The following is a 1,120,957-nucleotide window of genomic DNA, read 5'->3' on the forward strand; positions in this document are numbered from 1 at the left end:
TTATGTTGTTGTAAAAGTTTAAATAATTACTTGTAAAGTTTGGTTAGAATCTTATATTATTTAGTGTTCATAAATTACAAACAGCTTTTGATTCAATCCTCCAAAATCTCAATTGAATTTCAAGTTTTTCAATTCTTTCGTATAAGTGGGGCTAATTCTAACTACTTAACTCTTATATTATAAATAAATTTATTTTTTTCTGCTCTTTTATAAAAAAAAATTATTTAAATTATAATATCGAATCAAATTTAAGTTTGACAAATCATATCTAATTTACGTTCAAGTTCAACTCTATTAACAAACTTAGTTCATGTTACAGAAGATCATACGTATGAGTGTTTATCAATCTTTGAAAATATTTAGGTTGTCAGATGTATAAATATGCATAACTTTATACACAATCATATATGATGTAATTTTCATAAAATTATAGACGTTTCACAACCGTTCGTATAATTGGAAAGGTTGTGCATGGATGTTTGTAATCTTATATTCAAGGTATTTTTATTAGTATATTCCTACTATCTTAAATATACCATATATAACATATTAGTAACATGTACGTGTCTAATATAATTAGAGTAATGTTATATGTATAAATAATATATATAATTTTATACACAATTAATAATATGTCATCATGTGATTGGATAATTTAAAATTAGAGATAAAAAATTATATAATTACATGATAACTTGTCATTGATTGTGCATATAATTTTATTGATCCAACTATTGCATCAGCTTCCTTTAAACTGCACAAATTCATCCATACAACATACCCCAGCGCATATGGCTCAGCGACAACATAATTCTAAGTTTATCTAATTATGTCTCATTCAGATCAGGTTTCATGCTTAAAAACAGACGTCAAGATATCCGTGAAATCATATTCAGTCCTCCTATATTCCGTCTATCACGTTTATGTATGTATAATCCTTCAACGTTTCATATAATAAACCCGTATCAACGCTATAGCATTACAGGTTACTTACTTGGTCGTCGTCTACTTGGACGCATTCAGAGCCGCTTTCTTCTCTTGAATCATCGTCGAAAACCTCCTCTAATCGTCGTTGGTGTCTCTCTGTGAATAGAGTTCTCTCGCAGATAACAACAAGGACAAGAACGTATTGAGAAGATAATGGGATGTAATCCCATTATTCGCAATTACGTGCCTTATTTATAGATTCTATCAAAAATGCACTTCGAAAGCTTAAAAACAGCCTAGGTACATATCCATAAGCCTGCAAGATTCAACAAGTAAATAAGTGAATAGCTGTATTCAAAACGAAAAGAGAGGTTCTAACAAATGTATCTCAATTTCGCTTTCCATTTTCATGAATTTTAAAGGAAAAATCAATAAATTATAATGCCAAGCAATTGAATGAAAAATAAGTTACAGAAGTAATTGATTAGCTTATCCGATTTGTTAGTATGATGAAAGGCTCTTACCCAATTATCTTTATTCATAAGCATATTAACTATTTGTAGTAACAAAGATGTTTTATAAGGGTTAACACTCTACCATCGACATTGAATGTGCTCTCAGAGATCATAGTTAAAACGAGACAGGATACTGTGTATTTATATTAATTGTTCATCCACCATATAAGTGCATTGAAATCTCTTAAGTCAAAGCCTTCAGCTTCTCAACGCAAGCTTCTTCAATATAGATTTCCAACTTAATGTTGGTTTTGAATGTGTTCCCCTTGTGGTCCTGTAAATGCTGCCAACTTTCATGCCCAAATGGTTTACCTTGAGAAAATTTGGCACGACTTGCTTTTTATGTATCAAATCGATGTAGGCCATACCAAAATCCTTGGGTCATACACCGACCCAATCCATATCACATCTTTCTCTTTTCATATATAAATATATAGTAATATGATTAAAATAATACATAAATATATATAGAAATTATAGTAGATTAGGTTATGGTAATACATACATAGTACATATAACAGCTTTCTCTCTCTATATATAATTATATAGTAATATGATTAAAATAATATATAAATATGTATAGAAATTATAGTGGATTTGGTTATAGTAATATATACATAGTACATATGGATATAATCAAAGTAAAATATAAGGAAATCCAATCATATGATTAAAATGTGTGTGTATATATAAATTAAATGTTATCCACTGTGATGAATTCCATATATATTATCCTTATCATGCCTCTATATATATGTGTGCACGTCTGGGCAGTAGTTTCACCCATAAGAAGTTCAAATTTTCCTTTTGAAAAAAAATAATAATATAATGGCTCTTTCAAAATATTTTCTTTCTCTCATGTTGTTCTTCTTTTTATTCTCGTGTGGTAAAGTACTCTTTGAAATACTATATAAACATTCAATTTTTTTTTTTTTGTTTATTGATATTCTATTCGATGATATTATTTACGAAGATTTTAAGATGATATCTAGAAAAAAGTCGTAAAAATTACATCATTTCAATTTTGTACTTCAATTCTTATAGTATTTTACGTAATCCTATCAATTTATTCAATTAATAAATTTAGCATATAAAATGTAAAATGTAAATATTAAAATTTAGAGGCTAGGGAGATTGATTGAAATGCTTTGTATTGTTTTATTTTTTTATTTAAACATAGATATTTATATTTCATTTTTTGAAATGACAGCTACATTATACGTGGAGGCACAAGCTTGTCCTAGGATTCTTACCGTTGATAATTGCACTGGTGTCGCATGCACCTTTTCATGCGCTGCAACATTTGGCGCAAGCTCAACCGGTTTATGTCTAGACAATATCCAATGTTGTTGTTCAGATTTTTAAATTTTATAGTCATTATTTATTTGATGTAATTCTTGTTGACCAATAACATTCTTGGTTGATAATATTATTCAAATTGATTAATAAAATAAAGTTTTAATAATAACTATATATATATATATATATATGCATTGATTATCTTTTACCTTTCATTATTATTATTATTTTTAAAGAAATCTTGATAAACTTAAAAAAATTAAAATTAAGTTATATTTTGCTTAGAATGTATAATGCTAAATTTTCTTCTATTAATTTTTCAGAAATTAAATATCTCACCTAGTATTAATAACATAAGAAATTTCAAAAAGTAAAATTGAGAGGACAAAAAGAAAGAAAAAGAAATAAGAGAAGCTGAGTGTTAATATATTTCTTTCACGTAATGAAATCTTGCCACACAGCTAAATATTATATTATTTTGGCCAAAAGACTAATTCGTAATTCTCATTAGTTAAGTGTTAAAAATTCAAACATTCACCTGTCATGTATTAGTGTAAACGAAATATGTTAGTATTAAAGGTATAAAAAAACAAAAATAGGACAAACAAAAAAACATCGATAAAAAATAAAGATTTGAAGACAAAAAACCCTAAGATTGGAAAATGGAACAAAAAAAAATGTGGCTCCTCGTTGATTCATCCAAGATTTTCTGAAGAGGAGCAAATAACAAAGAGGAGCGGACAAAGAAGGGCGACTTTTCATCTCTCCCATCTTTGGATCTTCGATGTTTTCCTTTATTGGATTGTCTTCTTCCGTCAACATTTTTCATCTATCCCATCTTTGTCTTCGTACACTGTTGATTCGACTTTGGAGTTTGGTAGTCAAAGATTGAAGAGAAAAGAATGAAACCTTATAGGGGGAAAGATAAGTTTCAAAACTTAACATAGGAAAAATTGTTAATTTTTAAAACTAAAGTGAGGAAATAAGATATATTTTTTTAATATTATTAATTAAATGACAATTATACCCTTAATACTAATAAATTTTGTTAACTTTAATAGTTAATAGATAAGTATAAATTATTCTTATAAAATATAAAAATAATTTATATAAAATAATTTTCTATACATATTTTATTTTTTATAATAAAATATTATTTAAATTAAATATATTTTTAAAGTTATATATAAAATATAAACAGGTTTTGTGTCAAATCAAACTAAATTTGAATTTAAGGTAACTCGTAAAATCAAGCTTTTTTATTGGTAACAGAATTCTTACCGTCATTTTAACTTCAAACTCCATGCAAACAGAATTTTAACAGCAAGTAACATCCATCAAAGTTTGAAAAGTCGATTTCTGGGTAATTAGATTACATGTAATTTTTTTATAAGGATAATTAAATTGATGATTAAATCTCTCCTTTAAACAAAATTTTTGATATTTTAGAAATTAAAATTAGTTTGGATTGGAATAACCCTAAAATAGAATATTATAATAAACCTTTTTATATTTTTATGTTAAAAAATGAGGAAAAGCAAGGATAAAAGGGGAGCGGTCCATCTCAGACGCGGTTAATCTTAAGATGTTGATATTTAGAAGGGTCGCCCACAAGTTGACCCACAAGCCACGTGAATTTGACGAGCCCCACCGTCCGATCCGCTCTATGCGCTTTGCTTTGGTTTTCTTTCTTCATTCTGTAAACTATTATCCCCACCCCTTGGATTATGCTCATCCTCACCGTCCGTCTCCCTCCCTTTCCTTCTTCGTTCTTTGATTTGAAAATGTACCCGTCATCAATCCCTATTCTATTCTTTTAGTTTTTCTTTCTTTCTTTTTTAACCAACTCTCCCTCTCTCTTACCTTCTCTATTATGTCTGAGTTGGTCGCCCGTACCGGTCGCCATCAGCAACGTTACGACCAGGGCTTTCGTCTTGTTGCCGGGTACGTCTTTGTAATCTGTGTTTGCAATGTGGCAATTTAATGTGAATGGAAATTCTTAATTTTGCTTTGGTTATTTGAATGTTGAGGTGATTTTAGCGAATGGTAATTTGTGTTTGCAGTGTGGCAATTTAATATGAATAGATTTATGTGTAATTTTGATTTTTTTCTCGTTGAAATGGTGACGCAAATTTGATTTATGCCATTCTTCCTAGAATGGTTTTAGCTCGTTGGTGACATTCTGTGATCATTTATGCTCTTGCATGTGTGTTTGAAGTGGGTTAGATAATGGAGTACGTTTATGTTATGGATGAAAGTTGATGAATTCTTATGTTTTGTTTTTGTAAATGCAACTTGGCAATGTAATATGAATGGAATTTCGTAATTTCTGTTGATTATTTCAATGTCGAGGTCATTTTAGCAAATGAATTTTTTTGTTTTTGTGGATAGATTTGTGTTAATTTATTTTGCTTGAAATGGTACTGCAAATATGATTTTAGCGGATTGTTATGTTCTGTTTTGTTGATATATTTATATGTGATTTTCTGATTTTGGTTAAAATGTTATTTTGGGTCCCATCAGAATTTTATTTTAAGTTTTTCTGTGGTGTTTCGTGATCATTTTTGCCGTTACATGTGTATTGGAAGTTGATAAAATGGAGTCTTCTGGGAATTTGGGATGGATATTGGTATTGGTAACAATTGGGAGGGGTCTTGGGGAGAAGTATAGTTATAGAAGATGAGTTTTGGGATGATGATGATGCAGTGTCGCGACATTGTAATATTTTTAAATGGTTAAATGACATAGTAGGCTATTCTTGGAGGATGACCTAAGGGAAGCCTGCACCTTTGTTACAGCTGTTGATGATTTTTTGAGGTGTTTATCACTCAACAGATTTCCAGATGCTAATTTTTCTGAATTCTTTATCAGGTGTATCCCATTTAGATATAGAAATGCTGAGCGTGGCAATGATGATTCCGAGAAGATTGTTGAGGTGCTTATGATTAGCTCCGCCAGTGGACCCGGTCTCTTGTTTCCAAAGGTATAATTGTATTTTCTTTCCTTTTGTAACATTTTTTGCGTTAATTTGATGAAATTTTCTTGTTATTGTGTTTCACTATTAAATTTAGAGTGCAATTAGTTGTTTTATATATATTTATATTGATGGGATGATTTATCAATTTTGTAGCAAAAAAACTTTATTTGATCTAATTTTTTTTCTGGGGATAGTCCACAAGGCTGACATCTTGCTTAAAGTGATTCTTAATTTGGGAGCATGCTTGTCTCTGATTTCTTTACAGTTTTTTTTTTTTTTTTATAGTTTTATACTTTTCTTTGCCTTCACCAACATAATCAATATAGTTTCATGATTGACTCTTCATCTCTAAACCACAAATCACAAAATAACATTATGCCTCATTAAGAAAACAATGAGAAGTAGGATAATAAGACAACTGATGTTCTGAACTGGACTTATTGATACTGTTACAAGATGATGCCAAATGAATTTATTGGTGAAAAAGTTTTCTTGAAATTTCAAACAGTGGAATTAAAAGTAAAAGTTTTTTGTGATATTCCCTGTGAGGACAGTTGAATCAAGTCAAGGTTGCTTGTGATGTTCCCTGTAAGGTTTTTCTATGTTAAACTATTTCGCTAAATGTAAAATGGAAGGTTTAATTGTTTTATTTTTCACTATTTAGGAATAAGAGAAAATAATAACCCAGAAATTTCTATAAAAAACTCTATATACAGGGAGGCTGGGAGAATGATGAAACGGTTCAGCAGGCTGCAGAGAGGGAAGCTGTTGAAGAAGCTGGAGTTCGAGGGCAACTAATGGTGAAATCTTACTTCCCATACATGCATTCTTATGTGTGTTGAGATAGATAGACTGTTATCTGTTGTATTTGTATTTATAAGCTCTATGTGATTCCTTGCATGTTACTTGTCAATTTTAATGCTTCCACAGTTGTATTTACTTGTCAATTTTAGAGTTTATTTGTATTTAAAAAAAAAATGAAAAAAGGGGCGGGGATGCATTACTTGCATGCTCCAGAGTCAGATTTGTATTGATGACCTTCATTGCTTAACATTGTGACTATAAGTAGCAAAACGATATGATATTGTCTTTAACGCAGCCTGGTTGTATATATTTGTTTTGTGTTTTGTGCATCATTATAAATGCATTTTCTTTAGTTTCTTATTCAAAGGAAAAAATAATATGGACTTCTATATTTGGAAGAAATGAAGAAAAGAGTCACTTCTTTAAACTTTGAGGACTGTGGAAGGTACAATTTAATTGTCTTGTATGATAGATTTCTTTCCTGATTCTATCTGTGAAGAATATTCGATATCTCTCTATTAGGGTACAAAAATAACTATTATGGTTGTCTTTCAACCATAACAAAGTATCTAGATTAGGGTAAGCATAATTGAAATTCTACAGCCAAAAATAATTGAAAAAATTATATAAAGCAATGAGCAGTACAATAAAATATAATCAATGCTCTTACCCTCCCTCTTGTAGATAGATTGGGGTCTTTCTTTGAATGGTGTCATCAGTATTGTCCTTGTGCAGTTTTCGTAGACAAAAGTTCACCCTACAAGAAAATGTAGGCTTGTATGTCATCTTTAATGTATCAAGTGAAGAGATGTTGTAGTCATAAATCAATTAATAGAAAAAGACTTAGCTGATAAACTTCCTAATCTCTGAAGGAACCTCTGTCTTTTGTTGTCTACTGTGTTGAGCAAGATTCCTTCTATGAACTAAGGAAGTAAAAAGCTTCTCTAGCTTATGCACCATTAACATTCCTACGGAATTTAAGATGCCAATAGAAAGGTCTGCTAGTTGACAACCCATGAAGGTGCCTCCCTTATCCATTTCTCTTCCCAAAATACATTGGATTCCCTTTGCCAATAACTAGTATTACGTAAGACAACAAATAGAAAGCTCCGCTTGGTGTCTCCCTTATCCATTTGTCTTCCCAAGATACAATGGATTCCCTTTGCCAATAACTAGTATTACATGAGACAACAGAAAGCCGTAGCCTTGACAAGGAAAGTTCGAGGGTATGAATCCAAGCACTTGACATGACTTTTGGTGTTGCAAAACATTCTTATGAGAGGTGTTCTCCGAAGGAACCTCCATGCTTATAGCAATGTCTTGTCTCCAAGAACTAAATTATCCACTCTCAAGCCCTTTTATGAACACCTTGAGTAACCAATTTTTCTATTTCTTTTCCCTATTCCTTGCATGCAAGGTCTTTTATGAGGTTTTAACCTCTTTACCCGTTGATGGGAATACATTTTAAGGAGAGAAATTAAGGGGAAAGACAAGAAGACACGTGCTATCAAAATTGTTTATATCTTTTCTGTGCACAACACCGTGCTTTTTCTGACACGTAGTAAAGAGTTGTGAGCAGGCTCATGGGTGAGCATTGAAATTTATGAAAGTGTTTCTATAACAAATTTGACAATAATAGCAAATGTTTTCTCTACTTTTGTACTATTAATTATTTCTTTAGTTACTTGTTGAAAAGGAAAAAGAAAAAGAAACTTTCTTTTCTTTCCCCTTTTGGTGTTAATAGTCTCTGGTCAAATTCCCTTCTTATTATGATGATGTTTAGTGTTGTACTGCAGCTCATAGTAAGAGGGTTTGTTGGTTTCCTTTGTAATGAAAATTTTACCTCTACTAGTTCAATTTGCATGTCTGTGATAGTGGATGGAGTCAAATTCTTGGCATTCATACCTATGGATGATAACATAATGTCTGTAATACCAACACCTGTCTGCATCAGGTTTTGCTTCACGATGTGACATCTTAAACATAATACATGTGCTCTAACTAGAGTATTGTTGCAAAATCTGATTTTGATATTTGTAATGTAAAATCATTTTCACATGACATTTCTTTGACATGCGACTAGCATTTTGCTAATTTTTCTCATCATTGATGTGATATCTCACTATTGCCCTTTTGCCCCAAACTTTGTGTACTTGTTTCAGGACTTACTTGGGGATTATCACTTTCGGAGTAAAACACACCAAGATGAATATAGCCCAGAAGGTTTATGTAAAGCTGCAATGTTTGCTTTGCTTGTGACAGAGGAGCTCAAGTCGTGGCCTGAGCAAAGCACTCGGATGAGAAGTTGGCTTTCTATTCCTGTAGCGGTTGAGAGCTGCCGGCATCCATGGATGAGAGAAGCCCTTGAGGATGGGTTCTGCAAGTGGCATGCAGATAAGATGAAGAATGTGAAAGGATGACTGTGATAAGATATCAAGTAAAAATGGATATCATCATGATAAGAATTAATTTGCAAGTGTGCATAGTAGGTGCATTATGACTAGCATTTGTCTAAACCTTTAGGCAGTTTTCTTTAATTGATTGGTCATCAGTAACAAAAGAGTTGCAATGGCATTGTTGTTGAGGATGGTACAGTTTGTGTTTTTTGATTTTTTTCTCATGTTTCTGGGTTATCCTCCGGTTGAGGAAGTAACTTACAGGGCTATTATTCAATATTTATCATATTTGTTTCTAGCATTGTAAGTGCTCAGTGATGCATCATTCTTTGAAAAGAAGTTTGGCCCGTATATGATTTATGTGCCTCTTTGAAGAAATGGAAAAGGCCAAAAAGGAAATTTGATATATCAAATCGGGTCTGATCTTTACTTTACATGAATTTGTTGGTACTGTTTGCTAATATTCAGTCTATGCACTGACTTTACATTTAGAACTCTTAAATTTTAAGAAAGAATTCTCTTTACACTTGGTGCTTGAAAACCAAATTATATGGTATCAGTTCTCTCCTCTCGCAAGGATTGCAGAAAGATCTTTAAGAGCAAAATTAGATGCTACAATCTAGTTCTTGAGGAAAAATTTTGCAAATATCCGGACAGCAATTACCATATGCTCATTATAAAAAATAAAATAAAATAAGTTTTATTTTTCCGCTGAAGAGAGTATCCCTTTCTCAAGTTGTTTTCATGAGAATATATTTTGTTTTTGCGAAGAGTATGTGGTTCCTGTCACCAAGTTGGATTTTGAAGATGGAAAGAGAGAATGAAAATTACAAGTAAAAAATTGAGACGGGTGATTTATACTTTTTGTAAATCAACGAATAAGACAAATTCTATCCATCCATATGACAATTGTTATTTGTTGATACCTTAGAGGAACCGATAAAGCAATTTCCCCTTGCCTCCATCAGGCCAAGCATGAATCATCTACGTATTAAACCCAATCAACCTAAACATTAACATAAATTAATAGGCATTCGATCTTTTCAAAATAAATTATCTACATATATGAAAATGGCTATATCACACGCTCTCAAAGTGCCTTAGTTCAAGAAATTCCAATCGATCCATTGGGGCTAAACTTCTGCTCAGAGCCATTTGCATTTGGGGTTGTGGACACCCCATGACTACTGTATTGGCAACTCAGAAATAGGGCCAAACCTTTTTCAGGAAACATCAGAAACTACTGCAGAGAATACATGACCCATGTGAATGGAGGGTTACAAAACCTAATGCTGATAACTCACAATATTATAATGTTCAATTTGCACAAAATACATATAAACGACCACATATATACCTCGCAGGCTCAGCAAGATACAATGGCCTACCGCTATCTTTTAACCTTGCTGCTCTTGTATTTCCTATAAATTAATGGTAAGGCGAGCCAATTTCTCCACACCTGCTCTGTATCCATCTCATCTATCGGTAGTTTTGTACTTTAGATTTTTATTGACAAAATAAATTCCCTTGTGGCCGCCTCACTGCAGGTAGTTTTCAGCAAAATCTGATCGTGCAATGCAGTGGACTTGCTCCACCCACTTCTTGAGCTGGAAGACTGGTTCTCATAGCTTTAATGGCAAAGTGCAAGAAACGTTGAAAGCACTCACGAAGCACCTCTCCCATCTGATGAGCTTTCATCAAGTGCAATATCAGCTGGATCACCAATCCATGGTCTCCCTTCCCTCCACAGAAATTTAATCCTCAACTTCCCATTTGCATCTACCCCAACCACCTGCCCCCTGCTTGCATGAGTCTCCATTCCCCAACCCCACCGTGGAGTTACTAACCCTTCTCTTATCTGCACTTTGTCCCCCACTTTGAATGGCCGAACCCTTTCCATTTCCCATGCTTTGCAGAGCCAGAGTCTCTCCATAAAGCAGAATGCCACCCATAGTTCCCCATTTTCCATTCGATGCACCACTCCAAGGCTCATATGACTTACCTCTCCCCATTGGTAAGTTGGAGTTGTAACAGATGCTTTCACTCTAACCCAATCTCCAATTTGGATTTTCTCTTCCTCTACCACCTCTACCTCCGCTGGATCAAGCATCCAAGTTTTGGAGCCAGCTGGGGTATATATTCTCAGCTTGCCATCAGCATCAATTGCAGATATTGTGCCAATGCTAGCATGGCTATGGCCTGACCATCCAAATTTTGGGTGCTTCACATTGGGTTTAACCCTTACCCTTTGCCCAATCATTAGCCTCTGCACCTGTTCAAGATAGGCTGTAGGCCCCACCCACCTTTCTTGCTCTCCACAAAATCCAACAAAAGTGCTTCCATCCGAATCATCTTCTTGATACCCCATTCCTTGTACAATACCAATACTACCTGGCCCAATAGATTTCCAGGTATTGGCAGTTTCTCTCACCCTCACCCATTCTCCAACTTCAAATATCTGTTCTATCTCAAGATCAACAGGATCTCCTCTCCACAACCCTGGTAAACCAAAGAATGCTACTCTGACTTCTCCATCAGCATGAACACTGGTAATAATTCCTCGTGAATCTGGTTGAGCCCCTCTCCAACCCCACCTTGGCTCACCCAATCCAGCTCGAAAATGGACATGCTGCCCAACCTTAAAGGAAGGAACCTTCTCAACATCTGTGTAATGCGTAATCCACTTCCCTTTACGGAAACAGCAAGCCAATTCTAGATAACCGGTCTCTTGTACGCTATGCACGACGGCTATGCTTTCCTTCCCTATAGTGTTCCAATCATAACTTGGTCTAGCACCTAGGCTTGGTTTTGAACGCACCCAATCACCAACTTCAAATCCTGAAAGCCGCTCAGCATCTCCAGGAGAAACTCTCCACAAGCTATGCCTGCCAGTAACTCTTACCTACAAAGAGACAATCAAAATGTTACCGATCTAACATAGATAGGTTTCATAAAATTTACAGAGTATTTACACACACATTGTAGACCTGTGTTGGCAAGTTTCCAATTTTATAGCACCTATTTAATGAAATTGTTAGAGCTTAGTATGGCAATGAATTCATTCACCGTTTGTTTCAGCATGAATTGTTGACTAGCTAGTGCAATAATTTGCATGGAGAAAATGAATCAGGAACTAACACCCTAAGAGCTTGTTAACATGCACAAGGTCAAAGATAAGCATGCTTACATTTAAGGCTCCATCCATGTCAATCCTCTCAATTTTTCCAACAGTTGCAGGAGTTTCATTTGACCATCCAAGCCGGGGCTGAGTAACGGATGGCATAACATGAATCTCTTGTCCAACTTCAAAAGGAGGTACTTTCTCCACATCCGTTACAGAGCAACTAAAAGGCTTGCTCCTGAAGCAGAAAGCAACACCGATATCACCATCATCCTCCAAGCTATGAATTATTCCGATGCTGTTACGCGTTATGTCCTCCCACCCATATTTGGGAGAAGATACAGATGCTTTTACTCTTACCCAATCCCCAACCTATTATGAATGAGCAGACGGATTTACAAAGAAGTCGAATAATTAAAACACACCTCAAAGATTCCAAATCTGACATACAAGAAAGAAGGAATTGTCATATTTTACCTTGAAGTCCTCAACCTTCTCCATGTCAGAAGGATCAGCCTGCCACGGTATTGGTCGATTTGGAATTTCAATTATTAGCAGACCATCATTCTCTATCTCACTGATCTTTCCAACACTATGATGGGTCTCACCACCCCAGGCATATCTAGGCTCCGCAACAGATCGCCTCACACACACTCTGTCACCAATCTGTAAAAACAAACAGCTGATTAAACTTTCTTTCAACCAACAAAAATCAATAATTGGGCAATTTATGATTTAACAGTATCCATAGAAGAAAAGAGGAAAATTCTCCCATACCCTAAAAGGGGCAACTGGCTCCACCTCTTCTGGTTCACAATGCCACGGATTTGGAAGATAGCTCAGTTCTAACAACAGACTACTATCTGGTCTGACACAGTACACTATACCAATGCTCCCTGGTGTTACAGATCCTAGTCCATGCTTTGCAGTAGTGAGCGTAGGGCGAATACGAACCCAATCTCCAACCTTGAACTCTTCAACTCTTTCCATCTCTGCAGGGTCAGCTTTCCATCCTCTTGATGCTCCAGGAAAGCCAACACGGAGGATCCCATCATCATCAACACACAACACAGTTCCGATACTGTCACGAGATTGACCACGCCAACCAAACCTGAAAATACAACAGGATCACCCATCAATTAAGAATTGAACAAATTTTATTTAATACAGGGGAATACAGACTCGGACAAGGCATACTACCCAAAACTTACATTAGATATGCCTTCAAATCATGTATACAGAGAGCTAAAATAATGCAGCAACTATATAATTAACATAAGCCTGTTTCAGGATCATCATATAATGTATCTATATGTTAAATCCCATGTTTTGAGTGGGATGTTGCAAACATGAGCAACAATATATAGATATATAAATAATTTTTCCAAAATAAGACTCCATCAAGAACCAGATGAATGTTAGAAAGGTGTAACAAAATGGTGTTCAAAGGAAAATTTTGAAGATACAAATGGGTTAACGTTAAGGCAAGGTGAACCTCATTAACATTTTTCTTGTACCAAGGTTTTAGGTGTTTCAATCCATGTGATACTAAGCCCCTAAAGTCTAAGCTAGCTTGGAAGAGGTGGGTTCGCCATTTCTACAATTTGTTGATCACAATCTATTAATTTTGGCTTGATACCAGGATTCAGGTTGACGTGTCCAAAAGTATTATTATATGAATTAATACATAGAAAAATGAATCTCATGCCAGCTGGATTTAGCACATGTGACTAACCTCGATCTTTGAATTTTTCCAACATCTTGTTAACAAGGAAAGGAAAAAGACTTCAAGAGTGCAAGAAAGCTTGTATCTTGTTAAGGGGAGCTTATTCTAATCCAATCAGTCTAATCTGGTTTGGCAACTTTCCAACCCATTCTATATAGCTTCCATGCAGCAAGTAGAAATTGGGGGAAAATACAAAAGTTCATAAAATAGAATAAGATTATAATCACCTAGAATAACAGAGTCCTCAAAAAAGAATAAAACCACAAGAAATTTAAAACCATTCCAGCTCAAATATGTAGCTAAGGTGAAGTTACTTGCAATCTCCAAATATTTTGTTTGGCTTTCACAAAAGTAGGATCGACAAAGGAGCCATAATTTCAAGAGACCCATTTCAACTGTGATTGTCTAAACTGAATGTTGTGTGAGAGAATTCTTAAACATGTGTATCACTTGTTCCTGCAGAGAAGCACTAATTTAAGTATGTTCATGCTTTTGGTAAAGGAGACAAGGCCAACGATTTGTAAAATTAAACAGTACAGGCTACTTATGTTGCATTGGCAAGAAAGAAAATAAAGAAGCTTTGAAGGAGTTTTAAGTAGATATTAATCTTTTGTCTGAAAGATGTTAGTTCAATTTAGAGCTTCCATCTTTATGGTTTTCAGGATGTATCTTTGTCTCTACCCACTTAAATTGGAGAAGACCAGAAGAGTTTTGGCCTAACTTTGTGTATTTGTTATTAAATTTCAACCTAATTGAGAAGCTACAATTTTTTTCTTTATAGTTTTGACAGATGTTCTGCATACTTACATGCTGTTAGGTTCTCCCTAGTTTTTTTGTAAACAATCAATTCACCTTTTTTGCAAATGGCATTTTATTAGTACAAGTCTTCTTTGTTCTTATCCATTTATTTAAAAAGAAAGAGTAAAAGGACAGTATTGACAACAAGAAGTCTGTTTAGATATTAATGAGACATGAAGCATGCATAAAATCCAAAGAAGATTATTTATATTAGGTACCATATAAACATTGCATAAGTTTAAAGCATGATGTTGCATACAAGTACAACAGGAAAAGGAAGATAATAAAAAATGAGATTATCAGCCTAGAAACTTCAGCAAAACAGAACTAGGATAGCACAAGTATATTATCTAAAATACAAACAGATACTCCTAAAGGCCACATTCAATCTGTGAAGCATACTTTAAATCCCAAGTCTACTGCTGTTAGCAGGAAACAAAGCTAATTTCAAAATTGTGTAATCACATAGAACCTCTGTTGCTCTAAAAGGTGTCAGTACATGCTGGTTATGAAATTTTAATTGATCAGATTAAATTAGTCAATGTTTGGGAAACACCAATACATAAGGGGTTAGTCAGACAGTTAGGCCTATGTTTTGCTCCCTCAAGATCTGGGATTAGAATGTCCTCATGGGCAACCCACATGCCAAAAGGCCACCATTTCCTGCTTCTCAAAGATGGTATGGTTCAGTCGGGGCTTCAATTGTGAACTTAGGTTTGTAAAACCAGTTTAGGGGATTTCAGAATTATCAGGAAAAAAAAAAAAAAGGAAACCCGGGAACCACCAGCCAGTGCTGAGCATGTGGAAAATGTTTTACACACTAATCAAGGACGACAAAGAATAATTAAAACACAACACCAGTAACAGTTACTTTTGACAATCAACTCAGTCCCTACTGAACATTGATATACTTCTGAAAGTACTTGAAGTCCCTTAAGGACAAGACTTACAAGGTTTTTTCTTTTTAATTGCACCCTAAGAACAGAAAAAATTGCACTAAAAGACAGAAGTCTAAGAGAGAATTAGGGGTCCAAAGGAACATCAAAACAGCCACTAAGAGGAAAAGTACTATATACCTCATATCAGAAAAGGGTCTAACTGCAGATAGTTACAGTTAGCAATAACTGAAAATACAAAAGGTAAAATGAAAGTTTCCAAAATCAGTGGAGATCCATATATAGTTTTGTTAATTTCACACACTGCCTTCAGCTAATCGTCCACAGCAATTTTTAATCGTCTGTTACTTATTAAGAGAGATTGTACAATAATATATGTAGACACTTTAAGTTAATTAAAGGCTACAGCACCAATAATTTTTCCTTCAAACTTAAAATGCTAAGACAAAATGATCTGACAAACAAGACAAATAAAGAGTACCCATAAGAAAAACTAATTTGAATAATTTCATTTGAGAAATTTTGATTGTTTAGCATTATTACAAGCCACATATACTACATAAATGTTACAGCTAGAAAAGCAGTTGAAACTGATTCCAAACAAGATGAATAGTGAACGAATTTACTGTGCAAAATTATTTTGTTACGAAAAACAACAGAAAATCATGCCATAACATGGTTGGTAACCTTAAAACTATTATTTTTTTATATCCCAGTAACAGTCCCCATGGATTGATCATTTCCATGGATCAATTTAAGAAACATTAACTTATTAACACGTAATTTGCCTTTTCTTTGAAAAGCTATAATAGTTGTGTCATTATGTAATTGAGTGTTTCTTTATCCTTACTTTAAAATCACCTAATCTAATGATGACACATCATCAATGTATCCATTTTGTGTATTTAAAGTATGTATATATAGTTTTATAGAAATGAATACCTTGGCTCTTTGACATCTGGTATTAGTTGGACATGTTGTCCCCTGTCCAGTGGAATTAACTTTATAACTTCATTTGCCAAAACATGAGCCTCTCCAGAACAAAATGACACAATAAGATTGTCTTTGTCGATGACGCTTTGCACAAAGCCAACACTTCTAGGCTTTGCACCTTGCCACCCATGGGTAGGAGTTGCAACACTCCTTTTAAACTTAATCCAATCCCCCACTTCAAATCTGAACAAAATTGAGAATTCAAGCGTCATGTTTAGGAAACTAAAAAAATTTATCAAAAAGAAAACATCAAAATATAATCCATCCTCACATTGTAGGAGAAAGATGAACTCTCCTAATAATTAGTGCCTCCATTAGATCTTCAGAAATCCATTCCCGGGGAAGGGCCTCCAAAAAGTCACGTAATGTTTTACCACTGTCAACAATACATGCATTACAAGTCAACTGGAAAGTATAGCTAAATATTGCATCTTGGAGCAAAGTAGGATATTTTAATCAATGTCTAAACAAGTAAACCACAGTGGATGAAATGACAATAAAAATGCATCAGACTTTGTAAACTCTAAATCTAAAATGGGCCAGAGTAGCCAACTTTGTCCAAAAAGGCATTTTTATATGACTGGACATGGTGCATACCATATTTATTTATTTTTAAAAACTTAAAAGAAAAACAAAGCATGGCCCTCCATGCTTCAGGTTATGAAAAATGGTGGGGGTTCGACAGTATTTGTCATAAAGCAGCACATAAACATATCCCTTTAGGCTTCAAAAAAAAGAGATTTGGAAAACGTCAAAGAGGAAGATGATGATGATTCATCGTGGGACTAAAAACAGTTTCTAAGCATCTATTTGGGCTTCCATTTTTCTGAATTTAGGTACATCTTATTCCTCTATTTTCCAAAACTAGGATAAAGAAATTGTTTAGCAGCAGAATATTTCAGAATACCACTTGTTGCTATGATTTTTGAATGATAAAATCTTGTACACACTTTGTGGATTTGGAGTTTGCCTTTTTTGAGGATAAATTATTCATCCTCTTGTAAATCTCTTTACATGGGAGGTGAAGAATTGCATGCTATATGCTAGCATATTGAACTCTGGGTCCCTGTTCATACTGATGACCATTTCACAAACATTAACCAAAAATTCTCACTACTGGATCTCTAGTCAAAGGAAAATTTAACCAGCTACATCTCATCAAAATCCAGACTCATTGTGTTTATGTTCTTACAGTTCAAATGATTAAAAACATCCCAGAATATCAAATTTTCAGAATAATACAGTGTATGCATATATCATTATCTAGATAATCATGACTGAAATTAAGTTTCTATAAAAAACAAATAATAAACATACACTTTGGTGACATTTAAATTCGATCACATGAAGAATAGATCAGTTTAGATACAATTAAATGTTAAGATTTTCTGCCTTTTTATTGGAGCACATTTGGAAGACAGAAGGTAAACTCAATTTATTTTTCAAAAGACAATGGAAGAGTGCTGCTAATTTTAAATTTTTATTGTGAAATTTGATATCATTGGAGATTATCTCTAGAATCTCCACAGAGTAAACAAGACACATGAAGAAGTTTAACAGAACTACTTGCCTGTGGTTCCTAACTTCAACAGCAGCATCTGGATTTCTAAGCATAACAATAAGCCATTCAAGGTTTTCACGTATCATTTTTGCAGCATCCGCGGCTATATGGAAAGCATTATCACCTTCATCATCCTGAAATGATGAGTGAAGACAGTGTAAGACGAATGCAAAAAGTATCACAAAGTTGTCAGGAGAAGCAAGAGATTAGCACATGAAGTATACACATTATAGCAAACTAATCAATATTGTAAACTGATGTTATTTTACTCTAATTGTCTTGATGTTGGAGTTGACCACAAGATGACTTCAGAGAAAAAAAATTTTGAATCATAAATGATAAACAATAAAGATTCAAGACTAAATAGGGGATGTTGACGAAGACAGTATCTATTTTCCTTGACTGTTTAATCAACTAAGGATATACCAATTTTGAAGATGAAAGATCATGCATCCAATAACTAAATTATCAAAGAAGAATCAATACCATTTTATTTTTTATACCAGAAATATAACTTTGGAAACCTAAATTCCTCCAAAAAACCAATCTTCTGAATGGAGGCTTTGGCCTAAGGGGAAAAGAAATTAAAAAAAAAAAAATCATCTATTCGAAATCATTTATACATGCACATGTAACAAAAACATTTTAGTCTTTAGAGTTTAATCACATTCCAAAAAATTTAGTCTATTTTGCCAAATAGACAATGTATAAGATGAGAAACCAACAACCATTTTTCTAAAAGACTTCTTTCCCAAATTTGAGTGCAAATATTTAGCAGGTGGAATTTGCCCACACAAAGCTTTTCCAGAAGTAGCTCATTGAATCAGATTAGAAAATTTTTACCTAGCATTATTAAAAAGAGGATAAATTTTTCCATTCTGAGGAACTATAAAACAAATATCAGACCTAGCATATAAAGAAGGGTTCCAAGCAAGAGTAAGTTGCTTTAGGTGTATATTAAAAACCAATTTCATTTAACACTCTGTAACAACAGTTTTGAATAAAAAGGGGGAAAATGGAACCTGCAAATTACAGTCGGCCCCAGAAGATAAGAGCAGCCCAACACAGGACTTAGCGCCTCTAGCCAATGCTACATGAAGGGGTATTGCATTATGAACATTTCGAATGTTCACATCCACTCCAGCATCAAGAATAATCTATTTAACATTTGTAAAATATAAAATTATCATGCAGAAACCAGAACAAAACAGAAAAATTCCAAGAGTTCACATCTGCTTCAGATGCTCATGGGCATCAGTTACAATAAAAGTACTATGTACATAATTGTAGGAATGTCTTCAACTTACTTTGACCAACTCAACATCATCAGCCATAGCAGCAATATGCAATGCAGTCCGATTCTGGGCATCTTGGGCAGTTGGGTCTGCTCCAGCAGCAAGCAATATTCTCACCAACTCTCTCCCCTCTGGAAGTATGTAAAAAAATAAGTTATATATAAAATCATGAAATTAAAGTGAAGGATAAAGAGAATTAAAACAATGCTGAAACAATGCAGTGCAACAAATAGAATCAGAAGTGAAAACTTAAAACACAATACAAACTGAAAACAACAATTTACGGCAGGTTTCTGTCAAAATGTGAGCATCTCCAAAGGCAGCAACAGGAAAGGGGACAAAATTGGCCATAAATTATCATTTAAAAATGCTTATTTTTTCATCTTCCACAATATAGTATCATCGATGCTCTTCATCCAGAGACCTATAAATTAATGAAGTAGAAGTTGTTCACAAAAACATGTCTGGAACAGGACTACTCAAGTCCGATAGTGATCATTATAATTAACTAGTGAACACTGAAAGAAATCACACTCAATCTTGTTTCCTAGGATGGCAAATGTCAGATTAACTTAGTAATTTTTTTCTCAACCTTCAACACCACAGTTATTAATCTATTAATAATTCAATTTAAAAGTTTGAATTCCCTGGGACTTTATTTTTTATTTTAAATATAAATAAACCAAGTGCTTCTGATATTTACTGCTCCCTAGAAAGGTAAGTAATAATTATAAATATAATCGTCTGTATACTTCAGTTACACCCACATCATGAAGTTGATGGGTTGTTAGGTTGTATATATGTGGTTGGGCACCCTCCTCATTTAAGTTAGCTCTTGGGAGTGAGTTTTACCCAAGCCCATCTATGCATATGAGAAAATTAGTTTAACTCCATTTATTTTGACCAACAAAAAATAATCTAGCAAGTAATCAACGAAGTAGGACTAAAACAATATAAAGTCTGAAGAGCTCAGGAAACAACTTTTAACCAACACAGCAAGTCCACAACACTCAAGAATTTTAAAGAAGGCGATAAAAAAGCTAACATGTTATAAGGCATTTCTTTCAAATGCTTGAATATTTGAAGCTGATGGCCTATACAAGTCATAAATTAATAATTCGAGAACAGGATAGAAGCTCTATTGAGTTGCTTTTAGCAAGGACTTTATAGCCTGCATCTGTATTGGAGCAATGTAAAGTCACATTTTATTTTGGTGATCATGTATACAAGATTTTTGAGGTTCCTTTTTTTTTTTTTTTTGGGTAGAGGTCTAACTCTCTTACAGTGGATACCTGGTCCACCTTGGCGTTTTTTTTATACTTCAGTATACTAGTATTTTCTCTACAAATATAATATCACATAATTCTATCTATTGTTAAGTTACCACTTGAACGAAAATTCAGTTGAAGAAATGGGTCTAACAATAGTAACATGTCCCTAACATGCAATAGAATGCCAACCAAAAATATCAATAACCAAAAACCACAAAAACAACCATAATCACAAGCATAAATTAAAATAATTTAATATAGTAAGGGATTTATAAAGCAAGATCACTTCGTCAACTTGAGTCTAATATCATGTCAAGTTACCACTTGACCAAATGCTTAAATATAAATGTTATAAACCTCAACAATTAGTTATATGCTTGAGCCACTCTAAAATTTAGAACATTACCAACTTCATGATCTTTCTTCAGTGCAGCTGCCATACACAATGCTGTGCCAACTGGGCTGGGAATGTCAATGGCCTCAGCAACTTCTTCTGGAGATGCAACATCAACCCACCTTTTAACAACCATTACATTCCATGTTGCTACACACAAATGCAGTGGTCTGAAACATAAAAATTAGATGAGCAGCATTAATGATAGCAAAGTAAAAAAATATAACATACATAACTTTGACTAGCAACATCCAAGGAAGTGAATGTTTTAGAATGAATTGCAACAAATATTGGCTCAATTTTTCAATACCTATAAAAAATCTTAGAGCCACAGAATTATTCCACCCTAACCACACCTTTCTACCATTTAAAAAAGGAAAGAGATGATAATGAATGGAAGTGAAAGAAAAGAAGGAAAAGACTGAACATCATGTTTCTAATATCAATATCAACTTGTGAGAAAGGAGAGCAAAAGTATCTGCTCACGTCAAATCTTTTGAGTTTAGAACAGCCATTGATCTACAACCACCATTTTCCAATATAACAAGAGCACAATCTGTATATTTCTTCCCGACAGCTCTGTGGAGTACAGATTCACCCTCATCATCTACCGCATTGGGATCAGCTCCAGCCAATAGCAACTCCTGAAGATTAGTAGTTTATCAACTATAGAACCTTGAAAAAATAGAGAACCCAAATGATTTTTAAAAAATCAGCTATATTAGGATGAACTGTAGACCTACCCGCATGCAATCAGGTTGGCCATGGTATGCACAAACATGAGCAACAGATGGACCAAAGCCTTCCCGCAATCTAGATCTAACATTAGCACCTCTTTTGATAAGAGCACAAACACATTCTGGGGATCCAGCTGCTAAAGCAAAAACAAGCGGAGGATCACCATCTTTGTCCAATACATCCACATTTGCCTCTGAATACTCCAGTATAGCCTCAACCAACTCAGCGCTACCACGTCTACAAGCCAAATGAAGGGCAGTTTGGCCATCAGCATTTTGTGCTTCCAAAAGTGAATAAATAGAGCTGCCAGAATTTCCTGATGCATTCTTTGCAAGCAGATCTCTGCATGAACAAAGAAAAGGGAATGAAGAAGTTAGAAAGTTAAGATTTACTAAAATAACAGTCAGTACAGACTGATCTGCACCAAAGCACACTAACCTGACACCACTGACATCCCCTTCAGAGACAAGTCGATGTAGATGGGTGGGATTGTCTTGAAAAATATCCAAGTCACAAGGAGGAGATGGCTCCATCACATTTGATCCAGAACGTTTGGTAAAGCCTCTGTACCAGACAAATTAAAAAGAAAATATCTACAATCAAGTCAAGCAAACTAAACAGGTTGATTCTTCTTTCTCTTCGCACACACAGAAAGTAGAAGATATATGCATTATGTGAAAGAAATTAATGACAAATGATCTCAGCAAGATTCCAATCAAGATTCCAATCAGACTAAGAACTTAGCATCTAAACGACCAGAAAGCAAAAGATTTTAAGTAATCGCAGCGAAAGATCACATTCATTAATTGCAAGTTCTTACATATCAGGACTTGCAGGAGGACTTCGTGGAAGCTCTTGCAAATGGCGGAGAAATATTGCTAACATTGCATTAAAAGTTGGTCTTTTTGATGCCTTGAACTGCAGGCAGTCACCAATCATCTTCCACAATTCCCTAGGTATTCCAACACCTACTATACTTGCATATTGTGGCGGTAATTTTCGTGTTTTTACAACAGCCCGATAAATTTCCTCAGCACTTAAGCCAGCCCACCTGCACAAATAATGTCAACTGGTCTCACAATGAAATCATACCACAAATAAGAAAAATCAACAAGGAAGAAATTAAGAAAAACATTAAGTTTCTTCACATACGGGATGGAACCTGTGCACATCTCCACCAATGTACAACCAAAACTCCAAGCATCCGATTCTGGTGATATACCTATTGCATCATCCCAAAACAAATTTAAAGACTTCTTTACTGGCTCCCATGCCTCTGGAGCTGTATAGTGTGGACTGAGCATTGTGCACTCCATGCATGAATGGATCCTAGAGGAATCACACTCTGGCCGAGCTTTCCGACAAGCAGGTTTCTTCAGAATTGCAGCAAGTCCATAGTCAGAAACCACAGCTCGACCATTTACATCTAAGAGAAGATTGGATGGTTCCAGATTCATACAAACAACACCTGATGCATGAAGTTCAGCCACACCTCGTGCAATATCTGCCCCGTATCTACAATTGGGGGAAAAAAACCATGTTACCACAAAAGCCACAGCCAGCGAATATTTACCAATTATACGATAGTAGAAGCTTAGAACAAATGAAATGTTTATGGTAAAGAAACTAAACCCTACATCATCTTTCTTCAAAAAAGAAAGATGCATGAGCCAGCCACTTAGAGAACAAAACTTTTGCATGCTCTAATCCTGAAACTTACAAACTTCCATGTGAAAAGACCAACTTATCACATATTAAAAATTTATCCCACTTTGCCTTTGCCTTCCACTCGACATTAAAAAACTGATAATTTATGGTAATCCATTCATCATGAGGAGGATATAGGTATTTGAAATTAGTCAATTAACAAACACTTTCAACTAAACACAACTCTAATAAAGGCAGAAGACAAGAGCTATAGCCAAAGAGAGCAACAGTGTGGCCACACCAAGCTTGAGATCCAAGGGATTTGGTGAGAATGCAGAGCTTGAGCAGATCTTTAGTGCCTCAACTTAATGATTTCAAAGCCACTTTAGTAAAAAAAATAAGCCAGTGAAAAAGAAAGTGATATCCCGGATCATTTCCCTCATTTATCCTATCATTGATACAACAGAGATTCCAATAATTGCATTCCAATGAAGTAATAAAAGTTCACAGTCATAAAGTTCCCACCACCATATTACTCCTTGAACAGAGAATCTTACTGGCCTCATGAATGCATCAGTATTCTTAAAGTTGTTTTTCCACATTCTAGTCTCAAACAATTATACATGACATTGTGAGATGTGAAGGTACTCGAAATATATATAATTTTCAAGGAGGGAACAAGACAAGTTCTCTAATCCACATTCCAATCCCATTTGTATGGTATAACATTCTGAATTAGTCAGAAGTGATTTCTGCCAAACCCCACTCAACACAAAAGACATATAAATTTTGGGCAGTGCATACATTATGCAGCTTGAAGGAAACAATCACCATACATATTTTTTACTACAACATCAAGTAGACCCCTCAACCTCCCTTACTCCCTGCTAAAATATGAATAGGTCACGATGGATACTCTAAATCTATCAAAAGCTCGACTCAAATTCCTAAAATTTGCTGGAAATGGACAATGGAATTCATATGAAATCTCACTTTAAACAGGTTTCTGACAAATTACTTAATTGGAAGATCAGAGAAATTTGGCCTTAAAAAGGTTCTTTTCCCCACAACTATCCTTACTTTTTTCATTGACTGGTAGAAGAAAGAAAAACATTATAAATCTTAGATATCAAAAAGTCATAAGCACAAAACCATTCGCACTGATCCCCCACCTAATATGAATCAGAAGTGAAGTGACATTATCAATCCTCAAAGTTCTACACCATAACAAGGTTTACATATCTCTCTGAAGCACTATGAACATACTGTACATCCAGTGGCAGCACCGTTATCCTTTGAAACCAAATATCAAAACTGAACCCCAAATGTCCAGACCAAACCATAACATAACCAATCAATATAAAACCGCAAAGAAACCATCACCGTAAGACTACAGACAATTACTCACCACACAATGCAAGGTCAAATAACTCCTGAATAAAGAATTAACTTAAAAAACCCTAAAAGACTAATAAATTTGTCGGGTGCCCTTCTGCAGTATACTTTCTCTACTCTAGTATGAGGCAATGCCTTGATCTGTGCGTGCAACAACTTCTCCCAACCCACTTAACAAAAAACCCACAGATAATCAATCACTTCATTCCAAGCGATCAATTAAAACAGCATGAAAAACGTATCACAAACACCCAATATAAAACCTCAATGAAACCACTGCTTAACTCACCATTTCCGCCAAGTAATCAATTTAAACTAAATATAGAAACTTAACAAACTCTGGAACAAAGAATTAAATTAAAAGACCACTAAAAAAGACCCCTTGATTTTGTTAAATGCACTACCAACTTGATAAAAGAATCAACATATAGATGCTCAGACATACAAAAGAAGCATTAAAAGCATAGACATTGCACACGAAATTAAGCTTTAAAAAAAATAATAAAGCAAAAACCTTAAAATTTGCTCCAAAGTAAGCCTTCCTTCACTCCCCTGCATCGCAGAGTGAACAGACCCACTACACTTATCCATCACAAGGCCCAAACACCCTTCCATCCTCAAAACCCCATGAAAAGTGCACACATTTCTACACCACATGGACGCTCTCCTCAGATTCTCCAGCTGCCCAATCACCCAATCCACCTCCATTTCTTCTCCCACCACCACTTTCTTCACTGCCACCTTGTGCCTACACCTCCCATGGGCCCCACCGATCCACCCGACCCACATCTCCACCCCCGCCCTCCTTCCTTCACCTAATTTGCTCACCAATTTCACCTCCTGATGCAGCCCGATCTTGATCACTGGACCGCACGCCCCCGAACTCGACGCGTGGGACCCTCTCACGCTCCGCCCCAAAATCACATCACCGTCTTCATAGTTCCCATCATTATGATTATCGTTACTACCATGATGATTATCTCCGTCACCACCACCGTCGTCATCGCGTTCATCCTCTTCATCATCTGAGGTGACATCGCTGTCGAAATTGGGGTGTGTGTTATGGTGGTTGTGGTTAGCGTGGGCGGCAGCGGAAAGGATGAGAGCGAGGACAGCGAAGTTCTTCCGCAGCGCGTTGACGGAGTTACCGACGACGGAGACGTGGCGGCAACGGGGGCAGGAGAGGGTAGTGTCGGTGGAAGCAGCAAACATTCTGGAAAGACACTCCTTGCAGAAGCCATGGCCGCATTGAAGAAGGAGTGGGACCCGCTCTTTGTCGTTGTAGCGCGTTTGGCAGACGGAACAAGAGGGAACTTTCATTTTGATTTTAGACAGAAATTAAATTGGACTTGGAATTGAACCGAAACAACGGCGGATTAGAAGATCCGGAGAGCGAAAGGCGGTAGATCCATACCATAAGAGAAAGAATTAAGGGTTTTAAAGTAAGAGCAGTGAGTTGAGTTGAGTTGAGTCGAGTCGTGTTTGGATGGTGAAGTAAAAAAACGAAAAGTGCTTTTGGGTTAGCTTTTGCTTACACCTGGAGTTTGTTTGTCTGTTTGTTTGTTTGATTGAAATTGTAGTTGGGCAGATTTGGCAAGTGCCTGGTGTGAAAGACGAAAAAGCTTACATTTATATCTGTTCACTTATGGGAAAAGGGGGAAGGCTTTTTCAATCTTAGCCGTCCAACGTTGAATATTTATATTTCAAGTCATTGATGGGGCTTTTTTTTTTTTTTTAATTTAATCCGAAAGAGGAGCAAAACATCTTTGGTGAAATATACTAATATTTTTCACTGCTAAAGTCGGAGATTCGATCTAATCATTTTCCAACTCTTTACTATATTTCTGGGTTAAATTCATAGTTGTCATCAACGAGAGATCATTATATGATCTTTGGTAAAATGACCTGAATTATTGATATATAATTGGGGAGATTCCATCTGATTGAGTGAATTATACTTCTCCTACTCAGCTAATTTCTTCCCTGTTTATGGGAACTCCTTTGCAATAGCCATATTCCATGCTTTAATTTGGGGAAATCTCAAAGTGACACTGGGAGATTATATTTCATCAATATCCTAATTCAATGCTTTTAATATTCCTTTTACTATCATTAATATAATAAATCAATTTTATAATTTTTAATAATTAGAATCTAAAAATTAGAAAAAATAGTAGAGTTACAAGACTCGTTTAGAGAAGACTTGAGTTTGAATTGCATACACCCCATGATTGAATTTTGTCTAGTGTTGTATCTGGGTTATTTTGTTCGACTAAAGGTAAGTTTTATGGTAAATTTTCAACTTTTTGTATTAGTCTTTTGTATACCCTCCTACATGGCCAAGATACCAATTTGGATGTGTTATTTTATTTATTTATTCGAGTTTTATTATCTATCTGTTATTAAATTTATAAACTCTAAAGAGAAAATTGTAGTTTATAACCCCCTATGAAATGTATTAAAAATTATTCTGATTAATATATTATTTATTTATTAATTATTATTTTATCAACCAATTTATTATAATAGCACATGACAACTAATTTTTTATTTAAAAATATTTAATCAATATAAATTTCTATACTATTGGATCATACAATTTTACCCATCTATTAATTGAGTTAATTTACATAAATTTTTTGAAGAAATTTTATTTTCTTAGCATTCATTTTCGCTTTTAGATTGTTATAAAAGTGAAAGAGGAAAGAAAGAAAAAACAAATGAAAACAATTCATTTCATTTTATTGGAAGCTTTTACTATCTTGGGTTTGAAATTAGGGTTTTGTGTTACGCAATTCAATGAATCCAAATTTATTCTGACAGATTTTAGTCAGTGTTACGTAATACATCGAATGATTTGGTCAAGCTTAATACATGTACATGTTAAGTAAAAATATTTTTTTATATTATAAATGTTTTCTCAAATGGCACAAATATTTAATTTAGAAATGGAATTTTACATGCCTGTTTTACACTATTTGGTTTTGAAATCTCTGACGAGAGAGGTCACGAAGTTCTTCGATTTCCGACGCTGATCGAAAATGGGAGGAATTCGCCGGAAGGAGAGGCTGCTTCGAAGAGGCTGTCGACAATGGAGCCGGAACGGTAGATTTCAAAACCAAACCCTAAGGTGAAATTGCCATTTTCTTAAGCTGAAAATTTTAGTTTTTAAAGTCAAAATTAAATTCTATTTTAGATTTTTAATATTATAGCAAAAATGACGATTTTCCACCACCATTAAGGTTTGGTTAAATCTAACCGACCATGGGTCGGTGTTTAATGTTTCCATAGTTTTTGAGAAAACATCAAACCTTGGGTGGGAAATAGTCGTTTGGCCTTTTTTATATTATAAAGAAATGGCTCAAAATTAATTTAGAGATGGAATACATGTGACATATGAAATGACGAGAAGCACCTTGATGCTGATAAATTATTAATCGCCGCTTGAATCTTCTAAAATAATTTCATTGACTTGTTTTCGGATCTGACATCAATGACAAAAATCTTTTCCAAGAGTTGTTTCTTTAATAATTTTTGGCCAAAACATTTAATATCATGGAGATTTAGTCTATTGTCAAATCTTTATTTATAATTTTTTAAAAACATAAACACTTATTTATTAATTATTAAAGTTAATAAAATTTATTAAATATAAAAATATAATTATTATTTAAGTAATAATATTAAAAAATAATATTAAAAAATAAAATTATATTTTTTCCCTTAATTTTTAAAACTCACAATTTTTTTCAATTTATATTTTGAAGAATTACATTTTCCTTTTCAGAGTTTCAATTTTTTCTTTTTTTCTCTAACAACCGGACTTTTGCCAACAACCTATCTTCTTCGTCAACGCTCTCACTCTGAATCCAATCAAATTGTGAGTTGAAAGAGAAGACAAATTGACTCTCCTTCATCTCACAATTCAACCATGATTCATTTTCTCATTACGTTTCCATCTCTAAATCTAACTGAATCGTGAGATGAAGGAGAGTCAATTCGTCCTCTCTTTCATCTCATGATTCAACTGAATTTAAAGAGAAAAAATGTCGAGTTCGTGGTTAGAGAGACAGAACACCGATGGAGAGAGAGAGTGTTAATAGAGAAGATGGGTTGTCGACCAAAGTTCAGTTGTTGGAGAAAAAAAAAAAAGATTAAAACCCTAAGAAGAAAAAATATAACTTTTTAAAACTTTAATTAAGAAAAATTGTGAGATACAATTTTATTTTTTTAATATTACTGATTAAATAACAATTATACCCTTAAATTTAATAGATTTTATTAACTTTAACAGTTAATATATAAGTATTTAGATTTTTAAAATGTTATATATGAACGTTTGATAATATATTAAATCTTAGGTAAGAATAATTCTTTCGGGCATAATATTTTCTTTCAGAGTTTTATATGGCATAATAGAATATTTTAGTGGAATACATTCATTTCATCAATTTTTATTGACCCGTATTTTGCAATGTAGTTGCTAAAAAATATTCTCACATAAAATGATCTTAAAAGTACTTCTAGAAAAGCAATTTCTCATTAAAAATAAAAAATAAAAAAAGGAGCACATGACGTGTGCTTTCGTAATTTAGAACTCTTCAAGCCTTCTCAAAATTTATTGAAGATAACCTAAAAATGCAAAATAGACGCAAAAGCACATGTTCATTAGTAGGTTAATTCACTTTTCCCACACAAGTTTTGGTGCACAAACACTTTTCTACCATTAGTTCATATTAATAACATTTTCCCACCTAAATACTAACTCCTCTAACAGAAACAGTACAAGAAAATATACAAATATTACAATGCCCTTTTGGATTGGTTTTTTATCATTTTATATTTTATTGATATAAAATTACACACCAAAATTATGAAAGTTTTGGCTGGTTTTTATCATTTTATATTTTTATTAATATAAATTCGAGAAAACCTTAAATTCAACTATAGAAAGTTAAAAATCAACACAACAAAAGCAGACCTTATAGTGTAACTCTTTCATCTATAAACAAAATCTACAAAATTATGAAAGTAATTACAAAAATTAAACTTTGAATTGAATGAACCCGATTACCTTATACGTGATTAGATTAAAAAGAATTAACTTTGCCAAAAAATTTACCAAAATCCGAACACCAACAAACAAAATTTACATAAAAAAGTACCTTAATATGAAGAGTTCCACCACCAAACTTAGAGCTAGACTTATTATAAAACTCCATTTAGGCCTTGTTCTCATAAAAACATGCACCCTTCCACTCAACGATGTCGTTTGATGATGAGGTGGAAACCACGAATGCAGGCAACAAGTCCACTGGGCTTTTAAGCGAGTTCAAGATTGGCCACGCGACTTGTCGGGGCAACAAAGAAAGAACATCCCGAGGGTGAAAGCGTAGTTTTATCAAACAGGTGGCGTACGTCAATAGAAGTGACAAGATCATTAAAAACGACAAGCAAAAAGAACAACACGAAGGAGACAACAACATTTTTGGAGTTGAAGGCCCGAGAATTTGTGAAATCAATTTAGGTTTCAAGTGTTCTTCCAACAAAAAGGTTCTTAAGGAAGAGAAAGAGAGACTGAGAGGATATCATCCAGAGAAGAAATATGCTGTCTTGAGCACAATGCTTCTGATTTTTTTATTCAAAACGAAATTACATATCTACCCTTTTATTGTAATTTTTCTGTTAACAGGATTTGGGTGAAAAATGTTATTAATTTAATTACGGGTAGAAAAGTGTTTCTGCAGTAAACCTTCGGTGCGAATATGTCATTTACTCTGAATTAAATCCATGCACAAATTATATAATTAATAATGTAAACTAAGGAACACGATAAAATTACATCAACATAAGATCAAATACGAAGATCTAGAGTTAATGAAAAATTTTATACTGAATAAGGCGAATCACTAAAAACGTTTGAAGTAAACATTCCCAAGAAACTTCCTTTGTGCTGCATAAACACATCATCAATAAATTCCATTTCTAAAGCAGAAACTGTGGGAGAAGAACTTTCTGTTGATGCTCCCAAATGATAATTGACGACCCCATCAACAAGCTTATTAGAACTAGGTGGGTTTTCCGCCAAGCGAGAGGCGGAGGTGTTGGCGTCGGCGTCGGAGTCTTTTCCAGTGAGTTCTTGCACAAGAGCTCTAAAATTTGAGGCACACGTCTTCACCTTCAAGGGGGATGATATGTACACAACTTTGACACCTTTTTTGGATCTTTTGTTTTTGTGGCTCTTGGGTTTGATGATTTGATTATTAACACCGAGAACATCCATGGCTGAATAATGAAGTGGATGTGAGCGATTTTATGGAGTACGGAGATTGGAATTTCTTGGGCGAGGGGGGAGAAAAGTTTAGTTCGATTGTGGAAATGGGAGGTTGCAGGAAAATAAAAAAGGATTAGAAGATTCTGTACAGATGCTTAAATGACCCGTAATCTCAGCAGTGATTTGCAACACAGGGGTTAATTACCTTGAGGTCTCAACAATTTAGGTTAGATATGGTTCTATTGACAATAATTAGCGAGTAACACTTTAGTCCCTGTTCATTCATGCTATATGTGTTAATTCAATTTCTCATAGGAAAATGGACCAAACAACAAAGTAGGGGTCAACAGAATCGATTTGGTTCACTTTTAGACTAAATTGAGTCAAAACCAATTCTAAATTTTTCTCCTCAAGGATCAAATCAAAAATTAACAATGTCCTTTTAAAAGTATCAATAGAATTTAAACTTTCGAAACTTCATTTTTTTAAGCAATCATCGTATGATAGACTCAAGAGAAAGTAAAACAATATGATAAATAATTGTTTTCCATAATTAGGGGTGCACATAAAAAATATTTTGGTTCCTATTTTTATTTAAAATAAACTTATTTCAAATAGATTTTGATTCTATTTTTATAAAATCGATAGATTCTGATTACAATAAACAATCATATATTTGATTGTTATTAACTTTTTTTCTCTCCTTTGATGTCTTTGTTTAAAAAATGACTTCATTAATCTAAAGACTTATGTTAGCATATGTTTTTTTAACAGAATACCTAAACTCACTCAAACAGAAACGGCAGATATTCTATTAGGTCTTATCAAATTTTGTATATACTTTAAGATTAAACTGAGTATTCATTATCAAGAATTAAAGATTTTTTTTTAATTTCAACTGGTTAAATTGGTATTTTCTCTAAACCTCAGGAACCCAAACAAAATTATCCACTTTATGGCACCTAGGTTTGAAAAAGATTTACATTCAATGTAAGTAGGGAAAATGTAAACAGCACGTGCGCAGTCGGCTGTGACTTGAGAACTTTCCACAACATTATTAAGAAATTCAAATTATACGTGGCTCTCTCATAGGCCCTCATTTATTTATTTATGTAATTTAGTCAAACTTGATACATTTGTTGATTATCTTAATAATAAATATCATTTGAATAATGATAGGGTGAGACGGAAATTTAATACCTAAATTATTTTAACTTGACAAATAATTTGACATTAGCAAGTTAAATACTTGATCATTTAAGATAACATTTGGAAATATCTACGTATAAATTGATCAAGTATTATTATATTAAACTATATACAAAACCCACTTTATACTACATTGAATAATGAAATTGAATTGTTCGATTATTCAATCCCTTAACGTTAATAGATATATAAAAGAATAACATATCTTTTTCAAAGTTCTAAAGAATAATAAGTAACTACTATTAAAATATTGTGTTAGGTTTTTCTGTAAGCATGATGTTTAATGAACCTATAGTGATGAATAATGCTAAAAAACCTTTGTTAAGTGATTTAATGGTGGTTGAAGACAATAGCTAGTGGTCGTGGTGGAACATGGCTAGATTGGTGGGTGAGAGAAGGGATTTTAGGGTTTTATTTTGACCTTGAAACAATAATGGTGATAGTAGAAGATAATTAACGATAGTGGTGGAAGAGGAAAATGAATCATTGAAAATTTGTTCTGGAATGAACGCCATGGAAGAAGAAGACAAAAGGTTGCTATGATTTCCATTTGGGAGATAATATTAATTTTATCATAAAATAAAATTTAAAAGAACAAATATTAAGACTAACGTGAAAGCATTGTATCAACTATCACATTAATAAATATAAACTATCGGTATTACTTGTTGATACGTCTAGTATTATTCTTCAAAATATTATACGCTTCTACATAACTTTTTTTATTTTTATATCATCATACGTATATTTTTTCACTTTCAATTTTTATCCAGTGTAATATTTTGATCATTCATTACCCTTTAACTAGTTATTATTCTATATATAAAACTATATAAGTTTAGTGACTTAAGCATTATTTAAATAACACTGCCTTAAAAAGTACTTAAATAACTATATGTTTAATATCAAATGGACATATATGTTAATTTTCAGAAATTTTTTAAGGGCCAAAAAACAAAAATTTAACACTAGTAGTAATCCATCTTTAAAAAGTGAATCATTTTATTGACACTTTATGAAAAGATTTTTACAATAAAAATGAGACATCTTTTTTAAATCAAATAGATTGACCTTAATTAGTTGAGAATGTGAAAATTTCTTATCAATATTTTCCTCTAAATATTTGTGTATTTATTAGTTCCGTACCAAACTTTGAAAATATTCACTTGCGTGACACAAAAGAAGAAGGGTATGTTGGGATTTTCAACGGTGTAATATAATATCACAATAAATTAATTTGAATCGTAAATTCTGGTTTGACTTGAAAATTTAAACCAGGGTAAAATCTGGAAAGTAGAAATGTAGAGTACTGGTAAAAACGAAAAGATCGAAATGTCGCCGCCTGTACTTTCGGCCTTTTTTGAACATGAGAAGCGTGCTGTAAGAATCAAGTACACGTGGCCATATTTTAACTTGTACTGATAATTACCGTAAATGCTTTGACGGCAACGGATTACTGTAAGGTGTCAGTATTTCTGACATATTTAATGCGATGAAATATAAAATAAGAAAAGAAATCTTAAAAAAAACTAATTTTTTTTCAAATTTTAGGTATAGTAAAATTATTCAATTAAAAAATTTTAATTAAAAAACATTTTTATTTTTATTTTTAATAGTAAAATTTAACACAAAAATGAATTTTTGAAAACTAACATAAGAAAGCTATATCTTGAGCGAGAATAAGCCTTTTGGCCGCTCAATTATATTTCAACGCGGTCCATTCTAAATCAAAATAAACCTAAACTATGACTGATATAAATAATTTTGAGTAAATATAGGCGAATTTAGTGATTATCCCACGAAAAATTAAAAAAAAATTCATATCAAAGCAATCAACCCTATATAATAAGGTTTAATAAAAAATGACTAGTCCTTGGAAGGTGGAAGATTTCTACAGAGGAAGCCCTCTGGCGATTAGAATGATCAGTACCTTGGCACGCTCTCTCTAATCAATTTTTACAAAAACAATAAGTAACAAATTTTTCGTAACCACCCTCACCATTAATATTATCATCATCATCATCTTGAGCCAGAAGCAAAATCCCAGGTGGGTTTAGTTCAAACGTGTGCTTTTGCTGTGCCTGTTATACTGAAATATATGCTAAATGATGAAGTGAGTAGCGTTTAGCGTTCAGTTCTAGCTAAAAGCAGTGAATTTGATTATAGCAAGCTTGGTTTTCCTTTTTTTGCGTTTTTTGGGTGATTTTGGTATATGGTTATTGCTTGATTGGCTCTAAAATGTGTTTACAGTACTTTAGTAAAGTGGGTCTATGTCTCTTAGAGATTGGCGTCTGGGTATTGTTGTCTTGGTGTATTTTTGTTCCTTTCTGTTGGTAAATATGGTTTTGTTCTTTGAAAGGTGCTCTGCTTAAGGGTACTTTTTGTTGTTTCAGTTTGATGATGGTTTCTGGATGTTGTACTGTGGCGCAAATTTGTTTGCTACTTGTTATGATTTTAGAGTTTGATAGTTAAGGCTGTAGTATTTATGGTCACAGCAGGAAAATTAGATTCCAGTTTTAAAGCTTGTGAAATTAGTGGTTTTGTGTTATTTGCTTTTGGTTTTTAGTTGGGGTAAAATTTCTACATTTTTATTATAAGTTCCTTTGATGTTTAGAATCTATATTCTAGGTTATATATTGTTTGATCGATATATTGCTGATTATGGCTCCTTATTAGGATTGAATTGTTCTTAAACTTATGCAAAGATTTTAAAGGTTTAGAAGATGTTTTAATTGAGGTTTTTGGCTTCTGGGTTTTGTTGGGTTGGAGTAAATTAATGATGTATGTTGGGATGGATAGGAGTGTTGATGTTTAATAGCTGTTGTAAGAGGTTTATAATATGTTTCATGTTTGATTCTGGCAAATGGGTCTTAAAGGGTTGCTGTTAGATCTGTGCAGGGATTTAAGGAGTGCTGCAAATTTATGCAATGCATGTTTATGGTAGGTGTAGATAGTCAGGTAATCTGTGTTTTATGGTAGTTTTGGCCTCTGGATGCTTTGAGGTTTGTATTAAATAATTCATGCAGTTTTAAGTTTGTTCATCATTTAAGGCTTAAGTTTCTGGGTTTCTGTAGATATTTTGCTTCTGGGTATCAATGAATTGTATAGTAGGTTAAGTAGGCATCTAGAGTAATTGTGACTTTAGGCGTCTATGCAATTCTCGGATTGTTGGATTGTGTAAGTTCTATATAAAGGCTTCTCTAATTGCCTTTCCCTTTTATTTTGTCATTGGTTTTTTCTGGGTTACTTCAGATGTGTGCTACACATCTTAGAAGGGATGACTTTAATCTTGTCAACTTGCCCTACCTAGGGTTCTGATGATTTCAGCTGTAAGCTCTGCTTTCTGGGTCAAATTGAGCTCTATCTTAGAAAGTTCCATACTGTCAATAAGTTCTTTTTTTTTTTAAATTGGGCTTCTGTATAACTGGTAACAATCTGTTTATTACATTTTTCATTATGCAAGTTTAATCCTAAAAAAGCTTCCCCATTGGCATCTATCTGAAAAGTTCCCTGGGTTAAGTTCCATTTTCTTTGTACCGAACATAAATGAACCGTGTTGGTTTCTTAGTCTGTTGCAAACCTCTTTTAGATAATAATAATTATGGGATATCTTTTTTTGAAATTGATCAGAAATCTCCTTTGTAATATCTCAGATTTTTCCTGCAGAAGTGATTTGGATTTCAGCCAGAACATAGTTGAAGTCAATGATATTTTAAAATTGTGACTTTTGAATTTATCATGTACAGAATTAATGCATATCAGGTGATTCTCTTGAAAGATCTGTCATCTTTCTAACTTGGGCTTCTGGGTGCTTTTGATTAGTTGATCTCATCATACAAATAAGTCAAAATCTATTTGACTAAGGATTTTTTTGTATGTCCTGTTTTCCTTGCAAATTTGAGGTGAGGACTTGTTGGCTTGTTGTTGTAATATAGTGATCCATGAACCAATTAGATGTGGAGCCTTGAAACCTCTGTGTTCTTTTAGTTGAAGATATGAATCAAAATAAGGTATTTGATTCTATATGCTTCCACAGTTAGATTTTTATCATTTTTGCTATTCAATTTGTAGTATTTTCTGCAATAGGACAATTTTCTCAGTACTACCTCATTCTGCCTCTGGATGCTGTTTGTTGGTGCTCTGAGACATGTTCTTCTTGTGGATGATGAAGACATATTCTATATGCTTTTGATGGACTGTCATATGGTTTTTGGTTTATGTGATCATGTAAATGGAACCCTTTTTTATTTAAGATTGTTGTTTTAGAGTAGTATTGTTCTTATACATTAGATCGTTGATATTTTCTACTTCTTTCTTTGCTTCTTTTTATTTAAGGAAGTAGAATGAAGGGATTTTCTAAGAATGTGGTATCTTTAGTTTGCATTTTTTTGTTTTCTTAGGGTAAGGGTTGGGAATTCTAATTTGTTTGAGGGACACTAAGCAGGTGATGATGATGATGGTGATGCATGGGGACTAGAACCGTGAGGCTTGAAGATGAAGATGGGAAAGCAGCAGCTAGCAGAATGCCAAGTTTTGATTCTCAGTCGCCCATTTCCAACATACTGTAAAATTTCCTCCTAAGTCTCTGGCCTTTTCAATTTTTTGTGCATATTATGCGTCTCTGTTTGCTTCTTAAAAGTATGTGTATTGTATTGACTTGTGCTTCTGCGAATGTGTTCTTTGTTGCAATATATTATAATGTAGTCTAAAGTATTAATGTCTATGATACAAAACTGAGAATAAGTATATTAATAGAGACAAGGAAAATAGAAAAGAAGAGTAAGATTGTGCAAGGTTTCCGCTAGAGACACAACTTTATCCTCAGGTAGATGTATCTATAACTGTACTGAAACAATCAGAGAGGATCTCTAACTATATTTATTCTAGAAACTAGGAATGACTTGTCTTTGAAATTCTCTGAGATGGAGGCCCCAAAGAGATACAAAAACTTTTTTTTTTCCTCACAAACAGTTAATGTCTTTTCTCTTTGACAATATGGTAATTTATTTCATGCCAAAGCACAAATGAAATATTTGTTGCAATTAATTTGACATACTAGTTTAATACTATGATATGATTATCAGAAATTTTATTTATTTTTAAATATAGAATTATGAACATTTTGTAACGCAACAAAAAGAAAGATGTGAAACTTTTAATCGTGGACATTGCTCTTAATTTGGCCTGGCTGAGAACAGTTTCATATCAAATTTATTTTGATATATACATTCAATATTTTAAGTAAAACCATTGTTTCTGTGGTTTGGCTAGAGTTACAGTTGTTATCTTGCCTAAACTGCAAAGGTCTATCAATTTTAGTGAATACTTTTTGTGATGTTAAATATTCTAGTGCTAGTTTGCATAGTGATGTTAAACATATCTAGTGCTAGTTTGCATTCTCAGTGTTTAGTACCGGACAGGTCACTTATGTTTTTTTTTCTGACAATCTTGGGGGTATCTGGATGCATTTTAGCAATGTAAAATATCAGAAAAATACCTTGAAGCATTTGAATGAAGTCTTCCATCTTCTGTAAACATAAATAGTGACTGCAATTTTTTTTGCACTTTTCTATATTTGATATGCAGTGTGCATTTGTGTTGCAAAACGATACTCATGCAAGTCTAATCTGTGTTGGAAAGTGAATTAGAACTTTCACAAGCCCTAGTGCATTAGATTTCTGTGCCAACACTTTAAGTGTGTAAATATTCAATCAGATTGAATTGATTGTTTACATGTTCAAATTTGTTCTAAAAAATCTGAATAAGTATGCTAAGGTGCTGATATTGGACTTAATTTGTTGCTTCTGGTTACACATTCAATTGTTACATCCACAAAAATCTCATATCAACATACCATGGCTGTGATGTTTTTCTTTTGCAACTTTCTTATTTTGATTATCATGGCTTTTTTTTTTTTCTTTTATAGTTCCTTTGTCAAGTATAAAATTGGTTTAATTTCAAGGCCATATATGCTATAAAAGAGTACATCATACCAAGTAGAAAATTGTTGTTACTGCAATAGCTTAAATTTTTTATGAACTGTGGCTTTCAGTTATACAGAGGGTAGCACAATCCAGACTTATCATGTTTGTGATATTGGGGCATTTGAACACTCTGCCGGATTTTGCTTAGAGGATGCTGTCAACCTAAGTGGAAGTAAGTATTAGTCAAGTTTTAGAGATCAGTTATAGAGCAAACATTTTTACTGATCTTTACTTGTCGGAGACTATAGTATAGGAACTTAGCAAATAAGAAATCAGTTTCTTTTTTAAGACATATTTGTATGATTAAAATAATTTCTTTGTCTCAAATTCTGAGAAAGTTTTATATGATGTGTCATGTGGACACTGTGATTTATTCAACCAAAGCAGGTGACCAAGCAGTTGTTTCTGATCCCCTCCAAATTGACACTTTTAATAAGGTGAATTCCATTTTTCCTTTTTATTAATGGACATTTATGCTTGATGTTCATTTGATCTATGGTCATCTTGCACTAACTGCTTCTATATATCCTTTTTTATCTTTCACAGGCACCGACTTCATTTAACATAAATAACCAAGCAGAGACCCAGAGGCTGCTGTTGGAAAAGGGTCAAAAATTGAATCTGGTTTCTATTTCTAGTGGTAATACAGAGAACTGGGGAGAATCTAATATGGCTGATGCTAGTCCCAGGACTGATATCTCAACTGATGCAGACACAGAAGAAAAAAATCAAAGGGTACTGTGTCTTTTTGCTATCATTGACATTCTATTTCTTAAATCAGTGATTTGTAAGTTTTGCATAACCATGCCATTTATCAAATATCGTTGTGCACTCTAAGTTTATTTGATTTAAGACTCTGTTCCTTTTTGCTTGAACAGGGACATTTTTTTTTTCTAACTCATTAGAAATGTTGATGTTAAATGATATTCCTGTCCATCTGACATATCAGATCATTACTTCTGCAGTTTGATAGAGGTCAATCTGCAGCTCTCGTGGCCTATGATTCTAGTGATAGATCAAAAGACAAAATGGATCAAAAGGTGATATGATTATCTATTCAGATTTAATTATATGTGAGCTTTTTGTGGTTCTGTTTGATCACGGTATTTTGGCTGATTCTTCTAAGCAGATGCTTCGTAGGCTTGCTCAAAATCGCGAGGCTGCAAGAAAAAGCCGATTGAGGAAGAAAGTAAGTGTTGTGCTTTTGTATTATATTTTTTAACTTGAAAATTATCCCTCATATTTCTTAAATATTAAACTTTTCCATAAGGCAGGAAAGCAATATGATCAATAGTTGTCATTTTAGGATCTAACAAGGTGAGGCACAGCTTGTTTTATATATGTAGAATCAGTTTGGTTGGTAAACTTTGTAGGACCCAGTTAATGAGAGTATTAGCCAGGCCCCCATTTAGAGAATAACTTGGTGCTTGTTGTATGGGATTCCTTGGGATGCAGTTATAATCATGGACAAGCAGTTACAAAATTGAATTTGTTATATATATATATCTTGCCTTTAAAGCAGACTTTTTGAAATGAAGTTATCATGATGTAAAAATAACGCCCTTTTTTGGAAGGAAATGACTGGGTCATATCACTCTGGAAGAAAGATGCATGCCTAAAAAGCATTCATTAGTAGGACCTTAGATTGCACAAGAAATTCCTACACTAGTTGGAAGGAGATGTATGGTTCATAGAGAGGTGGCTGCATGGTTCTTTTCTCTGTGGTCCAAGGTCATGGCTTAATGTTTGATATTGCCTATTGAGCTTCTGCTTGGCCTTATTAAGGTCATTCTGAAGCTTACCAAATCTTGTTTTGTGTGTAATTTCTGTTTCTCGGTCAATGATAATTGCCTGATGGCTACTAAAAATAAGGCTTCAATGCAGAAACATTTGATGAGTTCCTTGCTGGCCAATTTTATAATTATTCTGTTATGAGAGGGTTAAAATGAAATTTTTTGGGTCCCATATTTCTTTGCTTCCTTCTAACTGATGTTAATTCTACCTCCTTTTCAAGGTACATTCACATGCATATTCACAAATGAGTCTCTTATTGGCATCCATACATTACTTTTGTACTTTATGCTGCAAATGTTTAGATTCACTTGCTACTTGGCCGTGAAGCTTATCTTTGTGCATAACTGATCATTTATATTCTTGTAATTGAGCTGGTTTGTTTTTCCTGTAGGCATATGTCCAACAGTTGGAAAGTAGCCGTTTGAAGCTGACCCAATTTGAGCAGGAACTTCAACGAGCACGGCAGCAGGTAGGATTTGGTTTTCTTCTTTAGCTTGCTGTTTAGTGCATTTTGTTTTACCATTTAATATATGCTTAGAGCATCGTGTATATGGGTTTCAGGCTACTAACTTTCTTTTTGTGTCTCTTATTTAGGGAATCTTCATATCAAGCTCAGGAGATCAAGCTCATTCAATGAGTGGAAATGGTATACCTTCTTTCTTCTATCTGAAGAAGTGAATGCCTCCTCATAAATAGACTTGACATTTTAAATACAGATAGTACATTTCTCCAGGCAGTGCAGCATGATTCATGATCTACAAGTTCAATATTTGAACTAAAATTGAGTTCTCTTCAAATTATATTGACTATTTTTGCACTCCAATTTACCTTTTATGTGCTCTTGTTCTCTGCATTGGCATGTTTTTGCTGATGGGATCCAGAATATGCATGCTTATGGGGTGGCTCTAAATGATTATATTCTGTTCTGTGTATGCTTGTGCCCAAGAGAAGTTTAGGTGTTTTCTTAATCCAAAAAAGAAAAGAAAGAGTTTTCATTAAGGAAGGAAGAAAATTTGGGGATTTCATTTTTCAATCTGCAGTATTATTTGAATGAATTTCTTCTCATTGACTATCTTGTTCATTGTACCTTTTAGGGGCCATGACATTTGATGTAGAATATGCACGATGGCTTGAAGAGCATAACCGACAAATCAATGAGCTTAGATCAGCAGTTAATTCTCATGCAAGTGACACAGAACTACGAATTATCATTGATGGTGTAATGGCACACTATGATGAAGTTTTCAGGCTGAAGTCCAATGCAGCCAAAGCTGATGTTTTCCATTTGTTATCAGGCATGTGGAAAACACCTGCTGAGAGGTGTTTCTTGTGGCTTGGTGGTTTCCGTTCATCTGAACTTCTCAAGGTGAGGTCATTGTGATCATAAATATTGTCTGTTGACTAGGTTATTCTGAAAAGGGAACAATTGATTTAAAAGGAAGAAATTGCTAATGAATTAAAATTGTAATATCATTGAAACAGGCAATGGTAATTTTTTCTTCCCTTGCATACTTCACTGCAATTTCCACTGATTAACCTGTGAGATGCAGTACCTCGACTTTTTTCAAGTTTATTGTAATATCTAATCAACAAGGGCCTTGTCAGGCTTGGTCATAGAGGTATGTCATCGGCCACATCATGTCCCCATGAATTAGTAAGTTAATTGATTTGGACTATGGAGACAACTCAGTTTCTCAGATGTGAAAGTAATGATGAAATGTAGAATGGGTGTAGAATGGAGTTGGGCACTTTTGCCTTTATGCATGTGAGAGGGAGGGGGAGTTCTAAAGGGCAGTGCCTTATTTATAAGCATGGGAAGGGTCTAGTAAATGATAAAATGTATGTGGACATAGAATCCTCCCTGTTAGATGTTGACAGTGGAATATTTTAGTGAGGATAATATAGTGTAAATCCGCGCTCACCCCACACTTTTCAGTTTAGTGGTGACATAGAATGGAGTTGGGCTCTTGTGCATTTGTATTGTCCAATATACGTAAGTTTATGTTTCATGTAGTTTTGGTGGATTGAGGTATTCTGATTGTATAGTTAGCATTTGGATGTATATATTGTCTTTCGAGCTTTTCCTCCTTACTTCTGGTAAACGTATGTGATGGCAGCTTCTTGCAAATCAATTGGAGCCTTTAACAGAGCAGCAGCTTGTCGGCATTGGCAACTTGCAGCAATCCTCTCAACAGGCAGAGGATGCATTGTCACAAGGGATGGAGGCGTTACAACAGTCCCTTGCTGAGACACTTTCCAGTGGATCTCTTGGCTCCTCAGGTTCATCTGGGAATGTGGCAAACTATATGGGGCAAATGGCTATGGCCATGGGAAAGCTTGGGACTTTGGAGGGGTTCATTCGTCAGGCAATTTTTATTCCTCTCTCTTGCCAATTTATTAAAACTTCGTACCTTTAGACAGATTGCAGGAAAACCATAATTCGTTTAATTAATTTAAAATTAAAGTTCCTAATTCAATTTTGTGATTCATTACACAATGTGAACTCAGGATTTCCTAGCTTTTTGAAACATTAGAAGTGTATTTTGTTATTGATGGTGCTTTTCTTTTGTTTTAATATATTTTGGGTGTTTTTTTTTTTTTCATTTTTTGTTTGTTTTGCTGCTTCTTAGCAAATAAAAGTCTAATACTTTTTGTTGGATTGTAATGCCAGGCTGACAATTTACGGCAGCAAACATTACAACAAATGCATCGAATATTAACAACGCGCCAGTCAGCTCGTGCCCTCCTGGCAATACATGATTATTTCTCTCGACTTCGTGCTCTTAGTTCCCTCTGGCTTGCCCGGCCAAGAGAGTGAAGACCCAATGTAATTTAGATATTCTTGTGTTGTAGATTTGATGTTTAATACGTAATATCAATCGAGTTGAGACTGATGATAGAATTTGTGTGAAGGATGTATTTCTGTTAATTGTTTTTTAATTAAATCAGCACTCTTGTAAGTGTTATTGTTGCTGTAACCAACACTTCTGTAATGAATTTAAACGATTGGAGCCTAATTACTCAGTTTTCTTCTTCACATTTGGTTGTGGTTGTTCTGGATTTTAATTTATTCTGTGTTTTCTCGAGGAAGAAAAGAAACCATGTGTTTTGTTGGCGCACAAGGCTTTGAGGAAAGATCAAAATTAATGATTTTAAATTAAATATAAAATAAAATTTAATCACATTATAGCATATTATTTATATATTTAAATTGTGTATAAAATATATATATAAATATTGTTTGTTTTAAATAATATTATATGTATATATCTATTTTAAATATATAAATAGATATGCATGTGTTATTAAGTGATTATGTATTATTGTATATTTAATTTAAAATTATTTAATCACATAATAACATATAAATATTTATTTATATATTTAAAATAAATTATAAATAATATTATTTATATATTTATATGTGCATATAATTTTATTAAATTTTCTTTGCCAAAGTCTAGAGTAAGGAAAGGACATGACACTTAATATTCATTCCATTATTTATAAATACTACCAAAATTGAATTACGAATGAAGTTAATTACTAATTTTTATCCAAATAATTGAAACAAATTTCAATGACAATAAATGATTAACAGTTTTATAAATTTATAAACAATTTTTTTATCATCACAATATTTTTACAAGCAATCAAACTAGCTTTTTTTATTATCTAATCTTGGTATATAATAATGTCCTCATAAGATTTGGGGATATTAAACAATTTTTGAGGTTTATACAAAATTAACCACACCACACCACACCACATTCGAGTACGAAAAAATTATCCCATAGTAAACTCAATTTTCAGTCATATTAAGGAAGAGAAGCAAGCTCAGTTTAAGAGCTTATCAGAAATTACCCTCATAAGAAAAGAGTGAGACTCTCAGAAAATGACTCCTTGGAAGATGAACAAGCTTCATCTGTAAGAAAATAAAAAAAATCTCTTGACAACCTTATGCTCCATTTGATGTTTTCAACAGCTACTTCTCTCATTGTAGCTCTCTCGACTTCTTCCCATTTGAGTTTGAACACACCTTAAATGGGGTACTGCTAGCCCCACAGAGATGTGTTCAAACTAAAATGGGAAGAAGTAAAGAGACCTGCAATGAGACAATAAGAACCCTTCATTCGGGGCAGAAGATGAGTCTTGAGGTCCCTGTGCCACCCTGATTGCCCTACTTACCGTTTTAACTTACATGGCTGTAAAACCAAACCACCAGGGAAATTTCAAATATACATCCCACCAGAAATAAAATGTTTTCCATGGTCGGCACTTTTTGATCCTGTGAGAGTATCGGAGTGTCTGAGTCTAAAACAAAGGACAAAAACAGCAATGCAACACAATAACAAGAAGAAGAAGCATATCATTCAGCAGCATTAACACTACCTGATTTATGGAAACACTGTGTACTACATTAAAATATAGTCATTTGGTTTCAACACTGTGCTCGAAAAAGGGCAAAGAAATGGAAGAAATTTTATCCAACAGAGAGATACACAAACAATGCTAAGTTTGTTGTCATTTGGGAGGTTTATACCCAAATGCAATCTCCATGTGGATGGATCAACCAATGTTCAAAAGTAATTGCTCTTATAAAAGTTCTTGAGAAAACTGGACATTCCCTCATCCTTAGGATCCCGGTCCTGCACAAGCCCTTCACGACCCACCACATATTGACCAATCATGTGATGCCGCTGCTTAGCATGCTCCAAAATATTGTTCAGCTCTTCTGTTCCCTTGAAAAGAAGCATATCAATCACCTACAGATTTACTAGGATCAGTACAATGGACAAATTATTTTGAAGCCAAATATATTCATACTATTTGAGTAAACTTATCACAGTTATGTACAACCACTATAGTTTATTTTCTTCAAACAATTCTATGCCTTTCAAAAGTTTAAAAGAATAAAATCTAGGATGAGAAAATGGGAAATGTAATTAGCAAGAATATAAAAGAGGCACCGTTTCAAGTGCATTACCAACAAATCTCATTTTTCTTTAGGTACTAATAGAGATTCAGCCATCAAAATTGATAATTACATGATGTGGTCCATCTAAAACCAACAAATTATGTTCCTCTTTCCTTTTCCTTTTCTACATTGTCTTTTCTTTGTGGAAGCTGTTACACATTATTCAGGATATCAGGCCACTATGGCATTGCTAACTGAAAATAGACACAATTTGAAGGTCTAAAAGGAATTGAAATACACATTAGACATTGCCAGATTCAACTTGCAGGCTACATTACAGAGAAGAAAGAAAAACCAGAGAAGTCACAAGAACTAAAGAAAAAGATCTTTCAGCAGCAAAGATATCACCGCATGATCTCAGCAATCTATGCAACTGTGCATGTAAAATTTATTACTCATAGAGGGGATCTTTGTATACCTCACACCAGTCCCCAAAAGGAAAAAAAATTTTCTCCCTCTGTTTAAACCATACACTCAAGTTAAATTCATCCTTTGTCATTATTAATATTATATAAGTACAATCAACTTAGATGCATAAATCCTAGAGCACAACAATTTCATCACATCGGTAATTTTATAAATCAGCTCCATGCATCAATAAAGTTATATAAATTACTGAAATCAAATATTATAAATGGAACACATTACAAGGTAGGCAATGAGTATATATTGAAACTTTCTCCAACGGCCAATACTATGAAGAAGCCACAAGAGGAATTCAACTTTCTTTGTACTACATGAATTAGGAGATGAACAAGGGCAGAAATGTGAGCAGAAAAAGCAAAGAGATCATCAGATGGTATTGTTTACTTACTACTACAAAGCCAATCCTCGAATGATAACCACAAGAAAACTTAAACATTTAACCAATACTCTGAAAAACACTGAACCATACACTACTGTACTGTAGCTACCACAATAAGCAAAATGTTTAACAGGAAAAGATAAGGATTGAAATCAATTTAAGTTTCACCATATCCCTGAGAAGTAACAGAAGCTTTGTCCAAAGCATTCAAAATAAACAGCTGCCCCCACCATAACATGATAAATCAGGACACCAAGAAAGCAAATTAAGGAATTTAATCAGAGATTTGCAATGCTAAGACTAATACTAAAGCTCAAAATCTGATAAAAATCTACTTTAACACCTAAAGTATCTACCTTAAAACCTAAAGTAAACTCTTGAACGAAGAGGTTGAACCAAAGCTTGACAAGCTACAACCCATAGGACTCCCAGAAAATAATGATTGAAAAAAACTATATTGGTAACCTCCCTGCTACTCCGATCAAAATGTAGAATTCTCCATGTTTAAGTGAAAAAGATCAGCCGGCTGAGAATATACACCAGGAAGTTCATGTATTTTCAAAAGTGAAGAAAAGTTTGATTTTGCGTATATAAAACTATAATTTTCTTTAAACAATATCTGAAAATGAAAACACAACTTTGCTATATTTCTAAGATAAAAATGAAACACGGTAATAAAATAAGAATGAAAACACTGAACACATCATTTTCTTTTCGCTATTTGTATATTTTCAATGTTTATTGTTAAATACAACATAATTTTTTCTGTCATAAAACGTGAAGCTGGTAAGTGAACAAGTATTGCACATATAACAGTAAAGAATGGAAATCGAAAACCGAAAAGGGAAACCACAACAAACTCACCCTATTCACACAGGTAAATTCTGAAAGTGTTTGAACCGCGGAAAGACCACCAAAAGAAAATTCTCTTGTTTCTAATAAACTACAAATAGCCTTTACGAGGCCCAAAATTGAGAGCCAACAATTAGAAAACCTCACTTGAGCAAGGTAATACAAGAACCCTTTATTTCCAAATCAATCGATTCAAAATAGAAATAACTTAGTTCCAATTTCACTCAACACAAGCATAAAGTTTTCGGTTTTCTTTTACTTTTCTCTCATTTTTCTATTAATTAAATTAAGCAGAATATCAAAAATATTTAATTACCATAACATTTTAATAAAATAAAGAAAACGAAGAAATGACGTTTCGTATCAATTAGAAATATAGATATCAATTTAATCGAACAAAAATCGAAACCTTAGGGTTTGTGATGTGCGCGTTCTTGCGGATCTCGGAGGCGATAGTGGAGCGGAGCTGAGACTTGGAAACGATGTCGTCGAGGTTGTAGATTTTCATTACAGAAGGTATTGATCTGCACGAAGTCCTAAAGAAGTCGAAAACGCGGCTACGAGCTTCCTCCAGGCTCGCCGAGTTTGGTGGCACCTTCACCGCTCTGGCTGTGAACGCCATTTATAATTCAACTCTACCCAACTCACTGAGTCACTGACTCGCTCGGCCTCCGCTTCTGGATTGACAGTGAGAGAGTTATTATGTTTCGGGTGGCAAAAGTGCAAATGAATAGTTCAAGTGACGTGTGGGGAGCACGAGCGGGACGACGCCGTTTAGAACGCTATGTAGAATGACTCCGATTGGATGCACCCGTATTTCCGTCTGACATTAAAATTTAGTAAAAGATTATTAATAACGAAAATTCAATTTACTCATTAATTCTAATAAAAAAAATACTTCCCATTTATTTATATAATTTTAAAAAATTTAATCTTCAATAATAATAATAATAATAATAATGCTAGTTATTTCAATTAGACAAAATTGAAAATTTGAAGTTACATATTCCTTGTATATTTATCTATCACTTGATTGGTCAACTATAATTAGTTGAGAGAATATTTTTTCCTACTAGACATGAGTAGGGTTGGATTCGAATTGAATCTATTCGAAATCGAACTTAACTCGAACGAGTCCGAAATAAGTCAATCCTATACGAGCTCTGTTGAGTTCGAATTACTCGTCAAATTTTTTAATGAAAAATTTTAATATAAAATGACGTCGTTTTAATCAATATGTATTAGAACGACGTCGTTTTAATAACGAAAAATGAGTTGAACCGAATTCAAACAGAGTTTAAGTTTGACTTTCACGAGCTCGAACTCAGTTATATATAAATCGAATCGAACTCAAACTCGATTCGAATCCAACCCTAGACATGACAAAGGATTAGTCTTCTTAAGTTGATATTTATGTAAAGAATATGGTTTTTAGATTTCGATTATACTTGTCTAGTTTGAATGATTATTTTCCATCCATACTATGATGAATCATGAAACAATAAATTTTTATTTTTTAAATTTAAAAATTTTATTTATTAATTCATTATCCTCTTTCACCAGTGAATTTCATTTGATTTTAATAAAAATTTTTGTCTTTTTTTGTTAATATAATGACAAAAATATTCTAATATATAATATAAATATCAAATATTAATATACCCTTAATTTTATTGAAATTATGAAAATTTTGTATTTTTTCATTTTTTTCTCTCTCACCACCGCTACTTAGACTACTTGATAACACTATAGCCATTAACTTATACTCCTAACAATCAAAATTAAATGTTTACAAAATTCCATTATCGAGAATAAGAAAGGGATAAAGACTTAAGTTATATATAAAATATTATTTGTGCTGATTATCAATTTAACATTGACTAAACTCCTTTTTTTCCCTTGAGAAAAGAAGAGACACTCCTCTATTTGTCATTAGTTCTATCTTGAATAAGCTTTCATCAAAGATTGAAGAGGTAAATCCAACATTCAATAAGGCAACATGAGATTTTGAATATAGCAAAAATGGTCAACCTTCAATAGAACATTATAAAAGGGACAAATTCTATGCTATGCCTAAGTAGTGCTATCATAACATGCACATCAAACAAATTTCTCTCCATGCGTAAAATTTTCTAATGTGTTTTCATAAAATCATGTACACACATTGAATCCCCTTAAACATTATACTTAGGGCTCAAATATCGCTTTCGCCCAGTCAAAAATGCCCTAACTTTTAGATTCACTTTAAACATGTTTTGGTACTACTAGGTACCTCAATATCCCTTACAACTCGAGTGAGAAATAGACAAATAGCCTTTTATCCTACTTACCAAAAAGATTATAATATAATTAAAACAATATTCTAATAAATGACTTTTTTAATACTCTTATTATATGCCCTAATTGCTGAATTTGATAATTCTCCATGAAAGAAAGAATATCTTAAAACTATAATAAATATTGCAAATTCAAAAGTTACATCACTTATAACACATCATTTAAAATAAAACTAATAAAATAATATGTTAAAAAAACAGAAGAAAAAAAAAATTCAAAAATATATCTTCAGAATTCACAACTCCAATATAAGGGGTTAACTATTTTACTCTCGGATAGTTAACCTGAGAATTCGAAATAAGCCATATCCAAGTATATTTCAAAAAGAAAAAAAATTCTATAGGTATCTATGCAATAAAAATATGCATTAGATGTCAAATCCTCAGGCAATTTACAAAGTAAAATTAAACAATAAGACACTTTTTCATAATGCATAAGTTTTTCTGAAATAAAAAAAACTATATATTTTTTTTGTTACAGAATATATATAATTTTTTTTGGTTGAACCTCAGTGGTATTTTCTTCATTTCACCTGTTACATTTCTCCACATTCTGCAATACTGCAAGCCAGTTTTGGCCGGTTGTTGGGTCCAGTAGCCACATTCTCAATCTTCCTGACAACCAAAAGACCGTCTCCAAGCACTCTCTGTAAGCAAGTATCAAAGAGAATGGCAGGTTAAGCAGAAGAGCAGATTCACTAATGGGAACAAAGCTATATATTAGGTTCTTGTTCCTTCAAGGCTAGGCCTGAATAACTCAACAGAGACAAAAATAGGCAACTATTTACACTATTTTTATAAAAAGGTCAATATAACAAAGTATATATATTATCCAAATTTAACTAAAAACAATGATTCAATTTGACACAACACAAGCTGAGTAACACTTTGGTGTTTTGGTTTGAGAAAGTCTTTCCAGGTTTATGTTTTCCACATGAAATTACCCCGTCAATGTGTATCAAGATTGAAATTAAAGACAACTGTGTCTTCTCTGATTTTACTAATCCAGTAGTGAAAATTATATTAGGTGACGGTATTTTAAATCCTGAATTGGGAAGATATACTTTTCCTCCTAGCAAATAGCACTTCTCCACTTTCAACTAATCTTACCGTCAAAATACCCTTGAATCTAATAGCAAAAGCCTTTTTTATCTTCACTGGTCTCCATATTCACTGGATTTGTCGAGTTTTGGTATTTAAAAGTTGTTTGAAATCTACGATTGGCCAAAACTAGTCTTCAACACTTAAAATCCACCTAACCCATTTTATAAGTACAATTTCTAATGATACTTATGTAGATAGGTGTTTAAAATTGGTTGTTTGAATTAACTTTTAGGCGAAGATATTGAAAATTGAAGGATTTTGATGATTTTTACAACATTTAGAACTGCATATTGTTTGAATTTGGCAAGATTCAACAGTTATATCCTAAGTAGGATTTTGATGATTTTTACATATTCCTTTTCAGAAATTTGAAAGATACATCCCAAGTAGATGATCTTAAGAGAATTTGAATCTTCAAGTAAGAATTAAAATATTAAATGCATTATCAACATAAATATGTCGTCAAACTATTGCAGATATAAAATATAAAAGACCATAAGAAAAATATATAGACAAACGTTAGATGGTACATACAATAACATCTAAAACAAAACAAATATGTGTGTACATTGAAAAAGAAAAGATTAGAGAACATACCCCAAATACAACATGCTTATTGTCAAGCCAATCACATTTTGCACAAGTGATAAAGAACTGAAATTAAATAAAGCAATGATTCAGAAGTTAACAAAATTACGAGATGATAGAAATTTGAAGAATCTTTACAACATGTCCTTCCAGTAATAATGTTGAATTCTCAAGTTGTAGAGAAATATTAAAATAAATTCATAAACAAATTTTATGCTCAACACTTTTGGGTAAAGCCTATTCACATGCAGAATAGAAAAAGAAAAATGCATATGACAATGCCAATGAATATGGTACACCATTGCACCTTTGCAAACGTAATCAATGTAACTACATCTGAACGGAGAAGTATATTTTTAAGCAATTCTCGCATGGCCACTACAATATCAGTCAGCCCAGTTACATAGAAATGCAATCTACTAGAAACATGTACCTAACAGTTTAAAATCCAGATACTTGGTAACAAAATTAAAAAATAATTGATTTGAAAAAACTTGTGTGCATGCCTGCAACCCCCACAAGTGCATGTGAGCATGAAAAAGGAAGGGGAAAGTGGGAAGGTTGATAAAGTACCTGACATCCATTGGTATTTACTCCACTATTTGCCTGAAACATGAGCACAGAATACAATTTCAGAGTAGGAAGTAGGATCCCATCATTAAACTCAAAATATTTACAGCAAATTCAGAAGAAAAGACAGGAGGTTCTCCATGCAAATACAGGCATTCAAAGAGGTTGACGACAGATATTTCAACCAAATCTATATGCTGGAAGACACAACTCTAATTTCTTGTTCAGTTCTCACATGTAAACATTAGATGTTATCCTAAGGGAAAAGGGGAATTAAACCTTATATGAGTGAAGAAGGCATTAGAAGATTAAAAATCTTTTTACAGTATAATTCCTTCATAAGAAAATTTTTTTCACTGTGTAATTTGTCATTTTATAGAAGATAAATTTCATTTACTACTCTGAAGATTTGGCCTACTTATAGCCGGATACTCTCACTTAGATAATTGACAGAAACCAGTGAAGTTTCTGATAAATTCAAGAAACATCAAAGTAGACCCTGATGATTTTTAAGGAAGTATAAAATGATTTTCAAAACAGACAAGAGAAGACTTCTCATAAACTATAACAATGAGGGTTTGTTGTGGTTTTAACTGAATCTCAGAAAAGGACAGTACAATTTTCATCTAAATAATTCTTACTAAGAAAAATATTGTAAATTTGTTAGAACTCGTATATACATTTCCCGCAGGAAAAGAGGAAGTAAAAAAGAGAAGACTTTTAGCTCTTGGAAAAGGGACCAGGAGACCATTGCTCTAATGCAAAATCAACCACAGAAAATAGGGAGACGAGGCAAAACAAAGGAAAAAGAAAAAGAAGTAGCTGTGGAAAAAGTTGTAAAAGGGAGTAGGTGCTACAGAAGAGAAAAAGGTGCAACAAATGAAGGAATGTGGGGAGAGAGTGGTTCTCTCTGAAGCTGAGCATGTACAGTGGAGACTCAACTGAGTTTTGTGGATTTCTTTTTGTGATTAATCTGTTACTGGAATTGTAATTTGACTAGCAGTTGTAATCAAACATAGTCATTGAAAATATTCATTGTATTGAAGAATTGATTTTGTAAACTTCACTAAGAAATATTCAATACAATACATATTTTCATCATCTACTTTGATTGTGTTACATTTCTTTTTCTATTACATTGCTTTGCATGCCCTTGCTGCTGTTGTTAATGGTTTGCTGGAGATTGGGGGTAGTGCAGAAGAGGTAGCCCAGGGAAGGTTATGCAGTCAGCTATCGACCCAGGTATCCATCAAAATTCCATTCAATAGTTTAGAGATTTGCTCTAATTACATAAAAGTTTTAGAAATACGAAAGCATCACACCTGATGTTCCAATATGCTTATTGTTTGTGTTCTTTATTTTTCCTAATGATTATTAATGCTAAAGTGTGGGACTTGCAGCTACTAGTAGAACAAAATTTAATTATCTAAGAAGGAAAAATATACCATTGATAATAGACCAGGACCAGTGTGTTTGGCAATAAAATTCTCATCCTCGAATTTATGTCCATAGATAGAAGTACATCCACTGCCATCGCCCTGCAAAACAAAATTCAACTGGTAAGCTTAGCAAAAATATCAATAGCTTACAAGATTCAGGACAACTTATCAGAATAATTATTTGACCTGAGATGGAAGGTTCTAATATCAGTTTAAATAAAGCAGAACAAATGCCTACACTATGGACTTCTAGAAATAAACAATGCACCCTTTCATTATTTACCAATAACCCATCCTCCCCACTTCTATTTAAAAGTCTGCCAAATTGTTTTTCCGACCATAGTCATTCAGGAAGAACAGTGAACAAGCCACAATAAATCGCCCAAGAAAAAATTTTGATACAAAATGTAATAATTAAAAGAAATATCGAGCTCCAAAGTTTTTTTTATAACAAATGCACATGAATGTTGGAGTAGAGTTTGCGAAGGAAAAATAAAGAAAATTTACAAATCAAAAGGTAAGAATATGTGTTCTGAATTAAAGTAAAAGATGAGAATCATGAGACAGCACACTAGAATTGCTTAAGTAACTAGTAAATTTTGTGCATTATATATATTAAAAATATACTGCCCAAAAAAGTTGGTTTGTAAAATTATATGAGAGTTTTAAACTATTAAATGTTATCATTAAGAGATATGCAGTCACAAATTTGCTTCCTTTCTCAAAATGCTATGGCGAACCTTTACTTCACTTCAAATAAAAAGGAAACATAAATATCCTTCCAATCCCCAGGGATATGCATCTTCCAGTATACTCAGGGAAGAAAAAATAGCCAAGACAGTGTCAAAAGTTATTCATGGGTTAACTTCATTCATAGAGTAATTGGAATGATAAAACAAAAAAAAGCTTAAATGCAGGAGTTGACGGAACCAACCTTCACAAAATCACCAGCTTGAATCATAAAATCCTTGATCACTCTATGGAACTGGCACCCCTTGTAACCAACAGGCAATCCAGCTTTTCTGTTATTTCAATCCAACAGATGAGTAGAAGACACGTTAATCAAATAAGTAGTCTTATATGATACCAAATACAATAGCATTCACCAACAGATGAGTAGACAACAAGTATTACTGACTCAAAAAACGCAGTCTGTGCATCGAAATTTACCCCTATTTACGGGCCTTGGTCACCAGCCACAAAAATTTTCAGAATTTATACATAGGCACAATCAAATCCATCTATTAAAATTCATATTCCACTTAGGCCCCTTCATTTAAGAACACTTACAGTTTAGCTCCCAAAGTGAAACAGATAAGTCAACTAGCATATATCACCATAGCAACAAATACGAGGGAAACAACAAGAAATTACTTTAAGGAAAAAAAATTAGTTGACATCAACGATGAACCCATGATCATTAACGGTAAACATTACAGGATATAAGAACTAGTTTTTATGTAACGAGACAACTAGAAAACACAAAAGCCAGATACCTGTACTCACCGGTGCACAATTGCCTGCCAAACAAGAAAAAGCAAGCGAACTTGAAAAGTGTTGTCGGAATAGATATAAGCAGAAGAACAACTAGGACAAGAAAGGAGGAAAGGTGAAATGACCTGAAATTTTCGGCGGTTTTAGGGGCAATGTCGGCGAAGAGTTCCATTTTGATACGACCGGCAGGAATTGTACCGATAGTAATGTCAAAGAAGACGCTTGGATTCTTAGGGTTTGGAGGCCGCACGTGCCACTCCACTCCTCCGCCATTGCCGCCAGACGCCATCGGTAGCTTTCACTTCCGCACCGATTCTCTCTTTCTTTCTGCAAATAGGGTATGGGTTTTACTATTTAGGAAAACACGTGCTTGCCATTGATTGGTTAGATTTAATATTTGGAATTCGCGCCACCTCTGTATTTTTTTGAGTTTGTCAGATACAGACTTTATTTTTAAATAATATTTTTTTATTGTATTACAATTTACAATCCATCTTAATTATTTTATTTAAATATTTTAAAAATAATTATTTAAATAGTTTTTATATTTTTTATTATATTAATTAAAAATAAAATTATTTTTATAAAAAACTAATAAATAAAAATATAATTATTATAAAATTAAAATAATTAAAATAATAAAAAAAAAAATAAAATTCTATTTTATATTATTTATCATACTATTATAAAAAATTACCCATCGTATCACCATTATTAAATAAAATAAAAATTACTATTGTGAACCCAACCACGCATGACATGACCCAAGTTTTCCTGCTACGCTGTTATAGCAGACATCGAATAAGGGAATTAACCAATGCATTCGAACATTCATCGTTAACAAACAGAAGTCAAAACGGAACAAGGTCAAAGTTGTCGGTAGACGTGGAAGAAAAAGACATATAAATATGATTAATTATTAAAAATCTTACAATCTTCACTCTTCAATCTTCATCCACAAATCGAACCTGACAAATAATTTCATAATTTACTTAGCATTGCGAGCTGCAATCGTCAATGGCAGATGGACTGGTATTTGACGCTGCTTGGAAGCTCTTGGAATTGTTGGGATCCCGAGCTTTTCAAGAAGTCGAACTGGCCAGTGGAGTCGGTGACGAGATTAGAAAGCTCAAAGACACTGTCGAAACAATCAAAGCCGTACTTCTTGATGCCGAAGAGCAGCACAACAAAAAGAACCATCAAGTGACGCTTTGGCTTCGGAGGCTGAAGGATGCTTTTTACGATGCCGATGATTTGTTGGACGATTTTGCCGAGGTACTGAAGCAACAAGAGGCGACAAGTGAGGTGCGGATTTTCTTCTCTAAATTTAATCAGATTGCATATAGTCTTAAAATGGCGCACAAAATTAAGACTATTAGGAAGAGATTGGATGATATTGCAAAGGATATGAGCCAATTCCACTTTCTTAAGAATTTTGATGAGAAGCCGATTTTCAACATTGGGAGAGAGCAAACGCACTCTTTTGTTCGAGAAGAAAAGGTGATAGGGAGGGATGATGATAAAATTAGAATAATAGAGCTTTTGTTAGAGTCAAATTATGTTGAGAACGTTTCTGTTATTCCTATTGTTGGAATTGGGGGAATAGGAAAGACCACACTTGCTCAACTTGCCTATAATGATGAGAAGATTATTAATCATTTTGATTTGAGAATGTGGGCGTGCATATCCGATGACTTTGACGTGGGGTTAATTGTAAAGAAGATAATTAAATCTGTGAATCCTAGGGAGGTAGAAAAACTTGATAAACTTGAAATGGATCAACTGCAGAAATGTCTTCGGGAAGAGATTGATGGAAAAAAATACTTGCTAGTTTTGGATGACTTATGGGATGATGAGAATCCCCATAAATGGAGTGAATTGAAAGATTTATTAATGGGTGGTGCACGAGATAGTAAAATACTTGTAACCACTCGTAATGAAAATGTTGCTAGGATTACTAGTAAGTTTCCATCTCAAGGCTTGAGAAGACTTGATGAAGACGAATCTTGGTCTTTATTTATGCAAATAGTGTCTGAGTATGGGATAGATCTAAAATGTTCAGAACTAGTGGCAATTGGAAAGGACATTATAGCAAAGTGTGCTGGAGTTCCCCTTGCCATAAGGACAATAGGACACTTACTCTGCAATCAACAGACCAAAAGTGATTGGTTGCAGTTCAGGGACAGTGAACTATCAAAAATAGCTCCAGAAGGAAGTGGTATTTTACCTGTTCTTAGACTCAGTTATGATCATCTCCCATCATATTTAAAACAATGCTTTGCATATTGGCATTGTTTCCAAAAGACTATGATATCCCAAGGCAGAAACTAATATGCCTTTGGATGGCACAGGGGTTTCTTCATTCACCAAACAAGAATAAATGTCCAGAAGATGTTGGCAACGAGTATTTTATGAACCTACTTTCAAGGTCATTTTTTCAAGATCCAGAATATGATGAATTGGGCAATATAACCACATGCAAGATGCATGATCTCATGCATGATCTTGCACAATCAGTTGCAGGAGGTGAATGCACTATGGCAACTTTGGATGGGGAAAATTTTAATGAAATAGTACATTTTGTTTCATTTAAATATTCTGACATTGATTTGGTGCATCTTGTAAAATTCCATCAATATTATTTAGATCAAACCATATAAGGGCTATTTCTTTCCCATGCAATCTATTTTTATTTGTGGAAGAATTGAATCAGTCCAATTTTAAAAAAATGTTATCAAGGTTCAAGTGCTTGCATAGCTTGAACTTAAGTGGATCAAGGGTTAGAGAGCTACTGAGTTCTATTGGTAAGTTGAAACATCTACGATATCTTGATCTTTCTTATAATGCGGATATTAAGAAGCTTCCTACTTCGCTCACGAGGCTAAGGAATTTGCAAACACTTGATCTCTCTGGTTGTGGGATTAATGAATTGCCTAGAGATATTGAAAAAATGGTGAGTCTTAGGCATCTTATTGATAAATGTGATGATTTGATTATCATGCCATGCAATTTGGGGTTATTGACCAATCTTCAAACTTTACCATTGTTTAAGGTAGGAAGGAGCAATGGATCAACTTTCCAAAAAAATTGTGAGTTAAGTGAATTAAATGGGCTGAATAGTTTGAGAGGAAAGCTAACAATCAAGAATTTGGAACACATGGAAAAAGCCACGACACCAACATTGGCCATCTTAGAAGCGAAGCAGTATCTTCAGTCCCTTAAATTAAAGTGGGAGCCAATTGATGATAATGTTGTTAGTGATGATAGAGGAGAGGTTAGGATTGATGAAATATTGTTAGAAGGCTTGAAACCACACCCAAATCTCAAAAGATTGTCTATATTTTGTTTTGGGGGTGTGAAGCTTTCTAGTTGGCTTTCCTCCATCACAAATCTAACTTCAATTAACTTAGTTGATTGTGAGAGGTGCCAGCATATCCCACCACTGGAACAGTTACCGTATCTTAAAATATTGTCTCTTAGGGGCTTACATGATTTGGAGTATGTTTCAGATCAAGGAATGGATAGTTCTTCTTGCACACCATCAACAACATTCTATCAATCTCTTAAGGAGCTCAAACTCACGGATTGTTCTAAATTACTAGGATGGTGGAGGAGAGATAAAGATAATGATGATGATGGAGAAATGACTTGGTTGATTGAGCTACCTTCTTTTCCCTGTCTTTCCAAATTAACTATCAATGGTTGCCCTAAGCTGACCTCCATGCCTCTATATCCATCTTTGGAAGAATTGTATTTGGAAGATACCAGCTCAAAGCCATTGCAACAAACGATGAAGTTGGTGACTGGTGTAGCAGTAGCTCCATCTACTTCCTCGTGTTTTTTGGTTCCTCTCTCCAGATTAAAGTCTATGTCAATTGAATGTGTTTGGGATTTAGAAGTTTTACCAGAGGAAGGAGTGAAAAAGCTCACTGCTCTCACAGATTTAAAAATTGTATCATGCCCGACACTTTTTCAGCTGTTTCGAGGCATAGGACACCTCATTTCCCTCCAGAATATCATTATTCGAGATTGTCACGACTTTTTTGATGAGGACAATTATGACATGCAATGGCAGGGTCTTAGGAGCCTTTGTTGTTTACGATTGTCTGGGCTTCCAGCAATGGAGTCCCCCCCATTGGGGCTTCTGCAGCATCTCGTGATCTGGGACTGTCATAATTTGCTTGTTCTACCGGAGTGAATGTGCAATTTAACATCCCTTGAATATCTTGAAATTGTGGGTTGCCACAATCTGATATTTCTAGCAGAAGGAATGCAATTACGAAGGTTGTCTATTTTCGAATGTCCCCAATTGTCAAAAAGATATGGAGACCGCAGGGGTGATGGCTGGCTAGAGATTGCTCATATCCCAAATATTATTATTGATTTGAAGTTGATTCAAAAGGAAGGCTGCTATCTATTGAGTGAAGAAGGATGCTCTTCTCCTTAGCTTGGTACTTTTCTTCTTTGCATTATCTTTATTTATAAATTAATAACTTGACCCTTTTTTTAGCTTGTTTTATTTTTTGTGCAACAGACATCAAAACTCGCTGCTGATGTGATTTTTGCAATTGCAAGAAACTAAGAGGTGCATATTTCTCACTCTCACCTGTGTTTTAACATTTTCATGGGTTGTACTAACTTGATTGTCAGCATTTGATTTGCAATATGTTACACATGCTGATTATTTCTCCAACAAAATAATTTAAATGTAGATATCTTTTATCATTGTCTAGGCAACAAGTCTCTAGTTAGTCAAATTTGACTCTTTAACCATACTTAATATCTGCCAATTGTACAAGACTCCAGACAATTCATGTCTTTTCTGTTTTGAATATTACAGAGCTGAATTTGGGATGATTACTTGCTCATCTTTAGGAAGACAGAATTAATGAATTTGTCCTCAGATCTGTGGCTTACCAAATACCAACAATTTGTCTAGGTAATCATCCAAATCTTATTTTTCTTCTTTGTCTAGCTTTGTACAAGATGATTACTTATATATGTCACAAAAGCTATATTCCTTTTTATTTTACTTGTTTTTTGTGCAGTATGCAAATTTAATTAATTTTGATTTTAGACTCATGCATAACATAAAACACTCTCAAGATTATTTTGGTTCTTTGATTTTGCACTCAATTCAGCAAATCAGTTTGTTTGAAGACTTCAACAGCTTCATAATTCTTTTTTAACAATATGAAAATGAATTTCTTTTCTCTACCTTGTCTCACACATTAGCATTGTCTTTGTTGATGGAATTTAACCAGCTTAGTTTTGAACCTCTCTATAAAATCATTCAGAATTAGTATTTCTTTTCTCCTTATTCAGCATGTCACTGACTCAAGGCAAAAACGATGATGGTTTTCATATCTGTATTATCATTTATCTACACTTTGCAGTTATTCTTCACTGTAACAAACACTAAATTGATTTGGTGATGCACAAGATTGCTCTGTGGATTCTTGGGATGCATAGAGTGGAGAAGTAGTAGTTCAGGAGAAAATCATTTCTGACAGCTGCACACCATGAATCTTTAATGTGGATATTATTTTTGCATTTTATTTTATATAAAACCTTCTAATGTTTTTGAACATTAGGTCAATATATTAGTGATATTTTTCTTATAATATCACTTTTTTCTAAAATAATTATAATAATTTACTGGTGTAGTTTAGAAATTTATCCAACTTTATCAAGAAAGTTTCTATTGAGTGAAAGATGCTAACATAGCAGAGTGAGTTGGTCAGGATCACCCACTTCCTAGAGCTTAATTTTTATACATTCCGAATAAAATTTCATAACTCTTTTCTTCATCTTGGTTTTTTGCTCATGAATAGGACATACCATGTTATTCTCTCTGCTCTATGATCCTCCATTTTTCTTTAGGGGGGTTTAAATATACTAGGAACCCAGCCAACTAAGGCACTAACAGAGCAGTAATTTGTAACCACAACTGTTTAACTAGAAATATAAGCCAAACAACACCAGGAAGACTGTAAAAATAATACCAACATATGACTGCTATTTTAGATGTTCTAAGAAGAATTCTAATATTTACGCTACAATTCTCTTAGCAGTAGAAATTGGAAATCTAAGCAATGAATTAAAATTATAAACTAGCAATTCAAGGAGCTGGGACCCCCCTCAGCCAACGGCTACCCAGACCATTTTAATAACCTCCTCTCCTTTTCTCTCTTTCTTTTTCCCTGTTTATTCCACCATCTCTAACTAACTTCCCAAACTTCCACTCTAAGCAATCCTTGTGGCCTTCCCTTATCATTTGAGATCTTCTAAAATCTCCCTTAGTTCCACATTCTTTTCCTGATCAGTTCTCCTAGCAGCAGCTCCCCGTCTCCTACTATACACCTTAAAGGAAGTGGTCTTAACAAAATATTAATCAATTTTTATGTTATACAAAAGTCGAGTAAGACTTGCTAGAATTGATCACAAATTCTCCGGTGCTCTTTTAGCATGGGGGGTAATGCACTAAGGCAAGGGAAACTTTGACTAGTAAATGTCACAAATATACTTTCTCATTCTTTTGGTATTTTCCTATGTATTAAATGCGTGGGAGGAAGATATTCTCCCAGAATTGTTGAGATGAAACTGATTGTTATTCCTTTACTTTTCTTCTGTCCTTTAACAGTACTTAATTCTTTATGCACCTTCTGCAGTTGTAATGATCATTCTGAATGCTGGAGGATTGAATGCATCAGTTGCTGGGTGGTTTAGGATTGGTTCTGGGTTCAGTCATGGCTTTTTGATTTCTGCTGCATGCAAATAACCACAATGCCAAAGGGTTCAAAACTTCATTTCCATTGGCCATCTTTTTTCTACTGAATTTTAAAAGGCAATTCTTCAAAGAAGTCTTTACTTTGTAAGGAGATACGCTCATTGACCTGCAGATGCTTTACAGTTTAAATAATGAACCATGCTGCTGTTCTAGTGGATTCCCAATTTTCTGGTTGCTGGTCACTGGTTCCTTGTGTTGAAGGACTGACTCCTTCAACGTCTGCTAAATTAAATTGGTGAATAGATTTTCTGTATTTAATTTGTTGCAAACTGAACTTTGCTTATGGTTGGCAGCTCCTGAAATCAGGTTTGCAAGTTCTTTTGTGCCTGCCTTTCATTGTTTCTGAACATGAGTACTGAAATCTACACGCAGCCATTTGAAGAATTTTACACGTATTCTATCATTCCAGCTAGAATGCAGACCCATCTGAGGGGTTATTTCTAAGAAAATGGTGAAACATGAAGAAATTAATGTTTATGCAGCTGCTGCAAGTTGTGTCAAAATGGCTACGGAGTACACGGCCTCTTTTCCCCACTTGCTGCGCTTGTGAACATTGTGGACTCTCAGCTGGCCAATTTCCCCCGTCATATGGCGTTCTTTTCTTGCTTTCAATGAGGCCCGTCAATTGGTCGGGCTAGCATTATTTGATCTGAAAAGAAAAAAAGAAACAGTTTCAAACTGAAAAAAAAAAAAAAAAAAAAGCTGCCATCTGTGGCCGTTCCAATTGTTTTTAATAGTATAAAAGAGTAATATTATGTATATATATTTTTTATATATTGATAATGTATTATTATATGATTGTATATTATTTTATCTAAATTTAAAATCATTCAATCATATTATGATTAATCATTTGTATATTCTAATTATGTATAAAAAAATATACACATAATTTTATTGCTTGTGAAATTGTCTTTTAATATTACAGTATTTTGTAATTTCAAATATTTAATATGGATAGTTTTGTTTTTACCATTTTGAAAATCAACCTGAGAAATAATGTAAATTTTAAAAGTTAATTAGGGCACCTTTTTAAAAAAAAAAAAATTTTATAATAATTACATATAATCAGTTTTAAATATAGTTTTACTAACAAAGTGACATTGCATCCAAGAATGGGGATGTGCGGTAAATAAAATTTATAAAAATATAAATAAATAAGTATTGAACTTCCAGTAAATAGCATAGAAGAAAGAAAAAACATTTTCTTTATATTTGACGATATAATTTTTACCTTAATCTCTATCGCAATCGAGTTTATGTAAGCTTACACAATAATAGTTACTTCATTGGAGAAAATGGTCCCCTCAAAGTTCTGATTTAACCAGCACTAATCAAGGGAAACATATGTGCTCATGCTTACGCTTGAAGACCAAAATTTCTAGCATTAATTCTTAAATTGAAAATGGATAAATAATTACTTTCATATTGGATATTCCGTTGATAAAATAAAGCTATATAAAAATACATTTATGTATAAATAATTATATATCACAATAAAATTAAATATTACTTTATCACAACATATTACAATATAATTAAATATTATTTTATCTTTAATTTTTTATTATTCAATCATATAACATTACAAAATTATACACGTAACATTATTCTTCAAAATAATCTAATCATATAATAACACATCATTATTTGTACAATTAATTTTATTATCAAATAATATATTATCATATGATTAAATTTATCTTTAAATAAAAATCACATAATTATATAATAACATATCATATAATTATCCAATTGGACACTCTAATTGAATACACATAATTTTATTGAATTTGAATTATTTCATTTCCTGTTTTGTTTCAATAATTAAACTATTTTTGAAAATTATCTTGATATTTTAATGTCTTACATTAATATAAGAAAGTTCAACAAGAGAAAAATAGAAGGGTTAGCCATTGTTCAAGAAAAGAGTTCACATATAGTCATACTGAGTTGCATACACACCATTGAATAAGCTGGCTGCGTGCTCCCTTCGTTAAGTCATGACGAAACAAAACTGAAAGCTAACCACTTCTTTCCCTCACAAATTCTTAGTTTTCATATCCTTCAAAAGCTACGAAGAATCCTGAATGTGGGTGTATTCCTCCATCAATTTGGTCAGCATTGCACTACATTCATTCTCGATCTCACACTGTTCTTCGTAAAACCTGTGCTTCAACGCTGCCATCTTTTCATCGCGTATTTTGAATACCTCCTCTCTCTTCTTCTCGAACACTTCCATTTCTTTGTCTTGTAGCTTTATGAAATTCGCCATCTTTTCAGTTCTGTGTGAGAAAACCATCAATCATTACCCAAAACAAAACATACCCGGACTCTAAGTTCTTCTATCTCAGTTAATTATTACATATATACCTTTGCCTCGTGTCTTCAATGTTGGATGCATTTTCGATTGATTGCTTCGCTTTCTCCCGCTCATCTTGCTGTAGCCTTTCAAAATCCTCCTCTTTGGCATCTCTTGCTTCCTGGATCATTCTGATTTGCTCTTTGTAAAACTGTTCTTGGAAGTCCATCTTCAGCAGCATAAACCAAGGAGTTAAGGACAAAATAGAGGAAATAAATAAGACATACTTTAACTTCAATTTCGTCATGGAAAATCAGAAAACCCAGAAGCAACGGGATGTAATACCTCTTCCTTGGTCTGTTCATATTGCATCTTTGTTCTTTGCTTGACAATGCGATTCTCCTCCATTGTCTTTCTCAGCCTCTCACTCACAATACCAAAAGATTCTTCCAGAGTTTTCGAATGCCTTGTAGCTTTATCCACTTTGATCTTTAAGTAATTGAGCTGCTGGTTGTCCTCACTCATTTGTCTAATCTGGCGTACAACCATCTCTTGATATGATCTTAACTCATACTTCAGCCTCGATTTTCCTAATGAATTGCAAAGCATGTCACAAACATAGTTAAAGCATTCTTCATGTTTATAAAACTGAAAAAAGATGTGTTTTGATGCTTACGCTTGTCCGTGTATCCGACACACATAAACACAAAAACAAACAGATTGAAAGATATATAGAGAGAACCTTGTGAGTGCTGATTGAAGAAATCGATGTCTTCCTTTACTGCCATAAAACCATATAATTGTCGCTCCCCTCCAGGGTGGAATAATACCTGCCTCCTATTCCAAGATTCTCTATCAGTTCCTTGCTCAGAAAAATGTTTATGCAGACGTTCCGCTTCCAGGTATCCCCCAGCAGAACTTTCAAAAATTAGCACACTCATTCCACGGTGCCCCTGTGGACCATAAGAATGTCGAGCCCTCACAGCAGCATAAGAGCCAAAGTACTCTAAAAGTTCCTGATTCCCCATCCCAATCCACTGAATCCAATAAAATAAAAGGATTAGTTACATCATGATGATCCAGCAAATACATTTATTAAATGATCACACAGGCAAACTGCATTTGTGAGCAAAACAGAACTTTATAAACAAAATGGCTTTCTATTGTAACCTCTATACAGCGACAAGACGATGTAAAAGTAATCGTACCTTCTCACCATCATCTTTCTCCAACCTGGTATTCATTATGATCACCATGGGTGGCCAAACTATCTCATGATCCTTCTCTTCATCTTTCAACCCTTTCCACCTGCCAAATAATTCAGAAGCTGGAAAGACCGACGTTCCCCGCCGGTGCAACTCCTCTTCCAAAAGCTTTGCAAGTTCCCTGTGGAGCTTCACCCTCTTAGCTCCTTTTGTTTTGGCATGGACCATTAGTGGCTGAAGGCCACGGTACCAGTCGATAGAACCTGGACCGCGCTGGCACGCTGGACAGTGCCACTGCCTTTCTGGTTCATTTATCTCTTCAACAGTCAAATTATCCAAGCTTTCAAAGAATTTCCTGAACCATCGACTCTTCTTTCGAGTCTCATGACTCTTTTGACTGGTATCTGAATCAAATTCATCACTGAAGAGTTCATCCTCTGAATCATCCGCAATATCAGAGTTGTCTTCCTTGTCATCATCATAATTTTCATCAGCATTATCCTTGTAATCATCATAGACACTTTTGTCTTTGTCTTTGTGACCATCTTCAGAACCTTTAGATGAAGAAGAACCAGCTCTAGATTGCCAGTTCCAACCCCGCTCCAAAGGAGGAGGAATTACCGGTTGAGGGGCCATATAACTTCTCTCAGGCATTTTCCTGGGCAACTGGGGCTTCGCACTCCCCCAGCTGGGTTGTGTCCTAGATTCTGAAGTATGTGCCCATGTTTTCCCAGAAGCCCTTCCAGCGCCACTAACACCAGGTTTTGGAGCACTGCTATTTGTTTTGTTTTTAGACTTCCTTGAAGCCACCTGCCACTCACCATCATCTTCGGCTGCATTAGCACCAACTGGTTTTTCACCTCCTCTTCTTGAACTCATCTTCGTGCAAAATTTTCAGCTGCATTATTGTGACATATAACAGTGGTTAATCAGGGAAAAAAAAGAGGAAAAAGTAATATCTATCAAAAGAGAATGCAAGACTACCTTGTCAAAAGATCTTAACACCTAAATGACAAAAAAAACTACTATTCCTACCTTTAAGCTAAATAATTTTAAATAACGCTCAAGCTTCTTACACAAATGATTCCACAGAACAAACACTGAAGATTGAAATATTGTCTTCTAATGGTGAATGTGATACACTAGATTTTTCTAAAAAATATACAATAAGTTACACAAAGTGATGTCTTTAGTTCCCCAGCATCAGCTAGGAAAATCTCAATATTTCTTTGTGATTACCCATAACCAAACAGAGGCACAGCGAAATACATTCATTTGATAAAATCAAGAGCAAAATCACTGAATCAAGAAATATTTAAAAAAAACATCAAAACATCAAAACTATATTTTAGAAACAATCAACAGCCAGTCTACATATTTCTTCAAGAGAAAATGCAAGACTACCTCGTCAAAAGATCTTAATATCTAAGTTATAAAAAACATTTGTTACTAACTCATGAGCTAAAGATCGTTAATCACACTCAAGCTTCTACCACAAAAAAATTCTACACACTAACACTGAAGATAACAAATATTGTCTTCTAAAAGTATGTGTGATACACCAGATCGCTTCTACAAAAATTAAGTAACGCAAATTTATGTTTTCCAACGACTAGTAGGAAAATCGCAAAATTTTTGTGATAAGCCGTAGGTTATTTTTCTCAGCAATCAAACAGAGGAACATAAGATTCTTGCCACAAAATCCAGGAAAAAATCACTAAATCAAGAAACATTAAAACAATCAAAACTATTAAACAATTATTATAAAAGAAATTATACCTAAGAATATTTCGCCTTCCTCACGGTAACGTTAACAGAACCGTTATGAACGGAGAAAACCGGAAATTACTCCGTCGAGCAAAATCCGGCAACTCAAACTTTAAGCAGAAAAAAGATTTATTTCAAGTAGAGAGACTGTGGCTCTGTGAGTGAGTTCAAAATGAAAAGAGTAAATGGGGAAGAAAGCGGCAAGTTACCTAGGGCTTCGCTCCCTTCCTTGTTGAAGTTTTAACTTCACAAAAGCTAAGGACGACGTCGTTTAGAACACTTAGATGGTCCTTTCCATTCAATCGTACGATTGGCAAATATTTGTAAGTCCCGCCCGCTTCAGCTAATATCATTTCAATTTTGTCCTTATATACCTCTCTGCGACTTACAGTCAATTAATATTCTGCTCAGAGTTTGCTTTTGACTTTGGAAGGTAACAAACAACTCAGCGCTAGGATAGCTAATTTTCTTTTACGCCGAAGGATTGATTTTCGGATAAATATATATCTGCGTTACTTAAAAAATCTAAACCTATAGCATAAATTAATTTTTGTTAAAATTTTTAATTAAAATAAAATATAAAATTATTATTTTAATAATATTATTAATTTATCAATTTTATTTTTAGATTTTAAAAATGAATAATTTTTATTTATATATAAAGTTTTATAATTTTAAAAAATCGTATTTTTCCCTCAAATATAGAATTTTTATCTTTTTTTCGTTTTAATCACCTTTAAGACTTTTAAAAATTTTAGTTTAATCCTTTCTTCAGTTTTAGATTATTCAAAAATCAGGTTACTTCTCCCTTTATTGATTGAGCCGACGTCAACCATTGCTTCTTTTTTATGATAACATAATACGATTTCTCCTCTGTCACATAATGTCTTGAAAATCTTTTCATCTTGATGAAGAGATTTTTGCCTATTTCCTTTTGTCGTATCTCTTGCGTTGGCCAATTATTTCGACAGTAAAAGATGACTAGCCAAACAAAGAAAAAAGGGAAAGTCATCGAAGATAGGTGGTGGCCTAAGAAGAGAGAAAAAAATTAGTGAGAAGAGAGAAAAAAATTAGTGATAAGAGAGAATAGATACTTTTTTAAACTGAAAATGTTTACGCTGAGATAATATTATTAGTTTCTAAAATCTTAAAAGAGAAATGAGATAAAATAATATATTTTTTAATAATATTATTAAAATAATAATTTTACCTTTTATTGTAATTGAAAATTTTAATAAAAATTAATATATAAGTAAATGTTTAAGTTTTGTAAGCCGCCCCGGATATATACATATCTTTACATTCACACTTGGGTTGATAACAGTCATTTAGCCTTCTTTTTATGTAATTATATTTTTCTACCTTTATTGTACAAAGAGAATATTATTATGATTATGGTTAGATTTTGATAATCTTATCATAAAAAATTTTAAGGTAATTGATTGATAAATTGTCTAGGGCAGTTCTGTCTCTCATGGTGATAAGGTGATCCCCTCACTCAACAAGCATATTTTTCAAAGGTAATAGATTGATCACAAGACTAACGACCCAGAAATATAGATGTGTATTTTAGTCTAGGATTGTAAAAATACATATGTATAGGAGGAATCTTTCTAAAACTTCCATAATTTTTTTTTTTCTTGGGTAACCAACTATATTAAGTAAATCAAAATTTTATAAATATGAGAAAAACTCGAATCTATAGTTTTTTTATTTAAAGTTTTAATGTTTCATCAATTTTGTTAAACTTTAATATCTATAAGTGTTTTCTATTTTAATCTCTCTTTCATGATTAATACTGGAAGTTATCTCTACTTTCTCAATGAGATATTTACGATATTATAATATTTCATTTTAGTTTAATTTTAATAGAAATAGATCCTAACAATCATATTTGAATTAAAATTTTATTGATTGTTGTCACTGTAATTTCTCCTCGTAAACCATATGTTTTATAGTATATTTATGTGAAGAGGAAAGTAAAATTCAGGAAATTTGTCCAAGAAGGATTGAAAGATAAAAAAAATGATGTATAATGCAATTAAGCATAGATATGATCTAAGTCGGTTTCATTTAGTTCGACTCAAATTCATATCAAACTTGAGCCAGAAGATTTGGTTTGTTTTTTAATTTAAGTTGAACTCTAACTAAAGGGTGTTTGATTTGATTCAGTTTGAATTTAACTCAAATTTATAATTTGAATTCATGACTCTAATGATAAATTTTAAATATTATTTGGGTAAAACAACGTTATCTTGTCAATGAACCACAAACTCGAGTCAAACATTTGAACCATCAATTTGAACTGAATCGAGCTACAAATTCAAACTATTGATTCAAGCTACGAAATCGAGACAAACTCAAACAAAGTTGAGCCATTTTTCATCCAAACCAGACTTAATTTTGGTTGGATGAACTTGAGTAAAACCATTTTCTATTAGAGTCAAACTCAACCCAAGGGGTTTTCTGTAACATCCCTCCCTAGAAGTACTACCCACCGAAGGAGAAATGTTACGAATTAATATTCGGAGCGTCTATTTTTTTCTTTTTAAAAATACTTTAAAATAAACGCATCATTAAAAGTGTTTAGGAAGTATTCTAAGAAAGCTGAAAATCTGGAAGTGAACAAAAGATGTATATACTCATATGAAAACTCATATAAAACCATCTGAAAACATGGAGTAATCATATGCAACTGTACCATAATCTTAAAAAGTCAAAAGTCGACAAGAACATGCCACTGTATGCATGTAATATAAACCAGAGATAACCTGCACCAGCCGGATCTACCTACGCTGACATGACCCTGCCTCGCAGCTACCTCGATCACATGTACCTGCAATCAGAAAAGAAAAAGGAGTGAGTGATAAGAACACTCAGTAAGGGGAAAAAATCAAGTAAACTATCTTTTTTTTTCCTGTTCTAACTCACTTTTGAGACTAAACCTCACATCCTAACCTCTATAAGAGATTGAGGGGGTAATTTAGTTCACTCTTTACTATTTGGGTCATACTTTGTCCCATCTGATGTCTATTTGATATTTTCTGAAAGCTAACTATAGTGATTTGACACTTTTCTAAGCTCGAGCTCTCTTTCTTTCTTTCACTACACTATTTTTGAATCTGAATTGAACTCTACTACGAGCATGCTCTACTGCGAGCATGCTCTACTACGAGCGGACCCTACTGGGGGTCTATGTCCTACTACGGACGTGTCCTACTGCGGACGTGTCCTACTGCGAACGTGCCCTACTGCGGGCGGTGTAGTGTAAAGTGCCCCCTCATAGTTTATAGCATGCATGCGAGTCTTATATCTTACTAATTTTGCTTCCATCTAAATTTATTCATAACTCACCAGACATTACTCTTGAGATGACCCTTGAATCTTGAGTCCCAACCTTTTCTTGCTTTTCTTTCTTTTCTTTTTCTCTTTTTTTTTTTTTTCCTTTCCTTTCCTTTCTTTTCCTTTCCTTTCCTTTCTTTTCTTTTCCTTTCCTTTCTTTTCTCTCTTTTCCTTTCCAAACTGTGAAATATTGTTCACAACCCTGTTCATTTGACAGGGCAGCCTTCTTTTTCATACAATTTCACAGTCCAAACGGTTCCTAATTCATACAAGCTATATATCGTTGAAAAGAGGATTCAAAGAGCTTTTTAACAAGCTATAATAGCACTCATAATTCATTCAATCAGGCAGTCAAAACAGCAGATAAATTCAATGGCAAAAACTGCCTCCTCTGTTTATTTGATAAAGCAGTCCTTGTGGTTCATATAATATTTAACAATCCAAATGATCCCCAATTCATACAAGCTATATATCACTGAAAAAATAATTCAAAGAGCTTTCCAACAAGATATAATATCACTCATAAATCCTTATATAAGACAGTCAAAACATGAGATGAAAGCAATGGCAAAACTGTCTCCTCTGTTTATTTGGTAAAGCAGTCATTTTGGTTTATACAATATTTAATAGTCCAAATGATCTCTAATTCATACAAGCTATATATCGTTGGAAAGAGGATTCAAAGCGCTTTCCAACAAGATATAATAGCACTCATAATTCATCAAATAAGGCAGCCAAAACATGGGACGAACTCAGTGGCAAAAATTATAAATATTATGCAACTTTCTGCCATGAACAAAATCACATACATAGACATCCCAAATGGCAAAACAATATTCCTCAACATCAAAATCATCATTTATAACATATATCCAAGGGACCAAAAGCCTAAAACATGTCACATATCAAGGATGATATCCCTTACCTTGTTTCAAGCCAAATCTTTGCAAGTTGGCTTCCTTCTCTTTGTTTTGCTTCCTTTATCACCAAGACCACTTTAAATCAATACCAAAACAAACTAACATATTCACATAACATGCATATAAACATAGATAAAAGGATAAAGAAGGAGATCTTTGGTTACCAAAGCTTCCAAGGTGCTTCTCTTTTTTTTCTTTTTATTTTATCTTCCAATATCTCTTCAATTTTTTCCTTTGGCTTCAAGAAAGCAAAGAAAAGACATGAAGAATGGTGGTTGCTGGAATATAGACAGAAATGATGGAAAAGTCTTCTTTTTCTCTTTATATATAAAGCCTTATCTCTTTCTCTTTTTCTCTGTCTTTTTCCTTTTTTTTTTTTTTTCATTTTCTTTAGGTATATATATATATAAACACACATATACATGTAAAACAAATATATGTACTTAAAATGGGAAATATCTCTAAATAGAGTCAAAAGACATAAATACTCCTGAAACATACCTGAGGGTATTACATTTTCGGGCTTGGCCGAATTCACCCTAAAAGCAGTAGCATAAGTTTACATAAAAAATTTCTTTGGATTATGGCCTATTGGGACTTCACAATAACATGTATGCTGCTTCATCTACAAAGGAAGAAATTACAAGTTTAACTGTAAATGTGAACAGAGAAATTACTTTCAGAGATAAATTGAGAAACTAAAACAGACCAACTTTACCGAACGAGAAAAAAAAAACTCAACTTACTAAACAAAAATACAATCGAGCTGCTTATAGGGTTGGATCTCGGCTCGGTTCATATATGAGCGGCTCGAGTTCGGCTCGAGCTCGACTCGAGCTCAGCTCGGCTCGGCTCATTTCAGGCTCGCGTTCGGCTCGGCTCGTTTTTTCTTATCAAAACGATATCGTTTTTAATATATATTAATCAAAACAACGTCGTTTTGTATAAAAAATTAAAAAAAAAAATCTACCGAGCCAGCTAGAGCTTGGCTCGGCTCGGATCCAACCCTAGCTACTTATATGCTTGAGCTTGAGCCTTTTAGCATTTTACGAGTTTTGCATGGAAAGCAGGAGTGGGCAAAAAAACATTCAAGATATTTAACTTTATTACTACTACTTCTACTCAGAAAGATATTTTTAAATATTTTCACCATGTAATTTCCCGAATAATAAAATTATATATACAATCAATAATATATTATTATATGATTAAATATTATTTTATTTTTTATTTTTAATTATTTATTTATATAAAAACATGCCTTAGTTGTACATATTATTTGTGCACACGATGAGATTACTTTTTCGTCGAAACGAATAAAACATTGAGTATAGAAAACAGTAATAAAAAAGCAATACTTCCACTACTAAGAATATTATAAATCTTATAAAATGCCAAATGCAAAATCCCACTTACCATGCACATTATATGAAATTAAAATTGCCCACATTTAGACTATGATTATTAAAATATTAAGTGCATCTTAGATCTGTCCACTATGTAACTAGAAAAATCATAAGTTGACGTGGAAATAAATTATAAAAAAGCGATGAATAAAATATTCTAAGAGGAAATGAAAGATTAAAAGGATTCATTAATATCTGAAAAATGTGTGGATTTGGAGTGAACTTGCAAATTGTTGTTGCTAAAAGGAGTGCGGCTTTGGTTTTTTGATGGGAAATTGAATTGGGTGTTCTCTATTTTAAACTTGCAAGAGACTTGAATTACTTGACACAAGTAACTTAAGGGAATTATTCTTCAAAACTGGAGCCACATTATTATAATTTTCAGTTGACAAATAGTCACACCCATAAAGGACATGCTCATCTATCTAAGATTCCAACCCCTTGACTACTTAACAAGCTGTGATTTGGAGAAAGTCCAAACAATATTTGACCTTCTCCAATGGTAGTGTATTTGTCAACACATCCGTTGCATTGTTTTATACCATACAACTATTTACTTAGTTCTAACATGAAACATTTGATTATTTGATAAGAGTTATGATATTTTAACTGTCATAATGTGAATTGAGAGCTTGTTAATCAAATCCAACATCGAACATTAACCTTTTCAATCATAATCTTTTTTTTGTTGTTATTTTTATTATTATCATGTATTTAAATCACCCCGTAAGTAGGGAATTTAGTCCTATAACTTAAATTTTAATCCTTATATTTATTTTAAACTTATTTCACTTTACTTTGTTATCAAAAGTATATTTTTGAGACTCCAAACCTTGATAACATGAAATTTATATCACTTAACTCACTTATCTTGAGAACACCTTTAGTCCGTTCAATTATCATCATGGAAAGTATTGTAATTTTATAATTACGATGATTTCATTTTGATTGTTTAATATACACTCAAGATTCCATACATTCATAATTCTCTATATATAATATATGTAAAAACCATGTGATGTGATTATAAATATTAAAAGAGACAAATTAGTATATTATTTCCAACGGTTTTTATTAAATTATTTATTAAATCATGGGTGTACTTATAAAATATTTACGGTAAACAATTGAGATTGCAGGCAAGGCAAGTCTAAGAAAAGAGCACGTGATGAAAATCTGGACTCAGAGAGCAGTAATTTGATGTCGGCCATATTATTATAACCAGAGTCTGCCCTCAATAACGCTTGACTCAGAATAACTTAATAAATCATGGCCAAATTATTATTAAATCATGGGCATCCTCCAATAACGCTTCGGCTGCTTAGAAGTCGTCGTATTTAATAAGGGCGACCCTCTTGATAATGAGATATGTAAAGCAGCATGTCGGCACTACAATTCTCGTTCAATTATATAGAGAATTGAGAAATTATAGACCTTTCAGATTCAGTGCACGCATCATCTTAACAATTAATGTACCACCACAAATTAAAATAAATTCACATTTTTTTATTGTGCACCAACTTACTTTGGGCACTCTAGTCGTAGTAGTATGATGACTGGATTTAAATTGAATTAATTTAAATTGAAAAATTAATTTAATTCAATTTGATTTGATTCAAATCAGAATCAAATTTGATTAAAAAAATTAATTCATTTTAAAATTGATTAAATTCGAGTTAGAAAAAGTTTGACTTAGAGTAACTTATGAGTTAGATATATGGTTCAATTCAATTCAATTCAAATTTGATAAGTAGTCGAATTCGAATTATGTTATGTAATTTTCAAAACAACATCATTTTACTTAGTATTAGATAAAATAATATCGTTTTGTTAATGAGTTAAAAATTCAAACTATAAAATCAAGTTAAATTTGAACTGAATTATTTTAATTCTAATTAAACTTGAATTACCCTTAATTTTAATTTGACTAATTTGAGACATATTTAAATTAAACAAATTTTTATTTAAACCAAACTCAAAGTAAAAGATACTTAAACTCGATTCGATTTATATCTACTCCTATCCTCAAGTGTGTATTTGTCGAAAGGTTAGCAATTGAAAAAATAAAAATGCCGGATTCAATGCAAGAGCTTTGAAGTTGAGCTCTGTAAACCAAAACATAACTACATATGTAAAGCTTTGCCGTTTGATTATGGGTATTAGCACAACACTCTTTACTTTCAAAGCTAAACAAAATAAATAGAGGAAAAAGTAAGTTGACAGACACAAACTCACTGTCATTGATATTAAATTTTGAGTTCATCCAATCCAGTTTTCTATTATTGTATTATTAATATGTAAGTTGTCCCTAAAAAGGCACGTGGATAAATTTGCCCAGTGAAATGGCACTCACTTGTGGCACTCAAGTAGCCAAGTCGGCAAGTAGCCAAATGGTTGGGCTATGGTGTGATAAACATCAGCAAATCAATTTCTTCACGGCGCCGAAATTAAACCTCATTTCATCCTTATATAAACCTCTCAATATCCCCTTCTGTTATCATACATTATTACCAGCCACAGAATGGAGTGTCTTCAGAGTTGGCCTGAGCCTGTTGTTCGAGTCCAATCTTTATCTGAAAGTGGCATAACTTCGATTCCAGAGAGATACATCAAGCCCATCCTTCACAGGCCTTCAGTGAGCACAGAGTTTGATCCCCATGTCAACATTCCTGTAATTGATCTCCAAAACATTTTCAGTAACGACCGAATCCTCCGAGACGACACTCTAAAGAGCATCTCAAGGGCATGTCGTGAGTGGGGTTTCTTTCAAATTGTTAACCATGGAGTTAGCCATCAGCTTATGAGAAACATGCGAGAGGTGTGGCGTGAATTCTTCAAACTGCCGCTGGAGATTAAGCAAGAGTATGCCAACTCGCCTGATACTTATGAAGGCTACGGCAGTCGTTTGGGTGTTGAGAAAGGGGCTAAACTTGATTGGTGTGATTATTTCTTTCTTAATTTTATGCCTCTCTCCCTCAGAAATCCTACCAAATGGCCTGCTCTGCCCACTTCCTGCAGGGAATTGGTAGCTGAATATGGAGAAGAAATGGTGAAATTATGTGGAATCCTAATGAAGGTTCTATCTGTGAATCTTGGACTTGGAGAAGATGAACTTCAAAATGCATTTGGTGGAGAGGAAATCGGTGCATGCTTAAGGGTAAATTTTTACCCAAAATGTCCACAGCCTGACCTTACTCTTGGCCTCTCTCCACACTCAGACCCTGGTGGCATCACCCTTCTCTTGCCTGACGAAAACGTTGCTGGACTTCAGGTACGAAAATACCATAACTGGATCACTGTGAAGCCTGCTCCAAATGCTTTCATTGTCAACATTGGAGATCAAATTCAGGTATAAATAAATAAATTATGTATATCTTTTCAGTATTAGTACTATAAAGTATACTGAAGTAGTGTTGTTAAAATATAAACAGGTACTTAGCAACGCCATTTACAAGAGCGTGGAGCATCGGGTGATAGTGAATTCAGGGAAAGAACGTGTGTCATTGGCTTTCTTCTATAATCCAAAAAGTGATAAATCGATTCAACCAATGAAGAAGCTAGTGACAAAGAATCGACCACCCCTTTATGAAGCCATGACTTTTGATGAATATAGGGTTTACATACGGATGAAAGGTCCAAGTGGTAAGACACAAGTTGATTCCTTAAAATCTAACACATAACGATGATGATGATGATGATGATGATATATCCAATCATATACATCATCAACTCTAATATTTTATATTTGAATAATTAAATGAATTTTATTTGATGTATGATTTATGGAAGCGTACTCTAATTTAGAAAGAACTTAATTTTCACTGAGTCACAATTTGAATTTAGAGTAATCCAAATTTGCCCAAACTCTTGCTCATATGCTTTTTCGAATCATTATTATCATAAATTGTTGAATAAGAATCGTATCCTAACATAAAAATAAAAATTAAACATTAAAGACGAAGAGATTTTAATAATTTTTTATTTATTATCTTATATGTGCTCATAACCAATTCTAAGAACACAATGATATCTATAATGTACCGAACGAAGTTTATTTAAATACGAATTTTTTTTTTAACAGTGCTAAAGACAAACTCAAAAGTTACAATAAATGTTAAAATAACAATAATATATCGAGTAACCTTATGTAACCTAAGATATTTGTACAAATTAAACTAAGGGAGCATATTACTCAATTGGAGCTAGAATCAGACCAACCACAAATTGGTTCCAATCCAATTTTTATGAAATTAAAAAGGTTTCAGCTTTGATTTTGGTTTCACCCTGGATCAAAACCACATTGTTTCTTGGATAAAGACTCAATTTCATTTGTTGCCTTATATTCTTATATCCCCAATGTCATGATATTCAAATTTTATATTGTATCATGTATTAAATAATTAATATTTAATATTTTTGTATTTTATATTATATTATATGGTAAAATATACATTTTGAATAAACTAATAAAAATATGCAAAATTCAAAAAATCAAATTAAAGTATTTTATTATATTTTTCATTTTGTTTTTCTTTCACTTTAGTGTTAACAATGTTTCCAAAACAAAACCCAACTCATAGCAAGGAGTTTGTTATGATAAAATTAACGGTTTGTTTTCGAAAAAAAAGAAAAAGAAAAGAGTAATCAGAATATGACTACAAAAAACATTAGATCATTGATATAAGATCAAAATAATCGAGTGTTTCACTACCAAAAATTAGAAATAATATAAATGATAATCCTAAAATTACCTTATCAAATTTTACTAGCTCAGATAAAAAGCAAAAGATAACAAAATAATCTAAATTTAAACTTCTTCATACAAAATAAACAATATAAAAAAAAATAAAAATGTAAATATGTGACTATACATTAAATGTGTAACTTTATAATAAAAAATTATTTTTGTTTCAATCATTAACATATCTTATATTCTCATACCCATTAATAAAATCAAATCAAAATAATCCAAACATTTCATACTTAATTTTTTTCTACTAAAACAATTAAAGCCCTTACAACTCAAACCACTCTAAGTAAAAATTTAATCATTAACATATTTCCAAAGAGACTTAGGAAAAAGTTTGAAGATCCGCGTTTGAAATAGGCTTAGTAACGCATCTCTACCCACTTAGATATTAAAAGAAATATTAGAAATGAATTTGACTAATAAATTCTTTTGTGGAGAAGAAAAATATCATTAAGAAACATATTATTTTCCTCTTAATCATTCATATCATCTTAAAATTATTGTTAATATCTATATCTCTATCCACTAGTGGTATCACTCATTATCATGTAAAATAGACAACACATTTTCGTTTTCAATTTCCTCATCTACATCTTGCATAATTTCAATTATTTAGTCTCAAATAAAAATCATTATGAGTTGTCATAATGTTTAACCAGTGATGCGATGTATTTATTGAAGTTTACATTTCTTGCACACATGATGATGATGATGATGATGATGTAAAGGAACAAATTAAACCCTAAATTTCTTGCGCACATGAGGGGATCCACCTATTTACATATGAATCAAACTTTAATCTTAATTTTTGTGTGTGTAAGACCAATTCTTTTGGCTAACCCGTTATAAGTCTTTTAGGAAAATTTTCATATACGTATGGTATATAATATTTACATAAATATATATAGTAAATATACTCAAAATTGTAAATTATTATAAATCATGTGTATAGTAATTTGATTAAAGTAATATATATATATATATATATATATATATATATATATATATATATATATATATATATATATATATATATATATATATATATATATATATATATATATATATATAAGTTTAATTTTCATATATTTCGATATAAAAGTTTTTCGCTTAGTTTTTGCGTGTGAGACCAACTCTTTCGGCTAATCCGTTACAAGTTTATAAAGTAAGGATGTTTATAAATCACAAGCAAACTATATATTTAGGTAATGTGAGATTCAAGTCTTTTAGGAAAATTTTCATATATGTTTAGTATATAATAAGGGCATAAATATATATGGTAAATATACTCAAATTATATAATTTGATTAAAGTAATATATATATATATTACTTTAATTTTCCTATATTTCCATATACATATATGTATCTATTTGTGTGTGTTACTTTAATTATATATATATATATATATATATATGTGTGTAAAATAGCTTATACATGAGAAACTCAAAAATTATTTTTAAAAACAAAAATGGTTGTTTCAAAACACTCTGTTTTCCTCCTATTAGTCCTTGTCCTACTAGTCTCATCTGGTAAAACACTCTTTTAAGTCCTGCATTAATATTCAGTTCTTCCTATTTCTTTCTTTCTTTATTTTATGCCTTCGTTTTTCATTTGTTTATTAATGTTAATATTTTTGGTTTTTAATATAAATGTTAATATTTCATATTTTTATGAAACGACAGTTGCATTATCTGTGGAGGCACAAGGATACTGTGATATAGTAGAGCCTTGCACTGTTTCTCGATGCACCCAATTCTGCACTTCAAAGTATCCAGGACAAATCGGTCGTTGCTTTAGCCCAGCCAAGTGTTGTTGTTTAACTTAAAACTTTGCAGTCATGACTCTGTTCAAATCTTATTGACGAATAATATTCATAGTAAATATTATTCGAAACTGATTAATAAAATAAAACTTTCATAATTGTTATATTTGTGCATTGTTTATCTTTTACCTTTCATTATTATTATTATTATTTAAAAAAAATCTCGATAAACTAAAAAAAATTATAGGTATATTTCATTTAAAACCACGTAGAGTTATCCGAAAAACATATGATCAAATAAATTTATTCGAAATAAATTTGACTAATTAGTTCTTTAGTGGAAAAGAAAAATATCAATTAAAAAATATATAATCTTTCTATCAATTATTCATAAGATCAATGTCAATATTTATATTTCTATTAGTGTTATCACTATCACGTAAAATGAGTCATACATATTTCTTTTCAATTTCTCCATCTTCATCATGCATAATTTTAATGATTTAATCTTAAATATAAATTATTATGAGTTGTCATAATATTTAATCGGTAACATGATGTATTGATTGACGCTTACAAAATTTTTGATATTTATTTCACAAAAATTCATACTATAATTAAAAGACTATTCTCACATTGCCTAAATATAAACATCCTTAATTTATGGACTTGTATAGGGTTGTCGAGCCAAAGGGATTGATCTTATGCATACCAAAACTAAGCCAAAAGTTTGATTCATGTGTAAATAAATGTGATCTCATAAATCTTAATTTTAACAAAAATATTTAGTCTCAAATAGATATTATTGTGACTTATCATAATGTTTAATCGGCAACACGATATATTCATTAAAATTTACAAATTTTTTAGTATTTATTTTCCAAAAATAAAATAAAAAATTAAATTAATGATGTATAAAAATAGAGTAGGTTGAATATTTCTCACCCACATGATGGGATCTACCGATTTACACGTGAATCAAACTTTTGGTTAGTTTTGGTATACATAAGACCAATCCGTCTAGCTGGCAATCCTTTATAAGTTTATAAATCAATGATGTTTCTAGATTACATGGAGACTATGTATTTAGGCAAGGTGAGATTAGAGTTTTTTAGGAAAATTTTCATATATGCACAACATATTATTATTATTATACAAATATATATAGTAATAAGATTAAAGTGTGTGTGCACGTGCGCGCGTATGCGTGTGTATATATATATATAAAGTAACATGTATATATATAATTACTATATATACAATTACCATGTATACATATAGTTACTACATGTATAAAAACTAATTACCAAACATACATTATTTTAATTAAATTACTAAACATGTGATTCACCACCATTTTATATATATGTGTGTGTGTGTGTGGGTGTTTAATAGCTTTACACATATAAGACTCAAATTTTATCTCCTAAAGATAAAAAATGGCCTTTTTAAAACACTTTCTTTTCTTCGCATTGTTTTTCTTCGTATTCTCATGTGGTAAACCTTTTTAAGTACATATTAACATTCATTCTTTTTGTTTTTTTCTTTTTTTGATTATTGATATTCTATTCAAAACTATCTACTATAAGTTTAAGATGATATTTATGGATAAGTCTTAAAAGTTGTATCATTTAAATTTTTTACTTCAATATTTGTAGAATTTCATAAAATTCTATCAAATTTTTCGGTTAATAAATTTACCATATGAAAAGTGAAACGTAGGTTCTAAAATTTAGATAACAGGAGAGAGATTGAGATTGATAATGATGCTTTCTATTGCTAAATCGAATAAATTTATTTATTTATTTATTTTTAATGCAAATGTTAATATTTTATTTTATGAAATGACAGTTACATTACCTGTGGAGGCACAAGGATATTGTACAATAATAGAGCCTTGCACTATTCCTCAATGCACCGAATTTTGTGCTTCAAAGCATCCAGGGACGATCAGTAAATGTTTTGGATACGCCAAGTGTTGTTGTTTAGTTTAAAATATACATGGTCATTGTTTTATGTGAATCTTGTTAATGAATAATATTGTTCAAACTGATTAATAAAATAACACATTCAAAATACCATGCATTTTTTCATTGTTATTATTTTTTAAAAAATCTTTATAAACTAAAAATATTAATAATATTATACGTATGTTTTGCCTAGAATGTATAATACGATGTTTGTTTACATTAATTATTCCAATTAACCCTCTTTCGTAATGTTAAAAACATAAAAACTTAACTTGACAAGGTTAAAAAATAAAAACTATAGTTTTTTGCAATAAAAATTCTCTAAACGCCCCTAGACGGGACGTGTCTACCCTTTGTTCTTCTCCTGTTACATTTTTGCGTCATTTTTACCATAAACACATCATAAACATGCATTCGATCTAATCAAATAAATTTTTTTGATTAAATAATTAATATTTTAACTTAAAAAAATAATATTTATCAATAAAATCTTATTTCCCTAACAAAGTTTGTGTACTTGAAATTTTAAGATTTTTAATTGTGTATAGATAAAATTATAGGCATTTGGGTCAATACTTACTTCTATTAAAATAAGTTTTATGTAAGATTTTGACAAAATAATTGATTAATTTGCAGTGAAAAGTTGGTTGAAACTCATGTTTTTAAAGTCGAAGACGAGAGTAAACTTGATATTATATTAGAGTTTATGGTATAATTATATAATTGAAAAATGGTTGAGTAAAATTGTATAGGTGCAGTGAAATGTGTGTGTAAATTTCAATTCCCCTGATTTTAATGTGGTTCGTATAATTAAAAACGTTTTACTTGTTATGCTTTGTGAACTGATGTTTGAATTGCAAGCTGAATCTTTTTGTTTGAATACAGGAACTTATTTTATAGCTTTATGAGTAGAGGGGAGGAGAAGAAACTTGAATGGATTGTAGAAGTTTTTATAAAATAACAAAAAATAATAAAGTTACGTGAATTTATAAAGAGTATTAATTTAAATATTAATAATAATGTATTGTTACATAGTTGAATAGTTTTAAAATAAAAAATAATTTAATATTAAATTATATAATGATATATCATTATTAATATCTAAATAAGAATAAATTTATGTTTTGATAGATATTTTTATTTTTAAAATTAAAATTAAAATTAAATATTAAATAAATAAAATTATTTAAATACTTTTTACAAATAAATCTCACAGAAAAAATTATGAATATTTATTATTTTTTAATTTTAAAGGTAAAAATTTATTGTTTTAAAATAGTTGGGATGTTAAATAACCATCCTCCCTTCTATAATTAAATGAAAGAAAAAAAGAAAAAGTCCCGAGTAAACCGAAAAATTAAAACATTGTTATGATTCAATCCTTATTTTTGGTGCAAAAAACACCCCGATCAAGCCTCAAATACTACCATGAACAATTACTGTAGTCTGAGGTGGTTTCCCAAATTATTTTCTGAACTACGAATTCCAAAATTGCTAATGAATTGACCATTTAAATCGTAAAACATCCGCAATAAATTAAATAAATATACAAAGTTTAGAACTGTAATTATAACCATAACCATAACCATAGCTCAAATTATGGGTAGATTTGAATTAAATTTATTTAAACTTATATTTTTAAGCTAGAGTTACTCAAACTCAAGTTTTAGTATTGTTCAATTTGTCAAACTTATAAGCATAAAAAATTCAATATAAAATAATGTTATTTTGACTAATATACATTAAAACAACACCATTTAATAACGAATCAAGTTCAAAGTTCATAACGAACTCAAACTCGAGTTTAACTTTTTTGAAACGAGTTAAACTGAAACTCTTTTGAAGCAAGTTTAACGAACTCACATTCGGTTCCATGTAAATTAAACCGAGCTCAAATTCAATTTAGATTGAATTTAGCCCTAACTACAATAATCTCGTTGGATCTGAAAGAAAAAGGATGCAAATTTCATAATTCTTTAACAGAGGTGCTTCTCACATATTGTACAAAAGACGAATAAATGGAAAAGAATAAAAGAAATTAATGCAAAAAAGGGGAAAAAAAAATGTATAATCACATTCTCAAAACATTAAAATTATAGTACAAAGCAGGTACTAAAAATGAACGAGCACTGACACTGAATTCTAAAGATTCATGTATGCTTAGGCCAAAGACTTGGGTATCTTGTACTGTTTCTTTAGAAATTGAGAGGCCTCTGAATCACTCCTGTGACATAAAATTCTTATTAAAGTGTCCGTATCGGCCCCTAATCTGCCTCTGGTGCTACCCTGCAAATCTGCACCACTTCCTGCTCTACATTCCTCTATCAGCTCTCGTGTCTGTGAACGATTATCGATTAGTAAACATGACATAAAGAGCTACAAGTAGTTAACAATCGGACCAGGTTGACTTCTGCGATAGTAATAATACTAGCACTAGAAAAGGGTATTATTTCATATACAACTGTAATTAATAGCCTTATTGGAGATGCTAACTAAATTTTCCTAAGTAGAAAGCATCCGTGATTTGGCTCCCTAAGAAACATTTGAACTGCAGCACAATAACTGACCTCATAGCCATGCAGCTTTATCACATTCCGAGCACGTGCGACTTGATTTTCTACCACTCCTCGAGGAAGCCCATCTCCCCCAGAAATAAAGAATTCCTATTGAAAGACACCCAAACTTTGTTAATGGTAAATATCTAGTTTCAACCAAGTTAACATAACAAAATTATCACATAGCATCAAATTAGATTTTCAACATGAGATCGATTAACTTTTATATGCTTTGAAAGCAGCAATATCTAACAGCCCGTCTCTTTTCCCATATAATAAATGCTCCTACTGTCTTCACATTTGATGAGTTATTGGGCAATACCTTTAAAATTTCTAAGTCTTCTTCCAACTGTTTTGCGTCGCCAGGTAAGAAAACTCGTGATGGGCCTCCATTTAGTAGGACACGTAATAGACCATCCTGGAAAGAGAAATATTATTAACAAAAAATATACTTCGAAGGATACTTCGCAATCTGTATACAAACATTGCACATACCAGTGATGCTTGAAGTAGACTAGTTACGATGCGATCCCGAAGCGCCTCCACAATAATATCACATAATTGATTTAGTTCCTGCAGAGAGTCAAACAGCCTCAATCTCAGTATAAATATATATACAAGTTTAAATAAATGACTCTGCTAATTAAATTTCTCAGATAAGTATATGTTTGTTAATTCTAGTCTTAAAACTGACAGGTGACCCAGAGAATTCCTTAGTGGTTACCGCAGATCTGATTTGTTTAAACCTTTTGAGATTATGATGTTTCTTATAGATCTGACCAGGTCATATGTTTAAATTTGGAAATTTTGCAGATGATATGAATACTATTTTTCATCCTTGTCTGTATTTGCGTTTCACAGCTACAACAGATGCTATAGTAAATACGTAAAGAAAAAATGCTTAACAAGGAATATACTCCAACCAAGTTGCTATGGGGTTTAGTATGTATGGATAAAATTCTTGTTACATGACTACACTATTAGTTCAAACCCATACTCAGCTATGGTTCCCCAGGAGACAAATTGCTACGGGGCCTAAAATGTGACATAGCTTACCATATCAAGTGGTTCAATTATTGCTTCCAACCTAGATCTGGAAACACTCGGTTTATACAAGTTGTTAATAAATGGCTCCCTCAAATCCCAAAAAATTATTTTGGTACCTGCAACATGGAAAAGGGGTAATAATTAGCAATTATGTATTTTTCTTCAAAGAAATTAGACTTGGAAACAAAGAAAAAAAATACCAGTAAACTCGCAAATGTGGTCAATAGCGGCATTTATCTCTTTTCTACTCCCTTCAAATGTATCCTTCTGAGTGACTTTGGAATTCTCATCCACTGATTTCCCTACCAATAAAAAGATTAGTGAAACAAGCAATCATTCGTTAACACTCCAGAGGAGACAACAGAAGGATGTGTTTTAAATGATTGTAAACTACAGTAAATTAAAAGGTGGCATCTGAATAGAAGCATGAGGTTACTGGTTAAACAAAAGCATTCCAACTAAAGGTATTAAATTTCAATCAAAATAATGTAAATGAGAAGATTAAAAGCATAATTTTCATGTTTAGATACATACAGACAAATTGTTCACGAGGCTTTTTTCTTGCCCAGCGCTCCAAAATGCTGTCTTCCAACTTATTTAGTTGACTAATTGCATACTGTCAATGGAAAATAATAATAATAAAAATTTGCATCAGCGAATGATTTTTCATATAACTAAATTGAAATTAAGTGTAGCCAGAACACAAAGCCTTTATCACATATTTTACTCTGGACAATGAATTCTATTATCAGAATCTTATGGCAATCAAGAAATCCAAAAGCAAAACATAAGATTTTCAACAGAAACAACATAAGAAGCAATATTAAAAATCGTTAACTACCAAGTGTTAGTAACTAGAGCAAACCCTTGAATGTATAATTCTAAATTCTTCAACTTCTCAACAGCTGATGCCGACATAAACTTTATCAAATTAAACAATTATATGACAAAAAACTACACAACCGTCAGGGCAAAAGACCCAAGTAAATCCATTATCTTCACTAACATCGAGTAGTTAAGGCCAGAACTCACATGTAGAGTATTTAACTGAACACAAAGAGTTGGTGTCGTCAAGACATTAATTTCAGTTGATCTTATTTCATCTGACATCCTAGGGTCAAATAGTTCCTTCTTCACAAAAGCTTTTATTCCAGCTTCCTTCTTGTATCGTGTGAGGACAGGCACAGGTGGAACTAAATCGTCCTTGCTACCTACATGCCAAAATAAAAAATTCAATGCCCATTTGGTAAAATGTTGAAATGTAGGAAACAGATGCTGTAAAAGTGGCAATAGCAAAAGATGATAACAGATTAATTTAATATATAAAAATATTCACTTCCGCACAATGGGTACAAGTTTCTTAGGTTCAGGTGGAGAACCAGAAGTGAAAAATCAATAAAGACAGGATAGAGAGGAAAAAAAAAGTGGAAGAAGTTAAGGGGATAACTTGGTGGGAAAGAAACATTAATGTCTCAACATCATCGGCAATTTGTAACATATCACACACATGTAATGGTTAAACCTAGAAAATCCTAATACTACCAAAAAAGATAATTAAAATAAGTCTTAGCTACAATAGGTAATACCACAAAAGAAGACAGAAATACACATTGCATAGGAAATACAAAGGACAAGCCTTAAATAAAATAGACACTAAACATACTCTCATGTCTAATATGTCCTACATCAGAAACAGAAACCAAAACTCTTCTCGTAACAAGAAACTCAAAATCACTTCCAGTAAGAAACCTAAAATTAGGAATACAAAAATTCCTAAATTATCAGTTAAAATAAGCAACTTTCGAATAAAGACACTGAAAATACTTCAAAACTGGGCAAAAGACTATAATCCATCAAATGAGAATGCAGAACATACCCGACTTGTCAATAACATGATTTGAGTACACTTGAAATGTGTTGTCTATGCCACGAAACAGTGCACTCAATTCTGAAGACCTCATTGGAACTTGAAGGACAAAGAATTGATCAACCGTCTGCAATCAAATGAAAATCATTCATTATGAAAGGAACTGTCTTTCAAACTGTAACATGCTAAACCTCCACAAACAAAGGTCTACAACAGAAATGAAAGTGTCTAATCACACTTGGGTCAAAACAATGATTAGATTACCACTGATTAAATCCCTTCCCATAAAAACCAAATCTCATGCCAAACATTTTAGTACAATGAGCAAATGTGCATATTATTGGTGTTTATCCAATTTTACCCATACCAGATGTACTTTCAAAGTTGTTAGAATCTAATTTGCATTTGAGACATTAGTTATAGAAAATCAATGTTACTAATTGTATAAGTTCATAATATTAAATCTGTCATTTGATCAGTATGGATGAACATCTACATCAATATAACAACAAAAGATATTTTCATGAAGCTTATACACAGGAGAAAAATAAAAGAGTACTTCTAATTCAACTGAAAATACATAATTTTTTATTACAAGACACTGTAAAAATTTGTCAATAATAAAAGCAATACAAAAACAAACAAGTAAACCACTAAAGAAAGGCAAGCTTCAAAAAGCAAGAAAGAGTTGTACTATACATAACATATAGCCAGAAATATTAATTTGAAAATCAACAGAAAAACAAACATAAGCTCCCAATAATCAAAAACTAAACATGGGTCAAAAATACCTCCCAATTTGAAGGGATTAAGAAAGAATTCTCTCAAATTTCTTTTGCTATGCTTATAGGGAAGCTATAAGTCAAACTCTATCGTAAAATGAACGGATATCTTCTTCTTTGTGAACACCAAAAATCTTTCTATTCTTACTAATCTGATCACCCAAAATGTTCAAAACATTAAATTTCCACTTTTTAGGGTTGATTAAAAATATATCACATGGGTAATAATTCTTTTCATCTTCTATGGTTAGCTTGTAAGCACAAGTAGTACATCCCATCTTTTCCTCAGTATCATGCCTTACCACAATAAAACCTTGGCTGCCATGCTATTGTATTAAGGAACATCAGACCAAAAAGATAATGTGTATGAAATATGGGAATCCACCACTTAATTACTTCATAGCAAAATCATATATTAGGGTCCCAAGTGTAAGGTATGAGACTTGAATCCCATATTGGAAAATATGGACAACTAGTGCGAAGTTTATATGATCTTGGGCTCTCCCAACTCAATAGTTAACTTTTGAAGTGTGATTCTCCTAAAATTTATATAATTTGGTATCAGAGTCATCACCATGTGGTTTATGTCTCCTAGTTGCAATTGTGCGGTACGGATGGTGACGTCGGCATTGTAGTGTTTGACCGGTGCTAACAAGGAGTTAGCGCACAGTCAACTTACATGGACACTAGAGCTGCGGAATATGGTGGTTTGTTAGAATTCTAAATAAAAGTATAAGACTTTGATCCCACATTGAAAATATATGAATAACTAATGTGAGGTTTATATGGTCTTGAACTCTTCTATCCCAATAGTTAGTTTTTGAGGTGTGGTTTTTCTAAAGTTTATATCACTATAAAAGAACACAATAGACTTGAAACAGCTACACAAATTCATACCTCCTCAACAATCCTATAAACTTCAACAATTGAACTGCCATGCCGTTGTTGAGGTGAGATTGGGTCCCACCGCTGCAAAAGAATTATCCAAAGATAAGTTCAATTTCTAAAGAAAGAGCTAAGAAAGCAAAAGCAAAAGTCACCAAAAATTATAATTGAAATATATGGAACTACTGTTATAGCATGAATATTGTTGTTACTTATTCACTTTTAGGCTTGATATTTTAGGTTAACAATCGCTTAACAGAGTTAGCGAATGGTTACTAAACTACGTATAAGACTTAGATTAATTAAGCAATCTTATGCTCAAATCCCTCAATCACATACAAGTTGAGATCTTTGTTCATTGTCATGCCCGTGATTGTTACTGTTTAATCTACATACCTATCATATGAGGCAATGAGTTTATCGTTGGTTGCCAGAAAGTGTAGCTTAAGTCAAACTGTAACTTAACGAGAACGTACTCTTAAGTGGAGCTTAAGTCAAACTGCAACTTAACAACTAAAACCTACTCTTAAGGCTAACCAATGAATAACCTTTTTAAAAAACTTCAGTGCAAAGAGTTACAGTTATATATTGTGCATGATGCGGTAGGAAGCAGGTATACTTTTTTCATATTCACTATATTTAGTCTTCTCAATTTAATAATGTTTTAGCAAATACGAGCCAGACGTTAGCAACCAGATGTGAGCATCACAATCCCAATATTACAAAATAATATATTTAATATTCCAATTTGACAATTCACAATCTATCATACCACAATAAAGACCTCAACCTGAAGCATGCATCTAATGTAAACAGAAAACAAAATTAAAAAAAAAAAAAACTAAATATGGTATCTGAACCCCAATAGACCACTTATGAGAAAAGCCTTAATCAAAAGAATACTTGGAGTTTCAAGAAAACGGTGGATTTTTTTCTTGAAAACAGATTGCGTTGAATCATCTGTACTCCTTACATAATATTAGTGTTAAAGTACCTTCCTAACAACCATAGTGTTTGTAGTTACACAATTAATTAATGACCCTTACTATAAGACTACATTTTGAAACAAAGATCACCCTTCTATTTGAGTTTTCAACTCCCAACTCACTCAGTCATCATTTATTAATGACCCTTACCACACCAAGATTACATTTCGGAAACAAAGACAAACCATACACTTTGAGTTTTCCATTCTTAGTTCAACAACAAAATTCTCTCTCATTTATCTTAACGTGACTCTTCTGACTTTTCATTAAAGGAATAATTTGACCATGCAATTTAATGTGTGGTGCTGTTCAGTTTTTTAATAAAATTTTTAATTACTTAATTATTTTTAATTATTTATTATTTTTTAATGGGTTGTCAAGTCGTGCTGGCCGTGCCCCTACAAGCCGTGCCAAAAATGGCGAGGCCCTGGCCCAGCCCCCTACCTGTCTTTAACAATGAATTTCAATGTCTAGTGTTGTTCAGTTAGTGATACATGCTCATATAAACAAAAAAAAAAAAAAGGCATTATAAACCACTTGAAGAGAGAAGCTCAAAAGTAACAAAGAAATAAGAAAATCTTCCATTTCATGTGAATATAGTGGAATTACAAGAATAAACTTTAATTCCATATAAAAAGTTCACATGTTCAGATCAGAAACAACAAACAGTATATGATCCAAAATAAAGTAGGTTTATTATGAGCATAAACGAGAAAAGAAAGAAAAATGTAGGTGATACATTCATATAAATAGAAAAGCTACTGCTAATGAAACATGCATTAGCCAGCAGCATGACCATTTCTAGGTGACAAATAGTGGCTAGACAACAAACAAGTTTTGTGATAAGCAATAAAATAATCTAAGTATTTACCTCTTGTTGAATAGCTCGCTCCACCCAACCTAAAATTCTTCCAAGCTGCGAATTAAGCCACCGCATCACTAATGTCCCAGATATAGACTCAATCTGGTAAAAAAAGATAACAAACAAATTTATGAATATAGACAACCAAATTCTAACTAAGAAAAATTTGAAATTAACTAAAGTATCATTAGACAAAGCAATCAATCTGAGAAAGTAGGTCCAACAAATAATTTAACCATAAATAGCCTAAGGAGGGTCATTGAAACCTATGTTAACAATACAACCATAAATGAGAAGTTTAGACAGCCCAAATAGCCAAATGGTCCTTTATACCATACATCTAGAAGATTTAGACTTCTAACCACTTCTATAAAAGTCTTTGCAAGCCAAAAATGGTTTGGAAGACTGGATTTATGGAATGGTAAAATAGTGGCATAAATACTTCACAAGGGCAAATCAATATATACTATTATCCAGAGAAGAAGATGAAAGGCATGTTTAACTTATTTTTCTTTTCTAATGTAAACAAGAAACTTTGTTTCTAATCAAAAAGAAAAATTACAAAGATTCTTGCCCCCTTAGTTTGCTGATATAAAACAGAATACATGCTCGTTAAATTCTTAACACACTATTCCAGGAGACCTTTCAGCAATCTCAGTATGCATTATTATTTCGTGACTGAAGCTCTTGCCATTTATGCTCCCTCACAACAGATAATAGCCAAAAAGGGAGGAGCATCAGTGGTGGTCGCATATTATAATTTACAGTGTCTAAATGATTCCCTAAAATTGGATATTCCACTGCACTAAGAATGCTACAATATGTGGAAATGTTAAGTCTGGGTATCAGTGCAGAAAGAAAGATTAAAAACAGGTCCATCTTTGACTTTCAATCCGCATGCATGGGTGAGATCCATGCTCCTTAGCCATATTCAGAATATCAACCTGTCCAAGGAGCAAAGTGATCCATTGCAAAGCTGGACACAGAGCATGACATCATATGAAAGAGAGAGAAGCATGCAAATCAAAAATCGAGTATCTTTGTTTGTATGTATACCTAAAATAAAAACAAAGATGCCCAAGAATGATTCCAATTATCACTCAAGATTGAATGAATGAGCTTCAAGGTGTATCGCTGTAACTTTATAAGTGAGCATATTTCTATTAGAGGCTGTTTCACATTAATAAAACAAAATCAAAATTAAACTGAACGATCTCACCTGGTATGGAACTAATTTTCTGTGGTAGACAGCTGCAGTATCTTCCCCACATGCAGATGTGATCAGTGATATTATATACTGCTCAAGGCTATCGGCAGCCGGAAAAACAGATGCGACATCCTCAGTCAAATGTTCAGCACCATTGAGAAAAGGTTTCTAAAGAGGACAATAAGATCTCATAAATCTAAAGTGACAATCCATGCTGTCTGAGGGATCCATACGAGAGTTACAAATCAACTTACCAACTTGTGCCCATAAAGCTTGTGAAGAAGTGAAGCAGAAAAAATAATTGCCTGTGGATGCCTCTTAGAAAGAACTGGCATGAACATAGATGAATCTTTCCTCAGAAGTTTAGTAGTCTCTACAGCAAGCAATGCCAAATGATGTTCATGTCTTGTTTCTGATTTATCAACCGCCTGTAGAACCTGCACAGAAGTGTGAATATTAGAGTACAGAAGGGATATCAAGTCGGCATCAATATTTGAACCTTGAACAGCTCTTTTTGACATTTCATCTGTTACATAGGAAGGTCTGGAAATAAAAGGGTCAAACATTTTTCTTGCATACATTATATAGTGATTGACCAAACAAGAATATTCCAGTATGTCATTGAATTAATGAACTATCAGTACAGTTATGAGAACAACAAGATCCCAGTAGCCAAAACAAAAGTCAGATAAAGAACCTCTTCCAAGTAGGATTATAATGATTTACATGTCAAACATAGTTTACAGCAGTTAAAAAATGTATTAAAGGAGATTGAATGATATAGCACATTACAAAACCCCAAATTTGCAACAATCAGATACAAGACTTACCCTTGCAAATGAATTCTTAATGGATGATGATATATACAATTCTATTTGATCGCAATCTGAGGCAGATATAGATTGCATTGCCTGCAGAAAATATAAACCATGTGACATTTGAAATTATACAGAAAAAATAACATAATGAGTTCAGCTCAAATTAAGCATCAATTCCGGACAGACTGAAAAAAAAGGTCTTTCAGCATATATTTGCTTCTCCAGCAAACAACCCATCAGCTTAAAAGACAGAAATCTGTTTAAAAAAATATATTTTGGACACTATTTATATCAGATAATTTGTGCTGAGAAAAATACTAATTATGGTGGCTATACCGCTTCAGGTTCTTCCAACAAAAGCCTCCGAGAAAGCATTGCAACAGTTACTACATTCTCCATAAGCAGTAGCCCCTACAATTAAATGGAAAAGTTTTATATACTCAGTGGCAAGACTAGGAAACTGACTTGTACCAAGTGTTTTATTTCATGAAAAACTATCGCATGCCCTTTGTTCATACATTAAGACTCAAAAATAGTGCTCAGAAATAGATGTCTACAAGCTGTAATTGGCAATTAATATTACAATTTCATTAAATTAAGACCCTTGTAATCTTTTATCTATGATCAAGTAAAACAAAAAAGTAGCTTCACAGTCTGACCTAAATTGGTCAAATTGCTAGCTTGACCCAAGTAACCAATAAGTTTAAAAACAAAGTTTAAACTCATGTCAAGGTGGCCAGGTTATCAAGCCCAGTCAACCTTAAATGCAAACTTAACCTATAGAGGTCCAAGTTCAAGCTTGATAATGGAACACAAAATTAAGCTCAAACTTAATTGTTTGTTAATTGGTCAAGTTACAATAAAATTTCATCAAGCAGAACTCAGTTAATTAGGTAAAACACTGTTCAGTTGCTTTGCAACTATAAAAGAGAACAATCAACTCACAATTTACAAAGTTGTAGTTCTAACAAAAGTTTAAATTTTATAAAAGACAGAAAAGGAGTTCAAGTACAGCGGAAAAAACATAATTAAATTTAATGGGTTGCATGAGCATTTGAGGGCAAGCAAAATTAATAGCACGTAGATCATCGTCATTTGTGTTTAATGAGAAATTAGATGAACTATAGATGACTAACTATTATTGATCCCATTAAATCTTAAACCTCGAAAGAGATCAATCTTCAACATAGTTAATTTAATGCTTGCAGAAGGGAATCAAACCTCATCAAAGTGAACATGATAGTCTCCTAGCTGTTTATCTGTCCAATTTTTTATAGGCAATAAGAAAGACTGCAAGAAAGGCAAACTCCAAGAGCCCTCTTCACCTTCAACTTTAGAAAGCAAACTTTTCAAGTGTAACCTCTCTTGTGGACCCCGTTGCTCTTTTAGTGGTATCTTCTTCAATTGGTCAATGGAATGTTGTAACATTCTTTGCTCACTTGTGATTGCATACTATAATTACACAACCACATAGTTACAAAATACTATCAGTAATTTTAATGACCACAAGTTAATTTGCCATCAAGAAAAAAGCTCCATGAGTGTAATACCTGTCGAAATAATACCCATGCATAGCATGTAAAATGCATAGTCTCTGTGATCCCTAAAATGCGCCATGTTGACTTTAAGAGCTCAAGAATTTCTTCCACTTCCTGGAAATAAAACAAACTGTAGTTGGTCCAAGAAAATTTCTCACATCTACAATGAATAATCCTCTTATCACTGAAAAAAAGTAGTCACATCTACAATTGATTTTTTCTTGGGGTAATGACCAATATGAATGTTATGTCATATTATCTTAAAAATTTTAAGTTATTGCAATGGATTATTTGCATAATAGAAAGTTTATTACAATAATTTCAGAAAACAGAAAGATATTCAAAATTGTTTAGAAACTCAACTCCTGCTTTGGTTTCATGTTACCCTGATATTATACAAAAATGAGCTTACCTCTGTCAATTTCCCCACATCTAAAATGTCAAAGACGCTGAGAAGGAGTTTCTCATAAATTCTAACATTTAAATGATAACCATCTGCCCAGTGGCATACTTCACCAGTTAAGTCACCCCGAGCTGGCCTCTCAGCAAGTGGAATGGCAATCTCTCTGAGAGATCTCAAGCATTCTGTGCGCTGGAGTTCACCCGTAGAAGATGGCAGAGACTACTAACAAGGAAAAAGATAAAGCACACAAAGATGATAAGAGACGAGTAAAAGACAAAGAAATATTCCACAATAGGCATAAAAGCATTCCAAAATGTAAATTAACATAACTCTGAATGACAGTTAACCGAAGTTACTAAACTGTAAAGAAAACCAATAACATCTCAAAAATCTGGGAGCATCAATTTAGTTCAAAATTAAATTTTGATTAACCATTTTAAGAAAGGTCGCTTTTTACAAAAATTACTGACAAGAAATTGACAAACAATGTAGAGAAGTGATAAAACTGTTACTCATGACCAATGGTTACTAAAAAGTGACTATGCTTAAATTTAAACCAAAATGAAGCACAATAATTGAGATAATATGATAATTGTATGTGATGGCAACGAGCTTATGCTTATAAGAACAAAATTGTTAAGCTTGATGCCATGGATAAGGCACAAAAAAGCGAAAATAGCAAAAGATGCCCTGACAGAAAGACCATCACTATCATTTTATTGCAACACATTTTAGCCAGTACATAATTTTGGACTTGGAATTAAAAGCAAAATATAGAGTTCACAAAGCATAAACATCAACAACAACAACATCAACGTAACAGAAGATTAACCAACATAGATTCAAATAAAAATATGATGAAAAACTTTTATGCTATAACCTATATCTAAATTAAACCTAGTTACTTCTCATCAATAGCAGACGAAAAACCTTGTTTCTTGTTAATAAATAAAAATAATAATGATTGAAAAACATTAACCAGAATGTTAACAAGAAAAGACTCTTTCATCACGTAGGCTTATTGCATCAGTTGGTTAATGTAGGAAACCAGGAATAAATCCCTAAACTTTAGGGGTTCAAATTCAGATTTAGTCACTGAATATTTCTTCTTCCTAGTTTAGATTGATTTAATTCTTTTTCTTAGTCTAGGCTTATTGCTTTCTTAGTTTGTTGTTGTAAATTACGTATAAATTCACCTATTTACTACTGAATAAAATCAAGCAAGAATTCCTCAAATTTTCATTCTTGTTTCATGGAATCAGAGCCCAGGCTCTAAAACTTGTCTTTCCTTTTTTTTTTTTTTTTTCACTCTTAGAAAAAAATGGTGTAATTTTCTGAAATATTGTCAGAACCCTATCGGAATATTGGCAGAAAATTGTTTCATACCTTAGACACCATTGGAGTCATTTTTTTTTCATCACAAAAGCTACTAGAGGCCCACAAACAGTTGCGGAAATTCTAAAATCTCGCCAGAAACAGTCATATATTGTCATTTTTCAGCCAAACGTCGTCAAACATCATCAATTTGCCATTGGGAGTCACCAAACATCGTCGATCTACACATCTCTTTAAGTTACCCTATTGCAAATCTTTGAACATTACTAGAAAATCTCATATTTTGCCAAAATTTTGCTAGATGTTTCTGAAAGTTGTTGATCTAATATCAGGAGTCACTAGACATCATTGATCTACACATTGCCTAAAGTGATCCTACCGAAAATCTTCAAACAATATCAACAAATCTCAAATTTCGCTAGACGTCGTCAACATTCACCAATCTGCCATCAGACTTCTCTCAAAGCTTTTAGCTTGCTAGGAATTTTAGAGGCCAATTGGAACAATTGCCACCTTCACAACAAATTTCAAAAAGGCCCCTCAACAGTGAATTTTAAAAAGCCCTGTGGCAAATATCACAAGGCCCTCTTGTGGCAATTCCCTTCCAGAGGAAACTTCCATGGCCACGGGTCCTTAGGCTTGACAACCTCCTATGTTTTCTTAATTGCTCCTTCTCATACTACTACAACCTCAATTGCTCATAAAGGTACTCCTAAGTCTAATTTTGTGTCTCACATCTTGCCGAATAATGTATGGATTGTTGATATCGGTGCCTCAGATCATATGACTAGTTTTATCTCTATGTTTTCTTTCTTTGCACGTTGTATTGTTGATTTAAACGTGATAGGAGCCTGGTTCCAGAATGATCAACTGGCTGTTGTTCAGTTGCACTAATGGCGATGACTTCTTGGCTTCAGTGATGGAGATGACTGTTTATATTTATGAGATGTATAAAAAAAGTGCAATGTAACATTGTTCAATGTAAACAGTGATTATATCAATGAAATAGTAAAATAATATTATAGTTCACTCAGATATTCCTGGAATCAAATGATAAGCTGAGTACAATTCTCCCTTCACAAAATAACACACAATAAGCAAAACAAGACTCTAGGACCGTTTTCCAGCTTTCGAGAGGTTGGCCCTCACTAATGTTTTTCTTCTTCCTGATCTCTCCCCTCTTTCTCTATTTCATTAATCCTTTTGTAGCCATTTGCCTCTTCCCTGGTTGCCACCTCAACACCTAATATTTCAGTGGTCCTAATTTCTAATAGCATGGGTACTGACTTATTCAGATTGTCTGTTGTTTGTCTCCTAAAGTGCGTGTCTGCTGCCTGCCCCTCCAAGTGCTTTCTGCTCCTAGTCAACTCTTCCACTTGGCCAGTTGTTCTCCCTTGTCCAGTTTCTTTCCTTCCTTTCTTCCTCACATAGACCCTTTCCCTAACATTACCGCCCCTATCAAGAGGCACTTTGTCCTTAAGGTGCATTATTGGGAAGAGTTGGTGGATTTTAGTGTAGAGTTCCCACGAATTTTCACAAGTTGGCAAGCCTTTCCACTTGACTAACACCTCCAATTCTCATTGTGGATTATACCTATGAGCAATTACGTTGTCAGGCTTCACTTCCAACTCACCTTCTTCGTCTAAGCAAGTCGGTAATTGTTGGCAGATAATGTTGGATCCAATTTGCTTCTTGAGTTGGGATACATGGAAGATGGGGTGAATTTGTGCAGATTCAGGGAGTTGTAATTTATATGCGACTTTTCCCACCCTTGCTATAACTTCGTATGGACTGTAGAAACGAGGACTTAACTTTTCGTTCGGGCGTGATGCCAACGAACGAAGGCGGTATGGTTGAAGTTTGAGGAAAACATAATCGCCTACCTGGAATTCGATATCTCGACGGTGCTTATCAACGTTTCTGTTCATTCGTGACTGAGCTTTGCAGAGATTTTCTTTTAGGTGATCCAAGATGCTATTCCGCTCCCTGATTATGCTATTTACTTCCTCAATTTTTGAATCTTCTTCCACCAGTCTGAGGAGGGGTGGTGGCTCCCTCCCATACACGACTTTGAATGGTGTCATCCCTGCTGCACTATGGTAAGCCGTATTGTACCAATACTCAGCCCAAACTAACCATTTCACCCATGTTTTCGGCTGACCCATGCAAAAACAGTGTAGGTAATCTTCAAGGCTTTATTGACGACTTCGGTTTGCTCGTTTGTTTAAGGATGGTACGCCGAACTGAATTTTAAAGAGATCCTTGCAACCTTGAACAGTTCCTGCCAAAAATTACTCATGAATACCCTATCTCGATCAGTTACTATGGTCCTTAGGAAGCCATGAAGTCATACTATTTCTTTAACAAAAATTTCAGCTATGTCTTTGGCAGTGTAGGGGTGTCGGATTGCAATGAAATGGCCATACTTTCTGTGCCTCCTCCGACCACTTGTAGGCATTTTTTTTAGCAGGTTGGTGAGCGGTTCTAATATCTTTCCGTACCCCTGAACGAATCTTCGATAATAACCTATTAAACCCAATAATCCTCTCAGCTCATGTATGTCCTTCGGCATAGGCCAATCTTGCATATCTTCGATCTTCTTGGGTCCACTTCCACCCCTCTCCTTGACACAATATGCCCCAAATATTCAATTCTTTCACTGCCAAAAGAGCATTTTTTTCTGTTAATGACCAAATTATTTTTCTGTAGCAGTTGCAAGACTTCCTTGAGGTGTCACTTGTGCTCCTGCATGCCCCTACTATACACAAGTATATCATCAAAAAAAACCAAAACAAATTTTCGCAAAAATGGTCTGAATATGTCATTTATGATGCTTTGGAACGTTGTTGGAGCATTCGAAAGTCCGAGATTAAGAATTTGAAGAAATAGTTGAAGACAAAATTTGAGGTTAAAAATTTGGGAAACCTCCGATACTTTCTTGGTATGGAAGTAGCATGAAGCAAACAGGGGATTTATATCTCTTAGAAAAAGTATAACCTTGACTTATTGCCAGAGACTTGAAAAAATGGTTGCAAATCAGCAAGTACACTTTTAGAATTGAATTGGGAGTGCAAAAGTACTCAAGAAGATCCTCTCATAGACAACAAAAAATACCAAAGATTAGTGGGTAAACTCATCTATTTATTACTCACTAGACCGAATATAATGTTTGCAGTAAGTGTTACAAGTCAATTTGTGCATGCACTATCATAAAGACACTTTGATGTTGTCAATCATATCCTAAGGTATCTTGAAGGGACTCCAAGGAAAAGGCTATTATTTTGAAAGACTTATCAAAGAAGAATTGAAAGTTATGCAAATGCTGACTAGGTAAGGTTTGTTGAAGATATGAGATCCATTACTAGTTACTACACAAAGGCTTGGGAAAGTTTTGTTACTTAGAGGAGTAAAAAGATGTCGATTGTATCTCCTAGTAGTGTTGAAGTTAAGTTTAGACCCTTAGCACAGGGAGTTTGCTAGCTACTTCAGCTGAAACAACTAATGGTAGACTTGAGGATTTCTTGATCAGAGTTATATGAAACTTTATTGTGACAACAAATGTACAATAAGCATTGCACACAACCTAGTGCACCATGATCGAGCTAAACATTTAGAGATTGATAGACACTTTATTAAGGAGAAGTGAAAGAAAGGGTTGTTAACTTATCATATACCTCAACCAAGTTTCAAGAAGTTGACCTACTTACCAAGACCTTGCCTAAGTCTAGCTTTGAATTCTTTATAAGCAAGTTGAGAATGTGTTAGGTGCCTAAGCAGCTCTATTCTCCAACTTGGGGGTGTGTAGAAAACCAAGAATAAATCTCTAACCTTTAAGGATTAAAATTCTAATTTACTAACTAAATATTTCTTCTTCCTAGTTTAGATTGATTTGATTCTTTTTCCTAGTTTAGGTTGATTGTTTTCCTAGTTTGTTGTTGTAAAATATGCATAAATTAACCAATTCACAATATAATATGTTAGGATTTCAAGTGCAAGGTATGAGACTTGGATCCCACATTGAAAAGTATGAACAACTAGTGTGGGGTTTATATGGTCTTGGGCTCTCCCATCTCAATAGCTAGCTTTTGAGGTGTGACTCTCCTAAGGTTCATATCATTTGGTATCAGAGTCATCACCATGTCTCCCAGTTATAATCGTGCGACGCGGGTGTTGAAGCCGACATTGTAGTGTTCGCCCGGGGCTAGCAGAGAGCTAGCGCACAGCCAGTCCGCGTGGGCGCCGGGGCTGCGGAGCATGGCGTATGCTAGGATCCCAAGTGCAAGGTATGAGACTTGGATCTCATATTAAAAAGTATGAACAACTAGTGTGGGGTTTATATGGCCTTGGGCTCTCCCATCTCAATAGCTAACTTTTGAAGTGTGGTTCTCCTAAGGTTCGTATCAGAATAAAATCAAGCAAGAATTCTTAAGAAAAGGGGGAGAGTTGGGGAGGGGGGCGGGGGTATTAATATCATAGGTAGCTCCCATCAACGGAGGTTTCGTAAGTATTTCGGCCTTTAAATTTGAGTCAACCATGCATGATCTTAAGTCTTCCAAAGCTGAGAAGCCTCTTTGGTATGTTATTTCCCTAGGATATACAGGAAATTTTAGAGCTTTAGCCTTTTGTATTGGTGCTAGCTGCTACACGAAGTCAGCATATTGTGTCCTGGCTGTGCTAGTCTAATTAGCATTTGTTAATTTTTGTTACACACGGAGCTACTATGTTTGGTTTATGCATCTTTGCATGAAATTGCTATTATCATCTCTCTTAGGAGTCAACAAAAAACTGCAGCTAGCAATTCCATTGACTGGGTTCCTTTGGGCAAAAAACAGCATCTGCTGACTTACTAGTAACAATAAGACTGTGGCTAACCAAGAAGAGAAACATATAACTTCTGAGTCCCATTTTCAATGGACAAAAAACAAAGCAGCATATATTACACCAATTGATTGGCAGCATCAGTGTGCATACCTCAGAATCTTCAATCTTTGCCAAAAGATTACGCAACTCGGTCGCTTTGCGCCCTGATTCCCCAAAACCAACTGCAGGGTGATTAACAAGCCCTTCCTCCAACATGTTCAACTACAGTGACACAAATTAACAAATATACTCTTATATAGGAAGTACATATCAATTCTAGAAGCTTACTGAAGATAAAGAAAGGGAACAAAGGAACAGAACATACCTGCCTTTTTTGCCAGCGTATATAGGTTTTTTTGTCAGAAAATTCTGTGCGTGAAATGCAGCATAGCAGTTCTAAAGGAATCAATAACGTATCCATTCTTTTTCCAACTTTTCCAGCAAGAGCATTAAGCAGACCTTGCCTTGTCCTTATGTCCATTGCTTCAGAAATCTGCATCAATAACCGTTTCATGGATAATGAATCACCAAAATACTTGCAAAATCAAAGAAGCATAACATAATGTTAAAATGTAATTATATATCATGAATGCAAGACCAAGAGAATTTATAAGTGCATTCATGGCATCTCTTATTCGGCAACATTCAAAATTAAAAAAAAGGGAAAGAAAAAGGAAACCTCCAAACAAACTTGGGTAAGTACTTTGAGCATAATACTGGAGATGAAGAGAAAAGAAAAAGGTTCACACAAGGACTTTGAAAAAAAAGAGTTGCACCATTAAAGCACCTTTTGACAAGATAGTTATCCATCCAAAGATTAAGAAAAATTAAAACCTCCAAAAGTCCATGAGATTTTATTCCCTACCTTAGTTGGTATGTCTTTAAAATGCATAGCAGGAAAAAAAAAATTCCCATGCTCCACTTGAAAAAGAAAAATAAAAAACTGAATGTTACACAGCGTTATATATCCGCCAATAAGTGACCACCCCCCCCCCCCCCCCCCCCCCCAAAAAAAATTAGAAAACTGATTAATAAAAACTGAAAACTCAGAACCTCCAAGATAGTTATCCATCCAAAGAAACAGAAAACTCATAACCTCCAAAAGTCCATGAGATTTAGTTCCCTACCATAGTTAGTACATCTTTAAAATGCATAGGAGGAAAAAAAAAAATTCCCCATGCCCCACTTGAAATTAAAGAATAAAACCGATTAATACAATGTTAAATATCCTCTAATAAAAACTGATTAATACACAGCATTGCTTTAATATGCTCTCTATCAAGAAAAATTATACTCTGAACAGGATGGATGCTAAGAGATTGTATGCTTTAAACCCAACTCAGCTGGAGAAATGATTCATAGAAAAATCATATTTAAGAGTGATGTTATACTTATCAGGATCAGTTCTATCATTGCCTTGTTTAAATTTAGTTTTCAATCATAGCTAATTCCTCTTCCTTTAAAATGCTTCATACAATCAATCTTCATTTCAATCATACAGAAGATATTTGGACATGCCTTTTGTTCAAAGATGGTATAGGATTTGCAAGATGATTATGGAAAAAAATTCTAATACAATTATTTTATAGTCCATAAAGAAAAGACACATGCAAGGAATAGCACAAAAATTTCATAGGAAAAAATATTTCTCACACAACAATTTACTTCTAAAATAATGAGTATCTAAACCTCCATTTGGACGCGCATGGTTTCCAACAGACCAACCAATCCAGGTGCACGTTGCGATTGATTCACAAAACTTTCATTTTTACTTCGTCCAAGCTTCCTCAACAAGCTAGACTTTTTGTCTTTCCTTTTTTCCTTGGATGGTACAATAAGGCCTCTGCTTTTTGTGAAGGAAGAAAATGCATAAGTGAAAAAGGAGAAGAAAGTGTCAATATATTTACAAAGCAATGGCAAAAAAATGTTACAAAACTTTCTAAGAGAGAGGAAAATTTATAAATTTAAGAGATGAAACAGATCTTTGAGCCAAAGCAAAATATGAAAGCTTACCCTGCAGCACCAGCACATGCCAAAAGGACTTCATATGCAGTTTCACGTAGGTCATCATCAGTAATTCCTGTAAAAAACAATGTCATCATTTTAATTTCCAGTATCACTCAAAGCTTCCTATGAGCTACAAATCCACTCATCAAAGAAACTGAAACAAATATAAACGTGGCATTTGAGCCATGAAATAACCTTCAAATGTGAATGAATCATGACTCAGTACATCTTTGAAACTCCATTCTTACCATCAAAACCAGTATATATAGACAGCAGTAAATTTTAAGCTATTCTGTCAGTGTTAAATTTTTTTACTACAACAACAAAAGGGGCCCTCCAATGGCTTTCAATCCATAGTTTAATTATCATAATATCATCGCTTATAAAATAAAAAAATACATGATGACATGGCATCTCCGAGTGAGATATTCATTACAATATAGCAGGAGAGAGTAATTTAAAAGATGCTCTGTTAATCAACAACAACTGTATTTCTAGACACAAATAAAATTATAAATGCTCAGTCATAGTGGTATAACATTTTTAGTTCTAAGGGAGCAAAAGGAAATATCTGATTGCTTTGATTCCATAGTTAAATTGACAAAACATTTTCCCACTGAACAATTCAATGTACTCCAATGAGCAAGGCATTTAAATGATGTTAAGTATCCATTAAAATGGAATCTAGTGTCACCCATTCTTCAGTTCATTTTTTAGACAGAGTGAGGTTGCAAGAAAAAAACAACAGACACTAATATGATTTTTTTCCACATTAATTCACCCAAAATTTACTTTTTATGATCACAAACAGTGTAGCAGCAAGAAAAAACTAAACATAATTTTACATACCCTGGATTTACTTTTATGATCACAAACAGTGTAGTAGCAAGAAAAAACTAAACATATTTTTACATACCCCGTATTCACCCAACATTTACTTTTGAATCTTAAGTATTGAATGTAAAGAATTTTTATTGACAGAAAATATCAGGATTACAATTTAAAGCATAAAACCTCCAGCTCTCCGTCACGAGACTCTGATGGTGCTCCACCTCCCAGAAAACAATGCTATGTTGAATTTAATTCTCCAAAAAGCTCTCTCAAATCTTCCCAATACCTTACTATTCATATCAATAAAAACCTAACCCTAGGCACTAACTAATTTGAATCTAAATTGGATCCCACATAGTATTCCTAATTCTAATTTAATATTCCTAATGGTATTTAAAACTTTAATAAACCCGTAAACAAATCCTAATATTTCTAAAATACTCAAACTCCTAATTTAATTGCAATATTCCTGAATTCTTGGGGGTCTAACACATTAAACAGATATGTTTTATACAAAATGAGTTTTAAAAAGGTAGCTATCTACAGGAAGGACAAGAAAGAGGAAGGAGAAAGAACCCAAGGCATAACAAGGGAAAGATTAGATGTCATTATAGGAACTTTCAGCAATAATCAGTCAACTATAGAGCTACTACTGACTTTTATTGGAGTATTTTCTCTGAATTTCAATGTAAGTATATAGGGGCTTTCTAAAGTGGAAGTAAAAATAGTTTCAACTTCAAAAACATGTGTGCCTTCTCTTAAACTGAAAATATACATAATCTCTTCCAAGCCAAGACTATCATTATGCAAGTTTTTGGCAATTGTCAGTATATTGAAACATATTCTTACTCTGCATTGAACCCCATATCTACTTGACATTTGACCATGAGATTTTTTTAGATTATAATAACAACAGCATCAGTAAAACACATGATAAAACGTTTTAGTTATGAAATTCAACCCAAAAGTTTTTAGTGTATTTCCAAACTGGAAAAAAGAGAAATATAGCATCACATGAAATACATGATTACTTCAGAATATCCTTCCAAGTTCCAACTGATAAAAATACAGAGTAAAGTATTACTATCTGTGAAAAGCATAAAATTAAAACTCCATAATTAAAATAAGCACCTGCATATTTCCTTCAGCAGTTTGAGCAATAAAGTTGCATTTATTGGCTTAGGAGAATAGCTCATATTAAGTTGAATACTTATGAATGTCAATCTACCACATTTCAAGTTTCTAGTTCTATTTATCCATACTTTTATCAGAGAACTAAGAGAAGGCAATGCAAACAACTTACCACACAACACGCGCAAACAAATTAGGCCTTGAATATCCTTTTCTTAAGATTCCTATGGACCAGAAATAAACAATTTTTACACATCTAGGGCATTGTTTGGTTGAATACCTGTAGCAAAAGAGGGTAGTTTCAACACAAGATCAGCAACATCATTCAGACGACGTCTTGAAAGTCGAACACTATTAACCTCCTCAGTGTTATCATCATCCTCAAAATCTTCAATGTCATCAACAGTTAGCTCTTTCTCTTGAGTGGAGTTAAACGACTCTGACCTTGATACAGCAGACACATCAGGTGATGATGCAAACATAGGAGGTGGAGTTGAGATGGGAATAGTAGGTGGTGTTGAAAAAGGAACAGGAGGTGGTGCCCTTTTCGGAGGTGAACCGGAAGATTCAGGATTTGTAACCAAAAAAAACTCATCAGCAGATCCGCCATTATTCTGAAACAGGCAGAACGACCAAGCTTATAAAGATGATTAATATATATAAAAACACAAATAAAAAGATGAACAATAATCTGTTGAGAATACAGCCTGTACACTAATTTATCATGACGTACTAAGATTACAAGAAGTTAGCCAATAAACTGTTAGGGCAATTCATAGCTTACCATTTGGGGTAAACCGGTGTGGTCATGGAAATCTCTAATAGCCTCAGAGAGTTCAAGCATTCCACCTACATTAACCAAACCAAAGCAATAGAGCAAGAGGTCTCTCAAAAACCAAATCTAGGCATGCATAGATATTACTCAAAAAGGAAATGCAACAAGATCTATAATTATATTACCCTTTTTAGCACAACCAAGAACATAATCAACACTGACTTGATCCAAATCCACATCATCTAGTGTAACTGCTCCAGGAGGCATTATAACTTTCTTAATTAAGCTACCAGAAAGGATAAAATCCAGAAGTATATGCCTGTCACGCCGGAATCTCTGCAGAAGCTCCAGTGCATCTTCCCTAAAAAATCACACACTCTTGTTTAATCTCTTACACTAAATTATGTTTGCTGGGAATCACCTTTTTATGACATTCAAAGTGCTTCCAAACACTTAAAAAACAATTTTGATCAATTTTTGTAGTGTTGTGTTCAAGTGTTTGTAGAGATTGCAAAAGTGATTTATGAGGAAACGCTTAATAAAGATTTAAATTTCAAAATGACTTGAAAGTACTTTTCGAAAAGCAATTTAAGGGTGCCTTCCCATAAAGCAATTTGAAGGACATTTAAAGAAATGATGAAAGACAATTATCGTCAACAGTTGAAATTCTTACATTCTGCATATAATTGTATCTTTATATAGTTGTAATTATTTCGATTATTCTTGACTTTTATTTAAAAATTTATTTTAATTTTTAGTAATGAGAATAAAATTTGGATTTTAAAATTATTGATGTGTCTTAAAAATCTTGGTATAAAATTTTTTAAATCATTTATAAATAAGAAAAAATATTATGTTGGGTGTTTTGTTAATAGTAGGCTGGAGAAATTTAGTGAAGAGATTAAAATGCTAGAAACATTTAGGAAATTGCAAACAATAGATAATTTTGGATCAATTCGAGTGCGTTAGGTCAACTTTAGTATAGTTCAAGTTGAGTTAGATTTGAAAATTTTCGACACGATTCTAATTTAGGTTGTATGGTTGAGGGTTTTTGACCCACAACTCGAACTGACATAACCCGATGACACAAACTATCAAGTCTAATCGCAAATCTAAGAAAAAACATAATTCATGAAATGTTACATACTCTTCCATGGTAACTTAAAAATTGAATCAGAACAAAATTCCTTGGACTCCAAATGCTATCTCCACGACCTGAAAAGGATTGTTGAATCTGATCATTGCCAATTCCAATCTAAAGCAAAAATAACAGATCACATTAAAATGCTACGAGACACAGCAAATATTGATTATCTCATACTCAACTCATCTTCAGTTCAAGTAACTTCATGAAGCAAAGTCATATTTCACTTCCAATTTAGGTTACAGATAAATGTCAATCTAGAAGTCTTAGTCACAGATCACATTATAATGGCACAAGAATCAAGATGCAACAAAAATCAATAACCTAATTATTAATTACTCTTCGGTTCAAGAAACTTTCAAAAGTCACTTCAGATTTTCAATTTCATTTACGTCAAATTTCTCGGGAACAAAAGAGAGAATAAAAGCATAAATTAAAAAATTGAATCAAGTAATTTTTAAAATCAAACTATGAGATCGCATTACAGGATACAATACGCAATTAATAGAAATCATCTAATTTTCAATTACTCTTAACTTTAAAATGTAAGTTCAAAATTTTCAATTTCATCGTCAATTTTCTCTGCAGCCAAACATAAGATAATAGCTTAAAACAAATCGATTTGAATGAATGAAAGAATTAAGTTATGCTTAAAATGGATCAATATATATTTGAATACAATAAGTTAAGAAATAATGGAGAGAAAAATATCGTACTTGAATGAAGTCGGAATTCTGAGAGAAGAGTCAATAAGAAGCTAGAAACAGTCAAAGGTTTAAAATGGAAGTAAGAAGAAGAGTTGATAGTATTTCAAGTTAATGGAAACGGTGCTTTTTGTAGACGGTGGTGTTGGCTCCTCCGAGCGAAAATACCGGTTAAGGAGAAAGAGACTGTAGCCGATCTTAAAGTGAGATTGCAGATTCCAACAGTGGCCTCGGAGTTAATGACATTTTCGCCCCTAAGATTTGATGGAAATTTTTGGTCCAAAAAAAGAATTGTCCCTAGCATAAGTTAGCAAATCACAGATAATAGAGTTAATACTATTATGGACATAATTAATTAAAACTTGAAAATGTAAAAGAAGAAACATGAGAAAAAAAAATTAAAAATGGAACAGGATCCTTATCCATTTGTAAGAATTAAGAAAGGGGAAATGCTAGAATATTAATGAAAAAAACAATAGAGTTCATGAAAAAAAACTATGGGAAATGCTAGAACTGAATGAAAAATTTTATATTTAATACTTGAAAAAAGTATTGTTGACCTTTGACAATTTCTTTGAAATGTTAATCATTAAGAAGCATTTAATGGTTGATTATATGTGTGTGGCTATATATATATATATATATATTCCTTTATTACTAATTCATGGATTAGTAATTTTCATCTCCACCTAGAAACTATGTATTAAACCGCCCTACATTAAAAAAAAAACAATTTTGTTAGAGGAATCTACTCATCTATCATATTTCTTGATCCTGTATAATCACTATTCGTTGAATCTGTGAAGATTATCTTATACCTTTTTTGTTAATTTTTTTGGTGCCACTAGTCTTTTTGCAGCTAAGGTGGGGGCTTCTAGAGTAATTGCAGTTGAAGCTAGTGAGAAGATGGCTGCTCTGGCGACCCAGGTGAAAATGTTATCCATTATATGTTCCTTAAACTTTGTTATTGACTCTAATAGTTTTTCGCCCCCTCTTCATTGTTTGTTAATTGTAGATTGCAAAAGATTACGGCTTTTGGTCGAATATACCTCAAAATGAAGTCAATGGTAGCAGCATGGGGATAATAGAGGTAGTTCAAGGGATGGTTAAAGAGGTTGGTGAACCGATACAAATACAATAAAACTTTATTTTTTTAATAAATAATAATTTCATTTCTAATTTTAACAGAAATTTTTAATAAAAATTAGGTTATAAAAAAGTGTTTAAAATTTTAAAATCATATAAATATGTATTTATTTTTTCATTAAAACTTAAAGAAAAAATAGTCTTTTGGGCTTATAATAATCATATTTTAAGTAAGAATGTCATCAAAATGTTTGGTCAATCAATTCAAAAATAGTAGATACATGCACGCATATTAATTCTCAAATCAAATCCTTTTCAGTCATAATACTAGTGAAAAATGTTAGTGGATGGCTTAGCATCAGCTGAAAAAATATCATTTCACATTCCCTGCCTCTCATTCTGTGAAAGTATAACTGCAGCATGGCAACAAACAATCTGTCTTAAAAGTTTTTTTTTTTTTTTTTATAAATAATAATTTAAAATTTTTATTTTAAAAAATTAATAATCTAAAAATAAAATAATAATTTTATTATATATACATTTTTAAAATATTTTTAAATAACCCTTTTAAATATTGTACCTAAATATTTTTAATATGCGAAATTATCTTTCAAAACTTTTTGAAAATTTATAAATCAATTATTATAATTCTTTCAAAATTCTATCGGTTGGTATTACCCTTTACTATTTTCATAACCTCACCATTGTTGGTTTTAACTAGACTCTTTTTTCTCATGATATGAGTTATTGTCGATGAAAATTTTCACTTGATCGAATTGTCAATAACTTAATCAAGTAAAAGATATTGATGATATTATCTTGAAATGGTTGAACAGAGGAACAAAAGAAGAATTTGAAAAAGGTGAAAGAAAAAAAAAAAACAAAGGAGGAGGTGAAACCTAAAAGAAAAAAATGAATTTTTATATAATTTAGATATTTAAATATTTTTTTAATCTGAGATTATAAATAATTTTAGAAAATGAAATTATAAGAATAAAATAGTAATTCCACTTCGTATAATTATGTCAATATTTGATTTTAAATGAATAAATGTTATTTATATGATCAGGTGTGGAAAAGAGTTAAAAGCCAAATTTTAAGTGGGAAAATGTGATTTATATTTATGCATAAAATAGATGATAGAATATATATATATAATATATAAATGATTAAATATTACTTTATTTTTAAATTAAAATCATCTGATTATATGATATTATATTATTTATGTACTTAATTATATATTAAAAAATATGTGTACATAATTTTATCAATAATATATTAAGTTAATAATAGTATTTTTTTTATTAATAACAATAATATCTATTTTTAAATTGAATAGTATTATATGTATAATTTTATGTATAAATAATGATATGTTAACATGTGATTGACATATGATGATACATGTTATTTGCGTATAAAGTTACACACATAATATTATTGTTTTAAATTATTAAAATAAAATCAATTACATTTCAACGATTTGAAACTTGCCTATGATTCTGCAGAAACTCAACAAATTTGTGTATGTATTGATGGTGGATCTGTTCATTTGCAAATAAAATCCTCAATTCCTTGGCTTTCTCTCTGTAAATTCTTCCTTCTTCTTCAACTATAACCAACTTTAATGCCTCTGACACTGATTGCCTCGTGTACATTCCATCTTCTTCATTTCTGTTTATCTCAATCCCAACCTTCTTCTTTGTAAAAACTCTTGCAATCAACCCTTGGTCAATGGAGAAAGGCAACATAACTAGGGGATGTCCATAATATAATGACTCTATAATTGAGCTAAATCCACAGTGAGTTAAAAATGCTCCCACTGATTCATGAGCTAATATCCTGAGTTGAGGGGCCCAACTCGTCCACACCATTCCTCTACCCTCCACTCTTTTCTCAAACCCATATGGAAGAACTCCTGTGTCATCCTGATTCCTTAGAACCCAAAAGAAAGGTAACCCGGATAATTCCAAACCTAGAGCCAACTCAATCAACTCAGTTTGACTCAAGTTTAACTCGCTTCCAAATGCTACGCAAATCACAGTCTTTGGCTCGTGTTTCCCCAACCAATCGTTAATGGTAAGCCAGGTGTTATTTTCATGGGCGCCTCCGTTGTCGTAAGCCAAAGGCGGCAACAACCCTATAGGTAGGACTGGTTTACCATGAAGCTCTTCGAGGAGATTTATCCATTCCGATTCAATCTCAATGCAGCTTCTTACAGCTATTACATCACAGCCGTCTATCACCAACCCTAGTCGTACCATATCTGTGACTCCCGAATCGTTCATCTCAATATGATCAAAAAATTTCTTTGCTTCATGAAGTCGAAACGCTACGTTGGTTTTGATTGGTACCCATGTTGGAGGAACAGTGAAATCTTCTGGCTTAGTACGATGATCCTCACCATTGATCATAGCCGATGATGATGATCCAAAGAAACAGATTGACAAAGCCTGGGTTATGCTGAAGAAGGCGCTGGAGATGCCAAGCTTGGCTGTTATTGGTGGCAACCAGGAAGCAATAAAGTCGTGAATAATCCAATCTGGCTTGGATTTTTGCAAAAATTCAGCCAGAGAATCTTGGAGTTTATCACAGGCAATTTTAAGATATGGGATTTTGTGAAATGGCAAATCACTGGTGGCCTCAGCGTGTTGTGGAAGATTATCCTGATGGGGTAAAGTAAGGCTCACAAAATTCATCTGGGAAGATAAATTTGGAGGGACTTTAGGAAGGCGTTGGATGTTTCTGGGGGTTGAAATGAATGAGATCTTGTGACCCCTTTGAGCAATCTGTTTAGCTAGTTCAAAGAATGGAATCATATGACCAAAGGCTAGCCATGGAAACATGGCTATGTGAAGCTGTTTAGCATCCGCCATTGCAATCAAATTTCAAGGCGATTTCTGTTCAGTATCTTCAGACTATGCTCCATCTTAAACTCCACTTCTTCTATGCGATTAGCTAATAACTGATTGCGTGTCTCTATGTTATCCACATATGTGCGCAAACTATTGAATACGATTATACGAACAATAATTGACATAATGCGAGTGGGCAAAGAAAATAATTCTTTGTAAAAGGGTTTTTATTCATATTGGAAAAATTTTGGATTGATTAATTTAATATCAAATAGTAAAATTATATAAAATAAAATGTCAATATATTTGATTAATAATTATAAATTTGATTATTATGTATCAAGATTTGTCTATTTGACAAAATTGAACAGATTTCCATTTATTAAAAAAAAAAAAAATTGAGATTTTTGCAATCATCATTATAATGGCGGTTGGGTTTACCCTTTCCCTTTGGATACCAGTAGTTGTGGCAGGCTGTTGTGGTGCATCTTTCATCAGAAGGGAGCTCTGGAGCAATTAAGCAATGGAATCATCTGAAGTGGCAAAGCATTTGGAATTCTCAATTGAAGTCATTATATATATAAAAAAATAAAAATACACATAACAATTCATTTTTTTAATTTCTTATTAAATATAGTTGCAAAAAATATCTATTTTGGTTAGGAAAATGAACTTAGTATACAAATATAATTACATTTTTTTTAAACACCACTTTCATGGTGGAAGGAAATAATACCCTACTAAAATTAATTTTTCAGTTATAAAATAGAGATAAAATTATTTGGTATTTAAATTGTTATTTAGACAACTAAGATTTTAGTGATAAATAAATTTTTTTAGCAACTATAATTTTAATTGTGAAATATGTAACTAAAATTAATATTTTGTAACTATCTTTTTAGTTGCAAGTAATTTTGTTTTGACAATTAAGTATATAGTTGCAAAATAATTCTACCATTTTGGTTGGTGATAACTAAATTATTATTTTAACAACTAAAATTTTGCTTACAAATAAATTTGTTTGACCATTATAACTTTAGTTGCGAAATATGTAACTAAAATTAATTTTTTCAATTAATTTTTTAATTGTAAGTAATTTTATTTTGACAATTAAGTGTTTAATTTGTTTCACAACTATAACTTTAGTTGTGAAATATGTAATTAAAATTAGGCCATAAGACCAATCCACTAAAGGTTTGCAAAGACACAAGTAGAAAGGCAGGCCTTCCAATTTTTACGAGCCGATCTGACTTGTGAGAGCTGCATTATAACGAATCTTGATCAAGTATGGCTTGTAGGCACAATGGATTATGCCGAACCTAGTTCTTTTCAGTATGACCCACTGTCATCTCTCATCGTAATTATATGCAAATTGATTTGAATCCTTATTTTAATTATTGCAATGGTTATCCAATCATTTATTAATTGTATAAATAAATTAATAAAAAAATTTAATTGCTTCTTCATCACTATCATAATTTCACTATTATCAGTCTTAATTATCTTTTTCTTTCATCGTGATATGAGTTATTGTTGATGACAGTTTTCATTTGATCGAGTTGTCAACAACTCAATCAAGCAAAAGATATTAATGATATCATCTTGGAATCTTTGAACAAGGGAACATAAGAAAAACACAAAGAAGGTGAAAAGAAAAGGACCAAGGGAAGAAGGAGAGGAGACTCCAAGTAAAAAGAACAATTAGTGAGTTGTTATGTAATTTAAATTTTTAATTTTTTTAACTTTTTAATTTAAGATTATATAATAATTTTGAAAAACAAAATTGTAAAAATAAAATAATAATTTTATTTTCTATAACCATATTAAACTTTGATTTTAAGTGAAAAATGTTATTTATATGTGTATACATGGAAAAGTATTTAAGCTCAAACCTTACCTGTAGGAAAATATAATTTTGATTTATATATAATTTTCTTGTGTGGAAGATTATCGTGATGGGATAAATTTGGATGGAGGGACTTTAGGAAGGCGTTGGATGTTTCTGGGAGTTGAAATGAAGGAGATCTTGTGACCCCTTTGAGCAGTCCGTTTGGCTAGTTCAAAGTATGGAATCATGTAACCAAAAGCTAGCCATGGAAACATAGCTATGTGAAGTTGTTTAGCATCCGCCATTGCAGTCAAATTTCAAGGCATTTTCTCTTCAGGATCTTCCAACTATGCTCAGTCTCCAGCTCCACTTCCTCCATGTAATCCAGTTCCACTGGCTAATAACTGATTGCGTGTCTCAATGTAATCCACATATCTGCGCATAATAATAATGAATTTCAACAATAATTGAGATTTTTTCAATCAACACTGTAATGAGGGTTGGATTTACCCTTGTACTTTCCGTAGTAATAGCTGTGGCAAAGTTATTGTTGTGAATATAGCTTCTTGAGGGAGCTTTAATGTTTATAAGTAATATTTTATATAAAAATTCGATATATAAATAATATATTATTATATATTTAAATATTATTTTATTTTTAATTTAAAATTATTTAATCATATGATAATATATTATTTATATTTTTTAATTATATTTTAAAAATATATACACATAATTTTATTAAAAAGTAATTACGTTTATTCAATCCTCGCTTTATTGGTGGAAAGAAACAAAATGCTGCTAAAATTAAATTTTTGCAATATTTTGACAACTAAGAATTTGATTATAAAATTGAGATAAACTTATTTAGTAACTAAATTGCTATTAGGACAATTAAAATTTTTGTTGTAAAAAAATTTGTTTGACAACCATAACTTTAGTCACAAAATATAGAACTAAAATTAATATTTTGCCATTATTTTTTTTAGTTGTAAGTCATTTTGTTTTGGTAATTAAGTATTTAGTTGTAAATAAATGTTTTTGGAAAATATAACTTTTGTGGCAAAATATGTAACTTAAATTAATTTTTCACATTTAATTTTTTAATTGTAATTAATTTTGTTTTGACTATTACGTGTTTAATTGCAAAAAAATTTCAATATTTTGGTGGTAACTAAATTATTATTTTGACAACTGAAATTTTAGTTATAAATAAATTTATTTGACAGTTATAACTTTAGTTACGAAATATATAGCCTTAGTTAATTTTTTGTAACTAATTTTTAGGGCTGGATTTGAGTCGAGCCGAGCTCAGCTCGGTTCAAATATAGGCAGCTTGAGTTCGGTTCGAGCTCGGCTAAGGCCAGCTCGTTTTGGGCTTGCGTTTGGCTCGGCTCGACTTAGTTCGTTTTTCATTATCAAAACGACATCATTTTTAATATATATTAATTAAAATGACGTCGTTTTGTATAAATTTTTTTTAAAAAAAAAATCTATCGAGCCAACTCGAGCCAGCTCAAGCTCGGCTCGAGCTCGATCGAGCTGAGCCAAGCCTAGCTCGTTTCAGGCTTGACCGAGCCGAGCTCGAGCTTGAGCTAAGCTTGGCTCGTTTCGAATCCAACCCTACTAATTTTTAGTTGTAAGTAATTTTGTATTGACAACTAAGTGTTTACTTTGTTTGATGATAAAATATCCACTTTTGGTTATTGTGTTTATCTAGGTGACAACTTTTATAACTTTTTTTATTATAAACTCAATAAGTAGTTTGAATGACAAAAGAGGAAACTTAATATATAAGAGGATATGGATTCATATCTCCTTTAATGATATATCAAAATTAAACTTTTAACTTACTTAATTCAGTGGTTATGAAATCAGTTACTAAAGCTGGGATTTATCCTGTTTGATGTGATTAATTCAATCTAAAAAATAATGAACAGACTCGAATGGGATTCCTAGTTGAAAAAAAAAAGTTTGTATCAAGTAGTAAATCTTGAAATCCAAGCGGCCAAAAGACTATTTTCCACCTAAAGTATCCTCTTATCTCAAATTCTCATCCTTTAACTTTAAAGATCTTATTCATCCATTCATGAACTGTTAAAGTTAACGAAACTATAATTCTTTAAAATTTTATTTCTTTTCCCCGCAAACCTTAAATATGAATAATTTTCTCCATAGACCAAATTTTAAAAAATAACATTCCCCCCCCCCCCCCCTAAAGTTTGGTTTTCAAAATCCAATGCCATCTCCAACGACATCTCCTTTCTCTTTCTTCGACAGTCGCTCCCTTACCATCTTCCCCTCTGACCGACGATCTTAAACTCAACAAGAAATGATGATTCATTGAGAAAGATGAAACATTATCTCTCGGACGAAGACAAAATCTCTCATCTTTCTTGACAAAGGCTCTCGTCTTTGTCGGATCTTGTCTGGGTCTTCTCGACGAAGTTAAGTTATTTTTTACATCAATTGATGTCGTCGAAGCGTTCAAACAAGAGAAACTTGATTGCCAAAGCGAGAAGAGGTATCGAGAGATATTCGTCGTTGACAATAATGTTGGATTTGATGTCGGGGATCTGGAAACTAAATCCTAGAGAGAACTGTTATTTTTAAAACTTAGGTTGGAGAAAACTTTTAGTTTTTAAAGTTTAATAAAAGAAAAAAAGATTTAATTTTAGTTTGTTTTTAACATTACAAATAAAATAACTATTTTATTTCTAAAACTATTAATTTTAACCACTCATAAGTAGGTATTTAAGATTTTTAAAGTAAAATTTTAATTTATTTTTAAAGATAGAAATTTGAGATACGAGGATATTTTGGGTGGAAATAAGCGTTTGGTCAATCCAAGCACATGAAAATGATTGAAAGGGTGCAAATCCACAGGCAATATAAGAGAGCAACTATTAAATGTTCACAAAATTTTGCACGTTTAAAATTGGCCAAATGACTATTTCCCACCCCAGGTTTGATGTTTTCTCAAATATCCCCCTTTTAACTATGGAAACACCAAACACCCACCCATGAACAATTAAAATTAACGGTGATAAAGGTAAAATCGTCATTTTCTCTATAATATTAAAAAATAAACTAAAATATAATCTATTTTTTCCCTCCTAAACTTTGAAAACTAAAATTTTCCCCCAGCCTAAGTTTTAAAAAATGACAGTTTCACCTTAGGGTTTCATTTTGAAATCTCCGGCTACATCTCCGGCTCTATTACTGATGGTCTCTCCTTCTCGAAGCATTCTCTCCTTCCGACGATCTCTTTTCTCCCATTTGGAGGTCCGATCGTTTTCCCAGAAGAAGACCTCTGGGAAGACAGTCGTCTTCCCAGACGAAGACGATGACTTCGTCTTCATCTTTCTTGATGAAGTTCTTCGTCTCCCAAGGCGTCTCTGATGCCGATCGGGTCTCCAAATGAGAGGAAAGAGATCACCGAAAAGAGATGATGCTTCGAGAAGGAGAGACCGTCGGTAATGGAGCAGGAGATGTCATCGGAGATTTCAAAATGAAACCTTAGGGTGAAATTGCTATTTTTTAAAACTTAGACTAGGAGAAAATTTTAGTTTTTAAAGTTTAGGAGGGCAAAAAGAGATAAAATTTTTAGGCATTAGGGTTCTGTTAAATTTAACTGGTCATAGGTGGGTATTTGATATTTCTATAGTTAAAAAAGAGATATTTAAGAAAACATCAAACTTGGGTGGAAAATAGTTGTTTGGCCTTTAAAATTTAAAAAGATTGTAAAGGTTATGGGGTCCATCAATGGCATTATTGGATTAAATTTGAAAAAAAAACAAACACACAAACGTGCATGGCCCAATTTTTACCTAACCGAATATGGTTACGTACAGACGGAAAATGAAAGTTGATTGTAAAGCATAATTTCAAAGATCCTGAAAACAAGTAGGGCCCTTGTTATTTGTCACATATTTCCAATGCCCACCCACTATGTATCAAATACTGGTAGACACGAGGCATGATTGAGTTGTTCAAAAAAAAAATTTTATTCGGCAGAAAATTTACTCACCTCTCACAGAGACAATTGAAAAAAATCTCAATTATTGTTCGCACTTCTTATTATGGTGGGCACGCTGCTGGCAAGTGGATTACAGAGGGGCAAAAAGGGGAGCTACAATTAGCCAGTGGATTATATAGAGGAAGTAGAGTTGAAGATTGAGCATAGTTTCAAGATTCTAAATAGAAAGACACCTTGAATTTTGATAGCAATGGCGGATGCTAAACAGCTTCACATAGCTATGTTTCCATGGCTAGCCTTTGGCCACATGATTCCATACTTTGAACTAGCCAAACTGATTGCTCAAAAGGGCCACAAAATCTCATTCATTTCAACTCCCAGAAACATCCAACGCCTTCCTAAAGTCCCTCCAAATTTATCCTCCCAGTGGAATTTTGTGAGCCTCACTTTGCCCCTTCACGATAATCTTCCACATGATGCAGAGGCCACCAATGATTTGCCCCTTCACAAAATCCCACATCTTAAAATTGCTTGTGATAAACTCCAACATTCTCTAGTTGAATTTTTGCAAAAGTCCAATCCAGATTGGATTTTTCACGACTTTATTGCTTCCTGGCTGCCACCAATAACAGCCAAGCTTGGAATCTCCAGCGCCTTCTTCAGCATATTCCAGGCTTCGTCAATCTGTTTCTGTGGATCATCATCATCGGCCATGATCAATGGCGAGGATCCTCGTTCTAAGCCGGAAGATTTCACTGTTCCTCCACCATGGGTACCATTCAAAACCACCGTTGCGTTTCGACTTCATGAAGCAAAAAAATTTTTTGAGCATTATGAGATGAACGATTCGGGAGTTACAGATATGGTTCGTATGGGGTCGGTGCTAGACGGTTGTGATGTGATAGCTATAAGAAGCTGCATGGAGATTGAATCGCAATGGATAAATCTCCTGAGAGAGCTTCATGGTAAACCAGTTCTACCTGTAGGGGTGTTGCCACCTACAACTTACGACAGCAGAGACACCCTTGAAGATAACAACTGGCTTACCATTAACGACTGGTTAGGGAAACACGAGCCAAAGACTGTAATTTATGTAGCATTCGGAAGCGAGTCAAATTTGAGTCAAACTGAGTTGACTGAGTTGGCTCTAGGTTTAGAATTATCCGGGTTACCTTTCTTTTGGGCTTTAAGGAACCGGGATGACACAGTAGTTCTTCCAGATGAGTTTGAGGAAAGAGTGAACGGTAGAGGAGTGGTGTGGACGAGTTGGGCCCCTCAACTCAGGATATTAGCTCATGAATCGGTGGGAGCATTTTTAACTCATTGTGGATCTAGCTCAATTACAGAGTCATTATATCATGGACATCCTTTGGTTATGTTGCCCATCTACGGTGATCAGGGATTGATTGCTAGAGCTTTTACAGAAAAGAAGGTCGGCATAGAGATTCCGAGAAATGAGGAAGATGGAATATACACGAGAAAATCAGTGGCGGAAACATTAAAGTTGATTATAGTTGAAAAAGAAGGGAAAATTTATAGAGAGAAAACCAATGAATTGAAGGTTTTATTTGCAGATAAACAACTCCATGATCAATACATACACAAATTTGTTGAGTTTCTGCAGAATTATAAGCAAGTTTCAAATCATTGAAGTGTAATAGATATAATTTGCAATAAATAAAAATTAGATATTATTGTTATTTATTAAAAAATATTAGTTATTAACTTAATATATAATATATCTTCTCTCACCTCCTTTTTTGCTTGCTTTTTTTTTTTCTTTTCATCTTCTTCATATTCTTATAGTTTATATCTTCATCTGTTCAATGATTTCAAGTTGTCGTCACTAATAACTTTTAATCAAACAAGTTATTAACAACTTTATCAAGTAAAAATTGTTGTTCAAGATAGTTTATATCATGACAAAAAAAAGATAATTAGAGTTGACAATGGTGAAAACATGATAACAATAAATAAACATTATAAATAATTAGGATTTTTAAAAAATAATAAAAATTGATTTATAAATATTTAAATAATTTTAATAGAGAAATTATTATGTTTAAAATATTTAGATTTAATTTTTTCTAAAGTTATTTATTTTTTAAAATTTACTAAATAATAAAATTATTATTTTACTCGTATTGATTTTAATTTTTGCTGAGTTTTATTTTTTTAAATATTATATATAATATTTAGGAACAGAAAAAACCTTTAAAGAAAAATCTCAAGTGAAAAAATGTAATTTATTTGAAAAAAATTTACATAATAATAAGGCCAAAGGACTTATTCCCACCCAAGTTTTGATGCATTCTCAAACTTTCACACTCAACCTTTTAAAAATTCAAACACCCACCATCATTCAACTTCTGATCTGTTTAGCTGTTAATTAGAAGGGCAATAATATCATTTCATTATTAATATTAACAAATATAATGTTAACCCATTTCCTCTTTCAAGTTTGAAAATTGGTAATTTCACCTCAAGTTTAATTTTTTTAGTTTTAAAAAATAACTTTTTTTTTCTATTTTATATTTTTTTCATTCCTCTCTGGTCACCGTCTCTATCTCCAACGATTCTATCATAATTTTTGAACGAAAAATGTGTAAGAGATTTGGATCTCCTACTTGTTTTTGCGGCATTGTCACCCCTCCATCGGTGGTCAACAACGTTGTGTTGAAAGAGGAAGAAGAGGGTCGATTCATTGACCGTCTCCCTTTTCGATTTGTGCATAAGAATGTCGAATCGTTCTTTGGATTGAAAAACAAATGTTAGATTATTGCTTGATTATCACTAGCAATGTCGGCTATGCCTTGGATTTCTTCATTGGTCAGACATGATGGGAGTTACTAGAGATGGAGGGAAAAATTGTGGAAGATAAGGGTGCAATTGTGGTTTTTTAAAGTTTGGGGGTTGAATGAAGATCAAAATTGTAAGTAATAGGAGACTGGATCGGGGGAAAATGTTGTTTTTTTGAATAATGAATCCTTTCTTTAAAATTATGTTTTTCATAAATATGTATAATAAATGTGAATGAAGATAAAATAATAATTTACAATTAAATTAATAAAATCATTTAATTTTATTTATTTATAAATCGGTATTTAAATTTACAAAAAAATTAAAGATAAAAATTTAAAAATAAATCAAAACTTGTGCATCATTGACCTAATAATAATAATAATAATAAGGGTGCAATTGCCCCTTTTACTTTGGATAATCACAAACAATGTTTTATATATATAATTTAAATATATAAATGATATATTATTATATAATTAAATATTATTTTATTTTTAATTTAAAATTATTTAATTAATATAATAATATATCATTTATATATTTAAATTATATATTAAAAAATATATATTTAATTTTATTAAAAAATATATTTACAATGTTTCAAACCTCGCTTTATTAGTAAAAAAATCAAAATGCTACTAAAATTAATTTTTTATAATGAATTTTTTAATTACAATTAATTATGTTTTGACAATTAAGAATTTGGTTATAAAATAGAGGTAAAATCATTTGGTAACTAAATTGCTATTCGGACAATTATAACTTTAATCACAATATATGTAACTAAAATTAATATTTTATGACTAATTTTTTAGTTACAAGTAATTTTGTTTCGGCAACTAATCGTATAGTTGTAAATAAATTTATTTTGAAACTATAACTTTTTTCGTGAAATATATAACCAAAATTAATTTTTGACATCTAATTTTTTAGTTGTAATTAGTTTTATTTTGACAACAAAGTGTTTAGTCGTAAAATGATTCCACCATTTTAGTGGTAACTAAGTTGTTATTTTGATAACTAAAATTTTAATTATAAATAAATCTGTTTGACAATTATAACTTTAATCACAAAATATGTAACTTAATTTTCTCCAACTAATTTTTTAGTTGCAAGATTGTTTGATGATAGAATATCCACCAGCTAATAACTGATTATGTGAGCACAATAATGAATTCGAACAATAATGGAGATTTTTTCAATCATCATTGTAATGACGGTAGGGTTGGGTATGAGTCAGGTTTGTTTGAATTTAAGTTCGAATTAGGTTAGAACAAGTCTGATTAGACTTAAATGAACTCAAATTCGAATTTAAGAGTTTAATATTTTTAAATTCAACTTTGAGTTTTCAAGATCTTTAGTTCATAAAGATCGTAAATCTAAAAAGTTTGATATGAATCGATTAAAATAATATTATCTTGATTAATATACATTAAAATGATATCGTTTTAATAGTAAATTGAACTCAAAGGTCGATTTGAGGGGTGAAATTTTGGTTTATAAAACTAAAGGTGAAAATTTACTTTTTATATTATATTGGGTGCGCTAGTAATCCACCCCCCCAGCGTGAAAGTACTTCAACTAGGTCGGGTTTCGGTTCCTAAAATTTCATGTTCATCAAGTTTTTAGCAGGGTTCTACACATTTTCTCCCTCTCACTTTCTCTTCATTTTTGCCAAGAATTCACTTCACACTCTCAATGGCCAGCTACATCAACTTGGAAACCCTAGGAAAGCAGGAGAGAATCAAAGAAGAAACTCTTTTGTAATTATCCTTTTGTTATAATTATATCTTCTTTATTTCTTATCTAAAGAAAAAAAGAAAAATGTTTCCATTACTAGGTAGATCACATCTACCCAAGGTACCGCTTATGTGCATTGGAAGTTCATGGCTTGGTATTCTTTTATCATCTGTCTTTCTTTTCCTTTTGTTTGCCAGGTGGCAGAAAATAAATGCTGGAGTTGCAAGTTTACTTGTACGTCCAAACAAGATTTGCAGAATCATTTGCACCCTACAATTGACATTAAAACCATTAAACTTCTTTGTGATAATGATAAATATCTGAAACCTTTCATGCAAGATGATAAGCTCTTGTACAGTTTTGGTGATGATGAAGGTAAGATGAGTATGAAACTTCATTTGACAAAGAGGAGCTTTTGAGGATTATGGGGAATTTTGAAGAGATTTGCATTAATGATGAGAATACCCGGGAGCAATTTGCATCAAGTAATTGCTCTATTGATGAAAATGGAAAGAGAGAAGATGCTTCTGCTTCCAGTGTGGCCTCTGCGTGTTGTGGAAGATTATCGTGATGGGGTAAAGTGAGGCTCACAAAATTCATCTGCGAAGATAAATTTGGAGAGACTTTAGGAAGGCGTTGGATGTTTCTGGGAGTTGAAATGAAGGAGATCTTGCTACCCCTTTGAGCAATCCGTTTGGCTAGTTCAAAGTATGGAATCATGCGACCAAAGGCTAGCCATGGAAACATGGCTATGTGAAGCTGTTATGCATCCGCCATTGCAATCAAATTTCAAGGCGTTTTCTGTTCAGGATCTTCAAACTATGCTCAATCTTCATCTCCACTTTCTCTATGTAATCCAGTTCCACTGGCCAGCAACTAATTGCGTGTCTCAGTGTAGTCATCTTATGTGCGCATAATAATGAATTCCAACAATAATTGAGGTTTAGGGCCAAAGGACTATTTCCCAACCAAGTTTAGTTATATTCCTAAAGTCTTGTATACAGGGTTTAAAAAATCCAAAATCTCATCTATGAGTAACTGAAGTTAAAATTTTCTGTTAAAGATAAGGGTAAAATTATTATTTTATTAATAATATTAAAAAAATATAAAATTCATTATATTTTTCCCCTAACTTTTAAAAACTAACATTTCACTTTAATTTAAAATTTTCTAACTTTGAAAAATCATATTTTCTTTTCAAACCTTAAGTGTTTTTTCTTCTCCCCTTCGACCACTATCTTCGACATTGATAACCTCTCTCTCCACCCTAAACCATTGACCGACGCACAGAAAGTAATCTGGAGCAAATTTTTTCATCGATAAAGAGATGAGGAGATGAAAAGATCCGAAAATCTCTTCATCGCCAAATCTCTTTGTCTCTGATGAAGAGATCAACTACAGATTGCTTCCCGTGAGTTGACCAGTGGTTTAGGGTGGAGAGGGGAGGTCATCAGTGCCGGATATGGTGGCTAGAGGGGTGAAGAAAAAATTGTTGGGGGGAGGGGGGAGAATATGATTTTTCAAAGTTAGAAAACTTTAGGTAATAATGAAGTTGTTTGTTTTTGAAATTTTGAGGGAAAAAATGAATTTTAAATTTTTTAATATTTTAGTAAAATGATGATTTTACCCCAACCTTTAATAGAAAATTCTAACGACAATTGGCTTATGAGTGAGATTTTTGGTTTCTTAAACCTTACGGGTGTGACTTTGAAAACGCAACTAAACTTTGGTGAGAAATAGTCCTTTGGCCTTTTTTAAATCATCATTGTAACGAGGGTAGGGTTTACCCTTTTACTTTGCATAGTAGTAGTTGTGACAAGTTATTGTTTTGCATCTAGCATCTTGAGGGAGCTTTAACATATATAAGTAATATTATATATATATACTTTTTATATATAATTTTGATATACAGATAATTTATTATCATATGTTTAAGTGTAATCTTATTTTTAATTTAAAATCATTTAATCACATGATAATATAACATCCGTGTTTTTAAATTATATATTAAAAATATGTATGCACAATTTTATTAAAAAAATAATTACATTTATTCAAATCTCGCTTTCTTGGTGGAAAGAAACAAAATGATACTAAAATTAATTTTTTGCAATGTTTTGACAACTAAGAATTTGATTACAAAATAGAGGTAAACTTATTTGGTAACTAAATTGCTATTTGCACAACCAAAATTTGTTTGACAGCTATAACTTCAGTCACAAAATATATAACTAAAATCAATATTTTGTGACTAATTTTTTAGTTGCAAGTAATTTTGTTTTAACAACTAAATGTTTTGTTGTAAATAAATTTTTTTGGGAACTACAACTTTTGTGGTGAAATATGTAGTTTAAATTAATCTTTCATATTTAATTATTTTATTGTAATTAATTTTGTTTTGAAAATTAGGTGTTTAATTGCAAAATAATTCTACCATTTTGGTGGTAACTAAATTATTATTTGGACATTTAAAATTTTAGTTATAAATAAATTTGTTTGACAATTACTATTTTTGTTGCAAAATATATAACTTAAGTTAATTCTTTATAAAGAATTTTTAGTCATAAGTAATTTTGTTTTGGCAATTAAGTATTTACTTTGTTTGATGATAGAATACCCACTTTTGATTATTATGTTTATCTGGGTGGTAACATTTATAACATTTTGTTTAATTATTAATTTAAAGGATAATTTAAGTGACAAAAGAAGAGACTTCATGTATAAAAGAATATGTATTCAAATTTTTTGTGATGACATATTAAGATTGAACTTTTGATTTATCTGATTTAATAGTTATAGAATCAGTCATTAAATTTGAGATTTATCATTTTTAATGTAGTTAATTTAATTCCAAAAATAATGGTCAGACTAGAATGTGATTTCTTGTTAAAAAACAAAATAATTTGTATTAAGCAGTAAATCTTGAAATCCAAGCACACGGAAACTAATTAAAGGGGTACAAATCCACTGGCAATATAAGAAAATAACAATTTAATGTTCACAAAATTTTACATAAAGTCTAAAATTTAAAAAGATTGTAAAGGTTATGGGGTCCATCAATGGCATTATTGGATTACATTTTCAAAAAACAAACAAACAAACAAACAAACGTCAATAGCCCAATTATTGCCTAACCAAATGTGTTTATGTACAGACACAGAAAATGAAAGTTGATGATAAAGCATAACTTCAAGATCCTGAAAACAAGTAGGGCCTTGTTATTTGTCACATGATGCCTATTTTGGAAATTTGGATACGCCGAAGCACTATTCCCACCCAAGGTTTGGAGAAATGACAAAGTCCCACCCTTTATGATTCAAACATCCAAATTCCCACCTATCAGAAACTTATGTTAAAGACTTCTGTTAAATTGAAGGGTAGAATGGTCACTTGACTGGAAAAATAATACTTGCATTATACTGATTCGAAGCATTTCTTCTGCTTCACACTGAGCGAGCGATGGTTCCCTCAAAACTTTTCACCACCCTTATTTTTTTCAACCTTCTTAAAACTACACTCACATTCTGAAACTCACTTCACTTCATAAGATCTCATTCCATCTCATTTTATCAAATATTGGTGGACACGAGGTCAAGATTGAGTTGTTCAAAGGAATTTTTTATTCGGGAGAAAATTTACACACGTTACAAAGACGATAAAAAAAAAATCTCAATTATCGTTCGTATTTATCATTACCATGGGCACGCAAGTAGATTACAATTTACAAAGAGACAAAAAGGGGGTCCACTATTAGCCAGAGGATTTTATAGAGGAAGTGGAGTTCAAGGTTGAGCATAGTTTCAATTCAAGATTCCAAACAGAAAAACACCTTGAATTTTGATAGCAATGGCGGATGCTAAACAGCTTCACATAGCTATGTTTCCATGGCTAGCCTTTGGCCACATGATTCCATACCTTGAACTAGCCAAACGGATTGCTCAAAGGGGTCACAAGATCTCCTTCATTTCAACTCCCAGAAACATCCAACGCCTTCCTAAAGTCCCTCCAAATTTATCTTCGCAAATGAATTTTGTGAGCCTCACTTTACCCCATCACGATAATCTTCCACAACACGCAGAGGCCACCAATGATTTGCCATTTCACAAAATCCCATATCTTAAAATTGCCTGTGATGAACTCCAAGATTCTTTGGCCGAATTTTTGCAAAAATCCAAGCCAGATTGGATTATTTACGACTTTATTGCTTTCTGGTTGCCACCAATAACAGCCAAGCTTGGAATCTCCAGCGCCTTCTTCAGCATATTCCAGGCTTGGTCAATCTGTTTCGGTGGCTCATCATCATCGGCCATGATCAACGGCAAGGATCCTCGTACTAAGCCAGAAGATTTCACTGTTCCTCCACCATGGGTACCATTCAAAGCCACCGTTGCCTTTCGACTTCATGAAGCAAAAAAAATTTTTGATCATTATGAGATGAACGATTCGGGAGTTACAGATATGGTTCGTGTGGGGTTGGTGATAGACGGTTGTGATGTGATAGCTGTAAGAAGCTGCATGGAGATTGAATCGCAATGGATAAATCTAGTGAGAGAGCTTCATGGTAAACCAATCCTACCTGTAGGGCTGTTGCCGCCTACGACTTATGACAGTAGAGACACCCTTGAAGATAACAACTGGCTTACCATTAAAGACTGGTTAAGAAAACACGAGCCAAAGACTGTGATTTATGTAGCATTTGGAAGCGAGTTAAATTTGAGCCAAATTGAGTTGACTGAGTTGGCTCTAGGTTTGGAATTATCCGGGTTACCTTTCTTTTGGGCTTTAAGGAATCGGGATGACACAGTAGTTCTTCCAGAAGGGTTTGAGGAAAGAGTGAAGGGTAGAGGAGTGGTGTGGACGAGTTGGGCCCCTCAACTCAAAATATTAGCTCATGAATCGGTGGGAGCTTTTTTGACTCACTGTGGATTTAGCTCAATCACAGAGTCATTATATTATGGACATCCCCTGGTTATGTTGCCTTTCTCCATGGACCAGGGATTGATTGCCAGAGTTTTTACAGAGAAGAAAGTTGGCATAGAGATACCGAGAAATGAGGAAGATGGAGTGTACACGAGGATATCAGTGGCGAAGACATTAAAGTTGGTTATAGTTGAAGAAGAAGGAAAAATTTATAGAGAGAAAACCAATGAATTGAGGGTTTTATTTGCAGATGAACAACTCCATGATCAATATATACACAAATTTGTTGAGTTTCTGGAGAATCATAGGCAAGTTTCAGATCATTGAAGTGTAATAGATATAATTTGCAATAAGTCAAAATTAGATATTATTGTTATTGTTTAAAAAAATATTAGTTATTAGTTTTATTGTAATATATAATGTATCTTGTCTAACCTCCATTTTCTCTCTTTTTTTTTTTTTTAATTTCTGTCTTCTTCATATTCCTTATAGTTTATATGTTCATTCAATGATTTTAAGTTGTTAAATTGTCATCAATGGCAACTTTTACTCAATCAAGTCATTAACAATTTGATCAAGTAAAGATTATTATTCAAAACAACTCATATCACAACAAAAGAAAAGATAATTAGAATTGACAACGGTGAAAATATGATAATAATATATAAAAAAATATTAATAATTAGGATTTTTAAAAAATAATAAAAACTGATTTATAAATATTTAAATAATTTTAATAGAGAAATTACTATGTTTAAAATATTTAGATTTGATTTTTAAAAATGTTATTTAAAATTTTTAATTTAATAAATAATAAAATTATTATTTACTTGTATAAATTTTAATTTTTTGTTGAGTTTTATTTTTAAAATATTTTAAATAATTTTAAAAATAATAATTTATAATTAAATTAATAAAATTGATTAATTTTAATCATTAATAATTAAATTTTTAAATTTTTAAAAAATTAAAGATAAAATTTGAAAATACATCAATACGTCATTTGGCTTAATAATAATAAAGGGCGTTTAGTTGGGGTTTTTTAAGATTACCTTGGTAATATATATTTTATCTCCTTGTTTGGTTTGTCAATAATAAAATATTACAGTAATCTTCTATTACCAATACTGACGTGACAGGTTATATAGGTGATAATCCGATTACCATCTTCATCTTAGGTATTTAAAAATTACCAAGATAATCTTGATTTTATTATTATTATATTATTATTTATTAATTTTTTGAAATAAAAATAAATTTATTTTTAATTAATATGACAAATAATTTAAAAAATATTTAAAAATAATTATATTCAAGAGCATTTAAGTAAAATAATTTACTAGTAATATTTTATTACCTTTAACCAAACACAATAATTATCTATACTTACCAAATTTTATCAAACATAGTAATCATTTATACCCAGTAATCTTCTAAATAATCTATTTTTAAGGTAATCTTTCTATTTTGGTAATAAAATATTACTCAAACCAAACGCCCCCTAAGGGGCATTTGATTCAAGTTATTGAAGATTACCTTGGTAATCTATCTTTTATTCATTTGTTTGGTTTGTCAGTAACAAAAAATTACAGTAATCTTCTATTACCAATACTGACGTGACAGGTTATATAGGTGATAATCCGATTACCATCTTCATCTTAGGTATTTAAAAATTATCAAGATAATCTTGATTTTATTATTATTATATTATTATTTATTAATTTTTTGAAATAAAAATAAATTTATTTTTAATTAATATGACAAATAATTTAAAAAATATTTAAAAATAATTATATTCAAGAGCATTTAAGTAAAATAATTTACTAGTAATATTTTATTACCTTTAACCAAATACAATAATTATTTATATCTATCAAATTTTATCAAACATAATAATTATTTATATCTAATACCTTTTAAATAATTTATTTTTAAGATAATTTTTTTATTTTAATAATAAAATATAACCAAACCAAACGTGACTAATAATAATAGTAATAATAAAGTTGGGTGTCCGCAGCTTATTTTGACTCAAAACCATAAGTTCTTAGGTTGTTCTACTTCTTTCTTTCATAAGTGGTTCGGTTATTCTACTTCTTTCAGCTGAAGCTCAGCTCAGCTATAAACAAACATTTTTTTTATTAATTTATTTATACAAAATATGATTGGATGGATTTCTTTCCAAGTCAGAAACAACAGGTTCATCTGAATATCTTGCAAGTGGAGCCACAGGATATTACAAAAAACAGTGGGCAGTAAATGAATTGGCATTTTTATATCCCAACTAACTCTTTACGAATTTACTGTCCTACACATGCACTTTGAGAACAATATATATATATATATATATATATATATATATGAACCGGTTCTTTTAAAAAAAAAAGGGTCAAAAGTTATTTTCCTTTAAAATTCAATGTAAAGATAAATTCATATACATGAAATTTAAAAAATTTAAATATTTATCTATCATAGAATTTTTATTAAAATTTATTAGGCCAAACGACTATTTCCCACCCAAGGTTTAGCGTTTTCTCAAAAGTCCCCCTTTAACTATGGAAACACCAAACACCCACCCATGACCGGTTAGATTTAACCAAACCCTAACGGTGGTAGGGGTAAAATTGTCATTTTAGCTATAATATTAAAAATAAACTAAAATAGAATCTAATTTTGCCCCCCTAAACTTTAAAAACTGAAAATTTTTCCCCGCCTAAGTTTTAAAAAATCACAGTTTCACCCTAGGGTTTGGTTTTGAAATCTCCGGCGACCTCTCCGGCTACGTTGCCGACGGCCGCTCCCTCCTGAAGCAACCTCTCCTTCCGGCGATCTCTTTCCTCCCATTTGGAGGTCCGATCGGCGCCCGGAGACGCCGTGGGAGACGAAGACTTCGTCGGGAAGACAAAGTTCTTCGTCTTCCCAGACGAAGCCGACGCCGTCGTCTTCGTCTGGGAAGACGACGGCGTCGGCTTCGTTTGGGAAGACGAAGAACTTCGTCTTCCCGACGAAGTCTTCGTCTCCCACGGCGTCTCCGGGCGCCGATCGGACCTCCAAATGGGAGGAAAGAGATCGCCGGAAGGAGAGGTTGCTTCAGGAGGGAGCGGCCGTCGGCAACGTAGCCGGAGAGGTCGCCGGAGATTTCAAAACCAAACCCTAGGGTGAAACTGTCATTTTTTAAAACTTAGGCGGGGGAAAATTTTCAGTTTTTAAAGTTTAGGGGGGCAAAAGGAGATAAAATTTTCAGCCGTTAGGGTTTGGTTAAATCTAACCGGCCATGGGTGGGTGTTTGGTATTTCCATAGTTAAAGGGGGGACTTTTGAGAAAACGCTAAACCTTGGGTGGGAAATAGTCGTTTGGCCAATTTATTATTAACTATAAAAATGAAATTATTATTAAATAATAATATTTAAAAAATTAATATTTTATTTTATTTTATTTTTTTAATTAAAAAAACTAATATTTTACTTCTCATTCAAAAATTTAAAAAATTACTTTTTTTACCTTTGACTTTACAATAAAATCTACTTTTAAATTAGTAAAATAAAATCTATCACACTTCACTGGTTTGACACTTGTTTGTGATTTTGTAGAAACTTAGCAAATTTGTGTATGTATTGATTGTGGCTGGAGTTGTTCATTTACGAATGAAACCTTCAATTCCTTGGCTTTGTCTCTGTAAATTCTTCCTTCTTCTTCAACCACGACCAACTTCAATGCCTCCGCCACCGACTTCCTCGTGTACGCTCCATCTTCATCATTTCTCGGTATCTTTATGTCGACCTTCCTTTTTGTTAAAACTCTAGCAATCAGACCCTGGTCAATAGAGAAAGGTAACATAACCAGGGGATGTTTATAATAAAATGACTCTGTAATTGAGGTAAATCCACAGTGAGTTAAAAATGCTTCCACTGATTCATGAGCTAATATCCTGAGTTGAGGTGCCTAACTCGTCCACACCACTCCTCTACTCTTCACTCTTTTCTCAAACCCATCTGGAAGAATTACTTTGTCATCTAGATTCCTTAGAACCCAAAAGAAAGGTAATTTGGATAATTCCAAACCTAGAGCCAATGACAAATCATTGGCGGCCCCTGCGTCATGTGGAAGATTATCGTTATGGGCTAAAGTTATTAAATTCGACTTTGAGTTTTAAGGGTCTTTAATTCATAAAAATCGTAAATCTAAAAAGTTTGATAGAATTAATTATAATAATTTTTATTTTGATTAATATATATCAAAATGATATCATTTTAGTATCAAATTGAATTTAAAACTCGATTTGAGGAGTGAAATTTTAGTTTATAAAACTAAATGGGAAAATTTACTTTATATATTATATCGGGTGCGCTAGTAATCTACCCTCACTACCCCCGAGCGTGAAAGTAATTCAGCTGGGTCGGGTTTCGGTTCCTAAAATTTCATGTTCATCAAGTTTTTAGCAGGGTTCTACACATTTTCTCCCTCTCATTTTCTCTTCATTTTTGCCAAGAATTCACTTTACACTCTCAATGGCCAGCTACAGAAACTTCGAAACCCCAGGAAAGCAGGAGAGAATCGAAGAAGAAACTCTTTTGCAATTATCCTCTTGTTATAATTATATATTCTTTATTTCTTATCTAAAGAAAAAAGGAAAAATGTTTCCATAACTAGGTAGATCACATCAACCCAAGGTACCGCTTATGTGCATTGGAGGTTCATGGCTTGGTATTCTTTTATCATCTGTCTTTTCCTTTTGTTTGCCAGGTGGCAGAAAATAAATGCTGGAGTTGCAAGTTTACTTGTCAGTCCAAACAAGATCCACAGAGTCATTTACCTCGTACAATTGATATTAAAACCATTAAACTTCTTTGTGATGATGATAAATATCAGAAACCTTTCATGCAAGATGACAAGCTCTTGTACAGTTATGATGATGATGAAGGTAAGATGACTATGAAACTTCATTTGACAAAGAGGAGCTTATGAGGGATATGGGGAATTTTGAAGAGATTTGCATTAATGATGAGAATACCCAGGAGCAATTTGCATCAAATAATTGCTCTATCGATGAAAATGGAAAGAGAGAAGATGCTTCTGCTTCCAATGTGCATCTAAACTTGGCAAATTCTTCTGAAAAGGTGGTAGACAATGGCATGGATTTGAAAGCACGTGTTGAGGCATCTTATGGCTAAGAGATAAGGATTCATGACACTTTCTTGTGGATCTTGCTGCACAGGACATAAAGAAAGTTAATGAGAATTATTTTTGTTCTTATAGTTCATTTGGCATTCACAGGGAGATGATAAGTGATCAGGTATTAATTTGATTTTTCTGCTTTTGGTGGAAGTAAATTTTAAAAGTTGTTAGCGATGATGTTAGCGATTTGGTCACACACTATTATAATAAGGCCAAAAGACTTATTCCGACCCAAGGTTAGATATAATCCTAAATTTATATCTGTAAATTTTCACAAACTTAAAATCTCATTTATGGGTCAGATTTTATTAAAATTTTTAATTAAAATTAAAGGTAAAATTGTTATTTAACCAAATAATAAAAAATTAAAATTTTATCAATTTTTTTCTTAGTTTAAAAATATAATAATTTCTCTCCCTTCTCAATCTAAAGTTTAAAAAGTGGTTATTTTCCCTTTTTTTTTTTCTCCGTTCCTATGGCAACTGATTCCTTCCAGGTCATCTCCTAGCCTTCCCTCCTTCTCCCTTGGCTGGTCATCATTTCTTTGTCTTCGTTAGAGACGAAGACCCTCGTCTCCATCTCAGACGAAGATCATTCATCTTCGTCTTCGATGAAAACAAAAGGAGAGCAAGGGAGATAGACCGATTGAGGGAGAAAAAAGAGGGAAGGTTGATCGACGACTGGAAAAGAATGAGTCATTGGAGAGAAGAAAAAAAACTTATGAGAGAAATGATCACTTTTCAAACTTTGGGTAAGAGAAATGTTATATTTTTAAACTGATGAGAGAAAAAGTGATAAAACTCTAGTTTTTATTAAGTTTTTTTATTAAATAACGATTTTACCTTTAACTTTAATTGAGAATTTTAATCAAATTTGGCTCATAAATAAGATTTTAGATTTTAAAAAATTGAGAGATGTGTATTCAAGATTACATCTAACCTTGGATGTGAACAAGTCTTTTCTCCTTATAATAATTATTATTTAAGTAAGAATGTTATCAAAATATTTGGTCAATCAATTCAAAAGTACTAGACACATGCACGCAAATTAATTCTTAAATCAAATCCTTTTCGGTCATAACACTATTAAAATGGATATCCAATCATTATTAAAAATAAAAAAGGGTTACCCAATCATATATTATTTGTATAAATAAAGGCCAAAGGGTTTATTCCTACCCAAGGTTTGATATAAACAGAATTCTCATTCACTAACTTTTAAAAGTTTAAAGTCTCTTTTATGAATAAAATTTTATTAAAACTCTCAATTGCATATAAGAATAAAACTCTCACTAACTTATCTTTAATAATTTGTCTGTAACTGAAGTTACCTTACTGTCCTCCGTAACTAAGGCAATCAACTTGTTGTTCTTTGGTGATCTACTGTTGGTTCCTTTGCCTTTCTTTTTGTAAACCTGTGTGATTGGTGGCTTAATGTAGTTACTGTAATTTTTTAACAGAAAACCATAAAAATAAACGTCTCACTTAACATTAAAATCCTCTATGATCTAAATACGCAAGGCGCCAGTTACTGAAATAACACAAACACCAATTTCGTATTCCTTCAGTATTAACCCCAACAAGAAACCACAAATTTCACGAAAAAAAAAATATTTACCAATATCGCTCATCAAACGCAAGTTCTTGATCTGGCCATGTTCACCTCTTGTCTGAGTCATTACCGTGTAAGAGGTGGACTTGCGTGGGGTGAGAAGAGTGGCTGGAGTGAAATTGCAAAGATTGAAGGCATCCTTCTTCTTGAAAACATAGAGGTTGTAGTCGTGTGTTGCACTGCAGACTGAACAATTCGTAATGGCGGTAGCGGGAAAAAGAAGAATGAAGTTGTGCCTTTGATTGTGCTGTGTTAATTCACGTGAATACGGTGACGCATGGGTTGGTTTTTAATTGTAAATAAAATAGTTGAACGGTGTCGTTTCCTATACTTTAAAAACCCGGAATAATTCAAATGGAACAGTTTTGGCCCAAAACTCGTGACTTCTGTCTTTTGAATTTCTCTGTAACTGTAATTCTTCTCTTCTCTTCTCCTCTAGACTTCTTCAGCCATTCTCCAGTTTAAAAGCTACTCCGTGCATCATTGCGTTTGCAAACTGAGAAAAAAAGGGGAAAGTGGAAGCAAGTTATATAAGTTGGCATCGAAAACAAAGAAAACAAGAATATAAAAAAAGAACTAGTTACTGATGGAGTCTCCTACATGAACAGTAGAATTCTTCCACTCTAAAGCACAATGAACAAGAGTGATTTTGAAATGAGAACGTTGGGAGAAGAGAGAGGAAGAAGATGAGAAGGAAGGATGAGGTCTTCATGAAATGAAGTGAGTTACAGAGTGTGAGTGCAGTTTCAGTGAGGCTCGAAAGCTGAAGAAGGAGAAACGATTTTAGGAAGTCGAGAAATGAAAAAGGTAGAAGAAACGCTTGAAATCATTACAATCCAATTATTTTTACAGTCAAATGACTATTCTACCCTTTAAAAGGCAAATCATTGACTGAAGTTATTAATCAATAGAAATTTAAACTTTTAAATTTTAAAGGATAAGAATATGTGATTTTATCAAATATTGGTGGACACGAGGTCCTGATTGAGCTGTTCAAAAAAAAGTGTTTTTCGGCAGAAAATTTACTCACGTCACAAGGACAACTGAAAAAAATCTCAATTATTGTTCATATTTACTATTATGATGGGCACGCTGCAGGCAAGTGGGTTACAAAGAAACAAAAGGGGATCCAGTATTTGCCAGTGGATTATATAGAGGAAGTAGAGTTGAAGATTGCGCATGGTTTCAAGATTCTAAACAGAAAAACACCTTGAATTTTGATAGCAATGGCGGATGCTAAACAGCTTCACATAGCTATGTTTCCATGGCTAGCTTTTGGGCACATGATTCCATACTTTGAACTAGCCAAACGGATTGCTCAAAGGGGTCACAAGATCTCCTTCATTTCAACTCCCAGAAACATCCAACGCCTTCCTAACGTCCCTCCAAATTTATCTTCGCAAATGAATTTTGTGAGCCTCACTTTACCCCATCACGATAATCTTCCACAACACGCAGAGGCCACCAATGATTTGCCATTTCACAGAATCCCATATCTTAAAATTGCCTGTGATAAACTCCAAGATTCTTTGGCTGAATTTTTGCAAAAATCCAAGCCAGATTGGATTATTTACGACTTTATTGCTTTCTGGTTGCCACCAATAACAGCCAAGCTTGGAATCTCCAGAGCCTTCTTCAGCATATTCCAGGCTTTGTCAATCTGTTTCTGTGGCTCATCATCATCGGCCATTATCAACGGCAAGGATCCTCGTACTAAGCCGGAAGATTTCACTGTTCCTCCACCATGGGTACCATTCAAAACCACCGTTGCATTTCGACTTCACGAAGCAAAAAAATTTTTTGATCATTATGAGATGAACGAGTTACAGATATGGTTCGTGTGGGGTCGGTCATAGACGGCTGTGATGTGATAGCTGTAAGAAGCTCCATGGAGATTGAATCGCAATGGATAAATCTTGTGAGAGAGCTTCATGGTAAACTAGTTCTACCTATAGGGCTGTTGCCGCCTACGGCTTACGACAGTGGAGACACCCTTGAAGATAACAACTGGCTTATCATTAACGACTGGTTGAGAAAACACAAGCCAAAGACTATGATTTTGTAGCATTTGGAAGCGAGTTAAATTTGAGTCAAACTGAGTTGACTGAGTTGGCTCTAGGTTTGGAATTATCCGGGTTACCTTTCTTTTGGGCTTTAAGGAATCAAGATGACACAATAGTTCTTCCAGATGGATTCGAAGACAGAGTGAAGGGTAGAGGAGTGGTGTGGACGAGTTGGGCCCCTCAACTCAGAATATTAGCTCATGAATCGGTGGGAGCTTTTTTGACTCACTGTGGATTTAGCTCAATCATAGAGTCATTATATTATGGACATCCCCTGGTTATGTTGCCTTTCTCCACGGACCAAGGATTGATTGCTAGAGTTTTTACAGAGAAGAAGGTCGGCATAGAGATACCGAGAAATAAGGAAGATGGAGTGTACACAAAGAAATCAGTGGCAGAGACATTAAAGTTGGTTATAGTTGAAGAAGAAGGAAGAATTTATAGAGAGAAAACCAATGAATTGAGGGTTTTATTTGCAGATGAACAACTCCATGATCAATATATACACAAATTTGTTGAGTTTCTGGAAAATCATAAGCAAGTTTCAAATCATTGAAGTGTAATCGATATAATTTACAATAAACCAAAATTAAATATTATCGTTATTGATTAAAAAATATTAGTTATTAACTTAATATACAATATTTCTTGTCTAACCTCTTTTTTCACTTTTTTTTTTTTTTTTAAATCTTATATGTTCATCTATTCAATGATTTCAAGTTGTCAAGTGATCGTCAATGACAACTTTTACTTAATCAAGTTATTAACAACTTGATCAAGCAAAGATTACTGTTCAAGACAGCTCATATCACAACAAAAGAGAAGATAATTAGTGTTGATATGGGTAAAAACATGATTATAATAAATAAAAAATATTAATAATTAGGATTTTTAAAAAATAATAAAAATTGATTTATAAATATTTAAATAATTTTAATAGAGAAATTACTATATTTAAAATATTTAAATTTAATTTTTAAAGATGTTATTTAAATTTTTTTAATTTAATAAATAATAAAATTATTATTAACTGGTATAAATTTTATTTTTATTGAGTTTTATTTTTTAAAATATTATAAATAATTTTTTTAAAAAATAATTTATAATTAAATTAATAAAATTGATTATTCTGCTTCTTTCCACTTGAAAGTGACAGTACAGACACGATGCTTCTTCAACTGAAGCTCAGCTATGAACTAACAATTTTTTCATTAATTTATTTATACAAAATATGATTGGATGGATTTCTTTCCAAGTCAGAAACAAGTGGACCCACAGAATATTACAAAAACACTTGGCGGCAAATGAATTGGCGTTTTGCTATCCCAACAAACTGTTTACAATTCACTGTTGACATGGCAACAGGAAATCCTACACGTGCATTCTGACGACAATATATATATATATATATATATATATATATATATATATATATATATATATATATACACACACACACACGAACCAGCCAACTGGGATTCTTTTTAAAAAAAGTCCGAAAGACTAATTCTCTTTTTTAAGTTTAATGTAAAAATAAATTTATATCTATAAAATTTAAAAAATTTAAAAATTTATTTATCATAAAATTTTTATTAAAATTTGTTATTAATTACAAAAATAAAATTACATTGAATACGAATTTTAAATTTTTCTCAAGAGTTAAATTTGAATCTTTATTTTTATTAGTTCAATAAATTCAAATTAAATTTAAATTATCTCTAAAATCATCTAAATTGAATTTAAGTGGCCTTAAATTCAAACTTGATCCTAGTTGATAGTTCAACATCAGTTGAAATAATATCATCTCGATCTGCCACTTTAATGTTTGATTTGAATAAGTGCATCATTCTCTACCACTTATGGCTTTGGGTGTCTTAATTTTATCCAAATATCTGTGCATGATAATGAATTCTAACAATAATTGAGATTTTTTCAATCAACACTGTAATGAGGGTAGGGTTTACTCATTTACTTTGTATAATAGTAGTTGTGGTAAGTTATTATTCTGCATATAACATCTCGAGGGTGTTTTAATGTTCATAAATAATATTACATATATATATATTTTATATATATAAAATATATTATTATATGTTTAAATATTATTTTATTTTTAATTTAAAATTATTTAATTATATAATAATATATTATTTATATTTTAAAATTATATATTAAAAAATAATCACGTTTATTTAAACCTTGTTTTATTGGTGGAAATAAACAAAATGGTATTAAAAATAATTTGTTGCAATGTTTTGACAATTAAGAATTTGATTACAAAATAGAAGTAAACTTATTTGGTAGCTAAATTGCTATTTGGACAATTAAAATTTTAGTTATAAATAAATTTGATTGACAACTATAATTTTGGTCAAAAAAATATATAACTAAAATTAATATTTTACGACTAATTTTTTATTTGTAATTAATTTTGTTTGGACAATTAAGTGTTTAGTTGTAAATAAATTTTGTTGGAAACCATAACTTTTGTAGCCAAATATGGAACTGAAATTAATATTTTTATTGTAATTAATTTTGTTTTGACAATTATGTGTTTAATTACAAAATAATTCCACCATTTTTGTGATAACTAAATTATTTTTTTGGCAACTAAAATTTTAATTATAAATAAATTTATTTGGCAATTATAACTTTAGTCACGAAATATATAACTTAAGTTAATTTTTTGTTGCAAGTAATTTTGTTTTGGCAACTAAGTGTTTAATTTGTTTGATGATTGAATATTCACTTTTGGTTATTGTGTTTATTTGGGTGGCAACTTCTACAACTTTTTTTATTGCAAACCCAATAGATAGTTTGAGTGATAAAAAAAGAAACTTCATATATAAGAGAATATGTATTCAAATATTCTTTGTTGAAAAATCAAAATCAAAATTTTAACTTGTTTGATTCAGTAATTATGAAATCAATAATTGAAACTAAGATTTATCTTATTTAATATAATTAATTTAATTTTAAAGATAATGATTATACTCTAATGAGAATTCTCGTTTAAAAAAAATTGTAACAAATAGTAAATCTTGAAATCCAAGTACACGGAAACTGATTAAAGGGTACAAATCCACAGGCAATATAAGAAAGGAACTATTAAATGTTCACAAAATTTTCCATAAAAGTTACAAATTTAGAAAGACTGTCAAGGTTAAGGGGTCCATCACTGGCATTATCGGATTATATTTGAACAAACATCCATGGCCCAATTATTACCCAACCAAATATGTAGGGCCCTTGTCGTTTGCCACATGATTCCAATGCCCGCCGCCTATTTTGGAAATTTGGATAGGCCAAAGTACAATTTCCCACCCAATGCTTGGAGAAATGACAATTCCCGCCGTTTATGATTTAAAAATCCAAATTTCCACCTATCGGGAACTTATGTTAATGATTTCTGTTAAATTGAAGGGTAGAATGGTCACTTGGCTGGAAAAATAATACTTGTGGTGTACTGATTCCAAGCATTTCTTCTGCCTCACATTGAGCCATGATTCCCTCCAAACTTTTCACCTCCACCTTTACTTTTTTCAAAACTACACTCACACTCTGAAACTCACTTCACTTCATAAGATCTCATTCCTTCTCATTTTCTTTCTTTCCCCTCTCCCTCTTTTCTTCCAACTTTCTCATTCGTCGGCCATTCTTGTTGAAATTTAAAGGATAAGAGTATGTTATTTTATCAAATATTGGTGGACAAGAGGCCATGATTGACTTGATAAAAAATAATTTTTATTCGGCAGAAAATTTACTCACGTCACTCGGACAATTGAAAACAATCTCAATTATTGTTCGTATTTATCATGATGATGGGCACGCTGCAGGCAAGTGGATTACAAAGAGACAAAAAGGGGATCCACAATTAGCTAGAGTATTATATAGAGGAAGTGGAGTTGAAGATTGAGCATAGTTTCAAGATTCTAAACAGAAAAACACCTTGAATTTTGATGGCAAATGGCGGATGCTGAACAGCTTCACATAGCTATGTTTCCATGGCTAGCTTTTGGGCACATGATTCCATACTTTGAACTAGCCAAACGGATTGCTCAAAGAGGTCACAGGATCTCCTTCATTTCAACTCCCAGAAACATCCAACGCCTTCCTGAAGTCCCTCCAAATTTATCTTCGCAGATGAATTTTGTGAGCCTCACTTTACCCCATCACGATAATCTTCCACATGACGCAGAGGCCACCAATGATTTGCCATTTCACAAAATCCCATATCTTAAAATTGCCTGTGATAAACTCCAAGATTCTTTGGCTGAATTTTTGCAAAAATCCAAGCCAGATTGGATTATTTACGACTTTATCGCTTCCTGGTTGCCACCAATAACAGCCAAGCTTGGAATCTCCAGCGCCTTCTTCAGCATATTCCAGGCTTGGTCAATCTGTTTCTGTGGATCATCATCATTGGCCTTGATTAATGGCGAGGATCCTCGTTCTAAGCCGGAAGATTTCACTGTTCCTCCACCATGGGTACCATTCAAAACCACCGTTGCATTTCGACTTCATGAAGCAAAAAAATTTTTTGATCATTATGAGATGAACGAGTCGGGAGTCACAGATATGGTTCGTGTGGGGTTGGTGATAGACGGTTGTGATGTGATAGCTATAAGAAGCTGCATGGAGATTGAATGGCAATGGATTAATCTCTTGGGAGAGCTTCATGGTAAACCAGTTCTACCTGTAGGGCTGTTGCCGCCTACGGCTTACGATAACAGAGACACCCTTGAAGATAACAACTGGCTTACCATTAATGACTGGTTAGGGAAACACGAGCCAAAGACTGTGATTTATGTAGCATTTGGAAGCGAATTAAATTTGAGTCAAATTGAGTTGACTGAGTTGGCTCTAGGTTTGGAATTATCCGGTTTACCTTTCTTTTGGGCTCTAAGGAATCGGGATGATACAGTAGTTCTTCCAGATGGGTTTGAGGAAAGAGTGAAGGGTAGAGGAGTGGTGTGTACTAGTTGGGCTCCACAACTGAGGATATTAGCTCATGAATCGGTAGGAGCATTTTTGACTCATTGTGGATTTAGCTCAATCACAGAGTCATTATATTATGGACATCCCCTGGTTATGTTACCTTTTTCCAATGAACAGGGGTTGATTGCTAGAGTTTTCACAGAGAAGAAGGTCGGCATAGAAATACCGAGAAATGAGGAAGATGGAGTGTACACAAGGAAATCAGTGGCGGAGACATTGCAGTTGGTTACAGTTGAAGAAGCGGGAAAAATTTACAGAAAGAAATCCAATGAATTGAGGGTTTTATTTACAGATGAACAACTCCATGATCAATACATACACAAATTTGTAGAGTTTATGGAGAATCATAGGCAAGTTTCAGATCATTGAAGTGTAATAGATATAATATGCAACAAATCAAAATTAGATATTATTGTTATTAATTAAAAAATATTAGTTATTAACTTAATGTATAATATATCTTGTCTCACCTCCTTCTTCCCTTTTTTCTTTTCTTTCATCTTCTCCATATTCTTTATAGTTTATATGTTTATCTTTTCAATGATTCCAAGTTGTCGTCAACTATAACTTTTACTCAATCAAGTTTTTAACAATTTGATCAAGCAAAGGCTTTAGTGTTGACAACAGTGAGAATATGACTATAGTAAATAAGTATTGCTAATAGTTAAGATTTATAAGGAATGATAAAAATTGATTTATAAATATTTAAACAATTTTAATAGATAAATTATTGTATTTAAAATATTTAGGCCTATATTTAAAAAAGTTATTTAATTTTTTTTTAATATTATAAATAATACAATTATTATTTACTTTTGATGATTTTATTTTTTGCTGAGTTTTATTTTTTTTAATATTATATATAACATTTAGGAATAGAATAAAGCTCTAGAGAAAAATCTCACATAAAAAAATGTAATTTATTTGAAAACAATTTACATAATAATAATAAGGTCGAAAGGCTTATTCTGATCTAAGATATAGTGAAATCTCAAACTCTTAGATCAACTTTTAAAAACCTAAACATTCATCTATAAGTAAATTTCTGTTAAAAATCTCAATTAGAGTTAATGGTGAAACTATCATTTACTAAAGAAATTTAAAGTTTTATCATATTTTCTCTTTCAAGTTTAAAAAACTTACAATATCCTCCCAACCCAAAGTTTGAAAACTATAAATTCCCCTTAAGATTTGTTCCTCTTCTTTTTTATGTCAATTGACTGTCTTTAGCCGTCCTCCCTCTCATTTTATCTCTCTCTCTAATCACTCTTCTTTAAAATTTTTGTTAAAAATCTCAGTTAGAGTTAAGGGTGAAACTATCATTTACTAAAGAAATTTAAAGTTTTATCATATTTTCCTTTTCAGGTTTAAAAAACTTACAATATCTCCTAACCCAAAGTTTGAAAATTATAAATTCCCCTTAAGATTTGTTCCTTTTCTCTTTGACGCCGATTGACTGTTTTTAATCATCCTCCCTCTCGTTTTATCTCTCTTTCCGGTCACTCTTCCTTCCCTCTTTGATTGTCTTTGATCAAGACGAAGATGAATTCATCTTCGTTTGAGATGAAGACGGTTGGGGGGAGAGAGATAAGACGGGAAGGAGGACGGTTAATGATCAGGGATGATGAACTAGCTTCGGAGAGAAGGGAAACAAACTTTAAAGAGTATTTGCCCGTTTTTTAACTTTGGGTTAAAAAAAAATAATAAGATTTTTAAATAAAAAGAAAAATATGTGATAAAACTTTAATTTTTAAATTTTTTTAATAAATAATAATTTTATCTTTAACTCTAATTAAAATTTTTATCAAAAATTTATTTATAAATAGATATTTAAATTTAAAGAAAAAATAGAGAATGAAAGTTTTAGATTTCACAATGCTTTAGATGAGAATAAGTCTTTTGGCCTAATAACGATATTTTTTCAACTGAAGCTTAGCTATCAACAAACATTTTATTATTAATTTATTTTTACATAATATGATTGGATGGACCTCAAGCCTAACTCAACTCAATTGGTATATAATTATGGCTGACAAGAATTTAACTTAAGAATTAATTTATCTTCTACTTTTGAATTGGTTGACCAAACATTTTGACAACCTTCTTACTTAAAATATTATTATTATAAGGCCAAAAGAATTGTCTTAACCCAAGGTTTGATATAATTTCGTTTATTTTTTAATTTTTAAAAATTTAAATATTTATTTATAAACCAATTTTAATTAAAAATTTTAATTAAATTCAAAAATAAAATTATTATTTAATAAAAAATTTTATCACTTTTTTCCCTATATTTTAAAACTATCATTCTCCCTCTCCTTCCCCCCAAACTATAGTTTTAAAAAAAATATATTTTACCCATAGAGTTTATAGTTTTGTTTTGGTATTGCTCTTTCGATGATTAGAGTTGACCAATCTCCATATTGACACTCTTCCCTCTCTTGAATAATAACGAATAGTTGGATAATGAGAGATAGGTCAATGATTTATTGATGTAAAAATAAAATAGATTTGTGTGTTGCATAGATCTGTTTCTTCTGATAGATTTGTGCGTCTAACGCATAGATTGATCGAAAAAAGACTTTATTTCTTCTTTTGGCTAATCTATACATTGGCTGATACATAGATTGGTTAGAAAAAACAAATCTATACAATGCACAAACCTGTTTCATCTTCTTGTTAATGAATCGTCCGCCCACCTCCTACAGGCCGATGATTTGTCATTGTTCGAGAGAGGAAGAAGTGCCAATATGAAGGTTGGCCGACTTCGATCACTTGAGGAACATTATCAAGGCAAAACCACAAACCCTAAAGAGAAATATTTATTTTTCAAACTTTATAGGGGGGGGGGGGGGGGAGGGAGATGATAGATTTTTAAATTTAAGGGAAAAAATGTGATAAATTTTTTATTAAATAACAATTTTATCTCTAACTCTAACCGATATTTTTAACAGAAATTGAGTAATAAGTGGGTATTTGAGTTTTTTTAAAATTAGAGGGTAGGACTAATATATGAAAAACACCTATGTACAATTTATTATATAATATTTTGAATTGATTTTTTTTATTTACCAATCACTCTGGTTATACATATATAACTGAAAACTTGAGAAAATAATTTAAACAAATTGGTTTCTTCTCTACTGAATTGTTAAAAAATAAGGTAACATATGGTCTCATCTAATTATTTTTTCCTGTTAAATATCAAACAATCAATTAATTAATTAGAAGAATTAGAAATTGCAGTTAGAACTCAATCGACTACAAAACCTGCATCAAGCACAGCTCAGAAAAAGATATAAGACCTTACAAATCCAACAGCCTACGTATTTCAGGTATGAATAATCATACAAAATAAAATCACAGCATCTCATCGGGCTCTCCGGTTCTCAGAAATCTGCCATAGATCATTGTGATATGGTGTTGCTGCTATCACCCCCTTGGAATAATGATTTTGGAATGAACAAGTTAATAAATCTGCGATCACACTAATGAAATATTATACCTCTGCTCTGTTACTTAGTTGAAGAGTCATTTTTATGTTCATAGCAGCGAGCTCGGCAGCCAAGTATCTGAAAACGTAACGCATGGCGACGGTCTCCATTCCTTTGCTTGTCTGGCAAGCATGACAAGTTACTTTCTTGGGAGCTCTTGCAGGGGGTAGCCCACCGATCTCTCGTACTGCCCGCCTCTGTGGCTGAATAAATGAGGTTGTAAGCATACTTCCACAAATAGAGCACACATCAGCAACATGATAATCAGAACAAGTATGAAGCCTATCATGCAACAAATATGCAGCCCCATGTGCAAGCATGGAATCCCGTTCCATTTCTCCAAAACGGATACCTCCACCCCACTTTCTTCCTTTGATTGGCTGCCGGGTGATTTGGTCGATTGTTCCAGTGGAACGAACCTGCACATGTCAACAAGCGAGGGTCAAGACTGTTAACCTCTAGCAACAATAACTTATTAGGCCTTAAAACCACCTGTGGAAGTAGCCCTTGTAAATTTGATATAATCAAAAAAGGGAAAAAAAAAAAAAAAAAACAAAAGGCCTTAAATCATATCGTACACCACAAAAAAATAATAGCAGCAGCCTCAGCTCAAGGAAATCATTTAACATAAAAGAAAAGTTTCCTACCCGAAATTTGTCTGAAACCATGTGTCGGAGCCGCTGATAATAGACAGGTCCAATAAAAATTTCACAAGTCAGTTCGGTTCCATAAACCCCACTGTATAATACCTCCACACCATGATAATTAAAGCCACAAGACTTCAACATTTCACCAAATTCATCAACAAGTGATTTAGATTCTGATCCAGTATCTCCAGAAGTTTTCATGGCTGAATTTGCAAACGGAGTTGCATCCATAAATTTCCCATGTAAGGCTTGATGCGATCGAACATCTCATTCAAACCTTCCTCCACCATGTAATCGAAGGACTCTATGTGGTGCCTCACCAGCTGACGCAGCGGCTCGAAGTCCGCCGCTTGTTTCTTATTCGTCATCTTATGTGGCTTCTTGTTCCTTCTGCAATCCTTCTGGAAGCTCTTCTGTTGTCCTCTCAGAAGGGAGGGTTTAGCAGGGGTTTTTGCAATAGAAGTTAAACAAGTCTTTTTATGTTGCCAGGGGTTTTTGTTGTCTTCAGGGTTGTTGCTTTTATATTCCATGGATTTTTTTTTTCTTGTGCCAATTTAATTATATCAGGATAAATCAGTCATTTAACTTTTGGAGCAGGGGAGCGTCCGGACTGGCTCAGACCAGACATTGCTTTTTGTCAATACCCCACTCCCAAAGTTCTCACTAGAGCAGGGTAACAATCTTCCTCGCTCTCACAATCTCATTTCTCAGATGATTTCGATTAATTTTTTTCAACAAATGTGAAATCGGAAACGACGACGACGATCTATCAATTCCCCCTGTCGATCAATCGGAAAAGTCAAAAAATCAAAGTCTTTGCCGATTTGCTCGTTCCGCGAAAATCTGAAATTTTATCTTCTGGTGGATTGTTTTACGGCGAAATCGATAATGTCAGTTTTTTCCCTTTCCCCGTCTCATTTAATTAAAGGATAGTTGAATTGATTCTGGATTTTAGGGTTTCGAAATCTGTTCGTAATTTAGGGTTTCGAACTCAGCTTTTTTTTTTTTTAATTTTGATTTAATGTTGTTTATGTTTGATTGTGTGGATGAATTGTTGCAATATTCATTCAATTGTTAGGCTGAAATCGATATACTGTTTTTTGTCTCCTGTTTCCTTGTTGTATAATGCTGTTTTGCTGTGATTCTGTGATTTAGGGAAATGTTAAAAGCAGTAGTTGGATTTAGAATGGTGTTTTATTCTTTGTCATTCCTAAGAATGGATGTGAAATCTACTAAAAGCAGTATTGCCATCTCATTTTCATTCATGGTTTCCTGTTTTATCAGTAGATAGGATTATACATTTGTTTGAAATTTTGTATCCACTGAATGAAGCCCTGCAATATGTGTCCCTGTTGTACCTTATGCTAGGTTTCTGAAAATGTTTTAAATGATCAAGATTGCAAATATTGTACATTGAAAATTCAAAGAAAAACTTCAGCATTAGGATGCGAGCTGAAGCGAGTTTGAATTTAGTTCGAGATCGATTGAACTTGAGCCTGATTGGGCTTGTTGCTATAATGACGATCCTACTCGAACCAAACTTGGACTTAATCAAATTCAGCAAGTTCAAACTTGATCTCACAATAATAGCTGCTCATTGAGCTCGAACTCAAGCTCAAGCTTAAGCTTGTTGACTTACAATCGAGCTGAGCAAAGGTCGAGCACGACTCAGCTCGAATCTAGCCTTTCCAATGATGATTCAGCAATTATTTGTGGGTATAAGAGTAATTTATGGATGGCAAGATGAGAATTCACATTTTATGTTATGATTTTCAAGAATTGAGAGGAGTTATGCAGTTTCTTACAATTTTAAGGGAGACCTGGTAACTTGACAATTTGTTTTTTGAATTATATCAAAATTATCCTCTTGAAATACTGAAGCTGTCTTCCTTCAAATATATATTCATTTCTTTTTCACATTTCATCTACTCCCAATCTGATTGATAAGGAAAAAGAGTCTCACAATAGTGAAGGCCTCAGTTTTCACTGAGATCTTAGTTGTATAATTCTTCATTTGTGGATATTTAATTATTATTGCTGTTTTTTAATATAATTTATGCTTATTATTTGGTGTTTCATGCATAAATTAATGTGTATTCATTTTCAATTAGAAATATGATTGTTTGTAATTTTCTAAATCAGTTTTATTTTTTCATTGACATGGAGGAAGAATATTACTTTCACCAAGTAATGATCTACTATTTGTTCTTACCTTTGGTATATTCAATTTGATAAGAAAAGACGACAACGTTTAATTGGAGCAGAGATGGCAGCTAAGCAAATGGAGGAGATTCAGAGGAAATTAGGAATGCTTAATTATCCAAGAGCTAATGCACCGGCTCAGTCTCTTCTCTTCGCTGGCATGGAGCGTTATGCTCTTCTCGAATGGCTCTTCTTCAAGTAATCTTTTATTATTTTGTTCTCGTTTTGTTTATGCAATTTGATAATAAAAAGGGCATCATCTTACACCTTAAATTCAAATGCTAGGTTATTAGGCGATAAATCTCCATTCTCACAACAAAATTTACAAGGAGATGCTATGGATCGTGATGAAGAGACTGGTCGCATTCAATGTATGTTTAATTTCATCATTTTTTTTTTTTTTAGTTTGGTTAAGAAAACTGATTTTGATTATGTGGTTAAGTGACTCCAAGCACTTTTCACACCATTATTTCAAATAAAAGCACAAAGTAGAAAATTACTTCCACTTATTTTAAAATGCTTTTTAGTGTCAAAAGCATTTGGAAATGTGCTGCTATCGCTATGGTCGATGACCTGATTGTTTGCAGATTTAGCCGAGATTGCGAAGTTTTTGGGTATCACAACAACTATAGATGTGGAGGCAATTCAAGTAAGTGACTCAAGTTCCTTGTTCACTATATCACTTGTTTAATTTACATGTTTTCTATATGATCACTATTTTATTGGGTTTCTTTTTTGTTGTAGTTGGAGCTGTAGTACATGTGTTAGATTTTCCTTTTTCCCTCTACTAATAGCTTGTACCATTTGATCTTGAGTCATATATGAAAATCAATGTTCTTGAGTAGGACTGGACTCGAGCCGAGCTAGCTCGAGCTCGAGCCCGAAACGAGCCGGGCTCTGCTCGGCTCGATCGAGCTCGAGCCCGGCTCGAGCTGGCTCGGGTTGGCTAGGTAGATATTTTTTTAAAATTTTTTATACAAAACGACGTCGTTTTAATCAATATATATTAAAAACGATGTCTTTTTGATAATGAAAAACGAGCCGAACCGAACCGAACCGAACCGAGCCGAACTCGAGCCGCCCATATATAAACCGAGCCGAGCCCGAGCTCGGCTCGGCTCAAATCCAGCCCTATGCTCGGCTCGGCTCAAATCCAGCCCTATTCTTGAGATAATCTGGAATGATGCACTCTTTTTGGGGTAGCAGAAAAGCTGAATGGTTTACTAATCCTTGTACATGTTGAAAATTTTAACCACTTTTCTTTCAACCTTCAGTTAAGAATATAAAGGAGATAAAGGGTAATAAAAAACTGATGATTTTTTGGTTTGTTTTTATCTTCTTTCATAGCATAGAGTATTGGAAAATGGAAATGAGTTCATTTTCTCTTTTAAGCTGCCCAGAATTCTCTTGACCTTTCTTGTGTTTATTAAGTTCTAAAATGGAGGCCACTTCTAGACCTTACACATCCAATGACAGTGAGTTTGACAGAACACTTATATGTAAATTGTCCCTTCAGTTACACCATTATATGGTTATGCATTATTTTTTATTTTTAGATATATAAATTCTGTCATGTTATTTGAGTACATATATTGAACATAATTTATTTCCTACCACTCCCTGTTATGCAGTGTGGGAAGTTCAAGGCATGCCAATCATAAGTTTGAATTTTTGCATGTATGATCTGCACTTGACTAATTTTTGAGAGAGCATGTGTGTTTACTAAAAGCTTGATATGTAAATGACATTTGCATTTCAGGGGCGTGGAAGTTATGAAGATCGAACTGAGATGCTTCAACTTATTGTTGATCTTGTGGAGGCGAGCATGTATGCTGATAATCCTAATTGGAGGTTGATATGACTGACTTTAAATTAGTTGAGAATTTATCTATGCTTTCATGGAAGACATGTGTTACTAAAATTATTATTTCAACTTGTGTATTGGATATTCTTGTTATCTTTCTCTTCTTCTTGTTTAACAATGTTCCTGATATTTGTTTTATATACTTTTGCAGCATTGATGAGCAAGTAGCAAAGGACATACAACTAATAGATTCTATTGCAGAAAAACAAGCTCTCATTTTCTCGGAAGAATGCAAGTTGTTCCCTGCAGATGTGCAGATTCAATCAATATATCCATTGTGAGAATTTTGCTTTTATATTCTTACTGTGTTCACATCTCTTACTCTAATTTAATTGTTACAATATGTTCAGGAGTTAAGAATTTCTTTCATTAAATTTGTGAAGCCTATAGTATATTTGATTGCTTGATTTATCATATTTGCATGTCTTTGCTGTTAAAAGTATAAAAGTACAAGCAATATGTCTTTTTGAATGTGTTTGATTTCTTCTTATGTTTGCTGAAGTTATTTGTCATTGCAAAACGCTGGACTAATCTACATCTATTCTTCACTATTACACAACATGCCGACGCCTTGTTATTTGTCTAGTTCAATAGATACTAGAATGCTAAAGAGCCAAACTCTTTTTTACATACAACATAAGTTGAGCAAAATAATACATTTTTGCAATTCCATTCTTTTTTGCTATTTTTTAAAGTTTGGTATAGGTGATGTTTCCCCTATATTCCAGGAGAGTCAAAAATCTTTTCATTATCATGAAATAAGATCTAGAGGATTGGAGAAAAATAAGGTTAATTCTCTTTTCTAATAGGATGATGAAAAGATAGTATTATCTTTGAATATTAGTCGGTGTATAATCTAAACATAATGAGGTACAATGAAAAACTGGCTGTAAAGAGGGTTTTTGGGATATGTAACTCCACACATTTATTTTTTAATTCTTAGAAAAGGAGCATGTTAAGTTTAAGTATTAATAGGCCCAATCTAACAGGAAGTAAGTTTATAATGAGTTTGGTTTTTCATTTTTCAGAATCTGCCAATGTCTCAGGGTGTTTGTCATAATTACCATGTGATTGTGTGGGCTGGTAAAAACATTCTCCTACTTTTAGGCCTCTCCCTTTTTAAGATTTGGACTCAGTCCTTCGCTAACTGTGTGATAAGTTTATGAAAAATGAATGCAATTCTGTTTATGATAACCCCTGTACATTTTGTATTAGTCTCATTATAGTTACTATTTATCACTAGATTCAGTAACATTCTGTTCCATCATTCAAAATTCATTTCTAGACCAGATGTTTCTGAGCTGGAGACAAAGCTTTCAGAACAGTCAAAAATACTTTCAAATCTTCAACAGAAGGTCACAGATTTGGCATCTAAGGTTTATCCCTGTTCCTTAGCTATTTATTGTGTTTGTCTTGTCCATTGTTCACTGTACTACTTCAGACTTATAAGCTTCCCATAGGTTTTCTCTGGCATCAACTTTTCCTATGTATGCTTTGAGACCACAATAAGCATAAATAGTACTTGATTAATACGATGGAAGCTTTAAGTCACCTGATTTACTTGCTTGGATTCAGCAGTGCTGTAAGGTGAAATTTGGTTTAGCTTTTTTCTTCTTTCACTTGTAGGTTGCATATGTCATTAGTTTTGTTGGAGGGGGCTGTTTCTTCTATTTGATGTGATTTTAATCCTGCAAAGTGACATATATGTTGGTCAAGCCCTTTTTAGTACCAAAATCTTGGGATCTATTCAAATCTTACCTGAAGTATGATTAGGCCATGGTAATTGATATTCTAATTATTGCTTCTTATAGATTGACAACATAATGCAGTTATGCAGATTCATTTTAACATTTCACCATTTGATCATGAAATGGTTTATTCTCAATATTTATTTTCTTTTGCCATTTAATATATACCAAAACTTCATTCATCTTGTTTTTTCTTATATATTTTTTTAATTGTTTATGTCATTGTGCTACTTTCTGTCAGCATGCTTACAACCCAGATGAGGATTATGCAGAGGTGGAATCCCAACTTCGGGCAAATCTGGAATCTTTTCTTGAAACTGCAAGATCATTTAATACAATTTACACCAAGGTTTGTTCCTCTCTTGATTTTACTTGATTTGATTTGGGTTACTTTGCTACCACACTATTACACTAGTTATGTTTACTAGAATCTGATGATTCAATTGAAGGAATATTCCATTTGGAACAAAAAGAAGGCATTTGTTGTTATAAAATTGGAATATATTGTGGTATATATAAACCTTTATTGTTGAATTGTTTATTTTCATTCTCTTTTATAAATGGTAAATTCTCCTAACTCATTTCATGCTTTGCAAAAGATAACAAAGTCTATGTTCTTGAATTATGAAAATTCATTATAAATTGAAGAACTGATACATCTAGGTTGCATGCCCTAAATTTCTCTGATGTTTTGACCTACTCTGCAATTTCAATAACATGATTGGAATTGAAATTGATGATCAACCTGGAGTTACTTGTTATACCTGTCAAGAACAACTTTTGAGCTGGACTCTCTCTTTATGTAGTTTCTTGATTAATGATTTCATGTTTTTTTTTGTAGGAAATTCGCCCCTGGACTCACATGATGGAGGTACCACAGCTTCATGGGTTTGGGCCTGCGGCCAATCGCTTGTTAGAGGCATACAAGACGCTTTTAAAGGTACCGATGATTCTCTTGTTTTTTCCTTTAATTGTTTCATGTAGCAGATTTCAGGTGATTCTTCAGTAAAAATAAAGCCATCACTTTTAAAAGGCTAGCTATAGACATGATGACATTGCATTATGCCTCTAATTAGTAGGAAATTATCGTATGTAGTATGAAAGACGGTGTTGTTTCTTTCTTGGCTATCTTCGCAAGATTTGACACTGATAATATACAATAGTTATTTGGAGTTTGATTGACGATGTATGACTTCAATTTTTCTTAATACTGCTAACTTAGTTTTGCATATGCCAGCACTTTTTAGTCCCTTTGATAAATGTTTCAGGAATTTTCGTTGTTATTCTAGTTTTAATCTATGTTATTTTATTGTGGAATTAGCTTGACTATAAATTCATAATGAGAAACCCCTTTTCTCTGCTTTTGTTGCAGTTCTTAGGTAACTTGAGAAATCTTAGGGACTCATATGCAGCTCTTGCTGTTGGATCATCTGAGACAATTGCTGGCGAGCCCTCTTCAGTCACAAGAATCATTTCAGAGTGTGAATCTGCCTTAACTTTCTTAAACCGTGATCTTGGTATTCTCTCTGCTTCAATTGCTCGTGAGCAAGGTGAAAAGGTAACTTCATGAAATGTTAAAAAAAGATAGGAACAGCTCTCGCTTTCGACGTCTTTTTTACTATGTTTTTCCAAAGCCATCTTTGCTCGTGATTTCTGTTAACTGCAGAACTGATTGATAATTGAATTCCAATCTGACAAAATGATCAGGTCTTAGGGGCCTCATTTTACAACAGCTTGTTTGTCTGTAATTACAACGTTCACTTTTTTGGTTTGTGTGTAATTTAATGTCTTATTATTAAATTGTTAAAAGATTTTACGTTAATTATATTTAAAGGGATTATTGTCATAAAGCTAAATAACATCCTACGGCCACGGTTGCGTTGCATCACTCTCAGACCTCACTTGAAACAGAGCCCACAGATTTCTTTAAGTGAAGTAAAAGCAACGGCTGGGAATCCTCCATTTCTGATTCTTTTGGCCCTTTCCGTTGTGTGCACACAATAAAATATCTCGGTGCGCGCCCACAAAGCCACTTCAGTTTTAGAACCGCCGGTCAACATCACAATCACGTGTACCGTTATATTTTATTTTCTTTTACTGCCGTTACTATCAGTTATTACGCAGACCTTAGTTTTTTCTTCTTTTTTTCTTTTTCCTTTTTCAACAATTTCTTGGTTGTGTAATTTACTTTTAGTAATTGCATATCTTATTATTTCCAATTATATTTAGAACATATAAAAAAATATCCATTTTAAACTTAAGATACTCTGATTAATAAAGTTTTTTAATATTTAAAATATTTAAGATTTTAAGCTTTTATCAACGGTGCTAAAAAAAATTAAAAAATTTCAAATTTCTTAATATTATTAGATTAGTAAAGTTGAATAATTTATAAATAATGATAAAGATTAGTAAAAGAATTTAAATCATAATATCTTGACCTCTATTTTAAATAGTATCTCAAATTTTGTATTTAAGATTAATTTTTTTATTATTATATTGAAATAGTTATATAAAATATGTCAGAAATAAAAAAAAAGAAAGAAAAAATTTGGGAATATTTTAAATCAAAGAAATTTTAAGTTATGAAGAATTTTAATTATACAAATGTTAAAATTGTATCTTGAAAATAATAGTGTTAAAATAAAATTTAATGAAAATTAAAAAAAATTAATATATATACGACCTTCCATATTGAAAAAAAGAGTAATTAATTGCATTAGCTATCCCATTATTTATTTTTAGAAATATTCTGCAGATTATGTTGGAATTTTGTAAAGAAAGAGCAACACTTTTAGATATGCTTGCACTAAAAAATTGTAAAAGTAAATCTAAATTAATATTTTATATATAAATTTATAAACAAAATATAAATTTTTTGGTTTTTCTTTTATTTTACCTCAAAAGTGTTTGTATAATTTTAAATGAAAAGTTATTTTTTGGGTTATTTAGATCATTAGAATTTCAAAAAATGTTTCTCTTTAATTTTATAAAAATTTACTTGATTTATTCTTATACATTAAAACATTTTTATAAATTATTGTTTTATATTTTCACAATAAAACATATTTTGAATTTTTCTCACTAATATTTACAAAATAAATATAATTAAATAAAATAAAATAAAAATAATTATTTGACAAGTTTCACGTCAAATTGTATGAATTAAATTGTATAATGTAATTTAATTTAAATAAAAACAATCGTTTTTTGGTAAGTATTAAAAAATAATAATAATATTGTGTAAAGGAAAGGGTTTCCTTCTTTGAAGCGAGTGGCCTGGCCTGGGAGATCTTTCTTGTATTTTAGCAAAAATATAAATAATTATTAAAAATAGTAATAAAAACACTCTCCTTATTTGCGTAGCCTACTCTTCTCTCTGGAAATCATACAAGGTTTCTCTCTCAAAACTCTCTCTAGGTTCTAATTTTCCTTTCTCTGTTTAAAGTACTGAATTATTTGTGTTCTTATTCCTCGCAGGTGGGTTTCAAAGAGGAAGATCTGATGTACCTGCTGGTGGATCTTAATTATGCACAAGATCATGATGGCCCTTGAAAATAAAGGTTTGTTTTTTTTTTTCTAAGTTTTTTATTCTTCTGTGCTTTTGTGATCTCTTGAGGTCTGGTTCAGTTCTATTAAGGGTGATGATTTTCCCCCTTTTTTTTGTGTTTTTTAGTGGGAAGACATAAGGGTTTTCGTTTTCTGTGGAGGTGTGATTGCAATGTTTTATTAGGTATTATTATTTTAGGTTTAATCATGTGTTACTGGAGAAAAAAGGGAACTTTTTATGTGTTTTGTTATTGTTTGTAGTTAATTAGGTTGAAATAGGGGTGAATTGATTAGTTTAAGGTTGGTAGAGTTTTTAACGAGATTCAAATGTGCGCTATATATATATATATATATTGTAGTGGGAGCATAGACTTTTTATAATTTAAGCCCTATAAGAGGCTTATTTTTTTATTATAAATATGTTGGGGAAAACATTTTGAAGTTTTGAAGCTACCTAAAATTTCTTCAGACACATTCAAGAAGTGGACCAAATCCATGAACTTCCTGCAGAAAATAGTTTTAAAAAAAAAAATTGAAGAAGAAGAAACTTAGCTATAATTCTATGAAGAAAATAGGATGTTAGAAACCTTTCGCACTCTGTTCCTTTGTTAACATTTCACTCTCCGTTCCTTTGTTATCTTTCTTCTTTTGAAATGCCATCTAATATGCTAGATGAATGCTTTATTTAAATTTCAATAAAATAGATAGCATGATTTCCTTTAAGTTGAGAGATGTCACATTTCTAAGAGATTTAGAAATAGATACAATACTTATCTGGTCTATTGGAACTTCAAACTTTTGCACAACAATGTCATCGAAGAAGTCAAATGTGCAATAGAATTTTCCACCGTTTTTCAACTCAATTCAAGGTATTTTAATGTTATTGGTATGGAATTTTGAAAGATTCATAATAAGAATTCCCTTATAATCTTTCTTACTTTGTTTTTCATGAATTATTATTGTGGCTTCTCTGGTGTAATTGATAACTTCTTAATAATTTCAAAGTGTGTGGTCAAACATAATTCATGGCATAGTTGTCAAAGGCATGCCTCAAACTTGCTTAAGCGATGCTTTACTCAAGGCGACCATTGGTTCAAAAGCGATAGCTTTTAGCGCTTTTTCGGTGCCTTGGGAGAAGCTTTAGGCATTGAAAAAGCTCGCTTTATTATCACTTAGGTTATCCACAACTAGATTATAGACAGTTTTTGGCAAAGTTTCAGGTTTTTAGGCAGGTTTTGGACAATTTTCAGTCTGATATGAGGGTTATTAACAATTTTTAAAGTCTCCAGTGAGGTTCAGGGTTGTCAAAGAGATCATTAACAAGTTTTAAGGTTGTTGAGAGGTCAACAATGAGTTCTAAAGTTGCCAAGAGGTTGTCGGCGAGTTCTAGAGTTGTTAAAGAGGTTGCGGGAGAGATTTAAGGTCGTCGGATAGATTCATTGATCCTTTATAGATGTTTGTCAGAGAAGTCTAGGTATGATAACTAATTATTGTCAAATCTTAAATTGTTGATGCAATTGTCGGTCAATTTTCTAATAATTTAAATTTAATGAAAATAAAATAAAAATTAATGGAATTTTTTAATCGCCTTTGGTAAAAAAGCGATGACTTCACTTCACCTTTTTCACTTAGGCAATAGAACCTCTCATTGCCTTTTGGCGCTTTTCGCCTTCAATGCCCATGAATTTCATGGGTATTGGCAATAGTTTTATCAGATACAGTTATAACTTGGTTGAACTTATACTAAACTGATAAAACGGATTATTTTCTTTGTAAAAGCTCAACCAAATATTTGTAATATGCATCCCTTCTTTTTTTGGTCTAACCATGTATTCCCAAAAGAATTTTCTATTCTCAACATGCAATGGGTAAGAGTGTCCTTAACTTCATCAAAACAGATTTTTTCCTATAGTTTAGCTAATGAATTTGCGGAATATTGCATCTGCATTAATTTATCTTTTAACCATGGGTTTTGAGTCCTAGCCATTTCCCAAATTGTCGTCAATTTCAATGATAGTGAGTTTTCTTGCTTAATGAAGTATATAATTTGCACCAATCTTAGTTTTTGTAGTTTCAACATGAAACAAGTTCTTCCCATTGATACTCACGTTCACAACAAACTGATGTTGCTTGAAGGAACAGGTTTTTTTTTTATGTCAAGAGTCTGTAAATAGGGTTTGGGATAAAAAGTGAACCAAAGGCAAAGTGAGAGTAGGTAGATGATACCTAAAATAGTGTTTAGAATAGAAAGAGATAGGAACTAAAGAGAGTGAAAGATAGGAAATAGAGAAATTTATAATTTAATTCTGACTAAAAACAAAAATGAATTCCAAACACAATTCATCATCTTTTCTGTAATTAGAGCTTTCTCACAAACTTTAAGTGTACTTCTTTGCTGATTGGAAAATATTTTCCAATATTTTTCAAAACCAAGGATATAATTTAGATGTTTTGAATATAATACAGTTCAAATCTTTTCGAAATCACAAAAACAAGTTTTTATTTTCGTTTTAGATTCACATAGTTCACAGGATACTCTATGCAAATTGTGTACAGGTAGGAATCAAGTAAACTCCAGAATAACCCCAACATTGTAGTGTTAAGGTTCTTACTCTTTGTAGGTGATTGTAGTACCTTTAGGTTCTTGGAAATGCATTAGTATTTATTTTGACTAATTAAACACTGTTTGCCCTTAGTTGGTGGTAGGACTAATATTTAGGTGAAATAAATGGGATTGGGTAGTTATGAAACATCTATGGGCAGTATATATAAATGGGAGCTAGAATTGTAAAACGGGGATGGAAAAAAATTGTTGTGGGTTTTGGGCAGCCTTTGGCTGATTGGGAGGCCTTGACTCCTCGAATTATTGGTTTATCCACATGTAAATCCTCTTTATCAATAAAATAGCTTCTGTTTTTGTCAATTTGATTGTGTTTTTTGTTGTTTGTGCTGATTTTGCTTCATGCCTCATTTTGCATGAACCTTGTTAGACCTAAATGTCAGGTGCAAATTTGAACTTGTGTTGAGTTTGGCCAGCTTTTATTGATTGATCTTGCTTCTGTCAGTAAATATTTCAGATTCATGTATATTTGTGAGATTTATAAATGGGGTACCTATGTAGTGAAAATTACATTGATCTTTTTAAATTTATATGTGAAATCTATGCAGTGAGTTATTTGATTATTTTTATCAGAACTTTATGATAACATTGTAGTTCATTTCAATTGGTAATCATATCAATTTAGCAGTAGTTTGTTTTAACAGTTTTAAGGGGTAAAAAAGATAGGGCTTATATTTATTTATCAATACCTGAAACTTCCTTTTGAACAATTTAGACTGTAAATTTTTCGTTTAGATCTACCTTTGGAAGGGCTTTTAAATGGGATAATTTTGGTCCTTGAAATACATGTTTGGCTGATTAATTATGGCCTTTATATGCCTAGGTTGACTTCTGCCTCAAATTTTTAGACTTAATTCTCACCTTCCACAGTATGCTGTGAAATGAGTGAAGTCCTACTGTGGGGCTATAATGTGTGCTGTGAACTTTTGCTTGTCACTGCCAGCTGCTTGTCTTTGGCTTTTTGATCTTTATTGATCATTTTAGGGCTTTATTAGTTATCTCTTTTTTTAGTTTGCATGAATAGTGGACTCTGGATGCTTATTTCTGCATACGGATACAACATTTTATTGTGCCAGTCAATTAATTTTTAGTTCAATGAAACTGAAGCTGCTGAGATTCCTTGTGCATTTGGTTGCCATTAGTTATTTTCCTTGGAGCATTAGTCCACTGATGCTTGTTTGTCATGAATACCCATTTAGTTTACTAGTTCGTTTTTCTTAAATTGTCAGAATTGATGTGTTATGGAGGTGTTTAACTCAGTTTCTGTTATATCTAAAGTACTTTCTCTTTCATTGAATGGTGGATTAGTTTCTAACTTCATTTTTTCCATCTCCTTCCCTCCCTTTATGCAAGGTCACCCCCAACATTCAGAATGGAATTTTCTTCACTTTGCTTTCACAGTATCAAATTCATGGTGGACAAAACTTCTTTAAATTTAAAAAAAAAATATGAACCCATATTCCAACAATTTAAAATACCTTATAATATTTATCAGCTGTTCTAGAACAAATAAAATTTCAAAGTTTTTGGTAAGTTCTTGAAGACCAAAGAGAGAAAAATGAAACGAAGGGGATGCAGATTGTGTTTACTGTATAATCATACGGATAAATTATTAGTCAAATTTAAGTCTTCATCTGTATTTTCTGTAAAATTATGCTTTGGGCATGTGGCAGTGGGGCAAAGGCCCTTTTGAGTGTCACCAAGTGTTGGCGATAGTTATTATGTTGTTGGTCAGCATTGCATTGCTCTTCCTAAATGCAAATGGAACATGGCATATAGTCACCAGATATACTTCAACATTTTTTTTCCTTTTTCTTGTTTGATAAGGAAAGATGTACATAACTGTGTACTTGCTCAGTTTCAATCATTTCCAAGGTTGTTGGGTTTTTAATGTTTTCTTTTAATTTATTGGAATTCAATGAATATTTTTATTAATAAAAATCCTTTCTTTTTTTGGATTTGTCTTATTGGTCTTTGATTGGTAGCTAGTTTGTACTTTGATTGTGCAAGAAGATTAATGATGGATTCTGATTATCAAAATTTTTAGTTCTATATTGTGATAATGTATTTGTTGCAGAAGCTATGCAAAGGATCGAGGCATCCTTAAAAGGCCTCCAGAGCAAGGGAAATTCTTGCAATCTGCAGTATAATAACGGGAATTCTGTTGAAGGATTCCCCAAGTTTAAAGATGACATCAGTGCTTATCAAGGTGGGGATGTGGGAGAATCTGTTAGCCAATTAAGTACTGAGTTTCTGGAATGTTCTAATGAATTTTATAACAACCCCACCTACCAACATGATTTTTGCTCATGGTCCACCTACTATCCAGACTCTCAAAAGGTGCATCGCTGCCAAATGAATCCTTTTGAGAGCCAATTTTACCCCCTTCCTTTGGAGAATCGATTTCATTATGCACTGCACAATACTTTCACTCCAGCTTACCCCTATGATTTCCGTGTTCAAGATTTTCAGTATTTTGTGGTCATAGACTTTGAGGCTACTTGTGACAAGGAGAAAAATCCCCATCCCCAGGAGATTATTGAGTTTCCGTCTGTCATTGTTAGTAGTGTAACTGGCCAGCTGGAAGCATGTTTCCAAACATATGTGCGACCAACTTGTAATCAGCTCTTGAGTGATTTCTGCAAGGATCTGACTGGTATCCAGCAAATTCAGGTTAGTCCAGATTTCCTCATTATTCTTATCTGCAGTAAGGAAACCTGATATGCTGGTTAGTTTGAGTGGTTATCAATGGGGTGAACTCCTTTTTTCTCTTGAAGAAAATATGCTGGGGTGACATAATTGAATGAAAGGTCTGCATGAAAAAGAATATAATTAGATGAACTGTCCTCTACATTGGTTCAAGCTACTCCTTTTGTTATTAGCTGAATGTGATATTAATGTTGATTGGATTTAAAAAATTAGCAATGTCTTCGGTAACTTTAGTCTTGGTTCCTTCAAAATGAAGAATTTTTTCTTAGGGCATCAATGTCCTTGATATGGATTAATATCAGCTCAATTCATTTCTTCTCAGAAGACACGTCTCAATTCAGAAACTTTAAATTTTGCTATCCTTCCCACCCCCTCCTGTCCTTATATTTGATGTCTTCATTGTGATGTTATTTTTCCTCAAGTATATAGTGGGATTGATTTTTGCCAATTTTTGTACAGTAAATATTAGGTATCTGTGGGAATAAAACTGCTCTTGTTATTTATCAAGGTTACTATGTATATCTTTCTTGTAAATGCCCTTCTAAGTGGATGAATTGATTCAAATATATATACAAATGAACTTTCCTTGATGGTATGAGGGCTAGATGGACGTATGCTTTTAAGATATTGTGAGAGAACCCAAACCCTTATTCCAATAAAAGAAAAAGTTAATCATGTGGGGAATTAAAAGGCTATTAGAAAATGGAAGAACCTGAACTTATTGATAAGCTGATAATGTTGAATGTAACGAAATGTTAAAGGAACTTATTACTATGTTTTATTTGAGGTAATTATGATAAGCACTAGGGTTGAGTCATCAGGTTATAGCAAATTATCAGGGGCATATTAGTTTGTGTTGGTCGGTTAACACAACATAAGAGAGGGTGAGCAAAATCTCAATTGGTTGCTAGTATGAGGCATGGGAAAGAAAATTCTTAGCAAAAGATTTGGCAGTCATAAAAAAGATCTCATCGTTTGCTGCTGTTGGGTTTAAATGCTTGTAGGCCTTCATGGTTTAAAAATTAGTTTTAGATCTCTATTGTTAGGTTAATTTCTTTAACTTCAATTGTATAGGGTTATTATTGTAGTTTTGTACAGGTAACACATATTCATTTATTTTAACAGTCAATCAATTTGTATCTATTTGTATTTTAGGTCCTTAAATCTTTGACTTTGAGCCTATCACTAAACTTATTTTAACAAACCTAACTTTACAACCACCTTGGAGTTTACTGACTCTAGTATCTATTTTACTCACACCTCAGCCTCACTTTTATACTTATGTTCTTCCTCATCTTGATAGAAGAGCATTGTATTGTTCAATGTCTCGGTGATTGTTGTTCTCATTCTTTGCTCGTAGAAGAGAGGGAGAAGAAAACTAAAGACACTAGTAGGATGCATGGGAAAAGGGGTAATATCGTCGAGGTCCCACTAGATGTGCAATGTTGTGACACAGTCAGTTTGGGTTATTAATACAAACAAATCCCAGGATGATTTTTTTTTTATTGATTATGCACAAAACCATTTGTAATCTTCTTTGGGGTTTAGTTTTTTTATACCCCTATAAAATTATTAGCACACTGTTATTGTAAACTATAATATAAGCCCTTGAGATTATAAAAACCTTCCTTCAAAAGTGTCAAAAACCTCCCTGATAGAGTGTACATAATACTTTCTTATCACTGTACGTGTATTTAATATTTAATTGATCTCAAAGGAGGGAAAATAAAACACCCACTTCTTTAAGTAATTGCTTTGTTTGCTCAAGATATCTCTCTCTAGTTGCAGCGGAATTATTATGACAAATAAAGAAATATAAATTTTTCAATTAATGCAAAAATGGAATTGCAATGTTCAGATCTTGGGTAGAGACAAATAGCACATTTTTTTAGGCTAGTTAACTCCTAATAATGCTGAAGGAATCATTCTATGCTCCCTAAAACAGATTATTAGGGTCATATCCTTGGATTGTAGTTGTCAAAATTTTGAGTGAGCAAATTAATAAAGCACACTAACTTAACATATTGTGTAAAGCAAGAAGTGCTAAATGAGCTGCTGTTTGTATGCTTATAATTTCTCTCCATTTGTGCTGCCTGTGGTTTGTCAATTCCTTTTTTTTAAATCATCCATGTATTATTGCTTGTGAATTTAAATGTATTATGTGCTTCCAGGTTGATAGAGGTGTTACTTTAAGTGAGGCTCTGCTTAGGCATGATAAATGGCTTGAAAATAAGGGTATAAAGCACACCAACTTCGCTGTGGTGACATGGTCAAACTGGGATTGCCGTGTAATGTTGGAGTCTGAGTGCCGATTCAAGAAGATCCGAAAGCCTCCTTATTTTAATAGGTAAATGATTTTATATTTACAAAAAACAACTTGCAATTTCTTTTTGATTCTATGAATAGTTTTCCTTTCCAATGATTTAGATAAAAAAATCTTTGATTACTTTTGTTGTGGAATATAATCATAATACAGTTTTGTTGTTTTATCCTTTCTTAGATGGATCAACTTAAAAGTTCCATTTTGTGAGGTTTTTGGTGGTGTGAGATGTAATTTAAAGGAGGCAGTCGAGATGGCGGGCCTGGCATGGCAAGGCCGTGCTCATTGTGGCCTGGACGATGCCAAAAACACTGCTCATTTACTTGCACTCCTCATGCGCAGGGGTTTCAAATTCTCCATCACAAACTCCTTGATGTGGCAGGCAACAGATGTTTCACTGGCATGTAATCAATTCCCAGAACGCATGCCTTTTTCCCCTCACCATCTACACAAACCAAAGGACCCACATGTTCCCCATTTCCAGTATCATCCTTATTGTTTCTGTGGGGTGAAGAGCAGCAAGGGGATTGTTCGGAAGCCTGGACCGAAACAAGGCAGTGTCTTCTTTGGTTGTGGGAACTGGACTGTTACAAGAGGTGCCCGCTGCCATTACTTCGAATGGGCTACCCCATGACTTGAACTACAGAAGGAATCAAGGAGTGAGTTCTCCATCCATCTTCTTGATGACATCTTAAACTTTTATGAGATGCCTTATGTAAAAAAAATTTAAAAAAAAGGAAGTGGTTTGCTGTCTCCTAAATGAAGCATATATTTATATGCCTTAGCCATATAGTGTTGAGGTTTAGGCTTCATAGGAAAAAAAACACATATTAATAGCTGATGAATTGCAGAAGGTGAAGGATTCAGGTAGTTTTCCTAAGGGAGGTTCAACCTGTAAAGCTGACTTCTTGTTGACAAAGGTAACTGAATTGGGAATGTAAGGAATTGGGTAGTTAGGATGATGATACTTTTTACATGCTCAGACATGCTAAATTTATCTTATTAAATAATCATGTGAGTGAAGGGACTTCTGCATTCCTATGCATTTCTAATGGAAATTTAATGGAGTGGCTTGCACATGCACCCAATTTGCTCATTTCTTTTTTTAATTATTTCGTTTATTTAGTTTGGAAAGGTTATTTATCATGCCGAATGCTAGTAATGTTGCACAGCCGTTTCTGTTCTTGGATCTTGTTGAATGCAATGGGTGAAATTGGGGTAATGTTTCTTCTATTTTCACTGTAAGTATGTTGCCCAGTGGTGGGAGTGTTATCCAGCAGGCAGTTTCAGTTGTTGGATCTTGATCAGGAAGAGAGTCAATAGATGAAATTGGGGGTTTAGGGTTTGTTGTGATAATAATAATTAATCTTGTGATTCATTACAGTTTTTTGAAGCATAACCTTTTTTCCGAGAAAAAAAAAAATTGTTACTAATTTTTTTACAATTATTTAACCAGTGAAAAAAACTGAATTTTGAAATATAAATTATATAATGATAAATTTTAATTTGCCTGGTCATGGAGGTCTTACCCATGATTTAGGGGGCTTCTTGTAATGCAAAGTTGTTGGCTGTGTCTAGAAATTTATTTATGCATAAAAATCTCCTATCATGCATGAATATATATAATAGAGTTTAGTGATTCATTTAATTATTGGAGTTTTAAGAAAAATTATATATTTTATGAAGAGAATACTATTTGCATTTACTTATGTATATATTTATGTATGTTATTATATAATTAGATATTATTTTATTTTTAATTTAAAATCAATTAATCATATGATATTTATAAAATATATATTTATTTATGTATTTAAAATAATTTTACATAATTTTATTGATTTTGTGAAATAATTCTCACTTAGTGAGAATTATATGTTAGGAGCTAAGTTAGCATGTTTACAATTTTTATATTCTTGGTATTAATAAAATGCTATTTTTTGCGTAATTAAAAAAAAACAAAAGAGGGAACCTGGCAGATTGTTTCATGCATTTGTGACATTTCGAATTGCCATAGGGTTTCGCTTCCATCAAATATATAAATAATCTTCTCGCACACGCGAGTTATTTCCCTCGAAACTAAAGGCTGAGCTCTCTGCATTTGAAAAATCAAATCAGGCAGCAGCCGCAGCCATGGGAGTCTTCACTTACGTCTTCAGAAATAGCGGCGGCGAGTGGTCCGGGAAGCAGTTTTCCGGCGACCTAGGAGCCTCTGCTGGGTCCACATGAGTTGCAGAGAAAGTTGGTCCAAACTTGTCTCGCTGTCGATTCATCCGGTGGAGTTCAGTCCTCTTTCTCTTTCATCACTCCCACTTCTGCCGTTTTCCAGGTCTTCTAACTTGATGAATGATTGAATAGGACAAAGCAAAGTCTTTATTTTTGTGAATATAACTTATAAATCTGTCTTTATTTATCTTGGGTGCAGGTGATTGTTGGCGCTGTTGGTGGTGGAGCTTTCATTGGAGATGGTGGATCTGCTGGCACAGCCCCTGCAGCCGGTGGTGCTGCTGCTGCTGAGGCTCCTGCGGCTGAGGAGAAGGAAGAGAAGGAGGAGAGCGATGAGGACATGGGATTCTCCCTTTTTTATTGGAATTGTGTGGCTATTTAATCATCTTTTATTTTTTTCTTGATTCACTTGATCATTGTGTTGCTTTGAGTTAGGTAGTTAAATAATCTAGAGATCGCTGTGACGTTTGTGTGGTGGCTATGGTTGAGCATCCATATTATGAATTATCATATGATTAGTTGCTTGTCCTCTTACTCTGTTTAACATCTCATTGTGGGCAAAATAGGGATGATGGCGGCTTTTCTACAATAACTCACCGCTCATGACATCAGACAATCTTTCGAGTATGAATTAACTAGAACGAATCAAGAGACTGGAATATACAAACATGTCATGTCAGTATGTCAACACTAATTCACGAATCAGGGCTGAGGCTGTTAGCCACCATAGAATCGCTAACCAACCCAACATCCTCGTCGAAGTTAAGTGTGCCTCTCATCTTTCGCTTGCTCCTGTGTCCAACAAAGCCATCATTAATGGAGAATGAATGATCGAGATAACACCTATAATTTCAAAACTATATCAAGAAGAAAAGAATTAAATTACCCATTCAAGCGGTTATTGATGTCACTTAAATCTTTTGAAGGGCTCTGGTAAGCACGAGTACTTTCTCCAACACAAGCATAATAGCTTTTCGAGCTATGTGAGATAAGAGCATCCTTCTGTATACATGAAACTCAAACCATTATTACATTTGCCATTAATTGTAAGAAAACAATTGAAATGAACAAAACAAACTACCTTTGATGTTCTTAACGGAGAAACATATACATTGTGTACTGCAGATACTTTCTCAGGCGACATATCAGGAAGGGTTGGAAAAGGAGATATTTTAGGTGATCCAGGGCATGGACCTAATTGGATACGGAAAAAAAAAAAAAAATTCAGATTACAATGCCACAAGGAGAAATAAATTCCTTAAGAACGTAAAATGAGTTCAAAATAATATTATACCGTCATTATTATGGTTCACTTCAGAAGCCTGGTTAGTTCTTGTCTTTGCACCGGCAGGTCCAAGTTCCACCAGCAGAGGCTTTACGGCAGGAACAAATATTTTGTTGTAAAATGTTATAACATCAACATGATCTGGCTCAGTTCTCTGTTTTTAGACCACTCCAAAGGTTAGATTCCTTGTTTTTTTTCAAAAAAATAAAAAACACTACCAGGAGAGAAAAGATTTACTAACACACCCCACTTTGGCGTGCATATGAACAATCAATAAACACACTGCGAAAAACTTGTGGTTTACTTTGTGGTTGTTTCCTATAGTTGTAAATGATTTCCTTGAAGGTCAGGGGCAGTTGAGAAATCTGCACATCAGTGAATGATTAGGATCAAATTAAGTTAAAACAATTTTCAAAATAGAAATTAAAAACATGCCATATAGTTCCATGAATCATTAACCTTAGCAACTCCATAGAAACAGCAGAGGATAATCTGGTCAATATGGCGATTAAAGAAGAGAGATGTCTGTTGATTAAGAATTTGCTGGAAAAGACAGTATATGCTCTCCCTTATCTGAGACAATTGTAGCCTCTCCACCATACCATTGATTCTAACAGCAGCCAGCTTATTAATCTACATAGCACACAAAGTATACAAGATATAAGTGCTGAAAAGAGCTAAGTTGAACAAGGGAGCACATTCTCTCACAGAAACAAAACACATGATTGAATCACAAGTAAATTCCAATGTGCAACCATGCCCCAAACTGTACATTGATTTTTCTAATTACTTCTTAAAGAAGGATTTGAGACTGAACTACCTTATGAACATTAAGCAAAACGTGGGAAAAAAGAAAGTAGTATTTCTTTCGTTTTTCTGCTAATTCAAGCTATGCTGTAAGTTCGACATGATTTTAGCTCACAATATAAAAGGGATGAGATTTGTAGTGCAGGGAAATTATTTTCAACAGGACCCAACATCCTCAATTATTGATGAAACGGCTGGGAGTATCTAGAAATGTCACATGTAAGGAAAATCTATATTAAGACTTAAAATTGTCTCAAAGCCCTTCCAGGGCAACCAATCCCAAGCCTCACCCACCACCACCTATATAAACGGCAGCAAAACAAATCATATAAAAGATGAATAAATGAATTTAGCAAAAAAAATATCTCTGGACAATTCAAACAGACTCCTGAACATACGCTATGAATTGAACATTATACCTTAGTGAAAAAGATATTAATCCCAGTTTCGGCACAAGTTTCTCCTTTACCTCCTGGGTTTGGCCGACTTGGGCTGAATACAAATAACCAAATGCAAACTCCTAATTATAGAAAGAAGCAGTAATATGGAACAAGTAAATAAGATTTGTGACTTCCTAAAGCCTGAAACTACATCAGATATTACCTGGCAAAGGCAGATTGTAAAGGAGGTGGCAGAAACTTAGATTTAAGGTTATTGAGCACCAGCAAGCGATCCTTCACTGGTGATGTAAAGGTATTCCGTTCCACTAACACACTCCGGTAGTCTGTACATGGTCTCTTTGGGGACCTAATATCACCATCTTGACCTAAAAAAAATTAGATGACAAGAATGATATGTTTGTTAGATTGGTACAACAATAACTATAAAATTTATTTATAAAAAAGTACAAGATAGAGGAAATGAAAAGCAGGCATCAAAGAAACTGATCTACAAGTACTAGTCATAAGCTTTTCCACATCTTTTGAGTGATCTGTTGCTTATAATAGCTTATGTAAATCCAAGAAATATTACAAAGTTCAGTTTATGGATAAAACAAATTCGAAAAACAGAAAAAATACCTGGTGACAACTCATGTTTCTGCAAAGAAGGCACAGGAGGCAATCCTCCAGAAGAAAAATTAATGTGCATGGCAATTGCATCTAGAGACGGCATTGGATCTGCCAGCAATCCAAGACGATTTATCTCTGCAGACAGAGCCGGTCTAGCAACCGTCAGAGAATTATACATTGATGAGCCCTTTTCCCAAACCATACTCTCCAAAAGTCGCTCCTCCATGGAATTCAAATGCCGCCTCAATTCTCTCGGGAGAGACTCCTCATGTCTAATAAAACTTTCTATCACCTTGCTAAGGTCAAATGCAGTGATGCCAGTTCTCTCTAGAACTGCAGGAAACAACATTGTGACAGTCTTATGTGTGGCCAGAACCAGTTCAGCAGAACAGGCAAGCATACATCTATGGAACCTCTCATTAGTCAATAGAGAGGTCAAATTTGTGGCATGCAAAACTTGGGCTTCAGCTGTACACAATGCTTCTAAAACCCTATAATATAACTTGAGGGCTTCCAGTCTTCGTTGCTCTGCCCATATATTGTCCATCAATTTTGTACTTTGTAGGTTCCCAGTTCCACAGCGCTCTCCTAAACTACTGCTTGGAAATACAGCTTCCAAAATTATCTGTGCCCTGCGTGTCACATCACTGGTTACATCCTTATCACATGATCTCAAGAATCGCTCCAACTCTGCCGATGGTCTTGATGGAAGTGAACAAATAATAGTTCTAAGCCACTTGGCAGTAGTCATTGCTGTGCTCACAGGTGTGGCTGCCATCTTTGAACCACCAGATATACCATTTGCATGCAATGCTGAAGAGTGATGAGGAGACAGTGGACTTGTAACCGACTTCACTGGAGACGCCATTGAATCAAATTTTCTCTACACGATACAGAATCAAGGACACTACAAGATCAAATACTTCCCACAGAGAACTGTGAACTATAAAGAGTAAAATTAAAATGAAGCTCATAGGTTTAAAAGTCATTCAATTTGAACATACCTTGGTACCAGTTATATTTATGGCACCTCCAGACAAGCTTCCTGAACCAAGTATACTGTCCTCATTAATAAACATTCTCTCATCCAGCTCACCCTTATTACGTGTAGCATCATTATAATCTTGCTCTAAAATTTTCAGACTGGTTGATAGAGATGATTCGTCCATCAGATTCTCAAAATATATCAAACCATCTGCATGAGTTTCAACTTTTCACATCATCAGTATGTGAACACAAATTAGCAGGATCAAAATAGATAGGGAACTTATAAAACCAACCAGGTTCAATATTCTCCAAGTTTTCACTTTTACATTCACATGCCAAATGAGGCTCTTTCTTCAATATATCTGATATTAAACTATTGGTCTTTTCCATTGTTTTTTTCAAATCATCTTCTGAGGTGTCATAAATGTTGCAAAGTGATGCAATCAAGTCAATGCCTTTGTTGCCTTTCTTAACTGTAGCAAATATGAGATAAATTAGAATCAATAACAAAAGCCAAGGCTCTTCTTACCTAGCAATTCTTTTAAAAAAACAAGATGGAGATCAAACACTAAAAAAAACATTTAAATCATGCAACATCTTCCTCCCTGAAGAAAGAAAGAAACTCTCCTAACTGGCGAAACAGCAAGAAATTACCAAAGTGTGAGGAATCATGGATATCAAAATTTCGGAAGCGAACAGGAACATGTAGGATCAAAACAGCCTGTCATAGATTTTATTATATAGTTAGAAGATGTTACATATTAGACTGATAGGCAATCATTTACAAAGACTTGATGGAAAAAATATATAGACTAGAACATGATGAATTTGTTGAATGCACATCATATAATGAAAAATATCTAAAAAGTTTTAGGCTTCTTATATATATATATCATGTGCATTAATTTTAAAAATCTTGCAGTGGACATCTGGTCCACCTTTATATCTTTATTCTCTTTTCTTAATATAGATGTGTTTCATATCAAAAAAAGAAATTTGGTAAAGCAAAATGGAGTGAAAGAGAGTGAAAATGCCATGCTTGGGACTATAATCCTACTATCCTTAGCTAATGAACTTTAGATAGAGGAATGCAACTGACCATTATGGAGATCAATCCATTTGTGCAAGTCACAAGATCTTTGAACCGGCTGAATGCATGTACACGGAGTGCCAGAAACAGTAACCATCCAAAACGATGGTAGTCTGAAACATGGCCACCGGCACTGGCAACAGCTGAAAGCTTATCACCGTTTGCATCACTTGGCAAGAAGAATTCTCTGTATGTACGTTTGTAGTACCTAGTAACATAGAATCAAGATATAATGCCTGAACTTCAAGCAGTACTATATAAGTATTGCTACATTAACAGAAATCATTAAGATATTAAGGAAAGGACACCCACTTGCTTAAAAGACTTAGATGCACAAAATTGGCTTGCAACTCTTTCGTCTGGTAAGAGAAAAATGGACTACAACTATGGGTAAACACTCAAACAAATTATTAAACAACAATTGTGAAACATAAAACCCTTCCAAGGATATACAGTACACGTCAATGTTGGGCCAATACCTCAAGTCTATTCTCCCAGTCTGCCCCATACATATTACTTAACATCGGACCAGCCTTAACAACAAACTGAGGCAACTCTTTAAAAAAATCCACAAAGCTGTCAACCCCCAAAAAGAAAAAAAATTAGAGCAGCAACTTCTACATACAACAGAGAAAAGAACCAAATCAAAACTCATGGATTAAGAGTGACATACTTCAACTTTGCAACTCTCAATATCTGGCATAGATTAAACTCATTTTCATTGAATCCCTGCGGTGGACTGTCTCCATTCTTTTCACTCAACCTTTTAACTGAATATAATACAAAAGCAAACCAAAACCGCTCTGCTTCTTCTGGCTATTATAAGTGAAGCACAATTTGGTTAGGCAATAGGAAAAAAAGAATTTCAATTTTACCTTACTCTTGACATAAGAAAGTACCGTTCCATTGCCAATGCCAGATATGTTTGCTGACAAAAGGTGTCTCGTATCTTTGAATAGCTTCACAGTTTGAATGTAAGTGCTCTCATCCAATGATATAATATTCTGCAGTCATATCCCATTTTTAGGTCAAGGAACCATAGTAGCAAATAAAAAGAAAATTAAATAACATAAAGAAAATCCAAGAACGCAAACAGTAATATGCTATTTAAAGTAAGAGAGGAAAATAAAAACTAAAAAATCATAGAAAAATAATAAATAAAAGACCTTGCATAGATCAATTAATCGAGCTTCTGTGGCATCATAATCCCCTGTATTAGTTTCAGAATTGTTTAATGATGGAGCCGAGGGCTTTTCCTCTTCCATATTCTTTGGAGAAGCTTGACTCATCTAAAGCCCTAACAGATCTGAGTTCAACCTGTTCGTTTCAAACAGAATATAAACATTCATTTCCAAATTAAACACATTTCAAATAAATAGAACCAGCTTTAGAAGCTTCTACACTCTACCAAATTAACAATCTTTAAGCTAAAACTCCATATCACATCGAAAATATTTCAAGATAATTAAACTTGAAGAAAACAATTGTACTGACTTACAAAGACCTAAAACTTTCAAGTTTTCATCTTGAAGATAACAACAATACATTTCAGAGTAAAATGTTAACAATTCATACGGTCACAGCAGAAATTACATTTTAAAAATAAGAAGCCAACCCTTAAATTACAGATCTTGGATATTCTTTCGATCTGGAGTTCAACAAACATAAACCCTAATTGCAATTAAGCAAAAACAGCGGCATTTCGTCGGCTCCGTTGGGGATTCTGTAAACCAACCCTAGTCCCTCTATTTTGTTTTTCTCTCTCAAACTATCAAGTACGGTTCTCTTTTAGTCTTTTTGGGAAATCTTGTCAGTGGGACTAAGCGCGGGAAAAAACATGGCCATGGTACGAAACGATGGTCATACATACATGGCAAGCCAATGGAACTTTGACACGTCATCTGCATAGGTTATTTTACCGCCAAAAAATTCTCCGTTACGAGATTCCCCTGTCGCCGTCACGGCAGGTAATTGGGAGGGTTAACCTCATGTAGACATGGGGCCTACTTTGTTTGTGTCGCTTGTTGATTGACATCTTCCGCTGTTTTTGGCCAAAGGACTATTTCAAGCCTGAGTTTATGTATTATATTAAAATCACACTAATAAAGACTTAAAAACTCAAAATTTCATCTCTTTATTAAAAATTATAGTTATGGTTAGAAGTAAAATAGTTTTTTAATAAAAAATTTTAAAAATTTAAAGTTTTATTATATTTTCCCTCCCCCTCGGCTTGAAAACTCATAATTTAGCTCTCACCTGAAATTTAAAAAATCAAAATTTCTCCTTTAAGGTTTGCAAATCATGGTCGGAGTCACCGAAGATGGTATTCTCCGGTGACGTTGGCTCTCCCTCTTAGCTCAACTCTCCTTGTGGATCACTTCACAATCACCAACGTAGGGTATTTCCTTCGACAAAGATGAAATTGTCTTCGTTAGAGACAAAGACAATTTCGTCTTCATTGGAGGAAATAGCCTATGTCGATGACTGGAAAGTGATCAATAGAAAAAGTTGAGTTGGGAGGGAGAGCCAACGCCACCAGAGACGACCATCGCCACCAGAGACGACCATCTTCGACTACTCCGACCATTATTTGTAAACCTTAAGGGAGAAATTTTGATTTTTCTAACTTCAGGTATGAGAAAATTATAATATTTTCAAGCTAAGGAGGGCCAAAAAATAAAGGCCAATGGACTATTTCATCCCCGAGTTTAAGTGTTATCTCAAAGTTATACCAATAAGGTTTGAAAAACTTAAAATCTCACTCATTCATTAAAAATCACAGTTATAATTAAATGTAAAATAGTTATTGTAATACTCTCAGGTACGGTCTAAAGGCATATATGTCTTTTGACCTTGTTTCAAGATATTTCCAGTTTTAAATATATATATTCACATATACGTGTGTGTTTATATATATATATAATCCATATTATAAGGTATAGATATATATAAAAAGAGAAAAGACAAAAAGAAAACTTCAAGCTTTTTTCCATCATCTTCTCTCATCCATTCCAACAGCTAGCCTTCTTCATGCTATTTTCTTTCGTTTTATGAAGATAAAAGAAGGAATTGAAGGGGTTTTAGAAGACAAAATAAGAAAAGAAAATAAAAAAGCACTTTGGAAGCCTTGATAACCAAAAGATCTCCTTCCTTTCTCTTTACCTATGTTTAGATATATTGGATGCATGTTATATGAATATGTTAGTGTGTTTTGGTGTTGATTTAAGGTGGTTTTGGTGATAAAAGAAGCAAGACAAAAAGGAGGAAGCAAACTTGCAAAGACTGACTTGAAACAAGGTAAGGCTGGACTCGAGTCGAGCTCGGCTTGGCTCGGTTCGAGCCCAAAACGAGCCGAGCTCTACTTGGCTCGATCAAGCTTGAGCCGAGCTCGAGCTGGCTCGGGTTGGCTCGATAGATTTTTTTAAATTTTTTTATACAAAACGACATCATTTTGATCTATATATATATACAAAACGATATCGTTTTGATATGAAAAACGAGTCGAATCGAGCCGTAAACGAGCCGAGCTGAAAAGGAGCCAAACTTGAGCTGAGCCGAGTCTGGCTCGAGTCGAGCTCAAGCCAAACTCGAGCCGGCTATAAATAAATTGAGTCGAGCCCGAGCTGGCTGCGAGCCGAGCTCGGCTCGGCTCGAATCCAGCCCTAAAACAAAGTAAAGGGTATTATCCTTGGTATATTTCATATTTTATGCTTTTGGTTCATTGACTTTATGTTATAAATGATGATTTTGAAGTTGAGAAATGTTGTTTTGTCATTTGGGGTATCTATATGTATTAGTTTGTTTATGGCAAAGAGTTGGATGATATTTATCATTTTACCACTAATTTCGTCCCACTTTTTGACTGTCTTATCTGATGAATCGTGAATGCTATTATAACTTGTTGGAAATCTCTTTGAATCCTCTTTTCAATGATATATAGCTTATATGAATTAGAGACCATTTGGACTGTTAAATTGCATGAACAAAAAGACTACCTTACCAATTAAACAGTGAATATAATTTTTTGCCATTAATTTCATCTCATGTTTTGACTGCTTTATTTAATGAATCATGAGTGCTATTATAGTATGTTAGAAAACTCTTTGAATCCTCTTTTCATTGATATATAGATTGTATGAATTAAAGACCGTTTAGACTGTTAAATTGTATAAACAAAAAAACTGTCTTACTAAATAAATAGTGAATACAGTTTTTTGTCATTGATTTCATCCCACGTTTTGACCATCTTATCTAATGAATCATGAGTGCTATTTAGCTTGTTGAAAATCTCTTTGAATTATCTTTTCATTGATATATAGCTTGTACGAATTAGAGACCGTTTGACTGTTAAATTGTATAAACAAAAAGACTGTCTGTAATATCTCTGGTCCAATAACTCGGCCCACTGTCAAGATATTGTCCACTTTGGACACACAGTCCATCATGGTTTTGCTATTGGGTTTTGCAACCAAAAACGCGTCTTAACAGTTAAAGAGCTCACAGGCTATTTAACCAATCAAATTTTCCCACCACTAACCAATGTGGGATCCATAGACAGACCCAACATCTCTCCCGTGCTTTGTCGATGTGGGATTCGCATAAGGGTATCACACTGTCTTACTAAATAAACAGTGAATATAATTTTTTTCCATTGATTTCATCCTATGTTTTGACTATCTTATCTAATGAATCATGAGTGATATTTAGCTTGTTAGAAAGCTTTTTGAATCCTCTTTTCAATGATATATAGCATGTGTGAATTAGAGACCATTTGGACTGTTAAATTGCATGAACAAAAAAATTGTCTTACCAAATAAATAGTTAATACAGTTTTTTACCATTGATTTCATCTCACATTTTGACTACCTTATATAATGAATCATGAGTGTTATTACAGCTTGTTAGAAAGCTATTTGAATTTTCTTTTCTATGATATATAACTTGTATGAATTAGATACCTTTTGGACTATTAAATTGTATGAACAAAAAGACTGCCCTACTAAATAAATAGTGAATATAATTTTTTGTCATTGATTTTATTCTACGTTTTGACTATCTTATCTGATGAATCATGAGTGTTATTATAGCTTGTTGGAAAGTTTTTTGAATCCTTTTTTAATGGTATATAGTTTGTATGAATTAGAAACTATTTGGACTGTTAGATTGTATGAAGAAAAAGACTACTTTATCAAGTGAACAATTCTATGAATAGTGATTTACAGTTTTAGAAAGAAAGAAAGAAAGAAAAGGAGGAGAAAAAGAAAAAGGGAGAAAAGAGAGAAAGGAAAGAAAAAGAAAAGAAAAAGAAAAGAAAGAAAAAGAATTTGGGGTTCAAGATTCAGGGGTTGTCCTAAGAGTATGATCTGGTGGATTATGGATAGTTTTAGATAAAAACAAGATTAGTAAGATATAACGCATGCATGCATGTTATGAATTATGAGGGGGCACTTTACACTACACCTCTCGTAGTAGGGCACGTTTGCAATAGGACATGTCTGTAGTAGGACATAGACTCACAGTAAGATTCATTCGTAATAGAGCATAATTCAGATTCAGAAATAGTGTAGTGAGAGAAAAAAAGAGATTTTGAGCTTAAAAAGTGTCAAATCTCTGTAGTCAGCTTCCAAAAAGTATCAAATAGACATTATATAGGACAAAGTATGACCCAAATAGTAAAGAATGAACTAGATTATCCTCTCGATTCTTTATGGAGGTTATAATGTGAGATTCAATCTCGAAAGTGAGTTAGAACAGGAAAGGAGATAGTTTGTTTAATTCTTTCCCCTTACTGAATGTTCTTATCTCTCACTTCTTTTTCTTTCGTGATTGCAAGTACAGGTGATTGTAGCAGCTGCGAGACAGGGTTAGGTTAGAGAAGATAGATCTAGCTGGAGCATGTTATCTCTGGTTTATGTTACATGCATACAGTTGCATGTCTTGTTGACTTTTGACCTTTTTGAGATGGTTGTACAATTATATATGATTACTTTATGTTTTCAGATACTTTCAGATGAGTTTTCATATGGGATATATATATCTTTTATTCGCTTCCAAATTTTCAGTTTTCTTAGAATAATTTCTGAACACTTTTAGTAATTAATTTAGTTTAAAGTAGTTTAAAAAAAAATAGGCGCTCTAGATATTAATTCGTAATATTTCTCCTTCAGAGAGTAGTAATTATGGGGAAGGATGTTACAGTTATTTAATAAAAAATTTTAAAAATCTAAAGTTTTGTTACATTCCCCCCCCTCAGCTTGAAAACTCATAATTCAGCTCCTATTTGAAGTTTGAAAAATCAAAATTTCCCCCTTAGGGTTTGTAAACCATGGTCGGAATTGTCGGAGATGGCCGTCTTCGGTGACATTGGCTATCCCTCCCTATTGATCACTTTATAGCCACCGGTGTAGGCTATTTCCTCCGACGAAGACGAAATCATCTTTGTCGGATTGTCTTCATCGGGGACAAAGACAATTTCATCTTCGTCAGAGGAAATACCTACGCTGGTGGCTGGAAAGTGATTGACAGGGAAAGTTGCGCTGGGAGGGAGAGCCAACGCCACTGGAGACGACCATCTCCGGCAACTCCAACCATGGTTTGCAAACCCTAAGGGGAAAATTTTGATTTTTCAAACTTTAGATGGGAGGGAATTGTGAGATTTTAAAGCTGAAGGGGGCCAAATTAATAAAACTTAAGTTTTTTATTAAAAGACGATTTTATCCTTAACCCAAACTGAGATTTTTAACAAATTGGTGAGATTTTAGGTTTTTCAAACCTCATAGGTGTATCTCTACGATAACACTTAAACTTTGGTGGGAAATAGTCATTTGGCCAATAATAAAACTTTAGTTTTTTTTGTTAAAAGACGATTTTATCCTTAATCCTAACTGAGATTTTTAACGAATGGGTGGGATTTTAGGTTTTTCAAACCTCATTGGTGCATTAGGCGATATCACTTAAACTTGGGTGGGAACTAGTTATTTGGCCTTCGTTTTTTCGTGTAAGTTGTTGTGATCGTCTGCGGCCAAGCTTGTTGTAAGATCTGTTTTAATTCCTATTCTCGGTTCGATCCACACTTTATAGTAAAGATGGTTTGATCTGTTCACTTCTTTTACACCAAATACTGATTATTCGTTCTCGAAAAATTTAATTTATATTTACGAAAATGTAATCAATAATTAACTACTATTGTATAAATAGAATTTAAAATTAATTTTTTATTCAAAGCCAGAATAAAAATCAAACGGCGCACCAATGTGGGGAGCAAATTGTAGTTTAAGAGACCTGAGGGGGAAATGCAATTTGGGTTAAAAAGAGAATCCATGGTTTCTTCCCTTTGTTCACAGGAGAGAATGCATGCAAGCAAACTAGACAACAACTAACCGACTAATCTTCATCTCCGTCGTCTGCCATTCTCCGTATCCTGTAGTCTCTGCGTCAACCAAAAACCTTCAGTAAGTTTACCGAAAAACTTCAACTTTGTAAGTTGTCTCCGCTTTTCAGTATAATTGAATTTCTGTCACTAATTGCATAATTTATATATCTTTTGCTTGTGTTTATGTAAGATTACTCATTTCAAAAAATTTTGAATTTTGTGTTCGTGATTTGTGACATTTGTTCCGATTATGTTATCAAATTAATTTTGTTTTGCTTGTGATGTGTGATGAGCACTGAAATTAGATTGTTCGCTTGCTTATTAGTGTGAGATTTATTTTATTCTATATATCTCTAATAATTGCCTGTGCCTTATGAAAGCTGTGGCTCGAGAGGTTTCAATTTCTGATATAAATATGGTGCAGCTGAGAGAGCATGAGTGAAACCTACTTAACTGTCATTGCTCTTTGTTATTATGCGTTTATGGGTTGAATAATTGACTGAATCTAATTGCTTTATAGTGAACGTGCTATATAGTATTTGGATTCTATTTCTCATGTTTTCAAATGCAAAAATAAAGGGAAACTTTTGCTTAGCTAAAACGTTTAGGAAAAAAATATGAAATTAATTTTACCCCAAATTGACAATCAATACTAGATGCAATGCGCGGTAAAGAGTCCAGATTTATCATAGTTTTATATATATATATATATTCTTTGTTAAAAAAGTGAAAAAAAGAAGAAATTTTTTTGTTAGACATCTCTTATTGGTTATTTGATTGCTTCAGTGTTTGTGAAATGACTTGACGATGTGGGAAAAGTTCAAGTCGAATTGTTTAACTCTAATTTATGTTTTGATAATTTGGGATTCCTATTTTATCAAAATTTGCTTTTTTACTTTCTTTTTTGTTTTTTTCATTCTAATTAGAATCTCATTATTTATCTATAAATTGGGTTGTTCATCTCACAAGTTTTCATCGTTGATTAATGAAAATTCAGAAAATTTCTGCAAAAATTGTTTAATCTTGATGATAATATAGTCGATGTAACACATTGAAACTGGAATGGGACTATATTTTATTATATTTTATTTTTTATATTAAGTGAACTATTTTGAAACTAAAGACGTTACATGACTCAAAAGCTTTATCTCTTTGTCTTTCTTCTCTTTCAGCAATGATTGGAACAAATATTTGTTCCTTGCTTGGACTGTCAGCCCTTTTACATGTCATTTTAATTATCTATGGGGAATGGCAAGACTCTCATATGGAGGTCAGATATATGGATGTTGATTAATTTCTTTTTTCTGATGCTGCTTCCTTACTAGCTTCTGGACAGTCGCCATAAAAGAGAACAACATACCAGTATTTTCTTTGCTGGCATATTTGCTCGTGCCAAATTCAATCATTCATCACTCTTGGGGGAATTTTCTATTCTCGGTTTCAGGTGTGGAAAGTTCATTACCTTTGATGTAAAAATTGAATTTCCTAATGTAGTGAAATTATATTTGAAATTGTCTATCCTTGCTGAAAATTTTAATGCATATGAAAATTACTACAATATTCTCTTCGGGATCTTTTCTCTTTTTTTCTTGTTTCTTTTGAGTGCATGCCTATTTGAAAAATGTGCCTAAAGAAAGTTAAATGTGCATTCCATAACAGATTTGCTTGTGGGTTGTTTTATCCATTCTATATTGAAGCTTCAAAAGGTACGTGAGGATATTTGCAAGTATTCTGTAATGGTATGGCTCTTCAATCCATTTACCTTCACCATTGGAACTCATGGGAACTGCAAGCCCATTGTTCATGCTATGATTTTGTGGATCATTATCTGTCTTATTAACGGTATATTTCTACTGCCATATTTTTACTTCCAAAGTAGATAGAGTAGCTATGCTTTTCTGTTTTAATTTTATAAAGTTCTCAGTATGTTGACAAGCATAATGTCCTCATATTGACGTCTCAACCATGGGTTCTTGATGCTTGGAAAATATATTTGCAAGTTTGAGACATCTACATCAGGGGCAAACTCTTTGAAGTGTTGTTTGATAAAAGTAAAAAATATAGGAATGAAAAATATAGGGCTGAATTATTTGTTCTGAAACTGCAATATTGAAATTTTCAAGGAGAAAGCAAACTAGTATTTATTAAGTTATGCACTTATTTGCTCTTAATTATTTGATGAATACACAGATAAAAAGTGCTGTTTGCTCTTAATTGTACTGCACTTTTCTTCTATTTGTATAGATGGGAGTTCTTATGTGAGGCACTACTATACCATCTTACTCGTACTAATCCAAGACACAATTTTGCAATTTATTTTTATCACATATATCTCCAATATGAACGTGAATTCTCAGTGGTGGAAAAGCTCATCTCCTTTCTGCCTCATTGCGTTGTACAGATGGCTCTGATTTTCAGATTTGCTCTGGACCTCCCATTTTGCCTTTTTCTGCAATTTTCAGAGAATAAGGTTTGTTAATAAATAAATGCAATCTTATGAAACCTTAAGATATGCATTTGCCTTGAAGGATTTATGGATATCACTCTGTGGTAAGCCATCCTATCACATACAATCTTTACTTTATGTTGGAATCATATCTTCTTTATATTCACATGCTTATGTTTTGGTAATTTTGACACGCCTGCTGAATTTATTTTCTTTAACAGGTGATAAACGGGACAATACTTTGTTTGGTTCTTTTGCTTGCTGCCTCTGATATTGCCATGGAGCAAAATGAATCTCAAGTGGGAAGGCTGAAATTGCATTCTTGTGTGGACTGGGGGGCTCAAACTCACTGGTTGCTGGGGGGTTATTTGCTCGAATGTCAGGGCAAGACCGTCGTCTTAAATCTCTGGGTTGCAAGCATGGTGTTTCTGGCTGCCAATACATTCATCCTCGTCATGATTATTCGACGGCATAATTACTCTCTGGTATTCGAGCAGCTTGAAGCTCCAACTTGGAAGAATGCAGTGAAACTTAAGTGAGGGAGTGAGTCCTATCATCTTGAACTTTTGGGGCCGAAGTTGAACTAGTTTTTGATGGAAGAAATTATTTAGCATTTCTTGCCTGGGTTTACTTCTTAATGATCTCACAAACCTTAGAATAAGGAATAGTTTTAACAGCAGCATCAATCTAATTCTAAATGGCTTTTCATCAAATAACAGCCAAATTCAACTCAAAAAGTGTTAGATTCATAAGCAGATTTCATAAAATTTGGAAAACTTAAAGTGAAATACCAAAAACTCATAAATAAACTTCAAAATAAACTATTAAATCACTTAATGTTAACCAGCCGAAAGCTGGTTTTTAGTGAAATTTTAAGAATAATTTGAATGAATTTTGATCATTGGTAAGAGAATAGGGTCTTATTAGGCACAATAACCTCTTTTAGATGTATAAATTATATTTTTTTTATTATATCCGTGTTTGTGGGGCTAACTAAATCTTACAGACCTGCAATTTTGGCTAATTTTAAAAACTTTTTTAATTTTATTAGGGTAATGAAAAAACCCTCCAAACTGTGGTAATTAAATCTTTTTTAGGAAATATTTATTAGTTAATTTCAAATGATAATTTGAGTGAAAAAAAAAGATTTTATATATAAAAAATATAAATTAAAATATTTTTTAATGATATATTAAAATCAAATTCTTAATTCATTAAACTTGAGATTTATCCTGTGAAATGAGGATCAAATTAGGGTTAAATTCCCCTTATCCAAAAGGGAAAAAAAAAATCTATTGGTTGATCGGAACGTGACTTGCACGTACAGCATAGGTAACTCGGGCAAAAAACACCTTCACTTTGTTCAGTTTATTTGGCGGTTCTCATTTTTGACTTCGTTTACAATCAAAGAGGAATCCAGAACTCCTAAGTTGCCTTATATTCACGCCACGTGGAAAACAAATTCCCGCCTCTCATGCCACGTATCCATATCATCAAAATCTTCTACCTTTCACAGTCCTCAACGTGTCATCTCACTATTACCAAATTAGACATGTACATTTTAAACGCTCACTAACCTCTTGGTCCTTCAGGTAACATTCAAATACTTTCAAGGTAACACCTTTTTAACTTCTTTTTTTTTTCGCCTGAGAATCTTAGATGCCTCTAATTTTTCCTTATGTAAATAAAATTAAAATCAATAAAAATAAAAAAATGAACAACTTCTAATTGACAATTCTTGTAAAATAAATTAAAGGAAAAATTAAAAAAAAACACCTAACAAGGATTTAAATAATATTTTCACATAATATTAAATCTCATTTTCTTGTAAGGTTAGAAATTTTGATCTTCGTTTTTATGTAAATGAAATTAAATATTAATAAAGTTACAAAAAAATATGACAGACCGCTAACTTCAAAATTCAGTAAAAATTACAAATAATATTTAATTAATAAAGATTAACGGTATTTTAGATATAGAAAATTTTTAGAAAGCTTAAACCTGATAAGGACCTGAATGTTACTTCCAGATTCTACTGGAGCTTATGTTACTTTAGCCTTACCTCAGGGACCCAAAAAACTTGTTCCAAGATAACTACAGGGGTATTATCGGAAAATTATATTCGTGGTCCACCCGAGTTGATCTCCTTACAAGATTTCAAAGTAAGTGGGGCCCTTGAGCCACGTGGAGCCATGAGAGTCCAGTTTTAGATGGAGTAATTTAAACCACTAATTTAGCCATCAATTTTCAGCCACAAATTTTATAGAAAGCAGTTTTCTCTCGATAGACTTTGACTCAATTTCACTTATGAATATTTTAACTAATAATTAAATGTATATGAAGCCTTTTTCAGCTTGAAGATAGACATCAACTTAGTTCAAATCCTGTCTAATTTCTTAAGCTAACAGAAATCCTTCTAAATTGTCAGTTCTTCTCATCTGGGTCTGAGTTATATTTTGTGAATCAGAATCTAGGTCTGCTTCTTTTTCCCTGTTAACTAACCACAAGGTTCCTTTTTTTTTTTTTTCCAAATTGATTTTGTTATTTTTCACTGTTTTATTTCATGTATAATGATAAAACTATTGATTCATGATTTATGATTTGGTGTCTTAGCTAGAACTTTGAATTCTGTGTAATATTTTTTTACTTTTTGAGATGTTTTATATGTTGTTATACGGAAAAAAAAAATCTAACAAAAGGAATTTAACTTGAGTTTATGGAACTGGTTCAGTAATATGATAGATAGTCTGATTGATATGTAAAAGCTATGAGTAAAGGTTTAATAAGATTCTTCCTGCAAATTGATATGAAGTTACTGTTTTGTTAGCATTCTGTTTTTATTTTTTATATTTATAATTTCGTTTGTTTGATTCTTGGAACTTAATCCAGATTTTGTTATTGTAAGTAATATCATATTGGAACTTAATCTTTTCTTGAATTTTGTTTAGCGTGATTTTAAATCTAATTGGAATTTGGCTTTTGAATTGAGGCAATTCCCGATTCAGCAAAAACTGAGAGAAAAAAAAAAAAAAAAAGCAGCAGGAGAAACTTTAGATCTAGGGTCTTCATTTGTATTTTTTTTTTTATACTGTGTGATATGTTGATTGTTTTTGTCCAGATAATCTGATGGAGTGCTATCCCGGAAGTGTTATGGATGATCTTGTTGTTCCCAAGGATCATGATTTGTCTGACAGGCTTCCATCATCTCCAGAAATCTGGTCAAAATGGGGAGCTTATTCCCCTGGAAGTTCATTGTTTCCTAACAAATTCTTTAATACTGATATGGATGTGACTGAGGAAGAGTTCAACTTCAACGGTTTTTGTAACGAAGTTGAGATGGATATTGCAGTCCAAGATAAAGATCATTACAGTGGTTCCAGTGTCTGTGGAGGATCATTAGAGGAGTCTCTGCAAAGGACATCACTGTCATGCAGCCGGACAGATGATGAGCTTGATCCACTTGCGGGGATTGAACAATTGGATGACATATTCTTGTACAGCGTAACTTCTGGGATTAAGATACTTGATTTAACACCTGTAGGAATCATATAGTTTTGCAAATTTTTAGGTTGTACATATAGTACACAGCATGCTGAAACACCCTGTGGAAATTAAATGCTCTAAAATGCTTGTGTGCTCTATTAGAGTGTACACTTCTACTGGGTTCAGGAAAGAAATTTGCAGGCAGCAGGACAATGGTATAGTATTTTGAATCTATTGTCTCCTGCAAGAGTTCTTTTGCCATTAGTTTTGGTTAGGACACTCACTTCCTTTGTTATGACGTCTTCTAGATGGCTATTTTGTTCCTGAAATACTATATAGAACACAATAGAGCCAAATTATCTTCGCGGAGTAATACTGAGCACAGTAGAGCCAATTAATATCCACAAGATGTCTAAGTATACCTGACATTTTAGTGTTTCATTTTATTCAGTTGAACATATATTTCTATTTCTTAGTCTCACTTCTTGTTTTTCCTTTTGGCAGGAGTTCCTTGCTTGCCGATCAGCCCTGGGATGAAGATATCCACAAGTTGTTTGGTGTGTTGCCTGATAATAATCACTTGACTGACATGACTTTAGATTCAAAAAGTGCTTCTAGTGACAAACATAGTATAGGAAGCTCCAAGTATCTACAAACACACGCATTCTCTCCATCCATGGATTGGGAGGAGGAAGAAGTTGATGCGTCTCCATTTATTCCCTGCAACTCCAAGCAGAAACATTTCCGACCGCTGAAGGTGAGCTACCCTTTGTGCTTATTAAATTTGGAAGTGACAACACATTTGGTAGCAGTGGGTTCTTAGGCTGGACCAGAGTTCTAGTTCTCTAGTGGGAATCACAAGGGCTGCAAACAAGTTGATACTTAAAAGTTTTAAATCTTGCACTTATACAACTTAAAATCTTTGGAACTTATCATGGTAATTTTTTGTTAAGGCAACGGCCAAATGCCAAGTGCCTTCAGAGGAGTACGCTGCAAATGGACTTGTTGCAGACAAAACATCACCTGAAGAATCGGTGCTGCAGGAGCTCAGAATGGTGACGGAACAGGTGAAATAACAGGACTCAGAAGGCTGGGAATCACATTGATATAATATTTTATAACATTAAACACTATGTTTGCTAATTTTTCTGCATTTTGATATGTTTAGATGACTGATAAGACACGAATTTGCTTTCGTGATGCCTTGTACCGGCTTGCTGAGAGCACAAAACAACATGTGATAATATTGAGGCAGGGTGGTGACTTCACGGCAGAAACTCCTCCTGGTGCAGCTCGTGATACACATATAAGGTATTATGTGCGCTTATGCTTCTTGTTAAGTTTTGTGGTATTAATCCTTCAACAACTTTTTGTTGAAGTTATTTCAATTCATTCCATTGGAAATATATTCAGTCGAAACTTGAACAGTCTGATCACAACCTCGGTTGTCAGTTCTTGCAGTGTAAACAAGCCAGTCATCTGCAATATAGGACAGGACTCCTGACTGCCCTTAATATTTTTTCATATTTATAGGAGCCCAGAAGATTTGATATTTGTTTCAATTACTTCTAATTGATTCTATGCCAGATTAAAGTATTAAAACTGTTCAATGATCAGGTCTACAGAAAAGCAAGCAATGGAATCAAAAACCAATGTCATTGACAGAACCATTGCAAATCTCATGTTCTGTGAGATGGACTTGAATATACAACGCACTCTTGCTGCAGAAGAAATAAACACAAAGCAAGAAGTAATCAGCATGGCAGGATCACAAAACCACCACTCTAATCAGCCTCACATTCGTCATTTCTGTCAAGCCATGTTGGCCGGTGAAGGCTACGAGGTTGAAGTTCCAACGCTTAGTTAGAAACACCAACAGATTGCGCCAACAAAATTTCTGGATGACTTCTTGAAAACCCCGAGTGAAAGATGCCATTATATTGGAAGAAATAAATACTTAAGTTTATAAAATTCTGAAACTTTGTTCTGTACTATTATTGTACATGCACATATTTTAGGTCTGAGGATTCAAGCTGCATCAGCTCAGCTCAGTTTTGATTTGTGTTTACATAAGTTTGTAAAAAATACATAATATGTGTAATATTATGTTCTGTTTGATTGTAAAGCAGTTTCTTAGGTATGATTCTTTTAGTATTATAATTATTTGAGTTGAATCTCCATAGCCGCTTAGTCTGAAACTTGCCCCTGTTGTGGCAAATAAATATTTAAATAAATTTTTATTCTGAAATTAATATTTATAATATAGAAACATATCACATTGACATTTAGATTTTAGAAATCTAAGAGTTGTTGGTGTCACGTTGAATTGAGATTGAGAAAATTATATTATGAATATCCCATTCAGAAAACTTAAAAAAAAAAAAAAATTTCAATTCCTCGCTCATCTTCTCGAAATTCTTTTAAAAATAATACTAATTGTTCTTTAAAATTAAAAGCCTAGTCACAAGCAATGAGTACAGCAAAAGGGTTCTTTCCTTTATTCTTTTTTTTTTTAATTAAATAAATAATTTAATTGTGGTAGACATTGACTTTATGATTTCCTATAATAACAAGGTGACAAAAGTCACTACATTTCTTTTTGGCCAAAGGACTATTTCCCACCCAAGGTATGCGCATTTCGCAAGTTTCCCCTGTTAACTTTGAAAATCTTATTTATCCACCCGTGTACGGTTAAAACTAATAGTTTCAAAGGTAAAATCATCATATTGTCTGTATTATAAAAAATAAACTTAAATTCGATTTAATTTTTTTCTTCTAAACTCTAAAAACTAACAATTTTTCTCAACCCAAGTTTTAAAAAACAGCATTTTTCCCCTTAGGATTTTCGATTTTTCAACGTCATTTTTTCCTCCCCAGCGTGGTCTCCTTCGGGCGGCTCTCTTGGAAGCGGTCTTCGTCGATGACTGCTCCCAAGAGAGCTATCGAAAGAAGACTATGCCAGAGAGAAAGAGTCGTCGCTTGGAGGTCGTCAGAGAGGAAAAAATGACACCGAAAAATTGAATATAAAAACTGGAAACCCTAGGGGGAAAAATATTATTTTTTAAAACTTGGGTTAGGGTGAAATGATTAATTTTTAAGGTTTAAGGAGGGAAAATAATATAACTAATGAATTCAGTTAATTTTAATAGCTCATAGATAGATAAATGAGATTTTCAAAATTAACAAAAGAAAACTTGAGAAACGCGCATATTTTGGGTGGGAAATAGTCCTTCGGCTTTTCTTTTTTGTTTAAACTATTTCTAATAACATTTTATTTTATTTTATTATACTTGTTAAGGTCAAATCAAATGGAATATATATATATATATATATATATATATATATATATATCTTAGTTTGCTCATAAGAGTAGACTTATTAGAGCGAGAGCATTGAGTGAGAAAAGAGTAATTTTATGTGTATAATTTTTATATATAAGTAACGATATATTATCATATAATTAAATAATTAAAAATTAAAAATAAAATAACATTCAATTACATAGTATTGTTCCATGCAAAAATTTAGTTAGTACACTTTAAATTAAGTCCTCCAAGAAAAAAATTAATAAGTTTTGTTATTATTTGAGGTTCCAAATAGGACTAAATGGATTATTTTGGGCAAAATTAAATTTTATGATTTACAAAAAGAAAAATTGTTGTTTATGATAGATATAAACATATATTGTACATTAGATATATAAAATTAATACTTTGAAAATAAGATAAAATTCTAGCAAAATAATTATATACATATCAAATATAATAATATAAGAAATATATTTAAAAAAATCATTGTAACCATTATTTTTATACATGTTACTTATTTTTATTTTGGTTAGAGAATGCAATAATAAAATTATATATATACTTGTATACATACTTATATTTTATAAGTATATTCCTATTCTACAAATAATATGAAAATATTTCTAGATTTGTTCAAATTGTTTTCTCTTTTAGTAAAAGTATAATCGGTATCTCGACTTGAGATTTTTTTTCTTATGAAATACCAGATAAAAATTATTTAATCACTAATTACTTAATAAGATATCTTAGTTCTACGAGCCTCCTTCGTAAGACTAAAGATGATTGTAAAACATATATTATAAATACTTTGTATACTTTTTTTTTTTTCTCTCACCAAGACTGAGACTAGATCCCTAGTCACAATACAAAAACAAAGCCTTGTATTTTATTTCATTTCAAATTAAAGAGTGTAGACATTTAAAAGAGAGCGACACAAGTCAACAAAACTTTATTTTCCCCTGTTTTCTTTTAAATTCTAATTAGTCAGAAGATTGTATTATATTTGCTTGTTAATGGTCAAATTAAATTTCTATTATCTGACCTTTTCCACCTGTCTTTATTGTATAAGACTTTTGAATTTTGATGGCATCAAAGTTATATTTAAAGTATGAGATGGCAATGAAGCAGGGACAAATCTCAGGAGGTCGCCTCACCCTCTTAAATTAAAAAAAATATGAATTCTCTTTTTTAAATATAAAAAATATATATTTTATATTTAAAAAATTATTATTTTAATAAATTTAAAATACTAAAATAATTCTTAAAATTTTATATTAACTTTTCTTAAATTTCATTAGAAAAAATATTAATTTTAAAGAAAGAAACAATAATGAGGAGATAATATTCAATTGTTATAAGTACCTTTTTTTAAAATAATTTTAACAATAAATTATTTATATTTTTATTAAAATTAAAAAATTTTATAATTTTAACAATAAAAAAATAGTTGTTAAAAATTTATTTTAACAACAAAAAAAATCTCATCGGCATTATTTTCGTCGTTAAAATTATTAACAACGAAAATAAAAGAAAATTTTCCCTCATTAAAACATTTTTTTTTAGTGTTTTACCATTTCTTAATTAACTTCTTATATTTTTACTTTCATCCAATTCTAACCCTTTTATATTACATCTCTTAATCTGCTGATATACCATAATGACAAATTAATTCTTAAAATAAATAATTTTCATCTTCATCGTTCAGCGTTCAGCTCCATGACTTGCCAAGACTACCACATAAAAGGTTCATTGTACTGGATATATGACCTAATTAATTCTTAGATGATGTGTTGAACGTAAACAATTGGATTCTGATTCAACCTTCAAGATTTTCAACCAAATGGGTCTGCTGTTAACTGTGAGCTTCTTCTAGTAATATAACAATTAAACAGCCAAATTATCCTCGGTAAGGTAAAATAATAGTAGAGTTCTGTTATTAATTAGAGATAATTATTTTCCTTTAATTTTTGGCAAGTGGCAACCGGTCACTTCATTAAAGGCGCAAGAAAGAGAGGTAGAGCTAGAGATAGCAAAAGAGTAGAGTTACCCATAAACCATATTTAGTTATATCAACTATCTTTAGTTAGCTTATTAGTTAATTTAGAAACATAATTAACAGTCACATTAACTTAATTAATTAATTTTAATTATAATAATAAAAAGTAATCAACTTCAACGTGCTTGCCACAACTAAATTTCTCCTTCATATGTGTGTGTGTGTGTCTATATATAATTTAACTCACCAATGCTCTCTCTTATTAACGAAAACAGGACATCAACACCGCCACCGCCACCACCAAATTCTCGACAGCCACGGCAGCCGCTCTTCTTGTCTACTACGCTCAACGTGATGGCACAAGCGGCAGCACCAAGCCCTCAATCCCCGAATGTGCCTATATTTTCTCTCCAACCTGCGAAAAAACGAGAGTTATCGACCTCGAAAAAGGTCATGCGACGGTTCCGTTCCGTTTTCCGATCCTTTCCAATCATCGCTCCCGCATGCAAGCTTCCCGTCTCACTCAACAGGACCGGTCTCCACGACAGCCATATCCATGGGACCCGCATAACCGGGACCATCTTTGGCTACCGAAAAGCTAGGGTTAACCTAGTTATTCAAGAAAACCCTACAGTCCTCCCCCTCCTTGTGCTCGAGCTAGCGATTCCGACTGGAAAGCTCTTGCAGGACATGGCATCGGGGATGGTTAGAATCGCCCTGGAAACCGAAAAGAAGCAAAACGACAAGACGAAGATCGTTGATGAACCAATATGGACGATGTATTGCAATGGAAGAAAATCAGGATATGGGGTGAAGCGGGAGCCAACTGAGGAGGATTTAGGGTTCATGCAAATGCTGCATGCGGTGTCGATGGGGGCCGGCGTTTTGCCGACTGACAGAAAGGACCATGCAGATGGGGAATTGTCTTACATGAGAGCACAATTTGAGCGAGTGATTGGGTCGAAAGATTCAGAGACTTACCATATGCAGTGTCCTGATGTTAATATTTCTGGTCCTGAACTAAGCATTTTCTTTGTAAGGATTTGAGGAAGAATTGGGATTTTGTGTGGAGTTATCAAGAGGGAAAGCTAAGAGAAAAATGTAAATAGAATACGAGATACATTGCCATGTACTTTTGTGTCAATCTTTTCATCCCTTTATTTATTTAGATTTTAATTAATTTCTGATCCACAAATTCTGACAGGGAATTTTTTTTGAACTTTCAAAACAAAAAAAAAAATTGACCATAAATTTAAAAACTGGATTTTCTAATTAGAATAAATAGGAAACTTTACCAACTTAGAATAAATAGGAGATAATCTAAATCTCAAAAATTAGGAAATGGAATTAAAAAAAAAAAAAAGACTATTCAAGTGCAAAAGGATAATTTTGGTATTTAGTGGGGTTTTAAAACAGATTATAAAAGATAAATAAGGTATACTTAGAAATAGGGGCTATGATATGATATATTATAAAGGGGCAAGAAAACACTTCACTAATGTGGGTAAGTTTGAAATCCAACCCAACCCAACCCAACCAAAGCAAACCCAAGAAGATCATTTGAGTTAAAGCCCACAAAAAGTTAATCATTTTTAATTGTGCGAATTAATATTGCTATATATTATTATGTGATTAAATTATTTTAAATTAAAAATAAAATAATACGAAATTATTAATTTTTAAATCTAGGGAAGGGAATATGATGAATTTTCAATTTTTAAAAATAATTTAAGCTAAATAATATTTTTATCTTTAATTTTAATAATAAATTTTAATAAAATAATAGATATATAAATTTTCAAAAATTAGTAAATATAAATTTGAGTTTTCACTAAACCTGGGTGGAAATAAGTCTTTTTGGCCTTATTAAATAGATATTCTATAAAGGATCTATAAGAATCATGAAACAGAACAATCTCTATCATATTGATATAGAACCAATTTTCGGTGACCGACCGTTAACGATAGAATAGATGTTAAGTGACCAATAGTCATTTCTATGGCTATCAGTTTGCTAATGGTCACTCTCATGGCCACTGTTTTACTTTGAAATTAAGTAAAGAGTTTTTCGGTTTGAACTTTTTTCTTTTTCTTTTACACAATTATAATTGACTTTCAAGTTTGAAGCCAATCCCATCCCACCTCCAAACGCCCCAGTAAGATTACATAATTTGATTTAAATCATAAAATCAAACTAAATTACTTAAAAAATATTATTTGGTTTGATTTAATTTAAGTTAGAAAATTTTAAATTCTTTTTTTTAGTTTTACTTGTAGTTTAGACAATTTTCACATCAAATTAAATTATAAACCATATTCTTTTAAAAATATATATAATTATATTTGAAAAAAGTTTAATAAATAATTAGAGTATATAATTTTTTATATTTATTTTTTACTTTCTTTATATATATATATATATATATATATATATATATTTATTTATTTTATAGGTTTGTATTATGTCCTAAAAAATTATAATTTTATTAATTTTATTAAATAATATATATTTAGTATATGATTTTAAGAAGTTTAAACTTTAATTCAAACTAAATTAAACCGTATTTTTTAATTTTAGTTTAATTTAAAATATAAAATTATTTAATTTAATTTAAAATTTTTTTAATTTTATTTTTCTTTTACTTCGTGAAAAACTCTCTTACCAAATCATGCGAACTACGTAAAAGAAAATTAAAAAAAAAAAATCTTTGACATAAAACAAACACATCACACTTTCACATAAAATCCTGATAGTACATCATTTGTATTTATTTTATACGAGGATTCTTTATTTGATGATAATACAGATGATGTATTGCCTCTGTTCGTCCTGACTCTTCCTACGATAACAATGGATTTTGCCTTAAACTTCCTAGGGGAAGAGCTTGAATGTGAGACCAGAGCCAGCCAACCTCTCCTCCATGATTTGAGAAAGCTGCTCCACCATTGACGGAGAAAGATAATTCACCCAATCTCCAACTTCACCTTTTCTAAACAAGTACTTATTCTCAAAGTTCTTGATCGATTTCCCCGTTTTATTCGCCTCCAAATTCTTCATTTTATCAAAGCAACACAATTTCGCTATCTCTTTAATCACCCCTTCTTGCTCCTCCTCCACAGAAAAAGGGCACCCCAAAAATTTCGCCAGCTCCTTCAAGTTTGAAACAATGTCTTCTCTCATCGCCTCATACTTCAAGAACAATACTGCCTTCGGATTCTTCAAGCTTTCATTCCAATACCCTAACATATGCTCCCAAAATGGACCAAACCCGATAATTCCATCGCAATACATTTTGAAAGCTTCCTCGATTTGAAATGGGGGGAGGGATTTTGGCCTCAAGTTGTTCACAAAATGCCATGAAGAGACGAAAGTATCAAGAGGGTTTCGGCATAGATAAACGATCTTCGGGCTGGCCTTTTTTATCGAATTTTGTTGCATCAACGAGTTGAATGGTATATGGGTGGCGAAAATTCGAGGGTCGGGGAGCCTTGAGAGGTCGGGGATTTGGTTATCTGAGTAAAGTTTGTACTCAAAGAAAGGCACAAGTTCATGAGGATTTGAGTGGAGTAAAGGGTGATTTTTTAAATTCTTAACGTCGAAATGTTTACGATTCATAATGCTAAAAACTAAACCTTTCAACCAAGTGGTACCTGATTTCGGTATTGTGGCTAAAATAACATCGGATTCTCGAGATATGAAGTGTTTTTGGAAAGAAATAATGGCTTGAATCTCCTTCGGCTGGCACCAAAAGCCTTGAAATTCATAAAGATATGGAGTTCGCCATCCCTTTTGTTTTGGAAGGGAAAGAAGCAAATTCTTACACTCTTGCGTTAAGAATTTCTCTTCTTCATCTTCAAGTTCTTTCGCAGCAACAAATTGGGTTCTTGTGTATACCATTGAAGTAGTAGTGATTGTAGAGCTCGGCATAGTGAATGTGTTTCTCCTGCTTTGTTATAATGTGAAGAAAATGAGAGAAATTGGCATGCAAGCTTAGGAGAAAAGACGCCATTTATATTGAGTTGGATTTTGATTTATTCGATCAGTGGGATAAGTTGGAAGAGTTGTCCCCAGTTTCACGTTTAGCACATGCATGAAAAAGGCAACACCGGGGCATTTTGGCACGTTTATTTTGCCTTTTATAGCTAAACAATCTCTGCCGGTTTCTATTTGGATAATGACTTGACAGTGGTCTGAGTCCGATTATTGATTCTCATAACATGTAGGGAAAATTATGAAATAGCTTTTTTGCAACTTTACAGGTATTTTAGATAAGCCTTATCCAATGGATAAAAAAGTTACTCATCTCAGTTTATGTTAGTTCTTTATTTCATTCATAATAATTAACAGTAGGCAAGCTTTAATTCATAATAAAATAATTACTTTATTTAATATTTATCAAATATAAAATTAAAAAATAGAAAGATTTAAAAAATAGAAAAAAAATTTTGGATTGAAGTATGGCATTCTAGATTTATTTTTAGGGATTATAAGATTTTAAAGTTAGTAGTGCTTTAAGTTAAAATTTATCCATTGGCTCAAATGACTACTTCCCACCTAAGGTATGATGTAAACTCAATTTTTTATTTGTTAATTATTAAAAACTCAAATACTCACCTATCTATTAAATACTATTAAGGATAAAATTATTATTTATTAAAATATTTAAAAAACTAAAAATTTATCACATTTTCTTCTTTAAAGTTTAAAAACTAACAAATTTTCTCTACTCAAAGTTTAAAAAATCAGTATTTTTCTCTAGGATTTTTCCAACTATCATTATCAATGGTCGGAGATGGTGACGGATGTGTTCTCTCTTAGTTGCGTTCCATTTTCATCTATCATCAGTTAAAGAAATCAATTGACAATGACGATGCTCATCATTGTCTAAGAGACAATGATGATGTATCAAAATGGAGATGAAGAACGGTTTTGGTCAACTATTTTTCTCAATCGATGATGATCGAAAATAAAGCAGGATTGAGAGAGAAGCTAGAAAAGAGGGAGAATATTATCGTCTTTGACCACTAACAACGTAATAAAAAAACTTAAAAGAAAAATATAAGTTTTAAAAATTTTGAATGAAAGAATTATTTAATTTTTAAACTTGAGGGTGAAAATGTAATAGAATTTTTAATTTTTAAATATTTTTATTAAATAATAATTTTATTTTTAATAATAATAATAAAATTTAATAGATAATTAAGTATTTAAATTTTCATAATTGAAAAGTGAAGAATTAGGTTTGCATCCTATCCATAGTTGGGACATAGTGATTTGGCCTTACCCATTCATCCATTTTGATGTTAGTGGTCAGGATGAAAAGCTAGAAAGTCATATTTAACGTTGACAGCTCATATTGACAACTCATCTTTTTTATATTGTGAAATTACTATTTCATTTGGTAAAAAAATAATATAATAACATTGGATACCCTTAGGCCGAATGGTTGAAATGTTGTAAGAATTATCTTAATAATTTATTTTTTATTATTTATATTATCTTATTTAATTTATCAATAATAAAAAATTATAATAAATATTGATATGATAGATAATATAAAAAATAATCTAATTATCACATTTATTTTAGATATTAAAAGATTATTAAGATAATCTTGATTTTATTATAATTATATTATTATTTATTAATTTTTTAAAACAAAAATTAATTTATTTTTAATTAATATAATAAATAATATAAAAATATTTAAAAATAATTATATTTAAGGGTATTTAAGTACAATAATTTACTAGTATTTTTTTATTACCGTTAACCAAATACATTAATTATTTATATCATATATTTTTACTAAATTTTATCAAATATAGTAATTATTTATACTCAGTAATTTATTTTCAATATAATCTCCTTATTTTGATAATAAAACATTACCCAAATCAAATATTTTCTTAATATTTTCACAATAGTCATCTCACTCAGTTAACGTGGGTGGTGAAGCGACCAATCATTGACAAAAGTGGAATATATATATATATATATATATATATATATATATATATATATATATATATATAATAATTTTTTCAGTTTGGATTTACTTCACTCTAGAATGAGTTTGAAGTCCTCGTCTTAAACTAAGTTGATTTATCATTTTCATCTTTAATTAAGATGATCAGAGAAAGAAATATTAGAAAGGAGAAAAAGAGAACATGAACAGAGACATCAAAATTTATTGTATCTGATGATAATTTTAAAATTTAAAAGAAAAATTATTATTTTTTAAATTTTAAATAAAAAATAATTATTAATATTTTAAATTAAAAAAATGATAAAATTTTAATGAAATAATATTTTAACATTTTGAAAGGCGTAAGAAAGGACAAAGTGAGAGAATTCGGCAACAATCCATTCATACACAGTGAACAGCAACTTGCATTGATCTTCTGAGAATTGTTCGAATTTGTGTCTTGTCATTGGTTCGTCATTAAAGTAGCTGAGGTGATTGATTTGAGTTTTTGTCGACATTTCTGTCGGCAGAAGACTTCCCATCCCCTGCTATGATGCTCAAAGCCACTTTTATCAAGATGTCCTCTCTGCCGACTTTTATAGCGGCGGCAATTGCACGATAATTTCAAGAGAATGTAGAGACATTTAAAAGTAATTTACGTGATAAAGATTAACATTTTAAACATGCGAATAGGCGATTAAATTTAATCGATAATATTTTAAAACTAAAATTAAAATTTTAATTATAAATCATGGATCGAAAAAGTAAATGGGAAACAATAAAATATACAAATGAGATTTATTTTACTTTCAATATGATTGGAAAACGTAATCCCACTAATTACGTTTAACCATGATAATGATCATAAAATCGAAGATCATAATCTTATAATTTGTTCACTTTCTCTTTATTAGAAATTAAAATTTCACGCCTAATAAATATAATATAAATAAATGATATATAAATATAAAAAATCAAATTTTAATACAAATTAATTAGTTTTATGTAATATAAATTTTAATTTTCACATTTATAAATCTAATATATTTATGACCGCTTATAAGAGTATACAAATAACAATACACATATTTAAAAATAGGCTTAGTGAAATGACAAACCTAATAACTTATGATAATTATATTTGAGAGAAGGAGTTGACAATTAAGATCTCATATCTAATAAATTTAATATAAGTGAGTGATAATATATAAATGTAGGAGATTATATCTTAACACAAATAAATTAATTTTATATAATATAAGTTTTAATCTCTATATTTATAACCCTAATATATTTACAACACTCTTTGTTAATGCATTCGAAATTATTTAACATAATTGAGACACTTTCCCGTAGCATGTATATGGGTTGTTTTAGTTGAAACTGTATGGTATCTAAAATCTTGGTAAAGACCAATGAACAACATCTTAAAAGAATAATGAACTACCGCCGTATCATTCTCATATATCTTGCTGCCACAATTAGCCATCTGATCGCTCTTAGGAACATAGTTTATAAAGCATTCGTAGGTGGGAGTCTTGCTGCGGAGTGGGCAGAGGTAAAAGAGGGCAACTCTCTCAAAACCGTAAGTGGTGTGGTTTTAACTTAATGAAAAACCATTTTACAATTTCTTTCAGAAAAAAAAAATTATAATAAAAATTAAAATTTTAGTATGTAAACACATTGTTATCTTATACGAGGATATAAACATTTATTTTAACGAGAGAAGTGAGAAAATATTCAAACAATATTTAGAAGGCCTAAGATAAATTCTATATATTTTCTTTTAATATGTCTTAAATTTTATGACTAGAGCCCCTAATTATCATCAATTTTCTTCGTTCAACAGATAAATGCAACATCATTTCTATGTTGGTTTTAGCCGATGCCCCTCATAAATGAACCTTATGGAAGCAAAAGTAGTGATATTGACGTACCCTAGCTTCACACGAAGGATTTTTTGCTACCTTTGTGGTTCAAAAGTGGCTGCCGACGGCATTTTAATCAATAAACATCTGTTTTTAATAATGACACATCATTCAACCATATAATAATATATCATCTTTATATTTAAATTATATATTAAAAATATGTATATATAATTTTATTGTATATTAATAAAATTATACATACTCATTTCGAATACATATTTAATATTTTATCGTATGATTGAATAATTTTGAATTAAAAATAAAATAATATTTAATTATATAATGATATATATAAGTATATACATATTTATATTTTTAAAATAGATACACATAATATTATTTATATCTCTATTTTATATTTTAGTGTTTTTGTTCAAAATATTCACTTATCACATAAACCCTAATACTATTTTACGTATCCCTTGATAACTTAGAGTCTATGATAAATCTATAACACCGAAGACAGCATGATGATTAAGTATTATTTTTGAAACCAACCAAACCCTTGGGAAAAAGTATTTATGAATTAGATTTTAAAAAGTATAAACCCAATAGGAAATTGCTTTTAGTAAAACAAAGACGACAAAACCCACCGTGTTACTAACTCGTTAACACTGACAAACACATCTTATCATAAATCAACCCTAACTAATGGGCGACCAAAGAAAAACAAAGGAGTGAAAATCACGTTCTTCAAATGCCCATACTTGTGTTTGAAGTAAAGTGGTGAATAGATAGACAGACAGACATATGTGCGCGCTCCACCATTGCATTACAAGAGTCCAAAATTTCACTAAGTGAAAGATTCGTTTTCAGTCGGCAAAATTCTAACTTGGTAGAAAAAGGAAGCTAAACGGACAAAATGTTTGACCATCAACAGCAACGAATAGTACTAAGCAAACTTACAAAAGAAAAAAACACATAAAAAGTCACAATGCAAGTTGCTAAAAAGCATTTGACAATAACGTTGATATGTAGAAAATGTCTCCCTATCCTCAACGTGCCATGCATGTTGTTTTTTAATTGAATGGAGCAAATAATTTTGCTATACAGTAAAATTACATGTATTTATTTTAATTATATAAATAAATATATAATTGATATATATTATTATGTAATTAGATAATTTTAAATTAATAATAAAATATTATTTAATTGAATAATGATATATATATATGTGTGTATTTATTTATATAGTTAAAATGAATATTCATGTTATTTCTCATAAAAAAGAAGGAACACCTCCAAAATTTAAAATTCAAATGCATTAAAAAATCATAACCCAATATCAATAATTTGTCTTTCTTTCAAGTTTAAAAATTGATAGTAACATAATACCTAACATAATTTAATATAATACTGAAATATAGATGATTATCTACTTTGATTTGATTTGATTTTTTATTAATTTAAATTTGAACTTGATTAAAAAAAAAAATTTACTTGATGGTAAAAAAATATGAAAGATGTGCTTCAAATTAATGCGCGTAGCATTAAACAGAAATTAATACATTGAATAAACACATGTAGGTCCAAGATTAACAAATATTTTGATTGAATAAAGGTCAAAATATTGGACTATGAAAAGCACTCACCAAGTGTCATTGTCAACCTGCTTTAAATGATCGACATAAATATATCGTTATTTAAAAATAATAAAATCAATTAGTATTAGTTCAAGGTTCACGTGCTAACACAAAGAATAATATTATATAGCTAAATGATGATATAATATAATATAATCAGATAATTTTAAATTAATAAAAAAAAAATTATTATTTATATAATAATATATTATTATTTATATATAAAATTATATAAATTATTTATATATATAATTTTATAATAATTAAATATTCACTTATACAGATGGAAATATAATAATCTTAGAATTCTAACAACACACCTCTGGTGAAATGGTGGCCAAGGTTTTGATATATACAACACAAGATTCATGTTTATGATACACACAAGATTCATGTTTATGATACTTATGAGTCCATTATTGTAAATATTTTAAGGGTCAAATTGATTGGTGCTAGATATCACAATAATGTTAAATAATATTTAATAATCAATGAAGTGGCATTATTGTTGGTGGCTTGATTATATCAAGAGTAATACTATGTTTACTTATTTTAGATACATAAATATATACACATTTATACATGTCATCATATGATTAGATATTATTTTATTTTTAATTCAAAATCACTTAATCATGTGATAACACATATAAATATACACATATTTATATAACCAAAATCAATACACAAAATTATCATAAATCCAATTATAAAATGTTTGATTAGAAAGGTTGAACAAAATTAAGTGACATTTTAAAATTTGATGTATATGGTACTCAATTTCAAGTTGAAGCTATAGATTTCTAAGGGCAGACACCTCAATCCAAATACGCATAAATGTTTACCCAGTAATAGGGATCCAAATATCTTTCTCCAGAGGTTTAATTGAGAGATTGAAATTTTCTAATTTCCATGTGGAGAACTCAACTCATATAATCTGGTAAATAAACAATTGGCAAACTGGTCATCCATCAATTATTAATCTTTTAAATGCATGCATTTATAACAATAATTTTCATTTTTAAATTTGAAAACCCTAATCCTTCCAATTTTTTTACCTTAGGCACAAAACTGCCATTGCCATTGCCATATCTCATCTGTACCACAATTGCGATGCAACTAAAATAATCCTTCTTTTGTTCCACAGAATTAAAAATCTATCTAAACTTCACAAATCATATTTAACCCCAACCCAAGAATATACATACTTTTTCAGAGAAATATGATAGCATACTGGGCTGTATAGAAAGAACTCTCTGATGGCAGAGTGGTGGCAATGAAATAAATAGTGGATTCCGATACAATGAAATACAACTCTCCTTGATGTCATCGACACAAAACTGATAAGCATTTTTATCATAAAAATATATAATTACAGTGTAAAATAACATATAAAAAGGGTAATTTTAATCGCCAAAAGAGAAAATATAAATAATTCTTACCCTGTTCATCAACTGTACCTTATTCCATGTCTTGGACCAATGTACAATGTTCCAAGCACAACACATTGCTCCTGCCTCCTGTCCAGCGCTTCTTTTGACAAACAGAATGAGCAACCTAGCTGATGGTGTCAACAACTGGCAATCCTAAAAGTCCATCTAAATTATAAATTTGATGCGAAGAATTGTCAGTCCGGTTGCTTCTTTATAAACCAGAGATTAATCCCGATGCAACTAGGAGACATGTTGCTCATGGAAGCCAACAATTTTAACCAACTTCAGTGCACTTATGGCAACAGTACAGATCATCTCAACCAACAGCCCCTTCATCTAAGCTCAGCAACCCAGAATGGTAGCTCATATTTCTGCAAAATACGTTGAAGATCAGCATTGAGTAATAAGTGGCAACCTCAAATTCAAATCGCTGATTGAATGATATCAAATTGAAGTTTCACTGCACCCTTTGCTTTGCTATTGAATACAACTTTAGTAAATGCGGGCAGGCATGACATTCAATGTAGAATTGCACATTGGGAATCCAATACTAATATGCTGCTAAGAGAAGTTTATTTCAAATCTCTTCACTCCATGCAAGGGATGTTGGAACCTCTGGATCCTTTACAATGGGCAAAGGAGTATTTTTGTTTTGTGTTAAAGGAAGAAGCTTCCCTGAATGTAAGCTCCTTATGATCCAGCTGGATGGCAACATAGGTATATCCCTCTCGAATGCAATTTGCCTCAAATGTCGTGATGCACTTCTTTCATCCTCAGCCACAATTGCTCCCACAAAAATCTTTTTATTGTCAAGACTCTGGACTAACCAGTGAAGAGTTTTAAACACCTGCCCACCTCCATGCTTGAAAATGACTGAATATTTGGTGCAGAAACGTTTCTTCCCATAAAACATGATCCCTACTCTGTCAAAAATTAACTCATAGCTATTGTGAGAAACTACCTTTCCCATTCCAGATATCTCCACATCAGCCTGACCTGAAAGAATCATGTATTTTTCTGGTAGTACAAGTGAGCCAGCTGCAATTGAATCGGTAAGCCACTTATCTCTTAGGATGAAGGCATTCACTGCACATCCATACAAGAACTTCATGGTTTTTAGTTTCTTCTGGCATAAAACTATTGGGTGCTGCTGGAAATTAATATTTGAACTTCTCTTTACCCTTGAATTTGGAGAAGGTATATCCAAGAGAACCACACCCCCGTATTCATGAATTAGTCCTTCTATTTTCTTTTCCTTCCGATTTGGAAGTCCAGTAAGTAGGAATTTCATACCTTGGAATATCAATCTCTTGCCGTCTTTTATGACATTTGCAAACGCTTGTTGGAATTGTGAAGCAACCATTGCATCAGAATACATAGACCTGTTACAAGCTCTAGTATTTGACTTAAAATTGTGTGACGGTAACAGCTTCTGGACATCTTTCATCTGCTGAGGCTCCACTCCAACATCTGAGAAGTGAACTCGCTTCCTTGCTGGACCTTGATTATCAATGGTTTTGCTGAGCTCAGATTGTTCATTTTGAACACCCTTTCTCTTATTAAGCCCGACAGTGGTATCCTGTACTGCAGCCTCTTCAAGGTTTGTATTTTCATTAGAAATGTGAACAGGTTTGGAAGCACCCATGCGACAGCGAGTCCTTCGATTTAAAATAAGTGGTGTACTTTCCTTCAAAGGAAGTAATGGCAAATCAGCCCCGCCTATGAATTCTTTACTGATGACAACAGTATTGTCCATTTCACCATTGTCTCTATCAACAGTACATTTAAACGCAGACTTGAAAGGCAAGTACCTTTCAGAACACTTATTATTTTGATGCCTAATGCCACCCGTACTTGGTTCAAAGGGAAAGATTTCTGCACCACACTCTGGCTGGCACAATCTATCATGGCAAAAACTCCCCTTCTGCAGTTCAGTGTCACCATTGGGTGGGATTGTGCTATAAGTTTTAAGTAAGGTCAACTGCCTTCGAACAGGAGCTTCATGGTCATCATCAGTAACTGTTTGCACATCTTGCCTGTCTCCACTGACTGTATCAACTTTTAGACATGGAGTACTATGCATGGTCTCCACCTCACATTCAGCATTACCATCAATGTCATTTTGACACTCAGTTTGCTGAGAATTGGTATTCACATGAGAAACACTGCAAGGAACAACAGAACAAAGGGGATCGACCAATGATAGAATAGGCGAGCTCAAATCTTGAGAAATAAAAATTTCCTCATCAGTTTTCTTATAAGAACCTTCAAATGGCACACTAGACTGTGAAGCTTTCATGGGACCTATTTCACACTGCTGCACGAAAGAATTTTCGTCTGGGGCAGCATCAGCAGATTCAGATAGAAAGCTAGTCTCATTAACATAAAACTTTAGAATGCTTTTGCCCTTATGCTGCTGCAACTGCACAGGAGTGTCTACTTCCTTCTGTTGGGGAAGAATGAATTAAACAAAAACACCAAGAAAAAAACAACAGTCCAATCAGAGTGAGAGAATAATAGTTTGTACATATATGCTTTTAATGTACCAGAGACATATTTAATGATATTCAAAAAGCTTGAAAAGCAATTTACGATATTCTACCCCAAAATAACGAATAATAAATTAACCTCTTATGAAAAATATAAACTATGAAGCAGGTGGAGCCCAATTAGTGCCACTAGATGCTCAGATCTATATGGAAACTTCTGTTTCTTTTTCTTCTTTTCTATTTTTTTCCACAAACATGATGTGAGAGTTGTTCATAAAAGAGTAGGCCTATGTCTGGGCCAAGGGAATTAGCAAAGTATCAGCAGCAGTTAAACCAACCATCAAATGCATAAACAATATATAATCATTCTAGAATGTACCATTGTTTAGTACCTGCATCCTCCATACAAGCATCTCTATGTTAAAACAAAAATGTACCATTGTTAAAACAAAAGATGAATTATGCTTGTTAAATAAAAATAAGACGTTAGACTCCAAGTTATAGTGAATAAGATATTAGGAATTGATCCTTTATAAACAAGATTTCCTATTTAAACTAGAATTTAGAATAAGTGTTAACCATTAAACTAAGATTTAGGATTGGATAAGGGAAGGAATTTACCTAATTGAACAAGCCATTGTGGGCAAGGGAAAACATGGATTATTTTATTAACATTGTTGACAAAATAGCTCTATTACAGTAGATACCTCCATTCCATTCTAGGCCTAGTGTCTAGGTTGTTTTATTTTGTATTATTTTACCATTTGGTTTTATTTGCTTATCATTCAATAAAACTTCTTTCCATTACTTGCTTATCGCAACTTAGGGTTCTAAAAGAAGAAAACGAATTGAAGAGAGCATGCAAAGACAAAAATTAAGGTAGTCTTAGTGTCAGTGTAAGTTTTATATTGCTTACCCTCCTAACATAAAGCTTTCTGTTATCTGCTAAAGCAAAAGCATTTGCCACCTCAATGGGCATTGAACAGGTGAAAGGGATGACAAACTGAACTGATAAAAATAACAAAGCATAGCCATCTTTGTACATTTAAGCATTTTTGAGAAGTTAATAAAAAGTGAAGGTTGCTTTACCTGTGCTATGCCAAAAACTTGTGAAACTTCCTCAGTTGGTTGACATAACAGGGGATCAACATTGCTCACCAAACGTGAACCATTTAAACCCAAAGCTGGACCAACAGGAAATTTCTTTTGATGAATCAGATCCACAAGTTTAAATCCATTGTCACACCTATGGTGATTTTCAGAAAATGGAGTTTCTTTAACAACAGATGCATCTGAACTACAGACAAGCTTTTCATTAGGACCAACAGAATATAGTCCTACATCTTCATATGCATCAGCCATAGTCAAATCATCTAAGTCAGAAAGCAAATCGGTCTCCTCAATTTCCCTGTCTGGGTAATGAAATCCATCTTCTAAGCCCTTTAAGCGTGCTTGCTTCACTTGAAGAGTAGCTTCAAGTATAGCTGCAGTTGACAAAGCTTCTGAAGCAGACTCACTATTCACTAGTTCATGGATAACCAGGGCTTCGGATGCTGAAATAGAGAGCTCAACTGCATTATGGATATCAGAATATTTATGACATCTGACATTGAGTTTGTCTTTACACTGTCTAGCAGATTGAACACCAAGATTTTCCACAGTTCTTGGGAACGAAGTTTGGGGTGATAAATTTAGGTTAGCATCATCATTGTCCAATTTTAAATGACTGGAGTAATCTCTGGAGCCAGTTGATATTTCTGTTTGTTTCACCGGTAGAACCTTATTACTGTTGGTCCTATTCTCATCAGCAGCTAAAGTTCCATCTTCACTTGTTGACAAAACTTTATTAACATTGGTATTGTGTCCCACACATCGGGAAGTCTCAGCTTGTTGCAATGCCAGAAATTTCATAGAGTCACAATGAGCTTGAGATGCATAGATTTCACTTTGAGTATACTGTGAAGCACCATTTGAAGAAAGATGTAGCCGAAAATGAAAGACCTATTCAGAGGGACATATAAGAGTTGGCCAGTTTCAAACCAAATAATTTCAGCAAGGCAACAAACAATTTGAGAGTTTCATGAAATAAGGTGAAAACATTTTTCTTAGTAGAACATACAGAATAAATATCTACTTTCAAATAATCAAAATTGTACCCCAAGGAATAATTGCAAAAGAAAAAGAGAAGGTGTGAGTCTTCAATTTCCTTTTTCTCTTTTTTTTTTTTTTTTTTCCCTATTGGTATGGGAAAGTAAAAAGGGTTCCATTAAAAGAAATAAACAAAAATGAATCCACAAAAGCATTATGATAAAATGAATAGCAAAGAGGCAGAAACTCAAAATAGAACAAATAATTCAGAACCCCATCCCAACTAATTGAGCAAAGGAAAGTGGTATATTTCAAAATTCACTTCAAACCAAAGACCATAAAGATGGGAAAATATTGCACTTTATCAACAGTAGGTCCACTACCTCCACACAAGAACCCTCAAAGACAATTTGATTCCTCTCGATCCAATTTCTTTAAAGATTGTGCAAAGCCATTATATTAATTGGCAGCTTTGATCCCACTTTCCAAAGCACAATGCTTCTCAAGGAAACAAAATAACCCACTAGTTGAAAAACATACACAAAATTTTGATCAAATTATTTGGAAAGGAAGTAATCTAGGTATCTTCCCTTAATTTCTCAAAGTATACAGAGAAAGAGAAGTACAAAATACTTCATCAGTGGTCTTCTAAAATCTTTTGATGGTGAAAAAAAATCAACAGTTTACACCAGTCAATCACTGAGATGCTACAAGACCAGGAATATTAAGTTAGGTCTTCCAAATAATAAAATGAGATGCCAATCACTATCTTTAGTTTTAGTCAAGCAAACATGCTCTCCAAATTGTATAATTTGGAAATAAATAAGGGGCTTTGACCATATCCAAAAAACATGTATCAAAATTTTAACTTATAGAAAGTACAAGTTTTAGGTGAATAAGCATGATATCATGAAGTATTGCAGGAAAACTAAACAAAGTGTAAACTTCTTTCAAATTCTATTTCTAGGACAGTGATGATTAAACAAGCAACAAATTTACGACAGGTAAGATCAAACTAAAAACTATCTAGACAATGAGCAAAGCTAAAATAAGAACGACTTAAAATAATACTTCTATTCCAGTTGATAAGTAAGCACTCTTTGAAATGCATTTTCCATATTGTAAAATAAAAATAAACAGATTGCATAACTATGAAACTTTAAAAATAACTTACACAGACCATAATTTCATAACTTTACATGGACATAAAGCAATGTTTTGATAGTGTAATGTAAGCTCCTTTACTTATCAAACCAAAACGACAAAAGAATCCCAGACCCATCACAGTACAGCTTGAATTGATTACAAAACCCAATCATAAGAATGCAACTCAGGTATGGACTGCATCAAAAAATTAAATAAAGAAGAAAATTCTTCTGACATATGTATGTTTCAGAATTTACCTTTTCAGAGGATGGGCTAGAACTGGCCAGCAAATTGTCTTCACCAGATAAGAATAGTTTACAACAGTTATATCTCCCTTCTTCACTTGATGGCATATCCACACCTTTTACTTCACATATGTTTCCTTGTAAAGTTTCCAAATTCTATCCGCATAATTATGCACAGCCAGCAGTGAACACTTTAGTAAATAAATTTTTTTTCCAGGACATGTTAGAGGACATCAAATTTCATTCAACATTGGATTGACTGATGATAACGTGAAAAAATTTTCTAATAATAGTATTTTATCCTGATTATATCAGCTTATGGAAAAATAAAAGGCATTGTGACTAAATAATATAAACATATAAACCAATATCTTATTTGGAACCAATAAGAATGTTACAGTCAATGTATAAACTAAAATCAATCAAACAAATTTCCTATTTAAGTTACATGTGACTTGAACCTCTGCTTTATTATCAACATTAGATTTATGAATCATAGGAATGTGATCTGGGGAATCAAATGCTTTTTATAAAAATGCAGCTTCTTTGATCTTAGTTATGTGGCCACAGATCAAGATATATTGATTCAGGTATGTGCTACTGATTGCTAGGCTAATTAAAATCATGGGGGATTTCATATAACACAGATTATAAGAAGCACAAGAACAATCAAAATCAGATAATAACTATTTCAAAAGTGTAGTCCAGAAACACCGGTTAGACAAGCTTATATAAGGTTCAAAATAACATAATGCACAATTATAAGCAAAAGTTGTTACTGTTCTGTTATGAGCAAAATTGCAATTTCGTAAGAAATTGAAAAGCCACATACTTTCCTTCTAGCAATATAATTGTCCTTCAAATAATTGAAAGAATAATTCTATTTACTACTGACATTTTCACGACATATTTCATCAAAAGCTGATTAAGAAAAAAAAAAAAAAAGATCAACATCATTCCATACAAATTTTCATAAATTTGACTCTCAAAAATAAAAATAGGGTCTTTAATGAAGCAAAAGCAGTAAGGAGACCTTCTGAAACGGCACGATGCCAGAATTAGACAGTATTAGTAAACTTTTGCATTGTCAACTACAATCCCATTTCTCTCACAAAAAATTAAAACTAAGAATACTAATAATAATTTTAACAATCGATACTACTCGCTAAAGCTAATTTGTCCCAAATTATTTCATCCACGAACTATTAGTCCACTAAACTAAACAAAAAAACCAGATTTTTCAAGACAAAGGAATGTAAATTTCTCTTGAACGATAAATAAAATGAGCAAAACCTTAAGCGGAGGACTGGTCGTGGTTTGATATTCATTGGATGCTTCAACTTGATGAGGCTGAAGCCAAGCAGGAAGCCAGGCTAATTCCTGTAATTCGTAATAAATATAATTTAATTTATAAAGAAAAATAATTTTTTACTGAACTATTTGTAAAAGAAAAGAGAAGTTACTTCGGAAAATTGAGGTTGACGAAAACCGAAGCCGGCCATAGAACTCTCGACACTGAACTCAAATGTGCCCTAATTAGTCGTAGTGAATTTTCGCGCCAAAAGGAAAGGGAAATAGTAGAATTATTAATTAAAATAACCATAGAAAATGTAATCTTACAATTTTACCCTTGTACATCAGCCCTCTTCTCTCCCATTTACCATAGCAGCACAAAAGTATACAAGTTCCAGTGATGCCACTGCCTTAAGCAACAAAATCGTTGGTCTCCGCCGCACGCCGTACACAAGCCACCACCTAAGCGGACCGTTTATTAGTTTTATGATAATCGAAATTTGATTCATTAAAGGCTCCGCTGTTCAATTCTTCACTTAAACTCAATGAATTCACTAAAGTGGAAGTCAATTGAAGAGCCATCGGCTTCAACACCGCCACACAACCACCAAAGAGAATTCTCAAATGGTACCCTTTTGTCCGACAAAACTGTAACTTGCTTACACGACGTGTCGTATCCGCCAGGTTATGAGTCGCCTCCTACTACACCTGGAGCCTTTCTTGCAACTCTGAGAAAGATAAGTTTTGCTCGTGTTGATTTTAATGAAAAATGATGGGTTAGTATATCTGGTCCTAACAAATTGCTAGTTCGCCACATTGGGACCAGAAATGGAAATGGGAAAAGAGAGGTGAATGTTGGCAAGAAGCTGGAAAATAGCTCCTCAAAGAGGACCTTGATTTCACGACTAATTCAGAATATGGTTAGAATATATTTTCCTATTGTTGATTTTTCCTCTGTATATGATTTTCCAATTGTTGATTTTCGTTTGTATATGATATTATTTCCTTGTATACTCAAAAAACTGATGTTTAAATTCAGGCATCCATCAATATATCATAGAAATAGACAAATTATTTTATACAACGCATTACAGTTTAGATTAAGATTTCAGACCATCTATTGATTCCTATTCAGCAAAAACTTTTGTCGTATAAACTGACTTTAAGAACAACCAACCTTATTTAAGAACATCCCACCAGTTAAACTGTCTGGTTGCAACACCTATCTAACAACCAGTAAAATTATGTCAAAATTAAGAACAACCAACCTTGTTTTAGCATATTTTTTAACAAATATTTCATAAACTTTGATTGGTAGAGAGCCGGAGATTGATGGGAGGGAAGTAAGAGAAACTTATAAATACAGACAGTCTTTTGTGAAATTACATTGAGCATTCAAAGTAAAAGCAACGCCACAGCCCAATGGTCCCAATTCACCAAATCTTATGTTTCCTCACACTTTTGTTCGTATTAGGGCACGCTGATAAACCCTATTCGGACCCTCTTGGATCAACTGATTTTAAGGGAAAATGGGAGTGGATATCAGAAAACTCTGGTGTTTCTGCCATGCATGCGATCTTGCTTCCCAAACTTAACAAGGTTTTGATGTATGATGCTACTGTGTGGAGGATATCAAAGATTCCATTGCCTCCTGAGAAAATGCCTAGCCGTATTGCCAATGAGGAAACCGGTGAATTGGACTGTTGGTGCCATTCTGTCTTATTCGATTATGAAACAGCAAAATTGACAGCACTCAAGGTACTTGAATAATCGTAATTGTTATGCATTTTTTAGTTTATTATTTGGTTGTTAGCAGTATAATGTTTGTATGTGACAGATTGAGCACGACACATGGTGCTCATCAGGAGGCCTTACAGTGGATGGAAACTTGGTTAGCACTGGAGGCAATGGAAAAGGAGCCAACACTGTAAGATATCTCTCCACTTGTGAAAATTGTGATTGGAGAGAGTACCCAGCTTCACTTGCAGATCCCAGATGGTACATGTCTATATATTCTTCGTAATAAATGTTGTTTTTTTAAATCTAATTTGGATATATTTTTCTTCAATCACTGTAGGTACTCAACACAAGTGACCTTACCTGATGGTGGGTTCATGGTGTTTGGGGGGCGTGGTGCCCTTAGCTACGAATACATTCCAATAGAAGGACAGACGAATAAAATGGCCACCTTCCTCCCTTTGCTTCAACAAACTAGTGATAAATTGAATGCTCAAACACAGTTTAACATAGAGAATAATTTATACCCTTTTGTCCACCTCTCCCCTGATGGAAATCTCTTTATTTTCTCCAACAACCGATCAATCTTGCTAAACCCTAAAACTAACCGAGTTGTTCGTGAGTTTCCAGTTCTCCCTGGTGGCTCCCGTAATTACCCTGCATCAGGAATGTCAGTTCTCCTCCCATTAAGACTCAAACTTGGCAAGATGAAGAAGATAAACGCTGAAGTCTTGATTTGTGGCGGTGCACCTTGGGATTCATTTTATTATGCAGAGACTCAAAAGAGATTCTTGCCTGCATTGCAAGATTGCGGAAGAATACAAATCACAAAACCTAATTCAGTTTGGAAGATTGAAAAAATGCCATCACCACGTGTAATGGGCGACATGATGATTCTTCCAAATGGAGATGTGGTCATGGTTAATGGTGCACAAACAGGCACTTCAGCATGGAATGATGCGGAGGGCCCAAATTTAACTCCTGTTTTATACATACCTAAAGGACCAAAGGGCCAAAGGTTTAAGGAGTTAGCTCCCACCACCATTCCAAGAATGTACCATTCATCAGCTGTGATGCTTCCAGACGGCAAAGTTCTTATAGCCGGCAGCAACACTCATGATGGCTACGATTTCAATGCTAAGTACCCCACTGAACTTAGGGTTGAGAAATTTTCCCCGCCATACTTGGATTCATCACTGGCTGGACTAAGGCAACAGATATTGGTTGAGCTCTCAGAAAAGGAGATGAGTTATGGCAAACAGTTCACTGTGAAGGTTACATCAAGCGAGCCCAAACTGAATAAAAATGAAGTAAAAGTTACCATGTATGCACCGGCTTTCGCAACCCATGGCATCTCCATGAATCAAAGGCTTCTCATCTTAGGTTTGGTTGATGTGGTTAGCAAGGTCTCGACACCAGTAGTTCACAGCATTACAGCTAAAGCGCCAAGCTCAGGTGAAGTTGCTCCTCCTGGGTATTATCTTCTTTCTGTCGTTTACAAAAAAGTTCCAAGTGCTGCCATGTGGGTTCAAATCAAGTACATTCTTGCACATGTTATAAGTATATATATTTTTTGTTTATTCTTTTTGCCCACTTTCATTGGGAAGTTGGGAAAAATCGTAGTTTGCCTGTGGCGAAGCTAGAAAGCTGTTGAGATGGGGGCAAAAAAGTAATAATAATATGCTGAAGATGATTCAGTAAAAATGATATATGTGAAAATTTGTAATATGGATATTATTTTTTCGTTATTCACCTTTTATATATAAGTTTGCCTTTATGGAATTATCGTTTGTCGCAATATAATATTTTGCTTTATATATAGATGAAGACCAATGCTATCTGTATCTTTTCTTGGTATATAATTTATATATATAGTGATATATCATAATATAATTAAGTGATTTTAAAATATATATCATTATATAATAAAAATATTTAATCATATGATAATATTTTATCTATGTATATATAAAAATTAAGTATACATAATTTTATTGGTAGATGAATTGCATGGCCTTATCGTTTGCCAAGTGGGACCATTTCTTGTCCACTCCGAAAGTGACGTTACCATTGTTGCTTTTGGAGGGCATTCCTAACGTATGGTTACTATTAATCAGAGTTTCACTTGGCCCGCATTCATGTTAATCAAATTGTGTGACACATGGAAAGTTAAAAATTAAAATTTTTATATTATATATTTAATTTTATAATAAAATACATTTTTTAAAATATAAAAAATAAAATATTTTAATTAATATATATATTAGGGATGATAATTTGGGCTTGACTTTAGAGACTCTGACCCTCCCCGACCTTAATGGGGAGGGGATTCCCTGATAGAAACGGAGATGAAGATAAAAAAAATCTTTACAATTGGAGACGGGCTCGGGATGGGGATACATGTGTCCCCTCTCCACCCCGACCCTTCTCCTCCCCGCCCCTATCCCCGTCCCTTTATATTAATATATTTATTTAAAATACTAATATATTTTTATAGTTTTAAATTATTTATATTTTTCAAATTTATTTAGATTTTTGTTGTGCATATTAAAGGAGTTAATATATTATATTTATGATATTTGAAATAGTAGATTAATTTTAATTTTGCTTAATTTTATTATTTAATATATTTATATTATATTTACAAGGTAAAAAGAATATATTTTTTTTGCAGGTACGGGGAGGGGATTTTTCCCCGCGGGGATGGGAAGGTGATGGGGAGGAGATTTTTTTTTTTTGCGGGGAGGGGACGGGGAATCATTTTCATCCCCGTAGCGGGGACGGGTTGGGGATGGGGATTGATATCCCCTACGGGGACGGGGACGGAGATTGAGATCCCCTCCCCGTTGTCATCCCTAATTTAAAATTTAAAATTTTTCATATATACTCTTATTATATCAGTATTCTATTAAAAAAATTACAACGATGAGTATTAATAATATGTATTTATCGTTGGAAACATATTATATTATACGATATATTTATTATATCATATTACTTTGATATATATTATGATATATATCATTTTTTCTATGTATTATATTATATTATAAAATACATATTATATACCGTAAATTATTAATAACTATGCAATCGCATTTTGAAAATTCTGATTTCTTTTAGTAGATCTATGCCAAGTTCATGAACTGAAAAACGCATTGTTTTCGAAAGCAAGTTACCAAAGTCGTCATGCAATAAACGAAGACAGAGTGAAGGGTTAGGGATTTCTTATGTTTGCCTTCTTCACTAAATTCCTCTCAACTCAAAGACATCAATTCAACCTTGATGAAATGAGCATTTTGAGATTGTGTTGTTAAATTTTCAACAGTGAGTAAGAGTGCCAGCTTGGATTCTATCTTTATTTATACAAAATTGTTTTGGACTATGTAAATATTGAACCAAATAGAAATATCTTCTCCTTATGTTCTTGCACGAATTCTCTCCGTTAGGGTTGCTTTTTAATCTGCAGTATATTTTTGTTGTGACAACATATCAGCATGTCTTAATTTGTAAACTATTGTACCTAATGTTGTTGTAGTTTCTCATTGCAATTTGGACCCTTCTGCAAGATAAATTACGATAGTAATGATTAAAATCTGAAAAAACTCGCATTAACATATTACTATATATAAAAGTGTAAATATAAATAAATAAGATAATAAATGAGATATATAATTTCTAAAATGATTTGGTCGATAATCAAAATATCTATATTTACAATGTTGTTACTAGTCTGAGTGTAATACAAAAATATTACAATGTGGTAAATGCATAGTTGCAACGTCTATTGTTGTTGTTCCCTCTCATTCTCTTAAATATGTTTATGTATAGGATTCTTTGGTGCGAAAAGTACATTTAAACTCTCTTAGATTATAAACTTAATTTGTAATTCGGATTCAATTGGGAGGAAATCATACATATATCAACAACATCAATGGTATTAAACCTTTTTTTTTTTTGTTCCTGTAATTGTCTTAAATCATAAAGCTTTTATGTATAGTTAAAAAAATTTAGCCTTTCAAAAGGAAAAAAAAGGGATTCTGTCCCTCTCAATGAACAACCAAATCTGAATGCTTATATGTTAAGCTTAATTTGTTTTTGAAAGCCTGCAATATGGACAAGAATTATAATTATATTACAAAACATGTAAATTGTTCTTGAAGATTCAAGAAAAATCCAGATTCAGTGCACGCAAAAGATTTGCTTGGCTACAACACAAATTGGATAATTCAGACACCAACTCTTCTAACAAAAGATTACCAGCATGTCTAGATTCATTTCTTTTATATTATGAGATCTAAATAATAACCTAGAAGAGAGAAATCAACGAAAGCTAAGTGTTCAATTCTTTCATAAACATAAACTGTACAAGGCAAATCTCATTTAGTTTAGATTAACTTAAACACGATTCAAACTGTATTTTGTGTCAAAAATCTTAACTATAATCTAGTTTTTTTTATATTATATCTGACTAATAGATTGTACCGAAAATTTTCAAATCCATTATTTAATTTATGGAATGAAAATAATTTTTAAAAAATTAATTAGACTTTAATTTGCGTGTTAGCATTATTAATATCTAAAAATATGTCTCATATAATATTGAAAATTTATTTATAAATTAAAAGCTTTAAAATTAATCTAATTTTACACTAATTTTTTGGGATTCCATCATACCTATATTTGAAAATATTTGAACCCATTTCAATCACATGTACTAACATGAAAACTTTTCAGGCTTGATTTTAGAATAAAACTGTGCCTAAAAAAATTGTACAACTAAAAAAATAGTTTAAGTGGTGTGATTGTTTATTTGTCAATCGTTTCAGATTGTATGAATAAAAACCACACAGATTAAGCACGTTTTTATAAATATTAATATATTAAAATGCGAGATAAGACACTCTTTCTTTGAAATTTTGTCAGTAATCTATTAATGGAATTCCTGGCTAGGGTTTTTGATTAATTTGTGACCTCTCGTACTTTCAAGAGCTTATTAATTGTTACCCTTAACCAAAAGACTGGTGGCACAGATATAAGCACTCATGAGCTCAATTACTTGTTAATGGCGAATTCAGGCAAATCACCTTCAGCATTAGTTCTCCTCAAACATCCATTTGAAACAGAAGTTGAAGAAGATGAACCAGGCCAATCTTCTGCTCAGCATCATATCATCGATATCCACCCTTCAACCACATCTTACGCTTTTGTTCTTTCATTCAACAACTTATCATACGAAATCAAAACTAGTCCTAAATTGGCTCTTCGACTTTGTGGAAAGTTAGGCAAATTTGGTTCACAAGATCAGATTAAAAACAAAATTTTACTGGATGACATATCGGGGGAAGCTCGAGATGGAGAAATTATGGCAATTATTGGAGCCAGTGGAGCCGGGAAATCGACTTTGCTTGACGCTCTTGCAGGCCGCATAGAGAGGGAGAGCCTGAAAGGATCAGTGAGTTTGAATGGCGAATCGCTTCTCAAATCGAAGTTCTTGAAGGTATTATCGGCTTATGTTATGCAAGATGACCTTTTGTTTCCCATGTTAACAGTTGAAGAAACCCTCATGTTCTCGGCGGAGTTTAGGCTTCCACGCTCAGTCACAAAGGCAAAGAAACGCGCCAGAGTTGAAGCTCTAATCGATCAATTAGGCCTTCGAAGTGCGGCGAAAACTATCATTGGCGATGAGCAACATCGAGGCGTATCAGGAGGCGAACGCAGGCGCGTTTCGATTGGTATTGGCATAGTTCATGATCCGATTCTCTTGTTCCTCGATGAACCCACATCGGGACTTGATTCAACTAGCGCCTTTATGGTTGTTCAGGTTTTGCAACGGATTGCAAAGAGTGGAAGCGTTGTGATTATGTCCCTCCATCAACCGAGTTACAGAATTTTGAGCTTATTAGACCAAATTTTCTTTCTATCAAAAGGTCAGATTATGTACAATGGAAAACTAGCTTCTCTTTCACAATTCTTTGCTGAGTTTGGGCGTCCGATTCCTGAGAAAGAAAATCAAACTGAGTTTGCTCTTGATTTGATTCGCGAACTTGAAGCTTCTCCAAGTGGGATCAATGGCTTAGTTGAATTCAATAAGTCATGGCAGGCGAGGAAGATTCGCGATGAAGTCCAGGATCAAGAAAATGTTTCACTTGAAGATGCAATCAAAGGAAGCATTACAAAAGGAAAACTGCTGGTATCAGCTGGCACAAGTAAAGTTCAAACTTTTGCCAATCCATTTTGGATTGAAGTGATTGTTATTGCAAAAAGATTGCTCATAAACTCAAAAAGAATGCCGGAGTTGTTTGCAATAAGATTAGGTACAGTTCTTCTCACAGGACTAATCTTAGCCACCCTTTATTGGCAACTCAAAGATTCTCCAAAGGGCACACGAGGAAGATTAGGGTTCTTCGTTTTTGCGATGAACACGATTTTCTTCATATGTGCACGAGAAATCCCAGCTTTTCTCCATGAACGATTCATCTTCATAAGGGAAATTTCTTATAATACTTATCGCCACTCATCTTATTTACTTGCTCATTCTTTAGTCTCCATTCCTTCTTTAATCATTCTCTCACTTGCCTTATCCCTCACAACTTTCTGGGCTGTTGGCCTTACAGGGGGGTTCTCCGGATTCTCCTTCTTCTTCCTCGTAACTTTTGCTTCATTTTGGACTGCAAGTTCATTCATGGCGTTCATTTCAGGGCTTGTTTCACATGTATTAATAGGATTTACAGTTGCCGTATCTGTTTTAGGTTATTGCCTTCTCTTCAGTGGATTCTACATTTCTAGAGAGCAAATTCCTTCATATTGGATTTGGTTTCATTATCTCTCTCTAGTGAAGTACCCATATCAAGGAGTAATCCAAAATGAATACGGTGGCGAAAGCAAGTGTTTCGTGAGAGGAGTGCAATTCTTTGATTACACCCCATTCATGAAATTCTCTGATCCCGTGAAATTAAAGCTATTAGAAAGCATGAGTGGTGTCATTGGAGCCAATTTAACAAGCTCAACTTGTCTTGCTACTGGTGAGGAAATACTTGAGACACTTGAGGTATCAGATGTGAGCAAATGGAGTTGCGTGTGGATTACTTTAGCTTTTGGGTTACTCTTTAGGGTTTTGTTTTACTTCACTTTGTTGCTCGGGAGCAAGAACAAGAGGAAATGAATACGGAGTGAAACTAGTGGATTTTGTTTCATGAATATCAATGAGTCCATTTATTTTAATTCTTTAATTTACATATTATGCATATTCATTTTGAATACACAAATTAGTATACACTTATATTTATTATCATGTGATTGAGTTTTATTTTATCTTTAATTCAAAATAATTTAATTATATGATAACACGTATAAATATGTACTCATTTGTGTATTTAAAATAGGTGTATATAATTTTATTGTATTTTGATGCATTATGTTTGTATTTAGTATAACATTTTAAGATTAAATTAATCTTGTTATAGTATTATCTATTTTGTTTGCATGATTTATTAAGATTTTTTTAATTTATTATTTTTCTTAATGCATAGACAGAGTAAAATTACAAAAAATAATTTACTTAATATTTGTTTTAAAATATATTGAATAAATGCAGAAACATGACGTAATAGTTTAAATATACATTTTTATTATATTTTGTGGAAAAGTAAAAATTTAAGAATGATTTGTCAAATAATGATGGAGCAAGACTGGGCCTCCAAGCAAGACAACCCAGGTTCAAGCCCGATCTTGTTTCTTCTGTTAATATATACTTAGAATAAGAGTTTCTTTTTTTTTTTTTCAATACCAATTTTATGGCGAAGTACTTTTGGGGAATTGAGGAGACTTAGTGATTGCATGGTATTTGGGAAGTTTCCCATTAAGATTATTAATTTTTCTTGTGTTTTACTTGGAGTTACGCTGAAGTTTCCAGGAAGTTTCATTGCTGTGTTATAGGAAAATGAAGCCATGTGTCTTTAGCGTCACTCCAGCATACAGTTTTACGTGGAAAGTTACTAAAAAATTATACTGTTTTTGTTCAAGAGAGAATCAATGTAGGTAGGAAAGTCACAATCTGAGACGTTTGTCTCAGTTCTGATACCATGTGAAGGATCGAACAATGGCAAAAATTAGAAGAAAAGCCACTGATATTTGTTAGAGCAATTACAGAGAGATTATAGCATTTTTTGATACCCAAACAAATTCAACTGGCTTCCTTTTTCTATTGAAACCATTTAACGATTTATGTTAAGGCTAAATTAACATAACTCTAAAGTCTAAACAGTAAAATTCTTTGAGTTTGACGATTATAATTCAGACCTCTTCATTACGAAGTTCTACAATTCAGACCTTAGCCCAATTTAACTTATTTCTATTAAACCCATTGGATAAGATTTATTACACCCCTTATTTTTAAAAATAAAAAAATATATTTAAAATATTACATCTACTAGGCCCTTAAACATGATTAATTAATTAGTTTATTATGATATATAATATAAGTTACATAATTGAATTTGTTAATGAGCCGTGATCAGGTTCAATAACAATAATTAAGTCATTAGAACTAATTAATGCAATCAATTCTGTAATTTACCTATTTTAAAAGAATAAGAACCCATGTCTTTAGTAATTTATTAGTTTATAAATGTAGAGATTGAAATCTATATTATATAAAATTAATTGACTTGTATTACGATTTAATCTACCACACTTATATTGTTTTTATTTGATGTGAGACTTTTTAATCTCTAACACTTTTCCTTAAATACAACAATTATAAAGTATTAGGTTCATCATTTGGTTGGGTGCGTTGCCACTTAGTATCCATAATCACTTTAACTATTAAACCCATAGTAGACGCATTGCCACTTGGTATCTATAATCATTTTAGGCTCTTAAGTCCACCCATTTGGTTTTGGACTCTAATACTGTATAGAAATATATTAAATTTATAAGTGTAGAGATTGAAACTCATATTACATAAAACTAATTAATTTGTATTAAGATCCAACTTATCAGATTTATATACTACTCATTTATATATATTTTTTATTTAATGTAAAACTCTATACTCTCCAACTATGTCTGAGTTATCAACTTCCATTTCCAAAGGTGTGAATCTTGTGCAAAAGGTGGACGCCATGTTTGGTGACGAAGAAGAAGCCATTAATGGCACGCTTGCTAGTCTTTTCGATAATAAATTAATTATAAGAGAACTTTTTTTCATTGAAATTTTGTCTAGAAGCCCTCTTTGTAATCTCGTTTGATTTTGGATAACCAATGGAGAATTAATCGATTTGTTATTGTGACAAAAATGTTTAGGTCAGTTGCCGCGTATGATAGAGTTAAAAATTAATTAAGCACTTTAATATAAGTAATTTCATTGGTGAAATTCATCTAATGGGGTGAATCATTTATTCCACTACAAGAAAACCCTTGTTTATTTTAAAGATTATTGTTATTTTATTATGAAAAAGAATGTAATTATTGGGAACCCCACGTAGGGTATTGTAACGTAGTTAATATAGACAATTTTACTGAATCTTTTATATACATAATGCGGAAATTATTGCTCAAGTTTTTTATGAGGTTTCCAGACTTTTTTTTCCTGTATTTTAACATGTAAAATTTGATGATTGGCTTATAGCTAGAATGATAGCTTATAGAAATTAACATTGATTGATAAACTACACGCGATAATACTTTTTTCTTATTAGATAATATTATATATATTTATTTTAAATAAAATAATAAATATATATTTATTAATATTATTATATAATTAAATGTAATTTTATTTTTAATTTAAAATTATTTAATTATATGATAATATATACAATTTTAAATATAATTAAAATGGACAAATATAATTTTATTGTACTCTTGTTCAAACTATTTCAAATTGCATTTACCTCTTTGGGCTTGGGCCTAGTAGGGTCCAAGTCTTGCAGTTTTAGGATGTCCACTTCTGATTTTAATAGTTAAGGAGAAATAAGTAGTCTAGAGACAGAATTTGGACTTCTAAAAACGAAGGAAAATCAAAATTGAAGGTATTCTTATTTTCAGGCAGAAAAAATTTCTTAATTAATGGATTATGTAAACATGTTCTAAATTCATTTCCTAATATTTTTAATACACAAAGCCTAAATATAATCTACCAAAACTAAGAGTGGATAAAGTTTTTCTCTCTCCGTTCTCCATTAAGGGTGTGAAGCATATCACTACATTTATTCTAGAGATGGTTGGCCCATGAAATCGAGTCTTTGGCCCACCCTACTCGAACAAAGGGATTCCCTAATAAAAATGAAGATGAAGACATGGATGAGAATGACTAAAATCTTTATAAACAGGAATGGGATAATGACGAAGATAAATATATTCTTGATCTATTCTCTCCTGGACTTTAAATTTTTACATATTAAATTATCTTTAAAAGTTTTGAATGATTACAAATATGCTTTGAATCTTTATAAATATTTTATTCTTTTTCTAATGAGTATGAGGAGAGGGAAGTGTGGGGAATTTTTCCCATAAGGATTGGAAGGGAAAATAGATAGAAATTTACTCACGAAGAAAGGACGATGATTTATATCATCCCCATATTGGGGAAGAGACGAAGACAGAAAAGCATTTTTCTTACAAGTGACAATGATAAAGATTAAAGTATTCAACCCCTCTCCGACCAATATCATCTCTAATTAATTTTGAACCATCTACACTAACTTGTTTAATGAAGCTCAATAAACAATAATCAATAGAGACGTGACTACATCACAAATTATTGAACATTACGTTGTTCTTGACAATTTCTTTTATATTGCTTGGCGTATGTGATTTCTGTAGGATGGCAAGTTGAAGGAGGAACCATGCATGTAAAGCATGTCAATGCTCGCTAGCTGCAACACCGAATTATTAATTTGGTCAAATGATAAAATTCATAAAACCAGATCATTAAAGGCACATAATTTTTTTTTTTACAATAATTAATTGATTTTATAGTAAAGTATCTATCATAATCATGCAATGATCCAAATTAATTAAAGGCTAATGCTTTCATTAGTTTGTTTCCTTTTAATATTTAACCATTTTGGCCTCTAATAATTGGTCCTCTCGCCACCTTTATGACCAATACAGCAACCTCTGCCAACATGAAATTGCTTAGATATTTATAGAGGCAAATAACATTTTCTTTATGAATCATTCGTGCGTTTTCAATTTTAATCACTCGAACTTTCTTGCAAATTATATATGTACCAATATAAGCCAAAAATTTAAAGAGAAAAAGCTGTAAAGCAAAGAACTTTAAGTGTCCTATTGATTCCACGTAACGGGTTGATGAATAATTTTAAGGAGTAGAGAAGTGATTCTTTGACCAAACACTTGAATAATTTTGGTCGAAGACTTTGTGTACATTCAATAATGGAAGGCTTTTTGGTCAAGAAGACATAAAACTTTTAAGTGCACAATGAGATTATTAACATTTGTTTGTGATCCTTCTTTTTTCTTAAATAAAGAGCAATTTGATTAGGTTGGAAAGAAAAGGAAACTTAAAGGAACTTGGCTCTATGGAAGGAAACAAATATATGTAGAGATGGGTAAAATTTTACGAAATTACGGGGCAAAAAACGTTTTGGTTGTACATTATTTAATAAATTATCATTGTTTTAGGAAAGATGAAACGTGAGCCTAATTAATCTTCAATTAATGCAAAATTATTTGAAATTTAAGGGTTTTTCAATGTCGGGGTACTAATGAATTTAAAAAGCTCGTTAAGATCTAATATAGAGATTGTTATGTGATCAAATATTTTTCTCAATCAGACTAACAGATAAATATTTGTGAAAATAATCAATGATTAAATGGAGAAATACTACATTAATCTATAGGTTTAGAAGATCTCATCCTAAATCTATAATTAAAAAACAAGAATTATTATCTGTTACGACTCATGTAATCTTTTCATCATTAAATAATATTTTTCTATTATGTTGAAATCATAATTAATAACTTTAATAATAGTAATCAAATTGTAATCATTATTCTATTATATCAATAATATTGTAACGATGTTCATCAAATCACGTAACTTTACATATCTAAACAGTTGTATATGAAATCTTAACCTCCACTTGTATAAATATTTTTTTTGTGGAAAGACTAAAGGAGAGACTCCACTAGCTTTCATCAGTTGGCAATCCTAGCCCTAGGATTGTATTACAATTTCGTTGTTCATATTACTCCATGAATATCACCACCATATTTGTCGGCTTCTGGTTTTTCCAACAGGAGCACATTAAAAATTGACTGTCTGTCTACGTATTTATCTTTCTGTGTCTCTTTGCATTATTGCATTGAATATGAATCCCACGAAGATTCAATGTATCTCTTAGTGGTACAAATATGGCTCTCTCATATTCCAACAGTAACTGTCGTATTTTAGTCAGTATTATTAAAAAAAAAAACTCCCACTGGTTTCTGCACTGAAATTTGGTCACATAAATTAAATATATCAATCATTTCATATATATTTTTAAAATTATATATGTATTTTTAGTACATAATTTATATACATAAATGATATATTATTAAATAATTAAATAATTTTAAATTAAAGATAAAATAATATCAATTATATAATAATATATCATTTGTATACATAAATTATATATACAAAATAGATATAAATATTATTGCTCATGTATCATTATCATGCAAGCCTATTCATGACCATTCGTCCATCTACCACACACATGTTTCACTATTTTGGTATTACCGTATCTTTCCCATTAACTAAAACACTCCTCTGCCACATATTTTTCTCTACTTCAAATCAAAACAAGCATTCCATATTTGCTTTTTCCATCTCTCTTCTTCCCACTCAACCTCTTTATACGGCGCGTTTAATGCAAAAAAACCACCTGTGGTTAGTGGCTACCTTTCAAACTATAACACTAAACCTAATTATTCATTAATTCATTGATTAATTGTATGAATTATATAAATAATGTAATTAACTTTAATACGTGCCATCTAAACTTCTTATATACATGGTATATCATAATTTTGATAGATGGCTTTTATAAAAAAAAAAAAAAAAAAGAGAATCAAGAACTCAAAAAACCCTTTTAGTTTTTAAGTGCGCACTAGAAGTTAGAATATGTGCTAGCTAAAACGAACATATAAATGAATATAAGGGAAAGAGAATCTCAATCTCTCATTCCTAGCTGTTTGTTTCTGCCAAACTTAATTGGTCACATGTTTATTAAAAACTATATACTAATAGAAAGCTAATTGTTAATTAATAGTGCAATGCATGATTAAGTCATCTTTATTCCTTTTCGTTTTTGTTAGATGGTATGAAAGGAAGCTAGCTAGCTAGGAAGGTGAAAAAAGAATGTCTCTTAATTATAATTAATTAACATTAATTAATTATAATTATGGATAATTACATGAATAGAAATATTGGATATGGATGCACGCACTGGTTAACAGAATTAAGAAGAGAGATTGAGCTCCATTTATTGTGGGATTTGGGTGCCTTTAACTTTGGGGAAGGTGAGGAATGATGTGAGATGATTGGGGGTGAGTAGACCCCCATTTTATTCTTGGTGCTCCACTACTCTTTTTTTTTTTTTTTCTAATGATCTCTTACTTTTTTAACTTCTTTAACTTCTTTCTAACAATACTTCCAATTTCCCATAAATTTCCTTACTTTATTCACCTCAAATAAAGAGACATGATGTTAATTTTCAGCTTATGTTATGTATGCCTTTTAAAAATATTTATTAAGCATCATATATGTGCTTGCTTAACCAGTAGAATTTAACAAAATTTATTTCTTAAACCGAAAATAAACTTTTATATATTTTATATTTTCAGATAGATTAGAAAACAGTTTTAATCTTGTATTTTGAAATAATCAATTAAAAGTAATAAAAAAAAGTTAAATTAATATCTATAAGATTTTGGTAGAGATTATTAATGGATTTATAATATTAGTTTTGATTTATAGTTTTTATAATCTATTCTTAAATTGAATGACTATGTACCACCTAAGGTTTGCTGAATGATATTGCCCACTCTAAAGTTTGAAATTTCATATTTTTCCACCTGTCAATTAACTTTTAATTGTAGTAGAGCATGAAGCCATGAAAGTAATTTATTAGGAACTTTAAAAATTAAACATTTTTGTTGTCATTAGAAAAAAACTATTGGCTTTCTTAGGTAAAAGAAATTGAATTTCACTCTTGTTGAAAATTATCTAAGGATTTGTGACCTCATCCAATTCTATGTACCTAAAAAGACCGTTCGTCTACCTTCATTACGAACCCAACTCCCTTTTCTTTCTTTCTCATTTCGCCACATCAAGCATAGGTCATGGCGAGCTTAGTCGGGTTCTTGATTAGCTTGATTCAAACGGACAATGGCTAGGAAAGATTTGGAGGGGGAACAAGAACAATGAATAGAGAGATGAGAGCAAGAAGCATCGACGACTCGAAAAGGTGAGCTAGGGAAATTAATAGAGTGCTTAGGTATGGCAAGCAAGTGCAAAGAAGGACAAACATTACAAGATTTTTGTGGGTTAAGGGGAGAGAGTGAGGAAGGTGGAGTTGGGTTTGTAATGCAGGAGAGAAAAATTAAGGTTGCTCGAATTTGTTGTTGTCTATGGTGGAGATAGTTCTACCACCTGAATTTGTTGATAAAGTCATGCATGGCGGTGGATTATTCGATAGAGTAGCAATGGACTTGAAAGAAGATGGGGCAGTTTTTACATGTTTTTGGGGCTAATTAGCAAGTTTAGAAGGCGGTGAGAAGAAAGAGGGGGGCTAGTGAAAGTGAGGCAAGTCGTTGGAAAAAAAAGTAAAGGAATTGTTGGTAGCTTATGGGTTATAAAATTTATTAACAAAACATGATGGTAGATTAAAAAAAATTAAAATTTTAAACTTAGAAGATGAAAAAAAATAAATTGTTAACCATGGGTGGGAAATAAATAGTCTGTCTATTCTTAATTACATTAATAAAATAAAAAAATAAATTTAAAAATGATGTAAACCTTCTAATCCTATACTATTATTATTCACTTCACTTCTATTCTTTTTCTTTTTCTTTTTTTTTTTTCTAAATAAATGTATATATAAACTAAAAAACGGAGGGATCTTTGATGAAAGATAGTCTAAATACATCCGATCCATCAGAAAGATAGCAAAAATATTTTAGAACAGAATTGAAAATAAAACAGAAATCATCAACATTTTCTCTTGAAGATCTATCACATTCATCGTAGTTGAAGAAGAAACAAGTCTAACCAAACCAGGAAACAAGCAAGAAAGAAAATCAGGTTTTTGACCAAGTGTGAGCAAGTGTATGTTGTTGAAAGTGCTTACAATAGGCATAAATTGATAACCCAACGGCCTGATACGCCAACTCAAAGTGACCACGTCATGCAAAATTTTACTGAAATGACTCGATCTCCTAATCATCTGACACCCTTCAGTGGGTCTGACTCAGAATGATACCCCACCACTATCTTCCACGTGTCCTCCACATTTTCGATATTAAACTTCCCTCTTAAATTTACCCAAAAATGTCCTCAGCTCAACTAAATTAAAATCTAAAATTAAAACAATCAATTCCATCAATTTATAACCCTTTTTCATTTTTAATAAACAAATTAAAATGACACAATAATTATTTTAATTGAATTTCAAGTTATTTTATTATTATTATTATCAACAAGAACAAGTAAGCTCGGACAGGGCTCTGAAAATTAATATATATAGGCGTCAAGTGCCACCATTTTGATTAGGAAGCAAGCACAGCAATCTTCAGCTGTTTCTTCCTCTTCCTTCCATTTCAATTTCAATTTCAATTTCTTCTCTCTTGGTCACTCCAATTTCTTCTTCACCAAAATGGAGAAGTTAAGATGTTGCAGCAGTTTCCTGGAGAACTCTAAACCTTACTTCGCCATGATCTCTTTGCAGTTCGGATATGCCGGCATGAACATCATCACTAAGGTTTCATTAAACCGCGGCATGTCTCACTACGTTCTTGTGGTCTATCGCCACGCCTTTGCCACAGCAGTCATTGCTCCTTTCGCCATATTTCTCGAGAGGTTCCATCAAAGAACTTTTCCCTTTTTTGTACACTTTTAGTTTTCTCCATGAAATTCTAGCAAAAATCTGAACTATTTCTGATTGTTTTTTCATTCCAGAAAAGCTCAACCAAAGATCACATTTAAAGTCTTCATGCAGATTTTTGCCCTTGCCCTTCTGGGGTACGTTCATATTGCTGAATATAAACTTACACAAAACTATTTTATTTGATATAAATTTGACTCCATTAATTGAATTACAGGCCCGTGATTGACCAAAATTTCTATTACGCCGGTTTGAAATTTACTTCTCCGACTTTTTCATGTGCCATGAGCAACATGCTTCCGGCGATGACGTTTGTTATGGCAGTCATATTCCGGTAAGATTACAAAACGTATATGAAGTTAATCAAAGCAATCTCTATCATATCAATTGGTGTTTCTTATGATGATTGTGTTTTTGAATGAATTTACTGTAGAATGGAGAAGCTGGATTTGAAGAAAATAAGGTGTCAAGCGAAGGTTGTGGGAACTGTAGTGACAGTGGCTGGGGCAATGTTGATGACCTTATACAAGGGACCCATTGTTGAACTCTTTTGGACCAAACATATTCATCCTCATAAATCTTACGCCAACACTTCTTCCTCCACCGGTAGCTCCGACAGAGAATGGTTCATCGGTTCAATTCTTCTCATCATCGCTACCTTCGCCTGGGCGTCTCTCTTCGTTTTACAGGTGAGCTAGTTGTATTCATACTTATAGCTCGAAACAACCCATCAAACCCAGAAGACAAAAATTAACTTTTATGACTGCACAGACGAAAGCATTGGAGACATACAGAAACCATCAGCTGTCGCTCACAACGCTCGTGTGCTTCGTGGGCACTTTACAAGCTATTGCGGTGACATTTGTGATGGAGCACAAGCTCTCAGTGTGGCAGATTGGCTGGGACATGAACCTCCTCGCCGCAGCCTACGCTGTAATTATTCATTCTTTTGCTATCTTGATTATTTCTCATTTTCGAGTCACAAGTTGCTTAATCTCTCTCAATTCTGATGATCAATCGAACAGGGCATTGTGACATCAAGTATTTCGTACTATGTTCAAGGGCTTGTGATAAAGAAAAGAGGCCCTGTTTTTGCCACTGCTTTCAGCCCGTTGATGATGATCATTGTCGCCATTCTGGGCTCGTTCATCCTGGCGGAGAATATTTATCTCGGAGGGTAATTAATTAATAAATTTTTAACCTTTACATACAATTTTCTGGTTCAACCATTAATTATACAATAAAACTTGTGACATTTGATTATACAAATGGATATATATTTAATATGTATATTATCAATTGATTGAGTAGTTTTAAATTAAAAATAAAATTACATCTAATTACGGGATAAATCATGTCAAGTATATAGCAATTTGTTTTTTTTAAAGATACCCATAAAATTGCTCTTAATTTTATGACTCTAAATAAATTACTTTCTCTGGGTGCAGTGCGATCGGCTCATTGCTGATAGTAATAGGCCTCTACTCCGTGCTGTGGGGCAAACACAAAGAAAAGAAAGAAGAATTTCTAGCCGAACAGATTCTGGATCCCGTAAAGGGAGAACAAGTGAATGGGAATGGGCATTCCGCTTCAATGATTGAAGATATTGAAGCAAATCAAGTTGAATTACAAAAGGCAGAAGCTAATAACAACATGAAGCTCGATTCATCAGTTTCTATTTGCATGCCTGCAGCCAAAGTCCACCAAGAGAAATAATTGAACAGTTGAATTAATCACAATGGCAGAGGAGGGCTTTTTTTCTTTGGTTATATTTTCTCAAAGTTTCAGATAGATATTGCCCCGGGTCTTTGTTTTTCTTGTGTTTTTGTTGTGTTAAATTTGTGTTAAATATTTCAGGGACTTTGTTCTGAAAAAAAAAAATTCTATTGGAGATCTAATGAATTCTAAAATCTCTTTTAACTATTATTATATCATCCATCTATCAATAGTAACTTAATGATAATCATATGGATGTCTATTTTATTAATAAAATTATATATACATATTTTGAAATATACAATTAAATATCTAATCACATAATAACACATTTTATTACAGTGAATTGGCCATATCTAGATCACCAGAATAATAACTCTTGGAATGAGAGGTGACGCAGATTCCACTAGGAGTTGGTGATGCTGAGTGGCTGTGATCTTGGAATCCATTTCAATTAGAATCAGATGCTGCATTCAATTGATCTCAATTGAACCATAATTCCTGCCAACTTAATGTGAATTGATAGATGATACCAAAGTGAGATCCAATTGGGACGACACCATTGGAGGATAAAGTTCATTGCCTGCTAGCTTTATCTTTTTAATTTTCTTTCAATTTGTTTGTTTCCAACTCTTTGGGTATATATATTCATATGCGGCTGCTGAATTATGTAAAATCACTATCTCATTATTTCATTAATTATAAATATATTCATGGGGCACAGAGGTATTCTTGATACATACATTTTGATGCTTGTTGCAATTAGCATAGCAAATCACATGGTCCAAAGGCAACAAATTATGCTCGTTAGCTTGTAATGTGGGTAGCTTTGTCAACAACGGACAGTGATCCGTTAGTTTGATTTGTTAAATAGAATCAGAGTCATAATAACTTATATTGTAAAGTATGAAAACTTCTAATTTCTCATTATATACAATATCAAAGAATTTAACTGATTTAATAATCAATTTCAATATATAGTACAATTAAACGTTGTCTTGAGTGTTCTCTTACAATATATAAGTTATTTCTACAAAATTAACTTGTTCAAACTACAAATTCTGAAAATCACAAATACTTTTCATTATTGGAGCTCATGATATAAAAGAAAACTTAGTTGGATTAATTGCATGTGTGGTTCCATTTCTACTAACCTAATATTACCATTATTAAAATGGCTAATCCTGAATTTGTGATGTGGAATAAAATTGACAAGTTATAAATGTTGCTACCATGTTGAAATATGTAAAACTCTAGAAATTGAATTTTTAGTTGCATGAAAGTTACAACTCTTGAGCCCCATCTTTGTAGAATCTTAGATAGGAACACGAGCAATTAAAAGCAGAATTTTTTTGTATTTAGCCAAAGGTATAGCTCTTGTATACTTTTGCTCTTGTAGTTTTTGTTTGTTGTCCCCTTTTTTCTGACGAACCTAGGTTGTTGCTTTTGGGTTCTTTTTGTTTATAAAATTTACTTACCAAAAAAAAAAGTTACAATTATTGCACATAAAGAATTTGCTTCACAATACTACAAAGAATGATCTAAGTATAAGGAGTTACATAAGATGAACGGTTATGTTGAGATGTTGACTGCAGGAGAACAAGTTATTTCTGATGAGAAACTTTTTAATCGTGTATTGGATGGGTTAGATTTGAAGTATGATGCAATGGTATTAAGCTTGCTTTCACATGAAGCTCCAATGGCCATAAACAGTGAGTCTAGGCTATTTAGTTAGAAATTAACGACTAGATTGTATTTTGACAACGGTGAACAATTTATCACTCTGAAATCTTATATAAAAAGAATCTTATAATCCTAATTCTTGTTAATTCAAAATATACTCTTTCACTTTTTGAATATATATGAATTACTATTAAAAGAGTAATTTTCTAATAAATATTAAACTATAATAAAGGTTCCCCTGAACCCTAATGCCCTACAAATTATTTTAATTTTATGTACAAGGATGGATGATTATCAACTTTCCAAGAAGAGCTTTGACATATTAATGAATATTTGAATAATGTTAATTTAGCCCATTATTCCATTGTTAATAATCTTTGAATAATCAGTGATGTAAATTATATTCCTCAGCAATATCTAGATCGAATTAGCAGCCAAAATCTAAATCGAATCAGAAGAGCCATGCATCAGCCTCATAATATTTGAATTTTAGCAATAGTAATGTGTACATATAGTAAAAGGAGCAGTTGTCTTGCCGACCCATATAATACTTTTAATAAAAGTAAATTCATATTCATATTCATATTCCCGTAAGCACAGTACCAAGGTATCTGTATGAACATATACATCATCAAATTAATGGATAATTTTTGTGAAACATGTTGGTGGATCATATTCATGCCCCAATGCAGCATATTTTGAGTGGCCAAGTTGTGCTTTTGTGTTATTGATCGGAAAGAATATCAAAATGAATCTCATTGCCTTTAGCGTTGCTTCATTCCACACGATTATATGTTTGTCAACTTTTTTATTTCAAAAAGTTATATGGGATATCGTAAGAATAGAAACCAATCATGTCTGTATTTGGATTACCTTGCCCAAATTTGCTTTGGGGTTTTTTATTAAAATTTTCTTCTCTCAACATACATTTACTTGGTTAATTAAAAGAACTCAAAACTTATAAACAGTTTTATATTCTTATTTATCAATAATGTGAACATGGCAAGCTTTTCACACTGATTGACGACACTAAGGGTGGATCCAACAACAAAACTTGCATCGGGAGAGATTCCACTAGGTGCGACAATGAACATCATGGATGCAGGATGAATATTTTGAAGATTTTTAATTGCGTCGTATAATATTTATGTTATACGGGAAAACTTCTCTTTATTCAAACTCATAAGAATCAACAGTAAAAAAATAATTGTCTAATGGCAAGTTATAAGGATAATGATCAATAGATCAAATCAATATAAAGATAAAAGTTTTATCACTGTAAGAAGAATTTTATTTAGTATTTGAACTTATCAACATTTATGAGATTATCTTTTTATTCAATCTTATGATTATAGAGGAAAAAATTATATCCTATAAAAACGAGATCTCGCAGTTAATATAATTATTTTATTCTTATACAATATTATCAAATCTTTATCGGAACATTTTTTTAAGAATTATAAATAACATAATAATAGAAATAAGCTTAAACTCTTGCATCTTTATTATTTGCTCACACACTATCTCATACATAACCATTATAACAATTTTAATCCTCGTCATCATACCAATTATCCCATTAAATCAAATACAAATAAAGCTAAATCTAGAAGCATGCACAAAAGACCTTAAATAAATTGTAGGTCTAAACAATATTGTAGAATCACATTCTTCTTGTCGATGGCCCAAAAATATATATAAAAATATTCCTTCCTTTCCTTACATCATTTAATATGTTAGGAAAGACTTCTTGAAAACAGACACAGCTTATTTATCAAGGACAATGCTATAGGAAATTATTTTTACATATATATATATAATTGTATGTTATTTTATTATTAATTTAAAATTATTTAATTACTTAATAATACATATTAATTATATACCCATTTATGTATTTAAAATGGATATACATGGTTTTACTGATTTATCATTCTCTAATATTCTTGAAGCTTTGTAAGTTGTTTAGTTTTTCTTCTGGCTGCTTATTCTCTTAGAAAAATCAATTAAAGAAAGCCAAAGAGGAATTTGTATTGCATAAAATTACCAGCTTTATTGATCTTGATGTCTTAGTTCATTGAACATCCTCTTGATTTTTCTCCTTCTTTGCTTTGCCATTTTTTTAATTTAAAAAAATTATATTAATTAATTAATTAGGGCAAAAATAATAAAATATAAGGGATATATGTACATAACAAAGTGATTTGATCAGACAATATGAGAAATTAATTAATTTAACCTTTTTATAATAATATTATGCCATTTTAATTTTTTTTTTTATGTATTATAATATAACTAATGTTTTAACTTCATACTTGTTTTATCTTCGATACTTTGAAAAAATATAATATCAACCATGCGTCCATGAACCGATGACTTCTACTATAAGATAATAATATAAGGATAGTATAAACCCACTCAAAACAATTAATTAAGATGAACTCGTGAGCACGGTGAGAGTTTGCTTGATTATGGAACAAACGATTCTTCACATATTTAATTAAGGGAAAAGAACTATTTTCCACCCAACTTTTAGGTTATTCTCAAACCTACATTTATGAGAGATGGAAAACTCTTATTTTCACCTATAGATAAACTTCTGTTAATTTTTTCTGTTAAAGAGAGGGATAAAATAGACAATTTATTGTTTATATTAAAAGTTATAAAGTTTATTATTTTTCACCCCCCTTAGTTTTAGAAACCAACATTTCACCTTTACTTAAAGTTTTTAAACTTTGAAAAGTAATATTTTCACCTCCAAACCTAAGGTTTCCATATTTTTCAAAGCGCAACTGCCCCTCATAACTTTCAAAAATAGTAGTTTCACCCCTATTCTTCAACTTCATCTTCCGACGTCGTCTCCAGCCTCCTCCTTCTCCTAGTGCGACGATGATGGTACGATAAAGAGATGTTCATCTTCTCGTCGCACGATGCAACGAAGATCTTTTCGTCGCTCCACCCAGACAACGAAGGACGACGCTTCATCGTCCTTCGTTGCTCGTCACGTTGTCCAAACACGACGACGAAGAATGATGAAACATTGTCCTTCGTCTGTTCTTCCAAATCTCGACAACGCTTCGTCGTCCAGATCTGGGTGACGAAAGATCGTCCTTCGTCAGCCTTTGTAGCTGGAGATGGGAAATCGGTGAAATGCATCGGCCGTCAGTGGTGGCCAGAGAAGGAAGCAAACCTTAGGGGTGAAATCTAAACTTTTCAAACTTTGAGGATGGGTTGAGGTGTTAGTTTTTAAAACTTGGAGGGGGGAAATGATAAAGTTTTAAAGTTTATAAATAAAATGATGATTTTACCCTTGTCCCTAACTGAAAATTTGAATGATAGTTTGGTCATGGGTGGAAGTTTGAGTTTTTCATCTCTCGTGGGTGTGAGTTTGAAATTGGGCTAAAAGTTGGGTGGGAAATAGTCCTTTTCCCTTTAATTAATGATGATTAGCTATTAAATCCAAAGAGTAGGATCCCATTGTTACACTTAATGGGTACAAGACTCTTAAGCGTAACTATCACTTTTAATTTTATTATAATATATAGTTAGATAATGTTTAAGTAATGCTCTAAACTATGCTTTAATTTGTGATATTATTCTATTCAATTCAATTTTCTTCCTGGACGTCTCCAATAAGTAAATGGATGATGATTCTCTGACAGTTATATAAATAAATGTATTAGAAGAAGATAATTAGCCCAAACTATGGTTGAATAATTGATTAATAAAATATTGATGCTGGTGAATGACTCTATTTGCACCTTCGACCTTTAAGTTATCCTTCCACTCCATTATTTTATTGCCGGTTTGTGGATTCTGAATTTGCTTTAAATAAATAATCTGATTTGGAATATGTAGAATCTCTACCACAAATTTTCCCTCTATAAATTTAAATATTCAATTGAAAATTAAACTATTTAATTAATCATTAATAGGCCAATTTTCAACTATTAATATGAAGATATTACACTAGTAGAATTATGATATGATATCGTATTAATAAAATCATAATAAAATTATATATATTTATTTTAAATATATATATATATATATATATATATATATATATGTGTCATCATGTAATTGAATGATTTTAAATTAAGGATAAAAAATATCTAATCATATAATGACACGTATAAATGTGTATACATTTATGTGCCTAAAGTAGATACGTATAACATTACTCATAAAATTATACGTATCCATTTTACATATACATATGGATATATATTTATATGTATTATTATATAATTGAGTGATTTTAAATTAAAAATAAAGTAATACCTAATCATATAATGATACATATAAATATATATTTATTTGTGTATTCAAAATAGATATGTATAATATTATTCGATGTGATATACAACAAGTTCTAGTATCATAGCATATGTCATCAATTGTGCAAAGGACTCCAAAATTAAAAATAAAAAAAATACATTATATTGTGGCAAGTTTTATCTGTACAGGAGCCAAAACATTTCAACTTGTTTGATGGGGAATTCATTTGCCTTTTGTGCTGTTGTTGGATGACCAATAACTTTTTAAACACTAAATAATTTAAAATAAAATATTGAATAAAAAAATAAGTGGAGTCTGACCTAGCCCACTAAGCCAAGCAAATGGGTCTTTGGTGGCAACAATTTTACTGACCTGAAAATGACTTGGTGAGCTCATCGAATTTTAAATGATTAATTTGCATGATTTCCTTTTTTTTTTTAATTGATTTTATGTACATCACAGGGCATTTCGCCACATTTTTTGTTAAAGAAATGGATAAGATGTATGAAAGCATTATTTCTTCATCATTGGAGACACTGATTAAGCCATTTAATTCAAGCATGGCTCAACTTTTGGGAGATTATTTTATAAATTGAAGTTTCTCTGCATTTGGACAATCTTATTATATGATCAATATGTACACACCCATTAATGTAAAAGTAATATTATATACACAATTTTATATATAAATAACGATACATCATCATGTGATTTAGTATTATTTTATTTTTAATTTTTAACTATCTAATTATATGATGATACTTTATTATTTATATATAAAATTATGTATAATAATTGTGTATATGATACTATTCAAAATAAATAGTGTAAAATTCATATTTCAATTGCGCTAAATGAATTGGGTCTAGTTGGATTAAAAAAGAAGACTATTTAGGCAACTAATCTTTCAACAAAGGGGGGCTTTCCTCAAACGTTAACGCTAGTTTTTGCATGAATAATCAAAGTTATATATATTTAATTTTGAGTACTTAATCGTGTACTTAGATGATACATTATCATATTATTAAGTATTATTTTATTATTAATTTAAAATTATCTAATTACAGTATAATATATCATTTGTGTATCTAATTAAATACTTAAGATTGAGTAGATAATTTTATTGTTTTCTTTGTTGTCAAGTTTTATTCATCATATGAAAAACATATCAAAATCAAGGGAGTGGACCGGAAGATTCATCTTCTGTAATTGATTCATGGGCATTACATGTTGATTTTTTTTTGTTCATAATTTTGTTTAATATATCAAAATAAAATTTAAAAAATGTCCTGATTTTGAGAGGATTATAGTACTTGACCAAATTTCAGCCTCGACATCAAGAGTGAATTTGTGTATTCCAATGACATATCAACAAAGTAATGGTGAAACAAAATGAGCACCTACACCAGTCAGCAGTCTAATCGCCCTAAGACTGAATCATCTTCTGCGAGGGCAACATAGTTCAAGGGATTGATTTGTGGCATTGCTGCTCTCTCTAGGATCGTGCCCACCAGAGATTCCATGGTGGCTTCATGGTGGAGTTCCAAGCATGGTGTTAGACTGATCCAAAGACTTTGTTATTGCAGGCTTCGAACCATATATGGCCTTTTGTCCTGCGGCTACTTCTTGCAGCTGTTTCTGTTCCTGAAATGACCAGAGGATAAACATATGATAAACCTTTTAGCCAGGGTCCATGATATGTAATTGAACATTATCTAAAATATGTATATAATCTTATTTGAATTGATACAGATTGGACAACAAGAGAACAGATAGAACGGAATTGTAATTAAGCCGGCTCGGGTTCAAATCCAATTTGTCTAAACAATACTTTTTCATCCAAAATTGAACTTTATTTAAAAAAATAAAACTAATTATATATTGGAGCAGGACGAGGCTATACCCACTCACTAAGAAGAGCATGAAACCTGCTGTTCCATTAGGAGCCAATTACATACCTATTGATATTTCTGTCAGCAATTGTTTAAACACTAACATGTCCGAGATTCCGATATACATCAAAACGATTTATTGATTCTCCATATTAAACTGACTAGTACTAGATAATGTATGATAGATTATGCCGATGCCCAGAGGATTATTGTGAATGAACTACATGTTTATTCATGTTAGTTAGATCAACAGGCTAGGATGTTCTGGAACACTGGTATCAGAGTCTCATAAAAATTAGGTATATTAACATTATTGATCAAACCACAACAGCAAGACTTGGCCTGTGACATGCTGTTAATAAACTTCCAAGAATCGATATGATTGATACATTACAGTTACACAGAGAATTTCACGCCTTCATCGTCCGCTGAAGTGCCCTTGAAGATTGCAAGCTTCCCCTTATGTTCCAGTAGTTTTAGAGCTCGCATCAGTACTGTGCGATCCATCCCATGAAGCTCTGAGGTACACGAAGAGAAGAAGAGAGAGAAATTAACAATTAACAAATATGCAAAGAAATTCCCAGACGCAAAACAAATAAATTCCTGACTTCTGTTAAATTATGATTAGAACTGAATTGAATTTGTAATAGAGAAAGAAAGAGATAGCAATGAAATAGTAAGAGCAGTTAATTAACCTGTCCCTCGAGATTCAATTCCTGTACGTATTTCTTCCAATGTGGTAACAGAATCCTCTAACCCATTGTCTTTTGCCTAGTCAATCATATGTAAGAATATCAGAAATAACTACCAATGATTCTGGTAACAAGGGCAAAAAATTTTATCAAAATCACATATAACTGACAAAGCTTAAGATGATATCAGCCCAATCCTGAATCCGATGCCAGAGGATAAGGCATTTTCTATGTCCTTTATCCAACCATTCTGCTCGTCCTGTTAAAGAGAATGGCAATTAATAAATTATGTGCTGAATGCATAGAAGTTACATGGAGTCTTCACATTGCCTAAAATATTTAGAGGAAAAGAAAAGGTCCAACCAGGAAAGACCAGAACAAACCTTCTGAAACTAAAGCCGACAGAAACACTTCTCTGGCTTCATTACTAAGAGATCCTGCATGATATAATCACATAGTATAATGACATATCAGCAGAGATAAAGCAGAGATGAGAAGAGATGAGAAACATATCAAAGAAAGGAACAAATTGTAAACAATCATATAGCACAAAGATGGTCATGTAGCTAAACTCAAATTGGAAATCCAACTCAGCAACTTGGCTTGTCTGCCCATCCAACGATACTATTCATCTGGCCAACAATCTGTTCACCCCATTTACAACTTTCTGGTGATACTGTACACCAGCTCGAACAAGCTCGAGTTAGGCATCATGGATTCAAGTCAAACTCAAGTTGACCCTTATTCAGACTCGACTTGACTCGAATCCACCCCAATTGTCAATATTCAAATTTACTGTGACTCACTGCTTTTGTAATACAGTTTCTGCTTATTTTCACCAGCTATTAAATATATAATTCAATGCCATTAATAATATGAACCTTCATGGCCTACAAAGGAAGGGCAAACCATTGCTATACAGGCTGAGCCAATAGTGAACAAAGAGGGAAAACTTATAATTGACAAACCCTTGCATTCACAAGATCTACCAGCTATTGAAGAACATGAATTTTTTAACTAAAGATGAATATAATTACAATTACCATCTATTACTTCACTCCTCATTATATTCAAAAGTAATTGAACAACATGTATATTGCAGTAAAAGCTTCACCATCTTACAAATAAGATAAATAGTTAGAATCTCTAATGGATTACTAAAAGATCTGTATGGTCCATATACTGATCAATATATACCATCTTCCAAGTTTAATAGTATTTATATTCTTCCTATTTCCCTTTTATCCCAATCGTGAATTATCAGGAAATTTTCATGCAGTGAAACAAGAAGATAAACAGAGGAAGAGAGAAAATGAGAGAAAAGAGAGAAAGAACGTAATGAATAAGCTGCGAGAAGTTAAGAAAGGGAGCGACACAGGAAATGAGTTAAAAGAACAGATAGGAGGAAGAAATATAAATTAAAAAAATGAGAGAGCACAGAGGCAAAGTTTTGTTGCATATTTTTATATGTTAACAATTTTCACATATATGAAATCATAGCCCTTCAATAGAATTTTACAGAACTTATATGAGAAAGACCTCAAGAACCTATTATCCATAAGAGGAAAGATATCAAAGCCAAGACCTTTAAACAAAACATCAAACTGATACAAAAAAGAAAGATCGCATCAATCTTCATAAGATAACCATAATATTACTAAAGAAATGAAAATAAACTTTAAGGCTTGATCCATTCATGCTAAATCTCTCGTCATATGGTATTCTCAAAATCGTAAATATAACAGGGTTGCCCCATTTTATACAACAAACAACATTGATTCCCTTAATAGAAATTCAAGGTGACAGAAATCTTTAGTGTAGGCCAAAAACCAAAAATCAATCTACTTCCATGCAATTTCATAAAAGATAGCATAAGATAAGTACTTTCCTCCAAGCAATGATAACTTCAACTCAGGAGAGACCCCATCAACACTGGACAATACATTGGAGCAAATAAAGCCCCAGCTCCAGATTTTATATGCAGTATAATTCAGTGTAAGTATACAGTGGTAGCATTATCTTGGGAATTCCAGAGCTTGCCACTTTACAAACTATTCATGAGTTAACCCAATCACTCAGGTCATCCACCAGACATTGCAGTTGACACACAGAAATGGAACATGATAAAAAGCAGATGTGTGACAAGGGATAGCATGTTAGGACCAATGGTAATTGCCTCATCAGCATGCAGAATGATGGGATATTAAAATGACATTCTAGATAAAAGATCACAAAATAATCACCCAGAAATTATTCCACATATGATCAAAGGGGGTTCAAATAAGGACTACAAATAATGTGAAAACAAAGCATTAAACACAACTGCACAGATTAAAATTCAATAAAAGACAGGTTAAGACAAGCTTAAGTCTGTAAGAAAACTGTAATCAAGATAATAGAAGGCACCTTGAAAAGGGCTGAGAAAGCAGCCCACAAAATTTATGATTGGAGAATAAGAGTTTCTCACTCTTATGTTCTATGCAACTTTGCAATTCCAGATGCATGTGTAAGCCATAAATACTCCTTCCAGTGACTTCAAATCTATCCTATACCATTCAAAATCCTTCTCTTCTTGCCCAAAATTTAAAAAAAAAAAAAAAAAAAATTGGAGTCTCGCACACTATGAATCAATAACTGGATCATATACCACCAATTTCTACTTACCATACCAACTCCAAAGCATAAATGACTAGCTAAGAAAAAATTATTCTTATAAAGCTTCATCAGGACTTAAAACAATGCTTTTACAAACTAATAATTGCTACCTCGTAAGCAATCTCCCTCCAAGTCGCAAAGAAGGGAAAATCGAAGAGGGAAGATGCATACAATAGCATTGCATAGCTTATGCATGATGAATGAAGAGATTACTTTAAATTTATTGAATGAACATGAAATATTCTGTTTAAAATGTGTTGGAATCCATAAATAATGCTAAGGAAATTTATATAATAAGCAGCTCCTCTTCTCTCCATACTCAATAGTCCTTTATAACAGCATGCCTGCTGTCAATTAAGGGTACCTTCCAAGTACAGAGTTAAAAATACATGCAAAAATTTTAATCTAATAACTGTTCCTGAAGACTATTAGAATCTTCCATAGGGTATTGAAACAAGTGTAACAAAGAGTTTGAAAGATTATCAATAACTTAATTAAGCCTAGTGAGAAAAGGGGTCATACTTTCAATCACAGGATTCGAGAAGAGTGGAAATTCTTCTTCCAGTCCAATCACAAATATTTTTTGAGTTCTACAGTAATCAAGAATAAGTTCCTTCCAAAGCTGTACCTGCTTCTCTCGAGTGTCTCTAACTGGTTGCAAACTGAAAACAAACAACAGAAACATATGTTAAAATGAACATGGATCATCCGAAGGTGAAATAAGAATCGAGAAGGTAACTTGAACAGGCAAAAAGAACCAGGAAAAACAAAAACAAAAATATTTTAAAAGAAAAATATAAGTTCAGTATTATAATGAAAACTGCTTTTCCTGTGAAATGAAAATTCTAAGTTACTTAGCGCCATTTCTTCATAGATATGTCCAGAGCTTCGGATATATATTGTCCAACAATTTAACCAAATTCTTGTAAAGGGAAGTTTTGAGAAGATTTGATCAAATGTCAAACTCTAAAGCTTGTCTATGACACAACCAATAAGGATATCAATAATGAGAATGAAACTTATTGATAGACAATTAAAATGCCATTATGATATAACTTGCTTCTAAAGGTTAAACTGATTGATCCAAAATGATTTGCCAAATTAATATGGTAGGTATCTTACAAGCTAGTTGCTAAAATCATATCACTCAAAAAAAAGTGATTCTGAATAATGTAATTCACATTAACAAATAATTAAGAGATCAAGATCAGTTAATAATATTATTCTCACATACACTAGAAATTCCTATTTGTATTTACCACTGTCTGAATATCCAGCAACCAAAGAGTAAAATGCTAGTGCTTTAGTGTCATATAAATCAAGCAAGAGCATACGTAAAGTATGGAGGATAATTGAAGAAAGCTGGAAGCTTGAAATCACCCAATTGCTGCATATCTCTGTAACTGCATGCTTGGAACCAACAAAAGTTTTGTTAAAATAAGAAGAAATTGAACCAAAACATTCACTAGAAAAAACCTTAAAATTTAACTAATGACTTTACAAGGAAAATGACTAACTACTGTTATAACATCTCTTGCAGAAAAAATTAAATAAAATTCTAGTCACACAACTTCGCCTTGAACTAAAATTTCCTGAATATTAGAATGCTTCAGTTGAAAGAGGTACAATTCTTAAACCCATATCTAAAATTTCTAGTTTCATTGTAAATTACATCAAACGAATTTTTTTTGTTGCTCAGATTCATAAATTACAATGACAGAATATCAGAAACCAAGGGAAAAAGAAAGCCTTAACATTTGAAAACTTAAATTGAATCAATCAGTGCAGCTGCAAAGATTTTCATCACCGAAACAAAAACCCAATATCAATAATACGAAAAACTCATACACCATTTAAAAACAACTAAAGAAAAGAGGGGAAATAATGAAAGAAGAAAACCCATAATATCTTATATCTACCCGATTAGGTAGGCCCCTTCGCAGTGTGGTATGGTGTTTACGATGCAACAATCCAATCTGTAGGTGTGGGGATGAGATGTCGAGGACAGGATGGGTTCTACGGAGTAAAATCGAGACCGGGAAGGGAAGAAGGACGCGCGTAATTGGTTGCTGATAAATTTTTAAGGGGTTGAGGGTTCTTTGAAGTTCAAATAATTTGAGGGTGTTTGCTAATTTTAAAATTTTTTATATATCCGCTATAGTTTGAAAAATTAAAAAAGAAGCTGATTAAAATGGAACGGAAATGTCTAAACCTCAAAAATAATATAAAGGCCAAAAGACTTATTCTCATAAGAGGTACAGTAAAATCTGGAAGTTTTATCTTTTAATTTTTAAAATCTAAATACTTATTTAAAAATTAATTTTTAGTTAATGTTAAAAATAAAATCATTATTTCACAATAATATTAAAAAAATAAGAATTTATATCATTTTGATTTTACTATTTTAATTTATAAAATTAATAATTTTTTTTAAATTAAGTTTTAAAAAATATATTTTTTTTTACCTAAAGTTTCAAATTTTGTAAGCAATTTTCCAATGAATAACAACTGATCTCTTTCTCTTCTAACAATGTTTTTCTCTCGATGTTTTTTCTCTAATCAATGATATCTAACTTTAATAGAAATCAAATAAAATCAAGATAAAAAGTTTTGAAACTCTTTGTACGTCATCTAGATAAATCAGTTTTGTCTAAATAATGACGATGCTCCAAATGAAAAGGATTGTACTCTCACAATGAAGATATTGTAATTTTATTCGACTAAGTTATAATGCTTTTTCGCATTCTCAATTTAGTAGAGAAAAAAATTATATTGTTGTTGATCTCAAATAACAAAGAAATTCAAAACTTTCAATTTAAAAATTTGTTAATATAAAACTAAAACACCAAATTAATTTTGATTGAAATTTAGTTAATTAGATTAGTTTTTTTTTAAATAAACTTAGAAAAAATATATAGCTTAAGGTGTTGTAAATTACAATGTCTAAGTTAGCTGGTCAAAAAAATGACCACTTTCATATTATTTTTTATTTATAATTATTTATAATTAATAATTTCGGTAATAATTTTTATGGGAAAACAAAGTTAATTTTTCTTTAGATATTTTCACATGGCGTTATCTCTTTTATCATTCCATAACTCTGAGTAGAGAAGTGTCCTCAAAGCGGTTGGCTGACTGGGTTGCGCGCCCACCGCATTGACAGCTTTAATAAATGTGGTAACGTCCGTCCCCATTTATGAGCTTCCCCGTAACATGGGAGACCGGAGACCTTTGTGTAATATAGTTGAAGAGATAAGCCCACCTGACATCTACGTGGCACGCACCTTTCACCATTATTAATTTTCACAACCTTCACGACACAAGCCAAGCCAAGCCAAGCCAGCTATCCCATTACACAACTCATTACCCAAATGAAAGTCTAACACGAAACAACTATGAGTTCTTCGATTTTGTTGAAGGATTATGCTCAGTGGGAACTCAACGCCTTTCTTTGGATATCTCTCATCACAGTCACTTTCCTTTTGTTGAAAAAAGTTATAAAATTGTTCACTCTTTGGTTTCAGGCTAAGTCCATTCCGGGTCCGCCTTGTTCTTCCTTTTATGGCCATTCTGATCTCCATTCTCGTCGGAGTCTCACTGGTGAGTGTGATCTCTGAGTGTGTTTTTGGATGATTATAGGTGTTTTGTGGTTATTATTTTGTTGCAGAGGTTTTGTCAGAATCCCATTCTTGATTTGGGACTGTGTTTAGATTAGATGATATGGGTTTTTTTATTTTTTTAATGAAGAGCCTTATCAATAGCGCTTTTTTTTTTTTTTTTTGGGCAGAGGTTTTGTCACAATCGCATGATAAGTATGGATCGGTTGTCAAGCTTTGGTTGGGTCCAACTAAATTATTGGTGTCTATTAACGAGCCTGTGCTTATCAAAGAGATGCTTTTAAAGGCTAAGGATAAATTGCCTTTGACTGGAAGGGCTTTCAGTTTGGCCTTTGGACAGTCCAGCCTATTCGCTTCCTCTTTTGATAAGGTGGATGATCTATGAATATAAGTGTTTCTTGAGGTAGTTAAGGGGTTGATTTTGTTTGATTGCAGGCTAAGCATTTGATTTAATGAATCAACTTGTTGGAATTATACTTTCTGATTCTGATAATTCAAGGCATGAGTTATCATTAGAATATTTTTCATCAAAACTAATTTCAAGAAAGCTTGTGAAACAGCTCATTTGATCAAAACTAATTCGGCATGTTCGGGATGTTCCAATTTCAAATCTTTAAATTATCAGTTTTTAGATTAATATCATTAATCTAGCATGTAGTGATGGGTACTCAGATTTCTTAACAGGATAACTCTTAAATTCTTAAGTGTTTGTCCATTTTAATATTTGAAGTAGTTTTTTTATCTATGTAGTAATGAGTGATATTTTGTTTGCTTTAACTATTTGTAGGTACAAAAGAGACGAGAATCATTAGCGTTGGAGTTGAATGGAAGGTTGCTTGAGACAGAAAATGTAATTCCTACAAGGGTTGTGGACTCTGTCATGGATAGAATACATGGGATCATGGTCAAAGGAAGTAGTGATTGTGGAGTTATTTCTCAAAAAATGGCTCTTACTATGTTGGGAGCCACAATTTTTGGAGATGCTTTTTTGGCTTGGTCCAAGGCAACTGTATATGAGGAGCTTCTCAAGAAAATTGCTAAGGATACTTGCTTTTGGGCCTCTTATAGTGTTACTCCCTACTGGAAACGTGGATTTTGGAGATACCAGCATATCTGCACAAGATTGAAATGTTTAACTCAAGACATCATTAAGCAATGCCGCAAAAACTGCAAGCTATTTTTCCATTTGGATCAAAGCTCTGATAATGAAACCTCAAAAACTGGAATGGAAACTGCACTAGGTGGACCATCTTGTTCTGATGTTCCTGTACCTGATAACTTATTCTCACAAGGGCTTATTGGGAGACTTAATGTCAGAGAAGAACCATGTGCAAATCTTATGGGTGTGATGTTTCATGGATACTTAACGATGACAGGTTTGATTGCTAATGTCCTGGCAAGGCTTGCTACACATCAGGAGATACAAGATAAGGTAGTCATCAAACTTACCCATTTAAATAGAATGTTGCTTCATATTCATAGTGTCAGAACTAAAAACTAGTCTTATTTAAATTGATAATGGTCTCAATTAAGTGTACCTTCAGGCATATAAATTCTTGAACCTTATATTTTGCGAAACTTGATTTGTTCATTAGAGCCACTGACCATTCCTGTATTTTCTTAGAGTCTAATAACATCCATCTAGATACTGCATTCTTTTCTAATACAGCTTGAACCAGTTTGTTTTTTTATTTACATCTGTTGCGTGGTTCTTGTTGTTTGCCTCTAATTTTCCATATTCAATATCTGGTATGAAGGCGATTGTCCGGTAATATGCATTTAGGTGATCAATAATTAACTGCCTTTCTTTTCCCTTTTATTGTCATTTGAGATTTTATCCCTCTATAAGGTTTCATTTTAGACTCCCTGTGCTTATGTTTTATTATATATTAAAAATTATAAAAATAAGACTGGCTCTTTGCATGCAGTGTATATAAATTTGTAGCTGGTTGTCTCATTCTTGTTTATGTTTGCAGAGGTTTTGGTTACATAACATACTGAATTTCCATGTTGATCTATATCATGATTTGATTGTGATTGCAATGTATAATGTTAATATCAATTACCATTACTTTTTGAAGACATTCCTTTGTATTTGGGCTGTTGGATTGTATTTTATGCTGGTTTAAAATGAAACTTTTGCAGATATATAAGGAGATAATTATGGCACGGAAGGGGTCTGTGAAGCAAGAACAACAAAGTGTTGACAAGATGCTCTTATTATTGGCAACTGTTTATGAATCTTCTCGTCTCCTGCCTGCTGGACCTTTGTTACAGAGATGCTCTCTGAAACATGGTGAGGCATTGCTTACTTGGTCGTTGCTTAATTTGGAACATTTTGCCCAATACCTTTTTCTATTTGGAGTCATTTTCTGCTGTTGGATGCACAGATGTGAATATGGACATTTAATTTGCAAATGATTCTCATCTATTTGTGCCACATGAAACATATGATTTTCAATTTTTTTACCCATAGGATACAAAAATTTGATTCTTATAAAAAAGGCTGCAATTCAGGCTGAAAGTAGATTGACTGGGCTGAAACTCCCTACAGGCTTGTTGATTTTCATCCTTTTTGGCTGGTGAAATATTTGAGTAGAAATCCACATTATTCAATGGGTTTGGTCAAATTTTCTGCACAGTAATTTTCTATTTGTTAACAGCCCTCCCAGTTTTCCAGTATGAAATATAAAGGCATCTGGAATTCTTTTGTTACAGACATCCATAAAGATGCCTACTTAACAACTGTCCCAAGTTACTCCACAATACTTTAGCCCTTTTGTCCCACCAAATGCACACAAAATCTCTAGGAATAGGGAAATATAAAATTCTGTTGCAGTTTGTAATAGCTTGCTGTCTTAAAAAGATGATTTCAAAACTTTGAGGCTCAAGGAAGTGAAGATAAAAATGATTAAATGTTTACTCCACTGTTGCAGATTATCTACCTGATGTTCTGTTAGCTCTTTTTGAAACTGAATTGTAACAAGACCTTTGCTCTTTCCCTTTCTATTCCTTCACTATGTTCAGAAAATTATTTTTGAAAAGTCCTCCAATTTTTGTTTTTGTTCAGTGGTGCGTGCAGTTTTGTGTGTTTTTCAGAGATGCTTTTTAGTAAGGAAGAAAAAGTGTCCATGTTGCAAGGGTGTTTAATGTTGTGTTGGTCAAAATCTCTGGAGGTTGCACGTTTTGAGCATGGGAAAAAGAGGTGACTTCTAGTCTTTAGTTCTAATGTAGGATAGAAACATTAGAAATGTTATTTCACTAACTTATTCTTTTTATTGGAGCCTTTTTGGAGCTGTTTTGCTTCAAGATATCTATTATCATTGTATGATTTGTTTTTTTCTAGTTAGTTTGCTATAAATGGGTTTGTTAGCTCTCATCTTTAGGAATGTGTTTTAAGTTATATTTTCACTTAATTTGTAAACACTATATTCTCGTTGATTCAAGAACTTTTTCTCGTGGATTTACGTTTTTGTCTTGTGGAATTGATTCATCCGCTAGAACTTGGGTCTCCTTATTTTCCAGCATCAAGTGTTAAAAGAGTTTATCTTTCTATCTGATCATGAGTGAACTTTATAGATTAGCTACCTGCCACGTAAACTTAGCATGATATATTTAGATTTTATCTGTTCAGTGGATACCTGGTACAGTTTTAATCAATCTCTGGATTCTTACAGCTAATATCCATTAATATTCTCTTTTTGTCTTTGTTTGCTAAAATCTCTTGGATTTGTCTGAATCACCTGCTTCAAACTTTTGTCTTACTCTACAAATGTGACCATTGCTTTACTTCATCGTTGCTTATGCTAACATCCTAATGACTTTAATTGTGTAACTGACTGTTTCTTCCTCTCCCCCACACCCCCCCTCCCCCTTCTCTTTACTCCAAGATTTGACTCTTAAAAATGGTGTAATCATTCCTGGTGGAGCCGTGCTGGTTGTACCTGTACAGTTGGTACAGACAGACAAGTGTAGTTGGGGAAGTGATTCTGGCCAATTTAATCCATACCTTTTTTGTCAGAGATCAGAAAGCAATCTAATGAAGTGTGCAATAAATCGTTGACAGGTTTTACTCTTTCCCATTTCTAACCTAAAGGTTTCTTTCTACATAATATGTCAATCATGTGGTCTTAACTATGTTAGATGGCTGTAGTTTAGTGCTGGTCAGGGCATACCCTGTTATATGGTAGCGTGATGTAATCACACTTGTATTATGTAAATATGCTTTGTTCTGGAACTGTGAATGTTATATCGTTGTAAGATAGTGTTGTCACATGTACGAACAGCTGTTTCTGCTTGTAGAGATCATTCTAGGTCTGTGTTTCAGTTACTCCTACTGTCCAATCTGTATGATGGTAAGTTGAAGATTTGTCATATTTTATGATTGTTCACAGGTGCCCTAGAGGAGGATGTGGATCCAAGAGACACCTCATTTGTTTTGAAGGATCCAAATGACAATGCAGCATTTCTTCCCTTTGGCTCTGGCAGTCGTGCTTGTGTTGGCCAGAAATTTGTTATTCATGGAGTTGCTACTTTATTTGCATCATTGCTTGAATGCTATGAGGTTTGTGCTAGTATTTTTTTAGTCTTTTGTCACTTATATAAATATTTTGCAACTTTTTCTCCTTCATTAAACTTTGCTCTCAGTGCTTAGCCTTACAGGTTGTCATACAAAAGTTAGGGTTTGATAATATGCTCCTATAATATTTATTGCTTGGCACCTCACTTCTCATAGAAGGGATGAAATTGAGAGAGTTCCTTGTGTTTGTCTTCCTTTTAGGATAATTTTTTTCTTATTAGTTGTTCGGTGAATAGTATTGTGGGTTTTCTTCGGGGGTCAGTTTCTCTTTACTCAGTATTTTTTGGGACACCAATCTTGGTATGGAATGCTGTCATCACTTCCTTTGTAAACCTGTAAAATTAATCGTTCTCAATAGATTTATGCCACTTTGAGGGCACCACTGGTATGGTCTTTTTATCAACTATTAATTCAACTGGCACTGTCTTTATTAGAAAAATTTTGGTGATTTTGTGGCCCAAATATTTAGCCAGTTAAAAAAACATCTAATTAAGTTCCAAACTTCAGATTTAAGTTATGATTTCAGTTTCGAAAATCTTCAATATTATACACTCTTTTTGTTGTAATCTTTTATTTAGAAATCTAACTGTTCTTTGTTTAAATCAATGTGTAACAGATAAGGCTGCAGCCAGGGTCGGAGAATAACCCGAAACCAACATTGAACAATTGTGTCTACCAACTTTTTACCAGTCCAGAGGTACTTTTTGTGCGAAGAAGTACCTAAAACTGACAAAGCACACACGCTTTAGGGTTTGTCACTCTGTCATTATTAAATCATTTGTTAATGAAATCCCAGGTTTTTGATGAAGTCATTTTTCCTGATGGGGAAGGTTTTGTGTTTTAGGTTCATTAGCTGTTATGGGGGGATCATGTTGCATGAGTGCACTTTTGTGACTCATTTTTTCATTCCCTCCCTGCTTTTTAAACTTGTTTTTTAAGCACTTTGAGCCTATTTATATATATATATATATATAGATATGGTTTTCTTTCCCATCTTTGAACGTAAGAAAGACTTTCTTCCAACTTTTTTCTCTCCAGCACTGGAAGTTGGGTCTCATATTGTCACTGAATCATATGTATAACACTACTTGTGCTAGTTGCTTTGTGAAATAAAATTTGCATAAACTTTGGGTAAGGGTTAGTTTGGTATTGCAGTTAATTGTAATGGGAAGTGGAGATTTTAGCAATTTATGTTGTGAAATTGATATAGTTTTGGATTTGGTGGTGATTGTGTGTAAAAACAGATATTATTTTTTGAATTGTGGAAGAAAAAAGATTGATAAGTATTATTGAAGAGAATCTATATATATGTCATTAACAGTAGGAGTTAGTAAAAATAGTAAAACATTAAAATTTAATAAAAAAAGTCTAAGTTTGAACCGTTGTATCTTGATTTACCTGATATAATAATTATGAGTTTAGTTAAAATATATGTAATTTGTCGTTATAGTTATATTTGACTATCGACGTTGAACATGTTTTCGAAGATTTGATTTTAATTAAAAATGGGGAAATTTGAGGTTTCTCCTCCTAAAACAATAATTTTATTTTTTATCCTAAACCGTGTATGCCAAACTTGGAAAATGAGGGTGGAGTGATAGGTAGACGTAGGGAGTAGGTTTTTTTTTTTTATTATTGGTAATTTTTCTTGTGAGCACTATAATGTTTAATTAGGAGGTGTGCAAATTATAAAAGTGGACGAGAGTAAATCATAGTGCTCAAATCATATATTGTATTATGTATTAAAAGTTTAATTTTTTTATTGTGTATTAAGTATCGTATCATATTGTATAATACAATTTTTAAATGAAAATTTAATTGATATATTATTATTTTCAAAAATATTTTAAACATCTTTAAAAATTAAAATTTTTTTATATACATTTTTATTATATTATTATTTCATTTAAAAAGTATATTGATTTGTATTAATAATATATATTGTATTATCAGATGTATATTATATAATATATTTATTGTATTATATTAATTTAATATATCATATAATATATATTATATATTATAAGATATTGATAATTATAAATTAAATATCTAATACGACTATGCAAAATAACAAAAGTAATGTTATGTTATAAATTTTTTTATATATAAAAAATATATTATTATTTATAATTTAAAATTATTTAATTATATTTTCATATATTATTTATATATCTATCTATATGCAAGATTTTCTTGAAATATCGACAAAACCTTGCAATTGAAAAATAATATTAGAATCTTATCCTTTTAAGTCTCTAAATTAAATTAATCCCCCGCATTCCCACTTAGCTTACTCACTAAGCAAACCCGTGACCGTAGATTGCCAAGTACACGAAACGTGTCAAGATCTAAAGATCCGTGTCAAAAAATACAGACCACAACGAAATCTATATAAATTTCCTCAGAACGGCATAAAAGAAGAAAACCAATTTCTTACCCATCCTCTTCATTTTTTCTTCCTTCTAAGAATTTGAATAATGGCCATGCTTGGCGGTCTGCAGGAATCACGTGGCGCCGAGAACAGCGTCGAAATTGACGAACTCGGTCGTTTCGCCGTCCAAGAACACAACAAGAAACAGGTTTCTCGTTTTTTCTTTTCAATTTTTGGTTTACTTATTTTTGCTTTGTATATGGAAAGTAGAAAGAAAAATAAAATCACTGGAAATTGTCACATTGAACTATTGAAGGTTTCGAAATAACCAACTGAAGTTTTGGAAATTTCTCCGCACGGACGGAGTCATAAGATTTGTTCTTGGCCAACATGTAATCTTTGTTGGGCTCCATAACAATCGGCGGTGACATTCATAGGTCCAAAGTGTTGAAGTCCAAAACTTGGGGTGTTTTAAAGGTCAAAAAGTGAATTGATCGGGATAAAAATTTTCCGGGGGGGAACAAAATTTATTCTTTAATCTGTAGAATGGCCACAAACACTGTAGGAAGTTTACATATATTGGGAATTGGGTCCAAAGTGTTAAGTTCAAAACTTGGGGGAAGTGAGAAAAACTGAATTTATAGGGATTTGAGAAAGTTTCTATGTAAAGTTTAGGAAATTTTATGACACCCCAAGGCTCTACGTATCTCGGCCATTGTGACTATGTCAATATTTTCCGCATTAAGTGATTAACTCATAAATTTTGATGCAGTTGCCTAATTGTTGATTGTCAGTGGTGAAAATATGGCTACTATATTTAATTACTGGGCAATGCTTAAAGTTTTGGCTGATTTCGTTTTGATTGTGGATGAAGAATGCGGTGCTTGAGTTCGCGAGAGTGGTGAAGGCGCAAGAGCAGGTGGTGGCTGGTACTTTGCATCATCTTACCATCGAGGCTATTGAAGCAGGGAAGAAGAAACTTTATGAAGCAAAGGTTTGGGTGAAGCCATGGATGAATTTCAAAGATTTACAGGAATTTAAGCACGTTGGCGATTCCCCTCCCGCATTTACCTCTTCTGATCTCGGTTGTAAGAAAGGTGATTCACTTCTACTTCGAATATATGCTGCCATTTTTGTTCGGAAACTTTAGTTCTAATAAACAAAAATTGGAATTTTTTAAAAAGCATTAGCTTTTGTTTGAAGTGAGGCATCATGCATATATCCTCAATGCAGTATTGTGGGTTGAGTTTGTTCAGAGCAAAGAATGAATGCATCTTTTTTAGTTAATTGCTAAAGGTCAAATGCATTTTGCTCTTGCTGATTTGTGCTTTGTAAATTAGATTGCCATGGACCTGGATGGCGAGAAGTACCAGCTCATGATCCTGCTGTTCAGGATGCAGCTAATCATGCTGTTCAATCCATTCAGCAAAGGTCCAATTCCCTCTTCCCCTATGTGCTTCAGGAGATCGTTCATGCAAAAGCTGAGGTAAATACTTCATTCTTTAAGTTTTCTGTTGAATCTTTCTCATATCATCGCTGGATTTTGGAGTTTTAAGAAGCTTACTAGTATTGTTGTTCATATTCTTACACAGGTAATAGAAGATCTTGCTAAGTTTAACATGCTTTTGAAAGTGAAGAGGGGAGACAAGGAGGAGAAGTTCAAGGTGGAGGTACACAAGAAGACTGGGGGAACCTTCCATCTCAATCAGATGGAACAGGATCACTCTTGAAGCTTTGCGTTAGCCGGTACATGACACAACACCGGTTGTCTCGTTTGGGATTTCTGTTTGAGTTGATGTGCAACTTACATAAAATCTGTACTATGTTTCAACTTCAAATTAAATATTTGGCAAAATGGCACAGCTATTGCTAGTCACCTTCAAATTATAGCCTGGTTTGAAAAAAAAAAAAAAATCCATAAAAAATTTGGAACTTGAGCCAACACTCCGGTTCTAGCAATAACCAGCATTTTGTTCTTCCCGTAAAACATTTTTAAGAAGGATAAGACAACACACTCAGAAGAAATTTGAAGGCCCTTTACTGATTATGCCTTCTGCAGCAAAAGCAAATCAAAGGCTACACTACTACACCATATAATAAGTTAAACAAAAAAGTTAAACAAAGCACTAAATGATTTACTAACACTACTACTACTAATACTACTACTATGGCTGCCATATTCTGCCTACATTACAGAGTTGAAATGCACAAAGTAAGCGTGCTCCAATTGTCATGCAAATTTAGTTCCTGTAAAAGAACCAGTTAGGAAAAGATACCGCAGAAAATGCACATCATGGTGAAGAACAGAATAGAAACAAAGAGTATCGCATTCAAGCCCTTCCCAGAGAGAACCCAATTAGCATATTTTCATTCTCCACCAAGTAGGCCATAATTATGCTTGTGTCTATCTTCAGTTTTTCTTGTGTTTGTTCACTGCCCATTAGTCTGATCTTGATGACTATCCTAATCGAGACTCCTCGCTTCATATTTTGTTACCCTTCTTCATCGTAATCTTCATCGTCGTCATCCAACCTTCTGCCAAGGTTTGCTAGCTGAAGAGGGTCAATGGCCATTCTGTCCATCTCTGAGAGAGACCAACCTGGAATATCTTCATGTTTAATCTCCTCAGAAGGGCCTGCTGAGGAGGTATTAGCTAGTGCAAGTGTTGGTGCTGGTGCTGGTGTTGGCATTGGTGCTGGTGCTGGTGCTGGTGCCGGTGCCGGTGCCGGTGCCGAGTCAGATACAGGTACCGGAACTGGGGCTGGGGCTGAAGCAGGAGCTGGGGTAGGAGCTGGAGCTGGTTGTGGTGATACTGCAGCCTTCATGTCCATATTGTCATCTAAGTCAGCATTCAGATCAAAATTTCGAGCAGTTGCATTAGCACCATCATTGCCTATAACATTTTCCTTTGTTGACTCCTTTGATTCAGAAGCAGTATCCACCACCATTCCAGAAACCGAATTATCTTTGATGCCATGATGAACAGCTGTAGAAGGTTCTGAATCCATCTCACGATGAGAGGACTCTCTTTCCAAATGTCGAGCACCTCGTCCACGGCCTCTTCCTCGTCCCCGACCCCTCCCTCTACCACTGCCACTGACATGACCCATCTCATGCTGCATATAGTATAAAGCACCTTAGTCCCATTCCTTAATGCCTAGAGAACCTAAAAACACTGGTAGATCATAATTTTAAAGTTTATCTTTCCTTGATAAAAACACAAGTACATGATACTCTTTCAAGTTTATCTTTACATTCTTGAAATCAGACATCATCACACAAAAGTTCAAGCATTATTTATTTTGTGAATAAAATAAATTTAGGCTATTTTATTCTTAAAAGATGCAACCGAGGAAAAGTTGAACTTCTCTGTTCATTTAATGATGCTACATGATCTAGGGCAAATGGTAAAGAGGTGAAACAAATAAAAGCAGATAATCTAAGTAGATAAATATCCCCGTCTAAATTTGTTCTTGCATGAGTTGAAATGAAGTTACATAAACGTAATAATTTTATTCTAATTGTTTGAGAAAATATTTAATTTATCTCACCATCTTGCTCCTCTTTGACTCTTCGTCACTGTCATTGCATTCATCACCAGCAGCTTTCCTGGAGGAACATATCGATAAGTAATTCTCCAGATATCAACAAAGGGAAAAAGGATTTTTTTTTTTTTTAAAACATGTTCTTCTAACCTTCGCTTAGCAATAGTTCGATCCTCACCAGCGGCTTCAGAATGACCATGACCATAGTCAGGAACTTTACTAACAATATCCCTCAGAAAATCAAACACATTATAGCTCTGTACACAATGTTTTCTGCAAATTAGGACAGTTATGTTAGATCAAATGGCAAGAGAAAACTATCATGAAGACAACGTAGACCCAGACAAACACTCTCGAAGAACAGTATGAAAAGAATCATTCAGAACAATTGCACAATGCTTTGAAATTAAAAGAACAAAACAAGTTTACAATTAGAAATAATGATTTAATTGCTTGTACCAGAACAAACAGAAAACATTGATCAGCTGAATCATTACTAAATTTTATATTACTCCCAAACAGTGAGAAGGTGTGCTTCACTAAGTAACCACCTTAGTTTTTGCTCCCCTCCTTTACAAGGAAAAGGCCCAAATAACCTTTAAGAAAACCCTTGAAAAGGTTATACAGAAATGAAATATTTGTTGTCCTTCTGTCATTACCAGTTCACATCTACAAAGTTACCTCAGCTGCTGTTAACACCAACCCTCAATATGCAAACAGCCTCTAACCCAACTCGTCATAATCACTTTCTTTTTATGTACACACCTTAGCTCCAAAATAATCTTAATATTTTATAAACTTTTAAGCTTCCTGCCTAAAACAATTTCCTCTATTTTCTTTCCCTCTCACATATTCATTGAAACAATCCTTATCCTGAAGAATGAAACGTATTTAACTTTTGAAACCAAAATATCTTCTACAAAAGAAGTGATAAAATGTGTGAATGGAAACCATAGGTGAATTAATTGAGCTTGTTGAAAGGCGGAGGCATGCTATAGGCTATATTGGAGGAGTGGCAGAGAGGGTTCAAGGCTGGTATGCTGATGACTGTAATTCATTTATGGGCTTTGGGTCTTTAATGGTTTTTAGTATGAGATTTAAGAACATGGATTTAACTTCTTCAATAACTCGAATGATTAGAAATTCAGCATTTCTCCACTCTCAATAATTCTATTTAACTACTAGTTACTCCATCTCAATGAAGGATTTATTGAACAATTCAGATTTTAGTTCCTCTTTTGTTGTTTCCCAACAGATAATGCCACCACAAATTGCTCAAGATCAGCATGTCAATTCATGCCTCAGCCAGATGATGCCAAATGTATGTTCTTAACTTTTCAATCACAAAATCTGTTGCTTCGAGTGAGCCTTTCTCCAATAAAGATTAACTAATTAAAATTCTTAAATATCATTACATTTAATTATTGAACTCCAAATATGAAGTTTAAGACAATCACCTAATAATAATATCTAAAGTCTCTTAACAATTCTAAGTTGTTTTAACTGTTGTCATTTACAATCTTCACAAGGACAGAAGTGTTACTAAGACAAATACAATTCAGGTAGAGATAAACTGAAAGCCAACTGCAACTTATCTAACAACTGATCCTAACACAACTCTTAACAGTTACAATTTATGGTAACTGTCATCATCTATGACTTTCAATTTATCTTTACCTGAATTGTATCGATCTTTGTTAGGTGCACAATTTTTAATTTGTAGTATAGGGTTCAATAATAACATGGAAGAATTTCAAAAAGTTAGTTTTCAGTGGAGAGTAGTTATGACAAAGTAACCAACTTCATTCTTAATCCTATAAGAGCTTAATATTTGGTATCAGAACTCTGACACATACCACTGTATTTAACAACTTAAGCCATCCCCTGCACACTATGCTGGACAAAAAATTTTATGAATAAAATGAATTGCTTGCTCAATAAACTCATTGTCAATATTTATTAATTGATAGTTCACTTATCAAAAGAGTAAAAGGACACGGTTGTTCAAATCAATGCAAGTATTGACCATGACATAGTCCTATCCAATCCTGAATTTAAATTTCATGTTTGTCATCACCATCACAAGCCCTAAATGTTGCCAAACCTATATCAAAGCCATCACCTAGCCTACCAAAGCCTTTTGTGATCTCATCGTTTCATCAAGAAACCTGATTTAACCAAATGATATCATTGACAATTCTTGGTTCATCTTTGGGAACAAAGGATTGTTTTAAGGGAAAAGGAACATAACATGCTCAAGAAGATCATTAATGAAGAAAGCTACAATTATGAACTGTTAAAGGTTTGTTAGGAGTTAGAGTCTTGGGGAAGGAATTCTAATTCTATAAGTTAATTTTAATTTTCAATTATGAATTTTAATTCGCTGTTAGGTGATTATCTTGAAACTGTACTTGAGATTTCAGTGATTATATAGAAAATATAGTTTTAGAATTACAAGAGATTAGTTCATAGGAGAAAGGTTTCCCCAAAGCAAGCAACATTGTTCTTAACTTTTTAAGGTATCACTGTCCAAGATCCAGCAGTGGCTCCATTTCTGTTTAGAGAATTCTAGGTAGTGAAATTTTGATCGACCAGATAAATAAATAGCAGAACTATACAGATGCACTCAGTTTTCTAGATAGTCTTGACTTGGCTCATTACTACAGACAGTTTTCCTTTCAACTGAGAACAACACATAATTAAAGAATTAGGCTACCAAGTGTTACTCTAGTTAACTTTTGTGTATATACAAGCTTTAGTATCATAAGCAATCAAAACCCTGAATAATAACAGCTAGCAAGTCAGAAAATATAAGCAAATGAGAAACCGATCCAACTTTATAAATCATTTACATTTTTAGCATGAATAAGAAAACAATTAACCAAAAGAGGGATAATTCTTCACTTACAAATGCAGTGCACTCATTGTCTTTGCCCCTCTTTGTAGTGTTATCTCATAAGTGCGATCACATAGGTCTTGCAAAAATAATTCCAATGCTTTTGCTACAAAATCACCCCAAATGATCATATGCAAAAGAAAACAACATAAAAGATCTATGGAGATAAAATCTGAAATGTTATATGTACTCACAAACTAGCACAGGCACTGCCAATGCTATCTTCCCCACATCTTCATCAGCTTGCATTATCTTTTTAATCCGAGCCTAGAAGAAAAATATGTTTCTTATTAGATAATAACTAACTGTTGAAAAAGTTTTCATTTCAAAAGAATAATATACAAAGGTAAACAAACATTTTCAAATTTTCATATCTATCTATTTAACAATAAAATTAGTGTGATTAAATACTGTTTCTAACCTTTCGGTGCATTACAATGCACATGACCCAACTGTAAGTAAATATCATGCAAATAGATCAATAGCACAACTTGTGGTACTGTCTTACCTAAACAGCACAACCATGAAACATGTTTGGATATTATGCGTCATGCCATTAGTGCAAGAATAATATTCATAGTCATAAGGTCAGCAACAACCGTATGTGTGTGTAATACATGGGTGCATGAACTTATGTGCTTTATGTGCATTTGCACGTGAAAGAGAGGGAGATCGCACCACCCATTTAATGGTACATTTACATAGACACACCCTAAATATGTTTAAAATATTCAATGACAATAAATGACTATAGAATCAATGAACTAAACAATAAAAACTTTAAAGAAAATCTGGCTTTTAACTCATGACAAGGTCCCTAATCTTCTCAAAAGTTCAATCATTCCTTTCCATACAAAGAAAATTAAAATGGCTAAAGAATGATATAGTCAACTAGAGATGGCAAAGACATCCAAGGAACCATATAGTCTCCAGAAAGAAAAATGGCCAACTTTTCTAAGAACAAAACATTCATATGTTTCTCAGTTATGAAATGAAAATAAACCATCCAAAGATATCCCCGAAACTTAAAATAGCCAACCACCAACTAATTCAAGTACTGAATCACTTTACTGAAAGAAACGAACACCAAAAACTTCAAAAAAAGGCATCATTATATATCCCCACACCATTAACCCTCGAAGGATTATTGAGGCAAGCATAACACAGATCATAATTCTCCATAAAAGAAAGCCAATACGTGAAACCATCAACAATTGACTTGCAGTATAAACAACAATTATATCACGCAAACGTCTCAAACAATCAAACAACAGACAACCCACATCATAAATCAACATATATCCCTCAGAAATTAAACACCCATCAACAATCGAAACAAAACAGGCAGTCCCAAAATTAGGTCAAAACATGATTGCAGATCACAAGTCTGAAAATTCAAATCTGAAGCAGTCAAAAGTAATTTAATTTCAAGAGCATAACACGACCCAGTTGATAATATTCACACATATATTCGAGAAATGAAATACCCATCAACTGAATTTCCGTAAAATTCAAGATTCCAGATTATCAAACAATTAACATCAAAATACACTAATTAAAAGGAAATTTTCGAATTAAAGGAAGCGAAAAACAGTAAACTCACAGCTGGGAAACGGGTATCAAGCTTTTTCCTCATAGTGTGTGTTAAATTTGGAACATTAAAAAGTGAAGTTAAAATTAAACAATAAATCAGTGAAAATACAAGAAACAGAATCGATTTTGATCAAAAACAAATATATTTATAAAATAATTATCACAGAAAATCTAGTATACAATCAGATCTGGGGTTTTTTTTTCTTTAATTTTCAGAAAAAAAAAAAAAAACAGTCTTGTTTGAACGGAATATCCGTCCGTACACCTTGACGAACCAAAAAAGAAAGAAAATAAAAATATTAATAATTAAAAGTTTGCACGAGGATAAAGTTACAGGGAAAGTGAGCAAAGATATATTCCTGAATTGACACGTGTGAGAGACCAGGTGTGGTGAATAGCCTTTTTTGTCTTTTTTAAATGAAAAAGCAAATTTGATGCATACAATTAGAAATGCAATGTTATGGTTTGGATTTTTTTTCTTTTTGTTTAAATTATCTACAATTTGATTGGGTTTGTTTATAATTGAAGCACTTTTTAGAGACTTCACTAAATTTGAATAACTCCAACCAAAATGACCAAATTTTTTAATACATAAAGGTAGATGGTATTTGGTTATATATAGTAAAATTTTAGTTTAATAACCTATATTTTATTATTTATATTTTTTATTTAATTTATAAATAATTTTATTATCAATAGTAATGTACAGATAATATTTTAACCTTACATATTAAAATAATACTAATTTAATAATTATAATTATATTTATTAATTTTTTTAAATAAAAATAATCTTATTTTTAATTAATATGATAAGTAACATAAAAAATATAAAAATATTTAAAAAATAATATCTTAACATTTTTTTTATCGAATATGATAATAATTTATACCCACTTGAAACTAATATTTTATTTTATTTTAAATAAAACATAATCAAAACCAAATATACTCGAAAAGGTTTATTGAATAAATAATAAAATTATAAACACATTCATATCCTCTCCTAATCTTCAAACAAATTTATCCTCGTCTTCTAATCCCTTTATGTCATTCTCATTTTCAATGGACCAAGCTTATCATACATTGCCATAAAAAATGAAGAAAGTTTGGATGAGGTGAAATATGGTTGGTGTAAAGTAGCGTTTGTGAAACCACAAGCCGAAGCTTGTCAAATTAAATTATCTTACTAAACTGAACTCTTTGTTTGTGTTTCATAATAATTAATTAAAATAGCCAAAATTTTAACGGGGTATAGTTTGATTTTGAAAGTGCTTTTGTTTATCTATTGTTTTGCATGTGGGTTGATCATTGTCTCTTTATTTCCAACATTTGATACTTTGCTCATGCTGAATTCCAACGGGGTTTCAGTTTCTGTTTCTTTATTGTGTTATGTTAGTCTTCAATTTCTTGTATTACCCAGAAAACATTTCATGGAAAAGATTTCTTGCTTGTAATGTAATGCTAAGAATTGCTCCTTTGAAAATACCAAGTATGAGCTTATTTCACCAAAAATCTTTACATGAACAGAAACCATCACTAAAACAATGAAATCTGTTATTATCTCTAACAATTATACCTCTACCTGTAATCTTTGTAATGAGTTTTATCGCCTCATGGCAATCGCCGCATACTCTAAGGTTTTTTACGATTCGAATCGTGTCATTTGGTGCTGTACTAATGAGACCAAATGCAAGAGCCAGCTTCTCACTATGACATCCCAGGAAATGCTCCTTTTCTTCCTCTTCTATATCAAACAGTACATAATCAGTTGTCGGAACAAAACCAGCTGCTTTCATTTTCTTACCTAACTCATCGAGTTTTGCATATATCTTCTCTGACAAGGGGTGTAGCTTGTCGCCTACTCGGAACTCATGAACAACGCCACCTACTTCAATCCAACTGCAACCTGGAATCTTCTGTATTCCTCTTTTGTTCATATCTGACCGAATTTTTGCTGCATCATCCCACTTGTGATTAGCTGAATATATGTTTGACAAGAGCACATAATTTCCAGAATTCCATGGTTCTAAGGCAATCAACTGCTTTAGTACATGTTCAGCCAAGATGGTACTTTTATGCAACCTGCATCCACCCAGCAAGGCTCCCCAAACAATAACATTAGGCTCCATTGGCATGCTTTTGATCAACTGGTGAGCTTCTTCTAAGAGACCTGATCGACCAAGAAGATCCACCATACATCCATAATGCTCAATTGTAGGAGACACACAATAGACAGTACTCATGCTATTGAATAACTTATGACCCTCATGAACAAGACCGGCATGAGTACATGCACAAAGCAAACCAACAAAAGTATTCTCATCAGGTTGAATCCCACATTTCTCAACTTGGCCAAAGATCCCTAATGCATCTTTTTCATATCCATTCATTGCAAGGCCAGTTATGACAGCATTCCAAACCACTCGATCCTTATCCTTAATCCTCTGAAATACTTCCCATGCTTGAGCCATGCTCCCACATTTTGAGTACATATCGATCAATGCAGTACCAAGGACTGGATTAGAAAGAAACTCATTTTTGTTCATCAAATTGCTAGCCCACTCCCCCAATTCTAGCGCTCCTAATCTTGCACAAGCAGAGAGAACCCCAACCATAACATATCGATCAGGTTCCAAATTTTCTCTCTGCATTTTAAAAAACAGATCTAAGGCTTCTTTTGGCTGCCCATTTGATGCATAACCTTGAATCATGGTAGTCCAAGAAACTATATCCTTCTCAGGCATCCCATCAAAGACACAGCATGCTTTCTCCATGTTCCCACACTTAACATACAAGTCCATCAAAGCAGTAGCTACAAAGACATTCTTTCCCATGCCAGCTTTTTTTATGTATTTATCAATCCAGTCTCCACTATTCAAATCCCCTAATCTACTGCAAGCATTCAAAACTTTGACAAGGCTAAAATCATCGGGTCTCACACCCATCTCCAGCAACCTGCTAAACATGTCGATCGCCTCTCTAAACTTCCCATCACTGATATACCCACTAATAACTGCAGTCCAAGAAACAGTATTCTTCTCCGGAATATCATCAAATACTTTAAGTGCATCTTCCAAATAGCCACATTTGGCATAAAAACTGAGCAAACTGGTTTTAGCGAACACATCATAATCAAGACCAGCTTTTACAATAAGCGTATGAATCTTTACACCTAATTGGAAATCCAGTTGCCTGGCACATGCCTTCAAAACAAAAGGAAACGTGAAGTTATTGGGAAAGAATCCGCCCATGCGCATATAATTGTAAAACTCAATGGCTTGTTGGAAGCATTCCTTAGAAACAAATCCTCGAATCATGGTATTCCATAAAAATATGTTATGTTCTTTGGATTGTTTAAAGATGAGGTAGCTGTAGTCTGTGTCACCAAAATGGAAGCTTGAGCGTAAGATCATGTTGAGCAGATAGTTGTTTTCATTGAGACCAAAGTGAAGAAGGAGCGCATGAGCTTGCTTGAGTTGTTTCAGAGAGTTTACACCTTGAAGGAGACATTTCTTTATCGTCAGAACTGTTGAAAATGAGGGAGATGATGGGGCTTTGAAGCTGTTCATTACCTCTTTCCCATATAAAATTTACTTTCAAAAGATTTTATCAAGTTGAGAAATTTACCATTCTTTCTTTTTTCTTTTTTTCCCTTTTTCAAATCCGGCGGTGGCGAAACAGAGGGACGCAATGAACAGTAGGTGAGTGCGTTTGCTCAACAACGAGGGATGGCGGCTCTGGTTCGGCTGGGGCCGGACGCGTTAAAAGGCTTTGAGTTGAGCGGCAGAATGAGTGTACATTCTGAGTTAGTAGCTTCCAAATTTTCAATTTCCCCTGAGGTTTATTCAAAATAATTTTACCCCAAATTATTCAAAATAACAAATTCCCCTTTAAGTATAAAAATAAGAGAAATTTCCCTGATTGTAGTAACGTTTAAAACAGACCAAGAGTAGCTGCCTGTATTCCCGAAAATGGTTTAAAAAAGAAACATTACGTATTTTTATAACAATAAAACGAAGTTAAAATATAAGCTTGAAGAAAAACCTAAAGTTAAAGAGTAAATAGAAGAAAGTTCAGAAGATTCAGATTTGAGGGGACATATAGAAAAACCAAAATTAGCATGGTTATCCAAATTGACCTGCAAAAACTAAATCAAATTAGGAATATCACAAGTCTCTTCCTCCAAACACAAATCAGCCCTTCATGCTGTCAACATGCTCTCATTCATTCTATCAACATAAACTGATAAGAACACAACCAATAAAAATGTAAAGATCATTAATCCAACAGCTGGGAAGGAAATATTTGCCACTGAATTGTTATGAAAGACAAGAAAACTCGTCATTTTACTTGATTCTCTTGCTGCATTGGAATGTTTCCCTTTAGTGCGTATATTATTCAGTATGCGTTTGAAGCAGTCAGCAGTTGATGAGATGATACGAAATATACAGGCCATACATAAAGCAATTAATCTGGCATGCAACTTCTCTTCCTGCATATCATGAAACAAACAGTGGCGATGATGATATTGTTTCTCATGAAAAAAATAGAAAAGCAATAACTGTAGTGCATTACGTCCTTCATTACAGGTACTATAGCCTATGATAAATGTAACAAGAGTTTGCCGTGTGAGACAAGATATATAAGAACTAACCATTGTACAGCTTCTTTACCCTGCGAAGCTGCAAGGCTGGCAAGTTGATATATTACATCAAAGTTATTTTGAGCCATTGCTTCTTTATTGAAAATGGCATCTGACAACACAACTGCTGTTGCTCCCTGACCAATGAAGTCCCCTATTGAATCTGTATCAAATTCATGGAAGTGGGAGATGATTTTTCAATATAGGTAATGGAATACTCTAAGACTGGAACAGAAATTAAAAATGAAAAGCACACAACTAAAACAAAAGAAAATTTTGACAATGGATTTTCCGTAAAATTTTTCCCGAAGTAAACTTTTCTGAATTTGCTGCAAAGTTTCCAATCTTTTGTAAGGATACCTCATGAACGCCAAAAATGACCAGAAAGAAACTCCAAGATGGTTTTCTTGTATCTCTCATTTTTTTATGTAGTACAATTGGGACTTGCTTTACAAAGAAGAAAAAATGGATGTTTTACCAAACATTCGAAAAATAGATCCTTCATAACTCCATATTCAAAAATTAAAAGTGTGTAAAAATCAGTACAAAGCATATGATCGCAAAATTAAAAGTGTGTGAAAATCAGTACAAAGCATATGATTGCAACAAGAGCTTGGAACAATAGGAAAGTAATGAAATTCTTGTTGGAACAATAGGAAAGTAATGAAATTACCAACCTATTGTTATGCCTTGAGATGCAACTATTGGGATGTGAGGAAAAGGCTTCGTAAGTGCTGATATATAGTGGGTACCACCTAATGCAGAAACAGGATAAACCTATCCCACCAATTGAACGAAAATAAAATCAGAAGGTGTGCCTGGACCTGAATCTTTTTCGAACGGTTGCTTCTTTTTCAACTAACTTTCAGATAAAGTAACAGTTGAGAGTATACAATAACTGCATATAAAATCACAAAACACAAATTCTTTTATAGAGCAACTCATGTATAGCTCTGATGCTAGTAACAAAAATTATGTATGTTGCAGAGAAAATGTATGATCTGAAACTCTGATTTATGTAACAAAGAAAACTAGTCCAATAACTTCACAGTTTTTGTGCTTAGTGGTTCACTCAGAAGCATTGAGGATGAAAATTAGGCTAAAAAAATACTATATAGAAATGGCTCCAAAAACATAAGGTCTATCTATTGTAGATAATAAGAATGTGCCATACAATGGTTCATCTGTGTGTATGTCCCTCAAAGGCTTTTCATGCAATTGGGCCATTTACAAATTGGGTGCCACCTAACTATCACTACAAAATTCTTCAAAATGAATTGGTTTGATACCTCTCTCCAACACCACATTAATACATCACATCTTGATACCTTGGTAAAGATCCCCTATATCAAGTCTAGAGTTACCTTCTCCACTCACATTTTGCATCTCACTTGCATTTTTATGTTTTATATCTTTCAGTCATTGAAGGGTTTTTCCTCTATAAATGAACTGCATCTTAAAAAATGGGATGCAAGCCAGATAGGTAGACCTTTTCCTTGATAAGACCTGTATTTGAATAAATTCCTTTTAAGGCCATAAAAGAAACCAAATACATTTAAGACACTAGCTCCCTCAAGGAAATGTTGAAACAAGATGAAGTTAACAATTATTCCAGAAAAGTTGTTGGCTTATAGAACTATCAAGTGAAACTTTATCACTGCATTCTTAGATCTTAGCTCTTGAGGAAATGAGGAAACAGAATATGTTAGCAATCACTCCAGAAAAAATTATTGCTTTAAAGAACTGTCAAAGTGAAACTTTTACTCTGAGATAAATACACTATCACTACAATTGTGACATGTACATTATATTTAATCATATCCAAGGAACTGCTGCCTAATGCATTTATCAAACATGCAGAAGAATTAATATTTGGGCATAAGCAAAACAATACATCTGGGCCAAGTCATTTGTAAGGTGGGCATGCCATTCCTTACAGTTAGGCATGTTAAAAATTCTTTTTAACAATAAAATCAAGAATCTCTGCAATAACTGATGCACATTGTGTAAAATGGCAGAGACACTCAAGCATCACTAAATTTATAGGTTTTGATTCCAACGTCCAAACCAACAATAAAAATTACGACTTGACAAGACTCACCTTGACAATTTTGGCACCAGCATCATGTGCAGACAATATCTGCAAATTTTGCTATTAAATGTTAAGTGGCTTTGTCTAATATAGAAAAACTGAGAAAATTCTCTAAATCTTAATTGGAATACTGAAAAAAAAAAAAAGGTGCTATGAATATAGCCTTCCAGAGAGAAATCACAAAGACAGGAGTCCAGGCTGGGTAGAGAAGCATCCTTATAAAGCAAAAATAATCAATTAAATACAATAAGCCTAATTAGTCAAAGCTGAAGTGAAAGAACAAGGTTCTTTACCTCTGTTGGGGTCATTACACCAGGTATGTACAGAACTTCATGACCTTGGACATCATCAATAATCCCCTGAACACCAGAAGCACATTTAGTACAAACAGAAGAAGCATTTTCAACATATTATCAGGTAACTATGATTAATTAAATAAGGAAAAAATCAATCAAAGAAAAGGAAGGAAACAAAACAAAATCTTTGATTTAGTATCATTCAGTTTTAATAAACGAAAAATTAAGGGGACTTTTGGTTTGGGTAATGTTTTATTACCAAAATAGAAAGATTACCTTGAAGATAGATTATTTGAAAGATTACTGGGTATAAATGATTACTATGTTTGATAAAATTTGATAGATATAAATTATTACTATGTTTGATAAAATTTGATAGGTATAAATAATTATTGTGTTTGGTTAAAGGTAAGAAAAGATTACTAGTAAATTATTTTATTTAAATGTCTTTGAATATAATTATTTTTAAATATTTTTTTATATTATTTATCATATTAATTAAAAATAAATTTATTTTTATCTTAAAAAATTAATAAATAATAATATAATTATAAAATCAAGATTACCTTGATAATCTTTAAATACCTAAGGTGAAGGTGGTAATCAGATTATCACCTATTTTACCTGTCACGTCAGCATTGGTAATAGAAGATTACTGTAATATTTTATTATTGACAAACCGAACAAAGGAATAAAAGATAGATTACCAAGATAATCTTTAAAAACAACAACCAAACACCCCCTAAGATTTTGAATGAATACCTTAACTGTAGCAGGACTCATGAGAAACTTGGCCCCAGCATTTATTGCAATTTTAGCATCATCAACATTTAAAACAGTCCCAACCTGCAAGTCATGAAGCAATTTAGCAATTTTCTAAAAGAGTAACTTCTACAAGTTAACGTATGTAGAAAAGAGCATATGCATCAAGCTTTCGCACTGTTTCAAAATTAATATATTCTTCACAAATTCAGATGCATTGGCACTCAAGAACAAATAAACAACAATTTGAATCACATATAAAAAACTAGACAGTAGACAAGAGGGTTTTCAAAGTGATGTTCAACTCATGCTAATAATTGCCTGTTTTGAAAACCCTCCAAGTATTCCTTGATGTTACACATACAAGCCCAAAAGCACAATACCCTGCTCTTTGTCAATCATGTGCTGAGCTTTTGTGGTTCATGTCCAGCACAATTTGTATGTGCCCACAGCAAACATAAATGACACATGTAAATCTAAGAGGAACTGGAGATCATTACCCCTAAGGTCATTGTAGGATGGTCCTGCACAAGACATTGCAAAACCTGTGCAGAAGAGAAGAAAGGTTAAAAATTCTAAAGTCAAGTAATAAGAACAGCCAAAAGAAGGAAAGAATGTATATTTATAAACAACCTCAAACACACCTGGGGTAGACATCACAATCTCCATCTACATGTCACAGAAAACAAATAAATTCAGACTTCATCAATAGTCAATATTCAAAAACTTCAACCATGACCGATCAATTATAAAGTTGTACTAAAAGCAAGAACTAACAACAGCAATAGTATACGACATTATCCATTCATGTTTATGCAAAAAATGTTTACTTAAATTGACGATAATACAATAACCTTTTGTGAATATCACAACTTTGTATCTCAAGTGATCTGATGATTGATTTGTTGAAAATATACCAAAGTTGAACTGAGATACTTACTCTGACAGTGTATCATTGCTTTTAAATTAACAAGAAATATTAGCAAAGAAATACCATCACATCAAATGACAATTGTCATACCACTAAAAATAAAAATTAGGATGGCATTATTCTAAATTAGTGGAAGTAGAAGAAAGACTCACAACTGAAATGCCACCACTGATTGCAGCGCGAGCTGCTTTAATTGCCAAATCTTTACTGAAAAACAAAACAAAGAAATTCAAAACTGAGACAAGTGATAACTCTCCAGTGAATAAGACAATTAATGAAGATATAGAAGCAGAAACCTGTTGGCACGAAGGCAAGCGATGACACCAGAATTCTGAATGTGCTTTAAGTGGGGTTGGTTGAGTTGAAGTTGAGAGGAAGAGCAACAAACTTTAAAAGTAGATACTGGGAATGGTGGGAGCGCCATTATCTTCAACATATTTTGGTTTCTCTGAATTTACGCAAAAATGCCCAATTAAGCCAAAAATGCCCTTCCAATGAGAAAAGACCAAACTATCCCTTGAAAGTTGGAAATTTACCCAAATTCACGCAAACCCAGCACCCGTCGACCTGCCAAGGCAATTTTCAAAGGATTTCGCTTGTTTCGGCCATCAAAATAGTTCAAAATGTTAATAAATCAATTCTTATTATATTTTATATATTTTAATGTAAAAATTTAAGTGATTTAATACGGTTTTTGGATGTTTTTGGGTTAAGGTTTTAAATTAAAAAATTTGATAAAATATTTTGATCCATTAGTGTTTTGGATCAATTTTTTAAGGTTTTTTATATTAGAATAAGTGTAGAGTTGATTTATGATAAAATTAGACTTAAAAAATGAAGTTTCGATGGTAAAATCTCACCCTAGGTAATCGACAATGTCACCATACGAAATCACCGTTTACCTTACGAATTCCATTGTGACAAAAGATGGGAAGATGTTTCAAATTTTTCAAAGTTTTTTCACAATGCGAATTCATAAATTGGGGGACAAACTATTGTTTTAAAAATTTCCAATTGCATGTTTTGCATGATGGAGATTGGGAGACAAAGCGATAGTATCTATTTTGCGGTCCTTTTTTTTTCTTTAAAGGTTTTTGGATTTATAAATTTAAAATTTATAATCTATTTTAAGGTTTTTAAACGTATAAATTTTAAATTCGGGATTTATTTTATGAATAATACATTTATTTTAAAAATTAACTTCGTTTTTGTTATAGAATAATATAATTGTAATTTCCATTTCCTCAAAAACTGAGCTTTGAAATATGAATTTTCTAACATCCGAACGAACTTGGTATATCTGGAGCCATTAACAATTTGCTAATTGTTTTGTCCTTAAAAGAATCAATCTAAGTCAGTTTTGTAATTGTTGTATATGGAAGGACAAGTTTGCAATTTATCAAGAGTTTTTGTATATAAACACAAAATGTAGCCGTTTTATCAATTCAAAAAAAATGGCTTTCGTTTCTTTATCTCTTTCGCTCGATAATCTCTCTCCCTCCGTCTCTCATCGTTGGCCTAACGATAAACCTGACCAAACTAAATCACTTTCGCTGCTAATCTTCACTATTTTCTGGCTAATCGAGTGAATTTCACACTATGAAGAGAAGGGCAGAAGACCTAGATTTGATACATGAAGGGCAAATGAATCTCAGCACCATGAAAACAAGGGCAGAAGGCCTTGATTTGATATATAAAGGGCAAATATTGATTGATGAAGGATTTGAACTCCTGAATCGGGCCCAAAGAGCTGAAGAATCAGCATATGAACAACTAAAACTTGTTCAAAATTCTGGCTATACGATTCGAGTAGACCACAAGATAAGCGAGAAGCAGACAGCTTCAACCTCAAAAGAGGAGAAGACTTATCAGAAAACCGGCTCATCTGGGGAAGAGAAGGAAATGAGAGAAAGACGTCTCAGTTTTCAAAAAGAAAAAGAAATTCTTTTAAAACCAAATTATGAAAGGCCTGTTCATAGCATTCTTAAGAGACGATTCTGGAAATAAAAGAAAAAATTGCTACTCCCGAATTCTTTAATGAGCATGAGCAAGTTGTTCATAAGGCTTATGCCAATCGACCAACAGCCGTCGGACTTATTTTTGTTGACCATTCTGGGATTCATCCTAAATTTAAGTGTTTACAGGGATGTGAACCTCAGAGAATCAAGGAGATGTTTGAATATGGTTTCCTAGATACCATATATCAAAGTCCTGAATGTTCAGAGCTTGAGCAGCTCCATGAAGAAACTCTATCGGCAGCAAAAGAATACATAGGAGGCCTTGAAAAAGGAGCGATAGCCCATATGAAGATCCTTTCAGCAAGCCCAGAAGGAGATAATGGACTGATCCAGCCAACCCGTCACATTATTACTCTCAGCAGAAGTAATACGAAGATGGAGGTCAGTCTCAACCAGGAGTGGAAGCCAGCTCCACAAGTCACTAAAGAATGGATGGCACGTCGACGTGCAGTTGGATTTAGCATGCTAAAGAAGTGATGTGATCGAATCATATCTAATAAAAAATATTGGCTTTACAAACAAACAAAAGAATTTGTCATTCTTTTAGATCTGCACGCATAAGCCTTATGAACAACTTGCTCCCAGAATGGTCAATAAATGCTGGAATCTCATATCTTTAAATCCCAGGATAATCAACAAAAATAATTCTCATATCTAAAAAATATAATTATTTATTTTGTATATATTATAAATAAAGATTAAATAAAATAAAAAAATTAATTAAATTTATGTTTTAAATTTTATATTGATGAAAATGATCATAAGAACTTAATTTACTTATTATAAATAAATTTATTTTTTTAATCACAAATTAATTTAAAGAAAATATAATTAAAAATTATTTAATAAAATTTTTTTTTATTAAAATTAATAGGTCAATCCATTGTATATATAATCAAAACTTAAATCTTATAGCTTTTAAAGCTTTTATGGGCCAATCTAATCCAAAGACTTGTTACCATACGAGCCTAAGGTCTGGTTTAGCTCATAGATCCAATGGATTTAACTAGGGGTAGATTCGAAGTGAGTTTGTTCGGATTCGAAACGAGCTTTGCTCGAACGAGCCTGAGCCTGAGCCCGAGCTTGCCTTGAACCAGCCCCAGCCTGAATCCGAACACTGATTAAGCGAGCCACTCACTCAAATAAAAAAAAAATTAACTTAGAACAAACGATACCGTTTGTTTTTTGAAATACGAATCCAAAGCGAACCCGATCCCGAACACATGAACTCGAGCTAAGTGCGAGTCGAATCTGAACACTAAAATTATGAAACGAGCCGAACACGAACATGTGTTTAGCGAGTTCGGTGAGCCCGAGCTTGGGCTCACTCAAAACGAGCCGAAAACGAGTTGAGCCCTATTTAGACTCAGCTCGGCTCGTATCCAGCCCTAGATTTAACCTGAGCTGGCCTCTCCATCCCACTCTTGTAAATAACGTTAAAAACAACAGAGTTATATGGCCGCTGGGCGGTTGCTGATAACTTTGTTAATTAAAAGAAAATAAAATTAACGGTATTTTAACAAAATTCTTCAAATGGCTATGTTCGTTACATTTTTATTCGAATTTGGACCAAGCCTAAAGGATCAAAATGTATTTTAAGGTCTTTGTTTAATAATAATAAATTGTCTGGACGGTTGAGCTTGATTGGGTATTGGGATTATCACACCTAATTGAATTCATATGAAATATTCAATTTAGTTTAATCATTTAAGCTTTATTGTAATTTTTATAGTATAACATGTGCATAAACTGATTCATATTAGTAAAAGTGATAAAAGTTGTACAATTTTTTAAAAAGAGAGTTTGATTTCATCTATATTTATCTCATAATTAGTGAAACCCCCTTCATAAATATGTAAATATATGAATAAGTAATTTTATATGTACCCATATAAAAATAATTATTATAAGGTTCATACCATGCAAGTTTACCAATCAAAACCCTAACAACTTTTTTCTTAACTCAATGTGACATGGATATTAGATGAAACATTATCATTATATGATTTTTATCACTGTTAATTGTTAGCAACATAGTAGTGGCATTAACAATTTGCGAGGTGTAGTGCACATGTAAATATTCTTCTACATCACTTGAATGTTAAACTATTAGGGTGCGTTTGGTTGACGGTTTTTAAGTTTACCTAGGTAATCTATCTTTTATTCTCTTGTTTAGTTTATCAGTAATAAAAGATTACAGTAATCTTTTATTACCAATGCTGACATAGCAGGTAATATAGGTGGTGATCTAATTACTACCTTCACCTTAGGTATTTAAAGATTACTGGGGTAATCTTGAGTTTATTATAGAAAAATTATTATTTATTAATTTTTTGAGATAAAAATAAATTTATTTTTAATTAATATGATAAATAATATAAAAAATATTTAAAAATAATTATATTTAAAGACATTTAAGCAAAATAATTTATTAGTAATCTTTTATTACCTTTAACCAAACACAATAATTATTTATACTTATCAAATTTTATCAAACATAGTAATCATTTATACCCAGTAATCTTCTAAGTAATCTATCTTCAAGGTAATCTTTCTATTTTAGTAATCAAACATTACCCAAACCAAACGCCCCCTTAGTGGAAAGAGAATTGCCTGGTAAGGTGAAATTTGCGAGGTGTAGTGCTTATATTTTGAGCTTTATAAATATTTGATTTTTATTATTAAAATTAAAAAATTATCTCAAATATAAATTATTTAAAAGATTATTACATATAAAAAATTAATATGTATGATAAATTTTGATAGATATAAATAATTATTCTATTTGATTAAAAGTAATAAAAGAATATTACTCAAATAACCTTAGATATAATTATTTTAGAATACTTGTTTATATTAATTGTTATATTAATCGAAAATAAAGTTATTTTTATCCTAAAAATTAATAAAAAAATATAATTATAAAAAAAATATTTTTTTCATTTTTATTTATATTACCTTTCATATTACTATTAATAATAAAATATTATTATAATTTTTTATTATTAATAAATAAAATAAAATAATATAAATAATAAAAAATAAATTATCAAAATAATATTTATCCACTCAAACAAAACCGCCTGACTGTTAGACATGGCTTAAGTAAATTAGATGGTTATATTTTGGGAGCCCGTTCTACGGTAAAATATGTTAGTTTTCCCTTTTTAGGTTTCAAAAATTATAAAAAAAAAGTTTTTTTTAACATGGACACTTCATGATGGTTGAACAAAAGGTAACATTATCTTATTCAAGCTAAAAAACCCACCAGCCCATTGTGAAAGAAGAAGAAGCGGGGCAAAAACCGCGCCAGTAAACAGGGCAAAGTGAGTGAGAAAGAGAAGAGAGCAACTCGCCGAAAATTCTCTTTAACATATGGTTTAAGTATTTACTTTTAGTGGGTTTTTTAAAGTTATTTATTTAATTCTTTTTTCAGCTGTCTTTGATTTGTAGTTATATTGAGGCCAGAGTTTAACTAGTGAATGCCTTAATTGAGGCGAAATAGAAGACATGGCAGATGGGTCATCCTCCTCCGATTCCTTCCATCTACTCAAAGAAGTATTATTTCTTTCTTCCCTTTTAAACTTTCTATTTGTTTGTGTAATTTATATGTAAGGCTTTTTTTTTTTTTGAAAAACATTTCAGGTAAAAAGCCACGAGGTTGCCATTGCTGAGCTTAATTGTCTTCCGTCATCTCGGGTAAGCAGAAGCTCTCAGTTGATTATTGTGATTTATTTTTGGGTAGGGTTCCAAATTACACTTAAATTGAGTATCTGCCTTTTTTATTTTATTTTCAACTGTTGATGAATGGCGTCTCTAACTTTAACCAAGAGACCATTTTTCTTAAATATGTAATGAGGTTTTGAAGTTATACGAGATACAAGTACTTTTTTAAAGAAATCACTACATCTTCCCTCTTCAATGATAACTTCAGTGATAATTAATAGTTTCGTGTACTGTAATGAATTACATTATTCTGTTTTGTTTAACTTCCAGGCCTCTTTCAGGCTGGCTTTCCTTGTGCAAGAGGTTTGTGGGAGAATAAAGATTGCTTGATTTTTCAAAAAAGGAAAATAAATGCTTGATCAATTATGAAAACTTGGTGATGTGGAAGCTATTTGTACTTAGTAGCTAGTATATACCGAGGAGATTGGCAAATGGTGAACATCTTTTGTTTCACTACTGATTAGTTGTGAAAGAAAGTGAGTTATTGTTCTACTGTTGTTATGCTATCCGATGGCGTGTGTTCAGGATGGTAGTAATGTTGGTATAAGTCACCTTGTCGTTTGTAGTTGTTCCTTTATGGGCACGATAAGAAAATTTTAACTTAGATTTTAAAGAAGTGGGTTAGAGTTTCTTTTTACTTTGTAGCTTTACTGGGTTATATATGTTTTGCTTCGGTTCCTTACAATATATACAGAAAAAGGTGGTTTGTATTAGTTATGAATATAAAAAATGATATATGTTAGATGTATTCACAGTCACTCAATAGTCCTTCATGTGTTGCCATTGAAACTAACTATCGGAGGCTTATGTGAACTTAATTAACCAACATTGACGAGCTTATTTCAGATAGAGAGTTTACACTTCCTTCCGTTTTAATCGGTTCATTAGCTGCTCCCTTCTGTTTAAGTACAAGAGGCCTAATAGTTCATAAATAAAAAAACATGAACCTTTTTTCTTCTTGACTACAGACTGTCTATCAGAAGAATGCAAACATATTTTTTCGTACAACTATTCAGAAAGCAACAGCATTGGAGCAGAGTAAGCAATCTTGCCTACCCAGTTCGCTAAAAACTGTTATACGGTATTATTTTCACTTTAATTGTTGAACGTTGTGCAGAACATCTTGAAGCGGCCAAACGTAAGCTAGATTCACTGAATGCTTCTTGATTTCACTTGGCCTATTACAACTTTATGTTGAACCTGCCGGTACGTTTGAGACTAGAACAATTTAGCTCCAACAGCAGATGCTTTGATTCTTCATCACTCTCAGGGAGCATGCTCTAGCCCCATCTAAAACCTGTAATTTCTTAGAATTCCTGGATTCAACCCATGTATGAACTATTTGACACAATTTCTTTGGCTGTGATGATTTGATGTTTTAGAGTTAATTGTTATTGTCCCAAGCAATCTACATTTCGAATTTCCTGCTTGGAAATTCTGGAACAAAGAAGAAAAGGGATTGCATAACTGTGACCAGTTAGCTTTTATTACGGCCAACTGTGGCCAAAATGGTTTGTGATGGATTTCAAATCCTGTGGTTTAATAATTTAGCCAAAACACATAAGCATTCTGATATCCACTCCTCTCTGCTGAAATGTTAAAATTTTGTTTTTAAAAAAGGGCTCTCGTGAGTATGTTCTAACTTGGAACAACCCTGAGCGTTCAAACATGCATTTGCACATTCAAAATATGACGAACTACAATTAATTGAAAAAAAAAAATTATCAAAGAAAGATTGAAATACACATTATAGCTATACAAGTTTTCTTGCCCTCATATTTATGTACAGGATTGCGACTTGCAACACTTTACTCACACCAGTGAATTCAAGTTAACTTTGTATCAATCAGTTATTCTCTGCTACCAAAACTTACTTGCAGGAAATACTGCAGTTCACTCTTCCATTTCTGTTCTGTTGTATGAGCAAAGTGATGCTTCACTGTATCATAAACTCTTTCGTTATTCATGATGATTATATAACTTAATCCCCTGATGCATATCCTCACAGTTCCTCACATGAGGAAGAAGAGAACCAGAATCAACCCTAGTCTTTGCCTTGCAATCATGAACTGGAGGAGAATGGAAACAAGGCTCCATAGACACAACTCGTGAACAAGGAGGATCTGGGGCTTTTCTCTTCTCAATATTGTGCAAAATCCATGGCTTTAAACCTGCTAAGCCCTGAGCAACATACCCAAAAGTTGACCAAGCACTAGTCACCAAAACATCACACATACTGAGCAGATTCATCTCAGCCCATGCCTTCATGTTGTGCAGATTATTCTCAATGTTTTGATGTCCTTCATGGCTTGGCTGATAAACCTCAATCACTTCACCACTCACAGTTGGGTAAATCCAATACATGTTGCTTATATTCTCAAAGTACTCATGATATAAGGATGTTATAACTACAGCTTTTGCTTTGTTCATGTTTTTAGCTGGAGATGTAGATATAGATTTCGAGTAGTCTACTTCCGGGAGAAGTTTCTCCTTCATAGTACAGGCCCAGACTTGATCTAAAACAGCTTGATGTGGAGTTGTTGCAGTTCTGAATACTCTTATTTGGATACCAATTTGCTCTTCAGCCTTGGCCATGTAAGTTTGATAATACCTTGTAATTAATCCCCAAACTTGATTTGAAGGGTGAAAAAGATACCTCCCTAGATGGTGAAAAACTGTTTCTTTATTGAAAAATAACATGTCTAGTCGTTGTTTGAAAGAGGGAATCAAGAATAAAGATGGAACGAAATATCTATCTGATCTAATAAACAACCAAGGGATTTTTTTGAAATTGGTTTGGTGCTCATCACAGAAAAAAAGCTTGTCATGTTTGTCCGAATCATCAGCAAGATGAATATATAGATATGAAGGATTCGATGACAATAACTTGTTTGACAAGGAATCTATCTTCTCATACTTTAACATGTTGCCATAACTCTGAACACAATTTTGATCAAAGTTTTTGAATTCATTCTTGAAGGGAAAATCAACAGGCAGTAACCAGGATGTATCCGGGAAGGGCTCACAGAAGAGATGAGCCATTTCAGGCTGCTGGTCGATAAGTAAAACTCTATTTGTAACAAGTGCATAAAGAAAAGCTGAAGTTATGGTCATTATTCTGTTTCCCAGGCCACTGTAGGCAATCCAAACAACATAGTTACAGCCTGAGGGGATTGAAAAATTTCCTGAAACTAGGTGCTCCAGGGTTTTTTTGTAGGATTCTGTAAGTGGACCGCAGCGCCGGTGAAGATGTTCATAAGCTCTAAGCTTGGAGAGGAGGAAGCTGGAAGGGTTGTGGGGTGAAATTTTTCGGAATAAGAAGGATTTATATCTGCTTAAGCAAGAAGATTCATTGAATCCTGAACTCAGAAGTCCACCAAGAAGCTTTTCCTCTGGCATATTTTTATTGCTTTTAAATTGGAGTACATCGGCTTCTGAATCAGGAAATTGAGTACCTAAATGGGATTATGTGTATTAAAATTCCATAATTTTATTAAAAAAATTAAAAGAAGAAAATAAATAAATAATTATCATAAAAAAGGTAGGATCTTACCAGGACTTGGTACTGTAGCATTTTGTTCAACAAAACCCTCTTCCAATGAGATTCTAGTCTTCAAAACGGGGTCGTTTAGATTCGACAATGGCTCTCTATTAACCATCTTCACCAGGAATACAATAGGCAGAGCTATCAGAAAAGCTGCAAATACTTTTGAGAATTTCCTGAATCTAAATTTTTTCAGAAAAATTTGCTTGAGTCCTTGGTGCGATGGTGATACTCTGAAAGTATTTGGATGCATTGGAAAAGAACTAGATTATCAAATCAAGTAGAATCAGACAATGTCCTCACATCATCATCCTGATGCAGTAAAAAACCCTTCAATTTGTTTTAACAAACAAATACCAGAGATTCAGTCATTTTGACTTGCTAATTTGCTTCCTATATTAATGGGTCAAGAAGACTGCCCCTCCCCAGTTATTTTAATGTATAATATAAAAACCCTCTTATTATAGTCGGATTTGATCTATTTGTTATCATTGATTCAATTTCGAAGGGATGGTCTGAATGGTCTGACTTGATAAAGAACAATTTAAGGGCTCAGGGTATGTAAATAGCAGACAAATTTCATTAAGTTCCTATAACATTAAATAAATTTTTAAAAGAAATAAACTTTAAGTACACCCCTAATTTTAGTACAATAAAAAGGAACCCACCAAGATCTAAAATATTACAAGTACATTCTCCATCTGTTGTGTTTGCTCAATTCAATTTAAACAAAAACAAAGAGGCGACTCGATGCGCGTAAACAGCCATCATCCAAAGCCCTTCTTTCTTTCCTTCTCCATCAAACAATCCTAATTTCAACATTTCGGCAACGGTCATGCCGGCCGGTACACCACCAAACCCTCAACAAGCACAACAATTCCTCTCCTCCGTTCTCTCCCAACGAGGCCCCTCCGCTCTCCCCTACGCCGAAGACACCAAGTGGCTCATCCGCCAACACCTCCTCACTCTAATCTCAACCTACCCGTCTCTCCAACCCAAAACCGCCACCTTTACTCACAACGATGGCCGATCCGTTAATCTTCTCCAAGCCGATGGCACCATCCCAATGAGTTTTCAAGGCGTCACATACAACATTCCCCTCATCATCTGGCTCATGGAGTCTTATCCACGCCACCCGCCCTGCGTTTACGTCAACCCCACGCGCGACATGGTTATCAAACGCCCTCACCCCCATGTTACCCCTTCTGGTCTCGTTTCAGTTCCTTATTTGCAGAATTGGGTTTACCCTAGCTCCAATCTTGTCGATCTCGTACGCGAATTGAGCGCCTACTTCTCACGTGAGCCTCCGCTTTATTCGCAACGTCGGCCGTCGGCTTCAAACCCTAACCCTAATCCGAGTTCTAATTCTAATCCCATTGTGTCGAATTACGGATCGCTGGCTTGTGGGCGCTCTCACCCAGCGTCGGCGACGCCGCGGCCCTATCTGCCGTCGCCGTACGGGAGCTGGATTCAGCATCCTCCCCCACCGCAGTCGGAGGACCCGACGGAGGTTTTTAAACGGGACGCCGTGAACAAGTTAGTGGAGATGGCCCACGGCGATATTGTGGGCATGAGGAAGGCACGTGAGGCGGAGATGGAGGGTTTGTTTAGCACGCAAGCTGTATTGAGACGTAGAGAAGAAGAAATCCATAAGGGATTGAAAGTATTGCAAGACGAAAAAGAAGGATTGGAGCAGCAATTGCAAATGGTGTTGATGAATACAGATATTTTAGAAGCTTGGGTCAGAGAAAATCAAAACAAAACCAAAGATTTTAAGGATATAGATGTAGATAATGCGTTTGAATGCATGGATGTGTTGTCGAAGCAAATGTTGGATTGTACAGCTGCTGATTTGGCTATTGAAGATGTGGTGTATTCGTTAGACAAGACCTTGCAGGAGGGTTCTGTGCCATTTGATATTTACTTGAGGAATGTGAGGTTATTGTCAAGGGAGCAGTTTTTCCATCGCGCCACTGCAGCAAAAGTTCGAGCTGTGCAAATGCAGGCTCAGGTTGCCAGTATGGCTTCTCGGTCTTCACATTATGCTGCATGAAACAAAACTGAATTAGTTTGTAATTATTGGATTGTTTACAGAAATGAAGGTTTAATACAACAATTAGTTTAAGGTTAGCTTCTTGTGAAAAGTTATTCATGTCATTCATCCATAAAAAGTTGATAGTATTATCATTTTTGGTCTTTTATTGTATACATATCTTTTGTTTTGAACTGTGAAATTCAGATTATTCAGTGTTGCATTTGTATTGATGGGAGAAAATAATATGTATATATCTCAAATGATTTGTTAATATTGTTCAATTGATGTTCTGGGATTATATCTTTCTAATGAGCTGGTATGAAACTGAGTTGTTGCACTTATGTTGATTCTGATAACTTTAGCAGAACTGAATTAACTAGTAAGCTTCGAAGGAAGTACTATGACGTCTGATATAGTATTTTTGATGTATTTATACTGCCAGTTATCATGAAGCACTTTTATGAAAGTTCGCACTTGTTATTATAACAATTTCTTATCTTAATTACATATTTTGTGGCAACTTATTGTTTACAACACATTGTGTTTGGTTGTTGTAATGATCATAGGCGATGTTGGCTGTAATCATCTTGCTTCTCATGTTTCGCTGTTGTTGATATTGAAGGCTTATTCATTTTGGCTCAAAGTATTATGGCTTTAAAGTCTTCCTCTTTGTTTAGGTCACTTTTTTTCCTTCTTTCTTTCATTTAATGGAAGAAGTTTGGGTAGAGTTTTGTAATTTTCATGAACTACCATCGTTGCTTTTTACTTCACAGTGTGTACTTTTGTGGCAAATTCAGCTGTTAATTAACTTGAGATTCTCATATTGTGACAATTACAAAGGTTGCTAATGCTTCTAGGGGGCCATGACACTTGTATTTGTTGTAATGATTAAAGGGATATAAAATTTCAGTAAACCTATATGCTTATACATAAGGATTTTAACCCCTATAAAATTTGATGACACTGTAACCTAAGCTCTAATATTGACTATCTAGATTGCCAACCAACTTTAGATTGATAACTAAAATAACGTTTACAATGTTTAGATTAGCTCCATAAATCTTTTCTTGGATAGTATGTTCAACTTTTTCTTACATTCTTCTATTTCCACTCAGGCGGTTTGCAATTTTTTAGGACACTGCTTATCTTATCTTTGTATGGGGATTTTAATAACTGGAGCCAATACTTCTTCACTGTTTAATTATCCACATGGTTAAATATTGCACAAAAGATAGGTCTTAATGTAAGGAAAAGAAAAGTAAATGCTCGGACCAAGGAAGCTCTAAGAATACAGATTTACCTGAGAATTGGATGGCTGGGGGTTAGGGTGGTAAAAGATATGCAAAAGGCTGTTAGAAATTTTGTTTAGGTTGTGTAGTCTTTGAAGAGAAATAAACCTCATTCAACTTAACTTGGAAATTGTTGTTAGATAGTTGATTTCTTAGGGTTGTTTTTGTCATAAGGATTAGGCTCATTTTATAAGGGCTTTGTTAGAACTTATTCACAGATGCATAATTGTTTGGCTTTTTGTCCACTTAAGGGGATTATGTTATTGTTGACGCTCAGTCGACTTTACAGCTAAACTAAGGATCTTTAGATTCAAAGCAATCTGGAGAATTTATATAAAACCACATTCCAGGCACCATTAATTTTAGGTTAGTACACATGGGAGCTGGGGGGGATGGCATGGGCTGTGCATACATATGTGCAGTGCTTGCTTGCCTGCTATATTTCTTTAGATGAATGATGGATACTTGTAACTGTAAAGATACTGTGCTGTGTTGGTTAATGAAATGTTGTTCTTGAACTTTTGTCAGGTTTGTGTCAATGTTAGCATTACTGGTTCACTTCATCTTCGTGGCATTGTATATTTCCAGTTGAATATGTGGAACAGCAATAGAATTGGTATTGGCTTTGTGTTTTTTTATTCATACAGAGCTGAATCCAAGTCATTGTGAAAGTCGTAATGTGTTGGTGGCTCCATCTAGTTAAAATTAATCCTGTCTGGTTTAGGTTTTGATTGAAATGATTTCAATGTAAATTATTTGCTATTCTTGACTATTTTAGAATGTATCAAATAAAAGAGATGTATTGTGATGTCAATTATTGATGGTTAGATATCTTGTAAGTCATGCTTGTGATTTATAGATAAGCAGCTTGTTCTTTGTGTTTATAACACTTGGTAATTTGAAGTTGGAGTTGACACTTGCTAGCTCTCGCTTCTTTCAAGAGTTGACCATTTTGGTCCCAATGGTAGCTGAAGTAGATAAGGTCAAGAATGTCAAATATGAGTATGAGTTCAACTATTTAGTATAATAGTTGTAAGGTGGGTCATTAGATTCTGAGTTTTATCTATTTGATCTGATCGATTAAACTTTGAATGGATAATCTGACTAAAGGTTTTTGCCTATTTTGAACATGTGTTGCGAGGCTTAAAAGTCTTCGAGTGGAATTGCATATGTGTTTAATTACATCCTTATGGATGTGTTGTGAAGTTTTTTTTAAATAACTAGAAGCTTCATTCGTATTTATTGGATAGATAAATTTAAAACACAATGATCAAACCTATAATCATTATACTAGGTAATTCAAAATTTTATTAAAGTTGTTTGAACTCAAATATTATATTTAAAAGTTTTAATACTTTATCAGTTTTGTTATCCTTTAAAGTTAAACATTACATGACGATAATTGAACAAGAAAGTTTAAAATTTTCGTGAAAATGTTATTGCAGTTATATAAATATCATCAACTATTTACTTTACTCCCATTGTTATTCACAATTGATTTTGCTAAATATAAATCATATTCTTTAAATAAATTTCTCTGGTTTTTATTTTGTTTTAGTTCAGTTAATTATTTTATAAAACACACGCACACATATGTATATGACAAATGAAAATTGTAAAATCGTTCCAATTAGCCATTAAGAGTGCCGGGCCGGTACCATAGCTATTTTCTGTCTTGTTCGTTACTCCGTTGCATGTCAGAAACCTTCAAGGAAGAGAGAGATAGCTCTCCACTGCACAGAGATGTTGAGCTCACAGCTCTCAATCTTCTCACCACCACGGCCCACGAACTCACCGCCACCAACTTTCCACACTCTTTCCCAAAGAACCTACATTCCCTCTCACGTCTACACTCACCCGGCCGCTCTCCTCCTCGACCTCTGCACTTCCCCAAAAGAGCTCCGCACAATCCTCCCCCTCATAATAAAAAACGGCCTTTACAATGAGCACTTCTTCCAGACCAAGCTCGTCAGCTTGTTCTGCAACTATAATAGCCTTACCGACGCCGCCCGTGTTTTCGAACCAATTCCGTCTAAATTGGATGCCCTTTATCACACTTTGCTTAAAGGCTATGCGAAGTTTTCTTCTTTGGATGAGGCTGTAGCTTTTTTTGTGAGGATGAGAGAAAATAATGTCGAGCCTGTTGTGTATAATTTTACTTATTTGTTGAAGGTTTGTGGCGATAAGGGGAAGATTCGGAGGGGGAAGGAGATTCATGGGCAGTTGATACTTAATGGGTTTTCGGAGAATTTGTTTGCTATGACTGGGGTTGTCAACATGTATGCAAAATGTGGACAGATTTACGAAGCGTATAAGATGTTTGATAGAATGCCTGATAGAGATTCCGTGTCTTGGAATACCATTATTTCTGGGTATGCGCAAAATGGGTTTGCAGAGAAGGCTTTGGAGTTGGTCTTTCAGATGAATGAGGAAGGTCAAAGAGGTGATTCGGTAACAATTGTGTCAATTTTGCCTGCTGTTGCGAATATGGGGGCTTTGAGAATTGGGAAGGCTATTCATGGGTATGCTGTGAGGGCCGGGTTTGAGTTGCTTGTGAATGTTGCTACTGCTTTGGTTGATATGTATTCAAAATGTGGGTGCCTGGGGACTGCGCGGTTGATTTTTGATGGGATGAAGAGTAGGAATGTTGTATCATGGAATTCAATGATTTCTGGGTATGTAGAAGGTGGAAATGCAGAAGCAGCTATGGCAATCTTTCAGAAGATGTTGGATGAGGCAGTGGAACCAACTAATGTTACTATAATGGAAGCCCTACGTGCTTGTGCTGATTTGGGTGATTTGGAGCGAGGAATGTTTGTTCATAGGTTGTTGGATCAGTTAAAACTTGGAACAGATGTTTCTGTGATGAATTCCTTGATTTCAATGTACTCCAAGTGTAAGAGAGTTGATATAGCTGCTGATATTTTTAGAAAATTGAAGGGTAAAACACTGGTCTCTTGGAATGCTATGATATTAGGTTATGCACAAAATGGTCGCGTAAATGAGGCTTTAAATTATTTCTGTGAGATGCAATCACACAACATAAAACCGGATTCATTTACAATGGTGAGTGTAATCCCAGCTCTGGCAGAGCTTTCAGTTGCACGCCATGCAAAATGGATTCACGGACTTGTTATAAGAAGTTGTTTTGACAAGAACGTTTTTGTGAAAACTGCTCTTGTTGACATGTATGCAAAATGTGGAGCAGTTGGCACTGCAAGAAAGCTTTTTGACATGATGAATCAACGGCAAGTGACGACATGGAATGCCATGATAGATGGATACGGCACTCATGGACTTGGAAAAGAGGCTGTAGAACTGTTCAATGAAATGCGAAAGGATGTCGTCAAGCCTAATGATGTTACATTTCTCTGTGTCATCTCAGCTTGTAGCCACTCTGGTTTGGTTGAAGAGGGACTTAGCTACTTTACCAGCATGAAGGAAGATTATGGCATAGAGCCTGCAATGGATCACTATGGTGCGATGGTTGATCTTCTTGGCCGAGCTGGAAGACTTAATGAGGCTTGGGATTTCATTCAAAAGATGCCATTTGAGCCAGGTATTACTGTGTATGGTGCAATGTTGGGTGCTTGCAAGATTCATAAAAATGTCGAGTTAGGTGAAAAGGCAGCAGAGAGACTGTTTGAATTGAACCCTAACGAAGGTGGGTACCATGTATTGCTGGCTAACATATACGCTGCAGCTTCAATGTGGGACAAAGTAGCTAAAGTGAGAACTGCCATGGAGAAGCAAGGACTTCAGAAAACTCCTGGCTGCAGTTTAGTTGAATTTAGAAATGAGGTTCACACTTTCTATTCTGGAACCACAAATCATCCCGAATCAAAAAGAATATATGCTTTCCTTGAGACACTCCTATATGAAATCAAAGCAGCTGGTTATGTGCCTGATACCAACTCAATCCATGATGTGGAAGATGATGTGCAGGAGCAATTGCTCAGCAGCCACAGTGAGAAGCTGGCTATCGCATTCGGACTTATAAATACCAAACCAGGCTCAACAATACACATTAGGAAGAATTTGCGAGTTTGCGGGGACTGTCATAATGCAACCAAGTACATTTCACTTGTAACTGGACGGGATATCATAGTGCGCGATATGCACCGGTTCCACCATTTTAAGAATGGGATCTGCTCTTGTGGGGATTACTGGTGATTTTGCCCTGACATAACTCTTGATTGTAGGTTTCTCTGTAATGGTTTTGAGTGTTGATGTTCCTGATAAATTTGTTATTACTCCTCGAATGCATAGAATATGTGCATTTTCGGATGTTTTATCCTGACTCTGAAGATAGAGAGGGTTTCAACAACAGAACATACAAAAGATTTGGAAGGCCAGCTGAGAGATGTTTTCCTGAGAAGTAGAATTGAGGTATCTCTAATCTGTTGTATAACTTTGTATATGTCATAAGATTATCACAAATTGCATAGTGCCCTAATATTTTAAAGTTAATACACAAATTGGCTATATATAGTTGATATTACCATTGTTTTTATTGAATTTTTTTTTTTTAGTTTTAACAAATTATTTCTCATACATTTGATAGTTCATACACTACTTAGAAATGTATAATTGAATCTTATATTATTTTATGGTATAGTAGGATATTAGAATCCCGTTTAGATATGGTAATGTCAGAATCATGTGAAAACCAAACAAAAAGAATTCCTATTTAAAAAAAAAAAAAACATTGGAAATCACATTCAATGAATATTTTAAAATTTCCTAGTAAATTAGCTCTTTTTTCTCTTTTTTGTTTTGTTTTGACTTATATAATACATCTTATGTTTCATTCGAAATCTCGATTGATGTGATTTTTTGTCACTAATTGATATATACAGTTTTGAATTCGTGCAAGATAGGTTATAGTAGTAATGATTAGAATTTAAAAAGATTCAAATTAGTTTGCTACTTGTCTTGAAAGATAAATGGAAAGAAGAAGAAAAATGAATAAGACATATGATTTTTAATGTAGTTCGGTTTGATGATCAAAATGCATTAATTCATGATAGTGATATTAATAGTATAACGATAATTCATTGTCTACTGTCACTGTCCGAGCTTCTTCTTTCCTTTCTACTCTTTTTTTTTTTTTTTGGTCACTTTTAACCTTCTGTCTCTCTAGTTGTTTATATAAGTCTTTTTTCAATTAGGAAGGAATCTTGCAACCATTAATAATGCCCTAGTTGGAAAGATTGCTAATATATTCCTGCTGGATTAGAGTTAACGGGGATGTCCTGCCGAAATTTTTGGACTGATTTCTCCTTTGACAAGGGCATGGTTGTTTTGATCTAGAGAATTTTTTCCTTGTGAAATATTACGTAGGAGTTGTTTGTTGCTAGTTATTTGTTGAGACATCTGTAGATCAAACAAGATTTATTTGATCGCAGACTATTGCACAACAATTTTCGTATTAGAAACATGCTTGGAACGACTCGTTTTGAAGGAGAACGATTAAAAGACTTTTGGTATAACGGAAAACATTTTTGTGGAACAATCTCATTTTGATTTTGTACAAGGACTAAAATGTTTGCTTCTAGTTTGAGAGCGTTCTTGTTTTGATTTATAATGTCTCAAATGCCTATTTCTATTTAATAAGATACTCGTTTTTATGTTTTTGTTAAAGTTGAACGCACATTTCTATCTTTATATGCCCGTCCAAATTTTCGACATCAACTTGTTTGTATAAAATCACCACCTGAAAAAGTAATGAAGTCATTCGATCATAATAAATATATAAATTTAGTTTATAAAATACTAAAAATCACTATTTCACCCTCAGGATTATTAACCCACTAGTTTGATTTTTTACGGTCTTTAAATAATTATATTATATAAACACCCATAAATAGTCCCTTTGATCCTAGTTAAATAAAACAAAATTTTGCTTTTGAGAGTAAATAATTCTAACAAACACCTCTTAAATTTTAAAATTAACAAATTATTCTTTGATATTAATATTCATTACAATATCAATATTTAATTTAACAAAAAAATTAAGGTAATTTCAATAATAAAATTTAATAGTATAGCCTATTTTTGTCATAAGAGTTTAATCATAATAAGTTGATTAAAGTGATAATAACATTTAATCTACCATTAATTATATTTTAGTTACAATCAATCAATTTTCGATTGTAATGAACACTTAATGAAAGTATATTTCCACGTCGCAGTTTATGACAGGTCGGTGATCCAACTTTGAGACCGACCTGTTACAACAGAGAGAAATTTTCTCAACGCGCGTTTGGTTTTCGAGAAAGTGTTTTTCTCCGCTGGGAAAACTTTTTAACACCTTATATAAATAATTTTTCTCGAGAAAAAGGAAGAGAAAAGCAAACCCTAATCCCCTTTCTTCTGATTTGAAGAATAACGGCTTCATTCTTCGATCTTTTTTAAAGCCGTCCCCGCCTCCACCTCCGCCTTCGCCTCTTCCCCGGCGATCATATATCGAGCCAATTCATTCACTCAGGTAACTGTTCAACTATCTAAATGTGTTTCTGAGCTCAAATTTCGTTCATTTTTGAGCTAACTGGATATTTGTATAGTGAGAAATTTAATATAAATGGTCAACATTGTTGACCTTTTGCATAGAGCTGTTGTAATTTCTTGCATGTTGTAATTATGACGTGGTATTGTTGCTTCAATAATTCTGTGAATTTTTCTTTTTATGTTAACACGTGATTCATTATTCTTCTTAGCTTTTTCGTTTTCGTTTTTGTTTCTTGAGTTCATGATAGAAGTAATATTAAGCATGCAAAATTTTGAAATTCGCTTGCATCATTAAGAGTCTCTGTTTGGTATCATAGTGTTTGTTTATTGTGCTTTTCGTTAGCTGACTAAATTCCGAAAGCAATTTGATAATAGAATGATTAGAAAAATTGAAAATAAAAAAAGGTCAAATTTTGCTGAACTTTTATTAAAGTTAATGGTCACTTCATTGTAAATTGAGTTTAAGATGTGTTGAATTGGACTTGTCTAACCCGTTATGGCAATGGAAAATATCATCCTATTCAAGAAATGCTTGCTTCACTTGGAAGAAGCTTTGTAGATGAGGAATTGCTTTAGCTTTCAATTAATGCATCTAAGATTGTGAATTGTGAAGCCAGGCTGAAGCACTAATTTCTTCTTGGTGGATAATATTATTTTCTCAGATAAACAAGTGTAAGGTGGGCCTGATAAACCACTTGGCATATTTTGATTTTGGGATGCTATTATGATGAGTAAATGTGTCCATAATCTGTAATTTAGTATATTTTAATTACGAGTGGATTTTAATGGTATGTCCTATCAAGTAAAAGGCATTGTATGAGGTGCTGCATAAAGAATGTCAGCCACTTCTAAGTGGGATATATTATTTCCTAGATAGACTTTGAAACTATTCTATAGCATCATAATTGTTTTCTAGCAACATTTTGTCCCTTGATTCCACGATATTTTATGTACTGATGATTAAAGTAGACCAAAAAATTTTTATTATCATTTTATTGGTTAAACAGTGTGTAACTTTTTGAATATTCTGTATCCTATTATCTCTTTCTTTTGTGTACATAAAGGTGATTTCACTGTGTACTGAAACAGCAATCAGTCATATATGCAATATAATTATCTACATAATGTACTATAAACTGATGTATGTAGTATACTATTTGTTGATGATTTTTTCTAAATCTAAGTGGCAGTGGTAGTGTTAAAGAGTAGAATTTCACAGCCACAACTAGGACCAGGGCGGGACTACATTATAGAGTTGGGGGTGGCCAGCAATACCCTCCCAAAGTTTTGAAAAGAAAAAAAGGCTCATTTTTTATCAGGACATCAGAGCACTATTTACTTCTTGGACCCCTCAAGTGTGACCTCACAAGTTTTTTTTAGCACTCATTGAGCACTTGCATGCAATATTTTGGTTCTACCCCTAACTCTGACCTAAGTATAAAGGTATGGTTGAGAGTTTTGCCAAAATGCAGCATCAGATGCTGTTAATTAGGCATATTATTGGATTCTGCATGTATTATGGATGCATTCCTTAGATACAGGTCATCTTTGGACTTTGGATGTTTTAGAGAGCATGGAAAGGCTAATTCCAGTACCTGAGCCTAGTTTTGGGTTATCACCAATGATGTCGATTTACGTTGAATAAAGCCTTTTCTTCTTTATGTTTTCATTTTCAGAGTTTGTGTTTATTTACTCCTTATATTTATGCTCCCTTATGAAGTCCATTGAGTTTTCTAAGTTTAATAGTTTTTTATGCTGGTTAGATCTGTCATTTGCAGTTCTTATTTAAGTTGAGTTTACTCTTAAGCCTTTTGTAGTTCTACATTATAAAGCTGGGATCAGCAGTGAACTCCCCAGATACAAATTTTAGTGCAAGTTGCTCATTGGCAATGTAGATATTTTCAATTTAATTGGTTTTTAGTACTTCAGGAATATGGAAGGAAGCATATATGTATGAACTTTTACTTTTTAATATAAGATAGTTGAATTGAGAAAATTTGCCAGTAGCCTGATCCCATAGTTTCATGGTAAGCATCAATTCTTCCCCAGTATTAGGCTTGTGTCATCCCTTGCTTTCCTCTGTAAGTATTGTTGCTAAGGTTATCGATTTTCTTTCTTTTCTTTGTTTCCTTAATTGATCTTAGTTCAAATGGGAATTTCTTTCAGCAACAAGATAGGATCAGAGCTACGCTGTTAAAATTATGGAAAAAATAATCATTCATGAAACAAAGGTCTTGCTTCACTGCCGCATAAAGCCATGAGGGGTTTTCTTTGTTTTCCTTATAACATTTTTTTTTTTTCTGATATTGATCTTTCTCACTGTCATATTTTTATGGATAAGGTCTTTTCTTTCATTGCTTTAATCACTAATGTTTAGGACCTATTATCTCCCACTAAATTTTTTTCTTGCCTAAGGATTTACCCTTTTGATGTGATTTTTTCCAATCAATAAAGGAAAAAACATGATCAGTTATGCTTCCCAGGAAAAAGAATTAGGCTTGAAAAAGATGAATCTGATTGCTGCTATGTTGCCTGGATATAATTATGTCACTAGAGTTATTTGGTAGTGGGTGTTTCTAGAATTTGTGCTTTATTAAAAAAAAAGCTCTTATATGTAGTTAACTGTTTTCCCTACTGGTTTAGGAATGGACCAGTATGACTTTCAAGGACAGAGAAAGGAGATGAAGCATAAAGGAAGAAATGTTGTGTGGTCAATAGCAATGGACAAGTGTCTAATTGAAGCTCTTGCAGTTCAGGCTAGAACTGGAAATAAAATTGACAAATGCTTTAATGAGAATGCATACTCTGCTGCCTGTTATGCAGTGAACTCTCGTTTTAATTTGAACTTGAATAATCAAAAAGTTGTTAATCGTCTAAAGACAATTAAAAAAAGATATAAGGTAATGAGGGATTTGCTCAGTCAAGATGGATTTCGCTGGAACCCAAATACGAAGATGATCGAATGTGAAGACGATAATCTATGGAAGCGATACCTTGCGGTAATTTCCCCTATTATTTTAAATTAACCCACTTTGTGTATTTCTTGTCGAATACTCATGAGCTTCAAATCAATGGATTAGGCACACCCTGATGCAAGAGGATTTAGAGGAAAGCAAATTGAGATGTATGATGAGCTAAAAATTGTTTGTGGAAATTATCAAGCACCTAGTCGGTGGGCCAAGACTAAGGATGGGAGCCATCCAACTGAGATTAAGAACTGTGAAGATGATTCTGCATCATTCCTTTCACCAAGTACTGAAGATGTAAGTGATACAGATGGAACAGAATCATATACTGGATCCCCAGAGTATATGCAAGATGGTAGTCAAGATCCTCCTCTTGTACCACCTCTGAGACAACTTCCAAAACGAGCCCGTGGCTCAGAGGCCCTTCAGGATGCCATGTTGGCTGTTGCATCTAGCATGCGACGCTTAGCTGATGCCTTGGAACGTAGTAAAACTGCAATCAATGCCTCAGAACTGTTGGAGGCTGTGATGGATATCGATGGTCTGGAAGAGGCAAAACAGATGTATGCTTTTGAGTATTTGAACGCAGATCCTATTAAAGCCAGAGCCTTCATGACATACAATGCTCGAATGAGAAAGATATATTTATTTCGACAGTTTTGGTGGTGGAAATGACTAGGGTCTTGGGATATCTTGGTAGATAGATTTATAAAATCACTGGAATACTTCATCGGCAAATGTTTACACATTAAACGTATTTATTTGTGATGTTTGTAGGTGAATGTGTAGATATTAGATGTTCTCAAGGTTAGCATTTATGGCTAGAATTCGATGACGCAGAGAAAATGTTTCCAGAAGACATTTCCAGCCTATGTTCCAAAGTGAAGCTAGTTGTAGATGTAAGGTCATCATCTTCATTTCTTAATTTTCTCTATGTTTTCTTGCAACAATGTACTTGTGGACATTCATCTTGTGGCTCCCTAGTATGAAATTGCATGTGCATGGGGCTGCTGCCTACTGTTTTCAGTTAGCTTCTTGTCCAATCCTTCCATTGTTTTCATAATTGAAGCCTTTGTTTATGTTTAGTACAATGACATTATCTGTTTTCTTGCAAGCATCAAGTGAATACAATCCTTCTTTATTCATGGTCAATGCCTTGTTAAATTATTCATTATTATTCCTTGGAATCTTGATTATAATTCCGGGTGGGATTAAGTTTTTCTCTCTGATATATTGCATTGCTTTTACTACTGGAATAGTAGAAAGATGTAAGAGTAACCCAAAGATGGACATTCGCAGAGCTGAAAGCAAGTGATGAGGTGTTTTAAAGGAATAAAAAATTATATGATTATGTATAAACAAACGGATAACTCAGAAGTAGTTGATTGTTTGGATTTGAACCTTTCTAATTTTGTTGATTCACAAAAATCAATCTCTAGATATGTTTTTATGTTTTGATGGAGCTGTATTTTGAGGGAGCTGTATTTCGAGGAAATGTCAAGCAATTATTGACTACTATTTCTACCATAAAAGTCGAATTTGTTTCTTATTTTTGAGACTACCACATATGGTATATGGTTGAAAAGTTCAATGTTTAGGATTAGACTTGTGGTTACTAAGCCATTAAAGATCTATTGTGAAAATTTAATTATTGTTTTTTGTGGTAAATATAACAAAAGTGTTAATCGAAATAAACATATTAACATTAAGTATTTAGCTACAAGGAACATATTAAAAATAACAAAATGGTTATTAAACATGTCAACATTGAATTAATTATTGTTAATTTAAAAAAAAATTCATTAAAGAGTTTTGAGAATTATATAATGTGAATAAGACTTGACTCTATCATGTGATTTTGATATACGAATATTTTTATAAGCCAAAAGACTTATTTCTACCTAAGGTTTAGTGTAAATTCAAACTCAAACTTGTATCCATTAATTTTCAAAAATCTAAATGTTTATTTGTCTATTAAATTTTATTGTTGTTATTGAAGGTAAAATTATCATTTAATAAAACTATTTAAAAAACTATAAACTCATCACATTTATCCCATTTAAGTTTAAAAACTAACAATTTTTCTCCATTTAAAGTTTAAAAAATGACTATTTCCCCCTTAGGGTTTGCATTTTCTCCCTTACCCTTCTTCGACGATCGAAGCTAACCAACTTCCTCCCTCCCATCTTCTGGACAATGACGAATTCTCAACCAATTGGAGGTTGACCGACTATTTGTCAATGCGCATCTATGCTATGCTCGAAGCTAGCCAACCTTCTCCCTCCCATCTCCTAGACGATGACAAATTATCAACCAATTGGAGGTTGGCCGAAGATTCGTGAACGCATTTATGTGCAATACACAAATTTGTTCATTGACTGATGCATAGATTGATCACACGAGGAAATAAAGTCTTCCTTTGATTAACTGACGATTTGTTATCATTTGGGAGAGAGAGAGGCGTTGATAATTGAGGTTGGCCAACTCCGATCATTGAAAGAGCGACAAGGGAGAAAATGCAAACCGTAGAGGGAAAATAGTCATTTTTCAAACTTTGGGTGGAAAAAAATTATTAGTTTTTAAACTTAAGAGGGAAATGTGATAAATTATAGTTTTTTAAATATTTTTGTTAAATAATAATTTTACCTCTGATAATAACAATAAAATTTAACAAATCAATATGTATTTAAATTTTAAAAAATTAAAAGATATAAGTTTAGGATTACACTAAACCTCAAGTGAGAATAAGGTTTTTTGGGCATTTTTACATAATGAAACTTTTGTTCAGTAACTTTGTTTCTCTCATTTTGTGTGCATATTTGTTATTGAGAACAACACTAACTTAAGAGCTGGAATAAACATAAAGTTTATTTATTATAACACTTAATTAAATGCATTTTGTTTCTTTTTCTAGTATACAAATTCATTGATTGCGGAATAAGTGAGAGAGTATTGTTTCTCTTCAATTTGGAACTGCCCATGGACAACTAATTCAGGAATTACAAGTGGTCCTCGACTAGCTTGGTTTTTTTTATGGAGTCATGCAGGTCTAGGTCCCCACTTACACAATTTTGAAATTTCATACACAATTATTGAGAGTTTTAAAACACCGTGTATATATTTTTGAATATATAAATAATGTGACATACTCATATAAAAGCATATTATTTATATATTAAATTATATATTTAAAAGGATATACACATATCATTATTCTAATAAGAGAATTGCATTATCTAGAAGGACCCTTTCATTGAGTGGAATTTAGTATTACTAAACATTTGGATCAACATCACTGGGTTGGTTCTTCTCCTTCACACTTTAATTGAATTTGTTTATGTGCTATTTTAGATTATTCATGCATGGATAAATCATTTAGAATCCTTACTTCTCATTCTCGTCCTTCCAATGAGTAAGTAGTCTCTAAATTTACCAAAAAAAATTGTTACAATAACATATGATTGTTCAAAACATTTAAAAGTTAATAATAAAGTTATACATATATATTTTAAGTATATAAATAAGTGTATATTTTATATAGGTATTAAATAATTTTAAATTAAAAATAAAATAATATTTAATTATATAATAATATATCATATATATATATATATTTATTTATTTATTTATATACTTAAAAATTGGAAAACTTAGCTAAACACAAGAAAACAATTGTCATGCTTAATTAATTAATAAAGTTCACCACAGAAATTACAGAGACCTTTATTATGAGAGCAAGGTTATAAACACCCAATTTTGAACATGCAATTAGATAATTAGAGAATATATTATCATGTGATTAGATGATATTTTATTTTTAATTTAAAATCACATGATTATAATTCATCTAAGTATCCAACTCAAAATTAGATGTATATAATTTTATTGATACTGTGGTTATTAGAATCTGGAAAACTTATTTCAAAAACTCCATGATCCCCACATAATGAGCAAAACACTTGACTTGAAAATCTGAAAATCCTGCAGCTTTTCCCAAGGCCTTGAACTCATTCTCAGTTCTTTGTTTGCCTCCATGCATAATCATAAGAATGTCCATATGTGAAAGGTACTTTGAAGCATTGCTTGAATCTGGATATTCAGGAAGTATCCAACCCATTACTATCAATTTCCCATTTTTTGGCAATGCCTCATTGCAATTTCTCAGTACCTTTAAGCATTGTTCATCATTCCAATTGTGAAGCACATTCTGTTTATATGTGTAAACACATAAACTAATCAATGGAAACAAAAAAAAATAATAAAAAAATTCAGCTTGAGTTGAGAAAAAATAACATACTTTCATCATAAAAGCATCCGCTGTTATTGGAATATTTGAAAACATATCTCCTCCAACATGCGTAATACCTAAAATTACAAACAAATATTATTAATTGATTTTTTTTTTGGTCATTTTAAAATCATTTAATGGGATTTATCGTGTCACATAATATTACACTAATCATTTAGATAATATATATCTACAGTTAGGGTGGTTGTACCTGGGCATGCTGGGGCTTTTTCAACAACATAAGGTGCATCAAAGTTAATGCCCTTAATGGTGGGGTACTTGGAGATGATCATGCTGAGAGTAGCACCGATTCCTCCTCCAACATCAACCAGTGATGCCAAATCCTCAAATCCTTTGTATGTATCAAGTACTTTGCTCGTTGTAATCTTAGACAAGCTTGCCATTGCCTTGTTGAAAGATTCATCATTCCTTGGATTTTTGCTCAGAAACTCATAGATTGGCATTCTATGTACTTTCTCAAACAGATCTCCTCCTTCCATTACTAAATCATTCAACTGCAACCTGCAACCATTCCATATACGTCATTAATTTTTTCACTTTTATAACAAGAAGATGTAATAAAATTATAAGTACTAATTTTAATTATACAAATTAGTTTATATTTGACGGGTATCATTATATGATTGAGTAATTTTAAATTAATGATAAAAAATCTCAATTGTGTAATAATACATATAAATATATACTTATTTAAATATTCAGAGCAGGTATATATAGTATTACTAAAAAAATACAAGGAAATCTGAAGATTAACTAGTATGTATGAGTTTACAGTTGACTCACCAGACCATCTCTATTTCTTTCTGCGGTTTCAGTGCAGCCAGAGATTTTCCATCTTCCCTGCGAGCAAACCATTTGCCAACCGGAGTTAGTCCATAGAGTCTCTCGATGCTCCCATCTTCACGGCGGTGCAGCTCGCAAGTGAGCAGATTATAGCAAGCGAGAAGCCGGAGCATGCGGTCGATATACGATGGAGCATCGGGGTTTTTTGTGAGAAGCTTAGAAGCAACTTCAACAGCAGAGACATGGAGGGAATTTGGACCGGTTGCTTCGTTAACAATGTCAAACAAATTAAGCATAAGCGCTGCGTTCAACACATTGGCGAAGGTGCCAATGCTGCGTAAGTATGTTGCTTGGGCAAACGCTTCATCTTCTTCTTGATGAGTTGTTAAAGAAGAACTCATTGAGTTTGAGTTTTTTTATTTTTCTTTTTGAAATTGGGTTGTCGGCAATGGCGCTGAAACCTGACGGATATATATAGAGTGGATTGCGATGGTTGGCACGTGAGAATTGACATTACCACTCATCAGTCAAACCTGAGATGGTTGGCATGTGAGACTCACCATTCCCACCCATCACTCACTATCTGTATGCCGTTCTGTCCTGCGTGAGAAAGAATCACAGTTGTCCGTATAATTTACGAGCTATTGTTTGGCCCCAATAAGAGTAGGTTGTTTTTCATGATTTCTCTAAAACTTGTACTTTTTAAGAATCCCTGGTAGTCCCTAAGGTTTAGAATAGTTATTTTCTCCACATATTTTCGGAGAACCAGATCTTCATAGATCTTTTTGCCCAAAACTTCGCAGGGAAGCTGAAGACATGGACAGAAGGTATCAGGGTCAACGTCGTTAGAAAATTTCATCTTCATCATTCAATTCCTCAACTGGATTACGCTCAATTGAAACTAGAAGTACCAAGGTTTCCAAAGAACGAAGACAACTCCATTAATGCCCACGGTGGAAGAAACAACCCACAAGAAGATCAAGTACAAGCAGAAGCTGTTGTGGGAACTTGCCCATTTATGTGCCCAGGTTGGTAATACAATTGGACTCCTATTGTATCATTATATTGTTTTTTTTTTTTTTTTGGGAGGGGCAATTGCCATTGATTATTGTGATGCAATCTGTAGAGGATGAAAGGATTCAGCGTCAGCGCCTCAGAGATCTAGCCGTCTTTGAGAGACTTGATGGAGATCCCCGCAAGTCGTCTCCGGCACTGGCTGTCAAAAAAGTATGTAAAGTTTGCTAATTTTTTCTAAATTCATGTGTATTAGTCGCTAAATTAAGAGTAAATTAGGGATGTTTGATCACTGTGTTCAAGATTTCACGTAATTTATTGTTAGCTAACATTGTTTCTTGACATGCTTTTTGTTGTTCAAGGTTGTGTTGTATTTTATCTGTGTTCTTTCTCTTTTTGTTGTTGAACATTCATTTCAATGGGTTATAATTAGGTTTGGATTTTGATGCGTGATGGATAAGGAATTCCAAATTTTGCATGCTTCTCAGTTGTTAAGACTTAAAGTTTAATGCCACAAATGTTTATTTCTGATGCCAAAAACCTTCACTTCTTGTTAGTTTTGCAGGACAATGTCCGCCAAGCAGGGCGAGCATCTGAAGTGCGCCCTCTTCCAGTGCTGGAAGACACTTTGAACTATCTTTTAAACTTTCTGGATTCTAGGGAACATCCTTTTGATGTGATTCATGACTTTGTGTTCGATAGGATATAAGGCAAGATCTTACCATGCATAATATTGTTACTGACAGAGTAGTCTACATGTATGAGAAAATGGTTAGAAACCTTTTAATCTTTACTTTCTATGTTGTCTTGCAAAATTATATTGAGTATATTAGTTGAATCCTGTGATGGAGTTTCAGCTTTTTGCATGATGGGTTGGAGTTGCTTTCCTTGTTATAGAGCTCAGAAATTAGAAACTTTCCCCCACTTTAACGTAGCTGCTTTTCTGAAACAATGGTATTGTGAGTGCTGTCACTTGATAAAGGACGTTACAGACAAACTTTGAATCTATGTCATATGGCAGTACTACAGAGAACATATGCTGCCATCTTTGAGGCATTAATTGTAATAGGCTTATGCTACAAATTTTAGACAGCGCTAAGATGTAAACAAAATCTTTGCTTCATTTCCATGTCATTGGTTGCTACCTACAATTAAATTTGTTACTGCCCATTGAACAAAAGATTGAACATTCAGAATAGAGGACACATTTAAAAGTGAATTATCTTGTGATTTATTTAACAACTGACAGTTAAGTTTAGAATAATCCCAATTGTGCTGAGTTTTATGTATGTTAAAGAATCTGTTTTTTCTTTATGGATTTACAGCTGTGATTCAGACCACATATTTGTTTACGAACTCAAACAAAATTCCCTGTTGAATCCTGTGATGATTTTCATATAAATGTTTCTAGCATGAGTTAACATATTTTCAGTCTAAAAAAATTACCTTCTTGCAAATATGAGAACTCCAGTGAATATTATTCAATTAATTTTGAAACTTCAAATAACCCCATGTGTCTTTTTCAGACAGGATAGCAGAGATGCACTTATGAGCACTGTTTTCTTAATTATTACTTATATCTTTGTATTGGCTTCTATAAGCTTGGAAGCAATTTCTTCAACTAGTATTATGTGCTTATTTTTTAACCCCTACAGGTTAAATTTCATGTAATAGCACATCACAAGCTTCGAAGTAGTTGCATTGGTTCAAGTATTGCTTCAATGCGTTACCTAAACTTGGAGCAGCTTACAAAAGCTCTAACATCTCTATATAATCTGTATGAAGCAAATTGGGGCTCCAATTCCCCATTCAGGAATGAAGCTGAATATTATTCATTTTATGTGCTTCTTCATCTTGATTCTAATGTCCAGGCAACGGTTGGTCTATACTTTATAGGTCTTGATTAATTTTTCATAATATTTTATTGTGAGCCTTATGCTGGACCTTTAATTAATGAAATATAACTTTTTTCTAATCTCTAGGGGGAGTCACTTTCTTTGTGGTTTCGTCATGTTCCATCTCCGATTATCAAGTCGAGAAATGAGTTTTGCTCGCCAGGTTTTACGGTAACAATAAATTTCAACATATCAATGCCTTTGGGGCTTCTGTTTATCTAAAGTTTATAGATGTATATATTTAATATCATATTCAATTTTTAAATTTGTAATAGAAAGGTATTGTGTAAAAAGGTACTTTCGGATGGGCAATTATAAGCGTTTTCTCTGTGCTGTTGCTGAGGCATCATATTTGCAGTACTGCCTTATTGAACCGTATATTGATCAGGTAATATGATTAACATTGTTTCTGAAATTCTAGTTATACGAGCTCTATACAGTTAGAAAAATTTTAATTTAAATTTTCCAGTTGATTATAATTGTTTTTCAATCAGATGTTGATTTTGGATATAATAAGCTGCTTTGATACTCTTTATGTTGCATTTCTCACAGTGCCTTAAAAAGCATACTTTGTTCTTTTGGTTGATCTTGTAGGTTCGAGCACTTGCTCTGTGCTGTATAAATAAATGTGGCTATAAGCTTCATCTGTATCCTTTGATGCACTTATCCGAGCTTCTGATTATGGAGGTATGAGCTGATATCCAATGGATGATGTCACTAATATTGATGAGGTAATACAATTTGAATATTGATAATTGCATGTGGTTGTTTCAGGAGTCAGATGTGGATTTGTTTTGCAATGCTTGTGGTCTTGAGACATGCACAGATGAAGTTGGAAATAAGTTGCTACCCACCAAGCAGACAACTTTTAATTGTCCCCTGGAAGGGTTTCAAAGATACAGCTTTTTGGGATTGCAACAACTTGAGAGGTAAACTTTAACATGCATTTCGGTATTTCTTCTTTTTTAATTAAATTTTTGTTATGATGATTATTGATCTAGTAAAAGACTTAGGAAAAGAGAGATACACAAATCTGTCTGTATTTGTTGCTATGCAGGAACGTCTCAAGTCCTAAATCTAATGTACCACCTGTACCATAGTGTATCCACCTTGTTCTAAAATATCCTTCCAGTGCTCTATAGTCTCTGTGAAAATGAAAATTTTCAGTTAAACAAAGTTTCTAAGTTCCTTAGAAGAAAAGGGGCTGATCTTCAGAACTTCCATATGAATTGTACACAGCTATGGGAATTGCTTTTTCTTTTTGGTTGGCGTTATTTCTAATATCTCTATATTTTTCTTTGTATAGTTTGGTATGCCAGAAGGTAAGTTTTGATTGACTAATGTGCTCCAAATTGGCCTCTGCTTATGCAGCCAATGGGGCACACCTTCTTGGTTGTGGTTATATTTATTTACACCTACAGCTTTACATGACTTTGTTTGAAAGTGCTTTGGTGTTGATTGACACAAATATATGTGCATTGCAGGCAAATCGCAAGTTTCGCCATTTAGAGACAGAATATTGCTTGGAAAGAGTGGTTGATGGCTTAACCTGAATCACTGATGTATCAATCGACAACTAACATGTAACTTCTCTGTATATTTGGATAGACTGTACACTTGTTGTATCATAGATATTATGGTTGATTCAGTTTTATTATGGCTGCAATACATTGATTGTCTCCCTTATAATACAAAAGCTTGAAACCCGATTTCAATTTGTTAGATAGGGAATAGAAGAATAGATGTCAAGTCAGAGTCGTATGGAATGCCATGAAAGTGGAAGTTACTTTTATCAGAACTGCATAATTCATCATATGGAACTTAAAATGGTGTATATTTTAAAGTTGTTCTAATAAGGCGTTGCATTCTGTCTGAAAGTAATGTATTGATGGCATTAGCTGGAACTTGACTGGAAAGAATTGAATTATGGAATTCATCATAATTTTATGAAGGGTAAAAAGTGAATTTACAAAATTTTAAGGTTTAGGATTTAGGGCGAATTTATAACTCTATTGAAAGATACATTGATGTGAGCAAAAGAGGAACTGAGATGAGTCCCAGTTTCAGAAGATGACCATCAAATCAAATTGAATTTTTTACTATGAACACTTCCTTTTTCGAAAATTTGGGATCCATGCCATATTGTAGTATCATTTGCTAGAATTCTATAGGCCAATAAAACGACATGAATGACAAATCTATAACCTATTGAATAACAAAATTAACTTTATTAGACTTTGCATTACAGATGCGCTGTGTTTGCAATATAAAGAGTTACTAATTGGAAGAAACACAAATGTGAAGAAGGCTCTCTCCAACAAAGCAGAGGACAAATTAAGAGAAATAGTAGTCTGCTTCATGCAGAAAACAATGTTATAGCAAAAAATAGAATGAGAGCGAGACCAAAACAAAATCCAACAATCACCATGAAAGCCTGGAGGCAGATGGAAATAAATGAGAAGCTCACAACTGATGAATAAATGATAATCTTGACATTTTAAGAGTCACTTGCCTTTCCCTGAGATTCAAATTTAAATTTGACGGTGAACCAGGACAGTCCTTTGTCTACAAAAGGTGCAAGTGCAAGAGCCCTGCACATACAGTCCTTTAGCATTAAAGATGAATAAAGCATTTTCATGATGGATAAACAACAGAGACAATAAGTAATTTTCACTCAAACAAATAGGAGTCACATGCCATCTAGATGCAAGTATTTACAGTATATTTATTTTTTCTGGAAAAAAGAAGAGAAACATATAACATTGTTCATGATTTGAGAACCATAAGTCTCTCTTGACTGAACAGTCAAAAGTTCTACTTACTTGCAAACAAAAACAGAGCTAACATATATTGCCCAGAGTATAAATTAAAACAACGCTAGTTATTTGATTGTCTCTTAATCAATCAAAAGTTCTACTTACTTGCAAACAAGTATTTACAGTGTATTTCTTGTCTAATACTCATGAGCTTCAAATCAATGGATTAGGCACACCCTGATGCAAGAGGACTTAGAGGAAAGCAAATTGAGATGTATGATGAGCTAAAAATTGTTTGTGGAAATTATCATGCACCTAGTCGGTGGGCCAAGACTAAGGATGGGAGCCATCCAACTGAGATTAAGAACTGTGAAGATGATTCTGCATCATTCCTTTCACCAAGTACTGAAGATGTAAGTGATACAGATGGAACAGAATCATATACTGGATCCCCAGAGTATATGCAAGATGGTAGTCAAGATCCTCCTCTTGTACCACCTCTGAGACAACTTCCGAAACGATCTCGTGGCTCAGAGGCCCTTCAGGATGCCATGTTGGCCGTTGCATCTAGCATGCGACGCTTAGCTGATGTCTTGGAACGTAGAAAAACTGCAATCAATGCCTCAGAACTGTTGGAGGCTGTGATGAAGATCGATGGTCTGGAAGAGGCAAAACAGATGTATGCTTTTGAGTATTTGAACGCAGATCCTATTAAAGCCAGAGCCTTCATGACATACAATGCTCGAATGAGAAAGATATATTTATTTCGACAGTTTTGGTGGTGGAAATGACTAGGGTCTTGGGATATCTTGGTAGATAGATTTATAAAATCACTGGAATACTTCATCGGCAAATGTTTACACATTAAACGTATTTATTTGTGATGTTCGTAGGTGAATGTGTAGATATTAGATGTTCTCAAGGTTAGCATTTATGGCTAGAATTCGATGACGCAGAGAAAATGTTTCCAGAAGACATTTCCAGCATATGTTCCAAAGTGAAGCTAGTTGTAGATGTAAGGTTATCATCTTCATTTCTTAATTTTCTCTATGTTTTCTTGCAACAATGTACTTGTGGACATTCATCTTGTGGCTCCCTAGTATGAAATTGCATGTGCATGGGGCTGCTGCCTACTGTTTTCAGTTAGCTTCTTGTCCAATCCTTCCATTGTTTTCATAATTGAAGCCTTTGTTTATGTTTAGTACAATGACATTATCTGTTTTCTTGCAAGCATAAAGTGAATACAATCCTTCTTTATTCATGGTCAATGCCTTGTTAAATAATTCATTATTATTCCTTGGAATCTTGATTATAATTCAGGGTGGATTAAGTTTTTCTCTCTGATATATTGCATTGCTTTTACTACTGGAATGGTAGAAAGATGTAAGGATGGACATTCGGAGAGCTGAAAGCAAGCGATGAGGTGTTTTAAAGGAGTTAAAAATTATATGATTATGTATAAACGGACTGATAACTCAGAAGTAGTTGATTGCTTGGATTTGAACTTTTCTAATTTTGTTGATTCACAAAAGTCAATCTCTAGATATGTTTTTATGTTTTGATGGAGCTATATTTCGAAGGAATGTCAAGCAGTTATTGACTATTATTTCTACCATAAAGATCAAATTTGTTTCTTATTTTGAGACTACCGCATATGGTGCATGGTTGAAAAGTTCAATGTTTAGGGTTAGAGTTGTGGTTATGAAACCATTAAAGATCTATTGTGAAAATTTAATTATTATTTTATTGGTAAGTATGACAAAAGTGTTACTCGAAATAAACATATTAAGTATTTAGCTACAAGGAACACGTTAAAAAGAACAAAATGGTCATTGAACATGTTAACACTGAATTAATTATTATTGATTTAAAAAAAAAATCACTAAAGAGTTTTAAGAATCATGTTATACGAATGAGACTTGATTCTATCATGTGATTTTGATGTATGAATATTGTTATAGGCTAAAAGACTTATTCTCACCTAAAGTTTAGTGCAAACTCAAATTCAAACTTATATCCGTTAATTTTTGAAAAATTTAAATATTTATTTGTCTATTAAATTTTGTTGTTATTGTTAAGGATAAAATTATCATTTAACAAAACTATTAAAAAAATTATAGACTCATCACATTTCCCCTTTTTTAGTTTAAAAACTAACAATTTTTTTCCACCTAAAGTTTAAAAAATGTCTATTTCCCCCCTAAGGTTTGCATTTTCTCCTTTGCCCCTTCTTCGATGATCGAAGCCAACCAATCTCCTCCTTCCTATCTCTCGGACAATGACGAATTGTCAACCAACTAGAGGTTGACCAACAATTCGTCAATGTGCATCTATGCAATGCTCCAAGCTAGCTAACCTCCTCCCTCCCATCTCCTAGACGACGATAAATCATCAGCCAATTGGAGGTTGGCCAAAGATTCGTCGATGCATTTCTGTGCAATGCACAAATCTATTCGTTGACCAAGACATAGATCGGTCGCACGAAAAAATAAAGTCTTCCTCTGATTGATTGACAATTTGTTATTGTTCGAGAGAGAGAGGGGCACTAACGATTGAGGCTGGCCAACTCCAATTATCGAAAAAGTGATAAGAGAGAAAATGCAAACCCTAAGGGGGAAATAGTCATTTTTTCAAACTTTGGATATGAAAAAATTGTTAGTTTTTACACCTATGGGAGAAATGTGATAAATTATAGTTTTTTAAATATTTTTGTTAAATGACAATTTTACTCCTACAATAGCAACAAAATTTAATAAATAAACATGTATTTAAATTTAAAAAATTAATAGATATAAGTTTAGGTTTATACTAAACGATGAGTGGGAATAAGTCTTTTGGGCATTTTTATATAATGAAACTTTTATTTAATAATTTTGTTTCTCCCATTTTGTGTGCATATATTTATTATAAGCTAGAATAAACATAAAGTTTATTTATTATAACACTTAATTAATGCATTTTGTTTCTTTTTCTAGTATACATATTCATTGATTACGGAATAAGTGAGAGAGTATTGTTTCACTTCAATTTGGAGCTGCCCATGGACAACTATTACTCAAACATTTGGATCAACATTAATGGGTTGGTTCTTCTCCTTTACACTTTAATTGAATTTGTTTATGTGCTATTTAGATTATTCGTGCATAGATAAATCATTTAGAGTTCTTACTTCTCGTTCTCATTCTTCCAATGAGTAAGTAGTCTCTAAATTTACCGTAAAAAATTATTACAATAACATATGATTGTTCAAAACATTTAAAAGTTAACAATAAAGTTTTATATATATATATATATATATATATATATATATATATATATATATATATATATATATATATATTTTAAATTAAAAATAAAATAATATTCAATTATATGATAACATATAATATATATATATTTATTTATATACCTATAAATGGATGAATATAGTATCACTCAAAAGTTAAAAACTTACTGAAATCTTGTAACAGGCCAAATTAAATGTATGGTTTTTACTCTTTTGTAGTCATACTTTATATCCTTGCCATTTATTTGAACAAACTTAGCTAAACACAAGAAAACAAATGTCATGCTTTATTAATTAATAAAGTTCACCCCATAAATTACAGACACCTTTATTTTTAGAACAATATTATAAGTACCTAATTTTGAATATTTAATTAAATAATTAGAGAATATATCATCATATGATTAGATTATATTTTATTCTTAATTTAAAATCACATGATTATAATTCATCTAAGTATCCAATTCAAAATTAGGTGTACATAATTTTATTGATATCATGATTATTAGAATCTGAAAAAACTTATTTCAAGAACTCCATGATCCCCACATAATAAGCAAAACACTTGACTTGAAAATCTGAAAATCCTGCAGCTTTTCCCAAGGCCTTGAACTCGTTCTCAGTTCTTTCTCTTCCCCCATGCATAATCATAATAATGTCCATATGTGAAATGTACTTTGAAGCATTGCTTGAATCTAGATATTCAGGAAGTATGCAATCCATTACTATCAATTTCCCATTTTTTGGCAATGCCTCATAGCAATTTCTCAGCAGCTTTAAGCATTGTTCATCATTCCAATTGTGAAGCACATTCTGTGTATATGTGTAAACATATAAACTAATCAATGGAAACAAAAAAAAAGAAAAATTCAGGTTGAGATGAGAAAAAAATAACATACCTTTATCATAAAAGCATCCGCTGTTACGGGAATATTTGAAAACATATCTCCTCCTAAATGCTTAATACCTAAGATTGTAAACAAATCTTATTAATTTATTTATACAAATTGAAATGACACTATATGAGTGACTAATATGATTATTTATTTTTTTTGTCACTTTAAAATTATTTAATGAGATCTATCGCGTCACATAGTATTATACTAATCATTTAGATAATATATATCTACACTTAGGGTTGTACCTGGGTATGTTGGGGCTTTTTCAACAACATGAGGTGCATCAAAGTTAATGCCCTTAATGGTGGGGTACTTGGAGATGATCATGCTGAGAGTAGCACCAATTCCTCCTCCAACATCAACCAGTGATGCCAAATCCTCAAATCCTTTGTATGTATCAAGCACTTTGCTCATTGTAATCTTAGACAAGCTTGCCATTGCCTTGTTGAAAGATTCATCAATCCTTGGATTTTTGCTCAGAAACTCATAGATTGGCATTCCATGTACTTTCTCAAACAGATATCCTCCTTCCATTACTAAATCATTCAACTGCAACCTGCAACCATTTCATATACACCATTATTTTTTTCACTTTTATAACAAAAAGATGCAATAAAACTATAAGTACTAATTTTGATTACACAAATTAGTTCATATTTGACAGATATCATTATATATTTGGGTAATTTTGAATTAAGAATAAAGTATACTTAATCGTGTAATGACACATATAAATGTATACTCATTTATGTATTCAAAATGATTACCCATAGTATTTAAAAAAAAAAAAAGGAAAATCTGAAGATTAACAAGCATGTATGAGTTTACAGTTCACTCACCAGATCATCTCAAATTCTTTCTCCGGTTTCAGTGCACCTAGAGATTTTCCATCATCCCAGATAGCAAAACATTTGCCGACTGGAGTTAGTCCATAGAGCCTCTCAATGCTTCCATCTTCATGGCGGTGTAGCTCGCAAGTGAGCAGATTATAGCAAGTGAGGAGCCGAAGCATGCGATCGATATACGATGGAGCATCGAGGTTTTTTGTGAGAAGCTTAGAAGCAACTTCAACAGCAGAGACATGGAGGGAATTTGGACCGGTTGCTTCGCCAACAATGTCGAACAAATTAAGCTTAAGCGCCGCGTTCAACACATTGGCAAAGGTGCCAATGCTGCGTAAGTAAGTTGCTTGAGCAATCGCTTCATCTTCTTCTTGATGAGTTGTTAGAGAAGAATTCATTGACTTGAGTTTTTTAATTTTTCTTCTTGAAATTGGGTTGTCGGCAATGACACTGAAACCATAATAGATATATGTAGAGTGGATTGCATTGGTTGGCACGTGGGAATTGACATTACCACCCATCAGTCAAACCTGAGATGGTTGGCATATGAGATTCACTATTCCCACCAATCACTACATTTGTCTGTCGTTCTGCTTTGCGTGAGAATGATTCACAGATATCACATTAATTAAAATAATGGGAAATTGAAATTTTTACCATTTTTTTAACCGTATATACATATATAGCACTCATCTCAAAGCTTAAACAAAAATACCACAATAATATTTTATTTTTCCAAAATGACCCCATTAATGTAACTCCTACATGCAGAAAAAGAGAATCTTTGTTTTCAGTCTTCCAATGAAAAAGGAATCTCTACAGCATTTGAAAAACACTTCTTCAATAGAGAATACATGTGATTGAACAATAAAACCCGTGAAAAAGTCATTATAAATGATTCAAATTGGACACAAGAAAGGAGAGATGAAAATTGATAGATTTATTTAGAGAATTAATATTTGTTGTAAAGATTTCACAGCAAAATCATCCACATATTGTTAGATTATTTAATGTTGTTATTTAATGTTGTTTTCATTGTTTAAAGTTGTTATAATGTTGTTTAATGTTGTATTGATGGTAAAAAAATATAGAAATTATGGTCTGAAAAATTTTCAGACGAAGAACGGGTTGACATCGATAACCTAGGGCTTGGCTTCACTAACACCCGAACTAATATTTTTTGCACTTTCTTTTATTCCACTCAACCAAATAATATTTATTTTAATAAAAAGTACTTTTAATAAAATATATTTATTTATTTAAATAAAATTAAAATAAAAAATAAAGGGGTTCACCAACCCTTTTTAGCCAAAAAGTTGACAACCCCTTAATTTTTTTAAACAAAGGGACCCTTTACATTTAGTAAAGGGGTCGATGGACCCCTTCAATTTACATTAAGAGGTTGGCGTACATTAAGGGGTTGGCACACCAACCCCTTTAAGCAAATTTGAGACAATAATGGGGTTGGCGATGCCAACCTCTAAATTTGTGCTGTCAACCCCTCTTTCAAAATAATTTTTCCTGTCAAAATCAATTTTTTGACTTTTTTTTCATTTTTAAAATTGTAACAATTGACTAATTAACAATACTGTTAAAATTACAATATTTAACAATATTTTAATTTATTTAATTAAATTTTGATAGAATTAAATTGAATTGGGATATATATATTGATGTATTCTTTGCATATTCAACACTAAGTACTTCAATGTATGCTCTTCATGGGTGATTTCTTGGATTATCTTTTCATGTGTTACTTTAATATGAGATTGATGTCAATCAAAATTTCGGTAGATAAAATCAACTAAGTTACAATTTTTGTACATTTAATCTAAAAAATTTAAATTCAATAATTTTAATTCGGCCAAACCACTATTTCCCACCCAAGGTATGCTGTAATGACAAGTTTTCACCCTTTAATTATGGAAACACCAAATATCCACCCATGGCCGGTTAAATTTAACGAAACTCTAACCCCTGAAAATTTAATCTCATTTCCCCCCCTAAAAGTTTAAAAACTAACATTTTTTTCCTAAGCTAAGTTTGAAAAAATCACATTTCCCCCCCTAGGGTTTAGTTTTCAAACCCTTTCACTTTCTCTGGGCCATCGCCAACCGTCTCCCCCTCCCGACGGTTTCTCTTCCACCGACGACCCCCTCAACTCCACCCCAACCCATCCGGCGTAGAGAGACGTCGTCTGGAAAGAGAAATCGTCTTCCTAGACGACAAAGACGAGATCGATCGATCTCGTCTACGTCGTCTGGGAAGACGAAGAACTTCGTCTTCCCCGACGAAGTTCTTCGTCTTCCACGGCTTCTCTGACGTCGATCGGGCGTCCAAATGGGAGGAAAGAGATCGCCGAAAGGAGAGGATGCTTTAGGAGGGAGAGGCCGTCGGCAATGGAGCCGAAGATGTCGTCGGAGATTTCAAAACGAAACCCTAGGGTAAAACTGTAATTTTTTAAAACTTAGGCCGGGGGAAAATTGTAATTTTTAAAGTTTAGGGGGGCAAAAGTAATTATATTTTAGTTTATTTTTAATATTATAGAGAAAATAACGATTTTACCCTTACCACCGTTAGGGTTTTGTTAAATTTAACCAGCCATGGGTGGGTGTTTGATATTTACATAGTTAAAGGGTGGAAACTTGTCATTGCAGCATACCTTGGGTGGAAAATAGTCGTTTGGCCTTTTAATTCACTTAATCTTATATAACACATATATATAAATCTTGTTTCAAATACTGATATTAAATATCTATACATGTTCTCTTTATAATGCATTAAAAACAAGTAATACTGTACAGCATTTGAAAAACCCTTCTTCAACAGAGAACACATGTGATTGAACAATAAAACCCATGAAAAAGCCATTATAAAGGATTCAAATTGGACACAAGAAAGGAGAGATGAGAATTGGTAGATTTATTTAGAAAATTAACATTTGTTACAAAGATTTCACATCAAAATCATCAATATATTGTTAAATTGTTTAATGTTGTTATTTTGTTTAATATTGTTATTTTATGTTGTTTTTATTGTTTAAAGTTATTATAATGTTGTTTAATGTTGTATTGATGGTCAAAAAATATAGAAATTACAGTTTGAAAAATTTTCAAATGGAGAACGGGTTGGCGTCAACAACCTAGGGCTTGGCTTCACTAACACCCGAACTAATATTTTTCGCACTTTCTTTTATTTCACTCAACTAAATAATATTTATTATTTAACAAAATAATATTTATTTTAATAAAAAGTACTTTTAATAAAATATATTTATTTATTTAAATAAAATTAAAATAAAAATTTTATTTAAATAAAAAATAAAGGGGTCCACCAACCCTTTTTAGCCAAAAAACTGACAATCCTTAATTTTTTTATACGAAGGGACCCTTTACATTTAGTAAAGGATCGGTGGACCCCTTCAATTTACATTAAGGGGTTGGTGCACATTAAGGGGTTGGTGCGTCAACCCCTTTAAGCAAATTTGAGACAATAATGGGGTTGGCAATGCCAACCTCTAAATTTGTGCTCTCAACCCCTCTTTCAAAATAATTTTTCCAATCAAAATCAATTTTTTGATTTTTTTTTTCATTTTTAAAATGGTAACAATTGACTAATTAACAATATTGTTAAAATTACAATATTTAATAATATTTTAATTTACTTAATTGAATTTTGATAGAATTAAATTGAATTGGGATACATATATTAATGTATTTTTCGCATATTCAACACTAAATACTTCAACGTATACTCTTCATAGGTGATTTCTTGGATTATCTTTTCATGTGCTACTTTAATATGAGATTGATATCAATCAAAATTTCGGTAGATAAGATCAACTAAATTACAATTTGTATATATTTAATTTAAAAAATTTAAATTCAATAATTTTAAATTCATTTGATCTTATCTAACACATATATATAAATCTTGTTTCAAATATTGATACTAAATATATATACATATTCTCTTTATAATACATTAAAAATAAGTAATAATGTAAACTTTGTTGTTGAAGTAAAACAAGTGTGGAATAAATGTATGCAACGGTCATATAAATGTTACTCAACGTTTGTCCTTCTTCATTTTCTGCTCTTTTCTTTTGAATTGATTTAAGTTTTCCTTCAATATCTGCGTATATTTTTATTGGAAATGCGTTCGTGTTCATTCGCTTTTTTATTCTATTTTTTATATTTATTTCCCCACCTGAGTTTGAATATAAAAATCAAATCTTTTAAATTTTGATGTGACTGTCATTTGAGTTTTAAGTTTTGGTGTGCTCCAGAAAGACCAATAAAAATTATTTATAGTTTAAATAAGTAAAAATCAACTTTTTTTTTGTGTGTTTATGTGTAAGAGAAATTGAACAGTCCTAGTAAAAACTGTAATGGTGCATTGGAGAAGGAGAATATGGTCGTTGGAAAATTAAAGAGGAAGATCATGGTGGTTGAAACAGGGTTAACTTAGGTTGAAGAACGTGTCAACCAGGACAATAAATAATGTCAATTACAAAGCTGGAAACCAGCAAATTAAGGGGCCATGGCTTATAGCCCACCGTTTGTTAAGAGGGCCCCAATTCCTGCATTTCATAAAAAAATATATGATTTTTCTGCTGAGTTTGAATTTAATTGAGGGCCAAAGGACTATTTTCCACGAAGGTATGTCGAAGTGTCAAGTTTTTATCATTTATCTTTGATAATATCAAACACCCATCTATCAGTAGTTAAAATTAACGAAACCCTAACTCCTTAAAATTTTATCTACTTTTACACCCCTAAACTTTAAAAACTAAAAGTTTCTTTTAATCTAAATTTTAAAAAATGGTAGTTTCACCCTAGAGTTTCTTTTTGAAATCTCCAGCGATATCTCCAGCTTCATTGTCAACAGTCTCTCTCTCCTGAAGCAACCTCTCATTTCGATGATCTTTTTCTTCTCATTTAGAGTCCCAATCGACGTCAGAGATATTTTGGAAGATCAAGAACTTCATCAAGGAAGACGAAGACGAAGCTATTGTTTTCGTCTGAAAAGACGATCGTCTTCCTAGAAGAAGACCTCTGAACACTGATCGGGGCTCCAAAAATAGATAATTGATGACAAGGATAATGATGAAAAGTAAATAGATATGATCACGTCTATTGGAATTTTTTTTTTTTTTTTGAAATTGGGTTCTCGACAATGACACTGAAACCATGACAAATATATGTAGAGTGGATTGCGATGGTTGGCTAGTGGGAATTGACATTACCACTCATCAATCAAACCTGAGATGGTTGGTATATGAGATTCACAATTCCCACAAATCACTCACATCTACCTACCATTCTGCTCTGTGTGAGAAAAATTCACAGATATCAAATTGATTAAAACAATTTTATTTTATTAAAATCAAATAATATTAGTAAAAACTCCATGAATTTTTGGATAAATTTATTATTAAAATAAGTTGCAAAATTAGTATTTAGTTATTTATTTAAATTTTTAAAATTTTTATTATTTATAATATTAATATAAATGAGTTTTTTACACACAAAAAATATAATAGCCGAGACGAGTCTAATTACTATTTAACGAGTACTGATTATGGGTGTGACATATATCAATTCAGGCTTTTATAAACATCCCTTTCTATTAGTTATCATTTATTTTCTATAAATACTGATTGATAATTGATGACAAGGATAATGATGAAAAGTAAATAGATATGATATGATATAATCGCGTCTATTGGATTTTTGGTGCCCAACAAACGAAAGCCATCTTATTACTAATTATAATTATTGTTTTACTTAATGAATTAATTAATAAATTAATAAAAAATAATTTTTTATCATTTAACAATTAATTTTTATTAAAAAAATATTATTCAACATACAAATCAAAATTAAAAATTTTTTTACCTTATACCCCGTGCTTCTTATGGAGGAAGAATCTATTATTTTTTGACAAAATAAATAGTTTTAATATATAAATAAATTATAACCTAATATAATTAATAAACAATTTACTTTAACTAGCAATCACCTTTCTTTTTTATTTGGCTATATCCCTATAATTTACGAGCTATTGTTTAGCCTGAATAAGAGTAGGGTGTTTTCGGAGAGTCACATCTTCATAGATGTTCTTGCCCAAAACCACGCAGGGAAGCTGAAGACATGGACAGAAGGTATCAGGGTCAACGTCGTCAGAAAATTTCATCTGCATCTTCATCATTCAATTCCTCAACTGGGTTACGCTCAAATGAAACTAGAAATACCAAAGTTTCCAACTCTTCAAGGAACAACCCAAAGAACGAAGACAACTCCATTAATGCCCACAGTGGAAGAAACTTTCCCCCACTTTAATGTAACTGCTTTTCTCAAACAATGGTATTGTGAGTGCTGTCACTTGATATTACAGACAAGCTTTGAATCTATGTCATATGGTAGTACTACAGAGAACATATGCTGCCATCTTTGAAGCATTGATTGTAATAGGCTTATGCTACAAATTTTGGACAGCACTAAAATGTAAACAAAATCTTTGCTTCATTTCCATGTCATTGGTTGCTACCTACAATTAAATTTGTTACTGCCCATTGAACAAAAGATTGAACATTCAGAATAGAGGACAAATTTAAAAGTGAATTATCTTGTGATTTAGTAAACAACTGACAGTTAAGTTTAAAATAATCCCAATTGTGCTGAGTTTTATGTATGTTAAAGAATCTGTTTTTTCTTTATGGATTTACAGCTGTGATTCAAACCACATATTGGTTTACGAACTCAAACAAAATTCCCTGCTGAATCCTGTGATGATTTTCATATAAAAGTTTCTAGCATGAGTTGAGATATTTTCAGTCTAAAAAAATTTCCTTCTTGCAAATATGAGAACTCCAGTGAATATTATTCAATTAATTTCGAAACTTCAAATAACCCCATGTGTCTTTTTCAGACAGGATAGCAGAGATGCACTTATGAGCACTGTTTTCTTAATTATCACTTATAACTTTGTATTGGCTTCTATAAGCTTGGAAGCAATTTCTTCAACTAGTATAATGTGCTTATATTTTCACCCCTACAGTTTAAATTTTATGTAATAGCACATCACAAGCTTCGAAGTAGTTGCACTGGTTCAAGTATTGCTTCAATGCGTTACCTAAACTTGGAGCAGCTTACAAAAGCTCTGACATCTCTATATAATCTGTATGAAGCAAATTGGGGCTCCAATTCCCCTTTCAGGAATGAAGCTGAGTTTTATTCATTTTACGTGCTTCTTCATCTTGATTCTAATGTCCAAGCAACGGTTGGTCTATACTTTATAGGTCTTGATTCATTTTTCATATTATTTTATTGTGAGCCTCATGGTGGACCTTTAATTAATGAAATATAACTTTTTTCTAATCTCTAGGGGGAGTCACTTTCTTTGTGGTTTCGTCGTGTTCCATCTCCAATTATCAAGTCAGGAGAAATGAGTTTTGCTCCCCAGGTTTTACAGTAACAATAAATTTCGACATATCAATGCCTTTGGGGCTTCTGCTTATCTAAAGTTTATAGATGTATATATTTAATATCATATTCAATTTTTTAAATTTGTAATAGAAAGGTGTTGTGTAAAAAAGGTACTTTCGGATGGGCAATTATAAGCGTTTTCTCTGTGCTGCTGCTGAGGCATCATATTTGCAGTACTGCATTATTGAACCATATATTGATCAGGTAATATGATTAACATTGTTTCCGAAATTCTAGTTATATGAGTTCTACACAGTTAACAAAATTTTAATTTAAATTTTCCAGTTGGTTATAATTGTTTTTCAATCAGATGTTGATTTTGGATATAATAAGCTGCTTTGATACTCTTTATGTTGCACTTCTCACAGTGCCTTAAAAACCATACTTTGTTCTTTTGGTTGACTTTGTAGGTTCGAGCACTTGCTCTGTGCTGTATAAATAAATGTGGCTATAAGCTTCATCCGTATCCTCTGATGCACTTATCCGAGCTTCTGATGATGGAGGTATGAGCTGATATCCGATGGATGATATCACTAATATTGATGAGGTAATACAATTTGAATATTGGTAATTGCATGTGGTTGTTTCAGGAGTCAGATGTGGATTTGTTTTGCAATGCTTGTGGTCTTGAGACACGCACAGATGAAGTTGGAAATAGGTTGCTACCCACCAAGCAGACAACTTTTAATTGTCCCCCGGAAGGTTTTCAAAGATACAGCTTTTTGGGATTGCAACAACTTGAGAGGTAAAATTTAACATGCATTTTGGTATTTCTTCTTTTTTAATTAAATTTTTTGTTATGATGATTATTGATCTAGGAAAAGAGAGATACACAAATCTGTCTGTGTTTCTTGCTACGCAGGAATGTCTTAAGTCCTAAATCTATTGTACCACCTGTGTCATCGTGTATCCACCTTTGTTCTGGAATATCCTTCCAGTGCTCTATAGACTTGTGCTGCAAGTGAAAGTCTTTTTGCCAAGTCTCTGTGAAAATCAAAATTTTCAGTTAAACAAAGTTTCTAAGCTCCTTAGAAGAGATGGGGCTAATCTTCAGAACTTCCATATGAATTGTACACAGCTATGGGATCGCTTTTTCTTTTTGGTTGGCATTATTTCTAGTATTTCTATATTTTTCTTTGTATAGTTTGGTATGCCAGAAGGTAAGTTTTGATTAACTAATGTGCTCCAAATTGGCCCCTGCTTTGCAGCCAATGGGGCACACCTTCTTGGTTGTGGTTATATTTATTTACACCTACAGTTTTACATGACTTTGTTTTGAAAGTGCTTTGGTGTTGATTGACACAAATATATGTGCATTGCAGGCAAATCGCAAGTTTCACCATTTAGAGACAGTATATTGCTTGGAAAGAGTGGTTGATGGCTTAACCTGAATCACTGATGTATCAATCGGCAACTAAAATGTAACTTCTCTGTATATTTGGATGGACTGTACACTTGTTGTATCATAGATATCATGGTTGATTCAGTTTTATTATGGCTGCAATACGTTGATTGTCTCCCTTATAATACAAAAGCTTGATACCCAATTTCAATTTGTTAGATAGGGAATAGAAGAATAGATGTCAAGTCAGAGTCGTATGGAATGCCATGAAAGTGGAAGTTAACTTTTATCAGAACTGCATAATTCATCATATGGAACTTACAATGGTGTATATTTTAAAGTTGCTCTAATAAGGCGTTGCATTCTGTCTGAAAGTAATGTATTGATGGCATTAGCTGGAACTTGACTGGAAAGAATTGAATTATGGAATTCATCATAATTTTATGAAGGGTAAAAAGTAAAATTACAAAATTTTAGGGTTTAGGATTTAGGGTCAATTTATAACTCTATTCAAAGATGCATTGATGTGAGCAAAAGAGGAACTGAGATGAGTCCCAGTCTCAGAAGATGACCATCAAATTGAATTTTTTACTATAAACACTTCCTTTTTCGAAAATTTGGGGTCCATGCCAAATTTTAAGTTATGTATGTATATTTTAAGTATATAAATAAATATATATTATATATATTAAATAATTTTAAATTAAAAATAAAATAATATTTAATTATACAAAAATATAATATATATATATATATATATATATATATATATATATATATATATATATATATATATATATGAACACATTTACGTACCTAAAAATGGAGGAATATAGGGTTACACAAAAGTTAAAAACTTACTGAAATCTTGTAACAGCCGTACCTTTTTAATGGAATAAAAATGTATGTAAATATATATATATATATATATATATATACACGTATAGGGTTAGATTCGAGTCGAGTTGAGTTTGGTTTGCAGCCAGTTCGGGCTCGGCTCGGTCTATTTATGGCTGGTTCGAGTTTGGCTCGAGCCGAACTCGGCTCGGCTCCGGTTTGACTTGTTTTTGGCTCGGCTCGTTTACGGCTCAGCTCGACTCTTTTTTCATATCAAAACGACATTGTTTTGTGTATATATATGGATCAAAACAACGTCGTTTTGTATAAAAAATTTTAAAAAAAATCTATCAAACCAATCCGAGCCAGTTAGATCGAGCCGAATAGAATCCGGTTCGTTTCAGGCTCGAACCGAGCTGAGCCGAGCTCGAGCTCGAGCTGGCTCAGCTCGAATCTAGCCCTATATACGTGCCTGAAAATGGAGGAATACAGTATTACTCAAAAGTTAAAAACTTACTGAAATCTTGTAACAGGCCAAATTAAATGTATGGTTTTTACTGTTTCATAGTCACACTTTATATCCATGCCATTTATTTGAACAAACTTAGCTAAACACAAGAAAACAAATGTCGTGCTTTATTAATTAATAAAGTTCACCCCATAAATTACAGACAACTTTATTTTCATAACAATATTATAAGCACTTAATTTTAAATATTTAATTAGATAATTAAATAATATATTATCATACGATTAGATGATATTTTATTCTTAATTTAAAATCACATAATTATTATTCATCTAAGTGTCTAATTAAAAATTAGATATATATAATTTTATCGATATCATGATTATTAGACTCTGAAAACACTTATTTCAAGAACTCCATGATCCCCACAGAATAAGCAAAACACTCGACTTGAAAATCTGAAAATCCTGCAGCTTTTCCCAAGGCCTTGAACTCGTTCTCAGTTCTTTCTCTTCCTCCATGCATAATCATAATAATGTCCATATGTGAAATGTACTTTGAAGCATTGCTTGAATCTAGATATTCAGGAAGTATGCAATCCATTACTATCAATTTCCCATTTTTTGGCAATGCCTCATTGCAATTTCTCAGCAGCTTTAAGCATTGTTCATCATTCCAATTGTGAAGCACATTCTGTGTATATGTGTAAACACATAAACTAATCAATGGAAACCAAAAAAAAAAGAAAAATTCTGGTTGAGTTGAGAAAAAAATAGCATACCTTTATCATAAAAGCATTCGCTGTTACGGGAATATTTGAAAACATATCTCCTCCAAAATGCTTAATACCTAAGATTGTAAACAAATCTTATTAATTTATTTATACAAACTGAAATAATACTATATGAGTGACTATTATGATTATTTATTTTTTCTGTCACTTTAAAATTATTTAATGAGATTTATCGCGTCACATATTATTACACTAATCATTTAGATAATATATATCTACAGTTAGGGTTGTACTTGGGTATGTTGGGGCTTTTTCAACAACATGAGGTGCATCAAAGTTAATGGCCTTAATGTTGGGGTACTTGGAGATGATCATGCTGAGAGTAGCACCAATTCCTCCTCCAACATCAACCAGTGATGCCAAATCCTCAAATCCTTTGTATGTATCAAGCACTTTGCTCATTGTAATCTTAGACAAGCCTGCCATTGCCTTGTTGAAAGATTCATCATTCCTTGGATTTTTGCTCAGAAACTCATAGATTGGCATTCCATGTACTTTCTCAAACAGATCTCCTCCTTCCATTATTAAATCATTCAACTGCAACCTGCAACCATTTCATATACACCTTTTTTTTTTTCACTTTTATAACAAAAAGATGCAATAAAACTATAAGTACTAATTTTGATTACACAAATTAGTTCATATTTGATAGATATCATTATGTATTTGGGTAATTTTGAATTAAGAATAAAGTATACTTAATCGTGTAACGACATATATAAATGTATACTTATTTATGTATTTAAAGTGAATACCCATAGTATTTAAAAAAAAAAAGGAAAACTTGAAGATTAACAAGCATGTATGAGTTTACAGTTCACTCACCTGATCATCTCAAATTCTTTCTCCGGTTTCAGTGCAGCCAGAGATTTTCCATCTTCCCTGCTAGCAAAACATTTGCCAACCGGAGTTAGTACATAGAGCCTCTCGATGCTTCCATCTTCACGGCGGTGCAGCTCACAAGTGAGCAGATTATAGCAAGCGAGGAGCTGGAGCATGCGGTCGATATACGATGGAGCATCAGGTTTTTTGTGAGAAGCTTAGAAGCAACTTCAACAGCAGAGACATGGAGGGAATTTGGATTGGTTGCTTTGCCAACAATGTCGAACAAATTAAGCATAAGCGCCGCATTCAAGACATTGGCGAAGCTACCAATGCTGCGTAAGTAAGTTGCTTGAGCAATCGCTTCATCTTCTTCTTGATGAGTTGTTAGAGAAGAACTCATTGACTTGAGTTTTTTTTATTTTTCTTCTTGGAATTGGGTTGTCGACAATGGTGCTGAAACCATAACAGATATATGTAGAGTTGATTGCGTTGGTTGGCACGTAGGAATTGACTTTATCACCCATCAATCAAACCTGAGATGGTTGGCATATGAGATTCACCATTCCCACCAATCACTCACATCTGTCTGTCGTTCTGCTCTGCGTGAGAAAGATTCACAGATATCAAATTAATTAAAATAATGGGAAATTGAAATTTTTATCCTTTTTTTAACCGTATATACATATATAGCACTCATCTCAAAGCTTAAACAAAAATACTATAATAATATTTTATTTTCCCAAAATAACCTTATTGATGTAGCTCTTGCATGCAGAAAGAGTGAATCTTTTTCTTTAGCCCTCCAATGAGGAAGGAATCTCAACAACATGAGAAAAACACTTTTTTAACAAAGAACACATGTGATTGAACAATAAAACCCGAAAAAGCTATTATAAATTATTTAAATTGAACACAAGGGAGGAGAGATAAAAATTGGTAGATTTATTTAGAGAATTAACATTTGTTGCAAAGATTTTACAGCAAAATCATCCATATGTTTTTAGATTGTTTAATGTTGTTATTTCATGTTGTTTTCATTGTTTAAAGTTATTATAATGTTGTTTAATGTTGTATTGATGGTTAAAAAATACAGAAATTATAGTCTGAAAAATTTTTAGATGAAGAATTGGTTGGCATCGCCAACCTAGGGCTTGGCTTCACAAACACCCGCACTGATATTTTTTATACTTTTTTCTATTCCACTCAACCAAATAATATTTATTATTTAACAAAAGAATATTTATTTAAATAAAATTAAAATAAAAATTTATTTGAATAAAAAATAAAGGGGCTAGTGACGCCTTTTTTGACCACACCAAAAAGTTGAAATAAAAATATATATATTTTTGGCTAAAAGGCATCACCATCCCCTTTCAGCCAAAAATTTACGACAACCCCCTTAATTTTTTTATACAAAGGGGCTGGCGCCAACCCCATACATTTAGTAAAGGATTGGTGAACCCCTTCAATTTACACCAACCCCTTCAATTTACATTAAGGGGTTGGTGCGCCAACCCCTTTAAGCAAATTTCAGACAATCATGGGGCGATGCCAACCTCCAAATTTGTATTGCCAACCCCTCTTTCGAAATAACCTTTCAAACCAAAATCAGTTTTTTGATTTTTTTTTTTATTTTTAAAATTATAACAATTGACTAATTAACAATATTATTAAAATTACAATATTTTGATTTATTTAATTGAATTTTGATATAATTAAATTGAATTGGAATATATATATTAATGTATTTTTTACATATTCAACATTAAGCACTTCAGTGCATGTTCTTCATGGGTGGTTTCTTAGATTATATTTTCATGTGCTGTTTTAATATGAGATTGACATCAACCAAAATTTTGACAAGATAAGATCAATTGAGTTACAATTTTTATACATTTAATCTAAAAAAATTTAAACTCAATAATTTTAAATTTACTTAATTTTATCTAACATATATATATAAATCTTGTTTCAAATACTGATGCTAAATATTTATACATGTTCTCTCTATAATGTATTAAAAAAATAAATAATATTGTAAATTTTGTTGTTGAAGTGAAACAAGTGTGGAATAAATGTATGCAACGGTCATATAAAGTGAAACAAGCCTGTAACTTTATTGCGCCATTTAATATATGCAACGGTCATATTTTTTCAGCACAACTTTCAAACCATTTCTTCTTCTCCTGTCTCCGCCTCTTTGGTTTTTAGCTGTTGCTTTGTTTTTCCTCCCTTCACCATCCTCCCATAACATTTGCATAAAAAGAGTTAAAAAGAGTTAAAAAGAGATAAATGTTACTCAACGTTTGTCCTTCTTCATTTTCTGCTCTTTTCTTTTGAATTGATTTAAGTTTTCCTTCAATATCTGCGTATATTTTTATTGGAAATGCGTTCGTGTTCATTCGCTTTTTTATTCTATTTTTTATATTTATATCCCCACCTGATTTTGAATATAAAAATCAAATCTTTCAAATTTTGATGTGACTGTCATTTGAGTTTTAAGTTTTGGTGTGCTCCAGAAAGACCAATAAAAATTATTTATAGTTTAAATAAGTAAAAATCAACTTTTTTTTTTTTTGTGTTTATGTGTAAGAGAAATTGAACAGTCCTAGTAAAAACTGTAATGGTGCATTGGAGAAGGAAAATATGGAAGTTGGAAAATTAAAGAGGAAGATCATGGTGGTTGAAACAGAGTTAAGTTAGGTTGAAGGAGGTGTCAACCAGGACAATAAATAATGTCAATTACAAAGCTGGAAACCAGCAAATTAAGGGGCTATGGCTTATAGCTAGAAGTGCCGATGAGCCGGGCTAGCTCAGGCTCGATTCATCAGGTTAATGGGTCAGGCCCAAAGCCCAAATAGTAATAAACTTTCAGTTCTAATAGATCCATTAATATATAAAGACTCAACCTATATAAAATATAGGTCGGGTCGGGCTTTAAATAGGTCGGCCCGATCTATTTAATAATATTTTAAAAAATATTTAAAATTTTTAAACATTATTTTTGAATTATTAAAACCGAAGATAGTACTCAGAATATTTTATTTATAATCTTTCACTTATAATGGAGGAATACTGTAGTTATATAATAAAAAATATTATAAATTGTAACATAATATAAATAAATTAATTTATATACTATATAAATTATAAAATATAAATAAATATATACTATAATAATATTAAAATGGATTAAATTTATTTGATACTTAATCTATTTATAATATTTTGTAATGATAAAATTAAAATAAAAATAAAATTATAAACATAAAGAATTATTATTTATGAATTCAGATATTTTCTAAAAAAAAACTGATGAGAGAAAATAAAATTAAAAATATAATAAAATAATTGAGATTGAGAGATTTATAAATAAAAGTGAAACCGAAGAAAATTTAACAGGTTTATATAAAAAAAATTTAAAAAAAAAATGAAGGCCAAGCCCTCTGCCTTGTAGCAGAGGGAAGCCGGCAGAAGGATACACAAGGCAGATTCTGCCATCAAAAATAAGAAAAAGAAAATATTTAAACAGTATTAAATCAGATCAAGTTAATTTATGGGTTTTATATTAAAGTCTGAAACCCAACTCAATAGGCACATGGGTCTAACCCAGTATATTACAGTATTAAATCAGGTTTTTTCTTGTATTAGGCCTTTATTCGATTTGCCCAATTGACGTGGCTATTTATAGCCTACCGTCGGTTAAGAGGGCCCTAATTCCTGCATTTCAAAAAACATTTATGATTTTTCTGATAAGTTTGAATTTAATTGAGAGGGACAAAAAAGTGCAGTGACAACCTTTTGACTGCAGACAAAACATCCCTTCTGTCTCTCTCTCTCTCTCTCTCTGTTAATTGTTAAATTTTTTATTTTCAATTTTTTCTTGAAACTGCAATAGGGTGGGTAATTTATTCATTTTTTTATGTCACTCTCCAACGTATGTGTTTGCCACAGGCACACGGTTTAGACACTCCTCTCTGTCTCTCTTTCTTCTTCTTTGAGTTCAACTTTTTTGTTAGAAACGTCCTTGTTCTCTTTTGCTCAACTTTTTTAGTTGTTTAAAATACTACCACAGCGCTGTAGCTAAAGAGCCACAACCGTTTTCAGCTGTTGTCGTTGTTGTTATTGTGTTTAAGAGGATGAGTGCATCGAAGTTCATTAAATGTGTTACAGTTGGAGATGGAGCTGTTGGCAAGACCTGTATGCTCATTTGTTACACCAGCAACAAGTTCCCTACTGTAAGTCATTCATGATCCATCTGTCAAAACCCTTTCTTTTTTCATTATTTCATTTATGTAGAGACATTGTAAATGCTCATTATGCTTCTGGTTTTGAGTTGGTGAGCTTCTGTTTTAGCTTTTAATGAGCTTTAACCTGAAGATCTTTCTCTCAGTCTCATGTTTTTTCTCTCAGTCTCACCTTTCTCTCAGCCTTATTTCTCTCTATGGTGCTATATGTTGGTTTCTTAAGGTTAAGGTCAAAGATAAAGATAAGGGCAATTTAGATATCTTATTATATAAAGTGTTAAAAATATTTAAAAATATTTAAGGTATAAAAAGTATAATATAAATGGATATGTAAGTCTAAATAAGGGTAAAATTTTTAATTTTTTTAAAATAATTTTATTTTATTAAAATCAAATAATATTAGTAAAAGCTGCATGAATTTTTTGATAAATTTATTATTAAAATAAGTTGCAGAATTAGTATTTAGTTATTTATTTAAATTTTTAAAATTTTTATTATTTATAATATTAATCTAAATGAGTTATTTACACACAAAAAAAATAATAGCCGAGACCATGCTTACTGAGTCTAATTACTATTTAACGAGTATTGATTATGGGTGTGACATATATCATTTCAGGCTTTTATAAACATCCCTCTCTATTAATTATTATTTATTTTCTATAAATACTGATTGATAATTGATGACAAGAATAATGATGAAAAGTAAATAGATATGATATGATATGATCGCGTCTATTGGATTTTTTGTGCCCAACAAACGAAAACCATCTCATTTCTAATTATAATTATTGTTTTACTTAATGAATTAATTAATAAAAAATAATTTTTTATCATATAACAATTAATTTTTATTAAAAAATATTATTCAACATACAAATCAAAATTAAAATTTTTTTTACCTTATACCCCGTGCTTCTTATGGAGGAAGAATCTATTATTTTTTGACAAAATAAATAGTTTTAATATATAAATAAATTATAACCTAATATAATTAATAAACAATTTACTTTAACTAGCAATCACCTTTCTTTTTTATTTGGCTATATCCCTATAATTTACGAGCTATTGTTTAGCCTGAATAAGAGTAGGGTGTTTTCGGAGAGTCACATCTTCATAGATGTTCTTGCCCAAAACCACGCAGGGAAGCTGAAGACATGGACAGAAGGTATCAGGGTCAACGTCGTCAGAAAATTTCATCTGCATCTTCATCATTCAATTCCTCAACTGGGTTACGCTCAAATGAAACTAGAAATACCAAAGTTTCCAACTCTTCAAGGAACAACCCAAAGAACGAAGACAACTCCATTAATGCCCACAGTGGAAGAAACAAACCACAGGAAGATGAAGTACAAGCAGAAGCTGTTGTGGGAACTTGCCCATTTATGTGCCCAGGTTGGTAATACAATTGGACTCCTATTGTATCATTATATTGTTTTTTTTTTTTTTTGGGCCGGGGGGGGGGGGGGGGGGGGTGTGGGCGCAATTGCCATTGATTCTGTGATGCAATCTGTAGAGGATGAAAGGATTCAGCGTCAGCGCCTCAGAGATCTAGCCGTCTTTGAGAGACTTGAGGGAGATCCTCGCAAGTCGTCTCCGGCACTGGCTGTCAAAAAAGTATGTAAAGTTTGCTATTTTTTTCTAAATTCATGTGTATTAGTCGCTCAATTTAGAGTAAATTAGGGATGTTTGATGACTGTGTTCAAGATTTCACGTAATTTATTGTTAGCTAACATTGTTTCTTGACATGCTTTTTGTTGTTCAAGGTTGTGTTGTATTTTGTCTGTGTTCTTTCTCTTTTTGTTGTTGAACATTCATTTCAATGGGTTATAATTAGGTTTGGATTTTGATGCGTGATGGATAAGGAATTCCAAATTTTGCATGCTTCTCAGTTTTTAAGACTTAAAGTTTAATGCCACAAATGTTTATTTCTGATGCCAAAAACCTTCACTTCTTGTTAGTTTTGCAGGACAATGTCCGCCAAGCAGGTGCGAGCATCTGAAGTGCGCCCTCTTCCAGTGCTGGAAGACACTTTGAACTATCTTTTAAACTTTCTGGATTCTAAGGAACATCCTTTTGATGTGATTCATGACTTTGTGTTCGATAGGACAAGGTCCATAAGGCAAGATCTTACCATGCAGAATATTGTTAATGACAGAGTAGTGTACATGTATGAGAAAATGGTTAGAAACCTTTTAATCTTTACTTTCTACTTTGTCTTGCAAAATTATATTGAGTATATTAGTTGTTATCCTGTGATGGAGTTTAAGCTTTTTGCATGATGGGTTGGAGTCGCTTTTCTTGTTATAGAGCTCAGAACATAGAAATTTTCGCCCACTTTAACGTAACTGCTTTTCTGAAACAATTGTATTGTGAGTGCTGTCACTTGATATTATAGACAAACTTTGAATCTATGTCATATGGTAGTACTACAGAGAACATATCTGCCATCTTTGAAGCATTGATTGTAATAGGCTTATGCTACAAATTTTGGACAGCACTAAAATGTAAACAAAATCTTTGCTTCATTTCCATGTCATTGGTTGCTACCTACAATTAAATTTGTTACTGCCCATTGAACAAAAGATTGAACATTCAGAATAGAGGACAAATTTAAAAGGGAATTATCTTGTGATTTAGTAAACAACTGACAGTTAAGTTTAGAATAATCCCAGTTGTGCTGAGTTTTATGTATGTTAAAGAATCTGTTTTTACTTTATGGATTTACAGCTGTGATTCAGACCACATATTTGTTTACGAACTCAAACGAAATTCCCTGTTGAATCCTGTGATGATTTTCATATAAATGTTTCTAGCATGAGTTGAGATATTTTCAGTCTAAAAGAATTACCTTCTTGCAAATGTGAGAACTCCAGTGAATACTATTCAATTAATTTTGAAACTTCAAATAACCCCATGTGTCTTTTTCAGACAGGATAGCAGAGATGCACTTATGAGCACTGTTTTCTTAATTATCACTTATAACTTTGTATTGGCTTCTATAAGCTTGGAAGCAATTTCTTCAACTAGTATTATGTGCTTATATTTTCACCCCTACAGGTTAAATTTTATGTAATAGCACATCACAAGCTTCGAAGTAGTTGCACTGGTTCAAGTATTGCTTCAATGCGTTACCTAAACTTGGAGCAGCTTACAAAAGCTCTGACATCTCTATATAATCTGTATGAAGCAAATTGGGGCTCCAATTCCCCTTTCAGGAATGAAGCTGAGTTTTATTCATTTTACGTGCTTCTTCATCTTGATTCTAATGTCCAAGCAACGGTTGGTCTATACTTTATAGGTCTTGATTCATTTTTCATATTATTTTATTGTGAGCCTCATGGTGGACCTTTAATTAATGAAATATAACTTTTTTCTAATCACTAGGGGGAGTCACTTTCTTTGTGGTTTCGTCGTGTTCCATCTCCAATTATCAAGTCAAGAGAAATGAGTTTTGCTCGCGAGGTTTTACGGTAACAATAAATTTTGACATATCAATGCCTTTGGGGCTTCTGCTTATCTAAAGTTTATAGATGTATATATTTAACATCATATTCAATTTTTTAAATTTGTAATAGAAAGGTGTTGTGTAAAAAAGGTACTTTCGGATGGGCAATTATAAGCGTTTCCTCTGTGCTGCTGCTGAGGCATCATATTTGCAGTACTGCATTATTGAACCATATATTGATCAGGTAATATGATTAACATTGTTTCCGAAATTCTAGTTATATGAGTTCTATACAGTTAACAAAATTTTAATTTAAATTTTCCAGTTGGTTATAATTGTTTTTCAATCAGATGTTGATTTTGGATATAATAAGCTGCTTTGATACTCTTTATGTTGCACTTCTCACAGTGCCTTAAAAACCATACTTTGTTCTTTTGGTTGACTTTGTAGGTTCGAGCACTTGCTCTGTGCTGTATAAATAAATGTGGCTATAAGCTTCATCCGTATCCTCTGATGCACTTATCTGAGCTTCTGATGATGGAGGTATGAGCTGATATCCGATGGATGATATCACTAATATTGATGAGGTAATACAATTTGAATATTTGTAATTGCATGTGGTTGTTTCAGGAGTCAGATGTGGATTTGTTTTGCAATGCTTGTGGTCTTGAGACATGCACAGATGAAGTTGGAAATAGGTTGCTACCCACCAAGCAGACAACTTTTAATTGTCCCCCGGAAGGGTTTCAAAGATACAGCTTTTTGGGATTGCAACAACTTGAGAGGTAAAATTTAACATGCATTTTGGTATTTCTTCTTTTTTAATTAAATTTTTTGTTATGATGATTATTGATCTAGGAAAAGACTTAGGAAAAGAGAGATACACAAATCTGTCTGTGTTTCTCGCTACACAGGAATGTCTTAAGTCCTAAATCTATTGTACTACCTGTATCATAGTGTATCCACCTTGTTCTGGAATATCCTTCCAGTGCTCTATAGACTTGTGCTGCAAGTGAAAGTCTTTTTGCCAAGTCTCTGTGAAAATCAAAATTTTCAGTTAAACAAAGTTTCTAAGCTCCTTAGAAGAGATGGGGCTAATCTTCAGAACTTCCATATGAATTGTACACAGCTATGGGAATTGCTTTTTCTTTTTGGTTGGCATTATTTCTAGTATTTCTATATTTTTCTTTGTATAGTTTGGTATGCCAGAAGGTAAGTTTTGATTGACTAATGTGCTCCAAATTGGCCCCTGCTTTGCAGCCAATGGGGCACACCTTCTTGGTTGTGGTTATATTTATTTACACCTACAGTTTTACATGACTTTGTTTTGAATGTGCTTTGGTGTTGATTGACACAAATATATGTGCATTGCAGGCAAATCGCAAGTTTCACCATTTAGAGACAGTATATTGCTTGGAAAGAGTGGTTGATGGCTTAACCTGAATCACTGATGTATCAATGGACAACTAACAAGTAACTTCTCTGTATATTTGGATAGACTGTACACTTGTTGTATCATAGATATTATGGTTGATTCAGTTTCATTATGGCTGCAATACGTTGATTGTCTCCCTTATAATACAAAAGCTTGAAACCTGATTTCAATTTGTTAGATAGGGAATAGAAGAATAGATGTCAAGTCACAGTCGGATGGAATGCCATGAAAGTGGAAGTTACTTTTATCAGAACTCCATAACTCATCATATGGAACTTACAATGGTGTATATCGTAAAGTTGTTCTATTAAGGCGTTGCATTCTGTCTGAAAGTAATGTATCGAAGGCATTAGATGGAACTTGACTGGAAAGAATTGAATTATGGATAATTTTATGAGGGTAAAAAGTAAAATTACATAATTTTAGGGTTTAGGATTTAGGGCCAATTTATAACTCTATTGAAAGATGGATCGATGTGAGCAAAAGAGGAACTGAGATGAGTCCCAGTTTCAGAAGATGACCATCAAATTGAATTTTTTACTGTAAACACTTCTTTTTCGAAAATTTGGGATCCATGCCATATTGTAGTATCATTTGCTAGAATTCTATAGGCCAACAAAACGACATGAATGACAAATCTATAACCTATTGAATAACAAAATTAACTTTATTAGACTTGCATTACAGAATCGCTGTGTTTGCAATATAAAGAGTTACTAATTGGAAGAAACACAAATGTGAAGAAGGCTCTCTTCAACAAAGCAAAGGACAAATTAAGAGAAATAGTAGTCTGCTTCATGCAGAAAACAATGTTATAGCAAAAAATAGAATGAGAGCGAGACCAAAACAAAATCCAACAATCGCCATGAAAGCCTGGAGGCAGATGGAAATAAATGAGAAGCTCACAACTGATGAATATATGATAATCTAGATATTTTAAGAGTCACTTGCCTTTCCCTGAGATTCAAATTTAAATTTGACGGTGAACCAGGACAATCCTTTGTCTACAACAGGTGCAAGTGCAAGAGCCCTGCACATATAGTCCTTTAGCATTAAAGATGAATAAAGCATTTTCATGATGGATAAACAACAGAGCCGATAAGAAATTTTCACTCAAACAAATACGAGTCACATGCCATCTAGATGCAAGTATTTACAGTATATTTATTTTTTTTGGAAAAAAGAAGAGAAACATATAACATTGTTCATGATTTGAGAACCATAAGTCTCTCTTGACTGAAAAGTCAAAAGTTCTACTTGCAAACAAAAACAGAGCTAACATATATTGCCCAGAATATAAATTAAAACAACGCTAGTTATTTGATTGTCTCTTAATCTTGAATTTTTGAAAGTCAAGTTCATTCAAAATGTTAAAATGATTGGTTTGCCAGTATCTTCACCAACAATCATCCCACCCTGACCCCTTCTGCTTTCCTGCCTCTATATCTATCTACCAATAAAAAATAACTAGGTGAAAGCTTTTAACTTCAAGAATGACAATGTGTTCCCTCATTCAATCAGGAGAAACATTTAACGCAATCAATTTGCACTCAAGTGTGGAATGATAATAAAATTAATTAATTAGTTCAACTTATCTGGCCTATAGATGGAAAAGTTAGATGTTAAACAAACTGCAATATTACTTCTGAACAGAAGGAAGAGAGTCCGAGTTCTAGTAACTCACCCTCCGGCTCTTAGAAGCTTAGTAACTTGGCTTCCAGCCCACACCATGGCCATTACTTTGAGAAATCTGCAAGGCTCTAAAGTTTTCACATAACATTCATTCTCAGGAAATTAAAAAATACAATATTCTACCTCTCAACAGCTGCAACATAACCTATTCTTCCAGGTGCCGGAGCAACATAAAACCTAGAAAACAAGAGAAGTGGCGCCTAGTTACAGTGACAACATGAATTTTTCAGAGAAGCCATGCAATGTTATGAAGAAGTGGAAAAGTAATTTTGTTTCCAATTCTATATAATTCTAATCTTTAGTGATTATGGGTTTCATTATGTTAGCAGTCCACATATCCAAGATTAGACAATTTCGAATGGTGTAGCTATAATGCCATTTTTCTAGGGTTAAATCAATTCTACCTTGGAGAGACCATTTTCTTCACACACACACACACACACACACAGAGTTCACCTAGAGAAAGAAAGGGCATTGTCAATCACAAAAATTTTAAATTAAGGTTTTTTTATTCCTAAAACTGTCCGGTCCTAACGAATAAATGCATGCATCCTTCAGATGTAAAGTCCCAATGTTCACTGCAATACACAAGAGATCTCAAATATATTGATGAACTATTATTGACATTATTTCACATACCACACAAAGAGAAATGTCATAAGGTAGTAGGCCGTGTTTAGTAGGCCATACGACAATATTCCAGATATTCCATATCTCCTTAATTTCTCCAATACCCTGACAAGTCAAACAAGCAAGACAAAATTGTAAGGACTTATGCTCAGAATAACCATAGAAATTAGATATCCATTGTAGCATCACTCCCCATCCACCTTCACACCCTCTTTTTATTGAACTGTGGGACGAACATGAAACATAAAGATTTCAAATGATTGCTTTAAGTCCCAAAGACATAGCTGAATCTGAAATCTAGTTCTAAAGCCTTTATCTTGATTTCTTTCAGCAACATTCAATAAACAATTTACAAGGTTCTTCTTCTTTGTAGCCAAAACAAACCTCAAACTCCACCTCTTTGGTTGTAATGAATAAAAAAGTTTCAGCCACAAAAATAGCATGTTGAACTTCAAAAGCAATCTAAGCACTGTAAATGGTACAACACAAAGTGTTGTACCTAGGTTCTACCAAGCTGACTCGGAGAAGAAGCTACCTTATAGCTTAGGTACAACACAAAATCACTTTTTTTGGCCGAAACAATATAACATCACGGAGAAAAAAAAGGAGAATCCAAAAAATGATTAACCAGCCACCAGAAACATCTATTAACGCTATCTCACAAAACAAATGTCAAGTTTTGACACATGCAAAGTTCTTCACATTGTCAAAAAAAAAAAATAATAATAATAATAACTCTGGAGATACATTAATTAGCATAATAAATTCCAGACCAAATTATAAATTCACAATAATCATCTCAAAAATAGAAATCAGAAGCCTCTAGTATCAGCCAAAAATATTGTCAGGCAATTAGTAATTACTCATTAGATGAGAATGATTTTGCTTGACTGCTTTCTGTATTTTCTGATGAACCTTCAAAAACATAATCAAGATAAATTAAAAGAAACTGAAATTTGCAGAAGAATATGGCAGTAATATCATCACAAATACACAGATGGGATGTAAAACATACAAGAACCTTGTTCTAGGTATACCTTCATGCTCTGGTGAGCTGTTGTTAGCATCCGATAAACCACTGGCCTAAGCATACACAAGAAAAGAGCAAGATTTAATCAAACTATTTGAATTCCACTTCTTATCATAACAACCATGGATTTCCAATAACTGCTATTAAACTCTGAAATATTCACATCAAGAAATTGTTTAAAGGCCTCCTTTTCTATCTCTCATTATTTGTTTTCTTTTGGTGAGTACTCGTTAATAGCTTAAGCAAGTAAATGCCTTTAAAAATTGCCATGTTTGATCGAATATTCTTTTGGGTAGATCAGCAATAAATCATAATAAAATTACCTCTTGTCTGGGATTGATCACTTTATGCATGACTGATATTAACAAATAGCAAAATTAATCAAAACAAATAAATGATCACGAAACTAAAGTGAGCAAAATCAATAGTCTTAAACTGTATTTCTGCACATTAAACAGTAAAAAAAAAAAAATGTGATACTAACATTGTTATAGGCGTTAATGGAGAAAATGGTTCGAGAATTGTCATGATTTAGAAAACAATTCTTCTTCTTCTTCTTCTTATACTTGAAAGAAACCCTTGAAATGCTGGCATATTGAAATTCACCGAAACCCTTAAATAAAAATAAATAAATCAATCAAAATGTTAAAGAATGAGCGAGAAATAATGGGAATAGAGAGAAGTAAAGGAATAGAGAAATCAAATTACCAAGTGATGAAAATGAAAGAGTGGTGGAGAAGAGTGAGAGCCGATTTTCAGAAAGCGAGACATGAATGCCTAAATAATTAATCAGGAGATTTTTGTGTTACAAATAAATAACTAATATTCACTTAGAAAAATTATGGAAGAATTTTTAAAAAAAAAAAAGAAAAAAAGTTATAGTTCAACTCCAGGTGTTACCAAATTAAAGGGATATATATAGGTTCCAAAACAAACTAAATTAAATTAATTTAATTTAAACTATGATTTAAACCTATATTAAAAATATTTACCTTTAAATATTTTATATTGAATAAATAATAATAATTAAATTTAATTATCTATGATATGAAATACGCATACAAAATGAAAATCTAATAAATATATATACCCTGAGCTGAGCATATAGAGGAAATGATATTTCTCTTGATTTCAATTATGGAGGACAATTGTTTCTTTAACTTGACCTGCCCGAGAATCAAATGTCAAACCTTAAATATTGTTCAAATATTACTTATTTATTTTCATTCAAATTTAATTTAATTTTAGTCTGCGTGCAGTGTCATCAGTAAACTCCAGTATGAAGCCCTTCTGATAAACAAACAAGTAGCCGTTCATTTTTCAAAATCAAGATGCCTTAAAAGGGTGTAGTCTTTTTATGAACCAATATTTTCAAAGTCTTATAAGAGTTTTCGTAATCGTTACTTGTATAAATTGGATCATTTTATCATTATACTTATTTTATTCGTATTCGTTTTACATTAATACTCATTTTAACTTAATTGTAGCATTTCGTTCAGTATTATTGTAATTAGTTCTTCATGCAAATTTTATAAATCATGTACCACACAACATATTAGTTACACATCCATATCATTAACGAATACGTAAAAGACCAAAAGACTTGTTTTTACGTATTTATGAACTAATTTTTATTAAAAATTTGAATTAAAATGATAGATAAAATTGTCATTTATTATTAAAATATTTAAAAAATAAATTTTTTATCACTTTTTTCTCTAAATTTAAAAAAACTCACGATTGTTTCAGATGGGAACAAATCTTTTGGCTGGATGGATACATACATTGATGGTATTTATTTAACTCAATTAATTCTATAAATGGTAAATTAATACAAAATATCAAACAATGTAATGTGATTTGAGCATACAAGTATTCGAGAGAAAGAAGACAAATTAGTGAATCTAAAGAGTTCCAACAAAACTTAGTAAATTACTTGGAGATATCATTTCTTCTTAATGAGTCCCCGTAATTTTATTAAATTATAAAGATTGCCAAAATGTTTGGTAATTTTGGAGCAACAAAATTAAATATGATCTAAAAGTCTAAGTTCTTTTCTTCTTCATATTTTACACTCTTAAACCTGTTTGTTTTTGTATTTAAAAATGATTAACCATATATAAAACAAGATTGTTTTTTCATTACATTTCTCCTCGTCACATAGTTCAAACAAAGTTAATAATTAATTAATATTGATAATAATACATGAGCAAAGAATAATATTATACGTATCTATTTTAAATATATAAATAAATATATATTTATATGTATTATTATATAATTATATATTACTTTATTCTTAATTTAAATTTATCCAATAACATGATACTAAATATCAAATATATACTCATTTGTATATTTACGTGTGTGAGTATATAATTAAATATATAGATTATGTATAAACATGTAATTAGATATATTTTATTATTAATTTAAAATCAATAATATTTATATATTCCATTATTGTATTAAAAAATATTTTATTATTAATTTAAAATCAATAATATTTATCTATATTATTGTATTAAAAAAATATATTTAGAAGATTACACAGATGCGGCTAGACCTGGCCATGGTTCATGAACCACCGGTTTCGGTTCGAAACCACCGGTTCACGGTTCGAAAACATAAGGACCCTGAACCGAAACCGTAACAGGACGGTTCGTCCACGGTTCGGAACCGCCGGTTCTGGTTTATGGCCTCGGTTCGGAACCAACGGTTTCGGTTTGAAACCGATATTGAACAGTCAATTCTAATACATTATCTTGATTTAATTTTTAAATTATTAATTACAATAATTGAAAATTAAAAGAAAGGCTTGGACTTAATTACAATAAATAAAATTAATTATATAAATAAATTATATGATTAATTATAAAAGATAATAAATAAATAATAAATAAAATTAATTATAGAAATAAATTCTATAATTAATTATGAATTGTATAAAAAAAAATTGAAATTGAAATTAATAAAAAATTAAGAAAGAATTTAATTAAATTTAAAAAAATTTGATTGAATTGAAAGATTGAGAGAGTATTAAGAGTTTAAAGAATGAGAATGAGAGTTTGAAGGATTGAGTGAGAGAGTGGAGAGATTGAAATTTGAAAGAATGGAATTTAAAAGGGTATATATAGGAAAAAACTTTAAAAAAATTAAAAATAGGGGGAGGTGAATTGAGATTCAGAGAAATTACAGGGGACCAAAATTGCAGGGGTGGTCCCCTGCAATTTTCCCTTCAAGCCAACGGTTCCCTGAAAAAACTTTAAAAAAATTAAAAATAGGGGGAGGTGAATTGAGATTCAGAGAAATTACAGGGGACCAAAATTGCAGGGGTGGTCCCCTGTAATTTTCCCTTCAAGCCAACGGTTCCCTGCGCAGGGAACCGTTGGCTTTTTTAAAAAAATTCAAAAAAAATCAAAAAAAAATAAAAAAAAATTCAAATTTTTTGCGGTTCAGCATAGTAAACCGCCGGTTCATAAACCGGTGTGAACCGACGGTTTCACGGTTCCAATTTATGTGAACCGGAACCGAACCGTAGAACCACGGTTTCGGTCCCGGTTCATTCCGGTTCCGGGTCTGCCTGTTTCGGTCCGGTTCACGGGCCAAACCGGCCCGTGGCCAGGTCTAGATGCGGCATCCTGTGGCTGTGCACGATAGATTTCATTTTCGGCCCCTTCTCGGATATAAAACACAAGCGAAGGACAAATTCAAGGCTAATTAATATATATTTGCTTATATTTCAGGCAAAATCACCATCTTTATTGACATAAATTCTTCAGAAAACAAATCCAGAAAATATGATACTTAATTACCTGCTAGAAATGGCTTTTTGATCAGTCCAAAACTTTCGATATTATCCCCAAAAGCCTGCTCTGTTGTCCTGTCCTGAGACCTCCAAAAATAAAATCCTAGGAAATATCAACCACACTTGCATAAAATCTTCTTCTTCCTACTTGAAAAATTTGCCAGGTCCATTCCAGGATATCCGAATATGCGCTTGGACTAATTCCAGAGAAAATAATTGCTTTGGCTTCACCACCTCCCTGGTCTCAAGTGTTTGTGTTTCCCCCTACATGTAATTATTTTCTGTTCTTCAAAGGAATCGCCCACAGAATCTGTGTAAGAAGCGGTATATTTGTATATGAAACTATTAATTAGATTGGTATTAAAATTTGATTCTTTAAATTAATATTAATTAAAAAAAAAAAAAGGGACTGCATTGTGATCTTTAATTTGTACATTCTTGTCGTGTATTGAAAAAACTTCGAAGAGATTTATAAATAATGGAAGAGGGAGGTCAAAGAGTGGTGGTGGTGATGGATGCATCAAGGGATGTTAGTCCGAGCACAATCAATGGAATCCTGAAGGGCTTATCTCTTAAACCTGGAGATGCACTTAAATTTCTTGGAGTTCTTCACCAGGTTAATAAGCCTACTACCTTATCTTTCATGGGAGCTGGAAAAATCTGTAAGAATTCATGCTTAATCTCTTGGACTTTGAATTGCATCTTAATTAGTTGTTGAAAATTATTTTTCACATCACAAACCAACTCTCTTCACTTTTTTACCCTCTTTCACCCAACCCAATCTCCGATCTTCCCAGTGGGATACAAGATAAAAGAAGATTCAAGATCAATATTTGCAACGAACCAGAAAATCAGTAAAGAAGAAATTTCCAAGAGGAGGGAAGAGTACTATAACAATGAGGAGATTATGAATATTTCCAGGCAATGCGAAACAGAAAAGGTCAGATAAGACAAACAGTTATATATTTAAATCATCTATATTATTTGTGTATAGGCTGATGTGATAATTTTGTGTGTATGAATTCATCAGGTTGAGTTTCATGTGGAGGTTCCTGCAGGATCTTCTCTGAAGATGATTGCTGTGAAAGCCATAAAAATTTTTAATGCAACATCTGTGATACTTGATAGGTCAGTCCAATTAAATCTCAAATTCGTTGATCTTATTCTTGTTCAAAGAAAATCACGGTAAACTTTTTTTAAATTCAGTTTTTATGTTTGATGAATGCAGGCACATAAAGAAGGACAAAAGATACTTCTTGGAGAAGCTCTCATGCAGAATTTCAAGAGTGAAAAGGGATAACTCTGTGGAAGAGTTAAGAGGAGCCATACCAAAATCTGGAAAAACAGAATCTCAGGATGAAAAAGGCTCTAATGCTCACCTCGTTACATATGATGAAATGATTCCAGAAATGATTTCAGCAACTCCACGCACTGTTTTTCCTCCTAAAAGTAAATTAATTATCTATTTTTTCTTTCATTTCTTCCTTATGAATATCAAATTTATTTACATAATTATTTCTCAGAATCTCAGAATTCTTATAAGACAAATTTAGTTGAAGAACAAGCATATGAAGACTGTGGAGAACCCCCATGGCGAAACAATAGAAAATCTTCATTGACTACAGAATCAAACACTGAAGCTTCAAGACTTTCTGTTTCTGCAATACCTCTTCAAGAGGGAGAAGAATGCCTTATAGGCTTTGCAAAACAAGCAGTTGATGATCAAGAAAATGGTGCTCAAAACAAGAGTCTGGAAGAAATTTATAGCACAAAAACCCCAGATGAAAAAGGAGGTTGGATTATGGGATGGAGTCCAACATATAAAGAATTTCGAAACTCAAGTTGCTCGCTTTGCGATAATACAAGACCGAAAATAAGATCCAGAAGAGACTTCAGATATGCCGAACTCCACAGAGCTACAGATGGATTTTCTTCCGAGAACTATCTATCAGAAGGAGGGTTTGGTTCTGTGTTCGAAGGAGAGATAGATGGGGTGAAGATTGCAGTGAAGCAACACAAACATGCCAGCCTCCAGGGGGAGAAGGAGTTCAAGTCTGAAGTTCAGGTTTTGACCAAAGCCAGACATGAGAATTTGGTGATATTGTTGGGGTCTTGTGCAGAAGGAAATCACAGGCTGCTCGTCTATGAATACGTCTGTAATGGTTCACTAGATCAACATCTATCAAGTAATAAGTTCTCTAATTTATACATTTGAACAATTTAATAAATCATGTTCTTGAAAAAGACTAATTCAAGATGAATAATTTGTGATATATGATACAGGGCACGCCCAAATAATTCTCAGTTGGGAGAACAGGCTGAAAATAGCAGATGGAGCTGCCAAAGGATTACAATATCTCCATGCAAACAACATCATCCACAGAGATATGAGGCCAAACAACATTCTTGTCACCCATGATTATGAACCGCTGGTAACGGTTTAACACTATCTGAAATTCTGGACTTAGCCAAACCAAGGTTAAATCTTTTTATCATTTTTGTGTGTCAGCTGGGAGATTTTGGTCTTGCAAGAACTACTCAATGTGGAGACACTGATAACTCAGACACTGGAGTTGTAGGAACTTTGGGATACTTGGCACCAGAATATGCAGAATGTGGGAGAGTTTCAAAAAAAACAGATGTTTATTCCTTTGGAGTGGTGTTGTTACAGCTAATTACTGGACTCAAGACTACAGATAAAGAGCTTGAAGAGAAAAGTCTTGTGGGGTGGGTAAGATCCTCAAACGCCATAGAATTTGAATCAAACCATCCCATTTTAGTTCTATGTAAAGGGCTCATGAAGTTGTATCAACAATTTTGTCACAGGCAAGGCCACTATTAGAAAAAAAGAACTATCCAAATCTGATTGACCCCAGGATCACAGATTTGCATGATGTTCATCAACTCCTTTGGATGGTTCGACTGGTAGAAAGCTGTCTCAGCAAGGATCCTGAGGAGAGACCACCTATGGATAAGGTAAAGTCTTTCAGTATTAAACATATTCATTAGAATTAGAATCATAAATAAAAGCAAGAATTGTTAAAGGAATTTTAAGTGATATTGCAGGTGGTTGAGGTTTTAAATTTAATAAGAGAAGGCACAGAAGCTTGCAATATAAGCGGGTTCTCTGCAGCGCTATCCGATTCTGGAAGTAGCTTGGCGGTCTCCTCTGAATCGCCATTACAGCCGGAGGATGATGAAAGCTTTAGTGTAGAAAGCACAAAGATCACCAGCGGTAGCAGCTCAAACCAGATGAGCTATATAGCAAAACTACCGCCAAGCCAACAACAAGATTAGGCCACCAAATATTTGACCCTTCTAGCTCCTCCATTGCGATCACCAGCAGTTTCATCAGAAAGATCAACTGAAAATTATCATCACAAGAGAGATAAAAGTAGAGGTGGAGGAGAACCTTTCAATGAGACCATGGATTAGAGGGAGTCGAACAAGCTAATCATAATTATTGTTAGTTAATCAGATAATAGATGAAATAAATGCCATGGTTACTTAATTTTGTAATAAATCATAGTAGTATAAATAAAAATGAATTAATATTTAAAACAAAAATTTTAATATTTCCAAAGATAATTTGAGTGATAAAAAAAACATTTTATACGTAAAAAGAATATGAATTCAAATTTTCTTCGACAATTTAAAATAGAATTTTTACTAAACAAAAGTTTTTTCCTTGTGTAAGACCTCTCTTCATAGAAATACCCTCCAAAGAGAATACTTGTGCTCCTTCCGCAGCTCAGCAAAATCATCTTCTAATTGGAAAACAATTATAAGGAACAAATTAGTACTAAACATTTATTGATTTTAAAAGAACTTTAAATTTTGCATAAAACTTAACTTTCAAATAACTCACCCTTTCTTTTTTATGCTATAACTTGCCTTTTTGTTCCCATTACTAACACCATTTCATCTAGATTATATTTCTCCAGCCTACTTATGATCATAAAAAAAAAAAAAAAAATGCTGAACTGATTAAACCGTAAATTTAAGCTAATTGTGAAAGCATGATATTCTTTTTTTTATCTTAATTAATTCACTTCACTTTACTTTTAAAACCATGACTCTAACTTGGTTCACGCTTAAGTCTTGACTGTTCATTTCAGGTTTGATTGAATTGAGTTAACAATCAAATTTGAAGCAGTTTGATTCGAATCCAACATTAAAAATATGTTAAGATGAAGTGTTGTTTGAGTATTTTCTTTATAATTATCTACATCAAAAGTTTCCAATCAAGGTATCCAAGAATTGTTATACGGTCTATTTTAATAATTTAATCCATGTTTGTTAGATAAGTAAATATTAGACTTATAAATACTACATCAGATAAATTCATTTTAAAAATTCTAATACTCTATTAATTTTATTAACTTTTTAAGTCAATAATTAACTAATATTGTTATACTATTAATATTACTATGATGACATTTTAGACACCATCGCCACGTGGCTTGAAGGCCTCTTACAACCACCATGAAACCACCGATGGCCACTAGATTATTGAAGGTTGCAGGGCCAACGCCAAAAATGACTCTGATTGGAGGGTCATTTGATTAAGAAAAGGGCGAAGATACCGCCCCTGTATCCGACGGATTTTCATTTTGGAAGTGGGCAGGTCCCAGACCAGCAAGCCCTCAGGAACACACAACTTTTCTATAATTAATCCTAATATTAACATTCAATTCCCGCTCAAAAATTTAAGAGGTCTCAACATCATCCAATCATGTATTACTATATCAATTTATAAGTCAGTCAAAAATTGTTTTTATATATAGCTTTATTTAAGGAACATATAGAAAAATTTTACAATGAAATCTACAAAAAAAACATCCACTTTGAAAAGGGAAAGAAAATCAAACAATTGAAGGTCTAATTAATAAGTTTGCCTTCCCATAAAAACTCAAAGCAGTACATCGGGAAAATCAACATCAAACATATTAAATCCATCCCATAATGATGTGCATAATTATTAAAAAACTTTGACAGAAGCCTGAATGCATTTATAGACCTAATCAGTTTCAAATTTAGCATGGGGAATTCACATTGGTTCAGAAAGCAAGAAATTAAAATCCACAAATGACCCTTACAAATATGCCACAAATCTCCCAAATCAAATTTTGCTGTCCACCAGGCACCATTACCTGACTAGCAATGTTCAAACTAATCATCAACATTGATCAACCGACAAAAGTTCAAAACAGTTCATATATTTCTGGAAACACCAAGGACTTCATGGCAGTTCAGACATTTGACACACTGGCGGCATGTTATTCCATGCACAAGAACCGAAACCCCACCCTTGACTCACTGTCGAAGTTCCTGTTGTCATCTGCTTATATTCATTGCCCAAATCATCTCCAAAAAGGGTTGCTATGGCATCATTCATCACAGTTGGGTTCTTAGCATAAGAAGAACCCTGCTCAAGCCAATCTGAACTAAGTAAAGCATCAGACTGAGTAATATCATACAGATCAGTGCTTACTTTTCCTCTATCAGGAGTCCATGTCTGGTCAACTGGTTCTGATTTCACCTTGCACCCTGCAGAACAATCCAAAGTTCAATGAATACTATTGCAGAAACCAGCAGTAGGGGAAATCTATCCAGCTTTCAATCAAACAATTATAGCTGATAGCTGCTAGCAAATACATCAGTCCCACCCCAAGAAAAAATGGAAACAAGATATGCATTTAGAATAGGCAGTTCTTGGCAAAAATAAGTTACTTGGAAAGGTTCAAGAATTTGCAGGTACTGGAAATAACCATAATGTGCATGCTAGAAAAAAATAAATCAAAATATTCAGTTTATAATGGTTCAGAGATTCCCGACAACGTTTCAAACAATCTAAATAAGATGGATTCCATCTATATATCATAATATCAAAAAGTTTAATGCATACCAACATATGGCTCAACAGGAGCCTGTTCATCCAAGGAACTTCCACTGGTACTGAGAGGAGTGCACTCATTGAAGAAAGAGGTTGCAGAATGACCCAGTGGAGAAAGGCGGTCACCATAGTCTTCCCATTCTGTTTCACAAATATTCAAGGTGGAACTATCAGCTATATCAGCAGGAGAAACAGAAGAAGAATTTGAACTCTTGTCAGAGGAATGATTCTTTGCACTGCTCAAAGTTTTTGCCTCATAGAGTAGAGCATCAAGCAGGCCACTGTTGCGTGGTGAAGGGCAATCTGACTCAACAGTTCCAGTTGGTGGAGGAGACTGAATAAAAGAGTCAACTGTCTCAAGTAAAGGTTGCGGGGGAGACGATGCACCCCAGCTGCTTAAATCAGTTTCTGGATATTGGAGTGAAGGGAGCTCCAACTTCACAGCCCCTGAAGTGGGCTTAGAAGCAGAGAAATTGCCATTTGAAAGGGTCTGGCTACCCTGTATTACCCCAAAAGACTCAGGGGCCTTGGTCGTAGGATCTGAATCAAGTGGAAAAGGCAGCCCAAATGTTTGAGCTATCTTATCAGGAGAATCATTCTGGAACTGATCAAATGAGGGGAACTCATTTTTTACTCTTCCACTATAACCAGAGAATAATTCCACTGAATCTCGAAGACGCTTCTGGCGATGAATTGTTGGCGGCATGAAGCTACAGAATGGAGAGCCCAGACCTTTCATTAGCATGTTGCTTCCAGAAATATCAGGAAGTTCAGGGACATAAGGTAAGACACTCTGATTGGCTTTTAAACTGTCAAACACAACATCAGGTATCTCATAACCATTAGCCTGCAAGATATCATGATGGCCTTTATCCCCATTATTGATTCCACCAATGTTTTGGTTTTGACTCTCCTGCAATGCTGGAAAGACACTTCAGGAGGATAAAGAGGTAAACCAGCACGTTGGCGTCGTTTAATTCGGGTATTCCAGTAATTCTTTATCTCATTATCTGTACGACCAGGCAACTGAGAGAAGAGACATTCGTCATTTTAGATAAAGAAAAGACAAATATAATTGAAATTAAAAATAAAAAATAAGGGAACCTAGAATTCAATTTGTAGGACTAGGCAGCAAGATTAATGAACTAGGAAACCAATACAACAATATATATCAGGAGATATGACAAAATATCAATTTATAGCCAAATACGACCCGAAGTAAATTGAATTAATCCCAATTAGCAAGAAAATTTGCTTGCTTCAGTGGATGCAAGACCAACCATAATACTTGATATCTGATGGAGATCAAATTGCACCTGTAAACCCTTTTCAGAGTGCAAATTTGCTTTATTGCAGTAAATGCAAGATCAACATTATAACAGATCATCCCTCAAATACAGCATATGTACTTCAATTTATCTCTCAAAGACACAAAAGGTTTCAACATTTTGAATAACTGGAGTATGAATATTCATGTTTTCTATCTATATAATTACCTTTAATCTTGTGATAATTACAAATCAAAAAATTAAAAAAAAAAAAGCATCTAGGATCAAATACACAGCACAACTTAACAATTACTTAAGTCATGCTAAGTGTTGACAGTTTCCAAAGAGACGCAATGCATTATTTGTGAGCACAGTGCAGATATCAAAAGAAGTTTTCTTTGAAAGTAACTACCAAGTCTTCAAAATTAACAAAAATTTATAACCAAACTATACACCAAAACCATTCCTCTATCATCTTTCATGTATACAAGTTTCAAAATACAGTCTTAAAGTTCTAATACTCCCTACTTGATAATATATTGCAGCTATCTCATTTCATGTTCAGCGGTAAATAGGCGAGTTCAGACAATAAAATAACTATTGTGGTAGAAATATCTCCACACACAACATTGTGGACCAGTACAGCATTACACTGGTAATTTCCTACTACTGAAAGACAGGATAAAACAAGTTTTCACAATTTTAACATATTACAGAAAGAAGTTATATATGACCTTCCCCAAACAATTTCTATGTCTAATTTGTTAATCTTGAATGAATGTGTTGGGGCCGACCGAGAATGCAGTAGCATTTAAGAAATGCAGAACACACAGCTATTAAAAATTTAAATGGGGTAAACATTTTTTATTTTCTAATGCTTAATTGATATATGCAAATATGTGGCTTTCCATAATAGCAAATTAATTTTTTTTTTAAATAAAAGTTCTGATTTTCTGTTATATGCTTCAAGCTAAACAGATGAAAACAACAGAACAGTCAAAGTTTAAGGGCTTAAACAGATATGACTTCACATTATCAAACTAATATACATAATTCAAGCAAACTGAAAAAAAAAAAATCACATTTTTTCAATCGTGTATAAACTGTAATGATGTAATCCAAAAGTAAATTTAAAAATAGCAATTTCAGTTTAGTGTATATATATATATATATATTTCAGAATCTCCAAAACAAATAAATTAAGAGCTTACATGTGCAGCCATGCGTGCCCATTTGTTTCCCATTTTGGCATGGAGCTCAACAATCAGCTGCTCTTCTTCTTGAGTAAATGCCCCCTTCTTCAAGTTTGGCCTCAGGTGATTGGCCCATCTCAGTCGGCAGCTTTTGCCACAACGGAACAGCCCTGAGTTCTTCTGGACAGCATTCCAGTTCCCCTCTCCATGCTTCTTAACATAGTCAATTAAAATTGCATCTTCAGCAGATGTCCACGGTCCTTTTTTTAGTATAACTCCTTGAACGGAATTGCCACCTTCATCCATTAACGGCGAATCAGTCTGGTCCCTGGAGAGCACCCTATCATCACTATCACTTGTTGTTTGACTCATCTCTCCACAATATCACACCAATCTCTACCCAGAGAAAAAACCATTCAAACAGCGGGGTGATATCCTAAAGCATATACAAGAAAAACAAATTTAAAACAAACAACAAAATATAATAATTGTGTAACTTTTTCCTCCACATTTTTCATATCTATGCAGACTCTCAAACAGAGACTTGCTAATTTCCAATCATGTCCTTGTCAAATGATGAAAACTAAAAAGAGCAAAACTAGTACTGCCTAATCCAAACACTGTTCTGACGCTTAAATTTAAAGCCTGAAACAACATCACGTACATTTAAGACAAAAATGGAGACACAACTCACAAAAAACTAGAATAATCATTCGAAAAACAGAACGGAGCACAAATAAAAAATTAGTAGAAATGGCGGGCAGAGAAGTACGGTCAGAAACACAAACAACTTAAACGGAGAGTTGAATCCCGAGATAAAATAAAAGTAACTAACACTCGAAAAGCGTAGATCTCTGGTGACAAAAAATGAACACGCAGTTGATAAAATTTCCATATGGAATTAAATTCTTTTACCCATATATGGAAGCCAATGAACCATCACAAAAGCAGCCAATAGTTAATTTATTTGTGTCTACACCAAAAGCAAAAGCCCCAATTCATTTTATTAAACAAAATTCATCGTCAATTACTAAGCACATAACAAACTCAAGCATTAAGCAACAGTAAACCAAAGGCAACTAATCAACTAAATAACATAAAAAGTATACATAAAATCTCATAAAAATTATCTTAAAAAGGAATCTTTTAGCTCTATCGATTCAAATCGATAAATAAATAAAAGCTAAAGCCATAAACAGGAATATACCTGAATCAGACTGAATAGATTAAAATCCAAAAACAAACAGTCTCTCAACTCAGTTAATAGCGCCTAAATGAGCCAAGAGCCGAAACAAACGTCAAAATGGAGCACCTGAAAACAAACACATTGGGAAATGCGAATCAGTAATTAATTCCGACCAACCAATTGAAATGAAAGAACAAATCTGAGCTTAAATCAGATGAACAAACAACTGAGACAAATTTATATAACAAAAAGACAAACCCTAATTTGAGGCAATTGGAGAGACTTAAAAAAATAATAGATCAAGAAGAATAAAAAACCAAAACCGAGATGGAAGGTACGAGAAAAAAAGGAAAGCTGACCGGAAATTGTGAAAAAGAAGCAAGAGGATCCGAGCATAGAAAGAGTAAAACATTGAGATCTAAAAGAGAGAGAGAGAGAGAAAGAGAGTAGGGTTAAAAAAATGGAAAAAGAAAGATTGAAGAAGAGAGAGAGAGGACATTGAACGAAGAGAGAAATGGCAAAGGAAGAGTGAAAAAAGGAGAGAGAAAGGAGGAGAGAGTACCAAGTTGAAGCTTTTTTCAGCTTTTGAAGAAGAGAATCAAATCCACTTTATTTATTTATTCGATTAATAAATGGACTCACTGACTCACTGAATCAAATCAACCAATTACCAAACTTACATTGTGAATGAAATGACAAAAATACCCGCAGTAGGGGGATTTTGAAAACCTTAAAAGGATTTGTGCAATTAGGGCTGGATTCGAGCCGAGCCGAGCTCGGCTCGCAGCCAGCTCGGGCTCGGCTCGACTTTTTAAGGGCCGGCTCGAGTTCGGCTCAAGCTCGACTCGAGCCGAATTCGGCTCGGCTCGAGTTCGATTCGTCTTCAGCTCGGCTCGGTAACGGCTCGGCTCGGTTCGTTTTTTATATCAAAACGACACCGTTTTGTATATATATATGGATCAAAACGACGTCGTTTTGTATAAAAAAATTTTTAAAAAAATATACCGAGCCAGCTCAGGCTCGGCTCGAGCTCGAACTCGAGCTGGCTCGGCTCGAATCCAGCCCTATGTGCAATTAAACCATACTTGAATGGGGTAAATGTCATTTTCGATTTATTTAAGCCCAGGAAATTTGGCACCAAAATGCATGCCCTAAGTCTTGGAAAATACATGTTGTTACCACCTCTTAAAATTAAATGTAACCGCTTTAAAAAAAAAAAAAAATCGATGAACATTGTTCTTCGATTCATATGGCCAATCCTCAATGGTTAACGAAAAATTTAAATCAAGTACATCCTTTCGATTATATAAACTCATACTAACAATTACATCATTTTTCTCTTATTTTGGCAAGATCCAGCACCACCCCTTTTAAGATTATACTATTAGTGTAACATCTCCTCCAAAAATACTATTTTTTGGAAAGCAACGTCATTACATTTTTATTTATTTAATATGATAATACTTAAAACTTAGAAAAATTTAAAAATCAAATTACAAATTATTAAAATAGCATTTCAGGTAAATTTTAATAAAACTTAAGTTAAAGTTACCATAAAATATGAGTTTAATGGAATTTCCTAAAAGGGATTATCTATAATTATAAAAATTTTGCAACAAATTTTTGTCTTAATATTCATAAATTGTAATTTTATTATAGTCCAATAATCTTATGATAATTAATTAATCTTCATAGCTTTTGGAAAAGGTTTTTACCTTTTTTGGGGCACGAGGAGACTCCCCATATTTGGGAAAATAATTAATAATGTTAATAAAAATTAAATGTCTTTGAAATTATTGAATGATGCATTTAATGTGAACATAAGCATAGAATTATTATTTTATTACTTGTGAGTTGTGAAGATAAGATAAGATTCCTTTGTCCTGATGGATGAAATTACATTTAACCCCTCGCATGTTTATCTCTTTTTACAAATAAAGATATTCACTTTGAAATTTTTTATTTTGTCTTAGTAAGAAATAAAAATCATTCATTTTCATCTAAGATAAAACGATCAAAGAGGAAAAATTGAGTGATAGAGAGGGAAAGAGAATATAATTGGAGACGACAAAGTTCACATGATCGATAACGAAAAACTTTAAAAGAAAATCATTATTTTTAAAATTTTAAGTAAAAAAAATTATTAAAATTTTAAATTAAATAAAGAAATATAATAAAATTTTAATTTTTAGTTAAATAATATTACCTTTAACCCTATTTAAAAATTTTAATAAAAGATTAAGTGTTTAAATTTTTAAAATTTTGTAAATAAAAGTTTGAGATACACTAAACCTTAGGTGGAGATAAACCTCTTGATTTTTTTTTTTTTAACTGAAAAAAAAATTGTGAATTTTTTTAATTTAAAAAATTCGGTGAAATTTTTATAAGTTTTAGGGGTAATATTTATGTTGTAAGAAAATCTGTTTTAAAGGTAACAGATTTTAATATTTTTAGTAATTTTTTTTCTTGTTTAAAAGTAAAACCCATCTGACAAATGGGGATCATTTCCTTTGGGCCTTACTGGGCCTTTGAATCAAAATGGGTTAATTAGACACTAAATCTTTTTTTTTTTTAATTCACATAAATTCCGTTATTGAGAAAAATATTTTGTTCTAATGATGGTTAATTGAAGGAAAATTTATTGTTCCATTCCATATCAATCCTCTGAAAAAAGGAATTAAGATTTTTGTATTTGGTAGATATAAAAAATAATTATTTTTTATGTAATAAAATTATTCAATTTAGAAGTAATTTGTTTTCCATATTCTTATGAACTTTTAGTTACAATTAGCCATGCATAATTAATTTAAAATATAATTTCCACCCTTTCTAATGAATTTAAAAATGTTGCTTATGCTATCTCATCCTCAACACAAATTAAATTTTAAATTCCTAAAAAAATTGCTTACTTTTTCAAAATTTAAGAACAATTGGCTCGATCTAAGATGAAATCCATAAATTGGACTTGTATTTTCTTGTTAAAATGGCATTCCGCCAATGCTAATTGAATCGTGTATTGAAAAATTAATTCTACATATTATATATCGAATATCGTATTGTATAATATAGTTTTTAAAAAATAAAATAATAAAAAATATAATTAGCGTGTTATGATTTTTAAAAATACCATAAACATCTTTAAAAATTTTAAAATTTTTACATATACTCTTACTACATCATCATTTTCTTTAAAAAATATATCAATCTATATCGGTAGCATGTATAATTTTGTATGATATATTCATTGTATCATATTAATTACGATACATCTCAGAATACGTATCTTTTTTTATTTATATCATATCATAATATACATATTATGTATTATAAAATACTGATAATTATAATCGTAGCCAATTCATTAATAAAAGTTAAACTTGAATTTTGAATAATATGTAATAAAGGTTATTAAAGACTGAAATGACTAAAATGTTAACATTTTATAATCAATAAAACTTTGGATACTTATTTTAAGTATACAAATAGTTACTCGTTTAATGTTTATTATTATATGATTAGATAATTTTAAGTTAAAAATAAAATAATATTTTATCATAAGAGGATACTTATAAGTAAGGGATATTAATTAAAATAGGCAAAAACTTTTCCACTTATACATTTTTAGGCAAACACACAGTAGTTTTACTTTTATAAGCAAATTTTTTTATAACTCCAAAAATACCCTCCTAGCCCTGTAGGTATAGGAGCTGGAAGAAATGTGTGGTGTGCGCGGTGCGTGCGGAGTGCGCAGTGCGTACAGAGTGCGCACACCCTCATATAATATAATATATATATATATATATATATATATATATATATATATATATATATATATATATATATATATTATATGAGGGTGTGCGCACTCTGTACGCGACACGCACTCCGCACGTACCGCGTGCGCCACACCTTCTTTCCAGCGCCTACACCTATAGGGTTGGGAGGGTATTTTTGGAATTATAAAAAAAATTTGCTTATAAAAGTAAAACTATTGTGTGTTTGTCTAAAAAGGTATAAGCGAAAATTTTTTTACCTATTTTAATTAATATCCCTATTTATTTATGGTAAATATATAAGTACTTTTTTATAATTATATATAATAAAAGCGTGTTCAAGTGTACATATACAAAGGGAGGATAAGAATGGAGGATTCATTATCCTTATTTAATTCTCACTTACTTTTTGTGTATGAAAACAAGACAAAGAAGTTTTCCAAGACAATAAATCAAGGGGATGGCGTGCATGCATGGATTGTAGTTTTCTAAGACTTGATAATATATTTTTTCTCTTTTCATCTTCAAAGTATGAAGAACAAGTAAATTATGAAGCCTGCATATTCTAAATACAGACACTCGCATTACAATATTACTTAAACCAAACGTATTTTCTGGGTATATAAGATCTTACTTAAGAAGAATATATAAATGAGAGAGAGAGAGAGAGAGAGAGAGAGAGAAAGGGTGATAGATTTGCATTTTGTTTATTAAAAAAAGAGGTGGGCAGACGCAAGCTTCTTGTGAGAAAAAAAAAAAAGCCTATACGTTTCAATTTGGTTTCCCAAATTGCAATTGGTTTGTGTATATAAAATCTAAACCTAATATTTGTAAGCAAGTGATGCAAGCTATCTCCAAACTGCATTCCTATATACCGGCTTTTAAAGGCAATGATTTATTAAAGACAGGCTAAATTAAGGCATGCATTTTATCTTTTCCAAGCAATAGCTTCCCTTTTTCACATGGCCTGGAATTATTCATTCTTCTAATGCTGCATTTGTATTTTTTTTATGTTCTGTCTTCTGACTTCTATAGATAGGAACATAATGTGCGAGGAATTTGGGCTTACTGGATTTAAATTTAAAATCAACGGACTAAAAATGCAATAAGATTATTCTCTGAGTAATATTATATATACATACTTTTTTAATATATAATTAAATATATAGATGATATATTATAATGTGATTGAATACATTGATTGACATACTAATTGATCAAAAAGATTTATACGACACACAGATTTGTTTCGTTTTTGTGTCAACGAATCATTGGCCCACCTCCTATTAACCGATGATTCGTCATCATCCGAGGGAAGGAAGAGTGTTAGTATGAAGGTTGGCCGACTTCAATCACTGGAAGAGCAACAAAAAGGAAAAACTATAAACCCAAAGGGGGAAATATTCATTTTTCATACTTTAGATGGAAAAAATTTGTTAAATTTTAAAATTTAGGAGAAAATATGGTAAAACTTTAATTTTTTAAAATTATTATTAAATACTGGTTTTACCTCTAACCCTAATTAAAAACTTTAACAGAAATTAGTTCATAGATAGATGTTCGAGTTTTTTAAAATTAATGGATGAGACTTCAAAATTACACCAAGCCTCGGGTGGAAACAAGTCTTTGGGCCTCAATACTAAACGTGACAACAATTGGCTTTCTAATAAAATGTAGATAAATGACTTTTTCCATTAATTTTCACATGTGATTTATAATGACATGATCTATTCATAAATTTAAACTCTATTTCTTCAATTAAATCTTAATTGCTTGTATTTTGGACATATTTCATAACTGAGTATTTTATTGCAACTTTCAATGTATTATTTTATCTTTAGCATAGGAGCATTTTGCAATACATCTCCCATTAAAATGCTGAACTGCTACACAGAAAAGTGTAAGAAAGGCAACAAGAACAAGCCCAAGTTCTCTGCAAGTTCATCATCAACTGAAGCATGTTAGTGTAAGCATTCTCATCTGGGCAAAGTATTGAATCCCACCAGAGAATCAAGTTATTTATAGGATGCTTCTGTATCAAATCGATTGCTGGAGAAGTCATTCTTGGTAAGGAACTAGAAAAGGTTTGAATGTCATTAGTACTCCAATTAGCTCCACCACATTCAGAATGAAGAACACCATCTGGTCACCTGCAAAAACCACATTTTATGAAGATGCAATTCTGATTCTGCAAAATGAAAACTGGTGTTTCTTACCTGGGAGGAAGACGGCGTCTTGACGCTTTTGTGCCCAAGAAAATCTGTAAAGTCAATTTTGGAATCAGTATGATGTAAGTTGTACATATAAACAGTAGAAATAAATAAATTCTATGAAATGAGGACACTTACATTGCACCTCCACCAGCTGGACCAGCAGCTTTGAAAAGTGACATTGCAGTCATGGCAATTCCATTAGCAGCTCCTCTTTGATCCTGATCCTGTTGTGCCATTTTGATCGAATCAACTTCACTCATTCTATATAACAACATCAAAATAATGCAAGCTTAGAACAATATAAACCCGGAAAAGAATCTTACCACTGCTCGGTTTTGCAGAAGGAACAATCCTGTAATAATAGACACCTACTCATCGACAAAAAAAAACCATTTATGACAGGTCCAGTTCCAAACATTGTATATCTGATCTGATGAGTTATTTATGCACTTACTGATAAAACATTCTTCATCACAGAAGCACAATTTATCACCAACGTGAGGCTGAATCCTGATAACAATGCTATGTAACTGTAACTTGTTAAGAGAGGTATTGATAAAATCTGCACGCAGGAAATTATGTTACAAATAGAATCACATTTTTAAGTGCAGAAAATAAACAACATGTTCTTGAAAATTTACCCCTCCAATGCGTGTTATCATTACTGGCCCAATCATCCTCTCCACCAATGGGTATAGTGAGAGTTGAAAAACAAGAAGACTGAATCCTGCAAGTTCAATAATTTGGAAATCATGAAGCTATCAGTTGAAAAAATATAAAAGGGGGTTACAGGAATTAATATGAGGCTTAAGTTCATGCCTGAGATTGCAAGAACTACACCAACATCTTTGGTTGAATAACTAAGACCTCCATGGATCCTGGGACTGACTGCCCACAGTGAAAATATCTGCAGAATGAAGAACAATTGCAGCCAATTTGACCATGAATGTAAAAATTAGTGAACAAAAAAGGAGAGTATATCCATACCTCTGTGTAAGCCATGTCATGGAGGGAGAAAACGCAGTAAACTATGATAGAAGACATTAAGGGCCAGTTCTTTAGGAGGCTTTTCTTGGAAGTTTTCTTGTTTCCTTCATTTTTTTTCAAATCTCTATCAGATTCGGGAGATGCAGATTCCAAAGCATGATATGAGACTTCACATGTTTCACTGTCTTCATTGTGCATGTGAAGTGTCTCCTGCAAATATGTGGACCCATCTTAGAACATGACCTTATTCGAATAAAAGAAGTAAGTGAAATACATACCGGAAGCCAGAAAGTAGCAATTGTCACCCCTAAAGCGAAAATTGATATACAGAGGCAGGGCAAGAAGTATGGAAATCTGCATAAATTTCAGTTATCAGAATACCATCATGCTTTAAACAATATCTTACAATCGAAGGCTAGAAATGAAGAGAGATCAATCAGTAACAATTTTCTTACTTTCCAAACACAGAGTCTTTGGAAAATATATATGGGTATTTTTCAGCTGGCTGCAATGCACAGTACTCAGAAACATTAGACAACACTTCACCAACAGGAAACAAAAGGAAAATTGAACCTTTTCTAGGGAAAAGGAAAAACACCTGAGCCAGAAAACCACCAAGAGCTGGGCCAATGATCAATCCAATACCCCAAGCTGTACTCACCTGAAATGCGATTATAGTTTTATTCAGCTTGATGCCTCTGGAAAATTCTATATAAACTCAAAACATTGGTAGAAAATTAGTAGCAATAAGCTCACCGTTGACAGTCCTAAAGCTTGATATTCATCACGAAAAATTTCAGTGGCAAATGCCTTTATTGGTCCAAGCAAACCATTCAAACTTCCAAGAAGAAACCTTGAAGTAATGGCCATCCAAAAATTTACACTAAGTCCAAAGAGTGTGTTAAAAATAACCCTGTTGCAAAATTTCAATCCAAAGATTATGACAAGAAATATTTTGATTATGCATCTGAATATTGTTGATTAAAGTTTGTTACTAACACTGAGATCGTCCCAAATATTATTACAGGTTTTCGGCCATAACGATCAGCTATAATTCCCCAGAAAACAGATGTCAAAGCTCTGCCAAGCATAAATGAAGACCCTTCAAGATTTTAAGAGATTAGTTAAGATAATTTGATGGAAATCAAAAGAGACTAATAAAAAAAGTAATTAATCAGGAAGAAGAGAAAATTAATATGCTCACCCACATAGCCAGCATAGTAGCCAATATCTTCCTCTCTTTTTGCAATGTGAAAATCTCTTATCTGAAATGTTTATACAACAGAGAAAACACAGCTTCTGTAAAATATGTTGATTTTTTCACTTCTCAAAACTCATTTTGAGGTGAAAACATGCACCATGATGAAGGTAAATGCTGTAAAAAACTCACCATGAAGTAGAGGAAGGGAAAGAGAGATGATATTGGCAGTGCTGAAAATTTTTCATACAAGATGAGACCTTAGTATTATTAGGTAAAATACACAAAAAAAAGGAAAGAAAAATGAAGAGATAAATCACATAATTAAGGCCTTCATATGAAGTTCCCTCCGTAAAGGACAAAGGGGTCCTCCATTGAAACATAAACAGAAATGTTTTACAATGTTAAGAGATCATTTAAGGCTAAATTATTTCATTGACTTACAAGTACAAAGCACAACAATCCATATAGAAACGAGTTCTCGAACTGGAAGGCCTCTTTTTGTCTCTTTGAGCTGCTCAACCTTACACCCAGAGCAATTCTCATAGTATTTCTTCTTCAACACCGGCTCTCTGCACTTATCCTCCTCCATAATACTAGGTCAGCCTCAGCTCAAGAAACTGTCTTTCTGCCAGAAAAATAAAATAAAATAAATAGATGAAAATGCTTTTGCAGAAATGGGCTGAGCATTGAAGTTAAGGACTGAAAATTAATCGTAACGTACTCTATACGAATTATTAAACGCTAAGGAAACCAATGATTCATCTTTCTTCACATGTTTTGCATAATAAATAGAGGCCATCTTTTGATAGGGACAAAGGTAATGGAACGGATCAACAAAGGCGTATAGTGACATCAGTGCCAACGAAAGAGAAGTATGTGATCAAATAAATTGGGAATCTTCATTTTAATTCCATTGTATTTTGTCCCTGAAGTCTAACTAGGAATTCTAGGAAGAGAACTACAAAGGAAACTTGTATACTTGGGAAGGATGAGCATTGCCAAAAACTTGTTGAGTGACATGGATGTAAGCCTTCTAAATTTGTAAGGTTATGCATAACATGTATTTATCATTAACATTTTAATATCCATCATGTCTTCGGGCTCAAGTTTCTTTGATCAAAACATTATTCATTTCATCACCACCATCGAAACATTCTTAATCTGGTAGATTTTCCTTTCATTTATTAACCAAATCTTATGGTAGACACATCCACAAGATCTCAATAATCAAAATCTGTATTAGTATTACATTATTCTTGTTTATATTGTCATCTATATTACACTACCAAGATTCAATTTTTATCTCGATCGTTAAGGAATAACAATATTATTCCTTAATTGATCATATAAGTTGACTTATTCTATCGTCACTTCTATATTTAAATGCTCTAAAATCAAAATCTACAAATATTCCTCTTCTATTTAAAGTAATCATAAATTACAAATATATTATTAGAATAGTATTATATACATAATTTTACATATAAATAATAAATAATAATTATATGATTAAATAATTAAAATTTAAAAATATGTAATTATATAATAATTTATGATTATTTATACTCAAGTTATATACCTATAATATTACCCTCTTGTTAATAATTAGGCTGGAACTAAAAGTTAATAAGTCTGTTTTAATTAATAATATAATAAATTGGGAGGAGTTATCGTAATTAATAATATAATAACTCTGTTTTAATTATGAACAAAATGACAAAATCATTGGAAACTTGGACGGTACCATCAGGTTTGATAGTTTGAGAGTCTTTAACTTTCCAAACTTGGGTGGTACGTTGAACTGGGTCGGAAAAAGGCTCTAAAGGAGGAAAATTTGTGGGTTGAAACATCATCACAAAGGGAAGAGTTGACACTGAGGGTGTTGCCTTTGGTTTCCACTGCCACTTGGATTTAGTGTTTGTGGTAGGAGTTGAAAACTTCTTCTTTGCTGAAGGTGTAAAAGGGGGACTACTGGGAGGAGTACGGTCATGATCATTGTCTGAAGAACTACAAGAATCATCCCAACCAGTAGAGGGAACATAGTCTATGGTATCAGCAAAAGGATCTCCACGACCATAATAAACAACATAATCAAATTTGCCAGAGGGTTCGCCAAGAAGATCATAGCCAAGAATACTAGCTTTATAACGTTGCCAAAAGAGACATTGCGTATCAATCTTCTGTGGTGTAGGAGAAGATTGAAAACGGGCAAATCAGCATCGATTAGTAGGAGAGTAGGGGTCTGCATATTCTGTGCATGAAACACATCGACATTGAGAATTGTCTGGATCATGGGGTTGTAGTAAATAAATAGTTTCACCACGAAGGGTAAAACCATAGACTTCATCCTGTGGATCATCAGCAACTCGAGCGCATGAAAATTGCGTAGGACAACAAGTAGGTGGTTTGGCTATTGAGGACGAGCTTTCACAGGATATGGAGAGTCTGCCACTAGAAGATCGAGAAAATTAAGGATCTGCATACTGAATGAGAGGAACCTCAATTGTTTGGATATGTTCATAAGTCGTATATCATTTCTTAGGGATCAATGCTTCTAGTTGTTCTTTGGGCATCTATTTGGGAACAAGAGTGCAATATGGTTTCCGATTCGTATCCACAGTTAAGAAAATATCATCATGGGTATGATCAGGAGTGGTAATATCAAGAGAATGATTCTAGACCCAGTAAGCAATCTGGTAATGAATGGTGGCCATAAATGTTTGGCTTTGTGGAACAGCACCAGTAACCTGAACTTGGAACTTAAGAGCATGACATAATAGGGGATCCTGTAATGACATACAGAAGTTTGAAAAAAGAGTTACCATTACAGTACCAACATTGAGAGTGGTTTGGACAGTTCCCAAATTGGTATGTTCAAAGTTGGGAAATCGAGTGTCCAAAAGGGTAATTCGAGAAGTAGTAGGAAGTCTCTTGCGCCCATGAAATGTGAGGGCAAAACGAATGGCTCCAAAATGAAGGTGGGTGTAGCCTTTCGAAATCCATTCTTGGGTAAAATGGGAGGGATATTCCAGGGTGATGTATTGTTCTACAGTAGAGGCAAAGAGTTGGTAGCTGTTAAAGGAAGTACTTTAGACGTATTCCTTTATTTTGACAACAGAGGGATGAATAAGAGTATTTAGAGTACGATGAAGAGATGTAAGGGGTTTTAAGTAATTATGGTATGGGTTTAGAAAGGTGAGGTTAGTGGTAGACAAACAGAATTCATTGTCAAGGTATTTAATTTCGTATAGACTATTCATCTTATACGAAAAATGTTTAGTTAAAGCAGAAGTGGTGGGGGTTGGAACAACATGGGTTTTACTTTAAGGCGTATGAGTAGTGCAAGACATAAGGAATAAGATAAGTCTGGGCAAAAGTCTTTAATACTCAAAAGAAAAAATCTACAGAGGCATGGCTCTGATACCATGGATAGGGGTGACCCTGGGTTGGTTATAGTAGATCATAAAGCAACCAAGGCTTGTTCGACTGGAACGTTTTAGTAGAAAATTTATTTTATGGAAGAAAGAAAGTTTCATCCCCCTTGGCCACACCTAAAATTTTCTCGAATTTGAATGCTCTATTATTAAAGAATATATATTACATTTTTCCACTCAAATGACAGCTCCACATTTCCTTTTGTTTTTTTTTTTTAAATCTTTGATGAATAACCCTCTCTAGTTTAAAATCAAATTTTTTCGCATAGAATGTTATAAAATTAAATTATAATATTATAAAATTAAATTATATTTTTATCTATGACTATTTTATTTTTTAAATTTATTATATAATTTCAAATCAACAAAAATTAAAATAAAATTCAATAGATGTCAAATTTGTATTAAGATTCTCTATTTCATTTTTTTTTTTTCACCATTATCATTTTTTCTTTGGAGCCAACCAAGCTTTAGGTGATATTCTCAAATTTGATGACTCATATTTGAAACATTAGATTTACATTTCAAAAACTTCATTCTATTTTTTTGGTGACAATTCTTTCTAATATTTTTCTCTGACAACATCTCTTCTTTCTCTAATGGTTTTTCGACCAAAAAATCACCAAAACTCTGAGTAAAATAATCAGATTTAATGTATAGATCTATATAAAAATTGCATAGATTTGTACAATAATTTGTGTGTCGATGATGCATAGATCTATTGGACAGTGTCGCACAATGACTCAATCTAGCTGATCTACATGTCATTGTTGCACAGATCTATGTGATTCTCACACAAATTCGTACGAGAAAATTTGATCATTTTTGTTAGATTTTTCAATGATTTTCACATTGGAAAAATCATCATAGAGAGAGACGAGATGTTGTCGAAAAGGAATGTCAAGAAAGACGGTTATTAGAAAGATGAAATGAAGTTTTTAAATTATAAATGCAATGTTTCAAAATTTGAGTTAAGAGGAAATAATTAGCTTTTAAAATTAAAAGAAAAAATAAGTTTTTTATTTAAATAAAAATCTTTATATAACTATTTTATTTTTTATTGCAACAATTAAAACTAATAAGTAGGTAAATATTTAAGTTTTTAAAAATTAGATAAATAATTTTAAATTAGCCAAAGGACTATTTCCCACCCAAGGTATGTTGTTTTCTCAAGTTTTCTCCCGTTAACTTTGAAAATCTCATTTATCCATCTATAGTCGATTAAAATTAATGGTTTCAAAGGTAAAATTATCATTTTATCTATATTATTAAAAATAAACTTAAATTTGATTTTATTTTCTTCCCTAAAACTTAAAAAACTAACAATTTTTCCAAACCCAAGTTTTAAAAAATAGCATTTTCCACCCTGGGATTTTCAATTTTTCAGAATTAGTTTTTTGGCTTCGTTTTTTCCATTCCGACGACCTCCAGGCAACGCTTCCTTCTCTCCGATGCGACCTTCTTCTGGCAATTGTCCTGGGCACGGTCATCAACTAAAACAAGTCGTCATATATATAAAATTTCCACCCTTTCTAATGAATTTAAAAATGTTGCTTATGCTATCTCATCCTCAACACAAATTAAATTTTAAATTCCTAAAAGAATTGCTGACTTTTTCAAAATTTAAGAACAATTGGCTGGATCTAAGATGATATCCATAAATTGGACTTGTATTTTCTTGTTAAAATGGCATTCTACCAATGGTTATTGAATCGTGTATTGAAAAATTAATTTTATATCTCATATATCGAATATTATATCGTATAATATAGTTTTTAAAAAATAAAATAATAAAAAATATAATTGATGTGTCATTATTTTTAAAAATATTACAAACATTTTTAAAAATTTAAAAATTTTCACATATACTCTTACTATATCATCATTTTCTTTAAAAAGTATATTAATCTGTATCAGTAATATGTATTATTTTTTACGATATATTCATTATATCATATTAATTATGATACATCTCATAATATGTATCTTTTTTTATTTGTGTCATATCATAATATATATATTATATATTATAAGATACTAATAACTATAATCGTAGTCAATTCATTAATAAAAGTTAAACTTGAATTTTGAATAATATGTAATAAAGGTTATTAAAGACCAAAATGGCTAAAATGTTAACATTTTATAATCAATAAAACTTTGGGTATTTATTTTGAGTACACAAATAGTTACTTGTTTGATGTTTATTATTATATGAGTATATAATTTTTAATTAAAAATAAAATAAAACTCAATCATAAGATGATACATATAAATATATATTTATTTATATACTTAAAATAGATAAATATAAAATTACTTTTTTATAATTATAAATAATAAAAGCGTGTTGAAGTGTATAGATAGTGGGCAAAGAAAGGGTGTATAAGAATGGAGGATTCATTATCCTTATTTAATTCTCACTTTTTTTTTGTGTATGAAAACAAGCCAAAGAAGTTTTCCAAGACAATAAATCAAGGGGATGGCGTGCATGGATTGTAGTTTTCTAAGACTTGATAATATATATATATTTTATTTTTCATCTTCAAAGTACGAATAACAAGTAAATCATAAAGCCTACATATTCTATCGGGGAAATTAAAATTTTTACATATATATTTTATTTTTCATCTTCAAAGTACGAATAACAAGTAAATCATAAAGCCTACATATTCTATCGGGGAAATTAAAATTTTTACCCTCATTTGAGTTTACGTATATATTTATCACACTTTTTATATTCTAAACATTTTTATCATTTTATGGGATAGGATACCTAAATTACCCTTATCTTCAATCTTGAGAAACCAAAACTAAGTTTTTAGTATTACTTACTTTTAATGTACTGTAGAGAGAGAAAATATATAAATATTTAGTATCAATATTTGAAACAAAATTTAAATCTATGTGTACTTGGTGTTGAATATGTAAATAATACATCAATATATATACATATGAAGAATCAAAACAAAAATAAATTGTAAAATCTTGTAGAAAAAAATTTACAAAAGTATGAGAGAATAATTTTTATTGCAGAAACATGAGAGAATAATTTTTATTGCAGAAGAATCTTACAGGGAATAAATTCACTTGCAGGGAATTATTGATGTAATAATTTTAAAAATGAAAAAATTATCAGAAAACTGATTTTGACTGAAAAGATTTGGAAATGGGGGTTGGCGTAAAAATAAGGGGTTGGCTTTTAAATTTAAGGGAAAATTAAAAAAGCCAACCCTTCTTTTTATTAATTATATTATATTATATTATATTATATATTATATATATAATTATATTATAATATATTTATATTATATTATATAAATATAATTATATTATATAATATAATATAAATATATTATAATTATATTATATTATAATATAATTATATTTATAATTATAATATAATATAATATAATTAATATGTTATATTATATTATAATTAAAATATAATATAATAAAAATGGTTGGCGTCAACGCCAACCCTTTTTATTCGGCCAATCTTTTTATTTTTTTTTTCAGTTAAGAATTCTTAATATGAAATTTATTTCCTTTTTCAGTTTTTTTTTTCTTCTTTTATTTTTGAAACACTTATTCTATTTTCTATATGAGTTTTTTATCACTTGAAAGATAAGAAAGAAGAGAGAAAAAATTGTAAAAAAAAAGAGAGAATCTCTGTATACAAATAGAATGAGGGGTATTTTAGAAAAATAGATTACTATTATTGTATATTTGTTTAAGTTTTAGAATGAGTGATATTTATATATACACAAATTACAATAAAGGTTAAAATTTCAATTTTCCTATTCTAAATACAGATATTCGCATTACAGTATTACTTAAACCAAGCGTATTTTCTGGGTATATAAAATCTCACTTAAGAAGAATAGATAAATGAAAGAGAGAGAGAGAGAAAGGGTGATAGATTGCATTTTGTTTATTAAAAAAAGAGGTGGGCAGACGCAAGCTTCTTGTGAGAAAAAAAAAAGCCTATACGTTTCAATTTGGTTTCCCAAAATTGCAATTGGCTTGTGTATATAAAAACTAAACCTAATATTTGTAAGCAAGTGATGCAAGCTATCTCCAAACTGCATCCCTATAAACCGGCTTTTAAAGACAATGATTTATAAAAGACAGGCTAAATTAAGGCATGCATTTTATCTTTTCCAAGCAATAGCTTCCCTTTTCACGTGGCCTGGATTTATTCTTCTATTGCTGCATATGTATGTTTTTTATACTCTTTCTTCTGACTTCTATAGATAGTAACATAACGTGCGCGGAATTTGGGCCTAATGGATGTAAATTTAAAATCAACAAACTCAAAAATATGATAAGAGTATTCTCTGAGCAATATTATATATACATATTTTTTTAATATATAATTAGATATATAGATGATATATTATAATATGATTGAATATATTAAATGACGCATTGATTGATCAAAAAGATTTGTATGAGACACAGATCTATTTTGTTTTTGTGTTAATGAATCATTGGCCCACCTCCGATTAACCAATAATTCGTCATCATATGAGAGAGGGAGGAGTGTTAGTATGAAGTTGGCCAACTTCAATAATTAGAAGAGCAACAAAAAGGAAAAAGTACAAACCCGAAGGGGGAAATATTCATTTTTCAAATTTTAAATGAAAAAAAACTTGTTAAATTTTAAAATATAGAAGAAAATATAATAAAACTTTAATTTTTTAAAATTATTATTAAATAACGATTTTACGTTTAATCCCAATTAAAAACTTTAACAGAAATTAGTTCATAAATGAGTGTTTGAGTTTTTTAAAATTAATAGATGCGAAATGAAAATTACAACAGACCTTGGGTGGAAACAAGTCTTTTGGCATCAATACTAAACATTACACCAAGTGGCTTTCTTATAAAATGTAGATAAATGACTTTTTCCATTAATTTTCATATGTGATTTACAATGTCATGATCTATTCATAAATTTAAACTCTATTTCTTCAATTAAATCTTAATTGCTTCTATTTTGGACATATTTCATAAATGATTATTTTATTGCAACTTTCAATGTATTATTTTATCCTTAACATAGGCGCATTTTGCAATACATCTCCCATTAAAATGCTGAACTGCTACACATAAAAGTTTAAGAAAGGCAACAAGAACAAGCCCAAGTTCTCAGCAAGTTCATCATCACCTGAAGCATGTTAGTGTAAGCATTCTCATCTGGGCAAAGTATTGAATCCCACCAAAGAATCAAGTTATTTATAGGATGCTTCTGTATCAAATCGATTGCTGGAGAAGTCATTCTTGGTAAGGAACTAGAAAAGGTTTGAATGTCATTAGTACTCCAATTAGCTCCACCACATTCAGAATGAAGAACACCATTTGGTCACCTGCAAAAGCCACATTTTATGAAGATGCAATTCTGATTCTGCAAAATGAAAACTGGTGTTTCTTACCTGGGAGGAAGACGGCATCTTGACGCTTTTGTGCCCAAGAAAATCTGTAAAGTCAATTTTGGAATCAGTATGATGTAAGTTGTACATATAAACAGTAGAAATAAATAAATTCTATTAAATGAGGACACTTACATTGCACCTCCACCAGCTGGACCAGCAGCTTTGAAAAGTGACATTGCAGTCATGGCAATTCCATTAGCAGCTCCTCTTTGATCCTGATCCTGTTGTGCCATTTTGATCAAATCAACTTCACTCATTCTATATAACAAGATCAAAATAATGCAAGCTTAGAACTATATAAACCTGGAAAAGAATCTTACCACTGCTCGGTTTTGCAGAAGGAACAATCCTGTAATAATAGACACCTACTCATAGAACAAAAAAAAAAACCATTTATGACAGGTCCAGTTCCAAACATTGTATATCTGATCTGATGAGTTATTTATGCACTTACTGATAAAACATTCTTCATCACAGAAGCACAATTTATCACCAACGTGAGGCCGAATCCTGATAACAATGCTATGTAACTGTAACTTGTTAAAAGAGGTATTGATAAAATCTGCACGCAGGAAATTATGTTACAAATAGAATCACATTTTTACGTGCAGAAAATAAACAACATGTTCTTGAAAATTTACCCCTCCAATGCGTGTTATCATTACTGGCCCAATCATCCTCTCCACCAATGGGTATAGTGAGAGTTGAAACACAAGAAGGCTGAATCCTGCAAGTTCAATGATTTGGAAATCATGAAGCTGTCAGTTGAAAAAATATAAAAGGGGGTTACAGGAATTGATATGAGGCTTAAGTTCATGCCTGAGATTGCAAGAACTACACCAACATCTTTGGTTGAATAACTAAGACCTCCATGGATCCTGGGACTGACTGCCCACAGTGAAAATATCTGCAGAATAAAGAACAATTGCAGCCAATTTGACCATGAATGTAAAAATTAATGAACAACAAAGGAGAATATATCCATACCTCTGTGTAAGCCATATCATGGAGGGAGAAAACACAGTAAACTATGATAGAAGACATTAAGGGCCAGTTCTTTAGGAGGCTTTTCTTGGAAGTTTCCTTGTTTCCTTCATTTTTTTTCAAATCTCTATCAGATTCGGGAGATGCAGATTCCAAAGCATGATATGAGAATTCACATGTTTCACTGTCTTCATTGTGCATGTGAAGTGTCTCCTGCAAATATGTGGACCCATCTTAGAACATGACCTTATTCGAATAAAAGAAGTAAGTGAAATACATACCGGGAGCCAGAAAGTAGCAATAGTCACCCCTAAAGCGAAAATTGATATACAAAGGCAGGGCAAGAAGTATGGAAATCTGCATAAATTTCAGTTATCAGAATACCATCATGCTTTAAACAATATCTTACAATCAAAGGCTAGAAGAAATGAAGAGAGATCAATCAGTAAGAGTTTTCTTACTTTCCAAACACAGAGTCTTTGGAAAATATATATGGGTATTTTTCAGCTGGCTGCAATGCAAGTATTCAGAAACATTAGACAACACTTCACCAACAGGAAACAAAATGAAAATTGAACCTTTTTTAGGGGAAAGGAAAAACACCTGAGCCAGAAAACCACCAAGAGCTGGGCCAATGATCAATCCAATACCCCAAGCTGTACTCACCTGAAATGCGATTAAAGTTTTATTCAGCTTGATGCCTCTGGAAAATTCTATATAAACTCAAAACATTGGTAGAAAATAAGTAGCAATAAGCTCACCGTTGACAGTCCTAAAGCTTGATATTCATCACGAAAAATTTCAGTGGCAAATGCCTTTATTGGTCCAAGCAAACCATTCAAACTTCCAAGAAGAAACCTTGAAGTAATGGCCATCCAAAAATTTACACTAAGTCCAAAGAGTGTGTTAAAAATAACCCTGTTGCAAAATTTCAATCCAAAGATTATGACAAGAAATATTTTGATTATGCATCTGAATATTGTTGATTAAAGTCTGTTACTAACACTGAGATCGTCCCAAATATTATTACAGGTTTTCGGCCATAACGATCAGCTATAATTCCCCAGAAAACAGATGTCAAACCTCTGCCAAGCATAAATGAAGACCCTTCAAGATTTTAAGAGATTAGTTAAGATAATTTGATAGAAATCAAAAGAAACTAATAAAAAAAGGAATTAACCTGGAAGAAGAGAAAATTAATATGCTCACCCACATAGCCAGCATAGTAGCCAATATCTTCCTCTCTTTTTGCAATGTGAAAATCTCTTATCTGAAATGTTTATACAACAGAGAAAACACAGCTTCTGTAAAATATGTTAATTTTTTCACTTCTCAAACTCATTTGAGATGAAAACTTATACCAAGATGAAGGTAAATGCTGTAAAAAACTCACCATGAAGTAAAGGAAGGGAAAGAGAGATGATATTGGCAGTGCTGAAAATTTTTCATACAAGATGAGACCTTAGTATTATTAGGTAAAATACACGAAAAAAGGAAAAAAAAATGAATAGATAAATCACATAATTAAGGCCTTCATATGAAGTTCCCTCCGTAAAGGACAAAGGGGTCCTCCATTGAAACATAAACAGAAATTTTTTACAATGTTAAGAGATCATTTAAGGCTAAATTATTTCATTGACTTACTAGTACAAAGCACAACAATCCATATAGAAACGAGTTCTCGAATTGGAAGGCCTCTTTTTGTCTCTTTGAGCTGCTCAACCTTACACCCAGAGCAATTCTCATAGTATTTCTTCTTCAACAACGGCTCTCTGCACTTATCCTCCCCCATAATACTAGGTCAGCTCAGCTCAAGAAACTGTCTTTCTGCGAGAAAAATAAAATAAAATAAAATAAATAGATGAAAATGCTTTCGCAGAAATGGGCTGAGCATTGAAGTTAAGGACTGAAAATTAATCCCAACGTACTCTATACGAATTATTAAACGCTAAGGAAACCAATGATTCAGCTTTCTTCACATGTTTTGCATAATAAATAGAGGCCATCTATTGATGGGGATAAAGGTCATGGAACAGATCAACAAAGGCGTATAGTGACATCAGTGCCGACGAAAGAGAAGAAAGTGATCAAATAAGTTGGTAATCTTCATTTTAATTCCATTGTATTTTGTCCCTGACGTCCAACTAGGGAATCTAGGAAGAGAACTACAAATGAAACTTGTATACTTGGAAAGGATGACCATTGCCAAAAACTTGTTGAGTGACATGGATGTAATGTAAGCCTTCTAACTTTGTAAGGTTATGCATAACATGTATTTATTATTAACATTTTAACATCTATCGTGTCTTCGAGCTCAATTTTCTTTGATCAAAACATTATTCATTTCATCACCACCATCGAAACATTCTAAATCTAGTAGATTTTCCTTTGATCCATTAATCAAATCTTACACATCCACGAGATCTCAATAATCGAAATCTATATTAATATTACATTATTTTTGTTTATATTATCATCTATATTACCTTACCAAGGTTCAATTTCAATCTCGATCGTTAAAAAATAATGATATTATTCCTTAATTGATCATATAAGTTGACTCGTTCTATCATCACTTCTATATTTAAGTGCTCTGAAATTAAAATCTACAAATACTCACTTCTATTTAAATTAATTATAAATTACAAATATATTATTAGAATAATATTATATATATAATTTTACATATAAATAATAGTTTATTATTATATAATTAAAAATTAAAAATATTTAATTATATGATAATTTATACACAAATTATATACTTATAATATTATCTCCTTATTAATAATTAGGTTGGAACTAAAAGTTAATAAGCCTGTTTTAATTAATAATATAATAAATTGGGAGGAGCTATACGTCTTTATGAAAAAAATGACAAAATCATTCGAAATGGACAATGAACGGTAGCTTTCGGTCTGACTGGAATGTTTTAGTAGAAAATTTATTTTATGGAAGAAAGAAGAAAGAAAGTTTCATCCCCCTTGGCCACACCCAAAATTTTATTATTAAAGAATATATTACATTTTTCCACTCAAATGACAGCTCCACATTTTTTTTTTTTTTTTAATCTTTGATGAATAACCCTCTCTAGTTTAAAGTCAAATTTTTCTCACGGAATATTATAAAATTAAATTATATTTTTATCTATAACTATTTTATTTTTTTAATTTATTATATAATTTCAAATCAACAAAAATTAAAATAAAATTCAATAGATATCAAATTTGTATTATAATTCTCTATTTCATACTCTTTTTTTTCACTTTTATCATTTTTTTCTTTGGAGCCAACCAAGCTTTAGGTGGCATTCTCAAATTTGATGACTCATATTTGAAATATTATATTTACATTTCAAAACTTCATTTTATTTTTTTGGTGACAATTTTTTCTAATATTTTTCTCCGACAACACCTCTTTTCTTTCTCTAATGGTTTTTCGACAAAGAAACCACCAAAAATTTGAGTAAAATAATCAAATTTTATGTATAGATCTATATAAAAATTACATAAATTTATATAATATTTTGTGTCAATGTTGCGTAGATTCTTCCTATTTTACTTTTTCTTTATTCTTTCTATCTCCCCATTTTATCTTATTTTTTCTATTTTATCTTCCCCTCCCCCCCCCCCCCCTAAGTTTTTCTATTTGTCTTTTTTACTTTAGTTTTTCTATTTTCTCATCTCTCCACCTTCTTCCTCTTTTTCCTCTCTTCTCGTAATCCGTCATCCCTCTCCATTTCTCTTTTCTCTTTCTTCTTTTATTTAATCAAATCTTATTTTAATTAGTTTTTCAAATATCATATATAACCTCTAGTAACATCAATGTCTTTTTATTGTTATTGATAACACTGTAAGCTTTGTAACACTTTCTCTATTTTACTTTGAATTAAATTTGTCTCTTATTTCAACCCAAAAGTGGTCAGTGAGTGAAAAATTAGAATTTTTTAAACTTAAATACAGCAAATTGATAAGTCATCAAAGTTTGGGTGCGAAAGAGTCACTTAGCCATATAATTATTCACAAGACGACATACTGAGTTAAAGAACCCGCTTTTGATTTGGCTATGTATTTCACTATTAAAATAAGTGATCTTATTTTGACCAACAATAGCAAAGTCAGCTTTGCCGAAAGAAACATAATTGAAGACCATTCTCTCCCTAACTTTTATTCAATTATAAAATACACATTTATAATATTTTAAAGTTTTAAATATTTATTTATAAATTCATTTTTATTAAAAATAATAATTTTATTAATAATATTAAAATATATATAAATTATTATATTTTTCACATAAATTTTAAAAATTATTCACTTCATTTTTGTCTAAATTTTTTAACTTTTAAAAGAAATATTCTCCTTCTTTAAGTTTAGAGTTTATTTTTTTCTCTTTGATTACCAGAAATGACACTTTCAATCCACAAAATGTTGACTATCAATTCTTCGTCTCTCCACCACAAAGAAGAGCCAATAAAGATTTCATTGGTTCAGGTAAATCAATGCATCTTTATCGACTCTTCTTTGCATTAGAAAGATGAAGATCTGATGATTAACATTATGTGGGATGAAAGTATTGCCATCAGTGGTGATCGAAGAGAGGAAGAAAATAAACCATAAATTTGGGAAGAAAAAAATATTATTTTTAAAAATTAAAAAACTTTAAGTAAAAACGAAATTATTAGTTTTCAAAATCTATAAGAAAAATATATTAAAATTTATATTTTTTAATTTTATTTTTTAATTAAAAAATTTAATAAAAATAAACTTATAAATAAGTAATTAGCTTTTTTAAATTATATATATTTAAAATTTGAGTGTAAAACAGTACATTGGCCATAATTAAAGACAATTATTGATGATTGTATTGGCTAAACTCTCAATCAAACGACTTAGAAAAGTTCGTTCTTAAAGTATTTAATATTCCCTCCTATCAATCATGATTAATTGACTGCATCATTCAATAAGGTGAAATAATTTTTCATGCTATTTTTTTTATTATATATAAATTCAAACTTTTACCACAACAGAAGTTAAATTTTACACGAGTGTATTGAAATTTTATAATTTTTTTTTTATGAAAAACCTTATTAAATTTGGTCTCCCTATATGAAATTGAAAACACGTTTTACTCGAATAATCTTAAAATATGTTTGGTTTAAACAAATTTAAATTTAAATTTAAAAATTAAATATTTTTTAACTCAAATTTTAGGAATATTTAATTCATCAAACTCACAAATCTTAAATTTTTTTTTATGAATTGATTAAAATGATATCGTTTTAACTAATACATATAAAAATAATATTATTTTAGTTATTTTTTTCTCAACTACAATATCAAGTCAAGAATTCAAACTTTTTTACTTAAAGATTTTATATTCTTTGTCACTCAAACTACTATTTAGATACAATAAAAAATTCAAATTTTGTATGTTTATAAATTTGTTATATGATAATGAATTTATTTAATATATAAAACACGTTTGTCATCATTGAAAAGAATCAATTGTCTTTTAATAAATAACATTCAATTACATAATAACATATCATTTATATATTTATTTTGTATATTCTATATATATATATATATATATATACACACACACACACACACACACACTCACATAACATTGCAAAAAAATTATAATACTAACAATATGATTTTTAATATAATAACACTGCTGTATACATATATTTTTGATTATGTGTATATAATCATCATTTTCCAACCAAAAAATCATCGTTTATACCTTCAATTTTAACACAAATCAAATCTATAAAGTCTATAATACAAAACCCCTCAAGAAATTCAATGAAAACAACCAAGAATCAAAATATTTTATGCATTGTTCAAAATCAAAATCATAAAGTTTCAAATCTCAAAATCTCAATAATCCTAACAATAAATTAATTCAAACAACAGTAGAAAAGATGTACTAACTTTCTTTATTATTTTTTATCGTCAAAAAAACGAAAATCAATGAAAATCGCTTCGCCCGTGGAATGACCATGGATAATGCGAAAATATTTGAATTTATATAGTGAAACCGTGGGGAAAAAGAAAAGAGAAAATAAGTAAAATCCTTGATTACATATAGGGGCAGTTTGGTCATTTCATAAAAAAGAGGGTATTTTTGTTTAATCTTGATTATTTTGGATAATTTTACTTAAACCCCTTAATTTAAGACATTTAAAAAATTTTCTTTTTTTTAATACATAATTAACTATACAAATAATATATTATTATATTATTAATTTTTTTTATTTTTAACTTATTATTATCTAATCATATAATAATATATAATTTATATATTTAATTATATATTTAAAAATATATATAATTTTATAATTCCTATCATGACCTAATAATCTCTGCATTTTCACGGAAAAATCCATTGTTAAGAAAGCTTTGTCTAGCAAGGCCACCAACAATCGCCATCAATATGATGCAGAGGAGAATAAGACGAGGGGGTTGGCCCTCATAAGCCACCAAAAGCAGGAAAGTGACAGACATAGAGAAGAGAGAGGGGAAGCGATTGGTCAATTTTGATGTCCACAAATTTGACATCGGAAACGACAATAATAGTACAACACCAAAAATGTTGATGATTTTTGCATGTTAATCCAATATTTGATGAATGATTAAGCTGTTATAAACTAAAAAGACTAGAGGCAAATTAATAGTTAATGGATGCATTACCCTTACAAATGAAGAGAGAAGGGGATATTTATACTTAGTTTTGTCGCCTTCAGTCCATGAGATAAAACAATTTTCCAGGACCATTTAATATAGGCCACCCAAAGTCAGTATTGTCTGTCCAAATGGCTTATTTCTTTGCTTGGTGAGAAAATTATATTCATATGTGTGAAGCCACCAAATTTAACACAAGCAACTTTATTGAAGAATAAAGAAGCCTGTCAGGACTTAAAATAGAATATTTATATCAATATGTATTATAGTTTTTGGGTTTTTAAACTTTAAATTGTGACAATACTGGTGTAATGGCATAAAAGGCTTTTTAAGAGATCTTCGTAATGTATTTAATACATATATTTTGGTACGTCATGTTTGCGTGTAAGAAATATTGATTTTATACTTGTCTATTATGTTTGAAATAATTTTCTTCGGTCGATAAATATGATCAACCACAAACATTGATTTAAGTATGTTCTCCAACGACTTTGCACTAACTTGTCTATGGTACGACAATATTTGATCGTGTGGATAAGTGTATGTCTCATCTATACCTCTTAATGCTCAATAGTTTTCATTTTCCTCTCTCGTTGCTTGTGTTTGCTATTTACATTGTAGATATACGTACTTATGCTCATATCATATATTATCTTTTGGTAAATAAGGCGTAAACGATTTTCATTGATTTTCGGTCGATAAATATGAACAGTATCTTTTGGTAAAAAATATAACTCTGAAATAAAAAAATCATAGTTAGTTTACACAAACATCCAATGCTCTGATATCAAATTGATGCATAATACCATGCATGAGCAAGAAATCCAAAAGGGGTGAGCTAGAAAATACTATTCACTCTAAATTGTACTATTTTACAATTTATTCAAATTAGGCTTCAAATGCAGTCAAACTTCATACATATATATTTATAACACATTAAACTATCATATCATCAAGTGATGTATAAATATTGATCAAGACAAAACAATAATAAATGGAAGAAAACGACAGTGACAATTCTATAATTTTTTATGTAATTCTCTGTTATGACAAAGAAAATAATATACACACTAAAATGACATCAAATTGGAACACAAGCATACCTAAGGCATAAAGAATAAATCCACCAACCTTGGAACACCATCACCACTCTCTAAATATAAGATAATAAATAAAAGAATTGAGAGGAATAAAAGTTGTGTTTAAACAGACATAAAAATAAAATTCAAGGGGGTTGATGTTAACACCAACTTGTTCTTCGTTTGATTTTTATCCAAACCTGAATTTTTATATTTTTTTTAACCATCAATACAATATTATAACAACTTTAAACAATAAAATAACATAAAATCATAATATTAAACAATCTAATAATATGAAAATCACAACAAAATTATATTTCATATGAAGTCATAAACATAAATCTATTATATATTATTTGATTTTGAATTGTTCATCAAGAAAATGCATAACACATGAGCTTGAATTAAGACTAACCTGAATGTGGATGATTTTGCTGTGAAATCTTTATAATAAATGTAAATTCTCTAAAGAAATTTGACAATTTTCCTCTCTCTCTCTCTTTTATATCCAAATTGAATAATTTATAATGACTTTCTCATAGGTTTTATTGTTTAACCATTGGTTCTTCTTTATTGAAGAATTTTTTTCATGCTGCAAAAATTATTTATTTTACTTAAAGACTAAAGAAAAAGAGAGAGGTAATTTGAAAAAATATATTATTATTATGATATTTTTATTTAAGTTTTGAAATGAGTGATATACAAATGCGCGTGTGTGTATATATATATATATGACATAGGAACAACAATGATGGTATAGCACTAAAAATGTTGATGATTTTTGCCTGTTAATCCAATATTTGATGAATGATTTAGTAACTTTATTGAAGAATAAAGAAGCTTGTCAGAAGTTAAAATAGAATATTTATATTTTTTAATTGCTTCCATGATACAACACTTCTACTTTACAGCCTGTGAAGATTTTGTGATTAGTTAATTCGGTCACAAAATCTTACCATTATTTTATACTTTCTCCTACGATTTATATATAAAAAAAAGGTAAAGTGTAATGTTGTATATATAATTTTATATTAAAATAATAATATATTATTATATCATTAAATAATAAAAAAATTAAATATAAAATAATATTTAATTATATTATAATATATTATTATTTATATATAAAATTATATACAAAAGTTATATATATAATTTTATTAAAAAACTAATATATGACACTATTGTACAACGTGATAGTTAATCATTTTATTGGTAGAAAATATAAAGTTAACCGCTAATTTCAAATTATATCAAATCAATGCTTTCGAAATTATAACATAATATTATAATTTACTATCAATGCCTTCAAAATTTTTATTAATTAAATAAAATTATATGAATAAATAAATTATACAAATTTATATGTATAAATTAAAGTGATAGTTTACAATTAAGTAATACAATTATTTATTTTTTCTCAGAGCTTAAAATCACCTAATTTGATAATTATACATTGTATGAATAAGTTTATATAATTTAATTATATATATAATATCACTCTTAAACATTTAAAAATAAAAATCTAAAAAGTTCAACTCATTCCCTCCGCATCCCCACTCAACAACCATGGTCAATAGCACTCACCACCATACCTCAATCCACAATCGCTATTTTGTTTTCTCTCTCATTTCGATTTTTTGCTGTTCTGCAACATACACCACTTTTCTTTGTTTTGACTCATTCACTTAACTCATTGACTTGACGAGTTTGCTTATGGTTATCTCCTCAAATTTATCTTTTTGCTTGTTTGATAATCAAGCTCATCGGACTTATGTTCAATTTGATTGAATTGTGTTTAGATGTCGATAATATGTTTATTTACCAATTATTTCTGAATTAATTGACGATTAGATATGGTCATATGGAGCTGCGGATATTATTGCAAGACAATATTTAAAATATAATTTCTATGGTTCAGATGTACCCTCTCAAATAATCTTCTTCAGATAATCGTTGGATTTATTATTATTATTATTGCATTCTCAATTTGGCAAATTAGAGGTTCTTAATCACAATTTTGTTGAACAAAATATTTATCTTGTCAAGTAAAGTATTTTTCACGTTGTTCTTCCTAATGAAGGCCTCATAAGGCCGGCCCATGTATTGAGGGCCAAGTTTTAGGAATTTTATTTAATTGTTTAATAAATTAAAGGTGCCAACCAAGGTCATCGAGACCCATTGTCTACGGTATTATACTAATTTGATATATCTTATAATATATATTATTTTTCTACTATATCGTATCATATCATATGATATATTCGTGTGCCGTAAAATAATGATACTCATGCTTTAGACATTATATAAACCTTAAACTTTTCCAAATGTAGGCTCTATTGAAGAGTTTTAGAGCCCACCCACCCTCAACTTGGGCATCACCCTTTGCAAAGTGTCTTGAACGTTTTAATAAGTTTCATAAGGCCGGCTATTCATCAGAGATGCCCATGTGGAAACAAGTAATCTTGGAAGAGATGGGGAAGGCCTTTTGGGCCTATACATGACCCATTATGGAGAGGCTCACTTGCCCAACAAGAGTTTGTGGGAAGGGAAAAATAATTGAGTAATCACATGGTAGGATTGTTTTGAGGGGGAGGTGGGGGGAAAATACTTTGTAGTTTTTAATGTTTGGCTGGTGAGAAAATCTAGGGAAAAGTTAGATTTTTTTATTCTGAGTCAAATTCACGAAAATAATAACCAAGAGATAACTAGTTATATAAATTACATGCACTGACTAATTATATAAAAATATATATGTATGTTGTAGATTAGTATTTACCCGACGATTTTATAGATTAATATTTTAAGTTGTTTATAATATGCTATATAAATATATAAATTAAAAATATACAAATAAAAATATTTATATAATGACATAGTATAAAAAAATCTAATATGATAATAATATCTAATAAAATTATATATATAAATAATAAATACGAATTTATGTATAAAAATGACATGCACTATATGATTGAACGATTTTAAATAAGAGATAAAATAATATCCAAACATATAATGATATATCATTATTTGTGTATATAATATTAATCAATAATATATTTAACAAAGCTACCAAAAAATAATATATTTAATAAATATAAACAATAAATTATCATTAGAAAAAGGTTGAAAAACTATTTTCCAGCGAAGATTTGTTTAAATGAAAATTTTTTACTATTTAAGTTTCAAAAAGTTAAATTATTATTTACTATTCACTTCTATTAAGTGAAAAGACAGAAATATGATTTTATATAAAATTTTTTATTTTCATTTTGGCTTTTTTTATTTTCTCCATTTTTCCCTTTTTTAATTTTAATTTTCTCTTGTTTTCTATTTTCTCTTTTCAAAATTCTAAAGGATAAACTAAAATTTTTAAAAATATTAAATATGTTAATGAAAAATTTTTAAGGTGTTATAAAAATTTGAAAAAGTTTAAAGTTGTTTTTGAAATTTTGTAAAATTTTAATATATTTTTCTACCTTTTAAAAAATAATAATTACACATAAAAAATTGATCAAAATAAAATATTTTAAATTTTGATATTTTTGAAAATTTAAATAATACATTTTTAAATATATTAGTAATTTGACATTTATATCATATTAATAATAATTTTGTAATTTTATAAAAAGATAAAATAGGTTTTTTCCAAAAAATTTAATACATTGATAAAAACTTTTTAACTTTTTACAACTTAATAGACGAAAATTTATTCATCATTTTAATAAATTTTGGGTGGAAACTAGTCATTTGGACTAAAATATTAGAAAGAGTTAAGCAAAGGATCGAACAAAAGCTGCTAAAATACTGGGGCTTTGAGTTGGGTGATCGAGCATCCGTTATATTCTTAATAAATTTGACTCCCTAAAGTTTTTTTTAATCCTGAGAAAGAAAAAAAAAAAAACCGAATATGTTCGAAACGCAAGAAGAAATAAATGCTTAAAAAGGTTCATCAGACATAGAGCTCAGAACCATCTCCCCTTTTACAGGTATTACAATTTCTCTGCTACTGATTTGTAATTTTTCGGCTTCTGAGCTTAAGATTTTTGGGATCTTTGCATAAAGTTTTGTTGTTGTTGTTTTGAGTTTTAGTTTGTTTGCTCTTGTTGCAGGGAGATGTTAAGTTTTGGCTTGTGTAATGAAATGGGGTTTTGAAATATAAGGTGGGCTTGTTAGAACTTAAAATTTGTGTTTGTGTTGTGTATTTGTCTGGGTTTAAGATGGAAGGGAAAAAATTAATTCAAAATTCAAAACCTTCTTGTGTATAGATATGAATTTTTGAATTATAAAGTGGGTTGGTATTTGTTTTGTGTTATTCTGAGGTTTTGTGATGGAAGGAGGGTCAGATTACAACACAATTCCTCAAGGTCCTATTGATAAAACAAAAGTATTAGATGTAAAACCACTTCGTATGTTGTATCCTATGTTACCTTCAAAGCCTGAAGGACCTGCCTTTGTTTGTGCACCTCCTGATGGGCCTTTTCCAGCTGGATTTTCTCCATTTTACCCGTTTATTGCACCTCAAAATGTGCCTAATGCAAGCCAAAATAACCACTCTAACCAAGCACAGACGCCTGCATCATTTGCGTCTCCCATTAGGTCATTTAGACCACCAGAAATTAATTTTTCTGATGTGTCTAACGGGGATGTGGGGTCTTCTGTTGGGAAAAACAAACATGGCAAGGTTCCTAATTCGGTGGGGTCTGGTGCTGGACAAAAGAAGGCTAGAAGGAGAGGTGTCCGACATTTAGTGGCATCTAGCAGTGAGGATTTTGTCGTTGGACTAAGTTCATATGAGCAAGATGAGGGAAATAGGCAAGTTGTCAATAGTGTGTTGACTAGATTTGATGCACTTAGGAGAAGACTTAGCCAGATTGAGGATGCAAAAGAGTCTCCTACAGGGATTATAAGGCGTGCTGATTTGAAAGCGGGTAATATATTATTGACAAAAGGTGTACGTACTAATACGAGGAAGAGGGTTGGAGCTGTTTCAGGGGTGGAAGTTGGTGATATTTTCTTCTTCCGCATGGAGTTGTGTGTGGTTGGTTTGCATTCTCAGTCCATGGCTGGGATTGATTATATGATCTCGAGGGGTGATTTAGAGGAAGCGCCGGTTGCATTGAGCATTGTATCATCTGGAGGGTATGATGATGATGCTGAGGATAGTGATATTCTGGTATATACTGGGCAAGGTGGAAATGCCAATAAGAAGGATAAGCAATCATCTGATCAGAAGCTTGAAAGGGGTAATCTTGCTTTAGAGAGGAGCTTTCGTCGGGGTAATGAAATAAGAGTTATTCGGGGCATGAAAGATGGTGCTAGTCTCAACACAAAAGTTTATGTATATGATGGACTTTATAGGATTCAAGAATCTTGGATGGAAAAGGGGAAATCAGGTTGCAACATGTTTAAATATAAATTAGTGAGAATGCCTGGGCAGCCTGGTGCGTTTTCTGTTTGGAAATTGATTCAAAAGTGGAAGGACAATTTGTCATCGAGGGTCAGACTTATTATTCCAGATCTTACTTCTGGGGCTGAGAGCATTCCTGTATCACTTGTAAATGATGTTGATGATGAGAAAGGGCCTGCTTATTTCACTTATTTCCCTAGAGTTAAGAATACAAAATCATTTAGATTAACTCAGCCTTCTTTTGGATGCAACTGTCATAGTGCATGCCTGCCAGGCAATCCAAATTGCTCATGCATGCAGAAAAACGGGGGTAATTTGCCATATACTGCAAATGGTGTCCTAGTAAGCCGGAAGCCAATGATATATGAATGCGGTCCCTCCTGTCCATGTACTCCTAATTGCAAAAACAGAGTGTCACAAACTGGTCTTAGGTTTCATTTGGAAGTGTTTAAAACAAAAGATAAGGGCTGGGCTTTGCGTTCATGGGATCCTGTTCGTGCTGGTTCTTTCATTTGTGAATATGCAGGTGAAGTTGTAGACAAAGTTAAGTCAAGACAGGATGGTGAGGAAGTGGAAAATGATGATTATGTTTTTGATACCACTCGCGTTTATGACTCATTCAAGTGGAATTATGAACCTGGTTTAATAGTTGAAGATGATTCTAATCACACTACTGAGGAATACAATATTCCATTTCCCCTAATCATAAGTTCCAAGAATGCTGGAAATGTTGCCCGTTTTATGAATCACAGTTGCTCTCCAAATGTCTTCTGGCAACCAGTTATGTTTGAACAAAACAATGAAACCTTTCTCCATATTGCATTTTTTGCAATGAGGCACATTCCCCCCATGACAGAGTTAACATATGATTATGGGATTGCTTGTTCAGATGAAGGTAATAGTGATACTGACCGGAAAAGGAAATGCTTATGTGGATCACCAAGATGTCGGGGCTATTTTGGTTGATGTTAAATGTTTGTTCATCTGTGGAGAGGAATGGATGGCAACCATGACCTCAACTAAAAGGTTTGCAATCTCACTCATGTTTATTTGTATATGAACTTGTAATGATGATGGATTGGATGATGTTCTTTTGGTGCTTCATCTTTGAAGTTTGTTATCGATGGTTATTCAAACACACAACTAGCCTATCATAGATACAATGAAATTGTGCAAGTAATCTACTTGAAGGCATCTTGTTTTTTTTTTTTTAATTATAACATATTAATGAAGCTTTCTCATTTTACTCTTATAAAAGTGTAATTTAACTGGGGGGAAGTATTATATAGTGTGAGTATGGTTGCCTAATATGTTTATTATTTGATATAGGTTGTCGTAACATAACTTTTTCCTATATAGTCTTGGTGTGACTGGATGCATTGGGTCACAGTCTGCCTCCTTAACCCTGCCAAGTTGAGATCCACACTAGGTGGTCCTGGTAACTTGGTTCCATAACATTTTTTTCATTAGCTTGTTATGTATACAATGGGAAATGGTATGAATTTGGTGCAGAGTTGGGAAACTCAAACTTTCTTATTTTATCTTAAAATGACAAATCCATATTCTTTCATTTGGTACTTTGGATCTCTGATTGTCAGGGCCTTTTATCGAGTTTGCTGATGATAGTAAGGGTGGTTAGCCGTAACTTAAGGGATTTGTTGTGATTGATGTTAGAATGAATTTGCTTTTTAGGATAGGCTTAAGAATTTGATAGGAAACCAATGGCTGGTTGCACTTTGATTTGGCAGATATATAGAAGAACTAAAGATTAAAGAAAAAGAGGAGATAAAATCTAGGACACACTATGAAGGAAGGTGAATATTATGAATGCCTTTGTTGGCAAAACTCAAATTTACTGGATATTTTCAACTATAAAAAATAAAGAGAACTGAAGCAAAACTAACTTAAAGCATTCTATTTTCAAGACAAACAAATTGAAAGCTTAACTTTGTTTATATTAAATCATTCTGGGTCCCATACCAGTCTAGGATTTTGTAGTAATTTGAAATTAAAGCTTGGGCATTTAAACTATCTATTGCTCACTGCTTAAAAACTTTTGTTAGACACTGCAGGCAACATTCACTTTGTTTCTTTCATGTTCCATCTAATGCTTTGTTAAATTTGACTCTGTATGTTGGTTTTGTTTTGTTTTCTGCTTTTGTGAAAATCATTATTACGCCATCGTGTGTCTTTTCATCATTTTGGATGCTTTCATTTATCACATGTGATATATGATCTTATCATTGTTGTTCTCCTTGCATCTCTTGTTGGGAGGTTGGAAGTTGATGGTCTTGCTATCTGAAGGTACATGTTGCTTGGATATGTCATTGGGAACTTACAAAGAACAAAGAAATGTTCTGGAAGTATTTTCAGACCGGTGTGTAGAGGGAATCAAATAGATGGATTCTTTCCCACATTTTATCTCCAAAAATTATCTTTTATCTTTCTTGCTAAATCATTAGAAGAGAGGGGCCAAGACTGCATGCTTACTCCATAGGGTATTGGCTCTGCTTCTATGTATTTATATTTACTTTCTCCCAAAAATAGAGATATTCGTCTTAAAGCTCAAAACAAGAATGTGCTGACCCACAAGATCTTAGTTTACTTGCACAATTGGCCCCATAAGCTTGAAGCAACTGTACTCATATTAACTTTCCTAAAGCCAAATCCCATGCTGAAAATTGAAAATTTGTGGGTGTTGTAGGCTTTTCAATTATCTTGTAAGGGTTCAATTCCTGTACAAAAATTTGGGCTCAAATGTCACTTTTTTAGCTAAATGCATTTGTTTCTTATAATAGTTAAATTTAAAAGGGTAGATAATAGCAGAATATTGCTGTTTGCCTATCCTGGCTTGTTCTCACTTCTTATTGCATCGTTTACTGGCATCATTAGCTATGAAATTAGGCCTTGTTTAGCATGCAGAATTAAGATTTGCAGAGTGGCATTGTGTTTACCAATGTTGCATGTTTGCTTTTCTTATTTTTGTTATGATAATTATTATCTTGTCACAATTTGTTAGCCACGGTTTGTGCCATACATGCATATATTACTTTAAAGAGAACCCTGGAAATATCAATTGCCAGAATTTGTCACTCAGATCACTGCCATTAACAGTAGCATTGTCTTTGTTCAACTATATTGTGCGGCTTTTTGTTTTTCTGGTTTTAATGTTTATCATTGACTAATAAACCTCCTCCATACTGTCTGTAGGATGTAGCTGTGTCCTAAGCAAGGGCTTCCAGAAACTGTGCAAGTTTTCAACTGTGGGTAAACGAGCACACATTTTCTATTGCTGCTAGCTTAGTCAGGTAGTTCGCATTTAGCTGTCAGTAGCTCCTTTTGTTAAATGGATATTGTTAGTGATTCAAACTTCTTAGGTTGCTTAGTAGCTAACTTTTTTATGCCTGTAAGGGTTTTCTGATAGCAGTTCTCATAACTGTGATTTATAATTGTTGAATGTTTATTAATTGTGTAACAGTATCTTCTTGTGAATTGAAATGTTTATTCTGCACTTGTGTATTGAAGTTGTAGCAGCAAGCTTTTGAAAGAATTGTGCAGGAAATGAAAATTTTTATTGACCCAACTTATTAAACACATCTCCAAGAGCCAGCTACCAAAAATTGTTTGTTTGTTTCTGTTCTTAGCCCAGACATAAATAGATCATACTCTTATGATCATCTTGAATCTTTTACGACAATCCATTGATGAAAATTTCAACCTTTATGGTTATATGGATGAATTCCTGTCATACATTTATGCCTATACGAGTCTTTGGTATATCGTATCTTGTTTGGAAATCATCATTATGTATCTTCCACGAACATTTGTTATCGTATTGTTATCCGTTGAGGTCCATTGCCTCTGAACCCAAGACCAAAAATATAACTTTAGGATCTTGCAAGGGCAACAAATTTGTTTATTAAATTTCCAAGCTTCACTAAGGTAGATTTAATGAAAATAGTAAAATATTGTTTAACTTTAATCCAAAGTATCATATAATGCTGTCCGTGAGTTATATAACCAAGCAAAATTGTTATTGGGATGGTTTTTTCGGTAATATCAATTTAACCCCTAAGGATAGCGTTGACTAAAATTGCATACCCAAAAAAATAAAAAGATTAATTTAATTAAATTCCTAAATTCATCTGTGTGTTTTTATTTTTCGTTATTTCAATTTTTAAAGGATGCCACTATAAGGGCTACAAATGAGCTGATAAAAGGGGATTACTACTCGCGGCTTGACTCAATTATTTTGTAGTTGACCTTGAGCACATCGTTGCGTGACGTAGTGAGCTCGCAAACTTGTTAATTATTTATAGTATAATATCAATAAATCATTAAGAGAGTGTTTGATTTGGATAATATTTGATTACTAAAATAGAAAGATTACCTTGAAGATAGATTACTTAAAAGATTATTGGGTATAAATGATTACTATGTTTGATAAAATTTGATATGTATAAATAATTATTGTGTTTGGTTAAAGGTAATAAAAGATTACTAGTAAATTATTTTATTTAAATGCCCTTGAATATAATTATTTTTAAATATTTTTTATATTATTTGTCATATTAATTAAAAATAAATTTATTTTTATCTCAAAAAATTAATAAATAATAATTTTTCTATAATAAACTCAAGATTACCCCAGTAATCTTTAAATACCTAAGGTGAAGGTGGTAATCAGATTACCACCTATATTACTTGTCACGTCAGTATTGGTAATAGAAGATTACTGTAATATTTTATTACTGACAAATCAAACAAGGGAATAAAAGATAGATTACCAAGGTAATCTTAAAAACTTTCAACCAAACGCACTCTAAGAGTATAAAATCTTAACTTACACTCCTAAAATTTTATTCCTTGATTTTGAATAGAATAATTGATAAATATATAAATGATAAAATTTAGGCCAAACGACTATTTCCCACCCAAGGTATGCTGCAATCCTAAGTTTCCACCCTTTAACTATGGAAATACCAAACACCCACCCATGAGCGGTTAAATTTAATGAAACTCTAACCTCTGAAATTTAATCTCATTTTCCCCTCTAAAAGTTTAAAAACTAACATTTTTTACCTAAGCTAAGTTTGAAAAAATTGCATTTACCCCCCTAGGGTTTAGTTTCCAAACCCTTTCACTTTCTCCGACGCCATCGCCGGCCGTATCCCCCTCCCGACGGTTTATCTTCCACCGACGACCCCCTTCAACTCCACCCCAACCCATCCGGTGCAAAGAGACGTCGTCTGGGAAGACGATCGTCTTCCCAGATGAAGACGACTCGTCTTCGTCTTCCACGGCTTCTCCGACGTCGATCGGGTGTCCAAATGGGAGGAAAGAGATCACCGGAAGAAGAGGATGCTTCGAGAGGGAGAGGTCGTTGGCAATGGAGCCGGAGATGTTGTCAGAGATTTCAAAACGAAACCCTATGGTGAAACTGTGATTTTTTAAAACTTAGGCTGGGGGAAAATTTTAGTTTTTAAAGTTTAAGGGGACAAAAGTAGATTCTATTTTAGTTTACTTTTAATATTATAGAGAAAATGACAATTTTACCTTTACCACCGTTAATTTTAACTGCTCATGGGTGGGTGTTTGGTGTTTCTATTAGGGCTGAATTCGAGCCGAGTTGAGCCGAACTCGTAGCCAGCTCGGGCTCGGCTCGGTTCATATATGAGCGGCTCGAGTTCGGCTCGGCTCAGCTCATTTCGGGCTCACGTTCGGCTCGATTCGGCTAGTTTTTTCTCATCAAAATGACGTCATTTTTAATATATATTAATCAAAACGATATCGTTTTGAATAAAAAATTTTTTAAAAAAATATATCGAGCCAATTCGAGCTTGGCTCGGCTCGGATCTAGCCCTAGTTTCCATAGTTAAAGAGTGGAAACTTGATATTGCAGCATACCTTGGGTGGGAAATAGTTGTTTGGCCTAAAATTTAAACAAAACATTTTCAGTCAAATTTGAGTCAATTCTCATCTCAATCTTAGTTGAGCCCCCAACTTTTGAAACCGTTTAGTTTAAATTCAAAATTTATATAAATCTAATTAAATTGAGTTTGAATCAAACAATATGAGCTGACTTTATAGGTGTAACCATAATTGTACATTATACGCATTTTAATGAGTAAATTGTTCTCCAATGTCATTTTTGGTACAGACCAAGTATAAATCAGAATTTTGGAATTTTAAATTTAAAAAAAAAAAAACTGGCACACACAAGAGATTTCCCCCCTTCGGATAATATATCACTTTAAGAATCATAACGGACGAAATGTCAAATTCAAAAAGCTCAGGTACTGGCAGAGAATTTTCCTTGTGCAAGGCGGCAACGCTTGGTTTGGCGCCCCCTTCCACTCCTACTCATTGTTCAACTCATACAATCTGTTGGCAAATTATTTTAAATTGCAATATAAATCGTACAGCAACCTCCAATCCTTGTATTTTTTGTACACAAATTCATCTCCATTGCAAATGGAGATAGAGAGTTTTACCAGAGGAGCCTTAGTGTGGGCAAGAGTGGTGTACCCTCATCAATGGTGGCCAGGTCTCGTTCTCACAACAAACCGTCTTGGCATTTTAGTTTCTTTCTTCGGTTGCCTGAAGTCCCGTTACTTTCTTGAATCAGAAGTCTCTTCTTTTGAGCAAAACTTCACAACCCATATAAAAAATTGTACAAACAAGACCTTAATCGATCTTGTCTTGAAGTTCTTGGGTCAAAAGATTGTACGGAGCTTGACATTGCCTCAGCAGAGGAAAGGTTCAAGTCTCAGTACTTCGTTTCAGCCTAAAAAAATTCTGGGTTTCGTTCGAAGTTTTGCTGTTTGGCCTTGTGTTGAAGATGGGGATTTTGTTTGTGCAGTCAAAGTGTTTGCTCAAACTACTGCTTTTAGACATTATTTGGTGAACTCAAGTATGTGATTTTTGACTTTCATTTATTTATTTATGTTTTCAGTTTTCGTTTATTTTTTGATTTACATGTTGAAAAATATTTAGAATGTAAAGTATAATCTTGTGTATGATGATAATAAATGGTTTAAATGTGTGTTTGTGAGTTGTTGTTGAGCTGTTAGATGCTGAAGATGGAAGTAGGAATTTGATTTTTGAAAGATACGTGCGTGGCAGGATAAGATTTTCATGGTTCATTTTAGAAAAGAAGCTTTGTGCATTTGAAATTTGGAATGTAAAACCTTAAGGTTTGAGTTATATTTAGTGGTATAATTAAGTAAACGAGTGTGATTCATAGGGTATTTGATGAAAAGAATAATATTTTCCTTCTTCTCCAGTGGAACTCTCTGTGGTTAACAATTAACTTACGTCCTTTCTTTTGTCTGGTTCTGTGGTCGTCTCTCACGTAATCTGCATCTCTTGCATTGATTATTTACTTAAGTGAAGTTCTCTCTGCATTGTTTTTTATTCAGATGTTCAGTCTAGAGTGCAACCGTGTCAAGTTTCAGTTGAGAAGACACATTCAGTTGTTCGGGAACTGGATACTTCGAAAACAAGGGACGATTGCCTGGTGCTCTGCAAGCATGTGGAAAAGGATTCGCCAGATTCCTTTATTAATAGAAAGTACATGGATGATGATCATCTTGATATCAGTTCAATGATTGAACATGAACAACAGAAAATTCAATCAGTTCAAGGGATGCTGGCCAAAATGCACATTCTAGCTCTGGATCCATTTTATTTTGATGGGGAATGTCTGAGTAATTTAAAGAGGAGTTTTTGTAGCTTCCGAAATTTATTATTCCAGAATATCTGTAAGTCTGTTTCTCCTCTTGAAAGGGGCGGAGCTCAGTTTTGTAATCCTGGCTATATCACATCTCAGTTGAGTGTCATCTTTTACGAAGAAAATAGCAAAAAGACTGCTCTTCCTGTTATACCTTATGTGGAAAGTTCTGTCAACTGTCTGGGTTTAAAGAGGCAGCTGGATCAATATCCTGTTTATGAACCTCCTTTAAAATTGTGCAAGACATTGTCTTTCTCAATTAATGGAGTTGATGCTAATCTTTGGAGAAGTGGAAAAGAATGTAGTGCTGTTCTTTCTAATATTTTCATTTCAAGGAAAGCTTTTCCTGAGCTGTTAAAAATTTTCAACACTATGCCATTTTCTGCTAATGCGGCTTATGATTATTTTCGAAGAAATATAGCTGGACGTGAGGCACAATTCTTTGATGATTTCTTTTCCGGATCCCAAGTGATGGTAAAAACTCAAAACCTCTCTTCTGCTGCAGCTCAAAGTTTGACATATCTATGCAATGGTAACTTGATGAACTTGATTGAAAATATGCTCAGATTTTCCCTTGTAAAGCACGCATCTCATTGTAGAGACACTGCTCAAATCTGCATGGAGCAGACACTGGATGGAAAATTTAATACCCGAGACAACACTGGAGCCCGTGAATCCTTTGCTGATATACAGCAGAACCAAGAAAGTGAAGTCATTATGAAAAACAATGGCACATGCATATCCTACACTCCTGATGCTACGGAGAACATGCTGGAATTTTCTGCTGCTGAATCAGCCTCTGATTGTGCAATTGGGAATCTTACTGGTAAAGAGGAGGTTGGTGCTGTAACTGCAGGAACCAGAAAATACCTATCGCATCCTCATTTTACTGCTGATGAACTGAAGACGCCGCCTACGGATAGAAAATCTAGTGTTAACGTGACTTTTGGACACAGATATAAGGAGAAGAAGAAACTTGGACACCCAGGCAACTCTGATTTAGCATTGAAGTCAAAAGTGGGAAAGCTCTCAGAGGTACAGAGTGCTATTGTTTTTTCTAAAACTTTGCACATGAAATTCCCGAAGGGTTGTAATCTGCCATCCGAGGAGGAACTGGTAAAAAAGTTTAGTCCATTTGGGAGAATCGACCCTTTGTGTACGAAGGTCTACTCTTATACTGGCTCTGCCCGGGTGGTATTCTTAAGTCAACTTGATGCGGTGGCTGCATACCAATATGCAAAGAGGAAAAAGAACATATTTTCTAAACAAAATGTGAAATTTTGGCTTGACCCTTTTGATGATAAGAGAGGATACAAGAGGCTACTTACCTCTCCAGATTACAACCTAAAATCATGTCTCAAAAAGTCGAAGCAACTTGGGGAAGAGGATAAAAAATCTCCCAGGAAGGTAAGGTTTTTGTTAGAAACATAGATCAGTTGATCAATGCTAAAACCCAATGTATATACATGTCATAGCTGTAGCTGAATCTTCTGAGACTAGACCTCATATCAGCTTATCGTGATGGTGATCAAATACCAATGTGTTTGGTGAAATGCAACCATTTTGTGGATTTTGATGTAAGTTGCTCATTGTAAATGGTCAGATTTAGGATTTGAGTGGCGGATGTTCTTGTGATTTTAAGAAATTGAAGTTATATATATGAGAAGTATTATGTAAATTCAGTTTTAAGTATTTAACTTGATTCATAGATAATGTGTGATGTGATTTAGTGTTATTTTCTCTTTTTATTAAAAAATATTCAATTATATAATGATATATTATGATAAAAATATCAGCATTATATTATTGTCAGATATTTTGTTGTAATAAAATTCTATAATAAAAATTTAAAAAAAATTGCTATTATCTATATTCCAAATAGGCCAAAAAACTTATTCTAACCAAAGGTATAGTGAATTTCCAAACTCTTATCCTTCAATTTTCAAAAACCCAAATACCCACCCATGATTTAGAAAACTAACACTTACCCTCCAAAATTAAGTGAAGGTTAAAGGCTAAATCCTCATTTAATAATAATATTTAATGTTTATATCATTTTACCCCTTTAATTTGAAAAACTAACAATTTTTCCCAAAATTAAGTTTTGAAAAGTGATATTTTCCCCAGACCTAGGTTTCTAATTTTGTCGACGAATTTCCAGCCAACGATGGCCAATCTCTCTCCCTCCCGATGTTGTCTCTCCCTACAATGCTCAATATCGGACAAACGATGTCTGGATTCGATGAAATTCAGACATTCAAACGAAGAGTCGAAACTCTTTTTCTGGAACTTTATCGTCTAGATGAAGTCGACTTTGTTTGAACAACGGCAATAGTCTAGATGAGGAGATCGATCTCTTCTGGATGATGAAGATCCAGACGAAGAGTTGAAACTCTTCGTTTGGATTCCGTTGAATTCAAATATCGTTAGTCTGATATTAAGTACCAGAGGGAGAGATGACATTGGGAGGAAGAGAGATCAACTATCATTAGTCGGAAATTCGCTAACAAAATTGGAAACCCTAGGTAGGGGGAAATATAACTTTTCAAAACTTAATTTTGAGAGAAATTATTAATTTTTCAAATTAAAAGATTAAAATGATATAAATTTTAAATATTATTGTTAAATGATGATTTTACTTTTAACCTTCACTTAATTTTGGAGAGGGTGAGAGTTGGGGCCTTCACTATACCTAGGGTGGGAGAAAGTCTTTTGGCCTTCCAAATACTAGGAAGTGACATTGAGCCGCTTAGAGATGTCGAATTGGCCGGAGCCCAACCCGTCTCGGTTCAACACCAAAAAAGTAGATTGTACCAAGCCCACTAGCTATGTCCTAGCTTATGAACTAAAACCTGTAAGCCTGTTAGATACGACTCGATATTGTTAGGTTAATTTTTAAAAATTTTTTATTGATTTTTTTGGATGAATCAATCCATCCTATAAAAAAATAATTTCACATAATTAAAAAAATAAATTATTTTTTAGATCAACCTACAAAATCCGTTAAAAAAGATCCTAACCGTGTCTAAGTTTTAGGTTTTTGCTGCGCCAACCCAACACAAAAGTCTGTCAAGTGGCAGACCTGGGCATGGCCAACCTCAGTCCCGTGCCACCTCTAGAGCTGCTATAACCCTTTGAAAAATGATATTGACCAGGACGGCCTTTCCTAATCCCATTGGTCTTTTTTTAACCTTACACAAACTTCTCCAGTAAGATGGCGTTTGTTACAATGCAACAATTATTTTGATACTTATCGATCATGGTTAATACAAACAAGTTTGACTCTAAATTTCCCTTTTCTTCTTTCTTTCTATTATCAACAAATACAAAGAATATGCATGTTGAGGTTACTGTACACGCACTCTGAAACATGTAAACCTCATGAATGATTTACTTCTTTGCCATTCCCCCACCACTCAAACCAACCCATCACTACTACTCTGCAAAACCTCAGGAATCTCCGGGATGGCACGCCACCTATGTATTCTACCATTTAATACTTAGCCTCTTCAAGTACAAGAAATCTATACAATAACACCACAAAAATAATTCATACAAGAATTGACCTCCCCACATCACACCTACTGACTCAAGTGCAGCCTGCCCGCTCCGCTTCAAGTCAGACAACAAAACTGACCAAAGGATCCAGGTTTACCAGGAGTACTCAGACATGATGAATCTTGAGATTCAATAGAATGAACTTCATCACATACGATTCACTCCAGAAAAATACCACTAGCTAGTGCGCACACAGGTTTTTTTTTATTTTGCACGAAATTCGTGCCTAAATACGGTCAGATTCTGGGTGAACTTGTCCCTATTCTTTGAATCCAAACTTCGAGTAACATCTGCCATTAGTTTATCAAAACAAACAAAGAGTCTTTGATGTTGATCCACCGGCTGCAAAACATGACGCAAATAAGTCAAATGAAGGATGAAAAAAATTAAAAGATAAAACTTCTAGTTAACTGTGAAAAGTCAATTGATTACAGATTAAAGATAGTTTAACATACCTGTGAAGCCAAAATTTGAGCTTTTAGATCTGAGAATATCTGCAGATGAAATTTAGATTCTCAGTCAAGGATAGAGTACATGAGTAGAGATTGCATCGCCAGTTAAATGCACATTATGATTATGTATAAGGGTCAGAATCTCGTGCCTAAAAAATTCAACTTAGAGAGGGCATTAATTCCAGAAAATGAACAATATCGCATGCTCATTCTGTCACATCCAAGTCGTCATATATTGTATTCCTATACTGGTCTTCCTCTCTTTGAAAAAGCGTAAACCGTAACCAAAATGACTACAGAAAAACTAACAAAGAAAACAATTCTTTATGAAAAACCTAGAATAGATTTTCACAGTAACATTCACCCAAACCACAAACCATTACATCTCTACCCCATATGATAGGAAAACAAGACTTACAACAAAATGTGAAACATAAAGCATTCAGTTATCAGTGACTGATCCAAAAAAATGCAATTAAACAAATAACTTACACTGACTAAAAGTCAATATTTATCATCATTAGTAATACATGGACAAGATTTAAATTTTAGAAAACACATGTTGGGCATACGGGCTAATCAACTTCATAGTAGCAAGAAAATCAGATAAGCAAATAGAAATATAGATTTCTGTGCTAAAGAAATGTGATGAGTCAAATATGCAGTTAGCGGGTGTAAACATCACCTGCTCACTAATAAGAATTAAGCTCAACATAGGTCTGCTAAGACTCCACTGGTTGCCACAATCTTCGAACAAAACAATCTCAAATAAGGTCTTCAATATCTGCAAACATATGAAGGAATTTGCTTACTCAATTATTCTATAGAAAGCAGCAACAGAACACTATAAAATTAAAATGTGGTATTGAAAAAAATATAAAATGCAAAATGGTTCCCTTAAGATGTCCATCCTCATGCCTAGGATGGTTGGGCCATGTTAGCCAGTTGTCCACTCATACATTAGTGTGGATTTGATGAACTGGCTATAGGGAATCATTGGCTATAGTCCTTCAATCAAGTAGCATACCATTAGATAGGAATATAGTTGATCCACATTGATAATCTCACTATCTCATGGAAAAATTAACGAGATATTGAACTATTAGTTCTAACACAGGTCTAGCTATGAGTCAATGGTTCAAAAGGCTTCCTTACAATAGTTTAATCAATGTTTGGAAAGAGTAGGCGGATTAGTTTCAGAAGATACCCTTTGCATGTCTACATCTAAAAAGTTGAAAAAAAGAAATCAAAACTAAACAAATTACATCTACTTTTTTGAAACCAGCCCCAATGGAAAAAAGTCTGATGGCTCAAAAGCTACAGTACCAATGAGATAAAGGGTAAAAGCAACATCATCTCTTGTTTTTGAACACTATGTAGCAGGAACGATTCTAACAGAGATTGAAGATCTATCGACTTGGAAAACTTTTCATCTCTTTTGTAAAAGAGGGCCAAGTGTGTGTGTGAGAGAGAAAATTCTGGGGAAGATCTTGTCCACCAAATGCAACAGAGCATGATCACCAAGCAATTGGTGTTCTGATTCATCGCTTGGGGGTTTATGCCATCCAACACTTTCTTGTTCCCTTAGAATAGGTGAACTTGAATAGGATGACTAACAAACTAATAACAAAATATTAGACAAAGCCATTATCAGAAAATAAGGAAGACATTATAACCACATCAACAACGGAAATCCACACAAATCACATCAACAAAACACAGAACAAACAATATATCTGACACATTCGGAATTGAATGGAAACGGAATTGGAGTACCTTTAATTCAGGTATGTGAGCACATGCAACCAAAAGAACAAAATTGGAGTACCTTTAAAATCACAATCATTTAACCTTAAAAGTAACAAGTGGGAGCGAAATTGGAGTACCTTTAAATCCATAATCATTTAACCTTAAAAGTAACAAGTGGGAGAAAAAAATTATAATGGCTACCACAACTATATGTACCATCAACACTAAAGTTTCATTAAATATAAAGGCCCAGTAGAAAAATATTATTTCACAAGTTCTATAGGATTAAAAAAAATATGATGATTATCATTATATATTGTTAGAAACCAGCTTTACAATGGATGAGAGTATGCTATTCCTTTACACACAAAAAGGTAACAAAAAGAAGAATGAACAATCAACAATTTTCCCTCCCAAGTCTTGCGTTTGAGAGGCCAAAATCTTTCCCTAATTTGTCTAGCATTTGAGAGGCTAGACTCTCTCCACTTCCACTTCCACTTCCACTGGCTTTCAAGAGGTCAGCTCTCTCCCTCAATTAGCTAAAAGTTACTCAAACAAAACCCAATTTTTCATTGCCTCCTTCGTTCCGGAGTCCCTCTCTTATACTTGCCTATAATCGTCTCCATAAACTGCCCTCTTTCCCATTTCATAACTATCTTTCATAACTACCCACTTACCCATTTTGCAACTACCCATTTCCAACCTAAATATGAGTCCTAATATTACCTCTACCTTTGAGAACTATCTTGTCCTCAAAGTGGAAAAATTGGTAAGTCTTCTTTTGTGAATCGTCAGACAAGTATTCACTCTCCAATCTCATCCTTCACTAAATTGATCCTCCCCAACCTCTAAAATCAAAACTACTCTAATATCAATTTGTTAGAAACCAACTTTATAATGGATGAGAGTTTGCTATTCCTTTACACACAAAACAATAACAAAAAGAAGAATGAACAATCAACAATTTCTACTCCTAGGTTTGGCTTTCAAGAGGCCAAAATCTCTCCCTAATTTGTCTAGCATTTGAGAGGCTAGACTCTCCATTTTCATTGGCTTTCGAGAGGCCAACTCTCTCCCTCAATCAACCAAAGACTGTCCAAACAAAACCCAATTTCTCTTTGCCTCCTCCCTTCCTAAATCCTTCTCTTATACTTGCCCATAACTGCCTCCATAAACTGCCTTCATAACTGCCCATTTTTCCCACTCTTATTCTTGCCCATAACTGTTTTCATACTCTGCATTTCATAACTGCACACTTCCCACCGAGATATGAGTACTAACATAAATGAAGGAAAATATAACTTTTTTATTAGGTCCGTTTGAGAATACACCTATAAATAGTCATAAATGTACAATTATTAAGAACCAAATGATGAATTATACATATGTAAGTTCTACTAATTTCTAGGATCAATCACTGCATAGGAAACTAAACATATGACACAATAGCATGATTCCCCAGATGAATTTCTTTCTTCCAGGAAGACCTCGTTAGGCACCATCTTCAACAATCAGAGTGCTAGTCTTGACAAGAACAAAATAACAACACAAAAGTAGAACAAATGTCCTCATTTAAAAACTACAGAGTAAATAATGGTCACAAAATAACAACAACAACTACTACAACAATAATAATAATAATGCAACTACGAACAATTCCTCACCTCCGAAAACAAATTGGGGCACTCTGCAATGTGTCTTGCCAGATTAATTGCAGTAGGTAAAGTGGGAGCCTCCCCCATAGTTATATTGTTGAAATAGAAAGCAGCCAAATTATCAACAGAAGAAGCACACTGGAACAAGTAGTTAATGATAGGTCAATGAATGAAATCAAAAAATAAAATAGCAGATAACGAAATGTTGCACTTAGATGAGAAACAACTGAACTTAAGTCATATAATCATGGAAGTTTAAAACATATGATGATTGCAATATACAGAATAGTTAGCATAATACACACCTGTGAAGAAATATTCGTATCCAGACCTTTGAGGCCAGATTCAAGAGAACCAACTAGGTGCATAAAGGTGTTTGTATCCAAATTCAATATAAAACTGATATGGCTACTGAATAAAACCTCTAAGAATGCAAAGTATGCCCTTGTTAACTGCAAAGTAGTAAATGTGTTAGAATATACTTCATGACCATTGAGACTAGTTAACCAACTACACCATCAAACTGATCCACATAAAATAACAATAGATTTTGGTATCTTTCACGTGAAATGTTTCCAGCATGGTTTAAGAATAATACAGTTACTTTTAACAAGCATGCATATTACATAATGCTTCTCTATATGGCATGAACTGCATTACTCTTGTTATTAACCAAATGCAATCACACCAAAAGTAAACATATAACACTTGCAATGTGTGAGATTTCCAAATAACAAATTTGGGACTTGCTTCTAAAAATCCTTGCCATGTACAATTCAATAGAATCAGCCTATTTAGTAAAATTATAAGCGAGCATCAATATTCCTTTCGTAGGTGTACATATTAGAAAATTTATTTATTCTTGTATATTTTTAATCCCAAGTATGAATTTCGATATTCTTTCTTTTTCTACACTAGGAGTTTGGCTATTTATTCAGCCGTGTATTCTTTCTTCTGTATACAAAAAATATCAAGTAATACAAAAACTTCTCATCTACTAAATTTCTCATGGTATTAGAGCCATCATTTCTTGGGATTTATATCAAAATTTGATTGTTTCTAGAGTGTTTTTTCTTCTAAAAAAATACTCCTTATTTCTCACTTGCTGCTATGGCTACATAAGGAAAATAAATTGTGAAATCTGAAGTAGGAGACACTTCCTCAATTCAGATAACTACCCATAAGTTAAAAGGGCACAATTATCCTAGGTGGGCATGGTTGTTGAAATTCTTCCTTCTTGGAATAGGAAAAAGGGTCTACATAGATGGATCCAAAAAGAAACCCAAAGAAGGTGAACCTAGATATGATCAATGGGTTTTAGAAAATTTCATGGTAACGACTTGGTTAGTCAATTCCATGAAGCACAAATTGAGCCAAAGGAAGCTATTAAGCAGTTGTAGCCGATTTAGAAAATGAAGCTATGTTGTATGATCTAAAGCAATAGGGTTGGAGGAATGAAGCAAGCCAATCATATTCTCATGGATTACTACCATGCACTTGAAATACTATGGCAGGAGATGGATCAATTCTAGCAGTTGGAATGTACAGCATATTATAACAAAGGATTTAGGAGAAAGAAAGGATCTTCAAATTTCTTGGATGATTAAATGAGAGTTCGATCAGGAGAGGTAGGATTCTCAGTGCTAAACCTACTCCCTCTATCATTGAAATATATGCTACATTACATAGGGCAGAAAGTTGTTTGGCTTACATGATGAAAGAGGAAGGGGGGGCCCAAGAAGGAACACCAAAACCAGAAATGACTTACGTTGGGAACCTCAAGAAACGCCTGAATAACAAGGACAAGATATGGTGTGATCATTGTCAAGGATTACGCCACACAACGGAGACTTGCAAGAAGTTGCATGGATAACTAAAATTGGACGATGCACCAATAGGATGTGAAGAATGCATATCTTAACAGTGATCTTGAAAAGGAAGTCTTTAATTAGCCTCCACCTGGTTTTGAGCAAGTTTTTGAAGGAGGGAAAGTATAAAAACTAAAGAAATCCCTATAAAGTCTAAAGTAGACAATGGGAGAGGGCTATTCTAATGCAAACTGGGCCAGTTAATTAGAGCATAGACGTTTGCCCTTAGATCATTGTTGCTAGATCAAGGGCGGCAGCTGAGTCTTCTGCTATGGTGTAAGCATCTATGAGCTACTGTGGTTAAAAAGATTGGTGGAGGAGTTAAGGTGAAACAAACCAGTCCAAGAAGTTTGACCGCAACAATATACCAGCAATAAGCATAACACACAACTTGGTTCAACACAACAAAATGAAACACGTTGAAATAGATCAGCATTTTATAAAGGAAAAGATAGATGATGCTCAAATATGTACTGCTTTAATTAAAACTGGGAAATGGCTAGCTAATGTGTAGACTAAGGTGATTACGAAGGACCAATTTTAAGGATTCCTAGGCAAGCTGGGTATAAAAGACATTTATGTTCCCACTTAGGGAGAAGTTTCAGAATTTTCAAATAATATATTATGTTCAACTCAAAAGAATTTGTTTATTTAGGAAAATTATTAGGGAGCATCAATATTCCTTTCCTAGCTGTATATATTAGGAATTTTATTCATTCATGTATATTCTTAATCCTAGTTATGAATTTCAGAATTCTTTCTTTGGCTATTTATTTAGCCACATATTTCTTACATATCCCAGAATTATCAAGTAATACAGAACCTTTTCATCTCATACATTGCTCACAATGCATTTATTCAGTAAACTTGAATAAAATTTAAAGCTAAAGCCCAAAGTTAAAAACTTGAAATTACATGCAAAGAGAAAAATTTCATTGAGACACCCTTAGTAAGATTGAGATAACTTTCTACAATTATTTAGAGCTTGAAATTTTAAACAAATTCTAAAGATAATCCATGTGGAACGATAAACATGGCTATCCCGATTCGAAACTAAAATTCATTTGTGGTTTTCCTACCTTCCTGAAGGCCAATATATCAGCCAAAGGAATAGAAAGTGCCATTTTAAGAGCAATGTCAAGTGCATCAGAGAGAGCTCTATCACCGTATAGTTCAAACACGCCAAAGTTGACATAGTTTCCTGCAAGAGCTGCAATTTGGTGGGAAAGCACAATAAAATCAGCTCCCAAAGCAGAATTATATAACGAGCTTTCTAGTTTAATGAAACAATGCTAATATAGATATAACACTACCCCTTAGGAGGCGTTTGGTTTCTATTAATCAAAGATTACCTTAGTAATCTATCTTTTATTACTTGCATTATCTTGTTTAGTTTGTCAAGTAATAAAATATTTTAATAATCTTCTATAACCAATAATGATGTGACAGGTAATATAAGAGATAATCTAATTATCATCTTCATTTTAGATATTAAAAGATTATCAAGATAATCTTGATTTTGTTCAATTCTATCTTTATTAATTTTTTAGGACTAAAATACTCTCACTTTCAATTAATATAACCAATAATATGAATAATATTTTATAATAACTATGTCAAAGGACATTTAAGTAAAATAATACTTAATATTTTTTTATTACATCCAATCAAACCTAACAATTATTTATACCTACAAATTTTTATCAAACGTAGTAATAATTTATATTTAGTAATCTCCAAAGTAATATATTTTTATAATAATATTTCATTTTTGAAAATTAAAGATTACTTGAACCAAATGCACCCTTAATATTGAAAAATAAAACCAATAGTGCCATCCCAGATAACATCAAACTAGATATATCATGTCCACCCACACTCTAAATGGAACCATCTTATTTTCTTGTTTTATCATATTTAAATAGCTACAGAATTCACAGCCCTTTCCATATTAAGAGTATAATAATGTAAATGGCATTAGATGAAAGGACAAAATGGCTAGAAAGGGATAAGATCAGTCCTAGATTCATGATCATATGACTTCTACCTATCACAGAAAAACATGGGTAAACCAGAAAAATGGACTAAAAAGTCACTAATATCTCGAAAATTTCATCACAGTGCCCATCTTAGTTTATGCTCTATATAATTCTCTATGCTACCCAATACACCATCTTAACATATGGTTATCACGACTTGCACAATATAGCAATACCGCTCAACTTTCTGTGAAAAGTTGTGAAGGAGACCACAATTCAATCCAAAAGGGTGGTACAGGGTTCTACACAAAATGATCGATAAATATTAGGTTTTCATAGTGCTACCTACATAGCACTGATCGGTGGTGGCAGTTACTCCTTAGACGGTAGCCTGATTTGTTTTAAGGGTATCATAGAGTGATAGATGGCTTTCTTAAGGTAAAAACTCCCAACCCCCTTAAGTTATTAGGGGGAGGCATAATTTTAAGGGTGTTACAAAGCCCTAAACCAAGTAGAACGAAATAAGATACTTGCAAACCAACTTAGATAAACCCTCACTAATATTTCGGTGACATCTTTGAGAAGAAAATGGTGATCCCCATAAGCAAATAGTAAAACAGTACAAGGAGTACTGATGGAAGCGAGATATGAAAACATATATTCCAATATCATTGACAATAAAAAAACAGGTATACAGCAAAACATTATCTCTGATACACAAAAGTTCAAAATTGTTATGTACAAAACTAATGGACACTTGTTATTAAAAATTCAAGTAGGTCTTTCAACAACAAAGGGTGAAATCCACCACATACTTTATACTTTGAAGGAAAAATTGGTTCAGATTCTAACCTCTTGAGAGAATAGTTAAACAAATCCATATGCCCTTGTATTTGAAGGCATATATATCTGCAGCATTTGGTAGAGCTAAAATCCTTGATCCATAAGCTACAATTAGCTTACTAACTTCCCGAAAAAGAAGAATGCCATTAGGAGAAGATGAGTCAAAAGTCAAACGCTGGGCTTTGTTTAACACAAACTCAGCCATAAATTTTAACAAAGGAGTAGTAACCTGCAGTATTAAGTCAAACCATAAAGACTACCTTTTGGCAACAAACAGTTTTTAAGTCACCCAATAGGGCTCTGAAAAGATACCACACAATGTTATTAATAACTAAACAATAAATAATACAACAGGTAACAATTAATAAGAGTAAAAGAAAAAATAAAATACAATTTTCATCTTTTGCTTTTTCCTTTGGAGAATTTTTCTTTAAATAATTTGGAATGGAAAAGCAGCAACAAACAGTTTAAGTAACCCGATAGGGCTCTGAAATGCTACCACACAATGTTATTAATAACTAAACAATTAATAATATAATAGATAACAATTCATAAGATTAAAAGAAAAAATCAAATACAATTTTCATCTTTTACTTTTTCCTCCGAAGAATTTTTCTTTAAATAATTTGGAATTAAAAGCTGCCTATGGTACATTCCTCTAGCGCTAAATGATAATAGCATGTCAGAGATCTCAGATCACAACCTAGCGATATATTAACAGTATTTCCATACCTCTGGAGTATCAGTCCAATGTGAGATGCTTTTCAAGAGAAGTGGCATGTGTGCTGGATATAACCAGTCAAATAATAGCCCATACGTTCTGCGACTGAAAGATATCCAAAAATGAAAACCATTTTACTGAGTTGTCAAATATAAACAAATTCAGAAGTTGTGCGTGCACTAACCTATTTGTGGCCATTGCGATTCCTCGGAGATCCCTCATTAACCCAATCAAAGCATACTTCACCATATCAGTACGAAACATTGAATCCGGAGTTGATTCCAATGTGATAAAAACCTAAAGAACCATAAACAACGCCACAATGTCAACAAGAAAATAGATAGATGAAAGAAAGAAACCATTGATATAACATTACAAGTAAACATGGGCAATGATTATGTACATGTCATCTATATACAAACCAAAAGAGGAAATGGAAGTATCAATAAAACACAAATGGTGGTGACAATAACATGTAAATGCAACAAAAAATTTGGTGTGTACATGAATATAAGCAAATGAACAATCAACTACATTTCTAATCTAATAGCCTTGATCATTAAAAGAATTCATAAAGAATTAAATAAAAACACACTCTCATTAAAGTTCAGTACCCTATAAAATAAGAGCCTAACTATGGAACATTGTCTTTCAGTCATTCCATGACTAATATAGGCAGCAACTTTATAAGCAATAAAAGACTATATACCAAAATCCAGTGATGTAGCACAGAAAGAAGTATGGAGAAAAAGAGAGATATTATACAGAACAAAAAGGAATGGGAGCCCATTAGAGAGAAAGAGGAGAAACATAGAGATTGGCAGAGAAATCTAGAATTTATGATTTCAATAATCCAGAAGTTTTCTCTCAAAAGGCTCCTATTTATAGTAGTGCCAAAAACTAACTACATGAAGCCCTACTCTACTTTTTTATCCCCCTTTTTTAACAATCATGAAACTAATTTTATTAATAAAAAGAATAGATATAGACACAGTGAGAAAACAGTACACAAACAAACAAAGAAATACAGATAAAATATAATTCAAAAAGAAGAGAACACAAATTTAATTCGCAAGAAAATAGCCAAAAATAAACTATAAGGAAAATGGAATCCACCTAAAACAAAAAATTTCCTATCATAACTAAACAGAGTAATCCTCTCTCTCTTTTAGGAAACAAACAATTTAATTAAACAAAAAGGGATGGGTACATCAGAAAACTCAAGGTTAGTCCTTTGACTCCACATTATAAAAAACTCATGAAATTTTTCATATCCATATGCATGAAGATTCTTTTTCCACTTTAAAAATCATCAGATTACCTGGAATCCTGTCAAGAGACATACCATTTAAGATCATATCAAAGTCACCAACAGGATTTGAGCAATATTGTGCCCATGGTGCCTTAATCAACATTTTACATTTCATCAGTATTTGTTTAGAGTATCTTGACCCCCAAAATGGGCACATAAAAAACAAAAACACCAACAATCTCATGGAAGGAACAAGATCCTCTTTCTCAGAAACACTATGAGATTCAGAAAGCACATTAAAAAGGCTGAGAAAGGTGTGAAAGGATATGGAGAAAGACAGTTTACTTGTAAAAGCGGATCCATTGAAGACTTGAATTTCACAGGGCTATCCTCCATGAAAATCAACCAGCCAATAGTGTAATAGAAAGTTGTCCTGCTGCGGGAGCATCTATATTGTTCCAGGAAAGGAAAGTGCTCTCTCTGACAAGAAAAATTGAAACAGGGCCTTTCTATCAAGGACTTATCGGATTTCAAACAGAAAATCAAACTAGCAATAATGGAACAAATGAGATAATTTCAAAAGTGGATTACAGTATGATTTGCTACTATAAACTTGATGGTATCCAACTTCAAAAGAAGCTTGCCGATCATATATCTGTCAAAAGAAATTCAATAATTAAAATTACCTTTTTTCATAGGAAACAAAAAAATTGATTTACTGTAGAAGAAGAAAAAAGAAGTGGACCAGTGGTAGTCAAACAAGAAATTACTACAAAGGGGATTACATGAATTCTTAAAAACAAGAAATGCTAATGGCTTTAACACTCATAGTAATACAATAAGGTGCTACTACTAACCCTGATGCCAGCTCCAAGAACAAACTCAATGTGTGATCAATAACCTCCTCACTCTGAAAATAGGTATGCATGAATTTAGATATAATAAAAGCTTTCAGAACAATATAATTAAATAAAAGAAAAGGCTAGGAAATCACCTCAGCGTAACACTTGAGATTTGTAGCAATCTTCCCAACAATGACATTCAGTAGTAACAAATGATCATGAAGTCCAAGAAGCTCAGACAACCGCGCATATAACTGCTGCAACAGAAGAAAAGAGAGCCTCAAAGGATAAGAGACATGTAGAGATAACAAGTATAAAAAAAAATGTACAGAAAATTACCTTGGAGGAATGCATAGCTTGATCACCTACATAAGACTTTCTGAAATGCTGGAAAAAAGTGAGAATTGCCCGATCAAGTCTCTGCTTACTCAATTCACAATACCTCTGCCAATGTAAAGATAATGGAATGATTATTGCAATACTGACTATGGCCTCAGATTAACCTTGATTTAAATACATGTGATGCTCTGTTAATTTCAGAAGAAATTCAGTATTCTACTGCAGTAAAGGACATATAATTTTTCTAATTCAAAAGAAAAAACCATTGCATGAGGGGAACAAAACTACCAAGAAGAAGATTAGCCAGTCACAAAAAGAAAGATAAAATAATAATCTAATCATAGACATAAAATTCAATACCACTTCAATAGAAATCCAGTTACATAATAAATAGACTCCTTTTGAAGCAAAAGGAAACAATTGTAGAAAACTATCTATAACCAACAATAAAGACTCGTTTCAATTAAGGGAGAATGCCTTTCCCATTGTAACAAAGTTTTAGGAGATATCTTCATCCCTTGCCATAGACTTTAACATATTGACAAATAAATAAAACACCAGATTCGGGCATCAGCAAACAAAACAAGAATGACAGGGCAAGCCCTTTCATAAAAAAGCAAGAAGGTCATTTATGATTTATCATATCTTTTAATTTCTGATTAAAAAGGCAAAAGGAAGGCAATGAGATCTAAATGTCAAGCCTTGAGCCTGAAAGCTTAGTCTGGTAAGATCGTTTTCTAACTTTCCCAACAGCTTCTTCAGAGCTGCCTTTCCTTCAGCTTTTAACAAACACTCTCAGAGGCCTTGATTGTTTACAGCCTGTTTCAGCTTTTTGATGGACGAATGCATGCCCTAAGGAGCCATTTCCACCACCGAATTCCAACCTCCCAGCAACCAATCCTTTCGTGGTAACATGAGAAAGGAACTATTATGATTATTACAGAACCAGCCACAAAAACTCAGTCCTTCAGGTAACAATACTTGAAAATCAGATTTTAAAATCTGCCCATAGATGAAGCAACCCCTTGTACCAATAAGAAGTTGGTCATAAACTGAATGTTGGCCACAACAAGATTCAAGCAAAGCCATATCCAAGAAAAGAATAGAGGCCTAATCATTTTCTGGAAAGAATTTGATATGTAAATCTCAAATGCAAAATAAGAACTTTCTCCTGAATTAAGCAGGTCTTCCCACACAACATCAGCAAAAACCCTAAGATAAACCCCACTGAACAGCCAACAGTTCTAATCCTGCAACTCAAGGAATATCTTCCTTAAAATGCGAAAGACATTTTCCACCACCACTTGCATGCAGTTACAGCACTATAACAGCTCAGTTATGGTTCAAACATGACTACCATGTCAATATCCATTTACTAGGCCTCAAATACCTAAAAGCAGATATTTGTAATATAATTATCCATTGGCACCATAAATTTCAATCTTGGCTGCTGTGCTGACTTGATTAATCAGTTCTCATTTTGGAACTCCAAAATCATTCCCTTCTCAATCTCCATAATGTTTTGTCGTGTTTTTTAACACAGCCTAGAATCTGCGATAAATCAGAATAATGCAAACAGATTGACAACTTGCTAATCTGTTCAACTTCTGAAACTACGATCATTCAACCATGATCATTGTTTTTTTCTTCTTCTTGCTACTTTCATTTTTCTTTCTTTTTCCTTGGAAACAAAGATTCTACACTGATGCCCTACATGGCTAAGAGACACACCAATGAACTACAGACACAGAAATTATAGAAGTTCTCAATTTTTCCCTATGCATGAGTTCCGAAAGTCAAAGCACACAGAGTTCTAAAGTGAATAATGGAAGTTAAAGTTTAATTTTAATTCAAAAGTGCCTATACATGTGAGCAGTGCTTCCTGCTAATCTACCTGGGTGTGCAGCCCACTGTCAGTGACATTTATTACTTGCAAAACACGAGCTGAAAGTTCTGCATCAAGCACTTCTTGTGATTCCATGCTGCACAGAAGAAGGTAATTAGAGGATTAAGCAATAACGTCCCTTGAAAAATGTTCAAAAGATAAATAAATAAATAAAAAGAGGAAAAGGTCTTTACCTACAACCAGTGCATTGTTTTATTTTCAGAATAGCAGCAATAATATGAACAATCCAAGCAAGTTTTGCTTCAATGACGGAGAGTTCATTGTTATTACCGGTCTGTACACGTGCTCTTTCCTGTGTGTGTCAATTGAAGAGAATACTGAGACTCCATTATTGACTAAAGACGTCAATGGATATTCTAGATTAGGAAAAAGAGGCTTTCTGATAAATGATCATACCGTATATGACTGAAGAACAGGCTCCATTAAATTTATTATATACAAGCCACTGGTTTCATACTGCAACTCAGGAGAATAGAGATGTCATAAACATCATTAACATTAAACACAATGTAAATCATACTGAACACATGAGCTAAAGAGTTCGATAAACAAAAGCAAAAAATGGAAGTTGCATTGACCATCTTTTGGCTGGAAAAGCCGAAAGAAGAAAAAATGTATATATATATATTGATTTCAAACCTGGAATCTGCAAAGGTAAGGAAAGCAATCTAGCTGATCCTGAAGGAGTTCAACATTGTCAAGTGGATTCTCTGAAAGATCATCTGGGAATCCAGCCTACAGGATACATTGAAAAGGAAACATAAAGATAGAATCTTGTTACTAACTTTTTTAGGAAAAAAACCATTTCAGTTACCTGTACCGAGTTAAACCTAGATGTGATAAATTCCTCAGTAATTTTGGGCACAAATTCATCAAGCAGACTTGGTGCATCACCTTTTAAATAAGGTACAGATGTCACCAGTCTAGACCAAAGCCCCAAGAGGTAGTATACACTGCTGCTGGCCCACTAGTAGAAGACATAAATATGATTAGCTTTCAAGTTGAAGGGGGTAATTAATCTGGGTCCCATAAATTTTCCGTTCAGGAACATAGAAAAATTAACCCAAATAACAGATAAATGTACAAGGCACTATTTCTGTAAGATAGAAGCAGGAAACAGATTTTATTAATGAGAAAAGAGAAAAATACAAAGAAAGTGAACCAGCCACTTATAAAACCAATAGCTATACAAAGTTCAAGATTCTAAAAGTATCTAGTTATCAGATTAAAGCTTAATACAGTTAGACATCAAATCTTTTGGAATTCTTTAAAAGTTATGAACACCAGTCAACCTGCCAAGACTGCAAGGACTTCAGAGTAAACTCTGCTACTAACTGTATCCAATCGCTATAGCCTTCCACATTCACAAGCTCTGACAGCTGCAACACAATTTCAAATTCAACAAACTTTAATAAGTTCTACTGAGTGAGGCAGAGAAAAAAATTAATTAACATTATCGTCTCCCGGTTGATATACTATCTCAATTATACATTTTAATATATTATTAAATAAAAATTAACATAATAATGCTATGATGTATGATAATATGTACTTCGAAAAAAATATATCACAAGCATGGAAAACTAGCATGATGCAAACTTGTTGCTAATTGACGGGTAATGTATCGTTCTAGGGGAATTGTGTAGGACCTCTTTTACTAATCCCTTATAGGTCCGAAACTCGGATGTTAGGTCTCGTTTTTGGACTTGGTTCTTCTTTTTACCTATCTTGTGGTTAGTGGGAACCACACTTACTCACATAGGACAAAGAAAGAGAGGAAAATCTAATTTTATTGAATTAAATCAGTAATACAGGAGAATTCATTGATGATGCTAATCGAAAAACTAAGCCCCTTATTACACTTGAGTTGAGCTCCTAATCCCAAAGTCAAGATTAAAGTAATTTCCAATGATTGGAGTTGATTAGGTAATTTCATTCCTAAATCTAATGCAATAAATTAGGGATTTTGGTTGATTGGGGCTGGTCCTAATAAAAAGGGCATAAATGTTTTGAACTTGTAAAAAAGAAGATTTACAATGTAGGGATTACTCTTTATAAATCATGGTCACCTATACTTTGAGGCTTACATTGATGCTGCTTTGATGGGGAATGTTGCGGATTGAAGATCAATGTAAGGCTATTGATCCTAACCCGCATGTGTATACACATATACAACAATTTAATGTTTTCACTTAAATCTCACACAAAATTTAATAACTTGTATCTGATCCAATCCAATTTAACAATTGAGAGGAGCTTATGATGCGGAAATTAGAGCTATTAATGTTATTATATACACACAAATACCCCTGCAGGTTCATATCTCAAGTATGAAATTTATTTAGAGAAATAATTTAACACAAACATAGAACTATCCAGAATATGCATCTGCAGAAACTCATCATCTGTAAAAAGTTGTTTCACCATTTTCAATTGTTAAACAAAAATATTCACTACAAACACATGAATTGTACATGCACAATCTGAGATCAATTTGATACTATGGCATATAGAAATGAAAAAATTAACATCTAGAAGGTCATACAACAATTACCTGATAATTCACTCTGAAACGTCCAAGAAGGCGACAATACTCATGGTAATTATCATGATCAACAAGACCTAAGTCCCAACACAAGCACCATTTGTAGAAGATGAGAAAATTCAATATAGATCCAGGGAAAAAGTGGCACAATGGATTAAATACTAAACCAATGGATCTTCTATATGTTCATGGTACCAAATATGATAGCCATGACCTAAAAAATATGTCAGATTTACAATAGCACACTTTGTCTACAAAGCAAAGAAATAATTAAACATGATAAAATTGTGTACACAAAAAATTTTAAACACACAACACAAGCACTGATGGAACAGATTCCACGCCTGAAAATTTGCCAAGTATATCATATTTACACTTGAACTTCCTTGTCCACAACTTTATACATGCAAACTAAATAAATCCAATCTTTGCTGATTTTTTACCCAGCTTTCATTATACTTTCTGACACAATAAAAAATTGATAAGATAATAACCAGTTCAATGCCTACTGAATTATCATCAAGACCCATTAGCACAAGCAGTTAGTATGAAGCAAACTGGCTCACGATATTCCAAATAAGGAAATAGTATTAACCAATATTTAAGACCTATTTTCTAGACAAGGGAAATCTGTCATATCAATCTGGGTAATGAAAAGAAAATGCTGAAGAATAAAGAATAAGAATAAGAAAAAATAATTATCATAAATGATAAAAACACTCTACAAGAGAAAGTGATGCAACAACCCAGAATCACCTTGCCCTGTTTGAAGTATGTCTTTGGTTCCTGTCATCAAATGGGCCAAAAACTTAGAGCGAGCTGCGTCATTTGTAAATAAAGAACGTCTAACGGAAGCCAATCTAACCAAGCATTCCAATGCCTAGAAAGATAATTTAGACAATTCCCAATAAAAACTCTGAAGAAGCAACTTCATGAACAAGAAAAAGAAAATTTACATTCTATTAGTTACAGGTCAGGATACTTTCTGATCCAGAAAAAGCAGGCCAACAAGACCAAACGCTTCAACATCCACATAGATAAGAATTGCAAGAGATTAAAATTGCTTCAAACTAAAAATAAGGGTATTATATGCTCAGAAAGAGGTTATATCTAGAAATTCTCAAAATGAACATCAAACAATTTATAACATATATTATGAAAGGATGACCACTAATATACCCTACCCTAGCACTACGGTTGTTTTTTATTTTTTAATTTTAAGTACCCAAAAGACACTGAAAATAGTCTATTAACATATTGCAGTTTTTCTTAGCGGCAGTTACAATCACCAATAATCTTGGATATTACAATATAAGAAAGGAGCGGCATAACAAACAGGCATAGACCACATGGTAGTTTCCAAAGAGAGCTTCACTCCAGTCATATTATTCAAATAAAACACTGATAAGGCTGGATGGACTTCTAACTTTCAGGCGAAGGATCAAAATCTCTTTATAAATGGGTGAAATCTAGAGCTTAACTGACATAATATTGTACACAGCAACTTGTAAATACGATTCACGTATTTAGGGGCTTCTTTGTATCACTTTCTATTTTGCTTGTTAGCATTAAAAGTCATTTACAGAAAAGTAAAACAAAATAAGCACAGTAATACAATTTCCCCTTTTCCTGGCTAGAAAAAAAAAAAAAACTGATAAAAAGGATATACAATTTTTAAAACACCAAATTGTCCATAAATACGACTGGAAAAAAGGGCGAGGGAATAATCCATCAAATTCCTAAAATCCGTATCCAATCATCCCATGCCAAGTTGGCTGCTTGAATTTCTAAAGCAAAAACCTTCATGTGTAACACACATAAAGAACAGATTTTTGACTGAAACCTCATTCTTGTAAACAAAGGGATGAGTGTATGTAAAATGTAAAGCACCTGAATCAATGTGAAATATAAGAGTTCCATGCAGAATAATTCAGTATTGTTAGCAGTAAATGGTTAGTATGTAGCTTCATGATCTCTCCAAAGCACTAAAACTTAGGACAAATATGTTATGCACTAACCTCCTTAGAAAGAGGAGCCTCTGTAATAGCATAATAATCAAAAAATATTTGCAGTGTTGAAGGATCCTCTAAAACTGGTCGCCAAGAAGATGGAATCTAAAAAATGATCACCATATTACTTTAATCTGTCAACTCCATAGCATAAGGCAGAAAGCAGAGAACCTTTAAACAGTTAATCAAAAACAAATGAATAGAGAAGTTACCTGAACAGTACCAAACTCTTCTGAACTTTCATCAATAGAAGTCCCAACAAAATCAAAAGATAAACATTTGAGAGAGAGAGAAAGAGCCAATTCTTGCAATTGACTGGCAACTGAGTATCACATAAAGGCAAATCCATCAAAATGATAATTATCAAGATAGAAGCATAAATCGTATGGATATTAGTAGAGAAAATAGAGGCTATAGAGAGAGTAAGGAAGAGATAATAACAACATAAAGACAAACTTAGCTTAATACCATCATTTTTCAGTTGACTCAATGATGTTAAAGATATTTGAAATATTTGAAATAGTGACTGATCCCTAAAGGAGCACGCAACCCGTCGATGATGTGTTGAAGGCAACCCTGGATTAGGCTGACATTAGGATATCAAGAAACATACAAAAAGATGTAAGTCATATATAACAACAATGACAAGACAATGATAATTGAATGAAATATATAAGAGGGATGTATAAATAAACCAATAATTATCACTAGAAAAACAGTATAGAAAGGTAGACAAACAATATAGGAGCAATCAAAACCCACTACCTAACTAAAGGTAACCAACTGTAACATTAAAAAAAGAATAAAATATATTAGAAGCATTAAAGATCAGCACCCAGAGAGAAACAAGGAGATGAACCACACCCCCCCCCCCCCCCTTATAAATTCGGCATCTTCCTTCCTACCTTCATCAAAAATCCTTCTATTCCATTCCAACCAAATAGCCCAAAAGAGTATCATCACACAACAACTCCACAAGACTCGCTTCCTTCCCCAAAGTGCTGCAAAGCTCTCTATACAGACTATTAGAAGTTTAATCTGGTTTTGGATCAAGAGCTTAATAAATAAAAACTATTAACAGGCTTTCATGGATAGTAACGATTATGGTTCTTACATTCTATAGAATGCAACTATGATTGAAACTCAAAAACTGATACTTTGCTTGACATATTTAGTTAAAAAGGAAAATGAGGGAAGTTATTGAAGTGAAAATTAGAGAAAAAGATGGAATTTCATTTCTCACTCTGTATTAGGTGATAGCAATGAGTGATGGCAAGGGGTTAAACACACCAAAACTAAATGCCAAAGGCTTATACATTATGCACTACTTTTTGGGGAGAATGCCTCCATTATGTCTATGTTCTTGATGTTTGTGAACCTTATTTATTTGCTTCATTGATCAGATTTGTGCTTATAAAGAATAGCACACTTTCTAGTTTCTCTGCTTCATTGACTGGAATTGTATTGATTTCAATTAATCCATTTTTTTATTTAAAAAATATCTATGAAAGTTGTACAATAAAAAGAGCTATGCAAAAGTAAACAAGAAATCCCCTAAAGAAATACTAACATGAGAAAACAAGAAGAGGCTAGACCAAACAAACCAATGCCCCTAACCATCAAAACTAAACATAGCACAGAACTTCATCACAATTTAAATGAATGAAAAAGAAGGAACAATCTCAAAACTCTTTTCTCATTGATGCCCAGAGGGACATTGATTTCAACTAACTTGACCTTAGCAGAAAATCAACGCTTTATCTTAAGATATTCTAATACCTAGTTTTTTTAGCAATAAAACAAAAGATGATAGGAGTTACTTGAATGCAAAATGAATAAGAAGAATATATTTGAAGGCAACCTAAACATCATTTTTTGTAGGACAGAAATTCCATCATCCTTACCCATTTCATGAAATCATCCTTGACATTAGAAAACTATTAACACCGCCCAACATTATACATTAACCATATCACCTTAGGGATACATAGCACAGAAGAGGAAAATGTAACCTGATTCATCTCAGACACAAGTTGATTCAATATCTTCAAACCAATGGCACAGTGATTTGATATTGCCTGGCCAAAAAATAAAAATATAAGCATCATATTCTAGCGTAAATTGTTATAATCTATAGATTTGAAACACTTAAATGGTTTGATTTTGAAATAAAATAGCAGAAATAGCACAATAACACTGGCATGATAAGTAAGAAGTAAAAACAGCTAGCAAAGGCAATTATCTAGAACAGCTTTTACTTCCATACTCCCATTTGTAGATACATCACCTGACTCAAGAACTTCGTGGACTCTTTAACCAAGTCACGGAATCTATCATCATCAAACCAACCAAACTTGGTAAGTCTACACAAGAGTTGAATCAACGAAGCCGTCACAAATGGCTCCAATTCAGGTCCTCTTGTCGCCAAATAGTTTATCAAATAATTCCCTACACCACACAACAAATTAAATTAAACAAAATCAAACTTCATCATTCAATCAAGCAAGTAAACTAAGACTGGCTAAAGCAATTACTGATATCAAGACGGAGCTGCAAGGCGAGGCTATGCTCAGTGACTTGCTTCAACAAACTCGAACTAGCCAGCATCAACGCGTATGGCGTCAACGCATTGTCAAGAATGTATTGGCATTGTGAAATGTAATCCGTATTCACAGAAAAGCACTTGAGAGTGTTCTCTGCGTGCGCTCGCTCCGCAGAATCTTGTGAATTGTATAACCTCTCACACAATGCCTCTAACTGCGCCAGGCTCTCCATCAAAAACCTAATTTAACATCAATACAAACTAATCATTTCGCTTCTTCATCGCTAAAATCAGACAAATAACAGAAAATCTTTAAAAAATATTACAGAAAAAGAAATTAAAAAAAAAAAAAAGATTCCAAAGCCTTGAGTGACGAATAGGAGATGAATTTGGTAACATGACCATGGCGTGAAAACAAGAAGACAAAAAGAAGAAAACAGAATCAAGAAATAGAGTAATACCTTTGGATCTCAGATCAAACAGAGTTTGAGTTTGATTTCGATTTCGATTTTGAGAAGAATAAGAATAATATATGGACTGTTTCTTTAATTATTATTATTATTGTTTTTTTTTTTTTCCGTATTGTTGTTTGTTATTATTACAAGGGGAAGACTACAATGGCGAGCAACGTGTTGGTTTGTTCTTCGTGTTTCTTTTTCCGGGGTGACGAATCTTGATCTGCGTAAGACGCGAGCGTATGTGTTCCTCTGCTTTGCCGCCGTTGATGAGATAACTAGACGTGTATGCCAAGGAAACGATTCATTGATTTTTCTACGAATTCTATTGGGCCGAAATTCATATTGGGCCCAAATTGCTAATCCAAAAGAAAATATTATTAAAAAAAAATGCAGGGTGATAGAAAAATTTGCACAATACACAACCATAACATAATTTAATAGAATTTGAAATTTCACTCTAAAGTGAATATATTTATTTTGAGAGCTTCTAATTATTTTACATCTAGAATCAAACCACAATTTATATTTATGAAATTTGTTCAGTCCAAATTCACTATGAAATACATTATTTGTTCAATTTTATTTTATTTCTAAGTTTTCTGCTTAAAAAGGTTTAAAATCCTTCTGTATAATTGTTTCGCTTGGAATCTCTCTAGTCTCAGGCCTCAAAAATTCTTCAAGATCCAGACTGACAATCAAATTCCAGTTTAATAAGAAATTATATATAAGAATTTGTGAGAAAACAATGGAAGAGCATGGCAAAATGAAATGGAATACAACAACCAAATATAATAATATGTGAAAAATTCAATTCTTCGAGGCTCTACCTATGGAAGAAGAAAGTTGGTTTTTATATCAAGCACACATGAACAAGAAGGAGACACTTTTCCAAAAAAACATTTATTATAAATTAGTTATTTTTGGAGCATATTAATTTGTTTAACGGTTCCATGTAATGTTTAATTTGTAAATTTGTTTATAATTATAAGTTAATTGGTGTATCTTTTGTTGTCTATTTTTTTTCTAATTTTTTGTAAATATGTGGATACCAGCGCTCTCTCTATTCCACAGAGAGTCAGTCACCCTCCTGATTCGCGCGAGGACCAACATGCCACCCAAGTGTTTTCCATTTTGCAAAACCAGCTAAACAATTTCCATTCATTTCTTTTGAGGAGTAAATCATGAGCTTTTATATTTGTTTCATGATAACGATGGAAGCTTTTCTTGTAAAACGTGGAAACTACGAACCCTTCTCAGCCAATTTCAAGGTGCATTTTCCTTTTTTTAATCTTCAAATCATTTCTCTGCATGCTAGGTAATAAAGATAGATAAAAATGATGTACAATAACCTAATAAATCTCATGTAATGTTGTGAAATTTCGAAGAATTAATAAATGTCATGGCACACAAAATTTGAAAAACTTATGGGGGAGTTTAGTTCGTTCTAGTTCTTTTATAAAAGCAATAATATTTCAAACAAATTCCTAGTTGAGTTATTCCATGCAATTCTCTTGTGTATGTAATCAAAATAATGTTGTATATATACTGTATATAAATATATAATTCATAGTTTTTTGTTAAATGCTACTGCTATCATGACTTCCAACATTGCAATTGGTTACCAAAATTTGAAATGTGGTTATAAAAATGGCATCCATTCATTGAGCATGCATGGTTTCTATTTAGCACAAATATCAAAACAAAAGAAGTTTTGTGATTTTTCTCATTCTAAAAATCACATAGATATAAGTAATTCTCTATTGAATTTTCTTTCTTTGTAATTAATTTTGGTTTCATGGAAATAACATATATATATATATATATATATATATATATATATATATATATATATATATATATATATATTTGACCATTGATTTTCATGGAGGAAGGCATTGTCTTGTGCTGAGTTGATACAACTATGGACCAGGCGAAGTTGAGAGGGAGACTCTTAAACAAGAAATATTATGAGAATTGTTCAGGTTGTAAGGTTGAGCAATTAAAACAGTTGCAACAAGGTTTACCTATTCGAGAATTTATTTCTATATGGTTTGTTGCTCTTGGAACCGGAAGGGATCCCATCACATATATATCAAATTGTTCATTAAAATTTTCTGTACATCATCTCTAATACTCTTCTTTGTGTTAATTTCTTCAGCACTGCCAATATCATCTGTCTTTCCCTTTCTTTATTTCATGGTGAGTGTACTTGTTATCTCCCACTTTGTTATATATATATGTACAATTATGATCTTATAAGCTTTAGTCTAATAAGCTATACTTCCCAAAACTCTAGCCGAATAAGATGATGCTTACCAAGGAACCCACCAGTATGAAATTGAAAATAAATATCCTTTAGTCTATCAAACTTAATAAGTTGCACAAAACTTCCAGTCAACTTCCTTAATAGTATCTTCTCCAATCTATGGAAGTAGAAAACTATTTCAAACCCTCTTGTTAATGTAATGGATGTTGCATGTTTTCTCTTTTATTTATTATTGTTATCAGGTTAAGGATTTTCAGATTTCAAAAAGAGAGGAAGATATAGGCTACTATGCTGGCTATGTAGGTGAGTTATTTTCTGTTTTTCCTCTTTAATAATGGGATATATAAATCAAATATATTAACAAAACAAATATTCTTACAATCGCCACATTTTATTTCCTCTTAATACCTTGAAGGATCTTCATTTATGCTTGGCGGAGCTTTGACATCTGTCTTCTGGGGAATAATAGCTGACCGATATGGCTGAAAACCTGTAATGATATTTGGGACTCTTGCAGTGTTAGTACTTGCTTATTTTCTATATTTATAACTTGATTTTAATCATTAACTTGCAAACACAATTTTTAATTCTGACTTGGTTGGTTACAGATTTTCAACACTCTCTTTGGGCTGAGTATAAATTTTTGGATGGCTATTATCACAAGGTTTCTTCTTGGGAGCTTGAATGTTTTACTTGGACCAATCAAGGTATTGAAAGCTTGTTTATTTGAGTTCTTTGAAATTCCAATTTATAAGTTATAACTTGGAGATAATTGCATTTACCCTTCTGGGTTTGGCCATACTATTCTACATTCTATACTTTAAACTGCTAGAATAGGTATCCCTGATTTTGACAGGCATGAAACCACAAAAAGAAGATTAAAAATTTTGTTTCGAACTAAGGATTTGATTAGCTGTTATTAGTTCAAAGGGAATATTAATTTCCTAGTATTTGAAAGTTCAAGATTTTGGCTATTGGACAAGATGAATTAAGCTTTTCTCTCCGCTAACTTCTTTCATTTCCAGGCATATGCCACTGAAGTTTTCCAAGAAGAACACCAAGCTCTGGGACTGTCAACTGTGAGATTAATTGTTTCTCTTTGAAATTTGAATTAGCAAAACCCTTTGCATCAAAATTTAGAGATAGTGTATATTTAATATCAGGTTAGTACAGCATGGGGCATAGGATTGATCATTGGTCCAGCTATCGGTGGTTTTCTGGCTCAGGTAAATCTCTATACTTATTGGCTTCTTGTGCAAACAAATACATCTTGCAGAAAATAGTTTCTTTTCAGCTGCTATTGAAAATTGTTCCATTTTCATGGTTAAAATGTTCATGACGCATCACATCAATGTGTTCTTTTTCCTAGTTTAACTAAACTGTTTGGCCTACAAAGTTTAAGTTACTACTACGGGAAGATCCGATTTGAATATTTCAGCATATTTATTTTTCCTTGGTCATCTTAGTCTCTCTTCATTTTCGTTTTTGTTCTGGTTGTGAAGTGTTTTTTTTTGGATAATTTTGCAATTCAGCCAGCAGCGAAATATCCAAATATATTTTCCAAAGAATCTATGTTTGGGAGGTAAGTGAATTTTACCCTCCTTTTTTTTAAATTTAATTCTTTCCTGCTATAAGATGTTTAAAATATATTGATTCTGTATAAAATTAATGCAGATTTCCGTACTTCTTGCCCTGCCTTTGTGTATCACTCTTTGCCCTGGGAGTAACCATTTCTGCCTGCTGGCTTCCAGTATGTAAATCTATTATTATTTTTAATGACTTATTTTATATTGAGAATTATTTATGCCATTATTAACCAAATCCATCTTCCTGAATTAAGATATTCATATGATATTAGCTTTCCTGAGTTTTTATAGATCATATAACACTTGTACTTTTTCTTTTATTTATGGTTTAAATCTATCCTAATGTATTCTTATTCTATAACTATCAATCACAAGCTTAAAAAGTTTAGGTAAAAGCCCATATTAGAAGAGAATCCTGATCCGTCTTCCTTACAATGGATGTTAATGGGCACAACCATCCAATCATGGGGCTAGTGTATCTCACTTGCGCTAATTGATACTCATGATTGGATGATTGTACCAATATCTGTTGTAGGGAAGAGTTTTTTTTTTTTTTGAAGGGCTGTCCTGAAATATATTTGGTTAATGCAGGAGACACTGCACATGCACAATGAAGAGAGTAATATATCTTATGATGCTTTGGAATCTGCTGCATCACGTGAGTCTAATTCAGATTTTAATGAACAAAACGAGAGAAGCAAGGCATCTAATTCTAGGAAAAGCCTTATGAAGAATTGGCCTTTGATGTCTTCCATTATTGTTTATTGTATCTTTTCACTTCACGATATGGCTTATACTGAGGTGCATATCTTTATATCTGATTTTAGATGCCAAATAATATTTTTACTTTTGCCAACAATCACATTAATTAGATGAAACTGTTCTTGCTTCTGTAGATTTTTTCACTGTGGGCTGTTAGCCCTTGGAAGTATGGGGGTCTGAATTATTCAACTGAAGATGTAGGTGAAGTTCTTGCAGTCTCAGGTATAAAATGTATTCATGTAAATATAACCACAAGAAGATTATAAACTGATTGTATGTTCCATTTATATACATATTGTCATCTTGGAGAAATAAGCAATTTTTTTCCCAATTATTGAGCTTGCAGGATTCAGCCTCATAATCTATCAACTTTATCTATATCCATTTGTGGTGAGGATTTTTGGACCGATAACTGTTATGCGTATTGCAGGGGTAGAAGTCAACCATCCTCAATCAATAAGTTTAATGATTTATATTTACCCTCATTTATTTTTTTCACATCACTTTATATGTGTTTCTTTGTAAAAAGAGTTTGTACATAAATCTTAAATATCCATTTAGTTTAATTTCTACATTAGTTTAGCATGTTTTTTCATGAAAAAAATCTGAAAATATTTGCCTCATATGTGAGTTTACTTGATTTCTTACCCACAGGTTTTATCCATACCTCTTTTGACAAGTTACAGTTACATAGCAATGTTATCGGGATTCAGTCTTGCCTTGTTGCTGAGTTGTGCTTCTGTGATTAAGAATATTTTATCTGTGAGGATCAAAACAAATTCTAAGCACACATCATTTTTCTTAAATTTGTTCCTTCAGGTATCATATATTCAAACTTAATAATAAATATTCTTTCTTACAACCAGGTGTCTATTACAACAGGATTGTTCCTTCTACATACTAGAGCAGTGGTAATTTTCTGTTTATGGATGATAGTTATCGATTAACAGTTAACACTTTAAGGAACAAATCTGATCATTTTCTTAAAATAAAAAACTGTAAAATTATTGTATAGTATTTGTTAGTATTTTTTGCCACCATTAATGAAGAATGTTCATGATCCCTAGAGACTGCATGTATGTTAATGTCTCAAATTGATTTGATCAAATGTGGTACAAAAAACAGGACCAGGATCAAAAGGAGCTGCTAATGGAATTGCTACAACTGCAATGTCACTTTTCAAAGCTGTTGGTCCTGCTGGAGGAGGTGCAGTGTAAGTTTCATGGAAAAATCTTTAAAAATTAAATTAAAAAAATAGGGTTTAGGGTTACATCTAAAATGGGTAATTTCGGTTCTTTGCAGATAATCTTGGGCACAAAAGCGTCAAGATGCTTTCTTTCTCCCAGGTATCATATCAGTAAAATTTCTCCAAGAGAATTGTTGCTCAGTAAAAATTTTCCCATTCCATTGAACTCATCTACATCAGTCATATGATCAACCAATGCATCAATATATCTGCAAATTTTTTTCTCATTTGGTAACAAAAACTTTCTTGTTATTATCCCAAAAGAACACCCAATTAAGTAGCTTGTTTTCTTTATAATTGCTCTTTGAACATTTGATTTTTCTTATCATTTAATTTTTCATTCATTCTGTTTCCAAATTTATAAAGCAAGTATAGGAAGTAGAGTTATTATAATTGTTAAACTAATAAGTCATGAATCCCAAAATTTACATATGCAGGTGATCAAATGGTTTTTTTCATACTGAATGTGGTTGAGACAGTAGGAATAATAACTACTTTCAAACCTTTTCTAACTCAACCGTCTGAGTTAAAATAGGTGAATTTTTTCAACCTCTCAAGCTCAATTATCCTTGAAAGAATCTACACTACTTGATTTTTATGGTGGGTTTGGTATGATTTTGTATAATAATACATTGATTTATCAACCTTAGTTATCAATTTAAGTTTTTAAATATTATGATTAATTAACATGATATAAGAGTTTTTGCCAATTACAAATAATAAACCTTTAATGTAGGCCATTATTATAGATTTTAGTTGAGGTGCATGTAATAATTGAAACAACAGTTGTATATGAACTTTTGCATTAGTTATTTAAATAAAAATAAAACACACTTGTTGCATTAGTGATTGAAAAAATATATATTTAACCAAAAGTTCCTATTATACTTGTTTTAGGTCAAGACTTTATGAACAATGTTACATATTTAAGATAATATTTTAAAATTTGTTTTTACCTAAATTGATGTTGTAAATATATTTGATAAACTATGAACTTTGTATGCACATGTGATTCACCTTATAATTGCAAATTGTACTCACTTTTTTTACTTTAGACTTGACAATCATGTTTTACGTTTACAAGTGTAGTGTTATGATATGGACAATTGTCATAATTTTATATTCCTATTCAATTGAGCTAGGTATTTAAACCAATCTTATTCTTCATTTAAACTTGATTTGAATGTTATCGTTTTATATTTAATCCTTGGTTTTAGCTTAGTTAGGTTATTATTTTTCTTTTCAAATTAGTTATGTTTTCTTTCCATTTGGGTTCTTACATTCTTCTTGCAGATTAGCTTTTATTGAACAAATCATGGGACACTATTTTTGACTGATGCTTGAAGGGATTTTAAAACCAAGCCTGAAGGGATTTCAGCTTGAAAACTTCAAAACTGCTCCAAGCAGGATGCTTGGTGTGTTTCATAAGTGTGATTCAGCATCTATATGAGAGAAAATGAGAAATTAGTTTAATAATAGGGAGTGTTAGCTTGTGTTTACTTTTTGCTTGTAATAGACAATTTGTTTGCTTAACAGTGGATTTTTGTTTTTGCTGAATTAGATCTCATAAAATGTAGGTTATGTTGTTTGTAGTCGAACCATGTAAAAATTGATACGTGGCCTTTATATTTCTACACCTTTAATATGTTTCTGGTTTCTGTGTTGTTGTAATCAAAGAGCAATAAGAGGATTGACAAAGCTAAAACTTATACAAGGTAAAGGGTGTAGTCCTTTTCGCAAGGTAAGCAAACTTAAACTTTTTAATCACTTACCCACTTTTGATGTTTTGGAATTGTTTACACATATCTTATGGGTCCAGTGCAAATTAAAAGCTTAGGGGGAAAAAGGTATGCTTATGTGTGTGGATGACTTTTCTAGATAAACATGGGTTGATTTTCTTAGAAAAAAATTTTATGTCTTTGCTTGCCTTCAAGAATCTTGGTGTGAAGCTGCAAGTAGAAAAGAATTGCGAAATCAAGAGTAGAAAAGGAAAAAATTCCATTTCTCTGGTTTTCATAATGAACATGGAATCTAACATAAGTTATCAACTCCAAAAACTCTTCAACAAAATATAGAAAGAACTGAATGCTTCAAAAAATTGCCAGAGCAAGGCTTAATTCCAAGAAATTGCCGTAAAGATTTTAGGTTGAGGCAATCAATACAAGTTGCTATATAAGCAACAAAGTATAACCTACAATTTAATCCACCATTTATTTTCTGCTCCAGTTCTCTCAACAGCATTCTTGATCTTTAAGTCGAATAATTCTTGTCTATCAGAAAGAAACCTTGTTCTGATACCAATGATACAATTTAATCTACTCAACAACAATTCTTCTGTATTTGACCAGACTAAAATTTGGAAGAAATTCAACTTAATCTTTATTGATCAAGATAGAGAGTTCCAAGAACAAAATTCACTCTTCCTTTCTCCCATCTTCGCTCTCTTTATATAAAGATATATCGCGTAATTGATTCTGACTGTTACCCTTGTTATCTTCATAATTACACTTATCAAGACCACTGAATTTTAATTGTGACCACAGAACTCTGTGAATTGACAAAAAAACCCTGAACTCCCTAATTGCATTAGAAAAACTAAGAGTACAGAATTTTACTCATCAAACAAGAAGTGGAATTCACTTGACGTGGTTTGATCCTATTTTTGATTTAGGGTTTCCATTTCAGGTAACCCTGATTGAATATCTTTACGCTACCAATTTTTCTGAAATTTTTTACACTTTCATCGTCATCTTCTCACTTGCCTTTTGCTTAACCCAAAATTTAACATGTATCAGAGTCGAAAGAAGAGTCGTTTTTTTCACTAGCTTAATTTATGGATTCAAGCTTAATATTGTTCAATTTGCTTTTTGATTTGTTTTGCCTTAAAAAATCTTTTTGGTGATTTTGTGAACATTTTTATCAATTAAAGGGTTTGGCTGAATTACCTAGACGGAAACTTTACCGGACTATTAATTTATCAATTACTGTTTGATTAGATTCTTGAAGCTGGTTGATGGGCTGGTGAGGTCACCAAAAGGGCAGTATGATATTGTAGTATATTTCTCAACTGAATGAGGGTTTTAGAAGTTGGTTTTAGATTTTTTAATGATGTTTTGTTTTGATTTAGGGTTTAATTAAGATGAAGCCTGTTTGTCCATTTGTGAAAGCGTCACGCCCTGATGATGCTTCTTCAAGAAAAGGGGGTGAGAATTCGACTAAACCACCGGCAGAATGTCCTTTTGCGAAGACATTTCGTGGTGATGATAGCTCCTCAAAGAAACTGGCTGAGGAATTGGATAAACATCAAGCAGAAAATGAGGCTAACAAGGCAAAGAATGAATCCAATACTAACCCTGCAAGCATTTCTCCAAGGTGTCCTTTTGGATATGATTCTGAAACATTTAAGATAGGTCCACTTAGTTGCATGATTTGCCAAGCGCTTCTCTTTGATACTAGCAAATGTGTGCCTTGTTCTCATAAATTTTGCAAGTAAGCAGACAATGGAGCATCTTGTTTCTTCTGAAATCTTGTCTTTATTGCATTTGGCTACTGACTTTAGTTTGATTAACTTCTGTTTAATTGAAATTAGAGTATGCATATCACGCTTTAAGGACTGCCCATTATGTGGGGCTGATATTGAGAAGATTGAACCTGACACAGAACTTCAGAAAGTTGTTGATTGCTTCATTGAAGGTCATGCTAGAATCAAGAGGTCTCATGTTACTTCCGACAAAGAGGAAGTTGTCAGTGAAAATAAAAAAGTGATATATGAGGATGTCTCCATGGATCGAGGTGCTTTCTTGGTTTCACATGCCATGAGGGTGAGTATGGGTGGTTGTGGGTACTGTTTCTATGTTAAAGATATCATTTCTAAGGATATGTGAATTGCACTTGCTATTTTGAGTATTTGTTCTCTGTTACTTTAGTTAATGACTATATTAGCATTCTATCTCCCACCTGACTGAGTGATCCTTCTTCCTTCTCTAAAATCCTTCTTACAGATGATGTCTTTTTAATATACAGAAAGCCTTCATTGCAATGCCTTTTTTTAATTGTTTTTCTTCATCTAGCCAAAAATTATTAATTCTTCAAACTTCCTGGCAATGACCCAATAGTTGTAACTTATTTCCCTTCTGGTTGCATCTGCTTAGCTGTTTGTTTCCCATTCGCAGGCATTCCGTGCCCAGAATGTAGAAAGTGCAAAATCAAGACTTAGTTTGTGTTCAGAAGACATCAGAGGTCAAATAGAAAAAATAGGCAGTACATCAGAGTTGTGTTCACAGCTTGGAGCAGTTCTTGGCATGCTTGGTGATTGCTGGTATGTCTTCTTTCTCTCTCTCTCAACCTTTTTTATTGTGGTAGGTTGTTTTTGTCATGCTTTGCATAGCGAATAGTTGCACTGTTAATTGGTGCTTATCCTGCCTATGAAATTGATCCCTGATGAAATAAGCACAGGGATGACTTTAAGGAATTTAAGGTATTAAAATTAAAGACACTTGCCAGCTCTGATCCCATAGACAGGGTTTGAGAGAGGAAAGGGAAAAAAAAAAAAAAGATAGAACATTTGGTTGTTTTTGAGGGACGAAAAGAACAAAGACCATTCTCAACTAGAAGTTTCCAGTAATGAAGGATTTAAATGGCAGAACATAAGATCTCTATTAGCAATTGTCGTCTAAGGAATTCAACAATAGCTATAAAGAAGTGTTTACATATTCTTTATTGTCCTTGATGGCATGATTATGATTGCTTAAGTTGAAACTCCAAGAAGACTTTAATGATTCATTTTCCTCTATTACTTTGAGAATTTTAACCCACAATCAGGCCCTACTCCACCCTCCAGTATATCTTGAAATTTCAATCTGCAAATCTACCATGTCCATTCATCAGACAAGATCTCATAAAGTCAGCTTCCAGTTAGTGTCCATTGCAACCATTAGCAGCCTTCAGCAGTTTATCAATTGGCCTCTTTGCTGGCTTGATCTTGGACCATTCTGTTCTATTTTAAACCATTTAAAACTTGCATGTCTGTTGATCCTCATCATCTTTTAACTGCAATAATGATTAATTATCAGGCTTAAGTGCCAGCTTGTTGTCCAGTAGGTTGAGCCATCATTTTATTTAAGGGAATACTGGTCTCCAACTGCTCCTATTTAATTAGTATTCAATCCATGAACCTTAATGTAGTTTTTTAGGCATAAACTCTTAAGATATGATTCTATAGCCTGCATATATAGCTTTTGGACACTAAATCTTCTTCTAATGGCAAAGAAGTTTTGAGGAAAATAATTAAGTAGTGAATCTTATATAACACATGATATGGTGGAAAAACAAGAGAGGCAGTTTTGCTAAGATGCCCTGGTGAGAGCTTATTGCTAGCATTCAAAAGTGATGAATAAATAAGTGAGCTTTTACTGTCATACTCCACTGAGAAATTAGAATCTCTAAGCTCTTAATGACTATATATCTGTCTCCTCTTTAAAAGATTGTTACAGCCTTCAAGATATTATCCAAGATATGAGATTTTTCTCATGTGTTCTTTTTCAAGCAAAATCTAAGCCTTCATCTTTTGATGCAGTCGAGCAATGGGAGATGCTGCATCAGCAGTTGCTTATTTCCAAGAGAGTGTTGACTTCCTCATGAAATTGCCTATGGATGATACGGAGGTTATAGCATCACATCCTCTGCTACTTCATATTGGCATTTCATGCATGGTTTAGCCTTCCCATCTCAGTTTTTTTAATTTTTGCTTTGCAGATAACTCATACACTTTCTGTTTCACTTAACAAAATTGGAGATCTGAAGTATTATGATGGAGACCTGCAATCTGCAAGATCTTACTATTCTCGTTCTTTGGATGTCCGTCGTGATGCCATCAAACATCAATCAAATGTTCCATCCCAGGTCACCTAACTTTTACAAAATCTATTTCTCATTATATTACTTATGTGGTTTTTTCATTTGAATGCTATACATCTGTTGGTATTGTTTAATCGGAATTTAGAGAAACCTACTCCCAAAATTAATCAAGATGATAATAAAAAATGTTGATAATTTACTTCAAGCACCAAAGATATTCCAAGCTATGTTTGTCTAGGCTGAAATACAAGTGAGTGGACACTTTTCTTGAGTCAAATAACAGAAGGAAAATGAAATCACCAAGACATGGCATCCAACTTTTTTCTTCTCTTCCTATTTGATCTATTTTTATTTTCTAAATGCTCTTTTGGGCCTTTTGATTTGATCATTAACTCCAGTAGAAATCAATGTTAGCAGCAAAACTGTCTGGACAAGGCATTTGCTATTTTATTAGACTCACCAGTCTTCTATTTTACTGAAAATGAATTTTTTAGAAGTCATGCATGGAGTTTAACTTTTGAGAGCTCAAATGCATCAGTGCTTGATGATCATAAGGAACTGTATATTCTTAGTTTGCTTATATGTTTTCCTCCGAAAAGGATGAAGAAGTAGATCTCTGCAATTCTTTAATAGTTTTTTCCTTGTAAATCTTTTATGTGAATATAACTTAATTCTTAGTTTGAACTTTGGCTCATGGAAATCTGAAATTAATTACTTCTATATTGGGCTGGCTGCAAACCCTTTCTTATCTGTCTCCATTATGCATACTTTATTGAAAGATAAAGAAGTCAATGCATCATCTATCTTTGGAATTGAATTTGACTTTTGTGTTTATGAGTAGATAGTTATGCTTAGATGAGGTTGGTTGTGGTTTTGTCTCAGTTAGGCTATCAGATTTATAGCTTAGATTTAGGAGTATTCAAAAAGATGATTGGGATAAAATTTTGTGAAGATCAGTGAAAGTAAAAGTGTTGTTACGATGTTTGGAGTGAAAAAAGTATAAACCTTTTGCAAAGAAAAATTTGTAAGAAAATTGAAATACTTTTGTAGAAAGTAATGTATTTTGCTTTATTGTGTGCTTTAGCTCATATATCTCTAAAGGAATTATGAAAGCTCTCTTTCTACGAATGGGTTGAACCTTTTTTAGGACTGACTTATTTTTTTCTTAGAAGGTTGGATTCATTACTTGGGACTTTTTTCTCAATTTTCTATATAATTTTTTTTCTTGTTGTAAAAAGAACAATGAAGAAGACATCTATAAATAAACACTAATAAAAAGGATACTTTTTCAAGTGATGGTGTTTATTATTTGTTTCATGCTAAATCTCACCAATCTTAGAACTTGTATCATTGCCTATCTTCACCTAACAGGAGAATGTTGAAATTCATGCATCGCCTTATTTCTCTTCAATAGAAAGTGTTATTATATTGTGTGTATATGAGAAATACCTTTGTTTTTGTTAGGATTTTTAGTGCAATGTATGAGACTTAAATCTCAAGTTGTAAAGCATGAGCTTCTAATATGAAGTTTATAGGATTTTGAGCATTTGAAATATGGTTTTCCAAGATTCATATCATTTGGTATCAAAGTCATCATCACATCTCTTAGTTGCAATAGTGCAACGCGAGTAGTAATGCCAGCATTGCAGTGTTCACTTAGGACTAGCAGAGAGTTAGTGCATAGCCCGTGTAGATGTCGAGACTATGGAGTGTGATATGTTAGAATCCCAAGTGCAAGGTATAAGGGTTGAATCTCACATTAGAAAGTATGAGCTTTTAATGTGGGGTTTATATGACTTTGAACTCTTCAATTTCAATAGCTAATTTTTGAGATATGGTTTTTCCAAGGTTCATATTAGTTTTCTTCTGGAAAACCACTCCCTGCACAGTTAATTCTGCCTGCAAAACTCCTCACTGTTACCTGCAATAACTCATCTCACACACAACCAAGGCTATACTGCAACACAATCAACAGAATTGAATCATCAACTGTCTTTATATTAATATCTCAACATCCATTAAAGGTTAAGAAAGCTCTTCCACAAATGAAACATTACATTCAATTTCCAGTCCAATGCTTGGCATTCGAGAGGCCAGCTCTCTCCTTTCTACCCCATTCTTTTTCCAAATTCATCCTGATTCCTTTTACTCTCATCTCCAGACTTTATTCTTGATTCACTCCATGACCGTCAAGCCTCTCCTTGCCTGCCATGTTTCTCCTCAATCTCTCTGTGGTCCTGCCTATTTGCCATTGCTGTGTGGCTGCCACTTGCAATCTTCAGCCTTCTGCCACCTGTGTCATTCCCTCCTTTGCCTTGCATTTGTTTTCCTCTCTTGCAGGAAACGTAAACATGAGACCTAACAGTATGCATATTTTTCACTCTTTCACCAATTTACTTTGCAATGTTGGATAATTTCTAGAATGCTCGAAGATTTTAAGTAGAACTATAAAATGTTGAATTTACTTTCTGTGTCTGCATTTTCTGACTGGTTATTTTATCTAATTACAGACTGTGGATGTGGCTGTTTCCCTCGCAAAAGTTGCGGATGTCGATAGGAGTCTTGGTAACGAGAATGTGGCAAGCGATGGATTTCAGGAAGCCATCCAATTGCTGGAATCTTTGACATTGAAACCTGAAGAAGCTGCTCTCGAAAAACGGGTTAGATAACTATTCCTGACCTTATCTTATTAGTGGTTTAGATTACTAAATGTGCGATCACACTTTATTTGTTAATGCAGCGTCTTTCAGTTCTGGAATTTGTCAACGGCCAACTTGGAGAAAAACAACCTGAGTCAACCACCTGAGGCTGAGTCTTCAGAATTACAAATTTTACAAGTGAAAAAAAATAGGCCTTGCTGTATATATTAATAAGCTCAATTTAGCCAAGGCAGTCTCCAGAGGATGAAGAGAGCTGAATGAGCTGAATGAAGATTTTAGGCAGTCCTTTGCACAAGTTATATCGGCAATTTAGGCTATATAAGAGCATTTGACTAGTGAAGTGTAATTTTGAAGAGCACTTTAAGTTTGTAGCTGTGGATCAATGGCTTATGCAGGTGCTTCTGTTCTTCTTTCAGGTAATGGTGTGTAATTCTTTGCTCTGATGTGAATAACTCATGTTGTTGCAATCTTTCATATGATATTATAGTCATTTCAGTGTGCAGTTGTATGTAATCAACTAAAGTAAAAGAATGATGTATTGATATGTTTGAAATAAAATACAAGAAGGACATATTAAATTGCTGGCGAATCTCTATGTTAGCTTTAGCTTGACAATGTTGAGCTCTTTTCAGGCTATTTATGTTGAATATTGTATCTTACAAATTTTAGGTTAGAACTCAGACAAATGCTTAGATAGCTTAGGTGAATTTCGGACAAAAATAGAAGGTGAAGTAGATGTATTGAAAATTAGGCTGAAGGAAACCCAGAAATGGCTGTTTTGTTTGAGGAATTATAAAGAGAGAGTTTTGACGTTTGGTTAGCATAAAATAAAGCCAGGAAGAATGAAACCAAGAACAAAGAATCATGTAACAAAAACATAAAGGAGAAAATTAAATAAAAATAAAAAAAGGGGAGAGAATAAAGCAACGAAAATAAAGAATTGGAATTTGCAGTCTTTTGTATAAAGATAGAGAATAACTTGCAACTTAAGACAATGATTGAGTAGGCAGGCTTTAAATATATGAATTAAGTGTGCTTTATGTTTATTTTCTCTAATTTTATTTATTTATAAGATTTGGTATTGAGAAAATACTTTACTCATTATAAAGAATCAATGCCATGATAAGAATATGCTAGGCAAATTATATGTAATCCCCCATAAATTTATAAAAGGAAAAAGAAAGAGAAGATAAGAAAGAATATATGGACTGGATTCTCATTGTTTTATATCTAATAGAAAAAATACATATTTATATATATTATCATATGATTAAGTGTTATTTTATTTTTAATTTAAAATTATTTAATCACTTGATATATTTAAAATAAGTATGCATAATTTTATTTTAAATTTAAACTCTCTATTATTGTTAGAATACCATGAAGTGTCATTTAAATATAACTTATCTAATTTAAATTATTAATTAAATAATTAATTATAACGTATTTATAATAATTTATGTGAGTATTTTAATTGTGTATTATAATTATACTTTAGAATTATTTATTAGATAATGATTATAGGTTATGATTATATGAATAATTAATTAATTAATTTTATTATGTGAAAACCAATTTTTACATATTTAATATAATTTATAATTATTTAAATATAAATAATTTTAATCTAATTATAACTGTTTGATATAATTTTGAAAAATTGATTATTTGTGTTAAAATTTCTAATATGTCGAATACTTTTAATTTTTGGATTAAAGCAAATTAGCAAAGGATATATCATTTTACAGTAAAATTGCTGAAGCCATATGAACTGTGATAATTAGAATGATTGGCTTGTGAGGACAGTTTTATTATCTTTATTATTATTATTATTATTATTACAATGATACTAGGTGCACAAAAAATTTGGTATCAAAATTAGTATCTATATATATATATATATATATATATATATATATATATATATATATATATATATATATATAATTCCTTTTCCATATCATTATTTAAATTGTCCCATTCCACATTAGTTGATACTAATTTTGATAGTAAAATTCTGATACATTTAATAATTTTATTATTATTACTATTATTATTTTACTTAATAATAAAAAAAAAATATTGTACATTGAAGATGAAGAATAAAACAAAATTACGTATATTGTTATCAACAAAAATTCTCCTTATCATAAAGTAGACAAAACTTGTAGAATACTTGGTGAAAAGACTATGGGAACATGATGATCCTGATAATATCGTACATTGAAGATGAAGAATACTGTATTAGAATAATACAACGATCAATCTTCACTGAAAAGTCTCCCTCTTCAGACTTTGTCTCTTTAAATACACCATTAATCAACTTGTTCACATATCCCCACATTGCTTTTACATGTTCCATGGCTTCCAACTTCCTCAAACTCCTCCTTTTTCTCTTCCTCCATTGCCTTCTTCTCACTGCTTCTTCATCCAATCAAATTCCCAAGGTACTTTTTTAACTAAGTAAATTATATATATGCATTTGCTTCCACCATTTTCTTGGCAAGCAAACAGATAATTTTCTTTCTTTTAAGATTGAATTACTTTCATGTTGGTTTTGTCAGCCTTATGTTGTTTATATGGGGAGTTCATCCAATATTGAAAATGGAGATGGTGAATTTACAGAGTCAGCTCATTTACAACTATTATCTTCCATTATTCCAAGGTGAAGTGTTTTGATTAATCAAATTTTAATTTCCTTTATTTTAGATAACTTTATTAATGGGTTTAATGTATTTATAGCAGTAAAAAGAGTGATAGAATATCCTTAATCCACCATTACAAGCATGCTTTCAAGGGCTTCTCTGCAATGCTCACAGAGAAAGAAGCTTCTCTATTATCGGGTAATTAATTAACTAATTCTCTATTTATATTAATTTAATCATCACTCAATAATAAATAAATGAGTTGCTCACTCACTTTCATCATCAGAAACCTTTTTCATCACACATGGAATCACCATAATTGATCTTAAATGTCAATGCATAAATTATAAAATAAATTCTATAACATAAACAAACCCCATCAAAATCTATCCATTATCATAAACTTGTAATATTAATATTAAAACAAGGAAGATGATGCATAATCTGTAGTATTAATTTATTATTAAAGATTGGTGATGAGGTAAAATTGTGAAAGGTGCAGAGGTTGAAGGGATAGTGTCGGTGTTCCCTGATAGGGTTCTTCAACTTCATACAACACGTTCTTGGGATTTCTTGGAGGAGGCAGCAGCCCAACCAAGCATCAGCACCTGGGCCAGCTACAATTATCATAAACACTCTTCTGATGTCATAATAGGTGTTATTGACACAGGTGCAAGTTGTTACATTTATTTATTTTAATTTTCTTTCTCTTAATTTTTTTAATTATAAAATATATATATATATATATATATATATATATATATATATATATATATATATATATATATATTATAATAAAGATAAATCCCATGTGCACATGATCCCATGTATCATTTACACTATTTTATTTTATTTGATGCTCTCTAAAAAGATATATTAAAGATTTAAATGAATAAATTTATATTGTTTTCTTTATTTTTGAATAAGAATTTTTATTAGTTTAAGAGTTGTTAATAATTTTTCTTGTAAAGTGTAAAATAAAATAATTTAAATAATCATAACACAAATTGTTATCTTATAATGGTTCATATTAGTGGCCTCTCCTCACTTGCACTAAAATTCCGGAATTTTGCTTACAATGAACTTCTAGATCAAATATAATTATTTAAATTATTAATAATATTTTTTTAAATTAATAATTAAACATTGAAAAGAATTGTTCATATTTTTTTATATGCATTGATTTTGGGTCCAGGGATCTGGCCCGAATCTGAGAGTTTCAAGGATCAAGGACTGGGTGAAATCCCTGCAAGATGGAAGGGTGTTTGCATGGAATCACGTGACTTCAAGAAATCCAATTGTAACAGGCAAGTAATTAATCCTAAATCCTGATTCTTTATTTATAAAAATTTTAATTAATAGTTTAACAACAAATTAATCAAAATTCATAATCTTCTAATTACTTCTACAGGAAGCTAATTGGAGCAAGATTCTACAAGACACTATCCACCTCCAAAAGGACTGCTGGTTCTCCAAGGGACTTTATTGGCCATGGAACTCACACAGCCTCCACTGCAGCTGGCGCTCGCGTAGCCAACGCAAGCTACTTCGGCTTGGCAAGAGGCACTGCACGTGGTGGCTCGCCTTCCTCCAGGATTGCAAGCTACCAGGCCTGCTCAGAATCAGGGTGCTCAGGCGCAACCCTTTTGAAGGCAATTGATGATGCAGTGGAAGATGGAGTTGACATCATTTCAATCTCCATTGGAATGAGTTCACTGTTTCAATCCGATTACTTGAGTGACCCCATTGCCATTGGAGCCTTTCATGCTGAACAAAATGGAGTTATGGTTGTTTGTTCAGCTGGAAATGATGGACCTGACCCTTCAACAGTTGTCAACACAGCTCCATGGGTGCTCACGGTTGCAGCTTCTACTATTGACAGGAATTTTGAATCTACTATTGTTCTTGGAAATGGAAAAACAATCCAAGTAAGATAGCTTTCATTAGCTTCAAATTTTAATTTTGAAATTATATATTAAGAAAATCTTGTCTTCCTTACAGGGGCCTGCCATTAGTTTGTCAAATCTTTCTCACACAAAGACTTATCCCCTTGCATTTGGAAAGGATATTGCAGCTTACTTCACCCCTGAAGCTGAAGCAAAGTAATTTTTTTCTCTATTTTACAATAGTTAGTAAGTTCATTTGATATTTGAGAAGAGAAGTTTGCCATAAAATGCAGGGATTGTCGTCCAGGATCATTAGATGCAAAGAAAGTGGAAGGCAAGATCATTGTGTGCCTAGACAATGATCCAAGCATTCCAAGGAGAATAAAAAAATTAGTGGCAGAGGATGCTAAAGCCAAAGGCCTAATATTTGTTAATGAGGAAGAGAAAGGTGTTCCTTTTGATTCAGGCATATTTCCATTCTCACAAGTTGGCAACTCAGACTGGTATCAAATCGTCAAGTACATCAATTCTACCAAGTAAGCTTCTTGTTTATTTTCGCCTCAATTCTATGCAACTCTTTGTGAGAAGGCACTACTGGAATTCTGGCCTGTGCCAACACAGATACAGCACCGAAGATACCTATCTAATTTGTTTTCATTTGCTTTTATATAGGAATCCAACTGCCACAATCCTGTCAACAGTCGATGTTCCAAAGTACAACCCAGCACCAGTTGTTGCATATTTCTCATCAAGAGGTCCAGGAGCCTTCACAGAAAACATTCTCAAGGTTATCTATGCATATATATAGATCGTGTTAATATGTACTATAAATATACATGTCTGACATTGATTAATTTGGCAGCCTGACGTAGCAGCACCAGGCGTTGCAATTTTAGCTGCAATTGTTCCAAAAGAAGGGACTACTCCGAATGGTAACAAGCCTGCAAATTATGGTTTAGGATCTGGTACATCCATGGCTTGTCCACATGTCACTGGCTCTGCCGCTTTCATTAAATCACTGCATCCTGATTGGACTTCTTCCATGATCAAATCAGCTCTTATGACAACAGGTAAACTTCTTTTTAAAGCTAGAAAAATTTATCAATCATGTTATTAGTAATCTTTTTATATAATCGATCATCAGTTTCTTTTTTTATTTGTGATCATCAGCAACCTATTATGATAACATTGGAAAGCCAATAAATAACAGCTCGGGCAATTCTGCAAATCCACACGAAATGGGAGTTGGAGAAATTAGCCCACTTAAAGCTCTTAATCCAGGATTAGTATTCGAAACAACAACAAAAGATTACCTCAGATTCCTTTGTTATTACGGTTACTCTAACAAAATAATCAAATCAATGGCAAACACCAACTTTAACTGCTCAAAAAACTCCATTGACAAGCTCATCTCCAACATAAACTACCCTTCAATCTCCATAGACAACATTGAAAGGAACAAAGCTGTTAGAACCGTCAGAAGAACAGTGACAAACGTTGGCTCGACGAATGCGACATACACTGCAAGCGTCCAAGCTCCCTCAGGATTAGTAGTGAATGTATATCCAAAGAAGATTAGCTTTGGTAAGGATGTAAAGAGGGCTTCTTTCAAAGTTTCATTCAACAGCAAGGAGGCCAGTAGTGGTTATAATTTTGGCTCAATAACATGGTGGGAGGGTCGACGCAATTCTGTTCGTATTGTGTTTGCAGTGAATGTTGAATAATGAAGTTTATGAAGTTGTTAGGAGGATAACAGTGGTTGAGTGTCCTGAAAATTTTATGTGTTTTTTTTATTGTTTTCAGTGTAGCCATTGATACTTTGTGCACTAATCCCATTCATTAATTTACTAATCTTATCATTGACAAAAGTGATTGTTTTTCTTGAAAAATCATATCGTAAATCCAAACTTTCTGAATTCAAATAACTCCTTACAAAATTCATATCACCACTATACAATAATCTCCACCTTGACTCAAATTTGCCAACACAAATAAAACTACGGCCATCAACAAATTTCTCCGCTTCTTTCACAAGAGCCTCTAAGGAAAAACCCTAATATTAAATACCAATTAAGTTCAAGCAATACTTTGAACTTTTTGATAAGCAATGACTTGGTGATTCCAATTTTCTTGTTGGAAATTATTCTTTGTCGAATACTTACTAACCAAATGATATTTGATATTTTTATGTTTGACTCTCTCTTTTTACGTTTGATCTTCGGCTAAAAAATTTGCACTTTTACTAACACATTAAGATTGATGAAGCCGTTGGAAAACAACTTATAATTTAGTATCCACCTTCAGAATTTCAAAGAGTAGATGTACTGATAAAAGCTCTAGTTAATGCTCGATTTGAAATATTGTGAAACAAGCTTTGTGTCTATCATATTGAGCAATGCCTAGGAAAAAAAATTTAATCTAAACTCAATTTAATAGCAGAAGGTTACCTTAAAGAAAATCAGCTGCGAAGTAGCTCTCGTAGTGAGTGAAAGGGTAAAAGATGAGCTCTCAGAGTTCTGCTTAAGGAAGGATGTTGAGCTGAAGTGAGTTGTTGCAGTAGCTACTAAGTTGAGCGAAGCTGCTGCAAGTCATTGAACTGTAGCCATGGATTATTGCTGATGAAACATAAACTGTGATTAATTTCCTTTCTCTTCAAGTTTCTTCAGTTTTGAACTTCAAAGTGTAAATAAAAAATGAAGTTTTATCAAATAAACTTATGAATTACGAAATCAAACATCTGGTGTCAAAAAAATCTTTCTTGACAAGCAAAAGCCAACCTCAAGTGTAAAGTGGCTGCTGAGGTGGATAGTCATCATCATGTACGTGTCGATATCGCATATATCCAAATCAAAAACTAGAATCAGCAACGACCATTGGATCTTCACCGCCTCTTCCCTCTACAAAACCAATTCGCGTACCCAAAGCTGTCTTTCTTCAACCTTCCTCGCTTGCTTCTTCTGAAACCCAGAAGAGAGAAGGAAGAAGACGAGCTTTGGGAAGAGAAAGGATCTTCACTTCTTGTTCCGTACAGGTGGGTACCTGAATATTCTTTCAAAATTCTCTCTTTTATGTTTTGGTTCTGACTTAGTTTCGTCCATGTGTTCTCTTATTTTCTTGACTTGGTTGTGAATTATCTTTGTCTAAATGAGTTAAAGCTTGAGTTTTTGTTTACGGTTTTTGAATTGCTTTGTCGATTTTGAATTTTGAATTGTGTGGATGACTTGAAGTTGGGTGATTTAGTTATTTGTAATTAATTATATGTAAATATTCTTGTTAATTCTTTCGTGTTGTTTTTTTCTGAGCTACGTTTTTTTTATGTTTTCTTGAATTTAATTTGTCGCTCGAATTTTTTTCTTGCGCTGAATTTGACTTTAAGGTGATTTGTGATTTGGGTTTGTGATCCTTTTTTTTTTCCTTTCAAAGATCGTACGATTTAAAAACTCATTTTAGCTGTATATATTGTCAAGTATTAATTTTTTCATTTATGTACAAATATTTTTACCATGGGTTTATGTAGGTGATCTTTGCTAATTACAGCGTTTTAGTTCTTGATTTGCTAGGGTTTCATTTTTTTCACCGTTTAAACTTATTGGAACTGGGTGGCAATAGTGAATGATATAGGCCATTATAGTGCATTGAGGATTGCTTTGGAAACTATCAGAAGTGCTTTTTATTATGTCAAAAATGTTTTAGTCTCCATGCTCTGGTGTTTCTGCTGAAGTGATAGCCCTTTTTTTAAAAACTTAAAAAAAAATGGTATAAAAAGGATAATCTTTTGAAGTATTGTTTAGAAAAGAAGTTGATGTGCACTTTAGCGAAGCATGTTTAACAGGATTATGTATATTAAGTTTTATCTATTTTAATATTAGACTTACCATCTCCCTGTTTCAAATTGCTAATCTGATTGCTTGTTTAGATAGTAATTATGATAAGTAAATGTATCTCCTTCTCTTCTTACGTCTTAGTACGTTCTCATAGTCTCTTTCTATATTTTGCGCCAATATGGTGGTTTGAAAATGTTAAATTCATTTCTGTTTATGATGTGTACGTAAACAGGGGTCTATCTCTGCTTTGTGTTTCAAATTAAATTTGAAGAATTCTTACAAATCTAGATCCAATGCCTGCCCTAAATATGAAGGCTAAATCCAGCATTTCTGTAAAAGAAATAAGTTGTCTCCGTGTTGCTGGGAAGTCGAGTAAAATCTCCAAGACTTCAGGTTCTGTAGTCCGATTGTTTTATGAAACAGTGGACTTGGATAAATCGATTCAAAATTTTCAAAATGGTAAGCCTTTGAAGCTTCATGTATGCATGTGAAAAAACTAAAATGAGATAAAATAATTCTCTTATTGCTAAACCACTTAGGTTAGTCTGTCCTAGTTTCTAGTTACAATGGAAAATTCTTATAGGGTGTAAATGTGGCTCTGGTTGGTCTGATACTGTTAATGAGACTTACCACCATTTGATTGAATATGCTTGATGTAGGTTCTAGCAAAATTGAATTATCTGCCACAGAAGATAGAAGTAATGAAGTTATTCTGAAAATGCATCATGATGGAGAATATCCATCTTGCCAAAAACAATTTTCCTGTGCTGAAGATCCTATTTCCATTGAAAGAATAGTAAGTAGTTATCATCAATACCTACATGCATATGATAGTCGGGCTACAAAATTTTGAAATTTAGAGCCTTGAATTCTTGCTTATCTCTTCTCAGTATGTCATAGTTTATACTGTTTGGAATGATATGTTGTATTTTCTTGAACACTGGCTGAATCACATGGGTGTCAGATTTGAGTAATGATTAGATACCGAAAAATAATTTTAATAATTGCATCTGGAACTGAGATTGCTAGTTATAATCTCTCTGTTTTCACCAAAATTCCTTTTTCTTTCTCCTTCCCCTCAATATTAAAATTTCTAGTTTAAGATATAAGAAATGTGATACAGTTATGAGACTTTGTTGCTTTATTGTTTTTGACTAATATTAATTTATTATTCTAATGATTTTTCCATTAACTTGCCTGAGTATCATCTAGATAGTGATCATGGTGGCAGTATCAGTCCTAAGCTTTAGCAGAAGCTTCTCTTCCTCTGGGCATATCATTACCTGAAAAACACACTCTAATTTTACTTATTTATTCAGCTAAAGCTGTTGCAACTAAATCCTTTGGTTATTTTCGTCTGTTTTATTGGTAGGATTTTCCAATTTTCACATGCTCCATTAATCCCGAAGCAATACTCTCTCCTCTTATCGATGGCAGTGGCATTCATCTCAAGTCAAGTGCTCAGGATCATGAAGGTAACAGCTAGGGTTGTCAAACTCCTTCCTCATGCATTTTTTGTATTGGCTTGTTCCACTATCATCTGGTTTACAAAACACTGTTCCCTTTTGGATATGTAGCCTTCTTGTGCTTTGAGTAAACTAGTGGAAAGTTGTTATTATTTGATACCTGATTGATTGCGTTTTCTCTGACATTATTATACATATTTTTATGTCATACTATGCTTAGAGTGTGAAGATGGTACTATGGTTCCGGAAATTACAGCTGGTGGCTATGATAGTTGGAGCAGTTTGTCTTCCAGTGATCCAACTTCTAATGTTTCAGATTCTCATATCTCTGACACGAGTGTACCTGTATCCATTGGAGGGTTTACTGAATTTGATGATATTCTAACCGATTTCTTATTCACTGAGCCAGATTATGCTGGGCAAAATCTGATTCTTGATATGACAGTGGAATGTATGAAGTTGCCTGCCCTTGAGGAGGAACCAGTAGAGAAAATGAATATTCATTTTCATGGATCCTGTGAAGATCTTTTGGAGACCTTCAAATATTCATGGTTCCATCCAGTGAGCCAGCAGATGAGACCCAATCATCACGAAATTGATGTCAACTCTAATTCTGTTGATTTAAATGAAGCAGATTTTGATCCACAATTGTTCATTAGAAATTGTCTGAACTTCTCTGAAGAGGAAGCTGACCTTTTGCCAGTGTTGGTGTACAAGGAGACGAGCACAAGGAAGCATATAACATTAGTTCTTGATTTGGATGGTAAGAGAATTGCTTTTCTGGTTTATTGTATTAATGCTATGTACATTTTAGTAATGATTTATGTGATTTAAATTTGATTATATGATTTACCAGCAAAGGAGCTTATTGAGTCATTGACATTCTTTTGATGTCAGCAAAAGGAATTGAGTTAATCCCCTTTGTTACTTTATCATGTGGTCAAATGTATAATGTTTTGCAGAAGTGTTTTGAAACCCTCAAGCTGACACAACTGCATAATATTTTGTGTCGAAGTGTTTATGTTCTGTTATGCATTGCCAAATGAAGGTTTTTTATTTTTTTACCTGGATATAAGGTCCTGCTATTTTCCTTGTATGTTTTTTAACTTGTTCAAAATGATCTCCATTTAGACACTTATTGTACATTTTAAAGATTCATAACCAACTGCTGCTGATGTTTGTGTTAACTGGAAAAAAATTTACAGAAACACTCGTCCACTCCACCATGGAACCCTGTGATAATGCAGACTTCACCCTTCAAGTTTCCTTTGACATGAAAGACCACACTGTCTATGTAAGAAAAAGACCCTTCCTCCAGACATTTTTGGAGAGAGTGGCAGAGATGTTTGAAGTCGTTGTTTTTACTGCCAGCCAAAGCATTTATGCTGAGCAGCTGCTGGATATGCTAGATCCAGAGAAAAAGTATATTTCTCAACGCCTTTTTAGAGAATCATGCATATTTTCTGATGATAGCTACACCAAAGATTTGACAGTTTTTGGAGTTGACCTGTCAAAGATAGCTATAATTGACAATTCTCCACAGGTATCAGTCTCTCACTCTCTAATTTTTATTTTTGCACTCTTATATTTCATTTCAAGTAATTCAACGTTTTATTTCACCATTTTTATTTTACAAATGGAAGGCTATAGATCTCAATCTTTAAATCTAGTACTGAAGTGTTAATCACTCTTTCAATTTTAGGTGTTTCGGTTGCAAGTAAATAATGGTATTCCCATAGAAAGTTGGTTCGACGATCCATCAGACTCTGCTCTAATTTCCTTAATTCCCTTTTTAGAAACTTTGGCCAATGTAGATGATGTCCGCCCCATCATAGCAAAAAAATTTGGTATGAAGGAATAACTTTCACCGTTAAGTTCTCCATAAGCTGAAAAGGAGGAGCACTGATCCTCCATCTCTCTGTGGAAATGACCACAAACTTGGATATATCATTCATGTGGTGAGTTTTTTTCCTGCTGCCATAGCCAAAGTTGTTAATTAGAGTAAATGTACAACTATTGTTGCTGATTCAGTTAAAATAGGCTCTTCCACTTCCTGTTTGTTTCTTCATAGATATGTAAGTTAAAAGTTGCTGGTTTTTTGGAAGAGATAGAAATATTTGTAAATATTCAATTTTTTTACTGAAGTAAAATCATTTTCTGTTTTGTCTTACATCAGTAGGTGCAGCCTTCCGAATTACAAGAATGAAATAGCTATATCACTTAGGTTCTTTTGTAGTTGAAAGGGTTATTGTATACATGGCGAATTTGCTGTGTTTATGTAAACAATAAGCCTTGTCCGGTATGAATCTTCATAATGTACTTTGTGTGTTCTGTTATGTATTTTCCATGCCCCTTTCTTTCTAGTTCATACGATAAAGCCAGCTATTTGTTTTACATTTTTACATAGATTGAACTATATGAATGTTTTCTTACATTGATGGGCTAAGCGTATTTGCGTTTATATTAGTTGCTCACGAAATCCCTGAATGTATGAATTGTAACTGAAAAGTATTTGTTAAGGGTTTTCTCTTAAATAATTATAACTTTAAATTACTGTAGTTATGCTTCATATCATACCATATCGAATAATTTCACATAGGTAAATAAAATAGATAACGATCTTAAAAATTAATAAAACTAATAGTGTTAAAAATTAAAAAAAAAATCTAAATTTAAATATCTTTTAATATAATAGTTATAGATCTAGTGAGAGTCTGATGGGTTTACTTGTCCAGAGAGTTTTATGATTGTTTAAAATGGGTACACAAATGATATATTATCATATAATTAAATATTAAATGCCGCAAGTACTGATACTGTTGCAGTGCCTGAACTGCCTAGGCTGCATAAAAATGTCCATAATTCCATGTTTTTCTGTTAAAAAACAACTGTTCAATGTTACAACTCTACTATTACAGTTTTCAAAAAGTATAAATTCACTTAGATAAAAACTTAAAAAGGTAAAGTAAGCCATGGGATCATCAAGCTAACTCAGAAATATATACTGAACATTTGTACGAACTTTGACTACATTTTTTTTATAACAAATCTAATGCGACTCAATGGTGATAAATACAGTGTACTGTACCATGAAAATTATAATGCATCTGATATTACAGATGATCTATCACAAGTAAAACCTGATGGAGAAGAAAACCATCAATGCCAGAAGCAAAGGATTGCTGCTTTACAACATCCAGACACAGAACTCGCGTGGCTTTAATTAAAGAAGACAACCCAAGAGGCATCATATCTACAAAACTATCCCACAGAGCAAAAGATGTCAGAATGGGGCTGATGTTGTTCTACGAAGCTGATACTTCGGCTCAGGTGGCGGAGCAGACGGCAACAGCTTCTCAAGCTCCTGCAAGTTAAGAACAATTGCATCAACAACAGGGAAAACTATTTGGAATATTCAGATGAGTGTTGAACACCTTCATTATGTTCATTGTCAAAAGATTCAATCATGTTTCATGCATCAAAAAGCTTTCTATCTCAACCCCACATTATACAGAATGATAATTTTTTATCATAACAATGATGAACATGTAAGATAACAGTATTAGACAAATGCAATTTAATTTTCCTTTTCATACTGAGGAATCCACAACCTATCTTTGGAGCTCTAAAATAGGGGACCCCAAATGTAATTATAACCATTGACCACGACTGAAAACCAAAGGTCCTAAGCACAAAAGAAACAAAACTAACTGTTGATTAACTCCATCATGCATCATAATCAAAAGAAGATAAAGCTAAACCCATCCTTTTGTATTGGGGACCACTTTTGATATTGAGAATATTTTATTTGAACAATAACAAAATTCTGTCAGAAGAGACGAGAAGAAGTTCAAGAGAATTAAGTACTATGCAACAGACACTTGAAACAGATGATAGAAGTCTTAAAGAATATCAGGTGAAGGAACACAAGAACAATCTCCACCAGGAACTCTAGGACCCATAAATTTGCAATTAAAGTTGGCATTTGAATGGGAAACACTTCAAAATTGAGATGTCACAAGAAGTGTAATATAGTTGAACAGAAAGAATTCTTATTCTTTAGTAGGCATATAACAGAAAAACTTCGTACTTTCTTCACAAGAAGTATATTAACTTAAACTTTGGAAAAATAATTCCAGCCTCTTAACTATAGCAGCATCACCCTAAACAGTATTATTGCTCCATTTATTAACTGAGGCAGACACACTCTTCTCTGAGCTGGGGTGGTGGAATGGAAATTAGATAATACTACGTTATCTCATATGTAACAGACACTGATGTTAGGGTGAGTTAACATAAGAACTACTAGTGTAGGACCAATGGCAACAATCCACTAGGGGGATTTCGCCAAAGACTACGAAGAATCTCCAATTGAACTAAGACACTGTTTCCAAAACATCATCAAGAGCTGACAACTGACTAAACTCAACTCAGTGGAGCCATAACCCATATCAGCCTTTCAGGGACAAAAATTGAAAACAAAAAATTACAAATGAAATTGTATGTAATGCAGCAGTTTGAAACAGTAGGAGTTCGCCACCACATCCTTACATTCCTTGAAGTTTTCAGAAGCACTTACCGTCTTCAGCTTGTCTCGCCCATCCAAAAAAAAAAAAAATTACAGCAGATGATTGTTTTTGCCATTTTCTTCTATAAGATTGAACAGTGAAGAAGTTATAGATATGGACCAGAGACCACTTTGAAGATCAGCATCCCCAAGTAGAGGAAGAAACCACACTGTACAAAGACAGCTAAAGCCTCTCTATGAACCACAACTAGCAAAAACCATGTCTAACTAATATTCTTCAGGGACAAACAGGCCAAAGCAAGCTTCACAAATAGTCCAAAAACTTGCAAAATGATTGTTACAGTCCTTAAACACATAGATTCTATATATACTATGGTGAAATATGAAACAAATATGCATATCAAGGACTTCTTCCACAAATACCATACTTATTCCCTGAGCCATGATCACCAAATTCCTTTTCCCTTTCTCAAAAAAGGGAACAATGAAAAATTAAAAATCCCAACACCTCTCAAAACTGCAAACTGGAATCATTGAAATAACCCTTTTCTTTTTCAGGGACACTGAAAAAATACTATAAAAGATTTTTTTTCATCTCACTGGGGCATCAAGGAAAAAAGCCATTGAGAGATACAAATGTTGATCATTGTGAACTCATCAGTGTTTAAGAGTAATGCATTTTAAATCTAATGCACAGAGAAGTTGGGAAGGCTACTGATCAAGAATGTAAATGAAACTATAACTAATAGAAATGATACAATTTCTCCTCCATCACAGAAGTACAATATAATCATAGGCAATTGAACTTATTAAAATAGTATAAAAAGCCACAGGCAGGCCATTCCCTTTGTACCTTCCCCTATCCACTAGGCAGGAAGAAAATCCTTAGGGCTTCTGTAAAGAATCTTTTTTAAATAAATTTCATTTTCTACTTTCATTGCCAACAGATACAAGAAATAGGCAATCTTCAGAAATGCAGAAAAAATAATGCATACATGATCCAAACTTCGACAAAATAATGGATAAATAAAGGAGAATATATGAAAACTGGAACCACACTATCTATGCAAAATTATTTTCATCAACTTTGAGGGGGAAAGGGAGAAAGCATGTGGCTGAATTGCTTTGGAGACCGCAAGGAGTTTTATAAAAATAGAATCAAATAAAAAGACAAGTGTATCATAATAGACAAGTCAAACCTTCCGTTTCCTTAGCCTTTCGTTTTCCTGTTCCAAACGGGAAACTTTGTTCTCCAGCTCACTTGTGTAAGCCTGTCCAAAGTAACTTTGTGGTCAAAGGAAAACAGGATGAAATGGCAAAACTAAACATCGTTATTATTTTTTAAAAACAAGAACTGAAAGTCAACCTGCTTTCTTGCTCGTGAACGAGCAGCAGACTCCCGGTTCTTTATCATCCTCTTTTGCCTCCTCTCAACAGTCTTCTCCAATATTTCTTCAGGGGTGCCCCTTTTCCTTCCAAGAGTCTGTGTATCCGATAGTGTTCCTATTGAAGGTGAAGTTAAGGCCACCTGGTTATCTGTGTATGAAACATCCATTATAGCACCTGTCCCCATGTGCAGTGGCTGTGGAATTGGCTGGCCTGGCATGTAAACTCCCATCATACTTTGTTGTGACTGCTGATATTGTGGATGTGGGTAATGCATCCATTGACCTTGTGGAAACTGTGGTGTTAAATTTTGATCCATACCAACAACAGGACCACCAATTTTTTTGTCCATAGATGGCTCAGCTACAACCCCTGCTTTCACCAAGAAATCCTCTAAAGTCATCTCTCCTAGAGTAGGCTGTCGTTCCCTGGACTTCCTTTCCCCACTATTTTTGTTTTCCTGAATATCTCTCCAAACCTCATCAACTGTCTTCTTACTAAGAGCACCCGTTAACGAGAGACTCGCCTGATGCTGCAGAGCAGTCTGATTGGCCAATGCAGTGCTCTCCATTTCCATACTCATAGACTGGTTAGCCTCAACTGTCCAAACATTCTTCAGAAGCTCATCTATGTTCATACTTGTGAGTGGTTTTCCCAAGTCACCCAATTGATTTTGAACCTCATCAAGTGTGAGACTGTACATTGAATTCTGTCTCACCAACGGTTGAAACTGTTTACCAGTACTACTACCATCACCTTGTGAACCCATTGTCTGAATCCCCATTCAACAAACTTCACTGAAAACAGTCATTCCAAGTTCTCAAACTCCAACCCCAAAAATGATAACAATAGGCCAAAAGTTGGCACGAACATGACCTGAATAGGAACCTAAAACACAGCCCCAAAACGAGCTCCTGAAATGACCACTTCAAGGTTAGGCCACTAATCCATTCTGACCATCTCACTTCAGCTAATCTGAAATATATTTATTCAATTGAGAATTTCATATTAAGAGGAAGAACCATCCATCAAATTTTCATTTAAACAGAGGTTTCATGTACATGCAAAGGTACAGATTAATCATCTATCAATCAAATTGCTTCAAACCCTAAACCCATAATTCAAACAAACGACTTGAAGAAATGATTACACAGATTAATAAAACAACGAATTAAAAAAACCATTAAATACGGCTGAAAATCCTTTAAATGTAACCGAGGAGAGTGACAAAACTCTCTTAGAAGGTCAAGAAGATGTACCTCAACCCGGTCTTCAAACAAACTTAATGTCAGAAACCATCAACCTCTCTGCATGCAACCAAATAAACAAATCACACCCAGCTTTAAATAAAAACTAGATCCTACAAAGAATAAAACTTTACCAGCACAGAATCTAAGATAATTAGAAGCGAAAAAAAGGTGCAAAGAAAAGTCAGATAAGTAAAATCCCTTGCATGCAAAACCAAATGGCACGAGAACAAACCCATTGATCAAAAGCTTTGAAACTCAAAACCCAGATGCAAAAACACCCCACAAACACAGCATTACCATAATCCAAGATCAAAAAATAAATTAAAGAAATTTCATGAACCAAATCAAGGCCAAAAAAATCAACATACAAGCTAAGAAAAAAAACTAGGATACAACAATCCAAATGAAATGAAAGTCGAAAACCACATCGGATCAAACTCCTTAAATAAAATTTTAAAAAATCCCACATATAAAATTGAGTACCAAGAAAAAAATGAAAATTTTGAAGAAAGAGTGAGTTCACAAAAATGAAAAAACGTTGAAAATTTTAAAAAATGAAAGGAAAAAATAAAAAAAGCTTACTTTGTGAGTTAAGAGAGTGAAACTGAAGAGATTTGGGGTTGAATGGGTTCAAATAATGTATTGAGATGAAATCATTAGCACTTTGTATTGATTTTTTTTTTTCCTTCGTTCGGGCATTTGAAGAAGAACAACTACGAAAACCGTATGCTAAATATTTACACTTTTTAATAAGATTAAAACAGAGTGTTTTAATTGGTCCATTTTGTTTTCATCTTTAAAAAATAAAATTAATAAATAAAAGTTGAAACTTTATATGGTGAGGCCATTCTCATTTAATTGTTTCATGAGATGTCCGGCCTACCATTTATTTGTTTGTTCTATAAAATTTTACTTTTTTAAAAAATTTAATGATATTAAACTAACCCTTTATGAAAGAATAAAATAAAACAAAATTAGGTAATTAAATAATAAATTTAATGAAGTTAATCATAATAGATCGATTATTTTTAATATTGTACGTGTACACAAGTTTTAAATTCATTTCTAACTTTTGAAACTTACATTTTCATCCCATATGTGGGAAACTCACCACACATGCAATGTTCACCTATCACAAATTCAACAATTTTGTTCAACTTTTGACAAAAAAAAATGTTAGCAAATTGTTTTTTATCATATTTAATAGTTTATAATATCGAGATTTAAGTATTTTAATAAAAATTTAAGGTATTTTAGTTAGAGCTTCACTTTATCGGTTTAGATTTTTTATGAAATAGTTTGAATCTTTTACGATTTTAAATAAATTTGTTAATGAATTTGTGTTAAAATATATGAGGAATCGATTAGTTTTAAAATCAAATTTGAAAATGATAGATTTAAGGTAATTCATAGTCACCATGTGAATCACACATAATGTTTAGGGTTAAAAATGAAAGTTTTTTTATTATACGTGACTCAAATGAAAGAGATTTTTGGTTATCTTTAATTACATGGGGAGGTGTTTTGCCATCCACAATGTGGACCAGGCACGGTGGGGTTTTTCTGTGATATAGAGATAAATTAATTAATGAGTTGGTGATTTTCCATCCCGAGATTTGGAGGAAATATCAATTTGATCCTACAATTAAAAAAAGCATTATAAAGATATAGTAGTTATTTTTAACTAATAAAGAATAAAAAAGAAAAAAGAAAAAGCATTTTAACTTATAAGAATTATAAATTAAATTTTACTAAAAATCAAAGGAGAATAACAAAATTAAAAATAAATTTTTATTTGAGAATTTTTATTTTTCTTTTTTGAATGTTTTTAATTGTTTATGAATTCTATTCATTATAATTTTATTATGTAAATCTCTAAAGTTTTAAAGTTTTAATTTCATATTTATTCAGGAATACAATAGATATCCTGGTTTCAAAGTATTAGTAGATGTGTAATGACTTTTTCAGAACTTAGTGGATCAAAGGAAACTTTTTTAAAAGCTTAGCGATGAAAATGATCGTGCCATAAAATAATTAATAATGTTATGTAGGAGGAAGCAGGCGGAGTGGAGAAAGCGATCTGTCTGAGTGGACCGAAACCATTGCTAAAGGCACTTTTGTTCATTCTGGAAGGTACTTTTATCCCACTTTGTCTTATTAATTTCTTTTTTTTTTTTTAATACAAACTTTGATTAAAATATTTTAGGAAATTTAATTAAAATGTAATTACTATAGGGGTTTATTCGATAGTAATCATAATTATTAATGGTAGGAGCAGAACAAAACGTAAATTAACGGGGAAACACATGAAGGATGGTGGGGTTTTGGTCAACAGAGGTTGACCGACAAGGCAAAGCCAGCAAGCGGCATCCAAATTCTAGGAGGAGGCCAACAATTTGGTAATATATATATATATATATATATGTTTTAATATAAAATAATTTAATTATATAATAATATATTATTAATATATTTAATTATTTATTTAAAAATATATATACATAATTTTATTGATAAACTTAATTACCATTCATGTTTTTATCTCATTGATGGTCAGGGGGATCGGCTGCACTGCTGAGAGAGACCAACTCTGTTCATATCCATAGGCAAATTCATAGAAAGAACACACGTCCAACTGAGCCCATTAACTTAAATTGGAGGCAGTTCAAGGCCCATCATTGATTAGATCTTAGGCCCCAATAGAATCCAAAACCAAATCTTTCGAGAGAAGAGGATAAAAGAGATCCAATTTCAATTTTGAAATCGCAGAGGCGCTCTCCATCTCAAAAAGTCGCGTCGCAACGTCGGTTTATTCCTCTTTTAACATCTCTCTTCCTCGTTTGAACATTTTTAATATTCCCGACAGTTATACAAAACTCATTCTCATTTCCCTGGAAGTGAGAATTTTGGGTTTTCAATTTCCAAATTATTCTCTTCACAGAGCTGTAATAATGTCCGCTTCAGCCGTCTCCATCACGACCAACTCGGCGGCGGCCCGCCGGAGGCCGTTGATGGTCAACGAGAAAAAATTAAGTAACATTGAATTGGTTCAAGCCGAACCCCAAGTCAACGGTGGAGATGATAGAGTTGCTGCGGCTGCGACTAGCAGAGATCTGAGCCACCATTCGATTCGTGCCGAAGCGGTTGTGGAGAGAGATTTGATTCAACTGAAGAAGAGCGCCAATGCGCATTCTACTGTGTCACCTCGCCGGACGCGGAAGGCAGTGGCGAAGCAGGAGAAGCCGAGGTGGTTGACAGTAGTTAGTATTTTTACTAAGAATGTTATACTTTTGTTGGTTTTGTTAGGGCTGGCTCAGTTTGTTAGAAAGTTAATTGTGAAAAATGGGGATCAGACTCAATTAGGGTTTTCGGAATTTGAGAAACGAATTGGAGATGTTGAGGATTTTGTGAAGAGTACTACGAAATTGATGCAGGTTCAAATTGAGGACGTTGACAGAAAGATTGACAGTGAGATTGGAGGGCTGAGAACTGACGTTACTAAGAGTATTGAGGATAAAATTGTAATCTTGGCGCGTGAGGTGAAGAAACTGGAAGAGAAAAGCGAGGGGTTGGAGAGGACATTGAGTGAATTGAAAGCTTTTGATTGGTTTTCGAAAGAGGAGTTTAATAGTTTTGTTGAAGGGATGGGGAAGAGGAGTGGTGAATTTAGCGAAAATGATGTTAGTTTGGATGGTATAAGAGCTTATGCAAGGGAGACTGTAGAGAAGGAGATCAATAAGCATGCAGCTGATGGGCTTGGAAGGGTGGACTTTGCATTGGCGTCTGGTGGGGGTAGTGTTGTTAAGCATTCTGAACCTTATTTGGTTGGGAAGGGGAATAATTGGTTTTTAATGGGTGGTCTAAGTGGTGTCCATAGGGAGGCTGATAAGATGTTGAAACCAAGTTTCGGGGAGCCAGGTCAGTGTTTCCCTTTGACAGGGAGTAGTGGATTTGTTCATATTAAGCTGAGAACGGCTATCATTCCTGAGGCTATCACACTGGAACATGTTGATAAGGCGAGTTTTTAATTTTAATATGTAGCTTTTTGCATGGAAAAGCTATCAAGTTATTAATTATATGTCCATGTTCCTGGTTTGGCCCTAGTCAGTTTTCTCCTGTGATCATAATGGTTGTGTCTCAGTTCCATAATGATATTTCACGGTAGGCGCTATCTTAAAATATTGACAAGGTGCAAATAAGCTTGTTTTCACAATATTTATATGACCAATGCTATGTGCACACCCCTTTAAGTATATAATTAGGTAAATATATGATGTGTTATCATGCAATTTGTTGTTATGTTATTTTTAATTCAAAATCATCTAATCATATGATGACATATCATCTATGTACTAAAAAATGTGTGCACATAATTTTATTATATTTATCTGGGCCTATGATGTATCTAGTATTTGAGCAATTACCCTTGTGTAGAAGTCCCTTGAAATGATTTAGGGAGGTGTGAAATCTATTCTTATCTCATAGGAGAAGGTTATTTGTTAAGACCTGAAAAAAAGACTTTAAATGTGCCATAATGGCTATGTATGTTTGAAGAATATGGTTACCATCCAATTTTTTACATTCAAATGATATTAAGCCTGGTGTAGTCCAAAGAGAAGTGGGGGAGAGGGATGAGCCTTCTTTTGAGAAGGACTTGGAGTTTGCTTGAGCTATGAAGTTCAACTAAAAATTTTGGAATATAGTTTTAGTGGTTCTTTTGTCATGTTATTGATTTTAAGCTTCTTTTCTTTGTCTTATCTCATTTCTGACTGGCCTGGATTTTCTTACCTGCTAGCTAATTTAGTTCAGTTATTGCATGTCTTATTGTTTGAGGTTGATGAAAGTTTGCTTACATGTGTTAGAGCAAGATCTCTGTATTAAGTAGTGGATGAAAAAATGATACAAGACAGCATATTATCTTTGATTTTACGGGTTGTTGTGCAATAGATAGGTGGAAGTTTGTTATAGCTTGAATTGTATGTGATTTATGACTAAGAAGTATTAGGACTTAATGTCTAAGAGGTTAATAAAATAATAATTTCCATTGTATCATTTTATGTTGATTTGGAGGAGGTGAAGAATATTTGGGAAATTAATTATACTACTTTTTTATATGCGTTCACAACACAATTACTACGGTGTGGTTATCATTCGCATTTCATGCATTCGTTAATGTGCATAAAAAAAAAAGTCACTGGTGTAACTCATAATTGATTTTTAATTCTTCTAGTTCTAAAAAGATAAGAATTGTCATCAAGCTGACAATGTAGGATTAAGGTTTAGTTTAAGTTTTATAAACAGGTAGGCTGCATGCCTTTGTTAGTTAGGTCTTGTTCTCCCTTAACTCATAATATTATGTCAAAGTCTTACTTCTTTTTTAGTGCTTAGTTCAGAATTTTTTTATGCTTGATAGTCCTTCAAAAATACAATAGTTCGACTTGATTTTATATTTAATGAACTTCTGCAACATTGTTGTTTTCTTAGTGCCAGTTCACCTTTATGGCTGGTTAACTCAGGATAGTAAAGTTCTAGGTTTCTTGTTGAATGCTCAAAATGGTACTTTAAAGGTAGCCAGTTGAGTCTTACGGTATCTCTAGTGGCAAACTGTCAAGTACTCTCTTGTGACAAATGCAAAGGATAACCTCAGTGCACAAAACCTTAATAGCCTCATGCATATGCCTTACGAACCCAAATTCCCGTGGAAAATATGCTTGTATGCTGATTCAACCTGAACATTTGTCCTTAAAAGTAATAAAATTCCTTGAACATTCTCAGGTCTACTTCAATTCTTCAAATGACAATTTTGGGAAGATAAAAACACGTTAAAATGTTGGCTATTATAGACAGCTTCAACTTCTTTCCTATAGAGACAAAAGTAGTTTATTATTCGAAACAATTAAACTCTGTATATTCAAGTGCCTTAATATAAAAAGTTGCCTTGTCAAAGAGGATTAGACTGATTGACTCCATTTTTAGGTTTTATTCTCAAGAGTAGCTTTGGGGATACCATTGTGTTATGAATAAGTTCCTGTTGGAAATTGATACCAGGCTATGTGTAATATGTTGGCATTATTACTTGAGGAGTCACAGGAAGATGAAGTAACATTGAATTGTTGAAATTGGAAATAAAGATAAAAGTAACTCTGATTTAAATTCGAGAATGAGTCTTAATTACCCAATGTAAAATTCGGATCTTTAATGTACTGGAAAATTATTGATGCTACAGTCAGGAGTTTAGCATAATCTCAAGATTCTTTCTGCCAGAAGCGATTGCTAATGCTAGTTGTTTCGTTCATTTTCAGAGAATAGCACTTGTTTCGCAATAGTATCAGTTTCTTGGTCTTTTATTCTTATTGTCAGTTTTGAAGTTGTTGCTGCTAATATATTTGACATACATGTTAACAACCTAGTTTTCTTGGGAAAGCATTTCAATTTTTTGTTTTCTCTACTTGGCCTGACCTGTATTTATGCTTCTCTCTTTGCCATGGACTGTTGTGAACTATTTTATACTTTCTGTTGTTGTTGTTGTTGTTGTTCTGCTTCCTTCTTCTTTATGCGTTGCACATTTGATAATAATTGATGTTACTGAATTTTGTCATTGTGATATGAGCAGAGTGTCGCTTACGACAGATCAAGTGCTCCCAAGGATTGTCGAGTTTTTGGATGGCTACAGGGGCATGATAATGAGTTAGCTGTCAATGCTGAGAAGATGTTTCTTTTGACAGAGTTTACTTATGACCTTGAGAAGAGTAATACTCAAACCTTCACTGTATTGGACTCACCAAGCTCTGGTGTGGTTGACACTATTAAACTGGAATTTATGTCAAATCATGGAAGCTCTTCTCATACTTGCATTTATCGGCTAAGGGTACATGGTCATGAACCTGATTCTGTCTCCATGTTGCCTGTGTAGTTTCATAAGTCCCCACCACCTATGCCATGCTCTTGTAATTGTAATATCAACTTTTTCTTTTTTCTTTATTTTCTGCTTAGATCCTTTTCGAACTTACTGCTTATTAGGTGTAGAGTTTCTTGTATTTTGATACCTAGTACGTCCTGATGTTAGTATTGTCAAAAAAAAAAAAAGTTTTGTGTACCATATCATCCATATGAATCTCTGATTGAGTAGTAAAACTATTATTTCAACTTCAAATGACGGTATATATGGTTAACAATGAGACAGAGGTTCATCTGTTTTTAAGAGACAATGGATTGACATCCATTTTTATTGGACCCTATAGTAGAAGATAACAGAGTTCAATATTTGAATAATAATAGCATTAGCTGACACTTTCTGATAAATTAAGTGGTCAAAAAAGGCGCGTGAAACCCAAGATTGATTGTTGGGAACAAATGTGGAGTACAGCAAAATTTTCCTAGTGGGCTACACCAGCTTAAAATGTAGCCCAAAAAAGTGATAAGAAAGGAGAGGAAGAGGCTTAGACATTAAAAAAAAAAAAAAAAACATTGAGAAGTGGGGTTTTGTTTCGAAGTTTGAAGAACAAAAGGGGTAATTCCGAAACATTCTGTCTCTGAAACCTCTCAGTCTTCCACTATTCATGGAATTTTCCCACTTTTCAGCATGCCATGGCATGGACCAACCAACATGTGGTCTATTCCTCTTAGACAGACATTAACCCTAAACCCTTGAATTATGCTAATCATTAGATTGCATAATTATGATCTCTTTGATTACGATCTAACGGCTATTAGTGACTTGCTTGAAAAATTTATCCCATAAGGAAGAAAGAAAAAAGTAGGTGGGGATTAAAGAGAAAGAGATGCTTTTAAAAGTTCTAATAATGGGAAGTGTTTGGAAGGAATTAGATTTACAAGTGGTTGGATTTGTTCCGGCTTTGCTTTTGGCGAAAGTCTCTCTGAAAGATTTTGAGTTTGACAGCCAATCCAGTCACTTTGGGGTTACACTTTTGCTTTAATGCTATTAAATTCGTGCGGGACTTGTCAAAGCTTTCAATTACAAAATGTTTGTCTCCCTCTTCTTCTTCTTCTTCCTCACCACCGCAAGCATTAACTCAGGAAAGTTTCCTGATCAAATCGGAGGCCGCACACACGTGGACGTGGGGGTCCACTTTCTCACTATTACTTGCTAAAAACGCTTTTGAAAACCAAAACTCACCATGGCTCCATTCCCCATACAGTACAAATTCAAGAACCCAAGTGCTTTGAAACGACATTTTAGATTCCATCCCCACTTTTAATTTTGACTGCTTCCTTGCCTTCCATTTCTTCTTCTCATATTTTTTTTTAATATTAAAATTCTATCCCTTTTTCCCCCCAATTTCCCACAATAGAAATGACTATTTCTAACGTTAGGTTTCGCTATTAAAATTAACTATTAATTTTGATAATGAAAAACATTTATGTTTTTTATCTAAATATTGTAATAAAAATACAGTTAATTGTCTTTTATCTTTAAGATTTAAAATATTAAAATAATATATGTATCAAACCAAGGTGTAAACAATATTATGATGTATAACTATCATTTTAAAAACTTATCAAAATTAAATGTATACTTTTTATATCTTATTTTAAAAATTATTATATTTGTTTTATATCTTTTAAAAATATAATTATAACCTCAATAGTTTATACTATAATATTTAAACTCATAATTTATTACAATTTGTTCAATTCTTGTGAGATGTAATGGTCTTTTTTAAAACTACCTAAAGACATATTAAAATGTCAAAAACAACTCAATTTTTTTTTTCAAATTTATGAGAACCTCCTAAAAGTGTTCACTGAAAACCCATAATATTTGTAAATATTAAAGTTTTCCCAAAACATACGATAAATGTCATTAACAACTCTATAGGGATGACAATGAGAAAGGATGAGGTCGAAAACCCTATTCCTCGTCCCTATCGCCACAGGGAATATTAATCTCTATCCTCAGCCCGTTCTGGTTATGGGGATAATAAGGATTCTCTAACCCTTACTAATGGGAATAAATCTTTCTCCGTCTCCTACCATTGGGAAAAAATCCCTCCCCATTATTGTACTTGCGCAAAAAAATCTCTTTCATATATTATTTAAACACAATATAAATATATTAAACAAAAAAATTAACTAAAACTAAAATCAACTCATTATTTCAAATGCCACAAATAATAATATAAACAATAAAAAAATATAAAAAAATTTTTAAAAAATTATAATAATATAAAATTATATAAAATATTAATATTTTAAGTAAATATATTAATATAAAAAAGAGGAGACAAGGACGAGGTTGAGATGGGGTAGGGCAATAAAGGAATACATATATTTCTATCTCTTATTATGGGGATATTTTTCAACTATATCCTTGTCTCATTCTTTATTTCTATTAAAAAATCCTTTCTTGTTAGAGTTAGAGATCTTAAATTCGGATCAAAATTTCGAACTCTACATCTCTATCTAAATTTGTAAGAAATTTTTTTTATTATTTTTAATTGAAATTAATATAAATTTGGGATACAAAATATGTAATAAAATTTCACAACAAAATGTTATTTAATTTCAGTTTTTTTTGAACAATTTTATAAAATAAATTAATAAATTTTCTTAATAAATTTAATATGAATAATACTATATATATTTAATTTAAATATATAAATATGTATATATTTATTCATATATTGAGTATTCAAACGGACGACAATAGTTAAGAAAAACCCCAAATTTATATTAAATACAAGTAATTTTGTTCATTGTATTTATATACCCGGAGAATATTCTTGTTTTTTGGCCTCACTATCATATTGGATGAATTTGGATTCTTTCCTGAATTATAATAAATCTAATTTGTAAATTTTTAAAAATAGAATAGGATGAATAAATTAACTTCCAATAATTCACTGTACATAGAACAGAGACAGGTTTTGGTAACTCCAATGGTATTGCAGTTGAGTTCTTGGAAACTGGAGTTTGATTGAGACCAGACCAGTAATAGAACATCAATATTCATTCTTTCTTTAAGGTTTATTTATATTTTGCTTTTGTTCTTGTTCTTGTTGTTGTTTCCATTAATTGTTTGGTTTTGTTTATGCTTGATAATCATAGTAAAAACTTGTACAGAAATCGTTGATTTTGGTTCAAAAGTTGACCTTTTTATAACAAAACCCATATGGGCTGTCAATTCTCTCTCATGCTGTGCCGCCCATATTTATGCTTCAGATCTTCTCTTCATATTCTCTGCTTTAATTTTTATTCTCCTTTCGGTATCTTCTTCAATATCGTTACTTTCTTTTATTGCCATTCATTTATTCTGCCTTATCTATCGATTGGTTTGTTTCTTTTTAATGTTATTGATGAACGTTGTCTGGTTTCTGTAATGGGAAGATTGATAATATTACTCTGATCTCACCAAACATGAATCAAGAAACCAATAAGAAGGTAATTAATTTCATTACTTTCTTGTGTTATATGTGTATGTATTTTCTCTAATTTAATTGTTTTGGTTGTGTACTGTATGGCATTTTGATTCTCATTTGTGAATGTTTTCCCCCTTATGGTTTCAGTCATTCTTTCAAAAAATATTCTTGACAAAAGACAGGAATGGTCCAATCGAAAAGAAAATGGATGAAGAAACGTTTGATATCTCTGGTGAGTCATGTTTAGATGCTGTGTTCTAAGAGATTGTTGGTCAGTATTTTTTATTTCGGAAACTTTATGTTTAGATACAGTAAGGGAATGTGCTGTGTTGCCACTTTATAATGTTTAAAGTAGATTCACACGTGTGTGTGTGTGTGTGTGTTTATTTATTGCTTTTCATTTTGTTGTGAAGTTGAAGATTTGTATTGCTTGCTGAATCATGGAACAATTTTGTCTCCTCTTTTTTCTTTCTTTTTTTTTTTTTTTTGGTTTACCTCTTTGGTAAATGAAATTCAAAGATAATAAATTGATAATGCTTGGTTAGGGATAAAAGAAGTGACAGGTAACGGCAAAGAATAGGGGTTGCAATTTGATGTTATTCTGGGCATATATTCCAGAGTTTAAACTTCTATCTAGTCCTAAGGAAGGAAGCAAGATTGTATAACTTTATGTTTCTTTCTATCTATCTAACCCAGTTTAGGTGTTATTCTTCCCTTGGTCCATGCTTATAAATTCATGTTATAGTGGCAACTAAATGTTTAAATTAAGACACATCAAACTTTTTTTTTTTCTGTTTTACTGCCTTTGATTTCTTTTTCTTGTTTTTGATTATATCCATTTTGTTTTCTTGTTTATACTTGCAGAAGCACCTTCTGATTCAGCACTTGAGTCTCTGTTCTTCAGCAGTGTACCAATGCCAAATCACAGTGTCCAGTCCTTCCGGTACTGAAAAATTTTATTCATCTGTCACTTAGGGCCATTCAATGATTGTTATCACGATAGTTTTTTCTACTTAAGTTTAGGTTTTGAATTTCTTTTTTTGTTTGTTTAAGGGTTTTTGTTGCAACGTGGAATGTTGGAGGGAAATCTCCTCATAGCAGCCTCAATCTGGACAATTTTCTTCAAGTTAACAATCAGTCAGATATATATGTTTTAGGGTACTCTCTTTCTCCTTTCTTTTTCATTTTTTCATATTTATTCTAAATGAGATGTTACTTTTTTCTCAACTCCTGATAATTTCTTCGTCACTCTGACAAAATTATATTTGAATACAAAACAAGTCCTTCAAAAGTTTCTACTGAAGCCGACTTCCTAGTTTAAATGCTTCCTATTGTTCTTTTCCTGTGTTTGTATTTTTTTCTGAACCAAGGAAGAAGATTTATTAAATGAGGTGCTTAATATAGTCAATTTATGGCAATTGTGGTTCCAGTCCCAACCATGATTCTAACATGGCTCTTACTACATACGGTCTTCGTTAAATACTAGAATACTATGAAAAAGAGTATAAAAGACAGATTCAAGTTTTTCTCTTTTTGTTTAGTTAATTTAGAGAGGTGTGCAAATTTATTGCTTATTTTAACTGTTATGTCAATTTATTAGTTTTCAGGAAATTGTCCCATTAAATGCTGGTAATGTGCTAGTTATAGAAGATAATGAACCAGCTGCAAAATGGCTGACTCTGATTAATCAGTCGCTGAACAAGTCACATAGTGTGGCTTCTAGAGGACTGAAATCTGCCCCCTCTTTCAGCAGCTCGCTCTTCTTCCAGAAACCTTCTCTTAAAAAGGTCAGTAAGACTTTCAGGACAGAGAGTAAAAGGAGGCTGAAGACTTGCAACTGCACACCTGAGCTGGAAAAGAAGAACTGTAAGGAATTCTGTTTTGGATGCCAGCAATCAAATGTTAGTGAAGATGATTATTCATCAGAAGATGATGAAGATCTGCCTGGTAACTTTGACATGGCTGATATGACCATCCGTACCAGTCAAATGAAATATGGCCTTGTAGCAAGCAAGCAAATGGTGGGAATATTTGTCACTGTTTGGATGAGAAAGGAACTTGTGCCATATGTAGGTCACTTGAGGATCTCCTGTATTAGTCGTGGAATCATGGGCTGCCTTGGGAACAAGGTAGTTCGAAATTTCCTGAACATAGTCATATATTTTTCTAGTGTTTCTTTTCCCCGGTTACTTAATAAGCATACACAAGTATGGCTTTCACATTTTAGGTAGATGAATAAAATCATGTTAGAAACTGAAACCAGAAAAAAGCATGTTACATAGCATGTCAACTGAAGCATTACATTGTTGGTTCTTTTGGTTGCAGGGGTGTATTTCTGTCAGCATGTCTTTTCATCAGACAAATTTTTGTTTGATATGCAGTCATTTAGCATCCGGAGAAAAAGAGGGTGATGAACTTCGGAGAAATTCAGATGTCACTGAAATCATTAGAAACACACAATTCCCAAAGATTTGCAGAACTCCTAGCAGTAGGGTGCCTGAGAAAATTCTGGACCATGAGTAAGCATCTCTCAATTTATCTAACAAATAATTCTAAAGTTTCTATAAATTCCTTTTTACCAATTTTATTTTATCTGTTTCACTGAATTGTTTTACTTGTTAATGGACCTAGTCGGGTTATATGGTTTGGGGATTTGAACTATCGGATAGCATTGAGTTACTCTGACACTCGAAAGCTCCTGGAGCAGAATGACTGGGATACACTACTAGACAAAGATCAGGTAGTTTCTTTTAGTACAGTTCGTTCTTGGGTAGTGTTTGAAATAAGAGTAGCTCATTCATCTGTTATAGAAACTATCATAGAAATTGATAACAGAGTTTATTGATTCCGAAGCAGCATCTTTTGTGTTATAGAGGATTTAATTTTTTTCCTGTATACTCACTTGGAGTTTTCTGCTTCTTGTTCAATAGCTCAAGATTGAAAAGGATGCTGGGCGAGTCTTCAGGGGATGGAAAGAGGGAAAAATTTACTTTGCTCCTACATACAAATATTCGTATAATTCAGATGTGTATGCTGGAGAGACTATAGAAACCAAAAACAAACGGAGAACTCCAGCTTGGTATGTTTAAAAATAAACCTGTCTGTAAGGCTCAACTACACTAGCTACAATTTATTTTTAACAGTTAAGGATTTCAGGTGTGATAGAATACTCTGGCATGGAAATGGAATTCAGCAGCTTTCTTACATACGTGGGGAGTCCCGTTTTTCTGACCACCGACCTGTATGTGCGATGTTTTTGGTAGATGTTGAGGTGGTTGAGGGAGGATTAAGAAGGAAATTATCTGGCAGTAACATGAAAGTTGGAGTTGAGGAGCTTTTACCGTTTACCAGAAAATGATTGCAGCAATAACATGTGAGTTGATCTGGAGAGCTCTAAGGGATTCACCAAATTGTCTCGGTGTTTCGAATCCTGTTGCTTGCAATGAAATCTAGTTTTTTATATTGATAAGATTTAGAGCATTTTCCTAATTGAATTTTCAATTTTGATATTTCATTTGTTGTCTGATTCTTTCTGCGTATCATCAGGTACTAATATCGCAAGCATAGCCCTTACGAGATTGGAAGTGTCAGTGAGCAATCTGTACAGGCCATTCTGCGACTGTATAAGGTGTAAGAAGAAAAACTACTACAGTCAAGGCACATGAACATTGAATATTAGGTGAAGATGACAAAATTTGTCGAAGTATCGATGACTTACTGACTAGCACATACAATTTGTGCATAACCGGATTGGTAGATAGCGAAGAAAAATGTTTCCAAACTTGTGTAAAGAAATTGTTTTTGAATGCTAGACGGAAAGATAAATCTAGTGAATATAGAACAGTTTTGTGCATTGGCAGAGATGAGATGAAGAAAATCAAATTTTGTTGCAAGTTATGAAATGCTGGCTCAAGTGAATTTCTGAGTATACCGCCAAGGTTTTAGAAATAACATAGCTCACCCTGTCACTAGTGAGACATTGATGAACTGTTAGGATTTATAAGATAATGGGTTTAGTCTAGTAAGTTAATGGTGTAAAGGCTATTATCATTAGCATTAGTCAAATTTGTGATAAGAATCATGTTATTTAGTTTTCAAAAATCAATTGCAAAATTATGAATGATTAAGGCATGTGTATTCTACCGGGAAATAGGTCAAGTGATAACTGTTATTTACTAACTAATCCATCTTTCATGTCATAGTCCTAAGGTTGATTGTGTAGAAATATGACATTACAAGCTTAGTTACATGAACTACAGAGATCTTGGCAAACTTGTAAAGAAGGTTGTTGTGAGAGGGCAACCTTAGCTTGAGTTAAACATGGGCAAAGTATACGGTTCATGTCAACAAGGTAAGCAAACCAGAAATTCTCACAAACCCCCAACTCATTTAACAACTTACTATTGTGTTGGACTTACTTCATAAGGATCTCATGGATCAAATGCAAACTGAAAGCATTGGAGGAAAAAAGGTATATGTAAGTGGGTATTGATGATTTTCCTAGACATATATATACGTATCAGTTTTGTATTTGCTTAGTGATTTGATGAGCTAAACTTGATGTCATAGATATAGGTTAAGAGAAATCTTAGCTTAACTATGTAAAAAATTTGATATCCTCTTTTACTTTCTAAATTTAATTTTTGTTTGCCAAATGTGTTGTTTGAGAATTAAGCTAGAAACCATCTTTCTTTGAGTCAATCTAAGCTAAAAGTGAAACCTACATCACAATCTTCAAGTGCAGAACGTCAATAAATCTTGCTTGCTTAGTTTGGCAATGTGCAGAGAGCTTCAAGGAGTCTTGATTGCACAGTTTGGGGATGCCCATTAATGTGCATGTGGGTGGAATTAATGAAGAAAGAAGAGATGGGCTTCACAGCCATGACCAACATTTAATAAAATATTATTCAACCCTCGCAAATATTTTTTTGGCCAAAAAGCTTATTCCCACCCAAGGTTTAGTCCAACTCCAACTTTTATCCACTAAGTTTCAAAAATCTGAATATCTACCCATAGATGCTACATAATTTCTAGACAAAAGTTGGAGAAACAAAACTTTGGTGTGTAAAAAAGTGTTTCCTTCACGTTGCAGCATCACATGCAAGAAATAAATAAATATGTCAAACCGACACCAAGACATAAATGGCAATAATGTTATTCATGCATACACTCTTCTTAACACTAAAAATATTCACGCTCTTCTTCATCTTCCCCACTTTGTTGTACTTTTTCTACGCCTCCAGCTTCTTTCCCATGTTGGAATTAATTGCTACCCACCCAATATCTCTCACTTGCATTAATTTCTAAATGATTTCATTCAATATACAAGAGAATTTTATGTGGGATACATACACATACAATTATACAATTTTCCGACTTCACTTAACCTTTTACTTTTCCATGTTTGAATGTAAATTTTATCTATATATATATATATATATATATATATATATAGAGAGAGAGAGAGAGAGAGAGAGAGAGAGAGAGAGAGAGAGAGAGTAACATTTTAAAAATTGTTATAAACATTCTCTCAACTTAGGATTGTATTAATTTGGGAAATTCCTTATTTTTTCTTGGGACTTATAATAGGGGCAAATAACTATGTCCCACACAAGGTTTGATGAAATGATGATTGCCACTTTATATTTGAAAAAGTCAATTTTCCACTTTCTTATTAAATTTTGACCAAAGGATTATTTCCCACATGTTGTTATCTCAAGTTTTCTCTTATTAATTTTGAAAATTTCATTTACTTACCCATTAACGATTAAACTTAATAGAACCCTAACTCCTTAAATTTTTATCCCTTTTTTCTCTCCAAACCCTAAAAACTAACTATTTCTCCCCTAGGTCTAGTTTTAAAAAATGATATTTCTCCCTAGGGTTTAGTTTACAATCTCGGCGCCAAATCTGGTGCCATCGCTATTGACGAAGCTTTCCCCATATATCACCATACTCCGACAGTCTCTCTTCCCTCCTCTGAAATGTTAATTGATGTGAATCCGATTTGAAAAGACGAAGCTATTCGTCTTCCCAAACGTCAAGCTTCGTCAAGAGATGAAGCTCTTCGTCTTCCCAAACGTCTTCTTCTCGGAGATGTTTGGAAAGATAAAAAGTTTCATCTCCCATGTCTCGAAAGTTTCGTTAGAAGTCGATCGAGTGTTCAACTAAGTGGAGAGAGACCGTCGGAGGGAAAAGAAGTTTCGAGAAAGAGAGACCGTCGGAAAAAGAGTAAGCTTCAAGAGAGAGAGGCCGCCGGCAATGACATTGGAGATAGTGTTAGAGATCTAGAAACTAAACCCTAGGGGAGAACTGTCATTTTTTAAAACTTATGTTAAAGGGAAACTTTTAGTTTTTAAAGTTTAGGGGGAGAGGAAAAGTAGATTATATTTTAGTTTATTTTTAATATTACAGATAAAATAATGATTTTGTTCCTAAAACCGTTAACTTTAACTAGTCATAGATAGGTATTTGAGATTTTCAAAGTTAAGTGAGAAAAACTTAATAAAACAACATACTTTGAAGGGGAATAAGTCTTTTGGCTTTAAATTTTTTTAATAATTATTAATATAAATGTGTAAATGACGTATAATCATATATTTAAGAGATAAATTGTAATTTTTGCAAACATCATAGACATTAATAAAAATTTTAAAGGGGTTTTGAAATTAAAAAAAAAAGGTGTTTTTTAATTTTTTTTAATTTTTAATAATTGATAATTACATTTTCAAAAAACATAACAAATTAAAAATATAAATATCATATTTTCAAAATAATATTTATATTATCATAAATTTTTATTATAATAATTAAATGAAATAATCTAAATATTATTTAATTTTAAAATTAATAATTAAATTTAATAAATAATTAATTAATTAATTGTGTTAAACTCGAAGAGTGAAAATCCTCGTTTCATTCAAACTTGTGGGCGATGGTCATTGCCCTTCATTTAATTATTATATAATATAATATTGAGAGAGTGCAAGTCCGGACCATTTCTATCCCAACTCACCCACGGGACTCTATAAATATGGTCAATAGATTTATTTTCATGTAAGGTTTAATTCATTATCAAATTTTATATAGATTTATTTGTTAATAGTTAAATTTAATAAAATTTGTTAGTATTAAGAGTATAATTATTATTTAATCAGTAATATTAAAAAAATAAATATTTATCTCATTTTTTATCATAATTTTAAAAACTAACAATTTTTATCGTCTAAATTTTAAAAACTTATTTTTTCCCTTAAGAGTTTCATTCTTTTCTCTTCCTTCTTTGACAACCGAACTCCAGAAATGAAATGATGAAACACGAAAATGAAGATGGGATAGACGAAAAATGACAACGGAATGTGAAGATCCGAAGATAGAGATGGGATAGACGAATTATTAACTTATAATCTCTAGTTAATTTTTTATTTGTCTTCTAGAACAGACGATTTATATGAAACATCTTTGATTCATATGAATCATCAGTCAAAGATGTTTCGATTCAACGATTTGTCGTTGGCCGATGATTCATTAAATTGAATCGAACATAGGTTGTAAAAGTGAAGATGAATCACTTTCTTCAATTCACATGAATATGATTTTGTTGAGCTATCTTCGATTGGTCGAACAATTCAAGAGGTGGGAGGGAGCATCAACAAAGAAAAAAGATGGGTAATCAGCCAAAGTCTGATTGTAGGAGAAAGAAAGGAAAAGAATGAAATCTTAAGAAAAAATGAAGTTTTCAAAATTTAAGATAAAGAAAAATTATTAATTTTTAAAACTGAGGTGAAAAAATGAGATAAATTTTTTTTAATATTATCAGTTAAATAACGATTATAATTTTAATACTAACATATTTTATTACATTTAACAACTGTGGATGATGGGTGAGTATTTAGATTTTCAAAATTTAAGGGGTAAGAGCGGCAATGGAAAAATCTGTGGGTGAGCTGAATTCATTTGGCCTATAAATATTTCCACTCTCGTTGCATGTACTGAATTCTTTCTTCAGGTAAACTAAAAATGTCATCTCCTTGTATCCTCCTCTTTCTCCCTCTCATTTTCCTCTTCTCCTCTCTTCATCTCACCACTTCACAGCCTCAATCTCAACCCACTTCTCTCGCCTGCAACTCCACCCCCTACCCCAAGCTCTGCCGCTCCCTTCTCCGCGCCTTCAACTCCTCCCCCTCCAACCTTTACAACTACGGAAAGTTCTCCATTAAACACTCTCTCAAAGAAACCCAGCAACTCTCCAAAGCTATCAAACACACCCTCGCCCACCACAAACAGCGCTCCAAGCTCTCCCACCTCGAGCTTGGCGCCTTGGAAGACTGCTGGCAACTCATGGACTTCAATGTGGATTATCTGGACTCCATTGGAACCGAGCTCAAGGCTGCCGAGTCGATGAGTGATGAACTCGTTGACAGAGTCAATAGTTTGCTGAGTGGAATCGTCACGAATCAACACACCTGCTTTGATGGTCTGGCTGAGTCCAAGAGTGGTTTTGCTACTGCTTTGTATGAACCACTGTCGAATGTGACCCGGTTGTACAGTGTATCGCTCGGTCTGGTGACTCAGGCGTCGGAGCGAAACTTGAAGAAGAATAAGAGAAATGAAGGGTGGAAAAACCGGTTTTTGAAGAACCCGAACCCGGTTCGTGAACAGCTGGAAACTCTTATCAAGGTAATTAAGCCATGTATCTATGAATTTTCATTAAGTATATAATGAGATGCATTATTATTATTAATAATTTAAAACAAAACATAAATTATATATAGCTATGAAATTATTAAAAAAGCTCTCATTATTATTATTAGTTTGTAAATAATGTCCCATTGTTAATTTGAGTTACGGCTAGATTTCAACTGAATTTGTTAAAACTCAAAAACAAATTAGAAATAAATTTAGTTCAAGCGATTCAAATTTAAATTTAAATCTGAAAGTTTAATATATTTAAGATCAAGTTTTAAGAATATTTAACTCATCATACTTATAAATATATAAAATTTTAATACAAATCAATTAAAATAATATTATTTAAATTAATATATATCTAAACGATATCATTTTAGTTAATTTTTATTTAATTATAATATCAAACTAAAGTCAAAGTTTAATTTGAGTTAAATTCGAGTTTAACTCTCTTCGATCTGACCTTGAGGGCAGGTTTGGAAACTAATAATGGAGTTAGCTAAATGGGTGAGAATGTAGGGCGACTTTTAGGGCCCAACAAATCTTAGTCACATGGGTTCAGTTGAAGTCAAATACGCGTCGTATGATATGAGTGGCCCAAAAATGACCTGTATAGACAGATAATCCACCGACATTCTTGTAGGTTTGAATATAGAATTATCTTATTAACAAATTGAAGTAGAGGTAGAAGACAAAATGGGACGTGGAGACGGGTGGCATGGCATTACTTTCCCACCTCATCATTGACTTGGTAAACTTTTGTCTTTTCTCAATTGGATTAGAACGAAATTACAATAGAACAATCTAAACATAGTTGTCAATCTTATGACATTATCTGCATGCTAAAAATTAATATTAGATAAATTTTATATCAAAAAATTATATTATATAGTTTCCTATGGTACTGTATGTCCACAGAATGTTTCAATTACTAACTTAATGATTGACTTGTTAACGATGCTATATATGCAGGTACTGAGAAAGGGGTCTTGCATTAGGTGCCATAAAGGAGAAAGAAGCCTTGATGAATTAGAAAACCAAGGAATTCTTGTGAACCAAACCGTGATTGTGAGCCAAGATGGCAGTGATACCTTCACCACCATTGGAGAGGCCATCGCATTTGCTCCAAACAACTCAAAGCCCGAAGATGGATACTTCATAATCTACGCAAAAGAAGGGTACTACCAAGAATATGTGGTCGTTCCTAAGTATAAGAAGAACATCCTGCTCATCGGAGACGGGATTAATCGCACTGTCATTAGCGGAAATCACAGCGTCGTCGATGGCTGGACTACTTTTAATTCTTCAACCTTCGGTAACAATGAATTTACATGTATATAAATACATTGCGATAGTTATAGATGATCGATATATAATGACGAGTGTTAACTGCGATTTTTATTAATGCAGCTGTCTCTGGTGAGAGATTTACAGCAGTTGATGTTACATTCAGAAACACGGCTGGCCCGGCGAAGCACCAGGCGGTTGCATTGAGGAATAATGCGGATTTATCAACATTCTATCGATGCAGTTTCGAGGGCTATCAAGACACTCTTTACGTCCATTCTCTCAGACAATTCTACAGAGAATGCGACATATACGGAACTATAGACTTCATTTTCGGCAATGCAGCTGCCGTCTTTCAGAGCTGCAATTTATACGCCAGGAAACCGATGGTGAATCAGAAGAACGTGATCACAGCTCAAGGAAGAACTGATCCGAATCAAAACACCGGCATTTCCATCCACAACTGCACCATTCAGGCTGCGCCCGACTTGGCAATGGACTTGAATTCCACATCAAACTACCTCGGCAGGCCCTGGAAAGAGTATTCCAGGACAGTTTACATGCAATCTTACATTGGCGATTTGATAAATCCTGAAGGGTGGCTTGAATGGAATGGAACGGTGGGATTGGATACTTTATATTATGGGGAGTTTCAGAATTTTGGACCGGGGGCAAATACTTCCTCGAGGGTGAAATGGCACGGTTATAATTTGATGAATGCTACACAGGCTATGAATTTTACTGTTTATAATTTTACAATGGGGGATACTTGGTTGCCTTATACCAATATTCCATTTTCTGAAGGGTTGCTGGTATTAAATTAATTAAATTGTAAGGTAGGTTGATTATTATGGGAGAAAATTCGATTCTTATGCTAACAAGGACATTCAATTCATCATCTCAATCTCATTAATCGCAATCCCTTATGCTAAATTGCCCTCATAATTCGATATATTAATGATTGGTGCAACTTTCAGCATTGTCACATTTTGTGATTCAATATTCATTTATATCGCATGTGTGTATACAAAACAAAACAGCTCAAGTATGCATGTCTGAAATGAAAAGAACACAGTACAAATGGAAAACGAAAAGGATAAAACAAAACAATATTTCTCAGAACAAAAAATCTTTGATCATGATCAAAGATTCAAAGTCCCGGTTTATAGCTAACTCTAGCATCCGAAATCCACTTCTTCCCTCGCAAAAACTCCTTCACTGTAAACTTTTCAGCTTGGTTTGTACTAATTTTTCTCAATCCCTTCCACTTAACTCTATTTTCGGTTGAAGCTCCAGGGCCATAATTTTTATACTCTGCGTAAAATATTGTATCCGGAGCTGAATCTCCAGTCCAGGGCAACCACCCTTGCGGATTAATCAGATTTCCTATCATGGAATGCATATAAACTGTGGTAGAATAATTTTTCCAGGGCCTTCCCAGGAATGTGTTCACTCCTGTCAGGTTTCCATACGGCAAAATGGTGCAATTCTGAATAGAAATTCCCGTATTCTGATTTGGATCAACTTTGCCCTGAGCTGTGATGGTATTCTGTTGTCCCTCCATTGGTTTTTTCGGTAGAATGTTGCAGTTCTGGAAGACCACTGCCGAGTTTCCGAAAATGAAATCAACCGTGCCACATACGTCGCATTCTCTGTAGAATTGGCGGTTTGAATGTGCATAGAGGGAATCCTGGAAGGCGTCAATTTGACAGCGGTAGAATACCCCTTGATCAGCCGATGCCATCAGCGCCACCGCCTGGTGCTTCTGTGGACCGGCAGTGTTCCGGAACCCCATATCTCGTGCAATGAAACCTTTACCGAGTACAGCTGCAGAGAAAACATCAGGTTATAAAGAAAGCAAAATGTTGCAGTTGGTTAAGGAAAACAAACTTACCAAATGTTGCAGTTGAAAATGTGGGAGTTCCATCGACAAAATTGAGACTTCCAGAGACAACTGTTTGATTCATTCCATCTCCAATTATCATAACATTTTGTTTTGTCTTTTCAACCCTCACATTCTGAGTGTAAACTCCTCTCTTCACATAGATTATGAACCTCTTCTTGCTTTTATCAGGAACCGCCTTCAGGGCCGCACTGATTGTCTTGTATTTTCCCGTCCCATCGTTTGCCACAACGGCATTTGCCTTCTTCTTCAAGCTATCCGAACTTTCAATTAACATCCTGTGATCTCTTGAATTCAACCAACTCGGCTTGTTATCACCTTCCGGGCGACTCATTAATCGCCTCATTTGCATAGACTTCGTAATCCTCGAAATCCAGGATATAATCGCCAGGCTATTGCTGGTCAGTTCGATGGAGTTCTTCAGATGGTAATTTACAATCTGTTTTCCTACCGATTCTTCTTGAAAGCCGTCAATGCAAGTTTGTTGATAAGTTCCTGCTGAACTCAACCATGTTTTGAGATCATCCACTGAATTGATCGCATATATCGAATCATTAACATGATCCAAAGCCAGCCCCAGAAGTTCTTTGCAATTGTTCCAAGCTTCAACCGAAAATTTGCTAGTAGTAACACCACTATAATCAGTACCATTTTCGGAGAAATATTGGGAAACTTTCAAAAGTTCATTCCAGGCGACTTCCATCGACAATTTAAACACATCTTCAGGCGCCATTGTCGATAATCCCTTCGTGGCATTACCAAGACTATTGTAACAAGAATCTTTATACAATGTTACATCACAGGCAGCTTTAATGGCAGCTGAAATTGCCCCATCATCATTCCTGGAACCCTCTTCAGAGTTTTCACTAGCATGAGTGCCCACGACGGCGGCAACAACAATACCAATGAGAAGGATGGAAGACAGACTAATGATGGTAATTCGCCTCCTCGTGTTCCGGCGGGCCTGGTCCGCTGCATCAACCTTGCCATAGGATAGGAACGACGACATGCCGATGGTGATTTTGAAGAGCTTGGAAATCAATGAAATGGGGTGGGGATTAATGCATATTTTGGAATGGTTGATAGGGATGTATAGGGAGATTATTATAAGATCATGAAGAGCAATTAGGTAGAAAAATCAAATAATTGTAAGTGATGTTGTACGTGCTAGACAGTAAGGCTTGAAATTGCTAATAATAAATATATAACAAAGGAATTTTGAAGCTCCAAGTTCTATTATTTTGGAGTGGTTCTCATGTTTGAGTTTGTATTCTTCTTTCTGGATAATTTATTAAATTGAAAGTTGATAATAATAAATTAAGCAGAGACACGGTTACAGTTTTCGGTCAATATTTGTCATAAACGATTCACAATTTCTTGTACTTTAATATATGAATTTGTATTTTGACAAAGATAGTCTGCAATTATATATTTTCAAGTAGTTTTCCCTTCAAGATTATAAGTTGACGTATTCATATTGATGGTAAGAAGTTTCTATGATAATACCACACTGTCTGCTCTATATATATTTAGGGTTGTGCAATTTTATTCTTTAATATCTTGTTTAACCCTAAAACAAAATTTTTAATATAATTAGTGGTAGAGTTTAATAAATTCTGCCTCAAGATTCACTAAAAATAATTTGAGAACAATATTATATATATATATTTTTTATACATAATTTAGGTATACAGATGATATATCATCGTGTGATTAAATATCATTTTATTTTTAACTTAAAATTATTTAATCACATCATGACGTATTATCCATACATCTAATTTATGTATCATAATCATACATATATACATATAATTTTATTAATAATTTTAACAATTTTTTGTCAATTTGGACCCATTTTTCATCAAGATATTTGTCATCTCACCAATAGATTGATTACTCGATATAAAAACCCTTGACAAAACACCTACCCTCATAAGGGTAAATAAATTATTATTGCAAATTCCATGAAGTATAAAAAAAATGATTCAAAAATTGTTTTTAGACGTGTCAAAGGGGTCTAGCTAACCCCCTCGATTTCAGCACAATCTCCAAAAATATGATTCTAATAATTATAAATCATATTAAGCTTGTGAGTCATAGAAGTCATGTTGGGGTCTTAGGAATTCGGTTCAGCATGATCAACTATCGTGTGATGAATAAAACACATCGATGCATCATCTAGCAACTTGCATGATACCATGCATATTAACAACACAAATTAAACTTGCATTAGGATTTGCATGTCCCTTCTCACATTCAACTTAAAAAATGAGTTCGATGATAGCCTTAGGGGATAACTTTTATTTATCATCAACCCATATGAATGAGATTATGAGGCAATTGACTTAAATTTGATCTTTTAATTATAATTTTAATCTATAATAGACCTAAAAACGACACATATAAACTACAATATGATATATTACAAATATGATCATATTATAAGCTATACATATTTAAAATATGAGTAACAAATTGATGTTAAATTTGATTTTAAACTAACCTTTTATTTTAAAACGATACTTTTAATATTATATGAACACAAACTCACAAAAAAGTTAGCACATTATATTACTATTCCACGTAATAAAAAATAATAAAATTATATGTATATATTTTGAATATACAAATAAATATTTATTTGATATATAACATTATATGATTAAGTGATTTTGAATTAAAGATAAAGTAACACTCTATCATACTATGACATATATAAGTATATACTCATTTGTATATTTAAAGTGAGTATATACAATATTATTTAATAAAAGTGCTAAAACATTCTATTTAGTTTTTTAAAATTTAAAGGCCAAAAGACTTATTCCCACCCAAGGTTTAGTGCAAACTTAAATTTATACCTGCTAACTTTCGAAAACTTAAATACTTCCCCGTCTTTTAAATTGTGTTATTATTATTAACGGTTAAATTGTTATTTAAAAATTTGATTGAAACTCAAATTTTAGGATTACTCTTAAGTTTTGAAATTTTATTTTTGCTCCATAGCCTCATATTTAATGTTCCAATCTCTCATCTTTTCCCATATGTAGCCACCCCCTACCTTCTGAAAAATAGTAATTTCACCCCCTCATATAACATTAGTTTCCAAATCAACTTCGATGTTGTTCTCCCCTTGTCACCGCTATCCTCCTTTGTCAAGACCTAGTCGACATTGCATCCTCCCTTCATCGCCCCCCACTTCACTCCCATTCGACGTAAAATCTGACCAAAACTAGGAAAAGATCCCACTCAATTTCGGTCCGATTCACATCGACATCAATGCAACTAGGAGGAAGCATTGACACCAATGTGATGAGAAGTGTCAAGAACAAAACACCTTCGTCGTCTTCTTTTGAGACGAAGATGGATCGTCATCTTCGTCTGGAGATGAAGATAGGTCTTCGTCGGTTGATGATGGCTGAAAATTAAATGGGATTGAGAGAGAAGTCGGGAGGAAAAAAGAACGCGGTTGTCACCATCTCCAACCATCAATAGTAGTGGTTGAAAAAACTCTAGAGAAAGCTATTTATTTTTCAAATTTTGGGTGAGAAAAATTTATTAATTGTTAAATTTAGGGAATAAAATGTGGTAGATTTTTAGTTTTTTAAAATATATTTGTTAAATAATAATTTTATTTCTAACAGTAATAATAAAATTTAATAAACAAATAGATATTTTGCTTTTTTAGAATTAACAAGTATGACTTTTGGGTATCATTAAACCTTGGGTGGGAAAAAGTCTTTTGGCCAAATTTAAAATTAAATAACAAATATGGCAGTGATGCACAGAAATGATTTTGCTTTGAGCATCAGATTTGGAAATTAATAAATTAAACAAATAAAAAAAGGTGCTAAAAGTACAGAAACAAATATCGAATTCATTAAAAATAATTTTTAATTAACATGCATTGAATTTAGATAATTGGATATTTGTGAACATTATTCATTCAAGCCAGGCCACAAATTAACATTTAGCTTTGAACTTGTAATACACCAAATCAAATCTAAAATTAATTAATTAATTAATTAATATTAATTAATCGCTAATTGCGAAAACTGAACTGCACGATTTCATATCGCAGACTTGCAGATTGAACATTAAGACATTGATAGCTTGTAGTTTCAAAAGATTTCTGTAAATTTTAGTTTCGGTTATAATTTTGTAAATTTGAAATACAAAAATGATTAACATTTTTTATCCAAGTTGATTTAGTTATTTCGACTCTTTATTAATAAAATATAAAATAATGATTGTAAGTAAATATAAAAACGTATATTATGCATCTTTCAAATTTTAATAAAGAAGGTATCATGGCCATTTCAACTATGACTTAAAGATTCTTTTTTTTTAATTCAAAGGTGTGGGCGGGGGCGCTTCCCACCTCTAAATCCGGCCGAATTGTGGCTGGTTCTTCCATCAATGACCTTTATGGCCATATATCGATTCGGAATCTTTTCATTTTTTTTACCAGAGTTGTCAACAACAGATAAAGAGGATAGGTTAAAGAGAGGCTCAATCAATTCTACTTGTCAGATAAATAAGAAAATAAATTATAAATCTTAACAGAAAAAAATATAATTTTTAAAACTTTTAGATAAAAAAAAAATTATTAATTTTTTAAGGTTTAGGGTAAAAAATGAAATAAAATTTTAATTTTTTTAAATATTATTAATTAAATAACAATTTTGTCCTCAAAACTAATGAATTTTGTTAACTTTAATTACTGATAAATAGGTATTTAAATTTTTTAAAGTTAACAAATAGAAGTTTAGGAAAAAAATAACCCTTGGGTGAGAATAAGTCCTTTGGCTTTTTTTAAACAATAAAACTATATGTATTTATTTTAAGTACATAAATATATATATATTTATATGTGTCATCATGTGATTAAGTGATTCTAAATTAAAAATAAAATAACACATAATTATATGATGATAACTATAAATATGTATATATTTATATATTTAAAATAAATATACATAATATTACTTTTTTTTAAATATATAATTACCATTTTTTAATATTATATGGTTTATAGATCTGATCTGATCTGAAGTTGGGAAAAGACTCAATTATTAAATATATGGCCATTTCAAATGTAAGTGGGCTCGGACTAACATCATCAAAGCCCAATCTAATAAGTTGAAAGCTTGACAGGTATTTAATACTAATTATAACAAATCTACAAGTTGAAAATTATCCTAAACGTGTATATAAAATTAAAAAAGATTCAGCCACAATATTTAAGATAAATATCTATTCATGAATTGTTTCACACACGTGTCTAAATTTCATATTAAAATTTGGTAATTTTTTCTATAAATAAATTCATTTAAAATTAACTCATAATTCGACGAAACAAACAAAAACAAAAAAATGAAGGCGCGGCGTCGTTTAGCGGAGGCGAAAAAAACAACGAGAAACATGGCGGAGTGATGTCGTTTTGCGAAAAATGAAAGGGATGGAAGAAGAGTCGAGCGGATGAGAAAGAGTTACTGTTTGTTATTATTTATATTTAATTAAATAACAAAAAAAATTTAAGGAGTGACGCGTAATCCATTTTCGCGACAACGTGGGGGCCACCTTTATTTATGCGTCGTTTTATCAGTGGCTTTCACTTTCTCTAGTCAAGTCCGGCGGCCACGAACGTCTGTCCCCATTAAATTAAAAATAAAATAATATTTAATTATATAAAAATATATTATTATTATTAGCCAATTTAAACTTATTTAGAAAATGTAGCATTAACAGGAAGAAAAATAATTTTATTTAATCATGACGGGTATATTTTTAACACGTCAAATTCAAATTTATTATAGAGCAAATTTGGAAATGATATAAACCACAATAATAGAACCCCATAAAGTAAACAAATAATATTATGTGTATCTATTTTTAGTACATAATTTATATACATAATGATATGTCATCATATAATTAAATAATTTTAAAATATGTATCATCATATGATAAAGAAATATCTAACCACATGATAATATATCATCTGTATACATAAATTATGTACTAAAAATAGGTATACATAGTTTTATTGTAAAGTAAACAGATTAACTCTCTCAACCTTAACCGCAGTTAAAATGAGACCTGACCATGGTTAATTATCGCACCTAAAAAAATATATATAAATAATAGAATAAAAGTTAGTGTTCTTATCTCTCCATTTTGCAAACGCTGCCTTTTCCCCTCTCGCTCTTTCTATACTGCAGCAAAAAGCTGAAACAAAACTGTTAATCTTCATTTCTCTCTCTTTAGCCAGTTTCAGTCTCAGCATCAACAGACAAACTTCGATGGCTCAGACCATTCCTTGGTTTTCTGGTACACTGGTTATTCATTCATTTAATTCATTAATTTCCCACTTATGTTTCTGTTTTCTTGTTTTGTTTTCGTTTGGTTTTGGAAGTGTTCATGCAAGGTTACAACATGAATTGAGTAAGTGGGTTGCGCCTTGTTTTTGGTTTCAGTACGTAGAAGTGGTAAAGTTACGATTTTTTGGTTCAATGAAATTTATGACAAACAAGGCTCAGTTTTATCTCTCTTTCTTGTGATATCCTTCTGGGTGTATCAAGTTTTTTTTTGTAGTGTGATTTACGATCATTTTTTATCTTGTTTAGGCCACGTTTGTGTGGCTCTAACTTCATGTTTCCGGATTTCTATTGATAATCAGTTCCCCCTTTTCCTAGCTTTACTTTAAAAAGTTGTTTTGGTTTATTTGTGTTTAACTATAGGAGAATCTCTCTGTGAGCTTGTTTTTAAAGCTAAACCTTATTATTTCTTCCTTTCTGTTTATATGTTCAATGCCTTGTTTGTGTAACTGCAGGCAGATCTGGGTTCTGGTAATTCTCTTGCTCATAGTTTTTCTATTTTTTAAAAGTTTTGTTTTGGTTTAGATTTTTTTCTGTTTGAAAGTTCAGATAAGTGTGTTGATTTGTATTTTCTTGAGACTAATTTTGTTGATTTTTATGACTAGGCTTTTATGAGTTTGTTTTCATGTTTGTGGTACTTGCTGTTTGCTTGTATCATTGGATCTTACATTTATGATTTGATTTCTTGCTCTATTTGTTAACTATATGGCTTGATTTCTTGCTGTATTTGTTGACTTTACGGCTTTTATGGAAGTTTTTATCTCATTGAATTGGATTTATTGTGGAGGTTACCAATTCCGTGTATTGGCTTTATAATACTGATTTCTTTTTGTTCTTTTCAGGTGTTCACATTTGATCATCCGGGTCATCCTGAATTGGGGAATTTTTTATTTTGGAAGTCTTTATAGGGATTGCATTGGGCTAATATTGTCGGAAAGTGAGATTTTTCGATACAAAATATCTGTTGTCGGTGCTGATTTTTATTGCTTTTGGTAATGGGAATCTTTGATGAGATGGGATTTGGTGGAAACCTTGATTTCCTCTCGGCTCCTCCCTGTGAAGGAGAGACAGCTCTGGAGCATGAACCAGAGGCGACTGTTGAGAAGGACTTAAGTGATGAAGACATAGATGTGGATGAGCTTGAGAGGAGGATGTGGAGGGACCGAATGCTTTTGAAGCGACTTAAAGAGCAGAATAAGGGTAAGGAAGGAGTTCTCAGTGTAAAGCAGCGTCAATCTCAGGAGCAAGACCGGGAAGATAAATCTAGTGAATATAGAACAGTTTTGTGCATTGGCAGAGATAAGATGAAGAAAATCAAATTTTGTTGTAAGTTATGAAATGCAGGCTCAAGCGAATTTCTGAGTATACCCCCAAGGTTTTAGAAATAACATAGCTCACCCTGTCACTAGTGAGCCATTGATGAACTGTTAGGATTTATAAGATAATGGGTTTAGTCTAGTAAGTTAATGGTGTAAAGGCTATTCTCATTAGCATTAGTCAAATTTGTGATAAGAATCATGTTATTTAGTTTTCAAAAATCAATTGCAAAATTATGAATGATTAAGGCATGTGTATTCGACCGGGAAATAGGTCAAGTGATAACTGTTATTTACTAACTAATCCATCTTTCTTGTCATAGTCCTAAGGTTGATTGTGTAGAAATATGACATTACAAGCTTAGTTACATGAACTACAGAGATCTTGGCAAACTTGTAAAGAAGGTTGTTGTGAGAGGGCTACCTTAGCTTGAGTTAAACATGGGCAAAGTATATGGTTTATGTCAACAAGGTAAGCAAATCAGAAATTCTCACAAACCCCCAACTCATTTAGCAACTTACTATTGTGTTGGACTTACTTCATAAGGATCTCATGGATCAAATGCAAACTGAAAGCATTGGAGGAAAAAGGTATATGTAAGTGGGTATTGATGATTTTTTTAGACATATATATACGTATCATTTTGTATTTGCTTAGTGATTTGATGAGCTAAACTTGATGTCATAGATATAGGTTAAGAGAAATCTTAGCTTAACTATGTAAAAAATTTGATATCCTCTTTTACTTTCCAAATTTAATTTTTGTTTGCCAAATGTGTTGTTTGAGAATTAAGCTAGAAACCATCTTTCTTTGAGTCAATCCAAGCTAAAAGTGAAACCCACATCACAATCTTCAAGTGCAGAACGTCAATAGATCTTGCTTGCTTAGTTTGGCAATGTGCAGAGAGCTTCAAAGAGTCTTGATTGCACAGTTTGGGGATGCCCATTAATGTGCATGTGGGTGGAATTAATGAAGAAAGAAGAGATGGGCTTCACAGCCATGACCAACATTTAATAAAATATTATTCAACCCTCGCAACTAATTTTTTGGCCAAAAAGCTTATTGCCACCCAAGGTTTAGTCGAATTCCAAACTTTTATCCACTAAGTTTCAAAAATCTAAATATCTACCCATAGATGGTACATAATTTCCAGACAAAAGTTGGAGAAACAAAACTTTGGTGTGTGAAAGAGTGTTTCCTTCACGTTGCAGCATCACATGCAAGAAATAAATAAATATGTCAAACCGACACCAAGACATAAATGGCAATAATGTTATTCATGCATACACTCTTCTTAACACTAAAAATATTCACGCTCTTCTTCATCTTCCCCACTTTGTTGTCCTTTTTCTACGCCTCTAGCTTCTTTCCCATGTTGGAATTAATTGCTACCCACCCAATATCTCTCACTTGCATTAATTTCTAAATGATTTCATTCAATATACAAGAGAATTATGTGGGATATATACACATACAATTATACAATTTTCCGACTTCACTTACCTTTTACTTTTCCATGTTTGAATGTAAATTTTATCTATATATATATATAGAGAGAGAGAGAGAGAGAGTAACATTTTAAAAATTGTTATAAACATTCTCTCAACTTAGGATTGTATTAATTTGGGAAATTCCTTATTTTTTCTTGGGACTTATAATAGGAGCAAATTACTATGTCCCAAGGTTTGATGAAATGATTATTGCCACTTTATTACTAGTTAATTTTTTATTTGTCTTCTAAGATAGATGATTTATATGAAACATCTTTGATTCGTATGAATCATCAGTCAAAGATGTTTCAATTCAACATTTGTCTTTGGCCAATGATTCATTAAAATTAAATCTAACATAGGTTATAAGAGCAAAGATGAATCACTTTCTTCAGTTCACATGAATATGATTTTGTTGAGCTATTTGCGATTGGCCAAACAATTCAAGAGGTGGGAGGGAGCATCAACAAAGAAAAAATATGGGTTATTAGCCAAAGTCCAATTATAGAAGAAGGAAAGGAAAAGAATGAAATCCTAAGAAAAAATAAAGTTTTCAAAATTTAAGATAAAAAAATTATTAATTTTTAAAACTGAGATAAAAATTTAAATAACGATTATAATTTTAATACTAACAGATTTTATTACATTTAACAACTGTAAGCGATGGGTGAGTATTTAGATTTTCAAAATTTAAGGGGCAATGGAAAAATCTGTGGGTGAGCTGAATTCATTTGGCCTATACATATTACCACTCTCGTTTCATGTGCTAAATTCTTTCTTCAAGTAAACTGAAAATGTAATCTCCTTGTATCCTCCTCTTTCTCCCTCTCATTTTCCTCTTCTCCTCTCTTCATCTCACCACTTCAGAACCTCAATCTCAACCCACTTCTCTCTCCTGCAACTCCACCCCCTACCCCAAGCTCTGCCGCTCCCTTCTCCGCGCCTTCAACTCCTCCCCCTCCAACCTTTACAACTATGGAAAGTTCTCCATTAAACACTCTCTCAAAGAAACCCAGCAACTCTCCAAAGCTATCAAACACACCCTCGCCCACCACAAACAGCGCTCCAAGCTCTCCCACCTCGAGCTTGGAGCCTTGGAAGACTGCTGGCAACTCATGGACTTCAATGTGGATTATCTGGACTCCATTGGAACCGAGCTCAAGGCTGCCGAGTCGATGAGTGATGAACTCGTGGACAGAGTCAATAGTTTGCTGATTGGAATCGTCACGAATCAACACACCTGCTTTGATGGTCTGGCTGAATCCAAGAGTGGTTTTGCTACTGCTTTGTATGAACCACTGTCGAATGTGACCCGGTTGTACAGTGTATCGCTCGGTCCGGTGACTCAGGCGTCGGAGCGAAACTTGAAGAAGAATAAGAGAAATGAAGGGTGGAAAAACCGGTTTTTGAAGAACCCGAACCCGGTTCGTGAACCGCTGGAAACTCTTATCAAGGTAATTAAGCCAAATAACTAAAGGTACAGAAACAAAGATCGAATTCATTAAAAATAATATTTAATTAACATGCATTGAATTTAGATGATTGGATATTTGTGAACATTATTCATTCAAGCCAGGCAACAAATTAATACTTAGCTTTGAACTTGTAATACAACACCAAATCAAATCTATAATTAATTAATTAATATTAATTAATCGCTAATATCTCTACCATTAGGATGTGTTAATCTCTAATTGCGAAAACTGAACTGCACGATTTCATATCGCAGACTTGCAGATTGAACATTAAGACATTGATAACTTGTAGTTTGAAAAGATTTCTGTAAATTTTAGTTTGGGTTATAATTTTGTAAATTTGAAATACAAAAATGATTAACATTTTTTATCACAAGTTAATATAAAAATGATTTAGTTATTTCGACTCTTTATTAATAAAATATAAAATAATGATCGTAATTAAATATAAAAAAGTATATTATAATGCATCTTTCAAATTTTAATAAATAGTTGTCTAAGAAGTTATCATGCCCATCTCAACCATGACTTAAAAGATTCATTTTTTTTTAATTCAAAGGTTGGGCTGCTTCCCACCTCTAAATCCGGCTGAATTGTGGTTGGTTCTTCCGTCAATGACCTTTATGGCCGTTTATCGATTCGGAATCTTTTAATTTTTTTTATTAGAGGTGTCAACAATAGATAAAGAGGATGGGTTGAAAAGGGTCCAGTCAATTCTAATTATCGGAGAAGTAAAGAAAAAAATTGTAAATCTTAACAGAAAAAAAAATTAACTTTTTAAATTTTTGGATGAAAAAAAAAAATTAATTTTTTAAGGTTTTATGGTGAAAAAAATGAAATAAAATTTTAGTTTTTTTTAATATTATTAGTTAAATAACGATTTTATTTTTAAAATTAATTAATTTTGTTAACTTTAATAATAGGTATTTAAATTTTTTAAAGTTAACAAATGGAAGTTTGGGAAAAAATTAAACCTTGGGTGAGAATAAGGCTTTTGGCCTTTTTTAAACAATAAAACTATGTGTATTTATTTTAAATACATAAATATATATATACATATATATGTTATTATGTGATTATGTGATTTTGAATTAAAAATAAAATAATATCTTATCATATGATGATAATTATAATATGTATATATTTATATACTTAAAATAAATATACATAATATTATTTTTTAAAATATATAATTACCATTTTTTAATATTATATGGTTTATAGATCTGATCTGATCTGAAGTTGGGAAAAGACTCAATTATTAAATATATGGCCATTTCAAATGTAAGTGGGCTCGGACTAACATCATCAAAGCCCAATCTAATAAGTTGAAAGCTTGACAGGTATTTAATACTGATTATAACAAATCTACAAGTTGAAAATTATCCAAAACGTGTATATAAAATTAAAAAAGATTCAGCCAGAATATTTAAGATAAATATCTATTCATGAATTGTTTCACACACGTGTCTAAATTTCATATTAAAATTTGGTAATTATTTCTATAAATAAATTCATTTAAAATTAACTCATAATTCGACGAAACAAACAAAAACAAAAAAATGAAGGCGCGGCGTCGTTTAGCGGAGGCGAAAAAAACAACGAGAAACATGGCGGAGTGATGTCGTTTTGCGAAAAATGAAAGGGATGGAAGAGTCGAGTGGATGAGGAAGAGTTACTGTTTGTTATTATTTATATTTAATTAAATAACAAAAAAAATTTAAGGAGTGACGCGTAATCCATTTTCGCGACAACGTGGGGGCCACTTTTATTTATGCGTCGTTTTATCAGTGGCTTTCACTTTCTCTCGTCAAATCCGGCGGCCACGAACTTCTGTTTCCCCCTTAAATCTGCTTCGGCCTCTCTTTAATTTACATAATTACCCTTCTTCGCATTTTCGCTATTTATTTTATTCGATATAAAATTAATTCTGAAAAAAAATAATTAAAAAAAAATCTTAATTGTTAATGAGGGCCCTTAAAAGAGGGTGGCAACGAGATTTTTTTTTTTTATGCTACTGTAATAAGATATTAATTCTGCACTTAAGTTCAATTATATTATAACAGTCCAATGGTGTGACCAAAAGGGGGCTACATAGTATTTAACTCATATAACTAAAATATCAAATTTGTGTCACAATTTAATCGAATTTGTACTCTTTAAATCTTGTTTCATAGCACTTTTTTTTGAAGGGTAATATTTATGAGGCCAAAGGATTTATTCCTATCCAAAATATGTTATTTTTCCAAGTTTCTATTTCTTAATTTTAAAAATCCTAAACACCTACCTATAAACAATTAAATCTGTTAATTTAAAAACAAAATATCATTTCATTTATAATATTAAAAATAAACTAAAATTTTATTTTATTTTTTCCTCCTAAACCTTAAAAATTAAAATTTTTTCTCTTAGGTCAAGTTTTAAAAAATGGCATTTCCCCCTATAGGGTTTAGTTTTCACTCTCCAACACAAAATTTAGCACCATCATCAGCAACGAAGAGTTCTCGATGTATCACCATGCTCCAAACGAAATCTTTGCCATTCAGAGTTTCAAAAAAAGGGAGGGAGATCATCGGAGCATGGTGATGCGTTGGAAACTTTTCATCCCCAACAATGATGTTTGAGATTGAAAACTAAACCTTAAAAGGAAAATGTCATACTTGATTTAATAGAAAATTTTTAGTTTTTAGGGTTTAAAAGAGAGAAAAAGAGATTAAATTTTAAGGGTTTAAAGTTTCGTTAACGTTAACCGTCAATAAGTCGACAAATACGATTTTTAAAGTTAACAAATGAAAACTTGAAAATGTAGCATACTTTGGGTGAGAATAAGTCTTTAGCCTATTTTTGAGGGGAAGTTGTTACATAAATATTATCTATGTTAAATGATTGTTTTTTTAATAAAATTATATACATTTAGTTTTAAATATTTAATTGAATACTCAAATAATATATCATCATATGATTATCTGATTTTGACGTAAAAATAAAGTACATAATTGCGCACTTAAAACTAATAACCATAACATTGCTTTTTTTTTTTTCCTTTCTAATATATAACGTTGATAATCTCAACACCATTTTCCTTAGCCGGTTAAACCTTTATTTGCAAACAACAACTATTTCAACAATAATGTTTTGATCTTCTTCTTAAAACAACCATTTTGCATAGGAACCTTAGCAAGAGAAAATGTTTTCTACTATCATTACAACAACAATAATCACAATTTTCAACTTAATATGCACATTAACAACTAAACATGCGTAACTAAAAGTCTAATCCATTCACTAAAAATATTTAGATAAATTATGGACTTATCTATACCTTGTTAGATTTGATAACGTTAACCTTATTTTATACGAAAACTTTGCGTCTTGGCCAATCTCAGAAAAATATAAAATGTAACCCTAATGCCACGTAAACTTTTTCAATTTCAAAAAAGTAAAAAGATTTAGTTAGAACAATTTTTGTGCTGGTCCAAATTCAATGTCATGGTTCCATTTTGACTAGAATATGCCAGAATTACAAAGTTGAAAATGAACTAAAACCCACGTGCGTCAAATTACTGGCTGTGACTCCTCGTCAATTTCACAATGTCCCACCATTTCTGGTTGGTTTCTTAAAGACTTTGACATTTTCATTATCAATGATTACGCACTAATTAATGGGATAATTATATATTTATCAAACTTACTTAATAAATTAATTATTTGCTGATATACATTTAACAAACATGGGTTTTGCTATTTTCAAAGCTACTTTTAGATTAAAAACATTTTTCATGTATTTTAAGGTTAGGTTTTGTACGATACTTCCATTGTGAAAAGAAAAAAAAAATCAATTGGACATGTTTTCATAATTTTTATTGAATTTTATCTTTTAAATTTTAACTAAAAAATAATTATATATAAATAATAATATATTATAATATAATTAAATATTTTAAAATTAAAAATAAAATAATATTTAATTATACATAAATAATTTTATTATAAAAATATTTAAAAACACGAATTCCAAAGTATAGAGGAGGATAATTTATTTAATTAATATAATAATAGGTGGATAACTTAACGAAATCTTAATTAAATGTAAATCAGGTGGTTAATAAGCTATGTATTTGACTTTGCATATTAAACAATTCTTAAATTTGATATGAGAAGATCTCAAAATTGTCAATGTCAATGGAAGTAATTTGTGGCAACTAGAAGGGCCAACACCCACCATTCACCCTAGAAAGTAAATTACAAATTAAAGGAAAAATATTTTAAATGTGAATTAATTCTCTAAAATAAGATGATATTATTAGAGTGTGACTTTAAAATTATTTAGATGCATGTGAGAGATGTTGACAATATAATAATTGAACTATTTATAACAAATGGATTCATTGAACCTTATATCGATGTATTATATATATATTTTTTAATAATTAGAGATCTCATTCGTATGATTAAAACTTAAATTAGATATTTTTCTTAAAAATTTTAATATTTTATCAATTTTATTAGATATTAAGTTAATTTATAATTTTTTTATATAAATTATGAAAAAAAATGAGATTGAAATAAAATATTGAATATAAAATATTTTAAAAATAAATAAATATAAAATATAAAATTAATTTATAAATTGACACAAATTTATGTTTGCCATGACAGTTAGGCAATCTTAATTAAAATCACAAGGACAAAAACTCTCTCATGAGTCCATGAAAGACCAAGAAAAATGTAAATATTATAATTTCGCCGACCCAAAAGGCCCAAAAGTTTTAGAAACTAACAAAAACACCCCCAAAGCTTCAAGGGTAAAGCAGTAAAAGCAGACGAAGACAGGCTAGGCAACCATTCAGGCGCTCCTCCGCCGTCCCGTTTCCGCTGCGGGGAATTCTGGGGTGTGTGACTGTGTTCCTGTAAAGGAAGTTTGTGATATAATTTTTTTGCAATAAAATTTTTTACTAATTATTTTTTTAGATATTTAGAATGGTAATAAATATATGCATATTTTAGTGCAAAGTTTAAATGGTAATTTGCTTCGTCTCTTAAAGTTACCATAATTGTAAATTTTTTTATTTACACTACAAACGTATTTACTTAAAATTAGATACTAATAGTAAATTTACTGCCTCCTTCTTAAATTTATTAAAAAAATCCTAAAATTTTCAATATTAAAAATGATTATTCTATAAATATTTTATTAAACAAACCATAGGATCAAAACTCTAATTTTTTTTTTTCAAATTACCCTTTTGTTATACTAGTTGTTTAACCTCCTTTCAGTAATTTAATATTCGTTAATTGAGTAACTTTAAATTTAATAATAAATTAAAACTCATTATAAATACATATAATTTTAACATTTGTCGTTTTATTTTAGTAAAATTATATCACATATTAATTATATATACAAATAATAATATATCATTATATAATTAAGTAATTTTAATTTATAGACAAAAATAACATTAAATCACATATTAATATATTATAATTTATACTCAATTTTGTATCTATTATTTATATATATAACTCTCCTTTAAATTGAAATAGAAAAAGAGTTAAAAAAATATAAATCATTTTCAATATAAAACTGAAAAAACTAACGACATTATTAATTTATGAAAATTGAATATAATTTTACATGTAATGCGAGTAGAGTAATATTTAAATCAAGAGAAAACAACAAAACATTAAAATTATGGATATTTATAATAAGTTTTGATTTAGAAATTAATGAAATATGTAAATATATAATTAAATTATTTTAAATTAAAAATAAAATAATATTTAATTATATAAAAATATATTATTATTATTATTATTATTCAATTTAAACTTATTTAGAAAATGTAGCATTAATAGGAAGAAAAATAATTTTATTTAATCATGACGGGTATATTTTTAACACGTCAAATTCAAATTTATTATAGAGCAAATTTGGAAATGATATAAACCACAATAATAGAACCCATAAAGTAAACACATTAACTCTCTCAACCTTAACCGCAGTTAAAATGAGACTTGACCATGGTTAATTATTGCACCTAAAAAATATTAATAAAAAATATATAAATAATAGAATAAAAGTTACTGTTCTTATCTCTCCATTTTGCAAACTCTGCCTTTTCCCCTCTCGCTCTTTCTATTACTGCAGCAAAAAGCTGAGACAAAACTGTTAATCTTCATTTCTCTCTCTTTAACCAGTTTCAGTCTCAGCATCACCAGACAAACTTCCATGGCTCAGACCATTCCTTGGTTTTCTGGTACACTGGTTATTCATTCATTTAATTCATTAATTTCCCACTTATGTTTCTGTTTTCTTTTTTTGTTTTCGTTTGGTTTTGGAAGTGTTCATGCAAGGTTACAACATGAATTGAGTAAGTGGGTTGCGCCTTGTTTTTGGTTTTAGTACGTAGAAGTGGTGAAGTTACGATTTTTTGGTTCAATGAAATTTATGACAAACAAGGCTCAGTTTTATCTCTCTTTCTTGTGATATTTCCCTTCTGGGTGTATCAAGTTTTTTTTTTTTTGTAGTGTGATTTACGATCATTTTTTATCTTGTTTAGGCCACGTTTGTGTGGCTCTAACTTCATGTTTCCGGATTTCTATTGATAATCAGTTCCCCCTTTTCCTAGCTTTACTTTAAAAAGTTGTTTTGGTTTATTTGTGTTTAACTATAGGAGAATCTCTCTGTGAGCTTGTTTTTAAAGCTAAACCTGATTATTTCTTCCTTTCTGTTTATATGTTCAATGCCTTGTTTGTGTAACTGCAGGCAGATCTGGGTTCTGGTAATTCTCTTGCTCATAGTTTTTCTATTTTTTAAAAGTTTTGTTTTGGTTTAGATTTTTTTCTGTTTGAAAGTTCAGATAAGTGTGTTTATTTGTTTTTCTTGAGACTAATTTTGTTGATTTTTATGACTAGGCTTTTATGAGTTTGTTTTCATGTTTGTGGTACTTGCTGTTTGCTTGTATCATTGGATCTTGCATTTATGATTTGATTTCTTGCTCTGTTTGTTAACTATATGGCTTGATTTCTTGCTGTATTTGTTGACTTTGCGGCTTTTATGGAAGTTTTTATCTCATTGAATTGGATTTATTGTGGAGGTTACAAATTCCGTGTATTGGCTTTATAATACTGATTTCATTTTGTTCTTTTCAGGTGTTCACCTTTGATCATCCTGAATTGGGAAATTTTTTATTTTGGAAGTCTTTATAGGGATTGCTTTGGGCTAATATTGTCGGAAAGTGAGATTTTTCAATACAAAATATCTGTTGTCGGTGCTGATTTTTATTGCTTTTAGTAATGGGAATCTTTGATGAGATGGGATTCGGTGGAAACCTTGATTTCCTCTCGGCTCCTCCCTGCGAAGTAGAGACAGTTCTGGAGCATGAACCAGAGGCGACTGTTGAGGAGTATTTAAGTGATGAAGACATGGATGTGGATGAGCTCGAGAGGAGGATGTGGAGGGACCGAATGCTTTTGAAGCGACTTAAAGAGCAGAATAAGGGTAAGGAAGGAGTTGTCAGTGCAAAGCAGCGTCAATCTCAGGAGCAAGCCCGAAGGAAGAAGATGTCACGAGCACAGGATGGTATCCTGAAGTATATGCTGAAAATGATGGAGGTTTGCAAGGCTCAGGGATTTGTGTATGGAATCATCCCTGAGAAGGGAAAGCCTGTGAGTGGAGCTTCTGATAATCTTCGAGCTTGGTGGAAGGAAAAGGTCAGGTTTGATCGGAATGGCCCTGCTGCGATTGCCAAATACCAGGTTGTTCATGCTATTCCTGGAAAGAATAAAGACTGCAGTGCAGATGTGTCCACCCCTCACACCTTACAGGAGCTTCAAGACACTACCCTTGGATCTCTCTTGTCTGCGCTTATGCAGCATTGTGATCCGCCCCAACGGCGATTTCCATTGGAGAAAGGTGTTGCACCATCCTGGTGGCCAACTGGAAACGAAGAGTGGTGGCCTCAGTTGCGTCTGCCCAAGGATCAGGGTCCTCCCCCGTACAAGAAACCTCATGATCTGAAGAAGGCTTGGAAAGTGAGTGTTCTCACAGCAGTCATCAAGCACATGTCACCAGATATTGCTAAGATCAGAAAGCTTGTTCGTCAATCTAAGTGCTTGCAGGATAAGATGACTGCCAAAGAGAGTGCCACTTGGTTGGCAATAATTAATCAAGAAGAAACATTGTCACGAAAACTCTATCCTGATAGCTGCCCTCCTGCATCTGCTGGTGAAAGTGGCTCTTTTGTTATCAGTGATACCAGTGATTATGATGTTGAAGGGGTGGATGATGATCAAAATGTTGAAGTAGAGGAGGTCAAGCCTCATGATGTGAATCTCTTCAGGTTCGGGGCAGTGGGACCTAGAGAGAGGCTTATGATGACACAACCTTTGGTTCCTCAAATAAAGGGGGAACTTGTTGAAACTAACTCAGATTTCTTTCAGAAGAGGAAGCAGCTGGCGGATGAGCCTCTTGGCATGGTGGATCAAAAGATGTATAACTGTGAGTACCCACAGTGCCCCTATAGCGACTATCGGCTTGGATTTCTTGATAGGTCCTCAAGGAACAACCACCAGATGAATTGCCCATATCGTAGCAATTCTTCTCAAGGTTTTGGAGAGACAAACTTTCAAATGAACAATGACAAACCTGCAGTGTTCTCTTTGCCTGTTGCTCAGCCTGTTCAGTTACCTCAACAACCTCAACAGAAGCCGCCAACTCCACTGGTGAATCTGGTTCATTCACAATTTAATGTATCTGGACTCGAACTTCCGGATGATGGGCAAAAAATGATTTCTGATCTGATTACTTTCTATGATACTAATCATCAGCAGAACAAGAACTTGAATCCTGGGGCTCTTAATGTCCCAGTGGGGCTTAATGTTATAGACGATCAAACCCAGCATCAACAGCACCCACATCAGCAACTACAACAGGAGCAGCAGCAGAAATTTCAATTTCAGCTGAATGATAACTTCTACAATCAAGGCGTTATGATGGGTGGCCATTTACCGGAGCAGCCCAACTTGCCCTCGGTTAACAACTCCATTTTCCCCCCAGCAGACATTCGTTTTAATCAGATCAAATCATTCGACTCTCCGTTTTACACCAATCCAGGCGATAATATTGCTGACTTCAGGTTTAGTTCACAATTCAACATGGCACCAGTCGATTTCACCATGGATTCACTTCCAAAGCAGGATATATCAACATGGTACGTTTGAAGAATAAATCTGACCCCACATCAAGCTCCTTCATTTAGTCTTCAACTCTAATACAACAAAAAAAAAGGGCCGTACACATTGGAGAAAGGTTACAAATAACACAGTTGTGCTCTTCTGGGTTAAGTGAGGCTTCTTCCTTTCACATTTAGTCGCAAGATATGTTTGCCTTACGTCTTCTGGAGACCTAGACATCTCTAGGTTGATTTCATGGCCATACTGAGTAAGGGGCTTACTCAATATTGCTGTTGAAGCTTAGAATCATTAGTTTCTTGTTGCTACAGTTGATATCGGCATGTAGTTTATAAATATATACACATGAACTTTGTATTATGTACACATAATCTTTAATATATGTTGTTTAATCAATATTGCTTTGTTATCGCTATTCGACAGCGTTGGGTATATCCTTGAATCTTATCTGATGTTCATGATAAAGTGTTGATCTGGTAATGCCATGGCTGCTGAAACGTGAACATTGGCCCCTTGCAAAAGCAAAATGGACCTACAGAATTTATATGTTATATGGGAAAAAAGCTTTGCCCACACGTGCACTTTAAAGGGTTACAATAATTTTTTTCAACATCCGCTCTCTTTTCTTAAGAATCGGATCACCTTTTCAAAGGGTGCCTGCCTACCGACGATAACTTTAAATGCTTCACTTTGTTTGAGCATTATAGCTCTATGATCCATGTCATCTAGGATACCCTGAGAAGGGGTAAGGTTACCTCATCGTAACTCCATAATTTGTGGAGAGTCTCATCAAGGCTACCCTGGGGAGGATGGTAACGTAACCCTTTGACTGTTTTTGGCATAGATTATTTAAAAAATTATCGAGTAAAAATTATTACTATATTTAATAAAACTGATATATATAAATAATTATTATATTTAATTTACGATAATAAAATTATTGTTGAAAAGATTATTACTATATATAAATTATTACTATATTCAATAAAATTGATAAATTTAAAAAATATTACAATAATATTTTTTAAATTTTTTTAAAAATAATTGGGATATTAATATTGTGTTTAGTTAAACTACTATATCTAACGCTATATATTTGCTTTATGTATTTTATAAAATATTTATTTATTTATACATTAAAAAATAATACGCATATTATTATTCATAAAAAATACCCCTCGGAAAACTTATTAAATGAAAGAAGATTACATATAGAAGAATTACTAGAAATTGAAACATATCTCAATTATAATAAAATTGAAAGCATAATTTAGGAATATTTTAAATCTGATTAGACATTTTCTAATGTTTGGGAAACGGTTTATGCAATTACTACTTTAGTCAAAGTTTGGCAGGTCTTCTAAGTTTTAAATTTTTTATTAGGCCAAAAGACTTATTCATTGACAAACTTTTTTTCCCGCGTCTGGTTAATTCATTTACAAACTTTTATCCGTTAATTTTTAAATTTTTAAATATTTATTAATTAATTATTAAAATTAATAAAAACAGTTGAAACTATTAAATTTAAGAATATAATTATTATTTAACTAACAATATTAAAAAATTAATAATAATTTATTTTTAAATTTTAAAAACTAACAATTTTCCTTTTAAATCTAAATTTTGAAAACCAATATTTTTGTTGAGAGATGACTAATTAAATATTAAGAATTTCATGATTAAATTCTTTTTATTTTTCTGAAATATTCTTAATTACAAACTCATTCAAAAGTACATAGTTGAATTCCTTCCTTATGAGGCCCACTAGGCCCAACGAACCAATGGAGCTACACCCATTACCTAATTGCATTTGTAAATGAAATGAGTACAAATTCGAGATATATTTCTAAATCAACATCTCAAAATATTCAATAAAAATTTGCTAAATGAACTCCATCCGACCCGAGACTATCCTTTTGAAATCGAACCCAAGATTGGGTGCACATAATATTGTTCAAGCACAAATGTCACCTTCATTCAAACCCAAACACCTTGAGCACTGATATCATGTAAGCAATGGCTATACCCCCATACAAGAGAAAAGGGGAGTTTTGTGATTGCTTTTAAGAAACTAACTCAAAAAGAAGATTAAACTGCCTACAAAAGCAACAATATGGAGAAGCAGGAAGCTCAAATGAGTCATTAAGAGTCCAAGATAAGGAATATGACAAATTATGTGCATTGTTCATTAAGTCAATGTAGGAGTCGTCTTCTTCACAACTTAGATGTAGAATATGACAAATTATGTGCATTGTTCATTAAGTCAATGTAGGAGTCTTCTTCTTCACAACTTAGATGTACAATTCAAGTAGCCAAAATGTTACACAAGAAATAGTGATATACATATATTTTTCTAGTTGTTAGAAATGTGATTAACCATTACCTAAACTACAACTAATTGACATCGATTAGCAGTAAACATAATCTAACCACTAACTAATTCCCATTTTCTGTCAATCCTCAACATTCATAATACTACATAAAATTTAGTTATTTCACCAAACCTTTATTGGCTCTTTATATATGCCACAAGCTTCTCCCCTCTGGCTTCACTCAGCCTGCAAGGAAAATGACAAAGATACTTTCACTTAAACATTTCAACAATCCTCAATAGCGTGATTATGTCAAAGATATTACAATCTAAATGACTAGGAGTTAACCACTTAGTTAGAAAAGTTCATCTAAATGTCTACACGCACAAATCATCTCATAGGTGAACTTGTATAGGACAAGCTGACAAGGCAAGATTAATATCCAAATATGTTGAACTGAATTTTCCAAAAACGAAATGCTAAAAACACTCACTTTTATTCTCTCATTATCTACTTTTGACACGTGTACAAGGGACAAGCTAGCCACTTCTGTTATTATATTACCAACTTGAAATTTTCTGTATCTCTTGTATACATTTCAGGAGTGCACAAATGAGGAATAGAGTAACTAAAAGAGTGTTAGCGACTCTTTCACATATCTAAGAACTGCAATATCAAATATCTTGAGATACACAAGCTTTGGGAACAAAGACACGAAAAACTGTAGCACCAAAGCAATGAAGCTGAAAAGAGACTCGCGGATAACAGCATATAACAAATATATAAAGTCATTAGAAGGATGCAAAGACAGGAAGAATTATTTTATGACAGAAAGGGAGGATGCTTAGGTAGGTTACTGACATACTCCAAAATATCTGAAAGTCACTGACAACAGTCACAACAATATATCATCTTTCAGCAGCAGGAGAAACAACAGTGACTCAGGTTTTCAGTTTGTTATATATAAATTCATGCAGATTCATATCTCCAGATGCAGAAGTATATTCTTGACATTTTAAGTCAAAAGTTGTAAATGCATGTTTCTCTCCTGTTTGTTCTACATTACTTCCACAAAATTGCCCTGGTACGGTCACAAAATCAAACCAGAACCTTAATTTGCCTTAAACTAAGCTACCTTCATGAAATTTTGGAACATATCTTTTATAGTACTTTCCTTTACATGATAGAACAATACAAAGCTTTTAACTCAGTTGCATCAGGAATTTAAGAGAACTTCTCTCCAGAAAACAGATATAAAGAATGAAGCTCTAGTGATTAGTGTGTAATAGCAACACTGACAATTGGTGAATGCAATGGAAAAGAGTATACTTACAACTTTCACAGTTGCTCACGCATGTAGGCCATTGATTTCAACATGGAACCCAGTGTATCTCGTGACACTTGGAATTTCACATCTGTTCCTCCTAAAATTGTCTTGGTATCTTGCAGCTGAGCACATAAAGAATCAGAAATTAGTTTAAAATATTAATTATTAAAATTACCTCATCAAAAATTGAGAACAGCTCACACAACCAAACCCAATTGATCAAATACCCCTAAAGCAATAGACACAAGACACAAGTCCCACTCATACATGAAGAGAGCTTAGTGTCAGTCTTCTTTGAATCTTAGAAAGGGAAAAATAGATGGTGCTCAATTTCTTAATCAAAGACTATAAGAATGAACAAATATTAATAAATTTGAAGGTATCTCCTTTCAACAAAAATCAGGTATAAAAATTAAACTCAAGTTCATACTTCCAAACTTCACACATATTTTAGTCTTTAAAAGTAAAAAGTTCACACCCATGTTCATGAAGCACATATGATTCTCACTGTAAAATCTTGTAGACCAATCAACTTCAGTTGTTTCAATTTCCACTTTGGCACAAAAAAGTACATACATAACTAGAAACAGAAGCCATTTACTAATAAAAAAATGTTGGAGCAAGGAGCATGAAGACTTGTCCCATGCTCAACTGAAGTCATATTTTACAACATATAACATTGATATAAGAGAGATACTGCAGCAACTTGAATGTGGCTCAAAAAACTCTTCAGTTTCAATGAGAAATTAGAGAGAAAATAGATATAATAAATATAAAAAGAGACAAAGACAGCTCTCAAAACGAGCTAATAAAATTAATTCTTGTAAAATTATTTGGTCTGTAATGTGAAATTGTGAAGAATCCAGATATTTCACCTGATAAATGTGGCAATGGTATGAGTATCAGCGCAAAGAATATTAATTTCATTACCAAAAAGGCTAATACCCATAACATAGCATAAGAAGACCGCTAAACAATCAAGAATGTGCCTTTTTTTAAAGCTTTGATAAACTTTGGAGCAAAATGTGGTACAATGTATCTCTTGAAAAACATAGTCCCTCTTCTATTTTTAATCTAATAAGCCTTCCTCACAATCTGACTCATTGCTGTCAAGTAAAGAAAGTCATTATATTTCCATAAATACTGCAGATACCTACGGAGTTACCGAACAATAGAGATAAAGCTGTCACTATTCCAGAAAATCAATATTCTGTCAGCATCAGCTGGTAACCTAATAAAGTCTATTATTCAGATATTGTAGCAAAGTTTCATTTTAAAGACTTATTAATGATTAGTATATGTTGGTGTTTGTGTCTGCTTTTTCCTTCCAAGGACTATATATATCAACTGTTTTACTTACTAAACAGTGTCTCTCTTAAAGAAAGAGTGTTCATATTTTTATTAAATTGAAAAGAATGCAGTTTTTCCCGCCTGGCTATGAAGCAAGAAAAAAGACGGGGTTTAGTGGATCATTCTAGCCCGTCAGTAGTTGCAGGCTTCAATCACAGATTTTTCATATTTTCCAGAGACATTAACCAACCCCTTAAACTCCAATCCCAAGATCATTTTATCTGAGGAACGAGAAGGACATAAACCAGAACCAAACATCCTTTTATTGTTTTTTAAGAAAAAAATCAGCACTTACATTGTTCACCTTAATACATTATCAACAAAAACATATATGACTAACAACCCCAACAAATTACAGAAATAATAGCATACAATCATTCCACTTAAAAAAGAATATATCAGAACTCCTAGGTAAAATTTGTCTAACTTAACACTAACAAGCTTCCAATTATTATGAATTTTAATGCACTGAAGCATAATTTTCTATTACTTGCTCTACTACCTCCCTGTTTCTCACTAATTCAACAAACTCAATATTCTGGATACTGTCCTATGCTCAATTAAACTGGTCTTGAGTTGAGATAAAATTCCCCTTATAGTGTTATTGCAACCAAATTTCAAATTTAAAACAAAATTCAGGTGATCTATAGTCACCTATATTATCTGATAATCTGAATTATATTGTAATAGCAGAAAGATTTGAAAAGTAACAATAACATGCAAAATAAAGCTTTTTCAAAAAATTGTAAGTGAACAATCCAGTTAAAAATTAACTAAAAAGAAAATGAAGACAAAATTCGAGTTTGCTACCTTCAGATTGATGACAGCAACCTTATTTGCTGGTGCTGAGAGTTGCTGGCTGATGTAGGCCATGGATCTCAACATAGGTTCCAGCGTGACCCTTGTTAGTCTGAATTGTACCTCAGTCTCTCCTGAAGGATTCTTTCCATAATCTTGCAGCTAAAGAAGAATTACAAGACATTTAAAATACATACACATATGATTCATATCAAAAGAAATCCAGTCCAGTCAAACTTGTTAACTGTAAAATGAGTGTAATTCATTTGAAGAAATATAGAAACATTTAAAAAAGTAATTATCATTGAAACATCTATGTTGACTGCATTTGTGAAAATGTTTGTTGGGGATAAGATTGATCTATTCCACATACATAAAGCACAGCAATGCATATTTGTTAATATAGAATAAATTTTCTCAGCTCTAAATATTAAGCAAATGAACTGCATCTCGAATAAATCAAATAAAGGTCTGAACAACACAGACAGTTAAGTTAATAAAAATAATCAGCACAAGGCAATGAAAGGCATGAATACCTTCAAGCTGATGGCAGCTACTTTACCACCTGGGCTTGAATTTTTATTCTCTATCACCCATGTCATGGACTTGAAACAAGTGAGCACCACCTGCATCAACAAACAATATTTAGATATTACCAACAAAAACACAACTCTAACTATAAAATTTATTGTCCTACTTCATACCGGGCTGTCAAGAGTGCTACACTCACGGTGAATAGACACAGGGGCCATACTGGGCTGATTCAAATCAGAAACATGAACCCCAGAATCATTCAGATTAAAGTGATGGTGCATTGTCTCTTGCCATGGCCATAATGATGGGACCATTTCAGGAACTGATGGAGAAGTCCTCTTGTTACTGTCTTCATGACTATTCCCAGAACCCTGAGAGCTTAGAGGTGTGATTTTAGCAACATTCTTCTTTACCAAAGCAATCTTTTTCCCACCCTCTCTTAGAGCAGCAATTGCTGCATTGTAAGTCTCCACGGCTATTGCCCCTTCTTCAGCATATTTGATTGCTTCTCGACATAGATTGTTGAAGCGTAAGGTGAGAGTCTTGATACCTTGAGTGTCTGCGTTTTGCTCATCCAGCCCAATCAAAGATTTGGCATTCCTAGTCCATCGCTTTAATATATAATGTTTTGGAAGGGTAAGAACATTTGTTACAGTGAAGACAGTAAGTATATGTCTACAAAGAATGCCAGAGTATTCAAACATTTGACAACTGCAAGTTGCATTCATCTCTGATACATTCAACGTGACTATGTAAGCCTTGTCATCATGTTCGTATTTTGCAACCCGAAATTTACTGACCACCCCATCACCCTCAATCTTATTTGCGGTATATACAAATGTTTCAACTAGTTCATCCTGAAACTTTCCAAATACTTTCTTGGTATAGAGGCTGGCTGCCTGTTGTTCCATTGGTGAGGGTGTCTTTAGCACTGGTGTGGTACAAATAGTATCATAATCTGCTTCTATTTCTTTTTCTATAGAATGCTCTAAAGCCCTTTCATAATGCTTAAAGAATAATGGTATGGTCGTCTGTTGATTCACAAACACATCAAAGAAGGAGTTAACACCTTGGTTTGAAGAAAGCGCAGCAAAAAAAGTGCCTCGAAAATAAACTGGGGCCCACTGTCTGCGAGCATTGTATACTGCATGAAGCCACTCATTCTTTAGGAGGTCATATTTCTCAAGGAGACAGCACCATGATGACTCAAAATCTTCAATTGTCTCAGAAAAGTTTATGCAGCTATATAGATCCCCATAGAGGGATGGATGAGCGAGGTAGATATGAGCCAGCCTTTCTTGGCCTTCTCTCAAGATATGCCACTTGCAAATGCAATGACGAGTAGTTGGCAACACCTGAGCAACAGCTACTTGTATGGCCCTATCTTGGTCAGTGGTGATAGAAATTGGAGGCCGATCATTCATTGCAGAGAGCCATGTCCTAAATAGCCATATAAAGGAAGATTCCGACTCATCTAGAAGTAATGCACAACCAAACAAAACTACATGACCATGATGATTAACACCAGTGAAAGGAGCAAAAGGGACCTGATACTGATTTGGTCTATACATTGTGTCGAAAAGAACCGCATCCCCAAAGTGACTATAAGCCATCCTTGATCTGGCATCAGCCCAGAAAACATTAGTCATGCGATTCTCATCATCAAGTTGTATTGCATAATAGAAGCCAGGGTTTTCAGCCTGCATCTTCTTGAAATAGTCAAGAAGATTTTGGGCATCTTTTCCTAGGGTCCTCTTTCGACTAGGAGATCTAAAATAGTTTAGAGGGGGAAAACTCCGAGCTGAACGATTAGATTCTACAGGGGAGACATTCCTTGCATGATTTGGTTCATAAGATACATGATTTCCATCCACCGAAACATAAAGATCATTTGAGATATCAATTGATCCAGAGGAATTCTTTGCAGCACCAGCAAAATGTCTACGAGGTCGAAGGTACTGAACCTTATTAGAGGTCGCCACAGAATGGTTATGGTCCTCCACAAATTTCGTCACAATCCATTTGTCTGAATCATTTCTCTCTATCCTAAGCATCGCATTGCAGCTTTCAACATTCTTTCTCTTAAACACTTCCCTTGAACATGCAAACTCCCAAGTTATAATGGGGCCATCTGGCTTAGCACGGGTGAATTGACCATTTTGTACAGTAAAACCAATACGCTTGGCATAAGCCTCGTACAAGGTCTTGGCAGCCTCTTCTGAATCAAATTCCATGCCAATGCTTGGTTTAGAGCTCTGATCATCATCACGATTTGAAAGGTCTTCCGAAGAATTTTCAGTTATAGGGTGTCTCTCAGACTTATCAGTTTCAGCATTTGTTGCTACACAGTCATCACCTTTTTCTCCGTCCACATCTACCACTGCAACATCCATCTTTGTTGCTTATTAGATATGAAAACCAAGACCGCCTTAGCACACTAACGGCACTGCCTCATGCTTATCCCAACTTTAGCAGAAGTCAAAAGAACCTTATCTAAAAAATATCTATCTGCAAATGTTCACACCCAAATGGAAAAAGATAAATGAATAAATAATTGTGGTAAAAGTTGAAACAAAAAGAAACACTTAAAGGCAGATTTTAAAGTCTATGAACACTAATTGCAGAAAACTAGATTTTAAAGTGCATAGCTGCTCAAATAAACCCCACAAAACAGGGAAACTGTTCTTTTCGCAATGCCAACAGTATATATCAACTATCTTAGGTGATCGCTCCACTCCAACACTCCTGACAAACCACAAAGGGTTTTCGAAAGGAATAGGAGGCTGCTTTTTGTTGCTGGGACAGAAACCTTAAAATTGGAAATGAAGGTATAAACTCCAAATCAATATTTTTTTCTATCTGCAACTTGTTTATAAATCTGTCAGTGTGTTCAAGTGATCATAGTTCATTGATTACAATTCAAAAAATACAACATAGCTAGAGGCCTAAATGTGATTAATCATATATATTTCAAAATCAATTCAATTTTGACGTATCCTAGTGATAGTTATTAGAAAAACAAGACAAATTACTTCATCAGCGATACTCATGCACAAATTCTCAAGATAACTTCAATTAAGTACTAAAGCTAAACTACGCTATATATTTTCACTTTTCAGAAACAAAAAATAGATCCAATTCTCCTTTCTAGAGCAATGAAAACACATCAAGAAATTGCCAACAATGCAATGCCAAACCATAATCTTACTTATCACATAATTAAATTAAAAAGTAGTAACTACAAAATTAAAATAGAACAAGCGGCAAGATTAAAAATGGCCCACGAAACGATTCCTTACAAATTTCAAGAACAAAACTTTCCAAGTAAATGTTAAATCCACACTTTTGTTTCCAGAAACAAACAAAATTCCATTCAAACACAAACAACCTTCACTTCCCATTTCAGCATCAACATCTCCAAAGGAAGAAACTTTTCAATCATTATCCATAAAGAACAAGAGCTCACCAAAAAACAAAAAAGAATTTAAAAAAAAACTAAGAAAAGGGGAAAAAAACTGACCTAGGTATGAAAGTAAAAGAGGTGATAAGTGAATTGAAATGAAGTTGGAGAGTGTTGTTGAAGTGGGTAAGTAAGGGGGTCAGGGTTTTTCAGTAAAAAGAGAAGATTTTTGAAGGTGAGTTGAGTTCAATTGAGATGGGAGTCGCGCTTGAGAAGATTGTTTTGTCTGCGTGTGAGTTTTGTTTGAGTAGGACCCGTCGAACCCAGAAATGCTATCAACTCCTTTCCTGTTAACACCCTTTTTTTTTTTTTTTTGCACTTTCACCCCCACCGGGGATAATAATGATGTAGTCCCTCGGGTTTGGTGTAATTTTAAGGTCTGGGCTTCAAGAATTTTTTAAATAATTTTGGTTCCGTCACTAACTTATGGCCCCTGAAGTGTAAGCTTGGACAAATGCGGTTCAGTTTGGCCCTGAACCATATGTACCATATCGCATAAGTTTAAGAATCCAAACATGCTGAGTACAGAAAATTGGTAGGCTATGTGGCTCATTGGTTTTATGTGGGCGCTTTTTGATACTTCTAGAAGGGTTTATAAATCTTTTTGGTAATTTTAGAGGCAATTTTTTTAAATATTTAAAAATATAAAAAATAAGGATATGGTTATATAATCGGGCCCCAACCTCTGGCCTATACATAAAATCTGGCCTACTTGGGCTTTCTGTCAACTCATTGGTCTATTTGGGCTAAATTTTATGGAATATCCTTATTTTTTTTACATTAATGGCAATTAGATTAAGTTATATAATTTGATGGATAAATCTTTTTTTAAATAATTTTTTTATATTTTCGGGGTTAAAATTAGTAGAATTTATTATATATAGAAATATTTATTCTGAATATTAGTCATAATAGTAATATATTATTCAAACATTTCCAACCTTACTAATAAACCTATAATAAATTTAGTGCCTAAACGATTAATTAATTAATTATCAAACTTGAGTTTAATAAGGTGTTAATCTCTTCTTTATTTAGCCAAACAAATTGAACAGCCAAATAGATAAATAGATTTGAGTAATAATTAAGATTATATATAATTATGTTAATGGAATATAATAGTCTTAATCGTGAAAAATGCAGTCGTTTTAATAAATTGAGACGGCTTGCTGATCCATCGTGCCCCTTAACATGCACTGAATTCTAAATCTTTGAATCATTAATTGCTAATTACATTTTTTTATATTTTAAAACCAACCTCCCCCATTGCCGTGACTCCAGAATAATATATCTTAATTAGATCAATATTTCTTATTAATAATATAAAATCACATTTTTAATTGAAGGTCTTAGAACACGTTCTTATGGTTATGGTTTACAAAAATGTGAGATAGATTGAAGGTAACCTTATAATATTTTAAAAGAGAGGTGTCATGTGTATGAATAATGTATATAATTTTATATATAAATAATAATAATATATTATTATATAATTGTATAACTTTAAATTTTAAATAAAACCACCTAATATATTATCTTTTTGTCTCTTTAGTGGCAGACTTAATAGGGTTAAAGAATAGTAAGTTGATCTCTTGAATTTGAAAAATAATTATTTTATATGTATAAAAAAAAAAGGCAAAATGACTTATTCCCACCCAAACATTAGTGTCTGTTCAAGTATCATAATAAAAAAAAAGGCAAAACTCTATTTTTGTATGAATTATATTAATAGAGTTATTTTAGAAAAATATATTTTTATTATGATAGTTTTATTTAGGATTTAAGATAAATAATATATATGTATATAGGAGTAAAAATAAAAAATAAAAAATTCAATATCCATAAATTTTATCGCAGAATCCACTGCAGATAGTCCTTACACAGTCCCTAGACAGCCGCCGCCAACCCACCTCCACGTAACTCAATTTCCTCGTATCAAAAAAACTCGACAGTTTCACCACTGCCACTAAAATTCATATCTAATGCTATACAAAAATTTAGGCGGAACCCAACCATTCATTTTTCCTTCCGTCATCTAATTATGCAGTCAATTTTATCTACACAAAAAAAAAAAAAAAAAATTCCCCACTCACAGATCCTGTCCATTTACCCACTACTTCTCACTCTAGCCGTCATTCTTCGTTTTCACAACTACTGTAAAATGGAACTTGACAATATTTCAACAGCCATGGCTATGGGTGCTTCTTTTGCTTCAAAGACTGCAGATTTCACACATCTTCATCAGCAGCAGCAGAGGTAATCCACGCCCATCGTATACACCGAAGAAATGTAAGGGTCGCCACAGATTTATCTCTGGAAGACTTGTGAAAGAATGAAACTTAACAACTGTCGCAGCTGATTCAATCAGTTCACATACCACGGGAGTGGTTAAAAAAAAAAAAATACACACAAGAGGAAAAAAAAAACAGAGAAGAAAACTTGGAGGTGAATATTATATATATTTTCTTTGATCTTCTTCTTTTTTTAAAGTTTAAGAAATTCAAGATAAAAAAAAAAAAAGAAATAAAACAATCTTTCTGTCACCAACCCACAAGAAGTCCCAACAAGAAGCTCATCAATCAAACCACTAACACCTACCAATAATCTCCCCACCCCAAACATTTCCACTTAGATTTTGTTAGTAGTTAGAAGAAACCGAGGTTGTTGAAGAACAAGATACTGAAGAACTTGATATCGAAGACGAAGACAGAAACCTAACTTCTTCAGCTGTCTCAACGCCATTAATATTTTCCTCCAAGTTCCCTCAGCCAACACACTTTCCAAGATGTTTGTCCCCTCCTCGGTGTTGTTGTTGTTGTTCATGTCGTTGAACAAGAAGTCAATGTCCCCGAATCCGATGTCGTCAAATACGTCGGGAAGGAGATCGCAGGGGCCATTTCCCATCGGAAAATGGGGCACCGGAAGCTGGTTTAGCCCCGGATTGTCGAGACAGAAATTCCATGTCAGCTCATTAAGATCCTCCGTTGTGTTCATGTATTCAGGTAAGACTGGTTGCTGCAAAGCAATGGCATCGACGTTAACGTTGGCATCTACGTCGACGTCCTCTTGCTGTTGTTGGGTTTGCGGTTGTTCGACTTCGGGTTCGGGTTCTTCGGACTGGTCGGTGGAGTTTTGATAGGGCGAGATGCCTTTCTCCTTTAAGCGATCAAGGTAATTACTCTTGTCAAAGTTAGTTACTGCATTTGGGCCTCTGTGTTGAAGGGCTGCCATATCATAAGCTTCTGCGGCTTCTTCTTGTGTATCTACCAGACAAGAACAAAAAATAAAAATAAAAACAAAGAAAACAAAAACAGAAAGCAAAAAAGTTAAAAATAATTATATAAAAAAGAAAAAAATGGAAAGTGAACTTTCATGAAAGATGCAGAATATGTCAAAAAAGCAGAATAGAAGTCACGTGAGAGAGTGGATAGAAATAATCAATAATTAGTAAATATTTTATTTTAGTTAGAAAATATAAAATTATAATTAAAAGAGAAAGTGTTGAAATATGATCCCCTTGGTCCTTGGATTTATCATAATTTGTGGGGGCGCATGTTAGGCGAGAAAGTACATTTGTGTACTCTATTTTCAGTCTGTTTCTTCTCTAACTAATGACTCTCTGCCTCTTTCACGTGGGAAAATTTCAGCAATTCTGGTTACGCAAATAAGATTTATATGAAAAAAGAATAATAAAATAAAGATTGAAGAATACAGATTAGATCTTGGCTAAAAATAAAACAGTAAATCTCTCTTTTTCATAGGCACGGATTGTCGTGTTGACAGGTGTCACGTGACATATTATAAAAATATTATTGTAAAATACTGACTGGTAGTTTTAATTTTAAAGGTTGAGATCTGAGTAAAAGGTTAACTGTCGACTGACAATCTCTCGTGTAATTGACTCAGACAAATAATTATCACTTCGACCCCTAAGGTTTGAAATAATTTCCACACCCTTTCCTTTTTTCAAAAGTACTAACAGATGGAATTAATGACAAAAGACCCAATTTTAAATGTGGATTTTCTTTTCTTTGTCTTTTTATCAAGCTCTGGACTTGCGTGGAAAACGAGTTTCTTCGAAAATAAAAAAACTCAAAAAAATCCATTTCCAAATAAAATAAAAAAAAATTAATTCAAACACAAAGAGCAAAAAAAAAAACAAGGCAGCATCTTGACAAAACAATATTATAACGTGGAGAACTTTTAAGAAATCCCTTCGCCACGTTCGCCTTGTTGACAAAAAGTTGCTGATGCTTTGAAATTGGGGTCCAGTATGCCAAACTCTGGCACCATTTACTTTTCATAAATCCATATTGTTTTAAGAGTGACGGCAAAAACATGTGCAAAAAATTGTGGTGAAAATGGAGCTTACTGTATGTTCCCAGGTATAAATATTTATTTCCAAAAACTCTTCCGATTCGAGCCTCCCACCGTCCATTGTGGTGATGCCTGCCGTCAAAGGGAATGAACTTAATAAATTTATTAATACAAGTACGTAATTGTCTTTAGTAATTAATTACACACCAAATTTGGTGATTAATTGATTGATTAATTACCTGGCAACGCCGCGGTATTTAGAAACGCCCCTGGAGAAGCCGCTGCTACGTCGTCGTAGAGATGCCAAGTATTCTTCTTTGGATACCTTCTGCATCTCTTCGAGGTCCTTTGTGTAGGTCTCTATCTGCAAATAATTATAAGAAAATTAAATTAAACACAGTAATGAAATTTCGTTAAAAATAAACAGTCAATGCCAACTACTCAAAAGTAATAATAAAAATTAGTAATAAATAGACAATTTTATATATATATATATATATATATATATATATATATATATATATATATATGTATGTATGTACAGGGAAATTCAAAGTCGTTTCTGGTCCCCAATACTTCAAAGCAGCGAGATCATAAGTTCTCGCGGCCGCTTCTTCACTATCATAAGCCCCTGCATACAAGCAAAATTATTATAAGAACAAATACATTTTCGAATTCTTTTTTAACAAGGAATTCACTTGAACTGAATTGTTTTTTAGGAATCAAATTGGACAAAATAATTAAAAGTTTGATCTGAATGACATCAGAAAAGATATCATTTGAAGTCATTTTCGAATCCTTAAAAGAGTTCAAGTACGATATATTGTGAATGAGAAACACGAAGAAATAAAATAAAAGAAATGGAAGTGGATTGAGATTTGCGAAGAATGAATAAATAAACTGGACTTACCCAAATAAACTGAGAAGGTGGTGGTGAACGTTACAATGGCAGAGGAATAAAACAGAGTCAGTAACACAGGAAAAAAATCAATGAATAAAATAATAAAAATGGTGTTAAGTAAATTATTAAACAAAGATTACAGATCTCCTTGATATTGTTATTCTTTTTTTATTAATGGAACGGAATTTACCTTGTCGCCCCTTCTTGTTCTGAATGTTGTTCCAGGAAGTCTTATCCCAGAGATGAGCTTCAAACCTCCCAGTCCATCTATGCCTGTTCACAATTTTACTCAAAAGATTAATTAACAAGCATTGAAATCAAGATTAATTCATTCTTAATCACGTGATTAACCTGGTTACTCCTCTATAAACGGAGCTTCGTTTTCCTGACAAGTTTGGAGTAGTCTTGTATTTCTCTTTCGTTTGGCTTTTTCTCTGCCGTTTGATCTTCGGCTCGATTGACTGATGATCGTGATGGCCAGGAAGAACAACATCAGAACTAGAGCAAGAAGACGAAGAGCAAGAACTAGAGGGACACATCTTCATATAACAAAAACTTTAATTTTTTACAATTTTGTCCCTGTGGAAACTCCTAGAAAGAGAAGTGAGTCAAGTAGGTTTCGGGAGAGGAGACTTTCAGAGTAATGGCAGCCAAAAGTGGTTTACCAAAACAAGGAGAGACAGAAAGCAGGACAAGAAGAATGAAGGGGGAGGCAATGTGAAGGCAGCTAAATAGGAAGGTGGAAAAGTTAACCAAATGGTTAATAATTAACCATGGTTAAGAGATCATCTTACACTTGGCTGATGCTGCCGCCATGCTACCAATGGGATGTGGGTGTCTAGGTTGGATTTCCACGTAAGTTTTTTCGAAGAATCTTTTTTAAATTAGTGAATTTAATTTAGATTAAGAGAGACTGCGGCTGAATTGGATTAATAAATTTTAATTAAAAAACTAGAGGAATTACATGCATAAATATATAAAAAAGATTCAAAGAGTTTAAAAGTGGTCACATGATAATTTTGTTTAATTAAAAATAAGAATATTATTTTCAGATTTTATTAAATAAATTATTTTATTTCATAGAAAAAAATATTTATAAATCTTCATAATTTAATGTAACAATGAGTGGCATTATTATTGATGTTATTATTATAATAACTGGAGAAAATGTCAGTTCGTTGGAAAATAAGTGACGTGGAAGGAGAAATCTGAGGTGTCGGAACCATAGCAATGCTGCCAAAGCCGTCCACTTGTAACGATGCATCTGAATAAACCAACAGTTATTATGTCTCAACTTTCCACGGCTTTCGAGGAAATATCGAAGGTGACACTCGAATTATTATAAATATTTTTTAATATTTAATATATATATATATATATATATATATATATATTTATTTATTGATTTACAAGATAAAATCAAAAATTAAGAAACTCGTTCTAGATCCAATCCACTGTCACCCTAAAAAATATCTATAAAAACTTAATTATGAAAAGTCATCATTAATCCATCTAAGAATTAATAAAATTATAACCAACTCTATTTATTCGGCAAATCTTTTATGATATAATAATATTGTATAGAGTTTATTACCATAAAAATATTATGTATAAATAATAACCGTTTATATTAAATTGACATATATAAATAATAATTATATTTAGTTTGATATACTAAATTAATAATGAGATATAATTTTTGAAACGGTTTTCTATATTAAACCAGTTTAGAAGTATGAAAGAGATATTATGATAATTATAATAAATCAATGGTGTAGGGATAGGAGAAAACTACAACAAATCAAAATATAAGAGTTAGGACTGTCATTGGATCAAGCAAGCCCAAGGTCTGATTGATCGGTCTGAAAATTTCAATTTTGAGTTGGAAGTCTCTAATAGATCTAGACAAAGAATTTTGTTTATTAAGTTTAGGTTTGGGCTTGAATATAAATTGTTCAAGTCTGAGGTCTAATAGACCAAAAAACTTATTATGGACAGAGGTTTGTTTATGAGGTTTTTAAACCTATTATGAAAACGTAACGGTGTTTTATAAGTTTTTAAAGTTATAAAATAAACCTAAAATAGGTCAGAACAAATCCAAACTTAAAAAAATTTAATGAATCGAGTTTAAACGAAAATTTTATACTCAAATGGGTACACCCAAAGCCCAAACTTGAACTTTATTTATAGGCTTGGGTTTGAGCTTGTCAAACCTCATTTTGTTGTTGCTTGATTGATAACCCTAATGGAGTTGAATAAAGAGTTTAGCGTCAATGGCTAAGGTTGCTCACTCACCCTCAATCAATGTTATTTAAGCAACGTTGTGGGGGTTTAATCAATTCAGAGGTGACCACTAGATTAAATCTTCTCATCTTGACGTCACAAAAACCATCTTACCATCTTCATATTGGATGAAATTGAAAAGTTCCAACTGAAACAAGAATGTTATGGCATAATAGGTAAGGGAAACGCAATAAGTTGGAGAGACAAAATCGATGGCTAAGATCAATATGAGAACATAAACTCTAATATGTTGAGTGAGGGCAATGTCACAAGTCATACGATGACGACTCAAAAATGACAAAGTTGATAGGTGGCATTAGGTAGTGGTGTGGGTGATGAAAATTTGTTGGGGTGGTGTCACGTTGTCAACAAGAGGTGGTGGATGGTGGCGACATATATGGGTGGTTATTTTAATTGGAAACTATACAATTTTTATTTTGAAATATAAAATTAGCAATGGTAAAATAATTACAATAAAGGTTTAAGGTTATTTTGTTAATTTTTTATTATCTTATGTAAAAGTGATAATTAAATTGCCTTTCCAATTATTTAGACAAGAATACCAACATGTTTTATATATGATGAACCAGACAAAATTATGTAAATAATAATAAAAAATCAAAGTAATTTTTTATTACTTAAATTACTTTGGTAATCTTTTAATGAGATTATCATAGTAATTTACCTTTAATTACTAGTTGTGATAAAATATTTCAGTAATTTTTTATTATCAATATGACATAACAGATAATATAGAGATAATTTGATTATCAATATTACTTTTGGTGTTATAAGATTAGCTAATTAATTTTAATTTTATTAGGATTTCATGTTATTGAATATTTAGAACAAAAATGCGTCATTTTGAATTAAAGTAATAATTCATGTGGGGAATACTTTAGAAAGCAAATATATTGGCAATAATTAATATAAATAATATTTTAAAAAATACATAAAACAAATACTCTAGCTTAATAGTTTAATAAAATACAATATCAATTTATGTTCAATAATTATTTAAGAATTTTAAAATAAATTAATATTTTAATATAATTATTATAAAAATAATAATTATTTATTCATATTAATTTTATTAAATATAATAATAATTTATACTAAATAATCTTACATATAATATATGTTTACGAAAATCGTTATTTTTGTAATAAAAAATTATTTAAACCAAACACATTAAACAAAACAAATGTTTAGTTCACAATAGTGTTGGATTCGAGTTCGTTAAACTCGCCTCAAGGTGACTATAATTGAACCAAGATTTGAGTTCAGTTTGATATTATAATCAAACAAAATATAATTCAAATGATATAATTTTAGTTGATTAATATTAAATTTTTCTATACTTATAAGTTTGACAAATTAAACATTTATACAGTTTGAATTAAAACTTGAATTTGCAAGTTTGTGTAAGTCAAACTTATTTTTAAACTCAAAAAAATTTGACTCGAATCAAACTGTAATTCACATAAACCAAAAATAAAAAACCGAGTAGGAGGTTATCATTTAAAAAACTGAACAGATAAATCCAAAATGTGATGAAATTTAATGTTGAGAAAGGATACGATTAGGTAAAATAGACAATTATTTTTCAATAGTATTTTGTATATATTTTTATGTATAAATAATAATATATTATCATTATTATATAATTAAATAATTAAAATTATATAATAATAAAATATTATTTATGTATAAAATTATAAAACGACTACAGGCCAAAAATTCAAAGATTAGATTACTTTCATTTTACAAAGAAACTCGCAAATAAATGCACCTCATCAATGGTCTGTTTTGCATATCAATACGTTGTTTCCGCATAAAGTAAATTCGTTTGCAATGAGAAGACTCATATAAATGAATCCGGAAATTCACCACTGCAAAGGAAGATCGCCCTGCCACACAATGCTAAAAATCATAGTTTCCAGCAGAATCCCACTTTCTGCGAATAGTTAAATCAGTCAATATATATTAATAAATTCGTTTACTCTTTAACATAAACGAAAAACCCAACAGCCACCACCCCTGAAACCACCACTATCAGCAGACCCCACTTGCCAATCTCCTAAAATCTACCACCCCAATATTGCAACATCACATTTCAAATCAAACAATTCATAAGATGGACGTCCTCTGTGAAATAGGAAAGCAATTTTTAATGAAATAGTATGTAGATAGATCAGAGTGGTTCAACATTCAAAGAAGAAAGTGAAACGACAAAGACAAATCATCAAAACTCAATTCGCAAAATTCCAGTTTATAAAATTACTCTAATGCATCTCCTAACCATCAACCGCCTCTATTAATAGAACGAAAGACTTGTCCTATCAAAGCGGCATGCCCACACCATCAGTTTCAGTCGATGGCTTCTCGTCTTTGCTATAACTATTAATAATTTAGTGTTGCGGCTTTTTGTTTGATTTGAAGTGCAGTGTTGCAAGGTGGGGGTGGTAGGTTTTAAGAGACCAACTTAACCCTAAGAGGACCTTTAGTTTGGGTAATATTTTATTATCAAAATAGAAAGATTACCTTGAAGGTAAATTACTTAAAAGATTACTGGGTATAAATGATTATTATGTTTGATAAAATTTGATAAGTATAAATAATTATTGTGTTTGGTTAAAGGTAATAAAAGATTACTAATAAATTATTTTACTTAAATGTCTTTGAATATAATTATTTTTAAATATTTTTCATATTATTTGTCATATTAATTAAAATTAATTTTTTTGTCTCAAAAAATTAATAAATACTAATATAATTATAATAAAATCAACATTATCTTAGTAATCTTTAAATACCTAAAGTGAATGTGGTAATCAAATTACTACATATATTACCTACCACGTTAGCATAGTTAATAGAATATTACTGTAATATTTTATTACTGACAAACCAAACAAAGAAATAAAAGATAGATTACCAAAATAATATTCAAAACCCATAACCAAACGACCCCTAAGTAATTGAGCTTATAAAGCAAAACCATTAATTACAATATAATTCAATTATGAGATAATTAATGACAAAAAATAATGGTTAATTTTGGAGTTATTGCATGATTTTTGTTACAAAATGTTATTTCAAAAGTTACTAAGTAACGACTAAGTGCTATTAGAATTATATAAGAAAAAGGAAAAACAAGATAAACAGTTGATCTTTTAGGTGTTTGATTTAGTTTATTATTACTATTGCCTATGATATTTCTACAAGTAGATCGCACCTTCATACAACATATTAATGGCAATATTAATTTTAATTTTTCGCGGCAGGGCTGATATTTAGTTAATCTTCAAGTGCCCATCAAAACTACTCTTCAATATCAACTTGAGTTGGAAAATAATTAATAATAAAACTATGTACACAAATAATATACATAATTTTATACACAAATAATGATAATTTAACATTATACAATCATATGATAATAAAGGCGAATTGTCACTAGTGACGAAGATGAGCCACTGTAAGGGAACACATCAAAGATACACTAAAGAAGGGGAGGGAGAGCAAAACCATTGGTTCCAATGATAGAAAAAGGGAAGGAGAAACCTTAAGGAAAAAATATAAGATTTTAAAGTTTAATTATAAGAAAAATTATTAATTTTCTAAAATTAAGAAAAAAATAGATAATATTTTATTATTTTTAATATATTATTAATTAAATAATGATTTTATCTTTGAAATTAACTATTTTTGCTAATATTATTAGTCTATGGGTGAAAGTTTGAATTTTTGATAGTTGGCAGGTGACAGACCGTCGTATCAAACATTGGGTGGCAATATGTCTTTTGGACAAATATTAATGGCAATATTAATTTTTCACGTCACTGCTAATATTTAGTTGATCTGCAAGTACCCGTCAAAACTATTCTTTAGTGGGCGACCTTGGTTAGAAAATAATTAATAATAAAATTACATATATGAATAATGTATATAATTTTATATATAGATAATAATAATTTAAAATTATTTAATTATATAATAATATGTTATTATTTATATATAAAATTATATATTTTATTTGTATATATAATACAATAATTAATTTAGACAGTTAAATTGTGCTGTTTTCTGAAAAAAAAAAAATTCCATTATTAATAAAATATTTTTAAGTAAATTACCCATATTATGAGAACACTAAAAATAAATATAATAAGCTATTTTAAAGAATTAAATTGATTATATATAGAAAAAGAAAAGAAAATTTTGAAGTGCTTTAACTGTATGTCTATTTGCCATCATCCAAGTCCCCAAACAGTAAAGAACCATTAAAAAAACCTCCATTTTAGTGGCATAGGTAAGCAAGGCTTTTGTTCCACAAATTAGAGCATAAATGCAGGCTTTTTAATGGAATTGAACTATCCCAACACTTTCAATGCTTTTTTTCATAATATTTTAGCAAACACAAGATCAATCACTCAACTGCTGTGCCAAATATCAAAAACCCAAAAGCTTGAATGCGGAACAACTTGATGAGCACAAAAATATATCCAGGCAAAGCGCTTTAACACAAAAAAGTTCAAATCATGAAAGGAGATGATGAAAATGTGATACCTCCGCCACAAAGTAGCACACTACCAGAGTCTACTCTGTTTTTCAACAAAACTTGATCGAACAACAAGCTTTGTGATGAGGCCTGCAGATTATACTCATCCAGATCATAGTGTCTTGATGTTACAATTTGTGAGTCAATGTTTACTTTGTGTAAATCCTTCTCGATATCCCTGACATACTTCATTATGTTGGGTTGGAAATCTAAGGTGTCACTTGGACTGCAACCAAAGGAAAATTTCTGACACTCTAATTTGTCCTTGTTGATTGCACTACTGCTACTAGCCGTCAGTTCCATAGAATCTTGGCTATGTGTGAACCATCCTTCCTGTAAGCGTGACATTAGATGATAACAGAAAAACTAAGATCCCCTATAGTTTTCTTGCACCAAAATTAATGTCAAAAGAATAATATGATAGGATTTTGCTTGGGTGGTTAAATTTCAGGATTTTCATCAGCTCACATTTTTTCCTGAATAGGAAAGCTAAGTGGGGAATAAACTGCTAGTTGCATGATAGAGGAAACAAATTTCATTTCTATGGTATATAAACTACTAAACAGGTAAAATACACAGCATATGTTTTGTTAATTTGCTTCAACTGACCCAAAATTCACTATTCTGAGAATAATCTTGCAGGGAGAATATAGATAAGTGCCAGTCTTGTGGGAAGAGGATAATAAGTGCCCTAAATTTACATGTAGAATCTATGAAATACCATGGACTTAGATATTTAATTTGCCTAAGAAGAAACAGTAGCAGTGCAAACAGTAAAGGTCCAAAAGGACCTGACAGTCAAAAGATTGCATAAATTATTCTGTAATTTGTTTCATTAAATATGCAAACTAGTATGGTTGGGAAAAAGAAATGAACAAGAAAAATTAATTAAACAGCAGATATAAGAGCATGAACCTGTTTATCACTAAGGCAACTGTTGGGGCAGTAGTTTGTAGGTGTGCTTGAATTTTCATGGGTTAAATAAGTATTATCACCAACCATGGCAGCTCTGCCCACTAAGTTGAAAGGTGGTTCCTCCTGCGATGAGAAGTCAGAGCTATCGAATGTGGATAACGATACACACTCGTCGAAATAAGCCATGGCTTCATCAGCTAGACGTCTAGACATCCTTCTTCTCTCAATGCTAGACTGCCATGGTATTCAGTAAAACTAAATTTGAGAAAAAATCGTACTAGAAGTGAAAAATATATCAAGATACAACTTATGTAGAAAATTCCCAAGGTCTGTGGTGCAACTAATGCAATTGCATGCCCTGCCCCACTCCAAAAAAATGCAAACTGGATATTCCACAATTTATTGATTAGATTGAACAACAATGGCTGGCAAGAGGATTGCAACAAATTGGATAAGAAACTATGATCCGGTGTGTTCTGCAATTAATTGAAAGGAATGAAAGCCAATCCTAAAAACACATGAACTCCCAACAGCAAATTGTTAAGTTTAATAAATATGATCCACAACTGAGTCACAACAAACAAGCTTAACTTATATAGTTGAGTAACTAGAGTAAGAAATACATCAAGTAATTGGCTGAAGTACCAAAAAGGCCTACTTTTCTTCCTGGGCGAGATTTCTGCTCCTTAGGGGCCTTGGGATCCGGAAGTACTTCCTTCAGGATTCTACTCAGCTCGACCCCACGATGTTCCTCAACAGCCAGGTCTGCCCGAAGTTTTGTAGCTCGTTCCTGGGACTGCACAATGAAGATAGTATCTGCTATAAAAGGTGCGACAGAAAAAGAGAAACCAAAAACAAGATAAACTAAAAAGTCAGAATTATGTAGTGTTTTCTCCTTTTTTAATCTGAAATCTGAATAGGGCATAATTTATGTTTATCTGTGACTTGTTAATTTTTTAATTTAATAATCTCCTAACACAAGCGTTCATATATGTTGTTTAACATATATTTTCCCCTTATTTTGATTTCCTATTGAAGAAGTTCAATCTCTTAACCATTACTGTTGAGCATTTTATGCTGTGACCACAAATTAGAAGATTCCACAAGGTTGTGACAAACATGTTAATTCCTGCAATAAACAAGTATTCAGTGCAGATGAGACCTAAAAATTCAGATGAAATATGTGGTTGAAGATGAGGCAGCGATGACACATAAAAGGGATTGATGGAATTGGCAGTAACTATGGAAGTCGCCTGCTGTCAGCTTTGGAAGTACCTTCTTTTAAAATTGCTACAGATGAGCTAGTGATTATGAAGTGATTGTGGTTAACGGTAATGGTGCTGCTAGATATGCAAAGATGAAATTATGAATAACAGTGAGGAAGGACTGAAGAGTTAACTAAAATGACAATGAACAAACAAAATAAAACCTAAAAAATGTTACAAGTGAAATTTTAAGAGTTCTTTTACCCATAAAGAAAATATCTTAGCAAAAGCTAGGAATTAAATAGCCCAACCTATCATTTAACATTTTCATACATACATAATTTATAAGCACAGCAATATCTTACTGTTAGCATCACAGCATTAAAAGTTTCAAACATCTCAGTTTACAATGAGGTTACCTGCTCTAGCTTTTTTGCATATTCTCTTCTTATGTCCAATATCAATTCAACTGCACCCGGGCTCACCAAGTCAGGAGGTATATCAGTTATATTAGTCATTGCAATACCGGCCGCACTATTGCTCTTCATAGACTAAATTCATACAAAGAGAGGTTATGAATTAACATAAAGCACAACTCTACAAACAAGAGACTATCAAGACAGGAACAAATAAATGTTCCTAGTGCTCTTAAAATTAAGGGAGAAAAACATGTAATGTTTCCATAACTGAAAAAAATATGGACATGAAAGAATAAGTATAATACATTTCAAAAAGATAAGAAGATCCTTCTAGAAACATAACCATGAAGAGGCTACATGATTTGTCTTGTAATACTAGCCTATATATATTTTTCATATGTCACTTTATTGCAATCACAAATTTTCAGTTATGCTAGTCATTGCAATACCAGCTGAGTTATTTCTCGTCATAGACTAAATCCATACAAAGTGAGGTCATGAATTAACATAAAGCACAACTCTACAAACAAGACACTATCAAGACAGGAACAAATAATTGTTCCAAGTGCTCTTATAATTAAGGGAGAAAAACATCTAAAGTTTCCATAACTGAAAAAAATACACACACGAGAGAATAAGTATAATACATTCAAAAAGATAAGAAGATCCTATCATATCCATAAAGAGGCCGCAAAATTTGACTTGTAATATTAGCCTTTATATATTTTTCATAAGTCACTTTATTGCAATCAGAAAATTTTCAGATAAAAAGATTGAGCATCTTCATTTGAATCTTATAAAAACCTAAGGTAGAAGTCAACAAAACATGCTCTGATTCCCTAGTCACTCTCCTCATATATAAGATCACATATACAAGTTATATCTTACCATTAATTTTGGCAAAGTGATGTATATGTTACTAAACTAACGAAAATGCACAATTTTCAACAAGAATTATCTGCCGTTTATATCCCAGTAATTCAATCAACAAGTCATCTAATCCTTCTTCCCAAAGTAGACATTATAAGACTGAGCTATACAATAGATACCAAAGAAAACTTGCAGGATTTTTTTAACTGAATATTTCCCTAGCTTAGATTACAAAACATTGAAAAATAATTCTCTAATATACACATGAAAATACTCCCTAACAGATCACTTGTATGAAAGAAAAATTAAAAAACAAAAAAAAAAAGTGGGATTGCCAGAAAACTCTATGGACTTACCATTTCAAGGTCATTTTGGATATCAGCAATGGCACGCCTCACTTCAGATCGAACAGTTTCATATATACCATTAGCAGAAGTATCATTCCCCAAATTGTTCCCTTGAAATGGCTGCAAGAGGAAAAGAAAAATGAGTTCTATTCCGGGGACATTTCATCATTTTCATGTAAGAATTAGTTACATTCAAAATTGGCAATAAAACAAAGTAATGAACTGAAAAAGAAGTTTCTATATTACTAAGAGGTATTAATAATCTTGCTGCACAGATCTAAGAAACTAAATCACGAGCTTAAAGTTTCCATAATTAACAACCACGTCTCACCTTCATCTGTTCAGAAACTGCTTTAATAGTTTTTTCCTCAGCTTCTGAAAAAGAACTTGTTGAAACTAAATCTTCCCAATTTGAAGTTCTCATGTTAGACTGCAAAAGAAGCACAACATCATTAACTGACAAGACTTGAGTAACAAAACAGACTAACTCATTTTCATACAAACATCAAAAAAGAACTCTTTTATTGTATACCAAGTTTCCAGCAGAACCATCTGAAGATTCAAAAGCCAATCGCTGACCAGGCAAAGTCCTCAAACTTTTTGTTTGATTTGACGCAGAACTACTTTCAACCAATTCAGTCTTTCTCCTATCAATTCTTTTCGTAGAAACACTATCTTCTTGCTCAACTTCACTCTGGCAAAAATCAATTGAACACTCAATCAAACAAATAAATCCAATTGAACATTCAATCATAGCATACAAACCCAGTTGAAAAATCAATTAATCAAACAAAATTTTCATCATGGTTTCATAATGACAAACACAAACCTCAGAATTTACAGCAGCCCCTCTTGAAACAGAACCCCGGGACACAGACCGATAGCGCCGCCCAGAGTCCACCCTCGACAAGCTCCGGCCGATCCCTGAACCATGTTTTCCGCCGTCATCATTTCTAACCGCCGAGCGCCCCCTCCGGATTTCTTCAGCACCTAAAGCTTTAGACTTTTGGAGTGAAACCTCATCTAGTTCGGAACTTTTGACGTCTCCAGTTGGCGAATTGCTGGGACAAAAGAGAGGATTATCCCTCTTAATCAAGAAATCATTTGAAGTAGAACATGTAGAATCATCCAACTCTGTTCTTGAGAAAGAACTCACACTTCTTGATCTGCGAGGAAGGACTTTCTTTGTTGAATCTTTTTTGGCGGTTTCTCTATCAGATGTCGCTGATTGTGTTTTTGTTGCAGTTGTTGCTCTTGTTGAAGAATTCAGCAAACTTTTTCCTCTTGTGGAGGATTTGAAGGCTGCAACCGCCATTTTTGATGAATTTTGAATAAGAAAAAGGGAGTGATTTTGTTTACACAGAAAAAACAAAGAAATGAGAAAGAAAAGGAGTGTAAGACAAAAAGATGGTGGTGGGTGGGGATGCAGAAAGCGACGGAAGAATGTGATCTGTCCTTCTTTGTTTTCATCAAAGAAGATTTGTCATATGCAGAAAATTTGCTCAGAAGTGAAAGAAAATAGATAAATAAATAATAAAAAGGCAATCAATTAATTTAATTAGATGAGATTCAACCTAATAACTGTTTATTCAAGATGCATTCTGCTTTAGTTAAAACTAATTATTTTAAAAACTAACTGGGTGTTAATTTTGTAGTATTTTTGCCTAATTAATATGATTATATTATACTAAAGGGTTAAAATGGGAAATTAATACGAAAAGATAAATAATATAATCAATAAACTCAATTGAATTTATTATAAGCAATAGTAGGCATAATTATTCTTAATATACAAATTAATATATATTTATTTGTATTATTATATTATTATATATCATTTTTTAATAAAAATTACATATTAAATATTTATTTATTTGTTTTATGATTTAATTAGGTGTAGTTGGTTTTTTTTGGATAATAAAGAATTTTATTCAAATTGAATAATCATTTTTACGAGATTAAATTAATCACATTAGATAAAATAAACTCTAAATTTAATGATTGATCTCATAATTATTAAATTAAGTAAGTTAAAAATTTATGTTATAAAACTGAATCAACCAAAACAGGGAGAATAAACTTTAGATTTAGTGATCGTTCTCATAATTAAATAAGTTAAAAGTTAATAAATTCTAATTTAATAACCAACTCTGTAATTACTGAATTAGAGAAATAAAAAATTTAATTGTAATATCTCATCAAAAAAGAATTAAACTCGTAATCTGCTGCATATGGAACCGCACTTTTGTCTCTTAAATTACTTTAAGAGTTGGCATTATCATTTTGCTTGTTTCTGGGGCAAAGTTCTTCTAAGAGCGTAAGGAGTAGACCTGGCCACGATTCATGAACCATCGGTTTCGGTTTGAAATTATCGGTTCACGATTCGAAAATATAAGGACCCTGAACTGAAATTGTAACAGGACGGTTCGTCCACGGTTCGGAACCGCCGGTTCCGGTTCATGGCCCCGGTTCGAAACCGACGGTTTTGATTCGGAACCGACGGTTTCGATTCGAAACCAATATTGAACCATCAATTCCAATACATGATCTTGATTTAATTTTTAAATTATTAATTACAATAATTAAAATTTAAAAGAAAGGCTTGGACTTAATTTTTCAATTAAGCTTCCTACGTATTTTCTTGGGGTTTAGAAGAATCAAAGCCTACGTAGTTCTCTTACCTTTGCATATCTAATAGCTGGCAGTACCCCCTTACCTTATCATTCACCTCCACTATCTTGAGTATTATTTCCCGTCGTCATCGAACTATCTGTAGTTAAATCAAGCGATTCTTCATTGAAGTCCACTTTTATTTCTTGTTGTCGTAATTCGACTCTTGTCCAATCGTCCACGCATACTTGAGCTTCAATAGATTCGGGAGCCAAACTTGATCGTCTCTCATCCAATATATTACCCCCTTGACTAAAAGCTTGTTCTACTGCGACAGTTGATACCGATGCTGCTAGAACTTGTTTAGCAATAGCTGTCAATATTGGAAAAGTTGATGCGTGTCGACTCCACCATTCTAAAACTGGAAAGTCTTTACCTATATTGTTGTCACCAAACTCAAAAATAGTAGTTAAATAAATATCAAGCTCCGAGGTGGAGCCTAATGTTCCTCTTGGTCTTTTGCCCCTTTGCATCATAATACGATCACCATAACTCATATTTTGGGTTGATGATGGGGCAATAGATGGTAGAGAGGAAGAAGAACCACCATAAATTAATGCATATTCAGCATAAATTTCTTTAATTAAATTCATAATATTAGTTATAGTTAATGGAATATTAACTTCATCTAATTGCAAACATTCATAATATAATGTCAAATAATCTGTGACACCATCTAATTTAAATCTAGGATCAAAAAAACATGCAACAAGAAAAAGTTCTGGAATTATTTTATAGTAATTTAACCATTTTGTTTTCATTAAAGAAACAACTTCTTGTAAAAGAATATCTTGTTCGGCTTCTTGTAAAGCTCCAATAATATTAACAGCTTCATTTAAAAATAAATGAGAAGTGGGATAATAAACCTCACTTAAAGTATATGTTGCATTATTAAAATTTCTTAATACATTTAAAATTTTTGAACAAATATCCCAATGTTGGGGATATAATATAATTTGTGGCACATTTTGTGAAATAAATGAGCATAATAAATCCTTATAATCAAATGACTCGTTGAGTAATTCATATGTTGAATTCTAACGAGTCGGCACATCTTTAGGAAATCTTTTTGGTCTTTTATTATGTTGTTTACAAAATTTACCCCATTCTTTCATAATTTGGGGATGTGTCTATAAATATGAAATTGCTATTTTTATTGGACTAATAAAATTATTAAGACATTCTAAACCATCTTGTACACATAAATTTAACACATGACATGCACATCTAATATGAAAAAATCTACCACCTAAATTAGGTCTGCAAATATCAATTAATTTATTTATTGAGGCAGTATTTGAACGTGCATTATCAAATGAAATTGAAAAAATTTTATAAAGTAATTTATATTCTTCTAATATTCCTTTAATTATTCTATAAATATTATCAGCCGTATGTCGTTCATCAAACACCCTAAATGATAAAATTCTTTTTTGTAATAGAAAATCATCATTTATCCAATGACAAGTTATACCCATATAAGAGTGAACTTGCCAATGGTCACTCCAAATATCACTACATAGAGATACACGTGCATTAAAATTTGTAAAAAATTGAATTAACTCTTTTTTTTGTTTTTTATATAAACTAAATAATGTTCTTTTTAATGTATTTCTTGGAATAGTTTTATATGCAGGATTTAATGCAGTTTTACAATAATTATTAAAACCTAAATTTTCACCAAAATTAAATGCTAAATGATCTATTGCTACCATTTTTGCAAATTCTTCTTTACTTTTATTATCACTATACATAAATAAAGATTTGTGTGTAGAAGAATCATACCCGGTTATTTGTGTTTGGCCTCGGCTTTGTCCCATTTTTTCCGGATGCTTTGACTCCAAGTGCCTTTTGAATGTTCCGTATCTACCTCCTTGTTTGAATTTGTAAATTCGCCTACAATAATTGCAAGCAACATCAAAATTACCATCTTCCTTTTATATTTTCTTGAAATGAATTTTGAAAATATCGGATGTAGGAATTTTTTGAGATTGTTGTTCCATCTCCATTTGTTGTTGATGTTGTTGTTGTTGCTCCACCTCTTCATATTGGTTTTCACTTTCTTGTGAATGAAAATCATCTATAAATTGATTTTCATTCACATTTGATATATGTGAATATTGCCCAAATCTTCGTAAACCGGAAGAATTTCCACTACTTGCCATTTTTTGATAATAAATAAAATTAATTATATAAATAAATTATATGATTAATTATAAAAGATAATAAAATAATAAAAAATAAAATTAATTATATAAATAAATTCTATAATTAATTATGAATTGTATAAAAAAAAATTGAAATTGAAATTAATAAAAAAATAAGAAAGAATTTAATTAAATTTAAGAAAATTTAATTGAATTGAAAGATTGAGAGAATATTAAGAGTTTAAAGAATGAGAATGAGAGTTTGAAGGATTGAGTGAGAGAGTAGAGAGATTGAGATTTGAAAGAATAGAATTTAAAGGGGTATATATAGAAAAAAAATTTTTTGAAAAAAATTAGAAATAGGGGGGGTAAATTGAAATTTCAAAAAATTGCAGGGGACCAACGGTCCCCTGCAACTTCACTGAAAATTGCAGGGGACCAACGGTGCCCTGCAAATTTCCTTCAAAAGGCAACGGTTCCCTACGCAGGGAACCGTTGCCTTTTTAAATAAAATTCAAAAAAAATAAAAAAAATTTCAAAAAATTTTAAAATTTTTTTCGGTTCAGCACAGTAAACCGCCGGTTCATAAACCGGTGTGAACCGGCGGTTCCACGGTTTCAATTTATGTGAACCGAAACCGAACCGTAGAGCCACGGTTTCGGTTCCGGTTCACTGCCGGTTCCGGGTCTACCGGTTCCGGTTCCGGGTTTAGCCGGACGGGTTTCGGTCCGGTTCACGGGCCAAACCGGCCCGTGGCCAGGACTAGGAAGGAGTCAAGACGCCGGGCATGAAGCTAGCACATGGAGAGGAGTGTTTGCTTTGCTATCTGTCTGTCTCCTCTCCCGAATAAGATTGTTTTGCTTATAATATTCATCAAATATGGAAGAACAGATGAAAGACAACGCTTCATTGTCTCATCTGGATAACGAGACGAGCAACGAAGGATGACAAAGTATCGTCTTTCGTTGTTTGAGTGGTGCGACGAAGAGATCTTTGTCTCTTTGTCGCATCGTGTGACGAAGAGATCTATGTCCCTTCGACGCACCATGCGACAAGGAGACAGAGATCTTTTCATCGCACCACCGCTGTTGTACCAAGAGAAGAAGAAGGTCAGAGACAACATTGAAAAATGAAATCGAAAAATGAGGATAAAACTGCTATTTTTGAAAATTATGATGGACGACTGAATTTTCAAAAATATGGAAACCTTAGGTTTGAAGGTGAAAATGTTACTTTTCAAAGTTTGAAAACTTTAAGTAAATGTGAAATATTAGTTTCTAAAACCTGAAAGGGGAGAGAGCAATAAACTTTATAACTTTTTTATATAAACAGTAAAATGATTATTTTACTCCTCTCTTTAACAGAAAAAATTAACAGAAATTTAGCTATGAGTTGAAGAAATGGTTTTGCATCTCTCGTAGGTGTAGGTTTGAAAATGACCTAAAATTTGGGTGTGAAATAATCCTTTTCCCAAAAAAGGAAATACTCATTTGTCTCAAAAGTACAAATCGGATATAGCTAATAGAGCAAGAACAGAATGTGTTAACGGCATTTCTCACTACCAAATAAATCAGCTATTGCTATCAGCAAGTTTAACATCAAAGAGTGTCAGAGGGAAAACTGTACCCTTTCACTGTGTGAAGATGAACATTTCAGAGATTGCCACCATACACAAACAGCTCCAATACATTTTCAATGACAAGAAACAATACTTCTTCACAACCATACCCAATCAACTATTACATGCTGAGGGTGCAGGTAATCATAAAAATGTTTTCCCAAGAAAGACAGGGAAAATGACTGCATTTGACTTTTATCATAATTTACACTTTCCTTATACCAACTTTAAAGCAATGTTGAGAAAATATTTGGGCATGTACTAAATATGCCAAGCTATAGTTTTACAAATCCCAAAAGTAATACCTGAGATACAGAAGATTTTTTCTATTATGACCTTGCTGAGAAAATAAGCAGGGATTTAACCACATATTTATCACTGATCACCTCTATGCATCGCTAAAAATGGCTCCAATCTCAACTGATAGCCTGACTTACAATGAACAGGATACAAATACAATTTTGGACTTGGTCTTGGTCTCTTGCCATCTTTTGACGGAAAACTTTCAACTTGTAAAGATAATGAAGAATTAATGTCAGCCTGATTGATACACTAGTTCTGAATATCTTTTACCATTGAAGTCAGGCAAATCCCTCTGTTCAGAAAGTGGTTCCAAAAGCTTAAGCCTATGCATCCACTGCAACCTAGAAGAGACACAAACTGATAAAGAAGGAAAAACTTCCTAGATAACAGATAAAGACTGATAACTACATCTCCTCAGTATTCACTAAATAGGACCAATTTTTAAGATATATTATTTTGGCAGTGTGAAAAGGAAGGAGTGGATTGGAGAAAACAGTCTTTCTTACCTTTTACCCAGAAACAGCTGCAGATTTTACCCATGTACTATAGATCCCATGTTCTTTGACTCTATACAGTTACAATGCACATCATAAATACCATGAAGAAAAAAATCAATTTAAAATTGAAAAAATATGCTGAAGAATAAACAGTTGATAATTTTAAAATTAAATGAATGACATGACATCAGCATCATCAAAGCCAACAGAAAGGAAAATAAATGACAGAAAACAAAAAGGTGATGACCCTCAAAAGCCAGCATAAGAAAAAATTTTTAAATAAAAGGAAAATTAACTCATCTGAGATTGGATAGATGAATTTGGAGCATTAAAATTATATTTCGATCAGCCACACTCAGTAGTCCATGCAGCGACACAGAAGAAATTACATCCTTAATGATTTCTCTAATGCAAACTGAATGTCAATGCCTAGTATATGTCTCTAATACCTTGATTTAACAGATCATTCAACTCAAACTGAAATTGACTCAAGGAGACAACCTTAGACATTGATTATTTTTACAGTAGGTAAACCATGTTGAACCAAAAACGGTATAGAAATGAAGATACATGTACAGTAATTTAAAATTAACTACAAACACAATAGTATTGAACTAAATCACAAGACATTGCCTTTTTCTTCGCTAACCTTTTGACTTATTGGATGACTTCAGATAACTTTTTTTTCCCTTCAAGAGTTCTGTTACAATTAATTGTGATTGCAACATGGTGTTTTAAGAAACCTATCCATTAGTTTATCTATGATCTTTTTCATTTATATATAAAACCTATCTGATACAGATGCATATAGAGGAAAAAAAAAAAAAGGAAGTCATAAAATCGGTAAGAATCTTCACTTACAAGTACAAGTCATCTAGAACGATTTCAGGAAACAAATTGAAATAAAAGCGAAAGCCATCTGGACTGATATCTCGGCATAGGAGACCTGCCAATATTATTTAATATTATACATTAGAACCCAAAACTCACAAATATTCTGAGAAAGCAGCATAGCGTTATACCTCTGCTCTCAGCAGTTAGAAGATGCTCCTTGGCCATAGCTGGAGCAATCCCTAATGTCATTGCAGCATCACTGGCACTTATTCCAGTTCGGAGAGCTTCAGGCTTTGTCACCAGGGCTTTGATTCTGGCAAAAACCTGCTCTTGACAGCAGCAGTTAGTGATTATTATACTAATTAAAACTAAATGGAGCAGAAGGAAAACATAAAAGAATTATGTATTTGACTCAACAGGTGACTGAACATTCAATATGACAGAGTAGATGGTAAGACTGAAATCAAATTGCCTGCTGCCACCTAGCTTCTCTCCACATGGTCAGGAAAGAAAAATGTCCCTAGTTTTTAAATTTTTTTCACTAACAAAAAAACATGACAGAAAATAGCAGCTAATTTCTTATATGAGTTTTAAATAGGAAGACAATCAGTTGAAAATAGGAGCAAACATGGCCCATTTGAGGAGACCTATGAAAAGGCCCAGATAGCAATATATTCACATAAAGTACAGACCAAACATAAGAATTAATCCAGATATTCATGCAATGAAGATGTCCCTAATAATATTAAAGAGTAAAAGATGAGAAATATTTTTTTGACCCCAAGAGTTAAAGATATACTTGAGGTAAAAATTTTACAGCAGATACTTCTATGAACATAGTATTATTGATTGCTGCATAACTTTTCCCATAAAAAAAAAAAAAAAACTAATTTTCAAGCAACAACAGGTGAAAGAAATGCATAGAAGTTATGAAATGCAACAAGAATCTTAAGCCTCCAGTCAATTCCATCATCTCTGCTTAAAAATAGAAAAGAAATACACTTCAAATATAAACACAAAATGCTTTCAAACAAAATGAAACAGTTTAAAGATAAAAGGGATCACCTCCTCATCACTGTGGGACTTGTTCTGGATGACCATGACTCCACTATCAAACTTCCGAAGCATTACAGGACTGTTGAAAAAAAAAAAACACAGAAAATGAATTGAACATTTAGCATCATCTTATGAAAGAAAGAATAGAGTTGAATTTAAACATAAATCAGATTCCACATTTTGCACAATAAACTCAAATAGAAGGCCACTTTGCCAAACAGAAAAGTGAGGAATATATGCCACTTACACATCAAACTTCTCCCAAAGAGAGCATGCTTGCAGCAAATCATCTGGTGAGATCAATGCTGCGTAAAGATAGGGAGGGTGAGTAATTCTCGAATGAAGAACACGAGAGACAAAAAAAAAAGGAAGAGAGAGACTGAAACAAAACAAAGAAAGAAAACCTGTGCCTCGAGCACGATTGAAGAGACAATAGATATCAATAAGATTGATCATTCCTCCAGCTCTCTCTAGCGGAATTTTGACAAAATCTGCCAACTGAGTGCCATGAAATAATGAAATAAAATTATCCCTTTTGAAACGAAAACCAATATCAAAAAGCATTCTGTTTCTACACAAATCATTTACAGTAGTTCATAAAATAAACTCAGATAGGCAAAACACAATACATATTATTTGACACTAGCATACAAAAACAAGAAACATAACATTTCGGAACTTTAAGAAGAAGAAGAAAGGAGGAAGCATGCTGAAACATGATTAGATCTTTTAAAGAATAAAGTTATTCTTAAGCTTGTAAATAAATCCTAATCTCTAATGGGTCTCTTCATGTGTGAGTTCAATGCAAATGAATTCAAAAAAGCATATACAAATGCAGAATGCAGACATGTGGAGATTCCAATACAAGATCTCTTGGTTAACTTTACTTTGATAGAATGTAACTTATCAGAAAATCCAAAAGTTTAAAGTGAATCTAAATTTTAAAAATAAAAACCATAAGAACCTGGGTACATCTACCCCAATTTCTTCCACTGTCTTGAGATTCCAGCAAATAATTAGTTTAATTCAAATCAAAATCTATTCCAAACTTAAACTAATCTACCCTTATTTGTTCTTAGACCTTTCATTTGCCAACTTAAAAATCTTATTTTAGCCCCACATACACTGATTGTAAACATATACCTTCAAATGGTTGTTGAGATAAGTTATTGGACATATGACTGCATCACTTGCATATGTTTTTTCATCTAGAAACCTCAATACACGAAAATTCACAGACCACTTCTACGCTCTTTAGTAAAAGTTCTAGTTGTACTGCTCAAATAACCCTTCCATACCTAAAAGCTCTTACATTTGGCATGCTTTTCATCAACATAATAATACTATAGAACTACTTGGGACAACCATGAATAGGTGAGCAACAAACCTGGCGTGACAATTGTTGGTGATATAAGGCACCAGCTGACTCTTTTGTAACTGGAGATATAATACCAACACTCAATAATAATTCTTGCATATCTTCTTTAGAACCAACTTCCTCTTCATTTGCTGAACCTGTATGTGAATTCGAGCCAGACAAAAGTTTCTGCCTCATCTTCTCTGCTAACATCACCATCTCTTTAGCTTTACTCTGTAAATCCAAGACAGTTCTTTGAGCTCAAGCCATATAAACTAAACAATAACAATGGCTAAACAAACTTAAGTGAACCCATAAAGAGTCCAACAGAAGCACAATCAAAGACACAAGCAAACTACTGCAAACCACTTTTATCATTTTTTATTTTACACTAATTTTTAGAATTGTGTAGGACAACCGTTTTTAATAACTTTTAGAGTCAGTTCTCAAAATCCATTGCAATAAAATATCTTACATCCCCTGTTTTCAAAATGAAAAATTCTGTTCCTAAACCAAACAGACCGTCAATTTTTACAAAAACTTCTCAAAACATAACACACAATAATAAAAAAAATCTCCAGTCCAAACCACACCACATGCAATGGAAGGAAACGCAGTTTCTTATAAACTTGATCATTCAAAACTTCCAAGAACAATCAATCCCTAAACATGCGATTTCAAAACAAACACTACATAAAAACGTATTATCAAATTTGAATGAAAACAAAAACAATAAATTTAATACCATGAGAGCATTTAAGTCATGAAATGCTTCTTGCATGCTCTTGTCAGTACTCTCCCACTTCTCCTGCTCCCTCCTCAATATGCCAGCCACTCCCACCATTCTCACCGACCCATCACTCCCATACAACCCAGTTGGACCCAAACCGGAATTCGAACTTGAACTCAAACCCGACCCAGTCCCGCCCACATTCTCACTGGTCACCTCCCACGCTTTCCCCCTCCAACACTCCCACAGCTTTGCCACAAACACCTCCCAGTCGCCCTTACCCCTCACAACAGCCGTCACCACCACAGACTTCGGACCCCGACCAGATTCAGCGACCCGATTGTCGCTAGTGACGGAGACTTGGAAGCGGAAGCGCGGGGAGTGGAAGACTGACTTGATGGATCTTTTGGAGGCGAGGATGTGGGTGATGCTGGAGAGCGGGACGGCGGCGGCGGCGGTGGAGGTGGCGGAGGATGAGAGCCAGAGAAGGCGGTGGGTGGTGAGGATTAAAAGGCCAGATTTTAAAGGATAAAAGAAATTGGGATTGGTGGTATCGTCGGGTTCGAGGTCGACGTTGGAGAGGAGATTGCATTCTACTTCGTTCTGAAGGAGAACCGGGCGACCGCTGCTGGTGACGGAGGCTGACGGAAAGAAGTTATTGGTGCTTCCCATTGAAAATGAAATTGGAACTGAGATTGAGATGGATTGATCAAACGTTGTTCTGATAGCTTTGGTGAACGCCAGAGATGAAGAAGACGAGTGGGTCTTAACTGTAATTTGGCAAAGCTACAGGAGTAGAAGTGAGATAGAGGGCGTGAAACGACAGCGTTGGCTACTTTTTCAAACCTTAATTCATGGGTTTAGACACGATAATGGGCTGCATTGGGTAGAATCCGGAGTAGTCCGCCGTGCAGTTGGACTGTATCGTGTCATGATCCGTCAACCAGTAAGTTTTGCGGTTCATGTTAATTCACAACGATGATCAAACTCGAGGCACGATCTACGATCTCCATCTTCAAAGGCTCTAAGGTTTACAAAACTCACGGATCATGTCAAAATTGATAGGATTGGGCCGTGTCGTGGGCTAGCCCGGCCCTTTGACAGTTACGTGTATGTTGGTTTGACCTTTGAAGTGGTGAAATTTGCCGCTTACCGATAATATGCATAATAAAACGGGTTTGTTATTCGTGCTTAGAAGACTAAAATACCGTAGATGTCGTAGTAGACTTGAAAACTTATACGAAATACATAAATTTGCACGACAATAAAAAATAAAAGGATATTATAGCTTCACACTTTATTCTTCATCAACTACGATCTCTATCATACATTGTCAAGACAAAAAAAAAAAGTTGATCGATGTTTACAATGCTTTTGAAATGACATACATGACACATCACATCGTGAAACGTGGAATTTAAGTGTTTTTCAATTTTTAAGAAAAGATTTTGATCATTAAATTGAGTGGGTAGCCCGATTTGGTGAGTGAGGCTTGTAAATAATTCATGTAATTAATGATGTTATGGAAAAAGTTTATTTTCTTTGAAGAGAGTTTTGCGTATCACGTTTTGAAAACTTGTAACACACTTATGGTCATATCATTATTTTTTAGGCCAAAGGACTACTTCCCATTCAAGCATGCTGATTTTTTAAAGTTTTTTTTATTAATTTTAAAAATCTTATTTATCTATTCATGATTATTTAAATCTATTAATTTTTAGCATAAAATCATTATTTTATATTTAATATTAAAAATAAATTTAAATATAATTTTATTCTCCTCCCTCCCTAAATTTAAAAAACTAACTTTTCTCTCCTCAACTAAGTTTGAAAAAATCACATTTTCCCCTTAGGGTTTAGTTTCAATATCTCGTCACACTCTCTAACATCATCATCGGTCGTCTCTCCCTCCTGATGGTTCCTCTTCCTCTGATGGCCTGCCTTAACACCATCCCAACCCATCCGACATCTAGAGACATTGTCTAGAAAGATGATTTCTCTTCTCAGACAACGTCTCTAGATGTAGGATGGGTTGTGATGGTGTTAAAGTAGGCTGTCAGAAGAAGGGGAACCGTCGAGAGAGAGAAACAATCAACGATAATGCTAGAGAGTGTGACGAGATATTGAAACTAAATCCTAAAGGGAAAATGTGATTTTTTCAAACTTGGTCTGAGGAAGAAAATGTTAGTTTTTAAACTTTTAGAAGGGAAAATGAGATAAATTTTTCAGAGGTTAGAGTTTCATTAATTTTAACCGGTCATAGGTAGGTAAATAAGAATTTTAAAATTAATAGGAGAACTTTGGGTGGGCAGCAGTCCTTTGGCCTATTTTTTATTCAAATTTTAGTTTAGTTTCAAAAATATATTTACGATAATTTAAAAATTTAAACACTAATATATTATTAAACTTTCGTTAAAATAGTTATTAAATATAAGAGTAAAAGTGTTATTTTAATAATATTATTAAAATATATATTATTTTATCTTATTTTATCTCTCTATATTTTAAAAATTAACATTTTATCTCAAACCTCAATTTCGGAAAATCATTTTTTCTTCTAAATCTATAGGTTTTTCTTTACCTCTTCGGTTATCAATGATTATAAATTTTCAACCTAAACTCAGTCATCCAAAGATGCCTTGAAAGGACGAAACTTCATCATTTAAATATAGACGATAAAATATTGTCCAAACAAAGTTTTAACTAGATTTCAATAAAGGGTCATCATTTGTTAGAGAAAGCGGCAAATTTTGGGATATCAAATCTTAGGAAGAACAAGTGAATTTTTTAAACTTTAATTTTTAAAAAAATTGTTAATTTAAAAAATATATATATAATTTTAATATTATTAATTTATCCTTTTTAGACATAATTATAATTGTTTTTTAATATTTTGCACATGGAGAGGATCCATATTTAAGTCACCACATAAATAAATAAATAAATAAATATATATATATATATATATATATATATATATATATATATATATATATATATATAAAATATTATTGGCTACACTGTCTTGAATAGAAGTATAACTACTTTTTTATTTTATATACCATAGAAAACATGTTTAATATATTTTGTTGATGGGTACTTATGGCTGCAACTGAGCCTACTTGAAAAGGGTATCATTTGATTCAAATTTGTACAGCTTGTGTTTAAGCAAATATTCAAACTTGTTAATCGAGAAGCTCTTGGTTTGAGTTTGAAATAAGAAATAATGACTCAAGCGCGATTCGTTAAATTACAATTCAATTATGTAAATTATATTTTTATTAATTACTCTTTAATATTTAAAATTAAAAATTAAAATATAAATGTAAAATTTTAAATTTTTAAAAATTTGATAATATTATATATGGGTCATGAGTTTACAAACTCACCAAATTAAATAACAATAAACTTAAATTAAAATTCGATTTGATAATATTCAATTCAAATTATGAGCAACTTGAAAGCTACTCGACTCGTTCACAACTCCAGTGCCATTATATTTAAATTAAATTTGGATAAAAATGATGGTATTATGCACAGTGATCTATGATTTTTTTATGTCCTATTACATATGGCAAATAATTCAAATTAAATATTATAATTTAATCATTTGATTAAGTAATTTATTTTTTAATTATTTACTTAAATAAAATAATGTTTGATTTAAGTAAGATTTTATATAAGAGATATATATTATTTTGTATAAATTAAAATAAAATTATATGTATAAATAAATTATAAAACTTATATGTATAAACTGAAGTGACTACTTATGATTTTGTGATGCAATAGTTACTTTTTCTTTTATGTTAAAATCACCAAATCAAATAATGTCATTATATTTTATATAAATAAATTTATATAATTTATTTGTATTTATAATATTACTTATAAATTATTATTATGTTTGATAAATTTAAAATATGTAAATAATTATAGTTTTTTATTAACATTAATAAAAAAAATATTGAGTTATTATTTTATTTAAATCTCCTTAAAAACTAATAATTATAAATTAATGTTATATTTGATTAAATTAACATGTTTTATATTAAAATATTTGTTTGTATATTTTTTGAACTATTATCTATATTAGTAATATATTGTAATTTTTTATGTTGTAATAATCAAATTAATTAATTATTTTTGTAAAGTATCATCTTAATATTAATATATATTTTTTAATATTATGCATTTTATTTGTTATTTTAATTGGACATAAATATATAATTTATATTTTAATAAGTAAATATATATAAAATAAAATTAATATTATATTAATTCTGAATACAATAATATTTTTTTACTTAATAAAACAAATAAAAGCAGTAAAATTTATTGTTCTTAATCTTTAGCTATTGTATTAAATATTTTATTATTAAAAAAATGTGTCAATAACGATATGCTTTGCATATGGGCATTTGCAAAATTATGAAAACTTTTCTAGAAATCCAAACAAGTCAACTTTTAATATATTCAAGTATAATATAATTTAATAATAATAATAATAATAATGAATAGGTTCTAGAATCACCAAATAACTATTGTCCATCCTAACTTTGATGAATTAAATTATTGCTCTTTAAATTTGAAAAATCTAGTTCAACACCTATATCTAAAATTTGTTGTTAAATTTTGTTATGTTTTTTAAATTGTTAAAAAGGTAAAAATAATATTTATCTTTATTGGAACTAAATAACAGTTTATCATCTAAAAATTTATAACTTTTTATTCACTCTTCATTAATAATTACAAAAACTAAAAATGAATATCTTAATTATTAGACATGACTTAGGTCTAATAAGAGTTTGATTTGATTGGTGGTACCGATAATTAAATTGGGTTCAAATTTCATCAATTGAAAAATGAGGGGTTAAATGAGAAAAGACAGGGAAAATTATAATAAATTTGAAGGTTGAGATTGAAATAAATTAGTTTGATAACTATTGTTGGTGCCTTTGACACTTGACATATGTGTAGCGGTGACTAGGGCTAACTATCTCTTTAGACAAACACCACAAAAGCAATGTTGATGGGGAGCTAGAGAATCTATAAGTGGTAGCTTCCAATATGAGTGTGTGAATCACGATTTAGAAGTTAGGTGGGGTGTTGGTTATTCGTATTAGAACTTAGAGGCTCACACAAGTGACAGTGAGACATTGACAACTTTTTTTCATCTCGATTTCACGTGACAATGAGACCAAACTTCTCTGCTTGATTGAATTAAGTATATTTAACTTAACAATAATTAAATATTATCAAATTCATGCAACAAAAAAATTAAATTTTTTTTGGGTAAAATGACTTTTCTACCCTCCTATGTAATGATTTTCATTAATGAAAATGAATAATAAGTGGATAAATGGTTTTTTCAAACATAAAAGGGTGGGAAAGTGACATTTCATGAAAGTTTTGGGTGGGAAATAAACCTATAATATTTTAACAAACTTTCCTACTTTTTAAAGTTATGGGTGAGTTAGTCAATGACAAATTTAATGGGTTCTTCATTATTTTTAACTATCAGGGAAAAGATTTTAATGAAATCCTTGACCCTCTTATGTTTTTCTCATTAAATGAAATTAACTAGTTTTTTTTAGAAATTTCGAATGATAATTGAGAATCAAATTAAAAAAAAAAAAAAAGGATATTCTCACCATTATAAAAAGGTGTTGGTTCTAAAGTGCCCCTAATAAAATTTTGAAGAAACACAGGAAAAATTTTGTTATCATAAGTAGACCTTGACATAGAATTAGACCTTAATCATTTAAGCTTTGTCAAATTATAAATTACCTTTGGCAGTGATCAATGAAAAACTAGCTACAATTGATGGTTGTGATCGCATCCGAAAAGGTGTAATTCAAGGGGCTAGAATAATAGCTAAACTATAATTTTATTAGTTGGAATGATTAGATTTATATTTTAAGTATATAGATGATATATTATTATATAATTATATATTATTTTATTTTTAATTAAAAATTATTTAATTATATAATAATATATTATTTATTTACTTATATTATATATATTATTTTTGAAACCTTAGCTCGGAAAATAATTTGGTCCTTCAATCAGTGAGGTGGCAAAAATTGACTTGGCTTTGGTCCAAAACAAAATGAGACGTGTAAACATAAAATTGGCATATACTACTTTATGCTATTTTTTCTGTAGTTCATTAATTATTATGAGAAATCCCCTTTTATTTAATTAATTATTATGAGCGATTTGGCTGACTCGGACGATTCAGATTCCCAAAAGCAAGCCAAAACGAACACAAAGGTTCCTTGCTGGCTCATCATAATACCAATTTTATCGTAAAATGTGCCACCCACCGACAATAATCTACGATGCCCAATTATTAAATTATAAATTATTCGTATTTAAACAAAAACCAAATGAGTTATTCTCACCGAGGGTTGGATGCAAAGACAAACTAGCATTTTAATACTTTTAAAATCTTGAATATTTATTTAATTTTTAATTTATATTAAAATTTTTAATTAAATATAAAATAAAATTATTATTTTAATAATATATAATTTTATCTTATTTTTTATATTTTAAAAATTAATAACTTTATTATTATCTAAAATATTTAATTTTTGAAAAATTATATTTTTTTGAAAATTTAAATGTTTTTTTCACCTATTCATCCACCATCTTCGTTTCTCTCAACTATCTATCATCACCTCTCTCTTTTTCTATCGCCATTGTCGAATCCAAATAAAGTGTTATCTCATCCATATGACGCTTTGTTATTCAGATGTCTTCTTTTCATCGGATTTTTAGATTATGCTCCTTTTGTTAGATCAAAAGAAGTCGTCCTTTCATCATTTGGATGCCATCTGTTTATTGAATTAGTTTTCCAAACACTAAGAGAAAAATAATAAATTTTCAAAATTAACCTTAAGAAAATTGTTAGTTTTTTAAAATAAAAAAAAAGAATAATATAAACTTTTAAAATTTTAGAATTTAATAATAAAATGATAATTTTACCTTTAATCATAATAAAAAATTTTGACAGAAATTTAGAGATAAGTCAACATTTGCATTTCAAAACTCTACAAATATGAATTTGTCTTTATACCAAACCTTGAGTGAGAATGAATCTTTTGATCTAAAATAAAATATATAATTAAAATTAAAAAATTTATTTTACCCAACAAATATTTACATCTTTTAGCACTCACGCACCCCACACCGACATTAAAATAAAATTTACCAAATATTTGTAGAGTCAAGTCAAAGAGTAATTAAGATTTATTAATTACTGTAAAAAAATTTTATCCAAAGTTGATTTAATAAAATATTATTTCAGTCAAAATAGATTAGTTGTAGGGTAATGACATGTAACTGTTAAAGTGTCATCCTCATCCATGTTAATTAAAATATTAACTTTGGTAATGATCAATTAAACGGGGACAAATTAAATATTAATAATAATATAATGGTGAGTGGTTTAGTTGTTAATTATTTTTTAATATAAATATATAAATAATATTTATTTATGGTAGCAATTATTGAGAGTCTAGTCATGGGAATAAATTCCCGGCAATATTAAAAAAAGGAAAGATGGGAGTCCTTAAGCTGTCATTAGTTACGTAATTAGTAACAAGGAAATGGATTAGTTGACGCCTGAGACCATCACCAAAATAAAAAATTCAAATATTAAAATAATCCAAAAATAGAAATCAATCCAACAAAATTAAAAAAAATGAAAATAAAAGTTTCTACTTTAATTCCTTTTTGTCAACAGTTAATTAGTAAAAACCCTTTAAAAGAAAAGATTGAAATTGACTTACCTTATCCTCCTGAACAATGAAATATATAAATAAATTATATAAATTTATAATATTTAATTAGGTAATTTGATAATGAAAAATAATTAAATTATTATATTATTTAATATAAATTAAGTATGAAAAATTTTAGATTCAATAATTAATTTTATAATTACTAAATTAAAAAGTTTATTTTAATATATCATTAAAACAAATTTAAATCTATATTTTTTTCTTATATGAAACCTTTCTTTTTAATCATTTAAGCTATCTGTAATTCTTAGAGTTTTATCACGCTGATGTTTTTGAAGTCTGCCTTTAATTGTTGAAATTATTATTTAATTGATTTTCAAGTCTATCCAAAAGCTTGAAATTCTTAGACTTTATTAATGTATTGTACGGTCGTATAGTGAAGTCTATTATTGATTTGACTGTTTTAACTTGATGTTTCTGATAATAATTTGTCACCAGAAGTATAACAAAGAAAATTAACGAAAAGCAGACTTTTAATCTTTTCAAGGGGGGTAAAGAATCAAAGTCTTTTAATCTTTTCAAGGGGGTAAAGAAGTGAAGTGTGGGAGAGGATGAGGTTGAAGGGGTCAAAATCGAATTTCAGACAACAAAAACATGCAAATCACAAAACACTACATGCCATAACTAGCATGTTTTTTTTAAGACAAGCTTCTAGAAGCAAGCGGCTCCTTTTGGACATCAACGGCTCCCTCCTTTTGCTCCCCTTGCCCATCTGGAAGGAAGGGGAGAATAAACCATCATGAACCACCATAAGAATACTTTTCTCTTGTTCTTAGTTGATTGTTTCTCTCTCTTGTCGCCACCAATTACGTGTATTTAGTCTCCTCGGTTCCTCATTTCTTGTAATCTTCGCTTTGCTCTGACTTTGACTTTACTTTCATTTGATTCACCAACGATGGACAACTCTCAGGATATGTATACATATGTGTTTACACCTTTCTCCTTCTAAAAGAAATTCTCTTTTTTTTTTTCTATCTCTCTCTCTGCAATGGCCTGCTTTACACGCAAGTAAGTTTTCTCAAGTTGTGGTTTTTGTCTGTACAAGATACAAAAGATAAGTTTTTGTTACTTGGGTTTGGATCATTCAGCTGTTTTTGATTCCGGGTTTTGTTTGATTTCTCCATTTTTGTTGTTGTTGTGGTGTTTTTGATTTAAAGCGTTATCTGGGTATTTCAGGAGTTTGGTTGATGGTTGACTTCAAGTTGCTGAAGAGGGGTTTGATCTCTAGATCATGACCTCAAAGGGGTTGGTTTGGTAGAATCTGTTAGAGTGATTGATGTGCAAGAACTTGTTGCTGTTTAGTGAAGGTGCTAGTTTTGAGGGATTTTGATTGAGTTTGTGGATGGATTTAAGAAGTGGGATTGAGAATTTACCGGATATTGACTCCAATTTCAACACTTCATCGCGAAGAAGTGTTTCTTCAGTTCATTCTAAGGCTTCTTATGGGAATTCGATAAGGGAATCGAGTTTAGGTCATTCAGGATCGAAGCCTGGGAGGTATGGATCTCGGGGTGCTGATTCAGAGGCATTTAGTCTGTCCCAAAAAGAGATCAATGAAGAGGATGCTAGGTTGGTGTATGTAAATGATCCTGTAAAGACAAATGAGAGGTTTGAGTATGCTGGGAATTCGATTCAGACTGGAAAGTATTCAGTCCTTACATTCTTGCCCAAGAATTTGTTTGAACAGTTTCATAGAGTTGCATACATATATTTTCTTGTGATTGCAGTGCTTAATCAGCTCCCACAGCTAGCAGTTTTTGGCCGGGGAGCTTCAGTTTTGCCATTAGCCTTTGTTCTGTTGGTTACAGCCATCAAGGATGCATATGAGGATTATAGACGGCATAGGTCAGATAGAATTGAGAATAATAGATTGGCTTGGGTTTTGGTGAATGATCAGTTTCAGCAAAAGAAATGGAAGGAGATTCAGGTTGGTGACATTGTCAAAGTTCATGCAAATGAAACTCTTCCATGTGATATGGTGCTGCTCTCGACTAGTGATGCAACTGGGGTTGCATATGTACAGACTATTAATTTGGATGGGGAGTCAAATTTGAAAACCCGGTATGCAAAGCAAGAGACTCTTTCGAAGGTTCCTGAACAGGATGGAATAAGTGGGTTGATTAAGTGCGAGAAACCCAACAGAAATATTTATGGCTTCCAAGCTAATATGGATGTTGATGGGAAAAGGCTATCCCTTGGACCTTCAAATGTTGTTCTTCGAGGCTGTGAGCTGAAAAACACTTCGTGGGCTTTTGGGGTCGTTGTTTATGCTGGACGTGAGACAAAAGCGATGCTTAACAGCTCTGGTGCACCATCTAAAAGAAGCAGGCTTGAGACACGTATGAATGCAGAGATCATCAAGCTCTCTATCTTTCTCATTGCTTTGTGTGTGATTGTCTCTGTCTTGGCGGCTATTTGGTTGAAACGTCACAAGGATGAATTGGATTATATGCCTTTCTATAGGAAAAAAGACTTTTCTGATCCTGATGGTGAAGTTGATGATAACTATAATTATTATGGATGGGGAATGGAGATTGTTTTTACTTTCCTCATGTCAGTTATTGTCTTCCAGATCATGATCCCTATTTCTTTGTACATTTCTATGGAGCTTGTCCGGGCTGGCCAGGCGTATTTCATGATCCAAGATACTGATATGTTTGATGAGGCATCACATTCAAGATTTCAGTGCAGGGCTTTGAATATAAATGAAGATTTAGGACAAATAAAATATGTATTCTCTGACAAGACTGGCACCCTTACGGAGAACAAGATGGAATTTCAATGTGCGAGTATTTGGGGAGTAGATTATAGTGGTGGCAAAGCCAATTCCCCAAATGAGCAAGTTGGATACTCTGTAAAAGGTAAGGTGACTTAATTTTGACCACGTATCTGTACTTAGAACTTTTGGTTTTGTTTAACAAGAGCTTAATATTTGATATCTTATTTTCTATGGTATTCAGTTGATGGGAAGTTTCTGAGTCCAAAGATGAAGGTGAAGGTTGATCCGGATCTTCTTCGATTAGCAAGAAATGGACAGAATACAGAGGAAGGAAAACACGTTCAAAATTTCTTCCTTGCATTGGCAGCTTGCAATACAATTGTGCCTCTTGTTATTGACACACCTGATCCTAATGTTAATTTGATAGATTACCAGGGAGAGTCGCCGGATGAGCAAGCATTGGTTTATGCTGCCGCCGCCTATGGTTTTATGCTAGTGGAACGCTCTTCAGGCCATATAGTTATTGATATCCAAGGAGAAAGGCAAAGGTAATTTGACATACTGTTAGTTCACTCTGCTGCTGATCTCATACAATTATCATTTTAGCCATTGCAATTGCACCTTCTTTCATTACTGTTACCGCTAAATACTTTGTGCTTATTTTTAGGATAAGACAAAGATCTCATTTTCAAGCATATGATATGCCTGGGTGTGCTATAAATTGTGTGAAGTTCCTGCTCTGCATTTTAGCAGAAGAATGGAAGCTGAAAACAAATTCAGTGTTTATGGATGAAGTGCTTTTTGAAATGTATGCTACACAGGATTTAATTTATTTCCATTAATGCATTTTACAAATGAAGTGCTAGTTACTTCTCTCACGCGTTTGTACAGTAAAAATATATAAGTTTCACTTCTGATAATGCATTCGTGGCAGCAAAAGTGTGGGGTAGTAGTGGTTCAACTGATAGTTGTAGTTAAAGTTGATTATTGTTTCTTGATGTTTTGATTTCAAAACTTCATTTGGAAACACAGATCTTATTGTTTCTATTTTTGTTGAATAATCCCATTTTGTCAGTGCAGGTTCACTGTTTTGGGTTTGCATGAGTTTGATAGTGACAGAAAGAGGATGTCAGTGATATTGGGCTGCCCCAACAAGACTGTGATACTCCTTGTAAAAGGTGCTGACACAACTATGTTTAGTGTGATAAATAAAACTTTGAACGTGAATATAATAAGGGCAACTGAAGAACATCTTCATGCTTACTCCTCTCTGGGTCTGAGAACACTTGTTATTGGTGCTCGGGAACTAAGTGCTTCAGAATTTGAGCAATGGCAGTCTTCCTTTGAGGCTGCTAGCACTGCTTTAATCGGTAGAGCTGCTTTGCTTCGCAAGGTTGCTAGCAACGTGGAAAACAATCTCTGCTTACTTGGGGTTTCTGGTATTGAAGATAAACTTCAAAAAGGGGTGCCAGAAGCTATTGAGTCACTGAGAACTGCTGGGATTAAAGTTTGGGTTTTAACTGGTGACAAGCAAGAAACTGCTATATCAATTGGCTACTCATCAAAGCTCCTTACAAGCGAGATGAAGCAGATTATAATCAATAGTAACTCCAAGGAGTCATGTAGAAAAAGGTTAGACGAAGCACTGGAGACTGTTTCTGGGCACTCACATGAAAGTGGGGGAAGCTCTGGAGCTGGTGTAAGACCAGCAGCCTTGATTATTGATGGTACCAGCCTTGTTTATGTTCTTGACAATGAACTTGAAGACCAGGTAAACCTTGTCCAGCTGTCCTTTCTCTTAATTTCCATTTCGCAATGATGTATTATCATAAACTGATGCCGATTAATTATCTTGATTTGCAGCTTTTCCAACTATCTAAAAAATGTTCTGTGGTGCTCTGTTGCCGAGTTGCACCATTGCAAAAAGCTGGAATTGTTGCCCTTGTAAAGAGCAGGAGTCCTGACATGACACTTGCCATTGGCGATGGTGATCATCACTCCCTTGGTTTCTTTTAGATCCATATACTCCCTGGAATTATTATAATAATTTTCCACTCTTTTATTGGTAGTTTTGGCTTATATAAGAAATTCTAATTTGTCCTTGATAGGAGCCAATGATGTGTCAATGATTCAAATGGCTGATGTGGGAGTTGGAATCAGTGGCCAAGAGGGTCGACAAGCTGTAATGGCATCAGATTTTGCGATGGGCCAGTTTAGATTTTTAGTTCCACTTCTGTTGGTCCATGGACATTGGAATTATCAGCGTATGGGCTACATGATATTATACAATTTTTACCGAAATGCAGTATTTGTTCTTACTTTGTTTTGGTGAGTAAGTTTTTCTGGAATATATGTTCTCATTCTGTCTTCATGCGAGTGTTCTACATGTGAATATGCTTGTTACTTTTGCTGAAACCTTCTCCTAAATCTCATCTTCATTGAATGGTAACAAGGAAAAGTAGTAAACTGTTTTAACAACTGTCTATGCTTCCATTTATGCTAATCAGGCTCCTACTTCTAATCATATATTCTTGATAGACCGTAAAAAAGAATGTTGATTACAGTAAAACTGAAGAGTTTGTGTATATGATGGCATACATGATATCAGGTTTACAAGCTGTAACAGCTAATAATATTGCTTGTTTTTGTAGGTATGTGTTATATACTTGTTTCGCTTTGACAACTGCAATTAATGAGTGGAGCAGTATGCTATATTCTGTTATCTACACTTCATTGCCGACAATTGTTGTCGCCATTCTCGACAAGGACCTAAGTAGAAGGACTCTTCTAAAATATCCTCCACTCTATGGGGCTGGACACAGACAAGAGTGCTACAACTCCAAATTGTTTTGGCCGACAATGATGGACACTTTCTGGCAAAGTGTGGCAATCTTCTTCATCCCTCTCTTAGCACACTGGAAAAGCACCATCGATGTGTCAAGTATTGGAGATCTTTGGACACTTGCAGTTGTTATTTTGGTCAATATACATCTGGCTATGGACATCATCCGGTGGAATTGGATCACACATGCAGCCATCTGGGGTTCTATAATTGCAACTTTCATTTGTGTCATTGTGATAGATGCTATACCTTCATTACCTTATTACTGGTACGCCCTCTTTTGGAATCTCTTATTTCGTATTAGGCCTCTATTTCTTCCTATGCTAGTCATATTTCTAACGCTCCGTTTATGCATATGGTTATTGTTCAATAATTCTTGACCTTGCTCTTGTAAAATTCGACAGGGCAATCTTCCACATTGCTGGGACCAGAGTTTTTTGGTTGTGCTTGTTGCTTATTGTTATCGCAGCGCTTATTCCTCGTTTTGTTGTAAAATATCTTTATCAATACTACCATCCTTCGGATGTTCAGATTGCACGAGAATTCGAAAAGTTTGGGATATCAAGATGGTCGGAAGCTGGACAAATAGAAATGAATGCAATAGACAATCCCCCCCAAAGATGATAATATATGATTTTATTCAAATTTGCATATGTTTTTTGCTTTTAAACATGTCATCATATTTCTCTAGGCTTCTTGTGAGAGGTAGCCGCTTTTCACTGTTCGCTATCCGAAGGATAGAGCTGGATTTTGTAAATTGTATATCAGGCTTTGCATTTTTTGGTTTCTTGTAACACATGTTAATTATTCAATGTAAATTAGCATTGTTTTTACTGAACAGAATTCTTGTAGATTGAGTTGATTTTTACATAATATTTGAAGGTGTTTATTGTTAATGTTTTTGGAACAACTTTTGTTTTGGAACTTACCATGTCACCGCTGATAAATTAAAATATTATCAAGATAATCTTGATTTTATTATAATTATATTCTTATTTATTAAATTTTAAGGTAAAAAGGTAAAAGTAATCTTATTTTTAATTAACATAACAAATAATATAAAAAAATTTAAAATAATTATATTCAAGAACATTTAAGTAAAATAATTTACTAGTAGTCTTTTATTAATTTTAACTATTTACGATAATTATTTATATCTATTAAATTTTATCATAGTAATAATTTATATCCAATGATCTTTTAAATAATTTATCTTTAAAATAATCTTTTGATTTTGATAATAAAATATTACTTAAACTAAAACACCCCTAAAGAATGTATGTAATCCTGAACTTGCTTACCAAGCCAATATAAGTAACTTTACATTCTCAGGACACTCAGATTGACTTATTAAGAAGAATGGTGAACAAACGTGATGTTATTTTATCTTCCCATCTCCCATGATATCGATTTAGATTTTTCATTTTAGTGGTATATTTTACTTAAGTCTTTATTGTACATGGAAGGTTGGCTTGCTCTTACTTAAATAATGTGTCATTACTGGCATAACACATGAAGAGAAAATAGAAGTGTAAAATTCAAAACCCTAATAAAAACAATGCAACACCAAAATTTATATGAAAAATCCTGCCTAAACACCCTATTCAGCCAACTTTTTTTAGACATAGGTGGGTGAATCTTACCTTATCTTAATATTTTGCCCAACTATATATAAAAAATTAGCTAAATCCTACCTAAACACTATTTGGTCAACATTTTTTAATATATAGTTGGGCAAAACCTTATGGGTAGCCGGGATTCATTAAGCTCTGTTTAAAAAAGAGTTAGTTAAATCATGTCTAAACCATTTTCACAAACTAATAAGTTGCTTGTAAATGAATCTTTCAATTTTATTTTAGATACTGTTGGACTAGGTAGAATTTTTTTTTTCTGTAAGTTTTGGTGTACTATGGTGTTGCCTTGTTTTGTTATTAAGGTTTTGTCTTTTAACAACTTTGTTCTCTGTTCTTATGATTCAGCCAACCTATTTTTCCTCCCTTCTTGGGTTCTCTAGAGGAAGCTTGCTTTATTTGGCCAATTTAATAGAGATTCACCTAACACAACATTCAAGTAATGTCCCAAACATATCAATAAAAAACCCAAAATTTCGAGATGAATGTCACACATCTTAAATATGAAAACACCGTCTTATAGATAGAAAGAAAGGCTGATTTTGCTTGATTCAGTCAAAACAAACTTCACTTGATAGATTATCGCCTCTTGTTCACGGCTCGAATATACAGTGATGATGTAGATATTAAGATGGAGTCTGCCTATATAGATATGTTTGGTAGCGTTTTGATTGAATAAGGCTTGGAGATGAAGATACGATTTGAATGCTGGTTGTATAGACTTTTGGTTAAAGATAAGAGTGAATAGGATTTTGTTTATAACACCACCCAAAATTAAGCAGTTTACATTCCAAAGAGCCAAAAATTTTAAACAAAAAATAAAAATACACAAGTCATCTCCAGACTCCAAGACTGGTCATTCTTCAACAATATATCTATTTCTTCTTGCACCAAATGCAATTCTCTGCAAAGTTGATAAACAAAATATATATCTGATAATATTCCAGTAATTGTCATTGCATGAACATAATCCAAATTTATTTTTGTGCAGTTGCCTGATAATTACTCCAACTGAAAAGAAAAGAATGAAAGCATTCCGCTCACCGAGAATATCTGAGAATATGCCTTCACTCCAGTGAGAAAACGTAGGTAAGTCGGTTTTGTTGACCCATTGGCAGGAATGGATCTGATTCTAGGAACAAGATTCTCAGCAACCTGTTACCCCAGCAGGCAGCAGTTGAAGAAAACCCAAAAAACAAGAATGATAGAATGAGCATGGCTAATATGCAATCTCTGTCTATATATTTCACGTACATTATTGTCAACATGCACATGCACATAACTAACCGTATTTGGATATTATTCACAGTTTTCTTATCATGAATGTAATTATCTCTTATGCAAAGCACAGGCTGCAGGGTTTCAAGGATTTGTATTTCATCGATTATGAATTAAGTTCTAGACATGGTTATTAATCAGTTTTTGAAAACACAAAACAATCTAATATTGATAAATAGGGACATCATAAAGACAGCAATAATCTCTATATGGTAGGGTGAAGAAGAAAATATTACCACTTCAGGCGGTTCGGCCAAAACATTGATGAAAAACTTGGCCTGCAATAAACCATATGTATTAGGTTGAGACAAAGATCAGCAGAAAGAGGGACAATGGGAAGAACAGATATAGATCAAACCTGCTTTGTAGTAGCACCAGACATCAGAAGATCAGTTGTTACCATCCCTGGCTGAAACCCAACTAAAACAAGTCAGAAATATCACAATTTCTTTAGTTAAAATTCTCAGCAAGTCTAAAATTTCTCCTGCACTCAGATTCTCAGAATGCATAGTGTGAGTACACAAACATGAAGGATTATTAGTGCCAAAGATATCTTTTTCATTTCCTAAGCATCTCTAGTAAAAACCAGGCTCAGAGGTTAACTTCGGATATAACTTTTTGCAGGTTAGTAAGATGATGTACAAAAAGGTGTCCCAAATTCTCTGCTATGCATTCATTTCCCAAATTCATTTTCCAGATTTGATGTAGTAACCTACAAGACAAGATAATTCTTGCAGCCAAAAAAGATATATAAGTACTTCATTCTCTATATATCACAGAATGGCTGATGACAAGCTAACACATGATTAATCTGCCATATCAGTTTTGATATCATAATGAATACTCAATAATTACTTAGGTTCACAGAAAATATTCAACATCTAAAATTTGAACATAGCATATACCTAAACCACAGCAAAACTTACTGACAAATTATGCACCACTACATTTTTAACATCCTGCATCTGCAATTCTGCCTGTACAGAGGAAGAAAAATCAATACAGCATTAGTTATAGTAGATTAGCAGAGAAACCAGTATAGTCAAATACTTGAGAGAAAAGAAAAGTAAGTCCATCCTAATTGAAGACGTGAGAAAAAGTAGAAAGATAATACACAAAAATATTCCATTAACACCATAAAACTGGAACATTTTCTTGAGTTTGATGGATTTGTGATGTTGCTAAATATAGTGACATATACCTGTAATGACTTTGTTAAATGCACCACACTGCGTTTAGTCGCCCCATATGCAGCAAACCTATAAATAAAAAAGGAAAAGAAGAGTACTCATCAACTTATAACATATAGCAGTTTATTCTGGTCACCGATATAATGCAACAAAAACAGGGTCCATCATTCTATGATATTGTGAGAAAAGATGATAGAATATATATGACATGAAGATCTTGATCTAAAAGAAGTAATTATGAAAGTGCAGTGTACAAACAAAGATAACAGAAAACATAAAACTATGTCACACTCAATGAACCTTTAAGCTATACCTGGGTGTAGGTCTTCCATCTGAACCAGCACCATCAATGTTGAAAATATGACCCCCTCGAGGTTGGTTGCGCATCATTTGAATTGCCTAATTAGCAATTCAGTATCAGAGTAAGCCTCAGAATGCCACTTAAGAAGAAATAAAGCTTCTTACCTCTCGACAACAAATCATCAAACCAAGAGTGTTTGTGGTGACAACTTCACTGTATGAAAGTGCACAGAAATAAACCAACTTTAAGAATCACTTAACAGGCAAACACTATTTCTCTCAAAAGAAAGTTGGAGTTTAAATGACTACATAAGATCTTCATCTGAAGCGTCTGCCAGGGGTTTATAACTATATGCATTTGATCCTGCATTATTAATCTGCATCATTCTCAACATAGTGTAAGAGAGTAATAGCAGAACTAAGCTGCTGGCACTGAACAGATCAGAGAATTATTAAATGATTAGAACAATTAGAAAAAGTGAATTAATTCTGCATTAAAAGTGTGTGTAAAAGTTTTCAAGTGCGTGTATCTGGACAATCATCTTGTTTTTTTTTTTTTTTTTTATACATATTTTAAGAAAACTACATAGCAACCAACCATAGAAGGACTGATAGTAAAGTAAGAAAGGTAGATATCTTGGCATCAAACTGTGTATCAAAATAAGATTTGTATAACTAAAATAACCTTTCATGATTCCTTTTTGCAAATTAGAGATTATTTTTCAAAATTTACTCAGAATTATAGATGATGGGACAATATAACGGATAAATTACCCATATTAGTTCAAGTATGTGGATCTCTTCTATCCTACTCCAGTTCAGGATTGACAAAATAGATTCCTCAGTCTTATCTTTCACAAAGAAATGTTGGAACAATATTAAACTCTTAGTTATTTTTTAAGAAGATGCTTCATTATTATTAGCAACAATCTTTGTTCTTCCCAAAGTTTTTCATTTGGCAGCTATGTTGTTTTTATATCAAGCATTTGCATGATAAAAAAGACAATTAAAATCACACGTTCATCATAGCAATTTTAGTCTAGCAATAAAACCACATAACTAGAACTATCTTAAGGCGAGTTTTTAAAAAACCATCTAACTGAGATGTTGTCAGATTAATTCCTAATTGATTAAATATAACAAATTTAATAATAAAGAGAAAAGATCTGACATCAATACCCAAATATCAACATATTTCAGATTCTTTTTTGCAAATGCAACTAAATCTTTCACATCTTGCCCTTCTCTAACATCACACTTTGAACCCTGTAACAAGGATAAGATTCATAAACTGTGGAAGCCCAGAAAAAAAAAGTATATTTTAAGGGGAAAAAGAAGGAGCAAACACTTACACAAAAAAACACACATATATATTAAAAAGAAAAATTAAAAGGGAAAACAGGTCATGAAGGGGGTACCCACACATGCTGCTCCCCAAACTCTTCTCTCAGGCTCTGAACAGCAGATTCCACCCGCTCAGCTGTCCAAGAATCAGAACTAAGCATGGTAAAACATTAGCCATTCTGTATCACAATGGCAAGTAAAGTTGGAGCTCCTTATTGATTGTACAATTCAACAATGTAAAGTAGAACAACCTTATGTGCATAACAAGCAGGATTTTTTTTCATTATCATTTTATTAATTACTTTTGCATAGCAATTGATAGTGTATTTATGTCAATAAATATTAACGGGATCCCTCAAGCTGCAACATAATTCATATATTCCTCCTAGCAATCTTCTTTAAAGTCATCTTACATGAGATTGGTTATTGCAGTTTATATTGCAAACAGCAAGCAATATTCTCCTCCTAATAACTATTTCTCTAGCAAGGCCAGTTTTTTTCAACTATTAGCCAAATTCATTATGACATAAGCAAGATCTACACTAAGATACATAATTAAATATAGTTGATCATGAGATAAAAGACCTGTTAAATTGAATAATTATTTTTGTCCAAAGTCCTCACCTGATCTTGAGCAAACTATGACATTGTCACCTGCTTTTAGGAATTCTTTAGCCAATGCATACCCAATTCCTGAATTTAAAAAAAAAATGAAAATTCAAATTTGATAACAAGAATAGGATGAATAGATAAAATATGAAAATAAACTGAAAAATAGAGAAAAATCAAACTTCAAAATATCAATACCATATTGTTCCTTCAGTAACAAACACTCTAAAGACAGAGAAAAGAAAGAGAAGTGCTACGATCTATGATTAATTTTTAAAATCTTAACCAATGACAGAGAAAATGATTTCCATAAATGACAAAATTAAAGTTACCAACTGCATGAAAGCGTTTAACCCTTCAACCCAACTAACGTTGAATTTGCCCAAAATAAATGCAAGACATAAGACACCTAAAACAATCTATTCTTCTGAAAACTTACTGCGATTGTGACCAATTAAATTTCTAACTAATTAGCTACACATCATGCATTTTCCAACTAAAAATTTATTTAAACCCTTCAGCATTGATCCAACAATAAGCAAATAAGCATTGATGTGAACGCAAGTTACATATATTCTTTCACTAGAACCACAGAACCGAAGAAGCTGGATGCTTTTGCCAACCGAAATGATCAATTAATTCATAATTCCCCTTTTCTTATTGCCCACAAATGAGGTTCACAAATCACAAAAATTCAAGAATCAAGGTCTAAACTTATTGAGCTTCTCTATCAGCACAGAATACTTCTAATATTGCAATCATATACCAAGTGGGCATGAAATAACCACATAGAAAACCAAAACGTGCTTATATAAATAGAAAATCAAGGGGTGAAAGAGAAACCTTTGGTAGAACCAGTGATGAGGACATTGTAAGGAGGTAACATTGTCTCTTTCTTGACATAAGAATCAGCTTCAGCTCTTACAGTTGGAGGAGCTAATCTCAAAGTTGAGGAATGAGAAGTTTTGCTCACAGTGAATGAGTTTCGGCGGGAACCAACGGTCAAGTAACCGCAAGGGTCATGTGGGTTTGGTTTAGAGAGAGCTAGGGAAAAGAATTCATGCGTTTTGGAAGGGAAAGGAGGAGAAGATAAGCAAGTAATTGTGCTGGCCATTCTTGTTTATTGCAGAAACAAAACTACCCACTTCACTTGGATGATGCACAAGAAAAGGTTTGGCTAGAATGCAGTACGAAAAGACGGTGTTACATGAACCCCTCGAGATTTTATAAAATTATTTTTACCTCCCTCCATTTTCATTACTGTTCATATACCCCTAAAATCACCAATTTAAGAGATACACCCCTCAAATATCAATGGGTATTATGGGTAATCAATACAAACTATTGATTGATTTTGAAACTTGATAAAAATAAATAATTGTATTACTTAATTACAAGTTTCCATTTCATTACATAAATAAATTAATATAATTTGTTTGTATATATAATTTTTTAATCTTTTTACACTAATTAATTGACATTGTTTACTTTTTTTAAACTTGAAAATATTTATTTTGATTGAAAATTTTTTTATGGGATTCTCTCATTGATTTATTATTTTAGATTTATTTTTAATAAGAGATACTAAATATATTAGTGAAAAATGAGGTTTAAATTAATTTATGATATAAAATTGATAAACAAATACAGCCAATTACCTTTTTTTATCAAATCAAATCAATTTTCAAAATTTTTCTCAACTCAAAAAAGTAATTTGAATTTGGTAGATGGACTTACCATTTGTCCATTCTTTTAAAAAAACATCTAAAATTTGATCCGGGTCAGATTTGATCCGCTAATGTTCGATGGGTATCCCGTTTAACAGTTCATCTCTGCCCGAACCGAAAGAGCGAATAAGAAAATTGAATCAACACTTACTGAGGAGACACAAAAACCCTAAAAATGTACTCTCTCACTGCTCTCCGTCAAGCTCGTAATGTCTCTGCTTCTCTTCTTCGATTCTATGGCCGTCCCCATTCAGCTAATGTTCCAGGCAATATATATTTTTTTAATTTTATGAATTTTTAATTTCATTGTATTCGTAGCTGTAGCTTCTGAGAATTCTAGGACCCAGATAATTGATTTATTAGTTGGTTTTATGTTTTAACTTAAAAAAAAAAACCGTTTTTTATGGGTTTATAGTCGTTAATCACAACTGGTTTAATTTGAAACTTTTTTTTTTCGATCTTAACTTTGAAACGTAATATTTTTTGAAACTTAATGAACGTTAATTGAATCACCAACTTGTTTTATTATGTATATCAGTACTTTTTCTATAAAAAGAACGAGGCCTGTTTGGATTTTTTGTGGCGTAAAGCTATAGTTTTTGTTGATGATGGTGGATTTTTCCTGTGACTTTGTAGGTTGTTTAGAGAGCGAGAAATGTGGAGGAAATGAATTTTCTATGTCACGAATTTTGGGGAATTTGGGGATGAGTTTAGTTTCAACGAGTGCAAAGGGAAGTGCCTCTTCTCCATATGCTTTAGGCTTTCAGAAATATGTTCATTCAACAAGTCAGAAGGATTTTGAGAATGAAAGGAATTCAAGGCCAATGGACTTTGTGAGGGGAGTAATAGAGGAAGATGGAAGGGGTTTTATGAGACGGCTTCAATATCCTAGCTATACTGTGGAGCAAAATGCGGATTTTGTCCATATTAAGCTTCTGCGTAACAACACATTTGTTACTGTGACAGATTCTAAAGGAAATAAAAAGGTTGGGGCCTCTTGGGGATGTCTACCTGAACTCAAAGGTGGTCCAAAAATGTCTCGTTATGCTGCTGAAGCAACTGCCGAACATGTAGGAAGATTGGCAAGAAATATGGGGTTAAAATCTGTTGTGATGAGGGTGAATGGATTCACTTATTTTAAGAAGAAAAGGCAAGCAATCATGAGTTTTAGAGAGGGCTTTGGTGATTCTCGAGATCGTAATCCTATAGTATACATTGAAGACACAACTCGAAAGCCCCATAATGGATGCCGACTCCCAAAGAAACGCCGCATCTGAATGATAGCTAGCTGCTGCTTTTGTGATTGGGAGGATGCCTTTGCAGCTCAAACTCATTGGTGGGATTTCATCGATACTTTTGGGATTTCAATCCTTAAGGACACCTAAATTACCCGGCTCATTACGTCTTTTTCTTTTGTCTTCTTTTGTGGATGTTCATCTAAAGTCATAATCTTGCTTTTCCCTGAGATTTGAAAATGTAGGCACTGGTTATATTTTCCTAGAGAAATTTGTTGTGAATTTTAATTTCCTTAACATATTTGTACCATCAATAATTCAATTCTTCTCCATGTTCGTTCCACTCTTTTTTGCTAGCTAGTGGCTGTTGCCTCATCTCTGAATTATTTAGTTGTCTTCAAGATGAGAACAAAATGATTCCCTTGTTCTGTTTTTTTTTTTAATAAGAAGTGACTGTGATTCCAGATCCTACCTTGTGTCTACAATATCTTACTTGAAGGATTAACATTAGATAGATGACCATTTTATTTGAATTCTGAGCCACATATACTATTAGGATATTCTTTGAAAACATTAAGATGTTGTGAAATATTCTTAGACTTTAGTCTTGGATTATTACAGTGTCACTTTTACCATCATCGCTTGTTGGGTTTTATCATAAATGCTCAAGTGAAAAATTTTCTTTGAGTGGTTTAGATCTTTGGTTTCCAAGGAAGTCTAGGGCTTTTACATCTCTTAGTTTGCCTAACTGGGATATTTTATCTCATAAATGTTCTATTCTCATGGTTTAGTTTTTGCAAGCACGCTTAATCTGTCTTTCTTGATTCAGAAAATTATGTGGTTGTTTAATGAGTTCATGCGCTCATATTCGTTAGAATAAGATTTGAAGGTGGCATTTTGTTTGACGGTTGGCTACTATAAAATGTTCTTGGTTATATTAATTGGCAACATGGGCATGGCTATGCCTCCTTTCCTTTGTCAATTTAAGCTTGTTGCAATGTCTAGTTACAGAAATCTGTTTCATTTTCTTAGTTGTTCTGATGGATGTTTTGTTAATATTAAAGATTGGTTTAGTGGTTTAGATCTTAAGTTTGTAACATGAGGTCAAGGAGAGTTGATGCAGTATCCAATTTAAAACTTTCTGAATAACTAAATAATCTATAGGAATAGTTAGAGTTACATGTACAAGGACTTTTAACAGTTGGCTTTTGTTTTCGTATGTAGCTTTATACTCTTTTGTCATTGTTCTATGGCTATGCAACAGATTTTCTGAATATAAGAAATGATCTGAAGTCTCGGGTACAGATATGTTTAGGCCTTAAAACCTACTCTAGTCAAGCACTTTTTGAATGCTTGAAGATGAACAATATTGTATTTTGTACTTTTTCCTTTTTCATTTTCTGGGTGAAATTCCATTTATTATGAGTAATTGATCTGGAGATGAAAATGAATCTAAGTTTTCATTGCAACTTACTGTTGACCTAGATTCATTTGTATTAAGAATTTGTCAAAGATCCTCTCCTTGTTAGTCTCTCCCAATAAAATGGAGAATACATGAGCTATAAGGGAAAATTGAAGTAACTTCAATCATTAAATCATTTTAACTGACTTTAAATTAAGATCAAATTGCCTTAAAGTGAATTTTATTAGGAAACAGTTCCTTGGCTAAAATTATACAACAAATCTCAATGGGGGATTTTGATCACTACGTTACACCTATAACTTAGTATATAAATAAACTAATAAAATAATTGGTATACACACTCCTAATGCCCTTTTCACTAGCCAGGAATCCTGGACTTCATAACAAATACTGCTTAGGATTCAACATTATTAAAAAAAGAATAAAACTATACTTACAGATAATAAAAACAAATTTGTATACAAACGATGATCTATTATTATGTGATTAAGTAATTTTAAATTAAAGATAAAATAACACTTTATTATATGATATCATATAATTATTTATGTATAAATTTGTATCAATTATTTGTACACGTAATATTTCTTCTAACAAATTTTTTATCACAAAATGTTGAAACTTTTATTCGGTAAATTTAATAATATTTTTTAGGAAAAATTTTTATGTTATCCAAAGGCAGGGGCCAGTGAGTGTGCGACAAAAGACCAATAAATCCCAGCCCGACGGGCCTTTAAGTGGGCCTAATTATAAAAGCCCAGCTTATTATTACTATTAATACCAGACTAAAAAGCAAATAAACGAGCAGGGGTTTGTTCGAATTCAGACGTTACTTCCACCTTTGCTTTTGCTTCAAAATCCCTCCTTTTCCTCACTCACTCTCCTCCAACACTCCGAGCTCCTCCGGCCTCCCAAAACCCACGTTTCACCATGATGAACGCCCCCATAATCGGTGAGCATTTATCTCTTTCTCTTTCCGTATATTTCAACCTTCGAGTTTAGTAATTGATGTTTTTTTGCTTGTGAATATTGTGTAAGATCCACTACAGGGAGACTTCCCTGAAGTCATAGAGGAGTATTTGGAACATGGGGTTATGAAATGCATTGCGTTCAATCGTCGTGGCACCCTTCTTGCAGGTAAAGCTGCTTGTTTTCTCTCCTTTTTCGAGTAATGTGGTTGTTAATTGGAAATTTTGAGGTACCCTTTTGATTGTTTACTTATTTTTTACTGAATTTACTTTTTGGGAATTTTATTTGTCAGGAAAAAAGCGTTTTTAGCGGAAAGGTAGAAGCTTTATTGTACTTTTATAGTGACAGAGGACAAGAATTTTTAGATATTGTAGGAGGTAAAATAGGGGGTGGGGAGTGGTTTGTAATGACATGCTAAAATCAATGGGTTGGTGGGTTCCAGTTTTGAACTTGAGTTTGCTAAACTGGTTTGAGAAGTTTTTTGGGTACTGATTGGAGGAAAAAAGAATTTTGTTTTGATTCTTTTTTTTTTTTTCTTGTCTTCTTAATTGGATTGTCTTGTTGATTGGATGCTTGTTTGAAAAATAGGCGGTGAGCGTGTTTAGTTTAATTGAGTTGGTAAAAATAATATTGGTAAGAGTAAATTATTTTACTACAGCTCCCAATTCCAGGTATCTGATCAATTCTGAAGTCATAGTGACTTAGTGGCATCAAAGTAGTGCTGGTTGCAAGAATTGTTTTTACTTGTGTAATATACTTTTGGTTCTTGATATCAGAAGGCACTATAAACATGATATTTATATGTCTTACTTTGTCTATCATATAGAGAAAGAAAATATTGAAAAACCTTGCTATTGGACACTCTACATTTTAAACCAAAATTCACAAGATATTTAGTAAAATAAGTTGGATAAAATGTGATTATGTTTTTGATTTATAAAATTTCAGTGAGCAATAAGTGTGTATGCAACTTTTCCCCTTATTTGAGTAGTTGCTTCTTTAATGGTTATTGTATATACTTCAGTTCAGTTAACTTTATGAATTCTGCTGGCGAAAAAAGCTTCTATTAGACTCACTTGGAGATATTCTATGTTCTTTCTTGCTTATTGTCTAGACTTGTTTCTGTATTCTTGCCAGCTGGGTGCTCTGATGGGAGCTGTGTTATCTGGGATTTTGAGACCAGAGGAATTGCAAAGGAGCTTCGGGATAAAGAATGTGTCGCTGCCATAACAAGTGTCTGCTGGTCAAAGTATGGTCATTGTATTCTTGTCTCTGCTGCTGACAAGTCATTAACACTTTGGGACGTCCTTAATGGAGAAAGGATTACACGCATAGTTCTGCAGCAAACTCCACTGCAAGCTCGTCTACATCCTGGTTCATCTACTCCTTCTATCTGCTTGGCTTGTCCACTCTCATCTGCTCCCATGATTGTTGATTTAAATACAGGAGACACAAACACACTCCCAATTACTGTTTCTGATGTCAGTAATGGAGTTGCTCCTGCATCACGGAACAAATATTCAGATGGAACTCCTCCCTTCACCCCTACTGCTGCATGCTTCAACAAGTATGGAGATCTTGTTTATGTGGGCAACTCCAAAGGGGAAATTCTTATAATAGATCACAATAGCAATAAATTGCGCGCCTGGGTTCCTGTTTCTGGGGGTGCTGTGATAAAAAATATTGTATTCAGCAGGAATGGGCAGTATCTCCTTACAAATTCAAATGATCGGACTATTCGGATATATGACAATCTTCTGCCATTAAAAAATGGACTTGGAGTCCTTGACGACCTTGACAAGACTATTGATGAGATAGACAGTGTTGAGAAATTAAAGTTGGTTGGATCAAAGTGCTTAGCACTTTTCCGTGAGTTTCAAGATACCATCACCAAGATGCATTGGAAAGCTCCATGTTTCAGTGGTGATGGTGAGTGGGTAATTGGTGGTTCTGCAAGCAAAGGGGAGCACAAGATTTACATATGGGACCGGGCTGGGCATCTTGTGAAAATTCTTGAAGGTCCTAAGGAAGCATTGATAGATTTAGCATGGCATCCTGTTCATCCTATTATTGTTTCTGTTTCCTTGACTGGTTGGGTTTATATCTGGGCCAAAGATTATACTGAGAATTGGAGTGCTTTTGCTCCAGATTTTAAAGAGCTTGAGGAAAATGAAGAATATGTAGAACGGGAAGATGAATTTGATTTAATTCTTGAGAGTGAAAAGGTAGGCAAGCAAAAAAGATCGGCTGAACAGACCTTTTGCTTCTTATTCATGCTTTTTTTTTTAAAAGTATTGATACATGTCAATGCAGGTCAAAGAATCAGATGTTAATGAAGATGATGAAGTTGATATCATGACAGTGGATAAGGATGCTTTCAGTGATTCAGATATGTCACAAGAAGAGCTGTGCTTCTTGCCAGCCATTCCTTGCCCTGATGTTCCAGAGCAGCAAGACAAGTGTGGTGGGAGTTCTTCTAAGTTGATGGATGGCAATCATTCTGGGTCCCCCCTCTCTGAAGAGGCTGGACAAAATGGTCAAATGACAAACCATGCATCAAGTCCACTTGAAGGTAAGTATCATGTCTATTAAAATGGTTTGCAATCAGGCATTACCTGGGATTATTTTGATAGAAACAGTCTAATGTTAGTGATTCAACTTCATAGTTAGTTCATGGAATGACAGGGTTACAATATTTTTCACTGAGATTGAAAACTCAACCTTTGCCTACCACTTAAATCCACTAACCACAGATTTTAGTTGAATTTTAAGGAAAATCATCGGTGCAATTATAAATTTTGAAAAAAGAAAAGACCTTTGTAACCTCAGTGTGGAAGTTTTTGAATCACTTAAAAGTGACAAATGTGTGGATGCTAGAGGATACTGGAGGACAAAAACCGGAAATACTTTTTAGATTCATGAACTCTAGAAGCAAAAGTATACTATGAAAGACGACTAGCTGAACCAATCTAATAATTTTTGCAATTTAGCGGTCCACGGAATAGAACTCTGATTAATGAATGATTGAGAGAATGTGAGAGTGAGAGTGAGAGTGAGAGGAGAGATTGAGATAGAGAAGTTGAGGATTTGCAGCAAAGGGAACTAGAGAGTGGATGTGAACAGTAAACAAGAGAAGATGAGAGTCCTATGGGAAGAGGAAGAGAAATTAGGATAAGCTTAGAATCTGCTGTTGTCATTTTTATCAAGTCTTTAGAAGACAGTCTCCAGAATTTTAACCCTGTAACTTCGTATTGAAAGCCTAGAAATTCTGGTGAGTGTAATCTCCTGTCATGCCACTTAAATTGATAATTATATAATTTTTTAAAAATAAAAAACTATATTAAGCTACATCAACCCATTATTCTATTTTATTAATCATCATAAATATTGTTTAAAACTTTTTCAATTTCTTTGAATTGGGACTTATGCGATATATGGCAGTTCTTCAGTCGGCCAGGGTGCTGGTGGATGCATTTCTAAGTTAGGATAACTTGGTTTTCTTTTGAGAATCTTAAGTTTTCCCATTATAAACATGTAAGCAACTCAACATCTCTGGAATCATAGACATAATGAGTGTGTTAGCATAGAAGAGTTAATACCATGGGGGAGAAGTAGAACTAAAATCTCAGTGGATTGACAAGTTCTGCGTGATGAAGTTAAGTTTTTGAGTGCATGATTCCTCATTTCTGATTACCCCAAAGTAATTGATGCTATACTTTTGCATAAGGTGATGCTATACTTTTGCATAAGGTGAAAATTTCAAACTTGGTTGACTCTTATGTAAGGTGGGGAGACTTTAAAAAGGAAAAATGGAACAAATTTGGAAAATTATTTTAGCCAGCTTTGCTTTCGTGTTACAAGTAGTATTACTTACCCATTGGATCATTAATTTGGAGCACTTGTTCATGTTATAATGTGAGGAAAACATCGACTTTGTTTGTCATGCCTGGTTTTGCTTTTACGAATTCAATTAAAATGGCAGTCTGAGATGAAGTTGAATTTTCTGTGTTAGCTTTGTTATTAGCGAGAAAGATGCAAACTTAATCTGAACGTCCCAGTCTCTTATACTTATAGTTTAACATGTTTTTATTGCAGAGGACACTGGAGGAACGCGCATAAAAAGAAAACGGAAGCCTTCAGAGAAGGGATTAGAGTTGCAGGCAGAGAAGGTCAGAAAACCCGTGAAAGCTTCTGGTAGGTTGTCAAAAGTAAAATCTAAATCTATGGTAGACCAGGATATCCATAACAGTGTAAATGGGGATGATGTTTCTGACAACTAAAACTAGACTATATATTAACGTATTCTAATTTTTACTTACAAAAATTATTTAATTTTTTTCTTTCCGGCTGAATTTGCTTATTCCTTCTTGTACTTTGAATCAGCCTAGCATAGTTTTTGTAGGGATTTTATATAGTTCACGGGTGTCTGAATTGTGAAATCAGGATTGTCTTTAGACATTATGTTGTAGAAAATTGAACTAAAAAGTCTCTTGGAGTGAATGCCCTGTGGCTATACTCAACAGGATATTTTGTGATTGGCATATTTGATATGTGTAGGCAAAGTTGTATCCTGGAAAAAATGTCTTGTGGAGTTAACTATGACAACTAAAGCAAGTTTAAAAGTTTATGATTTGGGTGGAGATTTTACTAGTCTTTACCCTTGGATTGACATCCGAAAAGTGACGGATGCTACATGAGGATGATCCAATGGTACAAATGGGAGGTAATATTACCCCATTCCATTGTAATATAGCTTTAAAGATGTTAGAATTAGTTAACTGGTTAAATGTCCACCAAATTTGGAAATACACTATAATCCTTTTGAGAACTTTCTCTTAATAGTCATATCACCTGAGAATGATTTGTTCTACTAGTCTTTTCTTTGATATTTTAAGCTAATTTAGTACTGATGTATGATAATAGGCCTCTTTCTATAAATTCCTTTTATTATGCATCTATGAATCAAATCAAGATCAAGCATAGCCTTGTCATAGTCACTATTTCAAGCTACTAATCTTAAGTTTTGGTTCAATTATAAATTTTCATTCATGTCTCTTTCTAGAATAGTTTCTCATTTTGCAATTGGAATGTCTCAAGGTAGCTAGTTTTCTTGTATCTTAGAACATACAGGTTATGTCTGGTATGTGAAATTATATAACATTATATTTTTATATAACATTTAAATGTGACATCAAAATGCTGATATGGTAGAATGATCCGACATAAGTTTTCTGTAGTGGCGTTGGAATTACAGGGCAGGTGAATATTCATACCACAAAACTATTTTCATTGAATGAGTTGTTTGCAAACTGAATACGCAGTGAGAACTAAGGTCAATGACAAATCATATTATTTGTTCCTTCATCCTCTATATCAAAGGTAGAATTAGAAATATGCTAACTATTTCGTGACAAGCGTGTCTCAAAGCGAACTCGAAATTCAATGGTTTGCTTTGGTAGTGTAGTATCTAAGGTACTTAACCTATCTTTTTCCCAGACCAAATCCAAAGGCGAAAAGTGGATCATAATTTGGATCCCCAAAAGTCATGAGGAGTTGTTGAACCCTCTTGAAGTAAGTATTATCTAGCTTTCTGGTGAACGGTAATCTCCAAAGAGAACATCAGCAACTCCTTCCTGTCCCTTCACTTCCAGGGAGCCATGCAGTGACAAGAGTCCATGGTTGGAAGATGTTGTTCCATCACCAGAGGGTGACTGGAAATTTGGAACCACTACAAATTCTACTTTTCTGCAAACATTGTTGATGAAGTCTGGCCCTGGAGTGGGCAGGCTGAGGCTGAGGTTATCTCCCTTTGTTTCTGCATAAGGCTTCTAGCCAACCACCACAATGGCAAAATTAGTGTTAGGATTCTCCTGGAAGACCACATCTGTGGTTGGATCAACCGTGGTTTTGAGGGCATTAAGAATAGTGGTTTCTGCTCAAATGTGGAGAGTTCACATCAGGAGAGAATCAGGATCCATTTTCATTACCTTCGGTCCAATTAATTCCACTGGCTTCTTGCCACCCAATTGTCCAACCACCACATTGGAAACCCAAGTTTTCCGCATGCGTTCCAGCGATAAGAACCTTTGCAGCTTTCTTTGGGAGTGGCAATAGGATGATTTGGAGCTTGCCCCATTTTCTAATAGCACAAGTGACTTCCTCACAGCTTCTCTTGCTAGTTCTCTATGCTTCTGATCTTGTTAACAAGGTGGTGGCCGCGTTGAGGTTGCTGTAAGGAGAATTTTGAGAGTCAAATTTGCAATTAGCCTTTTTGAGAGTGCACGGGGCGATTATAGTTTTGTTGACAAGCTTGAATGCAAGTAATTAAGCTAGTCTGCATTATTATGGAGTATCGAAAGTTCTCTTTTGCAATTGTCAACATTTTTAAAAATCTTAAACACTTAATCACTATTTAGTTTTTTTTTTTTTTTAATCTTACATCTCAATTGATTGTGCCATTGAAGCTGTGAGGAAGTCACTTGTGCCATTGAAAAATGGCAAAGCTCTAAATCAGCCTATAATGCCTCTCTCTCCCAAGGGAAGCATCAATTAAATGCACTCTTACAGGAGAATCCACGGTTGATCCTAGCACAAATATACTCTTCCAAGAGAATCTAGACACTAACTTTGTCAAGTCCAATACGCCATAGTCGTGGTTGATCAGAACTCAGAAGCCTGTCTCTGCCATCTCCTGGTTGGAAACAATCAACAAAGCTTGCGGGAAATTAAATGCCTACATGGCGGTGGTTGTTTCTGGCCACCCTCTAGTGATTGAACCATTCGTTTAACTGTGGATGCTTAAGACGCTGCGTGGCTTCCTGAAAGCGAAGGCAAAGGAGTGAACCATGTTCTTTATGGTATCTTTTCCATTCACATTAAAAATTGGCTAGGATGGTTCTAGAGAGAGGATCAATTGCTCATCAACGTTGGTGCAAATTTCTGATCCAATAAAAGTATATGTATAATTTTATATACAAATAACGGTATATTATAATGTGATCGAATGTTATTTTATTTTTAATTTTTAACTATCTAATCCTATGACGACACGTTATTGTTTATATATAAAAGTTATGCACATATTACTTTTTTTTTCTTGTCAGTAATTTTTAATATATACTTTGTAATCTTGATAAAAATCTCATTAAAAGGAATAAAGGTTCTTTCATTAATTACTCGAGCAAAAAGAATGGATCCCATTGAAGTGATTCTTTAATTAATTCTTGATATTGCATGAATCATGCTTTCAAAGAATCGAAGAACTCTTTGATATGCCATTCTTTTATTCCTGTCCAATCTCATATGTTAGGTTGCAGCGTTTTTTTCTTTTTTCTTTTTTTTTTTTCAAAATCTCTGAATTGCAGCTCTAATTTTCTCTCATTTCTGCCTTACTAAATACTTCCCATCTATCCATTAAGACTCTAGAAAATCATCTCATAGAATCTGCAATCATGTGTATAAAAAGATCAATAAAATTATATATACCCAATTTGGATACACAAATATGTATATATTTATATGTGTTATCATATAATTGAGTGATTTTAAATTAAAGATAAAATAATAACCAATCATGTGATGACACATATAAATGTGTACGGATAGTATTGTTCTAAAAAGATAAGCATGCAATGTTTCACTCCAAAGGAAACAAAGAATTTGGCATTTATTTAAATTACAAAAGAAGTAATGTATTATTAAGTGGACAATAATTTAAGTTATTACAAACCCAAGTAGCAAACAAAGAATTCTGTCAATGTATTTACAATATATAAACAAAGTCACAGCCCACATTTATATTGTCAAAGTTTTCATCCTACTGCAGTTTTCTTAGTTATATTACAATTTCACAAAAAAGAGACCAGTCAATTGAGAATAAACAAATAGGGAGATGGTTGAGAAACCAAAAATTTGTGCGGCTGCATTTGAGCTTGAACCTAAGGTTAGAAGTTATGAAGATTTTCATCCATACGCCGAATTGAACACAGAAGAAAAAGACAACAATATCTTAACTGTTTATCTTCCTGGTATCTTTTTTCCCCTCAGTTAATTCTTAATTATTAAATTCATGCATGCATATGTTAGGTTCCTGAAATATAAGTTGTTTAAACATTTCTCCTAAAGCTTAGACACAAATAAATTTTTACACCATGATATATGTAATTATCAACTTGCTCTTATGCAGGATTCAAGCAGCAGCAAGTAACTGTTACAAGGGTGCGGTCATCTCACAAAATTCAGATTGAGGGAGAGCGAATGGATGCAAATAAGAAAAGGCAAAAATTCAACCAATTTTATAAAATGCCACAAAATTCTAACATAGATAAGATCCAAGCAAATTGGGACAAGGAAAGTCTGACAATTATAATGCCTAAGGAGATGATTAAATGTGCAGGAGCTAAAGAAGATAAAGTTGCTGTGGAGATTAATAAAGAAGAGGGGCAATGTAAGGTTTACCTTGGCGTGGGGGCTCTTGGGGGTGTTCTAGCTCTCGCTTGTGCGGCACTTGGAGCTTGTCTTTCCTACATAATTAATTCAAAGGCTTGTCCTTGAAATATTATATGGATCGTGTTAAAATTTTTTTTTTCTTAAGTTTTATTTTCTGTCAACTGTAAATTCTGAACACAATGTGTTTTACTTAATGGAATAAATTATTATTTGGGAAAATGCTTATGTCTTCACTTAGGTAGATTCTGTCAACATTTGGGGATAACCATTTATATGTCTATTCATAATATTTCAGGTTTTTGACTTTGAGAGTGTCAAAGTTAAAAGAAATTGTGTCAATGTGTCTAAAAAAACTCTTTTTACTTAATGGTTTGCTTTGTTAGTGTCTGAAAAAGGAACTTAACCTATCTTTATCCCTTGGTCTAACGACCAAATCCGAAGGGGATGAGTGGGTCATAATTTGGATCCCAAAATTCATGGGGAGTTGTTCAACTCTCTTGATCCAAGTTCTAGCAAACTTTCTGGTGAATAGATAATCTCCAAAGAGAAAATTAGCAACTCACTCCCAGGGAGCCATGCAGCGACAAGAGCATCCATGGCTGGAAGATGTGGTTCCATAACCAGGGGGCGGACAGAGATGAGAACACCGCACATTTTACTTTTCTTCAAACATTGTTGATGATGTCTGTCCCAGGAGTGGGCAGGGTGGGTTGAGTTTATCTCTCCTTATCTCTGCATGAGGCTTCTCGCCAACTACCACAATGGCGTATTCAAAGTTATTGTCAAAGTTAGCGTCAGGATTCTCCTGGAAGAATCCAGGGTTAGGTTCTTTATGCTCCTGATCTTGTTAAACTAGAAGGTGGTTCCAATGAGCCACGTTGATGATGCTGTAAGGAGAATTTTAAGAGTCAAATTTGCCATTGGCCTTTTTTAGAATGCATGGGGCGATTACAGTTTTGTGACAAGCTTGAATGCAAGGTATACAATTAAGCTAGTTTGCATTATTATAAAGTATAGAAAGTTCTATTCTGCAAATGTCAACATTTTTCAAATTCGTAAACAGTTAATCACTATATAGTTATTTTTTTTCAATCTTACATCTCAATTGATTGTCATCAGGAGCACAGAGAACTAAGAGAAGCTGTGAGGAACTCACTTGTGCCATTTAAAAATGGCGAAGCTCTAAAATCAGCCTATAATGCCTCTCCCAAGCAAAGCATTAAATGTACTCTTCCAGGAGAATTCAGGGTTGATCCTAGCACAACAAATGTAATCTTCCAGGAGAATCCTGACGCTAGCTTTGTCAAGTCCAACACGCCATAGTTGTGGTTGGTGAGAAGCCTTACGCCGAGACAAACTAAACCTGACTCTGCCATCTCCTGGCCGGAAACAATCAACGAAGCTTGCGGGAACATTAAACGCGTACGTGGAGGTGGTCATCTCCAGCGGCCTTCTGGTGATTGAACCATTTGTTCCACTGTGGATGCTCAAGACGGTGCGCGGCTTCCTGGAAGTAAAGGCAAAGGAGTGAGCAATGTTCTTTTTGCTAATTTTTCCATTCACAGAAAAATTGTGCTTTCAAAGAAACGAATAACTCTTTGATATACCTTTCTTTTATTCTTGTCCAAACCCATAGGTTCGGTCAAAGTGTTTTTTTTTTTTTTTTCAAAGGGTAAATAATGCAAAAAGCTTTAAGAAAATAGGTTTGGTGAAATTGATTCAAATTGTTTTCGAATACATTTTATTAATACCATCCTATAAACTAGTATAAGATTGAATTTTAATCACTTTGTGCAATTTTCTATAGTTTATTATATGAAAACGCCTTTTCAAATGATAAAGATAATAAAGTACAACTTAAAATTTTGAATCATATTTTAACTTTTGATGTAACTGTGAAGATCTTTAATAGATAAAATTAGCATTATTTGACTAATAGAATAGTTAATATGATGATATTATATGATTCGTCTTTCCAAATGAAGAAAAACATTTTGGTTAAGTCTGGATAGTTGGTCAGAGGGAGAGATTGGGAAAGAGAGATTGTCAGAGAAAGAGAAAACATCAAGAGGGAGAAACCGCTGGAGAAGACATTGGATGGAATGGGTAGACAATAAAAAATAAACTCTAAAGGAAAATTATTATTTTTTAAAACTTGATCTAAAAAAAAAATTATTAGTTTTTAGAGTTTAGAAAAATAAAATAATTTTTAATTTTTTTAAAATATTATTGATTAAATGATAATTTTACCTTTTAAACTAATTGATTTAACAGCTAATGAGTGTATATTGGGGTTTCTAAAGTTAATGGGTAAGAAATGGGGAAAAGATTAAACCTTGGGCAGGAGGAAGTGCTTTGGCATTTTTTTTTTTTTGTTTGAAAGTCTCTTAATTGCAGCTCTAATTTTCTCTCATTTTTGCCTTGCTAAATGCTTCAAATCTGTCAATTAAGACTCTAGAAAATCATGTGTATAAAAAAGATTAGCATGCAAGGTTTCACAGCAAAGTAAACAAAGAACTTGGCATTTATTTAAACAACACGAGAAGTAATATAAAATACCTCATTAATGACCAAAGAATTTCCTACTTCAGGTTGACAATAATTTAAGTCATCACAAACCCAAGTAGAAAACAAAGAATGCTGTCAATGTTAAGTATTTACAATAGGCCAAAGGACTATTTCCCACCAAGGTATACTTTTTCTGCATATTTCCATCCGTTAACTTTGAAAAGCCCATTTACCTATCTATGAACTGTTAAAAAAAACAGATTTAAGGATAAAATCATCATTTTATCTGTAATATTGAAAATAAATTAAAATTTAATCCTCTTTTTCCCCCTAACCCCTAAAAACTAACCATTTCTCCTTAGGTCAAGTTTTAAAAAATAACATTCCCCCCTCTAGGGTTTAATTTTCAATCCCCGACGCTAAATTCTGCATCATCGTCGGCAACGAAGCCTTCCTGATGCACCACCATGCTTTGACGGCCTCTCTTCTCTCCTCTGGAACGTTGATTGGCCCAGATCTGATGTCATCTTCGCCTAAAAAGTTGAAGAGCTTCGTCAGACTGTATACACTTCTACTCTTTATTATTAAATTCATGCATGCATATTTTAGGTTGCTGAGATATAAGGTGGTGTTTAAACATTTCTCCTAAAGCCTAGACAGAAATAAATTTTTATACTATGATATATGTAATTATCAACTTGCTCTTATGCAGGATTCAAGCATCAACAAGTAACTGTTACAAGGTCGCGGCTATCTCACAAAATTCGGATTCAGGGAGAGCGAATAGATGCAAATAACAAAAGGCAACAATTCAACCAAATTTATAAAACCCCACAAAATTCTAGCATGGATAAGATCCAAGCAAAGTGGGAGAAGGAACATCTGACAATTATAATGCCTAAGGAGATGATAAAAGTTACAGAAGCTAAAAAAGAACAAGTTGCTGTGGAGATGAATAAAGGAGAGGGGCAATGTAGGGTTTACCTGGGCGTGGGGGCTCTTGGGGTTATTGTAGCTCTTGCTTGTGCAGCATTTGGAGCTTATCTTTCCTACATAATTTATTCAAAGGCTTGTCCTTGAAATATTATAAGCATCGTGTTTAAAATTTGTTTTTTAAGTTGTATTTTCTGTCAACTGTAAATTCTAATCACAGTGTATTTTGCTTAATGGTATAAATTATTATTCCGGAAAATGCTTATGTCTTCACTTAGCTAGATTCTGTCAACATTTGGAAATAACCATTTATATGTTTATTCATAATATTTCAGGTTTTTGACTTTCAAGAGCGTCAAAGTTAAAAGAAATTGTATAAATGTGTCTACAAAGATTCTTTTAGTTGCTACGAAGAGATATTTTTCAGCTTCCACTTCAGCATTGAAAATCTCTGAAGAAGTATATTTGTCCTCCCACAAGCTGATATTCATGGTCCAGGCCCTGGAGGATTCCATGGAAATGATCATGATTTCTGTTCATATCATAACAGTGAACCTGCTAATATCAAAACAAAATCTGATAACAATAAAAAAAAAAAAATTGTCAAATGTAAAATATAAATGATCAGTGCAAATGTGATTATATATAAAGTGCACTTCAAGAAACAAATTTTTTGAGAAAAAAAGAACTATATATATACACATACACACACATTATACATATACAAGTACGTTTCCCAGTACCCTCATAGGATTTAACTTAATATTTATGTGCATTTCTATATTTTCTTTGCAGTATCTTTATATACAAAAGGCCATACTTGTGATTTCTGCAGCAGGTTCCTTCAAGCAGCTTCAATTCCAGGATTTCCAGTGCCCAGGTTCTGCTCTATAATAGCTATGCAAGGAGATTATATTGTCTGCCCATCGTGGCCAATCTACACTCCAGAAATTTTGCATTGGTGGGATGTATCCTGCCTCACTTTCAGCTTCCCAGAACTCACTGCCGAGGCAGGAATTCTCCAGATGTATGTCAAGCTCTTCCAAGGCTGCTGTTGCTGGAACATGATTCCTTCAGGCAGCGTTTAGGAGTGGTCCAGCTGCTGCTGGTACCGTACAAATGATTTTAACTTTTGTTGGCTTTGACAAATATGTCCTGCGTATATTTTGTTGTTGGTTGGGCATGTTATTTAATCTGGTAAAGCTATAGAATAGATATGTTTTTGTTTTCTCTTTAGCTCTATCATGATGAAAATTCTGATAAACCTTCAAGAAGAGATAAGCTTGTTTTGTTGGCTTCTTGTTGTGTTGGCGTTTTTAACTTTACATAGTTTATAAACTATCTTTCGCACTGAAGTGTAGGTTATTTTTGGATCATTTTTCATAAGTCTTTTCGTTTTTTTGTTAATATATACACTAAAATAAAATTAAAAAAGAAAAATTTTATCTCTAAATTCGTAAAAAGGATACAGGAGCTAAAGATTTAGCTATACATATTAGCGACAGTAAAATTTTTTATTCATCTACCCAACATATTTTAAGATGATCGGATGGCTGTAATTTAAAGGTAAATTAGATAAATTTAGTTAAAAATGTTATGTGTCAAATCTGTATTATTGTCACGCCAGTTGATGGGAACTATTTCTATATCTATAGCTAAACATATTCCAAGGTTTTTTTAATAAATATTAAAAAAATTATCGAAAAAAAAATAGTAAAAATTTTGGAATTTTGCATTTTAAATTTAACTCAGAAGAATGAGTAAAAGACATGTAAAGAACTTCCTCTGGAAAAAGTAAAACACAAAAGAGGATTACATGCACTTCATAAATCCAAAGCAAACAACAAAGAATAGTCTTGTTGACAAGCTGAAGTTAATGATAGCCTAAGACAATGAGGAATCAGAAAAGAATAGCCTCAACAATAAGACACCCAATACAAAACTCATGTAATCTATATAAACTTGTCATGTGTATATATATATATATATAAATCAAAATCATTAGATCAAACCATCATTACTTTTTCATACAAGCTATTGTCCTAATTTACTCTTTGAAAATTACAAGAAATCATCGACAATGAGACCTTACGGAAGAACTGGGGGCCAACCATATCGGCAACCGTATCGGCAACCATATCGGCAACCTTATCGGCAACCCTCTCGACAAACTCATGAGACATTTAAGCCAAGATCGGAGTGGAAATATGAGGATGATGCGACTCTTCTTCTTCTTCATCTTCCTGGTATGTTTCCTAACCATTCTCTTTAATTAATTAAGTTTTTGATCCAAGTTTTGTCAAGCCATTTGGTTTTAAAATGTTTCTACCAAATTCCTTCAACTTTTAACTTTTTATAAGCTGAGGAATCCATGCTTTTCAAAGCCGATTCCCTCAACATCAACTTAGATTTAATTAATTAGACTCAAATTTTGTTTAGGTAAATAATTTTATTTGATTTGAATCCAAAAACAGTTTTCGAAAATTAAAACAAGATTTAAAATTTTGAGTTGTATTTAAAATAGTTTTGAAAAATATTTATTGTATTCAAGCCATTAGAAAACTCAGAGAAACTTTTAATTGTATTCTAATTTTACACTAACTTAAAATTATATCCAAGAACTATGATGGAAAATATATTTCGTCAATCTCATCAAATTCAATTTCCATTTTTTATATCTTTTTATTAAAAATGCCCTTATTATAGTTTTCTCATAGTCACAAAATATTCCGTATAAGTATTGTAATTAAATTATATATCGAAAAACTAATTTATTGTATAATGTATCATATATTATAAATTTATTATATTATAAGATACATATATTTTAAAATAAAATAATAAAATATATTATATCATATAATACACATATTATATCGTATTAATTCAATTTACTTTAAAATATATATTACTTTGCTATTTGCATCATATTGTATTATGCCAATAACCACGCATGTCATATGTCATGAAGAATTAAGTCTATAACAGTGCGGCTCATATTGAAAAATTTGCAATATATTATGTATGGTAATATTTGTGCAGATTTTGGAAGTGAGCAAATAAAAGTGGACTTCACATATAATGAGGATACATCCCTTGGATTAAAAATTCAAGGGCAGCGGCCGCTTCCAAATGGAAGGTGGAGCCAATTCACTGAAGTTTTCAGAGTTCCTGAGACCTGCGACGCCAGTAAAATCACTAGCCAGTTCGGGCGGGAAGTTCTCACTGTCGTCATGCCTAAATTAATTGTCCCTAAGCCGGAAGATCAACAAATCGCAGAGCCGCCGGAGAAAACCCAAGAGAGAAAATCTCCCAGCCCTCAAGCGTCTACTTCAGAGAGACCTCCGAGCCCCAAAACAACGACAGAGAGATTAACTCCTTCCAGCACTGACTCGTCGAGTTCTGAAAGTAGTTCTGGCAGTGAAAGTCCTCTGCAGAGTCCTCGGAAAGGTGAGAAAAAATTAACGGAAACAGTAACGGCTCATACAGCAACTAGTGATGAAACAACACGAAAGGGTGAAGTTAAAAGTACTTCTTTGGAAGCTGCTGTTGTGGGAAAACTTGGAGAAGATAAGCCATTAGTTGAAGAGAAGTCTCAGAAGGCACGTCATAATGGCAGTTCTTCAGCAGGTACTACATTGGTTGATGAAAAGAAGGAAACGAAGGGAGTTGATCATGATCAATCAGAAAAGTCGATGCCGGAGAAAAATAAAGTTGAGGAGGTTAAGGGTATAATGCAAGGCAAAGAATTGGCTGCAGGGTCTGAAGAGAAGAAGAAAGGTGAAGATGATGATGATGATGATAAGAAAAGTGGAAAGAAAGGTGAGAATGGGGTTGAACAAATGAACAAACGTGAAGAAGAGAAGAAAAATGATAAGAAAGGAGTCGCTGAAATTGAAGAGAGGAAATTGCTGGTGAATATGGGGACTGCACTGCTGGTGCTTGCGGCTTTTATTTCCTACAAGATTACTTCATCTGGAAAACCCTGAAAATTAATTTCTTAAATTGCAAATTATATATACTTAATAATACGTGTTTATCATGTCTTCATTTCTATTATGTAAAAAGCAATGCAGCCAATGTAAACCGAAGACGATCCAATAAATAATTTGTTTTTATTTTTTATGATTAATTTATATACACACACACACACACATATATATATGTATGTATATTATGGTTAGCCCTAAGCTCAAAGATAATGTTAAACATGTTAATGGAGTAATCCACTTATGATTAGCCCTAATTAAAGCAGATCAGAGGACTGTTTTGACATGTATGTACAATGATTTTATCTTTCCTTCTAGTTGCTTCTCCACCCATCTTCCACGTACTTCCCTGCGAAGGTCAAACGTTGATGGTCTTGTGAAATCCGATCATGTCTTGGATCTTAGCTTTCCTTTTCTTTTCTTTCAACTCAGTTTCTCACTAACCAAACAAAAAGTAGACACTTTGAATAATAATAATGAAAATTTTATTATAATTTGAAAAGACACCTTGAGGGTGTGACATAAGAGGAAAGAAAGTTAGCAACAGAACGGACTGCGCCTTTATTTGCCGAGGAGTTGACAGTGTCATCGACAGTGACGAAAGCGAATGAAGACGAAGCCTCAGTAGCCATCCAACAAAGAGTTGGAGTTGATGACTGAGTTGTATTGAAAAGGGTCCATCCGCACCTTTTGCCATATAATTTAATGGTAAAAATTTAACATTAGCTGCAAGTGATGATTTTATGATACTTGAAGTTAAAAAGTGAGTTGAAGATATCAACCTTACTTTGTCCCCATGAAAGTAAGGTATTCCTTCTTTCACATCAAGTTTCCCTCCTCTTCCTCTAATTGGAGAATGTGTCTTCACGATATATGTATGGACAGATATCGCCTGTCATTTTCAAGGGACTCAAATAATGGAGTCAAGGCTTGTCGCAACTGCAAAAATATTCCTGTCGATGTAGCTTTTGTTGGAATCATGTATGTTTTGCTTAATCATCCAAAACCAGTAGCCCCACCCTTCTTTAAGCTTTCTTAATCATCCAAATTCCGAAGCCCCCCCACTGGGAGCCACGTTCTCTTTCAAATCAGAGCAAAAAAAGAAACTGCCCAGTTCATACGTTACACCTTTTTTATTGCACCACTCTCCGCTTCTCCCTTCACATTTAACTCTCATTTTCACCTCAAAAACCCCACTTCACCATCTCCCTTTCGGTTCCTCATTCATTATGAAGCTTTTCCATAGCTTTCTGTCATGCTTCTTATTGCTTTTGTTCTCGAAAACCTCCGTGACCGCGGAGTATGTCAAGTACAAGGACCCTAAGCAGCCGGTGGCTGCTCGGGTTAAAGACTTGTTGAGTAGAATGACATTGGAGGAGAAGATTGGTCAGATGGTTCAGATTGATTGGACTGTTGCCACTGCCCAGATAATGAAAGATTACTCCATTGGTAAGTAACTTAATATTCCTTTATATCTTGAGCTCGTTAGATAAAGTTTGGTTTTTTAATCTGCTTTTGTTGATTTTGATGGTATATGGAAATGGTTGATTTATGTTTTCATGAAAGATCACTTCATCGGTGATTTAACTTTATTGATATCTTGGGCTCTTGAGATGACTGTTTTTAATGTACTGTGGATGATTTTTTATGGTTTGTGCAAACGGGCAATCTCTGTCGTCTGTAGGGAGTGTGTTGAGCGGAGGTGGGAGTACGCCGCTTCCTCAGGCCAGTACTGAAGATTGGGTCAATATGGTTAACGACTTTCAAAAAGGGTCTTTGGCTAGTCGTTTGGGGATCCCAATGATCTATGGCATTGATGCTGTTCATGGCCACAACAATGTTTATAATGCGACTATTTTTCCTCATAATGTTGGCCTTGGAGCTGCCAGGCAAGTATCTTTTTTTTTTTCTTTTTCTGTAAATTGAGCAATTTTAATGGGGATGTTGAGGTGATGTATATGATGATGGGATTACAGTTATAAATTGCTTAATGATGAAGATAATTTGACTGGAAGTTCCCTCGAAATGCAGGGATCCTGATTTGGTGAAGAGGATTGGGGCTGCAACTGCTGCTGAGACTAGAGCTACAGGGATTCCTTATGTTTTCGCACCTTGCATTGCGGTGCATATCAGTTTATTAAGTTCAGAGGATCGTTATATATGGACTGTGCAATTTATGTCACTTTTTTTCATAGGTTTGTAGAGATCCAAGGTGGGGTCGGTGTTATGAAAGCTACAGTGAGGATCACAAAGTTGTGCAATCAATGACAGAGATTATACCTGGATTACAAGGAGATATTCCATCTGGTTCTCGAAAAGGAGTTCCATATGTGGGTGGAAAGTAAGAACTCTATCAAAGTAAAACAAATGCTTTATAGGATAACATTTGAAGTTGGGTTTTTTTTTTTCACATTTTATACATATTAACGGCATGTCTGATTCTTGTTTCAGCGTTCTTATTTTGATGAATTAAATTTAAATGTATAAGATTTCTAAATCAAGCTTTTACATTTCTAATTCTGATGATGCTATGCAAAATACATAAAGCTTTTAATGGGTATGCGTCCCAAGACTGATCTGGTGAAATTTAGTGCTTGTGCTTCTGTCTTCTCTCTCAGTCAGTCCCCTAATTGTGCATTTTTATTCTCTGCGTTGGTTATCATCTGTTGCAATTAATAGGAGGTTAATCCTGTCAACTTCAGTCTTCATGGATAGTCTAATATCTCATCATTCTTCGAGTTTTCATCTAAAAAAGCAAGTTTTCGGCAGCTTAAAATGTCTGGACTATATGGTGCTTTTCACTTGTTAGTTTGTGTTCTTTCATTGTATCCTCTGGTTAATTTCAAATTTTTGACAGGGACAAGGTTGCAGCCTGTGCTAAGCACTTTGTGGGTGATGGTGGGACAACCAATGGCATCAATGAGAACAACACTGTTATTGACTTCCATGAATTACTTGGCATCCACATGCCTGCTTATTCTGAATCAATCATTAAGGGTGTTTCAACAATCATGGTTTCCTATTCCAGCTGGAATGGGATGAAGATGCACGCTAACCATGAGTTAGTTACTGGTTTCCTGAAGAACATCCTTAAGTTTAAAGTAAGATCATCTTGCTTTTATCATCCTTCCTGTGATTGCACAACCAAGGCATGGCTGCATTGTTAAAATGTAGTTTGGAAACCATAAATTTTCTTATTGCTTCCATAAATTTGAAATAAAAATTTCCACCTACTTAACACATTCATTATTCCTTGCTGCATATACGTGAACCATTGTAGTTGATATTTCCTAGCTTGTCCTCAAATGGTGCAGTCTTTAACTGATATATAGAGTAAATTTTCCTGCTGCATATTCCCCTATTTCATTCTAGTCCTACTCGACCAAAAGTCTCTGAAGTTTTTTTTTTAATGAAAATTTTAAATATGATATGACTCGTATGCTTAGACTTTTCTGAATTGTCTAATGACCTTTACTGGCCATTTTGGAGTTCTTTTCTGTCAACTGTATTATCTATGCTAAAGTAGAATATGTCATGCTAACTGTGTTTGATGCATTGCAGGGTTTTGTTATCTCAGATTGGGCAGGGATTGATCGTATTACCTCACCACCACATGCAAACTACACGTACTCTGTCCTGGCCGGGGTTCAAGCTGGGATTGACATGGTTAGTAGGTTACTTCATGGACTACTCTCATCTGAGACAGAATTGATGAAAACTGTTGTGTACAGTCATCAATGTAAAGGTGCAAACCCAGTAAATGAATTTCAAAGCTGCTCTTGTTTTACAGGTCATGCTCCCCTTCAACCATACTGAATTCATTGATGATCTTACTGGCCTCGTCAAAAGCAAAGCAATCTCAATGGATCGTATTAATGATGCTGTACGGAGGATATTGCTAGTCAAGTTCACTATGGGTCTCTTTGAGAACCCTTTGGCTGATCTCAGCCTTGTGAATGAGCTTGGCAGCCAGGTTATTCAGTCTAATTATAAGCAAAAATTCCTAAATTTCAAACTGGTTTTTAATTGCAAGTTAAGGAAAATAGACGTGTGAATTTGCATTTATTCTCTGTCTAAAGTCCCATTACATATTAATATAAAATATTTTGTTACTTAATCAGGCACATCGAGACTTAGCAAGGGAAGCTGTGAGAAAATCACTTGTGTTGCTGAAGAATGGGAAAAATGAAAGCAATCCAATACTGCCACTTCCCAGGAAAGCTCCGAAGATCCTAGTTGCTGGTAGTCATGCTGATAATTTGGGTTATCAATGTGGTGGGTGGACAATCAACTGGCAAGGATTTAGCGGCAACAACCTGACAAGGGGTATGTCTTCCTTCACACTAAATGAGAAATGTAGTAATATATCTCACTATTATGGTTTAGTTCAGAACTTGTGTCTTTTGTTGTTTGACTAGGAGCATAATGAGACATTTATTTATTTTTCCCATTAAGGGTTTTCTCGGCTGAATATTGTTGATGTTAAGCCTAGGTAAACTACATTGCATTTTGACTACTTATTTGAAACGGCTGAAAGTAGGTGTAGTTTAAAACTTATTCCACAATTTGGTCTTGGCTAATCCAGGCTAGCCCATGAAAATTCAGACCAATATAATAAAGGTTGCTATTAGGATGTGTATTCCAGACATAAATGACTTGTAGTTTTATGGTCTTTGCTTGAGTGATGCTTTGCTGAAGAATTGCCTAATCTGGTATCTTTTTGTACTTTCTTCTTTGCTAAAGACTCAAGGCTCCTATAAACATATTTCCTTGATCATAATCAATTGCTGGATATTACTTAATAATGATTTTAATGAAGTTCTTTCCTTTTTAGGGACCACCATCCTTAGTGCCATAAGATCTTCTGTAGACCCAAGCACAGAAGTCATCTACCGTGAGACTCCTGATGCCAAGTTTGTTAGGTCCAACAAATTTGATTATGCCATTGTTGCTGTTGGTGAGGTCCCTTATGCCGAGACTACAGGGGACAGCATGACCCTCACAATGTTGGAATCTGGCCCAAATGTTATTAAGAATGTCTGTGAAGCTGTCAAGTGTGTGGTTATCATAATTTCTGGCAGACCTATAGTGATCGAACCGTATGTTTCCTCCATTGATGCCTTAGTTGCAGCATGGTTACCAGGCACTGAAGGCCAAGGTGTGACTGATGTCCTTTATGGTGACTTTGGATTCAGTGGAAAGCTTCCAAGAACTTGGTTTAAAACTGTTGATCAACTTCCTATGAATGTTGGGGATCCACACTATGACCCACTGTACCCTTTTGATTTTGGACTTAAAACTGAATCAGTTCCAAGCCTTGTTGCCAGGTAATCTTCATTCATTGGTAGTCTTTTATGTATGGTACCATTTTTTGTTCTAACCCATAGCAAGTTGTTTTACTTATGGAGATACTTCATTGAGTGTTTGATGTCATTGTCTCCAGCTCAACCTCAGCTGGTGTTGATAAAAGACCATGCATAGTTCTAATTGTGGCTTTGCTGATGATCTGTTCATATTTCACTGGGATATATTCTTCCTGAAAAACCCCATGGATAAACATTTGCATACTTGTTATAAGTTTATTGATATTTAATTTTGACTAACTTGATAGGTTGAACTCAACTTATTAAAGTTCAGAGCAGAAGACTATAAAAGAATTGAATTTGTACGACTTTAGAAATTAATAGTCAAATTGTATTATATTATAAGATATGTCTTTTTAAAAATAAGATTAAAAAATTAATTATTATATCATAATCTTAGAAAATATCACAAATGTTTTTTGAAAATTTAAACTTTTTCAAATACACTTCTACCATATAATTAATTAACAAACTCAATTTAATTGGAGTAGACCTTTAACAAACTCAATTTGAAGTCGAGATATTACCAAGTGAGGATAATCGAGATGATGAAATATATATGGTCCGTGTAACTTGATACATGACATATAAGTATCCTGTGATGTCATTTGGATTTATAAATGCATCAATAACTATCTTTTACATACTAATGAATTGCGTGTAAGTTTCTCGTGGTGTCATTTGGACTTATTGATGCACCAATCACCTTATACACACTAATGAATAGTAATAAGTTTGTGGTGATTTATCTTAACATTGTATATATTGTTTAATAATGAGAAATTTTATCTGATTTGAATCATCTTTTCAAAGTCGAATCAATGACATCGAACAAATATAGTCATTGACCCCATAAATCTTGATTTATTATCAATAGATTTTGAGCTCAAACCCTCACAAAATTATAAATAGAGATTTCATTCTTTAATTAGTTCAAGAGTTTTTCTTTAACCGCATTATTGTTATATATAATAATAAGAAATCTCCTAATATGTAGTGCTAAATTTATTATTATAAAATTTATTCGAAAGTGTGACTTGTTTATTCAGTAGATAGGATACCAATAGTTTCGCTTATACATTAAATAAGGTTAGATCAACGTACGTGTGAGTCAAACGAATCATGGGCCTAAAATATAAGGCCTACAGGGCCAAAATGAACCCAATGTAGGTTTAAATACCAAAAGCCCAAAAAGAAATATTGAATAAAACTTAAGATTTTATTTCAGATGTTCAAATTTTTGTTAAAATATATTATTCCTATAATACTTTTGATATATTTTTGCAATTATTTTGAAGAAATTTAGTCTTTTTAACTTTATTATTCAATCATGAATTTATTTATTTTGACACTTAAGAGGCTAATATCATTTAATGTAAAATATTTTGAAAACAAATTCAAAAAAGATTGCTTGGAGTTGTGGGCCATTTATATTCCCTCAAGTTTGCTTGGAGTTGTTATCTACTTAATCTTCATATGGAATTTGATTATAAGGATATGTGATTGATATCATTTTTAATAAATAATCTATTATGTGTCGTCATAATATCAGTTTTATTATTATCATACAAAATATGTTTTTATTAAACTGAAATATAAATATTCTACGTTAAGCAAAATATTCAACAGATTGAATTGTTAAAAGAGTCTTGTGGATATATAATTTTTTCTTTATTTTTCAGGGTTTGCCCTGCAATTTACGCAAAACAAATATATTGCTTTCTATACATTTTAAAAGAATAATGCGATTAATTATACATAGATTAAAATTTTTAAAAATTTATTTTTAAAACCACTGATCGAGCATGTTCTTATAATTTCATGTCTTTAATCTCAAGAAGGCCTTTCGTTTGGTCTCGTCGTGAGTAACCTGCCGTACCCACTGAATGAACGGAGCGAGCGTTAGAATAAACCGGAGCCTCAGGAACTATAGCTACTGGAATTGAACTGCTAGTATAGACGACGGATCTTGTTGGGACTGTTGGAACTGATTTAGCTAGACCTCCACTTCCCTAGTTGATGACGAAAGAAGGGGGGGAGAAGAATCTCCCTGTGGGCCTAGGGTTGGTTCAATTGCTGATAAATCGACAGCGGAACGAATTTCACTTATCTGGATCTTTACCTCTCCATATATCCACATTGTAGGGGGGGCGGCTTGACCCCTGCTTTATTTCCGTGCATGCTCTTTCAAACTTTCTTTCTCACTGATCATCATAGGATAGGAATGAAAATGAATTCCAATGAAAGAAGCAATTACTGGGACTTATCCTGCTACTGGGTTTAGCGCCGCGCCCCGACAACCCACCAAACACAAACACACAACCCCCCTCCCCCCCAAAAACAAAAAAAATAATTAAAAACTCTTTTAATCTCCCTATCTTCTTATCAATTCATATAAACCCGACCCGGGCCCACATGCTTGTTTGCCCGACCCATATTGTGCGTCAAGAAAACGTCGTCTCTTTCCTTCTCAAGGCTTAAATGTTAAGATCTTGGAACCGACGGGAGGCTAGTAAAACTGGTAATCGAATGGACGAGACTCAGACCGCTGTACTACCCGTCGTATACGAAACACGTCATCACGCTACCAGGCCGTACATTCCCAATTACCCGCCACAGATCGACCAACAGGTCCAACTTTAGATCTCTACAAGCTAATTTATTCATTTCTATTTTCAATTCATTATTTGAGTTGTAAATTTTACTTAGTTTCTGTTCAATCAATCCAGGCGCATGAAGCTTCAAAACGTGGCGTTTTATCGTATCTCCCCGTTCGAGGTTCGTCGTTTTTTGATACTTACTGGTTGGAATCAGCTTTCTTTTTACTTTTTTTTTTTTTTGGTTATTGCTGATGCGTTTTCTTGCTTTGTTGTAAGGTGTGAGTAGACTTAAAGAGAAATGGAGTGAGTATTGGCGCTCTTCTAGAGAAATTAAGAGACACGTATCTTTATTTATATCGCCGAGAGGTGAACGTGTGGCTGTGGCTGCCGGAAACCAAATTACGATTTTGCAGCAGGATGACGACTACAAGGAACCGTGTGGCATTTTTACCAGTAAGATTTTCTTGATCAATCTGATAAAAGCTTTGAAATGTTGGTGTCAGCTTGCAGCATTTGTCAAAATTTGTAGGCTCAACAGAACATATGAATTTGTTCTTGAACATAATTAGAGGACAATTCATTCAAATTCATATATAACTATTTAAGGTCACTGCGAGTATGCAGATTATTTAGATTTCGTGAATCCATTCTGGAACCATTTATTCATATACTGATTACATTATTGTGTAAATTTTTTCTGATGAGAACTAATTGAGTGCCGCTCAATGTCTGTCCACGGTCAGATTTGAAAGAATATGTATTAGAATTAATTATGGTGTTGTGACATGTTTTTATTTTAGTATCCCTTTTGGGCTCATCTTATTACCATAGAAGGCAACTTTGGTATTTGAGTCCTATGGTTGTATTGAATTTTGCATATCAATGGAAAAATTTGGCACACTTTGTATTAAACAAAAGTCTACTTAGGATAAAAACAGGAGAGTATATTTACAGGAGTGTGAACCTGTGATATATCTGAGTGAAATTCAAATGGAAGTTTTTTAATGCAAGACAATTGTTATGGATGATTGTTTCTAGTAAAGAGTAATATTGTATGTCCTAACAAATGAGCACTAATAAGTACTAATAACTAATGTGTTATAATGTGATTAAGTGATTTAATTGTATACTTTATTTTTAATTCAAAATCATCCAATTATATGATGATACGTTAGCTCGTTAGTATCCATCCGTTAGTACATGAATTATTACTTTTCTAGTAAAATAAAAAATGGATGGTTAATTTGAAGTATGGATCTTGAAATGAATTACTTGTTTTTACAATAGATAGTACTTCTCTGTTACTTGTATGATTTTCCTTACAACTTACCTTTCTTTTGTTTGAAATTGTTTTTAACTTTTGTTCCATGTGTTAGGTAGAACACCTGGTGCATTTATTTGTGGAGTTTGGTCAGAAACTCATGATATACTTGGAGCTGCTGATGGATCCGGTACAGTCTATTTTATTAAAGCAAATGGTGAAGAGATAACAAGAATCACAAATAAGCATTTAAAAGGTTCTTTACCGATAATAACCCTGATTGCAGAAGATGCCACTGACAGACAAACATCTTGCTTGTAAGTGCTATTAACACCTGCCTTTCCTTTCAGTTCAGAGGCATCTGTATGAACTCCACAGAATTTGGAGATTATTCTTAATTAATCTTGAACATATAATTAAAAATTTGGGGTGGTTCTTATTGTTTCTTTTAATCTATATATCATTTTCTTATATTGTTCTTTGGATTACTGCTGGAGCTATAACATCATAGTGCCTGTTTAATTTTTGGAAACCTGTTTTCAGGTGTACCTTCACTGTTCTGACAGCAGATGGATGCCTTCACAGTATTGAGATCAGTCAGGAACCAAGTGCCTCTATTTCTTCTGCATGTGCATCAAGTAGTGGATTAACTTCAAGGAGGCAGTTTCCTCTGCATGTTTTCTGTGTTGACTATTGTCCAGAACTTTCATTGTTAGTTGTTGTCAGTAGTGCTATCATTACGTCACTTACCTCTAGTGGGAATACTGGTATAGTTTCTTACCATCTATTGTCCTTTTTTTCCTTTAATGGAACTTTCTAATTGAACAAACCTTTGTAAACTAGTTTTCAATTGATCAAGCAATGACAGTGATACAGAGTTCTGTAGGGTAAACTATCAGAATTATTATATGGCTTTCCAATGATTGGTAATGTCTCATATTCAGTGGTGGGTTTCATGTGTAAGATTGTTACATACATACATACATACATACATATATATATAAAAATAAAAATTAAACTCAAGTTTTGTTCAGTATGTATAATGGATTCTAAACCCCTCTTAGGAATTGAAAAGGGGCTTTTCAAAAGTTATTAAACTGGCAAATATTTCCAGTTTTCGTAACTGTTGTTCATATTTCTTTCAGGGTCTTGTATTTCGATTTGGCGTAGATGTAAAAATCTAGACCTGGAACAACCGTGCTTTACTCAGTTTGAAGGCTTATATTGCAAACCCAAAGGATACAAAGGGAACCTTGCACTTGCAAAGGTGCTAATTTCTCCACAAGGAAAATTTATTGCTACGTCAGATATTACTGGATGCTTGCACATTTTTAAGATAAATTATGATAACTTTTCACTGTCAAAGGCTTTTTGTGGAGAAAGATTTGATTCTCAAGTGACTGATAATTCATTAAACGGAGGGAATTTTTTTAGAGATGTTATTGACTTTACTTGGTGGTCTGATCATGTACTGACACTTGCAAGAAAGGATGGCTTTGTCACCATGATTGACATCCTTAGTGGCTTGAAAGTTCAAGATAGTGATTCTGTACATGCAGTGCTTGTTTTAGATAGAGTAGAGCAACTTAAAGGTCATGTTTTTCTTTTAGAGAGTAAATCACTTGAAGAAAGATTCAACACATCTAATTACAATGGAGGAACTATTGACTCAAATCACATAGAGGAGGTTGATATTTCTATGTTGCACTGGAGCTTGATATCATTGTCAGAGAGATCTGTTCCTGATATGTATAATATTTTAATTAGCAACCACAAGTATAAAAGGGCTATGGACTTTGCCAATATTCATGGATTGGATACAGATGAAGTCTTTAAATCACAGTGGTTGTATTCTAGGCAAGGAATAGATGAAATAAATATGTTCTTGTCAAAGATAAAGGATCAAGCATTTGTAATTTCTGAATGTGTGGATAAAATTGGCCCAACAGAAGATGCTGTGAAGGCTTTACTTGCACATGGGCTGCGCCTAACTAGCCAGTATAAATTCTCTGAAGAAGATAATGAAGGTAGTCAGATTTGGGATTTTCGTGTGTCTAGGCTTCAGTTGCTACAATTTGGAGACAGGTTGGAGACGTATCTTGGGATTAACATGGGAAGGTATCATGCTGTCCTAAGCTCTATTGATTTATCATGGTCATCTTCTCCCCTCCCCCTTTTCTAATGCTTTCTTATCTTGTCATAATTCATCTTGTTGAAACACAATTTTGCAATGCAATCTATGTTGATTGTTGTTTCCGGAGTTCTTCGGTTTTTTGGCCTAATGAGGAAGGGTGTTTTCCTAAAAATATGTAAGCAATGTGTATAATGTGAGACTGCCTATAGATATTCATAAAAATGCTATCTTGTCACTTGCTTTCTTTGTGCTTATTTTATTTATACTACTTGTGTTATCATTTAAAAGTTTAAAAGCTACAGGGGAGGTACTTCCACTTGAGGCTTCTGAATATGCATGCAGGCCTATTCTAGACCCATATGACCTTATGTGTTTCACATGGTTATTTCTCAAACATAGCGTGAAATGACTTTATGCAGCTATTCTAGTTTATCTCCACTAATACGAACTTTTCACCAATATCTGGATTTAATATTTCAGCATCTCTCGCCAATGCTAATTTCAGAATATTTTTGCTTTAAGAAAAGATTATTTGTTTATTTTTGGAGTCAATGAAAACATGTGACCGTCTATAGAACTTTTTACAATTTGTACCATGTTGTTTGGAATTTTCCTCTTAGACAACTGTGAAGGGATTTTATTGGTTTTTCCTATTTCTTTTCTGTAGTTGTCTGAGAGAGTTTCTTTGTAAACCATCTTTGTTGATATTGGCTGAGTCGTAGGTGTAAACTTTTTTTGGGGTTATGCTGTTGATACTAGGTTTACACTTGCTACATTATGAAGCTGATACTTTGGGAGTTTTATCAATTTTATCATTCAACAGATGGTTTTTACTACTGATGTCTTATTGACTTAGTCTTTTGAAGGTTTTCTGTGCAGGAATACAGCAAATTTCGTGTTATGCCTATCAATGAAGCAGGAATAAAACTTGCAGAAAGTGGAAAAATAGGGGCTTTAAATCTTCTTTTTAAGCGCCACCCTTATTCACTGGCTTCTACCATGTTGCAAATTTTAGCGGCTATTCCGGAGACAGTTCCTGTTCAAACATATGTACAGCTTCTTCCAGGAAGGTCTCCTCCTGCAAGAGTTGCTATGAGGGAAGAAGATTGGGTTGAATGTGACAGGATGGTAAGATATATTAGAAGATTACCTGAGAATCTCGAGATCTTTAACCAGATCAGAACTGAAGCAATTGTCAAGCGGTGCCTGGAATCTCTTTGGCCATCAACTAATGAACTTTTAATATGGTACAAGAATAGAGCTAGAGACATTGATTACTATAGTGGGCAGCTAGACAACTGCCTGTGCTTGGTTGACTTTGCTTGTCGTAAAGGTATAGCTGACTTGCAGCAGTTCCATGAGGATATTTCATACTTGCACCAGCTTATTTATTCTGATGAGAGAAATGGTGAAATATCCTTCAGTATGAGCCTTACTGCATGGGAACAATCATCTGACTATGAAAAATTTTGCACAATGCTTAAGGGAGTCAAAGAGGAAAATGTGGTTAAAAGGTTACAAGACAAGGCAATTCCATTTATGCGAAATAGGTCTCATCATTTGACCTCATTTGCTCAAGAGCAGGTTACAGTTGACCGAGTTTCTGTAGATCATAAGAAGGATGAGTCGTTTTTGGTTAGATGGCTGAAGGAAGTTTCTTTGGAAAATAAATTAGACTTATGCTTGACCATCATCGAGGAAGGGTGTAGGGAGTTCCAAAGTAATAGCTTTTTCAGTGATGAGATTGAAGCTGTGGAGTGTGCTCTTCAATGCATATATTTATGTACAGCTACAGACAGGTGGAGTACAATGGCTGCTATAATGTCAAAGCTTTCACAAAACCAAGGCAAGTAGTGTTTTGGCAGTTGATATTTCTTTTCAGATATTAGATTATTTCATGTCTTGTCCTACTGTGTATCCAACAATGAAGAAGTTTTTGATAAAATCTCGCTTACTTTTTGTATGAATAACTGGTACTTCAATTCTTATATTCTTTTTTCCCACTGAATTCTGATAACCTTTTAGCCGAAATTTATAGAATTCCTGAATGGTTCATGTTCTTTATCAGGCATTATTAATTGTCCTTAGATGCTGTCCCAAGGACTGTATAGCTTATGCAGCAATTATGAATTGTACAGTGCACCCATCTTAGACACCATATATCAGATTTCATCAAATCAGAGAGACCTGATATTTTGCATGATTAGATATAGAAAGGTAGTGATCTGATAGGAGATGATAGAATTTTCATTTCGGTATGTCTCAGGTCTTAATTTGTCTCAATTTCTATGAGTTGTGGTGATGGCTGCATTTTAACTAGTTCTTAATTCACTTGATCTATGCAAAATTTGTAGCTTTTAGCTGCTTTTCAAGTTTTATATTAGCTATATGTTTGTGTCTGTCCGAGTATGTAAATGTGTATACTTTTGTGTGAAATGTGTTTGTGGACTGAAATGTTATGTTCATTTTCTCATATTGGAGTATCTTGCTCCTGGAAATAATAGAGGTTTTCAATTTCACAGATACTAAAATATATATTGATGGCCTTGAGAGAAGACTCAAAATAGCGGAAGGCCATATTGAAGCAGGGAGACTTTTGGCATTTTATCAGGTTTGTGTTCTCATAGAAATTCCAAGCTTTTCGACTTCAAGTTCTGAGCATGTGTTTTTGTCATGTGCTTGTTGTTCAAACTATATCTTCTTCAAGACAGGGCAGGTATGGTGTTTGGCAAATTGGTTCCTTGGAGGCTTTAAACAAGTCATGGAATTTCCTTTTACATTTACATACTCCTATGGAAATAATGATGGTTACTTAATGATTTTTTTAAATTAAAATTTTCTATTTATAGACAGCCTAAAAGAACTTTTTGGTGATATTAACTCATTTAGAGGGAGACCAAAGCCAGTTTGCATGATCCTCCATTCTGGATGTGGACCAGCTTATTTTAGATAGGAAGTATCACGGTATGGCGCTCAGGATTTTATAATAGAGTATTACCAACAAATGCATTAAGGAGAATGGTGGAGCTGAATTGTGAAGAAAATAGTAGGAGGGGAAGCTAGGGCAGAAAATGTGTAATGGGTTGTGGAAGCCATTCAGAATGGTTATAAAGGTTTTTATGCAGATGACCATAATATTTGGAGTTATAACGAACTTTGAAGTATGTGTATATATGTGTGCACAATTTTAAAAGATAGGCAGGCACAAGTGGGATACACATGGGTATTCTGGAATTTTGCTGCACTAGAATATGTGGTTTACTGGAGGTTTACGATGTTCAGAACTGGAGTTTGGACAGTATTTACCACATGATATAATTGAAACCAAATTAAAGTTGTATAATCAGCTCACTATATAAGAGGTTCAGAAATTGAGGAGAAAGTATCTGTACGTGGAGAAGTGCATAGTGTGCTGCTGTTCCAAGTGGGATTTTGTTATGAATAGGGAACTGTTGTTGATCTGCTTTTGCTTCCCAAAATCCGTGTGCTCTGTATTCTTTTTTATATTTTTGTGTCTCAGTGTGTCTTTTTGCTCATTGATAGAGGAATTTTGGCTAGGGGGAATTGTTTGTATTTTTTAGGAGTTGTATCCCATATCAGATATGCCCTTCTATTATCCCTTTGTTCTCCCCATAAAGCATAAAACTATGATTCTCCGTTTCCATATGAGAATATGTATATGACCTGATCTAAGGAGCCTCATCTTTAACATCATGTTTTCATAACCATGATAATGTACATTGTTTGGTCATTGTAAAGATAACTTTGTTTATTGATTTTCTTGTTTATTGTCATCAATGATTAATGCCAGTTGATAGCACTGATGAGATGACTACTATATTCTTTGTCTGATCCATGAATTGATTGTGAGGGAGATTTTTGGTGATTGATTTTTTGCAGGTTCCAAAGCCAATAAACTTTTTCTTGGAAGCTCATTCAGAGGAGAAAGGTGTAAAACAGATTCTTCGTCTTATACTCTCAAAATTTATCCGACGACAGACTGGACGATCAGATAATGATTGGGCAAACATGTGGCGTGATATGCAGTACCTACGAGAGAAGGCCTTTCCTTTTTTAGACCTAGAATATATGTTAGTGGAATTCTGCAGAGGACTGCTGAAAGCTGGGAAGTTTTCTCTTGCAAGAAATTATTTAAAGGGTACAACTGCAGTTGCTTTAGCGCAAGAGAAGGCAGAAAATCTTGTTATTCAAGCTGCTAGGGAGTATTTTTTCTCAGCCTCCAGTCTTTCTTGCTCAGAAGTAAGTATAATGATGGCACATAAATGGTTTAGGATATTGCAGAACTGTTTCATCCTTCTACCTTCTGACTGTAAAACTCTTTTGTTTTGTCTAGTTTTATTTTCTTTTTAAATTCATTTTTATATCTGTACTAGCCATTTACATTCACTATACCTCATTTATTCCTCTTTGAAATTGTGTCTTTAAAATTTTAGAGCCTATGTATTGCATACAATTTATAGTCCCCATTCAATTAACTAATGCTAAAATTCAATTGAATGAAGCCTGAAGAATTAGTAGTTACTGGGGTATAAGTTTAGTGCTGCTATTGAGCTATATCCTCAATGAAATCTAAGTTATAAACACTCTTTTTTTATGAATAATTTTTATATAAACTCATTTATTTGTTCCTTCTATGTATTGCAGATCTGGAAGGCAAAAGAATGTCTAAATTTATTGCCAAGCAGCAGGAATGTTACAGCAGAGGCTGATATTATAGAAGCAATTACTGTTAAGCTTGTCAACCTTGGAGTGACACTTCTACCCTTGCAATTCAAGCAAATAAAGGATCCAATGGAGGTTATTAAGATGGCAATAACAAACCAAGGTGGAGCTTATCTACATGTTGATGAACTCATTGAGGTTGCCAAACTTCTTGGGTTGAATTCCCCTGAAGATATATCAGCTGTTGAGGAAGCTATTGCTAGAGAAGCTGCAGTTGCTGGTGATCTGCAATTGGCATTTGATCTCTGCCTTGTTTTGGCAAAAAAAGGACATGGTCTCATTTGGGATTTATGTGCTGCAATAGCAAGGGGTCCAGCCCTTGAAAATATGGATATAAGTTCTCGAAAGCAGCTTCTAGGTTTTGCTTTGAGCCATTGTGATCCAGAATCAATAGGCGAGCTGCTCCATGCCTGGAAAGATTTGGACATGCAAGGTCAGTGTGAGACTTTGATCACGTTGACGGGGACAAAATTTTCCAACTTCTCAGTTCAAGGTTCTTCAGTTATCTCACTTCCAGGCTACAGTGTTCAAGATATAGTTAACCTAAAAGATTGCTCTGAACTGGTTGAAGGAGTCAGCAGTGACGATCAGGAAGTTCATCTCAGTAATATCAAAAATACTCTTACCATTGTTGCTAAGAACTTGCCTGTTGAGGCTGGGATCAACTGGGAATCAATTCTAAGGGAAAATGGAAAAATTTTGTCATTTGCTGCTTTACAACTTCCATGGTTGCTTAAATTGAGTAGGAAAGCAGAGTATAGTAAGAAAATGACTCATGGGTTATATCCTGGAAAGCAATATGTCAGTGTAAGAACACAATCTTTGGTTACTGTTCTATCCTGGTTGGCCAGGGCTGGTTTTGCCCCCAGAGATGATCTGATTGCCACTCTGGCAAAATCAATTTTAGAACCACCTGCTTCTGAAGAGGAAGACATCATGGGCTGCTCCTTCCTGTTGAATCTTGTGGATGCTGTTAAAGGTGTAGAGGTGATAGAAGAACAGTTGATCCTAAGGGAAAGCTACCAAGAAATTTGCAGCATAATGAATGTGGGGTTGACATATAGTTCGTTACACAACTCTGGAATTGAATGTGAAGGCCCTTTTCAGAAGAGAGAGTTGCTATGGAGGAAGTTTAAAGAGAAGCATACATCTCTCAATTCAGGTGATTAGTTTTAGCTATTTTCCTGACTTTCAAAATTTAGATTTCATTTTTTTTAAATGCTGTCCAGAATCATCACAATTAGCATCCTCTATGTTACTTAGAAATGCTAAGAGCCATGCATTATGTTTTTACAAGTGATGATGAATTAATTTGTTTCTTATTTACTTCTTGAGTTCAGGTGAACTAAACAAGATTGACAAAGTACAATCTACTTTCTGGAGGGAATGGAAGCTTAAATTAGAGGAAAAAAAGCGTGTGGCAGATCGTTCTAGATTGTTAGAGCAAATAATTCCTGGGGTGGAAACTGCACGCTTTTTGTCTGGTGATATCAAATACATTGAGACTGTTGTTTTCTCATTGGTTGAATCAGTAAAGTTGGAGAAGAAACCCATTTTAAATAATGTTTTGAAATTGGTAGAGATGTATAGCTTGAATCGCACTGAGGTCTGTGGGATTGCATGTACCATGAGCTTACAAATGTAAAGGATATTTGAAAGTTTGTCTGATAACTGTTTTTTTTTCAATTCTGCAGGTCTTACAACACTACTTAAGTTCTATCCTTGCTTCTGAGGTTTTGACTGATGATGATATAATTGCTGAGATCTCAGGAGTAAGAGAAGAAATACTTAGTCATGCTATGGAAACTATCAAAACTATAACCTTCGCTGTATACCCTGCAGTTGATGGATGCAACAAACAGCGCCTTGCTTTCATATTTGACCTTCTCTCTGATTGCTACTTGCAGTTGGAGGCTGCCAAAAAATCTTTACCTGACCTTAACCGAGATCTGGCACGTGTATCTAATATTCAGTTGGCTAATTTCTACAGAGTCATTCAGCAGGAATGCAGAAGAGTTTCCTTCATTAAGAATTTGAATTTCAAAAACATTGCTGGATTAGGTGGTTTAAATTTGCAGGATTTCAGCAGTGAAGTCTATTCACACATAAGTGAATCTTGCTTGGAAGCCTTGGCCAGTATGGTGCAAACCTTGGTTAGTATTTATACTGATTCAGTGCCTGAGGGTCTCATATCATGCCAGGATGTGTACAAGTATTATGTACTGAGTTTGTTGACAAGTTTGGAGAGCAGTGCTAGAACAGATATTAATGTTGAAAGACCTGAAAGTTTTCAGGGTTTAATCAATGAACTTGAGCAGACCTATGATCGTTGCAGAATATATATGAGGCTTTTGGCACCTTCTGATTGTTTGGATATAATGAAGCGGTACTTTAATGTGATTATACCATTATATGGCTCTTCTAGGAGCATGCCAGATAACTCAACATGGCAGGGGTGCCTAATCCTACTTTTGAACTTCTGGATCAGATTGACTGAAGAAGTGCAAGAAATAATGTCTAATGAGAGTTCAGTAAAAGATCTCGGGTTTAATCCAGAGTGCTTGTTGTGCTTCTTAAAGGCTTTGATGAAATTAGTGATGGAAGACAGCATCTCACCAAGTCAAGGTTGGGGCACTATTATCAGCTATGTCACTCATGGTTTAATTGGAGACTTTGCTGGTGAAATACTCATATTCTGCAAAGCCATGGTATTTTCTGGTTGCGGGTTTGGAGCCATTTCAGAGGTATTCTTCAATGCAGTGTCTGAATGTAGTTCAAAAACTGCTGAATCTAAATTTCAGGATCTTCCCCATCTATATTTAGATATATTGGAGCCCATTTTACAAGCTCTGATAGATGGATCCATTGATCACCATAATTTGTATCATTTGTTGTCTTCTCTAAGTAAATTGGAGGGTGATTTTGATGAACTGAAGAGGGTCAGACATATAGTTTGGGAGAGAGTGGCCAAATTCTCTGATAATTTGCAGTTACCAAGTCACATCCGAGTTTATGCGCTTGAACTTTTGCAATCCATCACAGGTAGAAACATCAAAGGTTTCTCATCTGAACTGCAATCCGATGTTCTTCCTTGGGAAGGCTGGGATGAACTGCTCACTACAAGTAAAATGAGTGAAACCACTGCCAATCCAGAGTTGTCAGAGCAAACAGATACTTCTAGCAGGTTTACAAGTACTTTGGTTGCCCTCAAGTCTACTCAACTCGTGGCAGCTATCTCACCAAGCATAGAAATAACCCCTGATGATCTACTCAGTGTTGATACAGCTGTCTCCTGCTTCTCGAAGTTGTGTGAAGCTGCCAGTGCAGATCCTCATTTCGATGCTTTGGTAGCCATTTTGGAAGAGTGGGAAGGGCTCTTTGTAATTAGAGATGAAGTAGCTTCCGAAGAAACATCCACTGCTGAAAACAACTGGAACAGTGATGATTGGGATGAGGGATGGGAAAGTTTTCAGGAAGCAGAACCTATTGAAAAGAAAAAGAAAGAGAACTCTTTATCTGTTCATCCTTTGCATGCATGTTGGATGGAGATTTTCAAAAAATTTGTATCAGTGGCTCGAATCGAAGATGTTTTGAGACTGATTGACCATTCCTCATCAACATCCAATGGAATTTTGCTGGATGAAGATGATGCCAGAAGCTTGAACGAAATTGTACTCGGGGTCGATTGCGTTTTGGCTTTGAAACTGGTGCTTTTATTGCCTTATGAAGCAATACACTTGCAGTCTCTAAATGTAGTTGAAGAGAAGCTGAAACAAGAAGGCATCTACGACACAACTGGCAGAGACCACGAGTTTTTACTGCTCGTGTTATCTTCCGGGGTTATATCAAATATCATCACCAAATCTTCCTATGGCACAATTTTCTCATATCTATGTTACTTGGTTGGAAATTTCTGTCGTCAGCTTCAAGAAGTCCAGGTAAAAACACAAACAAGGGGAGGAAGAAACTTAAGCAAAAACATTGCCGAAGATTTGCTTCTTTTCAGAAAACTCCTCTTTCCCTGTTTTATATCAGAACTTGTGGAGGCGGATCAGCAGATTCTAGCCGGGTTTCTTATTACAAAGTTCATGCACACAAATGCTTCTCTCAGTATCATCAATGTCGCCGAGGCCAGTCTTCATAGGTACCTGGAAAAGCATCTCCAGCAACTACAGCTTGAAGTCGAGATGAGTTTCAATGAAACGTTAAAGAACACCAAATCCAGCTTGAGAGGCAAGCTGGGAAGTCTGATTGAGTCAGCTTTGCGGAAGCTTTCCGCCAATGTTAGATGAAGCTTTCCGCCAATGTTAGATGAAGCTTTTACCAGGATTGCTATTGTGTTAGGAAACCATATCTAGCAATTAATCGAAGGAAAGTTTTTATTTTATTTTTTTATGTTGATAGATATACGAAGTTTTATATGGGTCAAGAGCGACCCACTTAGATTTGAGTTGAAGCTTTAACCTCTGTTCCAAAGCTTTTTTCCTTTTGGCTATAATTTAGCATGAAAATGGTGATTACATTATCACTTTATTATTCTAGCTGTTCACTTTAGGCGCAATACAGATTTGATTTTGCAATTCATGTAATCGGTTTGTTGCATAATACCAATCTAATTTGACTATAGGTACTAACAATAGGTATAAATATCAGTGTAAATTATAAATGTTAAAATATTATTATGTAATTAAATGTTATTTTATTTTTAATTAAAAAATATTTTTATTAAATATTCGATGACATGAAAATTCTCAAATTTGGAAAGGTAACATTATGGAGGCACAGCTCCTTTCCATCAAGTGAGCCACCAGAGCAAATGAGAATGCCTACAATGTTTGCGAAATAAAAGCAAATCCCTAGCCCAATACACTAATATTATTGGTATCTATAATTTTTATTAGGAAAAATTTTTTGATGTGTCAAATAATCTTTACCAAAAATTGACTTCATTTGGTCTATTTAACCTACGTTTTTTTGGCTGAATCCAATCGCAACCCCTTATTCAACTCGAAATAACTTTATCTTCTCTAAATATCTTGAATTTTTTTGGCTAAATCCAATAAAAACCATTCAACCGCCGAAAAGCACAGATTTCTACCACCATCCCAATTATTCGTCCATCTTTGCAACTTTCTCAGCAACACTGCAACCATATCTCGCAATATTAACCTTTAACATTCCACCCACAATCCCAAAACCCAAATCTTAAGGTTGAAGAAGATGAGTAAATAGTATAAGTTTTATATATATGTAAGAACAAATTTGTTTTAAAAATGTTACATGAGTTTGGATTATAATATTTCTTGTTGACAATTTTTAATTCAAGCTTTCAAAATAGTGCCTGTGTGATACATGGATTCACAAGTCATTCTTTATAAACTGCCCATTAATCATTTGATTTGACTATCCAGGTTAGAACATCATGTTAAATTAAATGAACAATATACTATTTTGGGTCTTGTGGAATTACTGAATTAAGAATGTCCATTTGAATTATCCAACTAGGGCTGGATTCGAGCCGAGCCAGCTCGGGCTCGAGCTCGGCTTCGGTTCGAAACGATCTGCCCGGCTCGATCGAGCTCGAAGCTGGCTTTGGCTCAGTATATTTTTTTAAAATTTTTTATACAAAACGACGTCGTTTTGATCCTCATATATACACAAATGCCGTTTTGATATGAAAAACGAGCCGATTACCGAACACAAAATGAGCCGAACTCGAGCCGAGCCGAAACCGGCTCCAGTCGAGCTCGAGCCGAACTCGAGCCGGCCATTAAAAAACCGAGCCGAGCCCGAGCTGGCTGCGAGCCGAGCTCGGCTCGGCTCGAATCCAGCCCTATATCCAACTAACCCTTTTATGAAATAATTTTCATTTTGAAATGGTCGTTTATTTTATTTTATTTTGTAATTTTTGACTAGGGATGCCACCAACTCCCATGACTTAAACCCCAACAAACCCATTAAACTACTAATAAGTTTCTTCCCTTGAGCTGATAGATCTAACCTCCCCAAACCCTATTTACCTCAAAATTAACTTGCTAAATTTGCTTACTAATGAAAAGAGAAATCTTGAATCAGAACAATGTGTACAACACTTGTATTCTTCTTTATCTGAATTTCATTCATAAACTATTCTTTTCTAGTGTAGCCTAACGAGTTTCACAATTCAAATACTTCATTTAACACCAAAGATTAGGGGGGAAAAAAAGACAAATAACGCTGCTGCTGATGAAAAATCTATTGCACAAATCCTGGAAAGGCCAAATAACACACGAGGACAGAAATTATACAGACCTCCCCAGATGCTCCCAAATCTATTAAAGCCACCAAGGGAGATTCAGATAAAAAGTAGCGCAATTTCAACACACAACTATACCCGCTATACAACCCCCCACCACAAAATCTTATGTACTAAGCTACAATTAAAATTTAAACTTCAATTCTAACGTTCTACTCACCACAGAGATGGATGTCAGAAACAAGCCCGACCTATATCTCCAGTCTCCGCCATGTAAGTTATGGGCTTCCCCCACACCTCTGAAAGAATCACACGTGAATGTACTCAGTAATTGTCTTTTGCCGTGATAGACGGCAGACTCTGTTCAGGTTTCTCAGCTATTTTCACAACATGCCACTGGTTAATGGATTCTGTCTGACGCCCTAGCTGTAAATCATCCAACTTAATTATAGATTTTTACCGGCTTCTCGAACGTGTGACGGTTCTGCAAAATTTAAGTTAGGTCAACACACAGAATCCATATATTACAGGATATCACACGCAATTCAATTTCTTTTTGTTTTCCTCAGCAGAATTTTGAACAAACCCCACAAAAATAAAAAATCATAGACCTTCAATTCTACAATTACTGTAAACTAATTCGACCACCATATAGTTAAGGAACCTTGCATGTTTGCTATTGATCATTAAGTCATTTGTACCTGATTGGCTGCATATGACCTCTTAGGGGCATTGTCCGTGTGTTCTAACCCAAGATACTGCTCCCAAGCACCATAAACATCCCTTCGCTAAAATCATGATAGTTAAAACACAATAGTTCAGACGCTAGACAACAGAACATACTGAGAAGAAAATGGAGAATCTAAGGGAGAGAACAAACCTGAAAACGACTAGATACAATGTCTGACTCCTGAAGATACTCAGGTCGACCCAGTGACAAAAATGCAAACTTCCACTGAGAGCAAATTAGCGAGGGAAAGAAAAACAAAGAGTTAATATACTTAAACAGTCCATTACACTATGGCAAAGAGACATTTGTAATAGAAGAGCCAAGCTACTGACACAGAGAAAACAAATTCCAGTGACGTTGAGAATACAAGTACACAACATGCAGAATTCAGTTCCTCATAATTCCTCTGCTAAGTATGAAACCAGGGTAAGACACACAGAGAAAAAATACCTTTGCAAATTCTTCATCTGGAACCTGCAACTTTTTCTGAAGCCGCACTTTAACATCCGCTAATGTTTCACCCTCATGAATAACAAGGAAAAATGGTTCCCCAAAATTTTGAACCTGCTGTTAAAGGAATAAAAGCACGAAAAAACGAGAGAGAAAGATCAAATATTTGCACCACAGCTCACCAAGTGATCAATACTAATCATCATAACAAAAAATTATTTACAAATTAATGAAATTGCAGTCAAAACAAACAAAAATATCAATGAACTTACCACTTGGTTTTGAGCTGTGTCTTTTGTAAAATGATAAACATGAATTAGACGATCATGAGGTCCAATGTTTTTCTCCTCTTCTGGAATCTGAGGGGGAAAAAACACTTAAAAACTTATAGAAAGCAGGCAACAGTGTAGGATTTAAGTCCATTGTTTAGAAATTCATTTCCACACAGATAATATCAAGATCTCCATATTCATACAGACGGGCATGCAAATTTTTAGACTCATTTTCAGCATATATATTTTCCATAATTGAAATTCATGGACAAATTTCAATGTGTTGAACAGTTTAAAAACAAGAAAAACAGATTCTTGAGCTTCTGCACAGATTGAACACATAGCAGATAGCATCAATCTCCGGCACATTAAACAAGCAGTGAAACAAGAACCCAGGTAGTTCCCAATTAAGCACCAAGCGAACAATAAAGCCCAGATTGAAATTAAGAATCAATTAAGTAGCAGATAAAGCAATCACTGAGCTTACAGAGAGTTGAACCTTAATAGAGACTCACCTCCTCAGCACGCAATGTCCAATACTGATCATTAATATTCTCAATCTTCTCATTGAGAGGGAAAATCTGCAAAACATAATGCAGAGTTACTTTCTCTTCGCACCCTTATTTTTTGGCACTGAATTGCAGAATTACAAGACAACAAAAGCACATATTGCAAAACAGCAGTTAAAGGAATGCTCTTGATACTTTTCTTTTTCCATACAAAACAAGAAATTTATTAAGATAAACTACAAAAGGGAGCACTAGCAGTACACAAAAATGAAGTCAACAAAATTGAACCTAACCAGCCCTTGCAATTAATATACCTTTGAAATTTTATTTGATACTGGCTTAACAGTTTAAATTTTGCTTAAAAATTTTTTCAAAGAAATATCATGGGAAAAGTAATATCAGATAGTTTGGAAAACAACAGTAAATAAGAAATAGGGTTCCTTTGTATTATTATTTTGCTAACAAACAACAAAATAAAGTTATGTACAACTCTTTAACAAAATCTACAACACGAGGAGACTTCAAACTAGGCAACAATGAATCATAATGTTGTATTTTACTTTATTTTAAATTAAATCAAGTGATAAAGCCATACAGACTCATACACATATCAGTAAGAAATTTTTCTGTTTTTTGGATTACTATTACAAAAGGAAGGAAAGTATAGTGAGAAGAAACAATGGCCCAATACTAGATTTACCAAAAAAAAAAAACTTTACAAAGGCTATAAACTTAATAGACAATGCAGCTCCCAGTTTTACAAATGAAAAAGTAAAGAATCTTGGAACTTCTGGTAATATAGACCTATAAATATGACAACTGAGAACTCTACCCCACAAATGGCAAAGACATGGCATCCGAATGGTGATAAAGTGACAAAGAAAAATATTTTTTCAAAAATTCTTACAAGATGAGAATATGGTCAAATTTACGATTATAGATAGACATTTTGTATATTCAAACACACACACACATATACATAGATTTTATATATATATATATGAGAAAGAGAAAGAGTCATTCTCTAGTCAGAGCATCCCAATATTAATTTCATCAAGACCATGTTCATACACCTTTGGATTTATGTCTTAAGACAAAAATGAAGTTTAACAATTTAGATCCTACTGGATATATTCATGGTCTTGAACAAATTAATCGAGGCAATCAGGATCATTAATCAGCTCAACCAGTTTACCTCCTATCTGATAGTATAGGCTATAGCCACTCAAATTTACATGGAGAAGTAGGACATACATCATTTACAATACATTTATCCAATACCTTGTAAATCTTGTGATAGAAAACTTCAAGCAATCTAAGTTCAGCATCAGGATGAGACAATTCAACCTGTTTCAAAAAAAATGTTAATTTATTTTCTAAAACAATAAAAACTGAAACAAAGGATCTAAACATGAAGTGTAGACTAAATGATCAACTTCCAAATACAAATCTAACAAGAAATATTTGTAAAATTGATAAACTAAAGTTGCAACATTAACCTTCGTCTTCAGATCATTGATTACATCACCGACAGTGCTCTGTTTTGGCAATCTAATTGTATGAATCATAACCTGAGAACATGAGCAAGATTCTGTGAGAGGCACAAAACTTACTAGTGTACTGTAAAATGAATAACAATGAGAAAACTTAGTCTCATAATCCACACTCACTTCATCCTTTGTAGCATGATGAAAAGCAACCTTCAATGTCTTCAGGCCTTGGAGTTCCGGCAGAGGAATATCCAGTACTTCATAATATAGAATATCTGTAGTCTGTCCGTTTGAGATGAAAATAAAAAATAAACTTTTCAGCCACTGGATTACATTAAAAACTTACGTAGAGGCACAGAAACCAATATCAAATAGGTACACCAAAATGATACTAACCTGATTATAGTGGACCAGCATGTCAGACAAGCGATCCACTCCACGATACTTGATAGGCTGAGGCTTAGGCTGCTGTGAGTAACAGTTATGAGATGTAAGCCTAATCTTGGATGGATCATCCAAGCCAAGACGGCAAGCTACTCTCTCCACAACATCATCATAATTGTGACCCTTTGATCTAGACATTATTAGTAATAAATCAGAAAATATTCCTAATATAATCCCATGGAGCTGACAGTTCCAGAAACAAATAAACTATAGAATGACTTGTAAACTTACAACTCAAGGAAGAACTCATCCTCCTTTGACTTCTCCAAAGATCGAAAGCGAACAACCTATATATCATCAAATAATATATGCAAGTCATCCAGTGGGAAGGGAACAAATTACTAGAGAATATGTCCTAAGCAACAAAAACAGCTTCAAGAGACAATACAAAGAATGTAACTCTGTCCACATATAAACAATTACAGGTCCTAAAAGACTCAGAAGAAAAAAAAAAAAGAAGAATTAAGATTTCGAAGTCACCAAGATTCCAAACATATGGCAAAATAGAGTAGAAAACTACAAGTAACCTACCACAACTAATTTCCAAATTTCCCAATGTGTACAAAACAAACAAAAATTTCACTTAAACACCAGCACATTAAAATCAATCACATAATACCTATAAAAATTTCACACTCTAACATCAAACAAAGTGCAAAGCAGAACACTGACAGTTGATAAAAAATCTCATCAACTAACATGTGATGTGCTAAAAAGTACCAAGCCTGCACCAACTCGAAATGTCCACCATAACAGAATAATTCATTTTTATTTCTCAGCAATCATAGGAAACAGAGAAGTAATCTTTACCACATGACAGCAAAATACCTCATCCAAAGTACCAAGTCATTTCATGTTTAAAGCATAAAAGAAAGATGAACTAGTCCAAATAATTAGAAACTAACAATTCTCTTGTTAGAAAGATATTAAAACCAATTCAACTTTTCAACAACTCTGCTATGACACGTTACTAACCCTTTTCGCAGCAAAAATTCATCTTTCAGTAGATAAAGGTGGTTTATCCATATATATAAGGAAAAAAAGGTCATGACAGCATGTAACAGCAAGTTCTAAACACAGAAAGTATCTCCAAACAACCAACACAACTACCTTGTGGTTACACAAAAATAGCATACAAAAGTCCAAAAACAAGTTTAGAACTCAACAAGTAGAAAGCCTTTGCTCTTGGCAATAATTTTCAAATACTTTTTTCCTTCAAGATAGCAAGATGAGATTGACGTATAGGAGCAAACAAATCTTAAGTTACCATTTCTCTAACGTTTTCTCAAACCCATTAATCATATGCACTTAAACAAAACTCCCATCAAACTTGATTACATTCAAAGCAGAAAATTCTTGCAATTACAAGCTAAAAATTAACTTACAACATCAACACAGAAATTTTGACTTGGTTTTTTGGCAATAGTCTATCCCTTTATTTGTGTTCTACCAACAGAATTCGATAATACCAAGTCAAGCTACAATGAGATGAAAGAAACTAATATAAAATACTCAGTTTACATCCTTTAGCCTAAGAATTTGGAGAATCAAGCATTTCCATGCTCAAAGTATACCTGACGATTATGCACATAGTCCAAAAATGAAGGAACATCTGGATAGCGGCATTGTTCTCCACTTGCAGCCTGAGAAGGCTTCTGGAAGCAAATTATGTCCCCATCTTCAAGCTACAAAAGGATTAACTGGTTAAACAATGAAAAAACAAAGCAAGTTCCTAGAGAAGCAAATTTGCTTATTAGACATTCCATTTTCCTGACAGAAATAAGCCACAATTATTAAGAAGCAGTTGACTCCAGAAGGTATTCCCAACACTGGTTTTCCATACCTGACTTGCACGAAATGTGTATTTCTTGTCAATGGGTTCACACATAACATTTGGTTCAAACTTTATTTCCTGGCATCGAGACAGATGGGTGAGATAACTACAGAAACAAGATTTGGTTGAAAAGAAAGAACAATATAATAAATTTACAATTGTATAACCTCAAAAAGGTCAATATCTTCATCAGGTGCAAATCCAGCCATTTCATTCAGTTTCGTCAATATTTCAGCTGGCTTACCAGTACTCTTCACTAATAGCCTCCCAGCATACCTGATATTGCAGTAGAAAGCTTAAGTAACCATGAAAGATACAACCCACAAAAAGCAGGAAAAGAAAAAATGAAACAAGTACCGTAGCTCTTCTTTCACTGGGTCATAGAGTTTAAAGAATAGAAAAATATCCTCTTTAGTTTTGACAGGTAGAGGAATAGGCCGCAAATCCTGCTTAATTGTAGCATAAGTAATGAGACAATGATTACACATCACCAGTTCAGAATGAACAAATTAATATGAAATCAAAAAAAGAGTTCATTAAAAGTTCACTTCAGCAATCACAAGAAACACATATAAAAAAGGTAAATCAGATACATTACCTTCCCTAGTTCTACTTCGAGAAACAACTTTAGCTCTGCAGTACTCGCCTTATTGGAAACCTCTCTCAATTGACCAACCTATAATAAATTGAATGGTTAGTACAAAGATAAACATGCATGCTAGACTAAACACACCATGGTAGTAATCATCAGCTTGTGTATCCAGTAATGGATCACGGGTATTATATTCATCTTGCATATTTGTATCAAAAATTCATTCTGTATGACAACTCATACTGTGCTGTTGCAAATTAGTTTACCTACATCATACCAAGGAAATCCAACTTTTAATGGAGAATGTAGGCAGGAGATCCAGGAAACAAAACCATTACCCACTATGGGGTAACTCAACCGTAAGAATGAAAAAGTTAAAAAGTAGAAGTACACATGCCTAGGAATCCACATGAACCCCAAATGAAACCGTAGAATTTATAACTTACCCCTATCTACATTCTCTGTAAAACCACCACACATAAAGAAATTCATTTTCTTCACGACATGGATAAAAAGGTATCCAAACTAGGATTTACCTAAAACCCTTTAAATTTTATATTTTATAAAAAAAATCATTGATACAATAATTGGAGGAGATTGAGCAATTGTGTAGCTTGCCAATGGAGTCATTGACACAAATGATTATACTTTCCAAAATGAGAAACTCGAGACAAAGAACACACAGACATGGACACCATATACAACCATCAAGGTATTATTGAAATACATAAGCAATTATAAATAAGAATCACTATTTCCTAACCCTTTGCTCTAAGATGTGAACTATGCTAAAGATATTTATGATATATCAACTGTGCCAAGTGACTTGCCAAATATATAAATTCTTTGGTTCAGACACATAGGAAAAATGTGAAATTAAAAGTTACTTACTGATTGTGCTTCCTCCTGGGCAGTCAGTGGTCGATTTGGTCGATAAGTGTGGTTTTGGCGCTTTGCCCACAGCCAAAAACGTTGAAATTGCACTGGAATTCCAAACTCCTTGGCAACATCTTCCTAACAAAAATATCATAGATATGTGGATCAAGAAGAGCCAAGGAAATGCAACTTCCAAAATGAAGTTTAACATTGTTAATTTAGTGGTCAAGGAAGACAGCATTCCAAATATATTTTCCGATAGTAACAGATAATAATTGATGAGACATAAATGACAAGAAAAGCTAAGTCAATGGTCTACCCTTTGAGAATAATATGTACACCTCTACACCAGACATTCAAGAAATGAAAGAATCAAAAAAGTAGCTATACAAAAAGTCAGCCCCAACAAACAACAGTGCATGTTGATGAATTCTTAAATTAACACATGATTCCCACTGACTGTTGGTTTGATATCGGGACATCAACTTGATTTTGGATTTTCAAGAATAGGAAATAGTATAGAATCCAACTGCTATCAAAACCAAAATGACAAAATAAAATAAAGCAACTCCCCTTGCAAATGTTGACAACTTCAAATATCAAATTACATATTCAATCAAGAAATGCAAATCTTTTTTCCACTGAGAAACCAAAGTTCATGTGCACAATGGTAAATACACAAAAGAATATCCACTATAATAAAAGAACTTCTCCATAGAAAAATCATACTATTGTACTAAGTAAATTTTTTAAAAGCATTCTCGTACTAAGTTAACCAACGCAACAAAAACCAATTAAGCAAAAATCAATCATAAAAAAAAATCATTCATAGCAAATCTTTTTTAATTGATAAAACCAAGTTCACATGCATAATGGTAAATACACTAAGGAGGCGTTCAGTTTTAGTAATGTTTTATTACCAAAATAAAGAGATTATCTTAAAAATAGATTACTTAGAAAATTACTGGGTATAAATGATTATTATGTTTGATGAAATTTGGTAGATATAAATAATTATTGTGTTTGGTTAAAAGTAATAAAAAAATATCAGTAAATTATTTTACTTAAATACCCTTTAATATAATTATTTTTAAATATTTTTATATTATTTGTTATATTAATTAAAAATAAATTTATTTTTGTCTCAAAAAATTAATAAATAATAATATAATTATAATAAAATCAATATTACTTTGGTCATCTTTTAATACCTAAGGTAAAGGTGATAATCAGATTACCACCTATATTACATATCATGTCAGCATTAGTAATAGAAGATTACCGTAATATTTTATTACTGACAAACCAAACAAATTAATAAAAGATAGATTACCAAGGTAAACTTTAAATCCTGCAACCAAACAGCCTCTAAAGAATATCCACTAAAGTAAAAGAGCTTCTCCATAGAAAAATCATATTATTGTACTAAGCAAATTTTTTACAAGTATTATAATACTAAGTTAACAAGCGCAATAGAAATCAATCAAGCAAAAATCATTCATCCGATTAAGTGGACCAGCTCCCTCATGAGCAAACAAGGCTTCCAAAGTAACAACGAAAACCTAACAAAAAGTACCTTGAAAAGATTAAAGGGCATTTGTTTCTGAATACGGAAACTAGGAACTTTTTCATGATCTACAAGGTCAAAATATATATCCTTTCCAATCTGTTGAAGTAGATCCTCACTACGTGCAACCTATAGGCATATAGTAACCATATTAGGGTGTGCCAGTGTGCTGTTTCATAAAGATCTTCTGCATTTTACTAATGAAAGACAATATTTAGACAGTGAATGAGGAACCAAGAAGAGAAATTTTGGAAAATTATAACCTTTATAATAGTATACAAGTGTGCCTCGGCTTTTTCCTTTTTCTTTTGTTCCTTTTCCTCTTGTTCTTTCTTCAACCTTATCTGGAACATAATTAGAGAAGTTCAGAGATAAACTCAGTTAGGAAGAGAACAACCTCAATCCCTTACAATTAACAGATAACATGAAACACTTGCCCTGAGGTGCTCGGCAATGTCTTTCTCATCCACATTACAGATTATTTTGTCCTTGTCACTTTCACGTATATACACAAGCATATATGCATTTGAGTATTTTGTAAATTTAAATGGAGAATTGTTGAATCCAGGATTTGCATGTGGTAACTGCAGAATATTAGAAAGCAACATTAAAAAAGCTAACAAGCATGAAATTAACTCAAAAGAACTAACAAGTAAAGATCTGAACACCAGTACCTCCTCTTCACCACCATACTGCTCTTCCAATGCCCTTTTTATATCCTCTTTTGTCACCCGTTCATCGTCAAACTTTAACCTAAGTGAGAGGTAGAATGTAACAAAATTGACACAGCAGCAACATGTGATAACCACGAAATACACTAAGGGGGCGTTTGGTTGGTGGTTTTTAAGATTACCTTAGTAATCTATCTTTTATTCCCTTGTTTGGTTTGTCAGTAATAAAATATTACAGTAATTTTCTATTACCAATGCTGACGTGGCAGGTAATATAGGTGGTAATCTGATTACCACTTTCACCTTAGGTATTTAAAGATTACTGAGGTAATCTTGAGTTTATTATAATTATATTATTATTTATTAATTTTTTGAGATAAAAATAAATTTATTTTTAATTAATATGACAAATAATATAAAAAATATTTAAAAATAATTATATTTAAAGGCATTTAAGTAAAATAATTTACTAGTAATCTTTTATTACCTTTAACCAAACACAATAATTATTTATACCTATCAAATTTTATCAAACATAGTAATCATTTATACCCAGTAATCTTCTAAGTAATCTATCTTTAAGATAATCTTTCTATTTTGGTAATAAAACATTACCTAAACCAAACGCCCCCTAAGAGTTATTATCTTCAATTCAAAAACAAAAGGCATACATTCAAAGCACAAAAGAGTGTGAATGAAAATAATATCCCCAAGAATTAGAGATTAAACCATCATAAACAGCCAACAAAAAAAACCAATGTAGAGTAGAAGAGAAAAACAACAAAACACACAATCGGGGGGAAAAAAAAGAATGTCACAGTTACATACTTTCCTAATATTGGCAAAACATTTTGACAACATACCTCAAAAAACATGTCAGAATGCATGAAACACAAAAAAGACAGGATTCATAAACAGCAAAGATATACAGAACAAACCACTGATCTGAAAGGGTTGGCCTGATATAAGCATAGTAGTGCCCACCATGCACTCCACCGCTGTGAACCAAGACACTGCAAGCAAACAACAAAATTTTATTATAAATTTAAAACACAGAAAGGCAACAAAATGTCTAACCTCAATATTAAATTTTTGTATTGACACCAGAGAAAGAAACCCACAACAGAGGTCGTAAACACACCCACACGAAATAAAAAAGAGTGGAAGAAATGCAATCACCAGAAAACTGAAAATGCAAACCAGATACAGAAATCACATAGCAATTATTCAAGAATAATAGCAATGTCAATGATCAGAGCCTTATAGCAGTGTTATCAACAGCACAACTACTTGAAAACAATGTCATAATCAGGTACACCATTGGCATGTGCCAGCTAGAATTCCAATCTCTTTGGCCTTCTGCATTGTCAAAATATTTGGCATAAAAAGTTCCTAAGAAGGCTATCTTTTTTAATTATACCTCTTTTTTGTTTTAGACATCTAATATTTACACAAGTAAATTGCAGATGTGACATAGGAATACAAATACAGAGACACCTCTGCGTCAATCAAGTGACATATGGTTTCCTGACCAAGTAATTCAAGAAGATAACAGCACCTAGCAACAGTAAAACCAAAATGGCAGCTGGTGATAATACCAACCAGAAACATGCTACTTAATGTGAAAAAAATTGAGTTTCATTAATTATTCAAATTATTCATATAAAATTTAGTATGCATTTTGTTTACTTAAAAGTAGGATTACTGAAGAGATGATTCCTACGAAAAGCTTTAGACTTGAAATGAATATAAAACAAATAATACAATCATAAAAGTCTACTCTAGGAGAAGAATAAATGGTAAAAGTCAACTTGTTAAAGATATCATATAATTGAATATAACATAAACATACTTAAGACTATATTTTTGCTCTATCAGGATTGGGTTTGGTCATTTCAACTGAAAACCAACTGGCATCTAGTGCAGAGGCCAAAGCCTTTAATGGCATGCAACAACACTCCAGACAAGTTGTAAGAGCCATGCATGTGGATGGAGTGGTCTTGTTACTTTCTACCGGCAATCACTCCCTCAAGATGAAATCCCCATAGTTCTAAACCATAAGGGAGGCCAAAGCATTTTATGGCATTAAAGAACACACATAAATGTATGTACAAACATACACAAAAATTAGAGTATATAATTAGTGTAGAAATTGTAAATTTTAGCTTTATAGTGCGTGTAGGTATTTCCTCTTCTAAGTATCAAATCAGCTCCCTAGAATAGTATAACATGAACCTCTTATCCTTATAACAATTTTACAATGGCTTTAAACAAATAAGATAAGTAAAAACCAGTGGATAAAAAATAAGCGGCAGATAAACCATGACAACCTGTGAAGAGTGTACAGATTGCGAACACTTCGATCTGCATCAGGTGACAAATATTTTCCATTCTCTCTGTCAAGATCAAGTTGCAATGGAAACTCATATCGGTCATTTATCTGTTGTCCATCAATAATGCATGATCAGTCATACAGCTTCTATGGCTAAATAGTACGAATGTGAAATGAAACACCAAAACTGAATAAAAGGAATTTTAAAGGAACTGAAAGATTTCATGTGAAAAAAATCCTCTTGGGCAAGAAAAAATATCAAAAACGCCTAAACAAAATAGTATCCCCTTGAAATGAGATAGCCTTCAACATACCACAAAAAGCCATTTTATCATTCTACAAACAAAACACCTTAGCTATTTTATCATTCTACAAACAAAACGCCCTTAGGTTTTTATGGGAACCACATGGCTGCCAGTATTAGCATGCAGTTTCAAATGTGACTACAAACTGCAAAACCAGTTTTATAAATAAGCTTAACCTGCCAACACAGGCTGGGACTCAATGTAGAGCACGTAGCCAAAGTTCTGCAATTTGGTAGATATTCTGTTACAAATTTATTAGCCACAGCCAACCACTAGAATGAGTCTCTGTGAAGGAACTTGCAGGAGATTTTTACAAATAACAGAGAATAGAGAGAAAGTCAATTGTATATGACAGCTTATGCCAAAATAATGGTGAAGAAGTCCTTAGTTCTTAATTCCCCCACAAGCTTTGGATATTTCTATGAAAATAGAACAGCAAGAGGGAAGGGCTATCCAGCTGAGATCAATAAAAATAAGGGTAGTCTAAGCTTTCAGATTCCTTCAGCCACATATTGCAGCAACTGGGAGAAAGGCACCTGCTCTCTTTTTCTGATAAAGCCAATATAAATAGCTACCTTTCCTATAAAAAATTATAAGTCACCTCAACCATGAACTGACTCCAGTAATCAAGTTCGTATCAATAGAACATAGAATAAAAACATATGTAGACCCTAAAAATTAGTAAAAGTATAAAGCAGAACAGTGATAGTAGAACAGATGTAATTTAACTAGCAAGAGAATTATAACCAATAATATCATTCCATATAAAGCAAAAACTGCAAAAGATACATAAAGTAACCAACAAATATGTTAAAAAGGCAAAGAATTATCTACTCAATTACCAACCTTTACCATAGTATCCCGCATAAAATCATACTCAAACCGTTTTAACTGTAGTTGAAGGACAGGAGGAAAGTCAATAAACAAGACACCCTTCCTAGCATCCTGAAGAGACCAAAAAATATCCATTGATAAAAGTCTTCAGAAAGAAAACAGAAGCAGAAGCCCCAATTCATTGTCAGAGGAACAGTTATCAATCATAATTCAATATTTAGGAACGGCAAAAATCAAAGCTAAAACCAACATATTTAAAGAATGAGCAGAAACTCAGCAAAAGTGGTGTCAATTAATAATCTAACCACAGACAAATTTACAACCTGTCAGATCATTCAAGATTAATTAAAATTATACTGCTTAATAGTTTAAGTTTGAAACAAATTATATGGAAAACTAAAAGTTCCAAGGAAGTCATACCTGTAACCCATGTTGTTCAGCATGATATTTGTTGTCCCCTTCAAGTCGTTCCACTTCCACATATTTGTCAAAAGAAGCATAAACATCTCGACAACCTTTGACATCAAGCTGAAGATCTACAATTAAATATAATTAAATTCCATAAGGCCCAAAAAAAATCAGTGCCAATTTAGTAAACCACAGTTATTTGTACCATAAAATGACTCCTTTCTTGTTGATTTATATTCCACATTGATGCATTCAATGTAGTTCATGTGATGTCCTTCAAATAACTGTTGGATTGTTCCCTCCACAACAGTTCCCTAAGCCAGTAAGAGATTGACAAGTTACACATAATTAGAAGCCAACAGGAAAAAGTATAAATCCATAACCATAAAGCTAAGTACCTTCATTTTATCTTCAAGTTTCTCACAAAGAACCCTATTAAGTTCTTGAACATCATGTTGCATGAAAGAGTCATATGTGTCCCATCCAAAAGATTTGGTCAACTCTTTTGTTGCTACACTTGTATCACTGTACTGGAGCTTATAAAACAAACTCTGCAAAGCAAGAGGAATGCTTCCTGATGGCATATCATTTTCAGTTGTTGGCATATGATACACAGCCTGCAATAATAAACAAGATATTGCGCTTTCTTGATAACTATACCAATATGATTAGTTATGAAGAATAAATTCACAAACCTTTCTAAAGTAAGGAATATGATACAGTGTCTGAAGCAGAGAATTCATGTAGCAAGTAGCTCCTTGGTTCTTAAGTCCAACATAGCCAGTCTCCTTTTTGGAATCATGTGACCAATAATCAACAACTCTTCGAACCGCAACATCAGCTTCAACTACACATGTGTCATTCACAAGATAACCTCTACTAGGGTCATACAATTCACCAAGAAGCATAAATGAAGTAAAACCCCAGTCACTTTCCCGTGCATTAAACTGATGCTGCGTGTCTGCAACAGTAAGCATTGGAATCATCAGCAACTTATAAGTAATATCATACATAGTCATTGGCAATACACTTAGGGAGGGGGACTGGGCTAGTACCGAGCAACTATAGCTAAATGCAATTACACCATTAAAGAAAAAGAAAAGTTCATTTTTACAGGAAACAAAAACATGCGTTAATGTAATGAAAAAAACTAACAGAGGACAGTTATTCACTACAGAAAAGAACCCATCCACCTAAGGGTCAAATGGATTACAAAAACCATCATGAATCTGTGTAATCTATGCAGAAAGAAAAGAAAAAAAAATATTACTACAGCCTGAAAAGCCCCAAGAACAACCAGAGCCAAAGCACTGCTCCTAACCAATGTAGATTGATAAAGAAAAAACTGTATTAAAAGTCTTTATAATAAGAGCTTAAAGAGATCCTAATAACATTATTTGTAACATAAATCACTGACCTCTTCTCACCTACTGCCTTCAAAAATCCTTTTATTTCTTTTACAAAGAAAAGAAATAGAAACACATAATTTCTAAGAGTCTTGGACTTTTTCCTCTCCAAAAACAGAAAATTCTCCAACAGGAACTCTGAACAAGATGTATAAGTAGCCCACTAAAGATTGGTTGCTTTACAAACTTAGTATCAAAAAGAATTAATGGGCTATCTTGATTTTATTTCCAACACAGAAACTATGGACAAATGACCATTATATTTTAAGGCATTTATGCAACACCACCCTGACACACTCTTGGGGAAATTTTCCATCCCGACTTACCAAATTCCATTTTTCTGAACTTCGGGGAAGATGGATTATCTTGAAGCTAACGTTCAGCATTCATTTCAGGCCATATTATATAAGTGAACCATCTAGTTAAGTCTATTTCTTACTAGTTTAAGAATAAAGATTCAGCTTTCCTAATTAGTCTTTTCTTAAAGATGCAATAATGATATTCTATAATGGAAATTGGATTTCTCAACCTAAATGTTCTTCTTGTTTTCTCAACATTAAGAGCTAAAACACTACCGTTGAGACCTTCTCAATTTAAGCTATTTGGTAAATGATAAAATGTAATAAAAAACACTCTTGGGGCAATTTTCCATCCCAACTTACCAAATTCCATTTTTCTGAACTTCGGGGAAGATGGATTATCTTGAAGCTAACGTTCAGCATTCATTTCAGGCCATATTATATAAGTGAACCATCTTGAAGCTAACGTTCAGCATTCATTTTAGCTTTCCTAATTAGTCTTTTCTTAAAGATGCAATAATGATATTCTATAATGGAAATTGGATTTCTCAACCTAAATGTTCTTCTTGTTTTCTCAACATTAAGAGCTAAAACACTACCGTTGAGACCTTCTCAATTTAAGCTATTTGGTAAATGATAAAATGTAATAAAAAACATGTTGACCAACTAGAATAGGTTTGAATACTACAATTATTTAAATTAATTATAATAAGTTGACTTTGCATTTATGGTTATGTTTGAAAGTGGTGTGTCTAATGGTTAAATATTACTACCGGGGTCTTTCCCTATCATCTAAAGCTTTCATATCAAGCCTTCTTGATGTCTTGTCCTAGTTTCTCAACTTATTGCTTCTATTTTCTACCCTACATGTTTATGTTAGATAATGACCAATAATCCTTGTACAATAAGCAGATTACCTTCATTACAAATGAAATCCAGACAGATAAGTAATTACAACATAGTGAGAAAAAAAATTGGACAAACATTACTAGATTTGAAAAAACTAAATGCTTCATAAAGTGACAGATTAACAATAACAAGTTCTCTTCTCTAAAGAGATCTCTAAACTAGGAAAAGAAAAAATTATACTGACAACAGCCTACATCATCTATCCTAAAACAATCACCAAAGGCATTTTACCTGATGAAGGAGACAATGAGGTTTTTTTGTGATATACTAGTGATAGAGAAAGGAAGTACCTTTTCTAATTGAATATTTGCTATGAATCTGATTGACAACAGCTAAGCTGAACTGTGCATATCTACTCCACCCATATGGCAAAGTTGTTGCATCTGCTACATCTAGATACATTGACAAATGTTCCACGTTGTTCCCCTTTGGAAAAATTAAAATCCGCCTGAAATGCAATTAAACAGAAATCGTGGTCATCAACCAAAATAAGAATGCCAAGCTAAGTATATGATACCATATAAATTATATGTGAAATGCAGGAAGAGAGAGTTGCATACCATTTGTAACCTCCAACATAGAACACTTCAGAGTAAAGCCTCTTTGTATTAAGTCTCGAAAAATTCTCAATTGTCCAAGTGAACCTTGCAGATGGTGGATCATCAACTGCCTGGGCATCAACTGTGGTAGCCGTATCTGCTTGTGCTAGTAACATAATAAACCAAGGGGAAAAATTAACACACTAACTCTCCATTCAGTTAAAGATCAAATATTAAAAATAAAAGATCTTAAAAAAAGATAGATTTCAAGTTGCAGTTTTAAGTTATTTTTCAAAAATCCCTTAGAACGCAAATTCAAACAATAACACGGATCAGGAAAAAGGGAAAATTATCTAAAACCAAACTACACAGACCAATTTTCTCCCAAAAAAAAAAAGTAGATAAAAAACCAAAAATAGCACATAAGTTCCACAAGCCGATTTCCTTTGACACAAAGCACAAAACTATTTAACCTACAATTCCAATCCGATTTCAACTCTCCACTGAATTTTCTCGGGAAACAAACAGAAGAAAATAAGAGCAATTAGAATTTAAGTAATAAACCTTCCATTGGCTGAGGACCATTGGCGAAGTCAGTGTGTGGAACCAACATCTCATCGTCCTCCTGGCGCTAAACAAAACACAAACCAAAAATAAACAAAAATCAATGCAAAATAAAAGCTCGGATCTACTAATACAAAACCTAGAAGAAAAACAAGCAGAGTTCAAATTAAGACGATGTTGGACATCGATAGCGTTACTGCAACGAAAAACGGCGTCAGTTTATGGAACTCGTAAAATCGAATAGGAAGTAACAAATTAACGACGAGATGAATCATGATTGATTAATCGATGGATGAATAAGAGAGAAAGAGGGGAGAATCGATAATTACATCCAAAGGTGGAGGAGTCATCAGAGTCATGGCTGTACGTACGATCGACTAAATTAGAAAGAAAGAAATGGAGAAGTCTGAAAGTAAGAAAATTTTAAGAGAGAGGAAGAGATGATTGGATGTGGAAGAAAAGGAGTTCGGGGATTTAGTGCGAGAGAGGGACAATTTCGGAATTCCAATTTGTTGGAGAGTGTTTTTCACATGATTATATGAGTAAATTAAAAACATTTCAGTGTTAATTTTCTTAGCCAATGGACTTATTCCCACCCACAGTATAATGTATTCCCCACCATTTTTAACTCTGAAAATTTCGTTTGTTTTAAGTGTGTGATCATTATTTTATATATTATATTAAAAATAAATTTAAATTTTATTTTTTTCTTAAATTTTAAAAACTAACTATTTACTCTCTAAGTTAAGTTTTAAAAAATGAAATTAAATTTTTTAGGATTTAGTTTTTAAACTCTAACACCATTACTAATGGTCTCTCCCTCTCGATATTTGTTCTCTCTCCAACAATTTTTCTCCTTTCACCTAGACCTCTGATTAGTACGATTGAAATTGAAAGATGAAACTCTTCATTTTTTTAGATGGAGAAGGTGAGAAAGACCCTAATTTTCTTTAGAGAAGATAATCGTCTTCTCAGACGAAGACGAGATCTTCACCTTTGCCTTCTCGACTTCAATCATGTTATCCAGAGGTTCAAGTGAAAGGAGAGAGATCACTAAAGAGAGATATTGCCAATGATGACGTCAAAATTTGAAAACTAAACCTTAAAAGAAAATTATTATTTTTTAAAACTTAGTCTAAAGGTAAAATGGTTAGTATTTAAGATTTAAGGGAAAAAACAAAATAAAATTTTAAAAGGTTAAAATTTCGTTAACTTTAACCACTCATAAATAGATAAATAATATTTTTAAAATTAAAAAATAAAAACATAAAAAAATAGTATACTTTGGTTGGAAATAAGTCTTTTGGCCTAATTTTTTTAATAATTAGATGATATAGAGTTTCACGTTGCCAAAGTAAATCTTATATTATTTCAATTATATTTTAAAAATTAATCTAACGGTTTATATTAGCTTGCAAAGTAATGAAACGTTACTTAGTTTGTTTTGTGAAGGTATAAGGTGTTTTTATTATGCTAAACAACTTATTTTTATCTAAAATTTAACTTATTTTTAAACTCACATTTATGATATTTTAAAATTTTAATTACCCACTCATCATTAAATATCAATTAAAATTTTTTTTGTTATATATAAAAGTAAAATTATCATTTTAATATAATATTAAAAACATATAACTTTATCTTTTTTTTATATTTTAAAACTTAACATCATTACTCTTGTTTAAACTTTTATAGTTTTAAAAATTGACTATTCCCTTCCACACCCAAGTGTTTTCTTTCTCTCATCTCCGACCACCACTCTATTTCTAATAATGTGCACTTCTCTCTCTGACCATTAACCGATTCTCTTTCATCATTGACAAATGAAGAAACATTAACAAAAACAAAGAAATGAAAATGATTCGTTCGCCTCTTTCTATTGAGAGTCAAAGAGACTGATTGTTATAAAAGGTCATGTTACCAAAATAAATCATTAGATCATTTTAATTATTATATATTCAAAATTGATCTATTAGTTTATATGAACTTATCAAATAGATAACCTGAATGATAAAATATCAAATTGAATTTTTATTTAACCTTTTTTCTTTTAAATTTCTGCTTTTGTGTAATCTTATTGTGAGTTGAAAATAATTTATGAAAATTAAGAAAATAGGTTTCTGTTTATTATTGAAAAATTTAAATAATTATTTCAAGAACAAGCAATTCTGAATTTTCTCAGATTTCCATTAAGAATATTGGTATATTTTAAATAAGCAGAGATTCCAGTTTTATTTTAAATAATTTTTTTATAGCTGAGCCTGAGCCTTACCGTTGTGTATCATGATTGTTATATAATTGCACAAAATTATATAATTTTAATTTTATAAAGCTGAATTATAAAATTAATACAGAGAAGTGAAAGGCATGAGACCGCCTGTAAAAATTTTTCCAATTTATTTATATCTTTAATTCTAAACCATGATGACCTCTTTTATAAGATTAATTTAAAAAGTTTATATAAAGTGGAATTTTCATTTTCTCTTTAAAAAGGAGAATTATTTGACCATCCATCTGTTTCAATCAAACAGTTCAGAAAGAATAACACAGATAGAGGAACATGAACAATAAATATCAACTAAAACACATGTAGAGGGCCCAAAATGTTTAACAAGCTCAAAACATTTAAACACTAAACCATGCATTAGCCAAGAGATTTACCATCTATATATTTTATAATCACTAAGTTCTGCGTACCGTTCAGGATGGGTATATCGCAGATTTGTCTTCTGCCACATGATAAATGATACAGGCATACATATTTCTGGGAAGAGGATAATTCATCTGCAAGAACAAGAAACAACAGAAGGTTACTTACCCCGAAAAAAGAAAAAACAACAGAAGGTTATTTTTCCTTCTCAATCACCAAAAAACTTGGCAGCCCTATTAAGTCTGTCGAGCCAGATCCAACAATTTCACACTGCCTTTACTGACCTAATTATGTTACCTGGCTGGCATCCAAAATTTCTGCATTATATTGGACATCAATCCAACAACTGGGACCGACAAGACGATGATACTTACAACTAAGGCAACAACCCCCTATTTATGTTGAAAACTAAGTTATGGTGAAACTTTATGTCCAGATAGCCACATAAAAACTTTGCTCAAGTGACTTACATTACGTCAACTGCAAATGACCTAAACAAGCTAGCTAGCAGAATATTATCTAACATGCAATCATAAAACTACAGCAGCTGACCGTACAAAAGTAACCTGACATTTTTGACAATTTATATGCAACAAAAACCTTTATCACATGAAAAAGTTGTACATGATAAAAGCAAGATCCTTCATATCAATCATGCTATTCAAAGTCCACATCTCAGAACAATTCAATTCTAAACTAAGAAATGTAGTGCAGCCAAGTAATTAGGCAGGATGACTAACAGATAAATATAGCCCAGACCATAAGTATTCCATTGAATGATTAACTGCTCACTCTTATCTATTTTTGGGGGAAAAAAAAAACTATTGTTTGACCTAGTGAAAAAGAAATTATTCAACTCCTTCAAATTCACCAATTTCCCTTTTCTTTCTTTCAGATAGAAGTGATTAACAAATCAAAATGTAGGGAAATCATACCTCAGGCAATTTTTCTGGTAGTAATCAACAGTTCCACAGATGCTATCTTACCATATTTTGAAGCTTAAACCACTGACTAATAACTGAAAACCAATGAAAGAGAACAAGAAGAATTAATAAGGTTAATACACAAGAACAATAAGGAGCAGAAGATTGTTTTGCAGTAAAAATATATAAATTGATTATCTGAAATGGCCATATTGATGCACAGATGAAGACATAATCTCCAATCACACCAAGCTCAGGCCATAGGAAATTCCTCTGATCGATGAAACTTCAAAAACACCTTGACTCAGGGAGGGATTTGGAATCTATGTACACAACATGTATGAGTCCTCAAACAATGCTCCTCTTTCACTATTAGATAGAGAACTAACTGATTGTGACAAAAAACAGAATTTCAAGTGTTACATTTTATAAGAAGGAAAGCTACAACTAATCTACCATGCATTTCCATCAGTCGGAGATTGTCTTTAGTGTCACTTTACAAAACTAAGCTTATGCACGGTTCATGGGATGTTACATAACCTAACTCTGGTCAGTTCTATATATGATTGAAAATTAATGGAAAATGGTTTCCTGACTTGACAGAAAAGAAACAGCATGGCCTCTTCATGCACAATTGATAGAATTTGAACCCATCACACAAAGTGCATGCTGAGCTTGAAACCATCACCAAAAAAGATATGGTGGCAGGCAGCTTGAGAACAGTTGGCAGGATACCAAGATCTCCCAGGTCAAACAGGCCTTTGATCTTCTATCAGAAAACAATTCTTATACCAACGACAAAAACAGAGGCTATAAAATTTAAAAGAATGGAACTCAAAAGAGTATAAAAATTCCACCACTTGAGTTAAAGAAATATACCAGTAACTAATGAATTACAATTACAACTCAGAGATTGCTTTATCGCCGCCTTCCTCAAGAACTTTTGCTATGGAGATATCCCCCATCTTTATTGTTCTCCCATCATCCTAATTAACCACAAGAAATCAGGTAAACATATATTCAAAAAGAATGATAACTTTTTATTATAGGTCTAGTGTATTGCTTCAGAAGGATCCAGTCCTAAAAAGAAAACCAGAAGCTGATTTAAGGATGGCAATTTAGAGAATCATATGGTTGATGACATTTATACTTTGTTTAATAATCATGTATATTGAAAGATAATCCACTGATCCACAATCATAACCAAAGCTGATTTAAGGATGGCAATTTAGAGAATCATATAGTTGAAAGCATCTATACTTTGTATAATAATCATGTATATTTAAAGATAATCCACTGGTCCAGAATCAATCATTAAATTGTATTACACTGTTGAATACAGAATCATGATCTAAAAACTGTGTTAGTTCAGACCACATCATCAAGTTGAACTTGTTCCCAACCTTAAACCTCAAACTATATCTACAAAGAAATATTGTTGAAATTAAGAAAACAAAGAGACACATTAATAGCCTGAAGTAAATGCAAGGAAAACCTTTTACCACCTAGCTATTGCTCATGTTAGTCACAACCCTATATCCCTCCTCTCTACCATTCAAAGGATAAAAGTAAAATACAGGAACTCAGAGCTTATCGATAACAAAAAAGTGCAACTACCAAAATATCCCACGTATGTCTTACCCAACTTTTTAACAACTCACCATGATATGGATACATGTTGGTTTTATAAATTCCAAAAGCCATCTATAATGTGTTATCATCAGTACAGAATTCTTTGGCGTCAAAAACCCATTCACAGCCTTTGCTACATCACTAAGCGCATCAACAACTAATCCAGAATCAATTTCATCTAATATAGCCAAGTCTGCTCCCAAAACATCTAGTATAGTGACATAAATACAAATAAGAGAAATAGGATAATTATAATCATAGTCAACATGTTTGCTAGTTTAGCACAAGTTGCCACCTCAAACTCCTCGAATTATAAAACTTTTAACGTAAGTTGAACCATTGATAGGAATCTGGTCACCACACCAAAGCATGAATATCATGGTGTGAAAGGTGTATTCCAAGAAGAAACTGGATGTCCAAGTGGCTGGCTAGGAGAGGAGGGGAGTGAAGAAACGATTATGGATTTTGTGCATAAAAAGATGGAATGTAGGGGTGAAAAACAGAATGTTTTTGTGAAAAAAATTCAGAACGAGTGTTGATTAAGTTTTTCATTTTGGAGAGGACTGGCCTCTCAAAAGCCAGCATATTTGCTTTCAGTAATTTCATCTTTTTAGCCAATTTCAGTTCAGTTTTGTAACTGGAATATTGTAATGAAATGAGTTGTGTTGATGAGAATGTGGTCACTGAATGAAATTACCTTTCCTTTGCTGTTCTGTTTACTCTTTTATTTTACTGTTTCATTGCTAAACATCACGGTGGACTGAAGCTGGATCGTTGGAGTTTGGTTGTTGTTTTGGAGTTTGTTTTTCTGATTGGTGATTCATTTATCATTGCTTTCTGGTGTGCCTGAAACGAGATTGGAAGGAGGCTAGTGAATTGTTGAAGTGCAGAAGTTTTAGCAGCAGTAGAGGAGTTGCTGGAAAAATGAACAGGTTCGTATCAACCATGCCTTACCAACCCACCACTTTCTAGCAAAGAAAAATCAGGTTAAATAATTCCATTTTTTCAAAGAATTCCTCAAATCTCAATACCAATAATAGAATTCACAAGCCCAGCGACCCATGGGTTTCCTTCCACTGAAGAATTAATATCAAAATGGGAAAAAATTGGTGGAAAGGTCAGAGAAATCATGTTCATATTGCAAGCTGCAAAATTTCATTGCGTTTCCTTTAACCACCACTAAACCCTTCATTGACATTTCTGTTAACAAAGTCAGTCTTCGTGTTCACACATTCAAGTTTAGGATATACGTGAGCTAGAACTGCAGGCACAACACTGTATCATTGATAAATGAACAATATGTAAAGATGCTTTAAAGAAACAGCAAGCATGGAAACATGAATAAAATCAAAACCAGACCACTAACCTCAATGGGTCCAAGCTCTGGTTCACCAAGTTGTCCTCTTCTAGCATTGTAAGCCATATGCAGAAAGTCAATATTGTTGACTCCTGCTATCTCAACAGGTGGTTGAAAACTCATAAACAGCCCAATAAGTGAGCGTTCTTCTGGCTCAATTTCAAGCAAATTTTCTACTTTAAATACGGCAGTTCCTTCAGTCACTTAGTAATCTGGATGCCCGAAAAGAAACTTAACCAATCATGCCATCATTCAGAAATTTTCCTCTTCCATGCATAAATTTCATTAAAATCTTAATATATAGCTAAAATGCAAGCAAACATGAAAAATTCTGACACACAGCATATAAACCTCCCCGCTAAAACACATATACATTGATTTCAAAAATCACTGGACACATGAAGCTCCAGAAAACCACATGAACCACTCTAACGTTTAGCAAATTCCAGATAAATCCTACAAAATTCAAAGCATCACAGCTCCCTCTCAATGGAACTCACTGATTGTCTACTTCTCAACTCAAACGCTCTGCTTGTAATTATGGAAAAAAAATTTACTCAACTTGTGGAATTATCTCCTTCTCTAATTAAATTTAACAAATTGAATGACATTTAAATTGAAATTCAGCTCAATTATAATGGAAAAGATATCATGAAACAAAAGAACTAAACCTTTGAAAGTGTGCTCTTCCCAGAACCGTTCTTTCCCATTATAGAATGGATCTATTTAAAAATACACAACCGTTAGATGGTCAAAAACAAAATTTAATGCTAACAGCTGAACATTAAACTAACTACGCACCTCTCCTTCGTTGACCAAAAGATTAACTCCCTTGAGAATTTCCTGTCTGGATTCAGCGATCACGGCGCTTAAATCAGTGACTTGAAGCAGCGGCTTTCCCATCTCGTCTCAGTCTTCGGTGGAAGAAGCCAACGGAAAATCGAAGGTGGAGACGGAGGCTCTGATGGAGTTTACAGATAAACAGCAACGACGACGACCGTGGTTTAAGTAGAAACGGACGTGGCCGAGGGCAGGAAGGATGAATAGGGAGGAATTAGAATCTAAAAATGTAAATTTGAAAGGCGAATTATGTGTGCAGGGGAGAAGTACCGCCATGGTTAGCTCTGAGTTGCGGGAGTAAAACTGTTTGGATAGTTTATTGGGGCCGAATGCACGGCCCATCCAAACTTTGATGAAACTACATTGAAGCATTTAGGTTTGAAAAGTATATTTTTTTACGGCCAACTAACTATTTCCCACCTAAGGTTTGATGTTTTCGCAAGTTTCCACCCTTTAACTATGGAAACACCAAACACCCATCCATGACCGATTAGATTTAACAAAACCCTAACGGTGGCAAGGGTAAAATCATCATTTTCTCTATAATATTAAAAATAAACTTAAATAGAATCTATTTTGCCCCCCTAAACTTTAAAAACTAAAACTTTCCCCCAGCCTAAGTTTTAAAAAATCACAGTTTCACCCTAGGGTTTCTTTTTGAAATCTCCGGCTCCATTGCCGACGGTCTCTCCCTCCCGAAGCATCCTCTCCTTCCGGCGATCTCTTTCCTCCCATTTGGACCCCCCATCAGAGTTGGAGAAGCCGTGGAAGACGAAGTTCTTCGTCTTCCCAGTCGTTGTCGTCGTCTTCATCTTCCAACTGCGATCGGGCTTAATCTTCGTCTTCATCTTCCAACTGCCATCGTCGTTGTCAGATAAGTCGTCTGGGAAGACGATTTCTCTTCTCAGACGACTTATCTCTGTGTCGGATGAGTAGTGCAAGAGTTTAGGGAGACCATCGGTGGAAGAGAAACCATCGGGAGGGGAAGACGGTCGGTGATGGCGTCAGAGAGATAAACCCTAGGGGGGAAATACGATATTTTCAAACCCTAGGGGGCAATGAGATATTTTCAAACTTAGCTTAGGGAAAAAATGTTAATTTTTAAACTTTTAGGGGAAAAAATGAGATTAAATTTATCACCGTTAGAGTTTTATTAAATCTAATCGGTCATGGGTAGGTGTTTGGTGTTTCCATAGTTAAAGGGTGGAAACTTGAGAAATCATCAAACCTTGGGTGGGACAAAGTCGTTTGGCCATTTTTTTACCCATTCTTCAACGTGAAATGATAACTTTTTTTTTTTTCGCTTTATACAAATCTCTCTCTCTCTCTGTATGGCCGACACCTCCTAATCATAAAACAACTTACCCTTTTTTTTCTCTTTGGTCTATTTTTTGTCATAAAAAAAAACACGAAAATAACAAATCTGGACTATGTTCTGCTTCACTTGTTGCATCTCAGACACTTGAACCAATCACTGAACAAATTATCAAATTAATAAAATCTAAATCTAAATCTTGAACTACCACCACCTTTCAATCCGATTCAAAATAAGAAACATTATTACTAAGGCTCATCGTCTCCCTTGTAAAAGTTAGTTATTAAATTCAAAAGAAGTCAATAATTGAATATCATCTAACTTAGGGTGTTTCGTGTGAATCAGATTATACCTTTGTTGACTTTTTACAACCAGAATTTTAATATATTAAAATCTCAATTATGTCAAAACAAAATTACACACATTCTCACCTTAATTACAATTGTAAACAAATCTATTTTGTTCTTTCTATTTCACAATCGCAATCAAATTAGATTAAAAAAAAAATCATGTGATCCGAACCTATGATGGTTAGGGGTTTTCAAAAAAAAGTCATGCTGTTAGGTTAAGTGCAACCTCATAACTTTACTATGTGGTACAAACCTCTAGCACATTCATTAAACATTTCGAATCTATTTTAGAAAGTAGCATGGTTGAGATCACTGGTTATTAAATCTAAGGTTGATATTTTTGGAAGGCTCGACCATGGCTTGGCTATTTATGTCAGTCGACCTTTTTTCTCTTTCTTTTATGGTATTTTAAAGCAAATTAATATGTTTTGTCTTTCTTTCTATCTTTCTTCTGCTTGTGACATAGTGTCAGCAGTAATGACCGTGACACGCACCCGCGTGCAGGCTGGCGCGAGGAAGTAAGACCCGTGATACATAGTAGTCTCTCAACGTTTGGAATTTAATCCGCTAAGAGAAGACAACATCAAAGTACAAAAACACCTTTTAAAAGTTCCCCTAGAATAAGACATGTCAGTCTTAAGCGGTGTTTAATTTGGATAATATTTTATTATTAAAATAAAAAATTATTTTAAAGATAGATTATTTAAAAAATTATTAGATATAAATAATTACTATATTTGATAAAATTTGATAAGTATAAATAATTATTGTGTTTGGTTAAAGGTAATAAAAGATTACTAATAAATTATTTTATTTAAATATATTTGAATATAATTATTTTTAAATATTTTTTATATTATTTGTTATATTAATTAAAAATAAATTTATTTTTGTCTCAACAAATTAATAAATAATAATATAATTATAATAAAATCAAGATTATCTTGATAATCTTTAAATACCTAAGATAAATATGATAATTAGATTATCACTTATATTACCTATCACATTAGTATTAATAATAAAATATTACTGTAATTTTTTATTATTAATAAATTAAATAAAAAAATAAAAAATAAATTATCAAAATAATCTTAAAAAATTAGAAATAAACCGCCCCTAACCAGCATGATTTTGTTCTTACAAGCTATTCTTGAAATAACGTATGTCAACCTCAAACATTTAATTGGATATTAAGACCCGTTATCAAAAGCTTACAGTATCCTGTTGTTCACCGTACATTCAGCTGATGAAGAGAAATCGCCACCAAACGAGTAATTCGTGTTCGATCATGTTTGGCTAACATGACATGACATCCTCCGCAAGTCACAACTTTCCTTCGTCTGAAAAAACTTCAATTGTCGGCAAAGTGCATTTCCTATAATAATATTGTTGTGCCAATCCCACGTGCTCGCTTACTGCTCAATTTCGCCCCTCGACGTTTCGTACATTGTAAATACTGTTTGTAAAAATAAAATGACAAATCACAGAAGGCCAAAGGACTGTTTCCCGTTAAAGTATTGATACATTTTTTAAATTATACTAACAGAGTTTTAAAAATTTAAAGTTTTGTTGATAAACTAATTTTTATTTAAAATTTTAGTTAGTATTATAGTTAAAATTATTATTTAATAAATAAATTTTAAAAACTAAAATTTTATTATATATACCTTTCAATTTAAAAATTTTATATTCCCTTCATTCAAAATTTAAAAAATTAATATTATTTTATAGAATTTGTAAACCATTATCAAAAATGACAAATTCACTATTTTCAGCCACGTTAGCTCTTCTTCCCAGTGTATTTCTCTTTGTTGATCAAATTCCAACTATAGATGAAATCGATTTACTCTAATAAAAATAAAATCTTCTACGTCGAAGTGTTTTTGTCTCAAGTGAAGACCACCATTAGAGGTTTGAGATAAAGCTGTCTAAGACCTTTGATTGTAGTTTTTATCTCGAATGAAGACGAAAATACTCCAACGAAGATGATTTCATCTTTATCGAAAAAGATCAATTTTATCAATAGTTGAGATTTGATCAACAGAGAGAGATAAACTAAGAGAGAAAGCTAACGCTATCGAAGATAACAAACTTTGTTATCTTCAACGATAGTTTACAAACCTTAGAAAAAAAATATTGATTTTTCAAATTTTAAGTGAGAAAAATTATGAGTTTTTAAATTGAAGAGGACAAATGTAATAAAATTTTAGTTTTTTAAATTTTGTTAAATGATAATTTTACATTTTTACTAAGATTTTAAATAAAAATTAATTTATAAATAAAATTTTTAATTTTTCAAACCTTATAAATATGATTATAAAAGTGTATCAAAACTTCAGTAGGAAATACTCCTTTGCCATTACAAAAATTACTAAATAAATAAAATTTTACCATAAAAACCCTAATCGTTTAGGGTATTTTTTATTAATTTAATTTTAATTAATTGTTTACCTTAACTTTCATTTTCTTTCAATTTCACCCCTCAACCGACGCTATTTTCACCCATCCTATGCGATAAGAAAACCATAATTGACTATTCTTCCTTCTCTTTCTCCCCACTCTAACAACTCATCTTCTTCCTCGTATAACTCTCCTCGTTATTCAACGTTCATGACTTAACTGGCCTTTTAAGCCACCCAAAACGCCTACCGTTTTGTTAAATACCCACATTCACTCTTATTCTTTCTTTCAATGGCGTTCTTCAATTTTCTCTCCCCCCTTCTTCTCCTTCTCCTTCAGTTCTCTGCTACATTGCAACAACAAACCACAACAACGTCGACTCATTCCACTCAAATCAACTCTAATTCAGTCCTTGTCGCGCTTCTCGACTCGCATTACACTGAACTCGCCGAGCTCGTGGAGAAGGCGCTTCTGTTACAGACTCTTGAAGAGGCAGTTGGGAAACATAAGATCACCATTTTCGCTCCCAAAAATGAAGCTCTTGAGCGCGATCTCGATCCTGAGTTCAAGCGATTCTTGCTTGAACCGGGTAATTTGAAGTCTTTACAGACTCTTTTGCTTCACCACATTGTTCCCTTGAGGATTGAAGTCACAAAAAAGACGCAAAGTACTGAATCAACTCGGCACCACACGCTGTCTAGTGAATCAGTCGAGTTAACGGAGCAAGATTCTGGTGAAATGTTTATTGAGCAGGCTAAAGTTATCCACCCGAATGCAGTGCACCGCCCGGATGGTGTGATCCACGGCATCGAAGGGCTGCTAATCCCTCGATCCGTACAACAAGATTTTAATAACCGACGGAGTCTCCGTTCAATCTCGGCTGTTAAACCGGAAGGAGCCCCCGAGGTCGACCCAAGAACACACCGATTAAAAAAACCGGCACCGCCAGCGAAACCCGGTTCACCTCCTGCCCTTCCCGTTTACGATGCGATGGCACCCGGTCCGTCACTGGCTCCTGCTCCAGCCCCTGGTCCCGGCGGGCCCCACCACCACTTCAATGGGGAGAAGCAAGTGAGAGATTTCATTCAGACACTGTTACATTACGGAGGGTACAACGAAATGGCCGATATTTTAGTAAATCTCACATCGCTGGCAACCGAAATGGGCCGGCTCGTATCGGAGGGATATGTTTTAACCGTTTTAGCGCCCAATGACGAGGCCATGGCTAAGCTCACGACTGACCAGCTGAGCGAACCGGGGGCACCGGAACAAATTATCTATTACCACATAATTCCGGAATATCAGACTGAGGAGAGTATGTACAATGCGGTTAGAAGATTCGGGAAAATATCTTACGATACGCTGCGTTTGCCGCACAAAGTCTTAGCACAGGAGGCTGATGGGTCTGTGAAATTCGGTCAAGGTGATGGATCGGCCTACTTGTTTGACCCCGATATTTACACCGATGGCCGAATTTCGGTCCAGGGAGTTGATGGGGTTTTGTTCCCCGTAGAGGAGACGACGACTAAGAAATCGGAAAGTAAAAAAAGCATTAAAGTTGCAATAAAACCGAAAAGAGGTAATTCCCCACAATCTCTCTATATTATCAGTTTGTAATTAGTTAATTTCATACTAGAAAACGAAATATCGGGCGATATATCGGAAATGGGGAATAGGCAGGGTACAGTGGTAAATTGGTAATGGTGTCAAACAGTAGGTGAAAGAAGAGAGTAGTGTCGGTGGGTTATAGGTTAAATGGGTCATTTCACAACATGTGTAGGGTTCGGTGTGTCCTTGAAATGGATGGTTCATTGATGATTTGATTCAATTAATTTAGTTCGGCGGAAAAAAAATTAGTGGGCAGTGGCTTTGGGTGCCTTTCATTCTTCAACAATAATCTAAAGAAGCCAAAAGCTAAAGCTGTTCCTGCCTTGAGCTAAAAGTTTTGGATATAATCTTTTATATAAAATTTCAACCATATATTTCTTGCTCTTAGATCATAGTGGGCCAAGGATTCCCCAAAAAAAAAGGGGGAAAAATCCCATTACTTTATTTTACTATAATCAAACTCTAGTGGAGACTAACAATTTTACAACAGGTATTTAAATGAATTTCAGAAACCCGGATTCTTTTTAAGTTGAGAAAAGGGTTGGTGGTGAGTTGTAAAATGTAATAGAAAGTGTCGGCCAAGGCAAGTCAAAAACTGGGAACAAAAAATGGGCAGATAGCTGAAATCAGTGTCGGTGAGGGGGCCAAATTATTTTTGTTGGCAAGTAGTTGTTTGGAAATAAATTAGCTCAGAATTGGTTGGTATTTGGAGAGGGAGATGTATATAGAATAAGAAGTTGTTTTCTTTTTGGAATCTTGACTCACTTTCTTCCTCCTACTCCTTAACCAAAATCAGACAGCTTGGATCTCCATTAATCAGTTACATACTAATTTTAAAATCTATTTATCCCCTAAATTTTGTTTTGTTCTTATTCTGAATTTTATATTCAAACAAACAGATATTGGAAACCATTATATTACTGTTGGTATTTCCGGTCTCTAGTATGAAAATTGAATATGTATTTTGGCTGTTGCACTGTGATTTTCTGTTGTTGAAGATTGGCTTTCATTCATCTGCCAATGGAAGTTAACATGTAGCTTTCTGAAGCTGATTTAGTGTCAATATTATTCAATGGAAAGAAATGTGGACTGATTGATATTTTATTTGCTTAATGTTTGGCAGGAAAATTGCTTGAAGTAGCATGCCAGATGCTTGGTGCCATTGGACAAGATTCCCATTTCACCACATGCCAGTAAACACAACCCTTCCGTGTTTACATCAAAAGGAAAACTTCAAACTTGGAAAAAGGTAAAATTCTTATTCTCATTCTACCATATTATGATACATAAGTTGCTTCAGGGTTGAGTAACAAGATAAAGTCGCTTGCATGTGGTCACCATAACTTAATTAAACGATAAGAGCTGATGTGATTAGTATATCTCTGAAGTTTAGGGTATTAATAACACAATTAATTAACTATTTTGATGCAATAAGATCTTATATTCACACGTCCTGCTCATTACACAATTTAAGCATATTGTTCACAAAGGTCAACCACAGAACATTAAATTCTATATTACATCAGGTTAGGTTAATTGAAGCAAGACTGTTAGGTAGCAGAGACTTGTAGAAAAAGAACCTTAACATATTTTATGTTTTTTAACTTTGTTTAAATGTCATAAGTTTTCCCTTTTTACCAAGAATTTAGAGCACCCTCTTTCCCAAATTCATCTAAATAATTAATAGTCAAGATTTGATTAGGGCTACAAATCTCCTATGGGTTTATTTTATTCATTCTTCTGTTAGATTGTTTAATATTAACGCACTTACCACTATTGAAAGTATTATGTAATCTCATAATTATCATTAAGAGCAATGTTATATACACCTATATTTAAGTATCTAGATGATGTATTATTATAAAAATAGTGTTATTTTATATTTAATTCAACATTATTAATAACATAATGACCCATCAACTAGATACTCAATTTGTATATTTAAAACTGGGTATATATAATTTTATTGTATTATTAAACCCATTTTCGATTATTGATATTTGGATTGAGGGTAATGTTTTCTTTTTATATTAACCATGGCTTGATGATATTGAACTGATTGCAGGCGGTGAAAACAATGTAAAAAGTTTTTTAGGTATGAGATTGTGACTCGCTTTTCTTCTACAGTAGAGCTTTCTTCTACCGTAGGGTATAAAATTTCTCACGGAAGGCTGGCAGGCAGTCAAAATTGAAAAAAGATGGGGAATTATGGGAAGAGAAGCGATGGGTAAAGATGTGTTGTTAAATTTCAGTTCTAATGCTTTCATTGGAAGGAAAGGTTGGCTATATTAGTTAAAGTTACCCTAAAAGAAACAAGATTTTTGTATTTTTGTTTTTATAATTTTTATTTTGTGTGTAATATGAACATGGTGTTGGTGAGGTGTCAATTGTGGGGAGGGGAATAATTTTGTGTGATGTAATGTAGATGAATACTGAAGAGTCTACTGCTACTTCCACCAAGTGGGCAGCCCACTTAATAAAAGAGTAGACCAAAAAGTATGTGGCAATACATATAATAAAATAAAATAAACAAAAATAATTCTTTTGTGTTCATGCCCAGTTCAATATAAAATAAAATTGTAATTATTCTCAGTTCAGTGCGCTTCTTTTTCCATTTTTTTCCCCTTTTATTACCACTTAGAATTTATTTATTTATTTATTTTTAGTATTTGTTATGAGCTATTGGTCTGATTTTTGTTTTTTTATATACCATAAACTTTATAATTATACTTTTGAATACGGTGAGCAGGAGCAAAGACACCCTTTTAAATTTCAATAGTTACTAATTTTTTTATTGGTATCTCTGACCACTTTGGAGACAATAAAATTATTGGTATATATTTTTAATATATAATTTAAATATTATTATATAATCAGATATATAGTTATCAATATCTTATAATACACGATATATATCTTACAATATGATGCATAATATCGATACAAATCAATATATTTTTTAAAGAAAATGAAGATATAATTGGGATATATATAAAAATTTATAAATTTTCAAAAGTGCTTATAATATTTTTCAAAATGATAATGTATTAATTATATTTTTTATTAATATTTTATCATTTTATTTTTTAAAAGTTATATCATACGATATGATATGACATGATACTTGATACACGATATATAAAATTATGTTTTGGTAGACCTGGCCACGGGCCGGTTTGGCCCGTGAACCGGACCGAAACCGGCCCGCCTAAAACCGGAACCGGAACCGGCAGGCCCGGAACCGGAATGAACCGGAACCGAAACCGTGGTTCTACGGTTCGGTTCCGGTTCACATAAATGGGAACCGTGAAACCGCCGGTTCACACCGGTTTATGAACCGGCGGTTTACTATGTTGAACCGAAAAAAATTTGAATTTTTTTTAATTTTTTTTTGAATTTTTTTGAATTTTTTTAAAAAAGCCAACGGTTCCCTGCGCAGGGAACCGTTGGCTTGAAGGGAAAATTACAGGGTTGGTCCCCTGCAATTTTCAGAGAAATTGCAGGGGACTTCCCCTGTAATTTCTCTGAATCTCAATTCACCCCCCTCTTTTTAATTTTTTTTTAAAAAGTTTTTTTCCTATATATACCCCTTCAAATTTCATTCTCTCAAATTTCAATCTCTCCACTCTCTCACTCAATCCTTCAAACTCTCATTCTCATTTTTTAAACTCTTAATACTCTCTCAATCTTTCAATTCAATCAAATTTTCTTAAATTTAATTAAATTCTTTCTTAATTTTTTATTAATTTCAATTTCAATTTTTTTTATACAATTCATAATTAATTATAGAATTTATTTCTATAATTAATTTTATTTATTATTTTTTTATTATCTTTTATAATTAATCATATAATTTATTTATATAATTAATTTTATTTATTGTAATTAAGTCCAAGTCTTTCTTTTAATTTTCAATTATTGTAATTAATAATTTAAAAATTAAATCAAGATCATGTATTAGAATTGACTGTTCAATATCGGTTCCAAACAGAAACCGTCGGTTCCAAACGGAAACCGTCGGTTCCAAACGGAAACCGTCGGTTCCGAACCAGGGCCATGAACCGGAACCGGCGGTTCCGAACCGTGGACGAACCGTCCTGTTACGGTTTCGGTTCAGGGTCCTTGTGTTTTCGAACCGTGAACCGGCAGTTTCGAACCGAAACCGACGGTTCATGAACCGTGGCCAGGTCTATGTTTTGGATATACGATTTAACACTATGATTAAATGATTTTGAATTAAACATAAAATAACATCTAATTAAATTATATACTAAAAAATATATACTTAATATTATTAATTTTGAGACATCTCATCTTAGAACAAAGCAACATATTTTTATAGAAATACTTCTTAAAAGTTACAAATCTTATAAATAAACAATATAGAGCAAAGATTCAAGACGCAATTTTAAAAAATCTTTCATTCTTCAACTACTTCAATATCGCCTAAAACAAAACTCTTTGCCAATCTATTTTACTTTCGTTATAACTTATAGGAATTATGAAGCCTTCATCTTCAATATTCCTAGCATATAAGCCACAATCAAGCATGCATGAATGATTAATTGATCCTTTTGCTTGTAAAATTACATTATTGTTTTTATACGCTTTGTACCAATCATTTCCTCTAGTATAATATTTAAGTCTTGCTCAAATTATACCACCAAACAAAAATTTCAACACAAATTTAACTTGAATTAAGGCCAAACGACTATTTCCCACCCAAGGTATGCTGTAATGACAAGTTTCCCCCCTTTAACTATGGAAATACCAAACACCCACCCATGGCCAGTTAAATTTAACAGAACCCTAACGCCTGAAAATTTTATCTCCTTTTGCCCCCCTAAAGTTTGAAAAAAAAAATTTCCCCCCAGCCTAAGTTTAAGAAAATGGCAGTTTCACCCTAGGGTTTGGTTTTGAAATCTCCGGCGACCTCTCCGGCTCCGTTGCCGACGGCTTCTCCCTCCCGAAGAATCCTCTCCTTCCGGTGATCGGTTTCCTCCCATTTGGAGGTCCGATCGTCGCCGGAAAAGCGGTGGGAGACGAAGAACTTCGTCGGGGAAGACGAAGTTCTTCGTCTTCCCAGACGAAGACGAAGCCGTCGTCTTCGTCTGGGAAGACGATCGTCTTCCCAGAAGAAGACGGTTGTCTTCCCTGGGAAGCCGATCGTCTTCCCAGACGAAGACGACGGCTTCGTCTTCGTCTCCCACCGCTTTTCCGGCGACGATCGGACCTCCAAATGGGAGGAAACCGATCACCGGAAGGAGAGGATTCTTCGGGAGGGAGAAGCCGTCGGCAACGGAGCCGGAGAGGTCGCCGGAGATTTCAAAACCAAACCCTAGGGTGAAACTGCCATTTTCTTAAACTTAGGCTGGGGGAAAATTTTTGTTTTCAAACTTTAGGGGGGCAAAAGGAAATTATATTTTAGTTTATTTTTTAATATTATAGAGAAAATGACAATTTTACCCTTAACCCCGTTAAATTTAACTGGCCATGGGTGGGTGTTTGGTATTTCCATAGTTAAAGGGGGGAAACTTGTCATTACAGCATACCTTGGGTGGGAAATAGTCGTTTGGCCTTGAATTAAACATTTAACCGAAGCAAGCTAACCCAGTTGGCCAGTTAAAATCCAACCCGAAGTGACCAATGGGGTCTACTGTAGCCTTATTTATGAATCTTCTTCTAATTTCATTTTCCAATCAACCGAGAAGTCCGGCCATTGTAATAACGAAGCCGAACTAACGCGTTTTCTCTTACGGTAACTCAATTCTTTTGTCTTGTTTTGTCTGAACCAACAACATTTGGGGAACTAGAACTTTGGTTCTCTTTTCAAGGTTTTCATGTTTCCTCACCTGGGTATTTTAGTTTTTACTTGTAAAGTTTTGTTCTGCTCTCTCTGACTTTTCTTTTTTGCTTTAGTTACTTTGAACTAAGCCCTATTTTTGTTGTAGTAGTGCTAAGATAGATTCAATAATTAATCGATAGTTGAGTTGATTTTATATGGGTTGATTAGTTTCGTTGTATTTTGTTGAACGAATCTTTTTTCTACACTTAAATTTAAGTTTTTTTATTTGTTCCATGTTGGTGGCACTATAGCAATACATATGAGTTATCAGACAAAATTGCTGAAGATTACATTTTTATTGAGTTTCTCCAGAAGGGGTTATTCAAGCTTTGGATTTTGATATTTTTGGTAAATTTGGAGTGGGGTGTGAGGGGTTTTGACTTTGCACAATGTTTAGTTTTGGAAGGTTTAGATCTATTCCATGTTTTGTTAATAGATTCAATAGAATTAGGTTCTGATGCAAGAGAGTAGCGGAAGTGTTTAGAAGATATAAGGGATAGATTTTTCAATGGGGAATACGTGTGTAGGACCTAGCATTTCCCAAAATAGGTTTTTTCAATCGGTTTCCGCTGCAATGTGGCGGTCACGGTCACCTGAGGACTCGGTGTCTAATAGTACCCATGGTAATGTAGAACATGTTGGTGAGGGAACCTCAAATGAAGCTGAATCCCCCTTGCCAGTTCAAGACAAACCCCCGGAACATGTGTCGATTGCTAGAGAAGATAATAAACCCGAAATGAAACCAGAAGATCCCACAAAGCCAAAGAAAGGCCCTCAAATGAAGAGGGTTTCTAGTGCAGGACTCAGGGCTGAATCAGTCTTACAGACAAAAACAGGTAACTTTAGGGAATTTTACAGTTTAGGGAGGAAACTAGGACAAGGCCAGTTCGGTACAACTTTCCTTTGTGTGGAAAAGGGAACTGGAAAAGAGTATGCATGTAAATCAATCGCAAAGAGGAAGTTATTAACTGATGAGGATGTGGAGGATGTACGGAGGGAAATTCAGATAATGCACCACTTGGCAGGGCACCCAAATGTTGTATCTATCAAGGGGGCTTATGAGGATGCAGTAGCAGTTCAAGTTGTTATGGAACTATGTGCCGGTGGTGAGCTTTTTGATAGGATTATTCAGCATGGTCACTATACAGAAAGAAAGGCAGCCGATCTCACGAGAACCATAGTTGGGGTTGTGGAAGCTTGTCATTCTCTTGGGGTGATGCATCGTGACCTTAAGCCTGAAAACTTTCTTTTTATCAGTCAGGAGGAGGATTCACTTCTCAAGACAATTGACTTTGGGTTATCTATATTTTTTAAACCAGGTATCTATTGACGGTCTTCGTTATGAATGTAATTGGAAATTTTGTGCCTTACTATTATTATTAGTTTTTGCTATCAACTTATTAACTTGCTGAGCAGATTTCGTAGTGCCATTTTATGAGAAGCATGTATACTGCAGACTTTCTCTAAAGCACATCTCCTTGAAACTTTTTCCTCAGGAATGCTTCTTAACACATTTTGTTTCTTCAGTTCTCATAAATCACTCATTTTGTTAGTCACCAGTCTTGCAAAGTCTTTTACATGCAATATCTTGTCTTCTTATGTGATATCCAGTCTTCTTTTTCATGGTCTAAGATGCTGTAAAAGCTTTTTCTGATGTGGTTGTGGTTTAAACATTAGGTACAATGAGTTTCCTATGGTTCATTACTCTTTCATTACTCGTTTGACATGTCATAGAAACTAGAAGTAGAAATGTATCTCCAATAAATAATAATTCATTTAGCGCTGACGGTTTTCTTTGTCCAGGGGAAAAGTTTACTGATGTTGTTGGTAGCCCATATTATGTAGCTCCAGAAGTTCTTAAAAAGCTTTATGGCCCAGAAGCAGATGTTTGGAGTGCTGGTGTGATCCTTTACATCCTATTAAGTGGTGTGCCTCCCTTTTGGGCAGGTGAGAATTAAGTTTTTCCTGGTTGACATTAAACTCTTTTGAGGTTTGTTAACTAATGGTGAATAATTTTCCTCTTTTCTTCATTCTTTTGTATGTGTCATGTAGAAACCGAGGAAGGGATATTTGAACAGGTTCTGCATGGTGATCTTGACTTCGACTCTGACCCTTGGCCCAGTATCTCTGAAAGTGCAAAAGATTTGGTGAGGAAAATGCTTGATCGAGACCCTAGAAGACGGCTAACTGCACATGAAGTTTTGTGTGAGTTTCGCTTGTTGATTACTTGTCTATAATTCAAGGATCATTGATTGTGACTAGTGAGAATTATTGATTATATCCTAGGAATGGGCTCAAGTAGAGTTCCATTTCACGTTGGGATATATATGTCATAGGATCATGAAATTCGTCATCAGATTGATGAGATCAATATCAGGCACCAAGACCAGTTATATTAATCATTCTCAATAGTGCGTTTAGTAATGCTTTCTTCTTATCCTTAAACATATAAGCATATAACGAAGAGTTATGGCTGCTGTTTGCTTCTGAGTTGTTCGTTGACTCACCTGCCATTTAGAATGAATAAAATAACTGATTCTGATTTAACTTACCTAACAAGCCAGCCCCTGTATTTTATAATTGCTAATTCCTAAAACAATTTTTTTGCAGGCCACCCTTGGGTTCAAATTGATGGTCTGGCTCCTGACAAACCTCTTGATTCTGCAGTCCTTAGTCGCTTGAAGCAATTTTCTGCTATGAATAAGCTCAAGAAAATGGCACTTCGAGTGAGTCTCTAGCTTCCTGGCTCATTATTTTTCAAAGTGTTACTCAGCACTTGAAGTTTTCACATATTGTCCAGATACATGTTGATATTTAGGTAGAAACCTTGATTTTTTCAATTAACAGAAGGATGAATGTCTTCCCTTCTCTCCCTGCAGGTGATTGCAGAGACTCTATCAGAAGAAGAAATAGCCGGTCTGAAAGAAATGTTCAAGATGATAGATACTGATAACAGCGGTCAGATCACTTTTGAAGAACTTAAGGCTGGATTAAAAAGGGTTGGAGCTAACCTTAAGGAGTCAGAAATTTATGATCTTATGCAAGCTGTAAGTATCCCATCAAAATTTTTATCTAGAGTTCTTTCGAAAGAGAAAGAAGAATATAAAATGTTTCACTTTTACATCAAAGGAGTAAGAAATTGTTAGCTTTTAAATGGTGATACACAAGAGATGTTGGTTATTCATTGAAATAAAAAGTTAAACAATCCAATTTTTAGTATCTCCTTATTGTTGTTATAAATTTTTTGAGGTCCGTTTGTTTTTCCTTGTCTGCATTTGTATGGCAAAATTTGCCTAAAGGGACTTTTGCTTATTTCAAGAATTTCTTTCTCCAGAAAAGAACATGAACTAATGGGTACACATTACAGTGTCACTAATTCACCACATTTTCTTGAATTCCAGGCTGATGTAGATAATAGTGGAACAATTGATTATGGAGAGTTCATAGCCGCGACATTACATCTGAATAAAGTTGAGAGAGAAGATAATCTATTCGCTGCTTTTTCATATTTTGACAAGGATGGAAGTGGCTATATTACTCCAGACGAGCTTCAACTAGCTTGTGAAGAATTTGGCATAGAGGATGTTCGGCTAGAAGAAATGATCCGAGAAGTTGATCAAGACAATGTAAGTGATTTATTTCATCTTATTGCGCATCACAACTACTTTATGAACAATAACACATTGAGAGATGAAATTCATTCTAAGTTGGTATTCAGTTCATGGCTTTTCTAATGAAAAGTAATCTGTGTGATTATACTAATGACCACTCATTCATGCCATAAGATCTTGAAAGGCTTGCTAAGTGTTGGTCGGCGTTGTTGTTTAGATCTAAATTGCCTATTTGAGAACTAATATTTCAATGTATTTTACAGGACGGACGCATAGATTACAACGAATTTGTTGCCATGATGCAAAAGGGAAATGTTGCAGGCCCTCCCAAGAAAGGCCTACAAAATAGCTTCAGCATTAACTTTAGAGAAGCTCCAAAACTTTAGAAGTGTAGACGGTGGGTGAGTTGTCAGTTTCTTCATTGTTCAAGTTTTGAAGAATGGAGGTTGTATAGTAACTAAGGAGTGAAATTGCTCATCCGAGAAGCAGACAGAGGCCTTTCCGGCACGCATGAGTTGAATTCGCTTTGAATTTTCATTTTATAAGAATTTCGCAACCAAAAGCAACATTATTGTCAGAAAATTTTTTTTGTGGCGGAATAACTGGAATTGTTGTTTGAATTATTCCCTGTTACTGAACCATGTTGGATGAACAAATGAGATGCATCAATTTGGTTGTTTATGATTTTGTATTGATTTATCAGGATTCAATGAGTTACATCTCTGTATAATTTCATAGATCGTATATATAGTTTTGATATATAGAATGTTCAAACATGGTAAAGTTTGAATCTATATATATATATAAACAGGATAAATTAATAAAATTTATTTATATATATAATATTGTACATACTTTATTTAGTTACGTCGTATAGTGTTTACTTTTAAGTTATATATTTATATTATTATTTATATATATAATAAACAAATATATTCAAAATGCATATGGCTTTCCTTCAATCTCCTTATAATAATAATAATAATAACCACAATCTTTAATTTAAATTTTAATTGAAATAATTTGTACACCCTCTTAATCTATTTGGTGAATTCTATAGTATGAACTGATTTTTCAATTAATAATTTATTAATGATCATCGATTTATTTATCACAAGCATAAAAATGAGTCATGCCTCAGGAAAGTTAATACTATTTTAGTATAAAATAGAAAAAATATAATATTAATATATTAAAATATTTTCTATTTATACATCCAGGATAAAATAAACTTACTTTATGTGAAATTATATTATTGTTAAATAAATTATTCAATATTAAAATCTTTAAAAAAACTGGAATTATTACATATTATTATTCATTTAACCTAAAATATTAAAAATATAAAACTTTATAATTTTCACCAACATAATTTTAAAAATTAATTATTTTCCCCACTAATAATTTTGATAAGTAAACTTTTTCTCTTACTAGGGTTTATATTTTCCAACTATTGATGAAATCTATCTCCGAAAAAAAGATATGAAGACAAAGATGCTTCGACGTCAACAAAAACGTTTTGTCTTCATCTAGATTTAGACAAAAATACTTCATCTTCGTCTAAATCCAAACAAATGTCAACAAAAACACTTCGTCTTTGTCAACATTGTCAAAAATGAGCCAAAGATGATGAAGAACAGGAAGAGAAGATAGTTAAAGATGTATTGTATCCATCTCAGGAAGAGAAGACAATCGATTAGAAAAGAAAGGTTTAAGGAAAATTTTAAATTTAAATAAAAGTAAAAGTTTTCTTTTCAAAAATTTTTAGGGGAAATTAGTATTTTAGGATTTAGAGAGGGAAATAAAAATAAAAATATATATTTTTTAATAATTTATCCTTTAAATCTAGTTAGTTTTAATTGTTTATCGGTGAAAGTTTGAATTTTCAATACTTAATCTATACAAAGGAATTGCAGCAAACCTTTGGTGGGAATAAGTCCTTTCGCCGGTCAGTTATTGGTACAATTTTGCAATTCCCTAAAACAAATGGAACAGGGTCCCACTTGATCACCATGTTCGATGGTTTTACTTTGATTGTCAAATCATCTACCAACACCTACATTTCATTTTAGCATCAGCCATAAATAAAAAAAAAAAAAAACACAAAAATAAATAAACTCCACTATCTTTCTGTATTAAATCCAACATTTTTTAATCTTTTTTCTCTTTCCATCTCTCTTTGTACAATAAAAAACCCTAATTACACATTTGTCTCTTTCTTTCCTTTCTCAAAATCCCTAAATTTCCAAACCCTAATTTTGCCCTCCCTCTCTCTCTCATGGCGACGGCGCGTGATGAGAGCGGTTTCGGCGCCGGAGGAAAGTTCAAAAAGCGGCCATTTCGGAGAACCACGCAATCGACGCCGTACGATCGCCCTCTTGTATCGGCGGCTCTTAGAAACCCCGCCAATGTTAATATTAATAACAATAATGGTTGGTTATCGAAATTTGTTGATCCAGCCCAGAGACTCATTGTTTCGAGCGCGCACCGACTATTTCGCTCTGTTTTCCGGAAGCGGCTTCCGCCACCGCCACCGGCCCTGTCGGAAGCGCCTGAACCAGGTTGGGATTCACTGTTTCTTGAAATGTTGTTTTGCTTCTCTGTTCTTGAAAGCAGTGATTTTTCTGTGGTTTGTGTTAGATTTGTTTGATTACCGTGTGGAAATTACGGTTCTTGGTTTGATTGTGTTAAAATTTTAAAAGGTTTGAACAATTCTCTGATGCGAGCTGAACCTTGATAACTCACCGGAAGGACAAATGGCTGAATTAAACTAGAAACAGAATTAGAGAGAGAAGGAAGTTAACGGAGTCGAGGGGAAGAAGAAGACACTATTTATTCATTTCTCATAAAAAACAAAATTACAATTTCACTTCCATGCTATAAAAGCATGACACCTGGCATATACTAACTAACTTTTAAATAAATTGCAAAAGAGAAACTACATCGTCTGTTAATCCCTCAGATATGACACGGTGCAACTTAACCTCAATGCAGCATCTCAGTCTTCGAATTCGAATCATCTTGTCTGTACTCATTACGTTGGCATGTGAAGTTGTTCCACTCTGGTGATGATTTGAACTTTGACCATTCTCTGTTTATAAATGTCAGGAATCATTTGACTAGTATGTTCACCACTGTCCAAGTGGTATAGTTTCATTATATTTTATTGAATTAGTTTTAGGTTTTAAATGGATTGGTGTAATACAAGTTGTACGTTCATATTTGATAGGGAGTCATTCTTCTAATAATATCATCTTGTTTAACATTTCCCCTGAATTTGTAATATATTAACTTGTATGCCCTCAGGATCATGTGAAGTTGTGAGTTAGGTAATCTTTAGGTCTCGAGAGCTATGGTATTTGATGTGCTGAATTTTATTCTTCTTAGTGTAGTCAGGTTGCTTAAAGGTTAACTTTCTTTTCCCTCCTTTCAGGTTTGATTAAAATAAAGAAATAGGATTTCACTAAAATACTGACAGATTCCATTTGTTTAGTCTTTTTTTTTTTTTGGGATAACCGGAGACCCCACCCGTATTGGTTGGATGGGTAAACCCAGGGCATATTGACCGGACCTATAATCACTGTATCAGGTAAGTCAAAGTTTCACAAACGTGGTAAAGGCTCAAACCTAGACCTTCTCCTTAGAAGTTCTGGTGCTTTACTAGTTTTGCTAATCTCCGGGGTCCCATTGTTTAGTTACTGCAGCTTCCCCAGCGAGGTTTTCCTTAAAAACCATAGTAATGTGATCAAAGTTTTTGTGATTTTCTTGGGGGCTATCATGATTCGTATAATTTCATTAGAGATTCTAGTTAAAACTCAAAGAAAGGTGAATGAAATATACTCTAATTGAATTTAGAATTGATAACCTTGTAGTGACAAAACTGCTTTATTATCCATACAGTGGTAATTTGGCAGGACAGAGTTCTAATTTTCTTTTGTGTCCTTTATTTTGTTGACATACTTTCAATTGTCAATTTGATTATAAATTGCTGAATTGCCTTTCTTTTAACAATGCAGTTATATTAGCATTATTTTATGTGATAATAATTGAATAACTAATTCAACTTTATAACATGTGAATTTACAGTTTCAATAGGAAATTATGAAGCACAGGAAATGCACCAGGACCTAGTCTCTTCAGTAAGTTCAAATGCTTACTCCATGGATTATTGCTAATTTGTGTCCACTTTTTCTGTTGATAGTTCATATGGTTAAAAAGAAGCCTAATTGAATAGTTGAGTTTGGGCTTCAAGTGGCACCAATTTCATGTTAGTTTTTAACTGTATGTCTATGAATGCTTGCACAATATTTCTGCATCTTTTGTTGATAACCTTGTTAGTTATTTAATTGATGACATAAAAATTTAGTTTTGAAAGAAAGTGTTTGGGAACTTCTAACACGTTAGACCTGAAGCTGAAAAAAACACTGTGTTTAAAGTAGTATTACTGAGAATAGATTTCTGCTTGTACTGATTGCAAATATTGAGTGAACTTTGCTAGTCTTCAAGTTTTTTAGGCAATATTATTAGGATAAATACTGGGCCATGTGCATCTTTGCTGCTTGGGGTATAATTTTTCTAGCAGAAGATACTTGTATATTTAAACTCTGTGGTTTAATCAATTATGATTTATCATGTTTATTCTTTCTCTTTGTGGGAATAATTTGCGGCCTGTCATTTTTTTAGCATTGTGTTTTCTATTGTTACAATATTATTTACTGTATAATTCTGGTTGATACATTGACTCTGTTGTATGCACATGTGCCTCAAAGGATGGTGTTCAAGAAGCCATTAATTGTCATGATGGTCCTACTAACAGTCCTGATAAGGGGCTTAATGAACTTGAGCAAATTTTGAAGCGGAAGACTTTCACAAGGCAAGTAGGAATAATTTTAATTGGCTTCATAAGGAAAGTTTTGCAGTTAGATATTTAATGCATTATGACAACTTCAATTTCTGCATACTTGTGTTGTCATCATAGTATCTTTTTCTTGGAATTCTAAATATTGCATGATGTTTATATTTCAATGATGGGCATAATATACCAAACCCATTAAGTATCTGTGGCCCTGCATTTGGTAGTTGTTTCAGAGTGGTGTATATTTACTTTTGTCTTTGCATACATTCTCCCTAAAATCATTCAACCAATTCATTCTTAAGTTGATAAAAAAAATTGGAGAAGAATGATAAGGACTGTAAAAGTTAAGTTTGATCTTTGTGGAAATTTGCTCAAACATGTTTATTTTGAACCGTAGTATTTTAAATTTGACTGCTCCTTTGTGATTTTTGTGCCCCAGATCTGAGTTTGATCAGTTGAGTGCCCTTTTACAATCAAGAACCACTGAGAAGCCTCTTGACAATGAGAAGAACAGGTCCAAAGTGATCCCTTCAAATCAACTAGTATTTCACAAGAATAAGGAGCCGGTTTTAGATACTCCTATTAAAGAGAATGGGATTGTGAGCCAGCACAATTTGACTCCTGTTGTGAGTTCAAGTGTAGGAAACCTTTTTCTATGTCTTCATTCAGTTCTGCGTTACATACTTAGAACTGCTATTTGGTGGTTTTGATGATATTTTTCTCATGTATATGAATCTATGTGTATGGAACTGTGCATTTTATTGTGGCAACACTCACATTTGGTCGCTAAAATGTTTGTAGGTCATTGATGAGGATGTTGCTTCTCCTGCAGAGCTTGCAAAAGCTTACATGGGAAGTAGGCCTTCTAAAGTATCCCCTTCAATGCTAGGCGTGCACGGTCAGGCATTAAGAGAAGAGTCAACTGTGCTAAACAACAAGGTGTTATGTTCTGCATCACCCATTATGCCTCTTGTCCCACGATCATCATTTTTGACTTCTAGATCCCGAGGCAGATCTGCAATATACAATATGGCAAAAACACCATATTCCCGTATTCACTCAACCACAACCGTCAAGGTTCATATACTGCAAAAATAATGAGTTTTGAATTTTAATGTTTACTGGGGTTCAATTTTTTAAATCTTCTCTCTTCCAGGGTGTTGAGCATGCAGTTGACTCTCATGTTAGACCATCATCTTCAGCTCACTACATCTGGGAGAATTACAAACTTACTGAACCTCAACAAGTGGTACAAATGCAGGATATAATTAATTGTGTTCTGTGTTTGGAATATATTTGTTAAGTTCATTACTGATGATTTGCTATGATCTGTTCATTTTGTAGACTCTAAAACGCCGGAGTTCAGTCATAGACAACGATATGGGCTCTGTTGGTCCTATACGTAGAATTCGTCAGAAGCCTAATCTTCTTACTTCAAGAAACTTAAGCTTGCCAGCTTCTGGAAGCCCTCTCTCCATGCATGGAAGTGGTGTTTCTAATGCTGTTCAACGGCCCTTCTCTTTGATACAGAAGCCACAGCTATCTGATGAAGAGAAGCAAAAAGTTACAAAAATGTTAACAGAAAATGGGGATAACAACATTTCTAGTACGGGTTTTCCCCCTGTTCCCTCCAAGTCCAGTGAGACAGCTTTTAAAATACTGCAGCAACTTGATAAGTTGGTTTCTTCAAGGGATAAATCACCCACAAAGTTGTCACCATCAATGCTGCATGGACCAGCTCTTAAAAGCCTGGAAAAAGTTGATTCATCAGTATTTTTGGAAAATGTACAAGATAATAATAGGTCAGGTGGTTCACTCGACACCTCGTTACCTGATGTTAGAGATTCTATGTCCCAAAAACAAGATAAGGTTGAAGAAAATGGCCCAACTAAGTTTATTTCTCTTTTTGACAAATCTCTTTCTGTTCTGAATGGGTTAGATGCTGCTGGTGTTGTAAAGGAGGATGTGCCTAGCACTAAAACTACAGATTCTGCTTTGACAAACTCCATTGTGCATCCTGTTCCACAGAAGAAACGAGGTTTCCATATGAGTGCACATGAGGTGTGTAGTGTTTGGTTGGATCTTTCATCTGTTTTGTTTGATGGTTTCTTTTGTTTGATTTCTTTCTTCTGTTCATTAGATTTCCAATTGAATATTCAATTTAATAAACCTGAGACCACAAGTCTCCTTTCTGTGGCATTAAAAATTTTGGTTTTGCACCAATCTGAGGTTACTGATGGTGACGAATCCAACAACTTAAATGAAAATCTGTTAAGAATAAGACTAGGATAAGATAGTTGGGATTATGAAAAAATAAATAATTTGGATAATATCTGAATTTGAAAGTTAGATCTGAGTAGAATAAATAGAGATGATTGAATTGAGGAAGGAGAAAAAATATTGTTATTTGGGTACTTTTGGAGAAGTCTTGTTGCCATAATTAGCAGGGGTTGACTTCTCGGACGAGTAGTGATAATTGAAATGTAAAAAATAATTCAAAATGGATGAAAAATATCAAAAAAATAAAAAAAGAGATCTTCCAATTAGTATAATAATATTAATAATATTAATAATTATTATTATTATAATAATAATAGTAGAATAATAATGTTAGGATTGGATAATAATAATAATAATTAATTAATTAAAAAATAATTGGGATTTGATTAGGATAAGATATTTAGGATTATGATAAAATAATTTATTTGAATATCATTTGAATTTGAGAGTGAGATATCGGTAAAATAAATAGAGGTGATTGGATTGAGTGAGGAGAAGGATATTAAGTCCCTAACATAATCTTAGCCATTTCAATCAATTATATTTCATGCTCAACACCCCATTATCAAAATTTGTTTCATGTTTGCAATTTGTAATGGTTTCTTATAATATTTTAAGACTGGACAAAATTTATATTTTCAAGGAATGGATGGCATAATTTTCTGTATCATTGTATTGCTCATTATATTTTAACTAATATCTGGCTTCTCTCTTTTAGGACTATGTAGAGCTAGATGATGATGATTATTCTAATGGGACTGAATCTACTCCTTTGATGAAAGGGAAGGATAAACTGGATGCCCCTGTGGTCGAGAATAAGTCTGATGCTGATGAAGCAACTACAGAGGAGAAGTCTCCAGCACTTTTTGAAGTTAAGACCCCAAATTCTGTTTTGAACAAAATGTCTGATATCGGAACTCATGATAGATCTGTAGTTGCCGAAAAGAATTTTCTATTTACTTTCCCAACTGCACCTCCCTCCAGCATTGCTGGACAGACAACTGTGGTAGCTGCTCCATCAACCTCGACTTCTACTAAAGCAACTTTACCACATGAACCGAGTGCTGCTTCTATATTTGGCTTTGGAGAAAAACTTACTTCACTAAAGGATTCAAATGTTGTTTCTCCCACATTTGGAACTAGCAAAACAAATGTCGATAAGGCACCAGAGTTTACTATAACATCTGCAACATCAGTATTCAATGAATCTTCTAGACCAAAATTTGAAACTCATTCGAAAGAAGAGCCAGAAAGCTTAAAAAGGTTGGTACAGGCTGTACTATTTATCTCTTGGAGGATTATCTTTATAACATGTTGATTGGCTTCTTTGCTGTGCATTGTTATTCTTTTGTGGGGTGTCACTGGGGTATTTGCATATCCCGTCCTTTTTGGTTGTTTGTTTATTATTTTTCTTTTGAGATAAGTAGAGGAAGGATAAAGGCTCATTTTGCTAATGTTTTATTAAAAATAGATACAGTGACAATACCTATGAAATAATTGGGTGAAATGGTTTCTATAAGTTAGTGGGATTTTCTAATTACCTTGAATGGTAGCTTTTACTTCAATCATTAGAGTCTTTTGTAATCTTGCATATGTATATAGAACTGACAAAATCTGCAACATGAATGTTAGTTACAATGCTACACTATCTATGAGGACTTGAGAAGATACTAAGATAGATAACATACCCTTGGTTGATGATATTCATTGACATCACTTGAATCATAATCCCTACAGAGTATCTAGTATTTTTAAATTCTTACTAGTAGGAGACTAAGTAGCACGGAAACGGAAACGTGGAAACGGCGAAACACCGAAACGGAAACGCTGAAACGTCTTTATTAAAAAATATAGAAAATGGAAACGTGGGGAAACGTGTAAATATAAAAAATATAAGGATTTTATTATAAATACCAAAATTTTATTAAAAAGATATAACCTTTAAAAATATACAAATATTTATATATAATATAAGAACAATTTACTTTTATTATTTTTTCCCTTTTATTTGGTGTGCAAACTTTTTATCTTTTAAATATTTTAAAATTATATAATAGAAAAGGAGGGAATCAATAGTGAGAAGACTGGTGAAACAGATATCGGGAAGGGAACTGATAATTGGAAGGATGAAACAAATAGTTGGAAGGAGGCAACAACTAGTGGGAAGAAGGAAAAAACGAAGGAGGAGAGATGAGTTTCGCCGGAGAGGAGAGGAGGTTCAGATGTCGGAACATTGAGAAGACCAAACCAGTATGAGAGGTGTGGCTTGAAATGTTTACAGAAGTGGAAATGCAATGGATTTCTACAAAGAAACGCGTTTCAGGTACTGAAAATGCATTTTGCATCTTTCTAAAATTTCCAAAATGGCCCCGAAACGTTTCGTACCAGTTTCGGGGCGTTTCGGAAACGGAAACGTTTTGGAATCAGCGAAACGCACCCCTTGTAGCGTTTCCGTGCTTCCTTGGTAGGAGATAGAAGAAGCTCTTTTAGTACGGAAGAAAAAGCTATCGTGGCAGTTAAGTGATTTTAGGTGTTTAAAATGTTTTGCTTTTGCTCAAAATCATATCCGAAATGCTCATGACTTGTTTTTAATAACTGTAACAGATTTTACTTGTATGCCCTACTATTCTCGAATTTGTTGTGCTCCCAAGCTTACTGCCATTGAGCTGTGTGGTCAATCATCTGATAGGAATTAGGTTTTTCAATCTAGAAGAGTTCTTTAAATGATTACAACGTGTTACTCCTGTTTTAAGAAGGCAACTGTAGCATGTTATGAATAGCCTTAAAAAGAAGCTATTAAAGAATGTGGAGCAGAAGGGTTCTGATTTGTAAAGCAGTGTGTACAGATATAAATCTGCTATTGTGAAATACTTTTTTGCTTGGACTTTAGGACATGTGTTGTCTCTTAATACCAGTGCCAGTGGACGTAAGTCATGTATAGGATCATTTGTGATATCTTATACACATAATGGATTAGGCTTAAAGTCAGTTTATTACTAAATGCAGCTCATAATTCTGAGAAATTTAGTTTTAGAGCATTGTTATCTAGCAAGTCCAAACGATTATAATATTTATCAGCAAAAACAGATTGTTTCTGGAAGTCCAATGCTATATACAGAAAGTGAAATTCTAGTATTCTCTGTGGGCGGCTTGTTACTTTTTTTTATTATTCATTTCAATCAATGATAATCTCTTTCTTTCTTAAAAATTATGAAATGCTTGTTTTCTTGTGAAGTCTTTTAAATGTTTGGGAAGTTGAATGTAGTTACAGATTCTTATTGTCATAATAAGTGGATATACTAGGCAGACACACAAAGATAAGTCATATATGCTATCCATTTTATTGAACCTGCAAGTGGAATGTGTTGTGATATAGTTTGAGTGTGTAATACTCAATGCATATCTTGTGTGTCAGCTGAGGTTGTGGTTGTCATTTGGAGTCAACAATCCTTTCAAATTTATCTATCTGTATATGCAAACTGTGTATCAAATTTTATGGTTTTGATTTAAAAATTTTTTGTATTATCTATTAATATGCCTTAAGATATGATGATTATGTAATAAATGATGCTGGCAATTGTGGTTGCTGTGGCTGAGTGCTAATATGGGATCTGCTGTGATGGTAATGGGAACTTGCAAGGATGTAGATTTTTGTTGGGTGTCAGCCAGTAACTGCTACTGACACGATACCACTCTTTATATTTGAAATGTCACACTGTATATTTCTCCTCCTTTTGTTGTTCTTATTGGCCCGTAAATCTTTTATGGAGTTATCTCATTTATGTAATTTTTAGATTGATTCTCCTGGCAAAAAATTTAGAAATCTTTTATTTATTTATTTAATTTTTCTTCTCTGTGTGCAGCTTTAGTTCCATCCCTGTTGTAGCAACTGATTCTGCTCCAAAAGTGCCTGAATCAGATAAAGCTGACAATGGAACTATTCCAAAATCTGGAATCATTGCAAGAACACCTGAAACTGAACTTCCTTCAACTTCATCTACATTATTGTCAACAGCTAGTATATTCTCCCAGCCGGCTAGTAGTTCAAGTTTAAATAATGGGTCTCCTGCTTCAAGTCCAACTTCAACCTCTTCCCCCATTCCACCTCTTGTTTCCATTTCTGGAATCAATCAGAACTCATTTAATAATGCTAATTCAGTTGTTTCCATCAACCACAGTGCCTATCCCACAACCTCTACAGCAACTACAACAACTTCTGTGGCTGCTTCTGCCCCTGTTTTCAACTTTGGAGCTTCAGCAGTTACACCTACATCAGTCTCACCAACATTGGCACAGTCTGGTGTTGAATCAACAGAAAAGATCAAGGAGCCCACCTTTGGTAATTCTACCAGTATGCTTTTTGGGGAGACATCAACTTTTGCAAGCACAGGAAATAACACTTCTAGCAGCACATCATTGGCAGCAATTGGCTCAGGAAGTAGCATTTTTGGCAGTACACCATCAGCAAGCAGTGGAAGCAGCATTTTTGGTGCTGTAACTCCACCTATTGCAAGCAAAGGAAGTAGTATTTTTGGTGGTACATCTTCTGCAATCCCAAGCACTGGAAGTGGCATATTTGGATTCAGTGCTGGAGCTACTTCTTCTGCTTCCACCAACCAGGCTCAAGTTTCTAACCCTTTCAGTGTTGGAAGTGCTCAGGCATCTGAAAATGCAGCTAGTATTGCAACTTCAACTCAGACCCCTAATCAATATGGATCAACTTTGTCATCTACATCATTCGGGTTGGCCGGGACTTCTGCCTTTTCCTCTGGCAGTTCTTTATTTGGCTCCTCAACTTTTGGTTCAACTCCTACATTTGGATTGAATTCCACTTCTTCATCGGAGGCCAACACAATCAGCTCCACTAGCGGCCCTACTAACACTGTTTTTGGTTCCAGTTGGCAAGCCCCTAAGACACCCTCATTTGCTTCAACATTCAACTCTTCGTCTCCCTCGACTGGGTTTCAGTTTGGAGCATCAGCTTCATCTGCTGCTACTAGCAGTGCTTCTTTGTTTGGGTCATCCACAAATACCACATCAAGTTCCATTTTCCCGTTTTCTTCTTCTGTTGCAGCAGCCACGTCATCCCAACCTGGCTTTGGGAATTCAGGTTCTGTGTTTGCATTTGGTTCCACTTCCTCAAACAATAATAATGATCAAATGGGTATGGAAGACAGCATGGCTGAGGACACAGTTCAGGCATCCACACCTGCAGTGCCTTTCTTTGGTCAACAACCCATGACACCCTCGACTGGTTTTGTCTTTGGTTCAACGACTCCATCGGGAGCAAATCCTTTCCCATTTGGAAGCCAACAGAACCTCGCCACCCCACAGAACCCTTCTCCGTTTCAAGCTTCTGGTAGTTTAGACTTCAATGCTGGGGGTAGCTTCTCATTGGGCAGTGTTGACAAGTCGCAAAGAAAAATTGTGAAACTCAAGAACAGGCACCGGAAGAAGTAAACGCAACAATTCTGACAGGTAATTTGGTTCCCTTTTGGGAGGCCATGGTTATTTCAAATGCTGAAAAAAGTAATCAAGGACGAGATTACCAGCATGAGCCTTGCTGTTGGGGTAATCACCTAGAATTGATTGGCGCTGGCAAATATATGTCAGGCATCGCGGGGTCTTGAAATATGTCGATCATGTCTTTCCTTTGCAAGTACCTTCTGGGCAAAAATTCTATGGTTGCACTGCCAGGTCAAAGTTGTCACAATTTTGTAACGGCCTTATTAGCAAAATCTACGAGCATTTGTTGCGTATTTTAGTTGATAGGGGGCTGTTGTACCTTGAATCCTTTTCTGTACTCTTATATCATATGTATCATAAAAGAAATGGATATGAATTTTATCTTCTGTCCTCACTTGATTATAATCCTTGTGTTTTGACTTTTGCTATTTTATAATTACTCGATCAAAGGGATAAATCCAAATCATTTTAATTGTGGAAGCTTGAATGTAGATAAGGATCAGTGAGAATAATCAGTGAAACTGGTGATGTGCCATTTTACATTTCATTTGGAATCTTTTATGTCTAAAACATACCATTAACCAGCATAAAAAGAAATAAGATGTTTTTTGAGAATAACCAAATGAATTTTTTTTTTAATAACCGAGGATTATGTCTGTATTTATTAGATGGATAAACTCAGGATATAATAATCAGACTTATAATTATTGTATTAGGTAAATTAAAGTTTTACAAGTATGACAAAAACTTTAACCTAGGCTTTCACCTTTCACAAGTTTTGTTAACCCTTGGGGTTTAACCAACCAAATGAATCTTACTTTACCTAAAACAACCAAATTAATTTGAGATGAGAAAGACATGGAAACTTAGCAGGCAGCAAAATTATAAGAACAATATTAACAATTTTAAATATATAATTGGGTATTTAAATATAATAGTGTTATGAGTATAACTTTTGTGTATAAATAACGATATATTATTATATGATTGTATAGTTAAAAATTAAACATAAAATAATATTCAATCATATGATAACACATCGTTATTTGTGTATAAAATTGTATATAAAAATTGTGTATATAGTTTTATTAATATAAATAATGTGTATGGTTATTCAATAATATGATAATGTCAAATTATGTACTTAAGAGTGTTTATATAGCAAATAATTAAAAATAATCCTTTCAACTGTCAAGGGGCTTTATATATACTTTCAAAAAGTTTTATGGCTAGATCATAATTCAAATAAATTGCGGTTCTTTTTCTATTTTATATTTTGAAAATCCTCAAAATTTGATATTTGGCAAAAACACCATTGTATTTAAACACGCCCGTTTTGAAAATTAACCAAAAAAGTTTAGAGAAAGAAAGTGAAACTGCAAGCAAGCATGTTGAGGAAAGCAATAGCTGTTTGTGCACAGAACGCACCCTGGCGGCTGATTGCCAGCCGCTGCTCCACCTCTGTATCCTCCGCCGTGGACACTATCTTGCTCCGCTCTCTCAAAGAACACTACCAGGAAGTCGCCAAAATGACTCTTCCACCGGTAATGCTTTTTTATTTGTTTATTTGATTTATTTTCTTCTTTTCTTTTGCATACCCATTTAAGATTTTGCTAACGAAAATGTTCCAGTACTGTTACTGGTCTGACAATGGTGATGTTCATTATGGTAAGTGGTAACGTTACCGCTTACATCAAGATATTATCAAATACCCTTAATTTTTAACTTTTGATTTGATGGGGCGAGGATTGACAATTGTAACTTTTATCTATATTGTATGAATTACTTATATGGTACAATTCATGTTTTGCTGTAAATTTGGGCGTTTACAGAAGGTGAGTCCTCCTTCACCTTTTAAAATAGTGACGGGGGCGCTGGAAGGCGAAGGACCTGTTCTCAAGAGGGTGTATTGGGATGAAGAGATTAGTATATCTGTGATGCGGTTGGCGCACATTGTGGGAGGTGGTGACGAGGATGATGATGGAATTAATCCGTTATTTGTTCATGTGGATGTTTCAAAGCCCAGCCAGAAGGATTCTTTACATTTTCTTTGTGGGTTGTATCCGGATGCGTTGGGCATTCATTCTGTTTCCATGCGCCCTAAGCTTGAGAATCAGGGTTTTCTTGTTGTTCCCTCTAAGTATAATGGCCCTGTTTTCCAGTAAGTTTGATTACTCTTCTTATTTTGATTTGTTTTTTATTTTTTATGAATTTATTTTTTATGACCTTATTCCACTTTTGATCGTTTTGATATTTATAGTAATGCATAATGTTGATGAGTATGTAATGTAGAACCTTTATTACAGTAGCAGAGTTAAGGATTCGATAATGAGCCCTGATATCCACTGTAGGGAGAGATGAATTTGATGTTTAAAAAAAAGAGAACAGAAAGCAATCTTTAATGTGGTTCAGCAAGGAACCACAGTATGTTATTAGTTTGTGTTACAACATGTGATTTCATTAGTAGAGTGAGTACGAAGATAGTAGCAGTATCTTACTTCTCTTTGGCTAACTAACTATATATCAATTTTTTTTCTCTCTCCCTATGTATTGATCCATAAATTTATAGGATTTAAAAAGAAGTTATATTCAAATAGCAATATTTGAGTATTTATAATTCAAATATGATTATCAAGATTTATTCTTACTCAGTTATAATCTCGATGGAGAAGCAAAAGAGATAGGTTTCCCTATAGGCATAAAGGAAAATATGAAAATCATCTTATTGATGCTAAAGAGATATATTGTATCGTAGAGCACTTCTTGCTATTACATAATGGAAAGTCTATCTATGTCTCAAGATGATTCAGATGCATTTAGGTGATCGTGCAGGTCCAACTTATAGGTATTCTAACCTTTGTCATGTAATTGGCAAAACTAGTTTTATCACTAACACTCGGAGTGATAAGCGAATATTATCCTTCAGTTGGAGGCATGTTCCATATGTCAAGAGGTGTTATTTGTTGATTGTCATTTTGTACTGTCTGGCTTGATAACTTAAGTTATCTCGCTTGTAGTAAAACGTTAAGCCATTTTAGAGTGACAAGGATTTGATCCTATGGTTGTTAAGCTTGAAGGAGAACTTTAAAGATTTTTTGCCCTCTTGTGTAGATGGATACATGGAGAGTTAGGGTAGGTAGCCAAAGCAACCTTGTAATGATGTTGTCCGTACGCAGTATTAGCTGTGCATGAATAAGGATAATTAGAATATTGAGGAGTCTTGTTGATCACGCTTTGATTGTTTTGTTCTGATCAACAACACGTATAGTAAGGTTATAATGGATGACGAAGTTCACTTTTCGCTTGAACTAAATTTACTTATAAAAACTTAGTAATTGTCTTCTTTTTGGTTTGGGTTTTTTTGAAATTTTGCGACATTTGTTTTGGGTGGCAGATTTTAGTTAGAGTTCGCCGAAATGGAGGGACTAGAAATTCAAGATAATTCTGATTTGCATCCAATATTATTTGAATTACTGGAAAAGTTCCAACAATTGTTGCTTGAGTCAACCAGACTACTGCTACAATGTCAACATAGCCATGCTATTCAATTTGTTAAGGGAGCCCAACCCTCGAATATTCGGCATTATTGACACTCGCATCATCAAAAGAATGAAGTGGAGCTATTAGTTCATGAGATGCTACAAGCTGGTAGCGTCAACCCTTTCTCTAGTTCGAGCCTGCTTGATCAAAAAACATATGGAGAATAACATTTTTGTGTAGATTACCGAGCGTTCAACAAATTGATAGCTCTATATAAGTTTCTTATCTCTACTAGTGATGAATTATTAGATGAACTCAAGCAAGCTATTGTTTTTAGCAAATTAGATTTAAAAGTCGAGTATCACTAAATACAGATAATAGAGTCTGATATGGAAAAGACGACCTTTCGTACACATAATGGCTAATACAAGTTTTTCAAAATGCCTTTTGGTTTATCTAATACCTATGCCACTTCTTAGGCCTTGATGAATGAGGTTTTTTGTGATTATTTGTGTCGGTTTATATTGGTGTTTTTTCTTGACATTTTGATTTACAACAAAAATTTCATCGATAACTTAGAAACGGCTCTTAGAAAATTATCTTGTTGATATTGAAGAGATTGACTGTTTTGTAGAGTTCTTCTCACTGTTATGAAGTGAAAAGTATATTCGCACCTCTGGACAATTGATGGTCAACAAGTACACTTGGTTGTTGTTATAAGTAATTGTTAATAATGATTGCTCAAGCTTATTTGAATAGTGAGATGTATGACGCTACGTGTATCTATTTTTGAATACACAAATGAATACATATATGATATGTCATCATGTGATTGAGTATTACTTTAGTTTTAATTCAAAATCACTTATTCACTTGATGATACACATCAATTGTGCCTCTATTTGTATACTTAAAATGGGTATGTATAGTTTTATTGTTCTCAGACATATGTTTCACCGGGCAGGAATCTACCATTGGACAGAAAATATTTTGTAAGTCAGTTGTGAGCAACTGTATAGGTGGCATTCAGGATTGCCATTCTGAGTCCATAATTTCTGACTGACAGTCTTGTTACATGTGTTGATCTTGGATAATATTATAGCTGTGATGTTCTAGGTTGCAGAAATTATGCATTCAAAGTTACGCACAATCCCACTAGGTCAGTAACCAAAGCAATACTTAGGCTGAGAAAAATGCCTTGCAATATTATACCTGAATAGTCATGTAACCAGGAGGCTGAAATCATTGTGTGTGTATATATATAGGAAAACAAGCTCAGGATTTAATAATATGTTTGTTTCAGGATTTCATGTTCAATTTCTTAATATTGTTGATAATCTGCATCACTAAATTGGCTCTAAAGACATATACTGGTCTGTATTATGCATTTAACAATAGAATTCATCTGGGAATTGTTTGCAAATTGACAGAGATTTGGACGAAAGGATGAGAAACTCATTTCACAGCTACATAGAAGAGCGAGGTATAAATGAGAGTCTCTTTCCTTTTCTTCAAACATGGCTTTATGTGAAGGAGAATCGAAATCTGATGCATTGGTTCAGAACAGTGGGCACGTTCATTACAGAACAAAATTTAGATAAAGGTGCATTGTATTTGAAGTGTTCAAGTTGGTTGAGAAAAATGCAAAAATCATTATAAATGATAGAATGCTCCTTGGCAAATTGATTCATCTGCTATGGGGTTAGTTGGCAAGTATAGGCTAAGTTCTACATTGATGTATTTCAGGCACCTGAAACTTTTTGTTCTTTCTCATATATTAAATGTCTCCTTTTTTGCTGTGTTCATTTCTCATTCCTTGATGCTTTAAAACTACTTTGTTCTGATTTGTAATGATATGTGAAAATCTTCTGTAGTTAGTCATTTTTTAGATTTTGTTATTAGTCATGCATTTGATTGTAATCCAGATTTCTCAACATATTTTTATAAACATAAAATTAAACTTACCAGATGTAGTTGAAGGTCCAAACTAGCTATAAAATGGCTCATGAAATTTACATTTTCCTTCATGATACTGATTTTTGAGCAGGAACATGAATCATTCTTTAAAATAGACTTAAAAGGGTGTTTATATTTGTTTATTTTATTCATGTAACCCTACATGGATGGATAATATTTTTAAAGTCAACCAATTTTAAATGTATATTTTCATTTCCCAATGTAGTTGACTTTGTGAATAATGAATGAGGGCTGGACCCTGATAAATGCAGTGTGTTGTCCTCCATTAATTTGATTTGATTGCAAGCATATTTGATGGTCTCCATGTGATGACTTTCCAAGAAAGTAAATGAAAATTTAAAGAGAAAACTTCTTTGATCACTTAATTGTGAATCTGTGGTCAATTTGAATTCCACCAACTTCACTTTGTATGAGACCCCAAGATGATGATGCCTCTCAATCATGACATCAATTTTAAAATGCATATCTGCAAAAATATGTATCTAAACCCTAAATAAAAATCTATATTTGTTCATCCTATTTCCATTGCATACATTTTTTATTGCAAAATATATCATGTTTAAAGCATAATTGGTTTGATATTCTTACAAATCCACTGGTGGTCGGCGGCTGCGGGGATCAGAAGGCAGCAAGGTCGGTTCTTTTTTAACTTATCTATTTTTTATTTTATTAAATGTTATTGGTTTATGTGGCACATTTTCTCAAGTTTGGAGGCACCAAAATCATTCTCTGTTTCTCGGGAAATTATTCTAATTCTAATTTATGTGTGGGTTCATCCATGCATGTTTAAACTAGGTCACTGTTATTATTAGGTCATGGGGCTACTCCCAATAGAATGTTAATAGCTAATTAATCACTGCTTTGCTTTTTTTTTTTTACTTCGGGCATTTTTCTTAATATATATTAGGAATTTTATTTTATTTTGTCCTATCCTACCAAATCTTTAACATAAGAAATTAAATTAAAAAAAACCCTTATCAAGGGGTTTCAAGATGGTTTTTTTTTTATTTATGAAGATTTTAATTAAAAAAAAATCAATACCCATTAAAAAACATATGTTAAATTTAATAACTCAATCATTTGTTTAATCACCTGTTATCAAATACGCGTTAACTCTCATATTGTTTGTTCATCCCAATAAAATGGGAGTGAGTAACCTCGAACCTGGAAAGCTAATTGTCAATTTGGAGACCTTAATTTATTAAATAATGTGTATTTACATTAATATTACACAAAATTTATTTTTCTTTTTAGTCTAAGTATATTATTTGTTTTTTTTATTCGTTTTATGTCAATTTAGAATCAAATGACTTGTATTTGAAAATACCCTATAAAGTAAAGCACCAAGTAAAAAATATAAAGACATTATATGTTAAACTTATAATAACATATTATGCATAAACTGATTCTATTTTTTATGCTAAATATTTTATGCAAGTTTATCCATTAGCATCGTAGTGTTTGATTGTGGAGCTATGGAAATTTACCATACATAATTTATTGCATAGAATGTCGAAACAAGATGTCGGGTTTAGTGATCTAACTTAGATTATGCTTCTCTTAATTTAGGTTTAAGTCTAGATTGCTTTAATGCTTTAGATAAAAGCATAAGATTATAATATATTGAGTTGGAATGTCAAGATGCATTGCATTGGCTTATGTAACCTACCCATTTGTTTATTTTTTAACCAAAAAAAAATCTTATTCAAATCAAATTATATTTTTAAAATCGAATAACTTAAATCCTGAATTCAATAATCGATTTTATAATCACTGAATTAAATAAATTAAGAGTATTATCTTCATATATTACAAAGGAGATTTAAATTGAAATTTTTTATCTTGAAAGTTTAACATCTCTTTTCCATTCAACCCATCATTTGTGGGTTAATATTTATTTTTATAAATGATGGTTGAGAGATATATAATTTTGGAATAATTACAAATTATTTTATGATAAATCATATTTTATGTAAAACTTTCAAAAAAATTTTGGAGGGTTTGAATATTTGTCACCACTTATATACTTGATGAAAACAATCATAATTATTTCTACATCAAAAACATCAATTTCCAAAAAGACATACTTTTTCTTTTGTTTTTTTTTTTTAAATTCAATTTTGTCAACTTCTTTCTAAGTGGATGATGATTTGAGAGTTCATAATAATAGTAGTGCTATTTTCTTGGAAATTAGTAATATTTAGATAAATTAAAATAATAAGATGCTTCTTCTTAGAAGGAGTGACATCCACAATGAAAGTCTTCTTCCAATCATGACTACTTTAAAACACACACTTTTTACTCCATTATTTTCAAAAACAACTTTTTTATATACTTTCTGACCACAGTCTGATTATATCCACTAAATCAACCTTCTGGCATTCAAAATTTCTTCAAAATCCTCCATTGATTTTTCACTGAAATCTTCATATGGTTTTTATGATGCCCTTTAAATTTGATTTGATGAGTGTTGAGATTTTTGCAAAAGACAATAGTAGTTAGAAGAGAAGATAAATAAAATAGGAGAAAAGTGAATAATAAGCCTATCTTTTCAATGTTTTGTTTGGTTGATTTTTGCCCCCAAGGGTTTTCTTTTTTTTTTTTTAAATAATTCTAGCTTTGTATACAGTGTTTTTGCCATTGTTTTGTTCCCTGTCTTACAATTGTAGAGACAATAGGATAAGATAAGTCTAATTTGTTTAATCATTTTGAGTTTTTCATTATAGTACACATTTATTTTTAAAAAAATAGTGAATAATAAAGAAAATAAAGGAAAAGTAAAGAATAAGCTTATATTTTTCTTTTTTTAATATGCAGACAATATTCTAATGTTAATTACAAGGAAAATAATTAAGAGTAGTTTTATGTGTATAAATTTATATAAAATAATAATATATTAATTAAATATTATTTTATCTTTAATTTAAATGATATAAAAATATATCATTATTATATATATAAATTTATGGGTATAATTTTACTGAATATTCAAAACCCATATATATCTATTAAGTGAGAATACTTTTTCAAAGTTCTAAATTAAGAGTAAATTTTGGCCCATAATAAAGTTACTATTTTTGTTTTGAAGATTACATAATGATTTGATATTATGTTATGTAACATTATTAGTCCCTAAACCACTAAGTATTCAATGTTCTAACTTAATAGTGATTATTAGATTGATAACATGCTATTTCGATTGAGTAAGATTATACGTATTAATAATAAGTATTAATTTATATATTAATAATGACGTATGACACATTTTTAATTTAACAACTGATAAAGCATAATATTGATTTCAATCCTTTTTAGCAAATATGTATATTATTCATGTTTTTGTATTATTACGTATTAAACACGTTCAAAAAAATTTTGAACTCAAAATGTATTAAATGTGTATTTTATGTCATTCTCATATTAAACACGAATTATATACCGTATTTTACGTTTGTCATATTTTTATCATATTTTTGAATTTTTGGCTAAATTTAAAATATAAAATGTCCATTTTATTTTTAATTATTTATGAAAATACCATTACAATTTAAAAAAACCCGACAATGTATTTTTTTTATTCCCAACTCTAATTTTGTGTTTTCCTTACCTGCGGTTTATACAAAAATTCACTCTGATCTGAAGTCTGAAATATAAGTTGATTAATTTGTTAATTTTTTTAATTGATCGGTACGTTATTTATTATACAAAGAATTTTGGTTATGTATTATATTATATTAGATTTAATAGTTAATTAAATATTTTAAATTTGAATTATTATATTGATTTTCAATCGAAAATTTGTGAAAATACTAAAATTATTATGATATTATCGTATTTTTAAAAACATATTATTGATGATATGTCGTATTAAATCCGTATATACATATTTCATATTTTTTTCATATGCAAATTTTAAGAACTTTTTTTACAAACATATTTTTTATTATTTGTTGTATTATATCTAATATAATTTGCGTAATATTTTTTTCGTTCCTCTATTTATTATCGAGGATTTCAATAACACAAACCCACAATATTAAAATAATTAATAAATATATTTTTAAAATTTTAACCCAATATCCAATATCATAATCTTGTAGTGATGAGATTTTTTTTTTTAAATGATCGGAGAATTGTTGGACAAATAAATTTAAAAGCAATGATTGAATCCATAATTTTAAAATTATCCAATCTCAAATAAATTATTTTAGATAAAACAAGTTATCCTAGGGTGGTACTTACATTTTGAACAATCACTTTTTTATAAGATTCTAGCAGAGGATTCAAGGTTTTATTCTAATGGTGATAGATGGATCTACAAAGATAAATGTAATATTTATGTTTTCGATAAATATGTATTTTCTGTATTCTTATCTGGTATTTAAGATTCTAATCTATCAGTAATATATAGATGAACAATGATTAAAAAAAATTAAACCGATTGTGATTTCTATAATTTTTTATAAACATATATTTTAAGATCCTAATCCAAGGGTGTTTGTTGTTTTCACAACCGTGGAAAATCTAGTCGTGACGTTCACTTTGTAAAAAAAGCAGTAGCCAAGCCAGAACGATGGGAGAACTTGTCAAATCAAACAGTCTAATGAATGGTGTGAACATAAAATAAACAAGTAGTACAAGGACATAAGATGAAAAGCACTTACATATAAAGCAAAATCAGGCGCATCAGAAAAACAAGAACAAGAAGGGAGACGTTAGTTCTTAAGTAAAATCTATTATTTATTTGTTTATAGCCGGCCTTTCTCTCCCTCTCTTTTTGTATATCCTGTATCCCACAAACAGCATATTCCTGCTTAAAGTAGAACTCATATTCAACCTTCTTTTCCTTCTCTTTTCTTTGAATTTCAAAATCTTGTTACAATAAATCTTTAGTATCTAGTCTAATCTCCTTGTTTCAATAGAGTTCTTTTGAGTTACATCTTTTTGTTTTAGTTTAAAAAACTAGTCACTTTTTTTTCTTATTTGTATATATTTGTGTGTGCTTTGAAACTAATTGAAGCCATGACAGCCCATTTGATCTTTTGGGTGAAAGTTGTCTTTTTTAATGTCAAAACTTGATTTTTAGTGTAATTTTTGTCAGTTGTGCAATACCCATATTTAAAGATTTTTCTTTTTTTGGTAATCAAGTTGATTTTTGGTCTCTGAATTATCATCAATGGTGGTTACAATGATGAGGTGGCCACCATGGCCGTCTCTTGTATCGAGGAAATTTGAAGTAGTTCTTGTTGTTTGTAAGCTTGAGGGGTTGCGTTTGATAAAACTTGATGAAGAGGAGAAGAAAAGATTGGTGGTTGAAATAAAGTGGAAGGGTCAAAAAAATATCGCTTTTCGTCCACTGAGAAAGACTGCGAAGAGGAACTTTACAGAGGAAGGTGGGGTTGGTGGTGATGGAGTTGTGGAATGGAACGAAGAGTTTAAGAATTTGATCAGCTTTTCTGGTTCCACTGATGGGTTTTCCCTTCCATGGGAAATTAACTTTGCAGTTTTCAATGTGAGTATTGTCTTATTTGGCTTTTAATTTAATTGCTTGTGGGGTTTTGATAGTTTTTGTTGAGTTCAATCATGATTTTGAGTGGTTTGACTTTGTTTTGGTATCGATGTTTTGTTTCTAATATTCAATTTTAGATGTTAATTCTCAATACTGAACATTTTTTTCATCACAATTCTAGTCTAGATTGGACATGATTTTTACTGGGTAAATGGAAACTTTGGCAGATTAATCAACATTCTTAGCTGGGTTGAGCCTAAATTTTTTTCTCTACAGAAAATGATCCGGGGAAAGTGATTCAAGGCAGTTTGAAGTCTGATGAAATAAAGTTTTTAAACTTTTCCTTCATAAAAATATCTATTAAGAAAAGTAGATATCATATGGTGTTAATCTTATGAGAATTCTTGTAGCTTTAGTATTAATGAATGATTGTTGATCTGTGCATCCTGATAAATAGGTAGGATTCATTTTTCTTTAGGGGCATCTTTAGTCATTGATTCTGGTTCTTGTGACATGTTTAAACTAATTGGCTCTGTGCAGAATATGTTAAACTTTTCTATCTGATATTTGTCATTCATATATGGTTGCCAATTTGTGGCATATTCATTCTTTAATCCCTTTACAATTTTGTGAGTTTATTTGATTTTTTATGCTTGACCCTTTGCCTCAAGCATCTTAGGCTATATCTATTTCGGATTTAGACAATTTTATTGCTATTTCATCTTTTCAGAGCTATATATTGTGAAAGACAGGGAAATAAAATCTCCTTGTTCTAGTTGTTTAACCTGTTTCTGGTTGTTGGATTTCTTCAGTAGTCTCATATAATGAATTACAAAAGTGAGAAATAATATCTCTTTGCAGTGCCCTATTATGTGGTATATTTGATGATTTATATTGTTTGTGCACAAATATTACATTCCTTCTCCCTCTTCTCTCTCACTCTCCCATTTATGCTGGCTTTCACCAGGGACCAAGGAATAAGGTCTCTGTTGTTGGAACCGGATCATTGAACCTTGCAGAATTCGTTGATTCAGCAATGGAGAAAGAGCTTGAGATTAAGTTTCCCCTGAAAATTGTTAAGGGTGACACAATTCAGGGTGCTCCCTCTCTTTGTGTAAGTGCCGTTCAATATTTCTGCTTTCATTTGGCATTTTCATATGACCAAATATATTTAATTATACTGCTTCTGATTTTTTTTTTTTTTTAAAAAATGAGTTTTTTGTTTCTTAGTCATTATCAATTTATTCTCTCTCTGATCATAAATTCAATTACATTGCAGTTATCTCTTAGGTTAATGGAGTTTAGTATTGCTCAAGCATCCTCACACTCTGGGCAGAGAACAATAGTGCCTCTTACATCGTCGCCTTCTTCTGTGGAAGCTCTTTCAACGCAGAAGGATGAGCTTTCTGCTGTAAAAGCAGGCTTGCAAAAAGTAAAAATATTCAGAGACTGTGTGTCAAGGCAACGATCAAAAAAAGAATGTGCTGAAGAAGAGTGCAGTGATGGGAGATGCTCTGTCATAAGTGAGGATGTTGGTGATGCAGATTCAGCTGATGGTGATGCTGAGGAGGAATCAGATGAGAGCAAGGAGAATTTTAGTGGACAGCAGTCGGTCAATTATGCAACATTGGCCTGTGCAAACTGGGCAGGAGGATCATGTTATGCAAATACAATTAGCAATCCTGAAGACGAGGGTTGGATCTACTATAATAATTGTGGATTGGATGTGGAGTGCTTAAATGTTGAGAATTCAAGCAGATCTGTCTTTGAGCAGTCTTTGCGGCAAAGTATGAAGCGTAGAATCTTACCTTGGAGGAAGAGGAAATTGGGTTTTAGATCTCCAAAAACCAAAGAAGAGCCTCTTTTGAGAAAGGATTGTAGAGAAGAGGGAGGTGATGATATTGATTTTGATCGCAGGCAGCTTAGCTCCTCAGATGAGTCCAGTTTTGGGGTAAGTATTTAATCTCTCAGTCTCTGTTTTTTACTTTGCATGTAGTTTTTATCTTTTTTGCTTCTTGATACAGAACTGGTTTAATTTTTTCCTCAAATTATGGTAATTTTCTTGCAGTGGTATAAATCAGATGGTTTCACAAGTCAGTCATCATTTTCTGAATTTGGGGATGACAGTTTTGCTGTTGGCAGCTGGGAAAACAAAGAAATAATAAGCCGTGATGGACACATGAAGTTACGTGCTCAAGTTTTCTTTGCTTCCATTGATCAAAGGAGCGAACGTGCAGCAGGCGAGAGTGCATGTACTGCCCTTGTTGCTGTCATCGCCAATTGGTTGCAGTCCAACCGAGATGAAATGCCAATTAAATCTGAATTTGATAATCTCATCAGGGAAGGATCTCTAGAGTGGAGAAACCTCTGTGAGAATGAGGACTACATACGCCAGTTTCCTGACAAGCACTTTGATCTTGACACTGTCCTTCAAGCTAAAATCCGTCCTCTTTCTATGGTACCAGAGAAATCTTTTATCGGTTTTTTCCATCCAGAAGGCCTGGAAGGAAAGGATTTTGACTTCCTTCAAGGTGCAATGTCATTTGACAGCATATGGGAGGAGATCATTCGAAATGGATCCAACTCTCATGGAAATGTTGACCCTTTGATCTACATTATCAGTTGGAATGACCATTTTTTCGTGCTGAAGGTTGAGCATGATGCTTACTATATCATTGACACTTTGGGGGAGAGGCTTTATGAGGGATGTAACCAGGCCTATGTCCTGAAGTTTGATAAAGACACAACAATCCAGCGACTGCCAAACAAGACACAGCCTTCAGGTGAAAAATTGCTAGTGATAAAGCACTAGGAAGTTCATCAAAAGAGACTAAGCCTTCAGGTGAAAAATCTGCTTGTGATAAAGCACAACGAAGTTTATCGAAGGAAACTTTGGTGCAAGAGACTCGATTAGTTTCCCTGAACGAGTCTCAACCCACCGAGGAAGAAGAGATCTTGTGTAGAGGGAAGGAATCTTGCAAAGAGTATATCAAGAGCTTCTTGGCTGCAGTCCCTCTTCGAGAATTGCAGGCTGATATCAAGAAGGGCTTGATGGCATCGATGCCTCTTCATCACCGGCTACAAATCGAATTTCACTATACTAACTTGCTGCAGCCTATCATTGAGTTCATGGCTAATAAGGAAGCAACATGTCGTGCGTCAACAATGGAAATGGCATTGGCTGTTTCTTAGAGAGTGCTATAGAGTTACATAGTTTGCCTAACTATAATTATTTTTCCGTTTTCTTTATCCCAATATTTTGGTGTATATTCAGGTGAATGAATTGATCAAATATGAGGTGATCATTTTAATGGTTAAGGCATGGCTGCTTTCATATTTCTATATCTCAACAGGGAATGAATGCATCTCTTGAATTGATCTTGTTACATTTCTAAACTCTGGCTGATTTTACTGTAGTTATCTAATTTTCTTGTTTAATAGGATTAACTATGTTCATTCTGTTGGTTCATTTCATTTTGCCCTCTTCTTGGCTGGATTTTAGATTACACCAGAGGGGTCTTGAGAGATATATATGAATGTGGCACTTGCTAAAACAATATCGAAGGCTCTAAGGTAGCTATCAAGATTATTTTCAATGTTGTCATTCCTGAAACAACAGTTTTAGAGTGACTAGTAATTAAAACAACAAATAAAATAGAGCTACCAGATCAAACCTCTCTGAAATATTAGAACCACTGCTTGTAGCATGGCAACTATACCATATTCTAGCAATTTGCTTTCCCTGCGATATCAGGATCAGAATCTAGACAAGAAGACAGACATGCAAGTAAACAGCAGTGGAATTTTCTCACAATTAAAATAGCAAAGTAGGAAGAGCACACAACACAGATCTCTATTCTAATGCAGGAAAGAAAGAGAAAACATAAGTTGTTTTGGATTTGGCCTTCCCTGGAATACCACCAAACCAACTAGAGGAGCAGTTTCATTTCTTTCTCACTAGTTCATTTTCATTAACAAAAGGTAAATCTTCAATTTAAATATTTTTCATTTTTGTTTCTACAAATATAGTTATATAATAAATTAAGTCATTGAAAAGAAAAGGCAGAAGACATATAATCAACAGAGAGGACTTCTGGGTTCCTTTCTTTTTTTCTTCATAACTACAGTAGGCTAAAGTCTCTGTTATAAATGATTTTCTAACATGATTTTTTGTCTCTACAAAAATTCGTTGTTCCATGCTTTATCTTCCCTGACATACCTTAAAGAGCCTCCATAGATTCAAACTGCCAGTAATCTGAAGCCATTGTGGCAAAGAAGGCAGGGTACATGAAAAAAGAGCCTCCATAGACTGGTATGAGACTGTATACAAATTATTATAGAGAGCAAAGATATGCTAGAGAAGACAGGGTTCATGAAAAAAGAGCCTCCTTAGACTGGTATGAGACTGTATACAACTTATTATAAAGAGCAAAGATATGTTAGAGAAGGCAGGGTTCATGAAAAATGTAATTGCTTCCTTATGCTCTTTTACTGGAGTTTCATGACCTAATCTAATGGCTGAAAGGTAATGGAAGAGAGAAAAAATGGTCATTTAGATGGTGCTTTGTTGTATGAAGACAAAACCTCCAACAAGGTAAATAAGCTTGTGGAGCTGTTTCTTTCTTGAAAGAAATGTACTCTGTGAGGAGTACAAGAATATGTGAATGGTAAAGGAATCTTTTCAACAAGGTCTATTTGCTGCTTCTGAGAAAATATTAGTGGTTATCACTAGCTGCTTCATTTTCTAAGCTGCATCTTTCTCGGATTTCTTGATGAGTACAGCTTGGGAGTCTGCTCTGTTTCATTTTTTAGGTAAACTCCTGAATAATTCAGTGTAATAATGGTGGCTCCCTTTCATTGGCATTCTAACACAATTTTCCTAAAAAGAAAAAAATGATGATATTAACTATAATACCCAGTCCATCAAAAATGAAGCCCAAATATAATAGATCAAACACCAACTAGATTCTGTTGGCTTCCTCCAGGTCATGCTCAGCTATCTTACACAATTGTGCTAAAATAACCCCTAGAAGAATATGATATTACCTCTAGAAGTTCAAAGACTTTTAGCAACACCGTCTCTTCAAGTGATTGAGGCATTAGCAACAGATGTCTTTATTGCACCCAATGTTAGGCCTCCCTCAACAAGAAGAGCACAAGTTTTCCCTCACCTACATGAGAGAAACCAATATCAGTTTGTTCATTCAGCTAAAACATAGAGAAGACAATATCAAGTTTCTTTTAAGCCTTTACTATACAAGCATAACATAGTAACTAATGAACATGAAATTTTAACACACTCTGTGTTCATATAATTTACAGTTTTATATGCTACCACAGTTGCTATCTTGTAACAAATTAGAGTCTCGTAGAGAACACATTGTTGGTAACATACCACTCTTCCATGAGCTTAGTTTTCTCTTCAATTCTAGGGGATGATAGTATTCAAATAATGCACGCCTCCTGGTATCATACTCTGGATTTCCTTGCTTCAAAAGGCCATGGCTGCCAGTACATGTTACAAGAGGAAAATGAAACAAACTAGGAATAGTGTAACAATTGCAATAGTGTAATATAAATTTGGGATACCTACTTTGCTCACTGCCGTTGGTGAAATTCCATGTCAAGGTCGTATCAAAATCTGCAAATACCTGATATTCAAAATAAGCAGTTCTTTTTGCAACATTTTGTCCTAAAAGAGAATAAATTCAGCACATACATTTAGATCATCTTTTGATCTTGCAACACGAGTTCATGATCGTGCACATGTGGTCAAGGCCTATTCCTTCATTATAATCTTTAATTTGTTTATTTTTACTTCCCAAAATTACCGAAACCCCTGGAGAGCTTCATATCTTTTTGCAAAGAAATGAATACTAAATTTATAAGGAAAGCCAACAATGTTTTATTTTTCAAAATATGAAAATTCAAACTGAGATCACCATTATAAATGAAATGCAAAGAAAGAGATCACACACGATTTGATCAACCATGAAAATTGTACATATAAATTTCTATATGTTCAAAATAAAGAAAAGAAACATGAAAGGATAAATGCAGTAATCCTCGAGAAGACTTTCTATGAAAATAAAAGATCATAATTAATTCATATATATAATAAAATTACATTAATGCATCTTCTTATGACTATTAAAAAGTCAATTACTTTAAAATGATCCCAAGCAAAAAATCGAAGCTTTCACTTAAAGCGAAATTCTAAAACATCAATGGAGCTACAATATTAAGCTGAGTAAAAAAAGAGTAAAAGAACCTGGAGTTTGGAAGGACCATTGAATTACAGAGATTTTATTCTCCAGAGACTGAGGATCATCCGTTACAGTAACTTCTGAAAGATCATCCTCATCATTTGGGTTCTGATGTTCAAACTGAAAGTGTCACCACAGCGCCAAACAAAAGAGTAATAAAACAACCCAGTAAGAAAATACAAAGACTTTTAACTTTTGTAATGTAAAATGCCAACCAAAAAAAAAACGGGAGTGGGAAGAAAGAGAGACCTTGAATAAGAAGAATAAAAACAGTAGAAGAGAAGAAAATGGGGTGCCTTTGCCATTTCTCAAACAGTGCGGGGCATGCTGCGTGGTGGGGGGTTAAGTGTAAGTTTCAGTAATCGGGAAGTGTGTTGTGGTTTTCGATTTTCCACAATGAGTGGTGGGGTGTTTTGCCTTTTTTTTTTAAATTTTTGGGGTTTTCTCATATTTTTTATTTTAGAGGGCGAATAAATTCCGAGACTAGGATGAATAATTACCCAATTAGCCAATGCTTCTTTGAGTTTTGTGCTTAGAACTGCCCAGCTACAGCTATTGAATCACTCTAATGTTATATTTTTATGAAGGTACGATACGAAGCTTTGCTCCGTCCATGCCGCTCGTCAACCCCTGATAAAGTAAGTCACCAAACAATTCTTTTTACTTGAATTTATTCATAGGTTTTTGTTCTTTACTTCTGTCAGTATTTTTGCTCCGAGTAGCGGAAACTTCAGTTGGTGTTAAAATGGAGATGGGTTGTAGCCATTCACGTTGTATTGTGATTCGTGTTTTCGTAGTTAATATAATTTCTTCTCCAGTTTGATTTTTGGGTGTCAAACGCTGAGATTTGCATTCTCATAAATGGATATTTTGTTTCAATTGTTTGGTTAAAACTCTGATCGATGATTAGAACGTGCAACTTACTTGGGTAAAATATTTTATTGCTGTTCTTTTGTGTTTTATTTATGAGTTCTGCATTTTGGGATGTTCATTTTGTGAAATTCAGTGACTCTGGCCTTATAAGACTCTGCAAAAAAGAGTTGTTGTTATGGGCAATTTGAGTTATGGTAAATGGAGTTAACTTCTGCCGTGCATAGATAGTAATGAAAAATTGTTTAGAATGTTGTCCTGAATGAAGTTGTATTACTGGAATTGCAGTTGGTAATAGCAATATGGCAAGACAAGCTAATACCCTTTTCCTTGAAGAATGGCTTAGAAACAGCAGCGTTAGTAGTAGCAGCATTGGCTTCAGACATTCTTCTTTTTCTTCATCTTCATCATTGTCGGCACGAGCCATTATTCAAGCATGGACTGACCTTAGAGACTCCCTACAAAACCAAAGATTTCAACCTCACCACCTTCAAGCGTTGAAAGCCCTTCTCAACTCTCAAGCATCCCTTCATGTTGCTGATCCCCAGGCTAAGCTTCTCTTATCCATTCTCTCCTCTCAAAACCTTGACTTGCCAGCTGAGTCATATCCTCTCTTGTTCAAGCTTCTTTATATCTGGATCAGGAAATCCTTCAAACCCTCATTAGTAATTATTGATTTAGCTGTGGAGGTCCTTTCTAACACTTTTAGCACTGAATTTGGTGCTAAGAAGAGCCCTTTCTTTTATGCTGATGGTCTTCTGCTCCTAGGGGCCTTTTCCTTTGCACCTTCTGTGCCTGAAAAGTCAAAAGTAGTCTGCCTGGAGTTATTTTGTGGGCTACTGAAAGAAGTGTACCAATTAGCTAGCTCCTTTGAAGAAGTTATTGCTAATCTTCTTGCAGGGATAGGATATGCTCTATCTTCATCTGTGAAAGTTCATTTTATTAGAATTTTGAATTCTTTTTTCAGAATTTGGAGGAAGGAAGATGGGCCTTGTGCTAGCGTTTCTCATGGGCTAATGATTTTGCATTTGTTTGAATGGGTCATATCTGGCTTTATCAAATCAAATTATGCTGAAAAAATTGAAGTTTTTTCCCAAGAGTTTTTTGAGAATTCAAAGGCAAATTATGTTCCATTTGCTCTTCTCATGACTGCAGCTGGGGCTATTAGAGCTTCGAGTAGATCTGTACCAAGCGGTCAAAAACTGCAAATCCTTTCCAGACTGAGGATATCTGCAGAAAAAAAGATAGAATCTATAGCACAAGATTTGATTTCAAAAGAGACAGAATTCTCTAGTTCAGGTAATGATCCAACGAACAGTCTTTTGCTACAGTGTCTTTCATTAGCCTTGGCTCGATGTGGTCCAATTTCTTCCCGAGGTCCTCTATTTCTATGCCTTGCTTCAGCATTGTTAAGAGAAATTTTTCCTTTACGGCAATTCTATATGAGGTTTCTTGAGTACCCACATGGCAGTTCTGGTCAACTAAGGTCTAAGGAGATCAAAGAACATCTAGAAAGTGTTCTTTTCAAGGAAGCAGGGGCTGTAGCTGGTGTTTTATGTAATCAGTATGTTGCAGTAGATGAAGGGAACAAGGGTAAAGTGGAGAATCTTATCTGGAATTACTGTCAAGATGTTTACTTGGGACACAGGCAGGTGTCTTTGTTGCTTCGTGGTAGAGAGGATGAGTCACTTGGTTACTTGGAGAAAATTGCTGAATCTGCTTTCCTTATGGTTGTCGTTTTTGCATTGTCTGTTACAAAGCAGAAGCTGAATTCAAAATTCTCAAAGGAAGCACAAATTGAGACGTCAGTGCAGATATTAGTTTCATTTTCTTGTCTGGAGTATTTCCGGCGCGTGCGTCTGCCTGAATATATGGACACAATCCGAGGAGTTGTCGTGAGTATTCAGGAGAATGAGTCAGCTTGTGTCTCTTTTGTAGAATCCATGCCCTCTTACACTGACTTGACAAATGGGCCAGGTAGTTTATTACAAATTTAGACATCACATTCTGGATGTACTTCTAACTATTTACAATTATCAAATGCTGGTTGTACTTGAGAATTGAGTTCTATGTTTTTTTCCCATTTTCTTGTTAGATGGTTCTTTTGATAATATTTAAGATATTCTGTTACAGGCTTGTCCATCCTGCAAAAGATGGAATACTTATGGTCCAAGGATGACGTGCAAACTGCTCGCATCCTGTTTTATTTGCGGGTTATTCGAACTTGCATTGAGCGTGTAACTGCCCCTTCTTTTAGAAGAGTGATAGCTCCTACTATATTCTTGTATCCTTCCAATAAATAGATAGTCTAATCAGGAAGCTCATTATATAACTTTATGTGTGTTTTTGTTAAAAAATTTGGTTCCTTACACTAAATGAATTAGGTATATGGTACATCCAATTGAAAAAGTAGCTCAAGCCTCACATTCTATGTTTGTGGGATTTATATCTTCAGGAAAGGATGATGAAAGAATTTCATTGAAGGAGCAACTTGCTTTTTATTACATTCAGAGATCTTTAGCGGTAACTAAATGAAAGCAATACTGGAAGTTTTTCAGGCCAACACTTTATCATCAAAGTTTAGGTACAGACTTTTCTTTCTTTCTTTATTTTTACTATATTTGTCTTTATGTGATTGTAGGGATATCCTGGCGCTACACCTTTTAAAGGTATGGCTTCTGGAGTTGCGGCCTTGGTTCGACATCTTCCTGCAGGAAGTCCAGCCATATTTTATTGTATCCACAATCTTGTTGAAAAAACTGATGGACTTTGCAGTGAAGTATTTACTCACAAAGCTGATATATGGAAGAACTGGCAAGGAGAGTCGGACCCTTGTAAGGAAATCCTAGAGTTGCTTTTACGGCTTATTTCTCTGGTGGATATACAGGCAAGCAGCTGAATTTCAGTTTTTACATGCTTAAATTTCTTCTCTCAAATAACGCTTTTTTTTAACTTGTTTCTTTTCTTCTCTTAGAGAACTTGCTTTTCTGCCATAGTTTTTATTGTTTGAGAAATATATCTTAATATGAGTTCCAGGTAGAACCAATACTAAGTTTTAGCTCGACCTATTTGCTTCATGTATTGCATTGGGGATTTGAAATTGCTTGGACTAGATGATGTTGGAAAGGACTTACACTTTTTTATGTGACTTTGGTATTGGAATATTTACAAAATTAGAATTTACTTGCTTGTCCAGGTACTACCAAACTTGATGAAGTTGTTGGCACAGTTGATAGTAAAGTTGCCAAAAGATGGCCAGAATTTTGTTCTCAACGAATTACATTCACTTGTTGCAGAATCTGATGATGTTACACGCAAACCCACTTTAGTTTCATGGCTACAGTCATTATCTTATGTATGTTCTCAGGCTACCACTGGTGGTTCAACCTCTACAGGAGTAGGAGGTGAAAAAAAATCTGTATCTACATGGGCTGGGGAATCCTTGAATGCACGGCTTTAAGATGCTAGGGTGCCAGTTTTGGTTATCCTATTCTCCTCGTGTTGAAAATTGTTTATTCTTAATTATATTGTACAGCTTAAACAAAGTTGTGTTATAAAATTTCCCGAAATATTTGGGAATGATAACTAGAAATGTCGTCATAAGATGGTTTTGCATCTGTAGGTTGCTCTACAATTGAATATTTATATATGGCAATATACTTTCATTTGTTGTAAATTGATTTTTCCTGCATATCCCAAAAATGTTGCAAATAAAAATAGAGTAATCAAATATGTTTCATTCATTTTTGTTAATGGTTTAATGTGCTAACCATATATTTGAAGCATTTTCTCTTGGTTCTGGTTCATACACCTTATATTTAAAGCGGGAGGACAGGATTACAGCCAAATAGTAGCTTCTTCCCTGCATCCTGTTCCTATTGTTGATTTCTTACCTCATCTGATACACAAGTCGTGCTTCTGAAATACGTGGATCATGTGTGGTGGATATTATTTCTGGGAAAGAGGGAATTCTGCCTTACTGAAGGTACGGTTTAATTTTCTTTTTCTAACTCTGCCTACTACTATCCGTGCCAAGTAATTTGAGGCATGATGATCTTCCATTAGGTAAAATATGATTGTAAAATAATTGATTCCAGATTGTGGTATTGTTGTCTACATGAAAACTCAACTTTGATACATGCACATATATTGTTAAATGTCATTTAGAATGCCGTGTATGGGAAGAGGAGTGAAGTTGTGAAGCAGCGAATTCTAGAAATTGCTTGCTTTATGACCTTACAAATATATCTTTTCTGCATGAAAAGAAGAATCTCATGAATCAGATTGTTTTCCAACGTGTGGCTTGCTTACGATATGATAATCTTAAAGAAATGGTCTTCAGAGATAAATCGTAGAAGCTGCTGAAATTTGCAGGCAAATATCGTAGTCCTTCAAATTAGTGTTGAGATGACATTGTAATTTTATGATTTAGCTGCAGATCTGATTTTGTTTATGAAGAACAGTAAATTACTTGTTTATCTCATGAGTTGTTAAAACTTCTTGTGGGTTGGAAAGAACCCTATCATTGAGAGGTTGAATAGGGGTCATGAATCAGTTTGTGCTTATATATATACACATTTTCATTAAAACACTCACATTTTCAAAGTTAAGCTCTATTACAAATAGTAAATCAATAGTAGATTAAATGGATTTTTCGAAAAATAAAATCATTGAGGATGGGTTTTTGGGGTCTGATGTAAGCATATATTTTAATGGATATATCGTGATGACATGTTTGACATATATTTACATTTTGCTGAATCTGTATTTCGCCGAGGGGAATATGATAGAGAACAAATTGAAGCTGCAATTGAGCTTGGCAATGAAGAACCAAAACAATTTATCATTCTTTTCATCTAAATTATGTTACTCAGATGATTATTCACAATATATTTACCAAAACAAAAGAAATCTTTTCTTAGATCCCAGAAGCAAGGCATGTCAATTCTTTCTGAATTTTACCTAGTGAGCATGGGAAAGCTCTATTTCCAATCCACAAACTGTGACAATTACCTGAAGCAACTCTATATCTTGTGCTTTGGCCATACAAAAGAATCAGAAGAATGACTGCAACAATGCCTATCCCACCCCAAAACCAAATACAAATAAGAATCCAACTTCAAGTGATACGAAAAATCAACAAAATGCACATCATCTCAATCTCTCTCGACTCAACAACAAATAGGGCAGATAATCAACAACCTTATGGCTGCCACTGCACTTGAAACAAAGCACAAATCTGACTCCTGCACATGCTTCGCAGGGGCCATTCGATTTGTCAATTGGGATTCCTTCAAAGAGTGGCCGCAGTTTTCCCTGTTCATGCAACACCAAAACCTCAGCAGCTCCTCCGATGTATCTCCCTTTTATGAAAAGCCTTGGAGGTAATGCTTTGTAATTGAAGATTCTCCACAACTCTTCCCTGAATCTGGTATGCATCGATACATCTCTCTCATAGTATGAAATCCGAAAAGTCTCCAGAAGATATCGAATGCTGTTGCAATCCTCAAAGGTTTTTCTTATCCCTCTCAATGTTGTTGTGTAGAGAATTACTGATTCATCACCACCTGGAGGACACTTCACTTCAAAAGCTAATAAAGGGCTTTCATCCTCCTCCTCCACCTCCGTTTCTTTTTCTATGCGGCGAGTTTTATGTGGGGGCTCTTCTTCAAGCTGTTCAAGTTCAAGATTTTCTTGCTCAATCCTCGACTTTCTTCCTTCTTCTTCTCTCATTTTTTCAATATTCTCTTGTTCCATTGTAGCTTTTCTCTCTTCTTGCTCGTCCTAATATGCACATTCACCGCTTCCTCGAAGGCGGTGAACAAATTTGGATCAAAAAGGCTTCCAGAGTTCATATCCGATCGCCTAAAAGAATAGGTATCAATCTCACACAATGGCCTTGTTTCTCTACACAAGCCATTCTCTGATTTCTTCAGAACCCCCACATTCTCCTTGCAAGAAAATGAATCTTTTTTCTTCATTACTGGCCCAACATTCTCTTTATCATCATCAAATTTTACTTCCATTTCATCTTCTTCAAGGTCTTTCATGAGTTCAACCACATCAATCACATCAGGCTCCCCAAAAGTTCTATTATTCTCCTCTTCCCCAAATTCCTTGCTCACAAACTGTGCTTCCTCCACATCCTTATTCGGTGGATTCCTTGTAAATGCTTCAAACATTCCATCTGCAGCATTAACCATAAGAATTCTATCCGGCTTTAGATTATAAGCGATCGGTTTGATAGCTTTGAGCTTCTTGAGCAACTTTCCCTTCATAGCTTTCTCCCGATCCCGCCAGGCGTAGAAAAGCAAAAAATCCGAACTGGGTTGGAAGAATTATGCTCAAAGATTCAAAGATTAGACCAGGATCTTGAAGATAAAAGCGGTGAAAAAAGATGAGTTACTATTTTTCTCTTTTTGGCTGAGTTCTTTTTTTTTTTTTTTTGGGTAAGTTTTATGCTCGAGTTTATTGAGAGAGTGAATCTTATTTCTACAAGTACAATAGAAAAGCTCCTTTTTTCTTTTTTTTCATATATTCGAAAATGGTAAGGTGGGGAATGAGGGGAGGAATCCTATGCGGCGAGAAGCATGATACTCCTGAAGACCAACTTTATCTTAAAAGGGCCACCAACTTTACCTGATGATATACTTTACTATTGTTTTTCCTGAGAAATTTCTGAATATTCATGTACTTCTATAGTTCCTTTTTCCTTTCGGGTAACCCAGTGATCACAGCTTCCCCTCCCAGTAAAATAGAATAATTCGTACACTTGAAGTGTTTAATAGTTTAGCCCTCTGAGTCACTAATGTTGAGTAAGTAACACCATAGCCATATTATATGTTATTTCATGCCCGCTACAATGAATAGTTCAACATTCATCTTATGTTACACGATAAAAACAGAATAAATATTGATGTGATATGAAAGAGCAAATTTGATCAGTTTTTTGGCAAATCAACAGAGAGTTACCTACAACAGAAGATAAGTGAATGTTGTTGATAATCTTAATTCTCTCAAGCGAAAAACTACAACCCTTTCTTCTCCATTCCTCTTCCTCATCATTACCACACATGAGACATTGTCATTACTGCTGAGCACATTGGACCCTCTGAGCACCACCATGCATTTCCTCATCTTCATCATAAGCCTCTTGGGAGGCTTGCTGCTTCCTTCGCATCTCTTCCTCGATATTCACATCATGAAGGGTGGTTTCCTCACACTCATCAAGCTCCATGTCAGTCAGCTGTACTGAGGGCCTTGGAGGTAGAACAGCCTCCAATGCCCTACATTGCTCTGGGCTAAGTGAGTCAGGGAAGTCGACCGTGAAATGAATGTACAGCTTACCCCTCATGAATGGTCTTTGATACATAGGCATTCCTTCATCATTTACAGCCTTGAATTGCTCTGGTTGCATTAAAAGGACAAGATCAGCAACCTAATATTACTATCTGTCTCTATGACATGAACAAGAAAAGTACAAAACTCAAGTGTTAAATCTGGTTCAATTAATCAATGCATTCCTGTTTATAACCATTCTCAACTTATTAAAAATGTATTAGCACAGTATTTCAACACAACAATGCCTCTAAAAGTTCCACCCAGTAAGCATTAACAGGGCCTGTTTTGTACCTTGCATCAAGAATACTAGTATTTTTAATAGTAGTAACAATAACAACTAAATAAACAAACAAAAAAGTGCCAAGTTACCTATAAAATGTCTTACACATCTTAGTCCTCAGAAACTATTTCATAATTCCACTTGTCTAAACATGTTTCAGTTTTTAGAAACAATTGAAAAAGACGGACAGTGTTTATTTCTAAAACCATGCTCTAAACTCCTGGAACTCAGAAACTACTTCAGAATTCCACCTGCCAAACATCTTCCAGCTTCTAGAAACAATTGAACAGACACAGAACAAGATCCAAAGAGGGAAAAAAAAAAAAAGAGTCAATACATGAAACAAAACTCTACTGAATGTCAAAAATATGTAACATATCAAACAGGAAGAAAACTGGGCAGGCACTTTTAACAGAAATTATCAATGTCATGTCCACAACAGCACTACTCATTACAGATAGAGGCACACAACAATAAGATAAAACTGAAACTTACCAGGCTTTACCACTTCCCCAGGATTGGATTTGATTAGGAGCTGCCTACCATCCAAATGAGTTAAAATGAATTGGAAGCCACAGAGAGCCTCAGTTAGCGACAGGGTGTGTTCAACATTTAGGTCATCACCCTTTCGCTTGAACTTAGCGTGCTCTCTTTGCTGTAGAACAAAAACAATGTCTCCTGTGATAGTTTCAGGCTGCACAAAACAAAATTTCATGTCAACTGATCCCATAAAATCAAAATGACAACCTCTATAAACAAAATACCACTTGAGCACTGAAAAAAACAAAAAAGGTATTCGCTTACAGCTTCATCAGCTTCTCCAGGGAATCTAATCTTCTGTCCATTCTGCATACCCTTCTCAACAACTACTTCCAACACCTTCTTCTCTTGAACAACCTTCTCACCCTTACATACTGTGCAGCGATCCCTGTCACTGATAGTTTCTCCAGTACCCTTACACTCATTGCAAGGATGCTGCATTTGTTGTATCATAGAGGGGCCAAGGTGCCTTATTGAGACTTTCATTCCAGAACCCTGGCAGCCAGAACATTTCATTGATGCACCAGATTTAGATCCTTTACTGCAAATAATCAAATCAAATTGCTTACATAAATGTATGAAATACAGAAACTTGACCAGCCATACATGTTAATTCATGAACAACTCACTAAAACCACTTCATATACTAACCCTTTACACTTGGCACAAATTACATTGCGGGAGAGGGAAAGCTTCTTAGATGTCCCATTGTAGAGGTCCTCCAGAGAAACCTTGAGGGGATGGATTACATCCTCTCCCCTCCGCTGCCTGCTGCCTCGGCTGCTTCCACCGCCTGCAAAACACAGTTTTCAACTCAAATACAATTCAAGTATAATTGTTTCCTATCTTAAAACATGTTCATCGGTTTCACGAAAAATAAACCGGAAGATCTTTAATACCAAATGGGCTGCCACCAAAGAATGACTGGAAAATGTCAAATGGGTCGTGGCCACCGCCACCTCCACCCATTCCCTCCTTGAGGGCATCCTCGCCATACTGATCATATATCTCACGCTTCTCTGGATCACTAAGAACCTCATAAGCCTGTGCCAACTCTTTAAACTGCAACACAAGTTTATTAACCCCACTACCGTAGCGCATTACAGATATAGAGTTAAAAAACAATAATTAACAACGGCAAAGCTCAATTTCACGCAAAATAGATATATGTGTGTGCACAGTAAAAAACAGTTACATAATTCATAAATGAATCGCTATCACAAAACACTCTTGTTTTTAATTATAATTTAAGAGTCATCCCTGATATACTAGTTTTATAGAAAATAAAATAGTTCCTCAACAAATAAATTCAATTCGTAAATCAGTACGAAATGAAATATCAACCGTGCGAGAAACTAAATTTCTACAATTGACTAGATACAGAATCAATCTAAACAACGTTCCAGATCTAAACCACTTAACCTGCTTGAATCAAGAAATTAAATCATAAAACTAACTAATTAATCTCCAAAAATAGATCAAAACAACTCAAAATCCAAAAAAATAATTCATAAATCAAATAAAAAGGCAACCTTCTCAGGATCACCACCCTTATCCGGATGGTTCTTGATGGCGGCTTTCCTATACGCCTTCTTTAAGTCATCTTGAGAAGCGTTCCTCGACACTCCAAGAATCTCATAGTACTTCGTGTTGTCGCTTTTCTTCGGCGCTCTTCCAAACATTTTCTCGCAACTAAATTACAATCAAATCAAGTCAAACACAGTTATCATGACTCAAAGCAAACAATCATAATCGTATCGAAACACGATGAAACAGAAGAGATCGAGAACTACCTGACCAACCCGAGCGGATCTTGAAGAGAGAAGAGGTAAGTAGATTAGAGACGCGAGACGGCAAGGGAAAGAGGAGTAGAGCCTGCAGTTGATCTGGAAATTTAACTGAGAGAATGAACGGCCAGGATTCGATGATGTTTTGCGTGGGTTTTAACGTTGTGTTTAACGGAGATAGAAGGATCTAGAATAATCGAGAATTTTTTGTTTCTGAGGAAGAGATCTGGGCCTTCGGTTTTGGTCTCAAATTTTGCAGTCTATTTTAATGGAATTTCGTTTTATTCAAACAGTAATGAATTGAACGTTGAAATGGGGTTAGAATTTCTTGATACAGAAAAAAGGAGCCAAAACGTGGTTAGTTGACCTGAAGAAACGACATCGTCTGGTTTACCTTTTTAATTTTATAACCAAAAGATTTTATTTAGTCATAGTCATAAGAATGTGCAATAATCTTGCTTTATAAATTATATCTATGAATATTTGTATTTCTTGAACTTTAAGCCCGGGAGGGGGCAAATAGGCCCAAAAGTCTTCAGGGCTTGGGCCTTGGGACCGAGTCAAAAGACCGATTTGGGTTTAACTGAGAAATTAACAAATAATAATAAAATATTATATTTTACCCCAACCATCAATTTTTAAATATATATATTAAATTCCATCCAACGGGTAGTTTGTCCTTGATTAACAGTTGCCACAATGGTAAAACTGACCACTGGTTGGGGAAAGTATATGTTTTTTTTTTTTTTTAAATTAACATTTGTTATGGATAAAATTAAATTATTCGATAAAAAAAAAAGTAAATTTTAGTTGAACAATTTTAAAGTTTGTAATATAATTAAGAGCAATATTATGCATAGTTATTTTGGATATATAAATACATAGATATTTATATATATTATCATATGATTGAATGTTGTTTCATCTTTAATTTAAAATCACTCAATCATATGATAATATATAAGTGTATGCATATTTGTATATTTAAAGTAAATACTTATAATTTTATTACACAATTAAATTAGGAGTTGTGTCACATGTACATACTTTTAATACACAATTATATACATAAATAATATATTATCATATGATTGAGTTTATTATTAATTTAAAATTATTCAATCATATAATAATATATTATTTATATATTTAAATTATATACAAAAAGCAATTGAAGTTCCTGTCCTTGAAATGTATAATGTTAATGTTGATGATATTATCTTTGTCCGGTATAAGTTCACAAAGTATTGATGATATCCCCCCTGTTGAGTAAAAGATTACAAGTGATATAAGATGATTAGATCATAAATAATGTTAAAAATATTATAAAGTAACTAATAAAATTATAAATTAGTAATATAAATAGTTATTTATAAGTATTGTACCAGTTTCATTGTAAATAGTGACTTCATTAAAGTTAGAGTGGAAAATAGTCATTAAACCTCTAAATTGTTGGACCTCGTCTAGACAGTAATTGAGTTGAGATTTGTCCCAACAAAAACAACGCATTCAAAACCAAAAAAGTTGGTGGGAAAAGACAGTTTTGGTTGTGTAACAAGAGTTATAAAAGGCATAAAGCTAGTGTTATTCAGTTAGGCCTGCCTGTAATTTTTCGCCAGAGATAACGTTTAATAATTAAAATAAATCCAACGAGCCAGGGACGATGATCCAAATCACAACAATTCTCTTTTTCTTTATCATCTGGCTCCCCACTGTCCATCCGTCTATTCACCCCACTTAATCCACTGACTTCACAAACCTTCAACCTTTCTTTTCTTCTCTGGAAGAAAGAATAACCACTCAAATCTCTGTTTATCTTTTTTCATACCATGTATTCTTCTCCTTACATCTACTCTTTCGCTTTGTTTTTTTCTCTTTCTCTTCTTTTCTTCTTCTTCGCCCCTCAATTTCTCCCCGTTAAACACTCCCAAACCATCCACGCTATCTCCGACGACCTCGACGATCTCTCCCTCTTCCGCAACGCCCTCGCTGCCCAAAAACAAATCCCCGCTCGCTCCGCCGTCTCCTCCAAAATCTCCCACTTGTCTTTGTCAAATCCCAAGCCTAAGATCGCTTTCCTCTTCCTCACGAATTCCGATCTCGTCTTCGCTCCCCTCTGGGCCGCCTTCTTCTCCGGCAACAATAACAAAAATCTTTACAATATCTACGTCCATGCCGACCCTTCCGTTAAACTCAGCCACCCCCACCCCCTGTTCAACCACCGCTTCATTCCCGCCAAGAAAACCCAACGTGCATCACCGTCATTGATCTCCGCCGCCCGGAGACTCCTCGCCAACGCGCTCATCGACGATCCGTTGAATCTCTACTTCGCGCTCGTGTCTCAAAGTTGCATCCCTCTCCATTCCTTTCAATTCATTTACCATTCCATCTTCGGAAATTCTTTAAATCTCTTCCGAGCATTCGCCACTCAATCGCAACACAAAAGCTTCATCGAAATTCTCGACGACGATCCGAACTTGCCAGAGCGTTACATTGCCAGAGGCAAGAACGTGATGTTGCCGGAAGTCACGTACAAGCAGTTTCGCGTCGGGTCTCAGTTCTTCATTTTGTCGAAACGCCATGCGTTGCTTGTGATAAAAGACAGAAGACTCTGGCGCAAGTTTAAGCTTCCGTGTTTAAATTTGAATTCTTGTTATCCGGAGGAGCATTATTTTCCGACATTGTTGTCGATGGAAGACCCAGCGGGTTGCAGCGGTTACACACTGACGAGAGTGAATTGGACTGAAAGCGTGGGCGGGCATCCGCATACGTACCAGGCGTCGGAGGTGTCGCCGGAGCTTATTCAGACGTTGAGGCAGTCGAATTCAAGTTATTCGTATTTTTTCGCGCGGAAATTCTCGCCGGAGTGTCTGAAGCCGCTGATGCGGATTGCAAATGACGTCATCTTCAAGGATTGATCGAGAAACAAACGGTATGTTTATTGCTCTCTGTTACTTTACTTTCTAATTTTCTTCTCTTACCGTTTCTGTAAGGTTACCGGAGCATGGACAAAAACCATTCGATAAGCACCATATTGACGGTGTCGATATTATTTATTTTGATTAGTTAGATCTTAGATTTCATCGTATCAGGGACTTTATTTTAAGGTTCCAATTTCTTAGAAAAACAAGTAGTCCTTTTCAAATTTCACATGGGAGGAAAATCCTATAGTGAATTTGTCAACACCTGAAATCTATTCTATGCGAAAAGACTCTTTTGGCCCTCCAGTTACTTTTTAGACTTTATCGTATTTTATCTTCATTTCAATTATGTGAGAAAGATTGGATCTTAGGTGTATTTTTTAAATCTTTATAGAGATGTTGACGAAAGATTTTATGGTTAGGCAAATCAAATTAACTCGGCAAGTGAAAAGACAATATTGCCCTTGTACATTTGTCCAAAATATTTTTTTAAAAAAAAGAACTTCAGTTATATTGTCACTGAATGTTGTTATATGCTGTGACATGTGACATGATTAATTTGTTAATTGGTGAGATTTTTGGTGTATAATATAATGTCATTTGGTCAGTAATTTATTCGGTACGCGCGTCCATATATTACTGATTTCGGTGTGCTGTGGGTGTGGGGCTTGTTTGTTTATCAGACATTTATGAATACTTTTTATTTTTCTGCACCTTGAAAAACGAGATGCACCAGAAGCAGCACATAAATAATAAGTTATTTGAAACTTTTTAGAAAATCATTATGGGGTATATAAGAGTTTGTACGGCTAATATTTTTTCTTATCATAGTGATATTTCTTTATTTCGTGTTTTTATGGCTTTTCCAGGATGAAGAAATGGAAGAAGAGGGTGTTGGTGTGAGTGTGACCTCAAAACACAAAATAATGTGACTTGGGAAGGTTGTTTTGGAGTGGTCGTAAGTATCGCTGTTTGTTATTGTGAAAGTAGAAGGTGTGGTGGGGGGCTTAGCGTGGAGTTGAAAAGGCAATGCAAAAGGCCAAGGTCTATTGCTTTCTCTCTCTCTCTCTCTCTCTCTCTCCCATTTGCTCCCTCCACCAAATGTGTTCTCTAATCTGTGTATATTGTAACGACAACAACACTATCCTTAATTAAATGCTATCTTTGGGAAGTGTAATTATCAAAATACCCATGCTCTCTCTAAGCGTGCCTTCACGTGTGTTTCTTTTTATTTATGAGTTTATATTTTATAATTAATTCAGGGGCAATACCGTGGAGTCTTTGGATTCCAAATATAACAAGCTGCATAATAAAATACTGAAGGGGATGTGAAACTGAATCTGGGTACATCACTAGCTTCTCTCTTCTCCCTTTCATTAGAAGTGTCTCAATCAATATTTTATTTATTGACGATGAATGTGTATAGGGTTAGATTCAAATCAAAGCAAAGTATTGAACTCTCTTGAAATTTGTTCAAGTTTAATTTACTTCAATAGTATAGTCAAGTAAAAAAAAGACTAAAATGATATTCTTTTGATATTAATTTGAATCAATTTTTTACAAACTGATAGTTTAGTGAGTTGAATACTTTTTAAACTTGAGCTTATTTAAACTGAATTTGTTTTAATTCAGGCGAATTGAGTTTATTTTTTAATTTGAATAAATTTGATTTGAATTTAATTTAATTTAATTTGTATATATAAATATTATATTAGATAAAATATATAGAGAATTGTGGCAGTCGGTAACATGGGTTTGTAATAGTTGGTTGAATTCAGCTCAACTTGGTGCGTTTTTGATGGCCTACCGGACAAATATGAGATTAGCATACATATTATATATATTGAAAGAATTTTATAAAATTGAAGGCAAAATTTTAATCATTAAGAATAAAAAAAGCTATGATTTACGGTGGTGGAAGAATGGGTATCACATGATTGTGATTTTGCAGTAAAATAAAGTTTAGGTGAGACACATGGATTTGAAGTTGAGAGCTACATATTGCCTTTACCCATCATCTTAAACAATAAAACTATGTGTACCTAATTTTGGTACACAATTTGTGTACACATATGAGGTGTTATCATGTGATTGAATATTTTTTTATCATATGGTGACACATGTTTTAAAATCACTTAATTACATGATGACACATCATTGTGTACATGAATTATGTATCAAAATTAGATACACATAGCATTGCTCCATCTTAAATGTGCTACACGTTATAATTATTATTAATGGTCATATTGTTTTGGAATATTCCTACTTAGTTTTTAATTTATTAATGTTCAATCAATTATAATAATATAGAGTTCAATTCATTTTTACCACTTCTCATCTTAGGTAAAAAGACACTTTTCTCCCTCAAATTTGGGAAATTAATTAATGATTTTTTTTTAAATCTTGGAGGGCATAAACTACATTTTGTAGAGTTTATGTAAAATATTTTCTTCTGTTTATTATGCCATGAAAGAGTTTACACGAAAAATACTTTCAAATTTATATTTTGTACAATCAAATTATTATTGACAACTATGATCTTGTAAGTTTTATTTATGCCTTTTTTTAACATAAATGTAGAAAATTGCATTAAGCATAAACACGTAGGACTAGGAGTGTAATATTGTTCAATAACTAAAAATGAGTATAATCGATAATGTAATTGAGTCTAAACAATAAAATATGTTTTTAAAGTAGTTCGACTCTTTGCATGGAAGCTTACTTTCATTGTTATATTAGTAAGTTTCAAATCAAATTTTACTAAATAACACAAAAGAGTTTTCAAAAGAGTTATTGATGTCTCCATTACCTTTTATATATAAAAGAAAGAGGTAGAGTTATGTATAAATATATAATTGAATGTATTAAATCATAATGTAATAAAAAAATTAGACTTTAAATCTAATTTCTTTTTAGATAATCTCAGTTGGATAGGTATTGATAATTATTCCATAAGAATATGAAATTAAATAGATATATAATAATATGAATATAGAAAATTAAATTTAACGCGTTAGGGAGATTGTGGGTATATTGCATGCCACCAATTTATCTTCTTATGTCTCTTTAGTTCAATTACTCACTATGAATGTCTTTAATTCCACTAATTATATTTTATTTGACTCAACTATAGAGAGTAATGAGTATCTCTTCTTTAGTTGTGATTTTTTTAATTTTATTTAGAGAAAATCAAAATTAAAACCCTTTTTGATCGAGTTTCTTTCGATTCTTATGAATTTATTGGCTTATTTGCCATTAAAAGTAGGGGATACTTCATCCCTATTTGTCACATTCTATCCTCTATGATACGAAAGGAATACCAAGTGTTCCATCTGCACTTCAAACCTCTTATAGAGATTATGGAAGCTGCGGGATCACTTTGTTTCATTCGGAGCATGTTATGATATTTGAGTGTGATATAGGATACCGACAAAATCAAAATCAAAATCAAAAAGGGATGAGGCAGTGTGATATATATTGTTGTCATTCGATTATTTTCAGAGCAAACTGACAGAGCAGAGAGAGGAAAATAGTCTGTGAAATCGGAAGTCTCAGAAGGAGGTTTGTATCATCGGAAATTTCCAAGCCACGTGAAGATGAACGCTCGTCGTATGAAGTTAGGTAATCAAAATCCATACTCTCTCTAAGAGTACGTTACCTGCGTTCCCTTTTATTTATGAGTTTATATCATAATTCAGGGGCAAGATAGTGGAGTCTTTGGATTCCAAATATAACAGGCTGCATAATAAAATAATGAAGTGAAACTGAATCTGGGTACACTATCTTCTCTCTTTCGTTGGAAGTGTGTCAATCAATATATTATTTATTTGACACAAAGTGTGTGTATACTGGCCGGATTCGAGTTAAACTTAGTTTGAGATTAAGTAAATTCAAGTTTAGTTTGGTTTGTGGGAACTCGAGTTTGCCAAACTCCTTTCAAATTTGTTTGAATTTAGTGCGTTGGAAGGAAGTCAAACATGTATTCAATTCAAATTTGAGTCAAATTTAAATTCAATTTGAACTCAAATCTAGTTTGATTTTGACTTGATATTATAACTAAGTAAAAAAAATAGTTAAAACAATGTTATTTTGATATATATTTATCAAAATGATGTTATTTTAATCTATTCGAATCAAATTTTCAGAAGCTTGTGAATTATGAAGTCTGAAAAGAACTGAGATAGCCAGCCAAGTTGTGCCAGTATTCATGGCGGAAGCCAATGTAACATCATCAGAAAGTGCTTTCCATTGATAGAGGTCATGACATTCCCAGAATGATCCTTCGGAAGTTGATCAACTTACTGGTTCAACAATGAACCTGTGTTGTCCATGATAATGTAAGAAATTGATAGGACTACCAAATTAAAACTCATAGGTAGATCATTTAAACTATCTGACGTTTAATATGATTATAATATTATATATATTGATATAAAATCCTGTTTTGCTAAGTTCTGCTTGTTCAAATTGAGAACCTAAATAAAAGTCCGATATTTAGAGAATAAAAGAAATATAAAATCCTGGCCCATCAAGTTCCTATCTTGGATTTGGCCCGAAAGTGTTCAATGAATTGAAAATTATTTAAAATTTATCAATTTGCTCAATCTAATCGTATTTTTAATTTCAATTCTCTACATTAATTTATAAAATGCTACTATCAAATATGTTATTACTATGATATATGTTATTGTATCACTTGATTTATAAAATTAAGAAAAAAAAAAGGCCAAAGGTTTATTCCCCATCCAAGTTTATATGTGTTTTTAAAGTTATACTGTGAGATTTGAAAAACTAAAGGTTCCATTCATCTGTTTAAAATCTCAGTTAGTATTAAAGGTAAAACTGCTATTTAACAAAAAAATTTTAAAAACTAAAATTTTATTATTTTTATTCCTCTTAGTTTGAAAATCTCACAATTCCTCTCTACATAAAGTTTGAAAAATCAACCTTTTTTTTTTAAGGTTTGCAACTTATTGCTAGAGACGGCGAAATTTATCGTCTCTGACTGTATTGACTCTCTCTTCCAGTTTATCTTTTCTTGTTGATAAAATTCCAAGTATTGAAGAATCTGATTTCCTTCGATGAAGACAAAACCATCTTCGTCAAAGTGTTTTCGTTGAGACAAAGACGACCGTCGAAGGTTTTAGATAGACACGTCATTTTTGTCTGAGACGAAGATACTCTAACAAAGTCGATTTCATCATAGTCGGAGGAAATCGAGTTATCCAGTGTTTGAAATTTGATTAACAAAGAGAGATAAGCCAGAAATGAGAGCCAACACGATTAGAGACAATCGTCTTCGATGATGATTTGCAACCTTGAGGGGAAATATTGATTTGTTAAACTTTAAGGGGAATTATGAGATTTTCAAACTAAGAGGGCGCAAACGTAATAAAATTTTAGTTTTTAAAATTTTTATTAAATAACGGTTTTATTTCTAACTCTAACTGAGTTTTTAAATAGATTGATGAAACTTTTCACTTTCTAAGCCCCAAGGATATGACTTTGAGAATGCATTTAAACATGGGTGGGAAATAGTCCCTTGGCCAAAAAAAAAAATCATATTAAACAAGGAGAGTAAATAATACAATGAACAATATAACTATGTGTATAATTTTTATATATAATTTTTGCACAAATAATGATATATCACTATGTGATTAAATATTATTTTATCTTTAATTTTCAACTATTATCTGCGTATAAAATTATAAACAAAAATTGTGTACATAGTATTACTCTACAATAAATAAATTATAAATTTAAAAGTTTATAAAAAAAACAATAAAATTATGTATACACACTTTTAATATATAATTTAAATATATAAATTATGTATCATCGTGTAATTGAATCTTTTGAATTAAAAATAAAAAATAATATTATGTACATCCATTTTGAGTATATAAATAAGTATATATTTATATGTTTCATCATACGATTGAATATTATTTTATCATTAATTAAAAATCACTCAATTATATGATAACATATATTAAATATTAAATATTTATATATTTAAAATAAATACACATAATTTTATTTAAAAATAAAATAATATTTACTCGTACTATAATATTTATCAAATGTACTCAAATTATGGGGATATTAATTAAAATAGGCAAAAAATTTTCCGCTTATACCTTTTTAGGCAAACACACAGTAGTTTTACTTTTATAAGCAAATTTTTTTATAACTCCAAAAATACCCTTCCAGCCCTGTAGCTGTAGGCACTGGAAGGAAGGTGTGGTGCGCGCGGTGCGTGCGCAGTGCGCGCACCCTTTCTTATATATATATATATATATATATATATATATATATATATATATATATATATATATATATATATATATATTAAATAATATAATATAATATTTAAAAAATATATTAAATAAATATATATTAAATATTATAATATTTAATATAATATACATAAATAATAATAATAATAATTTTTAAATATATATTATATATATAATATATATTTAAAAATTATTATTATTATTATTTATGTATATTATATTAAATATTATAATATATATTTTATATATAAATATTTATTTTATATATTATATATATATATTAAATAATAAATAAATAAATATATATTAAATATTATAATATTTAATATAATATATATAAATAATAATAATAATTTTTAAATATATATAATAATATAATATATATTTATTATATCCTAATATTATATATAATATATATTTAAAAATTATTATTATTATTATTTATGTATATTATATTAAATATTATAATATTTAATATATATATATATTTATTATATTATATTATTTAATATATATATATATATATATATATATATATATATATATATATATATATATATATATATATATATATATATATATATATATATATATATATATATATATATATATATATATATATATATATAAGAAAGTGTGCATGCAGTTAATTATATATATTATATGAGGGTGCGCGCATTCTGTACGCACTGCACACTGGCACGCACCGCACACCGCACGCACTGCGTACGCACCGCGCGCACCGCACGCACTGCGTACGCACCGCGCGCACCGCACGCACTGCGTACGCACCGCGCGCACCGCACGCACTGCGTACGCACCGCGCGCACCGCACGCACTGCGTACGCACCGCGCGCACCGCACGCACTGCGTACGCACCGCGCGCACCGCACGCACTGCGTACGCACCGCGCGCACCGCACGCACTGCGTACGCACCGCGTGCACCACACCTTCCTTCCAGCGCCTACAGCTACAAGGTTGGGAGGGTATTTTTGGAGTTACAAAAAAATTTACTTATAAAAGTAAAACTACTGTGTGTTTGCCTAAAAAGGTATAAGCGGAAAATTTTTTGTCTATTTTAATTAATATCCCCAAATTATGACTAATGAAATTGCTTTTCTTTTTTTTTTTTAAAAAAAAGATGTTTGTTTCCGTGAAATTTCCGCAAATTGATGCTCGAAGTCCAATCCAATCGAATCAAAATATCCTTTAATAAAAGATAACATTATAAAACCACACGATGTTCTGCTTTATCAATATATTAAAAAAAAAAAGCCACGTGGACACAGACAACGTCATCATCCAATCACAGAGTCAGCGCTGACATGATCGAACCTTTAAAACATAATACTGGCATAATTAATCCGCCATTTGTAATTAATTAATCTTAAACTTGGATTTAGCCATCCAACTTCATACTGCTACTAATCACCAAACAATATTGCGTTTTTTATTCTATACATGTTAATCTTCTAATTTTTGTATATTATCATATAAACTCAAAGTCTCAATTATAACCTGTTAAAGTTTATAAAATATATTAATTCTATAGGAAAAATCATTATTTTATAAATTTATATTATTATTTTTTTAAATCTTAAAAATGAACAAATTTTTCTCTTAAAATTAAACTTTGAAAAGTTATATTTCCCTCCTTAGGGTTTCTATTTTTCAAAACAATTCCCTAACGAACGACAAAACTTCTCCTTTTTCAGCAACCAACACTCTTTGACCCTCTTTTCCCCTTCTTTCAGATTTGTCTTTGCCTGAAAAAACGAGTCTTCATTTAAACGAAGACGCTGGTCTTCGATGATTCATCTAGATGAACTGTGCTGGTAGAGATGACTTTCAAATTGCTAGAGACGGAGAGATATCACTGGGAGGGATAGAGATTCCTAGAGACGTTGATCATTCGCTAGGAAATTGTTATGAAAAATTGAAACCCTAAGGAGGGAAATATAACTTTTTAAAGTTTAATCCTAAGAGAATTTGTTAGTTTTAGTATTTGAGAGAAAAATGATATAAATCTTTATATTTTTTTAAATTATTAATTAAATGACAATTTTACTTTTAAAACTAATAAATTTTATTAAATTGAATCGTCTATGGGTGAGATTTTAAGTTTTTTAAAGTTAATGAATAATAGTTTGGATATATATCAAATTTTTTATCTTTAATTTAAAATTATTTTTAAAATTGAGTATATCTAAATACTAATTGAATAATCAAAACTAGAAACATATAATTTTATTATATTTATATTAAAATTCCTTTTTCCTAATTTTAAAATAGATGTATAAAAAAATGAACACGGTATGATCCGTATCCCTACACTGAAAGTAGCGTAGAAACACAAATACGAATACTGGAAGACATCAAAGCACAATAATATACGGCGGTGGTGGTGATGTTGTTGGAAGGAGGGTGAGACTGAGAGAGTGACTATTTATATGCAATTTGCAAAGGTGAGAGGCGCACGTTAACCATCCTTCCCTCATTCGCTTGTCTCTCTTCTCTCTTTTTCTTTCTCTTTCTCTGTTTTTCCAGAAGATGTTTCTCAAAGAATGTAATTATAGCATAGTAAGCCCAACTTATCGTTCATATTGTTCTACTTTAAAGATCTTTCTGTTTTTTCATTGTCCTTCACTGAATTTTTTCATTTTTCTTTCTGGGTTTTAATTTGAAGCGTCATTGCAAGATAATTATTTTTTGTCTTGCGGTTATATTGTTGTGCTTTTCATTTTTTTAATGTTAATGTAAATCTCGTTGTTGAGTGTCACTGTTGCATTAATTTAGCTTTTTTATTTTTTCTGTTGTTTCGCTTTTCTTTCTATTAAACGCGGAATGTAGCTTCTTGCCGGTTTGGTAGATTTGGTTGTGGTTGAGTACAACCTGTCTGTTTTCCTAGAAAGTGAGTGAAAAAGAAAGAAAATTTCATTCTTTTTGTTTCGTGATAATTTTGTTTTGTTAAAAGTATGAAATCTCAATTTTCTCTAGATTTCTTAGTTTTGATAATGCTAGGAGAAAAATTAAAGGGAAAAAGAGAAAGAGAAAAATAAAAATGAAGAAAACCGAAAAAAGATAGAAGGGTTTTAGTCTCATTCACTGATATGTGATTACTTTTATAAGCTATTGTTTTCACTGATTAGCTAATGTTATTTTCGATTTCTATATGTCTGTTCAACAATATGCTGCATAGAAGTTCTATAATTTTTTTCTATTTATATTTTCATACATGAATCTTTTTTTTTTTTTAATTGTTAAGAAGGATTGATTTTCTTGTGTTCAGTTTTTATTAAATTTCTTCTGAAGCTTTTCTTATTGTAATTTGTAATTTTTTTTTACCAATAAAGTGGTAGGTTAGGATGCTGGCAGAAGAATGGCCCTAAGCCACTAAAAGGAGGAACATGCTGTTTTTCTTTGTATAAGTTTCACCTCAAAAGCTTTCGAATGAATATTTGGTAGGAAGATCTAGTTCACAGTTTATGTTTAGATCACCATGTCAAGGCAAGCTCACCTTCCACCTCGTTGCCCATTTCAAAAGAAACCTGTTTCTCGTCCATTTCGTGACCCAATCTCTCCCCTACAGCGTACAGAATCATACCCTAGTGACCATAAATCGTCCTTCCAAAGTTCGATCCTAGAGGATCAGCCAACATGGTTGGATGATTTGTTAAGTAACCCTGGCACAAATTCTGTGGGAATTATCCATCGCCGATCTTCCAGTGATTCGTTCACTCTTTTGGATGGTCTTGTAGACTCTTTTTCAGGTTTGAATCCTGGTAAGGACGATGATAATTCAGTTGGGGATGAAACTTGTAGTGGGTTGGAGTCAGCTTGTGTTTATGGTCCCAATTCCCCTAGGAAAAAAGGCAATTCAACCTTCTCAGAGAGTGCCATAGTTTCAGCATTATCAGAATGTGTTGTTGAGAACCCTTTGCAGTATGTGGATGAGAGTCTTTGCATTTCTGGGATTAATCACTCTGATTTTAAAGGAGATGCTTGTACTTTGACTAGTGAGCTCAATGCTGAAACAAAGATGGCAAAAAGGTTCTAATCTGAACTTCTCTTTTAATTATCAAATTTATAAATCTTATTAAAAACTGCTACTGATATCTCCATGTTAACAATATTTAAGCACGTGTCTTCAACATACCTGTTCTGTTGTGATTTTGCAGCTGGTGACTCTGCCTGCTTTACTAGATTAAAATTTCATAGTATTTTGTTCTTGTGTGCATATGACTTGTTTAGGACATAAATTTTTTGTCAATGTATTTATTTGTTTTGATAATCTCTGTATTGCTTCTAGGTCCTGCAGCTTTAGTTTTGCAAATTATTTAGCATGGTCATGCTTGCATCTTTGTTTCTTGTCTTTTACTCTCCACTACGTCCACAAGGAGAGAAGACTATTTTGGGCAATAACAACAACCTATACAGTTGGGGGCACTAAACAATTTTTTTGTCCTACTTTCGCTCAAAATGGACTGATTATAGCATTAGCTTTTAATTTTCTGAAGAGTTTTGAGCTGTTTTTGTTATTGAAGCTTGTCTTACACAGCTTACAAAAGATTTATAACTCAGGCATTGAGGCATTGAAGGGCCAGGTGATGCCTTATTATATAATGGAAACTAGCAAGGATATTGAACTGAAAATTTCTTGTAAAAAATAGCTCCTCCAACATCCACATCACTCCATGAGTTGCATGTGAATTTATAGTTGGCAAAAGGAGAATGATGGAATTGTTCATTTCATCTCAAGAATTCGGCACATCGATCAAGGGACAGAAATTGCACCTACTTAATTTTAACCTTTATCACAGTACTTTTATCCTTGGCAGAAAGTGAAACTGTACTTCAAATTCTTGAAATCCTAGAATTTTGGCATGCGACAAATAAGCATCCCTTGCATATTATAGTATGGTTGATATAAATTTTTGTTCATTTGTAAACTTTGAGGTGGATAGGCAATTGGATGACATGTTTTGATGACTGTTTCACAGGCATTCGGGGCAACGCTCTAGGGTTCGCAAACTCCAATATATTGCTGAACTGGAAAGAACTGTTAGTGTTTTTCAGGTAATTTGTCTGACAGGTATTATGAGATTGTTTGAGTAACTCCATTAACTAATTATGGGGGTAGCAAAAGCTAATAGCCTGCTCATTATTTTAATGAATAATTTATCTTGTTTATATTATGTGAAGAGTTATTTCCCTAAGTGAAATTCAAAGTGTAGAAAAATCAACTGACTAATTGATCAAAACGGGAAAGTTATATTAAACAAACAGTGTACTTATTATATAGCCTCTCTACGCTTTCGCCCTGCCCTTAAGATTAAAAGAAGAACAATTTTAAATGATTTTCCTCATTCTCATAACTCTTATCTATTGCAACTTTTCATATTTATATTTTTCATGTCACTTTTTAGCACAAATTATAAACCCATTGAACAATGGACACTGTTTCATTTTTTAGTGTCGGTTCTGCTTAGATGTAACTAATGAATTTTCCCTGAAAGATAAATAAAAAAAATAAAATCTGTTATTGATCTGTATCTTGGGGTGAAATTTTCTTAACCAATATTTGATATCTCTGTTTCAGACTATACAGTCAGAATTGTCAGTCCGAGTAGCTTCACTACTTCAGCAACATGTTTCTTTGTCATTGGAAAACAGAACATTAAAGCAGCAGGTGGCCAGATTGCAGCAGGAAAAAATGATCATGGAAGGTGAGTCTGTCATTTTTCTAGTCCTGTGGATTCTGCAGTGAGTGGTGATGGTCATGCAATGGATCTGATGTTTAATGTCATTCATTTGTTTTGCACATGCACTTGCATCTGATCCTACCAATTTATCATTTCAATAAAATTTTGGTTAAAGAAAGAACTTTCATGGGTAATATGCTTAAAATGGGAAAATTTAGAAGCGAAAACCGAGCCATTGCACATAAATCACCTGTAACATAACATCAGGATAAATATGTCATCTGAACTATTTCATCTGAGTGAATCCTATTTACTGCTTGAATTTATATTATTCATGGAACTTATGAAATAGTGTTTTTTTTTCCAAACAACCTCTCTAAGGACATAAGTTCTGCCTAAAATCAATGCTCCGTGTAACTACAAGATTTCTTGGTTGACAAATTATAAAGGCTTTTTTAATTCCTTTAGCAGAGCATCTTGTTGAGAAAGATACTTTTTTAATCTTGGTTACAATTATTATTATTTTGGTAAGTCTCTTGGTTACTATTATTGTTTTCCCTTGTGGATTTTTAAAAAATGTGATTTTCTAGTATTTTATGTCCATGCATTTGTCACAGGTCAATATAAGTCACTCAAGAAAGAAGCCGAGAGATTGAAAATTGGTTTGGCCAAATCATCCCCTAGTAGCAAGGCCAAAGCTTTTTTTGGGTCTCAATCTGCAGCTGAAGCATCTAGACCAGAGGTTACTTGGCAGATGTTAGATATGACTAATCTTAATCTGAATTGATACCGGATGCAATAAACCATGCTTTTGGATGCACTTTAACTAGATATAACTCTTATTCTCATTTGCATTATTTCTAAACATGAATCCTGCTAATGCAGCACCATCTTTAAACTGTGCTCCGGTTGCTGAATTGTAAATGTCTGGCTGCATTTTACATTCTAGCAACTAATTCTAACTTAAGTTTTTTTTTTCCACTTCCACTTCTGTAAACTGGCATTATTGAAGAGAATGCACTTGTCTTTAGCAAGTGCATTTGAGCATTCAAAGAGACTCTACTATGGTGAGCATTATATCAAGGAGTTGATGCGAAAACCATTTTAAAAAGTGTTCTTACCCTTAACACTACATTGTCATCATCAAGACCCAGATTTCTTAACAAGTTCTTTTTTTTTTTTTTTAAATCAATCATTTCCTTTGGAATTGTGGAGTTGGTTGAAATTGCTTGAAGGTTATATCTTGGAGCGTTTGAACGGCTACCATCTAACTTCCTGATGTCCACGATTTATTTAATTGGTAGAACTACTGGCATCTCATGTTTTGCAGACTGTTGTTCTTCAGAGGAAAGTTATATATCATTTCTCTGATAATGTTATCAGGTCAATACAGCCCAGGTGGACTAAAATCTGAAGGGTATACATTTATTTTTTTAATTTCAATTGAGTGCAGGCATAGTTCTTCTCTTGAACAATTTGTTTACAGGGCCATAGGTGAAACTAAATTGTCGTATATGTAAATGTGGGAACTCTAGGAGAAATTCATTGGCCTTTTTTAAGGTCTGGTTTTTATTATAGTTTAGTGAAGTTTTTGTTTGTTTAATTCTTAATTATCCTCTCTTACTCTAATACCTTTTAATGACATTTCCTTTAAATTTTGTGTTTTGGCCTCTCATCTAATGGGGGAACTCGAAGAATTTGGCTTCTTCAAACTTAAATATCTGTCATTTCAACAAACTTAGTTGGGAAATAACCATTTGGCCTACTGATATTTCTCCAAACCTGAAGGTTTCCCACCAATTCTCTCAAAGAAGACCGATTTGGGTTGGCTGTTCTAAGCAAGGGATGTTTCTATATTTCCCCTAACCTGAAGGGTTTCTACGTGATAGTTTCCACTTTTCACCAATGTTTGTGTAAACCTTATTCCTCGGCCACTCGTTAATCAAGAAAAAACCCAACTAAAGCCAGCTTTTGTGTCACACGAACGGGCCCAAAAACTGACATGGCCAACCATGAGAGGTCCTCAAACTCAAACAGAATCTGATGGGCCCAAACGTTATCCTATCCGCAATCTTCTTGTCCCAAAATCTCACTACCTTTCTCTGGCCACAACTCTTTCCTCACAATCTCATGGATCACATTCTTCAATTCTCATTTCAACACTCAAAAACTTTAGTTCTACCATAAATTTTTATCTCCTTTAACTCTCGAGCTTTCTCTTTAGGTACAATTCGAGCCTCGTTACTTATATATTTTCAATAAAAACTGAGTCTTAATTGATGCCTGTGTATAATTATATGATGGTGTGGATGAGAGGATGAGTGGGACATCAATCCTTCACCACCACCTCTTGCTCTTCACACCACCCGAAGATCAACCAAAAACCAAAATCAAAACCCCAGAAGCTGATTTAAGATTGAAGGAGCAAGAGTGCTTATGCCTCTTAAAAAGATGCAATAACTTGAAAGATTTCAAGCAAGTTCATGTTCAAGTCCTCAAGTGGGGTTTGTTTTCGAACCCCTACTGTGCAAGCAATCTTTTGGCTGCTTGTGCTCTGTCAAATTGGGGTAGCATGGATTATGCCTGCTCAATCTTTAATCAAATCGATGAACCGGGTGCTTTTGTATTCAACACTTTGATTAGGGGATTTGTCAAGGATGACAAGTTTAAAGAAGCTTGGTTACTTTACATTGAGATGCTGGAAAGTGAAGTACAGCCTGATAATTTCACATATCCAGCACTTTTAAAGGCATGTGCCGTGCTGCAAACGTTAGAAGAAGGAATGCAGATTCATGGTCATGCGAATAAGCTTGGCTTCCAAAGCGATTTGTTTGTACAGAATGCTTTGATCAACATGTATGGAAAATGTAAGGAGATAGAGTTATCATATGCCATTTTTGAGCAAATGGATGAAAAAAGTGTTGCTTCTTGGAGTGCCACTATTGCAGCAAATGCTAGTGTTGGGTTGTGGTATGAATGTTTGATGCTTTTTGGGGATATGATGAATGAAGGATGTTGGAGGCCTGAAGAAAGCACATTGGTGAGTGTGATCTCTGCTTGTGCTCATATGGGTTGTCTGGATTTGGGAAGGTGCACACATGGGTCATTAATCAGAAACATAAGTGAACTAAATGTTACTGTGCAAACTTCGTTGATGGACATGTATGTTAAATGTGGCCGTTTAGAGAAGGGGTTGTGTTTGTTTCAAATGATGGCTGAGAAGAATCAGTCGTCATATAGTGTGATGATATCGGGGCTTGCAATGCACGGACAGGGTGAGCAAGCTCTCAGAGTTTTCTCTGAAATGCTTGAGGACGGCGTGGAACCAGATGATGTCATCTATGTGAGTGTCTTGAGTGCTTGTAGTCATGCTGGCTTAGTCGATGAAGGCCTGCAATGCTTTGACAGGATGAGATTAGAGCATGGAATCACACCAACAGTTCAGCATTATGGTTGCCTGGTCGATCTGCTGGGTCGAGCTGGGATGCTCCAGAAAGCCTTGGAACTCATCAAGAGCATGGCTGTCGAGCCAAATGACGTGGTGTGGCGAAGCCTTCTTAGTGCTTGTAAGGTACATCAAAACTTAGAAATCGGGGAAATTGCTGCTAATAGCTTGTTCCAGTTAAACTCTGAGAATCCTGGTGATTATATTATACTATCAAACATGTATGCACAAGCTCAAAGATGGGATGATGCAGCTAAAACCCGAATGGAAATGACAAGTAAAGGCTTGAAACAAACGCCGGGATTCAGCTTGGTGGTGGTGTCAAGAAAAGTGCACAGATTTGTATCAGAGGACAAAACACATCATAAATGCCATAACAGCATACTCGAAATGATTCACCAGATGGAATGGCAGCTGAGATTCGAGGGGTATTCCCCGGACACATCTCAGGTGTTGGTTGATGTAGATGAACAAGAGAAGAGAGAAAGATTGAAAGGTCACAGCCAGAAATTAGCAATTGCATTTGCACTCATAAACACATCTCAAGGTTCGCCCATAAGAATTACAAGGAACATTAGGATGTGTAGCGACTGTCATACATACACAAAATTTATTTCAGCAATCTATGAAAGAGAAATTCTTGTACGAGATCGAAAACGGTTCCACCATTTTAAAGATGGAACTTGCTCATGTCAAGATTACTGGTGAATTCAAAAGGTTTTTTAGTCCTGCAAGAATGTGCTTGATAACGAACTTAAAGAAGAATGTGTAGCGACTGTCATACCTACACAAAAGGCTTGTGCATACACAGATAACACATAGCTACACCATGTGACAAAAGATTAAACTTTGTACAGCAAACCTTGACTCCCTTAACACAGTTTAATAGATTCAATATACAAACATATATTTTGAACATGTTTTTCTTTACAATATAGTGGTGCTTATAAAATCCAACTATAAATGGTAGAATGTCAACCATCTAGACTAAATTAAATCACTGCATCAAATAAGAATCAACATAATTTGTTTACAATGACCACTCCAACCAGTTTCCCAACATGAATCTGTGCAGAAATATAAAAAGCAAACCCCTAACCACGGATGGAAGCCTGAGGGGCAGCAGGTAAACCCAGTTCATCTTCAGCCTGTCAAGCATTGAAGCAGAGATGAAAAAGTATGTTAGATGTAAAGTGGCGCAGATCTTACTATATATGTACTCTTAGGCCAGTAAAAAAAAAAAAAAAAGATTCTACCATACTTGTAATCTACCATTCAGGTTGTAACACACCACATAAGAATCTTGCCCACATAGCTCAACAGAGATTTCTTTTCAATGGGGTGGCAAAAAATTTTTGTGTTCAAAAGGAAAAAAGGTTAATTTTCACCAATTACAGAACTGGAGTAAGATCACCTAAGGAACCTGAGGTGTAAAGCATGACAAACCATTTTTTCTTTTGAAAAAAAATCAGAATACCCATTTATGTGACAATCTCATGTGTTAGGCACATCAACCAAATAGTTGGCTATTCTTTGATAAGCAGGTTTTTTTTAATTATTTTTTCCATTTATTATTAGAAAATTCAAACTATAGTTTCAATTTTCACAAATTAATTAGCAAAAAGATAATATCATGAAGAACACAATACATGTGCATTAGATCTGCCAGGTGCAGCATGTCCAGTAGGTGCTGAAGGCAAGCTCAGCTCTGCATCCAAATCATGTTCCTTGTCAGGTTGGAGATACGAGGGCACTCCAGCTTCATCTTCCATTCCCATGTCTGCTTCCAAAGCATCAAGTTCTGCATCATAAAGCCAGTAAAGACAGTGTACAAAGTATTCAAATGTGAGAAAACACTTTACTCCACGTCTACACTATGAAGATTTGTGCAACATGACATCCAGAAACCTGTTAAATCTGGTTCACTTCTAAGATAACAGAATCTCACATATACAGTGATAACCCTCATTTACAAATTACATACCTGTTTATAGGCATACTATAAATGAAGATTTTAAACTATTCATTTCTTCCAAAAAAAAAAAAAAAAGGAGAATGAAAACATAAATTTGAAGAATCATCATTCTGACTTCCATTGCATAATATATGCATCAGAATGTAAGCATCTAGGATATATAAGCTTACCACCCATGAGTTCTTCCTCATCAATATCATCTGGCACATTATAGCTCCTACCAAGAGTCTCTTGAATTTCGCTACTTACATCCATCAAGTCCATCATCTCATCTTGCAAGTTCTGTGCAAATAACATAAATTCACCATAAATTCTGTAAAGTCATTTTTAAAGAGAAGTAATAAAGGAAAATAAATTACTGACATCTATGTCTTGAAGCTTCACGGTTTTCATCATTCCTTTCAATTCCTTGTTGGCACTTTTCAAGGCTGACATCTGGAAAGACAAAACAAATTAAATTCAGAACACAGAAGATCATAACTAATATATGCCATATCGTTTGTTAAAGTGCCTTAAAGTCATCCATCTCCTAGACATATTAGAAAGAGTACAAGAGAATCTAGGACATAGATTAATCATATAAATCATAAAGGTGTTCCTCCCGTGGAAAATGGTTCACTCCTACCTCCATGAGATAGGCAGCAAGTTTCAATCAGGGTACACATAAAGCTCTGCCTGGACTTCCCTGAACCGAGCCCCTTTGGGCGCTACCAAGACAAACAAATATTTCAAGATAAATATAGATAGCCCTAATACAACCATATTTGAAGTTTTAACAGATGGAGGAAATGGAACTATATCACTTAATTAGAAAGGCTCATTTATCTGAACCCATATCATTGACAGAACAACTGCAAGCAAACAAATGGCTCAACTACTGTAACTGGTTCTCTAAAGAAGTAATGAATGCAACCACAAGCATTAACATCATTCAATGGGCTGAGTGATGCTTAGTCCAGGAAAGAAATTGGCCTCTTGTTGTAAAGCAATTAAAATTGGATGGCATTAAAAAAAAAAAAAAAAACATATTGTATAACTCCGTCCTAGATAGAATGACCATGGATGTTACACATCTCCAATTCCGAGGCTGAGATCGTCCAGTAGCATTAATTTGGGTAACAAAACACACAATGTCTAACAATTCATATCCAAATGCATATCTAGTCAAGAATTTCTGGGTCAGGGTTCAAAATGTGGATGAGGCATAAAAGAAACAATTCATATCTAAATGCATATATGGTCAATAATTTTTGGGTCAGGGTCATTCACAACATGAGCAAGCCATAAGGGTTCTTCAACGGCATAATTACAAATATATATATATATATAAAGATAGAAAGAAACAGAATTCAATATTCTTCAGGACATACAGTTTGTTGAGCATCTTTAATACCCTCAGCAGCAAATGCAACTTGATCAAGGTTGAAGGTCTGGTTGTACAGCATGTCACGTTGTTCTTCATACCTGTATAGAAGCATATTCGATGGATGCCATTGAAGCAAAAACATCATGCATATTCGAAGTATATCACTAAAGAAAAAACATTTATATTTTATGAAAGAAAAAGCATCAAAGAGATCTATTTATGCAGTACCTTCTTAAGGGCACTCTTTATGGAATAATTTCCTTGCAGCAAAGTAACAACATTATGTGTCCACTTATATCACTAACTTAAATGATAAATTTGTTGTACTCCAAATGACGAAGACCATACAAAGTTGAGCACCACTTAAGAAATTTTTTGATAAAAACCTTCAAATCATATAAGTAATGTTCAAGCTTGATTGAATTCAGTTTACACTGACATACATAGCCACATCGTGAATTAGATTTCATCAAATAGATTACAGAGTTTTTCACTCCTAATAACCAAAGGACTAAGGTAACCTCACAAATCAAAAGAAAATTTTTTGAATGAAAAGGTGAAATTTCAGTTTCTTACAATCAGAAACTTATGTGGTTTCAAAACCACAAGCTTTCATTTCCTTTCCTCTGTAGTATTATACATTATTCTATAAGATCCATACATATCATACAACATATGATACTCTAAGAACAAACGTACATCTCTAAAAGGCTGTTTCCTCCAGCATAACAGGGCCTAACTGGTTTAGACTTTAAATTAAATTCTAATACTTGATTACACATATTGCAGATATTAATTTAATGTATGCAATTGGGGAAATTTCACAAAGAGCAATGAAATTATATATATACTAACGTAGGATATCTGGAAATTGTACAAAGTATTAATTCCAAACCTGTTATAGGTTTGAAAGAGATATATAGCTACACAATAAGCATGACATTAAACTATTCCTCAAAGTGCATAAAAGAAAAGCACTTACATTCGTTTTTGCTTAAGAACCCTCATAGCTCGAGCTTTAACTGCTTCTTGAGCAGGGCCAGGTCGTGTTTTCTTAATCTGCTCCTTGTATCTACTCAACTCCGCATCTAAATTCTTGATCTTCTGATCCACATTTTCTCCTCTTTTATTAATCTGAAAATAGATCACACAAAATTTTAAAATAATTAAAAAAACAGCTAATTCAACGAAAATTTCACAGATAAAACGATAGGCATCTCCCAAATCAAGAAAAAAAAAATCAGTTTTCAACATCATCTCTCAAACCTAAACTGTACCAATATTGATGAGTTATTATTATTATTTTTTTGCTGAATTAAAATTTAAAAAAATCATTAAGAAATCGTGTTCAGCTAAGCAGAATCCAGATTTTCTCATAATTTAATCAAGACTGAAACCAGCCAAATGAACTTCCAATTTCAAGTTCCTAATAGAATCATTTAGACGGAAATTTGGAAAGAAAAGGAAAAAAAATTAATTTAGAAATAAAATTTTAAAAAAAGAAAAAGTCGAACCCTATCGGAGGCGTCGTTAATGGAGGGAGGAGGCTCTTTGTCCTTCTTGACGCCGAAAACTCTCTTCATCTTCTTCTTGTGGAAAATCAAATAAAAAGCTTCGAGAAACAGATATTAATGCGTTTACTTTCAACTTTGAGTTATGACGCGGTCGATGTCACTGTTGAGAAAGTTCTCACACCAGTTACGCTTTGACACGTCATTAAACACAAATATAGATTAGTGATATAAATTAAATTAATTAATATGTATCGGTTTTTTTTTTTTTTTAATTTTTAACATCCCAATTCCCCTTGAAAACACCTCGCCCAAGTTGTATCATATTCAAGAGCATGACGCTTTACCTTGGAGTTCCTCAATCCTCAACTGTCACCTCCATCAAAATTTCCCGCATCTGTTAGGTACTACCTCTTTCTCTTCTATTCTTCATCAAAGTTTTATATTCGTTTTTCAGTTTCTTTACCATTTGATTGTCTTCATTATACATTTGAAACCGCCGTTTCTTAGATTCATTCAGTAAAATGGTCACCCATGAAAAACCTCCGCAACAACCCAGTCAAACTCCCTCCTTTACCTCAAAGTTCAAACCATTTTTATATTCATCATCTATTCTCATTCTCTTGCTGGCAATCTCCTTCACTTTCAGCAAAGCCAGCTTTTATAAAATCCTGCCCTTTAAATCAGTTTTCATTCCACACTCCACTTTTTTCCAATCAATTTTAGGGTTTTTTCACCGAACCCGGAAAACATATGATCCAAATATCATTTCCAAGCCATCTCATTGTGTTCTTTGGATGGCTCCATTTCTTTCAGGTGGTGGGTATAGCTCAGAATCTTGGGCATATATTTTAGCTCTTAAGGAACATGTAAAGAACCCTAGGTTTAGATTGGCTATTAACCAAAATGGTGATTTAGAATCTGAAGAATTTTGGGAGGGCTTGCCTCAAGATGTCAAGAAATTGGCTTTTGAGCTTTATAATACAGAATGTAGAATCAATGAAACTATTGTTGTTTGTCATAGTGAGCCTGGTGCTTGGTACCCACCATTGTTTCAAACCCTTCCTTGTCCACCAACTGGTTACAAAGATTACAAGTCGGTCATTGGTAGAACCATGTTTGAAACTGATAGGGTGAATCTTGATCATGTAAAGCGGTGTAATCGGATGGATTTTGTGTGGGTTCCTACTGATTTTCATGTTTCTACTTTTGTACAAAGTGGGGTTGATCCTTCGAAGGTTGTGAAGATTGTGCAGCCTATTGATGTCAAATTCTTTGATCCCCTTAAGTATGAGCCATTAGATCTTATCTCGAAAGGAAAATTGGTTTTCGGTACAAGAAAATTGGATACAAGTGCAAAAGAGTTTGTGTTCTTGAGTGTGTTTAAATGGGAGTATAGGAAAGGTTGGGATATATTGTTGAAAGCATACTTGGAAGAATTTTCTAATGCAGATGGGGTTGCTTTGTATTTGCTAACAAATGCATATCATTCTGATAAGAATTTTGGTAGCAAGATTGTGAAGTTTGTAAGGAATTCTGATATAGCAAAACCAGTTGAGGGTTGGGCTCCAATATATGTGATTGATAGCCACATTGCTCAACTCGATTTGCCACGAGTTTATAAGGCAGCTGATGCATTTGTTCTGGCATCGAGAGGAGAAGGGTGGGGAAGGCCTCTTGTTGAAGCGATGGCAATGTCTTTGCCTGTCATTGCAACGAATTGGTCTGGACCAACAGAGTATTTGACTGAGGAGAACAGCTATCCATTGCAAATTGATAGATTGAGTGAAGTAATGGAAGGTCCATTTAAAGGGCATCTTTGGGCAGAACCGTCGCTAGAAAAGCTGAAAACTCTTATGAGACAAGTGACTAGTAATGTTGACGGAGCCAACACCAAAGGGAGAAAGGCCAGAGAGGACATGGTTGCAAGGTTTTCACCCAAGATTGTTGCAGAGATTGTTAAGGATCATTTATACAAAATCCTAGACGATAAAGCATAGGGAGTAATTTTCTAATCTGTTTTGATCCCTCAAACTGCTAGTTTAGTAACTTGTACAAAACTCAAGATTAAATATGGCTTGTATAATGGATGGCAGATTTGCCTGACTTAAAGAGCCAGTCCCAAGCTGCAGACAGATGTGATTTGATTGATATACCGATTGTTTTATGTAGATTAGGGCAATTTTGTGAGATAATGTTAAGACAACAAAAACATACGAATGTCTTAAATTTGAGAGATATTTGAATGCGTATATGGCGGCACTTGGTTCTTGTTCTTCTCGTAAGCATATCAAATCATTATTCATTACAACTTGTAATATGCTAGTGATATCCAAAACACGCTGCAAAAAGTGATGGTTCTGTAGAGTAATTTATGATCACGTATGCAATGATAATTGCATTGCAAAAACTTGTGACTTAATATTATTGAAGATAAGGAGCGAAAACTGTAAAAACTTCCTTGTAGACAGGCTTCTTAAAATCAACAGCCTGAAAAGAAACCGAAGCAAGCAAAAATTAGAAATCAACGCAAGGAAAACATTCAAAACTTGTTCGTGTATGAACTAATGTTGGGAAGGTATACTAACATGCTCAGTTACTTCTTCCGGTGACATCCATGAGCACTGCCCAAACTCAGGTTTCTCAGTCCCATCACCCAGAAGATTGATCTCTTCCTCTTTTCCCGTGAACTTGAGGAGAAACCTGTATTTTTTCATTTGTAAGGTTAAAAGCAGTAAAAGAAAAACCCATTCGATGGCACATTAGAATATAAAAAATAATCAGTTTAAGGAAGCCACCGCAGAAATAGTAAGCTTGCATATTAACCTCTGCAGAAAATAATAATGAAATGTACAGGCACAAATCCACTTATTTCTACTTTCTAATGTTACCCAATCCAAACCTAATTGAACCAGAGCCAGAACCCTAATGAAGCATCTATTTTTATTAAAAATGAAAGGCAGTTAAAAATTGGGTCGTAATTTCATTTTTTTTTAAGTCTATCTTCCAATCTGAAACAGTTTATATGACACATCTAAGGGTTAAAAACAAGACACTTACCACTTTTGTGCTTGACCTTTCCAGTCAGATCCCCATTGATGTTTAAGTTTTTCCCTGACGTCAGGAGGAAAATCGTATGTCAACCAATAAGGTGTCTGCATTTGTATTTGGAATATTCAAATTAGCAAAGGGCAAAAATTATCAACTTCAATACAATAAGACCACATAACAAATACATAGTTGTGACAAAACCTCAACTAACAAAAGTGCCACAACATTTTTCACCCACCTAAACACACATAAAACCTAGAGGGGCATCTGTATGAATTTGGTGAAGGGCTTAAAATGATCTTAAAACTTGAACACGTTAGATTATCAAAGATTTAACTTCGGGCTAAAACTAGAAAAATGATGTAGGCCATAATAAAGTAAATGGTTGAATGAGTTCTAATTACAGTGTAGACCATGAAGAAACAGACATCATGTAATATGAATTTAAATACAGGAAATTGACAACATTATAAAAAGGAAGCAAGAAGAAAGACAGCGAGGTAACATAGCAGTAAACCTACATCCATGCCAACAGAGCAATTACAACATCTATCTTTAAAATCACAAAATAATAGTCAATAGAATAAAAAAGTTGAATTAAGGGATTGAACAGAAAACATTTATCTATGTGCTAGCAGCCATCCAGTTTTAATACAGTCCACCATGAAATGCTTCAAACTTCTTTATGACAACCTTGAGGTTATAAAATCCATGAAAAACTTCCCTGCAATTAGTTGCGAATCATTAAAGTTACTATTTCACATAGCTTCACCATTAAATGCTAGTTTTTGTCAATTTTTCTCAGTTGACCCCAAATGGACTATTTTAGTCCAAGATGCTTATTCAAGATAAATTCATGAGATAGTGGGATCTCTTTAGGATCTACTCCAGCCTTCATAGTTATCTACAGTTATGAAAAAAAGTATATTGACCAAATGACACTACATGACTTACAAATTGAAAAGAATAAAAGGTAGTTGATTCTTTTCAGTGGTTTTCTCTTAATAACATGTACCTGTCATTTAATTCTTAAATTATGTTTATATATATATATATATATATTTGGGTAAGTAATCATGGTGTTTATGTTATCTCTTAACCAATAGAAATATTGTCTAAACATTGTATTCTAACATATTTTTTTAGTCCATATTGCAACAAAACTTGAGGACAAAATAGTCTATTTGAATCACTTCGAGAAAGTAAGGACAAACTAAAATTTCAATGGACAATTCTAAGTCAGACAGTTAATAAGAGAGAGGCAGCATTCAAGGAAAATCATAATTTAGTTAGGTGAGCATAATTTTCACTAAACAAAAGGACACATTATTGAAAATCTCTACACATGTTTAATCATGCTGCCCTAAAAGCTGTATGCACAAGAAATAACATTAAGTAAAAGCCAAACCTCAGCAAGAACTTCTGCTGAACTTATTCCGGTTTCTTCTCTTAATTCTCTAATGGCTGCTACTTTTGGATCTTCATCCCCATCAATTCCACCCTGTTCAACAAGTTAAGTTGTATTGAGATGCCACTAGATGTCATATAAAAGAAGTATTTTTTCCACAATGAAAATTAAAGGCACTTCAACTTTAAAAAAAAAAAACTGCAAAATCTAGCTCTCTTACCATACATCCAACAATAAATCAAGATCTGTTTGTGTATGAAAATGATCCAAAATACAGCTACAAATAATAGGCCTCAAAAGTTCACTCTCTAATTTCTCAACACAAGAGTATACATTGTCCCAAAAATCGTAAGAAATGAGTTAACATAAGTTGGTATCATAACTACTGAGTTGATACTATTACATATTTACCATGATATTGGAATAATACACGGCACACAGCCCCACATTTCTCATGACTTCATAGTAAAAATGGTAGGCGTAGTTTCATACCAAATCAAAAACATCTCCAAATTTCAGAAATGTCACCAGAAACATAGTTTTGAAAAAATCAAACATTACGCTTGTAATTTGTAACGCCATATTGCACAGAAAATAACATTACAATTATGACTTTTGATGTTTCCAGAGACCTAGTTCCAAATCTGTTCACAAAATTTAACCTAGTGCCTTTCCGGTATTAGGCAAGCTTTAATCAACACTCAAAACTTATAAACTAGTATCAAGTATTAACATTCAGTATTGATAATACACCACTGTTTTATCCCATCATTGGCAGCTGTTGAATTTGCACTGCCCTCTTAAAAGAATCCAAGAGTTGCTAAAGACACATGCGCAGTTATTACTATTACACTAACTCGAAAGTAATAACTGAACAGCCACATTTCTTCCAAGAATAGCTAATAATCTATTTTTTCCTGGAAAATTCTAGTATGCGTAAACTAATACAACATAAACAACTATGAATAGAACTGCTTCATTCTAATCCAATAGTGCTAATTTCAGTATCACAAAATGAGCACAAGTGAAAACTTACCTGGGGCATTTGCCAAGAATCGGGTATATCGAGCCTTGAAGCAGCAAAAATCTGAAATTTTAACACAAAATGAGCATCCTATTATTATTATTAAATTAATATAGACAAAAAAATAAACACACATAATTCAGAATTCCGCGATAGAGATGATTATTAACCTTTTTGGAAGAATTGATAAGACAGATTCCGACATTTCTTCGATAACCTTCTGGAGGGACGTCCATGGATGAATGAACTAGCCGCAACTTGGAGAATTTGGAGAGATTACAAGGGTATTTTGGAAACGTATAACTACGGTTGGAACGATTGAGAAGACAAGTAGAGCAACGATTAACCGGAGAGTTTAAGAAGATGGACCGGCTTAAAGTCCTTGCCATAATTTTCTTCATTTCTTCGACACCGAAATTTATACGAAAATATTATTAAATTTATTAGTAGGTATTTGTTGAAACAATTTATATTTCGAATCTAATTATGTTATATATTTATTTTTCCATTATGGACTATTCCCCGTATAAAGTATCTTTTTACCTTACGTTTTCATAAAGGTTAAGTCGGTTAATTTTAAGAATAAAATCATTTTTTATTTATAATATTAAAAATAAATAAAAATTTAATCTCTTTCCTTCTTCAAATCTTTAAAAACTAAAAATTTGTCCTTAGAACAAGTTTAAAAAAATTGACATTTTCTCTAATAAGGTTTAGTTTTTAATTTCTGGTGTTATTACCAACGGTGAAGATCTCTCGACACATCATTATGTTTCAGTGGTCTCTCTTCCCTCTTTTATAACGTTGGTCGAGGAAAATTTCGTATAGAAGATGAAGACGAAGATCTCGTCTTCTTGACGAAGTTCTTTATCTCTCCAACTTCAATCGACACTGATCGAGTATCTAATTGAGAGAAGAGAGATTGCTAGAGGGAGAAACTGTCAATAATAGTGTCGGAGTTTAAAAATTAAACCGTAGGAAGGGAAATATCATTTTTTACGACTTAACCTATGAGAGAAATTGTTAATTTTTAGGGTTAGAGAGGAAAAAAAAAATTTAAAATATTAGAATTTTGTTAATTTTAACCGTTTATAAATAGATAAATAAAATTTTTAAAATTAAAAGATAAAAACTTGAGATAAGAAGATATTTAGATGAAAAATAATTCTTTGGCCTTATTTTTAAATTGTGACTATGTAGCAGATAATTTATACCAATAAAATAATACACATATTTTTAATAAAAAAAAGTTTTAATAATAGTGTTGATAATAATTTAAAAATAAATATATTTTATAAAAAATTAATGAAGAGATCAAAATATTCTCAAGTGTTTTCTGATTTTCATGTTTGGTTATAAGGAATCAAAGTCCGATTTACATAATTAATAAAGAATTCTGTTGAATAAAACAAGAGAATTTTCTCATATGAGGTCGAGATATACAAAAATTAAGATTGGTGAAAATTATCTTGTAACTAAATCGAATCAATTTTTGAATAAAAAACTATCCGGTTTTAAAAAAATTTAATATATTTTCAAAAAATTGAAAAATAATTAAAATAAGATAATATTTTGAAATTTGGTTCAAAATCTCTTAATCAAAAATTTAGTTCAGTTAATTGATATTTTTGATTCAGTTCAAAATCATTTAATTTTTTAATCAATTCAATTTTGATTAATAACTTTTTTAAACCAAAAATTTAGTTCGATTTTAAAAATTGACAAACCAGTTCGATTAACCAGTTTCGACACCCCTTACAAAAATAGTATTGATCCATTTGTTTTGTCAATCACAATTAACAAGGATATCAAATCATTGTTCATCATGAAAAATTTTGTATCATAATATTTAACATAAAATTATTTATTGAAGATAAGGAGCGAAAACTGACAAAACTTCCTTGTAAACACCCTTCTTGAAGTCCACTGCCTGCAAAACCCATCAAACCAACCCAAATTTTAGACAACATAAATGAAATTCAAATTCCAGAAAAACTAATAAATGTTTGTATTTGAGAATTTTCATATAATTGTACTCACATGCTCAATTATTTGTTCGGGTGTCATCCATGACCACTGGCCGAACTCAGGCTTCTCAGTGCCATCACCCTGAAGATTGATCTCTTCTTCCTTCCCGGTAAACTTAAACAGATACCTGGATTGTTGCATTCTTACTTCAGAAACACAATAGGAAATAGCATCATCAATTGTAAAGCAGCCATTGCAGAGCTAATATGCAGGGGCTAGATTAGTGACTAGTTGAAGCGGCATATATATATACACATATATAAACACATACACACACTAGCCTTTTCCTGTATACAAATATATATACACATATATAAAAGTCTATCTTCCAACCCACTTGTGTTTCAGGTCCAAAGAATCTAACTATCCAAGGGATAAACCAATTGCATACTCGAAAGTGTGAGCTATCATTTTTTGGATCATCGATGGAGATGTACACCAATGCATCCTTTCATTTTCCTAATAGTGCGAGTTGCTTACCATTTCTGAACTTGGCCTTTCAAGAAGTAACCCATATGTTTAATTTTTTCTCTGACTTCAGGGGAGAAATCATATGTCACCCAATAGGGAACCTGCATTCATATTTGAATTAGCAGGAAAGTATTATAGATTAGACAGACAGACACTCCTATACTTGAACACAGACATGGGGGAGAGTTACATATGAAAGAACAACAAGTAAAAGCCAAAACCTCAGCAACAACTTGTGCCGTGCAAATTCCTGTTTCTTCTCTTAATTCTCTAATAGCCGCAACTTTTGGATCTTCACCCTCGTCAATACCACCCTGTTCAACAAGTTAACTTAAAGATCTGTCATATATAAGTGCATATTTCAACAAGTTAGCTTCAGTGCTTCACTTATAAGCTCTGTTACTAAAAATATACCAATACATAGCTTTCAAGTAATAATGCACAAATGTTCAGTCTCCACTCAATTTTTATTTATTTGATAATCTGGAAATCATAATTCAAAACCCTAATGGATCAGTCTCCTAACATTATAACTTACATGACAAATGTTCCGTTAACGTTACCCGAACTCTGCAACAGTTAACATTTGCAATTTGGACTTTCATATTAAGTGCAGCAACACAACAAAGAAAATCGCTTTCCAGTCGGTACAGTTACCTGGGGCATTTGCCAAGCTTCGATTACATGGAGTCTTGAAGCAGCAAAAATCTGAAATATTTATGCATATTCATAATCATTTTATTAGTTAATATAAGCTAACAAAAAAGAGAGATCAAGATTCAGAATTCAGAGAGTGAAAGGTTATTAAATAAAACCTTTTTGGAAGAATTGATGAGACAAATACCAACATTTTTCCGATAGCCTTCAGGAGGCCAGTCTGTTGATGAACAACACACAAGTGGCTGGGTAGAAAATTTGGCCCACTTAGGAGGGCATTTTGGGAACGAAAAACAAGCATCGGAAGGATTAAGAAGAGAGGAAGAACAAGGACGAAGTGAGAAATTTAAGGAGATGAAGTGGGTTGAAGCCATGGACATTTTTTCATATGACCTGCAAACGACTTTGGTGAAGTTTTATGAAATTAAAAAAAAAAAAAGTTTATGAAAACAAGTGTAATGGAAATTAGAAAATGAAGGAAACATTTTTCTTATTTCTCATCTGTCTGGGTTAAATCTTATAAGTTCGAAACGTTTCTCCGTATGAGTTTGTTTGTAATATGCATTTCTCTATCATAAAACAAAAAATGGGTCTTTACAATTTGGGTTAGATTTTACAAGTTTTAGAAAGTTAAGGGTTATATTAATATTGAAAAGAAAATAATTATCAATCCCTTATAATACGATATAACGTAAATGAAAAATAATACGTGTCCTAAAATTTAAAATTATAGATTTTTTACTTTTTTTCAATTTCAAAATTAATTTGACAGGTAAATTAATATCAATGGCACTCTTTAAGATTTAATCTCTCACTTCGTTTCAATCTCTGATTCCCATTTTCCAGATATGGAAATTGTTTTCTTTCACTTCTTCTCTTTCCCTGCTCATCTTCTCTTTTTTATTTTCTTCCTCGTTTCCTTTTTCTTTCTTCTCCTATCTACCATTGAAGTGGGCAATTGAGTTGAAGGACCTACATTAAGCAAGCTCGTCAAAAGACTGATGCTGCCATGGATGTTGTCTACGCTTTGAAACGACAAGGTCAAAATCTCTATGGTTGCAGACTAGGGCAAGAGTTTGGTTTGTTGGCATTTTCGTGCATTTTGTAATGAAATTTCATAGACTAATGAAGATTTTTATAGTATTTGACTAATTGATCCGTGTCTTCTATTGTAGTTTGTTAATCTAATTAGTTGGTTGATGAAAGGCCAAAGTTGAGATCATGATATGATAATGGTGGTGGCAAGGTAGTGTGGTGGGGGTGGTGGTGGCAACAACTTGGTGTGATGTGAAAGATTTGTTATACAAAAAAAGGGTCTTAAATTCGAATTAGTGGTTAGAATTGAAATAGGCGTCGGGTTGCTTTTATTGAGCATATGTTTCAGTTAAATCTTTCTTCAAATTCAAGAGTTAATTAGATATAATGACGTTGTCGCTAAGATTAAAGTTGGAGATGGTGACTCCGTTAGTCCAACTCTTATGATAAAAAATGATAATACTACAAATGTAAGTCTTAATTAGAAATTGTAACATTGTTATCAGTTTAATTGTCTCTAATTGTGATTGAAAGATTATATGTTGAGAATTGACAATTGATAAAGAGGGGAGGTGAAATAAAAAGAAAATATAATTTAAATAAATACACATACAAATTAGTAATTAACATTTGTATTCAGTATTCACAATATTTTCATGATGTCACTAAAAATAATAAACTAGTAATTTACTGCAGAACCAAACCATTAATGGAAGTGGATGATGGATGAATGAATGAATTTTTCAAACACAGAGTGGGAAATTTTATTTTATCAAAGTTTGGGGGGAATAATGTTATTCCACCTATTTTAATTGACCATAAATAGTTAATAATATAAACGTTTGGTGCATGAAAAATAAGATAAATAAATAAAATGATATACTCAACTATAACAATTTAATTCATGGTTTACAGTAAACGATATATTTTTCTCATGATATGTCATCTTTATATTTCATTTAGTTTTCACATTATTAAATAAATTATATATAATTGGTTTATGATGAGCACCTTTGAATATTCTTTTATGTAATATTTATTATTAATAAAATTATATATATAAATAATACATATTAAATAATTAGATATTATTTTATTTTTTATTATATAATAATATATTATTATTTAAATATAAAAATTATATACATAACAATCCTCGTTTATCCATCCATTACATACTTAGACCCAGTATTGGCCAAACCAAATAGTAGCCATGTCCAATGTGAGCAGGATCCCGATGCCTAGGAAGAAGATAGATCACTTTGCATTAGAAAGGGCAAGAGGGTAATGCCAGTAAGACACAAGCACTTCCATTTTATGGGCTGCGGTACAGAATACAAGTCCAGGGGGCTGGCGGGCCACGGCCCACAGGTTGTGCAGGCTGTGGTGGAGGTTTTAGAGTCTGGCCTGCAGGCCACTCTAGCGCGCGGCAAAAACTAATTAAAAAAAATCAATAATAATCAAAAATAAAAATTTATATATAAAATATATATAATATGACGAATCAATCTACTGTAACATATAAATTGACCTGTTAAAGGTAACGAAAACATGTTTCAGAGGGTCTTAAGTAGTATTTAGACCTTATCATTTTGTGGGCCAATACAACATGAATTATCAATATAATGAATTACACTAAATTCAATTCGATATGATTTGATGAGACCCATAACTAAGTGTAAACACAAATAGTTCATATTAATGCTTTGATAGAAAGAACAATCTAAAATGCGCCGATTTTAAAGATTAAAAACAAACTAAATTTACTATTTTGTTAAAAGTTAATTTAATAACGTAAATTTAGTGCATCAACATATTTATGAACATGATAATGTAAACTAGATTTTTTATCATCAATAGATATACGAATACTCCTATATGATCTGACCATTTCTAAGGAAAAAAAATTTGTATGAATAATTTTATCCCAGGTGGGCTCTTACTAGAATTCAAACCCAGATGCATCTCCTGGCAGAATTTAAACACCGATACAACTCTAGATGTGAAAAAAATATGTGAAAATATGATATCTGATTCTATCTCTAGTTGCTGGGATTGAAGAAAGTGAGGCATCCAATGCATAAATTATATAAATTTATATGACCAAAAATAATTAAAATTAGGCATAAAAAAGTGAGAAAGAGATAATAGAAGTCAAAATCAAAGTGCGGAACAGCAGAGCCAAATGGAAGCTCCAAGACGCCAGAAAAGAACTCTGCTTTTCCTATTCACATTACATGCAATTGATAGTAACGGCTGAACTTTCTTAAACAATCTCTCGTTCACACTGATTCTCCACATAGCACCAAAGAGTAAATATAAGTATACTGTATAACTGTCCTTTCTTCTTTGAGTTTTTATGGTGACAACAATGGCAGACTTTCCTCCGAACCCAGAGGACGGAGAGCTCTGGATCCCGTCCGAAATCATTCATGAAATCACTTCTGCACATGGCACAGTGTCACCGCCGCCAAAACACACCGTTTTGTCTCATCATCCTCCTCGTCCTACGCTTCCTCCTGTTGCCCCAAACTTTCAGGTTATATACTTAATTTCCCACTTTCATATTTTATTCTACTGTGTTTTTATGGCGATCTCATTAGTTTTTGGCTTGCAAAATTGCAGATTTGCTTTGGTTCTTTTGGTGTTAATCAAAGTGGTGTTCACCCTGACGTTGTAGGTTCCCCAACACCCTGTTCATCTCACAACACAGTTACACGCGTAGTACAGGTGAATCAAAATACCCTTTTGAGATATTTCAAAACAAGAAGAATTTATTTCATTACACATAATTCCATAAACTTCTAATTAAATTGTAGGGATTTGATAAAAAAGGAAGCAGCGTTTATGTTGAAAAAAATGGAGGGACAGGTGTCTTTCTTCCTCTTCCTCGTTCAGTGAATACTTGTGCAAAACCTGATGAGATTGCATCAAATCCTGGAGTTTCCACTCAAAAGAAGAAAAGGGGTAAGATAATCTAATGTTGCATATGTATAAAAATTGCTTTTTTATCATAAAAATTTGATTTTTTTTAGAAGTTGGTTTCAAGTAATGATGTTTAAGTTCGTCTTATAGTTCCCTAATTTGGGTTAAATCATTATGAAAGTTTGTTGTTTAGTTGAAGAATAAAGCTCGAAATTAGCTGTTCGTCATTCTCTGGTTGGGTTTGCATTCATGTAATTTTGTTATGCCATTCTCATTACCATTTTTACCTACATAAATCTACAGTAAATTCTTATCAACTATTGCAATAATCTTGATAGAAATAATTTAATATACATTTGAGGCGAATATACCTAATATTATTTTATGAACAAATTATATAAAATTATTTATATAACGATAATATCTAATTAGACAATTTTAAAATAAAAAAAATAATAAACAACTAAATATCTCAATTTATATAAATAAATTTATTTATATTTTATTAGTAAAATATTAAGAGTGATTATAAAATTTATTATATATATCATAAGTGCTTTAGTGGCATCCATTGTTAATGTTCTTGAATTTTTATGGTTAAATTATTGAAATATGTAGGTGTGAAGAAAGGAGGAGGAAGTAATGAGAAGATGACATGCAGCAGCTTGAAGAAAGGAATTCCGGCAAAGAAAGAGCAGTACCGCCAACTTCCTTCTGGGATTTGTTTGCCTCAGGATTGGAAATACTGATTTAATTAAATAAAAGAGGATCCTTGTTCCTGAGTTCAACATCTCCATGGGAGAAAATGAAATAAATGAATAAAAAATAAATCTATTTGAATATTCTTTTTGCATTGAAGGTCAAGGAGTTTCTGAATTTACTTGATAAATTTGACAGGAAAAGAAAAATAAGCATCACATTGTCAACAAATATATTGTAATTAACACAATTAATTATTTAATCTAAATTATGGTAAAAAAATTATTTATAATTTCCATAACCGGTAGGGTAAAAGGAAAGTAAAAACTTGAATTGACCAATGAGACAGACGGTTTGGACACCCCCTATATATCTGCGAATGTGTCAACTTCTTTCACTTGCCCCGAATCTGCGCTAATTCTTCTTTCTTTTCAAATAATCTAGTTATCAAACTACCCATTTTCCATCCAAGCAGCAGAAAGAAAGAACGAACAAAAATGGTGGTGGTGGGAGTTACCGGCATGGAGTCTCTTTCTTTGAGTGAAAAAGCCGCCAAAATGAGAGAATCTTTGCAGAAATCGCAAACGATTACTGATAACGTTGTGTCGATTCTTGGCTCTTTTGACCACCGGCTCTCCGCCCTTGAAACCGCCATGCGTCCTACTCAGGTTATATTTTATTAATATATTATTTTTGCGTTTGGTTCGCGGGAAAGTTTGAGGGAAATGAAGCGAATCTGGGTTTTCTAAGTTTAGAGTTGTGGTTGGTGAATACCCAGAAAGGAAAAATTGTTGATGTGGTTTAGTCTGACTTTTGGATCTGATCCGCTCAGCTCCATTTGGGAGATTTATTTTGTTGAAGTGTATTGTTTGGTCTCTTGATGGTGTACAGCAAGATTTGTTGCTTAATTTTTGTTTTTATTTTTTTAATTTTGATTTTCAGATTAGAACACATGCAGTCAGAAAGGCTCATGAGAATATTGATAAGACTTTGAAGGCTGCAGAGGTTATTCTGGCTCGATTTGATCTTTCTCGTCAGGTTGGTTTCACTGCTTACTGTGATTTTTATCTTTTAGCTATTAGATCTCTTGGAATTGTTTATAATGGTGCTAGATGTATGGCTGTACATTTGTTATGGTTTAGTTTAGGCTTTAGAGACCAATAGGGGTCAATTCTAGCAATCGCCATATCATTCCAATCCTAAAAATAAAATTCTACCTAAGGAATATGAAGAAGAAACCTTCCCCTTGATAGAAGATTGTGAGAGGCTGATAAGTAAGTCAAAATCAGTCAAGACCCCATTCTAGTTGAGATGAACGAAGAAAAATAAATTGCCTTTGAGGTCTTTTGAAATCAAGCCCCACATTGAAGCGAAAAGAGCACTTTGTCCCTCACCACTCTAGAATCTTTTATTTTTGCATCTTCAAGAATGTCAAATGACCCAAAAAGAACTACAACTTCACATTTGAAGGTGTCTTGGCCTTCTTTTGTTTACCAAACACACAAAAAATGTTGTGGAAGGAGAGAAGGTCAGGATCTCCAAGTAGCTCACTGGAAGTTGGTTTCTTTTCAAGCCTATAACTAGAAGAATGGAGTTGTTGTGATTTGGAGGAAGAGATGATCTTCTGTTTGTTCATCCTTTTTGTCAGCCCTACGGATGGGACAAATTCGTTGCTGGTTACCTTATCTGAGTAACTTCTACCTTTCTTCCAAAACTAGAATCCAACTGTAGACTTTAATCTTATGGGGAGCATCAGCTCTCATCTCATGATATGGTTTATCAAAATAAGATATACAAATATTGTAGTTGATACAATTATTTAATCCTGAAGACCCTTATGATTTTATCTAGAATTCCTATTTAGAAGGGTTAATATGAAAAATGACCATATTTTAATGCAATTTCCTTAATTATTCAACATCCATAAATTTTCTCAAGTATCATTTATAATGCTTATATATAAATATTTAACTTTGTTCCTCTCCATTTAGTTTCAAGGTATCAAGACCTTTACTTGATGTTGTGTTATTTTATGCTCATTATCTTTATGTACGATTTTTTCATAGCCATAAACAATTTGTTTTTCTGATTTACAGGCAGAAGCTAAAATACTTAAGGGGCCACATGAGGACCTCGAAAGTTATCTAGAAGCAATTGATCGACTAAGAAGCAACATTAGTTTTTTTAGCAGCAAAAAGAGCTTTAAAAACAGTGAACCGGTGCTCAACAATGCAAATAATTTACTTGTAAAAGCCATTTCACGGCTAGAAGATGAGTTTAAGCAATTATTAGCTTCATACAGGTTTGTGTTGTCAGTTTTCTTGATGCTATGTGTGGAAAAATGAAACTTTTTTGCTTGATTTCATTGATAGGTAAGTTGTACAATATATAGTAGTGGACCTATTCTAAATGAGGATAAAATCCTTAAATAATAGGAAAGAATTAAACTAGAAGTATTGACTCATTATTTACGTATAAATGAAAGATATTGTCCATAATGATAGGAGATATTCCAAGGATGCAGGTGGAGAGATATTAGGAGTTTCTACACTTCCCTCAAGTTGATGAGTGGATATTTTTCGTTCCCAACTTGTTAGTTATCTCCCGAAACCTCGAAGCTGAAAACCCTTTAGTCAATACATTGGCCAATTGGTTTGTTGATGACATGTAGGGAGTTATGATCAACCCATTTTTTAATTTTTCTTTGATAAAGTACTGGGCAATCTCAATATGTTTGGTTTTATCATGTTAAACTGGGTTATGTGCTATATTGATGGTTAACTTGTTATCACAAAATGACTTCATTGGACCACTCACTCTGATCTTTAGGTCATTCAGGATTATTTTGAGCCATAAAATTTCATAAATATTGTGCGCCATGGCCTGAAATTTTGCTTATGCACTTAATCAAGCCACAACATTTTGTTTTTAACTTCTCCTAGTGATTAGATTCTCTGCAATATAAGTACAATATCCAGCTGTAGATAACCCATGTGTTAGAGATCCAACATAATTTGCATCAGTATATCCATATATAGTTAGTCCTTCGCTCTTTTTAAACAAGATTCCTTTTCTAGGTGTGGGCTTTAGGTATTGAAGGATTTTCTAAGCCGCTTGAAAGCGCTCCTCCTTTGGGTCATACATAAAGTAACTTACCACACTCTTAGCACATGCAATGCCTGGTTGTGTATTGAAAGGAAGATTAACCTTCCCACCAATCATTGATAGCGCCCTTTGTCCACCGCCTTCCCTTTTTTGGCTAATTCTATGAATTGGATCCGTAGGAGTGCTTGAAGTTTGCTTCCAAGTGTTCATGTTTCTTTGAGTAAGTCCAATGCATATTTTCTCTTAGACACAAAAATTCCTTGTTTAGAATAAGCTACCTCAATTCCCAAGTTCAATTATCTCGAAATCCTTAGACAACTGATGCCTCAATCTTTCTTTTCTTCTTCATCATTTTCAGTCACAGTGATGTCATCAATGTAAACTAACAATATAGTGATTTTTCCTTTACTTGAATGATTTATGAACAGGGTGTGATTACCTTGACTTTTTTTGTAGCCAAGTTGAATCATGACCTTAGTGAATTGTCCAAACCAAGCATGAGGGGATTGTTTTAATCCATATAATGCTTTTGGAGCTTGCTCCTCTGTGTAACTTGTTATTTCCATCAAATCCTAGGGGTATCTCCATGTACACTTCTTTTATGTCTTCATGGGAAAAAATGGTATTCTTCATATCAAAGTGTTGCATATCCCAACCAAAATGAGTTGCGAGTGATAAGAGAATTCTTATAGTGTTCATTTTGGGGCGCAATGTTTTCCTAATAATCCACTCCATCAATTTGTGTAAACCTCTTTGCAACCAACCTTGCTTTATATCTTTTCAAATTTCCATTTGCTTTAAATTTTATAGTGTATACCCATTTGCAGCCAACCACTCTTTTCCCATTTGGTCGAGTGACTATGTCTTAGGTTCTATTTTTCTCTAAGGCACACATTTCTTCGTTCATTGCCAATATCCAATTCCTGTCTCATGGAACATCTTTGACTGTTTTAGGAATCTCAATTGAATTCAAGGTAGAAAGAAAGGTTTTGTGCTCTGAGGAGATTCGTTAGGATGATACAAATTTTAATATGCAGTGTTTGGTACATGTTCATGTACCTTCTCGAAGGGCAATGGGAAGATTGAGGGCTGAGGTAAATTTAAAGGGTTATTAGGTGAATCTAAAACTAAAACTGGTTGATCAGTGCTAATCAGAGTCAGATGAGATATTTTCATTACCTGAGCTTGGTTGGAATCTTGGAATTGCTTTAGGGCTAGAACAAATTGTACTCTCCAGTAGTATTGTTTGAGAGGTTTTTAGCTGGAATGGTGTTTAAGGGTTTGTTTGAGGACTGAGTCTTAACTGATTCAATTGAGGTTTGACTCTTGGCTTGGATTGGTGACTGAGTCTCGCCTGACTTTGGTTGATGTTTGACTCTAAACTTGGATTGGAGTCTTGGCCGACTTGGTTAAAGTTTGACTCTTGGTTTGGATTTGCAACTAAGTCTTAATAAACTTGGTTGAAGTATGCTCTTAGCTTAAATTGGTTGGATGTTAGGTTCATGATAGCCAAGCTTATCAAGTGATTCAGTTGACATAAGCAAGTCATGGTCGGGCATTAAGTTGTCAAGAAATACCAAGGGACCTGAGCAAAAATCATCTTCACTTGTTTTCTCCCCCTGAAGTTGAATTTTGAAAACTGGTTCAATTTTATTGAATATGACATCTAGTGAGACAATGACTTTCCTTTGAGAAGGATCATAACATTTATAACCTTTTTGGGTTTGAAAATAGCCCATAAAAACATGTTTGTGAGCCCTAAGATTTCATTTGCCCCATTGAATCTTATGAATATGAGGATAAATTGCACACCCAAAAATTTGTTGAGGAAGAGTATAAGTCGAAACTGAATAAGGACACAAATGCGATCATGTTTTAATAGGACTCTAATTTTCCGAAACTTGAGATGGAAGATGATTAATAAGATATGTAACAATTAAAACTTCACCCCAAAGAGACTTAGGAGCGTTTGAGTGAAATAGAAGTACTCTAGTAATTTTAAACAAGGGTCAATTTTTTCTTTGCAACCTCATTTTGTTAGGGTGTTTCATCACATGAAGACTCATGGATTATTCACTTAATTTTGAAAAAATTGGAGAGTGTTTTATTGAAGTAGTCTCTGACATTATGTAATAATCTAAACTGTTTTATTTTTTCACCAAATTGGGTAAAAATCCATGTTGTAGAATTAGGGAAATCAAGTACTAACATTATATTTATATTTCATAAGAAAAAGCCAAATTGTTCAAGTACAATCATTAATAAAAGATACAAACCATTCAACACCGTTAACATTAGGAATTTTTGAAGGACACCAAACATCCAAATGAATTAAAGAAAATGGTTTATTGTATTTCAAAGAGTTTCAAGAAAGAAACATTATGTGGTTCTTTGCAATTTGATAGACATCACACTTAAAATCACTAACAAACATGTTTTAAACAAGACTGGGATACACATTTTTCAAAAGAAGGAAAAAGGGATGTCCCAGGCAAAGATGATTTGCCCAAGACTCCAAGCTGATAGGTTGCATTTATGCTTGGAAGTTCTCTATTTAACCCATCTGAGGATAGATTAGTTGCAATCATGTTGGTAGTCAATGTTGAAGAGTTAATAAAGCCGCTAATGGATGAGGAACCGGACAGGGGGAATTAAGATTCCTTTTGCAACTACACAACATTGGAGATCTATGGCTGAGCGGCAGTGGAGCACAAATCTCTTATAGAAAACCTTGTTGACAAGAACTAAGGTCATGAACCACTATCCAATGATGATAATAGAAACGAGAACCAAGTTGCTCTAGCAATGAAGACTGCAACAATGAAACTGAAAGTGACTAAAGCTATGGCAATGCAGGCCACCAGAGTGAAAAAATAGCAATTACAAAGAAGGCACATTGCAAAAATGACATAGCAGCAGCAACGAAGGTCCTCTGAGCTAAGAAAAATGTTGAGCAGAAGGACCAAAACAAATCTAGCAAAGTGGACCAGAGAGCGGAAGCATTGAAGACTTTGATACCATGTCGAAATATATAACTTTTTCGCTTGATTTCATTAATAGGTAAATTTTACAATAAATAGTAGTGGACCTATCCTAAATATGGATAGGATCCTTAAATAATAGGAAAGAATTAAACTAGAAATACTTACGCAATATCTATGTATAAATGGGAGATATTCTCCATAATGATAGGAGATATTCTGAGGATGCTAGGGGAGAGATGCTAGGAATTTTAACACTATGCATTCGTTTTTGTGAAGTTGTAGGATCAATCCTCTGTGACTAGCCAGTGCTCCTGTGCTCTCAAGTTTGGAAATGAGCTGAACTCATTGTCACACTGCTTGCTGCATCTTCTTTTTGCTACCACATGCAGTTGCAAGACATGTCCTTAGTAGTTGCTAGACTACTATATGCATGTTTGAAAAATGCTTCCTTGGGTTATGTTATCCTCACGTTATTACATTTCCATTTCTATGATATATGCAGATCATTTATTCACTTTAATTCCCAACAATGATTAGAAATGCAATAATTGAGTTTATTTTATCTATATTTTTTAAAGCACCAATTAGTAGTTTTAGCACTGAGTTTTTCATTTTTTCTTCTGCTCAACAGTTGCACCTGGTTAATTGTTCAATATGCCTTGTAACTGTTATGAGATTTATACTTTTTCTCCTTCACTTGTGATAAAATCCAGCGTTTTGCTGAGCAGTTTACTGAAATCTTTTTCTTGGTTATCTGGGTAGATTTTTTTCCTATTTTATTTGCATTGTGTAAGCATTATGCTTGTTTGTCAATAGTGTCAGTCAGAGGTCTTGACTGATCTTGATGGATTAGATATTTAGGTTTTCTAATGAACTGACATTGCAGCTTGTTTACATATTCAAAGATGCTTTCTTCATATCCCTTTTCTTTTTCTCTTTTTTGTTTTCATTTCAGCAAGCCTGTAGAGCCTGATCGCCTTTTTGAGTGCCTTCCAAATTCAATGCGACCCTCATCAGGTTCCCCTGGACAACATGAAGCTAATCACAAGAGTCCTTCACATAATCACTTGGACAACAGTGACTTAGAAACTGCGAATTTTACACCACCCACTCTCTTACCACCGAGGATTCAGCCGCTACTGCATGATTTAGCCCTGCAAATGGTTCAAGCTGGCCATCAGCAGCAATTACTCAGAATTTACAGGTATGAAGCATCATCATTAATCCGTAGACATTTGATCAGACATGCTGGTTAGGCAATTTGATCTTATGGAAAAAGTTTGAGAAAAAGCTTCGACCACTGATGGATGTTTTTCCTGAAATCCCAAAGTTTTGGAAGACTGTATGACTTACTTTGAACAACAACATTATGCCCCTTTGACTATTTACATAAAATCTAAGAATGGAAAAAAATGGAACAACCCCCTGCCACTTTCTTCCAACATGGAAATCTCTTCCCCAAAAATATATTTTATACAAGATAATAGAGTGAAATGTACTATTTTTCATATATGCAATTATCGATAAATTTATGTTTACAAACTGCAGAAAATTGTAATATTGAATTGTATTGGTGTACTGAGTTGTGTTGTTGTGTCTAGAGATTGGTTAGCCACTGATTTTAGGGTCACCTATTTCTGAAGTTTTCAAACATCAAACTCACCTGCCAACAATCACTGTACCATGTGGCCTATAATATGGGGAAGGCACTATTCAATGATAAGTTTTAATGATGATTCTTTCTGATCTATCCATCAATATGCATTCAAAAGAATTTTCTGGTAAGAGTGGTGAATTGAGCTTGAAAAATATGTTTTGGCATCTGGATTCATCTGTGTGTTGTCTTCAAGCTGGAGAGCATGCCTTGCTGTTATTCTTTTCCAAATCAATCATGTACCACCCCTTGTGTTCCTGGAGAGACTGGTATGCCAAAGATGAATCATCTGTTTATGATGCATTGATACACAGGAAAGAATAATGACAACCAATATCTAGAAATGAAATCAGTTGTTCTGTTCAAGGATGTCATTGCAAAGATTGGGATATTTCTTGTGGAATACTAAGTAGCAGTTCCATAAAGCACTCCTACAAGTCTTCTTTCATGGTGTTTGGAAGTTATCTTTTAGATTAAATCTGCTCTTCAACTTCTTATCATTTATAGAAGCAACCTAATATTTCTGATACTTAATTGTTATAAGAAAGAGTTATATTTGGAGATCTTTTATTTTATTATTCTGTGCCATCAACCTACTGGATATATTTATGTGTATCCATTACTCTCAAAGATGTGTATCATGTATTTCAACAAGTGTATCATTCATATATGTTATATATATTTCAGGGATACCCGTTCTTTTGTTTTAGAAGAAAGTCTCAGGAAGTTGGGAGTAGAAAGACTTGGCAAAGAAGATGTTCAGAAGATGCAATGGGAAATGCTGGAGGCAAAGATTGGAAACTGGATTCATTACATGCGTATTGCCGTAAGATCTTTATGGAAGATTCCCAAATACTTATATGCCTATTAGCCCAGTAATTAATCATATTTGAACAGGTGAAATTACTTTTCGCTGGAGAACGTAAAGTTTGTGATCAGATATTTGAAGGCTTTGATTCTGTCAGTGATCAATGTTTTGCTGAAGTTACTGCAAGTAGTGTGTTAGTGCTTCTAAGTTTTGGGGAGGCAATTGCTAAAAGCAAGAGATCACCTGAAAAGTTATTTGTACTTTTGGATATGTATGAGATAATGCGAGAGCTACACTCGGAGGTATGACTAATGTTTGTTTGACATGCACTAGTTGAAAAACTTATTGACACTAGTTTTTTTGGAGATGCCAAAATTAGGTATCATGGTGTCAGTAGCAATTGAGATCTTTGATTTTTTTTTTACTTATTATATGTTTATATATATATAATTGTATTATTATTCGCATATATGGATAAATGTCAGGATGGTCTGTGTGATTTTCTGGTTTGTTGTGGCAAATTACTGATTTAAAACATGTGTTAAACTTATTTATGCATTCCACAATAATAGAAGTGTAAATATTATTGTGAAGTCATTTTATATTAGCTTAAATATATTTGGATCAATGATCTCTCAACATTAAGCCTAGCCCATTTGACTAGAGGTCTTGGCTTTGTGTTATCATAATTTAATGACTTCAAATTAGATATGGCATAGTCTCATCATTTGAACCTAAATGGAATGTGTGTGCCATGTAAACATTTGTAAGTGATTTCTTTTTTTAATTTTAAACATGAGGAAGCCATACCACATTCTTGTTCCCACCTTTTATTACATCAATCTGTATTCTGGGTAACATAGTAATGTAATATTTGTAAATTTCTCTCTTTCTCTCTCATGCTCTTAGTGAAATTAAATATTAGATAAAACAACCGTTCTATTGCACATAGAAATCAGTCAGTCTGTTATTGAGTTTCTGGTACAAAGTGTGTGGTGACATTAGAGAATGTTCAAGGATCCAATGTCAATATTGATTTTGATATAAATTTGTTATGGTCATACTTTTATTCCCTCATGAGCTTTCAAATTGTGTGTTGAAGTATTGTTTTTCAAGATGATTAAAAAAAAATGTACTAAGTTTTAAATTTTACCGTATTTAGGTGTTCTGTCATTTAATCTGTGCCTAGATAACAATGCTTAGATACTTTCAATACAAGATTATGTGTAACATTTCACTTACATTACACGTATGAGTTAGATATGTACTTTTTGCCTCAACTAGTTATAATGTTGCAATCAAACAAGCAACACAATGTATCTGATATTTGACCTAAGCTTCTTTATAGATGCTTAGGCTGATGACTGAGTTACTATTACGTTCATTGGTCCAATCTGCATGTTCTGGAAAATAGTGGTCATACTTAAATGGTGCTACTTATTTGTAGTTAACTTGAAAGATGGTCTTTCTGTTGCCAGATTGAGTTGGTTTTCAAAGGTAAAGCTTGCACTGAAATTAGAGAATCTGCATTGGGTTTGACAAAATGGCTTGCCCAGACAGCTCAAGAGACCTTTGGTGATTTTGAAGAAGCAGTTGAAAAGGATGCAACAAAAACTGCTGTGTTGGATGGAACTGTACATCCTTTGACAAGCTATGTCATTAACTATGTGAAGTTTTTGTTCGAGTAAGCACAACTGTACATATTTGTTTTTTCAGTTATTTAGTTGTATTCTGCTATCAAATTCTTACCAATATAAATAGTATATGTATTGGTTTTTAATATCCTATTATGGACTTTTGCTTCTTGATATTTAAATTCTAACAGGTGTCTCATATACAAGGCCAAATTTTGATTAATGGACTTGTCACAAACATTTTTTGTGTCGACTTGGCTTGTTTCACACTGCAATATGAAAAATTTCTTGATTGCTGCAGTTGAATCTAAAAAAACCTGCATTTGATTACTGGGTTCTACTAGCACAAGTCTATTTATCTTGTTTTAATCCCTTTTTGGCTTTTTTTTTTTTTCAAAGGCAGTCAATTAGGGGGAAAAGACTCTTATCTTTGAATTATTGAAACATTCACATCAAATCATCATTTAAGTTTGTATGATTTCTTTTAGTTAATCCTTTTCTTTTTTCTTTAAATAAAAAAAAGCCTCCAGTTAAGGGGTGAAAGAGTTGCTTTCTGAGAGTTCTTTTTTATCTTCTTAATCATCCCACCCGACCCACCCTTATCTATGGTCAATAAAAATTAAATGGATTCCTCTCCAATGCTGTTATGAGGAGTGTTTGAAATTTGATCCATATGCTTCTTGTTCCAATATAAGAAAAGTAAGCAACTGGGTTTATATTCTGTTAGGGACAAGTTTTTGAGATTCCATCTGCACTAGGATTTTATATATAAGAGCAAAATATTTCAGATTTGTGGCAATATTTGTTTTTTTCTTTTTTTCACAATTGTCATTGATTGACCTATCATTTTTGCATAATACTTAAACAGCTACCAATCGACTTTGAAGCAACTTTTCCAAGAATTTGAAAATGGCGATGGAACAGATTCACAATTAGCTACTGTAACAATGCGGATAATGCAGGCACTTCAAACAAATTTGGATGGGAAATCAAAGCAGTATAGAGATCCAGCTCTGACACACTTATTTCTGATGAACAATATTCACTATATGGTCAGATCTGTCCGCAGGTTTGTCATGTTCTTTTTTCTCTACTTTTATTAAACTTTAAAATGTTTGTCTTGTTTGAGTGCTGTAGCTTAATGAGTCAATATTCTGTTTTTAGGTCTGAAGCCAAAGATCTGTTGGGTGATGATTGGGTGCAAAGACACAGGAGGATTGTACAGCAGCATGCAAATCAATACAAAAGAAATGCTTGGCAAAAGGTATTTTATTGACCCAACACCTCCTTGTAGAGCATCCTGGAAAATCTTATTTTGTTACTTTTTGTAGTTGAATGGATTGGTTTCGTGCTGTCTTATGAGATCCTTTCTTGAGTTGCATGATCATTTTTATATGAAAGGACTTGCACTCTGCGTTTACTTGTGCAAACATGCATGGAAGTTTTGTGTGATATGAATTGGATATTTCCCAACGGCAAGATGTGCATCCCTGTTTTTACGCCAATTAAGATGTCTAGCAAAGCTTTATCATCACCTATAGTGTACCAGGTTTTTATTGGGTCTCAACAAGAAGTTTGCTTGAGCTTGCTTGTCTAGATGCCTTTGGTAGCAAGTTAATAATATTGGACTACAAAGTTGACGTTGCCACAATTGGGGGTTAAAAAAAGTCTAGAGCAAATTTTATGGGCAGTCAAGGATATTATAAGCAGAATTCATAGGTGTAAGTTTTTATTTGTGATTCGATTTGTTAAACCTAACTAGATGGTAAACGAAAACCAGGAAAATAATAGGTGAACTAAATAATCACACTATGGTGCTGAATTGCTTGTATTGATGTAGAAACTGTGTTTATCATGTAAAATCCTCTTATGACATATTCTGATACTCTGTTGACTGGTTGCAGTCAGCTCAGCCTCTTCCATCTTCTTACTTTTTCGTTCAACAGGCCATTTGAGTTTCCTATTTGGAAAATGTGATATCAAGAGCTGTTATTAGCGTTGTAGAGATAACCTCCTGTTTATTCAATGATACATCATCAGCTCTTGCCCTTTAAAGTGAATGAATAGCCTTCAAAACTGCCTAATTTTCTTATTAGATGTGGTTTCTTTTTCTCCTCTGCAGATTCTGCAATGTCTTTCTGTTCAAGGCTTGGCATCATCTGGTGGTGGTAGTTCAGTGGCTGGTGATGCATCGGGAAATAGTAGTGGAGTTTCAAGACATCTGGTTAAAGACAGGTTGATATGTGCATCCTTCATATAACATTTTTTACTTCTAAATTCTAATCATAATTCTATCTTTTATACATCCATTTCTAATGTAGGAAAAGTAGGATTAACTTTAAGTTTATAAAAGTCTGTATTTTAATTTTTTTAGGAATTATTTATCAACATATATTTTTAGAGTTTTATTTCAGCGTGAATTGTTTTAGTTAACTTAACTAATCTTACTCTTCCCACATCAATTACACTTGGTGTAACTCTTCTGATAATGATTGACAGGTTCAGGACGTTTAATACGCAATTTGAGGAGCTTCATCAAAAACAATCTCAGTGGACTGTTCCTGACACGGAGTTGCGGGAATCTCTGCGGCTTGCAGTTGCTGAAGTATTATTACCTGCATACAGATCTTTCATAAAGCGTTTCGGGTGTGTTTCCTTTTCCTATTAGTGAAAAATATTTTGCTTGCTCACTTACTAGTCATTCATGAACAAATAGCACACAAACACATTCAAAGATAAGCATCATCCATTGCGCATGTGAAAATTCAAATTGATTGAAGCTTTTGGAGTTATTTCATCATATTGTTTCGAGTCAAGCTTAAAAACTGTTTATAAATTGGATAGCTTGTGTCATGCAGTCCATGTCAAGTTTTGTGTTTAATATATACAGACTGGAAATATGATCTAACATTGGGTTGACAAAATATGAATTTGTCAGAAAACTCACTTTAGCTGTTGCATGAACAAAATCTTCTAATCTGCTTAGTTTTGTAAAAGAGTTATGGTGATAGCATTTACCTGTGAGAATCTTGTATCTGGTATCTCCATTTGTACAGGTCTCTGGTTGAGAGTGGGAAGAACCCACAGAAGTACATCAGGTACTCAGCCGAGGATCTGGAACGAATGCTGGGTGAATTTTTCGAAGGGAAGACATTGAATGAACCCAAGAGGTAGAATTAGCCACCTCTTGATGATGAAAACAGCGGTACAATATCAAATCTCAGGTGGCGCTGGGTTTGCGATGCGATGAAAAGAAAAATGGATGTACGTTGAATGATCAATTAGAAGTCATTTTTACTTATCCACAGAATTCCCAAGTTGTTCTGTTTTAGTTGCGGTGTGTTGTGGTAACATAAACATCAGTGCTTTCCCTTGCAGAGTTTCATTCAGATTATTTGGATGGTGTGAATAATTTTCAGTAGTAAATATTTGATCAGATTTACTGATTAATTGAACATTGATTGATTACTGGGAGGGGTTGTAAGGGGATTTTATTTATTTATTTTATGATAACATTAAAAAAAAAAAAAAAACTAGTTTTCTTATTCAGTTCATTGCACAAATTATAGAGTTGATCTCAATAATCATGTGATCTTAATTCTCCCACAAAGGGGCTCCGTTGCATTAATGGAAAAAGCAAAATTGCCGGTATTTCTTTAGGAAATAGAATGATTCCTTTTCATATGTTAAACTTTAACTATGTGTATATATTTTTTAGTATATAATTAAGTATATAAATGATATATTATTAAATGATTGAAAGATTTTAAATCAATAATGAAATAGTATCTAATCAGATAATAATATATTATCTGTGTTGATAACATTACTCGTTTGATTAAGCCTGGAACCAATGGTGAGTCAGGAATTGGTGAGTGAGGAGACATTATATGGGGCGACAAAACACCCTGTTCACATATCCTTGACTTGAAGCTGAGACGAAGAATTGGCTGTCAGTTTTTCTTTGTTGCTGTATTTGCAACTTTGCTTTGAGGCACAAATGCTTCAATTCTTTTCAGTGCAATATCCACTGTCCCATCATCTATATTTGCAAAGCACACCCGAAACCAACCAGGCTCTTGGCAATGAAAGGAAGAGCCGGGTGAAACATTAAGCTTCACATCATTCACAATGGTGCGCCATAGTTTCATTTCAGCTTCGAAGGTTTGTTGTTGCAGGAGGTGTCGCAAGTCCATCCAGAAGAAAAGACCTGCATTTCCCTTCAAGCAACTAATTCCCACTTGTTCATGTCTCTTTGTGAAAACATGGTACCTTTTCACCAGCCTCTTTGAGCACTCCGCCAGAAACTTCTCAACAAACTCATCATCAGAGAGCATTGAAGCGAGTAAAAATTGTGTCTGAGAGGACACTAAACCAAAGCTTGACATCTTGCGGCCACAGCTGACAACTGCATCATTATAAGAATAAACGATGCCAACCCTAAGGCCAGGGAGGCCCATGTCCTTAGACAAACTGTAAACAATGTGAATGAGATCTCGATCACAATCCATTTCTTGGATAACTTCGGCGATGCTTATGAACTTGGGAGAACAGAAGAGAGTGGCAGCATATATTTCATCGCACACAAGGTGAATGTTCTTTTCATTGATGAAGTTCACTAAACTTTTGAGTGTATCTCTGTCCAGGCTGATGCCAAGTGGATTTGAGGGGTTTGTTATGAGCAAGCCTTTGATATTAATGTTGGATTGTCGAGCTTTTTCATATGCTTCTTCCAACGCAGCCCTGGTTATCCGGAATTTGGTTGAGCTATCGCAGTGAACTGGAACTATTTCAACTCCAGTGCGCCATCCCAGGTCCCGATCAAACCTGCAAACCCATATTCTATTTGTTCAGTATAACCAACAAAATTATGAAATTTGATCAACCGCAAACCCATGCAATGCTATTGTCACGCTTTTTTTTTATAGCTAGCTCAAAATTGTTGGGTCATTGTCAATATATTGTCACTTTTGAATATACAAGAATTTATTATGATTTTGTTTTTGAGATTTGTAATACCAACATTCTTGACCGATTCATTATCTAAAAATTTTTCTCAATTCATATTTTTATAGTTTAAGATATTACATACTACTTAAAAAGTTACATTTTAGTAATTTTAAATGATATTGCATATACACAAATTTAATATCTTTCTCATACTTTACTGCAACGGATTTGCCTAAAACATAAAATTTGATCCGGAACCACCTCAGAGAAACAAAGTAGTTGATGTGAAAGGGAGGGAGAAGAAGTGCTTACGCAGGATAATAAGGTGAGGGTACAAGAAAAGCATCTCCGTGGTCGGCTAAACAGAAGATGATTTGCTCGTTTGCTCCGGTGGCTCCACCGGCCATGACTATACGTTCTGGATCAAATGTTACTCTTCCAACCCTCACTCGTCCCATGAACTTCGCCACAGCCTGAAATATATAAGATAATTAAAGCTTCTTGTCTCGGCTTTGCTAATCAGTATATTTATACTGTAGCATGCGTCTGGATATATATCTGTAGTCATCCGACTTATTACCTGTCTAAACTCGGGCAAGCCGTGATAATCCTGAAAGTTTGCTATATCCTTGAACTCGTCAACTCCTTCAGCAGTGCAAATGGAGGCATTGGGATTTTTGCGAATCCAGTCCTCGATTAAGTCAAAGCAAAGCTTAAAAAAAAACTATATGTTTAGTTCTCATCTGTGGTGACATTATAGATAACAGAAAACTTGGGGTTGAAAATATTCGGCGAACCTGATTCTCTGCAAGTCCCATTTGGATAACTCCTTCAGGATTTTGAGTAAGGTGAAAAGGATTCCTATCATATGCCTTCCACCCATCAAAATAAGGAGAATTTTCCCCGTGGCGATTATTAGAAGCAATCATGGACAAAATTCCCATTTTCAGTGTTTAAAAATCAGTACTTCTCTTTGTGGATGGAACAGTGTGCATGAATATTAGAATATATTTGCAGTTTGCCGAGAAGGATAAGTATTTATAGGCAGTGGAGTTGGGTAAATGTTTGTAAACGTGATGAATATGAGAGAAAACTCCGCTCAACACTTTTGAAAACCGATCCTAAAATTTGGAAATACGCATCACTGGAACAAATTCTTATCCTTGGAGCAGCGTTTCTCGGAAGCAGCAAAAAATGTGAACGGTTTGAAGAATTTGGACGGAAATTTTGCCATTTGGGCGGTGTTTTGGACTCATCTTACACATAAGACTCACACTGTCCCAGGTGCTGAGGTCAGACTTTTTATGGGATTTCATATATATTCATTTGGCTAAAAGACTTATTCCCACCCAAGGTTTGTCGGACTAAACAGGTTTTATTGTTAAGTTTAAAAATTTTTTAAAAATTTAAATACTCATATTTATGTTAAAATTTAATATTAGAATTAAAAATAAAATATTATTTAGTTACAAATATTTAAAAATTAAAAATTTATTATTTTTTTAAGTTTAAAATTTTAATCATTTTCTTTTATATAAAATTTTAAAAATGATAATTTCTTTCTAAGATTTTGAAACCGTAACCACTTCTAGTTTTCGTCACCATCTCTAGTTGTGTTCTCTTTCTTTCCATCAAAGATCATCTTCGTTAGAGACAAAGATGATTCAAAAGAAAAGGTGAGAGATCAATAAGTTCGTTGGAGAGGGAGGAAGAGAGGTCATAGGTGATGACGATATAAAATGACATTTCTCGTTTTCGATGATAGTTTTAAAACTTTAATGAGAAAACGATCACTTTTCAAACTTTTAGACGAGAAAAAAAAATATAATAAATTTTTAATTTTTTAATATTTTTAACTAAATAATAATTTTACACTTAATTCTATCAACAAATTTTAATATAAGGATGAATATTTCAATTTTTTAAACTTAGTAATAAAACTTTGTTCATTTAGCAAACCTTGGGTGGGAAAAGGCTTTTGGCCTATTCATCTCAGGTTATGAGCTGGGATTGTGAAAGCTTACCTGCAAATACTATGTGGCCGCCGACTTTTTAGGTTTTTGTATAACATTTCTCCTTTCTTTCTTTCTTTCGAACTTAATATAGAAAAAACTTAATCCTTGCAAGACTAAAATCACAACCATGCAATTCTCATTTTACACGTACAAAAACAGCGATCAAAACCCAATCCGAATTATTGTTTTACTGATTCAAATGTTTGTTGAGATAGATACATGGTTTTGAAAATTTAAATTGGCCAGTTAAACGAAAAATCGTGAGCCAATCTAGTTTGAAAACCTTTTAAACTCGATTAGGGTTTTGAACAAAGTTACATCATTATTGAATTAGCCCAAGTCCGTGGTTCAATCATCAGTTTATCCCAATCAAACTTTAATTAATATTTTCAAGTATTAACCATTTGATAATGTCGAAAGCACTATTAAACCACACACAAGCCAAACACACTTTATACTATTGATTTAAATTTAATGTGATTTAATATTTAATAATTAAATAATTAAAATTATTATAAATATTATTTTAATATTTATTTAAACATTTCACCACTTTGGTTTTCAGTCAACTAAACCATTAAATAATCTAAACTGATCTTTTTGTTGGATTAATCCATACAAGAGATACATTAATAAATATTATTCTCAAATATTTCACAAGCAATATTATATGTATATGTTTTTTATATACAATTTGAATTTATAAATAATGTATTATCGCATAATTAAGTATTTTTTTATCTTTAATTTAAAATTATCTAATCATATAATAACACATCATTTATATATCTAATTTATATAAAAAAATATTTACATACTTTTATTGATATTTCAAGTATAATCTACTTTGTTAAACAAAAGTAATTTTTTCCCGTGGCAAAAGTCTATCCATATATATAATGGGTTGAAATTGAATGATATCAAACCTTGGACCTTTTCAAAAAAAAAAAAATATATATATATATATATATATACAACATGCAATTTTTATCGTGAGAAAAAACTTTATCTAAATTAGATTGTCACTTTCGAAATTGAACAAACCGTAAATATTTAAGTATGATTGCTTAACATGTAATGGAGGGAGTATGTCCCTAATCAATAAACCAAAAAAAAATAAAGAAATTATATATCTGACTATCCGTCAGGTGTAAAGTAGTGGATTAATTTGAATGCCCAAATTACTTGGCTCTCACGATTGTGGCTGGCAGCAAAAATATTTTCAAAAACTTGTAAACTTTTGACTTACTGCTTTATGTTAAAATGCTTCATGGAACTCATTTTAAATGTGTCTTGTGTGAATTTAAAATAGAAAAAGAAAAACAAAATTTTAGCTATCAATTATAAGTGGAATTTCCATTTATAATTAGGAGAAATAACATTTTTTTTTATTTTTTAAGTTTGAAAATTTTATTTTATTAATAAAAATTATTAATTAGAAGGATAAAAAAATTATTTCTCATAAAAATTCTTTAAAAATCTAATGTATTTTTATATAAAGTTCATTTAAAAAAAAAAAAAAATCTTTCTTTCAAAATTTCCCTATTTTTAGTCTACCTCCTTTCATTTTTATTATTCTTTTTCCCTATATTTTTTGTTATGGTTTTCCATTTTCATGCCCAACACATGGAATTATGGTTCCATAGCAAACAAAATTGAAGTGTGAAAATCCCAAAATCTTGACATTGTATTCACATTATACAAATAAAATTACTCTTCTATTCTTCTTTTGCAAATTCACCGTTGAAACAAGCACCAAAAATTGTCAAACATGATCCCATCACCTGGAACTTTGGCATCCTTTGCAATGGTTGTCTTTATGTTAAAAAATGGTGATTGTTAGGGCTGGATTCGAGTTAAGCCGAGCCCACGGCTCGGTTTATTTATAAACGGCTCGTGTTCAGCTCGAGCCAAACTCAGTTCGGCTCGATTTGTTTTTCATATCAAAACGATATCGTTTTGTATATATATGGATCAAAACGACGTCGTTTTGTATAAGAAATTTTAAAAAAAATCTACTGAGTCAGCTTGAGTTTGATCTAGCTGGGCTCTGCTCGGCTCGTTTCGGGCTCGAACCGAGCTCGAGCTCAAGCTCGAGCTGGCTCGGCTCAAGTCCAGCCCTAGTGATTGTGATACTTTGACAATGTAAAAAAGTTAGTAGTGATGGTATGGTTTGGCAATACTAACTAAATTAGACAGTGTCGTCACGAGATCTTCTCGTATGAGCACCAACACCAAGATCACTTTTTCATTCAAGAAGACGAAATTGTTTTTTGACCTCATTAGCCTTTAAAAAACACCAATTTCAACTCTGATTTTTACACCAATCTTTTTTATTCAACTCTTTGTCTTACTTTAACCATCACAATCGCTTTTCTTGTTCTTATAATTCACTTATTTTTTAAGGTTAAAATATCAATCATTGCTATTAAGCTCCTTTTTTACATAGATATTTTGTCATGAAATAACTAAAAGAAAGAGAGCAAGATCTAGAAGCATATGGATTAGGACTTGTGCAGGCGGCAAAGTGGTAGCAATATATATACTTAGTCGTTAATCTCAAGTTTCATTTTGGTTGTCAACAATTGATTTGTAATTACTCCCATTTGTGTTAGTCGCGACACTGAAAAATGAAAAAACATATGTAAAATAACTTTTTACTTTTTCCTTGAACGAAGTTCACTAGAAAAAGTAGATGAGGGTTTGATTTTTCTTTTAAACTTAAACTGTGGGAACTTGTCAGTTTAGTAAATCTTGGGTGGATAATCGTATTTTGGTCTGTATATGATGCAAAACACACCAAATAAAAGTTGGTTTCCACATAAAGGACTAAATCTTAAGTGGGCCGTTCCCTGAAGCCGTTATTGATGATCGGGCCTGTTAGGCCCCTTTTAGTTACAGCATGTCAGCGTGCATGATATGAAATGGACGTTTGAGAATTTTTCCAACTGATGGCCGCCGGCTCGTAGACAATACCAAATGGACAGCAAAACGCCAAGTGGCTAGCCATAAAGCCATGAGTTTCCATCTCAAGTTTCGACCCGTATGCCGTTCTCGTCGACATCTGCTTCATCATACTTCAAAAATCATCCCAACAGCAGCAAGAAACTTTGCCATGGCCTCAAGCAAACACTCTCAAGGTTTGCATGCGTATACATTTTTTATTTGTGTGTGAGATAATTTGATTGTTGTTCGTTGAAAAGTAATGCTGGCGATTTTCTTGTATTATAGATGGTAAAGAAAATAAAACGGATGAGAAGAGGGAACGTTACACCAAAGGAGAATGCGATTCTACTTCAGCTCGTATTATCCCTCACCTTCTCAGCCTGTGAGTTTCTTACTTGACAAATTTATGAAGGAAGGATGATTGTGAAAAGAGTAGAAATGTTTAAGAGCAAATACAATTAGTTGGATAAGAAAGAGAAGTGGGATTATGAATAATTTCTTGGGATTCCATCTCTGATTGTTTTTCATTAGATGGTTCAATTTCAATAACTGTTTTTATTTTCTGTGGATTAATGTTTCAGATATGGATCTTGTGCCACCGCTGCTGATTTCGAAATCTATGCTCCAGATGCTTCCTTTGAGGACCCTCTTATGTGTGCTCACGGGTATGTACTGAACTGAAGTAGAATCTTTACATATGTGATTATAAACAAAAAAAAATTTAAAAAAATCATTCCTTGTCAAATTGCATCTCTTCTCTTTATTTATTTTTTTATTTGAATTTTGTCTTATGCAAAGTGTTATTATTAACTCGGCAGGGTGCCCCAGATCAAGTCAGCATTCTATTCAATTGCCAAGGTTATAACTTTCGTTCATTGTATAAATCAATTGCTTGATGCCATTATTTAAAAAGTTAAAGGGAAAATCAATTTTGTGAAACAATGTGGATGGTTGATTTTTCTGTAACTACTCGTGAAAGCTTGGAAAGAGATGAAATTTTGTTTAGATTACACTAATTTGGTCTGTATCTTCTTTATTATTCTTCAGTTTTCCATGTATACTCAAGTCTTGGACGTAGATGCAACGTGATTAGTGCTTTTTATGCGTTTCTTCAAATTTTCCATTTATTAACAGATAAGAATAATGAATACTGTTTTGCAGTGTGTTTTCGTTTATGGTGATAGAATAAGTTGCTTAAAATGTATGTGGAAGTCAAGTACAGTTCTAGATAGATTCTTGGAAGAGTTTTCACATTGCTTCTATGTCTGTGTCTCTGTCACCTTTTAACTATTACACTGTGAAAATCATATGTTCTGCTGCTTTGTCACCTGATATCTAATAATATATAATTCACAATACAACATCTGAATGATCTTAAATTATATAATTTTCTTGTAATTGTACAGCTTAGTTTTCTCTTTACTTCCGAGTGTAATTCCAGTGTTCCTTGTTTGTATTGTTGGATACAAATATATCTTTGTTAGAAACAGGGCTTTTTGGGGACACATCCCAATTTTTGAGGGTAAGGTTAATTTATTAAAGGTAGTTAGGGTAATAAGGGGAGGAGAAAAGTTAAAAGGAGGTTTTCAGCGCCTCGAATGACTTGAATTGGAAGGCCCTTGCTCTTTCAATTGCCACTTTATCCTATTTTAATCCCCTTTATCTATATAATATCTTTTGATTTGTTGTGTTTGTTCGTTGTTTTTTGGGTGAATATTGGTTGGTTTCTTAACAATCTTCTGTGGAAAAGCTAGAATTGGGAAATTGGTTGTTGATGTTTTAACAGTTTGTGATGACTAACTTTTTTGTTAACCTTCCTTTTTTGTAACATTTTCAGGTTTTTAGTGAGTCAAAAATTACTGAATACAGCGTCAAAGAAAACGTTATTTCACCACAGAAGCTAGAGGTTTGAAATGTTCTCTGTGCAATTATTTTAACTCATCTTCCTGGTTCCATTGGTCCTTGTTACAAATATTTGAAACATTTTATGCTTTATTCAGATACTAATCGACAGCAAGCAACATTACAAGTTCTTGGGAAGAAACATAGATATGATCTCACTTATTAAGCTGCAAGTAGAGAATGGAAAAGTCGTTCGACATGAAGATTTGTATGCACTCAATGCTTTCACATGCTTTTTCTGTTTCATTCAATCCTCAATTTATATTGATTCGATAGAAGACTGGACCTCAAATTTCTTATAATTTCTCTTTGACTACAAATTAAATACACATCTGGAATCATATTTGGTGAAGGAACAGATATCTTCTTTCAATTCACTTCTCCTGCAATATGTGCAGAATGGTTATATAATATTATGTTACTGGAAGCTCTAAATTAAATAATTAATCCACTTTATGGAGTCAAATAAACCATGAGAATTGGGTATTGGCCTTGTGAAGGAGGCAGCCAAGTAGGGCTGCTCTTGTATAAGTTCAAACATAAATACTTACTCAAGATTATTGAGTATTAATCTAATGTTTTTGCTTGTTTTCTTTGAGAGTTTATTATTTGCGAAGATTCTCTTTATTAAATGATAGCCTCACATTATGCTTAAAATCTTTGCAGGTGGGACAAGAAGCCTCTCCGGAATAGAGAAACAGTTAAGCTGCCATTGGCTGGCCGTATGTTTGAAATGACTCGCAGAGGTTCAATGCTAGCAACTCATGTTATGATGGGGTTTGGAAAAGATCCATCCAAGTAACTTCTTCTCAAAAAATTATGTGTGCTCCAGATTTCTATCCAGCTCTGTATTGAAATCTTTGTTAAGCTCGTTCTAAGATCCAGATTCTCTTGGTGTCAGAAATTTGAACAATAATTAGTATTCCTAGGTTGTATACAATATCGTGTTTAATCATTTTGCACTAAGTCTTCGCTTTTACGTGTGTATATGCTTGTAATCTTTCCGAGTGAGCTTTCTTTCGGGGCAGTATGTCATGTTGCCCATTGTCCAGAATGAACATGCTTTCATACTGATTGATATCAACATTTTCATGTATTAATCCATTGGTTAATATCAAACTGTTGATTTCTAGAAAAGTTAAATGGGAATATAAGACAGGGATGTTTTTGAAGGATCCAAAGGAAATGTTTTCGAAGGGATTTAATTATGGAGTGATTATGAGAGTTAGAGATCCGAGAAGTCCCTTACTTTGATGGGAAAAAATTTGAGAAATGATAGAAAAGAAAAGAGATCAGGGTTAAAGAAGAAAGTGATCTCTTAGAAACTTTGTCTCCATGCCAATCCTTTTATTAGAATAGAAAAGGCTTTGTGTCTATGTATATTGCATTAAAGAGAAAGCTGTAATGCCTTTGTACAGTCACAACTACATTTTGAATACTTTAAGAGGATAAATCACCCCCTTAAAAGAATACATATACCACCTTTATGAACTTGTATTTCTCTTTCTCTTATCTTTTTTAATTTACTTATGAATTATAGATCTCATTCAAAGATCACATATTGAAAACGGCTAGAGTGACATTCATTTTATAATATTAAAATTAAAAAAAAAAAAAAAACCCATTACTCTACATATTGGGATGAGTAGCCCATGATTGGTTGTTGCAACAATAATCCTATAGGTAAAACCTAATAATGAATGATTTGTGGTTGATTAGGATAAACTAGAGAAATAAATAACAAGTAAAGTTGGAAAGAATAAATCAAAGGTTTGTGCCTTGGAATGAGTAAACTAATGGGTTTGTGGTGGCTATGCTTGTAAGCTATTAAACAGGAATCATTGTTTAGTTTGCGGCAGAGGGGGTAAAGCAAAAACTAACGGTGGGTTTGTGGTTATCCATCTAATTAATTCTTAACATAATATTGTTTATTTATTTTCTCATAGATTAATAGCCTAATCAACTTAAAGGCAACTTGGCTTTAGGTGTCTAAACCAATAGAATAATACATGATTTTTTTAATGACCAAAAGGAAAGTAGGAAACATAATTAATAAGGACTTCATTAGCCATGCATGGATGTGTTTATGTTAATTTCGTCTTATCATTTTTCATTCCTAATGGGAACGAAGCTCGAGGGCGGCAATTGTTAAAGCAGAACAATGTTGCTCGAGGCTTATAAGAACATACCCCTACAACCGTCCCCTCCAAGTTAATATTAATCTTAATACTTAGGTATAATCATTTTTCTTAGTTGATTTCATCTCTGAACGTGATACATACATTTCAAATGACAGTTATCTTCCGACACTGACAGGATTATGGTTTTATTAGCAAACTAAAGATGATGGTTAACTAACTTATTTAATTATACAAAGGCCAAACGACTATTTCCCACCTAAGGTTTAGCGTTTTCTCAAATGTCCCCCCTTTAACTATGGAAACACCAAACATCCACCCATGGCCGGTTAGATTTAACAAAACCCTAACGGTGGTAAGGGTAAAATCGTCATTTTTGCTATAATATTAAAAATAAACTAAAATAGAAATAATTTTGCCCCCCTAAACTTTAAAAACTAACATTTTTCCCCAGCCTAAATTTTAAAAAACCGCAGTTTCACCCTAGGGTTTGGTTTTGAAATCTCCAGCGACCTCTCCGGCTCCGTTGCCGACGGCCTCTCCCTCCCGAAGCAACCTCTCCTTCCGGCGATCTCTTTCCTCCCATTTGGAGGTCCGATCGACGCCTGGAGACGCCGTGGGAGATGAAGAACTTCGACGGGAAGACTCGTCTTCCCAGACGAAGACGACGGCTTCGTCTTTGTCTGGGAAGACGAAGAACTTCGTCTTCCCGACGAAGTTCTTCGTCTCCCACAAAGTCTCCGGGCGTCGATCGGACCTCTAAATGGGAGGAAAGATATCGCCGGAAGGAGAGGTTGCTTTGGGAGGGAGAGGCCGTCGGCAACGGAGCCGGAGATTTCAAAACCAAACCCTAGAGTGAAACCGCGGTTTTTTAAAACTTAGGCTGGGGAAAAATATTAGTTTTTAAAGTTTAGGGGGGCAAAAAGAGATAAAATTTGTAGGCGTTAGGGTTCTGTTAAATCTAACCGGCCATGGGTGGGTGTTTGATATTTCCATAGTTAAAGGGGGGACATTTGAGAAAACCCTAAACCTTGGGTGGGAAATAGTCGTTTGGCCTTATACAAATATAAAATTAGGGTTGATGGTTATTATTTTCCATATGAACTCCTTTAAAATAATTATTTTAATTAATATCTCAAATATTAAATTTTAAAAAAGATGAAGCCCCTTTTCGGTGATTTTAAAGTAACAAACATCTTTCTATAATATAAAGATTATAATATTCTTCTTCTTTTTTAATATATAGTTTACAAATTTTTGTGTAAATTTGTTAAAATTTTAAATATAAAATATGAGAATTGAATTGTCTATTAAAAAATATAAACTTTTAATATAATATTTATATAATTTTAAACTCTTTAATCTTTATAATTATTTTTTTAAGGTAGATTTATATCAAAATTATAAATTAAAAAATTTTATTAATAAAATCAAGTAATTGTATGCTCACCTATCCATTCGAGAAAAAAGGAATGGTTATTCTTTCGCAAAACTCTTACGTTGTGAATCTGACCTCATCGTCATCATCATCCAATCCAACTTTATACCTGATCAAATTAAGAAGCGTTTAACTCTGATTTTTCACGAAAGATGTTTATATCGTGGAACATATTCATTTGTGTGTGGGCCAATTTGTCGAAACTGAGAGAGGGCAGAGCTGCCATCCCATCCTTTGAAATTTGAGAAAGTTTTTTCGAATTGACGTAGGACGTTATCATTATGTTTTGTTTGTAAAAATCTTCTTTAATAGATTTTTTTCTAATAAACGAAAAATCTTTTTTTTTTTTTTTTAAATAGAATATAGATCAAAATGATGAGACATTCTTATCCATTGAAAACTTTTTCTCCAAATTGAACTATGTTCATACTTTATACTAATCACTTATTATATATATCAGATAATTTTGTTGTAGTCAAGATGGAGTTTTGTTGTACTGCTGTTGCTGGTTGTACCTTAACTTTGGATGAGATTCTAGGGTTTACAGGAACATCAAAGTTACATTACACTGATTAAATATACACATTGCTGAACATCGACATAAAAAGCTAAACTTACTGTAACCCCCCACCATGAATCATGCATTTTGTTTTAGTATACCAATGTCTTTTTCGCCTCCTGTTAGTTTTGCATTAATTCTTTTACCCCCTCCCCACACTTCTACTGTTCTACAATCCAAAAAAATTAAAAAAAAAATCCCCACAGAATTAAAAAAACATGGACAATGATGAAGAAATTATCACAGTTCTTGAATTTTGAATATGATTTGCCTATCCAGAGACTCCACAAGTCTAACTATGTCACCCGTTGCTTCATTATTGTGATCTTCGTCTTCGACGTTAATGGCAATGTTTAAGTCCAATGAGATACTTGAGCTTTTCTTCTCCTTCAAATTATTGGTATCGTTGTCCTCGTAATCTTGGTGATCATCCTTTGGCTTTCTAATTGGAGAGGAACTCGCTTTCGACGATGAAGTACTCATGATCTTCACGTTATGGCAACTGAAAATGATAATGGCGTCTTTCAGAGGAAAAATTTCACCGCCAGGAAGAGTTATGTTTCCACTTTCAATCGCTTCCTTTAAACCCTTCTGAGAGAATTCGTCAACTTGTTCGATATCCTCCATGAAGAACACACGATGAGGATTCTCATTCAATGCCAACCCGAATCTCTCCAAATAGTTGCAATTTTGAGTTCTTGAAGAGGAGAAATTGCTCAGCCCAATTGAAGTGAATTTGTTTTGAGACCCGAAAACAAGTTTAGCTATCTCCCTGGCGACCTTTTCTTTGGCCTGAGAATCAGCTCCCGAAAACAACAGCCAAGTGTCTTCTTTATCGTCTCTGCAACACTCTTTCGAGCTGTTTTGTTTCGACCTGCATTGAAGAATGGTAGTTGCGATTTCCTGAACTATTTCTTTCTGCCATGGAATTTTTCTCTCCAACGCATCGCAAAGGATCTTCAAGTTTGCATCGTTGAGAACTTTGAACATGTTGAGGACATCGTTATCTTCCTCAACCACAAGCTCGCTTGAAGAAGCTGAGTTTGGGCTGGAGTTGGGATTGGATAAAAGGTCTGGTTTTGGGTGGTTTCTTAAGCTGCTTTCGTAGCCTTCTTCGCTGGTTTCAGATACCCAGAACTGGTGCTCTTTTGGCACCCGTTTGGGCTTGGAAAAGAGGGGCCATGAAGAGATTGAAACGGAAGAGGGCGAAGAGGAAGAGAAATCAAGGACTTTCTCAGAATACTTTGCACGTTTTGGCACTGGACTGTCAACACATTCCTTGAAAAATAAAAAAAAGTTAGTTTTCAGCTTGATAAGCAACAAGGTGAAATGATGTGTTATCAATTTAGCGAAGTACAGATGAGATAGAAACCTGATCAATAATGGCATTTTTTCTGCTTTCTTCTTTGTATTGCTGGAGCCATGAAGGCAAGGTTGAGTCTTTCTTTTGAGCTTCCCTGTTGAAACCTGAATTGAAATGATAATTATCAACTCCACCTTCAAGGGTTTTTGTTCTTGGAGAATCACTGAATGGAAGTAAAGAAGTAATCAGACAAAAAAGGAAAAAATAAAACAAGTAAAATATATTAAAGATTGTACTTTTGATCTTAATTAATTACCTTTCAAGGTTGAGACTTAAACTTAAGCTTCCACCATGAATAGTTAGAGGATGGAATTCCCACATTGTTTCAAGAGAAGGATGGCCTGTTTTGCATCTCATGTAAGTCTGAAAAGTTGCCATCCCCAAAAGCCAAACTCTTTCACTTTCTCTGGTTTCACACACCAATCTTTTAAGCTCCATAATTATGAACTCCACAGAAGAATAATAGTTTCTTCTTTGTTCACCGTAAGTTGACCAAAACTCGGCCACCCATTTGAGATCACCTAAATATAAAACAACCCCTCTACCTATATAGCTTTTCACCAGACACCTAATCTCCACCAGCTTCTGTTCTACCTCTTCCTTAGAGGAATTCCTCAAAGAGAAAAGTGGAAGACTAATGAACCGTGCATATCTTAAATCCCCAGGAACTTGTCCTCTCTCGAATTTCTCAACAATCCCTCTAATTATTCCCTCGGTGGTAGCTAAACAACCCCCCACAATCACAGTGTTTCTTCTTTTGTTAACTAATGTGCACAAAACAGTCATCACCTTATCATTTTTAGCTTCATCTTGAAGAGGTTTGATGGGTTTCATGACTCCAAATTGAGAAAAAGATAAGGATTGGGACATGCTAGGACCAAGAATTTGAGGAAGTCTAGTGTTTTCTTTAGACTGTAGACTACTGACTGGTGGACTTTGAGAACAAATATCTAAAGAAACATCTTCTTCTACCTTGGTTTTGACTTGACTGCTGGAAAAGCCAGCTTCTCTCATGACTCTATTGACACTTGGGTCGTCTAAAATGGAAATAATGAGCTGTTCTATCTCAATTTTCAAAGCTAAGATCGGTTGTTGCTGGTTTTCTATTGAGCCGCGGCGTTGGTAAGCCTGCGCACGCTTGAAGGCGGCGACGAGTGCGTTGGAAAGCGAAGGGCGAGGAGAGTGAGGGCCCAAAAGAGGGCTTGAAGTAGAGGCAGGGAGGCGATTGAGAGCAACATTAAAGCAAAACTCTAACGCCTTGCACTGAAGAGGGTGAGAGTGAGATTGAAGACACGCTCTTCGAAGAAGACCAGCAGGAGAAGCAAGCATGGCGCTGGCAACATGCAGAGGCGTGACTTGCGCGTGGCCTCGCCGCCTGGCGAAACTCACGGCTTGCTTCACAATGCCACCAGCCTCGGCCGTTAGAGCCTGAGGCACAGAGCAAAGCCCTACTCTCATGATTGAAGAAAAAAAATTTCCTTTCTTGGTTGAAAACACTTAGAACATTTGAAGTTGGTGATCGAGGAGGAAGAGTGAAGAGTGAAGAGAGATTTATGTAAGTGGGGATTGTGCTTTTCTTGTTAAGAGAGGAATTAAAGAAAGTAATTTGAATGTGCTTTAACTTTGGCTTAGGCTTTCTTTTCTTTCTATTCTGTCTCTTGCATCGTATGTTATAAAGGTGTGTGGACGATTAAGCACTTCCAAGCAGTAAGCACTTCCAAGCAGTAAGCACTTTGGACAGAATAATCACTTTTCTTTTCTTTTTTCAATAAGGATTTTTCCTGTGTTTAATAATTTAATGTAAAAAAATGTATACTTTGTCTTTTAATAACTCTCTCTCAACAAAGTAGCGAGAGGTGAGTTAATCTAGAGTTCAAATCTGTAGGCAGAGAATTTTCAGACAAAAAGAAGCTAAAAACCAGATGCTGAAAAGAGAAAAAAGAATGTAAAAGATAAAGTTACAAAGAGCAGAAAAGAGAGAAGACTGGCTGTCTGTTTGAAGAGAATTGGGAACTGTAGTTCTGCTTTTTCTTTTTAAAAAAAAATATTTCACTCTTATCAAAGAAGAGGAATAATAATAGTAATGCTTTTGATGATTGGTTGTGAATCATGTAATTCAGAAAAATTAAAGACTGAGGAGAGGTAGTTTTGCATGAAATTTATGATCATAAAATCATTCTTTCTAGATCTCTTGCCCCAAAGTGGGCATAATTTCAAATTTCTTTCTATTTTTTTTTTCTTTCTTTCATCATTTTACTTCTTTTTCTTCTAAATTTTGGCCCCATTCTAGCAATTTCAGTCTCTCCTATACTCTTAATTCAATGCCAATTTTGAATTACTTCACACACTTATAAATATATAATTAAGTATATACATATATAAATTATGTAATTTTAAATTAAAAATAAAAATAATATATAATTATATAATAACATACTATTTATATATGTAATGGTATACCTAAAAATGTGTGGATGACGCATCTCTGGAAAAATTTCCAGATTGGCCCAACCGAAATTGAGCCAAATCCAAGTTTGGGCCCCAAGTAATGTTTCAGTTTGGTCAAAAACACGTAACCTTATTTCTTCGTTTTCTAGCGTATGTGACAGTGAAAGCGTGCTGCCCACACATGAAGGTCGGCTGACACTTGCTATATATATTTCTCAGAAACGCCTACCTTCTCACACCAAAATTTATTTCTTAAGATTTCCCAGGTGCGTTTTCGTTTTAATTCTCATTGTCATTTTGGAAATTTATTAATACTTATCTTGTAAGATGTAAATCATACTTATTACTGAGGTTGTTCTCTCCGCTAAAAATATGATTTTGGATTGCCAGGTTTTAATGCATATTACTGTGCCTGTTATGTTTATGATGTTTATGAGAGTGCTTTGGGTATCAAAAGCCTTTTTTTTTTTTTTTAAATACTTTTTTTCTCAAATTTTTGTAATTTATGTTTGGTTGACATAGTCTAAAATACTTTCTTATACCAAATTCTACAAACCATTTCATAAGAAAAATGTTTTGAAGTTTAGATACTTTTCTGTCAAAGTCTTTTGAGTAGAAGTGTTTTTTGTGAAAGTGCTTTGAAACCCACAATTTTCTAATTTAAGTTTTTGGTTTGTTTGTTTGTGTACATTAAAATAACTTCTTACAACAAGTGCCACAAGGAGCAGAGTCCTCTTGCTTGAATGGTTTTCTGCAAATCACCAATAAAAACTGTGGTTCTTAGGTTGAACAATTGTGAAAATTTTGCAAATTTTATGCAATTGCATTAGTATTTTGTTTCTGCTTAGTTACACAATGTAATATCTATTAATATGTGAATGTGTTCATGTTTTCGATTGCTAATTTGTTGTTTGGTTAGTTACAATGCTTTATATTCCTTTTATTTTTTTAATATTATATTATTTATTATTCATGTTATAAGTCATCTCTCTTTTTGCATATGCAGTTTTTTTGTGTATAACAATGGCAGAAAACTCAGATTCTAACATGAATATTGAGATATGGAAATTGAAAAAGATGATCAAAACTCTTGATGGTGTAAGAGGCAATGGCACTAGTATGGTATCTCTGATCATAAATCCTCGCGATCAGATATCTAGAGTGGTCAAGATGCTGGCCGAGGAATACAGAACTGCTTCAAACATTAAAAAGAGAGCAAACCGTCAATCTGTGTTGAGTGCAATTACTTCTGCACAGTCAAGGCTCAAGTTTTACAGAAATGTTCCCTGCAATGGACTCGTAGTTTATGCTGGGACAGGAGTAACTGAAGATGGGAATCAACAGAAGTTTGTTTATGATATTGTGCCTTTTAAGCCCATAAATGTATCTGTATACATTTGTGACAGTAAATTTCATACCGGGGCTTTGAATTGACTCCTTGAGTCTGATGAGAAGTTTGGATATGTTGTTATAGATGGGAATGGAACTCTGATTGGAACATCGAGCGGCAGAAGTCGCAAGGTAGTTGATAAATTTACAGTTGAGCTTCCAAAGAAGCATGGAAGAGGTGGTCAATCAGCATTGAGGTTCTCACGCCTTCGATTAGAGAAACGCCACAACTACCTGAGGAAGGCTGCAGAGCTTGCTGCTAAGTATTTTATAGATCCTGCAACTGGTCAGGTTAATGTCGATGGGTTGATACTTGGTGGTTCTGGTGAATTTAAAACAGAGTTGAGTCAATCTGATATGTTTGATTCACGCCTCAGAACAAAAATAATGAAAGCGCTAGACATTTCATATGGCGGAGAAAGGGGTTTCAACCAGGCGATAGAGCTGGCCTTTGATGTTCTATCCAATATGAATGTTGTAAAGGAGAAGCGTTTGATCGGTAAGTTCTTTGAAGAAATCAACCAGGATACAGGAAAGTATGTGTTTGGTGTAGATGACACTGTAAAGGCTCTTGAAATGGGCATTGTCCAAACACTTATCATCTGGGAAGATCTGGATATAAACCACTACATCTTGAAAAACAGTGTGACAAATGAAATTGTCATTAAGTACTTGAATAAGGAACAAGAGGCCAATGAAACCAACTTCCAGGATTCATCCGCAGGTTCTGAATTGAAGATTCAGGAAAAAACGTTACTTGTAGATTGGTTTGCTGATCAGTATAAGCAGTTTGGCTGCACACTAGAGTTTGTCGCCAACAAATCACAAGAAGGATCTCAATTCTGCAGAGGATTTGGTGGCATTGGGGGAATCCTTCGCTACCGGCTAAATGAAGCTTTTGATGATGGAGATGCTGCTTAGGATAATGAAAACAACTAAGACTTGCTGCACAGTGCTTTGTGGAGGGAAAGGCTGCAGCCACTTCAGTCAAGTGCCTCAGTGTAGCATTCTGCTGCAATAAACTACCTGTTTACACAGAGCTAAGGCTTATTTCGCTCTTCTCTTTATGTTAAGTTGATGAATTTGTTACTAGTAGGTGACAAACAGATCTAGAAAATTGATGGTGGAAGGTAAATGGTTGTGATATTTGCTTTGTGAGAAACTGTGATGTGTGTCACATGTTTAAGGTTCTTTGCTTTAATGTACAATTATAAATTGCATTTAAACCATATATACTTCATGTCAATGTAAATTTCTGATGTAAAATTTCCATGCTTGAATTGGGTACTCATATGTTTTCTCCTCATCACAATAATTATGCATGGGTTTGGATAATTAATGATGAGAACCCACCACCTCCCCTGATTGCATCTATGAAATTGGTATGATGGATTTTTTTTTTAAAAACCTCTTAAACGGAAATAAATTAGAATATTTGAACATATGTCATCCATTCAACATAGGCATTCATTTCAAGTAGTATTATATGTAAAAATAATAAACATAAATTTATATATAAACAATGACATGTTATCATATAATTAAATATTATTTTTAACTCTAATTTAAAATTATCTAAATTACATAATAATAAATCATCGTAAATAAGTTTATGCGTACTGTTTCTGTACATGATATGGTCACTTAAATCCAGTCTGTATAATGAAGGAGAGCTACCTGTTCCAGAACATGAGCTGGCTTTCCTGGAAAAAATTATGAAAAAGAAAAATTCTCTATTATATAACATATGCATAAACTCTCCGATATTCAGCCATATAATTTCCTATTTCTGGACTTTAGATCAAAATGCTATAGAAAAATTAAAGCTCGATGTACAAAAATATTCAATATATATATTATATTCTATTTTTAACCTACTAATATACACACAAATTCATGAAGCTGAAGCTAAGACATTACCACCATTTTTTCTTTTCGGTTAATCTCACTAATATCAGTCTCATGAGACAAAGCAGATAAAGAAGATGAAGAAAAACAAGAAACCGCAGAAGAATGAGAAGTAGCAGCAGGAGTAACAACAGAAGAATTATTAGAAGCAAGAGCAACAAGAAGATCAACAAAAGCATCAATTATAAATCCATGGTTATTCTTGCCATTCACTTTTAAATACCATCCCAACAACTCTTCCAAAAACTCCCGATCTTTCAACCCATGAGCCTCCACCATCTCCTCCATTGATCTCCTGAAGTCAACGTAAGGATCCTCAGACTCCATAGCCAAAACTACACTCTCTTTAAAAGGAAACCCTTCAGTCTTCGCCTCTTCGAGAATCGAACTACTGTCACCAGGCTCAAAGAACAGCCGTTCTGATCTCGCCCCACGCACCACCATCTCCAACGACTCGCCATCAAACTCTTCAGCCGAATCAGAGGAGAAGCTTCTGGCAGATGTAGACGAGTTTGTGAACCATGCTTCAGGGGTTTCAACGCCTGCATTGTTATTAGCCAAAGGGTCAAAGAAGACAGAATTGATAGTCTTGATAATATCGTCGCCTGCGGCAGCTCGGAAAGAAAGAGTCTTGGGATGCTTGCATGAAAGCCATTGAAGCCTGGTGGGTTCTTGGTGATGATTCTTGAAGAAAGAAGAGATCTTCATGAGAGTTACAGGATTAGTTAGAGGAGATTGGCAGTTATAAATGTGAGATGATGAGAGTTGAGGAAGAGGGAGAAGGAGAGATATTTAAAGGAGAAGTGAGGGGAAGATAGAGGGCAAGTGAAATTTAATGTATTATTAAATGTGATCCTTTCTCCAACAATGGAGTTATATATTTTATTCACCATTTTGTTGTTTTCCCAACACTTGGACATTTATTTTCTTTCGTCCTCCTCTATTATGATGCCTTCTTTTGGTTCTAACTTCTTATAATGTTAGGTCATCAGTCATGCATGTATATTTCATAAAATTATAGTAAAATAGGTTATAAAAATTATTAAATATAAATTATTATTATTATTATTATTATATTTATAGAATTTGATGTTTGATTGGACGTAATTAATATAATAGTAAAATACTTAAAAATTATTGGGTATAATTATTATAAATTTTAAAATATTTTTAATGTTATTTATTATAATAATTAAAAAAGGGTATTTTTATCTTTAAAAAATAAAAAAAAATTAATAAAATTAAAATTAGGTTGATAATTTTTTTAATATCTAAAGTAGAGTTAGTAATCAAATATTTTTTTTTATATTACATGTTATACCAATTTTGTTAATACAATATTATCAAAATTGTTTATTATCAAACAAACCAAAAATTAATTGAGTATTTGGATTATTTTAAACCAAACTTCCTCTTAGAATTTTTCTTGAGGTGACAAATAAAAAGGTAATGGTAAGATTATTAGGTTAAATTTCTTTAGTAAAAAGTAATTAAAAAAAAGTTCTAAATTATAGAGTTGGAATAATATGAGTGGACAATTATAAATAAAATAAATAATCAATTCAAATACTACAAGTTTCATACTAAGCATTCAAGTATGAATGCCAAAAGTTTATTAACCTTTTTGAGACATGATTTTCTTTTATCATCCTTCATTATAGCTTCTTTCGGTTCTTAATAATGTTGGGGTTTCAATCGTAAGTTTTCTTTAAAGTGACTAAATTATTAAATTGTGATATAAATAAATAATATATATTAAAATGGTCGAAGGACTTATTCCCATACAAGGTATACTCTTTTCTCAAACTTCTACTTATTAACTTTCAAAAACTCAAATACTTATCTTTAAATCTGATCAAATCACTATTGAATCTAGTGAAATCACAATTGATTCATCCATCAATGACCTTCATAGATATATTCGATTGTTTATCAGTTCACCATCTTTCGATCTTTCTTCGATCAAGGTCATCGACGATAGATAAAGGATGGACTAACAAGATTCTCAACCAGCTCCAATCACTAGAGAAGAAGGGAGGAAATTGAAAACCCTAGTAAGGGAAAATGTAACTTTTTAAACTTTTATATAGAAAAAAATTGTTAGTTTTTTAGAGTTTAGGATAAAATAAAATAAAATTTTAGTTTTTTTTAAATATTATTAGTTAAATAACGATTTTACCTTTAAAACTGTTAACTTTAACCGTTGATAAGTGGGTATTTAGATTTTTAAAAGTTAACCCGTAAGATTTTAGAAAAAGAGTAAACCTTGGGTGTGTATACCTTCTTTGGCCTATTAAAATTATTAATTTAAATAGTTTAATTATCTCATGTGTCTTGGGTGTGTATACCTTCTTTGGCCTATTAAAATTATTAATTTAAATAGTTTAATTATCTCATGTGTCTTGGTATGATGAGAATACATTCTTATAATTTGAACTAGGCAACCTCCATATTTAACCATTGGGATAAAACGACTGTATACAAAAGTTATGGGGCTCTGGGGACGTTTGGGATAATTATAGTAATGGAAATGAAGTAAACCATTAAATCGCCCAAGAAAATAATGAAAACAAATAAAAAAAATTAATAGGAAAAAGGAAAAATGAAGAGGCAGAAATCATGTGAGTTGTTGAACAACACAGACTTTTCGTAGTCCATGAAGCAAAGAGAGCGAAAGATTGTTGTGACATAATTAACATTTATTCGGCCACTCTTTCTTTCTATATTTGCATACTCTTTTTGCAACCGAATTTCAATAAATTATTAAATTTTATTTTATTTTTATTTTTTTGAAAATATATTCAATATTTTATAAAATTTTTATTAATTTTTTAAAATAGATTCAGTTTAGTTAATTGGTTTTAAAAAATTATACAAACCGATAACCAAACTTAAAAACCGGTTTTTTCATATTTTTGAACCAGTATCTGAATCGATTTTTTGAATAACCTATTTTTTGATTCGATTTTTGGTTCAAAAATTTATTTGATTCGGCTATCGAATAATTTTAAATACCCCCTACTAAAAGTTAAGTATAGCTCATTTTGTTTAAATTTTTTCAATAAAAATTATGTATACTTATTTTGAATATATAAACGGATATATATTTAAATTGTGTCATCATATATGTACTCAATCATATGATAATATATTATGTATATACTTATTTGCATACTAAAAAATAAATACGTATAGCATTATTCAATTTTTTTTTTAAGTGTAGAAATCATCATAATAAGCACATTGTAATTTTCTTGACTATACTTTCACCTCAACCTCTCATAATATGAAAATAAAATAAAAAATGTCGAATATAAAAAGATTATAATGTCCGACCCATCACTTGAGGTTTAATTTAAGTCACTTAATTAATAATTTTCTTATTGTTTTTTTGTTAATGAATTATTTATTAGTTTAAATTTGATTAATAGCACAAGTCAAAATGCAAAACTCAATTAATTAGCATGGCTTCAATATCCTTCGTTGCAAGTCCGCCAAGGTCCCTCCTCATCCCAACCCAACCACTCTTCTTTCTTAAATTATTGAAGGTTTTACACATACACACACATGCACGCACACGCACACAAAATCTAGTGATAATTTCGTAAATTTAACCTCACCCCCACCCCCCGGCCTTTTTGTTTAATTTTGGAGGCCAAAGGATTTAATGCAAAATGGTTTGAATGGAAATTTTAATTTAGGGGTTTTTAATTATTGTAAATGAGATTTTTCATAATTTTTTAAAACTTTTTTTAATAATAAATGATTTTTAAATCGGTCATATAAATCTTATAATTATTTTATTAGATAAATTAAAAATATAATCTTAAAATATTGATTAAGGAATTTGAAATTTTGCTTGATTATCTTTTAAGTGAATAAATAATATATTTGAGAAAAAATTATTTTAATATACATACCTATGATTGTCGATATTCATATGATTATATGTGGTAAATCGCCTAAAGACAATCCTAGTGGTGCCGGCTTCGCTGACCAACTTTCTAATTTTTCTTCTATCTTTTTTTATTGTATTATCAATATGATGAAATAATTATTAAAATTAAGAATTTAAGTTTAACCCTAGTATAGTATATTTTTTTATAATTAGTTTAGTGTATTTTGAACTTTTATATGTATAATTTTGAAAATTTAAATATTTATTCTTCTGTTAAATTTACGATCAATATCAGAGATAAAAATATCATTTATTAATTTTATTTAAATAAAAAAATTTATTTCTTTTTTTAATTTTAGTTTTGAAAACTAACAATTTTTTTTAATTAGTTTTAAAAAATTATTTTGTTCACCTTTACTATAAAGGGTTTTCATATTTTAGGACTAACAACTATCTTTTTTAAAGTTTAAAATATTACACTTACATTGTAAAAAATACATTTTCTCTTTTCGATGATCCTTTTTTTCAGTGATTCACTTCAACACGTCATCAACCCTACCATCGATAACCTTTCTCTCTCTCTCCAATGGTTTTCCAACAAGAAAACCACCTATTGTCTGGTGTCGAACAACTTTGCACAAATCTATAATTTTACTATATCAAAAGTTGCTCTTAAATTCCAAAAAGCAAAATCAAACACTTTTTTTTTTAAGTATAGATTATGAAATAAGTGATATAAAAGTTACAACAATCTTAAACTCACTTTGGAAATTATATATCTTGTTTAATTTTTTTACATGCATTCGTACCATATATAATATTTATGATCCACATAAATGATGTATAGCAATGTTCAGTGACTAGCTTGCAGGTTTTATTATATATAAGTATTTGATATCTACTCATAAAGAATTTATATATAGATCGTGGAAGAGAGATTCTTGGTGTCGGATTGAAGAAGATTGTGTGTGTTGCGATGATGGGAAAATGATTGAGACATGAAGGGGGAGAAGCCGTCTCTATGCATGCATCTTCCTCAGTTGACTCTTTGTGTTGGTAGTGGATCCCAACCTTACGTTTGGTAACAGGGATTATGTTCATATGGGTTTGATGGGTAAATTCTGTTTGATAATGGAAATCCCAATTTTATATTTGGTAACGAGCTGTTCGAGTTGATAAATCTGAATACAATGATCAGATTCATAATCACTATATTAAATAAATTAAAATTTTATAATTACGACAAAAACTTATACTTATATAGTTTTTAAAAAATTTTAATATTTTATTAATTTTAGATTTTTTTTTTTATTCATCCTACCCTTTAAGAACTCAATATACTAAACTTTAAATAACCCATGTGCAATTCATTTATAATTAATTAATAACTTGAATTGAAGAATATAACGATGCCATGTGGATTCAAAGTAAACCATACAATTTATAGTTACATTTTGTCTTGGTTCAATTGCGTGTTATGTTTCTCCTTTTTTTAGGAGTTCTAATTCATTTAGATACTAAAATTTAAAGCTTGTGCGTGTAAAATATGTTTTTTGATATTAAAGTGTGACATTTAATCTAATTTAATTTAATTATACTCTATATTTAAAATAAAAACTCTCGAGAATGTTCTGTTCTTGTCCTATTCTCGGTTTTGTCGGGATCCATGCATAAAAGTCCGGCGTGCCTCCACAAGAAAACAAAATAAAAATATTTTTAAAATAACTATTTTTCTAATATTAAACTCAGGACCTGAAGTTAAGGAATTGTTAATTAACTTTCTAATGCTAATTTAATAATATTAATTATGGTTGTGATTGGGTTTAATATAGGCCCACTAATCTTTGGGTTAAGCTAAAGCTAGCCCGATGCCTTGTTTTACAAGGCCGATCCGAACTAATAAAAATAATCAAATTATATAAACATGCTAACAAAATACAAGATATATTATTTATTATTAAAATAAATAAATACTCTCTTTCTTTATTAACAATATATTAAACAAAATTAAAAATAAAAACTATATAAAATAGTGTTATTTATATCATCTAAGACTATATATGTTTTTTAATTGACTTTTTTTATTCTATAAATATATGATATAAGACACATAAAACAACAATTAATGTAACCAATGAAGTTGGATTAATATTTTTCTAAGTAGGAGAAACACAAAGCATTTAACATAAAAGATTACACAACAAAAACTAAATATTTCTTTAAACCGAGACTACTAAAAGACCACACATAAAACGAACTTAATACATAATAATTGACTTTTTTTTTTTTTTAAGAAAACTACTTGTTTCTTGATCCTGTAATTGGTTTCTCGCGAAAGACATCGAGGAGACTTGAGTTTTGGCATTTTGGACATTTGGGATCTGCTTCAGAAACCATCACATACATGATGCAATGAACACACCTCATCAAAATCAACGATGGCAAATAGTCCTCATCGTTTTTGTTTGTGCTTTCGCGATTTATTTCTTGATTATCTACTTTGTTCAAGTCCAATGACACACATGAACGTTTAGGTGATGGTGATGATGATGGCGATGAGTTCAATGACAATGGTGAGGACTGTGAAAACGACAAGGTTGAGCATGAAACACGTGATTGATATTTAGGGGACGTAACTTTTGATAAGTTTTGCCCCGAAAGTTTTAGGGTTAGATTCAAATTCAGATCAGTTGTGTCCTTCTCTTTGTCATCATCAACACGCACAGGACATCCTCCTTCAACCTAAATAAGGAAAAAAAATTTAAAACAAGTCAATTATTATATAAATCTGAAAAATTGAAGAAATTCTTTTACAACATAAAACATAATTAAATTTCCAAAAAAAAAAAAACTAAAAAACAAAATTTTGTTCAACGCCTTTTCTTCAAGAGGTGAGAAAGAATCTAAAGGAAAGAATTCCTTAAAAAAAAAAAAGTTATCAATTAACATAATTTTTGAAAACCAACATGTAGAAAAGAGGAAGATATAAGAACATAATAAAATTTTAATTGAGAGATTAAAAATTAACAAATAATTAGGTAAAAATCCAAAAAATAATTGTTTGAAGAACTAAAACATAGGACAATTGAGATCAAGAATGTGACCATATCCATGTCATTGCAAATAAGAGATTGATTATTCAGTTTTGTCAAAGTCGGATAATGTATTGGACGATTGAGATCGAGAGATCGATGAAGCTCTCGATAGCGGGGTCGCTTAATGCTAGAAACAAGTTCACTCATGACTCGAGTTTTATTTGGTTTTTGAGAAATTTGTGAACCCATAACAGAAAGATATAATAAATTCAGTATAAACAACTCTGATTATTTATAGGAGAAGAATATGCAAATAATTAATAAATGGGCTAATCAAGTTTTCAAATGTAATTAATGATTCCTAACTACCATTAACTGGCACATAATATGGTAATTATTTTGTGGTAATTAGTAGAAATCTATGGGTAAATATGGGCTGGAGAATGCCTAATAAAACTGGATTTTAATGAGGGGAGTGGCAGGTATGTAAATATAATAAAAATGGAAAAATCCATATTCACAAAGTGACAAAGAACAAAGTTTATGGTAACGGTTGTAATTATGAATTAAAACAAACCCAGCAAGTTTCCAGTTTTGCAGAGGAGGCTCCAAATGCAATGACTTATTTCTCCTTTTATATGGTTTAGTCTCTCTGAAAATCCCAAGGGCTTAAATGTAATTACTCCGTCATTTAGGTTATGCATTAAGTTACCTTTATTACTATTTAATGTGTACAAGGTTGAAAATCCAAGTGTAGAAATATTTAGTAACTTCATAATTTATATATTTATTATAAGAAATTTTGAATTTAGAAATTTTTTGAAAAAAGATTTATTGTGTGGGTATAATTAGTAGGGAAAAGTTTTAAAGATTTTATGTAATTAATGATATGACACATTGAATTATTATCAACTTCTTTTATTTTAGGGGTTATATTTATTTGCATGCAAGAGTTTTTGATAATAAATATACACAACAAAATTTTTTGATTTTATAATTTAAGTAAAAAAAAAATTATATATAAAGGAATATACATTCAAGTCTTTTATATTAATATATTAAAATTAAATTATTGATTTATATAGTTTAATAACTGTAGAGTCAAATATTAAATTTAAGATTTATCCTGTTTAATGTAATTGATTTAATTTTAAAAATAATAATCTAATTCGAATAAAATTTTTTGCACGAAATAAATTATCGGCTTCAACAAAAATTAAACAATTTTGATAAAATGTATAAACCAATCATTTCTCTAGTAGTTTTCAAAAATTGATCTCTTAATTAAGCATTGTATCCGGCCACCTGCCTTGTTTGTAAGAATTTGCCATAAATTTAAGTGTTGATTGACTTTGACTTATGCCGTCACAAAATTTTCCTTTAAATTGATTTTCTGCCAAATTAAGAAAAATATCAAAATAAAAATTTATGACAAATTCAATATAATTACCTAAACAGTAAATATCTAGAACTTTTTTTTTAACTTTCTAATTTTTTATTATTTTAAAAAAATGTATGTTTTTTTTTATATAATTTTAATTTTCTGATGAACTTAGCATAATTTTAAGAAAAGAAAATTATTTGAGATGACCCGTTTTAAGAGGATTTACATAAAATTTACCATTACTCTACCAATATGGCCAAAAGCCAAATTTAAATATATAAACGCTCTCACCCTTTTTATAAAAATAATGTTTTCAATCAAACAAGTATCCCAATCAATCCTCATAAAAAATCTCATTTTCATCCTCTCTCTTACTCAAAATTTAACTATAAAATATGAAATTAAGGAAAAAAGTTTATTATATTTAGGTATTTATACAATGATTTACCTTAAGTTTTATAATAATATTATGTATATCGATTTTAGGTATACAAATATATATATGGGCAAATGACTATTTTCCACCCAAGGTTTGATGTTTTCTCAAGTTTCCACCCTTTAACTATGGAAACACCAAACACCCACCCATGATCGGTTAAATTTAATGAAACCTTAACCCCTGAAAATTTAATCTCATTTTCCCCCCTAAAAGTTTAAAAACTAACATTTTTTCCCTAAGCTAAGTTTGAAAATATCGATTTCCCCCCCTAGGGTTTATTTCCAAACCCTTTCACTTTCTCCAATGCCATCGCCGGCCATCTTCCCCTCCCGATGGTTTCTCTTCCACCGACAACCCCCCTCAACTCCACCTCAACCCATCCGGCGCAGAGAGAAGTCGTCTGGGAAGAGAAATCGTCTTCCCATCGATCTCATCTTCGTTGTCTAGGAAGACGATCGTCTTCCCAGATGAAGACGACTTGTCTTCCCAGAGGACGACGACTGAAAAGACGAAGAACTTCGTCTTCCACAGCTTCTCCGATGCCGATCAGGCGTCTAAATGGGAGGAAAGAGATCGCCGGAAGGAGAGGATGCTTCAGAAAGGAGAGGTCATTGGCAATGGAGTCAGAGATGTCGTCGAAGATTTCAAAACGAAACCCTAGGGTGAAACTGCGATTTTTTAAAACTTAGGCTGGGGGAAAATTTTAGTTTTTAAAGTTTAGGGGGGCAAAATTAGATTCTATTTTAGTTTATTTATAATATTATAGAAAAAATGATGATTTTACCCTTACCACAGTTAGGGTTTCGTTAAATTTAACCGAGCATGGGTGAGTGTTTAGTGTTTTCATAGTTAAAGGGTGGAAACTTGAGAAAACCTCAAACCTTGGGTGGGAAATAGTCATTTGGCCATATATATATACTTGTATAGAGCGTCATGTGATTAGGTGATTTAAATTAAAAATAAAACAACACTTAATCATATAATAATATGTATAAGTACATATATATTTGTATACCTAAAATGAATATATATAGTATTATTCGCAAGGTTTTATGGCATATTAATAACATTCTATGTGTGAATGAGTGATGTCGGGAGGGTATATTGAAATTTTACATTATGTGCTCGGCAAGGGGTTTATGGATAATTTATCTTTAAAGGGGCCTTTGATATAGGAAATATTTTATTACCGAAAATTAAATATTACCTTGAATATAGATTACATTGAGGATTAGCAGGTATAAATTTATTACTATGTTTGATAAAATTGGTATGTATAAATAATTATTGTGTTTTGTTAGAAATAATAAAAAAATATTAATATATTTTTTTATTTATTATATGAATGATTAACAGATAAAAAATATTTTTTATATTATTTATTATTTTAATTAAAAATTGAAGGTAATTTTGTCTTAAAATTTAATAAGTAAGGGTAAAAAAGTAATAATAATTAGATTACCATAAGAATTTTTTAATATCTAAAATAAATATAATAATTAAATTACCTTTTATTTTACCTGTCACATCATCATTAGTAATGAAATATTACTCTAATATTTTATTACTTTACAAACCAAATAAAATAATGAAAGTAATAAAAGATAGATTACTAAGATAATCTTTAAATCTCACAATTAATTAAACAGACCCTAAGGGTAATTACTATTTTGCACCGTACTTGACAGAACAACAATATGTCGGAACTTTTGGGTTAACTGAAAAGTTTCCACACAATTGAGATCTTTTTGAATTTTTGAAATTAGTTTTGGTATGTTTTAATTGGGCTCGGAGGCGATAGTAGAGAATGAAGGGTGATACAATGGAATACATTGGAAGCAAACATATAATGGTAAAAACTCCAATGAAAAACGTTTACAAATTAACTGTTGGCAGAACCATATATGTATAACCATAAGACCAAAAAATGTCGTCAACAAATGAACTTAGAACATCAAATATGATGATAATGTTAATTGTCTCATTAGCCTTTCGAGGAGTCGCACAACTCATTCTTCCATATGCGACTATTACCCTAAAACCGAAAAATGTATCTTCCCGAACAACCAATATCGATGTTCAACAACCATATACAAGATAGGCATATAAGGGTGATGAAAAGAAAACATTCTAACTTGATGGTATTCCCGGATTCAAATGCAATACATCAACTGGGATAGGTTTTTCAACACAAATTTTGCTCGAATGAACACCCTGTCTTTTAGTAAACAAGCAAGCCACAGTTCTCCTTCAGCTTCAACCAAATCAAATGCGAGGAAACCCTTCAGGGAGTTCGCAATTTGAGACATCTACATGATCGGTGTACAATAAGAAGCTGGTGCTAAAAGCAAAACCTCTCGAGTTTTCCTATTGAAATATATTTTATCTACCATATCTGGGTTAGTATTCTAGACAAAATCCCCCACAATGAGCTGTTCATTAAGTAGCTCCTCCACAAAAGTTCTACTTTTGCACAAACTGTAAGACCTCAATGTTGTGAACCCTCAGCTTCAAAAGTCAAGACGCTGCAGGAGTCTGTAATAGATACTTCAATGGCACCGCCATGAAAAAACAAGATGTTGACAACTTGAGATTAACAATGCTGACGAGTGTAACTTCAAGTTAAAGCAATAACCTTTGTTTAAAATCGTCTTCGTCTTCATCATCATTTTGATCATTTTCATCGCTCCCACCAGCAAAATATAAGTCATCGTCATCATCAATAATGTCAGACTCATCATCCAAATCAGTATTGAAATTTGCACCAAAAGAATGGTGCGGGTTCCAATCTGGTGGGAATGTCTTCTGTAAGGCTTCTGTAAGCTCTCCACCTGTCATCTCTATCTTGCGCAAACACCGGGACCAGTGAACTGCAGTCCCCATGTCGAAAGTTAAGCCAGATTCTGTCATCTCCTTACAAATGGATAGCAATCCTGAATAAATATAAGCTTCGGCAAAGGTCGCCCTGGACAGCAATGATGTCATCAAGCAATGGTAAACTGCCTTGTCTGGCTTCAACCCAGCCAACTTCATCTCTTCAAAGCAACTCAAAGCCTTCTCTGGAAGAGATGCACGTGCCCACCCATTAATTAGTGTGGTGTAGGTTTTAAGATTTGGCTTGACTCCAATAACTTCCATCTCTTCCACTGTTTTTGTAGCTCTCTGAAAAGAAAATTCATTCTAATTACAATGAATTGCATAATGGAAAATATCCAAAATGGTTAGATGGTGAAAGTAAGAAAATCGTTCAACCACACAATATAGAACCATACCTGCATGTCTCCAGCCTTGCAACATGCATTTATGAAAGATGTGTACGTATGGATATCGGGTTGAACCCCTTCTTGTTTCATTTGTTGCATCAGGTCAGCAGCTTCCCAGACATCACCCCTTCGTGCCCATCTACATAAGAAAGAAAAACAGAAAAAAAAAATTGAAATAAGACACTGGCACCATAAACAAACGAGATAACCTACCAAACTTCTGAGGAAAATATGTGATAGACTTGGACATATAATGCTTAATCATAATACTATTATCCACCAAAATATGTGTTATGAGATGAAATGGAGAGTGAATTGATGAATTTGATTAAATTGTTATGTACTCTGTGATTATTAACAATTCATACCCATCAATTAATATGTTATAGACAAAGGTGTTTCGTGGAATCTGTTGAGCACTCATTTCTTTTGTAACTGCTAAAGCACTTTGCATCCTGCCTGCTTTGCAGCATGCCTTAAGTAGTGCTTCATAGGTGTAGACATCAATCTCCAGACCCTCATTTCTTAATTTAGTAAAATACTCAAATGCTTTCCCGGTATCACCCAACGACGCATAGCCATGCATGATGGTTGTATATGTATGTTCATTAGGACTTAAGCCGGCCAGCAGCATCTCATCCAATATTTCAACAGCCTTCTCCATCTGCAAGAGATATTATCATAAATTAAATTGTCTAGCGGAAGAGTCAAACAGTAACTTATTTAAGATGTAGTCTCGAGGCCAGTGGGAATGGAATGAATGAAAAATAATGCATATTAGAGTATTTTATAGAAAAAGATATCTGAAAGATAAATATTTTTTTTAAATTTAATACCCAGGTAGACCTTTTCTACTGATAATGCATGTGCACATTATGAAAAATAATTTAAAACTTTGAATTGGAAAGTCTCCAAACATCTAAATAAGTAAGAGCCAAATGATAGAGTCTTAGTTAAAAATTCATTTTAATACAGAATTTCTGATTGGTAACAATTAGGAGCATATCAGCAAACAAAATAGTGCAGCATTGAAGGCAATATGCTATCTATCAGAATCCATCATTGTTCCAGGTGACAGTGCAGCTCATATGATATAGTTATGATCAATAATAATATGCTACCACAAAGAAGGAGAAGGTCTGATACAACGAAGTACTTATTCCACAGGGTGGGTGCATACAAGGCATTAGAAATCAGACAAAAAAGTACCAAGTTTTCAGGAAGAACTATAGAAGTTTTGGCTCTAGTGACATGTTTCATGGTAGTGATGAATATCATGACTTATATACACATAATCTCATATCTAGCAAAACAAAGCTCCCATACTATCAATTTATCGGAGTGTACCTGACACTTCTCAACAAGGCCAAGAATCAGGGCATTAAATGTATGTACAGAAGGAATGCATCCACTCCTCCTCATCATATCGAAAATCTCTAAGGCTCTTTTCATTTCTCCAGCCCTTGCAAAACCATGGATAATAGGCATAAATGTACGTGTGGTAGGCCTATGCCTTTCCTTCTGCATTTCCTTGACAATTTGAATGGCACGATCCATGTTACCCATCCCACAAAATGCTCTGATAATGTTATTATACAGCACTACATCAGGCTTCAAACCGTCTTTCACTACATCCTCAAAAACCGCAAATGCATTGGCCCAATCTTTTAAGTTTAAAAATCCATTGATTAACATGGAGTAGGTCTTCATGTTATGTTTTATGCCAGCAGATACCATCCTTTTGCTAACCTCTAAGGCTTTAGAAACTTTTCCAATCTGAAAGAGCAGCATAAATTTTCTCAAAATAATGTATGATCACCAATAATAAGATAAAGTATATCAAGAACATTATTACAGCATGGACCTATGACACCATCAACTCAAAAAATTTGATCAATAACAAAGAAGGCAATAAAATTCTGAGCCAGTTTTGAAGTTGTTACAGATGTTCCAACCAAAGTAAACCGAAGCAGTACTTAAAGATAAGTGTTAGGACTAATGGCTACATCTTCCGCAGACGTAACAAATTTGGAGGACAAATGACACACAAATTGTAGGGCAGGACCACTAAAGAGTGGGGACCATGTGGCTGCTGATGTTTGCAGTTAGGGCTGGATTCGAGCCGAAAGCTCGGCTCGGTTTACATATAGCTGAGCTCGTGAAAGCCAAGCTCGAACTCGGTTTGGCTCGTTTTTCGTTATTAAAACGACGTTGTTTTATATCAAAATTTTTAATTAGAAAATTTGGCGAGTAGCTTGAGCTCGACCGAGCTCGACTAAGGCTGGCTCGTTTCGGGCTCGTTCGAGCCGAGCTCGGGCTCGGTTCGAATCCAGCCCTATTTGCAGTATTTAGAGAAACTAAGAGAATAAACTAACAGAGGAAAGGAAGAAAAAGAAATTCAGAGAAGAATTGAGGGGAAACAAAAAAACGGAGGCCTCAGCCTTGGCGGAGGATTGGCACCTTGAATTGCCAGACTTCTTTTATTTTCATTGTTTGTTTTTTCCCATTTCTCTTTGGTTCGGTTGTTAGATTGCAATTTGTGCCCTTGGAGTATACAAGTATCAATATATTGTTGAGTTCAGTACATTTTTCTCTTGCTCGATTGCCTTGTTTGTTGTATGGGATTGGATAGATTGAACAGACTGAACAGGTACCTAACACAGAGAAAGAGAAGGGACAATCGAGAGCGAGAGAGAGAGAGAGAGGTAGAAAAGACAACAGAACAAAAGCAAACACAACACAAATACAATGCAATCATCTGAGCACTAACACTTGAAGTTGTGGCATAGAAATTCCATGGGTACCGTGCAACAATGGGAAGAAAAATGCTCCTTCTTGATGATCAGGGAAACCTGACATGTCAAATCAGGAAGGCATACCTTAGTGAAAAGATTAATGAGACATCCATAGCTGATAACTGAAGGTGTAAATCCACATTCCTACAGCAAAATTACAAAACTAGTTGGTATCCATAACATAATCATATAATTTATGTAATAAAAATTCGAATGGTGGCAAGATAATAAAATAATAGATATGAGAGCTAGATATTCAGCTATTGCAATGATGCTACTTCAACTCAAGTAATTACACACATTTTAGTCCCTTTTCTCCTCTCATTTATGCTATTGTGTACTTGCATGATTAGAGTCAATAAAACTTACTTTTCAGTCAACTTAGGTTGTAATTGCTTGTAAAAACAACTATAAATGAATTCTCAGCTCTCATTTTGACTATCAGCAAATATTCTTACATTTTCCATGGAAAATATATATCAACATCCTGGATGATGAAATTTGTTCATGACTTTTTAACCATGAAAAATTTTGTAAGCACCATCTATTACAAAACCATTTAATCCAGCCACTTGTTTCACTGTCCAACATGGAATGAAAAACTGTTTAGTAGTAGGGTGATGAAGCAGAAGCGTTATAACAACTTTGACCTGCATCATGTTGAACAATTACAACCACTAATTCATCCTAGTAAGCAAAGGGCCAACAACAGTATGAGTAGACATATCATAATCATATACTAGCTTAATCTAGGCGGGACACTCTGAACAGATTGCTTGGTAGTATAGAAATGTAGATTAGTGACAAGAACAATTGAAGCGAACTCTGAATTTAAAATCTTCCTTGACTTGGTCCTTTCAGGTTAAATCAGATCAATAGATTATGAAAAGAAGATGAAGAAGAAAAAGATGATGATGATGATGCAGAACAAAGAAGAAGAACAATTTACAATATTCCAGTATCACTAAAGCAGATGGAAATCCTCAAAAAGGAAAAAGCATTATCAGGTTGAACACTTGTTAAATATATCAGAAGTGTATAAATCACCTAGAGGAAAATTACATCCACAGATGAGCCTTTACCTTGAGTCTATTAAACACAACCAGACATTTCTCCTCATTCCCAATCATTGTATAACCATCCATCATAGTGTGATATATATCAATAGGAGCATCTATACCTTCTTCTTCCATCTTCCTCACTAAGGCTTCAGCTTTGTCCATATTGTTAGTTTGACTGTGGGTGAATGTAAACGCAGAGAAGAACAAGTCATGTAGAAAGTAAAAATTACATATCCATCTCATTGCATAAATCAATCTATTAATCCAATTGGCATGTACAATAAAAATTAAAATACTATCTGTTCTTTTCAGATTTAAAGCAAAAGAATTTTCGTCTATTAATCCAAATGCTCCTCCATACATTTTGTGTTACAATCATTTGGCTGGCAAAAGGAAAGCACTGGGCACAAAATAATGTCAACACAATATTATACAATCCAGAAATGATAGTACTAAAACTACAATAACCTACGAAATCTAAAGCTAGTAATTTCCTCATCTTAGCTTATTTACTTACAGCATTGACATTATAAGATTAGGACATGTAAAAGAGTAGAAAATATGATTGTTAAAACTAATACTTGATACTCACCAGTGAGCATATATAATATTCCCATAAATTATTGCGTTCAAAGTCGAGTGTCTCTCTTTGGCCTCCTCAAACCAGTGATCTGCAGCTCTTCCACAGCAAGACAAGATAGTATTAGATTGTAAAGATGCAAATTTTCTTTATAATCACTAACAAAACTAAGACAAAACTTGTAAGCAAAGATAAATAAAGAGCCTAGTGCAGTTACAACTGGTGCAAAAACTACATGATACAAATCAAGGCACATTAGCAGATCATAAATCAAGCAATCAGCGCACTCTTAAAATATAATTTAAAAGATTTGAAAAGAAAACGCAAAGGAAGGAAATTATATGAATTGCTTACTCTGCGTTGCCAATTTTAGCAAATCCCCCCACAATTATACTATAAGTCACCAAACTCATTTCAATGCCCTCTTCCTTCATTTTCCTAACACATAATAATGCTTCTTCCATGTCTCTACCAACTGCATAAGCGTGAATAAGGCTGCATGAAATAAACTACTTTAAATTTTGAAGAAGGACAATTCACTGCACATATCCTCTAGACACTGTGAGAAAGCCAGTATGTAAACTCAAGTGAGATTTAATTAGATCTAAAAATGGCGTACCAGTTTTGAGATTAATTCCAAAAAGAAATGCAAATAACAAGACAAAAAATAGAAGGCATCTAGACATTATGCTAACACATAATCACCTCACTAGTCCACTACAATTTCCACACTGATGGAACCTAATCATATTTCTAACATAAATGCAACCTGTCCTTAAGTCATTTTAAGAAAATCAAACGCATCAACCAGTAATGAAAACTTTGCGTTTAAGACATTTTTCAAAAAAAAAAGGTTTCTATTTAACGGGCTCTAACAAAAGAAATGAGCTATATTGCAGAAGAAACTAAAATCTTAGTTGATTCATATATTAAATCATGTGTAAGGTACGATTCATCACAATTTTAAAGTTATTACTTTGTATACACATGTGAGGTTGGTTCTATCCCCCTTGCTCTCATGCTCTCAAAAGTTTGGCGTGCACGATGCATGTCCCCTCGTCTTGCATAATAGTTCACCATCAAACCGAACTCTTTTCTTGAAGGCTTGTAAAACGAAAGAGAAACAGCAAAATAAGTCAACATGTTTGACAAATATATTAACATTATTTTTTACTAGAAACTCAATATTTCACACACAAATAATAAACCATCTGTTATGTTCTCCACCAAAGGAAGTTGTCAAACTTAAACGTAAATACACAAGGAAAAGGAATGGAAGAAACAGAAAACTCTCCAGTCATAACACTTTTAGTACATGTAATTAAAAAAATCAACAGACTTATAAACTATAATGTTTTCAATACCCGCAAACAAAAACAATTATCTCTTTTCACTGTAAAATTCAGTTCAATATACTAACTATTAACACAATGGTCTATAACAATAAATAAACAAAAAAGCATAGAAAGAGTGTTTTACCATGATTTCAACCTAAAACAAAACAAAAAAGATCATGAAATGAATGCCGATATCTTAGTCTTCGAAATTCCTAAAACAAACTCAATACACTAGCTATACCTTCTTAATCTTCTCGAAAGCACTAACAACGGCCTGCCAATTCTCCGGATGGGTCTCCACGGTCTTTCGAAACTCCCTCCTGTCCTTATCCCTCTCCTTATGCCACTTAGAGCTAAACTCCTCTTCATCAACACCCTCCACCCACCTCACCCTCTGCTCTTTCTTCAACTTCAATCTTTTTCCATCATCCAGCTTCACTGTCAATACTCTCCCATGAAACTCGACCCCATCGAATTCCACCGCCTTCAAAGCCGATTTCTCAGCCACCGGACCATCATAAATCACAAACCCAAATCCCATATTTTTCTCAAACTCATTATACCCTTTTATCAAAATGACATTTTTTATCGGCCCAAACTGTCTGAAGAACTCCGTGAATTCGGATTTTTTGATCCAGTTCGGTAAATTTCCCACAAAAATCTTTCCTTTCTGCCGAAGCTCTGTTTCTGTAGAACAGTGTTCATTCTCTTCATCTGAAATTTCGTTTTTTTCCACTTGGGTTTCCTGAAATGAGGGCGGCGGAAGTGGAAGAGGTGGTGGAGGCAGGGAGAGTTTGCTGGAGAGGCGGAGTTTGGCAGAGAGAGAAAGGGGATTATTGACAGGGACCTGAGTAGGATCTATGAGGTTTTTGAGGGGATTAGATGATATTTTATTCTTCAGGGTTGGGTTGAGAGGTTTAGGACGGCGGAGATTGGAAGAGCTATGGGGTGGCTCGGGAGGCGTCGACGGTGGCGGTGGAGGAGGCGGTTTGAGGGAGAAAGAGAGGGAAGTGGTGGGTATGGTAGTGGTGGGGTGGCTGGAGGTGGTGAGAGGGAAGCGTGAGGTGGAGAGTGAGAAAATGTTATCCATTATTGTTGTATTTTAGATTTAATTTTTGAAAATTTTATGTATTTATAGATAAAGTAACTGTGGGTAAAATTGGACTTCAGAAGACCAAAACACAGCTAACAAAACAGAGTTTGGCCCATTTTTTTCGAAAATATAGGGATCATATTCAGAGCAACTTTTTGTATTTTATAATTCATTCATTGATTTGATATCTATTTGATGTTTCCTGATTTATTTCTTGTATGTATAATGACAAGTAGGGCTGAACTCAAACCGAGCCTGTTTGAGTTTGAGCTCAAACTCGGTTCGAATAAATCCGAAACAAGCCAACCTTATACAAGCTCGATCGAGTTCAAGCTACTCACCAAAATTTTTAATTAAAATTTTTTATACAAAACAATGTCGTTTTGACCAATATATATTAAAACGACATTGTTTTAATAACAAAAAATGAGTCGAACCAAATTCGAACTTGACTTTCACAAGTTCAACAAGCTTGGACTCAAGTTCAACTATATGTAAATCAAACCGAACTCGAGCTCAAACAAGCTCAAATTTGATTCAATTCGAATCCAACCCTAATGAGAGTAGGTTTAGTACCTATATCATTATTAAAAAAATTTTAAAAATATAATACATTTTGGTAAATACTCTGATTTGATATTGTGAGCTTGATCACTTTTCCTTACAAATATAAGAAGATTGTGTTGCAATTGATTCGGAAAAGGTAAAAGCCGTGAAGAAAAATCCAACAGATCAAGTGTCATTGCCAAATTCAAGCTAAATTAATTTCCAACTTCAGAACATGAGCAAAACTAGTCATGAAGTCATCCATAACAAACATATATGCTAACTAAACAGACATAAGTGCTAATTAAACAAACATCTAGCTTCTCGTTCTTGAATGATCCACAAAACTTTCAATTATCTTAGAATCTCCTACCAGGTCCTCCAGCAGGCCGACCAAAGACTGGAGGAGGAATCATAGATTGTGGCTCAACTTCAACAAGTCCAGCCATGTCTGACAAGCCAAGAGTAGAAAGCATCTCTAGGGTTTCCTTGTCAACCTTGATTTCATCGGTCTTAATGGCTGACTCATCAGGGACAAAGTCCATTCTGCGCTCACGCTCCTCTTCTTGGAGTTTCAATGAGATGCCCCGAACTGGACCTTTTTGAATCCTCTTCATCAGATGGGTGGAGAACCCAGCAATTTTGTTACGAAGCCTTTTTGAAGGGATGATGGCAACCTCCTCCAAGATCTTCTTGTTGGTGTGGAAGTCCAAGGTCATCCGAGAGTAATACCTCTCAATCACCTGGCGAGAGGACTTCTTCACAGTCTTGGTGCGAACACGACCCATCTCCAAGATTTGGCTGTTCCTGCAAAGAGTCAGAAGGTGTTCTTCATACAGCAAGATGGCAAGGAAAAAGCAACACAAATCATAGAAAAAACTGAACCAGGAGATTTTGGATTATATAAACAATAAATTGAAAAGAAAGACACTTAAGCCCAGTTTAAAGGACAAGAAAAACATGTTATAAGGAAAGAAATCAGGAGATTACAGATTATAAACTAGTTTTGATAAACAACCTAAACAACTGTACTAAGTTATAATTTATTACTTACCAACACACAACTTGTCAAAGACTAAGCCTTTGAAGAAAATCAATTAGCTTCTACAAAGAAACTCCAATGTGAAATAGAGAGAAAACTCTAAAAATTGTGATGAATTTTGAAAGAATAGTACTGAATTACAACAAACACTTATATAGGATAAAGTCTAGGATTCCCGATAGGAAAAGGATTCAAATAATAAGTCTACTTAATAATAGTAGGAATTGGAATTTAAAAAAAATAAAGAAAATAAAGAAAAAAAAAATCTGAGGGATAGGTATAGAATTGAAAATAAATAATCTTACTTGGAATCCTTAATCAAATAGGATTATAAAACCTATTGACTAAATTGGAGTCCCTAACTTAATTTTAAAAAATCAAATAGGCTTATCCACATGTTCACCAGTTCAGTTTTCTGTATCACTAAAAATTAATTTTAAAAAAAAGTAAACAAGATGCCTAGAAAGATCCGAAAACAGAAACAAAGCAACAACATCTTCAACGTCCAGGAGACGAATTTCTAACTTTTAACAGCCTTCCACAGCCATAGATGCTAGTGATTTTCAATCCACAAGAACAGAAACAACCCAATCGCAAATCAATGAATCAAATAACATTAAAACAAAAATACATTTAAAGCCAAAAAATATATTCTCATAATTCCCTACATCTCACACATTCAAGTAAAGAGTAAAAAATCACACTATCATCCTCTTGTTTGGTTGATGAGAAACTGTATAAAAACGCAAAAAAGTACAATCCCCTAACACTGGATCTCAGATTTCCATTATCCGAAGCTCCGAATAACAATTAAACACAAAACCCAACTCCTATGAACTTACCTTTAAGCAATATAGAGAAGATGAAGCAGAGTAGCCCGAAATGGCGAGAGTTTGCGGCACCTAAAGTTAACCCAGACATGAGACAGAAGATATAAAGATGAGTTGAGTAGGGCATTTTTGATGATCAAGTGTACACGGGTCTTTGGACTATACATGAAGTCTACCATTGATCAGTTGCCACGTGGATAAAGTTAAATTTTAGCTTAAGATTTAAAAACTAATCCAGCGTTGCTCAGACTGGATCGACGTACCCAATTGAATTTGGGCTGGGCCTGTATAAGCGTTATCTATTACATGAAAGTTTTAAATGAATTCTCATCCAATCCAAGAAATTTGTTATATACGGTTAATTGTTTTTTAATTTATAGTTACTTTTAATTTTAATAATTGCAATGTTTTGAAATAAAAGTATGGAAAAAGAAATTTTTTTTATTACAATTATGTCCTCATTTAAACTTGAAGATGAGGATTAATGAGAAAAATAATGGGGCTGAAAAATCATTTCCTTATAATACTTGAGTGGTGTTAATGAGTCTCACTTACAGTTTTTGTAAATGCAAAATTCTATCTAAATATGGGTTAATTTGTTTCATAAGCATCCTTAATCTTCTCAGCCTATCTGTTCTCTTCTCTTACCTAGTTTCCCATGGCTAAAAATTCAAGACAATGTAATTGCTACCGTATTTCTTTTCCTTTTATTTTAAAAAATAAAGAGAATTTTAATTTAAAAATTTACGATATATAATTTTTTGGATGTAATTAAGAAGTTTAATCATAAAAGAAAACAAAAAACTTCATGTCATAATTCAAGGAAATTATTGGGCTATTTCAGGCTAACTCTAATATAATCCATCATGCCTTGGAAATAAATAGTGTCTAGTCCTGTCAATTGTTCTAAAAGTAAGTATTTAAGTTTAAAAAGGCCGTGCACATCTTCAATTACGTGAAAATAATATATTCAAGTAGTTGCAGAAATGTATATAATCCTCACTTCGGTCTAATCAAAATTTAGCTAGACAAAGATCTTAAGTTGGACCTGTTAAAAAATGTAATTCCTTTTATTTTTACATCTAAGTTTTAATGTTCTAACTGGACATATAAATATAGAATCAACCCACCAATTCATAAATACTTAGTTGTGTAACTGTGTTAGCACTCTCTTGAATTTTCATATAAATATGACTGGTGATTACTGTTAATAAACATCAAGGCATTTCATAGAACTCTTTCAATAACCTTTCAAATTCCACACTTCATAAATAACTTGTGAGGATGAGTACAAAAGAATACACTGTTAGAATTGTAAAGCAATATTTCAATGGCGGTCAGTGCAGTAAACTCGAAATTCACCAGAACTCCCTACAAGAACAACTTCCCTGTCTAAAATGATGAAACCTATTTGTATCCCTAACAATAATTTCCCTCCCTGTAATGCTTGATGCAAACTTCATAAAAGAATGGCAATCACCACAAATTCTGAGGTTCTTTATAATCCTGATCGGGGCACCAGGGCATAAGCACATTAGTCCGAATGTAAGAGCTAACTTCTCACTGTGGTGCCTCAGAAGTTCCTGCTTTCTGCTATCTTCCACGTCGTGAAGGTCATGTTCAGTCTCAGGGTTGTAGCCTAAATCCTTCAAATCTTCCAACAATTTCTCCAACTTCAAGTAAATCTCATTGATTTTAGGGTGGTTGCTCTCTCCAACCATAAATGCATGAACTTTATCCTTGACTTCAATCCAGCTCTTACCCCTCTCTTTTTTCGCCTCACTGTCTTTAAGAAGTTTCCTTGCTCTCACAACTTCCCCCCACCTACTCTTTGCAGCATATACATTTGATAACAACACATGGTTTCCTGCATTTTCAGGTTCCATTTCAAACAAATGTTTAGCTGCAATCTCAGCCATTTCAAGATTCCCATAATTCCTACAAGATGCCAAAAGCGATCCCCACATTGCAGCAGTAGCATCATATGGCATCTTCTCAATCAGATCATGGGCCTCATGAATCAGCCCTGCTCGACCAAGAATATCAACCATGCATGAATAGTGAAGGACATTGGGTGAAACATTGTGCTGCTTCACCATAAGATCGAAATAGCTCTTCCCCTTTTCAACCAAACCAATATGACTACATGCAGATAAAACAGAAATGTAGGTAAATTCATTCGGGCAAAGACCAACCTGCTGCAATTTCTCAAATAAAATCATTGCCTCCATAGAAAGTGCATGTCTAGCAAACCCAGAAATCATCGCGTTCCACATAACAACATTTTTCTCTTCAATACCTGAAAACACATTATAAGCATCTGAAACACTACCGCACTTAGAATACATATCTATAAGAGAGGAAGATACAAACAAATTTGAAACAAACCCAGTTTTACACAAAACAGCATGTACTTGTTTCCCTTCAATCAAAGCTGCCAAATTGGCACAAGCACAGATTACAGAAGAAATAGTAAACTGATTCTGTTCCAACCCAATTACTTGCGCTTCACGAAACAACATTAAAGCCTCCTCATAAAGCTGATTTTGCACAAAACCAGCCACCATAGAACTCCAAGTAACATCATTTCTCTCCGGCATAAGCTCAAAAAGCCGACTTGCATCCCTTAACAAACCACACTTTGCGTACACATCAAGCAACGCGGTTCCCACGAACACATTCGATTCCATAGCCGTTTTAACAGCAAAACAATGCAACTGTCTACACTCAAACACATCACATTTCGCTGCGCAAGCGCAGAGAACACTCGAAACAGTAAATTCAGTAAACGGGGTTTTCCCTTCTCTATGCATACTCACAAAAAGAGAAAGAGCTTCTTGGTCTCGTCCATTCTTGGTATACGCTCCAAGAATTGTATTCCAAGAAACGACAGTTCTCTCCGGCATTAAATCAAACACCTTGCGGGCTTGATCAATAGGGCCACACTTGGCATAAAAATTGATAAGCATGTTTGAAGTCAAAGAATCTGCGTCAAGCCCAACAATGATAATCTTAGCATGACAAGTTTTGCCTTGCAAAAGTGCTCTTTCTCTTGCACATAACTGCACAAAAGCATGTATAGTTGAGAGTGGAGTAGCAGCATTTGGGGCCATGGAAATATGAAATTTCGGATTGGGTGTGGTGGTGAGGTTTCTGAGATAGAAATTAACATGATGAGATCGAGAATAACAATAATGGAGTTTATTTTTGTATCTATTTATGGTTTTCATATAATTTGATGCAATGTAGTTCAAGATTAAGAAATGTCAAATCTGAATCTATACAAAATTTATGTTAACGATTCTCTTACATGGCTAAAAATTAGGCTCGGCTAAGGGCAAAAGACGTATTTCCACACAACCCAAAGTTTATTGAATCCAACTCATACATATTAATAATTAAAAATCTAAATTTTCATTTATAAATAATTAAAATTAATAAATTTAATTAATTCTAAAGATAAAATTATCATTTAATAAATAATATATTAAAAATAATATAATTTTTTAAAATCTTTCATTTTTCATACATAAGTCTAATTAAATTTTTAAATAATTATCTTTAAATCTAAAATATTTTTTAGGTCTAATTAGTTTTTTTAATAGTTATTTTGTCTAATTTCAATTTGGAACTTATTCTTTTCATGAAATTCACCCTATTTATTACTTTCTTCATAGTTTTAGTAATATGTTTTCATCAAATAAACAAATATTTGAAATAAAACAAAATATTGAAATAATATCCATTGTTTAAAATTAAATAATTGTATAAGAGTTATCTTTTTTGGATGAAACTAAATTTGTCCCAAAAAAAAAAAATGTGGGGATATTACTAACTTAGTTTCTTTAAGAAATGGGTGTAGTCAGTAGATAAATGTGGGTGCATCAAGACCACATTGGGTTTCTAGTTTTTTTAGGCCCAAACCACCCTCAAAGCCCAGACTATCACTAACAGAGGCCCAATCCAGTGCTCACATTTACAAGAAATAAAATGTTGGAAATTATAAATACATTAAAAAAAAAAGAACTAAATAAATTCTATTTCATCTAATAATGCATACTTAACGTGTAATAATATTAATTTAAACAATAAAATTATATCTATATATTTTTATATATAATTTGGATACATAGTTTTATATTATTATATAATTAAATAATTTTAAAATAAAATGAAGTAGCATCTATACAAGATTGACAAGACCTTTTAACTTAATTAATTATATCCCATTCACATCTGGGTAGATGTTGAGAAGTCAGTATCCCCTTCCATCTACCCACAGAGATGTTTGTTACTCACTTGAAGTCTTGAACCTGTGGGCTTTTAGCATTAGCCTTTAAATTCCAAGAATTAGCAAGATTTCCATTCTATTTGATTAATTACTTTTGTTTTTTTTTTTCCCTATGCTTTTATAATTTCTCATTAATCCTTGAATACAATAAGTAAAGAGCTACAATACAATCCTTGAATATGATTAAAATTCTATTTAAAGGAGAAAAAAAAACTACCCACTTTCGATTTTGCAATATTATCCAATAAAACCTTAGTAATTAGTTTGAATGACAAAAATATGAGATTCCAAACATAAGAGAGAGTTTAAATATTTTTCTTTGATATTTCAAAATTAAACTCTTAAAAAGAGGCAGTTGGGTGTTTCAAGTGTCATATCTTAATTAAGTTTATCTTATTTTCTATTACACGATCGTAATATTTTGTTGTATTTTATTATTTTTATTTATTTAATATGGTGGTTATAAGTCTATACACTGAATCTAGAGTTTTACCTATTTTATGTAGTCGATTCAATCCCCAAAAAATAGTCTAACTAAATTATGTATATAACAATTAATAGATTGAATTTAACATTACAATAACAATTAATATATTGAAGTTAACAATATAGGTGAGTATGAAAATGAAAACGATACTAGCCATAAGGAGGAGGGAGAGTGAATGAAATGAAGTGGCGTAAGTGAGGCAAGCCAGTCCATAAATTGAAGATTTATGGTACGATTTGAAAAGGATATGCTTATCGAGAATTAAGACACATACCATCAGGGTTGATAAGGCTAACTAAATTGAAAAGCCACCACCAGAAGCCTCTTAAATTACAGTAAACTACAAAGAGTGTGGACCCTTCTTGGCTCTGTGACAAATACATGACAATCATTCTCAGTTTGCTATTTCTCACTTCCATAAGAAAATTATTGTAAAAGAGCGATGCAATTTGTCCCTTAGCTATTTGTTTTTTTCTGATAGACAAATTTTTTCTTAATTTATATTATTGAAGATACTTTTGAGAAAAGGGAAAAAAAAAAAAAAGTTCATCGTTTTTTAATGTACTTTTTCTATGTCAGAGACACTGCACCAACTTTTGTTTTGCGGAAAGCCCAGGGCTCATATTCCTATTCAGATACCCATGGGATGAAGGATGAAAGAGACTTGAAAGAAGTGATTTTTGTTTTGCCCTTGCCTCAAAGAAAAGGAAACTTCTTCTTCTTTTTTTTTTTTTTTAAGGGAATTATCGACACCAATTAGATAAGTAAATTATAAATATAATAATTATATTAAATAAATTAAAATTTAATAATTTTATATATAAATAATGATATATTATTATATAATTAAATATTATTTAAATTTTAATTATTTAATTATATATATAATACAATCTTTTAAAGTTTTATACGTTTAATAAAAATTTGAACTCAAAATTTTTATTTAAACCTTTAATAAAAGAAACTTTTATATATAATATATATTTTTATATATCTAACCGCGCATTAAAAATTAATGTATAGATTTATAAATAAAAAATTAAAAATATTTATTTAATAATAGACATTTCTTCATTCATACTCTTGCCCTCTCATTCTTTGATTGATGTTGACTATTTTGAAAGGCCTAACGTAACGTAAGAGATGTGACTTGTGACTAGTGCTTAATTAGGAGGCCCTGGCTACATACAGTAAATGATAAAAAAGAAAGCAATTGACTCATGAAATGGACAAAAATGATTCATTGGGGGACAATGGCAAACAAAAACTAAACAGGTTGGCCCACTGTACAATATAAGGCGTGTATGATTCTGATTTTCTCCACTTGTCTCATTAGATAATTATAATGCGCTGGAAAATACTGTATACGTATACGTCTAGTTTAAACTATTAAGCGAAAATTTATACGTATTATGCTCAAACTTGTTTAAAAAATTCCCATTTTCATTATATAATTAGGCATATGCTTATCCCCATTAGACATGCGCAATCTCATCTAGTTTTCCATTTTCATTATATTTTTGACATAATTACCCGTTAATAAAACTATTTCGTAATCATTTTGAATATCTAAATAAATATATATTTTATATATATCATTATATAATTAAATATAATATTTAATTATATAATAATACATATAAATTTATATATATTTATGTATATAAAATAAATATGATTATTATTGCTCGTTAGACATTTATATAACACTAATAAAATACTAAAAGAATCCAACAAAAATAACACATAGTGCATTGAATAATTTTTTCATACGTTAATTGATTGAGGTCAAATGTCACAGTAAAGGTTGATGGATAAAAGGATCAAGAGGGTGGGCTTAATCAAAGACTTACAAGTTCATATTTCTTTAAAAAAAAAACTGCAGAGGTCAATTCAAATCAATTCCATTTCTTTTACTTTTTCCCACGCCACTTTTCTCAGTTTCTGGCCATCAAACAACACAGGAAAGTGGAGCAGAAAATGTAATTTACAAAAGAAACTGTTATACTTTAATACTAGGGTTCTCACTTTCTGTTGATTCCAGCAGAATTTCTTCATTCTTTTGACCCAAGGACCCATCTCCTTCAGCATCAAAGCTAGCATGAACACTGTATAATAAATATACAACCACTGCCACAGCCGAAAAGAAAACGAATCGCACATAGGATGGTCCATCGAGTGACCCCAGTAAAAATATGTTCAAGAAGATAGACATACAGGGTATCCATGGCATCAAAGGGACACCCCAGAACTCTGGCTTTTTTGCTTGTGGAACGATGCAATGAAAAACCTGCAATACTGCTATGGCGATTACACTGCAAGATCCAAGCATAAAGACTTTAGACTTGTATGGTGGGACAAAACGCCATATAATGGTGAATATTACAGAGGTCACTGAAAACAAGAGCAGGAACGACAGCGTAGGCCAGGGATTTGTTGTGCCCACATTTACATATCGTTTATAGATAACAGCATTTGCTACCATGTAAAAGACGAAGAGTGTCCCAATTGATACAAGGTTGAGCAGCACACTTAAGTCAGTGAAAAGCGAAATAGCAGCAGTAAAGATTCCTGGAAAAAGGAGAGGATGCTGATGAATCACATGTATGAAACCAGTTAACCAAGTATCTGCTTAAGCAGCTCATAAAAGGAAGTCAAACAAAGACAAAGCATAAGCATCATAGAAGAAATTTCAAGGGAAGAAAACTTTTTTTCTAGTAAAGTCTATGAACCAAACACATCCCAGTCAGCCCTTATCAGCATATGAATGCTACTTTTCGCTGGTGAACTTGTGAACAAAGGTCATTTTCAATCAATGGCTCTAACCAGGGGATTTTATCCTTGTAATTAATGAGGACGATCAGACCTATCTAGACAGCTGAATATTTAACTAGATACAACTACAAAACCAAAACTGAGAGGGGTTACATAAAGAAGGTGATGAAATCAGCAACTGTATTAGTTCATGCGCATATCAAACTTTTTGCTCAGATCACATGCCTAACGGGCTTGCAAAATCTCAACTATTTTCATATACAGCCACCTCAAATATATGAAGCAATGAGAACCGTTGGATTGATTCGGCTTTATAAATAATATTATATGTATATATTTTTAAATACATAATTAAATATATTGATAATATAGACAGATATGTTTGCGTAATTTTATTGGCCACAAATAATAAACAGTGATATAGCATGATTCCTGTACGAACACTAAAAGGATGGGACAATGAACATTCCACTAATACAATCCCAAGTGCTGTACTTACAGACAGACAAGGAGATAAGCTCAACATCAGTACCTATCAGTGAACAGTTAAAAGTTTTGTACTAAACATTACGACAAAGTTTTCACTATTTCACAGTGAAAACAACCATGCCTAGTGATTTTAAATCCACAAAGATTTTAACATCTCTTAGAAACAAAATAGCATGTTTCATGAAAATGTTAATCACATTGATTGATAATGATACCCCAAATCAATGATAACTGCATTTATGTAATACATGTGGCCTAAGAAGTGAAAGCTAAATTTAGTAAATTTGTTCATGATCAGAAAACATCACACAGGTAGAAGTAAAAAACAATCAGGAAGAAGAACAAAATCACGAATCATATAAAATCATCATAAATAATTCAAAAAAAAAGTGTTTCCCCACTTGTACTAAACATTCATCAGGCATTGATGAAGACAAATACAACTAAACTAAAAACAAAGGGATTTTTCCACTTGGTTTTCTCCTTTGCATCTCTACTACAACACTATCAACCAACCAAAACTATAGTTAGCATGATCAAAATTCACAGAACTCAAATTCTGGCCTTGGTTGTTGACTATATATTAACTACTTATGAAATTTTGCAAAAGGGCAAATTGGAGGAAGATGGCATAAACAATTTGTTCTCGCTATTCAGTAAGAAACAAATAACAGAAATTGAACACAACAAATATACGAACTTTATGGCGGAAGCAAGACGAGAGGAGAAGGGAAATGAATTGAAATGACAACAAGAAATACGTACCAAGAAAAGCGGAGGCGTTGACGGGCGTTGATGTCTTAGGGTGGACCCGAGCGAACCATTCAGGGACCACGCTCGACCGTCCGATTACGCACATGTACCGAGCCTGTCCAAGCATCGCCACCAACAGCGACGTCAGTATCCCGAAACTGGCCCCCACTCCTATCACGTTCGACACCCACTTCCAGCCGTCAGATTTCCCACTAAACGCAGCCGCAAACGGCGCCTCCTCATCGATCTTCGCGTTCCCCGCCACACCCGATCATAAAAAATAAATAAATAAATAAATAAAAACTCATAATAAATTAGTTGTCTCATTTGCTCACCATATCATAAGGGAGAAGCATAGACATTGAAGCGGCCATTAAGCAGTAAAGAACGGTAACGATTACAACGGAACCCGAAACCCCGACAGGGATATCCTTAACGGGGTTTTGTACTTCTTCAGCCATGGTTGAAACGGCGTCGTATCCAATATAACTCATGTAAACCATAGCTGCTCCATAGAAAACACCCGAAGCTCCGTAGGGAAAGAACCCGGATGGGTGTTTCGGGTTTGCGGACTCAGTAAAATTCTTAGTATCTCCTTTCCAAAACCCAATCACTATGACGAACACGATGAACAAAATGTGCAGTACAGTCAGAATAATGTTCACCACTGAGCTCTGCCTCGTACTGTAACAGATTATGAAAGTGATAAATAAAACGACGGCAACGGCAGCGAAATCGATCTCATTTAAGCCTTTAGGGAGTCCGTGCACGGTTAATCTCCATTTTGAAGAGGAGACGCCGATTGCGGCGCCCACGTAAGCTGTGAAGCTCCGTGAAACGGCCGCATTTGACATTACATACTCCATTATGAGGTTGGCTCCGGTTATAAATGCCGCGAACTCGCCTGTGAAAGGTTTGAAATTAGTACAAAATTCGACAAGGTTGAGAAGAAAAAGAACAAAAACGACGTCGACGCGAGTGTTTTGAGCAAAACGCTACCAAAAGTAACGCGGAGGTAGCTGAAGGCGCCACCGGCGACAGGCATGTCGACGGCGAATTCAGTGTAGCAGAAGGCGGATAGGAGTGCGCAAAGGCCAGCAATGGCGTAGGAAATTACTACGGCGGGACCGGCGTCTAAGCGGCTGGCCTGACCCGTGGTGACGAAAACGCCGGCACCGACCATCCCGCCAATGCCAAGTCCGACGAGATCGTACGAACGAAGAGTTCGACGCATGTTTGAGCCGGACTTAGCCCGTACCCGGCTCATTTCATCGTAGGAAGTGGTTACGGAAAAAGCCCGTCGGGCGAAACGGGCCGGAGTCTGGGCCAGTGCATGAAGGTAAGAAGAGAAGTTAGCGAAAGAGGAATTATGGGTCTCCATTCTCCTACTGTTGTTGTTGTTCTTCTTCTTCCTGTGTCAGGATTGAAAGAGGAGTGAAGAGTATGACTTATGAGACAGACGAAAGTAGGAAAAGAACTCCGACGATAGACGGTGATTAAAGTTTCGCGTTTAAATGGAATTAAATTAAAACTAATTATAGGCAAAGGTAAATAAATATATACTAATTTCTTACAACTATATATCATTTATGTATAACAAATAAATAATATAAATATCATCTATAATGCCAAGCGTCAAAAGGGAAATTAAAAGGTAAAATGTCCAAATCCACAAGGGTGTAAACGTAATTTAGGCTTTTTGCATGAAACTTATGAACTGCATCTTCAAAGAATAACAGCTCATTTCATATTCTCAAATATGACAGCAGTATCACATGATAATACAAAAGCAGCGAGCCACGTGGCAGAGACGGTCGTCACGAGCGTTACATTGCAATGACTTGCAACGCAAAAAATGAACCCGAAATGTCCAAATCAAACCAGAATCCTTGAGATCTAAACAGAAACGTACAAAATCAGTGGCTATAAATGAAGAGTTACACGTGTATAAAGGTTGACACGTGTAAAGCATCGCGGATTTTGACCAGTAATTTTTGTGAACTGAAGCATGAGCCACTTGGGATTTGGGATTCAAGAATTTTGAAATTTGTTTATTTTTTGCTTTTTTTAAAATGAATTAAAAGGTAATTATCTTTTTCTCCTCTTACAATAATATAATAATGGTGTGTTGTAACTGTCAGTTTTATCCAAAAGGGAAGTCAAGTCGTTTGTGTGTAAAGATGTGTCAGCCTCCATCCACTCCACCACATATGGCTACTCGCAGTGTCAGCATGGGCACAAATATCTCATCACTTGGTAACCAATCTCATAATATCTCTTCTCACTTGCAATTTTTATATTATTTTCTTTAGGCCCCGAATGCTTTTTTTTTTTTTTAAAACTTTATTTACTACTTGTCTTCCTTATTTGATTAAGCTATATATCTCCTCATTAAGACCAGATAATTATTTAATTATGGGTCGTTGAAAAGGTGGTCGCCCAGTCAAACTACACAAACTGCGAACCAAAATTGATCATGGTTTAATTAATATTAATCTCTTGGTCAGAAAATGTTAAGCAAGACAAGTTGATTAAAATATTAGTGCATGAAGACTAATGTTTTGTCTTGTCTGTTAACGAAATTGTTTAATTTATTATTTATATAATTAATTTAGAAAGTCGGTGCGCTTTCTTCATAGATCTTTGTTTAATTAATTATCTACTCTTTTAGAGATCATGCTTATGTAAGAATATTATGTTGAAAATTTTTTATGTTTTATTGTCAAAACTTTCTTTGTGTTGATATCCTAAAAGAATTTGGTCTTCGATAAATCTTCAAAGTGTGATTTATTCGTGACAAAAGAGTGTTTGGATTGAGATACCAAATATGTAAAAATTGAAAAAAATAACCTTTTTTTTTTGTATAAGGGATAATTTGAGTGACAAATATATAAGATATAAAAGTATAAGTTTAAATTTTATTAATCATATATAAATATCAAACTATTAATCTATTTATTAGTGATTGTATAGTTAGTTGTTAAACTTAAGATTTTATCTGTTTGGATTGATCAATTTTTCAGCTTGGAGAGTTCTAACATTAATTGAAAAAAAAAAAAAAAAATCATTTCTGGGATGATTGATGGGCTTTGCTCTCTATCCGTATGTGTGGGTGAGTTGTTCAGTCTTTGAGTCTTGAGGGGAGCATGCCCATCAACATTTTGTGTTAAGGGGGCATTTGGACGGGTCCAATGGGCTCAAGTTGGGCCTGCAAGTGTTCCACCGCATTGCATTGCCTGGGGGAACATGATAGGAAAAGATTTAAAAATTTTCAAATTTGTATTCTTAATTACTAAACATTTATTTATTTATTAAAATTTTTTATTTTTGTTAGAAATAAATTATTATTTAAAAATTTTATTTAAAATAATAATAATAATTTATACCAATTTCTCACTTTAATTTTAACAATTAACAATTGTTTTCTTAACATAATTTTAAAAAATTATTTTTTACCTCTACCATCTAGGATTCCTAAAGTTTTCATATTTTAGAGTTAACAATCATTCCCCTTAAAGTTTAAAACATTATACTTACACCCATTCCCCCCTCCTCCTATTTCTAATATCGAACACGAAGTCTGTGAGATAATATGATTTATAAATATTGCAAATATAAGTTTAAGTTATAAGAATGCTAGAATTTCAACCTGTTACAATAATTGGATTGTAATTAATCTAACATAATGACTTGATTGAAACGTATTCTCATCATCACTAGGAAGAAAAAAAAAAAAACTAGTATTTCAATTATGTGGATATGATCATTGAATTTATAGTACCCACCTCAGTATGACCATTGAATCTGGATCCTCAATGATTTTTAAGATGCGAAATATAGTTGAATTGGATCGCAAGAAAAATGGAGAGAAAAGTCATCCTAACGAAATTATTAAAATAAATTATGTTCACATTTTTTTTTCCCATAATTTTGGTGGTAGGAGTTTTCTATGATGATGATGATGATGATGATGATGATGTAATATTATAATTTTTTATTTTATTTTAAAAATATATTATATTGTGATGTAATATAGAAAATAAAACCAAATAATCTAGTTTTTAATATATAATAATATAAACAATTTTATATGTTTATAACACAAATGGATTTGTATGTAATATTTAATTATATAATTAAATATTATTTTATTATTAATTTAAAATTATATAAATAATAACTAATTATATGATAATATATCATATATATATATATCAAATAATATCATATCATATATAACTATTTATATAATTAAAATGATGTACATATAATTTTATTATAATAATACACAATATCTTAATCTTTGTCTCGCCAATTCACCTAAATTTACTTTATTATTAAATTAATAATAATATATTATTTTATTTATAAATAATAATATATTTAAATATTATTTAATTTGTAATTTAAATATATATTAATATTGAACTCTAAATAAATTTATAGGTAACCAATCATAAAAGCGACTATTGTACAGGATAAGATTTCCTTAAATTTAATCTTCAAATTTGACCAAATACTATAACTGAATCCCTATTTTGACAATGTCGTCCAGTCAACTCGATCATTTCCAAGAAAACAAAACTAAACGAAAACACTCAATCTGTCCTTAGGACACCTTAACTCCAGTCAAATCCAGTTCAACAAAAATATTTATTATTATTATTATTATTATTTTAAAAAATTTCCGTGGTGACATGTTTTAATCTTATCCAAAACTTTGTTCGACTACGACTGCTTTAGCCAAAAATGGAATGCAGTATGCGTGTCGCCTAAGAAAGCTGCCACGCGGATGGAAACCTACATGTTACGATACATCCTCTGACATGTTAGCACTTTCTAGAAAAAGGCAAAGGCGGAGAGAGGGGAGGCGGCTTGGCTATTTAAAAAGCAATTATAAAGTGACAATGACAGACATATGACAAAGCAGTAACAAAGTCACCATTCCACAGGCGGTTGCCGACATCCACACCGCAGCACTTCACTCCAATCATATGAATTTTGTATTTTATTTATTTATAAAGTCATACAATTTTAATTATTTATCAGCAAATGGATAATTCTCAATCAATTGTATTCAGCGATTAATTCGTCTCCATTTTTTAAATTTTTTTGGCTCCTAAAAGTTTATGATAAATTTTCATATATAAATATTTTGTTTTTTTTTTTTAAAGGGGAGAATTTTAATATTAAAAAACAATTCGACTTTTCTCTTAGTATTATTTCTTCTTTCTCATACATAACAACTTTATTTCAGGTTATTCATTTTTTAATTTTTATTGAACAAAATAAGTGTTCAATTAAAAGATTTTTCTCAATTGCACAATTGATTAATTTTATTTTTTTTGATACATTTGTAAAATATATGTTGGTTTTATTTTTGTAATTTTAATTTTTTTTTTCGAACAAATATGCTGATATAATTCTGGTTTTCACAATTTTCAATAATTTATATTATTTTAAAATTTAAAACAAAAAGATTTAAAGAACTAGTAAAATCACACATCTAGACCCACAATCAGGGAAAAAGAAACATAATTGATGTATGCAATTAATTCATAGAACTAGATGATTTAATACAAAATCTTGTAATATTGGTTAGGCACTTTTACGGGTCGTGTTGGGTTCGAATTTATATGTTGATTATGAATGAATTTATATATAATATATGGGTAAAAAATAAAATTATAAATTTGATTTACATTCAATGATTTTTCGATTCATTCTATCGTAATAAGAAAAAATTGTTGAATAAAAGACAAGAATAAATATTGAAAATATTTACACAATTAATTTCAATCATTAATATATAAAAAATATTCACACAATTAATTTTAATCTTCAACAATAAAATTTTTTTAATCTCTTTATAGACATGAAAATTGAAAATGATATTTTAACCTTTCTATGAAATATTTAATTATATCGGAAAATATTTGAAAAGAAGGTTCAGAATTCAAGTGTATAATATATAATTATATAAAATATATAATATATATATATATATATATATATATATACATATAAAATCTTAATTGCCATGAGAATTAACCCAAAATTATAGAGTAATTGTCAAGAATTTAAATAATAATTCTTCCAATTATGCCTATTGTTAGACCGTTATTTTTTCTTAAGACTTAAAAAAATTCGATTGACAAAATTTTAACAATTATTAAGTTATAATTGAAAATAGTTTTATTTTTCAAATAATAAAACAAATTTCTTAAATTAAAGATTGGTTTTATATAAAATAAATTTATTTATATTTAAATAATTAATATGAAAAAAAAAAAAGGACAACTGGAGGCGAAGGTGTCCAGGGGAAAGAGCTAACAGGCGAAAGAAATAGCCAATAAAAGGAAAAACGTGTGAAATTAGGAGTCTGAGTTGTTGCTTCCATAACAAAACAAACAAAACTTCGAAACCTCCTTCGACTCAATATAAATACCTCAATTTACTCTCAAAATCAAATCTCCCACCAAACTCAACTCGCTTTCCCATTAATTTCGTCCATCAAAATCCAATATTCAGTTCTGTTTCCACATGTATCAAGACCCCAACGCCTTTCACTCGTCTTCGTCAACTCACTGGAACCGACTCGAGGACAAGCTCTTTGAACATGCCCTTGTTTTGTTCCCTGATGAAGTTCCCGATCGATGGCAGAGGATAGCCGATCAAATTCCCGGGAAGTCTCCCCGCGATGTCAAGGAACACTATGAGGTGCTCGTTCATGACGTCACTGAGATTGACTCGGGCCGAGTTGAGTTGCCTTGTTATGCTGATGAGTCAGACGATTGGGACTCCGCCGGTCAGATCTCGTTTGGGTCAAAGCCTGTTAAGCAGGGCGAGCCTGAGAGGAAGAAGGGTACTCCCTGGACGGAAGAAGAACACAAGTATGATTTCAGTATTCAATTTCTTTTTTTCTCGTTCTAGATGATGTTTGAGTAAATATTTCATTTTTGAACCATTTATGTTTGAAAATTAAATCTCTCTCTTTTTTTTATTTTGGGGATTTCGTTTCTTCGAAGTGAAGAATACAACTCAGGCTAATGCTAACCTGTTAATATTTATTGTTTTTATGTGATTTCATTACTATTTTAAGACGAGGGGTTTTCTTTGACCTTTCTGGCTCAATCTAACCACGTTTTTCTTTTTCCAAAATCGGTTTCCACTGACAAAAATTATTATAGCCATTTTTTAAAGTCTTGAACAAGTTTTGTTAAAATGTTATGTTACTAAAATCCAGTATGACTCTGAATATGCTTACTGTTTTTACGAGCACTTCTGGCATCATTAGAATCTGTAAATTGGTTTTAAGTGCTTTGCCAGGAAGAGCTTCTACTCATCAACTACTTAAAAGTGCTTTCTACAAGGCATTCCAAAGTCATTAAACATTTTTCTGGACTTCTCTGGGTGGCTTGAGTGCTTTTTTTTATAATGAGCTTTCAAACTAAGAGAACTTGGAGACTTGTTTGTCTTTTATAATTTGAATTTGGACTGACTTTTTACTTAGGTTTGAACTTTTTGTTAGTAAAACATATTGCATAAGACTCTGCATATTTTTATTTTATATCAAACATAGGCTATTGTTCTGTAGTTCTATATAAGGAAAAAAAAAAAGTTTTGGTGAATATGACAAAAGTTTACATTTCATTACTCTAAAATAGAGTTCATTTGTTTGAAGGGCACAGTTTTTTAATTTAGTAAACAACAATAGCATTTGGATTATGTGCTTTTAGATTGCTTAAATGGAAATTTCCTGTACTTACCGTTCTTTTAGTAGCATTTGGATTATGTGCTTTTCTAATATTCAGTGGGTCTTTGTAACAGGTTATTTCTGATTGGATTGAGTAAATTTGGCAAGGGTGATTGGAGGAGTATTTCAAGGAATGTAGTGGTGTCAAGAACACCAACCCAGGTGGCTAGTCATGCCCAGAAGTATTTCCTTCGCCAAACTAACATGAAGAAAGAGCGAAAAAGGGCGAGCATCCACGACATTACCACAGTGGATAGCAAGCCAATTCCACTGGCTGTAGACCAGAACTCAATGGGTCTGGCTGTAGACCAGAACTCAATGGGTCTGCCTGTTGACCAGAACTGGAATCCTCCCCCTGCAGTTTCAGGTCACCAACAGCCACCTACATATCAACAGTTTCCTCCACCAAATCAGTTTCTCAGTCAAGGAGGGTCAATGGGGTATCAAAACTATGGCTTTCCCATGTAAATATATTTAGATGTGCATACTTTGTGTATAAAGCAATAGCATGCTTTAAATAGTTCAATTTGTAAAGTCATATTCATGTTCATTTTAGCTAATAGGTGATTAGTAGTATTAAGAAAGTAGATCTCACAATCTAGGTTGAGTGTTTTGAACTATCTGTGGATAGTGAGGAAACGTAGTGATGAAAAGTTTAGAATACTGTAAGACATATTCAATTCAACAGACATATTCAAACTGTTTTTAAACTGTTGGCTTCTTCGAAGAACAAGATTTGTTGGCTGCTGAGTATAGAACAAAGCCAAAACTTAACTGCCGCAAGGTTTAGATACATTTTGAAGTACTGAAGCTTATTAAATCATGTTTATGTTCAATTGATGCTGTATTTTTTATTGAATGTAATATTGCCTAGTAGCGAGAATACATAACATATGGCTCTCATTTCTGCAACCTTTTGTATGTCTGGAAATTGTTGAAGTTTGGTGTTAGTTTAGGTGACCTTTTTAATTGAAGTTTCTACGAATGAAGCACAACTTGTTAAAATAATATTCAGAGTATATTCTTTCCTCCTATATGATATGTGGTTTTCCTGTTATTGGATTTCCTTTCATTTATAACATTAGTTATGAACCAATACACAGTATATAAAAATATGATTTTATATTATTTCTGAGATGTGTCAGAGTGTAAAATATCCTTTTGCACTTTACTACTTTAAAAATCGCCTCTTTCATCCCTACAACAGCAAAACTAAGGTTTCAATAATTTCCTAATTACAGCTGCCAGGCAACCCTTTTTTAGAGGTCTCTCAATTTCGCCGCACACAAAGGAGGATCTTACCTCCGGTCGGTTACTATTGTTTCACTGTTGTTCTCTCCTTTTTTCGGCTATAACAACATGTTTTTGTGGGTTCCTTCTCACCCGTTTTTACGTTTGTCGTTGTTTTCTTTTTGTTGTTTATCCCTTTTTTACTGTTTGACCCTTTTTCCAACCTTTGATAGATGTTTTAGTGGTTGTTTTTCTTTTTCGGTGACAAACAAGTCATGACGATCCGATTTGAGGGGCACAGTAATCAGACCCACCATCATTGTACTGAGTAAAGTTTATGGTTTCATTATGCAGTTCAAACCCAGACCTCCTGTACATGAATCTTACCATTCTGCCACTTTTGCTAGACCCGGAGTCAAGTCATGACTTTCTTTTCTGGCGCTGTAACAGAAAAGTCCTTCTCCGGCAAACTCTATAACAGATGACTTTATTCTCTGACAACCGAGTACTGTCTTATATCTTTCAAAGAATCTCTTTTTGACGACCAAACAGACACTCTCAAAGCTCCGACGATCTCCTGTATCCGATCTGTTCTGTGAGGTGTCGTTTTTCCTCCTACATTTCAAGAAATTTTTGGTGGATTTGGATTGGGCTCGGATAAATATTTGTACTGGGCCATTTGTTAATTACCTTTTGGATAGTTGGGCTTGGATGAATATTTGTTTTGGGTCATTTTTCTACTCATTTGTGTTGGATAGGGGATATTTATGTTGGGCTTAAATTTTGGATAAAGTATTTGTGTTGAGCTCGGAATTTGGATGCTATTTTGTCTATAATTATTTATGTTTGGTCACTCCGTTGGTGATCTGTTGGGCCCATTGAATTAGTTACACCTAGCCTAATAAGTTGGATTTGATAGTATGTAGATTTTTGTTCCATTGAAAAAGTAAATTTCTCATAAGATATTAATTAAAATAGGTAATAATTTTTCTGTTTAATTTTTTTTTAATGTAAATGTATAGTAGTTTTATTTTTATAAGTAAATTTAATTTTAATTTTAATAATACCCTCTTGGGTAATTACGTTACTCTCGATTAATTATGTTAAATTTGATATAATTTTTTTCAAAAATTTGATAAATTTTGATCTGAAGATTCAGTAAGTCATATTTAAAAAATTCAAAATATATTTGAAAATTGATAAATTTTTGTTTAAATACAAATAGAAACAAAAAGATTAGCATAAGTAAGGAAAATTGTAAGTGTAAACAGATAATACGTAAAATGTGCATAAAGTGAGTAACATATGCGTAAAAGGTGTATAAGAATTATATATAATATATAAATATAAAAAAACCAAACAGTGGGTCCGTAAGGGTGTGCACACCTTCTCACCTTACGCAACCCTGTATATATAAAATTATTATTTATATATATTATAAAATTATATTAAATAAAATAAAATATTATATTAAATATAATATAATATAATATAATATTTAACAAAGCATAAAGAAATTTGCTCCCCTCCGCTGAACGGGGGTGTGTGTGAGGTGTGTTGATGGCCCCTGCTGGAAACTGTAACAAAGCATAAGAAACACTTTGGCCGTCTAACGCAGGAAAATTTGCTAGAGTAGCTTTAGTTGTTGTGAAGTTTGATGGATCCCCAAAATAAACCGCACTGTGCATGCCTGGGATGGTAAAGAAGTTCCCGTCCAAGTCATTAGCACTAACATTTGCCGGAAGTATAAAGTCTATGAGCATATCTGGATCACCTGCCATGGCAATGGCAAGTAAGAGAAAGAATGGAATTGATTTGAGAAAATTTGAGGCCATTGGGAAATACGAGAAGTGTTTGTTTATTTTTTGGGTGGTGTACGTCGTAATGTACCCAAGGACACAAATTTATAGTGGTTGTTTTGCCAAGCTTTATTCTTCGTTTTCAACGAAGTTTCTTTTCTTGATGGCCGGCTGTGCTGGAAGATGATGATTCCTATGCTAGCTTGATAATTTCCTTTATGAAATTAATTGTAGCTTTTGGCAAGTCTATATATATTGTTATAGCATACATAATGGGTATAAATTTGAGCACAATCAATAATATATTATTATAAGATTAAATATTATTTTATTTTTAATTCAAGTAATTATTTCAAGTCTAATATCCATCAACACCAATAGAAAACTGAGCAGTGCCACCAGCTAGCCTAACAATTTCTGAAGGAATAGAGAGACAGTGAGTAATATTTTGCTGTCATCGCACTACACTCCTGGGCAATGGAGATACTTTAGGCCCTGGGTGCAAGGCCTTTCTTGAGCTTCTGGATAGTTGCAACATCAGTTTTGAAAGCCCTAGCAAGAACGTAATCATCAATGCCATTAGTAAACACACTGAGAGGAACTGAAACTGTGCCTCCATCTGCACTTCCAAAGGCGGAAATAGCTGTTGAAGGCTGCTTTGGATCGTCATTAGATTGATAATGCACCAGTCCCTTCGGAAACACAAACCTACCTTCATTCTTTAGAGTTTTTTCATATAATTTGTTATTGGTGTCAATAGATCCAACATTCGGCCTAATAACAACAATAGCTCAGCTGAACGCGGCTGCAAGTGAGGTGGGTTAATAGATCCTGCTGAAAATTGTAGAAAATCGTAAGAGATACCTTGACCATCCAGAGCCGGAAAGTTTGTTGAACTAACTTCACTACTACCTCTGTAGTTTGCTGGAACTACAAAGTCTGCTGTGATTTCTGGATCACCTCCCATGGCTACTGCAAGAAAGACCAAAAATGGAATTGATTTTATAAAACTTGATATCATAATGATGTACTGAGAAGCTAACTAGAGAGAGATGAGAGATGAGAGATGAGTATAAAGGCGACAACATAAAATTTGCAATGGCTGTGTTGGAGTGTCGATGAATTTTCTGTTCATTTCACTAAAGTAAGTAAACAAGGGAAGCCATTATTTGTGTATATACAAGCTGCAGCTACTATTAGCGGGGGATGCAAACTGACACAGCCCAAAATAGCTACCTTGATTTGTTGTGGATAAGTGAAATTCGATGTCAATTTTAGAACCCTTATCAAGTATGATATATCATTAATACAAGGGAGAAGGACTATTTCACCCCCAACTTTTGATGCGTTCTCAAACTGCCACCCACGGCAGATGAAAATCCACTTTTCCCACCCATGAGCAAACTGCTGTCCAATTTTTTAGTTAGGGACAGGGGCAAAATCATAATTTGTTATTTAAAACCTTAAAACTTCAAAATTTTACCGTTTCCCCCTCTAGGTTTTAAAAACTAATAACTAACCCATCCTCAAAGTTTAAAAAGTTTAGTTTCACCCCTGGGGTTTGCTTCCTTCTCCGACCACCACCGACGACTGACGCATTCGACCGATCTCTCATCTCCGACTACAAAGGACGACGAAGGACGACCCTTCGTCGCCCAGATCTAAACGAATAGATGAAGGATGACGCTTCGTTGTCCTTTGTCGTCGCGTCGTCCAGACGTGACGAGCGACAAAGAGAGAAGAAAAGAGACCTTCGTCGAGCGATCTCCCAGATCTGGACGATGAGGGAAGTTTGAAACCGATCTCCCAGATCTGGACGACGAGCAACGAAAAGAGGTCTCTTCATCGCATCGAGCGACGAAGAGTCGCATCGTGCGATGAAGAGATCTTCGTCTCCTCGTCGCACCGTGCGACGAGGAGATGAAGATCTCTTCGTTGCACCACCGCCGTCGCACCAGGAGAAGGAGGAGGCCAAAGAGGAAATCGGGAGATGAAGTTGAAGAATGGGGTGAAATGCTAGTTTTGAAAGTTATAGGGGGTGGCTGTATTTTAAAAAATATGGAAACCCTAGGTTTGGGGTTTAAAAACTTTAGGTAAGGTGAAAATGTTAGTTTCTAAAACCTAAAGGAGGTGAATGGTAAAACCCTCACATCAATTTTGGGAGATTAAATTGAGGGGTATTTTTGTCATTTCATCTAACAAGGGTAAAATAGATATTTTACCCTTATACAAACATATATCATCCATATTAACAACTCATGGGTGAAAAAAATAGATTTTCATCTGTCGTGGGTGATATTTTAAAAACACATCAAAAGTTAGGTGGGAAATAGTCCTTCTCCCTTAATACAATTTTAGCTAGCACATTTATAGGAACTGTGGAAGTAACACCATCGGTAACGGCAAAAAAATTATAATTTTGTGCTACCTTCATACTACAATATTTGGCCCTGTATAGTGGAGAAAGACATTATATATCTGGTTTTCACAATTTTGACTACTATTAATTAACAAATTAAGCAGTAATTAATAATTTTTTATCCCAATATTTTTAATAATATATCACACATCGAGATAGAGAATTGAATACCATTATTAATGTAGATTTTTGTGTGAAGTATATCATCGTTTATATAAACAACAAATTAGTTTAAATATTTTGTCTATTGATCAATAAGTAAACTAAACATATATGCACCATTAAACTCCATCACGATATTTTTGAACTAAATCTATTAAATTCATTTATATAGGAGATTATTAAAAAATTGAATGAATTTACTTATTTTTTGTTTGTTAAAAAGTTAAAAGGTAAAAAATTATCGAATTGACATGTGATGAAAGTTAAAGAATTGAAAGTTAAAAGGCAAAAAATTTATATTTACGGTGAAACTCATTGTGAAATTCAATGTGTTCTCCCCTTGAACTATTATTATAATTAATAAGGGGGCTCCTCCTCTTGTTTCCTCACACAAAACTTCAAGCTCTTAGTTCCTCCTTAATATCTATTGATTTTTCTCTTCGTTTTTAAGTGTTATTTAGGTTATCATGTGGTGAAATTCAAATTTAATTGAGTTCATCAATTTAGATGCTATTTGTGTTGAACTTGGAATTTGGATGCTATTTTGTCTATAATTATATATGTTTGGTCACTCTGTTGGTGATTCTGTTGGGCTTATTGAATTAGTTACGCCTAGCCTAATAAGTTGGATTTGATAGTTTGTAGACTTTTGTTCCATTGAAAAGGTAAATTTCTCACGGGATATTAATTAAGATTGGTAATAATTTTTCCGTCTAAACTTTTATAGGTAAACATACAGTAATTTTATTTTTATAAACAAATTTAATTTTAATTTTAATAATACTCTCTTGGTTAATTACGTCACTCTTGACAAATTATGTTAAATTTGATATAATTTTTTTAAAGATTTGATAAGTTCTGATTCGAAGATTCAGTGAGTCATGTGTTAAGGATTCAAAATATATTTAAAAATTGATAAATTTTTATTGAAATACAGATAGGAACAAAAAAATTAACATAAACAAGAAAAATGATAAGTATAAACAGATGGTATGTAAAATACGTAAAAGATGCGTAAGGTGAGTAACGGATGCATAAAAGGTGCATAAAGCGCGTAAATGGTGTATATAGTACATAGGGTGCATAAGAATTTATATAATATATAAATATAAAAAAACCAAACAAAGGGTGTGTAAGGGTGTGCGCACCTTCGCACTTTATGCACCCCCATATATATATAATTATTATTGATATATATAAATAATAATTATGTATATATATAAGAGTGCGTAAGATACGAAGGTGCACACACCCTTACACACCATCTGTTTCGTTTTTTTTATATTTATATATTATATATAATTCTTACGCACCCTACGCATTTTACGCACTTTGCGTACCCTCTGTTTGGTTTTTTTATATTTATATATTATATATAATTCTTACGCACTCGTTACTCACCCTACGTACCTTTTATATACTCTACACACCACTTGTTCGCATTCACCATTTTTCTTGCTTATGCTAATCTTTTCGTTCCTATCTGTATTTCAACAAAAAATTTATTAATTTTTAAATATGTTTTGATTCCTTTAAACATGACTCATTGAATCTTCGAGTTAAAACTTATCAAATCTTCAAAAAAAATTATGTCAAATTTAATGTAATTAACCAATAGAGTATTATTGAAATTAAAATTAAATTTACTTATAAAAATAAAACTACTGTACATTTACCTAAAATAGTTTAGACTAAAAAATTATTACCGATATTACCATCTTCTCACACCCCATCAATACCGTCTTTAATGGTATTAACTATGTAGTGGTAATTTGCTCACCTTACATCTGTCTCTCATCTCTCCTTTGTGGTCAGTCATATACGATAGCTCCAGTTGAAGATGTTGCCATTAGTTTTGTTGATCCATGTCCGTGCTAAAGCTATTACATCCAATACCGCTACTTAATTCCATATATATCCAAGATGCTCAATTCCTTTTGATTTACGTTTTCATCAATCTCTTTTTAGTTTTCTATGTTGGACATCAATACGCTATATATATGTATATACTTTTCACAATTTTTTATCAAAGATCGTTTATAATATCATCATATCACACGCTTATCTTTACATATATAAAATTTTAAGATTGTTATATGATATTCTTTAACTTACAAAATATCTCTTTAAAAAGAGTCTCTTTAATAAAATCTATTTGAATGACCACAACTAACGATCAATCGTAAAATCGTAAAACCAACAATTGAGGAACCCATTTTGTTCTTTAGATTGCAAGGAACACATGTAGACATTTTAGTAAGAGGTAGTGAGAAGGCCTTTGGTTGACAACAAATCATCTGAAAATTTTTAATTATTTTGTCTCTAATTATTTATATTTATCTTTCTTTTATTTATTGAACAGAATCATTTATTTATCTTTCTTTTCTAATCAATATCATACATGAATTGACATCAAATCAAAGCATAACGCTATAAATTGGTAAAGAAAATTAAATCAACAATGATTAAAACTGTTGATTAAATTTTAAGACTCAATAGATGCCGCCTCTTTGCCCATGGGAGATTAATGTTATCCTATATAACAATTAAATATATACAAACAAAATAATAATACTAAAAATAATGACAACAAAAGCATAAGAAAAACAGAAAAATATGAGATTTATTTTAAGCCTTGGAGACAAGGCCGATCCCTTGAGCCTCTTCTTGACATTTACCATATCGATTTTGAAAGCCTTGGCAAGGATGTTATCATCAATGCCGCTTGTGAATACATTGAAAGGAACTGAAATTCAGCCAAAGTTACTTTTAATTATAACAGTATTTACTTCTGAAAATTACCACAATGATGGAACTTCACAAGCAAGGACATCAAAGTCTTAATTTTGCCACATTATTTGTTGTTAACAAATAATCTCCACTTATTCTAACAACGCAACATAAATATTAAAATAATCAAAATAAACACAACAAAAAATAGATATGATGAGATTATTTCGATTTAAGCTTTGGGTGTGAGGCCGGCTTTGAGCTTCTGGATGGTTGCAACATCAGTTTTGAAAGCCTTAGCAAGGATAACATCATCAATGCCAGTGGCAAACACGCTGAGAGGAACTGAAACTGTGCCTGCATTAGCACTTCCAAAGGCAGAGACAGCAGCCGCAGGTTGTTTTGGATCATCATTTGACTGATAATGCACCAGTCCCTTAGGAAATACAAAAATGTCTCCAAATTGCAGAGTTTGTGTATAAAGCGTGTTATTGGTATCAACGAATCCAACGTTCAAGCTCCCCTCCACCACAAAGAGTAGCTCTGCTGAACGGGGGTGTGTGTGAGGTGGGTTGATGGCTCCTGCTGGAAACTGTAACAAAGCATAAGAAACACTTTGGCCGTTTAACGCAGGAAAATTTGCTAGAGTAGCTTTAGTTATTGTGAAGTTTGATGGATCCCCAGAATAAGCCGCACTGCGCATGCCTGTGAAGGTAAAGAAGTTCCCGTCTAAGCCATTAGCACTAACATTTGCCGGAAGTATAAAGTCTGTGAGGATATCTGGATCACCTGCCATGGCAGTGGCAAGTAAGAGAAAGAATGGAATTGATTTGAGAAAATTTGAGGCCATTGGGAAATACGAGAAGTGCTTGTTTATTTTTTGGGTGGTGTACGTCGTAATGTACCCAAGGACACAAATTTATAGTGGTTGTTTTCCCAAGCTTTATTCTTCGTTTTCAACGAAGTTTCTTTTCTTGATGGCCGGCTGTGCTGGAGGATGATGATTCCTATGCTAGCTTGTTAATTTCCTTTATGAAATTAATCGTAGCTTTTGGCAAGTCTATATATATTGTTATAGCATACATAATGGATACAAATTTGAGCATAATCAACAATTTATTATTAAATGATTAAATATTATTTTATTTTTAATACGAGTAATTATTTCAAGTCTAATATCCCCATCAACATCAATAGAAAACGGAGCAGTGCCACCAGCTAGCCTTACAATTTCTGAAGGAATAGAGAGACAGTGAGTAATATTTTGCTGTCATCGCACTACACTCCTGGGCAATGGAGATACTTTAGGCCTTGGGTGCAAGGCCTTCCTTGAGCTTCTGGATAGTTGCAACATCAGTTTTGAAAGCCCTAGCAAGAACGTAATCATCAATGCCACTAGTAAACACATTGAGAGGAACTGAAACTGTGCCTGCATCAGCACTTCCAAAGGCGGAAATTGCTGTTGAAGGCTGCTTTGGATCGTCATTAGATTGATAATGCACCAGTCCCTTCGGAAACACAAACATACCTCCATTCTTTAGAGTTTTTTCGTATAATTTGTTATTGGTGTCAATAGATCCAACATTCAGCCTAATAACAACAATAGCTCAGCCGAACGCGGCTGTAAGTGAGGTGGGTTAATAGATCCTGCTGAAAATTGTAGAAAATCGTAAGAGATACCTTGTCCATCCAGAGCTGGAAAGTTTGTTGAACTAACTTCACTACTACCTCTGTAGTTTGCTGGAACTACAAAGTCTCTGGTGATTTCTGGATCTCCTCCCATGGCTATTGCAAGAAAGACATAAAATGGAATTGATTTTATAAAACTTGATATCATAATGATGTATCGAGAAGCTAACTAGAGAGAGATGAGAGATGAGTATAAAGGCTACAACACAAAATTTGCAATGGTTGTGTTGGAGTGTCGACGAATTTTCTGTTCATTTCACTAAAGTATGTAAACAAGGGAAGCCATTATTGGTGTATATACAAGCTGCAGCTCTACTATTAGCGGGGGATGCAAACTGACAGTGCCCAAAATAGCCACCTTGATTTCTTGTGGATAAGTGAAATTCGATGTCCATTTTAGAAGCCTTATATCAAGTATGATATATCATTAAAACAATTTTAGCTAGCACATTTATAGGAACTGTGGAAATAACACCATCGGTAGAACATCCATCCAACGGCCAAAAAATTATAATATTGTGCTACCTTCATACTACAATATTTGGCCCCGTATAGTGGAGAAAGACATTATATATCTGGTTGTCACAATTTTGACTACTATGAATTAACAAATTAAGCAGTGATTAATAATTTTTTATCCCAATATTTTTAATAGCATATCACACATCGAGATCGAGAATTGAATACCATTAAGGTGGATTTTCGTGTGAAGTATATCAATATTTATATAAACTAACAAATCAGTTCAAATATCTTCTTGTCTATTGATCAATAAGTAAACTAAACATATATACTTTTGCAAGGAAAATTTCAAAAAGTAATATTTACCTATTTTATACACCGTTAAACTCCATCACGATATTTTTGAATTAAGTTCATTAAATTCATTTATATAGGAGATTATTAGAAAATTGAATGAATTTACTTATTTTTTGTTTGTTAAAAAGTTAAAAGGTAAAAGATTATTGAGTTGACATGTGATGAAAGTTAAAGAATTGAAAGTTAAAAAGGCGAAAGATTTATATTTACGGTGAAACTCATCGTGAAATTCAATGTGTTCTCCCCTTGAACTATTATAATTAATAAGGGGGCTCCTCCTCTTGTTTCCTCATACAAAACTTCGAGCTCTTAGTTCCTCCTCAATATCTATTAATTTTTCTCTTCATTTTTAAGTGTTATTTAGGTTATTCATGTGGTGTGGTGAAGTTCAAATTTAATTCAGTTCATCAATTTAGAACAGTGATAGAACTTCACAGGCAAGGACATCAAAGTCTTAATATTGCCATATTATTAATTGTCAATACATAAACTCCACTTATTTTGCCAACCCCACACATGTAACACTGAAATTATAAAAATAAAAATAACAACAAAAACAGGTAGGATGAGATTATTTCGATTTAAGCTGTGGGTGTAAGGCCTGCCTTGAGCTTCTGGATAGTTGCAACATCAGTTTTGAAAGCCTTAGCAAGGATAACATCATCAATGCCGGTGGCAAACACGCTGAGGGGAACTGAAACTGTGCCTGCATTAGCACTTCCAAAGGCAGAGACAGCGGCCGCAGGTTGTTTTGGATCATCATTTGATTGATAATGCACCAGTCCCTTAGGAAATACAAACATGTCTCCAGCCTGCAGGGTTTGTGTATAAAGTGTGTTGTTGGTATCAACGAATCCAACATTCAAGCATCCCTCCACCACAAAGAGTAGCTCAGCTGAACGGGGGTGTGTGTGAGGTGGGTTGATGGCTCCTGCTGGAAACTGTAACAAAGCATAAGAAACACTTTGGCCGTTCAACGCTGGAAAGTTTGCTAGATTAGCTTTAGTTATTGTGAAGGTAGATGGGTTCCCAGAAGAAACCGCACTGCGCATGCCTGTGAAGGTAAAGAAGTTCCCGTCTAAGCCATTACTGCTACTATTTGCAGGAGGTATGAAGTCTGTGAGGATATCCGGATCACCTGCCATGACAATGGCAAGTAAGAGAAAGAATGGAACTGATTTGAGAAAATTTGAGGCCATCGGGGGATATATGAGAAGTGTTTGTTTATTTTCTTTGGGTGGTGTACGTAGTAATGCACGATGGGACACAAATTTATAGTGGTTGTGTTGCTGAGCTTTGTTCTTGATTTTCAACGAAGTATCTTCTCTTGCAGGCCTGCTGTGCTGGAAGATGATTTCTATGCTAGCTGGTTTCCTTTATGAAACTAATTGCAGCTTCTGATAAGTCTATGTTCATTTGTTTTAATAGATGTTAGAAGTTCCAAAATGAATTGCTTAATGAGGAGCATTATTAGCATAAATAATATGTACAAACTTAGCACAAATAATAATATATTAGCGTATAATGAGATATTAGTTTATCGTTAATTTAATTACTTAACAGTGCCACCGGCCTTAGAATTTCTGAAGGAATAGATGGACTGTGGTTAATATTTTGCTGTCATCGCACTACACTCCTGGGCAATGGAGATACTTTTAGGCCCTGGGTGCAAGGCCTTCCTTGAGCTTTTGGATAGTTGCAACATCAGTTTTGAAAGCCCTAGCAAGAATGTAATCATCAATGCCACTGGTAAACACATTGAGAGGAACAGAAACTGTGCCTGCATCAACACTTCCAAAGGCAGAAATAGCGGTTGAAGTTTCCTTTGGATCATCATTAGATTGATAATGCACCAGTCCCTTTGGAAACACAAACATATCTCCAGCTTTCAGAGTTTTTTCATATAATTTGTTATTGGTGTCAATAAAGCCAACATTCAGCCACCCTTTTAACAGCAACAATAGCTCAGCTGAACGCGGGTGTGAATGAGGTGGGTTGATAGATCCTGCTGGAAATTGCAGAAAAGCGTAAGAGACACCTTGACCCTCCAGAGCTGGAAAGTTTGCCGGACTAACTTTATTCACTGTGAAAGTTCGTAGGTAGTTTGAGTTAACTACGTTGCGCAGGCCAGTGAAAGTAAAGAAATTTCCATCGACTACACTGTTACCACTGTAATTTGCTGGAACTACAAAGTCTGCTGTGATTTCTGGATCACCTCCCATGGCTACTGCAAGAAAGACCAAAAATGGAATTGATTTTATAAAACTTGATATCATAATGATGTACTGATAAGCTAACTAGAGAGAGATGAGAGATGAGTATAAAGGCTACAACATAGAATTTATAATGGTTGTGTTGGAGAGTCGATGAGTTTTCTGTTCATTTTCACTAAAGTTAGCAAACAAGGGAAGCCATTATTAGTGTATATACAAGCGGCAGCTCTACTATTAGCAGGGGAAGCAAACTGGCAGAGCCCAAAATACCTAGCTCGATTTCTGGTGGATAATTGCAATTCAATGTCAATTTTAGAAGCATCATCAATACAATTTTAGCAAGCATATTTACAGGAACTGTCGAACTAACACCATCGGTGGCGCATCCTTCCAACGGCAAAGGAATTATAGTTTTCAGCTACCTTCATACTGCAATCTGACCATGTACAGTGGATATTGTTTATAGTGCCAAACCTGGACTGAATTGACCCGAGCTCGAAAGCCAACTCAGTTTGATTTAATTCAAATTCCTATTAGTTGGAATTTGAATTGAGTTCAAGTTAAGAAGTTTTTCTTGTTTTGAAACCAAACCAAATTCAACACAAAGAGAGTTCGTCTCAATTTGACTTGCAAACTAGGTAGATTGTTTGTTTCGAATTATGTTAAGTAATTATTAAATGACATCATTTTGTTAATGAATTATGAATTCGAACAATGAATCTAAGTCACATATTCAAGTAATGGATTTAGACAATAAATTTGAGTCAAATTTGAACTAAATCATTTTCATGTGAAGTGAACTTGAATCAATATTAATGTTGGCTCGACAAACTCAAATTGAAATATTTTGTGTTCGAATCGAACTAGAAACAAAAAGGTGTTCAAACTCGGCTCGATTTATATAAGATATATTTGTAGTTGTTAACATAAATATTTTGTTGAAAGATTGTTTGCAGATAGGTTGAGCCAATTGCATTTCTCAATCCAGTGAACGCACGTGAAGAAGTAATTCCCATTTGTGGCATTGTTACAACACTTCACTAGAATTATAAAATCTGCGAGAATAACTGAAAATCACCTGCCCTAGCCATTGCTAGCAAAGGAATTGATTTGAGATCGTAAAAATAATGCTTTGATTTGTTTTTTGCTGTCTCATGAATTTATAGTGGTTGATTGCCGGCTGGCAGATTATTTGTTCTACTCGTAAACTAACTGATTTTGTATAATATAAGTTTCAATCTTCATATTTATATATCAAATATCTTTCGACAATTTGCATGCGTAAATTGTTTACCTCATTTTTTGAAGCAGAAAAGTTAGCAATAAATTTAAGTGTATACATGAGGAAATTTGGGTATAAACTTTGGATGGAACTTTAATGACAATTATATCATATTTGCCCAATTGATATTAACTATACTGTCATCTTAAACATTAGTGAAAATCCCTAAGAATCCAATCAAAAATTAATAGGCTCGTAGAGAATATCTTGGGATATTTCAGGATTTTCTATGTCAAAAATTAAAAAATTGGCCGGTTCCTTTTAGTAATTAATTAGGATTTTATATTTCTAAAAATAATATAAAACAATGTTACGTGTATATATTTTTTATATATAATTTAAATATATAAATAATATGTTATCATATGATTGAGTATTACTTTATCTTTAATCTAAATTATCTAATCAAGATAATCGATTATAAATCTATATAAATATCAATATATAAAAACAAAACTTTATCTACGTCAATGATAATAAATCACAAAATTCATTATTATGCATTGATACAAAAACGATAGATATAACGTATTATAAATATTGTTGATTAATATATATATATATATATATATATATCATAAATATTGGAAACCAGTGAGACATTCCTTGTTAGGGAGCATCAAAGCTAGATTTAGGTTGCATATTGTATTGATTTTTCTTTCTCATGCTCGTTCTTATGGATTAATTCTTTCTTCCTAATCTAAACTATAGATTGATTTTGTATTATAATAAAACTATGCATATTGTTATTATAAATTAAAAGAAGGGTTGAATAGTATTTACATGAAAACTTACACCATTAAAAAAGTATGTAAAATTCGAATTGTGATCTCATATTAGAAAATAAAAAACGAATGAAATTTATAGTATATTTATGTTTAAATAAAGAAAATAAAAAACGTTTTTGAAATAGTTCAACTCGTTTTTTGGAAAAATACATCAACTATTATATTATTGAGTATCTTCACCTAAATTTGACAAAATAACCATAAAATATTTCAAAAGAGATCTTGAAAGAGTTGTTTTTAGTATTACTCAAATCATCTGTCTTACTTACGCAGAATCCTCCAGAGAAGTAATTTTTCATTAGGAAAGATAAAAAAATGATATGTATTAACAATTTATTTCACATTTGTTGTAATAAGGATATAAATGTTTTTGTCTCAGATGAAAACAACCCTCTTCATTTTGGTGATGGTTAGAGATGGATTTGGATGGAGAAAAAAGTCAGGAGAGAAAGAAAATATGGTTATTGACAGTGGCGATTGAAAAAATCTTAAGAAAAAAATAATTATTTTTTAAATTTTGGATAAGAAAAAATTGTTAAATTTTAAAATTTAAGGAGAAAATATAATAAATTTTTAATTTTTTGAAATATTTTAGTTAAATAATATTTTTATTTTTAACTTTAATTATAAAATTTAATAGATATATAGATATTTGAGTTTGAGAAAACAGTAATCTCGGGGTGGGAATAAGCTCTCTGGCCTCAATAAAATTGGTACTTGACGACACTGAAATATGGACAGGCAAAGTTCCAAATCAAACATACGTACTGTAAATTTATATAAAAATCACTTGAAACAAGTTTTGAACAAATTATTAATAAAGCATTATTACACCAAGTTCCACTCAACAAGAACAAATAAGAACAAAGGAAAATAGAAATTAGAGAAGAGCTTTGATCAACTTAAGCCTGCCATGCAAGGCCAGCCTTGAGCTTCTTGATGGTTGCAACATCAGTTTTGAAAGCCTTGGCAAGGACAACATCATCAATGCCAGTAGCAAAAACACTCAAAGGAACCGAAACCGTGCCTGCATTAGCACTGCAAAAGGCGGCAATCGCGGCGGCGGGTTTCTTCGGATCATCATTCGACTGATAATGCACCATTCCCTTCGGGAATACAAAGATGTCACCGAGCTGCAAGGTCTGTGTGTAAAGCTTGTTTGTGTTGTCAACAAAACCAACATTTAGAATTCCATCCACCACAAAGAGCAGCTCAGCTGAACGCGGGTGTGTGTGAGGCGGGTTAATGGATGCTGCTGGATATTTTATCAAAGCATAAGAGACACTCTGGCCGTCCAAAGCTGGAAACTCTTTAACAGTGGCTTTAGTCACCGTGAAGTTTGGGGGGAATTCATAAAATGATTTACGCATTCCAGTGAAGGCGAAGAAAGAGCCACCTATGGCGTTGCCACTGGAGTTTGCAGGAACTATGGAGTCAGTGAGAATATCTGATGTTGGATGAAACTTTAATGATGTCATATTTCCTATTTGATGTAAACTATAGTATGATTCTAAACATTAGTGGAAGTCTCCGAGTATTCTAAATGTTAGTGCATGAGAATATATTGGCATATTTGAGCCTTTCATAAGTCAAAAATATAAAATTATATGTTTTTTGTTATTTTAATTAATGATATTATCGAAATAAAAAAAAAAAGTTATATTTACAAATAAATCTAATTAAATTATTTATTTAAATTAATATCACATAATATAATTATGTGATATAATTATTTATATTTTCCCCACTCACATGCTATTACATATCTACTTTTACGCAATAATGATCCCGGTGATTGGGCTTGGTAAATCACTTATTTTTTAGCATAATTAATTCTCATTATTTTTTTTTAAATTTTGGCCAAAGGACTTATTTTTACCTAATGTATGGTGCATTTTCAAATTTTTATTCTCTAATTTTGGAAAACTCATTTATTTACCTATAAACTATTAAATCTATTAATTTTAAAGATAAAATCGTTATTTTATATATAATATTAAAAAGAAATTAAAATTTTATCTTCTTTTCCCCCTAAATTTAAAAAACTAACATTTTCTTTCCTAAACTAAGTTTTAAAAAATCATATTTCCCCCTTAAAGTTTAGTATTGATATCCGACCACTCTCTTCGACATCATCATTGGCCATCTCTCCCTCTTTTGACCGTTTTCCATCCTCCAACGGTTTGTCTCAACAAAACCGTAACCCCTCTGGTGCTGTACAATATCATCTAAAAAGACGAATCATCTTCTCCAACGATAAAAACAAGATCAATCATTTTGGCTCTTATTGTTATATAAAAATGTCAGCTTCCAGGAAATTTCGCCTTTTGACTTTTGTGTTGATTTATGTAACACCCAAGAGAACATCCAGCCTTTGTTAGGAAAGATCCCAAGCATCTTAAAATTAAGTTGAAAAATTGGGTTAAATTTAAAGTAAAATCAGGAATCTGCATCCCATAGGCTATAAGTGAACATGAAGTATTGCAACACCATTAAAACGTCAGCCTTTGAATCCAATATTCAAGCTACAGCCTATAATTTCATATTTCAATTATTACTGGTAAAGAACTCAAATAAGAAACATCTACCAATTACAATCAATAGGTCAATGTTTTTTACTTTTAAACACCTTTTTCAGTGTTCTGTCATGCCACCTTCAATTATCTATATAGGAAGATGGTTTAACGCAAAATTAATAGATAAATAATAATCTTGCAGCAAAAACTGATTCTGTTTCCTCTATTCTAGGTTAGACCCCAGTTGATGACATATCTTCCTGATGATCCAATGGCCGAGCCACGGTTGTTACCAAAGAAGAAACTGGAATAATTCTGGCAGCAAATACCAACACCATCAAACTTGCCATTGGATCTCAATTTGGCTCCAAGGCAGTAAATGATCATCAGCAACAAATTTCGGTTGGACAACTAAAAATCAAGAGTTCCAGTCTTGGAGGCCCCAGAACAACTACTGGATGTGCCATATGAACTCCCACTTGAACCATCAACCGGGGCTTGATTTAGACATTCTAAAACCAAGAACCTACGCTTATGCAACTTTATTGAGAATGTTGTCGCATCAAGAATCACAGGAACCTGATGAAAGGTTAAATGATGAGTGAAAACTATCATATGAAAAGTATAAGAATAGATGAATCACAGTTCTGATGATACCTGCGTATTTATGCGGGCCACTTTGTGTATATTAAGAAGGCCAACCATGTCTTGGTAACCAGCTAGGAGTGTTGCCAATTCCTTGTCCTCATCTAAAAGATGCATCAGCTCAGAATTTGAAAAAAAAAATAGGGTCATTGATACAGTAGTGAAACAAAAAGATGAAAACAAACCCCTGATAGCTCCTACAGAAAGCAATATGTCTGCCAAGTGCTGCCATCTTTTTGAGGAGGATGGTGAAAGAAGGGATGGTGGAAAGGTTATAATTGCTACTGCATTTGAACACCGAATCATTCCTTTCAGAGATTTAATAAAGGAAAGCATGTCCCATTCCTGCAATGGTAAAACATAAACAGAAGAAAAGTGAATTATCACATTCAGTAGATTGGGGGTAAGACAGAAATAGATTGGGGGAGGAAGGACTACAAAACGGAAATAAACCATAAAATATTTTGGTTAAACTTAGATCTCATTTCATCATTACTACTTTCAAATAGGCTTTTGAAAATGATAAAAAGGAGCACAAGAAAACTAATGGCATTTCAAGAAAAACAGAAAGTAAAAAGAACAAGCTGACACTAGAGGTTTCAGGCAGTTTAAGATCTTTCAAAGGAAAATGTGATGCCACTGACCATGTTGGAATGTGCACATTGTGGAGCACAGAATGACTGAATGGCAATACGAGCTGGGGATGAACTGCCGGCATCATTTCTGAGGATAAAACTACAAGACATTAGTAACATGTGAAAAGGTTTAAGAGAGAACACAGAAACCGAAATGATGCAATCATCTTACATTCCTACTTCATACGAATCAATTCATTCTTAATATACTTTTAAAAACACTACCAACCTTGCATGGGAAACTTTGCATATAGAATTAGATGAAAAGTAAAATTCAGAAGCAGAGCACAACCATGCTTTGACATTCTTAGGGGCTATAATCATGGTTGTGATTCTTATGGAAATAGACATGGAACATCAAAATCTCAAATATAATATTAATGATGATTTCTTCATATAATACTGAAATGAGATCCGGGTAAATAAGCTACAAACATATAGTTCATAAAATATTCAGAATCCTCAATATGTCAGTTCAAATTTCTATTCATTAAGATGTTAACATTTGTCCACTGTCAGCAGTGCAATGACATCACCTGCATAAAACACCACTTGTTCGTAGATATATTCCAGAAGACAGAGAACTCTAATTTCTGGTGCTTCTAAAGTCCCTACAATAAATTTCTAATCATCAAAATTTTTGGAAACTGATACATGCTTTCTAATCATCAACTCATATCCCCTTTTGTGAAGTCAGGAAAAAGAAGCTAGCTTGAACTTGTGAAATCATAGATCTGTGCATGTCTAATGATTCAAGAAAAAAGCCCATCATGTGTTATTGGGAAAGCTGAAAGCATATAAAATACCTTGGAAATTGAGCTAAGAATGTGGCACAACGATCCTTTAGAGCAATAAGTTTTGTAGAATCTTGGATGCTGACACAATCTGCACGCTGGCTACTAAGATAGTGCCTCTCTAGAGGCTTTCGCAAGTCAAATTCATTGCAGTACACTTGCTTGTTATCTGCACTAAAAATAATGATTAGACACTATCATTGTTGCATATTACTGGCATAATAATGACAGTTGTTTTGTAATGTAAAATGAAGCAAGGCATCAACTTATTCATCTTCGTGGCCTAAAGCACCAAAATTATCTCTAATATAATAATGGCCAGTGACAACTAAATGTGGAGATGCAGAAAGACTGTATCAAGATAATCCTTCTCAAAGATCCAACCTAAGGAAATTTAGCCTAGATGTTTAGGACTATTTATTGAAACTAACAACTGTAGTGACTGTCAAAGTAGCTAGTTCATAACACTAGGAATTCTAAGGAACACAGAATATTAGTTTGCTAAAGGAGTGAGTTTACATTTCTGTAAAAATATAATTAAAAGACTATGTAGGAATGTTTATGCTTTGAGAACAGGAATAATACAAATCTTAGGTTTTCCAGTGGGCATAGCATTTTGGCTTTGGAAGTGGCTTTCCATATGCATGTAGATATGTGTATGTGTCTACACACACACACAAAAAATAATTTTCCGGTAAGGATGTCCTTACATGATTAGTGCAAGGACCATGATTGAAAGACTGTGGATTTGCAAAATATCATTTCAATCCAATGATGATGATTCTAATGACATTCAAGCATGGTCCTTATATTAGTTTGTAAGGATATCCTAACTAGAGAATTCTTGTCTATACCTACATATTATATATATATGTAAGTATGTATGTATGTATGTATGTATAACTTGGCAATTATGGTAAAAAGAAAAGAACACAAAGAAGATTACCTCTGTGACTATCAAAGCTTGACTGATTTTCAGGCATATACTTCTTATACTGCCAAGCAATCCTCAATCCCTTCTCCTACAGTTTGTTGAAAACAACATTCAAATTGTTCAAGTTCCCCACCACAAATAGAAAAAATTACAACGACAAGGGAATTGAAGAAGAGGGACACCTGTTCTGGATCACTAACATGAGGTTTGTCATCTTTGATTGTGGATGGACCAGGCAAAGTACCCAAAAATGCCCTGGGGTCCTTGGATGGACTGGCATACAGAAGTGGTTGATTATGAACAAGTCCTTGAGACATAAAATTCCTCAGCAAAAGCATGTGGTGAGGCGCTTCAGCATCTTCCAGCACCATCACTAAACTTCCCAGTGGAAACCCACCGCCTAGTATCTCTAAACAGCATAAGCAAACAAATTAAACCAATGCCCCACTCTAAACTACATTATAAAACCAATAGGAATATATGTAGAAATTACTGTCAAGATCAGGTATTCCAGATGAGACAAATACAATGCCATTAGGACCACACTTGACTCCAGGGTTTTGTGAAGATGGTGCCGCTGACAAGTTGCGAGAGAAGCTACTTAACCGAGGCTTTGTTGCAGCCATGTCAACATCAACAAAATAGCAGATTTGCCCTGACTGATAAAATGTTGGCAGCTGATGAACAGAAGCAAGTTAAGGACACAATAAAAAGTAAAAGAACAATATTCCCATTTGTTCATATTCCTTTTTTAAACCCTTGTCAGTTTGACCTTTAATATTACTTACTCATTCAATATTACCACAAAGATTAAAAAAACTATGAAGTTACCCGATAACTTGATATGATATTTCAATTAAAAATTTATCTAGTACACAATGAGGTGTAAAAAGGAAAATACAAAAATTGATTGCCTTTTATTTTTGGTTTTGGTGATTGGCGGTTAAGAAGGTAGCCTGTTGTGGTGGTTGGCAGGAAAAATGCACCAAAAACAAACCTCTACTGGCTTTGAAGAACCTTTAAGCTCTACCGAAAGAGAAGAAATATTAAAGGCAGAGTGGGTGGCTCTAATACCATGAAAATGTAATAGAAAGAAAAATAGTTTCTGATGCATGGATTCATGTACAAAACACCAGTATTTATACTATCATACAATGAGTTGTAAAAAGGAAGGAAAATACAAAAATTGATTGCTTTTGATTGTTGGGATTGATAAATTGCTTTAACATCTACCACTGGAGCATAAAGCAAAGGACAGTTATACTTATTTCACCACTTGAAGAGGGTTCCCGCAATTTTTTTTTTTTTTTTTGCTATGTTATACATTAAAAAGATCCAAAGAAAAATCTTATCACCAAAAAAATTTATTTTAGTGTACTAGTCTAACAGTCATTAGGCTTGACATTTCATCGAACAGTACAAACAATTCGCCACAAACACAATATCACAAGCGAGTTAACAGTGTTCTTAGATTTTCTTATCAAACAAAGAAGAGAATTAGTGAGGGACAGTGGTCTTACCTTAGTTTGCCACCTGCACAGACACAATCTTTGGGAATTGGGAGTGTGGAATTACAAGCTTGGAGATGATTGTTCCTAAAAAAAAAGACCCGGCACTAAGAGAGCCGCCGCAACGCGCCGTTTCTTTAAAAGGAAGTGGGAAAGTTTAGGAAGTAATAAATATAAGCCTAATTACGAAACGGTGTTTAAATTTCTAACGATATAAATTGTTTTTCCTTTTCCTCTATAATAATTGTGAATCTGCCTTGAAATTTATACGATTTTGCCTGGCGCTCCTATAAATTTTGTGTGATACTTACGATTACGGGAAGTCACCGAAAGGCCTGTATCACTGAAGTCTCTTGATAATAGATATAGAATTAGGGCACCAGTAATTCATAATTATTTTAATTAGATAAACAGGAACTCTTTCAAATTTTTTAGATTAAAAGTACCCATGCAACCTTCTCGATGTTCTTATTCCTTTCTGTTGATTTTCCTTTAAAATACATACGCATGGAATCTGTTAGAAGGTAGCAACTGTTAGAATTTTATATATTTCCTCTTTTTCCTCTTCTTTTAATTTTGTTTTAAAAAATAAGTAATGGGCACATTCAATTTCTCTTTTCTGCTCTTGGCACCAAAATTTCAAATTTTTAAGCACTATACTATTCTTATCTGAATCTAAACATTCAAGCATTAATGGCACCATTTGTATATACAAGCAAACACATTAATGTGCATTCGCGACAGTAAATCAGTCATGACACCAGTGTATGTGTATATACATCCAGGAAGAGTACTAAAAAGTACAGAAAACAACTTCTCCGTAGATCAAGAACAGTAAACAACAACACAGCCATGTCTATGACTCTTAATGAGAGAAGATATTGACAGGACCACCTTATTAAACAGACTTAATCTCACCAAAAGTCATACATTTATTTCTGATTATTGCTCCATAGCAAGTGTTTAGGTTTCGTTTCAGCCCTTCTGTGGCTCTTCAGTTTTCTGCAAAGAACGAAATGTTTACGTAAATAAAACTGATATTTTCAGTAGATTCAGAATAAAAATAGATAAACCATCAAAAGGGAATTCCTAATTTCCCCTGAAAGTGAGACATCAGTTGGATTATGATGTATGTAATATTTAGCAACACCAACTTCTAATGAAAACATAACACCCCATCTTTAGGGTTAAGATTTCGCATTCAAACCAATCAGAACGGTTAAGTGCAACTTAAGTTCGTGCTTGCTAGATAACACTAAGCCAGGAATCCTAGATATGGACACGAGGACTTATAGCAGAACTTACAGGAACCCTCTGTTAATTTTAAGGCCAAAAGCTTCAAACCATGTATATGGGACTTTTAAGTAACCAGAGGCAGGTTCAGTCATCAAATTTCAAAAAACAGTTAACCCCCTACAGTGCTTTTATTCCTGGATCAATAAACAACTCATGATATGCAAGCACAAGATTGCATGACACTGTAATTTGCATATTTATTCATCTCCCCTTCCCTATCCATCTATATAAATTACTCTTCATAATATCTGTACATTTATCTAACAATTCTTCAGAAGCCATGCAAACTATCCTCTTCTGAAATTTAATAAATAAACAGAAAAAAAAAATAATAAAAGTGAAAATGAAGATAATATCAAATGGTTGCGTTATCTTCTCATAGTATAGCCAGATATAAACTCAAATCAGAAAAAAATTAAAAGGTGTATCATGCAACAGAGCATAAGCTTTAAACCCAGGTAACTCAATCGACATCAGTGAAATAGAATCATTAGTTTATGTACCTTATCGGAACCCTGTTTATCTTTCTCTAACTTCTCTTTCTCAGCCTTCTTCTTCAGCTTCTCTAGCCTCTCCCTCTCCATTTTCTACAAAAAAATGAAATCAAAACCATTAAACTGAGCTCTAATGAAAAAGAAACAACCAATAAGTAATAACCAAAACTCCTGAAGAAGCACATGAACCCACAGTAAACAGATTTCACAGCACAACTTAATGAACCAGCTATCCTGCATAAACCTAGTCTTCAAATTTAAGCCTAATGTCTGACATATAAGTATGTCCTAAATGTCTTTAATGGATCATGTGGCTCCTAACATAATCTGATAAATAAAAATCACCACCGCATGTGTGATGAAGGACCAAGAATCAAGGTTATTTTTTAGAAGTCTGTTACAAATCCTTATAGTTCTTTAGTTTCATGTTAGTGTTTTCAAAGACCATATTTGTGAACATCTTACAACTAATTGAACCCAAATAGATCTTTCTTTGTTCAAACTTCAATCTTTACTATATTTCACCTTATATAGTCTTTTGTTTAATTGCTGAAAATTCCTCTTCATACTTCTGTACATGCCAATTAGCTTGAGAAGAGGACATCTTTTTGCTAGATGTTATTTTCCTATGTTAGATGTCAATTACAAATGTCACAATAAAATCACTCACCAAAACTTACAAAGTGGTTAAAGAAACGGGGTTACAGAAAACAAGCAGCCACAATTAATAATCAACATATTACCTTGACAAGGAAATAGAAGGAGAAAAAATGAAGAAAATTAAATGGATACAGAACACATTTACATTTATTTCACTCCACTGCTTGTATTAGGCTTAATTACCAGTGGACCATCTGAAAAACAATAAAACTATCTACAAACACTTTTGAGTACACAAATAATATGTTATCACGCGATCGGGTATCACATAATAACATATTACTTGTGTAATCAATTATGTACTCAAAAAATGTATAATTGGATATCATATTATAATACATAATCTATATAGCCAATTATATACTCGAAAGTGTGCAAACACATAACATTGCTATTTGAAAAACGAAGAACAAAAAAATTAAAATTTTTTTTTCTGGCAAATAGGTTGAAACCTAAAACCTAGTAATCCACTCTCTTTTTCTATAACAATTTCTCATGAACCAAACAAAAAGTCAACAACAACTAAAAGAAAGATTTCTTTTTAAGGACCTATGAAATATATATCAACAAAAACAACAAAAAAGGAACATATCATAACCAAAAGCTCGCAACCTAACTTCAATTAAGCGAACCAAAAAAAGACTCAAGCCTTCAGTTTTTGCAAAATCATAAAAAAATAAAAATTTAATGAAAAAAAAAACAAAAACAGTTGTTCGATCTTCTTTTTTCTTTCATATTTCTACTAAACCGAAAAAGAGGAAATGATTCGAGAAACCTGAATGTAGACTTTCTCAGCAGCAAGTTCCTCCTCGCTCAAGATACGGCCTTTGCCGTCGCTAAAGTAGCGAGTTGCTCCCCGAGTTGACTCCATTGACCGCGTCTGGCGTAGTCGGAGCACTGCAGCTCTCATCACTATTTGATCGATTTTTTTTTACTCCGCTTGTAAGTCAAAAACTGCAAGTCTACTATTTTCCCACTTGATGGCGAGATTCTTCTGGATGTAACGGTTAATCAGTGGATCGGGCCGGGTCCCACTTGAGTAGATGCTATTTTCCCACTTGTGGAGAAATTAACGCTTATCCGCCAAGATTTGGTGTGAAAATATCTTCTCACTCATACTATGTATATAGTATCTCAATTTTCAATAACATTAAGATTCAAAAATAAAAAATAAAATTAGAAGAATTTCATTAATTATAAAATAACAACAAACTTCATAACAAGGGACCGAAAATACTTTATTGATTCTTTATGTTATAATATTAAAAATTACCAATAATTTCTAAGAGTTTATACAACAATGGTTTCAACAAAAATCCACCAATATAGGTGAACGAGCAGCAAGAAAAATTCAATTAGACAGTAAAGCAAATAACTTCAATACAAGGAATAAAAAGTTCATCGTCCATTTATTATCAAACATTTAATGTTAATATAATTAAGATAATTCAATCAGTTTTTTTGATAACAATCAAACCATAATTAGATTGTAATCAAACTCTAATTATGATCGACCACAGATATATCAACTAACTCAATTTTATTCCAATTTCAATCAAACAACAATCAATTCAAACTCAATTAACACCTTCATAAAGGCAACAAATTGAAGGTGATGAGAATGATGAATAATGATAATGCGATAGAGATGACGAAATGGTGTAAATGATTGATAGTCGTGAATCCATGGATTGGCTATAACAAAATGACAATATTGAGTTTTATATGACAAACAAAAAATTAATAGAAGAAAGGTAGTAATGGTTAAAAAATATAGGTTTAAGGTCGACAATATTAGATGAAATAATAGTTACTAGGAATGGTGATTGGAATCTGGCGAAAAGACCTATAGGTGGTTCTGATTTTTTGCAAAGGTGGAGAGAAAGAAAGCAGAAGCGAGTTCGAAAGTTAAAAAACTAAGAGAACGAGAGAGATTTTGATGGATGTACCACCTATAAATTATTTTATTTTTTTATATAACTAAGAATTCTACCTATATTTATTGGATGAGTAAGAGTATAATGATCAGATTTATAATTATTATATCAAATAAATTAAAAAATTTTAAATATGATAAAAGTTCGAAATCTTTACAAGGGCACCCAAGAATTGATTTTGTATTGATGAAATAAAAATATTTTTGTATATTGAATCCAATCAATTTTTGTTAATACAAAAGTACGTTGTTGTCTTTTTATTAAAAATTTTCAATTAACAAAGTGACTATTTAGGTGGAAAAATGTTAATTACTCTGTTTTGTGTGATTAGATAAATATTTTTTAATTTAAAATTATATTTTTTCAATGTAAAATTGGCTCTAAAATCCTTTTCCATTTCTTTAATGGTATGGGTAACATTTTTCACTTAAAATTAAATTTTATTTAATAAAAATAAATTTATACTTAATATATTTTAAATTTGTATTTAAAATTAATTAATCAAAATGACTTCGATAAATACTTATAGATATTGATTAAATAAAATATTTATAAAATTCTTCTAAAATTTTGTTAATTTTAAAGTGATGTAATAATTTGGAGAAGTAAAATAAGGAAAGGTGATATGATAATTTAATTTTTTTCAAAATCCTATTAAATTACTTTTAGTTAATGACATTTAATTTTAGTAAAAAATATTAGCAAAATGTAATTTACTCTATCGGTGGAACATATTATTACTCATTTGTTTTTCCAGATTATTTAAGTATAGTGATCATAAAAATCCTTTGGAATTATTATTTGGCAGGAAATTTAATCGAAACAAATTTGAAACAAAATCCACCTGGGCCAATTCGATTTTGGTTTGGGTCGGTTCAAACTTTAAACTCTCCAGAAAAATTATCCCTAAGATATAGGGTGTTTATAGAAATACATAGAAATCTAGGGCCATAGCTGTTTCAACTCGGCTAATTTTCAACAAAATCAACGGGAACTGCGTCTCAGAGTCTTTGTCGACCTTTGAAACAAGCTTGATCGGCAGAGAGAATTATGTATCATCCTACTAGAGGCGGTGTTCGTGGCGGCCGAGATCGTAAGTTTTCTTTCTCTCTTTATTTTTTCTTTTCTATCTCATAGCTGTATATGTATGCGATTATCCGTTTCTAGGGTTTTGTTTTTCGAAGAGATTTAGCAAAAATATAGGGTTGAATTGCGCAATATGATTCAGCTGGTAAGTCTTTTTGTTTTGTGAACTCGGAAGATTAGAATTTTTGGAGCATTCTAGAAATAATGATATTTGATTGAACCCCTGTTTGTGTCTAATGTTAAATGAACAGAAAGATAGATGTAAAACTAGAATGAAGTATTGACTGTAAAAAATTCAGTTATTTATAATTAATCATAGTTTTCGATAATTTGAATATCAATTATTCGAAAGATGAAAAGATTGTGGAACAGATATTAAAGGTTAGATGCCAACGGAATTGCTTATTGGGTGAGCGGATGTGAAACTGAAACCCTTTATATGCTTATTCTGGTGTAATTTAATTAGCATCAATAGGTTTCATATCTTGTTGATTTAATTGGTGTGGAATGGAAAATTACATATGAGGTTTTGCTTAGTTAAGCTGACTAGCATGATAGCAGTTCATATCATGTTTATTTAATTGGTGTGAAATAGAAAATCTTGAAATCACATACGAGGCTTTGCTTAGTTAAGCTAACTAGTTTGATGGCAGTTCATATCATGTTGATTTAATTGGTGTGAAATAGAAATCTTGAAATCACATATGAGGCTTTGGTTAGTTAAGCTATATAGCTTGATGACAGTTCATGATGTAGTTATTTAAGTTCTGCAACAAAACTGCTTCTATTGCAAAACTGACTGATTTTGCTTTCGTATTTTGGTCCTTTGAATGTTTTACATCACCGGACTTTACTATTTTTGAATATGGAATTAATTATTTTATTTCTTTTCTATGTCAGTATTTTGTAGTTAGCTTCTTCTTGAGGAGTTAATAGAATAAAATGGCGATAGTAAATAACCGTATAAGCTATGGTAGATACCAAAATCAGGCAGCAGTGGTAAGCAGGTTGTAGCGGATCTGAAAGCTGAATTCCTTTCCCTTCTTCATTTAACCATATAAAAAAAAAATTGATTTGTCATGTTTCTATTCATCCCCTTGTTTTATCCTTTCACAGCAGCTAGTCAACTTTCTTGTAAGATTAAATAAGGAAAAATATTTTGTAGTTTACTACCACCCCACCCTAAGCTCCATCCAAACTTTGGATGCTACTAATCCTCTCATTTAATAAGTGTATTAATTATTATGTAAATAAGTCCTTAGTTTATATTTCTTCCAAAAATTTGTGGGTGATATGATTGTTTGACTGCCTATCTATTTCCAACATTGGATCACTTTATTGTACCTAAATGCAATTTACGTGACACCTACTAGAGAATTTGGAGTAATTTTGGTGGTTAATAATGAAAATTAGATTATTTTGGCTGTTGAGTTGTCATATGTTGCCTTAGGTTTTTGGTTAATAATGTCTTTCATATTATTCACTGTTGGTAACCATTTTCTTTTTCCTTTCAGCCAATTGTTTGTGAATCAGTTTAGATTTATCTAATTATCTTTAATTTTCTCCATTCCTGTATCTTTATGTTGCTTTGTGGTTCCTGATAAATTCATGAAAAAGAAGAATATATTCTTTTGGTGCAGAATTCAGTTGGGACGATGTGAAAGTTGACAAACATCGCGAGAATTATCTTGGTCACAGCATCAAGGCTCCTGTTGGAAGATGGCAGAAAGGTTTGGCTTTTTGATCCTTTATGCACTCTTTTATTCTGAAATCCGATTAGAATTAATGAAAAATACCAGAATTTTTTTGTTTAAACATATGGCATTTGGTATTGATCTTCCATTGGTCCTTCTTCAGTGTTGCAACATGGACGTTTTTACCATGTGCAAACTAGTTCCTAGTTCTTGCTAACACTATTTAGTTGTAGTGTAAGTCATTTCTTTAACCTTTCACATTGCTAACTCTCAACTCCAGAAACATTTTTAGATGGTCTTCTGTTCTGATTGTTTGCCATTGGATATGGAAAATTCTCTCTGCTTCTTAGGCTAAATGTTATAGTTTGGGCATAGGTGTATCATTGTGAGTTTTAGATTTGATGTTCCAAATAGAAAACATGAATACTCTCAATAATTTTCAATGCTCAGATTCAGTTTCTACTCATCATTTTGTTTCCAAAAATCTTGTATTCATAACTTGCTACGATATAACCAATTGAAATTTGTAGGTCAACTAATAATATAACTTGAAAGTATATCATAAAAAAATTAGTTGATTTTTCTTTTAAGGACATATGTTGGGGTTTTCACTGAAATTTTCTGAACCACCAAAATAACATTTGATTGAATAGCTTAGGACCTTAGGTATTTTTTAGTTCTTTTGTGTTCTTATTGACTCTATTATTAGTGATAGTGTCTGCATAGTGCCATCATTCAGTTTTCAGTTTGGGGGATGGATGTGCTTCACAGGATGACCTTGCTGCTTCCAGAATAGTACACAGAAACTTTTCTGCCTTCCTTTGAACTATAGTTTTCTTTTTCTTGGTTAGCAAAAAAAATTTCATTTTCCATGTCTTGAACTTGGAACCTTGCTGTTGGTGTGTTCTGGGTAAACCTCCGGGCCAGTTTGCATTTTACTCCTTTGTACTATAGTTGTGAGGAGTTATCCAGGTTGTGGGGATCATATGGATTATATATGGTCTATGTTGACCAGTTATTTACAAATTTTGCTTGGACTCTTTCGTTATCTGATATCTGGTTAGTTTATGTAATCTATAGTTTATATAATGGAGAATATTTTGTAAGTTTCATGAATTTGAGTGCCTCAATGCTCAGGCTGAATGATTGTGTTGAGCAGCGTATAAGCATATTCATTCATTACTGAATTTCGTGTTATTCTTGTTTCTTTCTTAGATATAAATCATAAAAAATGTCTCAATTTTTTTCTTATATCATTTACAATAGGGAAAGATTTACACTGGTACACCAGGGACAAAAAATCTGGTTCAGAGGCAGATGCCTTAAAAGAAGAGATAAAAAGAATTAAGGAAGAAGAGGAGCAGGCCATGAGAGAAGCTCTTGGCTTAGCTCCTAAGCGATCTACTCGACCTCAAGGTAATCGACTTGATAAGCATGAATTTCAGGAACTTGTGAAACGAGGTTCGACTGCAGAGGATATGGGTGCTGGGCATTCCGAAGCAGCTTGGGTTCATGGAATTGGTTTCTCAAGGTGTAAAAACAATCTAGTATTTATTTAAAGTCTCAACTGTTCTTCTACTAGGTTCCTTGTTATTTAATGTCATTTTCAGTAGCAATCAACTGGTTTAACTTGCACTCATTAACTTTTTGTGGATTTTACAGCAAGGCACCTCGCCCATGGGAAGATCCTAGTACACTTCGATCCAGTGTGGAGCAGGCCTCTCCTGAGTTGGTGAAACCTGCTGATCCCAGTTCACCTGTTCAGGACACCAAAAAAGAAGAATCAAAGGATGAAAAGGAGGACGAAAGGAGTAAGAAGAAAAGGAGGCGTGAGGAGAAGAAACACGAGAAGCATGAAAGACGTGAGAAACGCCATTCTCACGGTTCGGAGGACAGGAGGAAACATAGGAAAGACAAGGAGAAGAGGAGACATGATTCTGACTGATCAAGTCTCCGGAGTGTTGTAGGGTACTGGTTAGTTTTAGATTTTTCATCTTCAAAAAATAATAAATAATATAAATTCATTTTATCACTTCTTAAATTGTTGTGATGACATTGAAGCATGGAGATTTCAAATATTGCTATGGACTCCGACTGTAAAGTTAAGTAGACTTGAAGTCAATTTGCTAAGTTTGTAGAATCACATTTTACAGCAATTCTGAGGTCCCCTTTGCCTTCTGGTATGAAAATTTAACAATCACCCATACCTATACCTTACTTTCAGTGAACGTCAGATTTTTTTTTGAAAATTTATTTGATCTAGATAATCGAAAAGTTGAATCATTTGAATAGAAAAAGGAAAAAGTTTGTAGGAAAATTCAATATGATTGATTCTTGAATAGAAAAAATCATAATTTGACACTCCGTTATAGCTAAATAATGTTGATACTATTATCCCATAATTTATTCCTCTTTGCATGTGGGATTGGTCCCTTATATCCATTACATTATTTGATTGGTGGACCAAGAAATAGCTTCAGATTTTATTTATGTTACGCTAAATTGTCACATAATTGTAATAATAATGTTGGTTTGACAAGTGAATCTTAATTATTTATCTAATTTTACTAAATGTTTAAACTTTATTCTATTAGATTGAATATTGATCATCTGAAAAATACTCTTTGTGGGTAGGGCTTCCAATGAAAATGAAGTCGACTTTTTTTATGTACCTGTTCCGATCAAAATAAAATTTAAATCAAAGTTTGATGAATTTGAAACAAATTCATCCTAGTACTTTCAAGGTTAAAAAAAAGCCAAGAGTATTAAATTTAAAACTCCTTTTTTCTCATTACATGTTTATTATCTTACTTCCCTGATGTTTAAGAAAATATTGATAAAACCCTGAAAGTATGACAATTATCAAAATCTTCATCCTGATTTGAAAAATATCAATTATCTCTATCTTTAATTAAGATTGGATTTAATTCGAGTTAAATTAAAGCAAAAGTATACAAACTCAGCTCATATCAAGGAGAGAGCAATCTCAGCTTAGCTCAAGTTGAAGGAGCAGAAATCTAATTTAACTCAAATTTGGCTCGATGTGTAAAATCATAGTTTGAGCTCACTTCAAAAACTATTCGGACATATTTTTTCAATAGATTAGGGAGATCGAAGATTGATTTAACAAAACTATGTACCTTCTTTGAGGTGTACCACAGCTTTATGAAGTAAAACACTTCTTTTTGGATATGAATTTTGCAATGTTAGAAGATAGAGAGAGAAACACCACTCTACATGAACACAAATCTCTTGCTTCATGATCCTGCCAAAAGTTCTTTAAGTATTTTTGTGACACCTTGGATGAATGATTATCCATAGCTAAATAAAGCTTGGATTATGACAAAAAGTGCATCATGAAAGTTGGTGTAGCAAATGAAGACAATGAAAAATATAGATATATATATTGATATGTCATTCAATCATATGATTTCAAATTAGAGATAAATCATAATTAGAGTAAAAAATAAAATTCAAACACATAAATCATTATTATTTTATATCCGTATTTATAATTATTATTATTGTAAAGTAACAACAAATAAAATCTGTAAAAACTCTTTAACATAAAAAAATTTAGATACAAAAAGTCAGCATATATACTCTTGCACACCATGCCTTTTAACATAATTTTGTTAGAGGGGGTCGTGGACAACGATTAATATAGTCTAAAATGTAAATAGTATTGCTAATGAAATGAATAATATAATTAAATAAATAAACAAAATAATCTCGAACCAAACTATTAAATTGGAGATCTAACTAAAAATTGACTTATTCAAACCGAACCAATACGGATCAAGTCTACCACAACCTTTTAATCATGAAATGCAAGGGAGATGGCTAATGGGTTTTAATACTTACAGGTTGTTATTGAGAGTTTCTTAAACCTCAGGTAAGAGATAATCAGCCGAAGTTGTTGATTGGAGAAAAGGTACTTTAATTGGAGAAAAAAAAGAGTTTCTCTCCTCTTTAAACAAGCAAGCAAGCAATCAAAGGAGACGCTTTCTTCTTCAATCACTTTTATAAAGTCTGTAGCTCAACACAACAAGAAGTAAGGAATTCAATTTATTTCAATCCGTTTAGAGACCGGACCACCTCCATTTCTCTAAGTTTCGCTGTCTGAGATTAAAAAACAATAATGGTGTCGGCTAACCGGGAAATGGCGGTGTACTGTTTCGACATTCTCTTGGCTCACTACAATAGCCAAGATGCTCCTCCTCCTGCCTTCGACGAGGGCCAGCAGTAATTTCTTTTTTTTTAAAATAATTTTTCCATAGTTATTTCGTTAATACGATGCGTTTTCTTGTGATCATCGCCCGTGGTTTCGTTCAAAATTTGCTCCAACTTTGATATTTTGATTATATTACTTGGGTTTAGCGTTTCTGTTTCAATTGTGATGATGTAAATTTGATGGGATATTTGACTGATCATTGCGGCTCTGTATTAATTTGTTCGTGAATTGATAGATTTTTATGGGTTATAGTTGGCTCTGCATGAATAAATGGAATGCTGCTCTCTAGAATTTTGCTAGTTGACAATGCAGTGTTTTTTGGTTTGTGTATGCTATAAGATTTTGATAGTCAGGGTTTGGTTAATTACTCATTTGGTTCTGATTGTGGAAAAACCGGAATAGCTTATTCATGTGATAGCCTTTTTTCACTACTTTTTGGTTGTTTGGTTAACATTTGAGAAGAGCCTCTCAAAACTAAAATATATTGTATTGATTTCTGTGATATTTTGAGCTATTTTGATGTACTAAATCCTCAAAATTACAGAACTTATTTTTTAAATTGCAATGTACAGTCCAAATAGAACTCCATTTTGGTTCAAAAGACTTATTTTTAACATAACTGGATGTTTACTACTAGAAGTTGTGATTAACAGCTGAACAAACAGATCTTTTTGTTAGAAGATTGCTTTTATTTAAGTAAGCTATACCTAACAAAGTCTACTGACTGCTCTAGAATTTATGACCACTTTGTTACTTTTGTAATTTGGTATTTTTCAACTTGGATTAAAAGTTCACCTGATTGTTGTCGTACATTGTGTTCTTGTAGTTGTAATGCAATGCCAGGTCCAAAAGTCCTTGGGGCTAATTTCTTTTTATTTTTCATCTAATTGTTATGGTGGTTGTAAGTTTATTGAGCATAAATAGCTTTTCATTTCTTTGTTGCCCCTTTAGAACTGTTTACTTTTTATTTTTTCTGTCTTTTAACATCTGGAGATTTTGCTGCCACAGTGACTTTGGGAGTTCAGGAAACAATCTTGATTTTGAGTTGCTCATGTCCTTAATTGCTTTTTTCTTTGTCTTAATTGGTTGGTGCTTCATTTTTCTTCTTTTACAGGGGTTTGATTTGCTTTTAGTGTGATAAGAATATTACACCATGTTACTTGCCTTATGTGTTGTTTACTTTCTGTTAATATTTTCGTTGTGTTGATTTTATATTATCCAATAATTCTCTGTAGGTTTATACTATAATAAGTGTTTCTTTGGTGTTTGGTTATAGCCTACAAATCATGAGTCCTTTTGGTCAATGTTGCTGCACAGAAGGAAAATCTGTGCTTTGTATGAAAAACTGTGCTAGAAACGATGTCAAAATTTAATACTTTTCTTATTCTGGTTTAAGCCCATTGTTTGTGACTTGGAAGAAAGTGGTGAATGGTGGGGAGCCTCGTTTGCGTGGATGCATTGGAACCCTAGAAGCTCGTGCCTTGATTAATGGCTTTAAGGACTATGCTTTGACCAGGTAATTTGAAGAATACATGCTTTAGATCTGAGTTATATATGTGTTAATCAAGTTGTTGTAGCTATGGATTTCTTTCTTTCTTTCTCTGACAGGTGTGACACTTTTGCTGGGTGAAATCTTTATTTTAGAGCCACTTGCAATTTATATGTTGGTGTCTGTACAATGATTTTCTATTTCATATTTTCCTGTTGTTTTGGCTAATCTTTTGTGATGTTTTCTTTTTGACAAGATAGAAGAAAATTTATGAAAAGTTATTTTGTGGTATAATTGATAAAGCAAGATTAATTGTATCCTATCTTTATTATTTTTCTATGTTTATGTATTAGTTCAATGATAGAGCTCACCTCTAATAATTATGTCATTGTGCCTGAAGTATGAAGGTTCTTGGCCACATGGACATTATAATATTCAGGTACAATATTTAAGTAGGTTCGACTCAGTTCAAAGGCCTCAATAATTGTTAAATTTGAGGATGAGGTCAGTCTTAGAACTCTGGCCTTATGCTATAGTTTGATGATGAATAAGAAATAGTTGTTTAGCATTTCTCTCTCTCTCAATATCTTTTTTGGTGGTTAGCTAGTATATAAGATAATCATATGGTTAAGGAATTATGCCATTCTCCAGTTCTACTTGTTTTAATTAATTTCCGCCGCTCTTTTAGGTCCTTGTTTTTTTAATTTTAATTTTATTTATGAAATGCTTGTATAATAAATTATCCTTTTTTAATTATATATTGTGCTATTTTGCAGTGCTTTGAGAGACCGCAGGTTTCCTCCTATTCAGGCCAAAGAATTGCCATACTTGGAATGTACAGTATCCATTCTGACTGATTATGAAACTGCTAACAACTATCTTGACTGGGAGGTATGTTCTTTATTTAACTGGTTTTAGTTCTTGGAATTCTAGGACTAGGATAGGGGTGCATCTGCTCTGAAATAGAGGCTTGCCCTTCTAGTTACTTGATTATGCTTGAGTTGATAGAGTATTCAGATTGGTTGATGGCATCCAAGCTTGGTTTTGATTGGATATATCTTCCCTTTTGCATTTTTGATGGGGGATAAATCATGTAAGCTTTTTCTTAGTGTTCCTACTACAAATCTGCTAGTCATTGTACAACTGCTGAATAAATTGATGCTGCATTATAAATTATAAACAGGATCCACCATAAATGTTGCTTCATTTTTTCTCTTTTTGATCTGTTCACCTTTCTGATTTTGGTTACTCTAATTTCAGGTTGGAAAACATGGTATAATTATTGAGTTTACCGACCCTGATTATAACACAAGGCGAAGTGCCACATACCTGCCTGAGGTGCCTGCTCACGAAGGTAAACTCTTTCTGCTTGATTAAGACAAGCCACTAAATTTGAATTATTTTGGCAGAGGTAAAGGTGGCAGCTTGGAAAAATGGAAGCAATTCTTTGACATAACATGTAATAATTAGCTTGAGAAATGATTTTAATTAGTGCATAGAATTTGTTTCATTCATTTTAAAAGTACTGATGAAGATATCATTTTTTAGTGGATAAAGCCACATTTCACTTTTCCTTTTATTTTAATATAAATTATTTTATTTGCTCATTGCGCATTCATTCATTCAGTATTAATGTGACACAACATTCATTATCACAACAGGAAGTCAATCAATGCCTACATTTTTTTACTGTATGAAAATTTAGGTTTACTATTTGTGGCTATTTTGGCATGGAGTTTTTGAAAACATATCTCATTGTGGCTTTCGGCTCTGTAATTGTGAAGTAGCCATTTCCCTTCCCAATGTTTGTCATTGCGTGCTTTGAGCAGGTTCCAATCATCAATGTGTGATGACGAATAACATTATTTCCAATGTGATTGATATTCAGAAAAATGTTATTCTTTTTCCAGGTTTACATTCCAAGTGTTGTTCATAGTACCATGAACTAAATTTGTTCTTGTAGACTGTTGATAACTTGAGTCTGCCTTTTGTGACTATATTTTGGTTTCAGGTTGGACCAAGATGGAGGCAATTAATTCACTTATTCGTAAAGCCGGCTATAATGGTGCCATCACTGAATCACTCCGAAAGCGTATACGATTAACCCGCTATCAGAGCACACTATTTACTTTGCAATACAGTGAATATGTCTCATACATCAAGGAAACAAGGGGCTCACCTCCAGCTGTTGAGGCTAAGCCAGGCGACAGTTGATTCTTCCAGACTGCTTTTGCTGAACCTGCAAAGCTGGTCTGGCCAAAACGAAATACTCACTCCAAAATAATATAATATTTATAATTAAAAAAAAAAAGTGGGTTGGAATGACTTTGTTTATGTTCCTGCTCATCTTGCTCTAGTTATTGTGATGAACTTTCCATACAGTTCTTCAACTTCATTGCATTTTCAGGGAGGAACACAAATTTCATTGCTTTTGTTTCATGACATTCCCATTTGTCAGCATCCCTGGTAAACCTGTACAAGTTTAAACTATTTAGTTTGTAAGTTGTGATATTCCAAAGTGTGTTGTTTATTTACCTCGTATTTCTCTCTGTTTCTCTTATTTTCTAGTGTACGGTAGATTTCATCGATTTCTCTTGAGATTTGCTCTCATTAAGTTTGCTAGGTTTTGAAAATATATAGAGGCTTTTACTGGTAAATTTTGTGAATTTAAGAAAGGTTTATAACGAATTTTGAAGGGAGTTTATGTGGATTTTGAAAATTTGGAAGAAACTTTCTGCAGATCCCGGGAAGATCAATGAGATTCTTGCTAGCAGTATATCAAGATTATTGGTCGGCCAATGAATTTCGATTTAATTAAAACTTTTGCGGGTAAAAAAATACATTTTACAGGCCAATATTTGGCCATGGACGCTTGTATTCTTGTTTGTTTAGTCAATGTAGATAGCGACGTGATTCAAAGGAAATGTCACTTGACACTTTGATCTTTGGGGTTGCTTCATTTTTTGGCAAATATCAATAAAGTCCAAATCTTACATCTATCAGTAACACAATCCTATCATTCCCTGTAAACAAACGAAACAAGACGTTACGATTCCGCTCCACGCTCTTAAACTCAGTTGGACCACGTCTCTAATACAGTCTCCCTTAAGCACGAAGCAAAATAGCACAACATTCTCAAGACTCCAAACTCATTCGAATTCACTTTGTCAGATTCGCTAGCCTTCCGGTTAGATCAACTGCTGTTCTTACGATTCTTTCTTTTATTTGTTATGTTTTTTTTTTTTTTTTGAGTTTGTTGCATTTCTTTCGTGGGTTTTTAATTTTTGATGTGTTTGTAGATTTACTGGGGAGATGAATCAAAAGGGTTTGATATATAGCTTTGTTGCGAAAGGAACTGTGGTTTTAGCAGAACACACATCGTATTCTGGGAACTTTAGTACCATAGCCATTCAGTGTTTGCAGAAATTGCCTTCTAATAGCAGCAAGTATACGTATTCGTGCGATGGCCACACTTTTAACTTTCTCCTCGACTCTGGATTTGGTATTTTCTTTCTTTCTTTATTTTAATAATGTCGATTATTTAGGTCAGTTTTATCGAAATCTGAGGTTTAGTTTAGTTTAGTTACAGACAGAGTCAAGAGGCTTGAATGTCTCTTATAAGTTTTAAAGTTTTGATAAAATTTGTAAAACATGATGAAGGTTTGCTGAAAAAGTTAGGTAAGGCTTATGCCTGTAATTAGGTGGAACGGTAGAGAAGGTTGATGCAATTTTTTTCTGGATTTGTTTTGAATTTTTGTAACTTTTGAATTAGGAAATTATCTTGTTGAAGATGCTTTGTTTGTTGGGTATTTGGTGCAGTATTTCTTGTTGTTGCAGATGAGTCAGTTGGGAGGAGTGTGCCCTTTGTGTTTCTTGAGCGAGTGAAGGATGACTTTAAACAGCGATATAGTGCTAGTGTTCAGAATGAGGGTTCGCATCCACTTGCCGATGATGATGAGGATGATGATTTGTTTGAGGATCGATTTAGCATTGCATACAATCTTGACAGAGAATTTGGGTTTGTATATGCTTGATTCATTGATGTGTAGTGTTTTCTATTACAATAGTATATTACCTTGTAATGTTCTGCCATAACTCATAGGCCGAGGCTTAAGGAGCACATGCAATATTGTGTGAACCACCCAGAAGAGATAAGCAAGCTCACGAAATTAAAGGCACAGATAACTGAGGTCAAGGGGATTATGATGGACAATATTGAGAAGGTAACTTTTTCCTTTCTTGAAGACTGGTTTAGGAAACAGAAATATTTACATGCGATGAAACAAATGAAAGCGTGCCTTTATCATTTTGGGTATCATATAGATTTCAATCATGCTATTTGCTTTTTATTTTAGAAGCTTAAGCTGGGATATGATTTTCACTGATGAAGTGTGCAATACTTGTATGGATATGTTTATATTGTTAGAAATAGAGATGTCATAATACGTGAAATTCCCATTTTTAAGTAACTTAATGTTGATGGTTGACTTTGGTTTAAAATCATAGGTTTTTATTTGTTAATAGTAATGTTTGAGTTGTTAAAGCAGTAGTTTGTTCTTGGCTTCGCTTGGGCATTTTGTGGTTTCTAATTGTGGTACTGGTGCTAGTAAGGGTTGATAATGGGCATTTATTATTTGAAGGTGGTGAGAACAAGATGAAAATTGCATTTTTTAAAACATATTATGAGACGTATTAGATTTTGCTTCCATGATCAATGGTCTTATAAAAAAACTACAATATTGTTCCAATTAGAAGTTGGTGAGGCACTGTCTAGGTGTTTGCTCTTTTGTTTACTGCCATTTTTAGTTTTGAAGTACATAGATTCACAACTTAGGCAACACTCAATCACTCTTCAAAACCCAAGGCATTACACCTAGGTAAAGTTTGCATCACAAAATCCAAAAGGTTTAAAAATAAGTCATTCATATTACGTTAGAACAACATGGTATCAACTTACACAACAAATTCCCAGAGGAGAGAACTCATATTCCATGAGAACAACGTAGAAACAAGTTATAGAACAAACCTCAAAAGGTGACGAAATTTTCTCTTTCTCGAATTTCATTTTGTTAGAAGCTTGCAAATAATCAATTCCAACACTTAAATATTCACATACAAACGGTAGAGATTTCTGGAACTTGATCAAAACTTTTATGTATTTACTCACAACCAACCAATTCAAACAGCAAGCTCAAGGCTACACACCAAGAAATAAGGATAAGCGTGTTTAGGTATCTTGCTAAAAAAATATAAAGCAGAATCGAAATTCCTAAGATTTGGGAACCAGAACTTGTACGAACAGGTTCCTACCCAGCATCTACCCTGTCGGTTATGGTTGTGGTTCTAGGTGTCCGGTATTGTTCACCCATAATTTTGTTTTTTTTCTTCCTGAAACATGTCAGAATTGCCCACGCCATAACCTCACGCTGAACATCAACTACAACTTAAGGAGATAATATAAAGACAATTGTCTAACTAAAAAGTTTTTCGATAAAAAATTGTTTAATTAATTGATATTGATTTGATCAACGGATCATGTACTTGAACTAATCTTTAAATTCACGGGAATAAGGATGAGAAGAATCAATTTTTACTTACACATCATAACTACAATTCTCAAATCCTTAGGGAGACGATATACTAGATGAGTTAAAGGAATATTTAGTGAAAGCTCAATATCACATGAAAATGGTTCACCAACACGGGCCGATGTTGGCTTTAATTTGAAATAGGTGACTCGGTGTATTTAAAGTTACTACCATGTGGACTATGATCATTGACCACATGCCCCAATGAAAGCTAAGCTCGTGGTTTTATGGGCCATTTGAGATAAACCAAGAGGATATGCAATGTTGCTTATAGATTGACTCTTCCCCCTTACTCTTGCATCCACCCGATTCTTCATGTTTCACAACTCAAAAAAGTCATAGGTCCTAATATTGCTAGCCAACCACTTCCGGCCTGCTTCACGGAAGATTTAGAGCTAATGTTACAACCGGATCAAATGTTGGCAACTAGAAGCGATAAGTGTTGATCCAATGGAAGGATCTGTTAACTTGGGAAGAGTGCATAAGAGCAATTTGATACTATCAAAGACCAATTCTTACTTTTCACCCTGAGGACTAGGTGACATTCCTTGAGGGTATTGTTAGGCCACCTATTACTAATGTGTACCACTAGAAAGGTATAGGCAAAAGTAGAGGAATATTACTTTGTGGTGAGGTGGAGACATCCAAAAGGGCACCCAAAAAGGTAGTACATGTGGTGACATGGATGAATAACGGATTGGGAAGGCATGGCAGAGTATTAGAGGAAAGAGAAAAAGGCAAGAAGAAATTGGGATGAATGAGAAAAAGGGGAGGCATTAGTAACCTGGCACCCCTGTTTATTACTGTTATTTCCATTTTCTATTTGGTTTGGTTGTTGAACTGGAGATTTTTTGCTTCTGAAATATACATATATCAATATCCTATTGAGTTAAGTCTATTTGCTTTCTTGCTGGATTGATCTCACTACACCGTAAGCCTCATTGAGTCCGAAGAGGAATTGGTGTAACCGTTCATCCTCCTTTTCTTTTGCTGCAACACCACAAACACAGCCTGTGCATCTATTAGTATGTGGTTCTGCAAATCCAACAAGTTGCTCCCAAAGTCTTTAGATCTTTCAATAATAATAAGAAATTGTCATGTCTCCTTGTTGAGCATTTGCAATTTGCTCTTAATTTCTGGAATATGAGGTGTGCTTTGATGAGAAAAGTCACATCCTGAGTGTTGTGTCATCAGATGCGACACTCTCATGTGGCTCTTTATTGAGTGAATTCAAAATCTATGACATTACCATGGAATTACATATTGCCCAATCTTCTTCCTCAGGATCATCAGCAGGTGGCTTTTTAAGTTTTCCATCCACAAAACCAATTTTGTGTTTGGATACTAACGCGTTCATTATAGGCCTACGCCATGTTGGATAGTTTGACCTTTCAAAGGATGGGATATGAGTTGATCCCCTGGTTTGTTGACACTACTCAACAAGTAATGAGGGGTCTTCTCTTTCTTGCTAACAAAGGTCTAATTCTGTATTAGGTTTCTATTCGTTACAAAGCCTTGTGAGATCACTTCTCCTAGAAGGTCTATTTTTGCTGTCAAAGTTATATGCCCCCAGAGATAACTTCATAAACCTATCATGGTTGTCAAAATTTAAACTCTAGCACTGGGAGCTTTGTCTTTCCTGAAGATTTTGTACTGTAAACAGAAGGAAATTTTGTTGAGTTACGATGTACCTTGCTACATATCACATCATTTTATCTATTGTCAACAGGTCATCCATGAGATTTCCATTGCTTATCTTAACCAAAATAATAATAATAATAATTTTCCCTTTTGAGCAGGTTTTGGATCGCGGCGAGAGGATAGAGCTACTGGTGGACAAAACAGAAAACCTTCAGTTCCAGGTAACCATTCTGATCTTCTTACATGAATGAAAGGGATTTGGTAGACGTTTTTTACTGAAACGCTTTTTATGTTGATTTTAGGCTGACAGCTTCCAGAGACAAGGCAGGCAACTACGGCGGAAAATGTGGCTTCAGAATCTCCAAATGAAGCTGATGATAGGAGGTGGAATTCTTATCCTGATCCTCATACTTTGGTTTATTGCCTGTGGAGGATTAAAGTGTTGATGGGGACAAATCAAAACCTAGCTTTGATAGCATTCTCCGTTTGTTTTCGTTCAATGTACAAAAATATAAAAATGAAAAAGTTTATGGTCCTGTATATGGCCACTGGAGCTGATACTGTAGAATCCAATTATCTCTGTCTGTACTACCTAATGGCTTTGTTAATTCTGTAGAGGATATGATTTTGTAGCATATTCTGGTGAATAAGTGACAAATTTTTGTATGATTGGCCAAGTAGTTGAGCTGCTTCCAAATCTGATTTTATCCAAAAGAAGGTAAGATTAAATTAGAATTAAAGTTGGACATTTAATTTCAAATAAGACAAACTAATTTAACTTTAAAAAGTTAGGTCTTACACCAAACAAACTTAGGTAAGATTAACACCCATTTCATCCACCTGTCCGAGATTAAAATAAGCATATGGGTATATATTGGTAATTAAATATTATGAATCAAGATCTCTGTTATCAATTATTTTTTAATAATAAATATTTTATATAAAAATAAATAAAATAGTTGACCACATAGTGACGGACGACAGACCATCAGCGTATTTGGGTCTCTTTCGGGAGCCTCCTCGTATGTCCTACATGCCGGATCAATCACGTATCCATGTAACGGCTTGTGAAATTGACAAATGCTTTGTTTTTTATATTTTATATTTATCTTAGATGAAAGAAAAATAAAATTACACAGAAATTTAAATCTAAATTTTTTTCCTCAAAATTTTTATATTTCACTAACTTTATTAATCTTGAGAGTTTTTATTATTAAGTAACACCCATCTCATGGTTTAGGCTGTGAGTGTTATTTTAAAGAAGGGCACGTGATGTGCACTTCACATTTTTTTTTTTTGGGTCTATTTTTGCAGTTAATTAATTTCTTTTTCTTTTTTTATTTTCACATGTACTTTAAGCGTTTTCGCGAATGAAATTACGGAGGGAGACACGATTTGGGCGTGAGCCACGTGCTTTCTCATGATGACGTGGCAAATAAAGACTAGGATAATATTTTTCATACTCCAGACGCATGTGCATAATTATTCTACTTCATACACGTCAGCAGTTGTTAAATGCACATGCACGTGGCCAAAAAGGTCATTGAGGTTTGATCCTAACCATATTGTTATTAATCTTAATTTAAAAAATAATACGTTACAAATATCAACTTTGCAATTTAACTTCAATTTATAATCCTCATTCTAATAATATCAGTCTAATAATGATAAAATGAAATTTTATTTTCTATTTAATATTAAAAATATAAGGTCTGTTAAGTTTATTGACTGACTATGATGCTTTGAAATCCAGTATCATCCTAAAGTTATTACTACCATCACTCTCATCGACAAATCAATATGATATATGACAAAAATGTCCCTATAAAACAAATCTAATACATCCACCTGTAACGGACATATAAACGAACATAGAGGAGCGTGCCAAACCCAGCGGGAGAAAATTACAATGTCCCCCTTGTGTTTTGAAAAAAATTTGATGTCCACCTTCCTCACCCCAGATCATCGCTGGGATCAGTCAATTTTGCGGGTGTATTTGTAAAGTATGAAAACATTGAGGGGGTCAGAGCAAGCCAACAACAGCACATAATTTCTATCCGTCGCTGGAAAAAGACACAACCAGACTTTCCAGTGAAGCCCCCTTCTCTTTTTATCCCTTAATTTACACTTAACCAGCCCACTGTCTCCCTCAGCTCTTCTTCCTTGTTTTTTCTGTGAGTTAATAGAGCTGAGCCCCCTTCCCCGTCCCCGCTCCGAATCTTTGTCTCTTTTTCTTTTCTTCCAACGCACACTTCCTTCCTCTTATATTCACCCTTTATTCCACCACATCCTCATGGGAAACAACTGTTGTTCTCCCTCCAAGACTCGCTCCAAGAAACTAACTCCGACGCCAGAAATGGTTCCGTTCGAGGCCATCAAGATCAAGCCGCCGCCTCCGCCGTCGACCGCTACGCCCACCATCAAGCTGTACGGCTCCGCTACCAGCTCTCTCACCGCTTATGCTCGTTTTGCGCTTCTTTATAAATCCATTTCTCCTCAGTTTATTTCTTCTAATATGGAAACCACGGTGCAAATCTGCGCTGGTTTCGACTCCGCGACAGGGGATCGCGAAACGCTGCTGCGTTTCATCGAGAGTAGGTTTCCTCAACCGCCGTTGACGGCGGTGACGGTGATAAGGGATGACTATCGGGAGAAGGTTTACGATGACGTTACGTCGCCGGTTATTGTGAGGGTGGTGGTGCTGCAGCACAAGAGTGTGAGGTGGCACCTGGAGAGGATGGTGAGGTGGGCGGAGGATCTGGCCAAACGCGGCGGGAAGAAGGCGGTGGATCCAGCGGTGGGGAGTCCGAAAATGGAGATGAGGAAGTTCGGGAAGAACTACTCGCAGCTGCTGGAGTTGATGTTAGAGCACGCCCAAATGGAGGAGAGAGTTGTGTTTCCGGTGCTGGAAATGGCTGATCGAGGTAAGATCTACTCTTTACCATGCACCGCGTTGTACTTTATCAAAACGTAAAAAATTTAGGATTATTTTACCAAATTAGGGATTTCATTATCATTATGATAAACATTAGTAGATTAATAATAAAGATTGATTAAAATTGGATGGAAACAATAACGTTAATCTTTTTTTAGGCCTAAATATGAAATTGACACTGTAACTGTAACAATCTAATCTCATAGTTTATGTTATTATGGTGTAATTATGGCTTAATAATTGTTTAAATTTTATTTTATTAATTTATAGAACATTGCTTGAGTTATACTTTTATCCTCAAATGGGCAATGTATGTAATACTGATAATGAAATTTGTACAGGACTCTGCAAGGGTGCAAATGAAGAACATGCAAAGCACCTTCCCATAATGAACGGCATCAAAGAAGACATTAAATCGATTGGAGTTTTAGACTCTGGAACCTCCGTTTATCAGGAAGCTCTTTACAACCTTTCCGGTCGACTCAAATCCCTACAGGTATATTTCAGTTCTGTTGGATACATGTTGAAACGAATCTAACTAATATGATGTTATACATTATGAAAAGTAACCATGGCATGTTGTGGGGTAATGTTGCATGTGCAGTGATGAATGAGAAACCTTAGCCTTATTTGTGCACCATTGAAAAAGAAAGGAATAGATAATGTAGGCCACATTGAAGCTTTATTTATATGCTTTATTACATTGATTTGTTATTACACTTTAATCATAGTTGGATTGACAAGGCAAGATTCAAAGCGTGATGATTAATTTTGTGATTGTGATTGTGGGTCCAAATATTGGTGCCCATAGGAGCATTGTAAAGAGCATTTTGAGGAGGAAGAAAGGGATTTACTGCCATTGGTACAGGCCACAGAGCTGAGCAAAGAGCAACAGAAGAAAATACTGGTTCAGTGTGTGAACACGATGCAGGGGACTCACTCACACTTGTTTAAAGTTTTCCTTGAAGGGCTCCTCCCTCAGGAAGCTATGCTGTATCTGGACTTGATCAGCGATGCAGTCACCAAGAACCAACTGTCTCCATGTTACTTATGATTGATTGTCGAGAATTTAGATCTTAGCATGAATGAACTTTGTCATGTTAATAAAACTTGTAACATCATAAGTCTACAGATTACAAGTTTTATGTTCTACTTACTAAAATCTCGATAGTCCTGTTACAATTTGAGACTGTTCATTCAGCTAGGGTTCTTGTATATTAGATATGGATGGTAGCTTTTATGGTTTTGTTGAATTGAAGGGAGAAAGCTTTTATAATTTGCAGGGCAGGTTTGTGCAGAGAAATGGCATCTTAAATGTGTAAAAATATTTGTCAGTTACAAAGAAAGTGCAGTTTATGATGAATAAAGATTGGTGTTAAATTTGTCAAGGCTCTAAGTAAAGGCTACATTCCATATTATATATTTTATAATTTATGTTTAAGATATGGTTACATATATGCAAATATATGTAATAATGAAAACCCAAAATTTAATTTTATTGAAACACTTTATTTGATAGGATTTTCTAATCATTCAAATACTGAATTTTTATTGAGTAAATAGGATTTATTTATTTATTTATTGAATTACAAAAATGGTGTTGATTAAACATTTGGTGACAAAATGGAGAGAAATCCTAATTGTGAAAGTGAAATTTCTAATATATGATTCTGATTATGTAATTTTCACACCACGTATATGGAAATTCAACCAAAGAAAATTGTCTAGTTTGGTTTATATCCTTCACATCGAATTATAGATTAGGGATAACAACATTTTTATTAATTGAATTATAGCATTTTTCTAAGTGAATTAAACTTTTGTTTTTGGTAGCGGAAGAATTCAATTAAATTTTTTTTTTGAAAGTTTTAATACTTTATAATTTTACTAATCTCTATTTTTAAAATTTTTTATTAAAAAATTAATTTTTATTATATTCTAATAAAAATATCTAATTAATCATTTTCTTTTAAAATAAAACAAAATAAATAACACTTGTTTGTAATTCATTTTAACAAAATTTAAAAATTTAATTCTTTTAATTTAAAAAAAAAAAGGAGAATTCCCTTATTTCAATAAAAAAACAGTGTTTTCCTCTTGTTATCGCCAGGAGATTTGACCCAAAAAAAAAAAAGGAAAAAGGGCATTCACAGATATGGGTAATTTGAAATGATTCCTACGAACAAGTATACAAAAAAAATCGAAAAATACGGAAACACATAAGCCTTTCTTCTACTTTCTGGCGGGAATAAGAATTGGTGAATTGAAGCCTCGAAAGCTGAGGCGCCTGAGGCAGTGAGAGTAATGGGATCGGAAGCAGCTCTCCCAGTCCCTGCTTGGGCATCAAAGCCTTGCATTATGGGCATCGACGAAGCTGGCCGTGGCCCCGTTTTAGGTTACTTTGTGTTTGATTTTGTACATCTGCTTCTTTCTATAATCCTGTTTTCTGAAAACGTTTTATCTGTTTCAGGTCCTATGGTGTATGGATGCTTGTACTGTGCTCGTTCCTATCAGAAGACTCTTTCTACCTTGAACTTTGCGGGTTTCGCTCTACAACCTTTTCTTCCCCAACTTTTTATCTTTTATTTTAATGGGTCTGTTTATGTATGCATTAAGTTGAGAGGACAATTAGGATTAATGTTTCAATTTTGAGCCTTTGGTTGTCAGATTCATGCTATTTCTAGGACTGTTCTAAAAATTACGCCATTTTTCTTTTCTTTTGTGTTTTTGTAGGCTGTAGATTTTGCTGCTACGTGTGAGATTTAGTGGGAAACTAATGTGTTAACCTTTGACTTCTTAAAAATTGTTATAGTGTTTAAATGAGTTGAATTTTCTCCATTTGTTAGTTTTTAGCGTCTTAATGTCTTCCCTTGTTGGAAACTTGTACTAATGATTTCCTCACCGTTTTCTTTTTACTTGATTTATTTTGTCAAAAAAAAGAGCTCTGCATTTATTCCCCAACAGGTTTTCCTTTGTTTTATTCCTCTCTCTGGCTTTTTTTTCATGTCTTGTGTTGTATGCGATGCTGCATATTAAGTACATAACTTGATGCTTGCACAAACTATGTGTCTGATATAAACTAAAAATTGGTTTAGAATATCTTATAATAGTTCAGAATATGATTGTCCTACCTTGAGAGGCGTAGTTGGCTGATGTTCTGTGGTGCTACCACTTGTGGATCAGAAGTGAAAAGTGCAAGCTGCTTTTCTTTATGCTGTCATTTCGTAAAATTGTCGGTCTTTTTGCTCTAAAGTTTTTGTTTAACTGCCTGCAGATTCGAAGACATTAAAGGAAGAGAAGAGGGAAGAATTATTTGAGGAATTGAACGCTAATGAATCACTTGGATGGGCTGTGGATGTCATAGATCCTAGGGATCTTTCAGCTAAAATGCTCAACAAGTCTGTACTGTTTATAATAAAAAAATTCTGGTTTCCCAAGAGTTTTCTGTTTCTCATTTGATTTCACCCAGTTTCTTGTTGACAGAAATAAGATAAACCTGAATGAAATTTCACATGATTCTGCAATTGGCTTGATCACTAGGGTGCTAAATGCAGGAGTTCTCCTAACTGAGGTCAAGTTCTTTTTGAGATCCAGTTTTCCCTTAACAACTCTTTAATTCATGACTCAAAGCCAGTAATGCCATTATAGAAGAGAAATAATTCTACTTATTTTATATTTCAGGTTTATTTGGATACAGTGGGAGATGCGGAGAAGTACAGAATAAAACTGTCTGAAAGATTTCCTTCCATCAAATTTGTTGTTGCGAAGAAAGCTGATAGTCTCTATCCAGTTGTTAGTGGTGCAAGCATAGTTGCTAAGGTAACAGGCATCCGCTTCTTGAAATCTCCTCTGTTTTAAGTTGAAAGAATAATTCTAATTTTATTGCTAAAATAGGTCACTAGAGATCAAGCTTTGAGAGAATGGAGGCTTGAGGAAACTGCTCAAGATATGCAAAGGAACTTTGGTTCTGGATACCCTGGGGGTGAAAATGCTTGATTCTCATTACTGTACTCTGTTTAACAGTTTGAAAGGGTTATTCTAACTTGACGAGTATCGTATGTCTTCATGTGTTCAGATCCTGTAACCAAGGCCTGGTTGGAAGATCACAAACACTTTGTATTTGGATTTCCATCTTTGGTCCGTTTCAGCTGGACTACATGCACTTCTTATTCCAAAGAAAGTGTTGAAGTCTTGTGGTCAGTCCTCATTCAACATTCCTCAGAATCTTTTATAGCCAAATTTCTAATAGATTTTGGCTTACTTGTGTGTGTGCCTCATATGTTGTCCATATACTTTATGCTCTATTTAGTATAAAATTGCGGTTTCCCTTGCTTAAGTCAGAGTTTCTCCTTGATGGCTTTTTTAATTGATTCAGTCACTACATCCGCTCTGACAACTCAGTAATTATGTTTTATGGATAAAATGATATCCCTCCTATAATCAGAATCATGAGTAGGAATCCTGCAATTGTAGGGTTTGGGCTTTGGAGGGCTTCCTCTCCTAAGCCATATATAGCATGGACAAATGTTGGTTGGGAATGTGAGATAGCATAGAAATTACTATAAAGCCTTCATGGTTGCAATAAAAATTCACAATTACAGTGTCTGACTGTCTGTTAATCGCTCTCTAATGTTTCTTCTGGTTAATTATATGCAAATAATACATTTTCTATCAATAATATTCAACTTGGTGTAGTTTGATAGGGATCAAAGGCTATATTAGCTATTCTAACTATTATGCAGTACGAAGTCTTCTAGAGTTGGTTTGTTTTTTGCTTTTGGATGCCCAAATAGGAAAAGCATTGGCCATAAAGAAAACAAGAATATTTAAAATGAGCGAACTTTTTATTCCTCTGTTTGATATTATTTATCCAGAGTAATCTGTTTAAGCTAAAGAAGGTCATTAAATGCCCGATGTCTTGCCCATTGAATTGAAAATCTTATCCTGTGTAAATTTTCTCTTTTCATGAGTGCTTTCCACGTCCTACTTATGTACTTCATCATTATTTCTTAATCCAGGCAGTGCATTTCTCTGGCCCTTGACATCCTAAAATGTAGTGATTGAATCCTGAAACTCTGCTTTTGCTCCCTAATTCTTTCTTTATTATTGTTTTGCATATAATATTCACTTTGGTTTTCAAAATTGACCATGGGTTTAGTGTGATGCTCCATTATCAGTAGCAGTTATAATGTTTCAAGTGCAATTCAGCTACATCATATTTTTCCCGCTCTCTTACTTCCAAATCTATTTGTCTAACTTCACAAGATAACAATACCTGGGAGGTGACTTTGCAATCTTTAATTTTGCCTCTGTATGCTTGTTTAGGGAATGTGATAAGATGGATGGAGATGGTTCCAACAGTAGTAGTGGCAAGCGGCAACTAAAATTAAGCAATGTCGGTTTCACCTCATCCAAAAGGAGAAGTGAAGATATTGAATCAAGTGGCAAAGGACGCTGCAAGTTTTTTGAGACTCGCAAACTCGAGCAGCTAACTCATTTCTAAGTGAAGGTTGCTTGTTTGTTGAAAAATCTTTGCTTTCCTCCTTTGTATTTCTTCCTAAATTTGTGAACAATCAATTATGTCTTCATTTAATCTCTTATTGATGAAGAACATAAAGACTGGAATATTAGACTGCATTTTTAACTAGAAGCACAGCAGAATTGAAATTTTGACTGGATGATATTAATAGAACATATCCACATATTTGAGACATTTCTTAAGGTAACTACCATATGAATGTTGTCGATCGTTTCTTTTGTTTCAATCACTTAATTTAGGGACTTAATAGACAGAATGCCCTTTGGTTTCATAGTAATGGCATTTGTGATTTAAATTTTTAATACAGTAACTTTTTACATTTCTTTATTCCATGGATATGATGCATAGTTGTAGAGTGGCCTTCTTTTGTATGCTGCTTGCTTGAACTACCTGTTCAAGCCATGCATATAATGGAACAAGTGAAAAGTCCAAAAATATCTGCTTAAAAATTTGAGGAAGGGAAAAGGTGCAGAACTTGCCCTTCTTGTTTTGTTTTCTGCCTCTTCTATTGTTCTTTTCGTCTGATTGTCTTGGCATTGGTTTCTTTTTCTGAATCCACTTAAAAATCAAATTCTTGTTGCTTATTCTTGGAGCCAAGATCTCTATTATGATTGTCTCTTGTTGTAATTGAGATATATTCCTGCCAGTTTTATGTTCCATCCCTTTCTCTGTCGCACAAGCACATATGACACACCCATATTCACATGGCATCAATATGCATTCGCATGTGCATAGAAAAAGCTTTAGCATTTATCTCTACAAGTTGAAGGCATATTAGTTTGCATCAAACATTTATTCGTCTGCATTATGATAATACAATCTGCTACACCAAAACGTTTACATAAGAGAAACCTAATAAACGGAACAAAATATTGGACAGCTGATGCAGGTTCATGGACATTTGCAAGACACATTAATTTTAAGAAGCTTACCTGAAAGAAAACATATTTACAGTTTCTATATCTGCATCTTACACAAGCAAATTGTTGAGTTGTATATGAGTTGTATCTCTAAATTAGGAATAAAATAATTAGGGTGATTGTATCTTTGTAAACTAGGAAAGTACATATACTCTTTCCTAGAGTAGGATTTAGAAATTCATATAAATATTGATGTAAATTCACTCTTTTGAATATATAGAATATTATTCTCAAGGTTTTTCACACAAATAAATAGTTTAGTCTAGTTTTCCTATGCACCATATAAATGCACTAACCAGGCAAGGGCTGTCAAGATCAGGGTGAGAAATCCTGTGGAATTCTGGTTGCGGCTGCCAGCATTGTGGTGCATGTTTGGGTGGCGGTTACTTGCTGCTCCCCCTGCATATATGGGAATGACGGTGCTGCCTCCTTGTGCATAAGGTGCTCCAGAACCACCATTGCTTCCATGTTCTCCAAAATCAGATGGTCCACCCCTGGCATGTGCTCCTCCAGAACTGCTCCCGTGGGCAAATTTGTTGCTTTCTACAATACCAGTTCCAGTATAGTGATCAACATTAGCTTTTGCCATGCCATGTTCTTGTTCAGGTATATGTTTATTACCCTTATAAATATCCTCCAAAGAATCTGTTGATAAAGTTTGTGTTAGGAGTTTGCAACTCAGTTTCTAGAACAAATAGAATAGAGATATAGTAGTTGACGGTTTGAAGTTGAATTTGCTTGAGTTCAATCTTTAACTTGAAAAGTAGCAACTGTGACTGTAGCAGAAATTGGTTAGCACTCTGGGCAATGCAAGTTCCCTAATTGAATGATGACTAGCGAATATTATCTGCCTAATTTTTCTTCTATGAAACAAGTTGCCTAGAACAAGTAGAGAAAATTATTATGTTGCCTGCCTGTTGCCCATAAAATATTCTATAGCTACTTTCTCTCAATCAGTTAATTGATATAGAGTTGAAAACCATCGTTTGAGTCATTAGTTACCACCCTAACTTGGCTGCTTACAAATTTAACAGAAATTTCAAATGGTATCATAGCAGAGATTCTATTTTGATACTTAGAAGTCTTCATCTGTTAGTTTAAACTTTAAGCTTTTGTATTGATGATGAGAAATAAGATTGAGTTTCTTTAGTGTGTGAGAAGAGAGGATAAAAGTTGGTGATGAATTTTCAACATCTCAAGAACAATATGTAGGGTGAAATATCTATTCATATTCCAAATAGATTCTCAATGTTGAACTTACAGCAGTTAAATTATATTCCAAGCCTATTATTCTAGTAAAAGTTTGAATACTGACAGCAGTCATTCTCCTTTCTCTTGAAGTGAACTTTGCACCAGCACTAGGACAAACTTTTCTTGTGGGAGACAAGAATCGATATACTATTCTAATATGCCATTTTATGCTCTCTATTATCAATTTGACCAAGATAAAATATAAATAAATAAACAAATAAAGTAAGTTCACCTTTGACACCCATAAATGAGTTGGGCAAAAAAATTAGTTATATAAATATATAAATAATCTGTAAGAAAATCTATGGATTCGAAAACTGGGCAGGTCTGATCGACACTGGGGTTAGCATCTGGATCAAGGTGAATCACGTTCCAATTATTGGAATCATCCTTAGTATTGATTAAGGTGGCCAAATAGGCTATATCATCTTTAAAATATTGTTGCTTTAGAAAAGGCACTTCAAATGGAATAAATTGGTCAAATTTATTCAATTTTAGTTTGAATAAAAGGTCTGTTATGAAAAAAGGGAGTGTCATATCTTAATAGAAAGTAAGAGCTAGCAACAATGAAAAAGTTTCCACCATTTTCATCCAGAAGTTATCTGTCGATAGCTTCTAGTTTTGTTCTTCAAATTCATTGTTTGATGCTTAATACAAGAACAAAATCAAACTTCACTTACATCAAAAGGGTTCGTTTGAATAATCATGTCCTTAATCTGGTTTTATTTAGATACAAAATTACTGTAGAAGATTTCTGAATATCGAAAAGAGAACACGTAAATTGTCAAACAAATGCTTCTTCGGATGATTATTTATGCAAAACTTCAGTGCTGGAAAACTATATTTATTCTATGATCAAGTTCTCTGTTGGCTACTGCTTAAGAGTAATTCTGATATAAAATATTTCTACAGGCACTTTTGCAGCCTGGAGATGTAAACTCTTAAGTAAAAGCAATAAAACCCATAAAATAAAATTTAAAAAAAAAAAAAAACTATCTTCTTTTCCAGAATAAGGCTATAAATTTCATAATTACCTGAAGGAAAAGCCTTATTACGTAGAGGAGTGGAAGCTGCAGCAAACATGTAAAGATACATGAAAAACACAATCAGCAATAAACAAATCTTTTGACTTCCCATTTGGCTGCTGCTTCTTCTTCTTCTTCTTCTTCTTCCCACGCATGTAAATAACAGCGTATACACTTTTAATTAGCTATATATCTGAGATTTTCTTTCTGTCATCTTGAATAAAGCAAAAGCATAAGAGAATAATCTTCACTTATCTTTAAAAACCAAATTGGTCAGTATAGTCCTAATATTAAACAGGAATCAAATTCATGGACATTATTTCGGCTTTGATTCCTTCTTTTGCCTTTTCTTCTTCAATGTATTTATATTCTATAAATTAAGAATCACAAACTCTCCACGTAAAGAATGGCTAAACCATATTTGGTGGTGTTTTCATAGTTCTTTATATATCATAATGACATATATATGAAAAAAAAAAATGAGAAAAATGTCAATCAGCTGCTGGTTTTGCCAATTTGAGAACTGTTTTAAAGTGGATAAATAGGATGTTTGCAATATATATATACAAACCCAAATTCAATGGTGATTTGTGTTTTATTTTTAGGACTTTTAGGTGAAGGAAGATAAACTATTGTCAAAGAGATCTGTGTAGAGAAGCAAAGGCAGTGGGATGGGAAAGAAAGAAACAAGAGAACGAAAAAGAAAGAATAGAATAATATACCAGAGAACATGTTTTACGAATACAGTGGATGAAAAATTAGTCACTTAAAAAAGGAGTGATTGGACTTTGAAAACCAGTCTATTGTTCATGCATTAGTCTAGTATTGTCAATGTTGAATCAAAAGCTAGATACAAAAAGCAATGCCGTCTCATTTATTAATTATTCTATAAAATCAAATAAATCTTTTGCTAGATTGGCGAGAATAAAACAATTCATATTTCCACTCTCATGAAAAAGGTAGCACACAAATTCTGAAAACCCTATAGCTTTAATTCCAATTACTGACCACTAAAGCCTTTCAACCATCTTAACAAGTCACACACCGACCCATTTTTACTTCCTTTCAGGAGCTTCATACCCCCAATAAATTGATTTAATAGGTCAAAATTGATCCATAAGATAAGATGGTAGGATGATATGTGAGCAGTAATAGTAACTGAAATCTGCCAATCCATAGACACGAGTAATAAGAGTGATATATGAATTAATAAGAGTGACACAAAAGACTCTCCTAGGAAATCAAACCCGTCTTTCAACTTTTGTCACTTCATAAAATAATTTTATAGTAATAATAAGTCCAATCAAATTGTGTTCCTGGCCATGCTTTTCCCCACTTGTTTCAGCCATATGTTTTCTCAGTGGTCATGAAGTTTTTGAGTGTGCTAAAATTACTGCAACAAAATTTAGAAATTTTTTTTACTTACATACGAAATTACTGAATTTTTAAGATATGGAGATTTAGAACCAAAACCTGTGAGATTAGGTTCCTATCCAAAACTTACTTGGGTTTTGATTGTTCTGTGAAACTTATAATTCAATTAATCTCCGTTATTAAAATTGAAATTTCTCACCTTCCCCATCATAAAGTTTTTTGAGTGTTTAGATTATTTTTCATCAAATTTAAAAACATTTTATACAACGTTACATAATTTATAAGATATCAAAGCAAGGTTATCCCCTATATTTCGACTTCTAAATCAAAAATTCAAAGATAAATGACAGTCGAGGCAATTAAGGTTTTCCTCTGAAAAATTTAACTCAAATTCAGTCCTAGTTTGGGCACAGAAATATACATGATCCAATACAACTTGGCCCACTTACATAGATTAAGGGGTGTTTGATTTGTGTAATATTTTATTATCAAAATAGAAAAATTATCTTAAAAATAGATTATTAGGTATAAATTATTATTATGTTTGATAAAATTTGGTAAGATTACTAGTAAATTATTTTATTTAAATATCCTTGAATATAATTATTTTTAAATATTTTTTATATTATTTGTCATATTAATTAAAAATAAATTTATTTTTATCTCAAAAAATTAATAAATAATAATATAATTATAATAAACTCAAGATTACCTTGGTAATATTTAAATACCTAAAGTAAAAGTGGTAATTAGATTACCACTTATATTACATGTCACGTCAATATTGGTAATAAAAAATTACTATAATATTTTATTACTGATAAACTAAATAAAAGAATAAAAGATAAATTACTAAAATAATTTTTAAAAACTGGAATCAAACGGCCGTGAGAAAACAAAGAAATGCCAATTTCTATTTAATGTGGGTGGCTAAAGAGTGAAATATTTCGGTGTCTTTAGTATCATTAAAGCGAAAACCGAAATTAAAAATCCACGGACAGGGCCATCCCTTTAAAATCCTAACCGAATACGGATGTTCGAGTTTCCAAACAGCCCCCTTTCGCACCACTTCCTCTTCAAAAACCCTACTAAGTAGTGACCCTCCGTATTTAACTTCTCTGGAATCCCGCAAAAAATTACTCGCTCTGCTCTCTAAAGCCCAACTCGACGAACTCGGTCATAAGCTAAAATGGTACGAAAACAGAAGTTAATGAGAAAATTAAACAATTTTCTTTCTTTTGTTTGTAAATTATTAATTTTCTGGGTATTTATTGCAGGCGCCGAAGAAGGATAAGGCTCCGCCACCGTCATCGAAGCCGGCGAAATCCGGCGGCGGCAAACAGAAGAAGAAGGTAACTGATTTAGGGTTTACTTTCAGTTGGGGTTGTGTTTTTGCCTTATGCATTGGCATTGCTTGGTTTCTTGAACTTGAAGCATTAACTTCAAATTTGTAATCGTGGCCTTAAATACCTGAGTTTTAGCTTACGTTGAACTTGTAATATTGAAATGCAGTCTCCGTTGGTTTTGGGATGTGTTTGAAATTTCATAAAATTTATCAGCAAATTGTTATGTTTTTCTAATGATATTTACAATGATGTTGGAGTTTTTATCCGTAAATATGATTTCAGTGTTTTTTTGTTGCGTCTTTTTGATGAATTTGTTTTGGTTCTTGTTGGGTTTTCTGGGCGTGGATTGAAGCTTCGTGCAGTTATATATCTAGTGTTTTCGAGTTGTTTTAAAGTGGCTTGTGTTGAGATTAGTGATTTTTTCCTTGTAGAAATGGAGCAAAGGAAAGCAAAAGGAGAAGGTGAACAACATGGTTTTGTTTGATCAGGCGACTTATGACAAGCTTCTTAGTGAAGTTCCCAAGTACAAGCTTGTCACTCCTTCAATTTTGTCTGACAGATTGAGGGTATTCCATACACTCTTTCTTGTGGTCTTGTGTTATTATTGTATCATCATAATGTCCATTGAAACATTTGGAACATCTCTAACTTGTTGACATTTTAAATTTATGGTTTCTTTTTTCTTCTATTGTTATTGTATTGGTTACTAGGTTGATCCTGAAATGCTAACTTCTGAGATAGTTAGAATGCTAACTATTTGTTGATTGCTAGGTGATGAAACAAGCAATTTCTGTTGCACAATGCAATGAAATTTATTTGGTGGCTAACTTTATTTGTAGAATCCTTGATAATATAGAAATTTCATGGAATGCTGATGTGAAGTTACAAAGGAAACAAAGTTGAAGTCTAAATATTGTTTTCTTTTTGTTGGACAATCTTTTAGCTTTTGCTACTGAAAGATAATGACAGAAATTGCTTATGCAAACAAGTATAGTAGTGCTGGTAGAGAAAGGAGTTTTGAGTATAGTCTGATCTCTGAGGTTAAATGTCATTTATAAATCATTTTTCTTGCTGAAATTATTATTTCAAGGTTATTTTTTTTGTTAAGTAATTATTTCAAGGTTAGCTGTAACTATATATATGTTCATTGAAAATTTGGTTGGACAGTGGTTCCCGTGGTAGTAGTTCTGAGACTTGCTGGTCATGTTTGTGAGAATTCAGATCAATTTATTAAACATTAATTGACATTTGGTGTATATATCTTGTAGAGAGGCCTTTGTTAATGGGCTATAGGTTTACTTGATGTTCTGGTTATATTTCTGTTAAGAAGGTTGTGCCTTTCCAATTATAGTTATTTGTCTTTGCTCTTTGTTTTAGTTGTTTTCCAGAATATTTTTAATTTGTTTAGTTACAGTTATAACTCGTAAATTGTGGCTCAAATGAATGAGTCTTGATTCTTGTTTGTGTCATTTGAGACTTAATATGCTTTATCCTGGATTTTTTTGGGAAATAATTAGTTGTCCAAGGGATCATCCTCCATTGGTTTCTTGTTGATTATTTAATTTGCTGAAACAATTGGTTGATTCTAAATTATGCAAGGGATTTATGTTTATCTTGTTGCTTTTCTGTTCTTCAGATCAATGGCTCACTTGCACGAAGAGCAATTAAGGAATTGATGGCCAGAGGTTCCATTAGAATGATAGCTGCTCATGCCAGCCAGCAGATTTACACCAGGGCTACCAACACCTAGACAACCCAAAATTTGTATTTTTCTTTCTTCCCCTCAAAAGCATTGATGGAAAACTCCTTCCTACTGTTTTGATTTTATCCACACTATGCCGGGAAGAAAGTTTTGATTTAATTCTTTTGGGCAAATGTTTATCAAGTCCCTTGGATTGCTGAGTGATTTTAGCGGAATTTTGTTTGTTTAATTTCGTGGTATTGTTTGTTTGTTCACCTGTCATAATGCCCATTTAGCTATAGCAAGGAATTATCTTATAATATTAAGAGGAAATCAAAATTGAGTATACAGAAGTTTATTATATTATTAATCATTAATTTAAATTGCTTTATCTCCTATGTTAGAAGGGAAAATCGAAAATCAATTTTCTAATCTGTCCTTTGATAAATTGGTGGCAAGAATTATTGCAGTTATCTTATATTTAAGTTTTGGCTTGAACTAACGAAGCATTCAACTCAATGTGAATTTTAAACTTCAACACGAAATCATCAAATTTGAAAATCTAAAGACAATCCCGAACATGGCAAACACTACCAGCCTAATCAAGAATATTCATAGTATTCTAGCATAATTGCTGCCCGTGCTTTCACTCGGCAAAAGTGAAGCTCATAACATCATTTAGAAAAGCTCATCTTCCTTGTGAGTCTGGATCACACAGTCTGATTTCGGATATGAGACACAGGTTAGCAGATAACCTTTCTCCATCTGCTTGTCGTCAAGGAATGATCCGTCTGTTTGGTCCACAGAGCCCTCAATCAACTGCCCCGCACAAGTAGAGCAGGCGCCTGCCCTGCATGAATAGGGAAGATCCACTCCTGCAGCTTCGGCAGAGTCTAGGATGTAAGCATCATCGGGAGCATCAAACTCACATTCTTGCCCATCAGGTAAAATCAGTTTCACCTTGTGGGTTGCTGCAGACACTTTGAATGAAAAAGACTTCAAGCCAAATGATTTGGAAACACTTTTTACAGAACCAAGAGACGCAGGGCTCTTAACAAATGCACATGATCGGCTTGGGATTGCAAATTTGAATGAACCAGAAGTTCTGCCCGGAGGTGCAGATCTCAATACAGGTGTTGGAAGTCTCACAGTGGACATGTTTACACCTGAGCCAATAACCAGTGTGAAATATATAGTGTAAAAAATTGAAAGATGGAGAAGCACGTGTTTCTAAGTGTCATCTAAGAGAGTTCTAAAATCATGTACAAAAATTGTTCAAAAGTAAAACACAATTCAAGCTAACCCATTATATGAATAAAATACATATGAAAGTAAAATCATACATGGAAGGGGTCATAAATATGTAAGATGCCATTAAACAAATGAAAGCTGCTTCCATCCAATGCAGGCCAAAAAATTTTGCCACTTCATAAGACATTACACAAACAGTACAAAGAGAGGCACATTGCCAACATTGTGTCAACCGCTCAAGTAAACAAATGGAAATTATATAACTGCAATTGCACCAGAAATTTGAGTATCTAAACATGTTAGTGGTTTTCACTTCACGTGTAATTTTCATAAACAATCCCTAAATAGAATAATTGGCAGCTTAATAATTATGTTGGTCAAGTATTTTTTTTTTTTCCACAAATTGATAAAAGCATAAATGATTCGGTGAACTCTCATAAACTAGGATAAGTGCAAAAATTCTGTTAATCAATAGAAACAAAATGCCTACATTGTTACAATGTGTTTCATTCTTCCAAGCAGAAGGAGCTCTTCATCAGAAATCACCTTATAACCACCAACACAGAGACTTGGCTTTATTGACTAGTAAGAGCTAACCAAATACCAGACTATAGCTGCACTCAAAAATGTTAGCTGGTGCAGCATAAATTATAACAAGTATAATTTATTGAAAATGCCAGAACTGTTGTAAAGATTTAGAGTAATGTTATGTGTACAAACCATGATGTGTCATCATATGATTGAATAGTTGAAAATTAAAGATAAAACAATATTCAATCACATGGTGACATATTTTTATTTGTGCACATAGTTTTATTGAAAGATTTATTATAAAAGGTCTTGAGATATCGGTGGATCTTTTAAACCAGTATACATAAAAAAAAAAAAATCATTTAATTCAGAAAGACCCTTCCATAATAATCTACTAATATGCCTCAACTAATTGGGCCACTTTTAATTAAATATGTAAGTAGTAATCTTTAAAACAGGAAAAGCTTCCACAATTGAAAGGAAAGCATAAAACTGATTTTCGCACATTCAGATGCAACACATATCACAGAATTATAATATAATCCTAAATCCTTCCTTTGATTAGTGTTAAATATAACAATTATCATCATGCATAAAATGTTTTAAGAAACCATTTCATGGATTACACACATAGATATATGTATATATATACTACAAACATGTACACAAAGGACCAAAATAGGTTAAAAAAATTTTTTTTGAAAAGGCCAAAGGACTTATTCCCACCCGTAGGTGGTTAAAACTAACGGAACCAGTTAAGTCTCAAGGATAAAATCGTTTTTTTAGGTGAAAATATATTAAAAATAAGAAAATATTATCTATTTCCCCAAGGTTAACAATTTCCTGTCTGAATTAAACTTTAAAATGTTACATTTCTCCCTTTAGGTTTTATTTCTTTTTCTTCCTCCCATTTTCCGACACCATCACCAGCCGACTTCCCTTTCCCTCCCTTTGCTAGCACCAGAAACTATAACAAAGTGGTTTTCGTCTAATGATGAAGACCACTTTGTTATAGTTTCTAGTGCCGGTGAGGGAAGGGAGAGAGGAGTCAACCAGTGACGGCGCCAGAAAATGGGAGAGAGAAAAATAAAGAAAAGCTAGGGGACAAATGTAATATTTTAAAGTTTAATCTAGAGAGAAATTGTTAGTTTTCTAAACTTTGAAGGAAAATAGATAATGTTAACTGGTTCATTAGTTTTAATAATTAGGGTCAAAACATAAACCAAAACACCGGATTTACCGTATCAATAATTTTGGTACCCTAAAACCATCTAAAGCAAGCAATATTAAAGAACTTTACATCACACAACAAGGATTCAAAATCATCAAAGATCTCATTTCTACACTTCAGTATACATAACATAATAAAAAGCCATAAATTACAGCAATAACCGCAACTCACACTAAGGAAAAAATTATAAAAGAACCAAAGGGTTTGTTGTTTAAAAATAAATCAATCGAGCAGAATAACAAACAAGCCATTCATGAACACATCAAGATCAAAAATAGACAAAACAAGTGATTTTGCAAAACAACCCACGTAAGAAAAAGCATAAACAAAAACAAAAGGAAGGGAGAAATAAGAAAGACGGACCTTACGGACCAAGCGCTGAGTTGTGGGAGATGAGAGTGATGTGATCTCCACCTAACCCCAGAGACTATAGAGTGAGTGCGTGTATTTCGTTTATGAAATAAATAATTGTTATATAATAATAATAACGTGAAGGGTTATGTGTATTGGAAAATGACAATTGGGTCCTCATGTTATGTGACAGAGGCCCGTGACACCAACCAAGATAAGGCCAAAAGACTTACCCCAACCCAAGGGATAGTGAAAATCCAAAATCATTCATTCTAATTTTTTAAAACTTAAATATTTATTTATTTGTTAGTTTTATCAATTATAATTAAAGGTAAAATTATTATTTAAAGATTTTTATTTAAATACAAAATTATTTTTTAACCTCTTAGTTTTAAAAAGGGAGAAGGACTATTTCCCACCCAACTTTTGATGCGTTCTCAAAATGATACCTACGCCAGATGAAAATCCAGTTTTTTCACCCATGACCAAACTGCCGTCTATTTTTTCAGTTAGGGATAGGGGCAAAATTGTAATTTACTATTTAAAACATTAAAACTGTAAAATTTCACCGTTTCTCCCTCCAAGTTTTAAAAGTAATTAACCTATCCTCAAAGTTTGAAAAGTTTAATTTCACCCCCTAGGGTTTGCTTCCTTCTCCGGCCACCACCGACGGCCGCTGCAATCGATCGATGGGAGATCTCCGACTACAAAGGACGACGAAGGACAACCCTTCGTCGCCCAGATCTGGACGACGAAGCGTCGTCCAGATCTGGAAGAACAGATGAAGGACGACGCTTCGTCATCCTTCGTCGTAGCGTCTGGATGACGCGACGAGTGACGAAGGATGACGAAGAGTCGTCCTTCGTCGTCTTGGTGGAGCGACGAAGAGATCTCTGTCTCTTCGTCGCACCGTGCACCAGGAGAAGGAGATCTTCGTCTCTTCCTTCTTCGGCCACCATCGCCGTCGCACCAGGAGAAGGAGGAGGCAGGTGACTACGCCGGAGACGATGTCGGGAGATGAAGTTGAAGAATGGGGGTGAAACTGCTAGTTTTGAAAGTTATGGGGGGCGGCTGTTTTTTGAAAAATTTGGAAACCCTAGGTTTGGGGGTGAAAATGTTAGTTTTCAAAGTTTAAAAACTTTAGGTAAGGTGAAATGTTAGTTTCTAAAACCTAAGGGGGGTGAAGGAAAATCCTCACATCAATTTTGGGATGAATTTTGCAGAGGGGTATTTTTGTCATTCATCTAACAAGGGTAAAATGTTCATTTTACCCTTATGCAAACAGAAACCATCCATATTAACGGCTCATAGGTGGGAAAACTGGATTTTCATCTGGCGTGGGTAGCATTAAGAAAACATCAAAAGTTGGGGGGGAAATAGTCCTTCTCCCTTTTAAAAATTAAATTTACACTTTCAAACTTTGAAATATTTATTTACACCCAAAACTTTGAATGAACAATTACCCCCTTAATCTTTGAAACATTGCATTTACATCTCAAAAACTTTATTTCATCTTTTTGACAATCATTCTTTTTTGGTGTTTCTCTCTGGCAGTATCTCCCCTCCTTCTATAATGGTTTTTCGATGCGAAAACTATAAAAAAATCTGATCGAAATGGTTAGATTTTCTCACACAGATTTGTGTAAAAATTACACAGATCTATGAGACACCGTTTGGCTGACCTATGCATCATCAATGCACAGTTCGTTGCATGGATTTGTGTAATTTTTACATAAATCCATGTGAAAAAATCAAACTATTTCGATCAAATTTTCAGTGGTTTTTACACTAGAAAGCCACCATAGAAGGAGGGGAGATTCCATTAGAGAGGAACGTCCAGAAAAATGACTATTGAAAAGATGAAATAAAGTTTTTAAGAGATGTAAATGTAATGTTTCAAAAGTTTTGTTATAAGAAAATTGTTAGTTTTCAAAATTAAGAGAGAAAAAATAAATAATTTTTCTTTGTTTAAATAAAAATCTTTAAATAATTATTTTACCCCTGACTGTAACAGTCAAAATTAATTGATAAATAAGTATTTGAGTTTTCAAAAGTTAACAGAGATCACTTTGAGTTTTCACTACACCTTATATGGGAATTAGTCATTTGGCCACTATATAAGTATATATAAATATAATGTCTAGTAATAATTTCCCACCCCAACTTTGATGAATTAATGTTCTCTACCCTTCAAGTTTAAAAATTTTATTTATTCATCAATTTATAACTTTTTTAATTAGGCCAAAAGACTTATTCCCACCCAAGGTATAGTAAAAATTCAAAGTGACCCCCGTTAACTTTTGAAAATCTAAATAAACACCATCCGTTAATTTTTACAGTTATAATCAATAGTAAAATCGTCATTTAGAGATTTTTATTTAAATAAAGAAAATTTGATTTCTTTTTAATCTCTTAGTTTTAAAAACTAATCATTTACACCCTCAAACTTTGAAACATTTTTTTACACTCCAAAGTTTGAATGAATAGCCGCCCTCTCAAACTTTGAAATATTATATTTACACCCCAAAAAATTTATTATATCTTTTCAACTATCGTTCTTCTTAGTGACATCTCTCCTCCCTCCATGGTGTTTCCCAATGCAGAAACCACAAAAAAATCTAGCCAAAATGGCTGGATTTTCTCATATGGATATATGCAATTTTTGCATAAATCCATGCGAGAAAATCCGATTATTTTGATTGAATTTTCGGTGGTTTTCGCATCAAGAAACCAACGTGGAGGGAAGGGAGATATCACTGGAGAGGAACGCCAAGAAGAACAGCCTTCGAAAAAATGGAATGAAGTTTTTGAGGGTGTAAATGTAATATTTCAAAGTTTGAGTTAAGGGGAAATGATTAGTTTTTAAACTGAGAGGGAAAAAAATAATTTTTATTTGTTTAAATAAAAATCTTTAAAAGATGATTTTACCCCTAACTGTAACAATCAAAGTTAACGAATAAGTAGATATTTAGGTTTTTGAAAGTTAAGAAGGGTTATTTTGAGTTGTCACTATACCTTAGGTTGGAATTAGTGATTTGGCCTTTTAATTATTCAAATAGTTGACTCCTATTTTGTCAATTTCTTTCTTATTTTCTAAAAGGGAAAATAACTAAGTCCCACCCATTTTTTACCCCATTTTCAAACTTATACCCACAACAAATCAAAAATCCTTTTTCCCACCCATGACTAAACTATCTTCCAAATTTTCAGTTAGGGACAGGAATAAAATTATTAATTTAATTATAAACCTCAAAACTTTAAAATTTCACCATTTTCCCTCTCCAGATTTTAAAAACTAACACCTCAACTCATTTTCAAAATTTGAAAAGTTTAGATTTCACCCCTAGAGTTTGCTTCCTTCTTTGGCCACCACCAACAATCGACGCATTCTACCGATCTCTCATCTCCCCCTACAAAGGACGAGGAAGGATGACCCTTCGTTGCTTAGATCTAGATGATGAAGCATCGTCCAGATCTGAAAGAATAGACGAAGGACGATCGTCCTTCGTCGTCGTGTCTGGATGACGTGATGAGCGAGGAAGCGTCATCCTTTGTCGTCTGGGTGGAGCGACAAAGAGAGACCTCTTCGTCGCACGGTGGTGCGACGAAGAGATCTTTGTCTCTTCATCGCATCCTACGACGAAGAGATCTTTGTCTTTTCGTCGCATCGTACGATGAAGAGATCTTCGTCTCTTCGTCGCACTGTGTTACGAGGAGATGAGGATCTCTTCATCGCACCACCGACGTTACACCAAGAGAAGAAAGAGGCCAGTGACGATACCGGAGACGACGTCGAAAGATGAAGTTGAAGAATGAGGGTGAAACTGATATTTTTGAAAGTTAAGGGGAGCGGTTGTATTTCAAAAAATATGGAAACCCTAGGTTTGGGGGTAAAAATATTACTTTTCAAAATTTAAAAACTTTCGGTAAAGGTAAAATATTAGTTTTTAAAATCTAAGAGGGGTGAAAAGTAATAAATTTTATAACTTTTTAATATAAATAGTAAAATGAGTATTTTATCCCTCACTTTAATAGAAAAAATTGACAAAAGTTTGTCTATAGGTGGGAAAAGAAGTTTTTGATCTGCCTTGGGTATAGGTTTGAGAGTGGGGTAAAAAATGGGTGGGACATAGACCTTTTCCCTTTCTAAAAAATCAAATGTGTAAGATTGCCGGACCAGCAACGCAGCCTCCGCTCCTAACTTCAAACTAAACGGTTATTTAACAGAACATATTTAAATGAATCAGGAATTATAATTAAGAAGGATCCAGAATTGATGGTAGCAAGATCCAAATTTGTCCTTTGAGAAATCAATGGCAGCATCTTCATCTTCGAAAATTTTAGCCGAGAAGGTGACGACCGCCGTACGCCGTCAAGCCCTAACCGTAACGGAAGCTGCAGCTTCCAGAATTCGCCAACTCTTGCAGCAGCGACAGCGCTCTTATCTCCGCCTCGGCGTCAAAGCTCGCGGCTGCAACGGTTTATCCTACACGCTTAATTATGCAGGTTCGTCAGTTAGTTTACCTAAGTAATTACAATCAAAGTTTTTTTTTAATTATATTTGTTGAAAGTAAGTTTATGAATTTTAGAATTCGAATAAGTGTTTTAATTATAAGTTTATTTTTTTCATATGATTTTATTAAAATTAGTTTAGTTGGTACGGTTTTGTGCTTGTGGCTCAAGAAAATTTACTTTGTTAAGAGGCTCATAAGTCATAAAGCATAGAGAGAATTGCTGGAGCCAGAGCTTGCACAAATTATAGTATATGTTTGATTTGGGAACATTCTCGAGTGATAAGTTGCTTGGTTTGCATTTTTTGTTTTTTGGTTAAATTTTCTGATTTCAACTTATAGGTTTAGTTATTTAACCTGATTTGGATGTTGCACCCCATGAATTTCCTAATGACCAAGTTTTTGAGGTCCATTATCAGACTCTGTAAAGAAAAAAAAAAGGGATGTATTTGAATATTCAGGATTGGTGATACTTGATACTGAGATTAAGGAACTGTAATAAGCTGCCCTAGTAAGTTGGTTTTTGTTAGTTTGACGCACATGTAATAGTAGTAGGCTGTGGTGAATTAATTTAGGAAGTGTGTTTGTTTATCAATAAATAACAAAGATTAATGTTTTTCATCCAACAACTACATTACCCAGAAGCTTAAAGCGGAGATTATTCTTGAATCAGAAACAAGGAATAGGATATTGAAATTTTGTTAGAAAAGTTACTTAGACATGACCGCATGTGGATGTATCTGAGAATATGATATATTTAGCATGTAATTGTTTCATTAGTTATCCTTAAAATAAAGAAATGAAAAAAGAGTTTAATAGACTATTGATAGGTGGGTTCGTTTTTTATATTTTTTTAGTATGTTAGCTATTTGGATGGACATGAAATTTTCTAAATGATTAATTAATGTGTTTATTTTCCCCATTGTTTTTATGTTTCTGGGGGTGGCAGGTTGGGTGGGGAGGGAGCACCATCTTGATAATTGCTTGTTGATCAATATATCCAACATATTTAATGTGAGAAAAATTCTTTAGGAATCAGAGTCAATTGATGGCTAGAATTTACAATTTCACGCCTTACTCATAGAGTTTTTGGTCTCCAAATAATAGAATGATATAGCTCCGAATCAGATGCTTATTCATGGTATTAGAACATAGTTAATAATGAAAATTTTGGTGTGAAGGCATAAAGTTATACCTCCAATTTCCGTTGCAGTTGCATGATTTGATATGTCAGGGGCCACAATTGAATACCACAATAATCCATGCACTGATTCTCCTATCTCTCTTCCTTGTTCTCCCAATTTTCCATGTGCACAAGTTGTGCTGCAAATTGTTGTAGCTTGAAGGCTGCTAATCGTCTTACTGCTGGATGACAGGATGAGCTGTCGTCTGTAATAACATGTATAGATAAGTTCATTGTAGTGAAAAATATTAGTCAGTAATCATTTTATCAATTTACTCAGGATTTAGCCACTATTTATTATTTGGTCCAATTAAGAATGTTGCTTTTATATAGATTACATCAAATTTGATAATGTTCTGTTCCCATGCTAATATCAGATGAAAAAGCGAAGTTTGATGAGTTGGTTGAGGACAAAGGTGTAAAGATACTGATCGATCCAAAGGCATTGATGCATGTTATTGGAACCAAGATGGATTTTGTAGATGACAAACTCAGGTACAGACAATATTTGTTACATTTGTCTCAGTTTTATAGATTTCATTCATGTATTATCTAAGTGAATGCATTTATTGCGAAGCCGACTTATTTGTCATTTGCTTAGCCTTGACATATGTTTACACGAATATTAATTAACATTATTCAGAAGCAGCTGCATCTCACATGAAGGCAATACCTCACTCCTGGTGTCATTTATTGAGCCTGTTTGGTTTTCTGCACCTCTTTGGTTCTACATATTATAATTTTTATATATACCCAGTTGGTGGTTATATGAGCTTAACTTTATAGATTTTTTTTTTTTTACATCATGCTCCAGTTAAACCCTTTATTAATTCTATAATTGAAATTTTGCTTGATTTTTCCGTAGACTTCTTTAAGGTCTCCCTGAATGCTAATCTAATAAAAAAGATCTCCACAGTCATAGTGCAAAGCAACCTTGCTTTAGAACTTGAATTATCTGAGATATATAATAAAGATTGTGGTTTCCAAATCCTTCTCTATTTGATTTCGCAATTCATATTTAATAAATTCTTATTCTTCAATTTATTTGGTTTTGCAGATCTGAGTTCATTTTTATCAACCCAAACTCAAAAGGACAGTGTGGTTGTGGAGAGTCCTTTATGACAAGAAGTAGTGCAGCCAAGTGAGGTCGTAGTTAAGGGTTATAACAACCCTAATGATACCTGATTCTTTTTTATTTTTTTGTGTAATCTCATGTATTTGATGCCTGTAAAGACAACATTGATTATCATCTTCGAACAATTCCAGAAAGCCGTGGTGCATCGCCAACAGTGATTTTACTGCAAGTACCCTTCTTGCCTTTAACAAATACCAGAATCTCACACATTTTTAAACATATATTCAATTTTGATCAAAATATTTTGGATATTGATCAATCTATTTTAAATATAATTGTGTCATTCTGTTGTTACATAGTATAAAGCAGTTTGGTTAACTGCAATTATTTGCCTGGATCCTGTTGTGGGCAGTAGGGCTTATTTGATTGTCTCATTGAAGTGAATTTGGTATTGTGGATGACATAATAATTGACTATTCTATGGCATAAAAGTTCCACTACCGTATCAATTAGCTAAATTAGTCCTGAGCAAATTAAATTTGGGTTGACATTTATATTATCATAGAAACAAAACAACGACGATCATAACAAATAAACAGAATCTTCAGTCATTCAAGTTAAAGAGAAAACAATTATGCAGCATCAAAGCAACATCAAGACTTGAAATTTAGCATGAAAAAGAATATTGAAACCCCTAATCTAAGAGCCTTCATATCAACAAAGGCAGCATGCCAACAATTAGTTGAACAAGTAAGGACAAGTTAAACATGGAAAAAAATTTACATTAAACATTATAGAAGAGTCATTGAATGGAGAAGATGGTTTTGCTGAATGTTACTATATCCTAAAATAATACAATTTTATCATCAGACAACATAATCATATTCTTTGACAAGGAATCAAATCAAATAAACAAGAAAATAGTACTGGTTAAGATTCATCGCATAAGACGCAATTCCAGTCATCAGAACTAAAGGGGAATGTAAATAGTCTTCTTTCCTGCTATATCAGATTGTGTGTCCAGAAGCAATGGAGAGCATAACAGGACATTCATTCATTCCTCTTTGGGGTAGATAATCGGTTTTTAGACCATTCTTCCAGTGACTTGCGGTGCAGAGCATTCATTCGAATATAAGGTCGCCTTTCACGGATGAAATTCTCGGCCTTTTTCCAATCTTCTGTGATACCCAAAGCCACTAATAGCGCGCACATCACAGCAACACTTCTTCCATGACCTAGAGAATGCATTAAATGGTTTTTTATTATGCAAATTATTCGTTTGCAGTCAAATGAGATGATGAAACTGCAAGTAGCAATTAGCCAAATAGACAAATTGTCAACAAAGTACAAATATATTTCACCAATTTGTAACTTCAAAAATTAATTTGTAAAAAAATTAAGACCCTGCAACTAGCAACCAGCTAATTAGTAGTTTGGGTTGAAAAAGTTGAGAGTGAGGATAAAACAAAAAAGTAAATAACAATAATCTAATGAACAAAATTAAAATGTGAAGTAAAATTAAGTCTACTCTCCGAGCGGTAATAGCCCTTTATTCTCCAACCAAACCCCAACTGGCCATCTTCATAGATATTTTATGATTAGAACATAACCAGGTTCATGTTTATTTCTTGAAAAGCCAAAACTGAAACAAACATTGCACCCGCATGCATTGTGTTTCATATGCTCTTATTTCTTATCTCAACCAAAAACTCATTTGATGTTAATAATTGGGATCTACAATTCCCTTGCAAAACCAATTCAAACCAAAACTCATACAGAGATGCATATATTGGGAAACATCATTCCATTTGACCGCAGGCAAAAAAGATTACATGTTTCTGAATAATCAAAAGGCCAAACGACTATTTCCCATCCAAACTATGCTGAAATGTCAAAGTTTTCCCTATTAACTATAGAAATACCGTTTATCCACCCATAAGCAGTTAAAATTAACGGTAATAAGGATAAAATCGTCATTTTATATTTAATATTAAAAATAAAATTTTCTCCCTAAATTTAAAAAACTAACTTTTCTTCCTTAAGCTAAGTTTGAAAAGATCACATTTCCCCCCCTAGGGTTTAGTTTCCAAACTCATTCACTTTCTCCGGCGCCATCGCCGACCGTTGCTCCCTCCGGACAATTTCTTTTCCACCGACGGCCCACCTCAACGCCACCCCAACCCATCTGGCACCGAGAAACATCGTCTGGGAAGAGAAATCGTCTTCCCAGACGACAAAGAAAAGATCGATCGATCTCGTCTTCGTCGTCTGGGAAGACGATTTCTCTTCCCAGACGATGTTTCTTGGTGCCGGATGGGTTGGGGTGGGGTTGAGGTGGGCCGTCGGTGGAAGAGAAACCGTCGGGAGGGAGCGACGGCCGGCGATGGCGCTGGAGAAAGTGAACGGGTTTTGAAACTAAACCTTAGGGGGAAAAATACAATCTTTTCAAATTTGGCTTAGGGAATAAAATGTTATGTTTTAAACTTTTATGGGGTAAAATTAGATTGAATTTTCAGGGGTTAGGGTTCCGTTAATTTTAACTGCTCATGGGTGGGTAAACGGTATTTCCATAGTTAATGGGGGGAACTTTGTCATTTCAGCATAGTTTGGGTGGGAAATAGTCCTTTGGCCTAATCAAAACCAAGCATCTTTCACGGGCAATCAACTAGACTGAAACCATAAGAAAATACCACCAACAAAATGCTTAAAAAGAACTGATTACTGCAAAGGCTATAGAAGCACAAACCTATTTAACAAAATCGAAGGCAGAACTCGTACAAATAAATACAACATAAAACAAGAATATTCAACCAACAAAACATCCCATAACAAAAATGATCACAGAAGTAGGATATCATACCATGTGCACAGTGGATGAAAACTGGCCGATTTTGAGCTCTCTTTCGACAAGCCCACTTCACGGCAGACTCAATTTCCCCTGGCTGAGGCGCCCTGGTATCCCAAGTGGGCACACACAAATAAGGGCACCCTTCAAGTTCCTTCATTCTAGGAAACTCACAAGTGCAATCAATAACGGCAGGTTTACCAGGTGGCAATGTAATAAGTGAAGAAGGCCACCCACCAACATAAAACCCTTCACAAATCTCATTATAAGGCTCTTCACCACTCGTCAGTCTTCTCAATATTGAATAGATTCTGACAAAATATATGAACGGACTAAACATGATTGTTGACCAAATGGGGAAACTCCCATCTGATTTCTTCCCCAAAAGCATTGGAAGATTAATGGATGGATGAGATGCAAATGCAACAAGTACTAAAACTAGTGATGCATACAAAAATAATAATGAAAATAATGTGAAACCTAAAGTTTTCAAGTATGTAAAAATGAAAATATAAGCAGCTGCATTTAATCCTACCAAGACTGAAATGCCCACACCCATTTGGATTTAGCTTAAAAAGGTTTAAACTTGGAGCAAATACAAGAGCTTTAAGCCACAAGGTTAAAAGGGTTAATGAGTATTTGTTGAATATCACCAAAAAAAGGTATGACCATGGAAGTTCGAGTACCTCTGGGTTTAAGAAATAGACATGATTGGACAAGATCTGACCTGGGTTTTACAGCAAAATTTCTGTTCGGGGAATCGGATACACTGGAAGAGAAGCAAAAGAGGACGAATGAAGCTTGTAGATGTTGTCAACGTATTCTTTTCTTGTGCAATAGTCCACTCACAGGTTGGCAAAGGTATAGGACTGCAATTTAGCAGACCATTGGAACATTTGAATAATTCAAGGGGTAAAATGTGGTAGATTACCCATAACTGGCATAACATTACCTTTAGACTGTAACAAATATGATAAAAAAATTATGAGTAAAAGATGTTAAACTTTAAGCAGCAGACGAAGATAAATGAAGTATATGTAAGTAGAATAAAAACAAAAGCAGAAGAAGAAAGCTGAAGAATGAGAAATTGGGAGGTTTTCATGAAAAGTTTATTAGGTATATATGTTACAAATGAAGAGAGGAGGGGGGCATTTATACAAATCATGGGCGCCACTCCAGTCAAGAATATGACCATTTTCAAAGCGTGATGGGCGCCCTCCAGTCAAGAATTTGACCATTTTCAAAGCAAATATTTCCAAGGCGATTTGTGCTTTCACATTATATTCTGCCCAAATTTTCTCCTCCCGTGGTAAAAAAATCCACTTTATGTAAAACCCTCCCTTAGATTTTTATCACTTATAAATAATTATATTAACTTTATTAAAAAAATTTAGTAGGATAAAACCTAAAATAAAATAATATAATTATTTAATATCTTGTAAAGTAAGTTTGAATGCGCTATAACTGCTACATTAAAAACTTTATTAGGAAAACTTAGTGAGACAAAATTTAGTGAAGAAAATTTCTCTAATAAATACTCTCCCTGATTAATGTTCCTTTTCTTTGTAATATGATTAATTTTGTTGTTTATTAAACTGTCACATAATACTGTTATACACTAGTTTTTCAAATATTGATATTGATAATGTCTTGGTGAACAAATCTGTAAGATTTTTACTAGATCATATTTACCTGACATCAATCTTTCTACTCTGTTAGAGCTCATAAGTGTAAAAGAATTTCGATAAGATATATTTGCAATTGTTTCCTTTTATGTATCCATTTCTAATTTGGGCAATACATGTTGCATTATCTTCATATAATATAAAAAGAGTGTCGATTATAGAAGGAATACTGCATACATTTCAGAAATGATGGATGACAGACCATAATCATATGTATTCTCGACTGGCATCATAGAGAGCTAGGACGTCTAAATGATTTGAAGACATTGCAAATGAAGTCTGTTTTGTGGAGCGTTAGATATTGTTATGTTATTATAAGTAAAAACATATCCCGTATGTAAACAAATCTTATGGGGATAAAAAAGATAATCAACATCTGTATATCCAACCAAACTAAGATTTTTAGAGGATTTGACAGAATAAAATAATCTCAAATCTCTAGTTTCACATAGGTAACGGAGTATATGTTTGATTTTGTTCCAATGGAGATGGATCGATGCGGAGCTAAATCGGGCAATAAATTAACTGCAAAGGATATATCCAGTCTAGTGTATTGGATCAAATATAATAACGCTCAAATAGCATTAAGATATAGTATTTCAAGACCGAGTATCTTTTCATCGTCTTCTTTAGAACGAAATAGATCATTTTTCAGATTGAAAGACTGAACAACTATTGGAGGGCTCAAAGGATGAGTCTTATCCGTATTAAAACGTTTTAATAATGTTTTAATATACATTAATTGACGAATAAGTATTTCATTTGAATTGTACTTTATCTGTAGACCGAAACAATATTTTATTTTTCTCAAATCCTTTGTCTCAAATTCTTTTTTTAAATATTTAAAGTTTTTTATAACTCTTTAAAAGTCTCAATTAAATTCATATCATCAACATAAACTATTATAATAGCAAATTCTGATTCTGACCTTTTGATAAAAATACATGAGCTTATAAAGTCCTTCACCTAGTCGTCGTTTTTCAAATATTCATTGAGACGATTGTACCACATTCGTCTGGATTGTTTTAATCTGTACAATGATCATTATAATTTAATTAAGTATATGCCTCTTAAATTGACCCCTTTTGCTTCAGAGAATTTATATCCTTCAGGGAGTTTCATATAAATTTCAGTATCCAAATTTCTATATAAATTAAAAGTAACTACATCTATTAGACACTTATCTAGTCCTTCAGAGACTATTAAACTGATCAAATATCTAAGTGTGATTATATATATCACAGATATATATGTTTCATTAAAGTCTATATTGGGCCTTTGGGAAAAGTCTTGGGTTATAAGTCTCACTTTGTATCTTGTAATTTTATTTTTCTCATTTCTTTTACTTATAAATACTCATTTATATCTAACGGGTTATATGTTTTGATGTATTGGAACTAGAGCTCTAAGCACTTAATATTTTGATAGAAAAGCTAGTTCTGCTTGAATGACTTTTCCCATTTAAGTCAATTATGTCTTTGTTTGTACTCAATCACAGTACGTGGTTCAAAATCTTCATCATTCATAATTTCAATAACTACTACAAATAATAATATATCATCAATGTTAACCATTTCACGGTTTCAAATCTCTTGTGTATAAGCATAATTTAAAAATATTTTAGTATTTACATTTTCCTGTTCTTCAGGATTTTATACCACTTCAAGGGTTTGTCCCACTTCAAAGGCTTGTGCTACTTTAGAAACTTAAGTCTCTTCAGGGACCATAACCTCTTCTAGAGAAATATTAGAGAATATGAATTTTTTATTTATTTTAGGATAATTATAATTGATATTTATTTGATTATTTGTCTTTCTTTTTCGAGAAACTGTGTCTTTCGATCCAACAGATCTACCACGCTTCTGACGTGCGTAGATTGATCAGTTATGATTCAAATAGACTATTCAGTAGTCACATTAATTTTTGCTGGTGCGTTGACAACTACAACATATGATCTTGTCACTTTTGTCATATCTACAAATGCATTAGACATTTGATTGACAATAATTTATAAATGCACTATCCTCTGCACTTCAATTTTACTTTAGAATGTGTGAGGATCTAGATGAGACTGGTAGATACATACCAAGTAAGTTTATACCTAATTTTAGAAGACGTTTTCTTTTTCCCTAAAAGTATTTCATCAAAATGATAATCTGTAAATCGTGCAACAAAAAAATCATCTGTTAATGGTTCTAAATACCTAAAATAGATGGTGAATTATATCTAACATAAATTTTAAAAAGATGTTAGGTCCAATTTTTGTGCATTGAGGAGACGCAATAGAGACATATACGACACAACTGAATATCTTCAAATGAGATATATCAGGTTAGTGATTAAAAACTAATTATAGGGGAGAATATTGATAATAAGAAGAAGGTTGCGAGCGAATTAATATTACGACATGTAATATAACATGTCTCCACATAGAAGTTGGTAATTGATTTCTTAGTAATAAAGTACATACAATTACTTGGAGTCGTTTGATAAGAGACTCAGCTAATCTATTCTGTGTGTGGACATGCGAGACTGGATGTTCAACATCAATCCCTATAGATGTGCAATAATTATCAAATATTTTGGATATAAATTTACCAACATTATCTAGTCATATTAATTTGATCGAATAATCTGTGAAGTGTGCTTTTAATTTGATAATTTGTGTTAACAGTTTAACAAATGCAACATTTCAAATTGACAATAAACAAACATGCGACCATTGTGCAGATATATCAATTAAGACCATAAAATAATGAAATACCCTACTTGTGGATGAATGAGTCCACATATGTCTCCTTAAATCTTTTGCAAGAATGATAGAGATTTAACTCCAATTTTAGAAAGAGACGATCTTATTACTAATTTTGTGTTAAGAACAGACAGTACAAAATTTTTCGTTGGACAATAAAATTTTATGATTTTTTAATATATACCCATGTAAATTTTCAATAATCCTACGCATCATTGTGGATTTTGGGTGGCCTAAACGATCATATCAAAACATAAATACTTTTGAATCAAAGAACTTCTAGTTCGATACTGCGTAGATTTCAATTGTCTTTATGATTGTATAATATAATCCAGATGATAAAATGGATAATTTTTCTAGTATAAGCGTTCTTTCAGAAGTATTATCGATTATACAGAAAAATTCTGCAGCATTTTCACTCATGATTTTAATGTGATAACTATTTTTTCTTATATCTTTAAAACTAAGTAGATTTCTTCTGGATCTACTTGAATATAATATATCATTGATGTTTAATTTGATTCTATTTTTCAACAAAATTTTGACTCTTCTGGAGCCTTCAATTAGATTTATTGATCTTGATATAATGTTTACTTTAGCTTCAATCAATGCTAAAGTTAAGAAAAAAAAATTTTCCTTAAAAATTGTATTTGTTGTTGCACTATCCATCAAATACATGTCTCCTTCATCAGTTTTTAAAGTCAATGTTTCAATTTTGGAGTTCATTTCCTTTTATTTAAAAATTACATTACTCATAACGTACAGAAAATATTGAAAAGAAGGAAAACATGATAATAAAATACAAAATAATATTCATAATTCCAAAATTAATATATATGATGGATTTTAATTATAAAAATCTTCAGTATTCATATCACTATTCAAGTGACCTATATTTTATTCTTGAAAGAAGTTTTGAAATATCAAGATTTGTTAAATTGACAAGATCTAAACCATAAAAAAAAATTAATATAGATTTACCCAATGTTTGTGTGTACTATAAATACACAACTAACGACATTCATAACCACGTCTAATGGTTTATGGTTTATTCTAAGTTATTTTTTGTTTCACTCTTATTTCACTTCTGGTGGTATAATTGAAATTTTCTATTATAACCATCTTCTAATAAAAAATTGTTTCATCCATGATCTTACTCTCACTCATGATAATTACTTCTAGTAGTTGTATTCACTTCAAGAAACGATGTTATACTTGTGGGGCAAGTTTGATACTCTTTAACGAGAAAATATTAATTTAGAATTTCTTTTTCCAATATTGCTACTATAAGAGTATAAAATAAAAGGTAGAAAATATTTTATATTCCACATTATCTCAATTAGGGAAAAGTGTTGAATATCGCAGAGTTTTAATAAATTACAGAACCATTGGAAGTATTATTGAATATGATGTTCAAATTTATCTTTCAAATTTCTCTACGAATTTAATGGATTTATCATTATATCCATATTTCCGCTTTCAATCCTTTAGAGATATGATGCCAAAAAATAGTAACTTTATATTTATCCTTCTGGGATATTTTATTTAATCATTTTTTTAAGGCTCATATATTCAAGGCGGAGAGTTGTAAAAAACTCATTTAATATTATCCATCCAATTTTAGAAATTTCAAATTCAAATATTGTGATATTTACAAAACTTCTGGTTTTGTAAATAATATATAAAAGTTAATTTTTGAAACTTCAGATTCAAATATTATCTTATATTTACAAAATAGTTAATTTTGTAAGAGAAATATTGGAATTAATTTTTGAAAACTTTAGGTTTATATACTATCCTAAATTTACAAAACTTCTAGTTTTGTAATTAGTATTTTGAATATTATAATATGTATCTTAATTATATTTTGGATTTTAAGTCCATATTTTTCACAATTTATGTAAACTTCAAGTTGTAAAAGGGATATAATTATTATAAAATAAATACTTTAATGAAACTTGAGACTTCGGGTATATATATATATATTCTCACAATTTTACAAACTTTAGGTTGTAAATCGGATACAATTATTATAATAAAATTAAATATTATACAATTATTATAATAACAATAAATATAAATATTTAAATAATACTTAAAACTTCTGGTCTAGATATATGTTTTTGTAAACTTCAAGTTACAAATGAGATTCATAAATTTAAGTTCAAATTCATTATTTTGTAAATTTCGAGTTACAAATAATATTCAAGACTTTGGGTCTAGATTTATGATATTTCAGACTTTAAATCTAGATTCAAGAGTTTCAAGACTCTAAGTCTAGATTTATAATTTTGTAAACTTTAAATTGTAAATACGATACAATTATAAATGAAAAATTAAATAGGGAAACAACATAAATTAAAAGATAACTAGAACATCATGTTTGGAATATTCGTATTTACAATATACAAGTAACATAACAATATAATGGAAAAATTATGATATACTTACGCTAATCATACTGATAACGTATTATAAATATAATAAAAAAATTATGAGTAAAAAAGGTTAAACTTTAAGTAGAAGAAGAAGATAAATGATGTATATGTAAGTAGAATAAAATGAAAAGTTGAAGAATGAGAACTTGGGAGGTTTTCATGAAAAGTTTATTAGGTATGTATATTACAAATGAAGAGAGGAGAGAGAGTATTTATACAAATCATGGCCGCCCCTCCAGTCAAGAATATGACCATTTTCAAAGCAAATTTTTCCAAGTCAATTAATTTTTTCACATTATATTTTGGCCAAAATTTTCTTCTCATGTGGTGGAAAAATCCACCTTTTGTAACATAGACTAAATAAAAAATTATATATTTATGTTAAAAGTTTTCGCTTGTACCATAATTTCAAAGAGCGATCCTAAATATATATATTTTAGGTTTATAATTTGAGTAGATAAATTATATATTATCATATAATTAGATTTTATTTTATTTTTAATTTAAAATCATTAAATCATATTATAACATATTATCTGTGTATTTAAATTATATATAAAAATATGTATGAATAATTTTATAGAATTTGAAATAGTATATTGTGCCATTATACCCCCGAGCGGTGGCTAAGGTAATAAAAAGATGGGCTTCCAAAGTGAAGAGTTTGGGTTCACGTTCGCCAGTGGCACATCAAAATAAAAGTTTTGATTTATCTAGTTCAATGATTATAAAGTCTGTCATTGGATCAAAGGTTTAACTTGATTTTAGGATGAGAGGATTTGATTTGTTCAATATAATTGGTTCTATTTCGAAAAAAGTCAAATTTGAATAAAATTCTTTGTTAAAAAAATTGTATTATTATTTTTTATAATAATAATTTTTCATTTTTAAAACGGTTGAAGAAATAAATCTACAATTAGTAAAATAAAATAGAAGATATATATGAAACGAGAAAAACACACACACACACACACACACACACACACACACACACACACACACACATATATATATATATATATATATATATATATATATATATATATATTTAAATGTTAAATTTTGATGAAAATTTTAAAACTCATTAGAATTTATTATTGTTATAATATTGAAATTTAAAATAGGTAAAACATCGGATCTAGTGAGTATTTCTACGATCACTATATTATATAATTCAAGAGTTTACTCTTAAAATATTATCGAAGAATTTGAACTCATACACTCTTATACTTTAAATCTCTTTTATTGCCATTTAAGCTATTTTTTGGGACAAAGATACCATATGTTGCATCCTGAAAGACTTGACAAAACACCTTGTCAGTGTCGCTGGAAAACAGATTTAATTTCAGACATAAATTGCTTCCGGTTTATAGTGGTTTTTGGCATCCATGGCAATTTAAAATGTCATAGAGGTTAATTATCTTGCGGGTTGTAACAAACATAAAAACAACGCTCTTGACTTGGATTCTGAGATAAATGAGGATTGCCAAGTACATGAAAATCTTAGTATTGAGTTATAACTTTTGTTCTTATTATGCAGTGACCAGATTTGTTAAAGGGTGAATGAAACTCACATGATGCTAACTGCCCTTGCAAAAGCTCTAGTTCATAATGGCTCCAATCAAGGAGAAACAGAAACAGTACTGCCCACAAACGACAGAATATACCACAGTTTCCTCCTCAGAAAAAGGGTTCTTAATCCCACAAGTTTTGCCCTCTCAACTTTCTCAAGTCCTATTCCTCAACCATTATCACCCAAAAACCCACAATAAAATAGCATATTTCCGCAAGCTGTCTCAACTTTAGCACATTCCAAGTACTCTATGACAAGAAGAGCCACATGAAAGCCGAAACAGCCAGCCATATCTTAGCTTCTTAAATTAATCTGTTCCAAGAACTAGAAGTAATAGGCTTATCAATAGTTTTCATTTTTTTCAGATCATAAGTCATACTGTTCTTGGTTTATACACTTTTAACTTACAGTGGAATGCTTCCCCATTGTTCAAACTTCCATTATTTCTCCTGAGAAACATAATGCGCACTAATAGGATTTACCTTCAAGACTCTTGGTTATCTTCTTAAAGTTCAATCTTTGAATACATTGGTGATGAGAGTTAAGCCTTTTCTTCGAAGAAATTGGAAAGCTATTGAGCCTATTATATGGACTGCCGGTTTAATTTTATACTTGTAGCATTTGGATCACAATGCAGAAATATGATACAGCTACAGTACTGCCATCACCAAATCGCGCACCGGATTCACATTACACAAATTTCCAACAACCAGATAAAAAGATTAGCAGAAAACAAAACTATCAACTCAGACCACCCAAACCGCAGAAAAATATAATTACTGTTAGTCCCGGCAAGTAGCACCAGGAAATACTCCGTTTGTAAGACTTTGTCAGCCTCTATAATGCTGATATTAAAATCTTAAAAGATCCACCTCTTTGCAATACTTAACGAGCTGCAAATATATCAATCTATCCAAGAAATTTCTAGCAACAGACAATGAATAAAAAGAAAGCAAGAAGGAAATGAAACAGTGCTTACACTAAACAAGACCATAACTTGTCAATGTTGAAATTGATCACATTTAGTGAGTACTCAAATTAAGAACTATATATATATGCTAGAAATCAATGACTTCAAACAAAATGTTTATTTGACACAAGCAAACACGTCTTTATCAATTGTTGACAGTAGCAGGAGCAGTGTGACACCTAATTACAGTGCGAGGAACAGAAGGGGCCTTACACCTTGACTGACAATCCTATTACAACAAAATGGCAAAAATACCACAATCATGAAGCAAGACAATGTAGAACAATAATATCCAATCTAAACATGAAAAAAGAAATAATGTAGAAAATAGAGGTGCCATGCTGCAGTGGTTCCTTCACTGGGCAACAAAGGTGCTAGTAGTCTTGTAGACTCTAATCAGAGCAAGATTCAGAACAGCAACATGAAATGAAAAAATTCATCCAGTCAATATGAGCTGGAGAAATTGCCAAGCCCGAACTTCCCAAGAATAAAATAAATACAAGAGTACAAAATGTCTCTATCACCTCTATTATCCATATGTCTGACAGTTTGCCTTCACTACACCAGATTCAAATATTAGGAATACTCAAGGGGATCAATGTCACAGTAAAGATGTTGCTATTAGTAAATTAAATCACCCACCTGCGAAAAAAGTAACAACTGCCAGAAATACGGATAATGTCAGATCTATCCAACTTAAAAAGGGGATTATTCATGAATTTCTTCAAGTAGAAACACCCACCTCTGGTTAACTACAATAGTGACAACAAAACAAATAAAGCCTTCAATAACTGTTTAAAATCCTACTACCCTTTTGCAAGTTATAAGAAAGCCATTAAAGAATGAGGTATTTTATAGATGAAGCACAAAGATTTATTATAAAATAAAGGGGATAACATACTTAAGAAATTTCTTTCCAAGCCATAGGCTTCAGTTTGAAAGGTACATGTAAAGCAAAGAGACACAGGCTCCAAGACCACAACGAATAAGATGAATCCCAAACAATTGATCTTCCCAGAGAACGAGACAAATATGATAAACCCATTCCAGTGTAGTTCACTAATTATGAGGAAGTAGAGTAAATTAAACTAAAGCCTGGTATCGTTCAAGGAATTTTCAAAAACATGCTAAACCACATCCAGATATTTATCAAAAGACCAGAATAAATTTTATACCACCTTAACAAATAAACAACAATAAAGAAATTACATCAGTAAAATTGAAGCAACAAATGGCTACAGCGAATATGATAGTTTAATAACCATCAATACAAGCTAAGTTGAAAAAGTCATCATAACATACAGATCCGCTCAAAATCCTGACTGACTAAAATGAGTAATTTGTTACAGAATTCAGGCGAATCAACTCACAAATGAATCGAACAAACCCATCCTGCAATTTGTCAATTCAATTTAAAAGGCAGCAGTAATGAGAAAATTGCAATATGAAAACAGTTGTAGGGAGTATACATAAACAATAAAATTATGTATATCTACTTTGTGTATACCAATAAATACATATTTTATATATATTATCATATGATTTTAAATTAAGGATAAGAACAATATTATATGTATCCATTTTAGGTACATAATTGTGCATACACATATATATCATTACATAATTGAGTATTATTTTATCATTAATTCAAAATCGTTCAATCATATGATAACATATATAAGTATGTATATATTTGTACACCAAAAATGGATACCCATAGTTTTATTATTAAAGATACAGTAACATTCAATCATGTGATTACACACATAAATGTATACTCATTTGTGTACATAAAATGAGTATACATAATATTACTCACACATGAAAATTAAACTGCAACACGACGTCTCATGGTTAATGGAGAAATATTAAACAACAAAGTGCCCTGACAAGTAGTTCCAGCAAGAAAAATAAATTCCTAAGACATTAAAAACTCAACAGACTGTAAAGACATGGTAAGAAGAAAACAGAAAGGGCCCTATGAGGAAGCTGTGACTTGTTACAAGGGGACAAATTTTCTAAATTACAAACAATTAGGAGTATCTCTGTAACTTCTTTATAGAAGTATACAAAAAGAATGGATATAATTACAAGTGCCAATTTACCAGAGGCATAAATATTAGCAGTCTGTCCCCTGACTAGAGCACTATCATTCTTATCTAAACAGTTGAATAAACCATGGGAATGTACAGTATACTGTCTTCATCAAAATAAAGCTAACTCCGAGAGGTCATCCATAGGTATTTGAAGACCCATTAAGTCTTGGTCTTGCAAGTCGTCCGCACTCAAATTATTGAATAAAGTACTTAGATCTTGGTGATCATTCAGGTCATTTACGCCACCAAGTTCTTCTATCAAGTCAAATGGTTCCTTTACTTCGGAAGAATTCTGTGTAACATTGTCATGAGAGATAAATCCAAATTCTCTCTTCTTATTTTCACCACCATTAGCTCCTTCCTTAAAAACATTAGAAGCAGAGTACACAGAATGACCAGGTTCTATAAACTTATCAACAAATCCATTTCCTGATGTAGACAGCTGAGCTGTCTTCTGCTTGGGCTTTGATTTCATTTTACGCTCACCCTTGAAATTACTTGTCAATGCACGGCCAGATTTTGCAACAGAATTTTTTACTGAAGTATCTTTGTCCCTTTCTCTTTCACTTCTCTTTCCCTTTGCACCACCTGATAAAGTATTACCAGGAGCTGATGCAGCCCTCAGGGAAGCACTGCCACCAACATCATCAAGTAGCACTTCTTTCTTCCTCCCTCTGTTGAATATTGGTCCAGTTTTGACAAAATCTTGGTCCATGGAATGTACATGAGTTTCAAATGAGTCAAATGAACTCCCTTCAACTTTATTACCATTGAAAGAGCCTGCAAGAAACAAGTGATTTGAAGCAAACATGAGAATTTTACCCATATGACTTGATCCTAACCAGATCCCAAAACCTTTAATGTCAAGAATAACTAGGGCACCATGGCAGTGGCAGATGAATTGTAAAGCATGTATTTGTACAGAATGAAAGCCTTTTAAGACCATTAATACATTTCCTGCATTGTTCATAACAGTTAAGTAAAACAGCAAACCTGACACCGAAGGCACTGGTTGACAGTTAAAAGTTTCAGGCAGCACATTTCTAGGAGTAGCAAAAATAACATCTCGAAGTGAAGACTCAGCAAAACAACTTTTTCCAGTTTCTTCAAATTTATGACATCTAGCAAGAACCCTCTTCATGAAAGCCGAAGCAACTTGTTTTGAAACCTTGGTGACACCACTTTTTGAAGCACTGCTTCCACGTGTGACCTGCCAGTTTTATTCAAAGAGGCATCTTATAGCTCACACTAATAAATCCTACTAATTCCAAATTCCTCTTACAATTCAGAAAGTCAAGTATCATTACAAAATCAGCAGGAAGGAAACACTAGCACATTTTAGAAAGAAAAATAAAAATCATAGGCACTAATATCAGTCACAACAAATTATATAACAAAAATATTCATAAATATTAGTAATACTCAAGCATATAACATCAAAAGCATAATTTCAGCCAAATCAAGTACTAATATAACATATAAATTTTAAATAATTCAATCTGAACCTTCCTAATTTTCCCCTCCCATGCTAATACAATACACACACTACTGCATGTGCTCTACTAAGAAATAATGAGTGAGAAACTAAAGTTGGACCTCAATGATATTTATAAAACAACACCGCTGGAGACAATCAGTCACATGATTGAATTAGATAGGAAAAATTACCAGCTTCTTCTTGTAAGCCAACTCAACAAGTCTGTCCATTGCAACCTGCTCTAGGCCCCTGCAAAATTCACCAAATAAATTTATGGTTCAACAATAATTGACTAATATGCATCCTGCAAAGCTTGACTCGTACATGAAAATTTTCATTCAACAATGTACAACCTACCGTTCTTCTGTTTCCTTGACCTTCTCCACTGCTTTGAGTATTTTGTTCAGGTGTTCCTTCTTCTTAACCATCTATAGAATCCAGAAAAAAATTAAAATTTACAAGAAAAAAACATTTTGTACACAAAAAAAAAATTTGGCACAATGTTCAAGTGAAAAAGACTCAAAAATTGTTCAGACAATATTGAAAAACAATAGTCTTTTGGCAGCAAAGCAATGTCTTGAATAATTGTTTCTTCAATAGGTCTAGCCAAAAAACACTATGAAACTGAACATGCTACATATACAAAGAAGAAAAAGAAAAATAACCTGTTGGCGAAGTCCCTTCTGTAGTTTAACAATGTCTTGAATAATTGTTTCTTCCTCTCCATCTGCTAGGTCAGGCTGTGCATGGCAACCATAATTGGGGAAGAAATTAAAAATTGACATGTTTTGATTCTGCTGCTCAATTTAAATGCAGATATCTAGCAACACAATCCTTAACTTTTGTTTTCAAAAAAATTTACATAAATAAATGTATATATACACACACGAGCACACACACACATACATACATAGGAAAATTCTCATGTTTGGACCTAAATCTGAACTTAAACTCTCACAGACAAGAGTTAATTCTTGCATCAAAGAGTAGATAGAAGTTCACAAAATTTTGTCTTTTTTGTCGCTGAAAGACAAAATCTTGCAATCATCTAACAATTCTCACATGCAAAAGAAAATTAAGTGCACCCAGATTTTTTAATTATCAAAGATATTTTGCAGGAGAAACTCATACACATAAACATACAAATAAGGAGAAGACAAATACTTAAGTCTGAGGAACTACTACAAAATGGGTTAATTTCAGAAACCACCCCTGAGGCTTCAAAAATTACAACTGTTTGCTAAGTTCAGGCACATTATTTAAAAACTATGCTCTAAGGTTTTGAAAAATGGGTCAAAATCTGCCCTACCAACAGAATATGCTGATAAAATATTAAATATATGTTATACCCCTAATTTGTTTTGGAAAGTGTCAGGTTCAGGGGTGGTTTTGTCTATTCTGTAAAACTTCAGGGGTGCCTAAACTTAGAAGCCAAGTAATAATTTCCAAAACCTCAGGGGTGTGTTAAAAATGAACCCAAATTAAAAATCATTTGACTAGACATGGAAAAAAGAATTAAACACTTCCATGCACATTGTTATACACTACATGCTTACCACAGCCTCCAGATGCAGGCCAATACTCTGCACCTCCAGCAAAAGTTTGTCTCTCAGAGGCATGTCATCATATTGGCAATCAATGGAATCAACACCTGAAGCACTAGTATGTAGAGCTTGTGGACCATTGCTGCCATTTTCAGAAAACTCTGTCAAAATCCCAATCTCTGAATGCATGAGCCCAGTCCCACCATTGGCTAAATCATCATTATACATTCTATTTTGGATGTTTTTGCCCCTGTTAAAGGTAGTAGTCCCGTTGCAGGTCAATCTTTCAAAAGAAGATTGCTTCTGGACCTGAAGACCCAGCATGGAGTCATATTCAATCTCCATCCTGTCCATCTTCCTAGAATCAGCATCAACAAGGAGACCAGGAGAATCGTCCAAATTATATTGGAAACTCAAATTTCTCCCTCCAATATTCTCTGAAAATTCTTCAATTTCATCTACCACAATCAGAGCTGAAAGCACTCTTTGATACAATGGAGTATCCTCATTCCTAATCTCGGTGTCCATTGTTCCACAAAAGAAACCATCATCCTGAACTTGATCACCCAGTTCAGGAATCCTAGTCAGCTCTTTTGACTGAATCTGACTTTTCAGGCTTCTGTCTTTTTCACCAGAAACAAGAATCCGAGACAGAAAATTTTCATCCACAAGAGAGTCCTGTAAAAAATATATGACTTCAGAACTACTACATGAAGTAGTATTAATCCATACAAAAACTCCAGACTTTCTGCAAATGTTCATATTTTATTTTGATTACTGTTTTGTTTATTAAGGCCACCCAAAAAAGAGATGCAAACAAAATATTTGGATCAGAGATGAGAACAATGAAAGAAAAATGAATTCTTAAAAAAGCATCCAGGAGTAAAATCACACAGAGGAACAGCCAAGTATATAAAGGAGAAAATTGCAGAAAGAGAAACAAAAAGGTCAGTAAAAAGGATTGGTCAAATATAAGTAAATAGCAACGATCATCCAAGTTTCGGAAGTAAGAAGCATGAATTAATCAAAGCAATGTCATGTTTCATGCAAATATCCCATTGTATTCTACACAGCATCTTGTCCCCCAGTTTCATTGCATGTAACAGTCATTTAACAGAATTCATAAAAAATGATGTTATTTCAAGCTGAAACCTGTGGTGAAACACCCATCTCTATATATATCAACTTCCTCTATAAAATGGGTTTTGCTTACAGAAAATGATAAAAGCATAACCAATTTTACAAAGCTGACATGTGAAAATCCATATCTAGGTAACATCACAAAGAAACATATTAGTCAGTATGGCTGAATCACAATCAAAAACCATATGGAGCTGCTGTCAGAAAGCAAATATACGCACTTAGACATAAATGAGCTTTCACGATGCTAATATGTAGATGTCAGCTGATCCAAGAAGACAGGATGAAGAATAGAAGGGAGAATCATTTTGACAATAAAGAATGAACCCAACTACAGCCACAATATTTGTTAACCACAGACTATAGTAACCACCTGTTGCTTCAAGTAGGATACATCCTCTAAGCTGATGGATGCAAACATCGGTTCCATTTTCTTCCAGAATGAACCAGAGCAGGCAAGATCTACAAAAGTAAGCATTTTATTTAATAGAAATATCCTTATTTAGAAATAAAATGAGAGATAGAAACATGCAGAGATACACGCCGCAATATATATTATGCATGTATGTGCAGGGCAGCAACATAAAACTAAGTCAGAAGCATACAGCTGGAATTACACGCAAAATTTGCAGCTGCCAAGAGATCTTCACGATCATCATCTGAATCACCTAGAATACAAAATGCAAAGGTAAATTACTAGAGTGAAAAATAAAGCAATGCAGTACATATTACGAGCCATCTTTTTACAAAAGGAACCATATAATGTATTATTCACAATACATTGCCAACTAAGAAATAAAGAATAGCAAACTTAATCCTCATGGCAAGCAACATGTATATATCCAGTACATATGCATAAACATAGAAATTTCTGCAGTGTCTGTATTACATATGCATGGTAAAAGAATTCGCAAATTACTGTAAATTACCAGAAACATTAATACAAGAGACATGCTTAATTATTAGAAAACGTTTGAAGTTGTGGTGCATTCATATATCTGTCAAAAAATAATTTTTATTCAAATATCACTATCAGATCAAGAGTCAACACTGAATGCATTCCACTAATTATATTAATTTGAGGTGTTACCAGACAAATCTGGGGAAACCGCTACTGATGTATGACCAAGACGAGTAAAGAGCTTGTGTTCTGACACTTTCTTTAGTGGAGGACGCCCTGACTTGCTGAAACAAATTAAAAGATTAAATAAATACAGGACAAAAACTAGGGTCATGGGGAGGAAAACAAGCAAAAAAGCTGAACTTTCATCCCACTACTAAAAAATATATGGTGCACCTTCCATTCTTATCAGAACCAGGCCTTGAACTTTTAAGCAGCTTTGATGAGGATGAATTTTCCAACTTTTCCCTCAGTGGTGAAATGTTAGACCTAGAATATGATGAACTCCGTCCACTTCTACCTTGTCTACGCACACCATCTCCAATCTCTTCATTGTTCAGTGCTTTGTTCTTCTTTGTAAGCAATAAGGATGGACCACCACTATGAACACTAGTGGTTCTTTCCTCTACTTCACCACTACCCACCCCTCTTTCCTTTAATCTACCTACACGATTTTCCCCAGCACCAGATTCTTCACTTTCAGATAATCTGGCAGGGGATGAAACCATCTCCTGTTTCACCTTATATTGTGGAGTGCCATTAGACATGCCTCTCGCGATAAGCAACCGATTGCTCGCAATAGTAGGCATTCTAGCACCTAAATCAGCAGGCGTACAACCCTCTGAAGATGTTTGGCTTTCATCAAGGTTTGAGACAGGGGAAACCAAATTGGCCCTTCGGCTGCGTGAGGTTTTCTGTGGCCTCTGACCACCCCATTGTGTTATAGGGGGAGAGGATGATCCTGCAGACAAAGGACGCTTGCGATTACTAGCCCCACCCACAGAATTAATTTTGTTCATATTTGGAGGTTGTTCCCAGCCATCAGCTATAAATGGACGAGGAATATTAGGTGAAGATTTTGGTGCCATTACAGGACCAGTTCGAGGTGGCCTTGAGGCCTTTACTTTTGTCAACAGACCATTACTGACTAGAAGATTATCCTCGCGTATATTTAACCTGAATAAGAAAATTACATACAAATCAAACAGGAAAACATGAAATTAGCACATAATAAATATAAGTCAAGGGGACTCGCACCAAAGCCCCAAATCAGGCATCTGTAAATATAGCACCAGGAACTGATTATACACATCAAAACATACTTATTTCCTTTAATGCGCTCCTTATTTAAGCCAGGCATGAAATCCCTTGAAAGAGAAACCTTCTCCAAATCACTCTTGGGAATTACACGGACATTTGAACTAGCAGACAAGGAAGTGTTATCTAACTTATTAATGCCATTGGCACCACCAGAAGATCCTGGCCTGTATAAAAGAAAGTTCCAAGAACATATTATGTTTCATCTTGTAGCACATATAAAACAAGACCCCAAAGAGAAAAACAGGTAATGGATCAAAGAGAAACAACAAAGAGATAGCATCCAGAAAGAACAAACAGAAAAATTGTATTTAAATATAATGAATCTAATGACTCATGACCAAGACATGCTTACTTAATAATGGTTGCTTTCAGGGAGTTAGATATTAATAAACTGGAAATTTTGATTCTTCTATTTTAGGGAGTTGCTTACATGGCATTCAAAAATTTTTTTTGATCTATAACTATTTATGGGGCAGGGACGAGGGAAGAGAATCAATACCAATGCAAGATCATTAGTCCTTAATTTCACCCTTTCAAATATATCTTTAAAATAAACAACACAGCAATGATATGCAAACATTTCTGACTATTACATTTTTTTCAGCACTCAAACTGAACACATGCAGTGCAGTGGTTTAAGCTTAGCTCTTACATACACAGGGGCCACATCTATCATACACATCCCAATTAATCTTCCATGTAGCCAGATCAACTATAATGCTCCAGAAATACTAGACAATTATCTAAAAGAAGATAATAATAATCATAACCAGAAAATACTCATAGCTCTCAAAATCCATCACCAGAGTAAAATCAAAATCAATCTCTCATAATTCAACATCAAATAGACATATATTCAATTACCTAAAGCCTTGGGCATCACAGGACGACAGACCAGATTCACTGTTAAGTTTATGATGCATTACTCGCCTAAGTTCTCCATCACCCGACACTGGTCTGGTAAAAACATTGCCAACTGAACGCTTCCTTTTCATTTTCTTTTCCCACCCTTCTCCAGCCGGCAGTCTGCGGATCTTTTCTTCGACCACATCAGAAGTTTCACCACCATCTTTCAGCACGTCCCTATCTTTTGTCAAGACTAGAGGCTGCCTCATAGGGATATTACTTCGGTCAGTCTGGAGAAGATGGAAGAAAAGAGAGAAATAGCACATAAGTTAAAATATATAGTGATACAAAATCGTGCCATTTTATAAGATATCACGATTCCTTAAGCAATCAAAGACTTTTCAAAATTCTGGAAAGAAAATTTAAGAAAAGAAAAAGAAATTAAGATAGATGCAGAGTCAAAGCAACAATGAAGCAGTATTACATCATAAAAATCACACTCATTAAGTTCTTTGATGGTTTAACGCATCACACTCATTAACTATGTGATGTTTTGAAGTACCTGTACAGGCATTTTCACTCTTTTGAGAACTATTTTTGATACAGAGGAAAAGGACCTCGGCGGAAAATGAATAATCTAGATATTGCAATTTTCTGGTTCACCAACAAGCAGAATTTTTGGCAAAAACAAGTATGACTGAGAGAAGAAAATTCAGAGGTATCTAATGCTAATTAGTTGCTGTATTTTTGTTTCTTTCTTTACCTAGATATATAAGTTACCACACTTCTATGTTGGCTTTTTCTTGTTCCTCTTCCAATTTTGTATTTTTTGTTTAGTTTCCATTAAAAGTTACACTCTAGGCAGGTGCAGATTTATGTAACCAAAACGGCTCAATATAGAATATTAAAACCACATGGGAACATGCCCAAGAAAAGGGAGAGAGAGAGAGAGAAAGAGAAATTTATTGAATTTCATGCAAAATTAGAGAGAAAATAAATAGGCAACTGATCCTCACGATAAGGTTAAAAAAACATAGAATACAGAAGATAACCTTTTTTATTAAAACGAAAAAAAAAATCAAACTGTTGATATACAAACCCTTGTTTCAGCTACAGAAGTGCGAACTCTTTTATTCAGACCTACACTTTTAGTTCTGTCCTCCAGTCTTTGAGGCAAAAGGTCAGGAGAATTTCGTTGCATCAAAGCTCCCATCTTTAACATATTTGTTCCACCAGGTCTTTCATTTGTAAGAATCTCACTCCGCGGTAACTTCTTTGGATTTAAGGCCTCAACATACTTGTCCAGATTGAGCAAGGATTCATGAATCTTTTTTGCCCTACTCCTGATACAAATAATAATGCACTTAGCTGAGAATGATCTTTCAAAATGGCAAAACATCTAAGCCAAACATATAATCTTTGTCCGTTTACTTTTAAACAATGATAAACATTTTTAGGAAGTCCAAAAAAAGTTTGGAACAGTCCTGGTCCATGGCAAAAACGCAAAACAACACCAAAAAGAATGGAAAAACACTGAAGCCCTCATTTTCACTTTAAAAACATGTACAATGTCAACATGACTCAATAGCAAGATTTAAGGGGAAAAAAAGGACAATTATTTTGGCACATGTGTCACAGGTGAATGCTAAGAGTAAGACCAATCTTCATTGATATAAAAAATTTTAAATTGTCTCATACTCATACATGATAGAAGATAATCAGAAAACAACAAACCATGCAAGTTTCACATTGTATGTAGAAACACTAATAGGAAAACATTGTAAGCAACAAATTATAATTACTGGGCCTTAAGAGAGCCATCCAACACGTTTGCTTTAAACCGTTTTAATTCCTCAGTAGCTACTGCAGGAGTAGGCTTTGCATGAGAGGCTCCAAAAGCATTGTCTTCTGCAGTGGTCTCAAGAGAGATCCCTAACACTTTTCTTACCAATTCACCTAAACGTGTATACTTTGGATCACCTATTGTGATAGGATCCAATGATAACCACTGAGATAATGACGGCACATCCACTGTTGATGTAGCCATCCCTCGAGACATACTGGTCGCAGAATTAAACATCCGGCTCTCACACCCCTCCCGGAAGCTTCCAGACCTATCCAATGAATAAATCCCCCGCTGTCCATTTGGATAGCTCCCTGAAGATGCCAAATCTTCTGGAGTAGCTGAACTAGACTCAAATCTCACATTTCCGGCCATAAATGTAATTCAACACATATCTACCAAAAAAAAAAAAAATTAATCTAAAAACTCATTTTAGTGACTCCAACAAAACAAACCCATTAAACATGGAGCAGAATTTCAACACATAGATCAGAACTAAAAATACCCCTAAGCTAAAGTTAGTGTCAACACTTGCTTATTAATGTCTTTGTTCAACTAAAATATGTCAATTTGGCCGAACAAAATAAGTACTAAATGTTTGTAAGTACAATAAAGCTGTACTACAAAAGAGAACAAAAGTTTAACCATGAGCTTTGAAAAAGTTACTTTAATTAACCTTAAACTAGCAGTAACCAAAAAAAAAAATCCTTCTCTGAATCCAAAAAAATCTACATATCTTCAACCTAATTAAAATAATTCCCAACATTCTCAATTTAAACAATTTTCAAACGTAAAAGCGAAGCCCAGCTACCAAACGAGACTTAAGGCTCAACTACAAAATAATTATCAACAAAATTAGCATAAATCGAGAAACCATAATATTAAACCTCTAAACAGCATTGAAGCAAACAAAACTACTAAAGTTGAAAACAGATTATCGAAAGAAGACAAAATTCATAATTCGAAAAATCGCGATATACAGTGCCAAACGACAAAATAATGCAAAATTCCGATAAGCCGAATCCATAAATTGTTTCTTACTTACGAACAAGCAATCGCCAAACCTCTGTGCACTTCAAAACCCTAATTCGAACAACGAATTAGGGTTTTACAAAATTCACCCCAAATGAAACCCTAAAATCGAGACGAAAACCCAACAAATTGAACATTTCGAAGCTAAAATTGTGCAAAACGTACCGGCATTGACCGATGGAGCACGAAACGAGATCGTATTGTAGAGAGAGAAACTTAAAAAAGGGTTTTTTGTAGAGAGAGAAAGTACACAGTTACTATAAAGATTCTTCGGACGGAGAGAGGGAAAGGGGGGAAAAAACAAGTGGGTCCCGAGAAAATTTAGGGGGAGAATTGGGAGAACAATGGTGCAGATAAAATCAGGACGGCTGATTTCTTTACGAAGCAAAATCACAACCGTTGGATCAGGGAATAGTGAGAGTGGGGTCCTTTTGAACATATGGATAGTGAGATTGTGAAGGTGAATTGTGTACTCGAGGGAATATACTATTTTTGTACTTGGGTTTACGTAGGCAAAAAATGGGTGGAATTTTGTTTTATTTTTTGGAAAGTAGATGAGGTGGGAATTTTGGGGAAAATAAGGAGGAAAAAAAAATATTGGAGTAAAAAGTGTTTGCATTCCCCTTTTTTTTTTTTTTTGGTCAAAAGACTTATTTTGACCCAAAGTCAGTTTTCAAATATAAAGAGAGAAAAGAGAAAAATCAACAAAGAGAAAATTAATTTTTTAAAACTATACTAAAAATAAATTATCAATTTTTAAATTTAAGATGGAAAACAAGAATAAGTTTTAATTTTTTTAAATAAAATTATGAAATGATATTTTTATTTTTCATATTAAAAATAAAATTTAACAGAAGATGAATGACGAGTAAATATTTAAATTTTTGAAAAGTTGCGAATACGAGTTTAATAATACACTAAATCTTTGGTGAGAATAAGTTTTTTTTGGCCTTTTTGAGTTAGGAGAAAAGTTTAGGATTAAAAAGGTTACCATTTTCATTCACACTCTAAATGATGTTTTAAGTAATAATACCACAAGAAATAATTGTATTGTGGAAAATTATAATCATGAGTAAAGACTACCTGATAATTTTAAGTATGATTTATGATATTTTGAGTTGCTTTATTAGTGTAATTTTTCCGTCTTAGGTTATGCTTTTGGGTATTGAATTAAATTAATATCCTAATGTTAACAAGAATCTTGCATAAAATTGCTTTTAAAGTAGAGTTAAATTCAAACTAAGTTTATTTAAGTTTAAATTCAAATATAAGAATTCAATATTTTTAAACTCAAGTTTTAAAAAAATTTGACTTGTAAAGCTAGTGAGCCAAAAACATTTAATATAAATCGACTAAAATAATGTTGTTTTGATTAATAATATTAAAATGACATCGTTTTAATATAGAACTAAGTTCAAAGCTTGAATTCAAATCAAACCCAAGTTCGAATCCTCTTAAATGAGTCGTGCTTGAACACCATAAAAATGAACTAACGAGTTTGAGCTTAAGTTTGTATTTAGTTTCAATGAAACGAGTTTGATCTCGGTTCAATTCGAATCTAACTTTATCTCATGGGGATAGTTTAAATGATAAAATGAGAGATTTCAAACATAAAAGAGTAAAGGTTCAATTTCAGATTATATATCAAGATTTAACTTTTGACTTATGTAATATAGTAATTATGATATTGGTTATTTAATTTAAGATTTTATATATTTGATATAGTTAATTTTATCTCAAAGAGATAATCCAAATTAGATGAGATTTCTCGTTTACAAAAATCCTACATAAAATTTAAATAGTAGAAAAATTGCAAACAAAACTTGTTTGGAAAAAAAAAAAAATAAGCAAAGCCTATTTTATGGTTTAAAGAGCACTTTTTATTTAATATGATAAAAATATGATTTAATAATGGGATGATGATGAATTGGGAAAAAAAAGTTGTTTCATGTAATCAGACACTAAACAGCCTATTGGACTCCCTTCCTGAAAAGCCCATGAGTAGTTATTTCTCGTTGATTCTAAGTACCCCCCACATGTCTTCTGAAATTCCCCACACCACACATGGAAAAACCGAAAGGAGTGCAGTCAGCTCTAAGTACACTCATTCCTTGACACTAGTTACTCTTGCCATAAGATTTAATGGAGCACTGGGGCAGTAACATTGATGCAAATTCATAGCATGAAAAGAAAAGACAAACATATTTTCAAGGGGGTAATCGACCATTTAGACTTAAATTGTAATAAAGTATCAACTTTAATATTTTGAAAAACTTGTTAGAGTTGGAGAAACGGTAATATGAATTGTTTAAATGAAAGTCATTACATACAGTAAAAAGATAATTTAAATAGTTAAACAATTTCGTTCACTAGAAATTAGATAATAAGATTATTAGATTTTTTTACCCATTTTTACGGAAAAAAACTTAAATTTATTTTATATAAAAGGCTTGACGAGAGAGTTTTATTTTAGTCTTGTTGTTTGCTTACTTTCTTTCAGTAATGACACAACGGCTATGTAATATTTAAAAAAAGTTAGATATTAGATGAAAAAGTTGAAGGGAAATGCGTGGAGAAATTTCAGGCTGATTTTAATGGGATTGTGGTTCCTTAGATGGCTACTTGAACAAAAATTTTCATGGTAAATTACTACATTATCAACTAGTACACATACAAAAATCTTAGAAGGCTGGTAATAGAATCCTAAAAGCTCCCTCGTCATGATGGTAAAGATAAAGCATTAACATGGGGTTTAATGATAATGGTTATGATTTGAGTTTTTAAAGGAAAAGAAGAAATAATAATAATAATAATAATGATGGTAGGTTTTATTATTATTATTGTAGCAATAGATCCATTCGAGTAAGATCATTTTTTTGAGACAAAATTAATTATATTGAGTAATTCAAATTTTAAATATAATGATCGGTTATATGATTATTAAATAATGTAAATTAAAAATGTTATCTTAATATACAATAAAAAATTTAAACTCAAAACTCTTCACTTGGTCACCCCAGCGGCCCTTGGGGCATAATAATGGGTAGTTGGTGTTGAAGGCAGCATGCTTAATTGCCGGCATTAACTGTTGCCATTTTGACATTGAAACTCTGTAGTGGCCTACACTTCCGCCAATCTCGCCACCAAAACTCTCTGCCTTTTCCTCTCTCTTCCGTTCTGTTCTTCTGTGCATCACAAGCAGGACTGGACTCCCCCACCTCCCTTCAACTTTAAGCAAACAACATTTACACCCATACGTATATTTCATTCTGAGAGATAATAACAATTTCAACTCTAACGTTTGCCTTGACATCTGTAATGTTTTAGCTCTCTGTAACATTTGTCTCTGTAATTATCAGCAAACTTTTTTTTTTTTAATTTTTAATGTAAATAAAAGGTCTGTATGTACACCATCAATTCAGGAATTTCCGTACAGCAGTTAAAGAAAGAAACTTTTATATAGACAAAGGTTTGTCTCCGTCTTTAAAATCCTTCAACTTCTCCTGTCATGGGGAAAATTGTGACCCTTCTTCACTCCAACACTCCCACTTTCACTTCACTCATGGCTGAACCAAATCCAAATGCCAAGCCTCAGTTTCATTTTACCGTCTTCATGTTCACTACTTTTCTATGCTTCTTTCACGGCAAGTCATCTCAATTTGGCCTATACAACAATGGGCTCTGGCTCAATGAAGACGATAATGAAGTTAACATGGCCCAAACCAGGAGTCAAACTTCCAGGAGTTGTGATTATACGGCTGGTAAATGGGTTTATGATCCCTCTTATCCACTTTATGACACCAGTTGCCCGTATCTTAGTACTGCTGTAAGCTGCCAGAAAAACGGACGTCCCGATTCTGAGTATCAGAAATGGAAATGGAAGCCGAATTCTTGCTCAATTCCAAGGTATTTTTGCTTCAAGAGTTTATATTCCTCTCTGTGTTTAAGATCGGCTTGACGGTTTGTGTTAAAGACCTCATTTTTAGAAGCAAAATGTTGATGATTACTTTAGTATTGTGCCTTGATTTTTTTATCGAGGGAAGAAATATGACGATGAATGTTAGAGTTTGACGCCTCATTCTTGTTCAATTCGAAGGCCTTTTTGCTTCAAAAGCATGTATTTTTCTCAGTGTTAGAGATCAGCTAGAGGGTTTATTCTTAAAACCCTCCTTTTTAGAAGCAAAGTATTGATGATTCCTTGCTTACCTTGTCTTGATTCTGATAATGGTAAGAAATTTAATAATAAATCTGAAACTTAGAAGCCACATCCTTGTTCAATTCCATGGTGTTTTTGCTTCAAAACTATGTTGCTCTGTGTTGAAGGTCGGCTAGAGGTTTTGCGTTGGAAACCCCTTTTTAGAAACGAAATGTTTTGCTTTTTGTCTTGATACTGATCATGGTGACAAAAATGATAAAGAATGTGAATCTTTGGAGCCAGTGGTTGCTATAGAAGTTAATTATACTTTTCTAAAATCTGACTGTGTTTTGTAGATGCTTGTTTGAGTGCTTTTGATGACTAAATTTTTTGGGGTTTCAGATTTGATGCGCTGAAATTTCTGGCAAAGATGAGAAGGAAAAGGATAATGCTGGTGGGTGACTCAATAATGAGGAACCAGTGGGAATCTCTAGTCTGCTTAGTGCAGGGAGTTATTCCAACCGGGCGGAAGAAGGTTACGTATAATGGGATTTCCATGGCCTTCCATGCCTTGGTAAGTTGTTGAATTTCTCGATCAAAGCATTATTTGTGCCCTGATCATAAATATGCTACTGTTCTCTTGATTTTTTGGTTGGTTGTAGAATAAGTAGAATTTGATAATGGTGAGTTTGCATGGTAAAGCCACAAATTATGTTGTTCTCTTCCAAGTAAAAAAATAATAATAGTACTTGAGAGAGAATGCTACATGTTTGCAGGATTTTGATACCTCGATTGAGTTTTGTTGGGCTCCACTCCTAGTAGAATTGAACAAAGGACCTGAAAACAAGAGAATCCTTCATTTAGATTTGATTGAGGAGAATGCGAGATATTGGAGAGGGGTTGACATTCTTGTGTTTGATTCAGCTCATTGGTGGACACACCCTGACAAGAAGTCGTAAGTTACACATAAATCTTCTGTTTCTAACTTTCATCTCCATAATTAGTTTTTTCTGTGTGTGCTTATTCTTATTAATGCGGAAACACAGTAGAGGATAGAAAGATTTGAGCTATTTTCACTATTTTGAGTTGCATACATTTCAAACAAGTTTGATGTAATTGGTATTCTATCATCACCATTTAAAGAATGGTGTAATTTCCATTACATTACTCGATTTTCTGATAAGAATTGAAGTGGTAAATCTAATTTCAGGTGGGACTTTTACATGGAGGGGCAGTCATTCTTCAGAAACATGAATCAAATGGTTGCTTATCAAAAAGGACTAACTACATGGGCAAAATGGGTGGATCTAAATCTCGATCCTCGTCAAACCAGAGTCATTTTCCGAAGCATGTCACCTAGGCATAACAGGTATCCTGAAATTGATTGAAATTATCAGTCATTATTTCTTTTTAAGTATGGCAATTGAGTAGCTCTTCTTATTTTCTTTCAACAGGGAAAATGGTTGGAAATGCTACAATCAGAAGACACCTTTGCCCTCTTTTAGTCACCAACATGTTCCGGAACCACTGATAGTACTAAAAGAGGTGTTGAGAAGAATGAGATTTCCAGTATATTTGCAAGATATTACCACAATCTCAGCTTTCCGTAGAGATGGGCATCCCTCTGTGTACCGAAGGGTGATAAATCAGGAACAGAGGCAGCACCCCACAGACTTCTCCTCCGACTGCAGCCACTGGTGCCTTCCTGGAGTGCCTGATATCTGGAATGAGATGTTAAGTGCAATACTCTAAGTGAAAAATCCAAAACTTGGTAGAATAACCATTCTACAAAACTTTTAGACTTCGTCTCGGTTGTCCTAGAGTCTGTAAAATAAGTTATGGTCTGTTTTGTGTGTTTTACAAAGATTTTATCAGAGGCTGAATGATATGTGTGGGTGGATTACCCTTGCCACAAATTTCTGATTGCAGCTCCCAGAATTTTCCTTGCTGTCTTGTCTTTGAAAATTTTGAGGTTAAAAAGTTCAACCCACTGAAATTAAGCAGTGACTGAAGAGAAAAAATTTAGGGTCATTGAATCCAAGGCAACAAATCCGCAACAAAGAGGTGAGAAAAGTGGGGGAAAAGTAGCATGGTATCATTGACTTGATAATTCACCTAATTTTTACTTTTTGGAAAAGGCTTCTATTTAGCTGACCATTACTTTCGCTTTAATAAAAACAGGAAACTTGGCAACCATCATTATGAGCTTTCTCTTTTTCCACACTTGCTTCAAGAACAAGACTTGATTTTCAACATAGCTTTATAATGATTCTGCATCATTATAATCTCAGCATGAGAAAACCCTGGACCTGCTGCTGGAAACACTTTATAAGGATAAGAGTATATGTAGTCTGAATTTATAAAAACTGTAAATTGCGTTCTCCTCCCAGCTCCTCCAAAAATTAAAAAAAAAAAAAACTCTATATCCACATTTTGAATACATAAATTATAGTTATCATGTGATTGGATAACACATAATTGTATAATGAAATATAACCTATATACCCAATAATATATTCAAAAGTATATGCATACAGTATTGCTCTCCCAAAGATCTGGGGTTGGGGTTGTGGCGTAAATTGTCAAACCTAAAAAATAACAAGAATTTACTGAAAGGGAGTTGATAGAAACCTACAAGAAAACAAACATAATTGCTCGCAATAAGAAAATGAAACTTAAAAAAAATGAAAATTTGTGCTAAACTTTATCCTAAACAAATCATTCTGTATTAACCACCAAAATATGGTGGCGAAATTTCAATCCCAATGTTATTACAGAATGTCTAAAGATTTAACATCAAACAGTGACCTGAAAAAACAAACAAATACCCTGCAGGTTTTATCTCTAACTAATGGGGGCCCAACTTCTTCCTCAACTTAGCAATCTCCTTGGGACTCAATCCAAAAGCCCTCACCAGAAGCTCCTCCTCAATCTCTGAACCAAAAACCGCAGACGGAATTTTCATCAAACCAGGATTCTGGCTGTCGAAACTTCCCAAAATAGTAGCCCTGGAGTCGCCAACATTCATTTGAAAGTGAACTAAACCCCTTGGAAACACCATTACTTCACCTCTTTCAATCACCTTGGCGAAGATCTTGTTCTGGGTATCCACAAATCCCGAGTAAATCTTCCCCTCCAGCACATATGCCACCTCAGTCGCTCTAGGATGAAGGTGCGGCACATTGACACCACCAACCTCAAAGTCAGCTCTCACCAATGACATTCCCAAACTGTTCAACCCTGGAAACACTTTGACATTCACAGGAATTGATGCTAAACCTGTTTCAGTGAACTTTCCAGGATGTTTTATGCCCGAAAATACAAAGTCTTCAACTGTAGCAAGGGAGGAGTTTTTGCAGGTGGTTTCAGAAATGGTTGCTGGTATGCAGAAGTCAGAAACTGGATCAGGGTCTGAAGCCAAAGTGATTATAATTGTTGAACTATGGAGAAGAAGAAGAAATAGAATTGACAAGTTTGAGGACATCGTTTTCTGAGCTATTGTTGATCTTGGATGAATGATGGAGAATTCAGGATTTTTCTTGGAGGGTTTGGGTTTAATATTATGTAGATATGAACAAGCGGTGTGGTTGCCATATTTATATTCCATGTGCTTTTCTTTAAAGACTCTTTTAACTTATGATTTATTATTAACAGACTTGAAGCAACATCTTAGTGTATGATTAATTCTTTAAGTATTAACTGATGAAATCTTTTGAAGTATGTTTTGTGAGATTAATGTGATGAGATGATGGATGCAACAAATAGAGTTAGTTTACCTTTTCTTTAAATGAAAATTGCTTGGGAATAAAGGGAGGTTGTCAGCTTTTGGGAATTGTTAATAGGAAATTGATTAAGTTAATTGATTTTGATCAATGCGTACTTCTAAAGATAGAACCATGCCACCTAATCCTTCATCTTCAACTGCTACACAACCCAAAAAAGTAGGAGATGCACATGCGTTTTTGCTTCCTGCGTGCTTAGTTGAATTGGAAACAAGACAAAGAAGGTTTTCCTTCCCCCAATGTCCCACATATTTTTTTATCCTCTAAAAGAGTTCACTGTTTCTTTTGTTGAAGTAGATACTAATGGTTAGTCCATGGATGTTGTGGTGTTGACATTCTTTAGTTAGAATATTCAATAAACATTTAAAGTCAATGGACAACATAAACTAATTGTGAAAGAGGATTCACCATAATACTGATATCGATAACAGCATTTTTGGTTATATATAGTCCTTTAATTTTTTTTTTTGTTTAGGATTTCAGAAGAAATTTCAAAGTTCAAAAATGTTTTTAAGTCGTACAAATGATAAATCCATAGATACTGCTATCAACGACCATTAGATATGTGCAAAGAAAGTTTCAACATTTTTCTCTCTTTATTTAATTACTTGTGGTTCATATGTTCTCGGAATAGATAATGAGTCACTAGAATTGTTTTAAGGAATATCCCAGAATGCAAATATGAATAACAGAATATGCAACATACAATTTCAATACTTGACTTCAGCCAGGCATGGATTTGGTACAGGCATTGTTACAGCATAAAAACAGGTTATTCTTCTGATTATTAGTAACTGTCAATATCTGTTTCCGGCCTTCTAAGGTAGTAACGAAGGCAGTTTACCAGCACCTGCAGGTTCAAAGAGAAAGATTGTGTGAGAACTGACTGTGCAGTCATAATTGTTTTGGTAATGGCTCATGCATTAAAACAATCATGTATGGCTAATCAACAAATCAAATAATGTCAGTGATGGTAGAGAGTTGAAATTTGAAAGATATACTGCTCACAGAAACTATGTTGATACAAATACGATTTCACCTGAGATAAGGAACTGTTTAATGCTTGCCCTTTGTAGCTGACATGAAACTGGTCTTTGGCCACCAAACCCTATCAGATGACAGACGACAGAGTTAGAGTGCAAGATCAGGATTCTGTGTGCGTTTATGTATAGAGAGCGAGAGCAAGAAAGGGATGAAAGGAGGATACTTCTGTGTCAATCACTGCTGATTCCACATCAATATTGACATCTGCAATGATTTTTATGATTTCTACCAGCAATCCAGGTCGATCTGCTGTTTCTATATAGAGCAGGCTAGTGAAATACAGAGTACATGAATAAGTATGTCACACCAAAAGAAATGACATGAATTATTTTGCCCAAAGATAGTCACAATATTAACAAGCTACAAACCTCCTCTTAGGTCCATCCTCCTTGACATGTACATGTGTAGCGATATCAACATCAAGCTGCCAACAACAAATCAAGTGCTCATGAGCACAATGAGCATGGACCAGAGGTCTAAACATACTGGGCTAAAAACCTCTTATAATTTAGACTCAATTGTAAACCCTAATGATTATTAAGAAGATGCTTTCAGAAACCTCACAAATACTAAATGAGCAAAAGTACTTTTCTGATAGGTAAGGTGAAATTAAAAGATTCACAGGTAGCCTATCTAAACCAAAGAAAACAACAACTGCATGGGCACAGAGTAACAATCAAAGATGCATTACCTCAATCTTAAAAGTGACAAAGTGGAGAGTTGTCCCTTAGGTCAAATTCCTAATATTCTCAGCTGAGAAGATATGGCTCATATTTAGCCACAAAGAGTGCTATAACTCAGGTTGTATATAATCAGTAAGGTATCGAGGTGCATCCAGATTAGTTTATATATCTCTATTATTCTTTCACAAGTGTGCTCAGAGCTGAAGTATCATACTTCAGCAGAGCACCGTGAATTTTCTTCCATCAGCAGCAATAAATGCTAGCTCTTATAACATGCTTCTGCATTACAGAGGTCAGCAATGTGGACATTTACAGCTAGCAAAAGTACTCTATGGGCAATAAAAGCAATTTCCATCATAAAGAAAACAGATAAGAATAAATCAAAGCAATTATGACGTAGATAATTTGTTGAACTGTAATAATCTCTAAATAGACTACCTTCTTCTCTGGAGCTTTTACTCCAAAAGCCTCACCCATGGCAAGTTGCACACTAGATTCCTTCGAAAAAGGAGAAGAATATCAGGATACATGAAGAAAATAAATGCTTGAAACTTAAAAAAGGGCTAGAACAGATTTTTTCTTGCTTCAGCCACAACAACATTGAGACAGAGAGAGAGACATGCAAGAAAAAAAATTTAAAGGTATCAACTCAGCATACATACAGGATGATACTTCAAGAGATTGTTAATGACAGTAAGTCGAATTCTCTCCAACATATCAGGATCTTCAACTTTGCGCCCAGTGTCTCTAGCATAACAAAAACCAATCTCAAAATGCTAAGAACTGGCAATTTAAATTACATCTAATAATTTGTTTCAGAGCTTTAGCTGAAGAAAATGTTTAAAATGTTGGAATAGAGAAAATGTTTAAAATGTTGGAATAGAAAAAATTCCCAACTTAAAACAATATTGAAAATATCTCTTGGAACAGATAACTATACTTTCTGTCTGTTCAATAAAAACACAACAAAAACAGTTTTTTTTTTTTTGAACTAAAAGAAAGGCAAGAAGGGGATGGAAAGAGAACATTGTAGAAATTCTGCAGAATACAAAGATTTAAGGTCTAATCTACATTGAATAACCACTCAAAATGGTCAACATGAAACAGTCATGACGATAGATACTTCACTTGGATATAAGCAACAATAAGCAAATGGTCCTTTTGGAGACAACCAATATTTAAAATATCCAAAAACTAACACAAAGGTTATGACTCTCTCCATGGAAGATGCTCAACAGTTGTGAGGATGCAAAAGTTTGGTAATATGCTCCACCAAAGAAAAAGATGAAAAGGAAAAACAAATTTGTTTTAACAAAATGGACTGATTTATAAGCATTCAAGTGAGATTAAGTTAAAACAAGAGCTCTCTCTTACAATAATTACTGGTCCTATCTTCTCAGTATTCATCAGCAAATTTTAGCCATTATCAGCCACTACTTTGCCACAACTCCACATCTCAATCCAGTATTTTAAGTTCATGCGGATCTATCTGATACATTATTAAATATAGTAAATTCTTTCATGATTACAAGTCTGATCATGCATATCAAAAAAGTGTTCCAGAAACTAACCACATTTGTAGATCATGACCTCAGATAAGTATGGGACAAGTGTCAACAATTTGCTGAGCAAATAGGAAATTATGACATGCTTTTAGCCCCTTGGGCACATAAAACGTAATAAAACCATCCCTAGTAGATCATACCACAAATTGAATGTTGATTCACCATATAAAGCAAATAAATGTATAAGGTTTATTTTTAATTTTTTTTATTTTCTTAACATGAACTACCGCCAAAACAAACATAAACAATTATAATGAAACATTCAAATAGAAGTAACATTGTTTTTTCATGAACCTTCTTTCCTACTTTAACAAACCTTCTAACTAAAAATGCAACATGTTTGGTTATTAACCTTCTTTCCCACTTTTAAGTAAAAGAAGACTGCAGAAGTAAATTAGACGGAAAAAATGAATGGAAGCCAACTAAAATAGTAAAACACAGTGCAATTCAGATTAAGAGCACAAACACTAACAATATATTATGTCTTCTACTTAAACAGTAATCAAATCATTCCAGAAAATTAAGCACATCAGCAGGATGACACAAAAGGTTGAACTGATTGCATGAAAAAGATTCTCTTCAACAACAGAAAAGTACAAGCAAAGAACCTTGAGAATCATTTACTGCAAACTAGGTTGATGAAATGATAATGAAAAATTCCATTACTCTAGAAATTACTCACGATCGTGTAATGAAAAATTTTGTTTGTTTGATCGATCCTTCTGTAAGAACAGTTCCCTTAACCACAGCCAATCCCAATTCTTTCAGTGCATTCATCTGCCCAATAATAAGCCAAAAGAGAAAACCAGTCATATGAGTGCACAACTAGAATGGTTGAAGACTAACGGTTCATTGAATAGCTGACTCTTACAATTTGATATCTGTACGTGACGAAACTGTAATTTCAAGAAAAGAAAAATGTATTAAGTTTGCACTTCACCGTGTCAATAAGAGCTCCAAGACGGTCCCCAAAACTGAGTTCTACAACTGTAGCATCCAAATCTGAATCCTGGTCGATAAGAACTATTGGCATTGGCACATAATCAGCATCTAGCTCAGACTTCTGTAATTAAAATTTTCCATCAAGTTAATGCATTTTGCAAGCTAATTAAGTCTATTAAAACACTCTTCCAAAAGCCATTAATGAAAAACTATGTAACTACCACATTCCAGAAACTTTTCCATAATAATCTCTTGTTCATAATATTTAACAAAAATAACTAAGAATTGCAAGGCAGGAACACTTTACTGACCAATGGGGCTGAACTGATGGCATTATTACCATCACTGGTAGCATACAGAATGTTCCTGCATAACAGTTCAATTAGTCATTGAACCACAAAAGGACAATCATTACAGCTCCTAGTTTTTATGAAACTTTGAACTGTAATCTTCTCCACAAAAAACATTTTTAATGCAAAAAAACACAAACATATTCAACTCACTTGTCTGATATGCAAAGAAAATTTGAGAAGGCACCATAGATGATTTTTTTTATAAAAGATGATACTAAAATTGAGTACATACCCAATAAATAAAGGAAGCAACTCAAATGCATACAATCATGTACAACAGAAAGTTAACTCAAAGCATAAATCTCAACAAGTCAACTTTTTTCTGTTCTGTAGTTTTCTCAATAACCAAAAGAAAAAAGGTTGGATATGATTCAGTTAACTGACGGGGTTATCTTTGAATGCACAAAATTCAAAGTCAAGCTTTATGCAACTCCCTTTCTTGAAAATTATCATAAAGCTCTCCAAATTTCATGTATTAATAAAAACCTTCCCCTACCAACTGATAAGCACGCCGTAGTTAGAACAAGCCTCCACGTGAAAGAAATGTTACCATGTTTCTATCATCCTTTAAAAAAAAAAAAAAAAAACCCAAATAAACGCAATCAAAACACAACTAAAACAAAGCTTACAGACAGAACGAACATAAACACAAACACAAATCACACGCATTACCACACGATATTCAAACTTCTATCGAAATAAACAAATAAAAATAATTTGATTACAGTTTTCTGGCGTGGAGAAGTCGTTGTTGAGAGAAATTGTTAGAAATGGCAAGGAAATTGGCACAGATATAGAGATGAGACGAATCCTGAGTAATTAGAGGGAAGCAATCGAAATCGGCAAGTCGAGATCGAGGAAGGGTTGAAGAAGAGAGAATAGAGCTAGTGAAAGCCATGGAAGATGATTTGAGATAATTGGAAGCAGATGTTTTTGGTTTTGTTAGTGTTTTGGCTACTCAGTTGTGGGTGAGCTAAAGAGAAGAAAGTGGCTTTTGTGAATGATTTGCCGCATGACTAATATTATATTTTTGTGGTGACGTGTCATGTCACTGATGCCTTTTGGCAATGAGTGATGAGATGACTAAGAAGAAGTATTACACGACAGGGCAAAGGATATGCGTTCCCACTCCCTTATTTACCTGGTCTAAACAATTTAAAATCTTATCTATAAATTAAATAGGGGTAAAAAAATTTTTTGTTAAAGATAAAAATAAAATTATTATTTTATTAATAATATTAAAAAATATAAAAACTTTTTAAAAATTTGTTAATAAAAAAAATTATATTTTCTCTCTCAAATTTTAAGTTTTTCTTTCGCCCTTTTATTTTTAGTGTCAATGATCTCCTTTTTTCACTCATATCTATTGATTAACGCATGAAAAACAATTTAGATCTCTTTATCAATGAAGAGATCTGGAGATCTCTTCGTCTCTGATGAAGACATCCGTTTTAGTTTTTTTTTTATACCAGTCAATAGTTAGGGTGAAAGAAAAATTTGGAGGGAAAAATACGATTTTTTAAAGTTATAAAACTTTAAGTAGGGGTAAAGTTGTTAGCTTTTAAAATTTATAGAAGAAATTAATGAATTTTATATTTTTTAATATTATTAGTAAAATGATAATTTTATTTCTACCTCTAAGAGAAAATTCTAACGATTATTTGATCATCAATAAGACTTTAGAGTTTTCAAATCTTACAAATATGATTTTGATAACGTATTAAAGCTTGAGCGAAAAATAGTCCTTTGGCCTATAGACATTATCAAAAAATATTACGTGGACAAAGAACACATAGAATTTCATAAATAAATAATAATATTTTGTTATATAATTAAATATTATTTTATTTTTAATTTAAAATTATTTAATTATATAATATCCATAATATTACTCTTAACATTAATAATAAAACTTTATATATATATATATATATATATATATATATATATATATATATATATATATATATATATATATATTAAACATTAATAAAAAAAAAAGAGTTATAAATATTGTAAAAGTTTAATATCTAATTACAAGCTATTTAAAAAAAAAGAAATAAAATTTGAGTGGGGTTAAAGAACCTAGTGTTAGTGAAATTTTCCAATGAGATCGATTTTAAAGGAGTGAAATCTTTCTAATGTTATAATACAGGTGTTTGTTTTTCTTATCTTTCAATATGTCAAGGCCCGTGGCATGATTAAAGTCTCTTGGGTCGAGCCTTCACAAGCTTTTAGCACATCAATTTGCATGGTTTTGTAGACCGATCCGTAAAATTATATATTTTATTATATTTTTAATTTTTAATTAGTGGTATTTGCCTTTTCCCAACGTCTTAGCATGGGTGGCAATTTTGCAGATCGTGCAAGTTTGGGCCACACTCTAGATTGACCCAACCCTTTCCATGCCTACCTCAACTTTTTAAAACAATAAAATCTTTATAATAACATTTAAACCTATTTTGAGTGAGATATGAGTTGAAAAATTAGTGGTTTTGGCTAAAAATTTTGTGGCTTATGTGTTTAATTTGAATATGAGTTAAATTCAGCTAAAATCTCCTAGATGGTTTCGTCGGAACTTATTCTAATTGTTAGATCCATGTATTCTGAAAATGTTGACTAATTTTTACCCACCTTTAAAATAAGCAATAAAATTATAAGTACTATATATTTTTAAGACATAATTTTAGTATATAGATGATATATTATCATATAATTAAATAATTTTAAATTAAAGATAAAATAATATCTAATTATATAATAACATTCAAATTTTATATATATATATATATATATATATATATATATATATATATATATATATATATATATATGGTGTTACTCTAAAATAAAACTATTTTAATTTTTTTTATAATATTTAATTTTAAACATGCCTTTTGAAATAACAAAACAAGGAGAAAGCGCAAAACGACACTCTCCCCACCTTAACGGCCACCATGTGATAAAACAAAGGTTAAAACACTAGTTCCCACCCAACGTTTTATACCCACCAACCTTAAAAAATTTAAATAAGAACAGTTAAAATTTATTATTAAAGTTAAAGATAGAAATTTTATTTAATTAAAAATATTAAAAAACTAAACATTTATGATATTTTATCTCTAGGTTTAAAAATATAACAATTTTCTTTTACTTAAAATTTAAAAATTTAATAGTTCTTCTATAGAATTTTGTTCTCTTCTCTCTGTACCTTTATTTCGATCGATAGTTAGCTCTTTATACCTTTCTTCCTGGTTTGGCCTTTACCACCTATCTTTATGTTTCGACCTTTCCCACCCATCTCTCCTTTCTAGCAACACTATCCTATAAATCATTCATTGTATAAAAGACGAATCATTCGTTTGGATAACGAATGATTTATTTAGATGACAAAAGATTCATCTAGATAAATTATCTTCATCTGGATGATTCGTCGTTATCCAGATGAAGATGAAATCATAATTGTCTTTATTTTCGTTTGGACAACAACGAATTATCTAAATAAAAACAATTCATCTGAACGAATCATTCATTGTTCTAGATGACACACGAGTGCTATGATAATGTCAGTTGGAAAGAAGAGATGTGTGGGAAGTGTCGAAACAGGAAGATGGATGGGAAAGACTAGGTGGCCGTCAAAATGGAGATAATCGAAGAAAAGAAAAAATGTTATATTTTCAAACTTTCGGTGAGGGAAAGTTGTTACATTTTAAAACTCAAGAGGGAAAATATAATAAATTTTTAGTTTATTAAATATTTTTAAGGCCAAAGGACTATTTCCCACCCAAGGTATGCTGCATTCCCAAGTTTCCCTTCTTTAACTTTAAAAATCTCAAATACCCACTTATGAGCTGTTAAAATTAACGTTTTAAAGAGTAAAATCATCATTTTATCTATAATATTAAAAATAAATTAAAATTTAATCCAGTTTTCCCCTCTAACCCCTAAAAACTAACAATTTCCCCCTACACCAAATTTTAAAAAATAGCATTCTCCCACTAGGGTTTATTTTTCAATCCCCGATACCATCGTCAATGATGAAGCTTTCTCGACGTACCACTATGTTTCGGCGACCTCTCTTCCCTTCTCTAGAACGTCGATCGACCTAGATCTGGCGTTGTCTTCATCTGGAAAGTTAAAAAGCTTTGTTGGGAGACGAAACTTTTCGTCTTCCCAAGAGAAGTCTGGGAAGACCAGGAGACGAAGCTCTTCAACTTTCCAGACGAAGACAATACTAGATTTGGGTCGATCGACATTTCAAAGAAGGAAAGAGAGCGCGTCCGAGCATGGTGGTGTGTCGGGAAAGCTTCATCATTAGTGATGACGTCGAATTTGACATTGGGGATTGAAAACTAAACTCTAGGGGGAGAATGCTATTTTTTAAAACTTGGCTTAAGGAAAAATAATTAGTTTTTAGGAGTTAAGGGGGAAAAAGAGATAAAATTTTAAGGGGTTAGAATTCTGTTAATTTTAACTATTAATAGGTGGTTAAATGAGATTTTCAAAGTTAACAAGGAAAACTTTGAGATAATAGCATACTTTGGGTGGAAAATAATCCTTTGGCCTATTTTTAACAAAATAATATTTTTATCCTTCACCATAATAGTGAATTTTAACATAATAATGGTATTTGAGTTTTTGAAAGTTCACAGGCAGGACTTAAGTTTCACCAAACCTTAGGTTACTTTGGCCTAAAACAAAATTTCCAATTCTGTTTCTAGGGTTTTAGTGTTAAACCCCTAAAACCCTGACCGCCATTCTTGCTCATCTGCTCTTTCTGAGCTTCAATAATGTCAGTTTTAGACAACGTGAAGGACATGTACGATGTCAAATTGAAGCCACGTATGCTCAGAACCCTCATCAGAGAACAGTTTCCCGACGAAAATCATCCCGGTCGGCTCCCCCCCGAGCTCACAAAACTCATCTCCCTCCTCCGAACTCACGAACTCTTATCGGAATCTTTCAATGACTCAGTCGATAAGACGCTTAAAGAGAGCTGGAAATCTGCCGTCGATGATTGGCTCCACGCCGTGCTTAGCCTTGTTTCCTCCAATATGGTACATGTCAATTCTCCGAATACGTATGCACTAATGTCCAATGTTCATTTCCTTGCTTATTTTTATTACTTTTTCGTAATATTGGTAACATTCGAGGTTGATTGGTAGTGGAAATATTTTGGGATAATTTTTGGAAACATACACGCAGTGTGACATTTTAATGATGGTACATTTTTTGTAAAAATTTCTTATTTACGCAAAGTATTTGATGGGATTTATGTTCAACTAGCTACAATAGAGTGCTGGCTCGGTAATGTTACTGGGCCAACGCATCCTTAGGAGGAGAACTGAAAGGTGTTTGATAGTGTTTATGAAACAATTTTTTTCAATAATGAAGTTGGATCGGTACTTGTGTTAAAGTTTTTTTTTTTTTTTGGTTTATCATTTTTCAGTTTGATAAAAATGTTGAGTTTTGTAATTTTGAACGCAGGCTTCCTATAAGTTGCTGAGCATGCTTTTTATTTACTTTTGGATTTGAATAAAATGAAAATAGGTTTTAAATATAGTAATGAGATGCAGCCTAAGATCTTGTTTCTATTTTTAATATTTTTTCTAGGGGTGGTGTTGTAATCATTGTACAGCCTGTTTGATTGTGCAAGAAGATTGAGGATAAAGAAAAAGAATTTTCCTTTTTTTTTCCCCTTTAAATCCTGTTTTAAGTTGTTACTAGAGTTAGAGACTCTGAACTGATATGTTCTTGTGGTTAATAAGGAAGAAAATTGTGGCTACTTAATGTGTATGCAAACAAACATACACCTTGATGGGCTAAGCTTGTAATTTTCAGTTTGCACTTGAAGCAAATCAAAGTTATTCAAATGCTTTGAATTGTTTATCAAAGAGGGTCATACCTGTGGAATTAATTTTAAATTTAACATTGTTTATATTCAATCTGGGTGTATGATTACACATTATGTGAATGAATAAATGAAATTTCTTAGTGATTCTAATTTTGTGTTTAATGCTTATTCATTTGAATACTGACTCTGTTCCAGTCTAATAAATGTTGGACAGGAATTTGTTTGCTTGGGGTGACTTGTCAAGAATGTGCAGTTGACCGTTTGTTGGCATCGTTCTCAGTTTGGTTCAACAGTATTTACTCACACATTCAGGTATGCTAGGAAGATGTTTCTCTGCATGGCAATTAATTATCTTATAACATTTTATATAAATTATTCTAGGTAGTACTACTGGTAACTACTTTATTACAGCATGGAATAAGGGGATTAATGACTAGAATTTGGAAATGTTATTACCTTTGTGGGTTGAAGGCCTTTGAGCCAAATTTCAAGTCAGAATGTTTTAATATCAATTATTCACCTATCTATTTTTTTCTCAAATCTGTTCTACGACATGTTGTATTTCGTTTATTTATTTTTAATTATTATTATTTCTTAAGAGATGCAATTAAATTTTCGTCTGTAGTTATTTTCAATGGCATATAAACTATCCAATTTTATTTTATTTTTTACTATGAAACAAGAGAAACTTGTCTCTTTCGTCAATATATGGAATTAGGTTCAGATAGGCCATCTAGTTCAACATCTAGGATAAGTGGGAAGCCACAAGAGATGTTACATTTCATTAAAAGGGTTATGAATTATTAAGATTGATAATTAGATTATCAAAAGTTATGGAAGATTGAAGAATTTTAATATAATATTTGGAATATGTTAAGAGGAACTATTTATTTCTGAGAAATTTCTTGTTCTAAATAATTTTGTGTCTCTTTGAATATAATGCACTGTTATTTTACTTGCAACTCCTAAATTTCTTTAGTTCCTGACGTGTTTTTTCTGTTTTGTTTTAATCAGCCACCAGCAGAATCTCAGTTTGTTAAGGTGGCTTCTCTTAACGCAATGTCAGATCTATTCTCAAGGTTAGATCTTCCTTTATTCCATTCAATCCATCATTTTCACACAAGGGCATATATATGCTTGCGCTTACATTCATGCATGTAAAAAATGCATGACTTCAATTGAACCTGTAAAGAATTTCTGGTGTCATGATGAAAAATAAATCTATAGAATCACAATTAGAGTTCATATACATTAGATTACCTTATACTGCAATTATCAATGAGATGATTTAATTACATTTTGTGTAAAAATTTCTGTTGATACTTAAACTTAAGCACAAAACAAGAAATTGAAATAAGGGAGGGAAAATCTCACTACATAGGTTGAATCTCATCAGTCTGTAATCTTTCATTCTGATTAGCCAATATGTAGATATGGATCCTCGAGTAATTAAAGTATTCTCTTACTACTCGTCGGTTTTTTACCTGAAATAGGTGTTGCTAAAGACAGCTCCATGTCAATGGTGCATACCTCTTTCCATGGGCTTTGTTTTAGCTACTACGTTACGAGACTGCTCATTCTGAATTACATTTTGCAATGCTCAATATTTTCTTATATTAAGTCTGTTTTGAGTGCTTATATCTCAAGTTCTTGATTTCTGAATTTATTATCACTCCCTGTATAGATTGGATGCATTACCAAATGCAAAGAGAGATGGGAGTTCCCTTGCTGGTAAACTTATTCAACCACTTCTGAAGTTTTTAAATGAAGATGATTCAGAAGCCATCTGGGTAAATACCATAACCTATTTGATGAACTTGTTTTAATGTATTGCTTTAGCCATTGAGCTTTATTTGAATGAAATCCATGAAATTCATCTTTTTCATTTTTCAATATAGCCTATGATAAATTGCCTTTTGACATTTGAGTTGGTCTATTATTTTTTGTTGTTGAAGGTCAGCTTGTAAGTCATCTTTTCTATTACTTTTTGAAAATTCAAGACTAAATTTATGTCATATAAAAAACTAATGTGAGATGAAGTTTACTCTATGTGCTTGTTCTTGAACTTGGCTGGGTTAGGAGACATATGGTATCATTGAGAGTTTTCAAGAGTTTAGAGATTTCTGCCAATGTACACAGTTTGTCTCCTTGTTAGTGGTTATCTTTTACTATGTTTTTGTGCAAATTTGAGTGAAGCAATTGCTGTTCACTGTGTGCTTCTTGTGTGGTCTAGTTTACCGTCTTACAGCTTCATCAATTAATTTCCCTTGGGACAGGAAGCAGCAGTTCATTTGTTATGTACAATATTAACTTCCTTTCCAGCTTCTGTTCATCGCTATCATGACAATGTAAGTTTCGTATGCTTTTGGTATGTGACATTCAACTATTGTTGCCAAGAAGAGGGAATAATATTTGTACTATTTTCCGCAGGAAGAGGAATAAGATTATCCTTAAGAAGACGAATAAGACTTGTAATACTATACTTAAATCAAATCAAGATCAATCTCAATCAAATGAATCTTTTTGATTCTTTCTTAACATATTTGCATTAGGGGGTCGAATGGTTATACCGTGGCCTTATGAGATAAAAGAGCATAGAGTTCTTTGTTTTACTTGATGTGGACTCGCTTTTCAGAAACAATAGATTTGGATGCTTCTGCATTTGACATATAATGACAAAAATATCTTATTTTCAGGCTGAAGTTGCCATTGTGTCAAAACTTTTTTCAGGAAGCTGCAGTTTCAAGATGATGAAGGTAATGCTTGTTTGGTATATTTGCGTCTGGCATATGACTCAATAACTGTGTGAAGACAGACATGAACATTTTCTGGATTTAATCCATCTTCTGCTTCATGTTTGATATTCAGAAACTGGCTTATTGTCTAGCATTACTCCCAAAATCAAAAGGGGACGATGATAGCTGGTGCTCGATGATTCAAAAGATCTTGTTATTGATAAATGTTCACCTAAATGATTTCTTCGACGGTTTTGAAGAAGGTACATAGTAATACTTGTTTGGCTGTGCTAGTGCTGTTCTTAATCATTGATTTTCACTTTTCTTCAAGCAATAATCATGTTTCATAAAACATTGAAGCTTTTCTTTGCTGTTATTTTTGGAATATACCTCGCATTTTTGGCACTTGAGTTTCAAATATCTTATGTAATTTCTTGCATGAATTTTTGGACTTGAAAATTATTACTTTCTGATCTTATTATAATTTCTCTCCGTTTATATAAATCAATATTTATTTTTTTATTTACCAAAAAAAAATATTGATATTTTTTCCTCTTAGATATATCCGTCCATGTACCTATATTTTGAGATTTCGGTCTGTTCTGGATACTTGATGTTTAAGCCTTGTGTAAGGTTAATTAACAGAAATTCTTTTCCCCATCTTGCAGAAACTAAAGGTAGTGAAGCTGTTAGAGCATTGGTTTCACCAGGAAAAGATCCCCCACCTCCCTTAGGAGGTTATACATTGTTAGGTGAAGCCTTAGACAAGGCAACAAAGCAATTACCAATATCCACCATCTCTGTGCTGATACTGTCCTGTTGTATAATGCTGACAAGCCCATATCCTGTTCAGGTAAAGATGTAGAATTTGGTCATCTATTATATATATTTTGATTTGCAACAATTTCAACTAAATTAGGATTAAACACTTACGGTACTTTTGACAACTTATATGGTTCCAAGCATTTTTTTCTCTTTTGAAATACCTAAATTTAAGTAGAGTCTAATACTGCTTGAAGACATTGTGTGGTTTGATTTATAGGTGACCGTTCCTATTGTCCCATTATTAGCCCTTGTTCATCGGGTGATCATGGTGGATGGCTCTGTTCCACGTGCTGCATTGCCCTTTATGACTGGAATGCAGCAAGAATTTGTTTGTTCAGAACTTCCATTACTGCACTTGTATAGTTTGCAGTTACTAACTGCAATCATTGAGGGCACACGCAGGTAATCAGTATCATGTATCCATAGTTTTCTTGTGATTGTCATTGTTCCTATGCAGTAAGCCACCGCATAATCATGTGAACTGTTTTCAAGTTTTCTTAATATACTTCTCTGCAAGCATTTTGCTTGATCAGTCACCCAATTAAATATAAGTCATAGCTCACTAAGTTTCTTTATTTTTCTGTTTTTCTAGTTGACACTGCTTCCCACAAAGGTTAAATTTCATTTTTATGATTACTAATTGAACTCAGTGGAATTTTATAACATTAATTTATCATTCTGAGTTTATCTAGGTAAATGATGTGTATAACATGGAATGATTTTAACTTTCTTGTATGATTAAATGTTTAAGATACTTGCATGTGGCAAACATTTTTGGACTTGACATCAGTAAACTCTTCTGGCCAGGTTGAATCTTGCCAACTTAAGGTATATTAATTGACATGGCAAGCAAATTTCAGACTTATTTTTGCCATTTGGCTTGGCTTTAGATTTTGGGTTGTGTGACCAATGACCTTATAAATTATTATTTTACTTCATACTTACTTTTATATTGTACATCACTTGCAAGTTAAATTTATATTTCCCTTTTATAAAAAGGAAATCTGTTATGAAACATCCTTTTATTTTTCTCATTAGTGCCCATCATACCCATCTATTTTGTTCTCCTGTTTTTGTTTAAACAGAATGTGAGTCACAATAAAAATAAATTTTAACCATGAATATTGAATTTCATTTACGGTTTTGATCCTTTATCTGCTTAAAGAATTTGGAAGTTCAACCTCTGCCTATTTCCTTGTTTTAATTTTGCAGTCAACTATTACCACATGCTGCCTATATTGTGCGACTTGTCAAACAGTATTTTAAAAGATGTACACTGCCAGAGTTAAGGATAAAGCTATATTCAGTCACAAAATCAATGGTGATATCTATGGGTGTTGGTATGTGAGAATTTATTTATGTATTTTGCACAGTTATCAACTATCTGAATTCCATGCAGCTTTTTCTTGTGTATTTTATGCTTTTCTGAATGAGTTGAAATTAAGTGATGCGTCTATTCAGGTTACTGGATTTGAAGAGCTTTATTGTTATTATAGACACTTGTTTGCAGGCATGTAGAGATGCATTATGTTATCATTATCATTCTTTGTTTTCCTTGTGTTTCATGTCTACAAAGAGGTTCAGGTCTCTGTTGAATTTTGTGTTTGTTCATATGTGAATGAGCTTTTGGGCCAGTTGAGTTAGCACATCTCAGTAATTTTGATTGTTCATTGTTGATCTTCAAATTTACATATTCAAGTGTCTTTATTTGCATTAGTTTGTATTTTGTGAATGTTTCTGATACCTTGTCATCTTGAGTCTTGCTCCCTAATTTGTCTATCCTGGCTGTTCTATTTACATTGGTGCTCTTACCAATTTTTTCTTCTCTGATCAGGAATGGCACTATACCTTGGACAGGAAGTAGCTGACAATGCATATGCTGATTTGAATCCGGTTGATGATGACAGTAGCTTCACAGTTTCTATTCCAAATTTGAAAGCTGCTTCTTATGCAGTGATGCAATCTAGTAGTAGGAAAAGGAAGCATGGTATCACTGAATCTTTTGAGCAGCAAAATGACAAAATTGGTTTTGAAGTGGAAGCACTGAAAAACCGCCAACAATCTCCGATAGGTCTGAAGATAGCCGCACTTGAGGCAATAGAAGTTCTTCTAAATGTGGTATGTACATTTTTTTGTAAGTTTGAGCGGAAAAATTTCTTGACTTTTTTATTGTTTCTTAATAGAAGCATGTGTTACTACAAATTTATTTGCTATCATTATCTACAAATGGCAGAACTAGATAATTTTGTAGTCATTCTGAAGTGCAAATATTCGTACTGAAGTGTGAAATAATAGGTGAAGTTTTCAGCTCAACAAAATACAAAATGAAAGCTGGAAAATGTCAGCAAGCCTTTGTTTTTGCTTGGTTTGCACTTTATGTGCAAATGAGAATATAGCTAAGTCCAGAATTAAAAATTGTATTTCAATTCCTTATCAAGTACTTGGCATTTAGCTTCATGTTTCTGTCCTGTAAAACAAATTTTGTGAAATAACTGTGAAAGAACTCTTGTAAAATTGACAGGGTGGTGGTTTGAGATCAGAGTCCTGGCGACCAACTCTGGATTTTCTTTTGATTTCCTTAGCAACCAATTGTTGTAAAGAGGGGTGGGGTAATGAGAAGAGTACTTCCTCTCCCAATGGTCCAACCTTCACTTTGGCAGATTTGCAGCTTTCAGCATTGAGTGCACTTTTGGCATCTCTTCTTTCCCCGTCTCGTGGACGACCCCTGTATTTGGCCCAGGCCCTCGAGCTTTTCCGCAGAGGTAATACTTTTTGTAAAATAACATTTTCAAACTTTACTCCTCTTCATCATTTTGTCCCAAGCAATAGCTTTATTTAACAACATTTCTACAAGAATAAGCTTACAAGCAAAACAAGTAGTTTCAGACCTGCGATGATGATGTACATTTATGAGTATAATAGTTTGATCCATCTTTGTTCTACCACTTTATATCAGTTTTTGTAGCACTTGGTTTGACTTTATGTGATTAATTTCTGCAGGAAAACAAGCTGGAACAAAGGTCGCTGGATTTTGTGCCCATGCTCTTTTAGCCTTGGAGGTGCTTGTACATCCTAGGGGCCTTCCAATGGAACGTGTTCCCACTTCAAATTATAACTCCTTTGATAAAGTTAAAAACAGATTTCCGGAAAATGTATATGTGGGCGGTCAGAAGCACAACACTCAAGGTCCTCCTGATTCAGATGATGACGACGACTTGTATGTCAAATGGGTAAGCAGTGATACTGGTAAGGCTCCAGTGCTCGGCCCTAGTAAGAAAATGAAAGACATTCCTTCGGAAACCTTAGGAGCTTGCTTGACAGGAAATCTATCTGCGGCTGGCTCATCTGGTACCAAAATCTCAGAGCAAAGCAAAGAAGATGAAGTAATGGTCGAGTCGCATCAACTTCAAGAATCCATTGGGCAGTTTCAGGAACATGTCACTGGTGATGTTAAAGACCCTGAATTGGGAACCGAGAGAAACGTGGCAGATAGAAGTTCAGATGATAAGGATCATGAAGTAGCTTCGACCAAGAATTTGTTGACAGACAAGCAAGATGGGTTAGCTAACAGAGTTGAAAACTTTGCCGGAGCATCTTCTTCTGACAAAGGTAAGTCATCTGTATTTGATTTGGATGATGATTCGTCGATGGATTCGTTCCCTGATATCGTAACTGGAGATCCTGATTCTGATGTGGGGGAATTATGATGAAATTTCAATCAATTATTTTGACAGTCTAAAGGAGATGTTATCAATGTAATTACATATATACTCCAGTTTTGAGTTTTGACACAGAGAAAAGCATCTCAGAGTGAGGCCTCTTCAGCAAATATATTCTTTCAAATATTTTTAATATTACATATAATTCTCTTGAGCATATAATTGGATACATAACTGATATGTTATTAAATGATTAAATATTTTTTTTTTAATTTAATTATTTGATCATATAATAATATATCATTCGTATGTTCAATTATTATGTAGTATGAATTAAAAACAATGCCGGTCTTACCTAATTTGGGGTAAGTTGAAAGTTTACCTACAAACAAATTAGGCATGCTGGCGTTTAACTTTCGGAAATTTTATGGCTATATAATTTAATTCGATCTCGTAAAATTTATTTTGTAACTCCACAGATTAATATAGTTGACGAATCTCAACTCTGTGGGCGGAAATTTTGTTCCATTCTTAAAAATAAATAAATAATATATTGATTTAACCATCAACTGCCAACAGATTTCATCATTATCCTTTCAAAGCATCACTTTTCTCGTTTTCCATGCATTAATTTTAATTAAATTTGAGAATAGAATATTTGGAAGGGCAAAGACTTATTTCTATTTGGAGGTTGCCTTTTTTTTTTTTTTAAGTTTTTTTTTTTATTTTTTAAAATCTAAATAACTATTTATAAAAATTAAAGTGATTTAAAATTTTATTTTAATTTTTTTAAACTTTAAACATTAATAATTTTTTTAAAAATTTAGTTTTTTTGAATAATTGTGTTTTTTGATATTTCTTTAATTAAATTTTTTTCTTAACGTTATCTCTGTTTCTTGATCATCTTTTGATATATCGCTTATTGTTGTTTGAATGAGTAATATGTCTAAACAATTTGTCCTTAGCCATACAAAGAGAAAGTCATAATCGACCATATTAATTTATTTTATAACAAATTAATATAGTTAACGAATTGCAACCATTGAGTGGAAATTTTGTTCCATTCTTAAAAATAAATAGATAATAGATTGATTTAACTATCAACTGCCAACAAATTATTTCTTGGTTTGGCCTTATCGACTACTCCAAATTTCAGCATCCAATTAAAATCTTCATTTCTCCCCTTTTTATGCTTGCCAAACATGAGAATCTTCATTTTCTATTAGAAACAGTAATGTGGGATTATCGATAAATTCATCTCCACTCTAGGTACATACGTATATATATGTATACGCACACATAGCACTCTAAGAAGCCCAACACAATCACTTATGGAAATACAGGTAAAATTCTTTCAATTTTACGATAAATTAATACGTCTGGGGAGACTGAAAGTGGGACCAACATGAACCGAAGGAGAGCCGCCACACTCTGTTTCTTCAATTTCTCCTTTTTTCTTAACTTCCACATTATAAGTGCCTTACACATTTTTCATAGCAAACACTGACCCCTTTAACTACATCAGTATTGTTTGTGTTTTGCTAAGTTTCTTTCTCTATTGATTTTAATGGCGGATTTCAAGAAATGGGTGTTGATGGCCACGGCTCAGACGCCCACCAACATAGCCGTTATCAAGTACTGGGGCAAGAGAGACGAGACCCTAATTTTGCCTGTTAATGATAGTATCAGTGTCACGCTTGACCCCAATCACCTCTGTACTACCACTACCGTTGCTGTGAGTCCCGGTTTTGAGCAGGATCGGATGTGGCTTAATGGAAAGGTGGGATTTTTATCCTGGTTTAATGATTTAATTTGATGAAAGTTCGTTAATTTTATGTTGGTTGGTGTTGAGACTGAAATTTTTTTGTGGGTTTTTTGTTTATGTAATTTCATTTTGATGCACTTTTGTGTTATTTTAAGAAATGAGCTAATATTTTGAAAAAGAGAAAGAGTTTTAATTCAAGGGTTGATCAAAGGTAAACTTCCCAGTTTAGAACTCGGTAAATTTATATGAAAGGTGGTTGGATTTCTGATATATGAACATACAAAGAGAAAAAAGAACTATTTTTGGTTGGAGAAATCTGTGAAAATAAAGAAGTAATGGGATCTTTTTATGTGATCATACAAAAAGAATAGCAAAATAGTTTCGTTGGTTTTTTATTGTTTGGTTATGATCACGTCGTAGATGTTGGTATTTATTCTTTTAAAGGTTATGGCTTTTGGGAAAGTGCTGAGTGATGGCCTTTTTTTGTTTTTTCTGGTTAGTTTAGGAAATTTCTCTTTCTGGAGGGAGATTCCAAAGTTGTTTAAGGGAAATTCGTAGTCGGGCATGTGATGTCGAGGATAAGGAAAAAGGTATCAAGATAGAGAAGAAGGACTGGGAAAAATTGCATGTGCATATTGCTTCATATAACAATTTCCCTACGGCTGCTGGATTGGCTTCCTCTGCGGCTGGTTTTGCTTGTCTTGGTAATACACAAGTTTATCTATTCTTCTTTCTCCCATTTAAAATTTCATGGGTTGATTATATTTATATTTCAGAGTTCATTGATGGAAGATTGATGTGTATGTGTGGAATTTTTTTTTTTTTTTTTTCCTGCTGTTGGTGACCTACCTATCAATTATATAAACTTTGATATGAATATCTCTGTTTATGGAACATTTTTTATTTTTTGTTGAAACAAATGCAATTCAGCATGAATTTATTTGATCATTTTGCAGTTTTTTCTCTTGCAAAGCTGATGAATTTGAAAGAAAATCCGAGCCAGCTTTCTGCTATAGCCAGGTATGCCTTATATGGTTTATACACACAGACACACAAAATTTAATGCCTCTGGGTGGTTGGTATTCTTTGTGTTATGTTATACTAGTCTAATTGTCTAGTACTTTCTTATGAAAGGGATTAAAATACTTATGTACTTTGTGTCCTCATATAGGCAAGGTTCAGGCAGTGCTTGTCGTAGTCTGTTTGGTGGATTTGTCAAGTGGAATATGGGCAAAGTAAGTTTGATATTTAGATTCATCTTGGATTATGTGCCAAGAAGTATGTATTTTGAGCAACTAATTCTGACATTTACTAAATATGTGAAGGACGAAAATGGAAGTGACAGCCTTGCAGTTCAACTTGTAGATGAGGAGCACTGGAATGAGCTTGTTATTATTATTGCTGTGGTATGCAGTTACTCTGATTTTCTGTTTGGCATAACACTATTTTAACAGTTTTACTGGTTGCTTTGAATGCTTAATGTTTCCTTGAAAATATGCATGGCCAATATTTGGTTTCAGTTGATTTGATTTGCTCTCTTCACCTCTATAAATTGTTTTTTTTTTTGTTTTAAGTTCACATCCTTAATGAGAGTACTAGTTATCAGCTAAGATTTTTGATGGTTAAACTTTCTGTTTAGACACATTCCAATGTGTTATTTTTGAGTGCCAGCAATTACCTTGAATGCAAGTGTTAGGTTATTGTCAATGTTTTGCTAATATTTTCATCTGGAAGACTTATTATTGTATCTTAATGCTGTTTTTTTCCCTACCCATTTGATTTTTTAGTAGATGGGAGTCTTTTGATGTTTAAGTTGGAGTTATGTTTTTCTCCATGAACCTTTTTTTCCCCCTAAACGTGATCAGTCTGTTTACACATTTCTTTTTTCATTTCAAATATCCATTGCACCATTGTGGTTAGCTGCCGTTCTGAAATAAACTATTGCTATTTGAAGATGAAGTAATAAGTTTCTTCTTATTGTGCCCAACTGATTTTGTAAACAATTTTTTTTTTTTTTTAAATTTAAGGTGAGTTCACGGCAGAAGGAAACTAGTAGCACTTCAGGAATGCGTGACAGCGTTGAAACAAGTTTGCTATTACAACATAGAGCAAAGGTGCTGTTCGGTTTTCACTATCTAATCAATGTCTGCCATTTTTCTTGAATGACTTCTTGAAGTGATACACAGTTGTTACAACAACTGAGCTACCTAGTAATTGCTCTAGATGATAGTAAAGTGAAATTCTTATGGTATCTTGTCTTTCTTTTTGGGATAATTTTTATGTTAAGTATAAATCTATATTTATTTGTGATAATTTTTCTTGACTCTTGCTATAAGGCCATCTACTAGGAACATTTTTAATTTGTTGAATTTTTGAGATTGTACAAGAGATTTAACATTTTCTTCATGTATTGAAACTACAATAGGAAATTGTACCAAAACGCATTGTAAAAATGGAAGAGGCCATAAAAAATCGGGATTTTTCATCTTTTGCGCAATTGACCTGTGCTGATAGTAATCAGTTTCATGCTGTCTGCTTGGATACGTGTCCTCCTATTTTCTACATGAATGACACATCCCACAAGTAAGTAATTCATTATGTTTATTCGCTTATTCATCCGGGGTTTAGGGTAACAGCAGTTTAATTTTTATGTGGAAATTTGTTTCAGGATCATAAACTATGTTGAAAAATGGAACCGTTCTGAAGGATCACCTCAGGTTTGTTTATTTTTGCAACCTTAATAAAGACCATATTAACCTGCTTGCTAAGGATGTATTAACTATTGATGTCCTCGTGTAAATTGAGCCATGTCTCAATGTTATGAGTCAATATGTTGAGCTGATAATTTTTTAATCAACATTTAGCAACTGTTTGTTTCTACCGTAAGATATATTGTTAATACAGAAAATCAAGAGGCACTACGGAGTTTTTCGATTTTTTCTTTTTGTTTTAAAATTTTATGCTGCTCATTGGATCATGTGCCTAATATCAAAAAATTTGACAGGTGTCTTATACTTTTGATGCCGGGCCGAATGCAGTTCTGATTGCAAGAAATAGAAAGATTGCCAGCAAATTGCTTCAGAGGCTGCTTTTCTTCTTTCCCCCAAATTCTGATGCGGACTTGAACAGGCAATTTTTCTTTCTGGGCATCATCCTCTTGAGTGAGTATTTTTAATTGTAATTTCTTGTAATTTCCCCCTCGTCTTTTTCAGTTATGTGCTAGGCGATAGGTCAATTCTATATGATGCCGGCATTGGGGATCTAAAGGATGTGGAAGCTCTGCAATCCCCACCGGAAATAACTAATGTACCAGCCCAGAAATACAAAGGCGAAATCAATTACTTCATCTGCACCAAACCTGGGAGAGGACCTGTTTTGCTTTCTGACGAAAGCAACGCTCTTCTCAACCCTGAAACAGGGCTGCCTAAGTGAGCTTGGAGTAGATTATTCTGTCACGCTTTATCCGTTCCCTTGTCTACTGTATCAGATATTGCTATGAACCAAAAGTGCATCATTCGAACAGAATTTTCAATTTACCATAGGTTACTGTAAAATGATTCTCTGGAATTTTTTATCACAAATTTGAAGTTGCAGTTGTCTGTAGTTTAATCTAAACTTTTCCTCTTCAATTTATGTGAGGTTGTCTGAGACAAATAGTGAATCAATATCTTCTTCTCCTGTTCGTTCTGTACATTTTCTGCAAAACTATGTAATTTGAAACTTAGTTTGCTGAGAAGTGAACTGGATAATTCATCATCAATCTTGCAACTGCCTTATCTAATTTGCAACAAATGTTTCTGTAAGACTTAAGTGGTCAAAGCGAAAGATCTCCTCATAAAGGGTTAGGTTCGAATAATATGAGGGAAGAAGACATTTTTTTTTATAATTGGGGATCTCGTTTGTATTTATTAGATAAATAATTTGAGACGTAATGGTTAAATCTATAATTATTATATTAAATAAATTAAGATTTTATAAACGTGATAAGGGTTTGAATTCAAATTTTTATCATATAAATCAAAATTTTATAAATGTAATAAAGATTTTAACTTTTAAAAATTTTATGTTCCCTAATTTTGGTTACTCTTGAAGTTGGAAGTCAAAATTCTTACTTCCAAAGCTTAAAAATTTTATTTATTGAGAGACAAATAGCATTTGGATGTTTTGTTTTACACAAAATATATTATGATCAACTGACCATCCGACATTCCCTCCCCTCTCTGCACCACTTCCTCTTTCTCTCTTGCCTCTCATTTCTCCTTTTACACCGTCAATCTCCCAAACCCATTTCTCTATTTCATGCGGCCTTATAGCAACTCACTTTGCATTCACTTCCTTTACAATTTCTTCCATATATTCCTCATCTCGTTTTCAAAGAATTGTCAAGTCTCTGTGCTCTATCACTTTGCTATCAAAAAGGATAATTTGGGTTGTAGTGCACCTGATATTGAGAATTCGGATGATTGGTGTCGAGCTAGAAGAGGAATAAGGTTCTTGAATAATTTTTGGTACAATTTATGAAGGTCAGAGCTTGTCTATATCTGTTCCAATTAGCAAAATATGGAGTTTGAATTGTTTTAACTCAAATTTGAGTTCTTTCTTAACAACTATGGTTTGATTAGATTGATTGTGGTTTTGGTTTGTCTCTCTTTCACTTAATTTTGAACTATGATATTTTTTAATGATAGAATTTCCGTCGGATAGCTAAACATGACGGTAATAGTTTATTTTCGTAATTTCAATAAAATTAATGATGTATTAGTAATTAAATAGTTTATTTTGACATTTTCATTGTTGCATCAACAAAAGGGAAAATAAAATTTTACATTAAAATAAAATGAAATCCATTAAGAAATTGAAAGGTTTGTAAAAATTTATTGTTTCATAGTAGTTGAAGTGGGAAATAATTATTTGGCCTATTCTTAACTTAGAACATTGTTATGTGTTGAACAAAAAAATAGTTTCATATTTAATATAAATGATTTTAACTCTGCCTTAAATAGAGGTGTTAAATGGGTTTGGTCGGCTTATGACCCAGTATGGGTATGACTTTTTTGCTTGACCCATTTAGGCTCGACACAAAAAACCTTAGATCATACCCCGAGCCATGAGGTAAGGTTTGCATATTGATATAACATGACTTGATACTGTAGTGACTAATATTTTTAATTTTTTATTGAATGGATTGGTTCATCCGGTATGACTTACTATTGTAATGGGTCAAAATAAATTAAAAAATTAATTATATGTATAAAAAAAATCAATTTGTGGGTCGGCTCTATGGGTCGGCCCATTAAGAACCCATTGATGCATGGCTTAGAGGTCGCAAATTGTGCCCCCGGGCTTTGAGATTTTGTCTAGTTGGCCCGACATGAAGGCCCGCCAAGTCGCAGGCTTTATTCTGGCTGTGCTGTGATTGGTCTGACCCATCCCACTGTTACTTTTAAATTGTTAAATTTGTAAAATAACCTAATATGATTTTAAGTTTTTAACACTAGGCAATTACAACTAAATTTACATGAGAACAAGTGAAAATAGGAAATACTACTATAGCTGTAACCGTCCAGATGCAAGAAGAAAATATGTTTTGTTTTAGACTCAACTTGCACAAATTTACTTAAAGAATTTCACTCGGATGTTAAATCACATGAGATTAGACAGTTCCTAGTTTCTATAGTTAGACATTGAAGAAATAGTTATGAAAACAATTTTTTTTTTTTTTTAATTTTTCGTTGGATTATTTTGTGGTTCATTTAAGACTTGATCTACTCATTATCAACAATAACTATCACAGTTAAACGACTGTAGTGCATATTCTAAGTTAAAAAAGACATAAGTCCAACATTATGGTGCTTTTTTTCAACATATAAAACTACTTAATACCATTGTAAACACAAGTTGTTGAACAGAAACACCACAATTTCTCACTTTTTGCACTGTAGAGCTTTTGAAAGTCATGGAGGCGCTTTTTTTCTAAGCAAGTTTGGTTTGGCTTCCTGCTTGTCTAAATTTGATTGGCTTAGCAAGTTTTACTCTTTAAAGTAAAATCTGGGGTTGTTGGATGATTTATTATGTTATTGGATTGGGATTAAGCAGGAATACCAGCTTCTGCAAGCAGAAATCGCTTGTTCTTCAACAGCTTCTTTCAGGTTTTTCCTCTTTCTCTCACACACAAATCAACATATTGCTCTCATGTAAAAGCACTTTTTATCTTATAATGGAGAAACACTTCGTTTTTACTGCTTGAAAGCAGAATTTATTAGGAGCATTGCTCTTGATTTTGGTGAAGACTTAGTTAAGTCAATTGTTTACTTATAATTGTGAAAGAAAATTAAGAGAGAAAATGCTTAACACTTCCTTTAAGCACTTACGAAACCAAGTAATGATGTCCCACAAAGAAAATTGTAAATATGCCTTTCTATTTGGATGGATTGTTTGTTTTTTTTTTTTGTCAATAATATGATTCTAAATCCAAATTAAAATAAAAATACATATATGTTTTATAGTATGAAGGCAAATTTTTATTATGCTTTGTGCTTGTTGTATGTGCTCTTGTCTGTAGTTCTTGAATTATCTAGTCATTATTAGATGTTAACAGGGGAAGCATTGTCTATAATTCTAGTTTGATTTGGTTTTCATTTGATCGAAAACCATTTCTATTTTGAAGGGTGCTTTTTTCCCAAGTTCTTTTCTAGAAATGATTCGGGGAATTCTAGTTGTCTCTTTGATCGGATTTCTGGCATGGGCATATCACACAACCGTTCCTCCACCTCCGAAAATCTGTGGCTCTCCTGGTGGCCCTCCCATTACAGGACCTAGAATAAAGCTGAGAGATGGAAGGCATTTGGCTTACGTGGAGCATGGCTTACCAAAACATCTGGCCAAGCATAAGATTGTCTTTTTCCATGGTTTTGGCTCTTGCAGACATGATGTAGTCATTGCAGAGAACCTCTCTCAAGTACTTCAACTCGTTCCCTCACTTGTCATCATGATTCTGAAATTTTCATTTGTTCAAATCCAGAATGTGTTCGTTAACTTTGATGATGCTCTGTATTTTCATTTCAGGAAACTGTTGAGGAACTTGGGATATACATTGTGTCATTTGACAGAGCAGGGTATGGTGAGAGTGATCCGAATCCGAAGCGAACCATTAAGAGTTTGGCGATGGATACAGAAGAGCTTGCTGATCAGTTGGGACTTGGATCCAAGTTTTATGTGGTTGGGTATTCTATGGGAGGTCATACAGTTTGGAGCTGCCTCAGATACATCCCCCACAGGTAACAATAACACATTCAGATTTCTCAGTTATAATGTTCTATGAAAGGAAACTCCACGACATCAAATGGTATGGATAGTAAGCGTATCTGGTATTCGAATCTGTATTTGTTTTCAAATCTGAATATTTGGGATGCTTACAGGCTAGCTGGAGCAACACTAATTGCTCCAGTTATCAACTACTGGTGGCCTGGATTTCCCAGAAACTTATCAACAAAAGCTTACAACCTACAGCTACCACAGGATCAATGGGCTCTTCGTGTCGCCCACTACACTCCATGGCTGACCTACTGGTGGAACACCCAAAAATTATTTCCTGCATCTGCTGTTGCAGCAGGTCATCCTCAGATTTTCTCCACTCAAGATATACAACTTATCTCTAAGGTTGCAGGGAGACAAGCACAGAAGGTACTTTTTCATTTACCATTATTCATTTACAAAACTTCTTTTTACTTGGGGTTTTGTTTTTCCTATATTTTGCAGTCACAAGTACTTCAGCAAGGAGAATTCGAGTCCAACCATCGTGACATGATGATTGGATTTGGGAGCTGGGAATTTGATCCAATGGATCTCCGGAACCCTTTTCCTGATGGTGAAGGCACTGTTCACATATGGCAGGGTGATGAAGATAGGCTAGTGCCAGTAATTCTGCAACGCTACATAGCCAATAAACTGCCATGGATTCAGTACCATGAATTACCGGGTAGTGGACACTTCTTTCCAGTACTAGATGGGATGAGTGAATCTATCTTAAAGGCTCTTTTACTTCGTAATGTAGAAACCTCAATTTGATTTAAGTAGCAAGGAAACTTTGTTCATTAATGATATTTACTTATGAAACTATTCAGGACTTACCTACTCTAGTCTGCAGCAATTAAGCACTCAGGATTATTGCACAAAGCAATGAATTGATGTTTTTGGGGCAAGCTGTGAGCTCAACATTTGGTTTCTACATAAATTATTTCCTATTGAGCCATAGTTCATGAAAGCAAACAGTGTTTTTATAAGTGATTACAAATCGGTGTAAATCTGACAACCTAAACTGTTGTAGTACTAACCGAACAGACCTCCGGCAAGAAATAAAGTAAAACTGGACAACTGAGAATGCAGCATTCCATGAAGGGTGAAGATCACTGAGATCAATCCAAACTCATCAATTAACAACAAATACATGCATATAATCTTGAAAAACAAACATTGACATGCACAAAAGAATGGGTGGATATGGATAAAATAGCAAGTGAACTGATCAGATAACTCTAGCAGATTTATCCCTTTTTGAAGTTAAAATTTACTTGCAATCCCATGGACAATGAGCATGTTCTCCGAACAATGTTATTTTTCTTTTATTATAAATCATCTTCTTGTTAGATCATTTTCCCAACTTTATTCTTCTCCATTAAAAATTGGTTTTTGGGTCGGCTCGGTTGGTGGCTGGGTGGCCGAAATAAAAAGGACCGATTTACGAACACAGACGGAAAAGATGGGTTAAAGTAAAAGCTTCTCAACTGTCATTTTGTCAAATTCAAATCAAAGCTAGCCAAAATACCAGTGCAGAAGCACAACAGATAGTTTCCACAGCTACAATGGCAGCTGCTGCCATAGCACTAACGTTTTTGCAAGTACTTCACTCTCCGTCTCCAATTATCACCAGTCCTTCCTTTTTCCTGAGCAAACTCACTCCTCCCCGACATTTGCACTCACGCGACTCCACGCGCTCTTTTCGTCATTCCCTCCACAGTTTATCCACAATGACAACTCACTATTCCCGCTCCAACTCAATCAGGACGGCGTCTCACACTTCTTCGACGGTAGTCGGCGATATTCTCGACTACTTAAACGAGTCTTGGACGCCGTTTCACGCTACTGGTATATCTCAACACGTAGTCGTTTTGGCTGAGGTTTTTCGAATTTTTTGGGTTTTGAATTTGACAGCGGTTTTGTTTGTTTTTGCAGCTGCAGCGAAACAGTTACTACTGATTGATGCTGGTTTTACTAATTGAGGATGAGGAGTGGGAGCTTAAGCCTGGTGGACGATATTTGCTGTGGGAGAAAAGTGAGTTTAATCAATCTCTGTCTTAAAATTAATATAATTCCTTTCTTTTTCATGTGAATTTCGGGATAGCTATTATGGATCCCATAATTTCACTAGAATAACTTAATTTTGTAATTTTGTGCATTGTTATACTTCTAGTTTACAGCATTGTATTGGTTCGAATTCATTATTAATTGATAACAGAAAAATGCTGGAATAAGACTAATTTTTTAGTGATTGTGCATTTGTCTAAATTTTATAAGAATTTATTTGTTTATTTATAATTTTAGAAGTATTTCAAGTCATAATTATTAATTGTAGAACAATCTGCTTGTAGTTCATATTCTAATATCACAATGTCCCGAAACAGATTGAAACTGCTTCAATATTATAATTTTAGACTTCCTACTTAAAAGAAGAAAAAAATAAGGTTTACCAGAGGTACTAAAAATTAATGTTTTGTGGCAGTTTAAATCATGGATAGTCATAATTTCACAGTACTTTAACTATAATTACATTCTTTTTCTTAAATTGGGAAGATTTTGTGCTTCTGCAGTTATGATAAGATATTGTTCCATTAATTATGATTTTGTAATATGTTCTCATCATATGCATTGAAAAAATTTGCTTTTATCTAATGGATTGGGAATTTTCCTGTATGCTCACATATGTATTTCTTTTGTTTCTCTTTCCTGGGTTGTTTAGCACAGCACTGTGAACAAGTATGGATTCAAGCCAAATCTGGAGACTCACCTCATTTCACTACTTGCAATGATGTCGGATGAAGCATCACCAGATCCAAAAGAGAAAAGTAGTTTGTCATCTTCTAAAGCTGCCCATCATCCCTTACTTATTCTGGTGTGTATTATCATATCTCTACTCTCAGTTGGGAAGTACAGGTTAGTGTAGAAAGCTAACTGGTAATGGTATGACAACTCTTCTTTCAGGACAGGAAATTTAGCTTGCCGTATCTTTGGTGCTTTTTTTCCTGCACCAATAATGGCAATGAAAGGTCTTTGATGGAAATAATGGATTGTTGGAACCATTCGTTTTGTAAAAATTCCAAATTTTTTTATTTATATAATATGAAATATATAGACATCAATTAGCTTCTGCAACAAAGTGAAAATTAATCTATTTGATGTACACATGCACTCGCTTGTCTTTATTTGATCATAAAAAATATGTGTACTTAGCTAATCTATTTCAAGATGGTTGGTCTTGTTCTGTGCCAAGCTGCAACATGCACTGCTATGATGCTGATATACTGGTGCTGTGGATTTTCTGAGCTTATTGCAATCTTTTTTCAATGTAATTATTAGCTTGCCACTTGATTGAGACAATGGTGTGACTAATGTGGAATTCCATGTGATAGGTGGAAGTGTTGAAGAAGCTGTATTTAAATTTGTTTCTGATATTAATTTTGTAGCTTTTGTTTGAACAACTCAGTTGTGAAATTAATGACTAGTGAGCCTTGAGCTATATATTTCTGATACCCAACCTAGCTGCCTTGGAGGTGCAAACAGTGAGTTTATATATTCTGGAAGATTATATAATCTTGCTTCAAGTTATTGTGTTTTGAGGGTTCTTATTGACTCATGTGGATCACCAAGTGACTTATCAAGTGAACACACTATTCAGATGGTTGCTTTATTTGACAATGAAGTGGTAAATGTTTTCGCCATAGTTCATAATGTCAACTAAAATGAGCTTTATTCCTTCTTTGTATGCTTAAAATGTGAATGCCTTTCCCTTTTCTATACCTTTTGCCAAAAAGTAATTGGGCACAATGGCTAGGTTGTTAATAAGCTTATCAAAATATTAGCATCAAGGGAATTATTACTCGCAAGAGCCTTAGCCTTTAGTGTTTTTTAATTTTAGACTTTGTGTCATGCAAGTTATCCGTCTGTGGGGTTTTTACCTCTTTTGGTGAACATTGGGCCCACTTTTGTACTTTGTGTCTTGAAGACAAGTATATAAAAGATTTTTATATTAGAGGATTCCATTAATGGATGGAGGGAATCAGAAGGCCAAAATCATCATTCAGAATAATTTCTATAAGCAGTGTATCATTATATCACAAAGATAATGGAAGATGGGTGCTGCTTGCATCACTCGCTTGTTATATTGTAATGTACACCATACTTTGATAAGGTGGTGGTCAAAAATAGATGTTACACACTCTTGCATAGTTTTCAAGTTCAGTATAGCCTTTGTGTGCAAGTAGTCTTTGGTATTCCTTGGCTGGATTGCATGGTTAAGAGAAGTAATTTCTAAGTTGTAACTTCTGTTCAACAGGTGGGTTCAGATTCATATCGAGGAGCTGGTGCACCAACCTTGTTTCAGGCTATAAGACGCATTGTTGGTTACTTAGCACATGAGTACACCGGTGAGTGCTTTTGAGTGTGCAATTCACTAGTCATTTCTTGGTAAGCTTTAAATTCATTCATTATAAGGTTTTAAGACTTTTTGGTTTCTTAGCTGGTTTGTACATGAGAAATAGACTTTAAGAAGAAACCTTTTTTATGAGGTGAAAACAGTTAGATGATGCCGAATTTGAGAATCCAAATTTTACCTATTGATTCTATCTAGGAAAGTTTAAATTCTTATGGTGAGTAGTAGGGAACTTTTTTTTCCGGGTCCATTGTAAGTCTCATGACGAACTAAATTATGCAGTAATATTGATACTGTAGCTGATCAGCATCTCCTTACATCTCCTTAAGTGTTAATCTTGGCATTTATGGATAATTCTTTGAGGTAATTGTTTAAATACCTTATAAAATATGGAGGGCTTTTGGGGAGGGAAAGAGAGATGAGATCTCCTTCTAAAGATACTGCAACATTATTAAAGAGCTAAGGATCTTTGCTGTGGAGTTTCTAACACTTTGTCATTGATATTATATTGCTGAAGATTATGATTAGATTTTGCATATCTGATTGCACATGACTCTAGATTTATGCTTACCAATTTACATTTGAATTCTTGGCAAGTTCAATTTTTTGCCTTTTTTTTAGAAGTCTGGTGTTCTACTGATTATTGTTTAAATTTCCTGATATGGTATCTTTTACACATGGACATGAGGTATTAAAACACTTGGATTATGATCCATGCTATATTTGACCATTCTGCATTTTAGTTGTACTGGCTTAACCATTAATCCTTCTCTCTGACTTGCTTTCTGTATATATAGTATCTATGGACATGGCCCATGGAATTCACCTGAATTTTTCTAAGAAACAAGAAGAAAATTATCACCTAGAAATGCATGAGTCTAGTTATCAAGCACAATGCTAATCAGTTCTATGCTACCAGTGGGATGACAACTTTTCTATTTAAAGAAATGGCAAAAATTCATAACCTTCTAACTCAGGTAACTGCCAGCTGAGTTCTTGTAGCAAAGAGAGGGGAAATTTAAATTTTATTTGTTGCTTTTACCATTGTCCTATTTAATTATGAAGATAATCTCTATGGTACATTATTGAAGGTTGTGCCTGCTCAAGTTTGGGACTCCACCACCCACTAATATAAACTTAAAATGTGAAATTTTTTGACATATTCAACCTCTTGTTGCCGTGAACTTGTGGTGAATCACTCCAATTAGTTGTGAATATAAGTAAACTCTAATTCTAATGTAAAATGTTGCTTTGCCAACTTTAGGTTTTAAACCTGAATTGGAACAGATCCCAATACATGCTTCCGCTGGTTTGCAAGTGACCTAGCTCTGGTGCCATTTTTGAGTCATCCCATGACATTTTCATGTTCAACTCGTTGGTCTCATGTTTTTTATGAAAGGTTTGAGTCAATTGGATACTCTATTCCCTGAGATCTTATATTTATACAGTTGAGAGTTTTATTACTAACTTGAGAATATAATGCAGATTTCAGCATGTATCTAATGCATTGCTAAAACAATTTATGAAGCAGCGTGTCTGGACAGACTATAAACAATACAGTCTGAAATCTGTGTATGGCAATTTGAGATTCTTAAGGTGACAGAAAGTCAAAATAAAATTATGTAATATTTTCATGAGTCATGACCAATGTTTTAGTTTGTCAACTAGGTTATAGAACCAAGGTTATGGTTTATCAAGTTGGGTCCAGTTAGGTTCCTGTGCTATGAAGCCAGCTGAGATTGATAGTACTTCCTGTTATTGATGATATACAAGTGCCGTAAATTTGTTTAAAGAGTTGCGTTATTTTGCAAATTAACCTGTCCCTTTTCAAGGAAACTTTTATGGCATTATTGGACAGTAGTGGAATGTAATATTATGCAACTGAGAAAATTTTTCAGCATTGAAATTTCAGGTTTTCTAATTTTTGTTTTGAATTCTGTTTAGAATATGTGGTAAGAAATGATTTGGGATGTGGATCCACCATAGGGCCCATTTTCGCTTCTGGGGTTGGCATTTGAACTGTTGGTTGTGGCATACCTCAGCTTTCCATGCACAGGTATTAATTGATTTGTTGTTGATGTGGGGTCGGGTGACGTAACTTTTTGTATTCTTTTGTGTGACAAAAGGAGAAAAATATTTTTGAGACAGGTTGGATAAGGTCTTCTGGGATTTTGCACTAATTTGTAGTGGACAAGTAAATATTATTAATCTCCTTTTATGGACACTGCTGTAAACGATAATCAATTTCCAATTGTAGATATTCTTTTTAGTTGGTCTGTGGCATGGTACAAGGTTTTGTACTCGGTAACTTTGTGACATATCAGGTACATTGGATGGCTGATTTAAGAACACCAAACAAACCATCATACATGCAAATTACATTCCTTTTGGTATTAATTTCAGAATATATACTTGCATGTAACATTGGAGGTAAAATTCTGTTAATCCGTTTCTGTAGAATCTAATTGAGTTACTGTCTGTTAGAACTGTAATAAAATTGTATCTCTGTTTTGCTGATTCTGGTAGACTGAGCTACTTGATGCTGATAAACTTTTGAGTCTGTTTTTTTCTCAGTTTTTTCTTTTATTCAAATAAACAATGAAGGTTTTTTCTTTTTTCAGTTCCTTGATTTGCAGTGTGAGAGATGTATGGGGAAGGAAGATGTGGACATTGCTTACAAACATTTCAAGGCATTTTACGTAACTTTCTCTGGCATAGATAAGAAGCTAATCATCGATTACTAGTAAGTTTTTAATTACCATAATATAGGATTATTCATATATTGTTGTATGTGTAAGGCATGAGGGATAGAGAGAAACTAATTTATTTTTATTTTTTCATAATACATCTCTTTAAATCAAAATTACAATATTTCTTTGAAAAATAAAAGCTTTATTTCATTTTTTTTCTTTCCCAACAAGATGGACACGGAATGTGAACGTGAACTGTTGTTGACGACAAATCGTGTCAAATTTCAACACTTTGTTTGGACAATATTGGCTTTAGGAAGATCGAAACAGATGTAGCAAAACAATCATATCTATATATGATCAAGGTTTGTTGGTGTTAACAGAATTCTCAGATGAACTCGAGCCATGGTTCCGCTCACCATCAGGGTTGGATTGTGGGTACACTTTTGCCATTTTCTTCTTCAGCTCAGACAACAAAGCCTGGTTCTCCTGGTTGAGCTGGTGAGCTTTCTTCCTCAGCTTCTCATTTTCTTGAATCATGAAACAGTTCTGCATAAATAGCTTCGTGTTCAGCTTCTCCATATCCTGCATCGAAATTGCACATAGAAAATGAACAAAAAATTTAGGTAAACATCTCAAAAGTAGGATACTGATACTGATTTCTCAAATAATAGGATAAATACTCTCCAGTTATTTCGAAAAGTGCAAGAGAATGAAAATTATAAGGGCAAGATAAATATCTGTCTAAAGAATGAAATCTGCCTTAACAAGGTGAAACAAACAATAAATGTTATGCACGCTGGGATAAATGTTCTTCAAGAACAAAATCATCCAAACATGAATTTATATGGCATGATAAATGCATGCATGCATAGATAACATCATTTCTTGCCGCAGCAAAATTAGGAAGTTAGGCGGGGCTAATGAATGATAATGATTTCAGATATGGATGGGAAGCATACCCGTAACCTTGAAATCTTGTTTTCCTGAGAGAAGGGGAATCAATTAGGAAAACAGAAGCAAATGAGTTGTGAAAAACTGAAAGCAAAATAGTGTCAATAAAAACAGGTGCAAAGCCATCTTGTCTGCCTTTTTCAAGTTGGATAGGATGATTATGAAAAACTTTAACCGTCTGAAAATAGAGAGAAGAAGGGATAGGACAGGATTAGAAATGCAAAAAAAGCACAAGGTCTGGTTAAGTTGTTAGAGCAATGCACGAAAAAAGTAGTGTAGAAAGCAAGTTTATTAAGAAACTAAAAGAGAGATGCTCAGGTATCATTCCATTTGTTTTCGTTACTAGTTTCTGCTAATCATATTACATACACATGAAGTATGAGAGTGATTCATGAAAAAGGCATCCCTTTCTTTATTTTTCTTTTATATATTTTGGAAAATCCATGTGAATTATAATAGCTATAAAACTATATATCCTTATATATAAATAGGTAAATATTTGATTTGGGTTATTATTTAATTGGATGAATTTGAATTAAAAATATAGTAATATTCAATTACATAATAACATATATAAGTGTACTCAAAATGAGTTTTTTTTTTTTTTTAATATATATCTTAAGAAATGGGTTCTAGAAAAATAGCTACAAAATGAATTATGAAAGAAGTGCTTTCATACATTTATCTAAGTATCTAAAGTGTTTCAAAAATGCATGATAGATTTTACTTAAAAAGTGATTTTGACTACATAAAAACGTTTTTTTACCACATGAAAAGCACTTTTTAAAATACCATTTAGTCAAAAGTCAAAGCCTTCTTGAGTAGACCATAATTACATTTTGTCAAGGGTTCTTATTAATTTTGGAAAATAAAATCAATATACGGTTGGTGGTTAATGAGGAAAAGAAATCATGTTACAATTTCACATGAATTAATGATAGTTTAGGCTTGACTAAAATTTTCTTTACTTTTTGCGAAAAACCTTTTCAACTGTTTTTTTTTTTATTTTATCATTAAAGGTAACGTTAATAAAATGCGTTTTAATTTAAAAAAATGTTTGTTTAATTTTAAAAATATATATTTACATCATAATTATCTTTTGATCCAATTTCTTCTTTCAGTAATAATGGTTGGTTCTTGGTACATAAATGAGAAACATATTTTTGTCTACAAAATGTTAAATAGGATCTAACATAATCTCACCAACATAAATATTTTCTTGCACCAACGGGAAATTAAATAATTAAATACTAAATTATTGAGGGAGTTTTAGAAATTTATTTATATTAACAATAAACTTATATATATATATATATATATATATATATATATTTTAGATACACACTTAATATATATAATTAAGTGATTAAATAATTTTAAATTAAAGATAAAATAATATTCAATTATATAATAACATATCATGTGTTTATTATGTATACTTATTTTAGACACATAAATATATACTCATTTATATGTATTATTATATAATTGGATAATTTTGAATTAAAGATAAAACAACATTCAATCATGTGATTACACACATAAATATATACATATTTGTATACTCAAAATAAGTATATATAATATTCTTTTATGTATCAAAACAAATTTGCATACCTATTTTAGATACTTAAATATATTCATATTTATATATATCATCATATGATTAGATAATTTTGAATTAAAAATAACACAACATTGATGACCACTTAGAGAAAGTAAATAGATTTTATATAATATAAATAAGCCTCTTCTAAGTGATGATAAGAAGAATCAAACTTCATTCTAATACATGAAACAGACAATTGAAAAAAAATATTTTTTTCGAAATTAATAAAGAATATTAATGAAATTTGCCTGCTTAATGAAAGACCAGGGATTTTTTAATTATATCAAACTTTAGAGTGTAGCCCATCCAACCTGGTGATTTCTCCCAAATCCAGACTTTTAGCTCAAAGTCAAAGAACGTAGAGTTCTAATTTCACACACTTAAGAGGTCGGCAAGATCAATGAAATATTGTTCATATGGTACAGGATAAGGTTTCATTATCACTGAAAGGTTCTACCAAAGCATCACGAGTGCGCATCTCAGCAGCCGACTATGTCACCAAGTCGAACCTCCTACAATCCAGACACGATTCCCAGCTCCCCCACAAATCCTTCAACCATATTCTCTTTTAAACTCTTGATACTGCAGAGGGGTGAAAATATCATATTCATTAATTTTATAAGTATATATTAGAACTTTCCAAAATTAGTTGAAAAACAGGCCGTAAATGGTAGGCCTACCTTCATTTCAAATGGGTGCACATGCTGCCAGTTAACACATCACCGATTTAGCTCCATTCACCATCATTAGTGGGGAAACACAGCTCTCGATTCGTCCCAAATGATGGATCTTTCAAGCCATGGAGCTTCACCATCCTTAAATAAGATGTGTCCTCCAGGAGAAAACCGAGGATGGTGGAATGGTTCAATTTGAGTCCCTTCAACCCCAGTCCACCCTCGGCTCTCTATGCCTGCGCTCCTGCCTGCTGGAGTAAAGCTTTGCCAGTGTGCCCATCGTAACTCCAGCTGAAGACTCAAGTACCAGTTGGCAGGGCGCAGGCATGGCCCAAGCCCCTCAATGGGGCCGGGCTAATCCAAAAGTTGCATCAGATGGCTGCTGAGGCTGCACAATCACAATGACGGTTTATTATAATCTCAAGATCTGAAAGAATATCCAAAGGTTCAGTTTAGTTTCAAAGACAGCGTGCAAAAAATTTTATTCATCAGCAGACAGAAAAGATATATTCAAAGGATCATATATTCACTACATTCTTTTGTAATCACAACCATCCGTGGTAGTAGTTCAATGACTGCTTATTCAACATGTTCTTCCAACCAAATTCCACTCTAAAATTCTTGCACCATGCCAGCACATGCAGGTGACAGAGTTGGACAAAAAGGTGGTGATTGATGAGTTCAATGTACCTTCCTTAAAGTAATCAAAGAAAATATTGATGAGGTTAGAAGACCTTGTAGAGTAAAATTCACAGCTTGGACAATCCAATGGCCAAATATAAATGCCGAAAATATCATCTAAACAAAGAGATCAATGATGTCTTAACCCCTCATCGGTGCATCCTAGGCAAATTGTAAAATGTAAGCATAGATCATCCTTTTCCCACAGACATTGTTCAAAGAATTTTTAGGTTTGCTTCCCTATTCACCCAGTCTGTGGGACTGAGGGAAGTATAGCTCTGGATGGAGAAATGAGGTCTCCATGTTCTGGGATTGCGGAGACATTAGCTATTTCTTGAGTTATTTGGAAAGAAATTGAACAATCTTTATAAATCTGAAGTGGCAAGAGGTTCTGGTATAGTGGTATAGAATTAAATTTTTGTGCACTGTGATTTGAAGTCGAGAAAAGTGCTGTAGCTACTAGATATAGTAAGGCATGGATATTTGATGAGATCCTTTTCCAGACTAGCAACCTACAGTGCTTTTGGACATCAATATACTCCAGTTTCAGTGTGTAGAGCTTGTTCACTTCGACACAAATCATTCTTTGCATATATAAAATTTCATTGTTTCTTAATTCTTATCAAATGAGAGAGAACAAAGGTGAAAATTCCAATAGTTGCCATTTCACAAGAAAAAGAAAGCTATTAACATTGCCATACCTGCGAAAAAGGTTGATGAACATGTTCATGAGGATGGATGAAAGGCATTCCAGGGCGTTGACAAGGATATTGTGAAGGTGGCATATATATGGCAGATGCGGAGTGTGCACCAACATGATTTGGACTAAATGGTGTCATCATTGTTTCTGGATGACCGTACCTAAGTCCTGCAGGGGTTGATGGTGCAGTCCATGGCCCAGGAAGATGTTGAGGAGGTGGATGAGGTTGGTGCTCAGCAGAAATCTGAGGCCTATGGGCAGATCCAAGCTGAGGAAATTCGGTGTTATAATTCAAAGCAGGGGCATACATAGGCTGTATGGAATATGGTGCACTATTGAACCCAAACCCAGGATCAAATCTTTGCATATACCTGAACAATTAAGAAAAACAGATGATGTATAATATGTATAATGAGTAAAACAATTGTGCTCACAATTGGTTGATTAATTCAACCAAAAAAAATTACAAATTAATATAAAAATTATCACACAATGCAGACAATGAGCCAGCCCCTTCCTATCAGAATTTGTGTAAAAAATAAGCTCAAAGTCTTTAATTTTCATAGTTGTTGCTCAATAACAATATTAAAAAAATTATCTCACCAAAAGCCAGTGAAGAATTAAAGATCAAAAGGCTGAAAGATAAGCAAACAGTTAGATATAGATGTAAGTCCAAAAAAAGACTTAAAACTTGCAAAATTTATTGCAGTTAGAAAATCATAGACTAAACGGTAAGACAGTATGTTTCAAACCAAAATTAACCATGTAATGCTTCTGAGACGACGCTTAAAACTTGCAAATCGACTGTATACTGGGGGCCTAGACCTGATTTCTAAAACATAATATATCATTACAAAGCCACATATCCAGTTGACAAAAAGCAAAAATAGAAGAGAATGAAACCAAAAGAGAGAACGACCAGAGAACAACAATATCATACATTAATACCATCGGTATGCTAAATATATGAAGTTGCAATCCCAACTTTTAATCTCAAAGAAATGTAACTGCTGATGTGCTGACACCATATTAATCATAGGAAAAACATCACTCCAGCTAATCCTACAGTTAATATGGTGTTGTCATGCCAGCAACCACAACAGTTGAGACCCCAACTTTATAAGTCTAGCATCACTCTTAAAACATTTACAGCAGAAACATTTTGAGAGATCATTGTCCCTATGGACAGTCAGGTAAATGCCCTCTTCGATTGTACTAATCAATAACTAAAAACATACCAATGTGAAGGAGAAACAGATGTGGAAAGAATGTGGCAAACACTATCATTTCATTGTTCAACTCAGGAACAAAACAAACTTCAACCATCCTGCATAACCTTGACAAGTCTTGCAAAATTTTCAAAGCCCAAAATACAACCGAAAACATTAACAAACAAAAAATAAAATAAAATAAAAACCTGTCATAGCTTCTGTCATAATCAGGGTCCTTGCGGTCAATTTCACGATCCCGAAAGATAGCCACCCTACTACTATTTGGTTTATATCTACCAACTGCCTCCTTCTCTGTCCTAATTCTACCTGGTCTACTGCTACTTGTAGAAGAATTAACCAAACCTCTACCAGTAGAAGAATCAACTGAACCTCTACCAGAATTTATATCAGAAGCTCCAGATATAGATTTTTCTTCCATCTTAGACATTCCCAAGGGACCATCCGGCAACTTTGTTTCATTCTCTGGTCTTCTACTATCACCACCACTACAATTAATAGAGTTAAATATCCTTGCACGGGCCCTGTTATAGTCTTCTTTTCTTTCCTCCACACTTTTGGAACTATTTGACTTAAATGAATTTGAATTTGAATTGCCGGCAGTCTGTGATTTCTTTTGTGGCCTTTGTTTAATGGCAACCTTGACAGGCCCACTACTTTCAACTGATGGTAAATTTACAGGGATGTCTGCCAAGCGAATCATAGGAAGCCTACATTCAGCAGTCTTTCGAACAATGATTTTGGAACCTGAACCATCAGGTAAATTATTGTCTAACAAAACCATTGATTGCAATGAGAAATGTTGAGCCACCCGGTGAGCAGCCAGGCGTAAATATGAAGTAGGCAGCTGCTGAAACTCTAATTGCTGCTGAGTAGGATCGCGAATGAACTTTTCAACATCTTGCTCCATCCGCAGAACTAAACAAAAGATATTAAAATCTTTATTACAAACAGAGGAAAATCAATACTACTATACTTATTAACACACCATATATGAGTGATATGAAGAATTCTTGTTCATCCGTTGAAAGCATGAGTGAACGTCATATCCAAGTTCATAATGTAATAATCTGTATAACAAGCAGACAGTCAAAAAAGGCATCAAAATCAGAACAGATGGTAACATTAGGCTCATAAACTTGCTCTTTCTTGCAGCATCCCAGGTCCATACGCCATTGTAGTAAGTAGATTATAATTATTAAAAATTTAATCACCTTTCACAGGTTAGGAAAAAAGAAAAAGCCAACATGTCATCTATCACATCAACTCCTCCCACGAAGTGAGTCACGTGTCTAAGGGGGAAAGGAAATTTTATGGCATCTGAGGCCATAGCATAAATTGTCTGGTTTACTCGCTAACCATCTTTATCTTTGATACTAATAGCATGAACAGATTCTCCACATGATACCCATAATAAGAAAAGTAAGAAAAAAAATCTTCCTTATAATTTACTTCCTGGCCCATCCCAGGATTAATTTTTTTTCCAAATTTAGTACTTCTCTTTCTATGCGATATTTTCTCCATCATGCACACTGATCAGAAAGAAAATCATAAGCTTTAATTAATCCTTATTTTCTTTACCAAAATTTTGAATGTTATGCTTAATTCAATTCAGTTGTAAAATGTAACAATAAATATTTCCCTCCATGATTTCACCATTAATGTCTATCACTGACTTGCGATTTTTTCATAAAATGGCCCAATCCAATTAGACTTTCCAAACAACCAACTTTTCCTGTTTTACTAGTTTATCATGAATCCAATCTAAAATTCCATCTCCAGCAACATTTCATTGAAACATAGTATGCTCAAGTTGTCTTGTTTTGCATATCACTAATGGTTGCTCCATACTGTTATTTATTTTCATCACATCAGCCATCTATCATTGTATTTTCAATCAAAAGATTAAGCCAAACCCATTTCATGCAAAATTATTATCCAATTTTATTCTTCTCAACCCAGTCTCACAAGTCTTCCAACCATCTAATAACAAAGCTAACAACACATAAGGCACACTTAACAACACACAAAGCAGACAGCAATTACCAACCCAAAGTAATTGCACATCCCATCAAGCATAGCAACCACCTTACATAATGAAGATTATATCCATGCCCAGGGCTGGATTCGAGCCAAGCCGAGCTCGGCTTGGTTCAGTTTGCATACAATAGAGCTCGAGCTTGAGCTCGCTGCAGCTAAACTCGAATTCGGTTCGATTCGTTCCGCGCTCGAGCTTTTAACTAGTTTGTTATTAAAACGATGTCGTTTTAATACATATTAATCAAAACGACGTCGTTTTGTATTAGAATTTCTAATTTGCAAATTTGACAAGCAGCTCAAGCTCGAAACTGTTGGCTCGAGCCTAGCTCAAAGGAGCTCAATTTGAATCCAGCCCTATCCATGCCAATACAAAACCTTAGACCCCCGAACTCCTGTACCAAGAACGGCCAAAACAAAAATATCCTACATCCAACAAATTATCCCAACTCCAAGGCAATATAACCACAGTTAAAGCAAAACACAGAGTATCTTCATCACCGAGTCCTAATAACAATGCAATTTTTACAACACAGCACCATAATTGTAACATCCATTATCAAACCAATAACGAATAGAGACACAAGTATTATTTTACGAGAAGGTAGATGTCAACATTATCGCTATTCAACTAGCCCAATAACATTACCGATCAATTAAAACCCCAAATAAGCAAAAATCACTAGATAGCAGAATGATTACCACAAGAAAGCTACAATCGAATATAATCCCCAAATCTGGTCACAACGAAGCGTATTAAAAACAACTTACTGGAGAGGCGTTCGCGAGGGTTTTGCAAAGCTTCACGGAGGAACTGATCAACTTGATTAAGAACGTCGTCGGAGACTTTACAAACTGACGAAGAAGAAACCAAAGAATTCGAACCCGAACCGGATTCAGAAAGCCGATGACGCGAGTTGGAATCGAGGCTAGAAGATGAGAGGCCCAATCGAGTCATGGCGGCATCCAAATCGGCTACCTCCCACGACTCCGTGGCTCCGAGATCGTCGGACAGAGAACCCTCCATGAATTGAGAACTAGAGAGAGGAGAGAGGGGGTAGAGATTCTAAGGTTTTGAAGTCCTAGAAGAAATCGATCATTAAAGGAACGAATGTACAGAGAGACGATGAGAAAGTGGAAGAGGAAGCGGCGTCGGAGGAGGAGGAAGATGCATACTACGACGACGTTTAGTATGGAAGAAGTATATCATGAGTTGGCATCAGACAAGGAAGAAAGAGGGGATGAAAGAGAAAGAGATTGCAATATTTGGCGTCACTATCTTTCTATCTACATGTAGGAAGACGAAAAGGCGCATAGGGTTTGAGTTTGACAATGGTGCAAGGAAGCAGGTGGGTCTGTCTGTTGGGCTGAGCCTAGCCTGGATCCGGATCCAGATCCAGCTCTTAAGAAATTTTAGCTGGGTCTGTCAATTCATTTTCCGTTTTTTATTACTTCCTTTCCCCGTCCTAATTTGTTATATGAGTTTTAATAATTTATATTTAATGGCACTATTTACCCTCTTAAATTTCACATTAGAGAACTTCTCAGTCAAATCTTATTCGTCATCAGCTATTGAAATGAAACAATCAACGTATATAAGTGATCGATAAAACCAAATCTTAGTTGATTCTCAGTAGATCGAATTGATGACAATGATGCTCGAAGATAGGGGTAGATTCAGGCCAAATCGAGCCCGAACACTCCTCTGCTCTAATTTGGCTTGCATTAAAAAACAAACTAAATCTTTCAATTCAAGTTCAATTCAAATTTTTATCAAACAAATTTGAGTTGAGTTAAATCAAGTCAAATCAACTTTTGAAACCAAATTGACTCAAATTATATCAATACCATATTGAAAATTGGAGATCGTCACATCTCTACATCCAATTAAAATATTCTAAAAATGACCTTTCTATTTAGAGGATGGTAAGATAGAAATGAAATTTAGAGAATATAAAAATATGAAAAACAGGTTTGAAGATAATTTGATAGAGTTCTTACTGTGGTGACAATTGAGTCCCTAAAGCAAGAGTATCTACATAAGAAACTACACCAGAACATTCTTCAATCGAGCTAAATTCAAGTTAAACCGAGTTGAATACCCTTTGGCTCAAGTTCGACTCTAATTAAAAAGCGAGACAAATCTTTTGGCTATAGTTAGGTTCGAATTTTAATCAAACGAATTTGAACTAAGCTAAATCAAGCAGAATTGACTTTCGAGATTGAGTCGGCTTGGATCATATCCAAGCCTACTCGAAGGAGATGTTGATCCTGGAGGGAAAGAGTGCTCCAGAAGGGAGAGACAGAACTAATCTTTGTTGGAGTGACAATAACACTGACGAATTCCAATTGTTGACAAAGATAAAGATAAAAAAAAAACTCTAACAGGAGAAAAATGTAACTTTTCAAAACTTAGGTTTTGAGAAAAATTATTATTTTTTAAAACTAATTGGTGAAAATTTGAAAAAAATTTATTTTTTTAATATTATTTATTAAATAATAATTTTACCCTTACTATTAACAGAAAATTCTAACATATATTGAATAATAGATAAATTTTTAAATTTTTAAAACTTCACAAATATAAGTTATGAATATTTAGGCTTCATTTAATAACTCTTCTTTAATCTTAACTATTCTTTTCAGACAAAGATACCTTTGGCATCTATAAAGTCACACTTCATCTCTTAATACACTCCATGCTTTGCTAAATTTCTCCATCTGCAATCAATTCTTCACTTTCACACCATCTATACATAAGTTATGACTAAATTTTGTCTTAAATTTTAAAAATACATAAAATATGCTTAGAATCATGTGTCGTAGTCAAAAGAGCTTATTGTTCCATTAACGAATGAATTTGTTCTCTTTGCAAAGGTTGGGGATAAAAGAAAAACTCCTCCTACATATGAAGTATTAGTTATTCCAAAAGGTTCTACAAAAGGTTCTACAGTAGTTTCACACGTTCACTTGAGAACAAGTTAGATTTAATGCTCAATCGTATCAAAAGTTTAAATACTTTTAGGGGGTGTTTGCTTGGGAGTTATCAAATATCATTCTAGTAATTTATTTTTTATTATAAACATTACCTTATTTAGTTTGTTAATAATAAAAAATTTTAAAATTTTTTTATTATCAATAATGATGTGATAGATAATATAGAATATAATCTTATTATCAATTTCATCTTAAATATTAAAAGATTATCGATGTAATCTTAATTTTATTATAATTTTATATTTATTTATTAAATTTTTAAGTAAAATAATTTAATTTTTAATTAAGATAATATGCGTCATAAAAAATATTTTAAAATAATTATAATAAAAATAATTATAATAAAAATAATTAAATAAAATAACAAATTAATATTATTTAATTATCTTAAATTAATTATATATATATTAATTTTTATTAAATTTTATTAAAATAATAATAATAATAATAATAATAATAATAATAATTTATATTCAAAACTATATTTTATTTTTAATAATAAAATATTATCTAAATAAAAGTGTCATGGAAAACACCCAAGATTCCCGTATTCGTCCAATGGGCTGGGCTTAGACATAAATCCGGCTTTTTCGGTTGTGGGGCCGAGTGTTTTTTATGTACTCGAATTCGTGTAACAGTCCGTGGTTCTCTACAATCCGTCCACCTCTAAGATTCGCAAGACTCCTGCTAAAAGTCTGAGAGAAACGGAAAAAAAAAAAAAAGAAGAATCAAAATTAGCAAAGCTAAGTGTTCTAGCTGAAGCGTTGATGAGGCGATTGGGAAGAATATTGAAGCGAGGTCTGTCTCTTTCGTATCAACAGAGACGACTAGGTTTAGAAGAACCCAAAAATGGTGGTTTCATCTTTACTTCTTCCAAAACGATATCGTCTTTATCCAATTCAGCTGCTTCTCAACACTCTTCGCTCCTGAAGCCTTTTCCTGTTTCGACTTTACAGTCCGGAAAATGGAACCATTTTCAAGGTAGTTTATTTGGGCAATTTGCTTTTGTTATTTATTAATTGCATATTGCCTAACGCGGCCCTAATATTTGCATGCTGTATTTTGCCGGCTTTTTGTTTGATTTTTTTTTCCTGATGCTTCTTAGAATTTTTATTAAATTGATCTGATTTATAGACTGTTGCACTTTTTTCTTATTTAATTAATTTTTTTTTGTTTAATTTTAGAGGGATACAGTATAACTTGACGGCATTCTTGGTTAGTTGCCAATTTTAAATACAATCTTAAAAGAGGATATAATTTCTAGGAACAATGGAAAAATCTTTTCTTTGAGACTGTGTCATTCTTAATATTATAAAATAATTTTTCAAAACAGTTTCCAAATTTTGAATTGAAGAGGTTTTTATATCCTGAGTTTGTTATTGTAGATAATGTAGAATCTTCTCTTAGTATTTTGGGTTAAAAATAATTTGTATGTGAAACAAATGTTACAGTCGAGATGCGGGAAATACAGAATTTTGAAAATAGCCATTAATTTGATGGTGCTATTGCACAGGACAGAGAAGGATGATGTTTATACAAACACAGTCAACACCAAATCCTTCGTCTCTCATGTTCTATCCAGGGAAGCCTGTTATGGAGGTTGGAAGTGCAGATTTCCCTAATGCACGTGCAGCTATGAATTCTCCATTGGCAAAAGCGCTTTATGGGATTGATGGTAAGCTTGAGCTACACTCGTGTGCTCTTGTTAGTGACTGGAATTGTTTATCATTTTATGAAATGATTGGCATTGACTTATCTTCTTTTTCAGATGAAAGTCCTCATGTTTGCGATGAAAGCCTTGTATTTGATGCCTTGTTTTTGTTGGTGTTAAGATTAACTCTTTGCATGTCTTACCTGTTAAGAATTTGCCTTTGAGGTTTAGATTAGGATACGAGTAGATATACAAACTTTTAATAGACATGAGTAGAAAAATTGCTAGATAGATGTGAATTGCAAGAGGACTTGATTGTGGCATAAATGATCAATTTGTTTGTTTCCAGCTGAAGACATAGACCACTGTTAATCATCAAAGCCTGCCAATTAGATAACCCTAGAAATATTTTAGTTAACAGCCATATATTCGATATGCCAAGTTATTATTGCAAGCCCTGAGATATTATTACAACAAGGGACAACCAAAATTTTAGATCTCAGATTCAAAGTCATCTCTATTCACCCCACTATGAGGAATTATAGAAACATTTGACTCTTCATGCATTCAAATATAAAAGAATTAGTCAATCAAATGATAGATAGTGAATGGGTTGGTTTGAAAATAAATGATTTTTTTGTTATCAATAAAATTTAATATAGTAGTCTTGCTATCAATATCAGTGGCAATTGTTCACTTGAGTTATGAAATAATCAGTTGGGTAAACCTTTTTTTAATCTTTGATACAGGTATTACACGTGTGTTCTTTGGTTCAGATTTTGTCACATTAACAAAATCAGACAATGCTTCTTGGGATTTCCTGAAGCCTGAAATTTTTGCTGCAATCATGGACTTTTATTCTTCTGGGCAGCCGTTGTTTCTAGACTCAGAAACTGCTGCAGCCAAAGACACTGCAATTCATGAAGTATATTTATGAACTAATTTAGTTTGATTTTTTAAAAATTTGATAAAGCCTGCTTGCTAACAAAATGATTGTATTTTGTTGTGATTTTACCTTCCCCATCACCTTTGAAACTTTTGAGAATGATTATTGCTTCAACGATATCACTATTTTGCTGTTCCAGGATGACTCAGAAACTGTTGCAATGATCAAGGAACTTCTAGAGACTCGTATTCGCCCTGCAGTGCAAGATGATGGTGGTGACATTGAATACTGTGGATTTGATCCGTAAGTTTTCCTTCATCGTTACAATAATATATACTCAACATTTGATAATTAATTAATCCATTGTTTTTTCTCATTCTTGCTACTTAGCATTAATTGAAGTATCTGTCTTCATTCCACAGAGAAACAGGAATTGTCAAATTGAAAATGCAAGGAGCATGTAGTGGCTGCCCAAGTTCATCTGTTACATTGAAATCTGGCATAGAAAATATGCTGATGCATTATATACCTGAGGTAACATATGATAACCTTAATTTTGTATTGTAGTTTTATGCATTTTTAGTCATAGTCCTATCCCTGTCTGTTGTTATGTAAAGTTCTAAGGTTGGGCCTATCACTCATAGAAGCGCCCAAACAGGATTATTAGTATTTTTTTAAAAGAGTCGGTGTTTGGAAAACTAATTCTTTTATGCTTGCGTTGTATATTTGGAGAGAGTAGCTTTAGGTTTCAGATATCTATTACATATAACTGTTGAACTGGGGATTTTTGCACATTGACCCATCCATATTTCAGTACTTTTGAGGGATCTTGACCTACTCTTGTATACTCTATATTTGGACCTTTGTTCACCTTTTTTTGGAATATATTCTCTCTCTCTCTCTCTAATAATAAATAATAATAATCTAGTCAGAATGATCTGATATAAAATTTTCGAGACCATGTGTTTGCACCATTGGATTTGGGTTGTAAAATATCATTTTAGTTCAGTGTAGTTAATCCAACGGTGAATATGCATTGTTCTAACCAAATCTATATTAAGAAGTCCTAACTGACTAGAGAATGGTTCTCTCTCTCTATCTTTATATATATAGCCATTCACTAGTTAGGATGTGCTATTGTAAATTTGGTCAGGACTATCAATATTTACCGTTGTGTAAAATACATTGCACCGTACTGCCCTTGATTACTTGTCCTTTTTATCTAGGTCTATCTGCCTTATACACTTAGCCTATGCTTTGGCCTTGGCCAACCATTATTTGTGACACAAGAACTTAGGCTTTTGCTGGTTGATTGCATGTAAATTCATCTCTTGGCTTTTCTTATTGCTGACAGTAATTTTCTGCTTATACAGGTCAAAGGTGTGGAGCAAGAATTAGATGCTGAAGATGAGGATGTAGCATTAACTGGCCAGATAGAGTAGATGAGCCTTTTAATTTTTCTTCCTTGCGTAGCATACTTTGATTTATAGCCAGATGGATAAGGTCTCTGATGTGCCTCCCTGTGCAGGAGCAAATAAAGGTTGGGGTAATGAAATTATTTATAAGTACAGGTTATTTATGCTGTTCCTGTCATCAATTGCAATGCATAGGATTTAGTGCTGTCTGATTAGTAGCTATTGTGACAAAATTGTTTGGCTTTTCTGTAATCACTTCGTATCTTTGTGGGCACATAACAACCAAAAGTTTGACCTGAAACTCATTGTTTTTTGCATTATCCATATCATATAGATGAATAAAGTTATTTGATGGATTGGTTGTTGCAACCATCTTGCCTTAAATTTCATGTCGATTGTTTAGCATGATTGATGAGATCTTTCCTGTACTGCCCTATTTTATGGTTACTGTGTCCTGGTTCTGTCACCACATTGTGTTGCAAGTGGCTGACAATGATATTAGTTTGCACCTAACTTTTGATTCCTAATATGCTTGAGTTGATTGGATGTGGATGGATTTAGTTAATTCCAATGTAAATCACATGGATTGGGAAGACAAGTTAATATGTTCTGTAGCAAAGCCCAGGAAAAAAGTTTAATTTATGTTCCTTCAACAATTGCTGTTTGCTCTTCATTAATATGAACTTCAATTATACTTGGTAAGAATTGCGAAATTGGTCAAAAAAGCCTTCCTTGAATTATCATTTCTGTTGAAAGTTTAAAAAACTTGCCATAAAGGGTAGGTCTATTATGTCTATTTTTCAAAGCTAAAGGTGGTCAGTTTCGTTATATCATTCATTTTTATTTCTTTTCATCTTTTCTTTTAAAAGCAATACTACATATACATATTTTTGGTATACAATTTGAATATATAGATGATGTGTCATTATATGATTGTGTGTTATTTTATGTTTAATTTAAAATTATTTAATCATATAATGACACATCATCTGTATATTCAAATTGTGTATAAAAAAAATATGTAAATACAGTTTTATTGATACCAAAATAAGATTTCGAAAGTTATGATATAATAATATTTAATTACATAATAACATATATGTTATTCAAAAAGTATATAATCACGGGATTGCTCTTTCTGTTATTATATAATTTACTATCATTATCATTCAATGTATATTTATTAATTTTGATAAAAGTCAGTCAATTCTCTGCCCCTCTCAATCTCATGGACCAAAAAGTGGTCTCACATGATAAAACAAGTAAATTAGGATGGTGATTACAAGCCATAATCATACAATTATGATTCCCTAATTGAAAATTATAATTAAGTTAATGTAATCATAATTAAGTTTTGGACTAGCCTTAAAGTGAAAGAATCTACTTTTTTAGTTCTTTAAGCCTCTATCTCCACCACTTTTCTGGTGAGAGTCATTCAACGGTCTTTCTCCTGATGGCGACAAATTATAATTTCCGCTGTTTTTCCTGTAAGTTATGTATAATTTAGCTTGACTTGTTATTAATTCGATTAATTATTCCCTTCATCAGATTACAAACAAGAGATACCTCGATAAGATGTAATGTTTTTCAGATTTCATTAGAGTTGCATATGATTGCTGTATTCGTAAATCAAAATATAAATTTGTATAATACTGAATTAAAGCCAGAGTAATCACTTTGTTTGTGTACCATTCAATTCTATAATGTCGGCATTAAAAAGAGAGAGAAAAAAAAAAAGTAAAAATCCACGGCATAAATCCACCGAGGCTGAGTCATCTTGGAGAAGAAGATGAAGGTGGCAATAGAAGCACCAAAACGAAGCACAAAACACAAGCAAGCAGAGCCATGGCACACGTCTACACGCGTACTTGTCTCCTCCTACACATTTCTCCACATGAATTCCCACTTTATCGCTTTTCGGATTCCTATAATAAATCTCTCAACCAACCAGTCAAATTCATTTATATTCTGACTATCTTTGGCTCCAACCAAAAATAATAAAACAACCAACGTTAACGCAACTTGTCCCTATCTCTCCTTATCCTTTGCCCATCTATTTTGTTCACTTCTTCGTCATTTCATTTTATTATCTAAACGACAACAGCATTCTGGTGATTGAGCTTCAACTGGGTTGACACCAATGGCCTGGAAAAGTTGTGGCTTCTTGGAGTTTAGACCTCTAGTTCACTTGTTGCTCCCGCTTTGTGTTCATTGGATTGCTGAGGAGATGACCGTTTCGGTTCTTGTTGATGTTGTTACCAATGCTTTGTGTCCTGGGGAGTCCACTTGTTCTGAGGCTATTTACATTAGTGGCCTTCAGCAAACGGTGAGGGATTGAACGGAGTTAATGTTGTTTATGTTTGGTTTGGTTTACGAGAAAATGGAGGATTTTGAATATAAAGGTTTGGAATTTGAGACGCTGTACTATCTGGGGTTTTTTGGGAAAAAGGAAAAAAAAAAGAAGCATTTTATTGCTTGAGTGAGGGCGAGGTAGCTGTTAGATGAAGTGGGGTTGAAGGTTTCCAGTTTTTCTATTTTATTTTCTGGTGCTTTTTGCAAACCAACCAGAGTGTTCTGTTTTACTTTCTTGACCGACTGTTTTCCTGAAATTCGGCTGATTCCTGTATCTTTTACTTTCTGTGTTTCTGCTTCTAGTTACACAATCACTGTTGAGGTGGGCTAGTTAATTTGATGGTACAATGAATGTTTTGCGTACTACAGTGCTTGTGTGGAATTTGGATGATTGGAATATTTCGTTGAAATAGACTACTTACTTTTATTGGTGCAAGAAAGATACCAAGTTTGTGGCTTGTTAAATTTTTTAACACACATTTTTTTTCAGTTGCTATAATTGTAGCTTTTTCCTTCACTATTTACAAAAGAATGGTAATCATGATTATGGCTTTAATTTTACAGTCAAATAGGTCATACAAAGTAATAAAATGTGGGACAGGAGACTGTTTTGGACATGAATCTGGTAAAGAATTTTTCACTAGGGGAAGTGGGATTGATAATAAAATGGTCCAGTAAATAATTCTTTTCTCCCACTGATTTTTCACATGCCGATGCCATTTTCAACTTGCATATCTCAGTTGATTGAAAACATTGACGGTGAACCTGGTCTTTAATTTTGAATTTTCTGATGCTTTTAAATATTAGACTTCATGGTGATTCTGTTTATCTTTGTTGTATACTATTTAGTTAGTTCACTGGGAGTGGTGTAATAGAAGTAGTTGATAGCAGGATGTTGTGGTGGGTGTTCATGATACTGAATAACTATGATGTGTGGAACTCTGACTATGATAAACTGATATTATTTCCTCTTTCGTTTTGTTCAGAGAAACAATCCTCATGCATTCTTCGCTGTGTAGGTTGTTGGAATTTTCAAGATGGCGGTACTCCCACTTCTAGGCCAGCTTGCAGATGAGTATGGCCGTAAACCACTGCTCATTCTTACTGTCTCCACTACTATTATCCCTTTCTGTAAGTTGCACAAGCACATTTTTCCAGATTCATCATACTTACATAATGCTGTAAGAATTTTACTTATTATAAACTTAAAATTGATGATATGAAAATGAATTTTCTTTTAGTGAGGAGGGGCAGGGTGAGGGGGTGGGGGATGACATTCATTCCAAGGTTGAAAACCAGTTAATGCCATAGGAGATTTCAATTGATGTGATGGTTTACCCAGTGAACCTTTTCCCTGAAACTGAAAATTAAGTTTTCCATTTTTGGATCGGTTAATTGTTTAATCAAACATTTTCACTAAAGTTAATTCTAATTACTCAGGTATATTAATCAGTGATATGATAGAGCCTATTCATGCTATATCAGCTACTTCAGTATCTTGCAGTGTATAAATGATACAATCAAGATTGTGCTTTGTATTTACACTTTTTCTTCCATTTGATGTGCCTTTTCAGCTTTACTTGCTTTTAATCAGTCCAGAGATTTTGTGTACGCTTATTATGCTCTTCGAACAATATCATATATTATAAGCCAAGGGAGCATCTTCTGCATCGCTGTTGCTTATGCGGTAAGAATTATTCATCACAATTATTGAACTTGTGAATAAAGAATGTTAATTTCACATTTTTCTTCCTCTGCCAGGCAGATTTTGTGAGTGAGAGCAAGAGAGCTACAGCTTTTAGTTGGATTACAGGCCTGTTCTCAGCATCACATGTCTTAGGAAATTTATTGGCTTTTCTTCTTCCTGAGAACTGCATTTTCCTGGTATGTTAATACTGTAATTTAGCGTTAGCCTCATTCATGTTCTCTTTTTATTTATTTATTTAAACGATCATTTTTAATGTTTGTTCGTTATGCTCCTTTTTCAGGTTTCAATAGCTCTCTTGATCTTTTGTCCTGTTTACATGCATTTCTTTTTGGTTGAGACAGTTGAATCGGCTCCCAGGAGAGACCAAGATTCAACTTTCTTGCAGAAGGTTGTTATGGTCCTCAAAAAAAGATACAAATCAATGCGAGATGCTGCATTGACAGTTATTAGCAGGTACTACTTCCATGTTCTATGCAGACAACATTTGGATAACTTTATTTCTGTCAATCCATTAACATTTTTTGTTTTTGTTTTTGTTTATTTAAGTATTTTTATGATGCCAAAAACTTTATTTGCATTCTGGTTGATGAGTACTATTTCTTTTTCTCTTTTCCTCGTGCTTTTTCAGTCCAACACTCAGAGGAATTTCTTATGTTTCCTTCTTTTATGAGCTGGGAATGTCCAGCATCACCACTGTCTTATTTGTAAGTTCCCTATCAATTTATTTTCTCAATTTTCTTTACTACAAATATGATGTTGAAATCCATCATGGATCAAGAGGTAATTGAAATCAAATTTAATTCATCTTAATTTACAACAATTGCTGTGTATTGAAACAGTACCATCGTATCATAATTGGTGTTCTGTATTTGGGCACACAATCTGGCCAATATAACTAGTAATAGTGATATGTGAAACTTGTCTAAATTGTTTCCTATATATGTTTGACTCAATATAACTTCTTGTGTAGTATTATTTGAAGGCAGCGTTTGGTTTTAGCAAGGATCAGTTTTCACAAATTCTAATGATGGTTGGAGTAGGTTCCATTGCATCGCAGGTATGTGCTTTAGTGGAGCTTATTTTGTTCTTCTCTTTGGTAAATGTCTACAACAAACTTTTCTGATCATTAATTTTCAGTCTCATTGCTTCATGTGATTTTTCTATTCTTTTCTTTCTTTTTTCGTTCACCAAAAGAAAATAAAAGAAAACAAAGTCTTGCTTACTGTAGATTTTTCTACTTTATATTGTACTAGATTGTGGTGCTCCCTCTTTTCAATCCTCTACTTGGAGAAAAGGTGATATTGTGCATTGCCTTGCTTGCATCGATAGCTTATGTAAGTGGCCTCATTCTATCAGCAGTTAGAGGAAAACCTTTTTTTATTCTTCAAAGAGAAGGAAAAAGCTAATGATTTGCTTTTTTCTGTACAGGCATTATTCTATGGCTTGGCATGGGCATCTTGGGTATGTATTCTTCATTTTTTTTTAATTTTTTGTTCTCTCACGAGAGAGTAATTTGAATGCTTTCACAAAACAGTCTGGGTTCTAGTTTTTGTCATGAACTTCCATGGATTACCGATTCAAACTTGTGGTTTTGTTCTTCATGCGATCTTGTATGAATATGACAATTTAGGCCATTTTTTATATCGTTCTTTAACTAGTAGAAAATAAAATTCTTGATGAGAATTGAGAGGTTTTGTCATCAAAATGCCGAAGTTCCATATAAGTTTCTTTAACATCAATAACAGCAAGTTATTCTGTACTGTAGGTGCCGTACCTAAGTGCCTCGTTTGGTGTCATTTACGTCCTTGTGAAACCTTCTGTAAGTAATATCACACTGCAATTTCTTTTTCCATTTCAGTAAACATTAGAAATAGTATCTAAGTCTAAAAAACAATTCCCTGTGTCCAATTTTAATGGTTGTCTTACTATCAATTTCCATATATGCAGACTTATGCCATCATTTCAAAGGCATCAAGTTTAAACAACCAGGTTCGTAGAACTATCTCATACCATGCTTTTTTTGGCTTTGAATGAAATTATACACTTAGCATTTCCATGTAAAACCTCCTCTTTTGTAGTTAGCAGAATATTGTTTCTCAAGTTTCATGTCTCCAAATAGGTTTTTGGCCATCATATTCTTATCTTGATCATGATTCGACTCTTACGATGTCTGTTACAGGGAAAGGCACAAGGGTTTATTGCTGGTGTACAGTCAATAGCAAGTTTGTTATCACCCCTTGCAATTAGTCCCTTGACTTGTAAGTTTAACTGTTTTCTCATTGTTTTGAAACCAATTTAGACCATAGTGAGATGTCAAAGGGTTAGCAAAATTAGTAGAACATTAAAACTTTAAAAAGAAATATTTGAGTTTGAACTTCTATCACATTTGTAAAACCTTGACTAACCTGATATAATAGTTGTAAATTTAATCATTGTGTTTTGGGTTTATTTGCCTAATTAATACAGATGGTCCCTGGTTATTTAAAAAAAAAAAATTAGACCATAGTGTTTAATTTCTGCAAATGTGTTTGTCCTCAGCATGGTTCCTCTCAAGTGATGCCCCTTTCAACTGCAAAGGTTTTAGCATCGTTGTTGCATCTGTATGCATGGTAAATTCACGACTCCTTTGTTCACCGCTTCATTCTCTCATCCTCACTTCTATCTCTGATCAAATATTTTAATTTTCTCAGATGATCGCACTGTGCTTTGCATGCATGCTGAGAACAGAAGAAAATCCTAGCAGTGACAAAGATGAGGATGTTGAAACACCGCTGTTAAGTTGAAGCTAGACGTAGTTATCCAATTCAAGTAGTTTGTTTTGTTGTAGATAGTGTAGTCTTACGAGGGTTAAGTTGTAAATATTAGGCTCTCTTCAATATTAGGGTTAACATGTAAGATGGTGTTTAGATGCCATTTTCAAATTAGAAGCAAATATTGTCTTCAAAAGAAACGGACATGGAAAGAGAAAGAAATCAAAATGCTCTGCAACTTAATTTACAATGATATATAAAAGCAAAAGTTTGGGAAGGTATACGATATGGAGGGGAATTGCATTCTTAACGGTTATTAAAGAATAAATACAAAATAAATAAATAAATAAAAGAAGAATGACATGGAAACCCTTAAATGACGAATTTCAGAGCCTACAGGTTTCAAAAACCACATTAAACCCATAGTTAGAGGAAATAACTTATTTAATCCCACTTAATTTGAATCCTAACAATAATGCCCTTGGAGCTAGTAAACAGATTAGATATTGAAGTGGATATACCATATGAAGCCTCTGTTATGAATCCTTAAAAGAACAGACATGGAGGTTCTGTCTCTCCCATCTACCAGCACCAGCATCACGATTTCGCTAAACCTCCCAATCAAGCCTCAGAAAACCTATCTCCAAACTTCACTCACAACCTTAAATTTTTGTGCTTCATATGCCAAGAAGACTCGTTCAACTTATTCTTTGTCTTCTTCACCTTTCAATGCTAAACTAGCAGCGGAAAAAAGCTTAAACTTATCCGCTTCAACAACAACTACTCCTTTCACTTCTAATTCTTTTTCTTCCACTGAGACTGACAGGCGCCATTGGATGGTGCTTATGAAGAGTCCGCCTGAGGGGCTTAAGACTAAGCCAGAAATTGTTAATTACTATGTCAAAACTCTTGAGAGAGTCTTAGGCAGGCGGGTTTGGTTTAAATGTTGTGTTTTTGACAGCTTTTAATGTTTTTTTCTTGGTTCAGTGTTCGAAGTTTGTTTTGTTTGTGGTTTTGTACAGTGAAACGGATGCTCAAATGTGTATGTATGACGCCTCTTGTGATACCCATTTCGGGTTTTGTTGTGATATCGATGAAGAAGCTTCTCGTCAGCTCTCTCGTACGTGATTTTACTGTAACAAAGTGTCATTTGAGATATTTTGAGTTCTTCTTTTATGGTTAATATTTTGGGTTCTTTCCATTTTGCTGTTTTTAGGGCAATTGGGATATCAAAATTTGCTTTGAGTTTGAGTGCCTTGTCTTAATTGTTCATGTGTTATTTGTATCATAGGTTTGCCGGGTGTCCTGTCTGTTAAGCCTGACCCGGATTATAATTCTGTGGAAAAAGATTATAGTTGTTCAAATAACCAGTTGCCAAACTCACAATATGGAAGTATATTATTGTTTCCTGCAAGGAATACGAAACACTGGCTTGTTCGAATGGACAAGCCAGGGGTCGGTGTTGTTACAAAGGCACAAATGGTTGATTTTTATGCTCAAATTCTAACCAAGGTTTTGGGGAAGTAAGTATAATTGATGCTATCTGATTCACTGTCATCATTTCGTTTCTCTCTACCCTAAAGGCAAAAAAATTGATTTTTATGCAGTGAGAACGATGCACAGATGTGTATATATCATGTTTCTTGGCAATCCAACTTTGGTTTTTGTTGTGAACTTGACGAGGAATGTGCAAAAGAACTCGCTGGTTAGTGTGTGCTTCTTTTCGATAACCCACATTTGTGATATAAAATAAACATTTAGCTTGAGTAAATCTGTTCTGTATAATCCAGGTGTCCCAGGTGTTTTGTCTGTCCAGCCTGATGAGAATTTTGGTTCAGAGAATAAGGATTATGGAGGTTTGTGACTTTGCTTAACTTCAGCATATCTGTTTCCTAGCTAGCTTAAATTCATCATCACTTAAGGTTGCTCAACTATATGTATATTGAATCGTGTTGTTACAAATAGTTTCAAGGTTAAACCAAATGTGTATAGGAAATAGTTATTTTCTGCTTATGACTCATGACTGACCTTCCATGGAAAAAGAAGCGTATGGCAGATTTATGATATGGAATTGCTCTGCAAACTACAATGTAAGGTTTTAAGGTTCTGTTCAAATAACTACAAGAGCTCAACACAAAGGAATATCTGCAGTCTTTCTCATCTAAATCTGCACATCTTGATTAAAACATGGAGCACATCTTCTATCTCATCGAGAATCGTCTGGGTTGTCCTATTGAGTCATGAATTTAAGGTTATCCTGGTTGCCTTCTTCATCTACTGCTACTAGCCTCAGCAATCCTAGCTCGAGCCTCATGATGTTCGTTGCTGCCTCAAATATCCACTCATAGATGGCTGGGTAAAACTCTATTTTTTTCCCACCACCATTGCCCTGAGGCAGAGGGACCACTCTATTGGGTTGCCTTACTGATTTCTGATGATTGCATCCTTGTCAGGACTGCTGTCTGCAACTTTGATTCTTACTAATACTCATTTGAATTTTGATGGCATCCTGAGCTTAAACCCCCGAAGTCCATTGAACCTGTATTAGCAATTGCTATTATATCTTACATTAGAGTCTGCCTTTAGGGTGCTGTAGAACTTAGTCGTAGTTTGTTGATGTCTTAAGTTTTTTATTTGGTCAGATGAACAATTTGTTTCACTGGGAATGTTTAACATATAGTGGAAGATATCGTGTTAACAAGTGTCCTTCCCCAGGTGAAAAATAGGCAATAATGATTAAGTCGGCAAGACACTGATATCTTTGCATGTTGATATAAAATATTATGAACTTATTTGATTTTAGGAGAAGCTAGTTACAAGTTTTCTTTCTTCTTTCTCCTCTTATTTTAAAATTCCATGAAGATGTACTTTCAGATGTATCTCTATGGTTGTCTCTCCATTCTAGAGTAACCGTATGTAATTTCTTAGGTACCAATCTGCAGAATTCTATAGTTCCAACAGATTCAGAAGGAAATCAAGCAAATCCCATTGAGACAAAGAAGCTCTTTGTGACTGGTAAGTAGTATTTAAATTTCTAAACAGCATTCAATCTCTATATGTTTCATACTTGCTTTTTAGTGTTATAAACTGTCAAGCTTAAACTAATTTTGAATTTCTTCCTGTGACTGTAAAGTTTGGGTGGCTGAGTCCCTGAATCTTATGGAGTATAATGCTGTCTTGAGTTATAACCATATAAAGTTCTTACAGATTGTTGTTTCTCATATATATGATGTAACATTCTGTTATTTAATCTTCTGTGAAAGTCTTACATTTTTGCCTATCTTTGTTCGTTTGTATGATTTTGTGCATAGATGATTCATTTTCCCCCTCATCTTTTTGCTAACAGAAGTTCTTGACACTCTTGAATTCTATTAACAGGCCTGTCGTTTTATACATCTGAGAAAACCTTACGTGCAGCATTTGAAGGTTTTGGCGAGCTTGTTGAAGGTACTTTTTCAGTTGCATAATGAAATGTTAGAAATATTTCTATCACATGTTGATGCTAGTCCAATGCTGATGAATCACTTTCCTTTAGTTAAAATAATAATGGACAAGATTTCAAAGAGATCCAAAGGCTATGCATTCGTGGAGTACACTACAGAGGAGGCTGCAAGTGCTGCTCTGAAAGAGATGAATGGCAAGGCAAGTTTAATTTCAAGTCCCTGATTTACTTCTCTCAAATCTTTATATAGCTAAAGTTTTGGCCATTTCATGTAGATTATTAATGGCTGGATGATTGTTGTTGACGTCGCCAAGCCAACGCCCCCAAGATACCGCCAGAACCGCCCCAGAGTGGCAGGTTGAGAAGAGCGAAAGCCAAACTAAAATTTATGCAAGGGTACTACCTTTTTATTGTGGTTAAACCATTGCTAGATTGTTAGTTAATTCATGTTATAGGGTTCTCATGGCATTTCCTCCTTTCACCAATCTGTTACCATGGAACCGAGTCCTTGTAATGACTTGGATAGCAGTGGCATCTCTGCTTAGTATATTTAATAGCAAAATCAATTTGCCCTGAGGAATGAAAATTAAAATATATATATATATATATATATATTCACCTGAATTTTCTGCTAGTTGAATTTTGGAAATAATGAGAAACTGAAGTGGGTAGTTACTGATAGCTAACGATGAACTACTAGGAATATCCAGAACTTATTGAAATTGATGTTCAACTGCATTGTCTGTGTGTGTTTTTTTTCTGGTCAAATTAAAATCTGAGTTTATTCCAGGTGTTTTTTTACATCCAAAATCTGTTTAAAAGGATAATTATATTCATTTACTATTTCCAGAGTAAAAAATATACTGAAAAACAAGAAGAAAATTTCTATTTCTCGACGTCAATTTTTTTTTTTTTTAAAATTAGAAATATTCCTTTATTTACATCTTCTATTTTCAAAAACAAGATTTAATTTGTAATTGAATTATAGATGATTGAAGCATGTTGATCCCAAAATGTAGTATAGAAAGTAGGTGGGGAACACTGAAAATTAAAATTGACGCGGACTAGGTCACAAACTCAAACTTTGTGATAAAAAATTTAAATGCAATTATTAGAGTTATAATATATGATATGTATAAAATTATATAACATAGATAAAGTATATTTAAAAAAAAGTATAATATAATAGACATATTATAACAAAGAATAATCCCCCCCCCCCCCCCCCCCTTCTCTCTCTCTCTCTCTCTCTCTCTCTATATATATATATATATATATATATATATATATATATATATATATATATATATATATAAATGCATATTTTAAAAAAAAAAAGTGATGTTATCAAAATGTACATTAGAAATTTTAAAAACATTTTAAATATTTCTTAAAGTGAAACCAAATATAAATTTGTATCATTTACGAAACCACGTGTAAATCAATTGGGAGAGAGCAATGAGATTTGCTTGCGGCTAAAGAATTTGTTCCACCCAAATTATCTTGTTATCTCAAATATTCGCCTATTAATTATAAAAATTTTAAATATCTACCCATAAAAAGATTAAGTCTATTAATTCTAAAGATAAAATATCATTTTATTTGTAATATAAAAAATAAATTAAAATTTAATTTTTTTCCTCCAAAACTCAAAAAACTAAAGTTTACCTTTTAGACAAAGTTTAAAAAAATGATATTTTCTTTTAGGGTTTAGTTTTGAATTCTCGACGATAAATCTAGCATCAACACTAATGACAAAGATTCTCTGACGCATCATCATGCTCCAACAGTTTTTCTCCCCTCTTTTAAAATGTCGACCGATGAAGATTGCATCTTCATAGTCTTCCCAGGTGTCTTCCCGAAGGAGCTCTTCTTCTCCCTCACTTTATTCGACATTGATCGAACATCCAATTGAAAGGAGAAAAATTGTAGGAAGGTGAGAAAGTTTCGAAAGGGAGAGACTGTCGGCAATAATGGTGGAGTTTGAAAACTAAATCTTAAGGGAAAAATATCATTTTTTAAAACTTGACTTATAGGAGAAAATTTTAGTTTTTAAAGTTTAAGGGAAAAAAAAAAATTTTAAGTGGTTAGAGTTTCGTTAATTTTAACAGCTTATAAGTGAGTAAATAAAATTTTTAAAGTTAAAAGGTGAAAACTTAAGAGAAGAAAATACTTTTCAACACTGATAAGATATCTAACTGAAAAGTGAGAGATTATAGGAGAGAGAGAAAGTTTTGAGAGGGATAAACTATCGGCAATAACGTTGGAGTTTGAAAACTAAATATTAAGGGAAAAATATCATTTTTTAAAATTCAGTTTATGGGAGAAATTATTAGTTCTTAAAGTTTAGGAGGAAAAAAGAAATAAAATTTTAAGTGGTTAAAGTTTTATTAATTTTAATTGTTATAAATAAATAAATAAAATTTTTAAAGTTAAAGGGTGAGAATTAAATTAGAGGATACTTTGGCGGGAAACAGTTCTTTGGCCTTTGCTTGCTATAAATGCACTATACATATTTATTGTCTAACTGAAAGCATTAATTTATAACAACGCAGGCTTATAAAAGTTTTTAAGTGCAGTCCATAAGTCTGTCTTCTCCTACATTCATTTCCTTGTCCAATCTGTTCTTCAATGGAAAAGCAAACACACTTGCTCTTCTTACTTCTCTTCTTCTCCTTCACGGCAATAATCTTCACAGGTCTGCAAATTGAATCACTTGTCTATAATGATAAAGTTTGTTGCATTTTTTTTGTGCATTTGTATTTTGCTCATATTCTATTACACAGAGGCTCTTGCAAAGGAAGGTAGGAGGGGCTCTCTAAAGCTTTTTGTTTTCGGGGACTCGTACGTCGATACTGGAAATTGGGAGAAATTCGGACCTTGCTGGAAAGAACCGTATGGGATGACTTACCCTGGAAGACCGGCCGGTCGATTTTCCGATGGACGTGTCTTGACTGATTTTCTAGGTCTGTGCTCTCTTTATCTCTTTCAGTAACATTTTAACCATTCCAAATCAGATTGACTGTCAATCTATAAGACTGATTTTCCTTTCTCATATACTTTCAAAATATCAAAATAATGATATTTGGGAGTATAATAGTTTATTAGACCTCCTATCAAAAGTTGAATAATTTCAATAGCTAATATTTACATGGTCACGACTCAAATTTTTTTTTTTTTATAATATATACCAGACATTTAATAAAATTGGTTACAGTATAATCACAAAACAAAATTTAGAAGACTATACATTTATGCTATGTTTACCCACATGGGAAATTTTCTAACACTTAAATATTAAGACCAAGTAAAAACAAAGATTGGATGGGGTTAATTTTTTCATTTTGTAAATTTAAAAATAAAAAAAAAAAGACTTTTCTTATCATATTTATTAATTTTGTAAAAATTTCTTTATGGTTAATATGCTTTTTATATGCAGCTTGGCATTTGGGGATAGAATCTCCCATCCCTTTCGAATTGAGAAAGCCAGAGAATGGATCAAGTGTAGAAAATGGCATGAACTTTGCGTATGGAGGCACTGGTGTTTTCAACACGACGGTGAATGAGCCAAATATGACAGTGCAAATCAACTACTTTGAGCAACAACTTGAACAAAATGTCTTCACCAAAGATGACCTTAATTCTTCCATTGCCTTGGTTTCTCTCGCTGGGAATGACTACGACTATGATGCTTCCATCATTAAGAATGACATTAAGTTTGTCCAGGTTAGTAGCTGAACTAATATCATCTGTTTCTTTGTTATGTTGGCCAATTATGGTAGGTTATCTATTTCTGCTTTCTTAATAAGAACGCTTATAATTGTAATTTAATGTGTCAATTTAGTTGAGTTGTCTGGTACCTCCTATAATTAATGAGACAGTGAAAGTATAATAATTTCAAAAGACAGATCACATAATTAGAGCATGGAAATATGTCATTTCATCAAACCTTGGGTGGGAAATAGTCATTTGTCCTTGAAATAATTACAAAAGACAGATCACAGTTAGGGATGGCAAAGGGTCAGATAGGACTGAATACTTTAATTTTCATACCCATTTCGAAGGGGAAACATTTCTGAGTCCCTATCCCATCCCTATGTCGGGGGATGACACAGAATCCCTATTCTCTCTTGTGGGAAAAAATTTTAGCCCCTTTCCCTTGTTATCCCCACGAGGAAAATTCTCTACACTTTTCTCTCTTTATCCTCACAAAAAAAATATTGAAATATATATTAGATTTCAAGACACATTTGTATTAATTTAAAATTTTTAAAAGTAACTCAATATATAAGAGTTTAGAGAGCACGTAAGAAAAGAGAGAAACTCAAAAGGGGACGGATTAAAGATATATTTATTTTTATCTCTGCAAGAATTTTAGCCATCTTTGTCTCAATCTTTATAGGATAATCCTCTCCCTATTCGAAAAGGGGTGGATTAAATACCCAATTTTGTGAGCCAGATTGTTATCTCTAATCACAGTGAAAAAAGGTCAACAACTGAGTTTAATCACCTTCTAGAATCTAATAAACTATCCTAGCACTGACAATGTTGTGTGATCTCTGCACCTTAATAGGCTTCGCAGGAGCTTACGACCAATATCATTCACCAACTTTCAATTAATCTGAAGCGCCTTCGAGCATTGGGGATTAAAAAGATAGCTGTTACTACCGTTGAGCCGATGGGGTGCTTGCCCAAAGCAACTGTCTTTTCTGGATATAACAACTGCTCTGAATTATTCAATGGAGTCGCTAAGTATCACAACCAGGTGTTGGCCAATGAAGTGCAAAAGCTAAACAAGGAGACCAAGGATTCTCACATATTTCTTCTGGATCTCTATGGCGCATTCATGTCTACATTAACCAAAAATGGACAACTTTCAGGTAAATACATTTTGAGTTTTTCTTTTTTCAAGATGAACTTATATCATGTCACACCATTATATTAATGAAGGATTGTATACTTTATACAAATATAATACAATCTAATAAGAATCCTAATATACACAGAAGGAATACATGAATTGAATACTACAAATATAATAAAATAGGACTCCCCTGCAATTGTAGCGGGAGTTCAGGGAGCCAATCTAAGGAAGTTTTATTTTTTATGTTTCCAATTATGTGTTTATGAATATGAATTCAAGGAGAGAATCCGGATCTGTAAAACTATTTATATATACTTAAATTGAACAATTTTGTAATATTATAATGACTGCAGGTAATTCGGAGATGAAGACTTTGTTGCAGCCATGCTGTGTGGGTTTAGAAGGGAAGTATTTCTGTGGCAGCGTAGATAAGAGTGGGGTGAAGAAATACAGTGTATGCAGTCACCCAGAATTATCGTTCTTTTGGGACGATGTACACCCAGTGCAAAATGGCTGGAAAGCTGTTTATTATGCCTTACGGTCTACCCTCAATGAAAATATCCATTTTCCATAACACCTTAGTCGGTGATGAGCTAGTTCTTTGCCATAAATGAATTCTCAAGAGGAAGATTACAATGTTACAGTTTTGAGTATTTGAGAAATGTCCATATTTTATTGCTAAGTTGGAAGTTTAGATCTCTACTACAGAGATTTACTTTGTAACAATGGAAGCCTGAAGATTATGGAGGTGCGATGAGCTGCTCTGCTCTGTTGTGGGTGTTATAACCAAGTTTTATATTAAAATCTATATATTCAATTTGCATTTAGGTTTTTGCCAATTTCTAGCATTTTAGCATTATACATTTTTTTTCTTCAATTGCATAAAAAACTAAAAGACAACTTAAAAAAAAAAAAAGATATAACTCCAAGACTTTGAATTAAATCTATACGTTCAACTCATAATGTTCAAATTAAATCACGAGGTCAATTTTCGGTGCTTTTTCCCTTGAAATATTGATCAATTTTAGATGATTTCCCCATATGTGATTTTGGGGATTGTGATTCACTACTATAGGGATTTGATTGCAACTTATTTTTTTCATTCAATTGCTTGATTTTCTTGTTTTTGGAAATTTCAAAATGACATTTTTATCCAGGGTATAAAAATTCTAAGTGTATAAGGGCCAATTTAGTCTTTTAGTGTCTAATTTGGTTCCTCCAGGCCAGGCCTAATGTAAGTTTAGTATGATACAAGTCAAAATCATATAAAAATATTAGATTTATTATCTAATAAATAAAATAATAATAAAAATATAGATTTCAGATAATCAAAGATCCCAACAAAATGCACCACCCCTTAAAATTTTTACTTAACCACATGAAAAAAAATATTTTCCAATTTTAGAGATTTACTATGATGCCAATTCAAATTTCAAATATAAAGTTTAGACCGTTTATGTCATAGCCATCAATTTGTACCATCGCTAAATCTCAACAAGGCATTTGAACCCTCCATTGACTTGGCAACATCAATTAATTATAATTGGCTTATATACAATTAATTATATATTTTATTAAGGTAAATCTTAGTCTTTAAAAAAAAAAAAAAGTCTTATATACAATTAATTATAATTGGCAACATCAATACATCACCAAGCCAATTAAACAATTTTATGAAAATTTCTCTGATAAATTATTCTGGTGATTGAAGGATTCACAAGTATTGTTAAAATTTCTATGAATCAGGAAGGGGGTAGATACAATGAACCTCGCACAGATATTAACTGACAGAATCATCAAGGCCAAACACAGATTACCCACTCAAATATTAAGTTTTCAAGTGAAGTTATCATGACAAAACTTAACAAATATAAATAAAAGATGAAAATAACAATAAAAGAAAAATAATGTCATTATTTTACCATAAAATTATAATTAAAAAATTATTTTGATGATAAATTATTTTAAAAATTATTGAATATAAATAATTTTAATGTTTAATTAAAAATAATAAAAAAATATTAATATATTATTTTATTTAAATTTTTTTAAATATAATTATTTTAAAATATTTTTACATTATTTGTTTATTAATTAAAAATAAGAGTATTTTTACTTTAAAAAATAAATAAATAAAAATATAATTATAATAATATCAAAATTATTTAGATAACTAATAGCTGCGTTACTGTGTTTATTCAATTAAAAAAGGGATCATGTTGGCCACCACCCCTTTTGATGGGCTCTTACTCATTCTATCCAACGTTTTCAAAAAGGCAATTTATTCAAAAAAGGTGATAGCGTGTTACTTTCAACTTCATCCTTCTTTCTCTAAAAGCCCAATGATTTTATTAAAACTGATCCCATAATCAAATTAATTATTTTATTGATTAATAATTTGATTAATTCAATTAGTTTAATCAACTAATCGGACGAATCAATTTTAATTTACATTTTATAATTGGATAAATAACTATAAAAAGTTAAATTAACACGTCATAACTATATATAATTATTTAGTTAATCAGTATAAATATCATTATAAGTTTATCATTTCTAAATTTACCGTTATAAAAGATTAATACAATTTTAAACTTATTTATTTATATCAATTTTAATTAATTTTTTAATTGGTTAATAATTACATAAAAACCAAATTAGGTTATAAATTAATCTTAATTGAATCGATTAAATCTAATTTTTAAAACATGATCAAAATCTATTAAAACTCGGATGGCCAATGTACTACAATTGTTGAATTGTACTACTATGTTTTACACAGTAGTAACGATTTGTACTACTTAATTTTACAAATGCTTCACTTCAAAGCACTTACTAAGATTTGGCAAATTGGCATAACTACCCAACCCAACTCCAATTAGATAGATAGTCTTTCTTATTCGTTTGTTGCCTATTCTTCTAACAAAGTTGATCTCGGCAACCAATAATTTTATATAATTGAAATTGCTGAAAATAGACTGTCCCATTAATTATTTTATTAAATTAATAATGGGATTTAACATTAGTTTTTTTTTCAGTATATGTGTTCTTAGAATAATTAATAACGAGTTTTGATATTATAAGAATTAATAAAATAAGAAAAAAATTATTTTTAAAACAATTATTAATATTTTCCTCCTTTTAACATAAAAATTGATGAAAAATGTTAGAAATATCGGTGAAAATCTAAAACTTATTTATATATGGGATAATTTGGTTCAACTCTAATGTATTAATAGTGTCTGTATGACTCCAACGGGTTGATCAATTTCAAAGACACACTTGATTTAGTCAGTTTAATTAATTACCAAAAAAAAAATATAAATTCTATATTGGACATATTTTTTTTAATATTTATTATCAATAAATAAATAAACAGTGAGTAGAATGGGAAGCGTCCCATCTAAGTTGGAAACTGGAAACGGGAAGGCGCGTATGCAACTAAAAGGTGGGACCCACCTTCAACAAGACAGGCTTTTCGGTAACCTTACCACGACTCTCTCTTACTTCTATAAAATCTGAGATAGGCTCTCTACAAATATCATCACCATTTCTAGTTATTTTATATTCTTTGTTTCTCTTCGTCATTTTAAACGTCCAAAGTCATGTCTCAGGTACCCACAATTCCTTTTTTTTTTTTTTATTTCCAATTTAATCTCTCTGTTTTTTTTCTTCCAATTTGGTTTCTTAATTTCTATGCGTCTTCATGTTTGATTCTTCCAAGCAGTTTTACCATGTTTCTTGTATTTTTTTCTGGTTGAAATCAATATTTGACCAATTTTATACCAACTGTGGAATAAAATAACATGGGAATGTTTAGATTCATCTAAATTTTAACTTGTTTTTGGTCAACTTCTTGTAATTCATTACAAATTGGCAGGCCTTGTACAGTTTTTAGGGGGATTTCGATCCCTTTTTCATATATGTTTTTTTCAATTTGTGAAGTGGGATAACAATGATTCTTTCTACCTATTGGTTTTAAGATTTTTGTGATCGTTGATATTTTTGTGATTGAGAATCAGGTATGCATGTGCTTCGATTATATGGAAAACCTCACTTTATTTTTCTGTTTGATTGCAGACCGTTGTCCTCAAGGTTGGTATGTCATGTGAAGGCTGTGTTGGAGCAGTCAAGAGAGTATTGGGAAAAATGGAAGGTGTGTTTTTGAGGTCATTTTTTAATTTCATTGCTTCTATGAATTCGCTTTCGAAAGCTTTTGATTGTGTAAGGACTTCTGTGTGGTTTGTTTAAATCGTATGTGTATAGCTAAGCTGAATTGTTGATTTTTAAATTTGGCATTGAGACTGGGGCATTTTCATTCCATCTTGTATAATTTATTTATTCATATTAAATTTTTTGCTGTGCAATCATAATTTGGTATCTGGTGGTAGTTATAAAATTTGGTGTGCTTTGCTGGTTTTCTGTTATTATTATCCAGTTTGATAACAGTTGCCGATGTGTTTTCATTGCTATCTTCAGGTGTGGAAAATTTTGATATCAATTTGAAGGAGCAAAAAGTGACTGTAAAGGGCAATGTGCAGCCCGAAGCTGTTCTGCAGACTGTGTCAAAAACTGGGAAGAAGACTGCCTTCTGGGAAGAGGAGACACCAGCAGCAGCACCATTACCAGCAGAACCATCGCCAGCAGAACCAGAATCAAAGCCAACTGAAGCTGTTGCTGCTTCTTAATGTCAGCGAGCCATTTGATTTGTGGGAATATATCTTTTATTAATGGTTTAGACCTTGATGAATTTACTATGAATATTGTGTGGACTGTCTAATATGTAGTGCACTTCAACTTTGAAACTACAATAAGTTCTTGAGTGCCTTTCCTCTGTGTTATTATCTAAAAATAAATAAATTTTCCTTTAGATAATTTCACGTCTTTGTTATTGTAGACACTGGACTATTTACTGTTCGGTGATATTCTTTGGGGAATCAGTAGTTGTCTTTCAGATCACAGTAATCTGTGTGGCCTGTTTCAGTTTGATTGCTAAACCAATGCATCAGTTACATAAGCATATCATTTGCAGTTATAGGCGCACTCAAATTATGCAGGTTTGAAGCGAGGCGTGTCCTGTGTTTGATGAGAAATTGAGAAAGAAGAATGGGGTTTTAAGTGGGAAGATTTCATTCATCATTTACAGGAAAAGATGTGATGAGAGATGATGGCACCACTAAGAAGATATGTGATTCCTTTATAAGGGGGTTTGCGTTTTTAATTTATTTTTTTAAAATATTTGATGTTTAATTTGTGAAGTTCCTTGTCTCTGTGGTACTTTTTTTAAATGTGTTTCTTCTCATTGAACCCACCAATGGTTTGAATAATTCATTAAATTGGTTAAAGCCTTCATTCCCAACGAAAGAAAGTGACAACTTCCCATCAAAGATCTAAGAGACTAAAAGTTTCTGAAATTGATTTTCCACCTTTTTTATGGCTCAAATATGTTCGCTGAATTGATAGATATCTTTGTTGATGACAAGTTTGAATGTCTCATTTCAAATGGTTGTCAACTTGATTTAATTTCATACTCAATGTTGATGAACAAAAGTTAAGATCTTGCAAGTGGACAAATCAAATCATAGTATAGTAAGCAAATACGAGAGTCGCACCCACGGGGATTTGCTGAGTTTTAAAAAAATAAAAATGGCTAATAAAATTGCTAAAATTGAATAATCAGATGAAAGAAAATCACTTTACTGAAAATCTCCTTCAATTCCTCAGATTTGTTCTTCCTTTATTGCGGTTATCTTTTAACGATCATGTTTAGCGTATTTTATAATCAGAAACCATCGAACACAAGAAGAACATGAATTAAAAACTGAAAAGTGCCTTAGCATGGTGTATGCATCAACATTAATTCTTTTATTCAAGGGAGTATATTCAAGGTTAAGCACATGGTGTCTACTACCTTGTCTCATACGAACAATTATTGCATGATAAGTAGTTTGATAAATATATAGTGACAGTTTTCATTAATTTATATTCCAAGAGTGGGAGTATTGGACATGGCTTATTGGGTGTTTTGGAGGTATACCACCCAGATTTTTCAGCTGGGAGTACAACATTGATAGGAGGATATGTTCATCTGGGCAAATGTGGAAAATTGCTTGGTGCTCATTAAGTTTTTGATATTCTAGATTCGAAGAACTTGGTTTCTTGGAATACATGGATTAGGGAGGGAAGAATCAGAAATCTATAGCTTGATGCAGAGAAATAAGATCAAACCTAATGGTGTTATATTTGTTGGGGAATCATCTGCCTGTGGACACATGGGACTTGCGGAGGAAGGATTACATCATTTCAATTCTGTGATCAGAGACCACTTTATTGCCCCAAGGATGGATCATATGGCAGCTATGGTCAATCTTTTTGCCCTTAGTGGGCAGACAAGAAGAGCTTATGAATTTATCAAGAGTTTTCCTATAGATGCTGACAAGGTGCTTTGGTGATTTCTCTTGTCAGGTTGTGAAACCCAAAAAGGTTTAGTTCTAGGAAGGTATGCTGCAGAGAAGATTCTGTGTATTGATCCAGAAGATACTTTGGCTCATATCACGCTGTCGAATGGTATGCAGAAGCTAAAATGTGGGATGAAATTGCCGAAGTGGGAAAAATAATGAAAGAAAAAGCTTTAAAGAAAGATACCGGACATAGCTGGATTGATCTTAAGAACAAATACATCATTTTCTGCAAGTCATTATGCACAATTTCAAGAACAGTTCGACAGCTCAGTGGTTTGATGCAGGATATAAACCTGATGGCATCTTCCCATTCCTCTGTGGAAACAAGCCTTGAAGTTTGAGGGGGGAAATATTTGGTGACAATGCATTTTACTTAAATGGTTTGTTACATGTGAGAAAATATGCCACATGAAAGCATTGTAGCTGATATCTGTATCAGTAATGGTTGATGGACAAAGTAGAGGAAGAAGTTAGAAGTATAGATGACTCCTAAACATGAGGTCACATCACATTATTACGCATAACTTTGTTAAGGATTTGTGATCAGCTGCAATTTCAGAGGTTTGTTTTGTTGCAGCATCCCTGGGTGAGAGGTTAACATATTCCAAAGCTTGTGCTCTTAATTTCTGAGGGTAATCAGCAACACATCCAATTCTTGGGCCTCCACCTGTTGACCATTTCAAAGATAGTTGGTGCCCTAATTGGTATGAACTTGCTTCCTTCTTGCTTTGAATCCTCTGCAAGATCTCCTTTTGCATACTTGTCCTTGGGTTCTGCAGATTGCTGGACAAGGTTCTTTTGTAACTTAATTTTCTTCCAGCTCTAGCATATACAGATGACTTACAGGGTTGGTTTTCATCAATGGCTCTGGAAACTTGTGGTCTGGGCATTACAGGATCTATCGAATTTCCAAATTTGCTGATGTCACTCCTCTCACTATCATCAGTAGGTGAAAATACCTGACTAAAATCTGAGAAGTTAGAACCAGATGAAACAAAAAGAAATCCTGGTGGATATTTTGTGCTCTATACAAGCAATGGATTCATGGTAGACAGAAAGAAAAGGTTTATCTGATCACTGAGTTACATACCTGAACTTCATTAACATTGACTCCACTCTCCTTTAGGAAGGCCAAGAAGCAGCCAAGGTTCTCATTTGTTGGACGGTAATGCCCACTGTATGCTGATACAGACTGAAAGTCATGAGGACATGTTCACAATTCAGTTGCAATAAATGTGTAACTCTACAGCAACCTCAAATACAAGTTGAAATGTAAAGTACACAGGCATATTATCTCCTTAATTAATTTTATATTGAACAGAGAAGCAAATTTTGATTTGACTTTTGCTCTGCAATCGACATTTTTATATCCCCAGTTGAACTAATATCCTGTTGGCTATCTTTATGCATGGTGTCTTTCTTTTGATCATAAAGATACGCCTCATATGCTATAAGTGTATTTTAAAAGTTAAATTGAGGTTTGTTAATGTAATATTGACTGCTAGTTACTTATACCTTGAGCTTTCCATCTTGTGCCATCAGTTTTCCTGCTGCCAAAGTGGCCGCTCCTGCAAGGAAGCTGGAATGATGCAATAATCCCTTTTGTTTCTGATCAGAGAAGAAAAGGCATTAACGTTTGGTTGATGACAAAAGTGTAGTAGTGCTGCAAATTGGAGAAAATTTGTTCAACACATAGTTTAGTATCCATATCATGTCTTACCTCACCAGCATAAATTGTTTTGGAGGCACTCATCGCAAATATCCATTTTGAATCTCGCAATCCATGATTCGTGTTGAGAAGGTTTCCAGTTTGTTTGTGCACAAATTTTCCTCCAACGATGATATACTGGCACTGTTCCCTCTCTTGCTTACATGGGGGAGCATAACAAACAGTGATAAGAAAGTTAGAAAACTGAATAACAGCTCACATGAAAACCCAGTCTGGACTCTGTTGAAATCAGCACTCCTTTTATGCTTCTATTGGTACTTGAAACTGAAAATTTTCTTGTAGGATTGAGCCATTATTGACAATTAAATCTGAAGATATTTGTGTTTATAAAGTGTGGTGTGATGATCTCTCATGAAATCTAAGGCTAAAGGTGATCGTGCATATCTATCAAAAATTTAAAGAGAAAGGTATACTTTCTTCCTTTTTATGTTAAACCCTACACAATGATTTAGTAAAATTTATGACTCATTGTGTTATTGAATTATAAACTTTGACTCCCATATTTGATAGTTGGAAGCATACCGGTCCAAGATATTTAATGCGTTCTTGCTGTAGCCTTGATCTTGGGCAATCCTTGAGATTAACCTCTTTGCCTTCTCCAATGTCTAACCTTTATAAATAGAGATATCAAGAGTATTTTCAACATACTGTTCCCCATTTATGCAGAGGAAGAAACACAACCACATAAAATATAGTAGAATTGAAATAGGAGTTTTGCACAGAATGCCAAGAAAATGCAGAATTATGGGTACAACACTCTTTAACACCTTATTATTTTTGTGAAATAGTAGTTTGTGTAACCTGTGTTTGGCCATAACGCTCAAACTTAACTTAAAATCCAGAATGATTGAAGAGGAATCTCATGGTGGAATTGTAAGGACCTTATAATAATTTTTACATAGGAAAAATACAGTTCATAGCATAAGGAGAAATACCAGTAGAAAAATGGCTGTACTGTATCCCTTTTACGCCACTCCTCATAGTACAAGTTCAAATTATGACCATAACGATGTCGTGGATCAATCTGCACCACCATATGCATAATATATAAGTTACAAAAATGATACAAGTAGAAAATCCATGCTGAAGACTGAGAACTAATAGTGTAATACAGTCTTACAGCTTCAATCCAATGTTGGAAGGCTAGTTTTTGTGCTTTGGCATCTTTAGCTAAACCTTTTCCAACCTGACAGAAAATCAAAATGCATTACATATTTTTCCATATTACATAATTACATTACATGAGATCTCTTACAGGGAGCTATCAACATGCCTTTGAAGCGGTTAAGCGGATCCTAGTCCACCGTGATGCTGCAGTTTCAGGTCTGTGAAAATTGAAGAAGGAGACTGTACTATGATTGAGCCTTGCATAATCTATAGCTTGCCACCTTTAAACATTTTATGCACCAATTTACATTAGAGAATAAAGAAGAAATTGCATATCACATGAAAACTTTAGTAGATGCTAATTACCATAGTTCTTCAGCAACTACTGCAGAATCTGCTAGCCTGCGCCGTGTGCGATAACTCCTGTATATTTTCTGCAACTTCACTGCAGCAGTTGATTCAAAACCATTGCTTATCTTTGGAGAATCCATCACCATCAATCGGCAATCAACAGAAAGAGATATATCAGTTTGCTACCAGTAATACACAAAAGTTGGTTTAAGAAAGCACCAAGTTGGTTCAAGAAAAAACCATATATAGCCTGGTATGAAGATCTCTATCTCTATTTCTAACTTTCTGTGTCAGTTTGCATCAAGTTCTTCTGTTTATCATCTCTGTGATGAGATTTAGAATTCAATTTGCCATTAATGGGTGGGTGGTACAAGCTGCAGTCACAACTACTTGTGGTTACGACTCGTGAGCAAGAAAGTGGCCTCCACATTTCCACCCATTCCATGTCTTGTCAACACGCACTGCACTTTCAACATCAACTAGTGCTTATTCCCACCAGTTTCTGCTGGCTCAGTAAATTCTGTCTATATATTTTTGGCTCTTACCTGTAGACATATCTTAATATTCTAGGCCCTGGAGAGGATTTAAAAATCTGGGTGAAAGAGATGCAAGGACCAGGCTTGGTCATTTTTCATTATCACTTGCAAGGATTTCAATTCAGACAGATGTGGTTGCAATAACATGCCGTAGCAGTCATAATTTTGCAGCAGCTGTTGCAAAAACTGGCCTTTCCCACCTCTAGATTGAGCAGCTGTTGCAATCATGGTTGAAAACCCTGCTATAGCATTCAATTGTTTGAGTAGGATATTGTTCATTTTGGCCATCATCAACATAATGTCAGATTCATATAAAAACCAGGTTATTATTCATACTTTCAGTATAGGAAACACTTGAATTGTTGAAGAAACTTCTTGTCAAAATTGGGGTCCAACCGAGTGGATATTGGTTTCACAGGAATTTGCTTTTGAGTTGACACAAATATTGTTCACCCAGAGCACACCTACCGTCAGACTAAATCATCAATATTTCTTGTCTTGACAATGAAACGCCAACCTAAAATAGGAGGTTAAAAGCTGTAAAATAATACACAAATCTTTGCATTGCATGGATGTAATGTACCAATTAATCAGTTGTTGATGAGGTCCCCCATTGAATTGATTTCTCTCTCTGCAACCCAGTTGAAGAATTTAAGCCATAACCTCACTCTTGTTTTGAATTTTAGCCACCAGAAAAAATTATCTTGAATTGGGAAACTAGTAGAAAATGAGACAGCTGATTGCTATAGAAGCGGACCCTTGGTCATTTAAGGCTTCCCATGACTTGTATAATTGGCACTCCATTAATGTTATAGAATCAACTTCAGACCTAAATTTTCATATGTTTGATAATATTTCATTAAAATGATTTGTATGCAACATTGCTCAATTACAAATCAACTCATCTGGCTAAAGCCAACTAGGAAGATATAATAACATTAACTGATAAGATCATATAATGCTTATGATATTAGCATTTAAAAGTTCCTGCAAACAAGTTTGATAAAATACTTCAACTGCCTACTATTAAATTTACTGTCTGTATTATTATATTACTACTCAGAAACCATCCACATATCCGCGCAAGCAAGAGGACACCAACTTTGGATCTTCAGCGATGGGAGAGGATTTTCTGCTCCAGCTGCAACACAAAACATTCCACACAAGGAATATATTAATTAGAACAAACAACTTCAGATTAATAACCATCCAATTTTCAATAACACAGCAATACAACATTAAAGTCACAGCAGTTTTGCAGAGGTTGGGGTTTTTGGAACCACTAAAAAAGGTTTCTTCTGATAAGGACAATTGACGACATAAAGAAAGAATTATCCCAAAATCCCTATTACTATAATATCTAATGCATTAGGGGATGACGTATGGACGTGACAGAAATGCTATAGAGATTACCTCATTAAAGCATAATGTTAAATGAGAAGCTTCTTTTCAGTTTAGAAGCATCATAAATGCCATCTTTATAACAAACTCGATATTTCAAAAAGTTATGCTTCTTCCAACTAAGATAATCAAATAATGCAAAAACTCGGCAGCTTAGACCAAAAAACAAACAGCAAACAACAAAATTGATGATGAACACAAATTATAACACGACAAAAATGGTAATAAAGATGGAATTATAAAAATGGTAACAAAATTGATGATAAAGTCAAATTGCACATGGCTTGCCATACGTTGTGGAATTTCCATCAATATTAGTTATATAGTAGAAATGTAGAACTGGTCATCAAAAAGGCAGCGCATATACAGTAAAGGGAATTAAAAGACTAGATTGCATTTAACTTTGAAGAAGCCGGTAATATGCTCACCCTGAGCAAATATACATGAGAGGGATATATCTCATGTTAAAAGCCTATTCTTAGAACACCATTCTATCCACCAAAACATCAGAAAATATATTGTGATTAAAAGAGCATAGTGAAAAAGGTCTATATGCAGGTAACAGATTCAAGTGACTAAGAGTACTTGTCATGTGAGAAGAGAGAAATCTGCCTATTGCACAATGCTAGTAAATAGTAAAATGAAAAAAGAAAATAAAAAACAGGAAGCAACAAGGATATCATTTATTTTCCCAAAAAAAAAAAAAAAAAACCTTTCCCCTTAATGCGTAAATATTAAGGCACAAGAGCTGACCATATTTGTTAGTGAGAGAAGATGCATACAAGACTGTCAACTCAAGCAAAGCTAAAGATCATACCAATAGCACTAGATTGAATGTACCTTTTCTTATTTATTAGCATCCAAGATCAAATATAACATGTAAAAATGAAGAAAATCTACTATTATATTTAACTATGCATATCCCCATGTATATGTATTATTAAAATTTAAAGAATCCACATATTTACTTATATTCCAAAATACCTGAAGGACAGCGTCCAACCTTTCATTCAGCCGCATAAATTCATGTTTGATTGCATCTACAGCCACGACGCACCTATACATGATGGTATGGGAATTTAAAATCCAAACAAGAAAGAAAAAATGAGAAGAATAATTTTGTGTGCTATTAAATAAACTTTCATCTGAAATCCAAGTCTCATACTTTACACTTGGAGTCCTAATACATGTCCACCAGAAATTTAAAGTAAAACAAAACAACATCATATATATAAAATAATCAACAAAAAAATCAGTACAAATGAATGAATAAAAAACGGATGTCAAAAAGGTAGGAATATTAAACTAGAGATTGTATAAGCTAGGTTTGCCACTATGGAGCAATAATGTTCCCTCTCTTATAACTATATCGCTCTGGAAGCTAAATGGAGAGTCGAGGTAGAGGGGTGCAGGCATAACAAACATGCCATAAACGGACACTACAACATTTGGTTTGAGTGATTGGTGAGGAACTCTGGCTGTCTTGGAAATTTGTGCACATTAACTAGTCAAACATCTTTCAATCTTGGACAAAGTGATTAATGAATAAATTGCATTCTCTTAAAACAAGTGGAGCATTGAACAATCTGCATCCATTTGGTAGACTTCAATGACAGTTCCCCATTAATGTTATAAAACGTAGATAAACCTCTTGTCATATGATAAAACCTCATGTTTCACTCAAATTAAAGGATCTTTTCTTCCTCTATCCTCCCATTCTCCAAAACGAAATCACTACCTCCTTTACGTGTTAATTTATCATGAGACATGAAGAGAGAGGGAAGGAGATAAATGTCCCTCTTATAATAAATAATGTTTTAATATATGTCCTTAAAGATCAATTAGCTACATTGTCTCCTACATTAATCATCTATACACTTGATTCAACATACATATACCGCAATGATGTTGGCCCCTTTATCTACTAAACTAAGGGATCTTCTTCCACCTCTTTTGATATTTTACCATCAACATCATTGTCAACACCTTCATGCAACATTGCTATTAGTGAAGGACACTCAACTGTAAAGAGATTTCAGAGATTTGCATTTAGAAATCAGTAAATAAGTATTCGACTAAATTAATTACTGCAGCACAGGATCCTAATACCAAGCAGTGGGAAACGAATAATAAGATAGTGACAGAATTTTATACTGTGCGTGAGAAAAAAATTCTTACCGTTCCTTACATTTGTCAGTAACAGCTCGAAAAAGATCACCAGATGCAAGTGCTATTTGATGAGCACCAATGCTGGACCACCAAAAGAGCAAAAATGAATAACATACCTAACAATATATATATATATATATATATATATATATATATATATATATATATATATATATATATATATATAAAATAAAACAAGCATAAGCATCATCTACATTGAATAAAGGTATACAGAAAAATGTTAGGAGGTTGACTTATTTGTGCTATTCTATTGTGTGAAAAGCTTTACAAGGTAACTGAAGTATTTTGGTTCTGACATTGAAAAATCCTTTTATGTAGCTTAAATAATTGCAGACAACACTAGAGAATCTGCACTCCCTATCTGAAAATATCAAAGTAAAAAAAAAATTACTAAAAAAGAAACCAAAATTGAAAGTAAAAACCGGAACACCAATTACTTTGTTGAATGAAGGACAACAATTACTCCAGAAATGCATACTGGGAACAAAATTAGACTCTTGATGTTAGAATGACCCTCATTTCATAAATTGTTTTTTATGCATGTCGGAGACTAAAAAAATTCAATATTAAATTAGCCTTAAATATTTGATTTATATGAAACAAATGCATGACCCAACCACCTCTGGAAGTAAAAACTGCAATTCATGCAATGTTTCAACATCAGACAAACTAAACGACAAAAAAGAAAAACACCTAATAGTTAGTCCGAGATCATTTTAGCACCACGTGCAAGTAAAATATAAGTTGATCGGAAACATTCTTAAAAAACAATCATTAAGCATATTCTCTATATAATGGACAAAAAAACGTAAAGAGGAATTAAGTATAACTTGATCAGAAGATCCTCTAAAGTCGGCCATAATACATTTTCTATATTTGTCAAACTTAAATAAATACATTTCCACGTCTCAAATTATTACACAGGTACGTAAGCAAACTGCTACGTTACCAAGATGATGCTCCTTTTATCTTCATGCATAGTTCTTCCAGGATATGAAAATCCACAACAGGTTTCTCCCTGCAAGGAAATTAATTACAAACAAAATAAATACAATAATTTAAAAAAAAAAAAAAAAACTGAAACACCATAGTATTGACATTGGAATATACAAAATTCGGATCAACTCTCTTATAGTGGTTCGGGTATCAGAGCAGAAGGTTGGTATCAACTCAGCAAAAAAGAAAGGGCCATTAGACTCCTTCAACGTACGAATCATTCGAAAACGAGGGTTCACCAAACCCTGCATCATAAAACTATTTGATTAACTAATGCAAAACATAATCATCTCCTAACACATGCTAGAGCCATGGAGGACTTCTACAAAGAAAAACAATCAACATATAAAAGATTTTATCCATCCCTGTAAAAGAACTTGAAACATACCAATCAACATCCATTATATGCAACATTAAAACATCATAGTTCAGACACGAATTAGTTAACAATAAGCTATGTAGAAAAATGAGAATCATTTCATACATGTTTGCAGGCCAAAAAAATCAAGGGAACCATAAAGGATCCTGTTCACACCAGTCACTCTCACAAAGCTGTCAAGTAAATTCCAATCTTCTTTCTTCTTTATCTTTCATCATTTTACCATAAAGTAATTCAGCAGAAAATCATCATACAAAAAACTTATAAATGAGACTCTTAATGCCCCTATAAATCTTTTAAGCACTCATTTTTTCTAAGCATACACATCATCAAACTTTGAAAAACGAATTTCCTCATCTACTTTCAAGAAAAATGTTAGTTTCATTTTAATTTTCTTAAACATAAATATACTAATTTCCGTATAAATTACAGTACTACATAAAATTAAAACCTAATCTTTTAGTTATAAACATGAAAAATAAAATACTCCATAATTTCCGACCATCAACCTCAAACAAAAACATCAAATGCACATAATGATGGTCTAGGATATCTCAAAACAGAAAAGGAACGAACTTGTTCCTCCATGGAGCTGATAATTCCAAGGAGCTTCTTGTTCAAAATCTCCTTTTCATTCGCCATTGATCACCTAAGCAGAGAAACAATTCGAGCAAAGAAATAATTTTGCCAGTGTGGTCTGGTTGGTGAGTTGTAAAAGAGTGCCAGAAGAGAGAACGCACATATGGAAAGAAGTTACAGATAGTAAATGCTTCTGAGTCTGCATCCACTTCTTTGAAGAAAATGACAAAAAAATTTGAAAAAAGCAAACAAACCATCTCATTGTTTCTCTTTCTGTGCGTTGTTTCTGCGGGGCTGAATGAAAAAAAAAAGCGCAAGCACCCTGAATTTGCGAAATGGAAACCTGCTAGTTTTGGTTACTTTGATACCTGTCACTTGTCATCTATGGAGTTTTGAAGACGGGAAATATCTACTAAGCCAACAGAGTCCGGTTTTGTACGCCTCAAATACTTTATTAAATTACTTTAAATACCATATGTATTAAATTTGATGATAAAAAATTAAAAAGCTGTATTATTATTTTCCATTTTAAGTTTAAAAATTTATTCTTTTTCTTTTAAATCTTAAAAGAAAACTATTTTTGAATTAATTTATTAAAATTAATTCCCTTAAATAAATATTATAATATAAGATATAAATATCCGTGTTATTTTTTAAATTTTATTTGAGACAAATAAAAAAAGATAACTAATCAAAAACCAATAAAACAATTTATTATTTAATTTCTAAGTCATTATTTCTCTTCAAATCTTTTTATATTTATGTAAAATGATGCTTGGATCATACCTTATCTATAGTTTCAAAGGCAATTTCATTGTCACTGTTATTAAGTGTTTTCTAACAACCAAGAAACTAGAAAAGGAAAATAAGAAAAACGAAAAATAAAAATTGTACCATTATAAATGCAATTTTGTTATATATTATATATGGTATAAGTAATAGAATTAACTTTTCTTATTAAAAAAAATAGTTTAAATATATTTAACTGTGTTTTATGTTATTAATTTAAAAAATAATATTATCTCTATTTATTTTGAATATATAAATATATATTTCATCATATAATCGAATATTATTTTATTTTTAATTTAAAGTTATTTAATTATATAATAATATATATATAATTTTATTATAATTTAAATGAGGTTAATTAATCATCCTCAGAATTAATGATTCGATTAAGCCTAAGCAATAGGCTTATGAAATTTGAGTTTCTAAAAATTCGAAATATGAACATACTTGGTACCAAATTTATTTATTTGTTATAAATCACTTAAGTGGGCCATGGTTGGTAATATTGAAGCCCAATTTTAGGTCCCTGGGTTACAGGCTATCGCAGGTTCTCTCCATTCACTCAAAATTCAGCAACAAAAAAAATTAACACTCAAAGCTCTTTCCACTTACACTCTCAAATTAAAAAATAATAGAACATTTGTTTATGTTGTACATTTAATGAACAAATCCTCCCCACCAATATTTATGTAATCAATTTGTCACTTCTTACCTCTGCATCTAAGAATGTTTATATTTTCAAATATAATTTTTCCATTCTTCAACGAATTCACTTATAAGTGTTATTGTCTTTGAATTTGAAATTTCTTTATGCTAGAAATACTCAATAGAATTATCAGTACTAGTTTTGGTAGCAACAAAATCTTGATATGCAGCTGGTCGGGGGACATATGGCGGTTTCGCACATCTCAACAGTGCCCAATTGACCCCGTTGAAAAATTGATGATGCTTGATGGATGCAGCCCCCATAATGGATCCCATTCGCTTGTTTGAGTCTTTTACAAGAAGTTGTGTGATCAAGTCCTTGGCAGGTCCAGGCACAGATGGTTCTTTAGGGAACTCGAGGGCTCGAGCCACAATATTAGCCAAGGTTAACTCATGGTCAGTACCCTTAAATGGTGTTGTTCCATAGAACATTTCAAATATGAATATTCCCAATGTCCACCAATCCACTGCATTACCGTGACCTTCACTTGATACAATCTCTGGGGCTAGATACTCATGGGTTCCAACAAAAGACATTGATCTTACATCAACTGGCTCAGCAATTATTTCAAGGCTCCCACGGTTTCTTAATCTCTTTTTTCGTTTATTACGTTTTGGGTGAAAACATGAGACAACTGGCACCATGCAATTGGGTATGATGCATGAAGAATTGTTATATGGAGATGGATCGACAGGATAATCAATAAGTTGATCGTTGATTGGCGGGTTATGATCAGAAACAACCTGAACCGTGGATGTTGAGTCTTCACTTTTTAAAGAGAGATCAAAATCTGTCAACATGATGTGACCGTCAGATCTTACGAGTACATTTTCAGGCTTCAGATCACGGTAAACTATCCCCATCATGTGTAGGTACTCCAGAGCAACAACTACTTCTGAAGCATAAAACCTAAAAAATAAACAACGAAAATTATAGTCCAAGCCCATGCGTAATAACGAAAAACAGCGCGTGACGAAAACTTTTAATGACATCACGTAAAATTACTTTCAAGTACAAAATAATGATAAAGAAAAAGTGAAAAATATGTGAGACCCATTAATTAAAGGATAATTTCATTGTCCCTTTGACCAAATCCCATATGGTCTTCTTACTTACGAACAGGATATTCTTAAGAAATTACAATTTTACCATAATAATTTCCGAAATCTAAAATGGTCAAATTATTTGGAAAATAAAAAAAGTAAAAAAAAAAGGGTAATATTGACAGATTACGATTATCTCAAATCCTAATTCAAAATAAAATAAAAAGAATTAGAGATTGGCAGATTGTGATATAGTTACCATTTTGAATTATTGAAGAAAAAAAAAGGGCAAATTAGAAATTTCCTAGAATGTTTAAGATTACAAAAAGTTCATCGAAAAACATAGAAGGGAAATCTATTATAATATCTAGAATTTGTAAAGATGATTGATTAACTCTCACTTTAGAAACTAATTAAGCTAAATATTATTCAATTACATATATTAATATCTTTCTAATTATCAAATTCAATATCCTTAAATTTTCTATTTTTATTTAAAAAATAGATAATGTCGCTTATTCTAAAGCGATAAAATGCAAATTTCAAATTATGATCCAGTGCACAACCGACTCACCAAAAGCGATGTGGACTCTATATCGTGGCCGTTCAAGAGACATATTTTATAAGATTAACCCATCAGACCCCACATGCAATGATAATTAAACGCGCCCACTCATAATAATCATGCATCATTCTTCATTACACACGCTCTCTTTAAATAAAAAATTTTAATTATTTTGTTAAAATATTATCTAATTTTGAAAAAAAAAAATTCAGTAAGATAGGATTATTGATTCAGTACTTCACTGACACGCACCTGACTGCGGATTCTGAGAATCTTTTCTCCGGCTGCCGTTGGCGGAGAACATGCAGATCACCGCCGGGACAGAACTCAGTCAACAGGCACGACCACCGTGGACAATCCAACGTGGCATACAGAGTTGGCAAGAAAGGATGATCGATCATTTCCAGAATTTCCCTTTCTATCCTCGCCCTATTTTCTTTGTTTCGACTCACGACCTCTTTCTTGTCCATGACTTTAGCGGCGAACAGGCAGCCGGTGGCTGCGTGCTTGAGCTCCACGAGGTATACGCTGCCGATGTCGCCGCTTCCGAGGCGGTGGACGAAGCGGAGGTCGCTTAACGTGAGTGCATTAGGGTTTGTAGAGGTTGCGCGGTGAATTGCATGCCAGTACTGGTCTTTGCATGGCGGCGCGTGTTGTTGTTTGGCGGTGGTGGTAGAGGAGGAGGTTGTGCTTGAGATTGTTGTTGTACTTGTCCAAGTTGTGGCTTCTGAGCCTGAGCTTGCACTACGTTTCAGTTCTTGTGCATTGGTAACGGTGGTGGTGGAAGTGAAGCTGAGATTGTCGGGATCGTCGGATGCATCATCGGCGCATGGTTGCATGGTGGTAGAGGAGCTGCCCTTGCTGGAGGGGAGCGGAGAAAAGTGGAGCGTTTGCAGAAATTGAGAGTGAGAATAGAGTGGGAAGGAGAGGATTTTTGAAGGAAGAGTGGTGCAGGGCCGGCAAAATAATAATTGGCCATGTGGCAAGATTTTGTATAATGTGGGCCCACGTAGGGGCCAGAAACTTCAGACAAATTCTTCCTATGTATTTTCTCGATACTTAACAGTAGGAAAAAACATAAATAATTTTTAATATTAATTTATTTAAAGGAGTTTAATATATAAGAATATTCAATTATAAATTTTAACCATTTTTAATAAGCCCAAAAGAATCCCTCCTCTATAATTAAAAAGATAATATCAATTTCACCCCATTTAATATTGAAATGAACACTTTAAGCTTAATTAGATTTATTTTTTTTCCAATTTTAACCCCCATTTTCCCAAATTTCTTAATTTTAACTTATCTTCTCTTCTTCATATTCCTGTCAAGTTTTCAATAGTTTTAATATTATATTGTCATCAAACAAACAAATGTTTAAAATAAAACAAAAGGCTTCAATGATCATGAACATTTAGGATGAGGTTATTAAAATTTAGGGTTAGGGTTTAGTCATGATTCAATATGAAAAATTACCATTAAGGTTAAATTTGTGAAAACAAAGATTAATTTAGAAGTAGAGGGTGAACATACTAAAAATCAATTCCATAATTTTAACTAGCATTGAGATAAAGGTATTTGGAAAAATATTAAACAAATTCATTTTACAAGGAAATTTTCCACAAGTGTTGAGTATTTCTTTGAAGAGAAATGAAATTAACTGTTTTTCTTTTAATTAAATTATTAATAATGTCGGGGTAAGTTATTGAAATCACAATCATATAGGTGACATGAAAGGGAAAGATATTGTATTTGACTAACTTATTATGGTAAGAAAAATTGTACATTTTTTTAATAATAAGGTCAAGTCATCTCCTAGCTGTCATCTCATCAGGCATGATCTGTTAATCCCGAGTAGCAAAATCTCTGGATTTTCCTTCACTTTTTTTGGGATTTGATGAAGGAGATCAGTAGGTAATCAAGAGTATAATTACAGCATGTTGAAAAGCCTATCTGTGACCGTTTTCAGAAGGCAAGGCATGCTTTGTAGATCATTGTATATATTCATACCACTTCATCTCTTTTAATCAATTTTAACCTAATATCTCTTTCTATACACTTTATTTACAAAACAAGAAGTTTTTCTGATAATGAAAACATCTTATTTGAGCCAAATTACTCATTCAAAGTAAAATCAACCACACCATAAATTCAAAACAAAAATGGTTGAATATTACGATCTTTTAGAAAAAAAAACAGTAAATAATGACTTTGACCATTCAAATGCACATGGTTTATGAGAATAATATTGGAAGCAAAGAAGTCATGTTAAAAATCTTTGAATACACAATATGTAGTTTTCAATCTTATAGTTCACAATAGTTTTTTATAAGTCAAGAATCTATAAACCATCATGCAATCTTTCATTATCCTTTTGGCAGCAATATTCATTTGATCTATGTCAGATCTTTGTTTACTGAGAAAGGACCAAGTCCTAATAAAGCACCAAGGGAAAACATACTATGTTTCAAGAGAATTTTTTGTCCTTTAATGCTTGTAAGTTCCAGAGGCCAGCTTGAACATGAGATCACTATTGTTGAATGCTGTAACTATCTGGCTTCAGCCGTGGGCTTACCTGTTGTCCAAACGACAATCATGAACAAGCTGCTAGACAAGAAATCACAAATTAGATGATGCTAACATATGGAAGAAGCTTGACCATAGCACTTACCGTTTCAAACCAACCTGTCACTTTGCATCGTTATGCTTAATCAGCCCAAATTCCTGAAAAAAGTTGAGTCTAATGCATGAAATGTTTCAATAAAAAATGAATTCATGTCTCATGCCATAAATTTTCTTCCCAAGAGTTGTGATCTTTTTATATGATAGGAATCGGAGTGTGTCCTTAATTTGAAGCCAAGATTTCATCTTCAATACACACTCTAAACCCCACCGTGAAAAGTGGGTAAGCTACAAACCCGAACCCCACTATAAGAAGTGGGTAAGACATCAAGTAAGAAGGTAACTTTCAGCAATCCCACCAGAGAAAGTGGATATGGGATGTTACAACCCACCAGATAAAACATCAAGAACCTTATCAACAGTGCAAAATATGGTTGAAATGAGGCAAATAATGTTATCTATTATGTACCATCGTTTCAAGAGCTATGTTATTCCTAAATCAGAATAAATAATCTTTACAAAATAATGCTATGATACAAGAATAAGGACTATGTAGCCGTTTCAGATAAATTAGGAGAATTCCTACAGTGTCTTAGGTGGACTTAAACTCATATGACATATATAGGTTTTGTTCGGATTCTTCTGTCTGTGATTTCTCCTTGGATTGGCACTGATCATACAAGAGAAAGTGTTGACCGGCTCAGAATCCTCAGTTAACTAAAATTTTAGCAGCAGTTCCATCTGCAAGCAGAAGCTTTGCCACAAGGAATGAAGCAATTGACCAGTTCTGGAACGGGTGTGATTGTCTTCCATCGCATGTTGCTCTTTTGGTGTCATAACATTCAGGCCACTTGTCACGTGCTATGCATTTTTCAGCTACCTGAACAGCTTTTGCAGCAATTTCTGGTCTATTCATCTTACTGCACGCAACGGTAAGCTGCAAGATGCCACTTGAATGTGTTATAAATATTCTGGATATCAGTCGATAAATAGTTCTATCCCTCATTTATTACCATGTTATGTATTAATCATAAGAGGCATATACAAACATAAAAATCGAAAGGATGAAGTATGCTGACCATAGACTGCTCAGATGTGCGCAAATCCTATATAGCACCTCCTGAACATTTGTAGGGTGACATAGCTACGTAAATGAAATTGTTGCCGCTAATATGGTTTGGAAAATAAATGCAAACAAGAATGCAGGATTATCAGAGTTCCTGAGTTTTATTTATATTTTGTAATTTAGATCTGGGTTTCTTGGACAAATGGACTGGTAATTTCTTACTAATACTCATTAACATTTTCTTGGATGCCTCTTGAAAAATATAGAAAGACAACTCAGCCGAAGTCTATTTCTATGGTTCTTCCCTCCATCTTCATTTGTTTTTATACTCTTAATCTAATTTCTTCTTATGCTTGTTATTTTATCTTCTTATGTTACAACTATGACTTTCCAAAGACTCCAATATTAATGATGTTGTCATTTAGTTCTCCATTTATTTACTACTATCAATATTCTTTTATCTCCAAAACAGTAATTCCATTTTCCGTCAGAGTACGCAACTTCAACTAACCTGCCAGAGTAGAGTTGGCCAAGAACCACCATTGTGATAGGACCAAGGCCCACATAGAAAAGAAGAGTAAAACAATGACATCATGATAATGTCAAGTAAATCAAGAAAAATAATAAAACACTGACTAGATCAAGTTGGATATATTTACATGTTCTTAGGATCACTGCCTGTGATAATTTGCCACTCCTGACCTTCAAGGGCAGGATAACATATCTTCAATGGCATGTCTGCTACTAAATCTGACCATTTAGTTTCAATGAGATCCAATACGGCATGCAAAGTGGTCTGCAGTGGCAAGACTGCTGACAACAGACCACAGGTTTCCTAGAGAAAAGAAACGGAAATCAATGTGAGCTGGCTGCAAGTTTCTAATTAGATAGCCACCTTACTGGGCATCCACTCCAACCATGGAGAAATCTAATCTGGGTATATGTTAAACCTATTAACTGCAACATATGAGTACTCTTCAGTCTTGCATCAGTAAATCTCCTTCTATTTTCTAATATCAATCCAATAATACTCTCTGATGTGGAGGGAAAGAGCTACCAGATATCAGCTGATCCATACTCAGAAGCCAGCATCTCATGTACATAAAATAATGCTGAAAAAAACAGTGCCTAAAAGAATAAATTCCTCATATGGAATCAGACTAGGCTCTAATTATCAGACAAGAAAAAAGCACATCTGACATTACCCCACAATATGGCACTAACATTATCAACCACAACATCATATTCAAACTTGTCAACCCAAATACAAAAATAGCAACCTTGGTCTACATAGAGATATCTATTAGGTTCCACCATAATGGGAAAACAAGTATAATAGATGCCTTGGTAAACAACCTTGAAACTGTTGCTGTCCAGATACTTTTCCCTAACATCTAAGTCCCTATGATTTAACAAAAGACTTTCTTACAAAATGTCATGTTAAATCTTGCAGCCTAGTACATAATGCTGTTTAGCATAGAACTGGAGTGAAAAAAAAAAGAAACAAAGAATGAATGAAAAAACACCGTACAATGATAAAAAAAGAACTTATTTACCTGCATTTCGAGAGGGTGACCATGAATTCCCATTCAACGATCTATCATGCAAGAACCATCAATAATAACCAATAATGTAGGGAACATGTCAAAACCATCACCAAGACACAATCTCAGAATCATCTTAATCCCAGTTCGTACATCAATTCTCCCCAGAACTGAGAGATCACCTGAGCATTTTTCAGATGCCCATTATAATATAATCCACCATATTCCTACAATTTGGAAATAAAACAAATGAGATTTTTGCCTCAGGGTAAAACTTTTTTTGCAGAGAAATTTTACTTACCAGAGTCAACTGGTGCAACACGGTCAATTTCTGCCTCCCCAATGTTGGGATCCAGTAATTCTGTTGTAGAATCATCACCATCCAGAGGAACAGTATGACCTTAAAACTAGCAGGCATCAGCCCTTGACCAGGACTATGACAGTCCATTGTTTTCTCCCAGCTCTGTGACATAAGGAAAAGATGACGAGATAAAAGTAAGCACATTGATGCTATCCAAATAGAGGAGAAAAGTTTCCTCAATTTTCCAGCAAGCGAGAAAAAGCATGGCTTATGAAATAAACAATCTCATGCATCACCCAGGTATCATTTAACAGGAATTAAAAAAAAAAAATTGAAAGAAATAATTTTACATGAACAGACCCTAATAATTATTAGAAAAATGTATCTTAAAAACAGATAACGTCATGATTAAATTATCAGCTTAAACAATTATACTACCTGCAACTAAAGGCTGTGAAGGATGAAATTCCGAACAATATCATACTCTCCCTTAAACAGGAAAGCAATATCAGACGGTATAAAATCACTAATGTAGACCTGATCAATATCATACACCCGAATGAGGCCTGGGTGAGAGCGAGTACGCTTCAAAATGTTACTTCTCTATAGTTGAAATAATTCAATATGGAAGCAAATCAATCCATAAAAAATTAAGACATGAAAGCGAGTACACATTGAAACCAAAAGACAGAAACGAAAGCCTAACACTAGATTTTATCACACCCAAGCAAAAATATCATCTTTTGCAATTCAGCATGAACAGAAAACATATCTTTCACTAAGTTTTCTCAGCAACCAAACAAAATAATACACGTTAACACTTCCAATCTTTGATATTCACATGCAAATTCAAATCAAGCAACAAACAATCATTCACTGAAAATAAACATTTCAAATCAAAATCAAAGCAAAATTCATTCAAGCTACAACAAAAGGCACCAACCCATACAAACATGCATTGAACAGGAACAAAACAGCACCGAAATTAACTCATTTTTCTATAACAAAAACGCAAATGGAAGAAAACCACGCACATAAATACAGATTCTACCCACAAAAATCAAAACCAAACCATGAAAATTGAACATAAAAAGCGCTCAACTGATATTACTTCCTTCGCCCTAGCTATTCAAGTTAATCAATACAATGGTAAACGTTATTAAATTTTTAGAAAAATATTTTGTTTTTTACTTTTTCCATTTCACATTGACTGCCTTATCCTCCCATTTTCCTTCCAAATCCACTGGAGAAATAATGGCCGCTTTTATCCACAGATCAAACTAAGTCCCTAAAATACCCTTTCAAAGCTACGGATACACTGTCACATCGAATTCTATTATCGTCTTTTCACTTCTATTGCAAAACCAAAGAAATCCTCTCTCTCCTTTTGTGCTAAAATATAATTAAAATAAAATCTCCAGGAAACTAAAAAAAATCCTTGGGGCCATCGAACCATCTCAAACACATCTTAGCCTTTCATTTGTCAATCCAACGGCTCACTTCAGTCGGTGTAGTGGATTTCATCATAAACCCTAGCGCGCCACACCCCGCTCTACAAGCTCACTGCTTCTCCCTCTCACAGGATTTATGTGAAACCGAGAACCCAATCGATCTCTTTTACCCTTTCAATCCACAGATCATAACTTCTTCGACTTCTTTTTCATCTCTTCTTTTTCTTCTTGTTGTTTTCGATATTTATTATATTTGTGATGTTCGAATCCTTCTGTGATGTTGTCGTCGTGTTGTTTTAGGATTTTATGTGAATGATTATTTGTATTTATTATTTAGTTTTCGTGGCTTGACTTGGATTCTGACTCGGGAAACAACTGAGTATAACTTCTATTTCGGTGTGAATGTCGAGTTTTGTGATGTTTTGTATTTAGATGTGCTGGAGAAACCGACCCGGAAGGAGATTTTCGAGCTGGGAGAGGTTTTGTACTGAGTCAGATCGGAGCGAGTGAAGCTTTATAACTCAGTTATTCGAGGAAGATCAAGTCAGGTAGAGTTGGGCGTTTCCAGAACCGTACGGCAATGCCGTCGGTGGGTATGCGACGGACTAGGGTGTTCGGAGTGGTAAAGGGAGCCGATGGAGCCCGCGTTCTACGTTCTGGTCGTCGGTTATCGTCCGACTTTGGTCACTGGTATCAACAATCTTTGGTCAAAAAGAATAGTGGAAATGGGCTTGGTGGGCTTAAATGCAAGCCCAACGGGTGGACGCATGTGGAGAAAATTAACTTTAAGCATGTGGAAGAACGAGAAGGCGAAGAGACAGACTCTACTGAGATTATTAAGAATGAGAAAGAAACGAAAGTGTGCAAGAAAGTCAAAGAAGAAGAAGAAGTAAAAGAAGTGAAAGTTATGGACAAGATGTTTGGGATAGTGTATAGGAGAAAGAGGAAGAGACTTGGTGGTGAAAGTAGTGAGCTTTCGAGTGATAAAATGTATGGGATTCGGTTTCAGCGTAGAACAAGGAGGAAAAATCTTGAGGATAGTGGCGTTGATAGTGAAAGTATGGAGGGATTTGTGAGGGACGATGAAGAACTTGGAGGGCTTCGTGTGTTTGGTATTGGTTTGGATAGTTCTTGTATTGGTTGGAGTAATTGGTTTGCTTGTTTTGTGATATTGGTTTTGAGGTACATGGAAAAGGCAAGACTTGAGTTGCATGAGCTCGCGTCATTTTTGCTTTCACAACCGATCAATGAAGTGCTTTCTTTGCATGGAATTCGATTTTTGTGGGTGTGTGTTGTTATTTTATCAGCATTTTGTGTTCTTTGGTTTTGAGTTGCTATAGCCCTGTTTTTAATGCACTTCTTTCTGATTGAGTTATTATTATGAGGAACTGTTTTATTTTTGAGAATTCTTGTTTATACTGATTGCAGAGACCAATTCAATTTCACAAAATTAGAATCGTTATGCTTTGAATATGTCTTCCTTTGCTTTGTAACTATGAGCATTTGAATTGAAAGATGATGTGTTATTTGTGTTCTTTCTCTGTCATTGATTTCTTCTTGTTCAATTTCTTCCAGGATCCTCCCATTGGTGTTGCTGGTATGTTCAAGCTTTTTGAGGCCATGCAAGTCATGCCTCTGTTTTCTGTGGATTTTTCCGCTGTACCGTCTTGTTTTATGTACATTCATTGCAGTATGCATGTTAGATTAAAGCGCCTGCCACCTGTACTTGTAAATAATTTGGTGTATTTGGACTCCAATAATGAAATAATGTCCAGGATCAGAAGCTACCAATCTTACGAGTCTTCTGATGATGATGTAGAATATGTATGGGAGACCAAAACTATGGTGCCTGTAGTTGATAGTGCAGTGAAATGGGTGACTTTACATCCTTCTGTCAGAGCTTCTAAATTATCAGGGCGAAATGGGCAGTATAGAAATGCTCTGAATTCACGCACAATTCAGAAAAGGAGGAGTTCATTGAGGAGGAGGAGAGCTAGGAATCCTTCTCTTGGTGGTGCACACAAAGGTAGTGGAACTTTAGTTTCTGATTTAGTTAGTAGGAAAAATGTGATATCCTTCTCTTCTGTAGTGTCCAAAAATAAGCTTAGGAGTTCAATTAGGAGTAGCCCTACATCAAGATTCAAAGAATTCAATTCCGAAAAGGATGAAACACGGCAAGACTTGGTTCCAAATTGTTGCTCTGCTAGTATATTGGTTATAGATTCAGACAGATGTTACAGGGTAGAAGGAGCCAGTGTCATGTTAGAAATGTCTGCGTCAAGAGAGTGGCTTCTTGTAGTAAAGAAAGATGGAGTAACAAGATATAACCACAGAGCACAAAAAATTATGAGGCCCTGTTCATCAAACCGTGTCACCCATGATATTGTATGGAGTGGGGATGATAATTGGAAACTAGAGTTTCCAAACAGACAAGACTGGTTAATATTCAAAGATCTTTATAAGGAATGTTCTGATCGCAATGTGCATGCCCCTGTAGCCAAGGTTATCCCAGTTCCTGGGGTTCGAGTGGTTTCAGGTTATGAGGAGAGTATTACCGTGCCATTTCGTCGACCAGATTCATATATCTCTGTTAGTAATGATGAGGTATCTAGAGCTTTGACTAAGAGGACTGCAAACTATGATATGGATTCTGAAGATGAAGAATGGCTAAAGAAGTTCAATAATGAGTTTTGCACGGAAAATGAACTTAATAACCATGTTTCGGAGGATAATTTTGAGTTAATGGTTGATGCCTTTGAGAAGGCTTACTTTTGTAGTCCTGATGAATACTCTAACGAGGAAGCAGCAGTTAGTCTTTGCTTGCATCTGGCTAGGAGGGAAGTAGTGCAAGCTGTGTATATTTACTGGGTGAAGAAACGGAAGCAGAAGCACATAGGGCTACTTAGGGTTTTCCAGGTAAAGATTTCCTTCAAAGTCTCTGCGTTAAATTTGCTTTAGATTCTAGATATTTGGAAGAGTTGAAACTACAACCTGCTGCAAATCAATATTTTGAACTTTGTCCTACACGATACCTCTTCACCCATGTCCATCTTTTTAATATTCTGAAAACTTGGTTGTATATTATGTATTCAATTTCAGCTACATGTATTTTTGCTGCTCTGCAATTGGCTTGTCTGATCAGCCTGGATGTTCATTTTTATCTGCAGCAAGTGAAAAAACCTTCTTTGATTCCAAAGCCTGCTCTACGAAAGAGAAGATCATTCAAACGGCAGGTTAGCCAATTGGGAAGAGGCAAACAATCTGTGCTCATGCAAGGTTTGTTCAATCTATCCTCTGTAAATAGGGCTGGATTCAAGTTCAAACAAAGCCCCACTTTAGTTTGGTTTGAATTCAAAAGAGTCAGTTTGAGAGTGGTTTGAAATCAAAGAGCTGAGGCTAAAATATAATTTAATTTTGGATTCGATTCGAATTTGAATGTTGATATTGGTTTGAACTCAACTTATTTATGAAATGAGCCCAATTTTTGACTCAAACATGATTTGTTTGATTTGAATTCAAATTCAAGTTTGAACAATTCAAATTGAATTCAGCCCTACCTGTTACCTACTATATTTTTATTCCAGTGTTAATCCATTCTAGATCCACAATTTAGGCTTGTTCCTGAATTTGATGAAATTTTTATTTTGATGAAACTCTTGGTTCATCAACCTCTGGAAAACCCATGTTGATTTAGATAACTCTTGTGATGTATATGTATTATTGGCATGCAATTGTAATTAAAACATGCAACGTGAAGCATCTTTAGTTTTATTGATGGAATATATAAGAAACCAAAACGCTTACAAGTAAAATGCCAATGAATCTAATTCTTTGCAACTGTAAAACTGTTTATATAAAAGACTTTGACTGATCTGATTTTTCTATCATTGTACAGCAATTTTAGTTAAGCAAGATGCCATTGAAGAACAGAATGCTATATTTAGAGTTGAGGAGGCTAAAGCCTCAGCTAAACAATCTGTCGAATCAGCAGTCAGTAAACGTCAGAGGGCACAACTGCTCATGGAAATTGCAGATTTGGCAACTTACAAAGCAGCTATTGCACTTAAAATCGCTGAAGCTGCTGAAGTAGCGGAATCAGCAGAGGCTGCAGCCGTGCAATTTTTAGATGGAGAGGCATAGCTATTAACATTTGTGGTGCTAATTTGGAATTATAAAATTATTGATAGCTGATTGCTGAAGTTGATCTACTGCCTCAGCATGGCTGTTTTTGAAGCTGTTGGAGGACAATCCATGAAGAGGAAACGAAGTGCTGTAATCTTGTATAGATTTTTGATTGATTGATGTACATTCTGTAATCTGTATTATTATTGTTGTCTCTCACCAAATATTTTACAAGGGGATTTAGTTTATATCCTTGACAAAAAATTTGGAAAAAAAAAAAAAAAAAAGAGAATTATGACAAAAAGGAAAAAGGGTTTCTAGCTTCTGCCTTGGTTGAGATAATTTCCTTCTGTACGTATTTTGAGCTAAACTTTCTCTTGTACGTTATTTTAGACTAAGAGTAAACTTATGGTTCCTTGTAACTTTGGAATGCAGAACAAATGAGGCTGCTAAAGACAAAATTTGGAAATTTGCAATGGAAGAGGTTACGTTATGTTAATATTAAAGGTGGATTCGGTATTAATTAGAATATTTCATTGTTAACTCCACACATGGAGACAGTAATAATTCTTTGCAAAAATCACTATGTTCAAGCCGAAATAAATTTGCCTCTTGTAAACTTTAATAGCAAAATCCATTATTTGGTATCCAAGGAACTTGGTTTCCAAGAACTTGATGCTTCAACTAGTAGACAAAGTATGGCATCACTCCATGCAAAAATCCATTCCTATCTCCCCTACTTAAATCTTCTCCATAACCACCTCCACATCAATCATTTCAAGGCTCAAGCGTACTTTAGCTTCAACACTTTGCACGCATTCATGCATGTTAATAATTAACTCACAGGAACTCCACATTATTCTTTCACATAAGCATGGAGACTACATTGGCTGGAGATGACCTCTCCAGGACGTTTAGCAACCAGTCGATAAGCCAGAGAATGAGTTTGACATCATCGACGAGCAGGAGAAGTTGGGCCTCTGCGAGTATTCGTGAGGTGTGGAATAGCCCCAGTGATGGATTCCAGAAAAGCAGCAGAGAAGAAGATGAAGAAGAGCTCAAATGGGCTGCCATTGAGAGGCTGCCAACTTATAACAGATTAACAAAGGGACTTTTGAGGCAGGTTTTGGACGATGGAAAAATTAATTATGAAGAAGTTGATGTTAACAATCTTGGTATGCATGAGAAGAAACAACTCATGGAGAGCATTCTCAAAGTTGTTGAAGATGATAATGAAAAATTCCTCCTCAGGCTAAGGGAAAGAACTGATAGGTGACTCTCTTTTTCTCTCTTATACTGATACTTTTTTTCATCATTTATTGCTTAAATTATTGCTGAGATTTTGAACATGTCATTGAAAATTAAGGGTGGGGATTGAAATTACAAATATTGAAGTGAGATTTGAGCATTTATCTATAGAAGGAGATGCATATTATGGAACCAGGGCACTTCCAACTCTGCTGAATTCTTCCTTAAATGCAATAGAGGTATGTTGTTCCGTTTAATTACTCTTATTATTGAGGATGATTTGTTGCTCAAGACTACTTAATAGCTACTTGTAATTTTCTGTGACACATAGGGATTCCTTGGATTTTTCAGACTTCTACCGTCTAAGAAAAAGGTTGTTCAGATTCTTCAAGATGTGAGTGGAGTTGTCAAACCATCCAGGTACCTATACTTGCCTCCAGAAAATGACTATTTTAGATGGACAAAAAGTTTTTAAACATGTTATTTTATAATTTACACTCTGCTGATTGAAGAAAGCTCTTCTAATTTTTTATATAAACTTGTTGATTAATGTGATAAAGTTTTGTGTTTTCTTTTCCAATTGTCAGAATGACATTGCTTCTTGGACCTCCGGGATCCGGAAAAACGACTTTGCTTCAGGCTCTTGCTGGAAAGAAGGACAAGAGTTTAAGGGTTTGTCACTATAGATTCTTAAAATTGTCCTTAATATGACTTGTTCTTTTACTCATTTTGTCGCAATTCTCCATAAAAAGTTCTGAGTTCTAAATAAATTTTGTGCTTCAGGTATTTTGATCTTGAACACTTTGTGTACTCTTAACTTTAATGAGCAGGTGACAGGCAGAGTCACTTACTGTGGTCATGAATTTTCTGAATTTGTTCCTCAAAGAACATGTGCTTATATCAGTCAGCATGATCTTCATCATGGTGAGATGACTGTCAGGGAGACACTGGATTTCTCCGGACGTTGCTTGGGGGTTGGATCTAAATATGAACTTTTGGCAGAGTTGACACGGCGAGAAAAGGAGGCAGGTATCAAGCCTGATCCGGAGATAGATGCATTCATGAAAGCTACTGCCCAGACCGGCCAAGAAACAAGTCTAGCCACTGATTATGTTCTCAAGGTTTGTTGCTTTCATCTCCAATTGAAATCTAATTTTCCCCTAGTTTCCAAGCTTTACTTGTTAACATACATACATTTATAGATTCTTGGATTGGATATCTGTGGTGATATTATGGTGGGTGATGAAATGAGAAGAGGCATATCAGGTGGGCAAAAGAAGCGTGTTACTACAGGTAGGTAAATTGTAGTCAATAAGTTTAAAAATGCACCAGATGAATGTTGACATTCTTGTTCCATATGCAATCATGTAGAACATTTTAAGAAAGGGTGAGTTGTATTAAATGCAGGTGAAATGTTGGTTGGACCTGCCAAAGCTCTTTTCATGGATGAGATATCAACTGGTCTAGACAGCTCTACGACCTTCCAGATTGTCAGATACATGAGGCAGATGGTTCATATTATGGATGTGACCATGATAATTTCTCTTCTGCAACCTGCGCCTGAAACCTATGATCTTTTCGATGATATTATCTTACTTGCTGAGGGTCAGATTGTCTACCAAGGTCCAAGGGAAAATGTGCTGGGATTCTTTAAAAGTGCAGGCTTCAAGTGTCCTGAAAGGAAAGGAACAGCGGATTTCTTGCAAGAGGTTACTTCCAAAAAGGATCAACAGCAGTATTGGTGCAGAAGTAATGAGCCTTACAGATATGTTTCCGTCCCTGAATTTGTGGAACACTTCCAATCTTTTCATGTTGGTCAAAAACTTGCTGAAGAACTTAGAGTTCCCTATGATAAATCTAAAGCTCACCCTGCAGCTTTGGTTAAAGAAAAATATGGAATCTCGAACTGGGAACTCTTCAAGGCATGTTTTGCAAGAGAATGGCTTCTGATGAAGCGCAATTCTTTTGTGTATATATTCAAGACTTCCCAGATCTTCATAATGTCAATCATTGCCTTTACTGTCTTTATAAGAACACAGATGAAGCATGGTACCATTCAAGATGGAGTAAAGTTCTATGGTGCTTTGTTCTTCAGTCTCATTAATGTTATGTTCAATGGGATGGCAGAGCTTGCATTGACTATATTTCGACTTCCTGTGTTTTTCAAACAAAGGGATTTCTTGTTCTATCCAGCTTGGGCTTTTGGCTTACCAATTTGGGTCCTTAGGATTCCCCTCTCCTTGATGGAGTCAGGAATATGGATCATCCTCACATATTATACTATTGGTTTTGCTCCTGCCGCAAGCAGGTCTGTCTTTCTCCCATTATTCATGATAATTGATAAATGAGTCTTATTCATCTGGATAAAACTTGCAAAATACTTCTTTGTTTGTATTCACTAACACATAAAATTGTCACAGATTTTTCCGTCAACTGTTGGCATTCTTCAGTGTGCATCAGATGGCTCTATCTCTCTTCAGATTCATTGCAGCACTGGGAAGAACACAAGTTGTGGCCAACACGCTTGGTACCTTCACTCTGCTGGTGGTTTTTGTACTTGGCGGATTCATTGTTGCCAAAGGTTAGTGTACATTTCCTTAATCTCTTGATGCTTCTTCATTTGCTTAAGCTGGCTGTTTTTATACAGCTATCTGTGATTGTAGTACTAGTAGGGATGATTTAAGCAATTTCAATCCTTCTGCAGATGACATCAAACCATGGATGATTTGGGGTTACTATATTTCGCCAATGTCATATGGTCAAAATGCCATTGTCATCAATGAATTTCTTGATAAAAGATGGAGTGCAGTAAGATTTTTTCATCTAATTTGTCAAGTACACCAACACTTTCCCATTTCTGTGTTAATAGGTGCTTTGTGTTCCTTTTTGCAGCCCAATCATGCCCGTTCTCTGATTGATGAACCCACAGTTGGAAAGGCTCTTCTGAAATCCAGAGGCATGTATACTGAAGATCGCTGGTATTGGATTTGTATTGCCGTACTCCTCGGGTTTTCTCTGCTTTTCAATCTCTTCTTTATAGCAGCACTCACTTATCTGAACCGTAAGTATTGTTTCTCATACTAATATCATTGCAATTATGCAATCAAATTTAAAATGTGAAAATTCATTTGAATGCAGCTTTGGGAGACACTAAATCTGTTACTGTGGAAGATGATGACGGTAACAAAAACAGGAAGCAGTCATCTCTTTATGGACAACGAAAAGTAGGAGAAACAGAAATTAGTCCAACGTCTATGGGCTCATTGTTTGGAGGTTCCAAATATTACAAGCTTTGTTTTCTAAAACTTGTTAGAAAATTTTCTTGATCACATTTTGATGGTGCTATTATGGTCATTGTGTCTTATGTTTCATAAGTGCATAACTGAACATTCATCTGGTGGAATTGACTCTGGAGCTTAAACCTTTAGCTAGAAGAAACCCAATGACCCAAGTTTCTGCTTTCTCACTAAAGTTATGCAAATTAATGCAGGTACTGATATGGCAGTAAGGAATAATCCTGACAACTCAAATTCTGATGCTGCAGAAAATGCAGTTATGAGGAAAGGAATGGTGTTGCCTTTCCAACCACTGTCACTTGCATTTGATCATGTCAATTACTTTGTTGATATGCCTGCTGTAAGTCCTTTCTACACAGTCTCCCTTATCTATGTATACTAGCTTTTAAATTGACCTTGTAAATTGGTTAAACTTTCTCAGGAAATGAAGAGTCAAGGAATTGAAGAGGATCGTCTCCAATTGTTGCGAGATGTCAGTGGAGCTTTCAGGCCTGGTGTTTTAACAGCGTTGGTTGGTGTTAGTGGTGCTGGGAAGACTACTTTGATGGATGTTCTAGCAGGCAGAAAAACTGGGGGGTATATTGATGGAAGTATCAGTATTTCTGGTTACCCCAAGAACCAAGAAACTTTTGCTCGGGTTAGCGGGTACTGTGAGCAGAATGATATTCATTCTCCAAATGTTACAGTATATGAGTCTCTACTGTACTCTGCTTGGCTGCGCCTGCCAAAGGATGTCAATGCAGAAATGCGAAAGGCATGTTGTTTTACATCTAGATCTTGTCCTCAATAATTTCAGTATTTTAAAGTTTTACCTACATTTTATTGATAGCATTGTTTTGGTAATTTGTTCTGTAGATGTTTGTTGAAGAAGTCATGGATTTGGTTGAGCTGAATCCGCTGAGGCACTCTCTAGTTGGCCTTCCAGGAGTTGATGGTCTGTCAACTGAGCAGCGAAAACGACTCACAATAGCTGTAGAGTTGGTTGCCAATCCATCCATCATTTTCATGGATGAACCAACATCAGGCCTTGATGCTCGAGCTGCTGCAATTGTGATGAGAACAGTGAGAAATACTGTGGATACAGGACGGACTGTTGTCTGCACAATTCACCAACCCAGCATAGACATTTTTGAAGCTTTTGATGAGGTGTTCGAAAATTTTAATATCTTCAATCTGGTCTCTGCCTTGATCTTGCTTCTTATTGAAATGATTTCACTTTTCCTACAGCTATTCCTGATGAAAAGAGGAGGACAAGTAATTTATGCTGGACCTCTTGGGCGCCAATCTCACAAACTTGTTGAATATTTTGAAGTGGGTGTAGAATTTTTGGTATGCTTGAATAAAATTTTAGCAGTTTGAGTTCTGCTCATTACTATCACTTATAATGTCTGGCAGGCTGTCCCAGGTGTACGGAAGATCACAGAGGGTTACAATCCTGCTACATGGGTGCTGGAAGTCAGTTCTAATTCAGTTGAAACTCAACTTGATGTTGATTTTGCTGAAATTTATGCCAAGTCTGATCTGTATCGGTAAATGGCATTTTTAAGCTTTATCACTTCACCTGCATTTTTAATATCTTCCCATTTATAGAAATTAGTTTTACATCATCATCTTTCTTTTCACCAGGAGGAATCACACAGTCATCAAAGAACTGAGCACAGCCACGCCAGGATCAAAGGACCTATATTTCCACACCAAATACTCACAAGACTTCATCACTCAATGTAAGGCTTGCTTCTGGAAACAGCACTGGTCCTACTGGAGGAACCCACCTTACAACACTATCCGATTCTTCATGACAATATTTGTTGGACTTATATTTGGAATGATTTTCTGGAACACAGGAGATAAGATGTAAGTAAAGATCGTCAGCATGACCGTATTTCTGTGCCTGTTAATTGGTAAATCTATATTAAGTTAATTGCAATTCATAATGTAAACAGACACAAGGAACAAGACCTGGTAAATCTGCTGGGAGCTATGTATTCTGCTGTTCTTTTCCTCGGAGCTACCAACACATCCTCTGTGCAGTCTATTGTGGCGATTGAACGAACAGTCTTCTACCGTGAAAGAGCAGCTGGGATGTATTCACCTTTGCCTTATGCATTTGCTCAGGTAAAAGAGCCTGGAACTTTTACTGCAAAACGTCTGAAAGAATCCATGTTGCATACTATGTTTCATGGGATGAAAATAGAAAAACAAAGAATACAGTCACATTGAACTGACCCTATATTATGCTTTGCAGGTTGCCATAGAGACAATATATGTTGCAATCCAAACATTTATATACACTCAATTGCTTTACTCGATGATCGGATTCCATTGGCAGCTGGACAAGTTCTTGTGGTTCTACTTCTTCATCTTCATGTGTTTCATGTACTTCACTCTCTATGGAATGATGCTTGTAGCTCTCACTCCAAACCATCAAATTGCTGCCATTGTTATGTCCTTTTTCCTAAGCTTCTGGAACCTGTTCTCTGGATTCCTCATTCCAAGGACTGTAAGTATCCCATATGCAAATTCACCTTACATTGTCCCTTTCTTTGTTTGATATGAAAATTGAAACGCCATACCTGAAATTTGCAGCAAATTCCGATATGGTGGAGGTGGTACTACTGGGCATCTCCGGTGGCATGGACAATCTATGGCCTTGTGACATCTCAAGTGGGTGAAGAGCTTTCTCGGGTTGATGTAGCTGAAGAAGGTTGCATGACAGTGAAGGAGTACATTAAGAAGCATTACGGATTTGAGCATGATTTCCTTGGAGCTGTTGCTGCAGCTCATGTCGGTTTTGTTCTCCTGTTCTTCTTTGTCTTTGCTTATGGAATCAAATTCCTCAACTTCCAAAGAAGATAGGAAAGTTCTTCAAAATGTATTTGCATACATAAATGTTCATGAGAATAATTTAAGTGAAGAACTCGATTAGTTTAGAATAATTTATTGTTCTTTGACTCTAAATTTTAATAAAAGGGTATTTCCTGTAGATTGTTTTAACACAAAATGTTTACATGGCGCCTTGTATTGCCCTTTTTTAATTTTTTTTAAATACCCCAAGTGTCTGAATCTGATCATTCCATTAACTCCAAAATTTACAGGTCTGACCATTCATAAGTAATACAATAGAATTCCAGTTCTCACCACATATCATAACACCGTTAATTTGCCAATTCTCATTAGCTTTTTTATTAGGCTTTTTGATGATGAGACACATTCCAACAACATTCACAGGAGCCGTCAGTGGTTTCGGCAACGTAACGAACGAGGAATAATTAATGAGAATTAAAGAGTTAAAAATAACCAAATACATTGAAGGGAAACCCCGGAGGTTCAGCCAAATACATGCAGCAAAATCTACTTAAGATACTAGTCATGGGTTGTGGATGATAATCAGAAGTTTTCAGTCACTTTTGTTTACTTTAGTTGAGGTCAAGCAAATAATAAGCTTGAATAGAAGGGCATACAGAGGAACTGGAAGAAATCTTTTGAATGGGAACATATAATTCCAGCATCACCTTCCGTGAAATCTTTTCAGTTCGCTAGCTATCATTAGGTTTGACAGGGGCATTCGCCAAGTCCATGATCTCTGCCTTGCTCTTTATAACACAATGTTTCTTGGTATTAAAATCCGTGCTATCCAAATCCTCTGAAATGCCCATGTATCCATAGAGTATATGTTCCTCCAGTTTGTCTCCCTGCATTCTGGTTTCAGCAATGTTGATGCCTTTGCTACTGTTGATTATTCGGTTGAAATCTTTTCTCCCCCGATTATTCTCAGTAAAATACTGATGAATCTTCTCTGCATTTGCAAGTCCAGAAAATGTTCCTAAGAACTTCACTACCATAATACTTTGGTCAGCAGGCCTCCCCAGGCACACAGTGATTTTTCCCTCAATTATACCTTTGCCTGCAAATACTCCCAAGCAATAAAAAGAGGGTAATGTATGAAAACAAAAGATTCTAAGTCTGTTTGATTCGTTGAACAATCCAAATTTCTAACATAAATTTGAGAAAGTTTATGGAATTAGGCATATCACTCACATTATAATGGTTAATTCACAGCACATAAGCACATATACCAAACTAAATAACTCAGGATAACGAGTATTAATTAACCTTCACTTACCTCTAAGAAAGGCCTCAACCCCTTCGATAGGTATGACTTTCTGTTCTTTCAGATTGTTGTTTGACATAGAAATATTGCGGATGACGACAACTGGAGGCCAGAGAATCAAATCCTCCTTTGCAGCCATAGCTTCTTCATTAGACAAGACCTCAGGAACCAATGTTATTGTTTCTTGAGGCACATCAGTACTCCAGCCTAACAAAATACATATTGCTTTGTGAAGAGCCAGGTGCTGTGCTCTCAACCCAACCTTGTGAGACATAAAGGTATGAGTTACTAGGCGTTTAGTGTTCGCAAACTCCTTTGACATGCTGTAAGAACAGAGACATATAAGCAATTACTAGTGGAGTTATAGCATAGGCAACAGGGAATACTTGACAAGTCTCATTTTTATCTTTAACTACACAAGAAACAAATATATCGATGCTTTATGGTATTTCAGAAGAAAAATGAGAGTTCAAAAACAACTTAACATCAAAGTGCAAATGGCAAATATGGTAAATAGATTTATAAAGTAAATAAAGCAAACAAATGACCATTACTGTTTCTATCAGGGTGACGGCGAAGCCAAAATTAAAAACAAATGCCATCTCAATAAAACGTAAAACCGTAGTCATGCAAAATCCCAGGAATTAAGCTGGAAATGGAATGAGTTTAGGGAGCTTCAAATCTTTTCTCAAGCCAATCTGATCTTTTCATCAGAGTCAATCAGCAACCAACCTACCAAACTAACTGGGACAATTAGATGAAGCATCCAAAGGAAATTTCCCCCACAGATTTCTTTCAAAATGTAGAAGCATGAATTTAAGCCTTTTTCACAAATAGACTAAAGGAAAACAAGTTTGTCACAACTGTTACACTACTCCACAGATGCAATCAAAAGCTCTCAAAAACACAATGTGCCAAATGTCCAGTCAATGTCTAAAAGCTTACAAAATCAATTGATTAAAAAACAAATCAATAAAACTGACATATTTTCTTTAATATAACCAATTCTCTATGAAACTACAATTTCAATGCAAGAAGCTATTCCAAAGGTTAAACGGGTCCTTACAACAGTAAAAATGCACTTATATCTTGCAGTAAATATTAATTAGTCATTCTTGATTATGTCCTCGACTTGAATTATAACTTGAAGAAAGTAGTCCCAGCCAAATAATGAACAAAATTTTAAATGAGGCAACTAAAGGGGAATTTATAGCTTGCTTCAATGATCTGTGAAGCCTGTTGTCATGAGAATTTTATTTGTCTCCCTCTTTAATGATGAAAATTTGAGAATCTTTTTTTTTTTTGGGTAAATATGAAAACTTGAGAGTTAATTTCAAGTAATCTTATCCAAGAAAAGAGGTGGCAAGCTAATCCAGCCAATACATGCTGCCACAGCTTCCCTCAAGCTAACAGAAAATTGATCAGCCAATTTCACACCCACATCTTTATAAGATTCTAGTTAAATAAGCTACCCTGTTAGCAAACTTTCTATGAAAAATGTGACGATGAGATGATATAGACAATGGAAAAAGACTCATTTTCTCATGAGTTGCCTAGAAGCTCTTGAAAAGTGGAAAATACTAAATTAAGGCCTTATTCTGTGGCCTGCATCAGATAAAATCACTTGATTCAACAGATAGATATAGGTGTTTCAAAAAAAGTGCTTAATTAAATGGCCAATTTCAAAGTAATGGGATTCACAGATCACTATAGCAATAAAAATACAAGGAAGACTCAACCTCCATCATATGATTGTCTTCCACACTGAACTAAATTAGAGTTTGCAATCAGGTTATTGTTACTATTTCAAGTATAGAAAGTCTAGCAAAAATTATCCATCCAACAAAAAGATTGCTACATTTTAATACTGCCAAAAGGTTAGAAATCACATTAGAGACAAAAACTGTATGTACATGCTAAAACTGTACATAGACCCTAGACTTGTATAAATCTAAAAGATCATATCAGTACATCTCTATACAACAACATACCAAATGGTGAAATAAGAATTGTTAATCTTTTGAAGTAATAACAATGCAATAATGATATCTCAGATTATTAACAACAATATCATCCAAAGTCTTATAAATGGATGTTAAATACTTACAAAAATATTTAGCCTTTCTTCTCATGTCTACAAAAGAATATTTGGAATTCTTAATCAACTCTTTCAATAACTAGACAGAAAATCTTAATCCATATTATATGGAGTTAATCCTCTCAACCAATCCACTTAACTTCAAAATATTTATATTAATTGGCCAAAGAACTACTCTGGAAACCCATAATAAAGACTCAAACACACCAACCTCTCCTCGGTAGTAGCTATTCAAGAAAGAACTTCAGGGCCAATAGAACATTAATCTCTAATAAGAGCCTCTTGATCTAGCTCCATGAAGAAATATTTATCCAAAGAGTTAACTATATATCAGAGCTCCATCACACAACTTTGATAAAACTAAAACATCCACCTCTAGAAGTTGCAGGAACACAAACAATTAAACCTAATATTATTTGATAAAATTGCACAAATCCCTAAAAATAAAACCCCAAATTAAACAGCTAAACCTATAAGGACCGGGCATACTTACTTGACTGCAGCAGTAAAAGTGATCCTAGGGAACTCCTGAATCAATTAATGAAAACATGTGTTCCACTTTTTGAATGCATGTCATGAGAGAGGAAAAAAAACAAACCTTCTGCCGCATGCAATGCAGAATAAACTACCAGCTTTTCCTTGCTCCTGGTATCTTCTTCGAACAGATAAATTCACATTCAACCTTTTTGAGTACTCTAGGAAGGCTTTATGTACCAGTTGTTTGAATTCCTCAGAATCTTCTGATGGCTCTGATTCAGCAGGATTTAACCAATCCTCACCATCATTATCATTCACATCCTCATCATATTCCTTATTTTTTTTCCAAACTTTCAGTGGTTTATAAAGGCCACTTCTTCTGTCACTATAGTATGAGTTATGCCAGCCTAAAGAACCAGGTCTTGTCTGACCTTTTATATATCTGCTATTATGCTTATAAAATCTGGAAGAAGACCTTTTTGAATGTGCCAAAGAATCTTGCGAAGAGAACCACTCATTAGATGCAAAATTTCCAGGTTGTTCTAGACCATCATATGACCTCCCAGCCTTTCTGTATTGATTGTTGTTAAATTTCCGAGTCTTTGGCAAGTGTACACCACTCATACCTTCTTCAAAATACTCCTCATCACTACCATATAGATCCTCAAACTCTTCAGGTACATTCCTTTTGCTTGACATAATAATTCTATCAGTATGCCTATATATATCATCCTCCAAGCTATATTTTCTTTTAAAAACATTTTCAGATGGCTCATGCATGCCAAACTCCCCTTCCTTAAGTCTCTGTGCTCTTACAGCAAGTTTGTGCCTTTCTGAATCATAAAGAAGGTCAGAACTTTGCAGTGTTTCTTTCTGAATCTCTGGACCAGGATCTCTCCCAAAAGAGTAATCTGATCTAATATATGAGATTTGATGATCCTGTGGTACACCGAAATGTGATATTCCATAGTCACGGGGTGCTGTCTTCTCAAACTCTGCATGAGTAGATCCAGAATTCATAGACTCTTCACCTTGCTTTAATGGATATGATTTTCTGCTCAAATCAATGTAGTCTGAAACTGTCTGCTTTTGTAAAGTAGGATGGTCTAATGCACTGCTCCTTCTCAAAAGATGTTCTGGATCATCAATCCTATCTACAACAGGAAGCATATTACTTGCTCTTGGTAAATCTCTCTGGTCGTGATTCTTAAAAGCATCATCATAGTCTAGTCGGGTGTGTGGAGATATCGTTCTGCATAAATCATCAGAAGGATATCTTCGATCATCATTTGCTAAAGACATTGTTTTAGGATACTTATAATACTCACGCTCAGTGCTTGAGGGGCTATATGCCCCATGTTGGTAATACGCCAAATTTCTCATTTCACCTCCATCATTTCTCAAAGTATCCACAAGCGGCCTTTGCCTATGCACATTAAAACCAGGTTCAGTTTGTTTTACACTACTTGGATATCCATCCAAAGTAGGTAAGGTCACATCATCCCTGTAAGAAATTGGAAACTCATTCATTGATGTTCCTGAAGAGGAGCCCACTTTGTATTGGGAGTTGCTCAAGAAATCTTTAGAATGTGCTGATGGCATTATAGTGTACAAAACATCTTTGGAGTGATACATAGGTTTCTCCTTATCAATGTAGGATTCTGTTCCTGCGAACTTATCCCTTGAAAGATACAAAGGCTTCTCTTCTGCTTTGTAGCCATCTGGTATTGGCTCTATATACTGAAGCTTTTCATGCTCATACCGACCTATATTGAAGCTCCGAGATGATAGTGTTAGACTTCCACCATGCTCACCATAATTTTTTATATGACCTTTATCTGGAGGCAACTGATATGACCTCCTTATCTCGCCCTCTTCTGTTAGCACTGATTTCTCACTCAACATTCCATGACTGCCAATTTCTACAATCCTGTTTTCATTATAATCCTTCTCTTCACTAATTCTTAAACTACCACGATCATACCCATAAACAGGCTTCAACCTAGAGTTTGTACCACAATCAAAATCCAAATCTTCACGGTACAAATATTTCCTTTGCACACTGCCATCATCAAAGTGAGGTCTTTTATGCGGTATCCTGTATTGGGGTGGTGACTTTGTACGGACCTTTTCAGTCCTTCCTCCACCTGCACTCCAACCAAAATCCCTCCTTTCAATCGAACCACTACTCATTTGACCATCTGAAATCCTCCTAGAACTGTCTACCTTATGCGGACTCACACTCCTCCGAGACCTATCTGGTGCATCAGGACGTGAACTCAGATACAAGTCAGGACCCATTCCACTTCTTCCATGTTGATTACCTAGTTTCGATGATGCTGACATCGTCATATGATCTTCTTGCCTTCTAGATTGCATCTTTCTAAATTACTTATCAACAAAACTACAACTAGCACTACGACTTAATCACGGATCAATTTCCTACAAATTACAAAACCCTCAAGGATTTTGACCAAATTAAGTCTATAAACACACAGTTTATCACTAGATTCAGTTTCAATCAGCTCAATAATCCAAACCCTAAAAAAAAGTACCCAGTAAAGTCTTCGACAAAAATTGCCAAGTAATCAACCCTAACAAGTACCAACTGCAAACACAGATCTAAGCAAATCAAAACCCTGTCAGGGTTTTGAATTTTGTAGGTAATAAAATGAAAAAAGATAATGTCAAACTCAAACCTTGTTCAGGATCGATTCGCAAGACCCCATGACGGATTTGAATCCAAATTTCCAATTTTTTGATCACTTTGCGTGCAGTCCAATTAAGTAATAAGTTGAAAGAGAGAATCAGAGATGTACCAAAGTCATCGTTTAAAGTTTTCCAAATCGATTGATAAAATCAATTAATTAATTATTTATATTTATCGTGCGTGCCTTGTGAGTAGATACCAAACCAAGTAGCTTTTAATTGGACACGCATATTACGGTTCCTTGCGATTAGATAAACCGTTCAAATGGGCTATCGGCCCATCTTAATAGAAGCTGCCAAATACTTGATTAATCCATCAATAAAATTAAGTGTATAATTTTTTATATAATTATTAAATAAATAATAATATATTATTATATAATCTAATATTATTTAATTTTTAATTTTTAATTATTTAATTATATAATAATATATTATTATTTATATATATAATACTCTTTTTAATAAATTTTTCAAAATAGATTATGTATTCCAGATGTTAATATCTTGTAATTTATAATTTTTAAACACCCCATTCGACCGGCCCTTAATGGTTTAAAAAATCAATTAGATGAAATGAATTTAAAAATTCATGAATTCCATCCACAGAAAAGTCTTCTGATACACAGTTTATTGCCTTATTTTTTAGTGTTATTAAAAAATTTAGTATTATTTATAATTAAAAAATTCATGATTACTATAAACTATTATCATCACATATTAAAGAAAATAAATTTAAAATTTAACATAATGTTAATAAGATTTAATTAAAATTTTAAGGCATAGTTATTGATTTTTGTACCTTTTTACACCTGGTGATATATTCAAGTCTCTTCATCTATAATTTTACGAATAATATTTAATTATATGATAATATATTATTATTTCTATATAAAATTATATATATTATTTGTATATATAATTTTATTATAATTTTAAATATATTATGATAATGTCAATATAATGTCATATTGACATCACTATGAATATTTGAACAGATTGATTTGATAATTGAATTATAACCTAATATAATTCGATCAGTTAAATCACAGGTGAATTTAATTTAATATCTAAAACTTGTTTTAACCTTAACAAGTCTTAACCTTAACCAAAACAGTCTGCCCATAAGTCATAAATAGACTAACACAAACTAGGCTGTCTAGACAAAAGAGTATTTAGATGTTTGAAATTTCTCATATGCGATCATTGATAAGTAACTAATTACTGACTTCGACTTTTGTATATTACAAAGCTCTACAATTCTGCTTCAAATAACATCAGCTAATGGAAAATCTTCAAGTAATTCTATTTGTTTTGTCAAATGGAAAACTGGGGCTTCCAGAGCACTCTTTGGTTCTTGCTTTCTTTGAAATGTTGTGAAAATAAAGCAAGTTCATTTTATCAAGGCAGATTTGTAAAGCAAAAGCAAAAAAGTAGATACTCTAACAAGAGACGACATTAAATAAAGTGGCAGCAGTTTTCTGATGCAGAAGTTGCCATTGTGAGGAAGGCGAAAACATGAAGAATCTGGCGAGTGCGAGCAGCAATGGGAGGCTGTTAACAGACGAGAATGAAGAGGAGAAATCTAGATTGGTTATATCTTCTCTTCAAGCTAGAGAAGAAGAGATTCAAAGGAAGAAAATGGAGGTAAGGGAAAAGGTTGAACTTCAACTCGGCCGCGCTGAAGAAGAATCAAGACGGTTGGCACAAATTTGGGAAGTAAGTATTCAACTGTCTTCATCCAGAAATCTTTCAACTTTTGATCTTTCAATATAAATGGTATCTGAGTAAGCATTTCACGTAAATTAACACCAAGTTGAAACTACTGTTTCTTGTCAAATTTTAGGAATTGGAGGGGCTGGCGGATCCTCTGAGAAAAGAAGTTGCAATTGTGAGGAAGAAGATTGATATTGCTAACAAAGAGCTAAAACTTTTGGGACAGAGCTGCCAGAAGAAGGTTTCTAATTATTTTTCTATCTCCAAACCATTTTAGCAATTTGGGATCAAGAAAATTTGATTAGGTTTTTGGTTGGTGACAGGAGAAGGAATACAAAGAAGCCATGGAAGGCTTCAATGAAAAGAATAAAGAAAAAACTGAGCTGGTTGCAGCACTAATGGAGGTGAGCTCTAAATCCAGTTAATCTCTCCCTCTGTTTTTTTTTTTTTTTTGACCTTTTTCCTATTTTGACAACTGTAATATATTGTTTTCTTGTTGATCTTTTTCACCAGATGATGACAGAAAGTGAGAGACTGAGAATGAAGAAACTGGAGGACCTCAGCAAGAACATAGAATCTATAAATTAAGATGGCTTTCTTTCAGCTAAAGATTATGCTTGTGTTGTGTGTATGTACTTACAATGAATTTACACATTGTCTGTTGATGAACACATACCATTGCTCTATTATTATTAATAATCACAGCTTCTAAATTACAAACTGAATTATATGATTTTGGTTGCACAACAAAGCTTGATCAATTCATCAACTACTTGATCAATTTCTTCACCATCTTTCTTTCTTATACACTCGCTCACTCATTTCTCTTGCTTTTCTTCTCACTTTCTCTCCATTTTTCTTCTTCATCACCTCTTTTATCACACTCGCAATCTCTTCTTTCACAAGTTCTCCATTCTCCTTTCTCCTCGCCTCAATTCCAATGCCAACATCTTCAACCAATCTCGCTTTCAACGGCTGGTCAAGCTGCACGGCATGGCGATGACCGGCACCCCAAAGTTCATGCTCTCCATTGTCGAACTCCACTCACAATGACTCACAAAACCTCCAACCGCATCATGTGCTAAAACTCTCGCTTGTGGCGCCCAAACTTCGACAACCGTGCCTCTTTCCATTGATGAAATTCTTTCAACAAATCCCTCTGGAAGTTTTTCTTTAAGCTCAATTTTCTCTTCTCTATTCGGAAATCTAACAACCCAGATGAAGTTCGCCTCGCTTTTCTCTAGTCCATCAGCTATTTCTGCCATCTCTTCTCTGGAAAGAAAATACTCACTGCCGAACGAGACAAGCACCGCCGAGTTCTTTCCCTTCTTGTCAAGCCATTTGATAATTTCCATTTCTTGCAAATTATTCTCTTCATAATCAGGGTCTTGAACAAGAGGGCCAACAGGAACCATCTTCTTGTTCAATGAAAACGAGGGATAGTCAATATATCTCCCCTCCAGTTATCAGAATAATGTTAGAAGACCATTCATGGCATTCTTTAACTTTATCTTGATCTTTCATTCCATTTGAAATCGACTCAAGCAAGTGGGAAAATTTCGGTTTCATATAATCATGAAGAAAAATTCTCGGATTCAGAAACTCAACACCCGGATTTCTACCAGCGTGATCTAGAAACGCAGCCATCACGGCAGAAGTGACATAAAAATGAACGGCGGGAATGTTGAGTGACAAAGCTAGGGCAGCCGCCCATGGCTGAAGCATATCATAAATGACCAAATCGGGGTTGAGTTTTCTCAGGATTTTGTGGAAACCAGGGGCGGCACTGTCGAACGCTTTTTTAAGAATGGGCATTAGATTGGGTGGCAGGCCTTTGGTGGTGTTATAGTGAGGAGGAAGGTCAGGTGATGAAGGAAGATGGAGGTCTATAAGTTTGATTGAAGGTGAAAATTTTGGAGAAAGTTCTATGGATTTGAGATTTGCAGGCGTTGAACAAAAGTAGATGAAGAAGTTTCTCTTTGTAAGGCGCTTAGCTAGCTCCATGAAGGGAGATATGTGACCATGAGCTAGCCATGGCAGCATCAAAACACTGATACTTTTCTCCCTAGAATCCATCATGTTCTTGCTCTCTCTCCTTTCCAAAATATGTTTTCTGGTGAATGTATATAAAGGTTGAATCCAGTGGAAATTACTTAATCAGGTTTGTATGAGTTTGTCTTTAGCATAAACTCTGTAATGTAAACTTAGAGATTATTATGGAAGACTCTTTCGGACGATGATGATGTATGGATTCTGGGATGACGAGAAAGTGGGAAAAAACTTTAATACTATCGAGGATGAAATGGAGGAAGAAGAGAAACGTGGCAGATGAAGAAGAACGTGGAGGCAGGAGATGAAGATTGGTGTTAATTCTAACGTAAACTCATTGATGGCAACCATTTTTGTTCTTTCTCCATCTAAATGACAAACACCTGGCGTTGAATTACTTGTGATTTTCGTGCACAATTTTTCCTGTTCAGGCGCCAAAACTATGACAAACAATTATTATTGCCACAGAGGAAAAAACCAATTATAATTTTGTTGATCTCAATAGCATAAACATTATCATTATAACCAAATTGATGTTCAAAAGCTAGAAATAATGTTATAAGTGGAAAACTTTCTCTTCTAATAAACTCTTAACCTTTTGCTAATATATATATATATATATATATATATATATATATATATATATATATATATATATATATATGGATTATCTTATCTATATATTTCTAAAATAAGTGATGTCCAAAGTATCTACTCCATCTTCTTTCCTCTTCAAATGTGATCTTTTCAAATTGATTGGTCAGAAAACTTTATGTTTATGAACCAAAATTGCAAACGTTCTTACAATTGCTCTATTTCTCTAATTTCTTAATTGCACAGAGAGGTTTGACCAAAACACTTACAACTAACTATCTGCAACCATTAATTCCATTTCTCTTGTATTTCAAGATTGACAAATTCTTCTTGTCCAGGAAGTGGTTTTAATATTGTGGCGCTTTATGTGTGAGTGTGCGCTTCATGTGATTTTAATATTGTGGTGTTTGATATGTGTGTGTGTGTGTAATGGTGGTGATGGGCCATGTTAAGCTAGTTTTGACATGACCTATCATGCTTGTGAGTTAGGTTAGATTGCAAAAAAGTAAGGCTCGTGATATGATCCAAAACCCTTTAAGTAGTATCTTTATTAAACTTTAACTTGTCAGTTTGTTTTTTATAAATGGATTGTTGAATTATATAATTTTTTATTTTAATTAATATTTAACCAATTTTTTTTATTATTTTTAATTTTTAATAATATTTTATAAATTGACCCACAAGTTTTTTCTCAAGGTCTGTAGCACGATTTATGAGTTTAATACAACCTATTACTATAACGTATTAAGAAAATCTAAATCATGTCGTAGACTGGTCTAACCCTTTTTACATGTCTGTGGGTATGCAATGTCTTCTACTTTTTATTACAACACTCAATGTAATTAATTAATGCATTATTGATTCTAAAATTTCTCCCTACATAAAATTTGATTGAGCTAACATTTGAGAGCTGCTGACTATTTTTCTGTACTTTTTTGTGTAGGTTTGCCAGCAGCAGCCTGGGAAAAAAAAATCAATGTGCTCCTTACTATTGCAGTCTGATCTGATTTCAATATCATTTGCAGATTGTTAATCAGTAGAATGAACTTGTATAGATGTTGAGAGTTTAAAGAGCAAGGGATCTATAATTATATCTTGACTTGAATGAAGTTTTACTATAGCAGTGGGTGTTTTATATATTTAGCATATCTAACTATAGAATTGATGAGTGTTGAGGGCATCATGTATTATTAATAAATTTAGATACTGGTTTGTAGTTAAAGGGTAAATTCCTATCATATTTTAGTAGTTATAGTTTTTTCTATTATTATTATTATTATTGAAATAAAAATTCAAATAAAAAAAGTTTCATAAATTTATAGCTATCAACAATATTCATGATAAAAATTCACTGAGAGAATATTCTACTTATCTTGTTACTACTAGAATTTTTTTTTTTTCTAAAAGAAGAAAGTGTAATTTTATATTTATTTTATGCTTTACTAAGAAAACAGTGATAGTAAATAACATTTAAAACACAAGAAATTCACAAAAACTATTGATGGCCTCTGGGCCATGGGGGTTCAAATGGTCACTCGAAGAAGCTTCCCTTGTTCATTGACTTAAAAATCTTAACTTTTTCTCCAATTCATACTCAAAACACCTCCATTCATCTTCATGGACCTTCACACTTCACCGATCTAAGGTTCTTTCTTCTTTCTTCACTCTTTATCTCATTTTCCTATCTGGATTCTTTTCTTTGTTGTTTCTTTTGTTTTTAGCCGAACTTTTTAACTGATTCCGTATCTCTTTGTTGTCACAGTATCCCAGTTGAGGTTTTTGGGATAGTGTTTGTATTTGTGATAATGCAGAATTCTGATCAGGAGAAGCAAGATCAGAGGTATATATCATATGGGAATATTTTATTCTGGGTGGAGTTTGTGCTTTACTTGGGGTTTTATAATATCTTATTGGTTTGTTCTGGCTGTTGAGGTTTTGTAATAGTTATTTCCTGGTTTGATCCGTTCAATATTAGTTCCCTGATTCTTTTGAGTATTTAGACTGTGATTCTAGTGCTTATGCTGTAGTTAGTTCATGAATTAAATTGAGAAATAGTCAAGAAATGTTCATTTCCTGTGTCTAAGATGATCTGGGCATACTATAATATATATTTTAATTTTTGGTAGTTGGTTGTCTGTTCTTGAATATATTTGTGTTTTCAAGTGTTTGAACAGTGATTCTCTTCTATTGCTTGTCCCCCCACTTGTTTTTGTTTTTTCATTACAATGAGTTCAATTGAAGTTTGGCTATAAGGTTCTCTTACTAGTGCTGAATACATGTATTTTTAAAAGGTATTGGTTTTGTTTTTCTATCATATAGCCTGTTTCATCGGTATGAGAGGAAGACATCTCTTGTTGTTGACAGTGGATGTATGTGACCTGTAAAGCTTTCACTTGATATATATATATATATATATATATATATATATATATATATATATATATATATATATATATATATTGTGTGTGTTTTTCTTCAACATTTTGTTGATTTATTGGTTATTATTTGTCAGGGCAAACTCTAACATGGAGGATTCTGATGCAATGACCATCGAGTTTCTTCGGGTACGCCTGCTGTCTGAAAGATCTGTCTCCAAAAGTGCAAGGCAGCGAGCTGATGAGCTAGCAAGAAGGGTAAGTTTTTATGTCACTGTGGGGAAGTCTTTTCTGATTTGATCTATTGTTTGAAGAGCAGTCATCCTCTTAAAGTTCTCTTTTTGGACATACGTAAATGTTGTTTCCTTATATGGATTAGGTAGCAGAGCTGGAGGAACAGCTAAGGTTTGTGTCACATCAAAGAAAGAAGGCTGAGAAAGCAACTGCTGATGTTCTTGCTATTTTAGAAAACAGGGGTATAAGTGACATTGCTGAGTCATTTGATTCAAGCTCTGACCGGGAAGCCCCTTGTGAATCAGAAGTCCATAATAGTACTAGTAAAGAAGGGGAAAACTCAGTCACTCCAAAACTAAGAAGAAATGAGTGGGAGGAACATTCAGGTTTGGACATTGATTATTCTCCGGTGCTTCACAGAGGCTTATCTTGGAAAGGTCGCAAGGATGCTTTGCATTCATCAGAAAAGTACAAGGATTCTGATATGAGAAGACGTAGCAGTTTTAGATCTGTTGGATCTTCTTCAAAACATCGTGTAGGAAAATCACGTCGCCAGATAAGAAGTCAGGAATCAAAGTTAGTTTATTTCTCTATCTCTCTTTAATGCCTGGGGCATGGGTGAGGGTTATTCTATCAACAGTGCTATATAATTCCTCCCCTATTGCTACTCTTTTGTCTAATAGAATTCTATTACAATAATCAAATGTGCAGGTGTGCCATCTATTTTGTAGCAATTGATGAACAGTGTGCAATGATGTATTAAACACTTCTTTACCTTTTAAGCTTGTAACTTAGTATGAGAACTATAATGAACTTTAGATAACCGGAGAGAATTTGTTGGTGTTAAAATCATTGTTCTCATGACACTTTTTTTAAACAAATTTGTGGATGAGATGAAAAACTGGAGAACAAAAAAGTAGAAAAAAGGGTGTAGTACTGCCATGAATACCTCATATTTGTCCCTTTCTGTGGCATATCAGAATTTTAACAAAGAATTTTCTTCTGTTTGGGTCATCTGAAGTTGTGTCTGCTCATATGTTTCCTTTTTAAGCTTTGCTCCACCCTGATTCAAGATAATTATTAATCTGTTGTTTGTGTTGCAGATCTGTGGATGGGGAGCATAAAACAGAACCTATAAAGGTTGATTCTCAAGAAAATGGGGCTCCCGCCTCTTTAGAAGATGTTTCTCTGAATCATTCTGATGGTAGACCTGAGATATTGAGAGAAGGTGCTAAAGTTCTGGAAGAGAAATTTTTACTGGAGGGTTCACAAGGTAGCTTAGAAAATGTAAAAAATGTGACCTGTGGTAATTTTGACGTCAATGAGCATGGAGGAGAAACAACTATGGAGAAGGCACTAGAACATCAGGCACAGCTGATTGGAAAATATGAAGAAATGGAAAAGGCTCAAAGAGAATGGGAAGAGAGGTTTAGAGAAAATAACAACAGTACACCGGTATGCTTGGGTAGAACCTATGTGATTTATAGCAAGTTAAATGCTCTCTTCTTTACTGATAGCAAACAACCATTTGCTGTGTGTTAGAACTTAAAGAAGAGTAAAAAATGTGTTTCTGGTTTGAATGTCCTGTCAGGCTTATTTGCGTGAGGTCAGATAGTTTTCTGTGATCAACCCCCTGCCCTGCAGTTGAGGAAAGGTTCCTTTTTTATTTTAAATTAGCCTGGGACATTTAATAAAAAGGGATGACTCGATGTTAAAGTACCCTGATACAACAAAATGAATTCTAGTTTGAGTTATATACAAACTGACTGTTTATCTAATAGATGCCACGTTCAGCATGAATGAAATGGTGAGGGTAATGGCTTTGAGATCCAAATCTTATAATACCCATTTCAGTAACTCCCCCTTCCAAATCTTATAACTCGGTAGAACACTATTCTTGGTTTGTTCAGCTGCAAACCCATCCTCCCCCAAAATATTAAAACTTGACACGTGTGTGAGGCCTTGCTAGTGCACACTTTTGTGATAGTGTTATGTGAGTGTCAAATGTTTGTGCAGCTGAAATTGGTGTTGTGTATTCATCAGATGAAGTGATTACTTTCGATAGCTCCAAACCACAATATACTAAATGATTTAAGCAGCATCTCTGTCTCTCTAGATCTGTTGATTTCTATTTTGTGTGCATTCTTCTGTTAGATTAAGTTAGGCCAGTTACAGTTACGGGCATATCTTTGGGCTCTAATGATGATGATAATGCTGTATAATGTTGCCAAGGCATATAATGTAGGATTCTGTTGTTGCTGGTGACCATGCTTGAAACGTGTCCTAGCTACATTGTAAATGTGATCATAGATGCTACTATATACATATGGTGTATCATTTGGATGTATGGTCCTCAAAGAGAGTCTTTTCCATTCATGTGTATCATTTGGATGTATGGTCCTCAAAGAGAGTCTTTTCCATCAACATCAATGCTCAAAAAATGAATCAGATAAATTGCATTTATGTTCAAACACTAGGGTTGAGAATTTTCCATCAAACACACCCCGGATAATCAAGGCTCAAGCATCAATTAACTTGCTATATTGTGAGTATATTGCAGTGCCTGATTCTAATGTATCCCTGTCCTGGTGTTTTTGGAGATTATTGTACTCAGGCATAGTTTCTCTATGTGTTTCTAAGTCTTATGTCCTTCACTCAAATGTTGTTTCCTTACTTGCTGACATTGTGGTTTATTGTTCAGGATTCATGTGATCCTGGGAATCAGTCAGATGTAACTGAGGAAAGAGAAGAGATCAAGGCACAAGTTGAATGTCCTGCTGCCACAACCAATACTGTCCAAGAGGCTAAGCCAGAAGATTGTTTCTCTAACAAATTGGCCGACACTCATTCTAATGGATTTCTTTCTCCTGCACATGGTGATGTGCAATATTTAGAGCAAAAACTTGGCAGCATTCATGCATCTGAATCACTGGGTCAGGATTTTGCATTTCCTACGGTAAATGGAAAGCAAAATCAGGACAGCCTGAAAACCGACCTATATCGACCTTCACAGAGCTCCCATCACCATCCACATGGTCTCCCTGGAAACCATTCAGCAGTGGTTTCTTCATCAAATTCAGGCAGTTTGTTCAGTAGAGGAGAAGTTTATGGGAACCAAAATGAACTCTATGCACTAGTGCCACATGAAAAACCTAATGGGTTCGATGAAGTGCTGGAGGCGCTTAAGCAAGCAAAGTTATCGCTGCAACAGGAAGTCAGTAGAGTGTCGGTAACAGAAAGGAAATCTCTTGAGAAAACTGATAAACCTTCTATCAGAATGCCAGTAACTGAAAGTAAATCTCTTGAAAAAGCTATCCCCCCTTCTGTTCCTGCCAAGGAAGTTTGGGACAAGGGAGAGATTCCTGTTGGGTTATCTGGACTTTTCAGATTACCAACCGATTATGCCATTGAGGAAAGCAGAGCCACCTTGCTGGCTTCTGGTTCTCAGCCAAGTTTGGCAAACTATTATCCTAGTGCAGGGCTTGGAGTAACTGTTGGTGACAGAACTCTTACAAATTCATTCATAGATAGTAGGCCCACTTCTTCTGCTGGTAATTTTCTGGTAGCTGGTGATCATCAGTATGTCACTAGACCTTTGATGGATAGGAGGTCGATTTACTCATCAGGGGATGGAGTTCTTACCAGCCAATACTCTGATATTTCATCAAGAATATCCATGCAGAAACCATCTTTTGATAGTAACTTGGATCCTGGTCTACCCTCTTTCGGACAATTTACTCACTCCACCATTTCCTCCTCCCCTGACCTGATGCCACGGAGACCAGGTGATGAAAGATTTTTAACATGCCCTCCTAACATATCAGTTGGGATGCCTCCCTCAAAACTGGATGCGGGTCTATCCTCCAATCAATTTCCTTACCCCTCATTGCCATCCTATCCCAATCAAATGCCAAGGATACCGACTAATGAAGGATTTCCCACGGTACGCCCTGTTAGGTCAGTGGGGATGCCACCTGTTGATCATTTATTTTACAGTGATCATACCAGACCACATATGTATAGATAATTCTGCGGCTTAATCTAGGTGCAGAAATACTACTTTCTAAATCTTGGCCTTTGATAGGCCACTCTCTATATCATTCCTTGCATTATTTCCCTGTATTTTGTGTTTGTAAAATATTGACGCAACTTATGTTCTCGTTTCTCTTGTATTTGTTGTTGTAACCAATAAGTTTTCTTAATTACAACTTAAGCAGGCATCAGTCATCACACAGATAAGTAAGGTCTTGCTTTGTCCAATTTCTCATAAAGCTCCTTAAACATCCTCAAGTACAGAAAAGTTTTACTGGACTGAAAAAATTAGTTATGTTTGTTTCTCAAGAAAATCTTTTCAACGACTGATTATATTACATTGAATGTGACTTGGATGCACTTCCATCGGTCAAAATATCCCATTTCATAAGGGCTTGAATGTAAGCATATATTTTTACGAAAACAGAGTAAGTTTTTCATGTATAAAATAAGATATTATTTCTTACAAGTTTTATAAGTTTATTAAGGTTTTTGAGCTACTATAGACTTTTTTCGCTAATAAGTATATGTAGAGATAAACTCGAACTGAGTCTGTTTGAGCTTGAGCTTGAGTTTGACTCAAACGAGCCCCAAACAAGTCAATCCTAACCGAGTTCGAGCTCGAGTTACTCGTAAAATTTTTCAATTAAAAATTTTAATATAAAACAACATCGTTTTAATTAATATGTATTAAAACGACGTCGTTTTAATAACAAAAAATGAGTCAAATTGAATTCGAATCGAGTTCAAGCTTGACTTTCTCGAGTTCAAGGTCAGTTATATATGAACCGAATTGAGCTCGAATTTGACTCGATTCGAATCCAACTCTAGGTATATATAACATGATCTTAAGAGTTTAATAGTATCACGAACACTAAGGAAAACATAAGACATTTTTTCTATGCGATTGTTGCAACTTTGAGTTTTCAACAACTTTAAGTTTTATTTATGATAAGTAATTCGATAATAATATCTCTCAAGAGCAGTCCACTAGAGAGATATGTTACATAACCGACATGACTTTTTTTAACTACGAACATTTATGTTGCTTAATTTAGACTTCATGAACTCAGCTAGATTCTCCAAAACAGCACCATGACAATTACACAAATGAATATCGTTACATACACAATGAACAGGATCTCCACAATCAGCCGTTCTGTTGCATGGAAATGATATATTTCTTGCCTCCGCTTGCATTTCCACACCTATATATAAAATTATTATTCATTATCATTTTAATTTTAATTAAAAAATATTTTTAAGAAAAACAATTTACCCATTGAAAAAGCCAAGATTATTATATCATAATCTATTTAATAAATTTAATAAATATAGACAGAGTTTATAATTATAAAAAAAAAATTACAAAATACTATTACTCGGGCATAATCTAAATAGCATGCTGACATATGTGACATTGTCACACCATTAAGTAAATCATTAATTTATTTGCATATAATGTCATATATGATAGTATATATTAAAAAATATTTTAATAAAACTATATACAATTAATTTAAACATTCAATTAAATATTTAAATAATAAACTATCATATGATAAAAATAAAATTTATTTATATAATAATGATATATTATCTAATTATTTAATTAAATATTAAAAAAATTGAGATTAACCCGCATCCAAAAAATAAAAAAAAAATCTTGATTTCTATCAAGCTGTGTGGAAGTAAAATGAGTCATAATAAAGATGAGGCTGGCGTCATTGTTTTTCTCCATTGCGCTTTTCTTGATCATGACAAGCTTCCAAAGTGTACAGCTGAGATATTTCAGATATTTCTGCGCATTATTCAACTTGACATATTTCACAATTTTGTGATAAGTTTGGGTTTAAAGTTACCACTTTAATTTATTTATATATGTTTTGATGGGAACTTAGGAGGCTGGCTTTACAAATTTATTCATATTAGGCAGTGAATTTTCAACTTGAGAAAACCTTTGTCGATCAAGTGGGAAAAAACCCATAAAAATAAATAATAAAAATTATATAATCGAATATTATTTTATTTTTAATTATTTAATCATATAATAATACATAATTATTTATATATAAAATAATAAATATAATTTTTTTTTAAATAAAATATTTTTCTTCTAATTTGATGGAGTTTTATGCATGAATATCATCTACATATATGTTTAAAAAAATAAAATTATATATTATGTAAAGGGCATACCCATTTCTCGAATGGTTTAATTTTCATAAAATTATTTATTTATTCATTTTATTTAATTTACAGACATCATTACCAACAAATACCATTTTATTTAATTTTCATAAAATTGTCAATGTCTTTCATTCATTTTTGAAAAATTATTTATTCATTTATTTATTTATTTACCGACATCATTAGTACCAACAAATACCATTGAAAAAAATAGTAATAAACATCATGATGAGTGGGGTTCTTTACCATCACCCTAATAAATATTAAACAAAGACTCAAAATTGGTCTGGTGGGTGTGGGTGCATCATGATTTTAAAATTTTCCTACCCATCTTGAAAATGATTGACAATTTCAGACAAAAATAAATAAATAAATTTTTATGGAGCGGAGCAATGTCAATTTGAAAAGCAAAGGATCATTAGTTTTGCTAAATTTGTCCTCAAAAGAATGTTTATTTATAGTTCTGGCAAATGTGTGCCGTCTAATGTGGCAATTTGTCCCATAATCAATTGGCATCCCACTAAGTTGACTTAACAATCCCTTAAAAAGAATGACCCACAAACATTATAATGTATTTATCCTACAAGGATTAACAAAGATGATAAACTTAGACTATAGGGGTTAGATTTTAACACAAATCAATTGATTTTATGTAGTAAAAATTTTGATTTTTATATTTATAGGTCTAATATATATCGATATAATATCATAATACAAGCCAAATGACAGAGATTAACATTCTAAAGTGATCTCGAATACTAAATAACAATGCATCCAACCAAACAATAAGTTAACCATTTATGTTGATTACATTTGAGGAAGGATATTAGAAACTAAAGTTTCATATCTAATAAATATAATACAAATGAGTAATATATAAGTGTGAAAAATTGAACTTTAATACAAGTTAATTAGTTTTGTATAATATAAGTTTCAATCTCTATATTTATAGACTCAATATATTTGCAAAACCCAATATATTCCTGACACTTTGAGTAAGAGTTGACTAGTTTGGGATCAAATAACTATTATATAAATCGAACCTAAATATTTTAAACTCAATATACAATTTTATTGATTCATAAAAAATACTAAACATAATTATTTTAGAGGTTATCATTTATATAAGATAAACAAATTCACGTAATATTAATTTTGAATATTTACTATTATTTATATAATTAATTCATCTTAAAAATGGTTTTGGAGGTAATTTCAACTATCCAAATGCAGATTAAATATGAAATATAAAACTGTACAAAATTAGTTTAATATATATTTGCCTTTAATTTATCAGACAAAAACACAAATAAATATAATTGCATATTTAAGAAAACATTTTAATTTTAATTTACAAACTTATTATTTTAATATATATTTAGAAAGCTTAATGAAATTAAATAGGTAAAAAGAACTAAAATGATTCTCTTTTATTACCATTATCCTTAGTGTTTCCCATGTTCAGAATGCATAAAATAACATTACCAGTAAAATTTTCTTTTATTATAATTAAAAAATATTATTCTATGAGAAAATTGAATATTTAAAAAAATAAAAGTTAAAAGTACATAAAAAAATTTTCAACCCAACATCAAGAAGCAAGACAAGACTAGGATTAAAGATATAATAATAATAATAATAATAAAGTATTTAAACGAAAGTAAAAAGATAAGCAGAGCCGGTCCAGTACTGTTCAGTTGGGATCAGTTAAGTTTTGTTCTTAAGATTATAATGTTTGTGGATCTGCTAAAATCTACCTTATATTCACTCAATCTCTCATCAAAATCTTGTTTTTCCATGTGGGTTTCACTTTACGGCTTTGGCCAATCCCTCCATTCTTTCCATCTTGGCACTCCTCTTTCTTCTCTTTTCACTCTATGAAAAAGTCTCAAGTACTGGACAATGAGTTCATACAATGTATGAAAGAAAATAAACTACCTACTTAACCAATGCTAATGAAACTCACAGAGAATTGAACTGAGTTCTGGGTTTGCTGGATATTAAGAATCAAACTTTGTTTTTGATATTGGAAAGTTGAGAAATTTTAAGAAAAGATGATATCTTCTGGGTTGAATTTGGTCATGACAGTGATAGGATTCGCTGTGAGTATCATGTTTATAGTGTTCGTTTGTACGCGCCTCATCTGTGCTCGGATTCAGTTGAACGCATACCGAAGATCTTTTCCTATTGCGTCTCGATCTAATTTCAGCTTGGTAAGCATTTCCGTAAAAATTTGGTTTCTGGGTTCTTTTAATTTCAAGTTTTTGCTCATTTTAGCTTAAGAAAAAGGATACAAAAGTTTCCGTCTTTCTAGTGAAAATGGTAGCGTATCAATCAATAAGTTTACTGAGCTAGTTACATAGTAAAAGTGGTAATGTTTTTCACTTTCTGAGTTGTATTAAGCTAAAATGGCATTTTTTTTTTTAAATTTCATGTTTTTGTTGGTAATTTTTTCTTGAATTTTCCAGAGATGATCTGTAGTACTAGTTTACCACTGTTGCTGTTCCTTTGTTCATTTGTACAATTTGACTTCTGGGAATTAGTACTGTACTAGTAAAATTACTGATCCATGGAAGCTTTTGGTTGAGCATGACCCCTGGTTTCTTTGTCCCCAAAAATTTTGATTCTTTGCTACTTGTAGTGACTGGTAGTCAATTTTTACTTCGATTTTTTGCTGGAAAATAGTTTGTTTTTGTGATTTCATCAGCTGGTGTGCACATTGGTTTCACAGTGAGACTATTTCATTAGTTCACCTTCCTATGGGATGAATTTCCTCTGGGTATTTAAGGGGGAGGGTTGGCTATGAATTTGACCATTCCTTTGTTTTTTGGTACAGCTGGAAAGAGGGTTTCAGGGTCTTGAGCCTGTAGCTATAGCCAACTTTCCAACAACGAAGTACAGTGATGAGTTTTTTGCAGCTGCAGAAGATGCTCAGTATGTTCATATTTGCCTTGTTCGATTTTTATAATAATGTTCATTTTGTTTGTTTTGAATTTTATATCATTCAAAGTCTCTCTGTCTCTCTTTTTGTTGAGATTCAAGTTTTCTTGAATTTACAGCTTCTTTTTCTTATTAGCGCTTTGTTTTTCCAATCAAGGGCTTTTATTAAATTTGGATGATATGAAATGGCTGATAGATCGATATGAAAGTATATTGATAAGGCCACAGATCTATGTTAATATAAAAATTTTATAGTTCTATGTATCAACAGTACCATAGAACTGAAGGAGCCTTACTAGCTGAGGGTATTCTATTTGTTGTCTCTGTTTTTTAGCTCTTTCCATGGAAAAATGAAGGGACCAAATATTTAAGTGAAGTTTAGTGTTTTAATGTTATTTATTAAGTTGATTTAATCATCCTAAGTGAAGTGAACCTATAAATCATTCAATTCATTTTTTCCCCTTATCACATGTGTGTGTCTAATCATGTGTTCCTTACCCTTTTTTTGTTTCGTTGATTCTCTTGTTTCTGGAAAACTTCTTGGCTAAATGAGTGCCCTCAATTAGGCATCTAGTCACTCCTGGAACATGTGCTTGGTTATTCAAATTTTTTTGTTGGCCAATCATGGTTGGTTTTATAAATGGAAATTGTTCTAATTGTCATCATATATTTCAAGGTGCAAATGCCTTACATGAACTATGGATGACTGGTGACATTTTTTCAATTGGCATGCTGGTCTTATCGATTTCAAATGTACAAAAATCTTTGTTTTTGACTAATTGCTGAAATTTTATTTCACATAGTAATTTGAATGTTACTCTTTAGTACCAATGGAAGCCTGCTGCAGCCCATAAAAAACGTGGTCTTTGATTATATTTGACAAGTTGAGTGCTCTCCTCAATATAGTTCTTTTATGGGATTCAGGTCAGGGAGGAGGGTGAACTGGTTTTCATCTTCATTTAATAATTCTGGTTTGAATGAAAATAAAGTCAAATATTTTGGAACTTTGTTAAATGAATTGTTTAGAAATTGTGCCGAATTTTAAATGGAAACCTGAACATAAAAAGCCATCTAATGGTGTTCAATGCCGGTTTGGACTTTGCAATGTGCCATCAATACACTGTCTAACATGGACTTGCTTTCCCTTTTGTGTGAAATTTAGCTGTCCTGCTCTGAACTTACTGTGGTTGATTGGATTTTGTCTGCAAGATGTATTTGTTGAAGTGAAACTGTTTATATTCTGCTTAGGATTAGCAAAAGGTATTGGCACTTGCAACACTATGATTACCGGATTTCTAATCTTAAGCAAGTAGTGTATTTTAGAGCAGCAAATAATCTTATAGTTCTTATTATATAAAGCCAGATCTCTTGAAAGCCAATGTAACTTAACCTGACTCAGGGTTGTAACTATGTTGTAATCTAGATTTTCTCCTTGCTTCAAATTTTAAGAAGTACCCCATACCTTCCTTTCTTAGGAAGATAACACGTCTGGGAAATAGAGTGAGTAGGTTTTTGAGCCAATTATATAACACATTTTGGATCTTGCTACTTGATTTTTTCAGTCAAGTGGTTTGCCATCTTTTTAAAGTTTATGCAGAAGATAATGCGTCTGGTCTCAGATGTCCATGACAATCCATACAATCTACCTGCTAGTCAAAATATTTAGCTTTTGACTTCAGGTTGCTCTTCATCTTTTTTAGTTAAACTTCTAGGCTGTAGGTTTAAACAAGCAAATTAAATTTCACTTTCCCTAATTTGCCTCTACACTATGAACCTCTGGTAGACTTATGTGTAGGATTGTTAATGTCAACATTCCACACTAAAAGAAACTTTGAAGGCGTGTGTCTGGCAGAGAATCAATGATGAATCAGCTTTTTAGCTGCTACCATTTCGCTGCTAAAATTTAAACTGTCTACATTAACTTAATGTTCTGGAATGGTTTTGGAGTACCCATTGTTGTGCTCTTTCTGTTTTTTCTTAGCGATCCCTTCTTGGTTTTATGTCACAATATGATTTCTTTATATCATCTTGCTATTAATGGAGACTTAGAACTTTGGATTTTGAATATTATTAAAAGTTCTTTCTTCCAACCAATGAATTCAAATTATTGTTAACTTACAACCAGGGTTTCTGTAATGTTGTTTCTTTTCAGCATTATATTTGTGGAGTGCTTTTCATTTGGGGGTTGTGTTTACTTGATTCACATATGAGCTTTTGTTTCCTCAATATCCTGGTAAATTAGAGAATTTTTTTTTTTCAACTTTTCTCTTTTGGCAGATGTACAGTTTGCCTATCAGAATACCATTGTGAAGATACATTGCGAATTCTTCCCTACTGTGGGCACTCCTTCCATGTTACTTGCATAGACATATGGCTGCAACAACATTCCACATGTCCAGTTTGTCGAATATCACAGCGCGAGTGTCCTCAAAGAAAGCACTTGCTGCAGCCCTTGTTTAGTTCAGCTGTTCGATCTCATTATGTCCATGCTTTTGATAGACATTCGTATAACTTGTTGACTGGACACGGGTTTTCTTCACGAACCCTTGGAAACCAGAGGATGGACCCTGTTCAAGAAGACCCTTTTTCATCTGAAGGTGATCGAGCAGACGCTGCCGACAACATTTCCACCACAACCGAGGCTCATCAGACTGTAAAAGACTCTGTAAACAAACATGTCGAAAGTCCATCAAACCCTTGAATTACCATTGTAATCCTTGAATCTCAGCTATAGCCAGTGAGACTTATGCCAGAATATGCAAATGGGTATGTCCAGCAATACTGATCAAGCCAACTTAGATTACTTATTTCCCTTCTGGGGTACTGTAAATATTGCAGAAATTGATTAATTTTGCCCTCCTTTTCTCTTTCAACTGGCAGTTTTGTTCTAATTTGTTTTCTCCATAAACATGGATTCTTTATTGGATTTTCTACATGATGCAACTCCTGGTGCTGGTGAGCCTTATAACTGTGATAATATGTGCCTAGCATCCTAAATTAGGTAATCATACAATATGCTTAGAATCTCATAAAAGAAAAGGAAGTGCCCATATTTTGCCAAAATTTGTTTATACACCAGTGTACCATTTGGAATTTAGTTCTTTCTATATTGGTCAGGTTCAGATCTTGGTAATGTTCTGCATGTGACTGCACTTCTGTTTCTCTCTCTCTCTCTCTCTTTTTTTTTTTTTTCATATTCCTTTTCAGCAGGAAGTGCAAATGATATCTCAGTTTCTTTTATCCCTGGAAAAAAGTAGAATAATCAAGAGCAATACTAAATGTTTTTAAATACACAAATGAATGCACATATAATGAGATCTTATTTTATCTTTAATTCAAAATCATTCAATAATTATACAAATAGACACATATATTAAATATGTGTCCATTTGTTTATGGGTACACAATTTTATTGAATAATCAATCATCATTCAGGCGTGTGGCCTTGGCTGTGTTAGGGCCCTGGCAAAACTCATCTTCTCTCCAAGCTTTTATTTATAGCTAAGTAAAACTAAATTACTTGTCTAGTGTCGAAAATATATATTGGATTTACAAGTGTGAAGATGGAAACCCATGTTACACAACTAATTCGCTTATGTTAAGGTCTAATTTACATATTTATATACCACTCATTTTACTTAAGTTTATTAGATGTGAGACTCTCTTTCTTTCTTTTTTTATTTGAATCTCCAACACCCTCACTTAAGTGCAACCACCAAGACGGTTAAATTTGTCTTTCGGCTCAACTAATTTTTGACTAGATGCGTTGTCACTTTTATCCAAGAATATTTAAGCTGTTAAACCCACCGTTTGACTCGTGCTCTGATGCCATGTTGAAAATATATATTAGATTTACAAATATAAAAATTAAAACTCATATTACACAAAACCAATTGATTTATATTAAGGTTCAATCTACACCTAGGAAATCAAGGATGTGAACATAAATCTTTGCACTGCTTGTCTTCCATTTCACATTTTCCTTTTTATATGAATATTTGACTTTCCTATAAAAATAAATCAATAAAAGTAAAACTTACTAATGTCTTCCGTTGATTAAAAAATATAACCACGCAACTCTTAAGCATTGCATACATATTCTTTGTACTCATACACATTCCTTGGAATATTAGATTCATACATTTTAAATGGTTGGTATTTAAAGCAACTTGTGCATTAAAGATGGCAAATCTTAAATGTCATCTCAACCTTTTAAATGCAAGAGAGCAATGTTTCCCACCTAAGATTTTCCATAACAACGTTTTCCCACTGAGGGTTTGTCATCATCACGCTTTCCCACCTTCAAGTTTAAAAAATAAAATTTTTTGTTCGGTTTCCAAAATATTATAAGATTACTATCATTTATACCTCAAAATACTTACAAAATACAGTTCCTTCACCAACTTGACAAAATACAGTTCCTATCTTTAATTAAAAACTCCAACCATTGTTATTCCAAGTAATTAAAGTAATGTTATTAATTGCAACCCAATTAGGGCTGGCTGCGAGCCGAGTCATAATCACGCTTTCCCACCTTCAAGTTTAAAAAATAAAATTTTTTGTTCGGTTTCCAAAATATTATAAGATTACTATCATTTATACCTCAAAATACTTATAAAATATAGTTCCTTCACCAACTTGACAAAATACAGTTTCTATCTTTAATTGAAAACTCCAACCATTGTTATTCTAAGTAGTTGAAGTAATGTTATTAACTGCAACCCAATTAGGGTTGGATTCGAGCTGAGTCGAGCTCGGCTCGTAGCCAGCTCGGGTTCGGCTCGGTTTTTTATGGCCGGCTAGAGTTCGGCTCGAGCTCGACTGGAGCCAAACTCGGCTCGGCTCGAGTTCAGCTCGTTTTCTGCTCGACTCGTTTATGGCTCGGTCCGGCTCATTTTTCATATCAAAACAACACCGTTTTGTATATATATATAGATCAAAACGACGTCGTTTTATATAAAAAATTTAAAAAAAAATTACCGAGCCAGCTCGAGCTCGATAGAGCCGAGCAGAGCCCGGCTTATTTTGGGCTCGAACCGAGCTCGAGCTCAAGCTGGCTCGGCTCGAATCCAGCCCTAAACCCAATCAAATCTAACTTGAATTCCACCATTTTGATGCAATTTTGATAAAGTCAGTCTGTTTGAAGAAACCTACCAATGATTATGATAGAATAGAAGGACTGAAAATAATTTTCAACTTAGCCAAATTCAATGCCACAAAAATTTTCATTAAAGGAATGGCCAATAACAACACCATGTTCCATTCCATCTCACACCGAATCTATTCCAGCAAAGCAGCTGGGTGGGAATTACAAAAACAATAAAAGACATATTTGTCTTTCAAAAATAGGTTAACAGATTTTAGTAAACCTGATGGGTGGAAAATTGATTTTTGTAATTTTAAAGAGTAGAAATTTTATTATAACAAACCCCGGGTGGAAAATATTTTTCTCTTTAAATACATTAATTAAAACCCATGTCACATTTTTTATTATTATTTATAAATCTTAAATGTAGAGTTGTATTTTAATGATCTAGAATTTTTGTCTACTCAGTGGGCCTTGATGAAAAAACCCTTCATGGAGAAAAGTGAATTCGGTCAACATGACCAAAAAAGAAAAGCAATATATAAATTAGTTGGAGTTATGCCATTGACATTCCTTGAGTGTGATTTACATTCTTCCAATTAGGGTTTGGCCTTAGCCTTGGAACACTGTGTATAAATCATATTTTTTATTTCAAAATTTACTGCAGTTAAAAGAAAATAGTAAAATTGTCAATTTGCTTTGGTTGATATTAAAAATCTATTAAAGAGTGGTAGAATTGTTTTGAAGAATAGTTTGATTGGTAAAAAAATTAAAATTATTAAATGAGAAGCTTTCATCTATAAAAATATAAATTTAAGTCCTCTTAAAACCATTTTTAGTTTGAACTTTGGAGAGAAGAAATCGGTATTTATTATTGTTTTTAAGATCAAATTACTATTTTTTTACCTAAAATTTAATGAAATGGTATTTCTCACCCTTTAATAAAATCAATTAATAAATATTTTTATAAAATTATTTTACTTAAAAGACAGATTATAAATTAAAAAAGCCCACCTAATTAACTTCACTTTTATTAGACAATAAAATTTTATATATTTCTTTTAAATATATAAATAAATACATAATTCATATGTATTATTATATAATTAGATAATTTTTAATTAAAGATAAAATAATATTTAATCACATGATGACTTATGTAAATATATGTTCATTTATATATTAAAAATAAACACACATAATATTATTCTTTATTATATCATAGGCTCATTTAAAAGTTTTGGATTGACCTCTTAATTTCTATTCGATCGAATCCAAAATAAAATTAATTTATTTTTTTTTCCTATCTAAAGCAATGGAAATATTTTTGTTGTTTCTATATCTTCTCGTATAGTATTATAGTAGTATATACATATGTATAATTACTTTTATAATGTTGATATCAAAGCTTAATTATTAAAAAATTCTCCAAAACATTCTTGATTAATCTTTAAATATGTGATCCTACATAAATTAATCATGTATTATTTTCATAATATTTCTTTTGTAATGAAGAAGAACCCTAAGTATTTTATTCTTCTTCGTTTTTGTTTTTCTGTATCTTCGAGAAATGTTAAAAAATGATGCTAAAATGAAAGAAGAATGCAACATTTAGCCGAAGATTTCTGGGTAATCAGCTGGTATCGATGTTTCCTTCTGCAATGAGACACTAATGGTGGCTTTTAAAAATCTTGATCTCATTGCTGAATCTAAAATTATTGTGGATGGGATCCATGCCACTTAAGTAGAAGCTGTAGAACAAAACAAAATGTACATTTTCACAGTGTTCATTGTCTCTTTGACCGACTACTGGACACTCCTGCATATTATATTTCCAGGGTCAAATCAGTTATGGAGTAGAATTCCAATATTATTCTACTTCAGATTTGTCCAAATTTTTAAAGAATTTTACACATATTTTAATATTTTCATGATCAAAATTTATTCTTTTGATATAGTCTATTTCATCAACTGTTCATCAGAATCCCATATTTGGTCAATATAATATATAAACTCAAATCTGAAAAGAATCCTTTTACTGAATTTAAATCTCTTGTAGACTGCCTTGAAACCCTTTTACTGAATCCTTTTACAGAAATTATTGACTCTCTCTTCAGTTAAATGTGACTTGCAACAGACATATGAAACCCTAAAATTAATGCAGATGCTGCTGAAATAATAAACAGAAAATTAGAGATCTAATGAGAAGTAAAAGTAAATAACTTCGACATAATTCTAGTTTTACCAATTTTTCTAGTCATTTCTAATGTATCAAATTTAACCCCTGAAATTAATGACAGCATTAAAATATAGAGCAGCAGTACGACATTCAGAAGAAACAAAATTCTACATAAATGAAGTAGATTTCGTGCAGACAATGCATGGTACTATAAAAATATGGGGGACCTCTATGAATTACACAACAAAACATCCATTCTCTGAAGCCCTATCAGAGAAAAATTATTCATTGCTGTATAAATCTCAATGTTTGCATTAGCATTTATGGGTGCATATATAGGTTGTTATAATTTACTAGCTGAAATTACAAATCAAGCTTTATTTTTCCATAAAAATGAAACAATTTAATCCCTAGAGGCCAGAAAAAAGATCTCATACCTGATAGATGTTTGCAACAATATCATTGTCTCTGAGAGGTTTAGCCATTTTTACATAAAGATTAGGAGATGATAGCAATAACTCTATTGCCTTATAAGAGGGAAAATGTAAAACTTCTTTTTACCTTGTACTTTAACCACCTGTTGATAGAGTAGAAAAAAAAAAGTTGAGATTTTAGCCAAAATATAATTTTCTACCAGTGAATATTTATGGCAAGTTTTATCACATGAATTAGAGAATTTATATATACCTTCTGTATTTGGGCAGGCTTAGATATATATATAAAGGAAACAATGTATTTCTTACCCAATGGGAACTCCCAAGAGAACAAGATTTAAAAGAACTAATTAAAGCACAAAAACCCACCAATTTATTATTGTTTCAATGCCAGATTAAATGCCACAACTCTGGAATTATCATCTTTTGATTCATGGAAAACCTGACATCTTTTAATGAGCATTTAGGTTTTAATTTTCTTGCACTTAAGAATTGAGTAAATTGGCGAAGAAAATTCCCTAGCCAGTTACTTAACAGATAATTAAACAAAACCCCAGTTGTGACACACCCATAATAACTCTTACCTTCTCATCAACAAGCTAAAGCCTAGAAAATTTCTATGGAGAAAACCTCAAATTCTCTCTCACTTGATGATTTTTTCCCTTCTCCCACAAATTCTCCTGATCTTCAATTCCCATCATGTGAAACACTTGGGTTCCTCCATAAGAACTTGCAGACAAATCCATGCTTTCAACCCTTTGCTTCTTGTTGCACTCTGTTGCCATATTGAAATACATCTTCATCTTCTCCCATTTCTGTTTACACTCAATTGCACTCCTGAAATATCCCAAACTAGCCATTTGTACCCCTATTTCCTCCCACACGTTTTCATCTGAACATCCATTTTCTTGGAATTTTGTTACAACTTGTGCTAAACATGAAGTCTCAGCTTCACTCCATTTATTATTGTTGGCAACTTTCTTTGCATCAGCTGATGGTGAAACTTCTAATCCTCTTCCGGTGTATTGTTTCAGTGCCTCCATTACTACAGCATCTCGCGCTTCAATCCAAGCTCTCTCTTTAGCCCAAAATTCATGCGCCTGATCAAACCGAGCCACCTCTTGATTCCTCCATTCTTCTTCTTTACACAATCTTTCTTGCTCTTTATCTTCAATAGTCTTCAGCATTCTTTCCATCCAGGCCTCTTGTGACTCCATTAGCTTCTGCATTTGTGAATCTACATATTCCTTAACCTTCTCCTTCCAGCTCTTCTTAACCCTCTTCTGCTTATTCTCCATGGATTTTTGGTTCATCATAAAGGCAATGGCTGAAAGATCATCATTATCATTGTTTTCTGAAGAAGCGGTTTCGAATTCGGAAGTGTTGGAGAGACTCAGGCTCTGATCAGGAAAAGCCTCTTGGTTGTGTTGAGTTTGGTAAAGAAGACTAGAATTGGAATGATTATGATGATCAAGATTGGATTCTGAGAGTGAAATATTTTGATTATTATTGCTTGTGTCTCCATAGAGAGCTTCAAGTTGGCGAAAGAACCTGTAGTTTTTTCCATCTTGCCTTCCAGCTTTACCTTCCTTTGTTTTCTTGTAATACTTGTACAAATTCTCAAACTTCTCTCTGCATTTCTTCTCGCTCCTGTGATAGCCATGTTCCTCCGCCATTATTCTGTAAAAAAAAAAAAAAAATCCCATAATTAATTAATTCACCAAAAAAAAAAAAAGCCCTAGATCCTCCATAGCCTCTAATTAGATACTCAAAAGCATTAATTCAGTAAACAGTCACTCAAAATGTCTTCAGCTTCATTCACTCTAGTCAACATTTCCAGTAATTGAATTATAATAAAAGATTTTGAAAACATTATAAACAATTCGATAATACTATTAAATTATTTTGAGAAAGATTGTTTGAATAGCCTTTTTCTTCATTAAAAACCCCCAAGAAATCGTTGAGAAAACCTATAAAGTTAAAATAAAACGACATCTCGTCTCTCTGTGTTAATGTTTGTCATATTTCAAGTTTCAACCACAAAAACTCGGTAAAAGAAAACATAAAATGTATTAAAAATCAAGTTTTTCATCGTCACTTTCCACTGAATTAGGATAGATGGTAGAGGGAACTTTTGGATTAAAAATCAGAAATTTGATCGAAAGAAAAACATCAAATACATAAAATAACAAGTGTATTGAATTTTTATACCTAGAGACTTCATCCCACAAGGGTTTTTTCTGATTAGCCTCTTTGAACTTATTATCAAGTCGAGATCTGATCTCAAGAAGAGTAAGCGTCTCCTGCCGTGGCCACCGGCAATTCCCACTTTCATTTCCAAAACTCCACCCACCACTCTCCCTCTCCACTCCTCCTCCTCCTCCTCCATATCTCGAACTATGAGCCGAACCAGAAGCAGCAGCACCAGAAACAGAAGTATTACAAGAAATATGATGATGATCGTGACCAAAGCTAACCAACCCAACGGGCAACATGATTGACTCATGCTGATGATTCCTATGAAACAAGTATTGCTCCCCTACTTGTGGATTCACGGGAAAATGGGTTCTCCCGGAGACCAGTTGGCCGAGATCAGGGAGGCCGTACTGATTGTTTATATCATCAGCCATTTTTTTTAGGTTTTCTTTGAGGAAGGAAGAAAAAAGATGGAGAGAAATAGAGATAGTAAAAAAATGTTTGACGTTAAAAGACTTATTGTCTGTGCAAACTGAAGCTTTTTTCTTGGGAGACAGGATCCGAGTCTACCGCTACTTTCATCACTGCATCCTTGTTTCTTTGTATTTCTAACAGTGGCTGTCTATTTCTCTCTTGTGTGATCATGATAAAGGATAGAGTTTTTGTATACGTATTTCTGGAGATTTCCCAATTGGGTATTGACAAATGTCATCGCTTTACACGAGGATGCATGATAACCTAATGCAGGCAGTCATTAGATGACGCGTGCACAGTTTAGGGTCTCATCTTTTTCACTTTTTTGACCCATCATCTATTATTTCACTTCAGTGTCATTCCTTGGGGATTGATTTGGGTTTGAATTATACTTTGATTTAAATTGGTTTTATTTGAATTTAATTTGATTTTAAGTTGTGGGATTCATTTCTATTTTAAAATAAACTAACTCAAATTAAAAAAAATTTAGTTTGATTTGACTAATGAGTTTGGTGATGACTTAATTTTATTCGTATTTAGATTAAAATTATATTAAGCAATTGTGATAATAATATTATTTTATCTATTATTAGATAAAATAGAATCATTTTTTAAATAATTCATGAATTCAAATAATTAATTTGAGTTATAAATATAAACAACGGATTTGAACAGTAGACTCGAACTAGAATTAAATCATTTTCATTTGAACCAAATTGGAATTATCCTAAATTTTAGCTATCTAAACTATTTTTTATTTGAACCAAACTTAAATTAAAGAGTGTTTTAGCTCAGTTCGATTCATAACCACTTCTAATTCTTTTATTATGCCAAATTTCTAAATTAAAATTTTACAAATATAATATTGTCTTTATGTTGAGTTTACATTTTATATATAAAAGTTGAGATAATTAGATCTTGTCAAGTCACGTGAACACAAATGATAATCTAGAAATAACATAAAATCTAACTCTATAATTAATTTCTTGATCTTATAAACCAAATTAAAGATAGATTAAAGTAAAATAAAATATAATCCCATGATATGGTAATAATAAAATTAAATTAAAGATAAACCCTAAATGAATAAAGTTAAGTTCATCTACAATTTTCTTAGCGAAGGTTTTTTTTTTTCCCATCCCAACTTAATTATAAACCTAGAATTTTCTTTCATTATTAAAATTATAGGTCGATCATCATTTTTGTCTCCATTTTGTAATTAACACTGCTATTATTTCACCCTGTCGGTGTAATCTTTTCTTCTTCTTCCCACGTTGACTCTTTCATTAATGAACAAATGGCTGCAAAGGCGATGCTCACTTTTCAGTAGTTCATGCTTTCCTTACGTGTACACTTCTGTTGGATTGAATTATTTACTTATAAAGATGATCTCAATTATTTCAGATAAAAGGGTTTTTATCATTTCTGAAGTCAAAATTAATGTTATTGTACAGTCGAACTCTTTTCCTTTCATGTATTTTAAACTGTTTTCATGGCATGCATGAGAAATTTCAAAACTTCATGCGTATAATCAAGTTTTTTAATGCATAATTTGATGCTTTTTCTTGGTATTTAGTGGCTATGCAATGTCAGAAATCACACAAAAATCAATTTAGATAAATGAATATAAGGACTAAATTACAAATAGTTTCACTTACCTAAAAAGGAAAATGAAATTCTGACTGAAGTTGATTTCCAGTCTTTCTCTATTCTCAAAACTCTTCCATTAATCGATGCACTGAATTAGCGTTGACAGTTTCTCAGCTTGAGAACAAAGATGAAGAAATTTAAAAAATGAAAGTTGTATATAGGCAGATTAATTACACTTGGCTTTACAGTACAAGCTTTTGTGAGTGCAGTCGAGTCTGGAGTCCTTGCTGTGACCAAAAAGAGAAAGAAAATTGAATAATAATATTGTTGACATCACTGTGTAGAAGAAAGAATCTTAACCGTCCATTTACGTGAAAGAATCCCAATCTCAGATCTGATTACTTATCCCAGACGTTGCTGACCAATATATATTCCTTCCTGCGGTAGCTAATGCTCTAATCTGACGCGAACCCTAATTCCCCACATGTCAAAATCCGGCCAATTTCATCTGCCCCGACAGGCATAGCTAAATTTTAAGCCCTCAACGACTCAATAAAAGTATTAACTGTATGAGTCAAGCATATGCTAAGGGTGGCCCTAAGGGGTACTTTGTGTGATTAAGCACGTGGATTTCTTAAGTAGAAGGTTTAGGTTTGAGATTTGACAATGTCATATTAAGATCAAACCATAACTTATGTAAGTGTAATGGTTATGGAGTTAATAATTGAATTCAAGTTTTAATTACTCAATGTAATTGATTAATAAGATTAATTAAATTTTGTATGAAGTTGGTAAAAAGATAAAAATATCGTTTGTTATTATCAAAGCTAAATAACCATTTGTCTCTAAAATTTATAAAAAAATTATCGAGCCCTTTGAGATAGCAATGACTTTTGGATGTCATTTCTTTTTTTTTTTAATAAAGAATTTCATCTGAATCAGATTATCTCTTTAGGACAAAACTAACTACGTTAAATAAGTCAAACCACTCTCTTTGATAAAGTGTCAATTATAGTTCTTGTGAATGGTATCCATTAGAAGCATCAAAAGAATTTGGATGCTCAAATTTGCTTCATTATTTAAGCTCATATAGCATGCTTGGTAATCTCGTATTCATGGCCTCTAAAATCATTACGACCACCATACAAAAAATTATCTCCACCATCTTGCTTTTTTGAATCACAATTATTTCTTGCATGGGATGCAGTTGAAGGTTCCAATAAAATTAGGATAGATGGCTAGATGAGAATTAATTGTCAATTTCATACTATTTGTATCTGGGCAATTCTGCTAATCCTACCTATTTTGAATATATAAATATGTACATATTTATGTATGTCATCATATAATTATATATTACTTTATCAGTGAATTAAAATCATTCAATCTTATAATGATATACATCAAATGTGTATTCATTTATATATTTAAAATAAATATACATAGTTTTATTACTCCTGTATATCCCGATTTTTCTATTATTGCATTTTCCCTTCCAATTGCCAAAGAGCAGATAAAATCCCATGAAGAAATTTCTTTTAGACGAACGAAATCAAGAAAATCTGTAAAATTATTTCCATATGATACTTTGGATATAGAATGGCTCCAAATCACATCTCCCTTCAAAGAATACATGATTTCAACGCATAAATTATGTTAACTATGGTCAAGCCAATAAACATAATTAATTTTTATGCTTTTTAAGTGCATTATGACTAATGAAATGCAGCTTTATGGTCCCCAGACGAAATTATGAAAACTTTAGTCTCAGTGAATCATTAAATTAATTAATTAATTAATTAATTAATCACAAAGGATTCGATTTTATCATTGTTTGGGCAGCATTAGAGGGAAGATTAGTGGGGAATTTGTAATGTCTTTGCCAAAAAGGGAAGGAGCGGGGGGTCCTACAATCACAGCTGTAAATCACACAATATCATTTCAATGGACGGTCGTGCTTTGATGGAGATGATCATGATTTTGAGAGAAGAAAAAGATAAAGGCCTTTTTGTTGAAGACATAATTTATCTTTTAATTTTTTACATGCTCAAAAATTTGTTGAAAAACAAAGTAAACATTTCTGCAATTTCTGTCCCTTCTTGTGTGTTTCTCGTTGCTTGGATTATTCCATCCCTCTGCTTCCATTCTCGGCATACAATAAATTAAGATTTTGGGATTTTTACAATATTTTCTTATAATATTATCTATTAATAATGTTGCAATAACGTTATTATTATGATATTTATTAAATTTAAAATAATACCGAGTCATTGTATGGTAGCGATACATCCAATAATATGTAAAACAAATGTAAAATGTGATTCAACCAAGTACCCAAAAGCTTATTTATATCTATAATTATGGATTAAATAACAAATTTTTAAATATCATATTTTTTTAATTTATTATTAAAACTTGAACCCAAAACCCTATTTAGTAATTTTAACAATAAAATTATATATATTTGTTTTGAATACAAAAATAAATATACACTTTACATATATCATCATATAATTAAGTAATTTTAATTACGAATAAAATAATACTCAATTATATAATAATATATATTAATATATATTTATATACCTAAAATACATACATATAATATTACTCTAATTTTAAATATATATGTATGTTACCACACTAAGTTTAGTTTGATGTTAAAATGACCCAAATTATGTATTTATAAATAAATTATATAAAACTGTTTGAATATCACTTATAATACTTAACCTGTCCAACCACAATCTCACCACCAATTGGATCAACACCATTTTCTGATCTTTATGTTCTATCTCCGCATTTTTTAGGATAGTTAATCATCTCCAATGAGCCTCTTTTTCGTTTTTTCGATTCAAGATAATTTCGAAAGAAAGTAAAACATTAGCCTCACGGATGATTTTAACAAAAAACAATGGCCAAGATGCAATACCATCGCCCCTGATGATATATTGAGGAAATACACCCCCAATGTCGATCTCACATACTAGAAATGATCAAGCAAGACATTCTATATATTAAATGCTACAGTAGGATAGAATCTATATTGTTGTCAAAAGCCAAAAACTATAAACTTTATAAACACCAATGATCTTTTAGCATTTGGGTTGGATGAGAGCCTGCCTTGCCTTCGCTATAGTTCCTTCAATCTCAAATCAACCTAGCAAAAAGTAATGCTGATATTGTGCCAAAACTACAACAAGATAGCACACCTATTCTTCATCAAACTTTATCTTCTTCGGAACTGGCTGGACACTACCCACCTGTTGAGCAACATAAAAAATGATCAGTGGCTACCTTGTCAAATTCCTGACAGCAATGCCACAATTGTGACAGAAGATTTAATTATTTATCTATTCCAAGAAGTCAGAATAATGACAGTAAAAGTTAACCAAGACACCACGACAAGGCAAATAATTGCTGAGGGCACATGTTATCTATGCGAGTGTGTATATATATGACAATTATTGGAAAAGAACATATCTGCAACTTTCACATCCTTCTCTTAATAATAATCAACTAATATGAGTCTATTTAGCTTCTATTTAAGCCATGGCCACCCTAGTATGTACACACTACTCTAATCCTTATGTTTGGTTCACATGTCCATTATTATGTCAACTAGACCATCAAAGTTTAGAAGACTTCTAGTCATAATACTACCTTAATGCAAATAAGTATCAAAACTGCTGTTTGATATTTTCCAGAGGGTGACTTCATGCGCTTTTTTTTTAATTTTTTACAGTCAATGCATTAATAAATGCAATTGGCCACACAAACAAAAGAAGAAAAAGGGACATTTGCTACTTACAATTTCAGGGTACTCATACTCAATACCAGCATCTTCTATCCTCTTGCGCCGCTTCTGATCTCGCTTCATGATTTTCTCCACCAACTTCCTGTGCTCTTCCAAAGTTCTTTCCTGAATAATAATTCTAAAAGAATGAGACACTAATAACAATACACTTGAAAAAATTTCACATATACCCAATGAATTACCTTGTTTTGTTGCCTCCGCTCCACTTGAACCCTGTCTGAGGGCTTGTATCGATAATTAAAGCCTTTCCACCTATATGCCAAGGGTAGAAAGCAAAAGATGTGTATACCATTAGAAGCCCATTTGCCTTATGTAAATGAAGAATGAAACATGCTTCTTCATATATAGTTATCATCTATATTAGCGATACATGCTAGGATTTTTAACAATGAAACAGACATCCACCTGATGAGATATAAGACAATATGATTATTTTAACATCTTTATATTTTACTCTATTTAATTCTCTTGGACTCTTGTACCAGGGTCAAGACGGCATAAACAAACTGAACTCAACTGAATGTTTTCCACTTAAAGAAAGCGGATGATGTCATAACACAGTAGATAGCTTGTTATATAACATGCATACACCTAGGTAAAATGAACTGCCCATTCATAAATTCCAGAGCATGTAATGTGAAAATTACAGGACCATCAGATGCAAACAAAGCCCTCAACAAAATTCTTCAATGTCTATGAATAAATTATGAAGAACATATTTCATTCCAGGGAGAGATAAGTTTCAATCTTCCACAGACAAACTTATTCGGTTAGCAGGGAGAAGGGAAAGAAGGGAAACATAGGAACATTTTTGAAAAGTTCCCTTCTTGGAAAGCTCACAACTACATATATTTCTCCTCCCAGTGTTTAAATTTTAGTCGTATGCATCATTTTGGCAAAGGTATAACCACTTCACAATAGATTAAGATGGTTTCAATCCGTTGCATATACAAACGACCAACCAATACCATCCTCTTCCTAAACCATTCCACCAACCCAAAATTAATTCACTTCTCTCTCTATTATGTCCGCTGTATTCTAACTCAATTTACTAGAAGGGCAACAGTATCTTTTTTTTTTTTCCTTATCCAAAATCCTTCAACATTTCTCAAGTTTACACAGTGTTAATAATTACAAGTTAAGGAACCTCAAAGAATGCACAAGATAAATAAATTCTTACAATTTGGGATGAACATGCTCTGGAGGAATAAGATGAACTTGCAAAAGGTGCTCAAACAAAAGATAACCATGCATAGTATCAGCCACAACTTCAGCTACCTGCACTCAGAGAATATATATAAGAACAGAAGAACAAAATATCATAAGCACTGATACTTCAATCCCAGAGCCATGAATACAACCTCAGGATCCTTAAATTCGAGGAAGCCAAAATGCTTTGATTTTCCGGTCTGTAAAACATCAGATAAGTAGAGTGAGTAGATGCCAACTAAAAGACAGCGAATGCAGCAGAAATAAAAAGAAAACATAAATTGCAAGCCAAAAATTTGATAGAAATTCCTATAATCCTAAATAGATTTTGACCCAAAAGAGACAGCAGGGAGGGGAAGCTAAAAGAGATGGGATATATTGACAATGGAGTTGGATATACCTGAAAACATTTCAATTTATAGCTCAGAGAAGGAAATTTCAGGACAAACATAGTTTATTATCAAAAGACAAATATTTATTATCCACATTCATATCACGAGACAGCATTCAAACCTTTTCACTTAGGTCAAAACTAATGACGGAAAATGGAAAACAGCTGCTTCCAATTAAATTCAAACACAACAAAATAATTTGGTAAAATGCAATACTTTACTCTAACACCCTAAATGCACTAACCTTTTTATTTCTTGCAATTCTTAGCCTCTTGATTATACCAAATTGGCCAAAGAAAGCTGTAAAATTCAGGCCAATTAGCAATAATAAAAATGATCCTAATAAACATTAACTAATACATAATTGACACTATGTTTCATCAAAGCTTTAAAACAAATATACCTTGCATTTCCTTCTCATAAAACCCATGCGGAATCCGGCCAATATACAAAACTGTGGCCTTATATACTGGTGGTTTTTCCTCAGGAAGCTTATACCCAGGCCCACCTTCAAGCGGCTATAATACATACACAATTTGAAAAAAAAAAGAATGAAACACTAAAATCACACACAAGGTAAATCAACTTGGATTGAATTATGTACCACGAGAAGTGCTTTGTGTGCCATAAAGTGCTGAATAAACGTGTTGAGTAAAAGCAGCTTTCTCAATAGCATACAAATTTCTCATATATATAAAAAAGCCACCTATCCAATGTTCTTCAAGATGAACACGACAAATTGGACACATTTCTGAAATCACAGACGAAGTGCTTCTCAAGAAGCGCCTAAATTGTCCCAAAAAACCACTTTTATTGCTTATAAAGTTCCAAAACTCATAATAAGAGCTAACTTTGTTTAACCAAAAATGATTTTCAGCAAGTGCTTTTCTTATCCCAAGAAAATCACTTTCGTATATTTGAGCCTAACTGAAACTAACGATCAGCATACCAAGAAATCAGCTGCTTCTTTCATGTCACTAGGGCTTGATAACTGTGAAGAGGCTTTCTTTAAGTTCTTCAAAACTTTCTGTTGCTTGGCCCCCATTTCACTAACAAAAACAGACCAGAAATAAGTTATTCTCACAAAACGATTAAGCCGATCAAAACAGAGCTTATTCAATATTCCAACCCTACCTGGAATTCATTCATATAAGCCTAAAACATGTTAAATCATAGACATCGATATGACAAAAACAAAATCCAATTCTAAACACAACTTATTTGTTCTTCTTGCTCACCTGAAGCGACGAAACCGAGTAGAGCCACAGAGTGTCGGGAGCCGGCTTTTCGGGCTAGGGTTTAGATTAAAAACTTTTTGCGGGTTTAATTTTGGGCTTAGGCCAATTGGGCTTTTATCTTTGAATGAGATATCTTAACCATCCCCAGCCTACTTTGTAATTGCACCCCATCTGAGCATTCAGGTAAATTTAGATGTCCTGTTTTCCTTGATTTGATTTTTATGTATCCTCCTTTCTAATATTAAAATGTCTTATATATCCCCAGCTTAATTTCTCTGAATGATATATCACAACATGTCAATAATTGTGCCTTTGCAAAAACAACAGAACTTTTTGTATGATTTTACCTCTCAATTTCAAGTAGTGCAATTACCAAATTCAATATTACATTTTCTTCATGAGTTGATTAAGAGGTATAAGGGTACATGTCCCTTTTATTTATTTAGCCAGAATTGAATTTCTAGGAACTTTTTAGTCCTCTTGTCTTTGCAAACGAAAAGAAGAGATTTAGGCAATGTTCTGTATATAAGTACCCGAAACAAGGATCAAAATCAAGTACTGAATTGCCACCATGGATAATGTTATCCCTTCCAAGTTTATAACAAATACACAACCCCGCAAAACACTCGATGATCTTAAATCAAAACATCGATGGACAAGAACTTTGTTGTGCCTATTTCTCCATGGCTTTCGAGATTCATTGCAATGAGTTGCAAAACTTTTAACCACGCATAAGTAGGAGTGAGAATGTATCATAACCAGAGCTCAAAGAAAATAATAAAAAGATAGACAAGAACTGTATAAACTGCCAGTGATTTGGAGATCATGTTCCTATCACAATAAGAATCACCTGTCCCTCAATGGCTCAAACAGCTGAGGGACCTACCTCGGATCCTGAAAAGAGGTTACCTTGGTCTTCACAAGCTCTCATGGTTACATCTTCAAGCATTCGATCATTATCATGACCCATAATCCAAAAAATAATCATCTCAGAAATAGGCAGCAAAGCTTTGCTTCCTTGATTACAACCAATGATTTGGGAATCAAAAATCATGCGAGGCATTACGGGAATTCTTTCACTATGGTTTTTTTCCGTTTCTGCACTGTATAACTGCAAATCTTTTGAGAAGCATATACTACAAATCATCTTTCTTGAGTCAGAACTTCTTATTGTGGAAGTTTTGAATGCATGTGCAAAACATCTTTTGAAGCACATTTTTTCTCCAGAACCATATTCCTAATCTCTACCAGCAACACCTCAGATTTTATTGATGGAATCCATGTATTTACCTGAAATAACCAATCTCAGTTTCTTAATAAAAGCATTCTCACTATCACCAGCCAAAGACACAACTGGCAATGTCGTGGCAATAAGAACAAAATTCTCGTCATTTCCAACATCAATTTCATACAACTCGCAAAAAACCTCCCGAAACTCCTGTATCAATGTCTCATAAAACGACCTGTTTGGAGGAATCACATTTATAACAAATATCCCATAATCACTAAGAACTAATCTAGCAGCCAGCAGAACATTTCTTGCAACAAATTCCAAAGGTGGAGCACTAATACCATTCTTAACATCACCAGAATCTAAATCAACCATAATAACATCAAATTTAGTATATAAATCACCATCATTTATACCGCAAGCACCAGATGAATCCAAATTCTGCCCATTAACTTGATACGCAAGCTTCTCTACGAACTCTATAGCATCTCCCACATGAAACCTAACATACTCGCCATTTTCTAACCCAAAATACCTCCTTGCAACACGCAAAACTTCTTCATCCTTTTCAATTCCAACAACTTCAAAGCACAACTGGGTTCTCAAGAAACTAACCAAAGCCCCACCTCCAACTCCAACACATAAAGCTTTGGGCCTAAACCCACTTCGAATTCGCTCTCCAATATATGAACCATTCAAAGCACAGCTTGCAACCATTGGCACCAAATAAGCATGCACCAAAACCCCAATATCAGGTCTAAACTTAACTCTTTCTCCAATCTCGATCAAATCTAAAGAAAGCACAGCCTCAGGCACTATTCTAATCTCAGTTTGTATCAAATTTGGCAATCTTTTAAACCTCAATCTTCTCCTAAACTCTCTCTTTTTACACTCACTACTATCACTCTCAATCTCAACATCCTCAACAAGCATATCACCAACAAAAGCACCAACAAATCTCTCTAAAACAACACTAGAAACCACATCGTCTTCGTAATTCAAAATAGGCAAATCAAAAATTTCATCTTTAAAACAAAAGTTTCGAGACAAAGCAATTACCATAGGCATGACGCTATCTTCCAGTCTCTTTTTATAAACGGCGTCGTTCTGATTCTGGCGGTGGTAAATGGTTGAGGAATCAGGGCCGTCTGCTGGCTGGTCTCCGATCAATATGAGACGTGATATTTCTGGGCAGCTGAGGAGAAGCTGGAGGTGGCCTGACTCAGTGGAGAAAATCCAGTCGTGGTGCCGGTTTTTGGGAACGAACATGAGAGCAACTCGGGGTGAGTCGATGGGTTGGACAGGCGAGTCAAGAACAGCGACTCGAAGGAGTTCGTGGTGATGAGAGAGGACGGGGTTGGGAATCGTGAAGGTGATGAAGCGTGAAGGGAGTATGGATTCGAACATGGCCGCATCCAAGGCCATTTTTAGGCCTTTGTTTTGGGGTGTTTCCCTGGTCTCTAACCCCAATTATACAACTCACCTAAGCTCACGGGCTTGCAGGCTAATCCAAAAAGGGCAATTTCAAACTTGATTCAATATAATATAGTTAAGTCCAAGCCAACGCGAGCTGAGTTATGAGTAACTTGGATAGGGGTGTACACGAGATGAGTGATTCGTCAACCGACTCGCAACTTACCTTGATCAATGTCAATTCAGGGTCAAGTTTTACTTTTGAATCAAGCTTGAATTTATGTTAGTTAGCTTGGTTTGTTTATGGGCTCACAATTTGATTTAAATAAATTATTAAAAATTTTAAACCTTTTATTTAAATAATTTAAATTTTACTTTTTGATTTTAAATATGAGAAAATTGATAAATATAAAGGGAAAAGGCTACGTCTCATCCAATTTTTAGTCACATTTCAAAAGTATATCCACATCTGATGAAAAACTCAAATACTCATCCATCTCTAAAGACCTATTAGGTTTTTCGTTAAATAGAGGGGTAAAACCATTATTTTACTGTTCACATCTAGTTATATAATTTTATTATATTTTTCCCTTTCGATTTTAAAAATTAACTTTTATCCTATCCATGAACTTTGAAAAGTGACTTTCATCCTCCCAAATCCCTAATTTTTTTCACTTTCCCTCTGACCACCGGTGACGACGTGACTGGAAAGAGAGTGACGAGCGTCATCCATTCTGGATGACTAAGCGCCATCCATTCTGGATGACGAAGCGTTGTCCAGTCTGGACAACGTTTCATCGTCTATTCTGGACAACGTTTCGTCGTCCATTCTCTAAACAATTGTCTAGAATGGACGACGAAACGTCGTCCAGAATAGACAACAAAACGTCGTCCAGATTGGACGATACTTCGTCTTTTAAAGATCTGGACAACGAAACGTCGTTCAAATCTGGACGATCGTCTTCCAAAGGTGGTCGACCTCTAGACAAAAACTTTTCCACCGTTGTTGAAGTAAGTGGTTGCATTTCAGGGGAAAAAAATGAATTTTTTAAAACTTAATTCATATGACAAATATTACTTTTTTAAATTAAAAGGGGAAAAATGAGATAAAATTTTAATTATTTAATATTATTGATAAAATAACGAATTTGCCCCTTAACCCTAACAAAAAATATGTAGATAGGTCCAAACAAATTAAACTTTAAATAGATATTTGAGTTTTTCATCAAATATAAGTATATTTTTGAGATAAGGCTAAAACTTGGGTGGGAAATTGTCCTTTTCCTAAATATAAATCACACAAATCCATCATCACAGGTATACCAAATCATTTGGTTGTCTTGAAGAATTGCTCATTTGAGCATGAATTGAGATAAAAATTGTAATTATAATCATGTACAAATGACATCCCATTTCCACGGGATCTCACAATCTAATTTAAAACTTTCTTTTCCAGGGCTAACATGAGGTGAATGCATCTCATGTTAGAGAAAGAACAATTCAATGGTACAACATTATGTTAGTCAAAATTCATTTTTCTTCCTCAAGTCAGCAATCTTTTCTTACCTTTTATGCCAGATCATTATTGCTACTTTGGCTGGTAATGTTCCCTCATATCTGGATCACTATTAGTACTTTCGCCGGTAATCTTCTCTGCATCATAGACTGCTTATCGTTTGTTTTCAGTTTTTCTTTTGGCTAACTTACTTGCCGGAAAGTGCAATCTGGCCGTAAGAGGTCGGGGAGCTCGTGTTTCCTGGTCAAACCCCCTCACACAAATAAAACCTGCCAATCAATTTTCAAACAGTTAGCAAGCATGTCTGGGTTATAGTAACTTTATTACAAGTCGAACACACACAAACAGGAATCTTTAGGACTAATATTCAACAACCTGCCACATTTTGGGATTTACTTTTGAGTTCTAAATATATTTAATGGCTTGACAAGGATACCATTCTCATTTTCATCATGGGTTTAAAGACTTAAAACAATTTATAATTATTGGCATGCAATGTCAAAAAGATGAAAGAGGTTATCTTCTTCTTTTCTGTTATGGGAATCAGATTTTGTGTGTAATAGTTTAGTTTATGATCTCTTATTTGCAAAATAACTTTCAAATTTTGGAAAGTAATTTCAAGTTTTTAACTTGCAGGAATAAAAAAATTATAGTATAGGTCCTCAAGAACCTCATGATTGTTTAAGAAGATGGATACAATTTTACTGCTATTATGAGTAATTTTTTTATGGCAGTAAGTTATGGATTCTTATTTTGGTAATTCAGTACTGCATACATGTGATAGAGCAATATTATACGTATCTATTTTGAGTATACAAATGTGTACATACTTATATATATCATGTGATTGGACGTTATTTTATTTTTAATTTAAATTTATCCAATTGCGTGATAACACACATAAGTGTGTACCATTTATGTATCCAAAGTGGACACACATAGATTTATTGTATGTGATGTATTAGGTTTGTGCTGATATTCAGTGGTCACATTAAATTCAGTATATATATTCTACTATTCAAAGCTGATAAGATAGTATGAAAAGTTGAAGATAGGATTTTATTATACATACCTCTCCAGAAGCAATACTGTATCCCCTCTGTTGTAAGGCCTAGAAGACATAATTTTTTAAGTTATTTTTTTAATTTCATTATTAGATTGGACAGTAACGTGCATAAAGCTTGTGTGTTATCTCTTACCTTTGAATATTGTTGATACAGATGTTCCAAAGTACACAGTACGTCTTGGCAGATTCCATATCCATTCTCTTGGAACATCTATTGGATTGAGGCTAGACTCATGATCTGCAAACATCTGCATGGTATTGGCAATAAAACCAGTGAGTTGAATGGGTTGATTCAAAATGAAAATCTAAGGTACATGGGTTGTACCACATTATCATACAACAATAAAATAAAAATATACCATGTGTGCATTTATAAGAAGGAAAAAAAGAAAAAATTCAGTCATATTAGTGGTTAGAATTAGATGAAATAGTAATCAACCCATGCATGACAGATTTATATTCTACCGAATAAAAATGATGTGGTTCACAGTGCATGGATGAGGTGGTGATAGAAATTTTAGCTAGATTCTTCAAATAAATTAAGAGTTAAGTAGATGGTCTTTTTTGTATTTACCTCATTAACTTGAAAGTATGTGCCATTGAGTGGGAAGCTTCCTCTCATTGCTGTCCTACAAGGTATCTGATCACGGGAACCAAGGTTCCTTATCATGCTAGCTTCAGCTTAGGCTATGATATTTTATGTACCATTAAATCAAAATGCAGTTTCTCACCAAAACAGTTCCTCGGACCATTTTTGAATTGGCTTCTCTTGTAGTATTACATGAAAAACATGTCTTCTCATTGCACAACTTTCCTGATTCTTGTGACCCACAGCTTTTTCCAGTAGTTTGAATAGAATTGGCAGTTTCACCTATTAATAGATGTAGCAACAGTGAAGGTAATTAAAGATTGTGCAACATAGTAGCATTTACAAGCAAAGTGTTAATTATTACCAGCCCTTGCAATTCTGCATTCTTACTGTATTTACTGCACATCAACATGCCATGGAACCAAAGACGACATTCTTAACAGTATATTTAAATCTCTTAAAACACAGCTGTTTAGTGAATGGTTTCATTCTCAATATTGTTGAGACCACTTTTTTCTGAATTTAAATCTAGGATATCATTTTTAGTTCTTACCTGGTGTCCATATAGCAAGAAGATATGGGCTGGGATCGTCAGGTTCCCGCTTATCCATCTGTAAATTCAGTAGACTAATGATCAAACAACTTTTGTCATGTGAAGATACTGAAAATTCTAAATTAGAGAGATAAAAAAGACTAACCCCTTCTAGCAGAGGATGAGAATCTGGAAGTTCATATCTGTATTATACAAGGGAGTTGTTAGAACAAATAACACAAGGAAATTACTGGTGTTTAAATTTTACTTGCTTTAAAGAAGTTGTCTGTTAACTTGAGTGGTAAATGTCTTTGGTCTTAACCAAGAGGTAAAGGGCCACCTACTTCACATTTCACAAAATTTTAACTACCAGGTGGGATTTTTGGCTATTGGGTTAGAGATTTCTTTTTTATTACCTACTGCAGTCTTTTCCAAATTCTTTCGTAGTTACCATGTTTTTATCAATGATAAGTTTAATTAGTTACGAGATCAAGTTTGCTTGTGCTAAATTGAACTAGCTGCATCATGCATCAATGGTCTAACTGAGTTAACTTGGGAAGTCAATGACATGGACTAATATGGATTCTATTTTATCTTGCTCGGCCTAGCTTAGTTAATAATTCAATTTTTTTTTAATTCAACAATTACTGTTCATGTGACCATAGAAGATATCCACTTACACTTGGTGCTCTGTCCGTAGATTGCTCACGTTCTTGAGTTTGGGTACAGGAATAGAAGCAGTGTCTGGGTTTAAAGCAACTAGAGCCTTGGACATGTCACCTTCTTGGAGTTCCATGTTCTTCTGCATATAGTTCCGTAAATTCACTGTGAACTCCTCAATATTAAGTCTTATTGTTGGAATATCATCAGGATCCTCATAAGGTGTGTCCTCAATGTCACTTCCTGATATTTCTGTCGATTCAGGTTCTGGTGTTGCTGGCTCTTCAATTATGGGTTCACACTTGCCAAAATCACGCCCTGCTTCTTTGTTTGACTTTTCTTCAGGTAGGTGTAATAGCATAGGATTGATAACTGGAGCAGGGCTTTGTTTGGTGGTAGTAAGCACAGTTGAACTCACCATACTCCTTTCCTCAGGCCCTGGCAGTGCAAGCCTTGCACTGCTCCAAACAGAAATGACATTCAGTTTAATTAAGATTACACATGTAATATCAAGTTGGATGGGAAGAGAAATAGGTGTCTTTGACAAGAAAATTAAGTCATTTTATTGAACTTCATGGTACATTAGATAATCAGTCGTTTTTTGCCTGGATGATAGTGAGAACAACAATATTAATTAGGATTTTGAATGCAAACCTTGCAAAAGCACTTGCAAAGTGTCTGCACTCTCCTTTCATTGGACATGCATTGCAATTTGGTTTGTTCTTTGTACAGAAAACCTGCATAGATGTTGAAGCACAAAACATTTAGAAACCTTTTTTAATGGTTTTGTGATTTGCTCACTCAGTTACCTTCCCGAATGTAATAAGCTGGTAATGTAGTTCATATCTGTATCATGATGGCAAAGCAATCAGTAAGGCCATTAGCAAAATGAGAGTAATCCTTTATGAATTTAACTTATGAAGAGGAAAAATCACTCTGATGAGAAGTCATTGGTCTTACAGAGTTCGTTGATTTAATTTGCACAATCTTGGCCACAGATATTTTTGTATTGTTTCCAATATTGGGTATCTACAAGAGGATTCTGATTAGTTTTTTTGAGCAGATGGAAAATTGGGGGCTGATTGCTTTTTTAAAATATGATACTTACAGCTCTAGGAGGTGTAACTGAAGAGATTCGGGCAGTGGTTGCAGTGGGACCCATCCCAATCTAACCGCTATACGTCCAACATTTGTGTCAACCTTTGTTAAAATATCAGTGTGAGATTTTCATATCTGATGAGTGTTTAATTTTGGTAGTTTCAGTTTAACGTTACCGGAAAAGCAAGATGATGAAGAGTTAGAAGTCGCACACATTCTACACTTTTTAACCCTAGTCCACGTATGCTTAAGAGATAATCCCTGCAGCACAAACATGTTTAAAAAATTGAAAGGTATTAATTCTGCAGAGTAATTGGAAGATTTTGGTCGAAAGTTTGAGAAAGTACTTTGCTTTGTCAGGGGGAACATCTCTTAACCATTCAAGATCGATGCTTCCATGTTCTTGGACAATTCTATTCAAGAATTCCTGCAATGCTTCAACCAGTTATTAATCTGTCTTGAGCATATTAAATTCATTTTGTATTATATGTTCATAGTCATTTAGAGTCATCTTAACAAAATTTCCAGATTTTAAGGAAAAATTTAATAAACAAACCTGTATTCGCTGAGCTAGCATGTTGCTCATTCCTCTATCTTTGATAGTGTTAGCAATGTCATTGACATTGGCACATCTCATTGCTTCATAGTCCAGTGAGTCCATTGTGTCCTTGCTTCTTTCCTTTTTCTTACCATTGCTCTGAACCTGTTTTCTTAAAATGTCCCAGTCAGTTGCAGTCCTTTTAGTGGAGTCAACCTTCTCTTTTTTCGATTTCAAGGTACTGGGATTAGAAAGTACTTGCTCCTTTGGATTTGGTTTGACTGTTTTATTTTCTGGGACCTTATTTACTGCAGAGATTCTTTCCTCAATATCAAAAGTTTTTTCCGCAACCTCACTGTAATCCAGTACATTCTGCATAGTACTATTCTGCCTCTCTGCCAGCGTTTCAACAAGATTTACAGGCTCTCTAGGTGACATGCTTTCACCATATTGTGGACTATATTTTGCCTGAGATCCTGGCTGAGAAATGTTGTGTTGTGGCATTGATTGCTTGCTTAATTTTGCATATGTGCTCACCGGTCCTTCTAGAATTGGTAATCCATTCTGTTGGATTGTTGTTTCACCCACATCTTCTGCCAGCTGTCCATTTCTTCTGCTTGTATAATCTGTGTCTTTTCGTTCCAGATACCTGGAAGCAGTTGAATACTGGGATGATATGCACTCTTTACTGTAGATCTCAGAACCTTCTAATTGTTCTGAGTAAGAATTCATGTGTGGATGATAGTTATTGGAAGGGACTAGCAGCACCTGATTCTGTGAACTGTCAAAATTGAGTAACTGAGTAAAAGTTAAAGAACTGCCAAAGTTCTCCATGCTGTCCAGTCTTGAGTCTTGTTGGCTATTTTCTGTATCAATTGGTAACTCATTTATACAACGGTGGAAATCCTGAAACAAAGTGGCATTACCCACTTGTAGAAAATTTGTTGAAGCATGAACCTGTTTAGGTTTGCAACCAGAAGTAGGATCTTCTGCTTCAGAGTTCGAGCCTGAAGAGGATTTGATTCCTCCACTGCCTTGAAGGATTGAAGAACTATAAGAATCTTGTGATGATATGACTTCTTCCTCCAAGCTCTGACTATGTGCCTCCAGTAAGCCTGTGTTTTCTATCCCTGAGGTATCACTTTCCCTCTGACGTTCTGTTAATTCATGTGGGGTTGTAGAGCTTTGACTGCCGAGTGGGTTCCTTAATACCTGTTCATTCCATTGGATGGCATCATTTGGGCTCAGCACACATACTTCTGGTTCTTCGACCAATTTGTTTGTACCATCCATGTTGCATGTCTTGTTTTTTGCCTTGAGAGGAAATCGTGCTGCCAAAGACATGAAGGCAGAGCTGCATAATGGTGAAGAAGTCAAAGAAATTGTTCAGTTGTGCTTAAATTTTATCCTTTTGTTCACTTTCGTATAAGAAGCATACTGAAGCCTTAAATTACCTTGACAGATGGTCTGAAACATTCTGAGTAAGGAAAACTCCTATCACTGAGTCAACAACTGACCCCTTCCATTTTGAGAAGCGTCTATCCCCTGTAAGAAAATTGCTTCTTTGTTGACAAACTTGCAGGTAACTTTCAGCATTGATTTAAGAGATTCTAGCCTCAATTATGTTAATTCTTGGTACATGTAAAGTGATAAAATCTCCTGTCTATATGAAAGATCACATGTAGAGACATCAGAGAAGTATATTGCCTATGCCAGAGATCTTTGTTTTATTTACATTTTACGTGAATCAAGTACTTTTGTATTGTACACTTTTCTCTAGACATCAATCTGGATATTGTGGAAATTTAACTTTTTTGATCAGCTACAAAACTGACACGATAAATAAGTTCTATGTGCCAAGAAAATTGATGCTGGAAAATTTGACTGGGATGCTAAACAACACTTGCTGGCATGAGTTTGAGAATTTAAGAATAACTCATATCTGTTCCTCATCCTCTTCCTTGTTTTACTTTTGCTAAATACTACTCCAACTTCAAAACAAAGTCAGTTATCGTGTTTTCATGCACTAGTTGTTCTCTCTTAACTTTTGTTGATCATTCTTAATTACTTGTGTAATTATGTAATTACAAGTCATAGCTACGATTTTGGAGGACCAAAAGTAGAGATGGCTAAATTGAGGCTGCAATAGAACATAGTAGAGAATAGAATGATTGGAATTTAAGGGCTATAAATGTAATTTAGTCTACCTTGTACAAGATGCATTCTCGCAATGAATGAATCAGCTCGTTGTTGGAAAAGTTTCCTCTCCCGTTCCCACCATTTTACTTTTTCCTCATCCATCTCTTCAAGGCCTTCACTTCCTTCCTTGCCCATCAATAGATTCCAGATTCTATTAGTCTCTGGGTCAAGGTCCACTTTAGGCCTTAGCTTACATTTCTTAATGACGTCAAAACCTTCATATGGAATAATTCGACCATCTTGTTTGTATGGAACAACTGTACCATCGTGCTTGTAGGGAACAACTGCATTCTGCACTTGCTCCGGTACATGGCTGGACACTCCGTTGAGATTTAGACCTTTGAATTTACATATAATCCCATCCATCAGAATATGATAAATTTGTTTATTTGGAAGTCCTGATGAAAACAGCAAAGGAATTTGATACAACAATGTTAGTCAAATAAGCTAGGAAACTACCTTAGCATCTTGAAATGCTTTAGTTGATAAAATTCACTAATCATGCACAATACCTTTTATTTTTGCAGAATATTGCGGATGATCATGCAAGAATTCCTTATGTTCAGGTAGCATCTGATCCATTCCAGCTAAAGCTGATTTTCCAAGATTGCACTTCACATTTTGCTTTCCTGAATCATTAGTGTGGCAAGTTTTCCTTGCTAGCCTGTCTCCGGGTGTAGGGGCTTTGCCAGGGGGAGTAGGTGGGAGCAGGTTACATTTCTCACTTGTAGTTGTAGTTAATGATGCAGTATCAGTGACTGGAGTCAATACAATTGTCTCTGTCAATTTTTTTGAGCTCAAATGCTGCTTAAAATGAATTTGGTTTGGCAAGTTACTCCCAGAAGCTATAGATTGAGCATGCCAATCACCAAGCCTCTTGACCAATTCATTATCACTTATCTGATATCCACTCCCATTGATATCATTGACACATTTTGTTGGAATTTGACTTGAGCAACCTTTGATTGCTTCTGTACCGCAAAGGTTGCCATTTATGTTTGTTTTTGGTCCATGCTCATTTTTCTTTTTCTTTTGATTCTTTGAAACTGCACCCACCGTGTTGCTCTTTTGGTGACATCCATCCATCTGAAATATATTTTGGTACCATGATGAAGAACCCATTGAATTTACAGTAGGTGGGTGTGCCTGATCAATTGTCTGGCAATATCCTCTCTTGTATCCCCTTGCTTTTTTAAAACTGGACAAAACCTCTAACTGAGGGATAGTTATCACTCTGCCGTTCTCAAAGTCTTCAAAATTGGTTTCTGCCTGAGACACAGTTTGTCCAATTCCTTTTGTATCTATATGTTGCTGGTTAGCAGAGTATCCATTTGTGCTGCTCTTTTGGCGTGGATTAGGAGTTCTATTATCTATATTACTTGCTATGACATATAAACTTTCCATGTGTGGATCTTTTCTTGGAATTGGTGAAGGTGCAACTGCATGCCTTTCTGGTATTGGTATGTCATCAGCCAGAATTTGATTCATGGAAAGGCTATTGGTACTAACAGTTCCTGGTTGTTGGTTTACCGTGGGCAAACCATTCTGATGGCCAATCAGCATAACTGACTTTGTTCCACTACTTCGGTTGGCTAATTCTGGGGCTTGAGAATCCAAGCTCAAATTAAAATTCCTTAGATGCCTTTGTTGCATTTCTTCCTGCTGACTAATTACTTTGCTTTGATTTACATCTCTAGTCTTCTCAAAATCAAAATTCAACGATCTTCTGCATGATTTTGGGGGAGATCCAGCACTAGTATCAGTAGTCTCCCTCAAAACATCTTCTGGTTGATTTGCTGATTTTTTCAGGCCTTCCTTCCGCACATATTTTCTCTTCTTACCAGGGGTCTTTTTCTCAATCTTTTTGGGTTTCTCTACAATTACTTTTGGCCTGACCTTTTTTCTTTTGGGTGGTTTCTGTTGGGGAGTCTTGTTAAGGTCCATTCCTCGGTCACCTACATTATCCAAATCCTTCTTTTCCTCAATTGCTGTTGAGATGACAGAAGACAACACATCTTTTGGAAAGAACTCATCAGAATTCAGCTGAGTAGCTTCATTTACAATGGGCATGACTGAAGTTTGTTGCTTGTCTTTTCCCTGAGTTGAGCTTTCACCCATTGAGAAATTTACTGTCACAGATGGCTGATTGTTTGCCAACTTCTTCAAGTGATGATCTGGTGTTGCTGGTGATAATGGCAATGTGGTGATAATGCTTGGTCCTGCACTGGCTGCAGTACTTGGTGAATTCAGTTTGTTGTTAGATTGGTTAGTAACAGGGAATCCATCTGTACAGAAAGCAATAAATTAGTGAACTCATAGGAGAGTAGTATCATGAAGAATGAGAAGTTGTTTATATTTTTCTTCCTTTTACTTGTATCTTTTTATTGATAACTTTGCAATAGTTATTTTTGCATAATGTATTTATGATACATCACCTCCCATCCACATGAAAATAAACAGTTTCACCTTTTCTGCATATTTGGAGAAAAAAACCAAATTAAATATCCCTTCCAATCCAGGTGAGAATTGAGAACAGTTTTCTGTTTTCATGGGATCTTAAGTGAATCTTAGTCTTTACTGTTGGAACTTGTTCTCAAACCACCCATTGCAAGGCACGATATAGATATTTTTAAGATCACGGTAGTTTATATTAAGACCATACTATAGAGAAGGTAAGCCATGTTTGCCTAGATGTTTCTATGCCCTAAGGATTTGTAACAGTAATGGATTATTGCTCTTAGCCTTTTTCTTTGATTTTTCTTTATTTTTTTGGTCCAGTTTGATTTGAGGGGTTAGAAAGGAATAAATAATTTTATTCATAACAGTGTATAGCCCCTATAATTTTAAAAACTTGAAGAAAATGTTACACTGGTAATTTTGATTTTAGTTCAACAAATGATTCAATCTCCATGGTCTATCAAAATTCAGCATGAAAAAATGATCACAGCTCTGAAAAATCTTTTGTAGCGATTATTACTCAGTACACGTAAGACTTTAAGTGATTGAATTCAAATGACCAGGTATTAGATGTAGATAATTGCATAGATAGGCATAAATGGATGACAATCTTAGTGACTTACCTTGGGATATCTGCTGATAGCTGCAACTGTTATTTAACGGGTTGGAATTGAAGTAAATTTGATTCTGAACCAAATTACTTGAGTTGAAGTCTCTCCTATTGCTGACTTGAGATTGCAAACTCGTAAATAGAGGTGCATTTGCCATGCTTGTAATTCTGCTTTGAGTTCTGTTTACAGAAGCAACTGCAGCTGCATTCTTTATTGCCAAAAGTTCAGCTACTGCATTATTGTTCCAGCCTGCGCTTTCATCATACAAGGCTTGTCTGTAGGAGGCTGCAATTTGGTTGATCATCCCACTTCTCTCAGCCACACCAACATCACGACCACCATAACACCTTTCACTTCGAGCTACCTGTCCCAACAGATCCAAATTATGAACACCTCCATTGTAATTTAGCGGCTGTTGTATATGATTAACGCTTCTACTGTAATTCGGTAGCTCTGGCATATAATTAATGCACGTATTGTAATTTGGCAGATCTTGCATAAGATTAACCCCTCTACTGTAATTTCGCAGCTCTTGCATATGGTTAGTACCTCTACTGTAACTTGGCAGCTCTTGAATATGATTAATGCCGCCATTATAATTCAGCATCTCTTGCATATGTCCAACAGGTAACCCAGCCAGCTCTTGCCAGTTTTCTCTTGCCAGTGGTCTCCCATGTCTTTCCATCACAACTGGTCTAGATCTCACTGGAAGTTGTTTTTCTTGCGTCAGCGGCATCCAAGTATCCATGATCTGGATTTCTTTATCTCTTGGAACAGAAACCCCCTCCCCAAACTTCTTGGACTAATTCAACCAACATAAATTACAAAAATACACTAATAAATCTCCCTCTCTTCCAAGCTCTAATTCTCCTCTACTCAATAAATTAAGTAGCAAAATTGCCACAATTACGATTTTAAAACAATCCTCTACCACCTATTCTGCTCTATTGCCAGAATTCATCCTGCAAAAACTCCACAAACACATTTCTCACTCAAACAAACGATCATAATCCAATAATTAAAAACAAAAATAGAAAAAAATATATACTCCCAGGTTAAAAAAAACAAAATATATTCTATAACATAAATGCTGCCTAGTTATTTCTCAACACAGCTATAATTTTTTATCTGTATCATTTAACTCTATGCAAAAACATGGAAAACATGAACAGAAATGGAAACAAAATAAAAGCAGAAACAATTTAGCCAAATCAAAACTCAATCAGATTATATCAATTGAATTCATTTCTTCATTATTAATGATCAATAACTTAATAAAAAATTAAAACAAAATATCAAACGAATCTTTTCGATACGCAAGAAATGTTACTAAATTTAGTCAATAGGAATAATTCAAGTAAAATGAGAAATAAATAGTAAAAATGCATTAACATGCAACTCGACTTACCGATCTGCAACTGAGTCACCTTGCTGGAAAATGCCGGAGAGACTTAGAGTCAGACGTCAAGCTCTCAAGCATTTGAAAGCAAGAGAGAGAAAATTAAAAAAAATAGAGAGAGAAAATAGAAAACCAATCTAAAATTGTAATTTAATTTTTCTTTTAAATATAATAATGATTAATCAGTAAGAAAGAATTGACTAGTTTGGAAACTCCTGTGTCTTTTCTTTTAATTTGCCAAACAAACCCATGACCATGTTGGTGTCACGTGCTTTTCATGTTTCATAAAATTAATGTGAAATTGGAGAAAATTAAAATAAAAAATAATTTCATTTGTTGACTTGGTAATATTATTTGACCAAAATAGACACCAAAAAGCTAAAAAAAAATAATAAATTTCTCCGATAATAAATCTTGTTCAAACAATGTAATTTAAGAGACGTGAAATTGATGTAATTGAATTAAATAAAGTAAATGTAGTCTAAAAAAACTGCCAAAATAACTGCAAAGGTTTAGGTGGATGGGGGTTATTTTGGGAAATTCACAGGCTAAAACACTTGATGTGTTAAGGGCGTGTTTGGATGGCCTAAACACGTGATTCGGCAAAAACACTCAGGCGACCTTGACCTTGAAGTTTGAGCAAAGACTGAAAAAGAGGCGCACGCAAAGAGAAAAAGGAAATAAAGGTTTCTAAAGAATAGTAAAGTTTGCATGAGAATAAGATTATGTAACGTAGAGGGTAAAATAAAAAGCTTTTTTATAGAATAAAATATTTTCGTCTTTTATTTATTTATTAGACACTTTTTATTTTAATTGTTTATGAAAAGGCAGCAAAAAAATCCTAATTTTTAAAGGAAAAAACAAGTATGAGAGTGAAAATAAAAATTAAAAATTTAATTCACGATATTCTTAAACTATATTATAAAAATAATCTAAAATATTCTGAGCTTCTTCAATATGCCATTTTTTTTTTTTTGGTGAAGAATGAAAAGCAATATTTTTTTTTAGTAAAGAAAGCAACATAAATTCATGATAATTTATCTCAGAATTAAACTAGTTAGTTAAATTTGAAAACAAAAAGATTGGTTTAAAACTTTCAACAAATTTTTCAGTAGAGGCAATTTTTTGTATTTTGTAAAAAAAAATATTTTCTCCTAATTATATATATATATATAATTATTGTTATTTTCATATATTTCTCAAGGTGAGTGGGTCCGGATATCTTATAAAATTTTTAGGAATCAGAATCGAAATCTAAAAGGTCAATTCTTACCTAGAATTGACTTTATGGGTTTTGCATTATTTTATATATATATATCTATAATTCTTATTAGATAATTATATATATTTGACCTTATATATACATCTAAAATTCTTATTATATAATTACATATATTTGACCTTATTGAAATCCACCAAATGGTACGATGATATTATTGAAGCTGAAAGTTCACTTACAATCTTATCTTTGCAAGTTATTATCTTGACATTTATTCAAGTTCTTTGAATTTTGATGATTTGGTCCCGTTCTCATTTATAACCTAGAAAGAAAAAAATAAAAACAAGGAAGATTAGAGGTAGACAAAGAATTTACCTCAACAAGACTTTGATTCAAACTTCAGGAAAACTCGAACCAAACCAAGGAAGGAGAAAAAGCTTGGAAGCACGCAGTTGGAAAGGAAGCAGGCGGCTGAGAGAAAAGAATAGGGAAAAAAAAGGAAATAGGGTTTATTTAATGTAGTAATTTACTGGATCGGGTACCCGATCCAGTGTAATGAATGAGTTAACTGAATCGGTTTGGGTCAGTTTAAGAACCGGAACCGATCCCAAAACTTGCAAGTTTCTTTACTTTATTATATGGAATCTACCTTATTTCCTTCAATTATGGGTAGGAACCAAAACCGACTATCGGGTACTTGACGATTCCGATTTCAAATGGGTAATTTGCTCACCTTTAATATTTCCTAATTGTAATTATAACTTTCCAAAGAGTTTTACCAAATAGGGCATATTTGCAGGCTGTCTTTTGACTCTTAAACAAGGCAAGAATTTAATTTTACATAATTAGAGAGTTGAAATATGTTTTCTATTAGGGATGGCAAGGCGGCGGGGAGGGGCCAAAACCCTAATATTCGTATTGCAATATGAATTAGTCACCAAAGAACGACGCCGTTTGGAATGAAGAAGAAATATTAATCAAACGCAACATTTCACTATAATCATGTGACGATATTATTTAAAAGATAAAAAATTCGCATGTGTAACAAGAGGAGTGAAAAAGTTGTTGAGTGGTGTTGGTAACATTTCATTATAAATATGAGAATTATTGTAGAAGTATATGGAAAAAGGAAATAGATGAAAGCCTCCTTCTGAATGTCTCATTTGATATTCTTCCCCCTTTGTTGAATTTTTAAGTTTCAAAACCCTGAATCGATTTTCTGCTTGTTTTTCTTCTTTTCTTCTTCAATTTTCTTTCAGTCCATGTCACTTTGTCTTCGTCCTTGTAGGAAAAACTTTTTCTTGTTCTCGTTCGATCCCCCATATAGAAATAATAGTGAATCTCAAATCTCATCCTCTATCAATAGAAATAATAGTTAATTCAAGTGATATGTTATTATTATATAGGCCAAAGGAAAATTTTTTATCTAAGTTTTAGTCTAATCTAAAAAATATATCCGAAATAGTTCAAAAACTCAAGCACTCACCCATAGTCCAATTGTTGGTTAATTTTTCTGTTAGAGGTAAGGGTAAAATTGTTATTTTATTATTAATATTAAAAAATATAAAATTCATTAAATTTCTCCATTAGATTTTGAAAACTAATAATTTCAGCTCTACCTAAAATTTTTTAACTTTGAAAAGTAACATTTCTCCCCCCTCCCTTAAAACCTAAGGTTTATTTTCAATGGCTCTCTTGCAACCATCTCCAGCCACTGACAACTCTTCTTTAGACCCAAAGCTGTCGCCATCCCTTCTAAGTTTGTTCCGTCGTCTGGATGACAAACGCATCATTTGGACAATGTCTTTGTTGTCCAACTCCAAACCGTCATCTCTAACTCTCCAGATCATCGTCTCTAGCACTAGATTATCCAGATCAATGATGTTTCTCAACAAAGCATCGTTTGGACGATGAAGCGTCATCCTTTGTCATCTAGACGATGGACAATATTTTATCATCTAGAGAACATCTTATTGTTATTCCAACTACCATCCATTCATCAGATTAATTGACTGAAAATGATTTTTAAACCCTTGGGCAAGAGGAAATGATAACATTTTAAAGTTTAATCATAGAAAAAAATTGATAATTTTTCAAATTATAGGGGGAAATAGATACGGATTTTTAGGGTTTTACATGTATAATGATGATTCTACCCTTATCTCTAATAAAAGTTAGCTCATAAGTAGATATTTGGGTTTTTCAACTACTGCAAGTGTGCTTTTGAGATTAAAACAATACTATGTGTATCTACTTTAAATACATAAATAAGTATATATTTATATATGTCATCATATGATTGGATGTTATTGTATCTTTAATTCAAAATTATCTAATTATATGATAACACACATTAAATTTGTACACATTTATATATTCAAAATAGATATATATATATATATATATATATAACTTTATTTTTATAAATACTGAAGTAGGATTCTCAAATGAAATTGAGTGCATTCATATTCACTTAAGGCATATATTTATTTTGGCCTATAAAGTTATAAATGAAAATTGTTGTTTGTAAACTTGTGGATCCTTCCACATGGGTTATCAAGGAAATTAAATATTAATATTATTTTGCATGTGATAATCATTGATGTTGTGCTAGTGTTTGAGTATTATTATTTATTTGAATTTAAGTTTGAGTTTAAATAAATTTGTTATAAGTTGACATACCATTAATTCTAAATTCACGACTTATTATCGTTCTTAGAATAACATTGAAAACTAAAATATTTGACCTATTATTATTCTTAAATACATTTAAAAGATATTTTCAAATGTTATTTCTAACTTTAATTAGTTTAATGTAAATTAATATTTATATAAAGGAAAAAAATTAATTTTTCCCTTACTTACTAAGTCTCTAATTCATGGAGTAATATAGAGAGGGAGGTTTTACATCAATGAATTTAGGTTTTAAAATACTAAAAATATAAATTTAAAAAAAAAATACTCTAAACCATTTTTAAAAATTAAAAATTTATTAACACCCCCAAAATTTTTTGAAATTACTATGTACCGCTAAAATGCAGTTATATGTTATTTACACTCATATTTATTATTTGTACTCATTTTTTTGTTATTTTTAATTGAAATTAATGTAAATTATGGTGTAAAAATATTTAATAAAAATTTAAAGGTAAAATATTGTTTAGTTTGAGAGTTTTTTTGTCTTTTCAATAATTTTATAAAAATTTTAACAAATTTAATAAATAGGGGAGAAATTGATTTTTTTCAAACTTAAACAATAGAAATTATCATATCATAAAACCTTGGGTGGGAAATAGTCATTTGGCCTTTTCATTGTATAAATAAGTAAATCCCAATATTCTATAGAATAAAAGATGAAAATGAAGAATCCACATATCTTTTCTCTTATTTTTAGTGAAAAAAATCTATAGATTCAGCAAAAATTAATGAAAAACTTTATATATGTGATAGATTATATAAGATTTCAAACATCCTATCCTAATTTGTAAATTATATATATATAAACCCTTAAGTGGATGATCATTTATATATAATTTAAGATCAAAATAATTAATTAATTAATTAATTTGTTTTATTTTATTTTTATAATAGGAAAATCTCCAGCATTTTGGGGCTTTCTCTCACGAATTTGTGGGAGCAATTGGGTGTTGGCACCTGGGCAGACAAGTGAGTCATGACGTTTCTACGTGGGAATCAGAGTCGCATAAATATTATTTATAATAATTCAAAATTAAAATGTTCTTTCGCAACAAAAAAACGATGCTGCCCGATGCAAATTGAATGATTGATTGTTCTTTGGTTGATTAGCAAAAGAAAACTCTCTCTCTCTCTTTAAGAAAAAAATATTATCATATGTAACTATTTTTTACATATATATATATATATATATATATATATATATATATAAAATTAAGTATTATTTTATTTTTAATTTAAAATTATTTAATTATATAATAACATATATAAATATGTATATATTTATATATTTAAAATAAATATATATAATTTTATTATATAAAAAATATAAATTTAAGTCTTTTTTAATGATATCTCTAAGTTAAATTTTTGATTTATTAAATTTAATAATTATAAAATTGACTACTATATCTATGATTTGGTCTATTTGATAAAATTGATTAGAACTTAAAAAAACAATCCAATTTGGTGGGACTACATGTTACCAAAAAAAATTTATATCAATGATTAGATAAATATTTTTTTTGGTTACATATGAGATGGTTTCCACCAAATGTGAAAGCAATAAACAATGGGATATTAGTGATTAAATGAATTAATTAATTAGACACAATTTGTTATATTAAGAACAAAAATAATTAATGCATTGTACGAACATATTTAAGATAATTAAAAGCTAGTCAACTTTCTTAGACTTTATGGATGGCGTAAAAATGTTTTATATGTTGTGACTTAAAGTCCTACATTACTCTCGTATAATTCATTGAGTGTGTATATAGGTAGGGGTCAGAAGCTCTTAATTTGAATGACGTGTTTTAAAGCCGTGCGGGCATAAAGCCCAAAGCAGATAATATCGTTCAGACTATTTATAATACGTTATCAGTACGATTCGTGATGGGGGGGTGTGTTGTGATCTGAAGTCCCACATCGATCCCGTGTAGTCCACTGAGCGTGTATATAGGCAGTGGTCAGAAACCCTTAACTTAAATGACATGTTTTAAAGCCGTGCGGGCCTGAAATTCAAAACAGACAATATCGTTCAGACTATTTATAACAATATAAAACCCTTTATCAGTTATATCTGGAGATATATAATTCTCACAATATCCTTTCTTTCAATTAAAGCATAATTATTCTCAGACTATCGTTTATTTTTTATTATAAAATTTCAATTACAATAAATTTTATATTTTTTCAATTCATTCATTTATATTTATAACATTTTTACTATTACCAAAGATTTTAATCAAGGACGTCACATAAGTAATAAATATTAAATGAATACTTACGTTAGATAAATATTCCAGCGAGTGATTATTTGCATTTTAGTTATGTTTATTTATCAGTTCATATCTACTTACTATATGTTAAAATAAATAAATTTAAAATGAATCAAATTCTAAGTGTCCTTAATTACTGGATGTGAAATCATTTTCTTATCAGACCAGATTTTTATTTGTAATTAACTTTTTCACATCAGCATATATGGTCACTGACGACAGCATCTCGATCAGGCAGCTCGATTTTGACTCTCTCTGCCACTGTGACCGATTTAACCCCTAACCTCTCTATTATCCCTATCAAGAAGCATCAAGATTTCGACGTTTGAAAAAACAATTTTCTATATATCATAGAGAAGACTATTGGAATGGTGATTAATCATGCAAATAGAGATGATAATGATAGCTCAATTTCAAAGGTTTGAACCCTCTTTAATTCTATTAGTGAAGGGATTTTTTAATAAAAACAGAAAAAAAGTAAAGATAAAAAAATTTACGTAATTGAGAACGGAGATACATTTATATATTTTTTTTGTTTCCATCCTTATTTCTGACTCTTTATATTAATATATTTGTTTAAAATATTAACATATCTTTATAATTTTAGATTATTTATATTTTTCAAATTTATTTAAGTTTTTATTATATATATTAAAATAGTTAATATATTATATTTGAGACATTTGAAATAGTAAATTGATTTTAATTTTATTATTTAATATATTTATATTGTGTTTAGAAAGTATAAGGAGAAATTTTTTTTTTTGCAGGTGCAAAGAAAGGATTGGGGATAGAGATTGATATTTCTTACAGAGATGAGAATGGAGACAAAGTCAGAGACAAGGATTGAGATTTCCTCTTTGCCCTTTCTCGTTGCTATCCTACATGCAAAGCAAAGCAAGGGCAGACAGAAAATGAAAAGTAGATGTGATTCTACAACTTCAAACATTGAAAATAATTTTCTTTCTATTTCCTGCAATGGTTACTCACAATATATTGCACAAAATTAAACGAAAAAAAAAATCTTAATATTTGTGGAGAAACAGAACAAACGAGATGCTTATGAATGATGAAATAAAAAAATGAAAAAAGGAAGCCTGGAAACAGAAAAGATGCATATAATTATGGGCAAAACATATAAATTGACGGGGGAAAAGTGGAAAAAGGGTAAACTGAGAAGGAAACCATTGAAGACAGTGAAGATCAAACTTGTTCAACAAATAAATTGATTTAATTCCACAACTGAGAAATTTGAAACGAAAACCCTATATGAGCAACAAAACCCTAAAAGAAAATAAAAATAATTAATAATAAGATTATACCTAGCATTAGAAAGAAGGCTATCAAGAGAGTAAGAGAGAGAATCAATTAGAGAGTAAAGAGTGTTAAGATTAACCGAACGAGAATGATAAAACCAATCACACCGAAGCAAAAGAAGTCAAAAAAAAGATTATCGATAATTTTTAACAAACCAGGTTTTAGTAAAAAAAAAAAGGTTCATTGTGTTTGGGTGGGATTGAGATGTTTGGTTGGAAAATCAATTTGATTAAGGTAATTGTTTTTGTTACAATGGTAAACCAATATTCAAATTGGAAAACCGTTTTTTAAGTTTCAAATAAGTATTCGAATTAGTTTTTTAAATACCCTTTTTTTGGTTTGATTATTGATTAGAATTTAGTTAGACTTGGTTAACAATTAAATTTCTAACACCCAAAATATTTTGTATCTTATTCCATTTAAAGTAAGGCCAAAGGACTATTTCCCACCCAAGGTATATTTTTTCTGCACATTCTCATCCGTTAACTTTGAAAAGCCTATTTACCTACACATGAGTTATTAAAAAAGACGAATTTAAAGGTAAAATCGTCATTTTATTTATAATATTAAAAATAAATTAAAATTTAATCCTCTTTTTCCCCCTATAACTCCTAAAAATTAACAATTTCCCCCTAGGCCAAGTTTTGAAAAATAGCATTCCCCCCCCTAGGATTTAGTTTTCGATTGTCGACGTCATCGCAGACGACGAAGCCTTCCCGACACACCACCATGCACCTCGTCTCCGCCTAGGAAGACACTCTTTAACTTTTCAGACGAAGACGACGTCAGATCTGAGTCAATCGACCTTCTAGAGGAGAGAAGAGAGGTTGTTGGAGCATGGTGGTGCGTCGGGAAGGCTTCGTTGTCTGCGATGGAGCCAGATTTGGCGTCGACAATCGAAAACTAAATCCTTAGGGGGGGGGAATGCTATTTTTCAAAACTTGACCTAGGGGGAAATTGCTAATTTTTAGGGGTTAAGGGGGAAAAAGAGGATTAAAGTTTAAGGAGTTAGGGTTCCGTTAAATTTAACTACTCATGGGTGGGTATTTGATATTTTCAAAGTTAAAAAAGGAAAACTTGAGAATACAACATACCTTGGGTGGGAAATAGTCCTTTGGCCTTTAAAGTAATTGAGTCATGAATAACATTATTCACCTATTAACATCTCTATTTATATTTTATTATTTTTAATTATAAAAATTTGTCATACCGTAAAACTTTTACCTAAAATAGTCGTTCAACCTAAGTTTACTCCATAAAGATGTTTTCGTTGAAAGTTATATAAATAATAGACTTGACTCACCAACCAAAATTGGTTGCATATTAATAAGGTGAAAAAATTATTTTCCATCCAAGATTTGATGGAAGAGAAAATTCTTACTATTTAAATTTGCATTAAGGATTAAAATGATATTAATATTATTATAATATTACAAAAAATCATATAAATACTTTTTATATATTAAAATTAAATGTTGGTTTCACTGTATCAACAAAAAAAATATTACATACTTATTTTAAATATATAAATAAAAATATATTTAAATATATTATTATATGAGTAAGTATTATTTATTTATAATTTAAAATTATCTAATTATATGATGATAAATATAAAATATATACTTAAAGTAAGTACATATAGTTTTATTATTTATGTATTAATAAATATTATGAGTATTAATATCTACAATATACAATATACATTCTATGATAAGATATGATACAAATAAAAAATAATATATATCTTAATGTATATTAAATTAATAAGATATAGTAAATATATCGTATCATATAATATAATACATATTAGGATACGAATTGATACATATTTTTAAAAAAATTAAAATATAATAGAAATGTATATAATAAAATTTAAATTTTTATAAGTATTTATAATATTTTTTAAAATAATAATATATTAATTAATTATTTTATTATTTTATTAATTATTTAAAAATATATATATCATAATGCTATTCAACTATTATTATAAATTCTCGGAAAATTAGGTTAACCTACCTTCAAATATCGCTCGTAAATAGAAATAATAATATTCTGGGAATATTCACTTGCACCTGCACACCGTTGATTATTTGAGAGTTATTTTGTCATCGCACACGTCACCATTCCTCAGATCCAACGGCAGTGAGTCAACCAACACTGCATCTCATCTCACCCTATAATATAACCCTTCTCCATATTCCAGCTTTCCAGGTGAACACGTGAACCGTAGACAATTCTTCTGGCAAACACGTGTATATTTCAACCTGTTTTATTTGAAATTACGTATGTAACCCCTCCTTTCAATAAGATTAAGTGGTTTCAAATTTTCAATTTTCAATTCCTTTTGGGTGAAAAATGGAGGCAAATTACAAGCCACCAATTAAACAATCCATAATATCAATACTTTAAAATAGTTTGAAGACAATCCTAATTTAAATTGTGCCCTCATGAAGAATAATTCTCTAACAAACAATTAGCTAGTCAATGATTTAGTAAATTGTACTCATACTTTGTATCTACAAAATTTTGTTTTTATTTATTCAATATTTGATTTATCGAATTTCTCAATTATTTATTATTTATCTATAATCAAATCCCATTCCTATTTTAAAAAATTAATAATAGGATTTTTCATATTATTTTATATGAAAAATATATTTATATAAAACGTGAGATTAATATTTTAAGTTTATAATAATTTTAAATTTCTAATAAAGGATTTTTTTATTTCATCAATTATTAACTTTTGTTCATCAAAACCATATATTAATAATATTACCCATGTATAAATTTCAATTATTATAGATTGAAAATATAAAATTACAAGTCAAAAAAATTAAACAATGGCAACGAACAAAACATAAAGTAATTACCAAATTTTACCTTTTTTCCAAACTACAAAATAAAAGGCTATTTTTGTCATTGCTCAATAGACTATTTACATAAAATTTTCAATTCCCTAAATGGCTAAAATGCTTAGCTGGAAATTTTATGATATTTTATTTTTTATCAAGCCGGAGAAAAAGAAGAGAACTTTGAAGCAAACTCACTACACCTGTAAAACTCAGAGGTTTATAAACAGAGCGTTGCTGCTGCTAGAGTGCCTAGGTTGAGGGTGTCCCTCTGCCAGCCAGCGTAATTTAGTATTTGCTCTAATTCTTCCGGTGATGCTTGGTAGACTTTGTGTTCGTCACAAACCTTGGATTAGCTCAATAACTGTATTCTCTCACAGCCTATCGGCGGCTCACCAAAGCCGGTTTGTTCATAGTTTTCCCATTCAGGTACAAGTCGCCGCCGAATTACATAAGCGTCGACATCATTCAACTGCCTGTAGCCTTGGCGGCGCTTTGAACAGCGGCGGCGGCGGCGGCGGCGCGGCCTCCATATGGCACGCAATCCTTCCCTCGGGCCGCGAAGGCGGGGGATGCGGTTGCCGTCGTCGGAGAGATGAGAGGAAGCCCGGGGAGGGGTCGTGGAATGCGGCTTGGGATGAAAGACCGGCGCGGTGGCTGCACCGTGCTGACTCGGCTTGGCTGCTCTTCGGCGTTTGCAGCTGCCTTGCTCCGATTGAATACTGGACGGACAAATGTGCAAATCCCGAGACGGTTACAGTTGTGGATGAAGTGGGCATAACCGACGGTTGCGATGATTCCAATGAGAAAAAAAGTTGCGAAGTGATAGAGAGTACTGAGAGGTCTGGTGCTGATTTCAAGGTCATAGGTTAGTTACACTTCTGTAACTAAAGAAAGTTTTAAATTTTATAAATTTTATAATGAATCTTTATAAATACTAATTCTGTTTTGATCAGAATAATTTGCATTTTATATTGAATTATTAGGATAATGTTGTGCTTTATTAAAAATTGTTTGTTTTGATTCTATTTGATATAGTTTATTTAATAAGCCATTTACTTCTTCTGGTTGTGTAAGAAAAATTCCTTCGTCTGTGTGAATTTTTTTCTTTAAATTTGAAGCATTTTAATGGATGAGTATATATATGGTGTATGTTGGGGTATAAAGATAGTATTTTGCAGGGATGCTGGCGGATGGGAGATGTTTATTTAGAGCAATAGCACAAGGTGCTTGCATGAAGACTGGGGAAGAAGTCCTGGATGAAAATCATCAAAGAGAACTTGCTGATGAATTAAGAGCTCAGGTATAAAATGTATTTGAATTTTCAAAATTGATTGTTCACTTAAACGGAAAATTGTCTTTTCTTCTTGTTAGGTTGTGGATGAGCTTCTAAAGAGGCGTGAAGAAATGAAATGGTGAGTCTTGCTTATGATGTTGAGATTGGAAATGTTTTTCAACTGACTGATTGGTTTAGAACGCTATATATTATTGGTTTGTCTCAATATGCTTAGGTTTGTTGAAGGAGATTTTGATGCATACATAAAGCAGATTCAACAGCCTAACGAATGGGGTGGAGAACCTGAATTGTTGATGGCTTCTCATGTCCTGAAGTATGTTCCGTAATTATCTTTTATCACCAGTTTTGAGTCATCAACCACCCTTCTACTGGGTATTTACAAACTATAAAATGATGAAAATTGGCATTTCTGTGTGCTTACATGTGTTTTAGCATTTTGAAACCCTTAGTTCATGATTATTATCAATATTTTTGTTTGCTTATCGACTTGAATAATAGATACTACTTGCATGTCTCCAAATGAGACATATCATCAAATATTGATATATTTTGTTTGTTGTAGACTTTTTTTCATTTGAGGTTGAGTATCTCTTCTTGGAGATCTGTTTTTTGCATTTTATCTATAGGTTTGTATACTAGTTGTAGGATACTTTGGGCAAGAATTACCTGATGTCTAAGCTGAGGGAGATAGAGGTGTGTTGGAGTAGGAAGCATTTTGATAAACCTTAACATATTCATTGGGATGATTGTTGGCTGTTTCATTATGTTTATTTTTTTCTCGCAAAACTTTGCAACATGGTGATGCATCTTACTTAAGTAGTGTTTGATGACTATATTTCACACTTTCTGATTTCTTGGTGCAGGAAACTGATATCTGTCTTCATGATTGATCAAAGATCAGGTAATCTGGTGAACATAGCAAATTATGGTGAAGAATATCGAAAGGACAAAGAAAGTGCTATTAATGTGCTATTTCATTGGTATGGTCACTATGATCTATTGGAGACTTCCCCGTAGAAGTTAATATGTTTGGTAGAAATTTTCAATTGAGTTTATCATTACTTACCCCGTTGTAATTTTCAAAATGGATGTCTTCCAGCCAATTGAGAATATCAATAAGGCTCTTTCAGCAATGACAATTCAAGCAATAAGGTTACTACATTTTCATATTTCAAATGATTTTTTTAATTTCCTTTTTGGAGGCTACTCATTTTAGTTGTTAGTTTTTGTTTTAGTTTGACGCAAATGGTCAGTTTTAGCTTGAAATTGAAGTTAGCATACTGTACCCTGGCTTGACTTTTTTTTTTTTTTTAAATTTCATTAATATTTGGAATTAGAATGGTTAAATTAAATTTTTTTAAAAATATATTAAATTTCATAATTATTTGAATAATTGATGATTTAATTAAGTATATAACGCATGAATGAGTAATATTTGAATGCTCCTTAGTTTTGCTAATGTGGTAAGATGTTTATGGAAAATTAAGGAAATGAAAACCTTAAAAAGCAGAAGTCAAGACTCAATATTGAAGAGAAAGCAAGTAATAACACTAAGATAAACCATAAGAAGGTAAAATCAGGAGATCAAATTTACCAATTTTATTTTGTCATGAAAAAAATCTCAAGTCACAACTTTACAAACAATATACTAATTTTCAAAACCCCACTGTTGCTTCTACTACATTGCTGCTTCACTTGTCTATTGCATTTCCAATGAAAATATTTTCCTTAACTTTCCTTGATTCCAACATTTTCCCCATATCTATACAAAGTGAAATGTTTGTAACCAATATTTGCTCAAATTCAAAACAACATTTGAAAGAATAAACCAACCCTTGTGTAGTATTCTGAAAATGTAACAATGTGAATGGAGAACCTGAGATGTACTGAATGATGTATTCTGGACTGGGAATGATCAATTCTAGACGTGGAATTTCGCTAAGAGTTTGGAACAAATGTGCCAACATAACCGATCCCTGCGATGAAGAAGGCGATGGATTGGAGAAAGAGGAAAATGAAGTAGTGATTCTTTCCAAATGCAAGGTCATAGCAGCCAACAAAGAAGAGGTAAGCTCCAACTCCAAGCTCCAGCAAGTGCAGCCTGTTTATGTAAAACAGAAAGATGTGTGAAATACATATCAAGCACTTGTAATCAGTAATGCTTTGGTTAAATTTTGATACAAAAGGTAAACCTTTCGCGGATCTTGATATGAGCTTTCTTGTGAGCTTTGGGGCCTAATTTTGACTTGAGAGCATCTCCCAATTTCTCAGTAACGACCCATTCATTTACTCTGCCTGCCTCCAGCAAACCTATGAATGTTGCCTTAGTCCGGTGGAGTGACATGACATTTTCGAAGAGGATCCAGAACATCAACAGGTGAATTGATCTACAGGATTATATATAAAACATATAATATAAACTACTAATTAACAAACCAGACAAAAAACTTATTTGCATAATCTAGAATCAAGATTTCACACAGCTAGTTTACAGAATAGAGACCTTGGGGTGCCAACAGCATTAAGAAGAGTGATGATAGAAGGAATATAGACAGCTCCCCATTTGGGAACTTCCACTTCAGGAACCAAAACAGTTGCAGGCATAACAATGCAGTAAAACACGAATGTGACAACATGTGCTACAATCTTTCGGACAAAGAAGAAACTGTAAATCACATATAGCTTCTTCCAGAGATTGACTTTCTGCAATAAACAAAAGGATAAATGGTTAGAAAAGGAATATGTTAAAAAACTGAAACTTCGCTTCTGCAGCTTTGTCATTGAAATTAAAACAGAAAGCAAACCTTATTTCTAAATATCTCTGCTGCCATTTTCTTAAAGAGATTGGCAGGGCCGCAAGACCATCTGTGCTGCTGATATCTGTAGGCTTTGAAAGTGCTTGGAAGTTCATTTTTCACCTGTAAAACAAATACTGACCAATTAAGGAATGGATGCAAAAGGCAACAAAGAAAACCCACAGAGGCATTTCAACAGACACTTGTCGAAAAAGATTTGCCCACAAAATATTTAATACCTTGAGGTCACCAACATAAACAAATTTCCAGCCTTTAAGACTAGCACGAACAGCCAAGTCCATATCCTCCACGGTTGTACGGTCCTTCCATCCTCCAGCTTCATTGAGAGCTGAGATTCTCCAAACACCGGCGGTCCCTGCATCATTCGTCGAAGATAATCCATCTCTCAAGTTAGCATTTTTGTTATATTTGATCATTTGAACTTAAATTTTACGTTTTTGTATTAATAATTATTTTACCATTAAATCCAAAGAAGGCATAAGTTGAAGAGCCAACTTCTTGTTCCACAGTGAAATGGTAATCCAGTGACATCTCTTGCATTCTTGTCATCAAGCATTCATCCGCATTAACTGAAATTCCATCCAAAACCCAACTTCACTTTCCAATTTCTATTCCATTAACATAAATCATCTAACAAAATTTCAAACAAACTAAATTTAATCTATAAATTTTGGGTTCTCCTGACTAAGTACACATTTTTTTCTTGTGTCATGTATTAATATAAATAAATAAAATTACGTATATAAATAAATTGAGTGATATGAGTATTTATTTTTTTACTCACTTCAAAATCACCTAATTAAATATTACTATCTTAATTTATACATATAAGTTTGTATACTTTATTTATACATGTAGTTTAGTTAAGAGCAATGGTATGTATTCATATTTTTTATATATAATTTAGGTATACAATATATTATTATATTGTTGAATATTATTTTATATTTAATTTAAAATTATTCAATTATATAATATTATATTATTTATATACTCAAATTATATAATAAAAATAAATTCACATATTTATATTGATTAAAGAATATAAATATATTGAAACTTTGGCTATCTCTATCAAATTAATAAAATAAAAAAGATTATTTAATTATGAACACAACTGGGTTTTTTTATTGATCTAAATTAATTAAAACTGGTGGTTTGGACCAACCAAATCTTTTGGTCCAATTGACAAATCAGAGAAACTGTCACTATCCCTTCTGGTGGCCTGTACACTATCAGTTTCAATGAACTGGATGACTTTATTGAATTGGTAATTCATGGCCAAATCTGGACAAAAATGAATCAATTTAATTTCTAAAGTTATGTCGTTTTTTTAATAGTTGGAGGCAGGAATTCTTTGCCGTTCATGATGATTAAGATTATTCTATTGGTCATGCATAAAACCTTGACCTTCTAATTGTTGGTCCCAGGGAGTTGATGCGTTGATGTGTCACATTTTAGTTTGTTCTACATTAGAAAAATCAATAATATAATAATTATTCACTCACCACCTTCGGTTTGTATTTATATAACACCTAGAGTCTACATAAAGCAATAAAATATGATAAAAGTCAGGAAACTATCAAATTGACCCTTGAAGTTTTCGTTTTCATTATTGGTGAATTAAGTTCGTACTAATTTTAAACTTTGACTTATGACCAATAAAAACTTCAGAAATTTCTAAAATTTTCTAACCTTCTGGAAGGTCTACAAAAATCAGTTTCTATTAGTTTTCCGTCAAAACAAACTAACACTTGAAAAATAAGAAAAAACCTAATAACTTATATAAAGTTTTTATTTTTTTAATAAACAAAAAATCTCATTTGTGATAAATTATTTTTTTTGATGGAATCAATCAACCCAAATAGTCTGATAATTAGTGTATCAGATAAGTTAAAGATTTGATTTTAATATATATTATTGAATTTTGAATTTAAACTCTTTTATTTAGAGGTTTTACATATTTTTATTATTCAAACTAATTTTAGAATTAATTGATTATAAAGTTATTAAAGGGTAATTATGTGAACCTAGATTTTAAGGGTTTTTGCTATATGTTTTCTAAAAAGTTAAGAGAATAAAACGAAAGAGAGTTTGACCCATATCATATGCATATGCTCCTCTGATAATACAGTGTCCAAAAGAACCGGAAAAAACCATTGTAAAGAGACCACCAAACACACAAGTTTAATTCAACAACAATAATAAACCAATAAATGAGATTAATCAGGGGCTAATTAAAGTTTAATGAAGAGATTAATTTACCAAAGTTCCAACGAGCTTGAACAAGAGCAATGTCTGAGTTATGAACGAGAAATGGAATGGTACGCCATAGAAAATCAGGTTCAGGTTGAAAATCAGCATCGAAAATAGCGACATAATCACAATGCTTAACATAACCATGCTTCATTCCTTCCTTCAGAGCCCCTGCCTTGTACCCATTTCTGTTGTCTCTTATCTCATACTTTATATTTATGCCTTTGCTCGCCCATCTTTGGCATTCTAGCTCCACCAAAGCCTGTTCATTTCCCCCGAACAAAAGAAAAAGTTGTCACAAATTAAACACATAAAAAACTTGTGCCCAGTTTATAAAATAAGCTGAATTCAATGGCAAACCTTTATGGTTGGGTCTGTTGAGTCATCGAGAACTTGAATTATTATCCGATCCGAAGGCCAAGAAAGGCCGCAAGCAGCGCCAATGGAAAGTTGATAAACCTGAAGACAATGAAACAATAACCATATATGTTAGAATGCTAGATATAAAGTATAAAACTTGAATCTCACATTAAAAAGTATGATTTTTAGTATGAGATTTATATATATTTAGACTCTTTAATTTAATAGCTAGCTTTTAAACTGTTAATCTCCAGTAGATTTATATCGAATGTGAACCAAAATGACTCTAAATTTATAACGTTAATTGTACCTCTTTTTCATTATACATTGGAATTTGGACAAGAACCATTGGATAAGCTGAGTTTCCGAGCTCAACATCCTCCTTCATGGGCTCCCATTTGTATTTTTTCTCAGGTTTTCTTCCAAACAGCTTCAACAGAAGGATAACAATGCCCATGTAAACTCTCTCAATGAATAGCATCACCGACATAGCCAAACATAAAAACACTAAAACTCTCAGAACTGGGACTATCAATGGCGCTTTCGTTTGCTGCCAAACCATTCCAACTTGGCCTGTAATATCATCCCCGCCACCCTGGAATCTCTCGGGAAGAACAACGGTGGCCGAAAGCTTGTCCATATTTGTGATAGACGTTTATGCTATTTTGTTGGAGCTAGCTCAGTGAGTTTGAGAAAATGGAGTTTTGGTTATAAAGAGGTAAAGGGTTTGCGATCTGAAAAGAAATGGCTCTCACTTTGGCTGGTTTTTTCGCTTGTGAGTTACGTTTTGGCAATGTGAAGTTAGAGCTGGACGATAATGGCTTACTTGATCTCTGTTTCAGAAACAGACCCACATGCAAAATAATCAATAAAGGAGAAGTTGAGCTCAAGAAATTAACGCAGACATGATTACACAAAGAGAGAGAGAAAAACTTCGATCAAACTAGTTTGTCTCTCTCTTGTCTTTGTTGTTTATATAATAACAGAAGAAAATTAAGGCAAAGAATGAGAGCTAAATTAACAAGATTGTATCACGGAAATATATATATAAATGGTGGGAGAGTTCCTTTGTAATAAAATTCAGAAGAAAAATAAATGTCAAATAGAAAAGGATTGGGGATCCGAAACAGGCCATTACGTATCAGAATCGAGCAGCTTTAGATTTACAAGTCTTTTGGGAAAAGTATAAATGAGAATTTTAATCCCAACTCACGTTGTTCAAATGGGCAGCTAGTTTAATATAATGTGTAAATATTTTTAATTCATAATTAAATATATAGATAATATAATATAATTAATTATTATTTTATTTTTAATTTAAAATCATTTAATTACACTATTAAAACACATTATATGTTAATATTAAATATTCGATTTACACTGAGCTAAATCAAATTAAACTATCTTTCAAGACCAAATCGACTTATGCACAAATAATGAGAACATTTTTGTATATAAATAATAATATTTTATTATATAAATGAATAATTTTAAATTAAAATAATATTTAATTATATAATAATATATTATTATTTATGTCCCTAATTTTACTAGTACATAAAAGATGTCACTCCTCCACAACTAAAAGTTAATTTTGATTTGGTCTTGAAAGATAGTTTAATTAGATTTGGGGTCTTTGACCTCAAATCAATTTTAAAAAAAAATGTTTTTAATATTTGAACACTGGTTTTAGATTCTTCTTCGAAGTTGTAATTATTTATTAATTTTAATTGTTTCACATTTAATAGGGAAAAAAGAGGGTACGGGGGTTGGTGAGCTCAACTTTCTTTCATGGTAAAATCAAAAGGTCCAATAAAGTTGCTTTGTAAAAATAATTATTCAACCTTAGAAAGCAATATTATATCAATAAGGTCATAACATATAATTTAATTGAATACTTATTATACAGAATATTCCTTGTAATTTCGTATATTTTACCATGTCAACATAAGTTGCTATAGTTTACCATTTCCATGTCAAAATTTTTAATGGGTTTTTTAATAAATTCTTCACAGAAAAAATCTTCAAAGATTATGTCATTCATGAATTATATAGTATCAAGTTTGAATAATTCATAACTACTTATCAAATAAAAAAAATACCAATAGGACGAATTACAAAATTAATTTTTAATAAAATGATGGATTTCTTTCGTAATAAATTTGTTTGAAATAGAAAAAATATTAAATATTAAACAAGAAAGAAAGATTACTATAAACATATATATTTAAAGGTAATTAATTAAATTAGTCATTTTTAAGGGATGGGTACAAAAATAACCATAATATTAAGGTTATCAAATACTCTATTAATTGGCCTTGCTCAAACTCTGTTTTTCCCTTTTCAGTGCAATGCTACCTTTTGGGGGAAAAAAAAAAAGGTTAATGCTCATATAAATTGAACAAAATTAAACATGTATCTAGGAAATAATTCAAAATATTGGGTGAAAATTGAAAATGTTGAGTACCCCCGAATTTATATGTGTATTAATGGATAATTTTAATTACCTTTCATTACACATAGTCAAAAGTCTGATAAACCCCTATACTCATAGTGAAAAAATTAATCACCCCTACTACACATGATATATTACAATTAACTCCCAATAAGTGTAGTCATATTCACTACGGCTATGCTTACTAAAATTTCAGTTTGTCCTTACTATGTGTAATGATATAACAATATACCCCCCACTATGTGTGCTGAAATGACAATGAACCCTCAATATATGCATCGAAATTCATTACATAGTCAAATCTCAACAACCCTCTTACACACAGTGAAAACTACAGGAACCCCCTCACATATATTGAAATTTATTACCCTACATAAATGTAATGATATTACAATAACCCTCCCATTACATGTACTAAAATTATAATAAACTCTCATTACACGTGTTAAATAATAAACCCCCAGTTCCCCACTACACTTGTGTTGTTACCTAGTCCGCGTATGTTACATGTATTGGGTAACATACGCATACCGTCAAAAATCACTTAATAATTCAAAAATATTGTTTACTTTGCATTAAAAATGATTTACTCTTATGTATGTATGTTTTTACATTTCTCGTTATCAATCAGATTCATTTATCAAATTATTGATCACCAAAACAACAATCAAACACATGAAATTCAACCTTAAAAATTATAACATAGCAACTTTGATTAAAAAAAAAAAAAATTAAAACCCATTAACATAATCTTGTTTAACTTAGATATTTATCTTTGGACAGAGCTGCATGCTCTCTACTTCGTAAAGTTTGAGATACATAGGTTTGACATAATTTTTTTTTGAGAGAAAATGATGTAGTTTTTGTCTGGGTACAAGTTTTGTCTGATTTTTGTTGTTTTGGCTGCCCTTCCCACAAGCAGGGGTAAACTTAGGTTGTTTCCAAGATCTCTTTTTGGAAGTTTCCTTTTTTTTTTTTTTTTTTTTTGTTAATATTCATATTTACTTACCCAATAAAAAAAAACCACAGATATTTATGGTGAAATTTATACAATGTAGACCAAAAAAAAAAAAGTTACAATTAACCTTTTTTCATTTATACAGTGAAAATAACTTCAAATGTCAACAAGAATAATGACAAATTAATGATGAATTTCATGTATTTTTTTTTTAAATGAGAAAGAATGATTAAAAATTAACTTTATATATAAATATTGTCAAACTCTATTATATTATGTTAATTATGGCATAACCCTAAAATTATTGATTATTTTTGTATTCAATGACTAATTTAATTAATTATCCAATATTTAATGCTAGAAAATTACCCAATAATTCAGCAAAAAGGGATTTGAGAGTGAAAAGAAATTAATTATTTTTTATTAATTTAAAATTATTTAATTATATATCAATATATTATTATTTATACATAAAATTATAAATTAATTAATATTGTTAGTGAAAATAACTTGTTAATTGTGTCGTGTCTTAAATGAAATCAAGAAATTAGCTTTCAGTTGTCATTCTCCGACGACAGCATAAAAGCCTGGTTGAAATTGTCTCAATTATGAGGTCATTCTAAAAATGGACAAGCCACCTTTGTTACATGACTATGGCTACTGTACTCAACACTCTTTCTAATTACACTTAAAATCCACGGTAACACGGTTTGACAAGTTAGTTTCTCCGCCACCAAATCCATACTCAACACAAAAGGAATTTCGTTTAAGTTAGACAATCCTTTCGAGATTAAATTAAATAAATAAAATAATATTAATATATAATTAAAAAAATTTAAACTCAAAATTAACATATTATTCTTTTGTTATTCAAATTATCCACCAACATTTTTAACAAATTTAGTGGTCATACAAATGGAAGAAATCAAACGGTGTCTTTGCTTTTTCTCATTTAATTTTATCTGTTTAGATAGGACGTGTCTGCATTATTGAGTTCATGGGGCTGTATTCTGATGAGACATGTCTTAACACAGTCCAAAACTCCATGAAAATGCTGACGATCAATGATTAAGAAACTTTATCTCAGTCTGAAAGGAAATCAATAACTGGAGACATGCACCCAGAATAATTCCATGGATTTGGTTAAGAAATTTCTTAAAATTTCTACAATAATGGATTTAAATTTTAATAAATTAAAAAAAATAAAAGAGTATTCAAAATAAATACTTAAACTTTCAAATCAGATATAAAAATAAAAGTAATATTTTTAGGTAGAATTAGCTAGATCACCTGCCTTGATTGACACCCCAACCATTATAGCAAATAGCAAGTATGAAGAGTGAATTTCCTTCATTAATTAATTCTCCAATATTTTAATTTGAATGTTAAATTGTCAACATTTTTCCTTTCAATGATTCATTAGAAGCTTGAACAATGAAAAGACAATAATTTATTATTATGCCGACAGAAACAAGCCTAAAAAAATTAGATAATTAAAATTTAAAATACTCAACACATAGAATCAAGTTTGATGTGCTCCTTTATATTATTTTATTTTTCTATTTTTAATAATAATAATAATAATAAAAGTTAGCTTCATAATTATCATGAATTGTAATTTCATTGCCATTTTTAGACAAAGAAAAGCATATGCACATACGTAAATGGATCAAAAAGCAAGAGATTCATAACGGGTGGTCAATCATGAACATATAAAGAAAAATCAATTGAATCATGCAAATCATTTTTTTTTTTTAAATCACAAGTTAAATTAGAAGAACCCAAATCAATGATAATGTTCAGCAATCTAAAGAGGAATTGGCTGCTGGTGGGCACCTTATTTTTGCTAGAAACATTACAATTTTGACTAGTTTTTGATAATAAAGGGCACATTCATGAGTGTCCTTGTTATACTGAGGAGACTGTTAAAAAAAAATTTAATTTGTAGATACAGAGAATTTGGGAAAAAATTTTGGTCAACCTTGGGAATTAAGTTTATAAAGAGAAGAAGAGTGTTAGATGGGAGTGAGGTGAGGTGTTATGTCCTTCTCCAATCAACAAAGATAATTTGTGAAAGAATTTCAGAAGGAGAAGCAAAGGAAACATCACGACCATTTTGGATCATAAAAGCATATCCTCGATGGTTCACATCTCGGGTTTTGACCGCAACAAAATGTGAAAGAAACTTTCCAAAATTGTTAAGTTTACTAGAAAATTTTCAGGTGCAGAGTTGTCCTTTTTAAAATTTTTAACCTAAGGTTATAGCAGGTGAAGGGCTGAGTTGAGTTATGAACTAGACATAAAGAAAGAAAAATTGAGAAGCGTCAGTCTCATTCAACTTTGTTGAATGTCTACTGAAGGTGGTTTAGTCATGGTTGATGGCGCATCAATTTTGGTATAATTCGGGATTGTGTGTAGAATACTACAACCAGCAACCAGCGAACAACCAAAATATTAGGTCAAAATTATTTGATAAGTCACAAACTACAAATTGTGAAGATACCCCAGTTTCAGTTGTCTCAATCCGAAATCTTGCTACATTTCCCAACTAAGGTTTGGAGAAATCACAGTACACACTCTTGAATTTTTAAACTACATATTCTCACCCAAAACCTAATTTTGGTCAAATCAAAAAGGCCAAAAGACTTAATTCCCACTCAGGGTTTAGTGCAATTCAAATTCCCACTGCAAAGTTTTAAAAATTCTAATACCCACCCATCATCCAATTTCTATTAAAATTTTTAATTAAAGTTAAGAATAAAATCATTATTTAATAATAATATTTTAAAAAAATAAAAATTTATATCATTTTCTCCTCTTGATTTGATAAACCTACAATTTTCCTTATGATTAAGTTTTAAAAAGTTAAATTTTCTCCTATAGGGTTCAAATTTCTCCAACGATTTTTCAATGACCGACGACCACTCTATCTCCCTCTCGTGCTTTCTCTTCGTTCAAAGCTCTCTTTGGCGATGTCATTGTCTAGACGTAACATCGTTGTCAACAAACGATGCATTCAAATGATGACATTGTCAAAGAAAGCTTCAGACGAAGATAAAGCGTCAAAGTGAGAGAAAGCGATCGTCCTTCGTCGAAAAATTATTAGAGAAATTTGAAAACCTAAAGAGAAAAATATAATATTTCGAAACTTAATCTTAAGAGAAAATTATTAATTTTTCAAACTAAGAAATGAAAATGATATAAACTTTTATTTTTTAAAATATTAATGTTAAAAAATGATTTTACTTTTAATTTTAATTGATAATTTTAATGTAAATTAGATAAAAGGAAAATATTTGAATTTTTAAAATTTTATAGATAAAAGTTTAAAATTACACTAAACCTTAGGTGAAAAAAAGTTTTTTGGCTGGTAAAAAAATGTAAATTATCAAATTAATTCTATTATTTTAGTTTTAAAGGTATTTCATATTACTCATGAAAGTGGTAACCAACGAATCAAATCAGAAAGGTGTAATCTTACCCGCTTGCACCTGACTAGGGCTGGATTCGAGCCGAGCCGAGCTCGGCTCGCAGCCAGCTCGGGCTCGGCTCGGTTTTTTAATGGCCGGCTCGAGTTCGGCTCGAGCTCGACTCGAGCCGGATTCGGCTCGGCTCGAGTTCGGCTCGTTTTGGGTTCGGCTCGGTAACAGCTCGGCTCGGCTCGTTTTTCATATCAAAACGGCACCGTTTTGTGTATATATGAGGATCAAAACGACGTCGTTTTGTATAAAAAATTTTTAAAAAAATATACCGAGCCAACCCGAGCCAGCTCGGGCTCGGCTCGAGCTCGATCTCGTTTCGGGCTCGAACCGAGCCGAGCCGAGCTCGAGCCCGAGCTGGCTCGGCTCGAATCCAGCCCTACACCTGACAAAGTGTGTTATTGTCGAATTAGGCCAGATTCCACATTTCCAATGTGATTCCAGTCAAATGCAATTATATGGTTGGAGTAGCAACCAAAGTGCAATCTTACTCCGGCATAACAGGGCAACGATTTTACTTTAAATTAAATTTTGCTTTCATAAAATCAAAAATAAAATTGATTGAATATCATGTTAACAAAATTGAATTACAAAAATATGAATGTCAAATGTCCCCAAAACATAAATTTCAATTTTCTGTTACCAGATATTTTCTCTATCAATCAATCCCGCTGCTCCAAATTCTGCTTCTAATTCCTTCTTTTACCTGAAATTCTCATGCAAATCATCATGATGATACTACACAGTAAAATTACCCTTTCTGCAATTACTGGTAAAGATAGAGCAGCATAAATATCATGATTCCACCATGGGTGATGTAAGGTGTAAGTCTCTTAGAGCTTCAGGCACAGCCTGCCCACATTTTTCCAAGATCTCAATCAATTCTCCCACATGCGGTGCATCATCTTTAGTAAGGAAGCTATGCAAAACGCCCCTGACAGTGTAGCGGGCCATGCTTGTCAGAATTCGGACATAATTCGCAATCGAAGTAACAAAATCTGGGATTATGACAAATTCATATTCCGATAACTCAGCCGAGCTAATTTGTTCCTCATCAATTATTGAAATAACAGGCCTGATTCTGTTGTCAGCATCCAAACTGGAAAAATAAATAAAGGTCAACTACATTTTATGTGCGAAATAGTATCAGAGCACACAGCTGTATTTTGATTTAGCTACTGCTGCATGATACTTCTTCATGATCTAATAGTATAAGCAATATTACGGACATCATAATGATTCTCTTCAACCAAAATATATAGTGGCAATATTCTCCGTAACATATATTCAACCTTCTAGTCTCAAGAAAAGTAAATTCGTGGTTTCTAGTTCCAAGTCATCATATTAATACAGATACAATCAAAATAAGAGTGAAAGCATTTATGGATGAAAGGAAAAGGGTTACTCCTAAAGCAAAATAAACATCTTTCATTCGGATAAGTAGTGCCAAGCATTGCAAGAATTCTTGAGGTTGAAAATCGGCAGTTGTAACAACCAATTCCAATCTATAATGTATATGGTTATGATTAAAGCAGCAGTACACAATTAGGGGTTGCCAACTCACCTGTTATTTGCCTTTGAATCGATATAATTGGAACTGGTTGAGATGGAGTATCCCTTTAAGTTAAGGGAGAAAACTAACTTTTGAAACTTGCTGTTGTTCCCAACAACATACAGCACCTTTAATGACTGAGAAGAGAGATGGTTGGCATATGCATGATCTAAGACTTGGATGCCCTGCGAAAAAACATCAGTGAAAAGCATCAAGGAAAATGCAAGGCAAAGAAATCACCACCAGCCACTATACAGTTACTTGATAACACTATATCAATATATATAAACAGAAAATCTTGAAAATGAAAAAGCTACCCTTGTAATAAGAGTGTCATCAGCCATTGGGAAAAAAAAATAAAGGCATTTGCAAAACTGCCTTCATTATATAACTTGTGCATTTTGGCTTATTTCCTGAAATGTTGCTACTTGAATTTTCCCTATGTCCAAAAAAAAAAAGGGACACTTTTGATAAAATTGAACTGAATTTTGGATGATTGATGAGAATCCAATCAGATGATGACTGCCAGACCAATCTGAAACCATGACTAGGCACACAAGTTCATTATGTAGATGAACTTTATCATGGTCAGACCATCAACACTAATAATTGGAGAGCAGGAATTCTATCATCATACTATTTTGCGAGTACCTTAACTTTTTTTTATGTCATTGGATGGGAGCATATTCAAAACTTTTAGGTCACAGGGAATCCTTAAAACATGCAGCTGGTAGGGGCCAAGCTAGCAAATAGTGAAAGTTTAAAAAAGGGGCGCTGGCCACCAAATTGATAAAACCAACATAAAAGTAGACTTCAAACCTTCAGGATTGGAACCCACACATGACACATGAATTAAAATACAAGTGATCATGGAATGGGACGACTCGTACAGAATCATGAACAAATACATTGATAAGAAGCTGTAGAAATTGAATGAAAAATGAAAATGAGATGAAGTTACAGAAGTAGATTAGCAAGCCAGCAGAACACCATATCAACAAAAGCTCTAAACCAAGAAAAGTAATAAGCACTTGTCTATAAATCCAGTATGAAACTTTATGGGTTGTTTTATACTTATGATTTACTTATTTTCTATTAGTTTTATAATCGATTGAAACAAAAAATGAACTTTGAACCAACATCAAGGCATATCAGTTTTCTTTCAGCACATACTGGAAAGAAGGTATACCTCCAAGAAAAAATGAAACATTCCCAACCATAGAAACAAAAAGTGACTAGCACTTATAAATTAGCTTCAGACCAAAGAAAAAGGCATAGAAAGTTTATAGACGCATTGATGTTACATACCTTCGATAATTTTTCTTCCTCTGAGGCAAACACACTAATGGATTGGATGATACAAGAGCTTTGGCTGGAGATAGAATCAATAAGAGATAATCTACAAACTGATCCAGGCAGAAGATTTTGCACAGCGGGAACAGAGGCATAATTAAGGCAATCACTGAAAACCACAGTGTGGGGTTTTCCAGAAATAGACTGCCTAATGAAATTCACAGTGCCAAGAGAACCACCATTATCAAGAGATTGCAGTCCATCAACAACCTATCCAAGTGTCAAAACAAAAGATAAGAAAGTTGATAGAACAGAAAAAATTACAATTAGATATACTTTCTTTCTTGTCCATAGCCAATAACTTATGGACTTTCACCAAAAACACACACACACATATAAGTTGTGTTGTCAGGAAGATGATTATGGACAATTTTACGAGTCAAAAATAAAATGGAATCATTCATCTTCTTAGCATTGGTTTTGCAGGGCATACTTCAAAACACATTGTTGATAGATTCCCCGCCCAAGCTTATGTACATAAAACAAAAACATTACAAAATAGTGTAGCTGGGAAGATGAGTTGACAATTTTAATTGCCGAAATTAATACATAAATGCCCATCTCCCCTGGATTGATATTGCAGGGCACTCTTCAAAACAGAGTGTGTAGCACAATGCTGATACATTTCCTGCCTAAGCATACATACAGATTGAAAAACCTGTTGCCAGGAAGATGATTGTTGACAATTTAATTGTCGCAATTAAAACACCACTGCTCATCTTCCTAGCAATAAATTTGAAGGCACACTTCATAACAAAGTGCATTAATCACAGCACAATGCCGACACATTCCCTGCAAAGTTGTCTAAAAAGAACCTTGCTGTCTGATGAATAACAGAGACAACTTAAATCAGGACCCGTGTTGTGTGTGTGTGTGAGAGAGAGGGAGATAGATGTATTGACAGGTTTCAGCAAGTACATTTTACATTCTGATACACACACACACACACACATATATATAAAACCAGAAGATAAAACCAATCAAACAGTTATTTCTCAAAAGAGGAAAAACAAACAGTCGGATGAATAATTATAAAATTTAGAAAAAAAAGTACTTAAAATTACAATAAACTAATCCATATTGATCATTAATGGTTATAAATAATGATCATTTTGTATTTGACAGTACCAGCATAGAGACACCAGAAATATCTATGGCCTTCAAGGAAACAAGCTCAAGAAGTCTCTCAGGAGTAGAAACAATAAACTCAGGTTCACAACTCTTCAAACTACACAACAAAGAAAAAATTCAATGAGAAATGGAAATAAAGAGGAAAAAAATTTCAGTTCAAGTCATTTCAAGCAATTAAAAAAAAAGCATCAACAATGAAGGTATGAACTATTGACAGCCATATTCATATATACGTTCAGAAAAGAACATGCAAATAAGGAAATAAAAAGAAATACAAACCTAGGTAAATATGCATGCACTACAAATAACACAATAACACAGAGAAAGAATGAGAACACCTGTCCCATGGATAAGAAATAACACGACCCCTCCCTTAGCCAAATCATGCATCATGGTTGATTTACTTAATGGCAGCAGCACTAAAATGATAAATTCCAGCAAATTCAAGTCATAATCAGCAGTTAGATGCAAGAATTTCCAAAACATGAATTGTGATTCCGTCAACAAAATGAGGGAACTTAACATTAACGTGGGTTTCCTGAGTGACACACAGCAGCAAACTGGCATGACACCCATAGACAAGATTGTCCAACATTAAAAATGGTAACATCTTATCAATGACATTAAAAATACTAGAACAGAAAGTGTGGGTTTAGAGAATAAAATTACCCATTAATCTGATGATCTATGGCAGCACTCGGATGCAGACTCACTGTATGAATTCCGAGAGCTTTCAAAGGCTTGCACACTAAGCGTACCTGAGAGTGACCGAAGAAGAATCATTAAACAATTAGAAAGATGGAGAATAAGTTCCCCAATATTAAAGCCCCAAAGTGAAAATGTGTTTTAATCACTTTATAATAAATTTAAGAAGAAAGTGAGCTTTTTATTGCATGGAAATAAAATTATACCAAATTCAATTTTTTAATTTATTTTCTACAGATTTTGTAAGGAAAAAAGACAGGTCACAGGCCTTCCTTTTATTGTATTTAAAATGAATCTGTGTCAAACTATGACAATAAAAGCAATGTCAAAGTCTGTTATTTGAAGTTCACGAAAATTAAATCAACTATAGCATAAACATGTCAGCATACTCAGTAGCATACTAACCTTAGCAGCTTTTTCTTGAGACGGTACAAGGAATAAAAGGAAGGGGCTGCTAAATGAAAAACCTTCTTTCTCATTTCTTGTAATGTTATCAGCAGCTGCGGAAACCATCCATGCAATTTGCTGTGTGGTAGAAGAAGATCCACTTGCCTCAAATATATCCTTTCCAGAAGAATAACATCTCCAGAATTCAAATCCCCAAGAGTTGACAAACAAAGGTTTTTCATCCTGAACACTGTATGTACCTTCATTACTCAATGTATTCTCTATGGAATTCAAGCACAATAGAAGAAAGTTTGATGGACAAGCCGAGTTTTCATTGGCAACACACTTCCCATTCAACTGAATTTCTGTTCTTCCTAAGTTAATAGCACTTCTCTGCTTCAGATTGTCCATAGATGTAATTGACTTTGACTGCTCATTCTTCAAATTTATAACCTTCTTGTTCATTTGTTCTAAACAATTTACTTTTTCATTGTTATCACCATTTGTTCCTTTCTTTAAAACAGCACTCTTGCCCTTAACAAACGCCTTCTTATCTGTTTGCAAAGGCTTTTTCTTCTTGGTTTCCTTTGTTTGAAATTGCATCTTACCATGCCTATCATTGAAGGGATCATCTGGGGTAGGAAGACTAAAACACATACCCTGCAAAATAGTGAAAAAGTCACATATACCATGTTACTCAAGGACGTTTCATATTTTCTCATGATTCTATAAATCTGCATATGCTAGCAACAATACTACAAAATGCATACAGGTTAAATGTGCCACAATCAACTGAAATACTGATCTATATATTCCCACAGCAATATTTCAAGTATCCAAGTACAAATTTTATCATTATAAACAATAAAAATTTTCACAAGTAAAATACTAACCAATGCAAATCGGATATCGCCACTCAATAATTTTCTTCTGCTATTAATTACACTATCAACTGTCAAGTCTAAAAGCTCTTTCCAAAATAATAATAATAATAATAATAATAATAATAATAATAAAGTCTCAAAAAAAAAAAAAAAGGCATTAATATTATCCACCAGCCAATTTTGTAAACTATAACATTCCACATGATCACACAATCTCAATATATTAAAAACTAAAAATAAATTTACACTGTTTAAATTGAACCTAACTTCAGCAATAAATTCTATGTAAAACACTGTTGTGTCATAATTAAATTAGAAGCAGAAAAAATAGTACCTGGCACTGGCGACGTGTACCGGACTTCCGGCGCTTTTTGGCTGCGATCACGGCGGCGACACGGGCAGAAACTTTAGAAGAAGATTCTTTTTTATTGAGCTTCTTTCTCCTGACTTTGTTCTTCTTCCTCATCACTGCATCGTCACCTTTTGTCATATTTACACCAAAATGAAAGCCAAAGAGAGCTCAGGAAAAATTATATGTTGGTTTTTTTGTGTAAATTGAATTAAATGTTTGTATAGACTTTGTATGTACAGAGAAAGAGCGAAATAAATGAACTTTAAGTTTGAAGTTGAAGCTGAAGCTGAAGCGAAGACGGCGGTTTACAGAGTCAGTTTAGTGCGTCCCAGTTTTATGTATTTTGAGGCGGAGACGGCGGATTAGTGGCAATATGGTAGTTTTGAGAAGTATTGACGGTGTCTTAGGTATTTAAAATTTCAGTGATGGAAGGTTGGGCTGATTATAAGCCTTGCGTGATTTTGGTTTTAGGCCCAGTTACCGACATGTGAAGTGTCTAATGATTTTGTAGTGTGAAAAAAAGTAGAGGGCTAAAAGAATTAAAGGGTCGAAAGAAAGCCCGTATCTATCTGACTGGATTTTTTTTATATATATATAATAAATAGTATTATGTGTATAATTTTTATGTATAAATAATAATATATTATTATATAATTAAATAATTAAAAATTAAAAATAAAATAATATCTAATTATATGATAATATATTATAATATGGTAAAATTATATACAAAATTTATGCATATAATATTATTGGTATGAAATATAGAAGATTTGGGCTGAATTTATGGTGTGGATCCATTGACCCATCTCCTCAGAGAACCAATAAAAGGTTCCAACATCATATATTTATTTTTATCCTAATAAAATTATGCACATATCTTTTAATATAAATTAAATATATAAATAATGTATTAACTATATAACATATTTTTTAAATATTCTACACGGTATTGCTTTTACTTTTCACAACTTAACCACTTTATATCTCCTTTTGTCGAGTTCCAGCGGCGGGCCAACCAGCTGAATACTTATTTCTTCTCGGTTTTTGTCTTTGTATTGAAAGATCTCCTTCTTCAGTTTTAGCCGGCTAAGGTTGCTTTCTTGTTCTGTCCGTATTATAACTGTACATAGGAAAACATGATTCCATTCACACAATCATATCATAAGAGATATTTATTGAATCAATTATACTGCTCCTACCCTCCATAGAATTTGGATTGAAAAGAGAAATGGGAACCATCCTTCCAAATTCAGTGGATACATCAGCTGAGGAGAAACAAGAAGAGTCCAACCGTCCAAAACAACTTGATGCTGGAGCACTTTTTGTGCTTAAATCCAGAGGTCACAAGAGAAAGAAGAAAAATACTCATATGTTTATTTGACTTTGCTGATGGATTCTAATCTTGTTTATGGCTGCAGGGTCATGGTTGCACTGTGGATATCATTTGACAACATCCATCGTAGCTCCAGCTCTTCTGAGTCTTCCCTTGGCACTGTCATTGATGGGCTGGTTTCCCGGTGTCCTGTGTCTCAGTCTGTTAGCTCTTATAACATTCTACTCTTATAACCTCTTGTCACTGGTTTTGGAGCACCATGCACAGCTAGGACAGCGCCAGCTTCGCTTTCGCGACATGGCAACACATATTCTAGGTTGGGAAAGTGAAGTTAATACAATTGAATGAAGATTCTGTAGTTTTACCGATAACAGTTCGTTGTCATCTAATCTAGGGTTTAGTGTTTAGGGCCTGGATGGGGCAGATATTTCGTAGGCCCAATTCAGTTTGGTGTCTGCTATGGCGCGGTTATTGCTTGTATTCTTCTTGGGGGACAAAGTCTCAAGGTCAGTGTGTATTCTTCTTGAGGCAGATAACTTTCTGGGACTTCTTCAAATAAACTGTCTTTTTTTTGTTTGTGGCAGAGTATTTACTTGCTGTCTACTTCAAGCAGAACAATGCAGCTCTACCAATTTGTTGTAATTTTCGGAATCCTGATGCTAATTTTGGGACAAATTCCATCCTTCCACAATCTGAGGCATATCAATCTGGTTTCTCTGATCCTTTCTCTATCTTATAGTGCATGTGCCACAGCTGGTTCCATATACATAGGCAAGGAATGCCAACAAATTCTGAAATAAAAAATAGCTTTTCCTTAAAATCCATTTCATTTAACTAACTATGATTTTCTGCAGGAAATTCTAAAAACAGGTCTGCAAAGGACTATGCTATTAAGGGAAGTGCACAGAATCAAGTCTTTGGCGCCTTTAATGCCATTTTGATCATTGCTACCACATATGGGAATGGAATTATTCCTGAGATACAGGTTCCTTTATAATATGAATGTTGATTTTCTTGCAATAGAAATTAAAAGGAGGTTAGCAGTTGTTTCAAAATAATACAAATTTCTGAAAATTTCCATGTTTCCAGGCAACTTTAGCGCCACCAGTGAAGGGGAAAATGCTCAAGGGATTATGTGTGTGTTATGCTATTGTAATCTCCACCTTTTTCAGTGTTGCGATTTCTGGATATTGGGCATTTGGGAATAATCAGGCCCCCGGAATAGTTCTTCAGAATTTTATAGTGAATGATGAGCCTTTGTTGCCCAGATGGGTTCTCTTGATGACCAATGCTTTTACAGTTCTCCAAGTGGCTGCTGTTTCAGTGGTAAGGCTTGCCCATTCCCTGCCATGTCGAAAATGAAAATCAATATGTTCCATGACCAAATTTGATGATTTTGGTCTGCAGGTTTACTTGCAGCCAACAAATGAAGCCTTTGAAAAGAAATTTGTAGATGCAAAGATTGAACAATTCGCCATTAGCAATGTAGTACCGAGGTTGTTTTTTCGATCATTATCTGTGGTCATCGCCACAACTGTTGCCGCAATGTTTCCCTTTTTTGGAGACTTCAATGCAGTGCTTGGAGCATTTGGATTCATACCTCTGGACTTTGTTCTGCCAATGGTCTTCTATAATGTCACTTTTAAGCCTTCCAAGCGGACACTAATTTTCTGGGGAAACACATCTATTGCTATCATCTTTTCGTTGGTGGCAGTGGTGGGAATAATATCCTCTATTCGGCAGACGATCCTTGATGCCAACACCTATAGCTTCTTTGCCAACATGTAACCATAACCTGTATTTACTTTGATCTGGAATGACTACGTTAGAAAAGTTTAGAAGTATGAAATTTATGAGCAACGCAAAAGGAATGTGGAGCAATTTATAAAATTCTGTAGCTTCCTTGTTAAATGCAGTAATTGGGTCATTATCGGTAGCCATAGCCATAACTATTGCTGCAATGTTTCCATCATTCAGTGACATAAATTCAGTAATTGGAGCATTTGGATGTCTGCCTCTAGACTTCATTTTGCCAATGGTCTTCTATAATATAACGTTCAAGCCCTCCAAACGCAGCCTGACTTTCTGGTGTAACATACTGGTTGCTATAGTCATTTCAGCTTTGGCAGCTCTTGGAGCAATATTATCAACTAGGCAGATAATTGTTAATGTTGCCAATTACCTCAAGACAGAGCCCAATTACCTCCAACTACGATAAATCGTCTTTAGCCGTCAGACCATCCCCCCTCCTGTTTTATCTATTTCTCTTCTTTTTTCAATCGTTTTCAATTGAAACGAAGACAAATATTATCATAATTAATATACATAATATAATTTGTATCAAGATATTATAATCACATATAAATTTATATTATAAAGTATTAAAACCCAAATTATATATATTTAATAAAATTAAGATCTTCTTCTAACAACAAATTTTAATATGTCACATAATTAATTAAAAATAGACATATGATATGAAGAGCTTAGATTCAAAGATAAACCCTAATTTATATAACATGTTCATCATAGTTTATTAAAATATTAGACAAAGTGTAAAAGACATCAAATTTGTCAAATAATTATATTTTAACTTCATAATAAGCAAAGTTAGGATATAACAGAAGAACAGTAATATTGCTACATAAATTTGAAGTTTGACGTTTGCTTTTTGGTTAAGGCTTAGGATATATTAGTAATTTATCTTTTATTATTTATTTTAGTTTTTCAATAATAAAGATTAGATAATCTTATATTAATAATGACAATTTGATAAGTAATGTAGGTGATAATTTGATTATCACCTCTATCTTTATTATTAAAAGATTATCAATATAATCTCAATTTTATTATAATTTATTTTTATTTATTAATTTTTTAGAACTAAAATACTCTTATTTTTAATTAATATAATAAATAATATGACATATATTTTTAAAAAATTATATTCAAAAATATTTAAATAAAATTATATTTTAGTATTTTTTTATTACTTCTAATTAAACATAATAATTATTTATATATATCAAATTTTATTAAATATAATAATAATTTATATCTAATTATCTTTAACATAATTTATCTTTAAAATAATCTTTTAATTTTAATAATAAAATACTTCTTAAATCAAACAACCCCTTAAATACGGCCTTCCATATTCCCTCTTAAGAGTGAAACTCCAACTACTTTTTCCCATCTGTAAGTTATAGAAACTTTGACTAACTTCTTTATAATTAATTATAATTAACACAAGCATTTACCTTCGTTCACACCCATCCAACCATTTTAATCATCTTCCTAATCCTACCTTAGCCTGCTTGGCCAACACAACTATGTTTTCGAATTGATTTAACAGCCCACAAGTAACAAAAATAATAAAGAATTTTTTAGGTTCAAATTAGTTCATTTAATATGTTAAAATATGAGATTTTTTTCCAATCAAATATTGTGACATGATCTTGGTTTATTTTGATCCATTGTTTCAATGAGAATTTGTTATTGTTATATAATTTTGAATAATATTATATATACAAATAAATTTTGATAATTTAGTTATATGATTTAGTATGATAATATATTATTTAATAATTTTAAATTAATATAACTAATAAATAATTATATGTCAATACATCAATTTATATGAATAAGTTAATGAGTTTTGTTTATAGATATAATTTTAGAATAATATTAAATATATAAATAAATTATACAAATTTATTTATATAATATAATGTGATAGAATCTAGTTCTGTAATTTTAAAGTATAAAAAAAATAAATAATCACATTATCCGTTCACAAAATATTAATTTAATTTATATAATTAAATTTATTTATACACGTAATTTTATTTATAGTTTTATTATACGTAAATATATATATCACTTACACAAATGTATAACATTTAGATAAGAACAAAATCTAAGGAAATTTTTGGGATTGGGACATTGAGAATCTCCTCCTTTGACCATTGCTGGCTGTGGAGATTTTTATGAGTGAAGTGAAAAAAATAAAAATATTAAAAAAAAAAAGGTAAAAAAGAAGGAGAATAATGAGGGTTGAAAAAAATATGAGAAAGTGAAGGGGGTTGAGAAAGCAAAAGCAGTCTTTAATCTCACTGGTTTCTTTTCTACTAATTTTCTGCTTTCCTTTGTAGCCCGTGTGGCTCTACTCCGCTTCTCTTGCCTCCTCTCTGTTCTCTGTCATAATTCATTTCTCAAAATTCCAACCTTTTCCAGCTTCACCATCTCTTCATGTGATCAGTAAGTGCTTGTTTTATATTATTTGTTTTTGTTTATTGGATGGATGCTCAAATGGGGATCGTATGTATTGTGAAATTTGACAAAAGGGCTTTCTGGGTTGTTGATTGTTGACGTCTTTGTTGAAGGATAATCACGGGTTCTTTTGTGAATAAATAACGTTACGATAATGCCATTTTCGTTTCTGTTTTAGCATGTATGTTCATGAATTCTTTGCCACAAAGAGAAAGTTTCCAATATTCTTGTGAATTTTGCCCCTTTTTCTTTGTGGTCTTAGTTCTCAGTTAGGATATAGCAAGTTGTTGTCCAAACAATATGTTGAAGAAGTTGTGGATGCTAAGTTTCTTTTTCTTGAAAGATGTCGAGTTCAACTAGTTGAGTAAAGGTGGGATCTGTTTTTGGATCCTGGAATTATTAAAATTATACTTCCAGGTTCCAATTCCCAATATTTTTTCTGAATTTTTGAGTGAATTGTAAGAGATCAAGTCCATTTGTTATGTATATTCCTTTCTAGTTTCAAAATTCGGAGTACTTTTGATTATGAGAGGTGCTTTCTGGAATTTTAATGAGTCATAATAAGTTGCTTGCTTATGGATTTTGACTAGGATCGATTTTGGGTAATTAATGTGTATATATATTTTTTTATCATTATCAGAGTTTCTGGGGGTGAAAGATGGTTGCAGAGTCTTGGTTTCGTAATTTGTGGAAAATTCCTCGAAAACATGAGGCAAGTCCTCCGAAAGAGGTGATTGGAGTATTAGCTTTCAAAGTTTCCAGCTTGATGTCTAAGTTGGCTCATCTTTGGCAATCTTTAAGCGATAAGCAGATTGCCAGGTTGCGAGAGGAGATTATCAACTCTGTGGGTATAAAAAAGCTTGTGTCGGAAGATGAAGATTTCATTGCAAATTTAATACGTTTAGAGCTGATAGAGGATTTGGCCCATGTGGCAAAATCTGTGGCCAGGCTAGGGAAAAAGTGTAATCATCCTGCTTTGAAGAGTTTTGAGAATGCTTACGAAGAATTGATTAAGATTGGTGCTGATCCATTTGGATGGGTTTTTACATTGAAGAAGATGGAAAAGAAAGTTAAGAAGATGGAACGTTTCATTTCGATAAATGCCACTTTGTACCAAGAGATGGAAATGCTTTCAGATCACAAACAGACTCTGAAGAGAATGAAGGGTAATGATAGTGACCCGGAGAATTTGCTTGAATTTCAGAAGAAGGTTGTGTGGAAGGAGCAGGAGGTCAAGATTCTGAGGGAGGCCTCTCTTTGGAATAAAAGCTATGATTATACAGTTCTCCTTTTGGCAAGATCACTATTCACATTATTTTGTAGGGTCAAAGAACTCTTTGGAGTCAACTCAAGTGTAGATGATGATTCTAAAGATTTCACTTCTGATTATATGTACCACAGCCACTCACTTTCTGCATTAATGCAGTCTTCAGTTCATCCATCCGATAATTCTGGCATTGCTAGATTTTCTTCGGGTCCCCTTGGAATGTTTACTAGTAATGCAGGCCCAAATTCAAAACTTAAAAATATGAATAATTACCATTCAGGTCCTCTTATTGCTGCAAGCACAAAATCAGGTCTTCTTTCTGGAAAGAACAACCATGTCAACTTCTTTTCAGGACCCCTCGGGCAATCAACTGTAAATCAGGTCCAATTTTAGGGAAGGATGTTAAAAGTGGCAAGAAGATGTGGAAGATTCGTGACATTTCACTTGGCTTTAATGGGAAGAAACCACCAACTAAAACCAACCGATTGACTCAAGTGGGACCATTCAAAGGATGCATGATTGCTGCTGACGGTTCTTCCGCCAATTATTATTCAAGTTCAGGTGCTGTACATTTGCGAATTTTCAATGGTGCCAAAGATGGCATTGCAGACCGCCTACCTCAGGAAAATTCAGTTTATACTAAATTCTCAGTCTTAAATTGCACGGGCAGGCTTTTGGATGCTCCTCCCGAAACTCTTGGTGCTGCTGCTTTGGCTTTGCACTATGCAAATGTAATAATTGTCATTGAGAAGCTAGTGGCATCCCCTCATTTGATTGGTCATGATGCAAGAGAGGACTTGTACAATATGTTACCTGCAAGTGTACGGGCTGCACTGAGAGCACGATTAAAGCCTTACACAAAGAGCTTGGCTACATCAGTTTATGATACTGTGCTTGTTGGAGAGTGGACAATGGCAATGGTGGCAATATTGGAATGGTTGGCTCCACTTGCTCATAATATGATAAGATGGCAATCTGAACGGAGCTTTGAGCAGCAGAACTTAATTTCCAGGACAAATACTCTTCTAGTACAAACCCTCTACTTTGCAAATCAAGAAACGACAGAAGCAACAATCACTGAGCTTCTTGTTGGCCTTAATTATGTGTGGAGATTCAATAAAGAAGTCAATGCAAAAGCTTTGGAGGAGTGTACCAGCGGTAGAATATTTGATGAATGCCTGGGCCTTGAAGGGTAAAGATGATTTTCAGACTCTGGTAATCAGATATACAAATCCCATTTGCCTAAAAAGTTGACTGGCTTTAGGGGTCATAAGGTTGCAGTTGCTAATCTCCTGTCTAGTCCATTAAGCTTCTCCATCATAACCACAGTGTACGTTAAAGCCATACAAACACTATCAGAGTTCTTCATACTGAAAAACACTTGGTGAGTTGAAGATATAGTTTGAAATTTAAACATTATGTTTCTGGTGAGTACTATAGCGGCTCCTCTATATGCTTGGATTGAGCTATTGTTCAATGATGTAATTTGTATATTTACAGGCGATATACTTCTTGTAATATTAATGTAAATCGTCCATGTTAGGCTTTTCATTCATGTATGTGGGACTACTCATGCCTATAAATGCAATTGTATGACATTTTTGCCGCAGTTTGCAGAAACAAGATCCCAGATTCTATTCTGCTTTAAACCTTTGTATGGGATTAGCATGTCATATTTTGAAGGGATTTCCTCTACTTTTGACTGCTCAAGCTACGTTGAAGGGACAATTATTATCAGATATTGTAGGCATCATATATCAACAATTTGATCCGGTGATACATATAAACACATTGCCCTGACGGAGGTAACCCATTTCAGTTGAAGTCTTCTATTATAACTACTTTGGTTGATATCCCATAAGTTATTATGATTTTTTTTATAACATTTTAATTTGTATCAAATTTAAAAATTTTATTTTGTTACATAAACTTGACTTAATATTTTTATATATATTAACATCATTTTAATAAATTAATTATAAAAAATACTAGATCAAATTTATTTTAAAATTTTGACTCAATATGTATAAAATTTGATTAATTGAATTTAATAAAATCTGGTAAAGAGATTTTGGGATAATGATGTAGATTTAAGTGTTTAATTTAGAAATGATATGATATGATCATTTTTAAATTTTGTTAGATAATAAAACATATTCACTGTTTATCCGAAAAAGGGGGTTTTGGAAATATGCTCTTACAATAATTATTTGATTTTAGCTATTCACAAATAATAAAAATAAATACATTTGATCATATTATAAACGTAACGTAATGTAATTAACTTTCTTTATTCTTGAATCATATCATTGAGACTTTACCATAAATCTTATGGCATCCATAAATCATATTAAATTTGATGTCTCCTATCTCATAAATTCATAAAATTTGTTGTGTCTATTGAACAATAATTTATCATTTTTTTTTTTTGACAAATAATTAAAGGCATTAAGTAGGCCACATGTGTTTAGTATTTTTAGGCAATTAATTTGCTAAATGCCAATTTACAATAAGACACATTCAATACTAAATTAATTCATTAATATTATTTTATAGAGAAAAGGACTAGTTCTCGTCCAACTTTTAACCCATTCTTAAACCCATATCTATAGAAGATGAAAATCCAAACTTTTATCTATGACCAAATTTTTGTTAAATTTTTCTGTTAAAAGAAGGGATAAAATAGTTATTTTACTATTTATATTAAAAATTATAAAGTTTATTACTTTTCGCTCCTTCAAGGTTTTAAAAACTAATATTTCACCTTTACCTAAAGTTTTTTAAACTTTGAAAAGTAACATTTTCACCCCCAAACCTAGAGTTTCTATATTTTTTAAAACTTGTCACCCCCCATAACTTTCAAAAATAACAATTTTATCCTCACTTTTCAACTTCATCTTCCAGTGTTGTCTCCGACTTTTTCCTTCTCCTGTTGTAATGACGGTGGTGCAATGAAAAGATTTTTATCTCCTCGTCGTATGGTGCAACGAAGAGAAGATCTCTTCGTTGCACAGTGATGCGACAAAGAGATCTCTCTTCATCATTTTACCATTTTTTCTAATAGAAAATTTAAACGGCAATTCGATCATGAGTCAGAGTTTGGGTTTTTCATCTTCTGTGAGTGTGACTTGAAATTGGGCTAAAATTTGGGTGGGAAATAACCCTTTTCCCTATTTTATATTATCAAGTCACAAACATGTTGAAAGGCTAACAGACTGTTTTCCTGAAATAATAAATTTTCATTTTTAATTTTAAAAATAATTTTTTTATTTTTTAATGACAAAAGTAAATAATAAATAAAATTTTAACTTTTTAAAATTTAAAAGGTGATAAATAGTCTTTTGACTAAAAAAAATCATAATTTTTTAGAAAAAATAATTGATAAAAAAACCTATCAAGTTAAAAAAAAATCTTAATTTCTATTATTTGGGCTATTTAATTTTTTAAAAATTTTATGTTTTAAGTAATTTTATTTTATTTTAGATATTGAGTTAATTTTTTTAAACTTGAGATAATTTTCTTAATATTGTAAAAATTTATTTTTTAAGGATAATTTGATCTTTATACTGGTCAAAATAAATCTAACAGTTTAATTTGATTTAATTTAAATATACCTAACGATTAATTCGGAATTTGTCAATTTCGAAAACCACAAGAAGATAATTTAGATTTATAATTTATATGTTAATATAGTAAATAAAGTGGTGGTGTTTCTCCCTGTGGGTCATGTCATGTGGCTAAAAGACAAGAAGCAAAAGCCTACACGGATCGCGCGCGAGTTGAGTCGAGTCGCTACGTTTCCTTTGAACGTTATTTACGTCACTGCCCGTCTCTTTCTTTCTTTCTCATCTTTTGCCTTCAATTTCAATCCAATAACTTCGCAAAAAATCATGTTATAAATTCGAAAAAACGAAATTACGTTTTCCCCCTCTTCTTCGCTGTAGCTAATGCATGGCAGCGCCCAAGCCAAGTTCAAGTCGGTCAACCTCTCTTCGCGGCTCCTCGGAGTCGGAGAAGCTCGAAGGAACCGCCGGCTGGGACGCACTTGAATGGACCAAAGTTGAGGTCTGCATTCCTCTCTTTCAATTCTAGAGTTTTTTTTTTTTAATTTATATTTTTTTGGTGATTTGTTTTTTATGTTTGTGTTTTATTTTTAATAGCCGAGGGTCTCGCGTGCTAATCTTGATATGTTGCTTGACGCTGAGCGAGTTGTAGTTGAGGTACGCTATATTTGTTACCAGAATTTTTATTTCTTTTACCATTATTGTTGTGGCCCGGTAATGTTGTTGTTATTACTAATATATAAATCATTTATCAGTGTGTTTGGGCATTAATTTTAGTATTTCAATATTTTTTTTGTCGTGACCTGTTGACTTTCTTGTAAATCATGTCTTTATATAATTGATTATGTACAGTTTCTGATAAATTAATTGTGTGTGGTTCGTAATCTATTTTTTTGTATCTTTAATTACTTGTTATTGGTATATTGAAGTGTATAAATGAGGTTAACGTTATTGAGCTTTGGACTTTGTATTCAGGGATATGGTGTTGTTCTTGTTAATACTGATGAGGCTGGTACTTTGATTGTGACGAATTATCGTATTCTGTTTTTGGTAAGTGCAATATGAAAACTTTCTGCTAAGCTTCTACTTGCTTTATGTTCATAAATTTAATTGTTTTGATGTGCATTGCATATTTTCACACCGGAAGCAGTTGTATGTCTTTACTTTGATGAATTTGCTATCTTTTTGCTCATATAAACAAGTTTATTTGAAAGAGCACATGGGGTGTGTAGGAGCTGCAAAGCAAGTAGAACATCTTATTCTGTTTAGAAATAATTAGAAATTTATTTTTGTGTGTTTATGTTAATTGTACTTCTTTGATTTCTAGGATGTCTGTGTATGTGTCAAATAAATTTCAGATTTTCAGTTTACTGTACACTGCAGCAATAATGTGTTGCAACCTAAACCTTAAATCACTGTTATGGACCTGCACAACGCTAATTTACATGTTATTGTCATACTAGTGTTTGCATTAGTGCAGATGACATAAACAGTCAGCTATAGGAGTCTAATTAGCTTTTATTGTCTTTCACTGATTTGTTTTGCATTGATATCAAACTGTTGCCTATAAAGCCTGTTTTGATGAATGGTATGACTTGCCAGAAGGGAAGATAATAGACAGAGGAAGAGAAGAAACAATATGGAGAGACATAGAAATTCTTTCTTTTGAGGGTTGGGATTTTTTGTTGGTATTAGTGTTGTGACTTTGTGATGAAAGGCTTGGTGATTATAAAATGGACAGCTTTTTGTGTTGTTTGGTTGCATTACATGATATCTATGGTTTGAAGAATGTTTGATTTGGATCTATAAATATTTATCTAGATCTATTATCTGTTACTTATCAATTTAATGAATCGATACTTTATCTTACCTTTTACAAGAGCGAAGGAACCAGAGCTATTATAGCACTTGGCACTATACCAGTAGCAACTATTGAGAAGTTTAGTAAGATGGTATGCCTTTAATAACCTTTTCCCCCATTTATGTTCGTAGTGTTATGTTTATATATATTGTGGCAAGTTTTGCGGGTAACTTCATTTATAATAGTTGTTGAATATTTAATGGATTTAAACTTCAACATTGTGTTCATCTGTTTCTATATATGTGTGTGTGTGTGTCTGCGTGTTAGTATATTGTTTGTTTATGTTAAAATCTTTGAGGGATCTATGTAGGTTGCAAAGACTCAATCAGCCCCTCGTCACACCGAAAAGTCTCGATCTCGGCGACTTCTCCAGGTCATTGGTATGCTCTTAAGAATTATCTTCTGTTCAACTGAATCTTTTAGACTGTGTAAAAGTTAATAATATAACTGAATCTTCTCTGTACATATGGTAATGGTTCCTCTCATGTTTTGCAGGTAAAGATATGAGAATTATTGTCTTTGGTTTCCGCCCAAGAACAAAGCAGGTCAATTTCCTGTGTGAAAAAAATTAAATAATATCTTAAAGTCAAGTGAATAAAATGGAAGGAATGATTTTGTGATAAATGTTTTAACATATCGGATCTCAATTTTTTTGCAAAAGTGCATTATTATTGTTATAACATTTACTTGTTATTGTTCTCTTTTATGTCCTTGATTTTTATTGTCATGTGTAGTTATCAAATGAAATTATTGATTTTACAGAGGCGTGCTGTATATAATGCATTAGTGAGGTGTACAAAGCCAGCAAGAATATGGGATATATATGCTTTTATTTCTGGGCCTTCCAAATACAATAATACTAACCCAAAGGTGCGCTTGCTAAATGAGTATTTCCGTCTACTCGGAAGAAGTTCTTATTGTGCATCGGTGGATATGATTGAAGATGGATCATATAGAATCTCTAACGAGTTGTGGAGAATATCTGATGTAAATTCCACCTACACATTGTGCCAGAGTTATCCATTTGCTTTGATTATTCCAAGAAACATTAGGTGTGATTTTGCCATTCAGTCCAGTAATTTTTTGTCCTGGATGTTTCAAGGTTTACTTTTTATTTATGCGGCTTAGTTTTTATGTATGCTTGATCTATAGAATTAAATACTTTGTTTAATAACTGTTTGTAGTGATCAAGAAGTGCTCCAGGGTTCCTCCTTTCGTGCAAAGTGCCGGTTGCCTGTAATTTCATGGTGTCATCCAGGTATGCCATGAATCTAATTTATCTCTAGATTCTTTGTTGTGATTTTTTTAGTTCATGCCTTGATATATTTGTTGAATTATAGGAACGGGAGCAGTACTTGCACGTTCATCTCAACCCCTAGTTGGTCTTATGATGAATATGAGGAGGTATCAAAGTCACCACATAAGACTCTCCATGCGATGACCACAAAGAACACATACTGGAATGCACACAGCATGCTGATTATTTTTTGAAAATGTTTACATTTTGAGGAGTTATATTTATGTACTCTTACATTTCATGCAGTAATGCTGATGAAAAGATTGTTGCTGCCCTGTGCACTCAACTTGCTAGTCTAGGGGCAACACGAAGGTATTTTTGTTCAATTTTTTCTGCTTTTATTATTTTTCACTGTGTTATTTCTTTTGTTGTGTTTCTTTTCCCACATAGTTCACATGACATTTCCTAATGATTTGATGCTGATTCGAACAATTTCTTGTATGTCATTGAATATATATATATATATTCCTAATTGGATAAGAAAGGGTAATTACTTTTTTACTGACAGACATATTTAGTTTCTAGAATCAATCATTGTCATCAACTCTTTTTTCATATTTACTCTGGATTCAAATTCATTATAGTGAGACATTTTTTTGTCTGAATAACTTGTTTCATTGTTACTTATGTTAATTATCTTTCCTATCAGGAAGTTATATATTGCTGATGCAAGACCAAGAAAAAATGCTTTGGCAAATGGGGCAATGGGGGGTGGCTCTGAGTCGTCTTCAAATTATTTTCAATCTGAGGTCTGTCAAAGGTTTGAGCTGTGTCCAATAGTGCATCTATTGATCATGTATTTTGAAATAGTTAACTTCTGCTGCTGATATTCCTTTTGTCGTATTTTTCATTAGATAGTCTTTTTTGGGATAGACAACATACATGCAATGAGAGAGAGTTTTGCTCGGCTTAGAGAGTACTTGGACACTCATGGAACTACATCTGATGGGATGTCATCATTCTTGGTTAGTCTTGGAACCTTAAAAAAAAAAAAAAATCTAATTTCCTCTTTTTTCACCTAGTGTTACATTAAATTTACTATGAAGAATATCTCTCTTTGGCAGAGGCTGCAACCTGCTTGATTTTTTTATGAATGTGTATGTTAGGAAAAATATCTACTTGATCCATACTTCACATGTTGAGTTGGGTGCCATCTCATTCTACTTGTCTGTTGTACCTTGAACTTGAATCATTAACTTTAGAATCATATCCATAATGGCTGGAAGTCCTGAATTCTTTTAATTTATACTATTGGGATATCCTTAATATATGAGTTCAGAAAAATGGAATCGTATAATTATCTGCTTGCTTTCAAACATATGCTTTGCCACTTATTCTGTTTGCTAATTTCATTAACAGAGACATGGTGGTTGGACTTGGGGTGGAGGCAATCTAAGTAGTATGTCGGCATCAGTTTCAACCCTTGGAGATAGTGGTTGGTTAATACATGTTCAGAGTATCTTGGCTGGTTCAGCTTGGATTGCTGCTCGTATTGCTTTGGAATCAGCATCTGTGCTTGTACATTGCAGGTTAGAAGTTTGATGTCATATTATGTTTCAGTGATCTGGTTGGGGGTGTGTGTATCAATTTCCAAATGATTTATTAAAAAATGAGAGTCAGTGATCCTCAAGGGGATGGTCTAGTTCCTTAGTTTTCTTGCGATATAGCTAAAGCATTTGCTTATAATTTCCAATATGCAAGTTATGGTTTATCAAGCCGTTTCCCTTTTAGATTAATCCCTGATTAATCTCAAACCAATTTAACTTGAACTCTGTGATAACTTTGATATTCTATGTTGTAATTTGGCTATTTAACAAGATGAAAAAAATGTATTTTTGGTCTTAAAACCCAAAACACTTGGATTTTTAGTTTTGCCTGCATGCCATTTTGTATTTTGACCTGTATATGTGTCTTTTTTTATGTGCAGTGATGGTTGGGATAGAACAACTCAGTTGGTTTCTCTTGCTACTTTATTACTTGATCCATACTATCGAACATTTTCTGGGTTTCAGGTAGTATTTTTTATGTGTAAATTTAACACTCTTGCGAATATCTTCTTTTCTCATGTTACTACAAAGAGCCTCTTAAGTAATATTGTATTTGAAAAAAAATTGATATTAGAGAATTTCTGTTGTTGTACCACACTTCATGTGGTCCCTTTAATTTTAGCTGTAATATCTGTACCTTTTTATCTACGTCTCTTCATTTCATTTTAGAAGTGTCAGAATCTAAGTATTTGGAATAAATATTTTGTTCTTCTGCTCAACATCTTTCAGTGTTGCTTTTATATCATTATTCGCTGGCACCTGTACAGTTGCCCTTGCCACATGAACTATACCTTTTTTTTTTTTTAATGTAACTTAAATATATATTTTTCATCTTGATACAGGGACTTGTGGAAAAAGATTGGCTAGCGTTTGGCCATCCATTTTCAGATCGTGTTGGAATGCCAACACTATCTGGAAGTGGTGATGTGCCTTTTGAATTATCTAGGCATTATTCTACTGGGAGTTTAACATCATGCCAGTCATCTAGTTCATTCTCATCTCAGGCTCAAAGTGCTTCTCATGGACAGAATAACTACTCTCCCATTTTTTTGCAGGTGCTTGCATTAATGCTTAGATTATTATTTAGTAATGCGGTAGAATCTTCATTTATCATTATATTATACCATTCTCCCACATGTATCCTGGTCCCTGCATTAGTAGTTAGATATTACTTAGTAAGAGAGTAGAATCTGGGGAAGGATCCATGCAACCATGCTTTTTACGATGATATCGTGTTTGGTAATTCTTTCTTGTGCATATGTTGTTAGAGACAAGGTTCATTCACTATAAATTGATTTCATGACAGAAGGCAGCCAAAGTACTTAGGGTTTCTGTAGACCTTGCATGTGGCCTTTCAATAAGGCATAAAAGGGGTGAATGTCTTCTTTAGACCCTACTTCAATCTGAGCTGAAAAGCTGATATACAGTTCAATATAGTTGTACAGGCCTGCTTAGGCTCCTTGTATGGTGTTGAAGCAAGATTTTGTTTGCTCAGGCCTCTGACACACCAGCATAGTTCTTTTCCAGCTTGTAGTTCAGTGGCAAAATTTTCCTTAAACATAGTTTCTGGTGGTTCAGTATTTTTCTTAATTACCCATGTCAGGTTGGCTGACCTGTTAGGCCTGTTGTTTGCCCCACAAGGTCTGGTTTTTGATTCCGCTCATGGTCACCTACATGGCCAAAGGCCATTGTTTCCCACTTCACAAAGATTGTAGGGTTCAGTGGGTCCCCAGTTTTGAAATTGGCTTTGCAAAAGGGGGTCAGGAGATTTGTGAATTATTAAAAAAAAGAGTATTTTCTTAATTGTCAACTTCAAGCCTAAATTTTATCTTTGTCAATTTCTGTTGGTACTTGTAAAAGTGAAGCCGAGAAAGGTTAAAGTGTCAGGCTATTTAGCACCAATGTTACATGTTACATGTTTCTCTAGTAGAAAAATGACTTCTCTGATGTGTGTTACATGTTTCTGCAGTGGGTTGATTGTGTTTCACAGTTGTTACGGATGTATCCTTCTGCTTTTGAGTTCTCCTTGGTATGCATTCTTCTTCCATCAAGAGATGCATTTCTTATTTTTATAACCAAGCTATCATAGTCTTTTGATGTGCTGATTGGCTCTTTTGTCATTTTTCCTTTGCTTTGGTTAATTTGCTGAGAAAACTGATGACTGATTTGTCCTCTCTTGGGTGCTTCAGGCTTTTCTGGTGGACTTTTTGGACTGTGTGCTTTCTTGTCGCTTTGGAAACTTCTTGTGCAACAAGTAAGTTGCTTTTTTTTTTACCCCCCATTTGTGAACTTTACAAGCAATGGTTTTACATGAGTGAGAGTTGGTCATCTTTGTGTCAAGTTTGAGTTCCTTGGATGATGGATAGAATGGTTAGTAAGGTGTTACGTTACCAAGCTAAGAGGATGAAATTACAAGAGAGTATTGTCTAGTAATCAATATTTTCATAGTTAAACTGGATATCGATCTGGTCAAAGGAGTGGTTCCAACCGGTGATCAGACTGATTGACCGGTGGTTGGACAGATAAAATATTTAAATATATTTTAAAAATAATATTTAAAACAATTTTGTATAATTAATCATTAAATATATAATATAAATTGTTTTAACATAAAAATATACCTAATTTGATAACACACATTCTTTAAGTTGAATTTTTTCTGCTGAACTGGATTTGACTGAAGTCAAACCGTGAACCGGGTGGTTTTAGTGTTTAGACCACAGTTCAGTCCAGTTCAACTGCTGGAGTGGTTTTTATGCAAACAGTTTTTGTTTTGTTTAGTGGGTGATGATTCGATCGGTTGGACTAGCCTGTCTAGTATGAATTTTAAACCCTTGGCAATAATGATGCTTGTCAACTTGATATTTGTGGAGATTATGGCGACTAACTTTGGTAATTTATTGAATACTAAATTTAATCTTATCGTTCAGTGAAAAGGAGAGGCAGCAGTGTCGTGTCTATGAAGCTTGTGGATGCTTGTGGAAATATTTGGCTGATTTGCGTTCTTCACAGGAAAAAGCTCATGCTCACTATAACCTATTTTATGATCCATTGAAACATAATGGGCCACTATTACCTCCAGCCGCGGCTTTAGCCCCAACTTTGTGGCCTCAATTTCATCTTCGCTGGGCTTGCCCTTCTGAAGCCCAAGCAGGGGAGCTTGATGCTCAATTCAGGGACATCACTGTAAAATTCCTTGAACTGAATAAGGTAAAGACATTTTACTTGTGAAAAGGGATGGAGTGACAATCATTTTTGTCATACGTTTGGTTTGGAGTCTGTAAATACTCATCTGATTGGTTATTTTCCTGACAGGCAAAAGAAATCGCAGAAAAGAAATCTAGAGAAACTGAAACTGCTGTGGAGTCACTAACTGCAGAGTTGCGAAATGAAAAGCAACTCAGAAGCGCAGCTATGAATTCAGCGAAGAAAGCCAGCAAAGAAAGTGCAGCCATTAAGCGAGCCGTTGAAGCATTAGGATGCAATGTTCATTTTGCTAGCACCGGTGACTGTGCTGTTGACATTGAAAGCAATCCAACAGAAAGTCAAATGAAAGTGTCTGATGGTGCTGTGCAGCATTCTGAGAAATCTGATTTCTCTGTTTCAGTCACAGTCAGGGATGATGTTTCCAGTAACCCAATCGGTCGAGCGTGTGAAGCTTTGTGTCCATTACGCGCACGGGAAGGGGGGTGCAGGTGGCCAGGTGCTGGTTGTGCCCAGCTTGGTAGTCAATTTGTTGGACTAAAAGCAAATTTTGATGCATTTGATCAACTCTCTATCGATGATAGTTATTTCCAATCACAGTGAAACATATTCTTAGCTTAATAAAAGATTGAAGCAGTGGCCTTGGAGATCAAAGCTCAAAAATCTTAGTCCCAACAGATTACAGATTTTTATATGATTCAGTTGAAGGCATAATAGGGTGGCTGTGCATACAATTTTGACCCTTTTCCAATGGTTCTCGGAGTTGTACAGAGAATATAGAGTTAGCCGTTGACTTGGTCCTTCAAAAAGCTTCTAACGATGCCGTACGTGCTACCAGGTCCCATTACATTATCCTATATAGTTTGGTTTTGATGATAGCAAAATTTACAATATCAATCATTTTTTGAATAAAAGGTTATGGCATGTGTACAGGCCTCTTGAATAATTCATATATTATGATGATTTTACAGAATTCATGTACACCAGCACTCATTTGAATGCAATTTTGCATTTGGATAATAAGTTACTATGAGTTTAGTTCTCATACATGCCTTCCAAACACTACATGGTCTGAACTTTTTCACTCAAATTCAGTTAACAGTTGAGTGAACCAGAAAGCTACTTGAAAAGTTCAAGTCCTGTGACTGCTGATAACAACTATTTTAGCTACAAAAAGGATGAAAGAAAAAGAAAACACGTTGCAATAGACTTTATTGTTCATTAACTAAACTGATTTCACATTGATGTAGTACAGTGTAATGCCAAGAAATACTGCATTTTTCGATTTGCCCAAATCATCGACTATATTATGCTGAATGATGATGACCGTCATCAGTTGGAGTGTCTTTGTCATCAGGTAAATCCTTTTTGGCTGCCCTCTCCTTCCTCTCCTTCCACCTTGCCCATACCCACTTCGCAACAAGAAACCCTCCAAGAGCATAAACCTGTAAAAAAATGAAGGGATTTTTTAAGCGATCGAAGCGTAAATAATTGATTTCTTCTAAAAAGATCAGACTAGGAGGAATGAAACAAGAAGCAGACTAACACAGCTTCAAAGAGATTAGCTTGCAAGGGAACTTAGGCCATGATAATGGAAGGAGCAATATGAGGCCAAGGACAAAACTATCGGCACAAACAGCTTTCTCAATACAACAGAAAAAGAAGACAAAAGAGAAGCATTATGAATAATACAATTTGCTGAGGAATTCGTATCCCTCTGGTCATTATCGAGTAATCAGCATCTTCAAATGTTACTTCCCTTCCTTATTCCACTCTATATTCTGAACAGAAAAAAATAAAAAGCCAATTATGAAATATACTCATTGAATTACCTACCAACAAATTCAATCCACCAACGAGGATGAGCCATTTAGGCTTCATCCAAACAACTTAGATAGCTAGTAGCTTACTAGAAAACTACAGGGACTTTAGTCACTTTACAACAAGAAACCTGAACATTTGTATTTATAACTTAGAAGAATAGCTCAAAACCCTGATGACAGAAAAATATTCCACTCATTTTAAGGAGATCCCAGCAACAGTCACTTATATGCTGCAGCTTGCGTTAATAACAAAATCTCTACTTGGGACATTCAATTTTGAATGACGTATAAAAGTTGAAAATCTTATTATAGTTGCATCTAAAGATAGCAATCACTTTATATATACTGCTAACCCAGTCTTCTAGGATGTAACCAAGCAAATGGCATGCCTCCCAACATCATAACAGGCAAAAGGTACCAAATCCAAAACTGCTTGCTGAAATTATTTAAATCATTCATTTAGCTATGGAATTAAGGTTTGAGAGCACCTACAGCAGTGCTCAAATCCTCACACCACATAGTTATTCAAGCAAAGCTTGGGCATATAAGATTTATCAGCCCTATCACTGCATTGTCTTAACCATCTTATTAAGTAATTGATGTGTCCCCAAGTGATTGAATAATTTTAAATTAAAATAAAATAATACTCAATCACATGATAATATATCATTTGTATACACATTTTGTGTGCTCATAGTGTGTACATGTACATTGCTCTTTTTTATATCCTATCATTAGATATTAGGTAAACCAGTAAAGTAAAGATAAGGTACATCAGTAAAAAATAGTGCTGATGACACTGATACACAAGAATCGGCCCCTTTACCAAACATCATTCAAGACTGCATTCTTACCTAACTAACGTTAAATAACATTTGTTTCACGGCTGTCTCATTGTTTGGTTAGCCTGGTATCCTAAATGGCTGTTTCATTGTTTTGTTATCCTGGTACCCTAAATTGTATAACTAGACTTAAATGTTCTTCCCATCCCACGATCTAGCACAACATAATGGGATATATTCTCTCAATCTTTCAAAGAAATGGGCGAGAATGTTTTGAGCATTCATTATATCACAAAAAGTATTAATATTCAATGTAAAAGGCGAAGCAATCACTTTTTTCCTTAAATTACTTCTAAAATTAAGAGAATAAAAAACTCCAGCAAATTCAATTGCTTCTCCAAATAAAGAACTCAACAACTATCCATCTATCTCCCTTATAAACATTCAGTCACCGAATAAAAGAGTCCTAAAACATAAAAATCACCTGTCCTAACAGCGTTTCCTCCATTTCCTCGAGAACCAACCAGAAATTACAAGAGAAAACAAACCTGCCAGAGAACGAAAGGGTTGGAAGTCCTTCCGGCCGGCTCTTCAGCCTCGAACTCCAACTGACCCGGTATTAATAGACGCGCAGAGTCCGGAAACCGCACCAAGTTCGGCTTCACACTTACGTTTTCACTTTCTACACTCGCTTTCGGACTCTCTTTAACGCCAGCTGGCTTTATTTGTTTCTGTTCTTTGTTAAAGAAAGGAAGCTTGAACTCAAATTTTGGTAGCAATGAGAGTTTGTTTTGGGAATCTTTTCTTTCGGTAGCGTTTTCGGCGTTTTCAGCCATTACTACAACGAGAGAAACTAAACTTCAGCTAAATTTTGTTTCCAATTTTTAAAGCGGCAGGGAAAGCAGTGTCATACCGTCACGTCTTTAGTAGTTCTCCGGTTTGTTACTCCCGGTTCTCTACGGTTCGCGTAAATACTGTTTACCGCTAATTACCCAAACCCCTAGACACGTGTACACGGTACATCTATTATCTATATATTACAACGTATACAATTATATTTCATAATTTGTGATCCTACAAAGTATATTTGACATAGTTCTGTTTTTGTCACACCATTTATGAAATATATATTAACTTTTATAATTATAATTTTGTGTAATATTTCAGTAATTTAGTATATAAATATTTTAATGAATTATATAATAATGTTTTTAATGAATTAAAATAATTAGGATATAATGATAGAAAATTAAAAAACTTGCAATAATAAAAATCATCTTTTTGTTAGTGAATTGTTAGAACTTTAATTATTATAATTAATGAATATTTATTTATTGTTCTATTAGATTTTTTTTTTATTAAGACACTAATAATGAAGACTAATTGTGTTATTTTGAGCATTTGTTGGAGCAGAAACGTCACAAGATCCATTAAACGAAATATTTTTTTTTTCTCTTTTTTAATAAAATACATCAAAATATAAATGATTGATTGATTAAATTTTCTGATCTAATTTTCCATCATTTTCACAGTGTCCAAACATCCTAAATAAATTAAAAACAAGATAATCAGTGAAAAAGATTAACGTTCTACGATATTTTCAAAACATTCTCATGCATTGCAAAAAAGTCTTACGTTACAGCAGCCAGAAAGATAGCAACATACCAGCCATTGAACTGCGGGATTGCTGTTGTCTTCGACCTCAAGCTTCAAAGGCGGAGGAATTACAGGTTTAGGATCAGAAAATTTCACCACGTCTTGTTTCTGATTCGTGGTAATTTCTTCTTTATAATCAACTGGTACCGTTTCTAATTCAGTCACTGCAGGATCATCCGGTTTCGTTTCTCGGTTGAAGGGAGGAAAGTTGAAGCGGAAGTCTGTGAAGAGCGAGAGTAAGTTTTTGCGACCGTTTTGGTCTTCATTTTTAGTGATGATTTTGGTGTAATTTTCAGCCATGGATAACGTGCTTGGTTGGTCTGGTGGATCTAGCGGTGAAGTTTCGTTTCAAAGTTTTGCTTATTTGTTGGTAATTGCTGGCTTCCTGAAACTACTAGGCCACTTTCTGGAATGTTTTGGGATTGGGTTCACTTTGTTGGATTTGGCCCAATCCAAACGAGAACTAATCTAAGAGGATAAATAAATAAAGAGATTTCAATTTATAGAACAAACTGATTTCAATGGTACAAACCAAATAACCAAAAATTCATTATAAATGATATCTTGATGCTCATATAGGCTTGTTATGGATTATTTTAATTTAGAGATAATAGACTATTTTCTACCCAAGTTTTAATACAAAGATAGATAAATATTTATAGGGTTTTAAAAACCTAAACATTCATCGATACATTAATTGTTATTAAAAAATTTTTTTAAGGTTAAGAATAAAATCATTATTTTATCAATAATATTAAAAAATATATAATTTTAGTCCCACTTTTCTTTTTGATTTTGAAAACTTACTTTTTACCTCCCAACCTCAATTTTGAAAAATAACTCCCCTCTCCCAAAAAAAAAAAACTCCCTAGGGTTTGCTATAAATTCTCATGATAGTGTCGGTCGTAGCCAATCAATTATGATGTCGACAGGTCTTATGTGTGTCTCTTTCTGCTACTCCTAACAATATCAAACGAAGCCTCAATTCGAAGAGATTTTGTCAAATCAACTTAAACAATAAGAATCCATCACATTTTCTATTAATTCTACTTTAGATTTGATGATTATCGAAGAAAACCCATTCTCCTACCATGAACAGGATGGATTCTCATCATCCGGGGTTGATTTTAACCAAGGCTTCATCAATAGTAATAGAGAATGATGCACAAAAAATTGATTGACGTCAAAACAGATTGATCATCATTGTTGTTATCATCAGAGTTTACAACAAACTCTAAGGTTTTGAGAAGGAAAAAATTATTTTTTAAAATTAAAGTTAAAAGATAAAATAAAGTTTTGAAAATTAAAAAAATAAAATAAAATTATATTTTTAATATTATTAATAAAATAATAATTTTAATTTTATTTCTAATAAAAACTTTTAACAACAGTTCATATATACGGAAGAATTTTTAAAACCGGGCAGGTTTGCATAATCCATGGGTGAATGAATAGTCCCTCGGCCTTAATTCAATGATGAAGGAACATGCGAGACCCTTGCCTGGGGATAAATACCGAGGGAGTCAAAAGTTATTAAGGTGTCGGAAAGCACGCAAAAGTATCAAAAGGCAAATTCTTTTATTTTTCTGTCGGCCGAAAGACTTATTCCCCCTTCAAGTATGTTGGCGTCTCGTATTTTCTTTATTAATTTTAAAAATTTTATTTATTTATCTATTAATGGATAAAATTAATTGAGTTTATTAGTTATATTATTTTTTTTTAAATTTCAAAAACTAATATTTTTTCTCTAATCTAAGTTTTCAAAAATTATATTTTTTCTTTAGAGTTTTCAAATTTTCAGATCTAATTTCTTCAGTGACGATCGATGATCTCCAATCACCGTCTCTTTCTCTCCGATGTATCTTTCTTTAGGTCGTGCTCTTTCTAATGCCGTGAAACATTATCGTCGAACAAAACAAGATGAAGAAGAGTCATCTTTGTCAATAGAAACGTCTCACAGTGTCGAAAAGAGTATAGTTAGAAGGAGAACAAGTCAAAGAGGAAGAGACAATGTCTGGAGATCACCAATCATTATCAAAAAATTTGGATCTGAAAGTTTGAAAACCCTAGGAGAAAAATGCAGTTTTTGAAAACTTGAGTTTGAAAAAAATTATTAGTTGTTAGGGTTTAGAGAGGAAAAATAAAATAAAATTTAAGTTTATTTTTAATATTAAATATAAAATACCGATTTTATCTCTAAAATTAATAAATTTAAACACTCATATGTGGGTAAATGAGATTTTTAAAGTTAATAAGAGAAAACTAAAAAAAGCAACCTATTTTGGGTGGGAAAAAGTCCTTTGGCCTTTTCTTTTTTGTTGTAGATTTTCTCCAAAAAAAGAGAAAAATAATAATTATATTTAACAGTTTGTCAAATGCTAATTGACATGCAAAATGAAATTTATTTATTTTATTTCTCAATTTCTCACAGAACTTACAAGTTTTATTGGTTGAAATGTAAAATATTCCAGTCAGGATTTGAAGAGGAAATATGCAAATGTTGACGGAACAAATAGAGACTGATTTTCCAAACAAAAATTGGTAATCTTCAAAGAGAACGAACGAATGTCGCAAAATGATGGCTGAATTTTAACCTAAAAGAGAAAAAATGGATTAAAAAGACTATTTAAAAAGAATAATAAAATTATATATGTTTATTTTAAATACATATTAAAATTATAAATAAATGTCACATCTTTACAAATTATTTTTAGATAATTTTAATTATTTTTAAAATTTAAATCAATGTTTATTGGGTTCCGTCAACTTTGACTTGAATGGAAAGTGGCCCACCTACCCAATCTCAGTATCACAACTTCCAACAAACTAACGATTTTTGTGAATTTTTCAAGTCTATTGAAAGTTAGGATGAAGGATGACAACCTACCCACCCATTATTATGAGTTTAATGCTCTTATTATTTCATTAAGAGTTTAATTAATTCAAATAATTTAAAGAAAGAGGGAAAAATATACTTTTATGATTAATAAGTTATTTTAATTTAAAAGAAATATTTAAAGAAAGACACGCAAGGGAATTTCCCAGGTTTCTCTTAAGATGAAGTTTTTCTTATAATTAATTAATCTAAAAAATAATAGTAATGACTATAAAAATTGATTTTTTAAATAAATAAATAAATAAAATACCGCTAGAAATACAATATATTTTTAAATTTTTTAAAAATGTAAAACACTGAATTGTTATAAGCTGTCTTGGGTCCTTTTTTTTTTTTTTCTAATTAATTACTTAAAAAAAATCCAAAAAAAGTAGGATGCTGTGAATAGTTCCAGACAAGACAACATTTCTCAAAAACCAGCAGCATACACGGTATTCGGCTAATAAATAATCAAAGCCAAACTGTCTCGGCTTCCATCTAAAACACATTTCATTCCTCAAATCTTGAATCACTTTTGAAAATCAAAAACTAAGAAAATGCATTCGAGTAACTTACTTCTTGAAGAACCGATCAGAATGGCTTCAATTCTGGAGCCTTCAAAGCCAGTAAGCAACGCTTGTCTAAAGTGGTTGACTGATTACTTTTCTTTTTAGTGTTTGTTGTTTCTTGATCTCTTTTCGTGGTGTTTGTTTGCTGAGAAAATGGAGGAATAGAAAGGGAAATCAAGGAAGATTGAAGCAGAATTTTGACTTTTTAGTGTCGACTGAGAGCTACTGTTTGACTTATTAGGAAGGATGTTTAAGCCACTAAATCGGGATTTTTTCGAATTTTTATAGTGTTTGTACTTCGATCAGCTGCTTGGTTGATGAAAAAATGTAGGAGAGCACAAGAAAATTAAACTGGAATTTTCTCTTGAAAGAATTAAGGGAGTAACTATTTTGTTTTGATGTAGCTTTTTTGTAAGCAAAATTGATGTTACCGAGATTATTGTGTTTCTTGTACTTCGATCAGGCTATTTGGTAGCCGAGAAAATACAGGAAATTGATAAAAAGTAAAATTGTACTTGAATTTCTCTTGCGGTCTCAAGCGTGCTATTGTTCAGCTTATTAGGATGATATAGAATTTCTAAGCAACCAGACCACTAAGATATGGAGGTTTTATATTGTTTTAATTCGCTGGTAGTTTTTGGGTTAATTTAGTGTTGATTGTTAGCTTCTCTTCGGTTTTTCATTAAAATTTCTTTATAATTATTTTTGACATTACCAATGAGGACAGGATAACAGGAATGCGACATTGCTGTGATGAAAAGTCTTAGGATTGACAATCTTTCCCTAAACCATTCTCTGTTTTTGTATTGTCATTCTTTCTGGAACTTATCAAGAGTTTGCTCGTTATCATATCTGAATTTTGATATTGGGTTGAATGGGTTCTGCAGACCTTCTTTCCTGCATTGACAAAAGTAATTGGAACTCTTGGTCAAAGGTCGCGATCTGTTGGGATTATATCTGATTGCCTCAATGCAGGAATGTCTGGTACACTCTGCTGTATGCTTAGCTTTGTATAAGGTTACTGTTGTTTATTTATTCGTTTATCATAATTTTAATTTGCTTGATACTTTGTTTGATTGCCAGTATAATGGGTGTTAAATATTATGGAGAATTTTTTTGTTGTACAAGATTAAGTAACTTATTCAACCATCCAGGGTTTTTTTATCACCCCTAATTGAGTATATCTTTTAGTTACTAGTTAATGGGAAACATGTCAATTTAAGATATTGCACACACTCTTGACTAATCAATTAATTATTTACATTTTTGCATACATTCAATCTTAAGGTTAATTATATGTGTTTTCTTTTTCTTAATTACTATTTCACTAAGCTAGAAATTCATAATTGAACTTATTCATGTACTTGAATCTAACATGTTTGATTGTTAATCATTTGGTCTTTCTCTTTGCTGGATTTGCATCAGTGGCAAGGTTTGATTTTTCTTGGGGTGATGCTGCATATCACCAAGAGACATTGGAAAATCTGAAGATAGCTATCAAGAGTACCAAGAAGCTCTGTGCGGTGAGCTTGCATTCTGAAATCAATTACATTTTTTCCACATTAGGCACATTAAAAGTCTTTTATCTATTATAGCATGTATTACGATATCTATTCAAATTGGAGTATGAATTTTTTAAGATTTTATTTTGAATTTTTTTCCAGGTAATGTTGGACACGGTTGGTCCAGAACTGCAAGTGGTCAACAAAACTGAACATCCAATTTCCCTTCAGGCAGATACTACGGTTGTCCTAACACCAGATCAAGACAAAGAAGCTTCTTCAAAGTTGCTGCCAATAACTTTTTCTGGCCTGTCAAAGGTATTTAACATCTATCTATTTTCGATTTGACTTTGTTTCAAATGTTGGGAGTACTTTTTTTTCACATAGCTCAATATGTGCTCTTATCTTGGAGCCAAACAATAGTATTGTCTGTTACAACTGGAGATTCCTTACTGTTATGATTTCAGCAGCAATTTTGTGTCTTTCCAAAGGATTCTGGGGTAAATTTTTTCTACCTTTTAATCTCAATTTTTGAGAAAATTGGTTGAGTATCCTCTCTAGTTTTGTGGTTTCCCAAATAGCCCAAGAGTTGACTTCCATTTCATTTGTCAGAAGCTAGGGTTAAGCTATATATGTATCATATTATTGTGCAGTTACGTTATGTGGTCTAACTTCCATTTTTGCATCTGTGTCTTTGTTTTTTAACCTTGTGTGGGAAATTATTAAGCTGGCTGTGTGCTTGAGATCCTTTTTATCCTTAGTCTTTCGCCGATTTGTCGTTGGATTCCGTATGTAATTTCATTTGGAAGAAATCAGTGAATGTTCTGTTATCTCAAATGGACTGAAGCTAATTCTGTTGGGGCACTCAGGGGTTTGTGCTTCTGTCAAGAGGCTGCTTGAGTCTTCTGTTTAGTTTGTATTATCCTTGTTTTTTCCTGTTGCTCTTTCCTTTATGTTCTTGGTGCTTTTCATCTAAATTTTGGTGTGAAAATAATGTTATAGTTATTTTAGTTCCTTTTATCTATTTTATCACAGGATCTCTCTGGAGCTACTTTTCACAGTTGCAATAACTGAATATTTTAAGTTGGTTGTTGCAGGCAGTAAAGAAGGGAGACACTATTTTTATTGGACAATATTTGTTTACAGGAAATGAAACTACTTCTGTCTGGTTAGAGGTAAGGAGCAATGAACTTGTTCAGTCATTAGGTCAATGATGCTATGTATGTTGTACGTCTTTTGGGGTTGGGCGTGTTATGTAACTTGAACAAATTGGATGCATAAGCTCATCTTTCTTTCGAGCCAGAAATAGTAATCTTCATTTTTTCATTAAACAAGAAAATAGTGGTTAGGCTTGCTAGTTGCACCCCCTAATTTAAATAGGATTTCTTACAAGCTAGTTAGTTATCAAAAGCATAAAGAAGAAAGGTTTGCCGATAATATTCTACAAATTAAAATACTACTAATATGACATTTGGTTTTTTCATGTAGGTTACCGATGTGGTTGGTGAAGATGTGGTTTGTTAATAAAGAATTCCGCTACTTTGGCTCGACAATTGTATACTTTACATGTCTCTCAAATTCGTATTGATTTGCCAACGCTAACTGATAAAGATAAACAGGTAATTTGTTCTTTTTGCGTGCAACAGTTAGGGCCTGTTCTATGTCAATTTGAAAAAATAATTTTCAAAGACCATGCTGTAAAATGAAAATGAGAAATTGTGTTATCTATTTGCAAACTCGGATATATGTGTGACGTTCCTTATATTGAGACTGCTTTTGAATAGCAAAACCGAAGTAAATGCCTCAAATTAATTGAATGAAAAATAAAAGACTAGGATAATTAGAATAACAAAATTTTGGACAACCTTTGGTTGATTGGGAGGTATCCACCTTGGGAGGAGTTGACACTTCTTGTTGACGACATTGTTCTCTTTTTCTTCTACTAATTTCATAAACAATTTCCTGATTGTGTGTAGATATTGGAGTGTTTGGGATTGATTTGTGCAGATTTCTATCAAATTGGTATCAAAACACACTAGATGTCAAGTATGGTAAGTATGAGAATGGACAGAAGGCTTGACAAACACGAGAAGGAGATGATAGAGAGATTTGTGTGTGTTGAGGCAGAGATACAATTGTTAAAAGATGGGTAATTAAAGAAGAAGGATTTGTTGACTTTATTGTATAAAAATAATCAACATAAGGATGGAGGTAAAGCTCAAACCGAGCAATTGAAGGCTCAGATGTTCTATGAGAAGAGCTAAAAAGGGTTGATGATGGCCGAGGGACGTCAGAAAGAAGAGATGTGAGGCTAGATGGCCAAAAGGGATTGTCAGAAACATCAAACCACAAGAAAGTGGAGCTAGAGGTGGCAATGCTGTGAGGATCAGGTTCCAACCACCGAGCGCAACAATTTGAGTTGCCAATATATGAAACCATGAGATGGATCTTTCAGGTTGAAAGGTATTTCATGGTAAACAAGTTGAGCTCGGGGATACAAGGTTGGGAAATATGATTCAATGATAGAGGTGACATGATCTAAATAAGAAGTGGTTGGGGAGACATTGGATTTCGAGAAAGACGATGAGATCTGGCTAGATATGAAGTTCTTGATGCGTTATCAATGGTAGAGGATGCTAGATCTGAATAATTGAAGATTAGTAATGTTAAGATTAACATAATATTTGAAGATTAAGATAATCATTGGATTGAATTAATAATTGAAGATTATGATAATAATTCAATAATTGAAGACTAAAATAATTAGAAGAATAAAGGGAGGCGGATTGAGACAGGTGGCACCTTTGTTACTAGCATGTTTCTGCTAATTTCAAAACAATTTGTTGGTTGTGGATAGATTTTAGAGTGTTTGAGGTTGATTTGTACATGCTTCCTTAAAGTTAAAAAATATCATGAAACATTGGTGTTAGTCTATTCTCCACCTGATAATCGTGTGAAAGGGATTTTGGTCATTGTCTCCTATGTAACTATGTACCTTTACTTTAAATAGTATTGTTCAGATTCATTATCCTATAGATCTGATCTGTTGATTGTTATCACTTAACAGGGATTGACGGTGGCATACATTTCATTGATTTATACAATTAATTATGAAACTGATTCCTGTTGAGCTATTATTATAATAAAAATTATGATAAAGTGGATGATATCTTATGCTTCCTATGACATAGATGATACGCATATCATCTTACAGGATCTGTTTGATGTATATGAATCAGATTAGTGTAATATTCCATTGAGGAGACTTTGTGCTTTGGTTTGTTATCTAATTCATCATATTGTTTAAATTCTGTATCAGGTTATAAGCTCATGGGGTATTCAAAACAACATAGATATCCTTTCTTTGTCATATACCCGGCATGCAGAAGATATTCGTCAAGTAGGGAATTTCTCACCTGGGAATCTTATTTACTATACTGTTTTTATCTAGAGCACTCTATTTTCTTTCAGCCACTTCACTTGCATGCCTTACTTGTTCTTAAATTTTCAATTTAGATTTAACTTTCCATTTGGTTAGCCAATGGTTGTTGGGTTACTGCACTTAGTAATTTTCTTTTTGGTTTTCTTGTCGCATTCTTATTGTGGCTGTATGCAGGCTCGTGATTATCTTTCAAAATTGGGTGGCCTTAGTCAAACTCAAATTTTTGCAAAGATTGAAAATATAGAGGTGACATGCATGAATCATTGACTTCCTTAGACCTTTCTAAATTTAGATAATCTTTTTCTTTGATTTGATTAAAATATGCATTTTCTATCTCATGTAAACTAGGGAATAACTCATTTTGATGAGATTTTACAAGAAGCAGATGGAATCATTCTTGCTCGTGGAAATTTAGGGGTAGATCTTCCTCCGGAAAAGGTAAACTTTCACATGTAAACTCACTATACATTTTAATAATTTGGGATTGGAAATTTTGATGGTCATGCTCTTTGAGATGTGCAAATTCAATGCAAAGTGTCATGCACACACTGCATGGATACACAAGGTAATTCTTAACCGTGCAAATTATTAACGAGATCTATTTTCTTATAGGTAAAAAGTCTATCAAAAAGCACATGAAAATATAGTGAAGGAGACCTTTTTTTCCCTCCAGTAAAAGATTTACTGAAAAATTGCCTTGAAATATAGCAGCCTACATGATACGTATGTACATTAATGGTGCCACTCATTGAATGTTAACTTCGCTGCATTCATGTTGTATTTGTCACATTAGTGCAACATGGTTGCAGCAATCTATTTTCTGCTATTTATGATTATGTATGTCTTATCTAGTTGAACATCAACTAGTGCTTTGTATAGAGAGACTGGGTTACTGTTAGGATCTTAAGTGCAAGGTATGAGACTTGGATCCCACATTGGAAAGTATGGGCAACTAGTGTGGGGTTTATATGGCCTTGGGCTCTCCCATCTCAATAGCTAGTTTTTAAGGTGTGGTTCTCCTAAGGTTCGTATCATTTGGTATCAGAGCCATCACCATGTCTCCCAGTTGCAATCGTGCGGCGCGGGTGGTGACGTCGGCATTGCAGTGTTCGCCCGGGGCTAGCATGGAGCTATCGCACAGCCAACTCGCGTGGGCGCCGGGGCTGCGGAGCGTGGTGGTATGTTAAGATCCCAAGTGCAAGGTATAGGACTCGGATCCCACATTGGAGAGTATGGGCAACTAGTGTGGGGTTTATATGACCTTGGGCTCTCCCATCTCAATAGCTAGCTTTTGAGATGTGGTTCTCCTAAGGTTCGTATCAGTTACTTTCACTGAAAGGGGGTTTCTGTATGATGCCAAGCCAATCAAGCTAATGATGATAATCACAGAAATGGGGATGGGCATAATTAGGTCATCCCAATTTACTTTTAGGAGTTTGTGGGTGGAATGCATGTATTTGTTTGTGCATTCAACTATGGTCAAAGATATATGAAACTAAGCAAGATTCTCCTAGTGATCATATATTTTGGATTTCTAGGTGTTTCTGTTTCAGAAGGCTGCTGTTTACCAGTGCAACATGGCCGGAAAGCCTGCAGTGATTACTCGTGTTGTTGACAGCATGACTGATAACTTGAGACCTACTCGTGCTGAAGCAACTGATGTTGCCAATGCAGTATTGGATGGTAAATTTGATATTTCTTCTGTTTTGTGACTTTGGTGGACATCTATTATCTTTTGTTGTTGACGGTAGCTCATAATATTTTGATGTGAGAAAATGTATGCTATGTGATCCATGGCCAGTACTTATTATTGCATTTCTTCCAGCTTTGGCCACCAAGTCATGGCTGACATTCTGTAAATTATAGTATGCACTGAACTGGAATCTTAGTTTTTATCTAATTAAGTATTGTTACTATCATCTTTTTTTTTTTTTTGTTCAGGGAGCGATGCAATTCTTCTTGGAGCAGAGACCTTGCGAGGATTGTACCCTGTTGAGACTGTTTCTATTGTTGGAAAAATTTGTGCTGAGGTAAGTTTCTCAGTTTTGATAACCAAAAGTTCATCCATATGCTTGTCCTTGGGCAACTCTTTTATTTATCTTCAATTCTACATGTCCAGCCATTGCCTGTTCTATTCCACTTCTCTCTCTTTGCTGTCAGACAAGAACATTTAAGCTGTTGCTTTGGTGTACTCTGTGGATAAGATTTACAGTGTCACATTTTAAGTGGCTTTGCACAGGCCTAGGTGGCTATGGGCAAAAAGGATTTCATTTTCCCCATTCCTTTCTTGAGATGATCTCATTTAATTTCAGCAATGTATATGCTGGCTTCATTCTATCATTCCATACTCAGCACATTGTGCCCACTTTGACTGTTTGGCCAGTATTGAAAGTCTACTAAAAAGGAACAAATGTTCACTCTTCATTCTTACCTGGGCATGTGATGTCAAGTAATCCAGCAAATTTGTTAGTTACTGAATTATGAGACAAAGTCTTTTGTACTTTTAACATTTCATTCAGTATTTTCTTATATAATGTGAATATCAATTCAATTGCTGTCTGCAGGCAGAGAAGGTATTTAATCATGATCTGTATTTCAAGAAAGCTGTCAAATATGTTGGAGAACCAATGACTCATTTGGAATCCATTGCTTCCTCTGCGGTACTTATGATTTTCTTGTTCTATTGTTTTTTTCTCCTCATCAATGCTTGCTTCTTTTATCTTCTCTACATTTGTTCTTTTACTACCGTGCATTTTAACCTCACAGAAGATTTGTTTGACTGAATCATATCTTGGAGTCTAAGTTCTTTATTCTGCTTCAATTTTCTAGGTACGTGCAGCCATCAAGGTGAAGGCTTCTGCAATTATCTGCTTTACTTCAAGTGGAACAGCTGCAAGGTCTGTTTTCTTTCTGCTGTTTTTTTTTTCAATTAGCCATGTATAGTTTTAGATGGCTCACTAATGGTAAACAAAGCTTTCCATAGATGGTCATCAGCTCATGCATGATGTCTTATATTTTCTGAATCAATGCAGGTTGATTGCAAAATATAAACCAACAATGCCTGTAATTTCTGTTGTCATCCCTCGTCTTATGACAAATCAACTGCGTTGGTCTTTCACTGGTGCTTTTGAGGTATGAATCTCTGATTGCCCCTGCTGCAGCTATTCTATTTTCCAAGACCTTTTGTTGATAGTAATACTTGAATGAGGATTTGTGAAGTTTGACCAGATTATTTCTGGAAAGAACAATAAATTTGATATAGATTAATGATTACACAATATGGTGAGAGATTGTTTTGTCAAACTCTAACTATTGTGTGAAAATTCAATTTATTTGTTTGTAATTGTAATCCTCACCTGACTCTTCTTTGTTCAAACCTCTGGGGGGTGAAGTGGTGATTTTTCTGCCTCTTTCTTTATAATATGGGTCGATTGGAGAAGCAAACTTTATGTGATTAACAACACCAATGACATAAAAATTGAATGCTTTGATTTTTCATTTGCAACCTATAAGGCAAAGGGTAATTCAAATTCAATCATGGACTAACTAGGAGATCATGCCATTTATGTAAAGTACCTATTTTGCTGATTAGTTTGGATTGTACTTGCTATCATGGTTGCATTCATTGTAGGTTGAAATCATTTGTAGTTCATATGTACTGCATTAGCAGACGTATTGCAATTGTTAGCAGTTCATGCATACCTCTACTTTTTCTTTTTTATATTTATTTTGTCTGTTATGTTGTTCTTTCAAATTATCTGCTCTGTAGTTCACGCTCAATATATTTCACACTTAAAATTGAAACTGAGGTTATAATTTTCATTTGCTCCTTTTGGTGATTTTGTGCAGGCTAGACAATCACTCATCGTAAGAGGCCTTTTCCCTATGCTTGCAGATTCTCAACATCTGGTATGATTTATTTTATGTTAATTGTTAAACTTCCGTGTCATGATTCATTTGAAAAGTAAATGGCACTTTACAGTCAGACACAAACTAAAGTTTTGTCAAAATTGAGAAATCTTGATCAGTTGAGGTGTGTTACTAGGGATTTAAATTGTGTTCATGCGGGTCTCAATTCTCACTAATTTTGTATATTTGAATAACATTAAAACAGTACAATAATAAACATATCAACGCGCACTTGCTAATGATATATTTTTTGTGCTTCAATTTTGTATTCAATGGGTTTTGCAGGATGGATCAACGGGTGCATCAAATGAATCAGTTCTGAAAGTTGCTCTTGATCATGGCAAGGCTTCTGGTGTTATAAAGTCACACGACCGTGTCGTTGTTTGCCAAAAGGTTGGCGATGCAGCTGTTGTTAAGATCATTGAGCTTGAAGATTAAAATCTTCTATGCGTATCATATCTACTTATTTCAACATTCTCAAGTTTTTCAAAAGTCTCTAGTTCCTTAGGATATACAGCTTACACAGAGTCAATTCTCATCGTTGCTGCTGTATCCTAATCCTAATCTATTGAACATCGTAATAGTTTTGTATTTTGCTATAATGTGCCATTTTCTTCGGAATGTTTGATGTTCGCTGTCATGAAGACGATTGAGATTACAAAATTAGGGTGTTGATGGTGCATGTTTTTAGAGTGAGGAGGATTAACTGTTATACTGCTGTTGAGCAATAACTTGCATCTTGATCCGTGAAAGAGTCAATCTAGTTTCAATACTACTCTTGAAATTATTGTTTTATGCTAAAGCTCAAAGTCGGCTGTTTGATAAGTTTTTGAAAAACAGGGTTTCAGATATACATAAAAGGATTTATTCTCTTTCCATGGAAATTTATCTATTATGTTCGCGGGTTAATTTTACACAAATGGGTTTCTAATATTTGTAATGGCTTTTGTGATTTTTTTTAGGATTAATTTTTTTCTAAATAATTTAATTGAGTATTTATTACCTTTCGAAAATAATTTTTTAATTATTATTTAGGTGAGAAATATAAAAATATTTATAATGAAATTATAATTATAAAGACAAATGGTAAAAATAAGAAATCGTCAAGTACAAGCCTCATTGAAAAGCTTGTCATATTCATACTCTGCTGCAGAGTGATTGTCAAAGAATCTCATTCAAACTGAAAACAGAATGTGATGTACAGGAAGCACAACTTTATCTATCCACCCAAGAATAAGAGACCCTTATGCAAAAGTTTAGAGTATAAACAGTTTCATCTAAGAACAGAAAAATTTACCAGACACAGAGTCATTCCCACCATGTTTAGAGTTACATCAACAGGATTTGTAACCACAGTAACATCAGAGTTTTGCCTATATCTATCTGGTGTTTTTTTCTGCAGAAGCAACAGGTTAAAGAGCCTCAGGGAAACGTAGATCAGCAGGGCCTGGACCTAAAATCCCTTTCTGTTCACTTATCTTGCCGAGTCCAATCGGTGGTTCTGCATGACTGTTCTGGTCATCATCTCTCCAGATAACCACTTCCGGCCACTCTCTCTGGACCGCCAAAAGAACAAAAAAGAAACAGAAAATATGTAGAACATTAGGTGGGAGTTGACAGTCAACTATGCCAAAATTGCAGTATTTAGAGGTCTGACAATGAATAAATACATAAGCAAGCAATACATCCATGGTGTCAAATACATCAGAAGGTGAAACAAGAGTAATAGTACTACACAGCAGGAGTAATGAAATGTTATTACGAGAGTTATAGTTTCCTAAATTCTATGACTCAATGGGTAAAATGGCTGTAAAGTAAGCAAAAGTTAAATGAGACACTGAGAATTCTCCATCATTAAGATTTTGAGAAATTCTGAAATAAAAATTTATAATTGTAATACCGAACATGATAATCATCTCATCATGGCCTTCACAAGAAGCTGGGATACTTGCCTCATCATCTTGCAGTAATGGGGTTGCAAGTGGAGGAGCGACATCTGGGTCAGGCTTTTGAAATATGAATGTGGTATATAGGCCTGCAAAAGGAAAAATGTCAAAAACATCGGTACCTACATAAAGAATTCAAAAATACCAAAGTTTAAGAGAACAGGCAGAAAGGTGATGAAATTATACCTAATACATCATATGATCTGGGAAGAAGCCTCCCTCTTGGGTCAATGAGATTTGGACCATAACTCATCAGCATGCCTACAAATAGTGGTCTTTTGTGCAACAACGAAATTAAAAATAGAAAAAATAAGCCTTCTAGTTCAAAAATTGTTAAAGGGAAAAATGAAATGCGCAAGTATTTGGTATTTCATAAAAGATGAAAAGTGAATCAAGTGCATTATAATGGGACCAAAAGTTCACATACCTGTTATCATCATAAAATTCATTTAAGTTCTGAATCTCAACATACTCAAGACCAGCTTCCCTGGCCAACCTGACATGCATATCTCAAACATAAATGGCTTGGCTATGAAAACCAAGAAAACACAAATGCCAGCCAAAATTATTTAAGGGGAAAAGAAAAGGAATGCAAGAGAGAAACAGTTCTTTCAATTCAATTTATTTTGGTCACTTGGTTTGGCCATCAGTAACGCGTATTCTTAGTTTCGATATAGCTTTTCTATTCCAACCAAACTCTAAATGTATCATTCACTTGAGAAGCAGCAATTACTTCAAAAAATTAAGAACTCAAACAAGGAATTTCAGGGGCAGGGTCTATGTGGAACCAAAATCAGTGGAAGCTTATATAATCAATCAAAGGCAATAGTAAGTTAGAAATGAACCTGATCAAACTTGGGAAATGAACCAAGCAATGGGTTTCAGCAGATGTGTCACTAGCAAATTTCAGTTGGTATTTCTTTCCAAATAATGGAAACCTGGACTCAACAAGGAAGTGGACAAGTCTCACCAACTATCCAAAAAGATAAATGATAAACAAAAAGAATCTCTAGATTTCAAACATACTTCTCTTCCTCCACTTCAAAGGTGATCATATAGCTTTCCGATCGAATGCAATTTGGAACTATGTTGGGCTTCATGCTGCCACCTTTGTTGTGGTATGCTTCAACATTCTTCTGGTATTTTGCCCTGTAGAGCTAAATGTTAAGATCATCAGGTATAGAGGCAAAATTTCATATGAGCATATACAATGGCTGTAGATCATAGGAAAGAGCCAGGAAATGACAAGCTATATAAAGGAATGAGAATTAAATGAGTCAAACACAATAAACCAAAAGAAACTGATTATTTTTTGGAGAAAGACCATCATAGATGGAAAGCTATCCTTCTCCCCAGAAACCATGATATATAAAGTGAAATTATGATTTCCTAAGCTTCACCACGAGGCTTCCTGATTAAATTGTCAACAAATAAGGTAACCAACACATGTCTTTTAGGACATAACAAAGATGTTTATTATGGTGCCTGACACTGACAGAAAGGAAATTCAATTTACCAATGATATTAAGAACGACTAAATACACTGGATTTTTGAAGAGCAAAATTAGAGATAATTCAATTGCAAAATATGAGGAATCTCATTTGTATTCAAAGACTTGCTCTGGGGTCAAGCTGGACACACAAAAAAAGAAAGAGAGAGAGAGAAGAAATCTCACAAATAATCAACTTTAAATTACAAGCACAAGAGCAAGCAAAAACCAGAGAGAGAGAGAGAGAGAGAGGTGCAAAAATACAACCAATGCACATTATCAATCATTATTGCATTTTCACTACTATGACAAGTTCAATGACAGTGGCATATATGCCACACATTTATCTTATAAATAACAGAAAGTAGACTTCCTTGAAATAAGAAACAACTTTGAAATTCATACCATATGGTAGATGAGTCAGGAGTAATACCAAGAAAATAACCCCCTGGTTTAAGCAAAGATGACACATTGTGTAGAAGTCTCCTTGCTCTTTCCTCAGTTTCAAAACACATCTGCAAGCAGAATCATAGGAATGTCTTTTATTGGTCATTCTTTTTCCCCATTTTCCTAATGAAAACGCAAATCTAAGAGATTGTAGAATAATATAATATGGGACCTGCAAATGCTGCAAGCAGCAAACCAAATCAGCTTGACCAGCCTTCTCTTGCAATTGAGTTTCTAAATTTTCCTGCCAATGCAGTACAATATCAGAAAGAGAGGAAAAAAATTATGCAGATTAAGCTTGAAGCAATGACTCCTTGAACATAGACTTCATCAGAACAACACCTCCAAAACACAGCTAAACATAATAACAAACAATAACCCAACATTTTGCACAGACATGCAAAGTAACTACACACACATATAGCCTTGCAAGAGCAGCTTACAGCACAAGGGTCGGCCTCAAAGAACTCAGCATTGTAGTTTTTTCTCTGGCTCTCCCATGCTTCTCTTAATTCACTAATTCCTGAAGAAGATACATCTACAGAATCCAGAACCAAAACAAGCTCAAAAAAATAAAAATAATAAAAATACTAACACAATAACAATGAAGAGAACACCATCCGACTTCTCAATGTTTTGCTCAAATCATATACTTTCTCTTAATAGTTTTCTCCAAACTTTAAACATAATATAGCCATAAACTCAGTTTTTAAACTAAATAACGTTACTGTTATCTACAAAAGATTAAACGACATAGCAAAGGAACTGAATTATGTCACTAATGAAAATTAACGAAACCCCGTCAATAAGAAAAAGAAAAAAAAAAGTTACCAATGCCAATGTAGTTAGCAATTTGAGCACTTTCCCACTTATCAATGTCCAATCCTCCTCCACAGTACAAGTCACAAACCTTCATACATAAAGGAGAAAAAAGCCATTAATATAAACATGTTTTGAACCACAAACCTTTATACAACAAATAAAACTCATCAATTATGAGGGAGAATAAGAATAAACCATGACATAAGGGTGGGAGAAGATCTTGATGAGGGCTGTTTTGGCGAAGTCGTAGAGTCGATGGTGAGTCAACTCGCTTCTGGGAATTGCGTATCCACTCATTTCTCTTCCACTGTGACTCGGCTTCTACAGAACAAGGCAGAAACTTATAAAAGAGGCCCGTACCATTGTTTTGGGCCCATGAAGTTTAAATGGGCACGTCCAAATGTAAAAAATGTAATTCAGATTAATTTCGGAAAGTGATTTTTTAGTCCCTATATGAAAAAATGTGAAAAAAATATTTCCAATTAAAAAAATAATTTATAAAAATTAAGAACACATATCAGAATGAGTATATCTTAATATTTTCATAGAAATTAACAAAGAAAAAAAAGATTAAACCGAATCTTCTAACTCATATATATTATTATTGGAGTAATCGCACCATGAGGGATCTCCATGGTAGTTCAAAATTATTTTGGGGTAGCATCGTCATTTTTAAGGGATTGGATTTACGCGTAGTTTAGGAGTGGAGGTGGGAGAGAGGGCGAGAGCGAAGGCGAAATGAGGCCAGAAAATGAAAGCGAGACGCTGGTAGAAGCGGCGCTAAGAGTGTTAAATACGGAGGACCCATTTGAAAAGGCTCGACTCGGCGACTGGGTTGCCTCTAAATGGCTTGACGGCACCATCAATCTTCCCTACAACCCCTCTCTCAATCTTCCAGTGCCCGATCGCCCCGCCAGGCTCACCAACGTATTTACACTAACACTCGTTCTATTATAAGAAAAAATGCATCAATTCAAATGTAAATAATGAAAATTGGCGCAGGTGAAATTGGTGTCACCGAGTTTAATGCCGAAGCTTGGTAAAGCTGGGAGCTTGCAGAGTAGGCAGGCCATTGTGCATAGTCTAGTGCACACTGAGAGTTGGGCCATTGACTTGGCTTGGGTACTTTCTTATTTTATACTCTTTCCATAGAGCTACTATTTTTATATTGGATAGTACTTTTTTTATTGTTTCATCATTTGTTTTTATTCATTTTTTATCATTCAATCGGACAACGTTTGCATATGTACTTTCTTATTTTATACTCTTTCCATAGAGCTACTATTTTTATATTGGATAGTACTTTTTTTATTGTTTCATCATTTGTTTTTATTCTTTTTTTATCATTCAATCGGATAACGTTTGCATATGTACTTTATGTTATATTCAATTGGCATAAAGATGTTTTGTTGCTGTAATTATGATTATAATAAAAGACTTGAAGAGTAAGAGGTTGGCGCTTTAAAGAAAATAAACTATATATACATATATAATGTATATAATTTTATATACAAATAATGACATACAATGATATGTTATTATGTGATTGAGTATTTTTTTATCTCTAATTTAAAACTACTCAATCATACGGTAATATGTTATTATTTGTGCACAAACATATTATTTGTGCACATAATACTATACTTTTAAAAAATACATTCAAGTGAGGTCAGTGACATGGTTTAGTTGCTAAATCTTTGTATAATGCTTATGTTTCAGTCAAAATTTTTGATGATTCTCTGTGAGTTCTACGTTAACAAAGTGCCATTTGTTTTGAGTTGTAGATCTCTATATTTTATACATGTCTTTGAATCATAAGTTATTGTTATATTCTGCTCAACTAGGCGTGATAATTGGTTGAGATTATGATATTTAACCTTTTTAGTCTATCTGAATGAGTTTAGTTTGAACTCGTTGTATGCATAAGTAATAATTAGTCTCCAACTTATATGGGTCGGGGGCACTTGGTAAAATTTTATTAGAATAATTGTGTTGCTATTCTTAATGAAGTATTGCCTTTTATTGTGGCTCTTTTTTTTATATAGTGGAACAATAACATTGTTCTTCCAGTCATGGATTCTAGTGATGCTTGACTTGAACATATTGTTACATTTCACATCCTGACTTCAAACAATGCTTTTCTCTATTATATTTGTTTCCTTCTTTAGGATATTATTACTCGTTTTGGTAAGCAAGAGGCTATGCCGAGAGAATTCTTTACAGATTTTGTAAAGGTGGCTCAAGATGAAGGCCGACATTTCACTCTCCTTGCCGCACGGCTGGAGGAACTAGGTTCTTCTTATGGAGCATTACCTGCTCATGATGGCCTTTGGGACTCAGCCATAGCGACATCCAAAGACCTGTTGTCACGTTTGGCAATTGAACATTGTGTTCATGAGGTGCATAATTCTCTTACATTTATATAATATTAATTTATAGTTCATCAAATTATGGGGATAAAGTTGGCTCATACGATGATATATGGTTTTCAAAAATGTTCTCTTAGAGCAAGTAGATTTTATTGTTAATGCTTCCATGAAAAACAAGCTTTTATCAAATGCTCTGAGATAATGAATTTTTCTATTGTTATTGAGAGGGAGGACGGGATATTATATTTTTTTTTATTGCATAGCTTCTATCAATTGTCCAAATATTTCACTAATGGATGCTGATATGCTAAATACAATTTTGTATTCTGCAGGCCAGGGGACTTGATGTGCTGCCTACCACCATTTCTCGTTTCCATAGTGGAGGTGATAACAAGACAGCAGATTTACTGGAGACGGTGGTTTACCCAGAAGAGATTACTCATTGTGCTGCAGGAGTGAAGTGGTTTAAGTATCTTTGTTTGAGGTCTAGGAATCCAGCTCTATTTCAAGATAGCTTGGCATCTCTAGAACATGAAGCAGGAGAAAATGGATGTAAAATAGAGGAGAATGAAGTGATTGTTCAGAAGTTTCATGCCGTAGTAAGGAAAAATTTTAGGGGATCATTGAAGCCACCGTTTAACGAGGCTGCAAGGAAAGCTGCTGGTTTTGGTCCCGAATGGTATGAACCACTGGCAATCAAAGCTGTGCCAGATTGCCAATACTGAAGAAAATTTAGGAAGAAAAATATCAATGAAGATCATAAAGTTCTTCTGAAGCATGAGTTGATATGCTTAGTATTGCTGATTATGCCATCAATATGATAGTTATCGATTCAGAAAATTTTTCATCCCATTAAGAGCAATTACGTGTTTTAATTTATAAGTACCCAAGGGCTGCTTTTGATTCATAAGGTCCCAGTTCAAAATTTGCTTGTATTCCAGGAGAATTGTTCCTTATATTTCTTTTTTTCAACAGAACGATGAATTTGATGAGAAATTCTGATGCTCAATTTGCTAAAAGCGAAGATGCAATTTATTAAAACAATTGCTGGAATTTGCCATTTCTTCTTGTACATTATTTTTACCAAAACAAAACATGATTCCACAGCATAACATTGGAATCACAACCAAAACCAAAAACTGGAAACATTTGAAAACCTAAGTTAAGGCAATAAATTACATGAATGAGCACCGAAAATTATGGTTCTCGCTTTAAACAAGTTGTCCGAGGAATTGACAAAAAATTTGTATACCAAGATGGCACAGCATATTGTTGCAGCAATGGGATATCCCCAGAACAATTTGAAATGATCCTCAAAAAATTCCTAACCAGCTTTACGATGACGGGCAGCCACTACCATGGCTGACTTCTCAACTTCCCAATAATCAATTTATGGATTTTTTTTTTTTTTGGTATTATTATAGAAGAAGTCTTCGTATATCGCTGAAGTTAGAACGCAAAGCTGCAAGAAATGCACCTGCAGTATAATATAGACATGATATCAGAAGCTAATCTCATGAAGATATGGGTAAAGCCAAAACTCTGCTAAATTATGATTCTGGAACCCAGGGTGGTAGCTGAACTAGCATAGCATGTCCACGATCAAAATAATGATAACTGAAAACAAAAAGCAAACACAATCCTCTATTGAATCGCTAAACATCTTCGAGTATAATAACAATGACGCAACCAAACTTTCAGGAGCTGCAATTCACTAATTCGGAGACCCCAGCTTAATTAGGATTCAGCATCATCATCCCTAGTGGCATCACCTCACAAACAATGAACTATTTCTTGACAAATATAAAAAATATAGGGATTAAGTTGAATTTTTATGGCAATGCTATTCCAGGATATTTCATTGCGCAAACCCTAATGTGGTTTACTTGATATGATAATGACTGCTAATTGACTTACATCCAACATTTTAAAGAACAACACCCTAAAAGATTTTCACCAGTACTCACCTGCAACTTTTCCCTCAAAAACACGATGATCAGCAGATAGCGTTAAGTTCATCTTTGTGACAACTGCAGGCTTCTCAGATCCTGTATCAGAAGAGATCCATCTCATAAGAAACTCATTAAATAGCTTCAAACAATTGGAGGCATAATAGTACAAAAAAAAACATTTTACCATCACTTCCAATTATTGGCTCAACAACTCTATTTCCCCTACCAACAGCAAGTATACCAGCCTGAAAGATAAATAAGATAATTCGTTCACAATGTAATGACATACCATGGCATTATAACAACAAATATCTTTAGTGTTTCTAGTACTTATTGCACTTTCATTGTAGGAGTATGAATAAGAGATGCTTGGATAGTGATGTGAAGTGCTTGTGTGCATGAGAAATAGAGAGAAAGGGCACCTGTGGTGGATTTATAATTGCACAAAAATGGTCCACTGGAAACATACCCAGGTTTGAAATGCTGCAGAAGGCAAGAAGAACAACTTATAAATACTTCTTTCAACATTTATTTTAAGAAAAAAACAATTAGGAGGCAATTATACTAGCAACTGCAGATTGTTTGATTCAGTTGAAATTTGGAATGGGTATAGTGTCCAGAGAACATCTTAATTACAGAATGTTGAGTCCTTATTAAAAATGAAAGAAAATACGCTCTGCCAATCACAGATCAAACACACATTTGACTAAGCTCTACCTCTTCCATAATAATCCACTAAGCCACCTGAAAAACTGCCAGTGAAATTACCATTGAAAAAGATCCTTTGCATTGTTCCCCCATTCAAGGCAATGAATATAAAAACTCCTCTCATTTCCTCAGTATTAGGTGACTTAAAAAGTCAAGACCAGCTCCTTGAAACAGATATGAGTTTCACAAGGCTCAAAAGGAAATGATTATATAGGGAGGTTCTTTATGGTTTGTTGGAGATGTTAAACAAGAACTCCCTTACATCCAATCTTCTTGTAGATACAAAAACAGAGACATAAAACTTAAATACATATATGCATATAAACACACCTAAAAGTGCCTCCTTGAAATTCATTTGGCGCAAGCTTCCCTGCCCTTGCCTTTGCAGCTAGTTCCTTGACCTGAAAGTCAAGTGACCCAGAATTAGATATTCATCAAAATTGATTTTGGAAGCCTGAAACCGGAAAAAATAATAATTGATAGAAACAAATAATAGAGGAAGTTGTGGGGAATAAAAAAAGATGAATCCAAATCTCTTACTCCTAAAATTTGACAATAAATATTTGACTTATTGTGTACTTCGTGTTAATCAAGTTTAACAAAAAATTTATATAAGTTTCTTAAGAGCAGCAGGTATTTTCTTTATCCTTCTTTCTAAAAGTAGCAAAGATGAAACTTAGCCTTGAAGATTCCATCAAAGTACATATCCAACAAGGTCAATAAACTGAAACAAAGAGAAGTTGAAATATACCTCCAACGAGATTGCAGAAATGGTTTTCTGATCTGCATTCCTTATGATGGGAGTCATTAGTCCCTGAAAGAAAAATAAAATACAATGAACTTTAGGTGCCGCATAGACCTTTAAGAAAAAAATGCATTACGCAGCATACCTTCTCAGTGGCAACTGCTATTGATATATCAACAGCATTACATAAAACAATTTCTCCTTTCTCGACATCCCAGTAAGCTACCACATATTGACAACCAAATTTTAGTATCAAAAATATAAATAGAAAGCATGGGTATCACACACACACTCAAGACAATTTCAATCACTAAAGGTTTTTGCTTCTCCAGATTTACATGATACTTGTTAAAGGAACCATAGCAACAATTTCTGTGGCCGATACCAGCTTAATTTTCATTGGTTTAAGCACTTGGGTTATTCTGAACTTCAAAAACAAAGGCCAATATGATATAACACAATATAACTACCAGAAGGGTAATAAACAGGTTTTACCCAGGAAACTCTAAAGATTATATTATAAGGCATCACCAAGTGCAGCATCACAACTTATGTAATCAAAATTGGACCATAAAAATCTTATATTGTTTAAACTTGAACTTGCTTCACATCAAAAGTTCTTACATATATTTCTGAGGAATCTCTCAGAACATGGCAAAAACGAAAAACATCTTACCATTAGCCTCCACTACATTTTTCAGAGCGACTGCAACAGCTTTAATGACTATGTCATTTACTGAAACTTTAACATTATGCTTTTCTGTAAATTGAGGAAGAAAAGGATCAGCAGTCTGACAAATCGCAAGTACCTAACAAACACATAATATAAATATTCCATACCTTGAAGCTCTTTTCTGAAAGAAAGAAGAGGATCCAATATGACATCTGAAAGACACCATCATAATTTTCAGATCAAAGGTTCAATAAAAGCAAGAAAATGCAGACTAGGCAATAGTGTCTCAGAACCTGAAGATAAATATAAATGTGGTGTATTTTGTTTTGATTCCAGCAACCTCCTTGCTATAACCTGCAGAAGAATCACTAATGGAGTTAAAACAATATTCTACTCTCTGATTATAGGTATGACCAACCAAATCCTATTGTTAGGTGTGTACTGATACCATCCAATCTACACTTTTTTTTAAAAGAAAGTAATTTACAAAATAATAACATTGTGTATGTGACTTTCCAATACCAGAATAAAGAGCTTAATTAGTAATAAAACCATGTTACGGACACTACCAACACATAATATGTTAAAAAGAATTCATAACTGCGCTTTAACTCCTTTTTTATCCACAATAGTAAGATTCCACCTCCTCCAGATGAAGAAAAAGTATGTAAATAAATGGGTTTAATAAATGAGTAACATTTTAACTATTCTCTTCAAACAACATCCAAGCAAGTTTGATGTCTAATTGATTGTGCAAAATTATAAAATTTATAGAATGACAACAATGGGTTGGTTTTCGAATCTTATCAAAGTTCTAAAAAATAATAGAGTTATCATTTCTCAAAATCAAAATCTGATTTGGAAACACACTACAATAAGGTGCATCTGCAATTCCTTTTATAAGACCTAAACCCAACAGGCCATACAGAAACTTTCAAGCTTCTCAAACACTTTAAATTACATAAATGTAATGTAGGTTTTAAATGCTATCTTAAATTCAGCAATATACTCTATCCTAAAGTTTGGGCATACGATAGTTCCAGCACTTATTATGGCGATCAAATTTCTGTAATTTTTAAAGCAAAGTTTACTTTATTTTATATTTCTTTCTAGATAAAAAGTAATAATCGTAACTGCTAAGCAAGAATTAAGGCATGTGTTCCCGTACAAAATCTACCTTGCGAATTTGAGTATTGGGCAAATCTTCAAAAGAATCTGATTGCTGTAAGCTAGGTTTTAAACTAGGTGATGCCACAGTTGAAGTTTGTGGGTGGATTTGAGGCGATGGAGATGCCTTCTCTGCAGGTGAAGAACTTTTTGAAGATGCCTTTCCTGACTTAATTGCAGCCAAAACATCCCCTTTGAGTAAAGTGCCATGAGGACCTGATGCCTTTAATGATGATATATCCAATCCATATTCTGAAATTAGCAACTTAGCTGATGGACTGATCTTTGTAAAACTGCCTTTATGCACTCCAACTTCATCTTTAGGATCATGATGGGTTGGCTTTTCCTTTTTGACCTCCAAACCACCAGTAACAGAATTCTTCACAGTTTCAATATCATCAGGATCTTCAACCTGGCAGAACAGTGAAACATAAGTTTTCCCATATGCATCAAACAACCATTGTAATGGAAATCTAGAAAAGTACAAAGAATAACATTCTTATAATTAAAATCTACTTAAAAAATGAGTAACATCAAATCAGTACCTATTAATTTAAAAATGTAGTACCTATTAGTTGAATTGTAAGGGGACATACTGCATGCTCTAAACTAATGGCAAGGAGAGCATATGCATATTTTTTTTATGAAAACAAAGAATTAATGCAATAGTTCTAAGAAAATTCAAAAAAAGATAACAAGTTATACAAAAAGAGGGAAAATCCAGAAGTTTACATGACTTTATAATAATTAAGTGCCCCAAGTATAATTACTCACAGTTACAGCAATAGGTTGTCCGACAGCTACATCCTTCGAACCTTCAGGTGCTAGTATCTTGGCCAAGTACCTGCACCAAACATTTTCTATCATATAATATAAGCAGAAGCATCATCCATAGCATAGACTGTCATAATCAATTAAAAATTCATTCATTTAAGTGTTAGAATTATTTTATTAAAAATAACCTTGGAGCTCACTCATTCAAGCTCCAAATAGAAGTACTTAGAAGGATATATCCTTTAAACTTGTTTCTCAGAAGGAAGAGAAAAAAAAAGTAAGCCACAATACCCCTCTTCAAGACTCTCGAATTCAAGGGTTGCTTTGTCTGTCTCTATCTCACATATAACATCTCCCACTTCTATCTGTCAAACCAAGAATAAGGCACAAGAACAGAGCAACCTGAACTTATAAATAAGTGTTCACTCAATTAGATGAAGTATTCTACATGTTCAATAACTTGATAAACTAACCTTGTCTCCTTCATTCTTTCTCCACTTTGCAATGTTACCCTGGTTCTGCACAAGAAACGTTGAAAAAATTTAGGTTTTTGCAAAAAAAAAAAAAAACCAAAGTAAATGGAGAACAATCAGCATGTTATAGCCAATACATGACAAATTGTAATTCAAACCTCCTTACCATTGTCGGGGATAGTGCTGGCATTCCAAGAACAATATGTGGGGGAAGTTCCGCTGTGTTTATGTTAGCAGAGCTAGTTTCCTGTATAGTTTCTCCTTGTTTAATATCCTGTTGAGTTGGTTTGACCTCTGGTCCACTGCCAACTGTAGAAGGGATATTTTGGATATCATCCAGTTCCTCAACCTTTGTGAATCCAACAAAATGAGTATTAACAATCTGGTACAATGGTTAATCCTTTCTTGGAAATAATGGGCAACTCAAAAACAGCAGTTCCAGATATTGCAAGGTATTGGGACAGAGAATTGAAGGATATTAAATACCTTTAAACTCCCATATAAATGACTCAAAAAGGTTACGGACGTATGTTATGTAGAAAAGTGGAAAAAAAAATGTGAAGATAAATATATACACACACACAGATATATAGATAATCATGCGAGTGTGTGTGTGTGTGTAAATCATTTAGAATGGATTTCTGATTAGTACACCCATCATTCTTTGCATGAATTCTTATAAAACAGTAAAAGGAAATAAACCGTTGGGGATTATCACTGTTTTACCGTTATTGCAATGGGTTGTCCAACAGGCACATCCTTTGAACCTTCAGGTACTAGAATCTTAGCCAAAAACCTGTAGGAAACACTCTGGTGAATCAATGCCAGGAAATTAAGGTCTTCAGTTGAAACTACTAACAGAAACTCAGTTTTGTACAGGAAAAGAAATGGAGGAAAATATCTTCAAAGAGGGGTGCAAGAGAGAAAAGACAAAACATAAGGAGAAAAAGATTCAAAATAAAGATTATAAGAGCACTTTCATTCTAAATGCCACGCAAAAGGCTGAGGTGAAGTGTGGAACCAAAAAAATGTGCCATGCCAATGACTGATGTAGATCATACAATGACTAATAACATAACAACCATCAATTTGAAAAAGAAAACATGATGAATAGAATTACCCCTCCTCAAGACTTTCAAACTCAAGGGTTGCTTTGTCTGTCTCTATTTCACATAGAACATCACCCACTTCTATCTGTCAGATAGAATTTATAGGAATCAACAAACTGCTTTTAGTCTGTACTTTGAATTCTATTAAAGATGGTGCATCTGACTTTAAAATTTTATTTGATCAACTTATAAATCACCTTATCACCTTCTTTCTTCCTCCATTTTGCGATGTTACCTTGACTCTGCACAAAAGCAAAAAGCACACAATCTTGACTTCAGGTGGGCTGGAAAAAAATTCACCACAAATGCGGAGGCAAATGATCCAAATTACAGCTTTCCAACAAATCTTACCATGGTAGGAGACAAAGCTGGCATTCCAAGGACTGCGTGTGAAGGAGGATCTGCCACAATAGACAGCTTAATGACAAATAAGGACAGATAAAAATGTGTCTTTGCAAACCAAAAAAAAAAAAACTTCAGAATTGCATAAGACGCCTAGAAATTATATACTTTATTCCAGTTGAACTTTTGACATAATAATCTAAGGAATTCCAGTTGAAGTTTCAACATAGTACTCTCAGGAAGTTTTGATATATTGGCAACTGGATCTTTTTAAATAACTCAGTGTCCTTAAAAATTACTTAACACTAAACAGTCTGTCACAGCATACCAACCTTAAGCAGCATCCTAAATATCAGTAAAATCAAGCATCCATAAGGTGCACAGGTTTAGACTACAATACAGTCCTTTGATGCAATATCTTTGATAGAGGTAAAAAGATGCTTTTACTAATTAGAATTTATCAAAGTTCTACTGAAACTATATAAAACTGTAATTTGAAGTGAAATTTATCATTCACTGCTGATCAATGTATCACACGTGTTAAGAAGCCGGTAACATGTTTGATGGATAAAGGTGTAGAATGACTCACATCCCACTACAAATATCAAGTCTGACACCACAATCCAAAGCACTATTACTAATATTGAAACTTGATAACAACTAGAATATATAATACGGTAATTTCCAGTTCTAACATGCTTTCTCTACATAGACAAGTTAAAGACACGCAATTTGTTTCTAACAGCAGGTAAGTATGTTTCTCATGACCCCAGTATGTTACACAAGATTTTACAGGATTTGTTGCTCTGAGGAAAAGTAAAATTATGCTGCTACTTTAATCAACTATAAAATCCTTGGGGATACATGTCATTGTAGGGATAAACTGCACATAACACAACCATGATGTGTACCTGAAGATGAGAAACTTCGCACGCCAATTTGCATCTGCAAAATGACAGAAAGCATCAGAACACAGTCTTAATCCAAAATGGTATCAAGTATTATAATTAATAATTTAAATTCTAACCTTGAGCTTCAAAGCACTATCACATAATCCATTGACCAAAGCTAAGGATGTGGGCCTGGTAAGTATAAAAGCAAAAGGTTCAATTAAACAAGAGTTGCCAGCTGGTTTACCAGATGAAGCATAAAAAATAAATCTAAGTCAACATTATGGATGTCCTTCATTCAATGACATCATCTGGCTCCCACTGGATCCAACTTAAACTTCAGCTGATGTTATATGGTCATGAATGATGTTAAGTCACATAAGTAATGATAAGCAAATAGATGTATACCTTAACAAAATTCCATTTATGCCCAACGAAGAGTTTGGTACACTGGAAGTGCTGCACCATAAAGTTGACAATAAGCCAGAGAACAGAAGGAGACTAGACAAATCACCCAAATTAAAACAACAGCTCAGTCGAAAATAAAGTAAAATGCTCTGAGGTACCAAGACAACCTAATCAAATGCACCTACCCGACTGATCACATACCCAGAAAATATAACATAGACACCCAGAGGATCATCTAGTCATCAATTCAACATCATGCAGTAAAGTATTTACTAACTAACCACCATCTACCTTCATTCTACATAGATGGCCTTTACATTAAAAGATTTTAAAAAGAGAGGAATAGACAAGTGTCAACCATATCTTAAAATTCCTTCATGAATCTTGAGCCATTCAAACTCCCTCACACTACTGCAACATACCCAGCCACAACTTTTCAGGGTTGTCTAGATTACATAAATTTATAGAAGAAACAATTTTCAGCGTTAGTACCAATTACATTCACAAACCCTTTTCAATCTGCATCCTTAAACTTGGGTTGTTGGAACCAACTCAACATAGCAAGCTCAATAATAAACCTAATTCTCCATTACTTCCCATACTCAAAACCAGAAAAATCTGTTAGTTAGATTTTTTCAAATTCTTCTTCAAAAGAAACTGGAAAACTAGTTTTAACCAAGTACAACGATCAAACTAAGCATTGCGTAACACAAAAATGTTCTTTCGTTTTGTCTAAAACTATAAAAAAATATTAGCTTTCGAACATAAGCTCGTTTACTTTTCAGCAAACAATTATCTTTCACATTTATCAGAAAATCAAATTCAAAATTATCCTTTACATTTATCACTGAAATCAAATTCTAAATTATCTTTCAAATTTATAAGTAAAATCAAATTCAATACATAAATTCCATCATCAAAATTGAATCAATCCTCTAAATCCATTCAGAACTTAAAATTCATAATTCACTCAAAATGACAACACAAAAATAAGGGAAAAACAAAACAAAACAGATGATTCACTACCGAGAAAGAGACGCGTAGGAGGAGAGACTGCGAGCTCTGAAAAGCAGAGACGGAGCTATGGCGACCAGTGGATGTCGAAGCCGTGAAAGCGCCATGCGTGTGAATGCGACAGTGAATTTCGAACAAATTAAGAGGAAATCTTGATTGACTCGTACTATGATCCAGCTACCAAAAATATTAGTTACTGGTTTTACATATTCTTATATAATAATAAATTTAATAAGTTAAATAATTAAATATTTTCATTAATCGTTTTATTTATCATATATATCAGTTGTTGTAGAGGCGTGCGCCACCTGCCACCAGACCAGTTCACCGAAACTTTACCGCAACGGGTGGGTTAATGGGTCGGGTTATATTTAGGGTTTATTAACACTCGCTATTTATAAAGAAATTAGAGTTTAGGCCTTACAAGTGTTATTGTCACAACATCCTTAGTTTTTTTTGTTTAAAATAACAAGTTCCCTGTTTTATAATTTAATTATTTTCTTTTGCATAAAATAGAGAAAATCAAATATTAACTATTTATTTGCAAAATCCATGTATTGTCTTATTGTTAATTATAATGAAGTGCACGGGAGTTAAATTATGTTCATGTCAAAAATCAATACAATAATATAAATATGTTTAGCTACGTTTCTAAAAATTGATAACTAAAGGTGTTAGTAAGTTATGTTAGATTGTATCTTGTCTTCTTTAGTGTCATTTAACAAACTTATGAGTTTTGTTATCTCGTAAGTATTGCAAGGCTCAAAGGCACACCCAAGGCCATAGCTTATGTCTTGATAGGTCTTTAACACAATGATCTATGTGCTTTGTGGGTCGGTTTCCCATATTATCTATATTTTTATTTTTTAAAAATTTTACATTATTCATTATATAATCTTTTTAAATTTAGTAACCAATGACTTTTTTGTATTTTTAATTTTTTTTTTTTTTTTTTGGGTGGTGTTGGGTGCCTTACCCACAAGCCCCCAACATAGCTAGCAAAATTGTGGACAACTCAACCTCTTGACAATTCTAGTTGAGGGCATTTATTCATAAAGTCATTAACTAACATATTGTATTTTTTAAATAAATTTTTTTTCTCTAGAAATAGAATAAGGTACAAGTTTCTATAATTACTTCAATGAATTTAATATATAATTCCTCAATAATTAGTTTTTTTCGTAGATTTGTTACAAGATGAAGAGAAGAATTTATTGTTGTCATTTTGCATAAGTCTTATGGACTTCTACTTCAAACTTTGTTGGTAATGTACTTGAAAATTATATAATGTGACTATTATGTTGCATGACAATAAAATGTTTTTGGATATTGAGAACTCATCACTTAGAAAAAGTATAGCATTTGTAGAGGATGATTTAGAGAAGAAATCTATGTAGAGATCATTATTGTAGTAAGACGACATCCAAAGTGCACTACAAGAAATTGAGAGAGAACATAACTACTTTCATGACATAAATGATGTAAAGAATGATATGATACAACTTTGTGATTGATGATAATATTCTTTTGAAAACTTGTACAAATAAGACTCAAACCTCAAATGGTGAAAAAAGTTAAGTTATAAATTATATTGTTTCCATATCTACATCTATGACATTATAAAAGCTATTTTGTAGAGGTGAAAAAGAATGAGGAATCTTGGTAATATCATGGTTGGCAACAAGAAGAAATTGCAAATTAAAAATGTTAAGAGAGTTTGTCTTAGGTCTCATGATGTTGTTGTTAAGACTCTTCATTATATGAGATATGTTTCAAGCTTTAACAACAATATATTTAATTACTTTGATTGAGTTAGCTTCTTGTGGGTATACATATATTGGATGAAATGATTAGCGCTAGGTGTTTATGAGTGATAGGAAAGATGATCAATAATCACTTGTACATGATATTCAAATGAAAAAGTTTTGGGATTTTTTCGTTCTAAAAATTATAAATTATAAAAATTGATTTACTAGTTTATTGAAATTTGGACTCCGAACAGATCAAATATATTTATGTGTTCTTGTTTGCTTTTTGTGTGTGCTCAATTATTAGTGGGTTTAACTTCTCTACAAGTATCTCAATTTGTTATCACAAGAGGAATAATGTTATGTATATATATTTTTAAATACACAATTAGTTATATAGATGATGTGTTATCATATAATTGAGTGATTTTAAATTAAAAGTAAAATAATATCAAATCATATAATGACATATCATCGATATATTCAATTGTGTATTTAAATATATATGTACATATGGTTTTATTTGTTACTGAATTTGACCTTCTGGACTCCTGGTAGGTCATATAGTTGGAAATTTCAATTCAAAGTAAACAGAAATTTAAGGAATATATGGATTATCTAGACGAATATCGATTCAAAGTAAACGGCAGTTTCATGCTCTGAACATAACATCAGTCCAAGCCGAGGAAATAAAATGAAAACATCTAAACCAACTTGAAAAATTACAAAGACTTGCCCCAGTAAACAAGGCAAGCACGTACATATAAATAGCTTGGCTGCACATAGATGCCACCCACGCATATTGCAAAGAACTATAACTATGGCGCCCTTTAAGAAAACTTGCTTTCTCTTTGCCTTGTTTTTCTTTCTTTATGCAAATAGCATTCTTTCCCAACAAATCACTGGTAGCCCGTTTGGATTCATTCAAAACCTGCAAGGATGCCACAAGGGTCAGAATGTCAGCGGCCTGCACGATCTCAAGAAATACCTTGAGAAATTCGGATACTTGAACCAAAACCATAGCAATGATGATGATGAGTTCGACGACCTTTTGGAGGCTGCAGTTAAAAAATACCAGCGGAATTATCATTTGAATATCACCGGAAGCCTGGATTCTGACACGGTGAATCAAATGATGAAACCCAGATGCGGCGTTGCAGATTTTGTGAATGGCACAAAGCAGCGAAGCCACCACAAACACAGTCACAACACCAGATTCCACACGGTTGGTCACTATAAATTCTTCCCCGGGTCAAGTCGATGGCCCCAATCCCAGCTCACTTATCGCTTCGATTCCAGCGTGCCAGTGCCCGCCTCGCTAAACTTGAACTCCGTCATTCGACAAGCTTTCCAAAGATGGGCTCAAGTCAGCCATTTCACTTTCCAGGAAGTTCCTGCGAATTCGAACGCGAATATTGTGATTGGTTTCCACCGCGGTAGCCATGGAGACGGTGCCCCATTCGATGGCCCTCGTGGGGTTTTAGCTCATGCGAATCCACCGACCGCAGGAAACTGCCACTTTGATGCAGAAGAAACATGGAGTATTAATCCTGGACAAACTGAGTTAGACTTGGAATCGGTTGCCGTGCACGAAATCGGACACTTGCTCGGGCTTGATCATGAGCCGGGGAAACCAGAGGCAATTATGTTTCCAACTTTTAGCTACGGGAGGATTAAAAGAGACTTGAATGCTGATGATATTCAAGGCATACAAGTGCTCTATGGTTTGCAGTAACTTCAATATGTTCTCTCAAGCCTGTATTTGATCAAGCAAATAAGTTTTCAGAATAAAGCGCCTTTCGGTTTTGGTGATAATAATAAAGTTCAGGCTTTGTCTTTGTATGAGGGCTATATTTTCAGGAAAATTTTTGAAGTTTTCACTAGATTAATTCTACAATTCTACAGTTTATTTAGCTAGTACAATGCGTACCAAATGCAAAATAATTACTTGTAAAGATATCTCGTAAGATGAAAGGAAAATGGATTTTACATTTTTCGAATAAGTTGCCAAGCGTCTGCTTCTATATTTTTGGAAATTTGTAAATAAACCAAAAACCATGAAAATACAATATGATGCCATATTCTTATTTCAACATTAAATTAATAAAGTCTTGAATAGACGAAAACCAATCCAAGGTTAATCCAAGTTTCTATGTAATAGATTTGGTTAGATATGGTAACTCAAATTCAAGAATGTGTGTTTTAGATGAAAATCGGGTGTTGTAATATCAAAAAAAAAATGTTTCAATGAGATTAACGGGCATTCTAGACATTAGAACAAGTCAAAATAAGTTTATTTAATCAGTTATTCATGTGATTTTATAACATTTTAATTGTTTTAATTCAAAACGAATCAATTTTATTTACAATAGACATTTTATCAAATAAATCTATTATAAATATAAATCCTACCCATCAAAAGTCATTTCAAAAGTTGAGAGAGAGTTACTTGAGTGGTTTGGATTTTGAGTTACACACTAAATATTCAAGAGGGCCAATGATCTCTTGTATTCTCCTTGTAATTATTTTTTTTTGCATAAAATAGAGAAAATCAAATATTAACTGTTTATTTGCAAAGTCTATGTGTTTGCATTATTCTTAATTACAATAAAGTGCGTGAGAGTTAAATCATGTCGACGTGGAAAATCAAATAATACAATAATATAAATAGTTTTAACTACATTTTGAAAAATTGATAGTTAATGGTGTTTATGACTTAAGTTCGATTGTGTTGTGTCTTATTTGACATGGTCCAACAAATTCATGGGTCTTATTACCTCGTAAGTATTGCTAGGCTTGAAGGTACAACCCAAGCCCCATGTTATATCTTGATAGACCTTTATCAAGATAATTTATGCGTTTTGTAGGTCGATTTCCCATAATATGTATATTTTTATTTTTATTTTAATTTTAAATTATTCATTGTACAATCTTTCTAAGTTTATTAACCAATGGTTCTTTTTCATTTTTACTCTTTTTTTTTTTTTTGTGGGTGGTGCTGGGCACCTTACCCACAAGCCCCTGCAGTGACTAGTAAAATTGTGGACAACACAACCTCTTGACAATTTTAGTTGAGAGCATTTATTCACTAAAGTCATTGACTAACATATTGTTTTTTTTAAATGAATTTGTTTTTACTAAAGATAGAATTAAATACGAGTTTTTATGATTACTTCAATGAGTTTATCAAATAGTTCATAAATAGTTGGTTATTTATGTAGATTTGTTAAAAAATGAAGAGAATAATTTATTATTGTCATTTTGCATAAGTCCTATGGACTTCTACTTCAAACTTTGTTGGTAGTCTTTTTTAAAATTATATAATGGATTATCATGTTACATGACAATAAGATGTTTCCGGATACTGAGAACTCGTCACTTAGAAAAGTGCAATACTCGTGGAGGATTTTAAATCTAGGTAGAACTTAAGAGAGAGATAATGATTCTAGAGAAGAGATCTATGTATAGAGTTAGAGATTATAAATACAAAAATTGTTATTATTGTGATAAGAAGACATATCCAAAGTGCACTACAAGAAGTTGAGAGAGAATATGACTACTTTGAAGATGTAAATGATGTGAAGAATGATGCAATATAAGTTTGTGATTGATGTTGATATTCTTTTGACAACTTGTGCAAATAAAACTCGAATCTTGAAAGATGAAAAAAATTAGGTTTTAAATTATATTGCTTCCATATCCACATCTATAATATATATAAAAGCTACTTTGTAGAGTTAAAAAAGAATGAAGAATCTTGGTGATATCATGGTCAACAACAAGAAGAAATTGCAAATTAAAAGTGTTAAGAGAGTTTGCCTTAGATCTCACAATGGTGTTGTTGGGACTCTTCATCATATGAGATATGTTTTGAGTTTTAACTACAATATATTTAATTCCTTTGAGTGAGTTAGCTTCTTATGGGTATACATATATTGGATGAAATGATTGGCACTAAGTGTTCGTGAATAATAGGAAAGATGATCAATAATCACTTGTACATGGCTGATGGAGGCTAAATTCCTAAGAAGATTGAATATGCATTCTAGTTCTTGTAAGAAAGTTAAGAAGATCGATAAACGAATCAATTTTATAAATGTTATTAAAATATTTGAAGATTCACGTTAAAAATGGATTTGTTGACATTGTGCCTTGAATCTTTATTCTCATATAGTTTGTTTTCTTAATTTGCAAGAGGTATTTCCATTATAAATATATTTATTTCATATTATTTGTTTACTAGATTCATATGTCGTTTATCTTCTAAATGAATTGTTCAATTTTTTCAGTACGTTTATTCCAAAAGAGTGAGAGACATTCATAAATGCTACTAGCCTATTATAAAGGTGTAACAAGACTTTTTCGGATTAAGTGTTATTAAAAAGTTTTGTGATTTTTTTCATTCTAAAAATAATATAATTATAAAGATTGATTTATTAGTGTATTGAAATTTGGACTCCAAACAAATCAAGTTTGTTTGTGTGTTTTTTTTGTGTTTGCTCTATTATTAGTGGGTTTAACCTCTCTACAAATGTCTCAATTTGTTATTACAAGATAAACAATGTTATGTGCACATATTTTTAAATACATAATTTGATACACAGATGATCTATTATCATATGATTGAAGTAATTTTAAATTAAAAATAAAATAATATTTAATCATATAAAAAAGATATTTAATCATATAATGATATATTATTACTATATTCAATTGTATATTCTAATACATATATACACATAGTTTTATTTGTTTCTGAATTTGACCTTCTGGACTCCTGGTAGGTCACATAGTTGGAAATTTCAATTCAAAGTAAACCGCAATTCAAGGTATATATGGATTATATAGATGTATATCAATTCAAAGTAAACATCAGTTTAATGCTCCAAAGGAAAAAAAAAATCTGTTCACATATCATCAGTCCAACCCGCGGAATTAAAATGAAAACATCTAAACCAACTTGAAAAATTGCAAAGACTTGCCCCAGTAAACAAGGCAAGCACGTACATATAAATAGCTTGGCTGCACATAGATGCCACCCACACATATTGCAAAGAACTATAACTATGGCGCCCTTTAAGAAAACTTGCTTTCTCTTTGCCTTGTTTTTCTTTCTTTATGCAAATAGCATTCTTTCCCAACAAATCACTGGTGCCCCGTTTGGATTCATTCAAAACCTGCGAGGATGCCACAAGGGTCAGAATGTCAGCGGCCTGCACGATCTCAAGAAATACCTTGAGAAATTCGGATACTTGAACCAAAACCATAGCAATGATGATGATGAGTTCGACGACCTTTTGGAGGCTGCAGTTAAAAAATACCAGCGGAATTATCATTTGAATATCACCGGAAGCCTGGATTCTGACACGGTGAATCAAATGATGAAACCCAGATGCGGCGTTGCAGATTTTGTGAATGGCACAAAGCAGCGAAGCCACCACAAACACAGTCACAACACCAGATTCCACACGGTTGGTCACTATAAATTCTTTTCCGGGCCAAGGCGATGGCCCCAATCCCAGCTCACTTATCGCTTCGATTCCAGCGTGCCAGTGCCCGCCTCGCTAAACTTGAACTCCGTCATTCGACAAGCTTTCCAAAGATGGGCTCAAGTCAGCCATTTCACTTTCCAGGAAGTTCCTGCGAATTCGAATGCCAATATTGTGATTGGTTTCCACCGCGGTAGCCATGGAGACGGTGCCCCATTCGATGGCCCTCGTGGGGTTTTAGCTCATGCGAATCCACCGACCGCAGGAAACTGCCACTTTGATGCAGAAGAAACATGGAGTATTAATCCTGGACAAACTGAGTTAGACTTGGAATCGGTTGCCGTGCACGAAATCGGACACTTGCTCGGGCTTGATCATGAGCCGGGGAAACCAGAGGCAATTATGTATCCAACTTTTAGCTACGGGAGGATCAAAAGAGACTTGAATGCTGATGATATTCAAGGCATACAAGTGCTCTATGGTTTGCAGTAACTTCAATATGTTCTCTCAAGCCTGTATTTGATCAAGCAAATAAGTTTTCAGAATAAACAGCCTTCCAGTTTTGGTGATAATAACAAAGTGCAGGCTTTGTCTTTGTAAAAGGGCTATATTTTCAGGAAAATTTTTGAAGTTTCCATTTTCTCTACGGTATTCACTAGATTAATTCTACAATTCTACAGTTTATTTAGCTAGTACAATGCGTACCAAATGCAAAATAATTACTTGGAAAGATATCTCGTAAGATGAAAGGAAAATGGATTTTACATTTTTCGAATAAGTTACCAAGCGTCTGCTTCTATATTTTTGGAAATTTATAAATAAACCAAAAACCATGAAAATACAATATGATGCCATATACTTATTTCAACATTCAATTAATAAAGTCTTGAATAGACGAAAACCAATCCAAGGTTAATCCAAGTTTCTATGTAATAGATTTTGTTTGGTATGATAACTCAAATTCAAGAATGTGTGTTTTAGATGACAATCGAGAGTTGTAGCATAAAAAAAGGTGTGCCGACGAGATTGATAATCATCCTAGGCATTGTAACAAATCAAAACAAGTTTATTCAACTAGTTGTTCATGTGATTTCATAACGTTTTGATTATTTCAATTCAAAATGAGTCAATTTCATCTAGAACAGGCATTTTATCAAATGAATCGATTATAAATATAAATTCTAACATTCAGAAAGTCATTTCAAAGTTGAGAGGGAGTTACTTGAGTGGTTAGGCTCATAGATATCAGTATCCTATAATACATTATATATATCATATGATATGATACAGATGAAAAATGATATATATTACGAGATGTATCGTAATTAATACAATACAGTAGACATATCATAGAATACAATACGTGCTACCAATATGAATTGATACACTTTTTTAAAGAAAATAATGATATAGTAAAAGTAAATAAGTGAAATTTTAAATTTTTATAGATATTCATAATATTTTCTAAAATAATAAATTTTTATTTTTTTATTTTTTTATTTTTAAAATATTGTATCATATAATACAATACAATATTTGATATATAATACATAAAATTAAATTTTTGATATACGATTTAACTACCATAGCCACAGTTTTAAGTTACACATTTGATATTCAAGAGGGCTAATGATCTCTTGCACTCTCCTTGTAATTAAATTTCAGTATAGTGAAATTTTCCATCATCTGTCCATGTCAAGTTCTTTTGTTCTTTTCTTTTTCTGCTCCTGTTGTGGATTGTTTGTTTTTATTACAAATTACTTGGATTTCCATATAACAACTGGTCTGAGCGCTGAGGTCTAACGGTGTCTACAACAACATCATCAATTATAACTAAAATTTAGAAGTATGATGGTACAACTAACTAATTTGCAGTTTGGCAAACTAGAAAGATTGTAGTGTTGCCCAAGAAAGGTCCTAAGAAGGCGTTGCATGGAAAAGCAAGATATAACTATAAGAATATGGACGATGATGAATAGAATGACAAGGATGAACAAGCTCTTCAATCAATTAAAGGGAAATTAAAATTTTTACCCTCATTTGGATCCATATATATATTTATATTATACTTTTTATACTCTAAACATTTTTACCATTTTATAAGATAGGATGTCTAAATTGTCTTTATTTTCAACCTTGAGAAACCAAAACTAAAGTTTACGTGAGCTTGCAGGGAATAATTTGTAGAAGCATAGAGGGAATAACTTTAAAAATTGCATAATCTTGCAGGGAATAACTTGACTTGCAGAGAAGAGATAATGCAATGATTTGTGCAATAGTACTCACGTGAAGATATATTCATCTTTAGCACATCTATCTTAAACATACCATAAAAGAGAGATCTATACTTTATACAAAAAAAATTCAGTGAGCAATGAGCGGACGAAACTTGTTAGATTTGCAGAGACAAAATAACGGTAGGACAACGGTAAGTTTTTTTATAAAACAGAAGCATAAATATATTGTATCGTAATAAAATTAATTCAATTTAAATTCTGTTTAAATTAATTTAATTTAATTATATCAAAATTTAATTAAGTAAATCAAAATATTATCAAATACAACAATTTTAATAATATTGTTAATTAGTCAATTGTTGTAATTTTAAAAATAAAAAAAATATTAAGAAACTGATTTTAGTCGGAAAAATTATTTTGGGAAGGGAATTCCAACCCTTAATGTAAATTAAAAGGGGGTTTGGCGCAAGAGGTTTGAAATTATAGGGGTCAGTGTTGCCAACCCCTGCTTAGAAACAAGGGGTGGGAACCCTTTTTTAAAGCCAACCCCTTTTTTAGGGGGTTGGCGCAAGGGGTTAGTTTTGCCAACCCTTGCTTAGAAAAAAGGGGTGGGGACCCTTTTTTTTTAAATTATAGGGGTTGGCGGAAAAAATGAGTTGGTTTTTAAAAAAATTTAGGGTTGACGCTAACCCCTTAATTTTTATAAAAAAGGGTTAGCGATAACCCTTTTATTTTTCATTAAACCATAATTTTTTATTTTGATTTAATTTATTTATATTTAAATAAATATATATTTTTTGTTGAGGATAAATATTTATATTATTATACATATATAATTTTTTATACAAAGGGGTTGGCAACAACCCCTTCAATTACATTAAAGGTGAATATATTTTTTTCATTCAATTCCCAAGCCAAAATCAATTTTCTAACATTTTTTTTATTTTTAAAATTGTAACAATAGGCTAATTAATAATATTGTAAAAATTACTATTTCACAAATCAGTGCATTATTTATCATCTACAAGTTAAGTTATTCCCTCCAAGCTTTTGAAAATTTGAAAATTATTCTCTACAAGCTCACGTGAATATCCAATTTATTTTTGTTTTGATTCTTGGGATATATGTATTGATGTATTATTTGCATATTCAATACCAAGTATCTATATATATTCTCTCTCTATAGTGCATTAAAAGTAAGTAATATTATAAACTTTGTTTTGGTTTTCAAGGTTGAAGATAAAGGTAATGTAGACATTTTATCATATGAAATAGTAAAAATGTTTAGAGTATAAAAAGTGTGATATAAATATATACGTGGGTCCAAATGAGGGTAAAAATTTCAATATCTCTCAATTCAATCAGCTTTGAGTACAACAGTACACAAAGAAATTATCGAGGAAAAGACTTGTCATTTAGCTCCATTTAAGATTTAGTTAGGCTCTTTCACTTGAGTTCAATATAAATACCTCTTTAATAATTTTGTTCATCCTATCAATAATATTATTTATCTGTCAACAATTTATTTATTTTATCAGTAATATTATTAATTTCATCTCTAATTAATTCAAATAAACTTAAGTTTGAATTTGAACTCACTATTTAAACTTGAATCAACTCTTATTCAAACTCAGCCAACTTAAATCCAACCCAACTGATATTATTCCTAGTTTATTGATAGAATTAACGGTATTACAATCTAATGAATGTTATAATGCACGTTACAAATTGAGACTTACTGCACATTATAAATTGCTACTAAGTTTGCATCACAAAACTTCACACTTCTGTTTAACTCTTCCTTGTTTAAAATTAATTGCAACTGCGACTAATTACTTCAACTTTCTTCAATGTTCAAGAGTAACTGTAACTTTAAGTAGCAACTAGAACTAGTGATTAACTACTTCAACACTTATTACAATTAATGACTATATGCTTGAACCCTTCTCTATTTTCTTCTTAACATTGACCACAGATATGTTCTGTTCCATTAATGGTATTGATTATTTGACGTAAACTATTTAATTACTTTTCAAATTCCCAGTCTACTTTAAGACAGGAGAAGGTCGAAAGTGATTGAATTAATGGTCCATCTTTGTTGGGCCAAAATGACTGAATATGTGCATTTTTTTATGGTGCCTGGTTACACTCATGATTTCCGAAGACTTGTTACTTATCAAATTCCAAGTCTGTTTGACCTTACTTGAGCCATATATGTCTTTCTGCAAAGTAGATTCTAAGCTCATGCCAGCCTTGGACTGTTATCTGTTTGCAAAATAAACATAGGAAAAATCTTCAATGAAATATGTGTGTGTACACACACACACAGACACACGCATGCGTTTAATGCATACAAATTACATCAACACTCATTTCTACAGATTGTGAAATGGCTTGTATCCTTTAGCAGTAAAAGATTTAATCAAAGGAAATTTTTCATTAATTGCAGCAAAAATTTTAATACAGTACAAAAGTAATGGAACCACCCTTAAGCCCCAGGAATCCTTAACGTTTCACATTCTGCATTAACTTTCACTACTCAAAATGGACACAAAAACCCTGCTCATAAACTTAGTTCTAAGCTGCAGGGAAGGAATAGTAGACAGGGTGGCAGCTTCGTACCTTTGATAAAGCTGTATCTGCAATGTGAATCAATCTCTTCACTCTAATAGATAATTCTTGAGGTAGTTACTTGCTTAAGAATTCCATGTTCGTCGGCAACAAAAGTATAGTTCTGTCAATCACTAACAGGTTTCTTTTGGAGTCCCTCAATCGCCTTTTTCCACTGCCACGCCCTCTGTTTTGCGTCTTCAAATAACATGACCTTCTTTGGCTGAAACATTACATAACCATAAATCAGAAACAAAACGCACAGACAAAGATACACACATGCAACTCTAGTAGAGGAGAGCAATAGCATAAATCAATAACTTCTATTTAATATTTGTGTAATTACAAGTAGCATCAAGCATTATGCAATTCCAAACTTTAAAATTCATGTGATGAAGGAAAGTTCCTCAACAAACCTAGGGTATCAATATGTTTCACCACAAGGAAACTTCAAACAATTTGATGAAACTAACTTCAAAGGTATGAAACCAGAAAGATTTTAGCAGGAAAAAGGATAATACCGTGCAAATCTTGAACTGTGAAGGACTTGTCACTTGGATGTTGAGTTCATTTGAATTGTCGGACCAAATAATGTTTCCCTTTACCACCAGCTTTGAAGGGTCCACATATATCAATTTTGGCTTGTTGGTAAGAATAAGCTGAACCTTCTTACTTGTTAGTTTCTGTAATTTCTTCACCATTGAGATCATGAGAACAGATTCACCTGGATCCAAAAATTGTTGCCTGTTTTCATGATTAATAGACAAATCAATATATATTTTGCATGTCTGGCCAACCAATATATTAAGAACAGAACAGATCATCTCCAGCAGTTTGCAACTAAAAGAGTTTGCACACAAAAGAATCACCAATTAGACATGGAAAAGTTGTTTCAAATACCATTTTGAATCAAAGGAGTCAATTGAAGCAAGCCGAGTTATGTGAGATGTATCAGATGATGATGAGGCACCGCCACTTCCATCATTTGCTTTTGCTGAACCATCCCCAATATGAGAAGGGTTCCATGAAGAATCATTAGTGTCATCACAATCACCTGATTGAACCTGAAAGATAAAAAGGAAAGATTAAATAATATCAGAACTGTTACTAATAAGCAACACCAAGGATGCACGTAAATTTTCAATAACAATTTAAATCAAACCACATGGTAAACTCAATAGAAATTTTACCATGGGTTCTAAAGCAAGCTTTGGAGGTTTTAGCCCCCTTATATTCTTCCAGTCAACTCCCTTGAAGAAAGGATGCATTTTCAGGATAGCATAACCATCGGGGCCAGCACCCGGTCTTCTGCTTGGGTCTATATCCTGTGTCACAATTAAGCAGCAATCATGATAGACATTTTATCAGTACAGATCAAGATTTTTCAAGGAAAGAGTATTATATGACACCAATATGTGTTTCCCTTGGTCAATTTCTTATCATGTGTAAGCGTGTCTGTGCTAGTGAGTGTGTGCATGTGTGCGTGCAGTCTAATTAATGTTTAATACACAAGCAATACAGAGTCCACAGGAAAATGCGAAATTCCATAAAATCATCATGAGTTTCAGCACTCAATGTTTAGGCCAATGACTCTTTAATAAGAAATACCAAAACTAAATTATGTTATGAACTCAGTTTCTGGGTTCATGCTGCATAATACCTTTTGTTTCTGTCAAAATCTATACCTGTTTCAGAGACCACAAATTGTTGGCTTCAATAAAAAAAGATACCAAATGATATTTATTGGCACTATCAAATTTATATAGTTTGGAGAGCTATTACTAATCAGTATCAGATATTTTACCATATTTTATGGCCTATTTGATGCTTCAAGGGCAAAGTTAGGGAATCACTTATAACTTCACTCAGTAAGTCATCAAGAAAATGATAAAGAAGCTATTGAAAGACATAGATATCAATAAAATATACACCTTTATCCAATAAATAAACTGTATATATAATTTGGAGGCATCAATTTATGGTTTTACAAGCGATTATGTTTGCTTTGATGTAGTGTTACTTTTATCTTGACAATTCTTATTAGAAGTTTAAATTCAACAAGCATGCCAATTTTTAGAAGACTGAAATTGGTCCAAAGGGGTAACAGGTCACATATTAGTGTAAATAGATATATTATCCAGTAATCTGGATAGATTTCAAAGCATATGTGATTTCATTAAGTAAGGAAGACAAGATATTAAGTCTTGGACAACCAAATCATCCTGATTAAGGAAAAAAAGCACGCAATCATAATGATATGGTGGATGAAGCTGTGAAAAGCATTATCATGCTCAAACGATCAACTAGTTTTATATGCAGAATAACAAATCTGCTTCTAACTCATGTAATTCAATTTAACAAAACAAACAGCCAAAATGAACAGGTAAAATCAAACAGTTCATAAGCAAGAAAACAAAAGCACACATATTTACAGCTAATGCAAATGTGCAGAAAAGTTCAAAGCATACCAATAATCTATCAATGAGATCTCTAGCTTCACTTGAAAAATAATTTGGGAACCTTATATCCCTAGCTATAATTCTTTGAAATATAAGCCATTCACTTGCATCTTTGAAAGGCGAAGTTCCTGAAAGCATTTGGTACAAGGTGCAGCCAAGAGCCCAAAGGTCATTTCTGTTTAAATATGTTCAAGAAAACGAAAGTGTTATCTAATGTAAACAAGAAATAGTTAAAAATGAAATTAATAGATAAGTTAAACCGTGAGAGCCATCTACTCCACTTAGTATATAAATTCACTCATGCCATTATTACAACTTGATTCCATTATTACTTTTACTCAGCTTCCCTACCTCCTAGCTCGTCCAATTAAAATAAAATAATAAAAAAATCCCTTACCCAACAGTTGCAGGAGAGGAGTTAAGAACTTCTGGAGGGACATATGCAGCTGTGCCCACAAAAGTGCATGCCTTATCATCTGCACAGGGCATGAAGGAGAAAAATCTTAACCTAATGTTCAAAATATTGTGAAAAAATATTCAGCATGATAGATTTTCAGATATTACCAGAGGCTGCATTAGGCAGGACTGTAATTCGGCTATCCTGCATGGGCTTTACACTACCAAAATCAGCAATTTTAATATGTCCTTCCTTTGTAAGTAGTAAGTTCTCCGGCTGCCATTTAATAACGTTAGCAATTTTTAAAAGCAAACAGAAAAGTGATCATATGCAGAGAAATTACCTTAATATCTCGATGTATCAGTCCCATACCATGTATATATTCAAGGGCATCTACGACTTCAACAGCATAGAAACGAGCCTCGTCCTCTGACAAACGACCTTTCTGCATATCAGAAATAAAGTCTTAGTAGATACTGTACAAGTGAAAAGCTAGCCAGAAAGAAACCACATATTGGAAGTATATAACAAAGTTTTTAACTGAAGAATATTATTGATACCAAGCATTTTCAGGTTCATGAAAAAAAATAAAAGAGAAAGAAGGAAAGAAAAAGAAAATAGAACAATATCACATCATCGCAAAAAAATTGAAATTAATGTAGAAAAGAACAAAACTGATTGGTAAAATCATGTAAACATATATTAAAAATAGATTTACTGAAATGAAAATTTAAAATTGATTATTAAGAATGGTAAAAGTGGAAACATATATTATCATCATAGATGTACTGAAAATCTTAAAAAATGAAAAATTTAAAAATAGAATGTTCACTATATTTATAAACAATTGAAGAAATAATAAAGTCCTCGGATAAAATGCAGTCACATGCTTCCGTAAAACATTGCTACATTGAACTTCCAGAAAAATTAGAGATTATTTTATAATGATATGTAAAAGAGAAACTGAGTTTTCGGTATTAACTTACTCTAGTTATTTGGTCAAAAAGTTCTCCACCTTCACAGGATTCAAGTGCCATGTCTTCAAAACATAATCAAACAAACCAATGTCATATGATAAACCAATCATGACATACCCGCAAGGCAGGGAGAGATACTAATAGGACAAATTGAAAATTACATCAAGAATAAAAACAGAAATTTGAAAATTTTATATTAATTATACTTACAAAGTGAAAAAGTGTCTTGGAATGTGAAAAATAGACGCACAACTCCAGGATGGTCCAATTGATCAAGTACAATTCGTTCCAACTTCACATATGCTGTTTTATTTTCTTTGGTGATAAATTTTTTGTCCATAATCTTTAAGGCATATACAGTCCCTGAATCTTTTTTCTTTGCCCGTACAACCTGATTCCATTATGATATGATATTTAGAGAAAACCAAAGATAAATAGCAATAAGGGTGCCTTTGGTTTAGAGGAATTAGAAATTACTTCGGTAATTTATATTTTATTACTGAAATTAATTATTATTCATACAAAATAATTATTTTAGACATAACAATTACCTAAACACGGTATTAATTTATACACATTAATCTTGAAAGTAATTTATCTTTGTGGTAATATTCCAATTTTGATCATAAAAGATTACCCGAACCAAATGCACCCTAAGTAATACAAAAAGAGGAACTCCACAGGTACACATG

General features: G+C 33.1%; 154 protein-coding genes, 6 long non-coding RNA genes, 2 other non-coding genes and 10 pseudogenes across 300 annotated transcripts in view; 91 read left to right on the forward strand and 81 right to left on the reverse strand.

The window, feature by feature from the left end:
- Positions 1-4,350: 4,350 nt before the first annotated feature.
- On the forward strand, positions 4,351-9,228 carry LOC123193288 (nudix hydrolase 16, mitochondrial-like). Its single transcript, XM_044606168.1, has 4 exons — positions 4,351-4,685; positions 5,613-5,724; positions 6,435-6,518; positions 8,685-9,228. Exons 1-4 carry the CDS (start codon positions 4,615-4,617, stop codon positions 8,940-8,942), a joined length of 525 nt encoding a protein of 174 aa, XP_044462103.1. The 5' UTR covers positions 4,351-4,614; the 3' UTR covers positions 8,943-9,228.
- A 709-nt stretch (positions 9,229-9,937) lies between these two features.
- On the reverse strand, positions 9,938-26,335 carry LOC123192353 (E3 ubiquitin-protein ligase KEG-like). Its single transcript, XM_044604876.1, has 16 exons — positions 25,268-26,335; positions 22,864-23,226; positions 22,532-22,762; positions 22,150-22,275; positions 21,717-22,053; positions 21,460-21,617; positions 20,986-21,143; positions 19,321-19,439; positions 19,036-19,170; positions 18,023-18,147; positions 16,724-16,828; positions 16,402-16,635; positions 12,817-13,150; positions 12,517-12,705; positions 12,106-12,411; positions 9,938-11,820 (listed from the first exon to the last, which is right to left on the reverse strand). Exons 1-16 carry the CDS (start codon positions 26,071-26,073, stop codon positions 10,582-10,584), a joined length of 4,965 nt encoding a protein of 1,654 aa, XP_044460811.1. The 5' UTR covers positions 26,074-26,335; the 3' UTR covers positions 9,938-10,581.
- A 4,200-nt stretch (positions 26,336-30,535) lies between these two features.
- On the reverse strand, positions 30,536-31,173 carry LOC123192652 (sigma factor binding protein 1, chloroplastic-like). Its single transcript, XM_044605283.1, has one exon. It carries the CDS (start codon positions 31,034-31,036, stop codon positions 30,641-30,643), a length of 396 nt encoding a protein of 131 aa, XP_044461218.1. The 5' UTR covers positions 31,037-31,173; the 3' UTR covers positions 30,536-30,640.
- A 2,953-nt stretch (positions 31,174-34,126) lies between these two features.
- Positions 34,127-43,051, forward strand: LOC123192780 (transcription factor TGA2-like). Of its 9 annotated transcripts, XM_044605431.1 has the most exons (14): positions 34,127-34,283; positions 35,135-35,176; positions 35,983-36,138; positions 36,681-36,800; positions 38,289-38,392; positions 38,605-38,657; positions 38,767-38,955; positions 39,186-39,260; positions 39,350-39,409; positions 40,406-40,483; positions 40,609-40,660; positions 41,109-41,380; positions 42,132-42,380; positions 42,686-43,051. In XM_044605431.1, exons 4-14 carry the CDS (start codon positions 36,703-36,705, stop codon positions 42,830-42,832), a joined length of 1,377 nt encoding a protein of 458 aa, XP_044461366.1. In that variant the 5' UTR covers positions 34,127-34,283; positions 35,135-35,176; positions 35,983-36,138; positions 36,681-36,702; the 3' UTR covers positions 42,833-43,051. The 9 variants fall into 9 exon arrangements, with proteins under 9 accessions (XP_044461366.1, XP_044461368.1, XP_044461367.1 ...); XM_044605433.1 differs by lacking the exon at positions 35,983-36,138; XM_044605432.1 differs by lacking the exon at positions 35,135-35,176.
- A 1,359-nt stretch (positions 43,052-44,410) lies between these two features.
- On the reverse strand, positions 44,411-47,354 carry LOC123192782 (NADH dehydrogenase [ubiquinone] 1 alpha subcomplex subunit 6-like). Of its 2 annotated transcripts, XM_044605441.1 has the most exons (3): positions 47,059-47,354; positions 44,559-44,780; positions 44,411-44,528 (listed from the first exon to the last, which is right to left on the reverse strand). In XM_044605441.1, exons 1-2 carry the CDS (start codon positions 47,269-47,271, stop codon positions 44,595-44,597), a joined length of 399 nt encoding a protein of 132 aa, XP_044461376.1. In that variant the 5' UTR covers positions 47,272-47,354; the 3' UTR covers positions 44,411-44,528; positions 44,559-44,594. The 2 variants fall into 2 exon arrangements, with proteins under 2 accessions (XP_044461376.1, XP_044461375.1); XM_044605440.1 differs by having other exon boundaries at positions 44,411-44,780.
- Positions 47,355-49,334: 1,980 nt separating this feature from the next.
- On the reverse strand, positions 49,335-54,583 carry LOC123192441 (peptidyl-prolyl cis-trans isomerase CYP22-like). Its single transcript, XM_044604993.1, has 7 exons — positions 54,306-54,583; positions 54,183-54,206; positions 53,621-53,708; positions 52,693-52,785; positions 51,251-51,283; positions 50,687-50,743; positions 49,335-49,632 (listed from the first exon to the last, which is right to left on the reverse strand). The coding sequence occupies exons 1-7, from the start codon at positions 54,467-54,469 to the stop codon at positions 49,522-49,524; spliced, it is 570 nt and encodes a 189-aa protein (XP_044460928.1). The 5' UTR covers positions 54,470-54,583; the 3' UTR covers positions 49,335-49,521.
- Positions 54,584-55,116: 533 nt separating this feature from the next.
- Positions 55,117-61,648, forward strand: LOC123230261 (putative disease resistance protein RGA4). 5 transcript variants are annotated; one of them, XM_044656397.1, is made up of 5 exons: positions 55,117-57,133; positions 57,233-58,631; positions 58,715-58,765; positions 59,021-59,119; positions 60,852-61,648. In XM_044656397.1, the coding sequence occupies exons 1-2, from the start codon at positions 56,909-56,911 to the stop codon at positions 58,376-58,378; spliced, it is 1,371 nt and encodes a 456-aa protein (XP_044512332.1). In that variant the 5' UTR covers positions 55,117-56,908; the 3' UTR covers positions 58,379-58,631; positions 58,715-58,765; positions 59,021-59,119; positions 60,852-61,648. The 5 variants fall into 4 exon arrangements, with proteins under 5 accessions (XP_044512332.1, XP_044512334.1, XP_044512330.1 ...); XM_044656399.1 differs by having other exon boundaries at positions 57,237-58,631; XM_044656395.1 differs by having other exon boundaries at positions 55,117-58,631.
- A 1,172-nt stretch (positions 61,649-62,820) lies between these two features.
- LOC123230290 (protein SUPPRESSOR OF GENE SILENCING 3-like) lies at positions 62,821-66,464 on the reverse strand. The gene is made up of 6 exons (XM_044656442.1): positions 66,257-66,464; positions 64,481-65,375; positions 64,015-64,309; positions 63,618-63,862; positions 63,344-63,501; positions 62,821-63,255 (listed from the first exon to the last, which is right to left on the reverse strand). The coding sequence occupies exons 2-6, from the start codon at positions 65,354-65,356 to the stop codon at positions 63,045-63,047; spliced, it is 1,785 nt and encodes a 594-aa protein (XP_044512377.1). The 5' UTR covers positions 65,357-65,375; positions 66,257-66,464; the 3' UTR covers positions 62,821-63,044.
- Positions 66,465-74,361: 7,897 nt separating this feature from the next.
- On the forward strand, positions 74,362-75,760 carry LOC123192574 (jasmonate-induced oxygenase 2-like). Its single transcript, XM_044605169.1, has 2 exons — positions 74,362-75,261; positions 75,344-75,760. Exons 1-2 carry the CDS (start codon positions 74,434-74,436, stop codon positions 75,590-75,592), a joined length of 1,077 nt encoding a protein of 358 aa, XP_044461104.1. The 5' UTR covers positions 74,362-74,433; the 3' UTR covers positions 75,593-75,760.
- Positions 75,761-82,340: 6,580 nt separating this feature from the next.
- Positions 82,341-106,378, reverse strand: LOC123193106 (protein unc-13 homolog). 3 transcript variants are annotated; one of them, XM_044605896.1, is made up of 27 exons: positions 106,146-106,378; positions 105,433-105,500; positions 104,471-104,646; positions 104,295-104,359; positions 103,791-104,124; positions 101,555-101,621; positions 101,231-101,384; positions 99,867-100,034; positions 99,653-99,763; positions 93,356-93,565; positions 92,956-93,057; positions 92,627-92,857; positions 91,742-91,816; positions 91,418-91,498; positions 90,842-91,024; positions 90,600-90,755; positions 89,390-89,482; positions 87,545-87,616; positions 85,875-85,992; positions 85,031-85,209; positions 84,533-84,614; positions 84,199-84,291; positions 84,008-84,114; positions 83,447-83,524; positions 83,274-83,369; positions 82,964-83,059; positions 82,341-82,733 (listed from the first exon to the last, which is right to left on the reverse strand). In XM_044605896.1, the coding sequence occupies exons 2-27, from the start codon at positions 105,438-105,440 to the stop codon at positions 82,557-82,559; spliced, it is 3,312 nt and encodes a 1,103-aa protein (XP_044461831.1). In that variant the 5' UTR covers positions 105,441-105,500; positions 106,146-106,378; the 3' UTR covers positions 82,341-82,556. The 3 variants fall into 3 exon arrangements, with proteins under 3 accessions (XP_044461831.1, XP_044461829.1, XP_044461830.1); XM_044605894.1 differs by having other exon boundaries at positions 84,199-84,300; positions 106,146-106,376; XM_044605895.1 differs by having other exon boundaries at positions 84,199-84,300; positions 105,433-105,540; positions 106,146-106,376.
- A 2,319-nt stretch (positions 106,379-108,697) lies between these two features.
- Positions 108,698-110,098, reverse strand: LOC123192059 (putative UDP-rhamnose:rhamnosyltransferase 1). Its single transcript, XM_044604527.1, has one exon. The coding sequence runs from the start codon at positions 110,096-110,098 to the stop codon at positions 108,698-108,700; it is 1,401 nt and encodes a 466-aa protein (XP_044460462.1).
- A 5,868-nt stretch (positions 110,099-115,966) lies between these two features.
- LOC123192593 (putative UDP-rhamnose:rhamnosyltransferase 1) lies at positions 115,967-117,596 on the forward strand. Its single transcript, XM_044605196.1, has one exon. The coding sequence runs from the start codon at positions 116,135-116,137 to the stop codon at positions 117,533-117,535; it is 1,401 nt and encodes a 466-aa protein (XP_044461131.1). The 5' UTR covers positions 115,967-116,134; the 3' UTR covers positions 117,536-117,596.
- Positions 117,597-124,069: 6,473 nt separating this feature from the next.
- LOC123192460 (putative UDP-rhamnose:rhamnosyltransferase 1) lies at positions 124,070-125,755 on the forward strand. Its single transcript, XM_044605023.1, has one exon. The coding sequence runs from the start codon at positions 124,273-124,275 to the stop codon at positions 125,671-125,673; it is 1,401 nt and encodes a 466-aa protein (XP_044460958.1). The 5' UTR covers positions 124,070-124,272; the 3' UTR covers positions 125,674-125,755.
- Positions 125,756-133,170: 7,415 nt separating this feature from the next.
- LOC123192461 lies at positions 133,171-134,777 on the forward strand (annotated as a pseudogene).
- A 3,344-nt stretch (positions 134,778-138,121) lies between these two features.
- On the forward strand, positions 138,122-139,650 carry LOC123192680 (putative UDP-rhamnose:rhamnosyltransferase 1). 2 transcript variants are annotated; one of them, XM_044605319.1, is made up of 2 exons: positions 138,123-139,214; positions 139,311-139,650. In XM_044605319.1, exons 1-2 carry the CDS (start codon positions 138,162-138,164, stop codon positions 139,560-139,562), a joined length of 1,305 nt encoding a protein of 434 aa, XP_044461254.1. In that variant the 5' UTR covers positions 138,123-138,161; the 3' UTR covers positions 139,563-139,650. The 2 variants fall into 2 exon arrangements, with proteins under 2 accessions (XP_044461253.1, XP_044461254.1); XM_044605318.1 differs by having other exon boundaries at positions 138,122-139,650.
- Positions 139,651-142,395: 2,745 nt separating this feature from the next.
- LOC123193310 (DNA-directed RNA polymerase I subunit 2-like) lies at positions 142,396-143,566 on the reverse strand. The gene is made up of 2 exons (XM_044606212.1): positions 143,335-143,566; positions 142,396-143,106 (listed from the first exon to the last, which is right to left on the reverse strand). The coding sequence occupies exons 1-2, from the start codon at positions 143,563-143,565 to the stop codon at positions 142,693-142,695; spliced, it is 645 nt and encodes a 214-aa protein (XP_044462147.1). The 5' UTR covers position 143,566; the 3' UTR covers positions 142,396-142,692.
- Positions 143,567-143,909: 343 nt separating this feature from the next.
- On the forward strand, positions 143,910-150,970 carry LOC123193309 (AUGMIN subunit 7-like). Of its 4 annotated transcripts, none has more exons than XM_044606211.1 (10): positions 143,910-144,224; positions 145,505-145,734; positions 145,822-145,907; positions 146,124-146,185; positions 147,296-147,387; positions 147,552-147,677; positions 148,686-148,776; positions 149,390-149,497; positions 149,990-150,088; positions 150,521-150,970. In XM_044606211.1, the coding sequence occupies exons 2-10, from the start codon at positions 145,601-145,603 to the stop codon at positions 150,716-150,718; spliced, it is 996 nt and encodes a 331-aa protein (XP_044462146.1). In that variant the 5' UTR covers positions 143,910-144,224; positions 145,505-145,600; the 3' UTR covers positions 150,719-150,970. The 4 variants fall into 4 exon arrangements, with proteins under 4 accessions (XP_044462146.1, XP_044462143.1, XP_044462145.1 ...); XM_044606208.1 differs by having other exon boundaries at positions 145,571-145,734; XM_044606210.1 differs by having other exon boundaries at positions 145,576-145,734.
- Positions 150,971-152,388: 1,418 nt separating this feature from the next.
- LOC123230280 (3'-5' exoribonuclease 1-like) lies at positions 152,389-161,442 on the forward strand. Its single transcript, XM_044656426.1, has 5 exons — positions 152,389-152,543; positions 152,629-152,711; positions 157,395-157,990; positions 160,198-160,373; positions 160,527-161,442. The coding sequence occupies exons 2-5, from the start codon at positions 152,678-152,680 to the stop codon at positions 160,978-160,980; spliced, it is 1,260 nt and encodes a 419-aa protein (XP_044512361.1). The 5' UTR covers positions 152,389-152,543; positions 152,629-152,677; the 3' UTR covers positions 160,981-161,442.
- On the forward strand, positions 160,869-163,101 carry LOC123230281 (annotated as a pseudogene).
- On the reverse strand, positions 163,070-169,566 carry LOC123230279 (retinoblastoma-related protein-like). Of its 4 annotated transcripts, none has more exons than XM_044656422.1 (19): positions 169,367-169,566; positions 168,918-169,068; positions 168,651-168,755; positions 168,425-168,567; positions 168,231-168,327; positions 168,064-168,110; positions 167,761-167,959; positions 167,316-167,382; positions 166,955-167,134; positions 166,679-166,869; positions 165,684-166,557; positions 165,268-165,430; positions 165,084-165,156; positions 164,317-164,490; positions 164,103-164,222; positions 163,867-164,011; positions 163,654-163,766; positions 163,459-163,574; positions 163,070-163,364 (listed from the first exon to the last, which is right to left on the reverse strand). In XM_044656422.1, exons 2-19 carry the CDS (start codon positions 169,038-169,040, stop codon positions 163,268-163,270), a joined length of 3,027 nt encoding a protein of 1,008 aa, XP_044512357.1. In that variant the 5' UTR covers positions 169,041-169,068; positions 169,367-169,566; the 3' UTR covers positions 163,070-163,267. The 4 variants fall into 4 exon arrangements, with proteins under 4 accessions (XP_044512357.1, XP_044512358.1, XP_044512360.1 ...); XM_044656423.1 differs by having other exon boundaries at positions 169,345-169,566; XM_044656425.1 differs by lacking the exons at positions 168,651-168,755; positions 168,918-169,068; positions 169,367-169,566 and having other exon boundaries at positions 168,064-168,129; positions 168,425-168,561.
- Positions 169,567-174,969: 5,403 nt separating this feature from the next.
- LOC123192468 (GPI mannosyltransferase 1-like) lies at positions 174,970-178,192 on the forward strand. Of its 8 annotated transcripts, none has more exons than XM_044605033.1 (6): positions 174,982-175,229; positions 176,296-176,393; positions 176,460-176,567; positions 176,783-176,862; positions 177,525-177,593; positions 177,791-178,192. In XM_044605033.1, the coding sequence occupies exons 2-6, from the start codon at positions 176,372-176,374 to the stop codon at positions 178,106-178,108; spliced, it is 597 nt and encodes a 198-aa protein (XP_044460968.1). In that variant the 5' UTR covers positions 174,982-175,229; positions 176,296-176,371; the 3' UTR covers positions 178,109-178,192. The 8 variants fall into 8 exon arrangements, 3 of the variants coding, with proteins under 3 accessions (XP_044460968.1, XP_044460967.1, XP_044460969.1); XM_044605032.1 differs by having other exon boundaries at positions 174,982-175,202; XM_044605034.1 differs by having other exon boundaries at positions 174,985-175,202; positions 176,783-176,829.
- A 1,693-nt stretch (positions 178,193-179,885) lies between these two features.
- LOC123193700 (protein LNK3-like) lies at positions 179,886-183,177 on the forward strand. 3 transcript variants are annotated; one of them, XM_044606779.1, is made up of 6 exons: positions 179,886-180,043; positions 180,688-181,063; positions 181,557-181,809; positions 182,006-182,119; positions 182,221-182,363; positions 182,640-183,177. In XM_044606779.1, exons 2-6 carry the CDS (start codon positions 180,696-180,698, stop codon positions 182,650-182,652), a joined length of 891 nt encoding a protein of 296 aa, XP_044462714.1. In that variant the 5' UTR covers positions 179,886-180,043; positions 180,688-180,695; the 3' UTR covers positions 182,653-183,177. The 3 variants fall into 3 exon arrangements, with proteins under 3 accessions (XP_044462714.1, XP_044462712.1, XP_044462713.1); XM_044606777.1 differs by having other exon boundaries at positions 179,887-180,043; positions 182,670-183,177; XM_044606778.1 differs by having other exon boundaries at positions 179,901-180,077; positions 182,670-183,177.
- Positions 183,178-186,662: 3,485 nt separating this feature from the next.
- Positions 186,663-187,479, forward strand: LOC123193733 (protein MIZU-KUSSEI 1). The gene has a single exon (XM_044606817.1). It carries the CDS (start codon positions 186,711-186,713, stop codon positions 187,401-187,403), a length of 693 nt encoding a protein of 230 aa, XP_044462752.1. The 5' UTR covers positions 186,663-186,710; the 3' UTR covers positions 187,404-187,479.
- A 1,584-nt stretch (positions 187,480-189,063) lies between these two features.
- On the reverse strand, positions 189,064-190,356 carry LOC123192338 (cytosolic sulfotransferase 15-like). The gene has a single exon (XM_044604856.1). The coding sequence runs from the start codon at positions 190,282-190,284 to the stop codon at positions 189,229-189,231; it is 1,056 nt and encodes a 351-aa protein (XP_044460791.1). The 5' UTR covers positions 190,285-190,356; the 3' UTR covers positions 189,064-189,228.
- A 6,731-nt stretch (positions 190,357-197,087) lies between these two features.
- Positions 197,088-205,331, reverse strand: LOC123193393. Of its 3 annotated transcripts, XR_006497078.1 has the most exons (7): positions 204,864-205,331; positions 204,707-204,758; positions 204,537-204,623; positions 203,256-203,399; positions 200,854-201,765; positions 197,742-199,721; positions 197,088-197,646 (listed from the first exon to the last, which is right to left on the reverse strand). XR_006497078.1 is itself a non-coding variant. In XM_044606362.1 (6 exons), exons 2-6 carry the CDS (start codon positions 204,743-204,745, stop codon positions 197,853-197,855), a joined length of 3,051 nt encoding a protein of 1,016 aa, XP_044462297.1. In that variant the 5' UTR covers positions 204,746-204,758; positions 204,864-205,331; the 3' UTR covers positions 197,088-197,852. The 3 variants fall into 3 exon arrangements, 2 of the variants coding, with proteins under 2 accessions (XP_044462297.1, XP_044462298.1); XM_044606362.1 differs by having other exon boundaries at positions 197,088-199,721; XM_044606363.1 differs by lacking the exon at positions 204,864-205,331 and having other exon boundaries at positions 197,088-199,721; positions 203,256-203,380; positions 204,707-204,757.
- Positions 205,332-205,334: 3 nt separating this feature from the next.
- On the forward strand, positions 205,335-208,046 carry LOC123193394 (aldehyde oxidase GLOX1-like). The gene is made up of 4 exons (XM_044606364.1): positions 205,335-205,456; positions 205,855-206,294; positions 206,374-206,534; positions 206,614-208,046. Exons 2-4 carry the CDS (start codon positions 205,959-205,961, stop codon positions 207,914-207,916), a joined length of 1,800 nt encoding a protein of 599 aa, XP_044462299.1. The 5' UTR covers positions 205,335-205,456; positions 205,855-205,958; the 3' UTR covers positions 207,917-208,046.
- Positions 208,047-211,211: 3,165 nt separating this feature from the next.
- LOC123192667 (ABC transporter G family member 20-like) lies at positions 211,212-213,497 on the forward strand. Its single transcript, XM_044605301.1, has one exon. The coding sequence runs from the start codon at positions 211,339-211,341 to the stop codon at positions 213,436-213,438; it is 2,100 nt and encodes a 699-aa protein (XP_044461236.1). The 5' UTR covers positions 211,212-211,338; the 3' UTR covers positions 213,439-213,497.
- An 8,556-nt stretch (positions 213,498-222,053) lies between these two features.
- On the forward strand, positions 222,054-224,317 carry LOC123192520 (WAT1-related protein At5g07050-like). The gene is made up of 7 exons (XM_044605102.1): positions 222,054-222,369; positions 222,469-222,531; positions 222,612-222,728; positions 222,828-223,083; positions 223,166-223,327; positions 223,420-223,571; positions 223,843-224,317. The coding sequence occupies exons 1-7, from the start codon at positions 222,167-222,169 to the stop codon at positions 224,108-224,110; spliced, it is 1,221 nt and encodes a 406-aa protein (XP_044461037.1). The 5' UTR covers positions 222,054-222,166; the 3' UTR covers positions 224,111-224,317.
- Positions 224,318-231,387: 7,070 nt separating this feature from the next.
- LOC123193298 (vacuolar protein sorting-associated protein 25-like) lies at positions 231,388-237,476 on the reverse strand. Of its 6 annotated transcripts, XM_044606184.1 has the most exons (8): positions 237,213-237,476; positions 236,648-236,723; positions 235,836-235,975; positions 233,042-233,095; positions 232,829-232,917; positions 232,662-232,737; positions 232,361-232,484; positions 231,388-231,718 (listed from the first exon to the last, which is right to left on the reverse strand). In XM_044606184.1, exons 1-7 carry the CDS (start codon positions 237,214-237,216, stop codon positions 232,363-232,365), a joined length of 561 nt encoding a protein of 186 aa, XP_044462119.1. In that variant the 5' UTR covers positions 237,217-237,476; the 3' UTR covers positions 231,388-231,718; positions 232,361-232,362. The 6 variants fall into 6 exon arrangements, with proteins under 6 accessions (XP_044462119.1, XP_044462118.1, XP_044462123.1 ...); XM_044606183.1 differs by lacking the exon at positions 231,388-231,718 and having other exon boundaries at positions 232,173-232,484; positions 237,213-237,475; XM_044606188.1 differs by lacking the exon at positions 231,388-231,718 and having other exon boundaries at positions 232,173-232,484; positions 237,233-237,474.
- A 960-nt stretch (positions 237,477-238,436) lies between these two features.
- On the forward strand, positions 238,437-244,803 carry LOC123193567 (probable cytochrome P450 313a4). Of its 4 annotated transcripts, none has more exons than XR_006497102.1 (7): positions 238,438-238,913; positions 239,101-239,300; positions 239,718-240,362; positions 241,076-241,226; positions 242,821-242,996; positions 243,325-243,494; positions 244,126-244,803. XR_006497102.1 is itself a non-coding variant. In XM_044606603.1 (7 exons), exons 1-7 carry the CDS (start codon positions 238,709-238,711, stop codon positions 244,231-244,233), a joined length of 1,647 nt encoding a protein of 548 aa, XP_044462538.1. In that variant the 5' UTR covers positions 238,441-238,708; the 3' UTR covers positions 244,234-244,803. The 4 variants fall into 4 exon arrangements, 3 of the variants coding, with proteins under 3 accessions (XP_044462537.1, XP_044462538.1, XP_044462536.1); XM_044606603.1 differs by having other exon boundaries at positions 238,441-238,913; positions 242,821-242,988; XM_044606602.1 differs by lacking the exon at positions 243,325-243,494 and having other exon boundaries at positions 238,437-238,913; positions 244,126-244,317.
- Positions 244,804-245,923: 1,120 nt separating this feature from the next.
- Positions 245,924-247,770, forward strand: LOC123193009 (cysteine proteinase inhibitor 12-like). The gene is made up of 4 exons (XM_044605755.1): positions 245,924-246,091; positions 246,758-246,980; positions 247,224-247,369; positions 247,476-247,770. The coding sequence occupies exons 1-4, from the start codon at positions 245,990-245,992 to the stop codon at positions 247,611-247,613; spliced, it is 609 nt and encodes a 202-aa protein (XP_044461690.1). The 5' UTR covers positions 245,924-245,989; the 3' UTR covers positions 247,614-247,770.
- Positions 247,771-247,898: 128 nt separating this feature from the next.
- On the reverse strand, positions 247,899-254,197 carry LOC123193008 (dr1-associated corepressor-like). The gene is made up of 6 exons (XM_044605754.1): positions 253,928-254,197; positions 252,519-252,591; positions 252,337-252,430; positions 249,579-249,701; positions 249,435-249,492; positions 247,899-248,999 (listed from the first exon to the last, which is right to left on the reverse strand). The coding sequence occupies exons 1-6, from the start codon at positions 253,958-253,960 to the stop codon at positions 248,376-248,378; spliced, it is 1,005 nt and encodes a 334-aa protein (XP_044461689.1). The 5' UTR covers positions 253,961-254,197; the 3' UTR covers positions 247,899-248,375.
- Positions 254,198-255,393: 1,196 nt separating this feature from the next.
- LOC123192196 (putative pentatricopeptide repeat-containing protein At3g08820) lies at positions 255,394-257,834 on the reverse strand. 2 transcript variants are annotated; one of them, XM_044604664.1, is made up of 2 exons: positions 257,547-257,834; positions 255,394-257,415 (listed from the first exon to the last, which is right to left on the reverse strand). In XM_044604664.1, the coding sequence occupies exon 2, from the start codon at positions 257,330-257,332 to the stop codon at positions 255,422-255,424; it is 1,911 nt and encodes a 636-aa protein (XP_044460599.1). In that variant the 5' UTR covers positions 257,333-257,415; positions 257,547-257,834; the 3' UTR covers positions 255,394-255,421. The 2 variants fall into 2 exon arrangements, with proteins under 2 accessions (XP_044460599.1, XP_044460598.1); XM_044604663.1 differs by having other exon boundaries at positions 255,394-257,834.
- Positions 257,835-258,020: 186 nt separating this feature from the next.
- LOC123192197 (putative KHG/KDPG aldolase) lies at positions 258,021-263,105 on the reverse strand. Of its 2 annotated transcripts, none has more exons than XM_044604665.1 (10): positions 262,939-263,105; positions 262,795-262,849; positions 262,345-262,380; positions 262,212-262,256; positions 261,712-261,795; positions 260,947-261,012; positions 260,663-260,713; positions 259,239-259,338; positions 258,574-258,724; positions 258,021-258,411 (listed from the first exon to the last, which is right to left on the reverse strand). In XM_044604665.1, exons 1-10 carry the CDS (start codon positions 263,076-263,078, stop codon positions 258,387-258,389), a joined length of 753 nt encoding a protein of 250 aa, XP_044460600.1. In that variant the 5' UTR covers positions 263,079-263,105; the 3' UTR covers positions 258,021-258,386. The 2 variants fall into 2 exon arrangements, with proteins under 2 accessions (XP_044460600.1, XP_044460601.1); XM_044604666.1 differs by having other exon boundaries at positions 260,663-260,701; positions 262,939-263,103.
- A 4,739-nt stretch (positions 263,106-267,844) lies between these two features.
- LOC123192171 lies at positions 267,845-269,772 on the forward strand. 2 transcript variants are annotated; one of them, XR_006496823.1, is made up of 5 exons: positions 267,845-267,986; positions 268,114-268,218; positions 268,306-268,359; positions 269,355-269,424; positions 269,504-269,772. It is a non-coding gene; the product is annotated as an uncharacterized LOC123192171 (long non-coding RNA). The 2 variants fall into 2 exon arrangements; XR_006496822.1 differs by having other exon boundaries at positions 267,852-267,986; positions 268,097-268,218.
- Positions 269,773-270,102: 330 nt separating this feature from the next.
- On the reverse strand, positions 270,103-272,045 carry LOC123192060 (galactoside 2-alpha-L-fucosyltransferase-like). Its single transcript, XM_044604528.1, has 2 exons — positions 271,940-272,045; positions 270,103-271,841 (listed from the first exon to the last, which is right to left on the reverse strand). The coding sequence occupies exons 1-2, from the start codon at positions 272,043-272,045 to the stop codon at positions 270,346-270,348; spliced, it is 1,602 nt and encodes a 533-aa protein (XP_044460463.1). The 3' UTR covers positions 270,103-270,345.
- Positions 272,046-272,659: 614 nt separating this feature from the next.
- LOC123192176 (protein ELC-like) lies at positions 272,660-274,263 on the forward strand. The gene has a single exon (XM_044604633.1). The coding sequence runs from the start codon at positions 272,766-272,768 to the stop codon at positions 273,981-273,983; it is 1,218 nt and encodes a 405-aa protein (XP_044460568.1). The 5' UTR covers positions 272,660-272,765; the 3' UTR covers positions 273,984-274,263.
- A 2,584-nt stretch (positions 274,264-276,847) lies between these two features.
- LOC123192188 (pentatricopeptide repeat-containing protein At1g11290, chloroplastic) lies at positions 276,848-279,755 on the forward strand. Its single transcript, XM_044604652.1, has one exon. It carries the CDS (start codon positions 276,998-277,000, stop codon positions 279,425-279,427), a length of 2,430 nt encoding a protein of 809 aa, XP_044460587.1. The 5' UTR covers positions 276,848-276,997; the 3' UTR covers positions 279,428-279,755.
- Positions 279,756-281,467: 1,712 nt separating this feature from the next.
- On the forward strand, positions 281,468-285,882 carry LOC123230375. Its single transcript, XM_044656565.1, has 3 exons — positions 281,468-281,744; positions 284,408-284,763; positions 284,845-285,882. The coding sequence occupies exons 2-3, from the start codon at positions 284,410-284,412 to the stop codon at positions 285,403-285,405; spliced, it is 915 nt and encodes a 304-aa protein (XP_044512500.1). The 5' UTR covers positions 281,468-281,744; positions 284,408-284,409; the 3' UTR covers positions 285,406-285,882.
- Positions 285,883-288,385: 2,503 nt separating this feature from the next.
- Positions 288,386-290,283, reverse strand: LOC123193589 (caffeic acid 3-O-methyltransferase-like). The gene is made up of 4 exons (XM_044606634.1): positions 289,823-290,283; positions 289,230-289,540; positions 289,028-289,095; positions 288,386-288,937 (listed from the first exon to the last, which is right to left on the reverse strand). Exons 1-4 carry the CDS (start codon positions 290,221-290,223, stop codon positions 288,647-288,649), a joined length of 1,071 nt encoding a protein of 356 aa, XP_044462569.1. The 5' UTR covers positions 290,224-290,283; the 3' UTR covers positions 288,386-288,646.
- Positions 290,284-290,499: 216 nt separating this feature from the next.
- LOC123192062 lies at positions 290,500-294,558 on the forward strand (annotated as a pseudogene).
- A 1,186-nt stretch (positions 294,559-295,744) lies between these two features.
- LOC123193592 lies at positions 295,745-296,633 on the forward strand. Its single transcript, XM_044606638.1, has 2 exons — positions 295,745-296,299; positions 296,381-296,633. Exon 1 carries the CDS (start codon positions 295,760-295,762, stop codon positions 296,276-296,278), a length of 519 nt encoding a protein of 172 aa, XP_044462573.1. The 5' UTR covers positions 295,745-295,759; the 3' UTR covers positions 296,279-296,299; positions 296,381-296,633.
- A 2,400-nt stretch (positions 296,634-299,033) lies between these two features.
- LOC123193590 (caffeic acid 3-O-methyltransferase-like) lies at positions 299,034-300,971 on the reverse strand. The gene is made up of 4 exons (XM_044606635.1): positions 300,512-300,971; positions 299,918-300,228; positions 299,673-299,740; positions 299,034-299,586 (listed from the first exon to the last, which is right to left on the reverse strand). Exons 1-4 carry the CDS (start codon positions 300,910-300,912, stop codon positions 299,296-299,298), a joined length of 1,071 nt encoding a protein of 356 aa, XP_044462570.1. The 5' UTR covers positions 300,913-300,971; the 3' UTR covers positions 299,034-299,295.
- A 5,580-nt stretch (positions 300,972-306,551) lies between these two features.
- LOC123193588 (SAC3 family protein C-like) lies at positions 306,552-321,564 on the forward strand. 3 transcript variants are annotated; one of them, XM_044606633.1, is made up of 10 exons: positions 306,552-306,770; positions 317,776-317,912; positions 318,034-318,134; positions 318,479-318,700; positions 319,578-319,799; positions 319,905-319,990; positions 320,116-320,209; positions 320,416-320,508; positions 320,596-320,750; positions 321,340-321,564. In XM_044606633.1, the coding sequence occupies exons 1-10, from the start codon at positions 306,670-306,672 to the stop codon at positions 321,362-321,364; spliced, it is 1,236 nt and encodes a 411-aa protein (XP_044462568.1). In that variant the 5' UTR covers positions 306,552-306,669; the 3' UTR covers positions 321,365-321,564. The 3 variants fall into 3 exon arrangements, 2 of the variants coding, with proteins under 2 accessions (XP_044462568.1, XP_044462567.1); XR_006497106.1 differs by lacking the exon at positions 306,552-306,770 and having other exon boundaries at positions 317,558-317,912; positions 320,096-320,209; XM_044606632.1 differs by lacking the exon at positions 306,552-306,770 and having other exon boundaries at positions 317,561-317,912.
- LOC123193593 (SAC3 family protein C-like) lies at positions 307,560-309,557 on the forward strand. The gene is made up of 6 exons (XM_044606639.1): positions 307,560-307,798; positions 307,904-307,981; positions 308,115-308,208; positions 308,415-308,507; positions 308,595-308,749; positions 309,327-309,557. The coding sequence occupies exons 3-6, from the start codon at positions 308,125-308,127 to the stop codon at positions 309,349-309,351; spliced, it is 357 nt and encodes a 118-aa protein (XP_044462574.1). The 5' UTR covers positions 307,560-307,798; positions 307,904-307,981; positions 308,115-308,124; the 3' UTR covers positions 309,352-309,557.
- Positions 321,565-322,048: 484 nt separating the features above from the next.
- Positions 322,049-325,621, reverse strand: LOC123193591. Of its 2 annotated transcripts, XM_044606636.1 has the most exons (9): positions 325,461-325,621; positions 325,237-325,365; positions 324,760-324,805; positions 324,586-324,637; positions 323,732-323,827; positions 323,216-323,269; positions 323,085-323,150; positions 322,352-322,430; positions 322,049-322,273 (listed from the first exon to the last, which is right to left on the reverse strand). In XM_044606636.1, the coding sequence occupies exons 1-9, from the start codon at positions 325,521-325,523 to the stop codon at positions 322,196-322,198; spliced, it is 663 nt and encodes a 220-aa protein (XP_044462571.1). In that variant the 5' UTR covers positions 325,524-325,621; the 3' UTR covers positions 322,049-322,195. The 2 variants fall into 2 exon arrangements, with proteins under 2 accessions (XP_044462571.1, XP_044462572.1); XM_044606637.1 differs by lacking the exons at positions 323,085-323,150; positions 323,216-323,269.
- Positions 325,622-328,577: 2,956 nt separating this feature from the next.
- On the forward strand, positions 328,578-332,127 carry LOC123193546 (inactive protein kinase SELMODRAFT_444075-like). Of its 2 annotated transcripts, XM_044606581.1 has the most exons (9): positions 328,582-329,222; positions 329,358-329,500; positions 329,591-329,688; positions 329,789-330,009; positions 330,084-330,746; positions 330,844-330,992; positions 331,070-331,291; positions 331,387-331,536; positions 331,627-332,127. In XM_044606581.1, the coding sequence occupies exons 1-9, from the start codon at positions 329,039-329,041 to the stop codon at positions 331,855-331,857; spliced, it is 2,061 nt and encodes a 686-aa protein (XP_044462516.1). In that variant the 5' UTR covers positions 328,582-329,038; the 3' UTR covers positions 331,858-332,127. The 2 variants fall into 2 exon arrangements, with proteins under 2 accessions (XP_044462517.1, XP_044462516.1); XM_044606582.1 differs by lacking the exon at positions 331,627-332,127 and having other exon boundaries at positions 328,578-329,222; positions 331,070-331,287; positions 331,387-331,529.
- Positions 332,128-333,550: 1,423 nt separating this feature from the next.
- Positions 333,551-338,783, reverse strand: LOC123230278 (transcription factor MYB33-like). The gene is given in 6 exon segments (XM_044656421.1): positions 333,551-334,110; positions 334,469-335,377; positions 335,380-335,482; positions 336,936-337,353; positions 338,125-338,229; positions 338,666-338,783. Coding segments are annotated over 4 exon segments (1,674 nt in total). The 5' UTR covers positions 337,290-337,353; positions 338,125-338,229; positions 338,666-338,783; the 3' UTR covers positions 333,551-333,802.
- A 4,882-nt stretch (positions 338,784-343,665) lies between these two features.
- LOC123230288 (protein ZINC INDUCED FACILITATOR-LIKE 1-like) lies at positions 343,666-347,253 on the reverse strand. Its single transcript, XM_044656440.1, has 17 exons — positions 346,999-347,253; positions 346,719-346,902; positions 346,467-346,507; positions 346,281-346,341; positions 346,076-346,178; positions 345,833-345,989; positions 345,675-345,737; positions 345,532-345,581; positions 345,355-345,430; positions 345,077-345,286; positions 344,909-344,996; positions 344,731-344,816; positions 344,544-344,651; positions 344,413-344,457; positions 344,225-344,313; positions 344,093-344,136; positions 343,666-344,026 (listed from the first exon to the last, which is right to left on the reverse strand). The coding sequence occupies exons 2-17, from the start codon at positions 346,864-346,866 to the stop codon at positions 343,935-343,937; spliced, it is 1,461 nt and encodes a 486-aa protein (XP_044512375.1). The 5' UTR covers positions 346,867-346,902; positions 346,999-347,253; the 3' UTR covers positions 343,666-343,934.
- Positions 347,254-354,722: 7,469 nt separating this feature from the next.
- LOC123230287 (protein ZINC INDUCED FACILITATOR-LIKE 1-like) lies at positions 354,723-358,222 on the reverse strand. Its single transcript, XM_044656439.1, has 17 exons — positions 358,062-358,222; positions 357,778-357,960; positions 357,527-357,567; positions 357,343-357,403; positions 357,138-357,240; positions 356,895-357,051; positions 356,737-356,799; positions 356,595-356,644; positions 356,415-356,490; positions 356,137-356,346; positions 355,969-356,056; positions 355,791-355,876; positions 355,604-355,711; positions 355,470-355,514; positions 355,282-355,370; positions 355,150-355,193; positions 354,723-355,083 (listed from the first exon to the last, which is right to left on the reverse strand). Exons 2-17 carry the CDS (start codon positions 357,923-357,925, stop codon positions 354,992-354,994), a joined length of 1,461 nt encoding a protein of 486 aa, XP_044512374.1. The 5' UTR covers positions 357,926-357,960; positions 358,062-358,222; the 3' UTR covers positions 354,723-354,991.
- Positions 358,223-367,661: 9,439 nt separating this feature from the next.
- On the forward strand, positions 367,662-372,831 carry LOC123193142 (histone-lysine N-methyltransferase, H3 lysine-9 specific SUVH1-like). Of its 5 annotated transcripts, none has more exons than XM_044605938.1 (5): positions 367,662-367,899; positions 368,023-370,346; positions 370,650-370,758; positions 371,625-371,818; positions 372,531-372,831. In XM_044605938.1, exon 2 carries the CDS (start codon positions 368,241-368,243, stop codon positions 370,284-370,286), a length of 2,046 nt encoding a protein of 681 aa, XP_044461873.1. In that variant the 5' UTR covers positions 367,662-367,899; positions 368,023-368,240; the 3' UTR covers positions 370,287-370,346; positions 370,650-370,758; positions 371,625-371,818; positions 372,531-372,831. The 5 variants fall into 5 exon arrangements, with proteins under 5 accessions (XP_044461873.1, XP_044461870.1, XP_044461872.1 ...); XM_044605935.1 differs by having other exon boundaries at positions 370,650-370,749; XM_044605937.1 differs by lacking the exon at positions 371,625-371,818 and having other exon boundaries at positions 370,650-370,749.
- A 2,804-nt stretch (positions 372,832-375,635) lies between these two features.
- On the forward strand, positions 375,636-378,758 carry LOC123192629. The gene is made up of 2 exons (XM_044605255.1): positions 375,636-376,233; positions 376,742-378,758. Exons 1-2 carry the CDS (start codon positions 375,795-375,797, stop codon positions 378,481-378,483), a joined length of 2,181 nt encoding a protein of 726 aa, XP_044461190.1. The 5' UTR covers positions 375,636-375,794; the 3' UTR covers positions 378,484-378,758.
- A 1,571-nt stretch (positions 378,759-380,329) lies between these two features.
- On the reverse strand, positions 380,330-402,057 carry LOC123230313 (exportin-7-like). 3 transcript variants are annotated; one of them, XM_044656481.1, is made up of 29 exons: positions 401,774-402,057; positions 401,305-401,552; positions 401,058-401,218; positions 400,783-400,848; positions 399,239-399,356; positions 398,983-399,092; positions 398,780-398,875; positions 397,518-397,641; positions 396,771-396,838; positions 395,509-395,595; positions 395,031-395,183; positions 394,856-394,951; positions 394,613-394,672; positions 394,390-394,508; positions 394,205-394,292; positions 392,311-392,415; positions 392,124-392,228; positions 391,987-392,039; positions 391,721-391,784; positions 391,475-391,609; positions 390,062-390,174; positions 389,889-389,982; positions 389,166-389,385; positions 387,414-387,544; positions 384,772-384,918; positions 384,476-384,604; positions 381,748-381,846; positions 381,066-381,104; positions 380,330-380,952 (listed from the first exon to the last, which is right to left on the reverse strand). In XM_044656481.1, exons 2-29 carry the CDS (start codon positions 401,543-401,545, stop codon positions 380,815-380,817), a joined length of 3,159 nt encoding a protein of 1,052 aa, XP_044512416.1. In that variant the 5' UTR covers positions 401,546-401,552; positions 401,774-402,057; the 3' UTR covers positions 380,330-380,814. The 3 variants fall into 3 exon arrangements, with proteins under 3 accessions (XP_044512416.1, XP_044512417.1, XP_044512418.1); XM_044656482.1 differs by having other exon boundaries at positions 392,124-392,225; positions 401,774-402,056; XM_044656483.1 differs by lacking the exons at positions 380,330-380,952; positions 381,066-381,104; positions 381,748-381,846 and adding an exon at positions 384,098-384,335.
- A 2,455-nt stretch (positions 402,058-404,512) lies between these two features.
- LOC123193537 (protein ZINC INDUCED FACILITATOR-LIKE 1-like) lies at positions 404,513-407,902 on the forward strand (the record flags this gene model as incomplete). The annotated part of the gene is made up of 12 exons (XM_044606568.1): positions 404,513-404,554; positions 404,645-404,743; positions 405,062-405,115; positions 405,200-405,262; positions 405,569-405,618; positions 405,711-405,786; positions 406,214-406,423; positions 406,519-406,606; positions 406,731-406,816; positions 407,251-407,295; positions 407,510-407,597; positions 407,687-407,902. Coding segments are annotated over 12 exons (960 nt in total), but the record flags the coding sequence as incomplete, so codon positions are not given.
- Positions 407,903-410,150: 2,248 nt separating this feature from the next.
- On the forward strand, positions 410,151-416,735 carry LOC123193138 (protein NCA1-like). 4 transcript variants are annotated; one of them, XM_044605930.1, is made up of 9 exons: positions 410,151-410,315; positions 410,627-410,671; positions 410,758-411,119; positions 411,220-411,451; positions 411,803-411,948; positions 413,206-413,293; positions 413,385-413,531; positions 415,997-416,146; positions 416,227-416,735. In XM_044605930.1, exons 3-9 carry the CDS (start codon positions 410,770-410,772, stop codon positions 416,290-416,292), a joined length of 1,179 nt encoding a protein of 392 aa, XP_044461865.1. In that variant the 5' UTR covers positions 410,151-410,315; positions 410,627-410,671; positions 410,758-410,769; the 3' UTR covers positions 416,293-416,735. The 4 variants fall into 4 exon arrangements, with proteins under 4 accessions (XP_044461865.1, XP_044461863.1, XP_044461864.1 ...); XM_044605928.1 differs by having other exon boundaries at positions 410,627-410,651; XM_044605929.1 differs by lacking the exon at positions 410,627-410,671.
- Positions 416,426-422,545, forward strand: LOC123193136 (CO(2)-response secreted protease-like). Of its 2 annotated transcripts, none has more exons than XM_044605920.1 (12): positions 416,426-416,562; positions 418,318-418,593; positions 418,711-418,811; positions 418,889-418,989; positions 419,294-419,461; positions 419,987-420,098; positions 420,203-420,719; positions 420,793-420,893; positions 420,971-421,213; positions 421,350-421,464; positions 421,540-421,747; positions 421,848-422,545. In XM_044605920.1, exons 2-12 carry the CDS (start codon positions 418,345-418,347, stop codon positions 422,399-422,401), a joined length of 2,469 nt encoding a protein of 822 aa, XP_044461855.1. In that variant the 5' UTR covers positions 416,426-416,562; positions 418,318-418,344; the 3' UTR covers positions 422,402-422,545. The 2 variants fall into 2 exon arrangements, with proteins under 2 accessions (XP_044461855.1, XP_044461856.1); XM_044605921.1 differs by having other exon boundaries at positions 418,892-418,989.
- On the reverse strand, positions 421,082-423,592 carry LOC123193141. Of its 2 annotated transcripts, none has more exons than XR_006497001.1 (3): positions 423,455-423,592; positions 423,125-423,292; positions 421,082-421,765 (listed from the first exon to the last, which is right to left on the reverse strand). It is a non-coding gene; the product is annotated as an uncharacterized LOC123193141 (long non-coding RNA). The 2 variants fall into 2 exon arrangements; XR_006497002.1 differs by having other exon boundaries at positions 423,125-423,350.
- Positions 423,571-428,307, forward strand: LOC123193137 (CTD small phosphatase-like protein 3). 5 transcript variants are annotated; one of them, XR_006497000.1, is made up of 8 exons: positions 423,571-423,708; positions 424,734-424,960; positions 425,161-425,297; positions 425,874-425,976; positions 426,188-426,730; positions 427,173-427,510; positions 427,670-427,925; positions 428,144-428,307. XR_006497000.1 is itself a non-coding variant. In XM_044605922.1 (7 exons), the coding sequence occupies exons 2-7, from the start codon at positions 424,795-424,797 to the stop codon at positions 427,826-427,828; spliced, it is 1,446 nt and encodes a 481-aa protein (XP_044461857.1). In that variant the 5' UTR covers positions 423,571-423,708; positions 424,734-424,794; the 3' UTR covers positions 427,829-428,307. The 5 variants fall into 5 exon arrangements, 4 of the variants coding, with proteins under 4 accessions (XP_044461857.1, XP_044461861.1, XP_044461860.1 ...); XM_044605922.1 differs by having other exon boundaries at positions 427,670-428,307; XM_044605926.1 differs by lacking the exon at positions 428,144-428,307 and having other exon boundaries at positions 427,173-427,389; positions 427,670-427,820.
- Positions 428,308-428,942: 635 nt separating this feature from the next.
- On the reverse strand, positions 428,943-433,869 carry LOC123193140 (ABSCISIC ACID-INSENSITIVE 5-like protein 2). 2 transcript variants are annotated; one of them, XM_044605932.1, is made up of 5 exons: positions 433,714-433,869; positions 433,141-433,188; positions 431,862-432,795; positions 431,695-431,766; positions 428,943-429,331 (listed from the first exon to the last, which is right to left on the reverse strand). In XM_044605932.1, exons 3-5 carry the CDS (start codon positions 432,663-432,665, stop codon positions 429,251-429,253), a joined length of 957 nt encoding a protein of 318 aa, XP_044461867.1. In that variant the 5' UTR covers positions 432,666-432,795; positions 433,141-433,188; positions 433,714-433,869; the 3' UTR covers positions 428,943-429,250. The 2 variants fall into 2 exon arrangements, with proteins under 2 accessions (XP_044461867.1, XP_044461866.1); XM_044605931.1 differs by having other exon boundaries at positions 431,862-432,856; positions 433,714-433,868.
- Positions 433,870-435,886: 2,017 nt separating this feature from the next.
- Positions 435,887-440,235, forward strand: LOC123192346 (SUN domain-containing protein 1-like). Its single transcript, XM_044604865.1, has 2 exons — positions 435,887-437,147; positions 439,745-440,235. Exons 1-2 carry the CDS (start codon positions 436,083-436,085, stop codon positions 440,042-440,044), a joined length of 1,365 nt encoding a protein of 454 aa, XP_044460800.1. The 5' UTR covers positions 435,887-436,082; the 3' UTR covers positions 440,045-440,235.
- Positions 440,236-442,989: 2,754 nt separating this feature from the next.
- LOC123192348 (type I inositol polyphosphate 5-phosphatase 10) lies at positions 442,990-447,647 on the forward strand. Of its 3 annotated transcripts, XM_044604868.1 has the most exons (11): positions 442,990-443,116; positions 443,479-443,532; positions 443,658-443,742; positions 444,375-444,453; positions 444,564-444,668; positions 445,111-445,639; positions 445,836-446,029; positions 446,142-446,250; positions 446,441-446,589; positions 446,667-446,883; positions 447,057-447,647. In XM_044604868.1, exons 2-10 carry the CDS (start codon positions 443,509-443,511, stop codon positions 446,866-446,868), a joined length of 1,476 nt encoding a protein of 491 aa, XP_044460803.1. In that variant the 5' UTR covers positions 442,990-443,116; positions 443,479-443,508; the 3' UTR covers positions 446,869-446,883; positions 447,057-447,647. The 3 variants fall into 3 exon arrangements, with proteins under 3 accessions (XP_044460803.1, XP_044460802.1, XP_044460804.1); XM_044604867.1 differs by having other exon boundaries at positions 442,990-443,532; XM_044604869.1 differs by lacking the exons at positions 442,990-443,116; positions 443,479-443,532; positions 443,658-443,742 and adding an exon at positions 444,120-444,211.
- Positions 447,648-451,518: 3,871 nt separating this feature from the next.
- LOC123192749 (probable pectinesterase/pectinesterase inhibitor 25) lies at positions 451,519-454,389 on the forward strand. Its single transcript, XM_044605396.1, has 3 exons — positions 451,519-452,189; positions 453,171-453,513; positions 453,609-454,389. The coding sequence occupies exons 1-3, from the start codon at positions 451,530-451,532 to the stop codon at positions 454,307-454,309; spliced, it is 1,704 nt and encodes a 567-aa protein (XP_044461331.1). The 5' UTR covers positions 451,519-451,529; the 3' UTR covers positions 454,310-454,389.
- A 246-nt stretch (positions 454,390-454,635) lies between these two features.
- Positions 454,636-456,397, reverse strand: LOC123230368 (probable pectinesterase/pectinesterase inhibitor 46). The gene is made up of 2 exons (XM_044656557.1): positions 455,380-456,397; positions 454,636-455,312 (listed from the first exon to the last, which is right to left on the reverse strand). Exons 1-2 carry the CDS (start codon positions 456,395-456,397, stop codon positions 454,636-454,638), a joined length of 1,695 nt encoding a protein of 564 aa, XP_044512492.1.
- A 5,107-nt stretch (positions 456,398-461,504) lies between these two features.
- On the forward strand, positions 461,505-463,339 carry LOC123192499. Its single transcript, XR_006496888.1, has 2 exons — positions 461,505-461,724; positions 462,614-463,339. It is a non-coding gene; the product is annotated as an uncharacterized LOC123192499 (long non-coding RNA).
- An 8,806-nt stretch (positions 463,340-472,145) lies between these two features.
- LOC123192498 (ETHYLENE INSENSITIVE 3-like 1 protein) lies at positions 472,146-475,644 on the forward strand. The gene is made up of 2 exons (XM_044605081.1): positions 472,146-472,313; positions 473,209-475,644. The coding sequence occupies exon 2, from the start codon at positions 473,353-473,355 to the stop codon at positions 475,276-475,278; it is 1,926 nt and encodes a 641-aa protein (XP_044461016.1). The 5' UTR covers positions 472,146-472,313; positions 473,209-473,352; the 3' UTR covers positions 475,279-475,644.
- Positions 475,645-477,476: 1,832 nt separating this feature from the next.
- Positions 477,477-485,293, reverse strand: LOC123193273 (protein FAR1-RELATED SEQUENCE 3-like). 3 transcript variants are annotated; one of them, XM_044606145.1, is made up of 6 exons: positions 485,090-485,293; positions 481,740-484,077; positions 481,572-481,661; positions 481,048-481,197; positions 478,894-479,009; positions 477,477-477,806 (listed from the first exon to the last, which is right to left on the reverse strand). In XM_044606145.1, the coding sequence occupies exons 2-5, from the start codon at positions 483,960-483,962 to the stop codon at positions 478,899-478,901; spliced, it is 2,574 nt and encodes an 857-aa protein (XP_044462080.1). In that variant the 5' UTR covers positions 483,963-484,077; positions 485,090-485,293; the 3' UTR covers positions 477,477-477,806; positions 478,894-478,898. The 3 variants fall into 3 exon arrangements, with proteins under 3 accessions (XP_044462080.1, XP_044462083.1, XP_044462079.1); XM_044606148.1 differs by having other exon boundaries at positions 484,958-485,293; XM_044606144.1 differs by having other exon boundaries at positions 484,869-485,293.
- Positions 485,294-486,846: 1,553 nt separating this feature from the next.
- LOC123192270 (ethylene-responsive transcription factor WRI1-like) lies at positions 486,847-490,953 on the reverse strand. Its single transcript, XM_044604751.1, has 7 exons — positions 490,599-490,953; positions 490,438-490,520; positions 490,257-490,265; positions 489,889-489,977; positions 489,586-489,710; positions 489,402-489,478; positions 486,847-488,292 (listed from the first exon to the last, which is right to left on the reverse strand). Exons 1-7 carry the CDS (start codon positions 490,790-490,792, stop codon positions 487,658-487,660), a joined length of 1,212 nt encoding a protein of 403 aa, XP_044460686.1. The 5' UTR covers positions 490,793-490,953; the 3' UTR covers positions 486,847-487,657.
- Positions 490,954-496,983: 6,030 nt separating this feature from the next.
- On the reverse strand, positions 496,984-502,325 carry LOC123193502. Of its 2 annotated transcripts, XM_044606527.1 has the most exons (8): positions 501,680-502,320; positions 501,383-501,544; positions 501,182-501,280; positions 500,860-500,970; positions 499,634-499,765; positions 498,668-498,805; positions 498,010-498,243; positions 496,984-497,427 (listed from the first exon to the last, which is right to left on the reverse strand). In XM_044606527.1, the coding sequence occupies exons 1-8, from the start codon at positions 502,163-502,165 to the stop codon at positions 497,068-497,070; spliced, it is 1,722 nt and encodes a 573-aa protein (XP_044462462.1). In that variant the 5' UTR covers positions 502,166-502,320; the 3' UTR covers positions 496,984-497,067. The 2 variants fall into 2 exon arrangements, with proteins under 2 accessions (XP_044462462.1, XP_044462463.1); XM_044606528.1 differs by lacking the exon at positions 496,984-497,427 and having other exon boundaries at positions 498,194-498,243; positions 498,655-498,805; positions 501,680-502,325.
- Positions 502,326-507,326: 5,001 nt separating this feature from the next.
- On the reverse strand, positions 507,327-513,086 carry LOC123193616 (vacuolar protein sorting-associated protein 36). Its single transcript, XM_044606673.1, has 9 exons — positions 512,078-513,086; positions 511,363-511,566; positions 510,380-510,473; positions 510,223-510,280; positions 509,985-510,054; positions 509,108-509,243; positions 508,947-509,031; positions 508,095-508,155; positions 507,327-507,929 (listed from the first exon to the last, which is right to left on the reverse strand). Exons 1-8 carry the CDS (start codon positions 512,732-512,734, stop codon positions 508,098-508,100), a joined length of 1,362 nt encoding a protein of 453 aa, XP_044462608.1. The 5' UTR covers positions 512,735-513,086; the 3' UTR covers positions 507,327-507,929; positions 508,095-508,097.
- A 7,382-nt stretch (positions 513,087-520,468) lies between these two features.
- Positions 520,469-526,275, forward strand: LOC123193023 (phospholipid-transporting ATPase 1-like). Its single transcript, XM_044605779.1, has 8 exons — positions 520,469-520,884; positions 521,053-522,737; positions 522,837-523,143; positions 523,676-524,366; positions 524,459-524,582; positions 524,704-524,923; positions 525,247-525,705; positions 525,842-526,275. Exons 2-8 carry the CDS (start codon positions 521,219-521,221, stop codon positions 526,059-526,061), a joined length of 3,540 nt encoding a protein of 1,179 aa, XP_044461714.1. The 5' UTR covers positions 520,469-520,884; positions 521,053-521,218; the 3' UTR covers positions 526,062-526,275.
- Positions 526,276-527,763: 1,488 nt separating this feature from the next.
- LOC123192303 (chlorophyll(ide) b reductase NOL, chloroplastic) lies at positions 527,764-532,968 on the reverse strand. 3 transcript variants are annotated; one of them, XM_044604796.1, is made up of 13 exons: positions 532,633-532,968; positions 531,805-531,873; positions 531,255-531,316; positions 531,016-531,102; positions 530,146-530,213; positions 530,002-530,050; positions 529,850-529,935; positions 529,548-529,605; positions 529,273-529,323; positions 528,705-528,755; positions 528,583-528,624; positions 528,113-528,223; positions 527,764-527,972 (listed from the first exon to the last, which is right to left on the reverse strand). In XM_044604796.1, exons 1-13 carry the CDS (start codon positions 532,901-532,903, stop codon positions 527,925-527,927), a joined length of 1,053 nt encoding a protein of 350 aa, XP_044460731.1. In that variant the 5' UTR covers positions 532,904-532,968; the 3' UTR covers positions 527,764-527,924. The 3 variants fall into 3 exon arrangements, with proteins under 3 accessions (XP_044460731.1, XP_044460733.1, XP_044460732.1); XM_044604798.1 differs by having other exon boundaries at positions 531,255-531,359; positions 532,633-532,680; XM_044604797.1 differs by lacking the exon at positions 531,016-531,102.
- Positions 532,969-533,589: 621 nt separating this feature from the next.
- Positions 533,590-535,094, forward strand: LOC123192841 (probable ribosomal protein S11, mitochondrial). The gene is made up of 2 exons (XM_044605500.1): positions 533,590-533,782; positions 534,153-535,094. Exons 1-2 carry the CDS (start codon positions 533,692-533,694, stop codon positions 534,791-534,793), a joined length of 732 nt encoding a protein of 243 aa, XP_044461435.1. The 5' UTR covers positions 533,590-533,691; the 3' UTR covers positions 534,794-535,094.
- Positions 535,095-536,976: 1,882 nt separating this feature from the next.
- Positions 536,977-542,016, forward strand: LOC123192842 (protein RBL). 2 transcript variants are annotated; one of them, XM_044605501.1, is made up of 6 exons: positions 536,977-537,126; positions 537,213-537,311; positions 538,281-539,368; positions 539,457-539,715; positions 541,239-541,337; positions 541,701-542,016. In XM_044605501.1, exons 1-6 carry the CDS (start codon positions 537,105-537,107, stop codon positions 541,838-541,840), a joined length of 1,707 nt encoding a protein of 568 aa, XP_044461436.1. In that variant the 5' UTR covers positions 536,977-537,104; the 3' UTR covers positions 541,841-542,016. The 2 variants fall into 2 exon arrangements, with proteins under 2 accessions (XP_044461436.1, XP_044461437.1); XM_044605502.1 differs by lacking the exon at positions 541,701-542,016 and having other exon boundaries at positions 541,239-541,475.
- A 2,934-nt stretch (positions 542,017-544,950) lies between these two features.
- LOC123192843 (inactive protein RESTRICTED TEV MOVEMENT 2-like) lies at positions 544,951-545,825 on the forward strand. The gene is made up of 2 exons (XM_044605503.1): positions 544,951-545,170; positions 545,329-545,825. The coding sequence occupies exons 1-2, from the start codon at positions 545,035-545,037 to the stop codon at positions 545,694-545,696; spliced, it is 504 nt and encodes a 167-aa protein (XP_044461438.1). The 5' UTR covers positions 544,951-545,034; the 3' UTR covers positions 545,697-545,825.
- Positions 545,826-550,965: 5,140 nt separating this feature from the next.
- Positions 550,966-553,157, forward strand: LOC123192844 (inactive protein RESTRICTED TEV MOVEMENT 2-like). Its single transcript, XM_044605504.1, has 2 exons — positions 550,966-551,278; positions 552,075-553,157. The coding sequence occupies exons 1-2, from the start codon at positions 551,113-551,115 to the stop codon at positions 553,019-553,021; spliced, it is 1,113 nt and encodes a 370-aa protein (XP_044461439.1). The 5' UTR covers positions 550,966-551,112; the 3' UTR covers positions 553,022-553,157.
- Positions 553,158-554,131: 974 nt separating this feature from the next.
- On the forward strand, positions 554,132-558,624 carry LOC123192326 (beta-glucosidase BoGH3B-like). The gene is made up of 10 exons (XM_044604834.1): positions 554,132-554,470; positions 554,706-554,910; positions 555,053-555,143; positions 555,217-555,362; positions 555,879-556,122; positions 556,583-556,687; positions 556,812-556,994; positions 557,143-557,347; positions 557,856-558,348; positions 558,465-558,624. The coding sequence occupies exons 1-10, from the start codon at positions 554,251-554,253 to the stop codon at positions 558,559-558,561; spliced, it is 1,989 nt and encodes a 662-aa protein (XP_044460769.1). The 5' UTR covers positions 554,132-554,250; the 3' UTR covers positions 558,562-558,624.
- A 1,564-nt stretch (positions 558,625-560,188) lies between these two features.
- On the forward strand, positions 560,189-573,658 carry LOC123192180 (MAG2-interacting protein 2). Its single transcript, XM_044604638.1, has 12 exons — positions 560,189-561,015; positions 561,114-561,162; positions 561,261-561,437; positions 562,361-562,562; positions 562,789-563,012; positions 563,391-564,363; positions 565,246-566,225; positions 566,902-566,990; positions 568,280-568,639; positions 569,045-570,284; positions 570,463-570,728; positions 570,817-573,658. The coding sequence occupies exons 1-12, from the start codon at positions 560,866-560,868 to the stop codon at positions 573,412-573,414; spliced, it is 7,308 nt and encodes a 2,435-aa protein (XP_044460573.1). The 5' UTR covers positions 560,189-560,865; the 3' UTR covers positions 573,415-573,658.
- Positions 573,659-575,339: 1,681 nt separating this feature from the next.
- LOC123193426 (ubiquitin C-terminal hydrolase 12-like) lies at positions 575,340-592,878 on the reverse strand. 3 transcript variants are annotated; one of them, XM_044606421.1, is made up of 32 exons: positions 592,718-592,878; positions 592,389-592,455; positions 591,846-591,990; positions 591,576-591,733; positions 589,367-589,632; positions 589,070-589,288; positions 588,877-588,985; positions 588,684-588,799; positions 588,276-588,374; positions 587,123-587,232; positions 585,731-585,805; positions 584,796-584,874; positions 584,559-584,705; positions 584,385-584,465; positions 584,131-584,250; positions 582,570-582,692; positions 581,685-581,762; positions 581,444-581,532; positions 581,254-581,362; positions 581,096-581,164; positions 580,827-580,937; positions 579,484-579,539; positions 579,205-579,382; positions 578,989-579,090; positions 578,818-578,889; positions 578,600-578,665; positions 577,325-577,390; positions 576,810-576,896; positions 576,538-576,654; positions 576,238-576,312; positions 576,059-576,145; positions 575,340-575,841 (listed from the first exon to the last, which is right to left on the reverse strand). In XM_044606421.1, exons 1-32 carry the CDS (start codon positions 592,745-592,747, stop codon positions 575,800-575,802), a joined length of 3,348 nt encoding a protein of 1,115 aa, XP_044462356.1. In that variant the 5' UTR covers positions 592,748-592,878; the 3' UTR covers positions 575,340-575,799. The 3 variants fall into 3 exon arrangements, with proteins under 3 accessions (XP_044462356.1, XP_044462355.1, XP_044462354.1); XM_044606420.1 differs by having other exon boundaries at positions 584,559-584,874; positions 591,846-591,981; XM_044606419.1 differs by having other exon boundaries at positions 584,559-584,874.
- A 2,063-nt stretch (positions 592,879-594,941) lies between these two features.
- Positions 594,942-600,066, reverse strand: LOC123192063 (annotated as a pseudogene).
- A 3,921-nt stretch (positions 600,067-603,987) lies between these two features.
- Positions 603,988-608,019, forward strand: LOC123192763 (fasciclin-like arabinogalactan protein 15). Its single transcript, XM_044605410.1, has 3 exons — positions 603,988-605,437; positions 606,590-606,715; positions 607,532-608,019. The coding sequence occupies exons 1-2, from the start codon at positions 604,150-604,152 to the stop codon at positions 606,661-606,663; spliced, it is 1,362 nt and encodes a 453-aa protein (XP_044461345.1). The 5' UTR covers positions 603,988-604,149; the 3' UTR covers positions 606,664-606,715; positions 607,532-608,019.
- A 3,086-nt stretch (positions 608,020-611,105) lies between these two features.
- Positions 611,106-615,603, forward strand: LOC123192762 (calcium-dependent protein kinase 1-like). Its single transcript, XM_044605409.1, has 7 exons — positions 611,106-612,630; positions 613,115-613,258; positions 613,364-613,516; positions 613,922-614,037; positions 614,191-614,358; positions 614,713-614,937; positions 615,186-615,603. Exons 1-7 carry the CDS (start codon positions 611,820-611,822, stop codon positions 615,306-615,308), a joined length of 1,740 nt encoding a protein of 579 aa, XP_044461344.1. The 5' UTR covers positions 611,106-611,819; the 3' UTR covers positions 615,309-615,603.
- Positions 615,604-617,057: 1,454 nt separating this feature from the next.
- On the forward strand, positions 617,058-627,917 carry LOC123192451 (nuclear pore complex protein NUP1-like). 4 transcript variants are annotated; one of them, XM_044605012.1, is made up of 10 exons: positions 617,059-617,483; positions 619,009-619,061; positions 619,692-619,795; positions 620,217-620,415; positions 620,579-620,854; positions 620,934-621,026; positions 621,122-621,838; positions 622,776-623,320; positions 625,921-626,176; positions 626,228-627,917. In XM_044605012.1, the coding sequence occupies exons 1-10, from the start codon at positions 617,201-617,203 to the stop codon at positions 627,515-627,517; spliced, it is 3,816 nt and encodes a 1,271-aa protein (XP_044460947.1). In that variant the 5' UTR covers positions 617,059-617,200; the 3' UTR covers positions 627,518-627,917. The 4 variants fall into 4 exon arrangements, with proteins under 4 accessions (XP_044460945.1, XP_044460946.1, XP_044460948.1 ...); XM_044605010.1 differs by having other exon boundaries at positions 617,058-617,483; positions 625,921-627,917; XM_044605011.1 differs by having other exon boundaries at positions 617,058-617,483; positions 620,217-620,403; positions 625,921-627,917.
- A 945-nt stretch (positions 627,918-628,862) lies between these two features.
- On the forward strand, positions 628,863-632,808 carry LOC123192453 (uncharacterized protein At2g39795, mitochondrial-like). Of its 2 annotated transcripts, none has more exons than XM_044605015.1 (3): positions 628,863-629,067; positions 629,356-629,684; positions 631,638-631,781. In XM_044605015.1, the coding sequence occupies exons 1-3, from the start codon at positions 628,912-628,914 to the stop codon at positions 631,660-631,662; spliced, it is 510 nt and encodes a 169-aa protein (XP_044460950.1). In that variant the 5' UTR covers positions 628,863-628,911; the 3' UTR covers positions 631,663-631,781. The 2 variants fall into 2 exon arrangements, with proteins under 2 accessions (XP_044460950.1, XP_044460949.1); XM_044605014.1 differs by lacking the exon at positions 631,638-631,781 and adding an exon at positions 632,434-632,808 and having other exon boundaries at positions 628,864-629,067.
- Positions 632,809-637,585: 4,777 nt separating this feature from the next.
- On the forward strand, positions 637,586-641,825 carry LOC123230326. The gene is made up of 4 exons (XM_044656500.1): positions 637,586-638,492; positions 639,457-639,603; positions 639,769-640,440; positions 640,558-641,825. Exons 1-4 carry the CDS (start codon positions 638,157-638,159, stop codon positions 641,299-641,301), a joined length of 1,899 nt encoding a protein of 632 aa, XP_044512435.1. The 5' UTR covers positions 637,586-638,156; the 3' UTR covers positions 641,302-641,825.
- A 552-nt stretch (positions 641,826-642,377) lies between these two features.
- LOC123230328 lies at positions 642,378-645,040 on the reverse strand. Of its 4 annotated transcripts, none has more exons than XR_006505072.1 (5): positions 644,761-645,040; positions 644,083-644,181; positions 643,885-643,994; positions 643,536-643,660; positions 642,378-643,368 (listed from the first exon to the last, which is right to left on the reverse strand). It is a non-coding gene; the product is annotated as an uncharacterized LOC123230328 (long non-coding RNA). The 4 variants fall into 4 exon arrangements; XR_006505071.1 differs by having other exon boundaries at positions 644,083-644,140; positions 644,761-645,034; XR_006505070.1 differs by having other exon boundaries at positions 644,083-644,130; positions 644,761-645,031.
- Positions 645,041-645,237: 197 nt separating this feature from the next.
- On the forward strand, positions 645,238-649,301 carry LOC123230329. Of its 5 annotated transcripts, none has more exons than XM_044656505.1 (7): positions 645,238-645,393; positions 645,914-647,602; positions 647,759-647,909; positions 648,010-648,148; positions 648,267-648,294; positions 648,401-648,512; positions 648,922-649,133. In XM_044656505.1, exons 2-6 carry the CDS (start codon positions 645,928-645,930, stop codon positions 648,472-648,474), a joined length of 2,067 nt encoding a protein of 688 aa, XP_044512440.1. In that variant the 5' UTR covers positions 645,238-645,393; positions 645,914-645,927; the 3' UTR covers positions 648,475-648,512; positions 648,922-649,133. The 5 variants fall into 5 exon arrangements, with proteins under 5 accessions (XP_044512440.1, XP_044512439.1, XP_044512436.1 ...); XM_044656504.1 differs by lacking the exon at positions 648,922-649,133 and adding an exon at positions 648,822-648,870; XM_044656501.1 differs by having other exon boundaries at positions 648,267-648,512; positions 648,822-649,301.
- Positions 649,302-650,521: 1,220 nt separating this feature from the next.
- Positions 650,522-652,198, reverse strand: LOC123192951 (annotated as a pseudogene).
- A 238-nt stretch (positions 652,199-652,436) lies between these two features.
- On the reverse strand, positions 652,437-655,739 carry LOC123192950 (dnaJ protein homolog). Its single transcript, XM_044605673.1, has 7 exons — positions 655,580-655,739; positions 655,319-655,478; positions 654,686-654,848; positions 654,438-654,579; positions 654,051-654,327; positions 653,742-653,940; positions 652,437-653,032 (listed from the first exon to the last, which is right to left on the reverse strand). The coding sequence occupies exons 2-7, from the start codon at positions 655,466-655,468 to the stop codon at positions 652,713-652,715; spliced, it is 1,251 nt and encodes a 416-aa protein (XP_044461608.1). The 5' UTR covers positions 655,469-655,478; positions 655,580-655,739; the 3' UTR covers positions 652,437-652,712.
- Positions 655,740-657,229: 1,490 nt separating this feature from the next.
- On the forward strand, positions 657,230-659,665 carry LOC123192408 (glycosyltransferase BC10-like). The gene is made up of 2 exons (XM_044604948.1): positions 657,230-658,505; positions 659,364-659,665. The coding sequence occupies exon 1, from the start codon at positions 657,403-657,405 to the stop codon at positions 658,489-658,491; it is 1,089 nt and encodes a 362-aa protein (XP_044460883.1). The 5' UTR covers positions 657,230-657,402; the 3' UTR covers positions 658,492-658,505; positions 659,364-659,665.
- A 7,468-nt stretch (positions 659,666-667,133) lies between these two features.
- Positions 667,134-671,479, forward strand: LOC123193447 (basic leucine zipper 2). 3 transcript variants are annotated; one of them, XM_044606447.1, is made up of 5 exons: positions 667,134-667,265; positions 668,154-668,850; positions 669,801-669,876; positions 670,400-670,526; positions 671,120-671,479. In XM_044606447.1, exons 2-5 carry the CDS (start codon positions 668,300-668,302, stop codon positions 671,287-671,289), a joined length of 924 nt encoding a protein of 307 aa, XP_044462382.1. In that variant the 5' UTR covers positions 667,134-667,265; positions 668,154-668,299; the 3' UTR covers positions 671,290-671,479. The 3 variants fall into 3 exon arrangements, with proteins under 3 accessions (XP_044462382.1, XP_044462383.1, XP_044462381.1); XM_044606448.1 differs by having other exon boundaries at positions 667,154-667,265; positions 668,160-668,850; XM_044606446.1 differs by having other exon boundaries at positions 667,157-667,380.
- A 259-nt stretch (positions 671,480-671,738) lies between these two features.
- On the forward strand, positions 671,739-674,681 carry LOC123193445 (pentatricopeptide repeat-containing protein At1g31920). Its single transcript, XM_044606444.1, has one exon. It carries the CDS (start codon positions 672,820-672,822, stop codon positions 674,653-674,655), a length of 1,836 nt encoding a protein of 611 aa, XP_044462379.1. The 5' UTR covers positions 671,739-672,819; the 3' UTR covers positions 674,656-674,681.
- A 114-nt stretch (positions 674,682-674,795) lies between these two features.
- LOC123193450 (vacuolar protein sorting-associated protein 60.1-like) lies at positions 674,796-678,961 on the reverse strand. Its single transcript, XM_044606451.1, has 7 exons — positions 678,803-678,961; positions 678,271-678,422; positions 677,293-677,386; positions 676,286-676,357; positions 676,093-676,204; positions 675,597-675,748; positions 674,796-675,095 (listed from the first exon to the last, which is right to left on the reverse strand). Exons 1-7 carry the CDS (start codon positions 678,869-678,871, stop codon positions 675,042-675,044), a joined length of 705 nt encoding a protein of 234 aa, XP_044462386.1. The 5' UTR covers positions 678,872-678,961; the 3' UTR covers positions 674,796-675,041.
- Positions 678,962-679,075: 114 nt separating this feature from the next.
- LOC123193446 lies at positions 679,076-680,911 on the forward strand. The gene has a single exon (XM_044606445.1). The coding sequence runs from the start codon at positions 679,324-679,326 to the stop codon at positions 680,797-680,799; it is 1,476 nt and encodes a 491-aa protein (XP_044462380.1). The 5' UTR covers positions 679,076-679,323; the 3' UTR covers positions 680,800-680,911.
- Positions 680,912-681,019: 108 nt separating this feature from the next.
- Positions 681,020-684,726, reverse strand: LOC123193449 (nudix hydrolase 26, chloroplastic). Of its 2 annotated transcripts, none has more exons than XM_044606449.1 (6): positions 684,453-684,726; positions 684,295-684,345; positions 683,259-683,351; positions 681,860-681,954; positions 681,388-681,502; positions 681,020-681,300 (listed from the first exon to the last, which is right to left on the reverse strand). In XM_044606449.1, the coding sequence occupies exons 1-6, from the start codon at positions 684,681-684,683 to the stop codon at positions 681,178-681,180; spliced, it is 708 nt and encodes a 235-aa protein (XP_044462384.1). In that variant the 5' UTR covers positions 684,684-684,726; the 3' UTR covers positions 681,020-681,177. The 2 variants fall into 2 exon arrangements, with proteins under 2 accessions (XP_044462384.1, XP_044462385.1); XM_044606450.1 differs by having other exon boundaries at positions 681,020-681,289; positions 684,453-684,721.
- Positions 684,727-686,017: 1,291 nt separating this feature from the next.
- Positions 686,018-687,915, reverse strand: LOC123193451 (nudix hydrolase 26, chloroplastic-like). The gene is made up of 6 exons (XM_044606453.1): positions 687,597-687,915; positions 687,439-687,489; positions 687,003-687,095; positions 686,791-686,882; positions 686,323-686,437; positions 686,018-686,212 (listed from the first exon to the last, which is right to left on the reverse strand). The coding sequence occupies exons 1-6, from the start codon at positions 687,816-687,818 to the stop codon at positions 686,147-686,149; spliced, it is 639 nt and encodes a 212-aa protein (XP_044462388.1). The 5' UTR covers positions 687,819-687,915; the 3' UTR covers positions 686,018-686,146.
- Positions 687,916-690,694: 2,779 nt separating this feature from the next.
- LOC123192901 lies at positions 690,695-692,240 on the forward strand. Its single transcript, XM_044605602.1, has 4 exons — positions 690,695-691,012; positions 691,099-691,203; positions 691,293-691,440; positions 692,017-692,240. Exons 1-4 carry the CDS (start codon positions 690,833-690,835, stop codon positions 692,145-692,147), a joined length of 564 nt encoding a protein of 187 aa, XP_044461537.1. The 5' UTR covers positions 690,695-690,832; the 3' UTR covers positions 692,148-692,240.
- Positions 692,241-692,463: 223 nt separating this feature from the next.
- LOC123192900 (exocyst complex component EXO70A1-like) lies at positions 692,464-705,737 on the forward strand. The gene is made up of 12 exons (XM_044605601.1): positions 692,464-692,765; positions 693,040-693,135; positions 694,194-694,399; positions 699,142-699,390; positions 700,528-700,666; positions 700,738-700,950; positions 702,127-702,332; positions 703,151-703,351; positions 703,447-703,546; positions 704,405-704,517; positions 704,782-704,928; positions 705,339-705,737. Exons 1-12 carry the CDS (start codon positions 692,595-692,597, stop codon positions 705,454-705,456), a joined length of 1,959 nt encoding a protein of 652 aa, XP_044461536.1. The 5' UTR covers positions 692,464-692,594; the 3' UTR covers positions 705,457-705,737.
- A 383-nt stretch (positions 705,738-706,120) lies between these two features.
- On the reverse strand, positions 706,121-707,702 carry LOC123193661 (1-aminocyclopropane-1-carboxylate synthase 1-like). Its single transcript, XM_044606723.1, has 2 exons — positions 707,545-707,702; positions 706,121-707,109 (listed from the first exon to the last, which is right to left on the reverse strand). Exons 1-2 carry the CDS (start codon positions 707,688-707,690, stop codon positions 706,236-706,238), a joined length of 1,020 nt encoding a protein of 339 aa, XP_044462658.1. The 5' UTR covers positions 707,691-707,702; the 3' UTR covers positions 706,121-706,235.
- Positions 707,703-712,188: 4,486 nt separating this feature from the next.
- LOC123192399 lies at positions 712,189-715,074 on the forward strand. The gene is made up of 7 exons (XM_044604936.1): positions 712,189-712,387; positions 712,479-712,575; positions 712,775-712,858; positions 713,012-713,051; positions 714,031-714,099; positions 714,194-714,303; positions 714,762-715,074. The coding sequence occupies exons 1-7, from the start codon at positions 712,264-712,266 to the stop codon at positions 714,895-714,897; spliced, it is 660 nt and encodes a 219-aa protein (XP_044460871.1). The 5' UTR covers positions 712,189-712,263; the 3' UTR covers positions 714,898-715,074.
- Positions 715,075-718,157: 3,083 nt separating this feature from the next.
- Positions 718,158-721,187, reverse strand: LOC123192585 (protein SMAX1-LIKE 3-like). The gene is made up of 3 exons (XM_044605184.1): positions 719,850-721,187; positions 719,603-719,756; positions 718,158-719,508 (listed from the first exon to the last, which is right to left on the reverse strand). Exons 1-3 carry the CDS (start codon positions 721,049-721,051, stop codon positions 718,471-718,473), a joined length of 2,394 nt encoding a protein of 797 aa, XP_044461119.1. The 5' UTR covers positions 721,052-721,187; the 3' UTR covers positions 718,158-718,470.
- A 1,014-nt stretch (positions 721,188-722,201) lies between these two features.
- On the forward strand, positions 722,202-724,736 carry LOC123192597 (annotated as a pseudogene).
- A 438-nt stretch (positions 724,737-725,174) lies between these two features.
- Positions 725,175-726,215, reverse strand: LOC123193551 (transcription repressor OFP13-like). The gene has a single exon (XM_044606587.1). It carries the CDS (start codon positions 726,044-726,046, stop codon positions 725,339-725,341), a length of 708 nt encoding a protein of 235 aa, XP_044462522.1. The 5' UTR covers positions 726,047-726,215; the 3' UTR covers positions 725,175-725,338.
- A 9,840-nt stretch (positions 726,216-736,055) lies between these two features.
- On the reverse strand, positions 736,056-744,239 carry LOC123193056 (pentatricopeptide repeat-containing protein At5g04810, chloroplastic). Of its 2 annotated transcripts, XM_044605827.1 has the most exons (10): positions 743,372-744,239; positions 742,770-742,897; positions 742,148-742,288; positions 741,806-741,892; positions 741,235-741,388; positions 740,237-740,296; positions 738,705-739,133; positions 737,726-738,021; positions 737,367-737,496; positions 736,056-737,256 (listed from the first exon to the last, which is right to left on the reverse strand). In XM_044605827.1, exons 1-10 carry the CDS (start codon positions 744,218-744,220, stop codon positions 736,717-736,719), a joined length of 2,814 nt encoding a protein of 937 aa, XP_044461762.1. In that variant the 5' UTR covers positions 744,221-744,239; the 3' UTR covers positions 736,056-736,716. The 2 variants fall into 2 exon arrangements, with proteins under 2 accessions (XP_044461762.1, XP_044461763.1); XM_044605828.1 differs by lacking the exon at positions 742,148-742,288.
- A 721-nt stretch (positions 744,240-744,960) lies between these two features.
- LOC123192235 (40S ribosomal protein S17-3) lies at positions 744,961-746,778 on the reverse strand. Its single transcript, XM_044604715.1, has 2 exons — positions 746,654-746,778; positions 744,961-745,576 (listed from the first exon to the last, which is right to left on the reverse strand). Exon 2 carries the CDS (start codon positions 745,555-745,557, stop codon positions 745,129-745,131), a length of 429 nt encoding a protein of 142 aa, XP_044460650.1. The 5' UTR covers positions 745,558-745,576; positions 746,654-746,778; the 3' UTR covers positions 744,961-745,128.
- A 1,107-nt stretch (positions 746,779-747,885) lies between these two features.
- LOC123192475 (pentatricopeptide repeat-containing protein At5g04780, mitochondrial) lies at positions 747,886-749,996 on the reverse strand. The gene has a single exon (XM_044605044.1). It carries the CDS (start codon positions 749,869-749,871, stop codon positions 748,000-748,002), a length of 1,872 nt encoding a protein of 623 aa, XP_044460979.1. The 5' UTR covers positions 749,872-749,996; the 3' UTR covers positions 747,886-747,999.
- Positions 749,997-753,173: 3,177 nt separating this feature from the next.
- LOC123192624 (cationic amino acid transporter 6, chloroplastic) lies at positions 753,174-756,975 on the reverse strand. Of its 2 annotated transcripts, none has more exons than XM_044605249.1 (4): positions 756,436-756,968; positions 755,772-756,340; positions 755,449-755,683; positions 753,174-753,990 (listed from the first exon to the last, which is right to left on the reverse strand). In XM_044605249.1, the coding sequence occupies exons 1-4, from the start codon at positions 756,815-756,817 to the stop codon at positions 753,422-753,424; spliced, it is 1,755 nt and encodes a 584-aa protein (XP_044461184.1). In that variant the 5' UTR covers positions 756,818-756,968; the 3' UTR covers positions 753,174-753,421. The 2 variants fall into 2 exon arrangements, with proteins under 2 accessions (XP_044461184.1, XP_044461185.1); XM_044605250.1 differs by having other exon boundaries at positions 753,597-753,734; positions 756,436-756,975.
- A 4,897-nt stretch (positions 756,976-761,872) lies between these two features.
- On the forward strand, positions 761,873-764,104 carry LOC123230341 (transcription factor DIVARICATA-like). Its single transcript, XM_044656526.1, has 2 exons — positions 761,873-762,329; positions 763,267-764,104. Exons 1-2 carry the CDS (start codon positions 761,980-761,982, stop codon positions 763,658-763,660), a joined length of 744 nt encoding a protein of 247 aa, XP_044512461.1. The 5' UTR covers positions 761,873-761,979; the 3' UTR covers positions 763,661-764,104.
- A 2,605-nt stretch (positions 764,105-766,709) lies between these two features.
- Positions 766,710-767,242, reverse strand: LOC123192207 (annotated as a pseudogene).
- Positions 767,243-771,764: 4,522 nt separating this feature from the next.
- Positions 771,765-772,382, reverse strand: LOC123230364 (germin-like protein 9-3). Its single transcript, XM_044656555.1, has one exon. The coding sequence runs from the start codon at positions 772,380-772,382 to the stop codon at positions 771,765-771,767; it is 618 nt and encodes a 205-aa protein (XP_044512490.1).
- Positions 772,383-772,836: 454 nt separating this feature from the next.
- On the reverse strand, positions 772,837-773,369 carry LOC123192064 (annotated as a pseudogene).
- A 1,252-nt stretch (positions 773,370-774,621) lies between these two features.
- LOC123230363 (germin-like protein 9-3) lies at positions 774,622-775,239 on the reverse strand. The gene has a single exon (XM_044656554.1). The coding sequence runs from the start codon at positions 775,237-775,239 to the stop codon at positions 774,622-774,624; it is 618 nt and encodes a 205-aa protein (XP_044512489.1).
- Positions 775,240-775,695: 456 nt separating this feature from the next.
- On the reverse strand, positions 775,696-776,316 carry LOC123192169 (germin-like protein 9-3). The gene has a single exon (XM_044604621.1). The coding sequence runs from the start codon at positions 776,314-776,316 to the stop codon at positions 775,696-775,698; it is 621 nt and encodes a 206-aa protein (XP_044460556.1).
- Positions 776,317-779,225: 2,909 nt separating this feature from the next.
- LOC123192065 (germin-like protein 9-3) lies at positions 779,226-779,801 on the reverse strand. The gene has a single exon (XM_044604531.1). The coding sequence runs from the start codon at positions 779,799-779,801 to the stop codon at positions 779,226-779,228; it is 576 nt and encodes a 191-aa protein (XP_044460466.1).
- A 1,001-nt stretch (positions 779,802-780,802) lies between these two features.
- Positions 780,803-785,680, reverse strand: LOC123192324 (elongator complex protein 4). Of its 3 annotated transcripts, none has more exons than XM_044604829.1 (9): positions 785,368-785,680; positions 784,341-784,506; positions 784,030-784,256; positions 783,860-783,935; positions 782,926-783,082; positions 782,129-782,207; positions 781,670-781,829; positions 781,497-781,588; positions 780,803-781,418 (listed from the first exon to the last, which is right to left on the reverse strand). In XM_044604829.1, the coding sequence occupies exons 2-9, from the start codon at positions 784,471-784,473 to the stop codon at positions 781,251-781,253; spliced, it is 1,092 nt and encodes a 363-aa protein (XP_044460764.1). In that variant the 5' UTR covers positions 784,474-784,506; positions 785,368-785,680; the 3' UTR covers positions 780,803-781,250. The 3 variants fall into 3 exon arrangements, with proteins under 3 accessions (XP_044460764.1, XP_044460763.1, XP_044460765.1); XM_044604828.1 differs by having other exon boundaries at positions 784,341-784,524; positions 785,368-785,678; XM_044604830.1 differs by lacking the exon at positions 785,368-785,680 and having other exon boundaries at positions 784,375-784,516.
- A 362-nt stretch (positions 785,681-786,042) lies between these two features.
- LOC123192436 (uncharacterized protein At2g27730, mitochondrial-like) lies at positions 786,043-788,820 on the reverse strand. Its single transcript, XM_044604988.1, has 3 exons — positions 788,581-788,820; positions 787,155-787,238; positions 786,043-786,357 (listed from the first exon to the last, which is right to left on the reverse strand). Exons 1-3 carry the CDS (start codon positions 788,713-788,715, stop codon positions 786,331-786,333), a joined length of 246 nt encoding a protein of 81 aa, XP_044460923.1. The 5' UTR covers positions 788,716-788,820; the 3' UTR covers positions 786,043-786,330.
- Positions 788,821-790,665: 1,845 nt separating this feature from the next.
- LOC123193712 (multiple myeloma tumor-associated protein 2 homolog) lies at positions 790,666-794,705 on the forward strand. Its single transcript, XM_044606793.1, has 4 exons — positions 790,666-790,835; positions 792,469-792,558; positions 793,789-794,053; positions 794,185-794,705. The coding sequence occupies exons 1-4, from the start codon at positions 790,793-790,795 to the stop codon at positions 794,465-794,467; spliced, it is 681 nt and encodes a 226-aa protein (XP_044462728.1). The 5' UTR covers positions 790,666-790,792; the 3' UTR covers positions 794,468-794,705.
- Positions 794,706-796,414: 1,709 nt separating this feature from the next.
- LOC123192774 (uncharacterized protein At2g38710-like) lies at positions 796,415-800,779 on the forward strand. Its single transcript, XM_044605423.1, has 5 exons — positions 796,415-796,767; positions 798,153-798,272; positions 799,022-799,136; positions 799,506-799,599; positions 800,257-800,779. The coding sequence occupies exons 1-5, from the start codon at positions 796,664-796,666 to the stop codon at positions 800,457-800,459; spliced, it is 636 nt and encodes a 211-aa protein (XP_044461358.1). The 5' UTR covers positions 796,415-796,663; the 3' UTR covers positions 800,460-800,779.
- Positions 800,780-801,268: 489 nt separating this feature from the next.
- On the forward strand, positions 801,269-806,147 carry LOC123192772 (vesicle-associated membrane protein 727). Its single transcript, XM_044605422.1, has 6 exons — positions 801,269-801,432; positions 801,545-801,747; positions 802,065-802,263; positions 802,348-802,468; positions 805,633-805,695; positions 805,777-806,147. The coding sequence occupies exons 2-6, from the start codon at positions 801,558-801,560 to the stop codon at positions 805,918-805,920; spliced, it is 717 nt and encodes a 238-aa protein (XP_044461357.1). The 5' UTR covers positions 801,269-801,432; positions 801,545-801,557; the 3' UTR covers positions 805,921-806,147.
- A 1,417-nt stretch (positions 806,148-807,564) lies between these two features.
- Positions 807,565-809,797, forward strand: LOC123192296. The gene is made up of 3 exons (XM_044604789.1): positions 807,565-808,398; positions 808,751-808,905; positions 809,221-809,797. Exons 1-3 carry the CDS (start codon positions 807,768-807,770, stop codon positions 809,461-809,463), a joined length of 1,029 nt encoding a protein of 342 aa, XP_044460724.1. The 5' UTR covers positions 807,565-807,767; the 3' UTR covers positions 809,464-809,797.
- A 755-nt stretch (positions 809,798-810,552) lies between these two features.
- On the forward strand, positions 810,553-814,122 carry LOC123193620 (ribonuclease H2 subunit A). The gene is made up of 8 exons (XM_044606678.1): positions 810,553-810,804; positions 810,880-810,951; positions 811,684-811,807; positions 811,893-811,980; positions 812,091-812,228; positions 812,304-812,391; positions 812,485-812,605; positions 813,735-814,122. Exons 1-8 carry the CDS (start codon positions 810,714-810,716, stop codon positions 813,910-813,912), a joined length of 900 nt encoding a protein of 299 aa, XP_044462613.1. The 5' UTR covers positions 810,553-810,713; the 3' UTR covers positions 813,913-814,122.
- A 935-nt stretch (positions 814,123-815,057) lies between these two features.
- LOC123193621 lies at positions 815,058-817,590 on the reverse strand. Of its 2 annotated transcripts, none has more exons than XM_044606680.1 (2): positions 817,154-817,590; positions 815,058-815,411 (listed from the first exon to the last, which is right to left on the reverse strand). In XM_044606680.1, the coding sequence occupies exons 1-2, from the start codon at positions 817,254-817,256 to the stop codon at positions 815,140-815,142; spliced, it is 375 nt and encodes a 124-aa protein (XP_044462615.1). In that variant the 5' UTR covers positions 817,257-817,590; the 3' UTR covers positions 815,058-815,139. The 2 variants fall into 2 exon arrangements, with proteins under 2 accessions (XP_044462615.1, XP_044462614.1); XM_044606679.1 differs by having other exon boundaries at positions 815,088-815,513; positions 817,154-817,386.
- Positions 817,591-819,551: 1,961 nt separating this feature from the next.
- LOC123193180 (40S ribosomal protein S25-4-like) lies at positions 819,552-821,795 on the forward strand. The gene is made up of 4 exons (XM_044605978.1): positions 819,552-819,710; positions 819,796-819,870; positions 820,296-820,430; positions 821,501-821,795. Exons 1-4 carry the CDS (start codon positions 819,708-819,710, stop codon positions 821,612-821,614), a joined length of 327 nt encoding a protein of 108 aa, XP_044461913.1. The 5' UTR covers positions 819,552-819,707; the 3' UTR covers positions 821,615-821,795.
- A 243-nt stretch (positions 821,796-822,038) lies between these two features.
- On the reverse strand, positions 822,039-825,053 carry LOC123193179 (ferredoxin, root R-B1-like). Of its 2 annotated transcripts, XM_044605977.1 has the most exons (3): positions 824,922-824,989; positions 823,287-823,410; positions 822,039-822,711 (listed from the first exon to the last, which is right to left on the reverse strand). In XM_044605977.1, the coding sequence occupies exon 3, from the start codon at positions 822,701-822,703 to the stop codon at positions 822,224-822,226; it is 480 nt and encodes a 159-aa protein (XP_044461912.1). In that variant the 5' UTR covers positions 822,704-822,711; positions 823,287-823,410; positions 824,922-824,989; the 3' UTR covers positions 822,039-822,223. The 2 variants fall into 2 exon arrangements, with proteins under 2 accessions (XP_044461912.1, XP_044461910.1); XM_044605975.1 differs by lacking the exon at positions 823,287-823,410 and having other exon boundaries at positions 824,922-825,053.
- Positions 825,054-829,087: 4,034 nt separating this feature from the next.
- LOC123192552 (iron-sulfur assembly protein IscA-like 1, mitochondrial) lies at positions 829,088-831,989 on the forward strand. The gene is made up of 3 exons (XM_044605136.1): positions 829,088-829,415; positions 830,981-831,098; positions 831,661-831,989. Exons 1-3 carry the CDS (start codon positions 829,223-829,225, stop codon positions 831,746-831,748), a joined length of 399 nt encoding a protein of 132 aa, XP_044461071.1. The 5' UTR covers positions 829,088-829,222; the 3' UTR covers positions 831,749-831,989.
- A 450-nt stretch (positions 831,990-832,439) lies between these two features.
- Positions 832,440-835,629, reverse strand: LOC123192672 (uncharacterized protein YnbD-like). The gene is made up of 2 exons (XM_044605307.1): positions 834,539-835,629; positions 832,440-832,913 (listed from the first exon to the last, which is right to left on the reverse strand). The coding sequence occupies exons 1-2, from the start codon at positions 835,080-835,082 to the stop codon at positions 832,729-832,731; spliced, it is 729 nt and encodes a 242-aa protein (XP_044461242.1). The 5' UTR covers positions 835,083-835,629; the 3' UTR covers positions 832,440-832,728.
- A 10,140-nt stretch (positions 835,630-845,769) lies between these two features.
- Positions 845,770-856,458, reverse strand: LOC123193031. 5 transcript variants are annotated; one of them, XM_044605792.1, is made up of 15 exons: positions 856,306-856,454; positions 855,068-855,503; positions 854,410-854,608; positions 853,284-853,555; positions 852,422-852,583; positions 851,496-852,275; positions 851,289-851,383; positions 850,804-850,866; positions 850,572-850,660; positions 849,071-849,736; positions 848,180-848,254; positions 847,872-847,942; positions 847,706-847,763; positions 847,031-847,247; positions 845,770-846,817 (listed from the first exon to the last, which is right to left on the reverse strand). In XM_044605792.1, the coding sequence occupies exons 2-15, from the start codon at positions 855,481-855,483 to the stop codon at positions 846,147-846,149; spliced, it is 3,834 nt and encodes a 1,277-aa protein (XP_044461727.1). In that variant the 5' UTR covers positions 855,484-855,503; positions 856,306-856,454; the 3' UTR covers positions 845,770-846,146. The 5 variants fall into 5 exon arrangements, with proteins under 5 accessions (XP_044461727.1, XP_044461724.1, XP_044461726.1 ...); XM_044605789.1 differs by having other exon boundaries at positions 854,365-854,608; XM_044605791.1 differs by having other exon boundaries at positions 854,365-854,608; positions 856,154-856,454.
- A 3,127-nt stretch (positions 856,459-859,585) lies between these two features.
- Positions 859,586-862,191, forward strand: LOC123192202 (protein trichome birefringence-like 36). Its single transcript, XM_044604671.1, has 5 exons — positions 859,586-860,046; positions 860,678-860,849; positions 861,052-861,230; positions 861,486-861,644; positions 861,730-862,191. Exons 1-5 carry the CDS (start codon positions 859,649-859,651, stop codon positions 862,025-862,027), a joined length of 1,206 nt encoding a protein of 401 aa, XP_044460606.1. The 5' UTR covers positions 859,586-859,648; the 3' UTR covers positions 862,028-862,191.
- A 787-nt stretch (positions 862,192-862,978) lies between these two features.
- On the reverse strand, positions 862,979-863,915 carry LOC123192203 (germin-like protein subfamily 3 member 2). Its single transcript, XM_044604672.1, has one exon. The coding sequence runs from the start codon at positions 863,880-863,882 to the stop codon at positions 863,124-863,126; it is 759 nt and encodes a 252-aa protein (XP_044460607.1). The 5' UTR covers positions 863,883-863,915; the 3' UTR covers positions 862,979-863,123.
- Positions 863,916-864,623: 708 nt separating this feature from the next.
- Positions 864,624-869,650, reverse strand: LOC123192167 (ACT domain-containing protein ACR12-like). Its single transcript, XM_044604620.1, has 10 exons — positions 869,370-869,650; positions 868,603-868,657; positions 868,290-868,412; positions 868,032-868,126; positions 866,447-866,531; positions 866,223-866,282; positions 865,470-865,525; positions 865,265-865,370; positions 865,097-865,165; positions 864,624-864,907 (listed from the first exon to the last, which is right to left on the reverse strand). Exons 1-10 carry the CDS (start codon positions 869,540-869,542, stop codon positions 864,845-864,847), a joined length of 885 nt encoding a protein of 294 aa, XP_044460555.1. The 5' UTR covers positions 869,543-869,650; the 3' UTR covers positions 864,624-864,844.
- Positions 869,651-873,323: 3,673 nt separating this feature from the next.
- On the forward strand, positions 873,324-881,887 carry LOC123193355 (proline-, glutamic acid- and leucine-rich protein 1-like). Of its 4 annotated transcripts, XM_044606285.1 has the most exons (14): positions 873,324-873,701; positions 874,694-874,810; positions 875,513-875,577; positions 876,183-876,288; positions 876,775-876,846; positions 877,195-877,254; positions 877,367-877,496; positions 877,902-878,086; positions 878,276-878,460; positions 879,271-879,398; positions 879,893-880,176; positions 880,580-880,820; positions 881,059-881,304; positions 881,380-881,887. In XM_044606285.1, the coding sequence occupies exons 1-14, from the start codon at positions 873,435-873,437 to the stop codon at positions 881,763-881,765; spliced, it is 2,472 nt and encodes an 823-aa protein (XP_044462220.1). In that variant the 5' UTR covers positions 873,324-873,434; the 3' UTR covers positions 881,766-881,887. The 4 variants fall into 4 exon arrangements, with proteins under 4 accessions (XP_044462220.1, XP_044462218.1, XP_044462219.1 ...); XM_044606283.1 differs by having other exon boundaries at positions 881,059-881,887; XM_044606286.1 differs by having other exon boundaries at positions 873,564-873,701; positions 874,713-874,810; positions 881,059-881,887.
- Positions 881,888-883,009: 1,122 nt separating this feature from the next.
- LOC123193683 (diphosphomevalonate decarboxylase MVD2, peroxisomal-like) lies at positions 883,010-887,173 on the forward strand. Its single transcript, XM_044606751.1, has 10 exons — positions 883,010-883,497; positions 883,988-884,186; positions 884,439-884,502; positions 884,654-884,717; positions 884,808-884,888; positions 885,510-885,596; positions 885,908-886,065; positions 886,151-886,199; positions 886,487-886,611; positions 886,695-887,173. The coding sequence occupies exons 1-10, from the start codon at positions 883,285-883,287 to the stop codon at positions 886,912-886,914; spliced, it is 1,260 nt and encodes a 419-aa protein (XP_044462686.1). The 5' UTR covers positions 883,010-883,284; the 3' UTR covers positions 886,915-887,173.
- A 486-nt stretch (positions 887,174-887,659) lies between these two features.
- On the forward strand, positions 887,660-891,683 carry LOC123193400. 3 transcript variants are annotated; one of them, XM_044606375.1, is made up of 6 exons: positions 887,660-888,005; positions 889,579-889,631; positions 890,150-890,440; positions 890,548-890,759; positions 890,901-891,165; positions 891,241-891,683. In XM_044606375.1, exons 3-6 carry the CDS (start codon positions 890,180-890,182, stop codon positions 891,547-891,549), a joined length of 1,047 nt encoding a protein of 348 aa, XP_044462310.1. In that variant the 5' UTR covers positions 887,660-888,005; positions 889,579-889,631; positions 890,150-890,179; the 3' UTR covers positions 891,550-891,683. The 3 variants fall into 3 exon arrangements, with proteins under 3 accessions (XP_044462310.1, XP_044462308.1, XP_044462309.1); XM_044606373.1 differs by lacking the exon at positions 889,579-889,631; XM_044606374.1 differs by lacking the exon at positions 887,660-888,005 and having other exon boundaries at positions 889,425-889,631.
- A 396-nt stretch (positions 891,684-892,079) lies between these two features.
- LOC123193401 lies at positions 892,080-899,149 on the forward strand. Of its 6 annotated transcripts, none has more exons than XR_006497083.1 (9): positions 892,080-892,626; positions 892,714-892,813; positions 893,498-894,460; positions 895,091-895,181; positions 896,451-896,585; positions 896,672-897,242; positions 897,808-897,929; positions 898,108-898,377; positions 898,820-899,149. It is a non-coding gene; the product is annotated as an uncharacterized LOC123193401 (long non-coding RNA). The 6 variants fall into 6 exon arrangements; XR_006497082.1 differs by lacking the exon at positions 898,820-899,149 and having other exon boundaries at positions 893,498-893,650; positions 893,740-894,460; positions 898,108-898,256; XR_006497079.1 differs by lacking the exon at positions 898,820-899,149 and having other exon boundaries at positions 892,081-892,626; positions 896,672-896,782; positions 897,131-897,242; positions 898,108-898,256.
- A 1,542-nt stretch (positions 899,150-900,691) lies between these two features.
- On the reverse strand, positions 900,692-907,099 carry LOC123193040 (R3H domain-containing protein 1-like). Of its 4 annotated transcripts, none has more exons than XM_044605803.1 (6): positions 906,532-907,067; positions 903,912-904,641; positions 902,496-902,865; positions 901,647-901,807; positions 901,120-901,501; positions 900,692-901,021 (listed from the first exon to the last, which is right to left on the reverse strand). In XM_044605803.1, exons 1-4 carry the CDS (start codon positions 906,785-906,787, stop codon positions 901,697-901,699), a joined length of 1,467 nt encoding a protein of 488 aa, XP_044461738.1. In that variant the 5' UTR covers positions 906,788-907,067; the 3' UTR covers positions 900,692-901,021; positions 901,120-901,501; positions 901,647-901,696. The 4 variants fall into 4 exon arrangements, with proteins under 4 accessions (XP_044461738.1, XP_044461739.1, XP_044461740.1 ...); XM_044605804.1 differs by having other exon boundaries at positions 901,120-901,540; XM_044605805.1 differs by lacking the exon at positions 901,647-901,807 and having other exon boundaries at positions 906,532-907,057.
- A 2,299-nt stretch (positions 907,100-909,398) lies between these two features.
- LOC123192349 (nifU-like protein 4, mitochondrial) lies at positions 909,399-913,093 on the forward strand. The gene is made up of 6 exons (XM_044604870.1): positions 909,399-909,738; positions 910,271-910,432; positions 911,158-911,333; positions 911,494-911,597; positions 911,717-911,828; positions 912,668-913,093. The coding sequence occupies exons 1-6, from the start codon at positions 909,525-909,527 to the stop codon at positions 912,734-912,736; spliced, it is 837 nt and encodes a 278-aa protein (XP_044460805.1). The 5' UTR covers positions 909,399-909,524; the 3' UTR covers positions 912,737-913,093.
- Positions 913,094-914,517: 1,424 nt separating this feature from the next.
- LOC123193356 (hippocampus abundant transcript-like protein 1) lies at positions 914,518-919,802 on the forward strand. Its single transcript, XM_044606287.1, has 14 exons — positions 914,518-915,035; positions 916,081-916,192; positions 916,636-916,748; positions 916,823-916,945; positions 917,050-917,222; positions 917,398-917,473; positions 917,740-917,826; positions 918,023-918,103; positions 918,198-918,230; positions 918,535-918,588; positions 918,717-918,758; positions 918,949-919,027; positions 919,308-919,378; positions 919,460-919,802. The coding sequence occupies exons 1-14, from the start codon at positions 914,850-914,852 to the stop codon at positions 919,550-919,552; spliced, it is 1,323 nt and encodes a 440-aa protein (XP_044462222.1). The 5' UTR covers positions 914,518-914,849; the 3' UTR covers positions 919,553-919,802.
- Positions 919,803-920,037: 235 nt separating this feature from the next.
- Positions 920,038-923,545, forward strand: LOC123193357 (organelle RRM domain-containing protein 1, chloroplastic). Its single transcript, XM_044606289.1, has 9 exons — positions 920,038-920,447; positions 920,542-920,639; positions 920,811-921,042; positions 921,127-921,224; positions 921,310-921,375; positions 922,448-922,534; positions 922,898-922,966; positions 923,055-923,161; positions 923,237-923,545. The coding sequence occupies exons 1-9, from the start codon at positions 920,080-920,082 to the stop codon at positions 923,321-923,323; spliced, it is 1,212 nt and encodes a 403-aa protein (XP_044462224.1). The 5' UTR covers positions 920,038-920,079; the 3' UTR covers positions 923,324-923,545.
- Positions 923,546-925,508: 1,963 nt separating this feature from the next.
- LOC123192708 (GDSL esterase/lipase At5g03610-like) lies at positions 925,509-928,652 on the forward strand. Its single transcript, XM_044605353.1, has 5 exons — positions 925,509-925,659; positions 925,748-925,927; positions 926,401-926,687; positions 927,535-927,841; positions 928,179-928,652. Exons 1-5 carry the CDS (start codon positions 925,593-925,595, stop codon positions 928,397-928,399), a joined length of 1,062 nt encoding a protein of 353 aa, XP_044461288.1. The 5' UTR covers positions 925,509-925,592; the 3' UTR covers positions 928,400-928,652.
- Positions 928,653-931,288: 2,636 nt separating this feature from the next.
- Positions 931,289-932,700, forward strand: LOC123192271 (copper transport protein ATX1-like). The gene is made up of 3 exons (XM_044604752.1): positions 931,289-931,439; positions 931,906-931,981; positions 932,305-932,700. Exons 1-3 carry the CDS (start codon positions 931,431-931,433, stop codon positions 932,511-932,513), a joined length of 294 nt encoding a protein of 97 aa, XP_044460687.1. The 5' UTR covers positions 931,289-931,430; the 3' UTR covers positions 932,514-932,700.
- A 1,928-nt stretch (positions 932,701-934,628) lies between these two features.
- On the reverse strand, positions 934,629-938,791 carry LOC123193610 (IQ domain-containing protein IQM3-like). 4 transcript variants are annotated; one of them, XM_044606664.1, is made up of 11 exons: positions 938,593-938,791; positions 938,346-938,473; positions 937,489-938,248; positions 937,289-937,403; positions 937,136-937,201; positions 936,951-937,039; positions 936,538-936,625; positions 936,007-936,153; positions 935,802-935,894; positions 935,377-935,478; positions 934,629-935,245 (listed from the first exon to the last, which is right to left on the reverse strand). In XM_044606664.1, the coding sequence occupies exons 3-11, from the start codon at positions 937,617-937,619 to the stop codon at positions 934,793-934,795; spliced, it is 1,284 nt and encodes a 427-aa protein (XP_044462599.1). In that variant the 5' UTR covers positions 937,620-938,248; positions 938,346-938,473; positions 938,593-938,791; the 3' UTR covers positions 934,629-934,792. The 4 variants fall into 4 exon arrangements, with proteins under 4 accessions (XP_044462599.1, XP_044462598.1, XP_044462595.1 ...); XM_044606663.1 differs by having other exon boundaries at positions 936,951-937,201; positions 937,489-937,598; positions 937,714-938,248; positions 938,593-938,734; XM_044606660.1 differs by having other exon boundaries at positions 936,951-937,201; positions 938,593-938,734.
- Positions 938,792-938,919: 128 nt separating this feature from the next.
- Positions 938,920-943,956, reverse strand: LOC123193611. Of its 5 annotated transcripts, none has more exons than XM_044606668.1 (7): positions 943,923-943,956; positions 943,552-943,624; positions 942,711-942,841; positions 942,550-942,618; positions 941,589-941,660; positions 940,395-940,467; positions 938,920-939,150 (listed from the first exon to the last, which is right to left on the reverse strand). In XM_044606668.1, the coding sequence occupies exons 2-7, from the start codon at positions 943,615-943,617 to the stop codon at positions 939,121-939,123; spliced, it is 441 nt and encodes a 146-aa protein (XP_044462603.1). In that variant the 5' UTR covers positions 943,618-943,624; positions 943,923-943,956; the 3' UTR covers positions 938,920-939,120. The 5 variants fall into 5 exon arrangements, with proteins under 5 accessions (XP_044462603.1, XP_044462602.1, XP_044462600.1 ...); XM_044606667.1 differs by having other exon boundaries at positions 943,809-943,944; XM_044606665.1 differs by having other exon boundaries at positions 943,552-943,672; positions 943,809-943,935.
- Positions 943,957-945,061: 1,105 nt separating this feature from the next.
- LOC123192639 (serine/threonine-protein kinase D6PKL2-like) lies at positions 945,062-947,595 on the reverse strand. Its single transcript, XM_044605267.1, has 2 exons — positions 946,913-947,595; positions 945,062-945,961 (listed from the first exon to the last, which is right to left on the reverse strand). Exons 1-2 carry the CDS (start codon positions 947,497-947,499, stop codon positions 945,160-945,162), a joined length of 1,389 nt encoding a protein of 462 aa, XP_044461202.1. The 5' UTR covers positions 947,500-947,595; the 3' UTR covers positions 945,062-945,159.
- A 1,298-nt stretch (positions 947,596-948,893) lies between these two features.
- Positions 948,894-949,632, reverse strand: LOC123192163. Its single transcript, XR_006496821.1, has 2 exons — positions 949,332-949,632; positions 948,894-949,264 (listed from the first exon to the last, which is right to left on the reverse strand). It is a non-coding gene; the product is annotated as an uncharacterized LOC123192163 (long non-coding RNA).
- A 90-nt stretch (positions 949,633-949,722) lies between these two features.
- On the reverse strand, positions 949,723-953,499 carry LOC123192160 (neutral/alkaline invertase 3, chloroplastic-like). Of its 13 annotated transcripts, none has more exons than XM_044604607.1 (7): positions 953,385-953,499; positions 952,632-952,730; positions 952,194-952,355; positions 952,075-952,119; positions 951,008-951,183; positions 950,362-950,859; positions 949,723-950,219 (listed from the first exon to the last, which is right to left on the reverse strand). In XM_044604607.1, exons 3-6 carry the CDS (start codon positions 952,338-952,340, stop codon positions 950,766-950,768), a joined length of 462 nt encoding a protein of 153 aa, XP_044460542.1. In that variant the 5' UTR covers positions 952,341-952,355; positions 952,632-952,730; positions 953,385-953,499; the 3' UTR covers positions 949,723-950,219; positions 950,362-950,765. The 13 variants fall into 13 exon arrangements, 9 of the variants coding, with proteins under 9 accessions (XP_044460542.1, XP_044460541.1, XP_044460540.1 ...); XM_044604606.1 differs by having other exon boundaries at positions 953,296-953,499; XM_044604605.1 differs by having other exon boundaries at positions 952,632-952,759; positions 953,296-953,499.
- A 141-nt stretch (positions 953,500-953,640) lies between these two features.
- On the forward strand, positions 953,641-958,108 carry LOC123192159. The gene is made up of 4 exons (XM_044604601.1): positions 953,641-954,929; positions 955,220-956,560; positions 956,812-956,920; positions 957,540-958,108. Exons 1-4 carry the CDS (start codon positions 954,225-954,227, stop codon positions 957,782-957,784), a joined length of 2,400 nt encoding a protein of 799 aa, XP_044460536.1. The 5' UTR covers positions 953,641-954,224; the 3' UTR covers positions 957,785-958,108.
- A 204-nt stretch (positions 958,109-958,312) lies between these two features.
- Positions 958,313-965,295, forward strand: LOC123192162 (annotated as a pseudogene).
- Positions 965,296-965,597: 302 nt separating this feature from the next.
- Positions 965,598-971,910, reverse strand: LOC123192736. 2 transcript variants are annotated; one of them, XM_044605381.1, is made up of 4 exons: positions 971,696-971,910; positions 969,118-971,604; positions 966,434-966,744; positions 965,598-966,214 (listed from the first exon to the last, which is right to left on the reverse strand). In XM_044605381.1, exons 2-4 carry the CDS (start codon positions 971,373-971,375, stop codon positions 965,847-965,849), a joined length of 2,937 nt encoding a protein of 978 aa, XP_044461316.1. In that variant the 5' UTR covers positions 971,376-971,604; positions 971,696-971,910; the 3' UTR covers positions 965,598-965,846. The 2 variants fall into 2 exon arrangements, with proteins under 2 accessions (XP_044461316.1, XP_044461315.1); XM_044605380.1 differs by having other exon boundaries at positions 969,118-971,618.
- Positions 971,911-973,005: 1,095 nt separating this feature from the next.
- Positions 973,006-974,092, forward strand: LOC123192392. The gene is made up of 4 exons (XM_044604927.1): positions 973,006-973,424; positions 973,552-973,662; positions 973,745-973,825; positions 973,935-974,092. Exons 1-4 carry the CDS (start codon positions 973,224-973,226, stop codon positions 974,007-974,009), a joined length of 468 nt encoding a protein of 155 aa, XP_044460862.1. The 5' UTR covers positions 973,006-973,223; the 3' UTR covers positions 974,010-974,092.
- Positions 974,093-974,207: 115 nt separating this feature from the next.
- On the reverse strand, positions 974,208-974,836 carry LOC123192066 (UDP-glucosyltransferase 29-like). Its single transcript, XM_044604532.1, has 2 exons — positions 974,480-974,836; positions 974,208-974,405 (listed from the first exon to the last, which is right to left on the reverse strand). Exons 1-2 carry the CDS (start codon positions 974,834-974,836, stop codon positions 974,208-974,210), a joined length of 555 nt encoding a protein of 184 aa, XP_044460467.1.
- Positions 974,837-974,864: 28 nt separating this feature from the next.
- On the reverse strand, positions 974,865-975,497 carry LOC123192067 (UDP-glucosyltransferase 29-like). The gene has a single exon (XM_044604533.1). The coding sequence runs from the start codon at positions 975,495-975,497 to the stop codon at positions 974,865-974,867; it is 633 nt and encodes a 210-aa protein (XP_044460468.1).
- A 783-nt stretch (positions 975,498-976,280) lies between these two features.
- Positions 976,281-982,905, forward strand: LOC123192981. 4 transcript variants are annotated; one of them, XM_044605722.1, is made up of 7 exons: positions 976,281-976,433; positions 977,008-977,709; positions 977,827-977,904; positions 978,577-978,697; positions 978,819-979,249; positions 979,777-980,128; positions 981,375-982,905. In XM_044605722.1, the coding sequence occupies exons 3-7, from the start codon at positions 977,870-977,872 to the stop codon at positions 982,698-982,700; spliced, it is 2,265 nt and encodes a 754-aa protein (XP_044461657.1). In that variant the 5' UTR covers positions 976,281-976,433; positions 977,008-977,709; positions 977,827-977,869; the 3' UTR covers positions 982,701-982,905. The 4 variants fall into 4 exon arrangements, with proteins under 4 accessions (XP_044461657.1, XP_044461660.1, XP_044461658.1 ...); XM_044605723.1 differs by having other exon boundaries at positions 976,300-976,314; XM_044605725.1 differs by lacking the exon at positions 977,827-977,904.
- A 3,667-nt stretch (positions 982,906-986,572) lies between these two features.
- Positions 986,573-990,726, forward strand: LOC123192645 (RING-H2 finger protein ATL38-like). Its single transcript, XM_044605275.1, has 3 exons — positions 986,573-987,108; positions 987,732-987,829; positions 990,113-990,726. The coding sequence occupies exons 1-3, from the start codon at positions 986,950-986,952 to the stop codon at positions 990,534-990,536; spliced, it is 681 nt and encodes a 226-aa protein (XP_044461210.1). The 5' UTR covers positions 986,573-986,949; the 3' UTR covers positions 990,537-990,726.
- Positions 990,727-995,929: 5,203 nt separating this feature from the next.
- LOC123192765 (trihelix transcription factor PTL-like) lies at positions 995,930-998,326 on the reverse strand. Its single transcript, XM_044605412.1, has 2 exons — positions 997,746-998,326; positions 995,930-997,214 (listed from the first exon to the last, which is right to left on the reverse strand). Exons 1-2 carry the CDS (start codon positions 998,162-998,164, stop codon positions 996,152-996,154), a joined length of 1,482 nt encoding a protein of 493 aa, XP_044461347.1. The 5' UTR covers positions 998,165-998,326; the 3' UTR covers positions 995,930-996,151.
- A 4,461-nt stretch (positions 998,327-1,002,787) lies between these two features.
- On the reverse strand, positions 1,002,788-1,006,607 carry LOC123193013 (uncharacterized RNA-binding protein C1827.05c-like). Of its 2 annotated transcripts, none has more exons than XM_044605762.1 (9): positions 1,006,451-1,006,607; positions 1,006,162-1,006,261; positions 1,005,616-1,005,730; positions 1,005,457-1,005,512; positions 1,004,973-1,005,020; positions 1,004,792-1,004,889; positions 1,003,794-1,003,863; positions 1,003,606-1,003,716; positions 1,002,788-1,003,057 (listed from the first exon to the last, which is right to left on the reverse strand). In XM_044605762.1, the coding sequence occupies exons 2-9, from the start codon at positions 1,006,255-1,006,257 to the stop codon at positions 1,003,007-1,003,009; spliced, it is 645 nt and encodes a 214-aa protein (XP_044461697.1). In that variant the 5' UTR covers positions 1,006,258-1,006,261; positions 1,006,451-1,006,607; the 3' UTR covers positions 1,002,788-1,003,006. The 2 variants fall into 2 exon arrangements, with proteins under 2 accessions (XP_044461697.1, XP_044461696.1); XM_044605761.1 differs by lacking the exon at positions 1,006,451-1,006,607 and adding an exon at positions 1,006,347-1,006,365.
- A 386-nt stretch (positions 1,006,608-1,006,993) lies between these two features.
- Positions 1,006,994-1,009,296, reverse strand: LOC123193012 (eEF1A lysine and N-terminal methyltransferase). The gene has a single exon (XM_044605760.1). It carries the CDS (start codon positions 1,009,104-1,009,106, stop codon positions 1,007,709-1,007,711), a length of 1,398 nt encoding a protein of 465 aa, XP_044461695.1. The 5' UTR covers positions 1,009,107-1,009,296; the 3' UTR covers positions 1,006,994-1,007,708.
- A 1,133-nt stretch (positions 1,009,297-1,010,429) lies between these two features.
- LOC123192767 (transcriptional activator DEMETER) lies at positions 1,010,430-1,021,914 on the reverse strand. Its single transcript, XM_044605416.1, has 20 exons — positions 1,021,769-1,021,914; positions 1,020,373-1,021,322; positions 1,017,805-1,019,577; positions 1,017,301-1,017,690; positions 1,016,548-1,016,638; positions 1,015,112-1,016,447; positions 1,014,903-1,014,982; positions 1,014,732-1,014,816; positions 1,014,566-1,014,657; positions 1,014,418-1,014,486; positions 1,014,267-1,014,303; positions 1,014,112-1,014,194; positions 1,013,478-1,013,915; positions 1,012,964-1,013,000; positions 1,012,819-1,012,876; positions 1,012,408-1,012,547; positions 1,012,251-1,012,316; positions 1,011,810-1,011,924; positions 1,011,683-1,011,721; positions 1,010,430-1,010,879 (listed from the first exon to the last, which is right to left on the reverse strand). Exons 2-20 carry the CDS (start codon positions 1,021,106-1,021,108, stop codon positions 1,010,764-1,010,766), a joined length of 5,781 nt encoding a protein of 1,926 aa, XP_044461351.1. The 5' UTR covers positions 1,021,109-1,021,322; positions 1,021,769-1,021,914; the 3' UTR covers positions 1,010,430-1,010,763.
- Positions 1,021,915-1,032,280: 10,366 nt separating this feature from the next.
- LOC123192404 lies at positions 1,032,281-1,034,587 on the forward strand. 2 transcript variants are annotated; one of them, XM_044604942.1, is made up of 5 exons: positions 1,032,281-1,032,997; positions 1,033,311-1,033,432; positions 1,033,504-1,033,544; positions 1,033,641-1,033,798; positions 1,034,290-1,034,587. In XM_044604942.1, the coding sequence occupies exons 1-4, from the start codon at positions 1,032,445-1,032,447 to the stop codon at positions 1,033,750-1,033,752; spliced, it is 828 nt and encodes a 275-aa protein (XP_044460877.1). In that variant the 5' UTR covers positions 1,032,281-1,032,444; the 3' UTR covers positions 1,033,753-1,033,798; positions 1,034,290-1,034,587. The 2 variants fall into 2 exon arrangements, with proteins under 2 accessions (XP_044460877.1, XP_044460876.1); XM_044604941.1 differs by having other exon boundaries at positions 1,032,282-1,032,997; positions 1,033,641-1,033,739.
- A 415-nt stretch (positions 1,034,588-1,035,002) lies between these two features.
- Positions 1,035,003-1,039,837, reverse strand: LOC123192668 (glucomannan 4-beta-mannosyltransferase 9-like). The gene is made up of 9 exons (XM_044605302.1): positions 1,039,169-1,039,837; positions 1,038,859-1,038,957; positions 1,038,508-1,038,760; positions 1,036,701-1,036,811; positions 1,036,461-1,036,597; positions 1,036,231-1,036,344; positions 1,035,930-1,036,129; positions 1,035,619-1,035,813; positions 1,035,003-1,035,527 (listed from the first exon to the last, which is right to left on the reverse strand). Exons 1-9 carry the CDS (start codon positions 1,039,496-1,039,498, stop codon positions 1,035,365-1,035,367), a joined length of 1,602 nt encoding a protein of 533 aa, XP_044461237.1. The 5' UTR covers positions 1,039,499-1,039,837; the 3' UTR covers positions 1,035,003-1,035,364.
- A 6,448-nt stretch (positions 1,039,838-1,046,285) lies between these two features.
- On the reverse strand, positions 1,046,286-1,052,506 carry LOC123193025 (DEAD-box ATP-dependent RNA helicase 5). The gene is made up of 7 exons (XM_044605780.1): positions 1,052,097-1,052,506; positions 1,050,897-1,051,538; positions 1,050,456-1,050,544; positions 1,049,784-1,049,883; positions 1,048,611-1,048,865; positions 1,047,315-1,047,487; positions 1,046,286-1,046,849 (listed from the first exon to the last, which is right to left on the reverse strand). Exons 1-7 carry the CDS (start codon positions 1,052,250-1,052,252, stop codon positions 1,046,546-1,046,548), a joined length of 1,719 nt encoding a protein of 572 aa, XP_044461715.1. The 5' UTR covers positions 1,052,253-1,052,506; the 3' UTR covers positions 1,046,286-1,046,545.
- LOC123193784 lies at positions 1,049,158-1,049,290 on the reverse strand. The gene has a single exon (XR_006497146.1). It is a non-coding gene; the product is annotated as a small nucleolar RNA snoR135 (small nucleolar RNA).
- On the reverse strand, positions 1,049,315-1,049,454 carry LOC123193782. The gene has a single exon (XR_006497144.1). It is a non-coding gene; the product is annotated as a small nucleolar RNA snoR135 (small nucleolar RNA).
- Positions 1,052,507-1,053,103: 597 nt separating the features above from the next.
- LOC123193026 (GABA transporter 1-like) lies at positions 1,053,104-1,055,386 on the forward strand. Its single transcript, XM_044605781.1, has 7 exons — positions 1,053,104-1,053,457; positions 1,053,536-1,053,766; positions 1,053,859-1,053,956; positions 1,054,035-1,054,221; positions 1,054,305-1,054,435; positions 1,054,540-1,054,776; positions 1,054,858-1,055,386. The coding sequence occupies exons 1-7, from the start codon at positions 1,053,346-1,053,348 to the stop codon at positions 1,055,236-1,055,238; spliced, it is 1,377 nt and encodes a 458-aa protein (XP_044461716.1). The 5' UTR covers positions 1,053,104-1,053,345; the 3' UTR covers positions 1,055,239-1,055,386.
- Positions 1,055,387-1,057,553: 2,167 nt separating this feature from the next.
- On the forward strand, positions 1,057,554-1,060,544 carry LOC123193363. The gene is given in 3 exon segments (XM_044606302.1): positions 1,057,554-1,057,710; positions 1,058,363-1,059,359; positions 1,059,362-1,060,544. Coding segments are annotated over 2 exon segments (1,803 nt in total). The 5' UTR covers positions 1,057,554-1,057,710; positions 1,058,363-1,058,380; the 3' UTR covers positions 1,060,186-1,060,544.
- Positions 1,060,545-1,062,754: 2,210 nt separating this feature from the next.
- On the forward strand, positions 1,062,755-1,071,407 carry LOC123192994 (phosphatidylinositol-3-phosphatase myotubularin-1). Its single transcript, XM_044605738.1, has 19 exons — positions 1,062,755-1,063,054; positions 1,063,150-1,063,209; positions 1,063,528-1,063,602; positions 1,064,433-1,064,504; positions 1,064,724-1,064,793; positions 1,064,909-1,064,958; positions 1,065,176-1,065,465; positions 1,065,598-1,065,671; positions 1,065,754-1,065,817; positions 1,065,957-1,066,022; positions 1,066,360-1,066,459; positions 1,066,565-1,066,675; positions 1,067,070-1,067,239; positions 1,067,638-1,067,722; positions 1,068,100-1,068,312; positions 1,069,227-1,069,286; positions 1,069,447-1,069,511; positions 1,070,188-1,070,467; positions 1,070,573-1,071,407. Exons 1-19 carry the CDS (start codon positions 1,062,941-1,062,943, stop codon positions 1,071,062-1,071,064), a joined length of 2,511 nt encoding a protein of 836 aa, XP_044461673.1. The 5' UTR covers positions 1,062,755-1,062,940; the 3' UTR covers positions 1,071,065-1,071,407.
- Positions 1,071,408-1,071,451: 44 nt separating this feature from the next.
- On the reverse strand, positions 1,071,452-1,075,139 carry LOC123192995. 2 transcript variants are annotated; one of them, XM_044605739.1, is made up of 2 exons: positions 1,074,732-1,075,139; positions 1,071,452-1,071,906 (listed from the first exon to the last, which is right to left on the reverse strand). In XM_044605739.1, the coding sequence occupies exons 1-2, from the start codon at positions 1,075,020-1,075,022 to the stop codon at positions 1,071,769-1,071,771; spliced, it is 429 nt and encodes a 142-aa protein (XP_044461674.1). In that variant the 5' UTR covers positions 1,075,023-1,075,139; the 3' UTR covers positions 1,071,452-1,071,768. The 2 variants fall into 2 exon arrangements, with proteins under 2 accessions (XP_044461674.1, XP_044461675.1); XM_044605740.1 differs by lacking the exon at positions 1,074,732-1,075,139 and adding an exon at positions 1,073,615-1,074,010.
- A 2,881-nt stretch (positions 1,075,140-1,078,020) lies between these two features.
- Positions 1,078,021-1,087,682, forward strand: LOC123193121 (annotated as a pseudogene).
- Positions 1,087,683-1,088,174: 492 nt separating this feature from the next.
- LOC123192182 (mRNA cap guanine-N7 methyltransferase 2) lies at positions 1,088,175-1,092,070 on the reverse strand. Of its 2 annotated transcripts, XM_044604640.1 has the most exons (11): positions 1,091,920-1,092,070; positions 1,091,734-1,091,812; positions 1,091,346-1,091,440; positions 1,091,075-1,091,146; positions 1,090,861-1,090,970; positions 1,089,992-1,090,114; positions 1,089,811-1,089,903; positions 1,089,393-1,089,461; positions 1,089,152-1,089,240; positions 1,088,972-1,089,054; positions 1,088,175-1,088,575 (listed from the first exon to the last, which is right to left on the reverse strand). In XM_044604640.1, the coding sequence occupies exons 1-11, from the start codon at positions 1,092,019-1,092,021 to the stop codon at positions 1,088,432-1,088,434; spliced, it is 1,059 nt and encodes a 352-aa protein (XP_044460575.1). In that variant the 5' UTR covers positions 1,092,022-1,092,070; the 3' UTR covers positions 1,088,175-1,088,431. The 2 variants fall into 2 exon arrangements, with proteins under 2 accessions (XP_044460575.1, XP_044460576.1); XM_044604641.1 differs by lacking the exon at positions 1,091,346-1,091,440.
- Positions 1,092,071-1,092,322: 252 nt separating this feature from the next.
- LOC123192184 (uncharacterized protein HI_0077) lies at positions 1,092,323-1,095,085 on the forward strand. Its single transcript, XM_044604642.1, has 4 exons — positions 1,092,323-1,092,651; positions 1,092,727-1,092,846; positions 1,093,893-1,094,123; positions 1,094,426-1,095,085. The coding sequence occupies exons 1-4, from the start codon at positions 1,092,463-1,092,465 to the stop codon at positions 1,094,816-1,094,818; spliced, it is 933 nt and encodes a 310-aa protein (XP_044460577.1). The 5' UTR covers positions 1,092,323-1,092,462; the 3' UTR covers positions 1,094,819-1,095,085.
- Positions 1,095,086-1,095,107: 22 nt separating this feature from the next.
- Positions 1,095,108-1,104,557, reverse strand: LOC123192181 (dihydrolipoyllysine-residue acetyltransferase component 1 of pyruvate dehydrogenase complex, mitochondrial). The gene is made up of 23 exons (XM_044604639.1): positions 1,104,361-1,104,557; positions 1,103,335-1,103,385; positions 1,103,064-1,103,118; positions 1,102,948-1,102,981; positions 1,102,046-1,102,095; positions 1,101,892-1,101,936; positions 1,101,706-1,101,779; positions 1,101,312-1,101,381; positions 1,100,752-1,100,934; positions 1,100,586-1,100,630; positions 1,100,404-1,100,477; positions 1,100,113-1,100,182; positions 1,099,349-1,099,750; positions 1,098,465-1,098,525; positions 1,098,339-1,098,383; positions 1,098,175-1,098,258; positions 1,097,644-1,097,720; positions 1,097,505-1,097,567; positions 1,097,084-1,097,154; positions 1,096,468-1,096,528; positions 1,096,230-1,096,290; positions 1,096,061-1,096,141; positions 1,095,108-1,095,570 (listed from the first exon to the last, which is right to left on the reverse strand). Exons 1-23 carry the CDS (start codon positions 1,104,453-1,104,455, stop codon positions 1,095,512-1,095,514), a joined length of 1,911 nt encoding a protein of 636 aa, XP_044460574.1. The 5' UTR covers positions 1,104,456-1,104,557; the 3' UTR covers positions 1,095,108-1,095,511.
- A 2,337-nt stretch (positions 1,104,558-1,106,894) lies between these two features.
- On the forward strand, positions 1,106,895-1,108,042 carry LOC123193676 (metalloendoproteinase 3-MMP-like). The gene has a single exon (XM_044606739.1). It carries the CDS (start codon positions 1,106,917-1,106,919, stop codon positions 1,107,829-1,107,831), a length of 915 nt encoding a protein of 304 aa, XP_044462674.1. The 5' UTR covers positions 1,106,895-1,106,916; the 3' UTR covers positions 1,107,832-1,108,042.
- A 3,107-nt stretch (positions 1,108,043-1,111,149) lies between these two features.
- Positions 1,111,150-1,112,178, forward strand: LOC123193662 (metalloendoproteinase 2-MMP-like). Its single transcript, XM_044606725.1, has one exon. The coding sequence runs from the start codon at positions 1,111,163-1,111,165 to the stop codon at positions 1,112,075-1,112,077; it is 915 nt and encodes a 304-aa protein (XP_044462660.1). The 5' UTR covers positions 1,111,150-1,111,162; the 3' UTR covers positions 1,112,078-1,112,178.
- A 4,061-nt stretch (positions 1,112,179-1,116,239) lies between these two features.
- The window catches only part of LOC123193105 (3-phosphoinositide-dependent protein kinase 2), a 7,024-nt gene continuing 2,306 nt past the window's right edge, over positions 1,116,240-1,120,957 (reverse strand). The window contains exons 2-11 of the mRNA XM_044605892.1: positions 1,120,476-1,120,656; positions 1,120,275-1,120,327; positions 1,119,632-1,119,733; positions 1,119,456-1,119,564; positions 1,119,289-1,119,367; positions 1,118,901-1,119,066; positions 1,117,623-1,117,757; positions 1,117,333-1,117,496; positions 1,116,954-1,117,176; positions 1,116,240-1,116,655 (exon numbers count right to left, since the gene is read on the reverse strand). Of these exons, the coding sequence (XP_044461827.1) occupies positions 1,116,560-1,116,655; positions 1,116,954-1,117,176; positions 1,117,333-1,117,496; positions 1,117,623-1,117,757; positions 1,118,901-1,119,066; positions 1,119,289-1,119,367; positions 1,119,456-1,119,564; positions 1,119,632-1,119,733; positions 1,120,275-1,120,327; positions 1,120,476-1,120,656 (1,308 nt within the window). The 3' untranslated portion in view covers positions 1,116,240-1,116,559. The remainder of the gene's footprint in view (positions 1,116,656-1,116,953; positions 1,117,177-1,117,332; positions 1,117,497-1,117,622; positions 1,117,758-1,118,900; positions 1,119,067-1,119,288; positions 1,119,368-1,119,455; positions 1,119,565-1,119,631; positions 1,119,734-1,120,274; positions 1,120,328-1,120,475; positions 1,120,657-1,120,957) is intronic.

The sequence above is a fragment of the Mangifera indica genome, chromosome 12 (assembly GCF_011075055.1).
Source record: "Mangifera indica cultivar Alphonso chromosome 12, CATAS_Mindica_2.1, whole genome shotgun sequence".
NCBI classification, from domain to species: Eukaryota; Viridiplantae; Streptophyta; class Magnoliopsida; order Sapindales; family Anacardiaceae; genus Mangifera; species Mangifera indica.

Coding starts and splice junctions, on each gene's coding strand:
- LOC123193288 (XM_044606168.1), top strand. CDS start 4,615: ATGTCTGAGTTGGTCGCCCGTACCGGTCGCCATCAGCAACGTTACGAC. Junction 5,725..6,434: donor CCGGTCTCTTGTTTCCAAAG/GTATAATTGTAT, acceptor CTCTATATACAG/GGAGGCTGGGAGAATGATGA. Junction 6,519..8,684: donor GAGTTCGAGGGCAACTAATG/GTGAAATCTTAC, acceptor TACTTGTTTCAG/GACTTACTTGGGGATTATCA.
- LOC123192353 (XM_044604876.1), bottom strand. CDS start 26,073: ATGAAAGTTCCCTCTTGTTCCGTCTGCCAAACGCGCTACAACGACAAA. Junction 23,227..25,267: donor ACTTTGGAGCAAATTTTAAG/GTTTTTGCTTTA, acceptor CCCCAATTGTAG/ATACGGGGCAGATATTGCAC. Junction 21,618..21,716: donor GCCAACCTGATTGCATGCGG/GTAGGTCTACAG, acceptor ACTAATCTTCAG/GAGTTGCTATTGGCTGGAGC.
- LOC123192652 (XM_044605283.1), bottom strand. CDS start 31,036: ATGGATGTTCTCGGTGTTAATAATCAAATCATCAAACCCAAGAGCCAC.
- LOC123192780 (XM_044605431.1), top strand. CDS start 36,703: ATGGGGACTAGAACCGTGAGGCTTGAAGATGAAGATGGGAAAGCAGCA. Junction 39,410..40,405: donor AAAGCCGATTGAGGAAGAAA/GTAAGTGTTGTG, acceptor TTTTTCCTGTAG/GCATATGTCCAACAGTTGGA. Junction 40,661..41,108: donor TCATTCAATGAGTGGAAATG/GTATACCTTCTT, acceptor TGTACCTTTTAG/GGGCCATGACATTTGATGTA.
- LOC123192782 (XM_044605441.1), bottom strand. CDS start 47,271: ATGGCGTTCACAGCCAGAGCGGTGAAGGTGCCACCAAACTCGGCGAGC. Junction 44,781..47,058: donor CGCACATCACAAACCCTAAG/GTTTCGATTTTT, acceptor GTAAATCTGTAG/GTGATTGATATGCTTCTTTT.
- LOC123192441 (XM_044604993.1), bottom strand. CDS start 54,469: ATGGCGTCTGGCGGCAATGGCGGAGGAGTGGAGTGGCACGTGCGGCCT. Junction 50,744..51,250: donor TAAATACCAATGGATGTCAG/GTACTTTATCAA, acceptor ATTTAATTTCAG/TTCTTTATCACTTGTGCAAA. Junction 49,633..50,686: donor ATAAGCATGTTGTATTTGGG/GTATGTTCTCTA, acceptor ACTTGCTTACAG/AGAGTGCTTGGAGACGGTCT.
- LOC123230261 (XM_044656395.1), top strand. CDS start 56,909: ATGTTATCAAGGTTCAAGTGCTTGCATAGCTTGAACTTAAGTGGATCA.
- LOC123230290 (XM_044656442.1), bottom strand. CDS start 65,356: ATGAGTTCAAGAAGAGGAGGTGAAAAACCAGTTGGTGCTAATGCAGCC. Junction 64,310..64,480: donor AGAAAGATGATGGTGAGAAG/GTACGATTACTT, acceptor TATTGGATTCAG/TGGATTGGGATGGGGAATCA. Junction 63,256..63,343: donor ATTGAAGACACGAGGCAAAG/GTATATATGTAA, acceptor TTTCTCACACAG/AACTGAAAAGATGGCGAATT.
- LOC123192574 (XM_044605169.1), top strand. CDS start 74,434: ATGGAGTGTCTTCAGAGTTGGCCTGAGCCTGTTGTTCGAGTCCAATCT. Junction 75,262..75,343: donor ACATTGGAGATCAAATTCAG/GTATAAATAAAT, acceptor AAATATAAACAG/GTACTTAGCAACGCCATTTA.
- LOC123193106 (XM_044605894.1), bottom strand. Junction 91,025..91,417: donor TTAAGAATTCATTTGCAAGG/GTAAGTCTTGTA, acceptor ACTTCTGTGCAG/GTTCTACAGGCGGTTGATAA. Junction 83,525..84,007: donor TAATTGAACCACTTGATATG/GTAAGCTATGTC, acceptor GACTCTCTGCAG/GAACTAAATCAATTATGTGA.
- LOC123192059 (XM_044604527.1), bottom strand. CDS start 110,098: ATGGCGGATGCTAAACAGCTTCACATAGCCATGTTTCCATGGCTAGCC.
- LOC123192593 (XM_044605196.1), top strand. CDS start 116,135: ATGGCGGATGCTAAACAGCTTCACATAGCTATGTTTCCATGGCTAGCC.
- LOC123192460 (XM_044605023.1), top strand. CDS start 124,273: ATGGCGGATGCTAAACAGCTTCACATAGCTATGTTTCCATGGCTAGCC.
- LOC123192680 (XM_044605318.1), top strand. CDS start 138,162: ATGGCGGATGCTGAACAGCTTCACATAGCTATGTTTCCATGGCTAGCT.
- LOC123193310 (XM_044606212.1), bottom strand. CDS start 143,565: ATGGATGCAACTCCGTTTGCAAATTCAGCCATGAAAACTTCTGGAGAT. Junction 143,107..143,334: donor TGGTTTCAGACAAATTTCGG/GTAGGAAACTTT, acceptor TGACATGTGCAG/GTTCGTTCCACTGGAACAAT.
- LOC123193309 (XM_044606211.1), top strand. CDS start 145,601: ATGGCAGCTAAGCAAATGGAGGAGATTCAGAGGAAATTAGGAATGCTT. Junction 145,735..145,821: donor CTCGAATGGCTCTTCTTCAA/GTAATCTTTTAT, acceptor TTCAAATGCTAG/GTTATTAGGCGATAAATCTC. Junction 145,908..146,123: donor AGAGACTGGTCGCATTCAAT/GTATGTTTAATT, acceptor GATTGTTTGCAG/ATTTAGCCGAGATTGCGAAG.
- LOC123230280 (XM_044656426.1), top strand. CDS start 152,678: ATGCACAAGATCATGATGGCCCTTGAAAATAAAG. Junction 152,712..157,394: donor GATGGCCCTTGAAAATAAAG/GTTTGTTTTTTT, acceptor TATTTGTTGCAG/AAGCTATGCAAAGGATCGAG. Junction 157,991..160,197: donor CTGGTATCCAGCAAATTCAG/GTTAGTCCAGAT, acceptor ATGTGCTTCCAG/GTTGATAGAGGTGTTACTTT.
- LOC123230279 (XM_044656422.1), bottom strand. CDS start 169,040: ATGAGTCAAGCTTCTCCAAAGAATATGGAAGAGGAAAAGCCCTCGGCT. Junction 167,383..167,760: donor ATGGATTGATCTCCATAATG/GTCAGTTGCATT, acceptor AATCTATGACAG/GCTGTTTTGATCCTACATGT. Junction 167,135..167,315: donor CCATGATTCCTCACACTTTG/GTAATTTCTTGC, acceptor TATTTGCTACAG/TTAAGAAAGGCAACAAAGGC.
- LOC123192468 (XM_044605033.1), top strand. CDS start 176,372: ATGGCAAGACTCTCATATGGAG. Junction 176,394..176,459: donor GGCAAGACTCTCATATGGAG/GTCAGATATATG, acceptor GCTTCTGGACAG/TCGCCATAAAAGAGAACAAC. Junction 176,568..176,782: donor TTTTCTATTCTCGGTTTCAG/GTGTGGAAAGTT, acceptor ATTCCATAACAG/ATTTGCTTGTGGGTTGTTTT.
- LOC123193700 (XM_044606777.1), top strand. CDS start 180,696: ATGGAGTGCTATCCCGGAAGTGTTATGGATGATCTTGTTGTTCCCAAG. Junction 181,064..181,556: donor CAATTGGATGACATATTCTT/GTACAGCGTAAC, acceptor TCCTTTTGGCAG/GAGTTCCTTGCTTGCCGATC. Junction 181,810..182,005: donor AACATTTCCGACCGCTGAAG/GTGAGCTACCCT, acceptor TTTTTTGTTAAG/GCAACGGCCAAATGCCAAGT.
- LOC123193733 (XM_044606817.1), top strand. CDS start 186,711: ATGGCACAAGCGGCAGCACCAAGCCCTCAATCCCCGAATGTGCCTATA.
- LOC123192338 (XM_044604856.1), bottom strand. CDS start 190,284: ATGCCGAGCTCTACAATCACTACTACTTCAATGGTATACACAAGAACC.
- LOC123193393 (XM_044606362.1), bottom strand. CDS start 204,745: ATGGCCGGCTTCGGTTTTCGTCAACCTCAATTTTCCGAA. Junction 203,400..204,536: donor CGACCAGTCCTCCGCTTAAG/GTTTTGCTCATT, acceptor TTATGCGGATAG/AATTTGGAAACTTTACAAGG. Junction 199,722..200,853: donor AAGTTTTTGGCATAGCACAG/GTAAAGCAACCT, acceptor CTTCCCCAACAG/AAGGAAGTAGACACTCCTGT.
- LOC123193394 (XM_044606364.1), top strand. CDS start 205,959: ATGGTCCCAATTCACCAAATCTTATGTTTCCTCACACTTTTGTTCGTA. Junction 206,295..206,373: donor CAAAATTGACAGCACTCAAG/GTACTTGAATAA, acceptor TGTATGTGACAG/ATTGAGCACGACACATGGTG. Junction 206,535..206,613: donor TCACTTGCAGATCCCAGATG/GTACATGTCTAT, acceptor CAATCACTGTAG/GTACTCAACACAAGTGACCT.
- LOC123192667 (XM_044605301.1), top strand. CDS start 211,339: ATGGCGAATTCAGGCAAATCACCTTCAGCATTAGTTCTCCTCAAACAT.
- LOC123192520 (XM_044605102.1), top strand. CDS start 222,167: ATGGAGAAGTTAAGATGTTGCAGCAGTTTCCTGGAGAACTCTAAACCT. Junction 222,729..222,827: donor GTTATGGCAGTCATATTCCG/GTAAGATTACAA, acceptor AATTTACTGTAG/AATGGAGAAGCTGGATTTGA. Junction 223,328..223,419: donor TCCTCGCCGCAGCCTACGCT/GTAATTATTCAT, acceptor TCAATCGAACAG/GGCATTGTGACATCAAGTAT.
- LOC123193298 (XM_044606184.1), bottom strand. Junction 232,738..232,828: donor CTGATATCATCTTAAGCTTT/GTCAGTTATATG, acceptor ATGATTGACTAG/GCAAAAGACAATGGGTTAGA. Junction 232,485..232,661: donor AATTGAATCTCGAGGGACAG/GTTAATTAACTG, acceptor CGTGTACCTCAG/AGCTTCATGGGATGGATCGC.
- LOC123193567 (XM_044606603.1), top strand. CDS start 238,709: ATGAGTTCTTCGATTTTGTTGAAGGATTATGCTCAGTGGGAACTCAAC. Junction 238,914..239,100: donor TTCTCGTCGGAGTCTCACTG/GTGAGTGTGATC, acceptor TTTTTTGGGCAG/AGGTTTTGTCACAATCGCAT. Junction 241,227..242,820: donor GAGATGCTCTCTGAAACATG/GTGAGGCATTGC, acceptor CTTTACTCCAAG/ATTTGACTCTTAAAAATGGT.
- LOC123193009 (XM_044605755.1), top strand. CDS start 245,990: ATGGCCATGCTTGGCGGTCTGCAGGAATCACGTGGCGCCGAGAACAGC. Junction 246,092..246,757: donor AAGAACACAACAAGAAACAG/GTTTCTCGTTTT, acceptor TTGTGGATGAAG/AATGCGGTGCTTGAGTTCGC. Junction 247,370..247,475: donor TCGTTCATGCAAAAGCTGAG/GTAAATACTTCA, acceptor ATTCTTACACAG/GTAATAGAAGATCTTGCTAA.
- LOC123193008 (XM_044605754.1), bottom strand. CDS start 253,960: ATGAGGAAAAAGCTTGATACCCGTTTCCCAGCT. Junction 252,431..252,518: donor GGCAGTGCCTGTGCTAGTTT/GTGAGTACATAT, acceptor GTGATTTTGTAG/CAAAAGCATTGGAATTATTT. Junction 249,000..249,434: donor AGTCAAAGAGGAGCAAGATG/GTGAGATAAATT, acceptor TACTATATGCAG/CATGAGATGGGTCATGTCAG.
- LOC123192196 (XM_044604663.1), bottom strand. CDS start 257,488: ATGAACAGCTTCAAAGCCCCATCATCTCCCTCATTTTCAACAGTTCTG.
- LOC123192197 (XM_044604665.1), bottom strand. CDS start 263,078: ATGTTGAAGATAATGGCGCTCCCACCATTCCCAGTATCTACTTTTAAA. Junction 259,339..260,662: donor CTGGTGCCAAAATTGTCAAG/GTGAGTCTTGTC, acceptor TTGGTGGGATAG/GTTTATCCTGTTTCTGCATT. Junction 258,412..258,573: donor GGTAAAGAAGCTGTACAATG/GTTAGTTCTTAT, acceptor CATGATATGCAG/GAAGAGAAGTTGCATGCCAG.
- LOC123192060 (XM_044604528.1), bottom strand. CDS start 272,045: ATGGTTAATAGAGAGCCATTGTCGAATCTAAACGACCCCGTTTTGAAG. Junction 271,842..271,939: donor TGCTACAGTACCAAGTCCTG/GTAAGATCCTAC, acceptor AATCCCATTTAG/GTACTCAATTTCCTGATTCA.
- LOC123192176 (XM_044604633.1), top strand. CDS start 272,766: ATGCCGGCCGGTACACCACCAAACCCTCAACAAGCACAACAATTCCTC.
- LOC123192188 (XM_044604652.1), top strand. CDS start 276,998: ATGTTGAGCTCACAGCTCTCAATCTTCTCACCACCACGGCCCACGAAC.
- LOC123230375 (XM_044656565.1), top strand. CDS start 284,410: ATGGACCAGTATGACTTTCAAGGACAGAGAAAGGAGATGAAGCATAAA. Junction 284,764..284,844: donor TATGGAAGCGATACCTTGCG/GTAATTTCCCCT, acceptor TCAATGGATTAG/GCACACCCTGATGCAAGAGG.
- LOC123193589 (XM_044606634.1), bottom strand. CDS start 290,223: ATGAGTTCTTCTTTAACAACTCATCAAGAAGAAGATGAAGCGTTTGCC. Junction 289,096..289,229: donor AAAAGCCCCAGCATGCCCAG/GTACAACCACCC, acceptor TTGTAATTTTAG/GTATTACGCATGTTGGAGGA. Junction 288,938..289,027: donor CGGATGCTTTTATGATGAAA/GTATGTTATTTT, acceptor ACATATAAACAG/AATGTGCTTCACAATTGGAA.
- LOC123193592 (XM_044606638.1), top strand. CDS start 295,760: ATGTATGATGAGCTAAAAATTGTTTGTGGAAATTATCATGCACCTAGT.
- LOC123193590 (XM_044606635.1), bottom strand. CDS start 300,912: ATGAATTCTTCTCTAACAACTCATCAAGAAGAAGATGAAGCGATTGCT. Junction 300,229..300,511: donor AAAGAATTTGAGATGATCTG/GTGAGTGAACTG, acceptor AAATGGTTGCAG/GTTGCAGTTGAATGATTTAG. Junction 299,587..299,672: donor CGGATGCTTTTATGATAAAG/GTATGTTATTTT, acceptor ACATATACACAG/AATGTGCTTCACAATTGGAA.
- LOC123193588 (XM_044606633.1), top strand. CDS start 306,670: ATGGACAGAAGGTATCAGGGTCAACGTCGTCAGAAAATTTCATCTGCA. Junction 317,913..318,033: donor TTGCCCATTTATGTGCCCAG/GTTGGTAATACA, acceptor TGCAATCTGTAG/AGGATGAAAGGATTCAGCGT. Junction 319,991..320,115: donor TTTGCTCGCGAGGTTTTACG/GTAACAATAAAT, acceptor TGTGTAAAAAAG/GTACTTTCGGATGGGCAATT.
- LOC123193593 (XM_044606639.1), top strand. CDS start 308,125: ATGGGCAATTATAAGCGTTTTCTCTGTGCTGCTGCTGAGGCATCATAT. Junction 308,209..308,414: donor TTGAACCATATATTGATCAG/GTAATATGATTA, acceptor TTGACTTTGTAG/GTTCGAGCACTTGCTCTGTG. Junction 308,750..309,326: donor GGATTGCAACAACTTGAGAG/GTAAAATTTAAC, acceptor TGTGCATTGCAG/GCAAATCGCAAGTTTCACCA.
- LOC123193591 (XM_044606636.1), bottom strand. CDS start 325,523: ATGTCTCGCTTTCTGAAAATCGGCTCTCACTCTTCTCCACCACTCTTT. Junction 324,806..325,236: donor CCATTAACGCCTATAACAAT/GTTAGTATCACA, acceptor GTGTATGCTTAG/GCCAGTGGTTTATCGGATGC. Junction 322,274..322,351: donor AATTTGAATCTCAGGGAAAG/GCAAGTGACTCT, acceptor ATCTGCCTCCAG/GCTTTCATGGCGATTGTTGG.
- LOC123193546 (XM_044606581.1), top strand. CDS start 329,039: ATGGAAGAGGGAGGTCAAAGAGTGGTGGTGGTGATGGATGCATCAAGG. Junction 329,501..329,590: donor GGCAATGCGAAACAGAAAAG/GTCAGATAAGAC, acceptor TGAATTCATCAG/GTTGAGTTTCATGTGGAGGT. Junction 331,537..331,626: donor AGAGACCACCTATGGATAAG/GTAAAGTCTTTC, acceptor GTGATATTGCAG/GTGGTTGAGGTTTTAAATTT.
- LOC123230288 (XM_044656440.1), bottom strand. CDS start 346,866: ATGGAGGAGGATAAGTGCAGAGAGCCGGTGTTGAAGAAGAAATACTAT. Junction 344,314..344,412: donor TTCTGCAAAACCGAGCAGTG/GTAAGATTCTTT, acceptor ATGGCACAACAG/GATCAGGATCAAAGAGGAGC. Junction 344,027..344,092: donor AGACGCCGTCTTCCTCCCAG/GTAAGAAACACC, acceptor TGGTTTTTGCAG/GTGACCAGATGGTGTTCTTC.
- LOC123230287 (XM_044656439.1), bottom strand. CDS start 357,925: ATGGGGGAGGATAAGTGCAGAGAGCCGTTGTTGAAGAAGAAATACTAT. Junction 357,568..357,777: donor GATTGTTGTGCTTTGTACTA/GTAAGTCAATGA, acceptor AAAAATTTTCAG/CACTGCCAATATCATCTCTC. Junction 355,712..355,790: donor TGATAACACGCATTGGAGGG/GTAAATTTTCAA, acceptor TCCTGCGTGCAG/ATTTTATCAATACCTCTTTT.
- LOC123193142 (XM_044605938.1), top strand. CDS start 368,241: ATGGAAGGAGGGTCAGATTACAACACAATTCCTCAAGGTCCTATTGAT.
- LOC123192629 (XM_044605255.1), top strand. CDS start 375,795: ATGGAGATAGAGAGTTTTACCAGAGGAGCCTTAGTGTGGGCAAGAGTG. Junction 376,234..376,741: donor ACATTATTTGGTGAACTCAA/GTATGTGATTTT, acceptor TTTTTTATTCAG/ATGTTCAGTCTAGAGTGCAA.
- LOC123230313 (XM_044656481.1), bottom strand. CDS start 401,545: ATGGAGAGCCTGGCGCAGTTAGAGGCATTGTGTGAGAGGTTATACAAT. Junction 398,876..398,982: donor AAGAGTTTGGTACTGTTCAG/GTAACTTCTCTA, acceptor ATCATTTTTTAG/ATTCCATCTTCTTGGCGACC. Junction 394,952..395,030: donor CTAGGTTTAACTCGGTACAG/GTAACTGAAATG, acceptor TGTATCCTGTAG/GCTGGATTCCCAGATGATCT.
- LOC123193138 (XM_044605930.1), top strand. CDS start 410,770: ATGAAGCCTGTTTGTCCATTTGTGAAAGCGTCACGCCCTGATGATGCT. Junction 413,532..415,996: donor AATCAAATGTTCCATCCCAG/GTCACCTAACTT, acceptor ATCTAATTACAG/ACTGTGGATGTGGCTGTTTC. Junction 416,147..416,226: donor AAGCTGCTCTCGAAAAACGG/GTTAGATAACTA, acceptor TTGTTAATGCAG/CGTCTTTCAGTTCTGGAATT.
- LOC123193136 (XM_044605920.1), top strand. CDS start 418,345: ATGATGATCCTGATAATATCGTACATTGAAGATGAAGAATACTGTATT. Junction 418,594..418,710: donor CATCCAATCAAATTCCCAAG/GTACTTTTTTAA, acceptor TGGTTTTGTCAG/CCTTATGTTGTTTATATGGG. Junction 420,894..420,970: donor ACCCCTGAAGCTGAAGCAAA/GTAATTTTTTTC, acceptor CATAAAATGCAG/GGATTGTCGTCCAGGATCAT.
- LOC123193137 (XM_044605922.1), top strand. CDS start 424,795: ATGCCTGCCCTAAATATGAAGGCTAAATCCAGCATTTCTGTAAAAGAA. Junction 424,961..425,160: donor GATTCAAAATTTTCAAAATG/GTAAGCCTTTGA, acceptor TGCTTGATGTAG/GTTCTAGCAAAATTGAATTA. Junction 425,977..426,187: donor AAGTGCTCAGGATCATGAAG/GTAACAGCTAGG, acceptor TACTATGCTTAG/AGTGTGAAGATGGTACTATG.
- LOC123193140 (XM_044605932.1), bottom strand. CDS start 432,665: ATGGGGATTCAGACAATGGGTTCACAAGGTGATGGTAGTAGTACTGGT. Junction 431,767..431,861: donor GTTCACGAGCAAGAAAGCAG/GTTGACTTTCAG, acceptor TACTTTGGACAG/GCTTACACAAGTGAGCTGGA. Junction 429,332..431,694: donor AAAGGCTAAGGAAACGGAAG/GTTTGACTTGTC, acceptor CTTAACTTGCAG/GAGCTTGAGAAGCTGTTGCC.
- LOC123192346 (XM_044604865.1), top strand. CDS start 436,083: ATGTCCGCTTCAGCCGTCTCCATCACGACCAACTCGGCGGCGGCCCGC. Junction 437,148..439,744: donor CACTGGAACATGTTGATAAG/GCGAGTTTTTAA, acceptor TGATATGAGCAG/AGTGTCGCTTACGACAGATC.
- LOC123192348 (XM_044604867.1), top strand. CDS start 443,509: ATGAATCAAGAAACCAATAAGAAG. Junction 444,669..445,110: donor TCAGATATATATGTTTTAGG/GTACTCTCTTTC, acceptor TCAATTTATTAG/TTTTCAGGAAATTGTCCCAT. Junction 446,590..446,666: donor AAACGGAGAACTCCAGCTTG/GTATGTTTAAAA, acceptor TAAGGATTTCAG/GTGTGATAGAATACTCTGGC.
- LOC123192749 (XM_044605396.1), top strand. CDS start 451,530: ATGTCATCTCCTTGTATCCTCCTCTTTCTCCCTCTCATTTTCCTCTTC. Junction 452,190..453,170: donor AGCTGGAAACTCTTATCAAG/GTAATTAAGCCA, acceptor CTATATATGCAG/GTACTGAGAAAGGGGTCTTG. Junction 453,514..453,608: donor TTTTAATTCTTCAACCTTCG/GTAACAATGAAT, acceptor TTATTAATGCAG/CTGTCTCTGGTGAGAGATTT.
- LOC123230368 (XM_044656557.1), bottom strand. CDS start 456,397: ATGTCGTCGTTCCTATCCTATGGCAAGGTTGATGCAGCGGACCAGGCC. Junction 455,313..455,379: donor ATTTTCAACTGCAACATTTG/GTAAGTTTGTTT, acceptor TTTTCTCTGCAG/CTGTACTCGGTAAAGGTTTC.
- LOC123192498 (XM_044605081.1), top strand. CDS start 473,353: ATGGGAATCTTTGATGAGATGGGATTCGGTGGAAACCTTGATTTCCTC.
- LOC123193273 (XM_044606145.1), bottom strand. CDS start 483,962: ATGGATGTTGCAGTGGTAGATGTGGACGGAGAAAAAGGTGATGACTGT. Junction 481,662..481,739: donor GTAGCACTCTTGACAGCCCG/GTATGAAGTAGG, acceptor TTGTTGATGCAG/GTGGTGCTCACTTGTTTCAA. Junction 479,010..481,047: donor TTGCTGTCATCAATCTGAAG/GTAGCAAACTCG, acceptor TTATGTGCTCAG/CTGCAAGATACCAAGACAAT.
- LOC123192270 (XM_044604751.1), bottom strand. CDS start 490,792: ATGAAGATGTGTCCCTCTAGTTCTTGCTCTTCGTCTTCTTGCTCTAGT. Junction 490,521..490,598: donor GTTTATAGAGGAGTAACCAG/GTTAATCACGTG, acceptor AATTGTGAACAG/GCATAGATGGACTGGGAGGT. Junction 488,293..489,401: donor TTTATACCTGGGAACATACA/GTAAGCTCCATT, acceptor CTTGTCTGGTAG/ATACACAAGAAGAAGCCGCA.
- LOC123193502 (XM_044606527.1), bottom strand. CDS start 502,165: ATGGCGGTTGCAGCCTTCAAATCCTCCACAAGAGGAAAAAGTTTGCTG. Junction 498,806..499,633: donor ATGCAAAAAAGCTAGAGCAG/GTAACCTCATTG, acceptor TTCATTGTGCAG/TCCCAGGAACGAGCTACAAA. Junction 498,244..498,667: donor AATCTCGCCCAGGAAGAAAA/GTAGGCCTTTTT, acceptor ATACCATGGCAG/TCTAGCATTGAGAGAAGAAG.
- LOC123193616 (XM_044606673.1), bottom strand. CDS start 512,734: ATGGGAAGCACCAATAACTTCTTTCCGTCAGCCTCCGTCACCAGCAGC. Junction 511,567..512,077: donor ATGACTTAAATGCTCTCATG/GTATTAAATTTA, acceptor TTGGATTTACAG/AGTAAAGCTAAAGAGATGGT. Junction 509,244..509,984: donor AGTCCCACAGTGATGAGGAG/GTGATCCCTTTT, acceptor TGTCAAGAGCAG/GTTTTTGCCAGAATCAAAGC.
- LOC123193023 (XM_044605779.1), top strand. CDS start 521,219: ATGGATTTAAGAAGTGGGATTGAGAATTTACCGGATATTGACTCCAAT. Junction 522,738..522,836: donor AGTTGGATACTCTGTAAAAG/GTAAGGTGACTT, acceptor TATGGTATTCAG/TTGATGGGAAGTTTCTGAGT. Junction 524,583..524,703: donor GACACTTGCCATTGGCGATG/GTGATCATCACT, acceptor TGTCCTTGATAG/GAGCCAATGATGTGTCAATG.
- LOC123192303 (XM_044604796.1), bottom strand. CDS start 532,903: ATGGCCAGCACAATTACTTGCTTATCTTCTCCTCCTTTCCCTTCCAAA. Junction 530,051..530,145: donor GCTTCAGATGAAGATCTTAT/GTAGTCATTTAA, acceptor ACTTTCATACAG/TGAAGTTGTCACCACAAACA. Junction 528,756..529,272: donor TAGTGGTGCATAATTTGTCA/GTAAGTTTTGCT, acceptor GTTGGGTTTCAG/CCAGGGATGGTAACAACTGA.
- LOC123192841 (XM_044605500.1), top strand. CDS start 533,692: ATGTACTCTCTCACTGCTCTCCGTCAAGCTCGTAATGTCTCTGCTTCT. Junction 533,783..534,152: donor CCATTCAGCTAATGTTCCAG/GCAATATATATT, acceptor GTGACTTTGTAG/GTTGTTTAGAGAGCGAGAAA.
- LOC123192842 (XM_044605501.1), top strand. CDS start 537,105: ATGATGAACGCCCCCATAATCG. Junction 537,127..537,212: donor GATGAACGCCCCCATAATCG/GTGAGCATTTAT, acceptor ATATTGTGTAAG/ATCCACTACAGGGAGACTTC. Junction 541,338..541,700: donor AAAACCCGTGAAAGCTTCTG/GTAGGTTGTCAA, acceptor TGATATGTGTAG/GCAAAGTTGTATCCTGGAAA.
- LOC123192843 (XM_044605503.1), top strand. CDS start 545,035: ATGGTTGAGAAACCAAAAATTTGTGCGGCTGCATTTGAGCTTGAACCT. Junction 545,171..545,328: donor CTTAACTGTTTATCTTCCTG/GTATCTTTTTTC, acceptor GCTCTTATGCAG/GATTCAAGCAGCAGCAAGTA.
- LOC123192844 (XM_044605504.1), top strand. CDS start 551,113: ATGAGACCTTACGGAAGAACTGGGGGCCAACCATATCGGCAACCGTAT. Junction 551,279..552,074: donor TCTTCTTCTTCATCTTCCTG/GTATGTTTCCTA, acceptor ATATTTGTGCAG/ATTTTGGAAGTGAGCAAATA.
- LOC123192326 (XM_044604834.1), top strand. CDS start 554,251: ATGAAGCTTTTCCATAGCTTTCTGTCATGCTTCTTATTGCTTTTGTTC. Junction 554,911..555,052: donor GTTGGCCTTGGAGCTGCCAG/GCAAGTATCTTT, acceptor CTCGAAATGCAG/GGATCCTGATTTGGTGAAGA. Junction 555,144..555,216: donor TTTTCGCACCTTGCATTGCG/GTGCATATCAGT, acceptor TTTTTTTCATAG/GTTTGTAGAGATCCAAGGTG.
- LOC123192180 (XM_044604638.1), top strand. CDS start 560,866: ATGTTAAGATCTTGGAACCGACGGGAGGCTAGTAAAACTGGTAATCGA. Junction 561,438..562,360: donor ACCGTGTGGCATTTTTACCA/GTAAGATTTTCT, acceptor TCCATGTGTTAG/GTAGAACACCTGGTGCATTT. Junction 566,226..566,901: donor AAAGCTTTCACAAAACCAAG/GCAAGTAGTGTT, acceptor TCAATTTCACAG/ATACTAAAATATATATTGAT.
- LOC123193426 (XM_044606419.1), bottom strand. CDS start 592,747: ATGACTCTGATGACTCCTCCACCTTTGGAT. Junction 591,734..591,845: donor TATGTTGGAGGTTACAAATG/GTATGCAACTCT, acceptor ATTGCATTTCAG/GCGGATTTTAATTTTTCCAA. Junction 579,540..580,826: donor ACTATGTGCATAATCGTCAG/GTATACTTTGAG, acceptor GATGATATATAG/GTTGTTCGCTTTCGATCTTT.
- LOC123192763 (XM_044605410.1), top strand. CDS start 604,150: ATGGCGTTCTTCAATTTTCTCTCCCCCCTTCTTCTCCTTCTCCTTCAG. Junction 605,438..606,589: donor TGCAATAAAACCGAAAAGAG/GTAATTCCCCAC, acceptor AATGTTTGGCAG/GAAAATTGCTTGAAGTAGCA.
- LOC123192762 (XM_044605409.1), top strand. CDS start 611,820: ATGGGGAATACGTGTGTAGGACCTAGCATTTCCCAAAATAGGTTTTTT. Junction 613,517..613,921: donor AACTGCACATGAAGTTTTGT/GTGAGTTTCGCT, acceptor ATTTTTTTGCAG/GCCACCCTTGGGTTCAAATT. Junction 614,938..615,185: donor GAGAAGTTGATCAAGACAAT/GTAAGTGATTTA, acceptor TGTATTTTACAG/GACGGACGCATAGATTACAA.
- LOC123192451 (XM_044605010.1), top strand. CDS start 617,201: ATGGCGACGGCGCGTGATGAGAGCGGTTTCGGCGCCGGAGGAAAGTTC. Junction 620,855..620,933: donor ACTCAACCACAACCGTCAAG/GTTCATATACTG, acceptor TCTCTCTTCCAG/GGTGTTGAGCATGCAGTTGA. Junction 621,027..621,121: donor TTACTGAACCTCAACAAGTG/GTACAAATGCAG, acceptor TTCATTTTGTAG/ACTCTAAAACGCCGGAGTTC.
- LOC123192453 (XM_044605014.1), top strand. CDS start 628,912: ATGTTGAGGAAAGCAATAGCTGTTTGTGCACAGAACGCACCCTGGCGG. Junction 629,068..629,355: donor CCAAAATGACTCTTCCACCG/GTAATGCTTTTT, acceptor GGGCGTTTACAG/AAGGTGAGTCCTCCTTCACC. Junction 629,685..632,433: donor TATAATGGCCCTGTTTTCCA/GTAAGTTTGATT, acceptor GCAAATTGACAG/AGATTTGGACGAAAGGATGA.
- LOC123230326 (XM_044656500.1), top strand. CDS start 638,157: ATGGTGGTTACAATGATGAGGTGGCCACCATGGCCGTCTCTTGTATCG. Junction 638,493..639,456: donor TTAACTTTGCAGTTTTCAAT/GTGAGTATTGTC, acceptor GGCTTTCACCAG/GGACCAAGGAATAAGGTCTC. Junction 639,604..639,768: donor AGGGTGCTCCCTCTCTTTGT/GTAAGTGCCGTT, acceptor ATTACATTGCAG/TTATCTCTTAGGTTAATGGA.
- LOC123230329 (XM_044656501.1), top strand. CDS start 645,928: ATGGCAAGACAAGCTAATACCCTTTTCCTTGAAGAATGGCTTAGAAAC. Junction 647,603..647,758: donor TGACTTGACAAATGGGCCAG/GTAGTTTATTAC, acceptor ATTCTGTTACAG/GCTTGTCCATCCTGCAAAAG. Junction 648,149..648,266: donor ACATTCAGAGATCTTTAGCG/GTAACTAAATGA, acceptor ATGTGATTGTAG/GGATATCCTGGCGCTACACC.
- LOC123192950 (XM_044605673.1), bottom strand. CDS start 655,468: ATGTTTGGAAGAGCGCCGAAGAAAAGCGACAACACGAAGTACTATGAG. Junction 654,849..655,318: donor AGGGTGGTGATCCTGAGAAG/GTTGCCTTTTTA, acceptor CTTGTGTTGCAG/TTTAAAGAGTTGGCACAGGC. Junction 654,580..654,685: donor CTTTGGTGGCAGCCCATTTG/GTATTAAAGATC, acceptor TGTGTTTTGCAG/GCGGTGGAAGCAGCCGAGGC.
- LOC123192408 (XM_044604948.1), top strand. CDS start 657,403: ATGTATTCTTCTCCTTACATCTACTCTTTCGCTTTGTTTTTTTCTCTT.
- LOC123193447 (XM_044606447.1), top strand. CDS start 668,300: ATGTCAAGGCAAGCTCACCTTCCACCTCGTTGCCCATTTCAAAAGAAA. Junction 668,851..669,800: donor GAAACAAAGATGGCAAAAAG/GTTCTAATCTGA, acceptor ACTGTTTCACAG/GCATTCGGGGCAACGCTCTA. Junction 669,877..670,399: donor GAACTGTTAGTGTTTTTCAG/GTAATTTGTCTG, acceptor TCTCTGTTTCAG/ACTATACAGTCAGAATTGTC.
- LOC123193445 (XM_044606444.1), top strand. CDS start 672,820: ATGAGTGGGACATCAATCCTTCACCACCACCTCTTGCTCTTCACACCA.
- LOC123193450 (XM_044606451.1), bottom strand. CDS start 678,871: ATGAAGAGAGTTTTCGGCGTCAAGAAGGACAAAGAGCCTCCTCCCTCC. Junction 676,358..677,292: donor TTAAAGATGCTCAACAAACT/GTATGTCCTGAA, acceptor TTGTCTTTCCAG/ATGTCAGCCTTGAAAAGTGC. Junction 675,749..676,092: donor TGAGGAAGAACTCATGGGTG/GTAAGCTTATAT, acceptor TTTATGATGCAG/AACTTGATGCTTTGGAAGCA.
- LOC123193446 (XM_044606445.1), top strand. CDS start 679,324: ATGGTCACCCATGAAAAACCTCCGCAACAACCCAGTCAAACTCCCTCC.
- LOC123193449 (XM_044606449.1), bottom strand. CDS start 684,683: ATGAAGAAAATTATGGCAAGGACTTTAAGCCGGTCCATCTTCTTAAAC. Junction 681,503..681,859: donor AAAGGTCAAGCACAAAAGTG/GTAAGTGTCTTG, acceptor GAAAAAATACAG/GTTTCTCCTCAAGTTCACGG. Junction 681,301..681,387: donor CGGAAGAAGTAACTGAGCAT/GTTAGTATACCT, acceptor TGCTTGCTTCGG/TTTCTTTTCAGGCTGTTGAT.
- LOC123193451 (XM_044606453.1), bottom strand. CDS start 687,818: ATGTCCATGGCTTCAACCCACTTCATCTCCTTAAATTTCTCACTTCGT. Junction 686,883..687,002: donor CGGCACAAGTTGTTGCTGAG/GTTTTGGCTTTT, acceptor ATATGAATGCAG/GTTCCCTATTGGGTGACATA. Junction 686,213..686,322: donor CCGAACAAATAATTGAGCAT/GTGAGTACAATT, acceptor TGGGTTTTGCAG/GCAGTGGACTTCAAGAAGGG.
- LOC123192901 (XM_044605602.1), top strand. CDS start 690,833: ATGGTGACAACAATGGCAGACTTTCCTCCGAACCCAGAGGACGGAGAG. Junction 691,013..691,098: donor CTGTTGCCCCAAACTTTCAG/GTTATATACTTA, acceptor GCAAAATTGCAG/ATTTGCTTTGGTTCTTTTGG. Junction 691,441..692,016: donor CACTCAAAAGAAGAAAAGGG/GTAAGATAATCT, acceptor TGAAATATGTAG/GTGTGAAGAAAGGAGGAGGA.
- LOC123192900 (XM_044605601.1), top strand. CDS start 692,595: ATGGTGGTGGTGGGAGTTACCGGCATGGAGTCTCTTTCTTTGAGTGAA. Junction 699,391..700,527: donor CAATTACTCAGAATTTACAG/GTATGAAGCATC, acceptor TATATATTTCAG/GGATACCCGTTCTTTTGTTT. Junction 700,667..700,737: donor TTCATTACATGCGTATTGCC/GTAAGATCTTTA, acceptor ATATTTGAACAG/GTGAAATTACTTTTCGCTGG.
- LOC123193661 (XM_044606723.1), bottom strand. CDS start 707,690: ATGGGACGAGTGAGGGTTGGAAGAGTAACATTTGATCCAGAACGTATA. Junction 707,110..707,544: donor CCCTCACCTTATTATCCTGC/GTAAGCACTTCT, acceptor ATGGGTTTGCAG/GTTTGATCGGGACCTGGGAT.
- LOC123192399 (XM_044604936.1), top strand. CDS start 712,264: ATGAGTTTCCATCTCAAGTTTCGACCCGTATGCCGTTCTCGTCGACAT. Junction 712,576..712,774: donor ATCCCTCACCTTCTCAGCCT/GTGAGTTTCTTA, acceptor TTAATGTTTCAG/ATATGGATCTTGTGCCACCG. Junction 714,304..714,761: donor GTCGTTCGACATGAAGATTT/GTATGCACTCAA, acceptor AAATCTTTGCAG/GTGGGACAAGAAGCCTCTCC.
- LOC123192585 (XM_044605184.1), bottom strand. CDS start 721,051: ATGAGAGTAGGGCTTTGCTCTGTGCCTCAGGCTCTAACGGCCGAGGCT. Junction 719,757..719,849: donor TTAAGTCTCAACCTTGAAAG/GTAATTAATTAA, acceptor ACTTCCATTCAG/TGATTCTCCAAGAACAAAAA. Junction 719,509..719,602: donor AAAATGCCATTATTGATCAG/GTTTCTATCTCA, acceptor TTATTTTTCAAG/GAATGTGTTGACAGTCCAGT.
- LOC123193551 (XM_044606587.1), bottom strand. CDS start 726,046: ATGAAGATCTCTTCTTTCTTCAAGAATCATCACCAAGAACCCACCAGG.
- LOC123193056 (XM_044605827.1), bottom strand. CDS start 744,220: ATGGATAACATTTTCTCACTCTCCACCTCACGCTTCCCTCTCACCACC. Junction 739,134..740,236: donor TCATTAATCTTTTCACTAAG/GTATGCCTTCCT, acceptor CTGCTCTTTCAG/ATTGGAAAAGTTTCTAAAGC. Junction 737,257..737,366: donor GCAAGGCTGGAGACATGCAG/GTATGGTTCTAT, acceptor TTTTCTTTTCAG/AGAGCTACAAAAACAGTGGA.
- LOC123192235 (XM_044604715.1), bottom strand. CDS start 745,557: ATGGGTCGTGTTCGCACCAAGACTGTGAAGAAGTCCTCTCGCCAGGTG.
- LOC123192475 (XM_044605044.1), bottom strand. CDS start 749,871: ATGAAAACCATAAATAGATACAAAAATAAACTCCATTATTGTTATTCT.
- LOC123192624 (XM_044605249.1), bottom strand. CDS start 756,817: ATGGAGACCCATAATTCCTCTTTCGCTAACTTCTCTTCTTACCTTCAT. Junction 755,684..755,771: donor TGCTTCTCCCTTATGATATG/GTGAGCAAATGA, acceptor GGGAACGCGAAG/ATCGATGAGGAGGCGCCGTT. Junction 753,991..755,448: donor CAACGCCTCCGCTTTTCTTG/GTACGTATTTCT, acceptor TCCTTTTTCCAG/GAATCTTTACTGCTGCTATT.
- LOC123230341 (XM_044656526.1), top strand. CDS start 761,980: ATGTATCAAGACCCCAACGCCTTTCACTCGTCTTCGTCAACTCACTGG. Junction 762,330..763,266: donor TGGACGGAAGAAGAACACAA/GTATGATTTCAG, acceptor TCTTTGTAACAG/GTTATTTCTGATTGGATTGA.
- LOC123230364 (XM_044656555.1), bottom strand. CDS start 772,382: ATGGCCTCAAATTTTCTCAAATCAATTCCATTCTTTCTCTTACTTGCC.
- LOC123230363 (XM_044656554.1), bottom strand. CDS start 775,239: ATGGCCTCAAATTTTCTCAAATCAGTTCCATTCTTTCTCTTACTTGCC.
- LOC123192169 (XM_044604621.1), bottom strand. CDS start 776,316: ATGATATCAAGTTTTATAAAATCAATTCCATTTTTGGTCTTTCTTGCA.
- LOC123192065 (XM_044604531.1), bottom strand. CDS start 779,801: ATGACATCATTAAAGTTTCATCCAACATCAGATATTCTCACTGACTCC.
- LOC123192324 (XM_044604829.1), bottom strand. CDS start 784,473: ATGGCTGCAACAAAGCCTCGGTTAAGTAGCTTCTCTCGCAACTTGTCA. Junction 784,257..784,340: donor TGGAATACCTGATCTTGACA/GTAATTTCTACA, acceptor TATGCTGTTTAG/AGATACTAGGCGGTGGGTTT. Junction 781,419..781,496: donor TGGCCCGCATAAATACGCAG/GTATCATCAGAA, acceptor ACCTTTCATCAG/GTTCCTGTGATTCTTGATGC.
- LOC123192436 (XM_044604988.1), bottom strand. CDS start 788,715: ATGAGAGCTGCAGTGCTCCGACTACGCCAGACGCGGTCAATGGAGTCA. Junction 787,239..788,580: donor CTGAGAAAGTCTACATTCAG/GTTTCTCGAATC, acceptor ATTTTTTTGTAG/AAAATGGAGAGGGAGAGGCT. Junction 786,358..787,154: donor ATAAACAGGGTTCCGATAAG/GTACATAAACTA, acceptor CGTTCTTTGCAG/AAAACTGAAGAGCCACAGAA.
- LOC123193712 (XM_044606793.1), top strand. CDS start 790,793: ATGTATCATCCTACTAGAGGCGGTGTTCGTGGCGGCCGAGATC. Junction 790,836..792,468: donor TGTTCGTGGCGGCCGAGATC/GTAAGTTTTCTT, acceptor CTTTTGGTGCAG/AATTCAGTTGGGACGATGTG. Junction 792,559..793,788: donor TGTTGGAAGATGGCAGAAAG/GTTTGGCTTTTT, acceptor CATTTACAATAG/GGAAAGATTTACACTGGTAC.
- LOC123192774 (XM_044605423.1), top strand. CDS start 796,664: ATGGTGTCGGCTAACCGGGAAATGGCGGTGTACTGTTTCGACATTCTC. Junction 796,768..798,152: donor GCCTTCGACGAGGGCCAGCA/GTAATTTCTTTT, acceptor TTCTGGTTTAAG/CCCATTGTTTGTGACTTGGA. Junction 799,600..800,256: donor TGAGGTGCCTGCTCACGAAG/GTAAACTCTTTC, acceptor TTTTGGTTTCAG/GTTGGACCAAGATGGAGGCA.
- LOC123192772 (XM_044605422.1), top strand. CDS start 801,558: ATGAATCAAAAGGGTTTGATATATAGCTTTGTTGCGAAAGGAACTGTG. Junction 802,264..802,347: donor AATCTTGACAGAGAATTTGG/GTTTGTATATGC, acceptor CATAACTCATAG/GCCGAGGCTTAAGGAGCACA. Junction 805,696..805,776: donor CAGAAAACCTTCAGTTCCAG/GTAACCATTCTG, acceptor TGTTGATTTTAG/GCTGACAGCTTCCAGAGACA.
- LOC123192296 (XM_044604789.1), top strand. CDS start 807,768: ATGGGAAACAACTGTTGTTCTCCCTCCAAGACTCGCTCCAAGAAACTA. Junction 808,399..808,750: donor GCTGGAAATGGCTGATCGAG/GTAAGATCTACT, acceptor AAATTTGTACAG/GACTCTGCAAGGGTGCAAAT. Junction 808,906..809,220: donor GTCGACTCAAATCCCTACAG/GTATATTTCAGT, acceptor TGGTGCCCATAG/GAGCATTGTAAAGAGCATTT.
- LOC123193620 (XM_044606678.1), top strand. CDS start 810,714: ATGGGATCGGAAGCAGCTCTCCCAGTCCCTGCTTGGGCATCAAAGCCT. Junction 810,952..811,683: donor TTCTACCTTGAACTTTGCGG/GTTTCGCTCTAC, acceptor AACTGCCTGCAG/ATTCGAAGACATTAAAGGAA. Junction 812,606..813,734: donor GAAAGTGTTGAAGTCTTGTG/GTCAGTCCTCAT, acceptor ATGCTTGTTTAG/GGAATGTGATAAGATGGATG.
- LOC123193621 (XM_044606679.1), bottom strand. CDS start 817,256: ATGGGAAGTCAAAAGATTTGTTTATTGCTGATTGTGTTTTTCATGTAT. Junction 815,514..817,153: donor TAATAAGGCTTTTCCTTCAG/GTAATTATGAAA, acceptor CTTTATCAACAG/ATTCTTTGGAGGATATTTAT.
- LOC123193180 (XM_044605978.1), top strand. Junction 819,871..820,295: donor GCGGCAAACAGAAGAAGAAG/GTAACTGATTTA, acceptor TTTTCCTTGTAG/AAATGGAGCAAAGGAAAGCA. Junction 820,431..821,500: donor TTTTGTCTGACAGATTGAGG/GTATTCCATACA, acceptor TCTGTTCTTCAG/ATCAATGGCTCACTTGCACG.
- LOC123193179 (XM_044605975.1), bottom strand. CDS start 822,703: ATGTCCACTGTGAGACTTCCAACACCTGTATTGAGATCTGCACCTCCG.
- LOC123192552 (XM_044605136.1), top strand. CDS start 829,223: ATGGCAGCATCTTCATCTTCGAAAATTTTAGCCGAGAAGGTGACGACC. Junction 829,416..830,980: donor CTACACGCTTAATTATGCAG/GTTCGTCAGTTA, acceptor TGCTAATATCAG/ATGAAAAAGCGAAGTTTGAT. Junction 831,099..831,660: donor TTTGTAGATGACAAACTCAG/GTACAGACAATA, acceptor TTGGTTTTGCAG/ATCTGAGTTCATTTTTATCA.
- LOC123192672 (XM_044605307.1), bottom strand. CDS start 835,082: ATGGGTGTGGGCATTTCAGTCTTGGTAGGATTAAATGCAGCTGCTTAT. Junction 832,914..834,538: donor TTTCATCCACTGTGCACATG/GTATGATATCCT, acceptor TGCATTCTCTAG/GTCATGGAAGAAGTGTTGCT.
- LOC123193031 (XM_044605789.1), bottom strand. CDS start 855,483: ATGGCCGGAAATGTGAGATTTGAGTCTAGTTCAGCTACTCCAGAAGAT. Junction 852,584..853,283: donor TGTGATGCCCAAGGCTTTAG/GTAATTGAATAT, acceptor TCTTTTATACAG/GCCAGGATCTTCTGGTGGTG. Junction 847,248..847,705: donor TGGCTTACAAGAAGAAGCTG/GTAATTTTTCCT, acceptor TAAAACTGGCAG/GTCACACGTGGAAGCAGTGC.
- LOC123192202 (XM_044604671.1), top strand. CDS start 859,649: ATGGGGAAAATTGTGACCCTTCTTCACTCCAACACTCCCACTTTCACT. Junction 860,047..860,677: donor AATTCTTGCTCAATTCCAAG/GTATTTTTGCTT, acceptor TTGGGGTTTCAG/ATTTGATGCGCTGAAATTTC. Junction 861,645..861,729: donor ATGTCACCTAGGCATAACAG/GTATCCTGAAAT, acceptor TTCTTTCAACAG/GGAAAATGGTTGGAAATGCT.
- LOC123192203 (XM_044604672.1), bottom strand. CDS start 863,882: ATGGAATATAAATATGGCAACCACACCGCTTGTTCATATCTACATAAT.
- LOC123192167 (XM_044604620.1), bottom strand. CDS start 869,542: ATGGCTTTCACTAGCTCTATTCTCTCTTCTTCAACCCTTCCTCGATCT. Junction 868,127..868,289: donor TTGGAGCTCTTATTGACACG/GTGAAGTGCAAA, acceptor ATTATTGGGCAG/ATGAATGCACTGAAAGAATT. Junction 865,526..866,222: donor TAAAAGCTCCAGAGAAGAAG/GTAGTCTATTTA, acceptor TGTTGTTGGCAG/CTTGATGTTGATATCGCTAC.
- LOC123193355 (XM_044606283.1), top strand. CDS start 873,435: ATGTCAGTTTTAGACAACGTGAAGGACATGTACGATGTCAAATTGAAG. Junction 875,578..876,182: donor ATGTCAGATCTATTCTCAAG/GTTAGATCTTCC, acceptor CTCCCTGTATAG/ATTGGATGCATTACCAAATG. Junction 876,289..876,774: donor ATGATTCAGAAGCCATCTGG/GTAAATACCATA, acceptor CCCTTGGGACAG/GAAGCAGCAGTTCATTTGTT.
- LOC123193683 (XM_044606751.1), top strand. CDS start 883,285: ATGGCGGATTTCAAGAAATGGGTGTTGATGGCCACGGCTCAGACGCCC. Junction 884,889..885,509: donor TTGTTATTATTATTGCTGTG/GTATGCAGTTAC, acceptor TTTAAATTTAAG/GTGAGTTCACGGCAGAAGGA. Junction 886,612..886,694: donor TCTGATGCGGACTTGAACAG/GCAATTTTTCTT, acceptor CGTCTTTTTCAG/TTATGTGCTAGGCGATAGGT.
- LOC123193400 (XM_044606373.1), top strand. Junction 890,441..890,547: donor TTGCAGAGAACCTCTCTCAA/GTACTTCAACTC, acceptor TTTTCATTTCAG/GAAACTGTTGAGGAACTTGG. Junction 891,166..891,240: donor CAGGGAGACAAGCACAGAAG/GTACTTTTTCAT, acceptor TATATTTTGCAG/TCACAAGTACTTCAGCAAGG.
- LOC123193040 (XM_044605803.1), bottom strand. CDS start 906,787: ATGGAGGGTTCTCTGTCCGACGATCTCGGAGCCACGGAGTCGTGGGAG. Junction 904,642..906,531: donor CCCTCGCGAACGCCTCTCCA/GTAAGTTGTTTT, acceptor TCTTTTGTTTAG/TTCTGCGGATGGAGCAAGAT. Junction 902,866..903,911: donor TATGACAGAAGCTATGACAG/GTTTTTATTTTA, acceptor TTAATTGTTCAG/GTATATGCAAAGATTTGATC.
- LOC123192349 (XM_044604870.1), top strand. CDS start 909,525: ATGAGGCGATTGGGAAGAATATTGAAGCGAGGTCTGTCTCTTTCGTAT. Junction 910,433..911,157: donor AGCGCTTTATGGGATTGATG/GTAAGCTTGAGC, acceptor TCTTTGATACAG/GTATTACACGTGTGTTCTTT. Junction 911,598..911,716: donor GAATACTGTGGATTTGATCC/GTAAGTTTTCCT, acceptor TTCATTCCACAG/AGAAACAGGAATTGTCAAAT.
- LOC123193356 (XM_044606287.1), top strand. CDS start 914,850: ATGGCCTGGAAAAGTTGTGGCTTCTTGGAGTTTAGACCTCTAGTTCAC. Junction 917,474..917,739: donor GCATCACCACTGTCTTATTT/GTAAGTTCCCTA, acceptor CTTCTTGTGTAG/TATTATTTGAAGGCAGCGTT. Junction 919,028..919,307: donor TGCAATTAGTCCCTTGACTT/GTAAGTTTAACT, acceptor GTTTGTCCTCAG/CATGGTTCCTCTCAAGTGAT.
- LOC123193357 (XM_044606289.1), top strand. CDS start 920,080: ATGGAGGTTCTGTCTCTCCCATCTACCAGCACCAGCATCACGATTTCG. Junction 920,448..920,541: donor CTTGAGAGAGTCTTAGGCAG/GCGGGTTTGGTT, acceptor GGTTTTGTACAG/TGAAACGGATGCTCAAATGT. Junction 921,043..921,126: donor CTAACCAAGGTTTTGGGGAA/GTAAGTATAATT, acceptor ATTTTTATGCAG/TGAGAACGATGCACAGATGT.
- LOC123192708 (XM_044605353.1), top strand. CDS start 925,593: ATGGAAAAGCAAACACACTTGCTCTTCTTACTTCTCTTCTTCTCCTTC. Junction 925,660..925,747: donor CACGGCAATAATCTTCACAG/GTCTGCAAATTG, acceptor TCTATTACACAG/AGGCTCTTGCAAAGGAAGGT. Junction 927,842..928,178: donor CAAAAATGGACAACTTTCAG/GTAAATACATTT, acceptor TAATGACTGCAG/GTAATTCGGAGATGAAGACT.
- LOC123192271 (XM_044604752.1), top strand. Junction 931,982..932,304: donor AGTATTGGGAAAAATGGAAG/GTGTGTTTTTGA, acceptor TGCTATCTTCAG/GTGTGGAAAATTTTGATATC.
- LOC123193610 (XM_044606660.1), bottom strand. CDS start 937,619: ATGGTGATGGATTCTCCAAAGATAAGCAATGGTTTTGAATCAACTGCT. Junction 935,895..936,006: donor AAACAATTTATGCTGGTGAG/GTAAGACATGAT, acceptor TTCTCTGATCAG/AAACAAAAGGGATTATTGCA. Junction 935,246..935,376: donor TCAATGTTAATGAAGTTCAG/GTATGTAACTCA, acceptor GATTTTAGTCAG/GTATTTTCACCTACTGATGA.
- LOC123193611 (XM_044606668.1), bottom strand. CDS start 943,617: ATGGCGAATGAAAAGGAGATTTTGAACAAGAAGCTCCTTGGAATTATC. Junction 942,842..943,551: donor TCAGCTCCATGGAGGAACAA/GTTCGTTCCTTT, acceptor TTTATGATGCAG/GGTTTGGTGAACCCTCGTTT. Junction 942,619..942,710: donor AGAGAGTTGATCCGAATTTT/GTATATTCCAAT, acceptor ATTTCCTTGCAG/GGAGAAACCTGTTGTGGATT.
- LOC123192639 (XM_044605267.1), bottom strand. CDS start 947,499: ATGCAACCATGCGCCGATGATGCATCCGACGATCCCGACAATCTCAGC. Junction 945,962..946,912: donor TTCTCAGAATCCGCAGTCAG/GTGCGTGTCAGT, acceptor TTTATTTTTTAG/GTTTTATGCTTCAGAAGTAG.
- LOC123192160 (XM_044604602.1), bottom strand. CDS start 952,397: ATGTGCTTACTTTTATCTCGTCATCTTTTCCTTATGTCACAGAGCTGG. Junction 952,120..952,193: donor TGTTGCACCAGTTGACTCTG/GTAAGTAAAATT, acceptor TCCAAATTGTAG/GAATATGGTGGATTATATTA. Junction 950,860..951,007: donor GGCAGTGATCCTAAGAACAT/GTAAATATATCC, acceptor CTACTCTGGCAG/GTTAGTTGAAGTTGCGTACT.
- LOC123192159 (XM_044604601.1), top strand. CDS start 954,225: ATGCCGTCGGTGGGTATGCGACGGACTAGGGTGTTCGGAGTGGTAAAG. Junction 956,561..956,811: donor GGCTACTTAGGGTTTTCCAG/GTAAAGATTTCC, acceptor TTTTATCTGCAG/CAAGTGAAAAAACCTTCTTT. Junction 956,921..957,539: donor ACAATCTGTGCTCATGCAAG/GTTTGTTCAATC, acceptor ATCATTGTACAG/CAATTTTAGTTAAGCAAGAT.
- LOC123192736 (XM_044605381.1), bottom strand. CDS start 971,375: ATGCAATCTAGAAGGCAAGAAGATCATATGACGATGTCAGCATCATCG. Junction 966,745..969,117: donor TGCATTGCATGCGGCAGAAG/GTTTGTTTTTTT, acceptor CTGTTCTTACAG/CATGTCAAAGGAGTTTGCGA. Junction 966,215..966,433: donor GGTTGAGGCCTTTCTTAGAG/GTAAGTGAAGGT, acceptor GAGTATTTGCAG/GCAAAGGTATAATTGAGGGA.
- LOC123192392 (XM_044604927.1), top strand. CDS start 973,224: ATGAAGAATCTGGCGAGTGCGAGCAGCAATGGGAGGCTGTTAACAGAC. Junction 973,425..973,551: donor GGTTGGCACAAATTTGGGAA/GTAAGTATTCAA, acceptor GTCAAATTTTAG/GAATTGGAGGGGCTGGCGGA. Junction 973,663..973,744: donor GACAGAGCTGCCAGAAGAAG/GTTTCTAATTAT, acceptor GGTTGGTGACAG/GAGAAGGAATACAAAGAAGC.
- LOC123192066 (XM_044604532.1), bottom strand. CDS start 974,836: ATGGTTCCTGTTGGCCCTCTTGTTCAAGACCCTGATTATGAAGAGAAT. Junction 974,406..974,479: donor ATGATGCGGTTGGAGGTTTT/GTGAGTCATTGT, acceptor CATGCCGTGCAG/CTTGACCAGCCGTTGAAAGC.
- LOC123192067 (XM_044604533.1), bottom strand. CDS start 975,497: ATGGATTCTAGGGAGAAAAGTATCAGTGTTTTGATGCTGCCATGGCTA.
- LOC123192981 (XM_044605722.1), top strand. CDS start 977,870: ATGCAGAATTCTGATCAGGAGAAGCAAGATCAGAG. Junction 977,905..978,576: donor CAGGAGAAGCAAGATCAGAG/GTATATATCATA, acceptor ATTATTTGTCAG/GGCAAACTCTAACATGGAGG. Junction 978,698..978,818: donor CTGATGAGCTAGCAAGAAGG/GTAAGTTTTTAT, acceptor TATATGGATTAG/GTAGCAGAGCTGGAGGAACA.
- LOC123192645 (XM_044605275.1), top strand. CDS start 986,950: ATGATATCTTCTGGGTTGAATTTGGTCATGACAGTGATAGGATTCGCT. Junction 987,109..987,731: donor CTCGATCTAATTTCAGCTTG/GTAAGCATTTCC, acceptor TTTTTGGTACAG/CTGGAAAGAGGGTTTCAGGG. Junction 987,830..990,112: donor GCAGCTGCAGAAGATGCTCA/GTATGTTCATAT, acceptor CTCTTTTGGCAG/ATGTACAGTTTGCCTATCAG.
- LOC123192765 (XM_044605412.1), bottom strand. CDS start 998,164: ATGGCTGATGATATAAACAATCAGTACGGCCTCCCTGATCTCGGCCAA. Junction 997,215..997,745: donor TTGTGGGATGAAGTCTCTAG/GTATAAAAATTC, acceptor TTTTTTTTACAG/AATAATGGCGGAGGAACATG.
- LOC123193013 (XM_044605761.1), bottom strand. Junction 1,005,021..1,005,456: donor GAATTGCAAGAAATAAAAAG/GTTAGTGCATTT, acceptor GATGTTTTACAG/ACCGGAAAATCAAAGCATTT. Junction 1,004,890..1,004,972: donor TCGAATTTAAGGATCCTGAG/GTTGTATTCATG, acceptor CTCTGAGTGCAG/GTAGCTGAAGTTGTGGCTGA.
- LOC123193012 (XM_044605760.1), bottom strand. CDS start 1,009,106: ATGGCCTTGGATGCGGCCATGTTCGAATCCATACTCCCTTCACGCTTC.
- LOC123192767 (XM_044605416.1), bottom strand. CDS start 1,021,108: ATGGATACTTGGATGCCGCTGACGCAAGAAAAACAACTTCCAGTGAGA. Junction 1,016,448..1,016,547: donor GTTTCAGACCATCTGTCAAG/GTAATTTAAGGC, acceptor ACCATTATGCAG/CTCTGCCTTCATGTCTTTGG. Junction 1,011,722..1,011,809: donor TGTATCAACAATATTCAAAG/GTAAGAGATAAC, acceptor TATGTCTTCTAG/GCCTTACAACAGAGGGGATA.
- LOC123192404 (XM_044604941.1), top strand. CDS start 1,032,445: ATGCTTGGTAGACTTTGTGTTCGTCACAAACCTTGGATTAGCTCAATA. Junction 1,032,998..1,033,310: donor TGCTGATTTCAAGGTCATAG/GTTAGTTACACT, acceptor AGTATTTTGCAG/GGATGCTGGCGGATGGGAGA. Junction 1,033,433..1,033,503: donor CTGATGAATTAAGAGCTCAG/GTATAAAATGTA, acceptor TCTTCTTGTTAG/GTTGTGGATGAGCTTCTAAA.
- LOC123192668 (XM_044605302.1), bottom strand. CDS start 1,039,498: ATGGACAAGCTTTCGGCCACCGTTGTTCTTCCCGAGAGATTCCAGGGT. Junction 1,036,130..1,036,230: donor CAGAGATATTTAGAAATAAG/GTTTGCTTTCTG, acceptor TGTTTATTGCAG/AAAGTCAATCTCTGGAAGAA. Junction 1,035,814..1,035,929: donor AATGCTGTTGGCACCCCAAG/GTCTCTATTCTG, acceptor ATAATCCTGTAG/ATCAATTCACCTGTTGATGT.
- LOC123193025 (XM_044605780.1), bottom strand. CDS start 1,052,252: ATGACAAAAGGTGACGATGCAGTGATGAGGAAGAAGAACAAAGTCAGG. Junction 1,050,545..1,050,896: donor CTCAAGAAAAAGCTGCTAAG/GTTAGTATGCTA, acceptor GGTCACTCTCAG/GTACGCTTAGTGTGCAAGCC. Junction 1,046,850..1,047,314: donor GATTCAAAGGCAAATAACAG/GTGAGTTGGCAA, acceptor TTATTTTTCCAG/TTTGGATGCTGACAACAGAA.
- LOC123193026 (XM_044605781.1), top strand. CDS start 1,053,346: ATGGGAACCATCCTTCCAAATTCAGTGGATACATCAGCTGAGGAGAAA. Junction 1,054,222..1,054,304: donor AGCTGGTTCCATATACATAG/GCAAGGAATGCC, acceptor GATTTTCTGCAG/GAAATTCTAAAAACAGGTCT. Junction 1,054,777..1,054,857: donor AAGTGGCTGCTGTTTCAGTG/GTAAGGCTTGCC, acceptor TTTGGTCTGCAG/GTTTACTTGCAGCCAACAAA.
- LOC123192994 (XM_044605738.1), top strand. CDS start 1,062,941: ATGGCAGCGCCCAAGCCAAGTTCAAGTCGGTCAACCTCTCTTCGCGGC. Junction 1,064,505..1,064,723: donor TTGAGAAGTTTAGTAAGATG/GTATGCCTTTAA, acceptor GGATCTATGTAG/GTTGCAAAGACTCAATCAGC. Junction 1,069,287..1,069,446: donor CTGCTTTTGAGTTCTCCTTG/GTATGCATTCTT, acceptor TGGGTGCTTCAG/GCTTTTCTGGTGGACTTTTT.
- LOC123192995 (XM_044605739.1), bottom strand. CDS start 1,075,022: ATGGCTGAAAATTACACCAAAATCATCACTAAAAATGAAGACCAAAAC. Junction 1,071,907..1,074,731: donor ATCCCGCAGTTCAATGGCTG/GTATGTTGCTAT, acceptor ATTTTTTTACAG/GTTTATGCTCTTGGAGGGTT.
- LOC123192182 (XM_044604640.1), bottom strand. CDS start 1,092,021: ATGAGTGGATACGCAATTCCCAGAAGCGAGTTGACTCACCATCGACTC. Junction 1,090,971..1,091,074: donor GCTGCTTGCAGCATTTGCAG/GTCCCATATTAT, acceptor TTCTGCTTGCAG/ATGTGTTTTGAAACTGAGGA. Junction 1,089,055..1,089,151: donor CAGATCATATGATGTATTAG/GTATAATTTCAT, acceptor TTCCTTTTGCAG/GCCTATATACCACATTCATA.
- LOC123192184 (XM_044604642.1), top strand. CDS start 1,092,463: ATGAGGCCAGAAAATGAAAGCGAGACGCTGGTAGAAGCGGCGCTAAGA. Junction 1,092,652..1,092,726: donor GCCCCGCCAGGCTCACCAAC/GTATTTACACTA, acceptor AAATTGGCGCAG/GTGAAATTGGTGTCACCGAG. Junction 1,094,124..1,094,425: donor TTGAACATTGTGTTCATGAG/GTGCATAATTCT, acceptor TGTATTCTGCAG/GCCAGGGGACTTGATGTGCT.
- LOC123192181 (XM_044604639.1), bottom strand. CDS start 1,104,455: ATGGCGCTTTCACGGCTTCGACATCCACTGGTCGCCATAGCTCCGTCT. Junction 1,102,096..1,102,947: donor GCGAAGTTTCTCATCTTCAG/GTACACATCATG, acceptor CTATTGTGGCAG/ATCCTCCTTCACACGCAGTC. Junction 1,097,155..1,097,504: donor TTTCTGCAATCTCGTTGGAG/GTATATTTCAAC, acceptor CTTGACTTTCAG/GTCAAGGAACTAGCTGCAAA.
- LOC123193676 (XM_044606739.1), top strand. CDS start 1,106,917: ATGGCGCCCTTTAAGAAAACTTGCTTTCTCTTTGCCTTGTTTTTCTTT.
- LOC123193662 (XM_044606725.1), top strand. CDS start 1,111,163: ATGGCGCCCTTTAAGAAAACTTGCTTTCTCTTTGCCTTGTTTTTCTTT.